At 32.1% G+C, this 1109683-nt stretch overlaps 21 protein-coding genes, 3 long non-coding RNA genes and 1 pseudogene across 52 annotated transcripts; 11 read left to right on the top strand and 14 right to left on the bottom strand.

The window, feature by feature from the left end:
- The first annotated feature begins 2853 nt into the window (after positions 1-2853).
- LOC117237037 (tyrosine kinase receptor Cad96Ca-like) lies at positions 2854-66130 on the top strand. Its single transcript, XM_033500623.1, has 8 exons — positions 2854-3375; positions 49152-49402; positions 51396-51511; positions 54867-55266; positions 57071-57244; positions 57764-58114; positions 61242-61547; positions 64512-66130. The coding sequence occupies exons 1-8, from the start codon at positions 3138-3140 to the stop codon at positions 64746-64748; spliced, it is 2073 nt and encodes a 690-aa protein (XP_033356514.1). The 5' UTR covers positions 2854-3137; the 3' UTR covers positions 64749-66130.
- Positions 66131-70086: 3956 nt separating this feature from the next.
- LOC117237044 (geranylgeranyl pyrophosphate synthase) lies at positions 70087-71811 on the top strand. Its single transcript, XM_033500628.1, has 7 exons — positions 70087-70250; positions 70388-70542; positions 70699-70843; positions 70932-71052; positions 71126-71265; positions 71326-71428; positions 71502-71811. Exons 1-7 carry the CDS (start codon positions 70194-70196, stop codon positions 71705-71707), a joined length of 927 nt encoding a protein of 308 aa, XP_033356519.1. The 5' UTR covers positions 70087-70193; the 3' UTR covers positions 71708-71811.
- Positions 71812-74384: 2573 nt separating this feature from the next.
- Positions 74385-366547, bottom strand: LOC117237068. 2 transcript variants are annotated; one of them, XM_033500682.1, is made up of 6 exons: positions 366234-366547; positions 111631-111691; positions 90521-90592; positions 86432-86571; positions 85334-85485; positions 74385-75165 (listed from the first exon to the last, which is right to left on the bottom strand). In XM_033500682.1, the coding sequence occupies exons 1-6, from the start codon at positions 366355-366357 to the stop codon at positions 75094-75096; spliced, it is 621 nt and encodes a 206-aa protein (XP_033356573.1). In that variant the 5' UTR covers positions 366358-366547; the 3' UTR covers positions 74385-75093. The 2 variants fall into 2 exon arrangements, with proteins under 2 accessions (XP_033356573.1, XP_033356574.1); XM_033500683.1 differs by having other exon boundaries at positions 111604-111691; positions 366234-366319.
- LOC117237076 lies at positions 156299-156878 on the top strand. The gene is made up of 3 exons (XR_004493942.1): positions 156299-156329; positions 156374-156408; positions 156511-156878. It is a non-coding gene; the product is annotated as an uncharacterized LOC117237076 (long non-coding RNA).
- Positions 167149-170963, bottom strand: LOC117237057 (chromosome transmission fidelity protein 18 homolog). Of its 3 annotated transcripts, XM_033500661.1 has the most exons (11): positions 170780-170963; positions 170318-170581; positions 170118-170253; positions 169847-170036; positions 169325-169749; positions 169012-169254; positions 168591-168931; positions 168277-168518; positions 167917-168179; positions 167567-167852; positions 167149-167487 (listed from the first exon to the last, which is right to left on the bottom strand). In XM_033500661.1, exons 1-11 carry the CDS (start codon positions 170859-170861, stop codon positions 167311-167313), a joined length of 2649 nt encoding a protein of 882 aa, XP_033356552.1. In that variant the 5' UTR covers positions 170862-170963; the 3' UTR covers positions 167149-167310. The 3 variants fall into 3 exon arrangements, with proteins under 3 accessions (XP_033356552.1, XP_033356553.1, XP_033356554.1); XM_033500662.1 differs by lacking the exon at positions 170780-170963 and having other exon boundaries at positions 167150-167487; positions 170118-170242; positions 170318-170459; XM_033500663.1 differs by lacking the exon at positions 167149-167487 and having other exon boundaries at positions 167696-167835.
- Positions 366548-366927: 380 nt separating the features above from the next.
- Positions 366928-371409, bottom strand: LOC117237062. 3 transcript variants are annotated; one of them, XM_033500673.1, is made up of 7 exons: positions 369785-369899; positions 369524-369676; positions 368924-369386; positions 368446-368774; positions 368135-368370; positions 367889-368045; positions 366928-367819 (listed from the first exon to the last, which is right to left on the bottom strand). In XM_033500673.1, the coding sequence occupies exons 2-7, from the start codon at positions 369550-369552 to the stop codon at positions 367570-367572; spliced, it is 1464 nt and encodes a 487-aa protein (XP_033356564.1). In that variant the 5' UTR covers positions 369553-369676; positions 369785-369899; the 3' UTR covers positions 366928-367569. The 3 variants fall into 3 exon arrangements, with proteins under 3 accessions (XP_033356564.1, XP_033356562.1, XP_033356563.1); XM_033500671.1 differs by lacking the exons at positions 369524-369676; positions 369785-369899 and adding an exon at positions 371264-371409; XM_033500672.1 differs by having other exon boundaries at positions 369524-369905.
- A 9595-nt stretch (positions 371410-381004) lies between these two features.
- On the bottom strand, positions 381005-386442 carry LOC117237053 (breast cancer type 2 susceptibility protein homolog). 3 transcript variants are annotated; one of them, XM_033500650.1, is made up of 13 exons: positions 384636-386421; positions 384340-384479; positions 384103-384249; positions 383942-384030; positions 383633-383866; positions 383407-383557; positions 383120-383326; positions 382835-383045; positions 382565-382758; positions 382229-382488; positions 381967-382150; positions 381622-381897; positions 381005-381524 (listed from the first exon to the last, which is right to left on the bottom strand). In XM_033500650.1, exons 1-13 carry the CDS (start codon positions 386212-386214, stop codon positions 381147-381149), a joined length of 4050 nt encoding a protein of 1349 aa, XP_033356541.1. In that variant the 5' UTR covers positions 386215-386421; the 3' UTR covers positions 381005-381146. The 3 variants fall into 3 exon arrangements, with proteins under 3 accessions (XP_033356541.1, XP_033356540.1, XP_033356539.1); XM_033500648.1 differs by having other exon boundaries at positions 381147-381524; positions 384340-386240; positions 386351-386442; XM_033500649.1 differs by having other exon boundaries at positions 384340-386421.
- Positions 386443-387064: 622 nt separating this feature from the next.
- LOC117237058 (uncharacterized protein MAL13P1.304) lies at positions 387065-390197 on the top strand. Its single transcript, XM_033500664.1, is given in 5 exon segments — positions 387065-387411; positions 387573-387715; positions 387785-387980; positions 388063-389500; positions 389502-390197. Coding segments are annotated over 5 exon segments (2010 nt in total). The 5' UTR covers positions 387065-387220; the 3' UTR covers positions 389544-390197.
- A 507-nt stretch (positions 390198-390704) lies between these two features.
- On the bottom strand, positions 390705-485780 carry LOC117237055 (protein cycle). 3 transcript variants are annotated; one of them, XM_033500656.1, is made up of 15 exons: positions 485114-485780; positions 475748-476225; positions 456435-456869; positions 448743-448814; positions 438187-438424; positions 421473-421565; positions 419954-420071; positions 408411-408593; positions 401279-401519; positions 399001-399139; positions 397351-397469; positions 397175-397257; positions 395724-395884; positions 394064-394211; positions 390705-393539 (listed from the first exon to the last, which is right to left on the bottom strand). In XM_033500656.1, exons 1-15 carry the CDS (start codon positions 485127-485129, stop codon positions 393355-393357), a joined length of 2709 nt encoding a protein of 902 aa, XP_033356547.1. In that variant the 5' UTR covers positions 485130-485780; the 3' UTR covers positions 390705-393354. The 3 variants fall into 3 exon arrangements, with proteins under 3 accessions (XP_033356547.1, XP_033356546.1, XP_033356548.1); XM_033500655.1 differs by lacking the exon at positions 485114-485780 and adding an exon at positions 484608-484850; XM_033500657.1 differs by lacking the exons at positions 390705-393539; positions 394064-394211; positions 395724-395884; positions 485114-485780 and adding exons at positions 396928-397067; positions 484608-484853.
- A 9541-nt stretch (positions 485781-495321) lies between these two features.
- On the bottom strand, positions 495322-517125 carry LOC117237074. Its single transcript, XR_004493940.1, has 3 exons — positions 516775-517125; positions 496462-496521; positions 495322-495569 (listed from the first exon to the last, which is right to left on the bottom strand). It is a non-coding gene; the product is annotated as an uncharacterized LOC117237074 (long non-coding RNA).
- Positions 517126-517743: 618 nt separating this feature from the next.
- On the bottom strand, positions 517744-519106 carry LOC117237066 (nitric oxide synthase-interacting protein homolog). The gene is made up of 5 exons (XM_033500680.1): positions 518809-519106; positions 518612-518723; positions 518144-518544; positions 517949-518057; positions 517744-517885 (listed from the first exon to the last, which is right to left on the bottom strand). The coding sequence occupies exons 1-5, from the start codon at positions 518982-518984 to the stop codon at positions 517814-517816; spliced, it is 870 nt and encodes a 289-aa protein (XP_033356571.1). The 5' UTR covers positions 518985-519106; the 3' UTR covers positions 517744-517813.
- A 772-nt stretch (positions 519107-519878) lies between these two features.
- On the bottom strand, positions 519879-520882 carry LOC117237070 (protein SREK1IP1-like). The gene is made up of 2 exons (XM_033500686.1): positions 520630-520882; positions 519879-520380 (listed from the first exon to the last, which is right to left on the bottom strand). Exon 2 carries the CDS (start codon positions 520376-520378, stop codon positions 519932-519934), a length of 447 nt encoding a protein of 148 aa, XP_033356577.1. The 5' UTR covers positions 520379-520380; positions 520630-520882; the 3' UTR covers positions 519879-519931.
- A 15607-nt stretch (positions 520883-536489) lies between these two features.
- Positions 536490-898666, bottom strand: LOC117237065 (histamine H2 receptor-like). Its single transcript, XM_033500679.1, is given in 9 exon segments — positions 536490-538423; positions 538426-538498; positions 538500-538953; positions 550614-550830; positions 561789-562048; positions 694535-694569; positions 812971-813050; positions 895494-895658; positions 898551-898666. Coding segments are annotated over 5 exon segments (1122 nt in total). The 5' UTR covers positions 562042-562048; positions 694535-694569; positions 812971-813050; positions 895494-895658; positions 898551-898666; the 3' UTR covers positions 536490-538298.
- On the top strand, positions 645603-660607 carry LOC117237073. The gene is made up of 3 exons (XR_004493939.1): positions 645603-645982; positions 651909-651912; positions 660597-660607. It is a non-coding gene; the product is annotated as an uncharacterized LOC117237073 (long non-coding RNA).
- Positions 672137-673195, top strand: LOC117237042 (annotated as a pseudogene).
- On the top strand, positions 870777-871520 carry LOC117237041 (caldesmon-like). Its single transcript, XM_033500627.1, is given in 1 exon segment — positions 870777-871520. A coding segment is annotated over 1 exon segment (744 nt).
- Positions 884787-911451, top strand: LOC117237049. 6 transcript variants are annotated; one of them, XR_004493938.1, is made up of 9 exons: positions 900922-900982; positions 902191-902365; positions 903547-903664; positions 903749-903893; positions 904007-904094; positions 904502-904865; positions 905133-908955; positions 909841-909924; positions 910057-911451. XR_004493938.1 is itself a non-coding variant. In XM_033500633.1 (7 exons), exons 1-7 carry the CDS (start codon positions 885856-885858, stop codon positions 908991-908993), a joined length of 4797 nt encoding a protein of 1598 aa, XP_033356524.1. In that variant the 5' UTR covers positions 884787-885855; the 3' UTR covers positions 908994-909462. The 6 variants fall into 6 exon arrangements, 5 of the variants coding, with proteins under 5 accessions (XP_033356524.1, XP_033356527.1, XP_033356525.1 ...); XM_033500633.1 differs by lacking the exons at positions 900922-900982; positions 909841-909924; positions 910057-911451 and adding an exon at positions 884787-885901 and having other exon boundaries at positions 905133-909462; XM_033500634.1 differs by lacking the exons at positions 900922-900982; positions 909841-909924; positions 910057-911451 and adding an exon at positions 898496-898620 and having other exon boundaries at positions 905133-909462.
- Positions 911452-920264: 8813 nt separating this feature from the next.
- On the bottom strand, positions 920265-922146 carry LOC117237071. Its single transcript, XM_033500687.1, has 2 exons — positions 922111-922146; positions 920265-921492 (listed from the first exon to the last, which is right to left on the bottom strand). Exons 1-2 carry the CDS (start codon positions 922139-922141, stop codon positions 921137-921139), a joined length of 387 nt encoding a protein of 128 aa, XP_033356578.1. The 5' UTR covers positions 922142-922146; the 3' UTR covers positions 920265-921136.
- Positions 922147-922463: 317 nt separating this feature from the next.
- On the bottom strand, positions 922464-930499 carry LOC117237051. 6 transcript variants are annotated; one of them, XM_033500642.1, is made up of 8 exons: positions 930354-930499; positions 928211-928353; positions 927836-928070; positions 927592-927709; positions 927345-927489; positions 927119-927206; positions 926658-927021; positions 922464-926588 (listed from the first exon to the last, which is right to left on the bottom strand). In XM_033500642.1, the coding sequence occupies exons 2-8, from the start codon at positions 928215-928217 to the stop codon at positions 922809-922811; spliced, it is 4737 nt and encodes a 1578-aa protein (XP_033356533.1). In that variant the 5' UTR covers positions 928218-928353; positions 930354-930499; the 3' UTR covers positions 922464-922808. The 6 variants fall into 6 exon arrangements, with proteins under 6 accessions (XP_033356533.1, XP_033356530.1, XP_033356529.1 ...); XM_033500639.1 differs by lacking the exon at positions 930354-930499 and adding an exon at positions 929437-929557; XM_033500638.1 differs by lacking the exon at positions 930354-930499 and adding an exon at positions 929017-929415.
- On the top strand, positions 930091-937751 carry LOC117237060 (WW domain-containing adapter protein with coiled-coil homolog). 4 transcript variants are annotated; one of them, XM_033500667.1, is made up of 12 exons: positions 930091-930372; positions 930509-930542; positions 932176-932416; positions 933278-933363; positions 933742-933822; positions 934253-934451; positions 934652-934990; positions 935072-935295; positions 936448-936586; positions 936677-936900; positions 937004-937131; positions 937211-937751. In XM_033500667.1, the coding sequence occupies exons 1-12, from the start codon at positions 930197-930199 to the stop codon at positions 937287-937289; spliced, it is 1950 nt and encodes a 649-aa protein (XP_033356558.1). In that variant the 5' UTR covers positions 930091-930196; the 3' UTR covers positions 937290-937751. The 4 variants fall into 4 exon arrangements, with proteins under 4 accessions (XP_033356558.1, XP_033356557.1, XP_033356561.1 ...); XM_033500666.1 differs by having other exon boundaries at positions 930092-930372; positions 936445-936586; XM_033500670.1 differs by having other exon boundaries at positions 930103-930301.
- A 2656-nt stretch (positions 937752-940407) lies between these two features.
- LOC117237052 (nuclear pore complex protein Nup153) lies at positions 940408-949560 on the bottom strand. Of its 4 annotated transcripts, none has more exons than XM_033500646.1 (9): positions 949285-949560; positions 947340-947630; positions 947149-947255; positions 946952-947073; positions 946590-946807; positions 946136-946509; positions 942848-946022; positions 942640-942761; positions 940408-942560 (listed from the first exon to the last, which is right to left on the bottom strand). In XM_033500646.1, exons 1-9 carry the CDS (start codon positions 949357-949359, stop codon positions 942500-942502), a joined length of 4545 nt encoding a protein of 1514 aa, XP_033356537.1. In that variant the 5' UTR covers positions 949360-949560; the 3' UTR covers positions 940408-942499. The 4 variants fall into 4 exon arrangements, with proteins under 4 accessions (XP_033356537.1, XP_033356538.1, XP_033356535.1 ...); XM_033500647.1 differs by having other exon boundaries at positions 946590-946771; XM_033500644.1 differs by having other exon boundaries at positions 946952-947255.
- Positions 949561-974617: 25057 nt separating this feature from the next.
- On the top strand, positions 974618-1066239 carry LOC117237056. 2 transcript variants are annotated; one of them, XM_033500658.1, is made up of 11 exons: positions 974618-975077; positions 1002481-1002717; positions 1029652-1029864; positions 1048691-1048923; positions 1050103-1050314; positions 1050979-1051193; positions 1052480-1052683; positions 1052775-1052891; positions 1053781-1054065; positions 1055088-1055583; positions 1063786-1066239. In XM_033500658.1, exons 1-11 carry the CDS (start codon positions 975026-975028, stop codon positions 1064180-1064182), a joined length of 2661 nt encoding a protein of 886 aa, XP_033356549.1. In that variant the 5' UTR covers positions 974618-975025; the 3' UTR covers positions 1064183-1066239. The 2 variants fall into 2 exon arrangements, with proteins under 2 accessions (XP_033356549.1, XP_033356550.1); XM_033500659.1 differs by lacking the exons at positions 974618-975077; positions 1002481-1002717 and adding an exon at positions 1019617-1019749.
- LOC117237063 (putative serine protease K12H4.7) lies at positions 1066199-1068926 on the bottom strand. The gene is made up of 9 exons (XM_033500674.1): positions 1068723-1068926; positions 1068126-1068366; positions 1067873-1068054; positions 1067564-1067799; positions 1067348-1067483; positions 1066964-1067277; positions 1066757-1066889; positions 1066503-1066672; positions 1066199-1066430 (listed from the first exon to the last, which is right to left on the bottom strand). The coding sequence occupies exons 2-9, from the start codon at positions 1068324-1068326 to the stop codon at positions 1066321-1066323; spliced, it is 1482 nt and encodes a 493-aa protein (XP_033356565.1). The 5' UTR covers positions 1068327-1068366; positions 1068723-1068926; the 3' UTR covers positions 1066199-1066320.
- A 1094-nt stretch (positions 1068927-1070020) lies between these two features.
- On the top strand, positions 1070021-1076099 carry LOC117237059 (xenotropic and polytropic retrovirus receptor 1 homolog). Its single transcript, XM_033500665.1, has 10 exons — positions 1070021-1070310; positions 1070793-1070884; positions 1071461-1071614; positions 1071731-1071975; positions 1072216-1072477; positions 1072551-1072918; positions 1072996-1073338; positions 1073411-1073580; positions 1073652-1073785; positions 1073875-1076099. The coding sequence occupies exons 2-10, from the start codon at positions 1070816-1070818 to the stop codon at positions 1074134-1074136; spliced, it is 2007 nt and encodes a 668-aa protein (XP_033356556.1). The 5' UTR covers positions 1070021-1070310; positions 1070793-1070815; the 3' UTR covers positions 1074137-1076099.
- Positions 1076100-1076797: 698 nt separating this feature from the next.
- Positions 1076798-1109168, bottom strand: LOC117237064. Of its 3 annotated transcripts, none has more exons than XM_033500675.1 (6): positions 1108842-1109168; positions 1100356-1101097; positions 1094346-1094632; positions 1083572-1083934; positions 1080553-1080696; positions 1076798-1078309 (listed from the first exon to the last, which is right to left on the bottom strand). In XM_033500675.1, the coding sequence occupies exons 2-6, from the start codon at positions 1100627-1100629 to the stop codon at positions 1078052-1078054; spliced, it is 1326 nt and encodes a 441-aa protein (XP_033356566.1). In that variant the 5' UTR covers positions 1100630-1101097; positions 1108842-1109168; the 3' UTR covers positions 1076798-1078051. The 3 variants fall into 3 exon arrangements, with proteins under 3 accessions (XP_033356566.1, XP_033356567.1, XP_033356568.1); XM_033500676.1 differs by having other exon boundaries at positions 1083641-1083934; positions 1108842-1109161; XM_033500677.1 differs by having other exon boundaries at positions 1078088-1078309; positions 1083562-1083934; positions 1108842-1109167.
- Between the last annotated feature and the right edge of the window lie 515 nt (positions 1109169-1109683).

Genomic DNA, 1109683 nt, shown 5'->3' with positions numbered 1-1109683 from the left:
TACATATAAAAGTCGTTCTATCTTCTTTGATTAATTTAATTGCTGCCTGTTGAATATAGATTGCAGGACTATGGTCATATAAACAAATCTGGACTCTCGCTAGGGGAAACTAGTCTGTCTATTTAGCGAAAGAAATCATGATGGAGAGCAAGAAAAGATCTCGTTATGCGACATTGACCATAGGTAAGAACTGATGAATGATCGTATGTGCGATCGGATAAACAGGTCTCAACACCCACTAGGGAAAATCGTCCGAAAATTAAGTCCTAAAAAACCAACATTGAAGACAATAAAGTTCTCGTTCTTGCGAGGCAGACAAAGAGTGTCTCTATCTGACACTTATAGCATATCACGCATGCGCAGAACGAGAACTTTCTTGCTTTCCATGTTGATCTTTCGCAACTAGTCACGATTGAATTTTCGGTCGGTTTTCTCTAGGTTTTAGTACACGAGTGTCGAGACCTGCTTACATGATCGTTTTTGAGACATTTATAGTATCTATGTAATATGTACGTATCATGCATGCGTAGGACGACACCTTTCTTTCCTTTCCATCTGATCTTCTTCGATTCAAAAAACAGACGGTTTCGTCAATGCTTTCAGTATAGAAGTGCCCTGAACCAGAAGTTTATATTACCATGTGCAGGACGGAATCTTAATTAAAGCAGTGTTTATCCGTGACAGAAAATATAGCATGTGAACAACTTATGCAACATTTTAAACGTTAACGCCATTTAATATAATATTTAACATTCGTATATATTACCCTATTTTTCTATATGATAGAAATATGTTATTTTAAATTATATGAGACTAAACAAAAAATTGTGAAGCTCTTAAAATATATTGTAAAATATTAAGAAAAAATAAGTAATGAAAGTAAACACATACAACAATAACAGTACCCATACAACAGTACCCATTTAATTGTGATTGGTTGGTGCGTTATATCTGTAACTACCTGGGTAGGTGACTTCCAGGAATTACTGACTGTCTTTCTTTCTGTGAATCGCTCGTCTTTCAATGAATTTCGAGTTGAAGTGAAAAGCAGTGAGTGCTAATAAGATATGTTAAAAACAGAACTACGGTATGGTCACAGCTAAACAATTTTTATAGTAGAATTGAATAAATTTTATTTTTCTTCTTTGAATCTATTATACATTTATATATCTACAAATTTTTAGACTATATATAAAGCAATAGATATTGTTTAAATTTTCATTACTGTTTAGGAAAAAGAGACAAATTTATTAATAATTTTAGTATTAATTAAATTTAATTTACTTCGTTGTAATTTTTCTCATGAAATCGATAGAATTTTCCACTTTATAAATACCGCATAAATAAAGTATATAAAAATTAAATCTTTTTTTTAGTTAGAAATAATACTTTAATGCGTCGTTTAAATTGGTTAGGAACTCTCATTATAAATATAGGAACATATTTATTAAAATGAAATATATAAAGAATCGTAAAATTATAAATATAAAAATATATAAATAATAAAATCTTTATCTATCAACTTATATATATATACATACATATATATATTATATACATTGTACGTATATTACAGTATACGTGTATATATAGAATAATTGATTTAATTATTAAACTTATTAATAATTTTAAATCACATTTTTTACATTACAAATAAAAAATATGTTTTCTTCAATAAATTAATTATTCAATTCAATTGTCTGTTTGAAATAGGTCATAAATTTTTTAAGTATTTATTAAATACTTCAGAAATATTAATACTGTTTCAAATAAACCATTTTATCTGTCATTTCAATCTACTAAAAATTTATTTTCACAACTTAGAAAGGTAACTTATTAAACTTTTAATTTCATTTGAAATAAATTTTAAATTTTACAAAATATTTCTAAAGCAGTAATTTTTAATTAAAGATTATCCAAACTTAAAAATAACCTAGGATAATAGGGATAAAATGAATAATAAATCTTAACCTTTCGAATACAAAGAATGGATCAATTTTGATTTATATAGATATTTTACGTTTGTTATTTTGTAAGTTAAATTTGCATACTACATTATTTTATTAAGTTATATGAACGGTCTTACTTTTTAAGTTACTTTAATTATTATATATAAATAGGAAATTAAAATTAAATATTCCCTAAAATATTTATGATAACAATAGTTCCCTAAGGTAGAATTAATCGAACTGTTTGACTAAACAACTATCGAGGGAAAAGTGCACTACACGATTCTCAAGATACTACGCCAATGGCATGCGTTCTTACAGTTTGATCGGCATGGCTGCCGCGGCACTCGTGAACAGATCGCGTCGCGCCGCAGGTAGAGTCAGTTTGATCCGCGAGCGGCATCATTGCGGAGTCGAAAGGCTCTAAACGCGAACAATTTCATTTCAAAGATGCGCAAGATCGGTTCCCCAAATTTGGGTCAATGATCCAACCAGTAAACTGTCAATTCTTTTCTTAAATTTAAAATCAGTATAAAGTGATCGAGAAACCGATTGACAGGAGTATAATGTTGTCCGCGTTAAGGTGAACGAGAATCGTGATGAGCTTGGAGACGACGTTGATGCCTATTACGGCACCGATCGAGGTCGATAGATTCCAAGCGTTTTTCGAAATTCACGTCAGTGACGATTTGCCAATTGCATTCAGTGCATTCGTAATTGGTGTTTTGCTGTAGTCGTTCTAAAAACCTGTGCCGGTTAATTATCCGACTCGAGAGAAAGTCGATGGCTACTTTGCGTGCTCCGACCGGTCGACAGATACCTAACGCGGCGATTCTAACTTGGGTGAAACTTTTGAGCTGGTGTTTTCAACTTATGTGACTAATAAAATAAAAAATTTTAATACTTTACATTAATTAAACTAAAAAGATTCGAATTTGTAACATAAATTTCATCACAGAAACGTGTGTGTATTGCGGTTACAAGTGTAAAGTTCATAAAACATAAAAGAAATCATGTGTAAAAATTGTTTCGAGATTTTCAAAGAAGGAAACGTTTGTTATAAATAATCGAGGAATGCATATTGCGCGGATTTGCAAATGTTCCACATCGTACCTAGTGATCGGCATCAGGTATGAAGAAATCGACAAGTCATCGCAAAAAAGAATAACAACAAATGCGTTTGTATAAATGACAAATGCGTGTTTGTATAGACGCAATTGGTCGTGCAACCATTTGATAAATGTCATCGAGGGAACTAACTATCAAAGTGTTTCGGTTTACCGTGGCTCGGTTCGAGCATATCGAACCATGTATCGGCGAGTTGAATGCGGTCCCGTTGACATTTCACGTATCGTAGACCAATGTAGCGCGATGTTTGTCAGATTGACCATCGTTATTGCGGCGCTATGCCTGTGGAATGGAGTTGGTAAGTAATAACGTCTACTCATTTTACGTAATTCATCGCGATGATATATTTTAAATAGTATAGGAGTTGCGTTGTGATTAGTAGACTGTGAATGGATATACTTTAGATATTTTATGTATTTTCATATACATATTTCTAGAGATTTGTTTCATCTATTAAACATTATAACGAATTATCTTATATTGGATATTTTACATATTTTTGCACCTTTAATTCTGTTACTCTCTTTAAGTTATTTTCAACCCAATCGTATTTTTCTATCGTTAACAAATTCCTTAAATTTAAGGAAAACATGAAATGATCGTTATTGATGCATGTAAGTTTTCATTTCAAGTTTTCGCCAGAGCTTTTATTAAAATATTAAACTTCTTTTTGTTTATGAAGACAATAACGCGATTCAAATACAATTTGAGAATTGCAATAGATAAATATTTAAGGTTAATGAAGCTTAACTTAAGTTCGATTATTTGGTCGATAATCAAAAAATAAATCTTATGGAAACTATTTCAAAAAATCATCATAATACTCTAATAAAAACATTTGCTTCAGTAGTTGGTAGGTTTTTAACAGTATAGATCATTTTGCATAATTATAATGATTGTATTCATTTGTTATTAAATATGCAAAGCAAATCGAGAATGCTTAGGTATTTTAGTGACATTAAAGCGAAGCATCATTGATCATTCGAAGTTTCGCAAACTATTTTATGTGCCAGTAATCTACGGTATTTAATCGTATTTGTGGTTTTTTAGCTACGCTCTTGTAGTCTGTACTTTCTAATATATCCCGGAGAAAGCGTCGAAAGACTTCATCCAATGCACGCTTCAAACCAGCGCGAAATCAGAATGTGGAGGAATAAATTCAACGAACAAATGATATATATGTAGATGAATTAATTTGGCACTATTTCATTGTTAAAATGCAATAATAACATAATATTTAAATAACAAATGAAGATGAATATACGTCACAAGTAAATATAAAAAAGTAATATTTATATTATACATAAACTGTTGTAAGAGTATAAAAAGATTAGTATATAAATAATTATTTAAAAACAGAATTAATTTAATTCACTTGACAAGAGAATTAAATTCTTTATTGGACTAGTTAGCTACAGAAAATTCCACACACATATTACACAGACAATATTGTTTTTATTTATTAAATACATTTACAAATGTTACTATGTTATATACTATGCTATTTTTAAGGCAAGTATAGTAAACAGGATAATATGTATGCTTAAAGCATATTCTACAGGATGCTGCCATGTGTCCATTGGCAATAAATTCGTTACAGCTTTCAACTTATAATAGAAATTCTCAACTGTTGTTCCGAGGAATATTGTGGCCTGAAACAGCATATTATAATGTGTGTCATAGAATATTGGTACGTTGTGAAATAATAAATATGAGTTGTCATCTTATGATGATAACTGTGACAAACTTATCGTTGATGTTTATGATGATGTCTCGTAAAAAGATGAAGCAAGTATTATTGGCTTCGTTGAATTTAGTCAAAATGATTTTACGCTATATATATTTAACTATAGATAAAGTTGGAACTTCTGTGATTAATTTTGAACCAAATGTTTAGTTCTTTTCTTATTTTTTATATGAATAGTTCAATTTTATTAATTAACAAATATTTTGTTTCAAGCGTTATCCTTTAAAATATTTATCTGTTTTATCATTGATATATTAGATTGATAATGTAAATGCTATCTTTCAGTCCTATCGAAAGTTATATTCGCGATATATGATTATATTTGTTTGCTATTCTTCTTAATTTTTTTTTATTCTGTTTAGTTTCTTTGCTTTCTTGCTTCAACGCTGAACGAAAGTTGTGAAATACATAAGTTTTCTTTCGTGTCTTGATTTTCGAGAAAATTTTCGAAAGTTTGTGGGCGTGTACGCGTGAAATTGCTTAGTGATTCTCCGGATCTTTTTGTATTTTATCTTATAAAAATGTAACTCTTCGTAATGAAAATAATAATAATAATAGTAAAAAGGGATGAAGTTTCAACACTAGAAACAAATCTATATTACTGTATAATAATGATTCCTGGAAGATAAGCTTCTTTTTTAATTATCGAAGTATTTAAAAATTTTGGATACTTTTACTTTCTTAAACTCGAAATTCTTGAACATAAATTTTATGTCATCCTGCCGTTTGCGTACGAGGACTAAAATTCTAAGATTAAAGTAAATTTTAAGACTTTAAAATATTTTTTAAAACTGTTCTATTCCAAAGAGAAAAACGACTACGTTTTCTCTTACACTAGAAACCACATTTCATATTTTCCTTTCTAGTCATATGTCGAAGTAGATTCTACATCCTATTTTATTTGATTCTCCTTAGTTTTAGCACAAAATATATTTCTTATACCATAAATGAATATATTAGAAATATTCCATTACAGATATGTTATTTGTTACGAAAATATACAAATTCATATAAATCATGAACAGGTTTCGAAAGTAGTTTATCGAGAATGTGAACCAATTGGAATGAAATGTAGAATCCTTCTCAAATACTAAAGAGTTAATACATATCTAAATATTGAACCAAATTTACTTTTTCGGGTAGTTTTGTAAAGAAGACATAATGCTAGCAATAATATAAATTGATAATAATATAGAATACACATAGAAAACATAGAGTAAGATTCTACCGAAAATAAATATATTTATCATTTAGTTAATTCGTAATTAAATAAACAGAGTTTGATAGAATCTATATTTAATATAAACAATTTTATACAGATACTGAATTTTATTAAATTTGTTTTATATGATAAATTTTACAGTAAGATTATAACGTAAGTTTATAAAGTAAATTTAGAAAATTTTATATTGACATTGAGTTTTTCTACATTTGCCTTGTATAATAAATTTTACAGAAAGGTATAAACTTTATTAAGATTTTAGTATCTAGGCATGAAAGACTTATCATATTGAAAGATAAAATTTCTCATATCGATAGAACTTGCAATATGCCAATTGCTTTCTGCATTATATTTGGTCTGTAGATTGTTTATCCAGATACGCATTGCTTTATATAATAAATTTTGTAGCAAAGCATTAAATCTATTAAAAATTATTTATTCATGAAAGATCCAATATCGAAAGATAAGATTCTTCGTGTCGATAGAATTTGTAATACTCTAACTGCATGCAACATTGTATCTAGTCTCCAAGGTATTTAGTCAGGTATACACGTTGCACCTACGCGACATTCCTTTCGTATAGCATTAAGTTGCCGTCTTCGACACAAGATTCTGCCTGTTATTCAGCCTCCGAACGATTCCTTTCTCTTTGACATCGATATTACAAATAAAAACGTGATCGCAAAAATCGCCATCAAGCGTGTCGATCGCGTTGCGGTACGGTTAAATAAGACAGAAAGGAGATTGGCAACGCGTGAAGCAGATTAATTTGAATGCGCAAACCCGTCACGTCATGGAATCCAAGCCTATGATTTACAGATTTAAATACGGATTTTCCAGCCACGACACGACGGCGAGTGTTGGTTAGCAATGTTGGATTCTCTTATGAACGAGTCTGCACGAGTGATTTAGACTGGTGAAGGGTACAGGTGAAAGTTGCTTAAAACATTTATCCAATTTATCCTACTCACAGTTTGTTTTATCGCTTTGTTTCTTTCATTCGCTCTCGATCTTCCTCTACCTTTCTTTGAACATTAATTTTGGGCGTGAATTTTTTTATTGACTGTTATAGACATGGATTTTTAAAAAGGAAGTCTTTTTAACGCAAGGAAGTCTTTTTTCTTAGGGCGTTAACTTTAAGCGCGAAGATTGGAAAATGAATTGTTCGTGATTATTAGAGACATGCATATTTAAAGAAAAATTTGTTTTATCGGCTTTTTCTTTTGTTTTCCCATTTTTCTTTCTTCCCCTATAATCATGATAGTTATGTCTCATTATAGTATTAATGTAATTCTAAACAGTTTCATATAACGCACATAATACACATTATTACATCCATAAAAATGTTATCGTATCTATAAGCGTTCGAGGACTTTCGAGCTACTATGAGTTAAATTTAGTTTAATGTACAGTTATGTATAGTATTTTAGTTATGTGTAAGTTCACTCTAGTTGAATGTTTCAAATTCGTTGAATAATCTTTAGTGTATATTTAATGGTGGTTGTATTGCTGTATTACGATTTATAAAAAGCTACTTATTTGATTGCTATACTTTTAAACACGAACAAATAATCGTAATTAACACGAATTTAATTCGTAGAATTCAATAGATGGATTATCGTTTAATGGCATGTTAAGTTATGTTTTGATGGTTTATGTGCTTATATGAAATAAAGTAAACAACAGTTAAACAACTAATGAATTTTAAAAATTAGTACAGGTGTAATCATAGGAAATAGATAAATAAAATTTGAAATATAAACAATATCAAATTGGAAAATAGGAAAAGATGGATAGACGAATATTTATTTGTGACATGGTATAAAAACACATTAAAAGAATGCTTATAATAATGTTCATTACTGTAAAAAGTAACGGTGGTTGGTTCGACTATACAATAGAGCAACGGCATCCATACAATGAAAGGAGAAACGTGTCAAAGTTGTATAAATTAAGAATTTGTGCTCTGATCCGTAATTATAAAAGTGAAGTATCAAGGGAGTGGAATTCTCACGAAATTATTTTTGGTATAATGAACGGTAATTTCAAGTTCATCCTATATCTGTGAATATCTTTTTAGTTTCCTGTAATACGAATAATTGATATTTCTAAGAAATATATACCGATGAACATTCTGTTTATTTACAAATTTTTATTGTATGTTGTTTAAGAACTATAAAATACTAACGAAAAAGATACAGCTTTTTGTTTAATTTTATCATGATTTATAAAAATTTTATCAACTTATAATGTGTTAAAATGTTTCTTAACAAGTGAAAAAATTGCAGTCTTTTTTGCAAGTATATTTATGTCTTGCAACAAGTGTCTATTAATAGTAAAAAAAGACCACAAATATCGCTTAACTTAGTTTCGTATTGCTAATATGATATTATTATTTGTAATATTCAGTTTGACATATTTCTATTATAAAATAGATATTTCATTACTAATTAAGAGACTCAGTAAATGAAAGATACGTATAAAATAATTTTGCATTTGAAGAAGCTATAAATAAAATTAGATTTTAGATTGAATTTTAGAAGTAGATCATATTATTAGTCGAAAGGGTTTGGTAATTCATACCAATATCGTTTAGACATATGTACAATTATGTATAAGTATATTACGTACATTACATACATAAGTAATCGTCTACTTATTTTATTTGTAGGAAAATAATTGTTCCATCAAGCTTTCCTATTGAATTTTACTTCACTTTATTAGAATTTTATTGGAATATATTGCAGTATTTACGTTCATACTGTCACAATTATCTGCATACTGTACAAAACCGTTTAAAAAGATATTTGTTTAACTTTGATAAGATGTAATTTTGCCACACGATTATAGATGAAAAAGAATAACAATATACCATAAAAACAATGAAACCGTAAGAACATTGTTTTTTATGAACATTGTAGTTATAATTAAACATTATGATGATCAAATTGTCTTTTAAAAACTAATATGCAATAATAAAATCGATGTACATGCTTATCAAAGATTATGGAACTACCTCGCTATTAGAATTTTATTGATTGTTTAATTTCCAAACTATGAATTAGATAAAAAATGTTTTTCTAAACTGATACATATTTAAAATCAGTGAGTAGATCAAAGTTATCGTGGAGAAAGAAATATATTGATTATTATTATTAAATATTTTCTCCTAATAGATAATATAGGTTTATAGTCTGTTAACTAGGTAATAAAATAGTAAATATTGCTTTTACATATTTACTTATTAATTTATACATTTTGATACAATTTATATACTAATGCTACAAATACGCCGAAAATTTTTAAGGAATAATTTCTTTTCTCGTTTATTAGTTAAAGAAAAAGAAGCTTGAAGCTCAATGTTAGCATTGAAATTCTCCAAATATCAATCTCGTTATCTAAAACGAAACCCAACGTTTCCGAACAGAGTTAAATAGAAAGTCGTTGTCGCAACTTGTGAAAGAGACTTGCACCTAGAATTCTTTTAACCCACTCTTTCGTGAGACTGAGGTTGAAGGTACAGACTATGTATGTACTTATGCCCGTGAAAGAAAGAACAGCTACTTAGTCGATAACCGATAACAGTTGCGACATGATTGCCAAGATGCACGACTCGAGGTAGTCGAAGAATGTGTCACGTAAAATTGATACTTGGGTTGTAAGAGAAAAGAAAGCTGAGTCGTAACCCAACTATTAATTTTCTCTCATCGAACTTTATTATAATTTTAGCACTTGCAATAACTTTTTTTTTTTATTTATTTGTTGAAATTACAATCAATTCTCGCGTTGAGAATTTTCAGTAATTTTTCTGACGTGGCGCAGTGACATGGCTGTTTATTTACAATAAGTTAATACTTATTATAGATAGGTATAATTTATAAGTATTATAAGTAAGTGCATATGCTTAGTTTGGATAACTAAATGAATCTAGCGTTTAGGTCTAGCGGGTAGTGCCTCTTCAGCCTGCGAATCTGGTCCGTCGTGTCAAGTAGTCCAGTGATTAGGGGGTTTCGGTGTTTGTTGACTCTTTTGCTATATCTGTCGCTGTATTTTGCTATTTCCTCTTTGACTGTGGGTATCTTGAGGTCGCGATGGATGGTTTCGTTGGTAACATACCAAGGTGCGTCTATTAAGGATCTTAGCGTTTTCGATTGGAAGCGTTGTAGTATTTCGATGTTGGAGTTACTTGCTGTTCCCCATAGTTGGATTCCGTAGGTCCAGACAGGTTTTATTACGGTCTTGTAGAGGGTAATTTTATTCTGTATGTTTAGTTTGGAGCGTCGGCCCGTGAGCCAATAGAGTTTTTTTAGTTTGTCCTTTAGTTGCTTCGTTTTACCTGAGATGTGTTTCTTCCACGTTAGTCTCCTGTCCAGGGTCATGCCCAGGTATCGGACTGACTTGCAATAACTGAACCGTAAAAAGGGGGTTGTACAAGAACAGCGACTAGAACAAGAACTGCCCGAGCTGGGTGAAGTCTCGGTTTATATACGTTTTGGTTTGAGGATGTTAAGGGGCTCGGTGTAGGTTATGATGTGGATTAAGGATAAGGTGGTGATGTGTCCAAAGGAGTCCGAAGCTCGGGGTTGATGTCTTATCTTTGATGTAGGTTGAGATGCGATTGATGTCACAAATGCAGAGATCGTTGGATAAACGTGCAGCTATCCAATTTACACGTTCTGAGTTTGCGTTAATAGATAGACGAATAAAGGGTGTCCCAACATGTAACAGCCAAGTTTTGTCCTATAACCAAGCAAAAATGTTATACAAATGTAGATCATTTAAAGTTTTATTTTATTACAAGTTATAGTAAAGATACGAAATACAAAGAGAACGGATTTTTAAATTGAATATAGAAATTCTTCTTCTACTTCCGATTTATGTAACAAGCTTTTGTAATTTATCTCGACATGGAATATTTGTAGAAAAATGAGAACTTCTTTTATTTATGCTTTGAAATAATATTTACGTAATTTTTATACGTTAAGTTACTCCTTGATTCTTAATGGAGCAATGAACCAATTGATTTCTTATATAAGTTTATCACACGTGTTAAGATACTTTGATATGGAAGTGGAAGTATTTAAACACCTGCAGAAATTTTTTATGAATATGTTATATGTTATACAATATTTTTTGAGATTATATTAATAAAGTGTGAAACAAATCTGAAAATGTATATATTAAAAGAAACAGGATACTTAGTGTAAGTAACTCAATATTCTATAAGACCGTCTTTGACATTTATTAACATTTATTTATTATGTTTAAGATGTCAATTCATGCTTCATACCTACTAATCGTTTACTAATTGTATGTTTGCAATAAACATACTGTTGTTCTACATTTTCATATTAGTTTCAAATTTTATTAATATAATCGTGCCAGTTGTGCCTCATTATAATGTTAACAAAATTTCAAAATATTTTAATACATACCCATAATATATTATACAGGGTGTATAAGTCGAAAATATAGAATAAAAGATCCTTTTTTTAATTTTTTTGTTTTAATTTTTCCATCGAGACAACGATCTACAGTGAGATCCGTTGTAACGAGACGTGATAAAGTGTACGCGTACCGAGCGAAAATTCAAAGTCGATTTTCTCGAAAACAAAGCCTCGAACGAAAAATTGTTATTCTATATTTTCGACTTCTTTTTTCGCGTAGAATCACCCTCTTTCCGCTTGTACCACCAGTTACCAACCACCCTGTATAAAGCTTTCCTATACTCGTATAGTCTCGTGAGTCACTGTATGTCTTTGCAGTGTAGGATATTCTTGACGCGATTTTATGTCGTATGGCAACGGTGCTCTTCGTTAAAAGAACGCATTAGGGAAGTTTATTTCGCTTGCTACGTACAGGCGTGCGTTCTTTCTCATCGTTTACTTCGCACGCTTGCCTACCTTTTTTCATTGTTGCTTTGAACTGCACGTGTTTCCTGTTTAGACGTGTTTCTTACAGCTTCGGGCATTTTTCTGTCTCCCGATTTCTTTCCTGTTTTCGTTTCTTCTACTTGTTCATGTTGCTTAAGATTCTCTTTGTTCGACAAAAAGATAATTGGAATTCATTTTTTTGTGAATTGTTCTGTGAAAAATGTCGTGTTAGAGTATAGGAAAGTAAGAATGAACGTTAATTTTTCCAGAACTGAATTTGTTTTTTTATCAGTTATTCATAGTAGAAACGCATTGCAGAATTGCTTTCTGTAAAGGACATATAACGCACTAAATAGAGATCGGTTTTATCGAAAATAAATACATTTATCGTTTAGTTAATAACTTATTTAAGATACGATCTGAATAGAATCGCAGTTTCGAATAAATTTGTAACATATCTATATGACTAAGTATGTATAGATATTCTTATTCTGTTTGAATAAAATATTATTTTGTATAAATAATTTTGTAGTTTAATTATCACTTTCAATTTTAATTCTTATGATCGTATCGATGTATCACAGAAAGAGTAACAACATATTAATAAGTTTTATTTACGTATTAAATGCATGTAAGAAATAGCATTGCTTTAAACGTGCATTACGTGATACTATAAGTACCTATTGTATATTCTTAAAAGTTTATAATGTACTCTAAAGATGTTAAATATTATCACAGCTATATTTTTTAAAATACATAGTAGAAAATAATCCTTTATTCTGCACACATTCATTTAGAAAAAGTTTTCTTCATTATTTTATTATAAGAAGAGGAATATTCCTAGAAATTTGTATAAATAATTATATATATTTCTATATATAATTATAGAAATATAAAATTTTCATTTCCACTTCCATAGAAATATAAAATTCCACTGTTGCACATCACACATTCTTACATTCAAAAGTTTATAAGTCATTAAAATTTTTAAGCTTTGAAAAATTGAAAAGATAAGGAGAAAGGTAAAGAAAAAGACAATTTCTATCAGACTCCAGAGATTTTTCTTTTACGTCAATATATGTTTAGCACACTAAACTATACCTTAAAAGTCTTTTGTCTTCTATTGTACCAAGAAAATCTCAAGTATTTGAAAAACTTCTTAGAGATTTCTTAATAAAAGAATCATCGGTTGTGTATCGTGGATAAACGAGTACCCGTTTGCTAAACCAAAAGAACGCATGACTGGTAACCCGCAAACTCGTACTTTAATCGGTAATCCAGGAATGTGTTCCGGGAACGATTTTTCCACACTTTTTCTGCTACTTGTTGCAACGGTTTTCCTTCGCGAATGAAGACGAGCAAGCACGGCCGTGATGGCTTTTTTCAACGTAAGGAATTCAAGCGAAAAAATGTTCAACGAAGCCGTATGACAAAATAAAGCGGCGGACGACTCGGCTACTCGCCAGATGAATTAACGTTTAAAACAGCCGGCCACATAATCGGGTCGCCAGACACCAAACAAGAACTCGCATCCAACCTTCACCGATAATCGCTTGCCTGCAGAAGGCCTGGTCGAAATACACGTTATGCTTGAAGAACCTCATTACGTTTTCGAACAGATTTTCATCACTTAATGTTTATGAAAATTGTTGAGTATTACTATACATTGAGGAACGAAGAACATACTGACATAAACCAAATTTTCTTCTAAAATACGATATAAATTTGTAAAACATACGATTCTTTGTAGGATATAGTTTTCAAATTTAAAGTTTAAGTATATCGTACCATAATTTATTATCGTTGAGTAGATATAGAATAAAAGTAAATAATATGTGCGAACTATCTCAAAGAAAATATAACATTTCAATTATTGCAAAACCGATACGAACATTGATTTTAAGATCGTTTTAGGAACGATAAAATTAGGATACAACATTTATAACGTTAGAAACTATATTTTTCAGGAAAATTAAATAAGTTGCGTAGGATACAAAAGCTTTCCTTAAAGCTATTCTGTGCCAATATTTTATTTGTACTGTTATATACAGTTTCTGTCTTCTGGATAAATGTAACGGTAATTATTTGGAACAGGAGCGACCTCACCGATTTCAGTGACCTTGAAATATGTTGTCAAGGTCATCATTCTGAACAACTTTTTCTTATACGTGTAACTACCACTCGGTCTTAGTTCTCGAGATGACGGGGAAAAACCGTCGGTACCATTACAGTAAATTCTGCCCATATGTGTAAATCTGTGACACAGTACAAGCGTAGCTGACACGTTGATCGTTTCGTTAACCACTTAGCGATCTATTTACATCTATCGAACTATCGAACTCTTCTTCTTTGTATTATGTTTTACGAATTTAGATAAACAGCTTCACCGAAAACCTCCTTAACAATTGCTTATACGAGGCTGCAAGAAACGTCTTCGAAAATTTTATTTTAACATCCCACACGTTACTTGTTTTCTCCACTCGCTTATAAAAATCTATGTAGTAGCATTATCAGTAGATTATCAATTTCACATACGAGCAAAGGTGGTCCGATTTTTGACCAAAACAGTATTTTCTTCAAAATTCCTTGCTTACATGCTCCGCTCACTGGTGAGGTTGGTATCAGGTTGGACTGGATTTTTACGAGCGAGTGGAGTGAACAAGCAACGCGTGCGATGATGAAGTAAAATTTTCGAAGGCATTTCTTACAGTTTCGCATATACTGTTATGAACGAAGTTTTCGTTGAAACTGTTTATTTAGATTTACCGACGACATAATTTTCACAATCGAATAACTGCGTTTTTCAATATATTGGCATAAATATTTCCAGTTATACAGGGTTGTTGGTAACAGGTGGTACCAGCGGAAACGGGGTGATTCTACGCGAAAAAAGAAGTCGAAAATATAGAATAAAAATTTTTCGTTTGAGGCTCTGTTTTCGAAAAAATCGACTTTAAATTTTCGCTCGGTACGCGTACGGTACGTTATAACGGATCTCACTGTAGATCGTTGTCTCGATGGAAAAATTAAAAAAAAAAATTTTTTTAAATTTTTATTCTATGTTTTCGACTTCTTTTTTCACATAGAATCAGCCCCTTTCCGCTTGTACCACCAGTAGCATAGCATCGATAATGGTAAATGTTGACAAATATAACTTAAAATTAATTTGAATTTAATTTAAATCTAACCCAAATGCTACATATCGTTGAATATACAGCGTCAAAAATATTTTTGCCTACATTTCGGAAACTAAAACCGAGTGGCAGTAACATGTATAGGAAAAAGTTGTTCATTATGATGACCTTGACAACGTATTTCAAGATCATTGAAATCGGGGAGATCGCGCTCAAAATATAATGTAACGAACATCAATATGATCAATAAGAAAATAATACACTATTCTATTAAATCGTATAATACATTTCTTTGACTTTCTTTAAAAAATATCAACGATCGTTCTTTTTATGTGAAACATATACTTAATTAATATTACAAGCTTTGTTACATTATCTATTTGCAAATGGATTAAATAATCTTTTACTCCGTCACTCTAAAGTCCTTATCCTTTTATGAAAGAATTGCAATATATAAAAATACATGTATGTATATACATCTAATTATACATAGAATATGTAGACAAGCTGAACTACTTGAAAGGAAGGGGAGAAAGAGCAAGCCAAAATTTATTAGCCAGAGCGAAATGCGGAAACCGAGAGGAAGATAGCAATTTATGAAGAGAAGAGAAAGATAGGCTACGCGGCGTATGTGAATTGAACATAGGCATACTAAAACATCTGCTGGAACATTGCATTTACATAGAAATAACTGAGCTGGCACTGAATGAAATACGAAACGCGAAGGCCATGATAGATTGCTTAAGAAGAGTAGCTCAATTAAGAGAGGAAGAAGTGAGAGAGAGAAAATAACAACGATGTCAAAAGGAAATTGTAGTGATAATGCCGTGCCAATAATAGATTCTTTCGTGATCGTTAGTTACAGATGTAGATTTAAATGGCAATAAGTTTAGATGTAAATGGATGCGTGAGGATCAGAGACTGAGAGATGAGTAAGTGTGAGTTCATTGGATACATCAAGTAGGTATACTGTATTATACATGTAATTCAGGTTTATTTCTTGGCCGCGAGATCCAAATGAAACAAATAGTTAGTATATTTAAATTATACTTATAATGATTGTTGATTATAATTATAACGATTGAATATATTGTTGATAATAATATTGTCTAAATATCGCAATAATCAACGTCACAATAATAATAGTACAGTAAATGCTCCAATAATTTTAAATATCGTAAACACGAACGAAATTGGAAAAATTTCTGTTCTGTTATAAAAGGAGAAGTCCAAAATGTGTATAAATATGAACAAACAGTTCTTTTGTGAAGCACTCAAATGTTCATTTTTCCTTCAGTGTTGTCGTTAAATGATATATCTAATCATCATAAATAATATTTCGCTATATTATTTGTAAATTTTTCCACTTCAATCAACATAAATAATGCTTCTATAATAGATATTTCTTAAAATGTAACACCTAAAGATGACGAAAATATATTTGTTTAATTATAAAAGCCTATTTTTCAATACATTTTTTGACTAAAAATAATGGTTTTATGAACTTTTTGTACTTTTTAGAAGATCTCCTTTTTTTTACCGAAATAATTTACAAAGTTATTATTAATTATGTATGACGATCAACTTTTATGTTATTCTTGAGATAAGACGATTCGTGAAGAATAAAAGAACAGTTAGTAGCATATATTTACTTACTTACCTTACTTACTTACATATATAAAAAGTAGCGGTATTTCTGCGAATCTAATTGATGTTTGAGAGGAATTTTAATGAATACACTTCTACGCATATATTTTTTAATTGTTCGTTGTATTAGAATGTTAAAATCATTGTTATTAGTTCTGAAACATGAAGACATATTTCTGAAGAAAATAGCGAAAAGTTTCAGTTTTCTGTTACATTAAAGTTCACATATTAGATTTATCATAGAAAACACTTCATTTTCGTTTATGTAAAAATTCAACATCAATTATTAAATGAAACAAAAAATGTTCCATTATCCTTTGCTTTTTCAGGTGATACTTTTTATGTTAGCAAATCATCGATACTTCACTAATTATATTTATATAATTAGAAATTGTATCCCATGAGAAATGGAAGATATATTTATCATACAATTTTCCATATCATTTTAATCTGTAATTAATGTGCCTTTTTTGAAACTAAAGAATTTGTATTATTCATATAATTGTAGATAAAAGGTAGAATAAAACTAGTAGTAGATAATGTAACGCATTATTGTGAAATAAAAATTAAACACTAAACAATTTAACATTTTATGCGTTATGTTATTACTAAAAAAAAATTATACTAAGATATGAACGTTACAAAATTATAATTTAATTAGGTAGCGGTTTTCTCTTGATTATAGTGAGTATAGCATTTTTAAATTATTAAAAATTATTAACAAATTAATAGTATCAGAATAGTATTTAGGTAATATTAAAAACAAATTTTTGTTTATGTATGTGAAAATTATAATCATATAATAACTATCTTCGTCTGAAATGAAAACCTGTTACACGTTACAATTCACTAAAAAGGTTCATTCTTGTGTCAGCATTCATGTCTCTGAGAAAGATGCATACTTCGTTGTGCGTGCAATAATTCAGGCTTGTTTTATACAGTTTCCATGAAGCTTCGTGTAGCACATAATTGATTTCTATATAACGCATTTACATATTAAATAAAACATTATTAACACATATGATACAATGTAGATGAATCATAACGTAAATAATTAATTCCTAGACTGTGGAAGTTTATGCATAGATGTTATGCAAAAATGCATCTTAAATGCAGAATGTAGGTATATAATATTCAAAAAATGTATAAAATAAAATAAAAGTGTATAAAGTATAATAATCATTATAATATTTAGTAAGTGAAACAAATTTTCGCACGAGTCCAATGTTTTTAATTGTCTTCATAAAAATATAAATTTACATAAAATCCGCAGTCTGTTGATTATATACAGGGTTGTTGGTAACTGATGGTACAAGCGGGAAGGGGGCGATTCTACGCGAAAAAAGAAGTCGAAAATATAGAATAAAAATTTTTCGTTCGAGGCTTTGTTTTCGAGAAAATCGATTTTGAATTTTCGCTCGGTATGCGTGCACTTTATCACGTCTCGTTATAATGGATCTCACTGTAGATCGTTGTCTCGATGGAAAAATAAAAAAAAATTTTTTATTCTCTACTGTCGACTTCTTTTTTCGCGTAGAATCACCCCCTTTGCGCTTGTACCACCAGTTACCAACCACCCTGTATATAGATGTATACTTTACAAACACAATTAGTTACAAAAGTTTATATACATCATTATTATATAATCACTTATACTTACATATCAATATAAAATGGCTTCGTATTTACCGGATTTTCAAAAAGTTTTAAAATAATACAAACGTTTAACGTATAAAAACTTTCAGATGAAATTAGGTATAAGCTAGAAATTTAAAAATCTTTAATTTATTAATGCCTATTTTAAGGAACTTAACATATTTTGGATAAGAAGATATATGTAATGCTACATTTAAAAAAGTCATCTTCATTTCGAAATTCTCTTTGCTGTTCTTACAAAAGAATTATTAATATCATTTAATCATTTATTAATATCCGGATATGTTTAGTAGACTTTTAAAAAATAACAATGTTCTTCGCAGCAATATCATAAAACTAAAACTATTGTCTGTTATTCCTGAATAGCTACTCTCAAGATTCGGAACTGTTTCGTATGTCAGACGTAGATCTTTAATAGTGATATTACTTTGTATCCACTTGAGAGTAAATTACAAAACGGACACTCTGTAATAGTTGAATCACAGTTATAGACAGTTATTCTCAGATACAAATGTCAATTCGTAATAATTTTTCTATCAAATGAATACGTACTTTTAGAGTTAAATATTCGCGAATCAGTCGCGACGTCTGACCATAAGGCTGACTATTATCAACCGAGTCTATTGATCGACGCCTCATTCCTTGTCAGTACATTCTGAGTCAAGACTTATGCCTTTGTATTGCCTTTGCATATAAGTAAAATCAATTCGTAACGCAACGTATTAATTAAAACTTAAAAATAAATTAATTTATACAAATTATTAATTATGCTACAAAATTAAGTTTACAATGAACCTAATACCTAATCTTACTTTATTATTCAATTAAATGTTAATAATTATAAGGCATATTGTTTTGTAATATAATTTGATTTAAATTAATTTGATTCAAATATAAGCGAGAAAGTATTATAGTAAGCTATTTGTTGCACTATCCGTACATTTCAATGTTTTCGAATATAATACACAGTATAAGTCTAATAATACTCTAACAATCTATAAAATATCCAAACAAAAGAGCCATTATGCTGTTCGAATATTTGAGCCGTTCTCCTTGTTCGATTGCCTTTCCCTCGCCCTTTCCTGTGTTTGTCTTCTTACTTCCTCTTCTTGGCAATTTCCCTCTCGTATATCCTCGTCTATTGCGCACTTTGGCATTTCGTCTCGCCTTCAACATCTCTATCCCCTCCTCTAGTTGCCTCTCCACTCCTAGACCGTTCAGTTATTCCAGCAACTTCTCATTCATTTTTTTCGTGCACGCTATAAGCAAGAAAGTATTCGATTTGTAAAGTTATAGCGATAAATATATTTTAAAAGCTATAGAAAAACAAATATGTTACAAAAATCATGTAAAAACAAATATACTGCATAGTAAATATTTTAGTTCGAGTATGAAATTAATATGAATTTAAGTAATCCAGAAATTATGTGAGAAAGGAATGTTTATTTTCATGGAGATGTTTTAACCGAAAAAGAGAATTAAGAAGCAATACCTTCGGTGATCGGCAGTATAAAACCTTGAAATCTTTTCATCAGATTGCCTTGAACGGGTCTTGAAGTAACTATATGTGCCTTGTAACATTATATTCTGGCATAAATATATGTTTCGCGGTTTTATGAGTGCGAACAAGTTAAAATTTCACAAGCCTTTTCTTATTTCAGTTGCTTTAAATGGGACACAAATCTCATTTATTATTTGACATATTACGTTCACAAAATTATTTAATTATAATAATACAAAATGCATAAATGTTAATTGAATAATTTATTGAAGTAAAAATTACCATAGTATACAGCTTGAAGCCTTTGAAAAAGTAGGAGAGAGAGAAGAACGTACTAGTCTAAATCCAATTTAATTTAAGGAAACGATGATGATTATGCGTTTCATATTGTTTTACAGAATACATAATGAGAATATAATTCTTTTAAACGTACATACCTCTATACCGTTTTGAAATGAAATATGAAAAGCGAAACAATTTAAAAGTTAGGATATTCAATTTCATGATTCTAGGAATGAGCTATTATCAGTATTCTAAAAGTTGCGAAAAATATTATATATTCCTGAATTGCAAAATTCATGTTTTACATGTATTTTATTCATAAAAATTAACACTGTTAATATTCTTGCTGAAATACTAATTTTTTATCTCCCTGACAATTAATTTAGTACAAATATTTGCACATACATTTTAAAACTGTCAGCCACAAATGTCGCTTATTCTAGATTTATTTGACGTAAAATTTATAACAGTTTGATCTGTACTTTCTCTTTCGCGATTGTAAAACAACTTGGAGCAAGTGAAGGAAAAACATAAACTATCGCAATTACTTATAAGGAGGAAAAAAATATGTCAAAAAAAATATTTCTTTCGCCAAACATTTGCACATTAAATAAAAGAATTCGTATAATTCGTCTCTAAATGAATTTTTCGTGCGTGTCGCCGTGCATGAAAGTGAAGCGTCATGCTAAGGAATATTTAAGGACCGACGATGACCTCACCGAAGTGAAAGTTCTCCGATTCAGTTCCCTGTAGTCGTTAAATGAGCAAAAGGTAAAAAGCAGAGAAAAAAGGCTCGCACGGCCTCTTTCGATTCCCCATAAGCCTCCAATGTATCCACTTCCGGAAGGTAACACGTTCCTTATTGACGTTACGACCTTGGTCGATCCCACGAAATCGATCGTTTCGAAACACCAGCCTCTAATTAACAGTTTCTCTGCCTTCTTCTTTCCGTCATAGCACAAATTCAAACGATACGATAAAATTATTATACGTTGTGAGACAGTCATAGATAATGAAACGATATTAAAAATTATGGTTCCTTTCGTTTTGAGCGAAGCATCTTCCTCCCCGGGCATTTATTTTGTGATGTAAACAGAATTCTCTATGCCCTTTTCAAATATGGCTTTACTATGGCTTTTAACAGGATACAAAGATACATAATGTAAAATAATGTATAAAAGCAAGATAAAAATGTTATATTCCAATTCCGCATGATAAATGTTATAGTCTAATACCTAGATTTCGTTAAGGATTTCAAATTATTTTATTGTATTATTGCATAGCGTTTTTTATTTTATAAGAATGGACAGTTTCTTTATTGATTGTTTAATATCACACAAATCATTATAAATAAATTATATTCATTTGTAATTATAAATTGAGCATTATAAATTTTGGAAAAGAATTTAATTTTTGTTATTATAGTATTAAGTAATACTTTGAATTCTAATTTTTATTTGGTGAACCCAATTCTTGAAAAGACAAATTAATTCGTGTGTTTACATATATCTATTAGCTTACCGATGTCCTAAGTTTAATAATTTATTATCCAAGAATCCTTTGTTTTTAGGTTTAATTTATTCAGTTGCATCTCTATTATGTGAATATTAGATGCTAAGCCATATTTAATACTTATATCTGTGAAGGCTACAATTAGTCCACACCATTGAATAATTTTTAGCTTCGAGTTGACTAAGAAATATGCTAGTAGGATATTTAGATTATTATATTAATATTGGATTAAATTAACAATAGTAAGCAATGTCAATATAATATACGATTCATTAAACATAATTTTTTATAACATGTAGATACAATATATTAAAATTTTGTGTAGGTATTCAATTTTTTCTGAATTATCTGTATATAGTATATTAAAATTCTGCAGTATTGTATGGTCTCTTATTGCTAATTATTTATAATATACTTGTTGGAATTTCTCATCAATACAGTAAAAGTGTGTAGGATTTCTATATTCATTTTGCTGAATTCGTGATTCATTTTGCGATCGTGTTCTAAAAATCTTTCGATGGCTTGCGGTGAAATTTTATGCAGAAATGAGAAACCATCGCCGGTATAGTTTTGCAGTGTCCGAGCGAAAGATGGAAACCGAATAGCTCACTTTCAGATCCTGTTGCGTCTCACATTACTTATTTACCGATCTAACCATTCTGTATGACTCACTTTTAAGACCTGCAACCGTAATTGCTGCAACAGATAAGTATGTTTCAACTATATTTTCAATGAAGAAATTCAATAAATAATTAAATATTATGTAGAAATTATTTAGCAATATACTTATGAAGATACCTGTAGATAAAAGACAAAAGACTTGTAGATAATTTAATATTGTGTATCGTCTTTTCATTTGTTTCTAAACAGCATCTATTTATTTTTATCAATTTGAAAATTTTATTTATTCATTTATTTAACGGGCATAAGGTCTTTGGTATCGGATACGTGAGTGTAAGAGCTGATATAAAGAAGAATAAACACTAAATATAAGTAACCATTTTTACAATTTCATCTGATATATTATGGGTGTCTGGAAGGAGGTTGCAGATCCGTGAAACGATCTATTAATATAATCGGGATTATTGAAGTTAGTTCGGTATGGAGCGACATGAAAAAGTTGCCTCCTTCTAATGGGAATCATCTCATGGGAATACCGGGTTCGCTATGGTTCTGCGTTATTCAAGAACATATTCAAAGCGATAAGAATATTTTTATATTATGGAAATTTTTGGGTATCGATTTATTAATCTTGGAGGCGTCATTTGTTAGAAATCTGCGTTGCATATTTTCAAGCGATTTGATGTAATTCGATTGAATTCGGATTCCATATTTGAAATGCGTATGATACAATTAGAGACGAGTAAAGTAGTTTAAAGGTGAGAGGGTTTTTAAAATCTGTGGCGTGCCTAGTAATGAGACCCAGTGATTTTAAGGCGTTGCTTTTTGTATGGTTAAGATGGCTGGTAAATGACAATGAGGAAAAAGTAATCCCTAAATCAGTTGTTGTTTCTCATTTATCTAATGGTGTATCATTTATGGAGTAGGTGATGTCAAGTACTATCTTTTCTCGCATGAAACGTACAACATAACATTTCGAGATGAAATGATATCTGTGTCTTCATAAATAAAAACTTGGACTACTTATTTATTTATGACAATAAGTAATAATTAATTAACGAATAATAACAAAAAGTAATTTAATGAATGTATTGGAAACCAGAATTAGAGACTAAAAATCGAAATAAATTTTTTGTGGATTTGAAATTTACATAACCAGGTAATACATAAGTACATTAATGTTATTAATATATGCTTTCACGTGGCACACCTTTAATATTAATATCGATATAGGTACTTAATATTGGCGATTCTTTTAGATATTCTTTTAGATAACAGTTTTGGAATAAATGCAAAGAGAAATCTGTCTGAAAACTTTTGTATACTATCGTATATATAAAACAGAAAAATATCACCTATGTTAACCTCAGTTTCTATTAAATTCATCAACACAAATGAAAGTGTGCCAGGAAGGAAACAAATGTCCAGTTTCAGGAAACGCCGCTAGAACATTTTCTTGGTCCGCAATTAAATAAGTGGAACGGATCGATTGACAGTTTCGCTAATGATCTCGATTCGTACACGACACCTGACTCGAGAGAATAGACAAGCGAACAAGTAGACCCTGCATTTCTAATACCAGTGAAAAAGCCATGATTCCACGCCGGCCACATCGTTCATGCACACAGACAATGTCAGTCCACCCGTTTGGTCGCACTTTCATCGTCCCACTTTCTCCGTCTTGTTCGGCCTGCTCGTTGACCAGACGCCGCCATGCCGTCCAATCAACCTTTATGCTCGATCAAGTTTTCTTTTTTTTATGCCTTCCTGTTTTTCGCATTTTGTCTCCCTTTTTTGTCTTTTTCTTTCTTTTGTTAATGGAAGATTGTAACTATTACGTGGAGGTGAAGAAAAAAAGATGAAGTTGTTAATTGTTAATGAATTATGTGTATTATATGGATTAATTTTACTATAGAATCTATAAAACGACAATATTAACACCACGAGTGTTGAATATTCTGGACATAAATGTTCTTTATAGACGACGTGCAGTCTGTTATGATTAAATTACGGATTTTTATACATTTATGAGAAATTTAAGTGTGCAGAAACGCGCAGAGTATACATGGTATGCAAAAATATACAGGGTGATTGGTAACTGGTGGTACAAGCGGAAAGGGGGTGATTCTAGGCGAAAAAAGAAGTCGAAAATATAGAACAAAAAATTTTCGTTTGAGGCTTTGTTTTCGAGAAAATCGATTTTGAATTTTCGCTCGGTACGCGTGCGGTACGTTATAACGGATCTCACTGTAGATCGTTGTCTCGATGGAAAAATTAAAAAAAAAACTTTTATTCTATATTTTCGACTTCTTTTTTCGCGTAGAATCACCCCCTTTCCGCTTGTACCACCGGTTACCCACCACCCTGTATAAGATATCTTTTTTTTTTATTTATTTGTTGAAATTACAATCAATTCTCGCGTTGAGAATTTTCAGTAATTTTTCTGGCGTGGCGCAGTGACATGGCTGTTTATTTACAATAAGTTAATACGTATAAGATATCTAAAATGAATTTCTTATTACGATACTTACAGAATGAAACAAATTTATTCTTACAGTCCATCTCTTGTGAATTCGCGCAAAAATCCACAATCTAATTGCGCTCATTACTCCAAAAACAGTATTTTTCATTATTACATTGCTGTACATTTGTACAAGACTTTTATTAAAAAATAAATGAGTATTCTTAAAATTTATCGCAATTTAAAACCTGCAATATAATATATTTTTAGCGTATGATTAATGTAAATAAACTGTTGTTTATATTAACTATCGATCTAAAACTATCGATTATCTGACTTCAATTCAAGTTTCAATGAAACTGGCCTACCTTGATCTTTTAAGTTAATAGAAAAATTCCATAATATATATTATCTTTATTGTGTGATACACATGAAATTGTATATTTGAGAGATACTAATGTATATAATGTGATATATTGATCTGTTTCATCGTTGGAATTTTTGCCACATATATAATTAATATATAATTAAAAAGCTATTGTATAACTATAAAATTACAGATGTTTAAAATATATTTGAACATATCATAGAGTGATATAATTTAAGCAAAAATTAATGTCATCGAAATATAAAGTACGAGTTATGTATCTGCATTAATTTTTTCATGAGTACAACGGACATTGAAAATTTGCGTACAAGCAATTCTCTTAGGTGATAGCTTTTTTTAAAATAAAGACCATAGCAAAGGATAATTGACGATAATTAAAAGGAAATTTTTGAACATTATATATATTACACACACATTTTTATAATAAGATATACTAATAAATACGCAATTATTGAATTCAATTTTTAAAAACACATAGTATTTGTTCGTATAATTATTTTTAAATAATATAGTTATTTTCTATGAAGTATAAGACAAACTTTTAGTCATAGTATAATTAGAAGCAACAATTAAAAGATTGTTAGTACTAGTATGAACGATTTTATTGCATCAGCCATAATACTGTGATAAAAATTAACTTTAAGCTAATGAATAAAATAAATTAACAGAATTCTGTAATTATTTCGACTAGTGTAATATGTGATAAAACAAAATGGTGAAATTATATACAAAATCTATCAGTCGTCGTATAAAGCGAACAGAATCCTCCGTTCTCAAACATCAAAATCAAAATCAAGAACTAACACCTTTTTGTTTCAAAGCAAGAAGTTTAATTTATAGCAAAGAATGATCGGTACGGCTGACTTCTGATTATCCTAACCTATAAATCCTATAATTCAATAGCGCCTATAATGTCTTACAAGTGATTGATTTTCCAGTTATCGGCAAGGAATCACTTTAGTAAATTGCATGGCGGAATCCAACGTGAAAATATGCGAAATTTCCCCTATCTTTTTCTTTTTCTTTCGTGATGGAAAGATAGAGGAGATAAGATAGAAGAGTAAGATAATGATACGTGTATCTAATGATTCAATTAGCAGGCTTCGTAACAACATCGACGTTTACTGAGCATTAATTCATGGTCGACGGTTTAAGAAACGGTATTACCTACTGGCGATCGTTAGTCCTAAAAGGTGGATAATTGTAGCGCATGAGAATATATATTATATATTTACATATCTATTTTTTTATACTAGCTTATTTATATTTTTAGTTTATTTCCAATATTTAAGTATACATTGAAGCGATAGATCGAAGTATATAGATTAATTCTACTAATATTAGGAAGTTTTAGAATTGTCTTTTAATATTTAAATCATGAATAAAAGTTTCCTTTTATAATAAACTTCATATTGATAAAAATTATATCGTTGAACTTTGTCAATAAAATTAATATTTTATTTTATATTTAAATAAAAATTGTTATTAGTTTGTTATATTTTTATTTTATTTATTATTGCTTAGTTCGTGCCTTTCGACTTTGGACGAACTTTCGGGTTTACATCTCTCATGTCTATTTCTCTTCTTATATGTCTATCTCCTCTCTTTTCCACTTTATTCTATTGCACTCATTAGTTTGTTATATAATTGAAATAATATAAATGAATTGAGAGTATAATGAGAGTCGAATATTGTCAAAGTTTTATTCAATATTTTGTACATTAATTTTTTATTAATCAATGTTACATATAATTTCTAGTTTGATAAAATTAAATGACAGACTAAATGTTTTAATTACAGAAATTATATTTATGAGTATAGAATGTCGATAGGAACATTCTATTATTATAATTGTAAACGTATTTATTGCATCACCTGTATATTATTCAATGATTTTCGGATATGTAGTACATATACTGGAAACATTCTATTATATCCTTAATTTGAATAATAATAAATCGAAGAATGCGATAGGACGATGTTTTATAGATGATATTTGGATATGCCGAAGCAGATGAAAATTAATGAACGCATATCAAATTCAGATATACATCATATATAATTTACAAATTGATCTTTGCATGTTCTATAATGAAAAAGTTTCAATAGTTCAATATTTTAAAGATATAAAAAGAGATAGGCTATTTTTTCTATATATGTATAATAATTTCCTTCTCTTGAAAAAGAACAGATTATTTAATAGAATTGCTTAGAAATTATTTTTTATTTGTTAATGTAATTGTTACTTGTTACTTGCTAAGTTTGGAAGTGGAAAGTTCAATCTTAAAGATCAAGAACGTCGTGAAAGGCAAAATATAAATATAAAATAACGCACAGTATATACATATATTGTACTATATGAGAATTAGCAAGAAGATTATAGAGAAAAATTAATTAAGTTACATAGAAAAATTATAGAAGAAGATGCGAATATATTACTGGATAAACAAATAAGCATATTGAAATATGTAGCTTCCTTATTCATCTACAATTCATATGAATTGTTCGAGTCACCCAACATATGTATAACGATTTTTGTTTTTAAAGAATGATTCGGGCGTATGCCTGTCTGTAAGAATTCATTTGTTGTTGGCGCATCGTCGCGTGAATAAAAATTCACACAAATTTGTGTCTACTGTGATCATCCTTAGAATAGCTGCTAACATCATGTGACGCAACGACACGCTGTGCCGATAAATTTTATAGGTCGGACGGCGCCCGGACAAATGAGCAATAAACATAAACTACGCTCTGCAGCTTCTGTTATTGCGGTCGTTGCATTACAATGCCGAGTCGCGACACCAGTGCACGCGGCACTTCTTTATTTCGAGCACCGCGCCGCACCGCACTGCACCGCACCAAGCGGCACCGTGTTATAGCGGTATTGAAGTCACTGCACCGTGAGAATACAGTTACGTGGTATTCTTGTGAATAATTCTGACCATTAGTGCGTACGGGGGAGAACGTAATGCCATTGGAACTTTCAATAAGTCTTTTACCACGGAGCACACACACGGGCAAGAAACATTTATGCTTTTAAATGTGCTACTGTATAAAGATAGCTGATCCATTAGATATTTTTCTTCCTTCTTAACGAATTTTTATCAATTTATAAACACCAAAATTAGATTCCTAAGGAAGCTTTTTAAATTTATTGTACTCTTTGTACCAGCTCCAGTGACGCTGTTAGAGAAATACCGATGTCTTTTTTTTTTATTTATTAATATTTACAATGAATTCTCGCATTGAGAATTTTCAGTAATTTTTTCTGTCGTAGCGCAGACACATGGCTAAATATTTATAATAAGTTAATACTTATTATAGATAAGTATAATTTTTAAGTAAATGTTGTAAATAATTAAATATTACTTAATAAAAATATCTAATTAAATCTAGTGTTTAGGTCTAACGGGTAGTGTCTCTTCAGCCTGCGGATCTGGTCCGAGGTGTCAAGTAGTCCAGTAATTAGGAGGTTTCGATGTTTGTTGACTCTTTTGCTATATCTGTCGCTATATTTTGCTATTTCCTCTTTAACTGTGGGTATCTTGAAGTCGTGATGTATAAATACCGATGGTGTGAGCATTTTTATTTGATTTCGTTTTCACTGATTTAACACTAAGAAACGAAAGAATCGTAATTCAAAAATGTTTTGACTTAGAATCGACATTTTCTTTCAAGTATCTCGGATATCACCTTCTGCGCTTTAGTATGTATAATATAATATAATAATATTGTCATTCAGAATAAGAAATGCAAGAAGAATGTCGTGTTAAACGTGCATTTTATCGGTTGTCACGATTAGAGTGCTAAAGACACGCTAAAAGGCAATAAGATATTTGAATTTGAATTTGAAATAATAAAACACGATACACCGGAGGAAAACATTCGTCCACGATTAATAGTTTATTAGTTTTCAATATCTTAGAAGGTATAAGAGAAAAAGTTGATTAAATACTGAAATATAATATTAAAGATACATTTGAAATTTTGTAGCAAAACAGTAAGGTTCTTCCCTTGATGGTTTAGGAATTATATGCAATTTATAAATATGTTTTACTGTATAGAATAGAAAAATAGTTATTTTGTTGGTTTTGAAGTGCTGTGAAGAAAAAACTGATTAAGAACTTAAACTACTTGTTTTTATCAGAGATGTATTTTAGAGAGAATATTAGCTGTTTATAATGATGTAACTGAATTTATGTGATAGGCTTCTTACTATAAACACGTATATAATGAGAAAAAGTTTATTCTCTTTAAAAAGCGTTGAGCTTTCAAATTATAAATTAAAAATGTTTAACATAATAATATTTAATACTTAATATTTATTGTATGATTAAAATTAAAATATATATGATTATTAACACTATCACGTCCGGTGGCACCAATGTATGGTCAAGTGCAGGCAAAATATTAGTGTCCTGAGACAGCACATTGACATCACCCGCAGTCCACTCTGTATGCAAAGTTTACGCACTTGAAATTTTTTATCAAAAAACGCCGCTTACTGATTAAAGTTATTAGTAAATTTATGCAGACGGCAAAGTCTTAATATTATAATATTTTAATTTAGTCATAAACACTGAGATAAAAAAATTAACAAAAATTTTCTTATCGTGGTTTTCTCTTGTGGTTTTCAGTGGTATAAAGCCTTTACAGAATTTAATGAATGCATTGAAATTAATTTTGATTTAAGTCATTAGTTTCATACGTAATTATCGGTTACCATATGTTTAACGCGTCAGAAATAGCGAATGGTTTGCACCAGCACCTTGACATTTCGACGTGTTTCAGATTTATTACGTTCAGATTTATAACTAAATACATATATACAGGGTGGTTGGTAACTGGTGGTACAAGCAGAAAGGGGGTGATTCTACGCGAAAAAGGAAGTCGAAAATATAGAGTTTCCTAATCTAAATTTGGTTGAAGTTTTTTGCAAAAATCTTTGAAAATAAGACGAAGCAGCGGTAGATAAAAGTTATATAGATAAAAGTTGTTGAGAATATTGATCTTGACGTCATATTTAAAGGTCGTTGAAATCGGTTAGGTGTGCTCTGATAGATACAGTTACTATTTCTCTCTTTTGCTATATGATATTTTAGTCTTATTTTTGCTTGTAAAACATATTGACGAAGTTTGACCGGAAGAACGTTGAACATTCTATAGATGAGAATGTTTTAGTCGTCAAACAGATTTCTTTTCGCAACGTAAACAATATCTGCGTAATTTCATACTTGATGATAACAACATATCGATGATTATTGTTAGTTTAATCATTTAATTAAATTTAACTAATTATTAATGTTAGCCTCTTCTTTTTTAATGTATGATTTCTTTAGAGATTTCTTCGTTTGCTAACAAGCTTGCATTATAGATGAAGTGTGATCGGAGAAATAACATAATTAAAGAAGTTGCGAATTAAGTGAATTTGCTTTGATGTAGGTGAGAACGTGGTAGATAAACCGGTTAAGAAATAGAATATTTAAGAACGTATTTATTAAATTAAAGAGACTTGTTTTCATAGAAAGATACTGCGTTGTAATACATTTAAATGATTCGATAACTAAGCTGATTATTTTAAGATTTATTTCGTAATTATCATTTTTACTTTTAATTAACTTTTATTTTCTCATTTAAGATAATTATGCATATAGTAACAATTTTCTATTGGTATTTTAAATATGCGATATTTAATTTCACTTTATGCTATTATGAAAATTACTATATCTGTAATGAAAATATCCTGCAGGAGATAAAAACAATTTTATACTAATAAGTCTTATATTTATATTAACATTCTAGTACTCTAAATCATCTTTTTTTAATTTGTGTTTTACCAAGTAAAAAATCTCGTTTTATCATAACATATATATATTTTTCCATACGAGTATATAAATATACGACTAACAAAACTTGTTTTTTTTTACTTTAATATTCCAATCTAAACGAAACTCTAATAAAATAGTCAGAGATTCTTCAAACTTCTTTTGTATAAAACCAAAAGGTTTACTTTTTGGTATATTTCTATACTAATAAACGCCTATATACTAATATTTTATAATAAAATAAACTTGAATAAAATGATCCAAAATTCTTTAAAGTTGTCTTTTTGCTAATCAGGAAAACTCGCTGTTTCACCGTATCTTTATATTAACAAATGTATATTATGTATATTATGTAAGATCGATAAAGGCGAACGACGCTTTGAATTGGAATCAAAGATAAAGCGTTTATGTCACTTTCCATATTTCTCAATGAAAAATTTATTTGGTTAATTACGTATATATTACGTATATTATGTACGTCATATGTATATTATGTACATTAATATTCTATTCTAAGTCAAATTCAAATAAAGTACTCTAAAGTTACTCAGTTTTCGTTTATGCAAACCAGGAAAATTTGTTTTATTGCATTTTTTGTATCATTTCTGTAAAAGTGTAACTGATGTATATGTACACGTACATATACACATGTATAAATAGTTAGGTTGATAGGGTACATTGCAGGAATCTAGCAAGAATGAATATATCTCTACTTTAAGGTGTAATTGATTAAAACTACATCGAAGTTGCGAAATTATCCACTGTAAGGAACGGGCTAATAACAAGGACTTTCTCTTATTCATACGAAAGCTCATTGGTATGCTTACGCAGAACAAATGCCGAGCCTTTGGAATGGCGAACAGTGTGCCGTAATATTAACGAATAATTACTGAGATCACGGCTTGTTAATGACCTAACGGAACTGTATTGCTTAATTTTGTTGTTTCCACATTCAATGGAAAGAAGCATTATTTCAGACAAAAATGTTGAAGAATATTCGCGAAAGATAAAAATTAAAGTCCTGTAGTTTAAACTGTGAAGTTTATTAATATTGTTAATTGAGACGAAATTACGTATTATGTTACGTACGTATTGCAGTACATTCTTTAAAGATAAAATATGCTTTGCAAATACAATTCTGTTTATTAATATATCCATAATTCCGTGCTGTGCATGCAAATGTAGGAATAATAATTGTTGATCCAAGAACAATGAATTGATAAATAGGAATTATGAAGAAACAAATATATGATAAATAAATAAATAATAACGCGTGTTCCAGAAACATAATTTTAAGCAAATTGGAAGTAAGTAAACTAATCAAACGGATGTGAAGTGAGAATATAATACCTAGCTTGTTTTAGGACAAAACATAGTTTTTCTTACCAAATTTTCCTTTGAAAACAGCGTTATTAAGTAATATATAATTTGAAATTATTAAAAGCATATAAAATTTTAAAATGCATATATGTACAATAATTATAATTATATTTTAGCACATTTCGTTTCAACTAAAATTGTCTATAATTTTCTCATAGAAAAATGTCCCATTTCCACATTATTAGTCATTATCTACCTTAAATTAATTAAAAAGTCCTCATAAGAAACATAATAATAATATATGATTTTAGTTTTATTGATGTTTTGTCAGTGAGAAATATCTTACCATTTTAAGAACTACATATAAAAGTAGCATTTTGTGTAATTAGTTTATGATATATGTATATTCAGTAATCGAATAAACGGTGACATAGCCTTTTCAATAAGTTCTGAAAGACCAGAATCAATTGCTTTGAGTCGAAATTGGATGCTGAAACATACAACAGATAATTTTGTTTCACCGAGTCTCTCAGTTTTCTGTACATATTGATTTCATATTTCTATACTATACATATTTCTATAATAAATTTGCAATTTGACCAACTTTTAAATAAATGTGTCGATTATCGATGATTTAATTTTAATTCTAAAAGGTTCTAAAATCACATTCTGTGTAATAACGATATTTATTAAACAATATGAATTACAAGAATTACGAGAATATTTCTTATACAGGGTGGTTGGTAACTGGTGGTCGTGAACTGGTGGTGGTAAAAGAAGTCGAAAATATAGAATAAAAATTTTTCGTTCGAGGCTTTGTTTTCGAGAAAATCGATTTTGAATTTTCGCTCGGTATGCGTGCACTTTATCACGTCTCGTTATAACGGATCTCACTGTAGATTTTTAAAAAAATGAAAAAAAATAAAAAAATTCTTTATTCTAAATTTTCTACTTCTTTTTTCACGTAGAATCACCCCCTTTCCCCTTGTACCACTAGTTACCAACCACCCTGTATAAAACTTTGCGATATTATTTAACAATTGCATTTTTATATAATAAAATTTTTCTTTCTGATTTTTTTTCTGAAAATATATTACATAAAATATTGCATCGTTTTTATCATAATAGCAATTGATATATGGAAATAATAAATTACACTAATTTAATTTATAAATTTCGAAATTAATATAATGGCTAAATCGTTAAGAAATACATTTATTTTTTAATTATTGTAATAATTGTATTTAAACGTTAAAAGTTCTCGGTGAAAATTTTTTTTGTAATGTTCATTTGGCAAATTTGTATTAAAAGGTTTCTAAACTTAATAATCGTTTTTAGGATTAAGCGAATATCGCATATTTTGAGTAGATTATTTTTTCCAGGATTTTGGACATGGCTTGGAGAAGAGAAAGGTCGATAGTTCATCGATGTAATTGATGGTTTCCTTGGTTCTGGTATCAACATAGGTTTTACACATTTCCATGCTGTAGACAAATAACTGAGTCTTAACATAGCGCTCTATAAGTTGATTAGGTATTTAATTACTCTGCCTGGTAGTTAGATGTCCGGTAGCATCGTAAGAGCTTGCCAGTTATTAGCTCTATTCCTGATGCTTCCCCAGCACTGAGTGTGTTGATTAAGTCTTTGCTGTTCTTAATGTGACCAATTTTGGATAACGCGTCAACGAGAGTCGTAAATTCCCGTTACGATTAGATAATCGACGCCACAAAATGATCTATCCCCTTATTTCTGTTAGGATAATAGGGGTGGTTCGATTGAGTATACACTGAATTACCAGGTATATAAACAAATTACAGTATATTCAAACAACTTGTTGACTAGAGAGATATAAAGTGATAGAGTATTGTTAGGTTTCGATTGGTAGACAAGATTACAGTGTAGAGTACACGACGTAAGCTTATAAATGTATAACAACTGACTCTCTGTGAAGATGATGTTGCGGAGGAAAACTTGCGATGGCTGAGTCTAAGGACACGAAAAGAGCTGGTTTGTTAAGGACGAGTTTTCGTTTGGTTCATCCTGCAGTTGGTCTTATCGCGTTTATACAATTCGCGGTCCGTAGTTTTGCCGCGAATGTCGACTCATGTCGTGTGTTATAAACCGAAAAATGTTCCGTACTTATTCGCCTGCTACATAAAACATTTTTCATTAATCTACTGAACGTTTGAGTACTCGCTGATTTACGCACTGGTTCTTTAGATGAGGTAAAGAGCGCGGCTTCGTTCTTACATACGTCCTTTGACCTGTTAAGATAATGTAGAAGTGTTTGGGCAGCGCAAATCCTTTCATTTTCATAAGATGGCAACATTAACAATGGTTGATTTCGTATAGGTTTCAAAATTTTTGTTAAAGTTAGAATCTTTATCTCGAACGAAATCGCAATTCTCCTTTTGTCGAAATCTCATTCGAACGCACGTTGCCATGGGCACATTTGATAAAAGAGAAACATCGTCGCTGACTGCCCGTGAGAAGGAACTCGACGAATAACCTGCAAAATGTTTTCGGTCAGGTTGTGAGTGTGCTTATTTTTAATAAACAGTTCAAAACTCTTTTGAACTCGAATCTAATCCTTGTTCTTGTATAGCAATTTTATTTATTTATTTATTTATTTTGTACAGTTCGAAATTCTTTGTTCGTAAGTCTAATCTCCGAACTTCTGACTGTCGGAAAAAGAGCGAATGGGACGATTAAATGATCACCTGCTTGTATTAGGTTGTCCGAAAAGTTTCTTTCGTTTTATAAGGAAATAATAAACGCACAATGTTTTTTGTTTTATATTAGTTTATTGAATTATGCACGAATATAACAATAGAAATAGAACGAAATGGATCATACCTAATTCAATAAAATAATATAAAACAGAAATTGTTGCTCGTCTATTATCACCTTATGAAACGAAAGAAACTTTTCGAACAACCTAACACAAGAAACAGTTAAGAATACCACTCTATTTGTACGATTCGATTCCTATACATCCCGAGCACAATAAAAAGCAAATTGAAAGGAAAAAACGTAAATAAGTTTACGCTTTTTCCTATCTCGATGTTCTTGTTTCTTCATTTTCTTCAGATTCTTCTGCAACCGATATAGCAGATTCTTCAACCAGCTCTGCTTTTCTTCTTCGCCCGAAAGAAAGCAACGTTTCCTTCTATTAAAATAATCTTTATTTTGTCTACAAATTCTATGTGGCTTCATTCATACAAAATGGAAGAATGAGACAAGCAGAGGTGCAGCGCTGAGAAGCGCTATTTCAGACGCATCCTTTTTTTTACTGTAAACCTGTGGCATTAATTCAGTTCGAAGTGGAGCACTACCGAGTGGTCTCGACGATGAGGTACGAAATACAATACTGTTTTTTGAATGGTGGTGTCTCCACGTATTCTACGAGTTGCAGCAGGAATTGTATTTTGATATCCATGTGCTGTGTAAAAAGATCTATCCGTTTCGTATGGTTTTTATAGCGTGCATATAAGAATGTCGTGGAGTGAGGGAAGCCTTGAGTTCATCAATTTTCATTTGGAGAGCGTTGCAGTTCCATGTTATCAGTTTAAATTTGTCTATTACTGGTTACTAGCCTGGTTCTATTAGGAGTTCCACGACACATTGTTTGTTCCACAAATAAGGATATTTTGTTGAACAATTTCTCACCCAATGCATTGAAATTGTTATTCATATCTTCGTTTTGTTCAACCTTTGAATTTTAGTAATGTCCATATATAATTTGTTAAAACTTATAAGTGGATAATTTATTATGTGGGTGCTGTTTGTCGCCTTTCTATTCGGTGTATATGAATTATTTTTGAGGCCACGTTTTGGGCCTTTGCCTGGTTATCTCCGCGATTAGTTCTTCCCTTAGTTTATAGTCTCTACAATTAGTCGGATGAGCTTCTTTGCAGTTACTGCAAGTAAGTTTATCTAATCTGTTTACACAGTTTTTATAAAGCTGTTGTTTTGCACATTTTATGCGTTTATATCCTTTATTTCAATAATTGCTTGTATGACATAGTAGTTCAATTTGTATTATTGTGTGAACCAACCACGGCATATTGAAGATTCCCGTGTTATTTTTAGCTGATTGAAGTTCTATCGAAAACATCGAAGAGGCCTGGGTAGTTCTTTTGCTGATTATATTACTCACGTGTAATACTGTATATCCATAGAACTGCAGTTCACGCTTGATTTGATGAATAGAGATGATGTAGTGCAAAGCTGCCTCGTATCTTCTTCCTTCTTCCGGTGCGGGAAATGTTCATAGATGACATTTAGATTTCTGTCTCTTGATTAGTGGTTTTAACCCCTTAACCTACGATTTAGGTTCGAGAATTTTGGGCCGAAAACGTAAACAAACTATTATATAGGGTGGTTGGTAACTGGTGGTACAAGCGGAAAGGGGGTGATTCTACGCGAAAAAAGAAGTCGAAAATATAGAATAAAAATTTTTTTTTAATTTTTTTTTAATTTTTTTAAAAATCTACAGTGAGATCCGTTATAACGAGACGTGATAAAGTGCACGCGTATCGAGCGCAAATTCAAAGTCGATTTTTTCGAAAACAAAGCCTCAGACGAAAAATTTTTATTGTATATTTTCGACTACTTTTTCGCGTAGAATCCCCCCCCCCCCTCCTTTACGCTTGTATCGCCAGTTACCAACCACCCTGTATGTGTCGGGTTGGTCGGGTTGGCGTTAGTCTTAGAGACGTTGCGTATCTTCATTAGGACAAGCCATCGTAGTTGTTCAATGGAGATTATATTTACAATTATATGTACAAGTGTTGATTTAACAGAGTTTGACAATTAAACGTGGTAATTAGACACTCTTGCTGTAAAAGACAATGTTCTTAGGTTCAATAACGAATCCACGGTCAACGGGAAAACTCTTTGTTCAATAGAATATATTTTAAAACACAAAGTGACGTTAGCTGTGACGCTCGGTATTTTTCTGACTGACTGACAAGACGATGTGTGCAAACTCTCCAAGGTGATCACAAGAATAAAAGACTGATGCGATCACATTTGTCAATTACATATTGACCAGGGTTATCGACAAAATTCCAGGCGCCGTTACTAGGTAGACCAGCGTAGAACCGTCATTGCTCCTGCTCTGGGGCTTGTTTGTTAATACAGCGTGTGCCCCTCAATATTGGTACTTCTTCTGTTGGGTAAAAACGTTCATCCCGTGACCGTGGCTACGTTCGGCGACCAGTTGTGTCACCTCGAGCCCAAGCCCACTGTCACAAATCTCGGGCAAATATAATCAGACCGTATCACAACTACTACTTCTAAGTTCTATTATTTAAGTACAGCTGTAATGAATAGTTTAGACCAAAGTATCGGGGATCTTCCCAAAATTCCAAAAGAGTGGCCCGTTGTCCCTACATCTCCGACATATATATTTTCGATGTATTTGTTTAGAACTTCGATTAATGGGTAAATGACATCGACAAGGATGAATACCGAAGAAGGAAATGTGGTTGGTTCGTTAGTTGAGGGTGAACTGGTTTCGCCAGTGTTTAGACATGCGTCTTGCAAAGCATCGTATCCATTGATGACCAGCATATTGGAATCTATTAGCTATTTTTTGGATACTGGTGTTTGTGTAGATTTCGTAGGTAGGAAGTTTAGAACTCGTTCTTTATTAGTCATTTTCCTTTTCTTAGTCCTTTTCTCGGATGCTCCAGATATTATGGATATTTCTCTGTTCGTTACATTTCGATGTCGTTTATAGTGTGATTAATTTCTTGTAAGATATATTTATTTTTGCTATTTTCAAGAGATAGTTTTGTGGATTTTCCGTTTGGACATCTCTGTCCTACTCACGGTTATTCTTCAAGAAAGTATTCACTGGTTGAGATGTTCCACTATTACGTATCGTTACTTTCTATTTACTAACTACACAGGTGATGTTTATGTATATGTACTTACGTGTGTATGTATTTATGTGTGTGTGCGCCTATATTTGTGCTCTCTCCGGAGGTAAATTAGGAACACACATAAAATCACTTATTTTCGTTAAATATTTAATATACAAACAGTTGAAGCGTTACAAAGCACTATATTCATATCATACAGATTTGTATAACCATTCACGTAAATCTAATGTTAGATTTTTTGTAGGTGAATTCTTTTGAAAATTGTAATTAAATCTCTGAATTATTAGGATATATAATATATCACAAACAAGAAGCACAAACCAAACATCGAAGAAATACACAGATATATGGCAATATAAAAGAATACGAAACAAAAAGTAATGAATTTTTAAATAAAATTACTTTAAAAATTCTATGTAAACACAAATCAAAGAAAAATGATGAAACAAATGTAACGTGAAACATGTCAAATGAAATACGATCCAAAAGTCTACAGAAATAGAAGTTCGAGAAAAATCAACGAAACGAAAATAAAATCAGCTTACAAAAAGCTGGCTATTTTTGTGATAATAAACTGTCTCGCGATGCATGAACATGAGAGATACACTTTCTATTTTTATCATGTTTGTATATTTAATATCACGGTATCTGATCTGATTGTGTACTCGTACGATTGTAAATAAATTGTCACAACTTTCTATTGTGACGACATACGAAATATTCTGTTCTGGTAGCAACCTAACACTTTCGTGACTGATAACGTAGCGACACGTCTTTTGACTTTTAATAAGTCGGAAGTGACTAACGTAGCACGTAAGAACGTACTTATCTCAATTGGTAATTATTTTCATTTGAATATTTTCTGTTGGTGTAAAGTGGTGGGTTCGATAATTCAATTCACGATACAAAAGCATTAATTTTCGATTCTTATATTTAATTTTATCTAGCTAAAAGTTATAAATATTATGGAGGTAAACTACTGTTATCGGTATCACATTGCATTAAAATAATTTCGATTGGAAAATTTTATAATTATTTGCTGAAAGGACAAATATCTCTAAAAATAAGAAAGAGAGTAAGAGAAACAAATAGTTTTTGAGAAAGTAAAGTTAGACGAATATTCTTCACAAAAAATGTTTATTCGTATTCTAATTGGATATTGACAGAATTATCGTTGAAATTTCAAATACTCGAAGTTACAATCGTTCGCAATACGTTTTCACTCTTATTAATTACAAGATTTTAATTTGATAGATTTTCAATAATTTACAAATTGACAAATACAAAGACGTCGATTAACAAGACTGACAAGAACTGGGAACTAATGAAACAAAGAACTAAAAGCTAAAGAACTAAAGGACTAAAGAACTTAAGAACTGAGAGCAAAAACTAAGAGCTAAAGGAACTAAGAGCTGAAAAGCTAAGGAACTAAAGAATTGAAAGGCAAAGGAACTGAGAAATTAAGAGCTAAAGGAATTGAGAATTAATCGCTATGAACAAAGAAATTACTTGCCAAGAATTGGGGAACTGATCGCCAAGAACCAAGGAATTAATCACCAAGAACTGAGGAACTAATCACACAAAACTGAGGAATTAATTACTCTGAACTAAGGAATTATTTCTCTCTCTTCTATGTCGCTATGCTTATTTATATTTATGTCTACCGTGGAGGGGTCGTCATGTGACGGGTTATTCCGCGGGGGTTTGAAGCTCGAATTTGGTTTCTATACAAATTGTTAAAATTTATTTAAATTTCAAATTGGAACGCTCACTCGCGCTATTCGTAATTTTAATCTACGTTACGGCGCGTGCGCAGCGCGGGTCGTGACACAACCACCCTGTATATGTATTTGCATATACATTTATGGACCTTTAAGTTTCCCACAAATTTACAGAAATCCGTAATTTAGTTCTGGCAGTCAAACATCGTGCTGCTCTTAATCGAATGAAAGTTGTGATTCTTTTAATTCCTAATAAACTGCTGCTAATTTTACAACGTCGAACACATAAATTACGTTATTTGTTAAACCTTTGGTGTAAGAGGTCGAGCGTCCTTCGTTCGATACCATGATGCTACGATATAACGAATGATCATTCATCGTGCTAGGATTCTCGGTAGCATAAGATCCCGTTGCACGGAGTATCGGTATATTGCTACTCTTATTTGCGATTCGAGATTTCAATTGACAGCTCTGAACCAAGAGAGATTCCTGACCCGGGATAATAGATCGTATGTTGTTCAAAGAGTGAGGGATTGATTTAAATTTATACACACATTCGGTGAAGTAATGCCGAATTATGCGACTGTTCTGTATGTTGTGCTTTGATCATCTTGTTAGACAGAATGAATCACTGCATTTTCTTGTTACATTTAACAATTTTCGTATTTTTTGAAATTACAGAGAAATTGAAATATGTTATTTCAAATAAGTGAGATTAGTTATGTTTTTTGCTACTAAATATCCAAAAATATATTTTATATAAATTTACTTACTTTTTTAACACTTGGGGAAGTAATAGCGCGTATATACATAACAGGCATACTGTATGGTAGATATTTTTTAATTGATTATTATTTACAGCTCAGCAACTGATCTTATTAAAATCAAGTTGAGCTTTTACACTCTTGGAAAAGTGTCGTAATTCAAAAAAAGTAGCAATTGTAAAATTTCCTTAATTACTTTTTACATTAATAGACTTCTTTTTTCTTTCTTAATTATTTTAAATTTTTATCATTGTTATATTTTTTATAGAATTATTATTATCAATTATTATTAACAATAAAATAAGATAAGAATCATACAAATATAGCTAATTTAAATATAAGCGAATACTAATATAAATGAAAGGAGATATATATAAAATTCATTAAAAAATATATGCCTTGTAAAAAATCAAACAAATTAAGTTGGTATCAACGGAGCAATTTATTTTGAATTAAGTGCTACAAGTCGATTAGGTCTTCTTAAAATTACGTTATTTCTATACCGACTCCAGAACTTTTTTCATTTTTCTCTTTTTTTTATGTATGTATGACTAATCGGAATGATTCTTCTCGCATCTTGTTGGACGCGTTCTCCCGTTGGTTGTACTAGAAAAAATTTTTCGATTTGATCATTGTAAATTATGTTTTTTTTTTTCAAAAACTAATATTTTTGTGAATCGATTTCCTGTGTGTTCATCGATTTCTTTGGAATGGTTTGACCAATAAAAATGATTCCTTTTGTATTTCACAGTGTATGTTCTTCCACTGTCTAGTTACAACATTCTTTTACATTTATAAGCTATTTTTCTATATTTATACCGTCGTAGAAATGCAATCTTTATGTTCATTAATTACTCAGGATTCGTTTGAGTTCTCAGAATGAAACCATTTACATCTTCTAGGTAGTCGTGTTAGGGAAGTGATACATTTACACTGTACATGAGAGTGTGTGTGTAAGGGTCAGAGGGCGTCCAGGTCTTAGTTGAGACAAAAGACTGTCGTTAGAAAATTCTGGATAGTCGGTTGGCGACAAGCGTGCGTGCAAGACGTTCTTCAGAGTGTAATATAGATGTATAGCTGTTGTGTGTGAAATATAGTCAATTATTTGTATTTCCAAATCCTCGAATTTCCTTTACAAGTCGATCAATCGATCCCATTTGCAAAATTTCTCCAATTTGCTCATCGTTAACTAGCGTTATTGCAAGGAATTTGTTCTTTACCAATTTCATTTATGTGTGCTCAGTGAGCGTTCTGCAGTTGCTGAGCTGATATCGAGATGATTCTCAATATAGACTTCAATTCGTGTTTTCGTCGCAGAAAACATTGTTCTCCGGATTCGTTTTTGGGCGTAACTCTACTTTCGTTGCGATATGATATATGATAAGTTACTAATAAGTTATAGAAATATTCTTCTCTATCACTGTTCAAGGTATAATATTAATGGCAGAGTATAGGTTTACTGCCTATTCGTATATGGGGCTGGGCAATCCATGCAATTATTTATTCATTAATGAGAACTAAAAATTGGAATAAATAATAAATAGATAGAAATAAATTATCGTCTTACTAATGACGATGAAAACGATATTACGTTGGTCCTGTAATATTGATCGCTTTATTAGAAAATGTGAAATAAAAGATTTTTTGCCAAAAAAATATTACTGACTTTGAAAAGCGCTAAAGCGTATGAAATAATGTCTACTTTTATTTGTATTTTATCTACGCACATATGCAACAACGGTTAGATTGCTCATTTAGTTACTAAACAGCATACTAACTATATTGCAACCTTCTCGAGAGGCGGCGAAAAATTAAAAATATTACTAATATATGGTCCAATTCCATTTCTAATTGTATAACATTAGTAATTGTAATGATTGCATCTCAAATTAATAGTAACAAGCTTATTGTATGTGTAATAGCATTATTCTGTACACTATTAATACATTGAGCGTAATTTGTATCCGTACGGATACAAACCACGTTTTTCAATTTGGCCACTATTAAAACACGTTCTTGGTGATTTTGTATTATAATAATATTATTTATTTATTATAATAATAATAATTTAACTCCTTAACCTACAACTACGGGCATAGCCCGTAGTACGATGATCGGGTCAAACATAAATATTACGGGCATTCTCAAACGTAAATCGTAGGTTAAGGGGTTAAGCAATTAAAGTACATTTGTTGAAATTTGAATAATATACATGTCGGGTATGTCGGGTTAGCGTTAGTCTTTGGGGCGCGTTGCGTATCTTCATTAGGACAAGCCATCGTAGTTGTTCAATGGAGATTATATTTACAATTGTATGTACAAGTGTTGGTTTAACAGGGTTTAATAATTAATCGTGGTAATTAGACACTCTTAATGTAAAGACAATGTACTTAGATTCAACAACGAATCCACGGTCAACGGGGAAAACTCTTTCTTCAATAGAATATATTTTGAAACACAAAGTGACGTTAGCTGTGACGCTCGGTATCTTTCTGACTGACTGATAAGACGATGTGTGTAAACTCTCCAAGGTGATCACAAGAATAAAAGACTGATACGATCGCATTTGTCAATTGCATATTGACCAGGGTTATCGACAAAATTCCAGGCGCCGTTACTAGGCAGACCCGCGTAGAGTCGACATTGCCCCTGCCCGGGGCTTGTTTGTTAATACAGCGTGTGTCCTTCAATATTGGTACTTCTACTGTTAAATAAAAACGTTCATCCCGTGACCGTGGCTACGTTCGGCGACCAGTTGTGTCACCTTGACCCCAAGCCCACTGTCGCAAATCTCGGGCAAATATAATCAGACCGTATCACAACTACTACTTCTAAGTTCTATTATTTAAGTACAGCTGTAATGAATAGTTTAGACCAAAGTATCGGGGATCTTCCCAAAATTCCAAAAGAAAGGCCCGATGTCCCTACATCTCCGACATATATATATAAATGTGTAGTTTCAATTTATTTAGTATGCTGTTTTGTAACTAAATGCGTAGTTTAACCGTTGTTGCATATGTGCGTAGATAAAATACAAATGAAATAAAAATTATTTCATACTTTTTAGCGCTTTTCGAAGTCTGTAATATTTTTTTGGCAACAAATCTTTTATAATATCCTATTTACGAAAAAATGTCTCGTAATTAAGAAACATATTACGAGTATTATGTAATTTCTTTCTAAATAAGAACCACTATATTTATGTATATTTGTCACATAATTGTTTAATTGATGCAAGCAATAATCTTGCAACTTATGGTATTACAATTTCAAAATATATGTAACTGAATCTATGTACTTAATTTATAAATAAGCGACAGTTTTTATTTTTTTCTGTTTAATTATATCATAGTTTATTAATTTTACCTCTCAGCTGCAAAATGAGATTCGTTTACATATCTGATTGCACTCTCATTCATTTGCAACAGAGAGTAGAGCAACTGTTTTTATGTAATTTATTATTAGAAATTTTTCTATATACAGGTTATTTCATTTAACTTGACCATCTTAAATGTCTCACTTATTTTTTACGATGGGAAGAGATATCAGAGGAAGAGAATATTCGATTCGAAGGAACAAAAGTGATAGGCAAAAAAATTTTTCTCAAGGTTACTTTTTTGAGATTTCAAGATCATCGAAGTACCTTTAAATGAGACTACATATTTTCGTTACAACAGTCTTATAACTCATAAAAAAACAAATTGGACGATGTGCAATATGTTGACCTTCGCGTGACTTTCAACGAGAAAATCATGAAATGTTTGAAAATCCTGAAATCATGAAAGATTTGTTGAAATCTCAATTTCATTGGAACAATGCGTCGTATAATTGCCTGATGTTTACAAACAGAATGTTCGCCGATCGTTGAATATGACGTGATGTAAGAAGTTGTTGGCCAGCGCGATTGTCGGACCTACGCTACTTGATACTTAAAAAAATAAAATCTATAATGATACACTCACAACATCAGAAAACATACACAGATGTACATCAATTACTACAGAAGTATTTAAAAATATAGAGAAATCATACATTTGCCACCTCCAAAATTGAGGTTAACGATGCACATTCTGAACACATTCTGAAATAAATATTTTTATTTTGCAGTGAAACATACAAATCTTAGCTTTTCCTTCTATTCATACGAACATAATTTTCCATACTATGTTTTTCTGATATAAATTATCATGTCAAATTTGGGGAATTTGTTTTTGATTTTTTAACAAAGATGTTCTTTATTTCCTAGAAAAATTTGATACTGAAGTTGAGATGAAGAAATGCTATAACAATAAAATACATATAGATAATAAGAAATAGATTGTATTTACAAAAAGAAATAAAAGAGATAAAGAATGTTATCACAATAGTGAATTGAATGGTTTATTATGAAAACTATAATTATGAATGTTCTTACTTATATATTTAAATACATGTAAACATGAATGTAAATTATTCTCATTTTGAATAATTTTAGAAATGGAAATAAATAATAGTATTAAGTTGCCCGGAAAGTTTCTTTCGTTTTTGTCGAATTACGTACGATCCATTTTGTTCTGTTGAGATAAACACCGCGGCAATTCACAGACTTGGTTTCACGTTTGTATGAAGGTGCATTGTTGTAAAAAAACGTTTGCGAAAGAAAGACACTTTCCGGACAACCTAATATGTAAAGTAATGATATATAAATAATATATGTAATAATAGAAATAATAACATAATAATAATATATAATAGTATATAAATAAATGAAAATAAATAAATAATAAATATTTAAAAATATTTGTTTAATATTTATATGTGTAAATATTTTAAATCAGTACATGCAGTTGCACTGAATTTTCTGTAAACGCGTGAAACAAAGTGAAAGGTACCAATCACGAAAAAAGAAGAAAAGGAAGAAAGAGAGAACGAAGGTAAAACGTGAGTAGCTTTTGAAAACAACATTCGCGAATTAGCTTTTACTAGCAATTTATTTTAAAAAAGTACCTACTGCGATATAACAGCATAAAACCTTTAAAAAGGCCAGTTGTCATAAAATACGAGTATTATAGCTGATAATTCGAGAGAATATTTCAATCACTAGAATCGTTATATCTGTTGAAAAAGCACGAAAAATCTCGAGACTTCAGGCTCTTGCAGTAAAATGAAAGGTTACACTCTACTTGACAATATGGACTCGAAATCCAGGAAGGAATGCATATCAAGGTCGATCTCTCAAGCCACCCGCGGCTCTCTCTCATTATCGTTCAGTAAATCTGAAGTTAATTAGAGCTCAAGTGGAAAGCCATTTCGTTCTGTACGAACTAATCGAGTTCGAAGGAAAGATGTACATACATAAAAAATTCGTCTGGATGGGAAATGGATTGTGCATCCAAACCGCTATAAGAGTTACGAAAATAAAAGATACATATCATATATCTGATATGTATAAATGCACATTGAACGCTTTTGTCGATATTAGAAAAATGGTTAAAATTTTATATCATTTAATACATTCGAAAGTATTTGGAACTGTGTACATGTGTATACACTGTGCATAAACTAGTGTAGCAAACACTGTGTAAAGTATAATGGCTGTTTAATATATAAAGTATCTCGACTATGAAAATATGCCACTCTGTTGTGTACGGAAAATTAGGAAAAATCGGTTTACGAGTTTTTGACTCTGATGCACTTCTCTAAGAAATCTGAAGAGAATAATTTAATAATCTAAGCTATTAAAACTATAAAGACATTAACATAGTCACAACAAAAACTAAGGCAATAATATAGACAAATACAATTTTCCGAACCTCTAGAAAATCGATTTTTCAACTACAAATTTTGGAAACATTTATAGACATGTACGCCACTATGTACAACACATCTGACTTTTTTAATAATTTTTCATTAAGTAGAGCAAAAGAAATGGAGTTTAAACTGTAAATTGTGTTTTGCCCTATAACTACCGTTACTGTAAGGATAGCAGCTTGACACTTTCCGGAAAGCGTTTTCTTCGAGAGGTCTATTGAATGATATGCACCCAGATCAAATTGCTTTGGAGACAATTTTATCATGCTTATTCGGCTATATCCTTCGCGGTTACTTTTTTCCGTAGATCTTCACCCATCTGGAGAATAACGTTACGATGCTGGTGACAAGTCATTTTTGTCGCCGTGTACATACATTTGTTTTCTACTTTCAACTCTTTTAACTTCGAAGTTAACCTATTTTCAGGTAATCATATTATAAACATGTGTACAATATAAATTAATCAAATTCATATACATCAAATATAATTATCTTTAATAATCAACAACTTAACCATTAAATTTTCCAACCAATCTAACACGTAATCAATATTTCATTCAACGAATTCTACCTTAATGCAGTTTTATTTTGATTTTAATAACTACATTCAATCAATAATCAATGATCAAACATAAAAATAAATGAACAACCTAACTAATATCACTTTATGTATTACTAGTAAGTGAAATACTGCATCTTGATATTTTAAGATATTATGTTCTACTATAGTTTTTGTTTCTACTTATAATACGTTGGTACAAATTTAAAGAATGATTTTCTTTAATTTACAGCTGTGATTTTAAAAAAGAACAACGAATTTAAATTCATACGATATATACAGGGTGGTTGCTAACTGGTGGTACAAGCGGAAAGGGGGTGATTCTACGCGAAAAAGGAAGTCGAAAATATAAAAAAAAATTTTTCGTTTGAGGCTTTGTTTTCGAGAAAATCGACTTTGAATTCTCGTTCGGTACGCGTGCACTTTATCACGTCTCGTTACAACGGATCTCACTGTAGATCGTTGTTTCGATGGAAAAATTAAAAAAAAAAAAAATCTTTTTAAATTAAAAAAAAATTTGTATTCTACATTTTCGACTTCTTTTTTCGCGTAGAATCACCTCCTTTCCGCTTGTACCACCAGTTACCAACCACCCTGTATAACAAACAAATGCAATCGTACAGCGAGGAAGATTTCCATCAGTTTACTATTCGTGCGATCGCCTTGGAGAGTGACACATCGGGCAGTTTATACCGAGCGTCTCAGCAATCGTATTTTGTGCCGTAAATTATTATACGCGTAGTAAAGAGTTATCCCGTTGGCCGTGGATTCGTTGGAACCCAAGAACATTATTAATAGCGTTCATTAAACTTATTATTCGTAAAAACATATTATTCGTTAATCTTATTAGTCGTTAAACTTATTATTCGTCAAACTATTTATTCGTTAAACTTATTATTCGTAAAACATATTATTCCTTAATCTTATTATTCGTTAAACTTATTATTTGTAAAACATATTATTCGTTAAACTTATTATTCGTAAAACATATTATTCGTCAAACTTATTATTCGTTAAACTTATTATTCGTCAAACTCAATATTCATTATACTTTGTAAAAGTTTTGTATATTCGTGTAAATATAATCTCTGCTTCGCAAAACGATGGCTAATTTAAACGAAGAATCGTTACGCGCCCTAAATTCTAATGTTAACCCGACGTATATACTAAAAATAGAGAATATGTAAAATACAGCGGCTACAAAAAGTATTTGTACATCATTGTGTTCACTATAGCGCTCTCGTATCATATCGTATCATTTAGTAGTGCTTTCATATGATTATTATAAAACCATAAAAAAAGAGCTTCATTGAAAAATAAGAATTTGTGCCCTTACAAGCAATTAATTCCTTTTTCACAAATGTACCAACAAAGCTTCTCAATCAACCAAATACGTAATCAATACTTTAATTAATTTAACGGATTCCATCTTAACATCTTAAATTCTTTACAATGACCGAAAACTTTTTTTGCATGTATAGTAAAAAATTGGCGAAACTAATCAATGTAGGAATAAAAAAAATCACATTTTAGACAATTTTTATTTAAAAATACATCATGACATACACGGTATGTCAGTGGGCGTTCGTAATAATTTTGATATCGGATGACTATGTGACATACTATATATAGGTAGTATGAGTAACATAACGTTTTAGTGAAAATTTCTGAAAGATAAACACCCAAAAGGTTATTATTTTATTAATTTAATTATTTCAAAAATGAGAAAATTATATAAAATGTATATAATAGGTATAAACATTATTTACACTTGTAAGTCAGAACAAACAAACACACACGATATACAAATTTTACTATAATATAAAGATATATTTATACATATAGCAAAATAAAAAAAATTGTTTGAAGTAATATAGATCATAAATAATCTTTATAATAGTTCTTGAAAGTCTCTTCGAAACATAAACCTATCTTATCTTTTCAACCATTGTTCTTCTGACCGGTGTTTGACAATTGACTAGAAATATTCATCATGAGGTACATGTGTTATCGCATGTCATCGGCGAGATATCGTATGACATACATACAAATATGCTATATTATCTGTTTCAAACGTGTTAATGCAATTCCATCCTAATATTGTTCGATAGGTAGAAACGAACAACACTCACCTTGCAATTATGGTAATTTGCATTGTAGAAAGTCAGTTCAGCGACAACACACCTCCTGTAATGTGGATAGATCGAAATTTGGTGCTTCTGGATACAGAACCTGTAGGAAGTGTGGTGACTAGAGCCCGTGCGGAAGACAACGAACAAGATCAGCTAACTTATGGCTTGGAACCTCTTGGACACAACTACAACGGAAATGACAGTCCGCAACCGCCGCTTCCTTTCTTCATCGACAATAGCACCGGCATTATCTACGTTAATGAAACGCTCAAAGGCAAAGTGAGTGTCACTTTTAATCCATCTTAATAATTTTCGTGTTTGTAAATACACTACCTTTTTTAGGCCCTTTTACTCTGCTTTCTTATATATGAACAGCCCATTTTATCCTAAGTAAATATTGTTTAATTATTGGATAAAATTTTACATCATTATTCGTAAATAGTGTTTTCTTGTTGTCATTGAAAATTTGGCGATTTAATTCGGTAAAGAATAACATTGCCAGTAAATAACAAATACAGTAATTTTGTAGATAAAATGTAATTTTATTTGTAAAACGCTTTTTGCTTTCGACTTTAACTGACTTAACCGGCTTTGAATGTCGGTGAAATATAACGAATGAAACAATATTAATATTTCTTAATATTTTTTCAAATAATATTTAATTAATCTATTTGATTGATAAAAATAATCTAATTAATGCTTAAATATAAAAGTAGAAAATGTTGGCGCGTACCGTTTCTGTAACAAATTTTATACCTGTTTGGATAATAAAAAATTAATATATTCCGTGTTTGGTGATTTTTTGCAAATTTTTGGAAATTTGGAATTAAATGAAAGAAAGTCTCAAATGATGAAAAATTAATGTTTCGTGAGTCCTTAGTAATATATGTATTATAGCCAGTATACACGGATAAAATTTATTTTACGTCAATAAGAATATTTAACCAGGAAAAATCCAAAAGTATATTGTATTGTATTTAAATCATATATATTTTAAACAGCATAATTCCTAAAAATCAATAGACTTTTAACCACAAAAAAAATCGTAGTGATGCCCTAATCTTATTCCCCAGATTTCAGCTGTCGCGACATCTTTTTATTTCTTGAAATTGAAAATCGTCTAAAAGCTATAAAGGACTTAACTTCAGCGTAACTTCAAAAAATGAATAAGAAATATCCGCCGGTATTATTTTTGAAATATTTACAGCTAGCTATGAAACAAACTACACAGATGCCAGACTAAAATTAAAAAGATATATAATAATAAATACAATATTTAATTTCCAATAAAAAGTTTGAAATCACTAACCTTTTTTAAGATCTATGTGGTGTTAAGCAGAGGAAGAGAGATAAAACAGAGACTAATTATTATACAAATCAATAATTTATTTGACTATCATGTTTATATTTTTGTATTTTTATTATATTACTATTTTTGTCTATTTTATAAATTTATATTCTTTATTAATCAATTTTCCTAATGCAACTAGAGTTTATCTAATAGGTGCTCATTGATTTTCCTCTTTACTAGTGATTTTTCGTTCATACAGAGTGTCCTAAAAATTATGACAAAATCTGCAAGGGGTTCTACGCACAAAAATAAGTCGAATACAATTTTTTCCAACAAATCCAAATTTGGAAATTTATTCAATATTTATCACCACGGCTAATTATCGATTGAGTCGCGTAAGTAAACAGCAGCAAGTTATTTTACGCGTGAAAATAGAAAACAATTTTTTCGTTTAAGGCTTTATTATAAAGAAATTAGAAGTTGCACATGTTTAGTTAAGATTACATGTATCTGATACATGCGTGCTTGATAAATTTTCAAATAGAATTTTTTAAAAAACAAAGTGTTCTATGAAAAAATGTCTACATTTCCGACTTATTTCTTTATGTGGAATCGAATAAAATAGAATAATAAATAATACGATAATAATAGGAGTTGGCGTTCAGATAAATGAATTCAATTGACAGAAGTTCAGATGACTAGATACTAAAATTTTGTTTCTGTAAATGAAGTTTAGATGAATAAAGTTTTATCGTGTTCTTTATTTTCGTACTTTTTATAGTCATCGCCTAATCAGAAGTCATGGTATGGTACCACGCAATGTCATGGTGGTGCATTTAAGTGGTCAAGATCTCGTCGTTAGACGAGGGCAAAGTACGCACGGTCAGCTTTTTTCCCTGTCCGAGACGATGAGAACGTAACACAAGCTGCGTATGGTCGACATTGAGGGATTGAACGACGTTTCTTGTTTCTTCTTTCCAGGGAGGGCAGAACCTGTTCCTTTACGTGACCGTCTCCGACGGTCAGCTCACGACAAAGACCGAAGTCTACGTCACTATCAAGAACACTTCGGGTCCCAAGGAACCCGACTGGACCAGGTAGGTTCTTCGTCGAGGACAAAATTGTTTGCGCATCGATTGATGAACCGATTCCGATCTTCGATGTCACTCACGATCACTCACTCAGAACGTCGCTTCTATCCGCAGAAGTGATATAACAAACGAATCCTTCTATCGTTTGAAAACTTTGCTGTTTGATTTTTTATTCTTGGAATTTTTCTTTTTTTTTCTTCTTTAAAAATAATCTTCAAAGTTGCATGAATTACACAAAATTTATTATTATTGACGATACTTTGGGACGAGTATGTTGTAGGGAGTTAGATTTTGTTTTAGAATTTTGAGTCTCTCAGAAAGGAGAATATTTTTAATATTTGTTTATGATCGTTGAGATTTTTGTTCTCGTTAATTTTGAATGTAGATTGAATCTCGATATATTTGCAGCAGTTCAAACGGTTGTTCTACTTTAAGATTTCTATTTTTAGGCCATTTTCAGCGTCTTTTTTTACAAAGAATTCATATAACGATCATCTCTGTCGATATTTTGGGCAATATCCAGAAATATTTTTAAAGAAAAGCGATACCTGGCAGTAATATAAACCTTCAAATGCATTCACTTTAAAAAGGAAATATTTTTATGATTTTCATAGTTTCGATCGTTCTGTATATCATTTTTTCATATATTTTCAGCCACTGATCCAGACATCCTTCAAACCTAAAACAGATTAACTGGGAATTTTACACGAGTTACGAAAATAAAATGTTCCTATTTATAATGTTGCCGCTGTAGATCCATCACGATTATTTGTCAAGTACACACATTACAAATTGAAAGATCAATTTTAGAGTGTAAACCTATTTTGAATTTATGTTACGCTATTTGTACTGGATTGAATATTAGCAGTAATTATATTTCTGTTGAGAAATCCTTCATTAATTTGTATCGTATGCAGTATTACAGAATCTTTACATTCATTATTCGAGAAAACATCACGTTATTTTTGTAATGTATTCAAAGCCAGTTAATGGAATTTGTCGTAGAATTCGGTGTTAATGAAACAGTAATCGCTTCTTTTTCTTGGCCTGTCTACTTCTTCTCAGAAATAGCTAGATATGGTGTCCAAACAAAGTTGCAATTATCTTTAATTGCTACATAATTTTATCCTTTATGAACAGAATTGCATTTTTATTAATACTGAGGATAATATATTTCTTATGAAACGTTCTTATGAACGTTAAGAAACGTTCATGACGATTTTCTAAAGTTTTCTCACAGTTCTTTGGAGGAGTTTTAAGATATTTATATTGGCAGTTACGGGAGCCTATTCTCGTACTAGATGTTTGTCGTCTTATTCTGACTAACACTATTCGATGATGCCAGTAATGCGTTTGCTTTTTATGTTGTACTGTAATATTGAACATACCGGCTTGAGAATATAGAATTCTAATGAAAATTTATAGCTGTGTGACTAAGTCTACTTTGAATAATTTGACGAGAAAGCTATGACCAGTTATTAGAAAATATCGATTTCTAAGTGTACAAAATTTCAATAATTTATTGAAATGAATAATTATATAACATAGCAAGTCGGAAATACATAAAATTTTATAGATGTCTACTGTTAGATAGCAAGTTACAAAGATAGAAAAACATTTATTGATGTTGCTAAACGTATTTGTGTATGATGAAAAATGAGAATGGTTAAGATTATAAAATACAATTGTCTTTATTTCGTAAATTATACTCGTAATTTAAAGTATGAAATTTTCACACAGGCTATAGGTTTTAGTAATCAACATCAGTACCTAACTCTTACATATACAGGGTGGTTGGTAACTGGCGGTACAAGCGGAAAGGGGATGATTCTACGCGAAAAAAGAAATCGAAAATATAGAATAAAATTTTTTTTTTTAATTTTTCCATCGAGACAACGATCTACAAGTGAAATCCGTTATAACGAGACGTGATAAAGTGCACGCGTACCGAGCGAAAATTCAAAGTCGATTTTCTCGAAATCAAACCCTCGAACGAAAAATTGTTATTCTATATTTTTGACTTCTTTTTTCGCATAGAACCACCCCCTTTCCGCTTGTACCACCATTTACCAACCACCCTGTATATATCGTATGAATTTAAATTAGTTGTTCTTTTTTAAAATCACAGCTGTAAATTAAAGAAAATCATTCTTTAAATTTGTAAAAACGTATTATAAGTGGAAACAAAAACTATAGTAGAACATAATATCTTAAAATATTTCAAATTGTGCAGAGTTCCTGCGTTATAATTTCCTCGGTTAAAGGAATTGTTGCAATGAGGATCAGCTCCATTTTCCAGTAATTCAATCCATTTTCCAAAATTTAATATAGTCAATTAATATTCCTAGAAATATAATTCTGCATTTTTGAATATAAAACCTACACAATTCTTTTCCTTCTAATAAATACAATTTAGATGCAGATCAGATGCAGATCAGATGCACATTTTTTTGATCTTCTGACTATTACGTTATTAAATGATTAAAAACAATTATTTTAAAGTGAAATAATCGAAGAAAAAAATAATCTGATGGATTCGAAGAGTCTTTGATTTGAACAGTCTTTTAAATAACTTTTAAATAACTGCCCACAACGTGTTTTAAGAAACGAATAATATTAATCTAAGTTGTTAAGTTGCTTTAGTTTAATTAATATTAATCTGTATACATAGTTTAGAAGTTACTGATACTTTTAAATGTTCGAGAACGCAGCACAGAATTTCAAAATCAAATAGAAAGATAAACTTGAATTTAAAAATTGTTCTTCATTTGCGGCTTTCATCATCGATTGTAGTCTTATTTCACTAGATTGCAATCGAACATTTATCAATTGGAAGATTAAGGTGATAATAATACACTTCATAATTACAAGCTAAACTGTTATCAATGTTATAAAGAATTATCTATATTTCAACTTATCATCGAATGAAAATTCTTCGGTTCTATGAAAATCTTTCTCATAAGACCCACAACTTCATGATTTAATTAAATACAGTTCTTCTGCAACATCACACAACCTAATTATTGCAAGTCTTCAAATATCAGAGCTACTTTCTCATTGCTGCAAATCCTCGAATTACCAATCTGTATCGTGCTTCCAAACCAACACCACAATTTTCCTTAAACTGTCCCGTGGTCGATCGAGCGGAGAAGCCACAGACTTGGACGAATCTACAAGTATCAACCAACTTGCTAGAAAGTTTCGTCGATAAATCACGAGGAACGGCGTGTGACCTTTCAGAGAACTACCAGTAGCCCGTTCCATTATTCATGCTCCAGTTCGTTAACAATATGTTTGAATCGACTGGAAAACGTTTCGGTGACCGACATGGCTCGACTCTATTCCAATTTTTCCTCGGCAGGAGCCCTGTAGGTTCTGCTGGCAGAAGACGGCCGCCATTGTTACCAGGAGTAGTTCCTGGACAGGGATTATTCCGTAAATTGGGGATACCGCCGTCACCAGTGGCTGTGCCACCCAGTATTCCGAAAACGACGAAGTTACAGCCTGAAGACGCGAAGCAGTCCGAGGTTGATCCCGGTCCTGGCACCACCGGTGTTCCGCAACAGCCCATGGAGGAGAACGAGGTCGAGGGGCCACCTCTCAGCTCGAAAATTGCACCTGCCGAGGCACCGCCTTCCCAAGATATAGCGATGACGTTGGTACCAGTCACGGCGGTCTGCGTGCTCGTCGTGGGCCTCGGTATGGGTGCGTGGTCCCTGAGAAACAAATTTTGCAGGAATCGGAAATCCAAAGAAGACACGGTATGGAAACACGTTCTGTAGATGAAATCGTTGGAAACACACCGTGAGCCTAAATTCCTAGTACCAGCCAAGTTAGAAAGATTGTGTGGCTCAAAATAAAACAAAAATGAAAATTAGGTTGAACTGTTCGCTTTTGAGAAAGTATACAGGGTGGTTGGTAACTGGTGGTACCATTTATTAATTTACCAACTCCAATTAATATTAATTATTTATGAAATTTTGGATCAATACTAGGAATATTTCTAATAATTCAAATTATTTCAGGATTATTTTTATCAATACATTATTGCCCAAATATTAATATTGCATTTTATAGAATCTCAAATATTATAAAAGACATAAATTCAGGATGATTAATTCGTTTAATTCATATAAACGGTGCATCATTTTATTTTTTTATTATATACTTACATATTGCACGAAATATATTTTATTATTCATTTAAATTAATTCAAGTCTGATCAATTGGAGTATCAATTCTATTTTTATCAATAGCAACAGCATTTCTCGGTTATGTTTTACCATGAGGTCAAATATCTTTTTGGTAAATATAATCAAAATATAGAATAAACATTTTTTTTTTTAATTTTTCCATCGAGACAACGATCTACAAGTGAAATCCGTTGTAACGAGACGTGATAAAGTGTACGCGTACCGAGCGTAAATTCAAAGTCGATTTTCTCGAAAACAAAGCCTCGAACGAAAAATGTTTATTCTATATTTTTGACTTCTTTTTTCGCGTAGAATCATCCCCTTTTCCGCTTGTACTACCAATTACCATCCACCTGTATATACAAACATACGTGTATTCGAGATAATTCTTGACAAAACATGTTCGAGCTTCATTCTCTTCAAAACGGAGCGTTAACGTAGTTCTGTTATTCTCGATTCTAGTTTATATCAAGCCATAGAATCTCCTTAAATTTCACTTGTATCACGAATTCAGGCTCACGATGTATAATAAAATATACAATTTTATCTTATTGCAATTCTCGAATTTTTACGTAGCTCCTGAATGTTACTCTCATTTTAACAATTTTTTAATACAATTTTTTAATGTTTTAAGAAAATGTTTCACACTAAGTTGAAACAAGGAATCCTATATTAGATCTTTAAAAACCTTAAAATTTGTCAATCGTATGAGTTTCGTGGTCTGCTTCTGAACATTAATAAAAATTTCAAAAATCGAGTTAATCTATAATGAAGTTGATAAGTGCATTGCTTCGTTCAAACGCAATAGTGTGAAAAAGATTTAACGATTTTTAGCTGAAATTGTTATATTTATTTTAAATATCCTTTTGTTATATTTTTACTACAGTATTTTTTATGCTTTTTTCAAATAACTTTTATTATACGTTTTGACAAACAATTGTAGTATATATAATAAATAAATTTTATAAAAATTCTTAGTTTTGTATTATTATTGTAATAATATTTTACACTATCGACATTGTAAAATATTATTATTCATTGCAGCATAAAGTTACACAGTGTTCTATCTTAATACTATGAAAAGGGTCATGCATGAAATAATGACATAATTAAACATTGAAAACACTTTTCATAATATAAATCTTTAATATAACATTTTATAGATCTCTCAAATATTTTTTTAATTTAATATAGTTATCTTTAATATACATCTTTTAACAATTCCTTTTTCAATAATTAAAAAATAATTTATTCATTAACACTTACAAATTTTAGTATGCATGATCAATTTATTGTAAAAGAAGTGAAGCAATTGAATACAATTTTTTTAGAACTTTCCGAAACAATAATTTTCTTATATTTGTTTATGTAGAAAGAACAAGCTTCAGTCAGTGTCTCAAATATATCAGACGATCCATCGCTTGTCTTAAAAAGATGGCGAGGGCCAAAAGCGCATAACAATCGGTATGAACCCTGGGAAAAAGAGAATCAAAGTGCACAGAACAAACAAGAAGACAAATGGGAATTTCCACGGCATCGTTTAAAGGTTGGTAATTATAACAATTTAGAAACAATTCGCTTCGAAACAAATATGGTAATTATTTGATTGCAAATTTACATTTTCCCACAAATTACAATTTAAGATATACAATAAAATCATTCAAATTTAATTTTTTCATAAGATGCCCCAAATACATATATTGTATTTTATATTTTCGATGTTCCTGATATATAAAGTTATTTTCATACATTTTGATCTTAATACATTTTCTAATAATTACGTGCATGTATAAAATATAAACTACGCGATTAACAGACTGCAACAAATCCACTTTTTGTTATGAAACAGCTAAAGAAATGGGATCTATAATAATAATTAACGTCTAATCACTGTGACAATTTTGAAACTAATAAATTTTGTATAGGTTTTATTAACGACTTGAAATGCAATAAATGCATAAATATCTACAGTCTGAGAGTTAATCTCCGAAACAACATTTTTACATATTACAATTTTCGTCTAAGGAATAACTAAATTCCTTATTTTTCAAATCTTGTTCAACAGGTCTTTAATATCCTTGGCGAGGGTTGCTTTGGTCAAGTGTGGAAATGCGAGGCCTTAGATATTGATGGGAAATCAGGAGCAACTATCGTGGCGGTGAAGACGTTGAAAGAAAATGCCACTGAAAGAGAGCGGCTAGATCTTGCACAAGAGTTACGAGTCATGAAAAATTTGGATCCCCATCCCAACGTAGTCAGATTGTTAGGTTGCTGTACAGAGCGCGAACCGATGTTCGTGATTTTAGAATACGTAAGCGGTGGAAAGCTACAGAGCTTTCTAAGAGCATCTAGAGAAGAAAGAAATCATGGTGGACCCGGATTGACGTCCAGGGACTTAACTGGATTTGTTTACCAGGTATAATATTTTATCAAGTCACATTTTATCCGTGTTGCGTCATTCATGACTTGCAATTGTTTCAATTGTTGTTCCTCTGGCTGTTAGGAAATTCTATAATTCACGCTTTAGGAGATAAAATAATTTGTATTTTGTTTTGTACTTTGTATTTACTCATACTGTTTTGTATTTTGAGCATTAATTGGATTATTGTCGCGTTTGGCATATATTTGATTCGATCATATCAATTGTTTGTATCATCTGGGAACTAAGTGATATTCGAAATATCGGAAGGTTTAACTGAAACTGTTTTAATTTTAACGAATGTAAGCGATACTCAAATATAGATTCAAAATGAATACGATGATGCTTTCAATGACGTAGATATACAAAGTAAACATTCTGACGATGATACTGATACAAAAAATGAAGGTGATGGTGAAGAAACTTTTAATAGAAAAGACGGAAGAGGGTATTTTATGGCCACAAGCGCTTTGAATGGTCTAGATCTTCCTTCTGTAAGAACTAGACTTGAAAATATGTATTATAAATGCGTTTATTATAAATTTGGATTACGGGAGGACTGTTACTAGGAACAAGTCGAGTACGTTTCTCGAATCATTTTTTAACGGATAAAATTCCTTATATAATTATTAATTACATAAATAAGTTCTACACACGGAGAAACTGCCAAACTGTTTATAAACGATATGGGTGAAATAGAAATGAAAGTTTCCGAACAGAGAAACAATATTGCAATAAACAAAGAGTGCAGCATATTAATAAATATAACATTACGAAATGTTCGATTTAATTCTTTCGCTTCTAAATTTGTCTGATCTTAATATCACATGGTTGAATTTATCTTGACAGTTTCTTTCATAAAATATAAAAAACATGTAGATAGTATCCCATTTAAAACACTGAAGGCCACTTTCGTTTCTCAAAAAATATTGGAAGAATAAAAAGTTCACCTATGCTATCATATTTGCTATAGAAAACATTAGAACTTCTCCACATTTCACCTTTAGTAAATATTTACTATTTGAAAAAAAGGCACTAGTCCTGAATATCGTGAACATCGTGAATATCGTGTATAATAATTTTTTCTTCAAACGACAATTTTTTAATAACATGCATCTTTAAATACCAATTTTATGAATTATTCTGTATAAAAAATTTGATAAAGACACAATAAAACTTGATTTTTCTACATAAGAGGAACGTAATCATTTTAAATGCTAACTATAAAAATGAAAATATCGTTAACGGCGTTATATGCTTATTAATTTCTTTCCGTTCTTGAATTTTGGTCAACTAATATGTTGATTTGGTTACATAGCTACAGTATTTAGAAACTGAAAATAAAATGATTTGGAAGTTAAAAGAGTGACAATAAATATACATAATATATTATTGGTAATTTAATAATTTATATTATTGAATACTATTCATATATACGTAAAAAGGTTTTTCCATAAACATCCTGATAGTACATATCACTTTTTAGCTTTTTAAATCGTCTAAATGTTATGAGATATGGAATAGAAAATCAGAAACTAGAAAAGGAGCCAAATGTAGAGTTGGTTACGTAGTAAAAAATGAGCCAGTAATTGATCATACATTTAAAAAATAAAAAATATTATTTAAATGAATAATAATTATAACATCTATGCTTATTAAAATACATAAATTAAATTTTATATATCTTTATCATACAAAGCTTACTACGTAATACATGCCAATTGGTTAAAATCTACATATACGTAACTCATTATTAAGTCCTAAAAATACGATCATTCGTATAATACGACAGTTAACTTTTAAAAAATAAGGTGTTCAAAAAATTAACAAAAATATACTACTTTCTTCTTGTAACTAAAAGAAATATGCTTATTAAAACTATCAATGATTAATTAAAAGTATCACATGTCAATATTACATAGGCAACAGTTTCTTCTTCATCACTGTTAAACATTATCAAACGAGAGCCTTCTTTTCCTGGTAAAATGTCTTCATTTTCTGAGCTTTGTTAATTTATATATGGTTTCTACTTATATCGGTTTCAAAAAATTTTATCGATTTTTTATTAGAGAAGCCTTTAGTTGCTGTTACTCTACAGCGAAGAAACCCTGAGGTGCAAAACGTTAATATTCCGCGAACTAATAACAAATTTGAAATTTCAATATTCAAAAATTCCGTATGCAAATTTAAGATGCGCTTGCACTTAAGAATTTTCATTGCGTGCCGTTCTGTACAGGGATTTCCTCAATTCTCAAACCGTGTTATGCAAATGTCATTTTATGCGCAAATTTTCCCAAATCTCGAATCTTAAAGCGAATCCGTAGTGTAACTAACATTTCCGGTAAAGAATATGCACCCTGAGTATTATATTTAATTATTATAATTATTACATTTGAAATTATTATATTTAAATAATTATTATATTAAAAAATGTATATGTTATTTTCTATTTGTATTATTCCACGCTGTAACTCAGTTTGTTCACTTTAGTTACAGTACGATTAATACAAGTAAAACACTAATATATATTTTTTCAATTACTAATACATCTAATAGCAAGAGAAAAACATTATTTCTATCATAACTTCTATGAAAGAGAATATTATTATGTTTAATAGCGCAAGAATAAAACAAAACGTAATTGGTTAGCTGAATCCATTATTAAAAGTAGATATTTGTCAACGGTTTTATACAGGGTGGTTGGTAACTGGTGGTACAAGCGGAAAGGGGGTGATTCTACGCAAAAAAAGAAGTCGAAAATATAAAATAAAAATTTTTAGTTTGAGGCTTTGTTTTCGAGAAAATCGACTTTGAATTTTCGCTCGGTACGCGTGCACTTTATCACGTCTCGTTAAAACGGATCTCACTGTAGATCGTTGTCTCGATGGAAAAATTAAAAAAAAAATTTTATTCTATATTTTCGACTTCTTTTTTCGCGTAGAATCACCCCCTTTCCGCTTGTACCGCCAGTTTTACCAACCACCCTGTATATACTTAATAGCTTAATAAAAAATAGAATCAACTAAATATATGATCTCTCAGGTCATTTGTATAATTACAATAACTACATTTCAGAGGCAAACATTAATGAATGTTATATTCAAGTACTATTTACATATTATAGATAGCCAAAGGTATGGAATATTTGGCTTCGAAAGGAATTATACATAGAGATCTAGCCGCGAGAAATATATTGATAGACGAGAATCATGCGTGCAAAGTCGCAGACTTCGGATTTGCCAGGGATGTGGCTGCTAATCAAATATACGAAAGGAAGTCCGAAGGTCGGCTGCCCATCAGATGGATGGCTCCGGAGAGTCTCTACGATAACATCTTTTCCGTGAAATCGGATATATGGAGTTTCGGGGTATTAATATGGGAAATTGTAACGCTGGGTTCTACGCCTTATCCCGGCTTAGCCGCCGCAGAGGTACGCTATTTCAGAATTTATTAAAATTCGAAAGATTTTCTTTCAACTAAAGATTTCTAAACAATAAGATCAAATATTTTTCAATTAATCCGCTCGGTGTGATTACATCGAAGGAGTGGATTTACTTTTGGTGAAAATACTCGCATAAATATTTGATACTGTTAAGGTATAATAAATTAATAACTTTATTAGCACACAACATCGATACATATATATTACACTCTGAAGACCTCGATAACCTTCTTACACGCACGCTTGTTGTCAAACAAACTATTCTAGAAGCTTCTAACATCTAACAACAGTCTTTTGTCTCAAGTAAGACCTGGACGTCCTCTGACGCTTACATGCACACTCCCATGTACAGTGTAAATGTATCATCTACCTAACAGATACTTCATTTCAATGAGGATTAAGACACATGTAAATTGTTACAATAAAATATACTATCAATAGGTCAAATGGAACTAATATAAATTATATATTTTTTTTGTGAGAAAAAAGTCTAAATTCTGTCTTGCGAGAATGATGCCAAAATGGGTCTATATTTTGTAGTAAAAGTTTAGAAAAAATATCGTTTGTTTCAATCGTGTGAAAAAAAATGTACGATACATGTATTTTTATGCATATTTAATTCTAGAATATTATGTAGAGGATGAGTTAAATGCATGCCCATATTTTAAGGAATGAATGTACGCACTAGGATAAGCAGAAAACGTCATATGAACGCATGCCTTACCCACCATATTTTTCGAGTTAGGTATAAATAATTAAAGAAAATGTTTGCGAGCTTGTTTCGCTTTTACCGTAAGAATATTCAGCTTCCTCGCGAAGTGATGGATAGGCTGAGGTGGATGGCCGTCATGACCTAAATCCATTAAGCTTTTGTTTCTGAAGCCATTTCGAACGTATTGTGTATTCAACGCAGGTGAACAATGATCCGCGAAGACGGATACAAAATAGATTTAAGACTATTTGAAGAATTCTTGGTATTTTCGAGCGAGTATGGAATAGGGAATTCTTAATGTTAAAATGTATAGTGGCATATGTTGTGGCACGAGACGTACTCTTCGAACATTTGCTGTAATAGCTGCCTACAACTCGAGAACTAAGGTATATGCGATTGTCACGTAGGAGACACAGAAATCACGAAATTAACAGATCACCGGTGATCCTCTCGCGTGGTAGTTTGAACGTTTCACTAAGTTAAAAAATTTGAACTTTAGATATGGTAGTAAAATTTATTGTACGAATCCAACAGAGCGACGGTTCAGGATGTTATAACAAAAAGGGTATTGAGTGCTGATTTAGAAGGGTTCTTATACTAAGGTTTGATCCCCCTGCAAGGGTTATCGTCGGGTGTATATCAGACGTGGTTATTCTGTTACTATCTGATTATTGTTTCGATGGCTATGTCATGCAGGATGTTTTATCTACCCTATTATTGCTTCTGAGCATGTGACACGACATATGTTCATTACTTCATCTGTGTGTAGGTTCACCTCCTGAAGTATGGGCATGCGTTTATGACTCATCCTGTACACTGTAAATACATATAATATTGTATTATACTGGAGAGAAAAAGATCAACAATTATTTGTCTTAAGTCCATCAAGACAATTTTGATTAAACCAATTTCAATGAAAAAAATGTCCAAAATATTGATTTTAGAATTATACAGGGGGGTTGGTAACTGGTGGTACGAGCGGAAAGGGGGTGATTCTACGCGAAAAAAGAAGTCGAAAATATAGAATAACAATTTTTCGTTTGAGGCTTTGTTTTCGAGAAAATCGACTTTGAATTTTCGCTCGGTACGCGTGCACTTTATCACGTCTCGTTATAACGAATCTCACTGTAAATCGTTGTCTCGATGGAAAAATTAAAAAAAAAAATTTTTATTCTATATTTTCGACTTCCACCACCAGTTACCAACCACCCTGTATAATTCCTTTATATTATTCCTTTATAAGGAAATACTTCACCTGTAAAGTAAATATAAAGTTAATTGTAATATTAGCATTAAAAATATTTTACGTACTAAACATCCCACACAGTATTCACTTTAGGAAACGTTTTATCTTTATTCTATCTTAGTTTTATTAGATAATCATCAAAGTGTATTTAATTAGCATATTACAATATTTCAATATAATCATAACACGTTATTGGAGTAATTGAATTTTTCATATAATAGAATAACTTTGTTTTCACATGAAAATATAATACTAATTTTCAACTGACTTGTTAATATTAATAATAAGAAGAAACAAAGACATAAATATAAAACAAAATTACGATAAAAATATAACAATTTCTGAAAGAAAAATATAAAATTTATATAAGAATTTACTAATTTTAGTTTCCATTCTTATTTTTCAATTTTTGAAAGGACTACCCCCAAAATTTTTCTTTAATCGGTATCCTGATAGTCGATATTTTGATAATAGAGCTTCTATCGTGCTTAAATGAAGAGTGCTTGTAGAAAACATTGTACTGTAGTAATACTAAAATTGAAATACTTTTATTGGAAAATGTACTAATTGTAACAATACTAATAAAAACACTGTAGTATGGAATTTAACTACAATCTCCTGTTCTAAATAGTTACTAGCAATGCTGAAAGATGGCGTCACAATGTCGTCTCTATAGAGAAAAATATAACTGTCAATAAATTAATTGTTTCTTGGCTTTTGTCTATAGCGTCTATCTAAATGAATAGAATATTAAGATTTCTTTACAGCTAATAGGTGGCACATACAGGATTTTCTACAGATATATTTTTCTGTTTTATGAATTTGGATTACATTAATGCTTAAGGATTTTTTTCCTCCTGAAAAACTTGTTTCTTGGCAATTGCAGTGTTTTCTATAAGAACTTTTCAAATATTTGTATACAATACTTCTACTAGCTATTTGATTAGGATAGGTATTTAATTAAGATATACTGATATATAATCTTTTCTTGTAGGTAATGAGGAGAATCAAAGAGGGCTACAGGCTAGACAGGCCAGAACACTGCAAGAGAGAGCTTTATAACATTATGTATTATTGCTGGGACAAAGATCCAGCATGTAGGCCATCCTTTGGGGAACTCGTCAGTTTAGCAGAAGGCCTTTTACTCGACGAAACTGATTACATCGAATTAGATAGGTTCCCGGATCATTCGTATTATAATGTGCTCAATCTCAGCGGTGAGAAATTGTAAATGATGTACTCATAATAGTATATTAAGTACAGTGTGTACCATTGACATTGGTCAATTATTCTCAAATAATAAAAATTGTGTGCAGCTTTAAAGTACAGCTAATAAATATTATTCAGTTCGAAAGATTTTATTGAATCAAGTACAGAATACTAAAATTTGGTTCTTAAAAAATTGATACCTGCGTTATTTCGTCAAACATGACTGATTTGTATGAATGTTCAATATTATAATTAGGTTTGTAATTATAAATGACCCGATTATGTAGTTTTTCAAGTCTTTCAGTCTGTAAATACGCAAAACAATTTATAAATCTATTTTGTTATCATGACTGGTTAATGAAATCCAATAATTGTACATAAATTCATTACCAATATAGGTATTTCAAAACCAGTTAACACTGAAATTAAGTTAATCAAGAAATTACCTGAATTATGTCAAGTTGTATATAATATAACAAACGAAACTTCTGAACGTTTCACACGTTGAACGAATTACAAGTATGGATTCCGAAGAGAAACGAACGTCGTGAACTAGTCAGAGTTCAAATAAATTTTTAATTTATATTTGCATTAAACTTTACGCACAAATAAGCATACTATATTCTAGAAATTATATGAAAAGAAACGATATGAAATTCAATAATTGAATGCAGAGAAAACGTTATGTACTAGTTAAGAAACAATTACTCAAATAATGAGAACTTTTTATATATCGTCGTTCAAGTTTAACAGTGATGCAATTGCAAAACAGTGATTTTTCAGGAGACGGGAAACACTAATTTCATTTATTAAAGCTTATAATTAAACAACGAAGGAAATAATTTATTATGTTGATAAACAATATTGTTGGCATCCTATAATTACTTTTAAATAAATATATTATTTTGGTCAGAATAAATGTCTGCACTTACGTCACTATTACACTTACGTCAATATTACCACAAAGTGCGACAGAAATAACGAATATTTCTATAACACTCAACGTCACTTAAGGAAAGGAGCGTTCGTTTATTTGGACGTGCGCGCATTTAATATCGCGACTATTTCGTTATTAAGGAGAAATTGAACTTTTGATTGATGCGAGCGAGATCGATAAAACTGTTGCGGGATAAATTGTTGCTACTGCACTCATAGCCTTACCTAGCATCAGTGGACCAGAACATTCGGAAAATTATGAAACTTTCATACTGAAGAGAGATTAGATCCTGATATATCTGAGACTAGTAATGTACTTACCTTAAAATTTATAAATTTGCAATTACGTCATTATTACGTTGCAACAGCGATATATATTGGTGCAAATTGTACATATGTATTAAGTAAGATCTTTTGTAAGTTATTGTATAGTTATTTTTTATAAAAATAAATCACTCAGTACTGCAATTTGTTTTTTGATGTAGCCAATGAATTGTGGCAAATGAAAGTGCCGTGGCTTACAGATATGCATTCCAATCAGGTCATTGTTTGCACACGCGGTTACTGTACACGCGTTCGTTCAGAACAAAAAATAATGTTACCGTGATCAGAGACAATGCCACGCGTATCTCTGTCAACATCATAAGTACACTCAGGGTAAAAGACAGTTGAGAATTGAACGGCGAAAGGTCAGTTATGGTGATTAGGTCATTCTTAACGCGCAAACAATGCAAACCGTGACTACCATGATTAAGGAGTTATTTGGAATATCTGTCACAATTGTGTTCTGAAATATCCAAAGTTGAAACTCTATTCCGTTTATAAAATCGCGATATTTATGAAAAGCCCACAAAATCGATACTGCACAAACTTCAGATTTAATATTCCAATAAAAAATGACATAGTTTTAAAAAAATGATTTTGGGTACCCTTCTCTGAATGCTTTTCCTTACATTATAACACTGAAAATAATTAGATATTTGCAGCATCTCCTTGAACGCACATTTAAGTACATTTAAAGCAATAAAAACAGATAAGTGTTTTTAAACACATTTATTGAATAGAAAATATGAGAGAAAAATTACATTTGTACCTTAATTTGATGTTAAATTATATCAATAATGAAAGAAATATTTATGTACTCATTTTCTCTGTATTAAAAATTTACTTTTCAATCATTTTTTGTGATCTTACAACACTTTTTTATGCAGGAACGACAATAAGCTTTTGATGGCTTGAATCGTGACACTTTTTAACATAATTACAAGAGCAGGTTTGTTCAAGACTCTGGACTTGAAAGAATTTTTTTTTTTATTTATTTGTTGAAATTACAATCAATTCTCGAAAGAATGTAACAGCAAAGATTACTTGCCATTAGAATAATAAGTTGACAGAGTACTTACCAGTAAAATAAATAGGCTGACAAGTAAAATAAAGGTTGATGGTCAATTTAATAAGTTTAATAAAGCTTCTTTTGCAGGTAACTATTCTTACCTTGCCGGCTCTCAGAGGTAGGGAACGATCTGTGAGTGTCTGTAGGGGAATTTCGCGAGTTTTTCCCAGCGGTCATCACACGCAATAAATCTTTAAGAAGTGTCCCAACCCGCTGCTTCTTCCCCCTCCAGTTTGCTTCTTCCCCTCCACTTTGCTTCTTCCCCTCCACTTTGCCTCTTCCCCTCCACTTTGCTTCTTCCCCCTCCACTTTGCTTCTTCACCGCTCTTTTCTCAACCTCACAAGTACAAAAAATAAGCTACCAATTATGTACAATGTTATCAGCACATTTTCAGGACAAAAGAAGAAAAAAAGTGCTGCTTATGAGTAGTTTAAATGCAATCAATTATTGTAATGCAAAAGATATACAAATCCTACAGTAAATATTGTGACTACGTCATGCCGTCGCGTTAACACTTTTGTCACTTCTCAATTGAAATTCCTTGTTTATTGAGAATGTAACATATGTAATTTGAACGTAACATATGTAGTGAAAGGCGAAGAATATCTGTGCTTAACAAGCTTCAAATGAGAATTCTGTAGATAATATCTTTCTTGTTTTTATTTTATACGAAAAATATTCATTGAATTTCTTGTATTTGTTGGAAATACAAAAAATAGACTTAAAGAAATACATATTTGTTTGGAAATATTAAGAAGTTAAAATTTGTGTAAAAATGTTTTTTTGTAATTTGAAATATGTTTACGTAAATAATTTGTAAAACAAAAATATAAATCTCGGGTTTCCGGTAATAATATATATGTCGGGTTATGGTTACAATTTTGGATGCGTAACAACTCTTCACTTGAATCAGCCACTGTTTCACAAAGCCAAGATTATGTTTACACGTATATACAAGACTACTACAAAGTTTAACGAATATTAGAATTTAACGAATAATAAGTTTAACAAATAATAAGTCTAATGATTGATAAGTTTACCGAATAGTAAGTTTAATGAATAGTATGTTTTACGAATAATAAGTTTAATGAACGCTATTAATAATGTTCTTGGGTTCAAACGAATCCACATTCAACGGGATAACTCTTTGCTAAGCATAGACTAATTTTAGGCGCAAAATACGATTGTCGAAATGCTCGATGTGACACTCTCCAAGGCAATCGCACAAATGCCAGCCTTGTGGAAATTTTCCTCGTTGTACGATGGCATTTGTTTTCTATAATCGTTTGAAAGCATCGAGAAAGTTTCAAACGCCGTTGCTAGGCAGTTTCTACTTGGAGTTTGTGTCCCATTATATTGGTACCTCCGTGGCAAAATCACACGTGGCTAGGCTTGCTCCCAAGGCCGTATTCCACCACAACCACATTTATCGGGAAAACCATGCAACCATTCCTGACCTTCTTTAGGCAAAACGTCCATCCTGTGACGTCACCTCAAGCCCAATCTCGCTTTCACAAATCTTGAACAATTACAATCAGATTGAATTTTTTTTTTATTTATTTGTTGAAATTACAATAAATTCTCGCGTTGAGAATATCAGATTGAATGACAACAATTGCTTAATTACAGCTATGATAAAATCTAGGCTAGAGTATTAGAGGATGTTCCCAAAATTTCCAAGGAAAGGTTTCGGTTTTCCTTGTATAAATATTATTACATTATTTTATATATATAAAATATAATAGTTATTTTATATATATAAAATATAATATAATAGTGTATATAAAATAAACAATATAGTTTTGTGCAGTAAAATTTAATCATTGTTAATTTTAATACAAAAGGCTGTGGTATATATGTAAATTTCCTAGCAAGGGATAGTTCCTATTGGGCATAAGAATATTTCCAACACGTAAAAGGCCGTTCAAATATGATAATAACTTATACTTCGTCGTAAATTCTGCAACTAGCAAGTATAATATTTTTTACAAGGTAAGACAGATAGATGAATAAAATGAAATAGTGATATTCGATGTAGAAAACTCTACTTATTTGAATGTAATTTTATTTAATATCCGATTAAATGAGCTTTTATCGATTGAATCTACTTATCTGTATGTGAATTCATATTGTATAAATGAAAAATCATATGAAGTGGAAATAATTGATAGATGTTTATTATATATGAACACTTATCTTTTGACAAATTTACATAAGGAAGACAGTTTAATGAAATGATAAGAATAACCGGTCGAAATGTAAGGTAAAATGTGTCTCCGATCACGATGCAAAGAAATATCAAATTGAGTAATTGTATCTTCCACTATTTACGAGAGTCTAAATCAAATCGTAATTGCAACTCGAGCATATACGTTAAAAAGACCATATGTATACAGTTTACTTCATTAATTTCGTCACATTCTTAGTGTTTACTATACGCACAGAAGAGAAATCAGGCAAAGTATATATTTTTTCTTCACAAAAATGATCTTCCTGATATTCAATAACACATGTTGCAAATTTTTGTAAAGCAAGAATGCAAGATATACGTTTCAATTATTGAATATTATTTTCTATTTAAAGTTGGAATAATTGACGAAATTAAAATCGTCTACAATGTATGCAGAATTTTAGATTTAGAATTTTAAATTAGAAATTTCGATTACTTTCACGAATAATCTGTCGGAATTAAATGAACGTCCTTGAGAAAAAAATATAGTAACGATTTGCTTAGTTTACATTTATTAGTAGATGCAATGGTGTGCGAATACTTTTTGCAGATATATCATAAGTAGTACATAATAATTATACGAACTACATATACTACTATTTTAAAATGCTAAAACAAGTTTTTAATTCATAACTAAATTATAATATTAATAAATGTATTTTTAGGTCTGAAATGCGTATGAAATACACAAGTACTTACGTAACGTCACTCCTGGGTCCTGTACACAAACACCACACGTGATCGCGTAGCAGACGACGAAGCGTACAGTCAGTATTGGGGTATCGGCTTTTATGCACGCGAAAGCTCGACAGTTCGTCAGTACAATTGATTTTCTCGTGTGCGTTAGTCTTAACTGATTGCATTTAGTAAAATAGTTACGATCTAACTCGAAGTGCTGGAATATATTATGGAGGAAAATAAAAAGACACCTTATTCGCATTCCGGTGACAAGGAGGAAGATGAGGTTAGATTATGTTTCGTTATGAATCATGGACAAATGAGGTTAAGAAATGTGTCAAAATGACAAGAATGAATCTCGTATACTATCATATTGCGTATGATCGTGTTTTAATACTTCAAAGCAAGTGTAATCTTTTGTAGATATTATTGCTACCAGTTACTTATATTCTCCAAATTCCTGGGAAACAAATCAGGGCCAAATTAATACAAGCTTTCAATTACTGGTTAAAAATACCGCAAGATAAATTCCACGCTGTCGAAGATATTATACAGCTACTTCATACCTCCAGTCTCCTGTAAGTTTACGAATCACATATATTTTGAAAATATAAAATATCAACCAACATCTTCCCATTTTTTTCGATATTTTTTTCTTATTCGTGATTACATTAAAAATGGAAGGAAAGGATTATTGTAGTATTTACAAAATATTTATTTATTAATATTTCCAGAATTGATGACATTCAAGATAATTCAGTTTTAAGAAGGGGCATTCCTGTAGCTCATAATATTTATGGTGTAGCAAGTACAATAAATGCTTCAAATTATGGTTTATTTATCGCTTTAGAAAAAGTAATTGCTTTAAATCATCCTGAGGTAAACATGCTGTATAAAAATTCTCCTATCTTTGTTGTAGATTTTAATATCAATAAAATTATTTTAATAATATTAAAATTGATATTAGGGTATGCAAGTATATTTGCAGCAGTTATTAGAACTTCATAGAGGTCAGGGTATGGAACTGTATTGGAGAGATAATTATATATGTCCCTCTGAAACAGCGTATAAACAAATGATAATCAGAAGTAAGTTTTACGTAATTTATGTTAATTAATTCATGTGATTTCAATAACATATTTTTTCATTTTTTTCCTATAGAAACTGGTGGGCTTTTTAATATGGCTATAAGATTAATGCAATTATTTTCTGACTCTAAAGAAGATTACGTATCTTTAGTTAGTATGTTAGGACTTTACTTCCAAATTCGAGATGATTACTGTAACCTGTGTGTAAAAGAGGTAAGTTTCTAGATCTAATGAATAAATTGATATTGTGATATATATTAATAAATTTTATAGTATGCCCTTAATAAAAGTTATTGCGAAGATCTCTCAGAAGGAAAATTTAGTTTTCCCATTATACATGCTTTACGGACTCATCCAGAGGACAGACAAATATTAAGTATCCTTGACTCATAGATGTTATTTTTAAAATATATTTGAATATTATTATTCCTTAATCATTCTTAATAAAGATATTCTTAGACAACGCACTAAGGATAACGAGGTAAAACGATATTGTGTTAGCTTGCTAGAAAAGTTTGGATCTTTCGCCTACACAAGAACCGTATTGGAAGATATGGACAAAGAAGTAAGGAAAAAGATTCAATGTCTAGGTGGAAATCCTTTATTAGTACGACTGTTAGATGAATTGATGAGCTGGAAACATCATGATTCTTAGCAACATGATAAAAATGATAAAAAAGAAGCACTTTGATTATATTTTACCATTTTCAATTATGTATATACGTATCTAAGTTATGTATATTTCATGTTTCCTATGATTAATAGATATCTGATAATTAAGACTAATAATCTTATATAATATTTGTAAGAGAAAAAAGTTATAGAGGTGCTTCTGATTCTTTTTCTTTGATATGTAAATAATACATATCATTAATGATTAAAATTATTTTAAAATTTATATATAAAGGATAATAGGTCATTTTTTTCCTTAGATCGTTTATTGAATCATTGTAATTGAAATTCAAATGCTAGTTGCTATATAGAGTATACTACATGAAAATATTAACATAACATATTAAATTTTGTAATACAAAATGCAATGAATGAAATACTTTCCAGTAATACAAATGACTTAGTGTTTTAGTATAAGTCTGTCTGCATTTTTTTAATATTTATAAGTAAATATTTATAAGTATGCAAACATATATTTACTTTTTAAATTAAGTTCATTATTATGATTTCATATGTTTTTTACAAACAGTACAAATGTAGATTACTAGTTTTGCTAAATATGAAACTTAATAAATTGAGATTATTTTCAATTGCCTTTTAATATATATTTCATAACAGACAACTGTATATTGATTCTGATGGAATATTTTTAACAAAAGATTATCTTGATCATGGTAAATATCTAAAAAAGCTTAAGAATATTTTAAGAATATTGTATTTATAGAAGAAGAAAAATGAAATTAATTTATTATTTTATGTAACTACTAATATGTTTATTGAACAAAGTGACTATCATTACTGTATCATATTCTTTATGTATTCGGAATGAAATAATGATAATAAATAAATCTGAATTTTCTTGTTATGAATGAAATGAAAGTTATTATAATAGAGAAGTAGTGTGAAATGATTTTAGCAATTACGTTTTCGCGACTTTTTATCATCATGTACAATAATTTAGTAAGTGCATTAAATAATATTGAATTTATAATTAGTATCAACTGCTTGTATGGAAATTTTATCATTGATTTGTATCTTATGGAATCATACATTGTACGAATTAGTAATGTGATATACTCAACATGTATTATTGCATACAAAACCATTTGTAATGAATAAATACATATATCTTCATTAAATTCAAGCAACACATATACGGGGTGTCCTATTTTAATCTCTCCAAGAAAATATATCGGGAGATATGAGAAATGTAAAAAGAATGTTTCAACCGAAAGTTATAGCATATTGAGGAGGACAGATTCCGTTGTCATTGTAATTAACCTGGCAATGATACTGAAAAATCTTCTTGAGGTTAACTTCGAATTTTTTAATTAGAACCTATATTTTTCAAACTTCTTTCACTAAATAACTTTCCTTCCTTTCGACTTTAAGGCATAAAATTTTTTTTTTATTTATTTATTTACATTTCACAATTTGTCCAGTAGGACATTTGGTAAAATATTATAGCGGTATACTAATATAACATGTGGGTGGCTACCCCCAGCGGGGTACCATCATCGTGTTTGTTAGGTTATGTCCTTTGTGAGATTTGTTGGGTGTTTCCTTTTTAATCTTCTTTTTAAGGTATAAAATGACACATAAGAATTATTTGTAGTCGAAACTATAGCCGTATGAAACAAAATCAATCTCGAAATCTTGTTTGAGATTTCCGATTCTAAAGTATTTTCGGGATCTGTTCTATCCGACCCGATCTTTTTCCGATCTGTCCCGAACATTGGATTCCCAACATTTTCGGTATCTTGCACACCCTTACAAAAAGATTATGTTTTGAATCGAAAATCGGGTTCTGAAATAATAGTACCCAAATATGTTTATGCGTTGACAAACTTTCGGAATTCTGACCGGCAGCCGAAAGAAATTTTCGACACGATTCGACCCGACCTTGTAATTTTGGGTACTCGCACATCCCTAATTGTGGTATCAATAAATACGTGGTATAAATGTTATATAATACTGAGTATTAGAAATTTTTATTTTTACGTAATAGTCATTTGAATAATCGTATGTTGTACTAAGTATGATGATATAGGTGGGTTTATTTCTGTCTCCATTCGAGCAAGTAAAAATATAAATGAACACTCACTCATACAATTGTTAACAAATGTAACAACGTGTTGCATAAATAGTAAGTTGTAACAAACAATTACAGTGTTTTTTCGAAGCTATTTAAATACAAACGTCTACTTTAGGCTCTATAAGCTATTATTATTTCTACAATTACATGTTTATAAATTAGTATGACACGCATAAAACTAAATGTGCCGTTTACTAACGAAATGTATCACATACTCTATTAATCACTTATATTATTATTCATCATGAATTTGAGATTGCATTTTTCGTTACTATATTTTAAACGGTAATAAATTAAAAATTTTCGCATAATAAAGTACCAACATTTAATGAAATTTGAAATATAAAATTTCACGAATAAAAATTATTTTAACAAAATTTAATTACATTCATATGTAAGTGAAAGATGTATAGTTTTGTTAAAGAAATGTTTTAATTCTATAATCTTCTCTATCATATATAAGTTCTTTTAATCTTTATAAAACCATATATATTTATTTTATTAAGTAAAAGCTCTCAAATTTATGATTGTATTTCTTATCCATAACTTTTTTTTTTAGAGCGCATCTACATACACCGAACCTCTTTTTACATCGCTTTTCACACAAACTACAACCGATTACAATTAATCATTTAAAAACATCTATTAGTGACATATAAACAAAAATGTCATATTATACCTCAGAGTACGACAGACTGTTAACAGTTTTCTTTTAATTAACATCCGAACGAACGCTTAACGCAGTGCTCACACTTATCGAAAGGAACTCTGATCGATTAAAGGCCGATTTTGCAGGAATGTTCCTTTTCTCTATTCTACTTCAACAGTATATATCGACTCGTAGGAAGTCAGAGCTACGCAAAAAGAAAACAATAAACTTCGAGCAACCTTCAATTTCACGTATTTCTGTTTTACTGCGTGGATCTTTGGTCGAATTTTTCAACGTTACTTGTAACTTGTTTATCCGCCCTCGAACATCACTTTTCGCCCGTAAACTTCGTTCAAAAAGTTCCACTCTTCCTATTTTTACAAACTTTCCAAACACGCAGACCTCTCGCTTTTCTTCCTGTATATTGTGTTTTCGTAAAAACACCAGCAGCCTTTGTACGACGCGGAAAAAGCCAAAATTTTGGTGTTGCTTGCGAAACGCCAAAATCAGCAGCATTCCCTCTGTTCGCCATCAACGACTAAGATACCGTTGCAATCTGACATGTCCTTTGTTCCGGTTCACTGTTCTCGTCCGATTCGCTCGCCCACGAGGGTTGACGTTCGTGTCATATTTCCCCGTCGCTATCTCCCACTCGGCCAGTTGGTCCCGACAAGCCGTCGTCCAACACTTCCGTCACCTTGCACCATACACTTGCTTTTAGAAAACGATCTTTTCTTTGTAGTTGGGGAAACGAATTGATATTATGTAGGATAAATAAAGCATTAGGAGATGAACTGAATGATAAATACCTTACATTTACGAAAAGACAGTGAGCGAGACGGCAAGTGAGGACTAGAGGAATACTCTTTTTCACTCACCGTTACGCATTGCTGTATGATCTTATTTGTACAGCTACAATAATCGTGAAAGGATTTACAATAGTAATCATTTACAAAAATATTTGTTTTGAAATTCATTTTTTTCCAAAATAATAAAGCATAATCTATGAAGACTCTGTTGAGTTATGTATGAAAAACCATGTTACATAAGTGTTTGTCACTTTCAGTTTCACAAACTTGGGCTGGAATCGCGTTCAAGCAACTGAAATGCCGTCCGCAAGGTGGATGGGCGCGTAGCCCTATAGAAAAAGCCGACCTGTTTGCTAAATACTTGTCTAAAGTATTCAAAGCTGCCGCGGACGTTACTGAATACCTGCACACCCCCTTCCAAATGTCCCCCCCCCCCTATTGTACCCTTCACTTCTGCAGAGACTATAGAATCAATCAGTCGCCTAAATCCCAAGAAAGCAGCAGGGCACGACCTAATAGGCAATAAAACAATCAAGGAACTTAAAAGGGATTGCACTCATCACATCGATTTTTAATGCTGTCCTTCGCCTTGAACACTATCCTAAGGCCTGAAAATCTCACTGACTACCCTCATCCCTAAACCCGATAAACCGATATATAAAACTAGCTCCTATCGCCCAATCAGTCTTTTACCTACCCTGTCTAAACTATTCGAGAAGATGCTTACGAATCGACTCCTTCCATTCCTAGAGAACTTGAAAACACTCCCAGATCACCAATTCGGCTTCCGAAAACAACATTCAACAGTAGAGCAAATCCACCGCATAACTCATACGATCAGCCAAACACTCGAAAAGAAAAAATATTGCTCAGCGGTTTTCCTAGACATCCAACAGGCATTCGACAAAGTATGGCATGAAGGGCTACTATACAAGCTTAAAAAGATCCTACCTTACCCCTACTACTCCATCCTAAAATCCTACCTAACCAATAGACAATTCATGGTTAAATGCCTAGACGCCACTTCCGCAACATTCCCAATAGAATCCGGCATACCCCAAGGTAGTGTCCTCGGACCCCTACTGTACTCCATCTACACTGCCGACTTACCTATACCAAACGATATAACAATAGCGACATTTGCAGACGACACAGCGCTATTAGCTACCCACGCAGACCCGGTAATAGCCTCATCCACTCTCCAGCGAAGTCTCGACTTCATGGAAAAGTGGTTTCATAAATGGGACTTCAAAATCAACGAAAAGAAATCCTCACATGTAACCTTCACGCTCCGAAAACAAACCTGCCCCCAGGTCACCATCAACAATGCAACAGTTCCTAGCAGGGACTCAGTCCGATACCTGGGCATGACCCTGGACAGGAGACTAACGTGGAAGAAACACATCTCAGATAAAACGAAGCAACTAAAGGACAAACTAAAAAATCTCTATTGGCTCACGGGCCGACGCTCCAAACTAAACATACAGAATAAAATTACCCTCTACAAGACCGTAATAAAACCTGTCTGGACCTACGGAATCCAACTATGGGGAACAGCAAGTAACTCCAACATTGAAATACTCCAACGCTTCCAATCGAAAACGCTAAGATCCTTAATAGACGCACCTTGGTATGTTACCAACGAAACCATCCATCGCGAACTCAAGATACCCACAGTCAAAGAGGAAATAGCAAAATATAGCGACAGATATAGCAAAAGAGTCAACAAACACCGAAACCCCCTAATCACTGGACTACTCGACACGACGAACCAGATTCGCAGGCTGAAGAGGCACTACCCGCTAGACCTAAACGCTAGATTCATTTAGTTATCCAAATTAAGCATATGCACTTACTTATAATACTTATAAATTATACTTATCTATAATAAGCATTAACTTATTATAAATAGACAGCCATGTCACTGCGCCACGCCAGTAAAATTACTGAAAATTCTCAACTCGAGAATTGATTGTAATTTCAACAAATAAATAAAAAAAAAATAACATGTGGATGGCTACCCCCAGCGGGATACCATCTTCGAGTTTGACTATTTCTTTAGTGAGGTCAGTGGGGTGTTTTCTTTTTAGTTTTCTTTCTATGAGAGTTTTGCTCGCTTCAGCAGCCAGCTGGTTTGGATGTGTTGTCGTTCTTTTCTTGTATGATATGTATTTACGTTTTTTTTTCTAGTTCTAAGTAGTTATACCAAGTGCATACGTTCAGAATGTGAATTTAACGTCCCTGTTAATCTGCTGGCAATGAACAATTTAGAAAACTACCATCGTGAAACTCTTGAATATAGGGTCCACGATACTGCTGAAAATAATCAAGTACTCGCAGACAGATTAAGCTTCTTAGGACAGAAACCGATTCAATTACATGCATCCACTACCAGAAATGTTATATTTCCTAGCAAAAAACAAACTATTATAATCGATTCTGTTGAAGACGTCAATAAAAAATTACGCTTGTATCTTAGATAAAATAATTGACCAAGATGCTATATGATTTTGGAAGTCGAAAACAACTCTAGAATAAATCTTAGTAGCAATTTCGAGGCTAACAGAAACGATTCAGAGAACATAGACGAATTACAAAAAATAAAAGCTATTGTCAACAATTTAGTTAAAAATTTTAATCGCATCCCGATCGGTGAACATCCTTACGTAGATAAAGAAATAATACCATTTAAAGGAAAATGCTGCTTAAAACAATGCGTGCCCAGAGGACCAAAGAAATGGGGCTATAAGGCATTTTTATTGTGCGATTCGACTCGATTTCGACTTCGATTTATATCAAGAACGAAAAAGGAATCAGTAGGAAAAGAGGGCGTCCTAGTTCAACTTTGATAGATAAACAAATAGAACAAAAAAAATAAAGAGGACTAAGTGCAACAATTCCATCGAAAAACGTGCGAATGGATGATATAGCGCATTGGCCAATCTTTTCAGATAAGAGGGGAAGCTGCAGAAAGCCGGGATGCGAAGGGATACCAGCGTAACCGTTGTACGTCGTTGTGACTCCAAAGTTAAAAGCATAATCGTTATAATAAAATCGCTGAAACTATTAAATTCATCGTTAATTTGTATTCAGAGATATATATTTATTGATTGAAAAAGACTGAACATTTTGTTACTTAAACTACTCCATCTTTTGTTCTATTCTTCAAGTTCAGATATTTAAATATCTTTTTTTTAGAAAAGTAAAAATATTTTACTTCATGTAACGCAAATAACTAAATGAAATAGTAACTTAGTGGTATAGTATATAGCAATAGAGCAACTTGTGTAGTTACACGTTACAGAGTCAATAGGTGCCTCGGTAAAATATGGTGTACACGAGCAAACATTACCTTTACAAAATATGTTTACGTATGAAGAACTGAAGTTAAAAAAAATTGTCTATATTCGTAAGATGTTTTAAGTACGTAAAAACTTGCGTTATTTTACATATACTTTATGTTGCAAAATGATAATTAATTGCATAGCAAAGTAAAATGTTGAGAGACTTTTTGTTAGACTATGTTAGAATTTTATATCAATTGGAATAATGAAAAGGATTTATTGAATATGCACAAATATACTGACGTCAACATGCTTGTATAATTTAGGCAAATGAGAAGACTAAAAGAAATAGAGAATGTTAATGTGGCGGCACTCAACAGCAAATACCACCACTAAATTGGACGACGGCAGCGCAGTGGTTAGCGCCTTAGGTTACGAACATCCGGAACCCGGGTTTAAATCTCGGCGACCGGGTTTTTTTTTTCTTCTATGCATCAAAAACGGAAGAAAATCAGCAGTACCCTAGCAGCGACATCTGCAGCCAGCAGCTACAATTATCACGGACAACACTTTTGTACCTCATTAATATAAATATTAATTTTATTTCATTTGAAACCATACTTGAAATTATAATTAACAGTATCGTCTTTATTCATCATACACAGCACTGAACAAAATTACAAGATATCTTATATTTAAAGGAGGAAAATGTACATTTTATACATATATTGAATATTATTTATTATGCTTGTATGCAACAAAAAAGTTAGCGAAAGAAATATTGTAAATCTGAACTGACGTTTGCTGAATAAAATTACAAGTCACTCAGCGCTTTTTTGTTTGTCGCTTTTCATGTGACATTGTAAGAAATTTATTTCTGTTTCTTCAAAATTGCCGTCGCCTATTTGATGGAAATTAAGTAATATTCACTTATTTATAATACTTACTTATAAATTATACTTATCTATAATAAGTATTAACTTATTATAAATAATCAGCCATGTCACTGCGTCACGCCAGAAAAATTACTGAAAATTCTCAACTCGAGAATTGATTGTAATTTTAATAAATAAATGAAAAAAAAATTTTATGGAAACTTCAGCCTTGAACATAGAGAGCGGTAAATGATAAGCCATAAGCAGAAAACAAATAATGACACAGCCACTAATGTCAAATGCTCCAAATTTCAATTTTATCGCTTACCGCCTATCGCTTATCGCTTTCTATACGTTCAGAGTCTACGTTTCTTTTTCTCTCAACACGCTGAACGTTGATAATGCAAACGTAGCATTATTTGCCTCTAAAAGCAATCACACCACCGTGGAGTTATCCGTATTCAACGTGTTGAGATCATGGAAATAGTAAACTCCATCCAACAAGGCCGTCCAACTTGAATATTTTTTCATCGTAAAAAATGGCACTTTTCCATTTTTTCATCCAGTGGAATATTCAAATTTTTGCGTTTAATATATTCGCTTTCTTATAGAATACGACGATTTATTTCGCATTCCTTTTAAAATTCGAAGTAACACGCAGAACTGCTCGTTTATAGCGTTCGGGTGTAACAGGAGGTCTCTCATTCCTTTTAGTTTTCCTATAAGCTCCTGGCGTTTTTAATACAATATACATGTCGCAGATGAAAGGACATCGGGACCTTTCTTTAGAATTTTTTTTTTTTTATTATTTAATTTGTACTTTACAATTTGTCCAGCTGGACATTTGGTAATTTTTCTAACTTAATCCCGTGGTCCGTGGATTCGTTGTCGAACCTGAATTCGTTGTCATCGGCATCTCGACCATCCTATCGCCGCTATTACTTGTAGCCTCTATATCCGCGATGGTAAATTTGAGTAAAGGTTCATCGAACGCCCAAAATACCAACCTTAATCCGGGCACAATATATTTAATAATTTCACAATTTTATTATACCCTTTTCTCTCTCGTAATCTAATTTTCTCAAGTTTTTAATACTATGTACATATACTGCACACCACACATATTTAACAATTTCGAAACTCTGCTATACTTTTCTGTCTGTAACAAAACGATTTAGTTAACTTCACTTTTTAGAAAATTTTCTTCGACCCATTAAATTTTTTTCTTTTAAATAATTGCATTAAATATCATGAATAAATTATAGATTTCCGTTTCTGTATCTACTCGCAATCGAATAATTACTGATAGAAATGAGGGGTACATGTTTGTAGTGGTTAGTTGTGATGATAGTGCGCCACTGCTGGAGTAGTAGCAGGGATAGGTTCTGCGGCGAGTGTAGAAGATGTCGTCGCTGCTGAGGGTACTGTGCTGTTTTTCTTCTCATTTTTGCCGGGATTTTTGAACCCGAGTCCCGAACGTTCGTAACCTAAGGCGCTAATCACTGCGCTGTCGTCGTCCGACACTACTTGGTGTCGAGTGCCGTTACAGAAATAAGGATGGAAAATTAGTCAAGTACCTTATAATTTTGTCCAACCAAAGTCAGTTCCAATTTGCATACATCTCTTTCCCTAACTTTTGTATATCATATGAGGAAATTTTGTATGTCCATTGTGCAGATAATACGTAACATAAAAACACCCTTATTGAGCCTTATTGAGTGAGATTCCGAACAGTCATTATATGGACAACAAACGTGCTAGATAATCTGTGAGTTATACTTAAGGCTAGTAACGTTATTGCTTTGTTTGTCTTATGTGTAAATAGGTCCAGTATACAAATATTTATGTAAAGTGTCATAATTTTGTCCAGTACTGTACCTCTAGATTTTGTTCTAATATTACAATTATTTAAATTGTTATAAAAATTTGTTAGTAATTTAATTTTTACTTTTTTTCTTTATTCTGTTACTGAAAGTGCTTGATTTTTTAAAATAATAATTATTAGAAGTGTCTCACTACGCAATGACATTCGAGAGAAATGATACAATTATTAAAATGTAATAAAATATCTTCAAAATAAGATTCAGTTAGAGAAATTTCTATCGAATTTATTTATAAATATTTTTTATACCTGTGGCTTGATGCAAGGAGCGTCTATGTCATATTTTTGCAGAAATGAGCTAATTGCGGTATTGAGTTTATAAACAATTGTATATTATATATAAAAAACGACAATTTCAAATCTTATCTAGAAATGACTGTAATAGCATTTGTATACGCTAATGTCAAAATCTTTCATAAAATAAATCTTCCACAAAAAATGCCAAAATGAACATAAAAACATAAATAGCAGAAGTCTTAATTCTCTTCTGTTGTATTAGAAAAAAAAGTGAAATAACAGTGATTATCCGTACATTAATTTTTTAACATATTTAAGTGCTAATCTCAACTTTATAAATTGGTACTTCTTGCACCAAACTACAAATATAAACTTCCATTTTTGATATTTAGTGTTGTACTTCTAACATCTTTTACTAGATATATAAATTAATCCAACACTTTCAGATTTACCTATACCTAATTAATGTTTAGATTAGTGTCAGTAACTAGTGTTTTATGATAATAGTAAAAAATCCTATTTATGTAATTTATATTAAATTTTAACATATGCAAGAAATACAATTTACGAATTTAAGTGATACTTGGATTGCAATTTTAATATTACTAACGTACAATTGGAAGAACAACTGTTGAATTTTATATTATAACCTTCAAGAGTTAATTATATTAGAGACAACTCATTAGTAAAACGTATACATATTAAACACTTGTTTGTAACTTCCTTTTTTTATATTCTATATGGAATTCATTGCGCAGTCTATGAGAATAAAGATAAAATGAAGTAAAGTAGAATAAAATAAAAGTAATAACAAATTTTTGTAAAAATGTAAAATAAAAAATAGATATTATTACGTAAAGCTACTAAAATTATAGTAAGGAAATTAATGCTAATATAGTGACTAGAAAATTAAGTTTATTTAAAATTTAAGTTTCTCTAGCATTCTTCAGTGAATAAATTGTTTAATAAACTGATAATGAAAAAGATCAATTCATGCTGTTTTCTAACCATTATTCTTTTCTCAATAAATTGATTAACAAAATAATGACAATCTGGACATATTTTCGTTTAACATCTCTGTGCGTCTCTACGTATTTATATTAGTGGCATATTGCGAAAAGTGACTTGCAATTTCTAAATATTTGATACGTTTTATCGCACTATTTGATCAATTTGATTCAGATTCATAAATTTTTCACTATTAACCTAAAGCATCGAATGTACATATGGCCATCAAAATCCAAAATTTTTCGCGAAAAGGAATATCAAAATTACCTCTAAGCTTACCTTTCTAAGAGCAACTATCCAAGAACTCAGCATCAATCACATCTTAAATTTTAGGAGACAATTACATATCTAATTCCAAATTATATATCCAAGAAATATAAAAAATCCTAGAATTTTTTTTAATTAAGTACGATAATACACAGCACCGTATATTTATATCTACGGAAAAAGTTGGCCATTTTCTATGCAAGAAGAAGACGATGTAGTAAAACAATGTATTATTAATCCTTAAACTGTAAAGATAGGTATTTCATCGCTAAGTTTCTCACAAGATAGCAGGTAGAAAACGTCTTTCCATCTTTTTTTGCCTAAAAAGGTTATTAGGTATGAAAACCTATGTTTACAAGAATAGATATATGCATCAGTTTATCGTCAAACATGTGAAGTGAAACCTGCAGAAGACGCAGAATACCAACGTTTACACTTTACCTATACATTTCATGTAGGTAAATAGTTTCGTTGACAAATTTATGTTGTGATTAAATTTATCTATAGATTATTACAATTATTATTTATATTTTTTGCATCAACGTTTATGTTGAAAATGACAACGCGTAAGAAATAGTAGTAGATAATCCTAGTTACAATCGATAGATTTAATCGATAGGCTTAAGATGCTTTTTTGTTTTTATCCCTAGTATTTGTAAGCGCGTGCAATAAAGGTTTCTCTGGCTCACAACGGTGTGATGGATTTATCCATTCAATAAAATAATAACTATTGTGATCCTACCTTTGAGTATAGAAATAACAACAGATTATAATCAAACATTTCTATTTGAACATTAAACATTTTTTATTTAGGGTACCTTTAAAATTTACGGTTCTGTAAGCCGCAAATCCAAGCATTTAATTTGAATGAATAAATGCGACATACTTCTTTCTTATGAAAGCATGATCCTTAAACATATTAATTTACCGGTAGATTTTTAGTTTATAATAATTCATTTAAAAATTATAATTTTTTATCCATACCAATGCACTTCACATGTTTTACTTTGTATCCTTTACAATAAGATGTATTTGAATAAAGTATTTTGCAAAAGTTTTAGGATAACCTTAATTTAGGATATCTGAAGATGTTGTATAAATTTTGGGGGATTTTTTAACAAGAATTACTTACTGAAAAATGCGTCGAACACGAGAAAATCTACGTTTACAGTTTCAGAATATGTAAAAATGTTTACAGTCTAAGAATGAAAAAAAGATCTCAAAATTAATCAGCTAGCGATAATCTTACTGCTTCAAGCGGCAATGTCACAGCTTTCAACTCTGTCATTAACAATAACAGCAATAATGATATTATCGATAATAGGAGCGTCAGATCTACCATGGCAGTAAGTTTTTAGAATCTACGAGTGGAAAATCGGAGCATCTTGGGACAAAAGAATTTTATTCATATCTTCTAAAATCTCTGTTGACAATTCCAATAATGGAAAATCGGTATCCTCTGATTAAGAATAATACTATTATAAAAAGCAGAGAACATTATTATGTTAAAAGTAACAAGAAACCCAAACGTAATCAATTATTAAATAGTTTTAGAAAAAATGGATGATATGTTTAAGCCTAACAGATAAAATTGAGTAATAAAATTGATAACGGTTTCATATTAAATTACGACCAATTTCAAAGTTTCTTAGAAAACACGTTCGGTGCAGAAAATCCGACCATTATTGCTAAAGAATACACCTTTAATATAAGCCACGATATATTGTAAATATTAAAAAATTAAAAGATATCTATCTGAAACGCCATCTTGTTAACCTAAACAATGCCTGAATGAAGGCTCATTGAATTGGTTATTCGAACGAGACAATGATACATTTAAGTTAAAGTTAAGTTAAAGTCCTTTTATGTCTTTTTCTAATCTCTTGGAATGTGGCCATTTGTTTTCTCTTTTCCTATCTTCATGTTATTAAAATTTTATCAACAGAATAGGAATGGTGTATAAAACTTTGTATCTAATGAAATATCTGTGTAGTAACAGCGATATTGAAATTGTTTTCTAATAGTAAAAACAGAAGTAAACACCTTAACAGTAAATAACAACAAAAGATCAATCACATTAAATTCCACATTAAAGTAACATTACATTACATTTTCTTCGCGTTGAATGCTAAGAAGTTTCAAAAATCTGTTCCATTTTTGAAATAATATATTTATAATATAGTTAATATACTTATAATTTCTTAATTTTTCTTAACTTTTTATTTTTATACAGTCTTTACCATGGTTTAGTATATTGTTATTTTCATTGATATTACTTAAGAATTTCGTATTTTTGAATACTTCGTGTCTTCAGTTTAGAATAAATGTTTGATTCAAATGATGTGTAGGATGGCATTACTAGAACAATGAAAGAATTAGCCACGTTTGTAGTAATATTTGTAATGATATTAAATTACATTTCCACGATAGTGACACCAGGATTTTCAATTTCAATCTCCTAATGCAAAGGGCAGGAACTTACGTGTTTACCTCATTCACTTACCAGAACTTCTTCGAAGCGATCATAATTTTCGGGCCTAGTACTTAGAAGACTTTCGCCAACCGAATCCATGGCATTACTCATCTGACAGGAACCACGGCCCACCAAAGCACTGGACGCAATATGCAGCAAGGATAGCACTGCCAAAAGTCCGGCTGCGGATATAACAACAAAAGGAAAATAACGAGAAATATTTTTTTCATCTGCTTTCGACGTTGTTACTTTGCATTAAATTCTTGCCAGGTTCTTTTCAACATCTCGTTGAATACCTTTACTCTTACCAGGACACAGAACGTTGCTATGTTGCTGATAAGAGTAATTTAAAAGTTATTTTTTCTTATTTTTTAATCGATTGTTTACAGTCTCATTAACCACTATGATACACTGTGTTTCATAATTACAAAATCACTCGCAATTTTCAATTTCTGTGTGTTTTATTCTACGGGGTGGTTGGTAACTGGTGGTACAAGCAGAAAGGGGGTGATTCTACGCGAAAAAAGAAGACGAAAATATAGAATAAAAATTTTTTTTTCTTTTTTTTTAAATTTGCCATCGAGACAACGATCTACAGTGAGATCCGTTAGAACGAGACGTGATAAAGTGCACGCGTACCGAGCGAAAATTCAAAGTCGATTTTCTCGAAAACAAAGCCTCAAACGAAAAATTTTTATTTTATATTTTCGACTTCTTTTTTCGCGTAGAATCACCCCCTTTCCGCTTGTACCACTAGTTATCAACCACCCTGTAGAATAAAATACAAAAATTGAAAATTATTTGCCAATAGCTCAAACTTCATTTTAATTATAGTTAACTGTTCTTGTAGAAAACAAAAAAACAAACATTTCGACAACACAGTATGATTTCCGGGTAATCTAATTTCCTTTAATAAAGCAATGTTCAAATCTCATTAATATGTTACCCGAAACTGATTAAAAATTAATATGACCCATGACATTAATGACCAGAAAGTGGAAAACATAACAGGGAAACGAGCGAAATATCAATCATTACAATAATGTGAATCGTTTTAGACAATTCAAAGATTTCAACTGCAACGAAATGTATACGGAAAATATTTAAACATTTAGTTTGTCCAGTTACCCGCGACATAGGACAACCGAAGACTGTGCGGTTTCCATGCCAAAATACAGGATAGTGGTAGGTAAAACAATGCTCTTCGCCAACCCCTCGTTATCGCCACCACTGCCGACCAGTAGCACGAGCAAAGAGACTCGTCATTTCTGAAACAAAATATGTAGACGGCGTTATAGAGCTACGTGTCATTTTTGACAAGAATTATGTCTTTGCAAATTAGATTTATGGAAGCAATAAACTGTGCTGATATAAATGTTGTTTGCGATTAAATTTAATATAGAATAAGTGTATTTATTTGAGTAAAAATGTTAAATATAAAAATATTATAGGGAATAAATTAATTTATATGAAAATTTATATGATGTATATCATATGGAAATTTAAATTTATTTTTTAGTTGTACTGTTTTAGAGGAATATAAGCTTTCATGTAATATATGGTTTATATGAAATTCTTGAGAAAGTTCTTCCAGTATCATTTTATAAGTTTCGTTTGGGTATTGTTTTATAGATTCTAATTTATGGTGCAATTGAAAATGATATTTTCCTTTGTGATATTAACACATTGCTGTTCGGATATGATGCAAAGTTAAATTCTAATATTTAATGTAGGTAATGAAAAATTACATAATTTTGTATTAATAATATGCAAGATAACCGCTTTTCGATTGTTAATTTGCTCTAACTCGGACGGTCTTTTTCTATATTGACAATGTTTCAAGTAAATATTTGCACTATAATTCTTTATCTATAAGTATATATTTAAAATATTGTAAAAAATATTGTACATGTGGATTTTTTAAAAAGTTGTATACATGAAACGTATAGATTTATTGAACTCGAATTTTAATTATGCTTAATTAACAAATATTAATTCATTTAAAGATTCCTGTCGTATATACTTTTTGAAAACACAAATTTCCTCCTTTATATTTTCTTTTAGTATGCTACCAACATATTTTTAAAAATAAAAATTAAGAATTAGATCTAATTAATAAATAATTACTAAATAATCTAACATAAGGATGAGTTAAATAGCAGTAGAAATAGTAAAAACTTCGTATATTTGATAAAGTACAAAGTTCTAATTGCCATACTTAAAAATTTAAAATAGTTCATATCGTATTTAAATATATTTCAATATACATATTCAGTATACATCACAAAAACTTGAATTTAGATACATTATTGTATGTAACAAGTAATGAAAGTACTGGAAATCGAAACCGAAGACGTAAATACGCGTTATCGCGATTCCTTATTTTCTTGCAGATGACGTCTGGATAAATGGATAGAAGAAAAATGGACTTCCGCCACTAGGGGCTCTTTCCTATTTTATGTGCCGCATTGAATGTGTTAATTGAAACGTCCCTCGTAAATTAAAAGGAAATCCTAAAAAATGATAATAATAGAACGTTAAAATTTTTTGTATGCTAAACTAAATATATGTACTAACATATTTATTGTTTAATCTTACTATACAGGGTGATTGGTAACTGGTGGTACAAACGGAAAGGGGGTGATTCTACGCGAAAAAAGAAGTCGAAAATATAGAATAAAAATTCTTCTTTAATTTCTTTTTTCATTTTTCCATCGAGACAACGATCTACAGTGAGATCCGTTATAACGAGACGTGATAAAGTGCACGCGTACCGAGCGAAAATTCAAAGTCGATTTTCTCGAAAACAAAGCCTCAAACGAAAAATTTTTATTTTATATTTTCGACTTCTTTTTTCGCGTAGAATCAACCCGTTTCCGCTTGTACCACCAGTTACCAACCACCCCGTATATATGTTTCAAAGATATGTATCTATACAATATGTACACCCTATTCAGTTTTTATTTTAGACTGATTTTTTCTTAGGAAGATATACAAATGTAATTTTAATATAATTGTTATTATTTAAAATCATTTTAAATGGTCTATATTAAATAATATAATTCGAATTATTTAATTACAATATCATGTAAAAATATTTATACAATTAATTGTTAATCGTTATCACGGTCCTGTTATGTTTATGCTATTACCTATATATTGGGCAACTGTTTTTAACTCCATTTTAAATGTTAATTCTAATTGATAAAGAAGTATATGTATAAATCATTTTTGATCCCAATATACAATAACCATAATTAAACAGCAATAGTTTTTTACCTTTTGTATTACGAAAAACTTGATATTATTTTATTAATCTTACTATTCACTGTATTTACAGCTTTTTTCAACTTTGTTTAAAGTACATATTAATTTTAAATGATAAAGAAACGTATGGTATTTTTATCGCAATATATTTACAACACGATATTACGTTTAAAATCCGAAATCTTTTCAAAATTTTCTACTTTCTAGATAACAAATTCTCTATAAGTTTCTCTAATTTATTTTATTAAAACTTGACAAATTATTATGCAAAGCCGTGTAGAATTCCATCCTACAAATAAGTTTAGGTATTTCTCCAAAATGCGAATCTCGTAGTATTATGTAATTCCATATTTTTACAAATATAATTAACAAAACTGCGAATTTACAGTTTTATGTATGTAATTCAGAACAAACTAGTGAAAACATTCTTTCGTCCATTAAATATTCTAAGGGATACTCTGCTTTGAATAACTTATATATTTTTACGTACTATATGGATTTTGTGTGACTTCTTGCACCTTTAAATTTCCTATGAATACATAAGAATCGACACTCATAATAAAATAATATCTCAGAATAATTACACACAATTATTCAACCCGGGAGAAACGAACCACCCTTTGAATCGTCATTCAAGGGATGCCATCGGCGGACAAATAAAGAAGAGAAAGAAAAATTGTCCGCGTACGCGGCATAAAGCATCTCATTTCCATTGGTCGTAGTAAGAAGACCTTGAAGACCGACATTCGAACCACCGTTCCCTTTTAATCGACAAAGATATAAACTCCCGAAAGGAGTAGTGTCGAGACGAGATAGATTGCCGGAAGTTGGTTCGCCAATAAAATCACTTCTTCCTTTAGAAACTGCTTTTTCGCTGTAGTCCCTCGGCTTTGATGAGACTAGACTTCTAGTGACTTCACAATCCTCAACCACTCTAACGCGTTCTTGCATATCTTCCTCGTTCGCCCTTCGAATTCTTCGGCCAGTCTTTACACATCAAGCGAATTCGCGATCGAACGTCGAGAAAATTGGGACAAAGTTCCGACCTGGTAATTAACAGTCTGCTTCTCGTCTCTCTCTCTTGCTCTCTGCCTAGTAGAAAGTACTTTTTCTTCGTATCTTCGTATTCTCGTTTGCAGATAGTTGCTCGATTTCGTCGATGTTTTTGCGTTTATTGGAATATCTCGAATGGTATTAGAAAATCAATGAGATTCGACTGAAGTATTCTCAATAGACAATGAGAGAACACAAGAGTGAAAAGAAATAGGTGGGTCGGGATAACACGTGATTCATTTGAAAGAAACTATAGAATTCTCATAAAGAAGTGTGAAAAAATTGGTCATGTTCGAATTGTTGTAGGTATGTTGGAAATTGGAAAATATTTGAAATTGAAAAAATTGGATAAAATAAAATAAAATATAATGAATAAATTGCGGATATTCATTTAATTTTATTTTAAGGAATTTAAAGCTGCGAATATATGCAAAAATATATAAAATATGCAAAGCATAGTACACGTTATAATATTTAGTGTATGAAACAAACCTCTGCTTAGATTTCATTTATTTTATCGAATTCAAATGAATATAAATTTGCATAAATATCCGCAGTCAACAATAACATTAACATTATAAAATAGAAATAATATGACAAAAATTTGATAAAAATATGTAATTAGGTATGTGAGGAGTTTAAAATTTTTTAAATCCCATTTTTCACGCACACATAATTAAATAATATTAATTTCTATTTGAAATTTGAAAGTTGAAATTTTTCAATGTATTTTAAAATACATGCCCTATACAACAGTACATTTTTCATATATATGTATTTTTAAATATACCCAAATATAAGTATAATATTATCCAATATATTAATCATTATATATTATTTTTTATTTTAATGGTAATAGAATATAGAGGCATGCTTTATAAAGTTAAATATGTATACCTGACGCAGATCTGTACGAAGAGCGTGATGGCCCAGGTAATTTCCAGGAAGAATATCAAACCAGATGCTACTCTGAAATAGAACCACAAAAATTTCCATTTAACGAGCAGAAGGAAAAATATTTTTGCGAGTTTCAGTTTTAATTTTAAATTCATTTTTCATTGTGAATATAATTTTATTCTTTGTAGAAAACTGTAATCTTTAAAGTAACTACTACTTTAATATGGAAAAATTACCGGATTTGACTCCTAATTTTGAAAAATACCCTATTTCATCCTCATAATTATTTAACCTTGGTTTCTTAAAAATTAATCCTAAGGTACGTATGCTTTTAATCGTAGATTTTTGGCGTTTCAACAATATTTGTGATATATTAATAATAAATTAATAATAAATTAATAAATATTAATAATAAATTGTACATTGCAAAGTTCGTTCGAAAAATCGTCTTAAAGTCAATCTTTATTATTGTGTCATACAAATAATATGCTAATTCACAAGACTGGCCCTTTAGTTGCTCAAAATCGTCACTGGTTATAATTTTTTAATAAATATTTGTATATTTATTTACTAATTTAATTCCATTTGTATGGAAATAATAATCAAGTAAATTGAAGAGAACGTGTTGATGTGATTGCAAAAATGCGAAAAGAAAAATTTGCATGTATTTTTTGTACTATACGTGACTATTTTGTATATCGCTTGTGTTAATTTATAATATTTTAATTTCATTGAAATGAAACATTTTCCTTTTTCTACAAATGTCCCTACGTTTTTTTAAGTTTCTAATCGAAATTGGATACAAACGTTTTATGCTACATTTGTGTTATTTAGTTTGCAAATCGTTGATCTTCTACATTTTTCCAACGAGCTATACCCAGCACGAAAGTATTCGAATATATAAACAAGTTTTATGCATGTATATAGTATCTATATTATACGAAACATTTTGAAATTTCATTAGCACCGCGACAAGGTAGGATTATCGTGATTATGTTGATAAAATTTAAAATTAATTCGGAGGTATGTATAAAAGTTACAAGATACATATTGTAAATGTAAACTTGATAGAAAGTTAATATAACAACGTTGGAATATTAACCTACATGACCTTAAATATTCAATTAGTGTTAAAGATGTTCTTAGTAAAATTATTGAGGCTTACTAATACAAAGAATTACATACAATTCAAATTTTTTGATAATCAGCAAAATGTATGCTTGCAATAAATAATTTGTAACGTCCACATGCATTCGTTTAAAATGTTTTGTAGAATACACGTATAGTATTTATAACATTCATACCAAATACAAGTGTTCAGTACTTTCGTGAACTATTGTACATACTTGTCCAAACTTTGCCCAACCATCTAGCCTTTCTAATTAACACGATACATACAAATTTATCTTCAACGTGATTAACCCCTTAATTATCGGACCAAACGTAAATATTACGGGCATAGCCCGTAGTAGATGGTCGACCGGAACGTAAATAGTACGGGCATAGTCCGTAGTACATGATCGGACCAAATATAATATATATGTCGGAGATATAGGGACATCAGGCCTTTCTTTTGGAATTTTGGAAAGATCCCCGATACTTTGGTCTAAACTATTTATTATAGCTGTATTTAAATAATAGAACTTCGAAGTAGTTGTTGCGATACGATCTGATTATGTTTGCCCGAGATTTGCGACAGTGGGCTTGGGGTCGAGGTGACACAACTAATCGCCGAACGTAGCCACGGTCACGGGATGAACGTTTTTACTTAACAGTAAAAGTACCAATATTAAGGGACATGCGCTGTATTAACAAACAAGCCCCGGGCAGGGGCAATGTCGACTCTACGCGGGTTTGCCTAGTAACGACGCCTGGAATTTTGTTGATATCCCTGGTCAATATGTAATTGACAAATGTGATTACATCAGTCTTTTATTCTTGTGATCACCTTGGAGAGTTTACACACATCGTTTTATCAGTCAGTCAGAAAGATACCGAGCGTCACAGTTAACGTCACTTTGTGTTTCAAAATATATTCTATTGAACAAAGAGTTTTTCCCGTTGACCGTGGATTCGTTGTTGAATCTAAGTACATTGTATTTACATTGAGAATGTCTAATTACCATGACTAATTGTTAAACCCTGTTAAATCAACACTTGTACATACAATTGTAAATATAATCTCCATTGAACAACTACGATGGCTTGTCCTAATGAAGATACGCAACGCGCCCCAAAGACTAACGCCAACCCGACAAACCCAACATATAATATATCATGTCTGTAAGTATGGGACTGGAATTTGCCTATAGATGGCCCGAGCTGATAGTTATCACTAAACTGCGTCATCGATGCCAAAAGTCTTTGTTGACATTTCACAAACATTTTCGACTCAGAACAATACAAGTTTCATACAACAGCATAGTTTGTAATATTTTCGTTTGAGGCTTTATTTTCGAGAAAATCGACTTTGAACTTTCGCTCGGCACGCGTGCACTTTATCACGTCTCGTTATAACGGATCTCACTATACATCGTTGTCTCGATGGAAAAATTTAAAGAAAAAAATTAAAAAAAAATTTTATTCTATATTTTCGACTTCTTTTTTCGCATAGAATCACCCCCTTTCCGCTTGTACCACCAGTAACCAACCACCCTGTATAATAGTTTGTTTACATTTTCGGCCCAAAATTCTCGAACATAAACAGCACGTTTGATCGCAAGAAGTACAAAATAATTCGAAGCAAAGCAAACTTCCAATAATCCAAGCCTATAATTCGAAGCTGAAACGATCCGGAATCAATTTGCTATTCTTCTTTCACAATGACTGATAGAAATACGCCTGTCAGGACGTGACCGCCGAAGAACGTTACAACAAGATCGTTTAAATCTTCTCTAGCGTGAAAAACCGCTGTTCGACAGCTATTTCCCTGTAAATTCTGCTTTATCGTCGTTTGTATCCCTCTTCGCGGAACGGCGCTTATTTTATACCGCAAATAAGTCTAGTCCACGAATTATTCGCAGTCTCGTGACTCTTTGTCGTCGTTGTACGACCATACTCGCGAACATAAAACTACGTCGCGATGTTTTACGTCTTTCATTGTTGTTCATTTTCAAACAGATACACAACAGATGCCCGTACAAGTTCTGCACCAGGAATTTTGCAAAAAAGAGCATCGTGTTGTATCACGCGATTTCTCTATTCACACCTTTGGGAGTGAAGCCGAGTGAAATTCTGTTGATTGATGGAAAATTTCGCTGTGAAAGGGATAAACCATACTGCGAGATATTGGAACGTTAAAAATTCTGTTTCCCAACTAGATGTTACAGGGATGTTATAAATGTTAATGAATTTCGATGTGAGAAAATTGATTATAAATTTTTGAAGAGCGGAAAATTTTCAGGTCAAGATTCGTAAATATTTGGACATGATTTTGAAAAGTGTTATATAAATCTTTTCAAATTTTTATAGACCGAGACCACTTTCGAAAGTCGTGATTTTTAACAACTCGCTCGAAAATTACGCGAAGCGTGATTGTCGTCGAGAATTGATTTGATATAGATATGTGAGCTAGGAGAAAATATAGAGAAATAGTAATTTTCATGTGATTTCTAACTCGACTTTCAGTTATTTATCCGACGGTTTCCGACCGGAAAAACTCATCTAATGGACATATAAACTAATCCTATATTTTAATATTTAATTCTACCTAAAATTAGCTCGCAACTCACGCTTTGGAAAATCTATGATTCGATATTCAAGGATTTCTGTTCTGTTCTATCTATAAAGAAATCTATTAAGATCGAAGAATTATGTTGCAGCGCAACAACACAACTATAAAGCCATCGAATCTTTAGTGATAGTTTAAATAATCGATGATCGTTTCTAACTAAGGAAAACTCAACGACGCGGAATTTTTGTAAATATAGCATACTATTTCATTTCTTTAAACTCGGCGCGCTTTATTATCTTATCGCCTGCAAACTGTTAGTCGAATACGCTGATGTTGCGCCCAGTCACCTCAAGGCTTATCGCTGCCTGATATGTGACCAGTCTCTCTCTCTCTCTCTCTCTCTCCCTCCCTCCCGCCCTCCCGCCCTCCCTCCCTCCCTCCCTCCCTCTCACCTTCTCACTCTCTCTCTCTCCGTCTCTCCGTCTCTCTCTCCTCGTCCTCTCTCTCCGTCTCTCTCTCTCTGTCACTCCGTCTCTCTCTCTCTCTGTCTCTCCGCCTCTCTCTCCGCCTCTCTCTCTCCCTCTCTCTCCCTCTCTCTTTCTCTCTCCCTCTCTCTTTCTCTCTCCCTCTCCCTCTCCCCCTCTCTCTTTCCCTCTCTCTTTCCCTCTCTCTTTCCCTCTCTCTCTCCCTCTCTCTCTCTCTCCCTCTCTCAAATACTAAATCAAGAAATTCGAGTGTCCACCCTCAGCAATTTGCCTAACTTCAACCATTAGTTCTACCATCAATCTGTAATGGAATTTCAACAAACAAATACGCAATTCTTCCACAAGCTGTACGCTTATCCTGTCTTTTTTTCCAAATCATCCTTACGCTTCAAAGAGAATCGATTTCATTAAGTTGTACTTTGAGGTAGTCTCAAATTGAAAGAAATGATAGAATTAAAAATTTGTAAATGTCGAAATATAAATCTGAGAAATTTAGAAAATTAGGAATTCATATTGTTGTTATTGTATTTTTATATCTATCATACTATATCTTTATTTTAAGAATTTGCCGCATATAAAGTACCGTGTATGAAATGTATTCTTCAGATTAATATCATCTTAAACACTAGTTTGCGGGGATGCATTAATATCTGTACGTAATACCTTTGTTATAACTGAATTTCTTTTTATTATCAGATACTTAAACGTTTTCTTGAATATATTATAGAAATTACTTATCTTTATTCAAAGTACATATTGTGACTAGGAAAGTAATAAAATAAAACTCTGAATGTAAGTTTTAAAATAATATACTCGAATAGATAGTATTTCGGTTTATGGAATTCTACAGTAACTTTTGATAACAATAACATATTGGGATTTATACATAACTGGAATTTATATGAAACTATATTATTATGTAAATGTAAGTAATAAAACAATTCATTATTGCTACTTTGTATCAATTATTTTTATACAATTATAAATATACAATTTTTTAATCGCCCTTTAAAAATGTAATAACTTTATAAACGGTAAGAAAATATTTTATAATATCATTTTATAATATAAAATTTATAAATGATGAATGCTAAACGGTCAATAAAATATTTTACAATATAAATATTAAATGCAAAATTTATAAGTAATTAAATGATAAACAATAAACAATATGCTCGAATAGGAATAAAAAAACGAGTTCTAATAATCGCTTTAACAATTTAATCGAGATAAAATCTGACATTAATTTATTCATCTTTTTGTCTCGATTTCATGCATTTTCCACGATTTCACACGGTACATGCTTAATTTACACTACATGGTAGAAATTCGCAGTGAAACTCAGACATTTCGCGCGTATTATAGTAATTTTGCGGAAGACAAGATGCACTAATGTTACTTGTAGTGCATGGCCATGCGTGGATAAAGCTAATACGAGAAATATGCACTGGACCGTTGCGTCGAATACACATGTACAATAATATACATGCATATTTCGTACTACCAAGTGGCTGATCATACCGCAACCGAATGCACTGCAAGTGCTGTCCACCAGTTGTATCGTGTAACGTATTATTGCTATCCAAATGAGAACCCACCAACAAATGAATCAATATGTCCATTCATTACTTGTACTATTGGGTTTCATGCCTGCCTTATATTGGAATATTTGCTTCCTGTCATAGTGTGCACAGTAACTTTCCACGTTAATGTTCAACTTAACGCGTTTTATTATTATTTTTACTTTATGTGTATTCTTATTTACATGTTTTAATAAACATATGACAGATTATTTTCTTTCTTTTTTTTAGTTGGTTATTTATACTCGCATTAATCATTATAACAGGTTATCAGTGGACGGTGAATGTTTTTGCAAATTCATATCTCTATAAATATAAATAAAGAAATAGAATCTAAATAGAAATTTGTTTCGTTCACCATATATTATAAAGTATACTTATATTATACTTTGGACATTTCATATACTTTTGTATATTTGATACGTTCTGCGTGGTTTTGTATCTTTAAATTTTCTATAAATGCATAAACATTACTACACATTACTAGATCAACATTATCATTTTTGAAACCGTGTGATCTGTTTAAAAAGTTACTATACAAGATGATGTATTAATATCAATAAGTGGCAAATAATTTGCAATTTGTAAAATTTCACTGATAATATTAATTTAATTGTGCAGGACAGTTCACATTACTTATTCTGTTATTATTGTGGCTTAACCCCTTAAGCTACGATTTACGTTCGAGAATGGCCGTAATATTTACGTTTGGCCCGATCATCGTACTACGGGCTATGCCCGTAATTGTAGGTTAAGGGATTAAGAAGATTTCTCTTCTTATACCTATAATGGGAATGTTTATTAATATACAGGGTGGTGGTACAAGCGGAAAGGAGGTGCTTCTACGCGAAAAAAGAAATCGAAAATATACAATAAAAATTTTTTTTAATTTTTTTTTTTAATTTTTCCATCGAGACAACGATCTACGTTATAACGAGACGGTAATAAAGTGTACACGTACCGAGTGAAAATTCAAAGTCGATTTTATCGAAAACGAAGCCTCAAAAGAAAAATTTTTATTCTATATTTTCGACTTCTTTTTTCGCGTAGAATCACCCATTTCCGCTTGTATCACCAGTATTTGTTATCCACCCTGTATTTGTTATCTTTCTTGTTTACAGAGTTTCTGCATTAAAATTGCTAATGCAACTTACTTTATAACTTTTTTTACTTTTCTTGTACAATGTTTTCATTATTCGATATTGCAATGTAAATTAGGTGACGTAAATGTTATTTATATGATTCTGAATTTAGTCTAAAAATATGCAATACAGTTTCCTAAATTACTTTCTTTCATCTGTTTTTCTTTCTTTTGCTAATTTTTAATTATTTTAAGTGATTTAATAGGAAATAGTAATAAAGCACATTTAATAAATGAAACAGAATTAATATGAACAGTGGCAAGGAAATGTACGTTATATAAATTAAATAAATGTGCGTAGGGAAGTTGCTTTAAATTTTTGTAATTTACCAAATGTCCAGCTGGACAAATTGTAAAGTACAAATTAAATAATAAAAAAAAAAATTCTTGGAATACCTTGAAATCAAATATTTCTTCTGCTATTTTATTTTCTTGATACAAAATCACGATTTCGATCAAAATTACAAATTCAAAGCTTTCATCAATTCCTGGAATTTATTTTGTTGCAATCATATTCCAATTTAAAATCGATTATTTCTTCTACTATTCTATTGCCCTTGTATAAAGTCGCGATTTTCATCCAAATCATTGAACAGAATTTCAAAACCTGAAATTTACTTTTCTAATATAAACTTGGGATTTCCAATAAAATTGAGAACTTTGGACAATTTCCAGAAATTGAATATCTTTTTCGCTGGTATGTTTTTTTAGTACTTACAAAGCTTCGATTTTCAATAAAAGTTTGAAGCAACTTTTCTTCGTGTCAATGCTGTAACACGTGCTGTATGTACAAAATAGTATCTGAAGTATCGAAAATATATATCGGAGATGAAAGAAAAACCGGAGCCTTCCCTTTGCTATTTTGGGAAAGCCTTCTAATGCTTTAGCCTAGATTTTATCATAACTGTAATTAAGCAATTGTCATTTGTAATTGTTTGATATTTGTGAAGCGAAAGTAGCTTCGAGGTGACAACTAGTCGCCGAACGTAGCCACGGTCACGGGATAAACGTTTTGCCTGACGAAGGTGTGGATCGGTTGTATTTTTCTCCCTAGAAATCACATAGAATTGTACTTTGGAGATGTCGATATAATGGGACACGTTGTATTAGGAATCAAACTCCAGACAGAAACTGCCTAGCAACGGCGTTTTTTATCTTTCTCGATGCTTCCAAAGAGTATACAACAAACTTTTGACAGAAACTGCCTAGCAACGACGATTGGAACCTTCTCGATGCCTCCAGCGAGCATATAACAAACAAATGCAGTCGTATAGCGAAAAAGATTTTCATCAGATATTCATTCGTGTGATCGCCTTGGAAAGTGATACATCGAGCAATTTACCGAGTGTCTCAGCAATCGTATTTTTGTGTTTAAAGTTATTCTACGCATAGAAAAGAGTTATCCCGTTGACCGTGGATTCCTTTGAACCCAGGATCATTGTTAATAGCGTTAATTAAATTCATTATTCGTTAATTTTATTATTCGTAAAGCATATTATTCGTTACTCTTATTATTCGTTAAACTTATTATTCTTTAATCTAATCATTAGTTAAACTTATCGTTTGTTAATCTTATCGTTCATTAAACTCAATATTCATAATATTTTATAAAATCTTGTATATTCGTGTAAATATAATGTCTGTTTCGTAAAACGATGGCTAATTCAAACGAAGAATCGTTACGCATCTTAAATTCTAATGTTAACCCGACATATATATTGACTATAAAAACTAATCATGTGTGCATAAATAATCCTAACAGTTCATAATTCAGAATGAGCAGTAACTTCCGATGCAATATGTCTGAAAAAAGAAGAGAAGTCACTCGATTTTATAAAAAAAAATATCATAATAAACTCGAGTTTATAAAAAATACATAATTCAAGATATTTTGACTTTTTGAACATAATAATAAGTTTGTTCGTAAGAGTATAAAATTTGCCTTTCTATATTTAATAAACACCTTTATTACTAAAGTATTCGCTAAAAATTTCGTTTTAATAAAAATGTCCTTTTTCTAAATAGATTTGTCTTGATGAAAAACGAATTTGCCTTGTTCTTTTATTTGTATTTTCACTTCTTCCCCAAAATGTATATGTATAACTTTGTTTAGAGGAATTAATTTCAACATTAAAATTTTCGTGCATTTCAGCCTTGCAAAAAATCCTGCAATTAACTTTTATAATATTAAAGGAAGGGAAATATTATTATTAATCATTTGTTTTTAAATCATAACGAAAATTAATAAATAATTTCATGTTAGATCTAAAATTACTATGAACTTGGTTTTTTCACAATTACTTACTTGCTATATTCTTTGCAATAAATTAGTATCAAGAAGAAGATTTAGATTCAGTAGCAGATTAAAAGCAACACTATCTTCCGTTCTACCTACGCATTTATTTCCTTAGTAAGAAAACATAATCCCTGCCATAAATCATACAGGTACAAATTGGATATTCTTAACTGAATAATTTTTCTTTTTTATTTAATTACCCACTCATACCTTCATTATACAATAAACGAGAGTGAGATTACTTCATAATTCAATAACTTCAAATTTTAATTAAATTTGCATTGTAATATTTTAACCTTTTACTATTAGAACATTTTTATAAATTATACCTTTTCCACCATTATAATTTCCTTAACGAAAGTGCAAATGATCGAACATATAGCGTAAGTGAAAATCGGTTGGAAATAAATTAGGGGAATACGATAAGATAAAACTTAACTGGTGGAATTATTTATCAATACTTAATTGATAGAATTTTTGTAAAATAAAAGAAAATCAGCTACTCAGCCGTCAAAAGATAAATGATACGAGAAAATTTCAATATTATTTTTTATATAGATTACGTTGCGTCTATGTAAATAAAAGATTGAATTATATTTTATTATATTTCTAAAATTGTAGTTTTGCATTGTTACTTTTCCATTTGCCCTAAAATTCTTTAAATCATTTTATTACTCTCTACGTTTTCTTTAGATACAATACGAGCTTTACATTAGAAGTCTATTTTATGGTTACATTGTACTTAATTTAATCTTTAAATCTTTCAAATATGTTACATGAATTTCAATATATTTTTCTTTCAAACTTGAGGTTAACACATCGAATAACGTATGAACACAATCGCATTGCCATAAGGTCGAAGATCGTCACCGTTCGAACAATCACAGCAGTATCATACATTAAATGTAACGTCCCCAAACGCGATTTATTGCTTGCAACTGCGTTAATCAGACTAGTCGATCTTTCCTCGTAAATTTCAAACTCGTTTCATAGAGTTATACAACCAAAGATAAAAGAAAAATAACAACGTGACGATATTCATGATAAATTAGACGTTTTCGCAAGACTTGTGGATATTTCTTGAAAAATGTATAAAACCATTAGGTAGCAAATAAAATATAGGATTCTTTAAAAATTGTTGAGATTGACTGACAGAAGAACGAGTGGATGAATTTGTAATAGAAAAATATATTAAAATAAATAAAGGTGTAAATATATCACTCTTATAGTGTTACAATACAATAGCAGAAGCTATGATAGAGAGCACGTTTATATATGTCGGGTTATCATTAGAATTTAAGGCGCGTAACGATTCTTCGTTTGAATTAGCCATTGTTTTACGAAACAGAGATTATATTTACGCGAATATACAAGATTTTACAAAATATTATGAATAATGAATTTAATGAACGATAAGATTAACAAACGATAAGTTTAACTAATGATTAGATTAAAGAATAATAAGTTTAACGAATAATAAGAGGAAAGAATAATATGTCTTACAAATAATAAATTTAACGAATAATGAGATTAACGATTAATAGGTTTTACGAATAATGAATTTAATTAACGCTATTAACAATGTTCTGGGGTTCAAACGAATCCACGATCAACGGGATAACTCTTTACTACGCGTAGAATAATTTTAAACACAAAAAAATACGATTGCTGAGACACTCGGAAAATTGCTCGATGTATCGCTTTCCAAGGCGATCATACGAATGAATATCTGATGAAAATCTTTTTCGCTATACGACTGCATTTGTTTGTTATATGCTCGCTGGAGGCATCGAGAAGGTTTCAATCGTCGTTGCTAGGCAGTTTCTGTCAAAAGTTTGTTGTATACTCTTTGGAAGCATCGAGAAAGATAAAAAACGCCGTTGCTAGGCAGTTTCTGTCTGGAGTTTGATTCCTAATACAACGTGTGTCCCATTATATCGACATCTCCAAAGTACAATTCTATGTGATTTCTAGGGAGAACAATACAACCGATCCACACCTTCGTCAGGCAAAACGTTTATCCCGTGACCGTGGCTACGTTCGGCGACCAGTTGTCACCTCGAAGCCACTTTCGCTTTCACAAATATCAAACAATTACAAATGACAATTGCTTAATTACAGCTATGATAAAATCTAGGCTAAAGCATTAGAAGACTTTCTCAAAATTGCAAAGGGAAGGCTCCGGTTTTCCTTTCATCTCCGACATATATTTATGTGGGATGGTGTGACGTTAGCGAAAGACGTGGCTGATTGTTTGTAAACGTTGTTAAGATATGTTATGTTGTCAAGGAGTGTTATGACCGTTGCCAGGGTTTGTTACAGTAATGGTAATGGTCAGAGTTGAATTAATCGTGGTCGAGAGAAGTTCATCGTGTTGTTGAGACGTAGAAATAATGTTAAGCGAATTCGTGAAGTGCGATATTATATTCAATTTTGTGAGAGTGTTACAATATTGTGTTTATCATACTGTTCTTTTCTGTTAATTTATAATAAACATTCCTACACAAATGTTACTCAAAATTTTAATACGGGCAAATGTCGCATAAAATTAAAAATGTATAATTAAGGGTATAATTAATTGATCGACTTATATTTATTAGAAACATGTTAAAAATATGTTGGAAACACAAATTTAATTTCTTCGGTATGAACGTCGGCTATGGATAGAAGAAAATCAAAGTTCAATTCGTATGGTAAAATTTTACAAAAATTTAAAACGAAAAAAGTACATTGATAGCAAAGAATATTTTATAAAATATATAACAAGAAAAAAATTGAGCTTGTAGTATGGGCTCTTCAGTAAGGCTCACCTAACAGATCTATACTTTAGACACAACGAGAGAAAAAGAAAGTGAGTGTTTCGTCCAAGATCTGCTAGTATGAAAATTGAGCTTGTATTATGACGAAAGCGTTTTCTAGAATTAAGAGAAAATATTTGTTTGTTTTAATTTGAAGTAGCTTACGTTTATTTTATTTTTCCTTCTGTATATAAGAATATAGTAAAAGTAGACATTTAAATAATTTAGTTTGTCAAAAGGTGCTTTCTGAAAATATTTAATTAGAGGAAGGGAATGAAACAAACGTTATTTAAAACTTGAGTTTAATTCGAGGACGGTTGTTCGAGTTAAAAAAAAATAGCCTAATAAAAAGCATTGGTATGGAAAGCGGAAGTTTATTTTAATTTGTTCAAATACTTTTACGTTATAATTGATATTTCCAGTTTTCCTTACACCAGCACGCAGTCTTTATTCAGAAAAACCAACGAACATACTGTAAGAAAATAAAGAAGGCTAAATTTTCATATTATGGTAAAATTTCAATATCTAGGTTAACTCTTAAATGCATTATTTCTGCAAATATAAAAATCATTCTGGAAATGTCCAAGAATATAATGTAGGGATGTAAATAAAAAGGCTAAATACACTTATTGAAATAAATTCTGAACATTCCAAATATTCTAAAAACTCCAAGTGTTCCGGTATATAAATTAATGCTTAAAAGCATGATTTATGCAAATATTTTGTACGTATTTTGAAATGCCATTTGATTCAAAAACTAGAAATTAAAAATTATTATAAATAGATCAATTACTTTCAAATTTGATAATAAGAAAGGAAAATAATACAGTTACGTGGATCTAATGAAATTCATTAAGAAGATAAAGTAAAATATTAATGCGCATACACTTTTTCCATATCTACAATTTTTATGTATAAGCTATAGTATTTGACGTGTTCAGTTTTAAAGGGTTCGTTAGAAACTCGTTAGTGGATCCAGTATAATCTTATATTGATTATATCAAAACGATATGTTCACACATTATTCTAAAAATATACAATTTAAATATACAATTTAATCAAACAACTTTGAAAGGGCAAACAAAAGGGGAAAAGGAAAAGAGAAAGAGAAATCTAACGAGAATTCAGGGAATCATAATACGACCACGACGGTCGTAAAATCAAATTTTCTTTCAATTCTTACTCAACGTGCGTGCAGCTCTTAATTTGCAACATACCCATTCGATCATATTTCAGTGCTCAATATGCATGGAAAACACGCATTTCCATAGAGACTAACGGAATGCAATCTGCAACGACGAGGCATATCTGCGAATTTGTAATTTGTCAAACGCACTACGGTAAGTACACTTAGAATTGTGATTCTGTATTGACTTTTCCCCACGCTAAATCCCGCTGTAGGCATATTTAGTAATAAGTTCATGAGATTCGTTCAATAAAGAATAACGAACTTTGTTCGTTTGATTCGATTTGACTCGTTGGATTCGATTACCTCGATGTATTTTCCGACATTGATTGTTTACCGCATACTCATTGATAGCGCTTCCTTGAGTTTTTGATTTGTTCGTTAAGTAACATGACAGCAAATAGTTAAGTTAAATGTGAGTGTATTCATACTTCGTAAGTATCTGAACACTTCAGTGTGTTTGTAGTAACAATGTATGAATTGTACAACAACATGATAACGTGAATTATGGTATTAACAATTAGAAGTAGCCCTGTTGGTCTAGCTTTATCGCTTGATGTATAGAAAACGTTAAGTATCACTAACAAAACTAAGAATTGACCATACGAATTTCACATATTCTCTCTTGCCCCAATAAATATCCAACATTTGTAACATGCAAATTTCGACTAATTACATCATATTCGTGAAAGAAGCTTATCATATTAATGGCGATTTCAAAGAAATACCAAAAATATAAAATCATGTTCGAATATCTTTAAAGGCTATCACCGAATAAACATGATAAAGGCGCCCCTAAATCAAATTAAACATGTGATACATCAATGGAAAGAGTTTCCTAGAAAAACCATTTTGTCAAAGTTTTAGCCCCCTATTATCAGGGTAGTTGTCGGCCTAAACATAATTTACAGTTAATGCTCGATTTCTGTTGTTATATCCTATAAAGAATTATGCAAAACATCTGAAATACTATAGCCAGTATTACACATCTGAGAATTTTCCCAGATTTTTTCAGTGGAAAATCTATTTTTAAAAAGTTAAGAAAGTTTTAAAATGCCAATCTTTTATCGAAGTTATCAAGTGATAACACTTATATTTTTACAGTAGTAGCTTCCTGTCATGTTTATTAGATTTTTTGAAACGATGGTGCTGTATGTGGACACTTTGATTGATTTGTAGTAACAGTATGTGAATTGTACCAAAGCATACAGAATTAGTAATAAAAATCAGTAAATCAGTAATAAAAAGAAAGTGACAGAATTAAACAATACATGCGTAAAGAGTTGAGAATTGTTTTTCACGTAACGACATATTGTTTTGCTTATTGAATTTAAAAATAATAATAAAATAATGCTCATAAAACAAATTTTATTTTAACAGAATCTATTTTCAAAATTTCTATTTTCCGTTTATAACCTTACAGAACCCTAAAGAATTTTTCTTGCAGCGAATTCTAAAAACTCTTAAAGAATTTTCAAATAACCTCGTTTGAGCTACGTCACTTTTGCAGCGATACGTTTTTATCTCCTTCGCGAAACTTTCATTCCGAATAAGATTAAACTTACGTATTTTCGCAATATAGAAACTGTAATTTCCGAAGATTTATTTTATGAAATAAATAAAAATATCTGACGTTAACAGATTATCTGTTGAAAATGACAACGTGAGTTTGTGCTCGCCATCTATATGCAGATGCGTTAGTTATAAGAAATAGTAACTAGAAGATAATCCTAGTTACAATCGATAGATTTAATCGATAGGCTTAAGATGCTTTTTTGTTTTTATCCCTAGTATTTGTAAGCGCGTGCAATAAAGGTTTCTTTGGCTCACAACGGTGTGATAGATTTATCCATTCAATAAAATAATAACTATTGTGATCCTACCTCCGAGTATAGAAATAACAACATTATCTTTATCAAGAAGAACTGATTCGCGCGAATCTTGTTTACTCTCTCTAGCTTTTCGATAAGCATCATCTTGCTAAGATAAGACAGATCATGTGTTTATTCAAAACAAGATGAATTGCACATTTCATTTGCTTGATATATTTAGAATTGAGTTGATGGAATATTTTAGTTTCTTGTTGTTTATATACTGACACAATTACAAAATATTTTTCCAGAAATTGTAAGTTGAAGAAATTATTAGAAAAATACCCAGTCTCTATATGATAACAGACTATTTATTGTTAATGTGAAGCTGCTCAAATTATAATTTAATTTAAATATTCCATCATAGATGTAAACTAAAGCTTTCTCTTAAAGACAACTTAAAGGGATACAAGATTTGTTAAAATTCATAAAGGAAACAAAAATATTTGTAATATAAAGCATTTCTTACAAATTGATTGATATGACATTAACTGTTAATAATAATTGAAAAAATTACGTATTAATCTTTCGTTAATAAACTTTAATATACAAAATTTATAATGTGAAAATATATGATAAATACAGATTTTCTAGTTTCTTTATTTTAATGTCATTTTACGATTAAGAATGAATATTTAAATACAAAATAGTTAAAAATGAGAAAAACCTACTCGGTGTATGCCAAAGATATAATTGTGAAAATAAATAATATTTTCTTCAATATAGTATAATTTTCAATATTTTAATATTACGACGAATAAGATTCTTAAAATTATAAATAGGTTGGGATAATACATGTTTTCCTCCGAAATCTAATAAAATTACAATTTTGGTAACATAAAATTAATTGAAAACGTACTGGACTCTAAAACTGCCGCCCTGAGAAAAAATAAAAATGTGAATGTGAATGTGAATGTGCTATGTAGTTTGCATCTAATTTTGCGAATAAAATATTCTGTAACTAAAACCAAACTGTAATTCAAAAGGAAGATCCACGAACGATCCTATTTAATATTACATGGCAAAATATGATCGTCGAACGAAAGCTGTGATCGTCAGAAAGGAAGCATCAAGTTCCAAATTCCTATAGAGGTATTCAACTACGTTACACGAGGAGCACCGATTTCCTGGTCCGAAAGTAATGCAATAACGTTGAAAATGTAAAACATTTTTCTCAATTTCTTCCCTCGCATGATATTCTCTGTGCGCGTGTACGATACGTTTCACCGTAAAAATAATGCCGGTAGAACGGTAAACTACAGACACAGGCCATTTCTCTCTGGAAAATAAGCTTCGCGGCGCGCTTCAGTGATCTGCGTGCGTGTTTTTCCGCATGCTGACCCACGACTATGGAAGATGCTCTTTACGATCGATGTCACGGTGACGCGAGCGGAAAAACGCCAGTCTGTACGGGATATCGGGAAATTTCGGTAATCGTCGCCGATAACCTCATTCGAGCGGTTTCCGTTGGCGAAAGCTTCCGCTTGTCGCTAATTTAATCCCAGCATCGAAATTAGATTTTTTGTGGATTCGATTCACGACTGGCCGGCTGCGTTCCAAAAAAAATTAAAAATATTCTAGCTAGATTGCCTTTTTGGTCTTAATTTTTTCTAGTGTCAAGGTTTAGCGTTTAACGAAAGAATCTCGAACTTTATAAAGTTGGAGTTCTATCGCGTTCCTCTTTCTCTTACTTTTTACTTTCTTTGATCGTAAGCATCGTAAATTTGCCGAAAATGAAATTATAGGATTGTAGAATTATTAGCATTCTCTTGCCCAATCGAATTAATATTCTCGGCATTTTATAAGTTACAGGTTACAAGATTTCAGTGCTAGTATTATTATATGTTGTTATTATTATTACATAGTATTATTATATATTGTTAATTAATTACATATGTACACGCAATCAGTTAGAAAAGTCAGCATACGTAGAAACATTAACTTTACGAATTTTTTTGATTTTGATTATGAAATAAAATAAAAATATAAAGTGCAATATTACAAATATTACATATACCTATTTTATGTAAATGATATTATAGAAATAATAGGCATAACATTATATTGATATCTTGTAAGCCCTACGTAGGCATCAATAATGTTCTGGTATCTTATCGGAGCTGAAAAAATTAGAGGTTTGCAATTTCTGATGTAATTCTATGCCAAAATTTTTGTGAGTTAAGTGCTTTAAGTTTTGTAATTCTTTTTAGAAATACATTAATAATAATTGTATTGATATGTAAATATAAGTAATTTTGTGACAAAGTAATTTTGTAGGTTTTTAGGTTCTCTGGTAAGTCAGCTACACGAAATTCGCGATATTATCCTCTACAATGGATAATTGAAAACATTTTAATCAAACACTGCAAAAATTTTTGAAATAAACCGATCATTTCTAACGATTATAAAATTCAACCTACGGTTTCAACTGAGTTGATAATAAGCTATTATAGATGGATTTTGTAATTGTAAAAAGCTCTACTTGGAATATTCAAAAATATTTTATCATTTATATAAAGCAAAAATATTTTCTAAATTAGTTAGTCTCCGACTTACATGTTTTAATATTGTTTTTATAAAAAATAAAAGGATGGATCAATGGGCGTATACAAAATGTATAGGTCTATATAAAAGCGAGGTGGATTATTATACGTGTTTGTTTCTTAAAGCGACGAGTGATAAGATTGTAATAGTCAACGTATATTAAAATCACTTTTAATACAAGTACAGAGATAATGTTTGCCGGTCGTTATCGTTACTCGCTCAATGCTACTGTTCAACTCTCGCTCGCTATTCGACTGCATGACTCGCTATACTGACTCGCTATACTGACTCGCTATACTGGCTCGCTATACTGGCTCGCTATACTGATTCGCTATGCTGATTTTCCTAGAGAGCACGTTCGTCTGTTTGTATCGACAGATAGGTACTATAAAATGTTCAAATATAACTCCGGTTAACGATTACAAATAATAGCGATAATATTTTGTCCCGAGTTCGTTTACTTTTGAACCTAGGAAACTGAAACAACGTTAACGCAACAATGTAAGTCACTCCCGATTCGAATCTTCCGTTGACTCATGCGCTGCTACAAAAGTTTTTTTTTTATTTATTTATTTAAATTTTACAATTTGTCCAGTAGGACATTTGGTACAATATTAACGTACAATATAACGTAGACTAAAACTAACAATAGCGCGAGTGAGCGTTCCAATTTGAAATTTAAATAAATTTTAACAATTTGTATAGAAACCAAATTCGAGCCTCACAACCCCCGCGGAATAACCCGTCACAACGGGTATTTTTCGAAATATGGTGTTACACATAGGCCAACATCGCAAGTCTGGCACTGGCATCGCGATTCGCTCCACAGTTCCCATCAATCGATTATAATCGACAACACACTTCGGTTTTTTTAATAATTTTTTCTGTGCGATGATGACGTTTCGTGTCAACCAATTCTTCGTTGTGGAAAGAGAACAATATATACACTGCCCTCTTGTTACACCATTTTATTGTTAATAAAAGACTTGAGGATGTACAATACTCGTCGTATGTACAATAGGCAGCATCTTACGCAGAGCGACTATAGTCGCCCGTAATACGTCAGTGGCATCTTATGCAGAGCGACTGTAGTCGCTCGTAGTATGTCAGTGACATTTTACGGAAAGCGACTGTAGTCGCCCGTAGTAGCGAAAGGGTTAAAACTTCCCGAATAGTCTGTCTTGGTACGTGCAATTAGCTCCGGCTAGAACCAACTCGTCTCGATACATCTCGTTCGAGTTCGACCGCGTACAGACTACTTTTGAATTAATTCTACGACTTTGTAGGGTCGATACGGGCAATGGTCTAAGAAGATAGTGGAAAACTGACACTCGAAGTCGTTACTCGAGTGTTGTTCTATTTGTGTACCAATTTCTCTACCAATCTATCGTATTACGGAGGAAAGAATCAGGCAAAATGAAAACGCATTCTGTTGGATATGAAATAATTATATTACTTTCGAAAATAAGTTGTTGATCAAACGCATTGATATGAAGTTAAATAAAGATATTAAAGTTTCTCAAATGTAAAATACTATAAATATAAAATACATAGAAAATTTAAATCGAATGAATCGTTGCATACCAACGTTGTTTTGGGTTACAACTTTTAGATTGTTATTGCTGTTTCTTGTAATGTTCAGCTAGAGTTACACAAGAAGGTTAACTTTTTGTGGTAATGCGATGATCAAAATCGGCATACATTATCTCTATACATATACATACTTGTTTCAATATATCTTGTTATTACAAATTCATCCAGTAGTTTTTTTATCAAACAACCCTACACGTTATTCACCTCAAATAAATTAAAAATTTGTATGTATCAAATCATTATTGTGAGTTTTAATTTAAATTCTCAACATAAGTTGTAATATATGTATAACTGGATATGGAATAATTCATAAATAGTAAATAAGGATTTCTTTTAAAAATAATGAAAGTAAAAATTATGATGTCAAAAGACTAAAGAAGACTGGTTTTCTCTTACTTTCTTTTCTTAGACCTTTATTATTTTTTATCCTTTTACAGATTTTTTTCGAGAGACACTTCTTCCAGATTTTACCAAATGTTCTACTGGACAAATTGTAAAATGTAAATAAATAAATAAAGCTTCTTCCAGAAAATTAATATCCAAGTTTTTCTCAAATTTCAGTTCATATAAAAATTATTCATCTATATAATTTGTACGGAATATGCATAATGACTCTTCTGACTCTAAATTTGAAAACAAGTAATAAGAGCAATTTCTTTGATAACAAAGCCATTATTATTTCCTGTTAAAATTCTATCTAAATTATTACTAATCTTTAGTCGTTACTCAAAATTCAAACGATCAAATACAAAATTGCAACGTTAAAATGCAAACATTAAAATGCAACTGCTGTAATCTGTATTTAAATATTTCTATTAAAATTTATTTGTATTCAAAATAAAACTTATAATACTAAATGCAATATCACTAAAACATATTTAATTGTATTACAAGTAGAAAATGTAGTTTTATTCAAAACAGTATCACAAAACATAATTTTAGAATCATTTTCTAATAAAAATCATCATCATCATTTCATCAATCATTTTTATCTTTGCTACTGCCTTATTCTATCGTATCATAAATATACTAAACAAATGAGAAATTAATTGTGTAAATTATTTTACTGAAATAAATATTAGCTTTTCACTTTTATACAAATTTATTCAAACATTGTTGAAACACTTAACCCCTTAACCTACAGTATCGTGTGAGAGACATGGTACGTTGATGTTATTGATTTATTATTCACTTCAAGATAATAAATCTTTTTGTTCAATGATCAATTGCTAGTAACTATCTATCAAACATCTTGCAAAATAAAATTAGTTGTACCTTACACATGCATTTATACAGAGTGGTTGGTAACTGACGGTACAAGCGGAAAAGGGGTGATTCTACGCGAAAAAAGAAGTCGAAAATATAGAATAAAAATTTTTCGTTTGAGGCTTCGTTTTCGAGAAAATCGACTTTGAATTTTCGCTCGGTACGCGTGCACTTTATCACGTCTCGTTATAACGGATCTCACTGTAGATCGTTGTCTCGATGGAAAAATTTAAAGGAAAAATAAATTTAAAAAAAAATTGTTATTCTATATTTTCGACTTCTTTTTTCGCGTAGAATCACCCTCTTTCCGCTTGTACCAGCAATTACCAACCACCCTGTATATCAAAAGATATGTGCGATTTGCACAACTTCGAGCGCTTAGCCAAACCGTGAAATGACTCGACGTGTGAGCGACTATGTTGTTGCTTATGGCTTGCACTATTGGAACTTCGTAAGGCAAAGGTTAATTGATCTTTTCTATTAAATTTCATATTTTTCGATTATGAAAAGAATTTATATTAATCGTAAATTTTTCACCATAATAAAGAATGTTGTAAATAATGAAACAAATTGAATAAGAAATCTTTCTGCCTCTTTCTCTCTCTTTCTCGATACTTGGTCCTCGAAATCTGATAATTGAGTTGAATTACGGTATACGCATGTTGAATTATCCTCACGTAACGTAAAACCCCATGACGTGCTGACGGTACGCCACATCCACCCCGACGCCGCACACAACTGAAACAGAAAAATATTACGGATCAACAGGAATGGTTGAGAATTCCACTATCTCAGTAATGAATTTTGTCTTAATTGGATATTCGATGATACATTTATCGAACGAGAGTTTTTTCACATTTCCACAGGCTATAGCAGGCAAAATGGGATACGTTTTATGGAAATGCAAAACACCACGGGGACAAGATAATAAAACAACCCCATGTGAGCGGAACGTGTTACGGCAAAAACGATTTATCGCGTATTATCCATATAAGATTAATTACAGATTAAAAAAGCGAGTCCATTCACGAATTGGTCAAAACTTTATGGAACAGTTTATATTTACGATAATATTTTAATCGCTTTATCCTCTTTCTTTAGAAGATGGAAACTGGTTATTATAAATTTTTGTTTATCGAAGTCCACATTGTTGAATAGTATAAATGTATTTTTTCCAAAAATACATACGTATCTAGAAAATTTTATTGTAAATTCTCACAATCACTTACATAGTCGTTATGGTTTCGCATTTTACAGTATTGTATAATATTGAGAAGCATAGGTTTTTTAGACAGCTATAATTATAACATTTAGTTAATTTTTACATTAGAAGGCAATTTTATACACAGTTCCTTTAGATTAAAGATTTTGTCACTTGTACTACTTTCCCCCTGAGCTCCTTAATTACTTTCCTTGGCTTATAAATTACATTATGATCGAAACATTTATATAAATTTCATAACATGCAATGTACCTATATACAGGGTGGTTGGTAACTGGTGATACACGCGGAAAGGGGGTGATTCTACGCGAAAAAAGAAGTCGAAAATATAGAATAAAAATTTCTTTTTAATTTTTTTTTCATTTTTCCATCGAGACAACGATCTACAGTGAGATCCGTTATAACGAGACGTGATGAAGTGCACGCGTACCGAGCGAAAATTCAAAGTCGATTTTCTCGAAAACGAAGCTTCAAACGAAAAATTTTTGTTCTATATTGTCGACTTCTTTTTTCGCGTAGAATCACCCCCTTTCCGCTTGTACCACCAGTTACCAACCACCTTGTATATATACACGATATATGTAGGAATGATAGAGCGGATGATTGTTACGGAAGGTTGTACTATTATTTTATTGAAGCATGGCTCATTTTCTAAACAAAAATCTAAGGTAGAACAAATTTTAAGGAGGATGCGGTAAAGCGTTTTCATTATTTTTTAAATAGCGTATCATTTGTTTGTCCTTCGGTTTTCAATTGTTATATAGTAACATTTATTTTCAATATCCTCTATATTACGCAATGTGCTTAGTTAAAATATTATGACAATAAGGATTTCTCTGGGTAAAAGCTGAAAGGTTAAAGGGGAACAACTTAAATAATCTAATACAAATCGTGCCGCTAACGTTCGCGATAGAAAGATTAAAAAATTGTTAAATATTTGTTATTACGGAATCCAACTATGGGGAACAGCAAGTAACTCCAACATTGAAACACTCCAACGCTTCCAATCGAAAACGCTAAGATCCCTAATTGATGCACCTTGGTATGTAACCAATGAAACAATACACCGCGACCTCAAGATACCCACAGTCAAAGAGGAAATAGCAAAATATAGCGACAGATATAGCAAAAAAGTCAACAAACACCGAAACCCCCTAATCACTAGACTACTTCATACGACGGACCAGATTCGCAGGCTGAAGAGGCACTACCCGCTAGACCTAAACGCTAGATTCATTTAGTTATCCAAATTAAGCATATGTACTTACTTATAATACTTATAAATTATACCTATCTATAATAAGTATTAACTTATTGTAAATAAACAGCCATGTCACTACGCCACGCCAGAAAAATTACTGAAAATTCTCAACGTGAGAATTGATTGTAATTTCAACAAATAAATAAAAAAAAAAAAAAAAGAACCTCCGAGGCAACATCACACGTGGCTAGGCCCGCTTCCGAGGCCGCATGCCGCCACAACCACATTTCTCGGAAAACCCTCGGAGGTGCCGATACAATGGGACATACATTGTATTAATAATCAAACCCCAGGCAGAAACTGCCTAACAACGGCGTTTGAAACTTTTTCGATGCTTCTGTCACGACCGGCATACTTCAAATCCGACGGACTGACGATAGAGATAAAGATGTGGCGGCACTCGGCGACAATGTATATCGCTAAAGTGCCTAATAAACCATCAACATCCCAACGGTCCTTCCACCGAAGGTTCTAGAAGAAAGAGCACGTGGCAACGATCGCGGACGCCTAGCAAATGCATGGACGGTGGGGATGTTGAGGGATGACAAAAGAAAGTAATCGGATCCGATCGAAAGTAAAATCATAAGAGTCAGTCTTAGAAAGTCACGCCTAGAGTTTGGAAGTAGATTGTAAAGTGTATTGATGTTAGAAAAAAAATAAAGTTTTCTTTTTTTTATTTTTTACCTCAAATTCCTTTTTTATTTTGTTATTTTACGTGACACTTCCAACGAGTGCGTATCAAACTTCAGGCAGAGGCTGCCTACCAACAGGCGTTTAGAACCTTCTCGATGCTTCCAAACGAGTATAGAAAACAAAATGCAATCGTACAGCGAGAAAAATCTCCACGAGGCTGGGATTCGTGCGATTGCCTTGGAGAGTGACACATCGAGCATTTTCAACAATCGTATTTTGCGCCTAAGATTAGTTTACGCTTAGTAAAGAGTTATCCCGTTGACCGTGGATTCGTCTGAACCCAAAAACATTGTTAATAGTGTTCATTAAATTTATTGTTCATAAATCATATTATTCATTAAACTTACTATTCGTTAAACTTATTATTCATTAGTCTTATTATCTGTTAAACTTAATTATTCGTACAATTTATTATTCACTAACTTCATTGTTCATCAAACTTATTGTTCATTAGGCGTATTATTTGTTAAGTTTTATGATAATCTTGTATATACGTGTAAATATAATCTCGGCTTTGTGAAACGATGGCTAATCCATGCGAAGAGTTGTTACGCGCCCAAAATTCCAATCTTAATCCGACATATATATATAGAAATGAAAGCTCTTCTAATTTTAAATTATTTTATATCCATAAATCTTAATATTAATTTAATATTAATTATAAATTATTTCTACTTAAGTATTTTTATTTCACCATTAAAACAATTAATACATTTAATATTTTATATTATCTTTATAACAATAAATATTTTAATATTAAAACAAATAATTTCATTAAATTTATTTATTCTATTAATTATTTTTATTTTCTTACTTTATTTGGTTAATCAATAAAATATCAAAAAAAATAATTACTTTAACTTATTATTATTAAATATTCTTATATTAATAACTATAATTATTTCAATAAATCAAACTAAAATAATTCTTAAAAATTTAAATTTTAATTATTCTAAAAATAATAAAATAAGTATTATTAAAAAATTATATTTAAAACCCAATTATTGTATCTTATTAATATTTATTATTTTTTAATTATAATATTATTAATTATACTAATATTAACTAGCCCGATAGAATTAACTAGCTCAAAGCTGGCCCAAGTAATTAGATCAGGCTCTCATTTTCTTTTTTTTTTTATTTAATTCTTTACTACTTTAATACTTTACTCATGAACAAAACTACAACCGTACCGTTCTACCTCCTACGTGGCAAAAGGATAATATATCCCATCTTTCAAACCATACAAACAACATCAAAAAACGTAAACTTGATTCAGTGAAAAAAAAATGTAAACACTAGTCAGAACAAACCGTCAACAAACCACGTTACCACTTACAACAGATTTGCAATATTAGAATCTACAGACGATCCTATGGACGTAGTTGAAACATTAACAAATCAACACACACAAAAAGATCCTCCTCCCCCACCGATCTTCATTGAGGATGTTATCGACATTCAAACAATGATAAAGTCCACTTAATTAAATTAAGTAATTATACATATTAAAAATAATCAGGTTATAATCCTGCTAGCCGATCCAGACTCCTATAGAAAACTAACAAAGTTACTAAAAACCCTGAACGCAAACTTTAGATGAACTAAAACTTGAACTCTTAAATCATAGCCATGAAGTAATCAACATTAGCAATATAAGGCATAGAGTCACAAAAACCCCGTTATCCTTATTCTTTATTGACTTAAAACAAAAGCCAAATAACAAAGAAGCCTAAAATATCAATCGTTTAATAAATTCTGTACAAAAAATTGGACCTCCTTTTATAAAAAGAGAGATAGTTCAATGTAAAAGGCGCCAAAGGTAAACGTGCAGGTATTCATTCTACAGATCAGTGCACTAAATCTTCAGAAACTCCTGCGAAGTGCATCCTCCGTCAAGGAAAGCATCCTGCGAACTCTAAAGGTTGCACAGCCTACAAGACTTTGTATAAAAACAAGTGCCCCAAACCCATAGATAAGGACCTAATCAACCAAGCACTTAATCCACAAAAATTCACTACTCCTTCAATCTCTTATGCACAGGTAGTTCAAGGAAATCAAAGCAGACCGAAAATTTATAGTGATCAATCACAAATTAGTGCTCCCAGTTCACAAAACACGGATAACTTCAATAGGCTTGAAAAATTAATCGTGAAACAAACAGAGCAAATTAATGACCTGCTATCATTGCCTACAATCATCGTGGACAAATTAACACGCTCCGACGTAAAATAAAACCAATACGCGTAGCTCTTTGGAATGCTAATGGTCTAGCTCAGCATAAATACGAACTAGAACTCTTCCTAAAACAACAAGAAATTGATGTAATGTTTATATCTGAAACTCACTTCACCGATAAAAATTACCTGAAAATAAATGATTATAACTTTGACCATACCCAATGTGGCGGATCGGTATCAATAGGACACTGACAGGTCGAGGCATCAACGCGGCGCAACACCTCCCGGGCGATCCGCGGGTACCAACCGCCAACACCAGAGGGCTACGACGACAACGAGTCTGTCTAACTCGCTAGCGGTCGAATATACGAGCGATTGATACAAATATCGCACCTAGCGAGACTCCCTTTACGTCTAAGGCAGGGACTACCGGGCATAGCCTTACTGACGAGTTCACCGGTAGTGCAAACTTCTCTTTTCACCTAACTCCACTACACCTTCCGCTACACCAACATACCAGTGGAAAGGCCCACGGCAGCACCGGAATTATCATCAAGACCAATATAAGACACTATGAGCTTCCATCATTCCAGAAGGACTACCTCCAAGCTACAAACGTAGCAATAGAAGATTGGCATGATCCAATTGGAAGATCCAATCACCACATCAGTAGTATGTTATCCTCCTAGACATTCTATTTCCAAAGAAGACTTCGATAAATTCCTCGAAGACCCTGGGCAATAAATTCATAGCTGGAAGAGACTATAACGCTAAACATACGCAATGGGCATCAGACTTATCACAGTAAGAGGGCAAAAGTCTTTTGAAATGCATAAATCCCAATAGACTTTTAATTACCTCAGTACAAATGAACACACTTACTGGCTCATTGACACTAACAAACTACCCGACTTATTAGACTTTTTTTATAACTAAAAACATCTTGCCAAGATATATCCAAATCAACTCATCTGTGGAACTCTCTTCAGATCATTCACCCGTCATAGCAACAATTAACTCAACAATTATCGAAAATCAACTTAATGGCTTTATTCATAACCAACTCACAAACTGGCAGCTCTTTAGGGAAGTATTCGATCATTCAACATCAGCCTCAATATCCCTAAAGACAAACGAAGATATAGAAGCAGCCACGGAATATTTAAACCCCAGCATAATAAACGCGATCCGTTCTTCCACCCCCACTAAGTGTTTTATCAATAAACAGGAATACCCACATTACATAATAATAAAAATCGCAGAAAAACGCAGACTTAGAAGAGTATGGCAAAGTCATAGAACACCTGAAGACAAGCGTAAGCTAAATAACGCAACAAGAAAACCAACCAAAATCTTTAAAAATTACAAAAATGACTGTTTTTAAAAATATTTTGCTAATCTGTCTCCCACAGCTGACACCGACTACTCACTATGGAAGGCATTCAGAAAACTCACTCGTCCTCCGCAAATAATCCCTCCAATTCGCTGTCCGCAAGGTGGATGGGCGCGTAGCCCTATACAAAAGGCCAACTTGTTTGCAAGTCACCTAACTAATGTCTTCAAACCGTATTCCTCCACTATTGCCGGCGAAATAATGGAATACTTGTACTCTCCCTTCCAGATGTCTCCTCCTATTGAACCTTTCTCATTTCTGGAAGTTATAGAGTTAATCCGTCGTCCAAATCCTAGGAAGGCATCGAGACATGATCGGGTAAGTAACAAAGCTATCAAGGAGCTTCCCATAAAAGGGATTGCCTTTCATTACCTCTATTTTTAATGCAATTCTTCGCCTTGAATACTATCCTAAATCCTGGAAAATATTATTAATTACTCTAATTCCTAAACCTGGAAAACCAATACACGAAACCAGCTCTTATCGCCCAATTAGTCTTCTACGTACTTTATCCAAACTATTTGAAAAGATGCTAACGACTAATATGCTAAAGATGCTAATGACTCCTTCCACTCTTAGAGGATTTGAAAGCAATGCCAGATCATCAATTCGGTTTTCGGAAGCAACATTCTACGATAGAGCAAATTCATCGTCTAACTCATAAAATCAGCCAAGGTTTAAAAAAGAAAAAATATTGCTCTGCGGTATTCCTGGACATTCAACAGGCCTTCGAGTGTGGCATGAAGAACCTTTGTTCAAACTAAAGAAAATCCTACCACACACCTACTACTCCATCTTAAAATCATATCTAACCAATAGGCTGTTCATGATTAGATACTTAGACGCTATAACCGCAACATTCCCGATAGAAGCTGGCATACCCCAACACAGTGTCCTCGGACCTCTGCTGTTCACCATCTACACTGCCGATTTATCAACCTTAACAGAGATAACCACAGCGACATTTGCTGATGATAACGCTTTATTAGCATCCCACTCAGACCCCATAATTGCCTCCTCAACTCTCCAGCGAGGTCTCGACTCTATGGAAAAGTGATTCCACAAATGGCACTTCAAAATAAATGAAAATAAATCCAGTCATGTAACTTTCACGCTGCGAAAATAATTCTGCCCACAGGTGACAATAAATAATATTCCAATTCCAAACAAAGATACAGTCAGATATCTGGCCATGATTCTGAACAGAAGAATGACACATCGTAGATAAAACTAAACAACCGAAATCAAAACTAAAAAAATTCTACTGATTCATTGGCAGACGCTCCAACTTAAACATGCAGAGTAAAATAACGATATATAAAGTCATATTAAAACCTGTTTGAACCTACGGAATCCAACTATGGAGAACAGCAAATAATTCCAACATAGAAATTCTCCAACGATTCCAATCAAAATTTCTAAGATCCTTAATAGATGGACCTTGGTATGTTACCAATGAATTAATACATCGCGACCTTAAGATACCCACGGTTAAAGAAGAAATATCCAAGTTCAGAAACAGATATAATATAAGAAATAACCACCAAAACCCATTATTTACTCAATTACTTGATACGACGGATCAGATCCGCAGACTAAAAAGATAATACTCTTTACGCTTTAATATGAAGCATTAGATTCAACTAGAATCAAACATACTGTAAACTCTTATAATCCAAGTTACAGTACCACGCCAAAATAATTTACTTATAATTCTCAATGAGAATTGATTGTAAATAGTCTACCAAATAATAAAGAAAAAAAAATTACGTAACTTTTGTTCAAGAATGTTTCAGGTACTTTCGGTAGTTCTAAAGATATCATGAAAGCAATAACATTTTCTGGCATAATTTAAACCTTTAAACTTACGTTTCGCCCGCTAAATGAGTTACAATTTCCCAGAATTATGTTTTCTACACTAAATGCATTCTAAATCTTGTAAAATTTTTACTAAACGATTTATACAGCGAGTTTTAATATTTATCCTTAAATAAAACTTTGCCGATTGTTATAAAAAACAAAAGATTAAGTATATGTTGAAAATGTTTAACATAATAAGTTTCTTTTAATACTTCATTTTATACAATTTATTATTTATATGTCCTTTGGAACATTGTTAAATATAAAGGTTAAACCATGAAACGTAATCAGCTTAGATTTTGTTCTTGGTGGGCCGACCGAAAAATTTGTTGTCTGCTATAACATGATTCAAAAATGTATTAAAAGTTTTTGTGCTTCAGATAAAAAAGATACTTGTGTGGCGGATCGGTACCAACAGGACGCCAACAGGTCGAGGCATCAACGCGGCGCAACACCTCCCGAGCGATCCGCGGGTGGTTGGTACCGCCAACACCAAAGGGCTATTACGACGACGAGTCTGTCTATCTCGCTAGCGGTCGAATATACGGGCGCACGATACAAATGTCGCACCTAGCGAGACCCCTTTACGTCTAAGGCAGGGACTACCGGGCATAGCCTTACCGACGAGTCCTCCGGTAGTCCCGGGACGAAACGCAAACTCTCTTTCTGCCTAGCTCCAAACACACCTCTGCCAAACTTGTTATGCTAATTACAGAATTCGTCTCAATATCCATCAAGAGATAGGTGTACAAAATTATTATATAATAAAATCAAAATAGCAAATAAAATTATCATATCATCTTGAAGCACTCTTTGAACCATGTTATATCAGATAAAAAATTATCGATCGGGCCACTAAAAACAGAATTATTTAAGCTAATCACGTATCATGGTGGATCTCCCAGCATAGAAATTAATAGTAACACACAAGAAAAATAAAATATACTTAAATTATGTTATATAAATACATAAATATTACATAAGTACCATGTTATCTTTACAGACTTAGTTATATTTTATTTCTATTTTGTTACATAAACGATCTTAGAATATTTTATCCATTTGCATATGTAATTTTTATTTATTGTTAATTCGCATTATTATTCATGTTGGAATACAATGATATTAATCGCATACAGATGAGGTGATTGATCGAACGGATTCTTTCGTTCGTTGCTCAGCGATATCCCCACTAGCATGCGTTCGTGAGATGTTCGTGGCGGTTAGCACGTGCATGCTCTTTCGAGAATTCGCCGGAAGAAGCGTAAGGATATGGAAGGAACATTGGGCACATCGAGAAGCTACTAGAAGGTTCTGTGGCACGTGTGATGCCACACAGGCATCCACACAGGTCACACTCATTACTGCATAGAGAGTGGGGTTCAAAACTTTTTCAAAGACCATGGGTCACTAAGCAAGCCAGTCAGTCTGAGAATAACTCGAAGCGTCCTGTTTTGCGACCAAGTTTTCAGGACAGAAAAAAATAAAAAAAATACATAAAAAAGCTCCGCTCCGTCAGCGGCTTAAACCCAAAAATTGTATTATACAACGAAAAATGTAAAGCGCCGACGCATAATACAGCATGGCTACGTTGTACCACCGCATATCGGTACCTTTGCCCAACATACCATTACAAAAATTCACCGTTTATTGTGAATATGTACCAAAAACTGTATTCTTGGACTCAATAAACTTTAAACCTCTCTGAGAATAACTAGCCAACTGTCTACATTCCATAACACTCACTTATATTCTCTGTAATAATTGTTTAATAAATATCACACTATATTGTTTCAACACAAACATTGTGTCTTCCACAGATTATTAATCTTAATTCCAACATTAAATTCTAACAATTCATACGTAAATCTTTACATTGTGCACATAATTTCAAAATGCTTCTAGAGCAAATCAGCATTCATCTTCTGATATCAAAATATAAATAAAAATATTTTACAATATTTCTTAGGATAATAAATAACTTGCCGAAAATCATGATCAAATCGTATTTATTATTTCTAATTATAATATTGTTCTACAACATTTCATTTTATGAAAATAATAAAAATATTTCAATTATCTTTTATTATGTACTATCTACTTATTAATTTATTTCAATGTTTATAAATATTTTCCAATATATTTTGTACGACAAGTTACGATTGTGTTTCTTCATTTTTCAATTCCTTCTACGATATATCATCATAAACAATAATTTTCTTAATTAAAGAACGAAACAAAAAAAAAAAAAAGGAAGAAGGGACAATTTGTTTCAGTAAGGATTCTTTGAGGTAAAAAACCAACCACGGTAAGCAATCCTGATGTTATATTAGCATGTCTAATGCTTACATTACTTTGCGTAACGACCTCTTAAATATTCATTAAAAAAACAAAATTGCATAAGAATACGAATTGTTCGTAACGATTTATTAAACATTTACAACAGGAAGCTGATGTGATATCAATCACATCTCAACCTACATCATAGATCCATCGACATCGACCCCGACCTTCGGGCACTTTTCCACATCATAACCTACACCGAGCCCCACAACACCCTCAAACCAAAATGTATACAAACCGAGACTTCTCCCAGCTCGGGTAGTTCTTGTTCTAGTCGCTGTTCTTGTACAACCCCTTTCTCCGGTTCAGTATTATTCTATTATTGTAAGTGCTAAAATTTATAATAAAGTTCGATAAAAGAAAATTAATAGTTGGGTTACGACTCAGCTTTCTTTTCTCTTACATTCCAAGTATCAATTTTACGTAACACTGACCCTCGTCCAAGATCTTTATCTACATATATTTGAACATTCGCCAATCCAGTGCAATGACGTAACTATGAATTTGCAAATTTTGAAATAAAAGTTTCTAAAACTCAGACATATCTAATTTTTATACTTTCATAAACTTCATAATAATTCCGAACATCCTTGGCCACTAGATGACAGTAACATCTGAGGTGTAGTTGTGTTGTCCGTGATACTTGTAGCTGCTGACTGAAGATGTCGCTGCTGGGGTACTGCTATTTTTCTTCCAATTTAGAAAAATTTTAAATTTAAATTTAAATAAAAAAAATTTTTTTTTAATTTTTCCATCGAGACAACGATCTACAGTGAGATCCGTTAAAACGAGACGTGATAAAGTGCACGCGTACCGAGTGAAAATTCAAAGTCGATTTTCTCGAAACCAAAGCCTCGAACGAAAAATTTTTATTCTATATTTTCGACTTTTTTTTTCGCGTAGAATCGCCCCTTTTCCGCTTGTACCACCAGTTACCAATCACCCTGTATATTCGATAAAAATAACTACAGAATATAGAGTTGCTTATCTCGACATTGTAAAACATTTTCTTCATTATCTTGTGGTGGCACTCGATAGCAAATACCACCGGACGACACCAACTAGTACCGGACAACGGCAGCGCAGTGGTTAGCGTCTTAGGTTACGAACGTTCGGAACCCGGGTTTCAAATCCCGGCGCCCGTAGACCGATTTTTCTTCCACGACATCTAAATAAGAAAAAATACATCTACAGCTAGTAGCTACAATTATCACGGACAACACTTTACACCTAAATCTAATATATAAATTTTACCGACTGAAATTGGTTTTTTTCGTCATGCAAAAAATCACTTGTTCGCAGTTGCGAACATATTGTTACGCTGGGATGACGATATGTATGTATGTACATTTACATATAAGCTATAGTTTAAAAATGGTTGGACACTTTTCTGCTTATTTTTAGGGGGATGTATATAATTCAAGCAGAAAATTACGAATAAAAGAATCTGCAATAATCTTATTTTTTTATGATCATTGTAGTTGCATATAGTAAATAAATATATATAACAATCATTACAATAAAACGGATTTTTAAAAGCTAATATTTACAAATTTTACCAGTGCATTCTATAAGTAACAAAAAAATTAAAATGTCAGTAGTAAAAAGTCCATAAATGCTTTAGTAAAGAGGTTTCTCTTTTTTTTTTATTTAGTTGTTTACATTCACAATTTGTCCGATTTGGACATTTGGTAGAATTTGTAAAGAGGTGTAACGAAAATATAAAACGTAAAACTATGTATTACTTATGGATGCGTTTCGAAGTTAAATGATATCGATGTGAATTTATTGTAGATTGAATTTCATGGCGATTTTGTCTCATTTCTTCATATGCAATTTTGATTTTTGTGATTTTGGTAGATGATATTGGACAAGATAGACCCGAACTATAAAATCTTACTTTCAGGAAATTATGTGTTCGGAAGATATAGATCCCTATACGCACTACTCCACAAAATTAAAAGTTAATCAGTAAAGTTTGATCGAAAGGTTGTCGATTTTTGAATTGTTGTAACTTCGTAAAAAATATCGTACAACAGTCTATCTAGGCTTATTTTCAAACTAAATTAAATTTTTTCACAGATTCTTTTATATCATAAAATGGGATAGAAAACTGAAAATGCGTTTTTCTTTTTCAACAAATTCGAACGATTCTATGAAGTATACAAAATTTGCCTGCAAATTCGTTTTAACATCATACATCAACTTTTTAGAGTTTGTTGTAAAAAACGAATCTCGAAATAAATTTTTTAAACTTCATAGAATCGTTCGAATTTGTAAATTTCTGTTGAGATACGTATAATTTTCTGTGCTGGACTAGGTTAAATGCGTAATAGAGATACTTGTATGTGAATATCAGTGTGTGGAAGCATGTGTGTCCGAAGCGTCTCGAAAACAGATGAATGTAAACTCTTCAGTCGGTTAAGATCCGTCGAAGGGTCGGTTAAGGGTCGTCGAAGAGTCGGTTTACAGTCGGGTATAGAAGAAAATGCTGAGACGCGTGCAAGTGTGTATCGATGAATATATAAGGAATCGTCCATGAAATAAATATATCATTGTTTTAATATTAATCCTCAGTATAAATTTAGTGTTCCTATAACATTATTTCGGCCTCAAAGATCCACAATTCTCAACATGGTAGCAAAAATCGTGGTTGCTGAGATTCAATGTTAAGGAACCACGTGTAACCGGGAGTGAATGTATAAAAGTCGATCTAGAAAAGATAAAAAATTGGAAATAACTTCTAAGAGATAGAAGGGTTGTTGGCAGAACAAATAAAAGCAATCTGAATAATAAAGAGGATTATTTTTGAAAAAGGAAAAAGAGGGTGAAAATAAAAAAACGAATCAAGATGCTAAGGGACGACGAAATTAAGGTTCAAATATTCGATGGACGTGACTACAAAATGTGGAAGAAGAGAATATTAATGTATTTAAAGTGTAAAAAATGTTATGAACCGGCTACACGAGAGAAAATGGACAAGGAAGAGCAAGATAAGTGGGATGAAAAGAATCAATGGGCGATGAACTACATCTATAGCAGTATAACTAATGAGCAATTAGAATTTGTTGGTGATCAGGACACTGCTTTAAAAATAATGCAGAAATTTGATGAGATGTATATGAAGAAATCAACAGCATTGCAAACTTGTATAATAAGCAGACTAGACATGATGAGACGGAACGACTTTGAAGAATCAAATTCATTTTTCACGGAATTTGAAAAAACAATAAATGAATTAAAGAGTGCTGGTGCAAACGTAAGCGAACGTGAAAAACTTGACTACATGCTGAAAGCACTACCAGAATCATTGAGCTATATTGGGGACTTAATCGACTCAGTGAAAAAAAGTGATCAAACATGTGAATTCCTAAAAAATAAAATCACAATGTGGGAAACGCGTAGCAAGAAGGAAAGTAATAGGACAAGATCAAATGCATTCACAGTTGAAAAAAAGGACATAAAGTGCTATGGCTGTGGAAAGTACAGCCACATGGCAAGAAATTGCACAAACACGTGCAGAGGTGGAAACAATGGCGGAAACAACGGAGGAGCGCAACGGCAAGGAGGTGCGTATCAGCCGCAGCAGTATAGGGGTCGCGGCGGATGAGGTTTCGGCCAAAGAGAACGAGGATCTGGCCAATGTCACGTAAAGTTGGTACTTGGGTGGTAGTAAGAAGGCTGAGTCGTAACCCAACTACTTATTTTCCTTTATAAAACTTTATTATAAATGTTAACACTTACAAAATAACACCGAACCGGAAAATAGGGGTTGTATGAGTACAGCAACTAGAAGAGGAACAAGAACTGCCCGAGCTGGGTGAAGTCTCGGTTTATATACGTTTTGGTTTTAGGATGTTGAGGGGCTAGGTGTAGGTTATGATGTGGAAAAGTGTCCGAAGGTCGAGGGTCCATATCCTATCTCTGATGTTGACTAAGGTGCGTCACAGTCTTGGTGTATGCTATGATGATAAGGTGGTGATGTGTCCAAAAGTGTCCGAAGGTCGGCGGTCGATGTCTTATCACTGATGTAGGTTGAGATGTGATTGATGTCACATACCCCCCTCTTTAGATTGATTTTGGTCCTCCAAAATCTTAGTGTTTCCTCAGTATGAAGCGATGGAATTGGACTCTGACTGGCTCGACTTGTACTTGTTCTTCTTCGTCGTGGTATATGCTTTTGCTATTTCAACCTGTGAAGGTTGTTGGCTGATTAAATTTCGACTACGATTAATAGGGATAATTTGCGAAGTTTGACGAAATGCTGCAGTATCACATGTTGAATCTTTTGTAGATTTTCTAACAGCCTGTGATATAGAATGAGTTAGTGGTCTTTGAGCAATGGTTTTATACTATCTTGTTGTTTTTTTATAGTTTGATTGTTATCCAGTTGTTCCTTTGATACTTGCATTACTTTGTTTTGTTTAGCAACTTCTAAAGCCTTTTCAGCATCTACAACTGGCTCTTTTTCCATGCATGTAATTTCTTCTTCAATCAGTACAACTGTGCTTTCCTCTATAGTTCGTGTTTTTGTGTCATTTAGTAAACTTCTCAATTCAATTTGCACAGTATCTGGAGCTTTGGATACCGACTGACTATCATCTTCTGCATTTTCAACACCCTAATCATCAAAGATATCCTGAATTGCACTTCTTTTGTTAGTTATGCGCACTTTATCTGCTTCACTTATAGATTTATTCCTTCCTTCTGTATTAGCAACATGTATAAGTACGACAATTTTATTATGAATAATTTTCTTTTCTACATTAATTTTATGTGAACTATCAAAAGATCAATCTTGCCATTTCCATTTGTTGTTTCTTGTTATTCTTTTCTTTAATATCAATGTCATCTGCAGTTTCTAGATCAATAATTACTCCTGAGGTAATAGGAGTTATAGAATCGTTTCTTGTCTTTGTATGATTTAATACGTCATAATTGTATTTCTGGCTACAATTTTCAGAAACTTCTTGAGCCACAATTTCTGTTGAAATTACTTCTATAATTGGTCCATCACATTCTCGTGCATAATCTATCAAATTAAATTCTTCATTTGCAATTTCAGTGTTCTTCGTTCCTTTTTGTTCTGCAGAAACATTTTTTTTTCTTCATTGGAATTTACAACAGCATCCTTTTCATGTACAGTTAAAATAATATTTTCTTCTGTACTTTCATTCATATCATTAATATAATAGTTTCTACAGTCAGTACCATTACTTCTGAACTACTATCAACTAGTTTAGACAAATCTGTGTCTGTATCCGTGACATGCAATGTTTGGGCTTTATCATCAAAAGTTTCACCAAGTGTTTTAATTAATGCTTGACACTGAGCATTAGTAACACTAACTGTATCTATATTTAACACTGTACAAACGTTGTGTTTCTCAATGTTTGGTTCACCCTCATTTGTATTAAATATTTCAACATCGTTCGTACTTTCTTTATCTAAAGATGTGTCACCTGCATATCTTGAATGATCTCCAATCTCAGTTGTATTCTCTGCTTGCTCTTCTTGAAATTTCTCATCTTTTTTTTTTTTTACATTGATCATCAATTTGTGGGTCCTTATTTATTATTTCTTGTTCTACTTCATTAATCACAGCGTTCTTTATGCTCTCTGTCTCACTACTTTCCTTACTTTAAAAATTTTTTTTTGTTTTTATTTAAATCTGTTACATCACATTTATTTACTACTAAACCATCTTGAATTGTATTATCTGTACATTCCTGTGACTTATTTTTTTTTTTTGATTTTGTGGAATATCATGCACATTCTTTATAATATCAGTCGTTGATTCTGATATTAATGAAGAAGATACATCTACTTTTATCGATGATTCTACTTTATTAATGTCACTGTGCACTTCATCTAGTTGTTCCATAGTAAAACATCAAGATTGTTACAATTACTTAAGAAGTCATGGATTGTTATTTAAATATTTACTGCACTTTTCCATCAATGTAACCCTTTATGGCAGTTTGACATTCTACAGAACACCAATGCTGTATCAGTTTATATTTTTCTTCATCATGAAGTTTTATTATATCACCTAATTCTTCCTGATGTTTTTTTTCCTTTTTTTTCAATTTTCAAATAAGAGTGTGTTTTCTATGTAAATCTTCTAATTCTCGGTTCGCCTCGAGTAAACGATTATTAACATCTTTGAAAAGTTTTTGAACGTTTTCGAATTCTTTTCTAGGAAAATTATTTTGTTCGTTCATATCTTTTACTTTACCTTCAATTTCTACCCTACGCAATATTTCAAATTCATTTTCATTGACAAGGACCGTTTTTCTTTTTCAAAATCCAGTTTCAATTTATTAGTTTCTTCTTCATATTTATATCCAAAATCGCCCACTTTTTCCGAAACATTTTCAACAACTTTTTCATATTCACCCTTTAGTTCGTCTAGTTCACATTGAAGGGCAGATTATTTGTCCTTGTGGTTCAAGAACTAGATTTTGTCTCTTTTGCATCTTTAGCTCCAGCTTATCACGTTTCTCCATTGAATTACTAACACATGAATTAAGTTGGGCCCTTTTTTTTCTTGTTCCAGCAGGTCAACTTCATATTTGTGACTTATGTCATTTCTTCTAATTTTATTGTTAGTTCTTCAATTTGTATTCCAAAAGATTGAACTCTTTTGACGTGTGTGTGTGTGTTTGTTTGTTTGTTTGTTTGTTTTCATCTATCTATCTGAATATTATAACAAAGACTTTACATTGAATATTTTATTAAAATTGTAATATTTTCATAAACGCTTCAAAATCCACAGTCTATTGATCAACTCCTCTATCCTTTCTCTTTCTCCTCACTAAAATAGATAAATTCCTAATGTAGTTTGTGGATAATTTTTTTTTTTTTTTTTTTCATAAAGCAAATCACATTTATCATGTGATATATTTTTTGAAATAATTCCTGTCTGTACATTTTCTTCTTTTCCCCTACTTCTTTTTCTCCTTCTAATGAATTCTTTTTATTCTGTAAAATAGTTTTTGTATTTTTATTAGGTAATTCTTGTGAATCTTCTACTACATCTTCCATATCATTTTGAGTGTGGCTTCTATCTTCAGTAAATTTAATATTTTGGACAGTATCATAAGTACATAAAGTAAACTTGAGAACACAGAAAATAATTTGAAAAGGTCAGAACGGGAAAGAAAGAAACCTCAAAGATATGACCAAGTGAGCTCATATTTCATTTATGTGAATGTAGTTAGCGCAGACAGTCCTCAAACCTGTGAAGAAGCTTTAAGTGGAGATGACAGCCTTTCATGGAAATATGCAAAGGGATGTAGAAACAGCATTCCTAAACGGAACTATCAAGAGCTTGGTATGAATGTTTCGACGAGTATATGAAAAAATTAGGATTTCAAAGAAGTAAGAGTGATTATTGTCTGTATATGAAGTATGAGAGCGATGATGTTATATATTTAATTCTATTCGTAGACGACTTATTAATATGTGGAAAAAACAAAAGAAAAATCGATGGGATTAAAACAAATTGTCAAACCAATTTGCAATGAAGGACTTACGTGAAGTAAAGACTTACTTAGGAATAAACATTGAGTACGATAATAAGAAGTGTGAGATGAAATTAGATCAGAGTAGTTATATAGAGTCATTAGCAAGGCAATATAATATAGAAAATAGTAAACTATATTTTACACCAATGGAACAAAACTTAAGTTTAGAACCCGCACAATCAGCTTCAGACGATATAAGATAGAAATCTCATAGGAGCTTTATTATATATTAGTTCTGGAACAAGATTAGATGTTAGCTATAGTGTAAATTATTTAAGTCGATTTCAAAACAGTTACAACGAGGCACACTATAAATATGCATTGAGAATTTTGAAATACTTATATTTAACTAGGAAATTAAAATTAACTTATAAAAGAAATTTGAATGCTGAAGTTATTGATTGTTTTGTTGATGCTGATTGGGCTGGAGATAAAGTAGATAGAAAATCCACTATGGGATTTATCATAAGATTTTTCAGAAACGCAATTTACTGGAAATCGAGAAAGCAAAGTAGCGTGACAAAATCATCAACAGCCGCCGAGTATGTAGCTTTATCGGAAGCTGTAAGAGAAATTAAATTTGTAAGAAAATTGTTGAAAGATTTTAAAATAACGATCGAGACACCAATAAAAATTTACGAAGATAATTTTGGAGCGATTGCGATATCAAAATTTGGAAACTTAACAAAAAATTCTAAGTACATTGAAGTTCACTTCCATTTTGTGAACGAAAGTTACGAAAATAAAGAGATTGAAATTATAAAAATAGATTCAGAAAATAATGATATTTTAACGAAGGCTCTAGGGAGGAACAAATTTGAAAATTTTAGATTATTTTTAAGAATAGTTTGATTGACTTATAAAAGGAAATGAATATGCAGCACAAAAAATTAAAGAGGTGTGTTGAGATATGTATAATTTTTTGTGCTGGACTAGGTTAAATGCGTAGTAGAGATACTTGTATGTGAATATCAGTGTGTGGAAGTATGTGTGTCCGAAGCGTCTCGAAAACAGATGAATGTAAATTCTTCAGTCGGTTAAGGTCCGTCGAAGGGTCGGTTTACAGTCGGGTATAGAAGAAAGTGCTGAGACGCGTGCAAGTGTGTATCGATGAATATATAAGGAATCGTCCATGAAATAAGTATATCATTGTTTTAATATTAATCCTCAGTATAAATTTAGTGTTCCTATAACATTATTTCGGCCTCAAAGATACACAATTCTCACCAATTTCAAAAAATAAAAAAAATAAAACGAGAAGAAAAAGAAATACATCATCAGTTTCCCATTCGGTTCTACGACATAAAAGGATCTTTGAAAAAATTCAATTCAGAAATGTAAACGTAGGGGCTGTAAATAATCCCATGGTAGACTATTGTAAGATTTTTTTCACCAAATTACAGCAGTTTAAAAATCACCAATTTTTTGGTAAAAATTTAGTAATCCTTTAATTGTGTACAGTAGTGTATGATGACGTAGATTTTTGCTAAGCGCTATCAAGTACTCCTTTTGGCATTTTGGACGAAATTATTCACGGAAATTAACGGAATCTGAGATTACCTACCTCTCTCTTCCCCTTTCTGGCAATGAGTAATAGCACTAGCTTAATACCCCCGACCCTGGATAGACTATTTAGATTAACCAAATGATTTCTGCCAATGAGTTAAGCGCTTCCCTTTTAATTTTTCCCGATCATGAAAACATAAACTGATTGAACTGACCACATCACTCGTCATATAGTATTCCTTTGCTGACTTTTGTTTCATATACATTGCTAAACAAAAATATTGGCACAGCCTGGGAGTTCGGATAGAATTCTTTGAAAATCTATAAAGAATGTGATTCTCTACTTAAAGGTTTTGTAAAATCTAATCGTCGACTTTAAAGTTTAAGTATACCAGGAATCATGAATTTTAAAAATAGTTATAATGAAGAAAAATATATATATGTCGGAGATGAAAGGAAAACCGGAGCCTTCCCTTTGCAATTTTGAGGAAGCCTTCTAATGCTTTAGCCTAGATTTTATCATAACTGTAATTAAGCAATTGTCATTTGTAATTGTTTGATACTTGTGAAAGCGAAAGTGGGTTCGAGGTGACAACTGGTCGCCGAACGTAGCCACGGTCACGAGATAAACGTTTTGCCTGACGAAGGTGTGGATCGGTTGTATTGTTCTCCCTAGAAATCACATAGAATTGTACTTTGGAGATGTCGATATAATGGGACACACGTTGTATTAGGAATCAATCTCCAGACAGAAACTACCTAGTAACGGCGTTTGGATCTTTCTGCATGTTTCTAAAGAGTATACAACAAACTTTTGACAGAAACTGACTAGCAACGACGATTGGAACCTTCTCGATGTCTCCAGCGAGCATATAACGAACAAATGCAGTCGTATAGCAAAAAAAAGATTTTCATCAGATATTCATTCGTGTGATCGTCTTGGAAAGTGATACATCGAGCAATTTACCGAGTGTCTCAGCAATCGTATTTTTGTGTTTAAAATTATTCTACGCTTAGTAAAGAGTTATCCCGTTGACCGTGGATTCGTTTGAACCCCGGAACATTATTAATAGCGTTAATTAAATTCATTATTCGTAAAACCTATCAATCGTTAATCTCATTATTCGTTAAATTTATTATTCGTAAGACATATTATTCGTTCCTCTTATTGTTTGTTAAACTTATTATTCTTTAATCTAATTATTAATTAAACTTATCGTTTGTTAATCTTATCATTTATTAAACTCATTAATCATAATATTTTGTAAAATCTTGTTTATTCGCGTAAATATATTCTCTGTTTTGTAAAACAATGGTTAATTCAAACGAAGAATCATTACGCGCCTTAAATCCTAATGATAACCCGACATCAGAAGTGGGATCAAGCCTATGTGTCACCTTGGAACAACTCATGAAAATCATGGACCGGATAACTCAGCCAAGGGAGCAAAGACCGAGTACGGAACCTAAGGATGTAACGTTACCACGTTTTGACCCTGAAGGCACGGGCGCTGATCCATCCGCGTGGTGCTCATATACAGATGTGATTTTGAAAGACTACCCGATACAAGATAGTGCGTTACTTTCTGCTCTAAATCGCGCCCTAAAAGGGTCTGCTGCGCATTGGCTTTCACAAATAGTGTGCCGTGGAAAGCTTTCCTGACCAACGTTTAAGGAACAATTCCTTTCGCGTTTTGGTGGCAGAGAGACAGCCGCCTCGGCGTTAATAAGGATATCCAGAGAACGACCGTCGGAGACCGAAACCCCAGGAGCTTACGGTAGTCGCCTCCGTTCCATGTTGCAGATGAAGTTGCAAGATCTAACGATGCCCGAAGTAATCAATGCCTTAGCCCTTTATATGCTAAGCTCACAAGATCAACGCTTTCGACGACTAACGCTCGCAAATAATATCAAGACGGAGGACCAATTTTATGATGAAATGAGAGTTCTTCCTTACAATGATCAGCCGACATCTTCGTTAGGAAATTCATCGGAGGAACCTGAAGCCAAACGACGCAAGTTATCGGATCACCGGGTGAAGTGCCATTATTGTGGTACTCACGGACACAAAATAACGGAGGCGCCGCAAGAGGATGCGTAGCGAACAGCGGAAGGATACACGACACCAGGAAAGAAACCGCCCAGCCACATCGTCCAAGGTGGTTTGCTTCAAGTATCGCACCTGATTGTCCGCTACTGCAGAACAGAAAACCCGGCCTCAAGAACGAACGTCGAGTCGACTCCTGCGTGATGGAGTCTCTACCTGGTAGTTTAAGTCATCTGGGTGAGTCGTTCCCATTTTATTCCGATTCCGGAGCCGAATGCTCATTAATTAAAGAATCTGTGGCCTCGAAATTTTCTGGCAAACGAACGACTGATGTAGTAGTAATGCGAGGCATAGGGAATACCTGTGTTAACAGTACATCTCAGATTTGTCCACTGTATGTATTAACGGTTTTACATTGGAGATAACTTTTCATGCCCTTGCTGATGATAACTACTTAAAATACGATATCATGATTGGTCGTGAAATTTTGAGCCAAGGTTTCGACGTGAATGTTACACGAAACAGTGTCGATATTTGTAAGACAAAAATGGTTAACGCTTGTAGCAGAGTCGCGGAAGATGCGGTCAACATTAACGAGGTCGACACTGATGTAGTTGGTAACGATAAAAATCGATTGATTTCTGTTCTCGAAAAATTCAAAGAGTCATTTATTATGGGTTTCCCGCGGACTCGTGTAAATACGGGCCAATTAGAAATTCGTTTAATTGATTCCGACGTCACCGTGCAACGAAGTCCTTATAGACTCAGCGAGGAGGAGCAAAGAATAGTCCGAAAGAGGATAGGCGAACTGATCCGAGCAAAAATCATAAAGCCGAGTAGTTCACCATTCGCAAGCCCTATGTTACTTGTAAAAAAGAAGGACGGCTCGAATAGATTATGTGTAGACTTCCGAGCGTTAAATAAAAACACCGTCGCGGATCGGTACCCCCTTCCCCTCATAGCTGACCAGATCGCGAGACTGAAAAGGGCAAAATACTTTATAAGCCTGGACATGGCCAGCGGGTTCCACCAAATCCTTATCCACCCGAATTCGACTGAATATACCGCGTTCGTTACTCCCGATGGTCAATACGAATACATGACGATGCCGTTTGGATTGAAGAATGCACCATCTGTTTTTCAGAGGGCCATTCTCAATGCCTTAGGTGACCTTGCTTATTCATACGTTGTTGTTTATTTAGATGACGTCTTAATTATCGCCGATACGATAGATCAGGCGTTAGAAAGATTAAACACCGTGCTAGATACCCTCGTAAACGCCGGATTCTCTTTTAACTTTTCTAAATGCTCCTTCTTGAAGACGTCAGTACTTTATCTGGGTTATGTGATTCATAACGGAGAAGTCCGTCCAAACCCAGGTAAAGTACAAGCCTTGAGCTCCTTACCCGCACCGACGACCGTCACACAGCTCCGGCAATTCATTGGTCTAGCTTCTTACTTTTTATGCACTCACTTCCGGTAGCAAGAACATAAATTGGACGGATAAACACGAAAAAATCAGGCAAAAAGTAATTTCTATTCTGACCAATGAGCCGGTGCTAATGATATTTGACCCCAATTATCCAATAGAACTACATACGGATGCTAGTTCAGAAGGATTTGGGGCTATCTTAATGCATAAGGTCGAAGATAAAAATAGAGTAGTCGAGTATTACAGCAAGCGGACTAGCCCTGTGGAATCCAGATACCATTCCTATGAGTTAGAAACGCTGGCAGTTGTAAACGCCATCAAGCATTTCCGTCACTATTTGCACGGTCGGGAATTTCTTGTTGTCACTGATTGTAATTCTCTGAAGGCATCCAGTAACAAGGTACATTTAAATGACAGGGTTTACAGATGGTGAGCTTACCTACAAACTTTTACCTTTGACATTATGTATCGGGAAGGCAAACGAATGGCCCATGTAGATTTCTTTTCGAGAAACCCCGTAGATCTGGATCATCGTACGATCAACAAAATTGTAGAGAAAGAAATCAATCTATCCGAAATCTCCGACGATTGGTTGCTAGCAGAACAACGTCGCGACCCACAAATCTCTGAGATCGTCCGTAAATTGCAAAACGAAGAGCTCGCGGAAGACATTGCGAATACGTACGAATTACGGTCCGGTACACTCCACCATAAAATACAGAGAAAAGGCAGAACTCTTTGCTTGCCCATTGTCCCAAGGGGTTTCAGGTGGTCCGTCATTAACCATGTGCATCAATCCATTATGCACTTAAGTTGAGATAAAACGATTGGGAAACTATACGAGTATTACTGGTTCGAAGGAATGGCGAAATATGTTCGCAAATTCATTGAAAACTGTCATGCTTGTCGAGTTTCGAAGGCTAGTTCAGGTAAAGTACAAACTGAACTACATCCCATACCTAAGACCAGCATACCCTGGCATACGGTACACATGGATATAACGGGCAAGTTAAGCGGTAAGAGTGACTGGAAGGAGTATATCATTGTTTTGGTCGACGCTTTTACAAAATTTGTATACCTGTATCATACCCGTAAATTAGATTCCTTTAACACCATTACAGCACTTAAGTCCGCTATATTTTTATTCGGCAATCCCTGCCGGGTAATAGCGGACCAAGGAACTTGTTTTACGGGTAAAGATTTTCAAAATTTCTGCCAGAATAGACACATCAGACTCCACTTAATAGCAACCGGTGCGAGTAGGGCCAATGGACAGGTAGAGTGTATTATGAGTACGCTAAAAAATATGCTTACGACGGTGGAAACGATCGGGCGATCTTGGCAAGACGCGATTGGCGAGATACAACTAGCTTTGAATTGCACCACCAATCGTGTAACCAAATCAAGTCCTCTGGAATTATTAATTGGGAAGGCAGCAAGGCCCTGCGGCTTATCGTTGCCTGATAATATCGAGGAAAAGGAAGTAGACATCTCCAATGTAAGGCAACAGGCGATACGGAACATAGAGACTTGCGCCAGTTATGATAAAGACAGGTTTGACAAAACGAAAGCGAAGATAGTTAGGTTTAATCTCGGTGACTTTGTGTTACGTAAGAACGAGGAGAGAAACCAAACGAAGCTAGATCCGAAATTCAAGGGTCCATTCGTGATAACGGAAGTTTTAGAGAGGGATAGGTATACCTTAAAAACTCTAGATGGCAAACGGTCATATAAGGATAGACACGACAAGTTGAGAAAGATGCCAGATGGTTGCATTCCTGCTGAGTTGGACGTCTGCGGTGATGACAGCGACAGTGATAATAACTATGCGAGCACATTGACCTCGGGGATCATTAGCTCCGCATTGTGGTCATAGTAATACACCCAGTGTAGTGCCTGCGCCTTCTGTAATACTCCCCGTGTAGTGCTTGCGCCTTCTGTAATACACCCAGTGTAGTGTCTTGCGCCTTCTGTAATACGCTCACTGGTGCCCTGCGCCTTCTGCAATACGCTCACTGGTGTGCTGCGCCTTCTGTAATACGCCCAGTGTGGTGTCTTGCGCCTTTCGTAATGCACCCAACGTGGTAATATGATCCAACAAACTGAGATCTTTGTGCGGAATCGAAAATGATCTGTCGTGTCATTGCGGTCTGACTGATGACTTACGGAGTGCAACTGGCACTTTGAATACAAACTATAACACTAATTTGAGTTCTCTTTCATTTCCTTGCTTGCCAAATCCTCGAACAGAGCTTTGTTGTTGAACTGGACCCTTGACTTATTTGGAACATCTAATCGAATGGTAAATAATATCAGTTACACCGAGTCTAATGTTAAAAAAACTTTGTATTTTAGCTGCACACGAGGACGTGTGATAGTCAGAATGGTCGTGACGGAGATGAAAGGAAAACCGGAGCCTTCCCTTTGCAATTTTGAGGAAGCCTTCTAATGCTTTAGCCTAGATTTTATCATAACTGTAATTAAACAATTGTCATTTGTAATTGTTTGATATTTGTGAAAGCGAAAGTGGGTTCGAGGTGACAACTGGTCGCCGAACGTAGCCACGGTCACGGGATAAACGTTTTGCCTGACGAAGGTGTGGATCGGTTGTATTGTTCTCCCTAGAAATCACATAGAATTGTACTTTGGAGATGTCGATATAATGGGACACACGTTGTATTAGGAATCAATCTCCAGACAGAAACTACCTAGTAACGGCGTTTGGATCTTTCTGAATGTTTCCAAAGAGTATACAACAAACTTTTGACAGAAACTGACTAGCAACGACGATTGGAACCTTCTCGATGTCTCCAGCGAGCATATAACAAACAAATGCAGTCGTATAGCAAAAAAAAAGATTTTCATCAGATATTCATTCGTGTGATCGCCTTGGAAAGTGATACATCGAGCAATTTACCGAATGTCTCAGCAATCGTATTTTTGTGTTTAAAATTATTCTACGCTTAGTAAAGAGTTATCCCGTTGACCGTGGATTCGTTTGAACCCCGGAACATTGTTAATAGCGTTAATTAAATTCATTATTCGTAAAACCTATTAATCGTTAATCTCATTATTCGTTAAATTTATTATTCGTAAGACATATTATTCGTTCCTCTTATTATTCGTTAAACTTATTATTCTTTAATCTAATCATTAGTTAAACTTATCGTTTGTTAATCTTATCATTCATTAAATTCATTATTCATAATATTTTGTAAAATCTTGTTTATTCGCGTAAATATATTCTCTGCTTTGTAAAACAATGGCTAATTCAAACGAAGAATCATTACGCCTTAAATCCTAATGATAACCCGACATATATATATATATATATATATATATATGTCGGGTTATCATTGGAGTTAGGGGCATATAATGAATCTTCATTCATTGGCCATCTTCAATTCATCTTCAATTGGCCATCGTTGTGATGTACTATAGATGATATGTACTGATACAAATGTGATTATTACGGAGTGTGACAAGTAATAACGGCGATTGGATGGTCGAAATGTCGATGACAATGAATTTAGGTTCGATAACGAATCCACGGTCAACGGTATGACGAATGCGATGCCATACACGATTCTGGTGTTACTCAACGTACAAGTAGAACATATCTAAATGAACTGAACCTTAGTCCAAGTGGAACTGCCCTTATACAGGGTGGTTGGTAACTGGTGGTACAAGCGGAAAGGGGGTGATTCATAGATTTTATATGAAAATCCGGAATGTGTCAATACTTTTGTTTGACACTGTACATGTAAATATATCTATGGCCGATTCTATCTTAAAGTAAACTAGCCTTAAAGATCGAAAACGTTAGAGAATGAAAAAAATCAGAGGTATTAAAAAATATCATGACATGAAATTCGCGTTCATCTAATAACAGTCAGCCAAAAAATTCTACTAAATGTCCAAATCGGACAAATTGTGAATGTAAACAACTAAATAAAAAAAAAATCTAATAACAGAGTTTACAGCTGTGACTTAACTAATCCAAACCAACACCGAAAGTAGCCAGTTGTATTTTTTTTATGCATTGAGCCTAACACATGTATTTATCCCTCAGTCATATAGTTCATTCATACTCATATTGTTATACTTATCGCTGAATAATAAGTCTTTCAATAGTAAAGAACTATTATACATATAATATAGGGATTTGCATCTTTCAAACGTGATTTTCCAAAATGATTTTCTAAAGCTAAGATTTTATGTTTTAGATCTACTATCTCATTCCATGATATCCATCAAATTTTGTCTGCATCAGCTACCGGGAGTTAAATATCGAAACCCCCTAATTACTAAATTATTATACTTAATACGTCGGACTAGATCCGCAGACTAAGAAAACACTATCCGTTAGACCTAAGCACTAGATTCAGCTAGATATTTCTAACAAGTAATATTTACGTATTTATAATATTATTATTTATAAATGATACTTACTTATAATGAGTTAATAAGTGTATTAACTTATTATAAATAATTAGCCATGTCACTGCGCCATGCCAGAGAAACTTACTCAAAATTCTCAATGCGAGAATTGATCGTAAAGTACTTGTAAATATAAAAAAATCAGCTACCGGTGCCTTTTGAAAATATAGCAAAATTATCTTATTTGTTTAAAATGTTGTATATCTTCAGGTTATCCAATTATAAAACTGAGAGTCAAATAAAGAATATTGCTCTAAATTGACATAAGGACTATTAATATCATTTAAACTAGTGATTTAAAAATAGATAGGTAGGTAATCAACATGATCATAGAAAAATAAGTACATATGATGCGAAAGCAGGTATCATAAAATTACTTACGAAAATTCTCACGTTTTACTTCCTTCTATTGTTAAGTTTTTTAATAAATAATTTAAATTCTGTATTTCTCACTGCGTAAGAAGGTATATAGTAAATACTACTTCTACCTAATAATTTGCCATTAATTTATACGTTTTAATAAATTCGTAATTCGATTTAATAAAATTCATAAAATTTATGATCGAAACGTTTCCTTAGATGGAAAAGTGACACGATCCTTTCAACAACTGATTGCATAAAGGGAGACCGTTTGTGACTATAAATTTCACCTCGAATAATCATAAAGGGATATGCACAATGCGAGCGTGTATGGAACAAATCTAAGTAATCGGTTTAACGCGATGGATCTTATGACTGTGGATAGTGGCTGCTTTTGAGATGTCTCGAAATTTCAGCAAACTACTATGCATTTCAAGACGCTCTTTATCGAAAAGGCTAGGATAAAGGGTTGTGTAAGGACATACTCGTATAAGTACGTCGTTTGCTTACGTGATTAATAACGCCCTGAGGTTATGAAAATTAATTTTGTTGCTTTAATGCATTTTTTAGTCGAGTATGAATCACATGTGACGTTTTGCAAGATAAGTTGTTGCTAACTTATTAAAATTGTGGACAACGTGATGTTTCTGTTGGTATAAATATTCTTAAAGTAAATAAAGGTATAAGAACTGTCCAGCGTATCTGTTGTTGTTGACCATTATTCATTGTTATATATGTTATATTTTTGTTATGAACGTGATATGATTCAAGAAAGCCCGTGGAATATCGTTCATCTTAACGTGTTCGCTAAGACCCCTAATTGATGCACCTTGGTATGTTACCAACGAAACCGCGACCTCAAGATACCCACAGTCAAAGAGGAAATAGCAAAATATAGCAACAGATATAGCAAAAGAGTCAACAAACACCGAAACCCCCTAATCACTGGACTACTTGATACGACGGACTAGATTCGCAGGCTGAAGAGACACTACCCGCTAGACCTAAACGCTAGATTCATTTAGTTATCCAAATTAAGCATATGCACTTACTTATAATACTTATAAATTATACCTATCTATAATAAGTATTAACTTATTGTAAATAAACAGCCATGTCACTGCGCCACGCCAGAAAAATTACTGAAAATTCTCAACGCGAGAATTGATTGTAATTTTAATAAATAAATAAAAAAAAAGAAAAAAATCTTAACGTGTTAGAGGAAGTCATTTCGTATTTCGGTAATGTTCGTAAGTGATGTCATCTGTATGTGTAAGTACAGTATCTTCTCACGAGGAATCCCTCGCAAAGCAATGTGTCAATCTTAAAAAATTAAATATTTTCTTTAATTTATTTATTTATTTTATTTATTAAAATTATAATCAATTCTCGCGTTGAGAATTTTCAGCAATTTTTCTGGCGTGGCGCAGTGACATGGCTGATTATTTATAATAAGTTAATACTTATTATAGATAAGTACAATTTTTTTCTTTAATTGTTGAAATTACGAAAATTAGCCCAAAACTTGGATTGCTTTATCCAAAGGCAATCGAATTTCGTCAAAAAAGGAATCAATTGTTATCGCAAGCTGCCTACATTTTCCCTGGTCGATGTTACAGCTAAAACAGTCAACTCCGTACTCTGGCGTATAGTACAATTTCAACGGTTTGCGATAAATCGCGCAACCTTAGCTGGTCTAGAGTCGCTATAATCGAAGATACTGAGAACAGTAGTCAACGGTATGTCAGAAACGAGGATATACACAAAGACTTAAAAATACCAACGGTCAAAGAAGAAATCGGCAGGTACGCAGAAAATACAAGGAAAGAACGGCAACACAGCCAAACCAGCTGACTGCTGAAGCGAGTAAAACTCTCGTAGAAAACACCCCACTAACCTCGCTAAGGAAATAAAATAGTCAAACTCGAAGATGGTATCCCGTTGGGGGTAACCATCCACATGTTATTTAGCAATTGAGTTAGAAAAATTTACGAAATGTCCAGCTGAACAAATTGTAAAGTACAAATTAAATAATAAAAAAAAACCTTAGCTGGTCCACAAAAGTCCATGTTCGCGTGACCAGGTAACTAGCCCTTCCTTTGAAATTGGTAAATCACTTAAATTCTACTTAAGATAATGAAAAAGTAAATATTAAGAAACACAACACAACAGAGGAAGAACGACTAAAAAAGGGAGCGGTAAGAAAGAAAATGAACCGAAAGAACGCAACTATGTATATACGTATATGAAAAACACAAATGGACACTTCGAACACACTGAAAGAACTGAAAAAACTGTTATCTGCAAGCTGTAAGACAATCGAGTTATTAGGTACGTTAGGACAGAAATCCAAACATGTGCAAAATACATATTGCTAAAAACATTTGACATATCGCGACAAATTGTGTAACGTATTTTGTGTGACGAATTGGACTTATTGGATCATATTTACATACGCATAACTTCTGAACCGCTGGGTTTCTGAAATTAAGACTTGCATTTTTGGATTCTCCGCGTCGAAAATTATTATGATAGAAAAAAGTCAATGATTTTATGTCCCCTAAAGTAAAGTATAGCCAAAATTCATTTTATTAAGTGTTTAAGACGGCGACTGTTTACTTCTAAACATTTATTTATTCTTAATACATGATGTTATTTCATACATTTACCAACATTGTTGTAGGTATCGATTCGTAAGTGTCTTGTGTAGCGGCACTCGACGAGGAAACTTCGCGATACAAAGCACATCACCGAAGCGTAAGGTCAACATGCCTAATGTGCCATCGATATCTCTACGGTCCTTCCACCGAATATTTGGAAGAAAGCGTACGTAGCAACGGTCGCTGATGCCTAACGAACGCGTGCGTAGTGGAGACATCATGGGGCAACAAAAGAAACTAATAAAACAGATATTCGAGTTTGAACAGCGAAGTGAGGAGTGTCGAGTTTTAACAGCGAAGCATAGTCGAGAAGCGAGAAAGTCAGTAGTAATCGAGGATTGTACGAAAGCAGTTGAAGGCGAGGATTGTTGATTGTTAACCCCCTAACCTACAACAAACGTAAATATTACGGGTTTAGCCCATAGTACGTACGACACAAGTCGTGCGAATGGCTCGAAGGCTGCGCGAGCTTGTTTACGTTTTCGGCCCAAAATTCTCGAACGTAAATCGTAGGTTAAGGGGTTAAATAAATATATTGTTGAACACCGCCGAGTATTTCTTTGGCACCTTACACCAAAACACCACCTCACTTGTATTCTTCTCTTTATACCTTTTTTTCTGGCAACTGTTATATTCGTAACTTGTAAGTGTTTGATATTGATACATTATTACATTATATGACCTTGATTCAACATTGATACATTATCTTTTTACTCTATTACAAAAAAAAAAGGAGTTAAACGTCGTTTCGGGCATCACTTCGTTTAAAAAATATTTTTGCATCTTCTCACATTATTATCTTCTCATTATTCGACGAATAAAGACGAAATGCAACAGTTTTGATTATGGGAATCCATTGATTCAAAATTTATGATCAATATATGAATCGATTTGACAAATGTCATTCTGGACGAGACCTTTCGGCGCGGCCAGAAAAATAGATATGTAGCCAAACCAGTACATACTTATAGCGATAACGTTCAACAAAGTGTCAACAAAGATTAACGCTTTAACAGTCTATCTCAAATGCATAAGATAGAATAAGCCATACACAACAGGCTAAAAGTATCAAAATTTAACAAAGCATAACTTTTAAATGATTTTAGCAACCAAAACCATTGTATTTCGGTTTTGTTAGATTATGTAAGTTTAGACAAAGTAGTGTCCCATAACGAAATCTAACCTAAAAAAATAAAATACATAGCTTCTTTTCGACTATTTCGACATGTAGGCATATTTCAAAATAAACGTTTTTAAACCATGCCGTTACTTTTTCGAAACAAAAATTGCGATATATGTAACATTTCTAATATAAGTATTTTATTCAAACATTCTTTCTGATTTACAGGATATCGATATTAATATTACCGTTATCATGTTTTATACTGTTATTATTTTCATGCGTAATATGAAACGTATTACCTTTTCTATTTATTCAATTTGCATACAATATATCTGTATCTTATGCTTTGTTGAGCAGGATAGGTGAAAAGTTGAAGATCACCGGACGGCACACGTAATTAAATTAAAAAAGGTTCTATTATCTTGTACAAATATGCATACAATTGGCTTGTTGATCTTTTGGTAAATGCAAACGAACGAAAACTAAAATTAACGGACGTGTAAAGAAGAAATGTAACGTTAGAAGGATCTAATCCCAATAGATGACTCTTCTTGTATAAAAAGAATTTCTTTTCTTTGTTTTATTTACGTAGTTTATGTATATTCAATAATTTATAGAGTAGAAACAGTTATATGTATCATATTATATATATGTAAAACATGATCTTTAAAAAGGCTTATCTAAAATTGTATTTATTAAAAGGGAGTAACCGAACGAAAACTCGTTTGAATCAGAGTTAAGCATTTGTAAAGTATCTTATTTTACCTTTTCCAGTGGAAATTTTGGATTTTAATTTCACGGAAACTATTATTCTACGCCAGTTTTATTACAAGAATTTAAGATATTATTATTCCATTTTGTTGACTAATTATATGCATAATGACATTAACTTATCTATACGTTTAATGAATTAATTCGCTACAGTTGATTTACAATTGGTTTTTGTAATTATTAACTATTTTGCATCCATAGAGGTTTAATAAATAAACATATGTTTTTCGACAGTAATTTTATAATAGTAATCACAACAAATGTATAAAAAATTAAATTTGGTATATTTTATAAAGCAAAAATTTGGAATTACTGTGATAAAGAAAGCTTAATTTTATATTGATGAAAAATGCCAAAAGACTATTTTTAATCTGGATATTTTAATTTCTTAATATAATTATTGTTCGCATCGATCCATGAATTTTATTCAAATTTTTCAAAAATATTCTTCCTCAAGCTTTATAACGGTTGCAAACATAAAAATACTATTTATATTGCATTTATTAAACATTAAAAAATATTTCTTTACAGAAAAAACAATACTTACAATTGAAAAGGAAACGCAAGAGATTGTCAATAAAAAAACTAACAGTGCAAGCTTTGTGAGTTATATTTGCTTTAAACTAATACAAATGGTAAAATATCATATACGATACGTGTAATACAATATGCGCATATTTGATATCAATTTGAAACGTTTCATTGTGTATTTTTGATATTCTTAGTTTTCAAATGTTAGGTATACCAAGGGAAATAATAAACAAGTAGGATTTCAGTTACATCTGGTGAAAATTAAATTTCAAAAGCTGGTGAAAAGCTAATTTAGAAGTTCAATACAAGGACTTCGAAACGGTTTCGAAAGTTTTATTAAGTTTCGGCGAGGAATTTAACTTATACACCCTAGGGATGAACGGCATATGTAAATAAACCGTAATCGTCAAGTACGTGTACGACTTACACAGCTATCGATTGACACTCTCGGAATAACTTTTTCGTCCTCAATACATTAACACAATTAATACTACATAACACACTAAATATCAGAAGAACGTGTGCCTTCTGATCTTGACTCGAAGAGTAATTGAAATTACGGTTAAATAACGAAGAAAAGTGTCGAATGCAATTTTAATTAATTCTTCGATTATTTATTTTAATTATTTGTTGAAAAGATTCATCTTAAAACTTAGTGAATTATTTATATTATTAGTGGACACTCGCGATTGACAGTTTCACGGACTAAAGCGCAGAGTTACAAGATTCTGTAATTAAGACAAACATAAACATAAATAATAAACATGCTTCAAAAGCATTCTATGACCTACATATAAAATATTACAAAATTACTACTCATTTAAGTTTTAATAATTAATACGTTATTAGTATAATAATTGATATCATTAATGATTAATGTTACGACCGTTCGCGGAGAGGTGCGGTCGCTAGGAAAACGCGTCAGCGAGAGGCGTAAATTCTCGCTACGATTATGTTAATCGACGCCGCGAAATAGTCGTTCCCCTGTTTCAGTTAAGATAACAGAGGTGGTTTAATGAATGTAACACTGTATTAACAGGTTAACATAGAATAATATATTTTACAATAATATGATGAATATGTTACAGAAATTTGACTCGACTTTGCGATATCTCTAGATAAATTCGTTTGCTCGTCAGATTTGTCGAAGTGTCACGTTAGACTCTTCAGAAGGAACTGATCGCCCTTCGATTATTCCTTTGTCTCATTTTGAACACGACCCCCACTATGCTCGGGTCACGCCACCGCTCACGCCTATGATCACGTATGCCTCTTCTTGTGTGAAAAACGTAACGGTCAAAAATTGACGTTTCTACAGCTCGCTGCTTGGCGACAACTATGCTCTCGTCGATACATTGTATATGATCCGGCGGGCAGATAAGACGGTCTGCCTGCGACGTTGTAGGACCGCGAGCGACGGTTAGAAAATACAGCCTGTGGTAAGCTTCGTGGCGTAACAATTAAAGATCATTAATATTATTATAACATCATAATAATCATTAATATTAATATAATGAAATTATTGCTCTACGTAACAATAACAAATAATATATGAAAGCAAACACGCTATATATATGACTTATATTTATAGTGATAATATATTTAATAAATTTGTTTTTATGTTTTACATCTTTTATTGAAACGTTATTCGTTGTTACAGCAGAACTCCACTTATTTTTTTTTTTTTATTTACAAGTACTTTATAATCAATTCTCGCATTGAGAATTTTGACTAAGACTGCACTTATTGGAACGGAATTTGGTTACTATTCGACTCATTGAATTCCTGTCGATTGAATTCGATTATCTGAAAATGAACTGTACTATATGAAAGGAAAATCATAGCAGAGAGAATTGGTGAACTCCTATTCTATATAAATCGATAAGCTCGGAATTTTACCATACTAAAAATATAAAAAAATGTTGTTTCTTTACAATCACTGACAATTAATATATTTAGCCTCATTACAGGTATAAAGGAATATAATCATACGTCTGCAACTATTAACACGTTGAAAAACACGCAAGTTTTACAGGAATTGCCCGTGGCGCCACAATGAATTTTTTATTTTGCGATACATATAATGTTGAAATATTGTTTCTTCGCGTTGCTAAACAATTGTTCTATGTTGTTACGTCCCGGGACCTACCAGAAACCATAATCCGTCCCTCGGTCATACTTCCCTTAGACCCATTGTTAGTGACTGAGAACGAAGTTTGTTATTAATGCATCATGCTATTTCTAATACTGCTGATCTTTGCAATGTTATTCTCACTGACAAAGAGAACTGCTTTATAGGGAATATCTGCGACTCTATAAGAAAATACTAAGAAGTGAACTTAAGGCAGTCGCGATTACAGCACGTTCTGTAAATTCGAAAATGCCAAACTCACGGCGTTTTATTTCGACGTTTGTCTATGTCAATGACTGTAGAAAAAATACTCGCAAAACATCGAAGCCTGCTGGCTCACACGCCATTTATGACAATCCTCAAGCGTTGACGCCTTCTCGTTTTACAGCCGAAAATGACGAAGGACAGGTAGCTGCCCTAGGCGTTCGAGATTCATATTTTCACATAACATTTATGGACTTAATAGAAACATTAAAGCAATCAAAGAAAGAGAGATGGAGGAGTATTAATAGCGGTTCGAACATCTTTAATAGCTAACGCATTGACAGTGAGGAAAATGGCATTGAACAATTATACGTTAAAGTAAGTCGTCTGATGTTATTTGCATTATTAGATTTGTATACTTACCCCTCTATTTAATGTTCTCTTCGATGATAAATATTATGTGAAAAGGAGAAAAATGTTGACATTACATCCTAATGCGTATGTTTGTATTTTGGGCGATTATAATCCTCCATTTAAGTGGCTCTGTTATCGCGTTTTTCTTTTTGACAGCTTCGTTTGCACAAATTAAATTCGATGTCCTATGCGTTTATTTTTATCCGCTTAGTTGATCTCAGGAAATATGTTTCAGATCGCTTGATCTGTTTTCCACTAACTACAATTCAATATCCACACAAAGAGCTTTGGACTCGTTCCTTTTCTTGTAATTAAAACACGATTCGAAAAATCACCCTATATATAAACTGATAACTCGCCTGAACGCTGATAGAAACACTATCTTTAATCACAGACCAATCTGTGTGCTTAAAGTCAAACTTTCGAAATTCGCGTGTTAACGTTCGCCACTACAAAATGCCACTTGAAGGCTTGTCGAAAATACAGGTTCGTACTCGTTTCCGTTCGCGACACCGCGTTATCTGTTGCTCAAGTACACGCATAGGTCGGGTTCAATTCCTTGTTTTCAACTACATGGGGGACGGCACCTTGTTGCGCAACTTTGGAAGGTTTCGTAGTAGCAACATAGGCCCAGGTGCTGCATCCTTTCTCTGGAACGCGTTCGGCGGCGTTTCCAACGTCTTTTTGGAGGGCGTCGGCTATCGATGCTAAGTGTCTACTTTCCGCTTACAATTGGTTTAGCCCATCTCGTATCCCGTCGCAGTCTTAGTACCGTCGTCTGATTGCCGTTGAAATTCGGCTTGCCTCTGCTGTTATCTCGTGTATCCGGTCTGCGATCTTGATCACGAAGTTTGGGTCCGTTTCGTTCCCGACGGCCAGGATTTGCTCATGTATATCGGAAGACGGATTTTCCACGCCGCCAGGAGGAAGTCGTCCGGAGTCGAGAGGAAGGCCAGGCTCTTCAATGCCTCATAAAACTGCGACGGCGTCCGATCTCCCATTTGTTCTTTCTCGAATAACTTCCACTTTTTCGCAGCGTCAAGAATCGTGTTGGGGTCACCAACCTGAGGCGTAAGACGCGAAGGGTGCGAAGGTAGTACTTGGTCAACACTGTCTTTATTAATATCACTAGCGCGTATTGGCGGAGCCGGTTTTCTGCGTTGCGTTTCCTTGTTCAAATGAGCCAGTCTTTTAATAAGTTCGTTCTTCAACAGTTCGTCTCGTCGCCGGCGGCTTGAGCACTATGTTCTTGACTAGTTCCATGTATCGTTCCTGTAGGTTCCCGATGACGATGTTATATTTCATTTCGTCACTCGCGATGCGCGCACTCCTGAACTGCACTTCTAACACGATAAACCACCCCGTGACGTTTTTCGGCCAAAATGGCGGTATCCAGAGTTTGCTCACTGCTTTCACAATGTCGATGGCGTTCGTCGCACTTTCGAGCTCTTCCCCGCCGGCATTTGCCATCTCGAATACTCGTGATTCGTGGAAACGACGTCTATATGACACTAATACGTCCACCTCCTTCGCTTGAGATCACGCCAGAGTCACCAATTTGAGGCGTAAGACGTAAAAGGAGCCAAAGGAATACTCGGTATATTAATTTTACAGTGTGTTCATTAATGTTACTAACGCTCGAGCTGTTGCCCGCACTCACCGTCACGAGCTTTCTTAGTTTCTCCCTTTTATAGGGTGGCCTCTGGGGTAGGGGAACAGTATTTTCTCTCGCCAAAGACCCTTGCGCTTGTCACACGCTCAAGAAAGCTACCCGCTCAAAAACAGTAATCAAGTAGACGAAACATCCTGCATGCCACAGTTATCGAAATAATAACAAAACAGTAACCGAATAACCGCCTCTGATATACATCCGACGATAACCTTTCCAAAGGGATTAAAACATCAATATAGGAAACCTCCTAAATTAGCGCTCAACACATTTTCTTGTAACACTTTGAACCGTCACTCTGTCGAATTTATATAATAAAATTTCCATCATCTTATACGAAATTCAATTTTTTCACCTTATTCGTGAAACGTTCGAACTGCGACGCGAACAGATCACCGGCGATCTATCAGTTTCGTGATTTCTTGTGTCTCCGACACGAAACGCTCTTCCGTAAGTTCCAAAGTTTTTTTTTTTACGACGTTCTGGCCTCGGACTTCAAGACTGGAACTTTTTTTACGGCCTTGTGCCGCCATTATATTTATATATTCGATACCAAAGGGCCTATGCCTGTTAAATAAATAAATAGATAAATAAATAAATACTTTAATAATATCTTAACGAGGAGAGTACACAAATTTTAATAAAACATCCTAATTACTTTAAACTACAAATATTGTTACATGAATTTTATTCCATTATTATTAGAAATGAGCTAAAAATATGCATAACATTTGAAAAGCTTTTTATATGTCGGGTTATCATTAGGATTTAAGGCGCGTAATGATTCTTCGTTTGAATTAGCCATTGTTTTACAAAGCAGAGAATATATTTACGCGAATAAACAAGATTTTACAAAATATTATGAATAATGAATTTAATGAATGATAAGATTAACAAACGATAAGTTTAACTAATGATTAGATTAAAGAATAATAAGTTTAACGAATAATAAGAGGAACGAATAATATGTCTTACGAATAATAAATTTAACGAATAATGAGATTAACGATTAATAGGTTTTACGAATAATGAATTTAATTAACGCTATTAACAATGTTCCGGGGTTCAAACGAATCCACGGTCAACGGGATAACTCTTTACTAAGCGTAGAATAATTTTAAACACAAAAATACGATTGCTGAGACACTCGGTAAATTGCTCGATGTATCACTTTCCAAGGCGATCACACGAATGAATATCTGATGAAAATCTTTTTTTTTTGCTATACGACTGCATTTGTTTGTTATATGCTCGCTGGAGACATCGAGAAGGTTCCAATCGTTGTTGCTAGGCAATTTCTGTCAAAAGTTTGTTGTATACTCTTTGGAAACATCGAGAAAGATCCAAACGCCGTTACTAGGCAGTTTCTGTCTGGAGATTGATTCCTAATACAACGTGTGTCCCATTATATCAACATCTCTAAAGTACAATTCTATGTGATTTCTAGGGAGAACAATGCAACCGACCCACACCTTCGTCAGGCAAAACGTTTATCCCGTGACCGTGGCTACGTTCGGCGACCAGTTGTCACCTCGAAACCACTTTCACTTTCACAAATGTCAAACAATTACAAATGACAATTTGACAATTGCTTAATTACAGTTATGATAAAATCTAGGCTAAAGCATTAGAAGGCTTCCTCAAAATTGCAAAGGGAAGGCTCCGGTTTTCCTTTCATCTCCGACATATATAACTCCACTGAAGTCTTATTTATGACATATTCAAAATAAAAGAATGTAAATTTAAACATTACGTTCGTTGAAACTCTGCGAATCCGTTTTCTTCTTTTAGTGCATTTTTGTATTTACTAATTTCATTTAAATAGTTGATTTAGATAAAATAGTTGATGCAACATTTAATATGTCATATATTAATTTAAGATAAATTTTATTAGTCCTCCAAAGGAAAATCTAAGTAAACTATAACGAAGTTGGCTTATTCGAATACTATACTGTGTTCAGTAATTAGTATAGCCTCAATAGGTTCACCATCATATCTAATTTTTTTTTTTATTATTTAATTTATACTTTACAATTTGTCCAGCTGGACATTTGATAAATTTTTCTAACTTAAGCATATCTAATGGTTAGGTAAGATTGCCAATTCATTTAGAATTAATTTTTCATTTGTTCTATAAAGAAAATTTTGAAAGTGTGCTACTTTAAATTGATATTTACTATTAGAACATAGTATACTAAAACACATAACATTGGTGTGCACAGAATGTCATTTTTATTACGTAATAATAGTGTAGTAATTTTGTCATATAATAAATAAAATAATTACTGCTATTTTTGCTTAATATCATCAATATTTTAGAAAGTTTCCGTTGGCAGTAAATGTATTGCATCTTCCATATACATTTTTGAATTTGTTAAAAATTTTGCTAATACAATAATAATCGATGAACATGTCTCTCATTCCAGTGCTAACGAAAGTTCAAAAAATTTCAATAATTAATATAATATATTTATAAAAGTTCTCTATATTATACGTTCAAATGTTCTTGCGAGTCACTGCATGTAAACAAAATTAATCCACTTTTAACAATAGCCCATAGTTTTTGTCAAAAAAATGTTTTTCTCGGAGAAACAGTTTAGTTGAAAGAGTAGAGCTACAAACTTTCTTTACTTTAATTAATGTCATTTCAAATTAACCGAATATTGAAATTAAATACTAAAACATTGAAATTAGATATTACATACACAGCAGCCCAGGGCCGTAAAAAAAGTTCCAGCGTTGAACCGAAAAAAATTCAAAACTGAAAGAGATCCATATTATTATGCCGTTCAATACTAACCTTGTTTTCGGTTACAAGGTCCAAAAACAAAAAAAATTTGAATAGATTGTTATTGTCGTTTCTTGTAATCTTCAGCTAGAGTTACACAAGAAGGTTAACTTTTTGTGGTAACGTCTGTCTATATAAACGTATGAACGTGCTCCGTATATTGTTTTTGGTATTGTAGCCACTGATAGAGCGACGATTCAAATCAGCATACACTACCTCTGTACTTATACTTATTTCAATATATTTTGCTATTACGAATTCATGCACTCGTTTCTTTATCAAACAAGCATACACATTATTCACCTCATATACATATGTATATATATATTTATATACATATATTTTAAATTGAAAAATAAAATACACCTATCGTCGAACGTAATCTACGTAACCATCCGGAAAGTAGGATGCAAAGTAGTTTCTGGTATGAATTCTTTATACGGTGCACGTGATCGTGACACTGAAATGAGATTTCCGCTTTAAAAGCCACGTTGACCGGCGGAAAAATTGTGCATTCTGTCCGTACCTTTAGCATACAAGTATATCATCAATTGTGAATTTCAAAATTTTCAAAATTTTCAATCAATTTTCAATTTTCAATTTTCAAATCAAAAGATTAAAAATTCAACAATTTCATCCGGTAAAATTAAACATCTTTCTTGTAGAGGTGTAAAAAAGCTTTTAACAAAAAGAAACGATGCAGAATTCCAAATCGGGTTGAGTCAAATTGATTAGAAGTTCGAGATGGATAATGATGATTTTATATTAGATACACTCGATTAAAAGTATTCAATTACTTGAATATTTAATAGTGTGTTTCTATCATATAATTTTTCAATGCAAATTCTAGTTTATTCTTAAACATTATTTTTTCTATTATCATCGATTCTATTATCAGAATAAAATATATAAGAATACATAAATAAATTGTACCAGTAAATAATGTAGTATAAATTAATAAATAAAATAAAGAAATAGATAAATATTGTAGAATAATAAGTATTTGTTAAAAATAAATTTGAAATTATTTTCTATGTTAATGATTTACATATAATTTTATACACAATATAGTGTAGATCTAACATATTGTGTATACTTCTGTGATCAAGTGAAATTATACAGTGATTAACGAAAGGGAAAAAGGAATTCTATACTTATTTGAAGAAGATATTATGTGTTTGAAGATGAGGCAACATGGTAAAATATAAAATGTATATTGTAAAATGTGTATTGTAAATGTATATGTATATTATACCCATAAAATTGTGAATGAAATATAAAATAGAGGAATATAATGGTAAACGTATAAAATAAATAGAAATATGAGTATAAATAATGAATACATGATATTGTATATCATATAATATGGATTAAGAGTGGCAATATTTAATGACGAAATGAAGGAGGAACGGCAGAAAGAGATAAAAATAAGAATTTAAAAATTACAGTCTTATAGGAAAACGGGAAATGCGAGTTGTCATGTTTTTCACCTATGGCCTTTGATTGATAAAATAATGTAGCAATATAACAATATCCGTTACTGTTGCTAACAATCGGCTACAGTTAATTAACTATTAATTTGACTTGACTGAATATAGAAACCACTTCCTTTTCAAACCTCTTCTACATTGCCTTCCTTGACAAGTTGTATCTCAAATTTGTCTTACGTTACTTCCGTTTCTTGGCCGCTTTGTCTCGTCAATTAAATTCGCGTTTTTCAGCTGCAGCTTTGCAGAAAAACGGGTCAACCAGAAAGTAGCTCACGCTAAAAGCAGAAAGGAGACTACCCAGTGTACAAACACATCTAGGTGTGCGTACAAGAATCGCGGGCCATTCGAGCAAAATAATGGCGCTAGTGGAAGTGCATCGGCTAATTTACGAGTCGACATGGATGAAAACACGAGCTCTCCATTCTACGTATATAAGTACTTACACTATTCATCGTGGAGAAATGGCGTCAGCGGAATACCTCTACGAGGTAGTTCTTTGAAATCTGAATCGAATTCATTCGTCACACGAGTATACCTAGACTTTAGACTAGAGGAATGTGTTCAAATCTCATAATTTTTGTGGCATACGCTACCGTCTATAAGTATCTCGGATATTTCATACAATTCTATAAGAAAACCGATGTATTTGCTATATTTTCAAAGTTATAATTTACGAACGTTACTGTTAACTTTGTATCTTTGAAATAACTAGAATCCGATATCCTGCTCTATCTAAACTAAAACAAGGAATATATCACTCCTTTTATACCACTCACCAATTTTATGCTTATTTATAGCGAATATCTGAATCGTCATATAAAATTTCGAAACTTTCAGAATGTGGCTAAAAAACACATATTTCTATCTACTTTCAATTATTAATATATATTAATATTAATATATATATTATTATATAATATTATTATTAATTATTAATTATATAATATTATTATTATATATATTAATTAATATTTACTATTATTTTTATCAATATGTACCAACTATACATAAGAAGATTATAGGAAAAGAACACATGATAGGTAAAATTTCTTATTTTCTAAAGGACAGCAGTTTTAAGACTCAGTACTTTGTCTATCAGTTCCATATTACCAAAATTATTCCTATATTTGATTCCGAAGTTAAACGTATGTTTTTTCATTGTCAAAAAATTTTCAAAATATTAAAGTATTGCTTGTCTTAATAATGTTACCTTTCATTTTTACAAAACTTAAAACTTGATTTATCAGTTTTTAAGAAATTAACGTATATCTGTAGTATCGTGGACGAAAGGCCTAAGAGATATCGGACGAACTATAAACAATGTCGCGAGAAAGCCGAACTGTCGACAGGCCCAACAATGTATCGTCGGTCCTTCAATCGAATAGCTTCGCGGAAAAGGCTTGCGTGACCCTGGCCACGAGCGGTTGAGAAACACGTGCGTGGTGGGGCTAAGAATAAAGACAAAGGAATGCTAAGGGTTCTCCCTTTCGTCTTTCTAGACGAATTAATAGTCAGAGTGTTAGTTGAGAGGTCAAAGAGTGTGAATCGAGAAGTCAGAGAGTGCGAATTGCATTGTCGAGATAATATTGCTAGTGTTGTCGAGAGAGTAGTGACGAGAGTTGCAAATTAATTGTAACTGTCTAAATTATAATACGTTATTGTGATCAGTTTACGTTAAACAACCATCGTCTCCTGTTTAATCAACATCTATTTAATCCACTTATTATTAATAAACTAATTGTAGTAAAAATCCTACAAATCCAACAGATTATTTTCACGAATAATAAAGTGATTTTGAATTAAAAACTGTTCAATTTATTAGTATTTCGTTTGGTTCTATTGCTTTCTATTTTTTATGAAATAAATAAATTCATTTTTATAAGTGCTTCCTTTGTAAATAGGCTATGAATGTTGAAGTAAATTCATATGTGCAATGGAGCTTAAGTATCGTGGAGAAATAAACGACGACTTTATTCTAAATAGAATAAATAGAAAAGTTATGTTAAGATTGTGGAAAACCTCTACGAGTCTCTTTCAAATGTGAATTGAATTCGCTCGTCATGGGTGCATCTACGCGACTGCACTCCGTCGCGGAAAATAATTTACCGCTCTCGTGGTTACGTTCAAACGATATTAAATCGTTCGTCGATCGATGGTCGACCGACTGATTCGACGCTGAACGATTTGAACTTTAACCCTTCCGCTACGGGCAGCTTCTTCGCCGCGGCACTCTCGCTGAACGATCCGCGGCGGCAAAACAGTGCACGGTAGGCGAGAAAGATCTCAGCGGCCGCGTTTACGCCTCACTGCAAACCGCTCCTCTGATGGTGTTTTTAGAAGAAAAAAAACTTTCCGCAAAACAGAGTATTTATAGCTTTTTAACACACTCACTTTTAACCCTTTCGCTTCGGCAGTCCAGTCCGCCTAAGTGCTCTCCCTGTCCGGAGGCGCGCGCCGCAAATGCGCACAGTGGCGTGATTGCTGTATAAATGTTTTCCTAAGTCTTAAATAACAACTGTGCTGAATAAAACAATAATAAAACAATCTTTGTTTCACTGTCAGTGGATTAATAGATTTTTTAGCATGAAACGTTTCGATACGATCGTTTGGATATATAAAATATATTGCGTGATATGTTTTGATGTTGTTTCAACAATGAGTAACTTTTAAGAAGCGATTAATCCAATATGTCAATAAAATCAACAGAAAATGCTCTGCCGGTAACGAAAAAGTATATTATTGACTATAGATGGCACTGGTGTATGCCTGATATCTGGGGTGCCGATCGTCGCGTGGTTGCTGCCTATAAGCGGCACCCGTTACCCACAGGTCATCTAGCTGGCAGCGCCTATAAGCGGCACCCGAAGCGAAAGGGTTAATCACAATTTGGAAACAAATAACATTACAGAATATGATAATATGATGTAATATAATATAATTGTATGATACTAGTAGCTTTTAATAATAGTATTGCGTGTGGTATTTTTCAAAATATGGTGTTACACATAGGCGAACATCGCAAATCTGGCACTGGCATCGCGATTCGCTCCACAGTTTCCATCAATCGATTATAATCGACAACACACTTCGGTTTTTTAATAATTTTTTGTGTACGATGATGACGTTTCGTGTCAACCAATTTTTCATTGTGGAAAGAGAACAACATATACACTGCCCTCTTGTTACACCATTTTATTGTTAATAAAAGACTTGAGGATGTACAATACTCGTCGTATGTACAATAGGCGGCATCTTACGCAGCGCGACTATAGTCGCCCGTAATACGTCAGTGGCATCTTATGCAGAGCGACTGTAGTCGCCCGTAGTATGTCAGTGACATTTTACGGAAAGCGACTGTAGTCGCCCGTAGTAGCGAAAGGGTTAAAACTTCCCGAATAGTCTGTCTTGGTACGTGCAATTAGCTCCGGCTAGAACCAACTCGTCTCGATACATCTCGTTCGAGTTCGACCGCGTACAGATTACTTTTGAATTAATTCTACGACTTTGTAGGGTCGATACGGGCAATGGTCTAAGAAGATAGTGGAAAACTGACACTCGAAGTCGTTACTCGAGTGTTGTTCTATCTGTGTACCAATTTCTCTACCAATCTATCGTATTACGGAGGAAAGAATCAGGCAAAATGAAAACGCATTCTGTTGGATATGACATAATTATATTACTTTCGAAAATAAGTTGTCGATCAAACGTATTGATATGAAGTTAAATAAAGATATTAAAGTTTCTCAAATGTAAAATACTATAAATATAAAATACATAGAAAATTTAAATCGATCTGATATGAAGAAAATTTTTAAAGATTTAAACTTTCCTGTATTATCAAGGAGAAAATAGTGAAAAAGTGAATAAATAAAATGTTGTTGGGAGGAAAGTATTTGTTGTTTCTCAAAGTTCATTTTTACTTTGCAACATTTAAGAAAATTTTTCCCATTGTCCACCTCATCTATAAAACTGCTAAAAAATCGAATCTGAACTATTGGTTAACCATTTTATTATCTTGATTTTGTCATTGTATAAAGAATATTGAAATATTTTGCTGCGGTGATAAAACTTAGTACGATATTGAAAGACAAGTAGGAGAGTTTCCGGGCATTTGTGTCTCTATTTGAATACGAATAACTTTTTCTGTACCTTCCTATGTATTTTTATGTATCTGATATACAATATAATGTTTGTACATATGTCTTTTCATACAGCCAATTGGATACGAAAGATGGGAAAGAAAATAGGATCAATATAAAATCTAGAAAGAAATAATAAACTACCAGGTATAAAATACTCATTTTCAGAAATACTATGACACTTGTTGCACGAGCTGTAGTGTGTAGTGTTTTGCAAACGTCTCAATATCAGCTGCAAGCATATGTTATAAAAAAGCTGGTTCATATTTAAAGATGTTAATATGACCTTCACAGGACCATTTCAATGTCGTTGCAAGGTCAAATAGACAAGGGTATAGTATGCCACTCTCGATATCATACCTAAACTTTATGTCTGAAACATTTCATTCATTTCGGAGTATTTCAGTGCTTCGAGTTAAATCAGTCATATTGCATAAGTTTGAATTAATTATTAACATAATATTTATGTCTTTCATTATAAATATTCCTAATACATCAGAAAAGAAGATATTAATATGTATACAAAATGTCCATATTCCTTTATTCTTACTTAAAACCTGAATAGAAATTTTTTCTTATTAAAAGCTTTTATTATTATAGCAAAGATACTAACTATGAAAAGTAAAATGTTAATTTTTATAAAATTACAATATTCATAAACCATTACTATGCAAATTCTTATTGGTTTCATCTTTTGAATAGTCACATCACTCTATTCATTACTTTTCATATTCTTTTTTTTATCATATTCACGCGATCATTGTCACTCATACAAACCAAATAAATAAATGATATTAAACGAACTTATTGCTGGAATTTAAACACATACACATTTAATTTTTAAATCTAACTCATTCTCAACGCGAGAATTGATTATAATTTTAATAAATAAATAAATTAAAAAAAAAAATCTGACCCATGAACATGTGATTACCAAAGCATCATGAAACACATTTACTTACATTATCCTAAGAATAAATAGATAGAGTTTCGAACTAAATTCCGAATTCCTTCTCCACTGAAACATAATTTTTTACAATATTTAATCTCCATACTATTTTTATCGATTATATACGTAGTGGACGTGACATTAACGCTTTGATGCTCGCATAAATTTATTAGTAACCTTAACCAGTAACCGACGTTTTCTGATAAAAAATTTCAAGTTCGTAAACTTTAGATATCTTGCGCGTGACACCAACATCGTTTCATCGGACATAGTTTCACAATAGTTGTTCTGCACTTGATATCATATTGGTGCTACAGGACGTGGGAGTGCTAAAATTTATTTAACGAAGCTATTGATATATTCTATCTACGTGATCTAACAATTTACTAAATAAATTAATTATATCTACGCTTACATTATTATCTCTGTTGGAATACAACGATATCAATCGCATGTAGATGAGGTGATTGATCGTACGAATCCTTCCCTTCGGTGCCCAGCGCCATCCCCACTAGCGTGCGTTCGTCAGATATACCACGGCGGCTAGCACGTGCATGCTCTTTCGATAATTCGCCGGAAGAAGCGTAAGGATATGGAAAGAACATCGGGCACATCGAGAAGCTACTAGAAGGTTCTGTGGCACGTGTGACGCCGCACAGGCATCCACACAGGTTACACTCATTACTGCATAGAGAGTGGGGTTCAAAACCTTTTCAAAGACCATGGGTCACTAAGCCAGTTAGTCTGTGAATAACTAGCCAACTGTCTACATTCCAGAACGCACATTTATAATTCTTGTAATAATTGTTTAGTAAATATCACATTATATTATTTCAACACAAACATTGTGTCTTCCACAGATTATTAATCTTAATCCCAAGATTAAATTCTAACAATCTCAAATTCAAAAAGATATTAATTATAGAATAAAAAGAAAATAGCATAAGTATTTCTTACTCAATGCAGAAAACAGTATCTGTACATTTTTTGTAGTAATATTTAGATAAAATTTCTAATAATAATTCTAAATAGGAACATTTAAATAAAGATTTAATTATAATTCTTAATAGTAACATCTAAATAAAAATTCTAAATGATAATTTTACATGACGATTCAAAACATAAAGTTTTCACCATAATTTAAAGAATTTTCGTCGAATGAAAGAGAATACTATCCTTTACAAGATCCTTTCGCTTCAGGAAACAAGATACTAAGTTAAATTCATTTAAAATGCAAACACGTAAAGTTTTCTCTGTATCTTCTTCCGTGTCTCGTAACAAAGGAAATTTTGCACAAGAACAAATTGTTTCAAGGGTCCGCTGATGTTAAGTAATTAATTAATTTCCAATTGCGCTCGATATGTCCGCGTTATTCTCGACCGAATTACTCGATTCCGATAGAGAATCGAAGAAAAAGAGAGAAAGAGAGAAAAAAAGGGAAAAGGAAAAGAAAAAAAGGACGAGCTTAATCTCTCTTTCGTTGGTAGCGTTTTTCATTCTGAAATTGAGTTCATCGACTCGACGCCATTATTCTTCTCATTACGTACTAACTAAACCCTCTTCGTCAGTTCTGACAATGACAATAAACGCTTAAACAGTCTGAAGAATTACACGAAACGCATGGGAAGATATTAATTCGATCTCGATTCGCGATACCTTTCAATTTTTATTTCCTTGAGTTTTAAAGCATTTGTCAGCAATTGGCAGCTGCATGACTTCTTTTCAATTGTTAAATAAATATTATTACCTATTTTTAAATGAATATTGCTACTAGATTGAGTGAAGATGTGTAAGTTATTACTGTTCAAGATAATTGAAAAGGTAAGGTTCTATGACACTGCTGAGTGAACCCTAGGAGAAGTCTAGAACTCTTGAAGGGCCAACGAACCACTCGGTAAAAGAAGCAAACTTCTATCCTTCACCTTCATCGTAAGCGATCAACAACCGGGCAGATGCGTGAAATCAATTCTCAAGAGCTGTTGTCTTCCATCTGACGTAAACTAAAAGTCGTGGTCTGGCCGCCGGACACGACAGTCAGTTACATATAGTTAGTCGTAGATTATGATCCATTTGCATCTTACAAAGATCAACGATCGTGGTCCAACCGCCAGGCACGATAGAGTCACTTATACAAAGTCAATAGTAGAGTACATTTCATCTCCGTCTTACGAAGTTCAAGGGTCGCTGTTTGACCGCCGGACACGATATAAAGCCGATATTGTGTATGATATTCAGAAAGGACAGTTCTTTAATAGTCACGCATTCAATAGTTCACTATGTAATCAACCGTCTGGCTTGCAACTCCTTTCCTCCGTCATTCCATTCACAACCGTGAGCTTTCGGACGCGTACAATTACTATGATTTGTTTTCTTAATGTTTTCACAGTAATAAAACGATTTATAATGAAGAATTTGGAAAATAAGTATCTCTTTATTCTCAACATTTCGTATATTTCTATACAGGGTGGTTGGTAACTGGTGGTACAAGCGGAAAGGGGGTGATTCTACGCGAAAAAGGAAGTCGAAGATAAAGAATAAAAATTTTTCGTTTAAGGCTGTGTTTTCGAGAAAATCGACTTTGAATTTTCGCTCGTTACGCGTGCACTTTATCACGTCTCGTTATAACGGATCTCACTGTAGATCGTTGTCTCGATGGAAAAATTAAAAAAAATTTTTTTTATTTAAATTTAAATTTAAAATTTTTCTAAATTAGAAGAAAAATAGCAGTACCCCAGCAGCGACATCTTCAGTCAGCAGCTACAAGTATCACGGACAACACAACTACACCTCAGATGTTACTGTCATCTAGTGGCCAAGGATGTTCGGAATTATTATGAAGCTTATAAAAGTATAAAAATTAGATATGTCTGAGTTTTAGAAACTTTTATTTCAAAATTTGCAAATTCATAGTTACGTCATTGCAAGTATAATAATATATATAAAATATTTGACGGCCGTCTCTCTCTCTCTCTCTCGGGAAGAGATTATTCCAAATTAGATATGCAAATTAAATTTTACCTTAACTCCTATTTTCTTTGCGCGATAGTAGAGAATGTGCAAATTTCTGATAAAATTGGTTGACAAATTTATCGGAAATTAGCAACATCTACAAACAAGGAAGCATCTTCAGAATGCTGAAGCGATGTATATATCATCTGATTTAAAGAGAACCAGGATAACAAAATGTACCGATAGCATGCAACAGAACGCCTTAAGTCCTGTAAATAACTCGCAAAACATCAGAAATAAAATGTTGCATAACGCTGTATTGATTCCCAATGATTTAACATCTCAATTATTCCTAAGTATCTTATCGGTTCGTCTATTCGAGGTAACAGAAAAATAGATTACTGGGAAGAATACATCGGTTATAAGAAAAATGATAACAAGTAGATGGTATTCGATGTGATGACAAAGGAAAATCAATGCAGACCCAGAACCGACCACCATTGAGTAACTTTTTCATCGTTAAGACTGTCAGACTCCCGACACCGGATACAAAGCCGATCATCCGGATTGAACGCGATTGCCTTCTGGAAAATAGATGATTCTCCGACTCGGGACAAGGATATTGCATTGTAATGATATTGTATTCGATCTATGGGAATTAGTAGTAACTACGGTTAGGTAACGGTTGCCAACGCGTTTCAATACCAATGGTCAAAGGAGAGATCGGCAGGTATGCAAATATGGTAAATACAAGAAAAGAACTCTCATAAAAAAAAAGACTAAACAGAAAACACCCCATTGACCTCACTAAAAAAATAAAATAGAAAAACTCGAGGATGGTATCCCACTGAGAGTAGCCATCCACATATTAATTAGCAATAAAGCTTAAAAAATTTATCGAATGTCCAGCTGGACAAATTGTAAAGTACAAATTAAAAAAAAAAAAAAAAATAGTGGAGTGAAGAAAAGAAGACTTTCCCGAGCTTCCTTGGCAAAAGATAGGGTTAGACCTATGCCATAAAGACCACTGGTTTTTGATCATAACAGACTATTACTTCAGATTCCTTGAAATTTGCTGATAATAGAAAATTGTAAAAAAGCATTCGTTAGATTCGGCATTCACGAAATTGTAAGAAGTGAATACCACACACAGTTTTCGTTCAGATTCCATCGGTTTGCGAATGACTTCAACCTTGTATGTAACAAATTCGCCAAGGCTCTTACAGAGCAATGGTGCCAATATGAAAATTGCTAAAGGTACTACAACAAAATGCGATGATATTATCACTTAGCCAACCGCACGCGCCACTGCGAGCTATACGTTTCCACGGCGCTCGGACAAGTCAACCTATACGCTTTCGACCGTGCATTTTTCCAAGTATCGAGGACTAATATTCACTGCTTAAAAAATAAGGAAGTTTAAAAATTATTTATATGGTCAATTATATTTTGCGGTAATGATTTTATTTAACGATTTCACATGTTATTTATACAAAACATCAAATTAAAAGTATATATTAAAAGTATACAAAATATAGGTAAAATTACAAACATTAAAGATGACTAAAGGTAAATAACATGACTTGAACATGAAATTAAAAATATTTTTTTACAATGTGGTATCGTTCGATTATAACTTTATTGAGTCATAACTGATAGTGTAACTTTTTAATTAATTTTAACACCACTAGATTGGTGTATTTTATTATATACTGTACTTTATAAAAGCAGAAAAAGTGACGCAATTAATTAGAAACAATTCCAGGTAAACAATAACTGATAATAACAAAAACAGAAAAAAAACGCATTGCAAAAGTCAAAAAGGGAGATCTTCCCGCTCAGTCGCGCAGCAATGTAATGTACTTTACAGAGGAAAGATCTCACTATTCAGTTGGCTAAGTGTTAATATAGGTCTCTTAAGCTACAGAACAGTATTATTATTCGTTAAAAAATGGTTATTCGCCCGCAGAATTAATATATTCAAGAAAGATTCGGTCTCATATTCTTATTTAAAAAAAAAAAACCTAGGTCCCCTTATAGAATACGACAGAGTTGCTTTTAAATAAAATGCGAGAAAAAATAAACAGGAGAAAATGTACAATAACCTACACGTGAAGAAACTTTCTGTATTAAAAAGAAGCGATAAGATTTGGATGATAGACATGTGAATGTACACCAAAATTATAGATCAGGATGATAGTAATTCATACTTCATTGGAACAGAAAGTGGTGGCAAGGTTCGACGAAATCGATGACATCTCGTCTCAGTTCCGTACAAACACAGTTTGAAGATAAATGGCGTTAGTGTACCAATAATAACTCCTGAGCCTGCGCGAGCCAGTACACCGATATCGTCAAGTGTAAACAACAACCTGAACATGAACAGCGAAAATCCTCGCGCACAAGGCAAAGTGGTCCGAAATGACAATCTCGACGATAGCGTAGGTTATCTCGGAATAGAAAACCTCCCGAAATACTGATCTGTTTTGTGTAATGTATAACATCTACTACTTATAAGGTTATAAATAAGGACAACAACGCCCTGTGGAGAAAAAGAGTTAGACACGAGAGATCACGCTATGCTTGAACAATTCCGAAACCATAAAACCGAACAAAAATAAAGGAAGGGACGATCAGCGACGACGAATACGAAACCAAAGAAGATGAGCAGCATTCATTAACAAGAAGAGTCCTTACAGATTGCTCGACACTGAAGAAACCATGATATCTAGACGATCATGTTATGTTAGCGATATAATTTGTCTAGATAGAATCCAGAAACGTTTAAAGCTGCTATGAACAGCAAAGAAAGCGCTAAATAGAGGGAAACCGTGAATGTCGAAATGTTCTCCCTACAAAAAAATCAGATGTGAAAGTTAATGGATCTATCAAGAAATGTGATGCGGTACCGTGCAAATGAACTATTCGCGTGAAAAGAAAGCCCGATGACACGATCAACAAATACAAGGCAAGGTTAATCATTAAAGGATTCAATTAGTGTCAAAACATAGACTACAGCCAAACGTTTAGCCCAATTGTAAAGATGAGCACAATATGTTCTGAGCATAGTAAACAGATATATTTGATATTCAATGTGTCAATGGTATTCCTATATTCAAAATTCGACAAGACCTACTCAGTAAAAGTTTGTATAGGTCTCAAAAACAAGCGCTTTGCAGAATTGCTCGTGAAACTGAGATTTCAAACAAGCGATGTTGAGTCTTGCTTGTACATCCGAGATAAGAATGGTAAGGAACTCATACTGATACTATATGTAGATGACGGATTGCTAGGAATGACCGATCCAGAAGAATTAATTTTTGTGTAAAACGTAAAAGATTGTACGGTAACATAGTAGGTTCATAAAAGAAATTAAATTCGTAAGATGATTATGCAAAATCCAAAAATACGTAAGTGCCCGAATATTTATTAACGGAGTATATAGCGTACATCAAATATATTTAATGGTTTCACAGAGAAAACATTTTTAAAATTTTTTAATTTTCGTTAGCAAATGCATAGACGATATACGAATATTGCATATTTTTCTATTATGGATATGAGATTAATTAATAATAAATAAAATTTAGATTATTGTGGAAACTAATGGTTTTTTTCATTAAGATAGAAATGAGGTGTATAAGTCGTGTCCGTGATGATTGTGGCTGGTGGCTGTAGATGTCGCTGCTGGGGGTACTGCTATATTTTCTTCCTATTTAGAATCGTGGAATAAAAATCGGACTTCGGTCGCTGGAATTCGATCCCGCGTTCCGAACGTTCGTAACCTAATGCGCTAACCACTGCGCTACCGTCGTCCGTTGGTTGTTTATGTCGAGTCGCCACAGTACCCCCTTAACGTTAATAACGTTTTTTCCTTGTGTGGTAAAGCATCAGTAGTGTTTATTGCCAAATCCGAGTAGATGTGGCGCGAAGACTTCGATGTGGCGATGGATACTCGCGCTACGGTGGCGCGTCGTCGTCGTTTCGTGTTCATCGTAGCGATAGAGGTCCAGTTTTCCCGACTTTCATTGACACGGAGATCTACACTTTCGCGCCTGCTCGCGGTACAAGTCGTGATAATAACATAGACCGTTTCGGGAGGTAGAACGCCGACGACGCCTCCCGGGGGAATGCGAACGCGAACGCATTCGTCGACGGACGCTAATACTGAGCGCGTTGATCCTCGCATTAATCTGCCGCAATTCCTCGCGCAATTCCTCGCTCATTTCCTCACGCCTTTCCTTACGCATTTCCTTCCTGAAACTGGGCGCTGCGTCGTCCTGTGCCTCGCGTTTGCTCACGGATGCTACTCTCGCCTCCCGCTGATCGCTTCCTGAACAGGCCTCCTCTACTCTATCCGTGACCTGGATTATTTTATCCGTGCTGATGTCGTCCATAACCTCCAACACCCGTCGTATGCGGTCTGGTAGACGATTCTTCCATAACGTGAGGATGAACTGATCCGACGCTAAGGGACTGGCCAGCTTCTTCAGGTCGTGGTAGAATTGGGACGGCTTACGGTCGCCCATCACCTTTTTTTCTACCAGTCTTTTAACCCGCTCGCTGTCGGATTCAGCTAGACTCCGTATCAGTTCTTCCTTTAGCCGGTCGTACTGACTGTCGACCGTGGAGTCCAAATCAACATCCTCGAGTCGCTCCAGATACTCTGATTCGAGACACCCAAACAGGGTGGCGACTTTGTCGGAATCTCGCTCGATTCCCACCGCCTCAAGCTGTTTCTCAAATACCGTGAACCAAAACGATACCTTCTGCGGCTTCATCGGAGGCACGCGGATTGGTTACGGGTGCATATGCGATAAATTGTTCTTAGACATTTGATCACGTCGGGGTCACCAATGTAGAGGATGAGGTAGTTCAAATATCCCTATTATAGTCTAAGTTGTGAGCACTTTATTAAAGTAATGCCTTGATACAAAGCACAAGTTCTGGTATATAATTAATCGGAATAAATACGCGCGTGTGTCGAGAAACTTCGTATATACTTTGATGCGTCGATATTACTGAACTCTCCCGCTCGTCAATTCGCTCGTTTATTTATATTGGTCGGGGGACAGTCGGAAAGTTTGAACTCGACTGCGTTTGTCGGTTGAAAGTAACGACGACATTATTTTGTTCTGAGTTTGGTTATTAATACAATATGTGTGTGTCCTACGATATTGATGCTCCGAGGGAAAACAACAATAAGATTTGAATTTATTAGCGTGCCGCTACAGGAACAAAAAGAAAACACAAATAATCTACTGAAAGTTGAAATAAGTAATATCTGGTTTCTTCTTTCCATCAAACACAAGAAATAAACTTTAATGAAACTACTTGGGTTTGAAGAAAACTTGTACAGAATATGAAATAAAGTCGGATGAAAAATCGATTTGATACTACAATTTCGGTTGGGTTAAACGAGAAGCACGTAGCATAGATATCACAAAAGCAACATCAATCGTGACAAGACGTTTTATTCATAAATTGTTCACCGATCAAAAAGTGTTGCAACAACGATGTACCGGATATATCAATGAAATATCATAAATTTCACATAAAGAATACATCATATAAAGAATACTTCATCGATACACTGTTCAAAAATGTCTATCTCAAATTGGGGCGTTTGTTTGAGAGATTCTTCGTCAACGCTGCAGTGATGGATTTTCGCGTGTACGGACGTAAAAGCGCACCCAGCGTTCCGTTTTTCGAGGACCATACTAATCTAAGTATTGAATCTAAGTATTGAAGAATGAGTTAACTAAATCATTCGTATCTGTTTGTTTAGATGAAATCAATAATTTCTAAGTCAAAGTTATATAGGATTAGAATTTTATACAAGGTGTTCATTATAATAATCAACAACCAAAGTTAGTTAGAAGTTAATTGACAATGGACTAAAATATACAAATTAGAATATTTTCGAATTAAAAATCGGGGTCACGTATGTACACTTTTTAAAATATATGTGAAGAGTCAAGAAAAGTAAATGATAAATACATTCTTGCTTATTTTTTTATTTTTATATCGCTGTATCTCTAAGAGGAAATATTTTAATATAAAGGAGCTAAAAGTGGAATCTGTTAGGTCCAAAAATATAGTTGAAATTTTTTAGTAGTCTAAGGTATATTTGTTATAACAAGCAATGCTTTCACATATATGAGGAGGTTGGAAAAATACATATTAAGCTCTGAAATCAAATAAAAGCACACATTTTATAACATAGAATAATGATGATAATAATAAAAATAACAAAAAATTAAATTTAATAATTTAAAGAAGATTCCTCATTTTAACTTTTCGGCGAACTGCATTGCTAAAACCTTCTTTGTATTTATACCATACACCATTCCTTGTTAAACGATTTAACGAATTCATTGATTCTTTATCCAATTTGTTGTGTTTATCTTGATCGATTGTAATAATTCTTCCAAAGAAATCCTTATATTTCTGTAATTATCATTATTTTTGTAATATTTATGTTGAAGAGGAATTAAATAACATTAAAAGAAACGTAGAAAGTTATTACTGTTTCTGTTGTTTTTGTTTGAAGATTTTTAGATTGTTCTATAACATTAGTTTTGCTAGCTGCATTATTGCATATCTTGGCGACAGGATTTGATGTTGAATTGGTTATAACATTATGATTTGTAATTCCTTCATTTTTACTTTGAATAGATCTTGTATTTTTTATTGCATTTTCAGCTCGTCGTAATCGTTCAGCTTCTAACTCTTGAACAATTATTTGTTTCACTGTATATGTGAGTGTTCGATGATACTTACAATCCGGAAAAATGCCTATTTCAAATATATTACTGGAAAAATATAATTAATTTGTACATTTTACATACGAATCTAGACTATACTTTTCTAACTTACGGATCTAGTTTGTAGTCATAACTTTCATCAAGATTCTTTTCTTGAATGAATGTGAGGCCAATGTCAATTAAAATATTCACTAATCGATTAAGATCATCCTTCTCTTTGTCTGAGTGTAGATGTCCAGAAACTGTTCGTAATTGCGGAGATAATAAATCCGGAAGAAAAGGAGCAATGTCGATTGTTAAAATTACACTGTTACGACCACTACTTCGTTGAACAGCAGTTAGAATACCAATGTTCCTTGCATGTTTCTGACTCATCTAGGAAAATTGAATTTTTAAATTAAATTTATGAGTCTAGATCATATCATATGTGTATATGTATGATAATTATATATACAATATATGTAATTCTTACTTCATATGCAATGGAAGGATAGGATAATTTAACATTTCCTGCGGTTGCAAAGTATAAATGCCAGGCAACGAATGTATAATTTATATAAGGCATAACAGACCAAGTTTGAAGATTTGCAATAAGTGATAAAATTTCATCAAAAAGTTGAAACCATTGTAAACATAATGCTATATAACTAAAATTATCATTACAAGTTTCTGGATAATTATGGAATACGCCTTGAGCTAATTTTTCTGTTTCTCCTAAAGCAAAAAATAAATGTTATTAATATCTTAAAAATTTGTATTAATAATATTACTATAAAAATAATTTACCATTTTGCACAGTTTTTAGTACAAGTTGAACTCTTTCTGAAAGAGGCAGTATACCACTTCTATTCATGGGTATTTTTAATATTTGTTTCCACGAGTCGAACAATCCTTTTCTACTATCTTTTAATGCAAAAGATAAATTGTCGCCTAAACTAATACCACCCATATATTGTAATGCTCCTAGACATGATCTAATATCGCAACCAGATACTTTTACTAATCCTAAAAGTGCATCAGGATTTACTTTTAAATTTTCTTTTTGTGATATTTCCATTAACCTGTCTGCTACTTTTGTAGCACTTACTTCTGGTACTGGTATAATGAGGGCAACTGCTCTAAGAGCTCTATAATAAATATAAAATAAAATTAATATTCGTGCATAGGAGTATATGAATCATATAAATAAGTTGTATTAGAAATTTACCTTAAGGAAGGGGTATATGGTTCATTACAGATACATATTACAGGACGGTGACAAGAATTTGATTGTTTAGCAGTTTTAGTCTTATCTTTCTTTCCTTTTGAAACTAATTTACCTTGTACGAACTTAAGAAGAAGATCGATTGATGCAGCTGGTGCACCATCAATTTCATCTAAAACTAAACAATTTGGCTTTGGATCGTTTCCCATTACTGCTTTCATTTGTGTTGATGCAAGAAGGACTTGCCTATATTTAACAATACATATCTATACAAATTTGCGATTTCAGTTGGATATTAATTTTAATTGTAAATTACCTAAATGCATCTGGACTTCTTTCATCGCTTGCATTAATTTCTACTACATTATAGCCAGCATGTTTGGCTGCTAAATGGGCTAACGTAGTTTTTCCTAATCCAGGTGGTCCGCTAAGTAGCACAATTCTCTGAATTGGGAAACCTTTACTATCTACTTCCTGAAAAGCTTTTTCATCCATAAATTTTCTATTTTTAAATGTAGAATTTACTTTTTTCTTCTTGTTATTAACATAATTTCGATTAAATACTATTTTATCCCAGAGTTTTATCCAATGTAATAAGTGTCTGTTTACACTTTCATCTGAAAGTAATTCCATGTAAGATCTAGGTCTATATTTATCAACCCATAGTTCATCATCTTTAGCAGATTTTGTAGCAGCAAGGTAGGGAATTTCACAACTGGCACGCTTAACATTCTGTAATATCTACAAAAAGACTTGAAATTCTTACAATATGCATGTCATTAAAGTTATTGCAATATATGTTGAAAGAAGAGATAATATATATCTTCAAGTCACTTACAATTTCTTCAGCTGCAGTTTTAAGTTGACTATATGGTACTGACAATAAGTTAGAAATCGAATCTGCACTTTTTTTAATTTTATTTTGCTCATTATTTTTTACTCTTATATAAATACGTTGTGCATCATGTGGTCTAGTCAGAGCAATAAAATTCCAACGGGGAACTCTCAATGATATTGACTCTCTCGTGCTAAATAAAATTATGAAGCAAATAATATGAATCTTTTACTACTTTCAAGTATAAAAGTTAGCGTATTTTCTTTTAACATACTTTTCAACATCTTTTCTGTTAAAAGAAACTCCACTGTCACATTCATTAAACTTAACCTTAGCATCTGCTACCACTTTAATAATTTCTTGAGGTTCACTCCATCGTGGTTTCTTTTCTTTTGGTTCCTGAATATTAGCTATAATTCAAATACAATGATTTATCATATATATGAATGTTTTAAGCTATATGAAGATACATACCGAAATCATTTACATCTAATATATCTGAGATATCGCCAAAAAGTTCATTATAATTTCTCTTTTTTGTAATATCTGTACCAAAATTGTCATTGCTTTCAATAACTTTACTACTACCAGGAATACATAATTCATTGTATTTACTAGATGTAGGAGTATTTAATTCCTTATATAGATTTGATATAACAGTATTCAATTCATCTTCTCTCCGCTTCTCCTGCAAATTCTGAACTTCTTGAGGCTGTTCTCCTTTTTTTTTTTCAAGCTCTAAAAGTAATTTAAATTTGTAATTACATTTATTTTGTGACTTTAATTAACTTTTTTTACATTAATAAACAAAAAATTTATTAAATAATAGGATAGAATATCCTATTAAACAAAGTTTCCTATTTCTCATACACAAATTCTTAGATCATTTACATAAATTTATAAGAAGTTATGACAGCAAGGTTATAATTTGTATACCTTCAATTTCTTTTAAAACTTCATATTCATCTTCGTGAACTAAATCAAATTCTTCATCAGGATCGGGAAATTCAGAATCCATAATTGCAATTTGTTTTACAAATATTTTAATTGTTATATATTGCTGTTCTTCAAATTTAATCCTAGTTGTACATTTTTGTATACGTATACGTTATCTATTATATTTTGCCGCGTATTTTTTCGCGGGAATTTTAAATCGTAACACATGAGTAAATAAACAAATATGATTTCATAATCAATGAAGATAAGTGATATCAATATATATTTAATTGTATTAATATCTATTTTACTTCTGTTAATATCTATTTTAATAATACATTTTCATATACAAATTTTTTCGACATTTGTTTCGAGGAACTATGGGTCGTATATTAAACATTCTCTTGGAAAATGATATTAAAATTTCATTAATTCTATACGTATATACATATATATATAAAACTGACTTTGTTTATAATATATTTATATCCTACAGTCACATAAACTTTACGTAGCGTGCCATTACTGAAACTGCTGCGGTTCAGCGAACACTTTTACGAGCTTTTGTACGGTACCAAATAAAAATATTGACACAATCCGGATCTTTGTATAAATTTCTTCATAAATCTGTAAAGAATGTGATTCTGTATTTAATCTTTTTGTAAAATATAACTGGCGATTCTAAAGTTTACCATGGTATACCATATAATTACAAATTCAAAAAATAATTATAATACAGAAGAAAGGTAGAACACACACAAAGGTCGAAACAGAAGCGAAACAGAAGTATCGGAACACTTGCGATTTTGTTATATAAATTTATTATAACATTTGATTTAATATTTAATATGTAATCCTACTTCTTTATGTCAATTTTCAGATGATTTGACATTGAATGTACTCATTTTTTTTATGACTTTTTGATCTATTTTATACCATTCACATCAAGCATAGAAAAAAAACTAAAAAGGAAACACCCAACAGATCTCACAAAGGATATAACCTAACAAACACGATGGTGGTACCCCGCTGGGGGACGCCACCCACATGTTATATTACTATACCATTAAGCTATAATATTTTACCAAATGTCCTACTAGACAAATTGTAAAATTTAAATAAATAAATAAATAAAAAAAATATTACATTACTATACCACTAAGCTATAATATTTTACCAAATGTTCTACTGGACAAATTGTAAAATGTAAATAAATAAATAAATAATAAAAAAAAAATTCCTCAAGGAATACTTTCTTCAGATCTTACTTATTAATATGATGTGTCTTAATCCTTCTTCCTAATTCAAACCAAAAATGCTGAATAGAATTTAAGTCATTAACATATACGGTGTACTAAAAATGATTTTTAGAAATTGTTTAATAATATAGGTTATGTGTGTGGAATCATTATCCTGTTGAAAATAATAATCTTAACATAAATTTTATTTTTCCGCCTTTTTCCAAACTTCTGCTTCCAGATATTTAACTAATTATATTTGTCCGTGGTATTTTCGATAAAAATAAGCTCTCCTACACGAGAAGAGCACATACACCTGCATACCATCACCCCACCTCATCCGCATTTGACGGTTTGGATATAGTTTTTTTATCTAATTCAGTATTCGATTTTCACCAAATTAAAACCTATCCATCACATTAAAAAATATTCGATTTGCTTTCGTCTGAAAGCAGTATCTTGTCCCAGAATGCTTTTCTTGTACATAATTAATAACAAACTTCAATGACTTTTTTTATTAATTTTTTACTGCATGATTTTCGTTTTGCAACTCTTGATTTATATCCAGCAGATTTTGAGCGTTCTTCGAACTATTGGAACTGGGGTCTATTTCTGTGTTAGATTTATTTTTGCACTGTTCCAGATATTTCCGAGGACTTTTTTCTCTTCTATAAGCTCTCGGAAGACATCCGTTTCGTGTGGCATTTGTTAAATCTTTTTCGCAAAAAAATTGTTTAATCATTTTTTTCTACGGTAAAAGAGCTTCTGTTAATAATAATTGTTTAATTACACTTTTTACGGCAAAATGACTTCTGTTAATAATTTTTTGCGGACAAGATTTTTCTTTATGTCCTACATAATATTTCTTTTACCATTTATTGCTTCTTTTGTTTCATTTCTCATTATTTTCCTTCTTTTCTGCAAAATATTCTTACTAACTTCGAAAAATGACGATCGGTTTGAATGAAGGTATTACCTGTGGCATAATAAATGCAAGACAATGAAGACCGCCTGTCTTTCGACCTATTGTCACATGCCATAAATTAAGGATTAAAGGTGCCATAAATTAAGGCTTCACCCGACTAGTTCGGACGTCGTGCAATTACGACTCCTGAAAATGCAAGATTTTGAACGTTCTTACACGGACGAAAGTCAGACTGAGCAGCTGAGTGCACAGGAATCCTACAATTGAACGATACATAGGCAACGGCTTACCTAGTACAAGTCGTAGAGAAGAAGATTATATTCGAAGGCGTAAATCATCCTGCGCGATGTTTTGAAGAAAAATCGTAGATTAAACATTATACCTATCTATTCATTAAAATTCATAACAACACATCGAAAACTTCATGAAATTTTCGAATAGAAAGGATTAATGTTTCTTCTGATCCTTTGCCTTCATAAATAAATAATATATGATAGTACATATAAACAATGTTTATACAAATTTCACGCATTCATAGCTGTACACTGGTGTTCAAAATCACATACGCATTAAGTATTCTTGAGGATTTTTTTTTATTTTTAATTTGTGCTTTACAATTTGTCCAGCTGGACATTTCGTAAATTTTTTCTAACTTACTCTTATGGTCGAACGCTATCTTGCATGAACCACACACTTTCTATACAAATTTATGGTATTCTTCGCCAACTTTTCCTTTCATTTTCTTTGTATAATTTCTTGCAAATTACCCAGGCACGTCAGTCACGTTATTACCTGAGGACAGTTACCTGTAGGCAATTACCTCAGGGTAATTACCTACAATGTTTTGAAGAGCGGATTGAGTATGCCTATTGAGAAAAGCGATGGAATACCCTCCTAATATGTTTAATAATGCTTAGAACTGTCTTGCAAGGATACTATCATTTTAACAACGAGAGCGGAAAGTTAAAAGTGCTATTCAATGTTATAAATATAATTTTTCATTTGGCTGTAAATTTGTATTATTACACATTACTCCACAAAACGATATCTTAATTAATCCTTCGTATATGAACTTCGACAATCTTTCTTGTTATTTCTTTCGGTTTTTTTATTTTTTATTTCACGTGTATATATGTGAATATTGATCACTATACAGGGTGATTGGTAACTGGTGGTACAAGCGGAAAGGGGGTGATTCTACGCGAAAAAAGAAGTCGAAAATATAGAATGAACATTTTTCTTTTAATTTTTTTTTTTACATTTTTCCATCGAGACAACGATCTACAGTAAGATCCGTTATAACGAGACGTGATAAAGTGCACGCGTACCGAGCGAAAATTCAAAGTCGATTTTCTCGAAAACAAAGCCTCGAACGAAAAATTTTTATTCTATATTTTCGACTTCTTTTTTCGCGTAGAATCACCCCGTTTCCGCTTGTACCACCAGTTACCAACCACTCTGTATATGAAATTGTATCATGTAATTAATTCCACAAAGAGGTATTAGAAGAAAATTGTCTGAAACATTGTAACTCGATAACACCAACATATACGAAGAAGTGTTATGCACGATTCAAGAGGTTCTTCAATTAATCTTAATGGAATTCTGATATGCCATTAACAATCTCAAATTTCAATGGATAGAAAATAATATTCAGTCACGATTCTATTTTACCCCCCTTGAGTGACCTTGAGCAGCAAAGAAAATAGCATTATATATACCTATACATATATATTCTACATATTCTCAAAATTTCATAATTTTCTGAATTTCCGGGTTGAAGATTTTTCCTCGTAAATTTTTACATTATACAAAGATTTGTAGGTATATGGCAATTTTACTGTACTAAAGATCAGCAAACTCTTTAAATAAATATTTCTGCAATTAATTTAACAATATGTTTAGACATCTCATTTCTGAATTTGTTAAATTTTACAGATAAATCAAGCCACGAGTTCTAGACCTGACATCGTTCCTTGGATATTGATATCCAACTTTGATAGAAGTAAATTTTGAAACTGTCAATAGTCACGCGAGTTTCGAGACAAGGATCAATCTTGTTGATTCATAATATCATATCTAATCTGCGGATGTTTATGTATTTTTATATTTTTATGAGCATAACTAAACAAATAGAATTTAAATAGAAATTTTTTTTCATCTACTAAACATTATAATGGCATTTTACTTTCGATTTATATTTTTTGGATTTTGTATGTTATTTAATGCCATATGCATTTTGTGGAGTTTTTCGCCCTTTAATATTTTGGAAATGTATAGAGATTCGCAATGTAATTATAATAATTTTAAGAATACCGGAAATTAATCGTAGGTATTAATAATTTGATGAAATTAACGCTTTTACGTTCTTCACTTTACGTTCTTCTTTTACGTTGAAATGAAAGCTATATTGAAACATAAAATATTCCTGGATGGCAATAGAATTAAAAATGGTAATTGATCAATGCCCAACATCGTTTATTAGTTTGCTCATAGAACGTTCTTTACTGAACACTTTGTATAGTCACGAAACTTCCTTCGTTATTATATAAAAAAATAAATATCCAAAAAAGACAGCACACGTTTGCTGGTTCGATCATCGAGGATCACACTTACGACAGCAGTATCGTCTTGAAAGTTCACATAACGAGGTACGAACCGATATAATCGTTGATTAGCTAAGCCAAGAATATCCTAAAGGGGATGATTAATGGGGATTTGAAGGGACACGACATTAAAAGTACATATACAGGTATCCAGTAACCGTACGCTACAATGCGATACATTATTCAAAAGGCGGAACACGATGTTTTAATAAAAGCAAAACGTAACCAACGTGCTGGTAGTTTTTAATGCCATCGTGAAAGCGCAGTCGGTGATATTTTTGTCATCGCGGGGGAAATATTTGCTGAAAATTTCATCTCTCTTACTCCTGCTTTATATTATTTCCGCCAAAAGTTTTTTACCATTTCTGTCAGATCTTTTTCTTTCACTATTTTGATCAAAGACCCGGAAAAATGCGTGTTTAATTCCTTTGAAGGACGAAATTCTAATTTTCTTTATCTTTAACGTGGTGAGTGTTGCAGGGTTGAAAACATGTCACCTGGAAAAGGTGAGTTTCATTTTAGTTGGAGTAAATTAAATAAATTAGAAAGTAATAGTTGATGGAATTATTGAATTTAAAAATGCAACATAATTGCTTATAAAATTTATTATGGAACATTTATGCTTTAACTGAATTGATGTTCTGCATTATAGTGATATTATGTTGGAGAATATTATCCACGTATATTATAATTTTTATTTGTGACTATAATATCTGTTATATTCCGTATATTATTTTTTCCTACGATGGTTTAATCAAGATATCAAATCAAGATCATACACATTTCATACAATTTAATCTAATCTAATTTCATTTTTTACAATGTTTTCAAATGGAATTTGAATTATCCATTACTTTATTGCGATAAATATCATTAGCGATATTTTATTTTATGATCTTTACATTTTTAGGGAAAGTTATATTTTTATATAATAAAAGTAATTATTAAAAATAATATTTTTTATTAACCGTAATTATTTTATCGCAAAGTAGAGATCAGGAAAGATTTACTATATGATATTATAATTTAAAATGTTATCCATCTGACGGTTTTTATTTTGTAAATAATCTAAATAAAAGTATAGTAAGAAATGTAGAAGTTGCCACGAGAAAAATGATTTCATCATTATATTAGATAATTTATCAGTGTCTAAAACATATTATAAATAATTTCATTTTATTACAATATAAACAGGAGTGGTACGACTATTATTCTTGCGACTAAGTCTATTGCATCCTTCAGGTTCCAGGCTCCTAAAGTTTATTGTTCTTTAAGGTATATTACGGGACAAGCGGGTTTTCCCTTGTACGGCACTCCAAGGCTATTTTCGGCCAAAGTGCGACCTTCGGTCGGAGGCGGTCAGTACCCTTCCTTCACCCCCCACCGCATTTCTTCAACCAATTGGCAGGGATAGAGGTTACCCTCACTTTCTTAACGAAAATTGCCATCAACCAATCCGCTCGTCTCGGACTGTAGACACACCCATCGATAGTTTTCCCTCTCAACGTCATCATCGTCGAACTCCACTAGTCATCAACTCTTCGGTCAGAACACACTTTTACTCGAGTCTCCGAGGAAACATACACGCACTCAACGCATCGCCACAGAGACTCCTAGTCTTTAAACAGTGTTGTGAATAAACAGTTGTGTTTAAAGTGTCAAGTCAGTGAAGTTCGGTCAGCATGAAGAGACTCTTTTAAAGTGAAATCGCACATCTATCGACGACACCTGAACCCTGTTTAAGGTTATCCAGGACCAGCTAGAAGAGTTCGACGACGATGAACGCGCCCGCCGATTTGGTGCACTACGCGAATATCACGCCCTGGTCGCACGATTACCGAATCTCATCGAAAGTGAGCGACCATCACCCACCTCCCATAAATGCCAGATTATTCGCAATCTCAGGCCGATGGCAATAAAAGTGGCGGAACCACATCTACCCACATTCGACGGAGCCATGGAAAATTGGAATATTTTCTACGACGTCTCTGTAACAATGGATCGCAATGACTAATTAACACCTCTACAAAAGCTACAATATCTCCGGTCCACTGTAATGGGAAGAGTCGCGTACTGCATTCAATCGTTGAACACTACTGACGCTAATTACACCGACACAATCGCCATTCTGAAGGAGAAGTTCGATTGTTCACAACCTAACCTCAATCTACGCCACTGGAATGCGATCCAAAACTATCTGAAACTGACCAAGGAATCATCGAAAGTCCTGGAGTGTTTGGTCGACACGATCAAGCAGTATCTACGCGCGTTAAGGAACTTAGGAGCGCCAACCGTTCAGACACCTTTCTTGTGAACATCATACATTCCAAGCTAAGCACAGACATCATTCAACATTGAAAACTCTTGGCGTCTTCTGGAACGCCATCGACAATTCCATCCTCTACTCAATCAAGGCTACACCCGCCATCTCCCTACTCACGAAACGAGTGATCAGCTCCGAAGTCGCCAAAATTACGACTCGCAGGGGTTGTTCTCGCCGCTGATCGAGCAAAGAAGCTGCCACAACGGGTTTCGTAATGGAAGATCGATTGGGACGAATATCTCCCATTAGACATACATTCAGAGTGAAACAGATATTATCCCCAGTTACCACTACGGAACAAGACCACGTTCCAACGCAGGATAATAATCGAGTCCGCAAAAGAGATCTAATTACACGGCTTCGACGATGTCAACGAGAGTATGTATGAGGCCTGTGTTTGCATCCGCAATATCAACCGTCACGTCCAACGTCTAGAAGCAAATTCTCACAGCTAAGTCAGAGGTGGCACAGCTCAGATACAGACCATACTACGGCTGAAGCTAAACGGAAGATTGCTTCTCGCGCCCCTGACGGATACTATACATCAAGCTTTACCAGACGAGATTTCTCGGACCTTTTATTGAACTGATTCAGCTATCGTCCTCGATTGGATTAACACATCACTCCATACGTTGAAAACCTCTGCCGCTAACCGCGTGGCCGAAATCCAAATGAAGGCTCATAGTACCGATTGGCGTCACGTTTCCACAAGCGATAATCCTACAGATCTTATCTCCCGGAGTCAATCGCCGGAAGAATATCTATGCCTGACCATTTGACAATATGGACCAGAATGGTTACACCAACCTGAAGGATGCTCCCCAACGTGAAACCCAGCACGATTGGTAGAAATACCGGAGCAGAAAAAGGCGATTTGTCTAACCACGAGACCCACCCATCACAGTTTGCTAGAGAGATAATTCTCCTAGTCCAAACTGATGAGAATCATCGCTCGCTGCCTTCGATGGAGAAAAAAGCAGAACCGAGCGGGGCACGTCTAACCACGAATGATATAATTACTGTGCACAAGAAGCTTATAAAACTACTCCAAATCAGTCATTTCCCCGAAGAAACCCGTATTGCGAAGTGATCAAAGTAGGGCGGCAATGGGGAGGCTTCTGCGACTCAATCAATTTCTCGATAAGGAAGGGATATTGCAAGTTGATGGCCGACTGAGCCATTCGCCAATGATCTTCTCCCAAAAACATCCTATCATCCTGCCGGTATCATCCGTCACAGCTGCTAGTACGAATCTGGGGCATAACGAACAAAGTTATCTCCAAGCTAATCCTGGGTCCCTCTACGGCTGAGTAGACGATGACGACAACCGACGACTCCAATCAAGACCGAATCACCGAATCAGCGCTATCTCGGACGCATCATCTGCAACGAGCTACCCACCATCCAAGACCTGAACACACTCAAGCAACACTTGACTAACAGTTGACAACAGTTGACTAACAAATGCAGCAAGGCAGTCTTAACATTCAAGAACGGCATCCGAACTGCAGCTGTTTAAATTTCAACGAGCGTTTTGCATCGAAGCTCAAACGGGTGATGCCACTGAAGACCCAACTAATTCCAGCACCTGTTGGCGTTGCACACACACTCAACTAACTTCAGGTAAACAAAATATCAAATCAAAAGTATCAAATATATATTAAATGTATATATTAAAAGTTATATCAAAATTATATATTATAATATATATAATTATAGTATATAATTAAACGGGGGTTGGTAACGACTAATCGACTTTGAATTTTCGTTCGGTACGCGTGCACTTTATCACGTCTCGTTATAACGGATCTCACTGTAGATCGTTGTCTCGATGGAAAAATCAAAAGAAAAAAAAATTTTTTTTAAATTTTTAAAAAAATTTGTATTCTATGTTTTTGATTTCTTTTTTCGTGTAGGATCACCCCCTTTCCGCTTGTACCATCAGTTAACAGACCACCCTGTATATTATTAATTAATTATATATTATAATTATAATTTTAATTATAATATATATATAATATATGTCGGAGATGAAAGGAAAGCCGAAGCCTTTCCTTGGAAATCTTGGGAACATCCTCTAGTACCTTAGCCTAGATTTTATTATAGTTGTAATTGCTTAAGATTTGTAATAAGCGAGATTGGGTTCGAGGTGACAATAGGTCGCTGAACGTAGCCACGGTCACGGGATGGATGTTTTATCTAACGGAGGTCTGGAGTGGTTGTATGTGTTTTCCGAGAAATGTGGTTGTGGCGGCATGCGGCCTCGAGAGCGGGCCGAGCCACGTGTGATGTTGCCACGGAGGTGCCGATGCAATGGGACATACATTGTATTAGTAATCAAAACTCCAGGCAGAAACTGCCTAGCAACGGCGTTTGGAACTTTCTCGATGCTTCCAACGAGTGTGCCTAGCAACGGCGTTTGGAACCTTCTCGATGCTTCCAAACGGGTATAGAAAACAAAATGCAATCGTACAGGGAGAAAGATCTCCACGAGGCTGGCATTCTTGCGATTGCCTTGAAGAGTGATACATCGAGCATTTTCGACGATCGCATTTGCATCTAAGTTAGTTTCGCTTAGTAAGGAGTTATCCCGGTGACTGTGGATTCGTTTGAACTCAAACATTGCTAATAGTATTATTTAATTTAATTATTCGTAGATCGTATTATTTATTAGGCTTAGTGTTTGTTAGACTTATTATTAGTTGTACTTATTATTTGTTAAGCTTAGTGATAGACCTGTATATACGTGTAAATAAAATCTCGGCTTTGTGAAACGATGGCTAGTCCACATGAAGAGTCGTCGCGCGCCCAAAATTCGAATCGTGATCCGACATATATATATAATTAATATATATAATATATATAAAATATATATATAATTAAAATTATAATTATAACATAATAATAATAATATATATATATATATAAGTATATATTAATAATATATTAAAAGTATACAAAATATAGGTAAAATTACAAACATTAAAGATGACTAAAGGTAAATAACACGACTTGAACATGAAATTAAAAATATTTTTTTACAATTTGGTATCGTTCGATTTAACTTTGTTTAGTCATAACTGATAGTGTAACTTTTTAATTAATTTTAACACCACTAGATTGATTTATTTTATTATATACTGAACTTCATAATCGCAGTGGCTCAATTCCAAGTAACAATAATTGATAATAATAGAAAAAAAATAAAACGCGTTGCAAAATTTAATAAGGCAGATCTCCCCGTTCGGTCACTCAGCGATGTTCTTTACAGAGGGGAGATCTTCCTTTTGGGAGATAACCTTAAGTGTTGAAACGTTGATCTGAGCAGTCACTAGAGTAGGTCGTTGTGGAATGGGTCGGATGAAAATATTTTCGGTGATTCGGAATTTATTCAAGTCATCGGTTGTCCTCGTCATTGTCTTCTCGGCCGTAGAAATTTCCAGGATGATCTTGGAGATAACTTTGTTCGTTATGCCCCAGATTCGTACTAGCAGCTGTGACGGATGATTCCGGCAGGATGATAGGATGTTTTTGGGAGAAGATCATTGGCGAATGGCTCAGTCGGCCATCAACTTGCAATATCCCTTCCTTATCGAGAAATTGATTGAGTCGCAGAAGCCTCCCCATTGCCGCCCTACTTTGATCACTTCGCAATACAGGTTTCTTCGGGGAAATGACTGTTTTGGAGTAGTTTTATAAGCTTCTTGTGCACAGTAATTATATCATTCGTGGTTAGACGTGCCCCGCTCGGTTCTGCTTTTTTCTCCATCGAAGGCAGCGAGTGATTCTCATCAGTTTGGACTAGGAGAATTATCTCTCTAGCAAACTGTGATGGGTGGGTCTCGTGGTTAGACAAATCGCCTTTTTCTGCTCCGGTATTTCTACCAATCGTGCTGGGTTTCACGTTGGGGAGCATCCTTCAGGTTGGTGTAACCATTCTGGTCCATATTGTCAAATGGTCAGGCATAGATATTCTTCCGGCGATTGACTCCGGGAGATAAGATCTGTAGGATTATCGCTTGTGGAAACGTGACGCCAATCGGTACTATGAGCCTTCATTTGGATTTCGGCCACGCGGTTAGCGGCAGAGGTTTTCAACGTATGGAGTGATGTGTTAATCCAATCGAGGACGATAGCTGAATCAGTTCAATAAAAGGTCCGAGAAATCTCGTCTGGTAAAGCTTGATGTATAGTATCCGTCAGGGGCGCGAGAAGCAGTCTTCTGTTTAGCTTCAGCTGTGGTGTGGTCTAAATTTGAGCTGTGTTACTTCCGACTTAACTGTTAGGATTTGCTTCCAGACGTTGGCCGTGAGGTTTGATGTTGCGGAGGCAAATGCTGGTCTCATACGTCCTATAGTTGACATCGCCGAAGCGGTGTAATTAAATCTCTTTTGTGGACTCGATTATTGTCCTGCGTTGGAACGTGGTCTTATTCCGTAGTGGTAACTGGGGATAATATCTGTTTCACTCTGAATGTATGTCTAATGGGAGATATTCGTCCCAATCGATCTTCCATTACGAAACCCGTTGTGGCAGCTTCTTTGCTCGATCAGCGGCGCGAACAATCCCTGCGAGTCGTAATTTTGGCGACTTTGGAGCTGATCTCTCGTTTCGTGAGTAGGGAGATGGCGGGTGTAGCCTTGATTGAGTAGAAGATGGAATTGTCGATGGCGTTCCAGAAGACGCCAAGAGTTTTCAATGTTGAATGATGTCTGTGCTTAGCTTGGAATGTATGATGTTCACAAGAACGGTGTCTGAACGGTTGGCGCTCCTAAGTTCCTTAACGCGCGTAGATACTGCTTGATCGTGTCGACCAAACACTTCAGGGCTTTCGATGATTCCTTGGTCAGTTTCAGATAGTTTTGAATCGCATTCCAGTGGCGTAGATTGAGGTTAGGTTGTGAACAATCGAACTTCTCCTTCAGAATGGCGATTGTGTCGGTGTAATTAGCGTCAGTAGTGTTCAACGATTGAATGCAGTACGCGACTCTTCCCGTTACAGTGGACCGGAGATACTGTAGCTTTTGTAGAGGTGTTAATTAGTCATTGCGATCCATTGTTACAGAGACGTCGTAGAAAATATTCCAATTTTCGATGGCTCCGTCGAATGTGGGTAGATGTGGTTCTGCCACTTTTATTGCCATCGGCCCGAGATTGCGAATGATCTGGCATTTATGGTTGTCGAGGGGGGTAATGGTCGCTCACTTTCGATGAGATTCGGTAATCGTGCGACCAGGGCGTGATATTCGCGTAGTGCACCGAATCGGCGGGCGTGTTCATCGTCGTCAAACTCTTCTAGCTGGTCCTGGGTAACACCAGGCTTTACGTGTCGTCGGTAGATGTGTGATTTCACTCCTTGACACTCCTTGACAACATTAATATATCTTGACAACGTTTATAAACAATCAGCCACGTCCTTCTCTGACGCCACAACTTCGGCCATACTGACAAACACATCTGCCCTCAGATGTGCCCAATAATACTAATTACATTTGCGCTTCTGATTTCTTGCTATTCTGCATCGACTATCAACCTCAATGGATGACGAGTATCCTTCGTTGTCTTTATGTTCGTCATCTTCTTCTTAAGCTTTTTGAACTCGATCAATCAAATCGCTTCAGCCCTCCTGTACTAATAACACTTCCACTGTATTCCGATTAAGCGCGTCCACATGACGCATCGTCGTACCTGGTCTATGCTTGATTTTATAATCAAATTGTTCAATTAAAAGTGCCCAATGCGCCACTCGCAAACATACATCTTTCTTTTAATATTTTCTATCGTTTCTACAGCTTTTTTCAACTGCTCTTTCAAAGTATTTGTACTGTGTTCAAATTGCTTTTCCATATCTTCTATCAACGTATTCTTTTTCTCCAAATCTTTCGTCGCACGTTCTATTTCTGTCCGCAAACTTTTCTCTGATTCTTTATGAATCGCGCTATCTTGTTGATTTTCTTTCAATTTTGATTGCAATTCAGTTTTTTGATTTATATATGGCTCCATAATTATTCTTTTCTCTTGCACCTCATTCTCAAGATTATTTCTACTTTCCTCCCAATTTTTATTGCGACTCTGTAAGTCTTCGATTTGCTGCGTTTCTTGAGCAGTAGCATTTGAGATTTCATTGCGAAGACGTGTCATTTCTTCTTCTGTTTCGAATGATTTTATGCTAACACGTTCTAGCTGACCGACACGTTCTCTTTCTTCCAGCAACAGCTTTTCGATATCTTTGATCTTATTTTCATTTACAGTATTTATCACACATTGCTCACTTCTTTCTTTCTGAATATCATCCTTGTTAACAGATTCTTCCTCGAAACGAAACATGAGATCTTCACACTTCCTCTTCTCTTCCTCCAATTGTAAAGTAAGTGCATTTTTCTCTTCGAGTAATTTTGAAAATGCAACCTCCGCGTCAGTAAAGGTTTCTTGCATTTTCTCGCGATACTGCTCATATTCCTTTACTACTGAAATAAACGACTGTTCTGCCTGATCTGCTTGATTTGCGGATTTCGTAATTCGTTCACGTCCTAAATCTCGTTCTTTCCGGAGAATCTCGATTTCCTGTTGTTTCTCCTTTAACGTTTCCTGTTTTCTTCGTTCTGCTGACAATCTCCGTGGGTTTTGGTATACTGGTGCATCATCCTTAATTATGATTTTCATACGTACACCTGTGTCCTTTGTCTTCGTCACTGTATATTCACTAATTAAATTTTTAATATCGTCTCCGGTTTTTTTATCTTCAATATGGTCCAACTCGGCCAGATCTCGATCGTTTTGTTTACATACGTCTATATTTAACATTTCATTCCATTCACTATTTTCGGCAGCACACTGGTTCTCTCTTTTTTAATTTGTTTAAACTTTACTTGTTTATGTTTCACTCTTACTTCCATTTGATCAGTTAATTCAAAACCTAATAGTACATCGTGTCCCAAGAAGTTATCGGGAACTACGTCAAGGTCTAGCGTTGCCTTTAAACCGTCAATCATTATTGCCGTTTTGAATCGTCTCATGGTATGTACGTTCACGGCTCCTATACTATCGAATTTAATAATTCTTTTCCCAAGTTGAGGTGCTCCTAAATGCAAATACATACTCATTCTTACTAAATTAAGATCACTTCCTGTGTCTATCTTTGCTACTACATTCATGTCCATAATCTTTATTTGCTTGACCCCTCTTTTATTTTCATTCCGCCACCTGTCACACGTGTCGTAACCTTTAGTATATTCGTACAGTTTGTTGAAATGTGTCCGAATTCTCTACATTTAAAACATTTAGGACCTCTCGATTTGTTTGGACAATCGGCACTCACATGTTCTTTTTCAATTATGACACCTTCTACACTTCACTACATTTCCAGATTGCCTGTATTTCTTGTTGTCCTCAGGTCTGACCTGTCTCACAGATGACCCTGCTATGCGAGATTTTTGTTCCTCATAGATGATTAGATTTTCCTTAAGTTCTTTTATTGATTTTGCCTCACATAGTATTGCTTTATTGACTTCTTTGTCTCTTATTCCTTCTACGATGTACCGCATTTTTGCTGCTTTATCCATATTCATGTGACTAGCTATCCCAAGCATTCGATACATGTAAGCCGTACATCCTTCGATCTTTTATCACAAGCTAACGCTTTTAGCTAACGATCTTTTCCCACTGTTTGTGGGGTATGTTTTCCCAAGTTTGTATGCTGTAGGCGTTTTGAGAATTTCCATATTCTTAGCTGTATATATGCAACTGAAATGGACTATAAATGGGGATATACTGTATATATTAAAGTACATTTTTCTTTAAGTATTTTATGTATTAATAGATATACAAATATACATACACAGTATTTGTGGATATTGCTTTAAAATATAACACATTAAAATATTTAATGTATTCTATTTCGTTCTCCACATAATTAGTAGATATTTATTGAACGTGCCATATTTAATATGGCTATACTTGAGCTGTGAGGAAAATGTCTAACTTATTACCATTGCTACGATCGTCTCAATCTATTCGGCTGTGATCATTTAAAAATAATGAAATAAAGCAGTTTGTATGCTGTAGGTGTTTAGAGAATTTTCATATTTATAGCTGTATATATACAACTGAAATGGACTATAAATGGGGATATACTGTATATATTAAAGTACATTTTTCTTTAAGTATTTTATGTATTAATAGATATACAAATATACATACGCAATATTTGTGGTAATTGCTATAAAATATAACACGTTAGCATATTTAATGTATTCTATTTTGTTTAGATACTTTATGTATCTATAGATATTACGTATGTATAATACAATCTATGTTGTAAAATATTGTAAAGCATTGTAAAATATTGTAAGGTACTCATTACATATTATATTTTTGTATATTACGTATTGTTTATACGTTTTTACAACTTTTAATTTATATATGTAATTTATAATCTGCACTGTTTTCCGTGAATTACATTGAGATATTCAGGATAGGAATAAATGAGGTTATATCGTAACCTCAAAATGAAGTCAACGCCTGTTAATCACTTTCATTAGAAATGAACCATTTCCATAAATTATGTGTCTTAGCTTATAATTTCGTGTAGGTAAGATGCATGTACTATATATGTTTCGAGAAGCGTATTATAAAACTTAATATTAATATTAATTAAGAAGCATTATATTTAAAATTATGTTGTCAATAAATTATCTATAAAACTTCCTTAGTTAAATTTTTTAAGTATAAATAATTAAAAAATCTATAATTATAAGAACTAATTATTTTGTATTTATAGCATATTATAGTGATGTATTTTCAAAAAATAAACGTATTTTTCATGTAATAAATTAGCCATTTTGTTATTTATACCCGATTTTCGATTAAATAAAAGAAATCAATACGAAACCTGTAAAACACCGAATTTGCTGACTTCGTCTTTTTGAGTTTTCTGTTCCTTCTGAGAAAATACGTCTGATTTAAGTGCTATAGGTCACCGACGGCGCCCTTCTATTATCAGACCAGTCGAATGCTTTCACCAAAGAGGTTACTGAGATCCGGTCATCGATCCTTTGCCATGCTCGTCCAATAGACATTTCTAAGGGTTCTGCCCATGACACATGAATAACCATCAGCGCTGATACTTCCCCGCAAGCTGCTTTTCGTGTAATCATGTCCTTAAAGATGTTTAAGTAAACGGCCATTATCATTTGATCGAAAGTCTTTCCACACGTAGAAACTCCTTAAAAATTCTTTCATCTTTCTTATCCATGCATAGATTCAAGATTTAAAATATTTGATTTAATTTTCATTAAATATGTGTCGGGTTAAGATCGGAATTTTGGGCGCGTGACAACTCTTCGCGTGGACTAGCCATCGTTTCACAAAGCCGAGATTATATGTACACGTATATACAAGACTATCACTAAGCTTAACAAATAATTAAGTCTATTGAATGATAAATTTGATGAACAATGAAGTCAATGAATAATATGATTTACGAATAATGAATTTATGTACACTATTAACAATGTTTTTGTTGGGTTCAAACGAATCCACGGCCAACGAGATAACTCTTTACTAAGCGTAAAAAAAATGATCTTAGGCGCAAAATACGATTGACGAGAAACGTTCGATGTGTCACTCTCCAAGGCAATGGCAAGAATGCCAGCCTCGTCTGCAATTCGATACGCACTCGTTAGAAGCATGGAGAAGTTCCGAACGCCGTTGCTAGATAGTTTCTGCCTGGAGTTTGGTTATTGATACAATGTATGTCCCATTGTCTCGGCACCTCCGAGGTAACCTCACACGTGGCTAGGCCCGCTCAAGAGGCCGCATGCCGCCACAATCACACTTCTCGAAAAACCCATACAACCACTCCAGACCTCCGTTAGGCAAAACGCTTATGTGGCCGTGACCGTGGCTACGTTCGGCGACCAATTGTCACCTCGAACCCAATCTCGCTATCACAAATTTTAAACAATCACAGCTATAATAAAATCTAGACTAAAGTACTAGAGGATGTTCCCAAAATTTCCAAGGATAGGCTTCGGCTTTCCTTTCATCTCCGACATATGCAATATGTTAATTTGATGTTCGTGTAAAATTCTGTATTTGGCCACATGCTGAACAATTTTACATTTATTTTCTTAAATTGTTGTTATTATTACGTAATTTAATAAATTATTATTAAAATCTCTGCTTTAAAAATTTTAGAAGTATGTAATGGATATTGATAATGTATAAATATAGATTTCTATATATTCTTTATAAATCCTACGTGTAATTTTTTTTAAGTTACATATTCGTATGATGGCTTTCGATACGTCAAAAATATTTTAATATTTCGTTTCTTGTTGAACTTCAATTTGCTTACGTAAGTATTTATTATAATAATCTACAGGTGTTTTCGTATTAACTTGCAAAATATCATAAAATCTTGTAAGTAGAAACAATCATCTGTCAAAAGAACATTTTGAAACCTCTAAACTACATTTGGAAAATGTAATAATATATTTTATACGAGACATAGAATTAGAAAATATTTTGTACTTTATAAAATAAATTGCAATAAATCACAATTAGCTTTAGTATCTGAGATATTCAATGCGAAAGTGGTGTAAGTCAAAGATGTTGATTACTGGGTGATAAGGAATAAAGTAAAACTGTAAGAATCGGGTGGACAATTCTCACTTATACTCCTACCCGCTGAAAAATTAATAAAGCTATATACTTACACCACTTCTGCACAAAACAGAATGACGATTACGATTTTGAGATGTGGTGCTAAAAGAAATAGGCAAAAAATAAAAATACCACTTTTGCATTAAAGAAATAATTCATATTTATTTCAAATTTATCACTTAAAAAATAATTTTATAAAATTGTGAAATTATTTAGTTTTGTGTATGTATTTAACAATTAATTTTACATGTACAGTGACAGTTATATTTTCTTCCCTTCAGCGTTTATAAAAAATTCATCCAATAGAATTAAAGTCACGCTTTTATCCATTCTTTGTTATGTCACTTCATTTAAGAACTACTAAAACTAAACTATTAAACTATTAGAATAAAACACTAAGGTATCTATATATATATATATATATAAAAATATTACACATATATTAGGTATATGATATAGTAATGTCATTTATGTAGTATTATATTATGTAGTTACATAACGTATATGGTAAACATGTCATATTACATATAAAGGGCGTACATGAAGAATATGGCAAGTGCATTTTTGTTAATTTTTCGATCTTGAACAATTTGTTAGGTTCATTAATATATGTTTCTTAAAAACAGATCATACATTTTTGAAATTTTGTAAACAATCAAATGAATAATGAATTTCAACAGGATGCAAAAATATATATTTAATACGGCCAAGTAAAAGTGAGTTTAAAGTTGCTTATCATAGTTTTGCCTATGGTCTTTATATATTTTACTATAAATACAACATATCCATAAACTTTTAATTCTCCAAAACTTGTTTTAATATTGCTCAATGAAGTCAATATACTATAGTATAGTAACTGTAGGGTAAAGTATGATTATTTCACTTACAAAGATATTTGAGTAGAGCAAAGTAATTCGCCTAATTTGGTTATAAGCACTCTTTAAATAATGTACATTTGAAAAACATTATTTGACTCGTCATTACTAGGATGGTAATCATATACATTGGCAGCCCGACAGTCATACATTTCGAGGATATAAGACAATGTAAATTATATTGTGTTATTAAAATATATGTATGTCTATTGGTACTCATCAAAAGAAAATAAGTTTGTTCGATCTTAACTTGATTCAATTGTAATTATCATAATTCAGTAGCGTTATATTATTTTATTTCTAAAAGTTATTTTGTTGTCTATTTTATTAGTCTTTATGTAATACCTCTTCATTGATTCAAATAACCCTCCCATAGAATTATTTAAATCATTCCTCTCGGTCATAAAGCTTTCTTCTGTTGCACGTAAAACTCACGATATTTTCTCATTGGTTTGTTATTATATTAAAGACTAATGGTGTTACTAATATACAACAAGTTTGATTATTCAGCGAAGATTTGACATTAAGATTGAATTTTAAGACATTGAAACAAGTGACTTAAATAAGTAACTGAAATAAATAATCTATCACATACAAGAGTCAATAAAAGTCATTAATTAAAAAAACTTGTTATCTATGGTTGTATCAAAAAAAGTTTTGCATAAATTATATCGCATTTGAAGGAACTCATCTGATGGATACAACTTGGTTCTTCCACATCTAATATCTTCTAAGATATTAACATGACCATGACTTGTCTCAAAGTGAATATATTTTGTTTTAATGTTACGTCATGGACGAATTCAACGATTTGTAATAAGTTGATCTTCAGTTAATCTTGAATCTCAAAATACGCTGTAACATATCTTCTGCAGTACTGCAGCTGGTACAATATATTGTTCGATTTTGAGGTCGAAGGTCCTCACTTCAAGAATCAGAAAATATAAGATATAAAAGAAATCAGTCTGCATCCATTCGATGAGTCTTTTCGAATGCAACATAATTCATGTTGTCGCGTAAGACATCTGCACATCCCTCGTTGCTTGACAGCCAACGGTCCACGTACCGTCATTCCGACCCTCAATAAACCTAAGGATCCACCATAAAACTTTAACTTTTTAACTTCATTGTTTCAATACATGTTTTGCAGTTAATCTGTTTGTCCTGAAGGATTTTCTAATCCTAGAAATGTTTTCGGTTTATGTCTGGTTTTTAGAAAAGTCTTTAGGTTTATTATGCGCTCTTAAAAATTACGAAGAAAGTGGGGTAGTGACCTAACGAAAAAAGCTGATATTTATCTAACGGAAACTCCGATTTTTCTCTTAAACAATGACACCAACTAGCAACATTGATAGAAGATTTCCTTCCCCTCTCATCGCTCATTAACATTGACTAGAAACAATGAACATCGCAGGTCGTTACCCTCACCTTACTAACGAAAGGTGTGAGCAGCGAATCCGCTTTCTTCGTTCAAAAAACCACACACACACCGAGCTTTCCTCCGTAATTGATGAGAGTGGAATATCAGTCTATTCAACTATTGCTTCTGTTACATCAAGAAAGTCACCTTTTTCTTATATTCAACAGTAAGGACCTTGCTCTACTACGAAAGAACATTCAGTGTTCATCTCTCGGAGTTTCATACATTAAAGTATCGTCTACGACACTTATATCATACTGCTTAACTGTTGTAACTGTTTCGTGTAATAAGTTATTGGAAATATAAATTTTATAATCCTGTTAATCGCAGTGTTATATCACCTCAATCACTCCTATTATCCCACAAGAAACAAGAGGATCGATCTGTTCGTGGTGTCAATTCTTATAATCGTAACGGGAATTTACGACTCCCCTTGTCGTGCTTCCTCGCGATCGCGTCTCTCCGCGATAGATCGAAAGTACATGGTCCCCCGAGCCGGATCACGTGCCATTGAAAAGTGCACTTACCAGTGTCCATACAGATTTTTTTTTCTTTTTATTTAAAATTTCACATTCACAATTTGTCCAATTTGGACATGTCCATACAGTGTCACGTGAAATCAACATTCCATCGACTTAATCACCTAACCAAACGAGCAGTCTCCGGAAATGAACTCCTCCCTCGCTAAGCATATACGCGACCGCACGCCGTACAGTAACGAGTAGCAACCGATTCCCGGACCAACGTCCAGTTCTTCAAGGTAAGATCGTTCGAGTTATTAAACTAAAACATGGCCGCTGAAAGACGCTGAACAGATCAGCATATTGCGGCGGAGACGAAGCGCCTTAATCGGCCGATTGACACTCGCGAAGCGTCAACTCGACGAATATGAAGGGTCCGGACAGGTAAGTGAGAACTAGCTAATATCTTGCCGCAAATCGTTCGACGAGAATTGAAAATAATCGCGGTGCGAAACGAATTGGAAGCGTTAGATCAGGAAGAAGCTGATCGTCTTTTACTTATTGACTTACCCTGACTTACCCTGATTCTTATTGACTTATCGTGTATCTCCATTTACTTCGTTTATATTTGTATAAGTTTCATCGACCAATATCCAATCGTTTCATCTTTGATTCCGAAAAAGATTTTAACTGCAAAAATTATTGCAGGCGAATATGCCTCGAAACTATTGCAATCTCTTAGAGATTTTCATCTAGAGCTACTTTTATCTCCAACTGGAACTTTACTTTGCTTAAAAAGACTTGTTGGAAAGAAGTTCTCTCGAAGAAGTTCGTGAATGCTTGAAAAACAAATTGATGGTAGGTTATGGAAGAAAAATCGTGCAGCGCCATAAATTTGCAAGGCGAGAAAGTGTGAAAAGACAGAGTACGACAAGGTGGGAAACAGAGAAATTTCTGCTGTTCGTTGCAAGTTTATGTTCGACGTGGAAAACAATTTAATATTAACGCGCTATCGGTTATTCATTTGATGCTATCGCCATTCTAATCCGGAATCTGTGTTCGCGTGTACGCTACCTTGCTCAGCTGTCGATCCGCGGATTATCAGGGACCAACGCGTCTACGGAGCGTATGTTAGCTCCAAGAACTTCTAGATTTGCGGTGCATCCACGAATTCGTTTCGAGAAACATGCGGACGTTAAGCAGGAACGACGGATATTCGTGGTTTCGAAAGGAGAGGAAAGGATTTAACTTCGATGGATACAGCAATTCTCTTGAATTTCGCGATCGCGTATGTCTTTAAGCTATAATGCGCTCAAAATATTACAAATTATTATTGAATGGAGGATATTTATGTAAATTCATATTTTTATATATAGTGTTAAACAAATGAAATCTGAATGGAATTTCTTTCGTTCTTATAATATTATAATTAGACTGCAGATTTTTATGACTATGAATATAGCTCGTTGCGAGTCGTATCAGAGTCTCCTCTCTTAATAACTTTTTTTTCAAATAATCGTAAACCACCTGCATAAATAAGCTGTTTTTATTGAATTTACTTTTAGTTACGTATACCTCTGCATAGTATAAAATATGTTGCCAAGGTTTTTGAAAATTAAAAAAAACATAATATAATATTTTATTTATAATAAATATAAAACTAGATTACTAATGTTCCTTGTCATGTTTAGAAGTAGGTCTTTTATTTAGTTCACCCATTGCCCTTGTTTCTTTTTATCTTTTTATGCTTTTAGGATGATAAATGAAAAAAATAAACAATATATATTAAATCAAAACACAAAAGTATAAACAGATAAAGACATTAAAATTATAGTGATGATTTTACAGGATCATGACATTCATTATTTTTAAAACAGACATGTTTATGAAGACATAATGGATGAAGCCCTTTTTTGCACTGCACACAAATTAAATACGATCATCACCTACCATATTGTAATATCGTAAAGTAATTTGAATTCCTTCGAAAAAGGAGAGATCATAGTCTCGGAAGATGGTAAGTTGTTAACGTCTTCCACGTACGAACCGAGCCTACGAAAATGTCACGATGCTGCCACGACGATCAAAGCCCCTGACAACAGTGAAACGGATAAACAAACAACGCAGAGGAAGATGGAGGAAGAGCGAAAGAGGAGCAGTAGCATCGAGGACGAACAGGCTGCGGTGTTCCAAGAGGAACGAGATCAGTTGCGTGCAGACGCAAAGAGACGGATCGAGGAGATCCAAGCCCGAGACAAGTGGACGTATAACAAGAGACGCAAGAAGGCGACAGCATACAGGACGGGAGATCTAGTGGCGATCCAGAGGACGCAGGGCGGTCCCGGGCTAAAGCTGCATCCGAAGTTCCTTAACTAAAAGTAAAAGTTCTGCGAAATGACCGATACATAGTGATGTAAGTGCGAGCAGCGATGATGAGCACATCTGAGGGCAGATGTGATTGCCAGGAAAGGTCGAGTGTAATATCGTAAAGTAATTTCAATTAGAAATCGGTTGAAATTAGAAAAAGCCGTGTACGTCGTCCTTCTGTGGTTTGTTTAAATTTAAGAGCGCTTATGTGACTAAAGTCACTTAGTTCTTACAGAGATATGAGAAAAACAACAAACAACGTTAGAGCAGAAGAACGGTTTCGTGCTTCAAGGAGGGAGGAGGAGAGGTCAGAGTATGCGAGTCGAAAAGTGAGTGTGTTGCGAGAGTCAGAGTTGATCGAGACACTGAAGAGTAGAGTAGAGAGAGTAGAGAGAGTAGAGAGTAGAGAGTAGAGAGTAGAGAGTAGAGAGTAGAGAGTAGAGAGTAGAGAGTAGAGAGTAGAGAGTAGAGAGTAGAGAGTAGAGAGTAGAGAGTAGAGAGAGAGAAACATCGTTCTCTGTCCAATTTATATTTGTATATTTAATTCAATATTAATAAATTGTAAGTAATCGGAGAAAAATTTATGTCTTTATTTTCCACGATATTACAATATGTTGTTTTTTGATTTGTATCCATTCATGCTCTATTTCAGATATAATACTTGATGTAAATTCCAATCGAGTCATTGGCTTCTTTTTGGTAACTTTCGTATAAAATAGGTATGAATTTAATACTATGCGGCCAATGATGTGAAACGTAACTTTTTTCCAATATTTTACCGTGCGGCGTTCATTAAGATAGAAGTATAACATGTTGTCCGATTCGTCAACTCCCCCCATATAACGATTATAACAGTTAACGATGCATGATTTTACTCTACTTCTTTCGTTTCTATTTCGTTTTTTAGTTACAATGGTATTGCCATTCGAAGCATGCGTCGAAATTAATTTGAATACTCTATTCGCGCGTTCAACTATTGTCATACATTTTACGCATGGGTCGTACTTTTTATGGCTTGGTGGGAAACATTCTTTATTATCGACTAAGTGAAAACATTGATAGATAAGCTGGAATCTGTTTCGCGAAAACATTTTTCAAAACCAGGATATGCTCCTTGAATTTTTGGCTCAATAAGAAAATGTTGGTCGCCTCGTTATCTCCATTTCCAATAAAGCTGATATAAACATCTTTATTTCGGGCAAAGTAACTAATTTCCATAGTTTCATTCGAGATCCTTAGGTGATTTCATGTGATTTTATTAGTTGTTCGACGTACTTATTCGTTTCGCGGACCATTAACCCCTTAACCTACGATTTACGTTCGAGAATTTTGGGCTGAAAACGTAAACAAGCTATTTTATATTATATTATACAATTATATAATATATTACATTATATCATATAAGCGGAAAGGGGGTGATTCTACGCGAAAGAAGAAGTCGAAAATGTAGAATAAAAATTTTTCGTTTGAGGCTTTGTTTTCGAGAAAATCGACTTTGAATTTTCGCTCGGCACGCGTGCACTTTATCACGTCTCGTTATAACGGATCTGTAGATCGTTGTCTCGATGGAAAAATTAAAAAAAAAAATTTTTTATTCTATATTTTCGATTTCTTTTTTCGCGTAGAATCACCCCCGTTCCGCTTGTACCACCAGTTACCAACCATCCTGTATATTATATTTAGCCCGATTACCGTACTACGGGCTATGCCCGTAACATTTACGTTTGATCCGATCATCTACTACGAGCTATGCCCGTAATATTTACGTTTGGCCCGATCATCGTACTACGGGCTGTGCGCGTAGTCGTAGGTCAAGGGGTTAATGTTAGCAGGAATGAATCGATGATCAAATTAAAATAATCAATAGGTTTAGATTCGTTAGATAGAGATAACTGTGGCCCATTGCTTTCAGTAAAGGAAAATAAATTCTCTTGTTCACCTATATCATTAACAGAAGTACTTGCAGATGTAGCAGAATAGATAAAATTGGATGGAATACTATCTTCGTTACTAGATGTATCAAAAATGTCTATTCTCCTTCTTTTTGAAGTTTGAAATCAGATTCAGAAGTTGAATTAGGACTCTAACTTGACTTTGTTCTTTTCTTTTTCGTATCCATTGCTCTGTAAGGGATACACGAAAATAAATAATCGAATTAATTTAAAAAAACTAATGTATAAATTACTAAATCCTGTATTATAGAATGTTATCTCGCAATCAGAACGTAAAGCACGAATATTTCGCAAGCTTTTGAGTGTTTAGTATAACGTTTCTGATATGACTGATGAAATGAAGCACGATCGCGTCGATCGGCATTTCTCGCAAATAAATGAATTCTCGTGCAGCATGGCACAATCCGACACGGATTCTTAAAAACCCCTGGCACTAAAACGGTTAAATTCAATTTATACACTATCTCGTAAATTACGAGTCATAATTCATATTATCTTTATTGTATTATTGAATAAACTTTAGATGGCAACCAAAGGAGCCAATTTATCTACGCGTGTGAAACGAACGATTAAGTAAAACTGCTGTTGTAAGGATGGGACAGAGTTCTCGAGTGATTCTCCTGGAAGATGCTTATTCCTTGCAGAAACAGCCGGACTGTTTACAAAGAAGAACGGAATCACAAAACCCTGGCAGAGAGAATTAAGTTTTCACAAGTAAAAGCATCGAAATGGCTTGGAAAAGTGTGGGGGAAAGTTGGTGGGCGCGAACAAAACGGAAGCAGAGATAGGAGAAGGAACCGGAAACGACACGAAAAGACAGGCTCCCCTCTTTCTACTGCGAACGCCTCTCGGTCGAATGGTGCTCGATATTCCCTTTTTTACCTTTAATTCCTTTTTCTGTCGCAAGAATGAAGACAGATTGCCACAGCGTGGTGCTCCGGTTTCCTTTGCTTGTGTCTTCCAACTTCGTTCCATCCAATTGCTTTTCTCTCTTCATTCGTATCCATGGAACGAGTTCTATCCGTTCATTCCTATATTCTTTCTCCCTTTATTCGTTTCTCAATGGGAGAAATCCTATCTTTTTCGTCATATCGATCACGACCACAATGTATGTTTAGTCGGCACTAAGTACCTTATTCGACAAAGACCACATAGTTCCAAGGTGCAGTTTCAATTAAAGCAACACTGTCACACCCCCTTTAGTGCTCTTTGGCAATGCAATTAGCCGGGCACGGCACTTCTACCAAAGGTATCCCTTAAAAGGGCTGAAAGCGCGTGATAATTAAGATGCTACGCCACTTGCAAGAATAATTAAGTACTGACTCTGGATAGCGGTCGATGCTTCTTTTCTTGGAAAGTATATGCGTACACCATCACTCGTGAGTATTCGGATAGTTTTTTTGATGCAATTTAATGAAACCTTTCAAACTCAATGATTCCTGCTCGCAGCATTGTATCTTCAGAAGTTTCTTCGAATATTTGTTTTTAATAAAATTAGTCTTTAATTTTAGTACGTAACACATGATTTACAAAATCATTAAAAAAATATATTTTCACTACGAATAATTAAAAAAAAATTTCTTTCTCACGAACTAAAAAGAATATCGTCTAGGAAGAGTTAGATTAATGCATGTGGAATAATTTTATTCTTTATTATTATTGCAGTAGGATAATAAGACCATACGAGTTACTTTCTTAAGTTAATATAGAATAACAGAATTGACATCGCATTTCGTGGAACCGTTTCATTGTGTGGAAAGCCGTTTGACTTTACTGGTTTTGAATACACTTCATTTTTTTCCAAAACGAGATAAACGAGATTATTACAGATTTCCATTTTCGGGTATACCCATAGTAATATGTATATCATAAAGGTGAAAATTATGTATCCTCCCAAGTTGAAGATTTTATTGTTAATATCACATTCCTCTCGATGCTCTCAATTCACACTGTCAATCTTAACACCTGTGGACAGGCCAACCATTTGAATCATGTAATATGTTACTGTTTTGATACACAGTTCAGAAATTTAATTATATTATTTGTGTTAACTTTGGTTCGATGAATTTTATTCTTCTCAAAATGCTTTATAACTGTATAAATATAGACATAATTCGATGGTATAATTAGAGGAAAATTTTTAGTCAAAATTCAGTTTATGAAATATTTATTATTTATTTATAAATTAAGGATAATTTGTTTTAGTGATTTTTCTAGAGATTATTTCCACAAATTTATTCAAATGCTTCAAATATATTTCGATTCTACCATTGTATATTTATGTATGATATCAGATACAGGAAATAAAAGCTTCATATCTCATACATTTTAATAATTTATGACAAATTAACTTTCCAGCAGTTATTACTAAAATATTTTACATCTAACAAGGTTCAAACATTTACCCGATAAGCACATATTTTACCCAAGCGTACTATGAAACCGTTTAACCGAAACCCAAATAAATTTTATAGCATCCTTTCTAACATCCATTATACAACCTGGCCGTAAATCTAATTCTGTATTTATTGTACGATGGAATCAAGTACTACAATAGTTGCCTAGAGTGGAAACGTTCCTTTGAAACAAATGCATTTACAAATTAATACATTCGTAACCGCTAACGTAAAATTACGTGTGCTTGTATGATCATATAAAATCACATCATTTTATAATATTACAAAAAGATGTAGGAAATTTCGGCTATTTATAAATTGTGCTAATGATCAATTCTCTTTTCCTTTTTTTCAATAACAATTTATAAGCAGTTGGTTTATGTACATTGATATTGTTGAGGTTATTCGATGTGTAAACAGAGAAAACAAGTGGATAAATTGTAAGGCAGAAAATATATTTAAATAGAAGTGTAATTATAAGTAAGAATACAATTTTAGCTGGTCCAGATCCGCACGCTAGCTGTGTTACCCAATAACTGAACACCCCGAAGCCAACGTCATCTGTCTACTGTTTATGGTCTGACTTCGTCGCAGTCTTTTGTCTACGCGCTGTCGATGGCTTCAGTGTTTGAGAAAACTAAAAAGACCAGATGTAGAGTTTTCTTATAAGTGATGACCACTTCAACAGATATGTACGAAGCATAGGACATTTATGTATGTAGCCAGGTGGTCTTGCACAACGATCCGTGGGTGGGGTGCGATGCGCGACCACTGCAGCTCGCCGTGCAAGTTGTGCACTCGAATGCCTTTAAGATTGCGTTAGATCAAGATCAAGATCAAGTCGGCGGACTTCAAGCGTGGAGGGGGCTCGGGGAGAGGGGCCCGCCTCCCCGAGGGACGAGGGCTGTTCATGAGGATTTCCCCAGGTAAAAAAAAGAAAAGGAAAGGAACATTCATGTATGCAAAGTGTACTGTATGTAAAGTATAGTACTAATACATCGAATATTATCTACGATATGATATTTAATATTATTAGGTTGTCCGAAAAGTTTCTTTCGTTTTATGAGGAAATAATGGACGCACAACGTTTTTTGTTTTACATTATTTTGTCGAATTACGTACGATCCATTTTGTTCTGTTGAGATGAACACCGCGACATTTCACAGACTTGATTTCATGTTTGTACGAAGATGCATTGTTGTAAAAAACACATTTGCGAAAGAAAGACACTTTCCGGACAACATAATAGTTTCCAATATTTTTATAACTCATTAATTAGTAATTTGCAGTATGAACTTTACAAAAACCGCATACAACACTTTGTGAAGAAACCTATATATACTATAATACCTTGATAATGTATTTAATACCTAACCCTACCTTTATCTTATCTTTAGTGAGTATCACAATGATGATCTAAAATTGAAATGACTGTAAATGTAGATGTCAAGGAAATAGCAACATTAGTAGAAGATGTTCAACATACCTAAAAAAAAATCTTAAATAAAATGGAATTTTGAATGGAAGTTATCTATTCAGACAAAACTACAAGAAATAAGAAATAATATATATACACTCAATTAATCCAGCTTTCTCCATATCAAGAAGAGAATTAGTCACGCTGAATTAACCCACCAGCAGTTAATATTTAAGTCTAGTTAGCCTTGCTATAGAAGCTGTAATTAGTGTTATCCGCTAAATACATCTTACAAGAATGTCCTGTTAATAATGATATGAAATCAAAGGAAAGACTGTTTGAAAGTATTTAAGGAATGTTTGAACAACAACAAGTATATATTACAACTTATTTCAAAAAAATAAAAATATTTGGGGACGTATAATATATAATTTGGTTTAAAAGATAAATACAACCTACAATTGCCTACAATTATTAGTCTGCCTGTACGATCAAAAAATTGTTAAATTGATACCTACGAAGCGTAGTGAAAAATACCTCGATTGATTGTCTTCTGCCCTCTCAGTGACATGTTCAATTGTAGGAAAAGTCAAAAGTCATAGATAGCCATACAGATAAATAGGATGGTAATGTTCAATTAGAGGAAAACTATGTTTTGCTAAAACTCCGTTCGGAATAAGCAGTATGCGAAATCTGGCGACATTGAAGCGATCAAAGGGAATATGATAAAGCGTCTAAAGAGCATTTCGAAAGGTTCGTTAAAAAATTATCACTCATGGGAGAACAGTTCCCATAAATGTATACATTAAAAAGGGGAATATTTTGAAGAGGATTAATTTCTTGCACCAATATCTAATAAAGTCTGCTTTCGATACAACCAGATCGCATATTTTTTGATCACGCGTCGCGTATGTATGTCGGAGATGAAAGGAAACCGGAGCCTTTCCTTTGAAATTTTGAGAAAATCCTCTAATACTTTAGCCTAGATTCTATCATAGTCGTAATTAAGCAATTGTTGTCATTCAATCTGATTGTAATTGTTCGAGATTTGTGATAGCGAGATTGGGCTCGAGGTGACACAACTGGTCGTCGAACGTAGCAACGGTCACGGGATGGACGTTTTACCTGACGGAGGTATGGAGTAGTTGTGTGGTTCTCCCTGGAAATGTGGTTGTGGTGGCATACGGTCTCAAGAACGGGCCTAGCCACGTGTGATTTTACCTCGGAGGTGCCAATATAATGGGGCACACGTTGTATTAATAACCAAACTCTAGGCAGAAACTGCTTAGCAACAGCGATTGGAACTTTCTCGATGCTTCTAACGAGTATTTAACAAACGAACGCAATTGTAAAGGGAGGAAAATTTTCATCAGTCTGTTATTCGTGCGATCGCCTTGGAAAGTTACACATCGAGCAGTTTATACCGAGCGTCCCAGCAAATCGTATTTTGTGCTTAAAAGTATTCTATGCTTAGTAAAGAGTAATCCCGTTGACCGTGGATTCGTTATCAAACCTAAGAACATTGTCAATTGCATCTTGCGTGTTTAAACATCACGGTTGTTCGTTAAACTGTGTAAAAGTTATTTTTGTACCTGTAAATATAATCTCTGTTAAACAAACGATGGCTAATTCAAATGAAGAATTGTTACGCGCCCTAAATTCTAACGATAACCCGACATATATAATCGTGGGCATATTATTAAATAGTTTTGAAGCTAAGATCAAAGCACAATGTGTATTCTATTTCTTCTCAACTCTGTACAATTACTTATGCTGTTGTCCATATTGAGTTCAATTAGTAACAATAGTTAATATAAGTTGCGTAATGTATCTTTAGAATTCATATTGTAACAATATGTGTTTGCTAGTGGCTAATAAGCTGATGCGACTAGATAAATAAACTAAACTTTTATAATCATTCAGGTATACACATGTATATAATACATACCATAGTGGCAATAAATTATAAGCATTTTTTCCAAATTTATAATTATTGATCCATGAATTAGACTGCGAATTCTTATGCATTTATAGGAAATTTAAATGTGCAAAATTGCACAGAATGTATATAATATGAAAAAAATACATACAGGGCAGTTGGTAACTGGTGATACAAGCGGAAAGGGGGTGAAAATATCGAATAAAAATTTTTTTTTAATTTTTTTTTTTTTAATTTTTCCATCGAGACAACGATCTACAGTGAGATCCGTTATAACGAGACGTGATAAAGTGCACGCATACCGAGCGAAAATTCAAAGTCGATTTTTTCGAAAATAAAGCCTCAAACGAAAAATTTTTATTCTATATTTTCTATATTTTCTTCTTTTTTCGCGTAGAATCACCCCCTTTCCGCTTGTACCACCAGTTACCAACCACCCTGTATATAATATTCAAAGTGTAGTACCTTCTATAATAATTAATAGGTGAAACAATTTTTTATCGAGGCTCTACTTTTTCCATTATATACTCAAAAGTATGAATTTGCATAAAAATCGTAGTCTATTGACGATGTTTATATGCAAAATATAATGTTTGCTACCTTTTCGAATATTCTACATTCCTTATATTTACTTTTTGTCTTATTTATCTATCTCAGATCTATGTCATCACATATTAATGTATATATAATATTAAACCCAAAATATAAAAATCATTACCTATTCCGTACCGTTTCATCATTTCAAATATAAATAAATAAATTAATTCCTCCCGCATTTGCGAGAAATTGAGAAGCGCAAAAGTACATAGAATGTTTGAAACGTAAAATGTCAAATCTGAAATATTTCAATTATAAAATAATTTCCAGTTATTAAAATTCAAATGTTAAAATATTTCAGATCTAACATCCGAGCTTCAAACATTTTGCGTATCTTCGCATCTTGAAATTTTCCACCGATGCGCAACAATTTTCAATCCGACAATAGCCAATAAATTATCGATTGCAGAAGTGTCAACATCTCAGCCAACCAATAGCATCCTGCCACGTAAGGTCAAACAGTAATCTTTCCAAGAACATGATTTTATAACCACCCTGTTTATCGTATCAGTTCAAAGACCTTTCCCCTTCTTTTTTTCTTTTGTTGGGAGGAACACGATCGAATGTTATTGGCCGGAGCCAAAAATTGCCGGTATCGCTTGTCTTGAATCTCGAGCGAAAGATGTATCACGATAAACGAGCCGATAAAAGGGGTTGGATGGAGGTCGTGGCGTGGGTCGGTCGCCACGATAGGGCGATGCAAAAACCACTTCGTCTTGACGGTTTAAGAGGCAGTCGCTCGTGAAGCTGTACGCGTCAAACGCAGCGTCGCGTTTTCGATGATAGAAATTGAATTTTCCCAGTTTTCCAACGTGCCGATTCGATTTGTTCTGTGATGTCAGTGTCCGGTGAAACTCTGGCAAGTTAACGACTGAACGTAGTCGATTCTACTCCAGAGGAAAGAAGATAAGAACGGCAGAAAGAGTCGAAGGTGAATTGGAACAATCAAATAGTAAACACGACGGATGTGTTTCTCGGTAAAAGAATAAAACGAGAGGTTAAAGAAACTGGACAGAAGGGAAAGTTTATTAAGGAAAAGTTGTGTTTTTTATTCACGTGAGCTATACAAGGTAGGGTAGATATATACAGAAATAAAGAGAATGTTTTGTACACTAGTAACTTTTGTAAATTAGAACGTAGAGCACATTGGAAAATTGTTTGTGAGAGCATCTTGATTAAAAATAACGTGTTGTATAAATTTACAGCCAGCCACAAGAGTTTATATACAGGGTGTGGCCGAATAACATGTACAAGCGAGTACGAGGTGATTGCTTATGAAAAAATAAGAACAAGATATGGAATAAAATTGTTTTATCTTCTCAATCTTTTCAATAAGTCGAAAATACAGAATAAAATCTTTTCTCAACTTTGTTTCCAAAACAATAAATTTGAAAATTTATCATACGCATGTAAGTACTAGATCGATTCTTAAACTAAACATGTTCGAAATCTGTTTTCTTGAAAATAAAGCTTTAAGCGGAAAAATTTTATTTTATATTTTTTATTTACTTTCGCTTGTACAATAACATCCTATTGATCGTTTACTCATGTTCAGTCGGTAAGTAGCCATGTTCAAATATTCTTGATAAATTTTCAAAGTCGATTTTCTCGAAAACAAAGCCTTAAACGAAAAATTTGTATTCTATATTTTCGATTTCTTTTTTCGCGTAGAGTCACCCCCTTTTCGCTTGTACCATCAGTTACCAACCACCCTGTATATGTATGTATGATTATGTATGTTACATAAAACTTGCTGCAATTTCATTAACGCTGTCATGAGAGGCAATTATCATGATTATGTCAGTAAAATTTGGAATGAATTTAAAAATGTACATTAAAGTTATTGCAAACGTTTTCCATCTGTCCAAAAAAGTCCGCGATAAAATTTCGTCTTATTACATAAATTGTTGTATTTTAAACTGATTTAAATTAATTTATTTAATTAATTAATGTAGTGATATTAAGAAGTTGAAGATGATAAGTGAATCATTAATTCTTAAACAAAGAAGTTAATAATCAATAAATTCGATTTGTTCAATTGAATCCAAATTGTATACTTGAATGCGCTTAAAATTGCGTGCGATCAAGATCAAGATAACTACACATCATAGACAAATCGAAGCAACTCAAGGCTAAACTTAAAAAATTTTACTGGCTCATTGGCCGTCGCTCCAACTTAAGCACTCAGAGCAAAATAATGTTATATAAAGCCATACTAAAACCTGTTTGGACCTATGGGATCCAACTATGGGGAACAGCGAGTAACTCCAACATAGAAATCCTTTAACGATTTCAATCAAAAAAAAAAAAAATCCCAAAAGTAAAGTGTAAATTAAAACGAAAGAACTTTCTCTTTGTTTTGAAAATGGTTAAATTTTAGTACTCATTGAAAGCGAAAGATTCTTTTAAACAATGGCATTGTAAGAGACAAATGAAATAGTCATTTATCTGCAAAAAGATGTGGAAGTTATAAAAAATGTGGTTTAGTACAAAATCATGATCGTGATTGTAACTCATTCGACTATAATTTATCGGTCTCATCTTTTATTCATTAAAAAGTAAAAATCATATTGTAAAACAATTTTCGTTCCCAATAACAAAAATTCGCCTAACTTTAATTGTCTTGTTGCCTTATAATGTCTTATAACTTACATTTTGCCTTTTTTTTTAGAATTGGACTTTATAATCTGGTATAGTTCATAAAAAAGATGAAGAATTCATTTATATTAAATATGCGTAAACAATCCGAAAAGAAATTGTATGTTTTTGGATAAATGAATTATGTTCTAAACTATACAGTTAAGTTAATACGACATTCGTCCATTTCTAACATTGTCGTTTGTTTATTTTATTTTTTAAGTTAATACAACATTCGTCCATTTCTAACATTGTCGTTTGTTTATTTTTACCTGCTACTAACTACTTATTTATTTACTTACTATTAATTACATTCGTTACGATTATTCTAAACTATTTTTTTTATTATCTCTACAATTTGTTGTTTTTCGATGTTTTTAACCTCACAGTTATTTCTGCAACAATTATTGTACATAACGTGAGAATCGTTTAACACATATCGGATGATATTTCTCAAATGAAATTACCAGAAAGATTTCAAGTGGAGACACCTTCATTATAACAGCATTACTCGTGACATTATCCCCTTTGGTACTTGAATATCGTGCTCTTTCATGTTCCCGCTTTTCTGTCGACATTTTCTTGGCAATGCACTTAGACGCCATTACTGACAACAGCGTGGCGTCAAATAACGTGTCGACAATAAAATTAAAACTACCCCGTCGAATGGAGTTGAATGTGCATTCAAGCGCCTTCAACGTAAAACATCGCGACAATATTTCGTCGAATCCAGATATGTTTTATTCCAGACATTATTCGATCCGCTTTATGAGATATTGATGACATCATTCGCTCCTACTAAAAATCTTGCCTTCTTAGCCCCGCTACGGTCCTCGAATTTTTATGTCCGAATCACGCTTTGGTTTTAAGAAACAAAAAGACGTTTAATGCTTGAAGAAGGTTTCTAACAAAAAATTGGAACGAAAGATCAATAATGAATTATTCCATTTTGTCTGAAATTTGTCAGGGATGGAAAAATACGATTGGATCGAGAATAATTCAAAAAAGAAAACAGCGGACTTGAGCATTTATTCGTTCTATACTTCGATAATTCATAATTAAACTACTAAGTATTTCATTTATAATATTTTTCTCGGTTATAGAATACTACCAACTTATATTTTCGAACTTTGCTTCTTGATATTGCAATTATGTAAGGGGATTCCGAGAATATTTTTTTTTTTATTTATTTATTAATATTTACAATCGATTCTCGCATTGAGAATTTTCAGTAATTTCTTCTGGCGTGGCGCAGTGACATGGCTAAATATTTATAATAAGTTAATACTTATTATAGATAAGTATAATTTTTGAGTAAGTTGTAAATAAGTAAATATTACTTAATATAAATAACTAATTAAATCATAGTTTAGGTCAAACGGGTAGTGTCTCTTCAGCCTGCGGATCTGGTCCGACGTATCAAGTAGTCCAGTAATTAGGGGGTTTCGATGTTTGTTGACTCTTTTGCTATATCTGTCGCTATATTTTGCTATTTCCTCTTTGACTGTGGGTATCTTGAGGTCGCGATGATTAGTTCGTTGGTGACATACCAGGGTGCATTTATAATGGATCTTAGCGTTTTCGATTGGAAGCGTTGAAGTATTTCAATGTTGGAATTACTTGCTGTTCCAGACCAGACAGGTTTTATTACGGTCTTATAGAGGGTAATTTTATTCTGCGTGCTTAGGTTGGAGCGTCGGCCAGTGAACCAATAGAATGTTTTGAGTTTGTCCTTGAGTTGCTTCGTTTTGTCTGTGATGTGATTTTTCCAAGTTAATTCCGAGAATATGTTTAATATTTTCTCGTCACTATTTCTTGTTCTATTTAGAAATTACGATTTTATAAAGATGAAGAAGTATTTACGGTATTATGATAAAGAAACCATTTCTTTTAAGCCATACAAATTTTGCTTATGTCTTTGATTCGTGCAGTGAGTTTCTTTGAGTTTTGCACAATTTCTAATCGTTGATGCGCGCAAAATAATTTTTAAGAAAGCGTTAACGTATAATTCAGTTCTGTATTAAATGCGGAATGTATTACAAATTAATAACATAAATGTAATTTAAAAATAAGTGATTTTAATAACTGACATTCAAAAGTAATTGCTTTCATTTTAATTGTCTCATAAAAAATAATTGTTGTAGCATTCGTTTACTCAAAAAGTGATCCAATTATTATTAACTTAATGCATCGCTCGTAAAACTTTGTTTATTTCGTATGGATTAAAATTGATTAAATAAATTGTTTTAAATCGTACTTCCAAACTCGACCCCAGTGCTTTGTATTCATTTTAAACACATTAACACATTAATACGTTATCGAACAACATACTTAGAAAGTACAATTAAAACATAATTTTACGTTGAATGCAATAATGAAAGGTTAATTAAGTTTGATTTCCTTTCTAAAGATTTTCTACAAATAACAATAACAACAAAAATAATAATAATAAATTCCTTAAGTAAATATCGTCTTTGATTTCATCCACTGATACTGGCGATTTTAGTTGCACCATCGTGCAATGTGTTGGCAGTTATTTCTAACTTAACATAAATCTCTTTTTAACTATCAACCTTCGAAAAGCAACGGCAACAACGATGCATCGACTTGTTTAATCTGTTCTATGTTACCCATGAAATTTATGTGATACAGGTCGAAAACTTTAATATGAAGTGTTTTATGTAGTTTTAAGAGAAATGAGACATCGAAAGTTCTATAACGTCAAACTGTACACGCAACAAAACCTATAAGTAAGCCACCAACCGGGCTAGTAAGTGTTCCATAAATTTTGCTCTGCTACGTTCGGTAGAATGCTCTTTCAAATAATAATCTTTCGAATACAATCTTTCCAATTCCCAATAAGAAAGAAAGAGAGTCAATCAATTTTTCACTCTCTTCGCTACCATCTTTTTCTCTTGACTCAGAATGTCGAGATATGGCAAGTTTATTTGAACCAAATTTTCCATTTCTTTTGGAAACAGTATTTTGTCATTTCAAATAAAACTATACGCTTATCTATAATCATATTTACGTATACTTTACTTATCGCAATTGTTTGAATACTTGAAAACTTCAAACGAAGCAACTGTATTTTGATTTGCATACAATACTTATATTTATATTGATCAGTCTATATAATTAGACAAAATGAGATTTATCAATACTCTCTGGAAATACTTCTAGTTTAACGTAACTAAATTGATAAATATAGATATAACAAGCAACAATGAATATTACTACTAATAATGAATATTAATCCCTACTCTGATTACAATATGTTCTAAAAAAATAAAATTTTTATTCATTTATCCAAGCATCCATTGAACCTAATGCAATATGTAGTACACTAATTTGTCTACAACAGTTCCTTTACAGATACCGCTATTTTACATATTTTCGATATTTGTAAGGAACTAGAAGGAAAGATCATAAATGTAATATCGTGATATAATGTGTTTACAAAGAGTGGACAATAGAGATGTTAATCAGACAGAAAAAGACGATTGTTGTTCAACCTGAACTATTCACGCCAAACGTACAGAAAACAGCGCAATCCACACTCTCTCGGCAACGCCACTCGCAACCTCCGTCTCCGCTCAACTCGCACTCGGCTCCTCGACTCGCACTCTGCTTTTCGACTAACGCTCTGGCCGTTGCCGCATTCTGTTGTCTTTTTTCTAGGCCCACCGCACACGTGTTCTGCAGGTGCTCGTGGCCAGGGTCACGTAGGTCTTTTCCACGAAACTATGCACTTGAAAAGACCGATGACACATTGATGGGCCCGACGACGCCTCGGCTCTCGCGACATTGTTCATAGTTCGCCCGGTATTTCTTAGGCCTTTTACTGGTATACAGGGTGGTTGGTAACTGGTGGTACAAGCGGAAAGGGGGTGATTCTACGCGAAAAAAGAAATCGAAAATATAGAATAAAAATTTTTTTTTTTAATTTTTCCATCGAGACAACGATCTACAGTGAGATCCGTTATAACGAGACGTGATAAAGTGCACGCGTGCCGAGCGAAAATTCAAAGTCGATTTTCTCGAAAACAAAGCCTCAAACGAAAAATTTTTATTCTACATTTTCGACTTCTTTTTTCGTGTAGAATCACCCCCTTTCCGCTTATATGATATAATATAATATATTATATAATTGTATAATATAATATAAAATAGCTTGTTTAATGGTGCGCGAAACGAATAAGTACGCCGAACAACTAATAAAATCACATGAAATCACCTAAGGATCTCGAATGAAACTATGGAAATCAGTTACTTTGCCCGAAATAAAGATGTTTATATCAACTTTATTGGAAATGGAGATAACGAGGCGACCAACATTTTCTTATTGAGCCTAAAATTCAAGGAGCATACCCTGGTTTTGAAAAATGTTTTCGCGAAACAGATTCCAGCTTATCTATCAATGTTTTCACTTAGTCGATAATAAAGAATGTTTCCCACCAAGCTATAAAAAGTAGGACCCATGCGTAAAATGTATGACAATAATTGAACACGCGAATAGAGTATTCAAATTAATTTCGACGCATGCTTCGAATGACAATACCATTGTAACTAAAAAACGAAATGGAAACGAAAGAAGTAGAGTAAAATCACGCATCGTTAACTGTTATAATCGTTATATGGGGGGAGTTGAAGAATCGGACAACATGTTATACTTCTATCTTAATGAACACCGCACGGGAAAATATTGGAAAAAAGTTACGTTTCACATCATTGGCCGCATAGTATTAAATTCATATCTATTTTATAAGGAAGTTACCAAAAAGAAGCTAATGACTAGAATCACCCCCTTTCCGCTTATACCACTAGTTACCAACCACCCTGTATATTATAACCTGTTACTTCAGTGTTATAATCAGTCAACCGCCTCTATTATTCTAAACGAAATAGGCGATCGACCAATTCGTGGTGTCGATTATCGAATCGTAATGAGAATTCTCGACTCTTGTTGACGCGATCTACCGCGAACGCGTCTATCCGCGAACAGTCGAACAGTAGATATAAAGGATATTTAAAAAGAATTGGAAGGACCAATGGAGAATTCAAAGAGGAATTATTCAATTCATCAGGATAATTATTTATATAATACTATCTTTCTTAAAATATTGATTAGTGAACATTTTATGACGCATAATGCAATTACTTTAAATTCCAATCCTCCTACCAACAATTTTTCTTCTTCTCGAATGAATTTCTACACAAGTTACACGGTCCGAGGATTAATTGTGCAAGAAAAAGGAGCATATCAAAAGCAAGTAGTTCGTACGGAGTTTGGACGATCGATGAAAAGGGAAACGAGAAAGACGAGACGTGACCGAACAAAATTTCGAACCGACTTTCCTTAGAAGTCGGCAGAAGAAAAAGGAGCAAAATGTCTGACGAGAATGCCGAATACAATCGGGTCAAATGATTCTGATCCAGAGTCGATTGCTCCCAAAGTTCATGAAGAACTTTAAAGCAATCCTAACTCCATATGACTGTTCTCAAATCGTGACCGCAATTTGTCTTCATTCGCCTCGTTCGCAACAATGGTTCCCAAAGTTTCGGTAGAAACGATGTTTCGTTGCTATTGACGTACACATACACAGTCGACTGTCCTTCAGCGTCGGCACAAAGAATTTAATTTTGTATAAAATAATTTCAACGACGAAATCAAATCGTTTCCACGTAACGCTTTGTTCTTTCAACTTCTTTTAATTTCATTTCATAGAAAAATGGGGACGAGAATTCGATTGAAAAAATACGTTGATAACAGTTCAATGGATTAAACGTCTTTGATTGCATTGTGTGCGTACACAATTTAGTTTGTTCGCGATATTTAATTGCACACTTGATAAAACGCAGTGTAAATTGTTCCGATGTATGATAAATTATCCATAGCCTTCGATTGCTGAAAATTTTGCTAGATCCTGCAGATTCTCGAATTTATTTTAATTCCGTTCTTATTTTAACAAACAAAGAGATTTGTCATATTTCAGGAAATTGTTAACTATCAAATTAAAACGAAAAATTATGCAGAGAAATAGTAATTTTTTCATATTTTACTCAATCCTGAGGTATATTTTAACGCGAGAAAAATACAATTGGGTTCGAAATGACCAGAAGAATCAGAGTTGAGTGCAGTTTAAAGAAAGAATGTTTTAAGCAGTTACTATATTAAATAATAGTTATTTTACAATTCAAATAACATAGTATCCATCGGCAAATAAACTATTTTTTTTCGGTAAGCTATTGAATGGGCATTTGGATTATTTCTTAGCAATGAAAATAAATCAAGGAAATAATATTTATACGCAAAAAATAACGGATACTTTGTACCCATGAATAATTATCGCTTAAATATTGCAATACTATAACTGTTTTTTTCCAGAAAGCAAAAGAAATTAAATAGTACGAGATTAAAAAATTATCTGTATTAAAAAATATATTCGATACATATTAATATCTTCAGAATATTTGTTCATTATGAATAAAGATAATATATAGTATAATAGATATAATAGATATATTATTGTTGCCAATTCTCAACTAAGTGGCGATCAGTCAGGTTGCAACTGATCGGTTGATATCGCGAACGAGATTAATGCTCAAGGTGGAGGTAATGGGTTTTATGGGATGGGAATCTATTACTTCAAATCTTGTATTTGTGTACTCTCGTGGGCGCATATCCTCTGGTATTGCTGATTGATACCAAATGTTTACTTTAGACTTAGTATTAGCCTCTTAATGAGGTCCGCATTGTAAGGTTTATAACGTGGGAAATTCGGACTTTCTCAAAAGAGGCAGAGGCGCGGCCCGAGTCATAAGCGGACGGCCACTCCAAATTCCGAAAAAATATTTCAAAATTAAATTCTAATAATTTTAGAATCCTTCAAATAAAATAATAGATGTGTTTAAATATTATTTTAGAAACGTTCTCCAAAAAATAAAATATTTTATTTTCAAAATTAAATGTATGATAAAAAGTAGAATAGACTATTTAATATCTGCTATTTGAAATAATATTTTATCCAGCCCTGAAAAGAATGCAGCAGAGTTAAACAAAGCTTCAAGCCTAACGTGCTAGAAACATTTTTTAAATCGTTGATTTTTTAATATATATTAATATTCTTCCTTCTGTTTATAATTTATAAATGTTTTTCGATAATTACATTTTTCAAATATATATTTTTATTGCACTTGTAAGATAGAACTTTCTTAAGAAATTTGTATAATTGATATAATTTGAATAATTTTTGTGTCAAGTACATAAGATAGAATTCAGTTGTATAATGTGAATCATTTAGATGTATTAAAAGGTGTTTCCTTTGAAAGTACTGTTAATAAGTAACGGGACACCTTTTACTGCTTTATAACTTACTGGCATACCTTTCATGGTAAATAGAGAAGTGCGAAAGTTCTTCCTGCTCTTTAGAGGTTTTCTTTCATTTCTTTGACACAGAGTAATATTTTATTATATATTAAAAAGAAAAAATATTGAAGCGATATTACTTATTCAATGCAAATTCATCAAAAGGACAAAGAATTTAAGACGTAATTAAAATTATCAGAACGATAATAACGTGGTTTTTCTACTTTTAAACGATTCACTATTAAAATGTATAACATTATTCAATTAACATTATTTAAGTTAACTTTATCCATATGAATATTATCTACACAATGTATTAATATCTACATAAATATATGTATAAGAACAATATACAGAAATAAATAATTATTTACAATTTAAATATTAATCCACGCTTTTCATTCCCAAAATGATACAGAACTAACAACTAAATATTTAAAAACAAATTACTTGCGAGAAATAGATAAAAAATATCTAATACCGTGTTTATCTTTATAACACCACAATAAATCTATTTTTATCCAAATTATATTCCTCGAAATTATTTCGAAACTAGATATAAATATATCGAATTCGTGGAAATTTAATATAAAATAAATATCGATCTTTGTCAGAATATTGTAGTATTGTTGACAAATTGTCTAAGAAATATCCGGTGAACAATAAACAATGTTGCGAGAAATTCTAAATGTCGACAGACCGAAAGAGTCGGGAAACTTCAATGGGCCAAGCGGCTCATCAATGTGTCGTCCGTCTTTCAATCGAATAGTTACGCGAAAGAAGACGTACGTGGCTCTAACATCAATCCACATCAGAGACCAGGCCATACATCGCGGGCAAGATGACAGCCAGACGTACGTCTGCACATCCTTGGCGCGTATTCTCAATAGTCTTATAGTCAATGGGTCTTGGTATTTTCATAGTTAAGGTCCTTCAGATCAAACAAGTATCTTTTGTTTCAGGTTTCCTTTACATTTATTGTTTGACAGGGGAAAGTTAGTTTTCCTCACGTTTGGTATCTTTCGTTAGCAACTTTCTCTCGAGGGCGGCTAGAACCTTTCCTGGTCCACCAACCTTCTTATTATCAAATCGGAAGCGGTGTCTACTGCTCTCACTTTCCTAATCAAAATTGTCATCAACAAAGTCGATGGTCCCGTGTCCTTAGACACACTCACCCCTAGCTTTCCTCAGACACAGTATCGTCATTAAAACTCATTCAATCTCTATCTTTAGAATAGTCAACATAAAGATATGTTTCTACAGAAGACCGGTTTCTATTCTTAAACCAGTACTTACCAGTACTTAAATCAGTTCGCGTACTTAACGTATCAGTGTAATTAGGTTTTACATAATGTTGTTGGAGTGAATTGTGATTTATGTGTGTTAATTCAGTGTGTATTCCATTGTGATTGCTGAATTTATAATAAAGTTTAATAAAAGCAAAATTGATAGTTGTGTTACGACTCAGCTATTTTATTTTATCATCCAGCCCTCAAGTTTACGTGACATGGCCATGGTCGCAGAGGGTGACGGAATACGTACGTGGTAGGGGTGTGAGAAAAGACAAAGGGATGAAGGGAGAAAAACGATTAATCATCAGTCGTTAACTGAGAGTCGAATTGTGAGGAATCGTTAACTAAGAGTCGAGTTATGTGGAGTTGCAAGTTGAGATTCAAGTTGTGAGGAGTCGAGAGTTGAGTCGAGAGAGAGTTGCAGAGTTGTTATAAGTTGTAAACTATTAGTTGTAAGTTGTGAATTATGCATTTAGTTGTCTTAGTTATAGCACATTACTGTATTTAGTTCACGTTAAATAACCATCGTCTCCTGTTTAAACCCTTAACCTACAACGATGATCGTAGTACGAATATACAGGGTGGTTAGTAACTGGTGGTACAAGCGGAAAGGTGGTGATTCTACACGAAAAAAGAAGTCGAAAATATAGAATAAAAATTTGTCGTTCGAGGCTTTGTTTTCGAGAAAATCGACTTTAATTTTCGCTCGGTACACGTGCACTTTATCACGTCTCGTTATAATGGATCTCACTGTAAATCGTTGTCTCGATGGAAAAATTAAAAAAAAAAATTTTTATTGTATATTTTCGACTTCTTTTTTCGCCGATAGAGTCACCCCCTTTTCGCTTGTACCACCAGTTACCAACCACCCTGTATAATAGCTTGTTTACGTTTTAAGTTATAATTCTCGAACTTCCACTGTAAATAGATCCATCTATCAATAAACTTATCATCTAGGATAGAAATTATTGGAAATCCTAATTTCTAATATTTCTGAATAAATAATCCTGTACTGTTTTACTTTTATCTTATCAAATTCGAATTCCTTTATTTATTATTTGAATATATTATATTTATATAAATATATAATCTGCGTAAATAAACAGTGCTTATAGTTCATTTTATATACGATAAAACTAAATATAGGTATATATAGTAAGTTGTATATTATTTTAAAATTAGATAAAAGTTGATGAAAATTTATACAGTACAGATTATTTCTTTCTGACATGTCACTGCTATGCTTCGATAATTTACAACTCAAAAATGTAAACTTTAGAGGAGAGACGTTTTAAAATTTACAAAGACATCTTCGTAAGTTATTTCAATGACGTTATAAGGCTGACCTAACATAAGATACGCTACTATTCAGGAAAGTAGTATAACCTTTTTTTAGCGCCACGTAGCGCGATCGTGCTGTTCGCGTACTGTGGTGAATTGTGTCACGATGTTTAGTAACGATCGTCAATTTGTAACGCGCTCGGTTTCCGAATGTAGCTCGTTGCGGGTCGTATCAGAGTCTCCTCTCGTAATTACTTTTTTTTCAAATAATCGTAAACCACCTGCATATACGAAAAAAAGAACAGCGCGATCGCATCGATCGACATTTCTCACAAAAAAATGAACAAAGTGCTATCGCGCTGTATGACACAATCAGACACGGATTCTTAAAAACCCCGGGCACTAAAACGGATAACTTACTTGTAGCGTCACAAAATAACTGAAGATGAACCAGTGGTGTTGTAAAATTAAGGTCAGATTGATAACGCCACAAGTAATAATTTTTCTTCTCTAACGACATACTGATGCAATTACAAATACACCGCTTTACGTGATAAAAATAGAAATATTATATAGATCTCGTAACTTGATAAAAGCAACTTTGAAATTGTTTGAGTTGTACCAGTATCAAATCAAAGCAACAATATATTGTAAAGGGTACATTTGGTACATTCCTAACTAACACACACTGTGAATTTTACGGCCTCTTTTAATTTTTGTGATATGCGATTTTAAAACAGGTATTATAAATATAATATTCTTAGAAAAAAGAATTTAGTCTCTATGACCTGCTGTAAGCTAAATGCCTCGACTGGATAAGAGTGAAGCATTCAATTGTAAGATTAGATTACAAAGATATGTATAATTTTTGTAAATTATATATTTTTATTTTACAAGTCGTTATTATAAAAAGTTCTTTATGATAAAAAAATATATTTAAAAAAATTTATTACTAGTTTTGCTATTTGTTTTTATTATTTATCACGAAAAGATCACCGCATTTTTTAAAATAATAGAAAATATAATTTAAAGTTACAATTTTGTTGAGACTAAAAGTTAACTAGAAACTGAATGGATAATGCCTTTAGTAATTCAAAAACATGATTAATTAAAATCTTAAAATTTGGACTTACATTATTGTAATTCTCATCTCGTTAATTACAAATGCACTACAGATATTTACGTATTTATGAAAGGTTTAAATCTACGAAAATGAGGAGAATATGCGTAATATGTGAAAATATGCAAAATATCTAAAATAAATGTGATCGTTACAATATTTTGAGAGTTAAACAAATATCTGTGCAAGTTTCATTTCTTTATATCCTTTCGTAAAAACATAAATCTGGATAAGCTTTGCAGTATAATAAATGATTGTATATGTTAAGCATCTTATTAGCATCTAATGTTTTTTAATCTCTGCACGTTCGTACAGGGAGAAATTCAACGTGCTCAGGGAATACCACTTTAATAAATCGATCGTTAGTTCGAGGAAAAATCAAACGAATAAATCGTCTTCATTACCGTGTCCCCAATCTCGATTAATGATGTTAGATTGCACTTCATAATCGTGGTAATGGTACACCTAAATTCGTGTTCGTCTCGTGCATACTGAACGTTACTGGTATGATAAATCTGCGTAAGTAAGCAGCACCTGGAGCCTTTTTTTACGAAAAACACAAATTACTGCAAACTAATTATTGGAAAAAGAAAAAAATACGGAAAAGTTCAATAAATAAATGCGGTATGTTCGACTCGTTGGTTTATTTGCTAATGTGAAACTGAGAAATACATACTTTTTAAGAGTATAAAACACAGAGTTATGGTGGAACTGATACGACAATCTCTATATATAAAAAATAAAATTTTCATTGTTGTTTTTATTATTTCTGCGAATGATTTAAAACGATGGAAACAATATCGATAACAATTTTCATTGTATTTTTCCATTGAACAAAGTAATACGTTTCATCAGTAAAAATAAGAGATTTGATTAATGTCAATAATTATTGTTTTTAATTTGTTTATAAAACTTTCGATAAATCATTTCCTATCAATACAACAATTCATTTGCTTTCGCATCGTCAATCGGAGAATTATTTTCGGTAAAAGAATTAACAATTTGTCCAATGTTTATTGAACTTCATTAAGTTTAAAATTGCGTTGGGTGCAATTGGTACTTAAAGAGGTGACAATTCAAGAACATCAAGTGTTGGTGGAGCTAGTTGGTCGAAGTACCTACATCTAAACTGTAGCAGTTTCTTGACCACAATGGTTGGCCTTAGCTAACAGCAGGAGTAAAAATGAAGAAATAAAGATTTCTTAAATTGCTTGGCAAGGTAGATACAACTAAAGCTTTCTAAGGAACTGTATACATTCATTTGGACCAGCCATCGTTGTTGTACAACAGAGATTACATTTACTGGTACAAATATTGATTTTTACAAAGTTTGACAAATAACCGTGGTTATTAAACACTCGAGATGTTAGTGACAATGTTCTTAGGTTCAATAACGAATCCATGGTCAACGGGGTAACTCTTTGTTAAACGTAGAATATATTTTGAAGCACAAAGTAACGTTTGCTGTGATGCTCGGTGTAATACTGCACGTAAAGACGATGTGCAGACTCTCCAAGGTGATCGCAAGAATAAAAGACTGATGGAAATTTTCCTCTCCTTACGATCGCGTTTCTTCGTTGCATATTGGCCGGGGATACCAACAAAATTTCAGCCGTCGTTGCCCGGGGTTTGATTGTTAATACAACGTGTGTCCCACAGTATTGGCACGTCTCTGTTAGGTAAAAACGTTTATTCCGTGACCGTGGCTACGTTCAGCGACCAGTTGTGTCACCTCGAGTCCAAGCCCACCGTCGCAAATCTCGGGCAAACATAATAGGGTTGAATCATAACAACTGTTTCTAAGTTTTATCATTTAAGCACAGCTATAATAAATAGTCTAGACTAAAGTATTGGGGATCTTCCCAAAAATTCTAAAAGAAAGGCACCGATGTCCCCTCATCTTCGACATGTATATGTCGGGTTTACATTAGAATTAGGGTTAGGGGCGTGAAACGAATCTTCGTTTGGGTTACACGTTGTCGTTACGCAATAGAGAAGACATTGACTAGTGCAAATACGATTATTATAGAACCGGACAAGTAACCGCGGTAGTTAGGTACTCGAGAAACTAATGACAATGATCCTAGGTTCAATAACGGATCCGCGGTCGACGGGATGATAGATGAACGTACTCACAAAATTCACTGGTCGTAAGGGGTTACTCTTTTCGTCGATGAGATCGTGAGAGAGAATGCCTTTCCCGTCCCGATGATGCCACAGAGGAAAACTATAATGGGGTGTGTCTAAGGATACGAGATCATCGGATTCGTCGAAAAAAGCCTTCGTTCAGAAAGTAAGGGAAATTGGCGTTGCTGCTAATTGGTCAATCTCCATATCGGTGGTTAGAAAAAGATGCTAGCCGCCCTCGAGGGAAAGTTGCTAGTGGGAGACGCCGCTCGTTGAAAAATATGTCTCCCCTATCTTCCCCTAGTTGGGACAAAGACTGTTTGTCTGTTTGAAGGACTTTAGTTAACTAAACCTTAAGATTTATAACAGGCCCTCGGGCTAGCCGAACATGTACTGCGGAGACGCATCGACATCTGGCAATCATCTTACTCGAAGAATAGGGTCTGCGTGTGGAGAGCCACGGGACAGAAACCGTTGGAATGTTTACTGTCGCGTGTCGCCACGAATATTTCTTTTAAGGAGAGCTATAGAATTGCTCCATACCTTTGTTAGACAAAGCGTTCATCCCGTGACCGCGGCTACGTTCGGCGACTGACTGTCGCCTCGAGCCCAAGCTCATTATCACAACTCTCGAACAATTACAATCGGATTGAATAACTACAATTGTTCCATTACAGCTATGATGAACCGGGTTTGATGGTTGTCGGGAATTCCGGGGAGCCTGGGTTTGGCAAATTATGGGCATGTGTTGATGGTGAGAGAAGGCATTGTTGGGTAGGGGTGGGAATGTTATGGAATTTATGCGTGATGAAGTTTGATTCGATCTCGAATTGCAAATGATTTCGATTCGATGGTCGGCGTATCCATTCGATGTTTTCAAAATGATGACGATCGATTCATGATAAATCATTCAACAGTTGTTTCATTTGGGCTATTCGAATAATGATGCATTTGAAATGATTGCTGGAACTTCTTTTATTCCATTCCATTCCATTCCATCTTTATTTAATTCCTTCTTTATTTCATATCCATTCATCTCTTTCCATTCCTTCCATTCTTTCGTCCATTCTCCTCTCTGTCATCCACCTTCTCTCTCTCACCCCCTCTCCACTCCCCTCCCTCCTCCCCCTCCCTCCCCTCCCTCCCTCCCTCCCTCCCTCCTCCCTCCCTCCTCCCTCTCTCTCCCTCCCCCTCTCCCCCCTCTCTCCACCCCTCTCTCTCTAATTCACTAATATAAATATACGCGTATACGTAACAACTTTCTCTAAAATGAAATGAAATTGTACTTCTACTTGTTTCATTTATTCGACTTTATGCTTTCATTTCATATGTGGATATCTCCTATAACGCAACGATAGCCTTAGATCGTTCGATTGCTTCGTGTAATGATCCTTTTAAGAAAATGGTCTTCGGCTCAAGTATCCATAAACCGATCCGTTTATATCGTATATGGGTATACAGTGGTGCTAGTCAGTTTACGATCAGACATCTCCGATGTAATATTTCAAGCGAACTTCTGAACTTCTTGAGATATCCCACGTTTCCCTTCTAATAAAGCGTTTCACAGTGACATAAAAATTATAACGCATAAAAGCAAAAACTATACAGGACGTTCATTGCACGATAAACCAGTAACAATAGCTAAAAATTGTACTGAATAAGGTTATATAAAATACAATGGTTTATGATCGACGATTTAAATGTTATTGTTGTATCTAAGTGTATTTTAGAATTCGACATATAATTTCTAATTTTAATAACGTTGTTATTTCTATTATTATAATTCCCATGAATAATTGATGAAACTGCAATAGTTAGTTTCATATTCAACATAACACAGACACGATATCCTTAAAATTTATATTTTATAAATACATAAATAAATGCGCTGAAATTTATAATATGAAAGTCATATATAGAATTTTACATCATTTGAAATTTATCATGCTTGGTTTGTAAAGTAAAATGCATATCACATCTTTGAATTTGTGAAAACATTAGTTGAAAATAAACTTCATTAGTTGAATGAAATTTTACTTGTATCAAAAGAATAATTATTACATCATTAAAATATTAGGTATCCAATGAAGAAATTGTTATAAATAAATTGTTAAAAATTCATGATTAGAATTTTGATAGAACTCCAGTCTACGTGATAAAATTAATAGATTTTAATCAAGTTTTTAATATTCCATATAAAGAATGGAAAATAAGATAGGAAGAACAGTTTAAAATAGAAAGGCGGTTTAGCCGTCGCGTCGTACCGTACGGACGTCCCATGCGTTTAGTCTGGAAAGAATATGCACCTGATTGATTATTTTTGACAGACAACACAATTGTACAGTTAAGCATGCGTATTGCTCGAAAGTGTCGCATGTAGAAAACAACGTAGCATCGCACGACGATGAGTGATAAAGAGCAGTACCTCCCTTGGCAGTCATCCCGCGGAACATCTTTTCATTTCGCTGTTATACCCACTCATATAAAGTTAGCGTAGGCGTAAGTTTTAGCGACAACAGCGCCGATTTCGCACATCCAGACACTGTATCTAGCACAGCAATGAACATATCGGATTAATCAACACGTACCAACCGAGACTTCTGAACACAAGGATTTCACGTCTTCAAATCTAACGGAAAGTGAGCAAAACAATTCCAACTCTGTAACATCTTACTCATACGCTATAAAACTTGCTTCTTCAGCAGTCAAGGAGCAAGCCATAATTATTGTAGTATCGTGGACAAAAAGGCCTAAGAGATATCGGGTAAACCATAAACAATGTCGCGAGTGCGGAGGCGTCGTCGTGTCCATCAATCCTCGTGTCATCGGTCCTTCGATTGAATAGTTTCATAGAAAAGGCCTCCGTGACCCTGACCACAAGTGTTTGCGGAACACGTGCGTGGTGGGCCTAAGAAAAGACAAAGGGATGCTAGAACAGTCAGTGTCAGTGGAAAAATCAAAGAGTGTGAATCGAGAAGTCAGAGAGTGCGAGTTGCGTTGTCGAGATAGAGTGTTGCTAGCGTTGTCGAGAGAGTGTGGTCCGCGTAAGAGAGAGCGTTGGGTCCATTGTGACGAGAGTTGCAAATTAAATATTGAGTTGTCTAGATTAACCCTTAGAGTGCTATGGACGCATATATGCGTTTGGCGAAAGCTATCGGTATGGACTAAGGACACACATATGCGTTTTCTGTAAGTGTCCGGCATGGACTAAGGACGCATATATGCGTTTGTCAATTTTTCCGAACACCTACGCAGAAGTAATACTATTACGTTTGTGTGAGACAAATATAAATGCATTCCTTATATATAATGCATATATTTTATATCAAAAATCTACTGCTTCGAAACAAAAATTTAGTGAATTTCATTTAGCGTTGATAAGAGACATTTTACGAAAATATTTCCAACGTAGAAGCATGTTAGGAGGAGGAAAAAGAAAGTCTGAGGATTTACCATTTCGTTTAATTGATAGGCATTTTCCATCGAAATACCCTAATCGTGCCGGCACGACACAATTATCAAGAAGAAAATGTGTTGTTTGTGTGAAAAACAAGAGAAGGAGCGACACGCGATACGAATGCAGAAAATGCGATGTCAGATTATATATCGATAATTGTTTTGAAATTTTTCACACGCAACTGAATTATTAACTCGTGTTATATTTACTAAATTTAGTTTTCTAGTTTATTGTTTTCTAGTTCATTACCCAAATTCTAGTTTATTGTAAATTTCAATGTTTATAATAAATAATTAATACTAAAAAATAACGCTCTTGAATCATTTAATCTCGTGCAAAAGAATTACTATAACTTATTACGATTTGCGCTTTGAATAGTCAATCAACAGAGTTCAGTCTAGCGAAAAAGTACTCCGTCCACAGCGATGGTCAGCGTTGGCCGCGCGTCGTCCGTACGGACCGCATAGGCCGCGAGTATTCAGCACTCTAAGGATTAAAGCACGTTATTGTGATTTATTCACGTTAAACAACCATCGTTCTTCTGTTTAATCAACATCTGTACAATCCATTTATTGTAAATAAATCATCATCAACAAATAATATTTTATTCCCGATATTACATTATCTACGCAGTCGACGAAGTAAGCATCCAAGATTATGTATATGTAATAGGAAAAATAAATAGCCTTAAAGCTATGAAATACGTTTCAAAATATATATCAAAGAACCGAGTGTGCGCATACCTAAAGAAAAAAGAAACAGACGCACAACCAACTATATTACACAAATCAAACATCATAAATAATAAATGTATAAATGTAACCTATGCTAACGCCGATCTAAAAAATAATGCTCTCAAATGTCTCTTCACTCGTAGTAAACATGGGAATTGAAAACACCTTTAACACGTTGACTGCCACTCGTGTTTTCAAAGAAATCTCCGTTAGGCCACGCGTACAGCAGTACCAAGCGTTCTCCCATCGATATTTTAGTAATGCGAATCGCTCAAGTAGTGGTCTCAAGAATGATCTTTCGTTTCGTTTGTTCGCAGCGTTAAAACCACTAGCTGTCGTTGAATATAACGAAGGAAAGTGTGGTATAGATTATTCCGACCAAATGGTTTCTTATGCCACCACAATTAGAAAAGGAATTAAATGGTACAGAAAACTTGGCATTCGATTCTTTCTGGCAATTTTTGTTGTAAACGCTTTGACGGTTTACAAAATTGCAGCAAGAAAAAATATAAATATTAGAATATTTAGACAATTATTAGTTGAAAAATTATTCGGGTTGTCTGAAAATACAAAAAATCCTTGTCTTCGACGGAGTCGGCATAATATCGCCGTTCGGAAAAACGATTCCGAAAGAAGCATTAGACGCGCGTGCAAACTATGTTATGCAAATAAAAGACGTCGAATGGACCGAACAAAGGCACAAAAGAATTTGAAGAAAACGACAACTTATTGTCCACATTGTCCCGACCAACCTCAGCTATGTATAGAATGCTTTAAAGTTTTACATCTAAATAATTTTTTAATAAACCATTTTCGTATTTTTATTTTATAACAATTCAACTATTATTACAATTAATAACTAACAATTAAATATAATAATTTACATTAAATTATGTATAGAATGCTTTAAATCTTTACATTCTAAATAATTTTTTTAATAAACCATTTTCGTATTTTTATTTTATAACAATTCAACTATTATTACAATTAATTGTTAATTAATAATTTATTATTATGGAATATCTTTTCAAATACCTACGACGATCCTTCGCAAGTAGTCAAATAAGCGACACCCTAATATGGGTTACGTGGCCTGACCAGAAAGTTTGCTGAGACCCGAATACGAGTGTCGTCGCGGTCAACGTGTTAAAAAAAATAATGTCAGGTTATGTTTAGAAATATCTTCTTTGAAAGCAGGAACAACCGGTCCAGAGTGAGCCCATGCTTCAGAAGGCAAGTATTCATAGATTCTGATAATGACAAAAGAATACCTGACTTCTTTCTACTAACCTTTGATGACACCATATATCGGAAAACCCATCAAAAACAAAAGACGCTAACAATAAGTCAACTTTCGCGCCAGCAAATCCACACCGTCAAACCGCCGGTAATGAACACCAGAAAAACAAATTGGTCAATTTATCCAGCAAACATTACTCATCAACTCGCAGAGAAAGGAATAAACTTCGAAATTGATCCAACCCGGGTTAACAGAGCAATAAATAAATTCCAATCAGTTATAAAATCAACAACATATAAAACCTTCGAGACTACCACGCATAAAATGGATAGGAAAGGAATCGTTCCTCGATGGAACGAAGAATGTAAAATCGCTGTGTGCAAAATGTAACAGAATGCACGATCGTCAACGTTATGGCATAAAAATTCGAACAAAACTCTAATGGTAGTAACTGCAGCCTATCATTTTCGGGGAATGAGGCTATTTACAAAACCTAGAAGAAAGACACTGTGAAATTCTCAGATAAAAACAAAATCAACCTCACACTACATTTGCAATAATATACGAAATAATAATATATATACTATCAAAGAATCAAATTAACTCCACTTTCTTATTAAGAAAAAATTCCGCTCCTGACTCATATTCATAATCTATTAGGTCGTCCGAAAAGTTTCTTTCGTTTTATAAGGAAATAATGGATACACAACATTTTCTGTTTTATATTATTTTATCGAATTACGTATGATCCATTTTGTTCTATCAAAATAAAGATCACAACCTTCGACAGATTAGGTTTCATGTTTGTATGAAAATGCATCGTTGTAAAAAGCGGGTCTGGAAAAGAAAGACACTTTTCGGACAACCTAATATTATCAAGAATGCTTCAAGAATCTGGAATAAAATGCCTTCTGAAGATCTACAACTGTATTTGGATCCACCGTGCCTTCCCCGATAACTAGCGAAAAGCTATAGTAATTTCAATCTTTAAGTCGAACATAAAATAAATAAAATAAATAAAAAAAATAAATAAATAAAATAAATAAAAACTAACATAATTCAAGTAACTATTACTCGATTGTGCTAACCGACACTATGTGAAAACTACTAGAGAAAATCTTAAATAGCAGTTTTCGTTAGTACCTTGAATCCAATAACGTACTAAATCCAACCCAATATAGTTTCCGACAACATCGTCCCGTTATAGACGTATTAATAAACATGGAAACTTGCACGCGTGACGCTTTCCAAAAAGATAAATATCTAACTGCGATATTTATCTAGACCTCGAAGAAACATTTGACATGATTTTGAAAGCCAAAAATAGTAAGCATATCCCTCAAGCTGAAGATTGACAGTAATATGCTGGCTTTTATAATCAGTTTTTTAACAAACAGGTTCATTTAAATTAGATAAAAATTGTAGAATACAAAATGCCAATCATAAGCGTCACTTTATTTCTAATCGGAATTAATCATATACAGGGTGGTTCGTAACTGGTGGTACAAGCGGAAAGGGGGTGATTCTACGCGAAAAAAGAAGTCGAAAATATAGCATAGAAATTAAAAAAAATTTTTTTTCATTTTTTTTTAAATCTACAGTGAGATCCGTTATAACGAGACGAGATAAAGTGCACGCGTACCGAGCGAAAATTCAAAGTCGATTTTCTCGAAAACAAAGCCTCAAACGAAAAATTTTTATTCTATATTTTCGACTTCTTTTTTCGCGTAGAATCACCCCCTTTCTGCTTGTACCACCAGTTACCAACCACCCTGTATAATCTACAGCCACCAGTTACAGCTCAAATATTCTCTGACGACTTCATTATGACACGCGGCAGAACAAATTGAAGTTCCATGAATAAACTTCTGTCAACAGCCACCAGAAATCTTCTCGCTTAAAAAAAGCCCAAAGTATCTTATTCATTGAAAAAAAAACAACAAATGATTAGCCTCTGTTTGAACTACTCCTGAGAGACACTGAAATTAAATTTGTAGATACCATCATATTACTTGACCTCATCTTTGATCAAAAATTGATTTGAGTACCTTATCTAAAATACATAAAAGATTTCTGCATTAAAAAGTTAAATGCCATCAAAATGTTTGCCAATAATAAATGAGATGCTAACCAGAGATTTCCTTTAGAAACGTACATATATAGAGTATTAATTCGTTTCGAACTCAGCTATGATTCAACCGTCATGTATCACTAAAATTAGCCAGGTTACAAGTGTATACCGTACCTGCTAAATCTTAAATACTAAAAATCTCCACCACCCCAAACAATCCTGTTTATATTTATATCTTTTCCAACAGACACAGATAACTCTACAATAACAAACCCATCAAACTACCTTCTCTCTTCTATGTCAGACTCTACAAAATCTTACAATTACTGTAGTATCGGGGAAATTTAGGTATAAAATTTCCCCGACTATTTACAATTGATTTACAATAAATTGACTGTACAGATATTAATTAGACAGAAAACGATGGTTGTTTAACTGGAACTAAATACAAAAATCGTACTTTATCGCAAACAACTCTCTCAACTCAACAACGCTAACAACTCTATCTTTCAACAACGCTAACAACTCTACTCCTCGACTTCTCGACTAACTCTAACTCTCGATTCACACTCATTTCTCGATTCGCACACTCTGACCTCTCGGTCAACGCTCTTTGAACCCAAAATCGTCCTTCTTCTCTAGCGTTCTTTTCTTTTTTCTTAAATCTCACCACGCCCATGCTCCGCAAGAACTAGGTGACCTTAGTCACATAGGTTTCCTTCCATGTAAACTAACAATTGAAGGGCAGACGACACTGTTTTCATGACTCGATCGATCTCCAATTAGGCCCTTTTTTTCACGATACTATATTACTAAATATCGTAATGTTTCCTATCATCGAACGAAGACAAACAAAAAAATTCCCTTGGATTGTAAAATTTCCCAATCACCAACCTTGCCGAACATCCTAAAAATACAAAAGATATAGCAGAATACAGAAACTGATTCCCACAGCTCAATAGCAACTATCTCTTCTTCACCCAAAACTAGACTAATCAGTTGATCATCATTGATGGGGTACTCTGCAAACATGTCACCATCAACAACATTACAAACTTTTTCATTTATATAGACTTCAAGAGTACAAACAAAGTTCTAATGAACACGTATGTAAGTAAATGAACATCAACATATAGCAGTTCCATTCCGATTTTTCAAATAGCAATGTAAGCATCATTTGGATCCCTGCTTACCAAAGAATACCAGATAATGAAAAGGCCGACGTTACAGCGAGAGATGCCGCAATCCTTAAATCTACCGATTAAGAAAAGGATCATAGTGTCTCGCCTAAGGACTGGACCCATCAAAATAATCCACGAAGAACTAGTTACAAAGACAGAGCCGCCTTATTATAATTTATGTCGTAACTAACAATTAATGATCGCTCAGATATTCTCTAAATATAAATATACAAAAATGGAAGTAGAGACGCGGAACAAAACCTGACATAGCTTTCAGCTTTCATATCACAAGACTACATATACATTGACAAAACTATACCGAAATCGATACCGTATCGAAATACGTTAAGTACCAAAACCAATATATTACCGAGAACAGAAATAAATCTTTTTTTCTTTTTTTTTTTTTGTTATATGGTGGGTAAAAATTTTCCGATAATACTTTTATAGATCTTATAGAGTTAAACCTATTATATAAAGATACTGGTTATACAGGGTAGTTGGTATACAGGATTCTACGCGAAAAAAGAAGTCGAAAATATAGAATACAAATTTTTCGTTTGAGGCTTTGTTTTCGAGAAAATCGACTTTGAATTTTCGCTCGGTGCGCGTGCGATACGTTATAACGGATCTCACTGTAGATCGTTGTCTCGATGGAAAAATTAAAAAAAAGAAAAAATTTTTATTCTATACTTTCGACTTCTTCTTTCGCGTAGAATCACCCCCCTTTCCGCTTGTACCACCAGTTACCAACCACCCCGTATATTTATACAAAAATAACTGCATATTAGTATACAGTTTAGTATATACTTTTATCGATAATTACTTTGGTTTCGTATTTCATCGTTTCTAATTTATAAAGTATTTTTAATTACATTCTTACGGTATTTTAAGATACCCTTAATTTTTTGTTTATATTTAAGCTTTCAGATTTTGTGTGGATTTATTCGCTATACATTGCAAATGTATACACAGGAAATGTTCGATAATTATAATTTAATATATGATAATTTAAATATCGGGATCCAAATATTGCAAACATGCAACACTTCTATTGCTGCAATAATATATCTATGTAATAATTCTATTACTCGAAATTGCGATCTTAGATATGCTCGATGTAGAAAAGGACTGAGAGTCAAAGCGTTCAGCAAACATTAGAGGGTCGCGACAAGCTAAGACCTTTAATTCAAAAATCAAAATTTTTTATTTTTCATTTGTGATGAATAAAACTTTTACCAATACGTTTCTTACATTTTCCTGATTAAAATAACACCAAACACGATATAATTTGAAGCATATTTGCTTACTTAATAAACGATAATTAAATAAATATCAATAAGTAAATATAATCCAAATTATATCATGTTTAGTCTCATTTTAATTAGGTAGATCTCGCAAATACGATAATAAAAGATTCATTTGAAAAGAGGCAAAATAAAAGACTTTTAGTTTTGGATTAGTACCTAGATTCATTGCCTCAGCGATATCTGTCATTGGATCGTGTTACGCTGTTCGATCGCAGCGGGTCGTCGAACATTTTGGTGCGTCAGTGGAATCTCCCCTCTGCAGCGGGGTTGACGACTCTTCAATTATGCAGAGGATCTTTTTGTGCAATTATGGAATGTTTGATGTACATATGTAGACTTACGTTTTGATAATACAGTCTTTGAGAAACGACAAGACACATAGGTACATTTGATTTGGCAAGTAGAACAGTCATATTCAACTTATAACTTCAGTTCCAGAAGTTGTAAAACCAATTTCATTCTTCGGATGCCAAGCAAGGGATATTGCCATATAATATGGTCAATATCTTGATAGCTATATGTGCATGAACATTTCGGATCGTTAACTATGCGAACTCGAGCGAGAGACGCAGCAAAATTGTAATGATTAGCTGTGCACTGATTGATCATAACAATCAATTCGCGAGATAACTTTTTATTAAAAAATCAAACTTTTGTCTGATCACTGTAAAAATGTTGGAAAAAGTTTTTCTCTTTCTTTAAATTCTCTTTTTTTAAGATCGATTACTGTATTCTTAGGGCTACATGTTAGTCACAGTTTTCTTAAATATATCCTGAATTGTATTAAGTAAAACAACTTAGATACCAATTTAAAAGAAAGCGTAGAGTACACGAGAAACACAGTTGGTGATGAATTTTTGTCTTTACATTTTTAATTGAAATAAATTATTAAGTAATTAAGATATTTTAATAATTTTAATCTATAAATTTACCTCTTTGATATCAGCTCGAAGTACCAAAATATCGTCGAAACATCACTGGTTAACCCCTTAACCTACAACTACGGGCATAGCCCGTAATACGATGATCGGGCCAAACGTAAATAATACGGGCATAGCCCGTAGATGGTCGGACCAAACGTAAATCGGTCCAAAATTCTCGAAAATAAATCGTAGGTTAAGGGGTTAAATTATTCTGTAAATAAGTATATCTCAAAGAAGAGAATAATCTCTTGATACTAACTCACATTGAAGTACTGGAAAAGCTATCTTAGCTAATTCGTACAATTCTGGCATATTATTTTTGTTTTTGTGTCAAAATTTTAAAATATTTTCTTTCGAATCCAAACGAAGACATTCTAAAAATTTTCCCATCATGCTCATAATGTGTAAGCTGTGTAGAGGAATATTATCACCGTGTTTTTTCTTATTTAATTCCCTTAACATTTCTTCGACATCGACTACCTCATATTTATTTTCACATACAGTTAAAATATTCGGTGCATGGTTACTACGCGACATTTGATGTTCTTTTAATATTTTTCTTTGTATTACCAAGTATGTATTAAATGGTTATTACATTATATTATTTGTGCTTGCGTTAATACTACGTGAAATGAAAAGTCTCTCCTAAGAAGACATCATTATTAAAGAGATTCTTTTCTCGACTTATCATCGCTTCAACAAGGCCACATGCCAACGATATTTGGTCCTGGCAAATTCCAATTTACATTATGATCACGTTCGATAAAAGTCTCTAATCACAAGTTATTTTAACTTTAGTAGTATATTTTTTGTTGGAATACGTGCTGGGATTAGAGAACACGCTAAATCGTCAGCTTATAACCATGTCAGTGGATGTAAATGTTGGTCTTTATTTGATTCATGGCAGCATTTTTTTAATTCTAAAAGATGTTCCAACATATCCAATGTTCAGTGCCAGCGTGTAGGACAATCTATTATTGGCTTTCTCTTTTGCATTTAATACGCTTTTTACTCTTGTTGCTTCTAACTGTTTGCACACTCCTCTGCCCTCATTTATTATAGCTGCAGCTTTTTCCTCTTTCAAAACATCTGAGACAGTTAACTGGACTGTATGAACTGCACAACGAATAAATCTAATTTGACATTTCAATTTTTTAGTATTTTCGTTTTTATCTTCAAAATATAAAGTGACTTGTTTGTCACCTGATAGTGAAAATTATATTATTACGTTAATATGTAATAAATTACTATCATCGTATCATCTATCGTGTTTGCTATTAAAATATTCTAAGTAAATCTGTAAGTTTTACGAGCTTAATCATGTTCGAGCCGTTATCAGTTATAATACATCTGATGCGTAAATATTCTATAAATAAGGACATTTTTGAAAATTTATTTTATATTTAAAGCAATATATCTGTTGTAAATTTCTTTTTCCTGCTAGAGTTTTTAAAACAAGTTTTAGTCCTTCCATGTATTGTACATTTCTACTTAAAAATGAACGATTGATACAGATCGCAGCGTCATGCCAATAATTTGCTATTGAGTTTCTCCCTAAGTCGATTATGATACAAGTTTGCTGTCGTAATAACAGCATTACATACTTCTTTTGAAGAAATATTTAAATTTGAATTTGAACATGACGAAACTATATTGGATAATATTATGAAAAGCGGTATCATTAATTGAACTGAAAGGCCGCCGATGAATTGTCATTAGATTTACGCATTCGTTCTACACGCCTTGCTGAATGCGTTTATTCCTATTATTAGAACCTAGTGGTTGCTCTATTTTTCGCTTTTGATTGCCAAACATGACTGATATAAATTCAATAGGATAGTTCAAAGATAAATGTGACAATAAATTAATGTCGTGCTTTTCCTAAAAGTATGCAAATATAACTCATAGAATAATAATAAATTATTATTAATAATTGTTAATAATATATTATATTATAATTATTATTATAATATTATTATAATTATTATTAATAATTATTAATAATTAAAAGTAATAATCATATCTTGAATCATAATTAAAGTATTCGTGCACTATATTTGTTTCCCTCCGGCTCATTTCTTCTATATAAACATAGCGTTAGAACACTGACACTATCACTGATACTAACTAATGATTCAAAAATAAAGTAATATATTAATAGCATATTAATACACTAATAATAAACAAATAAGAAATAATAATAATAAATATTAATAGAGTAAAGTAAGAAATTCTGAAATAAATTAAGAAATGTCAAAACTCTTTCTCCGCCGTTAGTGCCTATTCGCCCAATGCTCGATCATCAGATTGATGAGTCTCTCCATGCTCTCGTCACCGATTTCGAGAACAAATTTTCATTTGCTTATATCCATTTCGCATTCATTTTATCGTTAAACCATAAGAGACAGTATAACGTTTCAATTATTTCGTTAAATGGCGAAAATATAGCGGTATCGATTGATGTCACAATACTTAAGGCATAAGCTCGTAATGAAATTAACCGCTTCCCGTGCCATTTAGTTCGACGAAACTCGGGCCCAAGCGGTAAACATCGACGCGCGCTAAACAGACCAGACTGATGCTCGTAAACAGTCGCAATACTTCACAAAACTTGTTATCAAATGTAATAAAGAATAGGTCTAGTATTCTTGGATCGTCGCTTACATTATTTAAGACAGACGCTTTTGTTCCATGATGTTCAGAATACTTCCAAGCTATTGGTGTGTTTTTTACTTTTTGCCAAATCCATGATTGTCGTGTCGTACTTTCCTCTTCGCTACTCTCATGTATAATCATACGCCTTATACGCTTTGCGACTGGCATAATCACGTCACTATCAGAGGATTCGTTATCACTGTCTTCATTTAACACTTTTGTATCTTCCATTTTGAAGGGGCTTTTTAAATTTTAATAATTGAACTGCTTCGTAACAGCAGCGATAAGAATCGTGACTAACTGTCATGAGGCACTGACAGGAACTAACATTCAGTGACGATCGTAACGGGCAAAAAAACAGTCCGCGAGCTCGCCTTGTTATGTTTACGTTTGGCCCAAGTATCTGGTCGCGAGTCAGATTGGCGACATTTATGTTTGAGCCAAAATCTTCATCGCGAGTCTGACTCGATAAAGTACGGGAAGAGGTTAAGGTATGAAATACTGCATAAATTGACAAAGCTTAGTAGATGAGGATACTTTGCTGAAAAGAAAATAACCTCGTTTAATGATATTTAGCAGAGACGAATGTTCGACCGTTGGCGGAGAGACGCGGTCGCGGTAGAGCGCACCAGCGAGAGTCGTAAATTCTCGTTACGGTACGATGATCGATGCCACGAATCAGCCGATCCCCTATTTCGATTAAGATAATAGGGGTGGTTGAAATGATTATAATACTGAATTAACAGGTTAAATATACACTTTATTGCAACAACTTTTCCTCGAAGAATATAAGGTGAAGAGATGACTAACAAGTTGAAATGTATGCTGTTTGAACATAGGGAAAACTTTTTTTATTTTTTGCTGGATTGAATAATAACACTAAGGGACTTCTCGACTTGAACGATGTTTTATAGCCATTAAGGGCCTTGACGGTAAAGTAAAAATGCTTAATTTTATGACAGTTCCTTAGGATTATTGCGGTCCAACTAATTATATTTGTACAACTGGTGCGTGTCTCGACCAAGGGATGGATTCTGGTTTATGTAGAGGGTAATAGGACGTAACAACGAAAAAGAAAACACTTTGTAATACTATTGACTAAGAACAGGATAGACGTGACATTAAATGGAATTCCGTGTCTCATGTTCTGAAATACCGAAAAATATTACAGTGCATTTCACGCCCTCTATAATTTACAAGGTTGTGTCGCGACGATTCTAATTATGTCAAACAGTAGGGATATCCTTAGCCTTTGATTATCCGATCCGTTTGAAGGCGCTCCCTTTATTCAAACAGAACTTTAGTTAATGCTCGATTAAATAAACTTCATTGAATTCATTTATCTGAGCGTGAAATACTATTATATGAACGACAGATTGTAAGTACATAGTAAAGACAGTAAGCATTTGTGGCAGGATTTTCAAATTAACGAGATTCTACATGCATATTAAATAGAAATGCATATTAAATAAAATTTAGAACTTGTTATAAAATATTATGATGGATCATAAAAATCACAAATATATGTCGGGTTTGTCGAGTTGGCGTTAGTCTTTGGGGCGCGTTGCGTATCTTCATTAGGACAAGCCATCGTAGTTGTTCAATGGAGATTATATTTACAATTATATGTACAAGTGTTGATTTAACAGGGCTTAACAATTAATCGTGGTAATTAGACACTCCTAATGTAAAGACAATGTTGTTAGGTTCAACAACGAATCCACGGTCAACGGAGAAAACTCTTTGTTCAATAGAATATATTTTGAAACACAAAGTGACGTTAACTGTGACGCTCGGTATCTTTCTGACTGACTGATAAAACGATGTGTGTAAACTCTTCAAGGTGATCACAAGAATAAAAGACTGATGTAATCACATTTGTCAATTACATATTGACCAGGGATATCGACAAAATTCCAGGCGCCGTTACTAGGCAGACCCGCGTAGAGTCGACATTGCCCCTGCCCGGGGCTTGTTTGTTAATACAGCGTGTGTCCTTCAATATTGGTAGTTCTACTGTTAAGTAAAAACGTTCATCCCGTGACCGTGGCTACGTTCAGCGATTAGTTGTGTCACCTCGAGCCCAAGGCCACTGTCACAAATCTCGGGCAAACATAATCAGATCGTATCACAACAACTACTTCCAAGTTCTATTATTTAGATACAGCTATAATAAATAGTTTAGACCAAAGTATCGGGGATCTTCCCAAAATTCTAAAAGAAAGATCCGATGTCCCTACATCTCCGACATATAGTAAGAAAATTTCGAAAAATTTGTAATTATTATAAATTGAAATATTATACATGTAAATTCTTCTCCCCTTGGGATGGGTGAACATTCTTCATCACTGGTCAACTTTATAGTATTTATTATTTTAATAGCATATTATAGCACAATTATTTCTGTCATAAAGTAAAATATTTTTGTTATAGTACTTAATAGATTGACACAATCCGAAGTAAAAAACTAGCACCATGAAAATGTAAATTTAGTTTTAGCTTGTAAAAGATATGAAAATTATAAAAATCATTATTGCAACAAATTGGTAATGGTACCAGTTTACAATACAAATTAAAAATACACAATTTGATTGTGTTATGATAGAAATATCACTTTTCATGAGATCGAGAAACATCGCGCATTGTCAGTCGCACTTGACGAACAACCTTCCGGGACGTTGTCAACGGTATGTCTAATCTAACTACGTATAATGCTCATCTGCTCGCACGCGGGCCCATTTTTGCTTCACTTCCGCACCGTGAAGATCGAAAAAAAACGTTTACTTACATATTAATAATTTATTACATATAATTTATTTATATACATAATTTATTATTTAATTTATTTATATACATAATTACTTACATATTAATAATCATTAATTTATGACATTTAAACCATTAGTTTGCACATTTACGTTATTAATTTATACCACAGAAGTCGTTAATTTATAACATTGAATTCATTAATTTATAATACTTATGCCATTAATTCAGAACAATTCTACTCTTAATTTATAAAAATTACACCATTAATGTATAACAATTTGTTATGCATTTGCATTAATTATATTATTAATGCGTAACAACGTTATAGTTAATTGATAAGAATCCTACTATTAACTTAAAAAAATACCATCAATTCGTGACAATTAAATTACACTTCACGCATGTGTACACATACAGTGGAATAGCTACATCTTAGTATTAATTAATTAGTTTCAATGATCTTTGTAATAATCTGTGTGATAATTCTGTGGGAGATGGATGTATGTAATGCTTAATTTTAAATTTGTAAAAGTCCATATAATCGTTCTGTGGGAGACATATGTTACCTGATGTTATTTAATATTTTATTGTAGCTTTAACTCTCAGCATAGACAGTCAACGTGGGATGCATGCCTCTTAGCTTTAATCAATCATAAGATAGATATACCTTACTAAATTATTAGGATCCGTCGTGGGATGTCGTGGAATATTGCAAGGACAGTGACGAATGTGTATGTTTTGGTTTTAATTAATTTTAAGTTAAATATATCTAGGCTAAGTTCATTGTACGCGCTTTTTCTACAAACGTACATTTTTTATTTAAAGCAATTTAATTTAAAGCAAAAAGTTAAAAGCTCCATTATCTAATCCTTTTAAATAATAAATTATTCCTAATTTTAAATAATACATTATTAAATAGGACAATTGATTTAACAAAGAGTTTACAGTTTTAATTTTTTAAATTTCGCTCCAAGATAAAGTCTTTGATATAAAATGCTGCCAGTAGGGCTACGATCTAATGTACTTTAATTCAAGTAGGTTAGAGAGGTAAGATTTAGATACAGTTAATTTTATGGCTCATCATTAGACGGCGAGGGACAATGAGGGACTTATTCTACGTTTCACGTTTTATTGTTATTTTTAAACCTTAGTTTTAAGCCTTAATTTTAAATCTAAGTTTCAAGCCTTGGTTTTAAGTCCAAGTTCTAATGCCTAATTTTAAATCTTAGTTTTAAGCTTCACTTTGAAGTTTCAGTTTCAAATTAGGTCGTTAGTTTTAAATGTTATTATTAAGTTTTAGTTTTAAATCGCGTTGTTTGTTTTGAGCCTTAGTTTTGGTATATTTGTGGAGATCGAATATTTGATCCATGTATTTATTTATTTACAAAAGTTAGATGTTGATGATCTTTTGCTGTTTTCGTTAGTCTCTGTTTGGAGGTCCTGATTGGGAGTTTGTAAGTCAGACTACGTATATCTGATCATACGTAATTAATAATTGATTTGAGGATATAAAGACGAAGATAAGAAACATTAAAAAGTTCACAATTTTATGTTTCAGACATATGAAATTACAATTTTATTTGAAATTAATTAAACGAATCATTCAATTATTACAATAGAGTAATTTATTATTTTCGTAGCATGTAGTATTTTCTAGAATATTATAAAGAAATAAAATTCTGTATTATGATTTTTGATTATAGAATATTTTGTTCTATATTTTATTTATAATTTTACCCAAGACATTAGTTTTAATTCAAATCAATACTACCAGCACTATACTCAATCGATAACATCACATGCGACACGAAAACAATATGGGGGAGAGGGTTAAACGATTCCCACAAGGTGGGATTTGAAAATCATTCAATGCCATGCCCGCATCTGTATAGTTAAACAAAAGTATTACATGTTAGTTTCACATTACCTCATGTGTGGTAACACTAATATGTAACGCTTTTATTTAATTATTGATTGTTTTAATAAACATATTTCTCTTAGTTATGAGAAGAAAATAATATACTTTTGTTAATTCGTGAATCTTAACCTTATTTCTTTTATCAATTCTTTGTTACGTGTACTTAACACGGGTTCGTATAATAGATATTTCTTGGGAACCTAATACCCTAACTACAGCGTTATACAAAAAATATCTTGCTACTATTGAAGTATCAACTTTTAATATATTATTTGAATACTAAATAATTAAATATATGTATATGAAATATACCTACAAAAAGTGTACATATACATTTATATATGTTATATTGAATATTCTATATTAAATTAAAATATATATTTGAAAAATCTCTCAAAAAGAAATTAAAAATCGAATTATCATATGTATATGGTACTACAGCCAATAATGCATAACGAGAAAGTCTGATTCAGATCTATAGACAGAAATAATTTTAGTCGTGTAAAATTGTTCATTTATATTGGAGATGTACTTCATTTATATCGCATAAACAAATGTTAATGAATGACGATTCATTATTTCAAATTACTATTCCCAACGTTAATTTCGAACATCTCATGCAACGACGTATATATCATGCTGTAAAATTTTTCAAATGGTTTCAGATGTATGTATCGCGCAGTTAATGAGCAAATCTCGCTGATTTATAAAATTAATATGCAAAATATTTATTGGCTTGGCAACTAAGTGATTGCCGATTTTGCCATTAGGTGGTAATGGCAATACATTACACGAATGAAGTAATGTAATTTTATTACAAATGAATTGTAGAGGTTTATGTGTAGAGGATGGTTGGTCGGTGAGATTGAATGGACGAGATTGCTCGTTGTTGAAACCGTCGAATATACAGGGTGGTTGGTAACTGGTGGTGCAAGCGGAAAGGGGGTGATTCTACGCGAAAAAAGAAATCGGAAATATAGAATAAAATTTTTTTTTTAGAAATTTTTCCATCGAGACAACGATGTACAGTGAGATCCGTTATAACGAGACGTGATAAAGTGCACGCGCACCGAGCGAAAATTCAAAGTCGATTTTCTCGAAAACAAAGCCTCAAACGAAAAGTTTTTATTCTATATTTTCGACTTCTTTTTTCGCGTAGAATCACCCCCTTTCCGCTTGTACCACCAGTTACCAACCACCCTGTATTTAAAATGATAAATTAGTATACAGATAGTGTTCGCAAAGACGCTCGTACTAACCGATTCGCTAAGACAGTGTATAAGTCGTAAAATAGGATCGCTAATGACTCGTTAATTAGGTCGCTGATAATTCGTTGATAACTGGTTGATAACTGATCGACGACTGACTGTAACTCATATGTACTGTGTCGCTCGCGAACGCGTCCGTTTATTTATACTGGTCGGGGGAGTGTCGGAAAATTCAAATTCGTCTTCATTCGATGGTTGCATGTAGCGGCGACATTGTTTTGCCCGGAATTTATTTGTTCTTACATTACTTGTAACTTAACGGTCTTGATATTCCGAGGCAAAATTTGTATTGTCCTCTGACTCATGTGCCGCTACAGAATCCTGGTTTTTGTTAGTATTGTAAGCTCTGAAAATCGTATCTGCGATCATAGAAATATACAACATAGTCAATCAGTAAAACCCAAAAGTTTCGTGACAAGTATACATCGATTTCAGTATAATATTTATATCCAATATATATTTATTTTAATAGAGCATTTAATATGATTTGGTAGTCGTTTTATACGTGTTGATATTAAATGTATTTAAATTATATTGTATCAATATCAATGATAATAAATCCAATTTATTTATTCGAATTTACTCAATCTTAATTTCAACGCAATGAATTCTGTTTTTTATTTTTATTTAGGTCTATATCAAGTATTAAACAAATTATTAGTAATACAAATTTATTTTCACATTACAAAAGTACGAGCATCAGGAATTAGTAATTATAAAAATTTATTAATTTTCTTATTACGTCTTTATAATATTGTCGTTCTAACTTCTATTAGAAATTCTATTGCTTACAAGATATTTAATATTTATAAATATAAGGTTCACTGTCTAAAATCATAAATTTGATTTAATTTAAAGCATAACTATTACGATACTTACATATCTATGTTTAATACTTATAATTGTAATTTTAAGTAATATTTTAACGTTGAATCGTATATTTTTTAACAATCATTAAAGCTTTAAAAATGTATATGTATAATTGTGAGAATTGGAAATAATATATATCAAATAATAAATATACAGACTGCTGTCTGCACAAGTGTAACGTTTCTATTCTATAGTTACATAATCTATGGAACAGGTTTATGTAGAATTTATGCAAAATTTAAGAACTTGCTCAAAAACTTTACCATATATGTCCAACTATACTCATAAATCTGTAACGCAGTTTTTGCAATGAACGAATATCAAAAATGTTCTTTTTCTCTTAAAATTATTATTCCAATTTTTTCTAAAATTTTATTTCTTAAGCTTTTATCAAATTTTATTCATTGATCTGTTTCTTCTTTATTTTCTCGAGATAATTGTTTTCAACTTGCATACTTTTGAATGACATCACGTCACCAAATACCGCTTTAACTTCATATATATACATACATATGTTGTTGACTAACAAAATATTTGAATAAATATTTTTATTGAATTTTATTAGATACTTTATTCCTTCTGCATCTTCGTCAAATAGAAATTCTTTTCATTTATATGCCTTCAAATGACACCGGGTTTCCAAGTCTTTAACTCTATATGTATACGTTAGAAGAATCAACAATGATTTAAAAGGAAGGAAAGTAAAAGTAGCAAAAATGAATTGTAACGGGGATGGTGAAAGCAACTTGCGATCACAATTTAATCATCGTGACATTTCACAGCAATTTAGCTACGTACAAATAACTCTTCGCACAAAAAGGAAAAAGTCAAAAAAAGGCGGAGCAGGAAAAAGATAAAATACATGCACGACGTAGCACGAGATACGAGCTGATGACGACTTTGGTGAGACAAGGGCTTGTAATTGACATAGCAATTAATTTAATTGGACCGCTCTAGGGTTTTGCTTTCTCTTCTTTTTGGGGGATTTTATCTGCACTCTTTCAATTCCCTTTTGTGTTTTCGTTGACTCGAATCACTGATCATGGCGAATTTGTTTCTTCATTGCTTACAATGCTGTTCAACTATGAAAAGAGACCGCATCTGTTAAAGAACCAATTTCTGGTAAATCGACGTAGATTTTTACAGGTTCAACCATTAACATTTGAAAATCACAGAAGAAAAACAGAATAAATCATATTTTTGATGTTTTACGGAGAGATAATTTTAAAATTCCAGGGTAAATCGTCGGGAAAATGATATTTCATTTGCTTTACGTTTAATTTAATTTATAATACAGGGATTTCTAGGCAGAAGAGTGCGAATCGTAAGATCTTAAATTGAAGGCGATAAAAAGATTAGTATCGACGGGGTTTCTTGGCGATACTGCAGAATTTAAAATAAGTAGTTATCTTCTGTCTTTTAGTAATGTAGCGGCACTCAACAACGAAACTTTCCAACGTTTCGTCGGTACAAGTATCATCGAAGCATAAGTGCCGACAGGCTTAATGAGTCATCGATATCTTCACGGGCCTTCCCCCGTATATTTGCAAGAAAGCATACGCGGCAATAACGCCTAACGAACGCGTGCGTAGTGGGGATATTGAGGGGCGACAAAAAGAAACGAATCGGATCAAGAAAACAGTTGAGTTGTAACCGAGAAGGGAGAATGGTCAGTAGGAATTGAGAATTGTACGAAAGAGTCGAAAAGTAACGATTGTTAATAAATATACTGTTGAACACCACCTAGTATTACTCTGGCACCCTACACATCCTACACCAAAATCACCAAAGTAACATTTCGCTGGATTTTAGTAAGGCAAGATGAAACTTATATGAAACGCACTTATTACAAGTTTTAGGACAATGTTATCCATAGGGTATAGGATTCTTAGAAGCGACTCTTTGACTGTACCGTAATAATTTTTATATAATAATAAGAATAATTATATAATGTAAATAATAATGTTGATAGAACTATGAAATATTTTCGGCGAAGAAACGTAAACATGATTCTTGTAGTTTTTTATAAGGATGTAATTAAATAAGTAATATAGTATTAATATAGATGACGTAGCAGATATCTCGGTATCTTAAATTCCTTAATCGATCGATTTCATTTAATTGAAGCGAGTATCAGATAAATCAGGAAATCAAGTTTTTCAATCTAGTAATTGAATCTGTTGATTTCCTGCCCAATATCCTAAATCTTAATCAACGATGGTTGATAGAGTGAAATATGAGTGAGCTTTATATCTTTCAACAGAATATCACGTATTCCCATATAATAGAAGAAATGTGTATCCGTTTATACACAGTTTATCTCATTCTTGTATTATTAATTTAACAGTTCATTTAATCACTTTAATTATCAAATACATTTTTATAAATCTTATTATTAACAGCTACAGAATTAAATTAATAAAAGTAACTATTGTAAAGCTAAACCCCTGAAAATTCATAAAATGATAGAAAAGCCATCATATCTTTTTTTTATTTATTTATTTATTAATTAGTATTTACAATCAATTCTCGCATTGAGAATTTCCAGTAATTTTTTCTGGCGTGGCGCAGTGACATGGCTAAATATTTATAATAAGTTAATACTTATTATAGATAAGTATAATTTATAAGTAAGTGTTGTAAATAAGTAAATATTACTTTATATAAATATCTAATTAAATCTAGTGTTTAGGTCTAACAAAGCCACCATATGAAAAGGAAATGATAGATTATAGATCTATATAGTACATATTTAATTTTGATATCTTTTTCTACAACTAAGAGATACTGCAAGAAAACATGTAATAAAATGAAATACTGTAAAGTAAGAATACATAAATAAATAAATATTATTGATTATGTCAGAGAAAAAACTGCTGATGCAGGTGTTTCGTAGAACATAATCAGAATTTCACTTAGATGAAAATAAGCAGGGTTCATGTAAATGAGAGGTTCTGCTTTAACTTCGAAAGATTGACCGAGGATGCTCCAAAAGCTCTATCTCTTGAAAAACAATTTTTACAAATAAAAAGAAGTCAAGCTACTGCAAAATCACCTAGAAACATTCATAAAAATGCAAAGCAAGAACATGGCATGGATTACTGCTCTGTGATATGGTAAGCATCGAATAATATAATTAAACAAATGAATTGCTCTTCGAATTGTATTACGAACAAACTTTATTATGTAATTATCTAATTAGCAAATTGTATTATGAAAATTAATTATTTACATAATTGGTAATTGCCTAATTATACCTTTATCAATTATAAACACTTTGATACAATTATCCTTTATACCACTAACCTTTTACATAATTATCAATGTTTAAATGTTTTCATTTTGACAAATATATTCGTCTAACGTATGATATATTATAACTAATATCTTCATATACAGGGTGGTTGGTAACTGGTGGTACAAGCGGAAAGGGGGTGATTCTACGCGAAAAAAGAAGTCGAAAATATAGAATAAAAATTTTTCGTTCGAGGCTTTGTTTTCGAGAAAATCGACTTTGAATTTTCGCTCGGTACGCGTGCACTTTATCGCGTCCCGTTATAACGGATCTCACTGTAGATTGTTGTCTCGATGGAAAAATTAAAAAAAAAAAATTCTATTCTATATTTTCGACTTTTTTTCGGGTAGAATCTCCCCCTTTCCGCTTGTACCACCAGTTATCAACCATCCTGTATACGTATGTCGGAGATGAAAGCCTTCCCTTTGGAATTTTGGGAAAATCCCTTAACACTTTAATCTAGATTCTACCACAGCCGTCATTAAGCAATTGTCGTCATTCAATCCGTTTGTATCTGTTCGAGATTTGTGATAAAATCGAGGAGCACTTCATTAAATCTATCGACTCCACTCGACTTTTAGGTATAAATTTTGTTTATACAATGGCTTTTATACCTCATTTGTATCATGTATAAAAAAAGTGTATAAAGGCCTTGAATACTGTGAAGTTTACGTTCACGTATTGATTGCAGAAAAATATTTTTAACGAAAAGGAACATTTTATTAACAGAATCAAAACTGCCTCTTACCAGGGATCGTGCTACATTTTTGTGCAATAGTTCCCTAGTCAAGGTCCTCTTTAATTATAAGAATTATAAGAATTAACAGAACTATGACAAAAGACCGCAAATAATACAATAGTAATTTAGAATGTTACTGGATTCCATCACATATAGGTCGATTAAGCGATAACGAAGAAGACGGTACTCTGGTTAAAATAGCAACTACAGAGCAAACGGATAACTGTAGTTGTATTCCATTTACTGATTTTCGTGAATCGTTCAAGTACGAATGTAATTTGAATACGAAGGAATAAATAAAAACACAAATAAAAGGTAAGGAAGGGCAGAAAAAGGAGTAAAGAATACGTTCAATATTATTTTAAAGACGATAATAAATCATAGTTCGGAAGTAAAGATCTCTTACAAGAATTTGTCGTTATTATCAATCGGTGTATCAGAAGTCAGATCATTACAACCTTTCTGCGTCTCCTTCACGTGCTGCAATTATAAGTAGTGCAAAATGCAGTTGTAATTTCGGAAAGCAGGATCTAAATCCTATATTTTGACAATATCCCTTGTTCAGTTTCCACAGAGTTGATCTAATAAAGAATTTAAATAAAAATAAACTGTACCCACCACTGAGTAGGAAATTTTTACTTTATGAACTAGATATTGGAGTATGTTGTCATGTACCACCATTTTTTTTTTAATTTAATTTCCAAACTATTCTTGTTGAATAATTATTGTAAATAGTAAATAAATTAAAAAAATATACTCTAATGATTAATATACATTATTAAATGTACTAATTGATAAATAAATTGGATAAATATATTCTATGGAGGAAATGCAATTAATAAATTTTCAGACATCCATGGTAACAACAAGGATTGAAAAATATACAAAATGAGAAAATTTTTCAGTAAAATATAAAAAACAACGTATATATAATTTATCTATAAGAATTTATTAGCAGTAACATAAATACTACTATAATTTTTCCAAAGCAAAGGTATTAATGAAGAATTATTGCTATTAATACAAAATAAATGATCAAATGTGATGATAATTAACGCAACTTTTATATTTGATTGTATTATTATTAGGATATTTTGGCGTGATTTATGTGGAAGTTGTGCAAAGACCTCGCAAGATGTTTCAACAGATTCGTTTTAAAACAAACACACGATGATATAAGAAAAACAAACTTTAATCCACTTGCGAAACAATGACAATGAAACTGGAAAGTTCTTCTGTAAAGTTTTTCAAGCAGAAGCTACGCTCAACGCGAAACTGCTGTTCTTTTCAGTCTCTATTTTCCTTTCTTCACTACTGTTGTACTTTGAAATTATGAAATTAAAATAATCTGCTTTAACTCGAACTGAAACTTACTTTCAAACGAATTTAAATTAACTCAAATGGGTTTGGTTATGCGTTTCAATAAGAAACCGCTTGAAACATGCTTGATGAATACTAATGTTCTTTTATATCAGTTTTGCAAAATACTTCTAGATCGCTTATGTAATAACAATAGAAATATTATGTATATAAATTGTTGTTGACGATGTAACTTTTATTTCCTTCAATAAATAATAATTAGTACGGCGCTAATAAAGTAGATATCAAAAATAACTAATTGTAAGAGAAATTTGACCCACCCGTGGCAGCTTCTGATCTACTTACTGTTTCTATTACAATAGGTCATGTGCGGCTGATTCATTGACCGTGCGCATCACTGCCTTCAAGGAATTTTCCCGAATTTTTACCACACCCTTGCGGAGGGCCTTTCTTAGCAACGAGACGAGCCTTCGCGTGTCCTCGTTAACGAAGGTCACTGATCTCAAACAGTTAAACATTGTACCGACGCGGAAGACGCGCTTTCACAAAGAAATCATTCTATACTCGTTTTCATATATTTCTCTAGCATAATTTTTAACTTTTTTTAAATTCAATTAAATTTTAAGCAGAATTTAATCTGGATATACCGACTTTTTAATTAAAAATTTGTAAAATAAATAATTTACTTAAATCGAACTGTAATTACTTATTTTTTATAATTATCATAACTATGCAGCTATGATAGAATATTATGACAACTAACGTGTTTTCAGAAGCTAGCATGCAGCAGTAAAATTAGTATTCATAATTGTCAAATTTAATAGAACTATTTTGTTACGCGACACGTCGATTCTTTCTTTGAATTAGAAGTTAGATTTGGAAAGGTTACTTCTAAGCTGATTAAAAGACTAGGTACTAATGTAAACAGTGATATTTAAATAGTAATTATATGTATTAATTTATATAATAAATAGTAAAAACTATTATTGCTTTTTCAATAAGTACTTCAGATTTATATGTAGACTAGTGACTATAAGAATCATAGTAAACGATACCTCTAATTATTAAACTGTACTAATAGAGAACATGACAATAATTGATCCAGATTATCAAGGAAACGATCCGTCGGCCAAAATAATATGTTTATGAAAATTAAGGATTTAGAATGTATAGAAAAATTTGTAAAGATGAATTTGTAAACTCTTTGAATTAATTAAACCTTGAATTAAACCTCATTAAGGAGTTTTTTTTATAAATATGGAATATATATAGATTCCGTTTCATAAATTATGACAAGAAGTATATAGATTTTCCATAAATATTTTCATATTTATGGAAACCTATGTGACTTGTATGAAACATTTTGAAATTTTATTAGCACTGCAATGAAATTCAGCTATCAGATAAAATTTGATATAAATCTGAAAATATACATAGGAACTATGGGATATTTAATGCAAGTATATATGTATATCAGTATCAAAAATGTATTTAAGCAGCCAATAATCCATTATATCAATAAACCTGAATATTTAATAGAATCATCTTTAACTTTTATTATATATTTCAGACTTAAATCTTAATTTCTTCTTCTTAAATTATAAGATGCTGTATACTAATTACTTTTCTAAATATTTATGTTTGCAATGAATATCCTATACTTTCTACATATATTTTCTGATTGATTTCGAATACGAATATAATCCAGATAGTTAGATGACTTATAAGACTAATGAAATTTCAAAATGCTTTATACAATACATAGAACATATTCGTTAAATGTTTCTATAAGTATTCCTTTGTGAGCCGTTTTACATATGCGTTTATTATATAAAAGTGAAATAAAATTAAAGAAGCAATGTAATTTCTCAAACTGTGATTAAAAGGTATGGAAATATGGCAGGAGTGCACCTGTGTACGAATTCTCCCAAGCAAGTGCAGCCTTTGATACTGGTAGTGCACTGTATTCGCAAGAGCCCATACGGACTTTTTACACGAATTACGAAAGCTCTTCTAACTGGCTCTTCAAACCTGGAAAACTTACTTCTGTCCATATGCATAACACTCATTTTTGTTTATGGATAAAAGCAAACGCATTGCTCTCCGTTGCTATAGTCTTGCGTAATATGTCCGACTTATGCTTGTTTACTCCTTAGGAGATTGCCAAGACACGGAATGTATAGTCGTTTATTTGAAGCGATAGCAGGACAGGGAATTTTTAACGAATAATAAAATGATGTTCCGGGAAATGTATAGTGCTTTGTCTTTATAGCTTTCTCGCATCTTGAAAGATGAGAATAGAATGTTATTTGCAAAAAGTTGCTTGTTCATTTTCCTTCACAGTGTACTTAATCTCCAGTTCTCATCATCGGATTATTTAATTCTAGAGCATTTCATTTTAATTTACGATAACGTGACATTTATCGAGCAAAATATACAATAGGAATTAAAATTAAATACCGTAGAATTAAGAACCGAACTCGAGGATTGTCCATTTAAAATTTAAATTGTGTTTTAAACAGTATATAATAACAATGCAAGTAAATATTCATATGATTTTCTAAATTAAATTTATAGGGTGCCAGAATCATATATGTTTATTATAAATGTATTTATTATAAATAACAAATGCAGAGAGGGAAATAGTATTATTTCATAGTATCATTACTTTAATTTCAATATTTTATATATTTACCTTTATGTCTTATAGAATCTAAATCTTTCCACGTTTAAATTTTCCATAAACACTTAAATATTCGCAGTTTAATTACTACTGTCCCCTTTCTGACATTTCATTTATGCAACAAAGTATTAAATTAATATATTAATTCATTATTCACGATCATGATTCCAGAATAGCTTTTCAAATTCAGAATTCACACGCTATTTCTAAATTAAATTGTATCTACAAAATTCTTACGGGATTATCTAAAATATATTTTTCTTTAATTCATACGTTTATTCTGTTTATATTCTACAATTATTATGTTATCATAGTATTATTATTACACCCAGACTTGAGAATCATTTAAATAAAATAAAGGTATCTCCCGTGTAACACGGCGCTCTTACAACACGAATATGCACTCAGATAATACACAGTTCAAGAATTGGGCAAATTCCTGTGTTTGCACCAAACGGTGCGCAATGAGATTTTTTAAATACGAACACAGGTATTTGATATTTTTCATTCGAGAAAACGTGTGTGTAGAAATATTAAAATTTGTAATTTATGTAGGAATGTTATATTATAAGTTAATAGAAAACAGTATGATAAATACAATATCGTAGCACTCACACGAAATCGAATATAATACCGCGTTTCGCGTATTCGTTTCTCACTAATTCTACGTCACAACAACACAACGAACTTTACACGACCACGATAAATTCAACTCTGACAGCATTTTCCATGCTCATTTTTTCCCTTAACATACCTTGGTAACACTCACAACACTCCTTGACAACATTAACATATCTTGACAACGTTAATGAACAATCACTCCTCACGCCACGTCCTTCCTTGACGTCACACTATCCCACATTTATTTCTAGTTCATTTTAATGGAGTCAAGCATAGAAAGAAGACTGAAAAGGAAACACCCAGCAGATCTCATAAAGGATATATCCTAACAAACACAAAGATGGTACCCCATTGGGAGTAGCCACCCACATGATAATCAAACAGCTAAAAAATTCTACCAAATGTCCAAATTGGACAAATTGTGAATGTGAAATATTAAATAAAAAAAAAAAAATTTTAGTGGAGTATTAACCATTTGCACTCTGAAGATTTGTTCACTGTATCGAAATAACAACTGAGAGCGTTTCAGATAAAAAGTCAATGGCCTCTTTTACAACTAACATTCATCACGTTAATACGCAATACTTTAAATTAATTACTAATTTTTTTAGTAAAATATTCCTTATAGTTATGAAAATATAATATACTTTTGTTAACTGATGGAACCTAACCCCCATTTTTGCATTAATTCTTTGTTTCGCATAACAGGGATTCGCATAACATGGCATTCTTTCGGAACCTAACTGCCCTTTTATGGGTGTCACCTATATTTGAAAAATAATAATTTAAATGATATATCACCTACCTTATTTGGCTAGATGTTGTTTTGAAATAATATTTAATGTTCGTTATTTTATTTATAAGAGATTTAAAATAGAAGATTCTGTTGAAAATTATTATTTAATTATTTATTTAATTTTGACACCAAATAAAGTTCCTTTCGCTATGTCATAGCTAAATTAAAAGTAAAGTTGAAATAATCCATTATTTTAAATAAAATTTGCCCAAGTATACATTTAAAATTCCATTTATAATTATAAAAGCATAAATTTAAAATTTAAAATATATCATGGAATTATATAACTTTATATGAATGAAAAGCATCGAGTTATTTTGTAAAATATCTTCTCAAATTATTTTATGTAAATTCAACTTTGAATCGTTCAAATAATATTAGTAGGCAATAATATCGATTTTAGATTTTGCAAGTTTCTTGAATTTTGAGGTGTTTCAATATCATCTCAAGAAAGGTTTAATAAACTTTTTAATCAATTATTTCTAAAAGCATTTTCTAAAAAACTCGAAAAGACTTTTCCTTTATTTAATATTATACAGTTAGTTCCCTTTGGGTAGGATATGTTCGTAATTAATTAAGTAAAATTAGCAATTGCCTCGTTCGCTTCAAATCCTAACTTATGGTATCTAATGGGGTTATATCAATCGTCTCATATTCCAGTTGACTAGTTCGTCGATCTTCAAATACCCTGCAATTACTTAGTCACGCATCAACTCTTATACCGACCAATCGCGTATTAAACGCTTCCACTTAATGGCTGCACTTCAAATCAATCAAAACACCTTGATCTTCAAGTTCGAACATCTAACAGCATCTTGCTACGATTACAGCAAGAGATTCACCAAATATTAAATTAAATTAATAATCTAATTAAAAAATATATTATTAATTCACAATTAGTTAACAAATAACGAACATGTAACAAGATTCCCTACAAAATGTCAGAGCAACACAAAACACTAGATTATGCATTTCGTTTTCTGGTATTTCATATGCTAAATTTGACAAAATTAAAGTTAAAACATCATTTAAACTAATATTTATTTCCTGATTCCGAAGCAGGTAGTGAAGTACTTCCTATGGGATTTATCTCTTGAGATTACACGTTAAATGGATTTTTTAATTGATTGATGAAAATCAATTTTAATCAGCTTGCATAATAAGGACGCAAGTCGCAGGTTATTTGGCTATTATGAAAGAGGTTTATGATTCAGAAAAGGGAAAATATTAGAGAAGAGAATAAAAAGTCGCATCGATTAGTACAGCGGTTTTCAACCTGGGAGACGCGGACTATTGCCGGAGGAGGCGTCAACATTTTTAAATAAAATACTAATTTTCATACCATAATATCTACAAATAAATAATGCTTCATATCGTAACGCACGTATATGGTATAGCGAAACCTTGTTATTATTCTGTTAATTGTAGTTTTCATTTTTTTTTTTTTTGTAATAAGTTTTTATTATTTAAAACGTGACCATGTTATTATATCTATTAAAAAAATAAAAGGAAGGGAGACGCGGAAAAATTTTTTTTCGGGGAATTGAACATAGAGGACAACTGAAAAAAATAAAAGTGGCTTTGAAGCTTTTTAAGCTTCTTCAGTTCTACAACAGGCATATGCATTATTTAATTTTACGTCACGAAAACTTTTTCTAGTTTCTATTGGTTTGAAGCTTTAACAGGCTTTAGCTACTTGTGTGGGACCTTGAATAAAATATCAATTTAACATCATATCAAGGTAATCATGGAAACAGACATGACGCGAATAATGTAATTCACCGTGAAAGATTAAGATGGTATACAAACGTTATTATTATACAGGGTGGTTGGTAACTGGTGGTACAAGCGGAAAGGGGATGATTCTACGCGAAAAAAGAAGTCGAAAATATAGAATAAAAATTTTCCGTTTGAGGCTTCGTTTTCGAGAAAATCGACTTTGAATTTTCATCGCGTCTCGTTTTTATCACGTCTCTTTATAATGGATCTCACTGTAGATCGTTGTCTCGATGGAAAAATTAAAAAAAAAGAAAAAAATTAAAAAAATATTTTTATTTTCGACTTCTTTTTTCGCGTAGAATCAGCCCCGTTCCGCTTGTACTACCAGTTACCAACCACCCTGTATATATTTCGCAAAATTAGATTCATTATTACTTAATTCTGTTGAACTTTTGTACATGTACATTGAATGTTTGTACATAGAAACAGACAAAAGGTGAGGAGACTTCTCGTGGGAATCGAAATTGTGACCTTCCTGGCTACAAAACTGGGATTTTATGTCTATTGTCAAGCGAGGTTTTTAATTCTTTATTGTTTTTACTCCCTTTTTCTTTTGTTTTATTATAGTATATATTTATTTATCAAACACAGTGTATTACATACAGCTATTAGAATGATATACAGGGTGGTTGGTAACTGGTGGTATAAGCGGAAAGGGGATGATTCTACGCGAAAAAAGAAGTCGAAAATATAGAATAAACATTTTTCGTTCGAGGCTTTGTTTTCGAGAAAATCGACTTTGAATTTTCGCTCGGTACGCGTGCACTTTATCACGTCTCGTTATAACGGATCTCACTGTAGATCATTGTCTCGATGGAAAAATTAAAAAAAAAAAATGTTTATTCTATATTTTCGACTTCTTTTTTCGTGTAGAATCACCCCCTTTCCGCTTGTACCACCAGTTACCAACCACCCCGTACATTTTATACTTTACTTCACTTTTATTACAGCAACTAAATAAGCATTCCTTGCTGTTGTTAACAGGTATGATCCTTTATTGACATAACGAATACTCTTTTGGTTGTATTACTGGTCAAAAGTTGTACATAGCTTTAGTCCCTTAACCTACAGCTACGGACATAGCCCGTAGTACGATGATCGGGCCAAACGTAAATATAATATTAAGGGTATAGCCCGTAGTAGATGATCAGACCAAACGGGCATTCTCGAACGTAAATCGTAGGTTAAGGGATTAAATTATTCAAACAATATTGATTGTTAAAGTTGTATAAATATAATTATGGCTATTAGGTTACTTATTAAATATTCAAGGCCATTTGTTTTCGCTACCTATTCACTTATTTTTGTTTCTCGACTGTATTTCAATGTATTTCAGCATTAAAAAATACGATAGAAAAGAATAGTTACTCCACTTTCAAAAAATGGTAGTGACCTTGGAAGGTTTAAGAAAACATGAGCGTGCAAAATCTCTTTCTCCAACAATACTCTACCTTTCCAATTATTCATACGTGTTATATGCTTTAAAGATGCTGCGGTATCATTAAAAGTAAAAAAAGTGTTTAAGTGTTCATGCACATTGTATACATATATTATTAATTCGTTAAACAATAAATGTGTTTTCGATAAAATTGGTTTCTCGAATTTTAGTGCATTATTTCCGTTTTACAAAAACTCTTCGGGAAATATGTTTCTATTGTTAATATATAATTAAAGTCAACCTCTTTCTCACGAGCTAAAAAAATATTCGGTACTAAACGCGTTAAACATGCCTTTAATGTTACATTCATCTCATTTTCTTATAAAAATCGTCACATAACTAACTCTATAATTGTACTTCATACTCTGATAAAACATTACAATATTACACACGCCAGGAACAAACAAATCCACTCTGAAGTGGAAATATTTTCCGAGGAACGTGATATACATGAAAATTACTTGTCCAACTTAATTCGCATTTTTCAAATTGAAATATTTTTCTTTCTCTTCTCTCGAACTTGTTTAGCCACAAATTACTCCTTTTATACACTGGCGTAATCAGCGTGGTAATTTGATAAAAATCCAGAGGAAGCGTTTTTGAAAGTTGTTTAAATTATCGTTAATTATTTATGGACAGAAAGTTGCAATATTTTATAATTTAAAACGATATTATTGATAGAAGGTTATCTTATTTTGATCATTCTAACTAAACGTCTTTGTTAATTAAGTCGATAGATGGGACAAAAAAGTGAGTGGAAACAACTAATTATAAGGAAATGGCGTTTGAAAAATAGAAGATAGAATGAAAGTATGGTTTTTAAAATTTGTATGAATGAAAACACATATATTAACTTTTGATTTCACTTGTTAAATATAATTGCATGCAACAATTTTTTAAAGGTACTGAACATTTCTAAAGGTAGAACGGTTTAACGTTTCTTATTCTTAACAGCAAGTATAAATTTTAAGAGCAGCATAATTTATGAAACAACTGAGACCAATGACACATACAGCGTGGTTGGTAACTGGAGCGGTAACAAGCGGAACGGGGGTAATTCTACGCGAAAAAAGAAGTCGAAAATATAGAATACAAATTTTTCGTTCGAGGCTTTGTTTTCGAGAAAATCGACTTTGAATTTTCGCTCGGTACGCGTGCACTTTATCACGTCTCGTTATAATGGATCTTACTCTAGATCGTTGTCTCGATGGAAAAATTAAAAAATAAATTTTTATTCTATATTTTCGACTCCTTTTTTCGCGTAGAATCACCCCCTTTCCGCTTGTACCACCAGTTACCAACCACCCTGTATATGTAAGATATAGATATACTGTCAATAATTTTGGAATTTGATGTTTCAGGCGAGTAACAAATTCCTGACATATTCATCGAATTTACCTGTACAAACATTATTTAACACAATTCACACATCACGCAATCTTACTTTTTTCTATGTTACATTTATTTCCTTTATACGTAATCCTTTCATACGTGAAAATTATTATTGACAATTAGTATGTATGGTAAACTTTATTTAAAGTCTATTGAGTTCAAGTTATTTAGTTAAAGTTTATTCTACTCTATATTTGCCAATAATATTCTAAACACTAACAGCACTCTTTAAAACGATTTATGTCCTAAACATCGTTTACAAAGTAAAATGCTTACACGTAATACCGTTTAGTCCAATAAACACAATGCCAATATCGAAGAGAATGAAATAATTGGTGTAATGAATATTGTAGAGAACTTGTTGAAATAGATAATTTAGTAGAAGTGTATTACGAAGCTGGAAATTTTGCACAAATTTTTATTGTAAGAACCTAAATTTCTAGAAGTAGGTCAAAATTAAATCATGCATATACCCAATGCTTAAGATTAGTGCGAGAAAGAAGAGCGCATGGCTATCTGAGGTTCTAGGTGGACGTAACAAAATATGCCCTGAAAATATTTACCTAGTTTGCCTCAATTAAATGAAAGAACCCGTAAAATAGAGAAAGAGAGAATACACGGGTGTTAGCACGTATTATATGGGAGATGAGTGCACGAGTTAAACCTCCTCGCCTTTTGTACATGGAAACGAGTTTTTAAAAGTTTTCCCTCGTGAAATTAATTCAAGTTACTAGCTTTTCAGTGGCACATCCCAAGCATTAAGAAAGTGGGTCACAAATTCAAATAAGGTATCATAGAACACATCATAAACAATAGCAGAAGAAACGATTTAAAAAAGATGTATCAGTCTTGTAAATAAAATTAAATCACTTTACTATGGTGTATCCATACGTCTAGTGTTGAAACCATTCAAATTTTCTATAAGTTATTTAAAATAGTTATGTGATGTATTGTATCAGTAATTGTATGTATTTATATTTACTTATCAAACTGATTAAAAGTCCTTGTACATCTTACAACAAGGTTATTTTTATTTAAATAAATTGTATAATAATGAAGTACAATAAGATAATTATTTCTTAACATACAAATAAAAAATAATTGCTTATGCAAATATAAACATTATTTCATATAAATAAAAGAACAAAGCTTTCGTTATTTTGACATGGTATATATATATATTAATCTTACAATGAAATTTTACAGCACTTAATTTTGATAAAAATTGACTTTTCATAAAAAGTACGAAAATTTTCATAGGAAACCGCATACTTCTCATATATGTACATGTATTATTATACGACATTAATATTTTATAAGTAACAATAAGAAAAAGATGTTATAAATATAAATTCGTAAGTACTTTATTAAACAATTATGACAAACATTCGAAACAATAATAATTAATCTATAATTATTAATTTATGATAATTAATAAATAACAATATAATCGGGAGAATAAAAAGAAATTGATGATATTTATATTAATTGTCAATCTCATTTGAAAGCGTTGAAAGGCAAAATTGTAATCCATTACATTTTTTTTTATTTACTTATAAAAATTACAATCAATTCTCGCGTTGAAAATTTTCAGTAATAAATCCATTTCATTACGAACTTGTTTTTTTATACTCTTTAACTTCTCAGATCATTTTGTGGAAAAAATCGATAGGAGGGATATACTCCTATAAATAGTCTTTTATTTTTTTTAAGACGTCATGTTAAGAATTACTTCGAAACGTCAAGCATAATATAATATCAACCTCAAGTACAAAAATATAAGTATAGTAAATGTTTTTCATACCAATAATTGTATTTACGTCTTTCTTAAATTCATATAACATCATTGATCGAGTATAGACATATTCTTGTGTTTTGCAACTGCTTAATTTGGTACTATCTGTTCAATACATACTGATTTCTAAATTAAGACAAGAGAACTAGGAGTCCTATGAATATCGTCACCCTAATAAAATGAATTGGTCATAAACAGCGATGTGTATGCAATTTGATACCGTTTCTCTCAGAATCAAACGTGCACATAACTTTCTTATATCTAAAATTAAACTTCTCTAATATTTACAGCTGAAGAGCTATCTCAGAGAAAGATTCATAAAACAAAATGATGAATTGATCCATCGGAAATTTCTGTTGTACATTTTTAATACTAGCTACATTTTAATTGATAATTATAATGGAATTATAGAATGGAACCCTGTTTTTCTAAATCTACAAAGAACATGAAAATTTCATAACAATTCAATTATTTGATTAAAAACTGCATTTGATACTCATATATGTATTTAATATAATGATGGAATTAATTAATCAACCATAAAGGTGTAAAAAAAAGGTATAAATATATTTAGTAAATAGAAATAACATTGTACACGAGGCAAGATAACTGCACGTTCTTCGTTGTACGTTGATCACACACTCTCCTCTAGTTCGCTTGCCGCTGTTCGGTTTAGGCATGGCATATACTACGTTAGTCAGTTCGGGTTCCAACATATACGTATATACAATCCTTTGAGAAAGCTTTTCAATTAATAGTTTATAGGTTATAATACATTCTGATGTAGTGACTGTTTTAATGTTTACTTGAATACATTAATTCACAATACTGCGAACAAGATCTTTAATTTTGTTTATCTTTAATTGATTTCAGCAGTTTTATATAGAAATGCGTATTTTATGTTTGTTTGGTCAGATTTGCTGTTGTGATTACGTAGAGAAGTTAGATATAAGATATATATTTATATTTTGTACATCATAGAATTTACATCATTGTACGTATAAGATTTACATATACGTAAATTATATATAAGATATACATAATCTGTAATGTCCCTCTTCACGAAGCTTCTTCATTGATATTGAAAGTTTCGTGTCCTTAAATTATTTTGTTACATCTTCTGTATCGTTAAACTGCAGTATTGTATTGAACTTTATATTCTAAGAACAACTTTGATGTATTTACTTATAGCTCTATTTGTGTGAGAAATCGTTTTACAACCTAACCTCTTTTCACCTTTCCAGAACTGGTCTAAATAAAAATTCCAACAGTACAGAAAGTATGAAAATACACTTCTATCTTCGTTCCGCTGATCAGAAGTTCACGGCTCTTGTGCTCGCATGAGCATATATTATAAAATAACAAGAGCTTTCAATGTTATTAGATCATTATTTCACCGACACTCTCGTACGCTTTTAATTCAATTAAAACTGACATCATTTTCCGATTTCATTGTTTCCACGAAATATATGAGAACATTCACTCATCATATTGTGGAAATACGGAAGTGTGCAAATAATGAAACGTTAATTCCCGCTAACATTTTTACACTTAATTGTTGCTACGCGTATTCACAGAGTCTCATACGAATGGTTTTCTACAAAATTTAACACGACTATTCGGTGCAATGAGAAGATCGATTCGAAACAATATTGAAACTCTGGTTTATAGAACGGAGGAATGCTGAACAATAGAAAACGGTTAGTAAACCAAATTGCTGAAAGGTTTTGGAGTTAAACAAGCACTTTCTGTTTGTTGAAAGATTGGAATTTTTAAACAATGCGGTTAATGCTTTTAAATAGTTGTACAGAGAATGCTTTAGAATAATAGACTTGGTTAGCCTATATAATGAGATCTTATTTCTGAAGAGTAGATACATATATATGTATAGTTTTCATGAATTATTTCTGGAATATAATACTATGCAAATACATAACGTAATTAATAATAATTTTTATATGATTACTGTGGCGAAATCATTTACGAAAATAATGTTTCTTAATAAGATAAACAGAATTTCAAAATCCATTTAGACACAATACATCTGAAACATCTTAATAAAAAATTGTATAAGAAATTAACTCAAATATATAAACTAATAAAATATTAACTTTATTACTTTATAGTAAATTATAATGTAAAACAATATGTATATACGTTTATAAATATTTATATATTTTTATGTATTTATATATATGTATATAGATTAAATTACTTAAGCTATCTTTTTGATAATAATTCTGTAGATTTATTTTTTCCATCATCCATAATATTCACAAATAATATTGTATGTAAAAGTCTTGCATATATATTAAAATGTATAGTATTAGTAATATTCTATAATTAACATAAAATATTACAAAAGAAACAGGTATCAGACAGCTTTTTTCTAGATTTTTTATAGATTTAAAATAGAATAAAACTTCATTCTATTCATGAAAGATCATATAGTTTAATTGAAAATCTTTATTTATATGTCATAAATACATATATATTCATATAAAAATTGCAAACTTCTCTTAGGAATATATGAAACTTATCAAGTTAATTACAAAAAAGCGATAATTGATTTATTTTATGTAAACTTGTTCGTAATTTGTTCGTATCATTTCACAAAGGAATTAGTAACGGCGTTAATCTGAAAAATGTCTAGATAATAAGAGAAGAATAAAAAGGAATTCTTCAGACGGAAAATTAATTACTATGATGTAGAACAAACATAGAAGGATAACCTCGAACCGTGTAGCTTGCTGGTTGCCACTTGTCACGGCGCCTAGCGTCGACGACTGGACCATAGTGTAACCGGACGAATAGAACGAGGGCATCTATCTGTGGCAAAATGTTGACGACTACTATTTCAAGCTTACGAACGAGGAAGTTTTCCACAAAGTAACTACTGAGCACTTGGATGACACGTTCACGCTGTCGTTAATCAAATTTATTGCATCACTTATTTTAATAACTATTTCATACAGTATAGGATTTCAGTATGAAATTTCAAGCTTTTCCCACTTTGTAGTAATATCTATCACAATAAAATTTAAATGTTCTGATTTCGTCACTTAATTGCACTACTTACTTTTTTATAGTATTTGAAATTATTTTTTGTGTAAATACAAAATGATAAAAAGGTGAAAATGTGTATAATAAAAATTTTCTTTTCTCTTTTAACTCCAATTTCTATCTTTATTATAACATTAAGTTACTTTTGTAAGATGTTAAGAAGATGTTGGAGTTTTAGAATTATACTTTCTTTTTCTAAGTAAATGGTGAATGATTATATACCTATTACCCAAAATTTTCAAATTTATTTCCTTAATATTATTACATAGACGATAAATACAGGCACTAAGTACATATACTTATTAGTAGAATATTTAAAGACATAAAAATGCACAGAATACACACAATCTAATATATGGAATATTATATATCCAAACTATTCGTTATAGTATTTATTAGATAAAACAGATTTCTATACAAATTTCACTCCTGTAACAATATTCATAAAAATATCAATCCGCCTAAATACTTGCAGTGTAATGGTATGTATAATAATAAAAAGTAAAAAATATCTTACAATATATACTATACGAAACTCAATATCGAATAAAGTAGTAGATAAACTTACAGTTTGTTTGTATAAACATTGGATAAATTTTCCTATCGTTTCGATCGATAGTGTAGTAGGAGTAAATAGAGTCCCATTGAACAGTATCTGTTTCGTCTGTTTGTTTGAGTTTGCTGTAGTAATGTTAAATAATTGTTGGCCAGTTCAATGAGTTCAGGTTGGTAGTCAGGCTGTTTCAATGATTTTCTAGTCGATAGTCTTTCCTTATATTTGTCTGCAAAGCGTTCTATTTCTTCTTTGACTGCTTTAATACTTAGATTTTTTCTGAGATCATCATTACGAACATATCACGGAGTTTCATAATTGCGCGAAATATTATCGACTACGTCGATTGTGTTTTCATAACTATCACCTGCTATTCCGCATAGTTAGTTGCCAGTTAGGCCCAGATGGGTTTTGTGATAACTTTGTATATTAATAACTTGTTTCCAATTCAGAATTTAGCTGCGAGTGTCGTTCTGTCTAATACATGTGTATTCTTCTTGTTTTTATTTACTCTATCTTTTTCTTGTATACGGCGTTTCTATGTCAGCCTCTTGTCTAGGTATATTCCGAGATATTTTACTACTTTCGATTTTGGTATCTTTTATCTTCTATTTTCTAAAATACTATTAAAATATTCTCTCTTTTCTAACACTTTCTTTTTAAAATACTCTCATATGTCCTATCCAGGTGTTTCTTGAAATATTTTTGATGCTCTTATTGCGTTTTCGTGGATTGCTAAAATGGCTGAGGTATAGTTGTTGTCCGTGATACTTGTAGCTGCTGGCTGAAGATGTAGACGTCGCTATAGCTACTGCTGCTTTCTTCTCATTTATGTGCCATGGAGGAAAAATCCGGGATTCGAACCCGGGTTCCGAACATTCGTAATCTAAGACGCTAACACCACTGTTATTAGTCAAGTGTTATCATGCTCTAACGAGAGACGACTAAATTTTACTAACGTATTTACAATAGTCTCCCGTTTCATTTCCGTGCTAATGAAATTTCAAAATATTTTATATAATACAACGTAATATATTGTTGTATGTTTGTATGATGTCTTTAAGATATGTGACATCTGTGTGCGCAAGATGTATCTGAGGTGTAGTTGTTTGTTCGCGATACTTGTAACTTCCTGGCTGAACACGTAGACGTCGTCGCTATAAGCTCTGCTGCTTTCTTCTCATTTATGTGCCATGGAAGAAAAATCGGACTACAAGCGTCGGGATTCGATCCTGGGTCACGAACGTTCGTAACCAAAGGCGCTAACCACTGCGCTACCGTCGTTCGGTACAAGTTAGTGTGGCGGTATTTTGTTGTCGAGTGCCGCCACATGACCGTATCATAAGCAAATGTTAAATGTTTTGAAAATAGTAGGCATATCTGCAATATAGATGGTATGTAGCGGCACATGAGTCAGAGGACAATTCAAGTTATGTTGTTGTTTTGCCTCGGAGTATCAAGAGTGTTAGGTTACAAGTAATGTAAGAACAAATAAACTCCGGGCAAAATAATGTCGCCGCTACATGCAACCGTCGAATGAAGACGAATTTGACCACTATAAATAAACGGACGCGATCGCGAGCGATACAGTACATATGAGTTACAGTCAGTCGTCGATCAGTTATCAACCAGTTATCAACGAATTATCAGCGATCTAATTAACGAGTCATTAGCGATCCTATTTTACGACTTATACACTGTCTTAGTGAGTCGGTTAGTACGAACGTCTTTGCGAACATTATCTGTAATACTAATTTATCATTTTAAATATATTCGACGGTTTCAACAACGAGCAATCTCGTCCATTAAACCTCGCCGTCCAATCACCCTCTACACATAAACCTCTACAGGTATATAGAGTTGGTTTTAGCAAAACTGCGTCGAGGAACCCCTGCTTTTGCCTTGAAGATATCAGAGATTTCCCCTTGAATTTTTATCACGAAGCTTCTGTTGGATAAGTACGATTTGAATAGGTAGTAGCAGGAAGTTAGCTTCTGTTTTTGTATAATGTTTTGCGTAATAAATCATGATGCTAGACTTTATAGAAAGTTTTTTTCGATGTCAAGAAATACTGCTATACAATACATTTTATTCTCGCGGCCTGCCAAAACTGTGCACTTATTCAGTTTTAGCGTGTTTGTTTCGGAAGCCAAATTGGTGGCTAGGTTTCTTTTTTGGATTTTTTCTAGAATTTTGCATATGGTTGATAGAAGTTAAATTAATCTACATGATGTGGCTTGATGTGAGTCTTTTTCAGGTTTTTGTAGCAATAGAATTTGAGCTGTTTTCCATCGTCTTAGGAAGTATTTCAGTATATAATAATTTAAAAGATAAACATAAAAACATCTGTGCATACATGTAGCACTTTTATAAAAATATAATCTTGCTTCTTTATGCGAAGTATATCAATAAATATCATACTAGCTATATAAAAAGGAATTAGAAAAGAAAATGAAATTATTTTATATTTGATTGCAAAAAATGGCGAGATATGTTTTTTTCTATAAACAATTTTGTAATGACAAGTATCTCTGTAAAAAGAGAGCTTGATAAATTTTGTTCCTGGCCGTACAATTTACTATATAAAACGATTTTAACATATAAAATATTTACATATGTATAATAGAATTCTAAAATATAAAATTTGTATGGAATACACAAATACGAATGCACTAAAATTTTGCGAGTGATATATATTAGCATCATTATATTCTATATAACACAAACTAATTTTAAGTGAATGTATCGAATTTTGAGAAACTCCAAATACATTCATCGACATATACCGCTTTAACATTTTTCTTTTGTCTAAATCGATTGATTTCCGTCATGTCCTATGATAGAATTTAATCAAACATTAGCCTGATACGTTTTATTGGATCCCATCCTATCGTCTATCTAACGTTATGGGAAAAGCTATAGAGCTACGGGGAGCTTACTGAAGATGAAAACATCGTCGACATCACGCATGGGACTGGAAACAACGATGGCAGGATATTACTTGAACAAGAAGGAAGAAAAGGACAAACCGGTCCAGACACTGCCAAGCATGGAAAAATTCAACGTCGAACAACTTTTCTATTTATCCTTTGTCCTCGTATGTGAACTCTTAATGATGCTGAATTATTCATGAAAGACAAACTTTTCGCTTTCCTTCCACATAACTTTTTTCCTTCCTCCTGCTAATGCTTTCTCATTCAATATCTTCTCTTCTTTTTGTGTACTTCTGTTTGTTATAAATTAATGATATATATGGATATAATCAAGTATTACAATTCTACAAATATTTTTCCTTTGTGTTATTAACCTGTTAATTGGGGAAGACAACTTGGATGAAAATATATATAAAAAGATAGAGAGCTTGCAAATAAAGAAATTATTATGTTTGAAAGATTGATCATTCAAATGATAGCTTAAGTTGTCTTCCCCAATTAACAAAAAATTTTCAAAATAAGTTTTAAAATAGGGTATATTATTTTACACCCCCGTTCATAAATATTAGAACACTTAGTTAAAAAGGAATAAGTAGACCTAAAAAGTCATTAGGAAAGTACAAGAAGTTTTAATAAGAATTATTACCTCATATATTCAAGATCAACTTCATGATCGATCGGTGACAATAACTTCACAAAACAACAGTGAGCACACTGAGCAGCGGCGATAGCGATAGGCAGCATGTGGCTCGAATATCCTTAACTTTAACCAAGAAGTTCTTCTGTACGCGGCATATTCTCCAGATTTAGCATCGACAAATTGTCACTTATTCAAGTCGTAGAACTGCGGCACTCATTAGCTAGACAGCACTTTCAAAATGTTGTAGAAGTATAATAATGTTCAGTATCAGTTTTTCGTGACCGAAACCGAAATTGGACAGGTTAGTGGCAGGAAGTCGTGCAAAATAGGGGAAAATATTTCGAACATTAATTTGCAATGCATATATCATGCATAAGTAAAGGAAGATTGAAAAAAAGACTGAAACTCTTCCATACATCTAATATAAGACATCTTGAAATGTCAGTACTCTAATGGGACATGACTATCATAATAATATTTTTTTTTGTTAATATTTATTAAAATTATAATCAATTCTCGCGTTGAGAATTTTCAGTAGTTTTTCTGGCGTGGCCCAGTAACATGGCTAATTATTTATAATAAGTTATTACTTATTATAGATAAGTACAATTTGTACGTAAGTATTATAAATAAGTAAATATTACTTAATTCATAATAATATTGATAAAATTTTTAACCAATCTGGAGATGTATAGGATGAGTGTATGATTACATTATATTATAAATATTTATTGCAAACATATATATAAAAGACTAATATAAAGCATGAATAGCCATTATTCTGTTGAATATTGAGGATAATTAATATAATGAATAATTCAGTGTTTGTGATTACTTAATATGATGAATACTTACTTAACACCTTTAACCTACGATTTACGTTCGAGAATTTTGGGCTGAAAACGTAAACAAGCTATTATACGGGGTGGTTGGTAACTGGTGGTACAAGCAGAAAGGGGGCGATTCTACGCGAAAAAAGAAATCGAAAATATAGAATAAAAATTTTTCGTTTGAGGCTTTGTTTTCGAGAAAATCGACTTTGAATTTTCGCTCGGTACGCGTGCACTTTATCGCGTCTCGTTATAACGGATCTCACTGTAGGTCGTTGTCTCGATGGAAAAATTAAAAAAAATTTTTTATTCTATATTTTCGACTTCTTTTTTCGCGTAGAATCACCCCCTTTCCGCTTGTACCACCAGTTACCTAACCCCAACCACCCTATATATTATATAATATATTATATTTGGCCCGATCATCGTGCTACGGGCTATGCCCGTGATTGTAGGTTAAGGGGTTAAGATTAAATCTTGAAAGATTAAATATCTCATTTTCAGATCTGTTATAAACTTTATCAATATATATGCACAATCATGGTAATCGAGTCTCGTAACAGTGCTAATGGAATTTGAAAATGTTTCATGTAACATATGATGTATTCATAAAAGATGTCTATATGTGATCGAATACTTCCATGAGCCTGTATATATTTTCAAGAACTAAAAACAGTCAAACGAAAGTTGAGTGTACATGCACCTTTTAATTCCATGATTATAGTTTTTTTTGTTAAGAAATGACCCAGCAGTTAACAGATTAATGGTTGTTTTTAATAGCACTTTTTTCTCTTAATACATATTCATTCTTATGTAACAATGATATAGAAAAGAAAGAAATACTGACATAGATTCCCACGGTAGAATTCAATCGAAAGTAATCGGTTTCGGTCCGAACTTGAAAAATTTCGACAAGAATTTTAACTGTACCGTAGGGATAGAGCTGAATGAATTCAAAGAACAATAGTTGGAATTAGTTGTCACGAATGCATTTTATTGGATGACTCACAATAGTACTGACGCGTTCTTGGCTATCAGAATTATTTAGCATTCGATCAATACCACCGAATTATCAGTTTTTCAAAAGTATCTGTAATTACTGAAGTCGTCACTTTTCTAGTTTATTAATATTTTCATAATATACTTCACAATATTATTAGTATATTCTTCGTTATATTATGTTGTATTATTCATATATATGTATTTTAAGAATTTATTTTGTGAAGTATTCTACGACATTATATTTTCTGTATTTATAAACAAAACATACTTCTGTCCTCAAAAAGTAAAATATTTTTAATCACTAAAACATGTATTCGTTATTAATGTCGATAACTTTCAGTTTTTGGTCGTTTCAATTATCATAACTCTTGTTGTATTTAGATTTCAAACTTTTTATAGCCAACATGTGAAAATCAACTAATTATTAGTTCAATAAAATAATTGTTGAGGAAATATTATGCAATAGAGAATGATACCATGAATTTTGATAAACATTTGTGTCAATGAAATTTGGAAATATTTTTATTCTCTCTATAGTGGGTGTAGAATCGTAATTAGTTTCTTTTCAAATTTTATAATTGAATGCAATTTATTACCAAAGATATATAACGAATAATTTATTTATTAGGTTGTTAAAAAAGATTATATTCCTTTCACAATTACTTTAAAGAATTTATAATTACTTCGCTTTCAAACTAAATAACTGGATAATGTTTATTGTTAATTTATTTATACAAAATTTATGACAAAATATTCACTAACACCAGAATTATGTATTAAATCATAGCTAGAAATATGGCAAGAGGCATAGTTGATTCTAATCTTCTGTTTCTTCAACAACTAGTTAGCAATTTGCAATTAATTTATTCTCACATTTAATGAATGATTAAAATTTATCAAAAATGTATGTAGCATTGGAATTGACTTACAAACTATTTATTAAGAAAAAATTTTTGATTACAATGACGTTCTGATTAGTCGTCCCAAGACTCCTTTTAACAAAATCGCCAAATCCTTTAGACCGGTAAATTTTGTTTCTCAACAATGGAACTAAAAATGTTATTTCTTTCCTTGGTGTATCCTGTCAGTTCCTTTTATAAAAGGACATATCGATTTTAGAGTTTCCTCACATAGTTACCCTCGAGAATACTCTCAAATTATGTGTCCACTTGGGAGCAAGTTCGAAAATTTTAACTTTCAAGGCGCATGTCCACTAACAAGTAGATAATTCGCGACATTTTTTGCCAGAGCGATTCTCGTGACGTGTGTAAAGTTGTGAACACATCTGAGACAGTGGCCGATATTCATTAGAAATCACAGATAAAACTTAAAAAAAACTCAACAGATACAATTAAAACGATATATCGATTAAACATTTATCATTACAATTAAGTACAAAAACACTTGTCTTAAATTCTACTTCGAATAAGCGACTTTTACTTTTAACCTGATGATGAAACATTCAGAAATTCTGACTTTTATACTTGACACGTGTCTTTACTTATATTCGTTAAATTTTTAAGGGGGGGCTGAGGTTAATTCGTACAAAATAAGGCATATTTTTGTGAATTATTTGTGACGACACAGTTCAAATATCTTTATTAAAACTAATAGTACATTAAAGTATGACATTCGAAGAATATTGTATAAAATTTTCACGGAGAAATATTAAAAAATACGGCAATGGCAGCGGAAAGGGGGTGATTCTACGCGAAAAAAGAAGTCGAAAATATATGTCGGAGAAGAGTCAGGAATAGGATTGTGGGCGTTTGATAAATCTTCATTGGAATTGGCCATCGTTGTGGTATAACAGGTACGGTCTGCTAACACGAGAATGAACACTACCGACGCGACAATCAACAACTCAAACGTGTAATACTCAAAGATCGTAGGGCGCTACTCCCTTCGTCGATGAGATCGCAAGAAAGAATGACTTTTCGTCCCAATGATGCCACAGAGGAAAACTATGATGGGATGTGTCTAAGGACACGAGATTATCGGATTCGTCGAGTATAGCCCTCGTTCCGAAAGTAAGGGATATTGACGTCGCTGTCAATTGGTCAATTTGGGACAAAGACTGCCTGTCCGTTTGAAAAATCTTAATTACCAAAAAACCCAGGTTTTATAGCGGGTCCTCAGGCTAACTAAACATGTGCTGTGTAAGTGCCTCAACATCTAGTATTCATTGTCCGAAAATTTATTATCACAAATCGCAAACAAGTACAATTGGGTAGAATGACGGCAAATTGTTTAATTACAACTGTAAACTTTAATTACAATTTTACGGATTTTCCCGAGATTCCAGGGGGAAGGCTTCGGTGTCCCTTCAGCTCCGACACGGCCATCCTGGCTATCACACGTCCCCGTGTGTAACTAAAATATTGAGTTTATCCAACATTAGATTCGGTACATATAACATTATTTACAACTTAACTAAATCAAGGGTCCGGTTTAACAGCAAATTTTGTTCAGGGATTTGGTAACAAAAGGAATAAGAGAAGCAAATTAATGACGTCATGATTGGTATTCAAAATGCTAGTTGTATCCTGCAGGTTGTTAATCTGGTCGCAATGACATGATGGACCATTCTCGATTTCGCACCCAAGTGAATCTCGTTTTTCTGGATCGCACGACCACCCAGAGTTTTATTACATTGTCGCCCCAGGAGCATGTGAATCCAACACACGATCCGACGGGCTTCCTAGCATTATCATCCAATGATACATTTGAACCCATTGCACGGCCTCTACTCAATGGTACATTTGACCCATTGCACGGCCTTCCTGACCTTTCTTACATTATCGCTCCGAACACTTGTGAAATCCATCACACGGTCACATTGAGCTTTCCTACATTATCGCTCCGAAATCCATCACACGGTCACATTGAGCTTCCTTACATTATCGCTCCGAACACATGTGAAATCCATCACACGGTCATATTGAGCTTCCTTACATTATCACTCCAAACACATGTGAAATCCATCACACGGTCACATTGAGCTTTCTTACATTACTCTGCTAGATGTTATCGTCATCGTGCTTGTGATCCTCCGAGATCGGGGTACTCATATCGTCATGGTTACTGTTCTCGCCATCGCTACAGACGTCCAATTCAGCAGGAATACGACTATTCGGCATTTTTCGCAACCTATCATGACTATATTTCTAAGATCGTTTACCACCCACTGTTTTCAATACGTACCTATCCCCTTCTAAAATTTCTTTTATTACAAAAGGGCCCTTAAATTTTGGGTCTAACTTAGTCTGATTCCTTTCTTCAGATCCACCCCTCTACCCCTCTTTCGTCGGTATTATCAAGTAGGGACAACCCGTAGGGTCTTGCTACTTTACCGATTAGCAGTTCCAATGGGTTCGACTTAGTTACGCGATTGGTAGTACAATTCAAAGCTAATTGGATTTCCCCAATCGTGTCTTGCCAAGACCGCTCGGTCGTTTCTATCGTGGTGAACATGTTTTTGAGCGTACCCATGATACGCTCCACCTGTCCGTTGGTCTTACTAGCACCGGTTGCTATTAAGTGAAGTTTAATGTTTCTATCCTGGCAAAAACTTTGAAATTCTTTGCCCGTGAAGCATCTTCCCTGGTCCGCTATTACCCGACAGGGACTCCTGAATAAAAATATAGGACTTAAGTGCTTTGATGGTGTTACAAGAATCTAGTTTACGGGTATGGTGCAGGTATACGAATTTGGAAAAAGCGTCGACTAAAACAATGATGTACTCTTTCGAGTCACTCTTCCCGCTCAACTTGCCCGTGATATCCATGTGCACTGTATGCCAAGGTATGCTAGTCTTGGGTATGGGATGCAGTTCCGCTTGTATCTTGCCTGAACTGGCCTTCGAAACTCGACAGGCATGACAGTTCTCTACGAATTTGCGAACATATTTCGCCATTCCTTCGAACCAGTAATACTCGTATAGTTTCTCAAGCGTTTTATCCCATCCCAAGTGCATAATTGACTGGTGTACATGGTTAATCACTGACCACCAAAAACCCTTTGGGACAATGGGCAGGCAGAGAGTTTGTATCTTACGGTACAGAGTGCCGGATCGTAACTCATAGGTGTTCGCGATATCGTCCGCAAGCTCATCGTTCTGCATTTTATTGACGATTTCTACGATTTGGGGATCACGACGTTGTTCCGCTAATAGCCAGTCCTCGGAGATTTCGGCCAGATTGATTTCTTTTTCTACAATTTTATCGATCTTACGGTGATCCAAGTCTACGGGGTTCCGCGAAAAGAAATCAACGTGGGCCATTCGCTTGCCTTCCCGATACATAATGTCGAAAAGTTTGCAGGTAAGCCCACTACCTGTAAACCCTGTCATTGAAGTGTACCTTTTTACTGGATGCCTTCAAGGAATTGCAATCGGTGACCACGAGAAATTCTCTTCCGTATAGATAATGACGGAAATGTTTGACGACGTTTACAACCGCTAACGTTTCTAGTTCATAGGAATAATATCTGGATTCCGTGGGGCTAATCCTTTTACTGTAATATTCCACTACTCTATTTCTATCTTCAACCTTATGCATTAGAATAGCTCCATACCCTTCCGAACTAGCGTCAGTATGTAGTTCTATCGGGTAATTGGGGTCCAATATCATTAACACCGGCGCGTCGGTCAAGACGGAAATTACCTTTTGCCTTATTTTTTCATGCCTATCCGTCCAAGTTATACTCGTGCTACTTGAAGTAAGTGCATACAGGGGTTTCATTACTTGTGAAAATTTAGGAATGAATTTTCGGAAGTAAGAGGCCAACCCTATGAACTGCCTAAGCTGTATGACGGTGCGGGTAAAGAATTCAGGGCTTGTATTTTACCCAAATTTGGACGGACTTCTCCGTTATGAATTACATACCCCAAATAAAGTACCGACGTCTTCAGGAAAGAACATTTAGCGAAATTGAAAGAAAATCCGGCGTTTACGAAGGTATTTAATACAATGTGCAACCTTTCCAACGCTTGGTCTACGGAATCGGCAATAATTAGTACATCGTCCAAATAAACAACGACATACGAATAAGCGAGGTCGCCTAAGGCCTTGAGAATGGCTCTCTGGAAAACAGATGGTGCATTCTTCAATCCAAACGGCATCGTTGTGTATTCGTATTGACCATCGGGGATAACGAACGCTGTATACTCAGTCGAATTAGGGTGAATGGGAATCTGGTGAAACCCGCCGGCCATGTCTAGGCTAATGAAGTATCTCGAGTTTTGCAATCTTGCGATTTGATCAGCAATAAGGAGTAGGGGATACCGATCCGCGACCGTATTCTTATTTAACGCTCGGAAATCTACACACAATCTATCTGAGCCGTCCTTCTTCTTCGCGAGTAGCATAGGGCTCGCGAACGGTGAATTGCTAGGCCTTATAATTTTTGCTCTAATTAATTCGTCTATTCTATCTCTTTCTATTAATTCGTACTATTCTGCGCTCTTCTTCGCTGAGTCTGTAAGAACTTCTTTGCACGGTGACATTAGGATCAATCAGCCGTATTTCTAACTGGCCCGTACTTACGTGAGTACGCGGAAAACCCGTAATGAACGAATCTTTAAATTTTTCAAGAACTGAAATTAATCGATCTTTATCGGTACCAATTACATCAGTGTTAACCTCGTTAATGTTGACCTCATCTCCCGCGATTTTACTACAGACACTAACCACTTTTGTCTTACAAATATCGAGGCTATTCCGTGTAATATCTACGTCAAAACCTTAGTTTAAAATTTCACGACCTATCATGATATCGTATTTTAAGTAGCTATTAGCAAGAACGTGAAAAGTTATTTCCAATGTGAAACCGTTAATACATACAGTGGACAAAATCTGAGATGTACTTTTAACACAAGTATTTCCTATTCCTCACATTACTACTACACCCATCGTTCTTTTGCCCGCGAATTTCGCGACGGCGGATTTTTTAATTAGCAAACATTCGGCTCCAGAATCGAAACAGAACGGGAACGACTCACCCAGGTGGCTCAATTCGCCGGTTGGAGCTTCCACCAGGCAGGCATCAACACCCGTCGTTTCTTCTTGAGAGCATGGCCTTCCTGCCGCGACAATGGGCAATTAGGGGCGATATGCCCCTCTTCCTTGCACTTGTAACTCGATGCTGTGAACCCTCGGGTTTCTCCTGGTTTTCGTGTGTTCCTCTCTGGCTCCAATCTGGCCCTCTTGCGGCACCCAATTGCTTTGTGTCCCATGTTGCCACAACAGTAACACTTGGCCCAGTAGTCCGATGACCTGCTTCTTTTACCTTCGGGGCCAGTCGATAAATTTCCTGGCGAAGGTGTTGACTGTCCGTCGTCAGGAAGAAGTTTCATTACGTCATGGAATTGGTCCTCCGTCTTGACATTATTCGCGAGTGTTAGTCGTCGAAAACGTTGATCTTGGGAGCTCAACATATAAAGGGCGAAGGCATTGATTAATTCGGGCGTCGTTAGATCTTCCAACGTCGTCTGCAGCATGGAACGGACGCGACTAGCATAAGCTCCTGGGGATTCGGTCTCTGACCGTTGTTGTCTGGATATCCTTATTAACGCCGAGGCTGTTGTCTCTTTTCCACCAAAACGTGAAAGGAATAGTTCCTTAAACGTTGGCCAGGTAAGCTTTCCACTACCCGTTATTTGTGAAAGCCAGTGTGCTGCAGAACCCTCTAGAGCAAGATTTAGAGCAGAAAATAACGCAGTGTCTTGTAATGGGTGGTCCCGTATCATCAGATCGGTAACTGCGCACCACGTGGTTGGATCGGCGCCCGCGAATTCAGGATTAAAACGTGGTAACATTACATTTGTAGATTCCGTACTCCGCCTTTGCGCTAGCGTCAGAATTAGCTCGCACATGGCATTGATCTGCCCTTGCATCTCTTGAAGCTGTCTTAATCCCACTCCTGATGTCAGAGAAGAGTCAGGAATAGGATTGTGGGCGTTTGATAAATCTTCATTGGAATTGGCCATCGTTGTGGTATAACAAAGGTATGGTCTGCTAACACGAGAATGAACACTACCGACGCGACAATCAACAACTCAAACGTGTAATGCTCACAGATCGTAAGGCGCTACTCCCTTCGTCGATGAGATCGCAAGAAAGAATGACTTTTCGTCCCAATGATGCCACAGAGAAAAACTATGATGGGGTGTGTCTAAGGACACGAGATCATCGGATTCGTCGAGTATAGCCCTCGTTCCGAAAGTAAGGGAAATTGACGTCGCTGTCAATTGGTCAATTTGGGACAAAGACTGCCTGTCCGTTTGAAAAATCTTAATTACCGGAAAAACCCAGGTTTTATAGCGGGTCCTCGGGCTAACTGGACTTGTGCTGTGTAAGTGCCTCAACATCTGGTATTCATTGTCCGAAAGAACCGTTGAAGTGTTTTACTGTCAAATACCTCTATAGGTATTTCTTTTAACGAGGGTCATACTATCACTCCACACCTTTGTTAGACGAAGCACCCGTCCCGTTGATCCATTCGGCAACGGATGTTCGTCTTGAGCCCAAGTTTATTATCACAAATCGCAAACAAGTACAATTGGGTAGAATGACGGCAAATTGTTTAATTACAACTGTAAACTTTAATTGCAATTTTACGGATTTTCCCGAGATTCCAGGGGAAAGGCTCCGGTGTCTCTTCATCTCCGACATATAGAGTAACAATTTTTTTTTATTTTTTTTTAATTTTTCCATCGAGACGCGTACCGAGCGAAAATTCAAAGTCGATTTTCTCGAAAACAAAGCCTCAAACGAAAAATTTTTATTCTATATTTTCGACTTATTTTTTTCGCGTAGAATCACCCCCTTTCCGCTTGTACCAACAGTTACCAACCACCCTGTATATGTTTCACTTAATTTTGAATTATTTTATACATACCTGTTGCCAAAAGTTTCAGTGTTACATACAATCGTTCTCCTACCGAAAGAGCACGATACATTTTTGCATTACTTTTCGTTATCAGATATTCTACAAGTTGCAAAAGATACTGAAAATAATCTGTACTCATACGTAAGAAATTATTGAGTACTATAGGATTTACAATTCTCAATTCGGATAATAGGGTTTCATAAACATCGAACTCACAATTTTTCAATATCTAACTTCTCACCCCACTTTCTTTCTTTTTTTTTTCTTTTTTGCAGTAATTACTGTATACGTAGCAAGGCATCGACAACCTGTCAAGCGAACATTTTGATCGACAGAAATAACAGAACTAAACTTTGTTGCAACAGTTTGTACTCTGAATATAGTCACCTCCGACATTTATTGAGAAGAAAGCTCAGAGATCACTATCACGAATTATTGCAGAGAGTGAGTTGCAACAATATCTGCAAACAGGTTTACGCATTCATGCAAGTTGCTGTCGCAAAAATATCGCAGTCTACTTACTAATGGACATGCATTCTCCCGTCTGGAGGAACAGAAACGTGGTAATTTTCGTGGTTTATTTATGACGCTCACTTTCCCACTGAAGAATCTATTTTAGAGAACGGGACTTTAGCAGCTAAAACGATTCCTTTCAATATTCTTAGCAGTATTTTTAAGTTTTCTGTGTCCATCGGAGTTTCAATAGCTGAGTGCGTCATAAACGCGGTTATTTCTGAAGGGTACTTAGATTGTAACGCTTCGATCGGTCGAGGGCCACCCAGAAGAAGTACTGCGACCCTCATCTAATAACATCGACGCCTCACGCTCCTTTAGGTATCGCTCACACGCTTTCCGCTAAAGGTGCTCCGCGCTTCAAACGCACGGAAGGGTAGTGAGTGACACCTTGTAAGCCAATATGCTAATTGGCCATCTTCCTGCGTTCCTTGAAAACCAATCAGCGCGTGTATTTCGAGTTTCCGTTTCGGGCTTTGCTGGAGACTTGGTCGAACTGTGAACATCAGTCACAGAATTAGCCTCGTCTAATGATCATTCGAAACGATTAGTTCAGTCCCGACGTGTAATGAGAATAATTTAGAGAGAGACTTCAGAGAGAACAATTTCACATACTCTCTCATCTACGGTAACACCTTCTCCACCAGACGAGGAGGAAAGAAACACTTCAATCTCTCAGCATTCGGAGAGAGCAGTCTCATCTGTATCTCTCGACTCACCGACATCTCCAAACGTTCGTGGAGACAGAATGGTTCCATCAGTCGTAACGATCAGTTGACCGTCTTTTCAATCACATTCCTCGATTCGTCAATGTCTCCAATCGTTCGTCGAGATAAAATCGTCCCATCAGTCGAAATGATCAGTTGACGATCCTGCGCGAGATCTTCAACTGTGAACAGTATCTCCAGGCATTCGTAAAGTCAAATATCGGCTTGGCCAGTGAACGATCAGTGAACAGTCGCGCCGGTTTTTCAATTGCAACCTACGTTTGACACGCGTTCGTGGACGAGTGTGTCGTTAACCATTCGTGTTGGCTCATTGGCCGACGCTCCAACCTAAGCACACTGAATAAAATTACCCTCTATAAGACAGTAATAAAACCTGTCTGGATCTACGGAATCCAACTATGGGGAACAGCAAGTAACATCAACATTGAAATACTACAACGCTTGCAATCGAAAACGCTAAGATTCTTAATAGATGCACTTTGGTATGTTACCAACGAAACAATACATCGCGACCTCAAGATACCCACAGTCAAAGAGGAAATAGCAAAATATAGCGACAGATATAGCAAAAGAGTCAACAAACACCGAAACCCCCTAATCACTGGACTACTTGATACGTCGGACCAGATTAGTTATTTATATTAAATAATATTTACTTATTTACAACATTTACTTAAAAATTATACTTAACTATAATAAGTATTAACTTATTATAAATAATTAGCCATGTCACTGCGCGACGCCAGAAAAATTAATGAAAATTCTCAATGCGAGAATTGATTGTAAATTTTAATAAATAAAAAAAAGAAAAAGATTCATTTCAACAGTTTATGCATTTTTTCATATCAATTTTTAAATTTTTCCTCTCTGTTTTTCTTCTTTATCGTATGTCAATCTATTTTCATCTTTACTTCTCTATCGCTTCACGAATATTTTTCACGTTACCACAGCATTTCGCGAACATTTACTTTTTTGATAGATCTTCGTCCATATCGAAGCAGTAGACGTGAATCTTGATGGATTCGTTCACCATTTACACCGAACTAATATCGTGATGCAACATCGAATAACAATGGATCGCGTTTCTGCTATCCGTATCCCTTAATGCGTTTCAATATGCTAGTGCAAATCTGGCTTTAATATTGTTGTACTAACAGCGCGGGGAAAATGATCAGATAAGCGAATTGTAATATAAATGAGTTACTTACGAAAAATAGTAAAAATAAATTGTTAGTAAAATAATTAATATCTTAATAATAAAAAGAATTTATAGATTGGTAAATTGTAATTGCAGGAAATTGAAAACATGATTCGCGTTTAATTTTATGATACAAACTCATTCAATATAAAGTATTTATGAGATGTGTAAGCCACATTCAAATTATAATAATTATCAGCAAATATAAATCATTAACATACTAAATATAACATCATTATAAAACATTCGCAAATAATTATATGTTAAAATCAACATTCAAAAAAATTCACTACTACAATACTGGCATTTAAACTACTTAATTATAATTATAACATATAATTTATAAAAATAAAGCTAAAGAGGCGAATATGCATAACTATAAAGTTGATTTCTTAATTATGTTTGTTTGTGAATGTGTTGAAACATAATTCATGTGTGTAATTATTCGTAAGACAAAACATTAAATAAATACTTTTTAAAGAATATTATACAGAAGAGCATATAAAAACATTTTTGCATAAAAATACTATATTTTTATTTCGGAGAATGAGAAGTACTTTTAAAACAAGTTCAGTGACGTGATGCGCATAATGAAGCGCTGTCGAGAATGTAATTTCTTCCACCATTTCTCGCGACAAACATTTAACGTTTCTATTTATAATATGTCGGGAAAAAATCCTCTCGAATAGCTATTTTAGAAAAGAAAAATGAAATAGACAATTAACATCACAATTTTATACCAGAGGTTTCTTGTTATTTTAAACTCTAATTGGAATAACAGCGCAAAGGTTTTAAGTTTATCTTTTTGTTAATATGTCATATATTTTTCCTGTCTCTAAATAATTTAAAAAAATACTTATAATATTAGATCAAATCTGTGGAAATATCAATTTAATATCAATGCTTTTATTAAAGTTATTCATACCTTATGTTTCCTGCATAATGTATGTATTATTAGTTCTTATAAATAAAACGAATTGGAGATCGTTAGATTTTATTTCTAATAAATTTACATCTACATTTTATCTAAACCTTCTTTCTTTACTTTTGCATACGTTTGTATTCAAATAATAAATTTTATGTACAATAAATTTACATGTATATTTTACCTAAACCTTCTTTGTTTACTTTTGCATACGTTTGTATTCAAATAATAGATTTTATTTACAATAAATTTACCTCTACACTTTATCTAAACCTCCTTTGTTTACTTTTGCATACGTTTGTATCCAAATAATAAATTTTATGCACAATAAATTTACATGTACATCTTACCTAAACCTTCTTTGTTTACTTTTGCATACGTTTGTATCCAAATAATAAATTTTATGTACAATAAATTTACATGTACATCTTACCTAAACCTTCTTTGTTTACTTTTGCATACGTTTGTATTCAAATAATAAATTTTATGTACAATAAATTTACATGTACATCTTACCTAAACCTTCTTTGTTTACTTTTGCATACGTCTGTATTCAAATAATAGATTTTATTTACAATAAATTTACCTCTACACTTTATCTAAACCTTCTTTGTTTACTTTTGCATACATTTATATTCAAATAATAATTTTTTCTTTATAAAATAGATTATCCTTTTCTACTATAATATACACAGTGGTTGGTAACTGGTGGTACAAGCGGAAAGGGGGGTGATTCTACGCGAAAAAAGAAGTCGAAAATATAGAATAAAAAATTTTTTTTCTTTTTTTTAAATTTTTCCATCGAGACAACGATCTACAGTGAGGTCCGTTATAACGTACCGCAGGTGTACCGAGCGGAAATTTAAAGTCGATTTTCTCGAAAACAAAGCCTCAAACGAAAAATTTTTATTCTATATTTTTGATTTCTTTTTTCGCGTAGAATCACCTCCTTTCCGCTTGTACCATCAGTTGCCAACCACCCTGTATATATCGGGTCCATTGGAGTTAGGGACATATAATGAATCTTCACGTGAATTGACCATCGTTGTGATGTACTATAGATGATATTTACTGATGCAAATGTGATTATTACAGAGAGTGACAAATAATAACGGCGATTGGATGATCGAGATGTCGATGACAATGAATTTAGCTTCGATAACGAATTCACAGTCAACGGTATGACGAATGCGATGTCATACACGATTCTGGTGTGACTCAACGTACAAGTAAAACTTATCTAAATGAACTGAACCTCGGTCCAAGTGGAACTGCCCTTCACGATGATGGTACCCCGCTGGTGGTAGCCACGCACATGTTATATTAGCACGCCGCTATAATATTTTACCATATGTCCTACTGGACAAATTGTAAAATTGTAAAAAAAAAAAAAAAAAAAAGAAGTGGAACTGCACTTATATACACCTCTCCGTACCTCTCTGTATCCCTAGGATCAACAACTATTTCTCAGTTTTATTACTTAAGTACAGCTGTAATAAAAAGTTCCAATGGGAACTTCGGGAAAATCCGTAAAATTGTACTCTAAAGTCTACCATAGCCATAATTAAACAATTATCGTCATTCTATCCAATTGTATTTGTTCGAGATTTCTGATAATGAGCTTATGCTCGAGGCGACAATCAGTCGTCGAACGTAGCCACGGTCACGGGATGAACGTTTTGTCTAACAAAGGTATGAAGTAATAGTACAGCTCTCATTAAAAAAAATATTTGTAGCGGCATTCGACAGTAAACATTCCAACGGTTCCTGTTTCGTGGCTCGTCACACGCAGACCCTATTCTTCGGGCAAGACGATTACCAGTTGTCGATGCATCTTTACAGTACAAGTTCAGCTATCCTGAGGACCGGCTATAAGCCTTAGGATTTTGTTAACTGAGGCCGTTCAAACGGACAAGCAGTCTTTGTCCCAACTATGAGAAGATAGGAAAAATCTATTTTTCTCACGAACGACGCTTCCCGCTAGCAACTTTCCCTCAACGGCGGCTAGCATCCTTCTCTAACCACCAACATGGAAATTTACCAATTAACAGCAACGTCAATTTCCCTCACTTCCCGAATTCGATGATTTCGTGCCCTCAGACACACCCCATCATAGTTTTCCTCGACAGTGTCACGTAAAATTGATACTTGGATTGTAAGAGAAAAGAAAGCTGAGTCGTAACCCAACTATTAATTTTCTTTTATCGAACTTTATTACAATTTTGGCACTTACAATAATAGAATAACGCTGAACCGTAAAAAGGGTGTTGTACAAGAACAGCAACTAGAACAAAAACTGCCCGAGCTGGGTGAAGTCTCGGCTTATATACGCCCTGGCTTGAAGATGTTGAGGGCTTCGGTGTGGGTTCCAAAGGAGTCCGAAGGTCGGGGTCGAGATCCTATCTCTGACGGGGACTAAGGTGCATCGCAGCCCCTTGGCATCCGAAAGTCGGGGGTCGATATCCTATCTCTGCTGGGGACTAAGGTGCGTCGCAGCCTTGGCGTCCGAAAGTCGGGGGTCGATATCCTATCTCTGTTGGGGACTAAGGTGCGTCGCAGCCTTGGCGTCCGAAAGTCAGGGGTCGATATCCTATCTCTGTTGGGGACTAAGGTGCGTCGCAGCCTTGGCGTCCGAAAGTCGGGGGTCGATATCCTATCTCTGCTGGGGACTAAGGTGCGTCGCAGCCTTGGCGTCCGAAAGTCGGGGGTCGATGTCTTATCTCTGATGTAAGTTGAGAAGTGATTGATGTCACAACAGCGTCACCGTGACGGAGAGACACTCTCTCTCGTGTACGAGTTCGTTGACGAGTTAACTAATGCCTTACTATCTGTGATTACTCCACGTTTGATATAAATTCCAACTTAGACTTTGACGAAAAATTAAACCAACTATCCCGTTGTCCGCGAGTTCGTTATCGAGTCTTAGACCAGTGTCATTAGTGCCTAATCAGCGCGATTCCTTGTCAACTCTGTAATATCCTTATTTGTGTCAATAAACGTCACTTCAACCGTGTAAGAAGATGGATAGTTCCAGTGAAGGTTCATTACATACCCCAAACCCTTACTCCGATAGCGGACCCGGACCCGTATTATGACGACGATACGACATATATATATACCTACATACATTGTTTAAAATTTTTTACATACCAAGCGTTCTTCTATTAGCTCCTAATGTTAGAAAAGATTTCATCAAGTTTCACAAGAACTGACAACAACTGTTACTTCAATATAGTAAAACATGTCTGTTTTTCTCAGAAATAAAATACGATTTATTAAATTATTTATAATAAATGACTAAATTTGGAAAACTGTTGCTATTAGTCTGCAAGTTGTTACACATTATACAAACATTATACGAAAAACATTATACATTATAAGTGCAAGGGTAAATGTAAATAAAATCAGTCAAAAGGTGCAAAGAATTTTTAATTTTTAAGAAATTTACTAATAAGAGATATAGTGTCGATAAGACAACTCAATTTTTTTACTCAGTTGCAAGTAATACTATTGTTACAAGTATAATCTTAAAGAATTTTAAAACACTTTTTAAAAATAAAAAGATAATTTGGGTAGTATTATTTTCGATGCGAGCATTCCATGTTACTGCCGTTCATAATTATATGAATACGTACAATTAATCACAGTCTCTCTAATAATTTGGAAGAACCTTTTCTACTTTCTTTATACTTAACTACACAACCAAACAAGTTGAAGATATTAAACTACTAAAACAACAAAATCCTTCCACGCTTAATATTCACAGAATAAATAAATTAACAAGTTTAAAAATAGATTTTGTTGTGTCATAATATTTTAGGATAGTTTTAATCTCTTGAGTCTGTCTATTTGTGATTTTGTAACTACATTATATTCTATCCAAGATAAACAAGTATCCACATATCTTTGGGCGATGGTGTATGTTATTACACTTAAAAGATACGGTATAAGTTTATTTATATTTTATTTCCTTAGCAGTCTGTTTGTGGAAATTTGCATTTGCATAAATATCCATAGTCTAGTTATTATTTCTAAGTTAAAAGTTATACTTACAAGTTCTGTATACAATTGTTCTTGTTTGCAAACAAAGTGCCCAGTTAATTAGCGAAATTAAATTGTTACTATGAACGAGCTTGTTGCCCAAGTTTTTTGTCGCTTTCGGAGCAGAGAAAAAATGAACATGAAATGCAGGAGGAGGAGAACAATGGCAAAGCGCGAACCCTTGTAAATGCAACATAAAGTCGTACGAAGAAAAACTGACTAGCGTAACCCATTGTTGACATAAAATCGATATAAATAGTTGAATATATTTTCAAATGCAAAATCTTTATCGTTTCAATTTTCTCTTAAAATGTTTTCACAAATGTATTATTATACTTAAATTAAATGAATATTAATAGTAGAAAATGTAAAAATAAAGTTTGGATTAACTCAATTAATTCAAATATTTTATTAATTTAATCTTTTTCAATGATTAAATTCAATGATATTATCCTAGGATAGTTTTTAGGAAATTGTTACGTCGCGTAACACTCTACCTAGCCCAGGCCACACACCGCGGGCAACATGGCAACCAGGTGTCTTCGGATACTCACTGCGTACCCTCAATAGTCTCAAGTACCTTCCATAAATCTCAGGAATTTCCTAGTCGAGGTCCTTCAAACAATTTCCGAAACATTTCTAAAGACCTTTGTCTACTACGGCTTGACAAGGGAAAGTTAGTTTTTCTCACGTATGATGCAACTTTCCTCCCACTAACCACTTTCTCTCGAGGGCGGTTAAGACCCTTCGTTTAACCAAACTTCGTTTCCCTCACTCTCTTAGCCAAAATCGTCACCAACAAATCCGATAGTCCCGTGCGCTAGACACACCCATCCTTAGCTTTCTTCTGCCACGGCATCGTCTCCGAACATCACTGATTTTACATCCTTCGAACAGTCAACATCCTTCGACCGGGTTTACACCCGAAGATCAGTCTCAATCAAGCATCTCGTCAAGCGGTCAACAATTCCAATACAGTGAGTCGACAAATCCATCAGTATACGCGATAATCCGACTAGAGACTCAGGTCGCACTCATTCGTAGTCATCTCATAGCAAATATTCATTTTGTGTTACACCGAAGTTGTTGGTTTGTGAAAATATATAATAACCTGTTAGCAGCAGCGTTATCTTTCATTTAACTACCCTTATTATCCCAAAAGAAATAAGGGATCGAACGATTCGCGGCGTCGATTAGCAAATCGTAACGGGAATTTACGACTCCCGTTGGCGCGCTTCTTCGAGATCGTGTCTCCCCGCGAACGTGCGACAACAGAAATACCAGGACTTTTTCATGCTTTTTCATCTTTCAGCTATACAACAATGAACAAAGATATTGACACAAATCAAATTTTTCCTGCAAGATCATAAATCTATAAATCATGCAATTCTTTATTGAATTTTTTAATGCAAGATAACTTTCGAACATGAAGGTTAAGTATCTGATAATTTATTGCATAATTAAGCAGCAGCGCAATACAATTTTTTTTACAAATTTATACAATATTATTATTTTTTATTATTATTCTGTATAATTATACAATAATAAACAAAATATAATCAAAACAAAATATAAAATAAATAAAAATTATATATAATACTTTTGATTTCATAAATGGAGCTTCAATAATTAATGAAGAAAAATCCACACATGTAATCTTCACGCTCCGAAAACAAACCTGGCGCCAGGTCATCATCAACAATACAACAATTCCTAGCAAGGACACAGTCAAATACCTGGGCATGACCCTGGACAGGAGATTAACTTGGAAAAATCACATCACAGACAAAACAAAGCAACTCAAGGACAAACTCAAAAAATTCTATTGGCTCACTGGTCGACGCTCCAAACTAAGCACACAGAATAAAATTACCCTCTATAAGACAGTAATAAAACCTGTCTGGATCTACGGAATCCAACTATGGGGAACAGCAAGTAACTCCAACATTGAAATACTACAACGCTTGCAATCGAAAACGCTAAGATCCTTAATAGATGCACCTTGGTATGTTACCAACGAAACCATCCATCGCGAACTCAAGATACCCACCGTCAAAGAGGAAATAGCAAAATATAGCGACAGATATAGCAAAAGAGTCAACAAACATCGAAACCCCCTAATTACTGGACTACTTGATACGACGGACCAGATTCGCAGGCTGAAGAGGCACTACCCGCTAGACCTAAACACTAGATTAAATTAGATATTTAAATTAAGTAATATTTACTTATTTACAACATTTACTTAAAAATTATACTTATCTATAATAAGTATTAACTTATTATAAATATTTAGCCATGTCACTGCACCACGCCAGAAAAAATTACTGAAAATTCTCAATGCGAAAGTTGATTGTAAATTTTAATAAATAAAATGAAAAAAAATATATAATACTTTTGTTCATCACTGTATCATGACGCAATTCCATAACATTTACAATTTTTAATGTTAGAATCGCATGCGCGATTTATTTTATTTTATCTAATTATTTTATTTATCCAATTAATTTGTTGTCAGTGTTAAAAGAATATAAGAATTTCATTGAGTGTTTATAGGAAAAAGTAAAGAAGATTAAATTTATTCAGCTTTCAGCATACCTCCAAATACAAAAGATACAACTTGCTCTGAACATATTAAAATTTATCATGTCAATATAAATATTTAGTGCAATAAAACCATCATTTCAAGCAGAAACTATTTTCAAGGAAACGATCTATCTTATAAGGGTTAAAAACCTTTGTGATATTACATAATTTTCGTAACACAAAGCTAGTAGTAGCTTCCCATTCGTTAATTACACGTTTCAAACAGCACGCTTCACCACGATTACCATAATTTAACATAACACAATTTCATCATAATTGGGATGGACCTAATTGGCAGTTTCAATATTTGCAAGATTCATCGACGTTTTGTTATCGAATGCATTCGAACGGATAAACTCGACCCGATTCCGGCCGAACACTTTGAAGCTTATGCATAATTATTCCGGTCACTTGAAACGATCATGCCGTGGTGATACCGATGCGAAACCACTGAAGAAAACGCGATCAACCTTAGACGATACCGAGATCATTAATATAAATACTAAGAGCTCCAAGGGAAATTCTTGATGTTAAGAGGAAAGAGAGAAGAAAACGTGCAGGCTTTTTACTTTTACGCCGCCTGAAGCAAGATCACAGGAAGAGAGATTTGTATACCCTGCTAGACGTGTATCTAGGTCAGGTTAAGTCTGGACCGGTAAAATTTAAAAGAACGATTACTCTCGCGTTTCGCCAAAACCTAGCCACCGTGTCTTTTGAAATGTTTTAACGAGACTCCTCCGTAGACTTGTCTTCATCACAGGTAAAGCCTATTCAAACGACAATATCCTAAGGCCCTCGTAAGATCTTTTGTGGTAACTCAAGCTACAGGATAATTACTTTTATGCCAAAAGTTAATGCAAAGAAGAAACATCTACTAGACATTTCTATTGTCGAGAATTGTGGATCTTTGAAGCCGAAATTTACACTAAAGGAACACTAAATTTACACTTGGAATTAATATTAGAATAGTTATATATTTATTTTATGGACGATTTCTTATATATTCATCGATACACACTTGCACGCGTCTCAGCACTTTCTTCTATACCCGACTGTTGACACGTTGACATAAGCGTTCTCTGTTAGGTGCTCCTGTCACGTAAAGTTAGTACTTGGATTGTAGTAAGAAGGCTGAGTCGTAACCCAACTACTAATTTTCCTTTACAAAACTTTATTGTAAATGTTAACACTTACAAAATAGTTCGAAGATGGTATCCCACTGGGGGTAGCTATCCACATGCTATATTGCTATATAACTAAGCTATAATATTTTACCAAATGTCCTACTGGACAAATTGTAAAATGTAAGTAAACAAATAAAAAAAAAACTAAACTATAATATTTTACCAAATGTCCTACTGTACAAATTGTAAGATGTAAATAAATAAATAATAAAAAGAAAAATAAACTTACAAAATAATACCGAACCGGAGAAAAGGGGTTGTATGAGTACAGCAACTAGAAGAAGAACAAAAACTGCCCGATCTAGGTGAAGTCTCGGTTTATATACGTTTTGGTTTTAGGATGTTGAGGGGCTAGGTGTAGGTTATGGTGTGGAGAAGTGTCCGAAGGTAGGGGGTCGATGTCTTATCTATGATGTGGACTAAGGTGTGTCATAGCTTCTGTGTAGCCGATGATGCGTCGGAGGTCAGGGATCGGAGCCTTTATCTGTGATGTGGACTAAGGTGTGTCATAGCTTCTGTGTAGGTTATGATGATAAGGTGGTGATGTGTCCAAAGGAGTCCAAAGCTCGGAGTCACTATCTCATGGTTGAGATGAGATTGATGTCACACTCCCACCGATATTTTAGTAATGGGAATCGCTCAAGCGGTGGTCTCGAGAATGATCTTTCGTTTCGTTCGTCCGCAACATTAAAACCATTAGCTGTTGTTGAATATAACGAAGGAAAGTGTGGTATAGATTATTCCGACCAAATGGTTTCTTATGCCACCACAATTAGAAAAGGAATGGTACAGAAAACTTGGCATTCGATTCTTTCTGGGAATTTCTGTTGTAAACGCTTCGACGGTTTACAAAATTGCAACAAGAAAAAATATAAATATTAGAATATTTAGACAATTATTAGTTGCAAAATTATTGTCTGAAAATTGTTGTTCTGTTGTCAGAAAATACAAAAAATCCTTGTCTTCGACGGAGTCAGCATAATATCGCCGTTCGGAAAAACGATTCCGAAAGAAGCATTAGACGCTCATGCAAACTACGTTATGCAAATAAAAGACGTGGAATGGAGAATGGAGCGAACAAAGATACGAAAGAATTTGAAGAAAACAACTTATTGTCCAAATTGTCCCAACCAACCTCAGTTATGTATAGAATGCTTTAAATTTTTACATTCTAAATAATTTTTTTAATAAACCATTTTCGTATTTTTATTTTATAACAATTCAACTATTATTACAATTAATAATTAACAATTAATAATTAAATATAATAATTTACATTAAATTATGTATAGAATGCTTTAAATTTTTACATTCTAAATAATTTTTTAATAAACCATTTTCGTATTACTTTTATAACAATTCAACTATTATTACAATTAATTGTTAATTAACAATTTATTATTATGGAATATCTTTTCAAATACCTACGACGATCCTTCGCAAGTAGTCAAATAAGCGACACCCGAATATGGGTTGCGTAGCCTGACCAGAAACTTTGCTGACACCCGAATACGGGTCAACGTGTTAAACCAACGTGGCGGTCAACGTGTTAAACCAACTGAATAGTTTACATTCATCTGTTTTCGCAAACACATACCTCCACACACTGATACCCACATATAAGTATCTCTACTACATATTTAACCCAGTCCAGCACAAAAAATTATATATATCTCAACATCTATCTCCGACAAACATTGGTAAATAATAATTATACAACCTTTGGGATGCTTCTAATGCATGAAGCTTAACACACTTGGGTGGCTTTTCGTACAATCAATCTCGTTGCATTTTATGCCATCTACTGATCAGGCTGGCAGCGGAAACGGTCGGCACATCAAACATAAAAAGAAGATTAAAAAGGAAACACCCAACAGATTTCACAAAGGACATAACCTAACAAACACATACTATCTGAGATAATTAAAGAAATAAATCAATCAAATTCGAAGATGGTATCCCACTGGGGGTAGCCATCCACATGTTATAATACTATACCACTAAGCTATAACATTTTACAAAATGTCCTACTGGACAAATTGTAAAAAGTAAATAAATAAATTAAAAAAAAAACCTACTGATCGGTGAGGAAACGATACTTAAGGTGAAAATTACAAAGGGGAGCCTAGTGTAAGTATTTCTGTCTTAAGGCTGATGATGAAATTTTCGGAAAGTTGGGAATTTTTTTCATATTGTTATATACACACCCAACAGATCTCACGGTACCCCGCTGGGGATAGCCATCCACATGATAATCAAATAACCAAAAAATTCTACCAAATGTCCAAATCGGACAAATTGTGAATGTAAACAATTAAATGAAAAAAAAATATTGTTATATATGTTATCAAAGTTGAATTTGATTACATATTTCTATTATTACTGTAAAAAGTTATAGATTGCTTTCACAAAATTATATTGTTTATAATATCAAAGTTGAATTTTATGTTACTAATGTAGCTAATTGAAGATACCTTTCAATTTTATTATTTGTGTTATCAGAATTAAATTTTATCATTCGTGTTATCAACGTAGAAAAGGTAAATGAAAAATAGGTAATTAATTAGCATTAATATAAATTCTTGTTTCTAGACCTTTCATTAGTAATGATAATTTAATATATTATTGAGTAGGTATTTTATACGAAAATCAACGCGTCACCAGATATTTTCATAGTGAAATAAGATACTTAAATTTAAATGAATTTCATTAACCTTGTTTGGACATAATTCAGTTACAGAAATTTAATTAGAGAAATTTGGCACATATCATAATTACACTGTCCTAAGATTCGAATCGTAATTACGTCGATATACAAATATCGATTTGGTTTAATTAATTCAATCCTTTTCGTTTCACGGTATCATATGTTATAAACGAGTCATTATAAAAAAAATATATATATATAAAATGTTATAAAAAATACTAATATAATTTGACATTTGTCGCCAATTTTGCACAATGATATTTGTCAAATTATTGTTCAAACATAATCATAATACACGATATGTATTTCGAAATGTATAATAAAATGGCTATAATAAAAATATGTACTTTCATTTACAAAAAAATAAATTTATATCGATATATATTTGTATAGGATGACAGCCAAAGGGAAGCGTTTACAAAATTAAAGTTAGTTTTACGAAAGACGAGGCAGAGGATAGGTTTCATCCAATCCAAATATAGTAAAAAGATGACTGACATCGAGAAGAAATATCATTCTTATGAATTAGAAAATTTGGTAATAATTAACGCAGTTAAGAGACAACGTGCAGGGCCAGCGCGTTAGGCATTAATACTTGAAGAATATGAATATAGCATAGGACATCGGAACGGATCACGACTTAACACGAACATGCACTTTGTAGATATCTAGCATTAGCTATAGCGAAACAGTTATAAACAATGATAAAAAGGGAACAATTAGAGGATAAGAGGTCATTAAAGGATAACATGCCATTAGAACTATACTTCAGAAGGAGCCGTACAAATTTTATTTCGTGGAAAACGACATTGTAATGAAGCAATAATCGAAACTTGATAATCGTACCGAATTGCTTGCAGATGGAAATAATACGTGGTGCATGTGAAATGGGCATTTCGGAATTGAAAAATGAAAGAAGGTATCGTAAAGCAGAGTACTATATTCCACGGTTAGAATAGTAACTGAAGAATTTTATTGCCTGTCGTATTGCGTGTATTGTTCCTAATAAGAAGGTGAGAAGCGTATCGCCATATTTTTGTAGTAGTAGTTACTTTTTGTAAGTTTGTGTGATTATATCACCTGGACGATCAATGCGAAGGAAGCGGTTAATAAGCTGATCGGACAGCAAATGGTTTCCGGAAAGCTCGAGCACATTATTTCTGGCAAAGGATGTGCGTTCACTGTTATTGATTTCCAAAACTATTCTAACAACGGAGGAATTGAGCATATACTCATCACGGCGAGATTGCCAAGAGGAAATGGTCAAGTGCAGCGAACTATAACAACGTTAATACCAGCGCTTACAACGTTACCTGTAAATAGTCCTGGACAATGCTATAGGCATGTTGATTTGGTACAACAATGGCTCAATAGTACTTACCAACATGGTATAGGTATGATGCTGTCCGAAGTTGTTTTCGAATCATCAAGCTCATTGAGAATCAAGAATTTCAGGAGAGTCGTAACAAACTGAGAGTAATGGCGAAGTAAAACCTATTAACACGTTCACTGCCACGCGTGTTTTCAAAGAAATCTCCGTCAGGCCACGCGTATGTAACGTCAATTCACATCAGAGACCAGGGGCCACACACCGCGGGCAGGATGGCGCCCAGATGTCTGCACATCCTTGGCGCGTACCCTCAATAGTCTTAAGTACCCACCAGAGGTCTTGGAATTTTCATAGTTAAGGTCCTTCAGACCAAGCGAGTATCTCTTGTCTTAGATTTCCTTTTACGTTTATTGTTTACTACGTGTTAACACGGAAAGTTGGTTTTCTTCACGTTCCGTATCTTCCGTTAGCAACCTTCTCTCGAGGGGGGCTAAAACCTTTCCTGGTCCACGAACCTTCTTTTTATACAATCGGAAACGGTTGCCCCCACTTCCCTAACCAAAATTGTCATCAACAAATCCGATAGTCCCGTGTCCTTAAACACACCCACCCCTAGCTTTCCTCAGACACAGTATCGTCAGTAAGACTTCACTTATTCTGTATCCTTAGAATAGTGAACATATCTTTACCGGTCTCTACCCTTATAACAGTCGCGTACTTAACGTATCAGTGTAACTAGGTTTTACATAACATGGTTGGAGTGAATTGTGATTTATGTTAATTCAGTGTGCATTCCATTGTGATTGCTGAATTCGTAATAAAGTTTAATTAAAACAAAATTAATAGTTGTGTTACGACTCAGCTATTTTATTTTATCATCCAACCCTCGAGTTTACGTGACATTTTGGCGACCATGCCAGGATCCATCAGCTTCAAATAAACGAAATTACGCATTTCGGGCTACGGTCAACTTTGAAGATTGAGGATCAGCGGACCACTGCAACAGAGCAGACACTTTTGACATTTCGACAAAGGAACACCGCAACGGAACCTTTTCTACGGGCAAGTACAAATAGCACAGACAATTAATATAATAATGGCAACGCCACAAGAAAATAAAATCGGGACTGTTAACGCCGCTTCAACTAATAGCGGAATAGACCCAACAGTTAAGGCTATACTTGATGCAATGCAGAAATAAAATGAATTATTCAGTCAACAAATTGAAACGCTTACACTACGTATGAATGAAGTTCTAGCAAAAACACAAACAAGAGATGTATCAGAGGCCAGTTCCCTAATACCTATAGATGAAATGACCTACACCGCTGAACATCAATCAGTTCTTCGAGAATCTCGTCCATTACCTCAGGCACCACCTCAACCATCCGGGGAAAGAACTTTCCCTGAACATTTTACACAACCAGAGCTTGAAACTGAAGACGCTAGTACCAGCACTATTCAGAAAAAGCGACCACCTGTTCTTAAAAGGACCGAAATAGAACCTAACGAAACGGACAATGTGGACAGTGAAGAAGAAGCAGTAAATTATAACAATCCTATGTACAATGCAAAAGCCTGCCTAGACTTCATTCCTATATCTAATGGAGCTCGTGATAAACTGCAACGTACGCGACAAAACTTTAACGAATCGCTACACAATTATGCGAAGAGGTTCCGACACAGCCTCAACGAACTGATATACGCACTCCAACACGAAATTCGCGATCCAATACGTCGAGAAGTTGCTATAGATCTTGAAACTGAACGAGCCACCAGAACCTTTATCCTAAATTTGAAACCCGAAATAGAAATACGCACATCGGCTATAAGACCAAAGAATCTCCAAGAAGCACAAGGTACAGCTTTCAAAGCAGAGTTACTTATAGGGGAAATCAAACGCAACAAAAACACAGTAAGAGGAAGAGGAATGAATCAACCAATTGCGAGAGCCAACGCCCAATTTCAAGGAACACTCAATGCAAGAAGAAATATCACGCTCGGCAACACCGCACGACCAAAACCAATAAATCCACCTACGGAAAGAAGAGCGATAATGGAACGATCACTGCCCAAATGTTTCAAATATAATGAAACGGGACATTTAGCCTACGCTTGTACCCAACAGCGAAATTTTCCACTAGCCAGCCAAAGATACTCACCGCCTCCGAGAAATTACCCTATAACGACGGACGAAGAGAGTATGAATCCCGAGGAACAGTTATTTGAACAAGGAATACCAAGGGTCAACGGGACCACAGGATCGCTTACCGTACAGTTCGAAAGCAATGACGGACCAATAACGCACTTAGTCGGTACAGGATCCGACATCAATCTAATCCAAGAAAATGGGGTGACATCGATTGTTTATAGTACGAACGAACCGTAAACATTTCATATGGGACGGAGTAAATACAAAACCAACAAATACGTTCTACTTAGAATATTTGGTAAAAGCCATAAATTTTTCATAGTGCCTAAGAATTTTCCATTAACTGAAGACGCTTTATTAGGTCTGCCATGTCTAAAAAAATACGAATACGTAGTATCAAATGAAACATTGAAATTAGACAATAACAGTCTGCACTTTCAGAAACCCATAGTAATTCAACCAGGAGAAAAGAGAGTTTAAACGATCTACTTTGTAGGACAACCAACGAGAGTATGTTTCTTCAACACTGTTGAGGAAAATCACGAAATTTCCGATTATATTGAAAACAATAAGGATTTAGACCAAATTCCAAATTCAAAGCCATTTTGAGGACAAATTATATCGAACGCGAATTTACAGAACCTATAGAAAAAATACTAATTCACTATATAGATGTGTTCAAGTTAGAGGCAGACCTTTTACCTTGCACGAACTCGACGAAACACGTGATTACAATGAAACAGGATAAAATTATTAACACCGAATCTTATAGACCCCCAGAATGTCACAAAGCCGAGATCGAGAAGCAAATGAAAGAAATGTTAGACAAAAATATTATCGAAGAATCGGATTCACCTTACAATTCACCAGTTTGGGTAGTCCCAAAAAAAATAGACGCTTCAGGGAAACAAAAATGGAGAATAGTTATAGATTTCAGGAAACTTAACGAGCTGACAGACCAAGACGCCTACCCTTTACCTGACATAGAAGGCATATTGAGTCAATTAAGGAATGCGAAATTCTTTTCCGCGTTAGACTTATCCTCAGGATTCCATCAAATACCCATTGATTTAAATTAAAAAAAAAATACACTGCGTTTTCAACACCTCAGGGACACTTTCGTTACAATAGAATGCCATTTGGATTAAAGAACTTTTGCTTACAGCAAGCGTACAGTTTTAGATAAAATACCAAATGTATTTTACGTCTGCGCTTAGTAAAAACAACCTCAAGATGTAAATCATTCTCAATATTTTGCACGATGGAAGGTTGTCGATTTTTGCTAATAGATTTTTCGATCTAAAGCAATGAATCTGTTTTCGTTGCTACTAAGTATTTGAATGCAAATGCACAAATTTTACGTTGGTAGAAAAGAGAAAACAAAACGTACGACCTCTTTGTTTTATTTATTACAGGTTTCTATTAATTTCTACGTGTATGTTTCAACTCTTATAAATTTGTTTATAATTTTGTAACGATCACAGTTTCTCTAGTACTTTTGTAGATTGAATTTATTATTCTATCTAAAGTATATCGATTCAGTAATGAATTGAAAGGACACCTTCCAACGAGTATAGAACCAGGCATTATGTACACTTAAGCCCTAAAAAGAACGTAACTTGTGAAAGAATTTGAAGAAAACAACAACTTATTGACCAAATTGACCCGACTAACCTCAGCTATGTATAGAATGCTTTAAAGTTTAACATTTTAAATAATTTTGTAATAAACCATTTTCGTATTACTTTTATAACAATTCAACAGTTTTATTATTATGGAATAACTTTTCAAATACCTACGACGATCCTCCCCAAGTAGTCAAATAAGCGACACCCGAATATGGGTTACGCGGCCCGACCAGAAACTTTGCTGACACCCGAATACGGGTGTCGTGCCAGTCAACGTGTTAAGAATACAGAAAGAGAATAAGAAAATGTACAATGGATTTAGTGTTTATTAAACGAACACAGTTTGGGCTGAAGTTCAAGTTGAAGCAGAAATATTGAGAACCATATAAGGTAAGTAGAGTTAAGCGTAATGATCGGTATAAAGTAGTTCGTGTGAATAATTGCGGAGAACCTTAAGGTGAAGCGATACGCAGTCTTCGAGAACGAAGATGCTTCAGGAAAGTCAAGTTTTTTTTTTATTTTTATTTTTATTTACTTATTTACATTTTACAATTTGTCCAGTAGGACATTTGGTAAAATATTATAGCTTAGTTGTATAATAATATAACATGTGGATAGCTACCCCCAGTGAGATACCATCTTCGAATTTGATTGATTTATTTTTTTAGTGAGATGAGTGTTTGTTTGTTAGTTTATGTTCTTTGTGAGATCTGTTGGGTGTTTCCTTTTTAATCTTCTTTTTATGTTTGATGTGCCAATCGTTTCCGCTGCCAGCCGGTTTGGATGCGTTGATATTCTTTCTCTATACCTTCTTGCACATCTGTTAATCTCCTCCTTGACCGTTGGTATTCCCAGGTCTTTCCGAATGTCCTCGTTTCTAACGTACCATGGCGCGTTTACTATTGTTTTGAGTATTTTAGATTGCATTGCCCCTATTTTGATTATATGGCTCATTGCTGCTGTTCCCCATAGTGGTATTCCGTATGTCCAGATTGGTTTTATGATCATTTTATATATTTTTAGTTTGTTTCCTATACTTAGTTTGGATTTTCGACTTGTTAGCCAGTACATTTGTCTCCTTGCTATCTGTATTTTGTCTATTATTGATTTAATATGCTGTTTCCATGTGAATCGTGTATCTATGTGGAGTCCTAGGTATTTGACTTGCCTTGTTTGTATTATGTGTGTGCCGTTTAGTATAATGTTTGGTGGTTTCTGTTTTCGTAGTGTGAATGTAATGTGTTTGCATTTATCGGGGTTTGCTTTAATTTGTTTTGCTTGTAGCCACTTTTCTATTTTTGTGATATGTTCTTGTAGTAATGTAACTGCTGTTGCAGGGTTAGTGTGCCTGACTAGTACAGCTGTGTCATCCGCGAATGTCAGTATTTTGCTATTGTTAGTTGTTGGTATGTTGGCCGTGTATAGTGTGTATAGAATTGGTCCTAGGACGCTTCCTTGCGGAACCCCTGCCTTGATGTCTTTAGCGACAGATATAGCAAAAGAGTCAATAAGCATCGAAACACCCTAATTACTGGACTACTTGATACCAGACCCGCAGGCTGAAGAGACACTACCCGCTAGACCTAAACGCTAGATTCAATTAGTTATCTAAATTAAGTAATATTTACTTATTTATAATACTTACTTATAAATTATACTTATCTATAATAAGTATTAACTTATTATAAATAATTAGCCATGTCACTACGCCACGCCAGAAAAAATTACTGAAAATTCTCAATGCGAAAATTGATTGTAAATTTTAATAAACAAAAAAAAAGAAATGTACGTGTTGAGTCGGAATGTGACCGCGCGCTAACAAAAAAACGTAAAGTATAGGAAGAACAAGCGCAAAACGACGTTAATTTCTACATTTATGTCAAGACATGTTCGAACTGAAGTTCGAATGAAAGTTGATCGTTTTTGAAGAAAATAACTGCTGCTATGAGATCCACAATGTTTTAAACTAATGAGATACGGTTCTTTAGCAATATAACTTATAGATATATTCATGGCAATTGTTCTATGATGAATGTTTTGTTTTTAGAAAAGTTGTAAAGCTGTAAAAATTGTAAAATTGTATAACTGTAAAATCGTAAAAATTATAAACAATTGTAAATGCACTGGATAAATAATTTTTGGAAAAAATTAAAAGTGTATTGAACATATTAACGATTCTTTTGTTTTCCTGGAAAAGGACAAACATAGATCAGCGTCGTATTTATTATGACTTCTTCAATTATAAATCATTATTAGATAAGTTTTCTTCAAGATAAATTGGCAAAAATTCGTCTCAGTAAATATCAATATGATGGACGAGTAAGTAAATAAATAAAAATTGATCCATTAGAATAAAATTGAGAATTTGTGCCGATTTTATCGTGATTTAAAATCTTGTTGAGATTTCTTAAGCCTCGTAGAATTAGGATATTTGAGAGTTGCAAAGTTCAAAAGTTATAGCCATGATTTGTAGAGCACAACTTCGCCAATACTTTTACTTCCGGAAACTATGTACATATACATAATCTAACGTTTCTTCGAAACATTCTCGTAGACTTTAAAAGACAGATAAAGACGCGGGGAAGTTGGTGAAGATTTTTCTAAAAAGTTTCGTGAATTTTGCATATGCTTTGCATGAAGCTTTCATACAAAGACGTATACACGCATCAATAGAAGTAAATGTGGGTATAATTCAGGGATTCAGTTTGCAATCGCAAGTTTCATCAAAGTAGGATAACAGAAGTTCTTATAGGGATATGATGCACCGGTACTATTCAGAAATAGGAAGACATTCGTTGTTCTCTAATTAAAATTAGAAGTTTTCAATATCTACAAACAATTATGTCGATAAATATTTTAATATAACTTTTTATAGTTTTTCAAGTTAAGTATAATGTTAATTAAAATTGGGGGTTTCTAAGATACATAAATGGTGGATGAACATTATAAATAAGAATTTTTAATAGACACTCTTCCAAGTATAATTTCAATTAAAATCTGGAATTTCTAAGATCCAACAATAATTATGTTGATTATATAACTTTTAACAGGTATTCTAGCATAAAACATGGAAATTAGAATAATTTTTAATTACCATCATTTAGAAAATTGGAAGCATAAAAAAGGGAGTATAAAAAAGAGAAAGCAAGTTGTGATTTTTATGAATACAACGCATTTCACTAACAGTAAGAGGAAAATTGGATGAAACATAAAACAATTAATTACATACATGTATCCTCAGAGTTTGAACTCTGAACTTGAACTTTCAAGATTAGTTCTAGCAGTAATATATTGTATTTTCCAAATTACATTCATTAATGTTCGTTCCAATATTACTAAGAACACTCAACTTTAACTTTTTCAAGGAAAAATAAATGTTCCTGTTTAACTAGAACACGTTCCTAGTTCTACGAACATACAAATTTCCTATTTATGCAAAAATGTATGCAATACAGGTTTCAGTGAATACACTTCATTTTATAACTGTTTTCTTGAAACAGGAAAGGTAATAGTAAAAAAAGTTATTGTTATTTCATATCGAATTGGAAATTTTAATGTCACTCGATCCTTGGAATAATGCTATTAGGTAGATGTCAGGGTTAGAGATACTAAAAAATCATTAGTGTGAAAGTGTTGTCATCGGTCTAGTGACCAGTAAATGTTACGATATTTTATGATTTGTACCCGAAAAATCACGATTAAAGATTACTGTAAATTTCTGATCCGACTTATATAAATTACACATTTTTTGTGACAAATATTGTCTTATAATCATTTGTATTATAATAATATGTAATAGTTTATAAAGATCTCATAAATTTGAATGAACTTTAATAAACTTCGATATTTTTTAAAAATTTCTAAAGATCATCTTGAATATCCCCTAGAAATGGAATATTCTATCTGCACAGAAGATATATACTGACGTTTTACGTATCCAGTCATGCATACGAATGTCAATTTTATTTATTCATTTGAAACCGTTATTTATCAAACAAACACATAAGCTCATAAGCAGAATAAATAGAGGCAAAACACGAAATAGCCACGATTAAACATTCCGATCACTTTTCGTCAAATAAATAGCTAAAGAAATAATTAGTTTCTATCATCACATAAACTGTATCATTACTACGCATTCACAGCAATCCATTTTTCAATATTAAAGTTAAAAAATGATGTATGATTCCTACCTTGGCTTCTCTTGTACTTTTTATTTCGCAGAAAAATTACTGTAGTTTCAAACTCGTAATTTATCTTTATAACACCACATAACCTTATTTCCAGAATTGTTTATCGTCTTGTATTGGTTATTCTACATATACGAGTACAAAGTAAAGTTTTCACTACTCCTCCTAAATTAGTTTCACCCAAGCACATCCAGAATCTTGATATATTTCACTCGATAGAACAAACTGCTTATTAGGAGGAAACCAGAAGTTTTCAGAATTGCCAACTATTAAAGGAAAAACTGAAAGTTCCCCGAATAAAAGCTGACGAAAACGAATTGATAGAGATTTTTCTTTTCATGATTTTCTTTTACGACTATAATTAGTAAACAGTGGATATTTATGCATTTATAAAAAATTTAATTGTACTAAATGATAAAAAATGTATATAATATGTACGAATCTACAAAATCCCCTAAACAAAGTATTCATTCCAATACTTAGGGAATGACATGAAAATTCTTATTATTATCTTTTAAATTTACATATCTTCATTCACATTCTTGTGGTTTTAAAGATGATATGACGGGGTCTATTTTACTAAGAAGGAAGATTAAACAACCCGGAAACATCATTCCATTATGTCTACTAAACTCCGTAGGAAAAATTTCTGAAATATCCATGATTTTCGAGTTATTCCTATCATCATTTCTTCAAAGCATCTTTTTTAATATACATATTGAAGTATCCCTAAATATTTCCTTTTCATATTTGTCAATGACTTACGTATTAAACATTTTTTTCAATTAAATACATCAATTACTATCGAATTTGATGTCCGTTTTAGCAGTTTCTTTCACCACAAACTGGTTTCAGGACGCAATACTTGAATAATTTACATTTATTTTAAGTACATTTACATGATACTTATTAATATTAAATTTAATTGTATTAATGCAACAGTTTTAATTAATAAAATAAATATATAAGCGTTGGCATTCTTGTTTTGTATACTTTTACATATTGAAGAATTATGTAACTAGCAAACAAAAACAACGATAAAGCAATAGTACCTATGCTTATATATTCTTTATTATTCATATATATACAGGATGGTTGGTAACTGGTGGTACAAGCGGAAAGGGGGTGATTCTACGCGAAAAAAGAAGTCGAAAATGTAGAATAAAAATTTTCTTTTTTTTAATTTTTCCATCGAGACAACGATCTACAGTGAGATCCGTTATAACGAGACGTGATAAAGTGCACGCGTACCGAGCGAAAATTCAAAGTCGATTTTCTCGAAAACAAAGCCTCGAACGAAAAATTTTTATTCTATATTTTTGACTTCTTTTTTCGCGTAGAATTATCCCCTTTCCGCTTGTACCACCAGTTACCAACCACCCTGTAATATGCTGTTGGGGATAACTCGAAAATCATGGACGTCCAGAAATTTTGTTTACGGAGTTAAGTAGACACAATGAAACGGTGCAGCTTTTGTTGAAACTTTTTTTTAGATATCTTTCACAGTTCTTGACATATTTCGCGGAAAAGAAAATTTTGTCATTGCCTAACTTTGCTTGTAAGTCATATGTTCTTCTGTTATTACCGTAGTGCTTCCTTGGCTATTGTTACTGTTTATATTATTGTTTATTATTATTACTTATTACTTATTATTATTTATTGTTATTTACTTATACAGGCAATTCTTCTATGATACGGTTAATTTCTCACGTGTTCTATGAAAAGCGTGTTATAAGAATATCGCTACATTTAATAATATATTGTTATAAGAATATAGTTACACAAGTGCTGTCGCAATTTTTTCACCGTATTATATCGAAACTGTGTTATAAGAGAGTTAAGTGTATTTACATTATTACTATTTATTATAGTTTAAGTTCCATTTTTTGGTCATATTTACAGAAATAATGAATTTACGTAAACATCGCCGTCTGGTAATTAACATTACGTATGTCAAAATTTTTTACTATTGTGAGAAACAAAAATGTAAAAATTACTGTGAAATTTTTTGCTGTTGGATCACATTTTAATATTAATTCTTCTTTTCTAAAAACTAATTTAACAACTTTTAAGTAAACAGTGTAATTGTTAGAATTTTTAAAATAAACAGATCTTTTTCAAAAATTCTAAAACTTCATTTATCATTTCAGTGAGTGACTTAGTCGCAGAGTGATTTATTATAATGGATAATACGACAATAAACAATTAATTATGTAGAAATAAAAAAATATCAGAATTTCAGGTGTGTATAAGTATCTGTTGAATATTAGTAAAGATAATTAATAAAGTTCTTTTTGTCATTTAGTTATATCCCTCTCTAGTAACAAAAAGAAATATAGTAGAAGATATTATTTTCCTCCGAAAAAACGTTCTTCTTCATAATAATATAAAATAAAATATAAAATAAAATTCAAGAAATAAAATGATACTGCGCATTGTAAAATATTATAAATAAATTTTTACAGATAAAAAGTAATTATTAGAATATTATTAAACATATGTAAAATATTTTTTAAAATAGTTGTTTATTTTAGAAATAATAAAAGAACGAAATATATAACATTATCGAAAAATGGAAAACCAATTAATTTTTCATTAAAAAATTTATTTATGATGTTCTTTTCAGTCAAGGTCCAACCAAATCTCAATCAAACAATTATAGAATATTTTGTTATGGTACTGCATAGTAGATTTATTAAATAATTACAATTAATATATATTACGGAACTGCATCATTTACTGCTTAGTTGCATTCTTGCAGCAGAAAATAATCAGTTCTTTCAACAAACTTATTTACAAACATTTATTGAACATTTCACTGTTAATTTCATCTAATAATGTTTTATTTATTTTAATCAGCATTAATACCTTGAAATTTTTATTTCCTCCATAATATTGACATTTCACTTCTAATGTTTTTTAGGTTGATGATATGTATCAGAGCTAATAAATATTAAACCATAAATTTCAAAGAGAGACGACTGTGTTGCATTTATCATATTTGTAAACAAATTTCATATATCGTATAAATGTACTTTCTAAATAATTGTTCGTTTAAATTACGAATCATATCAGATACGTGTTGCCGGAACAATTCTGTGGTTCCAACTAGCTTTAACTAAACAATTATCGTGACAAGCACCGTTGCAGGTACAGTCGTGAAATAAATGCATTTCCCTGTAGATCATTTCAACGAATAAGAAAACATAGTTAACGCTTATTGAATATTTCACCAAAGGAAGCACCAGTATCTCTGTGCAAACGTTTACTTTCAACTTCACAGTGACATCCTGAACAAAATTATCAACAAATTGTTAACACCCGTAATAACAGTTCTCACAACGACAACTTATCCTAATAGCACTTTAATTCAGAAGAAACTGAAACAAATTTTTATTATATAATAATATACAATAAACTTTTTATTTTATTTTCCAATAAAGATATATTCACTACAAATCTCAATTATAAACATCAGATAATATTAAACAGATTTAGAATTTGTCACATTAGATCTATACATACACATTTAATTTTTAAATCTTATCTACCAACGTGTGTTTTCAGATTAATAATTCCTTTCTTTAAAAACATTGAATCTTATTTTAAATTCTAGATTAAGGTTAGATTAACTGAAATCGCAGCGATAAATTTCAGAAACTTTCTTCTTTTAGAAAAATATAATATTCTATAACAAGATTTAATTTTCACAATACTTTCACCTTTTATCAATATCGATAATAGCTACATATCTACATACAGCTGAAATTATTAAAAGAAAAAATTCTTCGTCTAATGTTTCACAATACAAAAAGTTCCAAATAACACGTTCAATGTTCTTAATAACAAAACATAACATGTTTTGACATAAAAGTTCAGACAAAAGCCTATGTTCTTAATTCTATTACAATTCTTGAATTTCTATGTTTCCATTTTGTTAGAGAACACGTTTGAATTCGCCGCATATAACGAATTGGCACAGAGAGACATTAATTTTCTTTTGTTCCTTCTTTTTAATTCCTTTCTTCTTTTTAAGTTCGCTACCTTCACTTCTCTTCCTTTTCTTTCCGTATCAGTTATGGTGATGCGTGCGCGCGTTTTATAAGAAATTTTTATCCAAACAATGCGTTAAGAATTCTGTATTATTTTTGTATTAAAATTAAGGTAACTTGTGAAATATAGCTACGCCCAACACATTTTGCTTTAGTGAAGAAAAAAGATTCTTAATACTTTAAGAAAATATTTAACACACAAAGATTGAAACGGAAGATCGTACGCACAGATAGCAATTATTTAATATTTTGCAAAATACAACCGTGTTGTAAATGACACGAAACAACCAAAAGGACAAAAGAGGTTAAACTACACAGAGTAGAATATTTTTACTTCGATTTAAGTACTTTTAAAGATAGGTTCAGAGAAATAAAGAGAGAAGGAGAAGATAAAAAACGCATGAAAATTTCGACAGCGTAAAACATTGGAAAATTCAGCGTTAAGACAATACAACTGGACCGGTACTATTTGCATACATTACGTCCATACTGTCTAAACACAATATACGAATGAGACTGATCATATTCCCAAAATGCAATGTCTCGACATTATGTGCACATTAATGCATATATTTGCATAATTTTAATTTCAATGCAACGCTCTGCTTCCATGGATATAGATAAAATCGCGCATGTTCAGTAATAGAGTGCAATATCTTTAATAATAGTAACCTACATGCATACATATATTTGTATATAAGACATAGAAACTGGATGCACATATCGAAAATTATGGAAGAGTTAAAATAAATTCAATAAAATAATCCATTTTAATTAATTACGCGATATGATGCGACTGCTTCGACGCGATATACGATTGAACGTTGTAAATGGTTAACGATACACTCGTCCGCGAACGCGTGTCGATGCAGCTTGGAATTAAAAGATGAACGAAACTGTTCACTGATCGTTCACCGACTAAGCCGATACTTCACGATACTCCACGAATGCTTGGAGATACAGTTTACAGTCGAAAATCTCACACAGAATTGTCAACTGATCGTTACGACTGATGGAACGATTCTGCTTTTACGAGCGCTAGGATATGCTGATGAGTCACGAAATGAATATGGGATTGCTCTTTCCACGTCTGGTGAAGAAGGTGTTGATGATTTGAAGTTACGGACGAGATTGGACTAATCGTTTCTAACGATGCGGCTGACTCTCTGAATGAAGTTCACGACTAAACAATTTGAGCGAGACTACCGATGCCATGTTGGACTAGACCGTGCGTTTAGCAAGACACGAAACTTAGGTCCTGAAATATGCACATTGATTGGTTTTTACCGAACGCACGAAAATGACCAATCAGCGTATTCGCTCGCAAGGTGTCACTCACTGCTCTTCCGTACGTTCCAAACGTGGAGGATCCTTAGCAGGAAACGCGTGAAAGATAGCTGGAGGAGCGTGAGGCTTTGATGTAACTAGGTAAGAGTTGCGGTACTTCAACCGGTCAGAGCGTGATCGATCGGGCTGTTACAATCCGCCAAATTACTCTTTGAAAAAACTTGCGTTTAAGATGTATTCGGTTATCGAAACTATGACGGGCATAGACAATAAAAATACAAAGGCTTCAGAGGCTAATCACGACCGAGGTAGACTTTATTCTCAGCACTATAGAACTACTAAACTCGCCAAAATAACGGATTTCAAATTTTATTGTGCTTTTATAATTACCGAAAATATGAAAGTGATTTTGATAAAATAATTGTTGTCTTTTATTCAGACAAAAATATAATTGTACATTCAATCCTCTTATGATACGGTTCTCTGAAAACACGATTTCGATATAACACGGTGGAAAAATTGCGACACGGTTGTGACATAACACGGTGCAAAAATTGCGACACGCTTTTGACATAACACGGTGCAAAAATTTCGACACGGTTTTGACATAATACAGTGGAAATTTTTCGACACGGTTCCATATAACACGGATTAATAAACTCGAACAACGTTTTAGTTTCGCTTAACACGATTTCGATACAACGCGGAATGTATTAACCGTCTCTTAGAAGAGTTAACTGTATATGCTTATTTTCACCATTTATTTAGAGATAGAATATTTAGGTATGCGTTATAGATCGATAATTCTAGCGTTAAAAATAGTTTATTGGTGATATTATATAAATAAATTGCCAGTTTAATAATTACGATGAAAAGGAGGACTCGAATCCAATTTTGCTGAATTTCTGATATCGAGATTCTCTCTAAATATAATATGAATGTTTTCCTAAATATACGAATCTTTATTGATATAATTTAGTTTAATATATTTTTATTGTCATTATAATTGTGAGTTTATATTATATGTATAAATATATCACACAAGTGTAATAGTGAATACATTATGAACCAATTTAACAATTTGCAGCAAAACGCATCTACGTATACATTCGATCTCATGGAGAACGTTTCAAATATTAACCCTAAATTCAGTTAATACTTAGTTACCTACGTATGTTTACAAAAATTTTCTTGTGTACGTAAAAACTGCATCCAAATTTTTAATTTATTTCAACCTATTTGATACATGCTGTATATAAAATCTGCATATCTTAATTAGTATAGTTACCTGATGGATACCGTGCAATTTTTCGTAGAACAATGATAATATCGTTGCTCTCAGAACATTCGCCATAACATTCCCGTTTAATTTTCGATTTAAATATTAAAACGTACCGTGCAATAAAACGACCAAGGCAATATTAAACATATTCATTGGACGAGTTGCTTTCATCTGTTCTCCTGCCGGAATAAACTGAACGTTTATTATGATCTAATACAACTGCAAATATACGGACTATGACACAGATGGTACCCTAAATATTGATTGATAATCTAAATTTTAATGGTGTATACATAATTATTCAAAATAATAAAAAGAATTGGAGATATTTTTATTGGAAAATATAGTATTATGATTCCAATTTTTTGGAAAAAGTTATTTAAATAATAATATAAAAATAAACACTGAAACATTTGATATTTTGTAGCTGTTATTCGTTAAATTTTCTTTAACATTATCTCCTTCATTTAACCCATTTTTAACATATTTCAGTCTCACTCGACCTATTAGGAAACCAAATAATAATTTATCGCAATGTTATAAATAGTTATAGCAACAATGTTAAAAAACTGAATTTGATACTGCATATTAATGTAAAAAATTGCAGATGGAATATATGCATTGACATAATATCGGTCCTCAATGGGTTAGTTTCAAATTATTCAAATTAAATTTATTTATTTTTTTTTAAATTAAATTTATTTATTTTTCTCAAATTGTATTTCATTTCGTTTAATTTTGATATTTGCTTGGTTTAATCTGTGTGAAAAGCCATTTACTATTCCACAAAAATGAAAACACTGTTTTTATTTCTTGACTCTCTAACTGAAACGGAATTTGTGTTTATTAAAAAAATTTCACTTTTTGCTCAGTATTTAATGACAAGTTACTTTGTAGCATCGTTAAATTTGCAGAGGTATTCCAGTTATTGGGCTTAAATATCTTTTTTATTATGCGATGAAATTAAGAAACGGCTATTAAAAACAAAAATACCGTTTACATTCAAATTACTCTACGTACATCTGGTGTGTACATGTATTCATATATTTCATTTCCAATATAAATATTTATATTTCCGTTTAGATATTTACGTTTCCAGTCTAGTTTTTCTCTGTTAAATTTCATGGAGGACATCCGAAACCCGTGAGAAAACAAAACGAATTACAAAAATTGAAAATATAGAAACAACTGTAAGTGTAGTAAACGTTATTGAAACGTTAAATACACACTCCATTTAGTTTTTATTCACAGTGTTGCGGAAATTCGCTTGCTATCTAATCTAAATCTGAAAAATCATAGATTTCCTCTATGATTTGTAATTCTGTAGATTTTAGGAACAGTTTTAAGATTCTTATCTGCATTGGTTTCCATACATATATAATCATTATTCAAAAATTATTTGACGACAAATTTTTTTTTTTAATTTCAAAAAGATGTAATTTTTATAATCTTTCGAAAAATTTATAGAAAGTTTGATACGTTCTTCCGAGATATTCAAATATATGTTCAACAATTTAATATAATTGTAATTATTACATTTTACATGCATTATATAATGAATATCATGAAAGCGAGAAATTATGAATGTGAAAATTGAGATATAATTAAAACAACGTAACATAATTAATAGCAAATAGCTGTCGAAGAATTTCATAAATTTGCTGAAGGTATGCCAAAAATTTGCGATGGAATAAATTTGGAAAAATGTTACCTTGATAAAGATTGAATATACTAGATTTGCTTCGAAAATTTTTCATTTTTTTTTCGTTACTAAGCAAATTAAAGTATTCTTTAAGATTTATTGCTCAGATATGTATAATGTATTCCAGATATATATAAAGTTAATTAAAACAATTTTTATTATTGTAACATGACGTAAATAAGAACATTTGTAGAATGCAGTATCTTGAAATTATTAAAAATAAATATTCATAAAAAAAATCATTTTTAAGACAAGAAATTAAAAGCTAAAAGACCTCCCGTCTTTTTAACAAATTATTTATATATATTGCATATGTTTCCGATACTCAGGTAATATTCTTCCATGAAATATCAGGGTGGTTGGTAACTGGTGGTACAAGCGGAAAGGGGTTGATTCTACGCGAAAAAAGAAGTCGAAAATATAAAATAAAATTTTTTTTTTTAATTTTTCCATCGAGACAACGATCTACAGTGAAATCCGTTATAACGAGACGTGATAAAGTGCACGCGTACCGAGCAAAAATTCAAAGTCGATTTTCTCGAAAACAAAGCCTCAAACGAAAAATTTTTATTCTATATTTTCGACTTCTTTTTTTGCGTAAAATCACCCCCTTTCCGCTTGTACCACCAATTACCAACCACCCTGTATATGATATAAAATAAAATTATAATATCCAATACAGTAGTATGAATGAAAAATAGAAGAAAAAGAAAGATAATTAGAAGAACATCCGCCAATTTTCTGATATCTAATGGATAACTACATTGTTCTCTGGCAACGTTATAAATTAATTAATTTCAGAGAGCTCAAAGTTTCCTTTCTTTACGTCATTTATTTCCCTATACATTGGAACGATTTTATGCTTTCCAGATTCAATTATAGAATGCGTAAGTTTGAAGATGAACTGTATATAAGTATATTAATTTCTTTTTAATGAATATTTCGGCTAGGAAGTTTAACCCTTAATCCGTAAATCTTTAATTTTGAATTCTAAAATTCTTAATCGTTAACCCTTGGTCTTTAAACTCTTACCCCTACGAATGTCAAGATCTATGTGTTAAACAGAAGTCTTTCTCTTAGCTTATAAACACATACGATACAGAGTGAATTAGCTAACTGTGAAATAATCTGCATATAAACGTATACAGAATGAAATAGCTAAAATACTTGTATCTTCATTGCTTGTAGAAATTTGTTTCGAAAAGACAGATATTTGAATTCAGTTTACGAATATAATTCGCCGCTTTAAATACTCTGTTGATGTTCACATATGACATAAAAAGTAATTAATACCGTAAGTGTAAAATATGTTGTTGGAATAGTTTTAATCCTTTGCGATCCCACAAATTTCTATAGAATGGACCAACACATTTTTACAGGATTTTTTAAAAGCATGAGTTAGATATTGAAAAGGAAAAGATATAAATATTCTGTAGAAAGGTTAAAAATTTAGAATGTCTTCTTGCACTTTTAAAATAATAAAACTTGTATTTTTTCACATTATTAACATCACTGTACCGTCGCGCCGCCATGGTAATACAAAAGATTAATATTGCTTACTCAACAATAGTCTCCGATTTTATCATGTATTATTCAATTTTTTACATACAAATAGCTGCACGTACTAATTTAAATAATTAATTTAATTAATTAATTAATTAATTAATTTAAGTAAAATAAATTTTTTACATTTCTAAGATTATTATTAATCTTCTATGATTATACTGTATTCTAAATTAAGCCTTTATTTCTAATTAATTGGCTACGAATTTTTGTACATTTATGCGAGACTTAAATATACAAAAATGCACAGAATTCACATAATACACAAAAACATGTAAAATATCTGAAGTAAACTACTTGTTATAATATTTTGTCGCTGAAACAGATTTCTGCTTAAATTCTTTAATTTTTTTAAATCGTATCAAGAAATATATGGATTTGCATAAATATCTACTATTTAAGTGAAATAATCTAATAATTAATTTATTACAAAGCTGGGAAAATCGACGATTATTAATACTCGTCACGTAACGTAATGTATAATAGATTATACAAAAGAACCACGGCGAGTATCAAAACATCAAGACAGTTTAACAGTTCTAACAGCTGTAAAAGAGGGAAACTAGATACCGAACTTCCAACCGACAACATTTCTCAAACTACGGTTTATGTGTGTAGTTAAACCCTAGTTCCTACGTACTGAAGGCAGTCGTAACTTCATTGCTTGTGTTGAAATTGTCAACTTACTCACTCTCGATACTATCAACCACAATGCAAACAATTTCCGTATTATTCTTCCATAATTTTAAAATAAAGTGTCCTCTTGATCTACAGAAATGAACATTTCTGCGATTTGTAACTTTACCATTTCTCCACTCGACTTACAGCGATTCTTATTGATACCCAAACATTATGATGTTGGTGAAATTATTCTTGTATATACAGTCAATGTAGAAAGTATTCGTACAGTAATTAAGTTCAACAAAAATATTGTACAACATCATTTGTTAACAAAATTTTAACAAGTAAAAAATATGTACATCTAGTCTGCGGAATAATTTTCATACAAGAAAGATAGGGTATCTACATTTTTTGTGAAAAAATTAACAAATGTTTAACACGTTGACTGCCACGCGTGTTTTCAAAGAAATGTCCGTCAGGCCACGCGTGTAGCAGTACCAAGCGTTCTCTGCTAGGTGCTCCTATCGATATTTTAGTAATGCGAATCGCTCAAGCGATGGTCTCAAGAATGATCTTTCGTTTCGTTTGTTCGCAACGTTAAAACCACTAGCTGTTGTTGAATATAACGAAGGAAAGTGTGCTATAGATTATTCCGACCAAATGGTTTCTTATGCCACCACAATTAGAAAAGGAATGAAATGGTACAGAAAACTTGGCATTCGATTCTTTCTGGCAATTTCTGTTGTAAACGCTTCGACGGTTTACAAAATTGCAACAAGAAAAAATATAAATATTAGAATATTTAGACACTTATTAGTTGCAAAATTATTAGGGTTGTCTGAAAATACAAGAAATCCTTGTCTTCGACGGAGTCGGCATAATATCGTCGTTCGGAAAAACGATTCCGGAAGAAGCATTAGACGCGTATGCAAACTATGTTATGCAAATAAAAGACGTGAAATGGACCGAACAAAGGCACAAAGGAATTTGAAGAAAACAACAACTTATTGTCCAAATTGTCCCGACCAACCTCAGTTATGTATAGAATGCTTTAAAGTTTTACATCTAAATAATTTTTTAATAAACCATTTTCGTATTACTTTTAAAACAATTCAATGGTTTTATTATTATGGAATATCTTTTCAAATACCTACGACGATCCTTCGCAAGTAGTTAAATAAGCGACACCCGAATATGGGTTACGTGGCTCGACCAGAAACTTTGCTAACACCCGAATACGGCAGTCAACGTGTTAAAAAAATGGCAAAAATATATGCCTAATCAGTATCCATACAGTTACGGTTTAATGGAAAATACAAATAACATTTATCTAATATCTAAGAGACTTAATTATTAGATTTTATGACTTGAAGCCGTCGTGAGATTGAATTTATCAAATTGATGAGGGCTCTACCTGAAATATTTTTCTTGTGTTTCAAGTGTTTGCGGACATTATACAAGATCGACGTACGCGTATTAGTAACGTTATGCTTTGAATTGTTACTTTGCATCAGGTTACAATTGTCCCAAATTCATCTTTTCCTTATTTTTTAAAATATTTATGCGCATTTTATTCTATGAAGTGATAACTGTACGAAATACTTATTACGCATATAATTTTACCATCTGCTAGATATTTATTAATGTTTTCACAATGGGAATGAGTATCGCATTCTTTTCTTTTGCACATTATTTTGGAGACCTGTAAGAATATGTATACATTTTATATTTATTAGAATTTTATCGCTAAACGATGTTCTACAATAATATTATTATGGTCATGTACTGTACGAATACTTCTTACACTGACTGTATGTGCCATAGTCCTAAATTTGTAGTACAAGTGAAATCAAGGAAATTCTATAGCTCAAAATAACAAAATTAGACAAACTCATGTATACTTGGTAAATTTCTAAACTCGATCTTCTCGAGAACGAAGGCTCTAACATTTTGCTAACACATTTTGGTAAAGCTTGAAACAAATTTGAAAATGTATAAAAATTACGAGATATTTAATACGAGTATACGCAAAGATGATACAAATATTTATACAATCGATTATTCATTATATTAATAAACTTTATTCAGTGGAATCATACTCCACATTTTTTATACGTTTAAAGCAATTATTCATATTATATATTAAATTTTCATTTTATAATAAAGTTAAAAAAAGGCAAATTTTGCGTATTTTTGTGTAGCATTTCAATGCTCTTTGTATTACTTAATATTCCAGTTTCGTCCTATCTGTTTCCAGCCTTATCAGATAGTTTGGATATCAGTCAGATACGGTCCTGGTGATTTGTACGATTTCAGTTTCTGCAGGATTTTCTTCGCCTACCTCCACTTGATTTCTGCATCCAAAATCGAGTATCTACTATAAAATCTGTCGCGCCTATTATTCTAGGTGGGTACATTGATTTATAGAATCCTCCGACTTGCTCCTTATTTATCACTGATTTCGTTCTTCTTGGTCATAGGAATTTTTTTACTTCTTTCAGAATTCGTGACTGCTTTTTGCATTAGCTAGTATCTTTGAGGATTCTTCCATTGCCTTTTACTATTTTTTTGTTGCTTTCTCCTTATTTTTAGATCCAATTTCTACTTACCTTCCTAACTGAATTCTTCAGCGTTTTGCATTCTTCTGTGAACTACAGTTTTCCTCTATAATGACATTTTCTGTCTGCTTGTATCTCATCGATCAAACCTAACTCTTTTCCTGTATCTTCTATTGCTTTGATTAAGATGTGTAGCATTTCATTTACACCTTCGTTTCAAGTCGTGTTTATACATATTTTATAATATTTCTGTGTAATTTCCTTTACCTTCCTTGTTCTTGAAATTTCTTAATCTTAAATCGTTTATTCTGATTATTTTCCATCTTCCTGTTTCATTTCTTTCTTCTTTATCGATTATCATTACCTTTATATTTATGAACAGTTGATCCGATGTGCCTATATTCATTACTTCCAGATAAATAATTATCCACATTTTGTAAATCTATTAGATTCGTGTCTGTTGACTCTATGCGGGTACAATATCCATCCGTGTTCGATTTATTTCTTCCATTTAGGCAAATAAATCCGCATCCGTCTAAACTTCACATTCTTACTTACTGTTTCGTCGATTGTGACTTTTTCCCAGAAAGTTTATGCCTTTCGTCATCATTGCTTTATGTAAATTTTCCTGTTGCCTAATACGCTTTCATTTTCCATGCTTTTTAATTTAGTGTGTTAACTTCCCAGTTCTATTCTAGATATTTATATCTTTACCTCGAATAGTTTTTATTCTGCGCGTAGTTACAATTGTACAGGATGCGAGGAAATTATATGTCGCGACCATCATAGTGTTGTTCTACACCATTGGTTTGAAGAAGATTTATTAAAAAAGCGCCCCAAAATTAACCAATAAATCTACGTAGTATTATAGTATTACTTCATCGTTTATTATTGTGCTTATTTGCTGTATTTATGTAGGAATGTTATATTATAAGTTAATAGAAAACAGTATGATAAATACAGTATCGTAGCACTCACACGAAATCGAATATAATACCGCGTTTCGCGTATTCGTTGCTCACTAATTCTACGTCACAACAACGCAACGAACTTCACACGACCACGATAAATTCAACTCTGACAGCATTTTCCATGCTCATTTTTTCCCTCAACATACCTTGGTAACGTTCACAACACTCCTTGACAACATTAACATATCTTGACAACGTTTATAAACAATTACCCCACGTCCTTCCCTGACGTCACACCATCCCACATTTATTTATTATTTATTTATACTTAGTCCATACCTTTCAGCTTTGGACGACTTTCGATTTACATCTCTTACATAATTTCATTACGTCACTTATATATCTCTTGCACTAGCTCTTCTATAACTATATACAACTGCTTATACTTATCTAGCTTATTTGCTGTATTAGACTGTTATATTGTCTTTTATACTTTTTTTCTTTTATAACTTTTATAATTGTGTGTCCTATTCAATATAATCCTCCACTATCCAAATTGTTCGCGTTGTACTTCAGACATCATTTTCAATAGAAAAACACTGTAGTATTTTGTATGTGGCCACTATGGAATGTTTGGTTATTCGTGATACAATGGGGAAAAAAAGAGAAGCAATTTCTCTCGAAAAAAACAGGTCGAAAAGGTAGAACAAATTTTTTTCTCGACGAATCTCTATTTTCGAAAAAATTAAAAATACGAGAATATTTTTCAAGATAGAAAGGCTATTCACAGACTTTAATGAACTTTACCGGATATACTTATCATGGTAGCAGCTAACCAATAAAGACAGTATTTAAACATCGTTATTTTCTAAAAATGTTAAAAAAATTATGGTAATTAAAAAATTTCGGGCTCGAAGTTTTTGTAAGAAATTGATGATATTTTGACGATTGGATTAACAACGACGAATAAATCTTTTCTCATGAGCTTCTACTTTTGAAAAATCGAATTCATGAAACATTGTTGATAAAAAATACATCAAATTTAACAAACTTTGTTAGCGCTATTGTTCGTAGCTGGTGATGTATAAAAATGATAAAAAGTGTTGTGGGATTTGTAGAAATTAAAAAATTATGAATTGATAAGTTCAATAAATATTTTATGAGCATTTTATATCAGTTTTCGTTAATTCTACGCTTTCGTTAACGCTACGCTTTTTATATCAGTTTTCGTTAATTTTAGCGCTTTATGATATTATCAAATTAAATTAATAAAGAAATATACGTAAATATTAATAGAAAGACAGACAGTTTTAGGTAGAGGAACTTTTGCTGATTATTTTATATTTTAAAGGAAATAATGTAACTGGTGCTAGCCAAAAATACTGGTGTATATTTTTAATTGATTCGTTCCATAGCTTTATTGCTGCCAAATCACACAAACTTTTAGAAATATTAAATTGCATAGAACTACAGTTGAGTTCCATTTATCTACGGGCACATACATCTCCCCAGAGACGAACAATTTATATAACTGAAATTCGTACAATAGAAGTTCACTGCCGATGATTTTTCGTTCGAATACAAGTAATAGGAATTCACATTCAGATGAATAAATTCACTAGTCGAAGTTTATTTAATCGAGCACTAACTAAAATTTTATTGCGATATATGGAATTCTATTGTAGTGTATTTGTACTTTGAAACATTAAAACGTCCCTTTGGTAATATGAATGCTTTTAAGTGAAAGCTCCTCCACTAACTTCTAGAGTGTGTCGTTTATTTCATTTCGTCAGTTCGTAACATTATTATACGCATTAATGCATACGATACCAATTTTATACTAAATTTAAAATTTGAATTACTTTAATTTATGTTATCGTTATTTATATTATTATTAATAAAAACTTGTGCATCCAAAATTTTTTAAATAAATTATTCTCAAAAATTATGAAACTCAATTTGTAATTCCAACTGAATGACCAATAACCAATTGCAGTAGTTAATGCGACTCAAGTAATTAATTACAATTTTTACGCATTTTTTATTATTCCGTCTAATTGTTTAGTTAGAGTACGATAGATGATTTGTGCTGTTTGAAAAGGCTGGAATAGCGCTTAAGATATAAAAATAAGAGTAATGTTCCAAAAAAAATCTAAGAAATTTAGCTCTGATTGATATAATAACTGTTCTAAGAAATTCCTTTTTTTCTGTAAAATACCCTTCGATACAAATATTTACAAAATTGTTTCAAATATCCCAGTATTCGTATAGAATTATTATTATTTATTATTTAGAAGAAAAGTGTGAAGAGCTTTAAATTTGTGTGTTGTTGCTAATAAAAAAATCATATTTAGATGCAAACAATCCTTTCTGTGAACTCCATTTAATCGAACAAAATTTTAATTATTGTTCGATTAAACGGGCTCTTGTCGGTTAAATCCACTTATCCAAATATTACCTTCTATTGTACAAATAAAAGATTGCAACTAATAGGAAGAATCGGTAGGAGGTGTTCCTATCGTATGACTTAATTATACAGGGTGGTTGGTAACTGGTGGTACAAGCGGAAAGGGGGTGGTTCTACGCGAAAAAAGAAGTCGAAAATATAGAATAAAAATTTTTCGTTCGAGGCTTTGTTTTCGAGAAAATCGACTTTGAATTTTCGCTCGGTACGCGTGCACTTTATCGCGTCTCGTTATGACGGATCTCACTGTAGATCGTTGTCTCGATGGAAAAATTAAAAAAAAAAAATTTTTATTCTATATTTTTGACTTCTTTTTTCGCATAGAATCACCCCCTTTCCGCTTGTACCACTAGTTACCAACCACCCTGTATAAACTAGTTATCCTACAACAAATTTATATAAACGGAATTTGGTTGTAATAATATTCAGAATGTCCGCATAAGTTTATGCATCGAATTTATAATGCCAAATAATTTAGAACATTCGTATACTAGATCGCCTGAATATTAGAAGATTTGATTAATAATTGTACGAATAATTGAGACTCTACTGAAATTTAATTTACTCAATACACAAATCGTCTACCTTAAATTGGATTTTCAACATTCATGGATGACAAACACGAGGACGAAAAAATTTCAATTCTGTCTGTGTCAAACAAAGACTTTATACCAAATTGAAAAACGAATACACCGAAACGTAGTTGTACACTACTCTATTGAAAGTCCATTTAGTAATAACATTTGTCTGGACCGCGGTCATGGATCTATAACGGTGGCATAAATCAAGGCTTAATAGAATTCCGATTACCCCAGCTAAAGTAGATCGAGTGTACGTTGTACAATGAAAAATGGGGATAATGCAGCGGAATAATGTACGACGTATAAACCATGAAATACGTACGTTGCACTGTCATAGTGGGAAACTGCTCATTCCTGCAGCAATATGCGACACCACGGTACATTACGACATCCGAATGCGTGATGAACATAATCCTCGATGACTCTTTGCTTCACTAACGTTAGCAGCTACGAGCACGCGTAAAAATACAAATTTTCTCTTATTTCGAACAACGCAAGTTCCAGGAAGGATTTATTTCACTTCAGCAACGACTGTAAAGCTCCAGTCATTTAAACTCTAGCAAGCTGTAACACGTTGTATATACATACGTAGGTTGCAAGCTACCTTGTGTTCAGTGAACCGAATATCAAGGAAAGATGTCGCGGTTTCGTACTATGATTTAATAATGAAGTGTTCATAGTAATTACATCGTTGAGAAAAATATGACAATTTGAGAGAAATTTTTAATATTCAAGTAGGGACTCAGTTACGTATTTTTGAAAAATGCTTGATTATTTGAAGGATATTACTATTATTAATATTACTATTTTTCGGGGAAGATATCTGACCTTAATGTCGTAAACGTTTTAACTTGTTGAACATTATGATATTCTGATATAATATTGTTATAGAAGTTATTGTACAACACTGCTATATACAGGGTGGTTGGTAACTAGTGGTACAAGCGGAAAGGGGGTGATTCTATGCGAAAAAAGAAGTCGAAAATATAGAATAAAAATTTTTTTTTAATTTTTCCATCGAGACAACGATCTACAGTGAGATCCGTTATAACGAGACGTGATAAAGTGCACGCGTACCGAGCGAAAATTCAAAGTCGATTTTCTCGAAAACAAAGCCTCAAACAAAAAATTTTTATTCTATATTTTCGACTTCTTTTTTTGCGTAGAATCACCCCTTTCCGCTTGTACCACCAGTTACCAACCACCCTGTATAATATAATATATAATAGCTTGTTTACGTTTTCAGCCCAAAATTCTCGAACGTAAATCGTAGGTTAAGGGACTAACGATACCTGATTAGAAAAATTATCTTCTTCTTTTTATTATATTTTTAAATAAAAACAATCTTTAAAAAATGTATTTATTGCAGTTGCACACTTTCGTTCCTCTTTTTATTTTTCTATCTGTTGCTGTATTGATATTGCCGTGTTATATTACCTACGTTTAGTTGTATATTGTGCATGTAATTCATGTTTGTTGGCGTTATGAGAGACACTCGATTTGAATATCACCAGCTATGATATAGAGCTGTGGATGTAGTAGTTGTGGTAAGAGTAGTAATAGTATTGGAAGAGATTGCCATCACCGATGTAATTCTTTCACTATTGTGCTACATTCCGGCAGGTAAGATAGATATGCTCTCTCCTTTCTTATTCTTCTTTTCGTTTTCTAAGTTGTGTGTAACTATGCGTATACACGGACGATTTATGCTGCACTCTTACGGTCTCACAAAGGATATAAACTAACAAACACGATGCCAAATTAATCTTGAGCATGATTTTCAAGGTCAACATTTTTTTTACTGCAGTGTATTCTACTCATCGCGAAGAGCAAAAGTCTCGAAGAAGACTAAGAAAAGACAAAGGGATGCTAGAACATCCAGAATGTGAGTTGAGAAGCGACAGTGTCGGTGGAGAAGTCAGTTGAGAAGCGGCAGTGTGTCAGTTGAAAAGACACAGAGTGTGAGTTGAGAAGTCGCAGTGTGTCAGTTGAGAAGTCGCAGTGTGTCAGTTGAGAAGCGGCAGAGTGTCAGTGGAGAAGCCGGAGAGTATGAATCGAGAAGTTGAGAGCCGAGTATGATAATAAGACGTACGACGATATTGTAATCAGTTTTTTTGTATTGAGTATTGCTTGTTAAACTAAACTTAACTCTAAATAAAACATCATTACTTGTCCTTACTCTAAGACCCATTAAATGTATTATTTAATCATTAAATTAATCATATACCTAATAGGGTATCACTCAATTTTTGAACTCACGTCGCTAAAAGTAAGAACCTAGTGGATTCATTGTACTAAGTTTGAGATACAATAGGTTCTATTGCATCTTTAATTGCATATCTAAAACCTCTTCTGTTCTCTTGGGAGAATATTTTTGAACAAATGTTTAATAAAGGCGAAGGAAACAATTTTCTAACTATTATATTTAACTCTAATCGTGAATCTGAGATTTATCGAATCAAATAGGGAATGTTTGAAAGTTAAAATTCCGAAAACTTTGAAACTAAACTAGTATGAACCAGCCAGTAATATGATTTCACCAATTGAGTAATATATGCATTATATTATTATTACTGTATATTATTATTAGATTCAATTAAAAGCAAATTAATGATACACTATTAGGAAAATTATTTTCTTCTTTTTGATACGTTCTTAAACAAAAACTATTCTCTTTTAATCTTATTATTTATTTTATTAATTTAATATTCCATTTTTTACTTTTTAGTCTTTAGCTATCATCTAATAATATATGTTGAATATCTCATTGTGGAATAAAAAGATTTTTTCAGATTTCATTTCAACTAGCTAGACAATTATTTCCAATAAAAAGAAATTGTCAATTTTTTGAAATTATATTGGATTATCATGGGAAATGAGATTGTGTTCCAAATTTCAACTTCCTAGTCGGTTGGGAAGTTGAAATTTCGTTCACAAAATTCCATCCAGACAAGCAGAGAAATGGAAAAGTAAACCAAATAAAATCCATTGAAATACATCGTACTATCCTTACAAGCGACATAAAACAAAAATTAGAAAACAAAAGACAAACTTACAAATGTAGCCGTATCAAATATATGCAGCTGGGAAACAGAAGGACCTTTACCACTATTTTTTATGGACCAGAAACCAAATGAAAACAATAATTATATCAAGTTGAGCATGTAATAAGAACAAAAGTAGTAAAAGGAGCAAAAACATACTGTACAGAAGATATTATTACATCAGGAGTGCAAAACAGCATTCCATTAAGGAATAAGCAAAAAGTAAGGATTTGCTTGTCAAGTGCATTCTCTGTGATGGTCCTTTTATCCAGTGAATAGCAAACATTGCAGTATATATGGAGAATTGCAAAACGTAAGTGAGGTATACGTTGTTGTCCGTGATACTTGTAGCTACTGGCTGAAGATGTAGACGTCGCTATAGCTACTGCTGCTTTCTTCTCATTTATGTGCCATGGAAGAAAAACCGGACTACGGGTGCCGGGATTCGAACACAGGTTCCGAACGTTCGTAACCTAAGGCGCTAACCACTGCTACTAGTCAAGTGTTATCATGCTCTAACGAGAGACGACTAAATTTTACTAACGTATTTATAGTTACTAACGTATTAATAGTCTTCCGTTTCATTTCCGTGCTAATGAAATTTCAAAATATTTTATATAATACACGTAATATATTGTTGTATGATGTCTTTAAGATATGTGACACCAGTGTGCGCAAGATGTATCTGAGGTGTAGTTGTTTGTTCGCGATACTTGTAACTTCCTGGCTGAACACGTAGACGTCGCTATAAGCTCTGCTGCTTTCTTCTCATTTATGTGTCATGGAAGAAAAATCGGACTACAGGCGCCGGGATTCGAACCCGGGTCCCAAACGTTCGTAATTTAAGGCGCTAACCACTGCGCTACCGTCGTTCGACACTAGTTAGCGTTGAGTGGTGGTATCTGCTGTTGAGTGCCGCCACAGAAGCAAATCAGTTAACAAAGAATGCGCATTTCGCCCCCTCTCCCCCGCCCCTCCCTCTCCCTCTCATCCCACCCCTCCCCAAAAGTACACAGCATCCAAAAAGCAGACTACCGAAGCGTCCTGTTTTGCGACCAAGTTTTCAGGACAGAAAAATCAACGAAAAACAAAATCATATAAAAGCTCCGCTCCCCAGCGGCTTAAACCCAAAAATTGTATTAAACACAAAAAATGTAAAGCGCCGACACATAATATAGTATGACTACGTCGTACCGTCGCGTATCGGTACCTTTGCCTAACACATCATTACCAAAATTCACAGTTTATTGTGAATACCAAAATGTATTTAAAATTGTATCTTGGGTTAAATAAACATCATTAAAAAAAGCACATTTCGCGCCCAAAAAATAAGAGAACGTAAGCAATGCTCAAGCTACAAAACTTACATCGAAGCAAGATGAAAACGTAAATCAAAAGTAACACAAACCAATATACACTTAATCAATTTCCGGATAAGTTCGAAGCTAACCTTTGCCCATAGTATCTATCCTTTGTTTCTACAATAGAATATACAGGCTATTTCATCAATTTCGTCCACCTGAAATATCTTCGTTATTTCAAACAATACTATTTCGAATAAAGTTATAGAATTTAAAAGAATACATAATATGGTAATAATAGTTTCTTGTTTGTGGATACATAGAAGAGATTGAAAGGCTATTTTCGTTTTTTAAATGGAATCATATGTTTCTCAATACGTTAGTCGAATCATTTTGGCATTCTCCAACAAAAAGGTATTAATATGTTTATGTCGAAAAATTATTAATTTACTAGATGTTTCGCCTTTACTTTATTACATTTAACGTATTAAAGACGAGGAAGAGGACAACTTAAAGTTAAAATATCTGCTTAATTAATAGTTTATTAATAGTTTACTATAAATAGGTTAATACTTTTTTGTAAATAATGCCGAGATGGATCGACTAATGTATTAAAAAATACATAAATCCATTTAAAGAAACAAAAGTGACTTTCGTATCTTTTCTACGCAGAAATCGCTATTACCATATTATATATTCTTTTAAATCCTCCAACTCTCATCCGAAACATTTTCGCGTATCGTTTGAAGTAACGAAAATATCAAAGTTGGTGAGACATCTAGTATACAGGAGGGTTGGCCCAGTTTAAAGCCCCGTGTACAACTGCTTGCATATGCAACACTGTAAGAAATGTCTGTTATAATTCAATTAAAAATGAATATCATCAATATATTGGATTTCCAATCTATCCAATCCGGCCAGCGCGAGATGGCCGGTGACGCTTGCGTAAAATAATAACAAATTAGTTATTATCATTAATATTAAATTAATAATTGTTAATATTAAAATAGTAATTAATAACAATAAATTGATATTATTATACGAAATAGAAGAATTATCAACCTAATAAAATATTGATTGAATATATAATTTTATCGTTCACTCGTTCTCGTCCACACAAACTACTTTACCAGATGTTGCCAACATTTAAAGACTGATTAATTGTAATTATTGTTAATGTTAATTAGCCTACAAAACAAATTAGTTTAAATTATAGATTAAGACATCAATGTATAAAACAGAGTATATAAACAATGCTCGTGCAGTGCATAAAGAAATACTATAGAAATCGTGTAATTTTTTTTTATTATTTAATTTGTACAATTTGTCCACCTGGACATTTGGTAAATTTTTCTAACTTAATTGCTAAATCCCCCTAATTACTAAATTACTTAATACGTCGGACCAGATCCGCAGGCTAAGAAAACACTATCCGTTAGACCTAAGCACTAAATTCAGCTAGATATTTCTAACAAGTAATATTTACGTATTTATAATATTTATAAATACGTAATATTTTATAATTACGTATTTATAATATTATTTATAAATTATACTTACTTATAATGAGTTAATAAGTGTACTAATTTATTATAAATAATTAGCCATGTCACTACGCCAGAGAAACTTACTAAAAATTCTCAATGCGAGAATTGATTGTAAAGTACTTGTAAATAAAAAAAAAAAAATTGCTAAATAACATGTGGATAGCTACCCCCGGCGGGATACCATCTTCGAGTTTGACTATTTTATTTCTTTAGTGAGGTCAGTGGAGTGTTTTCTTTTTAGTCTTCTTTCTGTGAGAGTTTTGCTCGCTTCAGCAGTCAGCTAGTTTGGATGTGTTGCCGTTCTTTCCTTGTGTTCTTCTGCGTACCTGCCGATTTCTTCTTCGACCATTGGTATTTTTAAGTCTTTGCGTATATCCTCGTTTCTGACATACCACGGGGCGTTGACTATTGTTCGCAGTATCTTCGATTATAGTGACTCTAGTTTATTTATGTAGCTCATTACTTCTGTCCCCCATAGCGGTATTTCGTACGTCCAAATTGGTTTTATTATCGTTTTGTATATTTTTAATTTATTTTCTATGCCGAGTTTAGAGTTTCGACTAGTTAGCCAGTACATCTGTCTTCTTGTTATCCGTATTTTGTCTATAATCGATTTAGTATGTTGTTTCCATGTAAGTTGTGTGTCTAAGTAGAATCCTATTTAACTTGCCTTGTTTGTATTATATGCGTGCCATTCAATTAGATATTTGGTGGTTTCCGTTTTCTTAGTGTAAATGTAATATGGTTGCATTTACTGGGGCTTGCTTTTATTTGTTTATCTTGTAGCTATTTTTCTATTTTTGTGATGTGCTCTTGTAGTAATGTGACTGCTGTTTCTGGATCAGTGTGCCTGACTAGTACAAATCGTGCAATTAACGTACCTAAATATAAAAAACGAATAGGACCCGTGTCCGAAGAATCTAATCGAAAACAGGCTTTTCTTCAATTATGATAGCTTTCTTGCAAAAACCACGAACATTCTTAAACATATTTGGCGGGTAGTTTAAACTCTATAGAATTTACACCTTTCCTCCTTGTGTTGACAATTCCACCGTTAATTGTCATCTCCATGAGGAACTAGTTTACTCGAATGGAAAGGATTCCCGCCAAACTTACGATTACCGTCGTCCACTTCATATATTGAATTTGAGATCATTCTCAGAATTTTGAAAGAATTTTCAAAAATTTTATCCAACTTATTTCTATTCAATTTCTTCTCACTACGAACAAAGACCACATCACCAACTTTGAATTCACATCTTCTTTTCGTTTTATCATATTTCTGTTTGTTAATTTTGAAATTTTTCATCGAATTCTGAAATGCTTTTTCTCTGTCTTTTTCTAAGTTAATCCTATTTTCAATTATTCCTTTAGAGAATCTCAATAACTTGCCCATGTATCAAATGATTAGGTGAGAATCCAGTGACACTGTCTGGTGTTATTATACTCATCCACACAGTCATCTGCGACTTTTTCCCAGTTTCTTTTTTTATTTGAGTTAATTTTACATCGAATCCGGTTAACCAAGGTTTCATTTACTCGTTCATTCAACCCATTTGAAGATGGATAGTCTATTGAGGTGAAAATTAATTGAATGTCTTTTTCTCTTACGTAATCTTGGACTTCTTTGGTTGTCGTTACCGGATATAGGTCTGCGAGAATAACTTTTATGGAATCAGTTTCTTCCCTTGAATTTATAAGTTTGGTGATATCGTCTGGGCATTGCGTTTTTAATGTGGACTTGAAAACAGCTCTTGAAAAATGATCAGTGAGAATATGCATGTATTTCTTGGATGAACTGTTATTAGAGAAACCTTCGACCGCGTCGAATGACATTATTTCGAAAGATTTCGCAGCCGGTCTCAGTTTAGACATAAATCTAATCGGTCTTCTTGTTCTGCTTTTATTCTTAATGCAAATTTCGCACTGTTTGCAAAACTTGTCAACTATCCGATCTATATTTTTGAAATAGTAGAAAGGTCGAATTGTGTTCAAAATATGATTATTTCCAATGTGGCTGAAGAAATCATGAATTGTTTTAACGATGTGTTTATCAAAATCCCATGAAATGAATATACGTTGTCGTCCTGTAATATTTTTGAAGAAAATTTCCGATATTTTTGTGATGTTTCTGGTATTTTCAATACCATTCCTCTTTTCTTCCTGATCCTGAATTACTTCCTGCATTGTAATGAGATTTGCCACTTTGGGAACATCCTCTCCATTTTCGTAACATTCTAAAACAGGCTTCCTAAAAAGTGAATCTGCTTCAATATTATCTCTTCCAGGAGAATAAATGATCTTGAAATCGTATTGTAACAGATAGTGCATTAGGTCTCCCAAAGTTTCATCGATCCTCGTTTTAACTCTCATTGATTCTAAAGGTTTATGATCTGACAGAACGGTGAAGTTTCTGCCGATTAACCAATGTTACCAATACGCTTTTTTAATAGCAAGACATTCAAGATGGATCGCTTTCTTCTACGATTCTGTTGGTTTCAATTTTCTTGAGAAGTAAGCAACAGGGTCTAACATTTTGTTGTCTCGGGGTTGCTTCAAAACAGCTCCTAAATCGTTCCCACTTGCATCTGTATAAATGAATATTTCCTTATTTTGATCATATATTGATAGAATCGGACTTGAACAGAGATATTTCTTAATCTTTTGAAATGCCATCTCACATTCCTCAGTCCAGATGAACTCCACATCTTTCCTCAATAAGTTATGAAGTGGTTCCAAGAGTTTGAAAGCATTTTCTATGTACCTATAATAGAAATTAATTTTTCCTAATAATTGTCTTGCATTTCTTTTGTTCTTTGGACGTTCAAATTCGCGTATTGTTCTGAGGTTATCTTTTCCCTCTTTTTCGATGATGTGACCAAGATATTTCATTGAACTTTTTGCAAAATTGCATTTGGACAGTTTCAAGCGAAAACCCTCTTTCTTAACCCCTTAACCTACAATTTACGTTCGAGAATTTTGGGCCAAAAACGTAAACGAGCTATTATATATTATATTATACAGGGTGGTTGGTAACTGGTGGTACAAGCGCAAAGGGAGTGATTCTACGCGAAAAAAGAAGTCGAAAATATACAACAAAAATTTTTCGTTTGAGGCTTTGTTTTCGAGAAAATCGACTTTGAATTTTCGCTCGGTACGCGTGCACTTTATCACGTGTCGTTACAACGGATCTCGCTGTAAATTTTTAAACAAATTTAAAAAAAAATTTTTATTCTATATTTATTTTATTTATTTATTATTATTTTTATTCTATATTAATTCGCGATGTTATTTGTTTTAACAATTTATATTATATTTAATAAATGTTAACATTGGTCCTTGAAAATCGCAAAATGGTTAGAAAGTGCTTAACCCCTTAACCTACGATTTACGTTCGAGAATTTTGGGCCGAGAACGTAAACAAGCTATTATATACAGGGTGGTTGGTAACTGGTGGTACAAGCGGAAAAGGGGTGATTCTACGCGAAAAAAGAAGTCGAAAATATAGAATAAAAAATATAGAATAAAAATTTATAGAATAAAAAAGAACGTCAATCGAGACAACGATCTACAGTGAGATCCGTTATAACAAGACGTGATAAAGTGCACGCGTACCGAGCGAAAATTCAAAGTCGATTTTCTCAAAAACAAAGCCTCAAACGAAAAATTTTTATTCTATATTTTCAACTTCTTTTTTCGCGTAGAATCACCCCCTTTCCGCTTGTACCACCAGTTACCAACCACCCTGTATATTATATTTAGCCCGATCATCGTACTACGGGCTATGCCCGTAGTTGTAGGTTAAGGGGTTAATAGCCCTCATGCACAGCTCTATATACCTGATATGTTGGTCGAATGTTTCAGAAAAATACTAAGATGTCACCGATGTAGTTTATGCAAAATTCTTTCAGTCCGTTCCTTCTAAGAATATTTGCAAGCATTCGTTGAAAAATAACGGGAGAAATTTTTAATCCGAAAGGTAAGCATGTCCATTGCCAATGACCATTTTGTGTTATGAAAGCTGTCTTCTCCCGATCCTCTCTTTTTATTAGAATTGACCAGAACGCTGAATTAGTATCAAACGTTGAAAAGAAATGGCAATTTCCTGCTTTAACTATAATATCTTCTATTCTTGGAAACGGTTGTGATTCAGGAACCACAATTTTGTTTACCTCACGGAAATCGATACAGAGTCTATTCCGTCGATTCGATTTTCTTTTGAAAGCTAATGCTACAGGCGCTGCAAACGGTGAACTCGATTCCTCTATGAGATTGTGTTCCTATAATTTTGTAATTTGGAATTCTATTTCTTCCTGATCTGGAATCGAACACCTGTATGGTTTTTTTTATACATTTTTATTTTCGATTAATTTGACAGAAGCCTCTTGGAATTTCACAGTTCCCGCATCAAATTTGTGTTTGGCGAATACCTCTCTGTATTTCTCTATAAGATGAAGAACTTCGTTTTTCTCTGGATTGTTTAAATGTTCAAGGTTGCCAACAAATTGGTCATTCTCCATGTACTCAGTGACGTTTATCTCTCTTCTCGTCTGATCATTCTTTCTTTTTTCTTCCTTCCCGAATATTATTTCTTCTTCTTCTTTTATTTCTTCTTCTACTATTTCTTCTTCTTTGTGATCTACTTTTTTATAACAATTTCTTTAAACTATTTGAGCAATTCTCAAATGCTCATCTTGTATTAATTTGAACTTTTTTATGGCATCCAACCCTAGGATAAGGTCGTATGTGAAATTATCGTTGCGTACCACGAAACATCCATTATTTCTTCTATTTTATTTATCTTCATTCGAAGTTTCTCCTCGTGCAGTCGTTGCCACTGATAGTTTTGAAAACACTCTTACGTTCGATCTGCTTTTATTTAGTCAATAATCTTTTGATTAATAAAACTTGCGTTGGCTCCAGTGTCATAAACACCTTCAACATCTTTCTGATCATTGATTCTAACTCGGAGTTTTATCGGTAGTTCATACTTCTCCGGGCCTTTTAGCTTTTATCATTCTCATTCAGTCTTATTAACTTCTCGTTTTCGGATGCGAGTATTTCAAGTGAATTTACCTGTTTGAAATTCTTCTGAGCATTCTTGTTTATGTGTCTGCATAGTACTGTCAGATGGAATCGGTCAGGAAAATTCAGTGATTCGCAAATACCACAAGGTTGTTTCCTGAATGATGGATTTGAATGTCTGTCAGGACGTACCCTCATCTCCTGCAGTTCTTTTCCTTTCATGTGAACTGCGTTACTGAATTTTTTTTTTTTTTGTGATAAGTACCTTCATACTGTCCCAAAATTCTGGTCTAATCATCTGTTGAGTGTATCATTTCTTTATCGATTCCATCTTGAATGTGAATAGGTAATCCGATAACAATCAAATTAATTCTTGTGTTTTCAATAGTCTTCCTCCCTACTTCCAATAGTAAGCGTTCTTTTTTCATAGCATAATCAACGAACGAGCCCCTGAAATATATTTGAAATTATAGGCGTATCGTGATGAAGATCAACCTTTATGGCTGAAAACTTTGAGAAATGAAGTCCATCAAATTGCTTTAAAGTGAAGTTCGTCCCTTCTCTTTCATGACTATCTCGTTTTTGAAGAATTTCCAAAAGTCTTTCCATGTGGAAACTAGACTTACTTTCAGTCTTTGCCTTCATTTTGGAGACGATTTCTGATTCTTCTAAGTAAGTATTTTGAAATACAAAGTTCAAGTCCGTATCGATCTACTACGCAGCAGTCTCATCATCCATAGTGAGTGTGATATCTTTGTATTGACCTACCTTGGTTAGACTATTCGAGGCGTTCTTAACAATCGATGAACTGAATAATCGAGGATGATAACTTCTTGGTTGATATTCCAGCGGAAAAACATAACTCACTTGATCTTCTGGTTTTCTTATAGATTCTACTCATTCTATTCTTTCGCGTTTTGAGTTTTCGCTGATGATGATACGGAGGATAATCTTCAACGGCATGACGCAGAGAAAATCGATTTGTAATAACGTAAATGCTTAGGGTAAATCAGACGATCGATTCTGAAAAATTGAGTTTATTTTCGGAATAATTAAATTAAATATAATAACAGTTAATAACAAATCTAGTACAAATTTTACCAGGAAAGTCGAGAATCGATTTTCTAAGTCCTAAATTACCATTCCTCTCTCGTCATCTATTCTATTCAACAAATGACTGGCGATAAAATAAAACAAAAGTAAAAATGTCGGTTGACGGATAGTTTGGATTCTATAGAATTTACATATATATATTACATATATAACTTACATGTATATTTTACATATATATGTCGGGTTGACATTAGAATTTAGGGCGCGTAACAATTCTTCGTTTGGATTAGCCATCGTTTTATGAAGCAGAGATTATATGTACACGTATATACAAGACTTTTACAAAGTATAACGAATAATAAGTTTAACGAATAATAAGATTAACGAATAATAACTTTTACGAATAATAAGTTTAACGAATAATGAGTTTAATGAACGCTATTAACAATGTTCTTGGGTTCAAACGAATCTTCGATCAACGGGATAACTCTTTACTATGCGTAGAATAATTTTAGGCACAAAATACGATTGCTGAGACGCTCGGTATAAACTGCTCGATGTGTCACTCTCCAAGGCGATCGCACGAATAATAAATTGATGGAAATTTTCCTCGCTGTACGATTGCATTTGTTTGTTATATACTCGTTGGAAGCATCGAGAAAGTTCCAATCGCCGTTGCTAAGCAGTTTCTGCCTGGAGTTTGATTATTAATACAACGTGTGTCCCATTATATCGACACCTCCGAGGTACAATCCCATGTGGCTAGGCCCGTTCTTGAGGCCGTATGCCGCCACAACCACATTCCTAGGAAGAACCATACAACCACTCCACACCTCCGTCAGGCAGAACGTCCATCCCGTGACCGTGGCTACGTTCCGCGACCAGTTGTCACCTCGAGCCCAATCTCGCTATCACAAATCTCGAACAATTACAATCAGATTGAATGACAACAATTGCTTAATTACAGCTATGATAAAATCTAGATTACAATGTTACAGCTATGATAAAATCTAGATTACAACGTTGCGGGATTATCCAAAATTCCAAAGCGTTAGGTTTAGGGGCGTGTAACGAATCTTCATTCGGACTAGCCATCGGTGTTGTAGAGATTATATTTACTGGTATAAATATTGATTTTTACAAAGTTTGACAAATAACCGTGGTGATTAAACACTCGAGATGTTAGTGACAATGTCCTTAGGTTCAATAACTAATCCATGGTCAACGGGGTAACTCTTTGTTAAACGTAGAATATATTTTGAAGCACAAAGTAACGTTTGCTGTGACGCTCGGTATCATACTGCACGTAAAGACGACGTGCAAACTCTCCAAGGTGATCGCAAGAATAAAAGACCGATGGAAATTTTCCTCTCCTTGCGATCGCGTTTGTTCGTTGCATATTGGCCGGGGATACCAACAAAATTCCAGGCGCCGTCGCTAGGCAGACCCGCGTAGAGTTGACATTGCTCCTGCCCGGGATTTGATTGTTAATACAACGTGTGTCCCACAATATTGGCACTTCTCTGTCAGGTAAAAAACGTTCATCCCGTGACCGTGGCTACGTTCGGCGATCAGTTGTGTCACCTCGAGCCCAAACGTACCGTCGCAAATCTCGGGCAAACATAATCGGATTGAATCATAACAACTATTTCTAAGTTTTATTATTTAAGTACAGCTATAATAAAATAGTCTAGACTAAAGTATTGGGGATCTTCCCAAAATTCCAAAAGAAAGGCCCCGATGTCCTTTCATCTCCGACATATATACAATTTTATAAAAATGATTTTCAATTTACCTATTATTATATATATAATATATTTTTTTATCATTTTTTATCGTTTTTTATTGATAAATGTAAATGAGCTTGTAACTATTGCACATTTTTAACTGCTTTTAATAACGTTAATACCCAACATTCAATAAATCTATGTAAACTTCAACGACTAACCGCTTAAAATGAAATATTAAATTTACCTTGTGCCGGCATATATCTCTGTAACAAGTAAAACAAAAAAGCGGGCGCTGAAAATAAATTCGGAGAAGAGAAATATCGCAATTTCACGGTAACACGATCACGATTCGTTAATGATAATAAAGAAACAGGTGGAAAACAGATGGACTGAGAACATGGTCTAATCATCATTATGGTGATCATTTTTTCAACCTCCTGTCAATAGTATTTCTATGCTTGGGATCATGTTTCCGCGATTAAAAACGGAAAAGCAAAAATGCAAATTACAGGTTGATGTAAAAACTCGATTCCACATGTAACCCCCTTTCGAGGCGCACGCTAGTCGCGACTGATGTGAATGCGTGCTGATTCTATTGTCGGAATAAAATTGAACGTTTTCTCCGCTACCTTTTTTTCACCTCCCTATTTCGTTTTCCTTTTTTTAAAATTCCACGAATCGTGCAATTCATTTCCGATAGAAAACATCACGATAGGAAAACGGTCATAGTTTCGAGGGAAACTGAAAGGAGTTATTCACCACATATACCACATTCTGTAGGATACAATTTTAAATTTAAATTGCATGACACAGCTATATCCGTCTGACTGAAATGCTTTAAATTTAAGTCATAGAATCAAAAATGTTTTATCGCTTTCATAATTCAGAAATGAGGAAAATGTATGGTGTACCGATCATTGCCAGTTTCGTGACGTTAATCGTAACAGAATTCAAAAAATTGAAATTTATAAATAAGCATTTTAACTTATTAATTGCTATGGTATCCACTTAAGGGTTATAGAAACAAATGTTATAAATTTTGCAGTATCGATTGTGACCTCTAAATACGAATTTTCTTTTCAGACCAATGATGTTTAGGAAATATATGTATTTTAATTAAATTTGTATACATTTTATAGAAAGTAATTTTTAAAAATGAGAGAAAATAATATATTAGTAAAATAATATAATTATTCCGGAAAGTATGAATAAGAAATCTATGTTCTTAAAAATCAACTGTTTGCAATTTACTAGATCTTTGATTTTCTAACATCCTGTTATTTATTTTTAATGCCATTATAAGATTAAATAATTTTAGAATTATCTAACTTTTATTAATTCCTTCATTACTCCTCTTTTCTCTGGTGTGAAGCTAGCAAGGATAAAAATATTTTACATGATTTTACATGATAAGTAGTATCCTTTCCTAATTAACATCGAAGCTTCAGGCAGTCCCAGGTATCGTTCACGCACTTCCCGCCAAGAGTTTTCCCATGCGCGCTTCGAGCGCATGGGAGTGCAGCGAACGACTGATTGGGTATTTTTTTGCATTTGATGAAAATTACTCAGCGTGTGTATTTTGTCAATCGTGTGTGTTTATCAATCATAGATTCAGTCTCGATCAATCATTCGAAACGATTAGTTGAATCTCGTTCCTAGTTTTGAATCGTTAACATCTTCAACATCAGACATGGAGAAAGAGTAGTTTATTCTCTCAGAGAGAATAATTTCACACAACCTTCCTTTTACGGTACAATACTCTCCACCAGACATGCAGTGAAGAACCGCTTTAATCTCTAAGCATTTGGAAAGAGCAGTCCCATTTGGATTTCTTGACTCGTCATCTCCAAGTATTCGTAGAACGAAGTATCGCTTTAGTTAGTGAACGATCAGTGAAGAGTCTCGTGTAAGTCATTCAATTGCAAGCAACGTCGACACGCGTTTGCAGAGGCGTGTATCGCTAACCATTCATAACGTTCAGTCGTACATCACGTCGTAGTCATACCGTATCGCACAATCATCCGTCGTATCCATTCGTAAATCTCGTCTCAGCAGTCGCAGACAATTCAAACACTTCTTATCATTCGGAAAAGTACAACCCTTGATGTTGTTGATCGTTCGTCGCGTTTTTAATCACTGCTGTCCTTTGTGAATCAGTTGTCCGAGGTTAATGTTGAGAAAAGTTAAGTTGGCATGATCGCTAGTTACTACAAGCTAAGTTGGTACGACTTCTAACCACGCTCTTTTGTCTTAGAAGTCGACCACGTGATAATTGACTATGGTCAGTGTATCCTGTGTGTTAAGACGTGTTGTACGAGGCGGAGAAATATAGAGAGAAAAATCGAATCTGTGTAAATGGATTAATTATCAACTCCAAACCTACATCAATTAACAATTAATTCGACGGATAAGAAGTTACAGCGCAGAGTCATCGATGACGGACGCACACACATGTAATACGCACAGAAAAGATTTGTAATTGAGAAATTAGGTAAGCTTAAAAGGTTTATCAAGTAGCGAAATAGCTAAACAAAATTGCCAGAATCACAACGGGCAATTAGGAATATAAGTTGATTTTTATAATTTGTAGATAATTTTATTATTGCATATTTGATTGTAAAAATCAATTTAATCGTGTCGATCAGGCTGCGAACTTTTATGTATTTATACAAAATTTGTATGACATTTATATAGCATTTGCATAAATACACATGTATAATTGAGTATAATGATGATGAACACAAAAATTGTTGCAATTATATGCTTAACCCTTTCGTATAAAATAATATGATATAGTATGATATTATTTATACATATTCGTTTATATTCGTTTTCTTTGTCTTTCATGCGATAGCCTTTATGAATAAATAAAAGTTAATATAATATAATATAATATAATATAATATAATATAATAAATAAATAAATAAAAGTTCAAATGTCTTTCACGCTTAATAATAAAGTAATAATACTGTGTATTCATTCTTTACCAAATATATGTTTATAACAAACCCCTTGGAATTTTTATATGTATTTTCAGATTAGTTTCAAATTTTATCGGTATAATCATCGAGTCGTGCCTCATTATACTTGGAATTATATTTGCTAATTTAGCTCATTCTACTTGCTAATGGTATTTTTAAATGTTTTATGTAATATAATATAATACAATATAATACGATGCGAACATAAAAATGATCTATGTTACATATCCTTAATTAACTTTAAAAGTTAATTTTAAAGGTCAAATACTTTCATGAGTCAATGTACATTTTATCAACGACAATGGAATGTCCAAGTATTTTTGAACAATAGTGCGCCTTATTTCGCGTTTAATAAATAGCGTAGCGAAAAAACTGCTACTTATAAATTAGAGAAAACAGCAGAAACCTCTAAAAGCCTTTTCCTTTTCTTATACACTGGAATCGTTCGTTTTCACGTTGTATACTCGTAGAGACTACTAAATCGTCTTCGTCAAGCTTGCTGGCAAAAGGTTTTGCAGGATTTGCTACAGCAAATAGCTCTCCATAGAATTGGTTGACTTTTCTTGCGCTGTTTTTGCAACTACTTCCCACTGCTCGTTCCATGTTTAGAACTGTTCTTAAGACCTTCTTCGTCCAGAAAAAACTCCTTGTCCAACAACGTGCCGCTTGCAACTGTCGCGTATCGGATCAACTCTTCTAAAACTTTCTCCGAAAAAAGATAAAAAATAAAAAGAGAACATGCGTGGAACATGTTCCACACAATTTATTCGATATTCTCTATGCATCGATTCCACTTTCGCAAAGGCAGAACTCGAGGTTATGGCAGCTTTCCAGGTTGTTTGACGTTGCTTCTGAATATTTTATTCTGCTACGTTTTTTGTTTCTTTTTTACATTTTGCGAAGTTTTGTCAAAGATTTCTTTTTGTTTATTAAGTATTTTTGGTAGCTAGTAAAATTATTAGGAGAATTAGTATTTTTACTTGTAATTAATGATTTTTTAATATTATCTTTTAAATTGTTGATACTTTTTTAATTAGTGTCATTAGTGTAAACTAATGAATTTTAACTTTGATCTTAAGAAACTTACCATATCAAAGACAAGGAAAAACATACTACGTTTATGTTTCCTTTTATACACTCGAATGATAGAATCAAAATTCAAATATCTTTTAAACTGGGCATTTTCAGATCCAAGTACCCTAGTACTTTTATCGACAGAATAAAAAAGTGCATAAATTTATGTATAAATGAGATCACTTTAAAATCTTTAAAATGCCATCACTCCCAAAACGGATATACATATGTATACACCAAACTGTGTATTATTTGAAACTATTTAATTTTGTCTAATAAAATCTTTTTATCTTTCATCGTTTCGAAGCTGTAGCTTGTCCTAGTTACGTGGGACATTCTGTATAAACTCTGTATACTCTAGATCTAGATAAACGATATATTCCTTATAGTCTGAGTAAATGTAACGCATTCAAACCAACATTTCATATATTACAATATAATGTTACAGAGAACTTCTGGCAATCTTGGAAAAATCTGGCAACCTTGGAAAAATCTGGCAACCTTGGAAAAATCTGGCAACCTTGGAATTTGGAACACATATTTTTCTATTCAGAGGAAACATTATAGTTCCAAAATGGATATAACGAAATTATTCTGCAACTCGACAAAACGAACTATCCACCGTAAATCGAGGTTAAAGCCTTTAAGCGTCGGATCGAAGAGACAGAGAAACCACAATAAATCTACATGTCCCTACGCTTGTTCCTGTCTATCGAGCTACAATTCTAAAGCAAAATTCGTAGCGATATTACAGATTCAGTGATAGTACCGCAAAGTGTTACTGTTTCCATGTCAAGTGCACAATCGAGGGTTTCAAGCTATCACTTTATACTATACGACGTTAGATAAACGGAACTTCATACTCCAGTCTTTGCGAGAAGCTTGTCGCACGATAGGACATCATGATCCTGTTGTCGCGGGCCCACCAAAAACCGTACTCTAATCTTTTGGTCTAGTTGTTATTCCCTAGCATAGCCGAAACTAATTGATATTCAACGATATCTATAAAATATACCACGAGAAAGAACGCAATATTTATATTTAATTAGCATTATAATATTGTAAATGTTAATTTATTAAATATTATATTATATATACAATGTAAAAAATACGGAACATGTTTAACAGAAAAGTGTAGCAAATAGTGTAAAACATAACAATCGAAAGAAACAGATTTCAAATGTTTTATTCTAATATAACCCAATATTCGAGAACTTGTCCGAATTAATTAACTATTATTTATACAAATTTATTTAATGATATAAAATATATCAACGAGGTAATATTTATACCTGTAATTATAATTTATTTATGCTTGAAAATATGGAAAGCACAAAAGAAAGATGATAAATAATATAAAATGCTGTTAGAAAGTAAAAATGTGTAAATATATAGGAATATAAATTACTAATAAATAGAAATACAAGACTATACAATTCTGAAGGACAGACATTTTTAACTGTTGTATCTTGCTATAACTAATATGTCAAAAAGATCAATCTTACATTTAATTATATTCAATTAGAATGAATAATATAAGGAATATAAAACAAATTTAATAAAAATATGCAAGAAATAACAATAAAAATATCAAATTTTATATCTTATAAATTTGTACTCGAGATAGTGTAACGTAAAATAAACGATCGTTATTGCAGAGCTATATTATTTATCTTTAATAGATATGTAAAATTTTCAATATTTAAATAATTTATATTCCAACTTTTGAGATGCAATCTTTATTATTTTATATGAATTGTTTCATATTTCATCCATTATATTACGCTTCATGAATTATTTAATGTCTATAAATATTCCATATGATTTCCGTACTAATCAAGAGAATTAATTTTTAATAGATTGCACAACATACTTTTTATCAAATTCAAATATTCTTCAATAAAGTATAATTTATACGAACGTTTTCTTCATCAATACATCAATTACAGCTTTTAATAAGAGAAACAGAAAGGAGACACAGAGAAAAAGAGAGTCCATTAAAATTTTAAACGTTAGCTTCCTTTTCAAAACTTTTTAGTAAATACATACATTGTTGAGGAACGTTAAGTTGGTATGATTGTTAGTTCCTACAAGCTAAGTTGGTACGACTCCTAACGACGCTCTTTTGTTTTAGGAGTCGACCACGTGTTAATTATCTGAGTGCATTCGGTATGTTCAGACGTTTTGTACGAGGTGGTGAAATATAAAAAGTAAAATTCAATCTGTGTGAATCTATTAAATATCAACCCCAAACCTATATTTAATAACATACATGTCGTCCTTTTCCATCTTATAATCAATATAAGCAAGAAGAATAACTAAAAACTTGACTATTATAAAACTGTTGAAACATTTTCCTACATAAATAAAAATTAGTTACGAGTAGTTGCAACTATAAGTGTTATTTCAAATCCATTTCGTTTCATTAAAACTCTCATTTATTTTAACTTTCGCGTTAAACATGACTAAAATATGTAAGAATTTCAAAACCGGAAGAGAGAAAAATTGTATAAAACCGAAAAAGTCCTCGTCTATTAATAATAACTAATAACAAGTCTTCTTGCTTTACAGCTTTACATCAAGATGGACTAATTATCTATCCTCCTTTAATATTAACTGCATCAAAAGGAAAGTTACATTCTTTCAATCACTTTACTTTAAAAAATACCTTTTCAAAGGCAGCGTCCAGCTTCGATTAATGGAACGTACGAAAATCTTACTTTTCACGAAGTGGTCTCTTAAATTAAACAAAGGGAATTTCTCTTGTATAAATATGTCATGACAGCCAGTCTGTCATGATCTCGTGATTAACTAACAAAAAGAGAACAAAGAGGAGAAAATGTTGGCAATAACCCTGAACATTTATAACCATCGCAGTTAAACCAATGGATAAAAGCTCGTCTCTGCTCCACATTGTTATCGTGTGTGGAAACAAACTGCTTTCTCTTATCGATGCATTATCAATTGTCAAACACATTGAACAGTCGTGTTAGGTCCTAGAGCACAGTTGCAAGATATAATTTGTATCAGCCTCTGATTCCCGGTAACGTAATCACATTGAACGTACCCAAATTAGCCGCTGTTTACGCTTTGATACGAATACCAAATGCGGTCTGGTACAGCCGATAAATTATCGTAGCCCGTGTAATTACTATCTCATTTCGTCCTCGTGTAATTTCTACGAGCTACTTAAAACCGTGACACATCCAAACCTGAACAAGCTATGCTGTGGTGCACTATAACGGGCATCGCTGTGGTGTCCTCACTGACCGAATACATTTTTAAGGATATTTCATTGATGGAAAAAGACAAGGAAATTGATTATCGATATATTGATGTTTGTTTCTTGTTTTCGATCTCCCATTTGTATCGGAAATTAAAATGTACGTGTTGCTTTAATTATTTCAGTCATCGGTTTATTATCGGGTTATTTGCATCATAAATAGTATGATTTGTAACACAAAGGAGGATTGTTTATACTAAATAAGAAAGTCTATGGATTTATTCACTTGACGATCGAAAGAAAAACAACATGTGTGTTTATCTCCTTTTTTTTCAAGAGATGCAATTTTAAAATTCCATACATTACCAATTAATCTGTGTACTATCAAAATTACTCTTTCATTTGATTTTACAATGAAATATAGATTTCCGTCAAATATCGTTTGTACATTTTAAAAATATTTATCATATCATTAGTTACACCTTTGGTTTTTTCTAAAACTGTATAAAATGTATCGCGTATTTTATATATACAGGGTGGTTGGTAACTGGTGGTACAAGCGGAAAGGGGGTGATTCTACGTGAAAAAAGAAGTCGAAAATATAGAATAAAAATTTTTCGTTTGAGGCTTTGTTTTCGAGAAAATCGACTTTGAATTGTCGCTCGGTACGCGTGCACTTTATCACGTCTCGTTATAACTGATCTCACTGTAGATCGTTGTCTCGATGGAAAAATTAAAAAAGAAAATTTTTTTTAATTTTTATTCTATATTTTCGACTTCTTTTTTCGCTTTCCGCTTGTACCACCAGTTACCAACCACGCTGTATATATATATTTTTTTATATACACATTTTTATTAAACTTCTCTTTACTCATCAAATGTAGTAAATTTACCATGTCTTTTTTTCATGATTATAGTCTTTTAGTGATATTTAAAAATATGTCTTTATTTAAATATTTTCAAAAACCGCTCATTATGACATAAAGGATATTGGATATTTATTAAATAATTTTCACGTGATTTATTATGTCTTTAGCGTAGTTACCCTTTCTACAACACAGTTAATTCATTCCGCTTTGTATGGAAACTGTGTTTTCAGAGGACCATGTTATTAAAAGGTTCATATTATATTTCACGTACAGTTACGTCTACATTATAAATATTTCACTACTTTTATATTATATTTACATACCGTATACAATAAACAAATTTTGCTTCTAGTATTGTATCGGGATTGCAAAATATTCAACTAGAATGACACTTTTTAGGGATTTTTGAAACCCCCGTTCAATTTTGAAATTGAAAGATGAAGATCGTTTTTTACGAAAATGAGGTGTACAAATTTTTGGTCAATCTGCTGATGTGTGACATTCTCATGGATTTTGATGATATGCTTTTTAAAATCTGGTACTTTTAAAACCTGCTGTATGCTTTATTCTGTATGCATTGGATTCGGTTAGAGTTATTTTTTATTTTCCGACCGCCACGCCGTGACGTAACACAGGACGGTAAGCAGTATGTGATAAAACTGGCATTTGGAACATTGGTAGTGACCGTGCCATCACTTGTTTTGCCGGTTACTGCTTATCACTCTGTATGATCACGGTTTTATGCGGATTTCTACAGTTGAGACCTTTGTCGGCCAAATGCTCATAAGACTGAATTATTTTTAAAACCGCTCATTTCCGTGAAAAATAACACCTATTTTCGGCTTCAGCGATTTACAATACTCCGGAAAGACACATTCAGATTAAAAATTTTGCAGTCCGGATACTATAGTTTATCTAAAATTTTTAACCCATCGTTTATCAATAACAATTATTCTAATCATATTGTGAAGGAACTAACTTCATCGAATACTATTATTTGATACTTTAACAGAAAAAGTGGGCATGAAGATTAGAATTCCTTGTACATAAAGCGAGGATTAAAGAAAAATGACCAAAAAATAAACGATGTCAAAAGCAACAAGGAAGAGAAACCGATATCGTTGTCGTTATATCATTTTCCGAAACATTTTCCAATAAGTGTATTTCCTCAAGAAAGTCAATTCAGAACGATATATGTATAGGAAAAAGAATGAATAGATCATAAAGTATCGATTTTTGAAATATTGAGCCAGAGCCACGACAGTGAAAGTAAATTTCAGAATATAATTTACTACTCGTAAAATACATTTTAAAATGTGCGATATTTATTATATACTAAATAACGTTAAAAAGATCGTGAAAGTTTATACAAACATTTGAATGTAGATCCATTCTTTCATTTGTAATTGTGCATTTGAATGTTTAATTCAATTCAAGACATTGACTAGTGCAAATACGATTATCATAGAACTGGACAAGTGACCGTGGTAATTAGATACTCGAGAAACTAATGACAATGATCCTAGGTTCAATAACAAACCCGCGGTCGACGGGATGATAGATGAACGTGCTCACAAAATCTAAGTCGGACGCGTAATATTCACTGGTCGTAAGGTGTTACTCTTTTCGTCGATGAAATCGCGAGAGAGAATGCCTTTCCCGTTCCGATGATGCCGCAAAGGAAAACTATCACGGGGTGTGTCTAAGGACGCGAGATCATCGGATTCGTCGAGAAAAGCCTTCGTTCGAAAAGTAAGGGAAATTGGCGTTGCTGCTAATTGGTCATTGTAATTGTTCGTGATTTGTGATAATGAGCTTGGGCTCGAGGCGACAGCCAGTCGCCGAACGTAGCCGCGGTCACGGGATGAACGCTTTGTCTAATAAAGGTATGGAGTAATTCTATAGCTCTTCTTAAAAGAAATATTTGTGGCGGCACGCGACAGTAAACATTCCAACGGTCTCTGTCCCGTAGCTCGCCACACGCAGACCCTATTCTTCGAGTAAGATAATTGCCGGATGTCGATGCGTCTCCGCGGTACATGTTCAGCTAGCCTGAGGGCCCGTTATAAATCTTAAGATTTAGCTAACTAAAGTCCTTCAAACAAACAGTCTTTGTCCCAACTACGAGAAGATGGAGAAGACCTATTTTCAACGTACGATGTCTCCCACTAGCAACTTTCCCCCAGGGCGGCTAGCATCTTTTTCCAACCACCGATGTGGAGATTGACCAATTAGCAGGAACGCCAATTTTCCTTACTTTCTGAACGAAGGCTATCCTCGACGAATCCGATGATCTCGTGTCCTTAGACACACCCCATTATAGTTTTCCTGTGTGGCGTCATCGGGTCGGAAATTGACTCCTTCTTGTGATCTCATCGACGAAAAGAGTAACACCTTACGAATATTACGCGTCCGACTTAGATTTTGTGAGCACGTTCATCTATCATCCCGTCGACCGCGGATTCGTTATTGAACCTAGGATCATTGTCATTAGTTTCTCGAGTATCTAATTACCACTTGTCCAGTTCTATGATAATCGTATTTGCATTAGTCGAAGTCTTCTCTATTGCATAGCGACACGTGAAATCCAAACGAAGATTCGTTTCACGCCCCTAACCCTGATTCTAATGTAAACCCGACATATATTTATATTGCTATTTGTTCTTTTTGAATATGCTATAAATGTAAAGCTTGCACTATTTGTTCTACTGTTTTATTAATTTTTATTGCAACTTTACAAAGGCAATAATTAAGGCTATAAAAGTCTCTTTACAGCTGTAAAAATTATTCAATTTCTATAAATATTCATATCCGGAAATATGAATCTTTCTTCACATGTACGTACATACGCTTTTTATTGTTGAATAAATATTTTATATTTAATTGTCATAATTATAATTAATATGTATCAAATAATTTGTCCACAAAACGTTTATAATAATGATGGCACAAATATCATCGTAACAATGTCTATGCAAATGAAGATACGTTTATAGTGTTAAAATACTACATATTTTTTCGAGGAGAATTATACAGGCAAATTTTTTCTTTGTGATAAAACTGTGGCTCAGTAAACATAAATCCTGCAAACCAAAGCCACTAAAAATTTTAATCCTTTTTCATGCTACCACACTACACATACTAATGACACAAATTAAGAATAAAAGGCAACTGAATAATGTCGAGAAACTACGTATATAAATGTAAGCGAAGTTAAAAAAATAATTAGGTTGCTACAATGTACAATGTAAATACATAGAAATTCTATAATGATACAAACCTATAATGAAATGAAAAAAATGATCTTATATATAATTACAAAAATATATTAATTATTGAATATATAAATATATTATCTTAAATGTAAAATATATAATTACTATTGCATAATTAAATTTTGATAAAAATGGAGAATTTTAAAGAAGAAACATCTTAATTCCAATCTGTCATAAGATCCCAAATCTATTAAGAAAAATTGTTACATCCTTCTCTTCATTAATTTCTGATATTTTATCAAGTAATGCAATACATCAAATTTTCTTGCAATACAGAAACCATATTTTCAGAACTTTAATAACTATTCGAACTGCTTTACAATAAGCTTCACATGGTTTCTCTCACGATGATTTCGAAAAGATTAACTTTAACGGGAAATTACCCTTTTTCCCCTATTTACACAAAGCTTCGGTGACCCATCTCTGTATATTGATTTCTCCAATCGATGCCCTTTGCTATCCATCTCGAATTAATTTAATCCACAATCTCATGCATTTTAACAATACCTTACATCACCCATAGATTTTCTATGAAATTCTATTGGAATACACAAAAATATCAATGTATTTTCATGAAAATATTGTTTCTATTTTTCAGGCCTGTAGGAATACACTTAGCTACACTTTTCGTTATATGTATTATCGACATATTTACATATTGGGTTGTGTAATAAGTTTGTTTACCTCTCATAATCGGTATTATATTTTGCAGAATATGTAAACAAATATACGGTGAAAAATGGATGAATATGGGATGAATAAATATTGTTTAGAATTGCCTATATCATCTAATAATTTTCGTAAATGATTTACTTCGTTACTTTACATTCTACTAAACTAACTTTAGTAACTTTCTTTTTTCTAATAACAATATTCTAAAGCTTTTTTTACGTTCGTGACTTAATTTTCCTTAAATAAATATCGGAATTTTCCTTAAATGCCTATGAAACAATGCACGTTGCACGTTGATGCACATTAGTCGTAAAATATACGTTTAAAGTTATTACAATTTCCATATTTGAAATTATTGGAAAATCGTTTGTTTATTGGGAATTATTGGAATACCTATCTGGGAAATTTTGTTCATAAGTGATCATTATAGGTATAATTTAAAGAATATAAAAATACATATATGCACGTAGGTATATTGGAACTTTTGCATAAAAGCATTACAATTTATTCATAACGTAAATTCCGGATTAAATAGATCTTGTATTCAATTAACAATCTTTGATACTCTTTTGAAAAAATGCAAACAGTTACGTAAATTAATGGTATCTAGATATTCCCATAATCAATAAAACGATAAATTTATATTTATTCAAATTGATCCATTTTACAAGTTGCATCGTTGTTTTACAAGCGATATAAATTTCGCATGATTTTAATATATTTAATACAATAGCGATTTAATAAGTTTCACATGCATTAAAGTTATATTATTGCTCGACATATCGCTTTGTTATTTAAAATGCTTTGATGAATATCGTTGCGATACCGTGTACAAACCCAACAAAATTAAGCACAAGTCAGTAACGGGTCAGTAAATCGTTTAATCACGGAATACGAAAAAGCATATATCGAAAGGCAACAGATTTAAAACAAATCATTAAAATAAATCATCGAAGAAAATATTACAATCTCCGTACGAAATTGGCCTAGCCATAATCCGTTTAACGCGAACCGTGTTGTACAACTAATTAAACCGCAACATAAAACGCGAGTTCACGAAACTTGTTTCATTCTGGCTCGAACAAGTTGGGAACAGGAAGCAACTGACTTTCTGTTTACACCGGACAAATTGTCGCTGGGTGTCTCACGGTCGAGTCCTCTTTATCTCATTGAACTACGGCTTAATTCTCCAAACAAAACACACAATGGAGACTATCGTCGTAATTTCTACGATATTCTACCTGAATTCTTGTTATCTTCACAGAGAAAAGCGGTGAAAGACAACAATAAATAAAACAGCGTATACATATATTTCTGTGAGAAGAATTTGAACCATTATAAAACTTAAACTGATCGATTCCATTCTTTGACGCTTTCAGAACCCCTCAACCTACAACTACGGGCATAGCCCCTAGTACGATGATCGGCCCAAATATAATATACAGGGTGGTTGGTAACTGGTAGTACAAGCGGAAGGGGGGTGAAAATATAGAATAAAAAATTTTTTTTTAATTTTTTTGTGAGATCCGTTATAACGTACCGCACGCGTACCGAGCGAAAATTCAAAGTCGATTTTCTCGAAAACAAAGCCTCAAACGAAAAATTTGTATTCTATATTTTCTACTTCTTTTTTCGCGTAGAATCACCCCCTTTATGCTTGTACCACCAGTTACCAACCATCCTGTATATAATAGCTTGTTTACGTTTTCGGCCCAAAATTCTCGAACGTAAATCGTAGGTTAAGGGTTTAATTATTTAGTAAACTATAGATGTTTAAGTGAATTTACATACCTATTTATAAATACGTCTAGAAAAATAGAACTTACATAGAGATTTGTCTTAAATATTAATTTTACGAACATCACTTCTAAATTAGTCTAATTTCAATTACTGTACGGAAATTATTTGTGTAAATAATATTTCTTGATAAGATAAAAAGTGTTTCAAAGCCGAGGGTGAGAAACGTAGTAGAAGTGAGTGTTGTGTATGTGAGCGCCTGATGACGATGGCACTGCACTACTGTACTCGCTAGTCGCTAAATTAACCTTGGATAACATCTTCACGAGAGAGAGAGAGAGAGTAGAGAGGAGAGAGAGTAGAGAGTAGAGAGTAGAGAGTAGAGAGTAGTGGATGAATTGACGAACTCATCGGCGTTAAGAGGTGACCTCCGAACGGTGAGAAAATTCTCAGTCGTCTGCGACTGCTGAGACAATGTTTACTAATTAATAATCCTCTCCGACTAATGAGAGAATGATTGTTATCTCCAAATGCTGAGACAATACGAACTGATCGTTATGGTTGGTTAAGGTTAAACCATATTATACTCTCCGACTGCTGCGAATTGAATTCGATTGGAAATGAAATGCTGAACTGAGACTGACAGCCGATCGCTTCGATATCGCTGATCGACCGATCGACTTAAACGATATTGACTCCACAAGAGTTTGGACATGTTGACGATTGAAAGACTGACGGATGAGACTGTTCTTTCCGAAAACTGTTTGGTTTGTTAAGGTTTGAAATGCTCGCACAAGATTGATGATGATTGAAATATAATTGTTACCACAAGTCGATAAGGTTTCATTTTTACTAAAACTGATATAAATTGTGCATGAAATTAATATTAATAATCACAAAACAGCTACTTTATCTAATCTACCTATCAAGTCTTACAAATCTACTAAGACCTTGAATTTTGTTCTAATACTTCTACATAATTTAACATTAATTCTGATTGCAATACTTTTAAACCAATTAACATTATCGTATTGGATGCCCATACAGAACAAGCATACCTAACCTCAAAATCATCATTTTGAAATAGTATAACTTCTTTTTGCCAAGCTAAAAGCTTGGCGTTTATTTTCTGATTTTTCTCCGTACAATGTAACCCCATCCCGTCTACTCGTTGTTTTCAACAAAAAAAGGTTGAGAAATTTTTAATAACTACAGATACGAAGCGCACGGCTTTCCAGAACGCAATATTGCACGCGCGCGGAAACACGATTTCTGCGAGAATGAAACTCTTCGGCAGTAGTAAAACCTATGATTTGACCTCCTTTCAGTAATTACCATGCATATGGCTCAGACAAGTACGTCGGTTTATCCGCGCAGAAATGAAGACGCGAAGCGTTTCCACTGAACCAAACATCACCGGATACATAAAAAATTTCATTACAACACATTTGAGCTTTTTTTACGTATGTGATTTGTTTTCGGATTATAAAGTTCAACAAATCTGTGACCTGGTGAATAATACAATCTTTTATTCCGTATATTGTACTTTCATCTTTCTTTCTATTTTTGTTACATTTGTTTATAAATCTCTATAATTCCATGTTTATATATAAATATAACGTGATGATATTAATTTAAAGGTTGCTATTGTTATATACGCTGTATTTTATATATAGGGTGGTTGGTAACTGGTGGTACAAGTGGAAAGGGGGTGATTCTACGCGAAAAAAGAAGTCGAAAATATAGAACAAAAATTTTTTTTAATTTTTTTTTAATTTTCCATCGAGACAACGATCTACAGTGAGATCCGTTATAACGAGACGTGATAAAGTGCACGCGTACCGAACAAAAATTCAAAGTCGATTTTCTCGAAAACAAAGCTTCAAACGAAAAATTTTTATTTTATATTTTCGACTTCTTTTTTCGCGTAGAATCACCCCCTTTCCGCTTGTACCACCAGTTACCAACCATCCTGTATATTTACGTGTATCGTGTCTAAATATTGACATAGTAGATAAGATAATAAATTTACATTTATCTAAATTGATACATTTGATATATTATCTTGTTCTTTTTAAAGATGTATAAATTTCATATAATTTAATATTAGGCTTCTTATTAATTAAAAATGACACAAGTTCCAAAAATAATGTACACTTCTGCTGAAAAATATTAGGACAGTTGTTATGCTTATTTCAACAAGAGGAAAAAAGTCGTTAAAAGATTTTAAGCAATACTAATTAATTTAATACGTCGTATCTACGATAAAGAGAGCGGATAGTATAGGAAGTGCTTGTATATTAGCAATTTTAATAAAGCAATGCACATAATTTAAAATTAGTAATCTGCATGAAGTTTTGTCGGGAATAAAAGGTATCCTAATAATTTTGATTTTTTAGTATTTATAAGAAATCCAATATAAAAATAAAATAAATTTTAATGCATGTATAAAAAATAATATGCGAGATTCCTATTTATGTACAGGATTTGGTATACAGATGTTATACTTTCAAATCCTTGTGAATATATACAGTAATGTGTTTATAAGTAAGTACATAATCTTTATTATTAAACATAACTTTCCTTACAATGTTACCTACAGTATTTTCGTCTAAAATTTTCAATAAAAAAAGGTATTGCACGTACATGTGGTCTCTTTCGTAAAAAAATATTGTTATCTATGTAATCCTTCTGCTTTCTATTGTTATTTACTGCATTTTAGGAATGCAATATTATATTGTAATGAATCGGTACCTGCATGTGTTAAAAGGAAATATTCAAAGTCTCTCGTGTGACATTTTTTTCTTCTCAATACATGTGATTGTGAAACGATAATTGATCTCTAAAAAAATTTAATATTAAAAATAACCAATATCATTTAAAAAATATATGTAAAAGAAAAGGTTATAGTTAATTTTTAAAAAATTTTATCTTAAATTTAAAAAATTTTAATATTTAATAGCATTATTTTCCCGCAACTTGAACCAATTTCATAAAAATAATATTTTGTTCGTCAAAATATAAATTTTTCAATATGTTTCCTAAACATATGTAATTGACATAGAACATATGTAATTGACATGGAAGAAAAGAGAATTTACCTAAAAAGCAAATATCGATTCAAAGGAAATTTATCGAGTTCTCTTTATTCCAGAAAATTTTAGAGAATATAATTGAAATCCGGTTCACTTGGTTAATGGGAACAATTTCGAAGCATAACAAAACCAAAGAAGTCACTTATGTCTGGAGAAATTACCATTAAATCGGACGGAAACGTAACGAGGCTCATACGGAACGATGGTTTTAAACTGAAAACGAGGAGGACAACCGGAGCGAAAGCAGAAATGAGAGAAAATGGATAGTGTCAGCGTCGACCAATCTACTTGCACCCGAGGGGATAAACTTTCAATTGCTGTAACTTGGTAACAAGGATAAATTGGATATTTTGTTACGGACTTGCAGTTTTGACGTCACGTTGCCCTGCATGGCGCTGTATCGCACCATGATATTCCATTCAACTGACCAGAAACTGAAATTTTTGTTTAATAGACGCCAGATGACGTGTAAGGTTCGTGTAAATGTCGTATCGATTTAGCAAAGTAAAGAGGATAACACGTTTTGTGGAACAGAATTTTCATATTAACGCACAAAATGAATAGTTTTCAAAATGAATTAACTAAACGTATGCGAACTAAAATTTAACTTGTTGATAGCGTGGGGAGTCATGATATTGTACATCAATACTTTTAAAATTGAAGTTATGTATTTTGTATTGTAAGATTTAGAAATGAATTCAGTGCCCCCTTTCTATAAATTTACCATTTATTTATCGGTTTCGTTTTTGGACTAATTCCAGTTTATGCGCATGATAGAAAGTTGTTTTCTCCGATACCATTTCTTACAACTTTTATATATCGTTGCACTTTCGTCCAAAGCAGAACAAATCATTACATTGTTATTAATTCGCGATGTTATTTGTTTTAGCAATTTATACTATATTTAATAAATGTCAACATTGGTCCTTGAAAATCCCAAAATGGTTAGAAAGTGCTTAACCCCTTAACCTACGACTTACGTTCGAGAATTTTGGGCCGAAAACGTAAACAAGCTATTATATACAGGGTGGTTGGTAACTGGTGGTCCAAGCGGAAAAGGGGTGATTCTACGCGAAAAAGAAAGTCGAACATATAGAATAAAAAATATAGAATAAAAATTTATAGAATAAAAAAGAACGTCAATCGAGACAACGATCTACAGTGAGATCCGTTATAACGAGACGCGATAAAGTGCACGCGTACCGAGCGAAAATTCAAAGTCGATTTTCTCGAAAACAAAGCCTCAAACGAAAAATTTCTATTTTATATTTTCGACTTCTTTTTTCGCGTAGAATCACCCCCTTTCTGCTTGTACCACCAGTTACCAACCACCCTGTATATATTTGGACCGATTGTATTACGGGCTATGCCCGTATTTGTAGGTTAAGGGGTTAAATTTAGAATGGATTACTTATAATTAATTCAATGTCAGTATTAGTATATTTGAAAATGAAGAAAAACTCCTATCAAGCTATTTTCTGCATAGATGAATTCGATATTATGTTATTCTATATGTGTCACCTTTTATTTTATTTTTTTATTTTTGATTTCAAAGGTAAAATCAAATAAAACGTACGACTAATAATTACAAAGATTAACAGTAGTATTAAAATGAAAATGATCAATACTAATGAATCGAAAAGGAATTTTGTTGTATCGCAACGATCAGTCGAATGATACGTCGAAAACATAATATAAAAATATAATATATGTAAATACAAGAACACATTTGATATCATAGCAGAAACTGACGTGAGCCGGATTACAATTTTTCAAAGAGTTAAAAAATTTTAATGTTAAAAATAAAAATTTAAAAGTCGATTGTGGGCACATCATTATACAAAATATTTTTCACCACGCAATCTTCTGGTTAAAGGTTATTTTCTGTGTGATGTAGAAAACAATATAGGAGGAATCTCGTTGACGCTATGTGAAGTCAACGCTGTTTATGAAAAGGCCAGATACTTCCTTATCCAAGGCAATAAAGTTAATGAGAAACGAAATTATTTTCTTATTACAAGCATACATGTTGATGACAATATTTGTACTGCAATTTGGTAAACTTTAAGCTACCTCAATTTAAAAATTTGTTGTATCTTATCTATATTTTTATCTTAATCCAAATAACTTAATATCGTCGTAATACTGTACACATCGCAGAGTTGGGAAATAAAATTCAATTTCATTTCATCGAAATCGACTTGTATGCACTACAAAAACGATTAATTATCGTACAGCAAGTAAGTTTTCTTTTGAAAAACGATTGAAAACAAAATGCAGAATTGCGTAAATTGCATGGGAAATTTCAGTATTGGTTTCTTAATATTAGCTACATTTAAATTAATAGTCATTGGACTACGAATATTTATGTATTGATGCGAAATTTTAAAGTGGAGAAATACATAGAATACTCATAAAAATACAAAAAGAACATATGTATATGAAAAATAAAATATATAAAATACCCAAAGTATGGTACTCGTTACGATATTTAATAGATAAAACAAATCTCTCTTAAAATTTCATTGGTTTTACTGCGTTTAGAAAATACCAATTTTAATAATTACAATGGCTCTTAAAGAACTTCGTTAATAAAATTTCCCTAACATTCAACTATTTGACTGAATAGAGTCGTCACTTATTTATAGTATACTTATCATACACCCATAAGCCTTTTTTTTAAAAAGCTTCTTAATTATAATTTCGAAGCCATAAACAATTGCGATAAATTTTCAACTAGAAGTACGTAAATCTTTCATGTATCTTTCATTGCATTAATGATCTAACAAAACTGGCAACCAATTTACAACCAAATAACATCGCACATTATAATTCTAAGGTAAAATTCAACTTCCTTCCATCGAAAACAATACATACAACACATAATATTAAGCATCACAATCACCACAAAATGATTGTTCGATGCAGATTTGTTTAAAAATGTTGCCACAAAATTGACCTTGGTTTAGGTTAAATTTTTTTATTTGCATCGTATTCTACTCACCACGAGGACCTTTGTCAAAGGAACAGGTTACAATTCCCCAAAGGTGACGTTAAAGTTCCATTAGCTACTTTTACATTATTTACACTATATCTATATTTCGCAGTCAGATAGAAAGTAAATAACGAAATATTAATGATATTAATGAGGAAATAGGTAATTATTGAAGCAACTAACTTCGTGATTTCATATTATTACAAAATTATAATACTTACTGTACGAGAAAAACTCCTCTATCAAGAATAGAATAACATCGAAAGAATGGTTCCTTTAACAAATTCGTACCTCGTGATGAGTAAGAATATCATGTAAAAAAACCAATTTGAACTTGAATATCAAGGTCAACGTCAATATTGTCGCAACGTTTTTTTAACAAATCTCCAACGATTCAGAAATGTAAAATGACGCTGTGCTATTCATGGCACTTACTTTCCTCGCATCCCGTAGACAACAAAAGAAACGATTAGCAATTGCGTAATAATTGCAAATTTGAATCCATAGATTACACAATAGTTACGCCAATGCTGATGAATCGGTAACGAAAAACACACGAACCTTCTATAAATCTATGTTGAACACAGACAAAATACAATTGAAATTTCAGTGGGAGAATGAATGCATAATATATAGAACGCTAAGCAAGACAGGTACATGCCAGGATTCTAATCAAGCTTAAACGGGTGGCTTTCACTCTCTTATAAACAATGTGTTCCGAAAATTACGCAGTCAACACTAATTCACTAGTTAATTAAATCTTACTACGAAGCCAGCTGCGAAGGGAGAGGAAAGAAAAAGGCGAGGCTAATCTAACGCGAATTTCATGAGAACTGGTGCATTTGTTTATGGATGTTTAAACAGCGTTTGCTTAAACCTGTGAAGTGTAAAGAAGTATAACGAATGTTTCGAAGGTTCTTTCTTGAATACTTTTTCTATGAAAATACGGTAGTAATGGCCAAGGGTAGTAATTTAGAGCTCAGTTTTCATTATTCACTTTCGGGTTGCGAATACTTGCAGTTATCAAAGATAAATGGTTTGCTATTAGATTGGTAGATATCAGAAATATCCCTATTTTTAAACAAAATTTTAATTGTGTTACGATTTTTTAATTTTTATCACACTATTGCTCTTGCTTCAATAAAGGGAAAGAATTTAGCACAAAATTTAGTCGAGAAACGATATTTTTATATTTCTCTGAACCTTGAAAAAATTTTTTTAGTGGTAGAAAAACACGATTATTTTGAAAATAACACAAAATACATATAACATAGTTAAACAAAATATTCATTTTCCCTTCGAAACAGCATATTTTTAGTGAAGATAATTTTCACATAATTCTATATAGCGTTTCTAACAATTATCTATTTTCATTATTTTGTGTGGAAAAGCTTGTCGATTCTAGAGATTTAAAAGCCATCGAAGTCTTGTATTTTAAGCTCCTGTAGATTATAAGCGTGAGTCTTCCCTAAAAGTACTCCCATATCAGCAGATTGTCTAAGTTTTTATAAATATTTTCATACACGTTTATAGCACACTACGTCGCAAAATTAAAGGATCGTGAAATTTTGACCGAGAAATTGTCAATATGCGAGCTGATAAAAAAGAAAATCGTACAACAATCTCACTTTAAAGTGTGGAGCCTTCGCTTTCACAGCCTAATTTTTCTTCAAAATAATTAAACTTTTTTAAAGATCCTTTTTCGTTGCAAAATAGAGTGGGAAACTGAAATTGCCGTTTTTTACCAAACTTTTACAGATTCAAGCTACTCTACAGAGTCGAAAATAACTTTTTTGGGACTCGTTTTAAAATGAAGGGAAGTCACCTCTTTACGACGACGTCTAAAAAGTTGATGTACGATCCTTTTTCGCTGTTTTATCGCTCTTTAAATAAAAAGTGTGCCGCTGGCATTGGCATAACCCACGCTACAGCACGAGGTTTCATGGTCGCACTTGTACCTCGTGTGTGATATGTGTGTTTAGTATGTATCTAGTATGTGTGTTCAGTGAGTTTGCAGTATATGTCTGTCTAGCATGTGTTTTATAATAGCGATTGGGGTAAAGGTCTTCACCCTTTAAAATGAGAACAGATAGATTGTTGGTATGTCTTTGTACACAAGGTTATAACAGTTCAAATATCGACAATTTTTCGGTCAAGATATATGAGAAATGTATGAGATGAGAGAAGCATAGCGATCCTTCGATTTTTTGGTATACTACGTAAGAGCAGAGAACTCCCTAAATTGATATGACCCTCACAGTTAATCTAATGGGATTAATTATGGGATCAATTGAATTGGAAAATAAAGAAGTATTACTCAAATGAAAGGAATTCATAGAAGCTTTTGTAGAGTAATTGGAAAGCAATAAATAAACAAGAAAGTTATAAGAATTAATACAAAGGAAACGAAAATTGTATAAAATAGACATAAAAAAAAAATATTCGTTACTTTAATCAACGGAATATTTACAAATATATAAAATTTTGTTAGCAGCTATTCCAACGATTTTAATGTATTTTATTAGTTTTCGTGTATATACGTAGAGAAAAGACAAATAAAGCAATACCAGGTAGAGTAAAAAATTTAAGAAATTCGCACATGTACACCGAATATTGGACGATACATTTAACAGCATAGAAATTTTTATATATTCTTTTTCTTTTATAATTTTTTATATTTTTTCTATTATACGCTTTTTTATATGGGCATCTAAAAAAAAACAGAAATTGCTAAAAAAATCTCATAGATATCTGTAGATGAGTACATATCAGGGAATCGCTGTATCATATACATCTGTATATACACTATACACGTAGCTACATTGGTATGTGAAAACCGATAGCTGCGGTTGTCCACATGAGGACGGCTGCTCGTGGCTACCCCAGTACCCCATCCTTCGTTTAACAAAGTAATGAAACGCCGATATTCATACCTTCGTAAAAATCCAGATATTTATATTTAATGGCCTTCCGAGGGACATTTTCATGGACAATTACCAATGTTACTTGCTAAACGACTAGCTGCTATCGCAGTTAAATATATGTATATACGTTCGAGTATGGCATATCAAATAATAACAAATTTGTTTTATCATATTCCACAGATTCTGGAAAGCAAAATAAAATTTCGTACAATCTGGCCCAAAATCTGCTAGTAATAGACAAGATTTCGTGTAATTTTAAATAAGACTAATATTAAAGTAAAATATTGAAAATATACTTCATATTTCTAGTTGATTAGAGCTATAAAAAGCGTTTTGGTATGAATATTGTAAAAGATAAAGGAATTATTTGTTTGTATTTTATGAAATATATTTCTATTGTATCTTTTATTACATTTTGTTTATCATATTTTTTACGCCTTTTTTTATCATTTTTTCTAAGAAAATATAACGTCGATCAATGAAACAAGAGCAATAAGTAATTAGTGTAAAATAGATTATTCCCTAACTATTCCACAAACACAGAAAAATATAACATAGCATTCTATGGTTAAAAACAACGATTATGAGTAACATTCCGCACTACTATTGCAAAAATTTCACAGTTTACAATAAAACTCTTCGTTCATAACGTAACATAAGTCCATGTGCTTAATCATTTCCAGTTATCCACTAAAAATTATTATAATAAATAAATGTACACTTTATGATGTTAATATATTACATTGAAAAAAAAAATATATATATGTCGGATTATCGTTAGAATTTAGGGCGCGTAACAATTCTTCATTTGAATTAGCCATCGTTTTGCTCAACAGAGATTATATTTACAGGTGCAAAAATGACTTTTACAAAGTTTAACGAACAACCGTGCTGTTTAAACACGCAAGATGCAATCGACAATGTTCTTGAGTTCGATAACGAATCCACGGTCAACGGGATAACTCTTTACTAATCGTAGAATACTTTTAAGCACAAAATACGATTTGCTGGGACGCTCGATGTGTAACTTTCCAAGGCGACAATTAGGCGCAATATGTCCCTCCCTCCTCATGGCATTTGAAGCAAGTTACCTTCGACGATGCGGCTGGTCAGTTTTCCTTTGGGTTTGTGTTTTCAGGTGACACTCCGTGAGCACCACAGCGGTAGCACTTAATCCGAGAAACTGATGGCCTGCTTCGTTTAGCTTCAGGTTCCGCCGGTGAATTATTTGACGAAGGTACCAGTCTCTTTCTCGCGTAAGAGAGAGCTCTCATTTCCTTATGGAATTGATCCTGGGTTTGGATATCGTTCATAACTGCTATCCGTTCGACACGCTGGTCATGCGAAATCAGTCGTAGGAGGACGATGGCGTTGATTACTTCGGCGTAGGTTGGATCTCCCCATTTCGCCGACAGAAGAGAACGAAGACGATTACCAAAAGCCCCCGTGGTTTCGTCCTTCAGTGGTTGTTCGTTGAACATCCTCGTTAGCAATGAGGTTGCCGTTTCCATGCCACCATAACGCGCAAGAAAATGTTCCGTAAACTTTATCCAAGTAAGACCACTGACCGGAACTTGCGTAAGCCACTGTGCCGCTGTACCCTCTAGAGCACGACTTATAGTCAGATATAACTCGTCGTCTTGCAGAGGCCTTTTTTCCATAATCACACTAACAGTCGCGCACCACACAGCTGGGTCGGCGCCCGCGATTTCGGGGTTAAAACGTGGTAACACTAGCTGTACAGGTTCCGTACTCGGTCTTTGCTCCCTCGGCTGAGTTAATCGGTCCACGATTCTCATGAGTTGTTCCGTGGTTATACACGGACCTGATCCCACTTTTGCTGTCGGGTTATGATTAGCATTTTGGGCGAGGAACAACTCTTCACCTGGATTACCCATTGTTTTGCAAAGCCGAGATTATAGTTACACGTATTTACAAGACTACTACAAAGCTTAACAAATAATAACTCTAATGAATAATAAGTTTGACGAATAATAAAGTTAGTGAATAATAAATTGTACGAATAATAAGTTTAATGAACGCTATTAACAATGTTTTTGGGTTCAAACGATTCCACGGTCAACGGGATAACTCTTCACTAAGCGTAAACTAATCTTAGGCACAGAAATACGACTGTTGAAAGTACTCGATGTGTCACTCTCCAAGGCACTCGCACGAATGCCAGCCTCGTGGAGATTTTTCTTGCTGTACGATTGCCTTTTGTTTTCTATACTCGTTTGGAAGCATCGAGAAAGTTCCAAACGCCGTTGCTAGGCAGTTTCTGCCTGGAGTTTGATTATTAATACAATGCATGTCCCATTGTATCGGCACCTCCGAGGCAACATCACACGCGGCTAGGCCCGCTCCCGAGGCCGCATGCCGCCACAATCACATTTCTCGGAAAACCCATGCAACCACTCCAGACCTCCGTTAGACAAAACGCCCATCCCGTGACCAATTGTCATCTCGAACCCAATCTCGCTATCACAAATCTCGAACAATTACAGCTATGATAAAATCTAGGCTAGAGTACTAGAGGATGTTCGATGGAAAAATTAAAAAAAAAAAATTTTATTCTATATTTTCGACTTCTTTTTTCTCGTAGAATCACCCCCTTTCCGCTTGTACCAGCAGTTATCAACCACCCTGTATAATAGATACATATGAAAGAATTTTATTACAATCATGAAATGTTAAATTTACTTCCATTCATACATGTATTTATATCCTTTGCATATTGGTATTAAATATAAAATTTTGATTACCAATTATTAATGAAGAAATTTGTTTAAAACTTAATAACTATCTATTCAGATAATATACGAACAGTAAGACAATATTTTTACAAACTGTCCCTAGAGAAGTAATAATTTTATGTACGAACTAGGTGTGGCCCATAACTTCTTCTGCGTGGAATTGGACAGAACTGATAAGAATTTAATTTCGCGATTCTCAATCCACTGTCATTTATGACAGAATTCAATATAGTAAATAATATTCGTGAAATATTTATGGGAAGTGACTATCGACTGTCGATCCAACAAAGCGTAACTGTGTAGTGGAAAGCTGTTAATCCGACTTGGCCATTTATGCTCATTGTTCTGTTCCCTGAGGAGTAAGCGTAATAAAATATAGCCTATGTTCATCCGGAGGAAATACACTTTCCAGTGGTAAAAATATTATCCAAATCGGCTAAATAGCTTCTGGGATTATCTCGGACACACACGCACATAACTACAGACCTTCTCTCTTTATAATATTAGTATAGATTATGAATGTTGTAATTCAAGCCAATACGATAAAATTCCTATAATTAATCATTCTATAAATCTGTTAGAAGAACTTGCAATTTATTTTAAAATAGCCCGTCCAGAAATTGTTCAGAAATGTTGAAATATTCAAATATTTCACAGAGCAAAAGACCAAATATAACAATCTATAAATCTAATCAGAATCTTATTTTACTCGGTACGAAAAATGAAATCATCGACTGTAATTCTACTACGAATGAATCAATCAATACCAATAAAAAGGTATATTAATAAAACGTAGTATTATAGCGAATAATACGTAAATATGATTTAAAAAATGTTGATATAGATATATATAACTTCTTATTATTAACTACATAATTTATACTTACATGTCTAAATAATTTACGATTATTCTTTATAGAAAAAATCACTAATGGTTTTATTTTCTTTTGGAAATGTAATAAAAAAATGGCTACTTTCTTATTGTTCCATATTACTATTTCAAGCTTAAAATACAATATTTTCTTACACTGAATATTTTGGAAATGATAATCGTAAAATTATTTTATTATTAATTTCATTTAAATTATTTATCATATCGAAGCGGCTGTTCCTTATATTTATGCAGTTGAAATATTTGTACAAACTATTTTTCATTTAAACAGCATCTTTTCTACTTTTCCTCGTCGCTTCCATTCCATTTATCGTCACATGCCGCCTCAGATTACGTCCAACAAATTTAATTTCAGCCCATAATTCACAAAGATTAAAGCAGAACAGTGGTTTAATTAGGAGCGACGAAAAAAGCACGGTTGGAAACTACTTTTCAAATGATATTGTACCGAATCCAGCACTGCCAAGTTTTTAATGAGAACCGTCGACGCTTTCTATCGTCAAAATGAAATTCTATCAGCCATTCTTCTTACACATTCAAAAGATTTTGTATAAAAATTTCTTTTCATGCTCCATTCTGTGACTCGTACCCTCGACACAGTAGATCATTTTTTTCCGGAAATATTTTTCACAACGCGTACTTATTAAATTACATATTCGGTTTCAATTTCAATTAAATTTCCTGTCAAGGTGATCTATATCATAATTAATTGCGCAAAAATTTATCACACTTATTTATCACGTTAGTACTACGTCATTTTTTACTATTATGTAGTCGGGTGGCTAAAAGAGCGATATCTTTAGAAAAATCGCAAATTTTGAAATATCTAGAAAAATTCATTCCAAAGTTGTGGTATGTACTAAAATAAAAGTATCATCGTTAAACGATAAAATTAGACTACTTAACATTCGTCTAAAATCAATGAGTAAACTTACAGAGAAACCTGGTCGGAATGTACAATAAAAGTATAGGGACTACCTATACTATACTATACTATACAATATACTATACTATACTATATACAAAGCTATAAAGATACAAAGTAAAGATACAAAGTAAAAAAATGGATGGGATATACGATAATGGTGGATCTGGAGTAATTGCGCGCGACAATAAATGCTATTTTCCCCGCATCTGACTGCAGAATGTAAGCACGTTACAAATAAAGTAAGTCTAAAAGCTAATGGACTTTAAACATTTTTTTTCCAAAAGAATGGTCGAATTGCGACCCATGGTCTTTTTGAAATTTTTGATTTTCACGACGAATAGAATACGATGCCATAATAAATGCATGACCTTGAATTTTAAGGTTTGTCAATTTACCTTTTTTCGCAGATCTCCACCGATTCTGAGGTGTAGAATACATCTGTGATAATTAGGACAAACATTCTCCTACATCGTATTATTTACATACCTAAATTGTCCAATTTTGTGTCAACAATGTATATAAAAAGTAGTATATTTCAGAAAAGCGGAGTTACCAATAGAATGAGATTGAATTATCCATATGTTCACTTAAGTTTTAACATGTTTGTGTTTAACTGCAACGAGTATTTATTCGGTCTGTCGTTGTTTGTTTCTTTTTAAGAGCGTTTATTAACAAAGACTTTTACATTGTCCAATTATATACAGGAAAATTATGTTTATGGACAATTATATACATGTAACATCTTACGAAACATGCCCATTTAATTATTCAACACAACAAAAGTTTACGATCCTTATTTAATTAACAATTACTCTGTCGGTGTCTATTCACCGGTACAAAACCATAAATTTAGTATGAATTTTTAATTATGCGACGTATTATTAATCTTCCTCTCATATCGTTTATGAGAGATATTTTCCGATGCAGCTTTTTGCGATATCAGATGCAACTGTCTAAGAAAACAAAAAAGCAATCGGCTTTTAAAATTAAATAGGTTTTATTATGATTTTAAAAACATTTATTCGTTTAGAATTCCGATTTATATGTCATTTTCATTTTACATATGTATATAAAATAATAAGCTAAACATGAAACAAAATTCTACGATAAAAGCTCAATTGGTAATTATGTACGACCGCGAAATGTATTGACAAAGTCAACGTTCTGAACAACTTTTTCCTGTACATACAACCGCTGCGTCGCACCACTCAACTATAGTTCCCAAGTTATACAGGGTGGTTGATAACTGGTGGTACAAGTGGAAAGGGGGTGATTCTACGCGAAAAAAGAAGTGGAAAACATAGAATAAAAATTTTTCGTTTGAGGCTTTGTTTTCGAGAAAATCGACTTTGAATTTTCGCTCGGTACGCATGCACTTTATCGCGTCTCGTTATAACGGATCTCACTGTAGATCGTTGTCTCGATGGAAAAATTAAAAAAAAAAAATTTCTATTCTATATCTTCGACTTCTTTTTTCGCATAGAACCACCCCCTTTCCGCTTGTACCACCAGTTACCAACCATCCTGTATAGTAATTTTGCACTAATATATTCAAAACTACTATATGTATTACTTAATATAATACTGTATTTTATAAATTTTTATTCTGCACTGGATTTTTATTCTTACAACTTTTTATTATCGGTAGGTATACTTGTAGCATTTGTCAACAATTGAAGATTAGATAAACTGCAACATTTCATATATCAGACGATTCATCGAAAATTATTTCACGTCAGCGTCACCGGTTGCCTGATGGCGGGCGCATGCTACTCCGCCTCAACTTGTAACCAGCGATTTTTCTTCTTTATTTGTACAATTTTAAAAACAGTTATTTTTTTTATAAATGGGTTAAGTTTAGATTAGGATATATAAAAGTGTAATTATAACCTAAATTTAATTCAGAATTTTTTTGAATATTTTGGAAACTAAGGCCGAGCAGCAGTTACATGTATAGGAAAAAGTTGTTTAGAATATTTAAAATCGGTAAGATCTCCGCTATTCCCAAAATTGCCTAAATATGATAGCTAATATAAACTAAATATTACGAAATATAAAATAATAATTTTTAAATTTTACGACATTTCTAGCACAATCTCTGATAATATCGTTCGAAGAAAATCGAATTTCTTATTGTATAGAATCTTAATATAATGTTTTATATAATTTTTAAAAATTCATATAAAAATGAAGTAAGTATAGTGGAAATAGTAGTACAAAATTTAGAAGTAATATTTGTAATCTGTACGTGATTAATAATAAGTGGCCGGTTCACTGATAATTATATAGATTTATGTAATATTGATTAAATAAAAATATTATCGATGAAGCCATGTATTTTATAACTCATTATGCATTCCTTTCTTATTTGATTATAAGATAAGTTTCTCGGTTGTTAATCAAAATGTAATCAAATGTTGTTAATCTTAATCTATTTCTAATTAGTTCATAGTGCTTATAAATGATTACGTTGCTAATTGTAAACGCTTGAAATTTATCTCTTGCTTTCTTAATCATAATTAAAGAAATTTTAGAGCGTTACTGTATACAGATCGTAATATTGTATTTGATATAATTATATTAATTCTTTGTAGTACAGAAAACAAGAAATGTTCGTGGACCAGTGTCGTTCCGAAGCTTAACAAACAAAAATAATAAATAAATAATTAAAAGAAAGGTTTGGTTATGTGTGTATAGTACATAAAAATATTTTGCCAACTATTGGCAAATTCTTGATATTTTGCACATATGACTTGTGTCTTGATGTGACTTGAACCATTTCTACTTTAAAGGTCGATGGGCTTTTCGTCTTCTAGCTATAAATGATAAGTGACTAAAATGCCACAGGGGACATCAAGGGGTTGTTTGTGTTTCAGTGGTTTAGGAACGTACGTGGAATTTTCAGAGCTAGTAAATGCATGATATGAGTCTAGTATGTGTATGACGCTGGTTTAAAGATACGATGAAACTCCTGGAGTAAAAAAAGGTCAAACAAAGGAAGAGCATAGATCAGGATTGAAATTGTGAAATTAAAATTAAAAGTCAAGACGTTAGCACAGAAGCGCGAAAGATCTTTTAATTAAAGTTCAATGTTATAAAGTTAACCAAATATTAAAAAATATATCTTTAGACCTTTCAATCATGTTACTAATTTTTGTTCTTTGGCTCTATGGCAAAAAGCAATCTTCGATATTTAAATGAATCTCACACTGGTATTGTAGAGGAAAAATAAATTTTTATATACAGTAGGAAACGAGAATGGATGGACAAGTATCAATGAAGTTTTGTTAAATGGTACTTGTTTATGCAAAAATATAAATATCAATTTCAATTATGTACTAAATAATCTATATACTGTAAGAATATATAACATATAAAATTTAAGTATACGCACAACACTAGTACTAGTCCAATTAAATTTCATTGATGCAGTACTTCTTTTACATCGTTCTTTTAGAAGTTATTGGCTAATTGAGCGAGAAATGTATTTATTTCTCTACAAAAAGCCTCAGAAGATAAATATTACCTACTATTATTAATAATTGATCAAACAAAATTTGTCTTACATCTCAAAAGGAAAATTCGAAAATTTCTTAAAAGAAATAAGAAAAATATACCTCGTATCTTATATTCTCGTTTATAACTTTAAAATATTTAAAACTTTTGTTTCAAAATTACTATATTCGCATTGACAGCAATTGAAATTTTCTCATATCTACAAAACGTGTATTTTTATGATAAATATAAAATTACCTTGGTACTTAATAACTGAATTACGGATACTGGACTGTAAAAATAAGAAAGTTAGACTTAAATAAAAATTTCTTTCACCATCTACATTTTATAACGAGTACTCTACTTTGAATATTTTGGATATATTCACATATTGCATTCGATTTATTTTCGTACATTTAATTTTTCCAAACAGCAATCTATCAATAATTTCGATAAAAATAAAAAATATATATTTACTAAAATATATACATATAATGTAATTACAAGAATTTATCAGTTATCTCTTATTACTGATCTACTCGCACAAGAAACTTTCATTATGCTCCCTCGAGAAATTCCCCAGTGAATTATAAATTAGAGATCTAGTTCAGATGTCTACATTAATTATAAAGGAGCGTTGTTTTCGAAGAAATATTTTTTCTCGTGATAATTCCTGTGTTTATGAATATTCAAGAAGAAATTGCACTTAAACATAAGTCATTCGCTGCAGTTTATTTTGTGCTTTCTTGGCAGCTTCCTAATATTATTTATTTCAAACTAAGTAAGTAGTTCTGTTTGTTATAGGAAAAAAGATTATAATTTCAATGAAAAATTATGAATTGGTCATTTCGGCTGCTGGGATAATCCTATTGTATTTATTTATTATCTTGTTTCTATCTTGTTCTGAATAGCATGGAAAATATCTGAAACCAAATCTACTCATCATCATCAGGATAAAAATTCAAATTGTTTATATCGAGTATATGTATAACACTTTAGGCATTAATAAACTTTTGTATCAGAATGTGCCCATGTTATCCATTTTATTTAAAATGAGTGAAAAATATTGACGGATTGTCTAACTTCTTAGTTAAGAACTATACAACAATAGACCTGAAAAGAATTTGATAAAACCCAGATTCCTCGCCTGTTAATCCCTTTTTAGTAGCAAGACTTTCAGAATACATACTTATATAAGCCATAGTCCTAGTATCAGAATAGCGTGTACAGCCTTAGATCCCACAATACCAAGCAGTGCTGTTTGCAACCATTATATTGTTCCCACCAAATGTTCTCAACTAAACCCAGTGCTCTTAAACTCTAACTCTCTCTTTGTTAACACTGTGTTTACAAAGATGTAGAAACAATAAGCAGGAAAACAATAAGTGTAATAAAGCATCTTCGCCTGATCTTGAGAAATAAGGATCAATTTTATCTAACTGAATGTCCAACGTAACAAACATTAATGCGAGTATATTCATAGTAGATATACATACAGGGTAGGGTGGTTGGTAACTGGTGGTACAAGCGGAAAGGGGATGATTCTACGCAAAAAAAGAAGTCGAAAATATAGAATAAAAATTTTTGGTTCGAGGCTTTGTTTTCGAGAAAATCGACTTTGAATTTTCGCTCGGTACGCGTGCACTTTATCACGTCTCGTTATAACGGATCTCACTCTAGGTCGTTGTCTCGATGGAAAAATTAAAAAAAAAATTTTTTATTCTATATTTTCGACTTTTTTCGCGTAGAATCACCCCCTTTCCGCTTGTACCACCAGTTACCAACCACCCTGTATATGTATGTACTTAGATAGAATACTTGGATCATCCATATGCAGAAACGATACGCGAGCGTGCTAACGGAGCCGCAATTGGTTCTCACACGATTGGTCGACTTAATTGCTCGTGCCGGCGATTCCATTTACCCGGCATTAGCTATTATCAATTAAGACTGACTAAATCGCGATTGTCATGGGTAATTAATACCGGTGGCTTGATGGAAACGGTGATTCAGCGTTCCTTAACATTGTCGATGCCGGGTGTCGTGCAACGACGCGCGTCACGACGACACATCCTGGAAAAAGCTCACCCAGTCTCCATTCATCCACTGATAATAGGTCGTGAGCATTACGGTACAACGGGTCGCTACAAAACTTCTGTCTTCAACTATTTACCGTTTCACGTCTATGAATTAAAGAGGAACTACACAAGGCCAGCCATAGTTTCCTCTGGAGATTTCGCGTCGTCTACCATGCTCCTCTTTCGACAATGGCTATACGAAACGATATAGCAGCTCGTTTCGGGTACACCGTGAATTACGGGCACATTTGCAACGAGCTGCTCTCTCTGTGTTCGTTCTTGGAAGTGATCCCTTAAGACGTACGTTGAAAGATAAATTATTATAGGAGATAGAATATTAGATAGCAGTTATTGGTTATACAACAATGTACAGTACAATAATTTTAAGCTGTTTATGTTATTGGATCGAATGAAGATATTTTTAAGAAACGTTTTCGTATATGCGACTAAAACTTTAGATATTTCCCCTATAGTGCTGGTTTTTTTCTGATTCATAAATGTATTGAACATGGTGAAATAAATACTATCTTGTTATCTTAATATTATCTTAGTATTGTATAACAGATGTGGGAAATATGTAAAAAAATAAAAAATAGGGTTTTAGAATAAATGAAAATAAATAAATGAATAAATAAATGAATTTAATAGAAAATTATTCAGCAGCATCTCTCACAAAACTGCTTTTTTTATCAGAGAATAAATACCAAATTATTCTATTGTAACCAATATCTTTTGATTCATTGTAATTACTAATGCGTAGATTAAATATTATACTTTAGAAATAATAATAAAATTAAAATAATGATAAATATCTTCTTATATACATATTTTCTTTTCTCAAAGTACTTATGTTCGAAAACAAGAACAAATAAATCTAAAAATTGACCTATCACTTAAACATTACCTAATTAAATAAGAGTAAAAGAATCAAATTATAATTATAATTGTAATTGTAATTATATTTCCCCATCTTGTGTTTCAAAGCAGGTAAATATGCGAATTACTCGACATTCCGTAGATAAACAGTACTTATTATTATATGCACATTTTTACGTGTTTCACTTTTTTAATTCTCATTAAAAATCTTTATATTTCAATGGTTTTAATCTGATATATGCATAAAATTCAAAGAATGACGTAAAGACTTAAGAATATACAGGGTGGTTGGTAACTGGTGATACAAGCGGGAAGGGGGTGATTCTACGCGAAAAAAGAAGTCGAAAATATAGAATAAAAATTTTTCGTTCGAGGCTTTGTTTTCGAGAAAATGGACTTTGAATTTTCGCTCGGTACGCGTGCACTTTATCACGTCTCGTTATAACGGATCTCACTGTAGATCGTTGTCTCGATGGAAAAATTAAAAAAAAAAAATTTTATTCTATACTTTCGACTTCTTCTTTCGCGTAGAATCACCCCCTTTTCGCTTGTACCACCAGTTATCAACCACCCTGTATATAACATCCAAGGATAATATATAGGACGTAAAAATTATATGAGAAATAACTTTTCTTTTTAGCAGAATTATATATTTTGTTTATATATTAATAGATGCATCCCAAAATTTGTTATAAGTAATCAATAAGCTATTTACGACAAAAAAAGTAATTAATTTAGAGGATATTTGAGCTTCAATATTGTAAAATGTTAAACTAGTATACTTATCAACACTTACATTTTTTCTATCACACGTAATATTTTATTTTACAAAAATGATACAAAGCATCAAAACAACTTTAAAAACATTTACTATGTATTTTCTATTCTATAGATCTTATTTTGAAAATATATGTATAATATTTGTTGGTTTTTTAAATGGATATGTATGAGTCGCTATGCGATTTATATCAGAGTTGAACAAGTAAGTCAACCAATGGTTTTGGTTGACATGTGTTACAAAGGTCGAAAAAATTTCATACAAGAAACATACAATAAACTCGAGCTTAAGTAATTTAGTCAATTTCAGAATTGGCTTTCTCTCTCTCTCTGATAAAAGGTGAATTTTTAAAAAGACTCTGTTTGATAGTATCAATCAATATGCACCTGTTAAAATGGAAATTGATGATTATAAATAATTCAATCTAAATACTTCACAACAGAGATTTTTACATGATATAAAATTACTGATTCTACTAAACGTTTTCTTATTCAATCTATATATTTTTGTTATAGAGTTTGTTAATCTTAAATTCATTTTATTAAATTATATAATAAAAACATAAATTTCTTCACTTCTTTTTCTTTAATTTGGATTTGAATTTAACTTAAGTCTATGTTCTCAAGAGGAAGAATCAAACCATTTTTTAACATAGTTAAAATAGTAACATAACAAGTCATACTGCAAATCGTTTATAATAAAATGTTAACTTTACTCTCCTTATTTAAAATATCCTCTCTAAACCCTCCATTTTAAAACGTCTCTGAGGATTGAAATTGTACTACTTTTTTTATACGATATATGTTTTTCTTCATTCACAATTTGAGATATTTGTTCGCAACAGTTTGTATAACATAACTTTATTTACAGAACACGAAGAACTTCAAATACTCCGACATATCTAGAAAAATGAAAACAATGCTATAACGAAATAACATCTTTCTATTTCAAATTTTTACGTAAATCCATCATTTTATTAACAGACAATATAATACTGATATGGTAAAAGTACTTTACTTTTTTATGGTAAAAGTATCATAAAAACCTTTTATGTCCATATTGTATGTATCTCCTATATAAAACATTTTGAAATTTCATTAGCATTGCAATGAAACGTAACTATCATGATTATATTGATGAGATTTTAGATTAATTTGAAAATGTACATATATAAAAATTACAAAAAAATTTATTGTATAATACATATGTACATATTTAATAAAAAAATTAGCATACCGCCATGGACAGCTATCTTAAGCATATAATAAGTGCTAGTAAGTATTAAGTCCATTAATTAATATAACGGATAATTAACATTAACTTTGTGATCTCGTCAAAATAAAGAATCGTGATACAACCGGCTGAATGATGATTCTACATGCAAAAATAAATCGAGAAGAAAGAATAATATTTACTATATAAGGCTTCGTTTCCAAAAAAAAAAAAAAAAAAAATGAATCATCAGCTACGGTCTGCTTCCTGTTATTGCTGTTATTTCCACCATATGGATCTGTACTATTACTTTCCTTTATTTTGCATTTAATTTCAATGGTATCATAGATAAGGATAAGATTAGTGCTTTTTGAGAATTTGAGAATCATTTTATTAGTGTAACAAGTGTTTAAAATGTTGACCGTATTGCCGCATACAGCTCTGCCCGTTAAACTAAATTGTTGCACGCTTTTTGTTTTCTTCACTTCACTTTTAAATCTTTTAATGCTAAAATAACGTTTACTTTTAAGTCTGTTGGTATGCTTGGAGTACACTTTAGACTTGATAAGACCCCATAACAAAACGTCGGCGAATGGGGAGGGGAATGTTAGATCCGGCAAAACGAAAAAGATTAATAGTACAACACACGACATCGCTGACATAAGGTAACAACAACAACCGGAAGTAGGTCGTGACATCGTCCACATTTTAATAATATAAACGCGAGCAGAAACACGAGTTTCATACCTCAAAATTTGCATTTAATCCACGAGTACCTGAGGGGCTTTCAAACTCTTTTCTTCGAAAAAGAAGCCTTAAATGAACAAATTGCATTTTTTCTTTTTCGACATTTTTATTTTTGCATGTAGAATCACCATCCGATCGATTGTGCCACGATCTTGCAGACACCCTACATATGATAAATATTCGTACTAAATATGTATTTTGTAATTTCTATATACATTTTTAGATTTATTCCAGATTTTATCTATATAATATAATAGTACAATTTCAATACTATTAACAGTTGTAATAAAATTTCAAAATGTTTCGTATAACACACCTAATATATTCATAAAAGATATCTGCAAATGTTCGAGTATTTTCGCAAAATTGTGTAGTTCAATCCAATTAATAACAGAAACATATGGTACTTTATTTACAAGTTCCACGTAAACGACGTGAAAATGATACTAGAGAAAGAAAAAGTGGAAAGGAAAGGTAAATATACATGATCGTCGAGAGAGTTTGTCGCAAACACAGAGAAAAATGAAATTTCAAGCACGAAAGTCTCAATAGGCAAACAGTAATTGAACAAGATTTGCAAGAAACACGTGGAAAACGTTACTACCATTTCATTCTTGCGATATTTCTATCTTGGTGGTATCACTGGTAATTCATCTGCCTACGATATTTCAAAAAAGTACGAATATGCCATCGAGAATCGTCATGGCTATGGTATCAAATAACAGGGATCGGTGGTAGCAAAAAGAAATATTTTGCAACGAGATCATTTTCCATTTGGCCGTTTCAGCGACACAACGTTAGAGAAAATATTTTTCCGCAGCGAGAACGTGAAAACCGTAAGCGAAAAATACGCGACGTTAATCCACGCGATTTTTCTTCTTCCCGATCGACGCGCTCCAATGAAATGATACATGCAGACCCGGTGAAAATGCTTGGAAAAACTCGATTGCCTTAAAGTTCTGCAAACACTGGGGAACATCACGGAAGAACGAACATTCCAGCAACATTTCGAAACATTTCGGTGAACGAAACGCGGACGTCCTCGATGCCCTTCTTCTCCGCTTCTCGTTTTTATAACGTCGGGAGATTCGAGCTCGTCTATCGCGCGAGCCCCTTTAGGCGCACTAAATATTAATAGACGGGAATTGCTTCGAGCTCGTTCGCGCTAAGTCAGCGAACTGGACGGTTTCGATTAAATGCTCCTATACCTGCATTGCTGGTAACTTCCCCCATTTTTTTTGTACTTTGATACACAATTAAGATTGCTGTTATACTCAGAAAAATTTCTTACTGTTAGAGTGATTTTGCAGCTTTCATAGGTTTGCTTCTGTAGCTTTATTCTATATACACAATAGAAAGAAAACAGTTCAAAGATTAAAACTTCAAGGATCACGTGAGAAAAATTTAAACGCGCAAGAAAGCATAGATATTTTCTTTACAAAATTATACAGGGTGGTTGGTAACTGGTGGTACAAGTTGAAAGGGTGTGATTCTACGCGAAAAAAGAAGTCGAAAATATAGAATAAAAAATTTTTTTTTTTAATTTTTCCGTCGAGACAACGATCTAAAGTGAGATTCGTTATAACGTATCGCACGCGTACCGAGCGAAAATTCAAAGTCGATTTTCTCGAAAACAAAGCCTCAAACGAAAAATTTGTATTCTATATTTTCGACTTCGTTTTTCGCGTAGAATCACCCCCTTTCCGCTTGTACCACCAGTTACCAACCACCCTATATGTATTCGAAGAACATATTCCTATCATATATTAAGCCTTTTGCAGTATAGTCAAAGGAAAAATAGGACAAAACTTTTAAATATAGTATACTATAAATTTCACATCTTAAATATCATTATATATAAGACAATTATTAATATCCATTGCTTATAAAAATTTGAAGGTAGATATGTATTTTTTGTATGTGATACCAGGAACGTAGAAAATCTTAAAAGCACTTAATTTATTTCCTTTTTTATTTCCTTTTTTCCGTCGTCCTTACTTATTTGTCATTTGTTACAAATAATAAGAAATAAATATTTTAACGTTAAGTTATGACACATACAACGATGATTATAAATAATTTAACCCTTAACAACTTTTTCGTTTTCTCTTAATATAAATTTTTGTTACCTTGATCTTATGTAGCAACTTATTATAATTAATTCCTACAATAATTTTTATCTTAAGCAGTATTATTTAAATAAAAAGTATTTTCGATATAAATTCATGATCAGTTTTAAAAATTTATTTTCCAGCTCTGAAATCCAAACATTTTAAGTTTTACGATCCGACGATATATTTTATGAAATCGCTTGGCTTCATGTTAGTTGTGACGTTTTCTTACTGTTCGTAATATTATAAATAAGGAAGGGCGTATAAAAATGTACAATCTCCTTACAGTATGAATTTATCTTGTTTTGTTTTTCATTTAAAATGATCACCGTTTATAGTTGTTTTAACAATTACACATTCTACAATCTTAAAATAAGGATTATAAAACAACAAAAAAATGTGTGCATCCTGAATTATTATCTTTCAGCTTATTCTTTATTCATTTTAAAATGTAATTAACATAAAAATGTGGTGTACCATATCGTATTTATACCTATATATACTATCACACATATTGCAATGATGTTAGTTCATGTCTTCCTAAAGTTTCGGTTTAAAAATTTCATAAAATTATCTTTACGCAAAACTGAAAATGTTTTAATCTTTTAAGAATACACGAAAACTCTTTATAACGTGACATACCATAATATACCTAGGTATCAGATCGTGTTCCATTGACACTTTGAAGATTTTGGTTAGAATTTTTATAAAAAACTTTAAGATTTATATTTCGAGCATGTCACACTATATTTCATATTTATATTTCAAGAATATCAAAATGTAGAGTAGAAAGTAATTTTAATATGAATTTTAATTTTAATTTTGAATTTTGAATTTTAAATTTTAATTTTTAAACTTTATATTTAATTTTAAAAGCTTAATGCAAGTTAAATATAAGATGCGCTATATGCTAAGATTTAGATCGACTACAAATTTTATAATAAAGTAAAATATATAGGAAAATAAAAAATATATAATCACTATTTATTTTGTTTCTGTGACAAATTCGACAGATGCAGAATGAGCACGAGATAGTAATAAGTTGAATATCTCAAAAGGCTGATGAATTTTTTAATTTCATTACATAAGTATAGAATTAATGTTCAATTTTCAACAAATTAAATTACTTGGTTTCATGAGTTCATTTATAACAAGAAAATGACATAAATAATAGTAGACTTGCAAAATAAATTTAAAGAATAATGTTTACAACATCATCACCTTTTCCCGGTCTTTAATCTATGAAGTTGTCAATGTGACTTCTAAACTCATAAATTTTTATTTCGTTTATTCCAGGTCTCGATTATTCGACGAGACTCGCTTTAGTCGAACTATCTCGGTTCCAATGAATCTGGTTAATTCTATATAGTTTTTACTATAGTATATGCAATGTAAATATCTTAATATGTGTATATATGTATATATAAATACTACCAAGATGAATTACATTTTTTAATAGATGATGGTGTACATAGTAAATACATAAATTTGAGCTATATTTTGCTTCTTTTATAAATGAGATACATACATTCAGATTATTCCCCAAAATACAAATTTAAATGTACATAAAACTAATTTTAAGGAAAAGGATCTAAACATGGTTAAATCGTTAGTGTTTAATACGCATATTTCTGCGCATATCAGAATCTCCATGAAACAATAAAAGTTTAGAGTTACTAACGATGGAAATTTGAAATTTATTTTTATTTTCTAAATTATCAATGCAAAGTAAGGAATCAAGCTTTATGTTCGTCTATATAAAATCAGCAATTTACACTAACAGAAATTAAATACTTAAAAATTGTAAACAGAAGCTAGATTATAACCTCTTAGCACTATAATTAATAATCGAGTGTCTAATCTGTGTAGCATATTTAAGGTAGCTATTAGAAAAGACATAAGTTTAATGTCTTTTACGAAATATAACAAGTTCGATTCAATATCGAGTGCCTAGGCAATAAGCTATACTTTTTAGGAACGAAGCACTTCAAAAACTTTATTTCACAAACTGAACATTTAATTTCCGAGGAATAGAGTTTTGACGCGTTTCCATAAATACATTCAATATACATAAATATACGCTAAAATATAATGGAAGAAAATAATTTTTAAATGTATTGTATAATAAACATTGCATTAGAATTCAATATATCACATTTGAATAAAATCCTTTTCATGTCATGCCTTCTGAACGATTTACTTTCTTTTTTAGCAACCCTTTTATATGAACAGTTAATATTCACTGGAGAAATAGCAAAAATCTTTTTACATTAACAAAAGAAATTATTTTTTATGTATGTTCAATAAACTGAAAAACATTTAAATTTTATTAAAATGTAATTATGTTATAATGCAAAATACTCGTACGTCAAAATTATTGAAATTCTACTTTGAATATGATTGAATATGATATAATAAAATATAGTTTATTAAGTGTATTTTATTAGTTATACTATTATATAGTAATAAATAAAATAAATGAAAAATGTAAACTATTAATTGTATAAAAGAGTAGTATAGAATAATGTTCTATGCCATATATTATGGCATTTTTAGTTACAAAATATTTAAAAAAGAAAAGATACATACAACCAGCGTTGACATAGGTAAAATTTTAAAATCGTTTTAAATTAAATTTTGAAGAATAGTAATTGACTTACCAATCGCAGTACACACGCCCAAGATCCTTGTCAACGTTGACAGATGAGTGCCAGTACTTCTAACGTATGTAGACATGCCGCCAGGTTCCGAAGAGACGTTAAAATCCTTCATGTGCGACACCATATGATAAACAATAAATTTATCAATTTGTTATAGTATAAAATGTAAAAAACACTCGTGAATAAATAGAAAGGAATTTAAAAACATTTAATATATAATAAACAACGCGCTATATGATTATCAATTTCAATACGCTATGCATTACATCCATGCTCTTTCGGAGACCACGCACAACTGAAAGCATAAGTCCTTTCAGAGAAAGCTTTTGCTGTCCCCGCGTTGTACTTCACACATGCGCAGTTTGCATTTTATCCGAATTTTTCTCCAGCGCACATACTTCTCAAATTAAATATGATATAAAACTAATGTTGGATATAATATATAAATTTCATATAACGGAAGTATACGGTTTATCAAAATTTATGTTAATTCTTTATATGAATATCAAATTAATCAAAATATAAACTTTATAACCAAATGAAATAACATGGACAATGAACTAAAATAAAGTTTAAAAACAATATTATTATTTTTGAAGATAAAGTTATTTTTAAATGATGAAATTAAAAATATGAAGTATTATTGAGCTTAAAATTTGTGTTACATATGACATGTGTATGAAATGTAAATACATTTAAACATATTAATTATTATATATTTACAATAAGCACGTCCAATACAGATATGTGCATTACAAAAATATATTCACCTGCGCACTTAAGCGTGTGCATCAATCAAATAACACATAGAACTGAGTGAGGTAGAGATAGTTACAACAATATGTTCGCTTCTGAAACAACAGGAGTATTTAAAATATACATTTTTAAAATTGGAACACTAACTCGTATCATTTTTAATACAGTGTTTAAATATTCTTTTTGTTTATGGTGCAAACACTTCTTACAATTAGAGCACATTTTAATACTGTAATACAATAAGATTTCTTATTATTATATAACAATAACGATATATTTATATATCATATAAAATGTTACTTTTTACATCACTTAGATTATAAATGTTATCTGAACTTTTAAATCATCAATTTTAGCTCAATTGTCAATAAAAAATAAATAGAATTTTTATCGTACATGATTTTTATATCACAAACGCAATCACGAATGTCTGCTTTAAATGTATAAATGGTAAGTAACATTCCTTCAGTTACGTCAGCTGCATTTTACTGGATTATTATTTGTGTAAAACAATGAAACACAATTTTAATTAATAGAGATAAAAATAATTTTATGAGATCAATTTTTGTAACTAACATAATTAGTTGTAATTCATTGCAGTTTTGTTTTTGATTGGCTTCTTTTTTCTGTTTTTGCTACTCCCAGCATTCTCCGAACTTGTAGTAGGCGCACTTAACTTAGGAGATTGTCCAGGAATTATATGTTTTCCTTGAATTTCTAAACCTTCGTAATTATTATTATGAATAGTTTGTACTGGTGGAGTAGATCGAAAAATAGGACTTAAAGGTTTCCTGTTACGTGATACTGGTACCGATGATGATGTTAAAGATCTAAAATTATAAAAATAATATGAAAGATATTCTTCATAGATAAAAAGAAGTTTAATGCTTTCATCATACCTATTTTTGCTACTCGAAAATCGTGTCGTGTCGAGTGGAGCAAGCTTTATATTTTTTGGCCACACAGCAGGAGAAACAGGAGCATGCCAAGCAGAAATTTTAGCTGAACTTGAATTTTTTCCCGAATTTTTAAAATAATTAATATTTTTACTTGAGCCTAATACAAAATAATATTCACACATAATGCTAAAAATATTTTTAACATTCCATATGTAATACATAATATTAAAAAAAAGTATGACATGCCTTGAAAGGAAGAAACTTCTAGAGACTGTGCCATAAACTTGATTGGAGTAGTTTTTACGGTAGAAAAGCTTTCTCTGGTTGATAAAACATAAGGCACAGGACTAACTACAACCTTTTCATTAAAAACAGTTCCAAGTTTATTTCTACTAGTGTGTGGCCTTAAAAGCTTATCTTCCGTAGTAGATTCATCCTTCTGATTTCTTATTTTGTTATTATTCATAGGATTATCATGTTTTCTATAAGTTGATAAATAATTAACATTCTGCATTTCTGTTTTTGTTTCATTATTCTACAATACAGTCTATACGTACTTCTGAATTTCTTGTGTATATGTTTGACCACTTTCTTTTCTCATAGGTAAGGTATAATCTTCTCTTCCTTTACTATTACTGTTTGAAAATCTACTTTCGAGAGATATTGTTTCCTCAAAACAATTTACCTTTATACTTTTTGCAGAACTTTTATTACTGTGAATAGTAGCTGTATGTATTTGTAAAACATCATTGAAATCATCATATAATGAATCAATTTCATTTCCTTTATTTGGAAACAGCTTGGATATTACATATTCATAAAGCATATCAAATATCTCATCTTGCGATGTTTTCTGTAATCTTTGCTTAGATGAATTTTTCCTTTTCTACAAATAATATATGTATATAGTCTTTTCAAAGATTGAATTTTTTTACTAAATAATTTTCTTTCTAAGGACAAAGGAATTTTTAATGACAAGTATTGTTATTTTTAAGTCTATTAGGTTATTTTAATAACATGTAAAATATTCGGTACCTTTAATGAAGTACTATGTTCTGGAAATACCTCCTCATTATTAGAATCAAAATTATTCTTTATCTGACTATAATTTACGTTGAAATCTTGATAGTTACTTTTAGATGAAAGAAACGGATTCTTCCCAACTATTCTTAAATGAGGTATTTGCATTCTCCATTGTATACATTCTTCCAAAACAGATGTTTGAGTTACTTGATTACCGTCTTCATACAATGTACTTTCGATAGCTTCCCACTGTTCCATAGCTTTCTTCGTTGCAATATTTTCAATTTCTGAAGAACAGGATATATCTGTTGCAGTACTATTTTTATCCCAAGTTGATACATTGTCATCAACATCTTTCCAAGTTTTCTTCTTTTGTAAACTTGGTAATTGAAAATAATCACTTGATTTATTTTGATTATCTCGAGAATTATTCACTCTTGGTAAAATTTCAGAAGTTCTTATATTTTGTAGTAATCTATAGAAAATAATGTTTGAAATTCTTTCACAATAAATTATATATAACATAGAAATTTAAAAATAAAAGTAATTTACAAATTATGTTTATATGTAAACATTTAGGTAAAATGAATAGAATGTTATTACAAAACATACGTGTTGCGTTTAAGTTTCCTTTTATGCATTTCATGCTTCTTAAAACGGGTCTTTAATCAACTGAAGTTACTTTTAATCATTTATCTGGAAATCTTTTCGTCGTACTTATTACACGAAACCTACACTGACCACGGTAATTTTATTGATTATTTCCTTAAAAGAAAATCTTTGGTTTAAACCTTTAATTTGAAGCATTCTACCGCCATCATATTATGAATGATTTATTATTTTCTTTGAATAATTAAAAAAACACAACTTTACCATGAGGTAACATCTGATGGATTAAAATTTATGATTCGTCGCACAGTTTAGGTATATCTTATTTACTTTCGTATAACATATATTCTAGTTCTAAATAGCATATTCACTATTGGTCAATAAATGAAATGATACATTTTTCTATAAATTTAGTATGAAAGACATTGTATCGTATTGATATCGTGTTTAGGATTACATAAGTAATTACTGTAAAATGTATAATAATATTCTAATGTATAAAATCGAAAATAAAACTAATTTGTAATATTACGCTATTGCATGAACTCGCTTTTGACATAACTGCGTGAAGTTTGCTTCGACGAATGTATTTAGTTAGAAATATCCCGTATGGACCGAGGGTGAAACTTAAATTAACTTATATAATCATGTATAAGATATATCGCTTATATGTGTATGTTTATTGTTTTCCTTCAGATTATAGACTTTCTACAGCTTATGATATATATATCTTGCTTATAAACTATTGTAACACGGTGCATCTATGAACTTTTGTAAACTGTTATATATAAATGATAAATCTAAATATAAATAATAATATATTAGTATATAAACAATAATGTATGTTATATATAAGTAGTACAGTATAACGTAAAATCGTAAATGATGCAAGTTATAATGTGTGTAGCCGTTCCATTGCGTGGATTATTACAAGACCCATGTGCTTCCCACCTGAACGTACAGGTAGCCAAGGTCATAAAAGCCTCGTGTTCTGCCATGCTCATCGCTGATTGCGAAGCTGTCTCCAAAATGTTATAAATACAGGTTCTAATTAAACAAAAGGGAATTCGACTTTACAATGGAGAAAGCTAGAAAGACTCTTACTATTCTCGGTTCACTGAACTTTTCTAATCTCTGCAAAGAAGATCTCAAGTTCTTAGAATAAACCACCGCGTTTAAAAGTATTGACTATTTTCAATTCTCGCGCATTTCGGCGAGCAAAGCGACCAGCGCTTCACGACTAGCACCAACCCACTCGTCTTATCCCTAAAACTGCAAGGTAAAACATAACAGTAATAATTACTTCTTTTACGGTATATAACCTCTACAAGACCGTTTAAATATACTGTAGAATAGTTGGTGAAACTGTGTAGTGAATGCAGGATAGCGAAAACAACAATTTGAAGAGTTGTATATAATTTATGACAAAAATTGAAAATATAAATGGAGAAAGATACGTATTTTAATTTTTTAAAATACATGTCAAAAAATACTTACGGTATATTTATGTTTTATATAATCTGAACATTATTTTGTTGTGTTCTTTTTGAGGATTTTTTCAGGAAAAAGGTACGTGGGTTGGTGCCCATGAAACGCTGAACCACCCTGCTCGCAGAATTGCGCGAAAATTCAAAAAGACTTCGGCGTTTCTAAACGATCGTTTATTCCAACTTGTACGTTTCGATTACGGCAGAATGAAATAAACGCTTAGAAGTAAAAAATTGAATTGAATTGAGAACTCACTTTTCTGTTTTCGATCTTCGGTTCCTGCCCTTTCTTCTTTGTTTAGGATCCCCTTCCTTTGTGCTCTTAATCCAATGATTCAATGGGTCACGTATTTCTAAGTAGACGGAGTTTCTTCTTCCTACGATCATATAAACATGTTCCGAGATTCGCTAGCCATGAGAAATCAACATGGAAGACAACAAAGTTTGTATTCTTGCGAGAGAGATAGAGATGGGTAGAATATATCTCTCTGTCTGACACATTCATGTCAAACATGTGCAGAACGAGAATTTTCTTATCTTCCGTATTGATTTTTTACGATTTAATTTTTGGACGGTTTTCACTAGATTTTGGTATATGGAAGCCGAGACCTGTTTACATATATGATCGTGGTCCTTCCGAGAAAAAGGTGCATACTTGCGCGGCGATTGAGAAAAATATAACGCAAGAGAGAAACAGCACAATTTGTAAGAAAGTTTACATGGGCTGCCGAAAATAGAATATTGAGAAATTATGTTGACAAATTTCGGCTGTCAATTTGTGCGACCTGTAATAGTTAATGTAAAGCTGAAGTCTTAGGAAAGTTTATGCAAAAGTAATTCTTTGATTATCTTATCTTACCCTCGTAAGATGTCAACAAATATTACTAAGAAATTTGAACTATTAATTTGATGCGATAATAAATAATTTAAAGGTATTTATCTGTCTCCTGCGCCACTTTCTCCCCTTATCCGGTTACCTTCTGTCAATAACTGGTCAATGTATTGGGTTGGCAACTAAGTGATTGCGGATTTTGTAATTAGGTAGTAATGACAAACAATACAATTACAATAATGACAAACGATACAATTTTCCATCCGCATGTATTAGATTGTCCCGAAAGATTTTTTCATTTTATAGTGAAATAATAGATGCACAACATTCTTTGTTTTATAGTATTTTATTGAATGATGTATGATTCATTCTGTTCTATTGGAATCTAGCACAATCAGTCAGTTTAAATTTCGTTCTTCATTTATATCGGTTGTTTTTACTCATTTAAATGAGAACCCGCGCTCGTAAGAACTTGGAAAATGGTAACATGGCCACGTGTTGAAAATGGTAACAAATCCTCCAGAAATAGACGACCAGTCCGATCTTGTGTTTTATTCGTTTTTTCCTTTTTGCGTTCGCGCTCTACAAGTCTTAATTTGAGAATAATCATTCTATTTTTTAAAAACTAGACTTATAAATTATGTAATACAAAAGTAATTAATCTAGTGGTTAACTAAACTAATTTAACCTAATTACAAATATGATGTGAAATGGGCGTCATGTCGCATAAGGACATGTAGATGTTTGTCTTTACATCACTCTCTTCCGAGTGAGTTGTTCGAACTTCAACTCGCATATCTTACTTCGATGTCAGATTCTTTATTTTCCTTTATTTAACCTATCGACGAATATGTTTGTTAGTGTTCCGTAGTATTTAATTTTAAAAACATAGTTATTTATCCGTTCTATAATTTCGAACCGCCCTTCATAAGGTGCCTCAGAAGGCTTTTTCGTAGCGTCGACTCGAAGAAATACATGTGAGCAAGTATGTAGATCCTTGATGAGGAATATTTTTTTATTGCTATGATGTCTAATTGAACTTGGTTTTATCTTCGTTTCTCGATTCGATTCTTCGATTTGTTTCTATTTCTTCGCTGATAAGAAATTCTCCAGATAGTTTCAGTTTTGTACCATAGACCATCTCTGTAACGAATGCCTTTAGATCCTCCTTTACGTTGGCTCGAAGTCTCAGCAGCATTGTTGGGAATGTTTCTGCATAATTCTTGGTTTCGTAGCATATGATAACTGACTTCAACAACCTATGCCATCTTGCTATTGTCTTGTCTGCCTATCAGTTTTGACAACGCTTTTTATGATTAAATTGTGTTCCTTGATCGGTAGTGATTGTTGCTGAGACTTCGAATCCTAATACCCATTCCGCATAGAGCTATGCTGTCTACAGAGATGTTCATGAATGCCATTGCTTCCGACCACCTGGAGAATCTGTTTATTGCAGTTAAACAGTATTTGTAGCCCTTGCTAATGAAACTATAGAAACATTAAATTTCGATAATGTTCGGATGTATTGTAAAATTCAACATTTCAAACAATTTCTTTCCTATATATAAGGGATCGACTCGCTTAGTTTTTAAGATATTCGAAAAATTGTCGGTACAACTATATTGTATTTCTGCTTACAAATGTGCGTGTATAATAACGTATACGTCAGTATTGATTACCGACAGCCGACCACTTATCGTCTGTATATAAACAGGAGTTGGCCAAACCTAAAGTCCTCGTGAGCAACGTACATATATGTATATGCGAAGCTGCAGCAGTGTTATAACTTTATAACTTGTAACTCAATTAGAAATGAATATCATTAACGTATTATACATGGTGGTTGGTAACTGGTGGTACAGGCGGAAAGGGGGTGATTCTACGCGAAAAAAGAAGTCGAAAATATAGAATAAACATTTTTTTTTTAATTTTTCCATCGAGACAACGATCTACAGTGAGATCCGTTATAACGTATCGCACGCGTACCGAGCGAAAATTCAAAGTCGATTTTCTCGAAAACAAAGCCTCAAACGAAAAATTTTTATTCTATATTTTCAACTTCTTTTTTCACGTAGAATCATCCCCTTTCCGCTTGTACCACCAGTTACCAACCACCCTATACATTTAGGTTTCTGTTAGATTTACTGTGATGTCCACATGTATATGCTCGAGTCGACCCTATGGAATATGTATATTTTCTAGAGATGGCTTATTGTAGCGATGAATCTTGTTTTTTTGGCTTAATTAATGCTTTTTCTTGTCAGCTTCCTAGTTGTCCTCCACCAGGATGCGATAGGGTGTGTGCGTGATAAAAAATTCTTTTTCTTAGTTTCTTTGGCACATAAGGTCTGATATAATTTTTTATGTCTTTGTACAGCAATTCTTAACTGTTTAAAAATAGTTTTTGAAAGTTTAACGTGCTGGATTTTTCTATAGTAATTTTCGCCAGTTTTTGTCTTGTGCTTGAGCTTTCATTAACTCATCTGTAGAGATAATGAGAAACATTTTGATCCTGAACAATACATCAGCCACACTATTTAGTGTATTCACATATTCACTGTCTACGTACACTACTTAGTAAATTTTAGTAAATTGACTGATGCAACTGTCTCGTTTGTGATGGGCCGGCTTTGTCAGCTTTTTTCTGAAATGCGTACATAAACGGCTTATGGCTCGTTTGTAGAAACAGTTCTTTGCCTCCCACAAAATGCCTGAAGCTCTCTATCGTATACGCTATATCTCGTCTGTGTCTTTTCTAACTTTCTTGCAAAAAGCCTAATGGTTCTCACATATCTTTATTATATTGCTCTAAAATTGCGCCGATGGCGACGTCCGATACATCCATGTACGACGCCAACGCTGTGTTTTCTTTTGAATTGCATAAGAGAGATGCCGCGGCGATCTTTTGCTCCTATAAACGTCTTTTTAGATTCATCGTCCCGGCACACCAGCCAGTTATCTTTTTTTTCGGGGAAAAAAAGGAAAAAGAAACGGTTTTAGAAGAAAAACAGGCACAATGGACAATCTGGTCATGCTAGCCACAGACATCAAAATACGATTCAATAAAAAGAAAGAAATCTATTATAATGTTAATTGCCAGACCAATTATAAAGATGCTAGAAAGGAAGGGATACCTAATGAAAATACAGAAATATTTTAACCACCGAGTATAAAACGAAGCTATAGATTGCAAAAGGGAGTTTGACCCACCGTAACACCAATGGGAAGAATATAGAGAAAAGGACTAGCCCAAAGAACTATTTTCAGTTCTATATCGAATAACATTTACCGACGGATATTACCAAAGAAATAGAAAGTAACCAAGTAACCAAGAACATCATATATACTACAAGCAGCGCACCACAATGAGAAAAGGAAGCCTTACAGATTTGCGTTCAACTTGAGAAAAATAGATTTACAGACAGCGGCAGAGAAAACCAAAATATTAAAATTCACAACAAAAAAAGAGAAACAAAAGGTCGATCTACAAAACTACAATAGAAATCAATGGGCAAGAAAATACAAAACAATAGTCAGATCAGTTTTAGAATATGGGATCTAATTCTCGTACCACGTCCGCCGAGAGAATTGAAGTACAAGCAAACAAAGTACATCATGCAGGTCTAAGAGCAGTCATAGGTTATAGAATCACAACCCCGACAAATATAATGAACATAGAAACTGACACGATGGACATGGAAAGTAGGACGGAATTTATTTATTACAAAAAAAAATCAATCCAAACAATGAAATAATAAAACTAACAGAGGAATTGATAAAATATGAGGAAGAAGGAAAGGAATACCAGAACATGGATGCAATAACAAAGACATGGAGAAGCACACAAGAAATGTGATTATATAGAATATAATTATATAGAATATAATTATTAGAGTATATTATAATAAATATCGAACAGAAAAAAATAGCAACCATGAGAGAAAACACAGAAACAATCAAAAGAATTCTTTATAAGCATAAACGTTTTAGGAGCAGCATACAAAAAGGGGATAAATATGTCGGAGATGTAGGGACATCGGGCCTTCCTTTTGGAATTTTGGGAAGATCCCCGATACTTTGGTCTAAACTGTTTATTATAGCTGTACTTAAATAATAGAACTTAGAAGTAGTTGTTGAGATACGATCTGATTATGTTTGCCCGAGATTTGTGATAGTGGGCTTGGGCTGGAGGTGACACAACTGGTCGCCAAACCTGGCCACGGTCACGGGACGAACGTTTTTACTTAACAGTAGAAGTACCAATATTGAGGGACATACGCTGTATTAACAAACAAGCCCCGGGCAGGAGCAAAGACGGCTCTACGCGGTTCTGCCTAGTAACGGCGTCTGGAATTTTGTCGATATCCCCGGTCAATATGCAATTGACAAACGCGATCGTGTCAGTCTTTTATTCTTGTGATCACCTTGGAGAGTTTACACGCATCGTCTTGTCTGTCAGTCAGAATGATACCGAGCGCCACAGCTAACGTCACTTTGTGTTTCAAAATATATTCTTTTGAACAAAGAGATTCCCCGGTTGACCGTGGATTCGTTGTTGAACCTAAGAACATTCTCTTTACATTAAGAGTGTCTAATTACCACGATTAATTGTTAAACCCTATTAAATCAATGCTTGTACATAGAATTGTAAATATAATCTCCATTGAACAACTACGATGGCTTGTCCTAATGAAGATACGCAACGCGCCCCAAAGACTAACGCCAACCCGGCAAACCCGACAAATATAAAAAATGACAGTTTGATTAAGGGCTTAATTGTAAAGATAAAGATGGATCCAATGTGGACAATAAAGTATTACACTAGTGGGTCGAAGAAGCGAAATGCATATACTAACGGGATTGGAATTATCAGAAACGAAGGAAGAGAATAGAAAGAAAGGGGAATCGGCATTCACAATAGGACAACCATCTTCACTACAGTGACGATAACAGTTCACGAAGAATTAAAAAGGGGCAAAAGCCGGAACAAAGATAAACAAGTCGCAATCCTAACCAATTCAAGAAACACATTAAATACCATAGCACACAGGTTGATAGGAACAAAGAACAAGAACAACAAAGAAGGAGGAAAACATCTGCATCGATAAGATCGCCGAGCAACTGATAGAAACAGAGAAGGAAAAAATGAAACGACCCAGAAAAGGGCAAACAAGGAAAAAGAACAGACAGATATAACAGAAAAAAAATTTGCTTGATATGGATATCAGCACATATAGGGATAGAAGGTAATGAAAGGACAGGCCAAAAGACGAAAGGGCAAACAAGAGGAGTAGCGGACAACAGCTACAAAATTTCGACAATGAGTATCGACACCACCTCGAAAAAGAATCATGGAAATGAAAAGAACTAGTATGCTTAAACGAATATTCGTACGCGAATAAGGAAACATGCTTCCCTATTCTCGCTAATCAGACTAAATTATTTATTTTAATTGTATAATTTATAAAATGTATATGTATATAGTTATATCCATACGCGACATACCAGGTAAACAAAGAAGAAGGGGATAATGATATATAGCTCCTCGAGGTAGCTGATCGTTACTTGACGGAGCTAATTTCCAAAAATACTACAAAGAACGCCGAAAATTGTACAAACTATCAGTCCATTAATCTAATACTGTCTAATTTAACTAAAACTACTCGCACAAGATTAATTCGTCGTTTGAAGTATCACCTACGACTTGCTCAACAACGAACAGCTCACTGTACGCAACAACATCAAAGAATAGAAATTGATTCAGATATAGTTATAGTCGGTATCATTTTATTCGTAAAAATCTCAATAATCCAACTGAAACTATCTTACAACAATGAAATAAAAAGTATAAAAACTGTACTCTTCTTGCTTCGACGATTTATGTATTAATAATTGTGTCATCGTCGGTACGAATCATAGGTAACACCGGAAATTGTTTCAAATAACCGGTTTCATGTGTAAGTGCAAGTTTCAAGTGCAAGTGAGGATGGTTCGTGAACAAATTCTAGGCGTGTATGGGTACACATTTACGACGGCAGGCGAAGGGAAAGGGAAAGAGAGAGAATCGCTCCGAAATTATCGGACAACATCAGCATTCAGGTGGGATTGAACCGATATCTATGACATACGGGTAAAAGTAGCCTGACTCGTCGGTTCTTTTTGACTTGAGCGAGATTGCCTGACTTTTTTTTGTGATGACACCCAAAGATAGATTGTCATCTTAATTATTTCCACCGTCGCGATAGCGTGCGTTACCTAAACATTTGAAGAGCGTAAGAATCGCTTTTAACTTTTGACCTGACAGTAATAAAGACATCCTTGGTGAAATACTCAACTAGATTAGATGGTCACTTGAGTAGAGAAAAATCCACAAATAAAAACAGCTAGAAACAATAAAAGGGGACAATCCGTGATGTATTGATGTAGTTCCTCAACGTGTATAAACCTTAAGCGAGGAATGCGAAGAAAAAAGAATCTTTTGACAAAGCCCTTTTCGACAGTGACAATTTAGAGTCGTGTCACACACAGTGCACACATATGCATTTCTACACTACTTTCCCTTGGATCATGCCACGAACTAGGGAACCTGGAGAAGGGATTGGTCCTCATGAACTCTCACCGAATTTCCTATTTTGCTAAATCAGAAACTATAACGAAGGAATGGAGAGAATCCTCAGAATCACTTTGGCTTCGATACCAACAAAATACACAGCAATCTCCAAATCCATTTCATTCTTATTTTTTTCGATAAAAGTTCTAACCTTTATCTCGCGCACTCAGCAGTTTAATGCTTCAGCATTTTAAAGTGGTTGTCTCCTCTCGCGAACTTTCATCTCTAAATTAGGACAGCTCGTGCCATCTAAGCGACAAGTGGAATATTATTAAGCGACGTGAACATAAAATTGCAAGCCTGCTCGAAATCGTAATAGTTGCTAATAGTAAACATACATGTTACACTTCTGCCATTTTCATATGTCTCGTGAGCGCGGGTTCCAAGTGGTTAACCCTATACTTTTATTCGCATGAAAATATAATAAATTCACATATCTCATAAAATTATCAGACCAGTAACAGTACAGTTATTAATATTCAATAGTATTAACATTAATGATATACACTCCTCGTCAAAGAGATAGCCCAGGTGTGCTATCTTTAATTTCTTAATGACGCGTGTAAAGTTTTTCGTCCGTAATGTATAATATCAAAACATTATGAGCTCAGAATATGCGGTTCGTAGAAAATAATTATAAATATTATGAGGTTTAGTGTGTAACAAAAAAGAATCGTTTTATTTTAAGAACGAAGTGATAGCACATGTACAATAAGAAAATAATAATCAACATAAATTGTAACTAACAATAATTACTTATCAAACATATATACTTGTTTAATAATGGGTACATCCCCCTTTATTTTCTATTACTTCTATTGTAGGATTTGGTATCGATTTATATAGTTTCTGGATATAATTTTGACTTAACGTATCCCATTCGCGTACAATTGCATTTTTTTAATTCTTGCACGTGTTGATACTGCTTTCCATTCGCGTATAACGCCGTGAACAAGTTCTGCCCAGCAATTTTCAATAATATTAAGGTCCGTGGAGCGTGCAGGCCACGGCAAAATAGATATATTATTTTCATTAAAATATGATTGTACCAATCTTGATGTGTGTACAGATGCATTATCTCGTTGAAAGATGTAATCAGGTCCAGAAATGCGTTCTGCATGATTATTTAGTTGTTCTTTGATTAAATTTATGTATCGGACACTATTCATTCTCCCATCGATAAACTTGATACTTGTCTTGCCGAAGTAACCGATGCCGGTCCAAACCATCACGCTGCCTCCTCCTATTTGTCGTCGAATTGCTGACATTGTCTCTTTTCTTATGTCATGAAAATAATATTACAGTCCATCAGGACCATCCAAGTTTAATCTTTTTTCGTCTGAAAACAGTACCTTTCTCCATTTCTTTTTCCAATGCACTCTTTCTTTTGCAAAGCGTAAACGTTCTACTTTGTGTTTCGTTGTTAACGAAGGTTTCTTTTTCAATTTTAGCCTCTCAATATTTTTGTAGGATAGTAGAACTCGACGAACACTTGAAACACTGGCACTAACATTAGATTTCTCCATTATTTGCTTCGTTGTTAACTGCGAGTTGGAAGCTACACGCAAAATTGCTCGCTTATCACGATCGGATAGCGATGACGGCCGACCAGTACTTTTCTTTTTGCCATAATCTTCAACGTTTTTTAAGAAATTGTGTATTACTCTACGACTTCTTCTTATTACTTCCGATATTTTCGCTACTGATAACTGTTGCTGTTTTAGTTCAAGAATTTGCTTTTTTTCAGACTCGCTTAATCTTTTTCCGCGTCCCATAGTTACAAATTTATGTAATATTGTACTGTAATCTTTACTCGCTGATAGATTACGAACTACTGAGCAATTTCTAAACACATTTACAGAGTGTGCTATCATTTCGACCTTAGTATTGTAGTATCGTTGACGAGGGGCCTGGAGAGTGTCGCTCGAATTATAAACAAGCGGTTGCTGAGCATGTGCGTGATGGGACAAAAGATATAAGGCTAAGACAAAAGATAAGGGGTTGCTAAGGGACATAAATGAATTAACAGCAGTATGAGTTGAGAAGCCAGAGAGTGCGAATGGCGTTGTCGAGATAGCGTTGCTAGCGTTTTTGAGAGAGAGTCGAATCCGTGGTGACGAAAGTTACTAATTAATTATTTGGTTGTCTTAATTATAATATGTTGTCGTGATTAGTTCATGTTAAATAACCGTAGTTTACTGTTTAATCAATATCTGTTTAATCCATTTATTGTAAATAAAATAATTATAATAGTTTACGATACTACAGTATGGAACAATTTTTCTTTGTTGTATACAAACATCTACGACATTGTGACTTATTTCCAGCAAGTCGCGTATCCTGAGCTCATAATATTTTGATATTGTATGTTACAGACCAAAAACTACACGTATCATTGGGAAATTAAAGACAGCACACCTGGGTTATGTTTTTGACAAGGAGTGTAATTAGTAATATAGATTTGTTTACATTTTTGATCACAAAATTTGTACTTTGTTCTGTTAATTTTAATATTTTTATTTTATTATAAAGAATATCAAATAAATTTTAGTAAATAAGATCAGAATCGTTACTATATATTTAATAAATATTAAAGTATTTAACCTGTATAATAAAGGATCTTAACAATATATTATACAAGTATACTATAAACAGCTAATACATACTTAGATAAAAGAACTTGTAAAATATGCACTGTCATGTAGGGTTTTGTGTAAGTCTTGCATGTAATGCTGTGTGAACTTTTGTACATTTTCCACTTCTTGATTGTATGGGAGATTGGAACTCCAATGATACTCGCTTGGAGCTGTTATTAAGTGTAATGGGGGATAGACTAGATGGCTCACCATAAGATTGTAATTTTTCAAGCCGTTTTTGTATGGCAACAGATTTTGCTAGTTGATTATTTATTAAACTCCTTCCTTGGAATTCCTGATATACATGATCATTAAATTGCTTGTTAGCATTAATATTTTCATTTGATACATCTCTGTTGAAATTATTTCTAATCATTGATTTCTTTTGTACTTTCTCCGAAATTTCTACCACACAGGTATCTATATACGTACTAATATCCTTTGAAAATATGATTTAAAAATATGATTTAGTAACAAGATTATAAAGTTATTAAATTTATCACACCAATATCTTCCAATATATTCAAAACATTTACCGTTATCAAACGTTTTAAATTTTCTAAAGGTTCCTGAAGGTGACTGTCTCGAGGATTATGCGTAAAAATACTTCGTTCTGTGCAATATGCCACTGGTATATTCCATGATGTAGCTCGACGCCATTCTAAATTGCCACAGGCAACAAGAGATCCTACAGTCAAAATTTCTGCATACCCAAAAGAAGATATCCCATGCCAAAAGAGTATTGATAAATATGAAGACACAGAATCTGCATGTGGATATGCTAAATACACAGCTTGAAAATTTTTCATACCCTAACAAATAAATAGAAAAAATTATCATTGTAAATCTTCAATTTTACATATATATTTACAATAACTTACATAGGGTTCGTTTCCAATAGAAGCAATAATTCCTACTGTATCAAATTCTCCATAAGCTGGAGTGAAGGTTGGCTTACTTATTTCACATAATGCTGTATATGTTCTCAGACGAAAACTATTATCAGAAATGTTTACTTGGATAAATGATGTATTTCGATTTGCAGTTAATAGCAACTCATTACCTCTATTACAATAAATATTATTATGCTACACTTGATTAGTAATAAAAAATAGTAGAGAAATATAATATAGAAATTAATACCTTTTTGCCCAGGGCATAACATTACAAAGTGATATACAATTTCCTTCTTTTAAAATATCTATAACTTCTTCGCTGGGAGACCAAACTGAAAGAATAGCATTTGTTTCTTCCTCAATTACGCGAATTTTTAAAAGAGGTGTAACCTGTCGCGGTAGAGGTAAGTTTTCTTGTAATCGAGACTCTAATTTTTGTCTAAATTTCTCCTGTTTCATGAGACAATCATTCTTTAATTGCTTTAGCTCTTGTTCCGAACGAAATTCCTATGACAAAAATATAAATTTGCAAACAGTTATAACACAGAAAACAATTATTGTATATTGTTGTATTAGTTAATACCTCTTTAAATAATCTGTCGCAATCTTCATTCCATTCAACTGCTGCTAAATCGATACTGTCTGTATTTAAATTACTTTTGCATTTTCCAGTATGAAAATATTTCTCTGCTTTAGCATAAAATGCTTCTATCATTGACCGACATTCCTTTTCATAGATAATGCTAGCTTTTTCTTCGCATCTAGCATTTCGAAAAACTAGAATCAGGAAATGAAATGGTTTAAAATGATTAGAAAGAGCTGAAAATATTAAAAGCACGCATGCATATCTTACTAGATTCTCCTGTTGAAGTTTTCTCATGATATAACATTGGATATACCCTCGCAACTATAACTTTAATTTTCCCAATTAAGCCACCATTTGGATAAATGGTCTTTAATTTAGTGCACATTGGTCCCGATGGTACTGTATACCCTAACTTCATATCCCATCTTGCTCTTCTTGTTGAATTTGTATGTAATTTTAAACATACATTCTCTGCAATCTAAGAGATAACAATTTTTAATGTATTAAATATTCTTCACTAAAATTTAAAGAAACTTTTGAAACTATATTTACTTCCAAAGGTGAGCATCCTTGATCACAATTTAATAATTCAGATCCATATGTTAATAATTTTGTTCCCTCTTTTATTTTGCCAGATATTATATGTTTCATCATTGCCTGATCAATTGAAGCTTGAATACTATACCATCCATCTGTTAATATCAATTTTTGGGATGATAATTTTAATTGATTTTTGTTTTCGATATCAGAATCATCACACTATATACAAAAAGAAAGAAAAACCTGAATATTGATTCTCAATAAAAAAAAAAGATTCATCTGCATTAAAAAAAAATTACTTTATTAATAGAAGATACACATAAAACCATTCTCTTGGTTGCAACATCATCTTTCTCTAATATTTTTCTTAAAGCCGATCTTTGAGATCTATCAATTTCCCTGTCATAACGATATTTCAATTCCATCATTACCCTGGCAGGAGTTAGAGCTCTAAAAAGTAACTCCTTTTATAGTAATTTATATTTTTTAACATGTTCAAATTATAAAAATAATTCAAAGTTCTACCTTGGTAGAATGATATAACCTAGTTTTATTCTATCCATTGATGCTAATTTCCATACAATCCATTTGTAATGATTTTCTACCCAACCAATGGGAAGTAAGTTAGGATCTACACCTGGACTTGCTAAAAAAGATCTTTTAATTTCTGTTATTCCTACATAACCATTTTCATCCAAAATTAAACAAGCTCCATCTTCCAATTTTATACCATCAATATTATTTTGCACAATATTTTGCCTAAACAGTGTAGACCAAATTTGTAATCCAGTATCTAATGTACAAAAAGTCATTTTTGACCAAAATATGTCTCACCCATAAAAATCTGCACAATGAAATTTATACATTGTCGCATTATCAGCTCTTAGATCCAAAATTTCAGGTGGTAATTTTCTGTTAACAAGCTAATAAATAAAGATCAATAATTAAAATTTAATTGTTTAATAAAAAATTATATCTTTTTTCTTAAACCTTACCTCTTCATCTGTACATAGAATAGGTTTTTCTCCCTTACTAATTTCTTTCCATGATATACGATTATTGGTATTACTCTTTCTGTGAAAATATAATTTACTGATTGTTGGTTTAGGCTTACTTTTTTGCTTCATACTAATTTGTTTTTCCTACAAGTATAAATTAAGATATCGTTTTTTAAAATTTCTTTTAATAATAACATTAATAGTAACAATAAGACATATTATATTGAAGCTTACTTGTTCTAAAGCAGCTTCTAAACGTTTCTCTAATACAGTTACAGATTGATTTATAAAGTCTATCATTAATTGAGAGTCACCAAAATCATTAACGACTGCAGAGTCATACTGATCCTGTTTATCTGTTAAATCTTGCTTCTCTGTTAAACAATTATCTTTTTTATTTATATATTGGTTCAGACTTGCATAATCATCATTTAACTTTTCTACATTATCTATAAATTTATCTGCTTTATTACATAAACATGCCAACTTATCTACTTTATTTTTCGAGGTATTTGTAGTTTCTCTTCTACCTGTACTCCTTCGCTTTTTACGAATAAATTGTCCTCCTATTACTGGGCTAGATGGAACACTTACAGTTTCATCATTTTCTTTAATTTCCTTAGGAGATATTTGTTGCTCCGTGAAATCTAAATCCTTTTCATCAGCTAAAAGTGCAACTGCACTAGCTATTTCATGTGAAATTACATAGTTATCTATTATTTCATCACTTTTCTTGCTTGTTTCAGTAATATTAATCATAATATTATCTTTTAATTTAAGTTCAACATCACAATTTAAAGTTACTTGCATAGATACTGAAGATGTGTTTTGATTTCCTTTTTCTTCATTATTCAATGAGTTTCTATGAGTAGATTTTAAGACTTGAAACTCATTACTAAATCGTAACTTTTTAAACTGACTAGATTTTGCTTTGTTGATCAAAGATACACTGTCATCTACATCTTTAATTTTTCGCTTCTGCAATGGTTTAGGTAATGCAAGAATAGTTTCAAAATCTTTGGAGATTTCTTCTTGAAACATTGCTTTTGCTTTTGATAGTGCTTCACTGGTCACATTAATGCGTTGACCACTTGCAGTTTGAAATCCAACATCTGGTATTTGCGCATTAAATGTATTAATTTCATTTTCAGCTTTGAATTTTTGTTCAGAGTTGTCACTTTCTTTAAGCTCATTATTAAAAAGTTCTCTTGCTTTTGATAGTGCTTCATTGGTCACATTAATGCATTTACCACTTGCAGTTTGAAATCCAACATCTGGTATTTGCGCATTAAATGTATTAATTTCATTTTCAGCTTTGAATTTTTGTTCAGAGTTGTCACTTTCTTTAAGCTCATTATTAAAAAGTTCTCTTGCTTTTGATAGTGCTTCATTGGTCACATTAATGCATTTACCACTTGCAGTTTGAAATCCAACATCTGGTATTTGCGCATTAAATGTATTAATTTCATTTTCAGCTTTGAATTTTTGTCCAGAATTGTCATTTTCTTTAAACTCATTATTAAAAAGTTCTTTTGCTTTTGATAGTGCTTCACTGGTCACATTAATGCGTTGACCACTTGCAGTTTGAAATCCAACATCTGGTATTTGCGCATTAAATGTATTAATTCCATTTTCAGCTTTGAATTTTTGTTCAGAGTTGTCACTTTCTTTAAGCTCATTATTAAAAAGCTCTCTTGCTTTTGATAGTGCTTCATTGGTCACATTAATGCACTTACCACTTGCAGTTTGAAATCCAACATCTGGTATTCGTGCATTAAATGTATTAATTTCATTTTCAGCTTTGAATTTTTGATCAGAGTTGTCACTTTCTTTAAGCTCATTATTAAAAAGTTCTCTTGCTTTTGATAGTGCTTCACTGGTCACATTAATGCGTTGACCACTTGCAGTTTGAAATCCAACATCTGGTATTTGCGCATTAAATGTATTAATTTCATTTTCAGCTTTGAATTTTTGTCCAGAATTGTCATTTTCTTTAAACTCATTATTAAAAAGTTCTCTTGCTTTTGATAAAGCTCTCTCAGACACATGGATTGAATTACCACTGGCAGTAGCAAAACCAAATGAGAAACCATCACTTTTGTTATGCATATTTATATATATTAAACTTTTAAAATCTGCACGAAAATATATTTATTAAATAGATTGATATTAAAACAATGTCAACACTGAAAATCATTCGTTCTTACATTTTGATTGATGATATTTAAGCATTTTTCATAATTACCATTTTCCAGGTATTAAGACGAATTTTGCGATAAGCACAAGTTGTCAAAGGATGCCATCTATAGAAGTATCTGACAAATTAAATTTTTTTGTGGGAAAAAGCCATCTATATATTATATTATAAAGTCAGATTAATACTATCTGATATTATTTTAACTCTCATAAACTATTAATCGTACCAAATTTTATAGGCTAAAATAAGTAATTCATTTGAGGAAGATAAGTTGTTATTTTGCCAAATAAATTAAAAATATAATTTCAAAAAATATTTATTGCTTGTTAGCAATATTTAAGCGAAAATTAGATATATATAAATATATAGAATTATTTGGCTAATCTATTTTAAGAAAATTTATATTTTAGAAATTTCTAATTTTCTATGGATATAGTCAAATTAAATTGCATTACATATCAGTATATTATAAGTATAGCATGTATAAGCTGATATAAGTATCATACATCAATATATTGTAAAGAAAATAATTCTCGTAGTTTCTTAATATAGATAATCAATATTCTAATTTCAAGTTTTCTTCAGCATTTTATGAGACAATAATTTTGAAATTAATATGAATTATAGATATCATAATGTAATACTAAATTTTTATTTTCTTTTGTAAAAAAGATGTTTTTACTTTCCTAAGAAAATAATTATACTACAATTTTATGCTCTGAATAATCAAATATTAAATTTTATTCCATATTTAAATAAAAATTTTAGGCAAGATCGTGTCTTGGGAAATGTGAATATTGTCAATAATCTATAGAACCGGCAAAACACTGGTTTAACCTCATTACGTTTTTTGTATTAATGCATGTGATTTTGAGCGGGAGACTAAGATTAATATATTTATTATATTAATCAGTTAATATGAAATTTAAAGCGTATACCGGAATTACATGGTCCGTTTTGGAACTTACGGGCCTTATAGAAGATGAAGATTCTTGCGTTTATTTTGAGAAATTTAAGAAACATATTGGTTTACATCCATTTCACTTAACGAACTTAAATACCGCGTTAAATGAAATTTTAAGTTCGAATTTGAATTCCTACGATCCTGAGTATGTATATAATTTTCATTAATTGTAATAAGATACATTCTTTATACAAATCTTTATTCAACAGTATCTATTTAAATTAAATATAAAAAGCAAATATATTTTTTGGTTATGTTTATATTCTGATGCTAGAAATATTTTTTTCAAAATTATATTTATTACAGCTTGAAAGGATTTTTATTGGCTTATAAAAACCCTAAATTATTAACACCTTTGGGAGAAATATTTTATGATACATGTTTTATTCATGTTGATACTGAAGCAGACTTCTATATATTTAGACCAGAAGTTGGATGTACATTGAAAGGTAAAACTATTTTATCATAGCATAGTTCTTAAATTGTCTAGTTGTTATTAATGAACATAGGGTTTGTAGGAATAGTGAATAAAAAGGGGCTAGATCACATTGGGATTCTCGTACATAAAGCATTTAATGTATCAATTCCAAAACCAGATGACGAAGAAAATTGGCCAGGTGATAATCTTGAAATTGGGCAAGAAGCAAGATTTGTAATAACACTTCTTGATTTTAGTAGTAAATTACCTTTTATTCGTGGTGTCTTAAATGCAGAGTAAGTATATCTAAATTTTATTTTGTTTAGGCTTTAAATTCTTTTCATTTGTTTTTATACATTCAAAACTTTCTTATTTCAGTGATTATTTACGTGGTTGTAGATTAATGCTAAAAAGCATTAGTAACAAAAGATTATCTTCTGAGAATACTATTCAAAATAATAATCAGGTTTTGGAAAAAAATGTTAAGCATACTAAAAATCATACATTTTTTGCAACTGATTCTGAAAATACCACTGATGAAGATGTAGCAGAAGTAAAGAAAGAAACTGTCCAATGGAAAAAATCAGAAAAGAAATTAAAACATGAAGAATCAATCACATACAGTGAAAAGAAGAAGAAAGATAAGAAACATGATAAAGAGTTTAAAGAATTAAATGAATCTAAACCTAAATCGATCAAGGTAGAAACTGTACATGATCACTATACAAATAATCTTTCCTTAAATAGTAAATTAATGGAAAATGAAGAATTAGAATCTATTAATTTAAAAAGTAAAGTTAAGAAAAGATCCAGAGTTCAACATTCTCAAAGTTGGATAAATGAAGATAATGATGAAGAGCCTGCACAACATTTACCTAGCAAAATATCAAATAAATCTATTTTAGAATCTAAGGATGATATCATGAAAATTAAGGTCGAACATAATGTAGTGATTGGAAGTGATATTGAAATTATACCTGAAAATAAGCCCAAGCTAGAGAGAAAATCTATGAAAAGAAAGAGTTTAGATGATAGTGATACTTCCTTAGCTGATTTGAATGCAGATAAATGCATAGTAAGTTCAAGGAGTATAAATAAAAGAAATTCAAAGAAAATAAAAATGGAAGAATCGAATGATAAATACACACATGAAGTAAGCGATGATGCACAAGATTCCCCAAAGAAGCAATTTAAGAAACATAGAAATTCTTTAAAGTTGGAAACCTCTGAAAGTGACCAAGTCTCAATAAAAAGATCTAATATTTTAGATTCTGAAGTTGTGTTTCAAAATATAAAAATTAAGAAAGAGAAAATTATTAGTGAATCTGAAAACACCCAAGACGAAGATTATGTAGAAATAAATAAAATGTCAGAAAAGGATCCTGACTTAAACACATTTAGTTCTACTTATGATGTAGAAGAAGATAAAAATAATGCTATTAAAAAGAAACGGAAAAAACATTCGAAGAATGTTATTATAGATACAAGCACAATTAAAGTAGAACCCGAATCTGAAGACGTAATTAAAATAGAATATGGATTTGAAGAAACTGCAATTAAAGTGGAAAATTTGAATAATAATGATGATATACATGAAGACGTCTATTCAGAACAAGATGTAAAAGCAACGACTAGTTCACCTAGGAAAAAACATAGTGTCAACTTGAGTGATGATAATAATAGAAGTAACATAAAACGTTCGAAAAAGAAAGAAGTAGATAAAGAGATACACAGCGGAAAAGTAAAAACGGAGAAATTTGTAGTAATTGATGGATCGGATATTGACAACAATGATGCTAATCTTCAAAATACCGAAAAAAAGAAAAAACATAGTAAGCGATCATTACATAAACAACTAAATAAATCTAGGGAATTTGAATCAGGTAATGAGTCTGAGTTTGACTTTAGGAATGTTAAAATTAAAACCGAGAGGTTTTCAGATAGTTAGGAAGATAAGAGAATACATATATAATTACTAAAAATTAAACTGTAACACATAATTTCATTTTATCTTTCTTTTTTTAAGAAAGACATACTTAAAGTCACATATACGTACATAAAAAAGGTTATAACAAACATACAATATGACATATTTACAAGAATATATATGTATATATATGAATTTTATTTTGCTATGCTAGCAGTGACCATATTGAACATATTTTGTACATGTTACTGATAGATTATTTTTTTATTCCATGAATTTTAACCTGTATATTTCATTCTTTTCTTATATGAGTAAATTTCATTTATTTATAATGTATCATGTTGCAATAAGACTTTATGGCTCAATAAATATATTATTATTTTGCCATATATCATATTTTGGAAAATTGGAGTACAAATGTAATTTGTAAGTGATATGATGATAAAATTGTAAACCATAAGAATGTAAAATTTACAAAACTACTTTAAATAAATACGTGAATAGATTTTTGTAGTATATACCTTATAGGTTTAAGAGAATGTGCAAGAGTGAATATTGTAACAGAGAATATTAAGAAATATAAAAATATGTTTATTAGTACATACAGATTTATTATTTTACATCACAATTGTTGCAAATTTTAATTCTTGTTGCGTACTAAATTTTGAAAGATATCAGGGAATTGAATTTTAATCTCAAAGTAATCACCAGCTTATAAAAAAATATAACCACAACTTTGTTTTTAGAAAATATTAATGTAATTTATACACGTATGATGCTCTTTTCCTTCATAAAATATATAAAAAATTAGGATAATAAATTTATTATGAAACAGAAAGTTTTCGCGAAATAAATAACTAATAAAATTATTAGTATCTTCATACGTATGGAGTTCAATGCAAGTTGTGTTTTAGCATTTTCCTTGTACGTTATGTCATATGATGATAGAAATACATATAAATTAGACACTTTTATGCAATGCCCATACCTTATTTTTTAAATGAGTCATTTAAACATATAAAAGAAGGTACTGGTAATTTGATTGTTTGAAACTTTTTTTTATTCCTCACTTATATCAAGGAATTTTTGTAAAAGCAGTAATCTGTTTATTTCGGAAAATTTACAATGAAAAATTTTATATAAAAACAATTACAACTTTCAAGCATTTTCCTACGCTTAATGGTGTGATCAAATATTTTGTCCTTACATATTAACATTTATTTTTAAAGTACCATTTATACTATATTGTTTGATGATATATATTTATTTACATATACACGCTTTATGTACATTATTCTTATATAACATACGTAAATTATTGTTTTTATTCGATCGGTTCACCTAGCTGCATCGTGAAATAATTTCATCAGTTTCATCTTTCGGCATAAGAATATTCTTATCTTCCTGGTTTTTGCACAAAAATATAAGAAACGGTATGGCCAATATTTACGTGAAAAATTTACGTCGAAATGTTTATAAAAAATGCAAATCAAGTTCACAATCAAGTTCTGAAAGAAAAATATAATTGAAAAAGAAGCTCATAGGAATGAGATCTGTTCAAAGGAAGATTTTAACATCTACTTTTATAATAAAATTGTAATATGGAATAATGAACGGTCGAAATACATTCAAGAGCATTACAGAATGTGATATTCAAAAATGTTTCTTAACTGTATTTTTATAGTTTTCAGAAATTCATTTTTCATCACTGTGTAAGGATAAAAAATAATTAGTTATCTTTAAAAATAAAACTTCGCTTATTATAATAAATCAAATATTGAATTTTGTTTTAATCTTGTAATGCTTGCAAATAGTTGGAGAAAATTTTCAGAAATTCCAGCCAGAAAATTTTAGTATTGTCATAAGATATCGAGTATTTTATATTCAAAATAATTTCATATTGTGTATATTCAAAATAATTCATCACAGTATACGCTGACGAGGTTCTAATCCCTATATACCTGATTCGTATCATTGTTGTATGCCCTCTTAAAACAACATATGACATGTGAAGAGATTGTGTGTTCACGTTGCAACGTGCACTGCTTGTAGCTGCTGGAACGTTCGTTATCATTCTGCGGTTTCTTATAATTTAATTAGGTACGCTTTGCGTCATATATCACGCGTTCTGTGAGAATACATATATACACGCAACGTTAATTTGTCGCTAAAACAACGAACAGGAACTTGGACCTTAACGCCTGCCAGCGTTCGTTCCCTGGTGTTCGCCGGAACTATCTAAATTTCATCCGATGCGTTCAATAATTGAAAGATGCTCCGTTGATCTGTATGCAGTGGCACGATAAAACATTTATACTGATTACTGTGAAAAAGATTTCAGATACATGTATTTATGTACAGTATTAACTTAACTGCTCGCCTTACGAAACGGACAGTGTACAATGAATATATTATATACATATAAATATCTATGTAATTGATTCTTGAAGCAATAATCGATGTACGATATCACTGTCTATTGTCTTCTAAATGTCTTCGAAACTATGTAAAACAATTCATTAAATACAAGATGCGTCGTTTGAAGGAAAGACTATCCTATGTGCGATGATTTTATTGTAGATTCAGTCACTCTTATTCTTCTTTTTAATAAAGTTATGTATTTTTTGTATATACTTCTGATACTTATGCAACAAGAAAAGATTTTTACGTTTGTATAGAAATTAATTTAATTATTTCGTAATAATAAATTGAAAATATTATTATAGGAAGTATAATTTTAAAAGAATTAAACTACCGTGATGTTAAAGTCATAGATTGGTCCTTTATAAACTGCTTAAATAATATTCTTAATAAATGATTAATAAATGTTCCCCTCTATCTATCATAGTTTCGATGAAGTTTAGAGGATAAGAGCCACCGAATGATCCTGGGTATTACTTTTGATGGAGATGAAGAATAGACGGAAATAAATCAGTGGATTAGGATGAAATACAAATTGAGGTAGGAGACCTAATATAATCGCGCGAAGCTCCTGAGCGAAAAATTCGAAATTGACATCTCTAAACAACTAGTTAATTAACAATAAATTGAACTAAAATATTGAGATAAAAATAACATTCTTACAATATTTAAATCGTATTTAATCTTGTACAAAAACAGCAAACGTTTAATTATAAAATTACGAAAAAAGCCATTTAATGATCTATTTAAGTGATAAAAAAATATTGATTTGATTCTCAGATGGCTATAACTCTATGTACGAATTATTCTGAATTATCCTTGTTTACAATGCTTCATAATCGTTTGACGACCATAGCTAAAGAAATTCTGGATCAGTCTCTGTTTACTCGTTTTCAAAATGAACGTAGACATTCATTTCAACTTAGTAGTAGATTATAATCGTTCTGTACGTTCGATATTCCATTTTTTTGATCACAGAAATGATATGTCTATAAAACTAAAACGTACAACGATTTGACGCGTTTTCTAAACAGCACCATCTCAGCACCAAGAATATCTATTTTAATTGTTTCAAAACATCGATCAAAAAAGATTTGTAGTGATGTTCGTGCACTAGTTTCCGGATGGTTGAAACATGGACACAGCTGGTGAAGTTTGATCAAGTACTCAAGCACGATGAAAATAAAACAACGAAACGAAAGAACGTCATCTTGATCCTCACTTGATATCATATGTACACACACTTCTAGTTTCTGTAAAACAGTTGGCGTAAGGTATCTTCATTGGACACTTGGAAATACGACTCAATTAAAACGTATGTACTATGGAAGCGGCCAGGGTAAACCAGAAAAGTCCACGGGACCACCTAAACCTGCGTCCGCCTCTAGGAGGCTCATTATCACGGCCATTGCTGCTTCGTCGTTGCCATCAGATGGCACTGGGTTCGGTGATTCGTTAATCGTCGTACCACCGATCATGTCCATCATATCTTCGTCTGGTGACGCTCCTAAAACGAGGTGGATATTATGTTATACGCCACGATCATTCAAAATAGTTCGCGCGGTGTTGCTGTGCACGCTACTATTGAAATTATAACGCTATGCTAAAAATATGAGTACTATACTGAAGGTTCGATTGCTGTATGTTCGAACCTTTGGAAGATCACTAATGCTAACATCGTTTTACCATTCTTGTTTTCTTTTATCGAAATTGTTTTAAAATACAAAATAGCCCTTAGTGGTGAGATGTATAACGAAGTAAAGTATTCGCAATAAAACTAATTCATTTTGAAAGAAATTAAGGATTAAAAATTTCTATTAAATACTACGTTCAATATGAAAATTCTTGAGGTATCAGAACGAACGCCCCTCACCCAATTTCGCTCAGAGAAAACCATTGTTTCGCGTTTGAGGACGATCGATCAAATTTTTGATCTTTTCTCTGAGCGACCTGATCTTTTTTTTTTGGTAAATCCGGCAATTACACTACACACCAAGAAAACGACTCCTTAGAGACAGTAATAGCTATGACCTTGGTCGTTCGCGATGCTGTTCAGCTGCAAGTTGTTTGCTATGTGGTTGTATGTTGGCGTAGGATTACTGCTGCTGTTGTTGCTGCCTCTGGTTGACTGCGTCATGTCTTGCACTCTCTCTGGCGATGCGGTGGTAGTGATCTGTGTCTTGTAACGAAAAGAAAATATTGTAGAAAAACATCATCATCAAATATTGTTTATTAAAATATTACAAAATGGACAATTAATGTTGAAACGTATTAAATTAAATTTATTTTAATTTAGCTGTTCTTACACAGATGATATTATCGCTTAGCTGTTATATGTATATGTATTCAAAATAGAATTACTCGATTTATAAAAATTCTTCCCCGTGTAAAAATTTAAGTTCTATAGATTAAAATAAAAATATTATTAAATATCCTTGAGATCTAGATAGAAATATAGCACAATGCACAGTATATTTGAACATTATTTCTATTGCAACTCCGAATACAGTCGATATTTCGCTTATGTCTAAGGTATACAAGGAAATGTTCTATAAATGAAAGTGTATTATTTTAGAATATTCTTATTTAATTACTTTATTAAATCGATTTGATTTACGCTTCTATTATTGTACATATTATATAAAATATTAGTATTATATTAGGAGTGTGAATTAGTTTTGGGCACTAACAAGAATGTGCTTTAGTTGTAGGTTTCAAATTACAATGTGGCAAAGTGTTGATATTTATGTTTGATGTCTAGTATGTTAGAAGTAACAGACGCGCAAACAATCGAATTTTAAAAGCAGCAAAAGGGAATTTATAAATTTCTCAGTCGAAAAGTAATACTCTTTATTTGGTGAGACCAAGAAGGTGTGGACTACGAGCTATGAAACTGAGCGAAGCTGTTACTGAGGATCGTTATCGACAATAACTGTATAACTTGAGCGTACTTTAAGCCAAGAATGTCCACAAATATCAAATAAACGACGCAAAGTCATTCTGTTGCGTGACAATGCACGGCCACATGTTGCAATAACAGTGAAACAAACGTTGTTGCAGCTCGAATGGGAAGTCCTTCCACAACTCGCATATCCTCTAGACCTGGATCCATCGGACTACCATCTTTTCCAGTCATTGCAGCACGTACTAGAAAGTACACACTTCTCAAATCTCGAAGAAGTGTAAAATTTGTAAATGAATAGATCAATCCGAAAACTAAACCGTTCTATCATCGCAGTATTCATTAGTTGCAAGATGGGCAAAAGTTGTAGAAAACGGAGGAAAATATTTTGATTAATGTAACTCCATTGATTTTCTTTAAATAAATAATAAACCTTTTAGTCAAAAAAATCCCTCGAGACCAATTCATACTCCTAATATTACTATTTCATATCAAATAGGTTCTAATTAAATTCATTTTCGTTCTTTTAAGATTGTAGTAAACAAAATTCAATACGGCTATATACTCTGGCAGATATCGATGATAACTTTGTCATTTAAGGTATGATTGCGGATAACAAAATGACTGCAAAGATAGAATAAGCAAAGATAGAGAGATAGAATATTAAATAATGTATGTTACATACATTATATACATATGTATTGCTTTTACTATACGCTGGTTTTCTGTTAATAATCATTTTCTAAATGACAAAGAAATCGAGGGTGCAATTTCTGTGGCTATAACTACCTCGGTGCTTAACAAAGCAGGTTCCGGTCCTGGTCCGGGACTGCTACCGGAAGAAGAATCCTCACCGCGTCTTTGAAGATCCAAAACTTCTTCAGCTATTTGCCTTCCGATTTTACTTACCTCTACGTGACTCGAGATCAATCTCTCTAATCCGCCGTTACCTAAAATTATTTTTTGAAATATTAAGACTATAAAATAGCAGAAACAATAACAGAACAATAACGTACTAACAGTTAGTGAAATTACAAAAATTACAACAATTTTTTACTTTGTACTAGTAAATGCAGTTGGATCCATTCGTTATGAATAGACTGCGGATGTTCACGCATTTATGGGATATTTAAAAGCGCAAACATACACTTCATTACTTTACATTATATGGAATAATATATGAAATATTCAAAATCTAGTACTTGTTATTCAATTAATAGATAAAATAATTCTTTGTATAGGTTCCATTTCTTCAGTTCTGTTCATAAAAAGATGCATAAATATCCCCAATTTAGATATAACGGTTTTCGAAAGTATTTGAACATTCATAGGGACATTGTCTAAGAGTTTGTATAGCATACAACCTGATACGACTATTATGTCCACATTAGTGGAGTACAAATCAAATATGAAAATATACGTGGAAGTTACAAGATATTTCTTGCAAACATACACTTCCCAAAGGTTACAAAATTATTCAAACGGTTTTAATATCTAATAGAACCACTTTTGCCATTAATTATGTGTTTAAAGTAACTATTAATGCTATGTTCTTTTTACCAAGTGCATATTAACAATAGGTATCTTGTAACTTTCATATACATATTCTCAAACTGGTTCCAAATTTTGTTAATGTAATTATGATAACTGTGCCTTGTTATTTTATATATATATTTTTTATATTTATATAGTTTATATAACGCAAATAATTTATTCATAAAAATTTTTTACAGTAAATGTTCAAATATTTTTGTATCAAAGGATAAACAGTTAGAAACTCTGTAATTGCTATGAACTATGAATTGAATTTAGAATTAAAAGTGAAGTATTTCGTCGATTTACACTATAAATTATTTTCATATGTAAATCGAAATTAGTATTTACATGGAAGGATAGGTTTCAAGGTTTTTGTATTTTATTGTTCAGCGTAAAGTGAACGATTTATTTATATATTACATATAATTCTTATACATGAAACTGTTTTTAAAGCTTGTTTCTTTCTTTGATGATCTTCGTCATCTTTTATTAGAGAAAGATGACACAATGTACATATACGTATTTATCAATGAGAATATATTCTAAAATACTGCATTGAATCGATTAATCTTTTCATATTTTTTCAGCAATATCCGACTGAAATCATGCAATTGATATATCGTGTAAATCGAGAATTAAATGTTTATTAAACATATACGTAAAATTATATCAAATATACATGTATCTATGTATATTTTACTTACTTTGTGTAAAGTAGTCGTAATTGCCTTGAACACTGGAATCCTCAGATCTGTTTCCACTGTTTGTGATCGATCGCGAGTCACAGCTAGATACGTTTATTTTCATTAATTTCAATGTTTTATCCGAATGTTATAGAATTATTACATTATGATAAAAGACCAATACTATCAAAACTTACGAAGTAACGGAGTTTTTTGCTATTAGGTACTCAATATCTTTGGTCCATGGATTTCTGAAAGATTTCCATTCGGATTGAAGCTTCACGAAACTGGCACCTTTGGTCCTAAATCTGTATATCTAAACAGAAATATCGTTCTTGTTGCAAAACTCTCATTCTCCTTAGACATTCTCCTTAGATGCGATAATTAATCCTTAAAAGCTACCTTGGATGGAAGTTTACTGTAGAAAATCTTTTTTAAATTGAACGATTAATAAAGTTATACAAGAAGAATTAAATCTTTTATTATTATTCAATACTGTATGGATAAAGAGAAGAAACATTATTGTTTACAGCAGTTACAAATAATATTAATATTTGTTATATTTAATATTGTTATAAGACGATAATATTAAAATAAAATTCACATGAGCTGTAACTTCATCCATGATAGCGTTTGAGGATTATTTTTGATATTGTTGATAATGATTCTTTATTTAATTTTATCAAATATTGTATTTATTCTAAATTTGAAATAATGATTAGGAAAGAGAAAATGTATTTTGAAACTCGCACAATAAACGCTATTCAAACGATGATGGAATCTTAAATTAATTGTCATTAAGTGTATTCGTTGGAATCATGTAAAAAAGAAATCACCAATTAAATAGTGTTCTTTGTCAGTGGTAACTGTTATTACGAAAACTGAATTGTTGGCAACAGAGAATTTTTTGTTTTCGAGATAGATTCAAACCTTAAAGTTAATCATTTTTGAAAAAGAAATATACAGGGTGGTTGGTAACTGGTGGTACAAGCGGAAAGGGGGTGATTCTATGTGAAAAAAGAAGTCGAAAATATAGAATAAAAATTTTTCGTTTGGGGCTTTGTTTTCGAGAAAATCGACTTTGAATTTTCGCTCGGTACGCGTGCGGTACGTTATAACGGATCTCACTGTAGACCGTTGTTTTTATGGAAAAATTAAAAAAAAAAAATTTTTGTTCTATATTTTTGACTTCTTTTTTCGTGTAGAATCACCTCCTTTCAGCTTGTACCACCAGTTACCAACCTCCCTGTATAATAGTTTACTAATATATGGAGATATTGTTTCAAAATATAATTTGTTGTAGTATATCGTCTAAAACATTTTGTGATCATTTTTCTATATGATTAACAAGAATTAATAGAATCTTGACTATGCAAGAAACATTTTACATTTAATATTTATTTTTACTAAATGTTTGTTTCATTTCAATTTTTGCGATTATATGCCTTATTCTGGCCCAATATATATATTAGATGCATAATTAGTGAACTGTAAAGTTTTATAAGAATCTATATTTTTATGAAACCCAAATAAAAAAATGGAAGCCTAAGTAGAGATTTGATTCATTCAACACATATTTTTGGATGTCTAAATTTCACGGAAATGCATAGAAATTCTCAGTCTAATTATTAGCTTTATCAAACGTCGCCTACAATTGGCTTTAAGTGTTTTATTTAAAATTTATTAGCAGATGGAAGAGTAAATATCCAGTTGTAGCAATTGGGAATGCATGTAACGGGGAATAACGACTGCATCGATAACGTAACGGAAATTAAAATTTCAAATAGCGATCATTATCATTGCAAAAGACTCAGATAGGAAAGAGTTACATGAATGTGGTGACTTACTTGCGTGGTGGCGCACTCGGATGCTTGAAGAGCAGCTTTATGAGATTCCGCTAGATGAGGGATATCATCGTGATGATAATATTCGTACATACTCGTACCAAGTAGCTCTTGTGGTAGGAAACCTAACACTAAAGTAGCCCTGCGAACGTTTCTTATTTATCATTAGGATCGTTTAAACTTTAAATCATTATTATTATTGCAATATAGTATAACTCTATTTATCTGAACCCATGGGAGAGCAAACACCCTTATTCTCCAAGAAACGTTTTTCTATTTTCTATAGGTTCTACTAAGCAATAAATTTTTGTAGTCATAGATACTACTACGTGATGAGAAATTTAATGCATTTGGACTAAATTAATCGGTATGTAGATGTTATAATAAATACAATGATGTGCCAATGCTTACAACCATTGTAATTATGTACAGAAACGTATTAGATACATAATTTACTGATTTTCCCATTCAAATAAGCTAATTCAATCTGCAGGAATTAATTTAACTTGGTAATTAAAATCTTGTACCAGTAAATGGATTTCTAGTAAATGGGGTTCTGATAAATGGAATCTTATTATATTGTTAGTATTAGACTGTGGATACCTATGCAAATTCATATTTTGATGAATATAATTTTTTAAGTTGAGTCTAGGTATATAAGTATCTTACTAATTAGATCTTATAATAAGTGTTACACTAGATATTTCATATACAGAGTGGTTGGTAACTGGTGGTACAAGCGGAAGGGGGTGATTCTACGCGAAAAAAGAAGTCGAAAATATAGAATAAAAATTTTTCGTTTGGGGCTTTGTTTTCGAGAAAATCGACTTTGAATTTTCGCTCGGTACGCGTGCACTTTATCACGTCTTGTTATAACGGATGTCACTGTAGATCGTTGTCTCGATAGAAAAATTAAAAAAAAAAATTGTTATTCTATATTTTCGACTTCTTTTTCCGCGTAGAATCACCCTCTTTCCGCTTGTACCACCAGTTACCAACCACCTTGTATAATATTTTTATATATTATGTAGATTGTATGCATTTTTGTACCTTACAATTTTCAACTATCGTATACAAATCCGCAGTCTAGATGTTATTGTTAATAAACCTGGTATATGTACGTATGTATAACAGAGTGTATAAAAAGTAAGTTTAAAAATCATCATTCGCTTAATTCTACACCTCTGGATCGGTGGAGATTTGTAAAAAAGAGTCTGATGCCAAATTAATCTTGAGCATGATTTTCAAGGTCAACATTTTTTAAATGCAGTGTATTCTATTCATCGCGAAGAGCAAAAGTCTCGAAGAAATCACGAGTCGCAGATGACTTCTTTTCTCGGAAAAAGATGTTAAAGTTTTAATAATCCTTACAAATTTCTTTTTACAAATCTCCAACCATCCTGGTGTACAGAATCACGCCACGATAGCTTTTACACTTTTCATACACCCTGTACATATAAGTTTATAAAATCTTATCGTAAAGTTTTAATTAAGAAAGTACATTGACGAAAGAAACTTGAAATTAGTGTGAAGCAATCAATTTAGATAAATATGAAACAATATTTGTTACATATTTTAGAATTCTTTCTATTTGTAAGTGTGATTTTAGAATACGTACAAATTTAAAAGGAATATAAATCTTCTTTTTGTTGAATTATTGATATCTTTGAGTAATATGCGAAGAAAATTGCGTTTTTAATACTATCAATGAACAGAAAAGTTAATTATGTAATAGTTATATTTATCAAATCATGTTTATAGCGTAAATCCCAAACAATATTCATATTATAGGCAAATAATATTTTATAAGTCGTATTTAGAAGCGATATATAGGTTGGAATGCTCATACATATGACGTATAAATGTGAAATAAGTTGGTTGATAAATTCAATATTGAAAATAAAAATGCAATATACCAATTACATGTTGGAGTGTAAAATGTACAACGCTGCAAGAAGAGCAGTTAACGAGTGAATTTGTCAAGCAATATGAACAGTATATTTAAATGCAGACGAAAATTTAATAAGTCTCGGTCAATTTCTATCCGAAACAAAACAGTACTAAAAATTATAATTTTAAATAGTGTTGCTAACGATTTTCGATGTTGAAACAGCATTAAAACCAGAGAAAAGAAACAAAATTTAAATACAATATATATAAAAATTGGATAAAAATTGGATAAAAAGTACATCAATTATTTTCCAAGAAATTAAGTGTTATACTTTAAGTGTTCTGAAGTACACATATAAGAATTATCGTTGAAATATTTATTATCATTTACCTCTGGTCGACGAAGAGGAATTTGCCATCCATCGCGTGTCGCGAGACAAACTTTATCGGTCTCAAACGTGGCTTTTTAGGCAAAGATGTAGGTAACGTTGACTGTAACCGACCAACTGCTACTAAACACGACAGATTACAAGCTTCTCCATCTCCGTCACCTTCGTGTTCTTCGAGGTCGATTTTTGCAGGCGCCCAGGACTTCAGATATCCAGTACATTGTATTACACAATATTTCCAATCTGTAAAAATATGCGACAGGATTCATTTATTGGAATTATTATATACGGTATACAATATTATTAGTTTGTACGATTTTCAGCTGTATCTTCCTTTGATATTTAGTGTTACGTACACGCAGCATTGCATCCTCATAATTTATTAACTAACTAAATGGTAGATATTTTTGTTTCTGGTAAAATTAATTCTCAATTTTAGCAGATAGTTCTTTGCACAAAAACATTCAAAGAGATGTGTTTCATGTGTTTCTAATTTTAATGATTAGCGAAAAACGATTTTCAAAGGACTAATAGAACAAACTGACATAAAGTTATGTAAAATTGACAATTCATTTTCCTTAAGAGATTGAATTCTCTTAATATTTATAAAGATTCATGAGATTGATAGAAAATTTATTCTTATTAATATATAATTCTTTTCTTGAGATTGAAAACTTAGTTGCATATTATTCCTATGAAGAATGAAGGATGAACGGCATATACAAGATGTTTTTTACTTTATTTGATTAAACATATGATCTGTGGTTATGAAGGAGGAAAATATATTATATAAACATAGGTCGTTTGAAGCTTTATTAAAAGGTTACAAAAAGAATACCGAATACGAGAGGAATAATTACTATTACCATGCAATATAATTAATGTAATCAGCAGTTATTAACACCCCCTTTCAAAATGTTTAACGTTCACATTCATAAAGTTGACAACGGTAAAAAGTCGAACTTATTACTCTATAAAGCTTGTATTAATTGTAATTTGTTTTGTTTTAGTAAATCAATAATCAATTGTTTCGTACTAATTCAGCATGTATATTAATAATAAATTCGCAATAGATGCCTCGTACTATGAAATATTGTCCTTTTTATTTTTGTTATAATTTCTGAATATTTGTCTTATTTATATAAGTTATATTCCTTTCTTACTTATACCCACAGAAAATATGAAAAACACAAGCTGGGAAAAGCTGAACGTTATGTATAAATTTGTGGCGGTACTCGACAACAAATACCGCCACTTGACACTAATTAGCACCGGGCGACGGCAGCGCAGTGGTTAGCGCCTTAGGTTACCAACGTTCGGGATCCAGGTTCGAATCCCGACGCGCATGTCCGATTTTTCTTCCACGCATCTAAATTAGAAGAAAAATAGAGCAGTGCGCCAGCAGCGACATTCTCTACAGCCAGCAGTTACAATCAACACGGACACACTTACACCTCAAACTGGTGGTGACCCCGACGTGATGGAAAACAACAACCAGCATGGATGGTGATCTACGAAAGACGATGTTAAGGCTACGGCGGGTAAGTAGTGGTCGCGGTTACAATGGTTCCGCTGCAACCCTCCAACATGTTTGGTTTGCATTGTTGGAAACGCAACTAGCCTCGACCGGTCAGCTCCTCCAGCAGGTTAGAGGAGCGTTATGACGGACCCGCCAGCCAATACGGACGGTATACGAAATTAAAAAATGAACTGATTTCGCATTCTTACGGACTCGGATGATAGCGATGGCGTAAAAAAAGTTGGTGGAAGTGAGGAAATGGGCGATAGAAAACCGTCCCAATTTTACCATCAATTGAGGAACCAGCCCCTCCACACCAGATGAGTCCAATCGTTGTGGAGAAATCGGTCCTCGTCCGCATCAGGCGCATACTCGCCACTGTCGACGATTTCGACATACACAAACTGAAGCGATCAAATGCCCTCATCGCGGAGGAGTTCAAAGGAGGTACTTCGCAGGTAGCAACGATAGCGGACCACCCGGCGCACGTGGAACCCGCTGAAGCTCCCTGGTTCGCGCTTTTTTTTTAATACGTTTAACGACCAGATAAACTAATTAAGGGCCAAGGTGAGTGCGATGAACATTAACCACCGTCCGCGTCGACACCGGCGATCAAGAAGTCGGAGCTGTTCCAGGTTGCGAGAAAGGACGCATGATTCCGGCCTGTGTTATTATCACGAAGTATTCCGCGAACGTGCGAGAAGGTGTCGATCCCCGTGTAAGTGGAAACAGGAAAATGCGACCAGCCGTCCGTAAACGCGCCGAACGCCGACGGCTTAAAGACACGCCGCATTCTCGTTAAAGACATACGAACGAAAATCTCGTATTTAGTGGACACCAGTGCTGACACTTGTGTTTATCCGCGCAGTAAGATCTGCGGACATACGAACAAAACCGACTACGAACTGTTCGCGGTCAACGGAACGCGGATCGCGACATACGGTACCGTTACAGTTTCCCTCAATTTATCGCTACGCCAAGCTCTCAAATGGCGTTTTGTAGTGGCCGATGTGCAAACGCCTATCATCGGTGTTGATTTTCTGAGCCATTACGGGTTGCTCGTAGACCCACGCAAGCAGGTGACAGGATACGAGACGATGACCAAGCCAGGAGTTATGTAGCCATTGCACACGTCATACTAGAAAAGAGGAACAGAGGCCTACGACCGTACGCGGAACGCTCCGCACCGTACGACAGGTATCCACCGCCACATCGAAGACAACGCGCAACATCTACACGGGCTTGACAATAATCGGCTGACGCTTTATCACGCAAAGAAGAAACGTTATCACTGGTAAGGGGGTACTGTGGTGGCACTTGACAACAAATACCGTCACTCGACACTAACTAGCACCGGACGACGGTAGCACAGTGGTTAGCGCAAACAAAACAGTCTGCACATTCTCAAACAAAAACACCGCAGACAACCCCAAGCAACCAGAACCAGAAATAAACTACTTCACAAATTACAATCAACTAAACAAAATCTTCTCCAAACTAAACAACAAAAAATCCTCCGGCTTCGACGGCATCCCAATCATTTTACTCAAGCGCCTACCGAACAAAATATAATGGTACTACACAGTACTCTTCAACAATGCACTAAACAACTCATATTTCCCCAGAAAATGGGAAAAAGCCAAATTGATAGCTATTACAAAAAAAGATAAAGACGGCTCATCACCCGCAAACCTACGACCCATAAGTCTCCTCCCCAACATAAGCAAAGTATTTGAAATAATCATAAACAACCCCCTAACCTTCTTCTGCACAAAAAATGACGTAATCCCAGAAAATCAATTTGGCTTCCGACACAAACACTCCACAGTTCACGCAATAAACAAACTTACGTCGGACATCTGCTGGGCGTTAAACGCAAAACAACGAGTAACCGCCTGCTTAATAGATCTCGAAAAAGCTTTCGATACAGTCTGGATCCCAGGTCTCATATACAAATTGATCAAGAAAAACTTTCCTAAATACCTAATTAAAATAGTCTGGGACATGATCACAAGCAGAACATTCGTAATGATCGAAGGTCCACACACATCAAGCAAAAAATTCTCCATAAAAACGGCCTACAACAGGGTACAGTAAATTCTCCGTTACTTTTCAGTATTTACAATAGTGACTTACTAACTTTTTTAATCTCAATACATCCAGCCATAAACGCTCTATAGCCTTCGCAGATGACCTAATCATCTACGTAACAGGCCGCAAAACCAAAACAATAAAAACGGAACTCCAAAAACTTTTTGAGAAAATTAACGATTACTACCACACATGGAAACTAAAAATCAACACAAGCAAATGCGAAACCATACTGTTTAGACCCAAGTCAAGTGAAATCGGCCTAATAGAAAGAGAATACTGCAAAAAATTCCAACTAAGAGAAAAAACAAACAAAGGGGCACTCATACCACACAAAAACTGCGTAAAATACCTAGGAGTAAATATAGACTACAAATTAAACTACAAGCAGCACACCGAAATTCAACTTTCTAAGGCCAATAAAGCATTCTGGAAAACAAAAAAACTATTCTACTCCAAACATCTCAACAGCAAAATAAAAATACCATGCTACCAAGCACTAATCAGACCAATCATAACCTACGGCTGCCCAATCTGGTACAACATGTCAGCCTCCCAAATGGAAAAAATTCGCATATTCGAAAGAAAATGCATCAGAGCTTGCTTGAGTACTTACAGATGCGAACACAGCGGATTCAAAAAATAGGTAAAAAAACAAAAGAATCTACGACCTAGCCAACGTTCACCGCATAGACTGTCACATCTTAAAACTAATAAGAAACCACTTCGCGTAAGCTGCAAAGATAAAAGAAAACAGCTTAATCTTCAGTTGCTTATTTCCAAACGACGCATATTACAAAAACATACTGACAACAGGCTTCATCCCCCCCAGAAGATTTCCTATACCTAGACGAAAAAAACTACTTCCAAGATCAAAATAATATCCCAATAACCTATCACATAAAAAGAAAAATAGGGATCAAAACTATACTCTACGAAGAAAACTTAAATGGACAGACAGTAGACACTAGGTGGAGATACAACATGGCTCTTCCTCTGAAAGACACTAAAGACAAGCACAGAAAAAACACAAAAAAATATTGGTGGATACCGAATCCATAATAAAATAAGAGAGAAAACCATTAAACCGACAGAACTCAATTCTGCCACCGTATAACACAGGTGTAAACATTGTAAATATTGTAAATTATGTAAATAAACCTATTTAACATCCCCTCCCCCTCCCCTTCCCCCTCCTTCTCATTCCACCCCTCCACAAAGTTACACAGCACCCAAAAAGTAGACTACCGAAGCGTCCTGTTTTGCGACCAAGTTTTCAGGACAGAAAAAATCAACTAAAAACAAAATCGCATAAAAGCTCCGCTCCCCAGCGGCTTAAATCCAAAGATTATATTAAAATACAAAAAATGTAAAACGCCGACACATAACATAGCATGGCTACGCGTATCGGTACCTTTGCCTAACACATCTTACCAAAATTCATAGTTTATTGTGAATACCCAAATGTATTAAAATGTATCTTGGTGTAATAAACATTATTTAAAAAAAACACAGTGGTTAGCGCCTTAGGTTACGAATGTTCGGGACTCAGGTTCGAATCCTGGCGCCCGTGTCCTATTTTTCTTCCACGCATATAAATTAGAAGAAAAATTGCAGTACTCCAGCAGCGATATCTACAGCCAGCAGTTACAATCAACACGGACAACACTTACACCTCAAATTCAAAGAAACAGAAGTCGCGGAGAGTGGATAGTGATAGCGCGATAGTTTATTTGAATCATTAAAACGACGACATTCTTTAGTCAATCTTCCTACGATTGTATTTATTCAAATAGCTTCCTCATTCATTATAACATCTTTGAGAAAATGGCCTGAAAGTTTCTACGAACATGAAGCAACTATTTATTTATTGTAATTTTACGATCTCTTTTTTCAATTTATAGTCTAAAACATACCTTTGTTATCATTTTTACAAAGAATTAGCTATAGTTATAAATAATTACTTTGACAGACTTGAATTTTAGTTGTTTGTATGCAAATGGTTAATGGCATCTAATTGTTTACAGCAAAACTAGTTTATGATATTTAATGAAGTCAGCCTTTTTAATTTTAATTGTAGATGTATTTCAAAAGTAAAGTCACTCGGCAATTAAAAAACCTGTTTTAAAAATGAAAATAGATGTGCACAGTCAACTAATCATGAGTAGTAAATTAAGGTATTATGTAAAACGAAAACTTGACAAGAGATATCGCAACAACTGTTAAATTCTAAGACAAAACTTCTATTTTTAGTATTAATCATAATAATATGGATGCTTGTATCATTTTTAATTAGTGTTAAACCAGAATACGAAAAACAGAAGATCCGCCTTGCAAACAGTAATAATATGATAGAAATTCTTAAATATCTAAAATTATCATCAATTCACTTAGTTACAAGTATATAATCTTACTTCTACTGTGCTATAACTGACAGAAAGAAACAATTTTTATTACAGAATATATAGAGTTTATGATCTCGTATATGGGATTATGGGATATATGGAAAATTTGTATTCACTATAGATTGTATAATGAAATACATTTCTTGAAAAATTGTATAAAGAACACGAATGATATGTATTTATAAATATTGTAGTTAAAGGAATAGAAGAACTTAAATAACTATTTAACTAAAGAAATTAAGAATTATGTAAAATAAATTAGAAGTATAATAAGTGTAATAGCCAGGAAAACAGAAAGAATCCTTAAAGAGAACATAAGGTATTTTCATATAAACGCTGTTTCTTTAACTAAAGAAACTAAAGAAACAGCATTCTTTCTGTTTTCCTGGCTATTACACTTATTATACTTCTAATTTATTTTACATAATTCATAATTTCTTAATCTTGAAAAGTAGAATACATATTTGTATATGGCTAAAAATATAAAGCAGTGAAAAAGAATGAAAGGAGAAGGTATGTAAAGCGACTCTTTTACCCGTCTTTGAAATAGTGTCTACTTCTCGCCTTTGATAAATCACGCGGCAAATATTCAAGTCGTAAGATCTTGAGGACTGATGACAAAGGACTAGCGATACTGTACATATTTCACTGATATGTTTTTAACATTCTTTCACAGCAATACATATCTTTAACAGTTGTGATTTTATTTATATTTCATTCTTTTTTATGTAAAAGAATAAAATATCCTCTTGTTAAAATTACTAGAAGTATATGTACACAATTCTGTACGAATAGATTTTTCAAAATTGTTGTGGTCGTATCTTTTACTTCCAGAGTTATCAATTTTCAGTGTATAAATATATGTACATGTAAATAGAAACATATCTTACCATGTTTATAAATGAAAATAAAATAAAGTAAATATACAATGTAGTATAAAATTGGATTGAAGTGTAAGAAATAAGTTGGCACGTATAATTATCATTTTACTTTGATGAAGGACAAAGTAAATTTTGCACAAGTCCCCCGATATATTTCTGATTAATTGCAAAAAAGAATATACATTTAGTAATTGTAATCTAATTATTTTACAACGCCTTATAATGCATAAATACTTACCGACATTTTGTTGCTTTTTTCGTCGATGACATCCGCCAGCAGTATCAGTCTCCTCTTTCACTTGTAATTCACTGCAACGAACCCCTTCGACTTTTCGTTTCATTCTACAGAAAAAAGATCTTCGTGCACCAGGACATAATCTTGATACACCCTGAGGCACATCAGTTTTCACCGGTAACATCGCTAAAACAATGTTAAACAAACTTGAATATATTATTCTTTAATGCTAATTCATTTGTCTAATATTGTACTTTGTTCAAAAGGCAAGTTTAGAAAATAGTTTGAGAAAGATAAAAAAAGGCAATCGTGAAACATAGTATTATACAATTTCACATTTCAAATGCCATTACGCATGACGCGAATACTAATATTTATTTTCTATAAGAAACTGAAGATGCGTGCTTATCGTATCTGATCTTAGAAATGCTAGAAATTTTGACTGGCAAAGAAATAATTATTTTCTATATCGTTCATTCTGAATTCCTCGTTATTTTATCATCCTGCCAAAGAGTTAAAATTAGCGATTTAGGTATTTACTTCGTGTCTCGCTCAATTAAAATTTTTTCAGGTAATGATTTTATCTTTCCAAATAATTTTATTGCATTCGTGTTTTCAAGTTACTCAAAAACAGATTTCCACATTTTCTTCAGTTTAGTCAATTTCACGAAGGAAAACATATACCTGTTTTTATGAGCAAAATGCATAAAAGAAATTAAAGAAGACTGTATAAAGGAAAAATTAATTCTATTCAAACGAAGATGCGATAACGAACACGTATCTGTTAGTATTTTATTTAAATTCTGTGAAACATTATATTTTTGAATATAGTCATATCAAAATTTCGATGACTGTGTTACAGAGAATGATAAAATCCGTTTTCAAAAATGTAAAGCTGCTTTCGTTTCCTTTTTCTATTCGCGACAGTATTGACGCGTGCAAATATCAAGTTCTTCGCATAATTTCCCGAGGGGAAATGTTACGTGTGCATGATGCGTGTCGCATACTTGTAGCTAAATCGGCCTTGACAAAAGGAAGAAATGTAAAGTTCGAAGACGTGATTCATATAAGCAAATATTAAGTCGATAGGTAAATGCATATTAATCGACACCCAAAAGGACAAAAGATGTGGCTTAGGTGGGTTGGGTTAGGGCTGGTGTTAGGGGGATTGTCTATAGTGTTTCCAAATTTTAAGCTTACAACGCTCATCATGTAAAATTTTGCGAATATAACTTTAGTTTTGTATTAATATGTTTTGTTTTAATGTGCGTGTTAATTATTATTTATTATTATTTAAACTTTAATTCTTTTCATTACTATGTTCTATTGCTATGTTCTACATAATTTTCCTATAAATTATAAAAATGACATGTGATGAATGACATGATGCGAAGACATTATACTGGCACACCATTGCTATGTTTCAAATAATAATTTTTTTCAAAAAATACATATACATTGCTTTTTAAATGACGTATCTAGTTTTATATAGAAATATTTCTTTTTATTATTAGAACACTTGTAAAATTTCTAAACTTTTTAAATTTATACTATATTGTAACTTCATTCTTGAGTTTGATTCGAATCTGATTAAAAATTCTGATATTGAAATTTATTATTAAATAAATGTCCATCTATCACATACAGGTATACATATGTGGCGGTACACGAGCTGGAGGACAATTCAAATCATGTTGTTGTTTTGCCTCGCAGTATCAATATCATTAGGATACATATAATGTAATAATAAACTTCGGGCAAAACAACGTCGCCGCTACGTGCAACCGTCGAACGAAGGCGAATTCGAATTTTCCGGCTTTGCCCCGACCAGCATAAATAAACGGACGCAACCGAAAAGAGTTTAGTTATCAACGAATTATCAGCGATCTAATTAACGAGTCATTGGTGATCTTATTTCGCGACTTATACACTGTCTTAGCGAATCCGTTAGTACGAGCGTCTCAGCGAATATTGTCTGTATATTAATTTATTTAATTATTTGAAATATACTCGACGGTTTCAACAACGAACTATCTCGTCATTAAACCTCACCGACCAACCATCCTCTACACATAAACCTCTATATATATTTAAATGAAAACTTTTATAAAGTTGATAATATCCATACAGAAGCAGAAAAGCTTTTGCCGATACAATACGCAATAACATATAATATAGTCTAGAATTCACAGTCATAAAAGCATCATGACTGTCTAAATGTCTATATTGTTGACGCTCGTGCTTGAGTATTATGTAGTTAACGCGTTGTATACAATCTTTTCCTTAGTCAAGTCGTATTCGTCGCTTTCCATAATATTATACATCGCATGCATCATAGTTATGAAATTAATCTCTTGTTAAACCGTAACGGTGTTATACTCCAACCAGCTAATTGCCTTTCTTAAGAATGTTGTTCTACAATTTGAAAACAATTTATTTATTTTCTTTCGTTCACGAGACAATTTAAAAATTTTTAATACGCAACTGGTTACTTTAAAATTTTTTTACTTTGAATTTTATAAAACTATACAAAGTAGGTACTTCTAGTTAATAAGTTTGATTGCGACATGAAAATATTGTAAAAATAGTTAAAAAAAAATAGTTTGCCTCGTCTTGTCTAATCTGATTCACGATTCTAGTTCATTATAAATGTAAATTATAACAGAGAGGATAACAGAAGAGCTTTTTGAAAAAAGGATCCATAAGAGAAAACAGCGAATTAAGTAAACTGTGTTGAAAGTTCTAGTTCTGATTTTTTAACATTAGCTACATTTGAATTTACAATTATAATCAAAGACTTTTAAAGAACATTGTTCTTCCTATATTTACAAAATAAGTACAATAATTCGACTAGTTGATGAGCAAATACTTTCGACATTTATTTTACAATTTACAATTATAATCAAAGACTTTTAAAGAACATTGTTCTTCCTATATTTACAAAATAAGTACAATAATTCGACTAGTTGATGAGCAAATACTTTCGACATTTATTTTACAATTTACAATTATAATCAAAGACTTTTAAAGAACATTGTTCTTCCTATATTTACAAAATAAATACAATAATTCGACTAGTTGATGAGCAAATACTTTCGACATTTATTTTACAATTTACAATTATAATCAAAGGCTTTTAAAGAACATTGTTCTTCCTATATTTATAAAATAAATACAATAATTCGACTAGTTGACGAGCAAATACTTTCGACATTTATGTTTCCTCTACTTTACTATTTATGTTTACTTTTCCTCTAAATATGTGTAATGTACATGGTAATAATTATGTACATTATATTTGATTAGTTTCAATAATTACCCTTACACATTCGTTGAAATAATCTATTTGAATAATTTACATAATCACCAGACTAAATGATCTTTAATCTAAACAACAGGCAAAAGCTTACATAGAATATAGAGACTACGAAAAGTTCTAAAATTTCAAATTAATTATTTAACTCTCTATTATTACCTATACCTAAGCTCCATTATATAAAATTATTGTCACAAACACATACAAATGTTACGACGCACACAATAAATGTTATGACGAACAGACACTTCTTTTACATGCCTTCTAGAATTTTATATCGTTATTTTATGTACAATATTTATGCATTCGCTGTTAAACCAGAAGTTTCATATGATTGTACGTTATTAGAAATTTATATACTTCACTTTTGTTAAAAACCGACGAGACTCGGTATTTTCTAACATTTCATTATTAGGTTGAATAACAAATTTTTGTGAACTGAATATGAATTTTCGTGTATGAAAATATTCGTGGGTGAATATATTGAAATGAAGATTATCAGAATCGAAAATATATTAATCGAGAAAAATTTGCTGGACAGTATCAAAATAATTAATTGGAACAGACGAAGGAAGTCTCATCTTTAAATGTCTAAACAACATTGTACTGAATAAGGTTAACTATCTTTATCCATTTTTAATGAGATTGCGAGAGTCATATTCTATTTTAAACTCTTATTCGGCAAACGAACAGATAGTATTAATAAGCATTGCCTAATTATCAATGCATTATGTAATTATAACAAAAAAGAGGAATAGACAACATAATTGTCTTATAAAGAAATCTATTGTTAATTAACTTTTTTCTCACACGATGAAAGTTACTACAATTTAGCCTGTTTTTTGTGATATTTAGAATCATTGAGATATTTACTTATACTATTATTTACTAAATACTCTATCTTCATCCAATTTTTAATCTTTTCCAAGCTTGGAAAATAATTTACGTACAAAATACACATTTGAATTTTTTTAATGAAAATTCATATAGGAATGTAGTGTTGTATCGTGGACAGATTGCCTGGGAGATATCGGATGTGTGTTGTCAGTGTGACATCAATCCACATCAGAGACCAGGCCACACACCTTACTGGGTACTCTCAATAGTCTCAGGGACTCACCATAAATCTGGGCATACAACTATGGGCATAGCCCGTAGTACAATGATCGAGGCAAACGTAAATATTACGGGCATAGCCCGTAGTAGATGATCGGACCAAATATAATATATAATATAATATATAATAGCTTGTTTACGTTTTCGGCCCAACATTCTCAAACGTAAATCGTAGGTTAAGGGGTTAAGGTCCTTCAGACCAAACAAGGATCTTTTATTTCAAGTGTCCTTCACATTTGCTGTTTACCACGGGAAGATACGGGAAATTTGGTTTTTCTCACGTTCGGTATCTTCTGTTAGCAACTTTCTCTCGAGGGCGACTAAGACCCTTCCTAGTACACCAAACTTCTTATTACTCAATCAACTCACTTTCCTAGCCAAAATTGTCCTTAACGAATCAGCTCATTTCGTGTCCTTAGACACACCCATCACTAGTTTCCCTCCGCCACAACATCGTCACTAAACTTTACTTATTCTCTATCTTTAAAATAGTCAAAATCTTTTTACCGAATTTCTACCCTTAGACCAGTCGCGTACTTAATTTACACATACGCATCAGTGTAACTAGGTTCTATATAAAGTTGTTGGAGTGAACTGTGATTTATACGTGTCAATTCAGTGTATGTTCAATTGTAATTACTGAATTCATAACAAAGTTTGATAAAAAGAAAGTTAATAGTTGTGTTACGGTTCAACCTTCTTGTTTTTATCATCTAAGCGTTAAGTTTACGTGACATCAGCGTTGTCATGGAGTGTTATCAGCGTATTTAAAAAAGAACCGTTGTAAGGAAGTTAGTTAGTGACGAATAGTGATTGCGTAAACATAGATTAACGGAGCATCAAACGTTATTATAACAATCATACCGTTACCAAATCTACTAGTACTATGCCATTTTCCTACATTTATGAAGTTTAATTGATAAATTGGAACTGAATGTCATGCTCATCTTCATGACTAATTCAAAACAACTAGCGATCATTTTGCAATTACTTTGCAGCATATCGAAGTATTGCCTACAGAAAATTACAAAACACGTAATTGTAGTAAACGTACGTAAACTGTAGTAAATTATCAAGTTTTTTGCGTTTTCGAATGTACTGATCTTATTTTCTATGGTTCCCGAAAGTGTAGATATTATATCAATCAATAGGTAAGTTAAACTCTTCGTGAAAAAGATAGCCCAGGTGTGCTATCTTTAATTTCTCAATGACGCGTGTAAAGTTTTTCGTTTGTAACATATAATATCAAAACATTATGAGCTCAGAATATGCGGTTCGTAGAAAATAATTATAAATATTATGAGGTTTAGTGTGTAACAAAAAAGAATCGTTTTATTTTAAGAACGAAGTGATAGCACATGTACAATAAGAAAATAATAATCAACATAAATTGTAACTAACAATAATTACTTATCAAACATATATACTTGTTTAATAATGGGTACATCCCCCTTTATTTTCTATTACTTCTATTGTAGGATTTGGTATCGATTTATATAGTTTCTGGATATAATTTTGACTTAACGTATCCCATTCGCGTACAATTGCATTTTTTTAATTCTTGCACGTGTTGATACTGCTTTCCATTCGCGTATAACGCCGTGAACAAGTTCTGCCCAGCAATTTTCAATAATATTAAGGTCCGTGGAGCGTGCAGGCCACGGCAAAATAGATATATTATTTTCATTAAAATATGATTGTACCAATCTTGATGTGTGTACAGATGCATTATCTCGTTGAAAGATGTAATCAGGTCCAGAAATGCGTTCTGCATGATTATTTAGTTGTTCTTTGATTAAATTTATGTATCGGACACTATTCATTCTCCCATCGATAAACTTGATACTTGTCTTGCCGAAGTAACCGATGCCGGTCCAAACCATCACGCTGCCTCCTCCTATTTGTCGTCGAATTGCTGACATTGTCTCTTTTCTTATGTCATGAAAATAATATTACAGTCCATCAGGACCATTCAAGTTTAATCTTTTTTCGTCTGAAAACAGTACCTTTCTCCATTTCTTTTTCCAATGCACTCTTTCTTTTGCAAAGCGTAAACGTTCTACTTTGTGTTTCGTTGTTAACGAAGGTTTCTTTTTCAATTTTAGCCTCTCAATATTTTTGCAGGATAGTAGAATTCGACGAACACTTGAAACACTGGCACTAACATTAGATTTCTCCATTATTTGCTTCGTTGTTAACTGCGAGTTGGAAGCTACACGCAAAATTGCTCGCTTATCACGATCGGATAGCGATGACGGCCGACCAGTACTTTTCTTTTTGCCATAATCTTTAACATTTTTTAAGAAATTGTGTATTACTTTACGACTTCTTCTTATCACTTTCGATATTTTTGCTACTGATAACTGTTGCTGTTTTAGCTCACGAATTTGCTTTTTTTCAGACTCGCTTAATCTTGTTCCGCGTCCCATAGTTACAAATTTATGTAATATTGTACTGTAATCTTCACTCGCTGACAGATTACGAACTACTGAGCAATTTCTAAACACATTTACAGAGTGTGCTATCATTTCGACCTTAGTATTGTAGTATCGTTGACGAGGGGCCTGGAGAGTGTCGCTCGAATTATAAACAAGCGGTTGCTGAGCATGTGCGTGATGGGACAAAAGATATGAGGCTAAGACAAAAGATAAGGGGTTGAGAAGGGACATAAACGAATTAACAGCAGTACGAGTTGAGAAGCCAGAGAGTGCGAATGACGTTGTCGAGATAGTGTTGCTAGCGTTTTTGAGAGAGAGTTGAATCCCTGGTGACGAGAGTTACTAATTAATTATCTGGTTGTCTTAATTATAATATGTTGTCGTGATTAGTTCATGTTAAATAACCATCGTTTACTGTTTAATCAATATCCGTTTAATCCATTTATTGTAAATAAAGTAATTATAATAGTTTACGATACTACAGTATGGAACAGTTTTTCTTTGTTGTATACAAACATCTACGACATTGTGACTTATTTCCAGTAAGCCGCGTATCCTGAGCTCATAATATTTTGATATTGTATGTTACAGACGAAAAACTTTACACGCGTCATTGAGAAATTAAAGATAGCACACCTGGGCTATCTTTTTGGCGGAGAGTGTATATTAACGCACTCTATTTATATTATATTGAAAAAGTTGATACCGCTCATTTCCGTCTTGGTATTTAGTTGTAAGCATGTAAGTATGTAAGTTGTAAGGAGATTATGTTCACGTACTCTGCGACACAATTATACAGGGCAAAAGGGGCATGTAAAAGATTTTCTTTAGAACTCCATTGTTCATAAATTACTGTATAATTCTCTAGCAATAACAGTAAAAGACAAAAGTTGATGAATAGAAAAATTAAAGCAAAAGAATCTAAGCGAAATAACAATGAAAATCACTTTTGCTTACCTACACATACTGTTACGAGAAACATGAGGGGAAATATATAGTATTTATACATATAACAAGAAATATATAAATGACAATTGCATATGAGGTAGTATATAAGATGCGATGAGTGGACTAACGATTGACTATGAATACGAGGAATTTGATGAGGGTGTAGGGAATTTTTGAGAATTTACGCAGTTCATGGACCGAAATCGAAAGAAGAAGAAATTTGATCTTATCGTTAATTTGATTTACTATGTTTGATCTCATGAATTCCATTTTTGTTATCTTATGTTTATTATGAAGGAATTTAATAAATACGATTACAGAATTTTCTCATAAATTAAAATGTTACAAACTTAGAATTTTCAGTATTCGGCTTTGTATAAATTTCTTACGTTATTTTATTCTTCAATAATAAAGCCAAGTTACTATAAGCAAGAATATTGCAAAACCAAGTCACACGTACACATATGTATATACATCATTTCGACCAATTACTTTATTCGAATTTTTATTCGAAACGCAATGGATGGCAGATACTCGCGTGTCATTTGCATACAGATCTTGCAATTACCGGCATTCTTACGGTGTTACCGTTATAATGACGCTTCGACACTTGATCAATTAGCCATCAAAAGTGTCAGCGAATGCGCGATGCCGACCATTTTCTAGCTCGGTCCCCGGTTTATTAATTCCTTTGCAACAAGCATCGATGATTAACGACCGTGAGACCTCGTCTCGAAGTCCTCCGCGCGTAAATCGTACCAGCACGTAACATCCTCGAGATCCTGGCCGCGTATAAGCAGTACCGCTTTTCTCTCCTTTAAACGAGTTTCTTTCGCAAGCCGCTTATCTCGCGGCGCTAATTCGAAGATGTTTATCGACAGGCAGATGCTGCCGAACGACTGACATTTATCAGAATGTAACTCGCATTGACGAGCAACAAGTACTTAACGGTCCTGGAACCGACCGACGGAATGTCGAAAGGTGTCATAATTAATGGATTCGTGAAGGGAAAGTCGACGCATGTAGCTGACTGATAAAAGTCATTTCGTCAGGATTGTGATATTTTTGAAGGAGCATTACCTTCTCGCCTTTAACGTGCTTCTTGTTTCTCTGAAATGTTTCTGAGTAATATATCGAGTTGATCGGAAGCTTCTTATTTCTCTAAAATGTTTCTGAGTAATATATTGAGTTGATCGGAAGTTTTGTAGCGATTTAAGGAAAACCTGTAAGCAATGTGAGTCTCATACAGACCAAATTGACCAATTAGACTTTTTGTACATTTGTCAATTTTACTATAGAAGAACTTCATTTATCTGAATTAATCGGGGCATAAGCAGTGTAGATAATAGTAGTTCATTGATTCTCACCATTACGTATGATCTTTCGTTTATGATAGGAGTTTACGTTCAAATAATTTGATCTAATCATCAGGAGTTCATTTATGGATACTAAGTAAGATTTCGTTCTAATAAAAAGAAATCTACTATATTAATCATATGAGTATGTCGGAAATGAAAGGAAAGCCGAGGCCTTTCCTTGGATATTTTGGGAACATCCTCTAGTACTCTAGCCTAGATTTTATCATAGCTGTAATTGTTCGAGATTTGTGATAGCGAGATTGGGCCCAAGGTGACAATTGGTTACGGGATAGACGTTTTGCCTAACGGAGGTCTGGAGTGGTTGTACGGGTTTTCCGAAAAATGTGGTTGTGGCGGCATGCGGCCTCGGGAGCGGGCCTAGCCACGTGTGATGTTGCCTCGGAGGTGCCGATACAATGGGACATATATTGTATTAATAATCAAACTCCAGGCAGAATCTGCCTAGCAACGGCGTTTGGAACTTTCTCGATGCTTCCAACGAGTGCGTATCAAATTCCAGGCAGAGGCTGCCTAGCAACGGGCGTTTGGAACCTCCTCGATGCTTCCAAACGAGTATAGAAAACAAATGCAATCGTACAGGGAGAAAAATCTCCACGAGGCTGGCATTCGTGCGAGTGCCTTGGAGAGTGACACATCGAGCATTTTCAACAGTCGTATTTCTGTGCCTAAGATTAGTTTACGCTTAGTGAAGAGTTATCCTGTTGACCGTGGATTCGTTTGAACCCAAAACATTGTTAATAGCGTTCATTAAACTTATTATTCGTAAATCATACTATTCATTAAACGTACTATTCGTTAAACTTATTATTCATTAGACTTATTATTTGTTAAACTTATTATTCGTACAATTTATTATTCGCTAACGTTATTATTCGTCAAACTTATTATTCAGTGGACTTATTATTTGTTAAACTTATTATTCATTAGATTTATTATTTGCTAAGCTTTGTAGTCTTGTATATACGTGTAAATATAATCTCGGCTTTGTGAAACAATGGCTAATTCATGTGAAGAGTTGTTACGCACCCAAAATTCTAATCATAACCCGACAAGTATATGAATAATAAAAATATACTATTTGTTATGTATAACATGAATGTATGAATTAATAGACCGAAAATATTTATGTAAATTTGCATTTTTACAAACGCTAACAAAGCAGTGAAGTTTGAATAAATTTGTCCTATCTTCTACGTATTTTATATATTTTTGTATTTGATGTATTATCCGAAAACATTGAAATGTACGGATGGTGCAATAAATGCCAATGCCAATATAATACTATATTTTTATATGTGCGTTTATCTTCTCCAGTTTTGCATATTTACAGAAACATTGGCAACTAAGATTCTATTTCAAAAGATAATGTTTGTTACGTCGTTAGTTTCCTGTATTCTATAATTTATCGAACGGATCAGCAGACTTTTAAGCAGCTCATATCAATGATATTTTCCTAAAATTAACATTTTATCGAATAATGTATTTTTGCCATTTATTGCTGAGCTCCACGATATTCTTTTAAAATATTTTGGTTTTTCAACAATGAATTGTTTGAAATAGATTGTATACACTTTCAGCTTCTTTTTCATGAATTTAATGACCACGATAAAAATGTGTAAATTGAGTTCGTCGAATTGGTAATTGTTCTATAGCAGAATAAGTGGTGTTGATCATCGATTGCAGATTGTAAACGTTATAAATGGAAGATTTAAAAACGCATTTCAGGCAGTTGCTACTTCGATCAAAACTCGGCAAAAGCTTAATAAAATTTAAGAGAGATATTACTGATAATAATAAGATCATTTCAACTTTTGTACTTTTGTTTATGGAGAATTGCAACAATGGATCGTTATAAATAATAGCAAGCGTGTTAGAAGTCGTGATCTACCAATTTATTGGAAACATTAAACCAGAAGGAGCGTTTAAAAGAAGTGTATGATTAAGCTGTTAAACCTATCATAAAATTATAAACGCATCAAGCAAGGTATTATTAAATTGCTCTTACAATAAAGATACTAACAGCATCTCTTGGATTATTCTACCCAATAATTTTTACCTTTTAACATTACTAAACGGCACACTATTATCTTAAGAAACTTTGTATTTTTAAATACTGGCAGGTTAAGAAAATATGTGTTATTAATTTATATCACTATTGTAAATTTCTCTCGATTAAATTATCCAAATTCTACGTGAGAAAATACTTTTCAAATATATGATACAAGTTATAATAAGTAATTTTTACTACATATAAATACGGAGGATCTTAAAATAAAGTCAAGAGATTATTTAACAGTCAACGCGTGTTAACACGTGGACACAGACAAATCGTGTTACATTGGTACGTACTTTTGGCATCTATTAATCGTTCGCGTGGACTAAGATCCGAAGAGGACAACTGCTCCTTTACCTTGGCAACATCTTTTGGATGCAGGATATCGAACCAACTTTGACCCAACAGGTCACCCTGTGCAGACATAAAAAATTCATTTCTATAATATACAATCTTTCTATATTTAAAATTTTCATGCTATCAAACTATAAATTTTACTAATTGTTTCATCCCCAATTGATTTTGTTTAGGAAACTGTGGACATATAATCATTCACAAAACTGTTTGTACATCCTATAAAAGGACTATCTATATAAAAAAGGTATTACATCTTGTACATGTACAAACGCAAACAATTTTTCTACATAATATTTTTCAATCAAATTTTACAAGCATTTGTATAATAAAATAATGTAATAAGGAAAAATCATTTATTTTGATACGTTTTTAAAAAGTTCAGTGAGATCTTAAATTTAGCAGGCCTCTAGACTTTTTTCTATTTACTTTCAATGTTACCCGACATGTACATGGTACATTTCGTACACTGTAGTTGCGCAATATAGTATAACTTATTATATACTTATTATATACAGGGTGGTTGGTAACTAGCGGTACAAGCGGAAAGGGGGTGATTCTACGTGAAAAAAGAAGTCGAAAATATAGAATAAAAATTTTTCGTTTGGGGCTTTGTTTTCGAGAAAATCGACTTTGAATTTCCGCTCGGTACGCGTGCACTTTATCATGTCTCGTTATAAGGGATCTCACTGTAGATCGTTGTCTCGATGGAAAAATTAAAAAAAAAATTTTTATTCTATATTTTCGACTTCTTTTTTCGCGTAGAATCATCCCCTTTTCGCTTGTACCACCAGTTACCAACCACCCTGTATATATTTATAATATAAATATGAAGTAATAATAGTCATTTTATAGCATTATGTGTATAAATGTAAATATTTTACGAAAATAAATAAATGAGAAGAAAGAGATTATATTTCTGCAATCATGTTATTTCAATCTGTAGATTAAGTTAACATTTTCTGAGTTCCTTGGTTTACTTTTAAAGTAATTCCTATGTTGCTTTGAAAGTAATTTTCCAACATTCTTAGTATCATCAATCCTATCTGTGTTCTGAATTTTAATTAACTTTTCAAATACGTCAACTTCACTGTGAAATTTGTTGGAAACGTATTTTAAATAAAGATAGCCTTGTTATAGAATATAGATAGTTTGGAAAAATTCCTGGTGGGCCAGTAGGGATTTGGAGCCGCTCAGGAATTTAATTTTTATAAGAAAAATAATGTGGATAAAATTACAATTGTAAGTTCTTTCTAATTGTCGCGAATAATGAAAGAACATATATGCTAGACATCATATACGTTACGGACAGTATTACATTGAACAATTTACAGATCACAGAGAATAGATTTATTTTATTACTAGGTATACTATTTCTGTTTTAAATATAACGCTCGAAGAAATTTATTTTATTACTCGTGTTTTATTACCAGTGCATCGAAAGAAACAGAGACTGGATACCTGAGAATAATTGAGTGTCTGCAAAACAGACTCGGATACATAAAGAATTCTTCCACGATCACAGCCCACCACGAAGACAAAACCCTCCGCAGCCTGAAACAAGAGAAGGCGCCTTTGATTACGTCACCTAGATCAAATATTAATTGCGATTATGCAATGAATATCATGGGAAATCGATGGATATTGTTATTGATAATTGTTTGAAGTTATTTCAATTTTCTGGGCTTGAAAAAAGCAACCAACGAATTAGTAATTTGATAATTGTTCTAACTTTAATGAACTCTACAAATGGAGAAGCGTTTTGTAAATTATGTAGCAAATTTTCTTTTGTAGGATAAAAATAAAGTAATGTAAGATTGGAGAGATTGTTTAGATGATACACTTTGAGAATACAAATATTTTTTTTTTACTCATATCGGTTTTAATTGTTACGAGTTCAGAGAATTATTTAGCTTTCACGTAAAATTTTTATTTTTTGCTGTTTCTTTTTCAAACTTTAGAAAATTTTTTATATTTTCTAACGTTTTACCTTTATATTTCTATTTTACGTAAAAAGTGTATATCATTTTTTTGCATATTAATAAAGCTATAGAAAAATCTACACACCTGATAATAATAATCAACAGAATTTTATAAAGAAATATTTTCTTACGAATTCTTTATATTATACGCGAAGCACAGATGTTTCTATAAATTCATATTTTTATTAACGCCATTCAATCTAAATAGAGATTTATTTCTCTTTTTAAATATTCTAACACATATTTACTTTACTTGTACTTTGTTCTATTATGATAAATATAAAAACTATTTTTTCTTTTTACGCAGTTTATCGACTATACAACGTAACTTCGATTAAGAGTGTTGAAAATGCACTGAGTAGTTAGTAGTAAAATTGAAAATTATAAGATAAGGAAACCTTGAAGTAAGTAAAACAATTTAATCGGCTAGTATAGGAATAGAAAAAAGAAAAATAGATAGAATAAAATAAATAAATAAATAAATAGATATATAAATCATGTTACTTTTATCTACACAATAATAATGTTTCATTCAATATATAATTTAGAGCTTATTAACATGTACTTGGGTATTTGTTTTATTAAAAATCCATCAATCTTTTAATAAATTCCAATTCCTTAAAATCACTTTTGAGAAGGAATCTCGCCAGTGTCATTTAAATAAACCTATTTACTGTTTATTTATGGCTTTTTGATCAATACCTTGACACATAGTGAAAAAGAATTTACACGTATGTAAATACTGTCTAACTTGTCTACTAAATTACAGAATTAGTAGCCAATAATTACACTATCAACGACTAAAACATAAAATTTGTACCAAAGAAATTAAGATGTAAATTGCGCGAATATATACACATTGAAAAGGAGAAGTATGTAATTTATACTAAAAGGAAGCATTTTTGAACTAAAAACCGTATGGTGAGTTTGCTGTGGTGGTAAATTTGACACTGTACTTGTCATTACTCGTCCGTAAAATAAATTCAGGAACCGACAACATTTTCTATGGAAAAACTCAAAAATAAAATTAATCAAATTACATGATTATCGAATTTTCCTTGGGAATATCCTTTATTCTTCTGTGAACAAATAGATATCATCTGATGCGAAGGGATTAAATAAATGAGTATATCCAATGATATCTTTCGTTAGTAGCTAACTCTGAAAAAGGTTTAAAATGATACATTCCTGAGTTAGGAGGTTTTAACATTTTTCTAACATGAGACCATGTTGGTTAATCGTGTTGTTGCAACGTTAGTAATCAATCAATGAAATTTGTTAAAGGTTACAGGAACAAGATTCGAAAGTAAAACTATTTTACATAGCTGTAAGATTTTCCCTGCAAATGTTTCATCCTTCTACTATCCCACGTACATTATTTGATGGCTAATAATTTGTTAAATAAACAAATACACGATAACATCTTTCATTCTTGACTCGATGGTAAAAGTCAATCTGAAAATCGAATAGGTTCCAGCGACGAGTGTTTCCAAACGGATTACCAGGATACCCGAGGCGACTCATCCTGATCGCAAACGTGAAATTCGATCGCATGTAAATTGTGTAAATCTCGTAACGGCGAATGGACTGGTTTAAGTACATAGGGGCGTACGGACGTTAATGAATGTTGTATAGAACCGAAGATATATCGTCACAGGCTTCGCAAATGTCGATTACGCAACGACAACGCACTTAGTCTGGCTGGCTTACCTGCCAAGGAGATTGACGATACGCATACGAACATTGACGCGCTGCTGCTCTCGCACTATCGCGATCATTCGATAAGGATCCATGCGCGTCGGGCTTTCAGGATAACAAGCAAAAGTTGTACACGTCGTACCGGATGTCTGATCAATTTCAACCGATTGTTTCTTGCTAAACCTAGTCTCCCTTGTTTTATTTTTGCTCGTTAATGGTTGTAGAAGGTAATTGTTCAAGATATTAGTTTGTCTAGTGGAGTGAAGAATGTCGAAACGAATGTTGAAATTAAACGTTATTTGCTTTTGATGCGATTAAACACAGGAAGACCTAAGTTGGTATTAAAATTACATTTTAACGTGATTGTATTAGGTTGTGTAACAAATTCATTCTACCGTGTCATGAGAGATGAAAGTCTTGCTGTAATCTAATGTATCTGCTAATAAACAATTTTGTACTAACCACACATACCGTTCATTTTTTCTCAAATGGTATTATTAAATGACGTAATGTGTCTATTCATACTATTTGTACATATTCAACGTGTCACGTTATTCTGAACATTTAATAAAATAATTCTGAATGCAGAACATATTTATTTTTACAGAGAATATTCGCCATCATAATTGCTTAATTATATAGAATAATGAAATATTTCAAATAAATGTTACTAAATGTGACAATAGCCGGATAAATAATAACGCAAAAAATGTCACTTTACTTAAAGAAATTTGAACGCAGAGTTTACTCATCTGGCAGCTTATCTGATCAAAATTGATTACCCAGCTTTTATTCCATTTTATTAAAAAATCGTGGATTGATATCTGGCATCGTTTCGAGACATGCAGGGTGTTTGGTAACTGGTGGTACAAGCGGAAAGGAGGTGATTCTACGCGAAAAAAGAAGTCGAAAATATAGAATAAAAATTTTTCGTTCGAGGCTTTGTTTTCCAGAAAATCGACTTTGAATTTTAGCTCGGTACGCGTGCACTTTGTCGCGTCTCGTTATAACGGATCTCACTGTAGATCGTTGTCTCGATAGAAAAATTAAAAAAAAAAATAAAAAAAATTTGTATTCTATATTTTCGACTTTTTTCGAGTAGAATTACCCCCTTCCGCTTGTACGACCAGTTACCAATCACCCTGTATATTAACGCATTACATAACTCGCCTATTATAGTACAAATATGAAGTATACAATTTAGCAGATTAACGATAAAATGTGCTATCGAGGTTAGATGTGTTTTTCCATAATTTAATTAAAAAAATTATTGAAAAAATGGATCAATAATTATTGTGATTCGATTCTCATTATCATTGTAATTATCATTGACATATCGTTTGCTGTTTGCACGATTTCTGTCTTTAAGTATTAATCATATAAATGATTTTTACTGAAAGTAACATAAAAAATCCTGTACAAATTTCCCTACCAACTTTCTTAAAACTTTAATTTCGAAAACAATAACAGGAACTGAGTTTTAGTACCATATTTACAATAAAAATAAAAATTTGCAATAAAAAATAAAAATAACATACAAAGTAAGATAAAGATATCAGAGTTGACGAAAAGAATCATTCGTACAATGCATAATGATTTTTTTTCTGTAATAATTTTTTGTAGCAATTTTTTTTTTACGCAATTAATATCTTTGAATAAAATGAAAATAAATTTGTTTCGTTTAAACACCGAACTATAAGAAAATCTCTGTAGAACTTAAATGGCATCGCAGATATGGTTATGATGCAGTATCAATCAATTTAATCGGCAGATGTCCCGTGAGATAAGTTGCATTCCCTATTACTCCTCGGAAAGATGTTGTAACGTTTATGGGCTGAAGATGCGTATCTCTATAATTGCATGTTATGATGCTCTTTGATATAAAACGTTAATAAACAAAAATGCCTGGATGAAAGAAACTTAATTCCCGTTTAATACTTTGATGTCCAATAAATCCATATTTGATCACGATTCTGATTAAATATCAGACGTTATTTTTCTGCCATTAACTGAAAATTCTGTCTATTGATTATCCCCTACAAACCTATCGGCAGGGAATACACATTCCCTTTCATTATTATTATTAGAATACCTGCTAGTTCTATATAAAATATGAAAATTAATCTATGTTACCATGAAAATAATTATTAATTAGTTAGTAGTTGTGATCTAATATACTATGTAGGTATGTAGCAAAAATTAAAGCTATTTGGAAGAGTTACCGTAGCACAATAAATCATAATAATTATACAATGTGGATTCCTACGATTGTTTAAATTGAATCCTATTAAATAGGTAAATTATATAAAAATTGGTCAAAGTAATGACACGAAGATGAGGCAGAGATAATGAAAAGAGAAAGATAAATTTTGTTATTATTGCAAATTATGAAATTATTATTATTATAACATTGTATTATGCTATTATTTCAAATGAGATAATAATCCTTGAAGGTTTTCATAATCTCCTAATGATTCTTTTAGTTTATTTAAGTTTCTGTAAGTACCCTAATATTTATGAACGAGAGTGTACATCTAGAAATTGTATTTTCATATTAATATGTTTAAACAAAATTAAATTCGCTGTATCTGCGACAATTTTTATAAATTTTTCTAGTGCTGTACCTATAAAACCGCAACTCATATGTTGTAGTTTAGATGTTATATGTATGGTAATCCAGTTACAATTCTAACTTTTCATTCTTCTAACGATAAAATTTATAATTTGCTCGAATTCATTAAAGAAGCCAAAATAACAGACAAAAGAATATAATAATATAGCAATAGCTGTATCCTAATAAAATAAATATCCGTTACTAATAACCATACAGTTGATGAAGAAAAAAGTACTTATTGCAATATGTAAAGGACGAAACAACTCTCTATCTACCTTCTATTCTTTTTCAGTTACGTTCACAAAGATATCAAATTGTACAGGCGTGCGCAATCAAATTGTCATGCTCGAATGCAAACACGCATTATACATTAAGAAGAAATCTTCCAACGATTTCATTGTCTTTAAGATCATTGGAAATGAAAAATCATTTGTCGTTCAACAGCAAGTACCTGGACCCTAGCCGTCAAGAATGCAGAGCTTACAGTTAACGTCTAAATATTATAAAGAATACTTTTTTTTATTTAAAGGATCGAATAATTTCCTATTTAGGTTTTATTCTTTTTCCTTTTTGGGGTGTTATATTAATAAAAAAATGATATTGCACAAACATCTGTGGTCCGATCATCACGCAATACATGATGATAAAAGGTTTTTGAACGATTTTATTGTCTTGAAACTTAACGTCAAGATCTTAACCGTCAAGAATGCAGAGCTTACAATTAACGTCTAAATATTATAAAGAATACTTTTTTTTATTTAAAGGATCGAATAATTTCCTATTTAGGTTTTATACTTTTTCCTTTTTGGGGTGTTATATTAATAAAAAAATGATATTGCACAAACATCTGTGGTCCGATCATCACGCAATACACGATGATAAAAGGTTTTTGAACGATTTTATTGTCTTGAAACTTAACGTCTAGATCTTAACCGTCAAGGATGCAGAGTTTATAGTTAACATCTAAATATTATAAAGAATACTTTTTTTATTTAAAGGATCGAATAATTTCCTATTTAGGTTTTATTCTTTTTCCTTTTTGGGGTGTTATATTAATAAAAAAATGATATTGCACAAACATCTGTGGTCCGATCATCACGCAATACACGATGATAAAAAGTTTTTGAACGATTTTATTGTCTTGAAACTTAACGTCAAGATCTCAACCGCCAAGGATGTAGAGTTTATAGTTAACGTCCGTCGCACAGTAGAAATGTTAATTTATCCGTGAACCGGATACTAGTGGTATCGACGGCGGTAATAAACGTGGAGCAATTCACAATGAAAGTTCCTGCGGATAATAATGGAGCCGGTGTCGATCTGAGCTGGTATGCCGGGTGTGGTCACTCGTTCGAATATTTAGTCGAGCCGGTCGGGATAGAGCAAAGGAAAGTCCCGATAAAAGATAAACCTATCTACGTACTAGTACGCGACAATGAAAAATGCTCACCAGCCACCGACACGAACTTTGTGCTCAGTCGCGTGACGGAATCTAGAGTGAAAAGCAACTATGCCCGTTCCGTTTCACGAGACTCATTCTTAAAGTTTCGAGACTCGCAAGCGATGTATTCGATCGACGTACGCGTTGTGCAGTTTCTGTACAACTGTACAGCTGCATCTCTGCACCCGAAACGACGATACCGTTATATGCATGTTACTTGTTACGTGACGTTTATTTTGTTAGTTGATTTAGCTTGGAGATTGGATAAGAGTTTAACATTCGTTCAGTGGAAACTGGATTATTATTCCACTGAGAGTTGATTATTTTACTTTGTAGCGATAAAGCGAAGAACAGAACTAAGAAGTTTGTTACCCTTATGTGACAATTAAATTTAATATAGTCTGATGAAGTAACAATATGTAAATGTAACGTAGGAAATAATAAACGTAAACTATCCTACATGAATCAAAATTGACTCGGTCTTTGTCGTTTGAGGATCAAGGGAGATATTCACAAGCTTGCCTGGCGTCGAAAATGTTTTAACGAAATCAGTGATATATTTTGGCGTAGCTATCTACTGGATGTACAGAAAAGTCTTGATAAATTGTACATACTAAACTTCAGAGATACGAAAGAAAGGTACTAAAGGATTTTTTAGAATAAAGATATGAACCTGTTGCGGCCCTTGAACGTTTTATTGTTCAATCTTCCTCTCGCTTTAACCAAGAAAAGGACACTTCATGTTTTAAGAATATTTTTTTCATAGCATTTAAACGAGAAATTAATAGTTATTAATTGTATTATTTATTAATTATTGAATTTATATAATTAGTAACGATTCTTTCTTATTTCCTTCAAAACTCACGAAATTTTCTAATGATAGGAAAATACGATTTGTTCGAAAATTTAAAGAATGCAGGAGGATTGAGGATAACGAAGAAATAGTCGAAGACTGTTTAAGTCTTAAGAATAATTAATAGTAAACTGCGGATTTAACCAAACTCAGATTTTTATAAATTCGGATCAGAAAATGGAATTTACATAAAAATTTCTTTCATCCGCTAATATTGTAACGAAATCACTTATTTGAAATCACTTTTGATGATTCTCTTGTAAGTGCATTTAAATTTTCTATAAATGCACAAACATCCCCAGTTTAATAATTTCGAAATTATTCATAACTTTGAGTTTAGTATGGTGTTCAGTTAAGGATTCATGGAATTTCAAAGAAGCGTTTAAAAAATGTTCTAGGCGTTAAGAATAATTGGAGGGTAATCGGTAAATGCATAGGTATTGAGAACAATCAGAAAATATTTCGAGTCTGTCACAATTTCCCCGATATTGGCAGTTTTTAGATATCGCGAACGATTACAAAATAATTGCTAGCTTCCTAGATATTGAGGGTAATTATAAAATAATTGATGATATCCTAGGTGACGAGCGCAATTAGAAAATATTATATAATTTCGCTTTTGACGCAGGTTTTGAGCAATATTAGAAGTTTATAGAATTTCAAAATGACTTGCGAAGATTATAATTCGATGTAAAATTTTTCTGCTAAACATAAACCTTGAACTATGCTACTGAAAGTATTCATTGATCATTCTAGAAAATGAATTATTGATATCTTACAAGATTTATTGTTTCAAATAAAAATGCAGCATGAATTAAAATCTAGTTTAATCTAAACCTTGTCGGTTGTTTTTAAATCGTACTCAATTTAACTTTACGTCATACTTAACTATAACAATATGTGGTATATATTATATATTATTAATATAATTATATATATATCTGTCGGAGATGAAGGGACATCGGGCCTTTCTTTTGGAATTTTGGGAAGACCCCCGATACTATTTATTATACTATTTATTATAGCTATACTTAAATAATAGAACTTACAAGGAGTTGTTCAGATACGATCTGATTATGTTTGCCCGAGATTTGCGACAGTGGGCTTGGGCTCGAGGTGACACAATTGGTCGCCGAACGTAGCCACGGTTACGGGATGAACGTTTTTACCTAACAGAGACGTGCCAATATTGTGAGACACACGTTGTATTAACAAACAAGCCCCGGGCAGGAGCTATGACGGCTCTACGCAGGTCTACCTAGTAACGGCGCCTGGGATTTTGTCGATATCCCCGGCCAATATGCAATTGACAAATGTGATCGTATGAGTCTTTTATTCTTGTGATCACCTTGGAGAGTTTGCACGCATCGTCTTGTCAGTCAGTCAGAAAGATACCGTGCGTCACAGCTAACGTCACTTTGTGTTTCAAAATATATTCTATTGAACAAAGAGTTTTCCCCGTTGACCGTGGATATTGAACCTAAGAACATTGTGTTTGACATCAAGAGTGTCTAATCACCACGGTTAATTGTCAAACTCTGTTAAATCAACATTTGTACTTATAATTGTAATTGCTTGTCCTAATGAAGATATGTTACACGCCCTAAGTCTAACGATAACCCGACATATATATGTATATAATGTTATCTCATATGGTCCTAATTTTTATTATAGATTTTTCACGTAACAAAAGTACAAAAATTAATTCGTTAAATTCTATTATTAAGAATAGTATAATAGACTAACCAGCTAACCAATACGAGTCACCCGTGATAAAGGAAGTGGATAAGTAATAAAAATAGTAAGATAACTATACTTCACGAAGATAAGAGGAAGAGTTACCTTTCGTTTATCAGTTTAATTAATTTACAATTAACACGTAAAATACTATTAATAATGATAATTGCTATGTATACAGTATTAAATGATTTTATGTAAAAGAACATTTTCGTTTATCTCACTCGGTATTCTAAACACTAATATGTTAAAAAATTGAATAAAAAACAGGAACTCGATGACAAAATCGAATCTTTGTTGCATATAAAACGCTTCAGAGTTTAGTATTTAAAACTACGATTAATATCTTTTTTTTTCTTAGAAATTGAAGTATTATCTTTGATTAGGCTTTGTTGCAAAGTTTGTTATCAATATACAGTGCTTTTGTATATTTAGAACCCGATATCGTTAAAAATTTCTTTACATATAAATATACATAAACTTCTTTTAATAAACTAGATTACAAGTACGTATAACATACATAAATAGGAGGACAAAAATCATATACTTTTTGATTTATAAAACAAATTTATTAAGTGGTTTTATAACCACCATAAGCATAAAATAATGGAAATAGAATTGAAAAGTTCAAACATGACACTTAAATTAATAGTAAGAAAGACTTTTTCCTTTTCAGATTTTGGTCTACGAGACAGGTAAAGTCGTATGTATGTATACTTGTACACGTATGATATTGCTTCTAATCTAAATTAATACCTATCACATTGAGAATCACTAAATAATTTGGATTCTTCACTGCTGCAGATATTTTCTTATCTTCTATTTTGTTCTTTTATAAAAGAAGCTTTTCGTTATATATTTTATATAATAAAATTTTTTCTATTCCATATTTGCCTATCGCATTTGCGATAAAAATGTGCTTCAATTAACATTTAACTGACGGGTAATGTAACACGTTATGAAAGTTTATGTGTTGCCCGATATCTATTCTTATGTCGTGTAAAAACCAAATAATAACTCAAAAATTCCCAAGACTAGTTATTAGTTAACTAATTACGCGAACGATTTTCAAGTAATTACTTTTTAAAGTAAGATAATATTCCTTTTTTCTATCGTAATGATCTGTATAGTATTAGGTTGTGCGAAAAGTTTCTTTCGTTTTATAAGGAAATAATAGACGCACAATATCTTTTGTTTTATATTAGTTTATTGAATTACGCACGAACATAATAATAGAAATAGAACGAAATGGACCATACCTAATTCTATAAAATAATACAAGACAGAAATTGTCGTTCATCTATTATCACCAAAGGACATGATAATCAAACAGCTAAAAAATTTAACCAAATGTTCAAACTGGACAAATTGTGAATGTAAAGAATTAAATAAAAAAAAAAAAAAGAAAACTTATTATCACCTTATGAAACGAAAGAAACTTTTCGGACAACCTAATACTATACGAAAGTCTCAGACCATCTACCAAACGAAAATGTTTTATTTTTATAAACGAATATAAAGGTATTTGTATATTATTTTTAATCAGCTGTTGCTTTTTAAAAAGTGTTGTTTAGAAAAATGCTTAATTCGAAATAATTGATACGTCGAACACATCTGCTTTGGTTTCGTCGAAAACTTTGTCAAATAATTTTTCAATCAACTTATTCTATGCTATTTATTTTTAGTATTTTAAAATATCATTCAAAATATTATTAAATATTAGAATCTTCGATCTACAATTCCATTTATTAAACCTGTTCCTATAAAATTTGCGAACCAGGAAAAATTACAAAACAAGTGACACCATAAAGTGAACATCTAACGATTCGCTTTTATATAACATTATGCGGAAAAACATTTCTTAAAAATATGATCAGTTATCAATGTTAGTATTATTTTGTAGTATTAGTAGTAGTATTTTGCATAGTAATGTATAACAATTTAATAGATATATAAAAATATGCAAGGAAACATAGAATGTATATCGTAAAAATATGTAAAACGTATAAAGTATTGTAGTCGTTATGATAATTACTGAATAAAACAAATTTCTGCGCAAACTCTATTTTTCGTTTACTTCTGTTCATAAAAATACAAAGTTGCGTATGGATCCGTAATTTAATAACAATATGATTTCCTAGTTTAATTGCAGAATATTTGCCACAAAGATCGCTGGTTCCGCGGGAATTATTAACAAATAGCAACCTGTTTGATGATGCGAAATCCGTCGATAATCGATCATCAGAAGCGCGATCGATGTAAACGGCAACAGCAAACGTATTATCAACGGCGTAATTGCACATCTACATGATTCGAACCCTTCTCTTTCACCCGTCACGAGACCGATCTCTGTGAAAAATGTGTAGCACGCTGGAGAAAGGTTAGCCACACGGTTATTAGACACACAGAGTCAGTCTCATACGAACCGATTGCAAAACGCACGGACGGCCTTTTACAAGTGACGCAAAAACTTTTCCCCCGCATTACTTCCAATTAGCGGATTAATGACTTTGGCTTTAACGCGATCACACATGCGACCTCGCATGGGAAACCGAACTCACCAACGAGGAGGAAAGTGAAACGATTCGAGTAAAGGATCGCGACCGAATCACCCTTTGATAGAAAATTGCAATTTTACCGCCAAGTAAATCGGCCGCGTCACCTTTTTTATCGAGAAAACAGGCGATTTATAGCGAAAAATCATTCCACCGGATGAAAAAGTTCAAGGAAATTGTCAGCGTATCTTGTACGCCGGCGCGGTGCGGCGTACAAATCGAGCTATTCGAATTACGCAAGTGATTCTGAAATACCAGGAAGTCTTACCTGAATGGTATGCACAATCGTATCTGCTATCTGGTTTTCCGAATACGGAATCAGTAATGGCGTATAATCTCATCGTCGGAATCGGTCGCTTTCAGACTTTTAGCTGAACGATAGTCGTCTCGCGCGCCTTTTGCAATCGTCGTAATAACGCTATCAACCGCGACTCGATGCGTATTATGTCATCATTATTAGTACCTTTTTATTTAGTTCCTTTTTCCTTTTTAATGGCGATATTTTGAAATTGTTAACGATCAAGGAAGAAATTTTCTAATATTTTATTTGCCGAATTTTCATGGTCATCTATTGTATTTTCTCATCTTGTAGTATTTAATCTCCGGCTATTAATAATACTGATTTCTTATTAATAAATATTGATAGTTTGAAATTTTATGAACAGCTCGTTATATTGATAATATCGTCGAGATATCGGTAAATTGAATTTAATTGACCGCGTAAAGTGTACACTGCCGTTCAGAAGTCTACAACACACTTTGCTTTTTTGGGGAAACAAACTTTATCCTACATTTTTCCGAGAAATAAGAATATTATAATTATAACTGTCGTTTTTAGGCATACTTGATCATAGTTTCGATACCGTAAAGGAATAATACTATGAACATAATAATTACTTACTTAATCCCAAGTCGCTTAAGGGAGAAGCAAAAAATGTCTATAGAATCCAAGATCATATAGCATCTTAAGGTTAAGAAAGTTATTATTTCTCGAAGTTGTAGCCTCCAAACTTTTGACTTACATTCTGCTTCAATTATTTTGTGCCGGTCATGCTATACACCTTAGCGATATCTTAAAAATACAGGGTGGTTGGTAACTGGTGGTACAAGCGGAAAGGTGGTACAATTCTGCGCGAAAAAAGAAGTCGAAAATATAGAATAAAAACTTTTCGTTTGAGGCTTTGTTTTCGAGAAAATCGACTTTGAATTTTCGCTCGGTACGCGTGCGGTACGTTATAACGGATCTCACTGTAGATCGTTGTCTCGATGGCAAAATTAAAAAAAAAATTTTTATTCTATATTTTCCATTTCTTTTTTCGAGTACAATCACCCCCTTTCCGCTTGTACCACCAGTTACCAACCACCCTGTATAACCAACATATAGAAAGTATTGTAATATCGTGGACGAGGTGCCTGGGGGGGAGGGGGTGGATATCGTGCGAATTATAAACAAGCGGTTGCTGAGCATGTGCATGATGGGGCTTAAACAAAAGATACGAGGCTAAGACAAAAGACAAAGGGTTGCTAAGGGACATAAACGAATTAACGGCAGTATGAGTTGAGAAGCCAGGGAGTGTGGATTGTGTTGTCGAGATTGTGTTATTACCGTTGTTGAGAGAGAGTTCAATCTGTGTTAACGAGAGTTGTTAATTAATTATAATACCTTGTTACGATTAGTTCATGTTAAATAACCATTGTTTTCTGTTTAATCCATTTATTATTAGTAAACTAATTATTATATTTACGATACTACAGTATTATTAAAATAGACTGCAGATGTTTACACAACCCTATATTCTTATGAACAGAACTATAGAAATGAGAGTCGAACAGTTCTATCTACTAAGCATTTGCTAAACATCATAATACTTTATTTTGAATGCTTCTATACTATATTTTATTTATATACTATATTTTTGCATGCCATATGCATTCTGTAGATGTTTGGAACCTTAAATTTCCTGAAAATGCACAAATACTATAGTCTATTAATGAATTCTATTTACTAAGTATTTGCTAAAGATCATAATACATTATTTTGAGCGTTCCATATATTTTTGCATATCATATGCATTCTGTAGATTTTTGGAATCTTAAATTTCCTGAAAATGCACAAATACTATAGTCTATTAATGAGTTCTATTTACTAAGTATTTCCTAAAGATCATAATACTTTATTTTCAACGTTTCATATATTTTTGCATGTCGTATGCATTCTGTAGATTTTTGGAACCTTAAATTTCCTGAAAATGCACAAATACTGTAGGCTATTAATGAATTCTATTTACTAAGTATTTGCTAAAGATCATAATACATTATTTTGAACGTTCCATATATTTTTGCATGTCGTATGCATTCTGTAGATTTTTGGAATCTTAAATTTCCTGAAAATGCACAAATACTATAGTCTATTAATGAGTTCTATTTACTAAGTATTTCCTAAAGATCATAATACTTTATTTTCAATGTTTCATATATTTTTGCATGTCATTCTGTAGATTTTTGGAACCTTAAATTTCCTGAAAATGCACAAATACTGTAGTCTATTAATGAATTCTATTTACTAAGTATTTCCTAAAGATCATAATACCTTATTTTGAATATATTTTTGCATGTCTATGCATTCTGTAGATTTTTGGAATCTTAAATTTCCTGAAAATGCACAAATACTATAGTCTATTAATGAGTTCTATTTACTAAGTATTTCCTAAAGATCATAATACTTTATTTTCAATGTTTCATATATTTTTGCATGTCGTATGCATTCTGTAGATTTTTGGAACCTTAAATTTCCTGAAAATGCACAAATACTGTAGTCTATTAATGAATTCTATTTACTAAGTATTTCCTAAAGATCATAATACTTTATTTTCAACGTTTCATATATTTTTGCATGTCGTATGCATTCTGTAGATTTTTGGAACCTTAAATTTCCTGAAAATGCACAAATACTGTAGTCTATTAATGAGTTCTATTTACTAAGTATTTCCTAAAGATCATAATACTTTATTTTCAACGTTTCATATATTTTTGCATGTCGTATGCATTCTGTAGATTTTTGGAACTTAAATTTCCTGAAAATGCACAAATACTGTAGTCTATTAATGAGTTCTATTTACTAAGTATTTCCTAAAGATCATAATACTTTATTTTCAACGTTTCATATATTTTTGCATGTCGTATGCATTCTGTAGATTTTTGGGACCTTAAATTTCCTGAAAATGCACAAATACTATAGTCTATTGATAAGTTCTATCTACTAAGTATTTGCTAAAGATCATAATACATTATTTTGAACGTTTCATATATTTTTGCATATTATGTGCATTCTGTAGATTTTTGGAACCTTAAATTTCTTGAAAATGCAGAAATACTATAGTCTATTGATAAGTTATCAATAATATGTATATCGGTAATGATCGATTATAATCATCGATACTATAGCATTTCCAGCGTCGACAAGCGATGAAAGACATCGTTGCGATTTCGCATTAGTGACGTTGTTCGCATTCGACAGGTTTATGTTTCTATTTTTAATGATGTAACACGCAAGCATGTAATAGCGAGTTTGTATACTTGTCTGCATTGCATCACTAGAAATATTCATCTGCTGAATCGCACGAGGTCATCGATGTGAAATTACAACGTCACATTGCTTATTTATATGAGGTCGTAATCCTTTGATATACTCTTGCGGCTATATTTCTACGATCATTCAAAAATTTATTTCGTTATTTCTAGTTTCACGCTTGCTAAAACTAGTTTCTGTATGTAAACTGATTGTGCTTCAAATTTAGGTATGCGTAACTTTAGATATCTATTTCCCATTTCAAAGAATAATTTTAAATTGAGTAACTTTCTTTGTATGGTAACAATACCTGAAATTACATTACTTGATTTCAAATGATTTCCAGTAACTTCACTTATATGGATACAAATTGAGAGTAAAGGTAAATTAATCTCGATACTCAACAATCTGAGTAATTCGTTGTCTAAAATAGACAGTAAACAGGAAATATTCAGCACCACAATTGATTTCATCACATTATCTGGGTTTTATTTAGGAAAGAACGAATTCCGTCACTTTTCTATGATTAATACAGCTTATTGGAAATAAATCAATACTATAATCTTACATTTAGAAGCAGTGTGATTTAGTCTGCTATTGCTTTCAATGTCTCAATTTTTAATCATTTTACTTGCATTCGATTCAGTTCATTAAGTTTTAGATTCAGTGAAATAAATGATGCGATGTTGCTAAGATTTCTATTTCTAAGGATATAATACACACGTGCGTGTAATTCATTATTATATAGTGTTATTTATTGTCACTTTTTTAAAAATATTAATTTGTAGAATTATACGATGTTATCAGTTTAAAATCATAACAAGAGAAGAACATCGGGTAGCCTGATCAGCGCTACAAAAATCGCAAAATATAATAGACAGATGTCGGATTTTGAAGCATTTATGGGACATTTGAAGATACAACGATACACACAATGTGTATAATACGTAAAAATATATAAAATATTTTCAATGTAAAATATTCGTTATAATATGTGATATGTGAAAGAAATCTCTGCTTTCTTTAGTTCTGTTCGCATGAATTTGAATTTGCATTTTTCTATCATCTTTTCCAAAGAATAACAGTTAAGCAGCGAATTTTTATATAAATTCATATTTATACGAACTACAGTAGAGCTGTAAAATATAGAATCTAAAGAAATGTTTGTTTCACTCCTGAAATATTATAGCAAGTGTTTTACTTTGAACATTTTCTATATTTTTTATATATTATACAGGATGGTTGGTAACTGGTGATGCAAGCGGAAAGGGGGTGATTCTACGCGAAAAAAGAAGTCGAAAATATAGAATAAAATTTTTTTTTTTTATTTTTTCCATCGAGACAACGATTTACAGTGAGATCCGTTATAACGAGACGCGATAAAGTGCACGCGTACCGAGCGAAAATTCAAAGTCGCTTTTCTCGAAAACAAAGCCTCGAACGAAAAATTTTTATTCTATATTTTCGACTTCTTTTTTCGCGTAGAATCACCCCCTTTCCGCTTGCATCACCAGTTACCAACCATCCTGTATATGTCCTGGTTATTTTTGTATATCTAAATTTTCCATGAAGTTGTAAACACCTATAGCTCGATGATAGGCCTGTTTGAATTAAATTGAACCAAACATCATCTACATTCTACATCAGACATTCTAAATAACAAACTTTCTAGAATGAAAATCTATGATCAGCTGGTGAAGGGATAGTAAATTTTTGATCGAACTCACTTGAAGTATGAGCGTCTTAAGCTCTTGATCGCTGAGAAACGCTGGCTTATAATGACCTTCCGTGTATGAGGTAACAGCGCCTAATATGGTTTTCAAGTGCTGCACAGCCATCCTCAGCACGGTCAGTTTATCGAGTTTACGAGACATCGCGTGACACATCGGTACCATCGCTGAAAGCTCGGTGATATAAGTGTTCATCTTGTCCCTTCGTCTTTTCTCGATTTCGCTGTGATTTTGCCTAGAAGATAATACGAAAGAGAAAATATTAGCATATATTCTATGATTCAGTGATTTTGAGAAAGATAGTAGTATGAATTAGGTTCAATATAGCTCTCATTACTAAATGAACTTTTGCATTTTTTTATACTGATGCTTAATCCTTTTCAGTCTAATGAGATGATATAGCTGAAAGTAATTTTTAAAAACACTGCTAAATTGTTAGAGGTGTCCTAACATCACTGAAACCCATTTATATGAAGTCATGCGATTCCATGATATGAACTATGAACTATCTTAAAAACTATCTCCGATATGTGTACGTCGTTTTTAATTAAAATGAAATATAGTTAGTTTCAAAAGAAATATCCGTCTCAAACGGATTAGTTTGCAAATCCAAAGAATATCTGTGGGGAAAATTATTTCTAAATCCAGATTTAAATTGAAAAATTGTATGTTTTTATAATTACTACCACAGTTCTTCTGAATAAAAACTAGAGTGTACTTATGAGTCATAAATCACAACTCGCAAGAATGATTTCCGATTCTAATTAATTATGTTGAGTGGTCAAATAAATCATTCGTGTCCATATTGTGGAATTTATTAATTCCAAAATTCTTATTACAGGCTTTTATTATTATTGCCTATAAAATAGTAATATAAAAAATTATTAAAAATCGCTTTATAAAAATTTTCTTAAAAACCTTAATAATTAATTGAATATTCACTTCTTATGCGTTATATTCACCCTTGTGGTAAAGTATTATAATATAAGTTTAAACATATACATGCAGCAAGCTAAATATAATTCGAATTAATAAATTTCAAAATTTCAAAGACGTTAAAATATTTTTCGTGCCATTTTTAAAATATCATTTCTATTCTATATTTTTTATTCCCAACATGCTCTATTTCAGAAAACAACTTTGAAATCTTCGTTTACGAGTGTCGAAACCCTTGTGAATGATGTAATATGATCATTAGAAAATTATCAAAGCGAATTATTGTCGTATTAAAAATCTTATCGCGTATATATCGTAATCCTCGAGTTCTATTTCATTATTCAATCTTCACATTCGTATTATTCATTTTCCTATTGTACGTGTATTTTGCCGTAAGTTTTAGGCAGGCGTCACAAAGTTTTCTGTGTAATTCATCTGAAATTTTTTCAATGGAATTTTTATGTTTGTATAACTTTATAATTTTTATATATAGGATTCAGATTTATAAACCAGTTATAGAGAGTAACTAGTTACAAGAGCAAAATACAATGACGAGGTATAAAATATAAGATATAAAATACAGGGTGGTTGTTAACTGGTGATGCAAGCGGAAAGGGGGTGATCCTACGTGAAAAAAGAAGTTGAAAATATATGTCGGAGATGAAAGGAAAACCGGAGCCTTCCCTTTGCAATTTTGAGGGAGCCTTCTAATGCTTTAGCCTAGATTTTATCATAACTGTAATTAAGCAATTGTCATTTGTAATTGTTTGATATTTGTGAAAGCGAAAGTGGCTTCGAGGTGACAACTGGTCGCCGAACGTAGCCACGGTCACAGGATAAACGTTTTGCCTGACGAAGGTGTGGATCGATTGTATCGTTCTCCCTAGAAATCACATAGAATTGTACTTTAGAGATGTCGATATAATGGGACACACGTTGTATTAGGAATCAATCTCCAAACAGAAACTGCCTAGCAACGGCGTTTGGATCTTTCTCGATGTTTCCAAAGAGTATACAACAAACTTTTGACAGAAATTGCCTAGCAACAACGATTGGAACCTTCTCGATGCCTTCAGCGAGCATATAACAAACAAATGCAGTCGTATAGCGAAAAAGATTTTCATCAGATATTCATTCGTGTGATCGCCTTGGAAAGTGATACATCGAGCAGTTTACCGAGTGTCTCAGCAATCGTATTTTTTTTTGTGTTTAAAATTATTCTACGCATAGTAAAGAGTTATCCCGTTGATCGTGGATTCGTTTGAACCTAGGAACATTGTTAATAGTGTTAATTAAATTCATTATTCGTAAAACCTATTAATCGTTAATCTCATTTTTTTTCGTTAAATTTATTATTCGTAAGACATATTATTTGTTACTCTTATTATTCGTTAAACTTATTATTCTTCAATCTAATTATTAGTTAAACTTATCGTCTGTTAATCTTATCATTCATTAAACTCAATATTCATAATATTTTGTAAAATCTTGTATATTCGTGTAAATATAATCTCTGTCTCGTAAAACGATGGCTAACTCAAACGAAGAATCGTTACGCGCCTTAAATCCTAATGATAACCCGACATATAGAACAAAAAATTCTTTTTATTTCTTTTTTAATTTTTTTAAAAATTTACAGTGAGATCCGTTATAACGAGACGCGATAAAGTGCACGCGTACCGAGCGAAAATCCAAAGTCGATTTTCTCGAAAACAAAGCCTCAAACGAAAAATTTTTATTCTATATTTTCGATTTCTTTTTTCGCGTAGAATCACCCTCTTTCCGCTTGTACCACCAGTTACCAACCACCCTGTATAATAATAGTAACGTACACATTCGTCACTCTCCTGTCTTCGTCGTTCGAGTACACCTGCGTCTTAAAAACAAAAGAAACAAATGTTCGAACGACGTCTTCTACATTCACAGACGCGTATAATCTATATTCTTCTATAATTCTTATTACTTAAACCTGTCAATAGTTTCTAAAAGTTCTTGCTACATAAGTATAGAATTTTATATTTCGGTTATTATGTTTCTTACGAAGCCAAACAAATGTCCTAATATTTATGAACGCGAATGTACGTATATTTTCAACATCCAAGAATCTAGTAACCAGAAATACCAAAATGTAAGAAACTCCTCGCGATAGTTGATCCGTCGATGAGGAAAAAATCGCACGAGGTCATTGGTACATTAAATTTCTCATTCTTCTTTCTCGTAAGCCTCTGTCATCTTCTTCAGTGTCGTGACCCGTCTCACGGCGAATAAATTATAAAGGCGATTCAGCTAATAAATGGCGCTTTTGTGAGCGAACATCGGTGATTTGTCTAACAGGAATTCGCATTCATGTCCTGTAGCGATCAATTGCCGAGCGGAAGTCGCGGCTACAAGAAACCAGTTTTGGTTTACGGGTCGCGCGCCGCTTTATTAATTTAAAAAACATGCGATCATTGTAATGTCCTGGACTATAAGCTCGGTCAACAGTCGCGTATAACACATTTTAATATGATTTTAATTCTTGTCTAGGTATCGATTAAGCTTCGTTTCTCACTCTTACGTTCTTACGCAACCATGTTTACTTACATGCTGTAATCATCATTGCGAGAGAGAAAGTTAATCAATAATTGATTCTCTTGTTAGTGGTTAAAGATTCAGGGAAGTTAAAGGCATCTTCTAATGGTCCCTGTTCCTCCTTGGGTATTTTACTTCTTATTCGTAAATTTTGATAACATTTAAGAGTCTATAATGTATTATCGTGCTTATGATTAGCTTATCGTACATTGGAATTTTGTTTCTTCATGATATATGTATATATAAAAGGTATCCAACTAGCCTAAGAGTATTAAATAGGATGATGTACAAATTAGCATCATTACAGATTTAAATAGTACCACTAAAGTTAGATATCTTTTGTTTCAACAACTTTTTGTACTTTGCGTAATTGTAATAAGTATAGAACACACAAGAACCACATCTAGGGAGGTTTTAAACAAGTAATTTATGCATACGTTCTGTCAATTATCTCAGTGGATCAATGAATTTAAAGAAATTTTTTTTCTGTGCATAATAAATTATGCAAAAACAATTTGTTAAGCTCTTAATTGGGTATCATCTATTCGGTATATATGTTGGATTGTCGGATAAGTTTTGCATCTTTCTAGTGTGAATTATAAACTTTATTCCAACACTTTGTAACAAAGAGAATTAAACTAAATATGTACTATTCTGTTCGATAATCTTCTACTATGTATTAAGTAGCGCCATTATTCTATCCATGTAAAATTTTTGTAGTTTCTGCGTAAAAACGTGAAAGGCTTCAGACTCATCCGACAAAGCAATATCTTATAATGTTATGTACTAGATGCGTTAATATCTCATAATATAGTTATATTACATACCCATACATATATCCATATAAATATACGTATTATATATGTATTATACTAAAATAATAGTATCATATATATAATAATATAATATATAATAATAATAACATCAATGATAGCATTATATATGATTCACTATCCATCGTTATAGTTAAAGTTTTATTATTTTATATTTGTTTGTGTATAAATCGAGGATCAGTTTAAGATCATATAAGAGAAAGCATCTAGCAAAAATTGATACACGTAAAAAGAAAAGTCAATTTACATATATCCTCAATGATATCTAATGATATGATCTATGAACAAAATGACCTTTACATGATATAAACCAATTTACATTACAAATATAAATAGTTTGTGTAACAACCAGTTATACTCATGCCGTCATAATGTTATGATATCAACTTGAATAATCTATGATTAATAATTTATATATTTTTTATCTCGTTGTTTGATACTTTAAATTAATTTTTTAATCATAATTTCGTTACATGCGTATGTGTTTGTTTAACATGTTTAACGCGGAGTTGATTTCAGTTGATCTTTTATTCATGCGGATCACATTTTAAGTTAAAAATTCTTTGATTAAATACTATATATTTAAATTACACTAAAATATGTAATGAAATATATAATTAATGTTGTAATTGCCACAATATAGAAATACATGAAATACCACAATATTGCATATTGAGGGTAGTTTCGTTTATCTGTCATACGATGTAACTGACGTGAATAGAAAATCTTTCAACGCCACTTTGAAAATGTTCGAAAATGTGTATTAAAATGACGAAGAATTCAAAATGAACCTTATAGATATAAAGAATAATTATCTCTTCGCCTACGAGTACTTTTACTGTTTTATGGGATATAAGTATTAGAAATTTGAATAACGTATAATGACATTTAGAATGTGAAATTTATAGTACCTATTATATTTGACATTATTCACTGTTAAAAGACTAAAATTCATCTTGTCACTATATATTTATCTTTCATGCATATTTCTTAGCGTTGTAGAAATTTCATTATAAACTTGACTGTGTCATTTAGCGACGATATCGACATTCACAAATCCTGTGAAAGCAAGTAGATGCAATATGTCCTACGATTTCTCCAACGAAGATCGGACACACAGGGAAATATTTTATATTATGTATTCGAAAATAGCTTAAACGCAACAGAAATCATATTGTACATTTGTCGTAGTATAAACAGTTTGCGCACAAAACAAAGAATACTAATTTGCCGAATCTCTCCTAATTTTCTCATTCAACATCACTTGAAGGCTATGATGTTGTAGATTGTTGAATTTATCTTGATATACGCTACATATGATCGGAGATGTAGGGACAACGGGCCTTTCTTTTCTTTCTTTTGGAATTTTGGGAAGACCCCCGATACTTTGGTCTAAACTATTTATTATAGCTGTACTTAAATAACAGAAATTAGAAGTAGTAGTTGTGATACGATCTGATTATGTTTGCCCGAGATTTGAGACAGTGGGCTTGGGCTCGAGGTGACACAACTGGTCGCCGAACGTAGCCACGGTCACGGGATGAACGTTTTACTTAACAAAAGAAGTACCAATATCGAGGGACACACGCTGTATTAACAAACAAGCTCCGGGCAGGAGCAATGTCAGCTCTACGCGGGTCTGCCTAGTAACGGCGCCTGAAATTTTGTCGATATCCCCGGTCAATATGCAATTGACAAATGTGATCGTATGAGTCTTTTATTCTTGCGATCACCTTGGAGAGTTTACACGCATCGTCTTGTCTGTCAGTCAGAATGATACCGAGCGTCACAGCTAACGTCACTTTGCGTTTCAAAATATATTCAATTGTACAAAGAGTTTTCCCGTTGACCGTGGATTCGTTATTGAACCTAAGAACATTGTCTTTGACATCAAGAGTGTCTAATCACCACGTTTAATTGTCAAACTCTGTTAGATCAACATTTGTACTTATAATTGTAAATATAATCTCCATTGAACAACAACGATGGCTTGTCTTAATGAAGATACGTTACACGCTCCTAAGTCTAATGCCAACCCGACAGATATTCCTCTTTTTGTCCATGGACCCTTTAAATGAAATATGTTGATGATCTTAAAAATTCGGAAAAAATAGCTTTGAAAGAAAGAAATCACGAATTACAATATTAGTCGTTCTGGATCAAACAACTTTACTATGGGACAATATTATGATAAACACAAATTTGGTGCAGATGAACGTGCCTCGGAGATCCCTAAGTGATGATCGTTTTTTCAAATGAAACTAAGTATATTCATTAATCTATAATATGTTGATCTTTGAAACTTACCTTCGTTAAACATTTTCCAAATTTTGCATTCGAAAGAACTTCCACCTTCTCGAAAATTACATATCTAATCTGTTGACAGGCGTCCCTAATGCGTGCCTTTATATTCCCTCTGAATAAGGAGAAGTGAAATTTCATTTCCACAAAGGTTTCCAGATCTAACATCTTAGATTTTTCCTTCTGAGGCTTTATACAAGAAAAAGTATATCGAGAGGAACCTACTGCTCCCGACAATATGAATGATCGCATACATCGTTCTTGAGATGTGCAACTTTTGAGAGGATATCGTTTAAGGATAGAATAAATCACTGTGTTAATGCCCAAGACTGTCCTTTCGAATGCTGGAGAACAATTTTAAAAATGTTTAACGAAGGTAAGTTTTGAATGGCAATGAATGGTCTTGCATGACTTACAAAGACCAACGTGTTATAGATCAATGAATTTGTCGCAGAATCAGCTATATAATTGGTTAAATGAAAGCATATAGTTCCATTTGAAAAAACAGAGGTCACCCAGAGATTTCGGAAGCACCTCCATCTACACTTGTCTTTATCGTAAGATGTTCCCCCTGAAACAGAACAAATTCTACGTGAAACATTTTTTTGAATAACGACTAGTTTGAGATAATTACGTGAATGAATAAAAATGAGACACGCTGTATGCAGAGTATATATGAAAGTCGAGGATGAGCTCTAGGAGCATCTGGTACTCATCAAAGCAAACAAAAAAATCTTAATCTTAAATAATTTTAATAAACATTTAAAATCTTAATAAACACGCCATAGAAATCATTAGTTTCAGAACATGAACATAGGAATATAGAGACCAGCAATAATTAAGGGGTCGAAGTCCTTTCCGGGGATGGGGGCATGGTAGTTTTTTATTGCGCAGGTGCAATCTTATTTTCATCGAGTAAGAGCGACTAGTAGTCGACTGGTAACTGGTTTATTTCCTCCTTTTGTCATATATCATTTTAAGTCAGTTTATGAGCGCGTCACTGAGTGTGCGACACATATGTAATAAACTAATTTTATTTAAAGGTCAATAAATATAATAAATAATAAAATCGATAAAAAGTTTTGTTTAGAAAATTATTAATTATTACATATTATTAATACATCGTACTCACTTTATGCAATAGATATTAGCAGTTTTACGGTTTATTAAAAAATGTATTATCAGTATAGTTATGAATTTAGGTAATTAAATTAACATCTTATAATACAATTTTTAATATTCATTATAAATCTGTGACCAACGTTTACTTTCACGGTGATAAGTTATATATTGTTATAAAATTCGTTAGATCAAATCCTTATCAAAATGTTTACTTATGTTAGTTTAGTTATATTAGTATATTAAAATAATGTTGCAAAACTTACTTAATCCATTGAGCAGTCGCAAAACTAAGTACCAAGCGAAAATTATAAAAACTTTTCATATGTACAGATTTCAGGTTTTAACCATTCGTAATTGTAAACAAATTAATTTGAAACTTGAAGCCTGAATATTTTGAAATTTCGCGAATTAATCTCGGATCTCATGACCGTGTCATTCCCACTCGCTGGAAATGATTTCACATCTCTCCTTTAAAGTACAGGTTTATGGTCGGTCCCTATATTTCTATATCTATAATTTCCATGTTTCAGAATTACGAGTTGCCTAGTGTATACAAGTATAGTATATAGCAAACTGGTTACTTCGTTAAATGAGTTAACATAATTCGAATCGAACTGCTGCCAAGAGATAAGAGGAATGCCGAAGATCTTTCAACGCGTTCATGCTGCTATGAGGGAACGAGTTAAAGTGTTGAAACGAACGAAGGACATATTGAATGTATGCTGTGAAGGTAATGTCTTAGTGACAAAAACATCTTGAAACAGCGAGTCTAATCGTTTTTAAATCCACGTATATTAAGATTCTTTTTCTTGTGTATGATGAGTACATGCTCGTAAATTTTGTCCCCAACTTTTATACACACCCAGTATTTGTGTATTTGGTATTTATTTTATGACATACAAATATAATATATATAAATATACGCAATTGTCTAAAAACCACACGTATATTTATCTATCAGTTAATAATAATAATATAAGAGCAAGAATAAATGAAATATACGGGTTTAAACTTTTAGCCTTAATCGACTAATGATTTGGTTAACTGACTGTACTATTTACTATTAATAAACTTACTACAGAGCAAAATGGCTGTTTAAATATTCCCAAGATAGAAGATAAACTGCGCTGTCACTTTTTGTCGTCTTTCTAATCTACGTTGGCGTACATTGGATTAATGATGTCGTCAATGAAGCCAGAGTAAAGAATCAAGGCAGGTCAAGGTGGCACTCGCCTTGGCAATACCTGACATAATACTACATAACCGCTGACCAAGATTAAACTTTGCACCATAATGAGGTTTCTTGCTACGTTGAAACCAACTCGTGCATGCTTTACGTATTCCCCTTAGCCCCTAACTTATCATACTTTTCGAGTATATGCATATAATAGAATCTTGATTATTAACCCCTTCCCGTACTTTATCGAGTCAGACTCGCGATGAAGATTTTGGTCCAAACATAAATATCGCGAGTCTGACTCGCGACCAGATACTTGGGTCAAACGTAAACATAACAAGCCGAGCTCGCGGACTGTTTTTTTGCCCGTTACGATCGTAACTGAATGTTAGTTCCTGTCAGTGCCTCATGACAGTTAGTCACGATTCTTATCGTTGCTGCCACGAAGCAGTTCAATTATTAAAATTTAAGAAGCCCCTTCAAAATAGAAGATACAAAAGTGTTAAATGAAGACAGTGATAACGAATCCTATGATAGTGACGTGATTATGCCAGTCGCAAAGCGTGTAAGGCGTATGATTATACATGAGAGTAGCGAAGAGGAAAGTACGACACGACAATCATGGATTTGGCAAAAAGTAAAAAACACACCGATAGTTTGGAAGTATTCTGAACATCATGGAACAAAAGCGTCTGTCTTAAATAATGTAAGCGACGATCCAGGAATACTAGACCTATTCTTTATTACATTTGATAACAAGTTTTGTGAAATATTGCAACCGTTTACGAGCATTAGTCTGGTCTGTTTAGCGCGCGTCGATGTCTACCGCTTGGATTCGAGTTTCGTCGAACTAAATGGCACGGGAAGGGGTTAAAATACATTTTACCGGAATGATGAATTATCGGAATATCGAAATGGAAAATTTAGAAGTTGTCTCTTATAAAACGATAATAGGCAATGAAAGGAATTATTACAGTTTTGTTCAATAGCTCTTGTTCCTAATAAATATCAATATTTATAAAATAATTGATAATAAATATTTGTCTCTTCCATAGAAATTCGTTATTCGATTATCTGAATAGCGATTAGCAGAAAATTTAGGGATGGTCCCTTATAAGGATATAATTTTAATATAATCTTAAATCCCCTATAATCTTAAAAGGATAATATAAAATTGCGAAACAAGGAAGAAGTTATTACATTTTTATTCAACAGTTGTCGTGCCTTTTGAATATTAATATTTTTAAAATAAATTAAAATAAATATCTTTAATTGCCTCTTGCATGGAAACAAAATGTGTCGAACAGCGCATGCCATAAGTAACTCGGGTAATGTAGGTTCTATTAAACTTTCACTGGATAGAATGCGCGGATCGTAATAAGGATAGTAACTTTACATAATATTTGCTTCTTTTCTCATCATTTACAACCGCATTAACCGCTTGCATAAGTTATTAGCGATGAAAAGGAATGAGAAGTTAGTATTACAAATTATTATATCATTTAGTAATCTATATCGATTAAAGCAAAGCTGGACAAATTTGACTATCTAAATATCTTTCTATTTATGAAATTCGTATAGCTTGTTAGATATTCTTGTTATACTTTACTTACTTTTTGCTATCGTCGTTTGTGCGAACAGATTTGGCATCGTCTCCCGTGTCGTCCAATAAATCACTACTGTCGCTGAAACAGAAAGTGCAACGTTGATTGTAAAAATATCGTTTGAAACTTTTATCAGAAAAGTATGTCGGTGTGTAAATTAATTTCATGGCCTTTTCAAGCCAAATTTAAATTTTTAACTATTTAATTTTAACTATTTAAAAATTTAAAACTATTTAAAACTATTTAAAAACTATTTTAAACTATTTAAAAATTTAAAAATTTAATTTTAACTATTTAATTATAAAATTCGTTTAACTAAATTACATTAAATTTAATTAGCAAAGTAAATTTTATTGCTTATCTGTTATAAGGCATGTAGCGGTAAAATGATAGATAGTGCTGCTTTAAAATCATTGTAAGATGGAAAATCTTTGAATCTAAATCATCGTCCAAGACAGATAAATGATGACATTGAAATTAATTTATTATCTATTATTATAATTACACGGAGCAAATGGAAAATAAAATATAATAAAATATAAATAAAATATAGTATCCTGATGTATGTTTAATATTAGAATATCAAACATATTAGTATAAGATTTATCGTTACTCTTATACTAGATACATCGTTATTTTAATTAATTAGTGATCATAGGAAAAATTGACTGATTCGGTTTTTAGTTTTGTTTTCACTCTATGAGTGTGAAATAATATAGTGAAATAATAATTGATGAAGACCTACTCGAGTCCTGAGACGTCGAAACACCAGGAAACCAAGTATATACTGAATCAATTTCTTCGGCGTGTACACCTCAAAAGGGGCGTTACCCCTTTTGATGTAAAATTTCACCAAGTTTAGTTTGTGTACAGCTTCGTCGTAGAAACTTCAAGAGGCACGCATAATTTTCATACCTTTATTACGAAGAGTCTTTAATTCGTTTCTAAATACATTATTCTATCTCAAATTATATATTGCTTACAAAATGGAATACATCTTTTGCTTGTAATATATAATTTAATTACACTTGGTCTACATCAAATGAAGTTAAACATGAATTTGGACAATTTCAAAATTGTATAGGTATCTGAACTTAAATTAAAATTTTCCTATACATAAATCGATCTAATTCAATAAGATTCAAGCAAAAGAATAATGTGCAAAGACATTAATGTAGTTTTGTCAAGATATAGAAGATATATATAAAAGCCCACTATCCAAAAACAAATTTTCATGGTTTATACAAAGTAGCTTATTATAAACATTAGAGTGCAGATAGATATTTCTGCATTTTTTAGTCATTTATAGACGCAGAAATATAAGAAACACGCATAATATACGAAATTATATAAAATACCGAAAATATGGTATTCGTTGTAATACATATTTAGCGACTGAAACAAATCTTTGCTTGGATCCCATTGCTGTAGGTTGTATTTGCAAAAATATGAATCTGTCTAAATATCCACAGTCTGGTTATTATACTGCTATAAATATTTGAATTCCTTCAAAGTCCACAATATCGTATCACCTAAATGAATGAAGAGAAAATAATGAAAAAGATATTAAACGAATTCATAATAAATCAAACGAATTGCGTTGAAAATAAATTGCAAATGTCGAACGGTGTTGCGTGTGTAATAATGGTGTGTAATTTAATCAAATCTAATCTAATACAAAATAATTGCCTCAAATCCAAAACAAAATATATAACTTCTATGTAGAAGAAATGTTTAATACTATGGGAAGTATTGGAAAATCTAAAACACTGCTGATCAAAAGGAAGCTTTGTTCTGATTTTGTCCAAGGTTTCGACTTCATGGTTCATGAACTCTCTTAAACACGCGAAATTGGATAGATTCCGGTCAGAGGTAGCACAACCGTGCTGGTGACTAAAGGCAATTTCGACTAGCCATATCCCGAGAGACGCAAATCTTCGGTTCTGTTAATGATTAAGTTAACCCTTTGAGCGGGTAACCGACACCTTGATTGGTAATTACTTGGAGTTGCGTTCGTTTAACGGGAATGTCAAAGCGGAAGCAGGAGGGTGAAACAGGCCAGAAAGATGTTTGTAGATGGAAATATCACTCTTGAATACATTTAGGTGGCTTCGTTTCAACGTATTCTCCATGGGTGGCAGGTTAATATGTGTAATAGTTCAATACGCTGTACGACTTCCACTTACGTCTATAGTGAAACTGGCTTCGTACGGAACAAAGTGGTTCTCTTATATTTGATTCTTTTGGGTGTCTTGCTTTGATCATATCAATTCGGTATAATGCTACCAAGGCTTACTATTATAGCGGAAAAATATTATTTTCGTTCCATATTTTCTGAATTCCTCTACAATTTAAAAATTGTATATTCCTTTTCGCGTCATAAAACAATATCTTTTATTTTAAAATCTGAAATTTTAATATCTATGTACATGATTATGAAGTGTATCTAGTGTAAGACATATTTTGTATGAGTTAGATACATTGTTCTATGTTATTTCACTCGATTCCATTAAAGTTTCAATTTCATAACAGTGCGTATGAGACTGATTTGATACAGACGATACAAACGTGGAAAACTAAATTTCGTGTATTTAATATATTATTTTGAGTCATAGTAGATAGATAAAATCCTTATTATCAACTGTTAAGTAATCAGAACATCTGCAATATTTTATTTGTCGGGTTTTTTTCGGGTTGGCGCTAGTTTTAGGGGCGCGTTGCGTATCTTCATTAAGACAAGCCATCGTAGTTGTTCAATGGAGATTATATTTACAATTATATGTACAAATGTTGATCTAACAGAGTTTGACAATTAAACGTGGTAATTAGACACTCTTGATGTCAAAGACAATGTTCTTAGGTTCAATAACGAATCCACGGTCAACGGGAAAACTCTTTGTACAATTGAATATATTTTGAAACGCAAAGTGACGTTAGCTGTGACGCACGGTATCTTTCTGACTCACTGACAAGACGATGCGTGCAAACTCTCCAAGGTGATCACAAGAATAAAAGACTGATACGATCACATTTGTCAATTGCATATTGACCGGGGATATCGACAAAATCCCAGGCGCCGTTACTAGGCAGACCCGCATAGAGCCGTCATAGCTCCTGCCCGGGGTTTGATTGTTAATACAGCGTGTGTCCCTCAATATTGGTACTTCTTCTGTTAGGTAAAAACGTTCGTCCCGTGACCGTGGCTACGTTCGGCGACCAGTTGTGTCACCTCGAGCCCAAGCCCACTGTCTCAAATCTCGGGTAAGCATAATCAGATCGTATCACAACTACTACTTCTAATTTCTGTTATTTAAGTACAGCTATAATAAATAGTTTAGACCAAAGTATCGGGAATGTTCCGAAAATTCCTAAAGAAAGGCCCTTTCTCTCTACATCTTCGACATATCAATACGGTCGATTATAGGATACGACAAATACATGTACTCGGTGGGACAGATGTTCTTAGGAAGTTCCTTATCCTGTAAAATTTTAAAGAGAAATTTCAAGCTTTCTTATCTAATGCATCCAAAGAAATCGCTTCAAAGGAATTTACGTAAAATATTTAATATGAAAAATATATATTGCTATGAATATTTGTAGCCTACTAGTAATCGAAAACATTCAGGGCAATAGCTTGATAAAGATGAACATGCAAAATATACAGGGTGGTTGGTAACTGGTGGTACAAGCGGAAAGGGGGTGATTCTACGCGAAAAAAGAAGTCGAAAATATAGAATAAAAATTTTTCGTTTGAGGCTTTGTTTTCGAGAAAATCAACTTTGAATTTTCGCTCGGTACGCGTGCGGTACGTTAAGACGGATCTCACTGTAGATCGCTGTCTCGATGGAAAATTAAAGAAAAAAAAATTTTTTTATTCTATATTTTCGACTTCTTTTTTCACGTAGAATCACCCCCTTTCCGCTTGTACTACCAGTTACCAACCACCCTGTATATCAGAATCATTGCTTCATTCCGAGAAGATAATAATAAGTAGTGATTCGTAGAACTTACATATTACTACTCCATACGATGCTGGCGTATAATTACGGTAGAAATCAAAATTAGTGAACAAATGAAAATTAATGCTGTTATACAATAATGCAAAAGCTTGTGTAATGAAAATGAGGTAATTATTGAGGATAAGGGCAGCCTTACCGACCTGAACGTTCTTGAAATATGCTGACGAAGTCTTCAAGGCTTCACCTATTCCACCAACAACACTTGTTCTTGAAAAATATTCCAGGAATAACAATTGCTCACGAAAGTATTGAAAATAGAATAGAGAAAGAAAGAAATAACGAATACAACAGAACTCTCGAAGCTACTGCAATCACAAGAAGCACTCTCGGTATGTGAACGAAGAAAAAAGCCAACTTTGAAGTAAGAAATGAATTATACATATCGAAAAATGATAAAATTAATAGATTGCCAGATAAATTCTACGAGAAATCAAGAAGAAAATCGTCACGTATAATTCTTTAAACGTCCTTTAAATCGATTATTAGAATTTCAAGTTCGTGTTGTAAGTTTAGTACAAAGCATTATAAAAAAAGGCACAAATGAACGCCAACGTGATATATCGCCATTGTTAATTATCAGTACAAGGACTGAATCTGTCGAAAATCAGGATTCCGATTAATCAACTATAGGTATGCTTCGACTACCTGATTAATTATTGTATACACTTTAAAACTTTACTTTGCACAGTTACTTTAAAACTCAGAGCTCTAATACGGTATCCTAATTATTAGATATTAAGTTAGAATAATACTTTCTGGGGGTTTCTGAGGTTGCCGAAAATAAGCGTCGTTTTTCACGGAAATAAAGCGTAGAACATTTCGATGAACTTATTGACATGTGACGTCCTCGTGGATTTTGACGACACCTTTTTTAAAAGTCGGTGCTCTGAACCTGCTGTATGGCTTACTCTGTACGCATTTGAATTATGAGTGTCGGATTAAGTATGGATCGTTTTTTATTTTCTAACCGCCGTACTATGAGGCGGCGGGGTTAGGCTGCGATCATACAGAGCACGGTAAACGGTAAGCTGTAAGCGGCAAAATTGGCGTTTGGAGTATTGACACTGGCTGTGCCATTACTTGTTTTGCCGCTTACGGATTTTGGCAATTAAAACGAAATTTTAATTTGTCGGCGAAATGTTCATAAGGCGAAATTTTTAAAACCTCAAAAAATGTTCATCTCCGTGAAAAATGACTCGCATTTTCGGCTTTAGCTACCTATGTGAAAAGACACGTTTAGACACTACACTTTAGAGACACTATACTTTATCCAAAATTAGCATTAATTACAAAAGTTATCTACCTTAAGCATACTATTAATTTTTTTTTCGGGACTAATACTTATTCTTATAGTTACGCTCTCTTTTGTTAAATTTTTGTTTATTCTTTTTAACAAATCGTCGAAAATAGATATCGATAAGAACGTGATCGAGACCCAATCGATACCTATTTTTCACAATAGGATGTACTAAATATCTTCTGTTAATCCTTTTTTATGACGATGACAATACCAAAGTATAATAAAAGACATATTCGCGTCCATTTTGTCAAACTGCAAATAGTAATAGACAAATGAACAAAGGAAGTAAGAATACGCGAGAGAGTTGGATTTTCGGTGAAGATACGGAATTATACGAACGTTGCTTTTGGCCGTTTTACCGATTCGGCAAAAGTAGCGATCAGTCAAGAGACTGCACCGTCTGAGCTCGAATATCTTTCATATTGTAACATACTTTGTGCCATATAACATTGCTATATAGTCATATTGCATAACTTTGTCTTCCTTTATTATTAACCTAACTAAAACTCCTCTTATTCCCATAGTTCAGATTATGAAGCAATATGAAAATTTTTATTTTTATCGATAAAAAATAATACGTTTGAAAAGTTCGTTTTGAAATATCATTTTCCTATTTTTATTAAAAATTACATATTTTTCTCTCGTATAACATATAAAATCTTATTATACTTATTGTTAGATCAACCAATTATGTGTATAATAACGTAAATTTAAAACATATTTTATATATACATGTCTTTACTTTGAACAATCGAGTAACATTAAGTGCATTTTCTGTAATAAAGTAATAAAAACAATCGAAGAATAAACGAAACCATGAATAAATAATTCTGTCTTATTTCGAAATTCGATACTAAACAAAGCGTTTTGTCGCCGTGTTGAACATTTAAGGAATATTAAGGATATTCATAACGCTAATCAAGTTAAGCTAACAAAACAACTAAATTAATACATACTACTCGTTTTTTGCAAAACGTTGTGGATGTACCACTTATTTTCAAAAGTCTAACATTTTCAAATCTGTCAGCTTATTTCTTTCTTTAATTATTTCGTGCCAAACACTTTTTTCACAATTGAATTATCATACGTATTGTTAGCAAAATTCTATAAGACAAAAATTACAAATTACTAATATTAACAAACTTCGTTACATAACATTAACAATGGTAATTTTACAAGTAAGTTTCATAAATTGCAAATTATCTGATTTTTTATTTGTCGAAAAGTTATACAATTCTAAAAAAGAAATTTGTAACCTGTAACTTATAATTTGTTAATTTACTAATTATTAGTTGGTGAATTATTATTGTGAATGTCCAAATCAGGAAATCAATCAAAATGAACTCATCATATTTTCACCACGTATTTCCCCTCATATTCAAATCATAATAAATAAAAAGTGATAAAAGTGGAGTAAATAAAAAGTGATACCCGTATATGTCTATGAAAATTGGAGGATTAACCTGTTAATCAGGAAAGACGGGTTAACTCGTCACTTAGATTTTTAATCTTTACGATACAATAACTTCATTATTTATAGATCTTCTATTTTTTAATAATTTTGGTTATTTTTCTATTATCTAAAATTTTTGTCTCTAACTCAAATAGCCAACTGTTAAACAATGTTAGCCTACTCAGTATCAGTTCCCTTTAAAAGTCAATATGTAATTACATCGTGCTTATATTTCAAAGAACTCGTTAAAATTAACCCGCCTTTATTCGCTTTCAATCCTAAAATTATAGAAGTTTCTGATTAGGAAATTACTCGACTAACAGGTTAATCCATCATAATAGACACACTATACTACAGATATTTAAAAGCTCCGCTCCCCAGAGGAAAAGCTCCGCTCCCCAGAGGCTTAAACCCAAAAGCCGCATCATACAACAAAAAATGTAAAGCGCCGACACATAATACAGCATGGCTACGTCGTACCGCCGCGTATCGGTACCTTTGCCTAACATACATTACAAAAATTCATGTTTATTGTGAATAATGTACTTAAAATCTGTATTTTCTGGACTCAATAAACTCCCTTGTAAAAAAAAAAATACTACAGATATTTATGTGTATCGATGTTTTTGTGGACATAACTAAAGAAATGGAACCCAAGCAAAGTTTTGTCTCACCTACTAAATACTACAACGAGTATTTTATTTTCGATATTTTATGTATTTCTGCAGATTATATGGATTCGGATTAAATGGACTAAAACTTATTATGGATTATATGGATTCGGATTAAAAAGATTATACGGACGAATATACTATGGATTATAGGGATTATACGGATGTAATTTTGCATCTTTAAATTTCCCATTTCACAAATGCATAAAAATTCGCTAAATCCAGTCTAATAAAAATGAACGAAATCGATTAACTTACTGGCAGGAGAGCTTCCGTTTTCTGGAAACGGCGACGAATTCATCGGAAGTATCGGTGGTATTTGGTCCATGGCTAGGAGTGGTGGATGCGCTGCGTTGATGATGATGCTGATGATGGTGGTGGTGACGGTGGTAGTGATGGCCGGGGGCGGGTGCCTGGTCGGGGACCATCGTCGAGGGTGTCTCCATGTGCTGGGGCGGTTCAGCCCCCGTTACGATCTGCGGGGTGGTGTCGTTGGAGGTGGTGGTGGTAGTGGTGATGGTAATGGTGGTAACGCCAGTGGTGCTGGGGGTGGCGGTAGTTGTGTTGTTGCTGTTGCTGGCGGGGGTTGGAGTCAGGCTGAGACCTTCGCCACCCCCCGCCGAGGCGGTGGTTACTTCTCCCACCCCCGATCCCGTACCTATGTCGCCGAAGTAAACCGTGGAACACGAACTTCTGGAAAAACGATAAATCTCAGATTCATTTTATATTCTTTGCTAAGATATCGTTAGTTTTATTTGCTTGGAACATATTCATCCAACGCTCAATGAAATGAGCGTGGAAAAAACTGACACCGATAAAAGCTTGGATTTTTGTTTTAATTACAAGTTTAACGTTACATGCGCCTTCCAAGCGTATTTGGTGACTACGGTGAGAATAATCAACAGAACACACTATAATCAGTAGTAAAATCCAATATCATTTAGAAAAGTTAGAACCTTTTCTTTGCAGTATGTTTACTAAATTTGGTAAGTCATATTTCGTGTTCTTTACGCTTAATACCTTATAAAGTTCATTTTGATATCGTTTCATCTCAATAAATTAAGTGGCTCCTTGTTTACATTCACCATACGTAGTATTTGTTTGACATACATCTTTTCTCAAGGTTACGCACACACGAAGATCTAATAATGTATTGTAAAAGCCGAGCGACTTTGTAAATACAAGCCTGAGTATTCTCTCTTCGTATTTTCGGTTTTTCTTTTAATTAGATCGTGAATGTTTATTTAAATTTATAGTTTTATAGTAGTAAGTAAAGAAATAAAACGTAAAGTAAAATAAAAAATAAAAGTAAAACAAATAATAAAAGAATAGAAAATTCATTCATCTATTAGATATAGTAATGTATATTGTAATGTATATTATAATGCATAATATTTTGAATATTTTATATAGTTGCGTATATTATATACATTCTATGTATCTTTATATTGAAATTGTTGATAACTGAATATATGTTTACGCATACGCATAGTGAAAAGCAAATAAACAGACAACAGTTTATTTTCGTCTAAAACACATAGCTAAAAGCCTTCGTTCTGTATGAGACTAGTTAGTATACAGGTATTGGATAATACGAAACATCGCATCGTTTCAAAAGTATTTTTATGCTAACCACGATTTCCTGTTTATTTCGAATTTAAAATAGTTTTAAAATAGCGAAAAATGTTACGAGTCACTGCAATATGCTTGCACCTAAATAATTCTTTTATGGATTCATATTTACATTTTAAATTATAAATGTGATAGGATGTTTCCCCGTTTACACCGATGATAATGGAAAGTACATTGCATATGAATATTGCAGATAATGATTGTATGTTCACTTCTAGAAATTCCACTGCAGTCGATGACCTGTGACCCTTCATTATGTTTCTTTCAATTCTTCGAGCCTAAAACTTGAACTACAGTAGACGCAAGACGCAAGATAAGATATAGACTACGTTTCAGCGAGTATGATAAAGTGTGCTCCATGTGGGTACTTATCTAGCTATTTTTATATTTGTATATTTTCCAATTAATAAAGCATAGAAGCTTTATTAATTAAGGTTGAGATGATTTGTATTAAGTTTTGGAAAAGAGCTCAACGTTTACAGCTATTTGTTTCTCCGCAAAGATAAATAATAACAAATGAATTTGTTGAAAATGACAACGTGAGTTCGTGCTCGCTATCCATTTGCAGATGCGTTAGTTATAAGAAATAGTAACTAGAAGATAATCCTAGTTACGATCGATAGATTTAATCGATAGGCTTAAGATGCTTTTTCGTTTTTATCCCTAGTTTTTGTAGGCGCGTGCAATAAAGGTTTTTTTCGCTCACAACGGTGTGATAGATTTATCCATTCAATAAAATAATAACTATTGTGACCCTACCTCTGAGATTAGAAATAACTACAGAATTTATAGAGAATGCTATTAAGTATACTTATAGGTAAGTATGCTAATATATACTTTGTACAGAATGATTTAAAATGAAAGGCATTTTACAACTGAAAAATACAGAAACTTAAAATTTTCTGGACAGCTCCGAGATTTAATTTAGGCTGCAGTTATTATTTCATGCAGTCACCTTTAGTTTCAGGCATAGTATATAGGGTGGTTGGTAACTGGCGGTACAAGCGGAAAGGGGGCGATTCTACGCGAAAAAAGAAGTCGAAAATATAGAATAAAAATTTTTCGTTTGAGGCTTTGTTTTCGAGAAAATCGACTTTGAATTTTCGCTCGGTACGCGTGCGATACGTTATAACGGATCTCACTGTAGATCGTTGTCTCAATGGAAAAATTTAAAAAAATAAAAAAAAATGTTTATTCTATATTTTCGACTTCTTTTTTCGTGTAGAAAACCCCCTTTCCGTTTATACCACCAGTTACCAACCATCCTGTATATCCTAATTGGCATACTCTTTACCAATGTTTGTCCAAATATTTCTTCAGCTTGGCTGCGCTCTTCCCAACATTGATTCAAATTTGAAGCACGGTTGTTAAAATCAGTTGTGGACTTTTTCAAGAAATCTTACAGATGTCTAAGGAGTTTAAATTGAGAGATTGAAAAGGACATTTATCAGGTTCAAATCATAATATTGTCTTATTCGAATTTGACAGTGGGTTTAACATATCTCCATTGCAATTACGCCCGTTCTCTATGGTTTTGCTCGTCCTTTTAAGTCCGCATTTCTCAATACGTGTAGAATTGTTTTTGCACTCACGTCGATCATTTTGTATCTGTACGACATTATCAGCTTCGAATAGCTCACAAAGTATCGTGCTCTTGCAGTGTTGAATAATTTCTTCCTTAGACTTTTAGATTTCTTTAGTTTTGATATTTTATCAACAACACGATAGAATTTTATTATAATCATATAATAGGATGGTCTTTCCTTAAGAGATTCAATGATCGTTTTTTCGAATTTTATGAGACTGGTTTCATTCTATACTATGAAAGTTTATTTAGTAAATTCATAATAGGATACAAGAACAAATACGTTAAATTTCTTTATCCACGGAACATAAATTTGTGAATGTGTTATTAAAAAATTATAACGACAGTACAAAATAATAATCAATCAGTTTTCGTTTACATATAGTGATTAAACGAACGTTGCTCTCATTAGTGAATAAATCGGGAAAATCATTTCCTGGCTATCGAGATCGCCAACCAAGTATTACGCCGTCGAATTTTTAATCGTGGGAAAATTTAACAGAGAGAAATGACGCAATAAGAATTAACAGAAGAATTTCGTAATGCATTCACTGAAATTAGTAGAAGTGAAGTTCAATACTTTAAAATGAAATTAATATAAATGTCGCCAATCTGTGTCTATCGTAGTTTATTACTAACTAGCTTTTATCTCGTAGTTTTTTCTTATTTTAATATGTGAAACAAACTATAACATTCTAATTAATATGAATTACAAGGTAAAACATTTTTGTAAAACAATCTTGGAAGAATAGAAGAAAGAGAGTAACATTTCTATAATAATTTCTGTTCTATCATACGATAAAATAATTGTGTATATTTCTGACTAAAAAGATTTTTTCTTGAATAGTTATCATAGTATAATAGAAAAAGGTAACTAACAGTGTTTTGAATATTTTCATAATCAATCAGATACGAATGACCAGCCCAGTATAGTGGAGAAGGAATCCAGGCATCAAGTATTTGAATCGTTTGATTAATGCAGCTTTTGCATCGATAAGCGATAATGCAAACTGGTTTTTCGTTTCTTACATACGATTTTTTTATGTTAAGCCTCGATCGGTTGACAACGGTATACAAGTTCTGTCGTTCAAAATAAATGATCGTTTACCTAAGGAAAATTACGATAACGCTACTGTAGGAACTATGATGAAACATGTCCCTTCATACAGATAATTTATATTGATTTATGTCTTTTTATATTATTCACTGATGTTTACATTTTATTTGTTTATTAGGTTTATCTTTCAAGCGTGTTTTCTCTAGTTGTCTTAAATTATGTAAACATGTTTAAATCGTGTTGATAATTATCAATAACTATGTCAATAATGACTTGTATAACTATTTTGTATACTAATAATTGAACAGAGTAGGTGAAAAATTGAATTATCAATATATTTCAAGTATTTCTAACGCTCATAAGTAATGCTGTTATTCCTATAGCAATATGTGCTAGTATTCTAATAGCAATTATAATGCTAAATAATTATATAATAATATAAATATTAATATAAATTAATATAATTATTATATTGATAATTAATATAATTATATATTATAAAATATATAATTATATAATAATATAATGCAAAAATAATATTAATAATAATGCCATAATTTACTGAAATTTTATCGAAATACAAAAAAGCATCGTAACGATAGAATTGTTAATAACGTTTCGTGATTGCATAATTTCTGACCTTAATGTTGGACAATCGTGACAGTATCAGAGAAACAAAAAATAACTGTGACAGTAATTATTCATAGTAACCTTTCAATAAATTATGACAACGAACATATAAATGACTTTTGCCCCTTTTGCTTATCATGTACGAATTTCAATCCAAGGTGTACAAGTCAAACGTATACAAATTAAAAATTCGACGTGTTGTGATTAAATAATCAATTTTTTCTATATTTAAAATATCTACGCCATACAAGTATAGAAGCACAAGTATAACGTATTAAATATTTCAAAAATATTTCAAAAGTTTGCGAATTATTAAACTGAATTAGATCGATATGTTTAATATGTTGATCAAAATCTCACAATAATAACATAAAATATAAAAAATTAATATATTACAAGTACATTATAGTAATTAACGTTCTGAATATGAAAAATAAAGCCCAGCTCGCAAATTATTAAATTTCTTATTTAGATCAATGCATCGGATAATATGAACTGAAATTTGATGGAGAAATCAATCATTATTACCAGTAAATCGTGGCAACCGAGTCTTAGAGTCTTTCAGGACAGAATTCAGTGAAAGAATTTAACGTACCAATCTTATTAGCAATTACCGATCTGGTTGCAGATCACTTATACCTATTCCTAGGTTCGCATATTTTTTTATCAACAATATCGACGTATTTCCTTATACTGTTTCATTCATGCTTCACTGGACACCAATCTTTTCTGTACACGCATAATCTCAAAGTTTCTCAATACACGTTTAAGTGGCGAATCACGTACATGTAACACGAAAATATGCGGGAACAGTTTTTTCGAATATTACTGTTAACGTGAAATTTATGTTTTGCGGCGAGTCGAATAATTACAATGCAATTGAATTACTTAAGATGTCATGACGTTGTGAAATTGCAACGTTGGTATGTCTTTCTGACATGCAACGTGATAAGCGTATATTATATAATTTACTCGATACTTTAAAATTAGTGCGACTAATTATTGGCGAAATTTATGATATTATCTTTGAGGTATATTTAACGATAACGACGGTTGCAATAATAGGCAGAGTATTAAAATGTTGTCTATTTTGTCAGTAGTAGCAGGGATATCAAAATTTAACATTTTAGACATTATGAAAAATAAACGCCGAAAAAGAAAGTTTCCGTATGCTGTATATTGATTATTGCTTCATTTCTTTATATATTTTTACATACATTTATTGCTTATTTCTCTGTAGTCACAAGAAAAGAGGGACGAATCTAATAATCATTATTTCTTGATCTTTCATTTTTCATACCTATTCAGTTTTTTTAATTCTAAACGTAAATGGGGGGGGAGGGGGGAATGAAAAATAATTTTGTTAATTAAGATAATAATCACTATAAGCGTTGGAGTAATATATTTTAGTGTTTAGAGTTGCCGTGAATTGTAATTTATAAACTTTTGAAATAATTAAAGCTACAAGCGTAGAATATTGTTTGTTCGTATCGAATACCTTCGCTTATGACACTTTTTTCTTTTTTTCGAAACCTGCTATATTCTTTGGGCCATTTTTGACCAAATTGCGTTCTTTAGTGTTAAAAAATTTATTATATTTAAGGACGATATGAAGGAGTATATATGCGTGTGTGATTTCTTGGTGCAATTTTATGCACAGGTCTTTCTTGAAGTGCCAAAAGTGTTCTCGTTTATCGAAACACGAACAGGATTGAAATATAAAAATTCGGAGACCGTAACAGGTTTCTTAATTTTCTGACTATAAGTAATTTCCTTCCTTTATCGCGATATGAAACAATAAAATTGGAATGAAAATATGATGCAGAAATATGATCATCTTAAATGTTAATAAAGTTAAAATCCAAACTATTTTTTTCTAAATATTTCTACATTATTAGAATATTATCACGATATTATTAGCTCTTTAATTAAATTTTTAATTTACAAGTTTCAAGAACAAGCTGGTGACAATTCTTTCCACGTAGTCATAAAAAAAGACGTGACGAAGGTCGGCCACGTATCTACGTCGGCAGTGTAAGAGTAGTTCCGTATATTATGATGTAACCTACACGATTAGCGTAATTCTATTTATTCATAGATACGTCAGTGCACGCGACGTTCCTGGTATCACACTATCCGCTTTTGCACGACGGCAAAAGTTGCACGCGATATTTCCTCAAGTTCTATGTCCGCGCACCAGACATTTTCTCACTTAAGAGACAAGGCATTAAATTTCCTTGAAATAAAGGTTGCTAATATCTGGATACAAAATTTTCAAATTAATAATTATCGTATTATTGATAACGAACTTATATTTTAATGTCTTTTTATTATTTTAGGTGATAAAAGAATGATAAATTGCGCAATTTAAATATGCCAAGACATTTATGCAATTGGAGATTAATACAATGTATTATAGTTATTATTGGACTGTGGATGAATATAAATTTATGATAAATTTAAATATGCAAAAATATACAAAATACGTGTAACATGTAAGAACATACGATCATCCAAAGTATATAAAACAATATTTGTGGGTAAATTTTCGCTGTCCAGTTATTATTTGCTTCAGTATATCTACTTTTTCAGAAGTTTTTTATTTGTATTTCCTGGAATTCAAAAACTTAGTAGTGCGACTCAACTTGTATTTTATGAATTTATGGAACTAATTTAAAGAAACGCAGTGATATATTTCACTGCGCTGATTAGGAATGCCCACAGACATAATATTAATATTAATTGGTATTCTTCTGAATATTAAAATTATAACTCCCAGAAAATCTTAAGAAACAACCGAGTATCAGGTACTTGTAATTCATAATACAAAATTTCATTTGCTTTATGTTTACGAATTTTTCTATGCATTTACGTATATGTACGTATATTTTAATGTAATTTATTTCTAAATTTCTTTCTTTTAAAATAAGCCTTTGTTTTAAAAATATGTATACACGTTTTATTATAAAAATAAAACTTCTCAATTCTTTAATTATCTAACCTTTCACTAAAGCAAATCATGAAATATAAAAATAACTAATCACACCATCACTATCTTTGTTCTACAAATAAATTGTCTACAAATAAATTATTTACTTCTTATGTCCTGTATACAAACATTTTTTGATAAAACTTTAGATCTTGTGGAATGAAATTTAAGAAAATTTATTTGCGCGACAACGATGCTGATAATATGATTAGTTATTTTTACATTCTACGATTTACTTTAGTGAAAGATTAGATAATTAGAAATTTGCAAAAGCTTCATTTTCCTAATAAAACATTTGAATAGAAGTATGATTTTGTATTTTAATATCCCAATGTAGATCATTACAAAGTTGCGTTATTTCTGTGACAAATAATGAACCTTTTAATAGACTCGATGGAATAACGATATATTCAATGGCAAATAATAAAATTATGCGAAATTCATTAAATTTTATAAATGTCATAAAAATACTGATAAACATAAACTCAGAATAAAGGAAACCCTAAGTCATGCCCCAAAGAGTTAGCTCCGCAGTTACGATATCGATTTATTGTAATCTCGAATTCCTATCGACAGAATATTCAATTGAGTATATCTCTTGCACGTCATCACGGATTAGAAAATATGCACGTACGATCTGTTACATAACTTCACGAAGATTGCGGGAAGACTGTAACACGAAGGTATATATTTCATTCGTGTTTTTCCTGCTGGTAAACTCCATCAAGAATATATACTTTAAGATATTCGATAAATTTATTGTCTTACTAACGATTATTTTTTAACTTATATTCCTTTTCTATAACTTCGTTTCTTTATTTTTGTTTCACGGATTATCGAACGGCATGCAAAATGATTTATGAAAACATTTGAAAGTATTTGAATCTATCGTTAAAAATTTGTATGAACGTGTTATCTGATGGATAATAAAGTTCGATGGATGTATCATCTATCGAATGATATTTATACAACACTTATGTGTTATGACGTTTATGCACATTCATATTTTTCTGAATGATTACTGATGATAAGAGTTACTAATTACTGATTGATTAAAACAATAGGAACCCGCGTATAAACCATTGTTTGACTTACAAAATATTATAACGAGTACTATACTCGATACTCTATTTTGTATAGCAATGAGAGATAATTATCGTGATTATATTGGTAAAATGTGCAACCGATTAAAATATGCATATAGAAGTTACAAGTTATTTATTGCAAATATTCACTGATAATTAGTGAAAAATTAATACACGGTATTCAGGTAATAGTAATCACTAGCATACAATAAGTATCAAAAATCTGATGATCCCATTAAATGTGGAGACTTATTGATATAATGGACAATTGAGTGTTTAAAACTTTGGTAATTTCCATGAAATATATACAGGGTGGTTGTTAACTGGTGGTACAAGCGGAAAGGGGGTGATTCTACGCGAAAAAAGAAGACGAAAATATAGAATAAAAATTTTTCGTTTGAAGCTTTGTTTTCGAAAAAATCGACTTTGAATTTTCGCTCGGTACGCGTGCACTTTATCGCGTCTCGTTATAACGGATCTCACTGTAGATCGTTGTCTCGATGGAAAAATAAAAAAAAATTAAAAGAAAATGTTTATTCTGTATAACAAGAGGGCACATCTTCTACAACAGACAATCTTCTAAGGTGGGCTCCATGCTCGTGCTGTAAAGCATATGCAGCTTCTCTTAATGTAGTTAAAGTGTTAAAACAAGAGAGATGTATATATTTATATAAATATATATAGTTTGAAACTCAAAATATTTTGTATGAGACTTATAATATTATACATATATTTGTCATAAAAATTCATTTAAATAAACTGAATATTTTTTCATATACGTTTTCCTGCATTTTTGCATTAATAACATGTTTATTTTAGAAATGGTTTAATTTCAATATTTGTGGAAATTTAAATATAAATTGTGTTGGTTATATTAAATTAAGTTAAGAAATTTTTCATTTTTCATTTACTAATAAGAGTGTAATGTCGAGATAGATATTAATAATAAATCTCATATTTCGTTTATTAAATCTAAAGCAGTATATTTACGTCATATAGCTTGATTAAGTCTTGACAGACTTACAGAGTTAATTACTGTCTACCAACTAATGTATTACATAATGAGAAACTTGAATTTATTAATTTTAAAACAGTTATAAAAAACCGGATAATTCCACATAATTATGTTGCATTAAATCTTGAAGTTTGGAGTGCAGCAGTAAATAGGATGAAACATGTTATCATTTTGAGTAACATTTTCGTTTACAAAATAAACACAGTGGTAGTTGTGTCCTTTTTATTTGCATATTATTACCTATTACGGTACTATATTAATATTATCACACAGACAGAGAAACGTCATGATGCAGACAGTTTTTACAATTATGTAATGTTGAGTGTATATATATACACATTCACTTCACAATAATATAAGTATCAATGATAGAAAATATTTTTTGTACTTGTTTTTGTTTTTGCTGGGAAAAGTTAAGTTGGCATGATCGCTAGTTATTACAAGCTAAGTTCGTACGACTTCTAACGACGCTCTTTTGTCTTAGAAGTCGACCACGTGTTAATAGACTAAGTGTGTCCTATGCGTTAAGACGTGTTGTACGAGGCGGAGAAATATAGAAAGAGAAATCGAATCTGTGTGAATCGATTAATTATCAACCCCAAACCTACATCAATTAACAGTTTTGACAATCTTCAGATAAGTATAATTATAATCTGTAAACGAATATAATTACAAATTTTATAAAAAAGTTAGTTATACATCTTTCAAATTGTGGTTTTTAACAAAATTTCTTTCTTACTCTGTTGTAGAATTAGTTAAATATTAAATTTAATGCTTACTGAATAAGTATTTTTTTCAATTATTAAACAAATTATAATCTTAATTTATTTCACGTTACATAATATGGTATATAATAACGAATACACCATGATATGGCAAAGATGATCATATGTAAAGTTTGGTGAAAATTATTCGTGACATTTATTGTGAAAACTATTCCAAATTGCTTCAAATTAACAAAATTGTCTTCTTCATTTTAATAAAATTGTATAGGCCAAACTTTTGTGCAATCTTTGTACAATCTTTTAAATCTGATTTTCACACATTTTGCAACTTCTCCTTTAAGAATTATCACTGTTTAACAAGCTGTATTCTTCTGTGAATTAATCTTTGACGAAAATACATTCATATAATTGCAAAATACAAAATTCCCATTTTCCTTTATTTTTTCTTTATGTTCATCTAGATCGCAAGTGTAGCATAGTCTTATTGCTAAGAAATCCTCTTTTATAATTTGAGAAATATACATTTTTTGCGTTTAAATCAATAGATTCCTTTCGAAACTTGTTTCCTTAACGTTTCTGCATTTTCACAATCAACACACACGTGCATCAAGTAAAAAAGGAAACATAGAGAAAAATGAAGATGCAATCGCGTCTTCATTTGCTATCTCTGCCATTTACCTTTCAACAACATTTGAACTATCTTACCAAGTCTGTCCGATCTTCGCTTTAATACCACATGATTATCATCCATTCCGATGACTAATTATACGAAGTGAAATGCGTCTTGAAGGACGTGGAGAATCAAACGGTAAAAATGAACTTCTTCATCCCTGACGAAAAACGAAACGATCGAATCCGGATTAATCGTACAACAATCGATAATAAAAGGTCACATTGCTTATATCGTCCAAGTCCGTTAGTTCTATCTAATACTTTTTCATGTTCAGGATATGTAGAAATAGGCGAAGTTCTTCATGCTTCTTATTTCTTCGGTAAAATTATATCGAACAGACTGTTAGAACGTAATGATTAAATGAAATTGATTGGAGAAAAGCAAAGCTACCATAAAGACAGCGATGAAACTTCAGTTTTCTTCAATATCGAAATAGTAGCTAGAATATCCGAGCTATTTCTAAGAAAAGCAGATCTATGGACGAAGGAACAAGAAACAAGTTATGAAGTCTTTATATTTTTGAATAGTAACGAACATTTTGTATCTTGATTTATTGCAAAATTAAAGTTTTTTTTTATTTAATATTTCACATTCACAATTTGTCCAATTTGGATATTTGGTAGAATTTGTTAGCTGTTTGATTATCATGTGTACCGTCTTCTTGTTTGTTAGGTTATATCCTTTATGGCAAAATTAAAGTAAAACAAAGTAAAGCAAAGGCAAAGTAGGTACAATATTCCTTTAGAAAGTCAGGTTTAGTCGATCACAAAGATTCGGACACTGTATAATTGTAATTTTAAAGCTCTATATTTTCAGCAAATGAAAAAGGACCAACAAAAATATATTACATCATGTTATACTACACTGTACGTAGGTAACAGTAGAAAAGAGCTTTTGAATTATTATTTATTGTCGCTTAAATATTAAAAGAAACACTGGAGAAGAGATATTTCGTATTTCACGAAAAGTTTCGATTTCTAATATTAATTATACGCATAAAACTGAAACTAACAACGGTTATTCACGAAAGTTTAATATTTAGTTGGGTAGCTCATATGTTTGATGACATAGCGTAAATGTTTTAGCGTAATGGAAATAAATTTTTTTATATAATTGACATTGATATGTTTTTATATTACATTCCTCTTACAAATGTATTTTTAATTATTCTTCAATATACCCGCTGTTTTACGGTTTGACTTTTTCTCTCCGTTGTGAAATATCAGTAATTGTCGCATTTCAAAACTTGTATATCGGCTTTCGCTACTCATTCCGAACAAATCTTTAATGAAGCTAATGTATAGTTGCAATCTGAGCTCAGGCTTGAACCAAGTACTTTTTACAAACGTTGTATACAAACAGTGGCAATGCTTAGTGGAGAGTTAAACTAAGAAGTTGCTCCAGGTACATCTTGTATTACATTTCGAAACTTTTTCTGGCATAAGAATTCGCCCTTTGTCGATATTTCTTTCAATATTTAGACAATAACAAATAATAACACAGAAGTTTTCTTTCACTGTTAGCTATGTAGTGAAGTGTAACATAGTGTAATATATGTTTGCACATTTACTGTAGATATAGAGCTTAGAAATTGAAATCGTACACTGATCAAATATTCTTGACACCGACTGCACGTACTTACGCCCTTTAAACAAAACGTGATAGAGATAAACAAAAAAGAAGAAGATTGTAATGTAAAACATTAGGTTGATGCATTTCAAATGTCGTTTGTCCGAAGGCTAAGTTTAACAAGACAATACAAGACTATCATCAATGGTTATGGATCACATGGAAGAAGAAGTAGAAGTGTGTTATAAATTATCTTCATACGTTAAATATTGCGAAGATTTATAATAAAAATATCAGAAACTTACTACCAATTATTATGAATTATCATAATATTCGTGTAATCTAATATGAGTTTAAATTTGGTAAAAATGAATGGAAATAAAATTTAATGAAATATCAATTTAACGGTTGCGAGAAAACATTGTTAAAAGCATCCTCTATTTCATCTGCATAATTTTTTAACGCAAAAATTATTTTAGGAGGAACTGTAAATAAAAAAGATAGAACAATTCCATTTGCAAAATTCTTGTAATTCTGGAACCTAGCGTGCAAAGTTGACTCAAGTTACAAATTTGAGACAAAACTACTTAATCGTATAGAAATGATCATAATTTAATATGGTCTCGTAAACTTTTATTTGAAAAGTCGACATTTTATGTTCATTAACTTAATATCATCGTTTAAGTTGTTCATGGCGGGGCAGTCAGCTACGCTCGTTAAAGCCCAGAACTGAAATTCACCGTTTATTGTGAACGATTCACCGTTTATTGTGAACACCAAAAGGTATTTAAAAATTTGTATCTTGGTTTAATAAACATCTTTAAAAAAAAAAAAGCCCAGAACTGAAGACGACGCGTCCCGAGTTCGAATCCTCGGAATAGGAACTATTATATTTACAAAATATAGAAAAACCAAAATCTCTCTTAAAAGTAATATACAACAGGCAAGCGACCAGCCCCTCCCTTGCGTGTGTTGTGGGGTGTACTTTTTGGGAGTGCTTGGTAAAGATACCTGGTGTTAACCACCCAGGGGACCGACGATCACTCGCACTGGTCTACCGTCTCGCCCGTGGAGGTTTTAGCCGGTAAGAATCCGGCACTACCTTCTACCGTCCCCACAGGGTGGTAAGGTGGCTATGAAGATTTCCTCCACGTAAAAAAAAAAAAACTGGCCTATGCTCCAACCTAAGCACACAGAATAAATTACCCTCTATAAGACCCTCTATAAGAATCCAACTATGGGGAACAGCAAGTAATTCCAACATTGAAATACTTCAACGCTTCCAATCGAAAACGCTAAGATCCATTATAAATGCACCCTGGTATGTCACCATCGAATTAATACATCGCGATCTCAAGATACCCACAGTCAAAGAGGAAATAGCAAAATATAGCGACAGATATAGCAAAAGAGTCAACAAACATCGAAACCCCCTAATTACTGGACTACTTGATACGTCGGACCAGATCCGCAGGCTGAAGAGACACTACCCGTTAGACCTAAACACTAGATTTAATTAGTTATTTATATTAAGTAATATTTGCTTATTTACAACTTACTCAAAAATTATACTTATCTATAATAAGTATTAATTTATTATAAATATTTAGCCATGTCACTGCGCCACGCCAGAAAAAATTACTGAAAATTCTCAATGCGAGAATTGATTGTAAATAATAATAAATAAAAAAAAATTGTTCATGACTAAAGCTATAAAGGATTATATCAATTTATCACGAATTGATTCTTCAACAGATTTCTTTCACAGTTGGATAGATCTGTAGGATAATCGTAAAATCCGAGGATTATGTAATAAAGTTTTATAAATTGGTTTGCGCGGGTCAGGAACTTATAAGAACCAGAGAAAGAGTGGAAAGTAAGCCCTGGAGGGCAGCGCGCGTTCGATTGCGCCACTCCACTCTTAAACTTCTCTCTTGTGCACAACTGCGCTAAACTTGGAAACGGGTATATACAAGTGGCAATTATTAGAAGAACATTCGATATCTCGTTGCTGCGGAAAGGCTCGTTTAATCTACTTTTACGGGCCTCTAGTAAAACATGCCGGTCGGTTCACCGATCTCGAAAGGCTGCGGCACGACGACGTCCGACGTCGATATCTCTCGCTTGATCGATCGGATTTATGTTTCCTTTTACCGATTTGTGTCAAACTTTAATTAATAATAAATTATTTTTTTCCTTATTTTATTATCAATGAAACGTTTTTTTTCAAATACATATTATGGTTGTTAGATATAGGGAAACGGTACATAGAATGAATCACGAAACTATTCGAACACTCTTAGACACCTTTTATGAATATATTATCTATGTTACATAAAACATCTTTAAGTTTCATTAGCACTGTGATGAGATCTCAGTGTCGCGATGACATTGGTAAAGTTTGAAACAAATCTGAAAATAACACATATATACAAATTATGAGATATAATAAATATTAGAAGTATGTGTATATTTCATTTAGGTCATAAAAGTTATTTAAGGTAACTGCTCATGCTGCATATTAATTTTGTATTAAAAAAATATTGTATTCGCAGTAAATGTCTTGTAACTTTTATACACATTTTCAGATTAATTTCAAATATCAATATAATTATGGCAATCATGTGATACTGTAATGCTAATGAAATTTCAAAATGTTTCATATAATGTACACAATATATGCATAAAAGCTTTCTATGACGAGTGTTCAAGTAGCCACAATATAGCCACTATATATATAGCTTTAATGAAAGTTTTAACGTTTATAGTTTTGAAATATTAGATTGTTCGTTATTGCATTATGAATCTTATTGAATAATAGGAGTAAATGTACATATAAATGTGTAAGATATTAATCAACATCAATATTATTCAATAACATGAACAATATGGATAATGTTGAAGTTTGAGACTGATGTGCATATAACAAATGCTATCCAGCACATTATACATAGATTTTACACGTACGTAAAGTCAAAGCATTCAAGATTTTTGTTTAGAAGCACTAGAGATAATTAACATAGAAATAAACGATGTGAAAGATCTAAATGCTGATTTCACGCGATACTAGTACAATTAATTTGATAGAAATCTCTGACGTCCTGTGAAATAAAGATATAAAGTGTTAATATAAAAACTACCCTCTATTACAGTGCAAATGAAATCTGTACTGAGCCAATAAGAAATAAACTAAATAGGTTTAAAGAATCTTAATAATTTATTAATTAAATATGTTCTGTATACAGACTGCTTCAAATATCGAGATATTAGAATCAAAATTAAGATTAGATTAATCAACAGTTTTAAAAAGTTTCAAATCAGATGTCTTATGTTATTCTATATAAAACTTTCAAATGTTTATATATTATTTCTTTTTACTACGATCCCAAAATTACTACATTATGATGGAACAGTTGAAATTCCAGGTCTCTAATTTAACTCTTAGTTGTTAGCTTAAGTTTTATCATTTTCTTTGAGCTGTCCCTGTTTTATTTCTTTCTTTTTCTTATTAATTTAGAATATCAAACATTATTCCATAACTGTCTATATAATATAATATAATTTTACTTAAAAAGTAAAAACACAGGGAACTTCAAATATTTCAATCTTCAAAAATAAAAAGATACTAAATAAGACATTTTAACTAAAACAGACAATATACATACTCGATATATGTATGTACATAAGTAGCATTAACTAACCAATTAAATATGACAACAACATAACATTTAATTAACTATTTATAAAAATAAGTGAAATATATATTAAAGGTAAAAAATGATGTAAATAACGAAAACTGGTAGATATTGGAATCATATGGATATGAACGCGACTGACAAAGTTTTCATGTTCTGTGAGGTAAGAAATCGAACGTTTAGGAATAGTGGAGTTCAACAAGTAACAATGGACGTCATTAATGTCTGTCTGTGAATGATAACGGCGATATCACAGTCTTATGTTTAGTATTATGCATGAACGGTATTCTATGAAGAGTGGCGCCGTCCGCTACGCGTTTGATCTCGGCTGCTAACTACGAAAGAACACTCTTTCAAGATCCCATTGTTCGCCGCATATTTCACACAGTCAATGCTGTTAAACCATTAAACGCTCTCACTTATTCTTTTATCCTTGTATTCGTCGGTCTAAAAATATATGTAAACTGCTAATATTAAAACTTCCAAATGATTTCACAGGACCCATATTTCACCAAACATTCGTAACAATTTCTAAGAATTCTGTTTCATAGCTGATTTTTGAATTGCAAATATTCTAACTGTATCTAACTGTACTGCAATCCTCGAACTTTCATATTTCAATTTTGCTTGCATTTTAGGAAACAAAATGTGTTTGTTATGTTTTAAGAAGACGTTTAAAATAAAATTGAAAGGGAAAAATCATGCGTACCATTTTTTTGATACTTTGTTGAAATTTGAGATTTTTCTTAACGTTAGAAAAACAGAATTAGGTCGAGAACAGCCGAAAGAACGCATCAGGATTAATAACGTCCCACTGATACGTTATGAACGAGACAATTAGGACGAAAACCACTTATTTAATGAGTTGATAGGAAAAAATGGCCCTCTACATATCAGGTAAGATTTTCAAACAATTCGGCTTTGTTTATGTTTCGTGTTTAATATTTAATAACGTTCCACATATAATTATGGCTATATATAATTTGGTTAATGAATTGGCAAAGGAAAAAAATAGCATACTAAGTATCTGTTAGGTAGAATGCATCAGTCGGAAGATTTATTAGTATTCAATAAGGAACATGCAAAATCAACTTCTTCCGAGCGAATAGTTATTGATAATTACATACAGAGGCGGATTTGAAGCGCATATTCTAGATGTTTAATGGAAATCAAGGAATCAGGAATCACAACGATTAATGAGGTCACGTGCTAATTCAAGGCTAACCGATAACACGAGTAATCGTCTTATTATATCGTAGATACATCGAGTTATGTCATAATCTGAAAACCGATTTCCATAGAATTTTTATTACCAACTCGTCAGCCGATTAGAGATTTCGATGCTGACACACCAATCATGTCACAATTACGAATAATGATAAACAAAACAAATTCAATCGAGCACCATACTTTTGACCACGTACATATGACAATAACAGTACACAGCAAATACGACAATAAAAAATTATTCGTAAGCGTCTATGAAAATTTACCAAAGATGCATTAACAATATGAAGAGCTAAAGGAAGAACCAACTGTCAATGATTGATAGTATACCAGCGCCATGTGTAACTTATCTATTTATGTATTTCTTTAATTACTTGCTACCGCTATTTTTTTATTTTTCAAATATTCGAAGTCATCGAATTTTGTTACAAATATAACAAAATCATATTTTATGAGTTGTTGTTCGGAACTAGCTGGTTGTTGTACATAGTGTTAATTCTTTGCACTCAGAATGCCAATTACGCTGCCACGATCTTTTTGCTGTTATGAATATCAGTTTTATAATTTTATAGTCAATTCACGTAAATCTTCTAGACATTGCATTTATAATACAAAGCTGATGATAAGACCTCCGGAAATCAGGGGCACTTTATTCTTCTCAAAATGAAACATTTTATTTTAGAAAAAATTTCTTAAATAAAAGTGTATAATAATTCCGGGAACGAATTTCTTCTCATTATTACTCGTCTGAGTAATTATTAATAATAATTTAAATTAAATAATTGAAAATTGGTAATAATTAAAAACATTGTGAGATATAAATGTATATTGATACAATGACATACATGAGTATATGTATACAGGGTGTTTGGTAACTGGTGGAACAAGCGGAAAGGGGGTTATTCTACGCGAAAAAGGAAGTCGAAAATATAGAATAAAAATTTTTCGTTTGAGGCTTTGTTTTCGAGAAAATCGACTTTGAATTTTAGCTCGGTACGCGTGCGGTACGTTATAACGGATCTCGCTGTAGATCGTTGTTTCGATAGAAACATTAAAAAAAAATTTTTATTGTATATTTTCGACTTCTTTTTTCGCGTAGAATCACCCCCTTTCTGCTTGTACTACCAATTACCAACCACCCTGTAGATGATAAAAACTAACGTTTCTTAATCATAGCAAACTGATAAAGGAAATAAAGTAATCATAAAGTTTCTGTCAGAAATTCGCGTTTCAATTAACGAGTTGACGAAAAGGGACGTTGAAATGGTTTCCAAGTGCAAAGCGTCAATATTTGTTCTACTAATCTGAAAGGAGTTCTACTATATTACTTCAGACGAAAGCTGAATCACCGAAAAATGATTTCCATCGCGCAGATGAAGCGTACAACTATAAGAATGTACAGTGGAACTCCATTTATTTGAACATTTCATAGGCAAACGATTCATTCAAGTTCGCTAATTTTCTTCTCTATCTATTATTTTTCATTCGCAGAAATTCATATTCAGATTAATGGGGTCAGTTAATCGACTATTAACGAAAATGTCATGCGAGTAAATAATGGAGTTCTACTGTCGTAATTGCCTGAACTAAAACGCTTATTTCCAGAACGTACGTAGCCATGATGAACGGAGAGGGGCACAAACGATAACTATTTAAACATGACAACAACGCATAGCTTTTATCACTTACTCTTGAACAGCGGAGAGATTATAGTAATTCCCTTGTTGTTGTTGTTGTTGTTGATGATGATGCTGGTAGAGTTGGGTATCGGACGATAAGATCGTTGAGACTATCCGACCGCGGTTATCGTGAACACGATGTTCCTGGTGAATACGCGGATGAAGCTCCTCCAGCGAAATGAATTCCTGTGGCTCCTGACTCGGGTGGAGGAGCTGCGTATAACTCTGTGCCATTTCTTGGGCCACCATCTCCTGATCCGGTGGTCCACGAAAGTATAGAAAATCTTCCAGCTCCTCCTGCTGACGTTGTTGCTGATACTGTTGTTGTTGCTGTTGCTGAAGTTGCGCTTGTTCTTGGCGATAACGATGACCTGGAGAATGTTGCTGTTGATGATGATGGAGACCGCAGGTATTCACGCAGGTGCCATCGCCGACCATAACATCGTTCTCCACGACACCACCGCTATCTGGCAGTAATCCACCCTCGTCTGAAGATTCATAAAGCCGTGTTCTTTTACCCGGATCCTGATTTCGCTACGGCCGCGTCCTAAAGTGGTTGCAACATGCGAATAGATCGGGACAAGACGAGTTCACGTGTTCGTGGAACGTGAACGATGCGCGTTTGAATCTCTTTGACCGAGCCATCGGAATGTCCCTATAAGGGAATCGTTTTATCACGCTAAAGAATACTTTTGAATCTTGAAATCGACGACTTTGCGCTGGAGGATATTTTTGAATCTCGATATCAACGACTCTGCTCGGAGCAAATGGTCGAAGACTCGTTTCCTCGTCGATCTATTTTAACGAAAACAACGATGTAACGACAGGAGTGACAATGAAACGACGATTTAATGAAGGAAAGAATGAAAATTTGCATGCAGGCGAATTTGATAGTAATCGGTTTTCTAGTTCGAAAACTGGAATGGAATCGATCCGTATAACATAAATGAATAGATCATGCAAAAATTAAAAGAATTCAAATCTTGGATGACTGAGAAATTATGGTAATGAATGCGCCACTCAAAAAATTAAAGGATTAAGACTATTATTAGAGATTATAGTAACTTCTTTATCGTTACTGTCAATGTAATGAGCTTTATATTGCAAGGAAAACTACCAATGGTTTTAATCAACAAGAACTTGGCACAATTGTACATCGAACTTTTTTTCGAATCCGCATGCAGTCAACGAAGTGATAAAATTCCTCGTACTAGGAACTACATTTTTTGAGAGCGGTGAAATTTTTACTGGCGTAATTATACAGGGTGGTTGGTAACTGGTGGTACAAGCGGAAAGGGGGGTGATGCTACGCGAAAAAAGAAGTCGAAAATATAGAATAAAAATTTTTTTTTTTACTTTTTCCATCGAGACAACGATCTATAGTGAGATCCGAGATAACGAGACGTGATAAAGTGCACGCGTACCGAGCGAAAATTCAAAGTCGATTTTCTCGAAAACAAAGCCTCGAACGAAAAATTTTTATTTTATATTTTCGACTTCTTTTTTTGCGTAGAATCACCCCCTTTCCGCTTATACCACCAGTTACCAACCACCTTGTATAAATCGGCTCATAAATGTTAGTAACAATCTTTGATTCTAATTTGCATATTTTACATATTTACAGGTATTTTAAATAATTCGTTTAAATTATTTGATTCACGGAATCGCAATAATTGTTCTTTGAGTTCTTATCGCCAACACGATTAAAGAGAAATAAATATGCTAATGATATATTATGCATTTACCACTAAATCATGTAATGAATTATGTAATAAATGACCTCTACACCATTAATTAGTTTTACGTATAATTGTTACTATTTAAAATTGATGAAACTATGCAGCATATTATGGACGCTGTTTTTAAACACGAAGAAGTCATTCTTAGTCATTTTTCTTGTTTCCAACTATCTTCCCTTTTTGTTTACTATTGTTGGCCGTATCTCCAGCTCAATTATGTTTTGAATCTAATATTTGAAAATAATATTAAAACTTTTAAAATTAATAATAATATAATTAGAAACTATCATATTTTATTATAATACACAAAATTGGGACTGCAATTCTCGATAAAGGTAATGGTATGTGTATATTGTAATGAAACTATATAGTTTTATTATAAAAATAGAATAATCTCAAGTGGAAATTCAAATTACATTAACAAAACAAAAAGGTTAGTGCCACATTATTATCAAAGATTAAATCATCATATAAAGTGAATCGAAGATAGCGCGAGACAATTGCAACTCGAGAAGAAGAACAAATTGTCGAAAATACAATAAATGAAAGAGATTAAATATTAATAATATACAAGAGATAAATTAATACATGACGAGCATTGTATGATAGATCTGCTGAAAAAGATTTCAAGCCGAAATTCACGTAAATTATTATGCGTTCGATTAGCAAAGAAACATATATTGGTTCTTGTACTTTCACAATCTGATAATTATAGAACAGGATGAAAATATCGTCTGGCCTGTAGCAGAATAATCATGCAAAACTGTATTTGTATGTTAAAGCAAAAACAATTCTGGATTTCGATATTATTGTTTCTCGAAGAAATAAACTTTATTCTATTAGCCTCTTTAGCAAATAATTAACCTGGTTTCTCACGCGTTAGGAAGTGTCAATTTTCCGCATCTGCGGATGGCGGAAATAGAGAACCAGACCTTTGACATTAGGTTGTCGTACGATGATTAACAAGAAAGAACTAAGCGAATATTCCGAGTCATTATCGTCACGATTGTAATAATTTTCGATATGAAACAGCCTACAGTATGTCGCTTAAGGATTGGCATTAACATTACAGTACACCGTTAATTTTTCTAGCATACGGGATTTGTACGCCATCCAATTTTTCGAATTTAAAGTGCTTCTAATTTTAATACACATGTGGTTGTATGAAATGAATGCGAGAATCGACAAAATAAAATGATAAAAATTACGAAATGGTGGATAGAATATTTTCACTAACGAGTACAACGCTTTGCATGTATGAAGAATGTTATGATCAATTATAATACTCATTAAGCTTCAGTAAAAATATAAAGTGCTCCTCCTCCGTTGTTATGCGATTTACATTTTCTCCTCAGCTAAAGCTAATCATATTTCAATTTTTAACTCACATGCTCACATGATAGGCAGGTATCATCTTGAAGAGATGACTATTATATGTGGTTAATCTACGTCCTGTATCGTGAAGAATAGCCAGCAGATACTCGTTTAATGGACTTCGAAAAATCGTTGAGATAATTAAATTTTCACGGCAACAATGTTCTGCGATTGTGCGAAGACAACGAGGTTCGGAATCATTAGCGCGTTGGTAGACGGATAACAAATTGGCGAAGAATCAGGGGGCTAACATGGTCTATGGCGAATCGTACGCCTTCAACCGCACATTAATTGCACCTCTCTGGCTGACAGACAATTTCGTATTTTTATGGCATTTCGCCTGTGTGCACGTGCTAATATGTCAGTGTAAAGCGACGGCTGTTGCAAGAGCCCATTGACCCTCCACGTAGAATGCCTTAGTGATACGAAATGATGTAATTCTCTTCTAATTAACACTACCTCCATTGCTTTTAATTTGATAAAAGAATCATTCATTTGATGAGAGCACTAGATGTTGTGAAACGGGTATCATAAAATTGTTGTGAATGAAATTCAAGGAAGAAACATAGATGAATGTTGTGTTTAGTACAATAGGGAAATTAATGTAATTTAAATTTTTGGCTTTAGAATAATAACATAGTTTCCTCTATTTTATTAAATAGTAAAGAGAGAAACGTTTTTAAAACTACAATTCTTGATTTTTAATTAAAAGTATAGTTTCTTTCATGAGCAGCAAGGTACGAAGAGAAAGCCCTAGAATCAAGGAAGGAATTAATAAAGGAGTGTATAAAGGAAAGAGGGAGAGATTGGGGGAATGGTCATGAAGGGAAAAGAGCAGGAAAGAGAAAGAAGGGACTAGAAGAGGTGAGAAAAGGAGGGACGCAGATAGAAACAGGAGAGGAGCAAGAAAGGATGACAGCAGACCAAATTATAGAAGGAAGAAGAACGAGAGAAGCAGAAGAGAGGGGGAAAAGGATAAGGGAATCTAAGTATAATATACACTACAGAAACATAGCCAAAGAAAAATTACCAAAGTACTTAGAAGGGAGGATGAAGTGCAAGGACAGAAGAATACTGGCAAGATTCAGATGCGGAAACGAGACCAAAGCAAGGGAATACTGGAAAGAAGAGGGGGAGAAAAGAAGCAGACTATGCAGAAGGAAAGAAGAAGACCTAAGACATGTAATAGAAGAATGTGAAATAACGGGAGGACCAAAGGACGTAGGAAAAACGCTAAATGAGACTGGAGAAGGTTTAACAAAACTGAAAGCAATAATAGAGAAGAGAAGGGCAAACGACAGGAAGGAGGCACAGCAAGGAGGCTAAAGACCAAAGTTGCAGTAGTTTTCAGTCATTAGTTGCTAATTTATATTTCCTAATTTTTAGTTTTTAGAGGTAGAATAAGTAAGGTAGTGCAATAGAATAGAGTGGAAAAGAGGGGAGGTAGACATATAAGAAGAGAAATAGACATAAGAGATGTAAAACCGAAAGTTCGTCCAAAGCCGAAAGGCACGGACTAAGCAATAATAATAATAATAATAATAATAATAATAATAATATAGTTTCTTTCATTCATTTCTAACTAGATAGAGAAAGGTTAAGAAAAAAAGCTGCAGTCTAGAAATTTGAAACATTATGAAAAATATGTATATACTCTCTGTCTATGCAAATCTTTTAGATACAAGCTTGTACATCATGTGTGTGGAATATATGAAAAAAAATGTTAAGTTATTTCTGACATAAATAGGAATAAACCTTAAAAATAGCTAGAAATGAGTTTAATGAATGAGTTGCTCATCATACTTTGTATTATGAAATATTCATTATGCAACTTGCTCTTCATGAAGTTCTATGAAGAAACGAAGACAATTGTATTCCAAATCAAGGACGAGATCAAGCAATTTTAACATCAAAGTTTAAAAATAGTCTTTCCATTTTTATTTATGAACGTAAAAAGACAAATAATTACATCAAATATAAAATAAAGCGTAAGGAAAATATAATTGCTCATTATTCGAACAGTGAAAAATGAACTTTATATAATTTGTGTGTAACATAATTCTATCATAATATATAGTTTTGTATATGTCATATAAATTTTACTACAATCCTAAAAAGAGATTAAAGTGGATTATAAAATTTTCAAGCAATGTCAGAAAATGTTTTTAAGTGATATATAAGTGTTACGTAAATGAAAATATGTTACAAAAATATACTCCAAAATTTCGCACGCAAAGAAAGCAGTATTTTAAGAAATAATGTAGGATCAATGTCATTTAGGAACAATAAAATGATTGTGAAAGTTGATCGTAAAAGAAGAATCAAGATTCTAGGTTGTAATCGCTCCAAGCAGCTTCTAGCAGAACTCTTAATCGACTACATTTGGTTAGAAAAACATGTTTAACCCATGACGCATGTGTATATTGAGTCGTTTACGACCAGTAGTTTTAAGTAATTCTTCATTTTTTTCCATATTTTCGTTTAAATTTTGCTTTACTTAAAAAGATTAATATAATATGTAGTATAATGTAATATTAATATAATGATTAATATAATATGTACATGTAATCAAAATTATTGCACTGTATTCTAGAAACTTGGAAGATGATTCACGAATTTTGGGGAATTTTTTAAAACACAGAAACTTGAAAAATCTACATGAATTTAAACGACCCAATATAAAGACAAGGTCAGTGAAAATAAGATTGCAGACATTCGAGTCAAATATCGTTAAAATCAATTAAAGGCATCGTTAGCATAAAATTCTTTAAAAAAAAAAATGAGTAAATTTATTTTTTGAAAATTAAATTAATTAAATTATATAATTAAATTAATTCCTTGCGCTTTTTATAAGAAAGATATCATAAGGTTCTAATTTCCATAAATAAAATCAAATTAAAATTAGTAAATAACTCACAATAAATAGTTAACTCTTTACGCAAAATTTGTCATATATAACTTCCAGGATCCCTTCAGTTATTTCAAATTTAAACTTTCATTAAAAATATATCAACTGTTTTGTCTTATCTATTCTAATGGTGTGTCGCATAATGTGGTCAACAGGTTAGAAGGGGGAAGGGGTTCTCGATGCATAAATAAGTCAAAAGTATAATACATTTTTTGGCATATAAATCAGGCCTCGTTCTCGAGAAAATCGAGTTTGAACATTTTTCAAGCATACCTGAAGTTGGATGATCAACAAATGGGTATGAACACAAACAATCAGCAGGAGATTTGAGTAAACTCGAGTAAATTTGAGTAAAATCAGCTGGAGATATACGAGCAAACAATCCACATGACAAAATAAGCCAAAAATGCATAATGGAAGTTTTCCATTTAAGTCTCCATTTGTAAGAAAGTAGAGTTTTAATATATTTAAATGAGGACTGACCTAATGCATATATGTTAACAAGCAAATAAATTCAAGTTTAGTTTTCTCGGAAACGAAGCATTTTGTGAAAAAATGTCATTCTACATTTTCGACTTATTTTTACACGTACAATCAGCCGCTAGTCGGTTGACCACGTTATCTGGGTCATCCTACATATTATTCTATGTGTCTACTATTTCTATCCGTATTTCTATAGTATATTATCAAAAAAATGATTTTACTGAAATTGTTAATAATGGAATTCTCGTCAAGTAATAAGCAAAACTAAATGAAATATTTTACTTCGTTTAAAATTCAAGTGCAAGATCATTAAATATTGTTTGCACAACACATCTGGCGTAAAATTCATTCAGTAATTCGATACAACAACGAAAGAAAGAAACTTGCAGACTAATGATTATCATTCCGCGTGATGTTGTAATGACACCGACAGTAATTTTGTAATACGACCAGCGTCGTTTAGAAACGTTTCAATGACTTTTCTCTTGCGTAAAAGACGTCAGGAACTAGTGATCTTTTCATCCTATTACATGACACGCAGAAATTTACGCAATTACAAATAAAATCAATAATGATAGCAATGCCGATCTTTACGCGAAAAGAAAAGATGATTGGCTTGAAACAATTTATAGTCTTAAGCCGAATTTACACAGTGTCAAACACGGATGAAACAAGGGTAAAAACAGCGTTCATTCGCCATATACCAGCAAAATGAAATAGTGTAAATTCGGCATTAAATTCAATAATACAGGGTGGTTGGTAACTGGTGGTACAAGCGGAAAGGGGGTGATTCTACGCGAAAAAAGAAGTCGAAAATGTAGAATAAAAATTTTTTATTTGAGGCTTTGTTTTCGAGAAAATCGACTTTGAATTTTCGCTCGGTACGCGTGCACTTTATCACGTCTCGTTATAATGAATCTCACTGTAGATCGTTGTCTCGATGGAAAAATTAAAAAAAAATTTTTATTGTATATTTTCGACTTCTTTTTTCGCGTAGGATCACCCCCTTTCCGCTTGTACCACCAATTACCAACCACCCTGTATACTTGTTAAATGCTTTTGTCTTTGATGTAGAATCAATATACACGTTTTGAAATTCTACTATTTAGCAAGAAGTTAACATGTTATAAATTGCAAAATATATAATTCTATATTTTAATATTTTTACACATTTAAATATTATTCCTTACTCTGTTAGGAGTTGAAAATTATTTTGATAATCTAACGGAATTTCTACTTTGCCCTGCTATAACAATTTTTTTTACTATCTTGTATAACAAGGGCATTAGTAAATGGATTTACATTTAACGCTCGATAATAGCGTTTAATATCTTCTAAACAGTACAAGTTTAAAGAATTGCATTCACCTGTCACGAAGATAATGTTAAAATGTAACGTTAGCTTTCGTTTAACCTCGAATAAAGTACGCGTTCGATGCGTCGTGACTTCAAATTTTTATCAAATTGCAGCAATAAAAGACACATATTTTAAGTATATAATTATATTAGGTTATCAAAGAGAGATATTTATAAATCCACAAAATTATAAAAATTATAAAAAGTACAACATTTCAATCCTCCGGTCAATTTTCACTTTATTCGTCATCATTGCACAATCAGCCTATCGAATATGTAAAATTAAACAATTGAATAATGTTAGAAACGTAATTGCATTTTACAAGTATCTTCTCGAAAAGTGTAATTGAAAGAAAAGAGGACGAAAGGAGAAGTTTTATTAAAGTATTCAAGTCAAAGACGCTTAAAGAAAATATAACAAACTTTTAGATATTGTACGTGTATGCAAACCCGTGCAAAATCTCTTGTTTAATTTTAGAAATTAATTTTTTGTAGCAAACGTGCAACTATGATATGATCGTTCGCGTTCAATTCACCTTGAGAAATGCAGAAAAAGGGTGCTGCTCATGATATAGAATGTAATAGTCAGAGATAAGAAGATAATGTCAGCCCGTATCAAATCAGAAGAGAACAATTATTAGACGAAGAACATTATTATGATTATTGAAGAGAATTATCAACCTTGCATTCAACAACGAGAATAGGATAAGATGAACGCTTTGCGCCAAGGAAGAGGCATTCGCTTAAGATATAAATAAAGCAGACATTTTCACATTGATCTCTGATTACGATAAGAGAAGATATAAAAGAAGAAGGAAAGAAAAAATTTGATACGGAGAACAGAGAAAGAAATTTAGAAATTACCAGGAATTGAAGAGTCTCGAAGATAAGCTGATTTCTATATGGTCTGACAAACATTCGAGTAACAATACGTAAATCATATTTACAATATGATTAGATCGTTGCAACGGACAGTCATAGGCGATGTTAATGAAGAAAGTAGGGAGATACCTTGGATGCGCAACGTGAGATTCCGGAGGCACGTAGTTCGTCGACAAGCGTTAATTTTATGTCGAGATCGAAGCATCCTAGAAAGACGGTGCACATTTTCACTGACACGTGTCATTCCACCAAATATTCACCGAGTATAAAACGCTTTCTAACAATACAGAACACCACTATTGCACTCGAGGAATATAAGACAAACCAGGAAATGACGCGATCGTGCAACTCGAATCACGTTGCTCGAGATGAACTGAAGAAACAATCTGTCAATCCTTCATGAACGGATAATACGATGAATTTAATTTAACGCGTTTTCTAATAAATAAATACATTTAATTCCTCGTTGTTTCGGCTGAATTTCACCAGCGACAATTTCAACGTACAGTCCTTGCGTTTCAAACAAACGGAGCAAAATTTTTCACGAACACTGAGACACTTGTTTACACGTTGCAACCACGTTTCGACTCTTGATTCTACGTTTTCCTAATATTTTATCGTCGTTTAGAGCTTACCGAGAAGCGCGTACATCCACGTCGTCGCCGACGACGAGGAAGCGGCGTCATCCTCGAGGAGCGCAGAAGGCCTCACGCCTTCCCTCCTCTCAACCGATGCCCTCGTGCTTCGAGGGTGCCTCTTCGACGACGACGAGGTCGTGCCGCTCGCGGACCACTGAGTCGAATATCGCGAGTTCTTCGATGCTACCACGTGCTACCGAAAGAAGAGGCGGCCACCGCGAGAACCATACGATACACGAGGAACGCCACAACCGTTGGCAACCTTCGCGATCGTTTACCGTGCCACTACTGTTCCATTAGAGAGGTGGTGGTTGTAGTGGTGGTAGCAAACGACTTTACGAACTCACGCGCACTCTTCACCCGAGGCGGCAAACGAATACTGAGCGCGGGTGGTGGTAGTGATGGTGGTGGTGGACTAGCCGGAGGTGGAAGTGGAACAACACCGATGATAGATCCTGACGCAATACGGATTACCGCTGTTCTGGACCACGTGCTCTTCTGGCCCACCGCAGCAGGTGGGAGTGACTAAAACTATTGCTTGCTTCTACGTTTATGCCAACTTTTCTCTCTGTCTATTCCCTTCTCCAAAAGCTCCGACAGTTGGTCGCACAATTAAGTGCTTTATTGTTCTTGTTTAATCGTATGTTACTCTTTGAAATAATGTTCTTTGAAAAATGACCTTTATCGACCTACTTCTGTTGCCACTATAATAGCACGAATGGTACTACTAGTACGTTTAAGTCGATTTTCTTCCAGTCTTTTTGCGCTAAGTAGAGTTGCTTTTTCTTATGTCATCGATTACGGTATTGATATCGCTCAGTATCTTTCGACGAGAGTAGTAGAGTTTTCAGATAACCCAGCTAACTCGCACGATAATTTCCTGTCTTTTGCGGTGAAAATGCTTTATCGATGTGTTTTTTCTACAGCCACAAGAAGTTTTTAATCTTCGTTACAATGACATCAACAAGTCTTTTGTGTTTCAAGGAGACCTTTACATATCAGGGGGTGCGTATCAATTTAATAGAACTTGACGTTATTGAATACACGAACATTTTACGTTATTATATCTTCTCAAATCTTTACAATTTCAGCAAAACAAAATTCACACAATTAAAATTATCACAATCTTCATTTATACGTTTACACTTCCATTTTTCAAGCTTCAAAATTTTTATATTTTTAAATCTCTGGAACTAATTTCTGTGTTAAGGCTGCCAAATTCAAGGTTTCAAGGAGACCTTTACATATCAGGGGGTGCGTATCAATTTGATAGAACTTGACGTTATTGAATACACAAACATTTTACGTTATTATATCTTCTCAAATCTTTACAATTTCAGCAAAACAAAATTCACACAGTTAAAATTATCACAATCTTCATTTATGCGTTTACACTTCCATTTTTTAAGCTTCAAAATTTTTATATTTCTAAATCTCTGGAACTAATTTCTGTGTTAAGAGCTGCCAAATTTTTCAAATTTCCCAAAGAACGAACACTTTGAAAATTCGCGGCAAATCCAGACACGAGGAAATAGACCACGCGGTCGCGTGTTGCCGGCGCAAGTGGGAGTGACTAAAACCGCCCTACACCTCGGCGCTTATACAGCGTCGATGTCGATGGTACCGTGATCATCATACGCAGGTCTAATCCCTCGGGAAGGTTCAACAGGAAACCAATAAGGTTTTCGCGCAACCACTTCATCGGAATCGCTCAAAATTTGTTTCGAAAGCTATGATTTTCGTTTTGGATTGTTTAGAATTAATTAGAAGAAATACAATTAATTAGAAGAATACAATTAGAAGAAATATCGCCACGTTTTATCCCCAATCTTCTGGCATAAGAGTCTCCCAAAGGCCAAACCGATCAATTTCACTTGTTTATTACTTAATTTCATTGCATAAATACGCGATTAATGTTTAATTCTCAAAAAATGAATAACTTGTGCCCATAAGTTTATTTGTTAGAAGGAAATTATATGAATAATAGCAAAATTTAAAATAAATTAACAAAACAGTATTTATAACATTGTCACTTTTCTCCTATACTTTTCAATTTTTGGAATTGACCATTGCGATTTTTGTACGGTTAGTAAGGTAGGTAAACAGAATTGGATTTCACTACGTATATGCAAATTACAGGGAGAAGTTACAATGGCTGGCATTTTTCGGGCTTCGCAGAGGGAGAATTTTAAAATTCAAGTATTAATTAGTACTATATTAATTAATGCCATATTTGTATTTGATTTTCGAACTAAATATATATCTTTGTCGTCCCTTTTAAAAATTACAAATGATCGATATGCATAAAGTTAATTGAAAGCTATCTTTTATCAATTTTCATCTGAATACTTTTAAAATTAAAACAATTATTTTGAAAACCTATCTTTTGCACCTATAATAACAGACAATAACTTCGATGCGTAATATATTTTGAATTCACATTCAAAATTAATGATGCACAATTTTTGTCTACGTAAATTATAATCTGTGTGAATTAGTGCCATAAAGTTACAAAAAATGATCGAAGATTAATTCTAATATACATAAAAAATGAGTTTATAGATCTTGACGCATCAAATTAAGCTACAAATTTAATACTTTTCTCATATTTGTTTTCCATTCAATGGATATTTTAAAATATCTGATTCTATCGCTTTATGTTTATCTAAATCTGCGTTTAATAAAATATTGCGCACGTATAACTAGTTTCAATGTAGTAATATAACGAGGAAACTCGATACTCGGAAGAAGGGCGTTCAAAATCATATTCTTCAAGGCTTTATCACTTTTTATTAGAAGTAAAGATTCATCTTTTTTATTATTTTAGTATATGTTAAAAACGAAGTTTATGTATTATTGAATTTATAGGCGTCTCGTAAATAAAAAAAAGTTTCGACTTCGAATATTTCGAAGCAGACAGATTATATATTTTAACAGACACGTCCCTTATTGCAAATAAGTCCTTAATCTTGAATTATGTTGTTGGTTTTGTGTACTTTTAATATTTCGTGAATATAAATATCACCTCTTTTTGTAAAACTTACATCGACTCCCGAAAGTATTTGAGCACTTACTATAGAAAATGTTTAGTTTCGTATTGTACGTGTTATATAAAATATTTAAAAGTATCATTAGCATTGTAATAAGACACGACTGTTACGATCATATTAGTAAAATTTGAAATCTATCTAAGAATGTATATATGTAAAAATTGCAAGATATATGTTGCAAACAAATATACAGGGTGGTTGGTAACTGGTGGTACAAGCGGAAAGGGGGTGATTCTACGCGAAAAAAGAAGTCGAAAATATAGAATAAAATTTTTCTTTTAATTTTTCCATCGAGACAACGATCTACAGTGAGATCCGTTATAACGAGACGCGATAAAGTGCACGCGTACCGAGCGAAAATTCAAAGTCGATTTTCTCGAAAACAAAGCCTCGAACGAAAAATTTTTATTCTATATTTTCGACTTCTTTTTTCGCGTAGAATCACCCCCTTCCGTTTGTACCACCAGTTATCAACCACCCTGTATATTTAGTAAAATATTAGTATACAGCATGAATAGCTATGTTAAGCATATACCGAGTGTTAAATATGCTCCCACTGAATATTGACGTTTATTAATATAACGGATAACCAGTCTTCATGAAACATATAGTTGTACTAAATACCTTGTAATTTCTCTATATCTTTTCAAATTTGTTTTAAACTACCAATATAATATATTCGTAAAATGTATCTATGAGTATTCGAATACTTTCGTGGCTTGTGCATATCTTTAAGTCTAACAAATCGTTCCTTTCCCAATGATATTATTTTAAAGTAAGTCTTCTTCAACAAATAGCAGAAAAATTCGAAAATCGATAAAAATGACTTATGGTTTCCTCCATAATTTTAGTACAAATTGTCTGGATTTAAGATGCGTGTCATTAAAAATGTTAATGATGTTTTTGCACACTAAGAGGTATATGTACATTAGGAAACATTTCCGTAATGGAATATTACGTCGATTATTTTCATCTGCCTGTTTTTCTATTGGGAAATACAGGTTTCGTTAATTACAGTGCGAAACCGCGATAATAGTTTGCATCTTAACGATACTGTCATTCGAATGGCTTGAGAACTTGTATTCTGCGAAACACTGAGGAATGGCATCGATATCTTGTAATTTCACGTCTTATCGTTGATACGACACTAATTGACTCGAATGGAAGATTAACAGAACATACTTTCTTTCTTGCCTCAAATATACATCGGTAAAATCTTGCCAAAGTCAGTGAACTTACTTGAACTTAAACTGTTTGAAAAAAAAATGTTAAATTGAATAAAAAAAATAAGAGACAAGTAATCATAAAAATATTTAAATACTTAATTTAAATACTTAAATAAAATAGAAACTTTTTATGAATCCCATATTATGTACGTTATGTCTACAAATCATATTGAAATTTTATTGGCACTGCAACGAAACACGATTGTCGTGATAGTACTATTAATCTTCGATATGAATTTAAAAATGTAGACGTGTGCTACAAAATATTTATTGCAAACATATGTACATCACACGGATCACCGAATTATTTGCACTTGCATTATTATATATTTATTTGTTATATTTAATGGCATTATTGTTAAACTATGTTTGAAATTACTTTTATGTAGATACATTCTTGGAATTGTTCGAAACTTTTCCATTATAATCGTGGTAATCGTGTCTCATTACAGTGCTAACGAAAGCTCAAACATTTCGTATATCACACACAGTATATTTATAAAAATTTTCGTAGAAATTTATTTGAAAATATTTGTAAATTGTTAGTAGTAATTATAAACAGAGTAAAGATATGATAAAGTTCAATTAATCAATTAATATCAATAAATGCGAAAATAGAAATATTATTGCATCAAATCAAGGAATAGATGAAATGGATCAATATCTTTCGAAATTTGTAAGCATATCTCAAGTCACGTAAATTAATAGATTCATAGGAACAAAGTGTTCAAAATGACTAGAAATCCAGTGATTTGACTAATAAAGATAAGTGTAGAAACTTGTAAAGATATTGAAACAAGAAAATGACAATTTCCTGTTAGCAACGATGTTTTAACTTATTCAAATTTGAATTGCCCGAATTCCAATAACTTGACTAATTTAAACGAAATTTAATCGATCTCAAAATTTTTGTGCCTTAAACTCGCTTTCATTTCAACGTAGGTAATTTTTTATATTATAAGAAAATTTGTAGCACAAAATTGAAGTGAGAAATCATTCACATCAATAATGATTCTTGCATAAATTCCTCAAATTTGAGAAATTTTTTAAGAACAAAAAAGTATGCTTAGGTCGAAAATCTCACCAAGAAGACGAAAAATTAGTATCTCGTTTACTAAGTTTATGCAACCACCTTCATTTTTATCTATTCGAGAATCTGACGTAAATTAGCAACAATGTGTTTCGATCAATTTTACAGAATATTTTTAGTCAGGATGTAATACGAGTGAAGGAAAAAGAAAGTAGTTAGAGAAAATGATATACCCACGATTCTGTTGTCCCGAAATTCGAATAAAATCGAATGTGCGAAGAATCAGGGTGCCAACCCTGCGAATTTCTTCCCCTTAAAGGTATAAGGGGTCATTGGAAAATTTCCAATAAGGTAACGCGAGGGTTACTTCTATTCGAGAGAAGCGCCGGGTAATCCAGTATTGAAATCAAATGAGTGTAAAAATGCTATAATTAATTGAATCAAAGAGAGGAAATTTACAATAGTTAGAAAATTTTGTAAAATATATTTAATAAGCAAATGAACAAAATATAAGAAGGAAAAGGATAAATATTACGGCGAGTGAAGATTAATTTAAAGAGATATTTAAGAAAATGTTTTGTTGATTTCCTAGTTTCCAAAACTAAATGTTGAGATTACACTTAAAATGAAATATACCTAAAAACGTGTTATGTAAAAATAACAATGTGAGCCTCTATTATATTAAAGAAGAAATTCAAAAACATTGTAATATGGGACACTGAGAAGAATATGGTTGAAAATCATAGTCATCTAAGATTTTGAGAATTTAATTATATACATTAGTTTTTAAAAGTATCATCCTTTTAGTTTCATGGCTAATCGAGTCATAATTTTACTTCCTACCGACATACATTTTCACGTTTTGAAACAATATATTGCTATATAAAATATAAAATGGTGAAGATACAATATTGTACCTACATTACAGCCAGCTAATTGAAAGTAAAACTCAAATTGAATCAGGAAATAAACAGAATATTCGTATTAAATCTATTATATAAATTTATATATCATATTAATCTTTGAATGTTAACATTATGAATTAACCAAATAATATAGTTCATAATTTTATGAAGATCGCAAAGATGTTTCGATGAAAACATTAGAAAAAAATATATCGCATGTATTTGAATAATTTTTTAAAATTTTCTCGTCGAGATAACTAACTGATTCGATATTTGTAACATGTGTACTACTTACATCGTTTGTTATGACTTTTGTATGACAGTTTGTCTGGTATTATCACCTTTAAAATGTGCATTTTAAGGAATTTCTTCCCAATATCTATCACAGGAAGCCAACAAAATGTGAATTGTTCAGGCCAGACGCTAATACCAGTATACCCACACTGCGTGTGTGTACAGGATTCAATATGAGAGTAAAAGAAACCATTATTCATCGAGCATATCAATCGAGTCAATAAATACGCATGAATTTCACGGAAAAGTAACGCAACAGCGAAGTCATAATAAATATCGACACGTATCCAAAAAGATATCTAATATTTTTCATTCCTGTGTTTTCGGTTATGTTCACATTATCAATGAAAAATTTCATTCTTCCTCTGTGTATACATATGTATGCGTGCACAAAATACTATTTGCTCGATTTAAAAATGCAGCTACATGCAACTCATCGTAGCAGTCCTTACACAATGAAGAAGATGCCGAATGACGTTTGCGGACTTCTTGTACAGGCTCTTCGTAAACAGGAACAACTCGAAAGATACTACGGGAGGGAGCGTGGATGTTTTATGAAAAAAGTTTCTCTTATTATTTTGTAAGAATCGTAGTATTGTCGATATTCAATCGGGTCACAGCAAATATGTATACTATAAAATCACTCTTTGTTATATTCCTGAGTTTGTAGTCATAATTGATTAAAATAAATTATATTAACACAACGTTAGGAATTAATCTTCAGAGGAATTAGATTTTTCTTCGTTGACTTGAAAATTTCCACAATATGTATATGACCAAAAATTGCCATTCGCCTGGTTACGCTTGATATTATTTATTTGTAACATAACAACACTTGAGTAAATCAATAATTAATTAAACGATAAATATATTCATAAATATATTCAATTTTACTGCATGATGTCATTTTTATAGAAACATCAGAAGGAATATGTTCCTATGATGAATAATTAATAAAAGAATAATTTTTCTCACAGAGTAGAAGAATTCTGTTCTGAGAGAGTCAGTTATATCATAGTTATTCGCATTGATAGGAAAATCGTTGACAAAACAGTACATAGTACGATGATAAAACAAAATAGAATAGTAAGAAGATACAAAATAATGTTAAAAACATATAGATCGGTAGTTATACAACTTTTAAATCATATGGCATCATACAGAAATAAAAATAGTTTTCTTCAATATTTCAGCTTAAAATTGATTATTTCGCATACTAATAGTTAACGATACTACACGACCAAATAACATTATGAAAGAACGTTTTAACGCATATCGAATAAATATAAAATACGCAATTTATATTAGAATTTCAGTATTTAAATACAACGACTCACGAGTGTATTCAGACACTTGTAGATATCTTTTATGAATATATTATTGTGTTATACGAAACATCTTGAAACATTAGCACTGAAATGAGACTATATTGGTAAAGTTTGAAACAAATCTGGAAACGTACGTAGATAGTACAAGTACATATTTCGTAGAGATCACAAAAGTATTTAAACAGTCAATTATTTATTATATAGTATTAATAAACCTCAACATTCAGTGAGATCATATTTAACATTTAGTACGTGCTTACAATGGTTATTCATGCTTCGACATATGTTTATCCTAAATACAATTTTTACATACATTTTTAGATTCATTTCAGGTTTCGTGAATATAATTATGATAATCGTAACCTCAACTTTTAGAAGAAATTTTAGAAAGTTTCGTGTATAATGTACATGTGGTATTTATAAAAATTTGCTATGTTATGTGTCCAAACATTTTCGTGCGCCAGTCGTACGCAGTATAAATATGAGTATGATACATCATGAACTCCTGAAAAAAGGTTATAACAAATAATAAATATAAGTTAACGAATAGAGAGTCAAACGGTAGTATCACGTATGAATATCTTTTATTGTAACGTTTAGTACATATATGAACTTTTAGCTTGGTTTCAAATTTTGTTAATATAATTACAATAAAATCGTATCTCATTGCAGTACTAATGACATTTCCCAAAGTTTCGTAGAAGGCATAGAAAATATTTATAAAAATCCTCTATAGTAAGTATTCGAAAACTTTCATGACCCATTGTATTTTAATCAGCGAAGACTGATGTGTAGCATCTACAAAATGATCTCTTGATCCCTTGATCCCTGATCAATGCTAAGATCTTGTGAGAGTTGAGTATATTGTATTAATTAGTGCTAATTACACGAATTAAGCTCGAACGTCGGTCCGTATGTACCGATCTGTTTGTAACGCAACGGTAATTGTCATCGTCCCCATCGTATCAGCCCCCAATTTATGATCGACATCGACGTTTGAAGTGACCACAGAGACCTTCCTCGACCCCTTCTCTAAATCGGCCCTACATACTCATTAGCGTGATTTTTCAGTAACCGGAGATCATCCTCGATTAATTTACGCTGATTTCGCACGCTGTTGCCTTTTCTGTTTCTCTCTTCCTCTCGCTCTCTCTATCTCCCTCTCTCTCTCTCTCTCTCCCTCGTGCATCATGCTTATCCAATTATTCGCCGAGAAGCAATGTATTTCAAACAACGATCTTTAACCTTTGTTAACGGGCCTCATCGGCTTACCGGCGGCCGTAAATTTTCGAACTGAAATATTTCGCTCGGCAATAATCCTCAAATGTGACAAACGCGGATCGGGCGCCGCGCTGGTTAGTTTATAGTTTACAGGGAAAAATTGCAGCAAGTGCGATCTCTCGTTGAAGAATTTGTCGCGTTTTCAAATTTTTAAGATGGTTTATACCACAGAGATTTTATTTCATAACGATAGAAAGATTCTCTTTCTGGACCGTCTTGCATCATAGTTTGCCTATCGTGAATATCTCTTTCTTACAATTTTATCACGTTTCGTCGAATAAAATAAGGGGATAATTTATGATTTATAAAACTGGCGCGCAAAATTTCATTTTATATTATAAAACCTGTCAACGTGTCACGCAAAAATTTTTACTAACGACAGTAATTTGTAATTTGTGACATTTGATAAGAATCTTAATTCGATTATGCCCTAGAGTTTTAAAATGCTGTGTGATATATTCGTATGCAATATGTAAATAACTGATGATTGATATTGAAGATTATGACTTTCGCATATGTATACATGCACAGTAAATCATTCTGAAAAGTATTGGTACCACCAAATCATTGATCCTGAACGATTCATATCTTTTTATAATACAAAATACAAAATTCTTAGCAATGAGAATGCTCGTTAACTGACTTTCATTGATTAGAAATTACAAATTTGTATCGTAAAAACATATCAGTTGTTCAAATTAGAGATGTGAGTAGGTACTGTGACTCGCTGTATACATACATGTATTTATTATATATTTTATATATCATATATTTATTACATATTTTTCATTCTGAAACCTTAAATGGTACTGTTGTAAGCCATAGGCATAGCTACTCATTGCAAGCTCGATTATTTAATTTTCAGGCATGTGACTATATTTTGTTCTATATTGTATCGTATTGTATCTGATCGTGTTCTCATAGTAATTAATTTGCTATTCTTTTTTATCCTACAGATATAATAATGTTATAATAAATACGCAGACATTTAAAATTATTTTTTCAAAGCTTTACGATACCTAAATTAATCTGAATTTTCTATATATTGATTTACGATTATTTCCATTTTCTATAATTAACTTACTGTTAAAGAGTATGGGAATCAAGTTTCACCTATCAAGTTATTTTACATAGTGAAATTAATGATGTCTACTCGGATAGAATCTATTAGATACATTCACTCAGTATTCTTTAGTTACTAGCAGCACATCAAGGTATCAATTATTTTCTCCGATTCCTGAGTGACCAGAGATTCCGAAAATCAGTTCTTTCCGTTGATTGGTAAGATAACACTGGTCAATCTTGTGTAACTCAATATTTTTCCGGAAAAAGCTGTATCCTGTGAAAACATATTCTTTCGTCCCTTGATTATGCTCATATAACGAACAAGTACTGAGCTGTAACTACCTACTATAATTCGAAACTCTTGACACATCTATCCTTTTACTATTCTCTTAATTTTAATTCTAATAATTTGTTTTTCATTATTTACAAATTCTTTCCTCTAATTAATAATATATGATTGTGCATTTATATTATGTAACAGAAAGTCACGTGATTTACTATTACATTAATATGTGTATATAATGCACACAATTATGTCGACGTATTTTTGTTTAAAATCAATTCTATACAAATATACAAACAATCGGATGTGAGTAATATAATATGACAAAATTTAAGCCTAAATGTGAATTATTTCATATTTATTTTAAAAAGCGTGTAATAAGTTATGATTAATATTATAAATTAATCTATTCGGAAGTATTTCAAAAATCAAATAAGTAATAAAACGGAATGTAATAAATTAACATTTACGACGTTATGATAAGTCAATCTATTAAGAATATTTTGAAAACTATATAAGTAATAAAAGATGGAAAATCGGGCAATTAAGAGATCAATCGGAGAATTAATAATAATAGTAAATATCGTAAATAGTAAAATGTTGATATATGTACCAGACTTATTTCTGATAATGTGATAGTTCTCTCTCTCTCTCTCCCTCTCTCTCTCTCTCTGCCTCTCTCTCTCTCTTTCTCTCTCTTTCTCTCTCTCTTTCTCTCTCTCTCTCTCTCTCTCACACACTTTCTTTATATATATATGTATATATATATGATATATAGTTCCATATTTCTTTTAATTGACGAAATTAGTAATTTGTTAAAATAAATATTAAAACTCAATATATCTATATATTATCTTAAAATTATGGAGAAAAGTAAGCATACCCTCAAATCTACTTCGAGCAGTTCCACTTGGCCCTTCATTTGGCTGCATGGCCCAATTATCTGCAAATAAAATGTTTGATTATGCCACGATTTACAAAATATTTTAAGAACGTACATAAATAAATTTTTTAATAATAACTTTTTCAAAGAACATTATCAAGACATAATCGTATTTCATTGTTATTTTCCTTGTTAAATAATTGTTAATCGATTTATTACATGCGAAAAAAAGGACGCGTATACGTTTGATTATAACAGAAACTTGTAAGAATTATTTCAAACCCTCTATCGAATTTGTCGATGTGTAGAAAATTTGAGACTCGTCCCAGAAACGTGAACGTTAAATAAATTTCGCAAAAGAAGCCTAATATTACGTCCAGTATAGACGATGTGGCGTTGGAACACGAAATATGTGTTAGACAGCAATTAAATTGCAAGGAACGACATATCGTTCCATGAGAATGGCTCATATTACGTATGTTTTTCAGCTTATAAATAATCTGATTTGAGTAGACTCGTGGTACTTTGAAAGACTACGCTATCGTTAAAGAAAATATACGATACAAACAAAATGCAAATCTTAAATGAAATTATTTAATAGATATATCTGTCGCAAATAAAATTGTTGTCTAATTGGCGTCGCAATAATTATTCATGTGCTATATAAAAAAATAATAAGACTTTTATTTTCATTTTTTACTGATTTATGAAGAATCAATATCGTATTAATGCAAAATTTTAATTGCAATTTTTTGCCAATAAATTTACATTTTGTTTTCTAACATTATCTTTATGAAAAAGAAAATTCCAAGAACTTGTTAAATGTTTTTTTCACCATTATTCCTTCCTTCGCATATATACTATAATTTTCTAAATTCTGGAAAACTGTTTAACACTATGATGAACTTCATTTTTTAGATTGTTGAAGTCCTTTTTCAGTGTCTCTGATTTATTACTTCGTTTAATATCTTTCGATAAATTACAAAGCGTTGCTTTACTATTTAATCGTTAGTAGATTAATAGAAAATATTTTATATGCATAGTTTGAATTGACAATTATTAACAAAGAAAATGAAATTAATATTTACGAAACGCCGACATCCATAACGTTGGCAAAAGGATCGTAAGTCAAATTAGAGGATCACCTTCCTTCGGGCAATTGTACGTTTTTTTAATTGGCTCGATAACTTGTTAATTAAGCTCCGAATTGTTTGCTCAGACGTAAACGAAACACGACGAACGATTCTCATCTTTAAACGCGCAGGACGTCAAATTAAGGAACACCCGTGAGGTGACCAATCAATAAGGAAATAAATTACTAACTTCTTCAACTGCCATAAATATTGTAAAAGGAATACGATCAAATCGTGCACGAACAATGTAGCTTACAAAAGTATTCTGGGACTTGTAAATATTTTTTATAAATGTATTTTATAAATGAAATGAAATTTCATTAACATTGTAATGAGACAAACTACTATGATTACTCGAATCCGTTGGCAACCATCACACGTCTCGCCAATAAATACAAGGTGTTAAGAAAAGAATCCTAGACTTTAAAGGCTTATTGTATTGATTAAGAGGGGCAAAAGATGTTCAATTAACCTACCTTAAATCATCTACGACCATTCAATGTCGTAAAGCTTGTTCCTTGTACGGGTTTCTTCGTTGAACGTAAACAAAAAGATATGTTTAAGAGAACTCAAAGTTGTCAACACAAACGACCTATGATACGTAGATATGAGTTTTGCGTTGCAATAGAAGGAAAATACGTCGAACATTTACTATAAGAAAGAACGTTTTTACTTAGTTTACATTTATGAAGTAATCTCTATCCATATTAGTAACAATTTTGTGCTAATAACCTTAAGCTAACGTACTTCTGAGTCCATCTCTTTGTTTACATTCGACGAAGAAACTCATTCATAACAAAATCGAAAGTTCGTGAATGGTAATCGATTTTACGTCCAAAGGATTGAATGTTGATTCGACTTTTGTTTGTTCTTCTTGGTGAATAGTACGAATTTTTAAATTCTTAGATTCTTCTTTGTTGAAAATGACAACGTGAGTTCGTGCTCGCCATCTATATGCAGATGCGTTAGTTATAAGAAATAGTAACTAGAGGATGATCCTAGTTACAATCGATAGATTTAATCGATAGGCTTAAGATGCTTTTTTGTTTTTATCCCTAGTTTCTGTAAACGCTTGCAATAAAGGTTTTTTTGGCTCAGAACGGATAGATTTATCCATTCAATAAAATAATAACTATTGTGATCCTACCTCTGTGTATAGAAATAACACAATTTTTTTTAACATCTTATATAAACAACGAATAGAAAGCCACCCAAATAATCTAGCACTCGGTTTATATAGTACATCTATCTTGAAAAGACTACGTAAAAACAATTCGAATGATTCAACTATCATTAATCGTTAAATAGTTTCACTTATCCAACAGTTACTTATATCTGCTCGTAAACGAGATATTTGAAGGTACGAACCAATGGAAAATTACCTATATGCATATGCTGTTATTTACAATACGTCAAACCAATTTGCGAAATGTTTTTTGCAAACGAAACGTAAATTTTAATTAGAATGATAAGAAAAAGAAAAAGCTATTATGATTACGTTGATAAAGTTTGGAAGAAATACGGAAATATACGTAGAAATTAAAAGATATTTAGTGTACGTATACGTATATTACGCAGTGGAACCATTTATATCTTTAAGATGGCTATTCTAATTCTGCTGCATTCTGATTTCATTAAATATATATTAGTGTTTGCAATAAATATCTTGTAACTTCTAAATACATTATCAGATTGCTTTCAAATTTTGTTAGTATAACCATAATAGTTCTATTTCATTACAGTGTTAGCCGAATTTTCAAATCTTTTATATAATACACATAATATATATGTACATAGAAGATTTTGACAGCAAGTGTTCAAATACTTTCGCAACTTATTATAAATAACATACAACAGATTATTTAACATTACTAGCGTGTCTGTATATTACATTGAAATTATTATTTGAGGCTGTAAAGAATTTCAAATCTGTTCGTTCATACGTAAAAGAAACTATCGATTACCGTACTTTTGACGATATTATATATGTTTTCTGTAACATAACCTAATCAAACTTGATCTTAAATGAAGATAACACGTAGCGTAAAAAATCCACATTTCTTATTACAGTACAGTGAACGAGTTGTGAAATAGTAAATAGGAATGTCTTTTACGCTCACGTAGTTGTATGTATTTATTGTTACTCTTTGACTAAGGGATTACATAAAAATTTGCAACAATATTACATTTAAAGCTACATGTTCTAAAAACAATACAAATCTACTTGTTAAGTAGGTTCTCTAAGTCAAGGTAAAATAACTCATCTAGCAGTTGAGCGATAATAGATAATAGATAATAGCGATAATAATAGTGCGATCTACTTGAAAACAGACTATTTAACTTGTTATTAATCGTATAGATTGACAACTCGATGGTCGCAGTTTTCTATGAAAATATAACTTTCATTCATTAAAAGAAAAGAAGCTTATTTAACTAATGTTAATATCCCCAGTTTTAATTATCATAATTTAGTAGCGTGTGTATCATCTTATTTCTGCCAGTTATTTTGTTCCTTATTTTATTAGTTGTTATTGTAATGTTCCCTGACTACCATAGAGTTATTCGAATCATCTTTCTGTTATTGATATTTTCTCTTGCTAGACCTAAAGTACACGATATTTCCTTACTCTTGTTATTATATTAATGATTAATGGTGTTTAATAATCTACAACAAATCATGTTATTTTGTACAAAGCTCAAGGTGGAATTTCAAAAAGTTGAAAGTTCGGTGATTCAAGTAACTTTACCTTCTATCTATTTTCAGATTGTTTAGCTTACTATATTAAAATAACGTAAAAATTTCACTTCTCCTTTAGGTAGTTTTTAATCATGCACTCGTTTCAATTTAAAGGAAGATCCAATATCAGTGTTCGATCCGTAATACAAGTTAACAATAGTGTGCCAATATGCACTGGAAATTGCAAAATGTCACGAGATAAAGTATTTATCATCGGTGGATCTAGATCATTATCCATAATTCGAAACTTTAATACTGAATACATTGAGAAACCTGCCAAGAATAGCACCGAAAGTAAAATTTGGGATAGTGATTAAATTTAATAAACTCTTTTCGTTAGGTATAATGCAAAATAAATTACCTAATGATTTCCAAAACAATATAGAATCTTTTTTACGATTTTGCAAACCTTTTTACATAGAAGGTGATTATGTAACTTAAAAATATAAACATAGTGAAAATATATGCATAAACAATGTTGATAAAAAAACTTAAGAAGGTTGATAATGAATTGAAGAAAGTAAATGTAAAAGAAAGTGACTTTCTGGAAATGTTGGATCGGTGGATTCGCTCTCTTTTGGAATTCAAGGTTTCGATTTCTGGATATAAAAGGTTTAATGCAATATATTTATATACACACGTGTATAGCGCAGAAACAAACACGCGCAAATAACAAAATAATACTGCATGTTCATAGCACACATTTTCGTGCTTTTCCGGAGAATGCTGCTGAATTCCAGTTACATAAGAGTACTGACAACAGTACGTTTAACCACGTGATTATATAAACGTCATCAAGCCTGCGCTTGACAGATTATGTCTTGTCGACGACATCCCCTATCGTCGCATTGGCGAGTCATAAAAACGGCCCTTTCGTTCACTAAACAATGGTGATATAGAACATCGAGACCGGGAAGGAGGATGGGAAAGCAAAACAGGCTTCCGGCGGAAATATTTTGCGCAAGTTATTTCTTGCGCGCGCCTCTTTATCAAACATTTTCTGCCTCATACGTGCGTCCCAAATTAAGCGATACAACATGTATATCGTAGAATTTCTGTCGGATGGACCAACATAATTTCATAGAAAAAAGTTTGCTTTGTACGAGTTTATTAAGTTCACTGTTAGCTCAAAATAACTCTTTTTACAAAAAAAGTTTTATTAAAAAATGTGATTGCACATTAAATATATTAACGTATATATTTGCTATATTATTAATCTTTGACAAATTTTTTTCGATAGAAATTCTTATTATCCATTATGAAACATTTTGTCAGGGATCTTAAGTTACTGTCATTTGTTAGAAAAAGAAGTGTGTTTTATTTGAAAAAGTTGTATTAAAAAAAGCAATTACAAAGATTGTCGGTCATTAAATGTAGCTATACGACATAAATATTTACTCTTTTTATATCACCTTTTTCTTTTTCTTCCTTCCTCGGATTCTTCTTTGTCGCAATATACTGATAAATAATTTTTTATTGATTTTTTTTTGTTAATTTATGATTAGAAAACAGATTACGGACTATGAGAAAACGAAAAAAGCTTGTTAGGTAAAAAAGTGTGAAACTTTTACGAATAGCTGATAAATTCACGAAATCTTGCGATATTAATATTAACACCACTGTAGTTTAATATTTTCAATATTTCTTCAAAATTTCTTCATTTCAATATTTATCTTCAAAATCAAATAAAAAGACAATTTTGATACTGACAATCAGAAGAGGATCATAAGTCAAATTTCCTATTTTTACAGGGAAACAACTTTAAAATTTAGTATATTTCCTTGTAAAAATAGGAAAATTGACTCATGATCTTTTCTCTCTTCCAACCTTCATATATTAACTTAAAATTAATATTCTTGAAAACATATTATTATAGTATATGATCATTCGTTCTTATTGAAAAAATAAACATTAATATGATTTGTTAATGCAAATAAGTAAATATAAGGAAGATAATTTGAGTCGTCTAATTAATACACGTATTAAAAATAAACTGTCAGAAAGTCGTTGCATTACTATGCTATCGTCATTGTAGAAGATTGAATTGACTCAACCTAAATACTCAATTTATTATATTTATGGTAGAATTATATTTATACAAACATACAAGAGTGTCAGGTGCCAATGAAGGGTCGTTAGAATCTTTTCATACAATGCACCACTTCGTCCGCTTTTGAACATCTGTATCCTCGAGTTTCCGAACCTATTGTAGTATTCACAAGCCAGCAGTTATAGTGTGCGGATCTTTACATTGTTAGGTCACTGTCGAAAGAGTATTAGGCATTATCGATATAATTATTACTCATAAACGAAGATAGCACAAAAGTTGTTGTAGTTCTAAGAATTTTCTTAATAAACACTCTGCAGTTAATTTATAGAAATATTCAATTCTGGCATAACTTAACAATATAAATAGTATAATTTATAACAAGAACTCTAAGTAATAATTATAAATGATAGATAGGAAAATTACTAACGATGTTTAATTTTCCTAGCATACGTGTGTGGTTTTAAAGATGCAGGTTTAAGTAATAATTATAAATAATAGATAATAAAATTATCAAAATATTTGACATATAATATAAATATTTTAGATAATAAAGTTTTCAAAATATTAAATATCTTACAAAATAATAATACTTTGTAAATGAATAATCCTAAAGTTTTTTTTTGTTTAGCATATTAATAATTATTATGATTTACACATATTTTGATCTGGTCATATTTCAAACATAAATTGCACGATATCGGAAACAAGTTTCTCGTGATGCTGCAACAAGAATTTCGACATTTTCAATGAAGGAACAAATTCCTCAACGTAATATCTAGGTAGAACCTAATAAGGTCTTGCATACACGTGCAAACACATAGGCATATGCATACAATGTAATGCAACGTAATCAACAGAACCGATCAAGCTGTTACGTGTACAAGTCATGCGTATTTCTATGATATAATACGGTCAATCTATTTGGCTATTATAAAATCATCGTAACTTCTGTACATGATCACTGCGCCGGCTTGTGGTTCACGTTAACGCGATTACATAATAAATTCTTTGATTAACTTAAATATATCGCGGTTTCCAATGAGTTTCTCTGGTTTTTAAGTACAGATTCTCCGATTTTCTCATTCACGGAAAGAGGCTTGTCTCTAATAATTATCATAATCATTATAGATTCGATTAATAATTACGTAAACTACGCATTTCAATTAGTGAAACAATTAGTCTAGGAATATCAGTGATAACCGGTTGACGAGAATTTACATTTTGTCAGAAAATGGACTCGCGACGGTCATGCAGGAATGTTCGAAGGATTCACAGCGCTGTTGTTACTCGTGTTAGACTCTACAGGTCGCGCTCACTCTTATTGAAACAACGATGCAAGAATCTTCAGTAAGAACAACTGTATCGTATTTACGATCCGGCAATGTCAAGGCGACTAACTTATTTCCTTATCAATGCGCCATTACGTAATGAACTCGAAGCACGGTGCACCGATAGTGCGACTCGCTTTCAGTGTCCCCTATGTGCTTGACCTATGACGTAAAACTTGCAGGAATTGGCACATGCAAGGCCGTTTTAAATATTTGCGAAGCTTCCTTCACGGCAATTGGACTTCGTTTATCTTTCGAACCGTTTTACACACGCGACACAAGAATCGACTTCCGCGAGAACGCACGATCGATCACCATTCCAACGGAATGCATTGTTTTTACGATCGTTTCTTCCTTCTTGTCATTGTATGACTCGCTTTTTCGACGCTGTTGCACAAGTTTACGATATCTTGCGACAAGAAATTGCAAATCAATCTATACATTTTGTAATATACAGGTTGGTAGGTAACTGGTGGTACAAGCGGAAAAGGGGTGATTCTACGCGAAAAAAGAAGTCCAAAATATAGAATAAAAATTTTTTTTCTTTATTTTTTTTATTTTTTTTAAATTTGCAGTGAGATCCGTTATAACGAGACGTGATAAAGTGCACGCGTACCGAACGAAAATTCAAAGTCGATTTTCTCGAAAACAAAGCCTCAAACGAAAAATTTTTGTTCTATATTTTCGACTTCTTTTTTCCCGTAGAATCACCCCCTTTCCGCTTGTACCGCCAGTTACCACCCTGTATATGTACGTATAGTACGTACAAGTAAGCGAGAATATTTCTTTCGGTAGGAAATCACAGGGAAGAAACGTAAAACGTCTTTCATAAAGAACAGCAATTTGAAAATTCCAACCAAGTACACGACAAAATGATGTTTCTATTTGATTTTGGGATTAAATACGTACGTATCTTTGTCACACTCTGAACATTCAAAAAATAGTAATAAGATTAGTTACGCACATTAATATTAATCGTGCTATATTAATCTAATAATTAAATTAATTTGTTATTATTTATTGCAAGACATTGTAAGAAACTTTTATTTATTACTTGACATTGAATTTATCACCTATTTCCAAGAGCCATACGTATTCTAATCTATCAGCTTATAGTCTTTTTCAACTATTTTATAGTAAAATACTTGTTCTTAGCTACCGAGAGATATAAAAATCAGAAAATTGACGAAAATTGATCTTTACATGAAGGTCACAAAGAAAGCACAATAAATACATTTTTGTTCATTTTATTTTAATATCGCTTCATGACTAAAAGGAGATATTTGATATAAAACAGCTAAGAACGAAAAGATCTTGTTGCGTCCACAGATGTAATTAAGTAAGTTTTGTAGAAACCAAATATACACTGTGTTATAACTACAAAACTATCCTAAAATTTTCAATTCTCATACAGATGCAATTTACACGATACAACAGGACAAAATTTGATTAGAAGCATGTAAAGTGGAATAATTAAACTTATCGAAATTATTGTTACAATTTTATTTTATGGTGTTAATGATCAATGAATTCACACTGTTACGAAAGTTCTATAGTTATGCAACGAAAATAAACTAGTTTTCTACCGTTCTTTTATTTCAGTGACTAACGTAAAAACTGGAAGTTGTTAGGTTGTTTTATGATCATAAGACACAGTATACAGCTATTAGGACAAACAACTTTTTAGCATCCCGGCAAGTAATATTTTTATAATTAAAAACTATGCTTATGTCATATTGAAAAAAATACTTAAAAATATTTAATCGATAAAACGATAACATGGAATTAATTGAACGTAGTGAATTTTGCAACTGTCCTTCTGTAAAAAATGGAAAGTGTAATTTAGTATTTCCTTATTGCTTTGAAAATTATCTTACAATACGTAAATGCAAAATATTATGCTGTTCGTTAAAATATTCACGAGTTATGTTGGATTAACATTTGGCAATTATTGACTCGCAGTGTGATATGGAAACGACTCTATCTACTTGAAAATCAATTGGTACTTCAAAATCTATAGTCAAGATACAATCTTATGTATTGGGTTTAAACATAATCACAACTTTTAAAAGTATCATATTCCAAAATGTGTAATTTACATTGCAGTGCTTATTGTTTTCCCACATAAAGTTAATTCATTGGCATAGCAATTTTTTCACATTCCTATATAAGATTATATTCCTAGACTATAATCACTAAACCACAATCCTATATTAAACATACCTATATGTACTACTTTTCCATTTCCGAGAAAATTCTGGGACAAGCTGGAGGCGATGGACGATAAAACATCAAACAAAAAGAGAAACTGAGTCACCCAGCTACGGTTAAACTACGGCAATTTGGATACTGAAATACGAACTCATTACAAGAAATAGAAAATGGCAATGTAATAAATGTAACATTTAGGAATGTATACAAAAATCAGACCAAATCACATTCAGAAATAAGAAATGAACAGAAATAATAATGATAAAAACCGTGAAACAAATGCGAACTGGCGAACTTCATAAAGAAAACCATAAAACCGAGAGCTTCCTGCTTGGATATACAGAGTGGTTGGTAACTGGTGGTACAAGCGGAAAGGGGGTGATTCTATGGGAAAAAAGAAGTCGAAAATATAGAATAAAAATTTTTCACAGTAAATACAAAAATTCACAAAATACAGTAACATCCGTTATAACGAGGCGCGATGAAGTGCACGCGTACCGAACGAAAATTCAAAGTTGATTTTCTCGAAAACAAAGCCTCAAAAGAAAAATTTTTATTGCATATTTTCGACTTCTTTTTTCGCGTAGAATCACCCCCTTTCTGCTTGTACCACCAGTTACCAACCACCCTGTATAAAGGAACCAAAGAACGCGTATAGAAGATATGCATACAGAAATCTACATACTTTATATCATATTATATATATTAATGAATTAAGATTTAATTTAAAGCTATAAACTAAGATAGAAACAAAACGTATCAAGCGTACACATACGTGAACAAATTGTAATATTTATAAGACTCGATGCATAAATAAACAAAAATATAAAAAAGATAATTATCTTTCTTCAACACAGATTAAAATATTAATATTTTCCTCTGTGAAAAATATTTATATTCTTCGACATCCTTTTTCTAAATTCGTAGTTTTTATTTAGGGTTCCGTTATGAGAGAAGTGCAAAAATGTAAGAATATCAGACCCACACTAGACTCTGTTGTAGTAATGTCACGCATTTTTCAGGCGAATGCGTATCGAATACATTTTTATTTAAATTCATAAATATTATCCAATCATTACATACATCAAGATCGATCACACGAAGATGAAAATTATCTGATAAATTTATATTCAAATATAAATTTCAGTAATTGATTAAATCATTCAAAATATCGTCATAAGATATAAATTAAATTAATGTAAATTAATGAAGCAAATGAAACAAACTGATAAATATCAAACAATTTTTCTCTGTTCTTCCTTAAAATAGAAGATTGTTCTTGTTTAAAAATCAGACTAATTGGTGCGTTTGATGTTCAACTAAAAGTAGCACGTAGTATTTTCCAAAGTTACATAATAATTCTCTTCAATGTCAAATGAATATATAAAATGTAGAATGTGATAAAATAAATGAACCATCGAACACGTTATAAATTTTTCGTACAACTAAATATAATATTATCCAATTATCTTCGTGTATTTGAAGATCGTTCAAATAAGAATTCGTTTGATACATAATGGAAGGAATATCGGTCAGCAGTACAAAATCGTAAGAATTCAAAGCGAACGTAGATACCTACGTATCGACTACGGTGAGCCATATCGTAGAGAAAGTGAAGCCGGTAGTGAATGCAACATGCGTTGAGACGTGACTCGGCCAATGGTTTTGGAATTTAACTTGATATTCTAAGCCGCGGGATGCAAATAATTATCAAACATAAAATGATGTTACGCTAGCCAACTGGACTCGCGTCTCTGCAATCACCGACCGGTATTATATTTCCTTGCAGGAGAAATGCTATTTGCATTTCAAATGCTTTGACCTTTTCGAATCTATGTACTGTAGCAATTTCTGCTTAGCTGGATTCGCCGTTGGCGATCTTGACTGGGTCATACTGCTGTCGAAACATGCACACCGGGTCAAAACATTCGAGAATTCTTGTGGCGGATCGACGCTAGTGTATGGACAGCACGTGTGCAGCTGGTTCTTAAGGTGTTGCTTTTAGAATTTACCATTTAGCGCTTTTATGCTTCATATTTGACCCTCCTACATTGCTTTCCCTATTTTTAACCAAATCCCATTTTTGTATCATTAGAAAGTTTCTTTAGTTTCAGGAAAATAAAGAGAAATATTTATCGATATGTGATTTTCACGCTAAAGATTTTCTTAAAACATAATATAACGAAAACGATATTGAAATGAAAAGATTCGAAAATTGCATTAAAGTTAAACTACTTAGTTTGAGAATTAAATAAGCAAATCCTTTTAGATCACCTAATCTATGTTTGCTTCATTCTTGGAAAGTAAGTGCTATATCAAAATTTAAATTATTTATTTTTTGTATGATTCGTGCTTCTTCTATTCAAATAATAGACAATTTCTTCTTTTGGATATTTATTGATATTTAGTCATAAGAACAGCCTTGCTCTTAATTGAATTATTCTTGCCCCTTTCTTTCAGATTAATCCTCTGCGAAGAATTAATTCATAAAAGTGTTGACTGTTATACTGTTTTATTTTTCTTCGAGTTTACTTTCGATATGTATTAAAATATATGTACATTCTTTGAATTATGCAAAAGATAAGTTTGACAGTATAATTGTATACTATTGATTCTCATGATTGAAAGTAATGTAGATGAGAAATATTAGAGAATATATTATTTCTTTGCATTCGAACTGAAGGAGGAATTGCAAAATCTAAGTTCTTGGAATGAGATAAGATTAAGTAACACAGATTGTATAGTAATGATACAAGCTTAAGCAACACATAATTAAGGTGCTAGTGTGAAAGATGTGTCTTCCTATTTAAATTTCATCAACATACATGCATCTAATGTGGCAATAAAGCCGCTAAAAATGTAAAAAATACATGTATAACAACATTATAAATTATATCGTAAATGATGTTCAGAATTATGTCTTTCCAGTGCAGTTAATATACGCAATTTTACCTGATAATATGCAAATATATCGTAATATAGTAAATTACTGCAACTTATCTCTGTTACGGATTTTACGCTTCTATGCTTTATTTTCCCAAAAATGAAATATGTGTGCAAAAAATATATAACTTCCACTCAGAAACCTATAATCTTGTTATTATAGTATTATAGTATTATAGTTACAGTAGTATAGTATATAGTAATATAGTTATTATAAAAACTACAACTATTGACTAAGAAATTGAAAATTATTTCTGAAAAAAATGTCTTTATATTACGTGTCGCATATAACAAATATATATTATTCCTTTAAGCATAAATTAATAGTGAAATAAATTATACGTTACCAATTCTTAGAAATCTTTTATTAGAATATGTTGGGATATGCATGTTCCTTCAAAATGTGCACGTAACAGTGATTTATAAAATTTCCGAACGACTCATCTGAATGTTCGGGAAATATAAATCAACGCATATGAGGAATTAGGTCACATTTCCCGAATGTACATGAGAAAATATAAGTGCGTTAAGTATCACTTAATATAACACATCAGGGTAAAAAAGGTCGAGAGGTCTCATTCATATCGTCGAACAACAAGATGTAAATGCAGAAACTAATAAAAACCATGGAGATATAGTTGTTAATTTTAGCCGACAAATATTACAAATAATTTGTGTGTAACCGTTGATTTTGTTCGAGATTGAGCTTTCATGCAATTTCAATCTTATTCCTCCTATCCTTATTCACAATATTTATAATAAATTATATTTTATACTTGTATTCCTCAATAACTTAAAAAAACTATCTCTTAGTATAGCATAAATTATATGTACTTAAATTTACAATAATTCCTTTTTTCTCCTCTTTCATATTTTTATAATACAAATCTAAGTAATATTTAATAAAAAAATTGTCCATTTGAATAGACTTATAAAAATATTAAATTATGTGTAAAAGCGTAAATATTTAAATATAGTATAATTAATTCTAATTGTTAGTGTAAAAAAGATTAATTTTCTAATGACAAACTAACGCGTTTCATCTATCAGTTGATTCATTTTCTTGAATTGTTCAGAAACACGATATCTTAATTGCTCTACATTACAGCATTAATATGAAGTTGCAATTTAATCATTGATCAATAAAGCTGAGAATCAACGAGCAACTATAAGGTGATATTATGAGGTAAAAGATCAAATTTCCAATCCGACATATAATTGCAAAAAACAAGCGTTCGTTTGTATACTTGATATTCACTCAATAATGGAAAACAAATTTTTCTACGAACACGAAAATCAAGGAATAAATAATTAAGGAATAATAATTTTTAACACATTGTTAGATTTTTTAAAGAAATATTTAAGAAATTATTCACAACTTTATTTTTTAACTATATTTATCATTAAATTAACACAAAACTTTTGTCGAGGTAAACACAGCTAGAAATTTGATAAGAAATTTAGAAAAATGAAAATATTTGAAAATCATTAGCTAATTTGCGAGTTTTACACACGATTTGGAAAAATGAAAATCTTCGTACCGTTGAAGAAAGCTCAGGTATTAAATTATTTTCTGTGCAGAATATCACCTCAGGGGCAGATTACTTATTCAAGGTTTAACGAGGAAGCCATCGCCCATGTTGCAGCCTAGCAAGTGTAATCGATGATTCACTCCCCCCTCCCTCCGATTTGTGCATGGCCTATATTGCGTTACGTAAATACTGCAAGCAAGTTGGGATCTATAGATCGTTTCGTGAGTCGTGGCGAATATTGGAAAGAACCCTATGTTTGCCCGCAACATTGTCTTACCAAGGATATATTGTCTCCTGGATTTCAATTTAATGCGGTATATAATACGAACATAGCAAATCTTTCTTTTCTGAACGGTTAATCGAGAACGGTTATAGTAGGAAATACTAACAATTTTATAGCCAAAGGATGGTAACGATATTAACATTTATATTTTTTAGAAAAATAATTAAACCCTTCAATATTAAGAATTTTTATGACCCCCTATGATTCATTATATAATGAAACGGAAATGTAATAATACGTCCATAACGAATTCATAACAAATTCATTCATCTCGATATGGAACTGCAAAACAAATAATAACGCTATACTTTACAAGAGATATATTATAACGATTAATAATATCTTACGAGAGAAAAGGACTCCTGAGTAAATGGTATTTAGTGATTTCTTAAATACTAAATAATTACATTGCTTACGTGTTTTTAAGGGAATCTATGAGCAGCGTTATCGACATTATTTACGAACGCGAAAGGAATTTTTAATTGTTTAATATGAATCTGAATAATATAAATATAAATACTTAGAGGAACAGAAAATTCTTTCATCTGTTTAATATTGCCTCCTTACAGGAAATAATAAGGAATTTAAAAAGCAAAGTATTTCTAAAGATAACTGGAGGGTGATCGAGTCTCGTTTTGTAAATGTTACAAATTAATTACAATTGCAAATGGAATTAATTGCACGTTGAGTAGTATGGACAGTGTTCTGCGTATCGTATCTACGTGTCGTAAAAAGTAAGAAAGAAGGAAATAGTGTTTTTTCTGTAAAGTGTCTTTTCTATAACGGAAACAAGTTCACGCACATTTGAACCAAGAGGGAAGGGTATCTACGGTGGGAAAATGACCGTGCTGTACTCGAGAATTGCTTTGATATGAGGTAATGCGCACCGCAAAACACGCAAGATGTGTTACGTAATGTTTAAAGTGTGTACGAAGTACTGGTGACCGGGTATATCGATATATATTTATTAACAAGCGATCGCGGCTAACAGTTTCCGCTAAGAAGAAACTATTCCTCGCAATTCGCATAATTTGCACCGAACAAGGTGATTTTTTTTTGTTTTTAATGCTTTAAATTGGAAATTATCGCGTCGCATTAAAAAGACAAATGGATCTACTAGCTCGAATCTTTCCACGATCCATTAGTATAACGTAATTTGAAAATGACGAAGCAAGAAGAAAACGTTTGAAAATGATGGTTCATACACATAAATATCAATTGCTTCGTAGTACTATGAAATCACTTCTAAGTTTTTCTTTGGAAAGATTGGTATTTTCCTTACATAAGCGGATGTGTTAAAGGTAAGTTCACTACGATTCACTTATTTTTCATTCATTCATTCAAAAACTTGCAGATTCAGAAATGCTATATCTGTTTTAAAGAACAATTAAATTAGAAAAAGATAGATAATTTTCAAACTTATTAAAATTCTTCAACTTTTACAATAATTTTAAGAAAGTAAATTTCTTTTACAAAGTTTAATTAAATAAGCATCGAATCCAAAGAATTATGATAGTAATCACTTTATGAAATCATTTATAATACGTAAGAGTAAAAATTATTTCGATTACACAAATGGATTTTTACACAATGAGACTTTATTTGCCTATCAAATAAAAACGTACGGATAAAGTCTAACGTAGAATACAAGTGGCTAACGTATATGACAAGCATGACAAACATATTTATGATTATGTTTAGGTGCACGGGTGTGTCTACTAGTTTCTTGAAAAGGAAGGTCAGTTGTTCAGTACGCCTGTACAACAAAAGCAAACCACATACGGTAGTAAACTACTGCTAGTTCCTACTTTCTCTCCTGCAGGCTTCGTCATTAATGAAAGAGCCCTCCCTATTGCTGTGTTAAAAGTGATCGACAGATTAATCTTACCGTCGAAAAATCATGCTAACGAGAAAAGTCGCTCGGGAATAAATGTTCGTTCCTTAGATTTAAATTATGTAACTAGTCAATGTGTGTTATAATCGCGGAAGAATAGAAATAACGCTAATTATCCACGTAATGGGTTATTGGTATATATTAGTAAACAATGAAAAAATCGAATTAGAATTTTTCTAAAAAAAAAATCTCGCTGTTAAATTAAATGCAAACAGAGCTTCCTCATTTAAGTGGTCTTGAGGAAAGGAGTTAAATCACAGATTGTGTATTTTAAAACATTTATACATATGCTAATACTATTGAACACACATAATTTATGAATAGAGTTTTATTATTTACATGATTGTCATATTTTTATGTTATTAAGTTGTAAGTAAAGTTTTTGGAAGAAGACATAATAATAGAGAATATGAAAATGACATTTAAATCAGAAATATTGTGTGATTCTTCTCAAGCAAATTTTGATTTCAAGAATTTGAAATAAATTTCACTGTGAGGCTTTTTAAGAAACGAAAGATAATTTCGAAAAAGTATCAAAGTAAATGCAAGTTTATAAAGATATTATAAGGAAGATATAAATAGTTTGCTCTAGTTTGCTTTGATTTATAACGACTGATATAATAGAATAAAACAATTTAATACAAGTCGAAGATTTTCTACGTAACCTTATACTAGGAAAATTTTAACATTCTATGCTTCATCTTATTCTTAATATGTAAGAATTAACATATAAAACGAATCTTTGTTCATGTATTTGCATGATCCACGAAATCTTATATTCTACAGATCTAAATATGTATAACGTACAATAACATTTATTATTAAACTAATTGCGTTTTGATGTATAAAATAACATGCTATATATCATAAATAAAATTGTTAGCACCTAAACTAAATGTCTGATTACTCTATTAAGAATCAACTCTATGTTAATACAACATTTCCTTTGCTATTTCTTTTTAGTCCTTTTGCATGGAATTCATTTTTTAACATTTTTACATTATGTAAATGAAATCAACGGATTTTCTTATTATTTTTTTCGGTTCTATCTCTCCCTTTACCTATATTCTACAATTTAAAGAAATTGAGATATTTATAGCGTTATGATGACCTACTTTCCTTAAATTATGAAAATTTTCTTGTGTTTCTGATTTATGTAATATCTATTGTGAAGTATACGTTATTCTAATAAATTTGGTATACCTTGAACAATATGCGGAGTATTAACAAACTAGTGCAAGTAAAAAATATACAACAAAATTTTTTCATATAACGCTTCGTGTTCGAAAAAATCGAATTTGGAAATTTGTCAAGTATTCTTGAACTTGGCTTATTCCGGACTAAACAAGAGTAAGTAATTGATAGAAGGTGATCCTGCGCCTGAAAATAAGACAAAAATGTAGAATAAAGTTTTTTCATAAGATACTTTCTTCCCAAAAAAATAAATTTGAAAATTTAGTATGTGTATGTACCAGACGAGTTCTTACCAAACATTTTCAAACTCTTCTGCTGGTAATTCATAGCTGGTAATTAACTAAGTTTAAGTATACTTAACAATTTTTCAAACCCAACTTTCTCGAAAACGAAGCGTCATATGAAAAAATTGTATTCTATATTCTTGATTTGCTTTTTCATGCAAGTTCTCCTCCTTTCGCTTTGTACCATTTACATCACAATACACCATTATTAAAACTTTAGTTTAAGACTAATCAGCATCCAACTATTCATTTCAAGTTCATCTACCCATTGATATACGATGATCGGTTCACCACCATCAGCCCTCGTTGGGATCAGAGAATTGATCAGAGATTATGACTTAAAGGATAATTGATACGTGCATAAGAATATTAATATATATAATATGCCTCGGAAGATTGATAAGTTACAATATATCCAAGTAAAAGGTTATTCTACATGCAAAAATAACTTGAAAGCAAGAATAAATATCTTGCATTTAACTATCGTTCACAAAAGAATCAAATAACAAAATTTGGCAAGTATACATAGTACATATCTCTACGTACACTACCGTTCATGAGTCACAGTACATTTAAAATAGTTTTGTAATAAAATTTTCAAATTATATAATACATATTGTACATGCAATTAATAAGTATTAATTTCATTTTGCAATTACAATATTCATTTATACTCATCCTAGATTATAAACAATAAGATTTCCATGACTTGTGATTAGTAGAGTGAATAATTAACTTCCGATAAAGTATTTATTTCAAATTTACAAACATTTATTCCAAACTCAATTTTTTTAAAAACGAACTGAAACGAAAAACTTAATTCTATTTCTTTTTATTTATTCCTGCATGTAAAATAAGGTTCAAGTGCACTCATCATAGGATATGTGTATAGTGCAACAAAATCGAATGGGTGAAAGAACTGCAGCAATCGTGCTGCAATATGCGCTATGCGCCTCGTAGACGATGATATAACGTCGTGTCGCCTCTTATCATCTACGCGTGCACGAAAACACATGCATGATATGTTTTTACTCTCGTGTATGTGTTTCATGCGATCGGCGTGAACTATTTGTTACGCATGCACTCTGCATCATGGTCGGTCAACCTAGCTTATCCTTCTATTACGTATGACACGTATACACATGAACGTACGTGTATGTAAGACCGGAACATGGATATGGCAAATACATACGCGACCGCTACATATTTTGTAGAGTGTATACAGCGTACAGATATGCTTAATGATATAACAAGGTTTAACGTACACTTATGTACGTATGTACACACGTACATTTAATATTTTTATGAATATATGAATATATAAATATATATTATTGTTTACATTAGAAGGTTATCTTACCATTAGTACTATTATCGATGCTATTATTGTATGCCAACGTATTACCGATAAATGTACATTTTTTTATCTAATGTGTCAGATGATTAATACAATTTGTTTGTGTTTCTACGTGTATGTCGAATGGTTTATATAGATTTTATGTTAATTACGCCTGATGTTATATAGTCTTAGGTTTAACCTATAAATGATAATGAATGTAAATTAAATAGATAGGAAACGGAAAGAGCTATAATAAATTTTGTCTCTCAATTATATTGGAAACAAATTTCAGTCACAAATTTAAACAATAACGCACTCAGACTTGTGTCCTCTTCAAGTAACTTTCACCACTTAATTGTATATCTGTCGATTAATTATTTAAAATGTTTTATCTGCATATGATACGTCATTCAAGCCGCTATACACAATGCTTCGCGATTGCCATCACAATTTTAATCGTTTAGATTGGATCAACTGTATCAACTAGTATTCGAGTTACAATGACACATGTGAAAATCGATATAAATCGACAACTTAAAATCGATCTAGATGATACAATAAACGACTATATAATAGATTTATTTCCATTTATCTTCATTTTTATTATAATTTTAATATTTCAAAAATAATACTTTTTTACTGACTTGTAAATCGTTAATAATGAGCTTTACGTATTTTATTTAGAAAATAATCTAGAACGATTTTCATATGTTTAAGTTATATACGTCGACGCTAATACTATCTGCAGAAAATGCACGTTCGTGAAAAATGAGATGTCGCGATGTCCGGTAGCGGGGATAGTCGCATCGCGTTAAACCCGCGTACGCACAAACCAAAATGACGCAAAGTATCAGCTACGGACGATGATTGATGTTTAAAAACATATCGGTGTAGTTAATGTACGATGTTTGTCTTATGTAACACCGCGGTTTTATTTGCTTTTGAATGTTTCGCGTCTGACGAGATACAAGTCGAACAAGCCCGAAATGCGTCGAAATCTCGTTTACGTTTCACCAGTCACATTATCTCGCTGCTGATAATCAATTAATCGATGCATTTACATGTCCTATTTACAGATCTATTGTAGACACTTGTTCGCAGAGTTGCTAGAAACTTACGTGCGAAACTAATCAAATCGAGCTATTACAATATGTATAAAAAAAACAACTGTATTAAAATTTGAAAATAAGTACATTCTTTTTTATACGTCGGTTACCCACGAATACTTATTGATATTTGCAACGATCTTGCTCAGTGATTGTTTCGCTCGTAAAAGGTATCAAAAATGCTGACTTACCAAATGCTTAAAGTGTTACCGTCGTGGCATTGCACATGTGACAATACTCGATCCGATAAATGACACACTTAAACAGAGGGACACTCACCTTTAATCTATTGGTGAACTATCATCGCGACTTCTGCACTTGATAACTGATGCTGACACTTAATTTTCCGGTAAAAAAGACAGTTGCGGGAAATCGGAGTTTAGAACGCGCGCAAGCACTACGCGACAGCAAACACTAACGTAGTCTCACAGATTGCCGCCTGGCCGGTAGAGCGCCAGAATTTCGGAATGCTTTAAAAAACTATATTCCTTGAGATGGCGACACCTTCTGACAGAAGCTATAGCCTGGATTGGATCGCGAATCGATATTCTACGCGAATGGAATTATGGGATTGTTATTTTCCCGTTGACTGAAAACGCGCTAAACAAATTTTGCATTTGGCCCACTCATACTGCATCATTTTCTTCCAATCAATTAACGACTAGTTCAAACTCGAATTGTAAGAAGCTAACATATGTGACGTGCTTTCTATTATAACTCCAGCTTAAACAATTCTCTTTTTATAAATATAGGAAAAATATACAAAATTATTGCAAAATTTCGGTCGAATGGAATAAAAATCGTACAAGAAGAGCTATATTATAAAAATTGAACGTGGCTATACGCAGATTTATTAATATATATGGATACATACCAGTTGAATGTAATATATTAAATTTTTATTCGTCATGATAAATTTCTTTTTCTGATTTCTTTTATTAAACCGAACAGTGATGAGTGTAGTAAAGCTGTTAAGGAATCAAAATCAACGAAGAGGTAATTATAAAAAACGTTTCCTACGATAAACCAACTTCAGTGCATCTATATTAAAGACGTATGTATGTCTCTATTATTAAATTTTCCTATGAAAAATCAAGATATTTATTTATTTTTTAACAAATTTAAAAATATCACCTTATCTTATACCTAATATTTATGGATATAAAATATATACAAACACAAAAGAAAATTTTACTTGCTTTTAATTTTTTTAAACGTGAAACAATTTTCATAAAATTAAAATAATATCATTTTAGTTTTATTAATTCTTTATTTTATTAGTTTAATATATTAAAAATTTTGTACCTAGAAATATACTTTATGCTTGTAACACTGGTCTTTCGTGTTTTCCTTCTAAGCCATCATTAACAGCCGAATATCCAGTACCACCCTGGAAAAAAGTTAATGTTATTCTTCTACTTTGCCTATTTTTTCTGTTATTCTTAACAATTACCCTTTGAAGAGGTATAATATCTGCTTCAGTCAATTCTGTACTATCTAAAGGATTAATCCAATCCTTTCTAATAATTTTTTCTACACACTCCATTGTAATCACATCACCACTGAAAAGATCATAAAATATTTGTTTATGTCCAATATGTAACAAATAATGCAATACAAAAAACATTAAAAAGTTAAAAGATCATACGTTGTTCTTATAACTGCACATGGTACACTGTTACTTAAAATATCATGTGTAATTGGACACATATATCTTGCTTGCTTAACAATAAGAGACTTTTTGTCATCTGGATCTTTTACTTCAGTAAATTTTACAGGAATAAGATCTTTTATTTTCAATGGTTTACCACTAAGAGGACAGTATATCGTCTTATCTGGCTTTTGCAATATAGTTTCTTTTGCCTCTGGTGTCTTAGATGGAATCCAAAAACTTGGCAACATTTTATCTTTACCATTACTCATATTAGAAACCGAAGAACCAGATTCTTTGGCTGCAATCTGACTTCGAGAAACGATATTTTTCTCTCCCTTTAAAAATTTTTGCAATTTCTGTAGTTCTTCATTAGCACTTTTCTCATTAGATTGCTCCTTGAAAAATTACAAACATTGATTACAAAATATTCAATAACACTTTCATTTATATATTTTTATTTACCTCTTCTTGTTGTTTTTGTTTTTCATACTCTTTCAATTTCCTTGCATATTCTTTCTTTTTGGTTAAGACATATTCCAGTATTGCTTCTTTGTCAAACAAATAACCATCCTTTCTGTAAACATAAGATTTGTAACCTAATAAGGTAATAATATGCTAAAATAAGATATAGTATGAAGATTATAATGCAATATACAAACGTTATGACAGGATTTCTGCAAGGTTGTAATGTGAGACAACAGCAGTCAAAATCTTTAACCGAATCTTTTCCCACTCTTTGTGTATTTGTACCATAACCTGAAGCTGCTGCATCTTTCCTTTTTTCGTGATAAGTATAAACAGCACCAGCAGTACAATTTCTCGCGTGCCGCGTCATGTTTCGTTTACTGATTTATTCCATTTAACCTAAATTTATTTTGTTGCTGTGTATCTAGTTACCGACAGAGAGGAAACAAGAATGCTCACGTTTATGCCTTATGGCCCTCTGCGGCCAAGTGCTGAAGATGTTCCACGTTAGCATATACAAGAACCTATTTAGTTAAATACATTTACCCTCCCCCCACCCTTAGAAATAAATTTTCCATGATTTCACGCTACAGGAGCCTATTTCATTGTACGGTTCTAGTACAAAAGAGAGAGAAATTAATTGTATATTATATTTTTTTTTAGAGAAGAAAAGAAAATCCTTCTTTCCACACGATAATGGATCAGTGGTATGATGTAATAACTTCAATATATTCTCTGTACACGATAACCTTTTAGATTTAACATTAAATTTGCTTTCCTCGCGATAATATTTTTGTTATAACAAACCTAAATTTCATTTTCATAATAATTTCAGTAGTTGGTAGGCTGCGAATAATATTTCTGGCATGATGTATATGGTTTGCAGCGTGTTTGTCTACAAAAACAAAAAACACGTAAAAATAAATTAACTGCAGATAAGATTTGACGTAATGACTAATTTGCGATCCTCGATTGTGATACATCTTACCTTTTTATTGAGGAGAATTTATTAATTCTCCTAATTTTAATCTATAATTAAAATTACAAGGATTATATACAGGGTGGTTGGTAAATGGTAGTACAAGCGGAAAGGGGGTGATTCTACGCGAAAAAAGAAGTCGAAAATATAGAAGAAACAAAATATATTTGTTTACCCTATGTGTATAGAAATGACACATTTACAATTCATATAAATACAATTTTATGGTCGTTCATTTAGAAATGGTATAATTTTACTTATGTACATAATATTGATAGTTTGTGCAAAATATTTACAATCTTAGAATTATTGAGCAGTTCTGGAGCAACTTCCTATCTTTACTTATCATCACTGTCGCTGTTAGATGAATTGTCCTTTTTATGTTTTTTATGTTTCTTATGTTTTGATTTCTTCTTTTTCCTTTTATGTTTATTTTTTTTGCCTTCATCACTGGAAATTTCTGTTTCTGATTCACTGTCACTTGTCTCTGACCTCTTGCGTTTTTTAGATTTTTTCTTATACTTCTTCTCTTTGTGTTTCTTTTTGGTTTCTTGGAGTTTCCTTTTTAATTCCTTTTCACGTAATTCAGTCAAAGGGGTGACGTAATTTTCATCGCTGTCAGAGCTAGTACTGCTAACATCCAGGACGATTTCTTTATTTGGATCAACTTTAATAAAATTACGACACTGATATGTAAGATGTCCAGCATAACCACATTTCTTGCATGCAGGACGCACATGCTCTTTATTTTGTGGAATTAATCTAGAAAGAAATTCTGGATCCATGCCTATAAAAACAAATATAAAAATATATGAATGTCAGTTTTCTAAAATTTTAATAGAAAAAATATTTATACATACATTTAATATCGAATTAAGAAAACTTAAATATAATATATTATAATATATATAATATATAACATACTACAATATATTATAAATATTATTGAGAAATAGATAATAGTTAACAATAAATATGGAATATTAACTTACTTAGTATTCACTGTTTAATATTTGTAAATAAACTCAATACTAACCTATACTTCAATATTAACCTTCAATATATAAAATATTTTTATACAATTAAAAGGTTTCAATCTGTTTCGTTGTCTTTTCACGATTTGACGTACCTAAAATTTTGGTACAAAACATTTGATATATAACAATATAAATGATAAAATCATACGTCAATCATCTTGTGATTTTTGTGTATGTACGTATTTAGGTATTCACGCCACCTATGCATCGCTTCATTGAATTAGATATTGGCGGAATGTTCAAATTTAGAATAAAATAGAAAAATTTCCTGAGGCCGTAGGAGAAGTCGACTTGACTCTTCTGATGTCGTAGGAGAAGTAAGGTACAGTGACGATGCTGTGTCGTAGGAAAGCTAGTGATGGATGTGTCTAGTGCACGGGACCATCGGATTTGTTCATGACATTTTCGGTCAGAAAAGTGAGGGCAGTATACATTGCTTCTGAATGGATAAACGTAGGTTGGTGAACTAGGAAGGGTCTTAGCCGTCCTCGATAGAAAGTTGCTATTAGGAAGCATCGTACGCAGAAAACCCAACTTTCCTTTGTCCAGCTGTGGTAGACAATAGTTCTTAAAAAGTGATTTAGAAAAAGATATTTGTTCGGTCTGAAGGACCTTAGCAAACAAATTACTGGGATTTATGACGGGTATTGAGGGTACGCCGTAAGGATGAGCGGACGTCTAGTGTCCGTCCGGCCCGCGGTGTATGGTCTGGTTCAGGTAGAGTGTTGCCCGGCGTAACAGTAATAGTTTCATAACACGTATTACTATCATAAAAGTAGATTCAATAAGATGTAAGTAGGAGATACTAAATACCTTCTAGAATGAATTTATAAATTGTAGTTTATCAGATTCAAGCATATTTACATAATTAATGTACAGCTCTACTTCTATACTTCTATTTCTAACACCAATATCTACATAATGTTATAGAATGTAAAAATGAACTATAAATACTTTTATTATCTATTATCGCGTACCACAGGGGTAAGTCGAACTATGTAAGAAGAAATCCTTTTATTACAACATTATAAAATCTACATTTACATAGTCTACGATAAAATACATTCACGAAATGAAGCGATGACTTTTTTTTCTTTTTACTTTTTAATGTCCGAGATCGCGTCGAGATTGACGCCTGCGAAAAATACATCAATGCGAAATACATTCAGTACAAAATAAACATATTTATATATTATATACGTCAATATACTACATTAACTAAGAAGTCTCGCATTGCTTTAAATTATAATTATATAAGTTTATACGAGGCGCATGACACTCATCTACTTGACTAAACTAACACGATACATTGATCCTTTCTACGCTACACTTTTTTTTAATTAATTTAATCTAAATCTCTTAAAATTAGTCGATGGTTAAATAATTTGGTATGTTTCGTCATGCAGACGATATAATGGACATTTATTCAGACACAACATCGATTTTATTTGTTTTTCTTTTTTTCCTTTTTTATTTTGATTAATTTAGATTACTCATTAATCACTTTACGTTACACTAATGTTAACTTTTCATACGAGTATCGTAAACGAAGTATAGCCCATATAGAAGATTCTATAGGGACAAAAGTTTCAATTTAACACTTCGATCAAGATATATACGAAGAAAACGAGAAACTTTATTGTGAGTTTATGGTCCTCAGAGTTCCAAGTATGATGACTTTCGGCAATCTTGTTCGAAAAGTCATAAACTTACCCAGACAGTCATTGCAAGTCATCATGAAGATTAATCGCAGCTTGTTAAGATTTTGTCGTAACTTTAAAATCGAATTAATGAACGTTTTTTTATTTGCCAATTATTGATAATAGAAATGTTCTAATATAATTACGATGAGTTTCAATTATATCAAATTGCAGTCTTCGTTTTTTCGCACTGACTACCTGAGTATCACGAAATAACTAGTTTTATAAATCTTTCTTTGAGGTGTGTCAAATGCTTATATTATATTTATATATAGTTAGAAACGTTATAAATTCATATATGTATGTATAAACGCACTATATTATGTGTGCAAACAATTGGAAACTTTTGCGACAAAAATGTTTTTGCAAAAGCTCGCGGTAATAAAAGGTAGTTAATCAATAAGATAATAATTATTGAAGTACATGATGTGCAATGCTGATATGCCATAGTACCTTAATTAAGATTTTATTTTCAATGCTTCTTTTACTTGCATATTGATATCTTAAATATTCTTTATCAATCGGAACAGAGATACAAATTTTTCGAAACGAGACAAAACTTGGAACTTGCGGTAAAGAGTTAGTTATTTGTATTACAATATTTGTAATGCGTGAGATGAGATGTTTACATATTTTGATATTAAATTTTTGTAAATGCAAAATATAGCAAATAATACATTAACTTTTCACATAAGATATAATGTTACCGATACAAAATTAATAATTCCAATTAATTAACTCATGCACTACTCAAATATCTAAAACTTTAAAGGAATCATACTTTTTGAAAATAGAAGCAGTAATGTTAATACAAAATATTTTTTTATGAAAGATAAAAATTTGTTAACTTATCGAGTTAATTAGTTAAAGAAACATAGTATGATAGTTATATAATACAGCATCGGTATACTGCTTCTTATTTCGTAAACTGCACTATATCTACTTTCACCTACGATTAAGCTACACAAAAAACAATAATTGATTCCAAACATAGTTAATAGTTTTTAAATTTGGCGGTATATACCACGTAGCACCAGATAATCATACAATGTAGTGGCGTTTGCTATACTACATACCACTCATTTTTGAAGACGACTCAAGGAATGGGATAACCTCTATTTGATACAAAATTGTGTTTATTTATCTGATCTTTACGCTGATTTCCAAAACAAGTAATGCTACAATTCGCAGTAGCTTTTCTAATTGCTGGCTAATAACGTGTTAGTAAAATAATTTTTATTAATATGGCTCTTTCAATAATGAGTAGTGGAACTATTTCATAACAGAGATAAACTGACACAACGTTATAAAACGGTAAACTGTAGAATAAAATTTAATAAATTCCAACATTTCATTTTCTCCCTTCGCAATGAAGCCATCGTTTATCCTGAAAATACGCATGTATTGTATAACCTTTGTACAAGTTAATATTCTTGCGTCAATATATCCTCGATGATATACATACATATGTTATTAAAAAATAAGAAGTTGCTTCTCCGAAAGAATAACTTTGGACGGACACTGCATAAATTGTAGGTGCGTTTCAGAAAAAAAAGCAAGTATAATAATTATATACGTGAACATAGAATATCGGAGGTATGCTTCCAACTTTTTTTACGACAAGCGATATGAATACGCATGCAGTGCCTGTCGATTTTTCTTACATGTGCGCTTTAACATGTTAATATTCGATATTAACGACTGTTGTTAGCTGTCTGTTTATTCGCATTTTTCGAATGCTCGCATACTCGCATATAATTCATACGCATAAAAAGACCACCTATATACGTGGTTAATATAGTTTCTCGATTTTCTTATTCTATAATGAACAACGTTAAATGCAAGGATATTAATATCAGCACAACGTAGTTAAATAATTCACGATGTAATGTTAATAGTAATGTCTATCAACAAACATAAGTAGGAATGATGAGTTGTTAACCTCCACACGGATGACTCCTATTAATAATATTAATATAACCCTATTCGTATGGATGAAATTTTACCCCTTGCGAACTTTGTTTTTTTTTAAATATTATCGATTCGTAATAATAATAATACGATCGTAATGTTATTTACAATCACTTCGAACAATAACCTTTTAACTTTCTAGTTGATATTGGATATAATGATAATCAAAATTTCATTTCTCTAACTTTATGGTTTATATGTTTAACTTGATTTTTTAAATAAAGAAATATACTATGGTAAAATATCATCCGTGATAACCTTATGGATTGATAGCATTGGCTCTTGATGGTAACCTTTAAGGGATACCGAGTTCATTAATATTCATAACATAACAAATGTAAGCAATAAATAGAAATATGTTTTCACGACTAAGATACGAAATTATTTAATATTAGAGACTAGAACGGAGGATAATTAAATAAATAATTGAACTAGTTAAAGTTTGAATTTAATTTTCGAAGATACGTAAAGGATGGTTCATACGATATCGTGCCTTGCATTATTTAAGTGCAATATATAATTTTTTATTTTAGGCGAAGTATATCCTATATATACGCACATTTATGAGTTCGTTAAAGAGTTATACCGCTAGAATTTTTCTTTCAATAGAACAGAAAATTTTATGATCGCTACGCATCTTGTAATTGAAATAAATAGTTACCTTTACTTATTCCACTTCACCATCATGTCATCTATTTCATTGTTAAGACCAACCCTTCAACAGTATAACCCGACAGAAACTCGGGTCAAAAGCATCAAATATGATAAATGTCATTATACGTAATATGATTAGTGATATTCATGTCTTATAAAAGGTTGAAAGTAAGTATTTCTTAGTCATCTCATATCAGAAATACAAGAAATCTTGAGAATAAAGAGTTTAATTCATAAATTAAAACGACGATTGCAAGTAAGTATTATCTTTCCTCAATTCGCTTTGAAATTTGTAATTGTTTATATCTTCGTGTGACAAATCCAGTTGCGAAAATAAGTCATTTGTTTTTGAGATATTGAATATTAATTATACACTTAGGTAATATGTTTGAAAGCTTCGTAAAACGCGGAGTCGATCAGTTTAGCCTGCGAAAGCTTCGAATGATAACCGGAAATATACAGGGTGGTTGGTAATTGGTGGTACAAGTGGAAAGGGGGTGATTCTACGCGAAAAAAGAAGTCGAAAATATGGAATAAAAATTTTTTTTCTTTTAATTTTTCCATCGAGACAACGATCTACAGTGAGATCCGTTATAACGAGACGTGGTAAAGTGCACGCGTACCGAACGAAAATTCAAAGTCGATTTTCTCGAAAACAAAGCCTCGAACGAACAATTTTTATTCTATATTTTCGACTTCTTTTTTCGCGTAGAATCATCCCCTTTCCGCTTGTACCACCAGTTACCAACCACCCTGTATTACCACAAGCAAACTGTATTACGAATCGATTAAATTTTAAACTGAACTATTGTTTATTCTTAATTATTTGTCATTCTTTTTATACTGTCAAAGGGTTAAAGATCTATTTTATACAATGAAGTCAATAATTCTATCCATTGCTATCGACTGTATTCAATTTATTACTAATAATTCGTCACTTTACTCATTTTTTTCACTTTGTTCAAATTAATCAAGTCATCTGAATCCAAAATATTTGAACTCAAACAACGCGAAATCACTTTGGCAATTGTTATTTGACTTAAAGTATCTTTTCATGTTTCTGTTCTTCTCCTTCTCTCTATCTTTGAATTCAAGTAACTTCATTACTCTGAACGAGACGTAACGAATAAGATTTTCATGATTTCAATTTTCAATATCATCCCCTACTTATCGGTTTTGTACGAGGTAACTAGTAAAATCGGACAACATACGGACTAGCGTCGAAGCTTGCGACGAATTGTTGCAACAGTCGCAGAATAAAAAAGTGTATAATAAAAAGCAGCCGGGAAAAGTAGTTACAACAAACTTTTTCCTGGTCCCATTTCTCAAACATTATCATCATCGGCATTTCTTATATTCCACTCTTCTGGATTCTCGACATCCGATTTAGATGGCGACCGCTTCCGATGAAGTTGCCATAGCCAAGCTTTGTACTCGTAGTCGAACGATCCGATTTTGCAAAACTTTTAGCAAAGTTTCTGCCCCGCTGGTCGTTTCAACGCCAATTTTCAATTTTGCACGAAATTCCACGGTAACGTATTAGGATTTCATTTTGATCTTCGATTCATTATGTTGAAAAAGTATTGTTTGGCAAAGATTCTCGCTTGATTTTTGTATAGCTCGGAAAGAATGGCAAATTTATTAACTTTTTAGAATAATAATCTTGTTTTTAGCTTCGAGCTTTATTTTTTTATGAAGTCATTAAATTTTTGTTGGAATTAAAGGTGGTCGTCGTTCCATAAGACTAATCTGTAATGTTTTTCCTCTACTAAAAGAAAATATGTTAAACATACAATGGTGTTTACAATTGTTTAAATGAAAGTGAATTGTATCTACTAAGACTTTGTTTCCTGACTTTTCTCATTGGTAGGAATAATAATAAGTTTTCTTTAGAAAAGCTTCGTGTAATACGGCTTCGGATCGAAATACAATCTTTTCAAAGTTTATCAAAAAATTACTAGCGAATACTTAATTCTGTTACCTTGACAAATTTGGAATTGGAATATTGGAAAATTTTATCTTACAATAAAAATTTATTTTAATCATTATTAATTGTTGAAATATATGGTATTAGAATCATAAATAATACGAACATAAAATGTATACGACATTCTATCACTATACATAATAAATATATACGTATATATTTTGTCAAGAATTGATATTTTGTAAAATCTAAAAGTCCTATTTACATAATAAAATATCGAAGCTGTGTATAAAGCGCCAATTTGGTCCTCAAGTTAATGTGTGTTAATTTGTGATAGGTATAAAATACATTGTATCTGATTTTAAATTCCCAATTTAAACATTTTCATGTAAATACACTTATAAATAACCTGCAGTATACAGTTTTTGTGTTTGATTATGTAGAATAATTCCGAACACCATTACACGTACTGCCGAAAATATAGTTAATGCTTGATAATAGCGGTAACTTATATATATTATTTGAATTTAATAATAACTTTTAATAATAATAAATATCAATCAAGTAATTGGTATCTAACAAATGTTGGTAAAGAAAAATGCATCGAATAGATGTTTTGTATAGAAATGTAGCGGCATAGGAGTCAAAGGACGACGCGAGTCGACAGCGACCCCTGCTGTTGTTTTGCCTCAGGACATTGACTTGGCCTTGGCGCATGAAACATAACGACAAATAAACTCCGGGCAAAAACAATGTCATCGCTACATGCAACCGTCGAATCAAGACGAATTTCAATTTTCCGACTCCCCCCCGACCAGTATAAATAAACGAACACGATCGCGAACGACAGTACATATCGTGTATCTAGCAGCATCGAGAGTATTTTCTGAGTATCTTACAAGCGTCTATCAAGTTACGCGACAAGCCTTTACGAGTATTTATTCCGCGATTCTATTCTGCGATTTATACTTCGTACCAACGACTCACGTTTACGGCCGTGTATTAATTTATCGATTTAAATACAGGGTGGTTAGTAACTGGTGGCACAAGCGGAAAGGGGGTGATTCCACGCGAAAAAAGAAGTCGAAAATATAGAATAAAAATTTTTTTTTTAATTTTTCCATCGAGACAACGATCTACAGTGAGATCCGTTATAAAGACGCGATAATGTGCACGCGTACCGAGCGAAAATTCAAAGTCGATTTTGTCAAAAACAAAGCCTCAAACGAAAAATTTTTATTCTATATTTTCGACTTCTTTTTTCGCGTAGAATCACCCCTTTTCCGCTTGTACCACCAGTTACCAACCACTCTGTATATTCGATGGTTACAACAAGTAATCTCGTCATTAATTCTCACGCACCTACATCCTCTTCACATAAACCTCTAGAGAAAAATGGTATAAATTTATAATTGTTGGAATTATGCAAAATTGAAAATTGTAATATGCATTTACGCCTCGTTACTGAACAATCATACCTAAAATTGTGATCACAGATTGACAGAAGGCATGTAACATACAATATATTATAGATGCAGTCAGAAGACACGTCACTGCGATAATTATCAGTTAATAAATAGAATTTGAAGACGAACTATACATGAGCTATATGTATATACAACGAATGCATTTTATTTTCATTTATAAATTTTGCAGTACGCTTCGAGCGAACAAACTAAAAATACATTTAATATCCTTAGAGTATTTGATATACCGATATGAGGGAAATATTAATAATATCCTTTTGATTTTTCTTCTCTTATTACGACAAATTTCTCATTTTATTAAATATAAATTGCGTCTAAATTATGATCAAGTAACGAACATGAATGATTGTAACTTACTGTTATGTTATATTGAAAACTGAATCTATTAATAATATAGCAGTTGAAATATTTGTAAAGTTATATTCATATTACATTTCCGTATTTGTATAATTAAAATACATTCTCTTGCTTTTATGGAATAATACTTTGAATAGATTCTTGTTAAATTCACGTTTTATTCCATCAGCAAAGTTGTACTCAAAGTAGTTAAAATAAATTTGAAAATTGATGTTTCTTGATAATATGCTGGAGATGAAAATATTCAATTTTCAAAATTAATAAACATTCTAGTTCAATATTATTAACGAAATGCATTATATTGAAGAAAACTTGAATATTAATTAACGAGCATATTATGAGCAATATGCTTCAATATGTACTGAATTTCTTTGTTATAAAAATATTAACATTTTATTTTGTTTCTATTCATTCACCTGTGTTTCCTAAACACAAAACTAATGAAGTTTACAGGATTTAGAGTAATTCTCAGGATAACTGGAAACAAAAAGTATGAATGAAAAAATTTGATAAAGCTAAATGTTTGTAAATTTCGAAAATTTGTCTGTTTCTGATAAATAATACATTTGATTGTTCAACTCGATCAATTGATGCTCTATAATAGAGTTGGGATATTGATCTTCCTTTTAACTCCGATTTACTTTTTTATTCTTTGATTAACAGTCAAATGAGAAATTTGTCATAAAAAATAAGATATCTGCAGTGCAATACGAATAATTTCTTCTTACAACCAGGATTGAAATATATTCAAGCTACCTATTGGTACGAATGAATAACATGTAAACTGCTCTTTAGTGATAATATTGAAATCCTATAATATAGTATAAGTAATTCGTGATTTTTAACTTTATCTTGTTTCCCATTCCATATGTGATATTAATCTATTAAATATGATATTATGATTCAGTCGCATTTTCTTCGTCGAATAAAATGTTTTCACCTTTACTTCCCGATTTTTCCTTCCCGAGTTGTTTTACTCTGTAACAACGTATCTCTTTTATTAGAATTCACATGGCATTCCTAATCGATTTTCTCCTTCTGACATTTACGAATTTCTATGTAAATTTCATTTTTCCAAAAATGTCACACGGTCTTTGTCGTGAAACTTTTTTCTTCGCAATTGCATGCGAATGAAGTTCGATAACATTTTACGTTATTTGTTGAATTGTTTGTATAATTGTTTCACACACGGTGTAACTGACAAGACAATGAAAATTGTCATATGAACGTTCGTCTAAGGAATATAATTTCATGGCCGATATCAGTCGTTACATTTTTCAATTTATATGATCCAAACAGGTGTTAAAAGTTCTATGTTTGGTCGATACGAGACAATTCTACGATTTTGTAGAAACAATGTCGACTTTTCTCTTAAAAGGCTCTCAATATTATAGCTTTGACTCGCTTCCAGTAGCAACACGGTGGAATACTTTTAACACTATCGCAGCACACACGGCTGTCTTACTTTCTGTTTGTGCAATAAATGCAAGTTCAACACGTGCTATTCTTTAATCTGTTTTTAGATAGTAAAATATAGAAGTTTCATTATATATGTATACATAAATGAAGTTAAAATATTGAAAAATAAACGAGATCCATGAAGAAAGTGTTTACGTAGTTTTCATCTAAAATATCAAGATTAATATTAATAATAACAATAAAATGTTAATAAAATATACATAGTATCACTCGTTAGTAGAATAAAATGTTATATATAATAGGAATAAAAATTTCAAAGTACTAATTGTATGTATGCAATAAATATCAATTAAATGAACGTAGCTGGAAGTATAGGAGCTACTTACTTGATAAAAGAACTTTTGAACTAAATTATCTCGCAAACTCAGAAGTTTCAAACTGGGGGGTCTTCATAGCGTGAGAAAAACTTTTCTTCGATTACTTTCAAGCGTTAAATACAGGTAGATTGCGTAACTCGAACAATTAGTTGCAAGAATTTCGTAATTAAATTCTTCTCTATCGTTAGATTAAATGGTGCGAGTTTATGTTTAAACGTTATTTGCAAAATTTAAGAAAAAGTTCTGCGGTAAAGTTTCCCCCCTTTTGTACTGAAATTTCTCTTGGATTGATTGAAAAAAGAAAGTTCTGCGTCGTATTGTAATCATATTTTTTAAATCGTTCTTACTTCAATCATTAAAAATATGATTAGTGCAGAAGCTTTGGTTATCGTGATAATCTCCATGACTTGTTTCCATGATGTATCTGACTTTCAGAATATATATGTATACTTATTTGGAGTATTATATGAATAAGTGCTATGAAAGAAAATATAATGATACCACAATTGCAAAAAAGTAATTTTTTAAGAGATAAACGAAATATTTTCATTTAATCGTACGCATAATGAAATAATGGAGAAAAAATGGTTGGGATATGGTTATTTCTAAGCTGTATCAATTATAAAAAGATTTTGCTAACATTTATCTGAAATATTCAAATTTTACAATGTGTCAAATTATATTCGTTACAGCCTTTGTTTAACACGTTGACCACCACGACACCCGTATTCGAGTGACAGCAAAGTTTCACTTATTTGACTACTTGCGAAAGATCGTCGTAGGCATTTGAAAAGATATTCCATAATAATAAATTGTTAATTAATAATTAATTGTAACAATAGTTGAATTGTTATAAAATAAAAATATGAAAATGGTTTATTAAAAAAATTATTTAGAATGTAAAACTTTAAAGTATTCTATACATAGCTGAAGTTGGTCGCGACAATTTGGACAATAAGTTGTTGTTTTCTTCAAATTCTTTTGTGCCTTCGTTCGGTCCATTCGACGTCTTTTATTTGTATAACATAGTTTGCACGCGCGTCTAATGCTTCTTCCGGAATCGTTTTTCCGAACGGCGGTATTATGTTGACTCCGTCGAAGACAAGGATTTTTTGTATTTTCAGACAACCCGAATAATTTTGCAACTAATAATTGTCTAAATATTCTAATATTTATATCTTTCCTTGTTGCAATTTTATAAACCGTCAAAGCGTTTACAACAGAAATTGCCAGAAAGAATCGAATGCCAAGTTTTCTGTACCATTTGATTTTTTTTCTAATTGTGGTGGCATAAGAAACCATTTGGTCGGAATAATCTATACCACACTTTCCTTCATTATATTCAACAACAGCTAGTGGTTTTAATGTTGCGAACAAACGAAACGAAAGATCATTCTTGAGACCACTGCTTGAGCGATTCGCATTACTAAAATATCGATGGAAGCACCTAGCAGAGAACGCTTGGTACTGCTGTACGCGTGGCCTGACGGACATTTCTTTGAAAACACGCGTGGCAGTCAACGTGTTAAAGTAACGACTAGATAATTTCGTTTTATTCATCGTACTTCAAAGGTTAAACGTGAAAATGGAAAGACATTCCTATATATATAGGAAACAAAAATTGCATCAAATGGGCGTTCAAGATTTATCTCATCCCCCATATTCTCATTTCTTTTTTTGAATTAATATCTTCCTCGCAAAAGCGATAAAAGTGATTTTAGAAGTTAGAGGATATGACGTAATAATAATATAGACAATATAATAATATAGAAAACATCTTTTAACGGTTTGATCAACAGTTCGATCTACAGTTTCTGTCTCTTAATGGTCTGAATTTCTTTTTTGTACGAGGAATAATTTCTTGTAATATGTTGACAAAGATGTATTTATAAAAGTAAATAAATTAATTATGGATGTAATTTTAGCTAAAAATGTCCAATTCCAATAGACTTATCTTCATTTTAAATGAATTATCTAAAACTGTGGAAACTTTCAGGATGATCTGATAATAAAATTAATTTTCTTTATATATACATACACACAATATGTATATAATTTAGGAGAAAGAAATATCCAATTTGTTAACGATTTTGTATCTTTCTAATCTATCCAATTTGGAAAAGTTTCTCACATAAAAAAGAATTAGTTTTGCATAGATCGTACTTTTCATAATTTTTCTAATGCCAGAATGCTTCAACTGCAAATTTGTTATATGTTCATAAGGATAATACGATTACAGCATATTATTGCATTAACTCAATGTTAATTAATACTAATAAAAGCTAATAACCAACATTGTACATTTTTCAATTGGAATTTTTAGTAATTAACTATATTGTCATTTATAATCGTTTAACTCCATAAACTCCAATTAGATAAATTTTACATTCGATTCATACGCAGAATCAGAAATAAAAAGTCGGAATAATATTGCTCTGCACGTTCCGCTGTGGCAATTGATTTTACCTGGAACAGTTTAGCTCCATTACGCGAGGGAAATGGCATAAGAATACGAGAACATACGAAGCTTTTACTATATCCTTATCTAAAGCGCACCATCAATCTCTACTTCTCCAACAGCTTAGCGCGATGTATTAATCATAATTTCGGATTTAACGTTTTGAGAACATCTTCTTACTTGAATTGCACTTAAACTGTCCGAGGAGTAGGCTTTAAATTATATCAACGTAAATTGTTGCTGTACCGTGAGTTTACTACGCGACTAACCACTTCCATTGTGACTCCACTGGAGCATTAGGATATTATCAAGAAACCGTGTAGTTTAGATCTTTAACGCTTGATATCGATCTTTATATTCTGTATTAGATTATACAACGCGTTTCGAGATAATCATTTTCTATAGGAGCTTAGAAACCTCTGCTTAACCGATATTTTTAATGTTCCAAAGGTAGAGACGTTATTTCTTTAAAAGAGTGTTATTGAAATCTTCCCTGATTAGCATTAGGATCTACCGATCTATAATATTTAAATATACAGGGTGGTTGGTAACTGGTGGTACAAGCGGAAAGGGGGTGATTCTACGCGAAAAAAGAAGTCGAAAATATAGAATAAAAGATTTTTTTAATTTTTTTTTTTAATTTTTCCATCGAGACAACGATCTACAGTGAGATCCGTTATAACGAGACGCGATAAAGTGCACGCGTACCGAGCGAAAATTCAAAGTCGATTTTCTCGAAAACAAAGCCTCGAACGAAAAATATTTATTCTATATTTTCGACTTCTTTTTTCGCGTAGAATCATCCCCTTTCCGTTTGTACCACCAGTTACCAAACACCCTGTATATTAGCTCATTCCATGAGTAATATCGTGTTTTCATAGAATGTCAAAACATAAGAAATGCTACTATGTATATAAAGATAACATAGATGATTTTAATAACAGTCACATAATGAAAATAAATGGATGTATGAAATCATGTTTTCATTTTAATAAAAGTCAAGATTAATTTAGTCAAGAACAATTCTATAGTTTTAGTAATTGTAAGAATAAAAATATTGGAATGCGCCATTCTGGCGGATTCGGTAGTTCTAATGTTAAAAAATATAAGGTAATAGAGAAGTATTTATTTTCTTGCAACTTTTATTGTTGGCTATATTCCTATTTTAGTTCAATATATTGTTCTCAAAAACAGGATATTATAGTTTAGCATTAACACAGTCTCGTTGGAAGTAACGAATCCTTTGTATCATGGAATAGCATTTTATATAGCGCTAAATCTGTCGAATCTCAATCCTTACGCACGAATATTCGCCCTTTTGCACAATCATCTTGGATTAGTATCATTAGTGAAATTTTACACGGTACAAGTTTTAAATTATCAATAGTTTTACGTGATCGATCAAAATTTGATAAAAGAAAAAATTAGGTAAAATAAATTGTAATAAAATTGTACAAATTACAACTCATCCGATTATTTTATTTCGTTATTTTTATTTTTATATGCGAGAATCAGTGAAATTGTAAAATTATAAAAAAGAAATCTAGCCCATAAATTTTACAAGTCAATTTTACGAATGGTAAATCATTCGATTATTCTATGTATGAAAGTATACATTTGATTCATATTTCATAATTAACAAAATTGTAAAATTAAGAGAAACATGTCCGTAACGTAAATCTTGTCGCTTATCAATTCACTAATATCGTTAATCAGTAAATCATTGTGCAAAGGGGTCCAAGAATGGAAGGAAGTTACGCTAACAGAATATAAAATGCATCACGTAAAAAAAATAGATATTCTATGTTGTAAGTTCATGTAAAAAATTAAAAACCTTCTGTGTTTATATTAATATAGAGATTTTCTTTCACGAATGAATTGATATAAGTGTATACGAAGGAGGTTGTGACAGGTCACGATAATTATCGTTTAAGAAACAATCACGATGAACGTTTCGTCCAAACAGACAGTCCTTGGAAGAACACAACTGGAAGAATATAGACGAAAGATGGAAACATTCCCTTAGTATCAGAGTGACAACGGGAAAAAATTTCCAATGGACGGCCCGATTGCCTGTTTCAGTGTCAGTAGTAATTTTTTATTTATATTCTTTCAATGCCGTTATCAGACATGGCGCTCTTCTACTGCCCTTTTGCCCGATTTCTGTCAACGATTGGACAATATTTACACAAAGTGTTGCAGATTTTTTCAAACAAAATTTGTCAATATATTCCATGAATACAAATAAGAGAAAAATGTTATAGATATAATTAGGTCGTTTGAAGCTCTATCGTTAAGTCATAACTGAATGTTTATGAAATTTATGAAAATCGTAAAGGTGTAACAATACACAAATTACAGATAACATATAAAAATAAATATATACTACATGTATAAATAAGTGAATGTATACTGCTGTTTATATTATTATATCGTGTTATCCAAGCGCTTTGGTAGATTTATGATAGCTATATAATAGTATATGAATTTTGCGAAATTTTCAAATTAATTGTAATTATATATCAGCACCTTATGGACGCAAATTTAAATTCTGTTCAAAAAGTTACTAATAACATATACTTTTTGTAACAATTAATTTACGATTGAATTGTGTTTACACACTGTCAGGAAGAATATCGATAACTTTTCTGTAGTAGAAGAAACAGTATCGAAATGCATTTCGAAGAATAGCAAAATTAAATTTATCTCTACCAGTTTTAACTTTATTTACATACAGGGTGGTTGGTAACTGGTGGTACAAGCGGAAAGGGAGTGGTTCTACGCGAAAAAGGAAGTCGACAATATAGAATACAATTTTTTTTTTTAATTCTTCCATCGAGACAACGTTCTACAGTGAGTGCACACGTACCGAACGAAAATTCAAAGTCGATTTTCTCGAAAACAAAGCCTCGAACGAAAAATTTTTATTCTACATTTTTGACTTATTTTTTCGCGTAGGATCACCCCCTTTCCGCTTGTACCTCCAGTTACTAACCACCCTGTATATATAAAATACGCGATACATTTTATGCAGTTTTAGAAAAAACCAAAGGTGTAACTAATGATATGATAAATATTTTTAAAATGTACAAACGATATTTGACGAAAATCTATATTTCATTGTGAAATCAAATGAAAGAATAATTTTGATAGTACACAGATTAATTGGTAATGTATCGAATTTTAAAATTGCACCTCTTGAAAAAAAAGAAGATAAACACACATGTTGTTTTTCTTTCGATCGTCAAGTGAATAAATCCATAGACTTTCTTATTTACTATAAACAATCCTTCTTTGTATTACAAATCAGCTATACTATTTATGATACAAATAACCCGATAACAAACCGATGATTGAAATAATTAAAGCAACACGTACATTTTAATTTCCGATACAAATGGGAGATGGAAAAATTTAAAAAAAAGAAAAAAGAAAACTTCTATTCTATATTTTCGACTTCTTTTTTCGCGTAGAATCCCCTCTTTCCGCTTGTACCAGCAGTTACCAACCACCCTGTGTATCCACAGAATATACTGACAAAGTTTAGCCGAAGGATGATATGTAGAAAGCAGAAACTTAAAATATACAAAGATCTCTGTTAGTGCCTAGATAGTGATAGTAGCCATATTACTTTGGTGTTAACATTTGTTGCCAAAGATGGAGAAACGGATTTGTTTCTGTGAAACTGTAGACTTCGTCATCCGATTATATAAAATGTAGCGGCAATGATGGAATAATCGATTATGAGATAATTCTTTCTGCAAAAAGTAAATCGAAAACATGTAGAATGAAATTTTGTCCTATAGTATTTCCTTTCCGAGAACATTGATTTTAAAAAATCGTTAAATAAGAATATACTCGTTTGAGAATTGATAAATTGTTTCTGTGTTTATAGATATTAGGAACGTTAATAGAAATTACAAAACAGAAATAGTACATTGTACTTCGTCTATAATTCGTAACAGATTTATATCGGCATGATGTATAGGTCTATATATATACGTAGTATATAGAGAAAGATAGTAATTCACATAAGATACAGTTTTAGATATTTTATTCATTTATTAATTTATTCGAGAGCAGAATTCCCAATATTATTCTTTTTTCTAAATGCAGTTTTTGCTTCTATTTCATCGACCATGTTGGACGAATCAGTATCTTAGGAAAACCAAGCTAAAGATAAAGAACTTCACACTACGTTTTCGATTTATTTTTGTAAGAGAAATCATCTCAATATCTTTATAATAACGTCATTGCAGTTACACTCTATATGTACCTATCGTATAGCTATAAATAAATATGAAACAGACGTAATAGGAATAATTACACGTTAAAACAATAACGTAAAATGAGGTAATAGCAATTGTTGAACAATTACGGCAGGTATTCGAGAATCATTTAACGAAGATTGTAAAACATCGATATTCGAACATTATAAGAGGATGGATAATAGCACTGTTACAAGTATTCATACAGTAGAACCTCTGATATCCAAATTTTGATATTAATTGTAGCATATGCATACATAATGCTGGTGAAAACGTGTTTTAATCAACGAATTTTATCGATTAAAGCTTGAAATATTAAAAGTACACTTGAAGATAGTGATTAATATTAACGAAATTAATTATTGATATTATATATAAGACTAACCAGTTGATGTAATCTGAATATGAATATCTTATCATAATGGAACACGCGAGAATGTTAAAAACTTTATATAAATTAGTTGCCAAAGATATTAAGTGGACGTTTTCCTATCCTTTAATCTGCAATAAGGTTGATATAATCCCATAAAATGTATAACATAAAATATATTCATGAGAAATGTATAGATTAATCGTCAAAAGTACCAGATTATACCAAATTCATCAATTTTCCAGTCAAAAATGCCATATATTGAACATATATTTACACGTTCAATCTTTATTGTTATTATTCTTTTATAGTATAACACGTACATGTGAACATTTTCTTCTCCGAACAGAGAAGAATTCATCTTCTTGTCTTTTAAATTTAAATAACAAAGGTTCTACTGTACCAATTCAAAGTTCGTAAAACAGTCCTCCTCACTTAACAATTTGTATCAAAGCGCATTAAAACAATCAACGCGAATAAATTACATAAAAAAGTACACGCGTTCGACGTACTAATTCTCAACAGTACAACCAAAGAGCAACTTAAACCATCGCAGTAATTGGAAGCATCTCGATCAGGAGCAGAAATCGAAAAATGTTTTCTATTGGACGGCGATCAATTGTATCGACGAGGACACAGGTTGTTCCAAATATTCCGATCATGATGCGCGATGTTGAAATTTAGAGCTCATAAACGTCACGTCCGTTAGGTCTACCCGCAGGTGGGCGACAGGTACCCGGACTAGCATAGGAATGGATAATGTGAACCCTGAGGCGTACATCGCTGGCACTTCGGCCACCATCCCTCGTGTTCTCCTTGAGAAACTCACCGTAGTCTTGCAACAGCAGTAATGGAAAAGCTTGACGTAAGCGCTGCGAAAAATGCCGGTCTGCCACACAGTAGAGTAAATTGTTGAAACAGGATTTCGAGAGAGCAAACCAGGCCAAATTGTAAAGAACACGAGCGCTTATCGGTCGGAAGGAGTTAACGCAGACAACGATACCGAACGGTAGCCAGAATATCACGAACATCACGCAGCTGTACATGTTTGCCTTGGTCAGTTCATAGTCCCAGGAGAAAGCGACCGGTGGCTTATAGGAACCCCTGGTAGCGTGTCGGACTCGAATCACCAGCTTTACGTACAGGAAGGTGGTCATTAAGTTGGCAAAACCTACTAAAACCGTAGCCCCGATTATTCCATGGCTATCCCACTGAATCGGCGACGGCAGAGTCCGTCCTACGTCCAACGATGATTGCAGAACTACCGTCATTACAGATATCAGCCAGACGCTGATGATGGTCGCTGTTACACGGCTTGATGTCAATACGGCATACCTGCAAGTATTATGCGTGTGAAATAAAAGTCTTGATAATAATTTTCTTTGAAAAAATAGTTTAATGGTTGGAATAAATATCCTGATAGCGATAGAGGTTCCCATTTCACATGTATCTAAATGCAGCCTATCTACACATGTGTGGATGTATCCGTAGTTCAATTTGTTTCATTTTTAATATACGTACACTTCTGTATTAACGTATCCATGTTTTAATTCACAAAATCTGTTACTGATATCAACAACATCAAAATAAACGTGTATATTAAATTGCTACATAAATTCTGTAGTCCTCCTTGTTTATATAAGGAAACTGTTTTACGATGAATATGATACTGTTATCGATATATGTAAGTGTATGGTTCGCGTTTCTAGAGCTTACAAAAGATAAGAATAATGTATTTTCATTAGCCTCCTTCTAACCAGGAACGTTTTTATAGTAACAGATTTTCATCTTCCTCGAACATTACGAAACAATTTAGATGGAAAAGATTGAATATAATAGTTTAAAATGAAAAATAGAGTCGGCACATTTTTTTTAATGATAAATATGAAGATGTTTATAAAAGAAATATAATGCATTATTCACATACAGTGGCTTACGAAAGTATCTTAACACTTACCACAGAAATTTTTTATGGATATACTATGTATGTTATACAAATATTCTGAAATTTCATTACGCAGCTGTCATACTTATATTGATAAAATCTGAAACAAATCTGAAAGTATATATAGAAGTTACAGGATATTTATTATAAATAGACAACTAATAAAAAATTGATATATATATCACGAATAATGATTTTAAATATATGGTAATTATTTATATGAAGGCATACGTGGCTGATTCTAACAACCTCGAAATATGTTGTCAAGGTCAACCTTCCGGTGGACGAATATTAGTCTAACCTAACCTATAACTTATTGATTTATATTGAAAATGACGTGAGTTCGTGCTCGCCACCTATATGCAGATGCGTTAGTTATAAGAAATAGTAACTAGAAGATAATTCTAGTTACAATCGATAGATTTAATCGATAGGCGTAAGATGCTTTTTTGTTTTCATCCCTAGTTTTTGTAAGCGCATGCAATGAAGGTTTTTTTGGCTCACAACGGTGTGATAGATTTATCCATTCAATAAAATAATAACTATTGTGATCCTACCTCTGAGTATAGAAACAACAACAATTTATCTGACCTTATTTATACTAAATATGATTGACATCATCAATGAATTGGGTTTAGGTTTGGCCATGTAAGAATGCGGTCAGCTATCTGCCAGAACGAAGTGTATACTAAATTTAATTGAAGTTTTTTTTAATAGAAGAGTTATTCCAAATCATGATCATGACGATATATTTCAAGATCATAAAAATCGATGAGGTATGCTCTCGTGCAAATAATTACCAAACATATACTTAGTACTAAAGATGGCCTCACTAATGTATCTTACTAATATAGTTAATAATTAACTGTTCAAATACTATGTTGACTTTTGTGAAATGTTGATGCTTGCAATAAATATTTTGTAACTTTTACGTACATTTCCGTTCAGAAGTATCTAATTCCATTCACAATAAATCGATTTATTGTTAGGTGATAAAGGAAAGGAAAATTTTTAAGTTCTACCAGATAACTATCTAAAAGAAAAACAAAGGTTTGAAGTAAAAACTTGCAAACGTTATAACTTGCAAAAATAATGAGTTAAAGCATCGGTCTTATAATATCCTAATTTAAATTTCATTATAATACTTCTGTGATAAGTTGATAAAAAATTCCGATTAATATTTGAAGTCTGCCTATAGTCCAAATTCAATTTACAGAATTATTTACAGCATTAAAAAGTTAATAATATAAATATCCAAAATTAATTGGAACAGTTATCGAAAGACGTGATGAATATGGATGAGAATGCTTAATTTAATTATATCGTATGTGTACATATAACTGATGAGGTTATTGTAATATTGGATACATATACATCTTTTATAGTGTAAGATTTCAAATAAAATAATAATGTTTAGAGCTTTTAGTATTTTCCTAAGAATTTTTCAGATTTACCTAATTTCTTATAAGTGTCTTAACACTTATGGTCGATGATGTGTATTATCAGATTTATTTCTTTTATTAACATAGTCATAATAATCGTGTTTCGTTATAGAGCTAATGAAATCAAAATGTTTCATATAACATGCTCGATACAAAAGTAAATAAAACAAATAATAATAATGTACTCTGGTGAAACTCATGCAGCAACCTGCTGCCAACATAATCTTAATTTTGCATCGCAAACTGTTCCAGTAAATGTACTTATACATATACTTCAGTATTCATGTACTAAAATTTATACAAATTAAAATATGGATATATTAATATATGTACATGGATATGTTAACATGTCATTTTAATCATGTTTAAAGTCATAATCTCTGTCTAATACTGTTTTGTATTTATGAAACGTTCAACTATTTCTTGATCGAAGAAATAATTATTAAAAAAAAAAAGTATCGATGAAAATTAATGGATCTTAGGTACACGCAAATTTGAGACAAGAATGCACAGAGCATTATCGTGGAATTTGAGACGCACCGAAATATGTGTGGAATCTCAAGTATTCCACAGATCGACTAAGGATAAAGTCGTTATCTAATGCAAGAGCTTTGAGTCTTCTCACACATTGCAGTAGATAGGGGCTCCGGAACTCTGTCAGCTACGAATTTCACGCTGTTAAACTACGGGAACGTGCCATAGAATGTGAAATTAGGAACTCAATCGTGACATTGGTAGGGAACTGCAAAGCAGATCCACATCAAAGTCAAAGTGTCAAAAGAGATCCGAGGCATCGCACTGGTGGAAATAGCTTTCTATCCGGGCGTAACTTGACTGTGACCGAATCCATTTGTCGCTTCGATTGCTGTATGGACGATGATGAAATATCATGCCATTTTGCCACTAATTTCCATGTGCAAATTGTTCGTCTATACAGAGTGTCTTTTGTGTAACGGAACAAGTGACTCTTTTTGGAAATAGGTATTACAAATACAGATGGATTTTCATTCTGTGTAGAATGTGCAGAATCTTAATAATTATGGTGATTTATGCTAACAATAAACGTTGAAATTTTTATATTTTTAAAATAGCTATTTGAATGCTGAATTGATTCTTATAACTTTTTAAATACTTCCTTATCTACAATGACTCACGAAGGTCGTAGGAAATTTTTCTGAACAGGTATATTTATATAACTTTTAAATATTAGCGGTATAGTGAATAACGAATACAACTAAAAAAGATGGGAGACGGAAGAGGTTTGTCTCGCTCATTAATTATTATAATAAAAAGTTAAAATGTTAGTAGTGCCATTTTCAATTGTCAAATAGAATTATAATAATAATTATAATACCTAATGATAATATACCTTCCTGCTCTATGTTAATTTCATTAACTTCCAGACAGTCATTTGATTATATGTCTTGTTTACGATAAACAAAGTTTTCTGAGTTATCACTCTTCTTGAAATGGAACAAGGAGATTCAATTAAGTTTCGTCGTAAATGTGGTAAAACTTCCACGGAAATATTTCAAAAAAGCGGAAAAAAGCGTAAGACAATGCTTGCTGATGCTAGTAAAGTATTTGAGTAGTACAAGTATTTTAAAAATGGTCGTAAATGTTTGCACACTGACGTGAAGGATGGGACAATGTCAATAATCTCTCATTTTAAGGACATTTTTGGCAAAAAGATTGGCCTTGGTAATGCATCGTTCTCCGTACTTTCCGGAACTCTTTTCCGTCGACTACTTTCTGCTTTCAAAATTAAAATTAAGAAAAAACCAAATTTTGAAGGGGAAACGATTTGACTTATAAGCACGTAAGAGTAGTCCTCAACAGCATTCCGAAAGAGGAGTATTTTGTATACAGGGTGGTTGGTAACTGGTGATTCTACGCGAAAAAAAAGTCGAAAATATAGAACAAAAAATTTTTTTTTCTCTTTTAAAACATTTTTCCATTGAGACAACGATCTCAATCTGTTATAACGTACCGCACGCGTACCGAGCGAAAATTCAAAGTCGATTTTCTCGAAAACAAAGCCTCAAACGAAAAATTTTTATTCTACATTTTCGATTTCTTTTTTCGCGTAGAATCACCCCCTTTCCTCTTGTACCACCAGTTACCAACCACCCTGTATATAAAAAATATATTTGTCAAAGCCACAAAACGTGTATCGAGAAAGAAAGAGGATACATAAGACATTAAACAATAAAATTTGACTTACATACGATGATTACAACTATATTCATAAAATTTTGGACCACTCTGAAAATATACATAGAAGTTAGAAATTCTTTGCTGCGAACATAGATTAATAATAACTAAAAATTAGAATATAGTATATATAGTTGCTTTAAACATATAATAATTTGTACTAAAGTTGCTCGCACTAAATATTGACGTCTATTAGTCTAATGGATAATTGACCGTTTAAATAATTTTGTGATTTTTGTGAAGTGTATGTTTGCAATAGATATCTTGTAACTTCTAGATACATTGTCGAATTTGTTTCAAAATTTACCAATGATGATAATCTTCTCGTGCTGTATGTCGTATATAGAATTTTTTGTACGATATAAATGATACAGACAACGTTTTCGTAAGTTGTCGCATACTTTTGTGAAACACGACTATACATTGCAATTATTTTCATATTTTCTTTTACCCTAAAGCATAGTATGTTAAAAAGACTATTTGATAGATTAATGTTTATTCATAAAACAAGGATATTATACGGGTATATATAGTCTTGTCCTTCTTTTTATGTAATTTTTCTAATTTTTATAAGCAATTTGTACTACAGTATTTTATTATTGACATATTGCAGATATGAGGTAATTTAATCGTCATATTTTTTTATCATGAATTATATTCGCAGAATGTATTTGGAAGATGATCGCGTGATCTAATTTCCTAAAAAAAGGCAAATTTTTGCTCGTTACTATTCTGCATTACCAGCCCAGAGAACAATGGCGTATTTACGATCCCAATTCAAAGGTGTCTGCACTAAAAGCTCGCTGAATTCTGTATTGACGTGTTAACGAACCGACTAAAATAGTGATTACGGTCCCTATGCTTTGTGGTTTAATCCTAGCCTTTAAAGAAGCTATTCAGAGCGTTAATTCGTAAGTATTTATTAACTGAATGAACGTAAGTCAATTAAAAATATAAAATAGTTTGTAATTTGTAAAATTATTTCATATGCAATTATTAGTAGAATTGGAGAATAATATGCAAGCAATGAACTAATGCTTCAAAAAACATCATTGATACAAAATGAGGGTAAAGTAATTTACAATATATTATTGGGCTGTTTGAAAAGTTTGTAGCATTTTTTTTTTTAATTTCTATCAAATACTAAAATGTCTGAACTTGCTCTTAGTTGAATATTGAACAGGAACATTGAAAATTCATTGATTTATTAATAATACAATGTTGAATTGTTAGTGTTGAATTAAAACTGGAGTGTTCATCTATATCATTCACTGAATCTAGTACAGTCTTATTGGATGTTACAAAACTCATTCCACAGCCATAGTCAAGAAATTAAGTACTGTAAAAAGCTGTAGAAGCTATGCGATGAAATTTCTTACCGAACATGAAAAATTTTTCAAGGAAAGACTCGTGATATTATATATAGTAAAAAGTCCAATTTTAGTTAAATCTTTCTTAACTTTCCCTATTAATCGTTTTGAACAATCTAATATTTTATCAAGATATAAAACGTATATTGAAATAACAGATATTTTATAGAATTTCACTACACAAATTAAAAATACAAGAAAAATTTTCATGATTTATGAAGAATAGCCTTTTTAGTATTATAGTGACATAAATACCGATAAATAGTGATATAAATATTCAAGAATAAGAATGAAAATACTTAATGAGACACCTATAGGCAATTCTATGCTCAATCAAACGAATAGAAACATAATAATTTAAAAACTTTTCAAGCAAAACAGTTATATTGTACTATAAATTGAAGGGATGCCATACAAAATTTCACAAGATTGTTCACTTTATGTTTTTAAAAAACGCGATTACTATCATTGTGGTTCTGCAGCCACATATACCTAAATAAAAACTATGTAGCACATTACTAGGTTGCTTATTCTCATAAGGTGTAGCATACTCAACTACTCAATTACCCAAAGATAGTAGTATATAATCAGATTAAATAATAAAGAATATAATAAAGCACATACATGTTATTTATTTTTTCACACAAATTCAGAGAATCACAAAAATTCACTGGAATATATGTTTGAACAGGGTCGAAGGGTTTAATTTCTCCAAAACTTTATAAAATTATAAGATCTATACCTTCCAGTTGTATGTACCAAAACACCTTAGACGATTTGTTGTAATAATGTATGTAAATTTGACTTATATTCAAACTAATGATAAATTAGTAATTAGAAACTAGTATTGATTACATTTTTATGAAATCTATATGCTATAAATCTCAATTATTTGTTAGAAAACATAGCAATAATATATTTCATTATTTACAATATATAGGTAATATTAAGCACATGCATACATTTCCTACCTAAATATTATTTGTTGTATTAATTTGAAATTGTTCTATCAGTTCGAAAGGGCCTTTTTAATCACTCTTATATCAATTGATGAATTTGTAGAAAAAGAATTGGTCAAGTGGTAGAAGAGTTCTATAAAGTCTGATGACTATAACAATTACATAAAAATAAAATATAGAATTCGATACTATAAATTCATTGAAAAATTTACATATAAAATGTTCCATTAACGTAATGTTGGTCTTTAATGGATGAAAGTACCTATATCAATCATCAAATGATACATAAAAATAAATGTACAGAAATGGCTGAATGGAAGGATACGGAAAATTTATCGTTGTCTTTTTGCTCACGTTTTGAATACGCGATCTATTACGATATTAATTTTAAATATGAGTGATGACAAGACAAAGAATGAATTGCTGAACATGCTGCACGAGTAACTTCTCAAACATTGTTCTTCCGCACGATAGTATAATTTATCTGCCTCGAAAGAGATATCGTAAATCTCTCAAAATCAGATCTTCATAAAACCTGATCAAGCAGAATTTACGTGCTGCATGTAGCTACTGGTAGTTCGAAAATACTGTTATCGATTCTTGTAAACGTATACCGGAAAAGATTCCTGCTCCCTAAAATAGAGACCTATATAACAATAACTAACTATACGCAGTTGAGCTTTATTCAAAAAATTCGTATTCACTGAAAATGGCAGCTATACCTATTTTTTTCTTTTTTTCACGAAGATACGATATGTAAGCTATGAACAAGTCGAGTATTATCGTACTTCTCTAGGACGAGTAGCCTGTGTAACGAAGCAACGGAGAATTCAAAGGAATCCTCGCAATTCCGTTTTGAGCATAAATTTGAAAAAATTCCAAACTTTCTCGGAAACTCGAAAGTAGAAACGATAAATTTCTATGACTTTTTTATATGAAAGTCTGAAAGGATCGTGCATCTATTCTCGATCGTTAAGCGAGTGCATGCAACTGGATCGTTCGTAGATCTAACTATCCACGGCATGGCTATACGTGCAGGTATAAGCTTTACTTGGAAAGCATTTTAATCCCTTGTGGCCGCATTGTTGTTGGCAACAATAGTACTCAAAATTACGGTCGATTCTCTCCCTGCTAGTGTTTAGCGAAGCAAAAGATAAAGCGAATGCAAAGAAACAATTGCTATTGCTGCATTCCTCTTTACTGTAAGAACAGTAGCTCTTTTTTAAACAATCTTTCGTCCCTTTCAATTGCAAACGTTTCATATACCTCGTGTGCTTTGTGTTACTGCTTTCGAACTTTAAAAGAGTAAAGATTGGACTTTAAAGAGTATATAGGACGTACATCGTAATGGTATCCACGATTTTTGGGTTATGCAAAGTACTATTGAACGTACGTCGTACTTGAAGTCTCCTACAAACTTACGATGTTTTAGAAATCGGAAATTTTGAAAGTCTTTTCTATGCTTAATGTTTATTTTGCATAAATACAGAAATACATTCCATAATTATTTAAGTAATTGTAATTTTCTAAATTTATCGGAAATAGAATCTATGTTCATATTTTCTATTCCTAGTGATTCCAGAGTACTGTAATAAATTACAATGTGAAATATTTTTTGTAATGAAAAAGATAACAATAGTTTGATTGAAAAAATTGCTTAAAAGCTAGAACTATAATTAATAGTTAATAGAACTATTAAGAATTTGTATTACATTCTAGAGAAGTTGTGACATGCTTATAAAGTATATATTTTTTCTTTTAATATAACTGAGGAAATGGAAAAAACGTACTTTGATGCATAATTATTCATATTTGTTAAATAGTAGTAGAGTATTTTAACGCTTAAAAACATTTATCTAGAAACGAAAAATGAAATGTATTTATTAAATGATATATTGTTAATTGCTAATCTATTATTTACATTTATCATTTAATTTATTTGAAATACTATTAACTAGTTTACACCTTTGAAACGAATTTCCTAATTGATTCTAATTTATTTTATTACGGCAAATTTGTTTTTCCTTTTTTATCGAAAAGGAAATATTTTCGAAATCTGTCTAATTTGCAAATTCATATAATGTGCAATTCATGTAAAATTTTGTTTATAGAAGTTCTTTTATCTTTATGAAAAGATTCCACCCACTTAACTAGGTTATCAATAAAGACATATCTATTATTCCATAATTTCTGCTTGATATTTGTCATAAATAATGAAGAAATCGTGGATATCATTATGATCTAAATTCTTTCGTTCTAAATAATTATTTGTGCTCACTAGTGACGTGTCATAAATTACGTGCTGCTCACATAGCCGCGTTTGTATCTTGGGCAGCTAATTATTAGCAGCAGCAGCTATTAGGGCAGCAATATAATACAAGAAAAGTTCGAAAAAAGTGAAAAAATTGTTCTAATAAGTAATAAGTGCAACAGAAGGAAGAAACGCTGTCATGCAACTTTTATTATATCTTTTTTCATCTAAATGTATTTATATTTGCACGAATTACCATAATCAAAGTTTGAGTATAGGGAATTTATTATTCGTTAAATTGGTATCGTAGAATTTACAAAATATTACTAGAGAATATACGATATTTTTAAAGTGAGAATAGAACTAAAATTTAAAGATTATTGAAAATCATTGTAAATAAAAGATGTTATTACTTTAAATGCTTCTGTAATTGTAACTATGTAAAATTAGGTTAAATTATATAAATGTAAAATTCTAAAATGAGGTTATCATAAAAATAAAAATCCCCCTTCCCCCAGGAAATAAGTTCTAAACTAATCGAAACAGAAATAATTTAAAATATTAACATGATTATACTTGAATTAAAAAGGAAAGATAATTTTAAAGAAACTAACGTACAATATTAAAATAAATATCTCTGTAAAGTTATATCGACGAATCAATAATATATTTCATGATTTTTACGACAGCAGTGCAACATCCACGTTCTTAGAACATCTTCTATTGATAATGATTTTCAAATCATCATGTCAAAGAATTTAATAATAGGATTTTATAAATTATCTATTGATTAAACCCGAAATTCTAGATTATAGTGAAACTTATTTCTACGTATTAAAATTATTTCGATATCATTGATCAGTATTGCAAGTCCCTGATTTGCGTCAAGTGACGTTTGTTACGTCCCAAACTGATTGTGCTTGGATCGCGAACTAATCGGGTTAACGAGTAATCGGATTACAATGCGATTACATTAAGAAGGGTTGGCTTTTAGTTTTTCTACATTAATTAGAACCGTTCATAGAAATCAAGGATTTATTCGATTCTCAACATTACAATGACTACCCTTTAGATACTCTTTTCTTGTGAACTAAAATATCTAGGATTTACGTAACAGGATGTATTAAGTAAACGTTAAAACGAAAGAAAGCAAAGAGAGAAGCAAAAATTGAAAATCGTTCTTGATTTATATTAAAGAAAGAATTACTTTTTCATCCATACCGTTACCTTCCATTCCTTTATTTCTTATTATGTGCATGTAATCAAAGAATTATTCAACTAAATATTATTTTAATGGTTTTAACTTTTATCTGTACGCATATAGAACTTCTGGAGTTTTTTGACTGGAAAATATATACAAACAATTTGTTTAAAAATATTCAGATATTTCATTCGGAAATTAAGTGTTAATATTTAAATGTTTGTCAAATCGGTGATATTTTGATGTAATAGATCCAATAAGTATCGCTAGCGCATGGTTCCTTTCCCTTTCTTGTCTGTTACATTTTTATTTTGTTGAACTTCGCATAAACGTTTCACTCTTGAAATGTGCACATTCGCAATTTCTATTTCGGCTGCAGCATCATTATAATTATCATTAACCCATTGGCATATAGAGTGTCTCGTGAAAACCTTTGGACACGTGCCACAGAAAGATTTGATGTATATTTATGTTGTATGTATTATACAGGGTGGTTGGTAACTGATGGTACAAGCGGAAAGGGGGTGATTCTACGCGAAAAAAGAAGTCGAAAATATAGAATAAAAATTTTTCGTTCGAGGCTTTGTTTTCGAGAAAATCGACTTTGAATTTTCGTTCGGTACGCGTGCACTTTATCGCGTCTCGTTATAACGAATCTCATAAAAAAATTTTTTTTTTAATTTTTCCATCGAGACAACGATCTACCGTGAGATCCGTTATAACGAGACGCGATAAAGTGCACGCGTACCGAGCTGAAATTCAAAGTGGATTTTCTCGAAAACAAAGCCTCAAACGAAAAATTTTTATTCTACATTTTCTACTTCTTTTTTCGCGTAAAATCATCCCCTTTCCGTTTGTACCACCAGTTACCAACTACCCTGTATAAATTCCATTAGCACTGATGAAACGCTACTGATACGATTATATTGGTAAAAGTCAAACCAATGGAAAAATGTATATAGAAATTATAAGATATTCGCTGCAAATATGTATTTAGTAAAAAGTTAATGTACAGCATAAATAGTCATCTCAAAAATATGATTAAAAAATGGTCACATTGAATACCGAAGCTTATCAATATAATGCATAATTGTCTGTTTAAATATACCCTGCGAAATATATATTTGTATCAAATATCTTGTAGCTTCTATATACAATTCAAATTGATTTTAAAGTTTAGCAATATAATCATAATACACGAATTTCATATTAATGCTAAAGAAGCAAAATGTTTTCTATAACACATACATTTATAAAAGGTTTCTACAAGTGTTGGAATACATACTTTAGCTACTGTACATTTATTGCATACATTGTACACATATTTATTGTACACATTGCCAGACAGTTCGAGACATTGTGGTTGTTTCTTACTAATTCGGATTTTAGCAGTTCAAATGCTTTTTGAGCAGTTGGAAATATTTTTCATGGATTATTAATAGCAATAAATGGTAATTTTGATCGCGAAAAAAAATGGTTTACGCAGGAACATTTAGCAGAGAAAACGTTAACGTGAGAAAATCATATGTCAATGGGTTACAATTAAAATTGATCAAAAACAATGGTTTGTACGTTGAATTGTAGTGAAGTGTAGTATGAGTTATAGTCCTTACCTTTCGGGTGGTAAACACAAACGAGTATAATTTTCTGCAGCTATAGTGGCCAACGTCAACACCGTCACGAGAAAGCAAAGTGCCTCGAGAGTACATTCAAATCGGCATGTGCTTAATGACTCTTCATGTCCTGCCAGGATCACAATCACTGATACCGGTATTACAAGGCCTGTTACTAATAGATCTGCCAATGCAACGTTCACTAGAAACGCATTTCCTGGAACGAGAGAATATAGTTTGGAGTTAATTAAAATGAATAACCGTATTAGTTAATTGTTAGATGAATTCTGAGAGTATCATATGATTGATATGCATTCAAGGAGCAATGAAGTAATCCAAAGTAATTATTATTGTGCGCAATACATTACATCGAATGTTGTTGAATATTCATGTTCACAGTACATAGCATGTATTTTTATATGTATAAGTATTATCACACTTTTACATTTCACATAGGACATAGTAATCATAGGATGAAAGAATTAAAAGTTTGACTAAATCAGATATAAGCGAGTTGTTGATAATTTCTTTTGATCTATTTTCATCTAAATTTTATTATTCTCATTTTCAACAATTTATTTGAGGCGAGCACTTTTGAAAGGTCTTGCTATTTTGAAATTTTAAATAATTTGTGGCTCTGCATGAATATGTTATTCATATGAAACGTGTTCGATTGCTTTACTTTCATTTAGAGATATTTTATAACATAAAATTCTATTCGTTCATATTTTATTCGATTAACACATTTTTTGTGTCATAAGCAATGCGAGATTTTTAAATGTATTGACTTTAGAAATTGGAAGTTTAATTCATGTTTTTATAATGGATGGATAAAATAAGAAGTACGCTGAATTCTATAAACAATTTGACATTTATTTACTATCTATATTTATTATTTATTAATTTATTATTTTACCAAAATTAAAATTGTACAATGTAAGTTACATACATTACAGTAAATATAAATATGTACACAGGTATTAAATCGAACTAGGTATTTACCTTTTGAATCTTTAATTATGTATCTATGTTATTAACACGTTCAATGCGGGAAGGTTCCTACGATTCCTACTCTCTGTGACGAATATTGAAAAAAAATTGTTTAATTGATTTTACTTCAAAGATGTCGAAAACAAATATTAGATTGTTAAAAAATATTTTTAGAGAATAATGTCGACAGACGTATAGATGTTGTTACTGAAGTCGTTGTTACTCCTCCATACACGTGTGCATGATACATATAATGTCTCAACATTGAATATGTTAAGCATAACTTCGCTTCATTTTTATAAACAATTATTCAATACCACACTGAACGAAAATTATTAAAAATAAAAATTAGTTATTTGCAAAAATTTCGAAAATACATTTAAATTTAATATTAATAACACTTATTAACTTAAACATAATAATTAATCTTGCTATTAGTATATTTAAATCTAATGTGCACACAACGATCTAATATACTGTTGTTATTTCTATACTCATAGGTAGGATCAGAATGGAAGTAACAACAGGTTATGGGCCCAGGTGCAATAATTAGTTATTATCTTTATTGAAAATATTATTAATAGTAATAATATTTAGGAGCGCAGAAGATAACCTAAAAACAAAAAAAAGGGGTGCGTGATCGATGATTCAGTGTTGAATATCATAAGGACGCTTTATCGAGTATACAATAATTGTTTACATAATACAATTATCAAAAAAAAAAAAGAAAAAATGTCGAGCGGGGCGAGTTTAAGTATTGAAAAACTAAACAAAGAAAATTACGACACGTGGAAATTGCAAATGGAAGCAATACTCATTAAAGATGACTTGTGGGAATATGCAAATGGTTCAATAATTAAACCTAAAGCAGCGGATGAAGCCTCTTTATGGAATAAAAGGAACGGTAAAGCCAGAGCCGATATTATTCTTACCATAAGTTCGAATGAGCTATGTCATGTGAAGCATTGCAAAACTTCACATGAAGTATGAAATAAATTAAAGGAGGTTTACGAACCCAAAGGACCCGCGAGAAAAGCTACGCTCCTAAAGCAATTCACGAAAATGTCCTGTAGTGAAAATATATCCGATCACTTAATCCTTAGAGTGCTGAATACTCGCGGCTTATGCGTTCCGTACGGACGGCGCGCGGCCAACGCTGACCATCGCTGTGGACGGAGTACTTTTTCGCTAGACTGAACTCTGTTGATTGACTATTCAAAGCGCAAATCGTAATAAGTTATAGTAATTCTTTTGCACGAGATTAAATGATTTAAGAGCGTTATTTTTTAGTATTAATTATTTATTATAAACATTGAAATTTACAATAAACTAGAATTTGGGTAATAAACTAGAAAACAATAAACTAGAAAACTAAATTTAGTAAATATAACGAGTTAATAATTCAGTTGCGTGTGAAAAATTTCAAAACAATTATCGATACATAATCCGACATCGCATTTTTTGCATTCGTATCGCGTGTCGCTCCTTCTCTTATTTTTCCCACAAACAACACGTTTTCTTCTTGATAATTGTGTCGTGCCGGCACGATTAGGGCATTTTGACGGAAAATGCCTATCAATTGAACGAAATGGTAAATCCTCGGACTTTCTCTTTCTTCCTCCTAACATGTTTCTACGTTGGAAATATTTTCGTAAAACGTCTCTTATCAACGCTAAATGAAATTCACTAAATTTTTGTTTCGAAGCAGTAGATTTTTGATATAAAATATATGCATTATATGTAAGGAATGCATTTATATTTATCTCACACAAACGTAATAGTATTACTTCTGCGTAGGTGTTCGGAAAAATTGACAAACGCATATATGCGTCCTTAATCCATGCCGGACACTTACAGAAAATGCATTTATGTGTCCTTAGTCCGATAGCTTTCGCCAGACGCGTATATGCGTCCATAGCACTCTAAGGGTTAAATAATTTTTTCAGCCACGTGGATAAATTAAAAGAAATGAATATTCCAATCGCTGATGATTTATTGTTAATCCTATTATTATATAGCGTCCCGAATACATACGAAAATTTTAGATGTGCAATCGAATCGCGGGACCAATTATCTATTCCAGATGCGCTTAAGATAAAATTATTAGAAGAAGCTAATTCTCGTCATAATTCAAATGCCGTGAATGGTCACCAAGAAGCTGTACAAGTGGAAGATTCAAATAAACACAAAAGGTATGATAAAAATAGAGATAACAACATATACAATAAAAAATTGTATAATAACATTATTATCGTAAATCATAATAGGCATGTAATATAATGAAATATTTTTATGCAAAAAGTTTACAAAATAAAGTGCAGAAAATAAAATTATCATGCACGATCTCGATCCATGTACACAGATTAATACATTATAGCATAAAACATGAGTGTGTTGATAAATGTGTTGTAAATTATGCAGATCCATTCCGCAAATTAGAAGTTATGTACTCTTATAGACAATCTGATTGATATTCCTAAACTAATTTCTCATTAACTTCACTAATCCAATATCTATTACTAGTAGTACATGCGTTAATGACTTATTTGTTATTGCGAACAAAGTTGTTATTCGCAAACTGTGTAAGTACTTACGTTAAGTATGCTATTCTAGCACATGAAGATTTAATTTATAAACGCATGATTAGTTCAAACGTTGTATAATAAAACTAGTAGTACATGCGTTAATGACTTATTTGTTGCTGCGAACAAAGTTGTTATTCGCAAACTGTGTAAGTACTTACGTTAAGTATGCTATTCTAGCACATGAAGATTTAATTTATAAACGCATGATTAGTTCAAATGTTGTATAATGAAACATTTCGAAACTGTACACTTATATGGTTTAAAGACACAAAATATATTAAAGAGATAAATATTTTTACTGTACGATTAGTAAAACATATGAACCAATTATATATGGTGAAAATAATCGTTTAAGTAATACAATAATATCATTAAGTATTAATTATACGTATTGAAATATTAAATAATACGATAATAATATAATAAATAAAAAATACAATAATCGTTACTTTCATTAGACATATAGCACAATTTTTAAAACATTTTAACGTAACAACAAATAATCCCAAATACATAGCTATGAGTAACAGTAAAATTTCTACAGAAAATAGGACAATCAAATAAAAAATAATATAGTTCATGTAACGATCTATCAAATCTTTCAACCTATTTTAAATAGCGATCTTCTTCAAAATAGCTAAGTAATTTTCGACTTTCCTCCAAAATACAGCGCAATTTATGTTTACTTAATGTAGTAAACAGATAATATTAAATAAATAAATATTAAAAATCTTCAACTAAAGATAACAGTAACGACTCCAGAGAAAATACTTTACCATTTCATTGATGTTTATATCTTATAGGTAAATATTCTCGATCATTAATTCTTAGTTTAAGTTCACTCCACGGGGTTGATAAGGGTTGGACTATGTTAAATGGAAATGTGGAGGTGACGAGGAATGGGAAACAGTGATAGATTGCGCGATGGTGAATATGAAGGGTTGGCATAGAATCACCTTCTTTACAATAACAGCATAAAATCAGATTATCTACCGACAGAAGCAACTATGAGTGTAGGAGATACAGAAGTAAATAAGGAACATCAGAGAGAAGTACAGGAGAAAATATAAATACAGGATTGGATAAAAGAAGGAATAAAAAGATACAAGGAAGAGATACAAAACTTGAAGTTGTCAGAAAGCGAATTAAGAGACGATTAAAAAGGACTGAAAATGGTATTGAGGGAAGCAACACGAATAAACGGAATAAGAAAGCACGAAATGGAACAAGGAGGGATAAAGTGATGGGATACGGAATGCTGGAAAGTGCAAAAGCACTGGAAATGTGTCTGAGGAAAGTCAGGAAAAAACAAGTATAACAGAGTATCATAAGGAGAGAAGGAAGTATAAAACATTATGTAAAGAAACAGAAGAATGAAAAACAGAAGAAGAAATAGAAGAGGTAAGGAGTTGTAGAACAGAGGTAGAAATATGGGCATATGTTAATAGGGGAAAGAACAAGAGATAAGGGGTAGGTGCCCGAATAAAAATGGAAGAGTGGAAATAACATTTCAAGAATTAGTTATAAGGAAACGAAGAAAAACTAGAAGTCGAATAGGGAACGATCAAGACAAACGAGGGATATACAGGAGAATTGGACGACAGAGAAATAGAACATCAGATAGATCAAAGAGGGGGGAAGCAGCAGGCAGAGGCGGGTTAAAAAATAAAGTACGGATAATTACAAAGGAGAAGTTTGAAGAGAACTAAAAGAAATAATAAAAAAAAGTATAGAATGGACAAGGCTTCCCGAAAGACTGGAGAGAAGGAGAAATAACACATAAAGTAGGCAACTGTAAAAGGATAATATACAGAATATAGTATATAAGACCTACGCAATGGTGCTGAAGGAAAAGCTAGGGAAAGAAGAAAATAGAGAGAAAGAAAACACAAACGGGATTCAGAGGAAGACGAATCACGATGGATAACATACATGTACATGTATATTAAGACACACGATAGGAAACAAATACAGAGAAAGGAGAAAAGTTCTAAGGCTTCTTCTTCGATCTAAAGGCAGCCTTCGACACAGTAAATGGGAAAAAGTTGTGTGAAATGAAGAGGAAGAAAAAGATAAACAACCAGCGGATAGAAAGAATAAAGGAAATCGGACTTATTGCGCATCTCTGTCTCAAACCTGTTAGTATTCAGAAATTTTCTGTGCCTCCTTGTTTAATTCTGACCCTGCCGCATGTCTCTTTATACAAGTCCAGTCTTGTTCACGACTTACATCGCAAATTTAGAGGAGGATTTGAGAAAGGAAGAGGATGAAAAAAGAGAAACCACGTGCCAAATGCGAAGATGTCCAAAATGATAGCTCTTGGAGAAACTAGAGGAAGGAGAAAAGTAGAAAAATGGTCGTGGGAAGGAAGAGAGCTGGAGCCAGTAAAAGAATTGAAGTATCTAGAATCTAAGATATATCTTGAAATAAAATCCAAATGATGATCGACAGATACGAGAAGCGGTGAAGAGAAGTCAGTATAGCCATGAAATGGGTCTAGGAAATTGGGCAAAGGAAATACAAGAGCGACTTAAAAAGAAGGATTACGTTATTTGACTCATTGGTAAAAAGTATGCTGTATGGAGTAGAGACATGGGGCTAGAAAAAGCAAAGTAGGTTGGAGCTGATATGTATTAGTCAGGATAAGCATTTGAAATAGATATTAGGGTTTGATTGGAACACCTCAAGATATACAAGGTGGTTGATAACTGGTGGTACAAGCGGAAAGAGGGTGATTCTACGCGAAAAAATCGTAGATCGTTGTCTCGATGGAAAAATTTAAAAAAAAATTTTTATTCTATATTTTCGACTTCTTTTCTCGCATAGAATCACCCCCTTTTCGCTTGTACCACCAGTTACCAACCACCCTTGGGGCCCGGTGTATCGCTCACACCGGCTCCCGGGCCCCCTTTCGATCGCAGCCGGGACGGTCATCGTGGAGGTTTTAGTCGATTGGAGTCCGGCACTACCACGCCGCTTTTCCCCAGAAGCGGCCTGGTGTCCGTGCGGATTTCCTCCACGTTAATAAAAAAAAAAAAGTTACCAACCACCCTGTATAGTAAAGAATGAAATAAACGGAAACAAAATTAGAGTAGAAGCAGACAGAAGAGCAATAGTATTTGAAGAAAAGATAAGGCGAGAGACAGATAGTGAAATATTAAAGGAATATTTAAAGGAGATAGAAAAAGTAGTTCGACGACGAAGTAACAGGAACAAAAGGGAGAATTTTACCAAAGAAATCTATCTATATGTACAAGTCTATCAACAACAGAAATAATAAGAAGAAGAGGTCTTGGAGACAAAATATGTAAGAAAGATCTTTTTTCGTTAAATTTATATATACTCATTATATAGAGTTACTTCTATATGAAACACTATATATTCTATATATTAGTGTGACGTTTAAAATTACGTAACTTTAATAAATAAGCTAAGTAAATTAAGTAACTTAAGTAGATAACAAATATAAGTTTTGTTGTAGTTTAGAAATATGCAAACAATAGAATATATTACTACTATTAAATAATTAGTTCTTTTTCAACGTTTCATTTACCATAAACTTATGTTAAATTAATATTATTTATTACATTTATATATAGTGTCCCGTAAGTGGTAGTACAATCCGATAAAACGTGATTTTACGTGAAAAAGTAAGTCGAAAATATAGAATACAATTTTTTCATTCGTTTCTGAGAAAATCAAGTTTGGAAATTTATCGAGTATACTTAGATTTGGCTAAACACTGACTAGGTATGAATAAACATCTGCATGATGTTATTTTACATGCGAAAATAAGCCAAAAATGTGAAATAAAATTTTTCCATTTAATATATGCTTTTATATCATTAAGTATGAGTATTCATAATTCAAAAGAAAGCAAAGATGAAATAAGCGAAAATTAAAAATTTCGTTTGGATATCACTTACATAATCTTCGCCACAGAATAACTGACTAATTTAATAATAAATTATTTACATCGTTCAAGAAATTCTTTAGTACTTTAATAAATACGTATTCGAAAAAATTGTACCTCGAGTAATCTTTGATCGGTGATACTGTTATTTTTAACATTAAAATATTATTCTACTATATCACGTTTAACAGCTTGTCGATGCTGTTTTTATGAAGACCATTATTTTCAATTAGGGCAAATGAGTCTGTTCAGCAAATTACGTTTACGAAAGATATAGATCAATTCAAATATCGTCGCGTGAACGCATACGAGATTGGATACGAAAAGAAGTCGACATAAAGTAGAATTTTCAGGGGAAAAGTCCGACTTTTTCTCGTTACTACGCATCACGATATAGAGGGTGTTTCACGCAGCAAGATACAGCTACATCTTTTAAGCAATTAGATACAAAAATAATTAACAAAATGAAAATTAGTGTTGGTAAAAAAATTGTATTATATGTCCTTCACTACTTTGATGAATTTGTGCACATTAACACGCACATTCATTTTTTTTGTTAGGGTTTATATATCACATTTTTCGTTATGCGCATGATACTGATTCGAATGTAAAGCACGAATAAAAAAGCACGAAATTGTAAAAAAATATTTCATAACAGTTCGTATAAAATACATATGTAGAGCTTTATAATATAAAAGTAGGTGCATGAAAATTATTTGTGAATATATAGCACTGTAGGTAATGAAAATCGAATCCGTAGTGAAAGCATTAATACGATTACAAGATGCAATTGCACTTTTCTTTAGAGCGAAATTATATTTTATTACGAACGAAAATTAAGCTTTATTAATACTTCGTACGGTATTAGTTGTATATATTTGTATGTATTAATAAAATTACAAAGAACAACTTCATAGTCTTTTTTTGAATATAACTGTACAATATTTTGTGCACGATTTTTTGAGTACTTAAATTTTCTTTTAATAATAAATATCTCATAAATTATTTAGTGTTAAATCACTTAATTTAATACTGTTACATCGTATAGGATGATCGAGAAAATAAATTTATACAAGAAAGGTTGTAAGTACAGTTTCATTAATAAAAAGAAGTACAATTACATTTTGCAACCAAATCAATAATAAAAAATACTTAAAAGTAAAGCAGAAACGTAGTAATACATAACATTAATTTTTTGTTCTAATCTTTTGTTAAATAAAAAATACTTAAAAGTAAAGCAGAAACGTAGTAATACACGACATTAATTTTTTGTTCTAAACTTTTGTTCCATCTTTAACCAGTTTGAAGATATTATGTATAATGCTTACTCACACTTAGTTGCGTGAAGCACCTTGTAATTGCTATTATCGCAGCGGAGTCACCAAATTGTTATAGACGATCGAAAGATTTTTTTTAGTTAGGAACAGGCCGATAATTACGGTTCCCAATGGGTACTGGACATTAATGAAACGGGCTGGAGAGAAGTTTATTGCCACGATAAAAGTGCAGCAGAAACGGAACAAAATTTTCCTGCTGAATCGCTCTGGCTACACGAAACTTCGAATCATTTACGTTTGTATCAGTATACACGGATATCGAAGTGCCGGTGAAAATCTTTCGAGAAAGTGTTTCTCGTTAAGAGTTTGCGAAAGGATGAGGAAAAAGGTAAGAACAGAAGTTAAACATAGGCTAGTAGTCATAAAGGAAAGAAATTATTGAAACTCTCGTGAAAAGTTGTAATTTGGATAAGGAAACTTTCCGAATTGTGTCATGGTCTTCTCTATGGTCTTCTTTCATCTTCTTTGTGCGATACGATGCTTGTTTCTAATAATCAACTAACATCAGAGGGAAATATTAAGTTGCTGTAACTTCTGTTTATCAGAGGTAGATCTTCCACAAATTCTAAAATTCCAAATTTGCAACGTTTATCATTCAATTGAGAATTCAGAGAATTCATTCAAGAGCTTTTGCTATTTTATAAAAATATTCCGATTATATACGTATTTTTGCACTCTTTACATTATTTAATGATTTCTCATAAAATAAATTCTTCAAGTATTGGAACAATTAATATATTCTAATATTAGTAATTTAATAAGCACTGTAATACTTGCGAATTATTATTTTTTATATTCTGACAATCTCAAATACATATCACACATTGTTATTATTAAACAATGCTGTTGAGATATGTATAATTTTCTGTGCTGGACTGGGTTAAATGCGTAGTAGAGATACTTGTATGTGAATATCAGTGTGTGGAAGTGTGTGTGTGCGCAGCGTCTCGAAAACAAAGGAATGTAAACTGTTCAGTCAGTTAACAGTCGGGTATGGAAGAAAGTGCTGAGACGCGTGCCAGTGTGTATCGATGAATATATAAGGAATCGTCCATGAAATAAATATATTATTATCTTAATATTAATCCTCAGTATAAATTTAGTGTTCCTATAACATTATTTCGGCTCCAAAGATCCACAATTTTCAACAAATGCAATTATTAACTATATTTGCTCTTATTACTTGTGATACGTTATTCATTGGAGCTAACATAAGCAATATGTTTATGGTGTTCCTCAAATTATAATATCAAGCGGCGAAGAAAGTTATTCAACCAATATACCGCGAACAATATAATTTTTATACCACAGAGATTGAAATAGTCCTAGTTTCGTAGTATTAAAATGTAAGAATCGTTATATACAGTTGTTAATTATTATTTTATTCTCACATTTAATTACTGATTATTAGAAGTTAATTAAATAGTTATAATATTGTAGTACCGTGGACGAGGGGCCTAGGGGGGTGTCGTGCGAATTGTAAACAAGCGGTTGTTGAGCGTGTGCATGATGGGGCTTAAACAAAAGATATAAGACAAAAGACAAAGGGTTGCTAAGAAACGTAAACAAATTAACTGCAGTATGAGCTGAGAAGCCAGAGAGTGCGGATTGCGTTGTCGAGATAGTGTTGTTAGCGTTGCAGAGAGGGAGTCGAATCTGCGTTGACGAGAGTTGTTAATTAATTATAATACGTTGTTCATGTTAAATAACCATTGTTTTCTGTTTAATCCATTTATTATTAACTAACTAATTATTATATTTACGATACTACGATATACAGGGTAGTTGGTAACTGGTGGTACCAGCGGAAAGGGGGTGATTCTACGCGAAAAAAGAAGTCGAAAATATAGAATAAAAATTTTTCGTTTGAAGCTTTGTTTTCTAGAAAATCGACTTTGAATTTTAACTCGGTACGCGAGATCGTTGTCTCGATGGAAAAGTTAAAAAAAAAAATTTAAAAAAAAATTTTTATTCTATATTGTCGACTTCTTTTTTCGCGTAGAATCACCCCCTTTCCACCATACTTGTACCACCAGTTACCATCCACCCTGTATACATGAGTAAATCGCACAAGATCTAGTCCACATATTGCTATAATCGTAAGATAACGCTGTATGTATTGTTCTATGTGTTCCCATGTATATGTTTTATTATAATTTATAACATTTCGATTGCATTGGAATGAGAAGCTTCTTTTTCTTTTCAAATTTATATATTTAACACATTAGCATTTTATTCATTATATTGGCTCTAAAAATCAATTAATTTAGCCATAATAAAAGAAAGATGGTAGTCCTTAGATGAATTGATCTTAAAATTACGAAGCATTAGAAACAGATGGCGACAGTACCTCGTTTCTTAAGTTGATCTTCTACCACCACCGCAGAGATCATGAAAACGTTACCGACACTGCCGCCGACAGCCATTGATGCTAACAAAAGAAGTCTCGCCACTCTGGACCATGCGGAGGATAGAGTGACCGGAGAAATGTCAAGGTCACTGTCTAAGGAGTTTTCCGCTTTATCCATTCTTATTTCTGACTCGATGCCAATAATTCCAGCCAGAGTGCTCGTTGCACCTGTATAGATCGTCGTCGCGTTCATTCTAAAACTGAAAAAATACGATCATTAACAAAATATTAAAGACCAGCATATTGTACTGTCCAGGCACACAAAGTTTTGTTTTTAAACACGTAAAGTATCTTTGTACGTGGCCACGGAACAGCACGAGAAAACAACATGAATGAATGTGCGAGCAGTAAAATTGAAATCGTTTGAAACATTGGCCTATACTTTTTAATTAAGGAGAAAGGTGATAAACACAAAAGGATGCTGGGCAATAAAATCACAGCTATATATAGACAAATATCCTACAGCGCCATACTGCGATGCACAGATGTTCCAAATAGATCACAAGGTAAGTATTTTATTTTCTTTTACGGGCTAACGGAATTACGGCCATAGGGAAATTTGATTTTCTCCCTTGTCACGTATATGTGAACAGAGTATGTAGTGATTTTTTTTTTGGTAAATAGTTTATCGGAAAACGACCATTAAATGTTTATTGCATAAGTATATCGTGTAATATGTACATTTTACTGGCCTATTTATTGAAATAGAAATAAATCAATTTATGAATTAATGTAGTATTTTTATTTTAAGAATATCTTATGAAAAATAACTTTATTTTATATCAAATAAGTTATCCGCAAATAAATTATTATTTCAATTACAATAGCAATGTCAATGATAGGTGATGATGATCAATGGTTACAAACAAGGTGCAAACATTTATTTATATTAAATATTAGAGATTAATTTATTTTCATTTGTAGAGATTAATAATGTGTTATAATATGAATGATAACATTGAAGCTCTAATACAATAATTCTACTATTCCTTTAATTTCTATATAATGTAAATAGATAATATTTATATTGTTATACCAAAAATTACATCTTAGTATACAGAATATATAGAATGGCAAAAATAGTATATAAAGTTACTATAATTAATAATTAAAGATTATTAAACATTATATAAAATGTTAATGTAATTAAAATATATGTGTATACAATTCTCCCATTTTATACTTGGGAGATTAATTTAAAATTGCAATAGTTGTTTGGTTATTTTATATTACTAAAACTCTTTTTTTATTTGATTTTGTTTTTACAAATTCCAATGTTTGCATTGAGCATTTCAAAAAAATTAATCGCGTTACTATGGTTATGCCGGAAATTTTGCTTTTGACAAAACTTTGTGAATTTATTAACAATTTTTAAGACATTTTTTCATATAATATAGTATCAATTGTTCTTTGCAACTATATTATATATTATATATATTGTATGTAAGTATATACAAGGTGTTCGGCTGCAAGTGTAAAAAATTTAAGTGGTGATTCTTAAAACTAAAATAAGATAAAAATTTAGAATAAAAAAATTGCGTTTCGGGTTCGTTTTTTACTTATTGACAATAAAAAAATTAGCCGAAATATCCCTGTACGCGAGCAAACCTTTTTACACGACCGAAAGTAAGTCAGCCTAAGCAGCGGCGTACACAGGATTCTGAAATCGAACGATACATTGGCAACAGCTTACCTTGTACAAGTCGTAAAGAAGAAGACTATGATATTTGCAGACGTAAACTATCCTGCGCGACGTTTCGTAAGAAAACTCGTAAATTAAACTAATATTGAATAAACCTGCTTACTTATTAAGATGCATAACAACATATAAAAAACTGCCTCATAAAATTTTCGAGTAAAGAGGATTAATGTTTCCTCTGATCCTTTGCCTCCATAAATAATTAATAAATAATATAGTATATATAAGCAATGTTTATACAAATTTCATACATGCACCGCGATTGTCCCATCCACGGGCGCCCCGAAGGTGCACAGAGGTATTTCGGCTAATATTTAATCGTCAATAACTAAAAAACAAAGTCGAGAACGCAATTTCTTATCCTTGATTTTTGTTTTATTTTAGCATCAAGAATCACCCCTTACATTTTTTTAAACTTGTAGCCAAATACCCTGTATAGTATAGTATAGTCCATATATAATATTTCTGCATAATTATGTATATAATATATTATACAGGGTGGTTGGTCGACTTCTTTTTTCGCGTAGAATCACCCCCCTTCCGCTTGTACCACCAGTTACCAACCACCCTGTATAATATATTGCACATTCAAATATTTCCTGAACTAACCCGAAATTAGCAAAAGAACGAAAATAAATTATGTTAATGTTATATTTTGTAGTAATGTTATATTTTTGCTATATGATCTCTATTTATTATAATTATAAGCTAATAACCTGATAAAAGTAGTAAATGCACGAAAGAACAGAATTAAATAATAAATACAGAGAAATTAGCGATACAAAGGACAAAAGTGTGCTCTTTCATCTCCTGTCTTTTTCGTTTTATATGTACACAGTAGAGCGTGTGACAGAAAGGCCATTGTCCTTCGCTTCCTCTATTCTTTATTTCTCTTTATCTGTTATATCCTCTTCGGAGGAACGTCCATAAAACTCACGGAATAAAATGGGAAGAAAGCTCACTAGGAATTTGAACGTACGCAAATGTCGATCGCAGCAAAGGACCATTTACAAGTGATGCATTCATCTTCGTCAAAACTGGCCAAATCCCAGTGCAAACAGATTTAATTCCGTACGGCTTAAATGGCCACGTTTGAGGAAGGCAATCAAGGGAAGCAATTAGCGTGCTCGTTGCGATGTAAATCTATCTGATGAAATTCTGTGAAGGGAGGTCAACAATCTGCTCTTCCGTAGCCTTTTGATCAATCATTATTATTCTCCTTTCTTAAATTTAACCTCGATTTCACGCGATCAGAATTCTTCCGCTTTAATGAATTGATTTCACGTTTGAGCAATAAAGAGGAAAGAAAAGAAAGAAGAAAATTGAACCAAAAAAAAAAGGGGGACCACACGATTCCTCGCTGTTGCACGAAACTTGAAACACGGACTCCGTGTTTGAAAGCAGGAAGGAAATCAGGTTGTAGCGACCCGATATCGGATTATTAGCTGCACGGAGGTTGTGGAGATTAAGGCAGACACGCTGACAACCCTAATTGTAAGGTATTGATCAGTGTCTATTACAAAAGTCGATGCCATGTTTTAATAATCATGTGCTACGATCACTTTACGATGCTCCCTCTCGTATCGTAAATTTTTGGCGTCGTTTCACCGCAATAAAGTCGTTCAATTTTAACGATGAAGCGCATTTTATTATCACGATATGCTCTCTACGCTCTACTAGACCAAAAGGGATATCTTGCTGGGCAAAGGATTTTACGATTTTTCTCCATTTTATTTTGTTACATTTTATTGATTGAGGAATTATTTTGAATTGCCAGGAAAATTGAAATTGTCAGAAATGTTTAAAAATGTTTAATGTATTCTGTTATTGTCGGCGTTGTGTGTGTATTTTATCAGTCTTTTGTAAGTGAGCATCTCTTATTTATGAGTGCACGTTACATTATACATTTAAGTATAATTAACAACGTTCGATAATAAGTTTGCTAGATAAATTTAATTTCAACACCTATAATATAATGGTAACAACATTTTGTTACACGGGATTAGCATTCTTTGCTATAATTGAACAGAAATGCATGGGAGAATATGTACGAATATAAAAAAGCAAAAATATTGCATATATTGCGTATGTAAAATTAATGTCGAGCTACGTATTACATTTTTAGTTTAAACATACATTCATTTATAAAACATATATTTATTTAGTAATTTAATTACTTTAGATATAGAATATTTATTTAATAATGTGATTACTTTAATTAGTTATAAACGTTAAGGGACAATAGACATAGTTTATACACAATACATATAGCAGACATTTTCATCAGAAATATTATAGTATTGTGTAAATCAATAATAAAATATATTTACCTATATAATATGGAATATTAATAATGTTGCGTAATTTGCTTTAGCTCGACATACTATTAATTTCCAAACTTGTATATTTAGCTACAAATAAAGGTACAGAAAATTTTCGAGAAACATATTCTCACATTCTTATAACTGCTACCTTTAATAGCTGCTCTTAAATAGCAGAAGTTTTCGTCCAACTTTGATAAAGCTAAAATAAAATGGAACAACTTGTTAAAATTTGAATCGATGAAACAAGTGCTTTGTATTTTATTTGCTTTGTATTTATTTACAGGCCAAATTTCATGAATTTATTGACTTTTATCTTTAATGGTCTATGTACTTGCTTCAACATCCCATATTATAATATGCAAATACTGTAGAAAACGAAGCAGAAGTATATATGTTTAATTAAAGCATTGTTTATAATTATTATGAATCACTGTTTCTTCCAGAATGTAATAATATACAATTACCCATTGTTATTCTAAAGTTATTTCTCTAGAAATGTGATGTAAATTTTATAATACTGCAGTAAGAATAGCAAATATAGTCTCACTGCGTTTCTACCTTTATATCGAACATTTGAATATTATTGAATGATTTATAATACTTACATATGCATATAACTACATTTATTTTTATTGTTGAATACGTATAATTAATATTCACAATACATTCACAGCGATATTTATCAATCATTAATTGTACCTACGTATAAAAAAGTGCAGAATTTTATACAAATTTGCAGAAATTTCCATATACTTAATTATATATAAAGTGTGGAAAAATAAATAAGCTGAAGATGATCTTAAATTGAATCGAACCTGTCGTCTATTAACTGCATATAAAATAATTTTCAGCAAATTTTAAATTGAATTTTAAATAAAAAGTAACTTTGATTTCATTTCTTCTTTTACAATCTACAAAAATCTGTGGAGAATGCCAAGGATACTAGTCAATGAGACTTTTTAAAATTCATCATATACAATATGATACATATTATCATTTTAGATATAAGCTTGAATTTTATAAAAATAATATTATTACGTATCTGTTAAACAATACTTCTACAAAATTTTTCAAGTTGCAAAATATTTTCAACTTGTAGTCTACGTATTCGGTGTACAATTACATTACACAATCTTACGAAATATCGCAATCATCCAATAAATAACAGAGTCCGTTGAAAGCGTATCGTTTTTATTTCTTTTTGAAGGACTTTTGAATCACGTTTTCTTGAATAGATTCGCTCTAAATAGAAACTTTTTAACTAACTACTTTCCAACTTTCTGTGTCGACATGAATCAATTTATGCAAATTTTAAAGGCTCACCGAAACACACTTTATTTCTAGCAACAATAGTGTGGCAGATTCGAATTCAACACGGTCAGGCTTGTAAAGATGTACCCTCGTCAAAGTGTCTGTAAAAAATTCAGTTTCTTTATTCAATGTAACACCATGGTGTTCGGATTGGTTTACATTTCAGACGAAAGGTGGGAAACCTGTGGTATCGTATGTTAAACCTCTGGTATAGTTTTTTATCACGCGATATTGGATTTCATGGGACCGATGATGAGCTCAGCACATATCCGTGGAATACTTCACAGAGTATGTGATTGATCGTATTCTTTATATTTGCATATCATTTTCAGCCCATTGACATACCCGCTATTTTGCAGTATATATGTATACTGGCCTCGAATACCGATAGACGTGTTCGTGCAAATTGTATGTAAATTTATTCGAGAACGGATGTTAATTGACTATCATCAAAGAAAAACAATTCTACTTTGATACGAATAAAAACGAAATGTTTTAAGAGTTCAAAATTATGGAGATCATAATAATGGATGTATATTTGCTTACTTTTTTTTAAGTTTACATTTTCAAAATTAGGTGTGTCAAGAAAAAGTTGATTTATATACGTTCGATTCTTCTATATAAATTTGCTGAAAGTAATTAGCATTTATTTTCTAACTCATGGTTCTTTCCTTTTCAAATATTTTCAAGCCGTTTTATCTTTATTAAGAACATGTTTTAAAGGACATTTACAAAATAAAAGAACGATCTCTCAAGTCAGTAAATTCATATAATTTGCTATTATTTAAACGTTTAGAAACTATTAATGAAGAGTTTATTCGTTAGTAAGACCATTTTTTAAAATATTATTAATAGACTACATAGTTTTCATAGCAAATTCATAGTTTTATGGATATACTTAGACGGAGAATTATTTTATCTAGTAAATGCTATGACAAGTGCTATACTTTGAACATATTATACATTTGCCTATTATATACATATTTGCACGTTCAAGTCTTCCAAAAAAATATAAAAATCCGCAGTTTAATTTGCAATGTTCCTAATATTAATCAATATTCTTATTATATTTTTAATCATAATACAATCGAGTTTAATCTCACAAGGGAAAACGACTCAACTTTCGTGCGTATTTATGCCGTTACAAAGTGCATTCTGTAAAATCATAAAAAGCATAAATCAACACTTAATGTTATGTAAACTATACTTAAATACAAGTTATGTTGCTTGGTACAATCTACACAGGTAAAGAATCTGAAGCAAGTAGAAATTTCATATATGCTAAAACCTAATATTTTATATTGTTCTGGTTAACGTTTTTAAAAATATTTAACAAATATTAATCGAAAAATGGAATTACATTATATGTATTATAAAAATTCGATTATTATGCGAAGGTTTATCATTTCAATAAGACGATACCATTATAGAATTGATTGTGTAAAAATTTGGAAAATGTCGATAGGGATAGGAAGTTAGCAGAGCGAAACGTTAGGATATCGATGCGCATTCAACACATGTCTGTGTCATGCTCTTCCGGTGATATCAGTTACCATGAAACTTGGAGTCCCTTGGAATAGGTATTATTCCAATTTTATAGGTCTCTTCCAACTTTTCACGTTTCAAACTGAGAAACTTTCGAAATAAGAGAAATTTTATGCATATTTATCGTACCAATCATTATGTTACGTTTAGTGTTTTACAGTGGATAATAAGTTAACCGTGAAAGTATGGATAATTTAAAACGTTTTCTTTTGATTGTCTTATTTCGATGCTTTTAACTTTTAATTTCGTTCTATAATTTATATTTTCCTAGATGCAATTTTCCATTTGAAATTGTCTCCCAGTCAATCTACAGGGTGGTTGGTAACTGGTGGTGCAAGCGGAAAGGGGGTGATTCTAGGCGAAAAAAGAAATCGAAAATATAGAATAACAATTTTTCGTTTGAGGCTTTGTTTTCGAGAAAATCGACTTTGAATTTTCGCTTGGTACGTGTGCACTTTATCGCGTCTCGTTATAACGGATCTCACTGTAGATTTTAAAAAAAATTAAAAAGAAAATTTTTGTTCTATATTGTCGGCTTCTTTTTTCGCGTAGAATCACCCTCTTTCCGCTTGTACCACCAGTTACCAACCACCCTGTATATGTGAAATATGCATTTAGGTTGCAATTAGTTTTGAAGTGGACACAAGCGAGCAAGAACTTTGAACCTTTTGTGAAAATATACATTTCGATATAAGATAATCGAATTTTTTGTAAAATTATACATTCTATAGGTTATATGTATATATGAAGCAAGAAATTGCTCAAACAGAGAATATTTGCAATAATTGCTATTTTTTCAACTAGTCAACGAGTAGTATTTCGAGTAAAATATTCGATATTTGGTATTTCAGTTCGATATTCTATAATTACATACTTTTGTATATTTCAAATATTTAATTTAAAGAAACAGTTTATTTTCATTTTTGGATTTTATTACTCCTGATTTAATTATCGATACCGATAATTTATCCCTGATAACATATGTACGAATACATCTGTCATCGTGTCTGCGTATTAATAGATACCGATACCAAATATCGATACAATTCAAACCCATCGCCATCGATAGTTCAAATGTTTGATCTACTAGATACTAGAATTTATTAGTTACCAACCACCCTGTATATTACATATATAAATTTTTTTTAAGCAATAAAATAGTTTCGCGAGCTTTGTCAAATATATATAAAAATTTTATTCTATATTTTCGACTTCTTTTTTCGCGTAGAATCACCCCCTTTCCGCTTGTACCACTAGTTACCAACCACCCTGTATATTAATAAATTTTGGTTTTGTACATTGTAGTTGTGAAAGGACACTTGAAGGATTTACTCGGTATTCTTCGAGTTATTCTTTATTTTTCCAGCAAATCTTTATAATTCTACGAAATTCGGCAAAAACTGAAATATGCTAAGCCATTTTTTAAAAATTATTAAAAGTATTCTCGTGTTTTTGATTTACTTAGTTTCATGAAGTGCCTATTCATTACTTTATCGAATTGCTTATACAAGTTTATCCATGTTCACGAAAATTTTGTTTTCGTGCATTATCTCACTGCTTAGCCTATAACAGCTTGATTATCAATATTAATATTTCCTTTCGTACAAAATATACACGTAATCTGATAATTGCAGGTGTCGCAAGTCATACGTAACTAATTAAACGTAAAGGGGTCACTATCTGCTTTATAATTAAATAATTACCATCACGAAGTGCATAAATAATACATTTTATTTTATTCCAGTTTCGTAGAGGCGTAAAAGTAAAAAATGCTTCTGGAAGTTAACATGGCAATCAGTGTCTTTCACTTCACGCCATGTTTATAAAGCACATTCATTTATATCGGACAAGAGATCGCCAAAGGGAGATGTCTGCACAGCAATTCATGAAGATGTCAGGTAAGGTAGATGGTGTAGACTGTAGAGCGTAGACTGACGTATTCTAACAAGTCCCTCAAGTTACGGTTCGTTCCGTTGATTTTTTCTCTGCTTTAATTAAAATAATCTCCACTCATATATATTTTATTAAAAGAAATAAGAAGAAGAATAAGAAAATCATATTTGATGAATTGTTTAATGTAAAAATATTATAATATTAAATTGTTTAATTTGATTCTTTATAAAAACATAGTATTGACGAATGTAATATTAATAATTGTATATCTAACTTAATATACTTATTAACACCTGTTTATAATTTATTAGAATGATTGATTTTATAAGATTGATAATATTAAGTCGTCCGGAAATTCGTTTTATAAGGAAATAATGGATGCACAACATTTTTCGTTTTATATTATTTTACCGAATTACGTACGATCCATTTTGTTTTATCAAGATAAAAATCACAACGTTTGACAGATTGGGTTTCATGTTTGTACAAAGACGCATCGTTGTAAAACACGTGTCTGTAAAAGGAAGACACTTTCCGGACAACCTAATACAATACTTACACATATAATGCCAACCAAAAGCATTGGCACGCTTACAATTATTTTACCGAATTTCGTACGATCCATTTTGTTTTATCAAAATAAAAATCACAACGTTCTACAGATTGGGTTTCATGTTTGTACAAAGACGCATCGTTGTAAAACACGTGTCTGTAAAAGAAAGACACTTTCCGGACAAGCTAATACAATGCTTATACATACAATGCCAACCAAAAGTATTGACACGCTTGCGATTTTGCAGTATAAATTTATTATAACGTCTGATTTAATATTTGTTTATAATTTAATAATAGTTTTTTTTATAACAGCTTTCAGACAATTAGATATTGGATATACTAATTTTTTCTGGTCTTTGGACATATTTTCTACCATTCTTCAAGGAATACTTTCTTCAAATCTTGCTCAGAAGCAATACGATGTGCTTTAAACTGTCTTCCTAATTCAAATCAAAAACGCTCAGTAAGATTTGGGTCAGAGGATTGTGGGGGAGTTGTTAATTAGCATATGCGGTGTATTAAAAACGATCCACTGTCTAACAATATGGACTGGGTGTTTAGGATCACTACCCTGTTGAAAATAATGATCTTGTCCTAAATTTCATTTTTCCCCACGTTTGCTTTAAAATATTTAAATAATTATATTTGGCCATGATATTTGCGATGAGAACAAACTCTCCTGCACCAGAAGAGCTCATACGCTGGCATATCATTATCCTACCATCTCCGTCCTTGACGGTTTCTTCATCTAATTCAGTATTCGATTTTCGCCAAACTAAACCTCGTCCATCACATTGAAAAATATTAAATTTCCTTTTTCATATCCAGCAGTTTTCAGCGTTCTCCGAAATGTTATGTTGTTTACTATTCCAGCTATTTGCAAGGATGTAGTTTTAGATTCTCTTTTAAATATGTTGACTATCTTCATTTTTTCTCGGTCTTTAAGCTTCTAAGGACGTCCACAACGTGTGACATTTGTTAGATCTATTTTACACAGAAATCGTTTAATCACACGTTTTACGGTAAAACGACTTCTGCTAATAATTTTCTCTATCTCTGAATACATTTTTCCTTGCTCATATAAGTTTAATACAATCTTTCTTTCAACGATTGTTCTTTTTTTTATTTTATTTCCCATTATTCACGTTTTTGTTCTTTTTCTGCGAAATATTCTCAGTAACTTTAAAAAATGACGATTAGTTTGAATGGAAGAACATCCTACAACATATCAGGTTTGACAACGTTGACAAATATTAAGTATAATACACGTAATAACAAATTTTCCAAGTGTGTCGATACTTTTGTTCCACTGAAAACGGCCCTTCATGTGTATTTTATTTTTTTTCTTTATTACAACCATTTTGAAAATTTATGATTTATGATATACTTAAACTTTAGAATCGACAGTTATATTTTACAAAAGAATTCAACTGAGAACACTTTCTTTACTGAATTATGAAGAGTTTTGTATGATGATTGGAGCTAGATTGCCAACACTTTTGTTTGGAAATGTAGGTATGTATGTGTAGGAATATTTCCAATGAAAAGAAAACGTTTCATTTAAATTAATATAGAATATTGTAAATTATTCTGTAATACAAATTTATATAAATTTAGCTGTCACTATTCTTTGAATTTTCAACTCAATCTGTTTTTCTCGTATTACAACTGCATGAATACGCCAACTTATAATCACTCGATTATTATGATAATACAAACTGAATTTAATTACTTTTAGAAATCAACAATCAAATATACAAATAAATTAATCATGACCAACGTTGTTATGCAAGCAGCCTTACACAATTATTTCCTATTTATTATATTATCTCTTAATTTCTTCATATTAATTAATTACTAATTTATTAATTAAATCTTCAGGATATCACATAAAATGTCATTTACCATATTTTACACCAACTTTAACGATTTGAAAGTATACTATTAAATTAAAAATAGCACTTCTTGTATGTTAAACGAATACTCACTTGTAATTAAGTTTGTAAAATTTTGCAAAGGTTGAAACGTTTCCGTTGATATTCGTATTTTCCGATATTATTTATTTATATTAATTACATTATTAATTATTATAATTATAATAGAATTTCCTATGTAAAGGAGATGATAAAAATCTATGCGAAGGGAATACTACAAGAGTCTTGAAAATAGACGGTCATGTTCTATATTTTCTAGTAGATGAAAGTCACAAGAGTAAAACCTTTTGTAGACAGAGGGTCGGGAAATATTCCAGAAGATGGAATATTTTCTTTCTCTTTTGTTTCTTTTTCCAAACAGAATGAACAGAAATAATTTAGTCGTCATACGAATACAAGACGGATTTTCGAGACAGACTTTTTAAACAAAGGATGTAATAATATAACGATGCCGACTATAATGTCTACATATCCAAGTTTGAAAAGATGTTTTAAAGATAGCTGATAAATTGGCCAAATTTTGTGGAGCCAAAAAAGCTACCTATGTTTTCATTCAAACCAGAAACACTTTAATATCTTCAATACTGTAATATTTCGAAAGATATTTTTAAAATTTTGCGAGGGGTGAAAAATACATGTTTAGCCCCAAAATCAACTATAAAGACAAATTTAGTAATATGAAATTGATAGAAAATGTAGCGAATCTCAAAATCAGTTTCCTGTAAAAGAATAGAAAATATGATTTATCTTTCGCTTGATCTTTCGATGTACTCTTCATTTATGATAGGATCCTTATGTTCCAATAGGTTTCAGTTATGCTAGAAAAATGATAAAAATCAGTCTTTTGCCAAAAAGGTTTCGTTGGGATACAATACGCTACTAGTTTCAACCAGGTTGGAAGAAATTGATTTAATTGATATGCAGCTTTATAATAGGGGTAGACAATACATGGTCAGGATAAACATTTTGCTTCGAGATTACTATGTGCAATCTAGTATCCCTGCTGGATAATGTACACATGCGAAGTACAATATATTATAGCTGATGTTGGTAAATCGCATTAGGTTATCGATTAAGGGATTCTCCTAACATAAACTTTCAAGGGATCGTCTAAAGCGAAATTGAACTAGCATTAAGCTAGTAACTTGCATATTTTACTTTAGTTTCGATCGTTACGTTTTTTAAAAGAAAGTTACATCGTAACTGAATTTGCATCATAATCACAATTAGAATTTAAAAAATTTAGGGAAAACAATATTGGACAGAACTATGAACATTTGCATTTTGATTTCAGTAGACTTGACTTTATTGAATATTCTGCAAATAAAGAAATAGAAGATAAATAAACTTAAATAATTGGGGCATACGTTATTTAATAAATTTAATACTTCACAATTATATTCGTTGTTTAAAAGATCGATAATCAAATTAATCACAATTAGAGTTTAAAAAATTTAGGGAAAACAATATTGGGCGGAACTATGAACATTTGCATTTTGATTTCAGTAGACTTGACTTTATTGAATATTCTGCAAATAAAGAAATAGAAGATAAATAAGCTTAAATAATTGGGGCATACATTATTTAATAAATTTAATACTTCACAATTATATTCGTTATTTAAAAGATCGATAATCAAATTAATCACAATTAGAGTTTAAAAAATTTAGAGAAAACAATATTGAACGGAATTATGAACATTTGCATTTTGATTTCAGTAGACTTGACTTTATTGAATATTCTGCAAATAAAGAAATAGAAGATAAATAAGCTTAAATAATTTGGGCATACATTATTCAATAAATTTAATACTTCATAATTATATTCGTTATTTAAAAGATCGATAATCAAATTAATCACAATTAGAGTTTAAAAAATTTAGAGAAAACAATATTGAACGGAATTATGAACATTTGCATTTTGATTTCAGTAGACTTGACTTTATTGAATATTCTGCAAATAAAGAAATAGAAGATAAATAAGCTTAAATAATTTGGGCATACATTATTCAATAAATTTAATACTTCATAATTATATTCGTTATTTAAAAGATCGATAATCAAATTAATTTTGACTATTTCATCGGTGTATAGAATTAATAAAATTTACTTAATAAGTTAATTACATCGTAATTAAATTTGTCGTTTCAAGTATGGTATTCGTTGAAACAGATAAAATGATGTTTTATTAACATGTTCGTAATTTAGTGCTGAATGAAAATATAAACATTTTATTAATATAAAATGTCTGTAAAATATTTCAGGATAAATTAAAATTTGTTCAAAATGTTTGTATTTCTTTTCATAAAAATATAATATTTTCATTAAAATTAAATAAACAAATATAGAATATATTTAATGTTCAAGTAATTACTTCAAGAAAAACTCTGCACCTTTTCTTTTGTATATCCATGACCTGGAGACCACTGATACGAAGAGGATAGAATTCAGGGAAACAAAAAGAAAATTCGAAATAAGGATAGGTCTATATTATTGTGCCCTTGAATATAAATTTTGTTTTAGATTACAAGGTCTAGAAACAAAAGAGCTATAAGTAGATTTCTTTTGTTGTTTCTTGTAGCCTTCAGCTAGAGACACAAGGTTAACTTTTTGATAATGTTCTTTGCCATAAACATATAAACGTGCTCCCTATCATGCTTCTTCTTCCTATTGTATTGTAACACTGTAAGAATAAGGATCTGGATCAGCATACACTATACCTATATTTATACCTGTACTTACACCTTTGCTTATTTCGATATATTTTTCTATTGCAAATTCATCCACTCGTTCCTCTATCAGTCAACCTCAACAACTAATAAAGAAATTAGAATAGAATTTGATTTAAAATGGAAACGCACTTTCCCTAACACTAATTCTTAAAATTACGTTGATGTTTTGTACTTATTTTAATAAATATAATATGTGCGCCTAGATGGTTAATCTTTTTTCAAATGATCTTAAAATATATGTATAGACTGTAAATGTGATTTTTTTAAAGAAGATTTGGAAATACATTAGATGATAAAGAAATCCCTTTATTTAAATATTGTAACGCAATGAGATTCTGTAAAAACTTTAAAATTAGGAAGATTAATGAGAAACGCGTAGCTGAAATTCCACAAGCCAAATAATTGGAATGTGAGTTAATTACACGCACAAGGAAGATTCTTCAGATATCTGAAAACGATTTAATCCTGCTTAACCTATGTTTTTAGGTATTTATATTAAAATTCGAGGGAAATTCTTTTTCGTTTCTAGCCAATAACTACTTAAATTATGAGGATAATCAGTTCGTGTTGTTCAGGAAGTACAATTATGAATAATTGAAAAATAATTAATTTTACGCAGCAGATTGTACACTTATCGTATATTATGTGAGAAATCTAGCTCTTTGTGAGAAGGGAGATATAAAAACTTGACACATAATGAATTTAATGCCACGCCTGTGAAAATTAAAGTAAATTATTAAGCAAAAGAAATAAAGATGAGGAGTATGATATGCTTAAAAAAATAATTTGTATTTCTACCAAAAATTAAATTTTATGGACATAGATAATTGTTTAATGTTTCTTATTATTATTATACGATAGTATTGTTTATATTAATATATAAATTTTTTTCATTCTATTATACAGTCGAAAATATAGAATAAAAGTTTAAAAATTTTAAAAATTAAAAAAATAACGTCAATCGAGACAACGATTTACAGTGAGATCCGTTAAAACGAGACGTGATAAAGTGCACGCGTACCGAGCGAAAATTCAAAGTCGATTTTCTCGAAAACAAAGCCTCAAACGAAAAATTTGTATTCTATATTTTCGACTTCTTTTTTCGCGTAGAATCACCCCCTTCCGTTTGTACCACCAGTTATCAACCATCCTGTATATGTTTTAATTTCTAAAATTCACATACAACTTTCAAATTTGATCTATATTTATCCGTAGCTTAGTACAATCAATTTCTAGAAGAAAATATATTAAAACCCTAATAGAAAAATATCACGATGTATAAGATATTTATTGTCGTTTTATTATTTAGCATCGAAGGAAAACTATCGTTAGGCTTCTGAGTATCGTTATGCTTTCATCAAGGAAAAAGCAATTAAATGAAATCTCTCGATGAACATTACATTCGTTAATCAAATTTCGCTCTACAAACAAGTTTTTTTTTATTATAGTTCCATTTTCCCGTTTTTTAGTCTGTTTTGTTGGTTTTAACAACGTTAACCAACGTAAAATTGGTCGCCTATTTTTATTGTGTTTTTATATAGCCTCGTGGCGCGAGTTACCGCCGAATATCCTTTTCGAAAAATTTGCATCGTTAATTTCCGTCACTGGGCTGGAACGCGCGAAAAATATACCAGGTGCATTTGACGGCTCTCTAGCTCGATCCTTCATGCTCACAACTGTGACGCGCATTTTACGCATCCCAATCTGTATCCATATCAAAACTAATTGAAATAAAAAGAAGAGGCTTCTTTGCTGGGACGATTGCATGTTATTTTCATGGTCATTTTTTCTGCGCAAAAGTAATTTATATTTCGAACGAAAGACGATTGTTAATAAGAAGCAACGTCAATGAGTGAAATACTCATAACTTTATACTCTTTAATCTCGAGTACTGTATGCTATATTTTTTTTTTAATTTGACGAATTAAACCGTTGATATAGTTGCAAGATATAGAATTTTCCGACCAATTAATAACTTTGCAAATAGAATATTTCTTCTCTCTTTTGAAAGAAAGTTTCGCGAATGCTCTGTGAAAATTCATATAAATATGATTTATAGTTTTTGATGAATTAAACGGTTGCCTCATATTGTTAAAAAGTGTGAAGATTTAAAATTGTCAAAGATTAAGTTTATAAAGGAAATATTACTTCCTCCTTTTGGAAGAGGAGGATTGTTCTTTAATTTGTTATGGAAATTTGCTTACATTTTTTTAAAACAATTTTTAAAAGAATTTTTTGTATTTTACAATTTCAATAATAATATGGATTATATGATTAATTTTCCAAGGACGATACTGAGATATACACTCATTACCAATTTCTAAGGGTTAGATAAGTCGTTCTAATTTCATTTTATTTCTTTTGAAGAAATCTACCTTAATAATTATTTTCAGATATAATGCAATTTTATGTGCCATTGGTCTTCAAAGGAATTATTATTCTGTGTTAAATTTTGTTAAAAGAAACTTTACTTATATTCTATACATTCTAGTTTAAAATCTATATTTGATTAATCTAGGATTACGTACAATATCCTATTTTGTCCTTTTATGGATACACTATAACTATATTATTAACAATATTAGTTATATTTGTGTGTCCAATTATTGTGATTTCGATTATTTTAATTACAGGGTCTATATACAGAAATTCACACTTAGAATTAATTATCTATTTCTTCGTAAAAAATAGATATTTGTTTCCAACAATATCTTTCAAATTAATACTTACGAATCTGCGCAATACACCGCAAAGTAATTGAGTTTTCTGTTAAAATTAATGTAGCTATGTATCCGCCCATTTTCACTCGAAGATGGAAGATCCAAACTTTCCTAATGGAATTCAGTTTCAAAATTCGTATCACATCCGTGACAGAGCCTTGCGTATTGATTATAATCTCAGATATGTCTGCACGTATGTACATACATACATATACTGCGAACAAATGTACGGTATGCAACAGGAAGATGCAAGGATTGCGTTCAAAGCTAATTTAGAGTTACGAACGCGAGGGCAATATTATTTATTAAAGTGTATACTATATGTCAACTGTATAAACTGTAGTGGCCACAGTGCAGAAAACACATTGTGGTGGCGTCTAGCCAATAAGTTAAGTTATAACTGTCAATGCTACTGTATTATTACATATACATAGGTATAATAGCAGTATGTTATATTAGTCAAACTTTAATACCCAGAATCAGTTTTACATAATTGCATTGCAAATTGTAATCTATTGTATTGTTTTCATCAAAGGAGATTCTGAAATTACGACGTTAACACTTATTGTGAAATTTATACAATAGTAGTTTAGCATATTTTAATTAGATAAAACAAGTTAACGTTTCAATACAGAAGAGTATCTTTATGTCATTAAATGATTATTTAATGAAATGTAGATCTTTTTAATTAGAATACACTTGTACCTTTTTTATAATCGAGATTTTGTTTATTCCTGAAAAAAATTATAACTGGTTACTTTTTTAAAATCTTAACTAATTAATAATGCCTTTGAATATGAAAGTATTTGAACACTCGTTAAAACAGAATATTTTTTTTTTAATTGACCTTAAATCAAGGTTCTTTGCGAAGTTAGAAGAATTAGTTTACTAGATGACGTGTAAAAAATTTTGAAAAAATTGTAATTGATTGGAATCACGAAAAATATAGTAAAGATCGCCTTCTACAATCTTTTTATCCAAGTCTGTAATGAAAATTTAAAGAATATGCTTAGTAGATTTATGTCAGTTACCTATAGCTATACATTGTGAAAATTTCATCGAAATCGGTTGATGCAGAGATATAAGCGATAGGCATCGAAAGATGTAAGAATGTTTAGATTTTAGGCCGTAAGTCGGGAAAAACCGTGGCTTTCATCATTTTTAACTGTTTGTAGCTCATAGCAACATTAACCGATTTCGATAAAATTTTCAGCATGTGCATAATTAATATAAATGTACAAAATGCATTTAAGAATTCTCATATACAGGGTGGTTGGTAACTGGCGGTACAAGCGGAAAGGGGGTGATTCTACCTGAAAAAAGAAGTCGAAAATATAGAATAAAAATTTTTCGTTCGAGGCTTTGTTTTCGGGAAAACCGACTTTGAATTTTCGCTCGGTACGCGTGCACTTTATCGCATCTCGTTATAACGGATCTCACTGTAGATCGTTGTCTCGATGGAAAAATTAAAAAAAAAATTTTTATTCTACACTTTCGACTTCTTTTTTCGCGTAGAATCACCCCCTTTCCGCTTGTACCACAAGTTACCAACCACCCTCTATATACATATACGAAAGGGTAAACTGAGAATTACTAGAATCGTGTTTAGTATACAGAGCGTTCACGCTATTAGCTCCTAGCGTTTTTCTCGTAAACGACAAGTATGAGGAAAAGATGAAAAGAAGAAGAAGATGAATGGTTCAAAATGAAGTACATATTCATGGTAATTTCTTCCTCGCGAATTCAAAAATGCAGTTGCGTTCTCTTTTTAAATGAAAACCTTTCTTTTTCTATGCACATCAATCTCTTCCGGCTTTGTATGAACAAAAATAATAGGCTAGCATAGTTGAACACTGATTAGTTTAAAAATATTTTTACTTTAATGTTGTAGAATATCATATATGTAGAATATGTAAGACAAAGAAAACATAAATATAGAAGTAAATACAAAACTGCGTTACGTTTTTCCTTGTTTCTCATATGATATTCTACAAAATTAGGATTAAGTTATCTTCTAAACTAATCAATTTTCCACCATGTTACGCTAATACTTTTTTTTTATGTAGAATGACGAGAGGGTTCGATTTATGCAAAATCATTTATCTTCTTCCTCTTTCATCTTTTCCTCATATTTCTCGTTTACAAGAAAAATGGTGAGAACTAATAGCATGATCATCCTTTGCACATTCTTTTGGTGACGATTGCACAAATGCCATCACATTGCATAATTAAAAAGTAAAGAAATATTTATAAAATAGTTTTATAAAAAACACTTAAACAGTTTATTTAAATGCATTTAAATGTACTAAAATTGTTAAAGGAAATAAATTTTTGCTCCTATACGATAACGAAATACATTTAGAAAATAAAGTTATTTGTTATATCACATTATTAGGTCATTCCGGAAGTAACGTTGTCTCTTATTTTGAAGTTTGAATCTCTAAAATAAAATTAGCTACGGTCAACAATCAATTAACGATAATCAATTAAATCTCAACGATGAGAAAGGTAGAAATGATTGATGCTACTGCATCACAAAGGAATTTTGTTTTATCGTGAAAAATGATCGGTCATATATGTCGAAAGCATTGGAAAAAATATTTAAAATAGTATAATTGAAAACAATAGTGTTATTCACTCTATTCTTAAACTTATTTCGATCATAATAGTATGTTATACAGATTAAAAACCTAAGATAATATCGAATTTTAAAATGGTATCTAGGTATCGTGCCACCAAACCGTGTAAGAATGATAAAACATAGTCGACAATAGATTCGTTAACAAATACGATAAGATTCTTACATCTTCAAATTTTACGTATGTAAATTACTTGTGTAAAACATAACTGTTGAGAAATCTATAATTTTTTGTACTGGACTGGGTTAAATGCGTAATAGAGATACTTGTATGTGGGTGTCAGTGTGTGAAGGTATGTTTTTTTTTTATTTAATTGTTTACATTCACAATCTGTCCAGTTTGGACATTTGGTCGAATTTTTTAGCTGTTAGATTATCATGTGGGTGTCTACCCCCAGCGGGATACCATCTTCGTGTTTGTTAGGTTGTGTCCTTTGTAAGGTCTGCTGGGTGTTTCCTTTCTAGTCTTCTATCCATGTTTGAGGTGTTGATCGTTTCCACAGCTAGCCTCGTTTGGGTATTTCTTGTTCTTTCTTTGTATTTTTCTGTGTATCTGCTAATTTCCTCTTTGACCGTTGGTATTCCCAAGTCCTTCCGAATATCCTCGTTTCTAACGTACAATGGGGCATTTACTATTGTCCTAAGAATTTTAACTTGTATTGTCTCTATTTTGTTTATATGGCTCATTGCTGCTGTCCCCCATAGTGGTATTCCGTACGTCCAAATTGGTTTTATGATCGTTTTGTATATTTTTAATTTATTTTTTATGCTTAATTTGGATTTTCAACTTGTTAGCCAATGCATTTGTCTTTTTGTTGTCTGTATTTTGTCTATTATTGATTTAGTATGCTGTTTCCATGTGAGTTTCTAAGTGGAGTCCTAGGTATTTGACTTGCCTTGTTTGCGGTATGTGCGTGCCGTTCAGTAGGATGTTTGGTGGCGTGTGTTTTCGCAGTGTAAATGTAATATGGTTGCATTTATCGGGGGTTGCTTTTATTTGTTTATCTTGCAGCCACTTTTCTATTTTTGTGACATGTTCTTGTAGTAATTTGACTGCTGTTTCTGGGTTAGTGTGCCTGACTAGTACAGCTGTGTCGTCCGCGAGTGTCAGTATTTTGCTATTGGTAGTTGTTGGTATGTTGGCCGTGTATAGTGTGTATAGTATTGGTCCTAAGACGCTTCCTTGCGGAATCCCTGCCTTGATGTCTTTGACTTCGGAGTATGTGTCCTTGATTTTTATTACGAAGGTTCTGCTGCTTAAGTAAGATTTTATTAATTGGTATATTTGCTTCGGGAATTGTTGCTCGAAAACAGACGAATGTAAACTGTTCAGTCGGTTAACAATCGGGTATAGAAGAAAGTGCTGAGACGCGTGCAAGTGTGTATCGGTGAATATATAAGAAATCCTCCATAAAATAAATATATAACTATTCTAATATTAATTCCAAGTGTGTAAATTTAGTGTTCCTGTAACATTATTTCGGCTTCAAAGATCCACAATTCTCAACGATAACATTATTTATGAAGTAACCCAATAATTTGGTAAAATGATAACACGTAAATGTTTAGTTTAGAGACTAGTTCGGAAAATCTATTATTATTTAATTTGTTTTATAGGTATAATAGACGTGAAATATCTGTATGTATTAGAATCGACCCAGCCTCGGCTGTAGGATTAATTATGGCTTCAAATCAAACAGAAACCGTGAATACAAACAATGCGATCGAAATTTAAAGCAAATAATAATTTACGGCTTATGCATAACTGGCATTAATCGTATTAGATAAAACATGATCGCTGTATGTGAAGCACGACGCTTTTAACTGTATCAGGGTTTTTTTTATTAAATTAACCAGAGATCCTGTGAAATTGCGATAAGAGAAATATAATAAAGCTGCTCGATATCACTTGGTTCTCCCCCAAGGATTAAAGGTTTACAGACGAGCGCGTGTCTGCTAGACGATGCAATTTATCTGCTGTGTGTCGAGACGCTTGGCGAAGCGTAATATTGCCGATGCCGATGAGTTATTAAAGGGCCAAACTTCAGAGATTCGCGTATGTGCTACATATGGTAGTACCGAATAGTACAGAGGGTGGTCAGCTACGAATTGGCTATAACTCAAAGTAGCTCGTTAAATTGCGAGGATTAACCGGGCGGAGAGGTATTTACTCATCCCCTCGTTAGATGACCAATTGAAGGCATATGTTCTAGAGTTCAGGAACTATTACAGTTACAACGACTTAGAATTAATAGTATTAATATTTTACGAATGATTTTCTCTGTTTAAAATTGATGATAAAGAAAATTTGCAATCGTAATTAGTATTAGTTCACTGTTATTTTTATGCAGTATAGACATTCATCGAGGAAAATATTTGGAAGAAATTGTATTAGCCTTTAGTTTGATAACAGTTTTGTGTGACATAGTAATTTAATGATCTCTCACTAAGCAGAATCTTCGTAGGTTCTGTCACTGATCTTTCGTTTCATGAAGTTTGAATGTAAAAGTTGCGAGATCATTTGTTAATGTTAGATATATCAACTCATTGCAAATGATGTTTTATATTATACGCGGGTATATTGTCGAGCAAAGGTGTTGAGGTATACCCATGCAAAATGTAAAATTTAATATAAATTTTTTACAAGTGTTATAATACGACAGTTGGTCACTGCGTGTCAGTTAATCAATGTGCCATCCATTAATTAGTTTCTATTGTGTCATATTCACTTTTGAATGAAGTAACTTTAACTTTAAGTGTTTTATAATTTATGAGTTAGTATTACACATTATACAGGGTGGTTGGTAACTGGTGATACAAGCGGAAAGGGGGTGATTCTACGCGAAAAAAGAAGTCGAAAATATGGAATAAAATTTTTTTTTTTTTAATTTTTCCATCGAGACAACGATCTACAGTGAGATCCGTTATAACGAGACGCGATAAAGTGCACGCGTACCGAGCGAAAATTCAAAGTCGATTTTCTCGAAAACAAAGCCTCAAACGAAAAATTTTTATTCTATATTTCCGACTTCTTTTTTCGCGTAGAATCACCCCCTTTCCGCTTGCACCACCAGTTACCAACCACCCTGTATATCTTATTGTCTACTAGCTTATTTTGGCCATTACAAAACTCAATTATTCGTTAAATCCAACATTTTAATCTACTAATTGGGTTATTTGCTAATGACGAACTTGTCAAAAGTTAATCATTGTGAATTGATTTGAATTTTAGAATTGTCGATTTGCAAAATGTAAAGGAATATATTATAAATTAATGTAATATGTTATAATTAAAGTGGCATAGTGAAGCTAAAGAGACATAATCACGCTTCTACCTCGATAAAAATTAACAATAATTTGGTCAAAAGTAGATACGTCAACATTTTTAGTAATTGCAAAAATAGGACATTTAAAATTTGTAACGTTTACAGATTAGTGGTTTTAGTTTAATTAGATCGATTCTAACACTTGAAAATATATAAATACAACATAATACACTTTGAATATAAATAATCTGATTTACACAATATTATAGCAATAACAGATCACTGATAAACTGTATTACGACTAAAATATGGAAAATGTAGGTGATAAGTAACTTCATGTTTCTTAATTAACAGAGTAAATTGGATCCAGAACGAATCACGATGTTATATCATGCTGTACGAACTAGGTGTGGTTATAAGAGTGAAATAAATTTAATTTGCAATTTTGCATAGTAAGTTGAGAAATAGCAAATTTATGTTTTCTCAAAAGAGTATGTCAAGCGTTATTACTTTTATATAACATCAATCCAAAGGAGTAATTTATTTATCGTACTCCTTTATAAATAAATATTTTTTACTAAAACACTGAGATATATATATTTTTGTATTCTTTGAACAATTTTTATAATTTATTGAAATGCATACACCACTTAAGAGTACACGAATTTATTACTTAATCCAATAGTTTAATTGGGTAGATCACAACTGGTAAACGATCTTATTACCAAAAGTATAACGTAAATAAATATACGTATAATAAATTCTATGTGGAATATGCTAAACAAAGTTATAAATGTTAAGATAATTTATTTGCGACTTTCGCAAGATAGAATTATTGAAAGAAATACACATTGTAAAGAATGGAAGTATAGTATGGAAATAAGCACATTTAAAATTGTATTACAAACTTGTTTATAAATAAAGTGGAAATTTATAATTATAATGAATAAATAAATATTTGTTAAGAGTTATAGGGGTCAAATAATACGTGCTGTAAATTGTCAAATTTAAAGAAATATGTTTTTCGTTACTATTGAAAATCTTCATTTCTGACAATTTACAGAAAAAGAAAGAAAACAGGAAACAAATGAATAATACTTAATAATTTAACGAAGCAACATGATAAAGCAAGTTCCCTTTCGTTGAAATTTATTATCAATTTCAGTACGCTAACATTCATTGCAGTATACATATTACGTAGTGTGCGTCGCGTTGCTTTACTTTCATTTGCAAGGTTACATCACATCGAGAAAAAGTTGGATTTACGAGGTCAGATGAAAATCCCAGATCACGAATTCCGAACATTCATTACAACTCTTATCTTGTTAAACAATACTGATGTTGGTAATACTCGTAGTTGGTTAATCTGTTTGTCTTTCGTGAGAAGATTAGTTCAGAATAACAGTGACTTTTATTTCAGAAGTTCAGGATGAATATGCAATAAAATTGAAAGTTGGCTGAATATTCGAATTTTGATTAGTTGCAAAACAAACTTAGCTCTGGAAAATGGAGAACCGGAAAGTACTAAAGGACGAGGTGTTGGGAAAAATACAGAACATGTAGTAAATAAACAAACATTCTTTAATATCTATTGTTGAAAAATCTTAAGAATCTCTATTAGCAAAAAATTTCGAAAATTTCTTTTTTTACACGTATATAACAGTGGCAGTAGTAGAAGAAGTAGTAGTTCATTCGGTAGTAAATAAACAAACATTCTTTAATATCTATTGTTGAAAAATCTTAAGAATCTCTATTAGCAAAAAATTTCGAAAATTTCTTTTTTTACTGCAGCACGCATATAACAGTGGCAGTAGTAGAAGGAGTAGTAGTTCATTCAGTAGTAAATAAACAAACATTCTTTAATATCTATTGTTGAAAAATCTCAAGAATCTCTATTAGCAAAAAATTTCGAAAATTTCTTTTTTTACTGCAGCACGTATATAATAGTGGCAGTAGTAGAAGAAGTAGTAGTTCATTGTTTCCGCTACGGAGTAGTTGCAAGAATTCCTTCTTACATCTAATCCATACGCATCTAATTCAACACAACTCCAAGCAAAAGATTTACACATATTACGTATGTTTATTCATTTATAAGAAATTTAATGGTACAAAATTACACAAAATATAATACTCGGTATGATATTTAGTGGATGAAACAATTTGTATTTCTGCTCCCATTTTCTCTATTATTTCTTTATTTGTACAAATATCCATATATCCATAGGAACTTTCAATAGAACCTTCGTATTAACAATTATCGAAGGATTTTTGAACCAAGCTCTAAACATACATATATCTTCGTACACAGGTCGAATTTTTTCATTAAATAAAATTGTACGCTATTGTTTTTTATTCAATGCAACCAAAGACATTGCGATCAATTCAATCAGACAAAAATTCACTTATACTTATTGAAGATTAAAATGCATACCTTTGAAAGGGGCAGATTCCACGTCGTGTGCTTAATAAATAATTTTTTTGTAAGCTTCCAAATAGTTTTTCACAATTATATGATTTATAGTTCACGTTTCATATTCGAATCAGTACATGTAATCTAAAATCGTCCATTTCAGTTTATTCATTTTATTTGACATATATGTGTATATTTTAGTATTTTATAACATTAATATTGTATATGTATAATATATGTTTTAATACTTTATAACAATAATATTTTATGTAATATTATCAATTTCAAGGTCAGTCCATACCTTGAGACTTCTAATTATGAGTAGTAAGTTCATTAACGAATAACAAAGGAACACATATTTCTTTTTCTTCTTTCATTCATACATTCGTTTATTTTTTGCCTTTCTGTCATCGCAGCGTCAAAGTATATGTATGTAATTAGATTGGCATTTATAATTTAACTAGCATTGAATCACGTGCGCTGACGAATATCCGTACATCAAAGGAAATTGTGCTTTTCACTGCGTTCAGTTTCAACAGCAACTACACAATTTTTCTACCTTGTGCAGTGTGGAATAGTTATGAATGTGAATGAAATGTTTGTCTATTTTTACACGGATATACGTGTTTTTATGTGGTTTGCATCGCCTGGCGAGATGCATTTCATCTGGGTCCGGTTTTACATTTATTTTATATATGTCTGGATGTTCTTTAAAGTACCATATATAACACTTTATTTGGTGGATTCAAACTTTAATCAAGAAAGAAAAATAGAAATAGAAAAAAATGAGAATACAGAGAAAATTTTTAATCATAGTTCATGTCCGGTTTTAAAATATTTCATAATGCATTAAAAGAATAGTTTTAATAAAGATTCCTTAAGATTTCTAACGTAGTTTAATTATCTTATTTACGTATTTTATATATATGTCGGAGATGTAGGGGCAACGAGCCTTTCTTTTGGAATTTTGGGAAGATCCCCGATACTTTGGTCTAAACTAATTATTATAGCTGTACTAAAATAATAGAACTTAGAAGTAATTGTTGAGATACGATCTGATTATGTTTGCCCGAGATTTGCGACAGTGGGCTTGGGCTCGAGGTGACACAACTGGTCGCCGAACGTAGCCACGGTCACGGGACGAACGTTTTTACCTAACAGAAGAAGTATCAATATTGAGGGACACGCGTTGTATTAACAATCAAACCCCGGGCAGGAGCTATGACGGCTCTATGCGGGTCTGCCTAGTAACGGCGCCTGGGATTTTGTCGATATCCCCGGTCAATATGCAATTGACAAATGTGATCGTATCAGTCTTTTATTCTTGTGATCACCTTGGAGAGTTTGCACGCATCGTCTTGTCAGTGAGTCAGAAAGATACCGTGCGTCACAGCTAACGTCACTTTGCGTTTCAAAATATATTGAATTGTACAAAGAGTTTTCCCGTTGACCGTGGATTCGTTATTGAACCTAAGAACATTGTCTTTGACATCAAGAGTGTCTAATCAGCACGTTCAATTGTCAAACTCTGTTAGATCAACATTTGTACATATAATTGTAAATATAATCTCCATTGAACAACTACGATGGCTTGTCCTAATGAAGATACGCAACGCGCCCCTAAGTCTAACGCTAACCCGACAAATCCGACATATATATTTTTGTTTGCATCGTTTATGTGATTTTTGCCAATAACGTGAAGCACAGTTCCCAACTGCCAACTACTTGTTGTCGTATTGTTCTGATTTCTATAGAACCTAAAGCCTTGAAGAGCGCTCATAGATGAATGTTGGAGTAAAAAGATTGATCTTCTTCAAGTCTCTGTCAATGTTATGTAACACATTTTCAAAGATGCTGACATTTTCTCTTATTGGAGCTTTATCTTTCAGAATTAATTGTCTACAGTATTGGTATTTTGAATTCGGAACATAAAAATTTGTTTTATTTCTTTCAGATAAATTTATAATTTGCTATATTACTAGCAGTAAATCTTTAAATGAGTAGTCCAAATTTATACAGCGTGTCGCAAAATATGTGGAAGATATTTGCAGGGTCGATTTTACATATCAAGACGATGAAAGGAGTTCAAATATAAAAATGCTGTTTGAAGCTTATTTTTCAAGTTATAAACAATTCAATTTTGCTTCAGAAATACATATACTGATAAATATCATCGAATCAGCTGACGAACCATTCTCTTTATCTCATTTGCTTCAGGTTTCTCGTTCCAAAATCCTCAAAACCAACACAAAATGACAGAATTTGATAGAATTTCGATTATTATATTCAAGTGAGAAGAGCGTTGGAGTCTGAGAAAAGGAACTGTCAGCTCATTCATTGATACCAATACATTTCTAGCATAAAATACTGTGGGATGGTGTGACGTTAGGGAAAGACGTGGCTGATTGTTTATAAACGTTGTCAGGATATGTTAATGTTGTCAAGGAGTGTTGTGAGCGTTACCAAAGTTTGTTAAGGGAAAAAATGAGCGTGGTAATGCTGTCAGAGTTGAATTAATCATGGTCGAGAGAAGTTCATCGTGTTGCTGTGACGTAGAAATAGTGATAAGCGAATTCGTGAAGCGCGATATTATATTCGGTTTTGTGAGAGTGTTACAATATTGTGTTTATCATACTGTCTTTTCTGTTAATTTATAATAAACATTCCTACAATACTATCGTCTATCTGTGCAGCTTGAAACATAAACCTTAAACAACTTCGAATATACATAAATTTTTCTCATTATCTTGGTACCTAGGATCCTATAAGTGTCTCGCATATATTTTCGGACAACCTGTATATAAAAAGAAATAACTGAAATAAAAATAAAATTTTTATTATTGTATTGATAACATTATATACTTTTCGAAGAGAACCAAATTAATTGATAAAAGTATTGATCGCGAATATGTATATTTAGATTTCATCGCCCATCTATTTGCTAAACTGTTTAGATTTTTGATTCAATAAAATTTGTTTGCTTTTTATACAAGAAACAGAATACCGCGTATTTTTGTATCATAGTTAATTTTGTTGTTGAATTGCTACCAGTGTTCCCGAAAGTGTATAAGAATCAATAAAGATTGATTAACATAAATGATCTACAAAAATGTGGAGTTATGAAAGAAATATACCAGACATGCACAACATTGCGAGCTAACTGATTTACAGAATGTAAAAATTAAAAATTAGCTGAAAACTGAGTATTAGAGATTCGAGGATTTACAAAAGTAATAGCAATTAATAGAGGGATGAAAATTATACTCACGGATATGAAGACAGTCGTAAAAAATTAAATATTTATAAATTACGATATTATGATCATTGTGAAGCTTGTATAAGTTCATAAGGAGGCCTAAATTATATGATAACAAAAAATTAAACGATAGTAATAGAATAAAATTACATACGTAACGACAAAAGAAAATTCAACATGTGATCTTTATTAATGTATGTACACACTGTTGTAAATATTAATATTTGAGACAAAGTTAAATGAAATATATCACAAAAATTAAAAATCAGGCGTTTGAAATATAATAACATAAATAAGTTTTAAACAATAAAAATTAATGGTTATATAAATCGCCTAATGAAACAAGATAAATACTTTCCGTAAATATATTTCCACGTAACTGTATCGCTTGTTAAAATTTTTAAATGCTATATAATTACGAAAACAGCAGCTTCAATAGAACAAATTGTTTCATTACTCTCACACAAATCGTTCTATTAGTATGGAACAGTTAATTTCAAAATGGGAAATTTCAACGAGTAGAATTAAATTTCCGTCAAACCATGCATTCGCTACCTCCGTTTAGAGAAAATGGTTCGTCGTTGTAGAAATGTTTCTAAAGTTTTGCAAAGCGGTCGAACATTCGATTTGCCTGGAAGATATCGTCAGAACTCAAGTTTTTCGCAAAAAAAAAAGAGAGGAAAGACCTCGTTAGCTAGATTCGATTCGTACTTTTCTTCTCGTTTATCAAGCCAGCTACCAGTCGGCTTCTCTCTCATTCGAAAGAACCGAAGCAAACAGGCAACTTTTCTTAAACATATCTGAAGTGTAAGTATCCGCGCGATGATATAAAACTGTTCTGGCTTTCGAGTTTCGTTGGAACTACCCAAAGGATTTCTTAAGTTTCGACCTAGGGAAGCGAAACAAGAAGTTCTTCAAGTAGATTTACTTCGACTGTCGATCTCGCATCATAAACAGCCAGGGACTATCATAGCTACTGTTGCATTATGAAGTTATTCTCGCGTGAAGCAGCTGTGTAGCAAATATTTGGAATCACGGGAAAATGCTTCTCGGCGGAAATGCGAAATGGAATCAACTGTTCTACTTATCGTTCGAACAAGGTATTACGTCGCAGCTTCTTAACATAATATAATAAGTTTGTATTCGTTTCCATTTTTTAAACGAATACCTCCTATATTTCAGTATACAATATTATTGTATTTATTATACAGGCAGGTTGGTAACTGGTGGTACAAGCGGAAAGGGGGTGATTCTACGCGAAAAAAGAAGTCGAAAATATAGAATACAAATTTTTCGTTTGAGGCTTTGTTTTCGAGAAAATCGATTTTGAATTGTCGCTCGGTACGCGTGCACTTTATCGCGTCTCGTTATAACGGATCTCATTGTAGATCGTTGTCTCGATGGAAAAATAAAAAAAAAATGTTTATTCTACATTTTCGACTTCTTTTTTCGCGTAGAATCACCCCCTTTCCGCTTGTACCACTAGTTACCAACCACCCTGTATAGTATAAAATAGTAACGAACGAAATTTATGAAATATTACAGACTAGTAAGACGTTAAATTTTCAACATTTTAATGGAATATCTCAGCAAGATATTAATGAGACAGAGAGCAATGAGTGAAATTTTTGAACTGAAAGATCTCGTTTGTAGTGGGGAAATCCGTTTTAAGATGAATGAAACATTCCTTTCAAACGATTATTCCTTTGACGAAGTAGAATTTCATATAATGACATATTATAGCGGGAATAAAGATCACTGGTTAGCTTTTGATTCCGGTAAGAAGCGTTCTGTTCGTTTGACAAAAGGAACAGGGAGAGGCAGAGAGAGAAAGTTCGAAGGTCTTCAGCTTCACGACGTTTTACTTTTTATCATATTGACAGACGAACGAGGGAGTTCTTCTTTTTTGAGCAACAGAAGAAGAAATGCGCTCGTTGACTTCTAACTAAACGGTAACAGCGTTTCAGAAAGGGTAGCTAGTGTAAAATGGACGAATACGCAGTGGTCCAAGTTTCTTTTGTACTTTTTCAATACCTCAATTTAGCCTGAGATTGGATACCTTAAATTGGATAAGACGCGTAAATATCCAGCTCGTTGTACTCTCGTTCTCCCTATGAAAGGTGACCATTGTGTTTGGCAAAAGGAGAAATACAAATGCGATGAAATCAGAATAATCAGCTTAAATCTGGGACAATAACAGAATATATTCATTGTTTGCTTGGGTAATTAAATGAAGCTGCTCGGTCGGAACTCATTCAATAAGCTAAAAGATCCAGGGTCATTGTTAGGATTGTTGATTTACAATAAATTCGACGTTCGTGTTGAAGCTTTGTGCAATATTTTGATATTCACGTTTACTTTTCAAAGTAAATTGTTATATGAATTTGTATATTTTCGCAATTGCGGTCACATGGCCATAAGAGAGTCATGATTATTTCATTTCAATATAGTTAATATTATTATTAGCGCTTTGTGCTATTTATTTTACGTAAAATGTACTGTTCGCGCGCTATGCAATTTTTTTATGTAGGTTTTAACATCAACTGCAACTGTGTGATTATTAGCGACGGCAATGTAAACAGAAAAAGATTTATTAATTAGATATTGTTAAATAATGACACACATGTCTTTCAGAAAGAAGATTTTCTTGAAACTTGATTTTTATCGCAGAGGTTTTCATTTCAAGTTTTTTTGTTCTGGTATTTGTTTGTGAAAGTAATTGTATCGAAGGCAATTTAATGTTCGACGATAATTTGACAATTGCAGATATCACAGATTGGTGAGTTAGATTTTCAGATTAAATAGGCGTGTGTGAGTTTGGTGTGATCAATTTTAAGTTTGTTTATTGAAGTTTCTGGTAATTAGATCCTTGTTAAAAAATTCTTCTGATTTTGAATCAAAATAACCTGAATTCGTTGTTTTCGAATGAAAACAGCTGAATTAGAGATTGTTACACATTTTAAATCCCAAAGCATCCATTATCATTTTCTTTGTCTATTATTACATTGTTAATAATAATATATATGTCGGAGATGAAAGGAAAACCGGAGCCTTCCCTTTGCAATTTTGAGGAAGCCTTCTAATGCTTTAGCCTAGATTTTATCATAACTGTAATTAAGCAATTGTCATTTGTAATTGTTTGATATTTGTGAAAAGCGAAAGTGGGTTCGAGGTGACAACTGGTCGCCGAACGTAGCCACGGTCACGGGATAAACGTTTTGCCTGACGAAGGTGTGGATCGGTTGTATCGTTCTCCCTAGAAATCACATAGAATTGTACTTTAGAGATGTCGATATAATGGGACATACGTTGTATTAGGAATCAATCTCCAAACAGAAACTGCCTAGTAACGGCGTTTGGATCTTTCTCGATGTTTCCAAAGAGTATACAACAAACTTTTGACAGAAATTGCCTAGCAACAACGATTGGAACCTTCTCGATGTCTCCAGCGAGCATATAACAAACAAATGCAGTCGTATAGCGAAAAAGATTTTCATCAGATATTCATTCGTGTGATCGCCTTGGAAAGTGATACATCGAGCATTTTACCGAGTGTCTCAGCAATCGTATTTTTGTGTTTAAAATTATTCTACGCATAGTAAAGAGTTATCCCGTTGACCGTGGACTCGTTTGAACCCCGGAACATTGTTAATAGCGTAAATTAAATTCATTATTCGTAAAACCTATCAATCGTTAATCTCATTATTCGTTAAATTCATTATTCGTAAGACATATTATTCGTTCCTCTTATTGTTCGTTAAAATTATTATTCTTTAATCTAATTATTAGTTAAACTTATCGTTTGTTAATCTTATCGTTTATTAAACTCATTATTCATAATATTTTGTAAAATCTTGTTTATTCGCGTAAATATATTCTCTGTTTTGTAAAACAATGGCTAATTCAAACGAAGAATCATTACGCGCCTTAAATCCTAATGTTAACCCGACATATATTTTTTTGTTTTTCTCTTTATCTCTTTAGGTCTCGTAGGAGAAGAGAATGAAAATCATCAATCAAAAGAATACGTTTCATGTCACTCTGCTTTATTGATCTTTTAAACAAACTGGCAAACTAAAAATTAGCAAGTTTAAATGAAGAAATTAAGAATACTCGTAAATGCGCCATTACTTTCGTAAACGAGACATCTCTCTCCTTCAGAAAATGATACTTTTAGTTTCAATCTTGTAAAAACGATTGTACTCCGTCTCTATTTATCGAGTACTTTATTATCGTCAGAAAATTCAAAAAAAGTTAACAAAAGAATGAAAAGAGAATTAAAACAGAGAAATTTATCAGAATTGTATCATACAGATGCGAGAATTTCTTTGTTTTACTCATAGTTAATACGTATTATTAACTTAATGTTAACCCCTTAACCTGCAACTACGGGCATAGCCCGTAGCACGATGATCGGACCAAACATAAATATTACGGGCACAATCTGTAGCACGATGATCGGGCCAAATATTATATAATATACAGGGTGGTTGGTAACTGGTGGTACAAGAGGAAAGGGGGTGATTCTACGCGAAAAAGGAAGTCGAAAATATAGAATAAAAATGTTTCGTTCGAGGCTTTGTTTTCGAGAAAATCGACTTTGAATTTTCGCTCGGTACGCGTGCGGTACGTTATAACGGATCTCACCGTAGATCGTTGTCTTGATGGAAAAATTAAAAAAAAAATGTTTATTCTACATTTTCGACTTCTTTTTTCGCGTAGAATCACCCCCTTTCTGCTTGTACCACCAGTTACCAACCACCCTGTATATATTTCTTTTTTTATTTTATAATATCGTGTTAAATGAAAGTTTAGTAGACGATAATTATTATTAATTGGCGGCACATGATTTAGAGAGCAATTCAAATCATGTTTTTTTGCCTCGCAGTATGAAGACCGTTAGGTTACAAGTAATGTAAGAACAAATAAACTCCGGACAAAACAATGTCGCCGCTAAATACAATCGTTAAACGTAGACGAATTCGAATTTTCCGGTTCTCCCCCGACCTGTATAAATAAACGATGCGATCGCGAGCGAGAGTTTCGAACAGTATCGAAAAGCATCAACGAGTATAAACGAGTATTTATCGAATATTTATTCCGCAATTTGTATTTGTACCAACGACTCACGAATTCGTCTGTAAATTATTTATTTGTTTATTTATTTATTCAAAATATATTTTACGGACTGCGACAGCAATATTTCGCTCTCGTTATTTCGCTCAACCTAACAACGACCAATCCTCCACAAATAATTTCGAACAGATACGAATGTTTCATGACAAATCGAATTACATAAGTTACAATGTTAGTAAATTCTTCGTATAGAAGCTTCATACAGATGTTACTAGTATATAATAATGTTTAATTATATCAGATTCAAAAATAAGTATTTCCTTCCCTACATTTTTTTGTTGAAATTTAGAATCATTCTAATTTAAAATGAGATGAAATATAATTTGGCAAAATATAATATATCATAATGTATTTATTATCTGTAACAGAAAAATTAGAAATTTCAGTGCTTGTAGCTTCTGTAACAAATCAAAAATATGAGAAATATGAACGTTCAACAAGACATTGAATAATACTGTGTAATTAACATCGATATTTTAAATTTAAGCTAAATTAATTTGCCGAATGCTAAATGAACAAAGTGTGATAATAAACTATTCACTTGCTTTGTATGATTCCGCCATATACATATAAAAATATTAAGGGAGGAGTCACCTCGAATTTTGATCATTTTTTAATATTCCGTCGAGGTTATCATCCTGAGTAGTCTTGTGAACTGTTGTTTTAATTGAGGGTTGCAGTTTATCAAAAAGCTGTTATTAAAAAAAGTTTATACAAAAATACGTGATTTTCCGAACACTATTTACACTTAGTAGAGTGTGAATAACCGAGACTTTTCTTTAAGATGACCCGGATAATCCACACCTAACCTTTAACTTAAAATTAGATTTGGGGTAAGTGAGGTTAGGTTTTTCTCGGAGTAAAGATATAGAGTTCCCTCGCCCGCGCTTTCACTTGTTGAGTTACTGTATCAAAATACAAAATAATTTTACCATAAAAAAGTAAATAAATAAATGGATGAAACAAATAAAATAAATAAAATGAAGTAAGATTACTAAACTCACGACACTACTCAGAGTGATGACCTTGACTACATATTGCAAAATTATCGAAATCGGTTTTTGTGAACATTTACCAAAATTACACCAAAATAACGTTATTTTAATATTAATTAATTTGGCACTTTGGAAATAAATAACGCTTTATACAAAACGCTTTATACCCTTACAGGAGCACAGAATGATGGGTAGCGTAATGGATAAAGCAATTAGAATATTCTTCTGTAAACATTGATTCGTGATAAAAGAGTTAAGCGTTTAGTATCTATTTCACAGATGAAATTTCAGGACGTTCTGCAAAACATCGCTTCAAAATTTGATACATGTGTACATGCATATATTTATATACTTACTACTGTTGAAGGATCAAAAATATCCGATACTTATTCATTTTTAACAAAATCTACATATATTTAATTACAAAATTACGGATAACTCGAGCTGCAATGAGTTTATCCTTTACAATCACTCAATTATGTATAATATAATACAGTAGAGACTTGCTTATCCGAACTAATATGGAGATAAGACTGTTCGGATAATGGAATTTTCGGATAATGGAACAATCACGTTTCTGATACGAAGTTTCTATTCTATTCAAATATAAATTAAGATTAATTGATAGCTTCTTTAAATATTTATGGATCCTATATCTTCTTGGCTGCTGGCAATAAGTCGCGTAATTCTTCAACATAAATAACTACACAGAGATTCCTTTTGTACTTCGAACCACTGAAGCTCCTTTTCGAATGCCACGGTATGAGAAGACACCTCTTCATTACCGCTTTCGTTCGCTATTTCCATTTGTGTAAAATTGCCATTATTATCGTCTTTATCGCGATGAAACCATTTCATTATATCAGTATATTTTGGGTTTTTATACTTTTGCCAGCATCAAAGGAATCTACGTGCTTTAGATCATTTTCATTATCACGTTTTTGTTTTATAATGCCTGCGATTGTGCCTGTCCACAAGATCATGTATTCTTGTTAATTCTGTCGTACTTATACCACTTTTGAGTTTTTAATTATCTATGTCGTATTTTGTTTCGATAGTTCGAGCTCTATTAATTCCATGTTAAAGTCTTATAGTCCGAATTCACTGAATCCAATAAAAGAAGAAATATATTGTGTATAAAACGGCAAAAGGCGTCCGTTACTGGGAAATATTATGTTCGGATAAGGAGGGCTCTACTATATGGTATTATCACGCGATTTTATTATTTATTTATTGAAATTTACAATCAATTCTCGCACTGAGAATTTTCAGTAACTTTTTCTGGCGTGGCGCAGTGACATGGCTAATTATTTATAATAAGTTAATACTTATTATAGATAAGTATAATTTATAAGTAAGTATTATTAAATGAGTAAGTAAATTGATTTCTATCAACATAAATGCAATGATAGAATTGGCGCTCGTAACAAACTCTTTATCTCTATTTTTGAATTTTTGAACCATGTTAAGTTAAGAAGATTCTTCTGAATTGATAACAAGTTTTCTAACGTTGATGGCAGCATAATGATATTAAATGTAGTAAATGTAGTAAAATATATTATTCTTATGTCTTATAATTATAATAGATAATTTAAATTTATAGTCTGCTAATTCCATAGAAAGATAATAAGTGTTGCTTTTAATTATTAATTTATCATTAATTTGAACTTTGGTCACATTCAAAGTGCTACTGTAAGTCAATCAATGTGTCCGGATATCAATCATCGACTAGAATGACTATTTTTGTGTGCCACTCGTTTTATGGTCGTAGAAAGATAATTTTTTCTTCGCAATATTACCGTCCGTTTCGCTGCCATTGCGAAACTATGGATTTAGTAAGACATATAAAAGTAAATCTCTCTTTTTCAAGCAGAAAGAAAGTAGCATTTACGCGATTTGGGGAACAACATTGCTTTAAATCCACTGTCGGGATATCAACGAGAACAGCTTGTTCCATAAATCTTCATTTCTGCACAATTACTTTGCAATTAAACTTCAGCGACGACAACTGAACTGCAGAGCCGAACCTCTCGGACCGCGTGTCGCCATTTACGACCTTTAAAAGCACATTTTTCAACGGTTACTAGAACGGTTTTTAAATTCACCTTAAACTACATTCTCAACGCGAGAATTGATTGTAATTTTAATAAATAAAAAAAAGAAAAAAAGCTTAAACTACACACGCCCACAGGCAAAATATTCGAACATTTGTAGACACCTTTTATATTATAGGAAATATTTCAGAATTTCATTAGCACTGTAACGGCACTCAACGATCATAATTATATTTATTTTTTAAGCAGATTTAAAAATATATGTAACAATTTCACAAGATTTTTAGTACAAGTATACAGGGTGGTTGGTAACTGGTGGTACAAGCGGAAAGGGGGTGATTCTACGCGAAAAAAGAAGTCGAAAATATAGAATAAAAATTTTTCGTTCGAGGCTTTGTTTTCGAGAAAATCGACTTTGAATTTTCGCTTGGTACACGTGCACTTTATCACGTCTCGTTATAACGGATCTCACGGTAGATCGTTGTCTCGATGGAAAAATTAAAAAAAAATTTTTTTATGAGATTCGTTATAACGAGACGCGATAAAGTGCACGCGTACCGAACGAAAATTCAAAGTCGATTTTCTCGAAAACAAAGCTTCGAACGAAAAATTTTTATTCTATATTTTCGACTTCTTTTTTCGCGTAGAATCACCCCCTTTCCGCTTGTACCACCAGTTACCAACCACCCTGTATATACATTGCAAAAGATTATAGAAGTATTTAAAATAATTTCCCATTATATCAATAAGCCTTAACATGTATATTGTCAGATTGGTTTCACATTTTCCCAATATAATCATGCCAGTAGTAATCTCATTACAAGTTATTGAAATTTCAAATGTTTTATATAACACATTACAGTATATATCTACTTGTACATAAAAATGTTCAAATATATTCTCGAGGCAGTGTATATTCACTTTTAACCAATTGTAAGTATTGATACAAAGCACAAGTTAACAAAATATTTTAGTACAATCTAGATCTGTATTAACTTTGTATATTATCGGCGATGATGTGAAATTTTTAATGAAAAAAGAACAGGTGTTTAAAGCTTTATCCAATGTAATATATATCTTACATTAATACATCCAATTATAGTAAAAAGATCTGTTTAACTGTTTAACGTATTAAAGATTGTCAAGACTTATTTATTTTTCTTATTTGGGAGCTTTAATATTCCTTTCTTCAAAAAGTTTTTAGACTAAGATTACTGTCCTGTTGTAAGATATTAGGTTGTCCCAAAAGTTTCTTCCATTTCCAATAGAACAAAATGGATCAATGGATCATATTCCTTTATAAAATGAAAGATACTTTTGGGACAACCTAATATATAGTTTTACTCCAGTCCATTTCAAATTTTGTAACAGACTATTATAAATTTTCTTCTATTAGAATTCGATCATATTAGTATGAAACATGTTTCATAGTCGATATGATATTATTTGGCTTGAAAATATCGTTTTTTCCTTACATGTAGTTTCGTTTCTGAAGCAAAAGCAATTTAAATTTTATTTCATGGAAGAAATGTTTGCGAAAGAGCATACACAATGTAATCTCTTTCTATTCATTCGTGTAAAACAGCTTCTTGGATATGACGTCGGATCACTCACCGTAAAAAAATAAAATATCTTCTTAGTTCCTATACTATTAATCGATCTTTCTCTTCTTTCGAAATATTATCCATTTTCCATAAATGATCTGTATTAATTTCTGTAACATACAGCTTCAGCATACTACATTTGAGAATGTAATTTATATTTAACATTTATATTTAAAAATACTATCACATGTAATAATTATAAATGTTTAACTATATGTAAAATGATCGTTGATAATAATTAATATTTTAGTGCAAAAACGTTTACGTGTATCTTAGGAGAAACAAAATTTAAAATAGTACGTCAACTTATTTCCTTCTTGGAATAAAATATCTTTAGAACAATTATATATTATAATTATAGAGCGGCTGTTCCTGCTAGAAAGTACATTTTTATCGAGTAGTACATTGTCACAAGTAGAAAATATAAGCTGCAAATATTTGAAGAAGGATAGTATTTTGTTCCCCTCCAGTTAAACTTGTAACAGATAAAACCGTAGTATATAAATATACGTAACTTTGCACGCTGAATCTTAGTACGTATGTACCTTATGTACAGAGGAATTGTCAACAAGCCGAAAATAATCGAGTGTCTCTTCCGAATGGTGTCCTTGTGAACTTCTTCTTCCGAGTTTCATTCCCGATCGTGCATTCTTGAGAGCTTTCACAAAGACGCGTGGTAATAAAAATTCAATTACCATGCGCCGTGTAGTTCGATGCTTCTATGAAATTTTTACGAGGTCACGAAATTGCGCATGCATCACTTGTCCCAGCAATCAAGTTCAGTTACTGTTTACTTATCAAGAACGGCGAACTTCCGGAGCGGAAATGAGCGCTTACACACAGACGACCAAACAAATGGTTTCACTAACTCGATTCGAACAGTTTCGTTATAGCTTGCGACTATACCGGTTACCTTTCCAACCCTTGAAATATAACACACAATACTATAACATCAAACCCAAAATAAATCTACGACCTTTCCCAAAAACTCGTGCGATGACAATTTTTCCTCTAACCTTCTGAAAAGAAACGGAGAATACATCGACATCTGACAGATTGCAGAAATATCGAAGTTACAAATGGCATGTGAGAAATACTGAAATCCTAATACGCGAAATAATTAAACTTTTGATGTTTGTAACGATCAAGTCCAGGATTGGACGAAATACTAATATACAGGGTGGTTGGTAACTGGTGGTGCAAGCGAAAAGGGGGTGATTCTACGTGAAAAAAGAAGTCGGAAATATAGAATAAAAATTTTTCGTTTGAGGCTTTGTTTTCGAGAAAATCGACTTTGAATTTTCGCTCGGTACGCGTGCACTTTATCGCGTCTCGTTATAACGGATCTCACTGTAGATCGTTGTCTCGATGGAAAAATTTAAAAAAAAAGAAAAAGATTAAAGAAAAAAATTTGTATTCCCCTTTCCGCTTGTACCACCAGTTACCAACCATCCTGTATATACAGAATGTTTTGGAAAATCGTGAGCGCGATTTCGAAGCACTTCGATAACGTAACAAAAAGGTGTTTCAGACAAACATTGATCCATTTTGAGTCAGCTACAAACTACAATACTTAAAATTACAAAAAATGCCTCTTTCTATAAACAGTCAATATCGCTGTAACACTTTTAAATGACACTATATATTTTTAGCTTCATAGCATCGTAGCTGGTGTCAAGACGAGTTCAACGATCTAAACGCTATGACGTTCGGATGATCATGAGTTCAGGAAACTTGAATTCATTGGTCATTAACGTGTAAAATTTGGTTTCAATAAAAATAAAAGGAAACAGATACAAGTGAACACTCCAGTTATGATTCAAAATTTCTTGGATATGCGAGGTGTATTATCTCACTGATCAGAAGAAAACTATTTCATTAACGAATTTTCAACCTTTTTCTTGATTCTCTTTAACATCCGATTAAAAAGATTGTTTGTCACACTATTTCATTATTTCATAAAAATTCATAATAAAAACACTATGAATTTTTCCAATAACTCAATATACAGGGTTATTGGTAACTGGTGGTACAAACGGAAAGGGGGTGATTCTACGCGAATCGTTATAACGTACCGCACGCGTACCGAGCGAAAATTCAAAGTCGATTTTCTCGAAAACAAAGCCTCGAACGAAAAATTTGTATTCTATATTTTCGACTTCTTTTTTCGCGTAGAATCACCCCCTTTCCGCTTGTACCACCAGTTACCAACCACCCTGTATTATTGAACAATACATTAAAATATCTGCTGAAATTATACAAGTATTAAATTATGATACTATAAATCATAGTCACTTTCCTTTAGATATTCTATCAATAAACGTACTTGGCGATTGATGTAGGTGTTTGAACGTAAGAAATTGTGATTTGATACTGAGATACATTTGAATCTTTCAACAGCAAGTAATAACATGAGGAAGGAAGCTATGCAGGATAACGTTAAGCAAGGAAATTAGGCAAGAAATTTCTTAAGACGCGATAGCTTATTACGTGAAAGTGCTTTCTAAATATTATTTCTGGAAATTCGAATGCTCTTCTTACGAAATAATCTTCTCTTCCTTTATCCAGCAAGGGAAACAAAATCTTATTAAGTAATTCAATAAGAACTTTGCAATTTATTTACATGGAAATGTATTTGCACATTTCGTATATTCATATATATTATTTAATATTTTCATATGTTTCCGTATGTTTTGTAATTTTGTTCGAAATATGAATTCAAGATGGCTATGCAAATGATTGTATTATTTAGTATCTAACTTAACAAATAAATTAACTTAATAAATTTGAAAAGTGAAATTAATTGCTCGATAAAACATTATTGTATTAAATATATCTTAATTTATTTAAACTATTTTAAATCAATTTTTAAATAAATTTAAACTACTCTAATATATAATCATTTAAATTATAGTTATAACTGTAGAGCATTTCTAAATTGTAAATATTATAACATATATTATAATTTGTTCCTTACCGATAATTATACCAACATTCCAATTTAATTATTATCAAAATTTAATACAATCAATATTTCTGATGTATGTACTTGAAGAGTATAAAATATCGGACGAATGACTCGTATAAATAAATAAATATTCCTACATAGAATATATTATAATTACTACATTTTCTGTATTAATATGATTATAATTCTGATGCACAAGTTAAATTGGAAGGAACTAAATAACAGTAATACATAGAATAATATAAAGTGGCGTGATAATGGCAATATCAATTCTCCTGAATTGATTCCAAGAAAAACAAGGAATCTACTATCCGAAAAATTATTCTACACACGAAAGCTAAGTCAATTGAAGATATTCTAAAATAATGTAGGGAATCGAACAGTCCGAAATATAAATGTAGACGTAGAAAGATGCACTAAAAGCAAGGGTAGACGACTGACAGTAGTCGAAGGTATCGATCGCAACAAGAACAACAAGTGTCTAGACAGCAAAATATCGCGAGCAATAGACCACATCGAAGTATGTGTCATTTATATACATGCTCTCGTTCAATATGAAGCTACATTTTATTTACTTTCTGTCATGGTATATCTACATTCTGATTTCCGCCTCTACTTTTCCCATAATCTGCCTTAGACTACTACACCATGTTTATTTTATTTATTTATTTATGAATGTCGCATCAACTTCTAAGGTTACCAGCGACATACAACACAGTAATACAATATACATGAGAGTTGTCAATGTTTACTGTAACATATTATTTCGTTGTTCCCTATGCAAATGTGAAAGTGATAAAAAGGCGAAATAATGGGTAATTTAAGGTACTTATATACTCCTCCTTGTGCATATATCTATAGCAAACATGTTCTACTTTTCTTTGACCTTTCTTCGAATCAGTGGCTAATGTAAAAGCAGAACTTCATCTTGGAAAAATGATATATTTTTCAAAAGCGTTTTAAATAATAGTTTGCTATGACAATTACTTTATTTCTTTATAATAGTTGAGACGTACTTGAACAAAAGACTGACAAGTAATATTTTTTTATTTTTTGATTTTCATATCAATCGTTGACTGAAATATTGTGGTTGGAAATAAAACAAGTTCCTGGGTTCAATATTTCCTAAGTATCCTAATAATAGATAATTATCGATATTTTTGAAATATTCAACGGAGTGCAAAATACATATTTAATCACATAATCGATTAAAAAAGATAATTTTGTTATTGCTATATATCGACTATACATCGACTATATCGACGGCACATTAGATCTTAAAATTGCTTAACATGTTCTTTTCCTACGATCCTTAATTTATAACAATGCCACATTGCATGGCTCGTTTTTAAAATAAAAAGGAAGTCAATGACACAATTTAAAAAGCTTCTATTTTGTATTATTTTACTTATTTTTCTCTAATACACACTTTTCGAAAAATTAAATGATGTTTGTTTATGCTTTAAAAATACGTACAATTCTCCCTCCCCAATCGCAACAATTCCAAAATTTACTTTTACAATGTAAAATTGTTAAATACGTACAATAGCTACGAAAAGTGTTTGCTATTAGTTTCATGTTACTTAAACTATGTGCACACACATATGTATTACGAATGTAATTTTTTCTAACTTATATTATACTTATGGTTTGTCTGAATAATCGTATCCGAAGTATCGGGCTGACGGAAAGTATCAGACTACTAGAAAAAGTCGGGCTACTCTAATTAGTAATTGTAGTAGAGTAATTGCAGTTGAGTATGTCACACTAATACGTATACATAGAAGTTACGAGACATTTATTGCAAGCATACAGGGTGTCCCAGTTAAACGAGATCACCTAAATATCCGCTTCATTTATGATCGTATGAAACAACTTTTCAGAACAAAGGTAAACTATTTCAAAAGGCACGTGTAATGGTAGAAGAAATGTTTCTCAAACTCGCTTTTTTTAGGAGATTTCAAGATCAGCAGTGTCTTTACGAATGGAACTCTACATATTTTTTTACATCAATGCACCAACTGTAATGTTGAAAGACAAGAAAAACATAATTTCAAGGGTATCACTTCCTTTCCTTGTTTTTCACACGCCAAGTTTTACAGAACTAAAATCAAACTATGTTTTAAACTAAGCACTTCCGGACACAAGTATCTGAATATTTTTATATAGAGAAAAGGAAGCACTATTTGATGGATGAAAAAATACAGGGTTCGATAAAAATATACCGGTAACTTTGAAATCTTGTGAACAATAACGTTGAGACAAAAATTTGTTCACCTTTGCATGTGTCTCTTGAAATAATTAAATTTTATCTTGAGTTTAACTCTTGAGAAATTTGTTCATATTATACAATCGTAAATAAAGCAGATATTTAGGTGATCTCATTTAGTCGAGCCATCTTGTATACATACCCTGCAATGAACGTCAAAGTATTTAAACAATCAATTATGCATTAGATCAATAAGTCATAGTGTGTAGTGAGGCCATCTTTGACGATAATTATACGTTATTAATTTTCTATTAATTGTAAGTGTATGATTGTAATAAGCATCTTCTAAATCTCTATATAAATTGTCGGATTATTATTATTAATTATTATTTAATTAGTTCTTAGTTCGTATTTTCGGATTGGTTACAAATTTTAGCAATATAATTACGATAGTCGTATCTTATTAGAGTGTTAACGAAAATTCAGAATATTTCCCATAACACACGACATATTCATAGATAGTAAGCGTTCAAATTCTTTTGTGAGTCACTGTATTTTCAAATTAATCCTATTATCAAGATTTCAGATTACGTATTAGTAGTATCAGTACTTTCATTGTTCACAGTAATCAAAATTTCAGGTGTATGTAGGTTCAGATTGCGTCAAATGCAGTTCGCACGCACAATCTTTGGACAAACCATTAGCAAATATAACGACGCATTCACTAGTGCGAGTTTGTTAATCTGAAAAACAAATACACCGTTACGTTCGCAGATTTACATAATTACATATTTTGAGCATGTGTTTGGTACAGGTTCGTGCAATTTCGGAATTTCCGCATTGTGGACATGTGGAGCGTGTTGCCATCTGTTGCCAAGTCATCGTTATTACGAAAACGTATGAAGTATTTATAAAAGTTAATTAGTACGCTGGACTTTACCGGCAGGCCAGCCGTAAATTCAACTTGTCCCAGACAACGGGGTGTGTATCGTACATTTTGCCAATTAAGCAACATAACGGCGCATTTTATTTACGCATCATCGTTATACCGATTCTTATACCGGCGAATTCGCTTCCGCTATTAGAGAGAAAGTTTCTACGAAATAGCTCAGTTAGCTTTTGATACTAAAGGCTTGCGTGAATTATTATTTCAAAACAATGCTTTTCATTATTGTATTTGCCCAGTGGTTTTCGTTTTCATATTTCAATCTAATGCGGCTCCTTTCCTTACTTTCTGCATCGATTTTTTTAGGAATTTTTTCTGGAAATTCCGAATTATACAGTTGTAATAAGATTTGAAAGTAATTATGCACAAAGGAGAGCCTCAACTCCGATGACCTTGACCTTGAGTTATGTTTTAGAGGCGATGGTCCTGAATAACATGCACTTTATTTAAGGCAAGAAACTACCATGATTCAAAAGTTAAGTTAGGTTAAATATTTAGAAGGATCTGAGATCCCACCAACCACTCATGGAATCTAGCCTAGCCGAACCTAACCTATCGTAACCGAACCTAACCTAACTTAACATAGCATAATCTAACGTAACCTAACCTTAGCTTATCACTATTATGATCGCAATTCTATACAAATACAATTTCATTCTTAACCGCTTATGTTGAAGTACATGTAATTTTATAATTATCTTTTTATCATAACTTTTGGACCACGATCATCCCACGCCTCGAACGAAGTGGACGTTACTCAGGATCCTCTCCTCTACGATATATCCGAAATTCAACAAAATTGAAATTAAGACCTCCATTTGCACATAATTGGCAATTTAAAACTCAGTTAGATTAGGTTAGATATCTTAAAATTATTAGAGATTTAGATTCATAAGTTGATTATTAAAAGGCACTTAAAGAATTATAAAAGAATATTAGATGGTTATCAAAAGGACACTAATTTTGGTAAGCCTGATAATTCTGATCATGTTAGTAACAGAATAATGTAACAAAGGTAATGATAAATAATAAGGTCTCAGATATTATGGACCTTCGCATCAGGAAAAATAAAAGTATGCATATCATCTTAATGGATGTAAGTCCCAAAATTAACATTTGTGAACAAATTAACAAATTTTACGTTGTAAAACCTACCTTTGTACTTACAAGAATTCGATGTCATGAGTGAATCTCTTTGCAACAGAGTAGATGCAAATAAAAGAAGCATTTGGATATTATTTTGAGGAGATGCCTAAAAATTTTAAGTCCAGTCATCAACAACGGAAAATTCATATTGTACATTATGAAAAACGGAAAAAATACTTGAAAATACACGTTTATCAATGATTTACTATATAAGTTCTGCATTAAAGTGAAAGGTGAAAGGTGAAAGGTGAAATTGGATCATACAAATGTGAAAACGAATGTTTGTATTTTATATAGAAATAGTACATATTTATATTATTTATTACATAAAAATTGTGTTATGTACTATAACGCATATTTCATTCTATTGATTGAGCTTTTCTTTATTCCTCTGAATAAAGGACAAGTTCCTTTTTATTTACTATCCTGTATTTAGTGCTTCATTTCTTAAAAAAGCTATTTATGCTATTCACCTCTTAAAAATACAAAATTAGTCTATTTGAATGTTTTGAAAAGGATGGAATAATATCATGAATATTTATGTCATTGATATCATGTGTACTTCTAGCAATATGACAGTCTCAATTTTAGTGTTCCTTCGATGCAAGATAGTATTAATTGCATATACGAAACATGCAAATATACTACTAATAGCACTATGCAGTTCTACCTACATGTCTAAATTATTCAACCATCATTTAACGCAAATTTTATGTTACAGTTCCACTTGAACTAGCAACATAAAATGAGATTATCTCCTATTAGCTGCTTATATTAATATTTTAGATTTATTAATGAGATACTCAAGGAAAAGAAAAATACTCGATAACAAGCAAAAGAAAGATACTCAATGAAATTTTATGAAATTTAGCTCCTTTGAAATACAACTACGTCCTCCAATGAAAGCCGGTTTAATAATATTTCCTGTTCATGTGGTTTACGGTAATGGCCTGAAATATGAAGGAGGGTAAATAATTATGTAATAAGCGTAAATGTATGTTACTGAAGAAAAAACTTATATACACAGGTATACATTTGCGTGTAAATATCTACATATAGATATGATTAGCTATGAATTAATGTAAAAAATTAAACTTGAAAGGAAATGTAGTACATAAGATGTAGCAGTATACGTGATACGATAAATAGAAGATTTTTCATGCAAAAATTGTCGATATTCAAAATAAAATATTTTTATGTAATTTTCCATGTTTGTTGAAAAATTTTCATGTTCATAAAAATTTAGTTTAGACATGTTAGTTCAGTACACATGCCATGAATTTTCAAATTCATTTTTTTCAAAATCGGAATTTCAAATGAAAGAAATTTTATTTTAAATTTTCGATATACTTTTGCATATAGAATACTCTCGTTTCTGGTGCCATCACGCATTCCGTTTGTGTAGTATAAAACGTCAACCTACAGACACTCTCGCAGCCAAGCTCTATTCAATACTATATTAACATAAGATGATATATATATATCGGAGATGTGGGGACAACGGGTCTTTCTTTTGTAATTTTGGAAAGATCCCCGATACTTTGGTCTAAACTATTTATTATAGCTGTACTTAAATAATAGAACTTAGAAGTAGTTGTTGTGATACGATCTGATTATGTCTGCCCGAGATTTGCGACAGTGGGCTTGGGCTCGAGGTGACACAACTGGTCGCCGAACGTAGCCACGGTCACGGGATGAACGTTTTTACTTAACAGAAGAAGTACCAATATTGAGGGACACACGCTGTATTAACAAACCAGCCTCGGGCAGGAGCAATGTCGGCTCTACGCGGGTCTGCCTAGTAACGGCGCCTGGAATTTTGTTGATATCCCCGGCCAATACGCAATTGACAAATGTGATCGTATCAGTCTTTTATTCTTGTGATCACCTTGGAGAGTTTACACACATCGTCTTGTCAGTCAGTCAGAAACATACCGAGCGTCACAGCTAACGTCACTTTGTGTTTCAAAATACATTCTATTGTACAAAGAGTTTTCCCCGTTGACCGTGGATTCGTTATGGAACCTAAGAACATTGTCAATAACATCAAGAGTGTCTAACTACCACGTTAAATTGTTAAACCCTGTTAAATCAACACTTGTACATATAATTGTAAATATAATCTCCATTGAACACCTACGATGGCTTGTCCTAATGAAGATACGTTACACGCCCCTAAGTCGAACGCCAACCCGACATATAAATATAGGAAGTAATAATGCACATTTATGTAACTTTTTTATACGTGATTCTATTGTCTTTTAATTTTACCAGCCTACAATTCTAACATTTATTTCTTATATTGTTTTTAATACATATTACAATACCTTTACAACTGTACTGTATTCTGCGCATTTCATTTATTACAATCCTGAATAGAAATGTTTGAATAACTATGTAAATCATCGTATGTAAGGAAATAAAAAGGTCGAATGATATCCTGACAAGATATAAATATTTTGACAAGAAATTTTTGCTATAATATACAAGAGAGTAACGTTAATTGCTTAGTCACACTACTGACACACGATTGATATGTTATGGTTGACAGATTACAAATAATAATTATATTCAAATTAAATCTTCATTTTAATCTCAAATTTCGTTTCGATTCATAAGATTAATAATCTTCGGACTTAAGTTCGAATATCCTGATAATTTTTATATTAATCATACAGTTTTAAATGCAAATAGTTACGTTTAATATGTGTAGCCATGAAATACATTATAAGACAAGAGATTAAAAATTAAATCGTACAAATTACAAACTTCTCTTTAATGCTTAAAAGAATTTAACAATAAAAATATTTCGACACTAGAAACTAGAATAATTTTCGAGACAAGCAAAATTTCAACATTTCTTTCTAATGTCATGAAAGTTAAGTTCCATATAAATTTAAATCTAAACAAATAATAAAAACTGTAAATATGCTTAAATACATAGCAATTAAAAAATGGTTTTTGAAATGCGATTATATGTTTTGTTAATTCATTACTAATAAGATAATAATTTGAATAAATGATTAATGTCTAATGTACAATATAAAAAAAGAAAAAATATTTGGAAAACATTAATATACGTTTTCGTAAACTAGAAATGATATATAATGAAGAACTTGAAATTTTCTAATATCGCAAGCATGGCGTAACGGATACGGTTAATTAAGGTAATGGTAGCTGGACGCGTAACAAGCACATCACACTATTCTTTTAGTAATTACTATGTAGGTTGTACCAAAGGTAATAAATGTTTTTTATGATCAGAAACAGGTCTGTGGGCAGTAACGAAAGAACTAACGATCTGTCAGGGGCATCAATTTAATATTCGATGAAGATGCTATCGTATATATTTCCAAAGAAACCTTAAGGTCTGCATTTTAATTTTTCTTTTCTTTCACATATAAATGTCATGAACATTCCTAGATATAAGTTCCAGTAACAAAAATGATTTTTGAAAGTGCAACATTTTAAATTTAATATGTGAGCACTTTTAAAGAGATCTTTCTTAATATTATTCATAAACTACAGATATATATGCAAATTAAAAAAATTCTCGTAAAATTATGACATCAAAACTATATGTTTAAAAAATAATTCATATTTATCATAATCCATATTTCATTAATAGATTCATATTTTTACATATGTATAACTAAAGCAGTGGAATCTAAATAGAGATTTGTTTCATGTATTAAATATTATAATGAATGTTTTATTTCGGGTATTTTATATATTTATTGTATATATTAGATTTATCATTCTATATATACTATATATCATGTTTTCACTGACAATGATCAAATGGCAAACAGGATTCTCCAAAAGAAAAGAAAAAAGATCAAATTTCTTTCCAGTATGAATTCATAATTATTTAATCAGTAAGAAATATTTTTGGTCATAACGTCAATTTAATTTAATATGAAAAATACCTGTGTAGAAAATTTAATGAATTAAATTCATAGTCTTTAATCCAATCCGAATGGTATCAAAATGAGAAATAACATAATATTATCGGACTTCAACGGTCATATAAACAGCCGATGCTATATTTTAAATCATCCATCAATATCACAGTTAGCAATGAATAATTAGGAAAACCAAAAAAATTGTTTTTTCAAACATTGACATTTCATTCGTCGTCACTTTCGTATTAATTGAATTAATACGTTTTCTTATTACTGGAAGGAATTCACTTTCGTCGCTTGAAATGCCCTTCGTCTGATCATCTTATTTTTTTATTAGTTGCGATGACATATGTTTTGTTTTTTCATCTAATAATTCTGCAAATGTAAAAACCGTGTAGAACGTTTCAAATTGGTATCATCTACAGCGAAATTATAAAATATGTTTAAAAAATCGTACAACTCTAACCAAAAGATGTTAAATAAACCGTATAAGAGCTAATAACAAAGTTAACAACAAGCTTAAAAGTCGTGTAAAAAGAGTCCTTGGCGTATTCATAAAAATGTTTTGTGATCAATATTTAGACATTTATTTTATACAAAATAAAATCACTGCAGTTTAATTTATCCGTAATTTTTTAATTAAAACGCATTTTGTCTAATATAAGCAAGATTTGGATACTTTTGAACCATAGTGTACACACAAGTAGCAAGCTATGTGTTAGCAAGTCATGATATAACGTCTCACGACGGATATTTTCCATATTTCCATAAAAATAAAATTTTCCAAGGTCTGATAGACTGAACCACACTAGACACGGGTTAACGCTCGCAGAAGCACCGTGCCAGGTAATAACTGCACAAGGACGAGATATTTAGATCAAGAACATAGTAGAAAATGTAATACGTTGGTCGAAAGTAATTCGACGCGCATGATCTTTGAACTATGGGAAACGATCTTTGAATTAAGGGTTTGGATATTAAATACTAAAAAAACATTAGGAGCCAAAAAATGCGAATTCTATCATTGTCTATGGTTTGATATCCTTTTTCCTCGAACAAACACGACATTCACTGGCTGTCAATACCAAATTATGCCAGTCGAATTATCTTCTTCAAATTCCACAAGGTTAGACTCATTGTTATCAATCCATATTTGCTGCTTGGTGGTATTGACTCGTACGAACAGGCTGTTATCGTGACTGACTACGACGTGTCCACAATTATCGCTATTGAATCATCGGAATCAGTAGTCAATAATGCCTGCGTTTCGCTTATGCTTTTCGTGCTTCAGCGGCACTTGATGCTGTTTTCAGAACCATTGAGATCGAAGCCAGTGGTGGAATTGGATAGTTCCGAATCGTTGGTAAGTACATGTTCTAGTAATTTGAGGCGGGGGATAATATCGCTGTTAAGGGGTTGAAAATTACATACAGTTACCCATAAAAATCTTGTTATACTCCATACAAAGATTAGTTTTATTAAAATAAAATACTTAGTACGTTAGTGCGTTCTATGCTACTATAAAACGATTAAGAGGTGTTTCATTATTGCTTTATTAAGCTTTATTAATATTAGAAATATGTTATTTGTTTAAATAATGATCCATTTGGACGCTGTACATGAAGGTTTAACTCTCATCCAATTACGAAACTCGGACGATGTACGAAATAAAAATTTATTTTTAGCGACCCATTTGGTCTGTAAAGAGAAAAAGTGTTTTAATGATACGATTTAATTTTGTAATTTATTTGTTATTTAATATTATTTAATATACAATGTTAATAATTTAGTATGTATAGCGTAATCTTCCTTATTTTTTAATAGTTTAATGGTTTCGTAGTTTTGTCATTTTCGTAATTTAGTAGCTTCAATAATTTTGCGTCAAATATGCACAAATGATAATAAATATATAATTTATGAAAATATGCATCTTCTAACATTTTATAATATAAAGAAATATAAGCATTTATAAATTATGATCAACAAATAATTTTGTAAACAAAATTCGTAACTATAATTTTTTATATATTTTTTATATTTTTAAAAGTTATGTTAAATGGAATAATGCTATAAGTTATTAATATTAAATTTAATGGGATACAAGTCATTGATACCAGACTGACTATTTAAAATTGTTTGTTGTTATTATTGATATCAAACTTAATAATTTAGAAGTCAATATTATATTACACATATTTAGCGATTTAATCTCTTCTCTGTTTCAAATAATTTGGTTTCTATAACTCATGTCATATACGTTTTAGGATAAAATATTTTCCTGTTGTCAAATTTAAACTTCTTCTAATAACACCTATAACTCCCATTAATAGTTTGTGTTAGGCATATTTGACCTTATACTAGGCATACATAGTAATATTTGAAAGCTGTATGCGACACATGTGATCTATTTATGGCATAGGAAAAAGAATAAATATCATTATATATTATAATATAAATAGGATTATATAAATGTACTAGCAAGTAGAGATTAGTTAAAAAATTAAAATTATCGACATTTGCCCTAATTAAAAGACATTTAGTGTTTCCAATACCAGCTTTAATAAGTTGCAAATAGTTTAGAAATCATCAATATCTGTTTCACTTATCCTAAAATTCTTACAATTGTATTAATTATAAGATCTTTGTAATAATTGATATTAATCATAAGAACTGGAAAATGGACGATATCAAATTTGTCAATATCTATTCCTATAATTTTGACATGATCATTCCTGTCTTTCACGATTGCAATTATCAATACTGACTGTAATATCTACGGAATGAATATTTTCAAATTGAATAATAGCAAATTGTCGATATCTCATTATCGGAGGTAGGCTTACAACAGGTCGGATATATTGGCAATCACAGATATTAGTTTCCATGATTTAGAGATCGCAAACGTCAACCTTGACGCCCAGGTGACATAAGTGCCAGTTCTGATGGCTCTAGGGTAGGTTATGTCCAGTTGAACACATTGCCAATCACGGATATTAGTTTCATTGATTTTCGAGAGGTCAATAGATGTTAATTTCATAGATTATTTGTCTTATGTAGTTTGGAAAATAATTGCTTAACTACCTATTAATTTCGTAGTAGATAATATTAGCTCGAATATGTATTTTGGTGATTTAGTAATAAACAGTGACCGTCAATTAAAACCTTTACAATACTTTTGAAGGTGATGACATATTAAAATTTTAACAGGATATTAAAAATTATCGAAATTAGAGGTAGCTCCCTCTTTGTAAATATTTACCTATGTGGATACTCGTATTTGCAAAATAAATATGATATATAATAAATATAACTTTAAATGTTTGCATTCTAAATAATGAATAAATGTGAATCATTTAAGAAATTCCTTTCAGAATGCAACATTTCAAATTAATTATAACTGTAGTTATAGTAACACATCTAACAGTTTGCTTTATTTAGAAATTTCGAAGATGATTGACAGCCAATTACAAGTTCTCGGACTGTACAAAAGGAATTGAGTAAATTTGTGAGGTTAAGTTTCTTAATGTTATGCAAGTAAGTACATAGTATGAATTCTGGGTCATAGTATGAAAGATAATTTAATATGTTCTAAGGAGATTAACGCTATGTATTGTGTTTCATAACATGGAGGTGGTGCAAGAAGAAATACAACATTATGTGAAGGGACTTCAAAATTATTTTAACATCATACAACATTAGGTATGATACATCCAGTTTAACAAAGTAAGATCATATATATACGTGTGTACATATATATACATAGTTGCATGTATCTAGTTACATTTAAAAAAAACTATCGTTGATGATGATATTAGCAGAACAATTCTTTTAGCGTTTCTTCTCTTTAAAAATAGTCAACCTATGTCATTATTTTGAATCACGTTAATCCATGTATATTTATCATCCTTTCAAAAGGATAATTGCAGATAATTTTATTATATTTTCCGATTTTTATAGCAATTTTTTACATTATCAATATTCTTTGGAACGAATGGCTATTTTTTTTAGAAAATTTAATTAAATTTAGTTAATACGTTCAATTTAGAAAAAACAAAGGGAATGCCCTAACATCAGTTTTAGTGGAATCTTTAGTATGTATGAAGGACCAAGTATACATAAATAATAGGCTCCTTCTTTATTTAAGCCATATTAGGTCCAGTGGAAACGAACCTGAGTTCTCGCTGCGCCATTAGTTTTTCTTTGTTTTCCCAGTTAAAAACAACAAAGACAGATATATGACGTAGGAACGCAACATTGAAAAGCTGTTCGTCTGAGCTGGGCCTCAGACTAAAGACATATTCAATTATTTTAAGTTGTCATTGTACCATAAGAATGGCTGCTGTTTCTATTATGACAGCTGAAGGTGTCTTGGGACATATAGTCTCATTAGTTTTGAAAGGATTAAGGTACGTAAAAGTCTTGAAAAGAACATAATACAAAACTAGTGATTTGTAAAAAAAAGAGGAAACCTATTATAATATTTAACACCTTTTCTTTGTTAAATATATTAGAAAGAACGTAGAAATAATTATTTTTATAAAACTTCGCCAGACAGATACGTTTTAACGCATCCACGATCAGATATGCTAATTGCTATGCTAATTAGAACTTATATTTGCTATTGGAAATGGCAGTTGGCGTCGTATATTTTTGTATGAAATAATTACATTGCGATATGAAAACATACGCGTCAGTAATAATATGTAATATAAATAGAAATAGATTGAGGATGCAGGAATAATAATCAAAGCCTCCTTTGGTACCTTTAAATTTCATATTAATGTCTCAAATCTACCGAATCTACTCAAATTTAGTATCAAAATCTGAATAATTAAAGTCTCTTTCATCAAATAAAACATTTTCCGTTTTCTGAAAGTACCTTCAATGAAAGCGTTCTATCGATAAAGTGATGATATAATACATATATTTAAGCAGATACGTATATCTTACATGTATACAGTGATGGATGAAAGAAAATTTCAAATTGGTGCCCGGACGTTTTATATCAGATATTTTCTATCATATTGAAGACAGTAAAGCCATTCTGCGGTATACTGGTCCCTCACAACTGGAACGAGCTATAATCCTGAAATGGTAGCAATTAGAAAAGAGTTTCATTAGGCAAAATTAAACGGTTTCGAATGATGTATGATCTAATATAGACGCCCACTCCGAAAATTTTCCATTTTGAATATTTAGAAATCACTATAAATAACATTTAGATATTCTCTATAAAAAGATATTAGGATACTTAGATTGAACACTTAGAAGCTGTGTTAACTTATACAACTTATCGTGCGAAAGATAAAGAAAGACAAGACAATAGTCTTAGATTTGTTTCCATCGTCTTTCATGCCCTTAGTTTGATGAAATGAAAATTGAGAATAAAATAGAGAATAAAAAATGCATCGATTGATGTACAACCAAATTTATAAATTTATTTAAAAGAGTGGAAGCGATCTGAACATTTTTTAAATGTCATCGTTTCCAGGATGGTTATAAATATTAGATCGTGTATTATTCGAAACTATTTAATTTTGCCTAATGAAATTTTTCTCTATCTTCTACAGTTCCAGAGCTATGGCTTGTCCTACTTACACTATAGGCCACTCTGTATATTACATTCATTCATTCCTATTGTAAAATATAATACCATTTTGTAAAATTATGGTGTTTTTTTTTCATACTGCTTCTCTCTTAAACTTTCTTTTGTCTTCTACTGTACATTTTACATATATAGACTTAACAAGAGCCAGCCAGAAAGGAAACAGATTTAATTATAGAAATGACTGGAAGCTGTCGAGCAGTTGCACGTAGATAATATCTTCAGTTCTTCAGAAAGGCATATTTTACGGCAATTAATTTTAATTATTTGCCTGCATCTTTTCTTTTGCTTTCTACTTCTCTTTTTTATAATGCAAACGAGACAAATGTAATGGAACAAGAAAAGTAGGGTTCACGTTAATTATACATGGGAATACGGCAAGTATCTCCACAGAATTGCAAAGTGGAAGTAGAGAAACAAATTTGTCGCAGCGGAATGCACTCGTTTGAAAGATTCCAAGGGAAATAAACTGTCTATTGGAAGAGTCTTTATGTACCGCTCGAGCGATCCTCGCAATCGAATCGGTTCTCTTCGCCCGGGATTCCCCTTTGCTAAATGTATTCAATGTCGTTGCACTGCGGCGAATTAGGTTAACGCTTCATTTCGCGAGAAGTTTCGTGTTCTTCGCTACGAAAAGTCCTGTTTCCGAGTTGTAAGCGGCAGCTATTCAGTATTCAAGCAATTATACACTGATTGATTGGCAGTAACAGGAAGAAATTGAAGTCTGACTTTGGTGAAAATCATCGAGGATCGTCTTCGATGAATTATTCATCAGGCGAAAATTGAGCTTTTCCAACTCAGTTAATTGTAATGACGAATATCCCTAAGAGATTCATTTATCAACAAAATGAAACGAAATGCTAGATGCTTGCGAAAAACGGTTCACTATACCGTTTCATTAATTGTAAGCATTCCGGTAGACATAAAAATGTTTTCCACTCGTTTCATCCATTTATTCAACGCTGTGCGTTGTTTCCTTTGACCGATGTTCGCCAACGTAAATTCAAAAAGCAGCGCATACGTATTGTATGTGTACATAATGTCGCATACTGTTTCGCACAAACTTCGCCAGAATGTTCTATGCGTGTAAAAATAAAACTAAAATGTTATACAATGTTAGTATTACTTATACTTGCGTTCATAATTATTAAAACATCTCCTGGTTTCATAGAATATGCGACAATTGGTTTAAATTATTATCAAAGGAATGATTTCCTGTTCATGTAATATACATGCGAGGACTTAAGGGAAGTATTTCTACGAATTACAAGAGAAACATAATGTACGTGTTGGTATTTACAGCTCCCTAATACATTCAATACAGAAAACGTGATCGTACGCTTCATTGGAGTTTCTCATTTTCTTTCGGATAACACGTAAACAAATGGATACATGTTACAGAAACGTAATTTGTGCACACCACTGAATGTGCTAATCTAAATCTCGTCGAAAAAGTGTTGTATAAAATAGATTCAAAATTTAAAGAAATTTATCTGAAATTGAAATCGAAATTAGTTAGGAACAAATGCACTAAACAAATTAATAACACGATTGCCAGAGATTAAATATTATATGTAATATACTAGGTTGTCCCAAAACTTTCTTTTGTTTTATAAGAAAATAATAGATGCACATTATTTTTTGTTTTATATTATTTTATCGAATTACGTATGATTCATTTTATTCCAATAGATCATTTCCTTATAAAACGAAAAAAGCTTTTGGGACAACCTAATATATAAACATTCTACAGTCTCCGTTCCTTTTTACATAAATTTCAAATCAAATAACAGTTCTTGAGTTATTTTTTAATAATTTCTGAAGGTAACCTCACTTCCTCTAAGTGTTCTAATACTTATGAACAGAGATCTGTTTCCATTTCTAGGTGTCGCCCACTCTTACCGATTTAAACCTGATGTCAACGTACTATTGAATTTAACGTACATTGAATTTCTTTGTAATTTTATTTAATTTCTTTACATGTAACACTAATTCTCACGATTAATTAATTTCTTGTAAATAGTTCTGTATTATAGACTGTTCCTTTTAGACTGTCCCATAAATAAATATTTAAAGGATATAGATATATAGAGTCAATTGTACTAGGAAGCCAAAAGCTGCTCCCTCTCGACTAATTCGTTAGATATAGCATTCACGAAGCATTATCGTATTCTCTTTATGTTCCATATTTTTGTCATAATTTCTTAATGAAAAACTTATGGACTTTTTGTTGCGCGATACGTTGAATTTATTTTTATTCACAGAACGTACTAAATTCGAATAAACAGTGGCGAACATCCTGTATACGAATCGCGATACATCGATAAAGAGACTAGTGGTGTATTTCAGACGTAAAGCATTTGAATGAGAAGGGCGCGAAAAATTGCTCTTTTTGGAAGAATTACAGAGAGAAAGAGTGAAAGAGAAGCTGCTGATTCACCAGATGCTATAATGAAGCACGAAATTCTATGAGTAGTCACGATAAGAACCTTCTTCGTTACACAGAGAAACATGAAACAGGTTTTTGCGATGGATTTAAAACAGAACGTTGCTAGGTGAATTCATTTCATGCGCGCAGGGGAATCTGCGAACTCTGCGTCTATTTAGGTATTCTGCTGGAATAGCCCTTTGCAGAATCGATTTCATCCTTTACGTCGTTCAACTGTGAGAATGTTGTGTGGATCTCATTATACCCCGAGAAAGAACGATTCGTACTATCTCTCAAATTGATATTGATGCAAACGTGTTCTGCATGTTTCGATGAGTTCAATCTCTCGTTGCGTCTGCATAAGTATAGACTGCAGCTATGTGTAATTCATTCTTGTTTTAACTTACATATAGTAGCTTCTATAGTAGAAAACTTTTTGGCCGCCGTGCATTGATTTTAGTTCCTATCAGAGTCTTGTATTTAAATATTAATGGGGATGGATGAAGCGAACGAAATAAATAGCAAACGCATTAATTCCTTTTCTATAGAAGTTTACTTCAAATGTTCTAATCGAACATTACAATTACTAAACGATAGACTTCTAAGATAAACCGATCCGAAAATGGTAAAACTTAACCTATAATTTCAACTGAGTCGCTACTGCGTCTTATAGTGGTTAATGAAAAATTAAAGAAATTATATAGCTTTGTTTTATTTAGAGACTTATCGGTAAATAGATAAATACACCAAAATGTATATAAATGAACAACTATATCATTTCTATTTAAATTTCAAGTTATCATTTATGTATTTAAATAATAATTAGATAATAATAACGTAAAACACTATACAGTCGTATTTGTTACGACCGTTCGCGGAGAGACGCGGTCGCGAGAAAAACGCGTCAGCGAGAGGCGTAAATTGTCGCCACGATTCTGCTAATCGACGCCACGAAATAGTCGTTCCCCTGTTTCGATTAAAATAACAGAGGCGGTTCAAACGAGCTTAACACTGCATTAACAGGGTTAACATAAACTTGTATATTTGACAATATTTAAAAATAATATAATGAACACGCCACAAATTGTTTAACAAATACAATTAGTCTGATACAGAATTCGACCCGACTTTATTATACCTCTCGATGTATCCGTTAGACTAAGTGATCTGGATTTTCTTCGTTTGAACCTCTCGATGTATAACGTTTGAATCTTCAAATGGGACTAATTGCCCTTCGATCCTTTTCTTTGCCTTCTCTGGGAGGCGACCCCCACTACGCTCGGATCACGCCACCATTCGCGCCTATGATCACGTATGCCACCTTCTTTGTGTGTATGAAATAACGGACCGAAGGCGAATCGACGTTTCTAGAACTATGCGCTTGTAACGTCAATCCAAATCAGAGACCAGGCCGCTGTCACGACTGGCTCACTTTAAAATCGGAGATAAAGATGTGGCGGTACTCGGTAACAATGTATATCGCCGAAGTGCCTAATGAGCCATCAATATCCCAACGATCCTTCCGCCGAATATTCGAGGAGAAGACGTGCGTGGCGGCGATCGCGGACGCCTAACGAACTCAAGGATAGTGGGGATATCGAGGGGTGACAAAAGACAAATAACCGAATCCGATCGGAAGTCAAGTTGTAAGAATCAGTGTTAAAAAGTTACGCCTAGAGCTCGGAAGAAAAATTGTGAATTGTGTTAGAAGAAAAATAAAGTTTCTTTTTTTCTATTTTTTTGTTGTTGTTCTCTTGTGTTATTTTACGTGACATATGCCACCTTCTTTGTGTGTATGAAATAACGGACCGAAGGCGAATCGACGTTTCTAGAACTATGCGCTTGTCGCTACATTGTATATTTTGTTGGTCAGATAAGACGATCCGTCTGCGACACGGTAGTACCACGAGCGACGGTTAGGAATACAACCTATGGTAAGCCTCGTGACGTAACAGTATTTATATTAAATATATTACATAGAACAATTGAGACTTATAAGTTATAGAAATCAGATATGTTACAGCCAAAATCAACAATTAAGTATATGAAAAATCCTTTTTTAGATTCTGATAATGAAATCCTATTAAACTATTAAGATTGAAAATTTGTATTTATAATATTATCTTTCATAATAACTAAATTCTTAAATAGATCTTACAGATCATGGAAAAATTATTTTAGTAACTTCTTCACAAATGTTTTAACCTAATATATTTTTATTTACTTATTCTGGATTCTTACTATCTACACAGAAAGAAATGAAACCACGTCTTCCCTTATTCATTTCTTTCTTAAATGCAATGTAAGATACTTTTCATTTAATAGAAATCTATTGTTAATATCTAAAAATAGTATTATTTATAAGCACTAGTGCTTCATACAAACTTCAGAACTATAATACAAAAAATTTGTAGGTATAGAACAATTTTTCAATACTAGTGTCATATTAATTAGAAGCGAGTAAAACATAAATGAAAGCCATGATTCTATATCAATTAATTTACCAAGGTGTTAATTACTAGAACTATGCCAAAAGAATTCTTGTGCTGATGTATAGTAAAAGGTGCATGCATAACACATTTTGTATTTAATCTCGAGTATCCTTGAGGTTCAATGGAATCTGCTTTATTGCATTTTGGCAAGCCTTCAAGTATGTATACTAGACTATGCTTCATCAGTATTCGCTTTTAACTTGTTAACTGAGAAAAACGAGTTAACTTATCGCTCGAATTTCTGATTCCTTAAGCATAATCATTTTTTTATTCATGAGTTTTCCCACTTTTAAATAATATAAAATTTAATATACTTGTACCCAATTCATTAGTATTTAAATGCTGTAATAAAAATAACGGCGTTATTACGCCGTTATTAATAAAATTTCGCCGAATAAAAATTCAGCTAGTTAGATGAATTTGTGTTTAACTTTCAATTTTATGATTATAAATGTTTCTACTTAAAAAATGACCCAATTAATTGATCGAACACAATTTTAATTCGTTATTAAATTGTTATGATTTAAGTTAAATGAGATCATATTCCTTTCTTGTAACTTAATACCCTGATAGTGTTATAGACAAGAAATTTATTACGAACGTTTGCTTCCAAGGTTGAAATATAATCAAAAAAGGAAGAAGCTAAAGCATTTTCCTAGATTTATGTGCAGTTACTAAAACTCGATAGTTTCAAATAAATATGATATAGAGGCTATTTGTTATCTTTTATTTGATATCATGTATTAGGTAAACGCATATAATGGTCTTCTTAAAGCTATATTTATTACTTTTCAATACAATAAATAGTTCGACTTTGTAAGTTATAATTCACGCAAAATTTTCACTAAACGTACTGTTTCCGTTAATTAGATTAGTTAATAAAAAAGTTAATAAAAAATTAAAAATTACACGCATAAACAATTCCTACTAAATATTATGGGATTCTTTTGCATAAAAATTTACTAAATAATATTATTAGCGAGTCCATAAATTCTAAGTTGCGAATTACAGACTTCTTTTCTACAATTTTATAACTTCAATAATAAAATAATCTATTACATTGCAAAATAGGATAATCAGATTACTAATTATGTAAAATAATAATTTATAAAAGTTACCTGTAATATTTCATTTATTTCATTACTAAATTTATTATTATTGAGCAAGAAAATATTTAATGGCATTTGTAACTCGAAACCTGTGATTTATTAAATATCGTTAGTAATACTAGCTTAATTGTACAAACTTTGGGCTCTAATAATACTAATTACTATGACTTATGCATATAATAATTAGGTATTTATGCATTTATGCAAATAGAATGCGCATTGTGTAAAAATTTTTGAAACACTCAAAGTCATGGTCTTTTTATAACATTTTGTAGGAAGTTTTGTCAATTTTTGGTAGGTGACACGTAATAAAATGTAAAATAAAATAAAACTTTTATTCAGGTACTATTTCTTTAGTTATATTAATGATGTGAACATCCGCAGTTTACTAATGATGAGTAATTAATTGTGTGGCGGATCGGTACCAACAGGACGCCGACAGGTCGAGGCATCAACGCTATCGTAACACCTCCCGGGCGATCCGCGGGTACAAACCGCCAACAGCAGAGGACTACTACGACGACAACGAGTCTGTCTGTCTCGCTAGCGGTCGAATATACGGTGTCACGATACAAATACCGCACCTAGCGAGACTCCCTCTACGTCTAAGGCAGAGACTATCGGGCATACAATATTCCAATAATTTATCACGTAAAAAGAAAAATAGGGATCAAAACCATACTCTACGAAGAAAACATAAATGGACAGACCACAGACACCAGGTGGAAATACAACATGGCCCTCCCCCTGAAAGACATTAAAGACAAACACAGAAAAAAACCAAAAAAATATTGGTGGATACCGAATCCATAATAAAATAAGAGAGAAAACCATTGAACCGACAGAACTCAATTCTGCCACCGTACCATATAACACAGGTGTAAACTGTAAATACTGTAAATTTTGTAAATGAACCTATTTGACATTCCCCCCCCCCCCCCCCCCCCCCCCCCCCCCCCCCCCCCCCCCCCCCCCCCCAAAGTTACACAGCACCCAAAAAGCAGACTACCGAAGCGTCCTGTTTTGCGACCAAGTTTTCAGGACAGAAAAAATAAAAAAAAGCAAAATCATATAAAAGCTCCGCTTCCCAGCGGCTTAAATCCAAAAATTGTATTAAACACGAAAAATGTAAAGCGCTGACACATAATACAGCATGGCTACGTCGTACCGTCGCGTATCGGTACCTTTGCCTAACATGTCATTACAAAAATTCACCGTTTATTGCGAATACCGAAATGTATTTAAAATTGCATCTTGGGTTAAATAAAAAAAAAAAAAAAAAGGACCACCGGGCATAGCCTTACTGACAAGTCCACCGGTAGTCCCGGGACGAAACGCGAATTCTCTTTTCACCTAGCTGGGACACGATTACCGCCAAAATTGAGTAGTCATATCAGTTGTAAACGTATAATTTTACAAGTTTATGTTCATACGTAAAACAATTTTATAATCTCAATGGAGTTCGTAAGATGTAATTTATTTCATTACTAAACTTATTACATTATTTATTGCACCTATTACCAACTTATTACATATTAATACAAAGCGGAATTTATTATTACAAGTAATTCGTAATTCCAAAAAGTTTACTAATAATCCGTGATTGCGTAAAAATGTTCAGATGTGAATTGCCTGGTACTAAATATTCCATCGTCAGATTTTCACAGAGACGCAGTGCGGCACCGATCTAAAATAATGCCTTTGGCCAACGCAGCAATACCAAGATATGAACTATAATTGAAAATCGATGTTCATTCCTTTTTACTTTTTGTACACGAAATCGAACTTTCCCCGTCTGGGTTGCGTCCCGTGTGACAGTCCTTCCGACTGCATTCAAACAGATGAAAAACGCAATTACGAGCAATTAAGAGGGGAATGTTTCGCCTGCCTGATTGGTCGAGGGAATCTCCTTGCGCGAGAACGTTGAAACAATTAATCGTCAATTAAATCACGGGCCTAAAATATCAACAATATTGTAATTTGCGAGATTTAACTATGTACGGTAATCAGGAAACGAGAAAGCTAGAAATACGATAAAAATTAAGTTTTCTATATAAAAATGGAGAACAAATGGAAACGAAGAAAATAGTTTTTAAAGAGTTTGCGCGACTAGCTTTTGAAAAAGCAATTTTCTCGTTGACAGTGTAATCAAGACGTTCACGATGAAACTATCGATAGGAGTATCGACAATTGAGAAGTAAAAGTACTCTACTTTTTGCGATGAGATGCGTGCCTGCTAATTTCATGGGACACTGAAGATTCGTAACAGTGTGAAATAATTGAAAAATGCGCTGACAAATGGAAATCGATAGCCGGAAGATTGGATTTGAAGTATAAAGCGACCTTCGTGGTCTCATTTGTATAAATCGATAAAACTTTCGTGAATGAATTGTTCAATAGTGATGACGTTTCATTTCAGAAATTCTCATTCTGTGGTTATCTACGAAAAGATAGTTGCTCATAGAGATTATTATTTGCAAACGTGAATTATAATTATGAGATTCACAATTATATAAGATTTATAATTAGTTATAAAATAATTAGATTTCAAATGTAATGTAAATTAAATGAATAGTATATTTTGCATGTAATTGTATGCTCCCAGAGCTAAGTATAAATACAAAGATAAAATTCCAAAGGTGCAAAATTCATAATTAATTTTTAGCCAATGATAGCGAGTTAACTAGTCATTCAGAAATCCTTTCTTTCTTTGAGAAAGTTCTTTAGTTATTGAATTTCGTTTCTAATTTCCATGTTGTACCTAGAATATTATTAAGCCATATTTGTATTTGTAGCAGGTGAAATAAGTTAAATCGTGTTTTCACATGTTCAAGAAAATTTCTAATTTCGAATAGTTTTGCATTCAAAATTTTGTAAAGCGTAAAAGTTTTTGTTAGTCTTTATTAACATGAAGTTATAATATAGCATAATACTACATGTTCCAACTTTATGGTATTGCATTATCCTAAATGTTTCCGCAGTTTTGAACAGTTCAATTTGAAAGAACGTAACTTTTTTAAAACTGTACATTTTTATTTCAAATGAAATATAATATTATAGAATTCAATATTCATAATATATTTACAATTCAATAATTATAATGTATTTGCAGTTCAATATTTGTAATATTTTGTACGTGTATTATTTGTATTTATGTAGGTATGTGTTGATAAAATCAAGTACAGCAAGAGCCGAGGAAATTGTCATAAAGACTTAATATATTTGACATATAGCCTCTGAAAGGTGGAACATTATTTTAAGAATGAAAGAATGATTAGATAAAAAAAACTTTAAAGAAAGTTGTAAAGTTGAAGTAAAAAATTTGTTAACGTTTTAATTAAAATCCTACATTTAATGCTACATTTAATGTTAAGATTGAAATTAAATTTTATTCATTTTTATCATTAATTCCTTTTTTATGTTAATATGCCATCATATCTTTTTTCTTTACACATAGCATGGAATTTATTTGATCTGAAACATTAATTTTTGATCCTCAACATAATTTTGCTCGAAATGACATCGGTTTATAAGTTCACTCTTCTAATCGATTTTCAATCTCCTTTACTATTCCTAACGCTAATCATTTTCTATGCAAGACATTCTCATAGATTTTTATCTCTTCGTATCGTCTCAGCTTAAATAGTTAAATTTTTTATTATTCCATAAAATTCTATACCATAAATGTCTTTGGATTCCAAAACTTGAAATATAGATGTTAACTATTCAGCAGAATTATTGTATTCCTTTATATGTATAAGTATCGTTCGACTCGAAAAATTAGAATGTTAAAATTCAAATTCAATGCTTTTATATACTGATACAAAATTTTGAAATACATAATTTAAATGTACATCTATCAATTTCATATTTCAAGAAAATAATAAATATTGCAATTAGTCGCCATTAATATATGTCGGAGATGAGGAAACATCAGGGCTTTTCTTTTGGAATTTTTGGGAAGATCCCCGATACTTTGATCTAGACTATTTATTATAGCTGTACTTAAATGATAAAACTTAGAAATGTTTGTTATGATTCAATCCTATTATGTTTGCCCGAGATTTTTGGCGGTGGGCTTGGGCTCGAGATGACACAACAGGTCGCCGAACGTAGCCACGGTCACGGGATGAACGTTCTTATCTAACAGAGAAGTGCCAATATTGTGGGACATACGTTGTATTAACAATCAAACCCCGGGCAGGAGCAATGTCTGCTCTACGCGGGTTTGCCTAGCGACGGCGGCTGGAATTTTGTTGGTACCCCTGGCCAATATGCAACGAACAAACGCGATCGTAAGGAGAGGAAAATTTCCATCAGTCTTTTATTCTTGCGATCACCTTGGAGAGTTTGTACATCGTCTTTACGTGCATTATTATACCGAGCGTCACAGCAAACGTTACTTTGTGCTTCAAAATATATTCTACGTTTAACAAAGAGTTACCCCGTTGACCGTGGATTCGTTATTGAACCTAAGAACATTATCACTGACATCTCGAACGTTTAATCACCACGGTTATTTGTCAAACTTTGTAAAAATCAATATTTATACCAGTAAATATAATCTCTATCGTACAATAACGATGGCTAGTCCGAATGAAGATTCGTTACACGCCCATAAACCTAACGCTAACCCGACATATATTATATATTACATTTGCTTGTATTAAAAATCGATCAGAATTCTTATAAACGATATTGTTATGCTGCGTATACAGTACTGTTTATAATTATACAAACGATGCTTAATTCTTTTATACGTATCGTAGCTTCTATTATAGAAGCTAAGTAAGTGTTGTATGTGTATATACACGTGAAAAGATATGTTATAAATTTGATTGGCTCGCTAAGCGTTTAAATAAACATTTTAGTAAAAGATGAATAGATGCTAAGATCAGCCGACTAAAGTAAATGATTTTCTCAAATAATCCTATGCAATTTCATCCACTTTGCATCTATTTCAAAGATACTGGAACTCATCATTTTAGAACACATTTTCCGACTGATAGTTTTGGTAAACAAATGAACTACTATAATCTGTGCATTTTATCAAAGTATTCAGGTTATATATATGTTAATTAGTTAAGTTAGTACGGAGTATTAAATAGAATATTAAATTGAACCTCTAACTAGAGTTTCTATCAGACTAATAATACTATTTTGAGTGAATATATTGCGTTGCTTCTACGCAAAGCACCCTCTTATGTCACGTCCACACTGTTCACGAACCATATTCACTGGCAGTGTGGACACTTGCGAAATGCGAGCTGGTTACAACGAACTCATCTACGAATAGCGAACACATTTCGCTTAGGAGACAGTACAAAGGGACTATTCGCAAGCCTAGAACATGTCTAGGTATATTGTACCTAACACGTGAAAGCTTTTCGCCGTCACAGAACTTTGTTGCCTCCTAATAAAGCTTCACATACACGTACAACGGATGATCCGTTTCTAAAGAACATAATGTAACGCATAATCTTTCCTCAGCTGAAATTATTTTTATATTTGCTGCGCAATTATGTCGAGTAATTTTTCACAGTCATCATATGACGTTAAAATTTTTGTACAGTTTTTAAATCTTACTTCGTTTTATAACAAATGGTTTATTAAACCTGTTCCATTTGACATGATTCTTGTTTTTGAAAATCTTTTTCTGCCACTATTAACGCTTCCTTTTCCTTCCGACACTCGTTTTATTATCAAATATGCAACTATTCCAAGCAATAGATTTTCAGATACTGCGTTAATCTTCAAAATTTTCATGTGCACATAACGTGCAGAGTCTACAACGAATTGCTCTCACATCCATCTTCTGATCTTCTGAAAAATCCCAGAACTGTTTGCGAGTCTCAGCGTGGATACGAACTTCTGCTGTTGCGAACAACTTTCGCCGCGACATTGTCACAATTATTGGAAATTAATATACCAACTTAAAACCAGCATTTTGCTTTCGAAAGCGTGTATCATAAAATTACCTACGAAAATCCTCACGTTTCTATTTGTTTGGACAGAATATCTTTAAAACTAACCACATATTGAACATCGATTTCAAAATCAAGTAATGGGACTTTATAATTTCCAAAGATGACAGTACCCATTTTAATCAGCAGTACAATTCCGCTTATTCTCCTGACTCAAGTTAAGTAAGTAGTGAAATGTTCTCTTATTTCAAACATGACTTCATCGGCTATACAGGGTGGTTGGTAACTGATGGTACAAGTGGAAAAAAGACGCGAAAAAAGAAGTCGAAATTATAGAATAAAAATTTTTCGTTTGAGGCTTCGTTTTCGAGAAAATCGACTTTGAATTTTCGCTCGGTACGCGTGCACTTTATCGCGTCTCGTTATAACGGATCTCACTGTAGATCGTTGTCTCGATGGAAAAATTAAAAAAAAAATTTTTATTCTATATTTTCGATTTCTTTCTTCGCGTAGAATCACCCCCTTTCTGCTTGTACCACCAGTTACCAACCAGTATATCTATAGACAAGTAAATGATTTGAAGGTTATCTCTAGCGGAAAATTCGAAATGTATCGAGGTGTCAAGCTTTTGTAGACTGCTTTATTTTATTGGACGAGGAAATGGAACTCCTTATCGGCGTTTCACCTCATTTTCATGCAACTCCAAACGAGAATCGATACTTCTATACATATATATATATATATATCTATTTCAGACTTGACGCCGGTATGTGGTAAATATATACCGTTCCTTCTGATAGACGCGCTTTCGAAACGCTCTACATCATCCTTCCGCATGCGAATTCAGAGTATGGATGAGTAGAGTAAGCGAATCTGATATGAGATCACGCGCCTTTGACTCAAACCCATCTTGTTTCTCGAGTCTATTTCGTCTGTCACGCGCAAACTATTATGGCCCAAGGGGAGGACTCGCTTCTGATGTCACATTATACCCTTCCACGATATCAGCTGATATTGTCTGGATGTTTCTTTTCTAACAGCTCGCTACCTACGAATGGATGTGTTATTTTACTTTTATGTACACATAACGACTTTTTTTTGTTATTTGTTTGCTTATAATCGCATTTTTACTTAGTTGACATCTATTCTGACTTTACTTAGTCCTATCTAATCTGTACGTTCGTTCTCGACACAATTTCGGATATTGTATTAAATTTTATAAACCAAGATAATGTTTTGTTTTTCGTAAGTTTTTTCGACATTTCTAGAAAACTTTCATGAATATATTATGCCTGTTATGTAAGATATTTTAAAATTTCTTTGGGGATGTAATGAGACACGGCTATAGTAAGAGGTAAAAGTATACGTCGAAATAAGAAAAGCAATATTTTCTATATTATTAAGCCCAAATATTTGCAATTGTATATTATACGCGGATACTTATAGCAATAAATATATACAAATAAACGTTAATCGTGTTCTTTGTCAATTTAGTAAAACAAGATTCACACGATGATAATATTTCGTCTAGACAAAACTTGGTAAAAACTTAGTATCGTTTATGTCCACTTGATTGCAGCTAATTGCTTGTTAAAAAAAGAAGCCTCCAAAATATTATTCATAACATGGAATAGGAGAGCGGATACTTACATTAATTAATTGCCCCATACGAATACTTTTGTCTTCTATGCAGGGTAGCCCATAAGTCACTTTTTCATTAAAAGATTTTATAATCCTTTTTCTATTGTATATTTCAAAATATATTTTCCAGATTTTTAAAGTTTGCCCTTTGGAAAATTATAATAGATACATTCACAGCGGAGCGACGAGTAAACGTGTGGTTGATGCCTCGACCTGTCGGCGTCCTATTGATACCGATCCGTCACAAATGTAATTAAATTTTTGAATAATTAAATTTCGCGATCTTCCAATTTCAAGTGGCCTTCCCGATTGTTCGATTTAACCTCTTAACCTACGATTTACGTTCGAGAATTTTGGGCCGAAAACGTAAACAAGCTATTATATATTATATTATACAGGGTGGTTGGTAACTGGCGGTACAAGCGGAAAGGGGGTGATTCTACGCGTAAAAAGAAGTCGAAAATATAGAATAAAAATTTTTCGTTTGAGGCTTTATTTTCGAGAAAATCGACTTTGAATTTTCGCTCGGTACGCGTGCACTTTATCACGTCTCGTTATAACGGATCTCACTGTAGATCGTTGTCTCGATGAAAAAATTAAAAAAAAAAATTAAAAAAATTTTTATTCTATATTTTCGACTTCTTCTTTCGCGTAGAATCACCTCCTTTCCGCTTGTACCACCAGTTACCAACCACCTTGTATATTATATTTGGCCCGATCATCGTACTACGGGCTATGCCCGTAGTTGTAGGTTAAGAAGTTAACGGCACCCGAACTGTATGTTAATAAACTCCGAACAATTCAACAGATAAAGAAATACAAGCCCTGTGACTCGAAACATTAACAGCTGTGATGCAAACCGAAAGAGTGGAAAAAGCCGACACGTCTCTTGTTATTATTTATTATTATTTTTATATTATTTTAAAACCGTTGTCCATATTTTTTCTGCATTGCGGTTATATCGTAAAAATTTGAAAGAAAAACAAGAAGTACTTGTTTTATTGCGAACATACCCTTTGCAAATATTACAAAAGTATTTAAACAAACAATTATCCATTATATACTTCGTAGCAAAATTAAAGAAAAAAAGGCAATTTCTAGATTATACATATTTTCTTCAAAGGTATTGTAATGATAATAAGACGAATTATCTATCACTAACACAAATTTTTTTTTCCTTTATGCCTATATATTATTCCACTATTCTCTGAATAATTTCAAATGGAATGTACGTATAGCAATTAGACGAACCGTTTGTGGTTCGGCATGTACCGTCGCTACCATTGTTTTGTAACTTACAGTTACTCTAATGACACGTTACATGTGCATTTATGTCACTTTCGTCCTTAGATTAATCGACTAGGAAATTTTCTTGGTTCCTTGAACACACTTTCACCACAAATAGTACAGAAAGCACAATATCATTGTAAACAACATAACTGATTAATTACACAATAAAATACTATTTTATAACAAACATCAAATAAAAGCAAAGTTTGTTAGAAAAAAATGTGAGATACTATTTCACAAGAAACAGTCTCTTTGCAAATACTTTCGTGGAAGTTATTAAAAATGAGTGTTAGTAATATTTTAATTTATTTCAAGTGTAGTTGTAATAATAGAATTTTTATACGCTTTTATGCAACTCAATTACAATTGATGAATCAACAAAACTGAATAAAATATCACATTTCTAGGACATCTAAGCAGTACTCTGTAGTTTTCAATATTAAGAATTCTTGTTGCATTGAATTAGTTAGTAGCTCGAATTTAGTGTATATTCCTCAAAGTGATTCGAAATTATTACATCTGATTGAACACAAAAAATGAAAAAATATTGACATGATTATTTAACAAATTTTTACTAAACGTCTACTTAATACAACGTAAGAGGCCTACAATGTATTAGATATTTTATCAATTCATCAATGTATGATACATTTTAAGACTTTTTCAAGCAACGTGTTATTTAAATAAGTATGGCATTCATAAAAGTGGCAAAAGCTATAGTGTCACATTATACTAAGAAGTGTATAATATATAATTAATGAAACTCCACAATAAGCCAATTCAAAATATTCCAATTCTCATTTACAAAACAATAGTCAATCTTTCAGATATTATGAATATGCAAATTTTTTAAAATTTGCGTCACAAAATATATAATAAATATACAAAACCGATTTCACGCGCTATGGATAACATTGGAACTGTATAAAGGGAATGCAATTCCGTTTCTTTGATAACAGGAATCAGGCTCGATTCTTGGCTTATTATTATATATAGGCAAACTAGAAAATCACCGAGGATGCTAAAATATAGGAATTTTCCATTGATGTCATGAATTTATTTAAAGCCATTAGAATGTATCATTATAAAAAAGGAAAGTAAATTTATTCAGATACTGCATTTTTAATTTGCTTTGTTATAATAAATATTACAATATACAAATATATAATTGAATAATTTTTGTTTAATATAGCAAAATTTAGTTTTATTGAATTTTTATCAATTAACTGTTTTTAATATTTGGGGGTATAATAATTTCAAATATTGATCATAAACTATAACTTGACGATCAGATCAAGGCTATATTAACTGAAAAAATATAGAAAACAAAAAAAGTAGTCATACCTGTCAAACTTACAAACAATTACCAAACTATCAATGTCAGATATCACAAAGTTTGCACTTTCAAAGTTTCTTATCTGACAGAAGTCGTAGGAAAAATTAATCAAAAGAAAAATATTGTTTCCACGCAAACTTCCGTAACCGTGTTATTCGTCTTTTTGGAGATAGTACGTGTTTTCACTTTGCTAACTCTGCGGCTTCCAGTCCAACAGGCGACAATTTTATCTTCATGGTAGATATGTCATCGATAACATGGCGGAGTCTAACGAATAGTATTCCGTCCCGATGTAATTCCCTTGAACGTTGGGTTCAAGGATAACAAAGTAACGGCGATGTGTCGGTTCGAAAAATTATAGCTAGTGTTATGGAACGGTATATGTAACTAGCAAGGAATAAACGAAGATATTGCTTATTCTTAAACGTAAAATACGGTTTCGCAAATAGACTAGGATGAACGTGCTCTCGATGCTTCGTCACCGAGTAAAGAAACCTTTGGTTGGACATATTCACGTTGACATATTGCGACGTCAATCACGTAATTGTGGCCGATCATAACCTTTATTTCGTTCACGATGAAAAATTGCGAGGAAAGGATAGATATACAAGAAAGTTTAACTAGCAATGGCAACATATCTGATAAAGAAGCGAAGGTATTGTACATATTTACGTAGATATGACAATCACATACATAAATATCATACTCAATTTGCTTCTTATTTACAAAGAAATGAAAATAAATTGTAATAATTATAACAAACGTATTGATGATGATTTATTTATAATAAATGGATTGCACAGAAGAACGATGGTTGTTTAACGTGAACTAATCACAATAACGTGTTATAATCTAGACAGCTCAATAGTTAATTTGCAACTCTCGACACAACGGATCCAACGCTCTCTTTCTCTCACGCGAACCACACTCTCACGACAACGCTAGCAACATTATCTCGACAACGCAACTCGCACTCTCTGACTTCTCGATTCACACTCTCTGGCTTCTCCACTGACACTGACTGTTCTAGCATCCCTTTGTCTTTTCTTAGGCCCACCACGCACGTGTTCCACACACTCGTGGCCAGAGTCACGTAGGCCTTTTCTACGAAACTATTCAATTGAAGGACCGACGACTCTTTGATGGGCCCGACGGCGCCTCAGCTCTCGCGACATTGTTTATGGTTTACCCGATATTTCTTAGGCCTTTTTGTCTACCATATTACAGTATTAAAAAACGTGTTTTGTAATAATTTATATCTCGATTATATTGATGTATGGAAGATATCTTATATGAATAATTGTTGAGAAAATTTAAGTTGGCATGATCGCTAGTTACTACAAGCTAAGTTGGTACGACTTCTAACGACGCTCTTTTGTCTTAAAAATCGACCACGTATTAATAGACTAAGTGTATCCTGTGTGTTAAGACGTGTCGTACGAGGCGGAGAAATATAGAAAGAAAAATCGAATCTGTGTGAATCGATTAATTATCAACCCCAAACCTACATCAATTAACAATAATTGTATGGCATCATTAGATTTTCAAGCTTTTTCTTTTCTTCTGTTACGAGTCGGATCTCGAGAGACCGGCGAGAATATTTTGTGGTAATACGGTCACAGTGTATTAGCAAGTATACAGACGAACCCGAAGCGAAGTCAGGGAACTGATAAGACTATTGCCAAGACAAACCTGATGCGTAATCAACGAACCTCTAGGATGGAATCAATTGGGGACGAATTTGATGCCAAATCAGGTAGCCGCAGGTGAAATTACGTGAATTACGAGCTACTCCTAGAGGCTACTACGAGATTGAAAGATAGCACAGACGAACCCGACGCAAGGCCAGGGAGCTGTCAAGAAGTTGGAGAAAGTACAGGTAAACCTGATGCGAAGTCAGGGAGCTGCAGGATGCGAACTAACCTGATGCGAAAACAAGGAGACACAGTAAATGTAAGTAACATCTCATAATTTGATCAATAAAAACCGACGCGATTCGAATGGTAAAATTGTATCGTGTGTATACGTTCAACTATATTGTACAGGATTGCAGGCTTGATTGTTAGACTTTAAATAATTAGCCTCGAATTTATGCGAGAACACAGGTATAGGTATCGAAATCAGAAAATTGTTACAAGTATATGTGTCGCGAATAAATGAGTGTGACTGTATATTATCGTAGTGTTTTGTTGCACGATTTTGACGCATTGGCAATGCGCTCAATTAAGAGTTGCTTGACAAGTTGCCGAACAGAATTTACAGCATCTCTTGGATTCCAAGGGGTTAACGTTGATCGAATGGAAACGTTAGTCCGATCTCACTATACTGGCTCTTAATGTGCGCAATGTAATGCAGCATGGTGACATTTTTCGTAATGTTCTGTCCTGATAACGGGTGCCTTGTACACTGTGAAAATCTCGAAATTGTAAAGGGTAGAAATGGATCAAGAAGTTTATCGTACGCATATAGAAAATGTAACCCCAAATGACATTCCAGCATAATCGCAGCTGTGTCATTGCTTATATAAATATTTTAGAATAACAGGGTTTCTGCTTGCGTTACAAAGAGGCCGGCAGCTGGAGACCGATGTTCCCCATCCGTAATGCTCCTTTCTATGCTTTGCAAATTCATTAGTTAACATGTAACTTTTAAATCTATTTGTCGCTATTGAAAATATTCAGCATGTATTAGGTTGTCCCCAAAGTTTCTTTCGTTTTATAAGGAAATAATAGATGCACAACGTTTTTTGTTTTATATTATTTTATTGAATTATGTATGCTTCATTTTGTTCTATTGGAACATGTATTATTTCCTTGTAAAACGGAAGAAACATTTGGCACCACATGATATATTTTGTAATAATTCTATTCATATAAGAAAATATCTTATGGTAATACGTACATTGTAACAGCACATTTTTACTTTCCATTTTTCCTACTTTTCATTTCTTGGAAATTAATTACTTAAAATATAATTCTTAAATATTTTTCTGTTGAAGATATTGCGTGTATGTTTTGTGATAATTTATATCTCCATTTCACTAAAGTAAGATAATATCTTATTTTAATTAAATTGTATCGCCAGATGTTTACGTTCCTCTTATTTTGCCTTTCATTTCTTACAAATTAACTGTACTTAAAATATGTCTCTTAAATGTGTGTCTTTCTGATAGAAAATATTTTATATGAAAATATTTTATATATGTTTTGAAAAAATATTGAAATGAAAATATTTTATATATGTTTTGTAAAAATTTATATTTTTACTTTATTCAAAAAAATAATTTTATTTCAATATTTTCATTGCAACACTAGCTTTTCTATTACACAACATTTTCTTCACTCTTTTTCAATTTTTGGGACATTAATTTAGAAATATCCCATAAACATTCTTCTGTCATTTCATCTTTAATTTTTTTGTCCTATTCATATTGACAATACAGCTACACTTCCGTATCCGCTAGAAATAATTCAAAACTACATCTTTGCGGATGGTTGAAGCCGCGAATATACATATACAAGTATACTGTATATGATATATATATCTGATATAGTTTAACACTGTGGTGGCAAACTGGGTCGGTAACGATCCTAACATTTTACGCTTCAATTCCTTTCTTCCGAATTTTCATTTCTATCAAAGAAAGTTTGGCTTGACGCCAAAAAATATAAAATATACTGCAATACATATAAATATAACGATAAGTAGACTGTGAATTTTATGCATTCATGGGAAATTTAAATGTGTAAAAATGTACAAAGTATCTACATATAATATAAAAATATATAAATAATGAAAGTAAAATACTTATCACAATAATGAACAATGAAACAAATCTCTATGTAGGTTCCATTCCTTTAGTTGTAAACATAAAAGATATATATTTATATAAACATCCGTTTAATGATAAATATCTCAGCTCGCTTACAGAGTGTAAAGAAATATGTTTGCCTATAAAAAATTAATATAAAAATATTATCAGTAGAAATGTAAATTAATGATAAATACGCCGATCAAAAACAGAGAGTTATTTTCACGTGACTTTTAAATCCATTGTTTGCAACTGTACATTTTGATCGTCTTAAAATATTTTGTGATTGTTTTTAAGTCAATCCTTATCATAGCATTGTATAGATCGAATATCAATCCATCATACTTATAGGAATCCCTCGTTTCTATTCATTCAGTTGCTGTAATAGAGTCATAAATAATAAAATCCCGTAAATATTTTAAGCAGTGTATTAATAATAGCAGCGACGATGTGTGATTGTGCCAGGTCGACTGATCAACTGAAGTAACGTCGTGTGTAGGTCCATTTTTGCCGAACCGAGATTGCGATGTACTAGCGTGTTTTAGCGAATGCACTGATGCTTGGTGCGGCAAGATTATCCGGTTCGAAGGAGCACAAAATACTGTTTGCAGTGCGAGAGGTCGTTCACGCAAACTGTTACTCAACTGCTTCAAAGTGCAACTTAATGCAATAGAGTTTCCTTAAAGTTTCATGTGTAGACTATAAATTATGGATCTTGAAGATATCTATGCTGTAATAATAATGTAAGAAATTTATTTTGATATGTAATGATAAAAACAGGAGTAATGATAATTTATATCAGTATATAATGTTGTGGCATACGTACAGCAGTATTTGCATAATAAACATATTTGTACGTGATGTGATGTTACCTATCCACACTTTGACTCGGAGGTATTAAGGTTATCACGTATCAAATTGTCTCTAAACAGTTCGTATATCAAAATTTGTATGAAAATATTGTTGTTATTTCTATACTCAGAGGTAGGATCACAATAATTATTATTTTATTGAATGGATAAATCTATCACACTGTTGTGAGCCAAAAAAACCTTTATTGCACGTCCTTACAAAAATTAGGGATAAAAACAAAACAGCATCTTAAGCCTATCGATTAAATCTATCGATTGTAACTAGGATTATCTTCTAGTTACTATTTCTTATAACTAACGCAACTGCATATAGATGGCGAGCACGAACTCACGTTGTCATTTTCAACAAATATATATAAAGTGCAAATATTCTGTGAGATATTCAAGTTCTCACGAAGTTAAATATTTTCTTTACACGAATAGATCGACAGATATTAAATGTAATAAATTCTTAAAAAATAGATATTATCAAAGTGAATTGTATGAATGAAATAGTAATAAAAAAACATATCGGAGAAATATGTGGAATATTCAAAATATATTATTTGGCTCTTTTCATCGTGAACAAAATGAAGTTGATATTACATAGATATTAAATTTACATAAAAATTCTCTCGTAAGTACTTAATAGAAATTATATGTTGTCTCGTTCCCTTATGAATTATCCATTTGTATAGGACTGGATTAAAGAAAATATGTATATTTTTAAACAATTTTGTTGATATCTACTGACAAACATAAAAAATTTAACTTAAGTGTGGATATAACAAAAGAGAACAAAAATTATACGTTGATTAGAATTTTTGAATGAATTACAAGCGAAAAATGTTTAATCCCTTGGAATAAAGGATGAAGACGATAATTATACACGTTGCACATTAATTTGTCGTTCGTCTGTAGCATTTAAATCAAACAATGAAGCGAAAAACTGCAGAAGAATAGGCCATCTACATATGTACAATACATATTTCACATTAATATACTTTCATAGCAGAAGAATATATAACGTATACGTTATGTCTATGTTCTCTATTGAAAATATTTTGAAAAAATATTCTATCTACATATCTATTCATAGAATAGGTACTATATATAAATTTTGATAATGAAATATACAAGGAATATGCAAAAATAAGCTTATGCAGTATACAATAAAATAGAGTTATAATATGTAAAAAAGGATAATTGTGTTTTTGAATAACAAAAATCAGATAATACATTTGCATAAACATCTACAGTCTATTTATTATACATTATTAAGTTCAGATTCTGTACTTCTTTAAATACAATTTTTACATAAAAATTTGTAAACCTTTTATGTGTATAAGTACTTTCAATAAAAATTAAAATCCAATTTGTTTTTAGAATAGAAATATTAGATGATTTCATTAAGAATATTCTAAATTACAAAGAGCATGACTATTAGAAAATTATGATATTCAAAAGAGAATATAGGAAACCATAAATTACAGTATTGAAAACATATGTTTTGCGAAATGAAACTATGTAAGTAATTTAACATTGAAATATTGAAAGCATGAAATACAATAGTTAGTACTGTGCAGTTGAGTGCAGTACTTCCGTGCACTTCCGGTGATCAAAACATTTTCATACTTGGTATCAAATAGTCATATAAATAACTTGTATAACACCGCTTTATTAATAGATGATAGTGAATCAATACAAATTAATAGATGATAATGAATCAAAAAAAAAATTCGAAGAAATTTTTGTATACCTTACAGTACTTCATATATCATCACAAAAGATAATAAATTAACGATATAGTATACTTAACAGTAAAACATATAGTAAAAGAGGGAGATTCAGTCATTATACAAGGTGGTTGTTAACTGGTAGTACAAGCGGAAAGGGGCTGATTCTACGCGAAAGAAGAAGTCGAAAATATAGAATAAAAATTTTTTTTTAATTCTTTTTTTTTAAATTTTTCCATCGAGACAACGATCTACAGTGAGATCCGTTATAACGAGACGCGATAAAGTGCGCGCGTACCGAGCGAAAATTCAAAGTCGATTTTCTCGAAAACAAAGCCTCGAACGAAAAATTTTTATTCTATATTTTCGACTTCTTTTTTCGCGTAGAATCATCCCCTTTCCGCTTGTCCCACCAGTTACCAACCACCCTGTATAAAAAAATGCTTATTGTTGCAATTCATTTAATGTATTCTTGCATCGTAATCTATACTTTTTAGCATTTAATTTATTTAAATTTTAAATTAAATTTATTTAAGTTAATTTATTGTAATATAAGGCGATTATTGAATTAAGTTTTTCCATTAACTCTGATGAGATCTTTAGTTAAAATTTTGCGGAAGGTCATACAACTTGTGTCTGATATTAAAAATTCATAAATAAAATTGAAATTTTTAGAACAAAATTTACTATAAAATTAGATAATGCGTACGCAGTCCTGTTCACACAAATTACTGTTACAAACATAATTGTTTCATATAAATTTTCTATTAAGTAGAATATAGAACACAATATCGCCACTTTAAACCTTAAAGTAACGATAAAATTATTACTTTTCTGAAGTCTTATTTTCATATCAAGCTAAGTTTAACTTTACAAAAATAATTTCACAATACACATATATATTAACATGTACCTGAGTATATATGTGATAGGTTGAGAATTAAATGGGATTGTTTGATTGTTAGAAATTAGGAAATGCATAACGTATAAAATAAATCGCATACAAAGATTTGACGAGTAAGTAAAATCTCTTATTTCATAAAAATTGCATTTATCAACATTTATTTGTATCATCTAAATAATGATAATGTAAATAATTTAAATAATCTAAATTATGATAATACATTATGAAGGGAATATAATTAATTTCAGTAATTTTTCATAGATGCCTTCAGCAATTTTTAAATACTTTGTCGTAATACAGTAAACTATCTCAAGAAACGAAGTACATGACAATTATAACAGACTTATTGTGCACCAAATAGAACTCGTTTTCTTTGAAACGCCGGGAACTCTGTTTTCGAGAAAAACGCAAGCAGCGGGGAGTATATTTTCTTGACGAAAGCATAAAATTGATGACAGAAAATCTCGTGTGATATTCGCTGCAACTATTTACTCCATTTCCGAACGAAGCTCCAGATCCATTATTTATGAGAGAGTTCTATGAGATTCGCGATCAAAAGAAGATGTTAAATGTTATGCAATAATTTTCGCGAAAGACTTTCCGATAAACATTTTCCAAGATTGTTTCAATCGATACTTTATTCATTTCTAGGTTACTACATCTTTTTACCTTCGTATTCGTTTCCGTGAATATTCTTTGAATCAAAATAAAGATATGTTTCACTTTACAAAATTAGGGTATGTGCTAGCTTAAAAATAACCAAATATCATTTATTTCATAATAGCAGTGTCATTACCAAAAATTTTTTCCGTCAGTCTAGTTTATTTAACTACTTTAAAAATATCTCATGTGGTTCATAGCGATACCCCAAACACCCCAAAAGCATATATCGTCATTATTAATGCACGAGTTCTCGTTTTATTATGAACAACTTTTCTGATTTGAATTTCTAAGTAATAATTATTTGCTCGATTAAATCAGTAAAGTTATATGACATAAAAAATATTAAAAAATAACTAGTTGATATTATTTGAAAATTGATACCTATATAGGAGAGTCAATGGTTATCTTCTTATATAATTCTGTACGGCATTGAGTGTCCATGATCACGACTATACTCATATCATGGTAAAATATAGATTTTATTCACTTTGTACCAGACGATTGGCCGACGAAACTATTTTTCTATTCAATATCTTAAATGGATTTATCGACTAACCATAGCATTATCAACTTCGATCCCACTTTTCTAGCTCTTCCTTGTTATTCCATTCTCCGTCCTTCTCCAGATTTGGCCATATAAACGTTATAATCTATATATGTAAGTTAAGCAATACTTTATGTAATACCATTAACATTTTACCTCTTCCACCTCAACCAGCAATCTTGGAAAGATGGTTTATGTAGCCTTATACATATGTCGGATATGAGAGGACATCGGGGCCTTTCTTTTGGAATTTTTGGGAAGATCCCCAATACTTTAGTCTATACTATTTATTATAGCTGTACTTAAATGATGAAACTTAGAAATAATTGTTATGATTCAATCCCATTATGTTTGCTCGAGATTTGTGACTGTGGGCTTGGGCTCGAGGTGACACAACTGGTCGCCGAACGTAGCCACGGTCACGGGATGAACGTTTTTACCTAACAAAGAAGTGCCAATATTGTGGGGCACACGTTGTATTAACAATCGAACCCCGGGCAGGAGCAATGTCAGCTCTACGCAGGTCTGTCTAGCAACGGAATTTTGTTGGTACCCCTGGCCAATATGCAATGAACAAACGCGATCGTAAGGAGAGGAAAATTTCCATCAGTCTTTTATTCTTGCGATCACCTTGGAGAGTTTGCACAGCGTCTTTACGTGCATTATTATACCGAGCGTCACAGTAAACGTTACTTTGTGCTTCAAAATATATTCTACGTTTAACAAAGAGTTACCCCGTTGACCGTGGATTCGTTATTGAACCTAAGAACATTATCACTGACATCTCGAGTGTTTAATCACCACGGTTATTTGTCAAACTTTGTAAAACTCAATATCTCTGATGTACAACAACGATGGCTAGTCCGAATGAAGATTCGTTACACGCCCATAAACCTAACGCTAACCCGACATATATATATATATTAGTTATATAGCCTTAACTAAGCTGAGCGGTGCATTAACGTAGTTTCAGCTCAGCGTATTTATACATTTGTCTTACTGTCTCATAGCGACTATATCACTACGACACTTATTATCCTTTTACTTTATATCACCCTTGCAAAAGGGAATCTTTCCTTGTTCAATTAATAAATTATAGTGAACGAACGATAGTATTGTTAAATTTCAGTTTTTATAGAGGTTTATAAAGTTTTTTTTTGTAAGAAATGTTATATCTTCACTAAATATTTTTGTCATTTTTTAAAATTTAGTTTAAGTTTTGTCGAGATATCTATAATTTTCTGTGCTGGACTGGGTTAAATGCGTAATAGAGATACTTGTATGTGCCGTGCTGAGTGCACTCGTTCCCGTTAGATCACGGAAGTTAAGCAGTGCCGGGCACGGATGATAGTACTTGGATGGGTGAACGCCTGGGACTCTGTGTGGCGTTGGCGAAGCGCGCTGGGCCCGCCGCGCCCCCCCCGTGTGGGGTTCGGGTTTGGGCGCTTGGCGGCTCAGCGCCTCGGAGCCGCCAAGCAGGTCCGATAGGGGAACCGGGAGCTGCCCGGCACGGCGGCACCGGCGACGAGGCGGTGTGACAATGGTTACACCACCGCTCCATAAGCGGTGTATTAGGCGCGCGGGGGAGGCCCCGTTGCGACGCTCGCAGCGGTTCCCCGGGCCTCTCTCGATCGCAGCCGGGACGGTTATCGTGGAGGGTTTTAGTCGGTTGGAGTCCGACCGAGGGTTTAGATCGGTGGATTTCTCCACGTATATATATAAAAAAAGAAATACTTGTATGTGGGTATCAGTGTGTGGAGGTATGTGTGTGTGCGCGGCGTCTCGAAAACAGATGAATGTAAACTAATTCAGTCGATTAACAGTCGGGTATAGAAGAAAGTACTGAGACGCGTGCAAGTGTGTATCGATGAATATATAAGAAATCGTCCATAAAATAAATATATTACTATTCTAATATTAATCCCCAGTGTAAATTTAGTGTTCCTATAACATTATTTCGGCTTCAAAGATCCACAATTCTCAACAGGTTTTCATTGTACTTTCCTAAGAGTTTAGTATAATTCTAGACTATTAACAGTTGTATAGATAATTTAATCACATCACGTGGCAAATTAATTCATTTCAATTATGTTAGGTGTACTGTAACTGTATTATATATTATATATTATTTTGTATATATAACAATGTACCTATATCTATTACATTAATATGAATGTAACGTTCATCGACTTAGTTTTTCAAAAGCATTATCCTTATTCGTTATGAAACAAATTAGTTTTTACATCTGTAACATAAACTTACTAAGATACAAAGTGTAAGATTTTATTGAAAAGGCAATATACCGATGGAACGCAAAAGAAATTATATTTAATTATTATATATATCTAGCTTTATTTATGACTATGCATATAGGAATATGATGATACTCGATAAATAACTCTGATTCATCCAGTACGAAATCCACTTAAAAAATAATATATTTAACAAATGCCGAAATGAAAGCCAACAAGTCCAGAAAGAATTTAATAAGAACAACCTTAATAACTTGCTCCACTTGGAAAAAATTCTTCGTCCCTGCGGTAAAGTCAAGATGAGTTTCCATCCCTATTAAACTTGATCCATATGCATATATAGATCGTGTTCTCCTTTGAGAAAGTCGGTCAATTTTCATAAAAATCACGCCATGTTGAGCAGCCGTCGAAAAATTTGCATAAGTTTCGATCGAAAAAGCAAATCGCATTTTCTAACCAGGTACTTGTCGCCCATGTGGAACACACGTCGCGTCGCAAGCCCAGAATTTCGTCTAACAAACGCTTCACGTATCACATCGACGCGAGCCCAGAAACTAGTTTATTCGGTGGCATTGCGTAAGCAACGAGTTCTTCTCACAAAGTTCTGTTCATGGATGGAGCTCATTATGATATACATATAGTATTGTTCTCTTTAGACAGAGAGTGCTGAAAAAGATCTATAGATCCAACATGACTGGTTAAAATGGAAAAGAATATGTGAGAATGACAAACTGTTTCAACCCTGTATATACGCCTATATAACTCGATGGTTATGTATTCATATACATGGACCTATATTTTAAAAATTTAATTTATTTATGTACCATTATATTGCGGATATTTATACAATTTATGATTTATACTTTAGCGATGATAATTAAAAAATATAACCTGGAAATTGGTTAGCTATTAGATGTTATAACGAATGTTATATTCATAATTTTTATTTTTTATTTTGTATTTTGTAATTATCCATTTTTGCTCTTCAAATCTTTCATAAGTGGATAAATCTCTATATTCTACTTCTTCTCTTCTATGTCATATTATATATATGTACGTAATTTATGTATTATTACTTAACTGACTGGATTTTTATGCATTTATAACAAATTGCAATTGCAAAGTGCAAAATTGCACAGAATACGCATAATATAAAAAAATATATAAAATATCCAGAGCATAATGCTTTCTGTACCACTTGGTAGGTGAAACAATTCTCTACCGTGATTCTACTTTTTTAATTATATTCTCAAAAATATGAATTTCCATGAAAATCCGCAGTCTAATTATCACTGTACTGTACTAATGTATTTGTATAGTGTTATTAATTACAATATTAATTATTATTATTGTATGTGTTAAAATTGTATTAATATCAAGCAGCCTATTTGTGGAAATTATTTATTATATTATTTCTATAAAATGTGGAAAATATACAGTAAAGAGGGAAAAAAGAGGAAAGAAGATATAGAGATTTCAATAATCTAACGGATATAGAAATCAGAAGATTTAATTAATTAAATAATTAAATATTTAATTAAATAATCCAAATTAACATTTGCTTTATGGCTTTACGGAAACATCTACATATCTCTATCATTAATGGTAGCGTGCAAAGTCTCCAGAGACAAACTTACACTGCATGGAAGGGCACATATAATGACGGATGAAGTTTTTTCTGAAAGTCATTTTTTATGATTTTCCCTTTGGGACACGAATATGGACGCGACATCCGTTATAGAAATATTAGGTCATCCCATAAGTTCGTGCCGTTTTTCGACCGGTTATATGTGTTATTTTTCTTAAACACCTATGAATCGTTGTCTTAGATATTTTCAGAACATTTGACATCTCTTGAACTGTCAAACTTTGTGATTTTTCAACAAGATCCCGAATTTTATCTTCGTCTGTCTGAGGAGGACGCCCGGAGCGTTCCTCGTCTTCTAAACAGAAATTCCCAGCTCTAAAACGTTGGAACCGCTTCCTACAGGTGCGAGATGAAAGCGCATTTTCTCCGTAAACAGCACATATGTTTTTCGTGGCAATTGTTACAGAACTTCCTTTCCGAAATTCATATAACATGAGATGTCGAAAATGGATACGCATTTCACTCATGATTTTTTACTGTTAGAAGTCACTGTGTTCACTATATTACGATCTTACATCCACGAAAATCTGCTCTAGCCAGTTCTCGATCAGCTAAGCTCAAGTGCATTGGTCCCTTATCGCCGTATGTTTATAAATCGACACATGAAATGAATACACAAAAATCGGCACGAACTTATGGGATGACCTAATATATTGTCGTTTATTAGAACTTATATGTTAGGAACGTACATCACTGGCAACGTACGGTACAACGACCATTATTTTTTCATCGACATATTTATATTAGAACGGATGTTGAACATGTATCGCGCTGAATTGTACACCCGTGAATACAAGTCACACGAATGTACTGTCAAATGTCCACTGTTTGATAACCATGGGAAATAGTCGTCGCTTTAGCTTGTTATTAGAAACAACAGAAATATCGAATAACACTGACACTGAGTCATTAATTAGCGAGGTAGAAAAAAAAAGGTGTAACGTAGATCTTCATGCAGTTGTTTATAAAGCGTGAGGTAGTGTCCATATTGATATCGTTGCATATTTATGGGACGCATTCGCAATTTGCTCGTTTCCCCCTTTCGTCTGCCTTTCAAATATAAATATGTATGTACGTCGTGTGTGAAAACGTTACAATCTCACAAACCTCCATATTTCCTGCACTTCATTTGCCAATTGACGCAAAAAAAAAAAAAAAGAAAAAAAGACAGAAACGAGTGTGTACTATCTACAAATACATGAAATAACGTTCGTCGCAACAGTTATCGTTCTGAACAATTGTGTGTCCCCAGCCTTAATCTTTATCATTTATACACATCCGAAAATTGGTATTCAAAAATTCAGGAGAGAGATGGATTTAATTGGTTCTCCGTCTGAGAGATTTAAATTAATTTTCAATTCAGCCTTTCAACGCCATCCTGTTTTTCTATCATTAAAAAATTTCTCAATTTCGAAACAGCTTAAAGCATGGAAGAGTCGCTATTAATATTCATGATCTCTTCTTTCAATTTGACGAAGAAATTTTTCTTAATCTTTTAATATTTTTCTCGCAACATCGATCTATCCTTTAAAGTAGGACCAAAATTAGAATATAAAAATTCAAAGACCGTATCAAACGGTTAACACGAGTACAAAATTGTCTCAATGGTAATTTGTTTCTGAATATTTAGGATAAATCAGCCCTTATTCGCGAATAAGAGTTGAACAAGACTGCTTTAAGCATGTTCGTCCTAGGCGAAGGAAAAGAAAGCCGCAGGATAATTATTATTTCAACTGCTTCATCAACAGAGCTAACACTCATTATTGTTAATGAGAATCGTTTTCTTGGAGTGAACTTCTCGCGATGCAAATAGGAGGACGATGAGGTTGAGAAAAGCGCTCAAGAAACTCCAAATGAATTGAATCCTTCCACAAGTTATCGAGTAGCTTGAAGACATCGATTAGACAAAACTCTAATCTCGCTAATCGACCAGTCTGATAGGGAATTAAAGCTGATACGTGAAACTTTCAGACAGAGTGAAATATCATGTAATCTTGATTCTTACAGTCTACGTACTGTTCAGTCATTTTTTTGTCAGCTTTTTGTACTTTGGTTTGAAATAAATGGAAAGCTTTCGCGAATTATGGCTTGGAAACATCAGTTAGGTAAAAATCGCCAGTCGACCAGTTCGATATTTCGATAAAAAATTAGAGGTGAAAGCTTGGACGAAGAATAACGTATAATCTCGCCCCTTTCGATTAGATTTTGCGATTGCGCTATATTTAGGGTTGATTGGGGAAAGATTAAAGAAGATTTGGAGATTTAGTTCAGAGTAGATTGGTTTGTGAAATAAAAATAGGATGTACACGGCGAAATTTTGTACACCACAGAGTGTAGTTTCAATTTTAGGATTTCTAGTGTGAAGTACTTTGATATTTTATAGATTTTATTCCATCTATTTGATAATTCACATAGTAAACAGAATTAATACCTTAAAATGTAATGTAATGATGAAATGTAACATGAATGCGGTATAAGTGATTTGTAAATGAAAATAGAATATTTCTGGGGTATAGTATTGCCAAAAATGAAATGACTACAGGAAGTATTTTCAGGCTATTGTATAGTATGTATTTTGTGTATTTGCTTTTACGTATACAGGGTGGTTGGTAACTGGTGATACAAGCGGAAAGGGGGCGATTCTACGCGAAAAAAGAAGTCGAAAATATAAAATAAAAATTTTTCATTTGAGGCTTTGTTTTCGAGAAAATCGACTTTGAATTTTCGCTCGGTACGCGTGCACTTTATCGTGTCTCGTTATAACGGATCTCACTGTAGATCGTTGTCTCGATGGAAAAATTGAAACAAAAATTGTTATTCTATATTTTCGACTTCTTTTTTCGCGTAGAATCACCCCCTTTCCGCTTGTACCACCAGTTACCAACCACCCTGTATATTAATTAAACACATCTAAGTATATTAAATTTGCATCATTTAGTAGTATCTTCGTATATATGGCTGCAAAAATTTGATACTATGAAAATGAAGTATAGAACCAGGTAAAACGTGTTTCATTTAAAAATAAACATAAGTGCAAATACTTTTTGTAGTCGCTATATAAATATTTCGTACAAACCTATATTGTACACACTACAATGAACCCATTTTGTAGTAAAATTATTATTATCCTCTAAAGAGAAGAGAGTACAGCTAGATTCAAAGACCAAAGAACGACAGGCAAAAAGGCAGGGACTATGTTTAATAAATAAATTATTATCCTCTAAAGACAAAGTAGAAATAAACAGAGCATTATAGGAACTTGAATATTCATTTTATTTTATTATATTTTTCATAAAATCTGAGGTTTGCTTATATAACTATAATCAAAAAATATAAAAGAGACATGAAATCTTAAATTCTTATGAGTATTAAGTAGCGTTCAAAGACATAGCGCGCACATGCATAACATGTACCTAATTACGTTAGATAATGAATTTTGCTCGATAACAAAGGCATGTTCGTTACTTTGTTCTCCTCCATCGATATTGATTGTTCCAAGTAGCACTTCGTCATTGCAAGAGATAACGTATTTATTAATAATATAATTAATTGCAATGCTATAATTAATTATAATGATAATAGATTTTCACTGGGAAAACGAAATTAATCTTTTAAATCGCGTTCAAGACCTGTTAAAATCTACGTCTGTTCATTCGTAAATTCATAAACTATAATTCGTAGACATTGAGTGTTATTTATATTAGAATTTTTTGATAGGGCTATCATTTTATTTCAGTGTAATAATTATATCATAGTCTATCTTCGCTTATCTTCGTTTTTATTTTCAATCTATGATTATAATATTTTGACCCATGTGAAAAGTAAATATGTAAATTTACGTCTTCGTGAAATCATGAAACGACCTTTCTGCGATCTCGAAATTAAATTAATCGGAAGCTTTGATCTTACGAGGCATCTAAAAGTAGGAGCTAGTATCTTTGAAACGAAAAATTGTATGAAAGGAATTTTTCTTCGATTATCTTTAAATTTAGAAACAAACAGAGACTATTAATCAGTGTGACAATAAATAAAAAATAAATAAATAATAACGTAATGAACTGAAATAAATTTTAACATTTGCACTATTTTATTAGTTTATTATCATTTTATTAGTTTTTATAAAAGTTATTCATTTTACGTTATCCTGTTCGTCACTAAGGAATTATTTAAAGAAAACGGTTGAACCAAATATTAAAATTAATAATATAAGAAGATCATAAAAAGTTACTTTTTGCGCAATGAAATACCACGACCAAAGTTCAATCGTTTAAACTAAATACAATTTCAATTCTAATAAACAATAAATGCATAAACGTAATAAATGAATATACAACGATCCAATCATTATTTTAGGCATATTATTGTGTGTTTTGACATCGTACATCTGGTTTGAACACTTAAATTTTATTCTATAATGGAACTAAGTAAGGCAGTATAATAAGTCACGCAGTATATAGGTTCCACAAATCATGGTTGTATCTTTCACACGCAATGGCACATACATATCTCTATACACACATATACATATAAGAGGATATGGCTTCGCAGCACGAAAAGGATTTCCGTTTTCCTGTCTTCTCATCCCATGCCATAGTAGCTTAGACGTTTGGACATTATTGAAAATATGAATTCTAATTTCGTCGTAGAGAATTCTAAGTAATTGTTGAGCATTTGAAACAAAAAATATGTTATTTTAATAGTATTATTATAATAATAAATTATTATAATAATATTATTAAATAATATATATATATAATATATATAATAATATAATAATAAATTGTAATAATAATGACTGTAGAAAATACAAGTATGAATATTAGGTTATACAATTAAATTTAACCAGCTGAGATTAATTACCTAAACTGAGACCATTATTCGTATATTATATACGGTAGAAGAAATAACATTTTTTAAAAATCATCATTAGATGACTGCATTTTTGTTAAACTGCTTGAACCTATTTATCATTTAAAGAAGTGATAGTTAGGTTATTTTGTACTGCAGTTTAAATTTCATTTAGTTCAAACATTATCGTTGCACATAAAAATGCGTTTGTTAGTTTCATACAAAAAGATGTAACAAGATATCTTAAATTTAATTTTGAGATTTATTTTATTCGCCTCTTTAATCTTCTAAATGTAACTATTGTTTGCTATTCCAAACAGAAGTAAATAACATTGCATTCTTGAGATAGTAATATATAGACTATAATACTAATTCTTTCATTTATTACAACTTTATGAAGCATAAAATCATTATGCTACAAATTTCATTAATATTTTCTACTCTTCCCAGATTTCCCAGAAGGAAAATAAGAGAAAATATAATACGTATTTCAGAGTCAAATAGAAGCATAACGAAATGTTTGTAAACTATTGTATCTCGATAATAGCATTGAATAAAAGTATTTTGGATAAAATTATGATAAATAAATTTAACAAAACATAAATTGTAAGAAATATATAAAATCGATATTCATGGATAACAAATAAACTGATTAATTGTCCCATTATTCAAATAAAACAGATGAATAGATTTCTCCAATGACTCCTACTTACATTTAATTTATAGTAACTTTTATAACATAAAGGATATAACCTAACAAACACGAAGATGGTACCCCGGTGGCGGTAGCCACCCACATGATAATTAAACAGCTAAAAAATTCTATAATACCAAATGTTCAAATTGGACAAAATTGTGAATGTGAAATATTAAATAAAAAAAAAACTGTTATAATCACCGCCAGATTTTTTACCGCCTGTAGGACGATAGAATAAAATCGGTTTTGCCAGAAAGAAACCTGTTTTACGTAAAACGACCAGTTACAATTGCACATGATGTTTTTCCAAATGAATCGAAAATAATTATATCGAATAAAAAGTTCCAAATAAATAAATTTCCTTTTCCAATAAAGGACAAGGAGTTAAAATCAAATAATGCATAAAGGAGTAAGACGTTGCAATTAACTACCACAGAAATAAATAATAGATTAATAAGTAAATGGATAATTGATCGAAACCAAAACGCAGACAAACAAATTAAGCATTGAAATGGAATCACGTAACATCTAAAATCTTACACGCACGCACAACCTCATAAATACGATATTAATGAAACGTAAGTACTAAAGTTGCTATTAATATCGTTGCAATTCACATTGCCAATGTTATTCACAATAAATGTGTAATTACGCAGCGTCTTTTTTTTTGGCCATCAACGCGACACGATTTTCGCTCCTTTTTGCCGTTCTAATTGCTTTCGTCCCCGCATCTCGAGTGTACGTGCAACGTGTAAGTGCATTACTTTACGTTTAATTACGTTCGTCACAAGGCACAAACCGGCTTCTCCTTTAGTTGGAAATCCAAGCCCTCGTACAAAGATTTGTAAGGGTCTTTTCATTCGGTATTATAATCCCACCGGTTTTCTGAGTTCCTTAAACACTCGTACCCCCCACTTCTCTCATTCTATAGAAGAGTTTGTTCTTTCTATCGCTCCACTTCTTTTTTCTCTTTACTGTATTCCTTCCTTTTCTTTCTTCTTTCTTTTCTCAGTTTATGCGGGACAGCTAAGTGCAGAAACGTTACACCGTTGTACGCAAATTCTTCTTACACGATGAAATTGAAATATTATAGGCACTGTGATCAACCACGCTGGGGCAACTTATTCGTGCAACGGCTAATTTTTAATATTTTCGTGGTAAATTTATACAGGAATATTGGAACGTTGAGAGTGTAAAATTTAATGGCTTAAAGTCTCGTTCAAGAGTTTTGTTCTTCTCGTATTTGCATCAGATATGCTTTAAATATAATATAAAACAAAGATTATTATTATTATTGTTCTTTTGGTAAACAGTTACTGAATTTACAATTCGGTATTACGCAAGTATCTTGTTAGTAGTATTTGATTTAATATTCTGTTAAATAAAGATTCCTGTACGGTTGTCAAAAGGTTTTCTTAGATGTCAAACTATAATACGTAATAATAAAAATAATGATATGTGATGCGTGTGATATGATAAATAATGGCAATCTGAAATGAATGAAATGAAATGAAAGGAAACGACTTTGAGAAAAATTTCATACATCATGTTAAAATGTATTCACATTAAATTACCATTTTTTTCCATTATCAATAATAAATGAGATATCTAAGGTATTCAAGTTAGGTGAAACACTGTGTATACCATATACTACAAAATCTCTATTTTTCAAGCATAATCTCTTCATTGAAATTGCCTGAATAAAAGAGATATATTATATATTCTTTCATAACGCTTGAATAATATTTGAAAATTTATACAAAAAATTGAATTAAAATTAGAAGTTAGATAATGTAATTAATTAATAATATAAATTACATTTTTTGAGAAATCCTATCATTTGTATTGAACATTTATAAGCTAAAAGTAATTAATAAAGTAATTAATAAAAAAGTAATTAAAGTAATTAATAAAGTAGGTACAACTATGAGTAAAAAAGAACAGGTTAGTTACCGATTTTGATCGTGGTTTCAATTATTGGAGTTGCATGAAATAGTTCGTCAAGTGAGAATCAGCCACATGTCAAACAAATAATTCGAGAAGAAGGTTACAACTTTACAAAATTCAAACACTCCAACAACGAAGCTTTTCCTATTGAATGTTACATAAGTTGTAACACGACCCATACTTTTTGCGTTATTTGCGGGTGAAAGCAATTTCTCAAATTGTAACATTCTCAGTCGACAAAATGCCACGTTTTGGTCTCGCAGAAATTCATATGCAATGATTGAAGAACTTGATCAAGGACGATTCATTATGAACGTATTATTGGAATTATTGGAAATCATATTATTGGCCTTATCTTTTTGCTACATTTGTAACATAGTTGCAATTTTTAGGCTCGCGTCTTCTAAGCGAATTACGTGAAAATGTTACGACAGAGTCGTCAGTCGCTTCATCTATTTTATGCATGATGATGCTCCTCCTCACCGTAGCTAACCGGCTCGCCAATTTTCGGACGAAATGTTGGGATCGCCGAGGACAGGATGCGGATCTATTTCTGACATGTCACTTGCTCCTGATATGTCCTGGCTTCCGACATGTCGCCCCCCTGTTCATGAAATTTGAATTTATTTCTTTGAGAGAAGAAATTATTTATGGTCCAAGTGAAATTACTTACGGGAAAACCTAGTGGAAACGTAGACGTGAGTTGGGAGCTGTTTAAATAAACAGAAAAAGAAGAAGAAAAAAAGGAAGAGAGGAAGGAAGACATGGAACACGTAATGGTGGATCTGGGACATCTACATGCAACAGAAGGTGCTATTTTCTCTGTATTTGACTGTAGAATGCGAACATATTGCTAATAAAGCCAGTTTAAGAATTATTAAAACTTTAACATTTTTCCGGCAGATGAGGTCATTCGCGACATATGATTTCTTCGAGACTTTTATTCATCGTGATGAGTAGGATACGTAGCAATAAAAAAATGTTGATTTTGAAAGATATGTTCAAGGTAAATTTTGCACAAACATTCTTCTATGAACCTTCACTAATTATAAGGTATAAAATCACGTTACGGTGGTTTCGACGCTTACTTTTTATATACTCCGTACATTGGATTCAGAATATTTGAGTTTTCTTTCGTTTCTTCAGAATGTACGCTAATTAGTTCGTACTGAAAGTATTAACCTTCCAGCCAACAGTATTTGAGTATCTCAACCATTATACGTTCTTGACACGATTTTCCTTGATGAGGGATTTTAGACTTTTGGAGTTTTCCAGAAAGGTCACAGGGCATTTTAAGGTCGAAACTTCGACAACGAGTACCTACCAGCACATCGTGTTTTAATTATCTTTCGGAAATATCAAGATGACACGTCGTCGATCGTTACGCATGAAGAAAAATGAAAATTCTAAAGAAATTAGTGGTTACTGACCTAAGACCCTGCATCTAAATCTAAGCTTTCAGTTTGAAACTCGTGCTCCCGGAAGTATATCATATATGTTATACGAAATTGAAATTTCGCCAAAATTGACACATTCAGACTTCTCTGTAATAATAGCAAACTATCACGATTATATCAGCAAATTTTAGAGCAAATTTAGAAATATACAGGGTGTTTAGTAACTGGTGGTACAAGCGGAAAGGGGGCGATTGTACGCGAAAAAAGAAGTCAAAAATATAGAATAACAATTTTTTGTTTGAGGCTTTGTTTTCAAGAAAATCGACTTTGAATTTTCGTTCGGTACGCGTGCACTTTATCACGTCTCGTTATAACGGATCCCACTGTAGAACGTTGTCTCGATGGAAAAATTAAAAAAAAAAGAATTAAAAAAACAATTTTATTCTATATTTTCGACTTCTTTTTTCGCGTAGAATCACCCCCTCTCCGCTTGTACCACCAGTTACCAACCACCCTGTATAATAATAATCTGAATATATGTAATAATTAAATACTGCAATTAAATATATGCAAATATATATGTATATATCGGAGAAGGGTCAGGAATAAGGTTGTGGGCGTTCGATGAATCTTCATTGGAATCGGCCTTCGTCGTGTTATAACGAAGGTACGGTCTGTTAATACGAGTATGGATGCTACCGACTCGACAATCAACCGCGGCGGTTGGACACTCGCGATACTAGTGATGTTGGTCTTAGGTTTAATAACGAATCCGCGGTCAACGGGATGATAGATGTACGTGCTTACAAAAATCTAAGTCGGACTCTTTGCGAAAACGTGGAATATCCACCGAGCGTACAGACTCTAAGTAACTCGCTAATACGACCTCACGAGGGAATGACTCTCCGTCGCGATGATGCTGCAGAGGAAAACTATGATGGGGTGTGTCTGAGGACACTGAGGGAATTTGGCGTTGCTGCTAATTGGTCAATCTCCATATCGGTGGTTAGAAAAAGTTGCTAGCCGCCCTCGAGGGAAAGTTGCTAGTGGGAGACGCCGTTCGTTGAAAAATAGGTCTCTCCTATCTTCCCGTAGCTAGGACAAAGACTGTTTGAAGGACTTTAGTCAACTAAATTCTAAGATTTATGACGGGCCCTCGGGCTAGCTGAACATGTACTCCGGAGACGCATCGACATCTGGCAATCATCTTGCTCGAAGAATAGGGTCTGCGTGTGGCGAGCCACGGGACAGAAACCGTTGGAATGTTTACTGTCGCGTGCCGCCACAAATATTTCTTTTAAGGAGAGCTATAGAATTGCCCCATACCTTTGTTAGACAAAGCGTTCATCCCGTGACCGCGGCTACGTTCGGCGATTGGTTGTCGCCTCGAGTCCAAGCTCATTATCACAACTCGCAATTACAATCGGATTGAATAACTACAATTGTTTCATTACAGCTATAGTGGACTCTAGATTACAATGTTGCGGGATTATCCAAAATTCCAAAGGCTCCGGTGTTCTTTCATCTCCGACATATATAATAATCTGAAAATATATATGTCGGAGTGGCATTGGGGATAGGGTTGTCGGTGTTTGAGGAGTCTTCATTGAAGGTAGCCATCGTTGCGGTGTAACGAAGATACGATTTATTGACACAGGTATGAATAACACAGGTTTGACAATCTACCACGGCGGTGAGACGTCCGCGACACTAGTGACAGTGATCTCCGGTTCAATAACGAATCCGCGGCCAACGGGATGACAGATGGGCGTTCTCGCTGAATCTAAGTCTGACTCGTAAAAATAATTGCTGAGCGTAAAGACGTTACTCTTTAGTCGACGGGAGCGCGTAAAAGAATGCCCGTCCCGTCCCGATGATGCCACAGAGGAAAACTATAATGGGGTGTGTCTAAGGACACGAGATCATCGGATTCGTCGAGGAAAGCCTTCGTTTAGGAAGTAAGGGAAATTGACGTTGCTGCTAATTGGTCAATCACCATATCGGTGGTTAGAAAAAGATGCTAGCCGCCCTCGAGGGAAAGTTGCTAGTGGAAGACGCCGTTCGTTGAAAAATAGGTCTCTCCTATCTTCCCGTAGCTAGGACAAAGACTGTTTGAAGGACTTTAGTCAACTAAATTCTAAGATTTATGACGGGCCCTTGGGCTAGCCGAACATGTACTCCGGAGATGCATCGACATCTGGCAATCATCTTGCACGAAGAATAGGGTCTGCGTGTGGCGAGCCACGAGACAGAAACCGTTGGAATGTTCACTGTCGCGTGCCGCCACAAATATTTCTTTTAAGGAGAGCTATAGAATTGCCCCATACATTTGTTAGACAAAGCGTTCATCCCTTGACCGCGGCTACGTTGGGCGACAGACTGTCACCTCGAGCCAAAGCTCACCGTCACTAATCTCGAACAATTACAATCGGATTGAATAACTACAATAGTTTAGTTACAGTTATAGTAGACTTTGCAATCTAAAGTTGCGGGGCTATCCGAAGGTTCCGGTGTCCTTTCATCTCCGACATATACATACAGAAACTAGAAAATCTTTTCACAGAGATCACGAAAGCATTTAAACAATCGATTATCCATTATATTAACCCCTTAACCTACAACTACCGGCATAGCCCGTAGTACGATGATCAAGCCAAACGTAAATATTACGGCCATAACCTGTAGTACGATGATCGGGCCAAACGTAAATATTACTGCCATAACCTGTAGTACGATGATCGGGCCAAACGTAAATATTACGGGCATAGTCTGTAGTAGATGATAGGACCGAACGTAAATTCTCGAACGTAAATCGTAGGTTAAGCAGTTAATGAACTTCAATATTCAGTGGTATGTTCCACACTTATTATACGCTAAGATGGCTATTCATGCTACACACATTCGATATACTTCTATATAGATTTCCAAATTCTTTCAATATAATCATGGCAGTCATATCTGGTTATAATTAATGAAATTTCAAAAGATTTATACACATAACACATACACAATACATGAATGAAATTTTTCTATGATAAATATCCACATACTTTTTTGAACCATTTTATAATAGTATTCCATTATATTATTTTGGATATAGTATACGATGTAGTAATACATCGAAGAATTAAAAATTAATGTTAATTAGAATCGATATTTTAATTTAAATTTTTACTTTAATTCAGTTTTTTCTAAATTATGTATTTTGAAATTAGCATTACAGAATTTCAATTTTAAAAATATGTTAACAAAATTCGTCATAACGATAAGTATTATCATACGAAAGAAATATTATTAAGAATTATTAAGAATTTTTGCCTTTGTACTTCCAATGGTCTAAAAATTTCTTAATCTTTTCTTCAAACAAATATATTGTTTGTTACAGTTCAAACTAAATGTGAAATTGTTTGAAAATTTTTATTTCCCCCAAATTGCGTGCGAAGGATTGTATTAAATATATTAATAACGTTTTTAGAAGAAGAAATGTGTACCATGTACATGTGTAAGTTGCTCGACTTCAAAGGGAACACGTCAAACTAAATGACAACAATATAACCTTTCGCGTACTTTTTTTAATTAATTAATTAAAGGGAAAATGAAAGTTTGATTTTCTTGTATTGAACTCTATTTCCTGTAAGACTTACTTTTGCATATAACAATTCTTGAAATATAATAAATTTAAGACGTAGGTATAAAATAATATATGATGTATTAAATTTCACCTTAAGATATTCATATTCTATATCACACGGTAGTTCTTATCAATGTGCATTCTGCATACATTAATCAATTTCTGCGACGAGTACTGTCATATCTTTAACTGTCTGCATTCAACATTTTTGTTTCTATCAAATAACGACTCAGAATTTATTATGGAGGATAAAATTTATTTAAAATGTTTGTGCAAAGTTATAAATATGGCAACGACACAAATAAGAAGTTCGTAATAGATTTATCTAATCGTGCTATTAAAAATTACAATTAAGAATATTTGCACCACACTAAATGCTTTAAATAAAAAAGACAAAGTTCAATGTTAATTGAAAAAAGCATTAGCAAGCTTTACCTCCACCCACGTTTCTGTCCCGTTAAAAGAACAGCTTTTTAGTTTCCACCGAACCTTTGAAGTTCAATAGTTTCTGATTATCGTCGACAATTAAGGATTTTTCTCGTGCACTTTTATGTGTTCGATCGAGGTTCGCGAGGACTTGGAACATCGTTTGTACAAGAATCCACGTTAATTATCATTTGTGAATGCAGGCTATCAATAACGATTACAAATCCGAGAGTGTTTATCGAGCTAATTAGTACGCACGCTTGGCTTCGAACCAGTTTTTAAAGGGTGGTAAAACGAAACGAACACAATACTTAACAATTAGTTCCGGTAATCAAGTATTTACAACATCGCCGGTTCGTTGATGCTTTGTGCGTGGAATATTTAATCCAAACCGGTATGAAAGCACGACAGAATATTATGAAAAGGAGGACACGAGAAAGACGAAATTATGCAAATTATTTATAAATACAGGTGATGTTCGGATAATGTAAGAGTTAGGTTCTACAAGGCGTACTGTAAAAATCGCGATACATATACAGGGTGGTTGGTAACTGGTGGTACAAGCGGAAAGGGGGTGATTCTACGCGAAAAAAGAAGTCGAAAATATAGAATAAAAATTTCTTTTTTTTTTTTCATTTTTCCATCGAGACAACGATCTACAGTGAGATCCGTTATAACGAGACGCGATAAAGTGCACGCGTACCGAGCGAAAATTCAAAGTCGATTTTCTCGAAAACAACGCCTCGAACGAAAAATTTTTATTCTATATCTTCGACTTCTTTTTTCGCGTAGAATCATCCCCTTTCCGCTTGTACCACCAGTTACCAACCACCCTGTATTACGTGTATTATATAAAATATTTTGAAATTTCATTAGCACGGAAATGAAACTGGAGACTATTGTAAATACGTTAGTAAAATTTAGTCGTCTCTCGTTAGAGCATGATGACACTTGACTAATAGCAGTGGTTAGCGCCTTAGGTTACGAACGTTCGGGACCCGGGTTCGAATCTCAGCGCCCATAGTCCGATTTTTCTTCCATGGCACATAAACGAGAAGAAAGCAGCAGTAGTTAATAAGCGACATCTACATCAGCAGCAGCAGCAGCACTATCGCGATGACTACTATTACACCTAACCTATATATGTACTAACCCTTAGTTTTTTGACTTGTCATGCTAACATTTTCGATTTATTTCTTCATGAAGAAGCATCTCTTGCTCGGTTGTATCACCAGTTATCAGATATTCCATTTTACGAAAAATCGTAATTTTTCTATGCATATTAATTTATAAAGTTGATAACATTTTTTCAGGGGCTCAAGTACAGATTATGCTAAACTAGTCATTTTTTCAGAAACTTTGCAATATTTTATTATTTCAACCATTATAAATCATTATTTTCGCACAATTCGTACAGCTAACAGCCAATCGATTGTGCTTAATTAAAGTTTGTTACCTCCAAATAAAAACTCGGTCGAGAAGCAATCTTTTGTGTCCATTACACCGGAATCACACGGTTTTAGTGGTACTAGATCAGGTTCGAAGGACCACGAAGTTCTTGCCAAAAGTAGAAGGTAAACGACGACAGAATGGAATTGCGTGTATCGGTCCGTTGCCAGTTGTAAGGCGGTACTGGCGTCAACGGTCGCTAACGTCGGTGACGACGACCTCCACGAAATCAATCTATCGTATAAAAAGATTGGCACGCAATACAAATACTGGTGACAAGCCAGTCTTCTGAATGGATCGTATTTTGTTCCCAATGGACAGCAGTTCCTGAATGAAACGAAAATGGATGGAACTGCGAGCTGCCTTTTTTCTTGTTTTTTCGTTAAACTTGTACTTTCGTAGAAGTTATGGTATGAGTTTGCGTAAGTTGTATCGATACTGATGGAGTTTGCGTGCATTTGACTGATATTTAACGTAACGGCTGTTGCTATGGAACTTTGTAAACTTTTGTTTTGGAACTCGTCTCGCTGTCACACATTTGGGATAACATTAAATCTTAAATGCACGTAAGTTTTCCAGCTATGTATAATAAAACTATTGTAAACAATACGAATTGCCAATTTTTATACTATAGGAAATATTACAATTCATATGTAAATTACAATTATATATGTACATAACATAATAAATGTTACATGTATATGTTGTAACATTCTATATAACTTGACCCTTACTTTTTATAAACTCAAATAACTAGACTATGGATGTTTATGCATTTGTAGAAAATTGAAATGTACACAAAATTTCATATTGCACATAATATGCGAAGATATACACAAAATATAGAAAGTAAAGTACTTGTTATAATATCGAGTAGACGAAACAAGTTCGTATTTACATTTGACCTTTTTAATTACACCAATAAAAATATGAATTTGCATAAACATTCACAGTCTACAAATAACAAGAACTTTAAAGAGTACGAATAAATTCAGTAAAATGATTACATTTCTATTGTTAATACATCAGTAATTTTCAATCATAATTCAATTAAACTCGAGTTACTAAACTCGAGTTTACAAGTAAACTAAACTTCATATATACGAGATAACTTCAGTATCACTCTGCATATAATAATATCAATAATATTCAGAAAGGACAAAATGATGTTTTATTATTAGATGGTGATTTTGCTTGATACGCTTTTCTGATTCATTATAGTCTTCAATCTTTTCTAAATATTTTCTTGCCATTCACCTTTATTATTCCTCTAGTTTGTTTGTTGATATATGCCTATATCATTATTAAAAAAATAGAAGCTAATTTATCGTGACAAATATATCGTGAAAACGGTTCAAGCAGATTAGTTTTTCCCAACTTCATTTTAGATTTTTGGTTTTATATTAATGTAATATATATTATAATATATATATATATATATTATATACATAGTATTATATATTATAAATTTCTGCTTATTGTTTCTAATGAAAATTAACGATACAGACATTCTTTTTCTGAGTGAGCATTTTTTATTACTATAAAAGACATTGTTACCTATCACACTGATGACATTTAAATTAACTCCTAAAATTTTATGTATCCATAGAGGAATACCTTGTTCAAGCGAACTTCAGGAATAACTATTTGCAAAGTTGTAAGAAGTCAAAATTTTGATATGACACGTTGACTGTCACGCGTGTTTTCAAAGAAATCTCCGTCAGGCCACGCGTGCAGCAGTACCAAGCGTTCTCTGCTAGATGCTCCCATCGATATTTTAGTAATGCGAATCGCTCAAGCGGTAGTCTCAAGAATGATCTTTCGTTTCGTTTGTTCGCAACATTAAAACCACTAGCTGTTGTTGAATATAACGAAGGAAAGTGTGGTATAGATTATTCCGACCAAATGGTTTCTCATGCCACCACAATTAGAAAAGGAATCAAATGGTACAGAAAACTTGGCATTCGATTCTTTCTGGGAATTTCTGTTGTAAACGCTTTGACGGTTTACAAAATTGTAACAAGAAAAAATATAAATATTAGAATATTTAGACGATTATTAGTTGCAAAATTATTAAGGTTGTCTGAAAATACAAAAAATCCTTGTCTTCGACTGAGTCGGCATAATATCGCCGTTCGGAAAAACGATTCCGGAAGAAGCATTAGACGCGCATGCAAACTACGTTATGCAAATAAAAGACGTCGAATGGATCGAACAAAGGCACAAAAGTATTTGAAGAAAACGACAACTTATTGTCCAAATTGTCCCGATCAACCTCAACTATGTATAGAATGCTTTAAAGTTTTACATTCTAATAATTTTCTTAACAAACCATTTTCGTATTTTTATTTTATAACAATTCAATTGTTATTACAATTAATTGTTAATTAACAATTTATTATTATGGAATATCTTTTCAAATACCTACGACGATCCTTCGCAAGTAGTCAAATAAGCGACACCCGAATATGAGTGTCGTGGCGGTCAACGTGATATGCGTTTTGAGTGTTTTTGTTTTGGTTGAGTATTTTGAGTTTAGATCTACGCAAACTACACGAACAAATTTTCATGGTAATTGATAAATATTTACAAGAAAGATTAACAAAGAAATTATAATTTTTCATATAGTATTCAAACAAATGGATTTTGTTAGAATGTAGTTACATAACCAGATTCGTCGTTCAACAACAGAACATTTTTCCCTTAACATAATTCCTTTGCCTCAAGTAGTTTCATATTTGTACGCGCGGTGTGTGTATCTAATGTCGATGACAAGTAAACGATACTTTACTCCACGAATGCTTGCAGATGCTGACGAGTCGAAAACTCAGACGAGACTGTCGTTTTCGAATGCTGAGAGACTAAATGATTCTTATTCCAGGACTAATAACGAAATTGTTTATGATTCGAATGCTCGTACAAGACTGATCGTGTTAAACTCAATTATGTCAAGGCAAGAACGGTAGATCCGAAAATATGTGTGCTAATTGATTTTTACTGAACGCAAGAAAATGGCCAATCAGCATACTCGCTCGCTGTCCGTCAACCACTGCACTTCCGTGCGTCTGAAACGTGGGAGACCATCGTCTGGAAGAGGGTGAGCGATATCTGGCCGAGCGTGAGGTTCCAAATTTAATTAGAGAAAGATCGAATTCCTTTCGAGTGGCCCATGGTCGGAGCTAAATTATGCTTCGCAAGTAACCGCGTTTATGATACATTCGGGTGTTAAGAATACAATGTACTTGAAAAATGAAAAGTACTGTTACAGTTGTTAAAAGAAATCGTTCTAACTGTGAGTGCCAACCAGAATACAATAAACATGGAAAATTAAAAGCACTATTAAGAAATCATTCTAAGTGTTAATTTTACGTGGTGTTTAAATGACTTGACGTTTACTTTCTATAGGCCACCGAAGTGAGGCGACGCTTCCTTGAAGAATCTCTAAATCTTAATTGTCTTTCTGGCAAAGGGCCAGCAACTCAATATTGGTACCAACGAAATTCGTCCCGTTATACGAGTAAATGTTACCCACACATCTCACGACGAATCGTTCTAGCTTGGCGATGAATGCGTCAGTGGGCAGATCGCTCACTGCCCCGAGATGAACAACCTTCGTGGCCAGACAGATGAAAAGGGTAACGTAGACCTTTATGCGTATTCGAATGAGATGTCGGCCTTCCTTAAGAAAGAAAGAACCGCGCTAGTCGACTCCGCGGTTTACGAAGGACCGACCTTCCATCATGCTGATAGCAAGCAGCTGTCCCATGACGTACTCGGTGGATGCATTGGTGAATGGTTCTGCGCGTAGTGCTCTTGTCAATAAACTAATACGAATGTTGTAAAGAGATAGTGTGCGCGAATGTACACATCTTGAATGAGAAGGTCGAATGACACGAAGACCTTTTGCCATAAGAATGGGATGGCTTTGGACATACGGAAGGTTCAAGTGTCATAACCTTCGTCCAACACGCAATATTCCACTGTCATCAAGGAATATATGAAACGGGAGAAGTTTGCTTTCCACGTGCAGTTCCTCTCCAGTCGCGAACGCGCGCATTTCTTTTCCAAATACCCAAGAACGAACGACTTGCAGCCTCAGAACGTTTTTCTCCTGGATCTCTCGTACAGTTAGAGGACCCCGGGTACGATGTTTCGGATGGAAGCGCAGACAATACACAATGATTCGCCGAAGTTTATCGATAAACAAGTAGCGTGCGAGTAACCCGTCGCACGAAACAGCGATTCTAAGGCATGTAAGCTGTTTGAGTTACGGTGATATCACGAATTTCGATTTCGACTACTTTTTTTCAGCTTTCTATGGTCATCCTAGTCCATGGCGCCAGTGCGACAAACAAGAAATTGACTGTATATTAATCTTTTTGACAACAAATCCGCCGAATTATCTTGGGATCTGGTGTGTTGCCATCTTGAAACACCGATCTTCGCCTGGACGTCTGCTACACGGTTGACTACGAACGTCTTCGCCGCGCGAGGTTCCTTGTTGATCCAGTCCAGGACGATTGTCGAGTCCGTTGAGAGGTGAATATCGTAGAAGCGTTGGATGATAATTTTTCCAACGGTGGTGAACAGCGATGCGTGAAGCGCTGCGTCGCAAAATTCTGAAGAAAAGCTGATGCTCTTGAGTGATCTCTGTGTGTGAAATCTGTTTGTAATGGAAATTATGCCAGACCGTGCAATTTGATTCGGTTACTCAATCCCTGTCTATTCGCATCGCGTCGCGATATGATTTAGATGAGCCTTTCGAATTGTCTTCAGTCGCTGTTCGATGAGCCTTCGAGGAATCTTCGATATGGAAAGGCTCCGTGATGTCTTTCTTTACAAATCTTCCAGGACGATTTGTCCTGCGTCTGGGTTGTCGTGACGATCATGGAGCAAGCGCACTTCATGGTCCGCGATGGTGATGGCAATATCCGCGTGCATTTCTTGCTTCTTGGAGCGGACGAAGGAGTCCGCGATGTTCGTCTTCTTGCGCTGTTCCCAGCTGACCCGCAGTTTTTCGACATATTCGCAGAAATATGTGAATACGCGCGATAGCAGATCGATTAATCGGTTCACGGCTGTTGAATCAAAGTGCTCCAAAGGTAGTTGAATACCTCATCGAGCTGAGGCATCTTTGTGTCCATGAACAAGTAATTACAACTGACCAATAGATTGTTCCGGGTCACCCCGATTCATCCCAATGCACGCAGAGATAAAATCGGCGCCTGCATGTAGTTTACGAAGTCGTGCATCGACGCCGATGAGTCGTCAATCATTTCCAGCATGTCGATTAATAACGTGGCGTGGCGAAGAACAATCACGCGTTCATTGTCGTATGCGTCAAACAGCTGTTCCCTGGCTGCTGTATAGTTATCCTTGCTAATTGTGAAGGAGTCTATTGGCGATTCCGCTCTTCCAGATAGAAACAGATGGAGGTAGTTAAACTTTTGGGTATTACTCAAATCCGGATATGAATGGATCATGTTCAAGGACGAATACTTGAATATAATCAATTTTCAAGCTTGCCATCGAACTTTGGCAGATGTACACGTATGGTCGCAGAAGTACTCGCGGCGGATGCGACTGTGGTGGCTGAAACGTTATTGGAGCGATTAATTGAGACGAAGGAAGCTCGTTCCAGCTTTAGCAACATGGTGATGGCGATCGTGATGGCGTCGCCAAAAATGTTCCAAGTTATTCCACTGTCCCATCTCATCGATGTCTTCGGCGAGTCTGAGCTTGTCTCGAATATTTTTGAATATTCAAACTATTTTCGTAGATTCTCGATGCGTATACGAATCTTGGCGAATCCATTATTACTATCGACAAATGTTTCGATGTATTTATTGAACGACGTTAATTGCGCTTTGAATGTGAGTTGCTTATTTTTAGGTTCACGTATACTTTCGTCGACACTGTTATTTACGGGCAAAGACATTTTCGAACGGAAAAATATTTACGTATATTAAGAACGAAATGGACGACGAAATTCCTCATCACTAAGCAGTGATTAATTTAGGATATGATCGGTAATCGAAACGAGCTTACCTTAACCTGAGCTCGCTTGCCTTCCTTATTGGTTAGAGATAGTCACCTTCTTCGTCCTTAGTGTCGCTGACTGTTCTTCGATTTTCCGACCAGATTTTCTGCATCTCCTTGGGCTTCTCCTTTTCGAAGAACCACAAAGTATACACGCGTATATATGTGTCGGATGTCGATGACACTGCTCTGCACTTGTCAACAGAGGAATTAACCTGAAGTAACTGATTCACGAGGAATGGTTGAATGAGTGATGAACTATGAATGACACTAAGGGTTGCCCTTCTCCGAACGATGAGATGATTTCGAACTCCCTCCAACTGCTGAGATGAGATTTACGAGTGATCGTTACGAACAATTAAACGATACTTCACTTTCCGACTCCTGAGGATTAACTCCGATTCGAAATGTAAAATTCGCCCAGGACTGAAAACTGATCGTGTCAAGTGATTAAACGACACTTTGCTCTACGAATGCTTGAAGATCGTGTCTGCAACTGGCGGGCTCGCATGATACTTTACTTCGCGACTGCTTGAAGGGAATCCTGAATTCGGACGAGACTGTTCTTTCCGAATGCTAAGAAATTAAAACGATTCTTATCCCACGATTGGTGGAGACGCTGTTAACGATTCCAATGCTCGTGCAAGACTGACCGTGCTAGAATCAACGGGGCGTTCGGCAAGATTCAAAAATGGAAATCCTGAAAATATACGTGCTGATTAATTTTCATCAGGTGGCTAATCAGTATGGTCGCTCGCTGGCCATCACTCACTGCTCACATGCTCCGTATGTGCAAAACGCGGGAGACTCTTGACGGGAAGAGGATGAGCGATACTTGGACGAACGTGAGATTTCGAATTTAATTAGGTACGAGCATTTATGATACGTTCGGCTATTAAGAACACAATATACTTGAAAAATTAAAAGTACTGTTGTAATTGGCAAAAGGAATCGCTCTAATTATATGTGCTAACATCCCGACTCTAAAATAGGCTCTTGACTACGAAAGTGAGTGCCATAAATTACGAAAATTCTTACGTTTTCGTTCCTTCAGACGGATCCATATTCTGGAAAACATATTTTCGATCCTACGTTAAAGTGCTGTTTTCGCCTTCTAAACGTAAACAGTTGCCGATAACGATAAATAAATGTCGAATATTTTTAGCTGCACTATGAATCTGCAAAGTTTCATCGAAATCGGCGTGTGTTGTGCTTGGCTGGTGTCCCTTGCAATTGTGAGACATTTAGATTATACATCGAAGATTATGATATAAATATAATTTGCCTATAGATATACTCCTCGGCGCGATTTATTTACTTATATCCTTAAGAGCTTATAAGGATATTATGATAGTCGGCTAATATCCATCACCCTGAGTCATACTGTCTTTTTATTGTCGCATTTAGTAATGTTTTCAAGTATCTTCCAAAAATTACGCGAGTCTTTGATCTTCTCCAATATAATGTCCAGTCTGGTCTTTGCATAACTCTCCTTTTAAAATGTCGTCTTTTTAATTTTATTTCTTGCTGAAAATTGCATTAATTTAAATTAGGGCAGTCCCTTATCGAAAAAGTATATCTAGTTGTTCAAAGGTATGAAACTTCATACCTATAATAAACTTCCGAAAAGGGTCGAATGTAAAGATTCAGAATTTTTGAATAATTTCATATGTAAAACATCACACAGTATGAATACATTCGAATACACAACAGAGCATAGCAACGTTTATGTGTTTAACTTTTAATAGTGTAAAAATATAACGAGAAATTCAGAACGAACAACAATTTAGCTCCTATTGAGTTTTCAATAATTTTACTTTCTTAAATTTTATCAATTCATAACGTAGTTTCAACATTAAAGATTCTCTTGAAAATTGAGTTTTATTTTAATATAATTTTTACTCCGATTTCTTCCAAATTTCTAACTATTACATATTTAGAAAATAATTATTTCTTTTAGATTTTCTTTTAATCTTCCACAATGATACTGGATGGTCATCGAGCGAGCAAACCTGAAAAAGTGAACCGCAGTATTTTCGAAACGACAGCGTAAAATGCAGCCGACGATTGGAACATGATCGAAATCCGAAAAACCAAAAGTATGTTAATTATTTCTCATATTTCTGTAATCAAATGTTTTATCGAGTAAAAAAGATATGTTTGAGATGTGAAATTTATATGCAGTACTATGTATACTAATTTGCCCGAGTTACTTCCGTGCTACACTGTGAGGAGGTGAATGGTTAATGGCACAATATAACAGCAACATACATAAGTGGATCTTACCTGTTAACTTGTTGACTAGAAACGACAACTTGATTTGTCATTCAAATTATCCATGTTTTAATACGTGATAATTTACTTATTCATAAAGGCTTTGTTATTTTACTGTGTTGTTGTGTTTGTATTAAATAGTGGAACAATTACACATATCTGAAAGTGTGCAGTCTGTGCACTGACCGATAGCCAATTTTCTTCTAGTTACATATCCGTGAGATCCAATGTGTATACAATGGCGGGTTGGAATGAATCAAAATATACAAGTAAAGCATGTGAAATTTGAAAATATAATATATGCACATATTGAGAAATATCTCCTGTACAAATATATACAGGGTGGTTGATAACTGGTGGTACAAGCAAAAAAGGAGTGATTCTACGCGAAAAAAAAAGTCGAAAATATAGAATAAAAATTTTTCGTTTGAGGCTTCGTTTTCGAGAAAATCGACTTTGAATTGTCGCTCGGTACGCGTGCACTTTATTACGTCTCGTTATAACGGATCTTACTGTAGATCGTTGTCTCGATGAAAAAATTAAAAAAAAAATTTTTATTCTATATTTTCGACTTCTTCTTTCGCGTAGAATCACCCCCTTTCCGCTTGTACCACCAGTTACCAACCACCCTGTATATAACGCATGAATTACATGTAAGTATATGTGTTATGTGCAATATGGAAGTGTATATATACCTAGATAATGGAATCTCTAATTATTTACACATTATGATTACAATTTAAAGTGTCACAAATTACATTTGCTTTTTTTGTATTAACCGCTATTATGATTTATATGAGTTGAAATTAATTTACGATTATATCTATATTTATTGTATCTAAATTATAGTAATATTTATAAATTTAATTTATTTGTATATTTATATATATACATAGTATTTATAGATTTAATTTATAAATAATTATATCTATATTTATAGTTCGAGAAATACTTTGAGAACCACTTTAATTGTGAGGTCATCGAGGAAGTTTCAGACCTGAAGGTAAGAGTATTATATTTCACCCTGTCTCGTTATATCTATATGTATACTTACTATGGCTCTTTACGTACACTACCTGTCATAAGTGTCTCGACACTGATTTTACATAACATGAATTTCGCCAAAATATGTAAGTATGTTCCAGATCTAAATTTTTTCCAAGCATAGTAGTTCGACATATAAACAATACATACTACACCTGTATTAACTAGCTATAATTATTAGGTTGGGGTTAGGTTGGTTGTCCGAAAAGTGTCTTTCTTTTACAGATGCATCTTTATACAAACATGAAACCTAATCTGTCGAACGTTGTGATCTTTATTTTGATAGAACAAAATGGATCATATGTAATTCGATAAAATAATATAACACGGAAAATGTTGTGTGTCCATTATTTCCTTATAAAACGAAAGAAACTTTTCGTATTAAATTACGATAAAGTTCTTAACTTGTTGATGTATGTAACTATCAATTTTAGATTTTGCTTGATATTACTTACCGATGTAATGTCGCTTAATATTACAGCTACAGCTAACCTTCTTATTAATTTTAAAAGATTATTGTTATCTGATATGTCGCATAAGAGTTAGAAATTAGGAACTAAACAATTTAATAATTTTTCGGAATCCTAGCTTCATCACTGATTTCAATTATTTTTTAATTTGCTGTCGAGGGCACGATTCCGAGCAACTTTTCTCTAAACATATCACCGCTGCTTGGCCTTAGTTTTCGAAACATTCGCAAGAAACTGCCGATACCACTACAATGAATTCTGCCGGTGTGTTTGTCGTGATGTGGCATGGTGCGCGTTAGTTTAGTTTCCGGCCACTTCTCGGCGCGGCGGCTGGATAAAATAACGTCTAACCTAAATGGAATTCTTATCTTTTGTTTATAGTTTATGTAGGAGTAGGTTAGGTGTCATTTTATCCGGCCAGCGCCGTGAACCGTAAGGCGGTCAACAACTAATGTATAGACTGTCACGGACGCACAATTATAGGCAGAATTCACTGTAGTGGTATCGGCAGTTTCTTGAGACTGTCTCGAAAATAAGGCCAAGCGGCGGTGATATGTATAGAGAAAAGTTGTTCGGAATCTTACCCCCGACAACAAATTCAAAAATATTTGAAATCGGTGACGAGGCTGTGACTCCGAACAATTACCAACAATTTTGTTAAGGAACTTTGAGAACTTTATTAAAACCTTGAATAAAGAATTTCTTACGCACCAAAACTGTTTCGTAACTTTCGACATTTGCAGGTTATAATTTTATTATTGCGTATTAATTTGTCAAATTCAAATTTATCGTATCATAACTTCTATTATTATCTGTATAAGTATACAATGTGTATAAAATGATAAAGATTAAATCCAATACAATTTTATGTATTCATAATTTGTAAATATGTTACATTTTATCAAAAATAAGCAAGTATCTAAAATATTTTATATGATAGCCCACAAGTTGTTGTGTTACACATAACACAAAAAATAGTATACTGTTACGATATAATTGGTTGTATGTTATGATACTAAGATAGAATACTATTTCGAATAAATCATTAAGGTTTGACAATATATCTATTAAGTGATACTCAAAGCTTATCCATTTGCTAAACAATATAAAACAATATAAATATAACACTGGTAATAGTTCGATTAAACTTCTTTCTAGTTATTCTTCTATATAATTATCAATATTATTGTGTGCACTGTATATATGTAAACTCTCTAAGAGTTAAAATGCGGATAAACAAGGGGACTTTCTCTGTTTTACGGACAGCACGACTTCTTTTGTTTCACGGGTAGAGCGGCTTTCTTTTGTTTTACGGAGAGCCATTTTAAGAAATACGCATTTCTCAAACGGACGGACAGAGATCAACATCGGAGATAAACAAGATCACAGAAGAAAGAGTAATTATTTAAAACATTGAAGACTGACGGAGAAAGATCGGTAGCTCAGGACGTTGAAGAATTAGCCGTTGCACAGAACTTGCTATTTATTGTTTACTGTTATTACATTACATACATTTATATCAGTATAAATATTTCATAATATCATACGTATGGCTAAACAGTTTTATAATAATTTAATTATAACAGATAAATAATTTCATTTATTGATGATTTTGTGACATCAATCACATCTCAACCTACATCAGTGATAATACATCGACCGCCGACCTTCGGACACTTTTGGACACATCACCACCTTATCATCATAGCATACACCAAGGCTGTGACGCACCTTAGTCCACATCAGAGATAGGATATGGACCCCCGACCTTTGGACACTTTTCTACATCATAACCTACACCTAGCCCCTCAACATCCTAAAACCAAAACGTATATAAATCGAGACTTTACCCAGCTTGGGCAGTTCTTGTTCCTCTTCTAGTTGCTGTACTCATACAACCCCTATTCTTCGGTTCGGTGTTATTTTGTAAGTGTTAACATTTATAATAAAGTTTTATAAAGGAAGATTAGTAGTTGGGCTACGACTCAGCCTTCTTACTACAATCCAAGTACCAACTTTACGTGACATTTTGGCGATTCTGCCAGGATAGTGAAAATTGTTTGTTCGGAAACCAAAAGACATTCATCATCTGCGGAAGATAGAATTATTTGTGACTATGGTCATCCGCGACAACGAAGTAACTATCAACGAAACCGGAAGAAATATTCATAAAGCATAAAGCATCTACGGACGCTAGATCCCAGGATTGTGAAACATCGCTTCGCCTGGAAAATAAGGACATCCATACTTACGGGAAGGACTAACTTGGACTACGGTCATCCTCGGCGACGAATTCTTAATCCACGAAACCAGAAGGCCTTTGGAACTGGAAGCATCTACGGAAGCTAACAAATCAAGGTAAACGCTGGATTCATTTTACATATAGAGGCAGACTATCTAGCTTTGAACAAGACTCAGACAAAGAGTTAGCGACATTTAAAACGATGTGGAAAGGTAAAGCATGCACTAGTAGGGACGAACAAAGTATTAAAATGACAAACCAACTACGGGAGCAAATCGTGCGACTGCGAAGAAGCATGGACCTTTTCCAACAAGCAAAAGAAGAGGGTTAACGCCTCGATAAAAAATCGAATTGCTACGAAAAACAATTGACGAAATCAAGTTAAGAAAACTGTTAAAGGAGACTATTAAAGAAGCGACTAGTCGGAGTTATCAGGGTAGTTTAGTTTCTAATAATTTGAACAAAAGCTGGGAGAAAACAGACGTTACTGTAGGAAATGAAGAAATGGTTTTGAAAGAATTTTCAAAAGAATTGCAGTCTAATGTAGAAAATTCTTATGAAAAGAAAGTATCAATTGACACCACTTCACAGGATTATATTTTCATTAAAACAGACTTAATGTTTGATGTCAATAGCTCGACAGAATACCAGAAAGAGTCTGTGAAACGAAGGAAAGAAGATATTGCAGTATTGTATAATGATTTGTCACCATCTTCGTCACAAGATACTCAAAATTTACAAGAATGATTTGACAAAAAAAGTAAAAGTTTAGGAGAAGCAGAAAAAGATCATAACAAAAAGGATAATATTTCAATGAGAAATATTTTGGACGGCGATACAAATAAAGAAAACCAAATTGAAACAAAGGAATTAGAAGCAGTTAGTAAATCAACTGCTGAAAATGATACAAAATCAATAGACAACGTTGAACAAAATATATCATTAGAATCCATACAAAAAGCAAGAGATAATGCTTACAATAATGAACATTTGCTTATAGAAGAAGACCAAATGATGACAGCGAAAAATGCGTGTGACACTACAGAATCAAAAACTTCAGCAGATCTTATGTCGAGAAATTTAGATGCTAATACACAAGAGAAGTCTTTAGAGAATAAAGATGACAAGAATCCATCTCCATCTATGTTAGATAGTAGTAAACGGAGCAGTCGTTATAATGTTGCTGCAAAGCCTGCTACTTCGCCAAAATTTGAAGAAATTGTTTATAATCAAACAAGACAGTCAGACACAAATAAAATTTTGCGAAGCGCTTTAAAGATCACAAGAATTACCTAATAAAAGTAAGTTATCAAAAATAGGAATTGCACTTAACAAAATTGAAGATACAAAAACTATTTTACAGAATAAAAAGAATTCATTAGAAGGAGAAAAAGAAGTAGGGGAAAAGAAGAAAATGTACAGACAGAAATTATTTCAAAAAATATATCAGATGATAAATGTGATTTGCTTTAGAAAAAAAAAAAAAATTATCCACAAACTACATTAGGAATTTATCTATTTTAGTGAGGAGAAAGAGAAAGGATAGAGGAGTTGATCAATAGACTGTGGATTTTGAAGCGTTTATGAAAATATTACAATTTTAATAAAATATTCAATGTAAAGTCTTTGTTATAATATTCAGATAGATAGATGAAAAAAAAAAACACGCACACGTGAAAAGAGTTCAATCTTTTGGAATACAAATTGAAGAACTAACAATAAAATTAGAAGGAATAACATAAGTCACAAATATGAAGTTGACCTGCTGGAACAACAAAAAGAAGGCCAAACTTAATTCATGTGTTAGTAATTCAATGGAGGAATGTGATAAGCTGGAGCTAAAGATGCAAAAGAGATAAAATGTAGTTCTTGAACCACAAGGACAAATAATCTGCCCTTCAATGTGAACTAGACGAACTAAAGGGTGAATATGAAAAAGTGGGTAATTTTGGATATAAATATGAAGAAGAAACTAATAAATTGAAACTGGATTTTGAAAAATAAGAAAAATGATCCTTGTCAATGAAAATAAATTTGAAATATTGCGTAGGGAAGAAATTGAAGTAAAAGATATGAACGAACAAAATAATTTTCTTAGAAAAGAACTGGAAAACGTCCAAAAACTTTCCAAAGATGTTAATAATCGCTTACTCGAGGCGAACCAAGAATTAAAAGATTCACATAGAAAACACACTCTTATTTGAAAATTGAAAAAAAAGAAAAAAAACATCAGGAAGAATTAGGTGATATAATAAAACTTCATGATGAAGAAAAATATAAACTGATACAGCATTGGTGTTCTGTAGAATGTCAAACTGCCATAAAGGGTTACATTGATGGAAAAGTGCAGTAAATATTTAAATAACAATCCATGACTTCTTAAGTAATTGTAACAATCTTGATGTTTTACTATGGAACAACTAGATGAAGTGCACAGTGACATTAATAAAGTAGAATCATCTATAAAAGTAGATGTATCTTCTTCATTAATATCAGAATCAACGACTGATATTATAAAGAATGTGCATGATATTCCAGAAAATCAAAAAAAAAATAAGTCACAGGAATGTACAGATAATACAATTCAAGATGGTTTAGTAGTAAATAAATGTGATGTAACAGATTTAAATAAAAACAAAAAAAATTTTTAAAGTAAGGAATGTAGTGAGACAGAGAGCATAAAGAACGCTGCGATTAATGAAGTAGAACAAGAAATAATAAATAAGGACCCACAAATTGATGATCAATGTAAAAAAAAAAAAGATGAGATTTCAAGAAGAGCAAGCAGAGAATACAACTGAGATTGGAGATCATTCAAGATATGCAGGTGACACATCTTTAGATAAAGAAAGTACGAACGATGTTGAAATATTTAATACAAATGAGGGTGAACAAAACATTGAGAAACACAACGTTTGTACAGTGTTAAATATAGATACAGTTAGTGTTACTAATGCTCAGTGTCAAGCATTAATTAAAACACTTGGTGAAACTTTTGATGATAAAGCCCAAACATTGCATGTCACGGATACAGACACAGATTTGTCTAAACTAGTTGATAGTAGTTCAGAAGTAATGGTACTGACTGTAGAAACTATTATATTAATGATATGAATGAAAGTACAGAAGAAAATATTGTTTTGACTGTACATGAAAAGGATGCTGTTGTAAATTCCAATGAAGAAAAAAATGTTTCTGCAGAACAAAAAGGAACGAAGAACACTGAAATTGCAAATGAAGAATTTAATTTCATAGATTATGCACGAGAATGTGATGGAACAATTATAGAAGTAATGTCAACAGAAATTGTGGCTCAAGAAGTTTCTGAAAATTGTAGCCAGAAGGACAATTATGACGTATTAAATCATACAAAGACAAGAAACGATTCTATAACTCCTATTACCTCAGGAGTAATTAGTGATCTAGAAACTACAGATGACATTAATATTAAAGAAAAGAATAACAAGAAACAACAAATGGAAATGACAAGATTGATCTTTTGATAGTTCACATAAAATTAATGTAGAAAAGAAAATTATTCATAATAAAATTGTCGTACTTATACATGTTGCTAATACAAAAGGAAGGAATAAATCTATAAGCGAAGCAGATAAAGTGCGCATAACTAACAAAAGAAGTGCAATTCAGGATATCTTTGATGATTGGGGTGTTGAAAATGCAGAAGATGATAGTCAGTCTGTATCCAAAGCTCCAGATACTGTGCAAATTTTTCTCCGGTTCGGTATTATTTTGTAAGTGTTAACATTTATAATAAAGTTTTATAAAGGAAGATTAGTAGTTGGGCTACGACTCAACCTTCTTACTACAACCCAAGTACCAACTTTACGTGACAATTTCAATATGTTACTTATATGAAAAATAGTAATACATAATGCCGTAACAAAAGAATATCTAATTGATGAAAGGACAAGTTAAAATGAAATTAAAATCAAAAACATTGTTTAAATAGAAATTATCAAATGAAATGTATTGTGTTAAGAGTAGGGTTACCAACAATTGGTAACAATAGTAATAGTTGGTAGTATACCAGAATTCTCGGAAGAATGCGTTTTATTTGTTTGAAATTTGAAAAAGTAGGGGTTCTACAATGTTTCTAAGTTACTCGATGTTATTAAATATAGGTTTGGGGTTGATATTTAATGGAATCACTCAGATTGAATTTTACTTTCTATATTTCACCACCTCGTACAAAACGTCTGAACACACCGGATACACTTAGATAGTTAACACGTGGTCAACTCCTAAGACAAAAGAGCGTCGTTAGGGGTCGTGCCAACTTAGCTTGTAGGCACTAGCGATCTTAACGTTCACTTACCAACTTAACGTTTCTCAACACTCGAGACAAGACATGGTACATAAAACTGTGAAGTTTCGGAAACAGCTGAAAAAAAATATTAAGTGAACTACGTGCATGTTTGATAAGAAAAGTCGTTTCCTTTCCGTATATTACGTATAGAAAATTAAATCTTTAGAAAATCGGCTTGTGACGGCTGCTAAATTATAAAATAGGGATCCATATTCTGTAAGTAGTTTACTATCACTATTCTACCCTCTTTTATACCGATATTAAACAATAATTAGATTTTTGTTTTTTACGTGGAGTTTTCATGTCTGAATTATTCAAAACTGTGTTTTATAATATATATTGTAACATCATAATATTAATAAAAACATTATATATATATATAGTATATATGTAATAATAATATAAATGTATACAATGTTTTTGTTAATATTATAATATATTATGCACAATAGCGATGAAAAGTTTGAAAACTGTAACACTTATTGAGAATTTTTACATTTCTCTTATTATTTCTATCCATAATACAGTAAAAGGTCGTTTGTTAAAACCTCTATTGACAGAATGAGAATTCGATCATCAGAACATCAGTTTATTTTATAATAATTAATTTTGACTAGTAAACAACTTAGGGATGGTTACTTTTAACGAAGTGTAGGAAACAAGAATAGAATCTGGAAAGAATTATTATGATTTTATCCCAAAGTTTCTGTGTTTGCCTCTACTTAATGTTAATATTTGTAAAATAATTCAAAATAGATGATTTTTTCTTATGCAAAAACAAAGTATTCGATTTTCCATAGAGCATATATTATAATTAATTCAGGTAAACAAGACTCTACTATTTGAATTATCTGATGATTAGTCAGCAGAGGTTATGCGAATGTATATTTTTTTAGCTAGCAGGTAAAGCAATAGGGTCTGGACAGGTTTCGTGATTAGAGAAGTCTAAAAATATATTTTTTGTTTCACTCTTTTCGCATAATGAGTATGCTTTGCAACACATGCTAGAATATATTACTTGCCATCAAATACCATCATGTTATTTACCGTGCATATGCATATGTCGTGTTTATGTGAAGTATCTATATTCTAAATTAATTTCATCTCTACGAGTAAACTCTTATAACTATGTAGTATCGTTATTAGTAATGTGTAACTAACCAAAGCTAAATGTAGATCATATCAAATCATGTTTTTGTTATCTTGAATTGCTAATCGAGCATTGGATGTGACAGTTTGTGTTTGGAATTCAAATAGTTCAGGTTGATTATTGCAATGTGATGTGCGTGAAATAGTACATCGGTATATTTAAGCGTTTCTCAAGTTTGTAAAAACGTCAAAGTTCGAAGAAATTAGATACATTAAGGTTAAGTTGAGTCGAAAATGATTCCATATTTGTCATTAACGAAAGTGATGACCAAAGCACTTGTAGTCTTTATAATAAAAATTTGAAATGTGAAAAGAAATGGCTATTAGTACAACATATAAATACTGCCACACGCAAGAAAGCAGTTGAAGAAGCAACTAAGCCACGCGGAACGGAAAATTCAGAGCACGAAACGATGGGCTCAAGAAAAAATGAATTTTATGCGGACTTAACACGAACAATGTTTGCTGTTAATATTCCTTAGGGAGCTTTGAATAATGATATATAGAGGAATTGTCTGACGAAATCAATACTATGGAAAAATTATTTAGATGATTACTATATTGTGATTCAAATAAGCAAGCAGTAAGGAGAGACATAAAAAAGCATTATGTATGAATTTTCGTGAATGAGGCTATTAATATGAAGAAGTAAAAAAATCTTACTTATAGTGTTCTATGAAGAAATTAGAGGAACAATTCATGCTACTAACTGAATGCTATTATACAGGGTGGTTGGTAACTGGTGGTACAAGTGGAAAGGGGCTGATTCTACGCGAAAAAAGAAGTCGAAAATATAGAATAAAAATTTTTCATTTGAGGCTTTGTTTTCGAGAAAATTGACTTTGAATTTTCGCTCGGTACGCGTGCACTTTATCGCGTCTCGTTATAACTCACTGTATCTCACTGTAGATCGTTGTTTCGATGGAAAAATTTTTTTAAAAATAATTTAAAAAAATGTTTATTCTATATTTTCGACTTCTTTTTTCGCGTAGAATCACCCCCTTTCCGCTTGGAACACCACCTACCAACCACACTGTAGAAAAGGGATGTGGGATTTTCGGAATTATTAAAAGTTTCAAGTATTTTAGATAACGAGGACGTAAAAATAGCGATAAATGTACCAGAATGTTGTTACAGTAAGTTTGAATAAACAGCGATTACATCGTGAGACGTAGAGCGGACATTTAATGATGAAGATTATAAATAGTTTACGAGTTTTAATAATTCTGTCGTATTAGTATAATCAATTTCTCAGACGCTTACAGTACTTCTGCATTTTTCATTCTTTTATTTTGATCTTTTTTCGTGTGTATCTTTTGCTTATATCTTTCGTACGAAGACGCATTTTACATTAATCATTGCAAATGGATTCACGATAAATTAAGGAATTTAAAAAATTGCCTCTACATCTTTTGTATCTTTGCTGTACTTATTTAAGGTATTAGCGAAATGAGTTAATAATCGTTTATTAGATTTTTACAAGCACATTAATAATATACGAATAACACATAATCGTCAGTTTGATAATTCCACTATACATATGTAAGTAGTAGTAGTAACATAATTTAATTTAGTCTATGATTTTCTCGATTTTCATTATTCATATTATATTCTTCCGTTTCTTATAGTACTTGTACAATAAGAACATTCATTTAGCTAAAATATTATAAATTATTATTAACTATCCAACAATTCATAAAAAGTCAGTTATATTCAAACAACAATCTCTTACATTTCATATTGTCCACTTCTCTAAAAATCTTCGAATATATTTCATGTTAAAAGCAGTAGTCACTCATATCTGCACTTTTGACGTGAATAATATGATTTCTAATTCAGTTCTCTCAAAATATTTGCGCAACATTTACGCAGCATTAAAGATAACTAACGTTAATCTCGCGTGGAGGGCTGATTTAGTACAAGGCTTAAAAGGAAGATGAACGAAAACGAGGAACGATCAATATTTATGGTTAAAGTTTCCTTGGTACATCGACGTAAGTTGTTGCAAATTCCATAGCACGTTCTCTTCATTCGCATTTTTCTGGCTGAGAATTAAGGATGCGCATAATTTTGGCTTTAAGGGAGTTAAGATCACCAAGTGCGAATGTATCTCGCGACTGGAATATATAGTTGCCAATTGAATATGAATACTCGAACACAAACAGACGTAGCGATTGTTAAATTCATGGAATTTGCACATGAAAGGATAAGACCACTGATCTTGAGCATAATAATTCTCTTTCTTCATCTGACCGAATGAATATTCTTTCTGAATGTTAGCTAAGAGTTGTTTACAAATGTTTGAAATAACAATTAATGTCGTCCATTTTACACTTTGAATTTATAAGGCAATATCTATCGAAATATTATATCGATGTCAATGTATCGAAATAGAAATTCTGTTTTTTATTATGAAAATAGCTGATTATAGACAGTTAGGAAAAAGTATACTTCTTTAAGTCGTTCTTTCAATTCTTTAGACTTATTGCTTAATACTGATAGTTTTTTATTTATCTCGTTAAATTACAAAATGCTATAAGAAGTAAAAAGTTTTACAGAATAGAGGCTTTTAAGATAGATATATAATATAAAAAAATATATGTATAATTAAGATAGATATATAATTTTTCAAAAACGAAGTTTAAAAATGATCAAAATAGTAAAACACAACAATACATTATTAATTTTACGTAAATTAGATATAATCAATGTTAAAGTTTAAGAAATTTCAAAAACGTATTAAATATATAATCTTGTAAAAGACATGTATTATAATTACAATAATAATATGTGTGTGCTTGTGATAATTCAATTATGAAAAATAGTAAAATCTTACACAGGACATGCATCTTCAATGTATGTATTTTTGCAATTATTACATGCAGGATTATATTTATTATGGTTTCTATTGCATGCGTTTGCCTTATTCGTTTGAAATACGTTTTGTCTATGGTGTCATTTTTATTCTTCTTCTCCTGGCTGCTTTTATTGCATTTATTACGTGTATTTGAGGTGTAAAAAAATATCTTGAAATTTTTGTAAATTTTTGTAAAATTGTTTTCTTCCATCTCTAGTAAGAATATAAATACTTCCAGTGTTATGGTTGTCAAATGCTAGGTCTGCGATGAATAATGTATAAGTATATATAAGTATTAATAAACAATAATAAATATTGCAAACTTCATTTTTTAACGCTTTAAATTTATGTACATATGGAATTACATTAAGAGAGATTATTTTGACTATAGTCGAATACCATGGCTCGAAATTGTTAATAAAAACGAACCAGCTTTGCAATATTTAAATATCGAGTGGTTATTGGATTCTCTATTCAAACGTTATCTGTATGCAACAGGACAAAAATATCCGCTTGACCTTTCACGTAATCGCATGGGAAGCAAATCCATCAGTTGATGAATTTTCGTTATTCAAAGGTGCTGGGAAAATCTGAAACTGTACTGAACTGTAAACGAGTTATCAGTAGTTGAACTTCATAGCACAACTCGTGGAAAATCAGCTATTTACCTTCAATGTTATTACTTTATTGTTGGGATAAGCAACTTTTTCTGTATAAAAAATTCATTTTTTTGCCATGATAATACACAACAGTAATATTAGTAAAGACATTAATGTAATCCACCCATTTAATTTTTTTTATTTATATTAAAAATAATTAGCATCAATAAGTTGAGTTTATGTTGGGCTATATAAAAATGCGATCACCTATACACCAGAAAGAAGTGCAATGGAAACTAAATTTAATCGAAGTTCTTTGTGTATATAAATTTGTCAATATTAATTTTGACAACACATTCCAACAACATTGAATAAGTGACATACGCCTTTTTTGTACAATTACCAATTTTGTAATACATCACAATACATTAATATATTGATACATACACATAATACATTGATAATAATCAGATAATAATTTTGTATTATTAAAAATATTACTTCAAGTAAGAGGAAATTAAACCATTTTTGTATGATAATGACAATGAAAATTACTAAACTTTTTAAAGTACAATTTTTGTGAATCTTTCTTCAACTTCTAGTACTTAATATTTTGATATTATTGTTATATATCATTTTAATTTTTTGATATTTTAGCACCTTTGTACCGCGATTTTTGACTTTTTGATGGATAATGGTGATCGCCATCATTACGAATTAGCACAGAATAATTTTCATAATCCAGCTGTGTTGTTAATTGATAATGGGAAAAGTCTTGGAAATCCTGATATATCATTTTAATTTTAATATTATCGCGAATTGAAATGTTATAAAAAGAATAGAGTAGAATTCGTAGTTGTTTTTGTTACTTTATTTCTAACATGACGAATTCGCAAAATTATTACAAATCTTTAAAACATGAATCTCTTTTCACCTACTTTTCGCAATACAGTACCAAATTTTGTATGTATGTATTACCTTTTGGTATTCATCGAATAATAACATTTCACTCTCGTATAATACACTCCGAATCTGAGGCACGGGTGTTTGTATTATAAGAGGGTCATTTGTATAATAAAAAATTTCTAAAGATCTGTTGAATGTTATTATCATTTCATTAACCTCATTTATCGCTGGAAGTGGTACGGGTTAAATGTTTCTATCACTTCAAAATCACCCATAATATACACGTGTATTATTAAACCAATTATACTCCCAATAAATGTTCATATCGTAGAAAAATTCTTCTCATGCACGATTTCTGCGCAGAGGGATTTACTACGTTTTCTTAATTTGGTTTTCTAGACTAGGTTATATAATCAGTTGCACTGTAATTGGTTGTCTTTTACTGAATAGGCGGTTGGAACGCGCAGTGAATTTCGAGTGGCGAAAATTGAATCGTGCGTGCTATTGAATAGCAATTATCGAGGCGGTTAAACCCCGTTTCCGAGCCTCGTTCGTCATAATAACCACTCACCACCGTTAGTTGATCACTGTGCTTCGAACAGTCCCTCAATTTCTCGATTCGATGTTTTCGAATCTTCTTTTTTCTTGAACAATGAGCGCTTCTTTTATGAAGTTATGAATTGTCCAATGAGATATTGAGGAACAAATTAATAATTCGGTTTATAAATGTGAGTAATATAATAATAACTGTGAGCACAAAATATTCAGTGTAACAACTAATTTTGTTATCTGAATGAATAATCTGAATGAATAATCTAATACTATGGAGTCACATTGATAAATAAAGGTAGCTTTGCTTATTTTCGTTCTAAATACCCCAAATATCATTTAGTATCTTATTAGACAATTAGAAGGTAATAACAAAAAGAACAAAGTATATGATTAAACTTCTTATGAAAGATACAATGAGCCAGAAAATCAGTCGCACAGCGGAGAATGCAACAAAACTTTATCAAATAATAAGACAACATAAAGAAGATATTTGATACTTGTTATTTTAAAATATACAACATATAGTTTAAGAAGAAATTATGAAAGAAGTTCGAAACGAGCTATAATCGTTTTTTATCCTGTTTTCACATTACAAAATTATGATAACAGTAATGTCATCGGTATCAACATTACACCGCAAAAAGAGTGTTCTATAAAATATTAATTCCATCGGAATAATAACTTTTTAAAAATATATCAATAATTTTGTGATTCACTGTACACTGTATAGTGTCTTTTTTAGGAAGATATTTGTTATATATTCATTGCAGTTATTTAATCAATAGTAATTGTCAGAATTGAGAACTTAAAAATATGTATTATTTTTATAGTAACTGAATCATAGTTTGCAGCCGAACTATTGATTTTATATTGCATTAGATATTGAAATTTGTATGCGAGTATATATCTGTTTTATGTAATTAATTACATCCAGTGGCTCCTATAACACTATTCTACCATTTCGTAAATTTCTTGACCTAAAAAAGAAATTTTTGCACGATATTATTGCAAAATATCGACGATATTGTCGAGGTAAATTAAAACGAGATACGAGCTGTTATTTGATTTGTCACCGTCATTCTGCAAAGTATTTAAATTTCTGATTTGAACTTCAGGTAAAAAGCAGATTAATGCAATTTTTATAGAAGAAATGCGAGTTTGCAGTTGCGCAATTGAACAAATGCTATTTCTTAGCTTTAACAAACTTAACCATATTTTTCGTGCTTTTGCTCTGCATGTAAAGAATTTCAAGTAATTTTGTAAAGATTGAAGATCATGATAATCTGGGTTTATCGAAAAAAAATAAAATTTGAAATCTTTTATTTGAATACAATAAATATCGACATCTATCAAATGTGTACAAAGTAACATAGAATTTACACGCGAATATATATATTTTATTCTATAAAATAAAAAATTCAAAATATCAATGAAAAATTCAAAGGGCACGAAAGCTTATAGTATATGTAATTCTAACAGCTTGTATGTGCGCACGGCGTAGGACAGGCATAAAAGATGAAAAAGAGAGATCAGTAATATTTTACATCAAAATAACAGTTACTGCAGACGTTATCCAACAGAATTCTGCAAGAAAGATATTGAAAATAATTTTATTTCAAATTCAAGGAACTAGTAGAAAGAATTATGGAAATAATTTTATGCTCACTAATTCTGGTATCCTGTTGAATGGAGTACTACATTGCAAAAAGATGATAAATAACTATCTTGTTCAACATAAGATTCAATTTTGAAAAATACAACAAACGTTATAAATATTGTCTGCATAATAGACTTTCCTTCATATTGAGTGTTCATTAGAAACTTAATGACTTTTCTTACTAACAAGCAATCATATGGACGAATAAACTTACTTATTCAAAAAAAAGGATTATTTAATTTGGCAGAATAACGCCAGTAAAAGAAATTAATCGTTTCAGAAGCGAACGTTCTTTAAACAGTTGGAACTGTTTAAAGGCTTTTTCTATAGGGTATCGCGCCCATCCACCTTGCGGACGGCGGATAGGTGGGGGGCGTGTGAGTTTCCTGGAGGCCTTCCATAGTGAGTAGTTGGCGTCGGTTGTGGGGGATAAGCTGGCGAGGTATTTATGGAAACAGTCGTTTTTATAGTTTCTTAAGGTTCTGGATAGCTTTCTAGTTGCGTTGTTAAGTTTGCGTTTGTCCTCCGGTGTTCTATGGGTCTGCCATACTCTTCTTAGTCTACGTTTTTCTGCTATTTTTTTTAGTATGTATTGGGGATATTCTTGTTTGCTGTTAGATGGCTTTGTCGGTGTGGAGAGGCGGATTGCGTTTATTATGCTCGTGTTTAAGTATTCCATGGCTGCTTCGATATCTTCCTTTGTTTTTAGTGGGGTGAAGGCTGAGGTTGAGTGTGTAAAGACTTCTCTGAAGAGCTGCCAGTTGGTGTGTTGGTTGTGAATGGAGCCATTAGGTGTATTCTCGATAATTGTTGAACTGACTGTTGCTATCACGGGAGAATGATCAGAGGAGAGATCAGCCGAGGAGTTGATCTGGACGTGTCTTGATGGGATATTTTTAGTTATGAAGAAGTCGAGAAGGTCGGGTATTTTGTTGGTGTCAGTGGGCCAGTATGTGGGTTCGTATGTGGTGAGGTAGTTGAGGTTGTTGTTTGTTATGCTGTTTAAGAGGTTTTTGCCTCTTGCTGTAATCAGTCTGCTGCCCCATTGGATGTGCTTGGCGTTATAGTCTCCTCCAACTATGAATCTATTGCCCAGGGTGTCCAGGAAGTTATCAAAGTCTTCTTTGGCGATGGAGTGTCTGGGAGGGCAGTATACTGCTGAGGTGGTGATTGAGCCATGACAGTCTTCTATTGCTACGTTTGTTGCTTGGAGGTTTGTTGTTTAAGAGGTTTCTGGAATGATGGGAGTTCGTAGTGCTTAATACTTGCTTTGATTATTATTCCGGTGCCACCGTGGGCCTTTACGCTGGGGTGTTGAGTATGGTAGAATTTGTAACCATTTATTTTCAGGTAGCTCTTGTCGGTGAAGTAGGTTTCCGATACGAGCATTACGTCGATTTGCTGGTGTTTTAAGAAGAGTTCTAGTTCAAGTTTGTGTTGCGCTAGACCGTTGGCGTTCCAGAGTGCTATGCGCCTTGGTTTTATTTTGAGTCGGGGCGTGCTAATTTTTCCACGATGAGTGTTAGTAGCGATAGCAAGTGATTTATTTGCTCCGATTGTTTCTCTATTAGCTTTTCAAGCCTTGAGGAGTTGTCTGTGTTAGGTGGGTTGGGGACACTGTTTTGGGGAAGGTTCCTTTGGCTGTTCGGGTTATTTTGGATGCCTTGTACTGCTTGGGCATAGGAGGTTGAGGTGGAGATGAATTTGGTAGGACTGGGTGTTTGGTTGGTTGAGGGGGTTGGGGTAGTCGTGAATTTCGGCGGGCTGGGTGTTTGGTTGGATACCTCTTTTGCTCTGAGCTTAGGGTACCTGTTCGTGTATAGTGTTTTATATGCTGGGCAGCCTTTGTAGTTGGCAGGGTGGTCCCCTTGGCAGTGGATGCATTTCGCTGGGGTTTCCGGTGATTTGGCGCACTGGTCAGTGGAGTGAGTGCCTGCGCATTTAACGCAGCGGAAAGTATGGTTGCAGTATTTCTGCGTATGACCGTACCTTTGGCACCTTTTGCACTGCACTATTTCTTTTTTCACGAGCGGTGGTTCGATCTTTACTATCGCGTTCATTAGGCGACTGATGTTGTAGATTTCCTTATTGTTCGGCTTTTGTTTAATGTCTAGGAAGAATAAGGATAACGGGTCTTTCGAGACTCTATGCCTTATATTACTTACGTTGATGACTTCCTGGCCGAGTTTTGAGAGTTCGTATTTTAGTTCGTCTATGTCTGCTGAGTGGTGTATGTTTCGTAGGACCACCCGGAAAGGCCTTTCCTGTTTGAGTTGGTAGGTGTGGAAGTTGGCGTTCAGGGTCCTGAGTGTCTTGGTGAGTTTTCTGTAAGCTTCTGGGTTCGTCGGTAGTATTTTTACTTTGTTGTTGCTTATCTTAAGGTTATATTCCTCCTTGCTGATATCTCTCTCTAGGGACTTGATCATTGTCTGTATGTCAATGACGTCGTCCACGAATATTGGTGGGGGAGGGGGGATTCTCTGTGAGTGTTGGTTTGGTGGCGGTTCTACGATTTCCATGGCATCGTTTGAGGATTCCAATACGGCGAACCTGTTGTGTGTGTTTATTTGCGTTGCTGTTTCTATTTTCCTTTTCTCTGTAGTGTTAACGTCGTTAGTGCGGAGAGTTCTGCTATACTTCTGCCACGGGGTAGCACGGGGTAGCTGCGAGTCTGCTCCGGAGAGCCTGGTCGCGGTTGCTGGGCCATCATCGAGCTAGTTAATTCGGAATGAACAACTAGTCGTGAGGCTGTGAGGCTAGTATTCGGGTTGGGGTTAGGTGCGTGGGATTTTCTTCTCCCTAAAGGGGAAGGGACACTTAGCTGTGTTTTCTTTCGACGGTTGGGCGACACGTGTTGTTTTCGAACTACGCTGGGCACTAGAGACACGTCTGCACGCTTCGGCACTCCACAGCGAACTGACGAAAAAATTGATTTTCGTTTTAATTTTAGTTTAGTTTAGTTTATCAAATAGATGTCATTTGAAATGTATTAATGTTGTTTAAAATAATTGAAAATTATTTTTTCATATTCTCTTACATAGTATTCGCAAAGTTATTGAACAAGTTGTCGATGACATGAATAATTAATTCTGCTTATTTAAATCAGAATACGCTTATGTCATGAAAATTATATTATATTATATCTTGTATTATATTAAGAAAAGACATTTTGATTGGAGAATTCTTTTCTGTCATATTGAACATGAAACACGAGTCATTTTTAGATCAATCTATAGTATTAAACTATAATATGGAACACTGATGAAATCCACAAGTCATTCGCACTGCCAGTATGTAATACGTAGTCTGTTTGCGAAGAATCTAGCATTCAATTGTTCAGTGAATCATGCAAAGGGAATGAACTTTGAGCTACCGGAATTCAAACGAGCGATTGCAGCTATAGTCTATTGTGAACAAGTAGACCGATTTAAGTCCACATTGAAAACAAAACGGCCGACTTTACTCAATGAATGAAAGAATTCTGTCCAATTGGAACATGATACGGGTACATATAACAAAACGTCGCAGAAATTGATGAGAATTTGGTTAGGAAGGAGAATTTGGCTCATCTGTGTACATTATGTTTGGTAGAGTAGACTGTGTTTATAATTTGTGCTTGTAATTTTTAATTGTGGTCCGGCTGTTTGCAACGATATTTAACCCCTTAACCTACGATTCACGTAAGAAAATGCCCGTAATATTTACGTTTGGCCCGATAATCGTACTACGGGCTATGCCTGTAGTTGTAGGTTAAGAGGTTAAATGTATAAAACTCTTTATGCTTACAATGTCAAATGTAACCAAAAACTATATTGTTCAATCATAAAATAAAAATAAAAGTGAAATAACAAATAAAAATGTAAAAGATGGATAAGATTGGCACGTTATGAAGCTTCATATTTCCTATAGTACAAGTAAGAGTCAAGGAATTACGCCCTCTTTTAACCATTTACTAACATATGTTACGTATATACATATGTCCAATGTATACATATAACTGTGCATATTAACAAGCTATATATCAATTAAATAGTAAATGTATTTATTTTCGATACATTTGATCTTAATTTTCAGAACATTATATTTTATGTAGAAAACAGAAGTTAAAAATTTTGTTCTTAAAGGGCATAAAGCCATCAAATTCGAAAAAATGTTGGATTCCAAGATTTTTGTTTCTGGAATTAAGAAAATAATTATAGAAATGAAATTTGCTTCCGCGAAGTTAATGTTAAATAATCTATATATATACACTATTTATTGTAATATTTATTATACAATAAATTTATATACAGGGTGGTTGGTAACTGGTGGTACAAGCGGAAAGGGGGTGATTCTACGTGAAAAAAGAAGTCGAAAATATAGAATAAAAATTTTTTTTTAATTTTTCCATCGAGACTACGATCTACAGTGAGATCCGTTATAACGAGACGCGATAAAGTGCACGCGCACCGAGCGACAATTCAAAGTCGATTTTCTCAAAAACAAAGCCTCAAACGAAAAATTTTTATTCTATATTTTCGACTTCTTTTTTCGCGTAGAATCACCCCCTTTCCACTTGTACCACCAGTTACCAACCACCCTATATATATGTCGAAGATGAAAGGAAACCGGAGTCTTCCCTTTGAAATTTTGAGAAAATCCTCTAATACTTTAGCCTAGATTCTATCATAGTCGTAATTAAGCAATTGTCATTCAATCTGTGATTGTTCGAGGTTTGTGATAGCGAGATTGGGCTCGAGGCGACACAACTGATCGCCGAACGTAGCCACGGTCACGGGATGGACGTTTTACCCGACGGAGATGTGGAGTGGTTGTATAGTTCTCCCTGGAAATGTGGTTGTGGTGGCATACGGCCTCAAGAACGGGCCTAGCCACGTGTGATTTTACCTCGGAGGTGCCAATTTAACGGGACACACGTTGTATTAATAATCAAACTGCAGGCAGAAACTGCCTAACAACGGCGATTGGAACTTTCTCGATGCTTCTAACGAGTATTTAACAAACGAACGCAATTGTAAAGGGAGGAAATTATCATCAGTTTGTTATTCGTGCGATCGCCTTGGAAAGTTATACATCGAGCAGTTTATACCGAGCGTCCCAGCAATAGTATTTTGTGCTTAAAAGTATTCTGTGCTTAGTAAAGAGTTATGTCGTTGACCGTGGATTCGTTATCGAACCCAAGAACATTGTCAATTGCATCTTGCGTGTCTAAACACCACAATTGTTCGTTAAACTTTGTAAAAGTCATTTTTGTACCTGTAAATATAATCTCTGTTATACAAAACGACGAATTCAAACGAAGAACTGTTACGCGTCCTAAATTCTAACGATAACTCGACATATATGTCGGGTTTACATTAGAATTAGGGTTAGGGGCGTAAAGCGAATCTTCGTTTGGATTACACGTCGTCGTTATGCAATAGAGAAGACATTGGCTAGTGCAAATACGATTACCATAGAACCGGACAAGTAACCGTGGTAATTAGGTACTCGAGAGACTAATGACAATGATCCTAGGTTCAATAATCCGCGGACAACGGGACGGTAGTTGTACGCACTCGCAAAAATCTAAGTCGGATTCTGTGTTAATATTCGCTGACCGTAAGGAGTTAATCCTTTTTTGTCGATGAGACCGCAAGAAAGAGAGACTTTCCGTCCCGGTGATACCCCAGAGGAAAACTATGACGGGGTGTGTCTAAGGACACGAGATCATCGGATTCGTCGGGGACATCCTACGTTCGGAAAGTAAGGGAAATTGACGTTGCTGCTAATTGGCCAATCTCCATATCGGTAGTTAGAAAAGGATGCTAGCTGCCCTTGAGGGAGGGTTGCTAGTGGGAGACGTCGTTCGTGGAAAAATAGGTCTCTCCTGTCTTCCCGTAACTGGGACAAAGACTGTGTATCTGTTGAAGGATTTTAGGTAACTAGATATTAGTGTTTATGACGGTCCTCGATCGGCTAGCCGATCACGTACTGTGGAGACAGGTAAACATCCTGCCCGGAAAATAGGATCTGCGTGTGGCAAGCTACGGGACAGAAACTGTTGGAATGTTTACTGCCACGTGCCGCTACAAATCTTTCTTTTAAGGAGAGCTATAGGATTACTCAATGCCTTTGTTAGATGGAGAGTTCGTCCCGTTGACCGCGGCCACGTTCGGCGACTAATTGTCGCCTCGAGCCCAAGCTCATTGTCACAAGTCTCAAACAAATACAATTGGTTAGAATGACGGCAAATCGTTTAGTTACAACTGTAGATTTTAATTACAACGTTTTTATGGATTTTCCCGAGGTTTCAGAGGGAAGGCACCGGTGTCCTCTTATCTCCGACATATATATAAAGATTAGCATAAAATAATATGCCAATACCTTTGACAAAATTAATTTTGAGTCTTATTGAAACAAAAGCATGGTTGTAGATTAGGTAGTAGTTATAGATAATAATTCCTTAAAATTACAGCATCTAAATGTGCAATATATACATTAGTATACTTTATTAGTATACTTTAGCAATTTTATAACATTTCCGCATAACTTGCGACCGACTTCACACTTCATGATTCTCACACGACAACTTGCCAGAGGACCAGCTGATTCAGAAACGATTCTCAGATTGCTCTTGCATGCCAGCGCCCTGGCCGCGCTGAATGCACTCATTCCCGTCAGATCACGAAAGGTAAGCAGGGCCGAGCACGGATAGTACTTGGATGGGTGAACGCCTGGGACTCCGTGTGGCGTTGGCGAAGCGCGGCTCCCCGTGGGTTTCGGGCTTGGGCGCTTGGCGGCTCAGCGCCTCGGGGTCGCCAAGCAGTCCGGTAGGGGAACCGGGCTGCCTGGCACGGCGGCTCCGGCGACGAGGCGGTGTGATGACAATGGACACACCACTCCATCAGCGGTGGTATTAGGCGCGTGGGGGAGGCCCCGTTGCGACGCTCACAGCGGTTCCCGGACCTCTCTCGATCGCAGCCGGGACGGTTATCATGGAGCTTTTTTTAGTCGGTTGGAGTCCGACACTACCACGCCGCTTTCCCCAGAAGCGGCCTGGCGTCCGTGCGGATTTCCTCCACGTAAAATATATATAAAAAAGAAAAAAAAGATTGCTCTTGCATGACGCTTTCGATTCCTTATACGTACAATACACATAATTGTTACGTGTAATTAGAATTCCACGTAACACCATGCACTCTCAATCTTCACGTATATTTCCGGAATCGTTTTCAATTCTAACGTAACCATTTGATCTCATTCCCCTGGTCCTCAATTGTCATTCACGCTGCATTCAGCTTTTCACCTGTATACCTATTCTAGACCATAGCTGTATATGTATAGTTACAGCGTATTTAACCATAAATTGGAAGAATATGTGCATTAATGTTGGAAAGAACATAAAGAAGTAACGAAAATTGTTATTCATACTAATGCGAAATATCAACCAACAGCTACAAAATTGCCTCATTAGATACACGTTCTTGAGTATACTGAAAGAAGTGAGAAACATGCAACATGAAACAGAAAGAAAAGTTCGACAGCTGTTTTAAATGATATATCGTACATTCAAACATAATTATGTTTGGTATCTTTTTTAGTAGAAAAACCTCAGGAAGATTACACTAATAGGATTATAAATGAAGAAAATATAACACTCATATACTAATATAAATGCTTTTCTATTGAAATTTCTCAACACAGTTATGTAGTACCTGCAAACATTTACGTGTTGCAGCATAACGTGCAAATATAACGTTTGCAATTTACTATCAAGGTATGATGATAGAAGTAGCGCTACGTAATTAACCTCTTGCCTTACGATTTAATTTGTGACCACATATGGAACTGTGAGCTGTGAACGAAGTAGCGACTAAATAGTAGTTGGCCTTATTCTGTTATATAGTGGATTTTGTATAAAACACGCACACTTCACTTATTTCACATTTCACACACATATGTATAGAGTGTAAGTAAAAAGTAAATGCAAAAGCCACCGTAGCGTGATTCTACGCCTCTGGATCGACGGAGATTTGTAACAGAAATATCGTCCAAAATTGATTTTAAGCATGATTTTCAAGATCAACATTCTTTTACTGCAGCTTATTCTCCTCGTCATAGAAAAAAATAAATCTCAAAAGAACCACGGGTCGCAAATGCCCCGCTAGAAAAAAATATTAAACTTTTTATAACATTCAAACTAGGAAATGAAATAATGTTTTTATAAATAATAATATTATAATAAAATAACACTCTATAGAAACAAGTTATGTCCAAATCGATCTCCTCATATTATCTAGTGTGCGACGCCAAATTGTTCGGTTTCAGTCCATTGCAAAATCTTGTTTTGTTGTTTCACATTAATAGACACACGTACGTACGTTACATGAATAAATTATTTCATAATTTATGATTTCTATGATTTTACTATATAAATTTGTATCCGTCACAAAACTATAGTAACTATCGCTTCAATGTTGCTCTGTCCAACAACTAATAGATTACGCATCTTTCTATAAAATAAGTTACAATATAACTGTACAATATACAGGGTGGTTGGTAACTGGTGGTACAAGCGGAAAGGAGGTGATTCTTCGCGAAAAAAGAAGTCGAAAATATAGAATAAAATTTTTTTTTTTAATTTTTTCATCGAGACAACGATCTACAGTGAGATCCGTTATAACGAGATGTGATAAAGTGCACGCGTACCAAGCGAAAATTCAAAGTCGATTTTCTCGAAAACAAAGCCTCGAACGAAAAATTTTTATTCTATATTTTCGACTTCTTTTTTCGCGTAGAATCACGCCCTTTCCGCTTGTACCACCAGTTACCAACCACCCTGTATATTATATTTATCCATCCTTATGGTGTAATACTAATCAATCTTTTCGACATTGATGTACCTTATTTCGTATAATAACATAACTCTGAGATCAATGTTGTCAATGCCGAATATAATTTTTTATTTTTTGGTAGATATGTTTATCTACTTTAGTGTACTTACTTGCGGATACATAACGAAGTAATCATCATTTAACCCTATTTGTCTATAAGATATCAGCTTTAACAATTTTTACAGCTTTAACAACAAGATATCAGATTTAACCCTTTTTGTATATAAGATTTATAAATTTCTTCACAACGTGTTATTAATGTATTAAATTTGCTTAACCATACATATTGTGTTAGTCAGGCAATAAATAAATTCTTCTCGTATAGCGGACGAGTTAATAGAATTTACCACTCGAAATAATTATAATCTATCGAATTTATAAAAAAATTTTTAGAACGAGGTTTGTTATATTTGGTTGATCAAATGAATAACATTTTTCAATTTTTTTTTTAATTATGTTTTCTGAAATATCAATGTGACCTTGACGTCTTTACGTGGCAGCGCATATTTTGTTTATTTCTATGTTGTACCAACTATAAAGGAACAAAGATTTGAGAAAATCGACACAAGTTTTGAGATTCTAAACGAAACGATAATTTGTGGGTAAAGCTTTATTTTGAGTAGTAATTTTTATTGACTCACTCTGTGTGCAATCATCGCACTCCAAAACACTTTCCAGTAGTAGAGATATCTGCTATAAAACGGTAATAACAAACGAAAAATAATTGATTCAATATATCATATCAATTAAGAGATGTGATGTAGACAGATATTGATATACATATGTATATACAAGTATTTTAATCGATTTATGGTTACATTACATAAATTTTATAGAAGAACATACATATAAATTTGTACTTAATAAAAGCAGCATTTATTACTTTTTTATGGAATTTTTTATGAAATAAATTTAAATTATCTATTAATACATTTTAAAAGTTTACAACTCTACAGAATAGCCGATCACGGTGAAATATATAATTTGCCAATTTTATCCGCCGGTTTCAACTATCATTGCACGAACATTTTTTTTTAACTTTTAAAACTGCATTTTATCGTGTCAAGATATTTTATACACAGGTACAATGATCATAAGAAACAAGTCATTTTACTTGAAATTTTGTAATTTAATCACATCGTATTAAAAGTAAATACGTTTTCGTAAAATAATCGATTCTTATTTGGTAGAAAAATCATTTTTAATTTATTGTTAATAAGACGATTGAGAAATATGATATTTCATATAATTTACTAGCGTTTAGATATATACGTTGGTATTCGAAATTTTTTTTTTTTTTTTTGAAATGAAAAGCCGCTATTAATTTAACTATTCTCTGTATTTTTATATTTATTACTGATTATTACTTTACTGATGCATAAATTAAAGTATGATAGGGTTTTGCTTTGTTAACATAAAATACAGAATGTTAAATTCTGTAAAATGTTAATATGTATATTATAGCACATAAACACATAAACATAACCATATAAAAAATTTATACACATATAAAAATGGTAAAAAATTCCAAAAATTGAGAGCTCAACATAAAAAGTTGATATTTCTAAAGAAAATTGATTGTAAAAGGAATACATATATGTTCTTTTATGTATCTATACAAATTTTCTGTTACACTTAAAATGTTAATTTTTTAAAGTATTTTTATGCTATTAATGTAGCTTATTTAATCTACCTTAAACACGTGGCTTGCTTTTGTTAGTGGTTCAAAATTATAAAATACTTTATCAATGAAAAAGAAATAAAATGAAAGATGCAGAGTATAAATTCATTCTGTTAAAATGTAGAGAAGTGGAACTTACGTTTACAAGCTGCATGTATTTTAGTACTCCAATATCTGTAACAAAATTAAGGAAAGTATAAATTGTAAATCTATGAATCACACGTCTACATAAATCGTAAGTATGCAAAATTTTACATGATAAATTAATAATAAATACTACCTGTTAAATGTAATTAATGATTATTCTAAACTGTATCAAAATTGTCAGGGCATTAAGGTGTGAATTAAGAGATGAATATTTCAAACTTTCTAATTTTACTCCTATCTTTGTTTCTCATGAAAATTCATCGAATATCAATTAATTGTTAATTGACTCTTTTTATAATTGAATTGTCTTCTTAATTTTAGTTAACATTCATGATCTTCACATTTGAAAAATATTACCAAATATTACTATTTAATTTGTACTCTTTATTTAGTATTTCCAATTTTTAACTTTAACAGACATTTCCAATTATTTTGCGAAATTTGAAAGTGTAAAAGTACAGAATGTATGTAATATACAAAAATATATAAAATATTTAAGGTAAAGTACTCATAACAATATTTGGATGATGAATGAAATAATTTTAATTCTGTTCATAAAAATGTGTCAAATAGCTATTAACCTTTAACAGAAAATATACAGGGTGGTTGGTAAGTGGTGGTACAAGCGGAAAGAGGGTGATTCTACGCGAAAGAAGAAGTCGAAAATATAGAATAAAAATTTTTTTTTTAATTTTTCCATCGAGACTACGATCTACAGTGAGATCCGTTATAACGAGACGTGATAAAGTGCACGCGTACCGAGCGACAATTCAAAGTCGATTTTCTCAAAAACAAAGCCTCAAACGAAAAATTTTTATTCTATATTTTCGACTTCTTTTTTCGCGTAGAATCGCTCCCTTTCCGCTTGTACCACCAGTTACCAATCACCCTGTATATATGTAAGGGTATATTATACATGCAAGCGTATATTGCACACAGTAATACTTTCACGAAGTAATAAATGCAGAGAAACGCAGATTAATTCACAAATATCATATAACATCAAAAGAATATGTTTAAAATTCTTGAAAAAACTGGGAAAGTACAGAATCAGATTTCATTATAAATTTGGTATCATGTTACCTCACTCGTAGAACATGCTGTTTTGATTTGTAGAAAAATCTTGGCAACCGATGTCTTTAAATTATTTACTTTGTCTACATCAATTTGCACTGTTCATCACGTAATCAGATTCTACAAAATGAAAATTAACTTTAATAGTTTCGCCAGTTGTAATTATTCCAGGTTTCTTCGTAGTTTTTTATTAATCATAGATAATATATCATTCAACGTAATAGAAAGTAGATAAACCATTACAAAAAATTCAGATTACAATTTAAAATTGTACCTCGTGCAAAATTTTTTTTTCACATTATCGTCCTGAAATAATATCATGGTATTATAATATTACGTGTAATTACCGTAAAGTATTATTTGATATTGAATAATAATAAATTATTCAATCTTACTTATATGACCTTTAACATTTTTAATTTATATAGCTGTTTAATTTATATGCTGTTACCTATGATAACCCAGTGGTTATTACTTTACTGATATTATATTAATTAAGTGTTAAGATTAGTTATTATTTAAATATTATTTATATTATAAAGCAAGATTTAAGAGTAAGAATTTCGTCTGCTTCATCTAATATTCAACAAATAACATATCTTGAAAGCTAATAATATACATATGTATATTTTTATGTACCAAATCTTAAAATTGCGATAAACAAATTTTAAGTAAACATTCATTTCAATGCTTTAACGCCAAGGAATTAAATTCATTATCTATGCAAACTGCATATTACGGTTTCACTATCAGAAAATAATGCGTGCAGTCTAGAAGGCTGATACCAGATAACGGTTTCAGTACGTTGAACATGTATGCAAATTACGTTCCAGTGAGACTTTTTATTTCATCATACGTTGCATAGAAATAACAGTAGAGTATTACGGACATGTATGTACTTATAAACAGGAGAAGAAGTTGTTGCTAATTAGGTTCTACTTGGCTAATATAAATTTTTTAACTAAAAAAATTTTCTTAAGTACGTAAATAAATAAACCGGTAGATTTATTCAATTATTAATTTTATATTTCTTAATGCTGGATACTACGTATCTTTTGCAAGAAAAAAGGACAATTTATCTATGTATTTTGCTAAAATTCATTTAATAACTTTTAAAAATACAAAAAATCATTCAAATTCTTCAAAAGGTAATGAACCTATAAAATTATTATCAAAGATGGTGCAACTGGTCATTTTGACTGCTTTGGTGATTTCAATGATAAATACGAAATTTTTTACTGCTAGTGCATATTATTAAGAACATAAAAGTAGATGCGGAGCTATAACAGGAAGAGAAGTAAACAATAAAATAACGAAAGGGGTAGTTCGCGATATAAATCGAAAAATTTATTTTGAATATATTAGAAATTCCTTGTGCAATTATAGATAATAATAATATAATAATTATAAAACAATATCCAAAGAAATCATAAAAAAAACTTTAAATACAACGCAAATATTGAAAATTGTCATATAAACGTTGATCTTAAAATATTATTTTTATTGCGAGGTTCCAATTTACGGATTGTAAATATACAAGAAAATATTCTTAAAACAATCATTTAAATAATATATTATTGTATTTGACTAAATTTTTGAATACACGTTATTTTACTTCAATAGATAAATAATCTTTTATTTGATCAATTTAATTATTTAGCTATCGAATGAAATAGCTTTTTTTTAACGATTTATTCGATTTTAACACAAAATAACTTTCCATACCTCATCTCTAAAATAAAAGGTACAGAGCAGTTGAAATTATTGATTCGTTCTTTATTATATTATTATTATTATTTATCTTTATTTCAAATAAACTGTGCTTACGCATATTCCGTATTGCCATTCGCACTTCTACTGATTACGTCACACATACTCTGTTCATATGTTATTGACGTATACTGACCTTTTAACATGTTTCGTAATACCAACATAAATATTCTACAAGTAATGCACAACACATAGAATCGACCTAAAAATTTCATCGTTTATATTCGTCGCTGTTGCTTATACTATCAACGCTCTCGTATTCTCCAACAACCATAAAATCGATCATTTTGGTCATTGAAACAGGTTTGCAGTTGGCCTGTTTTCACCGTTTCGGCAACGCCTAGATACGCAAGTCGCTAGGAAATCGATTTTTCAGTACACGAAACACACTCTGTTCCGCATAAATAACAGAAACGTTTCGGTTATATGAAATTTGCCTCGCTTGTACTTTTGAAATCAGATTTCATGCAGGTGTAAGATTTAGACGGCTGTGAATCGAAGCGTACACGTTTCTCTGTCATTTTCGCTGTTGGCCGGGATATGTTTTCTCCTCGACAGACTAGTAGATAGCAAACGCCTAGAACAGACGTAATAAATTCGCTTGTGTTTTCTTCCTTTTCGCCCGTGGCTCCGTCCACAAATCGTGAATTTAATCGAGAGGTCGTTCAGTTGTCACGATCCTTTGTGTCCCTTGCACAACGCATCGTGCAACAGTATTGCATCCATGGAAAAATCTATTCTTTATCGTTTCTATTATACCAACTGTGAGATTAGATTCGAACATCGCGTACGTATTTGACAATATTTGAATGACTAACGATAAATGGTGATGGATAGTTCGATAGTCTGAGAATTTCTTATAAACTTGCAAATGCAACATTTTTGACGATTAACGATATTCATTATTGTCTATTTCCAATAAATGATTAATCTTTAAACATTATTTTTGAACGCTGCAGTACTCCAAACGTTATAAATAGTGTCATAGTACCCTCCTCGACTAATACATAACACGAAATGCTTCACCAATATTTAATCGAATTGATCTTTATAAGTATGACGTAGGTAAGTTGAAATTAGAATTTTTGCTTCAAACACATCGAAATTCTACTAGAGATTTATACCGTTTCCATTTCGTCGCAGCATTTCGAACAATTTTCCTACCGAAATTAGCTAAGAGATTGTGTAAAAATAGTACATATTCGTAGCAGAAGAAAGTATTATTAGATATTTGTTGATACTTTTTTAAGCGTTGATAATTCCTGAACAGAAAAAAATTAGATGAGAAAAATGAGAATATTCGTGTGTCATATCGGAACATTAGACAGTAAGCCACGTTTCAATTATGTCGTAGATTAATTCCGTGTAACTAAAATTATTTCTTTTTCTTTACGGTTCAATATGTATTTTTCTACCCTCTTCATAATTTTAAAAATATTGCTTGCCGTAATACTAAAATATTATCTGCCTTCTACAAAGCTCCATTTTCATTTTTAGCTTAATTTTGTATTAAAATATTTCCTGTTGATAATTCCTGAACAGAAAAAAGTTAGACGAGAAAAATGAGAATATTCGTGTGTCATATCGGAACATTAGACAGTAAGCCACGTTTCAATTATGTCGTAGATTAATTCCGTGTAACTAAAATTATTTCTTTTTCTTTACGGTTCAATATGTATTTTTCTACCCTCTTCATAATTTTAAAAATATTGCTTGCCGTAATACTAAAATATTATCTGCCTTCTACAAAGCTCCATTTTCATTTTTAGCTTAATTTTGTATTAAAATATTTCCTGTTGATAATTCCTGAACAGAAAAAAGTTAGACGAGAAAAATGAGAATATTCGTGTGTCATATCGGAACATTAGACAGTAAGCCACGTTTCAATTATGTCGTAGATTAATTCCGTGTAACTAAAATTATTTCTTTTTCTTTACGGTTCAATATGTATTTTTCTACCTTCTTCATAATTTTAAAAATATTGCTTGCCGTAATACTAAAATATTATCTGCCTTCTACAAAGCTCCATTTTCATTTTTAGCATAATTTTGTATTAAAATATTTCTCCAGTCATAAAGCAACATTAAAGTCAAGAGACCAACAAGAATGTTCTGATCTCGATTTTTATTACTATAAAAACAGAAGGTGTTTCTCTTACTACATTTTGTTATTTTAATGAATACTCAAAGGTCAATTCATCTATATCAAACGAATCTTCGTCTTAATTTACATTTTTTGGCCAATCTGTCGAATAACTATCTCTTCACCGATTTCCACGCCTCTGATCTTATCAAGGTTGTTATCACAGCCATCATTCTGAATAACATTTTCATATATATAACGCGCTATTATCGGGACTTCCTGTTAAAATTTACAAGAAGTTTCTCTTTCCATTTGGAATTCAGTGACTGGAATTGTTATCATTTTTTCCTTTACCTATACATCGCTATGCCATATATAGGAGGACATTAAAAACAATCCTGTTAACATTTATAAGATTGTTTTTAATATCCTCCTATATATGGCATAGCGATGTATAGGTAAAGGAAAAAATGATAACAATTCCAGTCACTGAATTCCAAATGGAAAGAGGTAGATACGCTTAACCTGTAAGAGATGGCAGCTTGTGTAAGCTAGCCGCGTTATACGTATGTATGCACGTATGTATGTGTTTGTCACAAAGTAAATATATGATACATATATGATAATTTGGCAACTTAGACCGAGCACTCGTTATCTGTTAGAAAAAATTCTTTGGAACGATGACCTTGACAATATATTTAAAGGGCGTCGAAATCGGTGGGGAGGTAGCTATTTGATAAATTCACCCAATTTTTAATAACAAAAAATTTGCTTGCTATAGATATCAGTTACACAAGTTATCAACTTTGTTATGAATAAAAAGACATGTACTTTTGTAATCAATTAGATATACGCAGACACATTTACAAGCAACTAAACATCATAATAGCTAAATATTTTGAAAGAATCAGAGTAATAAGATTCGTCAATTACATCTAAACAAACAACATTCGTAGTCTTTACTAAAGTCGACGCTTAAGACCAAAGAAACTCTGAACTAAGTTGCATCGTAAGCTAGCCTTAAACTAATCCTAAACAAACTTGCAACTAACTATAATCCTAACAGCATGGCACGCTTCAAACGTGTCTTTCTATCTTAGGGGCTAAAACCAGTCAACAATTAAATTTACGTCGCTCTTAATCACAGCCCAACGAGGACGTATCAATCATTATAGCTTGCATCAGAGAGTTTCAGTGTTAAATTAGCTTAATGCAAATAAAATTGGTTTTATTTATTGTATGCCTCTTGTTTTCGTCGAATCACAAAGGACGGTTGAGAAACGTAATCGGATTCTCTCGCAAATGCGTTAAAACAATACGAACCTTTTTTGCAAAGTCTCTGTACAAGTTTCGCTGATATAATCTCACGTATACATTTAAAATTAATCGTTTCGCTGAATCGGATTTAAATAACTTTCTTTTTGCCTTTTAAGCAGTGCTTAATACTTAAATACGTAAGCTCATTGCTAGGAGGTCTCCGTACATAAGAGCATTAATAATAATAGATACTATAACATTGTTAAAACGTCGTATGTATGATATTGTAAATGATATTAAGACAAAATTGAATGAATTGTGCGTGTGTACAAACTAGCTCTTTATGTCTTTAACCCCTCAACCTACGATTTACGTTCGAGAATTTTGGGCTGAGAACGTAAACAAGATATTACACAGGGTGGTCGATAACTGGTGGTACAAGCGGAAAGGGGGTGATTTCATGCGAAAAAAGAAGTCGAAAATATAGAATAAAAATTTTTCGTTCGAGGCTTTGTTTTCGAGAAAATCGACTTTGAATTGTCGCTCGGTACGCGTGCACTTTATCACGTCTCGTTATAACGGATCTCACTGTAGATCGTTGTCACGATTGACGTTTCTTTTTTAATTTTAAAAATTTTTAAATTTTTAAATTTTTATTCTATATTTTCGACTTCTTTTTTCGCGTAGAATCACCCCCTTTCCGCTTGCACCACCAGTTATCAACCACCCTGTATACTATCTATATACATAGATATATAGACCGCCAACTTTAATATATACATAGATAGTATATATTAGTATAGTTAGTATAAATATGTACATAGTGTATGCATATTCAATATCTTTCAATATTAAAATTTAACGAATTTCGAAATATTTTTCGTAATAATAAATTATATACTATTAAAAGTCGAAACTATTTGAAGGAATTCATTCGTGAAAAAGACGAAAACTTGTTCAAAAAAAATGCTTGTGAAGCTACCCAAAAAGTGACAAGATATAAGTAAAGAAAACAGTATAACTTGGATTAGTCAATTCGGAAGATTCATTTAAATTCTTATTTTTTCATTTTTCTTACACTTGGCTACGGATATTTCAATTTATCTAATAATTTGTTAAGCAATACTATTTCTGCTTTGTTAGAGGAATATACAATTTACTTAAATAAGTACGACAATAATTATATTCCAAGTTTGTATTAAATCAAATATAGAATCTTTTGATGGAAGATTAAGATACATAAATGTAACAACAGTATAAACCACTATGGCGAAAGAGATACAGCGTTTCGTTAGAGCAATCTGGGTCATTCTGTTTCCAGATGATACTTACGACTAATCCATAAATCAACCCTGCTTGAGTAGTATGCAAGTTTCTGTTCCAGTTACATAAATAATTTTGTCGCCTTCGTTTCTTACATGAAAGCAAATGCAATTAAAGGTCTTGTACTACAATAAGAAGTGATCTCTGTATTCTTCATTAGAAAGACATGTCAAGTTCGCTGCCAGGCAGTTTGTACAGGCTTCGGGGCTTTCGTGATAGTGTTTGCTAATGCGTGCTATTTCTTATTTAACATGTAATGTTCCAGTGTTTATCGATTTGTATGTTCAGTATACAAGTCTATAAGATTCTTTGTAGTATTTTGTTCTACCATCTTCTAATAATCTTGAACCCCTTAACCTACGATTTACGTTCGAGAATGCCCGTAATATTTACGTTTGGCCCGATCATCGTACTACGGGCTATGCCCGTAGTTGTGGTTAAGGGGTTGATAAATAGACTGTGATTGTTTTATGCAGTTTTATAGTTTTATGAAAGCAGTTAGAGAAATGGAACCTATATATAGAGATTTGTTCCACTTATAAATAACGTAATGAATACATTGCTTTAGACATTTTATATATTTTTGTACATTATATACATTCCTATTAGATAAAAGTATTTTTTATGCCTGATTTATTAATTAATATTACAAAAATAAACAAGTTTTTAATTGTGTACTTGCTATTATCGATTCTTCTCCTCTTTCTCTTTGTATGTTTGTAAACGTATAGTAAAATTTATAATATTTATTTATATTTATGTTATTGCCAATGAATTACATAGTAGGTAATTTCCTCTTATCATCGGTATTTTAATTTTCTTTTTTTTATGACGGTATATGACACCATGCTTTAATGAACTTTCTCCTGTAAATCACGTTTTTATCTTTGATCTTAATTAACTGAATTCTGGATTCCAATAAAAAAAAATGAATTGTGAAATTATATTATGAAAATAAATGATGTCAATTCGTTTATACATATATTTACGTATAGCAAGTATAAAAATCAAAGTAAAAATATTCAAACTTTTAATTTATTATCCAATAATTTGAGAGTATAATATTCTTTTCATTTTTTTGTATCGTTTATTAATTAATTAAATTAAATTTCTCTCTCTCTCTCTCTCTCTTTCCTCCTTCTCCTCATCCTCCTCCCTGTTGTCAACCGTTTTAATAATAGAAATATATTTGTTTTCTATGTTCCTTCTAAGGGAGGTATAATGTACTAAAATAAAAACCAATTTTGCTGAAAATAAATTCATTTATCATTTAATTAGTTAATTACGTTGTAAAGTACAACATTGTTTACATACATACATTTTATAACATCAAATCTAATTATATTTTGTTTAAAAACAATATTTACTACCTGAATATAATAAAATACAAGCAACGATGGTAATACTCCTTCGTTCATAAATATGTTTCTTTATATCAACCACGATTCAAGTCGAAATTCCTTTTCAACGTTTTATTAATTTCGAATTAATTTCAATTTACATGCTTTATAACACGATAAATCTATTTTCATTAATTAAACTCGTTTAGCTCGAAATGGACTGAACTTGTACTTCTTTACCCACAATTACCTCTTTCTTGAACACGTTTGATGCTTCAGACGTGAAAATAAGTAAAATTAATTCAAATTATTGCACACGCTATAACGTCAAATTGCCTGGAAATTGTACGTGGCTTTAGTAACGGTAATATTTTACTCCAAATGAAGAACAACGTAGGTGTGCTCGCATAAATTTTATACCGAGTTTCAGTGAAATTACCCAGGAAAGTTAACAATTACAAAATACTAATAAACTTTTGAGCGCAAAATGGCACTACTATATGTATACCATGTACATTTCAGTATACTGCTAAGCATCTAAAGCTAAATATGGAAATTGTTAAATGTACGTGAAAATTAAAAATAGATAGTACAATAGTTTCTATTCAAATAATAAAAAAGTTTCATGGTTACGACTAAAAAGTTGCTTCGTTAATTCCATTATATAGATTTAGATTTAGTAATAATTTTATAACTTTTTTATCTAATTAATCTTTCATTAAGAAACATTTTTCAGTTATGGAACTGTGTTAATATGAAATGATGAGATAAATTATTCAGATGAAATAAAATTGTACAAACTACAAATTTTAATCTTCATAATTCAGATTAAATAGTATTCATATATTTAGAAAATGTTTAAAAGTGTAAAACATTTCCACAGACAGATACAATCGTTCTAAACAAAAACAACAAATTAATCCAAAACGTAAACTTTTAATGTTCAAAAATATTTTTTAATCTAATGTTTTTATTAGAAGATAAAAACAAAGAAAAACGAAAGGAATCTGTTCATGAAATTAATGTAAATTGATAAAAATCTAAAGATAACTTTTTTTGTGTAAATAATTATTACTGTAAAATTTATCTCGATATATATAAAAATAAAAACAAGATGACAATAGAATGTAAACCTACATTTCTACGTTAGGATAAAACAATAATAATAAAGGAAGTATAATAACGAACGTTTATTTATTCAGATCTGGAGATCCTATCATTAGCAAAATTAATGATTTACCAAATCCATCAATTCTAAATTATAAAAGTTATAAATACAAAGAAATTTATAAAAAAGACACGAGCAAATTACAATTGAATTATACAACGAATTTGACTGTTATTAATTTATAAATCTGAAAAATTTCATTCTATTCAAATTATTAATATTAATAAAAATTTCATTGCGTGTATTAACAAAATAGGAGATTCTGCAATCCTTAAACGATAGATTATTAACTAATTGTAATGTGTAATTTCGACGGCATATAGATAGATTTTTAATAAATTCCTTAGAATTCCTTCTTTTTCGCAATTACATATTCCAACTTGATTCCTCGATGAAATTTATAATTTTGAAAACTTCCACTTTCACGACACGCGTTTAAGTTAAATCATTAACACAGTCGAACATTTTATTTTGCCCGCAATTACATCCTTGCCGGAGGCTAGACGAGCGGTTCGCGACTGGAACGTTATAACGGGTACATTCGAGAAATCACAGATGCTCTTGCCCGCACCAATTATCGCACTCGCGATGCACGGAGTGGCTTTCTCGTCGGTTCTACAATCGTGACAGTCCAACCGAGCAATTTCTCCGAAATAATTATCTCAAACTATCTGGAACGTTTCTCGGTGACCTAACACGATGACTCGAGGGAGAGCAGCAGCTCTTTCGCTTTCGAACAAAGCTCGGTTCTCGATTGGTGAGAGAAAACACGCAACAAAAAGATGCTCTGCAACTACACTGCTGCCGAGTAACTATACTAATAAAGCATTTACCCGGCGTTGTCCGGTAAAAGAAGGCGGGTGCTACTTAAACGAGAGTGCTAGCTCCGTTAATTAGCCGTTAGAAAGTGGCTCAAAGGCGTCATTTCGTTTGAGTAGCGTCACCCTAGTGTGTCGGCGAGCAACTCGAGCGAAAACTCGAGCTTCTTCGGGTACAGGCCCGCTCGATACCTCGGCGCAGAGGATTCAAAGCTGTACAGAGACGCTCGTTAAACCTTCTCCTTCTCAACGACTAGTATCTTTGCTAAGTAGAAAACGTAAACGGCGTAGATCGGTTGAAAACGCTTTCTGGTTATTTAAACCGGCTGCTTAGAGATCGCACTCATTTCCGCTTCGTAAATAATTAGGATTCCTCTTTTGATAATACCAGACAGGGCTTCTGTGGTGCAGAAGGAAATTTCAAGGAAGATAATAAGCTGGAAATGCTCCAGCTTTCGTCTATAGGTCTTGCTGGAATTAATTTCTTTGTCTGCGGTCTGTCGAAACTTTAATGTTTTAGATTGCGCTTTGTATTTCGAATTTGCCCGATGACTTGAAATTATTGCACCAGCATCCTCTTGCACAAGATCATTCCCTTGTTCGACTATTTATTGTAATCAGAAATTACTATTCTTAAGTTATATCTCCTTCCTCAATTATTTTATATCAAAATACTTCTTTTTGACCGCCAAGTGACATAAAAGTCGGAAAAGTAACAAAAATGAATTTATCACGTTTTTCCTGTACGGGGAAAGTATATTTTTATTTGTGCGTTTATATAGTTTGAGTCAATAGGAATTGCTAACTGACATAACTCGTTGTCTATTGACTTTCTAAAAAATGTTTAAAATGAAATTTATTGTATTCGAGCAAACTTATCGGATGAATGCATCTTGATGTTTCGATGCCCTACATTGTCTGAAATATCAAGCTGATCTTGAGTTTCTTGTATAACAATATTTTATATAACCACAAAAGGAAACGAAAATTTATGGTAATAAATAAGTGAGTAACGTTGTTGCTATATATATGGAAGGTATATTACGTACACATTTAATACATTAGACTTTCATTTAGATATTTAACTTCATTAAATTGGCAGTATTAATAAAATTAGACAGTATAATACCTATAGAATCTGGTAAATATTATTAATATTTAGAATATTATAATACATAATATGTAAAATTTAATAAATATCACCATTATGATAACTTCTGACTTGGAAAATTTTGTTAATATCGTTAGTTCTGTTTTGCAAGAGAATTACAGACTTTCTACGTTGGTAAATACACGGCTTCATGTACAAATTGTGTTATACAGGGTGGTTGGTAACTGGTGGTACAAGCGGAAAGGGGGTGATTCTACGCGAAAAAAGAAGTCGAAAATATAGAATAAAAATTTTTTTTTTTTTTAATTTTTCCATCGAGACAACGATCTACAGTGAGACCCGTTATATCGAGACGCGATAAAGTGCACGCGTATCGAGCGAAAATTCAAAGTCGATTTTCTCGAAAACAAAGCCTCAAACGAAAAATTTGTTTTCTATATTTTTGACTTCTTTTTTCGCGTAGAATCACCCCCATTCCGTTTGTACCACCAGTTACCAACCACCCTGTAGATTTTGTTTTTACCATGTTATAGTCTCACGTGAAATAGATTAGAGGATCTGTATAATTTATACAATTCACTCGTAAAATTTCCCTTAATTTAATACCTGATTCGTTACTGCTATGTAATGTATGTAAGATAATTTATTAATACCGACAATATGTCTTGTAAAATTTCATTAATAGTGAAGAAAATTGAATTAGCAGGGAAAAATGAACGGAACAGTTCGCTTTGATGAAACGATGGTTTCGACAAACAAGGAATCATATTTGGAATCTCGATTCACTAATCGGATCACGTCTTCTTGTTCTTTTAACAAGTTTCTTCAGAAATAAGATCGATTTCGGATTTTTATGTTTTGTTTTCACGCTACTTGAAAGCTTCTTATTTGTCGAAGATGAAAGGAAAACCGGAGCCTTCCCTTTGCAATTTTGGGAGAGTTCTCTAATGCTTTAGCCTAGATTCTATCATAGTCGTAATTAAGCAATTGTTGTCATTCGATCTGATCGTAATTGTTCGAGATTTGTGATAGCGAAATTGGGCTCGAGGTGACAACTGGTCGCCGAACGTAGCCACGGTCACGGGATGAATGTCTTTCCTGACGAAGGTGTGGAGCGGTTGTATGGTTCTCCCTAGAAATGTGGTTGTGATGGCATACGGCCTCAAGAACGGGCCTGGCCACATGAGATTGTACTTTGGAGGTGTCGATATAATGGGACACACGTTGTATTGATAATTAACCTCCAGACAGAAACTGCCTAGCAACGGCGATTGGAACCTTCTCGATGCTTCCAACGAGCATATAACAAACAAAATGCAATCGTACAGCGAGAAAGATTTCCATCAGATTATTATTCGTGTGATCGCCTTGGAAAGTGACACATCGAACAGTTTACCGAGCGTCTTAGCAATCGTATTTTTATGCCTAAAATTATTCTACGAATAGTAAAGAGTTATCCCGTTGACCGTGGATTCGTTTGAACCCAAGTACATTGTTAATTATTCGTTAAACTTATTATTCGTTAAACCTATTTATTCGTTAATCTTATTATTCGTTAAACTCAATATTCATTATACTTTGTAAAAGCCTTGTATATACGCGTAAATATAATCTCTGTTTTGTAAAACGATGGCTGATTCAAACGAAGAATCGTTAGGCGCCCTAAATTCTAATGTTAACCCGACATATTGATGTTTCAATCGTCCTTAATCACGTAAGTTTAAAACGATAAATTGGACGATGAAGAATTTAAAGAATTTAATATGTGAATGTTAGGTACTTATTTGAAGAAAAGTATTCGTCAAACACTTAATCAGTTATTTTTGACGAGTATACTCGTCGTGAAGGAATGGCAATATTTTCTAATAAAATTAAAATCAAAATTTTAAAAGTTCGATAGATAATATTTAACTGATACCAAAAATTTAGATAACAATTTTAAACGATTATTGCAAAAGCACAAAATTTAAGCATAGTGTCAATAGCTGTTATGTACAGTTGCATAATAAGTTAATTAAATCATACAAATTGTGTAGAGCTACATGAAAATGCAATAATCAGAAAACCATAAAAATTTAATCTTCTGTTACATAATATTCGCTCGTAGCCACTTATTTCGTTATATTTACGAAAGGAAGAACAGCGAATTACTACGTTCAGCGAACAAATATTTCTAAGTACGTAAATAACTTTAAGGAATCGTGCGATTTGATAAGAGAAATCCGTCGATAAGTGGTAAAAACGCCGATGATAGAAGAGAATGGTTTTACTGAAGAACATGGTCGTATTTATCTGAGTAAGGCTTCTGCTATCCAGTATAGTATGTAATGTACATAGGTACTTTTCACGTAACATACACCCGTTTAATTAGATTACGTGCTTAGGAAGATCGTATTTTCCGATTAACCGAGCTACGCTTTTTCTCTAAATCGATTTCCTGATGAAATTCAGCAATTTGCGCTAAGTATCTCTTGGAATCTCAAGATTAATGTCTTATTCCATTGAACTTTTGAGAAAAAAGAACGTACAAAAAGATTTGGAATAAAACTTTTTCATTTTTAAAATATCGCAAATTTTAGATTATAAAACATACCTAGCCCTTTTTTATTTTCAATTATTTTATCATGTTAAACATATAATTTATTATTTAAATTGTAATTTTAGTTCTAATACGATCTTCTATCAATTTATCTCTACCCTATTAATTACCTCTCCCCCAATTGTAGAAATATTTATATTGTAGGAAATAAAATCGTATTATAAAATATGTACATCTACAGTTACGAGCGAAGTCCGCAAAGCGCGTGCCAACAGAGTAGGCTTTGTTGAGGCAACGTCAACATTATACACAGCTATCTAACAAAAGTCCAAGGAAACACATAGTTGAGTAGGAAATATAAGATGTACGAGTAAAATTGACGTTGTTCATCACTGAGTGAACAGCGTCGTTTTTTTGTCAGGTTTGCGGCGAGTATTGTGGATAATAATAAATCCATGTGGGCAGCGCTACGCTAAGTTGTTCCTATTTTATTCATCTCAGTCATATCGTTCCTTTCGAAACAAAGAAAATATCAATTAATGGAAGTATATGTAAGATGTCATACAATCAATTCCAATTTCGTATTTTTAGTTAAAAGTACTTAACGCAACAGTATGTTACGTAACAGGTACTTAAGTTGCGTTATACATTAAGTTGCATTTCATTTATCCATAAGACTTTCATAATTTTTATGCACCTGTAAGGAATTCAAATACGCAAAGATACATAAAAAATCGGAAGTAAAATACCAATTGCAATGTTTACTAAGTGAAACAGGTTTCTGCTTGGGTTTGTGCTAGGCTTCATCTCTTTAGTGATACTCGTAGAAATATAAATGTGCATAAATATCAACAACAGTAAAAGTCAACTTTCAATCCCTAGAAAATAATACGTAATTCTAAAAATCAGCTATTTACAACAATCAACAACTCGCAACCAATTAAAGAAGAACGAAGAGTATGCAATAGCTCGAAACGCGCAAACATTCTACTTCATTTCCCTCTCCTAATCGCCTCGTTAAAAACACTTCAATTCTTCAAGCAGTCAATCGAAGCAAAAAGGATCATCAACGTTTTCCAAACAGTGAACTCTCGCCCCGACGCCTGTCCTTTTCGTCCCTCGTTGTAACTACGGAGAAAAAGTGGCTAGCAAGTTCGCATGCGCGCAAAAAGCCATTCACGCCAGTCATCATACGCGAGCGTAATTAAAAAAGTACCTTAGCAACGGCGGCAAGTTTTTTCTCGGAACTTTCCTCGCTTCGTAAACGGAGCCTGAGCGTTTCCGACCGAACTCTCGAGAGTCGAAAGCGTCGGAACTCCAACTTCTGTGAATCACGGCGACGCAATTAGGTCGAACGCCGCCATCTCGTGGAACGAGCCACGACATGATGGCCAACATTCGAAGAAATGGGGAAAAACAACGTGCATCTTGCCAGAGCGGTACGCTCGGCTGCGTTTTCACAGATTCACGCGAATCTTCGTAAAACGGGAAGGCTCGAAAGCCTTCGACGTACGAATGTGTGTTGTTCGCTGTGTGTGCGTCGTACTTTGTTCAGCGGATGAAAGACGAATATGAGACGAGAATGCACTGGAGAAAGGAAGAAAAGAAAAGGAGACGCGTGCCGAGTGTGGACAGTAGTCGCAGGAGAAGAAGAGGCTGACAGAGTGGATTGTTGGAAGTGTGGTTTAATCCTAGAACTTCTGAAGCGTGAGCCGCCATGAGGAGGAGTATAGTGGTTGCTTGCACGTTGAATATGAGCTTCCTTTTGCGTATTCTTTCTGTAAAAGAGAATTGTTTATTGAAGAAAAGTTTTTGAAAAATTTGAATCTGTATATTTTCTAGAAAAAGTTACAAAGATATTTACGTTGAACTGAAAAGAGAACTGTTTTTTTAAATATATTTTATACACTGGCTATGAAAAGTATTTATTATGGCAGCTATGTGTTTATCATGTGCTAGCTGTGTGTTTTCAAGCTCGACTTTCTCGAAGATAGAGCCACCTATTGGTAATTTTGTTATTCTTGACCGTCCACGGTGCATAGAACCTCATTAAAAATCGCTTTATTAGCAAATGATACGATAATTGGAATATAAATTTTGAAACCATCACTTCATCTAGCATTGCATTTTTAAACAATTTATTATATTCGAATTACGATTATTACACAATATTTACTTTTTCTCTTTATTTATATTTATTGTGTATCTGTATACTTCTTTTAGAAACAACAATGTTAATTAAATTTCTAGAACTTTATATTATAATAATATAATAAATATGTATTTTATACCAAAAGCAATCCTTGTGTCAGTTTAGCAAATCTCAATCGTTGTTGTTCATTGAATCTTCAATTATCCACTTTGAATTGAATCTTCAATTATTCACTTTAAAATGTCTTCTCCACAAGCAGCAATTTTAGAGATTACAAAATTTAGTTTAATAATAGTTTAGTAACACTCAGATGAAAAGCTAAATAACGTCAGGCGCAATTATATGTACTCATAAGATTAATATCAATTATAGCGTAATTTACATATTGTAGATAATTTTTTAACGAAGACACTCAATCAGATAAAGTCTGCCAAATTATTCTTGTCATTTGTTCTTAATAATTAAATCGAGTTACGTACTTATTATTTGATAATTTATGGAAGCAATAAATAAATTATGCTCCATTGTCAACTCCGATTTTAATTGCATATTACCTACTCAATATAATTCTTGAACTTAAACCCTGTCACTTTGGTAATGGCTATTAAAATCAGATATTACGGAACATAATTGTGGAAGCCAGTATAGAATAACATTATTCAACGCAATAAGAAAAATATAAGTAGATACAGGTATTCCTAACAAATTAACTGAAACTATTTTTTGTTGATACATTTTAGATAGGTATATTATTCCTAAAATATTACGTTACATTACCTACTTTTTAGATACTCATTTATTACTTCGCAAAGTATTCGAACACTCTAAATACTTCACAAAGGATATAATCTAACAAACACGAAGATGGTACCCCACTGGGGGTAGCCACCCACATGTTATATTATTATACCACTAAGCTACAATATTTTACCAAATGTCCTACTGGACAAATTGTATGATTTAAATAAATAAATAAAAAAAACTTTAAATACTTCAATTACTTTAAAAATTAATAGTACAAATTTTATACAAATTATGAAAATGAAGAATATGAATTTTACATATATACTCGTCATTGTATTTGAACATTAAACTGTATTAGCGTGTATCGATAATAGATAAGTTTTTACTTCATAAAGTTTACGTAACATGATAATTATAATCAACATGAGCGTAGTACTGAAAAGTATTTTTTACGACGATTACAGTCGATATTAATAGTTACAAACCATGCCATGAATGAGAACTAATAACCATCAGGGACAAGAGAATGAAATATTATTGATTAATTAATTTATGTACACTTTCTATCTGTCTCGTGCATATTACGTTATTTTCAAGCTTTCCGTTACTGTTGGTTGTTCGACAGATCCGCGACAACTACGCATGACAATACGTTTCACTAACAAGAGTTGCGAACGTGATCGGTTTCCATATTCAAACCTCGTAACCACACGTAAATTTCGTTTCATGGCTAACGATGCACGTTCCATTTTTCCACCGTGGCTTGAAAAATAATAAAAAGCCTTCGAAAGCAGCAAAAATCACGTTTACGTTGGTTGCCATACCATACGATGTATTTACCATTAAGACCGCGTTGTTAGCAGATATCAAGGTCCCTTCCTAACGTAATTATGTTTTGCTTATTTTTCAAAAGATTGGATTATACGGGTACGTGTAAGGTGTCTAAAGCTGAATTTTTCAAATTTTATGGACTGGTATCTAGATATCAGCTCAAGTGGCATCGTAAAGCTTCAGACACGAAACGTGCAACTAAAAAATGGAAAATGAAGAAAATGGGTGCGTTATAAAAGTTAAGAGATATCTAAACATCTAAAAATTAAATGCTTTCCATGGAAATTATCAAAAGAGAATAAGAATTATCTTACGAAAATTATTCTTTGGGATCAAATGATATTGAGATAAAATGAAATGATTGTCTCAGTTAAACTAGTTAAACAATAATTTTAGGATAGTACGAAATATATGTGTAAAAAGTATTCTGAAATAGAATTATATATTTATGCAGAAAAAAATATATGTATATATATATATATGAAAGTCGAAACTCATTACTTTTTATAAATATTTAAAGTTAGAATTTTTCTTAGGTAGTTCAACCATTATTGGACTGATTAAACAATAAATTTTATATAAACGTCTTTTTAATAAGGTTAATATGTAATTACGTTTATAGAAACGGAAAGTAATAGTTATGTGAATCACACAGAAACCACATTGATTCATTTCATAAATTGAAATATAACAGAAGATTATAATGTAGCTACTAGAAACATTTTTTTTTAATTTTCCTCGGAACTTATTTTTACAATACATCACCTCATTACGATGAACGTATTTACAAAAGTAATTCATTTATTTTTTTGACAATTGAACATTAATTATACATTAGAATAGTAAAGTTAAAAAATGTACACAAAAATGAACTTAATCGTTTTAGCTTTGGGGAATATACATGTATGGGACGATATTTCTCAAAAAATACAAAATAATACAGTACTTGACAATGTTAGCACAATGCGATTATTGTGTTTATTAATTCTTTCCTTTGAGTTTCAATAACTAATTAAAGTACATCGATAGATATATCCACCATCATAAATAATACGTTCATTTTACACTCGGTTTTATTTTAATTGGAAAAGATGCAATGACATCGAATGTGTTAAATGAAGACAGTGATAACGAATCCTCTGATAGTGACGTGATTATGCCAGTCGCAAAGCATGTAAGGCGTATGATTATACATGAGAGTAGCGAAGAGGAAAGTACGACACGACAATCATGGATTTGGCAAAAAGTAAAAAACACACCGATAGCTTGGAAGTATTCTGAACATCATGGAACAAAAGCGTCTGTCTTAAATAATGTAAGCGACGATCCAGGAATACTAGACCTATTCTTTATTACATTTGATAGCAAGTTTTGTGAAGTATTGTGACTGTTTACGAGCATCAGTCTGGTCTGTTTAGCGCGCGTCGATGTCTACCGCTTGGGCCCGAGTTTCGTCGAACTAAATGGCACGGGAAGGGGTTAATCTCGCTAATATAATATGCTCTATTATTTCTGAAGTATGTATCACTCTCACCAGATGTGTCTTTTCTATTGGAAATATCCAACTTTTCTATTTCACTGTCATTTTGTGTTTAATTTCATTAATTTATCAACTATATTTATTTTTGTTTCTTAATTAATTCTTCATATCAACTGCTACATTAGGTTATTGGCGATTCAGTTGAAATGAGTTTTATTCATTGTTCAACATTGTTTAGTGCGTAATAAACTTAAAAATTTCCTGATGTTAGCTTCTATGTTTGTACAAACTATTTTAATACGAATATTTCGAATCAATGTTCATCTCAAAAATATATTTTTGTTTCATTTGTGAGAGAAAAAATAACAAAATTTTGTTTGCATAAATTTAAATATAAAGATAATCAATTAGATACATCGTATGATGCATGGTGCAATTATTAGATTGTTGCAAAATTTTACTCACTCGCTGTTATGTGACTTAAAGTATACTTAAAGTATAAAAACACAGTTACTACTATACTCATTCATTACCCCTTCAATTTTCCATGATCTCTACGTATTACGTAGCCAAGAGAAATATATATGAAAAAATATATCTCTATAAAATATAAATATATCTAAAATAAATAATATGTTTTTACTACGAATAACGACATTAATGTAGAAAATGGTATAGAAAAATTATAGAAAATCCAGTAACCCCTTACATCGACCTAATACTCCTTCTAGCTACAATAATTCATACAAAAAATGGAACCAATATAAAAATACTACGGGAAATAAAACAAATTCCAAGAAAATTAACTTCCACAACAATTTACTAATTCTCTTAATTACAATACTCATAGTAAACGGAATTACTCTGCTTGCTATATATAACAACAAACACCTATACATTTTAAACTGTGTTCTATCATCCATTATTCCAACACTTTATCCTCTTGACAGCCTAACAGCCGATCTGCGTCATGTTAAATTCATCGAGGCTTCGTTGTGCAATTCCAAAAGCTCGTAAAAACGAGTTCTCTCCATTCCTCAGCCTCGAAACTCGGTTTTCTAAACACGAAACATCTCGTGAGCCGCACGCAAGTTGCGTCAATCGACATAAAAATCGGTCGTGAACAAAAGGTGACCTGGGTAAATGTAGCGGGTACACGGAAATCAAAGGGTTTAAATTTAATTGGAGAGTAACGAGATCAACAGTGCACGTTGGAGGGGAGTATGTTCGACACGGATAAAATTACCGTAGCCGCATTTTCTGCGCTGACAGTTTTAACAAAGGTAGACCGATACCAGAGTAAACACTAATGAGGTCTCTCGAAGAACAAAAAGGAAGAACTTTATCCCAGGTAGCAACAGGCTTCGCTTGATATGTGTGACGAATCTACAAGGTTCTCTCTCTTACGCGAGAACATGGCGTGCAATCAAAGTTTCACGCTGAAAATTACGGGTTTAGTCGATTCTAAGAAGAGAGATGTGTACACAATCTCGTTGCTCTTAATCGTCCGTGCGGCTGCATTTACTATATTTCGTTATACGTAGCATCACGTAAATTTTTATGTAAATGATAGTATTGGATGAAATGTGTGGAATGTTGAATGTTAAATGTTCCCTTTCGGAAAAAGGTACTTTTGTAACATGAAGAAAGAAAAAATTGTGTGGTAATTTAAAGCAAATACACATTTCGAAGAGAATCGTTTTTCAAAAAATATCGACAGATCAAATTTGCAAACTGGGACTCTTTACCAATTTTTATGGGACCTTTTTTTTTAATCACTTCGTTTATATGTATAAACATCGAGCTAAACAAAAAGAGGCGGTTTTGAAAGAAATAAAAAGAAAAAACAAGAAATAGAAAAATTTATTTATAGATATGTTTATAATTGATGTAAAATGATAATTTATTACGCGTATAGATATATTATATTATATTATATGGTAATGTAGTATGTCCTGAAATATAATTCTTATTTTCATAAAACATCATGCAAGTAATTTAGCATGTTCACTGTCAAAATTAAAATAGGAAACCGCTTCTTTCTTGAGAATCTCATCTTATTTGTATCTGAACGCCTTACAAAGTTCTTCTCAGTTAAAAATAAATATGATCGTTATAATCATCTCTCAAGTTACGAACAGAATATCTAAGTTTAAGAACTTCCTATTAAATAGAATCTATATTTCCATTTGAAACATTGACACTGAACTTGAAACCATGTAATCCTCGCAAATATAATTATATTTCACATTCAACTAATGATACACATGTCATACAATATTTCTCCAACGATAAAATCCTGATCTTATGATGATCATAATAAACTACAATGTTTGTGTACTAATTAAAGCATTTAATAGATTTTCGGATAAAATATGAAAAAAAGTGTTTGTTATAATTTTATGAAATAAAATAAAATATACTTAAAATAACGGAAGAAACGTAGTTTTGAAATAATTTTATAAAGTAAACAATTTGTAAAATTATTATTTTACTAACAGTCGTATTGTACTAATTTGCAAAAGTAAAACAAAGTTGTCAAAATTACACATATCTAATATTTTGTTAATCAAATATGGATTTGTATAATTTTAAAGTAATATCTATGGAAAAAACAACTAGAAAATAACGTGGTGTATTATTTATACGCAAAATGAAATAAATAAGGAAGATAGAAAAAAATGTTATTCCAAAGATTTTGTATGTATAATATTATTATTTGGTAAAATATAATTTAACCTTTGAAACTAAAATGTGATAATATTCATATTTATAAAAAGAAACGTAAATTTGTATGAGTAAATAAATGGAAACTAAATATTTATTCTCATCTTCATTTGTATTTTACTTGTATTGTTTATTAAAAAGGAAAATAACTAAAAGGAGTGTGTGTGTATTTCAGTTAAGAATTTTTTTAAGTAAATAAAAAAATTTGTAATCCAGCCACATTCAAAACCATATTTTTTTGTTTTTTATTAGTAGACTGCAGATTTTTATACGTGAATAAAGAATTAGTTATTAATAATAGACTGATGAATTGTTCTGCTGTTCCCGTAAAGGAGATATAGTACATTAAAATTTAAAATGTTTGTGGTGTTATATATATGTTCTGGCCCATAAATGATACTATATTATATTTTCGAATCATTTTAAACATTTTACAAAAACTTTATGTAAGATTTATTTGGTACGAACATTCAAGTACCAAATAATGCAAGATTCAAGTCCGTGTTTTATTTGGGTCGGAATCCGCACGACTAAATTACATTTTCTTATCCTGGCAGAAACGTTTTTCATTTTTCTTCTTTTTTAACTGAAATAATCATAACCTCTGGCTAAAGTAGAAATGAGTTCCGCCCTTCTGCGCTGACTTCGAATGTACAGACCTCGCTTCTCGATCGGAGTGACGTGGAATTTTCTGGTGTCCGTAAGCAATTTCGTTTTTTCGGAATTTCAATCTTTTTTAAATCATGGAATCCCATTGGATAATCACCAACAATTACGTCGGTTGCCTGAAACCAGTTCTGCAATTACGCAGCAACTTACCACTTGATTTTGTGTTCGTATTTACGCGTTTCTGAAACTGGCACCATCATTTACCTTTTCCTTTTCTTATTTTTATTAAACGATGCTACAGGGAATAAGGATGAATGATGCTCGTTGCATTGACATACTTTGTAACGCATAACGATTTGGAACAATAATAAATTTCGAATTTCTAATTAGTAAGTCAAATGCAAGTTAAATTAAACGCAATTAATATACGCATATACACTGTCGCTCAAAAGTATCCAAGCATTTTCTTGTTTCTGAGGGAATATAATTTAATTACAAAATCATAAAAGAAGACGATGCCTTGATCTATAATTATACATAAATAATAATCTATACATTTTATTATTGTATCATTATAACGTGATAAACTTGATTTTTAATAACCGTTACCTGAGGCGGAGCACGTGTAAGGATGTTATTAAAGTACTCGATGTTTAACTTCAACAGTGTTTATTTCGATGACTAGTGCGCGTCATTTTCAAGTTGTAACACTTTGAACCGTCACTCTGTTGGATTTATACAGGTGGTTGGTAAGCAAAAAAAGAAGTCGAAAATATAGAATAAAAATTTTTTTTTTTAATTTTTCGCGCACCGAGCGAAAATTCAAAGTCGATTTTCTCGAAAACAAAGCCTCAAACGAACAATTTTTGTTCTATATTTTCGACTTCTTTTTTCGCGTAGAACCACCCCGTTTCCGCTTGTGCCACCAGTTACCAACCACCCTATAATAATAATAATATGTATAATAAAATTTCCATCATCTTATACGAAGTTCAATTTCTTCACTTTATTCGTGAAACGTTCGAACTGCGACGCGAGATCACCGGCGATCTATCGGTTTCGCGATTTCTTGTGTCTCCGACGCGACAGCGAGAGCGCGTTTCGCAGGCCATGCGGCCAACACATGCGCTTCAACCCTGAAACTTTCTCTACGGCCATGGGCTAACACACCTATAAATATGTAAAACGAAGCATTAACATTTGCATAAATAAAACAATTTACAGCATCTATAACCAAATTTCCAATATTTGGAATTTAAAAATGATTATTGCTTTGCATCTTTAATTAAAGTTTGCAATCAAAATTCAAGAACATGTTCAGGGACGATTGCAAGTCATTGACCGGAGTCGATCCGATACCAGCTAAAGCAACCTATCGATATGTACGATCGATGGTAAGATTACGAAGAGATTAAAATTTTTTATTTTAAAATCCCTCGAACGATAAGATCGATACATGTACTCGTATCAAGCCGCTTAACTCTTCGCTTGACTTCTCTGCTTCAATCGCCTTTGGCCAAAACTATTTTCTATGATTTTTGTTTTATCCTCATAATCCTCGCCGCCACTTCTGTAGAACTTCGTTTCCGAGAAATTATCGAAAGTCTAACATTTAATTCGTTATAATCGAAACACTTATAACTACTGACTGTTCTAAGATGCTTTGTCGATCACGAAATGAACAATTATTCGACGACGACCTTAATATATTATATGTACGTCCTCATCCATAAGTAGCGGGACACTTACAAAAGAGGAAATAAATCTGAGAAATTATTTGCCAGCCATTAAAACTTTTATTACTATTATTTCGTTTGTATTATGAATTATTTATATATTTTATATTATAATAAGAATCTCATAAATAATAGAATTAAATTCTTTTTTCGTTTATATCTGTTTCTCAATCACTGTTCGAACTAGTATTGGCATTTATATTAGGTCATCGCATAAGTTCGTGCCGTTTTTCGAGCGGTTATATATGTTATTTTTTTTAAACACCTATGAATCGTTGTCTTAGGTATTTTCAGAACATTTGACATCTCTTGAACCGTCAAACTTCGTGATTTTTCAACAAGATCCCGAATTTTATCTTCGTCTGTCTGAGGAGGAGGCCCGGAGCGTTCCTCGTCTTCTAAACAGAAATTCCCAGCTCTAAAACGTTGGAACCACTTCCTACAGGTGCGAGATGAAAGCGCATTTTCTCCATAAACCGCACATATGTTTTTCGTGGCAATTGTTACAGAACTTCCTTTCCGAAATTCATATAACATGAGATGTCGAAAGTGGATACGCATTTCACTCATGATTTTTTACTGTTAGAAGTCACTGTGTTCACTATATTACGATCTTATACCCACGAAAATCTGCTTTAGCCTGTTCTCGATCAGCTAAGCTCAAGTGCATTGGTCCCTTATCGCCGTATGTTTATAAATCGACACATGAAATGTATACACAAAAGTCGGCACGAACTTATGGGATGACCTAATATTATTAGATTTTTTATTTCATTGTATCTGCAGTTCCATACATTCTGTAAATGATTCCACGAATTAGATTCAAATTTCTGCAGGTTCCATGAATTCCCTAACCAATTGTGACGCGTGAATTAGAAAATTGGAAGTTTTTTTATTATGCATTCCAAATCGTAATATTTCTCATTTTGCATAAACATAAACACACAACTCTGATTGATCGATCATTCTTTTGTTGATCTACATTATGATGTCTTAATATTTATAAATAATAGTAGTATATGTGTCGACACTGTTCTTTTATCAATATTTCTTAATAAATCATTATTTCAAACATTAAACAATAAATTTTAGACACTTTTGAGGTAAAAGTAGACGAAAACTGAAATTTAAAAAATCTTTGTTACAAAGCATACGAATCGTAATAACTTGACATTGGTGAAAGGATGAAGTGTATGAATACGTAATTAGGCATTGCCCAGGTTAGTTAGTCAGAGGCTTTCCAACCTGGTATGATTTATGGCATGCACTTAGACTGTACCTGTCCAGTGAAAGTTCGAAGCAAGTTATGTAGATATCCAACGATGTATAGTAACTTGAAGTCAGTTATTGGGTATCGAGAAATGGATTGAATAGAATGAGAGATATTAGACATAGCGAGTAATTTAAGGTTGCCTTGTCATAAAAATAGAGTTATTTCTCTAGAGAAACTCGTTACGGAAGGGAAAAGAGTTCCTTCTGGCAATTGTGAGAAATAATTCTTCATTTACTTCAAAACTTAGGAATCCCATGCAATCTATGTTATAGATGATTGACAATGAGCGAGTAATTTGATTTAATCATACAGTATTTTTATCTATCAATATTTCTGATAAGTTTGATAGATATTTTAATTTTTCTTGAATTACAATCGTATTGACCCCGAAGAGGATCAGAACCGACTCAAGTTAAACAGTTTTTTTTTCTTTTTATTTAATTCTTTACATTCACAATTTGTCCAGTTTGGACATTTGATAGAATTTTTTAGCTGTTTGATTATCATGTGGCTGGCTACCCCCAGTGGGATACCATGTTCGCGTTTGTTAGGTTGTGTCGTTTGTGGGGTTTGCTGGGTGTTTCCTTTTCAGTCTTCTATCCATGTTTGAGGTGTTGATCGTTTCCGCAGCTAGCCTCGTTTGGGTATTTCCTGTTCTTTCTTTGTATTTTTCTGTGTATCTGCTAATTTCCTCTTTGACCGTTGGTATTCCCAAGTCCTTCCGAATATCCTCGTTTCTAACGTACAATGGGGCATTTACTATTGTCCTAAGAATTTTAACTTGTATTGTCTCTATTTTGTTTATATGGCTCATTGCTGCTGTCCCCCATAGTGGTATTCCGTACGTCCAAATTGGTTTTATGATCGTTTTGTATATTTTTAATTTATTTTTTATGCTTAATTTGGATTTTCAACTTGTTAGCCAATGCATTTGACTTTTTGTTGTCTGTATTTTGTCTATTATTGATTTAGTATGCTGTTTCCATGTGAGTTTCTAAGTGGAGTCCTAGGTATTTGACTTGCCTTGTTTGCGGTATGTGCGTGCCGTTCAGTAGGATGTTTGGTGGTGTCTGTTTTCGCAGTGTGAATGTAATATGGTTGCATTTATCGGGGTATGCTTTTATTTGTTTGTCTTGCAGCCACTTTTCTATTTTTGTGACACGTTCTTGTAGTAATTTGATTGCTGTTTCTGGGTTAGTGTGCCTGACTAGTACAGCTGTGTCGTCCGCGAGTGTCAGTATTTTGCTATTGGTAGTTGTTGGTATGTTGGCCGTGTATAGTGTGTATAGTATTGGTCCTAAGACGCTTCCTTGCGGAACCCCTGCCTTGATGTCTTTGACTTCGGAGTATCCTTGATTTTTATTACGAAGGTTCTGCTGCTTAAGTAAGATTTTATTAGTTGGTATATTGAGTTAAACAGTAGCGGATTTTGAATCTTGTAATAATTTTGATATTCGTTATCACGAAGCTAAACTTCTAATTTCAATCATGCGAAATTAAGCGCAGATATTGCTTATTATAACATTACGTAATATGAATTTTTTCTTATATTTATCTAGAATTCTATAATATTTACCTGTCTTAATCTAGGATTTCAAACGAGATAATAATTCTTAAAGATTTTAATAATCTCCTAATAATATTTGAGGCTTACCTCATTTCCTGGTTAGGTAATACTTATGAATGAGGATGCAAGCTTGTAACTCTAATTGGTTTTGCGAAACAGCATTCTAAGTACAATTTTTATTCTCGATCTGTCTATTCTGTACCATCGGAAGTGGAAATCTGAATCTGCTTACACAATTGAATTAGCTAGTATTATCATATTTAGCTAGTATTATCGTTACTATCATATTTTTTCGTTAAACGTTTGAAACGTTTACTAATGTAATTTTTAAATATTTGTATATGATTAAAGATATTTATGTAAGCTGTAATAGATCATTATTAGCATTTAGAATTTCTTATATGACAGTAACAAATTCTAAGATCAATTAGAACATTCAAATTGTAGATGAAATGAAATTTTGCAAAACACACAATCGAATTTCGTAAATTACAAATTTGGCCATTTTAGTCGACTAATAGCAATTCACTAACATTATTAATTGGTAAATTATAGTGAGAAATGATTAATAAAGGACGTGTTAACGAATAACCGAACGAAGTTCTGGTGAACTTTCCTATTGATATTAAAAAATTCCAACTGATATGAGGATTTTGTCATACCACAAGACGCGGGTATTTCTCAACGTCAGCTATTATCCGCTAGTCCGAATGTCACAATGGTGCTGAATGTTCTAGCGACATACAAAAGACCGACAGCGGCCAATTTACACCAGCTCGTCTGCATTTTCTGCTACAATTCAGCAGACCGCTGAAACTTGCGAGAAATTCCCGTGTAACAAAATCTGGTCGTTTGCGTCGAGCATATATCACAATGGCAATTTCAATTGAAATTACAAGTTAATAAAAGTTTAACGGCTCATAATTTCTCTTATGAAAAGAACTGTCGCATTAAAATTTTATACATTTAGAAACTTCTTGCACAAAATGTATGTAAAGATAAAATTACCTAAAGCTACGACCATGTTGATAAAAGTTAGTACATTTATAAAAAAAATAAAATACACTTGAAAAGTGATAGAGAAACCTATTGACATTTTTCAGAGTCATTACCTTTATTATTTAGGAGTTTGTGAATGTACAAATTTGTAGCGGCACAGGAGTCAAAGGACGACGCGAGTCGAGAGCGACTCATGCTGTTGCTTTGTCTCAGGACATTGACTCAGCCTTGGCGCAAAAATGTAATGATAAACAAATTGCGAGCAAAACAATGTCGCCGCTACATGCAACCATCGAATGAAGACGAATTTCAATTTTCCGACTCTCCCCCGACCAGTATAAATAAACGGACGCGATCTCGAGCGACAGAGTATCGAACAGTATCGTAGAGTATCGTACAGTATCTGCAGAGTATCTCCGAGTATCTCACGAGTATTTATCGAGTTACGCGACGAGCATTAACGAGTATTTATTCCGCGCTTTTATTCTGCGATTTATATTTTGTACTAACGACTCACGTATACGGCTGTACATTAATTTATTATTTTAAATATATTCGATTGTTTCAACAACGAGCAATTTCGTCCTTTAAAAATGAATGGCACATTAATGGCAAATTAATAAATAGAAGTGTTATTTATTATGATTTTGTAATGTTATGTTAAAAAATTTAGATTATCTTTTTTAATGATCACCTTGATTTTAAGTATCACTGCTTGAGATAGTGTTAGTAGTCTTTATGTCAGCTTAGAAGAACTTTCTTTATCTAATTACTATATATACAGGGTGATTGGTAACTGGTGGTACAAGCGGAAAGGGAGCGATTCTACGCGAAAAAAGAAGTCGAAAATATAGAATAAAAATTTTTCGTTCGAGGCTTTGTTTTCGAGAAAATCGACTTTGAATTTTCGCTTGGTACGCGTGCACTTTATCACATCTCGTTATAACGGATCTCACTGTAGATCGTTGTCTCGATGAAAAAATTAAAAAAAAAAATTTTATTCTATATTTTCGACTTCTTTTTTCGCGTAGAATCACCCCCTTTCCGCTTGTACTACCAGTTACCAACCACCCTGTATATGTGAAATATGCATTTAGGTTGCAATTAGTTTTGAAGTGGAGACAAGCGAGCAAGAACTTTGAACCTTTTGCGAAAATATACATTTCGATATAAGATAATTGAATTTTTTGTAAAATTGTACATTCTATAGGTTAGAAATTGCTCAAACAGAGAATATTTGCAATAATTGCTATTTTTTCAACTAGTCAACGAGTAGTATTTCGAGTAAAATATTCGATATTTGTATTTCAGTTCGATATTCTATAATTATATACTTTTGTATATTTGAAATATTTAATTTAAAGAAACAGTTTATTTTCATTTTTGGATTTTATTACTCCCGATTTAATTATCGATACCGATAATTTATCGCTGATAACATATGTACGAATACATCTGTCATCGTGTCTGCGTATTAACACATACCGATACCAAATATCGATACAATTCAAACGCATCGCCATCGGTAGTTCAAATGTTTGATCTAGTAGGTACTAGAATTTATTAGTTACCAACCACCCTGTATATTACATATATAAATTTTTTTTAAGCAATAAAATAGTTTCACGAGCTTTGTCAAATATATATGCCGATTTTTAGTACGTATTAGCTTTCAAAAATAAATTTTATCATTAGCATGTTTCAGTGTATAAAAGGATACGTGATAGCCTTATTCTTTTATTCATAATTTTGTGATTGGATTATCTCCTGTCAAGAATAAGCAAACATGTGGATCCTTTTGAATGCTCATGTACACATATATTCAATATTATAGTAAAAATCTCAGCAATGGTACACTAGCTTGTTAAATAAATTCATACCGTTTTTGACAATCGATATGTTCAATTGGATAAATGGTGAGATTAGAAGATTATTTATTACGAACTTTTGTCAATTAACAAAAAATGGTTTTCAGATCGTTTTTCATTTTTACTATTAATTTATCGCTTTGCTTTGATAAAAATCGTGTAACCTAGCGATTAGAAGTGCTGTAAATATCAATTTTGCAAATTCTTTGTTCGAAGATTTATATGTTTTACCTGAAAATTCTTCCAATATATTTCGTTACCCAAATAATTTATATATAATTTTCGGTTTAAACGTAAACTTATTAACAGATACAAGCCGAATAATGTACAATTATCGCATATAAATACATAAATGAAATAAGCGAAGATATAGTAGTTAACATCAGAAATTCTGCATAGTGAATTCAAACCCAAAATTTCACACATAAAGAGCCTATTTTCACTTCATAAATTGGTCTATAGTTAGCATTTGTTTATAGAAATAAATAATCAGATAACTATTGCGACGTTACTATCTGCAACAAGATTGAAATTGTACTTTGCCAATATCGCTAATTAAATATTAACGTTAAAGGTTAACCGACGACTGAAGTATAAAACAAAAGAATTGAAATTAATGAAATATAAAAAAATATAATGTAAGAAAAAGTGGAAGTATTTACATACGTATTTTACAACAAATCATTCGAATTCTCAAAAATGTTATTACTTCACAATATTCCTAATATTTTAATAATTCTAATATTATATGTTCAATTATTTTCATGTATCATATCAAGTTGAAATATGCAGAATCCACCAATGACTCCTTTCCTCTCAAATGGTTCTTTAAAAAACAACATATCCCAATCTTCAGCACTTCCAGCTATGTACGTATATTATACATTGCCCTAACGTCCGATTAAATTTGCAAACTTTCTCAACATCTCCCTCACCAACCATACTTCTACTTCATTAAATCAAATCCAGACGAAGACACGTTAAGTTTCCCGGTTGCTGCCTTAACAACGCGCGCTACCTCAACGCAATTCCATCTCAATAGAATTTTCATGGTAAGAAAAACTTGCCCTCTAAGAGAATAAAAGTTCGCTTATCGCAAAAAAAAAAAAAAAAAAAGAAAAAAGAAGGGTTTGGAAAGTACTCCGAAACCAATTTTCTCGCTCGTCACCACGTTTTATTTCACAGAAATCTCATGTCTCGGTCTAATCTCGCCTGTTTCCCGCTTCGATCGCGACATTTTCCCATCGTCCCTCGACTCAGCACCGGAGATCGATGAACATGAAATGCGTGGCACATGCAAGTTGGACGCTTGTATTAACGTAAAAAGCTTTTACCCTTGTGCCCAAGTCTGCGCCCTTCTCTGTTTTTCCGTCGCAAAATCGTTTTCAGCAATCGTTTTCCCCTTTCGCCTCTTGACTTCCACGATAAATTCTGCATGACCGAATGAAAATTCACGTTCCTTTACTGCTATCGCGTTTTATATTCTTACGCTTAGCTTTCTTTTTAATTTTATTTCGCGAGAAAATGGATTGAGGAAGAAATTGTCCGTTTAGAGGGTGAATTGATGTACTACGCATGACATGGGATTTGACGTTTTAGAGATTGATTCGATATTACGTTTGGAGATTACTTTCCGTGCTTTTTATGTCTGATGCAGTGTAGAGCGATTGAGTTGGTAAAGGAGAATATGAGGAACGAAGTGAGAAGTGTAAGTATAGGCTGAAAAACAATTTGTCAATTGCGAAATACATATAATAACGAAAGAGAAGTCTTAATTTTCCAGTTTAATTATTTATTGTTATTTATTATTAATACCATTTATTTTGTTATTTTATATGTCTTTGTGTTATTCTTATTTTATATACTATATCAAATTATAAAATAATCATATACTTGGACTCATATGAATCTCATATGAATGGATATAGATGATATGGAGAGATATTCTCATATTTTACATACTTTACATACAGTGACTGTAATGAAAATTATTAAAAGAGACCAAAAAATGTTATCAAAAAAACATATGGTTTTATTATATAACTATACATTTTAATACGATTTTTAATTTTTACGTTATCGTCATTATAGAATCGCTGAAACACTCAAATAGCATATTTTATCGCATAAATTCTCCCAAGTGTCAGTAAATTTTAAATAACGTGAGTGACCAGAGTAATTCCTTAAATATCAACCAAATCGGATACAGTCACTCAAATAAAAACTGTCATAATCAAATCTGCCATATGGCGACGGCTGAAATATCTTCGTTCATTTTTTCATCTGTTACTGGCCACAGACACAAACTCGCCAGTAAAGATGATAACTAACGTCAACTCGATAAATATATTAGCAGATTCTTTCATTAAGGCTGTTATAATTGAATTTTTCAGTTATCTTGCATTGTAACCGACATTGAAATATTCAATCTTCGTTTGGTCATTCGATATTCTATTTTTTTCGTTAAAAAGATACTTCCTATTAATAGATAGATTTTTTTCTAAACTAACTCTTTGTAGAATATTCACTGATCGTGGAGACGCTATGTAATCCGCTGATGAGACCTCAAGAGAGAGAATCACTTTCCGTCACGATGATGCTTCTTTTTTTTTTATTTACAAGTACTTTACAATCAGTTCTCGTATTGAGAATTTTGAGTAAGTTTCCCTGGCGTGGCGCAATGACATGGCTAATTATTTATAATAAGTTTATTTCTAGCTGAATCTAGTGCTTAGGTCTAACGGATAGCGTTTTCTTAGCCTGCGGATCTGGTCCGACTTATTGAGTAATTTAGTAATTAGGGGCTTTCGATGTTTGCTAACTCTTATGATATATCTACTACTACATTTTGTTATTTCTTCTTTGACTGTGGGTATCTTGAGGACGCGATGTATTGCTTCGTTGGTAACGTACCAGGGTGCATCTGTTAGGGATCTTCGAGTTTTCGATTGGAAGCGTTGAAGTATTTCAATGGTGGAATTACTTGCTGTTCTCCATAGTTGGATTCCGTAGGTCCAGACAGGTTTTATTACGGTCTTATAGAGGGTAATTTTGCTCTGTGTGCTTAGGCTGGAGGGTCGGCCAATGAGTCAGTAGAATTTTTTAAGTTTAGCCTTGAGTTGCTTCGATTTGTCTATGACGTGTTGTTTCCATGTTAATCTCCTGTCCAGAGTCATGCTCAGATATCTGACTGAATCCTCGTTAAGAATTGTTATATTGTTAATGGTCACCTGAGGGCAGCTTTGTTTTCGCAGCGTGAAGGTTACATGTGTGGATTTATTTTCGTTCATTTTGAAGCCCTATATGCGAAACCACTTTTCCATAGAGTGGAGGATGCAATAATAGATAGATATTGTCAAAAAAGGATTTATATAAACTACTGACGACATTTATTCCATTACTTGAATATTAATTATGTTATCATTTATATGTAAAAACCTATAAATAATACGTGAATTATATGTAAATATAATTATACACTATATAACAACATAAATAGTATGTCTTATATATTATGTTATTTGTATTGTATATAGCATGTATTATGCTATTTATATGTTTTATAAATACATAAACATATTTATATGTTATTTATACATATCTCTATTAATATATATTACACATATTACACAAACATACAACATACATATGTACATAATCTAAATGATATAACCAAAGAACAAAAATTAATATTATACGTGTTTAGAAATCTCTGATTGAAGCCTGAGGAAGATGTAGAAAAACTGAATATTATTATCGATTGTAAGAATATTTCATTGTACTTTTCGCTCTCCAGTAGATATTATGAAAATTAATGTATTAATGATGTGATATAACATTTTTCCCACTCTTGATATTGAGACAATTTGAATTTCCATGGGGGAATTATTGTTTACTGCAAGACAAAATATTTATTTTATTTTCTTAAATTTGTTAGATTACATTTTCTTAAAAACCGAATAAACGAAATTATAATTCACTTTGCTACAAGTTTTAAAAGAAATATTACATCACATTATTTTGAATAATATTCTGTAAATTAATGAAGGACGTATTGAAATTTAATCAAAACAGATTTCTTTATATTGCAATATATGTCAGCTTGCTATCCTGTTTAAAATAAATTGAATACAAATTTCTAATAATAATACTGTTATGAAATTTACACAAATGAATATCAATAAACGAGTGAATGAACGAGAGGGGCGGAAGGGCGGAGGAAGAGACACTGAAACAACATACCTCAATGATAAACGTTGAATGCTATTAACCTTTGAAGGTTACAGTTGATCGGATAGGTAAAGTCCAAGATCGTGTTATAGTTACTTTTGCAGAGACGTGCTATAAATTTTGCCGATAAAGGGTAGTTGATTTATGGTCTTATGATACAATAAACGTTGAAATGTTCATCGTTCAGAACCAGGCATATCGATGATACCAGCAGACTATAGTAGTAAATCTATGGTAATAAATAAACAAACAGATTTATTATTGATAAATGTCAATTAATTGATCAGTTGAGAATTTCGAGTAGCTTATGTTAAATATAATTGTTGACATTTTATTTTAGTTTAATGAGTGTAGGAATATTTGTATTTTGTTTAATTATCATAAATTGTATTTATTTCAATAATATTAAAATTATGTTAAACGTTAGTGTAATATTTTTTATAAAAATTGTAGTCGTAACATTGACCAATAATATTTTACTATTTATTACTATTATTGACGCGAAATAAGCGCCCACCTTTGCAAATTATTATAATTCACATGAACATGTTTTACATTCTTCAATAAAAACGATATACGTTATAATCCACGAATTATAATATTTCTCTTCTAAAAAATGAATATAAGTGAATAACTTTTAATACCATTATGAATTAATATCTGTGAATCAATAAGTTCTCAAAACACTTCAATTAATATTTTATACAGAGAAATAGCCTAAATTTATCCAGTGCAGAAACAGTGTAAGAAACTTGTAAACGAATCCGAAGGACGTATGCAATGTGGTAAAACTTTGTACTTTAATTTAACTTCGGTGGTTTCCAATATATGTACATATGTGACCAAAAGGTATCGCCGTATCGAGAAACTTTATATTAGCGTAGCAATTTATTGGAAAATACATTAGAACGGTTAGTATTGGTGCAAATATAAAAAGCTTTTAGTAGAAAATACACATTCGTATATTTTTCACTGAGACGTTTATTGATTAAGTTCTCTTATTTCATTTCGCTTCCGTGACATCAAATTTTTATGGTGGCATTAAAATACCTTCAGATCGTAAAAAACTTAATATCCTTCAATCTAAACCACGAAGTTACCCAAACCAAATGTAATAAATAATATGCAAAGATCTACAGGGTGGTTGGTAACTGGTGGTACAAGCGGAAAGGGGGTGATTCTACGCGAAAAAAAAAGTCAAAAATATAGAATAAAAATTTTTTTTTTAATTTTTCCATCGAGACAACGATCCACAGTGAGATCCGTTATAACGAGACGCGATAAAGTGCACGCGTACCGAGCGAAAATTCAAAGTCGATTTTCTCGAAAACAAAGCCTCGAACGAAAAATTTTTATTCTATATTTTCGACTTCTTTTTTCGCGTAGAATCACCCTCTTTCCGCTTGTACCACCAGTTACCAACCACCCTGTATATATCTGTCATAGATTATACAACAAACTTTGACATGTTTCATAACTTGAAAACAATGAAAAGTTAATAACACCATTTTGATGCAATAATTCCATGTCTTAATTAATCACTTATTTAATCGTCGTAGAATCGATCAAATTCTTAATAATACTTGAAATATTTATAGTTTTCTCGAAAATACTATTAATCAAAATCTTAATTATTTAGAATTACAATGATTGAAATCTTAAGTTGATCATTGTTGATAGTTTTTGGTTTGTCCTTTATATTTGTCGCTCCCAATCTAAATTTTTCATGTCTATAACAGATCGTCTCTTTTCTTGAAGATGCTTTTCAGAATCTTGTATTAATGTCACAAATGTATAAAAGCTTTACTATATTAAATCAAAGATTAAGATCTTATCAAATATACACTCGAATTCATACAAGTCGAAGCCATATAATTATCAAAAGACCGATTGTACTGCTTTGTACTGCTTGAAACTTTAAATTGACATTTGGTAAATTCTACTTAGCAATACTTTTAATCTCCAAATGACTTCTGAGTGATATTGTAATTGTGAAATTGGCCATTTCATATATGACAAATTAACATTTTCTGTTCATTTAGTAACCAACAATTTCTATTAAAAGCCATCTATACAATGAATTCCAAGGCAGAACATCATATATTAAAAACTTAGTATAGTTGTACACATGCTTCGGTCATGGAAGTAAATATCGTGATATGCGCTATTCGGAGCAAAAGGAGTATTATACTTTGTTATATTACCAGCTAATCCTTAAACCCAGCAATCGATTCTTTTCCTCTAATATTTCTTTCTAATAGTCAGTAATTTCCATTAGAGTTCTAAAAAAATAAATCTAATGTTAAAAGAAAATGTACATATATATGTTTTTATAAATGTGTACATATCCTATTCGTGAAAAATGTAAAACCGCATTCTGACAAAATCCTGATAAACTATTCTGAAGTAAGAGTAAGAAAATATTGGAATACAAATGTATACTGTAAGACATCTTTTAAACCCTTGCCTAGCAGGTATGCCTCCCAGGTAAAAGTAATATTTGACATTCTACTCGAAGTATCCGTCCGAGACGTACAGAATTGCAGATTACTGCTGCTTATTGGTTTCCAAATAGTTTGAAGGAAGTAAGAAGTTTTCAAATGCGAGTCAAATGTAAAATAAATATCTTACTTTGCTTTTAACCAGGCGTCAGACATCGTATATTAATGAAGATTTTTATTTATGGATTTTCAAGTGTTGTCATATATCAAAATAAATTTTGTTACATTCTGTTTATTTTACCGTATATTTTCTACTAATTATATGAAATATTTATACTTTTTTAACAAATATAATTATATTTTATACAAATAATTCAACACGGCAGGATGTTCGAAACAATGCTCTAATTATTATTGATATAATTAATGATATACCTATAAATATATATTAATGATATAATTAATATAATGATATAATATATTTTAAAAAATCAGACCATAAGAAAAAAGTGCAAAAATTGAGAGGATATGTTTAAATATTTAATCTCTGTATAATAATGAATATATCAACATATTAATACACGTGGAAATAGATAAATTTCGTCTCGTTTCATTTATTTTATTATTCAACGTACTCTATATGAATCGCTACATAAAATATTTACTAATATAATATTCATTCCAAATTGGTTTTATAATGTTCATAATATTCAGTTTCCTATTTAATTCGTTATCATTTGATTTCACGATGTTACGACCGTTCGCGGAGAGGCGCGGTCGCTAGGAAAACGCATCAGCGAGAGGCGTAAATTCTCGCTACGATTATGTTAATCGACGCCGCGAAATAGTCATTCCCCTGTTTCGGTTAAGATAACAGAGGTTGTTTAATGAATGTAACACTGTATTAACAGGTTAACATAGAATAATATATTTTACAATAATATGATGAATATGTTACAGAAATTTGACTCGACTTTGCGAAATTCGTTTGCTCGTCAGATTTATCGAAGTGTCACGTTTGACTCGTCAGAAGGAACTGAACGCCCTTCGATTATTCCTTTGTCTCATTTGGAAGACGACCCCCACTATGCTCGGGTCACGCCACCGCTCGCGCCTATGATCACGATGCCTCTTCTAGTGTGAAAAACGTAACGGTCAAAAATCGACGTTTCTAGAGCTCGCTGCTTGGCGACAACTATGCTCTCGTCGATACATTGTATATGATCCGGCGGGCAGATAAGACGGTTTGCCTGCGACGTTGTAGGACCGCGAGCGACGATTAGAAAATACAGCCTGTGGTAAGCCTCGTGGCGTAACACACGATTTAGATTCAGTCTTTCAAAGTTTCTTCTCAAGGTTTCCTACCTAATCTATCGAAAATTTTCTGTAATGAAGATTACATCAAAAAATTGTAAACATCAATACATAACCAATATATTTCAATCCAGCGAATATACAGGGTGGTTGGTAACTGGTGGTACAAGCGGAAAGGAGGTGATTCTATGCGAAAATATAAAATAAAAATTTTTCGTTTGGGGCTTTGTTTTCGAGAAAATCGACTTTGAATTTTCGCTCGGTACGCGTGCACTTCATTACGTCTCGTTATAACGGATCTCATTATAAATCGTTGTCTCGATGGAAAAATTAAAAAAAAATTTTTATTCTATATTTTCGACTTCTTTTTTCGCGTAGAATCACCCCCTTTCCGCTTGTACCACCAGTTACCAACCACCCTGTATAACTATAAAGGAAAAATATTCATTTAAGTTTTATATGTTTAAAGCAAATAATTTTTATCATGAAAATAATTTACGTTTAATAATTACTAATATAATTTCGTATTGATAACGCATTATCCATCCTAAAAGTATTATATTTAACAACGTACTTACAAGACGGAAGAAAAATATAAGAAATGGAAATTGCTAGTCCACAGTCGTATCGAAAAGTAATAGCCAAAGTACTAAGAAAGATGCATACGAATTTGAAGCTGTAGCTATTCCTGTGAAGTCGTTTCAACACTGAACGTCATCCTGTAGTCAAACGGGTAGAATTCCTACCTCACGTAACTTTCAAACCACAAGCTTAAAGTTTCAGATGTTTCGAACTTGTAACAGTGACTTTAAATTAATCCATATCTTGTCGTTATAAAATAACCAGACATGAATCGCAAATCGAACTTGATAGATCGTAATTGTCGTGCTTGTGAACTATGAACTTAATACGTGACGAGATGAAACCTAAATAACAATCGCTTGATTCAATCCAATAAAATACGTTCGTATGTATTGGTAATAATATCTGTGCATCGATGTACAGCGTACATTAATAGACATTATAACTGTAGAATTATTAATAGGGATTATTAATTTGGGATTATTATTGTATATGGCGAAAATATTCAGCCTTCTCATAGATGAGTATCATTAAAATTAAAATTAAAAAATTTCACTGCCATTAAGGAAAATATGGAAACAAATGTGAAATAATTAACCGATTGGACGAAATGATTTAATTTGACATGGAAGATAAACTTTTGGATGTAAAATGTTTGTATACCGTATATTACATAAAATACCCACACGCTATCAGTAACACGCGTTCAACTAGTCCAGATAATTTTTTAATGAATAAATTACTTCCGAATGGAGAAACTATAAAAGTAGTATTCAATGAACTTTCAAATTCCGAGCCAATAACTTTCATAAAGGCCAGCTTTACATATTCGATTAACAGGTAGAATAGTAATCAGAATTGAGGCAATCACACACGTTAACATTGAAAATAAGCTTTTATATAACAACAATTTTTATTTTCTTTTATAATTACGTATAACTGCAATTAAATCCTATCATCCTTTAATTATACTTTTAGTATTAGACAAATTTATATAATGGCAACATCTTACGAATCATTATAACGACTACTGTACTTTAGATATTTTTTGCATTACTGCATCTTTAGATCTCTCATAAGTGCATAAAAATCCGCAATGTAAGTTATTAATATTAATCCTAGCAAACACAGGAACTTCCTTTCTCCTGTCACGATCTCATTCGCTTGACTTTAGCCGCGAATAAACGTGTTATTATACAGGATATTTCAAAACGCTAGTAGACTCAGCACACTAAAATAAGAAGAAAAGTTCACACATACATTTGTCCTATTTGAATTTATTTTCGAGATACAACCGTTTTTCTATTGTACCGTTTGTTTGCTTGCATTTGCGGGAATTGTTCGAAGTAATCGTGTTCACCTCCAATACAACAAACAAAATTATCAAATGTTGTCCAATTTCGTTGACGACTGCGAATGTTTTACAAATCTCTCATTCGAAAACTGTCTAACTATGAAAACTTGGCTATACTTCAGAAACAAGGTCAAATAGGACAAACATTTTGAACGTGGTTTTTAGTGTATTGAATCCATCAGTGAAGTTATGGCCACATGTTGCGGAACGCCCTGTACAAACCTGGAATAAAAATTTCAAGAATGCGTCAAGTTATATGGAGAATATCAAAATGCGTGGTACATCTGGGCAATTTGTTAGGGACAATACGTATGGAAATAAATTGGAAGAGAAGAATAAAATTTTCTTTTTGACATTTTGTTTTCAAAACGTTCAAATGAAAATTTACTGCATTCGCGTGCATCTGATTATATCCGGACTTTATCTGTAGCTATTAACAGGAAGTGCCAATTAATTTATTAGTCTTCACTTAGCGGAGGCTTCGATATTACTGCTACGAGTACGGATTATATACAGGATGGTTGGTAACTGGTGGTACAAGCGGAAAGGGGGTGATTCTACGCGAAAAAAGAAGTCGAAAATATAGAATAAATATTTTTCGTTCGAGGCTTTGTTTTCGAGAAAATGGACTTTGAATTTTCGCTCGGTACGCGTGCGGTACGTTATAATGGATCGCTGTAGATCGTTGCCTCGATGGAAAAATTAAAAAAAAAATATATATAGAATACAAATTTTATCCTATATTTTTGACTACCTTTTTCGCGTAGAATCACCCCCTTTCCGCTTGTACCAACCACCCTGTATAGTTAAATGAAAAGGATTAAAAAAAATATGATTTTAACAATTAATAAACATAAAATATTTGCATAACGTCAGAACAGATCCGCAGCCTTTGCTATCCGAGGGTTTACGATCACTTTATATGCACATACATTTATGCGTATCTGTTTTTATTTTTGCAATTGGATGTTTGCTATTCAAAGCGTATACTACAGTTTCACAAACTCAATTTTCTCAAAAATCAAATGTCAAACGAGAAAATGTTATTTATGCTCCTTGCTCGTTATCAGTGGTATTACGAGTCCTAACTGACGCAGAGTTAATCACTTTCTGTAACTGCTTCGACAGAGCGATCGATTCCATCATTTATAACGCGCGATCGATGCTGACTCGACTGTTCACACATATCACAGAAATCCGGATAATGAAAAAAATGTCATAATTCTTATTGCAGGATTATCGAATTTTTTTCATCAAATTTCTAAAGTTCTTTCAATGAAAATGGTGCTAAACGCGACTTCATTTAAATAAATTCCAATTTGCAAATCTAAACTATACAGTGTGACGCACCTAAAACAGGATTGAATATCTCAAGAAAGTTGTTGTTACTGACAAAAAAAATATGTCAGATCAAATTTATATCGTGTCAAGGGGTACATAATTTGATTTAAATAACATTAATACGAAATGATATGTTTTTCTATGTACTATCTAATGGAGCATTTTGAGACACGTACAATGACCTATGGTTCAAGGTCATTCAAGATCACAGAAAATCAACTACAAGGGAAAATAATTTACTTTAAGCGAGCGATCGAATACTTTATTTTATGTAGTGATGATTTATTAATCTTCCATTGCCCTGCTTCGTCAAATATTCGAAGTGGTAACCTTGAGCATCAATGTTCATGTTTTAAAGCGTTGCAAGAGATATATCATGGCACGTGGAATTTCGATCGGATTAATCGCTGATTTTTATTTATAGGAAGAATTAAAGCAGCAAGTATACAATCAAACTTCGACAATCAGAAAAGAGACAAGAGAACGCGTAGCATGAGCTTGTTTCGTGATTAATCGGAACGAAATTCGATATGCCATGATATGAATCAATCGCAACGGTTTAAGGCACGCATCGATGCTCAAGGTCACCACTTTTAACTTTCAAAATAACAGTGTATTGATACATTAATAAATTGCCATTACATAAAATAAAGTGTTCGATCGCTCTCATAAAGTAAATTATTTTTCCTTGCAACTGACCTTCAGTTACCTTCAACCACAGTTCATTGTGTGTATTTTAAGATGTTCTACTAGATGGTACGTAAACAAACATCGTATCATTTAAAAAAAAATTGACCTTTATATAACCTGTACGTGTCCACCTTTCAAACAACTATTTACACCAAATTATATGTCCTTCGAAGCCATGCAATAACAGCTTTTTATTTTTTTTTTTTTTTTAATAATGTTTATTACACCAAGATACATTTTAATACATTTGGGTATTCACAATAAACTTTGAATTTTGGTAATGATGTGTTAGGCAAAGGTACCGATACGCGACGGTACGACATAGCCATACTATATTATATGTCGGCGCTTTACATTTTTTGTGTTTAATACAATCTTTGGGTTTAAGCCGCTGGGGAGCGGAGCTTTTATATGATTTTGTTTTTCGTTGATTTTTCTGTTCTGAAAACTTGGTCGCAAAACAGGACGCTTGGGTAGTCTACTTTTTGGGTACTGTGTAACTTTGGGGGATAAGAAGGAGGGGCGAGAGGGAGAGGTATGAGAGGGAGGGGTGATGAGAGGGAGTGGCGATGAGAGGGACGGGGATGAGAGGGGGATGAGAGGGAGGGGGATGAGAGGGAGGGGGATGAGAGGGGGATGTCAAATAGGTTCATGCAATAACAGCCGTGATATTCAAGTGGCCTGATTTACGTGTCTCACCCTGTATATCCTATAACAATTATTTGAACTTTCTTCGCTATGCTAGCACTTATGTGTACTGAATTTTTCTCATTGTTATCTCTTATCAAAGTGTTAATTCAAGTGTTGCATACAAGATAACAGATTGCAATTGAAGTACACGCATCAATATCTTAACAGTCCAGATACCGACGAATATACGTAGTGAGCAAAACAATTTTTCAATACCGTAAAGTTACTTTTCCTTATCATTTTAAAATTATAATATGACAATTTTCGGAGAGAGTAGGTATAAGCTTTTCACTCTCCGTTTTTAGTTCTTGATTTAGACTAATTTTCTAACAATAATACAAAGTGGGTTTTGTTTAAAAATTAGTTCGAAAAATAGTAAGAAACTCGTCATCAATGTCTACAGACCGAAAGTATTGATTAATCAAATAGTAAGTTTTTCCTGTGATTCCGCCACAAAAATATACAAAAAAGTATTATGATTCCATCGAGTCACTAAATATACAGATTGCTAAATTAGTCTTAATCTCAACTATCATAATATTAAAAATACGTAGTCTCATTAAAAATATATGACTTCGAAAAATATGACGTTTGCTCTCTTTCTAAATCTGTAAAAATATTGAAACTTTCAAGTAATATATGACATAGATGTCAAAATGCACGGAAATAAGGTTCTTGTTTCTATTAGAAACATTTGCTTGCATCGTTTATTAACTCCTCAAATACTCTCAACAACCAAATCTAAATAAAACTTCTTTATATAGGATTTTAAGACATAAATCCTCCAAATTCTGAAAATTTAAAATTAACGCGCTATTTCATAGTTATTATCACGTCTAAAAATAGTATATACAGAATATCATCAACGACCAGATTAATGGATAATTGACAGAATAACTGGTTCAAGTCAATCTATCGAATAAATGATATAAGTAGTTTGACGAAAGACGTTATACACGATAAAAATACGAATCATTCATGTTATAATAATCAATCTGAAGGCTATTAAATTATACAGTTCTTAAATATAATATTCAAGTACTGAGTACATAAATACAAAATTGAAATAAGATATTTAACCCCTTAACCTACAACCACGGGCATAGTACGATGATCGGGCCAAACGTAAATATTACGGTTATAGCTTGTAGTAGATGATCGGACCAAACGTAAATATTATGGACATAGTCCGTAGTACGATGACCGTTCCAAATATAATATACAGGGTGGTTGGTAACTGGTGGTACAAGCGGAAAGGGGGTAATTCTACGCGAAAAAAGAAGTCGAAAATATAGAATAAAAATTTTTTTTTAATTTTTTTTTTAATTTTTCCATTGAGACAACGATCTACAGTGAGATCCGTTATAACGAGATGCGATAAAGTGCACGCGTACCGAGCGAAAATTCAAAGTCGATTTTCTCGAAAACAAAGCCTCAAACGAAAAATTTTTATTCTATATTTTCGACTTCTTTTTTCGCGTATTTCCTTTTTCGCGTACCAATATTGTGAGACACACGTTGTATTAAGGGGGGGAGGGGGGTAAGGCTTAAAAATTTTTTTTGCATTTTTTTATTTTTTTTAATTGAATGCATAATATCTTAAGAATATCGTGTCAAAATTTCAAGTCGTTTGGAGTAAAATTAACGAAGTTACGAGTATCTTTATACGTGTCGGATTTTATTACCTACCCGACCCGAGCGTGCTATTGTTACCTGGCACACGTTTGTCTCTCTATATAATACCTAATTTTACCCCCCGGATCTATTTATAGAAATTTCGACTTAAGTACAAACCTCCTTATACTTGTACTGCATATCTTGTCAGGGTAGAGTATAAAATTTAGCGTGGGAGTATTCTATCGAGCATGACGTACAGATGCGTACCTATTTTCGCATCATTTTGGCTCCGTTTTCATTAAGTTTTGGTTTAGATTATTACTAAAATGCCTAAAAAAATTACAAGATCTGATAGACAATCAACTGGTTCGAGATTATATCGACCTAGAAAAAATGTACCTCCGCATAAACGTAAAAACGAAGGCATTTCAACAAGTAGCGCGTCAGCTAAAAAAATAAAAGTGACCTTTGAAAATCAAGTCACGAAGGATTTTGAAGAACATTGTAGGATAATTGATTTTTTATTAGTCTTTTCAACAATTGCTACGCTAGTGAAGTGTGTGAAATGTGATGGAAAAGTAAATTTTCATTCGACTAAGAAAGAAGGTCTTGCATTTGACATCAAAGTGTCGTGCGAATGCTGTAAACAGATTACAAATGTTCCGTCTAGTGCAAGAACAAACTCTGGTACTTTCGATGTTAATTATCGGTTTGTTTTCGTGATGAGGATATTAGGCCTTGGATTAGTTGGCTGTGAAAAGTTCTGCGGCTTGATGGATTTGTCTAGTAGGTTTTTATCAAAACCGACGTACAATGATTGCGTGAAAGAAATGTGCTCGACTGTAAAAGAAGTAGCGAATCGATTTTTTTAATCTGCTATAAAAGAAGAAAAAGCAGCAACAGCCGAAGACTTGAAATTTTGAACACTATTTCTGTACATAATTTACGAGGTAACACCACAGAGTTTTTTCAAATTTGTTAATTATTTTTATTTTACAATAACAAATTAACCGCAAATTTTCGCACAAAATCGCGTTTTTCCCTTCAAAGTGTTCCAAAAAAGTGAAAAATTGAAATTTTGAAAAACCCTCGCAGCGTTATCTGGGAAAGACTATTACCTAACGAATGAACTTTAACTTTTTGATTTCGGGTGATGCAACACCAAGTTATGAGGGGCACCGCAATTATACTTTTTTTCGAGACACGTCCGAATAATTGCTGCCATTGCCGTATTTTCTAATATTTCTCCGTGAAAATCTTATACAATATTCTTCGAATGTTATACTTTAATGTACTATTGGTTTTAAAAAAGATATTTTAACTGTGTCATTATAAAAAATTCACAAAAACATGCCTTTTTTTGTACGAATTAACCTAACCCCAACAAACAAGCCCCGGGCAGGAGCAATGACGGCTCTACGCGGGTCTACCTAGTAACGGCACGTGGAATTTTGTCGATATCCCCGGTCAATATGCAATTGACAAATGTGATCGTGTCAGTCTTTTATTCTTGTGATTACCTTGGAGAATTTACACACATCGTCTGGTCAGTCAGTTAGAAAGATACCAAGTGTCGCAGCTAACGTCACTTTGTGTTTCAAAATACATTCTATTGTACAAAGAGTTTTTCCCGTTGACCGTGGATTCGTTATTGACGCTAAGAACATTGTCCTTACATTAAGAGTGTCTAATTACCACGTCTAATTGTTAAATCAACACTTGTACATATAATTGGAAATATAATCTCCATTGAACAATTACGGTGGCTTGTCCTAATGAAGATACGCAACACGTCCCTAAGATTAACGCTAATCCGACAAACCCGACATATACAATAGCTTGTTTACTTTTTCGGCCCAAAATTCTCGAACGTAAATCGTAGGTTAAGGGATTAAGTACGGCTTTGTGGTTTATTACTATGAAGTTAAACACATCTCATTAAATTCTTAAATAATGTATCAATCTTCCACATGTCGTCCTTTATAGAATCGAGTATTTAATTGTTATTTTTCAATAAGACATGCGCTTAAATATTAAAACTACGCAAAATAAAACAAAATAATAAGCAAAATATATGTAAATATTATGCATCATTTTCTACGACGTACTAAGCTTTTGAAAAAATCGAATATCTTGCTACTTGAATTAATAAATCTATTATCATTCCAAGCTGCACGCTATCATATATCTCAAAGCTAAATGCAATTTAAATCAGATTTCAATTCAGACCAAAAGAGATATGCATTATTGAAACATTCACCAATCGTTATACGCTAATGATGAAGACTACTGCAGTGATGTTTTAATGTCATTTATGCAGCACGCTGATGCACACGCAAATCAAATGTTTAATAAAGTAATTCTTAAGACAAATAAGATGCATTATGGACGTGATCATTGTCTCAGCTAGTCGACAAACGTCTGCCTGTGTTTCATTGGAATTCATCAGTGTTTATGAACCGCAACAGCATCGTTTGTTTTTAAGACTGTTTTACGTTGCGTATTTTGTTTTTCCTCGCTCCGTGACATTCCTCTAACGTAGCAACCCATAAATATAAACATACTTCTGCATGCTAATAAAATAGCACTGAGTTTCCATTCCCTTGCACTGATCCTTATAATTTATTCGCATTGCATATTACGGTGCCTAGCATTCTTTCCAGGTTTATATTTACTTGAACGATGTGAATATATATTCTGCGATAAATTCAGAGCAGAGATATTTTATTAGACGTATTAATCTCACATTTGTTGATTTCATCTAGGTATGTAATTGCCAGACAGATTATGTTGAGATAAATTACACATCATTGCAGGATTTATGAATAATTCTTGTTAGATAACGGTGTTTCATAATTAAGGACTTATGAAATGGAGCGAGCTAAATGATAAGCTAAATATTATAAAATTATTATATGATAATTATGAAATAAATATAAAATTAAACATATAAAATAATTCATCGAACGTTAAGTATTGTGACATTGCCATAATATAAAAGAGAAAATTATCTATTTTCTACAAGTAATAACGAACCTCACAAAACATAAAAATTACAAACTTGCTGTAGGAAAAGTTACTTTTGTAGATTAAAATACTTAAAAATTTAATTTACATTATTTTCTGTGCTATGTATAAAAGACGATTAGAGAAAGTATAAGAATGAAATGTTTTATAAATATTTAAAAATCTTAATATCAAATAATTTAGTATATTGGTAATCAATTGCCTTATAAATTAAAATAAGTAAAAATTGATTTTTCATTACTTCGTTGACATCATGTAAAAGGTAGTCAAAAGGAAATATAATTATATTCATAATTGTTCATAAATATCTTATAAAAAATCATTTATATTAAAGCTATCACGAAAAGTAGGATAAAGTCTCTGTAATAAATCTTATTTACAAATTTCTTACAAATGTTTCTCTCCTTAAATTAATTAGACGAATTAAACAATAATCTTCACCAATCTGTCAATTTTAATCTCATTAAATTATATGCCTCGGACAAAACTGTTTTTAGCTTTAAATTATGACACGAGAATAATAAATAACATAAGTATTTATAATTATCTCAAATTGTAAATGACGATGCATTATAAAATTCATGTTATGGATAAAATGAACACAGGTTACATAAATATTCAAACCATAGGACTTTTATTCCTCTTGAGAGAATAATGTCGAAATTTTGTGAGTTGTAGCTTCTTCATATATTCATGCATTTATAAGAAGAAAAACGTGGATAATATTTTTCTATATGTCATGTCACTGTACATTATATTGTAAAATTAGATTACAACGATAAAATATTCCTTTGATTTACGAGGCCCGAAGAGAATTTCAGAGCACGAATTTCAAACATTAAGGGTAGTATTTAATTTATTATACGTAAATTTCGGATTTTCATGCATATATGGGATATTTGAAGATACAAAAATGTATAGAATACACGTAATAGACAATAATATATATACAGGGTGGTTGGTAACCGGAGGTACAAGCGGAAAGGGGGTGATTCTATGCGAAAAAAGGAGTCGAAAATATAGAATAAAAATTTTTTTTTTAATTTTTCCATCGAGACAACGATCCACAGTGAGATTCGTTATAACGAGACGCGATAAAGTGCACGCGTACCGAGCGAAAATTCAAAGTCGATTTTCTCGAAAACAAAGCCTCGAACGAAACATTTTTATTCTATATTTTCGACTTCTTTTTTCGCGTAGACTCATCCCCTTTTCGCTTGTGCCACCAGTTACCAACCACCCTGTATAACATTTGTAGTTTACTTATAGGCTATTTTCTTATAGTGATGCTTGCTTAATATTAACAATTAATTTTTAATTAATATGTCAATGTCAATGGGCTTGTGATAAAATGGAACATAAAACATAGAATAAGACGTGTTTTTTTAGATTAAATTTTATACATTTCTATGTATTTTACTCTTCAAACTTTTCAAGCGAAGCAATTTGTATTGTATTTTGTCAAATTTAGTTATGAATAATTCTTAAGCGTTTATTTACGAATAAACTATTTATTTTATTGTCAGTTACATGTCTGCGTCGATGTGAGCGATTTTTTTGATGAATATCCGACAACATTTACAGCTCGATGAGCATAGTTTTAAAATCAGTCTGAAAACTTCATAAATGTACCATGTGCAGTTAAGCTATAAACTGTGTACCATTACAATACCAAAGTTACGACACGGTGAAATAAAACAGCACGAACGTCAGCTGGCAAAACCCTCTGCATCCAAAATTCAACTTGAAAAAACGTTGCATTGGTTTCGTTAGCCAATCCGCGCCGACGCGACTGTCAATTTAACGATACAGTTACCAAAACGTTTCTAACGAAGCACCCAACGTGTCCACACTGTCGCTATCAAATGTCACTCCGAGTTTCTACAAAACATACCTCTTGCTCCAACAATTTCTGTACAATTGGCAATAATAATCTTATATGAAGAAGCAAGTCGAAAATGCACAAAAAAATTTGTTTACACGATGCTCTGTCTCCGTGGAAAGTTTGAAAATGATCTTTTTTTCCTAAAAATGAAACCTTAGATGGAAAAATTATAATTCATGTTTCTGACGTATTTTCACGTGTAATATAGTCTCCTGCTGATTGTTTAGTACATGACAAATTTTTCATTCGATTTTCTCAAAAACAAAATGTCATATGACAATTTTTATTCTATATTTTCGAACTTGCTTTTTCACGTAGAAGCAGCTGCTTATTGATTAAACCATGATGCGTGGAACACCCTGTAGAGATGGACAGCCTTTGACAGTTAAGCCGTCTATCGGTGCTGTTTAAACGGCACACAGAGCAACTTTAATCAAAAATATTCGAGGACATCGTGTCGATTACTCGTTAGGATCGCAACGATGCTCTTTGAGTCCTATTTAAAATTAATTGCAATCAGGAAAGCCAAACGTGTAAATAAAATCTTATCGACTCTCTAAAAACATGGACTCCGTAAAAGGCTCGCATAAATTTGCACCTTGATAATGAATGCGCAAAACTCGTTTTTCCTTTATAAATCCTCATTCTGTTCGTGCATTATTTTCGCTTTCTCTTTAAACGATATGAATTGTTCGTTGCAAGATTCCATGATCGATAATGTGGAAAGAAATTCGAGCAATTAAAAGAGAACCGAAGAATATTCCGCCGATGCTCGTTATTTAGAGACGTCGCCGTAATTTAAACTTGAAACAGTCAGTTCGTTAACTTCTCTAAGTGGTTATTTCGTTCCGCTGATACGAAAATTTACGGTATTGCTCGAGCAATATTTGAAAGAGAAATCGTTCACGTGTAATTGGAATAAGGCACGAAGATCGCGTTATAGCTCTCGGAGAGAGGAATATAGGTCACAGAGACTTTTACGCGAGAATTGCGTTAATTGGTTACGTATTATTCAACTTGTTTAGCAATACGTTAATTGAATGAATTTTTGATTAAAGAAGGTTTTTAATGAAACAGTTAGGTAGTGTAAATGTGAACTTAACCTACGGACGAAAACTTATATCAGTTTTAATTATTACATTATATTATATAATTATTTACGTCATAAATAATTATATTACTTAGAATATATTTATTATATTGTAGGTAACAGCAGGACAAATTTTAAAATATTTCAAATATTCTATAGCTTGAAGTTGGAAAACACGAATAAACATGTATGAGTTCTAATGTATGAAAATAATTACGGACTATTATATGCTAATTAGATAGGGAATGATCGTCATATTCGTAGGATTCGTAATTGAATAATATAAAAGTAATTATTGTTATTTCTATACTCGGAGGTAGGATCATGATAGTTATTATTTTATTGTCATTTTCAACAAACCTCATATAACTTGTATATAAATTTTACGAAATTTATATGCAAATAGAAAAGTTATATACCGCTGTAGATTAATATATAATCAAAAGCATTTTAAAAAATTTAGTCAATCATATATTGATTCAAAAATTGTATTTTTACATAACCTCATATAGCTCGTACATAAATTTTATGAAATTTATATGCAAATAGAAAAGTTATATACCGCTGTAGATTATGATATAATTAAAAGCATTTTAAAAAATTTAGTCAATCTTATATTGATTCAAAAATTATATTTTTACATAACCCTATATAGCTCGTACATAAATTTTATGAAATTTATATGCAAATAGAAAAGTTATATACCGCTGTAGATTAATATATAATCAAAAGCATTTTAAAAAATTTAGTCAATCATATATTGATTCAAAAATTGTATTTTTACATAACCTCATATAGCTCGTACATAAATTTTATGAAATTTATATGCAAATAGAAAAGTTATATACCGCTGTAGATTATGATATAATTAAAAGCATTTTAAAAAATTTAGTCAATCTTATATTGATTCAAAAATTATATTTTTACATAACCCTATATAGCTCGTACATAAATTTTATGAAATTTATATGCAAATAGAAAAGTTATATACCGCTGTAGATTAATATATAATCAAAAGCATTTTAAAAAATTTAGTCAATCATATATTGATTCAAAAATTGTATTTTTACATAACCTCATATAGCTCGTACATAAATTTTATGAAATTTATATGCAAATAGAAAAGTTATATACCGCTGTAGATTATGATATAATTAAAAGCATTTTAAAAAATTTAGTCAATCTTATATTGATTCGAAAATTGTATTTTTACATAATCTTGTTGTTATTTCTATACTCAGAGAATAGTCAGTATATACTCAGAATAGTTATTGTTTTATTGAATGGATAAATCTATCGCAGCGTTCTGAGCCAAAAAAACCTTTATTGCACGCGCTTACAAAAACTAGGAATAAAAGCAAAAAAGCATCTTGAGTCTATCGATTAAATCTATTGATTGTAACTAGGATTATTTTCTATTATAGTTACTATTTCTTATAACTAACGCATCTGCATATGGGTGGCAAGCACGGAATCACGTTATCATTTTCAACAGTAATGAAATTTAAGTTTTTTATACATAGAAATATATATATATACATTTTACTTTAATTTTGAATGAATATTGTTGATACGAATATTATAGGAAATAAACACGATAAATTCATTTTATACTTATTTTATATGTCGGGTTCTCATTAAAGTTAGGGGCGTATAATGAATCTTCACGTGAATTGGCCATTGTTGTGATGTACTATAGACGATATTTACTGATACAAATGTGATTATTACAGAGTTTAACAAGTAATAGCGGCGATAAGATAATCGAGATATCGATGACAACGAATTTAGGTTCGATAACGAATCCACGGTTAACGGGATAACGAATGCGATTTTCTGGTGTGACTCAACGTATTTGTCCACTGTACAAGTAGAACTTGTCGGATTAAATCTCAGTTCAAATGGAACTGCCCTTATACATTCCTCTCCTCGGGTCAATCTTTGTTTTTAATGAGAGCTATTTAATTATTCCATACCTCTGTCAGGTACACGTCCCTTCCGTGACCTTAGCTACGTTCAGCGACTCGTTATGTCACTTCGAGCTCAAGCCCCCTGTCATAAACCTCGGGCAGCCACACTCGGATTAAATCATAAATAACTTTGGTATTGGCGACTTTCCGAAACATTCCAAAAGAAAGGCCCCGATTGTCCTTTCATCTCCGACCTATACAGGGTGGTTGGTAACTGGCGGTAAAAGCGGAAAGGAGGTGATTATAAGCGAAAAGAGAAGTCGAAAATATACAATGAAAATTTTTCGTTTGAGGCTTTGTTTTCGAGAAAATCGACTTTGAATTTTCGCTCGGCACGCGTGCGGTACGTTATAACGAATCTCACTGTAGATCGTTGTCTCGATGGAAAAATTAAAAAAAAAATTTTTATTCTATATTTTCGACTTCTCCTTTCGCGTAGAATCACCCCCCTTCCGCTTGTACCACCAGTTACCAACCACCCTGTATATCATATAAATATATGTTTTTCTGATTTCTTTGCCATTTGATAGCTGAAAGGAGCAGTAGTGTTGAATTCGAGAGAATAATGAATTTAAAAATAGATTTTTAGAAGAAAGTAGAGATTTTGTAAAAAGTCAGGTATCTAGTATCAAAGTCAACTTCTAGTATCACGACAATCGGTACTTTTGAAATATTTGAGAGACAAGAAAAAATACATTAATATCATCACATAACTACGTTAATATTTTCTATATTCTATACATAACAGCGCACATGAAAACTATATACAACTATTTTGACATTAAAACGTTACTATCTGTCTACGTTACATACAAATATTTCTGCAAATGATAAATTTACGAAACAAAAAGGAATGCAATTTGTATTAAAGGGCTAACGTCCTGAATTTCCATTTCCACTTTACGTTATTCGGAAAAGTGCGTTGAGCTATTCAAAGCTGAAGTTTCAATCCTAATTATGTAACCATGGGAAGGTAACAATTCCCGCAGATAACCACGAAGTAGCTTCGATCGTGCATAGTGATTTGTAACTTCTCATTAACTCGAGCCGGACGCCGCTGTTCGATATACATGGTATGTTACGAACACGTGACACAATGGTGTACATATTTAATGCGTTGAAAACGAGTAAATGCTCAGCTTGTTACGTAACTTGTTTTCAAAAGTGTCGGAAAATTTCTAACGAGAGCGTTCGAGTGAACGGCGGCTTGTACGTCGAAATGGCTTGTTTCTCTGGCTTCGTCTCCTGGGATTAATTAAAAGCGAAAACCGCTCTGAAGTTGAAGAAAAGGACCAAATGTATTTTTAAAATTCGACATGCTTTTAGAACTAAATGTATTTTTATACTTTATATGTTTTATAACTAATTACGAACAATTATCTTTTAATAAAAAAAAAATGTAAACTTTGTATACGGAAACACTCAATAACCTTTTTTTTATTAAATTAGTCACATAAACCTTCATCTGTGATAATGTTAGCTTAAACTGAATCTCGACTACTTTTTCCGAATATATTTGAATTTGAAATGTATATTTTCCGAAAACGTTTCCTTCAGGTATCTTTTTACAGAGAAAAGGTAAAGTTTCACAGAATTTTGGGAAAAAAAGGGCGGTGTGCTAATACGTTTAGCAAGTAATGGAGATTCTTTCTCTATGCAAATTCGTTGAGTGCACCGCTATCATTGACGTCACACTGCTTTAATTCCAAAAAGCGTAGGACGCTCGGTAAGTTTGCAGTGACCAGCTGTGCCTCACCATAGTTACCACTTAGTGTAATTCTCCTCGATATTGCAATATCTTGTACATTATACGGGGAAAATTAATGAAATTCCTATCGTAGATCAGCCCGAATTGAAAATCATAGGCCGATATTTCCCCTAATGCTATGTCACGAGTTACGTTAATTTTCTTATTGGATATTATCATGGAAATTGCTTCGTAGTTTGAAGAAAGTAAACTTATATAATTATAAACTTCAAAAATACAAATTTTACAGAAACATGTTAATAATATTTGCATAAAAGTAAGCAGGATATTATGCATGTATATATATACAGGGTGGTTGGTAACTGGTGGTACAAGCGAAGTCGAAAATATAGAATAAAAATTTTTTTTATTTTTATTTTTTTTTTTTCATTTTTCCATCGAGACAACGATCTACAGTGAGATCCGTTGTAACGAAACGCGTACCGAGCGAAAATTCAAAGTCGATTTTCTCGAAAACAAAGCCCCAAACGAAAAATTTTTATTCTATATTTTCGACTTTTTTTCGCGTAGAATCACCCCCTTTCCGCTTGTACCGCCAGTTACCAACCACCCTGTATACCCAATAACGCGGTCAATCGATCAGGGCGTAGTTCTGCCTGCAAAGATAAGTCGAAAATGTAGAATCAAATGTTTTTGTATGTGAGGCTTCGCTGCGATTGTTAAAATGCTAATTTTACGATCGTACTGCGAATATTGATGCATTTCTGGGAAATTTAAAAGTGTAAAAATGCACGAAATATGTAGAACTATATATGTTCAAATTATAGCATTCATTGTAATATTTAGCAAGTATTTCTTACCATTGTTTAATTATGTGTATTTATAAGAACATGAATTTGCATTAGTATACATATTTCTAGTTTGGATTCGATCAATAATTTAGCAATTTAATAATTCAGTAATTCGATAATACAAGCATATAATAATGCAATAGTTCAACTTTTATGCTTCAAATGTACAAATGTTATTTTACATATTAGCATTTTCTACAAAAGTAAAAGTAAAATTCGACGCACACAAGCAGATCACTACTTAATTCCATTCCTCGAACCGTATTTACAGTCATTAGTTTTTTTTTTTTATTTATTTATTCAAATTTTACAATTTGTCCAGTAGGACATTTGGTAAAATATTATAGCGGTATACCAATATAACATGTGGGTGGCTGGTACTGCCAGCGGGGTACCATCATCGTGTTTGTTAGGTTATGTCCTTTGTGGGTCTATTGGGTGTTTCCTTTTTAATCTTCTTTTTATGCTTGATGTTTACCGGTTTGGGTGCGTTGCTATCTTTTTTCTGTACTTTCTTGCACTTCTGTTAGTCTCCTCCTTGACCGTTGGTATTCCCAGGTTTTTCCGAATGTCCTCGTTTCTGACGTAGCACGGCGCGTTTACTATTGTTCTGAGTATTTTAGATTGCATTGCTTCTATTTTGGTTATATGGCTCCTTGCTGCTGTTCCCCATAGTGCTATTCCGTATGTCCAGATTGGTGTTATGACCATTTTATATATTTTTAGTTTGTTTTCTATGCTTAGTTTGGATTTTCGACTTGTTAGCCAGTACATTTGTCTCCTTGCCATCTGTATTTTGTCTATTGTTGAGGTCATTAGTGAGATGTAATGGTCCGATCGGTTGAGGTCATTAGTGAGATGTAATGGTCGGATCGGTTGAGGACCACTCGGAGAATTTAATCATTTCGAGAACTTGGTATTTCTTTCAGACAATCCCACCGCCAAGAGTGCGCTTGGTGCATGGAAGAACATGAACGATATCTAACGAGCATGCTAATAGCATTTTTTTGCGTTCAGTGGAACCATTAAATATTCATATTTTTAGGACTATCCAGGCTTGAACTCTCCCGGACTCTCCCGAGTCTAATAAGGTTAACGTTTCGACCGTATGTCGTTTTGCTAACTTAGCGGCATTTTAGACGAATCTTTAAATTATATGTTTTACTTGAACTTTCACGAAAGAACATTTGTTTTTCTTAGACCTTTGCAGAAGACTGACAGTTTTATTCCTGAATGGGTACTGCTACTTTGTTTTCTAAAATTAGTTAGGTTAGTTAAGGTATTGTGATTTATGGCCGCTAGGAACCCACAGATTGAGAACAATAAAGTTCGTCCTACGCAAGTGTTTCGTTCCGTAGGAAACTAAGAGACTTTCCGAAGGTAATCCTTGGTTATGATATTTACCAGCCTCGTAAAATTGGGCCTAAGCCTTAATATTGTCTGCACTGGGCCCAGACAATTAGCACCGATAGGACTTTACTCGACAAGCGTTTTCGTCTAAAGACGGAACAATCGAAACATCTCGTGTGCATTCCCGAATTGTTTGGATCGCTAAATAACTGAATCGCTTGAATCTTCAAGTAAGTAAAATAGTTTCAACGCACGAAATATTTGAATCGTCAAACAGTTTCGGCGGAAACTAAGGATCAGTTATCACGGTTATGTGCAAAGCACAAAGTTGTTCGGAATGTTGATCTTGACATCATATTTTGATATTGACATTATTAAAATGGGGAATGTGTGCTCTGATAGATAATATTATTGTTTATTTCACATTGATTTTAGCATTTTATTATCTGCAATCCAGTGATTGGTATCGACATAGCCTCCTGCAGCTACTGTAATAGCTACACTTTGCACTCTATTCTATAGAATCCTGTAAAGTTTATAGAATCTTGCTCAATGGATAGGATCTCGTGGTCAGTTGCAATGTTCGTTTCATAGCCGTTCATCCGAAATATCGTTGCTTGATATCTCTTCTTATGGAAGAGCAAAAAATACTGTATTGAAAAACATCACAAGATATAAAACAATTAATAATTTGAAACAATTGTTGATAATATGATACAACTAATTCGGAAATTATAAGAAGTATATCTATATAAATTTTACCGATTCAATAATTAGGATGTTACGTCGATGTAAACTTATATAAATTCGGATGCACTTCTAATGACACAAGACCAATTGTTTCATTAGGTATCAAATAATCAATGTATCATATGTCATTAAAATCAAATGAACACAGTGTATATATACTAGGAACACTGGCAAGTACTCGTTTAATGAATAACTATAAATAAATACTCGTATAATAGTATAAAATAATAATATTATTCGTAATAATAATGTGGATCAAAAAATTGCTATCGACCCTCATATCACGCGATTGCAAAATTACTTTAAGTGATTTTATATACAGGGTGGTTGGTAACTGGCAGTACAAACGAAAAGGGGGTGATTCTACGCGAAAAAAGAAGTCGAAAATATAGAATAAAAATTTTTCGTTTGAAGCTTTGTTTTCGAGAAAATGGACTTTGAATCGTCGCTCGGTACGCGTGCACTTTATCACTTCTCGTTATAACGGATCTCACTGCAGATCGTTGTCTCGATGGAAAAATAAAAAAAAAAAAAATTGTTATTCTATATTTTCGACTTCTTTTTTCGCGTAGAATCAGCCCCTTTTCGCTCGTGCCACCAGTTACCAACCATCCTGTATATGAGCCTCTCAGAAGCTAAACCGATCACTTGTACTGTCTGTTAATTTCATATTTATACTACGTATGTACACAAGTAATGCTCGATTCTGAAAAACAAATTATTAAAATAATATCTTTATTACTTTGGATCACTGGCCGACCCTCCAGCCTAAGCACACAGAGCAAAATTACCCTCTATAAGACCGTAATAAAACCTGTTTGAACCTACGGAATCCAACTATGGGGAACAGCAAGTAATTCCACCATTGAAATACTTCATCGCTTCCAATCGCAAACTCTAAGATCCCTAACAGATGCACCTTAGTATGTTACCAACGAAACAATACATCGCGACCTCAAGATACCCACAGTCAAAGAGGAAATAGCAAAATATAGCGGCAGATAAAACAAAAGAGTCAACAAACATCGAAACCCCCTAATTACTGGATTACTTGATACGTCGGACCAGATCCGCAGGCTGAAGAGACACTACCCGTTAGACCTAAACACTAGATTAAATGAGATATTTATATTATGTAATATTTACTTATTTATAACACTTACTTATAAATTATACTTATCTATAATAAGTATTAACTTATTATAAATAATTAGCCATGTCACTGCGCCACGCCAGAAAATATTACTGAAAATTCTCAATGCGAGAATTGATTGTAAATATTAATAAACAAAAAAAATATTTTTAGTAGAAATTTATTGGAAAAAGATGACATAAATAATAGTAAATACCAAAATAAATTTAGAAAATTATGTTTTCAACTTTTCTACTTTATACAGTTTAGAAAGTTAATCAGTGTGGCTTCTAAACATATTTCCCATATGTGATAGTAAATTTTAGAGGTGTAAAAGCATATTATTACCCTAATCCTGTTATTGTCAATCTGCACAGTATGCTATACGTAAGAAACGCCAGCTATTCTGATAAATACATCGTAAGTAGGTCTCGGATTCGAAAGTCTGAACGAAAACAGACGGGACCGGTAGATCGGGCAACGACAGTTTTCACGCATGTACATATATTTGCATCAAACATTAGTATATCGGGGGACTGGCAAAAGGATTGAACATACAATGTAAGCAAATAAGAGCAGTAATTTTAATTGATTTGCTGCGCTTGTCTCTCGCGCTTTGTCCTAAGTTCGACTTATTCGTGATATGCAAATATATTTATGCATTTTTCAATTGATTCGCAAATCTAGTTACGCGCTAATTTTCATACGATAATAAGACTGCACGCACAATGTTGCAGCTGTTTTTGTACAAAATTAATAATGTTATCTCAAAAATGAAATTTTATTTAGTTTTAGTAGGTCCCATATTACAGGAAATTCGTACACCTCAAAACGCATGCAATTTATCTTCGCTCTTATAAGTGATTCTACTGTATTATTTTACTGCGATGAGTTAATTGCATTTTTCTTTTTTTACTAAAAAGATTATTAAAAACAAAAATTTTGTTCAATAGAAACACTTGGTTCATATTTTCGTTACATATATTTAATATAAAATTTAATTTAAGATAAAACTTTGCTAATATTCGAGCGATATAGAAACGCGGATTTTTTCGCTATCTTTGTGACGTCATCAGTCTGCTGCACTGTCATGTACATGCATGACATACATCAGACATCATATATACATACGTGATATTTACACGCGGTATGTCGTAGTTATATTGGCGAGAAGAAAGTGCGTAGCGCCGTTGCATATTTGTGACATCACGCGTTCTTCGCATATGTTCGGTACACGGTTGGAAACGTTCGGTTTATTAATTTTCAATTCCTTATATCTTCTTCATTTGTAATAATTTTTGAGAAAAGAAACACGCGTCTAAAATATTTGACTGCTGAATTCATTTGCATAATTAATAAAAAATATACAACAATGGAATTGTCCAAATTTTAATAATTTTTCGAAAACGAAATCGAAAAATGATGAAAAAGTTGAAACTAGAAAACAGCGTGTATGGTAAAATAAGTAAATACGACAAACATTTTACGATTACAAATTTTTGAACGTTACATATCGTCAGTTTGCTAAAAGAATGAATCATTTAAAAAATCATCAACTTTTAGATATCTGCATATTAAATATTTACATTCAAAAGATTATATATGGCTATAATTTGTGTATTTTTTATCATTACAATTTTTCCTTTTGATAAATGTAAAAATTTGGTAAAAAATGCCTTTTGGTAATTACTATCATCAGTCAGTTGAAAAATCATCCATCTTGCCTAAAATTCTTTTTTTTTTCATTTTTTACTAATATCATAATCATATTATTTCGACTTTGGGAATCACATTTACCCACATTGAAATATTTTTAATTCTATCTTCCCTTGATCTTTCCCATAAATTGTCCACAAATATTTTTTTAATGTCATTAATTTCTTAACACCAGACTGACGCTGTTTATGTATTTACGGAAAATGTAAAATTATAAAAACGTGCACAATGTAGCAAACATGAAAAAGTATAGAATATGTAATCTAAAATATAATATCCGTTATAATATCTGGTGAGTGAAATAAGTCTGCTTAGCTTCCACTTGCATAAACAACCACAATCTGATTATTACTATCCATATTTCAAATGCTCAAAAAATTAAATGAAATAAATTGTAAAAAAATCTTCCATCTATTGCCACTTTTACTGAATTATAATAATCGCTCTCGTTTGATAACACAAAGTCTTACATATCTCACCAACAGTCCTAAGCGATAGCATATGAAAAACGATATATCTCGTCATGCATTTACAATGTATTAATATAATTCAAACGAAACTGCGAAATATCATATTTTTGCAAGGAAAGGATCCCAGAAGGATATTATTACATATCAAGATTACGTCTAACCGTAGATTCCTTTTAATGTATTGCGAGATGTATGATTTTATATAAATATATGTCGCAGATGTAGGGACATCGGGCCTTTCTTTTGGAATTTTGGGAAAATCCCCGATACTTTCGTCTAAACTATTTATTATAGCTGTACTTAAATAATAGAACTTAGAAGTAGTAGTGGTGATACGATCTGATTATGTTTGCCCGAGATTTGCGACAGTGGGCTTGGGCTCGAGATGACACAACTGGTCGCCGAACGTAGTCACGATTACGGGATGAACGTTTTTACCTAACAGAAGAAGTATCAATATTGTGAGACACACGTTGTATTAAGGGGGGGAGGGGGGTAAGGTTTTAAAATTTTTTTGCATTTTTTTATTTTTTTTAATTGAATGCATAATATCTTAAGAATATCGTGTCAAAATTTCAAGTCGTTTGGAGTAAAATTAACGAAGTTACGAGTATCTTTATACGTGTCGGATTTTATTACCTACCCGACCCGAGCGTGCTATTGTTACCTGGCACACGTTTGTCTCTCTATATAATACCTAATCTTACCCCCCGGATCTATTTGTAGATCGACTTAAGTACAAACCTCCTTATACCTGTACTGCATATTTTGTCAGGGTAGAGTATAAAATTTAGCGTGAGAGTATTCTATCGAGCATGACGTACAGGTGCGTACCTATTTTCGCATCATTTTGGCTCCGTTTTCATTAAGTTTTGGGTTAAATTATTACTAAAATGCCTAAAAAAATTACAAGATCTGATAGACAATCAACTGGTTCGAGATTATATCGACCTAGAAAAAATGTACCTCCGCATAAACGTAAAAACGAAGGCATTTCAACAAGTAGCGCGTCAGCTAAAAAAATAAAAGTGACCTTTGAAAATCAAGTCACGAAGGATTTTGAAGAACATTGTAGGATAATTGATTTTTTATTAGTCTTTTCAACAATTGCTACGCTAGTGAAGTGTGTGAAATGTGATGGAAAAGTAAATTTTCATTCGACTAAGAAAGAAGGTCTTGCATTTGACATCAAAGTGTCGTGCGAATGCTGTAAACAGATTACAAATGTTCCGTCTAGTGCAAGAACAAACTCTGGTACTTTCGATGTTAATTATCGGTTTGTTTTCGTGATGAGGATATTAGGCCTTGGATTAGTTGGCTGTGAAAAGTTCTGCGGCTTGATGGATTTGTCTAGTAGGTTTTTATCAAAACCGACGTACAATGATTGCGTGAAAGAAATGTGCTCGACTGTAAAAGAAGTAGCGAATCGATTTTTTTAATCTGCTATAAAAGAAGAAAAAGCAGCAACAGCCGAAGACTTGAAATTTTGAACACTATTTCTGTACATAATTTACGAGGTAACACCACAGAGTTTTTTCAAATTTGTTAATTATTTTTATTTTACAATAACAAATTAACCGCAAATTTTCGCACAAAATCGCGTTTTTCCCTTCAAAGTGTTCCAAAAAAGTGAAAAATTGAAATTTTGAAAAACCCTCGCAGCGTTACCTGAGGAAAACTATTACCTAACGAATGAACTTTAACTTTTTGATTTCGGGTGATGCAGCACCAAGTTATGAGGGGCACCGCAATTATACTTTTTTTCGAGACACGTCCGAATAATTGCTGCCATTGCCGTATTTTTTAATATTTCTCCGTGAAAATTTTATACAATACTCTTCGAATGTCATACTTTAATGTACTATTGGTTTTAAAAAAGATATTTTAACTGTGCCGTTATAAAAAATTCACAAAAACATGCCTTTTTTTGTACGAATTAACCTTCTCCCTAACAAACATGGCTCGGGCAGGAGCAATGACGGCTCTACGCGGGTCTGCCTAGTAACGGCGCCTGGAATTTTGTCGATATCCCCGGTCAATATGCAATTGACAAATGTGATCGTATCAGTCTTTTATTCTTGTGATTACCTTGGAGAGTTTTCACACATCGTCTTGTCAGTCAGTCAGAAAGATACCGAGCGTCACAGCTAACGTCACTTTGCGTTTCAAAATATATTCTATTGTTCAAAGTGTCTTCCCGTTGATCGTGGATTCGTTATTGAACCTAAGAACATTGTCTTTAACATCAAGAGTGTCTAATTACCACGTTTAATTGTTAAACCCTGTTAAATCAACACCTGTACATATAATTGTAAATATAATCTCCATTGAACAACTACGATGGTTTGTCCTAATGACGATACGCTACGCGCCCGTAAGACTAACGTCAACCCGACAAACCCGACATATATAATTGTATTTCTATGATTTTACAAAATACGTATATGATATAAATTGAATATTACTTCCGTATCATTTAACAATTTCCATAATAAACTAAGAAGAAGGAGCAAAAGATTCGATATTTACTGTTTTTCGCGAGATTCATCAGTGCCTGAGGATATAATAATATTAGCTGATTGTCAGAGTTACATCGGATCGGGTTTCATTTCGTTACTCGACACAGATAGGTAGGAGTTTTACTGCCGATATAAACTCGATTTATGCCTGACTTCCTACTCTGCGATATGGATTGCGTGGCTACTCGATAAAGCAGCTCCGCCAAACGCAGTTTCGAGGAGATGTCAATAGTAAAATTATAGTTCTTCTATATGCATGTATATCTATGTATACAAGCACTTACATCGCCCTTAATAAATATTAGAAGACTTACAGAAAGTAATTTTCTGCTTAGGAATATTTAGAACATTATTTAAGAATTATTATAAATTTATACTGGCACTTACGAAAATATATTTGGGCATTGACCGAAGAAAATATTTTTGTCCATGTGTATATATTATATAAAACATTTTGCAATCGCATTAGCGCTCGAATGAGACGCTATAAGTCCCGATTGTCATAATTATATTGGCAAAATTTGAAACCAGTCTAAAGATATGTACAGAGATTGCAAAATATTTGTTACAAACAAATATCTAATAAAAATTAGTATATGTATAATATGAATAGTCGTTTTACTCATATAATTAGTATTAATGGTGGTATACAGAATATTAAAGCTCATTGAGAGGATGGTTAATTAACCATTCCAATGCTTTTGTGATCTCTGCGAAATATATTACCCTTACTGAATATCCTGTAATTCTTGTGACCGCATTAATATTCGGACACTATCATATACGAAATATTATTGCTGCTATGTTTTCTTACAGTAACGTTAACGGAATAAATGTGGTATTATATATTAAACAGTGGTAGTTGAGAAAATATAGTTTTTATTTATTTGATACACCTATATTTTTAACCTCTTAACCTACGATTTACGTTCGAGAATTATCAGCCGAAAACGTAAACAAGCGATTATATATTATATTATACAGGGTGGTTGGTAATTGGTGGTACAAGCGGAAAGGCTTTGCCTTCGACAAAATCGACTTTGAATTTTCGCTCGGTACGCGTGCGGTACGTTATAACGGATCTCACTGTAGATCGTTGACTCGATGGAAAAATTAAAGAAAAAAAAATTTCTTTTATTCTATATCTTCGACTTCTTTTTTCGCGTAGAATCACCCCCTTTTCGCTTGTACCACCAGTTACCAACCACCCTGTATATTTCCGATACTACAGTAGAAGTTATTCATACCGGGGTACCTACGTAGCTGCTTAACCTTCGCGGGCTTCGGAATATTCACGACCGCTTCCACTCGCTCGTCGTTATCGTGGTTTTTTCGACGTCTTCGGGCGAACAAGAGGACGCAGGAAGGGGGTGCAACAGAAATTAATTCATAAGAGGTGCCTGGAGCACTCCTATCATACGCGTAGGATGGTCATCGTAGAGTTTTAGTCGGTAGGAGTCCGACACTACTCTGCTCTTACGCGGACAAAAAGAAAAAAAAAGAAAAAAAGGTTAAACGCGATGTTGCGATCCGCGTTCCGTTGGTCGCAAACACTTCGTACTCGCTTCTGGTCGCGAGTCCGTGTATTTTGTTGCGCAGATGTGCCCATATATCGGCACCGGTGTCCACTAGGAAGGAGATTTTTCAGTACCTGTCCATTACGAATATGCGGCGGGATACTAAGCCGTCGTCGCATGTGTCACGTAAAATTCGTGATAAAAAAAAAGTAGATCTGAGAAATGACTTAACTCGACTCTGTCCTTTTATATCTCCAGCAGGCAGAATTCGCTTTTGCGAGTCTATGGGGGCTGGCAAACCCACGGTCCCGCAGCCAGGGAGGACCGTCGGGACAAGCGTCCCGCTTACGTGAGTCCTCTATGTACACCGCAAGGAAGGTTGCTGTGGTGTAAGACAAAGTCTTCCCCACGGAGCCTTGGGTAGTAGCACACCCACGATCCTGAAGCCAAGGGTGAGACCGTCGGGAGAGCCGCCAAGGTACATTTCCTCAACTCCCGCTTACGTGAGTCTCATCTGGGTCTGACTGCACGGTGTGCAGGTAAACCGTGCAGCAGAGACGTGGCGGTACATCCACACGCGCGGTCCCACCGTTGACAATGAACGGTACCACGGGCGGTCGAGTGTTAGCCCAGAGGGCGTAGCGAACCCTCGGCTCGACCAATTATGGGTATGGACTCGTGGTGGCAGTGGTTGTGGCCAAGTGCTGGCAAGAGGGCCGAGTTAAGGGGGACAAAGTCCTCCGAATGGCCTTCGGCGGGTGAGCAGCGTCCCACCTGCTCCGGATACCGTCCCGGAAGACGGAAGGGCTTGGAGAGCGCCCCGTTCGACCTGAGACGAGAGTGCCTCCTGCGGGCGATTATTTGAGGTAACCGGTACTGTGTACCGAGTGCGCTGGTTGGGCGTATCCCAACTCCGATGGCTTCTAGGGTTGCCCGGGTGCTGTATATGATATTAAATCTCAGGAAAGTACCCGACACCAAGGACCAGACTGCATGTCCTTTTATATTTTTATATGCTTTTATTCACAAAAGTGATTAAGGATAATATTACAAGTCACAATTATAAATATTACATTTATTACAAGAAGCAGCAAAGTTACAAAATATTAAAATTGGAGTAAAAATTGCTGCCTTGCTGTATCGAGGACTAATCTCGTAGTCGTCATGTTTACCGGCGTTGAGGGGCAAGGAGAGGACCCTGGGTGCTCTACGTAATAAGAAAAAATTAGTTCAAAAAATGGTTCATTGTCAGATAGTGTGGAATGAGGTGGGTTTGAGCATGGACACTGTCACACTTACCACGTTCACGGGCGGCTGATTCCTTTTTCCGTATTCCGGGTGTATGCGAAACGGGCGTTCTTAGCGTGTTTTCTAGTTGATGCGTGGTAGTAACAAAGTCGGGGGTGCTTTAGTCGGTTTTCCAAAATCGATCTACGCTGATCCCGTTTTCGTTTTCGTGTAGGGCTCGTGTTTTCGAGGCTCAACGCACTCATTCTGGCTTGCAGTTGTGCCATCTTTTCGCTCCACACATCGCCCGTCATTGGGTCATCCTCTGCTGTGATGTATCTTTCATATGGATCGGTTATCGCAGTTAGTCTTCGGTCCGGGTAGATCTCGTATATACTATCGGCGAACTGGATTTGCGATTGGGCATTCCTACCCGGCACGGCGGCTATGAGATGCTGCACATGCGTCAATACTTGGTTCCCAAAGAGTGTGCCGATGTAGTCATCCGGAGTCGGGGGAGATGGAAGATTTTGTGGATCGCAGTATGTTTGAGGTGGCCTTCTGTCCCCCATTTCACTGGATTCCAGCAGCATTTGCGTTCTCGTGCTGTCGCACGCGGTTGTCGTGCGTTCTGCATCGTCGATACTAATCGCCTTAAACATCCTTAGAATCGTGTTCATTGAATTCTCGGTAGTACTGTCATAGGTATCTTTCTCACTATACATAGTCGGAGTCATCACTTTGGGGTGGTCGAATCGTGAAAGGTGCTGAACTAAACTGGAGTATAGTTAACGATATAATCATTAACAAATAATGTTCTCGATGTACACCTTGCGTAGAGCCTGTGTTTCCAATTAACGTCTCGCACTTCGTGGATACAAGTTCGACTTGCGATAGAGTGTCTGTTCGGATGATGATTGCTAAGATGCGTCGAGGAACTCTAGTGAATTATCCACTACCAAACTGCTTACTACCGACTACCGACTACCGACTACCGACTACCGACTACCGACTACCGACTATCGACTATCGACTCTCGACTGATTTTGCAGATGATGCTGCAGAGGAAAACTATGATGGGGTGTGTCTAAGAATACGAAATCATCGGATTGGTCGAAGAAAACCTTCGTTAGAAAAGTGAGGGAAAGGGATGTTGCTGTTTATTGGTTAATATATTGGTAGGTGGTTAAATGGTAGGACTATTTGTTCGTTTGAAGAACCGTAGTTAGAGTAATCCTCAGATTTATGGCGGGTCCTTAGGCTTATTACAGGTATGCCCTGAAGATGTTTGGATATCTGGTAATTATCTTGTGCGAGGGCAGGGTCTTTGTGTAGCGAGCCACGGAACAGGCACCATATTATATTTTCTGCTATATTGTCTTACAGTAACGTTAACGGAATAAATGTGGTATTATGTATTAAACAGTGATAGTTGAGAAAATATAGTTTTTATTTATTTGATACACCTGTATTTTTAACCCCTTAACCTACGATTTACGTTCGAGAATATTGAACCGAAAACGTAAACAAGCGATTATATATTATATTATACAGGGTGGTTGGTAACTGGTAGTACAAGCGGAAAGGGGGTGATTCTACGTGATAAAAGAAGTCGAAAATATAGAATAAAACTTTTTTTTATTTTTTTTTTTAATTTTTCGTTTGAGGCTTCGTTTTCGAGAAAATCGACTTTGAATTTTCGCTCGATACGCGTGCACTTTATCGCGTCTCGATAGAAAAATTAAAAAAAGAAATTAAAAACATGTATATGTATATGTATTGTATAATAGCGGAATTAAAACAATTTAATAGAAAAACGGAATTGCATACGTAGGGATATAAAACAAAATTATTTTTAAAATGCCAAAACGATTACACGAAGTCATTTAAACAAAATGATTTTCCAGCAAAGTATTAATATTCATTATAATATCTTTTTAATAAGCATATTTGTTACGAAATTAGTGTAATTTGTTACGTGAATATTTTTGCGACATAAAATTTACACGTTATTTCATCTATGCATTATTATTTACAAATCTATGTGTATTAAATAGATAAAACTTATATTTTTTCCATCTATGATGTTTAATGCATGATATCAATTATCTTCTTAATATTATTGTAAGAAAATATAGCAGCGATAACATTTCGTAAATCATAGTGTCCGAATGTTGTACGATTCACCGTATGTACATTTTTCAGATTTGTTTCAAACTTTACCAATATAATCTGATACTCAAGTCTCATAAGAGTAACAATGAAATTTTAAAATGTATCACATAATACGCATAATATTTGTAACAGCACTCGACAGTCAACTTTACAATGGTGCATGTTCCGTGGCTCCCTACACAAAGACCCTGCCCTCGCACAAGATAATTACCAGATATCCAAACATCTTCAGGACATACCTGTAATAAGCCTAAGGACCCGCCATAAATCTGAGGATTACACTAACTAAGGTTCTTCAAACGAACAAATAGTCCTACCATTTAACCACCTACCAATATATTAACCAATAAACAGCAACGTCCCTTTCCCTCACTTTTCTAACGAAGGTTTTCTTCGACCAATCCGATGATCTCGTATTCTTAGACACACCCCATCATAGTTTTCCTCTGCAGCATCATCTGCAAAATCAGTCGATAGCCGGTAGTCGGTAGTAAGCAGTTTGGTAGTCGATAATTCACTAGAGTTCCTCGACGCATCTTAGCAATCATCATCCGAACAGACACTCTATCGCAAGTCGAACTTGTATCCACGAAGTGCGAGACGTTAATTGGAAACACAGGCTCTACGCAAGGTGTACATCGAGAACATTATTTGTTAATGATTATATCGTTAACTATACTCCAGTTTAGTTCAGCACCTTTCACGATTCGACCACCCCAAAGTGATGACTCCGACTATGTATAGTGAGAAAGATACCTATGACAGTGCTACCGAGAATTCAATCACCACGATTCTAAGGATGTTTAGGACGATTAGTATCGACGGTGCAGAACGCACGACGACCGCGTGCGACAACACGAGAACGCAAATGCTGCTGGAATCCAGTGAAATGGGGGACAGAACGCCATCTCAAATGGGCTGCGATCCACAAAATCTTCCGACTCCCTCGACTCCGGATGACTACATCGGCACACTCTTTAGGAACCAAGTATTGGACCATGTGCAGCATCTCCTAGCCGCCGTGCCGGGCAGGAATGAACAAACGCAAATCCAGTTCGCCGATAGTATATACGAGATCTACCCAGACCGAAGACTAACTGCGATAACCGATCCAACTGAAAGAAACGTCACAGCAAACGATGACCCAATGATAGGCGATGTGTGGAGCGAAAGGATGGCACAATTGCAAGACAAAATGAGTGCGTTGGGCCTCGGCAACAGGCGCCGTACACGAAGACGAAACCGGGGTCAGCGTAAATCGATTTTGAAAAACCGACTAAAGGAGCGTGGAGTTTGTTACTACCACGCAACATTCAAAAAACACGCGAAGAACTGCCGTTTCCCATGTACCTGGAATACAGAAAAAGGAATCAGCAACCCGTGAACGTCGTAAGTGTGACAGTGTCCATGCCCAAACCCACCTCATTCCACACTATCTGACAATGAACCATATTTTGAACTAATTTTTTCTTATTACGTAGAGCACTCAGGGTCCTTGCCCCTCAACACCGGTAAACACAACATACGAAAACTGTGAGCATTCGACCACGAGACTAGTCTTCGATACAGCAAGGCAGCAATTTTTACTCCGATTTTAATATTTTGTAACTTTGCTGCTTCTTGTAATAAATGTAATATTTATAATTGTAACTTGTAATATTATCCTTAATCACTTTTGTGAATAAAAGCATATAAAAATATAAAAGGACAGAGTCGAGTTAAGTCATTTCTCAGATCTACTTTTTTTTTTATCACCAATTTTACGTGACACATGCGACGACGGCTTAGTATCCCGCCGCATATTCGTAATGGACAGGTACTCAAAAATCTCCTTCCTAGTGGACACCGGTGCCGATATATGGGCACATCTGCGCAACAAAATACACGGACTCGCGACCAGAAGCGAGTACGAAGTGTTCGCGACCAACGGAACCATCGCAACATCGCGATTAACCTTTCTTTTCTTTTTTTTTTTTTTTTTTGTCCGCGTAAGAGCAGAGTAGTGTCGGACTCCTACCGACTAAAACTCTACGATGACCATCCTACGCGTATGATAGGAGTGCTCCAGGCACCTCTTATGAATTAATTTCTGTTGCACCCCCTTCCTGCGTCCTCTTGTTCGCCCGAAGACGTCGAAAAAACCACGATAACGACGAGCGAGTGGAAGCGGTCGTGAATATTCCGAAGCCCGCGAAGGTTAGGCAGCTACGTAGGTACCCCGGTATGAATAACTTCTACTGTAGTATCGGAAATATACAGGGTGGTTGGTAACTGGTGGTACAAGCGGAAAGGGGGTGATTCTACGCGAAAAAAGAAGTCGAAAATATACAATAAAAATTTTTCGTTTGAGGTTTTGTTTTCGAGAAAATCGATTTTGAATTTTCGCCTGGTACGCGTGCACCTTATTACGTCTCCTTATAACGGATCTCACTGTAGATCTGTTGGCGGTTGGTACCAGTGGATCGCCCGGGAGGTGTTGCGCCGCGTTGATGCCTCGTCCTGTCAGCGTCCTGTTGATACCGATCCGCCACAGATCGTTGTCTCGATGGAAAAATTAAAAAAAAAATTTTTATTCTATATTTTCGACTCCTTTTTTCGCGTAGAATCACTCCCTTCCCGCTTGTACCTGCAGTTACCAACCACCCTGTATATATTTATTATTGATGATTTATTTACAATAAATGGATTGTACAGATGTTGATTAAACAGAAGAACGATGGTTGTTTAACGTGAACTAGTCACAATAACGTACTGTAATCTAGACAACTCAACAGACAATTTGCAACTCTCGTTACAACGGATCCATCTCTCTCTGTCTCTCTCTCCTCTCTCTCTCTCTCTCTCCTTCTCTCTCTCCTTCTCTCTCTCTCTCTCCTTCTCTCTCCTTCTCTCTTTCTCTCTCTCTCTCTCCTTCTCTCTCTCTCTCTCTCTCTCATGTTTGGGCCAAAATCTGCATCGCGAGTCTGACTCGCTAAAGTACTGGAAGGGGTTAACAACAACGTCCATTTCCCTCACTTTCCTAACGAACGTTTTTCACGACGTATCCTTAGACACACCCCATCATGGTTTTCCTTTGCAGCATTATCGTGACGAAAAGTCAGTCGATAGTCGATAGTCGGTAATTGGTAGTTAGCAGATGGTAGTCGATAGTTGACTAAAGTTCCTCGACGTATCTTAGCAATCATCATCCGAAGTCGTTCCGGGCACTCTGCTGAATCGCTAGCAGTGCGAACCGCTAATTGTAATCGCAAGCTCTACGCAAATTGTACGTCCAGAGTATTTGTTAATAAGTATATCGTTAACTATACTCTAGTTTTCTTCAGTATCTATCACGACCTATCCACTTCATATTCATAAAAGATGTCTATTGGTATTGGAATATGAGATCCTGTGTATATGTATAAAAATAAATTATGGACTATAGAAGTTAAGATAAATAAGAATTGATATATTCAATGCTGCGATAGCAATTTCAGCCTCATATACGGCAGGACCTGTTTCAATACAAATAATTTTTTATCTTTATTGATATAGGAAGAAAAAGCCTTGTTTTCGAGTAACAGCTTATTTTGCGTTGTGATAGTTGTTTACCTTGAAGAAAATTACTTGAAATGGCCAGATCCAACTTCAATAGAAGCGCGAATACACCGCGTCATAGACTGTCGAGTTTGTTCGAATAACTTACACGGATTTATCGGCATCTTTGTTCATCACGTTGACGAAGAGTTTCAACACTGCCAACTGCCGTTTTATGAACAAGAGATTTTAAATTACCCCATAACCAATAATCGATTGGCTTATGGAAATAAGGCCAACACGACCTTATCCATTTGTTAAAAAATCGTTGATCTAAAGTCATGTTTAGCATCGTAAAATAAGTTGTAACTCGAAAAGAAGGTCATATCGGGGATATGTTTATATGAACTCTTCTTTTTATTTTAAGTGTGCTGAAGTAGGCCCTGCCGTAATTTTCACATGTTCTGACCCAGCCTTTTATTCATTTATTAACTGTGTCCTTCGACCGTTATTTTAACCAATTCTGGCATTCGTTCTATACATATGCAAGACTATACGTTTCTCTGAAAAGTCCGCAATTAACTTTTACCGATCGCCTTTCTTCGGAATAAAAGGTACGATAGGATAAGAGACTCTTAGTCGATGTCGGAAATAAAATTAATAAGGTGGACCTTGTTAAGGAACGTTCTTACCTACTGTACCTTAAACTGCTTCGAAAATATTGAACCACTTTATCGGTGCCCTTTACTCTACCTGTCGATACGAACCAATAGCTATTTAATTCCCGACAAAACACTTTAAACGGGTTTTTATCAGCTACTTTAAAAGAGATATCGTATGTCACGCCTTCCTTTCTGTTCGCAAAGTTCGAACTACGATGTAAATTTACCGAAGACTTTAAACGTTAAAGTTATTGGTTGACCAGAAAGTTCGTGCCGATTTACGGTAGATGACATTGAAACAGATCTGAATATATTAGGATGATTGAAAACAAATGACACGTGTACAAGTCGAAAATATAGAATAAAAATTTTTCGTTTCAGGCTTTGTTTTCGAGAAAATCGACTTTGAATTTTCGCTCGGTACGCGTGCACTTTTTCGCGTCTCGTTATAACGGATCTCACTGTAGATCGTTGTCTCGATGGAAAAATTAAAAAAAAAATTTTTATTCTATATTTTCGACTCCTTTTTTCGCGTAGAATCACTCCCTTTCCGCTTGTATCTGCAGTTACCAACCACCCTGTATATATTTATTATTGATGATTTATTTACAATAAATGAATTGTACAGATGTTGATTAAACAAAAGAACGATGGTTGTTTAACGTGAACTAATCACAATAACGTACTGTAATCTAGACAACTCAACAGACAATTTGCAACTCTCGTTACAACGGATCCAGCTCTCTCTCTCTCTCTCTCACGCGGACCACTCTTTCACAACAACGCTAGTAACACTATCTCGACAACGCAATTCGCACTCACTGACTTCTCGATTCGTTTAAAAGAGCGAATAGAAAAAATCAGGCCACACCCGATCGGGCGCGAAGAAATCTTTCGTGTTCCGCGAACTAGAAACATCACCTTACGTATTTTTACGCCATGACGAGATTGCCGACCCTTTACAACCACCCTACGACGGGCCATATAAGGTGATACAGCGAGGCGAGATAAATTATACAATAGAAGTAAGCAGTAAGCATATAAGTAATAAGCATATCCATAAGCATATCCATCAAAACACCGATCGAGGATAATCCACGCTATAGGACACGCGAATTAGCAGAAATGTTAAAAATATCAAAATCCCCCATCCACGAGCATTGTGTGAAGCTTGGCTATATAAATCGTTTTGACATCTGGCTTCGCACGATTTAATGGAAAAAAATCTGATAGATCGCAATTCCATTTGCGATTCACTCTATAAACGCAACGAAAAGACATCATTTTCGAAGCAAGTAGTGACGGCGGATGAGAAATGGATTATTTATAATAATGTTGAGCGGAAAAGATCTTGCGAAAGTGGAATGAATTACCTTCAGCCACTCCAAAAGCTGATCTTCATCCGAAGAAAGCCATGCTCTGTGTCTGTTGGGACTGGAAAAGAATACTGTATTATGAGCTTCTACCAAACAACCAGACGATAAATTCGGACAAGTATCGCTCGCAATTAGTCGAATTAAAGACAGCAATTGAACAAAAACGTCCAGAACTAGGGAATCGGAAGTGCGTCATGTTTCACGAGGACAATGCGCGGCGTCATGTGTCTTTGATTACTCGGCAAAAAGTGTTGGAGCTTGGTTGGGATGTGCTACCCCACCCACCGTATTCGCCAGACGCTGCACCCTCAGATCTTCACCTATTTAGGTCATTACAAAATTCCCTTAATGGCGAAAACTTTAACTCTTTGGTCGACATAGAAAATCATATTGAAAAGTTTTTCGCCGAAAATCCTGCAAGGATGGAATATTCTAATTGCGTGAAAGATGGAGAAAGGTGTGAAGCAAAATGGAATTTATACGTCGGGTTCACATTATGATTAGGGTTAGGAGCGTGTAACGAATCTTCAATTGGATTAGACATTGTTGTTATGCAATAGAGAAGATATTTACTAATACAAATATGATTATTAGTATAAGCGTGGATATTACAAAATTGACAAGTAACCGCGGTGATTAGACACTAATGACGATGGTCTTAGGTTCGACAACGAATCCGCGGTCAACGGGATAATAAATGTACCTTCTCCCAAAGTCTAAGTCGGACTCGACTTACTTGTATTACTAAACTAATTCTTTGTAGAGTATTCACTGATCGTGGAGACGCTATGTAATCCGCTAATGAGACCTCAAGAGAGAGACTAACTTTCCGTCACGATAATGCTTCTTTTTTTTTTCATTTACAAGTACTTTCCAATCAATTCTCGCATTGAGAATTTTGAGTAAGTTTCTCTGGCGTGGCGCAGTGACATGGCTAATTATTTATAATAAGTTTATTTCTAGCTGAATCTAGTGCTTAGGTCTAACGGATAGTGTTTTCTTAGCCTGCGGATCTAGTCCGACGTATTGAGTAATTTAGTAATTAGGGGCTTTCGATGTTTGTTAACTCTTATGATATATCTACTACAACATTTTGTTATTTCTTCTTTGACTGTGGGTATCTTGAGGTCGCGATGTATTGCTTCGTTGGTAACGTACCAGGGTGCATCTGTTAGGGATCTTAGAGTTTTCGATTGGAAGCGTTGAAGTATTTCAATGGTGGAATTACTTGCTGTTCTCCATAGTTGGATTCCGTAGGTCCAGACAGGTTTTATTACGGTCTTATAGAGGGTAATTTTGCTCTGTGTGCTTAGGCTGGAGGGTCGGCCAATGAGTCAGTAGAATTTTTTAAGTTTAGCCTTGAGTTGCTTCGATTTGTCTATGACGTGCTGTTTCCATGTTATGAAAATAAAATGTAGAGATTACATATATAATTATATATGTCGGGTTATCATTAGGATTTAAGGCGCGTAATGATTCTTCGTTTGAATTAGCCATTGTTTTACGAAACAGAGAATATATTTACGCGAATAAACAAGATTTTACAAAATATTATGAATAATGAGTTTAATAAATGATAAGATTAACAAACGATAAGTTTAACTAATAATTAGATTAAAGAATAATAAGTTTAACGAGTAATAAGAGTAACGAATAATATGTCTTACGAATAATAAATTTAACGAATAATGAGATTAACGATTGATAGGTTTTACGAATAATGAATTTAATTAACGCTATTAACAATGTTCCGGGGTTCAAACGAATCCACGGTCAACGGGATAACTCTTTACTATGCGTAGAATAATTTTAAACACAAAAATACGATTGCTGAGACACTCGGTAAATTGCTCGATGTATCACTTTCCAAGGCGATCACACGAATGAATATCTGATGAAGATCTTTTTCGCTATACGACTGCATTTGTTTGTTATATGCTCGCTGGAGGCATCGAGAAGGTTCCAATCGTTGTTGCGAGGCAATTTCTGTCAAAAGTTTGTTGCATACTCTTTGGAAACATCGAGAAAGATCCAAACACCGTTGCTAGGCAGTTTCTGTTTGGAGATTGATTCCTAATACAACGTGTGTCCCATTATATCGACATCTCTAAAGTACAATTCTATGTGATTTCTAGGGAGAACAATACAACCGATCCACACCTTCGTCAGGCAAAACGTTAATCCCGTGACCGTAGCTACGTTCGGCGACCGGTTGTCACCTCGAACCCACTTTCGCTATCACAAATATCGAACAATTACAAATGACAATTGCTTAATTACAGTTATGATAAAATCTAGGCTAAAGCATTAGAAGGCTTCCTCAAAATTGCAAAGGGAAGGCTCCGGTTTTCCTTTCATCTCCGACATATAATATACATAATACATATATACTAGATTCAAATATTATGTGTGTCCTGATGTAAATAAAGTCAAAAAATTAAATTAAAAATTAGAAGGCCGTGTAAGAAACTGGAATTTTAATTATTTTTGTCTGATCATCTAATAATCGTCAAAATATTGAATAAGTTTAATTTGTATTAATAGTTTTTATCCTTCAGTTGATAAGTTGCGAAACCTTTTATTCCGTTAAATATATTTTGAAAATGAAGTCTGGTACGTAATAGTGTTAAACACAAAAGTTACCCTGTTTTCCCCGTAGAATAAGAATCTGTAGAAAATAGGTTTGTAATAATTTTTGCATTTAACACTTTTCTCGAAAATACGTTGTTTTCAAGGTATTTAAGAGAGAAACTTTCAAATAAACACACTGTATATTATATTCAGAAAAACGACAAATGTCGAAATATTAAAAATGTTTAAATATTTTCATGGATCATTGAATATATTATTTTCTTCTACGTTCCAATGTATATTTCCTCGGTAATTCAACGTACTGTTCACGAAAAATAAAAAATGCAAATCCATCTTCACAATACGAAGCACAATACGATCGTATTATCAAATTCTCACAATATCTGCTTAACGGATTATCGTCTCCGAAATCGTCACCGACAGTTACCTATGTGGTAAACGCGATTTCACGGAGTTTACGCATGTGCCTTACCAAATTGATTCCATTAAATCCAGTCCGACTGCTGACAGTGCAATTTAGGAACGAGCAAAGTGATAGTTGCCATATTATAACTCACTACATTATGGTCTTATAATTTATTTAGAGCGCTGGGAGAGCTCTCCCCACAAAAATGCAAGAATGCAGTCTTTTCACTTGAATTGCGCATTTTTACAGTATCTGATAATTGTTATTCAGCTCTATTTTGTGCGTACTTTGTTTATGTGTAAATTTATTGTTGTTATTTCTATACTCAGAGGTAGGATCACAATAAACATGTATGAGTTCTAATGTATGAAAATAATTACGGACTATTATATGCTAATTAGATAGGAAATGATCGTCATATTCGTAGGATTCGTCATTGAATAACATAAAAGTAATTGTTGTCATTTCTATACTCGGAGGTAGGATCGTGATAATTATTATTTTATTATCATTTTCAACAAACCTCATATAACTTGTATATAAATTCTATGGAATTTATATGCAAATAGAAAAGTTATATACCACTGTAGATTATTGTATAATTAAAAGCATTTAAAAAAATTTAGTCAATCTTATACTGATTCAAAAATTGTATTTTTACATAACCTCATATAGCTTGTATATAAATTTTATGAAATTTATATGCAAATAGAAAAGTTATACACTACTATAGACTATTATATAATTAATTTAGTCAATCTTATATTGATTCAAAAATAGTATTTTTACAGAACCTTGTTGTTATTTCTATACTCAGAGGTAAGATCAGAATAGTTATTGTTTTATTGAATGGATAAATCTATCACACCGTTGTGAGCCAAAAAAACCTTTATTGCACGCACTTACAAAAACTAAGGATAAAAAACAAAAAAGCATCTTAAGCCTATCGATTAAATCTATCGATTGTAACTAGGATTATCTTCCAGTTAGTATTTCTTATAACTAACGCATCTGCATATGGATGGCGAGCACGAATTCACGTTGTCATTTTCAACATTTATGTTTTGTGTAAAGTCTATGACTGGAAGTCATCATGTATACGAACCTAAAAGTTTTCTATAATAACTCCGCAAATATTTTAATGGATCAGTGTATTTAGTAATAATTTAGACGACACAAAAGGAGGATGTTAAAAAATGGACATTTTTTGGACCTCCTTGCAAAAGAAAAATTCTTGCAAAATATTGAGGAGCATTTTTTCGGGAAGAGAAAATGTTACTTGCATTGATTTTTTATGCATCCAGTAATGATCTCAAAAATTTATAAGTTTTTGATAATAAATCGTAATTAATTTGCTTGTTCGTCGGAACAGAATGAAGATTAAGTGTACCGTATGGGTGTAAGTTCGACTGCTATCACATTTCGCATTGGGCTCATATTTTTCAATTTTTCTATCACTTATCGCATAAACATTAAGAACAAATTTTTTTTCCTAAAGAAATACTCTTCAGAGTCCTGCGAGAAATTTTCGTTTGCAAAAATAGTCCAAAAGTTATTATTTTTTAATGTCCTCTTTTGTTATTTATATTGTAAAGAGTATCAAAGAGATTTGTCTTACTACAACAAAGACATCGAGCGGATAGCAGTGTCATTTGTTACATCCACTAGATTTATATCTAGAGAAGCAGATTTACGTCACATTTCAGATAATAAGAAACACAATTGACATAATCAGAGAAGCAAAAGTTTTGTGTCTTCCCAAAAAAGAAATATTGCTTACAAATTAAGTGACTTAAAGTGTCCTGTATTGACGTGTATTGATAAAAAGCGCGTAGAATCGAATTTATAAGTGAAATTATTTGATCGTTGATATTTTCAAATATAAGTTAAAGTTTCCGAAACTATGTGTATCGTTATATTGGTCCCACACAAAGGTCCTCCATTCACACATTAACATTATTTCATTTTGTATTTGTGTTATAATCATACAGATATGCCTAGGTTAAATATTTTTCCGAAATCCAGGCCTCAAAGAAAATTATGATTTTATACGCTAAGAGAAAGAAATACGTGAAAGGTCGTATGGCAACGACGATATCAGCTTGTCTATAACAGGCACATGGTGAGTGCACCTTGTGCAAAATATCTGCATATGTGGCCTTAATTCCGATGGCCAGGGACTGCATCTGGCTGGCTAAAATGGATTTAATTATCGAGTCTTTTAGCGTATAATCAAAACAATTTCTTGATGAGAAAAAGTGGACTTAATTAAAGTCAGCACGCTTAGCTTGTTGCTTTTTGTTTGCGATTCTTTCGTATCGTTTACCATGGACTATAAAATAGAAGGCGATGAAGCGTAATAAATTTTATTTGATGCGAGATACGCACAAATGTGTAGAATTTAATGAATATTTTTTGTAATTCAATCTTCTATAAAACCATTTATGATCCAAGTGAAGTTTTATTCTCAAATTGCTGATATTGATATTCATTATACTTGATTTAATATATTTGGTTACAATATTATAATATATTTTATTAATATATTTTTTATACCGATTATAAAAGATTTGATTTAATGAAAGATTGTATAATACGCTAGTGACATTAATATATGTCGCAGATGTAGGGGCATCGGGCCTTTCTTTTGGAATTTTGAGAAAATCCCCGATACTTTCGTCTAAACTATTTAGTATAGCCATACTTAAATGATAAAACTTAGAAAGGGTTGTTATGATTCATTCCTATTATGTTTGCCCGAGATTTGCGACGGTGGGCTTGGGCTCGAGATGACACAACTGGTCGCCGAACGTAGCCACGGTCACTGGATCAACGTTTGTACCTAACAGAAGAAGTAGCAATATTGAGGGACACACGCTGTATTAACGAACAAGCTCCGGGCAGGAGCAAAGACGGCTCTACGCGGGTCTGCCTAGTAACGGCGCCTGGAATTTTGTCGATATCCCCGGTCAATACGCAATTGACAAATGCGATCGTATCAGTCTTTTATTCTTGCGATCACCTTGGAGAGTTTGCACACATCGTCTTGTCAGTCAGTCAGAAAGATACCGAGCGTCACAGCTAACGTCACTTTGCGTTTCAAAATATATTCTATTGTACAAAGAGTTTTTCCCGTTGACCGTGGATTCGTTATTGAACCTAAGAACATTGTCTTTAACATCTAGAGTGTCTAATCACCACGTTTAATTGTCAAACTCTGTTAAATCAACATTTGTACATATAATTGTAAATATAATCTCCATTGAACAACAACGATGGCTTGTCCTAATGAAGATACGCTACGCGCCCCTGTCTAACGTCAACCCGACCAACCCGACATATATATACAGGGTAGTTGGTAATTGGTGGTACAAGCGGAAAGGGGGTGATTCTACGCGAAAAAGAAGTCGAAAATATAGAATAAACGTCTTTTTTTAATTTTTTTTTTTAATTTTTCCATCGAGACAACGATCTACAGTGAGATTCGTTATAACGTACCGCACGCGTACCGAACGAAAATTCAAAGTCAATTTTCTCGAAAACGAAGCCTCAAACGAAAATTTTTTATTCTATAGTTTCGACTTCTTTTTTCGCGTAGAATCACCCCCCTTCCGCTTGTACCATCAGTTACCAATCACTCTGTATATATATTGTAGAATTTTCCTAAGCTTTTTGAAGATATAGGACAGTAAAAAATTAGGTTGAAATATAAGTAGCTCAGTTTGTCTATTAAGCATGACAAAATATATTTGCACACCTGTAAAGGATTAATTTAAAGCGAAGAGAAGAGAAATGTAGTAACATCAAGAAGCACGTATACATATGTAAATATATATATACATAGTAAGCAAACTAATTTCTTTAAACTTCACCACCTCATGTATTTACGCGTGTGAAAATTATTTTCGTGAATAGAACATCCCATTAAAACACCGTTTAAATAGGCTGTTTGAAAAGATCTTAGAAAGTATTAAAGTATTAGAAGTATTAAATGATAATAGGAATTTTGAAATGTTTAATTTATTAAAGATTTTTATTGATCATATGAATAATTCTGACATATTACTGCTCGGTTACCATTACATATGAAGTGATCATTTGGAAAATTTATATCCTTCATCTAGTTACCTAGATTTTCTGCAATATGATTTATGTTAAGATAAATGTTGGTGTACACGTTCTTTTATTTAGTTTAAAATATTTAATAAAAAAAATGTTACTAAAATCGATGAACTTAAACTTAGCGTTATTATGATGAGCTTAAACAATAACATTAATAATTTTTTAAAATTGATGAACTAGAGTTTCGTGTTATTATTTGTTCAAATAATTTTAAGGAAGCTTATATTGAGAAATAAAATTAGTTTGGAAACGACATAAATCGTCTTTCCATTTCATTCGAAGAACTTTTCGTATTAATTTACGTATTTCGTTAAAACGACTTTTACACAGTTCAAAATGTCTAGTTCACAAATGTTGAAATAAAAATACACCTACATAGCAGAAGAATAAAATATTTATTGCGTCAAAAATACGTATCGTAAACGAATAAAATATTCATCCCAGCAAAATTTGTAATTTAAAGAAATTAAATATTTGTTTCACTAAAAATACGTGATATAAAGAGATTTAAAAAAAAATCGTTTTTCTCACAAAAAAGATCACAGCAAATATCAGAAAATATATCACTATAGATTCGAGTAACTTTTTCACAAAATTGCAGGCCACACGTTTTGTCTTTATCCATCATTTTTGTACAAATATCCAGTATGGATATTAACTTCTCGATTGCGTAACGACTTATCTATTAAAACACTTTATATTAATGATCCAATTGTCTCTAACTTACAATACAAGATATCGAAGCTCCTCTCCATCCAAACGCCGAAAATCTCAGTTCTACGGTCCTTAATTAAAATTTCATTGAATCCATTGTGCTCTGAAACCTGGATTAGTACAGCAAAACCAGTTAGCCAATTAAACTTGCCTGCCAGCGGTGTAACAAGCAATTATGAAACGAGAAAAGGCCTTTATCCCGTTTACGCGGATGGTGCCGACTCGATCAACCACTAGGGTTGCAGTTTCTTGGCGAGTTCGCGGTGAGACTGGTAGTGAGCAAGTTTGCAGCCAGGTCTAACCCAATCGTAGCATCGCCCCCCGAGAATTCGCTTATAAGGCAAGATCTCTGCCGACGTACCGATGGAAATCGTTCGACCAGGGGTTAAAGCGTTTAAAAATCATTTCCCGCGGCGTAATTAAACGCGGAATTATCGAATCGAATAACGGAAGCAGCTGTCGCCCGTTGCCCTCTATGGCAAAAAGGAAAACAGATGACAAATATAATAGTCATATTATATATATGTCGGGTTATCATTAGAATTTAAGGCGCGTAACGATTCTTCGTTTGAGTTAGCCATCGTTTTACGAGACAGAGATTATATTTACGCGAATATACAAGATTTTACAAAATATTATGAATATTGAGTTTAATGAAAGATAAGATTAACAGACGATAGGTTTAACTAATAATTAGATTAAAGAATAATAAGTTTAACGAGTAATAAGAGTAACGAATAATATGTTTTACGAATAATAAATTTAACGAAAAAAAACGAGATTAACGATTAATAGGTTTTACGAATAATGAATTTAATTAACGCTATTAACAATGTTCCGGGGTTCAAACGAATCCACCGTCAACGGGATAACTCTTTACTATGCGTAGAATAATTTTAAACACAAAAAATACGATTGCTGAGACACTCGGTAAAATGCTCGATGTATCACTTTCCAAGGCGATCACACGAATGAATATCTGATCAAAATCTTTTTCGCTATACGACTGCATTTGTTTGCTATATGCTCGCTGGAGACATCGAGAGGTTCCAATCGTTGTTGCTAGGCAATTTCTGTCAAAAGTTTGTTGTATACTCTTTGGAAACATCGAGAAAGATCCAAACGCCGTTGCTAGGCAGTTCCTGTCTGGAGATTGATTCCTAATACAACGTGTGTCCCATTATATCGACATCTCTAAAGTACAATTCTATGTGATTTCTAGGGAGAACAATACAACCGATCCACACCTTCGTCAGGCAAAACGTTTATCCCGTGATCGTGGCTACGTTCGGCGACCAGTTGTCACCTCGAACCCACTTTCGCTTTCACAAATATCAAACAATTACAAATGACAATTGCTTAATTACAGTTATGATAAAATCTAGGCTAAAGCATTAGAAGACTTCCCCAAAATTGCAAAGGGAAGGCTTCGGTTTTCCTTTCATCTCCGACATATAGAAATCGCAATTCGCAGGCACACTGGCTGCCAAAAGTACTTAAATACTTATCATAGAAAAATATTCTCCATATATATTTGTGTGTATGTGCTATATACAATTTGTTACGCCATGCGGCTTGCCATGGGTCATATTCTTAACCGTCGATCGCGGCACTACAATGTCACAGACGGATCGTCGCGTCTGCCCGGCAAACAAACATTGTAATGGCAAGCGCATGATTCATCAAGCAGGGCGACTTCCAGAAACGTCGACTCGTGGCCGTTATTTTACCTCGCGTAAAAGAATGTGGCGTGATCCGAACGTAGTGGGGGTCGTTTCCCAGAAAAAACGAAAAAGATCGAAGGGCGATCAGAACTTTTCGAGAAGTCGAACTGTCAACACATATCATACGTCGCATTACTTATCAACTAAAACGCAGTTATATTTTTGTTTCTGTTCCATTCTCTCCGTTCCGTTCTCTCTAGTTAATAAGTTGTTGAAATAAACATTAATTTATTTGTGTTAATTCTGTGGAATTTCATTGAACTACCCTTATTATCATAATCGAAATAAGGGGATCGATCAGTTCGTGGCGTCGATTATTTAATCGTAACAGGAACTTACAATTCTCGTTGACGTGCTATCTCGCGATCGCGTCTCTCCGCGAACGGTCGAAACACAATTCTTTGAAGTTTAATTAGCAATACAATGAGACACGACTTCCGTGATCATATTGATACAATTTAGAACCAATCTGAGAATCTATATACGAGTTGCAAAACATTTACCACAGACATGTTTAATTAATAATATACAGGATTACGTATAGTATTATTACGTATATAAATAGTATTAAAACAGTTCCACTGAATGTAGAATGTTGTTAATAGAGTGGATAGCTGATTGTTTGTTTAAATACTTTTGTGATATCTGCGAGATATATATGTACTTGTATTAAATATCTTTTAATTTCTCTATTATGCACATATATTTTTTCAGATATGTTTCAAGCTTTATCAATGTGATCGTAATAGTCAAATCTTAAGGGGGGGCGGGGGGGAGTAAGATTAATTCGTACAAAAAAAGGCATGTTTTTGCGAATTTTTTCTGACGATACAATCAAAATTTCTTTTCTAAAACCAATAATACATTAAAGTATGACAATCGAAGAATATTGTATAAAATTTTCACGGAGAAATATTAAAAAATACGGCAATGGCAGCAATTATTCGGACGTGTTTCGGAAAAAAGTATAATTGCGGTGCCCCTCAGAACTTGGTGCTGGATCATCAGAAATCAAAAAGTTAATGTTCAGTCGTTAGGTAACGATTTTTCCAGGTAACGCTGCGAAGGTTTTTGCGAAATTTCAATTTTTCACTTTTTTAGAACACTTTGAAGGGAAAAACGCGATTTTGTGCGAAAATTTGCGGCTAATTTGTTATTTAAAATAAAAATAATTAACAAATTTGAAAAAACTCTACAGCGTTACATCGTAAATTATGTACAGAAATAGTCTTCAAAATTTCAAAAGGATCGGTGCAGTAATTTTGAAGTAATTGGGGGCACCGACTTTGAAAACATGAGTGGTGGGGAAAACGCTTTAAAGTTTTGAATACTAAAAAATCTGGTATAAAACGTTCATAAGCGAATTTTATCGGCTTACCTCTTCACTAGCATAGCAATTGTTGAAAAGACTAATAAAAAATCAATTATCCTATAATATTTTTCACGATCCTTCGTAACTTGATCTGCAACGGTCATTTTTATTTTTTTAGTTGACGCGCTACTTGCTGAAGTGCCTTCGTATTTACGTTTATGCGGAGGTACAATTTTTCTAGGTCGATATAATCTCGAAACAGTTGATTGTCTATCAGATCTAGTAACTTTTTTAGGCATTTTAGTAATAATTTAACCCAAAATTTAATGAAAACGGAGCCAAAATGATGCGAAAATAGGTACGCACCTGTACGCCATGCTCGATAGAATACTCCCATGCTAAATTTTATACTCTACCCTGACAAAATATGCAGTACAGGTATAAGGAGGTTTGTACTTAAGTCGAAATTTCTGTAAATAGATCCGGGGGGTAAAATTTGGGGTTATATAGAGAGACAAACGTCTGCCAGGTAACAATAGCACGCTCGGGTCGGGTAGGTAATAAAATCCGACATGTATAAAGCTACTCGTAACTTTGTTAATTTTACTCCAAACGACTTGAAATTTTGACACGATATTCTTAAGATGTTATGCATTCAATTAAAAAAATAAAAAAAATGCAAAAAATTTTTAACCTTACCCCCCCTCCCCCTTAATGTAACACTAATGAAATTTCAAAATGTTCGTATAAAATTTGACTCGACTTTGCGATATCTCTAGATAAATTCGTTTGCTCGTCAGATTTGTCGAAGTGTCACGTTTGACTCGTCAGAAGGAACTGAACGCCCTTCGATTATTCCTTTGTCTCATTTGGAAGACGACCCCCACTATGCTCGGGTCACGCCACCGCTCGCGCCTATGATCACGTATACCTGTTCTTGTGTGAAAAACGTAACGGTCAAAAATCGACGTTTCTAGAGCTCGCTGCTTGGCGACAACTATGCTCCCGTCGATACATTGTATATGATCCGGCGGGCAGATAAGACGGTCTGCCTGCGACGTTGCAGGACCGCGAGCGACGGTTAGAAAATACAGCCTGTGGTAAGCCTCGTGACGTAACAATAATAAAACCTGTTGTATATTGTATGCATGATGGAATCTTTATTATTTAAACATTGTGATTATAATTTAATTTTTGTTTACTTCTTATAAAATTTAATTTATTTATTAATTGGACGATATTTAATTAAATTTATTTAAACATATTCCTGTGGTACCGTTTAACGTCTATTGAGTTTTTAATAATTTCAATAATTTCATAATTATCAATTTCAATAATTTCGCTTTTCAATATTTCATAATGTTATCTTAAAATCAAAATATCTTCTTTAAATTGTATTTCATTTCGACGTAATAATTGTCTCTCTGATATTTTCATTTATATTTAGATATTTCCGATGACATTTAATTAACGTCTTAAATTGGGAAATAGTAATTACTTAGTTACGTGCGCAATATTTACGTTCTCATTCCTACTATATTTATTCGAAAATGAAACAAATAATATCAGATTTAACAAAAATAATATGATAAAAAAGAAGACGACGAAAAGAAGAACCAACAAGGATATTAATAAAGGAAATATAAATAAGATATTAATAAAACCCTAAAATTCAAAAATAAATTCTTCCAATTTTAGTTTATTATTTTGAGATGCCGATATTTCTGACCTCCTTTTTCTGGTTTTGATTGTTTATTACTTTTTATAGTATTTCACTGCAATTCTCTGTTTGGTCTTACTATTTCTCTCCTACTCTCTGTTATAATACTATTATTTATGTTATTATTTCATCTATTCTTTCTATTTCTGCTACTTCTTTTATTGAGACAATTTGGATTTCTATCATCGCGAGGAGGCTACTTTGTACTTTGCACGCTATCACTGTTCTATCTTTTGTACTATTTCATTCCATGTAGCAATTTGTTACATCGCATCATATTTCTATTTTTCTAAAATTTTAATCCATCATACCACGCCATTCATATACAAAGCGTACAAACAGCACGCGAGATATCATTTACTTTATCGGTTCATTGCGCCGAGAATTTTTCATTATTCGGAATTCTCGCAGGTGAAATTATCTTCAAATGCTTTCGCAGGTGTAATAATTTTCAATACCATTAATTCGTTATCGGAGACGTAACTGCAGCACGCGAAAATACATACGAGCATTAAACATAATTCTAGTAATATACGTTCCGATAGAAAACATACATGACCGAGGAAAATTGTTTTCCCCCGGGCGAACAAATGCATTTGATTATGTTTCGGGGGTTGTGAAATTCACGCGAAATTTCACCACCATATGACTACTCTGCATAAGAATTACACAGGAGCTCTCTTGCACAATACTTGCATCAATTGATTAATAATATTGGTAAATTAAAAAATTACAAGTTGTAGGTTTCTTTTAAAGTTTTATAGTTTTTCTTCAAACAGGAAAACCAGGTAATTTATAATTTGTAAAATTTCATTTGTTTCATTATCGACCTCGATAATATCGAATAAGTTAATATTATTTATTGATACTAGTAACTTTTAATTTGTACAATTTCGCAAATAATGTTAATTTAACTGTGGAATACCGTCTTTATGCGATCTGATCTTGACATTTTCAATATAATTTCAACGTTATAGGGGCATGTTACTGTATAGCTAACTCTTGATCTTTTGTCATACCTGGGATTAAATGTTCTACTAAATTTAAACTGAAACAAGGAATATACTTGCGTCACTCAAATTCCATGCGTAGCTTCATCAAATTTACATAAACTTTCAAAATGTTTCTACAAACATATATTTCAATCGCTCCATGATTTTAACATTGAATAAGTACACTTAAAGTCATTTAACTCTGGTGTCTCCGCAGGACCAATTTTCATCCGCCTCCAAGTATTGTCCTTTTATTTATATCTACTAATTTACTATTGTCAATTAGGAATTATCAGTTTTAGGAATTGAAAAATTCTTTCATTGGCAGACTTTTTAATATAATTTTATTTACATCTTTTATTTATATCTACTAATTTACTATTGTCAATTAGGAAATGTTAGTTTTGGGAATTGAGAAATTCTTTCATTGGCAGGCTTCTTAAGATAATTTTATTTACATCTTTTATTTATATCTACTAATTTACTATTGTCAATTAGGAATTATCAGTTTTGGGAATTGAAAAATTCTTTCATTGGCAGGCTTCTTAAAATAATTTATTCATTAAAAAATTGACTAGATGGAATAGAGGAAATAATCTTCATGTCTTTCTTTCCAAATGTTAAACTCATATGACAAAATCATCATATGACAGAATATTGTGACTATAGTACGATGATCGTACTATAGTACGCAGTACGATGATCGGGCCAAACGTAAATATTACGGGCATTCTCTCAAAATTCATCATACAAGTGCGCGATTAATGTTTAGTTGTCAACCAACAAATGACTTACTTCCACAAGTTCCAAGGTATTTTTAGAAAATAGCGTTTGCAATATCGTCACTTGTTTGTTCTTTTCGGTTGATAAAGTTGATAAATATGGTTTCTGATGGCTCATTTATCCAGTAAACTCAAACTTCAGAGAAAGGAAATTTCATATGCAATATTAATATTAATATAATATTAATATTTGCAATCATTTGGAAGTATTCAAATGCTTATTCACGGTACAGTAATTTGCCTGTTAATGTTGAATCATATTGAATAAGGAGAACGATCTCGCAACAGTTTCAAAGGGGTGGAATTGGCGGAAAGTTAAAGAGAAAGGCGCTACAGCTGGAACTTCGAAGTTTCGCGAATGCGTTGAAAAGTTTCGGAAAGCTACAGGGGAAAAAATAAAAGGCTTGATCCGCAGTCGATGGAAGGGTGCTCGATTATTTAAATTTCGCTGAGATCATCCTTATTGTTCCACGAAAGTTGCACTATGGAAGGATTCTCCTGTTACGAATAGCTCCCTTTCTTATGGCTATTTTCCACTTATCGTATAATTCGTAAAAAAATTCAACACGAAATATAGGAATACTATATATACAGGGTGGTTGGTAAGTGGTGGTACAAGCGGAAAGGGGGTGATTCTACGCGAAAAAAGAGGTCGAAAATATAGAATAAAAATTTTTCGTTCGAGGCTTTGTTTTCGAGAAAATCGACTTTGAATTTTCGCTCGGTACGCGTGCATTTTATCGCGTCTCGTTATAAGGGATCTCACTGTAGATCGTTGTCTCGATTGACGTTATTTTTTTAATTCTTTTAATTTTTAAATTTTTATTCTATATTTTCGACTTCTTTTTTCGCGTAGGATCACCCCCTTTCAGCTTGTACCACCAGTTACTAACCACCCTTTATATATCGGCTTTAAAAACATGCTTAGCTATAATAAGCGATTAAAGAATCTTTGAAACGTTTAATACGCGTTCGACTCTTTTTGATATGTCGAGACTTTTGATATTTTAATTTTATTTAAGTAGGTGGATATAGTAAGTGGAGTAAAATACTAAACAGAGTCACCAATCGGTTTAATCAAAACCAGATTAGACATATTTTATTTGAAATAAAAATAAAATATAATAATCGAAAGTAATGAATTATTTCAGCTACTTTATTATTTTTATTATTTCACAATAACAGCGAAAGCAACTTTATTTCATCTTAAGATGGCACAAATTATTTTCAGATAAGTCTCTATTGCATCAAACAAAGTAGGAAATGATTTGTATTTTGAATATTATCTTTTGAATATATTTTGATTTTAATATTACACTTGTTCTGAAAATTATTTTAACTTCATTTACTATTACATTAATACGACTAAATCTCGGCTTGTGTGTGTAGAATATTACGAAGAAATCGGTATTTCTAATACAGTTGACAATTTTAACATACCAGAATCAGAAATTGGTTGAAACATTATTCTGAGAGTTTATATTCGTCTATATACAACACTAATTTAATATATAACTAATTTAAATACACTAATTTCTAAATAACATTTAAAAATATTTTATTCAAATAATATCTAGGTCTCTGACCACAGCTGAACTCTATGTGAACACGAATACATACTGTATCATTGTTTTTAAACCAATTCCTATCGTCTGCATCATAAGCAATTCAGCAATGTCTCATAAAATCAAAACTTTCAAAATATAAATTAGAATGAGTTATGACTAGACCGCGGATTTGTGTACATTTATGAAAAATTTGAAAATGCAAAGACGCATACGATGCACGTGATATGCAAAAATACGTAAAATATCCGAAGTATAGTATTTGTTATAATATTTAGTAAATCGAATAATTCTCTATTGAAATTTCATATAATTTCATTATAAATTATATTCATAAAATTATGGTTTTGGATAAATATTTGGATAAATTTGGCAGTCTTCTTTACAAAAAAACTAAATGTTCTAAATATAGTGTAAATTGATTTTAACAGAATTTACAATTTTAACAATTTTTTAGATTTTATATTCTTCGAAGAATAGCAAACTTTAACTATTGACTGATTTTATGATCTCGTTATATCGCATTCATCTTCTATGGGTTAGTACCTTTTTATATTTTTTTATATAAGCGACTCGATGTAAAGAAATGTAGGAAGATTAATGAACGATTGTTTCACGCTGCATAAGCAGGGTTTTGAGCAGCATAATTAATTGGAAGTAAAATATGGAAAGGTTTTTAATGGATATTTAAGAAGATGAATAATATACGGTAGGAAGTTTAATTGCGTTTTAATGTTTTCTTTAGAAAATGTAATAATTATGCTTTTAGTCAAGATTAAAGTATAACTTAATAAGGAATAATTTTTATAAAGTTCTGAGAATACTGCGTAGAGAGTTTCATATACATATATAACAAATTTAGAGTAAAAAGAATACGAAGTGTATTTACAATAAAAGTTTTATTTCGAGATTTTATATTTTTGATAAAACGATAACCAAAAGTTTAGATGAAAAAAGACGAAGCATGTTAGTTATCGAAATATTCAGTACAACGAATTGAATACAACAAACATCGAATCTTCACATATCTAAACACTTGTTCAAAAGTCTTAAGTCATCTTTTACACTTAATAAAACGTTAGTATACATAGTATGTATATATATACATATCGGATTAACGTTAGGTTCATGGGCGTGTAACGAATCTTCATTCGGATTAGCCATCGTTGTTGTACGATAGAGACTATATTTATTGATATAAATATTGATATTTACAAAGTTTGACAAATAACCGTGGTGATTAAACACTCGAGATGTTAGTGACAATGTTCTTAGGTTCAATAACGAATCCACGGTCAACGGGGTAACTCTGTTAAACGTAGAATATATTTTGAAGCACAAAGTAACGTTTGCTGTGACGCTCGGTATAATAATGCACGTAAAGACGATGTACAAACTCTCCAAGGTGATCGCAAGAATAAAAGACTGATGGAAATTTTCCTCTCCTTACGATCGCGTTTGTTCGTTGCATATTGGCCGGGGATACCAACAAAATTCCAGCCGCCGTTGCTAGGCAGACCCGCGTAGAGCTGACATTGCTCCTTCCCGGGGTTTGATTGTTAATACAACGTATGTCCCACAATATTGGCACTTCTCTGTTAGATAAGAACGTTCATCCCGTGACCGTGGCTACGTTCGGCGACCTGTTGTGTCACCTCGAGCCCAAGCCCACCGCCACAAATCTCGGGCAAACATAATAGGATTGAATCATAACAACTGTTTCTAAGTTTTATCATTTAAGCACAGCTATAATAAATAGCCTAGACCACAGTATTGGGAATTTTCCAGAAAATTCCAAAAGAAAAGCCCCGATGTCCCGTCATCTCCGACATATATATGTCGGGTTATCATTAGGATTTAAGGCGCGTAATGATTCTTCGTTTGAATTAGCCATTGTTTTACGAAACAGAGAATATATTTACGCGAATAAACAAGATTTTACAAAATATTATGAATAATGAGTTTAATAAATGATAAGATTAACAAACGATAAGTTTAACTAATAACTAGATTAAAGAATAATAAGTTTAACGAACAATAAGAGGAACGAATAATATGTCTTACGAATAATAAATTTAACGAATAATGAGATTAACGATTGATAGGTTTTACGAATAATGAATTTAATTAACGCTATTAACAATGTTCCGGGTTCAAACGAATCCACGGTCAACGGGATAACTCTTTACTATGCGTAGAATAATTTTAAACACAAAAATACGATTGCTGAGACACTCGGTAAATTGCTGAAAATCTTTTTCGCTATACGACTGCATTTGTTTGTTACATGCTCGCTGGAGACATCGAGAGGTTTCAATCGTTGTTGCTAGGCAATTTCTGTCAAAAGTTTGTTGTATACTCTTTGGAAACATCGAGAAAGATCCAAACGCCGTTACTAGGCAGTTTCTGTCTGGAGATTGATTCCTAATACAACGTATGTCCCATTATATCGACATCTCTAAAGTACAATTCTATGTGATTTCTAGAGAGAACAATACAACCGATCCACACCTTCGTCAGGCAAAACGTTTATCCCGTGACCGTGGCTCACGATAGTGTTTAATTATTATTATAATTTGATATATATATATATCAAATTATAATAATAATTAAACACTTTTGAGTAGGAATGTATCTACATAAATAAACGTAGAAAAATGTTTATTCTCCTCAGTTGGAATTGCTTTAATTGTTTTATTAGAAAGTATACAGAGTTCTGTTTATAAAATTTGATTTATAGTAATTAGATAAAACTTAGCGAATTGGTAGATTTTTAATAAGTAAATTAAAAAACGTAAAATATACAACTATATTGTATATAACTATAGTTAGAATTGCGGTAGAATTAGGATTGAAGAATGAATAAAATCATAATAGAAAATTCTAATCCGTGAATTTCATTTCAGACCTACATGCATCCACAGTCTATAAAACTTTGAATTAAAACTAAAATGGATCCCATAAAAATTGCACTATTTTCTCATGAAAAATCTGATTTTATTTCGAAATAATTTCATGTAAAAGTAAATCGATACATACAAAGCATCTGTTCAAGTATTTAATTAATTTTAAATGGAATGTACAATTTGTATTAAATAAAACGTATCATTCGTTCCAATTTTTGTAATTTTACAAACAAAAATTCTCTTCTCATTAGTGCATTTTAAAGTCTATTGTATAATTCCAGAATATTTTTAGATGTTTGAAAAATTTCATTCAAAAAGCTAGATGTTGATATGAAAAGATATTGGAACGTAGAAAGTTTAAAGAAATATTTTCACCAAACTATTCGTTGAGAACTGTGTAACTCGCGTCAAGGACCGGTTAAAGCAACCCTATTTTGAGTTGTGATATTGTTTCTATTAAGTAGTATATTTTATTGGGTAATCGTAACATTTTCATCGTAGTAACTGGTGTACTTTTAGAGTTCTCTTTATAGATATCTAAAAATTAGCAAACTTTTAGACACGTCACTCACGATTAGCTATTTTCATTTCTAGTTGTCTTCTGATATTCATACTGTCTGGTAGATAAAAAGAAGCACTTTAATATCATATGTAACTGAAAAGTACAACTTGAGGTCCAAATATATCTATAAATCTTTTAAAAATGTATGATAAATCGACGGAATTTTGTAAAAAAAAAGCTGAAGAAATATTGAGAAAATCTACTATGCTTAATAAACAGAGTCAAATAAAAATACAGTCTTCATAATATGGAATTGATTGAAGGCGTCTGAAAGTTTGAAATTGTTCCTTCATAAAACACAGAAAATGTGGCTCACCAAACCTTCCTTTATTGTTTTCATATATTTGCAAAATGGAAAATTATAGATTTAAGGACCAACGTGACTGTATATTCTCATCTCATTAATATTAAGAATTGAAGGTAATAAGTGTATATGAAATTTGAAAGAGATATTTTATTTTACTAGAGATGGTAATATAAATATTTATTTTTAATTTATTTAATTTAAATAGTAATCAAATATTTTTTTTAGTTTGGTTACTTGTTTAACGGTCGAAAGGTACGGTCAAATTCTTGAGAAAACAGAACTTTCAGTTTTTTTTTATCATAGCTAAAATACGATACAAATATTTAATATCACAAAAATCTTACATTACAACTTGTGATAATTATTCCAAATATTTTACTTCGCGCTATATGTTTTCTGTAATCATATGACACGAAATAAATAAAAGTACGATACAGAAAATGATCAATTATTAAATGTGATAAAAATAAAATATATACTTTTCATATACTTTCGATAAAACATGATACAGCAGAACTTGAAGTGAATTTCGTTTTCAAAGGAAAATGTGTTGCCTTACAAGACTTCTTAAGTATTTATACCTACGAGAAGAGAATTTTTAAAGAATAACCTGTCTTTCATGTTCCAAACGAAATTTTAAATTCACATAAATGTATGCCAACATTACTTAAAAGCTGGTGGTTTTGTGTAGGACTCTGTTTAAATGCAAATCAACTCTAATGAATGGATACTTCGTTTACAAAATATCTGTGTGAAGACAACTTTAACACAGCATGTCTTACATTTATTTTCTTTTCATTCTCATTCTTTAAATTTTTCTAATCACTATAATTTTAGAAGTTCATATTATGATATTTTACCAAACTTGTGGAAAGAAGTATAAGGTGAAACGTTCGTGTTACAACTCACTGAATTCAAATCTACGACTGTTCTTTGCACAGTCGTGTCACATGCTCTTTAATATTTACCATGTTTGAACGTGAGAGTTATACCCATGACACCTATTGCTCGAATTCAATTTCACATAGTGTTAATATATTATACAAATTCATTCCGTATAAAAAGTAATACATACTAAAAATTCCATTTATAACTTTAACATAATGCATTGCTCCTAACTTTATAATGTAGCAAAAATTTAGAAGAATATTTCAAATATAAATAACGAATGTCAATATTTAAATAAATATTCACATACACGGGAAAAAAGGTAAAATAAAATAAAACTATACTTCAGTACAGAATGATACTTATACGGGCTAGGTTTTTACGTCTCGGTCATTTTCTCATTAATCAATCTCGCCAACAACATATGGGAAAAAGAACTTTTAAAGTTAGAACTGAACTATATCAGAACAGTTGTTGTTCAGCTTAATAGAATTAACCGTACCATTCATAAACTACTTGAACCCAAACACAAGAACTCACAAGATAACTAAAATATTGATCAACCATCCAAGCATACATATATATACAGGGTGGTTGGTAACTGGTGGTACAAGCGGAAAGGGGGCGATTCTACGCGAAAAAAGAAGTCGAAAATATAGAATAAAAATTTTTTTTTTCATTTTTCCATCGAGACAACGATCTACAGTGAGATCCGTTATAACGAGACGCGATAAAGTGCACGCGTACCGAGCGAAAATTCAAAGTCGATTTTCTCGAAAACAAAGCCTCGAACGAAAAATTTGTATTCTATATTTTCGACCTCTTTTTTCGCGTAAAATCACCCCCTTTCCGCTTGTACCACCAGTTACCAACCACCCTGTATATATATTCTTCTTTTATATAACGAGGCCAAAAGGTGAATACCAAAATGTATTTAAAATTGTATCTTGGGTTAAATAAACTTAAATAAAAACGGTAGAAGCAGTGGTTAGCGCCTTAGCTTACGAACGTTCGGGGATCCCGGCGACCAGACTCCGATTTTTCTTCTACGCATCTAAATTAGAAGAAAAATAGCAGTACCCCATCAGCAACATCTACAGCCAGCGCTACAAGTATTACGGACAACACTTTACACCTCAGTTATTTAAATGTCGGAGATAAAAGGACAGCATCGGGGCCTGCCTTTTGGAATATTGGGAAAAACCCCAATACCCTAATCCAGACTTTTACTATAGCTACACTTAAGTAATAAAACTAAGAAGTAGTTGTGCTCAAGATTTATGACGATGGGCTTGGGCTCGAAGTGACATAACGGGTCACTGAACGTGACGACGGTCACTGAACGTGACCACGGTCACGGGGGGGGGATGTGTACTTAACAGAGGTATAGAATAATTATATAACTCTCCTTAAAGATAAATATTAACCCGAGAGGTGACTATTCAGAGCAGTTCATTCAGATAAGTTTTACTTATACGTGTATCACATCGCATTCGTCATCCCGTTGACCGTGGATTCGTTATCGAACCTAGATTCATTGTCATCAACATCTCGACCATTCGATCGCCGCTATTACTTGTAGCCTCGTATAATAATCACAGTTGTATCAATAAGCATCAGCTATAACCGCGCTGGCAAATTCGAGTGAAGACTCGTCAAACACCCAAAATTCCAGCATTAACCCGACATATATATACTGCCAAACACACTTTTGTGTATAACTCAAAAACTAAAACTGCACGTGCTCATCACTACCTTACCTTGTAATTATATTATATTAATTGTAATTTGTAATTATACTATATTATCTTGTAAGCGTGCCGGTTACAGGCAAAGATCCATGTATCAGTGTCAGTGTATCGTACTCATGACGCCACCTCACAGTGACAATAATTCCTCGGTTCGCAAGATCCTTTAGAAGAATCGAAAGAATGTTAGACAGAACCCCCACTACATTAGGATGCGTACGATCGGTATCGAGTGGAGGTCGATCTTTCCGTTAGATAAAATTTCGCTTGACATTAGAATGTTAAACCTGCGCTGCGGTTATAAGAGCAGATTCTGATAATATTAAATAGTAGCGTCTGGGTCCCACAGAATACTTCCGTCATCTGGGATATTGACGCCTGCAATTATTTTGTAAGACGAACACGGATAATTCCGTTCGTTCAAACCTCTGGTCGTGCATCGGCGGTTGCGAATTGTCCGTGCTGTCTCGTATTCTGAATATTTGCGGGAAATAATATCTTACATGGTCGTCGTATCTGAAGTTTCGTCCCGCGCACGTGGCACGTTATTATCGATTGGTCGATATGATTCCGTGAGACGAACACGAATAGTTCACCTACTTGCATCTTTTGACCACGTATCAGTGGGTACGAATTGGTCATTACTGTACTATGCTCAGAACTTGCGTTTGATTTGCGGGTAAACTGCACGAGTTCGTCGCTGAGTGCGTGCGACGAAGCTGAGCATTGATGCAGTCTAACAACCAACATCGGAGCAAGTCTGGGCTTTATGTACCTCGTTATGAACTCCTAGGTGTTACCGTTGGCGAATGAGTTGTGTGTGTCTCCATATGGGAGTCTGTCTCAATTTCGCCAGGGATATTTGGTTGCTGAGACAGGCGCCGAATCGCAAGCTTTTAGAGAGTTTCCCTAAGGCTATTCCTGACTCGTGCCGTCTATTGTGTCAGCCGCCTTAAACGCAGATCAGAGGAAGTGTGAAGAGCGAGAAATTTGTACATCCATGGAAATAAATTATGTAGAGGTTTATGTGTAGAGGGCGATTGATCTTTGAGGTTTAATAGACGAGATTGCTTGTTGTTGAAACCGTCGAATATACAGGGTGGTTGGTAAGTGGTGGTACAAGCGGAAAGGGGGTGATTTTACGCGAAAAAAGAGGTCGAAAATATAGAATACAAATTTTTCGTTCGAGGCTTTGTTTTCGAGAAAATCGACTTTAAATTGTCCCTCGGTACGCGTGCATTTTATCGCGTCTCGTTATAACGGATCTCACTGTAGATCGTTGTCTCGATTGACGTTATTTTTTTAATTTTTTAAATTTTTATTCTATATTTCCGACTTCTTTTTTCGCGTAGAATCGCCCCCTTTCCGCTTGTACCACCAGTTACCAACCACCTTGTATTTAAAATGATAAATTAGTATACAGATAATGCTCGCTGAGACAGTGTATAAGTCGTAAAATAGGATCGCTAATGACTCGTTAATTAGATCGCTGATAATTCGTTGATAACTGGTTGATAACTGATCGACAACTGACTGTAACTCCTTTCCTTGTGATCGCGTCCGTTTATTTATACTGGTCGGGGGAGAACCGGAAAATTCGAATTCGTCTACGTTTGACGGTTGCACGTAGCGGGGACATTGTTTCGTCCAGATTTTATTTGTTCTTACATTACTTGTAACCTAACGGTCTTGATACTCCGATACAACATGATTTGAATTGTTCTCTAAATCATGTGCCACTACAATTGTTATCTTTTATTTTGGAGCCTGTACATCTGGCGTGAATATTGTAACCTTACGAAATGAGAATATATCGACAAGTTGTATTCACATCAATAGTGTGTTGTAACTTTCTTCGCCTGCCTCCTGCTACTCAGTGCCTGCATAAGCGAATTCTTTTTCCGGTAACCGGTCGCTTGACTAGCCGTGGAAATTTGTAAAGCATAGGGTCTCGGTCAGTCTTCACAGTCAAGCAGTTTCCATTTGTTTGCCTCAAATCTTCTATTTCCTTTGAAACCTAAGAAGAACTCCAACTCCAACCGTAGCTTCAATAATACGAAGTAGAAAGAGAATAGCGAGGTGAAAATCCTTAGACTCCAGCAGAGCATTAACAAGGTATAAATAAATAAAATATAAATAACTGTATATATAGAATATAGAAATATATAGTAAAAATAAATAGGAATTAAAGGTACATATAAAATAAAAATAAGGAAAGTACGGTTACAATTTATTAATTATAATATGTAGCAATAAATCTAATAATTATAAATTGTAATGTTCTTATTTCTTACTAATTAGTTTTATAGTATTAAAACACATAGTGATAAAAATATTGTTTCATTTGTCTCGGAAGCTAAGGCCGAGCGGCGGTAATATACATACGTACACCTATACATACATTGTTCAGATGACCTCGACAACATACTTCAAGATCATCAAAATCGATGCACCTGATTCCGAAGAAATTACCATTTTTTTCATATGTCCACTATGTCCATAACCGACGAGTCTCTCCGTCTCTCGAGTCTCTCTTATTGTCGGAAAAAACAACAAAGACCTTTCAATAGCTGGACATTACACTTAGCCAGGCATTTTCCAAGCATTGGATTAAAGGTCACCTAGGTCTAGTGCAATAAATCCGTTATGAATCCGACGCGCCACTTAAAAACGTACGAAACCTCGAGAACTCGACTCTGGAGTATTTTTAAGCGTCAAAGTGTCACCCCCGGTTTATATTTCCCACATCACTGGTAATTGTTTAGACTTGGCCAAGCACGTGATACTTGTATGAAAAATTTCATGAAGACATTCGATACTCTTTTCAGTTTTTCTCTTTTGCACACTGTTACCGCCACGAGGACAGGAGAGGAGAAACTTCCTTTTTAAGGATGCGCTTGCGGTGTGACCTAGTTAGTCCTTATCCAAATTCTATCTCAACTCCATAAATTGTAGCGTAAATCTGATTGCGAGCCTAACTCTAAGTCTAAATCCAAGCCCAGTTCTAAATCTACTTTTAAACCTAACTCTAACTCTGTACTCGAATTCTAAGCTAAGTAAATAGATAATAAGTGATATTAAGTAATAAACTCTAGTACCTACTAGATCAAACAATTGAACTACCGATGGCGATGCGTTTGAATTGTATCGATATTTGGTATCGGTATGTGTTAATACGCAGACACGATGACAGATGTATTCGTACATATGTTATCAGGGATAAATTATCGGTATCGATAATTAAATCAGGAGTAATAAAATCTAAAAATGAAAATAAACTGTTTCTTTAAATTAAATATTTCAAATATACAAAAGTATATAATTATGGAATATCGAACTGAAATACCAAATATAAAATATTTTACTCGAAATACTAGTCGTTGACTAGCTGAAAAAATAGCAATTATTGCAAATATTCTCTGTTTGAGCAATTTCTTGCTTCATATATACATATAACCTACAGAATGTATAATTTTACAAAAAATTCAATTATCTTATATCGAAATGTATATTTTCGCAAAAGGTTCAAAGTTCTTGCTCGCTTGTCTCCACTTCAAAACTAAGTGCAACCTAAATGCATATTTCACATATACAGGGTGGTTGGTAACTGGTTCTACGCGAAAAAAGAGGTCGAAAATATAGAATAAAAATCTTTTTTATTTTTCTTTTTTTTTCATTTTTCCATCGAGACAACGATCTACAGTGAGATCCGTTATAACGAGATGCGATAAAGTGCACGCGTACCGAGCGACGATTCAAAGTCGATTTTCTCGAAAACAAAGCCTCGAACGAAAAATTTTTATTCTATATTTTCGACTTCTTTTTTCGCGTAGAATCACCCCCTTTCCGCTTGTACCACCAGTTACCAACCACCCTGTATATGTACGTGTCACAAATTGGAAAAAATAAAATATATATCTTTACCGAAGATTCAAGATTTTTTATCATTCTCTTTTCCCCAATTTGAAATAAACTCCGATCTAAATTGTTATCTTAGATTGAAAACAACGAGATACATAAATTTCGGAAAATTTAGGATCTCTGAAGTGTTCACTGTTATTTATTTCAAGACCAATTGAAATTTCAATGTATATTTCCCATTACTTATTACAAATCAAAAACGATGAAATATGTAATTTTATAAAAACTTCGAACATTTTAATTGTTCATTTTCCATCATTTAGCTAATAAAACTAATTCTGATCTAAACCTATCTAAATAAGATCTAAGTACTATACGTTTGTCTTATCTCAGTAACAATAAAATATGTAATTCCGTTAAAAACCCAAAATCTGTCAGTTACACGCTTTTTTCATAAAAACCTAAATCCGTACATTTTATGCGCTTATCGCAAATCAAAAGCGATAAAATATATAATTTTCCGAAAGATCCGAAATTTTGTTATTCGCCCCGTCTCTTCCACTTGGGAATTAATTTTATGGGAGATTCACGTGTCTCATTGATTTCAATCGTATCGACAGTAACAAAAGCGATTCATAGGATATGAGATTGCGCAAGGCTATAAAAGGCAAAGCCTAAAGCACTTCCGGAGAGTGGTCCTCTAGCGAAATTACATGACCCCATCGTCCACATTTGACAACGAGGTAGTTTCTCGTAGTTGAAACGACGCGACGTAGCGTTATTATTGTTCGTCAGCTTGACGTCTCGTTTGATTTTTCTTTCTATCGAACGACGCGATTAAACGCTGATCGATAAACCATCATTGGAGATGGCTTTTATTAAATGTTCCTGCGTACATGACATACGTTTCACGACAGGGAAACAAAGCGTTACGCGTCACAAAGAAATTCATTTTCCCTGGTGAATGGAAGCGTCGCTTCGAGCGAATCGCGCGCAGGAAACAAATTTGCCTAGACCCTGTCTTTCTCTTCCATTTCTTCTATATTCTTTGCATAGAATATTTTAGAAGGTTCCTTGCAAATTTGAAATTTTCTAGGAAATAAGCCATTTGTATATGTAGCTTTCTACGAAATATTTTATGCGACCTACTATTTCTAGCAATCGTAATACGTTGTTATATATCTGAAAATAACCTTCTTTATATGTCTATTATTTATACGCATATTAACTTCTTGTACGAATTACTATTAGCGATACAAATGGAAATTTATATGCAAATAGAAAAGTTATATACCACTGTAGATTATTATGTAATTAAAAGCATTTTAAAAGATTTAGTCCATCTTATATTGATTCAAAAATTGTATTTTTGCATAACCTCATATAGCTTGTATATATATACATAAATATTATGCAATTTTTATATACAGGCTATCCCACCTAACTTGAATACTCTCAGTACCTTACTTATCATTGATGATAAGAAAATGTCAGAAAAGAACATTATTGGATTCGCAAAGATAGATATAATAGTAAATGCGAAATGTATCTAAAGTAGTATTTTTCAAGATTTCAAGATCACCGATGTTTTTTTTTTAATGGAATTATATTTTTATCATCGTGGCATTATAGCTGAGTAAGACCGAGTCAATCACTTACATTATCATGACCTTCATGCGTGATCTTAAGTACGAAAAATTTAGAAACGTTTGGTAATAATTGCGAATAATAAAATAATCATGATAAAGAGATTGATAAAGGAAAATTGACCTTAACAGGTATTCGAAATGATGTCCATCCACCTCAGTACATATATTTGCACAACTGAAATACATATTTCCGTGAATGATTGCTTGTATTATTTAAATTTCGATATGATCATCACAGAACGTTTAAATATCATCGCAAAGTCAAACAGACAAAAATATTGTGTACCACTCTCGATGTCGTATAATTTTTGTATAAAACATTTTTTCGTGTCACTTAAAATTTTTGTGTTTCTAGCATTTTTGAGCGTTATTTGAGTATTTCGAGTTATACTGGACAATTATATTGTATTATATTATATATATACTATGTGTCCAGTTGTCCAGTTTAATTCAAAATACTCAAATAACGTCGAAAAACGCTAAAAATATGAGTGACGCGAAAGAATGTTACAAAGAATATAATTATTGTCTATAAAACAAATATTTATTCTATCGTAGGATAATCTGTCCTATTGTTAATTTAACTTTGCGCAATTTACAAATTTTCTTTTCTCTTTTAAGAAATAATGAGCGACTTTTGTATGTTGTTACGTTTTGTTTGGCTCGTTTTGGTTGTGTTGCCGTTAATTTTTTTGAATTTAGATTAAATTGTAGTTGTCTGTTGTTTAATGCGATTGGCAATTAAACTCCACGTTTCGGCTAACCTGCTACGCGCAGGAGTACTGGCACGGGAGAGGATTAAAGTTGGTGAAAATAAATGTTCGCCTAATCCTATTATATCGTTAGACAAATATTCTTCACAAAAAAATGTTTATTCGTATTGACAGAATCGTCGTTGAAATTTCTAATACTCGAAGTTACAATCGTTCGCAATACGTTTTCACTCTTATTAATTACAAGATTTTAATTTGATAGATTTTCAATAATTTACAAATTAACAAATACAAACACGTCGATCAACAAGACTGACAAGAACTGGGAACTAATGAAACAAAGAACTAAAAGCTAAAGAACTAAAGGACTAAAGAACTTAAAAACTGAGAGCAAAAAACTAAGAGCTAAAGGAACTGAGAGTTGAAAAAAACTAAGGAACTAAAGAATTAAAAGGCAAAGGAAGTGAGAAATTAAGAGCTAAAGGAACTGAGAATTAATCGCTATGAACAAAGAAATTACTTGCCAAGAAATGGGGAACTGATCGCCAAGAACCAAGGAATTAATCACCAAGAACTGAGGAACTAATCACACAAAACCGAGGAATTAACTACTCTGAACTAAGGAATTATTTATCTATCTTCTATGTCGCTACGCTTATTTATATTTAGGTCTATCGTGGAAGGGCCGTCATGTGACGGGTTATTCCGTGGGGGTTGTGAGGCTCGAATTTGGTTTCTATACAAATTGTTAAAATTTATTTAAATTTCAAATTGGAACGCTCACTCGTGCTATTGGTAGTTTCAGTCTACGTTACGGCGCGTGCGCAGCGCGGGACGTGACAATGTTCTGTAATGGTTCTTAAAATTACAATTAGAATTACAAAAATGACAAAAAATTGAATAAGCTATATTAGTGACTTAAATTGTAACTTGCGAAATTGTAAAAATTGTTTGTCGTTATAATTTGTAACTTGTATATTCATTAACATTAATTGTTGATAACTCATTATACAAGTTAGAGTTTGTGATATATGTATGTTAAACAAAACAAAATATTGTTTATGTCATTTGCCTAGTATATTTAATTTTCACTGATGCTAACAAAATTGTTAGTTTTTTTTCCTCTTTGTTAAAATGTTATCCCTTTACCACGTAAAACGTGAGAAAATGTGCGGCAATATTTTATTTCTTTTGTCCGTCTATTTCACGCGACGTGACTGCTTTTATATTCAGGTTGAAAAGAATTGCGCAAACCTGCTTGTAAATTTTCAGTTTCTGTGCCGTAATAGCGAGATTTTCGTTTGCTTTAGCGTTCTCAGGATTTCGTAACTTGCTATAAACCTTCAAAAATCTACTAAAGGGGCAACGATAGTTATTGTTCGACCTCATTCGATCGTTTATTACAAACTTCTGTCTTACATATTAACATAAAAGAATATTATAAATTTCTTTTGTTATTAAAAAAAATTTTGTAAATTTTAATACAAAATATATATAATTTTTTTCCAACAAAGGCATCTTTAATTTATTTGTTCTCCGTGTTACGCCATGCGGCTTACCATAGGTCATATTCTTAACCGTCGATCGCGGCACTACAATGTCACAGACGGATCGTCGCGTCTGCCCGGCAAACAAACATTGTAGTGGCAAGCGCATGATTCATTAAGCAGGGCGACTTCCAGAAACGTCGACTCGTGGCCGTTATTTTACCTCGCGTAAAAGAATGTGGCGTGATTCGAACGTAGTGGGGGTCGTTTTCCAGAAAAAACGAAAAAGATCGAAGGGCGATCAGAACTTTTCGAGAAGTCGAGCCGTCAACACATATCATACGTCGCATTACTTATCAACTAAAAAGCAGTTATATTTTTGTTTCTGTTCCATTTATGTCTCTCTAGTTAATAAGTTGTTGAAATAAACATTAATTTATTTGTGTTAATTCTGTGGAATTTCATTGAACTACCCTTATTATCATAATCGAAATAAGGGAATGGATCAGTTCGTGGTGTCGATTATTTAATCGTAACGGGAACTTACAACTCTCGTTGACGTGCTATCTCGCGATCGCGTCTCTCCGCGAACGGTCGAAACACTTCATAATAACCTTTGCAAAAGTTTTTTTATTTATTTTTATTTAAGCTGCCCGTCATAACCCTGATAAACATTGCATAAATATTAAAAAGAATTTAATTTTATTGTGTTGTATAGAGGGTGTCCCACATATCTGGAAATGCGTAAATATCTCGAAATCTATAAAGGGAAGAATATTATTAATTCTCTATTATTATTGATTCTTAATTTTTTACTATTAATTTTAATTATTGTTTATTATCAATGTTAAAATATAATCAATTCATCATGACGAATGGATTGCCTAATCCAAACCTAACCCAAGCTATTATACGTAGAACACTCGTTATAATATCCAGTAGGAAACGAATTTCTTTCCTAGTCAATTTCTTCAATTGTATTCATAAAAATACAAAGCAGCGTATAGTAATAAAGTTTTTGCAAAAATTCCAAATTATCTTAAATTCAAGACTACTCGCTCTTAAATTTCTTGAACAAGAATCTACGTAATAAAATAAACTCTATTTTCTTTACTTTATTTCGCTCTCGTGAACTCTATTTTCAATAAAAGGAAAACTACATTTTTTAGTAAAATAGGAAAAGACGAAGTCGTAACAGAGTTAAAAAATCTAGATATTTACATACAAGTAGCAGAAGACAAAAAAATGAGAGAAAACCAGTCACGAACGAAACGATTGGTATGGTCGAATCGCATAAACGTGCCCCGTCCGTCGATACCTATGTGCTTACATTTTTATCGTAGAAGCTTTCCTGTCAGTGTAGGAGTACTGCAGAGGAAGCAACGTCGCATTTATATGCCAAGCTCGTTTAAAGACAACGACAACCTATGAAAAGAGGTTGTCAGTTCCAATGGAATAGGTACAGTTTTCCTAGTTCTGCAAGACAGTTGTCGTAAAATTTTGCATTTCCCAGAGAATGTTACGATATTCGGAAGGATATGTCGAGCTATGTATTCGATCAAATTTCTTGAACACCGAGAGAGTACTCTATTTTTCAAAAAATTTATCGGGTGAAAATAAGAAACAATGTATAGAAAAATGAATACGATGATAGGATTATGTCTATACAATATGATAAGATCACAGAATTTATATTTTAAGTAATTCATATTCAAAAGTGCACCTGTCCCTCAATTTACGCGAAGTATCCATTCCACGTGGATTCATTTTACGCGAATGAAAATCGCGTAAATAAAGTCTGTCAATACGAACGAAAAAAGTACGTACACATATGACGACTATACACAACGTAATATACTTTTATCCTTATCTCATACAGCACTTAATATCATGCATAAAAATCACAGCGTAGATTGCGTTATAATTTATCGCGTAAAAGAAGTGCCACGTAAACGAAGGGACCGCTGTACACAGAATATGAGATCTTTTGTAAAGTATTACAGAATAAACAAATCAATATAGGACCTTGTATGCAGAGTTATAGGATATTTTTGCTAAATAATTGTACAAAAAACAGATAGAATACGAGATTTTATGAGGAGTATTCTGGAATGTTTTCTTGAATTGGTGGTGAGGTGGATAGGTCGTGATAGGTACTGAAGGTACACTCGAATATGTTTAACAACCAAGATATTCATTCGCACTTGTGAGGTGATCGTCCGTGAAGGTGCCCACAAGAAAATACCCTTGATTCTCAACAATAACGTTTATTAGACTCTTATCAATTAACAACAAATAACGTTTAACCACGATTAACGATTAACCACGACTAACGATTAACAACGATTAATAACAAGTAACGATCAACGCTGAACTCTCAAGAGTCAATAACCCGTTTCTCTAATTGTGTTGGCTTCGCTTAACCTTTCGCACTTCGCGGCTCGGGGCAGAATGACTCTTTTGGTTCAAAACCAAACAGATTCTTTCCTTTGTTGCCCCTCGATATCCCCGCTACGCGCGCGTTTATTAGAAGTCCGCGACGGTTGCCGCGTATACATTCTACCGAATATTCGGCGAAACAACCGTAGGGATATCAATGGGTTATTAGGCTTTGAAGGTATAGCGCTTTGTGCCGCGAAGCCGTTGGAAATTTCCATGATCAGTGGTATAGAAAACTAAACAGATAGGATTTTATGTAAAGTATCGTAGAATGTTTTTGTGTTAAGCGCGAATAGATACGGAATGTTTTGTAAAGTTGGGATCATTGTCTGTAAAAATGAATAGTGTTGAGGCGTAAGAATAAAATCAAATTTATAAAGTGAGATTTCTTGGCAGTCGTCTAACATCTGCGATGACAGAATAAAATAACATACAAAAAAAAAAGAAAAAGATAAAAAAAAGAAACTTTATTTTATTTCTAACACAGTTCACAATTTTTACTTCCGAGCTCTACGCGTGACTTTTCAAGACTGACTCTTGCAACTCGACTTCCGATCGGATTCGGTTATTTGTCTTTTGTCACCCCTCGATATCCCCACTGTCCTTGAGTTTGTTAGGCGTCCACGATCACCGCCACGCACGCCTTCTCCTCGAATATTCGGCGGAAGGACCGTTGGGATATTGATGGCTCATTGGGCACTTCGGCGATATACATTGTGCCGCCACATTTTTATCTTCGATTTTAAAGTGAGCCGCTCGTGACAGCAGCCTGGTCTCTGATGTCAATAAAGTCGCGAATTGCCGTTGCGTCGCCGCTTTCCTTTGAATCTTTCAGCCAAAATCAACGCCACACGTATTCATAGGCGCTAATTGTCCATTATCGTTATTAAAAATGCATCTACCAAGGATCGTATAAAGATCCATCGACTCCTTTCATTCGGTAGTAGAAGACGATAACACGGGCGTCATTAGCGAGAATTCAGTAGTAGATACTCGATACACATCTAGTGTTAGCGAAATCATACCACGAATGGAAGATTGCAAAACTTCTGGAACCCAAAGAGAACAGGATGTGGAGATACTACCTTCGATCCACACTTTCAACGCGTCCCTCGTGGAAAACCCAGAACAAGCTAAGAACAACTAAAACAAGATAGGGAACTTCACAGGATAAAAATCGGCAAGCACTGCACATTACCGAGCAACTCATCAAGAAGAACCATCATTCAGACATGTACTTCGAAGCCTGTGAGTATAGGGCCAGAGCACTCCTGTAACACATTCACATGAAATCCATTCCGACTCTTGGTAGTTGTTTCGATATACAGACAAACACATCTCCCCAAAACAATCTCAGCACCGACACAATCTCTAACACAAACTCAGATCAGAATCACTCAACCGTTTCTCTCCCCATCTATGTTCACTCACATGTAAAGAAAGATATACGGCACTAATTAAAAGTTTTCGAAACACATATGGTTTTGGGTTACAAATCATATTTCTGGGAAATCAGATCACAATTCTCGACACTCACCATCATAAAAAATTCAAAGAACTTTGCATTTCAAATGGTATTCGATTTCACATCTATTCATTAGAAATCAAAAAATCAGTAACCCTAGTGGTGAAAGGCTTGCTCAAAATTAAGCAAAAGGGTATGCTACCTGCATTAAGATTTCAGAACCTCGATCCTTAACGTCTGGAAAAGAAACTGCACGTAAAACTACAGTCTTATCTGAAACAGTAACCCAAGAAGTTAGAAACAGATATTCTGGAATTTTAGTTCGTTCACGAGCCTGTTGGGAAAGCTATGACTCTAAAAACTTTTACATACTGTGCTTTCATTGTTAAACGCATGAACACACTTCCACCAATTGCAACAAGCACTCGAATTGCGTGAAATTGCGCTGGAAGATACGTCACCCACGAATGCACTAGAAAACTTGATATTCCTATCAACTTGCTACGATTACAAAGAAAATCATGGAAACTGTGGCCAGTGTTCTGGTCTGTTGCCACATCCAGAAGAACGCTACTCGTCTAGAACCAAAACTCTTTGAGTCCCGACTCTCTCTAGAAACTTGCAAGATAGAACTAGCAATAATCTTGCTTAAACCTATAAACAACGTACATGTACATTTCAAATATTACAACACAATATGGAAAGACAGATACACGAGGTATAGCGGAGATATAGACACTTTTGTACGCAAATATTTCAAAACCGTAGACATTGTACAACCTGACAGTAGAAATAGAAACAGTATTCACTAGAATGAACATTAAAACAGTCCTAACTATCGCAGCATGTTTATCTCCTATACTGAAATTAACACCTGAAACTCTCGACTTCATATTCACTTATAACTTCCTCATAGCAGGAAACCTCAACACAAAATATAAGATATGAAACAACTTCATCTTTAATACAAACGAGAACAAACTTCGTAACCGCACCAACACTAACAACTACCATAGACTTAAGTAAACATGTTCCTCGCAAACCTATTAATGCAAACAGAGTGTAAAATCACTCACGACCGACCCTCCAACCACTTACTAATCATCCTCATCTCCACAAACAACAAACACATTTTATCGATAAAATCATAACACGCACAAACTGAGAAACTCTGCTTCAATCAGTCCATGAAATCGGATCTTTCCTCCACGTAGCACACAGACAAAGGAATTAACAGATTATAAAAGATCATTCACCGGACATATAATCAAGCCGTATCTAAATTCAAAGTTTATTCCCAAACGTTGACAACGCGCCCCTGCAACTTGTATAAAATAGAAACAGACACAAAACAAATAGAAAAGACTGGACTCGCAGAACACAAACTAAGAAATACCTTTACTACTCAAGTAAGAAATCAGATTCTCCACTCAAAACAAGTATATATTATACAACGGCAAGAAAAACCCAAATATTAATATCACTTACAAGTCCGTCTGGAAGATATAGAAGGCCTTATAGTCTAAATTCGCGTCTATTTTCTCTTCCGAAACCTGGGCAGAAACTATCTTCTCAAACAAGAATAAGGTTTCCTCGTAGAAACCTTCTATAATATACAACTCTATAAACCATATTGTTTCACTCTTGGAAAACTTCGTTACCTAATACGAACGTAGTTTAGCTAAGCATGTATATATAACAGCAAAACGTACTCACCTATAATAATTCACATTATTAAAATATTAAAAGAACAACAAAATCCTAAATCTCAATACTATAGATCAAAAACCTGCCAGAAAAACTATACTATACTTCAACTATATTATGATACATCTATAAACAAGTCTATTTATTATCCTACTTCCGTAAATCCTAGAAAATAGCAGAAGCGATTTCCATATCCAAACGAAAGAAAAGCAAAAATAATCCACTAGATTACAGATCTATCGGCTTACTAAACACTCCGCAAAATCTTTAAAAATTTAATGCTCTTGCAAGTCAATAACCATATTGGGCAACAAAATGTAGATATTTAAAAAATCTTTGACAATATATGACACAATAGACTTATAATTGAGGTAATACGAATTAACACCTGATCTAATCAAAATAATACCAAACTACTTGCAAGACTATGCGAACTACTTGATATATCATGTATATCTCAGTTGCACATGAGACTCCCAAAAACCTATTCAAGCGGAAGTCCCCTGGGGGTCCATTGTAGATCGTACTCCATTCAACATTTATATTTAACGACATCCCATTAAGTGAGAAAGTACACTCATATACATATTCCCACGACACTGCATTATGCACATTCTCCCGGCATTCTCCCCAAAAGAACCAACTGACAATTTACACCATCTTTTCCAAGTTGTAACTTACCTCAAAATTGAAGACAAACTTATTCGATAGCAAAAGCAAGCATTCACATACTAAATTAATATTTCAACAAGAAGCAATAGAATGAAAAAAAACAAGTAAAATATCTAATCGTTATTCTCAAAACTAGACTTGTACGAAAATCCATTGGAACAATCAGAGTTTCTTTTCTATTAATAGGTAAAGGAAGCTCACTGTCAATAAGACAAAATCCGTTTAATGTCGAGAAACGTTAAGTTGGTATGATCGTTAGTTCCTACAAGCTAAGTTGGTACGACTCCTAACGGCGTTCTTTTGTCTTAGGAGTCGACCACGTGTTAATTATCTGAGTGCATCCGATCTGTTCAGACGTTTTGTACGAAGTGGTGAAATATAGAAAGTAAAATTCAATCTGTGTGAATTTATTAAATATCAACTCCAAATCTATATTTAATAACATTTAAATGTATAACACATGTGAAAGTGGACGGCGTGAGTACATTTACAAAATACTTAGAAGATATGAAAAAGATTTCTAAGAATAATTCTAAACATTTCAAGAGATTGCAACTACGTAACAGATCTCACTTAGCTACATCAAAGACCTCGCACAAAGAATAATAAGCAGTCCATTAATAAACCCGCTAACAAAGAGTACAGCCAACTACAACATCAACAAAGTCCAAATGAAAAACAAATAGAACATACTCTCAAGAACCTTAAAGTCGATCGAGTTCGATTCGATTGTTATTAGCAACGTAGAGTATTTTGAAGTTAGTTAAATTTTTTATATAAAAAATACATTGAAAATAAGTGGAAAATCTAAAATATAATAATATCATAATCTGTATAAAAAACATTACTAAGTTTAATATCTTAAACAGATTCTAAGAACGCTATATGTATACAATTGAAAAGTATATTATTCGATGATTCTCTGGAAACCTAACATGCATTTTAGTTTAGATTATAAAACATTCTTCTATACTCATCTAATATGTAGACAAAAATAATGCAATTGTATAATGAAAGCTTTGGATAACAAAATAATCATTTTCCTGATATTAAATTTCATTTATTTGAAGTAAAACTTAAGAATATTGCCAATTTGTCTCAATATCGAAGGATTCCATATTTTTCCGACTTCCAACAATGAAATTTCTTAATGCATATAGATACATAAGTAACTCTTCTTATGCATCAAACCACCGAAATATTTTCCAAATGCTTCCAATGCTTCAATGTACGAAGGCAGGGCCCATCGTTTTTCATTTGCAGTTTCAGTTGATATAAAATTTACAATAAATTCACACACAGGGTGTTCCTATGATTATAGTACAATTGGCAAGAGAGTAATTCTATGTGAAAAATTGAGCCGAGACTGTCAAAAATATAGATCTTGTTTTTCACGTAGAATTGCTCCCTTGCCAATTATATCATGTTGGGGTATCCAGTTCAGTAATACAAAGCCATAAACATTCTAAAAATATAAATTAAAGACACAAACCATAATTCAATAGAAGAAGAGAATATTCCACGTAAATTGTTTTAAGATGTCTTCTGAAATAAAATACGCCAGAATAAAATTCCTTGTTTTTTCCGGTCCGACGGTATTAAGTATATATCAACCATTGGCAAATCAACTGCTTAATTTTACTCTTCTATTGTAAGAGGGATACGACACAACTCGATGGTTCATTCGTCGCATTGTGTGTCGGAGCGGAACCATGCGAATTAAGTCTGATTAAAATGGATCGCCTGCGTGCGTTTCGCCATCAAAAAGCTATTTTCCATACTCGACTAAAAATACGTGACGGCAATAACAAGCCATTTTCGTAACGAACGGCATCGTTCGATCGTGAATGAAGCAGTTTTCCGAGGCAAAATTCCCCAAAATAATGAGAACTTATTCCGCATCGGATAATTTAATTAAAACCATGCTGCGTGGTATTCGCTTGTACTTGTATATAACAGAACGTTAGATAACGCAAAGTCGGCATATACAGAGTTCGGGAATTTGCACTATACAATTTATACTAATACGAAACTGGTGCGAACTTCGATTAAAATTATCGGCTTAGGAATTGATTGCGTTATGAATTTTAATTAACGCATAGATATTACGCGGATGATTAGAAAACAAATCGTAATAGACAAAATGTTTAAATCTTCACTTTCCATACTCGGACTTTCTTAATTTAGAAAATTTAACTTAACTGTAAACGATTGATAGAAACAAAATAAATATCAACATGCTACAATCACAGTATCAGCGTTGTATCAGTATAGATAGAATATTTAACTCTCCAATTCCTATAACTCAGAAGCTGATACAATAACAAGATTCTCTCTTCTTATTTTTATTACGATATTTCTAGCATAGCTCGTTGCTTTAAAAATATTTAATCCAACAAGAAAATATTGAACGAGGTAAGTATCAACAAGCTAGAATGACAATATCAGTGTATATAGAATAATTAATCCTCAAGTTCCCATAAAACAGATTGTCATGTAGTAGGAAGTTTTCTTCTCGTATTTTTCTGACAAATTATAAATAGTTTTGCTGTATTTCGTTACTTGAAAAGAATTGAGAACACTGTATTCGCCAATGTAAAAAAGCTATATTCAAATTCAATGAAAAACCTACTACAATCGCTCACATTAATATTCCGATACCTTTTGAAATCGAATAACTTTCTCAAAATTGGACCAAATAACTAAACATAAGATGTGTAAGAAGATCAGTTTTTATAACTTTTTTTATTTAAGCTTGTAATGGAAATTTAAACAATTTATTTTAGCTATATATCTTCTTACTGAACATTTCATCGAAGACGGTTAACATTGCTACGAGTTACAAACAATTGAAGATGAAACTCTTTGAGTGCCTGTTTGCTTTTTTGTGCATCAACCGATTTCGACAAAATTTTCAGCGTGTATATAACTGACATAAATCTATAACATCTATTTTTTACATTTTTATTACAGATCCCGATAAAAGGGTTGTAAGAAGCAACCGTTACTATATTTCCGACGATTCCAATCAGATGCAATTTTTCAAATTTCTTTTACACGTCATCTAGTAAACTAATCTTTTTAGCCTCTTGAAAAGACTCGAGTCAACTGGTCCAATTTTAAAAAAAGTTATTCTATTTTGAAGAGCGTTCGAATACTAATGCGAACAATTGTATATTATAAAGGATAATTTAAAAAATCAATACAAAAATTGCACGTGGATGTTCCTGCACGCGCCTACTCCACGCGAGAAACCATCAAACGAACTCCACGTACGGAATACACGAGCGTCCATTTAAGCCAAAAAGTGATATCACCGCCGCTGGAGACAAAATCACGCGTAAGTATTTTTGCAAACACCCTAAATACAGCCGCTGGGCAAAATTCAGTCGGAAATCAAGCGGACGACAAACGAAGAATAATGTTGGCGATCTGACACGCTATTATTCTAATATATACTATCTATATATATAGATACATAGACCGCCAACTTTAATATACAGGGTGGTTGGTAACTGGTGGTACAAGCGGAAAGGGGGTGATTCTACGCGAAAAAAGAAGTCGAAAGCAAAGAATAAAAATTTTTCGTTCGAGGCTTTGTTTTCGAGGAAATCGACTTTGAATTTTCGCTCGGTACGCGTGCACTTTATCACGTCTCGTTATAAGGGATCTCACTGTAGATCGTTGTCTCGATTGATGTTATTTTTTTAATTTTTAAATTTTTATTCTATATTTTCGACTTCTTTTTCGCGTAGAATCACCCCCTTTCCGCTTGTACCACCAGTTATCAACCACCCTGTATAATATCTATATACATAGATACATAGACCGCCAACTTTAATATATACATTGATAGTATATATTAGTATAGTTAGTATAAATATGTACATAGTATATGCATATTCAATATCTTTCAATATTAAAATTTAACGAATTTCGAAATATTTTTCGTAATAATAAATTGTATACTATTAAAAGTCTCGAAACTATTTGAAGGAATTCATTCGTGAAAAAGACGAAAACTTGTTAAAAAAAAATGCTTGTGAAGCTACCCAAAAAGTGACAAGATATAAGTAAAGAAAACAGTATAATTTGGATTAGTCAATTCGGAAGATTCATTTAAATTCTTATTTTTTCATTTTTCTTACACTTAGCTACGGATATTTCAATCTATCTAATAATTTGTTAAGCAATACTATTTCTGCTTTGTTAGAGAAATATACAATTTACTTAAATAAGTACGACAATAATTATATTCCAAGTTTATGTTAAATCAAATATAGAATCTTTTGATGGAAGATTAAGATACATAAATGTAGTAACAGTATAAACCACTATGGCGAAAGAGATACAACGTTTCGTTAGAGCAATCTGGGTCATTCTGTTTCCAGATGATATTTACGACTATCCATAAATCAACCCTGCTTGAGTAGTATGCAAGTTTCTGTTCCAGTTACATAAATAATTTTGTCGCCTTCGTTTCTTACATGAAAGCAAATGCAATTAAAGGTCTTGTACTACAATAAGAAGTGATCTCTGTATTCTTCATTAGAAAGACATGTCAAGTTCGCTGCCAGGCAGTTTGTACAGGCTTCGAGGCTTTCGTGATAGTGTTTGCTAATGCGTGCTATTTCTTATTTAACATGTAATGTTCCAGTGTTTCTATTGATTTGTATGTTCAGTATACAAGTCTATAAGATTCTTTGTAGTATTTTGTTCTACCATCTTCTAATAATCTTGAACCCCTTAACCTACGATTTACGTTCGAGAGTGCCCGTAATATTTACGTTTGGCCCGATCATCGTACTACGCTATGCCCGTAGTTGTAGGTTGAGGGGTTAAATTTGGGTACTGTGTCATTGCCCATGTAGGGCAGGCATGTGTCAAAATTGATTTCAAAATCGTTTCGTATAGTAATAATTTGTTTGTAATGTCGAGTTATAATTTTTTGCTAATAAGAGCCCGTAAATTTTTGCGTCATTTTTCATACACATAAGTATTAATTATATCTTGCTGCGATATTGCCAAGCTGTTTAAACTGATTGCCAGACTACCGGACAAGTTTTAGTTCGGTTTGTAAAAGTAATATATATCTACCGACTCGCTGGTATTTGCTTCTATTTTTCATGTTCTCAACAAAGCTGCGATTTCATTGAGACGCGATTGCAATTTCTCCGAGATTTCTACGTCTAGATTAGGCTATGCCCGGGGCTAAGATTGGTACGTTGTCGAAATATGTTGCAATTACTATACTGCTTTTTGTCAGTATGTCAGCGGCGAGGAAAATGTAGAGTACTGGGCCCAGTATGCTTCCTTGTGGAACACCGTATTAGATCTAGGTCGAAGGTAGTTTGCCAAAATTTTACTTGAAAAAGTCTATCGGAAAAATAAGATTTCAAAAGGAGGTAATACAGATGGGATAGTTGCTCTCTAATTTTAAATAATAGTCATATATTCCATACTTTATCAAAAGGTTGCAAAATGTCGAGGGAAGCAACTAAACAGTACTTTTTATCGTTTAGATGTTCTAAGATTTTTTTTAATAAAAAATTTGTCTTTAATAAAAAATCTATAAATTTGTTCGATAGTGGCATGCTTATGCCTAAAGCAGAATTGGTGTTTCCGTATTCAGAAGCGGTTTGTACCAAGCAATTGATAGCGAGCTTATTGGTCGGTAAGATTAAACGTTTTCCATAGGTTCACCTAATTTTGGAACTAATATAATCTGGGCTATTTTCCAAGTAATAGACTAATTATGTAGTAATTATGGGTAAAGTATGTAACTAACTCCCAGTATCGGATTGTAGATGAGGGTTAGAAGAGTAATGGCTTTCTTTAGAAGTTCCTTTAGAGTTTCCACGATTATTAAGCCAAAATCAGGGGCTTTCTTGAAGTTTAGCAATTTGCGGATTACCGGATTTGGATTCTGCAATAGTATGCCACTTGATAGGAGATAAAAGTTGAAATGGCGTTTCCAATTTCTGTTGCAATTGTTCGTTTGTGGATGTTCGTCTCCGCCGTTAATCGGGTGGAAAGTCTTTTCAAAATATTTGACAAATGTTACTGCTTTTTCTTTATCCACCCTTGTCCATTCTCCATACCGTTCTAATCGATGGAATTGATTTTGTTGGTTGTTTTATTTTTCCAGCGACTCATCGAAGTGAGTAATTTGTGTCTTGAAACAAGTTCAAGTATCAAGTTCTCCAATTATTTTTTTACGAAGTGCTCCTTTCTTTCCTGTAATAAATATTTTAGTTTCCTAGTAGCTCTATTTAATAGCATTTCATCGTACAGATGTTAAGTATGCTGCCAATGTTTTCTAAGTAATCCGTTACGATTTAGTATCCCTATAATTTCTGGACAATAGTACAGATAATAGCTATTGCTCCTTTTGTTTATTTTTTATGTGACTCTCCATACAGCTGCACAGTATTAAACTGTTCTACTGCATCATCTATATCTTTCTCTGCTTTTAATAGGATATTTAATCGAATAAAGTCATCAATGATTTCACCAAACTTATTTTAATCCGTTTTGACGTTGTGACGTCCAGGTGTCCTTTCTCTTAGCGCAGAGGGATTTGACAGTAATCTTGTTTCTCAGTATATCTTTTATTATATAGTGTAAAAATCCTACAGGTTTGATGAATATTTTGCATCACTAAGCCGGTTCATCAGTGCTGTGAACCAATAAATATAATTTGTTTATTGCTTTGTTTAATCGAATGCATTGTGGAATTGTAACTTTTAGAAACTCTGAAACTGTGGCCGAGTTGATGACAAAATCACTTGCACATTTCTGTAATCAACTTGTACCTAGAAGGTTTGTAAACTGCGGGAGCGGTTGGTGGACCACACCAGTCTTCTGTAACGATGCTTGTGCCCTGTAGGTGTTCCTCATTCACCGATGCTGATATATGGTGTTTAATGGTATTTTTTATAATTATCGCTGTGTCTGCGCGAGCATTGCCATTCGGAGGAATATATTGAATATTATGTTGAGGTTATTTGATGTGTAAACAGAGAAACTCGTGGATAAATTGCAAGGCAGAAAATACATTTAAATAGAAGTGTAATTATAAGTAAGAATACAATTTGAACTGGTCCAGATCCGCACGCTAGCTGTGTTACCCAATAACTGAAAACCCCACCAACGTCGCCTGTCTACTGTTTATGGTCTGTCTTCGTCACAGTCTTTTGTCTATACGCTGTCGATGGCTTCAGTACTTGAGAAAACTAAAAAGATCAGATGTAGAATTTTCTTAGATGTGGTGACCACTTCAACATATTATAATATTCATTATGTAATATTAATTAAGTAAAATGAGTTTCTAATATTAAAAATATGTCAACATTTGCAGTGTTTATATATGCCTGAATTTCGGTGTTGTCTTGGCAAAGGCATTTATTTTAGCATTCCACAGCGTTATATTATATGAAATGTAATTGATAATACATTTATTTATTTTGTTTATTCGCTTACAATATTTTATAATTCCATTAATATTTCCATCATATTAGTCATTTTACTATTACTTTGTTCAGGATTACTGTCTTGATTGAAAGTGTTTATTCTTGTTTTACAGCGTTGTCCAGCAGTATCTGCATACAACAGTCCTTCTCTCCTATTGAAATGTTCTAATGACATCATTCTATATTCCATATTGAAATTTGGTTGGTGTTTCCATAGTCAGACTTTTTTTTATATATTATGCATCCTTTGTAATTGGATGGACGATCGCCCTGCGAATTAGTACGTTTGATATTCTCGTCTTTGTTTTGTTCTCTTGCTATCTGAAGTCAGGTGATTCTTTATACATTTCACACATCTGAAGATTCTGCGACAGTAACTGTGAGTATACCCAAGGCCTTGGCAAGTCTTTAATTCCTTTTTTCTAGGTAGCTGTATCGTCGCTTTTTTGTCTTATAAATTTTGTAAGATGAGTTTATTGTAAAGATTTTTTTATTGTCTAAGAATGGATCTAAATCGACAAGGAAGAGTAGTAAGTAAATAATGCCGTGCCTTATATTATAAGCAAATGCAAATGTTTTATGTTCACGTTCTTCTAGTTCGTCAGTTATCACTTTCTGATCTGCTGCTGGATGTAAATTTTTTATCACTATGTGAGAAATCCTTTCTTCCTTCGGCTGAAAAGTGTTGTATTCGACACCGAGTTGATATAAAAATAGTTGATAGAAGAAACACACTTGATAAATATAACGGAACATATATTACTCGCAGAAATTCTGTTATTCAAATAAGGTCGATTTATGGATCTACGATAATGGCATAGCTCTACGTTCACTCTCTATGCTATTTACGTTCCGAAATTCCGAATTTCTCTCTTTATACATTCTGTACTTTCTAGGACAAATATTCGTGCAGAAATGGCTGCTGGCTGAGTGTTACCCTCTTTTAAGAACTTACCTTAAACGTAGGGGTGTGCCTTCGCCAGTGGGGTGTGCCTAATGCTTCATAGCTTCCACAAAGGCTCATTCATCAGGATTCTGTGCAAATGTTATTAAAACATTAATTGAGATATTACATCACATCGATGATATCAAAAGTGAAGTCATTTCTATACTAGTTATTACAAAATTGTTCATTCCATTGAAACAAATTTTATGTTACAAGGAATGCATATAATATATTTTAATAAAGCAACAAAATGTATACATTTACGTGCAAATAATAAATGGCGCTGTTGCTATTCATGTTATGACATGACACATAACATGATAATGTTTATGATGTTTATTAGATCAGCGATTGAATGTTGGAAATTAATCCCGACTAATGAACGATACATAACTTTAGCTTGACTTTAATTTTAAACCTCAAAATTATCAGAATATAAAGAAAAATAAAGGTAAGCGAGAATGTAAAACGCTGAAGTAAAGTCACGTAATTCTTTAGTTTCGTTCTTAACTTCCTTTAGAGGCTAATTTAAAAAAAGTGTTTCTATCATTTTGTCAATAGAAGTCGCGCAATGTACTAATACAATATAATATATAGGGTGTTTCGAAAATCATAATACAAATGGCCGAGTGGTGATTCTACGTGCAAAAATAGATCGAAAAAAATTCAAAGTCGATTTTCTCGAAAACAAAGCCTCGAACGAAAAATTTTTATTCTATATTTTCGACTTCTTCTTTCGCATAGAATTACCCCCCTTCCGCTTGTACCGCCAGTTACCAACCACCCTGTATATTAACTCTTTTAAAACTGAATACTTTTTAATTTAGAAGAAAAATTTATTTTTATTAATTTTTAACGATAGAAACATATTTCCTCCGATAATTCCGTAAAGAAAACATGCACTGATATTTGCAATTAATTTTATCAAGTATAAATACATTTATTTTTTAGTTATTTAATAATTTATTAGAGTGCGAAAGAGTTAAGATGAAATACAAAATGCAAAACTTTAAACACTTTATTTGCTGTAAAATCCTAGGATTACTTAATTCTCCATTGAATATTCCATTTAATTTTTCAATTAATCTAACACTTTCGGAATGACTTCACCCTTAAAAAAAACATGGTTCTATCAGCGCATTATATCATCGGAGTACCGATTACTTGGAATCCTTGAAAATCGCAAGATAATTGTCCTATATGCGGTTTACGTGCATTCGAAATGGCATCACGTGCTCGGGTCAAGCATGTTCTTTGATAAATTAAAACTTTAGATATACATACAACGTGGTAAATTGAAAGCATCTGGGAAATTTTGCATGTAAAATTACTATCCTCATTCTTTCGTGGGAGGAATGATCGCTCTTAACTTTTTATACTTCCAACAATCGTGCTGTTGTGGTTTTTTTCAGTATTGTATGAGTCTTATAATCTTATTTAAAAACCCAGCTTACAAAATTATTAAGCTTGAACTTCAAAAACATATTCAATTTCAAAAATGTATTGAGTTACTCGGAATGTTCGCAAAGAAATTCGAGAAAAATTATAAAATTTATTTTTGTGGAATTAACATTTTATATTGTCTACTGGGAAATTTAATAAATTTGATAATTTTAAGAAATATTTACTAGTATGTTTAGTAAATGTTTACTATGTATCATCTATATTTAATTTATCATCTGCGCAGATTTACGATCACATTTTAGAGAAACTTCGTTATATTCAATAATGAATTTTTTAAAGTTGTATTGGAAAGCTTCGAACGTAATCAATTTTGGAGTGTTGAAAAAGTTTTGTGTAAAATTAATGGCGGTTGAGTGATGCTTTATACGGCAAATACAACGAAATACAAGTTCCAGCAAACATTTCATTCTGGAAGAAAATTTATCAATTTTTTAATTAAGTCTATAGTATGATTCAAAAAGAATGAATTTCTTTTCATAATTATTCCTTCTAGTAAACATACAAATAATTGTTCTAGAAAATATTGTAATTTGAAGCATTATGAATATATTATTACAAACATAAATCAATACATTGATGTATATAGATGATAGAAACTAATATTTAGACTGTAGATGTTTATATGAATTCGTATTTTTATAAATACGGAAAAGAATTTCAACTTGAATGAAAATATAATTTCTAAATTTAATAGTACGTACCTAAGCATTTTATTTTTGATTTTTATACAATTTTGCATTTGTGCATATGTTTGTATATACATTTTTGCATACTGATTCGACAATCAACAGCGGTGATTGGGCACTTGCGATGTTAGCGACGTTGGTCTTAGGTCCGGTAGCGAATCCGCGGTCAACGGGGGGAGAGATAGACTGACACAGACTCGAATGTGTACTACTCACGGATCAAGCGGTATTGGTCCCTTCGTCGATGAGATCTCCCGAAGGAATGAATGTTCGTCTCAACGTCACCACCGAGACAACCTCTGGTAGTGTATCTAGGTACGCCAGCTCCTCCGATCAGCGTCGCTGTCGATTGGTCGATTTGGGACAAAAGCTGTCTGTCCGTTTGCAAAAATCTTAATTGTCGAAAACCCAGGTTTTATAGCGAGTCTCCGGGCTGGCTGGGCTTGTGCCGTGTACGTGCCTCCACATCTGGTATTCATTGTCCGAAGGAATATTTTACTGTCAGGTACCTCTATGGGTATTTCTTTTAAAGAGGGTCATACTATCCATACCTCCATACCTTTGTTAGACGAAGCACCCGTCCCGTTGACCGCGGCTACGTTCGGCGGCTGGTGGTCGCCTTAAGCCCATGTTTATTACCACAAATCGCAAACAAGTACAATTGGGCACAATGACGGCAAATTGTTTAATTACGACTGTAAACTTCAATTACGAATTTTCCCCAAGTTTCAGAGGGACGGCTCCGGCGTCCTTTCATCTCCGACATATACGTTAGACATAATGCAATATATTGGAACTTGCAAAGACATGCAATTTTCGGACGAAAACACGTGGCTCGCTTTTTCAACGATTATCTTCTCCTGATTGTGACGGCAAATTTAGAGTCCTTCGACGACGACCAAACCACTCTGCGTTCTCGTCTAATTATACTTTTAGCAACAGCTCATAGATGGAGAGTGACATTTAACTGTAGTAGTAAACATATATATTACACTGTTGCCATTCTTACGTTCTTGCGAGCTCGAGTTCCGAGTTAAATGGATAATCCAGTAGTAAGACAGTGATCAAACCCAAACTTAACCTTTGTGTTTTATTTATATTTTGTATAAATACATACTGTTTGGAGATGAAAAGAAGTCTGGCGGGACAGCACAGGGCCAAGAGCGGTACTCTCTATCACTCACCATCATGCGATGCATATTGTTTTATTTGTACATGTGACATTTTCGATCAATACGCGTGCTTAACTTTACGATTGTGCTGAGTCTGTCAAAAACAAACAACGAACCAATCAGGTCCGCATTTCTTCCAGAAAACTTCTTTGGGTAAGCGTGTACATTGAATTTAACGTTTCTACTGCGCATGTATACTTATACGTATGTAATAACTTTTCATTCTTTTGTATGGCTAATAACTCAATCCAAGCGATTGATATAACTATAAATAGCGAAAGAAAAGAAGTTTTCAAAACACAATGGTTTAGAAAAGAAAGAAAAAGATAAAATTAATTTTTATAAACTTATAGAAATCGAAATTTTGAAACATATTCTTCTATACATATCATAATCACCGGTTTCGCTTAGTTTTCTGACATATTCGCAAAAAACTGCAGATACCACAACAGTGTATTCTTGCCTATAGTAATGCCACTGTGTCAGTGTTGGTTGTCGTTTATTTTTTGTTTATAAATAAAGGTTAAGCGAGCTTACACACATTCACATACAAGGCTGCAAGAAATGTCCTGTTATAACCTATAACTTAGAACTTAATTAAAAATGAATATCATCAATGTATTGAGATCAGATTTGGATTAGATTTTTCATAGTGGGGCCACCGACTACGTTTATGTGAAATAGTAACAATTATTCTATTTCGTAAAATAATGTCAATTATTCATTCGCCTATTATTTTTATAATTAACTTGTTATTATTTTACGTAAGCGTTGCACATAATACATAATTGCATGGCATTAAAAAATCGTCGAAATCGGAGAGGACGGAGCGGTTCTACAAGGTCGACTCTAACTTGTAAATACATTTGAATGTTCTTTGATATAATTATATCAATATAACATAAAACTCAAATCTTGTTTTACGTTACTGGTAACATTATTACAACTTATAAATATGAGCTCACTTCAAAAAAAATATACATAATATTCTTATTTTTACTTTTATTATCTCAGCAATTTTGTATATTCATATTTCTTTCATTTCTATATGAAAATGAAAAGAATTTCGCCACAATGGCAATGTAATAGCGCGTTTAATAAAACTTAAACGATTGAAATTGCTAAGGGAATAACCAGTAATTTACCTATAATTTTGTTAACCACGTAATACAAATCATCGTTAATCCTTAGCTTGCGCTCTATTCCTTTTTCGGAAATTGCTAATCTAATCCTATAATACAAGAAAATTGTCGTGATCGTGCAAATTAACGTTATCGCCTATTCACTGTTTACTGAGATGTTTATTTTTGTCATTCTGTTCCTATAATTTGACCATTCTGACTTGGTTGAGTACGATATTATCCTGTAGCATTGATCAACGTATAATTATGTATAAAGAATATCGCTTTTAGTTCCCCCTTATAATTCAAGCTGTACGTAATCAGGGAGATACATCTTCCTCAAAAATTCCAATAAGAACGTGATTTGTTTTTGATAGCGGAGGATGTACTCGAAACAATTATTCGCATTATTAAATTTAAAGAGAGATATAATAAACTGTCGTGTAAATAAAAAATAAACTTTATAACGGTGTAATATCTAATCGTATTTTAGAAGAAACTAACAGTGATCATTTTTATCTACTTATTTATACAGGGTGCTTGGCAACTGGTGGCGGAAAGGGGGTGATTCTACGCGAAAAAAGAAGTCGAAAATATAGAATACAAATTTAAAAAATTAAAAAAATAACGTCAATCGAGACAACGATCTACAGTGAGATCCGTTATAACGAGACGCGATAAAGTGCACGCGTACCGAGCGCAAATTCAAAGTCGATTTTCTCGAAAACGAAGACACAAACGAAAAATTTTTATTCTTTATTTTCGACTTCTTTTTTCACATAGAATCACCCCCTTTCCGTTTGTACCAGCAGTTACCAACCACCCTGTATTACGATCGAAAAGTTTCGTGTAAAAGAATAATATAGAAAGTAATACACATAAAAATAGGGAAAATAATATAGGATTATAATGTATAAATATTAAAACAATTATTGGTTACATTTAACTGGAACAAACTATACTTTATTTAATATTTTACGTTATATGCGTATACATATAATGTGAATGAAATAAGATATCTATAGGATAGAATAATTAGAAAATAAAAGCAGCGAAAAACATTCAATTTGTACTAAATAAATACGTGCCCTAAAGATTACAGCCGAGAGCGTATACATATAATATAATAAAATGAAATAAAATAAAATAAAGTAAAATAATACCGTATAGGGATGTAAAGCAATATGTGTAAAAATAAAAGTATGATATTCAAAAGTATGATATGATAAAACCGTAGACATGAACATAAATTATACTCTTGTAATTATCGTCATTTAAATTCGCATCAGCCCTAAAATTACCAACTAGCGACTACTTTAAGTTAAACACATCATTATAGTAGCCACGTACATTATACCCTTATCATTCATGCAATAGTTTAATATAGAATAACACAATAATAAAATAGTAAAGATCATAAAAATCATAAATTAAATTAAATCTAAAATCAAATGGGAAGATAATACAATAATATAATAATAAAATATAATATGGATAATAAAATGGATATAAAAATAATAATAAAAATTTGTAAATATTTGCACGCATAAGCAAATTCACTTTTCAAACCTCTTTCGTCTTCAAAATTTCATCGAAGAAGCACGAGAAATATTGGAAACGTCTGGCGGTCTCGCAACTGCGCACAACTGTTCGTGTTCATGCGGAAGCGAGACCTGTTCACGGCAAAGTATGTATACTGTCTCGCAAGTATATTGTTAAAACATGGGGAATACGTTTGATAACGAGCATTGCCCCGGGTGCGGTCTGCATTTTGCTGTCTCGTGGGATAAGGTTAACGAGGATATCACGAACACTATCCACACAGGCCACGGACGACGCTTATTCGAAAGGACAGCTTACCAAAGTGTGAATTTCTCTGTACTTTCATGCGTGATGCAACTAGAGTCGATTCCCTTGAAGTCTACTTCGATGTTTCAATGTATTTTATATATTAACGAATAAAAGGAAATATGCAACCAGTTGAATATGATGCTGGCTTTGTTAACGTTACTGCGGAAAATATATTTTCCTCCTTTTGTCAATATGTATATGTTGATATATTGAATTTTGTGTATTATCTACATTTATTAGATATTGCAGATATTTTGACAGAGAGGCGATCACAAGATAATTTTATCGTATGATTTTTAATAATATACTTAATATTATATTTGTCTACAATATGTAACATTATTCTTTTATTTGTATATTTATAATGACGAGTAAGTAATAAAAGCAGTGATTCAAAAAGTTATAATTAATCTGATCAACTTAGATTTCAAATAGGAGAAGAATCTGAAAGAATTTTTCCTAATATGACGAGTCTAGAATATAAAATTGTGGTGTTATAAATAATTAAATGTAATTATCGCTTGTAATGCGATAACCTATAATTTTCTATATTACAACTCACAAAGAACTCAGAAAGATAATACACTCGGCTATTCTCTATAACCTATATACTTAATTTACTTAACTAATTAATATACTTAATTAATACTTAATTTATTAAGGAAAGTTATATATTTATACGTCGATACTTTTTAAATCTTTTTTTGTTTACCTACCATTGTACGATGTATTCAAATACTATAACATTATATAGACTAAATAGTTTATTCAGAACAATTATTTCAAGAAAAGTTTCAGTTTACCAAATTCAGGCAAGGAACTATACGAATGCATCAATGAATTATCAGATAAGTCATAAGTAATAATGAATATTATATCGAAGACGAACTAATAAAAATTTCACTTAAATCTTGATTTCTAAAATTGATCTGTTTCATTTCAAAGATTGAAAACCTTGGAACTTTCTAATTAATCTAACGTACATATGTTTTCTTTCATAACGAAAGAATTAACTATTTCCAAATAGGTCAAAGTACCTTGGCCTCAAGGAAGCAAAAGATCACGAATACTTTTGCGAGCCACTGTACTTATATTATCCACGATACTCTTCTTGAACTCTTCAAACAGCGGAGGCCTGTGAATCCCCTAGCTACTTTTTCTTAACACCGAAGTATGTACATCGAATATCCGCAAGGTGTCGGCAGAAGAAAAAGATAATAGATAATCATGCTCTGCGCTTCAGTTCTTGCACTGATTGCCAGTTAATCCCGTTTGGCTGGTCGGGATGGCGAAAAAGTGCCCGGTGATTGGGTGTCTCGTGGGGAACCACGTTAAAATTCTGTGAGTGTTATACTCATAAATCGCGTTAACCTTTCACAATGTACCGCCCGCCTTAAGCTCGGGACAGTGCTCCCAGGGGAGGAAAGAAGACAACGAATATCGGCAGAAGCCACAGGTAGAAGCTACGTGAAAAGAAAAACCACTGTTGGCTCTTCAAGATATTTGTTCGCCATAAATATTTTGTGCTATCAATAAGAGTACAGTTACTCCCGCGATTACCATCGTGTTATAGAGCACAGAAGTATAATTGTACACGATGTCCAGTAACCGAAGGTACAAATCGAGAATGCTTGCTCATGAAGAAGTGTTGGAAATATAGAACAACATTTCTACATACGAGATAAACGATTTTGAAAATCTACTCAATACACCGTACGCCTACCTACTGACTCTATATTTGATCTTACTGTTCTTTATAACGTTCTATTAAACGAAAAGCGTATTTTAAAGATAGCAGGTGCATGGAAGAACTAAAAGTGACGATTGTTCTTCTTGCCCAAGGGATAATAGATATAAATAATATGCTATGAAGATTGTATAATAATTTATAATAGTTCGAAGAGCACAACTGTGTGTGAAATACCCTGGTCGACACTCCAATGATAAAATTACTGTACGAAAATAATACATATTTAGCATTAGCCTTCCCTGTGAAACCATCTGGATTAAATAAAAGAAAAGAAACTAATAGTACAAATCGACAGAAAATATGATAACAATAATGATGATAATGATATGAAACATAAAAACGCAAACATGAATAAAAACAGAAGTTGGTCGAGTTGAAATATACAGTTGGTATGTACGAGCAAGAAGTCCTCTGTAAGGAATGCGGATCTGATTGGTTGTTTTTAACAGACTCAACGTTAGATATTCGTATTGATCGAAAGTGTGACATGTAGAAATAAGACAATGTAACATCGCGTGACGGTGAGCGATGAGAGCAGTACCTCTCTTGCCTCTGTGTCGTCTCTCCAAACTTCTTTCCATCTCCATGTTACGCGACTTTCAAAATCGTTTTTTTGGCGGCGGGGACGTAATCTCATATGCAACAAAAATTTGATTCTACATGTTTGACTTTCATAAGCGACCATCCATTGCTGGGTTATATCACCAATTACTGAACATCCTATATATAGGCGATAGCATGAGATTTAGTAATAAATAGCAACCGGGGTAATATTCTGTTGTAAACACGAATTTCATTAACTGGGATACGAGGATTTATTTATTTCCGAGAAACTCGAGGGCGAAATGTAATTGAGGTCCAGCGGTAGATTTAGAGTGCCGATGTTTTTTTTAAATGCGCAGTGGTTATAAAAAACTAGGAAGAGGTTATTTATTTATAATATGTAAGATGAAGTAAAAAAGAAAACAGTGTCAGTAATATCTTTACATGGAACTTAGGTAGCACAATTTCGCATAATATATACAGGGTGGTTGGTAACTGGTGGTATAAGCGGAAAGGGGGCGATTCTACGCGAAAAAAGAACTCGAAAATATAGAATAAACATTATTCGTTCGAGGCTTTGTTTTCGAGAAAATCGACTTTGAATTTTCGCTCGGTATGCGTGCACTTTATCGCGTTTCGTTATAACGGATTTCACTGTAGATCGTTGTCTCGATGGAAAAATTAAAAAAAAATAAAAAAAATTTGTATTCTATATTTTCGACTTCTTTTTTCGCGTAGAATCACTCCCCTTCCTCTTGTACCACCAGTTACCAACCGCCCTGTATATACATTCGCATAATTTTAACACAATGTTACTTCAATTGATTTTGGGAGAAACGTGTGCTATTTTCTTAAGCGCCAATACCCTCAACCTTCAATCAATTGCTTAGCCTCCTGGGATAGTGGATTTAACAGCGCTTGATTTTTATTTATGGAATCACATAAAACAGTGTGTACGTAAAACAAGTAGAGATTAGGGATAAATTTTAATACAGATTGAGAGACCAGATTTAGGTGAACTTACACGTTCGTATTAATTCGTAAAATATCAGGAATATCACTATTTTAGCATGACAGTGCAACAGATAACTGTATTAACAAAAATGACACTTTGATCTTCAAGATTATTCAATCTGAAGCTAACTGACTTCTACGTATCTAAAGAACATTCAAAGAAAGAGTATGTCAAACAAGAATTAACGCGCATATAGTGAACGGACATGAAGAATTGATGATTGATTTACTGAGAAATAAAATAATAAATTCAATTTTTTAGTCTTGTCAATGTTCTATCTATTAACAGGAAAGATGAATATCTTATTTCTAATAATCTATTGTTAATAGCTAATAATTATACTCATTGTCAATGTATTCTTCTTATATCATGGTTTCATTATATTATATCATTATATTGTGGTAACTGCAAATCTATTGTGTTCGTATTTCATATTTTCCTTCTTATATTTTGGTAAGAAATTACGGAAAAGAAATAACGTCATATAAGAGTTACATAAATTATATTATATCACGTCTTTTCCTCCTTACTTACACTTATAATATATATTGACAAAGTTTTATAGGAAAAATAAATGTCACCCCATGACTGAGAAATTCACATAAGATTAATATTCTTATATGTTCTTTTATTGTATATATGTATTATGCATATGTATTATATGTATTCTTGTATAATATATTGTATAAGTACAAATCTTGTATTTATACAATAGATAATATTGATACTTATAAAAAAGAAATCTTGCATAAAATGAATTAATATAAAACGTAAAAGATAAAAATCCTAATTACAAAACTATATCCAATATTTTTATATGTCTAAGTTAACATAATATAATATTACTGTGTGCGTGCGTGTAGTAATGTAATAATATATTATATCATAATAATAATATAAAACTTAGTTACAAATTAGAATCTAAATATTACGAATTATAATTAAACATATTAAAATTACAAATTAATTAGAATATAGTCACGTAAAACAATTTTCTTTAAAAATAAAAATAGGTATACTGCATATTTGCACGCTGATTTTGTCAGTAACAGAATATACATATGTGGAATATAGTGTACATTATTCATTAAACATTATTCACACTTCTACAACACTCGTAATAACATATATCATAAAAAATTAACGAAACTTATCAATTGTTGAGAAAAGTGTTAAGAATCGTGTGACAATTATTTTAATGCCATGGTTACAATCTCATTTGAGAACACGACATTTCACCTGAAGCAACCTAATAGCATGAATTTATTATCAAGAATGCATATGTGTATGTGTATGTATATAGCATATACATTGATATTTCGTGAAAGTTATACAAAGCCTGACCGCTTAGTTATACATTCCTAACTATGTACCTAATTAATGTTCAATCCAAATGATCATTCGATGTACATCGCGGCACAATTATTCACGTTGAATGACACACTACTAATCACCTTATTCCCATTGCCACTGCATTTGACAATCACGTCAATCAATTGGCACGCAGGCTGAGGCTATACGTCGAGCGCATTCTGCCACCCGCGATCATCTGAAGCCCTTCAAAGTGCAAAATCGCTTGAAAAATGGAACGCCTGATAGGATAATCCGTGGTTGGTTATTGGAAAATGTTTGGTGAAAATTGGAATTTTTTATTCGCATCGTTCGAAATGTTTGGCACGGTATTTCTGTGTATGCTAATAAATTATTGAATTATTGATGGGTTTATTTTAACATTCTAAGGAAATAAACATGGAAAATGTTAATGAAATTTGTTGAAAATCCAGTTTATTTTATTATAAATTTGTATGGAAATTTCCAATGAATATGTTTTAATATTTCAAGATATACGTTTTAAATTATAAATGTAATTCGAATTGATTTTCTGATTTATGCAAGTTATCGCTTTTTCTCTTAAGAATAGAATTTTTTAGGGACGAACAGTTTCTGAATCAGGTTTCAGTATCAAACATTACATACGAATATTATTTCATTTTATGTGTAGATATTTTACAGTTAAAACCAATATTATATATAATATGCAAGAAAGCAAAAATGTAAAAACTGGAAAAATCACTCGCTATTATATTATAATGTCAGAATGTATTAAATAGCAACAATAATAAAATTAGTAATAATATGAATTAAATATAAAAATTGGCACAAATATACGAAATTATATTACAGCAGAATCCAGTTCTAATATTGCTAATAACTATATCTCTTCAAATAATAATATATGGTAGTATATTACTATTATATATCGTACTATAAATAGTCTCCTTCTCTCTCTCTCTCTCTCTTTCTCTCTCTCTCTCTTTCCCTCTCCCCATTCCTCCCTACCTTCTTTATAATAACTGCAATAGTTCTAATGTATTTGAAGTGAAAATTTTTAAATAAATACTACAAATCTTGTATCTATCTAAGCTTTATATATAGAAGACTACAAGTAATTATTTATGTAGAGATTTATGCGTAGAGGATGATTGATCGGTGAGGTTTAATGGACGAGATTGCTCATTGTTGAAACCGTCGAATATACAGGGTGGTTGGTAACTGGTGGTACAAGCGGAAGGGGGGGTGATTCTACGCGAAAAAAGAAGTCGAAAATATAGAATAAAAATTTTTCGTTTGAGGCTTTGTTTTCGAGAAAATCGACTTTGAATTTTCGCTCGGTACGCGTGCACTTTATCGCGTCTCGTTATAACGGATCTCACTGTGGATCGTTGTCTCGATGGAAAAATTAAAAAAAAAATTTTTATTCTATATTTTTGACTTTTTTTTTCGCGTAGAATCACCCCCTTTCCGCTTGTACTACCAGTTCCTATACACGTCCTATATACGTCGCACGGTTTTAGTTTCCCAGATATTTGCAATGAACTTCAATTCCATTTACGTTACGATTACTTCATTCCGTCATAGATGGACGCTTCACGGCGTCTATTTTCGATAATCATTTCCAACTTACGTAAGAAAGAAAAATCGATGGATTAGGCTTGAGTTAGATATTCGATCGCGCCGTGGGCCCGTGGGTAACGCAACAGTGAAATAAGTCAAGATATAAAATAATAAATCAAATGTAATTCATACTGAGCTTTATATTATGATGTAGTTGTTCGAAATTAGAAGCACTTCGGCTACGATGTTGAAGAAAGCGACTATCCGATTATTAAAATCATACTGCTATCGGGACAAACTTTTGCGAATATCTCGGAAAGCAAAGTCAAGCGACGGTAACGCGTATAGGGAAAAGTTGTTCAGAATGTTGACCTTGACAACATATTCCAAGATTATTGAAATCGGTAACGTCGTCGGCTTTGTAAATAATTACCAAAATATATAATTATTTAAATATTCAATTTTAAATATTTATTCAATACGAGTTATTTTTAAGTTGTGACTTATACACACATACTGTATACATACATGATATGTATCGCATTAAGATGTTAACTAAATTCAATCAGTGCTTTAAGTTCTATTAATATTTAAGTAACTAATACCTAAGCTATGACTGGTACTGTACGCGTACATAATAGGTATAGTATTAGAACTTTAACTGAATTCAATCAGTGATTTAAAATCCATTAATATTTGAATGAAATTCTCAAATCAAATATTGCGATTGGTTTTAATTAAGAGCAGATTAATAACATGATAAGATCGATAATTGACGTCTAGACACTCCATCAAATCAATAATTAAACGACATTCTTATAGGTGATATACATAGAAATAAATTGCATCAGTGTGAATATAAATTAATATACTTTCATACTTTTACATTTCCCAGAAGAAATATTCTTTTTAATATCGATGTTTAATCGCCAACTAAAATTAAATGAAACTTATAATAGCAAATTTTATAATAGCAAGAAAGAATAGATTAATTTTTCCCTTCTGTCCTATTAATTATAATTAATATTACGATATTTGCTCAACTTTCATAGCATAAAGATGCATATTCAACATATCCTTTGCAGATGTTAAAAATCAAACAATGAGGAAGTATGTATGTAATCTCATTACGAAAACGATGATGCACCATTTTTACTGCAGCGTCATATTTAACGATATCCATTCTCGCAAACATGAACGCGTTATGCAGATATGATATCCTCGAGGATACCGATACCATCCCTTTTATCTACTAAACGATTCCATACATTAAAATGAAAAAGAGGAAATTTGTATATTAGTAGCCATTAGTGTTTAATCTATGTTAAGGTATATATGTTAATTTTCAGCAGGTTAAAAAATCTTATCTTAACTGTAAACAATACTTATCTTAAAATAAATTAGCATTCGTTATATTCTTTCATTGTAATTCTAATCACAATTTTTGAAAAACAATTCGTTAATATAATTTGATAGAAATAATCGAAAATGACATAATCCTTAATAAGTCAATGAGATTAATAGTAAATTAAGCAGGATCTTTACATTGTAGAATTCTAGACGACTATCTAGTTTCCCTAATTATAAATCAAAGACCGACTTTGGCTTCCATATCACATAGGAAAATCGTGCCAGGTATAGTCATAAAAGAGAGAATCTCATTATAACCTGCTCGTAAAAATGGATAATACGGTGGTGTTAACATATTCTACGCAGTGTACAAAACTTACGTTTTATACATGCGAAAAGCTACATCGACTCTTGACAACTTAACGACGTTAGCAATTTTCTATGTATTTGTGCGCAAGCAATTAAGTTCTATATGTAGTCTTAAAATGATCGTTAAATACTAATGGTAATAATAACAATACCGCTTTCAAGTTTATAATTAATATCGCATTAAATACATTATTCTTACCTATTAACTTGTAGAAGGTACCTATTGTATTATGTATGTGATTATTGTATGTGATTACATTTGGCTATTATTATTGGATCTACAATAAGCAGTAGGCCGTATGCTACTATTTGAACTTCCTATTACACTGTCCAAACTGTTCTCTCGTGTAAATATTCTATTATCCGAATAGTAGGATATTTCTTGAAATATCGTGCATATATATTATGTAATTAATAGAATTTGGATATTAATGAAAATGTATATTGTTATAGACATAATTGAAGGAATGAAACCTAACTGAATATCTGTTACATCTGTCATATTTATTAAATATTATAGTGGTTATCTTATTTTCGATATATTATATACCTTTGCATGATACGCGTATAATATTTGAATATATAAAAATCTTCTATAAAGCGACGTCTGTTCATAATAATTCAATGGAAATAATATAGCTAAGCAGAAATGACGAATGTAGAGAACTATGAAAACTCTATCATGATAATACTTGAATTGTATATAATTGGATATTTCTTGAAATACCATACATATATATTATGTAATTAATAGAATTTGGATATTAATGAAAATGTATATTGTTATAGACATAATTGAAGGAATGAAACCTAACTGAATATCTGTTACATCTGTCATATTTATTAAATATTATAGTGGTTATCTTATTTTCGATATATTATATACCTTTGCATGATACGCGTATAATATTTGAATATATAAAAATCTTCTATAAAGCGACGTCTGTTCATAATAATTCAATGGAAATAATATAGCTAAGCAGAAATGACGAATGTAGAGAACTATGAAAACTCTATCATGATAATACTTGAATTGTATATAATTGGATATTTCTTGAAATACCATACATATATATTATGTAATTAATAGAATTTGGATATTAATGAAAATGTATATTGTTATAGACATAATTGAAGGAATGAAACCTAACTGAATATCTGTTACATCTGTCATATTTATTAAATATTATAGTGGTTATCTTATTTTCGATATATTATATACCTTTGCATGATACGCGTATAATATTTGAATATATAAAAATCTTCTATAAAGCGACGTCTGTTCATAATAATTCAATGGAAATAATATAACTAAGCAGAAATGACGAATGTAGAACTATGAAAGCTCTATCATAATAATATTTGAATTCGATAAAAATTATAATTATTCCAGGAAATTATTTTGTAAAGCGTGTTTAATCGATCAAAAGTAAATATAAAAGTAGTACGTTCTGATACGTTTTCGAAGTTATTTCAAGATGAAATTTTAATTAACATTTACAATTTTAAATTTTATTTTATTTTATTTGAGTAACTTAGAACTAGTTCGTTCTTTGCTACGTTCTTTGATTACTTTTTCATAAGATGAGAATATCTTGAAATGAGTAATTTTAATACGTCAAATGAGGCTATCTCATGAACAATATCGTTTCCAGAACCCAGTTTTAATCAAATCTAGTATCAATGAGTTACTGATAATCGATAATCTTTAATTCATTGTATCTGCCAACAAAGTTGAGAATTCTAGTTTCAATCTGGATTGAAAACTTGCGAGACAAAATTTCATTCTATCTTCTTTTTAATTATCATCTGTTATTCTCTAACTTTCAAATGCATCACCTTTGCAAATATAATAAAACATTTTTAAATCAGCGTATAGAACGCAAATCCATAGAGAAAGCAATTTTTAAAAGAATTAGTCAATAAATCGTAAACTGATTATTGTGAAAATACAATAAATTATTTCCTTTACCAGTTACTTGTTTATTTATTTATACCATTAACGTAATAATATCCTATATTCACACATGAAGAAAGATATTTGATTCACAGCATGCAAAAATTATAAAACGAAAAGTAATCTATTTTTAAACGAACTCACCGTTTATTCATTTATATACGCGCGTTGATATTTTATATCCTGTCGATATGAATACATTGACGTACACAATAAGCATTGTACACACTGTACACACACAGTAAGCATTGATACCTACATCAGAAAATATAATTTATGTTATTAAATAGTAATACGTACTACGTATTTAAGGGTTATTTTTAATGTATTTAACTTAACTGTTTCCCATAAGAAACATCAGCTCTGTTAGTACACCAGAAAAGATCAACGAAACTGAAATTTAAGAAAAAATTTGGTTCATCGAACATACGCAAACAATTCGACAAATTTCCCCACCATAAATTCCAAAACCCCCGACGGCATTGGGATCATTTAAGGAGAAAATTAGATGCAGGGAACCGTTATCACCATGCACTGGCGTAATTACCAATATTGAAAGATGCATCGGTGATCGAATCGATCGGATAGCAACCGACGATTTCACTGATACGCCAATATTTCGTCGTTTGTCCGTAAATATGCATTCACCCCTAGCCTTTGTGTAGCAATATCTTTCATTCGATTGTTGCATGAAATGCGATTCGTTCCGCGCGACTGATTCGCCATTCAAAAACCCTACTACAACGCGCTTTACCCTTTGGAGAGTAATTAACACACGCATCTGCATCAGTCTGCTACCGATAGGATCAAGTTCAATGTGCAACTTAAATCAGGATCAAATTCATTACCTGATGTTCAGTTTGTAACAATTTACGGTATAATAATTATTTAACAGTATAGTATAATAATTTATAATTAGTATAATAATTCATTTATAATGATTCATCTGAAAGCGATAATAGTGAAGAGAAGAGCAACGGAAGAGGGGGAGGAACGACAGAGAGGGAGCACAGCAAGGAAGCAAAAGCCAAAGAAGGATAAGCGTTAAATATAAGCAAAGACAATGCAAGAGATGTAATCTGGAAGTCGTCCAAAGCCGAAAGGCACGGACTAAAATAAATAATAATAAATATAATAATTCATCGTCTCTGGTCACCGAATTAACACATAACATAACACCGAAACATATGTCTGTATCTACACGTATACTATGTCAGATAAGTGGCAAACTGACCTTAGTTCTTCTAATTAGTAAGTATGTCTTATTTCCACATCACTGAAAATGTCTGAAACCTAGTAAAATCACGCATGTACGCGGATATAAAATTTCTGTCATTAAAATTTAAATACAAGGTACAGAATGTTTCGCAAAGTAATAAAAACGTAATACCTTGATGCAGGTGGAGTATATTGGAAAGGGTATAAGCTGCAATGAGGGAAAAACACAAATTATTGAAAGGCACGTGTATAAACACTATATAACACCTTAGCAAACAATAGATTTTGTTCTTAGAACTCGGTCAAGTTTCCCAAACAAAGATATGAAAAATATTGATAGTTCCGAGTGATTTTCATTCGATGGTCAAGACTATATTAGTTTAACTGGATAATATCAGTCTGCGTATAACTAATGCTGTTAATATTTTTCAAATACCTAAGAAGTGTTTGAATCTACTCGAATCCATCGCTAGAATTTACATGTGCTCATTGATCCAGTGGAAATATGTCGCTCAGGAAACAACCGTAAAACGCGTCGTGGTGAAATTGCAATTACGGGCTGAAACGTGATTGTACAAAATTGAAATATGTACAGTGGCTGCAAAAAGTATTGCCAGTACATTGGTATGTGCCAGTAATGGTTATTTTCTAGTGAAATATTTTTCTATAAGATTCCATACCTCTGTCGTACATTCTCGTAGTATCAAATGTTTGTAATTATACGTATAAGAGTACTACTAAATGATACAAAATTTGCTACATGTACTCGGATCTGATTGATTAATATTGTGTAAATGGTATAATAAATACAACGACCTTGCATACACAGTCACTGTATACAGTGACCAGCAAAAGTGTAAACATACTCCGCTGATTTTATGTAAAAGGCGATACTGCGACTAATTTTTCAAGTGATCGGTAAAGATTAGGTAACGGTAACTACAAGCTACGTCTGATTAACGAAATGTGATAGTTCATTTTCATTAACATTAATAATGTACAGAATATTTTATAGTAATTGTGTTTTGAAACAATGTTTACAGTTTTGCACGTTTCGTCAGAAACGTTTATGATAGCGTGTAAATGTCAGGGAAACGAAACTGGCAATAAGCACTGATTGTCCACTGTTTCGCAATCAACTGTTCCACACCATTGTTAGATGACTTTTCAGTTTGATATGCTTAATCCAAGATGAAGCCACTTAGTGAAGATAAAAAGAACAGTATTATTTGTTTGCGTGATAAAGGTTTGTCGTTGCTGCAAATTGCAGAAAAATGTGGTGTCAGTCATGCGATAGTTGCAAGAATAAGAGAAAGGTATGTTAGTGCACCAATTTCTTCACAAAACGGTAGACCGCGACTTATTTCGGATAGAGCAGCACGTGAAATTGCACACTGTACTCGGTCGGATAGTTACAAAACACCAAAAATTGCTGCTCAGCAAATCGAAATAAGTGCTAGCGAATGGACCATTCGTCGCTCTTTAAAGAGAATTGGTTTACGAGCGAAGGAAAAAGAAAGTAAACCAGCTCTTTCAAACAAAAATATTAAATTACGAAAACAATTTGTTGACACCTACAAAGAATGGACGACCGAGGATTGGAAAAGAGTTATATGGAGTGACGAAACAAAAATTAACAGATTCGAATCCGACGGAAGGTCCTGGTATTGGACTTCATCCGAGAATAACGATCAACCAGGTGATATAAAACAAACTATAAAGTTTGGAGGTGATTCAATTATGTGTTGGGGTTGCTTTACTCACAAAGGTGTTGGTCCCTTAGTTCGAATCGAAGGTATAATGCGAAAAGAGCATTATTTGACCATTCTACAAAGCAATTTACCTTCTGTAATTAATTCTATTGGATATAATGAACGTGAAGTAGTATCTCAATAAGACGAGGATCCTAAGCATATTGCAAAAATAGTTAAAACATGGCTAGAAAATCAAAAATTTTCTGTGATGAAGTGGCCAGAACAAAATCCGCGTATGAATCCGATCGAAAATTTGTGGTCCATTTTGAAAAGAAGGCTGGCAAAATGTAATAATCCACCTTCAAGTGTTCATGAATTATGGGAAAGAACATAACAGGAATGGTACGATATAGAACCACAAATAATTAAAAATTTAATTGACAGTACGCCTCGTAGATTAAAAGCATTAAAAAAAGTAAAGGAAAGTGGACGAAATACTAGGTTGAAACCTTAATTCTAATTAAAATTAATAAAAAATGTTCTGTACATTATTAATGTTAATGATAATGAACTATTACATTTCGTTAATCAGACGCAGCTTGTAGTTACTGTTACCTAATCTTTACCGATCACTTGGAAAATTAGTCGTATTATCGCCTTTTATATAAAATCAGCAGAGTGTGTTTACACTTTTGCTCGTCACTGTGTATAGGAGCGTGTACTGCTTTTTTATGATATTATGTTATCGTTGTGTTCGAGTGGAAATTCTGGTGGATACTGTCGCATATAGCAGTTGATACAGGGGAAGAACGAGCGCCGCGATGGGACTGGAATATTCGATAGATTGTGATACACGAGAGAATTCGGGACAATCAGATTTACAAAATGTTGGTTTTAAACGTTGAAAATCGAATTTCATGGGGTTTGCTTCGTATGTTTTACGAATCCGCACTGCAATGCCCGGAATTAATTTTATGTGGTTAACGTGTTTCAAAGGTATATTCGTGGTTAACTGCCGCAATGTCGAACATTGAAAGTTATAAAATAATAGTGAGTTCCATTTTTTGTTATTTCGAGGTTGAACAAAAATGCTGCGTGTAATATATGAATTTACACTCTCATATAGCGAACCAATTGATTATTCATTTCACAAGTATACCTATCTTGCACATTCGCAAATGCTGATCGTAAGATAAAATATTAATTTGACCATTGAGGACCAGGCAATGTAATAACGTGTAAAAGTTGCGTAAATGTAACTATTGAGATATGTATAATTTTCTGTGCTAGACTGGGTTAAATGCGTAATAGAGATACTTGTATGTGGGTATCAGTGTGTGGAGGTAATGAGGTGGATGAATGTAAACTATCCAGTCGGTTAACAGTCGGGTATAGAAGAAAGCGCTGAGACGCGTGCAAGTGTGTATCGATGAATATATAAGAAATCGTCCATAAAATAAATATATTACTATTCTAATATTAATCCCAAGTGTAAATTTAGTGTTCCTGTAACATTATTTCGGCTTCAAAGATCCACAATTCTCAACAGTAATATTAATAAGAAATAACTAACTGTTTCATCGAGTTATAAAATGTATTACAATAATGGATACATTACAGAAGCCCATTATACCAATAGGAGGTGCGGAAAGAGTTTTTATAATTTGAAAGAAGTAGTTCATCACAGTACTGTAAGATACTTCAATTTCTTCAAATTTAATCAAATTGTAGGACTTCGAAGAAATAATAACGAAAAATATACTAATCAAATTCTTGAAATTTTAAGTGCATTGTAAAAGACAATGTAATAAACGCGTTGCGATAATACAACATTGATCCTTAACCGATTAGTAGATTGAATTGTTATAGGAAACATTAAGATTAGATCTTATTGCAATAATATTTTATTGAATCTCCTATGGGCTTACAAAACTTTCTCTTTACATCCAATTCACGCTCCATACGAAAGAATTATACCTTAGAGGTAGATACTTTACACAATCTACATTTATACGTTACATAATATCGCCATGCGAGTTATACAGGGTGGTTGGTAACAGGTGGTACAAGCGAGAAGGGGGTGATTCTACGCGAAAAAAGAAGTCGAAAATATAAAATAAAAATTTAAAAATGAAAAAAATAACGTCAATCGAGACAACGATCTACAGTGAGATCCCTTATAACGAGACGTGATAAGTGCACGCGTACCGAGCGAAAATTCAAAGTCGATTTTCTCGAAAACAAAGCCTCGAACGAAAAATTTTTATTCTATATTTTCGACTTCTTTTTTCGCGTAGAATCACCCCCTTTCCGCTTGTACCACCAGTTACCAACCACCCTGTAGATTTTGATTAACTCGATCATTATAAAAAGGGATTTGAAGCATTTAACGGTTTCATTCTGCTGAATTTGCGTGATCTATTTAAATTTGTGTATTCCAACATCGCTCTTGTAATAAACAAAAAGTTTGTGACATTTCAAGAAAAATTATTATCATGAAATTGGTATAAGAAGTGTATATTAACAATGATTTTTTTATCTTTTTCTCATATTTAAAAAAATTGTTAACAATATAAACCACTATTGGGTCAAAAATGACCCAAGAGACATAAGAAACTTAACATTAAGGTTAAAGTAACTCTAATAGTTACTAAAATTAATAACAAATCATGCGTTTGTTTCTCCAAAACTCCATAAATTCCATGAATTCTGATTTTTACAATCTACGAAAGTACATTGTAAAAAACCCTGCGCTTTCTAGAAAAGGTAATTTTGGATATATGGAAATTTTTGTCACAGTTCATTAGTGGGACTGCTCTCTGCTCTCTTTCATTGCCAAGGAGATAATATAATGAGGCGAAGTGAAAAGTGAAAGGGAAAGAGAAAAATGGGCAATATATTCTCAACAAAACTTTCCTAAAACTGCTTACGATATGTTATAAATTTATAAGCCTGTTATTTATTATCTTGAAAGTTGACAACTTCCTTAAACAATGCTACGCTAAAATTCCAAAAAGTAAGATATATCTTCCAAATAGCTTCCACCAAGGTCCGAAGCTTCCACCCCTATAAACATATTTTGCTGCAACAAGATGCGATTACAATGAAACTAACATTATTCTTCGCACTTGGATCAACTATAGCAACATTGGATCAACTGAAGAAATTTAGGTTTGAACCGAAACATTTTGCTTTCTCGATTTTTTAATTTTTATGTAATTATTGATTTGTCGCTTATTAGTTACTATTTATTTGTTATTTAGTAGCATTATTTATTATAATTATTTATTATAATATTATTTATTAATATCGTTACGTGCTAAGATCACTTTAGTATCTTCTTCATGAATATTTCTATTCTTTAGTATATATTAACTTAACCAACAAGTAAACATGAAATTTATAAGAGAAAGCAAAAATTCAAATTACCCATTCCAAATATTATAAAGATACACCATGTCACAAGTGACTGTCAAAAGTGTCCAGATATCATGTAGTTGTATTTCTGACTCCTTTTTCTTTTTGCAAAAATTTTTACAACATTGCATTGTATATAATACACTATTTTATTTAATCTATTTTATAGTACATACTATACTTGTATGTCTTTTATATTTTCAGAAACCTTTTATCTCGATTTCTATCCCTATTAACGATATAATAAAATTCCAGTTTGAGTCTCCATTTGCAAATATCTTCTAAAAATATAATTAGTTGTTACTAAAAGATCACTATCATGGACGACTCACGATTTTGCACAGTACCATATTGTGCAGCTCAAAATTAAATCTAAATTAATCTTAGGTCGTACATTGTACATGTACATTGTATATATGTGATACTAGTAATGAACGTGTTGCGGTATAGAAAATTTACGATGTCAAAACTCTCTCGTACAATAGTTTACTATGGCAAGTAACAAGCAATATAAATCATTGACTTATATAATTTCGCGATTATAAGATACAATGATATTTCTATAATTTTATAATACGAACAATTGGTAAGTTGTAAAAGTTACTTACACAAAATTTGTTCACCTTATTATCAAAATTGTCCCCATTGTGCAAAACGATCTATTGATATCAATAATTCGTTATCTGTAGCCTATAAAAGCTCAAAAATAATATTAGTTGAACCGTGCAAGAAATTTTGCTTCTAAAAAATGTCATGTATTTTCGTATGAAAATTGTACCAATTATGGGAAAGGACCCGCTAATACTAATAGTTTATAGCTTTTATAACTTGTATAATTTCACAATATGGCACTGGCTGTGGAACTGACATTTCCAAAATTTCATAATATTATAACCGAATTGTGCAAAATGGGTGCATAAACATTCTAAACGTCGACGGACCAAACAAAATAAAATGTATACACGTAGCATATCTAACAGGTAGCCCGATAGTAGCACCACTACCACACCCAAACGAAAGGGGCGTAGGGCGTAGGACGTAAAGGGAAGCTGTATCGATTGGAGGCTTTGCTGGGTAACCACTGGCAGCTTCCGTCGGCTCTGCACCCTCCTCCGAAGCCTGCTAGTGGAAAGCCGGCGAATTTTACACCACGTGTTCCATCGACCATATTCAAAGGACCGCTTGCTCGAGCTGCCATGAATAGACCCCGAGCCCCGTTGGACTAACAGATTTCGTGATTCCTGTAATTAAGTTAATCGAATCGCGTTTGCATATACGTTGCTCGAGCCCGTTGCTTAAACGAAGGTTCCTGTCACGAGCATTCCGTCTGTTCGACTTTTCAAAGTGTTACACACGGATACCTATAGAGACCCATACATAATCGATAATATTGTCGTAATAATTACATCACAAAATATTGAGCTTTAATCGTATACGGTCACCGTAATAGACAATATCCTCGCTGCATATGAGAATTGACGCTTGGATCGCAAAATATCTAAATTTTGATCGATATTATTATCAATAACGATTTAATCAATATTATTATTACGTAATGTATACTTGGTATTTAATATTTAGTATTTAGTATATGTTTATAAAGTGATCTTGACCTTGACCTTGACACGCGTTAAGGACTCTTTGCTGAGTAACCTTTAGAAGGTTATAACCGTCCAACGCGTTGTTCCTTAAAGATTATTAAGAAAAAGTATCTTTTACAAATCTACGGAATTTATTCATTTACGTATGGTAAAGAAATACCGCGCACGTTGCCCAATCGCTCCACTGACTCGCCAAAATCTAGTCCAACTCAATACCAATGCCATATGTGAGCGAAGCGAAACAACGGGGAATTTTTAACAAAAATCCTTTTCAGCCAAAAATTCCTAGCTCTTTCATTCTCGCGTGCAGTTGGTATCGAGTTGTGTTAGGTTTTTTGCCAACGAGCGAGCAATACGTGCAGTGTTTGTTTGAAGAAAACTGGAAAATAGACGCGGCTATCGCATCGACTACGTTTGTGTTCGTGGTTACATATGTGTATGTATTTATGTATAAGCAAAATGCAATGTACTTACATAGTAGTAGCAACATATTTCTATTAATAACTTTTTGAGCGATAACGAGCAACGATTGAAACCTTCCAGAGGTTATTCACAAGAATGTCCTTGACAATATACGTCAATGTCAAGGCCATTGAGACTGGCTCCTCTTTCTTTAACATTTACAATTTATAGTATTTAATATACATGATATCCTGTGAGATAGTGAAATATCGAGATTGAATTAATGAAAATTTTGATATTTTGCGATCTGAACGTCGATACTAATAAATGATTGGAATATTAACAGTAATTATTGACAGCACAGAGTTAATTAAAGAAACGGTTGGATTTCAAGTTTCATGTCACAACGAACACTCGTTGCTATTGAGATGTGTTGTAGTTCATGCTAAAGTATAATAATTGAAATAAATAGCTGCATTCTTTAAAGCAATTTTTTTCCAATAAATTCGTGAATATCGTTTCCAATTTTATATAACATTTTAAAGAAAAGGAATTGTTATAGCTAAGCATACACTTTTTCTAACTTCGAAACTATTCAAAGCATACTATTCAGTATAGTATTAGTAGAGTGTACTATTCAATATATTACGTAGCATCTTGAAGACAAGATACAACTTATAACAAGCGGGAAAGATATGATAAGACCATTTTTCTTGAATTTTTGATATTTGTATCATTTCGTGGCTAAAAGAAAGTATTTTAATATGCACCATAAGTACATAGAAGAAGTTTAAGTTTATTTAAGTCTGTTAAAAATATGCGGTAACTGCATAAGTTTCGTAAGAAACAAATGATAATTTACTTGTTACATTAATTTAACTTAATTAATATTAGTTTGCAGAAGTAATGTTACTAATACTCGTTAAAAAGAAAGTGACAAAAACAGATATTTGATCCAAAAGTCAAATGAAAAAATAGTTTTGATATACAATTGGTTGACGTCATATTGAATTTTAAAATTGTTCTTCCATGTAAAACGGGAAATAAAACTGATCGTGTTTTTCAACTGCGGCTTTCCTCTTTTCCTTCAGTGGGAAATATTATCAATACTATCGATCGTGTGCAGGCTCCTTAAAGGTATACATACATACGCCACACACACGAACGCACTCAAAGGCTCAACAACCGGTTAATTCTATCTGGACAACTCGGCAATTATCAATTGTTCCTAAATCGGCTATTCTATCTCCAGCCGTGATAGAAGGTAATGGACGAACTTTCAAGCGTTGAGTTTCATCGTAGAGAATACGATTCACCGAGAAGATTTTACTTGCTGAATAATTATTTCGCTATAATTACTATGCTCTAAAGCAGAGGTATGGGGCTGGAACATGGAAGAAAGACTGGATAGAGTACAAAGAAGATATGCGAAATGGATATTAGGCTTAGATATGATAACACCAAATTATATACTGATAGAAGAATGCGAGATAATAGAAATAAAAGAAAAAGCATTAAAAAGAGCAACGAGGTACGAAGAGACAGCTCTAGAATCAAAAAAGGAATTAGTAAAGGAGTGTATAAAGGAAAGAGAGAGAAACTGGGGAAATGGTCATGAAGGGAAAAGAGCAAGAAAGAGAAAGAAGGGACTAGAAGAGGAGCGAAAGCGAGGGACGCAGATAGAAGCAGGAGAGGAGCAAGAAAGGATGACAGCAGACCAAATCATAGAAGAAAGAAGAAAGAGAGAAGCAGAAGAGAGGGGGAAAAGGATAAGGGAATCCAAGTATAACATACACTACAGAAATATAGCCAAAGAAAAATTATCAAAGTACTTAGAAGGGAGGATGAAGTGCTAGGACAGAAGAATACTGGCAAGATTCAGATGTGGAAACGAGACCAAAGCAAGGGAATACTGGAAAGAAGAGGGGGAAAAAGATGCAGACTATGCAGAAGGAAAGGGGAAGGCCTGAGACGTGTAATAGAAGAATGTGAAATAACGGGAGGATTAAAGGACATAGGACAAACGCTAAACGAGACTGGAGAAGGTTTAACAGAACTGAAAGCAATAATAGAGAAGAGAAGGGCAAACGACAGGAAGGAGGCACAACAAGGAGGCTAAAGACCAAAGTTGCAGTAGTTTTTAGTCATTAGTTGTTAATTTGTAGTTTCTAGTTTTAGTTTTTAGAGATAAAATAATTAAGGGAGTGCAATAGAATAGAGTGGAAAAGAGGGGAGGTAGACATATAAGAAGAGAAATAGTATAATAGTAGAAGCAATAATAAATAAATATATTTTTATTTAATCACCATATTAATATAAAAATTATTTTATGAACTGTATATGCAGTACTTATTATATCTTTATAAACTTGCATATATTGCATCAACATACTATTATCCAAAAATGTGAGATTCATACACACTTACAGAAAATCTTACATAAACTTACTGTGCTTTACTTGTTACGAACCGAGACTACGTACAGCGTGAGTCATTTTGTGGAATGTGGTCGTAAATGTAAAGCAGGTACATAACGAACCTGACACGAAATCCGGCAGCTGCTAAAATAATTTTAAGCGAGAACAAATCTAACGCGTAGTCAAGGAATCTCTAGCATGGAATCAGGTGCGGATGAACCTGACTTGAGGTTAGAGAGCTGCAGCAAGTTAAAACTTTGTGAATAAACTCCATGTGAAATAGGGGAGTCGCTAGGAAGGAAGGCACAGACAAACTCAATACGAAATCGATGAGCCGCTAGAAAGTTGGACAACCCGACATTTAAACTAGAAAAATTTACCGAATGTCCAGCTGGACAAATTGTAAAGTACAAATTAAATAATAAAAAGAAAACCGACATATAGCCCCGAGTGCCGTTAGGAGATTAGGAAAAGTACAGACCTGAAAAAAACGGGGAAATGCAGGAGCGAATGAACGCAATACGAAATCAAAAAGTCACAGGCTTCATAACTTAATTAGTAAAAGTCAACGCGACTCAAAATTGTATCGTGTGAATGCGTTCAACTACGCTCGTAAAGGATTGTAGACTCGAACGTTAGTTTTGAAATAATTAAACTAGAATTTATAACAAAACACAGATACGTTAAAAATATATTGTAATTAAACTTATTACGTTATATATATATATATATCGGGTTAGCGTTAGGTTTATGGGCGTGTAACGAATCTTCATTCGGACTAGCCATCGTTGTTGTACAATACAGATTATATTTACTGATATAAATATTGATTTTTACAAAGTTTGACAAATAACCGTGGTGATTAAACACTCGAGATGTTAGTGACAATGTTCTTAGTTTCATTAACGAATCCACGGTCAACGGGGTAACTCTTTGTTAAACGTAGAATATATTTTGAAGCGCAAAATAACGTTTGCTATGACGCTCGGTTTAATAATGCACGTAAAGACGATGTGAAAACTCTCCAAGGTGATAGCAAGAATAAAAGACTGATGGAAATTTTCCTCTCCTTACAATCGCGTTTGTTCGTTGCATATTGGCCGAGGATACCAACAAAATTCCAGCCGCCATTGCTAGGCAGACCCGCGTAGAGCTGACATTGCTCCTGCCCGGGGTTCGATTGTTAATACAACGTGCGTCCCACAGTATTGGCACTTCTCTGTTAGGTAAAAACGTTCATCCCGTGACCGTGGCTACGTTCGGCGACCAGTTGTGTCACCTCGAGCCTAAGCCTACCGTCGCAAATCTCGGGCAAATATAATAGGATTGAATCATAACAACTCTTTCTAAGTTTTATCATTTAAGCACAGCTATAATAAATAGTCTAGACTAAAGTATTAGGGATCTTCCCAAAAATTCCAAAAGAAAGGCCCCGATGTTCCCTCATCTTCGACATATATATTTGTCGGAGAGAGAAGAACACCGGAACGGCGCTTTGTCTAGCAAAGGTACAGAGCAATAGTATGACCCTCATTACAGGAAGTACCCATAGAGGTACCGGGCAGTAAAACATTCCAACGGGTCCCTCAGACAATGAATACCCAAGGTCGAGGCACTTGCACGGCACGAGTACTGCTAGCCCGAGGACCCGCCATAAAACCTGGGTTATTTCCGGCAATTAAGATTTTTCTAACGGACAGGCAGCTTGGTCCCAAAAGCGACCCATCGGGAGCGGTGTCGACGGACACGAGGGTCTGGTATCCTCAGACACCCCTCCCCCGCACGTCCTTGGCCGGACGGCATCCTCGGGACGAGTATTTATTCTTCCTGGAGATCTGATCGACGAAGCACGGAGCGCCTTACGATCAGCGAGCAGTGCATGTTTGAGTTCTACTAAGCATATCTATCACCCCGTCGGCCGCGTATTCGTTACCGAACCCGAGACCATCGTCACCAGTGCCGCGAGCATCTAATCGCCAGGTTGTGTTAATAAACGGTGTTCTTGTGATATCGCAACGATGGCTGCCCCTCAGGGGAACTCGCCGAACGCCCCCAACCTGATCCTCAACGCCACCCCGACATATTTATTAAGTTGCGAATAAATGAGTCTAATGGTGTATAATGGTGCACTCTGTATCTGAGTGTACCTGATTCATTTTAGCATACTGATAATTCGGGGACTAAAAATAGTTAAGAAGTAATGCCAAACTGTAAAAGAAAGAATTTACAGCAACCCGAGGATTTTAAAAGATTAACTGCAGCTCAAAAAAGGAACCGACTTAGTTCGACCTCGCTAAAGTGATTCTTAATTGAATAGAAAGTTTTCGTTAAGGTCTGACCAAGGAGCATAACTGTTTAGCTTCTTATACACCATAAAAATCTTAAAATTTCGTGACCGGGTGATTTATGAATGTATTATCTAGCATATACATTTGCGTGCGAGGAAAACTAATGCCTTCAAAGTTTCTGAGAAATGGTACTACCTGTGTAGTTCTCACGACAGTTTGCTAGATATCCAACTCTACCGTGGTTGTCTCCCGCATTGTTTAGTTAGAGGATGTTTGAAGTACAAGGCGTTTTTGTTTCTCTTCGAGTATCCTCGAAGAAATTTCAACAGATACAACGGAGAGTATAGTATATTTTTATTTCTTTACCTAAAATGAAGAAGAAATTTTATTTTACTGTTTTTAATTAAAAGATAAACATAGTTGACCGTGACCAATATACCAACTTTGAATTACAAATCTATTTTCTTTTTTAAAAAAAGCTTTCTTGTGCTAAAAGAGAAGAAGACCAAATGCAAATTACAAAGAAATTGTAAACACAGTTCTGGGTACAATGTCATGTTACATATGTATGTACGTTTCCAAGAAGTGCGGTAATAAGCTTATGATTTTTACTAGTATTTCCTAGGGTTTCCAAGAGAAAGAAATACGGTAGATTTCTTCTTTACAGGTCTAATGGCCTTAACTAAACTCTTTTGATTACATAGACACGGGAAAATGATCAGCTGATGCATGTTTATATGCCATAAACACGCAAGTATTATTCACATGTTACTAACTTTCGCACGCAACTTGGTTCGCGTGGGCTATTAAAACACGGAACAATTTTCAAGCAGATGAATTTTTATGAATGAAATAGCTACGCATTTTCTATACTAACAGTGAGGATATTCTCCGTAGTAAAAAATATTATTATTATAAAAGGGTTCAGTTTTAGAACAAACACAACGTAAACAATAATCATCGTTGCTTGACCGCTATCAAACATGGAAATGCATACAACTCGGATGCCAAGCTACTTTTTAGCTTCTACAAAACGGGTTGGGATGAAACATACCTTATTTTCTTTCCCGGGCACTAGGCTATATAACAGGAAATCCCATCAAACTCCGTTCAATTCTTTTTACATGACGCGAGTATAAACGGAGAAGCAGACAGACAAGGATTCTAAAAATTAATATTTTTGGCTCCATAGCTTATCAGTTGTTTCTGGATGACTGTTTTTAGTATTTCTTTCAGTGTACAGATAATTAAAATTTAATTAAAAATTCCCATTCTTATAACAATATTCACGTATATTATACAATGTTATAAACACTAACACATCATAATCCAATTCTTGTATCACTTCTTAAGGTTAAAGAATTAAAATTATTAGCTTCTTAAATATATATGTGTAATTCGTATTATTTACATGTCGGAGACGAAAGGAAAACCGGAGCTTTCCCTTTGCAATTTTGGGAAAGTCTTCTAATGCTTTAGCCTAGATTTTATCATAGCTGTAATTAAGCAATTGTTGTCATTCAATCTGATTGTAATTGTTCGATATTTGTGATAGCGAAAGTGGGTTCGAGGTGATAACCGGTCGCCGAACGTAGCCACGATCACGGGATAAACGTTTTGTCTGACGAAGGTGTGGATCGTTTGTATAGTTCTCCCTAGAAATCACATAGAATTGTACTTTGGAGATGTCGATATAATGGGACACACGTTGTATTAGGAATCAAACTCCAGACAGAAACTGCCTAGCAACGGCGTTTGGATCTTTCTCGATGCTTCCAAAGAGTATACAACAAACTCTTGGCAGAAACTGCCTAGCAACGGCGATTGGAACCTTCTCGATGCCTCCGGCAAGCATATAACAAACAAATGCAGTCGTACAGCGAGAAAGATTTTCATCAGATCATCATTCGTGTGATCGCCTTGGAAAGTGATACATCGAGCAGTTTACCGAGCATCTCAGCAATCGTATTTTTGTGTCTAAAATTGTTCTACGCATAGTAAAGAGTTATCCCGTTGACCGTGGGTTCGTTTGAACCCAAGAACATTGTTAATAGCGTTTATTAAACTCATTATTCGTTAAACTTATTATTCGTAAAACTTATTATTCTTTAATCTCATTATTTGTTAAACTTATTATTCGTAAAACATATTATTCGTTAATCTTATTATTTGTTAAACTTATTATTCTTTAATCTAATCATTAGTTAAACTTATTGTTTGTTAATCTTATTATTCATTAAACTCAATATTCATAATATTTTGTAAAATCTTGTATATACGCGTAAATATAATCTCTGTTTCGTAAAACGATGGCTAATTCAAACGAAGAATCGTTACGTGTCTTAAATTCTAATGTTAACCCGACATGCATATATACATTAAATGTATATACGTGCGTATACTGTATTATAATATGTATATATATACGTACACTATGCTATAATATGTATATGTAAATATAAGCAAGTGAACTTTAGTTTAACATTTAGTTTCAATGAAATCAGTATCTTTTCGTTTTATTTGTTTACATTAAAGAGTGGAAAAATTATTGCGTTACAGTAATTTAGTATTCATAACATTGTGTAATATATGTTAATGTTGTTACGATATAAAAATAGGAATTTTTTATTAAACTCTCTTTTCCTTTAATTTACCTCTAAATATAAATAATAATAAATAAAGAATAAAGGAGAACCCGATGTGATATGTATTTTTGTTGAAACCAAACCCAGAAAAATAAAAAAAATCTATCTTCTGAAAATTAATGTTGCATTAAGTAATAATTTCGTTCGTCTCTCATTAGTTTCGAAGGATATTATAAAAATGATTTGAAGAATGTAAAGATATATTATCGGAATTTTTAAATAAAAAACACATGTATCTTTATAAATAAATTAATACATATAAGTAGAATAAATAAATAACAATAAAATAAAATAAAGTTATAAATAAATCGATAAGTAAGTTACTTCTTCAGCGAATAAATTTTATATGAGATTGATTTTTCTTAAATTTTTGAAGAAGAGAAATCACTTTGATCTTTTATTCCAAAGGTTTGTCGAATACGTTTACATTAAACCACAAGCTGCCTTTTATGCTCTAACCAAGACGACGTGAGTGACACAGCACGATGCGTGCATATGATATTAGACTGATCCTCGATTCTGAATTCTAAGTCCCTTGCATTTGAACTGTGATGTAAAGTATGTAGTGGCAACTAAATCGTAATTGAATTATGTAGCGATTTAGAAGTGGAAAGAAAACACGTAGAGTTTTGATAGGAATACATTTCATTATTAAAGGGTCTCAAAAATATATATTTTCTAGTTCGCGTACTGCATGTAGTTTTTATATTTCTTACATATACAGAATTTATTTAAAAATTAGATCAATCTATTATGATAATTTGCTCGACCTTGTCATTCTACATACATCGAACTATAATAACTAAATTAGATACAGTGGCTCGCGAAAGTATTCGAACGCTTACACTTACAAATTTCAATTAATACGTAAAATATAGTATAATAATAAGTATAGTATATATACAATTAATAAGTAAGTAAATTTCAAATTTTTCTGATGTAAAATTTGAAAACGATTCAATAATATAGGCAGGAGTTATGATACATTTATTAGAAATATTCATGATGTCTTACAAAAGTATTCGAACGCTGTAACACTGTCAATAGTTCTTCATCTTCCTTTGCAGCGAACGTAAACATCATCGCTAAATGAAAATATTGGTACGTTCACTTGATGTTGGGACATCGTTGCAGTAACAGTAACGTAAAAGTATGCACAATAATATTTAAAATGAATACCAGAAAGCCTGAAAAAAAAGTGTAAAAGAGAAATAATATTCCGATTACATGTGGACGACAAATCATATAACGAGTTTGCCGGAATTGTGAACAGAGGTAAGTCCGCAATACGTTATATCATAAAAAAGTCAAAGAATGAGGGAACACTTGCAAACAGAACTCGATCAGGTCGACCAAAAAAATTGACTGCAAGAGGAGAAAGTTATCATTCGCGAATTAAAAAAAAATCCTACTGCATCCGCTCCTTAACTCGCAAGTATGGTAGCTGATATGTTTTATAAAGAAATTCACCCAGAATTATGTCGACGAATCTTACGAAACAATGATTTTCATGGCGGAGTACAGCGAAAGAAATCATATATTTGTCGGAGATGTAGGGACATCGGGCCTTTCTTTTGGAATTTTGGGAAGATCCCCGATACTTTGGTCTAAACTGTTTATTATAGCTGTACTTGAATAATAGAACTTAGAAGCAGTAGTTGTGATACGATCTGATTATGTTTGCCCGAGATTTGCGACAGTGGGCTTGGGCTCGAGGTGACGCAACTGGTCGCCGAACGTAGCCACGGTCACGGGATGAACGTTTTTACCTAACAGAAGAAGTACCAATATCGAGGGACACGCGCTGTATTAACAAACAAGCCCCGGGCAGGAGCAATGACGGCTCTACGCGGATCTGCCTAGTAACAGCGCCTGGAATTTTGTCGATATCCCCGGTCAATACGCAATTGACAAATGTGATCGTATCAGTCTTTTATTCTTGTGATCACCTTGGAGAGTTTACACGCATCGTCTTGTCAGTCAGTCAAAAAGATATCGAGCGTCACAGCTAACGTCACTTAGTGTTTCAAAATATATTCTATTGTACAAAGAGTTTTCTCCGTTGGCCGTGGATTCGTTATTGAACCTAAGAACATTGTCTTTGACATCAAGAGTGTCCAATCACCACGTTTGATTGTCAAACTCTGTTAAATCAACATTTGTACTTATAATTGTAAATGTAATCTCCATTGAACAACAACGATGGCTTGTCTTAATGAAAATACCTTACACGCCTCTAAGTCTAACGCCAAACCGACCAACCCGACATATTAATGCGGTAAGTCATAAAAAGAGATTGACTTCTGCAAAAACCTATATTAATAAAGATAATTCTTTTTGGAACCATGTCATCTTCTCGGACGAGTCAAAGTTTAACATTTTTGGCTCAGATGGTCAAAATTATGTGTGGAGAAAACCAAATACGAAATTGGAGATTCGACATTTACATCAAACAGTGAAACACGGAGGTGGATAGGTCATGGTGTGGGGGTGCATGGCTGCCAGTGGCACCGGAAATTTGATATGGATTATTGGAAGGTTTCCACTTCCAACAAGATAATGATCCCAAGCATACTGCTAGAATTGTGAAAAAATAGATCGTATCTAACACACCACACATGTTAATTACTGCACCGCAAAGTCCAGACGTAAATCCGATTGAAAATTTATGGCCTGAAATCGGAAAAAGATTAAACAAATTTCAGATAATCTCAAAGCAAGTATCGAAAGAAAAAATTATCGAAATATGGAACTCCGTTGAGTGTAGTTTTACAAAATCATTGGTTTACAGTATGGAACGTCGATTGAGACACACTATTGCTGCTAAAGGTGGTTCAACAAGATATTAATATTAAATAAATTAATAATATATGTAGCGTTCAAATATTTTTGTGAGTCACTTACAATGCGTGTTTCTAATTAATGTATCGTAACTCCTACCTACGTTATTGAATCCTTTTCAAATTTTACTGACGTAATCTTAAGACTTTCATCTTCCTATTGACATCTGCTTGACAAAGCAAATTACTTTAATGTACATTATTTCGGTCATTCAAGTTTGCATATGTAGGCGTTCGAATATTTTCGTGAGCCACTGTATATATATTGTACTTTGTATATTCATTACACAGTCTAACAATGAATGATAAAGATGATTAAATAATAATGATAAAACAAAAATTATAGAACGAGAAAATAAAAAATAGAAAAAATGAGTTAGAAATGGCGATGAGTGATTGTATACACAGGGTGGTTGGTAACTGGTGATGCAAGCGGAATGGGGGTGATTCTACGCGAAAAAAGAAGTCGAAAATATAGAATAAAAATTTTTCGTTTGAAGCTTTGTTTTCGACGAAATCGACTTTGAATTTTCGCTCGGTACGCGTGCACTTCATCGCGTATCGTTATAACAGATCTCACTGTAGATCGTTGTCTCGATGGAAAAATTAAAAAAAAAAAAATTTTATTCTATATTTTCGACTTCTTTTTTCGCGTAGAATCACCCCCTTTCCGCTTTTACCACCAGTTACCAACCACCCTGTATATTGAAATAAAGTTTATAGTAGGGAAAAGTAAAATTTGGAAGCAGCCTATGAAACAGCAGAAACGTGAAAAAATATTCAGGAAAAGTTCATATTTAGACGACTAATTTTTCACAAATCGATTCCTCGAAATATTTATAAATACCACATTTGATCGAATACTCAGTTCGTATTACTATAACGGTAAGCTCGCATCTCCATGACAATAGACCGATTATCAATGTATATACATGTATATAACGTTATCTATTGTGTACCGATCTATAAACCAGTTAATGGTCGCGTGATCGGAAACATTAAACTACACTAAACACTTCAAACTAAAAGTCCAGCTATATTCCCAGTAACGTTCAATCGATCGATTGATTAACGGTTTAAACGACTGTTGCATGCGCAAAAACGTCCACATACTCAAAACTTCGAACGTGTGACGATCGATGGCCGCTAAACGCTGACAGCTAACATTGTGACAGACTCGAATCGCTACGAAAAACCAACTCTTCGTTACATGGTGAAAACAGTGTGGACTTACAGAGATTAACGAGCCAAACGCATCATCCGCGATAAGACGAAAGAGATAAATCAGAAATTGTGATTCGAGCTAATGGATCATTGTGAAACGACAGCTATTACTGTTACGCCGGGCGACCCTCTGCCTGGCCCAGGTCGTACACCGCGGGCCAGACGGACACCAGATGTCCGCTCTTCCGTACGGCGTACCCTCAATAGCCTTAAGTATCTTCCATAAATCTCAGGAATTTCCTAGTAGAGGTCCTTCGAACCAAACAAACGTCTGTTTCCGAAGAATTTCTAAAGACTCTTGTCTACCACGGCGTGACAAAGGAAAGTTAGTTTTTCTCATGTATGCTGCAACTTTCCTCCCACTAACCACTTTCTCTCGAGGGCGGTTAAGACCCTTCGTTTAACCAATTAACAACGAAGCCAATTCCCTCACTCTCCTAACTAAAATCGTCACCAACAAATCCGATGGTCCCGTGCGCTAGACACACCCATCCTTAGCTTTCCTCTGACACAGCATCGTCACTTAACTTCACTTCTTCTACATCATTAGAAAAGTCAACTACTAAATCTAACGCTAATGCCTATCGGGGCAGTCTAAGCATAACGCGAGAGTCGGTCTCGGTATTGTCGAGCACACATTTCCTCTCCTAAATATCTTATAGTGCTACGTCCACTAATACATTAAATCCAATTATAAGAGCCCTGCTCTAACGTACATATCTATCTTATCTTCGTGCGATAAGTGATTATCTATCTATCTATGCTCATCAGTGTAATCTAAGTGTTGGAAATATATAATTTATAATTCTGTGAATTACAGTGTTATACAAACTCAATCACCCCTATTATCTCAACGGAAATCAGGGGATCGATCAATTCGTGGTGTCGATTGTTATAATCGTAACGGGAATTTACGACTTCCGTTGACGTCTTTCCTAGCGACTACGTCTCCCCGCGATTGGTCGAATAAACAATTACAGTGGCAATTACATAGACTCGTAGGGATGGGATCGAGCTTTCTATGTGTTTATAAATTTCAATCAAATCCAATATCGATAATATACAGGGTGGTTGGTAACTGATGGTACAAGCGGAAAGAGGGTGATTCTACGCGAAAAAAGAAGTCGAAAATGTAGAATAAAAATTTTTCGTCTGAGGCTTTGTTTTCGAGAAAATCGACTTTGAATTTTCGCTCGGTACGCGTGCACTTTATCACGTCTCGTTATAACGAATCTCACTGTAGATCGTTGTCTCGATGGAAAAATTGAAAAAAAAATTTTTATTCTATATTTTCGACTTCTTTTTATAATGGTTGATTCGTTCGAATTCTCTATGAAACTTTGAGAAACAAAAATGGGATATTCGATTATAACCGAACATTGATCGAACTCTACCACAGAAACTGAAGAGCTCATAATCAAAACGATGTTTGTCCGTGTTTGTGTTTATTTGAGGAAAACGAAAAAATATTTTCACGTCTATAATTTTCTCTTCGATATATCCTAATTTTTTAAACAAAATATTCATCGTATTGTTCAATTGTTGCAAGTGTATCTATATTTGTAAATACTTTTAAGTAGGGATGACCTAATACACGCTTGAAACACACTACAACCCATCGCTATAGATCCGACTCTATTGTTTAAATAATTGCAAATGAAAAAATATGATCAGCTATTGTTTAGCTAGGAAATTCTAGTTTGTTGTAGTACGCGTTGCCATTCGAAACAGTTTCGTACAGGAAGAAATTTCGTTCGATTTACGATAGCAATCAGTACATGTGCACAAACGCTATTCAACGTGGCCGAACGTGATTGGAACGTGAACATTGATCGACGTTAGGTTTGTTTGAAAAGCGTTGAATAATATTCTGATTCGTGATCTAGCCGTGATTGGAGCTGCAACGTAAATCAAGAGTTAATGATATTGCTGTACGTAGAACGTTGCCATCCTCAAATATCAAAGTCTCCGTAATCTAACGTTAGAGCTGTGTACCGAAGTTTATAATTATTAACTTTCCTATTATTAAGTTATATGGTAATTATACGATATCTTGCAAATATTATCATAAAGTGGTTTATCGACTTTGAACTTGATTTAATTCCGATAATCTCTTGTAAACTGAAACGAACACCATGATAAGAGGTTTTGATAAAAGGAGAAATTTTTTGATTACAAATTTCATATTTTATATGAATATAAATGTGGGATGGTGTGACGTTAGCGAAAGACGTGGCAGATTGTTTATAAAAGTTGTTAAGATATGTTAATCAACGGTGGTTGGTACCTGGTGGTACAAGCGGAAAGGTGGTGATTCTACGCGAAAAAAGAAATCGAAAATATAGAATAACAATTTTTCGTTCGAAGCTTTGTTTTCGAGAAAATCGACTTTGAATTTTCGCTCGGTACGCGTGCACTTTATCGCGTCTCGTTATAACGAATCTCCCTGTAGATCGTTGTCTCGATGGAAAAATTAAAAAAAATTTTTATTGTATGTTTTCGACTTCTTTTTTCGCGTAGAATCACCTCCTTTCCGCTTGTACCACCAGTTACCAACCACCCTGTATTATGAACTGATTCTAATATTTAGATATTTAGGTAGATTTTCATAACGAAAAAGTTTAATCTCATTTTCATGAGTAAATCAAAGAGAAATTTACGCATTAAAGGATAAAAAAAGAGGATCACATGTAACAGATTTGATCGATAAAACAATACAAGCAATAATTTTATTTCATATACTTGCGAAACTGAAACCTCGCTGAGCACCGAGTTCAAGAGATGAACTTTTTTATTGACTTCGCCTTATTCGGTGATCCAATCAACCAATCCTTTTTATCTTCACATCAAACGTAACAATATGTTGTCAAGTTTCTGCTGTTAAGACAAATGTAATACCTACAGGAATTTGAAAAATTCTACTTTCCTTAATTATTAATAATTGACCGACATGGTTTGTTTAACCATGGCAAGCAATTAAATAATATAAATTAATGAAAAGAGTTGGATTAATTTATATCATATATACTATTGTGTTGACGTTACGTTAGCCCTTAATTAAACAATAAATCAAAAAATTAGAACAATAAATTAGCAACTTGCACAAGTTGCTAGTAGTATCATCTAACGACCCATTATTGTTCACACATCTTTTTGTAGCAACACGCTATATATTACTGATGGCTTGATATACTATCTATAACTTTCAAGTGAAAGCCTTCAATTTTATTTTGTGCGAAGAGAGTCGTCATTCTTCACTCTTCCAAGTGTTACGAGAAAGAGAAATAGAGAGGGAGAGAGAGAGAGAGAGAGAGAGAGAGAGAGAGACACGAAGACAGAAAAATAAAAAAGCCACAAACCGTTATGCGGAACATATACAACAGGATCTCTCGTTGCACTGGTACATTACATTCACTGGTATATTTTTTTTTTCATTGTAAAAAAGAAATAAACAGATGGCAAACGGATGATTTCCACGATGCTTGTTCCCTAAAGTTGGCTGAAGTTAACGGCATCGGTTCCCATCAGACCGGTTCAGACGCAAAAACAGAGTGGAGAAAATGAAATTGAATCGTTACGTACGCAGTAATGATAGGTATTCCATGCACGTTCATGTGCATTCGTAATTAAATCAGTTGTGATTGGAACCCATGTCGCGGCAAACATCACCAGAAGTGGGTATTCTGTGTGAAATTAATCGCGGATGCTATAATAAATCGTGCGAATCTCCACGTTTTCTAACTTTATCGAAAAAGAATTTCGCCTTCATTCGATTTTCGTTCGATTTTTGGTAAATTGGTTAATTGTATTAAAACCGAAATTTGAAGCAAAATGATTGTGAATGAGACGAACGAGAAGAACAAGAATTGTAGAGTAGACGAAAAGAATTAAAGTAAGAAAATTAGTGCAATGAATTATACAGAATTTGTAAGTAGATCACAAGCATAAACTAAGGGAAGATACAGCTGGATGTTCTAATCAGGAGAGAAAGGATCATGGAAACTAAATAAAAATCATAAAATATGGAATTTGTATGTGTTGAAACGAGAAAAGAAATTAAAATATTTAAAAATAATATGTAATAATAAAAACTTAAACCAAGGTATAAATAAAGTACAAAAAACATAAAATTAAAGTAAGAAAATTAGTGCAATAAATTATACAGAATTTGTAAGTAGATCACAAGCATAAACTAAGGGAAGATACAGCTGGATGTTCTAACCAGGAGAGAAAGGATCATGGAAACTAAATAAAAATGATAAAATATGGAATTTGTATGTGTTGCAACGAGAAAAGAAATTAAAATATTTAAAAAATAATATGTAATAATAAAAACTTGAACTAAAATACAAATAAAGTACAAAAAACAGAGATATAAATTGAAATATGTATACGTAAAATATAAAGAAATGAAATTATAATATAAAATGTGAAATATTATTTTTTCAATTTAGTACATCGTTTAGTTTTGCTAGCTTTATTGTCTCATTTATGAAATAAAGAAAACTTCATTTTCTACTGTTATTTAAAGGATAAATAAAAGCACGAAATAGTATATTTTATTTATACAATTCTATAATATATATTCCTATTACAATATTGCATTATATTGTACTGAATCTTATATATTTACAAAAAGATGTTTCAGCTAAGAGTCACATAATTTTGAACGATATTTATATAAACTAAAATAATACTTCATTGGTTTTACACATACGTATCTTTTCACTATGAATATTATGAATGGAGAAACTCCATGTTGAAGTAAAGAGTATTGCATTGAAAAATAGTTTGATACATATTTCGCGTATTTACGCAGAAAGTGCATAAGTATAACAACCATACTATTATATATACATTTATATTGTAATAAATATTTGGAGTTACTACTCTACAGAGTAGAGCAAGACTAGATTAACTGCCGTTTCTCAGGCATTTCAGATAATTTCCCAAAAAAAAGTACATTGGACAAAAGTCAATCAATTTTTTTACTAATAAATCAAGATTACCTTGGTTTTTTCCAGTGGCACCATACATTTTAGTCTCCTTTTAATCGTCTCAAGGTAGGTCTTGATATCAGCTACAACTCTGTCAAGTCCAAAGTATATGATACCATTAAAAAAATTCAAGATGATCTTGATCTTCTGTTAAAAAGATTCTAGAAAATTTTTAGTATGAAATTCTGTAACGAGCCGAAAACTGACTAATTTTTATTAGAAACATTTTTTTAGCACATAATCGAAAATGTTATCGGTAGTTAAAAGACACACCCCGCGTATATTCAATTTAGTTTTCAATATTTTTGTAAATTTGTAAAATTGTAAATCAATGTAAATTTTACAAATTGGATATCAAATTCTAGAATTAATAGTTTCATTAGTTTTATCCCTTATGGCTTAACATTGATGTAAAGCTTGTTCAATAATAAAGAACAGAAAAATTAATTGTATTTTATATACATATATAATATAATAATCTGTTCACGTACAATTTTCTAATGATACTTAAGAATAACTAACAACCTTCGAAGTACACTCAACGTTTCTATAGTAAGCTTCAATCTTGTTATCTTTACATATACGTTCTTCGTTATAATAAATTAATCCTCAAGAAATCTACGAAACGATGTCTAAAATATCATAAATACGTAGAACGCGGACACATAAAATTTAGTAAACTTCTTAAAAACTACAAAAAGGGAATATTTCGATGAAAATACCATCGCTGTAAAGACTATACAAAAAATGATTGACAAGGAAGAAGGATCGACTGAAGCAGAACTGGTGGCCATTAACAGTCTTGATAATGTAATAACAGTAACGGAGCGAATAATCAATCTTCAGCTCGTACATGCGTGTAAGTGCACGACGGGGAAGGATATCAAATGGAGTAGCAGAAGGAGCACGTTGGCGATCAAGATTTGCATCTCAAACAGGCTTGAAACGATTGTTGGCTTGCTACAGGACATCACGTAACGAAGATTCCCGATCGATTGGAAGCGATAAGCCAAGCTGCAACACTCTATCTTTAACAAGCAGACCACTCGAACTACCACAGGATTCATTTTGCATTTTACACATTATATCAGCGTGGCTCCGTTCAGCTTGGAACGTCATCCTTCATTTCTGATGAATACTAATCGAAGAGGATCGATTAATTAAGAAAGAACTTTTGCACAAGATGCAATAAGAAATAGAATCAAAATTAATATCAGGAATGTAAGCTTGATATCGACGAACAGCAAAGGATTTTATTTCTTTAATCCATTCTATCCTTCCAATTTTGCTGCCACAATCATTTGCTATCATTTTAACAGATTTTCCGAATATTACACGTAATTCTTTTCATCGGATTGATAATCCTACACCTGCTTTTCTTCATCAGTCATTTAATATTTGCTATTTCCACGTTTCTAATTATTTATAGAATATATAGCATTCCTTATTTTTTCTTATTTTTAATAATAATATAGAAGTTATCTTACAGCATTTCTTTACACTATAAATATTAAATATGTGAATTTCCATAATTTAATTAAATGTAATTAATATCACATAACGTATGTAACTTGAAAGTATCCAGAATATTGATAATTGCCTTGATATAATTGACAATAATTGTATGTACTTTCCATACAACTTCCTTGCTCTATTATTGTATTTATTATGATAAATTTGAGCAAAACTTTTTATTAGTTAAATATCATTTAATATAAAATGCTTCCATTATTTTTGGTATATAAATTGAGAAAACAAAGGGCAGTTGAAAATTTATTTTTACAAATTACTTGCGTAGATTGAGACATCTATAGCAATCTGACAAATTATAATTCATTTCTCTTACTTTAAATAAGAAAAGATAACTTCTATTCCAAACTCCACAGATTATGGTCATTATCAATCTACAATAATATTGAATCACTCATGGTGGATATATTTTGCACTCTAAAGCATCAAACAAGTGTTCTTCCGGGAGCTATTCGTGAGAACGACAAAATTCTTTCTTGGTATTTTAGGATACCCTGGAGTCCTTTTTGTAATAAATGGACTACAACTTGACGTGCTTGGGATAAGAAATAGTCTGTCGAGATAGGCGTATAAATTTCTAAATAATTCTTTCCAGAGTCAGCGAAATATATTCATAAACTTTGTCCATATTTCGTTGAAGGAATTTTAAACAAATATAGACAGAAATTCAAAGAACCGTACTGAAAATTATTTAATTCAAATATACATAAAAATGCAAGTAAATACGAACTGTGAATATCTTTCTAATTAAGTAAAGGAATATTACATTTCTTCTTAATTATCCAGGAATATTAAAATATAATATCTAAGATTTTATAAATAAGGAAGAGACAGAGACAGAGAGAGAGAGAAGAAAATATTTTTTTATCTAGTGGGTACTTCAAATGTACCATTCTTATCACATTTTATAACTCATTTTGCATAAACGTGATATGGGAACAAATACTTTATGAATTCAACTGACGTGACTTATACAGAAACTTTAAAACTACAAGTAAGTAATTTGTATGATTTGATAATTCTTCTTCGTTCATTTCTGTCATCGTTTTAACACGTCCTATAAATTATACATTTATCTCAAATTCAACAGTTCACGCAAACAATTTCGCAGTATACATACATAAAAGCATATTTGTAACACAGAAATAATAACTCAATTGAGATTCATATGTAGGTTCTTTTAAATATATCAAGAACTATATGAATGTTTTAGAACATAACAGAGACGTTGATTAGCAAAAAAGCAATTGCAGGATGTTAAAAAATTAAAGATTATTACCTGGAATATTGTGATAGTAGTAAAAAGCATGAAGATGTTAGAGATAAATATGATTGAAGAAAGAACTGCTTGTTCTTTATAAAATGATCGTGGTTATTGAATTACTTTAAACGTGAACCACATTCATGAATATAAAAATAAATGTGTAATGTTTGAAAGACATTTGTCAATTCTAAAATCTCTTCAAAAATAATAGAAATGTGCAACATGTCAACTTTGCCTAATTGATAAATCTTCTACTTATAATCAGTGCATTTTAATTTTAATTATATTAATTTAATTTTAATTTAAATTTTAATTAATTAGCGAATATTGATATCTTTAAAAATATCTAATTGTCACGTTTTTTGTTACCCTGTGCACAGTGTCACTCACAATTATTCAAGCAACGGAGATTTTATATTGTATCCCGAATTTTTATATAACAACGCAAGTAATTGTTACCACAAAGAATTCTATATTAGAATAACTAAATATATAAAACTGCTTTTATTATATATTGAATATAACTGTACGTATTTCAGATTTAGATTATTGAAACAACATTCATCGACTTTTAAAGTCGATAAAGTAGCTCTAAACGATTGTTCATTAGTCAAAATGGTGACTGGTTTTATTGCATCAATCAAAGAAAGAGGAATTGATATGTTATCTACATAATATTGTAATAAATGTTGACTCTAAGCCAATCATTAAAAAACACAAGTAAGAAATACAAGAATCAAAATGACAGTAAACGATATGATTTACAGTAGCTAACTGTGTATATAAGGATTTGTTATTTAGAATTTGGCATCAAAAAATGTCCTCCATATAACGTGATAAAGTATTAACTAGATTACAGAGGGTCCGAAATGTCCGTTTCCGGCTCGGGAAATCGACTTCCAGCACACGACCAAACGCAATTCCGACAAACTCAAGGCACCATTATGACTATAGTGGATACTGAAGTCATACATGTATAATATTGTAAGGTTTGATAGAAAGTTCAGCCCCCCTAGAGAAACATGTTCCTATGCATATATTATAAGGTTACTAAAAGTAGATGTAGTTTGTGAGATACCTGTACTATATATGGTTCACCAGGTAATTGTGTTGTCACAATTTTTCAGGCACTTGCGATAATTTGAGGAGAAAGTGCTTTAAATAAAAGTGAATGTTTTCAATTGGCTACAAATTGCAATATAAGAAATTACCACAAAATTATTTTTCTATCAAAAATCAAGATCCCTTCAATATTATTAAATGATACTACGTATTTTTCACTCCATACTATACTCCATACTTTTGACTTCATCGCTATACTATGGCCTTGAAGTGACTTTGAATCTTAGATTGTCGGCTTAGCAAGAGAAATGTTATCGCTAAAAATTACTTTGTGTCGGCTGATGTTGAGACGAGTTCAACGACCTACTATACTATGGCCTTGAAGTGACTTTGAATCTTAGATTGTCGGCTCATCAAGGGAAATGTTATCGCTAAAAAATACTTCGTGTCGATCAAATTACAGATCCCAATTTGTGAACGAGAAGAAAGAAGCATAAACAGCATACAGAAATAAACTTACCTTGTGCAATGTTGTAGTAACTTCCTGCATCCAATTATAATAAATACTCGAACTGTTATGGACTTGTTTAATATTTCGTTATTACTTTTATACGCATTAGCTAGCTATGCTATAAAGTTTGAATGACGTTATTCATCCGTTATTGCAATGTACTTACTTTATTCATGTTGTAAGGATGGTAGCCATTCTTCTTTGTAGTCTTCTTTTAATCATTCCGAATTGTGCTTAAAAAATTATGGGCTATAATAATTTGAACATTTATTATAATTGAAAATACAAAGGCATTGTAACATTACGCAAGGTATGTTTATTCCTGTTCGCCATATTTCATTATGTTTATGACCCTTTTGTAATGCGTGTATGATTTTTCTTGTTCAAAACTTTGATTGAGATAAAGTAATTTTTAGCGATAACATTTCCCTTGATTATGCCAACATTTCACGATTCATCTTAACATCAGTGTTGAAAATGACAACGTGAGTTCGCGCTCGCCATCCATATGCAGATGCGTTAGTTGTAAGAAATAGTAACTTGAAGATAGTCCTAGTTACAATCGATAGATTTAATCGATAGGCTTAAGATGCCTTTTTGTTTTCATCCCTAGTTTTTGTAAGCGCGTGCAATAAAGGTTTTCTTGGCTCAGAACAGCGTGATAGATTTATCCATTCAATAAAATAATAACTATTGTGATCCTACCTCTGAGTATAGAAATAACAACAATCAGCTACAAGAGTATGCCATCAAAAATACGTAATGTCACCTGAAAAACTCAAGCTAACCTTTTATCGAAAAAGCAAGTTTTTAGAAATTTCTTATATTGTGTTTTGTAACCGATTGAAAACTGATGAACTTTTATTCAAAATATTTTTTTATTAGACTGTCGGAAATGCTTGAAAAAATCATGGCAACAATTACGTGATACACCATGTACATTGTCACAATGGAATCAAAGTGAACCGAATTTGTGAATCAATAGTACTTAAAATAAGAGTTTGCTGACTGTAATTGCGTCGTTGTTGACGCAAATTGAGTGTTGATTTTTCTGTTTCTCTTTCAATTTCTTTCTATGTATAATACTTGACATATTTAAAAGAAATTACATATGAATCTCGATTAAATTATTATTTTTGTCTTACAAATACAGCCCATCCCCTTTGGAACGATTAAAATACATATATCTTTTTAAATTGCTTTATTGGTAATTCATGATTGATAAAAGTGTTTTATATATAATTTATAAATTTGTTTGCTGCCATTAAATGTATATGTATTTTATAATGTGTTAGAAATTTTATATTCTATCAAAAGTATAGATATTTTGAAAAAATACTACTGTATATACTATATGTCATTTATTGTACATTTGTTTGATAATACGATGGACATTATTGCTTGTTCATTTTATTTATTTCTTAATGCATCAGTTTCAGAATAAGGAATTTCTAATCTTCAATCCGAAGCAAGTTATAAACTGTTATTATAAAAAAGGAAAGGCACTTAATTGATTAAAAAAGACAGCTTAGTTTATATGACTAACTATTACTAACAAACTGAATAATCTTCATTTTATAACAGTGATATTAATCATTTTCCATTAGGTCTTACGTCTTACAAAATTTGGAAGTATTGATATTATTCATTCAATATGCATATACAAACAGTAAAATGTGATTCACATTTTATAAATAAATAAATAACATGCTTCTTTAAAGGTATTTCCATACTATGAAGCTACTGCATGAAAAAAACCTCCTATTATGAAAATATAAACTGTCTGTCCAGTGCAAAAATTGCTGATATACATGTAATAAATTTATCTACCATAAAAGAGATAGGATAATCTGAAAGGATAGAGTCATTTCAACCCCCTGTCTACAAGGGCTAACGTAGGTCTGTGTACTAACCCTTCCAAAGTAATATGTGATATTCCCTTCCAATTACTCAAGTGACTTGCTCTCCTCTGCTTGTCAAGTACCCATAAGTAATTAAAGGTCATCGCTGACAATGTATTTATAACAGTATGCTACTATTGCATAATATCAAATAATTATCGAACACAATATTACAAACATAAGTGTATTAAAAATAAGAACATAATGGATAATTTTAAATACACCTACGGATGTTGCATTTACTTTAAACATATAATTTATTGTGCTGATTCGTTGATATTTGCTATTTACGACTCCAAGACAAAAGTTTTAAGCAAGCTTAAAAAATCTAAATTATCATCGAGTACAAAATATAATTTTGTAAGTTTAACTCATCAAAACAATATTTAATTAGAGAAACTGGTAAACGTGAATATAAAAATGATTTGTTTTTTTTGCCTATTATTATATCAGATCATTAATCCTGCGACAGTATAATGATATAATAAAATTTAAAATGAACGATTTAGGAAATTATTTGGTATTTCATTATCGTCAAAATTACTTACGTTTCTGATATCAAATATAAAAAATACATATTTTTAAATTTTATCATGGATTTATCATGGATATCAATAATCACATTACATATGTGACAATTATAATACTATAGTTGACTGAAACATTATGAAAGAGTATAAAAAATGGCCTACAGTACTAAACACTTTAATTTGTCATTTAAAAATTATTTATTCTTACAACCAGTCACCTTCATATGTGTTAGTAACCATTTATATTTACAAACCGCAATAGTTGATAATAATCAAGCTGTAGACATTCTCATAAAAAACCCTTATCTTATACTTTGAATTATAATGAATAAAACCATATTTCTATTTTAATAACATTTTTTACTATAACAATAAAATTAAATAAGTTTAAATTAAATTAAATAAGTTTTCTTCAAATGATTAAACACAATACTCTTATAGAATAGGATTAGCCATCTAGCTCGTGTTTAACATTATGTCTGATAGCAAATAATAGCGAAGGTTTTATCGCGTGTTAAATATAGGAAAAGTACGAAAGAAATTTTTTACTTATTTCCACATATAGAATAATCTACTGTCGATTATTTACTCTTATTCAATCTGGAATAGACCAAATTCAAGAATACTTGGCGAATTTTTAAACTTTTTTTCCTTTCAAACGATTTTCTCGAAGATAAACCGACATATGAAAAAATTGTATTCTATGTATATTTTCGACTTGTTTTTTCCACATATCTAACTGTCTATCTTAACTGTCTTACACTCTCTTAATTATCTTAACTGTGTCACAGTTGCTACAACTCTATATGTATATACAATATACACGTCTACGTATATATGTATGTATATATTCCCACCAGATCCACAATCGTGCCTTAGCTAGTAAACTTGAAACTTTTCTTCTACCACCACCTTTTTCTTATCATTCCCTGCCGTCTTTCTCTTTACATTTTATAGGTACGCTACCACGCACCTGGTGTGTCGTTCAAACTATCATTCATTTTGTTTACAAATAGTTATCCTTTTATCTATCTGGTAAATTTATGTACGTTTAAACATTCATGTTCTCGTCTATCGCGCTACAATATACATATTTACATTACGTTTTGATATTCTCAAAAGACACCTAGAAAGTGTTTCCTTATTCATTACGATTAATTCAGCTTTCAAAAGTACATTCTTTCAAAAGTACATTCTTTCAAAAGTAATATTTTTAAAATAGAGTGTATTTAATATTTCTAAGTTTTATTAAAATACTGAGTTCTAATTTATACGTATAATATTTTGTTTATTTTATTTTGGTAAGTATTTCAGTATAAGTAAATAAGTCAAATATTTCATAACATTTTATTTTAGAAATAAAATATGCTTAAAATAAAGAACTATATTGTACAAACTTCAAATATTACATGTATTGTGTACTATTTAAATAAGTTTAGAAAAAATTTGAAATAGTAAATCAGAATATTTATTTATTGTTATATGATTTATTAGTATTTGAACATTTATCTTTGTGAATATATTATGTGTTTTATGAAAAACTTTTTTAAATTTCATTAGCACTGTACTGGAAGCTGATTCTCGTGATTATATTGGTGAAATTCAAAATTAATTCGAAAACGTATATAGATGTTCCTAAAAAGTAATAGACTTACAAAAATGTTTATATGTCATTTAATAAAAATAATTATCCCTCGAATTATTAAATATCCTTCGAAATAATTCCCTTGAGAAGCTATGCACCGCTGGGGGCGATGCTCCCGCTCCTGGCAACGGTGCTGGAATTCTTCTATTGAAACTGCTTTTAGTTGGTTACAACCTTGTTGGCGCTGGCCACAGTTCCAAAATGATGTCCCTCAATATGGCTTTTGATTTTTAAGAAAAGAAAAAGACCATGTGGCCTTAAGTCTGAGAGGTGTGGAGGCTGCGGAACCACAGCAATACGTTTGTTGGCCAAAACTTCATTTACAGAAAGTGCAGTGTAAAATACTACTCGATATGTCACGGTTCCATTTCCGTAATGCGTCACTAAAATACACTTTTATAAAACTCGCTGCGAAATCACTCGTGTTAGCTGAATCAAGTTGAAATTAATACTGAAGGCAGGGTAGTGATATTATATCTGAAATAGCATCGCTGTATTGATGTGATGTTGCGGATTCCCGAGAACTGAAATCAATCTCATTACTTTCTAGACACATCTCGTATATGAATTCCAAGATATTCCCCGCAAACGTAATAAAACGTTACTGAAACGTATATGAAACGAGACTGAATGTATATATGTATGTAACGTGAATATGTAGTGGTCTTAAACATACATGTAAATCGTATAATAATTGCTTAAGATGATTTCACTAAACGTAGTTGCTAATATAGTGAACAATTTCACCGTTCAAATATTTTGGTAATCTTTTTAAAATGTATAAATACATACCTTATAATTTACATATACATTTTTTAATTCTTTTCAAATATAATCAGTATTAATCACGATAGTCGTATTTCATTATTGTTATTATTTCTATACTCAGAAGTAGAATCGCAATAGTTATTATTTTATTGAATGGATTAATCTATCACATCGTTCTGAACAATATAAACCTTTATTGCACGCGCTTACAAAAAGTAGGGATAAAAACAAAAAAGCATCTTAAGCCTATCGATTAAATCTATCGATTGTAACTAGGATTATCTTCTAGTTACTATTTCTTATAACTAACGCATCTGCATATAGATGGCGAGCACGAACTTACATTGTCATTTTCAACAATTATAGACTTAATGAAATTTCACAAAATTTTGTATAATACATAATATTTCTATAAATATTAATTTTATATTTTATACATAAAATTATATTTTAATTTTATATGTTATATTAAATAATATTTCTATAAATATCCACGTATTTTTGTCAGTCACTATATGCTAATAGCAGTGTGCAAATATACTATAGATAGTATGGATAAATATATTTCATAGTTGTGTCATTCACATATGACCTTTATCCACCTAACAGGAACAAAAATCAGATTCTTTAACCTTTAACTTCTTCGAAAACCAATAACCATTCCTACCGTGAAACAAGAAATCAACAATCGAATGCCCATCTTACGATCGTGCAAATTAACAATTACACGTAGTAAATGGCCAAGAACAAAAGTACTCGCAGCGTTATTTCCAGCAAGAATTTCGAGCATTTTTCATTTCCGGCAATTCACGTAGCACGAAGAAAGAACATGTGACGTTTCAAAAGAGGAAAACATAAATATCCTAGGGATGTTTAAAGAGACATCTGGAAAACAATAGATTTCCTACGGTGAATACATACTTAGCTGCATGAACAGAACCGAAATCAAGTTGAAGATCGTGAAGAACCACTCACCGGAAATAACGCGACTGGGTTTCATTTGGAACTTCCACTCGTGACGATTATATTAATATATACCTCGTATTTTTATTATAATTTTTTATCAAAGCTGTAAATATCCTATATTGATATTTGTCCGACTATATTCATAAAATATATTGACAAAATTGAACTGTTAAGACGAAAAGTATCAGTCTCCAGTCTATGCTTATGTAAATGTGTTGCATATATATAGAAGATTATACATGAAGAGACGTGAGAAAAATATACAAATATACAGGTTATTCCATTGGAAGCTTGACACGTGATTATCTCCCAAACTATTTATTATTCCAAGAAATATTTCAAATAAAAATCCGCATAATGTTGTTACAAGGAAATCATGTTCGCCTCAAAGCAAAGTAAATTTTACTTGAAACTTTTTTTGCAATACTGAATAATTTAAGAGATAATTTTATTACGTGTAAAGCTTTAAATGAAACATCCTGTATATAGGCATTTCTGTCTTAATAAAATTCAACTCTAATTTTGTCAAAAAATCTTAGATATGTATATATTTCTGTAATTGAAATATACCCAAGGAAGAATTACCAATGTACTTAGAAAGGAGGATGAAGTGGTAGGACAGAAGAATACTGGCAAGATTCAGATATGAAAACGAGACCAAAGCGAGGGAATACTGGAAAGAGGAGGGGGAAAAAAGACGCAGACTATGTAGAAGGAAAGAAGAAGACCTGAGCCATGTAATAGAAGAATGTGAAATAACGGGAGGACCAAAGGACATAGAAAAAACGCTAAACGAGACTGGAGAAGGTTTAACAGAACTGAAAGCAACAATAGAGAAGAGAAGGGCAAACGACAGGAAGGATGCACAGCAAGGAGGCTAGAGACCAAAGTTGCAATAGTTTTTAGTCATTAGTTGTTAATTTGTAGTTTCTAGTTTTAGTTTTTAGAGATAAAATAATTAAGGGAGTGCAATAGAATAGAGTGGAAAAGAGTGGAGGTAGACATATAAGAAGAGAAATAGACATAAAAGATGTAAAATCGAAAGTTCGTGCAAAGCCGAAAAGCACGGACTAAGCAATAATAAATAATAAATAAATAATAATATATTTCTGTAATTGCGAAGACAGAAAATGTGAAGCCACTTATTTTAAATGATTTGATAATTCTGTGATAATTGTGTTAGACCTTGGGTCAGCGTGTACACAAAGTTGTAATCATGATAAAAGAGAAAAGAAGCAAGTGTCCGGATACTACTAAACGGGAGTGCATGGTATTTTCACTCAAAGAATTCCTGGTAGCTGCAATCTTCGAGCAAAAAGCAACCGTTGTTGAATACGCAGTACACTGTTCTCTGCGAGCCGTTCTTCTTCACCTGTTAGCCAACGACATGGAAACTTTCTTCGTGACAATTTGACGTATTCACCAGGGCTACTCGGCTTTTGTTGCCTTTTTAACCGTGCAACACGAGACGCGCTAGCTGCAACTTCGCCGCTCTCGACACGAACTCCAGACTCCAGACGTTCTTTGAAGCTGCCCGGTCGAGCTGCTGTCGAGTGGAAATCCATTGTTTCTTTTTACCACACGTTCTCGTTTTTCGATTTACGAGGGCTGCCGCTCCATTTTTTTATTTTTTTTCCTTTTTTATTTATTTTGCCAGGAACGAGCGACTAGTTGGCGACTGTCCGAGTTCCGGTTGTGTCGTCCTGATAGTTACATATATTCTGAATTTTACATCTCTATTTTTCGCTCGTTGTCAACTTTATTGAAATCAGTCGTTTGACTTCTAAACTTTTATAGTATATATGTATATTGTAACTGTGTATATGTATATTAACGAATGTAGTACCAATCTAATTATGTATTGTACCTGCGTTCTTAAGTATTAACGTGTTTCGTTTTATTTATTTATTTATAAATTTATTATTATTATATTATTTAAATATATATTTTATTTATAAATATTAACATATTTACGGATCTAGTGCTAAACGTTATAATACACTCAGACTATTAAACTGTTTATTTGTCATGAAAAAAATTATTTTTAAAAGATGACAATTTAGAATATACAGAAGAAATTTGTGAAATTTAATTGCAAGAATTATAGGAGAATAATAAATTTACTATTATATACCGACGCCCACAATTCTTTCATCTGAATTGAAAATAGAAAATCCAGAGGAGTCTCCTAAAAATCTGAACCTAGCTGAGGAATCAACTCATGAAATGCACAAAACCAATTGAAAAAATGTTATTATTCTAATTTTATTATTCATGATTGATGAGACTTTTATTACAACATAGTACAAAATAATACATTAATAGATTATCTATGTCACGAGCTTCCAAACAAGATGATAATCCTAAATATTTGTATAAGATCCTAAAGATCTTTGTATTTTGTCTTATTACGTGTTCTAATACTTATGAACAAATATATATACAAGTATAATCAATACATATGTCGGAGATGAGGGAACATTGGGCCTTTCTTTTGGAATTTTGGGAAGATCCCCGATACTTTGGTCTAAACTGTTTATTATAGCTGTACTTGAATAATAGAACTTAGAAGTAGTTGTTGTGATACGATCTGATTATGTTCGCCCGAGATTTGCGACAGTGGCCTTGGGCTCGAGATGACACAACTGGTCGCCGAACGTAGCCACGATCACGGGATGAACTTTTTTACCTAACAGAAGAAGTACCAATATCGAGGGACACGCGCTGTATTAACAAACAAGCCCCGGGCAGGAGCAATGACGGCTTTACGCGGGTCTGCCTAGCAACGGCGCCTGGAATTTTGTCGATATCCCCGATCAATACGCAATTGACAAATGTGATCGTATCAGTCTTTTATTCTTGTGATCACCTTGGAGAGTTTACACGCATCGTCTTGTCAGTCAGTCAGAAAGATACCGTGCGTCACAGCTAACGTCACTTAGTGTTTCAAAATATATTCTATTGTACAAAGAGTTTTCTCCGTTGGCCGTGGATTCGTTATTGAACCTAAGAACATTGTCTTTGACATCAAGAGTGTCTAATCACCACGTTTGATTGTCAAACTCTGTTAAATCAACATTTGTACATATAATTGTAAATATAATCGCCATTGAACAGCAACGATGGCTTGTCCTAATGAAGATACGTTACACGCCCTAAGTCGAACGTCAACCCGACATATACAGGGTGGTTGGTAATTGGTGGTACAAGCGGAAAGGGGATGATTCTACGCGAAAAAAGAAGTGGAAAATATAGAATAAAAATTTTTTTTTTTTAATTTTTCCATCGAGACAACGATCTACAGTGAGATCCGTTATAACGAGACGTGATAAAGTGCACGCGTACCGAGCGAAAATTCAAAGTCGATTTTCTCGAAAACAAAGCCTCGAACGAAAAATTTTTATTCTATATTTCCGACTTCTTTTTTCGCGTAGAATCACCCCCTTTCCGCTTGTATCACCAGTTAGCAACCACCCTGTATATAGAAATTCAATATAAGAAACCAGTTTATTTTCCTTCAAAAGAGAGGAAAGTATTGAATTTATAAATGAGCTTTTAAACAGTTTTCTTTTCTTAAGGGTTTCTAAAGATTGTTAAGATTTATCTTCATTCTTCTAAGTATTCTAAGACTTGTGACCTTATGACTTATGTATATAATCAATCAAATTATAAAGCAATAGTTTCCAAAGTATGAACATTATCCAGTCACATAATACATCATGCATAAGAATTCAACTCGAAAGATCAATTTCCTTTCCATAAACAAAACAAAACCAATCAAATACATAATCGACCTAACATTATATATTTAACAGTGCTATAAAACAACAGTTTCAAAGGTAGAAATTATCGAATTAATGGAAACAGCATGGACGACCTATCCGAATCTCATCGAGACGTCATTCGACTGCAAAAATGCCATTACCCGAGGTTGTGCAAGATCGAAGAGCAATGGTAATACGATTCCAGACTCTCGTCATTAAAAGCGAAGAACTCTCGTTTCGCGAACACTTGCTTGCTTGAAAGTTCCGGTAATGGCGACAGCCGTATGGAAATCGTTTGTAGATCGTCCAATAAAGATCTCGGGGAACAAGAAGATATCGGAGAAATTACTCATACATGGGGAAACACATAACTTCAAGTGAAACGCGTGTATTAAAACGGCCTGTAGGAAGCGCTACGGTCTGATTTGCGTAAACGACTCTTTCGAAATTGCTAAAGTCCATGACTGTAGGAGCGAGGGGGTAGGAAGTAAACGTTACTCTCGCATTCTACTGTAAACGATGCACCTAAATGAAATTACCCATTAGAAATTAGATCGCAGCTCGAGAGGCGTTCTTCTGCGTCTATGTCCGACCAAAATTTCCACGCTGAGATTAGTATAGTGCGAGTATGTATATACTGACATTTAATATTAAATACATGTATACGTAATACGTAGCGTTTTAGTGGCATTCAGTAAGAAGCGTAATATGTAACTCTGTAGTTATTTCGAGTATGGTACACACGCGGATGTATACTGTGAAACGACAAAGGACGTGTAAAGTCAAATAGAATTTTTAGTGGAATGAAAGATTTAATCTTCTTTTACTAGAATGTTTTTGCTACACTGTTCGCATTTATGCATTTACGCGTGTAGAGAATGTAAATGAAAAGGTGAAAATGTAAAGAAGGCACGTAATAATGTATACGTAAAAAATATACGAAATATGCAAAGCAAAACATTTGTGGCGGTACTCGACCACGGAAATTTCCAACGGCTTCGCGACACAAAGCGCTATACCTTCAAAGCGTAATGTACCATCGATATCCCTACGATTCTTTCGCCGAATATTCGGTAGAATGCACTTCTAATAAACGCGCGCGTAGTGGGGATATCGAGGGGCAACAAAGGAAAGAATCTGTTTGGTTTTGAACCAAAAGAGTCATTCTGCCCCGAGCTGCGAAGTGCGAAAGGTCAAGCGTAGCCAACACAATTAGAGAAACGGGTTATTGACTCCTGAGAGTTCAGCGTTGATCGTTACTTGTTATTAATCGTTGTTAAACGTTAACCGTTGTTAATCGATAATCGTTGTTTGTTGTTAATTGTTAAGAGTTCGATAAACCTTATTGTTGAAAATCAAGGATATTTCTTGTGGGCACCTCCATCGACGATCACCTCACATTCTTTATGTTTATAGGTAAAACGATTTTTTATTTGGGTTTCCGTTTTCTTTTTTCTTTCGATTATGTCCGTATAAATTTGTATGAGCATCTCATTTTTCACTACTTGACGAGAGTTCATAATAAATAATTCTCCTTTAATCCCACTAAATGCAGGGCAAAATTTATGGATCGCCAGATTTTCCATACAACTTAGTAATTAATCACAGTGCTTGATTTTGTCTGAAATTTAAAAACCAATAATGTGTACTTAAAAAAAAACTGTTTACTGCCGAAATAATGACATATCCATGAGATGCTATAGTACAATAATAAATGAACGAAACATAAGATTTTCACATTACGTAGCGTTAAACTTGAGCTCTTGTTTCTCTGAATCGAATCTGCAATTCCTTTTAAAGAATAAGAGCATCGTAAACGAGTAACTACAAGTAAAGGTCTTTATAATTTTTTCAGGCAAAGTAGAGGATTTTACAAGATCTTTAAATAAGATATAAAGCAGAAAGAACTTTTAACACGAATGAAACTTTAACGCTGTTTTCGTGGTTTTCAAACTATATATTAAATCCATTTTAGAATGTGGAAAATATAAAAAATGAGTGTCATGAAGTTAAAACCTCTTTTTATATAAATACAGAGATTTTTTATACGCTCTCTAAATAATCATTTTGCAGCCAATTTTTAACGCAAAAGAAACCTTTGGGCTATCATGACCCCTGTGATTCTTATTTTAGATTTATTTCAAAAAAGAGAAATAGGATGAAGGGATGTTGAACTAATCTTTTTTGTAGCTGTGGATAGATGGGAGACATTTTAACATATAAGGAATGTTATTTCTTATCTTTTGTTACTGAGCAAGAGATCAGAATCTGTTGAAAGAAGTACAAGTTTTTCATCGCAAGTTCCAGTTAAATAAATATAAAATATTATTTTCTTTATATGTACCTTATATATTAACTTAGCACAAAATTTATATTTTCGTGTTATTAAATATTTTGTGATAATTGCTCTTCATAGAACAAACATATACATGAGATTTATATGTATAGTCTTACACAAACTCTATACATGAAATATTTGCAATTGAAAGATCGATTATTTTATAATATATAAACATACAAGAGATTCTCATTTATGTTAGTCATCAATAACTAAGATTAATAGTGTACTACTCATAGCATAAAAGTCTTCTCAAGATCGATGAAGCAAACATATCAAATTATTTTACGCAGTAAATAGTGTCATAATTTTTGTCTAAATTTACATACGTGTTTACGTCCGTAAAAAGTGTGGAAATAAGCTACATAATTTTTACAGAGAAATTGTTGAAGTGCTTTAAAATAATTGACTGAGCTACTTTATACTGTTACACAGACATTGTAAAGAATGAAGTAATAACCTTTGCATTTATAGAGTTAACTAAGATCAATGTTTTATCTATGTATCCAAACAATTAGTAGATAAAATCCCGTGTAATAGATCATAGGTAACAACAAGTAAAATCTTAGAACACTGCTAGAGAGCGTGACGCTGTTTGGAGCAGAGGTATGGGGCTGGAACATGGAAGAAAGACTGGATAAACTACAAGGAAGATATGTGAAATGGATATTAGGCTTAGATACGACAACACGAAATTATATACTGATAGAAGAATGCGAGATAATAGAAATAAAAGAAAAAGCATTAAAAAGAGCAACGAGGTACGAAGAGACAGCTCTAGAATCAAAAAAGGAATTAGTAAAGGAGTGTATAAAGGAAAGAGAGAAAAACTGGGGAAATGGTCATGAAGGGAAAAGAGCAAGAAAGAGAAAGAAGGGACTAGAAGAGGAGAGAAAGGGAGGGGCGCAGATAGAAGCAGGAGAGGAGCAAGAAAGGATGACAGCAGACCAAATCATAGAAGAAAGAAGAAAGAGAGAAGCAGAAGAGAGGGGGAAAAGGATAAGGGAATCCAAGTATAACATACACTACAGAAATATAGCCAAAGAAAAATTATCAAAGTACTTAGAAGGGAGGATGAAGTGGTAGGACAGAAGAATACTGGCAAGATTCAGATGTGGAAACGAGACCAAAGCGAGGGAATACTGGAAAGAAGAGGGGGAAAAAAGACGCAGACTATGCAGAAGGAAAGAAGGCCTGAGACGTGTAATAGAAGAATGTGATATAACGGGAGGACCAAAGGACATAGAAAAAACGCTAAACGAGACTGGAGAAGGTTTAACAGAACTGAAAGCAATAATAGAGAAGAAAAGGGCAAACGACAGGAAGGAAGCACAGCAAAGGGGCAAAAGCCCAAAGTTGCAATAGTTTTTAGTCATTAGTTGCTAATTTTTAGTTTTTAGAGGTAGAATAAGTAAGGTAGTGCAATAGAATAAAGTGGAAAAGAGTGGAGGTAGACATATAAGAAGAGAAGTAGACATAAGAGATGTAAAACCGAAAGTTCGTGCAAAGCCGAAAGGCACGGACTAAGCAATAATAATAATAAATAAACAAGTAAAATCTATTATTAATATTTAGTAATCAATTTTTGAAATATAAAAGTTCTCTATAGAATAGAAACGTATCTTCGCATAAAATGTTCCTTCTTTGTTTGTTTTATTACAGAAAATATAATTGAATTTTTATTTATTTTTCAAAAAATTTTACTAACTTTTTACATAATTTACATAATCTTGAAATCCGTTTTCCCAATTCTGGCTTCAAGCTGGAGCAGCCGTATAATAAATAGCACGATCGATGTGTTTTCCACATCCGTGAATACGAATACGCGATGTCGTGGATGATATATTTCTCGCGCGGACTCATTGCAAATCACGGCCAATGTGAACGACATATTTTGAAATTCAAATATTCTCGCCATTGACTTCTGCCTCTGTCTGAAACGCAGTATATACCAAATACCAATTACGTAAAAGTGAGCGATTACTCTTGATGACCATATTTCTGACAACAAATATTTCCCAACTTTCAATTAAATCGATAATCTGAAATATCGATCACTTCAAATTAAACAAAAATGAAAGAAGATTGTATCAAATGAACGAAAACCCTAAAGTGACTCGTTGTGAAGTCACACTCAAATATGTTGCAGTTTTTGAAATATATCGGTATTTTTAGTTTAATTTAACGTAACATATACTCTAGCCTGTAACTTTATGTAATTACTGTCATGTAAGTAACATGGGTGCTAATGCAACTAAAAAAGACTAAATAAAGAAAAGAAAGAATAAACATAAAACATTCAGAAATATTTTAAGACTTTGCACATTTGTAATGCATGATATTTAAGAAAAAGGGGCTATTTAAATAATAAATATTTATATAATGTTTTTATTTTTTTATATTAATTCTCTAAGTAACAAGAATGTAGAATTTGTCTTCTTAATCTTATTTATTGAATATTTATTACATTTTGAAAAGTATAATATTTTGAAACATCTTTGAATGTTTTTTTTCAAATTTAACAATAAAATTTTGAATAATGAATTTTATTCATTTTTACAATTAAATATATCTTCATTCATCCTTTTACTGAAAGACAAAGTCTTCTTTGTAAAATTTTTAATAATTCTTCATCTCTATAAGATGCTTACTTTATCAAATAAAAGTGATATGCTTATAAATATAAAAAAAATATTTGCATCATAAAAATAAAAAAAATTGTCATTTCTTAAAATAATCAGTTTATGAGTATACGTATACTTCATAGTTAAACATCTTTTACTTATCTTATGAAAGTCCACTATGTTATGATCAAAATTAATACGATAAATATTTAGAATTATTATTTTAACAAGGCCTAAGGACGATATTTAACAAATTATATTTTATAAAAAGCAAATATTATTTTTAAGAAATTATATTTTAAACATTAATTAAATTTTAAATATATTAATTTCTATCAATATTATATGTGTATATTAATTATATTTTACACTTTTTAAAATTATAGTTTCCAAAAATTTGGTTAAGGAATCCATTAAATCTTCCATCAAAACCAAAACGACAAAATTGTATTAGTACCATTATGTTATATTGGTTAAAAAGAGCGAGAAAAGCAGGTTACAAAACTTTCCCGGTTTAGACCTTTTAACTCTCAACTAGTCCGCCTAATTTGGACAGACGCGTACAGACGATATTCTTTCAAAAATTGACGGTCCACGGTACTTCTGAACAGAGTTTCTCAAATATTTCGTTCTTCTGGAAACGTTTCAGCTTGGCTACAAGAGAAATAAACAAATTTTTGCGTTAGCAGAAAATTGCATTTCTATCTCGTATGTTGTTGATCATAGAATAAAGAAACGAAAGAATAAATGCTTCCCCCCGTGAAATGCTCTTTTTGGATTATTATTGTATGAAAGAAAGTCATTAGAAATTAAAAAGAAAATCTATATGGATGTAAAAGCGCCAAATCGACACTATTTTCGGTTTTGCTCAATTCGATAACCCCATAAATTGCAGGCAAAAATATTGTTATGTTTTCTTTGATCTTATCTTCCTTTGTTTCATTTCTTCCTAATGTAAAATTTTTATATACAGTGACTTGAACGTTAATATTCGGACATTTCATGATTCCTTAATATTATTTAATTTCTCTTTCTCATTTAAGAAAAGTATATGTATTAAATAAATAAAATATATGTCTCTTTACGAAATACAATATTTTAATGTATATGTATTTTAATATATATTGAAAAGTTATTAACATATATTAACAAATATATTGAAGATAATTAGAAATTTGTTCTAATACATTAAAGTCTACTAGTTAACTATTTTAAATAGATATATACAACAATATTTCAAACATTATAGTACCTGAATATTATTGCAAATCACTGTACTGAATTTCTAAATCAGTTGTCTTATTTACTTAAAAATATTTTTGGATTATTTATAATTTCAAGGAAGGTTTATTTAGTAAGGTTTGGGGTGGACGAGTGAGTTTTTAAATATTTGGAACTGGTAGAGTTTGAGGATCTCTGAGTTTGAAGAAAACAGGCCAGGTGTGACTACAGTGCGTTGAAAAAGGGTGTCTGCTCGACAGGGACTAACCACGCTAACTACGGTACAAAAATGAACAAAACAAAAAGTGGGTCGAAGTCCACTTGAGAATTGAAAATAGACTGTTCTAACTTCAACAATCAAACACTGAGTAGTCACATGGTACTCAACACACTGTTCTTTACAAAGCAGAAGTGGAAGCAGAAAAATATTTGAGATACATTATATACATCAAAAATATTGTTTACATCGGAGAAGACATCTTAAGATGTTGAATAACAAACATACAAAAAATTACGTGTTGTATATCAGTTGTGAATGTAACGCGGAGAAAATGAGGTACAATCGTATTCCTCTCTTAGGAATTCAAATCTTAGAGGGATAAATATAGCGGAAATGAGTCCACAGTAATACCATAGAAAAGGACGAAGAAAATAATGGAGTTGCATAGTACGAAATAAAACGAACACGGAAGGTAGTAATAGTAACTTCAATAGAAAAAGGAGGAATGCAGACTCTTCGAAATACGAACAGGGAAGAAAAGCGAAACAGAGTTAGACTCAGAAGAGAAAGAAAACGAAAATCTGATTGTGGTAAATGCTATTAGGATTGCTAACGGTGGATTGATTGAAAATCATCGACCGAAAACAGTTATAATTATCTTCAAATACAGCATATTTTTAATATAAAAGTATTATACACTTGTTATTATATCGATATGATGATTTAATTTATCTTGCAAATTTTATAATAATAGTAATTTTATTTATTTTATTCTTTATATATTTATATATTCTATACTTTCATAATAATACTAATAATAACAATTTCATTAGACAAATAAAATATATTTTGACGTAGTAATATTAATGAAAATTTTCTTTACTTTAGTAATTAAGAAGGTGCTGTATATTTATGAATATACGTGCTATATGAATATGAAATACGATACAAATAAAATACATTTTTAAAGTGAAGTATATTCTCTGTAAAAGACGTGCGTGTGCCTCAAATATCCGTTAAATATCATGGTACATAATTTCCAAACGTTTCCAAACACGATCAGCTGTTAAAATAAATTATAATGGATGCAACGTAGAATAAGGTAACACGTGTATAGCAAACGTTTGCAATATCCCTCGGTAAGATTAGGCTTTTGATATGTATTAATTTGATATTATTTGATATTATTATTGTATTGTATTGTATTATTATTGTATTGCATTATATTGTATTTGATATTAATTGATATATATTAGGCTTTTGATATGGCATTATACATTTATATAGGGTGGTTGGTAACTGGTGGTACAAGCGGAAAGGGGGTGATTATACGCGAAAAAAGAAGTCGAAAATATAGAATAAAAATTTTTTTTTAATTTTTCCATCGAGACAACGATCTACAGTGAGATCCGTTATAACGAGACGCGTACCAAGCGAAAATTCAAAGTCGATTTTCTCGAAAACAAAGCCTCGAACGAAAAATTTTTATTCTATATTTTCGACTTCTTTTTTCGCGTAAAATCACCCTCTTTTCGCTTGTACCACCAGTTACCAACCACCCTGTATATCAGTCTTAGAGAGATTTAGCATAGCTCACAACGTTTTGAAAAAAAATTTGCTAAAAAAGCTTGCACGAAAAAAATTATCAGATTTCTACAAGCTAATTATAAGAATATTCCTCAAGCTACTCTTAAAAAAATTTTTTTTTGTTAACTGATAATAAGTAATTTCTAAATAACATTGCAAACTTTTGTAATAAGATATATATGTACCTTAATCCCTAGCAAATTATTATTTTATCAATGTAAATTTCAACTATTTCATAAAATTCTACTTCAGGTATAATATCAAGAATGAACTAATTTAAAATGTACTTAGTTAAAGAAGATTTATAGAATTATAAAATTAAGTACGTAGATAAATTAAAAGGCAAATTGAAACGCAAATTAAAAATCTATTGAATAAAAAGTGTTAAACAAAATATTTGCAAGATTAAAAAAGAAATAAAGTAAAATATACATTACATGTTATTACACATTATGTACAATATGTATATTTTTTCTCTTTTTTTATTATTTAATTTGTGCTTTACAATTTGTCCAACTGGACATCTGGTAAATACAATATGTATATGTTACTCTGTTCTGGCGAGGAAGTTAGTACTTTTCCTTGAAAATCTCGCGGAAATCCCACCCGCTTAGTTAGTTTTATTTAGCCTAGAACCATTAAGTAGCCGTGGGTCGAAAATTCTGACTTCTACAGCACGTGTTAACTCTACGGGGTGCATAATGATACGTTTCAAGACATTCTGTACTTTCGTTAGAAAAACGGAAACAAGGAAAAGGACAAATATATAAATCAGGCACCCTTATTTTTAATATTTTGTATGTACGTTATTTCAACCATTTGATGAAACTCATTTTATTTCCAAATCGTTAATTAATATTAAGATATATATATTTATTTTTTATTCTTTTTATTGTTAATTCTAGCTCCAAAGACCATACATGGACGTGGTTTATATAACCGTTTTTCTTATCGCTCACTCCTTCTCGTCACGTCATTCCCAAACGTATAAATCTATAAAAAGCATACCTATACTATATATAGGTGCATATAATCTATGCCTATACTATTTCATAGGCATTTCCTACAACTAATATTAATATTTTGTTTATGATATTCAAACAATTAATAAATAATATCCCTCATAAACCCTCATACCTCATAATAGATAATAAGAATAAGATCTATTTTTTTAATAATGATAGATAAAGTTTCCCAGAAAAGACATGTATTTACCAAATGTAAAGTACAAATTAAATAATAAAAAAAAAAGAACAAACATTTTACACGTAATATACGTTACTACGTCACTCAACAAAATAAAAAATACTCAAAATGCTATAGAACACGAATACCTTAATAATCAGCTAATTTATACTAGTCAGAGTTCATTATATTATGCAAGCACAGTAAGTAGTTTGTCAGAATCCACCATTTAGTTTTAATACTTTTTAATTAATTTATGTTATTGAATTCTGTTTTCTAACGTTATGATTATAAAAGGGAATTCCAAAAATTTCGTTAATATTTCCATGACTATTTCTTCTCCCTTTTGCATTTTACAATTTTATGAACTTCCGAAGAAACCGAGGTATCTATAGCATTATAGTAAATTATCTCTTTTCAAATCACAAAAATGTTGCTTATGTTGCTGTTTGTATAGTAAACTTCTGCAAGATTACATTAATATTCCAATATACGTTTCACATCTTGATAAAACAATATATAATTTACTTTACACTTCTCAACAATGTTCTCATTTGTATAACCTTTATGCATTATTTCTCTGTTTGGCCGCTAATGGATTGATCTGGTAACTTGTGACTTGTACAATGTTGCCAATAATATTAGTTTCGCTAGTAATATTATCATTAGTAACATTAATATTGCTAGTGAAATTTTACAAGTTAGCATGCAACGCAAATAAATGCATAATAGCATTAGATTTGGCAATGAGGCAAATAAAGATCAGTAAATTTTACAAATTACAATTCAGCTAATTTGACTTCTCCATTTCATGTAAAATTGTAAGATTATAAAATAGAAGTTTAGAACGTGTTATAACTTCTCAATTCACTATATCATTAATTGATAAATCATTGTGCACGGCGGTATAGTATTTAATATAGTATTTATAATATTAATAATTAAGAATATAAAATAACAATACATAATAATTATAACATAAATATTCCTTCCATTTCATGGTCTTACTCAATTCACAAATTCTATTTCTTTCCATAAGTAAAATCAAATTCTTATTTCTTATTTGTTTCTATACTTCGAGCGGTGCATTGTTCAGCGACCAGAAAGTGTCGCCGGACGTGAGGTAAGAAATTTTCAAAGACAATATGTTTTCTATAAAACAAGTAGCGAGACTTTATAGAATCTGCACAGAATAAGCATCCGGCGCGAAGGAAGACAGTTGCTCTTGCGGCTCGGTTGTTTACAACGGAAGGATGGTACGTGCGTCCCTGGGCTTTGGCCAAATGTCTTTATTACCTCACTGTTCTTACAGGCCGCAAATACGGCAAAAGTAACTTTTCCTTACGTTAGTTCAAACGTAAGATATATGAACATGGAGCTCAAAGGATATGTTAAAAAAGAACCATAAAGACGAAGAAACTACAGTTACATTGTTACTTACGCTTATGTCAGCCGAGAAAAGTTAAAGGAAAAATTTAGTAACCATCAAATTATTACAGTTTTTCTTTCGCAGCACAACATCTACAAAGTAACATAAGGGATTTATTTCCAGAGAACGTCATATATCAGTAGATAATTTACGGAACTTGTATTTTTATTGCTAAGGACGCAGCCTTAAGAATAATTGTGCACGTATTGTACACCAGTAACCTGTATCTAAAGTTCAGTCAGTTTATGAACTATTCGTAGTGCTTAAATTCTGGTACGAAGGCGTGCAGGGATATTGAAAGAAAGAAGTAACATTTTTCATTTTTTCAGGGTAAAACTAAGGTTTCTTTTAGAGGTAAAACTATTTTTGTATTTCTGTATTTAAAAGAGTACTACAGATTATACATATATGTACATATAATATACATATGTATATGCATATAAAAATACACCAAAATTTCTATTATTCATTTTTCCACAGAAATACAATAATTACTGTACACTGAATACAATAATTCTTTTCTTTTAATAGATAATAAAGAAAGTTTATTCAAGAATGATTAATATAGTTACAATTATTATATAAGAAGTTTGGGATGTTGAATGAACAAAGTAGTATTTTATAGTATGTAAAAGTAAAATTATTTTCATAAGTCTATGACCAAATGTAATTGCATAGATAATTAAATATAATACTTTTAATGTGAGAAATAATTAAATTTAATATGGTAACACTGGTGACTTCTATCTGAATAGCTTTAAGAGTGCTTATTAAATACACATTAAATAAAGTAATTAATGTATCTTTACATTATAATTATAAAAATAATTTACGTATACCTTGTTAACTTTATCACAATATTTACCACATAATTTTATCTGAATCTTGGAGAATCTAGCATATTTATAAAAAATGCTAATAATTGCAGAAGAGTTAAGATAACCTGGATATATTAAGTTATTATTGTATGAGTAATTAAAAATTAGTGTTATAAAAGGTTTTAAATTCTATTATATAGAGTAATTACAGCTGGATTATTTATAATTCTTCATGAATAAATAAGAAAAAGGTATAAAATATAAATAAAATCTTTTTGAGGTTTATTTTTCAAGGAAATCCAGTTAAAAATTGCAGATGTATGCAGTTATAGTTAAAATACAATAAAATACGGTTTATCAAGCGGCACATAACATTGTGATGTATAATGGACATACATCGTACATATAAATACATATATGTGTATATAATATACATGCATATATGTATGTATTTAGAGACCTACGCAACGTTCACACTTCTGAATTTACACAAAATACGTTGTCGACAATATGTTATTGCGCCAATTACAGAATTGTTAAAACAAAGTGTATATGCATATTTTTCACTTGCATTATTTATCATGCGTAATATTTTGCGCTAATTGATTCAAATTTTCAGTATCTCTATTGTAAGCTACGGTTTTAAGATGAATTTACAAATAAAAATCAAGTGACATAAAATCTGAAAATTTTCAGCCAAGTGATTATTTCTTCACAGCTAATTCAATATTTTAATATTGTTCGTTAAGAAAGTTACTTTTACATACTTTCTAGTTGAAGCATTCTAGGTGAAGCACCGTCATGTTAAAAACATTCTCAAAGTCGAGTAGCATAAATCTTAAGTGCATACATATGTCGGAGGCAGGTTGGCATTTTGGGGCGTTCGATGAACCTCTACTTACTTTACCGTCGCGAATGTAACCAATCTCTATCAGTACGAATGTGGACACTACCAGAGGCTACGAGTAATGGTAAGAGGATGGTCGAGATGATGGTGACAACGAATTCAGGTTCGATAACGAATCCACGGTCTACGGGAGGACTAGTATCAACGTGCTACTGGATTCGGGTAACTTCCCGATAACTCAATCGGCAATTCGTCCAACGACTCACTAACCAACTGACTAACTCTAACTCTCATTCTAACTCTCTCAATCCAAAAGAGGCTGCCCTTATATACTCCTGTCCCCGCTTCTCGGGTTAATCTTTGTTTTAAGGAGAGCCATATCATTTCATTTCATCCTTCTCATCATCATTTCATCAATCATTTCATACCTCTGTCAGGTACATGTCCCTCCCGTGACAGTGGTTACGTCCGATGACCTGCCATGTCACTTCGAGCCCAAACCCATCGTCATAAAGTCAGATTGGAACATTAAGACTATTTCTTATTTTTATTACATAAGGGCGGCTATAGTAAAAGTCTGGACTAGTGTATTGGAGTTTTTCCCAACATTCCGGACGGAAAATCCCGCTGTCTTTCTCTCTCCGACACATATATAATGAACTTAAAATTTGAATTTTTTAAAAAAGCAAAAATCCAACGGAAAAACGGGACTCTACATCCTTCTCGTATCTTTTCATAAAGGATTACCTCATAGCAGTTTATAAGTATGTGACGTCAAGCAGTTAATTTGAATTGCTTTTAATTAATTTGTTACTTTTAGAATAAGCGCAAAGTATTTGTTGGAAAAATGAATTTCTCAATAAATTTATATTACTTTGCAATCCATAAAATAAGTAGAAAACTTGCCATTAAGAATGTCGTACAAAATTGATTACAATAAATTTAATAATGTAAAATTTTATAAGCATTCTTTGAATTCAAGTCTCACTTTTAATAAAATATGTAAGACGACTGAATTGATTTAATAGACAAGGTCATTCATAAAATAACATTTACAATATTAATAATGACAAAATTTCAAACTAATTATAGAATAACTTCAAAAAATTGTAAATTACTCATTAGAATATTATGTGTTGTTAGTTAATAATTATAATAGGAACAAAATTACATAAATTGTTTGATTTATTAAAAACGACTATCATTAACTTCAGTTGCATAAAATTTAACATTTCTTTTGAACAATATACAGAGTGGTTGGTAACTGGGTGGGGAAAAAAGAAGTCGAAAATATAGAATAAAAATTTTTCGTTTGAGGCTTTGTTTTCGAGAAAATCGACTTTGAATTGTCGCTCGGTACGCGTGCGGTACGTTATAACGGATCTCACTGTAGATCGTTGTCTTGATGGAAAAATTAAAAAAAAAAAATTTTTATTCTACATTTTCCGCTAATTCTACTTTCCGCTTGTACCACCAGTTACCGACCATCCCGTATATTATTCATCAATTTTTAATTGATATTTCTTTCCTTAATGGATGACAAAATACAGTGAAAAATATAGTGAAAAATATAGTAAGCAACGATTGTGTTTAAGTTATTCAAACAGTCTTCATAAATAATTCGTTTAAAACTCTACTGCACCCACCTTTCTTTGATCCTGAAAAGCTGCTGGTTAAAAGATAAAAGATCCAACACACCGTAGCACAACTTTATAAAAGTTTTTGTCATATTTCTTCTTCAAGATATACATATGGTGAACCACGTATCAAGAACTTTACGTGAAATCGTACAGCCTTCGATGCTTTCCAAGAAAATATGTAATTTGAAACGTATTCGATGATTTATCGTGTACGTTGTATTTCATCCTATTCCGTAGTTCTTTGGAACTCTTCGGATAATATTTGTATTATCTTTATAAAAGATGTCTTCGAAGTAAGAAGTACCTTTATTTTGAAATTTTACGTATAACAATTTAAGAATCTACAACGTCTCTACAACTTGAAATTTTATACATTTAGTTCTTAAATATATAGATTTAATTCAAATCATAATAAATATATTAAAATTGAAAAAGTAATATTTTTTTATTATTTCTTAAATCATAATGTTAGAAATTTAATGTAATGTAGATAGTTAATATTTATTTTAACTCCATTCAAAAAGAAATTTGCCAAGTAATATTTACACATGAATAACATACGTAAACGCATATCTATAAATCGAAGAATTATATGTTACTAATATATTTCAGTTTTCCGTAATAAAATTTCTTATTATAATCCTCTTTTTTATAATAAATCTCAAATAAAAAGACTTTTAGAAATACAACTACATCTTAATTTGTAATACATATATTACCTACGGAATAATGCTTATTTATTTAAAATGTAAAAGTATAATATGCCCCAAACCTATTCTATTTTCCATTATACGTATAATTCTCTAGAACGTTCTCAACAATATCTGCATTATCTGCATATAAAATCGCGGAGAAACATATTTCCAGCGAGCCACCACTTGATCTTACTGGCGGAAATATCCGATGAAACCTTCTTCCCTCTCTTTCGCATCTAGATTAGTAAATAATCTTCTCCACTTCGTTTTTATAGCCAATCGTATCACTTGTTCCTTTCTTGTAGTCATGCATACAGTACTATACCCGTAAGTAGAACAAAGATAGGAAAAAGACATCGAAAAAGGTACCAATAAAGAAGTACAATCGAAGTCCAAGTATCAGCTTGTACAGCTGGGCACAATGTTCGTATTACACAACGTAAATATTCGGCTTGAAACAAACGGCAACTATTTAAAGCAGACTACGAAATCGTATTTCAAGGATCGCCAACGCCGCTGGCGTATGATTGTTTTAAACCCAAAATAGAAATTTCACCATGTAAATATGCTGTAGACACGTAAATAGATATTTATATGCGTACATATATATAGATATGTATACATAACTATGTATATATAAATAGCGTTTACTTTTGTCTTCTGCAATACATTTTTATAATGCCTTGGAATTAATACATTTTCTCATGACATAACCTAATTCGATCACACATTTGGAATTATTGCATTTCAGTAATTTTCATATTTTTAGATGAATAAAATTTGTAAACTAATAAAATGGAGAGAAATGTACGTATATTTACGCGTATATATCATAATTACGATTTACCGATGTGTTAATCATAAATGTTCTTCGCAACATAGAATTTCCATACTTCTGCTCATATTTTCATCATTTCTATGCATACGACAGGTATCACAGAAGCAGTCGTTTGTGCAGAAATACGTATTATTACACACGAGTGCACGAGTGTTTGACCACTGATGCATTTCCATTGTTCACATTACATTATTGCTGCAAAGTTCAATCGAGATATTTTCGAAACAGAAATTGACAATAACATTTAACATTTACGTACAATTAAAGAAAACATTAAAAGTTACTCATCTAAAACGATTAATTGTTAATAATGAATATTATTAAAAAATTATAATTATAATAATAGGGTCTTAAATGCTTTATTAGAAAATTATAACAAAAATACAGAAATTATACATTATAAATGACAAAATGACTGGATTGTTTTTCGATCGATTGATGTTTACTGAAGTTCTTGCTCAAAATGTCATCCGTTCTTGTAAATACAACACTGACAACATTTTTGTGCAGAATCAAACAAACAATCAGTCATTTATGATTTTGATATTCTTGTTATAACTTCGTAATAAAACATTTACAACCCTATGTTTATATAACATCTTTTTCTTATTTCTAATCATAGAATATGCTGACACCGTTTGATGGAATCAAGATGAAACAGGCTGTGCATTTAATTCTAGTCATAATAACTAAATCTAAATTGGCGAAATAGTTTCTTTGAACTACTTTTTAAATTATAATATTGCAAATTTAATTCAATTTAGATATGAAGTTTCTTTTAAATAGAACAAAAATTAAATTTTCATTATTATTAGACTTAAAGCGAAAAGGTTGATATTAATTTCATTATTATCTAAAAAAAAGTCTTTCTCCTTAAGTAATATTAATACATCTAAAGTAAACATATATAAACCAACAAATGATATCTTACTAATATATTTTAGTCTTTTTTTTTGTAACAAAAGTTCTTGCTACGATGCTCATTTTCATAATAAATATAAAATTAAAAACTATATTATTTTACTACATTATATATACAAAAAAATTATATTATTTTACTACATACATATTGTACATAGGTATGTACATATATATGTAGATATAGAACGATGTTTAATTACCTAGTTAAAATGTAAAAATTCACAAGGCGATAGTCTAATTGAAACCTTGTTACATAAATTATAAATGTATTTCCATTGCCTTGAAAAAAAGGATTGCATTCTTAAAGCAAAGAAATCCTACTTTACATTGATATAAGTTTAACCTGATTCGAACCATTTACGCTATAGCTCCATCTCTGTTTATCTCTCTAAATAACGTGTATATAAATCTTACGATTTCGTAACGAAATATTCTTTCTATCGCACGCGACAAAGTGAGTCAATAGCAAGCGCAAACAGAAAAATATCAAAAAGAAGACAAATGCACGGAACAAACAGATAAGTTGGTGACAATCAGGGAAGCATTCCATTTTTCTTACTCATCGTAGTATGTTACTAAGCTTTTGGTCGCCACTATCCAATGAGCGTGAGAAACACTGGCACAATACATATGAAGGCGTATCATTATACACGTTGCGTTTGTTTGGAAGCAATTGCGAGTCGTGACTAACAGACAGTGACGAATATTGGACTCCTCGGGAAAGAAACAGTCGATCGATGGCCGTGTGTTCAAAAAGGTCCGATCAAACCGTTATTTGTCGGTGAGTATCTTTCAAGTGGTGAACGGGTTCCATTGTGATAAAAACAGCAAGCGAGCTCTCTTACGTTAAGTCTTGGTATTAGTAGCCCTGAGCGACTTATACCGCGAGTTCTGTGTGAGTTAATTACCAAAGTAGTGTATTCGTGGAATGAGATACGAATGATATTAAGCTTAGTGTACGTGTGAATCTGTTGATCGATATCACGAACTCGATACTTTTGCTCATTTCACATTGCACAAACTTCTATTCTATGCCGTGATTCCACGCATATGTATATACGAGTCGCGGTTTTTGTTCCCGGATCATGCTTATATTACGTATAAAATTGCATTCCCAACAAGACCTAACCTCTTTCTAAGAAATATCGTGGCCACTCGGAGCAACGTTATCGATTCGGAACACGTTGATTCTGATCACGTCGGCGAAACAAAACGAACGAACTCGCGAGAACATCGATTGGTTTCTCCGGTATCGAACTGCAAGTTGTAATTGTCCGACAACTGTTATATCTCCTTTAAGCGGCAAATGACCTTCAAACGAGTAAAGCTCTTTAAGACCTTTTCTGATGTGTGAGGTAGTCTGAACCGACAACATCGATTATCTACAAGCTATCAGTGAACTTCGTGGAAAAACTGTCGCAACCAAAAAATGTCGTCCAAAATAGTTACAAACGAGAAAGTGACTTTACGAAAGAAAAAATGTAAAATGAAAACAAATGGATCGACTGCGATAACGTGACAAGCAGCGATGTAGTATACAGTGGCGTGGTGAATATTTAGAGGAGAAAGTCATTATAAGCCAAAGCAAATATCGACTGTAAATATCGATTGTATGTCACCGTGTGTACGATGTGTCAATGTGTGAAGTGTGTATTTGAGGTTAGATCACCCATTGATGGACCACGTGCGGCTATATGTGCATGGCGCCAATTTTAAAAATGGTGAGTCCACTAATGTTACTTTTAACTAAAATTTTTATTAATTAAATTAACAAAACGCATGGATCTATCTAAATTAATATATTTTACATTATTATTAATTCATTTACCGATTTATGATCTCTGTACTAAAATAATGTTAAAAGCAGATATAAGGATTTAAAACTAAAGCTTCTCAATGCTAGAAAGAATAAATGAGGTAAATAATAAATAATAATAAATACTAAAAGAATATTATAGAATTATAAAATATTGAATATTAAAATATTGATGAATTATAAAATATTGATCTACATTTATATCGTTTATTTTGAATATATATTTTAAATATTGCGTTATCTTACATATTTTGCAACATGTGATTTATATATAAAAAAATTAGTTATTGAAAAGCAATATAGTTCAAATCTTTTCTGCATAAATTCGAAAGAATAGAATTAATATACTGTTCACAAATTTGATATGCAATCAATGAACAGTGAAAGGTAATGAAGCGGAAGAAACATCAAGGCGCTGGAACATTTCATCGTTTTATAGTAAATGTGATGTGAAATTGAAGAATCGGTATATGTATCTATTTACATATGTAGCTCATGTGGCACTCAAATATCTATATGGAGTTCTTTATGTCGTTGGCCATTTAAATAAGGTTGACTTAAAAAGTACAAAGAAGCAAGAGTTACGAGATGTGACACGATCAGAAACTTTATACATACTGGAATATGAACAGACTTGTATGAAATTCTATCGGTTTAAGTTTACATCGAATTCGTCAAATTTATTAGATAAACAGATTGTATAGAATAATATAGTAGACTCACAAACATACCATTTTTTAAAAATATATGATTATTTGTTATAATAAATTATTTTAAAAAAGATAAAAATGATGGTAATTTTTCAAAATTATAAGGATTATTTTGAATTTTATTTTTAGTAAAAGTTAATAAATATTAATATTGCTTTTTTGATAATTGAAAGTAATAATAACACAAAATTTATATCGTAATAAATTGTATAATTAGTTTTTTAATTTAATATGTAATATATTTTTAATTCTTATGCTAATATGTATAACAGCTTCAAAATATGTTTATACATGAAACATATTTTTGTTATCAATATTAAATATATGTACATTAAATCTTTATTTTATGTTTCGATTAGTAATATGAGAATAACAAATCGTATAATAAAAATTATAAATAGGTACAAATTATAATAATACATTATAATATTATAATAAAGATATTAGTATTGTAATAATTGTATTATAGTATGTATTTCTATATTTAAAATGGTACATTTTTAATAAATAACATAATATAAATAATTTTATTTTTCTGAACTCTCTGTTAACCAAGTTGCTGGATCTTAAATCTCTAAGTGTACTTATCACGTGATATCGATATCATAGATTAATTTAATGTTATAAAGTACTGATAAACAATGATTATAATTTGTCATGACTAATACCTATTATAGAGATATTAAACTTCTCGAATTCAAAATTTGTATATTTGTAAAAATTTCTTTATAGATGTAACAAATAATTTTAGAACAGATTTTTTTTTAATAAATAATTAATTTTTTACATACGAAGTGCCCCACTAACAATAGAAATCTGAAAGTTTCCATTGATATTATTTCAACATTAAAAGGAGTAATAAATATTTGGAATAAATATTTTTCTTTAAAAATCTCTATCGAAACAGATTTTAATATTAGTAACAAATTAGCTCTGATATTAGAAAGATTGTTCTTATCATTACCAAATGCTCTTTTAGTTGTTCTTTTCTTACTTTCAATATCAGCAGGAACAATTTAAATTTCATTATACTCCACGTACACATAATATTTACTTACAAACATTTGATGTTAATAACTGAATTATAAACCGATTACGTGCAGAACATTTAGTGGGATGTGGAATTAGGTTACACATTATTAATTATAATTTATCTAATTGTCTACTGTATACCACCAATATAGAGCAATATCCAGCAGATTACGTACTCTGCTAAGATATTATACCAACTTATTACAAAATATTAAAGCGAAGTACATATATAGTTATATCTAATATTATATATTTTTTAAAGAAAAGCATAATTTTTATGACATATTGAAAATTCCATTCATAATTTTGTAGAGCTATATTTTTTAACTATAAATAATGTTATTAATTTATTGTAAACATAAATAAACTAAATAATGGTTTTATTTTAATAGTTCCTATAAAAATATATTCTGCAGTAATCTCTAATATGCTCTATCATCTAAAAAATTAAAAAAGAACGATTATATTGAATACTTCTAAAATGTGAAGAAATTCCTTTATTTCGCGTAACAAAAATAAATAAAATTACATTTAAAAAATGTTTATTTCTAGATAGGTAACTCAAGTCTTATGTTATCCTATGGTTCACGTACACTTTATTAAAATAATAATCGGGTTATACTTAAACCATGTAATAAGCTTCTGATCATGAAAAGTACGAGTATTACATACTCTGCTTGCGTACAATATTCGTTTTAATAGGATTTCATCTGGCAATTTTAATGCCGTCAAGCTTAAGATGAAGCTGTGCTCTCAAGAAATGCGGCTACTACTCGCTTGAATACACATCACCTATCAGTTCCTTTGATCATGGCGTGTTACAACAATGTGATAGTGTGCATTAAAGAGATTGATAGGCGTTAAAGTAAACAAGCCTAGTTTGCTAGACCCTTTTTAATCGATTCTCAAACGTAAAAAAAGAACCCCTTTTCGTAAGGTCCACCGCGTGATAAGTGTGGGCTTAAATCACATTATTCAGAAAAATATTAAATTAAAGACCAAGAGTTGTACAATATTAAATGTCATATTCCAATTTTCTTGAGATTATGCAACTAACAACTGAAACCTGATATAAGGTAATCTGGTACTTCAATTCGCTGACAATTACATAAAACTTAGATAAGAAAAGATTTAGAAAGATCTACGTCCAATAAATCCTTAGTATATATTATAAAGTAATTCTCTATGAACTTTTGATATATAGGACTCTTGTCTATGGAATGATAAAATAAAAAAGTAAAATAATATGAAGATAACTAAATACTGAAATTTGTTGGTATATAATTAAATAAAATTTAGATATGGAGAGATTTAAATAAATTTGTAGAATAGCTTCTACCGTTATAAAATAATTTTGTATTAGATTTGGCTTTATACTACATTTTTCTTATCGAGATAAAGTAATGTGGGAATTGTAAAATAGTAAAATAACATAAAAACAACTAAATAATAATATTTGTTCATAATTGAATAATATTTAGGCAGAAAAATGTTTAAGGTAGATAGAATAATCTACTGTAATGATAAAGTAGCGTTATGAAATAACTTTATATAAATTCTCGCAATTACGTTTCTCTATTTGCAATAACAATATTAATTAATCCATATTTTAAAATTGTATTAAGGGAGTACAAAACCATGCGCCTTTAAAATATCGAAATCTTTTTTTCCTTGCATTTTTTACAATTTGATATTTGTATAATACTTTGGTAACATGATATTTTGAAAACCTAAGAAAGGGCGATTATAAGACTTAATACGAATGCATTTTTTTATTTTAGAGAAAGATTAATTTAAAACCTTAAACGTGTTTTTTTCGAAACTATTTTTTCCTTGCTCCCAGTAGATTTCCAAAACTCTTCAGCTTGAATTTTTTACACGCCATCCTATATTATCTATCTTATAATACAATCTAGGTTGTAGTTTATAATTTTTTTGATGTTTTAGTCCGTTGAATTTTTATACATTTTTATAAATATTACAGTCAATCGTTTTCAACGAGAAATAAAATTTGTTCGTTAATAAGTATTCGTTTTCTTATTTTTCAAAATTATGGAAAAATTATACACCACATTGAAGATAATGAATTTTTGTATATGTTCGCACAAAATTTTTTACTTTTTTCAACCCAATCGCATTTGTTGCTGTGTGCAAGCGAACAAAGTTCCGCTAGATATGGAATCAGATAATGTTGTACCACTTCGTCATTTTGTAATTTTGTGTAATAAAATAAATATGAATGTAGAGTTAAGATGTTGCTTAAAGAAAAATATAAAATAAGATCATAATATGCACTGAAAATATTTTTAGTAAAAATATAGAAACACAAATATATAGGAATTGCATAATTCTTATTGTTATTTTTTTTTAATAGGAAAATATTTCTATTTTGCTTCAGTCGTAAGTTTAATGTGAGTCAGACTTAATGTACTATTGTCATAAATATTACTTATTTACAGAGCGAAATGAAAGTCAGCTAAAGATATTTTCTGCTTCATCAATTTCTTTTTAAAAGTAAACTAAAATTGTAGATACAAATATTCTAAAATTCAATTTAAAGAAATAAAGAATTATGTATTGTTTTAACAGGTGATAGTTAGCTATCTTTTTAAAAATGACAGAAAATGTAGCTTTTTTTTAGAACATATGTACAATAGTTATCAAAATAAACATTCAAATCTGATATTGATTCTCTTCCAGATACGAATGGTTTCCTGTGTTATTTTTGTAGCAGATGTTCTTTTTAATCCACCGATAAACCTTCACTAATCTGTTGAAAAGATTTTCAGTCTTTAAAAATGCTGCTTCTATCCCAGTTTTTTGATAAACTGTAAAATTAATTTATAAACTTCAATCAATTATTCATTCAGAAGATCTATATCAATTGCAAAAGATCATATTTTTAAAACTGTAATTCATTTACATCAGTAAATCTTTATTAAACTACAAACAAATATTGCTTAAAATGAATATGATTATAAAAGGGGAATGTTAGTTATAATTAAAGAATATTTGTCATTAATAAAAAGTAACGAAGTTAATCATAAGAAAATAATATCCTTCAGATATTTTTTATTTACTTAAAAAATATTATATTTCATAAAAATTAATCATTTCTTGAAGTCAATATAATCAGATAATTTAATTTCAAATATAAAGTATTTTTAAAAAATGTATAGTTATGGAAACTGAATCGAAAACTCTACACAGGAATTTGAAGTGTAAATTCAGGGTATTCGTGATATTCTTCCATTTAACTCGGTAGTCTTCATGATAGTATAATTGTAGAGTATACACAGCGTTAAAGGATCGATAAATGTATTCACGGGTTAGGATTATATGAGTTCATTGACTTCACTTTCATTTATAATTTATACCCTACATCATTACTTTCTACTCGATTATTCTGGAAAGCAACTTGAGCTTCATCATTGAAGATTTAATGCTTTCATATCATGCATTATAGCAATGATAATGTAGTAGAAAAGATGTTCAAGAGGATTGAACCAATAAACAGAAGTAAAATATCTAATTATCTCTTTCGTCGTAAAGATAATAAAGTAACATTAGTAGTATGTATTGCATATACGTACATAATTAGCTTTAAGTAATTTTTTGCGTTAATTAAGAGTTCCATTTGATTTTGTTTATGTCAATTAAGATATCTTTTCACCTGAATTTGAGAACTTTAGAAATTAAACGTATAAATTTAATAATTATTCATAAGTATATTCTGTACGTTGAATTCGGTAATTTTTTAACATGTTGTAAAAGTCAACATTTGGGATAACTTCTTCCTTTCATGAAAATGTTGGACTCTCTTAGTTTTCAAGATATTCGCGAAAATCTATCCGCACGAAATTCGCTTTACGATAACCGGATAAAATAACGCCTAACCTAACCTAATTCTTATCTTTTGTTTATAGTTTATATAGCTTTGGGTTAGGTGCCATCTTATCCGGCCACCGCGAGATGGCCAGCAATCCATCCGCATCCACTGTCACGGACGCACGATTATAAGCAAAATTTACCGTGTGATGCCGATACTGCTGACAGTTTTTTGCAAATATCTCGCATATTTTCGCATCTTGCAAGTAAACTAAGAGTTTGACGTTTTCGTGACAGGACAAAGTTGTTCCAAATGTTGAATTTTATAACATATTAAAAAATCATCGAAACTGGTGTTGAGGATAAACTCGGAATAATTACCATAAATTTTAATAACTCTTCCAATGCATCATGAAAGTATTTAAATGATTTGTTATTAAAACGTCAATTGCTATTTTACTATAAATAAATTATCGATGCTCTCGAACCAAATCAAAATGTAGGTAAAACACTGTTTATATAATGTTAAGTTAATAGAAAATTATAACTTCTGTAATTTTTTTTTATCTTTTGTAAAAAGTTAAAAAAGTTATATTCATATTAATGCATTGTAAAGAAAATTATACCAAAATTTCTTATGAATAAATTGCTCACAAAGTTTCTCTTTGAGAAATTAAATAGAACGCATTTTAATTAATGAAATGCTTAATGAAAATTTTACTCGTTATACATCACATTATATCCAATTATATTCAAGTGAATTTTTCATTGCTCATGAGAGAAAAGATTATAATTGTTTGTAATTCCTCATTCTAATGAAAAAAGTATTAATACTATAAATAGATTATTTAGTGACTAAACAAAACGATATATGTATGATAATACAAATAATGGAGACGCAAAGTAATATTCAGAAATATAGACAATTGCATTTATCTAATCTTTAACATTCAACGCGTATCATTGTTTTAATAAGTAAAATGATTATTACCTGATTTGATTAAAGCGTGATACCTATATAGAATGAGTCACTAAGAACTGTCACCTGAAATAACTCGTTATCTACTGACTTAAACAAAAATTATTTGAAGTGAAGTGAGCCTGGTGAAATATATTTTGATTTTTCGGTGCCTCGTATTTTCTGAGATATCAAGGTAACCTTGGATTTTCTAACAGTCGCCCTAACCTTTTTTATACTTCACTATAGCCATTAAAAAGGTTACGATTATGAATTCAACTATCTATAATAAGATGACCTTTAGTTGATCTTGAGCCAAAAAACGAAACGAAAATTTGTGAAAAGTAACTTACTATCAATGTTTGCATTTAAAGTAGATGTTCAAAGTTGTGGCCGTTCATACGTGTGTCGACATTTTCCCAAACGGCGCGACGCAACGTACTGTCGCGTCGGTACGAAACACGAACGGCTTGCAGTGTACCTATGAGACATAATTCACTATACACCTATTTTAAACGGAAACATGGAAAGTAAGTTACTTTTCACAAAATTTCATTTCGTGTTGAGATACAAGGTCAACTAAAGGTCATCTTATTATAGGTCGTTGAATTCATAACCTACAATGGAGTATAAAAAATATAGGGTGACTGTTAAAAAATCTCCAGATCACCTTGGTATCTCAAAAAAATATAAGACATCACAAAATCAAAATAGGATACATACAAATGAGAATACTTGCATAATAAATAATTTCACTTCAAACATTTTTTGATAAAGTCAGTAGATAAAGAATTACTTCAGATGATATGTTGTACAAATATTAAATTAATGATACAATTATACAAAAAATATAAAATAAAGAAATACATTCAAATCATTTAAGGTTTTAATCCTGTTAATACCTGGAATTCTAAATCTTTCACCAAGTGCTGTGGAAATGTTCATTCTTAAAGTTATTAACGCGTTTTTAACAGTTCTAAACTCTACAGATATAAAACGACTGAACCTTGATACCAATTTAAAAACAACTTTGAAATGATCACCGATCGAATGATCATTTTCTTCTCTCGCTAAGTTATTCCTCTTTTAGTCAAACTTTGTTGCAATATCAGAAGTGAAAAAGACGTATATATTTATATCTACATATACAATAAATATATTTCTTAGTATCAAAAGTTACCTAAAAAAATATTTAAGTACCTTTCGTTACTATTTTTAATTAATTTCAAATGTTATATTTCTCATTTATGTGTGTTTTTATAGTTGAACTAAACTTTTGAGATGTATAATATTTTTTTAAATATTTAAGTAAAAGTCACTAACTCGAAATCAATATTTTTGAACCATATAACAGTAACACACAATAGTTCTTACGTCATTCTGATTTATTTTCTGCATTTTAGGAGATAAAATGATTTTTGATATTCATTTTGATTTTTGATTTCATCCACTAAATATTACAACGAATAATATACTTTGGATATTTTATGTACATATTTTTACATATTCTATGTAAAGTATTCTATTTGGTATATTTTGCATCTTCAAATTTCTTCGCACGTTGACTGCCACTCGTGTTATTAAAGAAATGTCCGTCAGGCCACGCGTACAGCAGTACCAAGCGTTCTCTGCTAGGTGCTCCCATCGGTATTTTAGTAATACGAGTCGCTCAAGCGGTGGTCTCAAGAATGATCTTTCGTTTCGTTTGTTCGCAACGTTAAAACCACTAGCTGTTGTTGAATATAACGAAGGAAAGCGTGGTATAGATTATTTCGACCAAATGGTTTCTTATGCCACCACAATTAGAAAAGGAATAAAATGCTACAGAAAACTTGGCATTCGATTCCTTCTGGGAATTTCTGTTGTAAACGCTTTGACGGTTTACAAAATTGCAACAAGGAAAAATATAAATATTAGAATATTTAAACAATTATTAGTTGCAACATTATTAAGGTTGTCTGAAAATACAAAAAATCCTTGTCTTCTACGGAGTCGACATAATATCGCCGTTCGGAAAAACGATTCCGGAAGAAGCATTAGACGCGCGTGCAAACTATGTTATGCAAATAAAAGACGTCGAATGGACCGAACAAAGGCACAAAAGTATTTGAAGAAAACAACAACTTATTGTCCAAATTGTCTCGACCAACCTCACCTATGTATAGAATGCTTTAAAGTTTTACATTCTAATAATTTTTTTAACAAACCATTTTCGTATTTTTATTTTTTAACAATTCAACTATTATTACAATTAATTGTTAATTAGCAATTTATTATTGTGGAATATCTTTTCAAATACCTACGACGATCCTTCGCAAGTAGTCAAATAAGCGACACCTGAATATGGGTTACGTGGCCGGACCAGAAACTTTGCTGACACCCGAATACGGGTATCGTGGCGGTCAACGTAATAAAAGCATACACATCCGCAACCTAATACTACATGTATGAGTCATTTATAATAAAAAAATTAAAAGTTCCAACGACGAAAGTGAAAAATATATATCAAATCATGGTCTATTAACGACGCGGAATAAATTTTGTTTTCGATGAAACTGTAATTATTCAGCGAAATATATTTATACAAATATATCTGCAAACCTTTGGTTTTGACTAAATAAATTACACACTGCAGCACATGTATACGAAACATATTACGGGTTACGAAATTTAATAGATTATGTGGCTTTAAAATATCATTCGCAATTATTGGATGATACAGAGTATACCCTCAAATTTCATTTATATTTACAAACATATAGAACATCGAAACATGCAGTTTTCTATTGGAACAAACATTTCATTTAAGAACGAGTGCAAATGATAAACACTGAGATTAATTCTTTAACCAACGAATACAAATTTACCACTGATTTATTCTTTAATCGACGAGTACAAAATTTATAATTTATAAAACAACGACTAATTCTAAAAGGACAACATATATACCATCAATAAGTAGGACTCACCATATAGATGTCGTCCAGCAATGAATCTTGTATGCACGAATTTATTCTAATAAACTTTCATCGTCTATGCTTTAGTCCCGTAGTAACACGGCAACACGTATGATCCACACAGAAATATGAATTTTCTTCGTGGCAATGTTTCACAAACGATAAGTAACCGGTTCACTGCCGTGAGTATTCGCATCGACATTCAAAGTGAGCAACGAGAAATTGAACGGATTCTTCGCGTTCTCTATCGTGCATTTTCACTCCTACGTACAAACTATCATCTAATTCTTAAATGTGCTTTTATATTTCCGTCTCGAACCGACGTAGCAAAAGGCTCTACACATGAAACTATTCGATAATCTAGAAGATTAAAAAGATGTTCGTTGTTCTTCTTGTGATGAAGAGGAACATAAGTCTGATTACATAAACGCGAATTTCAACTTATTCGAATAAATTGAATAAACGCCGCTTCAGGTAATTAAAAAATCGCATAACTGGATAATGACATTTTGCCGGATGACGAGATCGATATTCTTCAAGTTTCGATATATTAGCGAATTAGGTATAAGCAGCATGATACTTCCGTCTTGTGTAATATATATGTAGCTAATTATTTCGAATGTTGAAGTATATTTTTTTTTAATATGAATCGTGAGATTTATTTTATATTTTTTGGTTGGGATTATTTTATATTTATTTGAAATGACCATATTTTTTTATGTAATCATGAGATTTGCGATATTCGTACGATAATTATTAAAATATACTATGTACGAAGAATCAACAATTGTACTAACTCATCTAATTTGATTGTGATCGCTATTTAGTCAATGCAAAAATCAACAAATAAAAAATGCAAATGAAATTAATTTATCCATTAATTTGGTTTCGTTTAAAAATATTAATAAATCGTGGATTTTATTGTCCCCTGAACTATCTTTAAAAATTAAACATTAATGAAAAACAAAAAAATTACTAAAATGTTATATCTTAATATTCAGAATATCTTATTGACCCACATTTCGCATGTTTACAATTTATATCAGTGTTAAAAGTAAATTTTTATATGTCAGATAATTACATACTGTAACATTACGGTACTGAAAAAATTGTTGCAGTAACTCCATTTATACTTTCAGTAAATTGAATTGTCACGATTTTATTTAAACACCGGATGTATAAAATTCAAGCATATGTTCTAAATCAATAGAAGAATTTTGATTTTGATCTTTAAATAACCTCCAGTTTTCTTGTAACCTTGAATTTCAGAAGAATCATTCTGAGTGTACTTTCTTAATTTTTATATCTCTTCTTCGTACTTTAATATTGGTATAAATATGGCAGGATGAGATCATAAATTGGAAAACAATGAAGGAATATTCTGTATCTCAGGCTCAGTTGCTCCACGCCGTTTACAAACTGTTTTATGTTATATTTATTCGAAAATACACCGTATATAAAGTGCAATGCATCGTACCATAAAGTTACGTACAACTATGTGAAATTTCTTTCCACGAATTTGGCATTTTACGAGTTTCATTTTATACCGGTTAACAGTTATGCAAATATAAAGGTTTTATTTACTCAAAAATGCTCGTGCTTGTCGTGGACGATAATATGGAAACGATCGAACGAGCCGTAATGTGCAACTTATCGATTTTACGATTTCGTGTAAACTTTCACGCCAAAAACAGTACCCATAAATATTTTATATATTCATATTTATGAAAGAAGTCATTGAGAAATTTAATTGTAGAATTGAAACTGTGATACTATAAGAAAATTTGGATAAAATCGTTAAAATTTACAAAAATATCATAATAACATTTGCAATAAAATGTTTCCTTGTAGCGATTTAATTAATTACTATTAAAAGAGTTGTCATAAATGTTTTAAATTCCTGTTCATAAAAGAAATCATTGGAAAATTTATTATAAAATTGAAAGCATAAACCCATAAATAAAGAATGAGATTATTAAAAACTGATAAAAATATTATAACGACAATATATTTAATATTATAAAATATTTCTTTTCGTATTATAACGATCAATTTAATCGATTAGATGATCCTAGGTCAGATAAAGTGAATCAATTAGGATCGTTTAACGTTTAATTAGAGTATACATTTTTGTTCATTCAACAGAGCGCACCCTGAGCGTATCTTGTGGTGGTTGAATCCACTTTGAACGTATAACATCGTGTGCTTACACGTTGGCTATAGTATGTATATTCCGATTTGATAACATCAGGTAAATTACTAAACGTGCATGCCTCGCATAACGACAAGCGTTTTCCACAGAATCAACAGGTCGAACCTGAATCAAATCCTTAATCGCCATTTAAATGATATATGTGCACTTTACATATATATGTGCTCGAAGGCGAAATTTGAACAGGGAAGGAAAAAAGGTAACCGTTCGCTCCAGTGCTATTAGGGAGGGAACTTTTGAGTCGAATATAATAATTCACTGAATGCTTTTCAAACGATATCTTTTGTTGGTATACATGATGTACGTTCTTTGATCTATCAGCGAAGATTGTTAAAAAATTCCGCGAAGATAGACATGATATCAAGTAAACTCAAGCATCGTAAAAGTTGTAATCACTGCTTTATCGTAATTTGGGAGAATCTTCGTGAAACAGTGTCGAAGCGCATCGCTATCTTCATTCATCCGTGTCATGCACCCCTTCTGTTCCATACAACCACTCTGTATACATACATATATATCGTCTCCCAATGGCTTTATCCCTCCCCCCTCCCCCCTTCCCCCGCCTTTTTTCCATAGTTCACCCGCGCACTCAATCACATTTTCTCTCGCTTTTACCTCTTTCTCTCTCTATGCGTATCTTTTGTCTTGTATTCCCCTCTTTCCGCTCACACTCACGATACATTATCCCCTATTTCCATTTCTCGCTTCAACTACATTTATTTTCTGTATACTTCACCCAGAACAACGAACATAAAAGATAAAGGAGGAAGTAAAGAAGAAAATAAAATAAAAAACAGAGAAACAGCACGTTCGAACGAAGGAGTGAAAGAAGCATCGACTACGAATGGTTTTCTTACGGTTATCGAAGGATATCCATAGGTAGCAGATTGAATCGTTTGTTGCAAGAACAGATCGAATATGCATGTAGTAAGTACTTATGTATCCGTTTACGTGTTATATAATTTTCCTTGTTGTTGGTTCATCGCTGATCATGTCCTCGGCCACGGTCATTCCCTTTCCTTTTCGTGGTCATACGTTCCCCAAGCAACGAGAGATCGCCGGTAGAGAGCAGAGAGAAGATACGTTTTGCGACGCATTCACGGGACACGTGAACCACCGATGGAAAGGACAGCAGCGACAGCGAGAGACGATGGTGTCGAAAGCGAATGAATATATACGAGTATCAAGATTGAGAAAGACAGAAATGCTCAGGGCGGTGGAGGTTCAGAGAGAGAAAGAAAGAGACCGATAAAAGGAGAAGAAGAGAGAGGGATAGAGGAAGATATATACTGTACACGTCTCTGTCTCTCTCTGTCTCCCTTTTCGTCGCGCACCAAACCGATCGGCGATGTGCAGCCGCGTGCGCCACCACGATGGCCGATCGAAAAAAGTCAACTAAGAAATCGATGACGAAAATGACGACTACAACGACAACAACGATGACGACGAAGACGAGAAAGAAAACGTGGCCTCTCGAACCTATGTCGGCGACGCTTAACGTCGGGGCTGCTCTGGGCGTCGCGGCGCTCACACATCGGCTCACTGAGCTCGAAGTAGGCGACACCGTCGGAACCGAGGATCGCGGCTGCGGCCGACAAGAACCGAAAGAGCAAGCCGAGCTTTCCAGATGTTGTTGCGCACGCGCCCTTGCACACCACCTCACAGTTCAATCAATTTTTAGCTATTGAAATGTCCGTTGGATTTCAGATCCATTACTTTTTCTTTGCCAACCACCAGTTTCATTACCATTTTTTCTCTAAAAAAATATCAATGTGTAAGAATATTATTGATAGCATAATTAATTGTTCCATTGATTAACATAAAACTCAAGTGAGTAAGAAATTAGTTGAAATGCATTTGTGGGATTCTAGTTCAGAGGTACATGAAAATTCTTGTAATGAATGTATGCTTATTCTTTCCTATGTTTTTATTTCTAAATTTACAATACGAAAATTTCTTGGTTACAGAATACATAATTGGTATCCATATCCTTTATATATATGAAGGTATCCTTAAACTAGGAATTATGTTTTATAAAACATTCTTATGTTATATAAAAGAAATGTTACAAATATGTTAATATATTAAAGAATTGGTTAAAAAATTTATATTTTTTTTGTTTACAAGGGCTTAAATATCAACAACTCTATTTTAAAGAGATATAATTTAATATATAGTATAATACGTATATTTGTGTTGTCTACAATTTAATATGTACAATATATGTTGTACTGTACAAAACTATGTAATATAAATTATTAAAATATTAAAAACGTTCTATTCCTGATAGTTCAATTTTACATACTTTTATATTGCATAAGTAAAACAACAATATATCAAATTCAACAAACAAATATATTTTTTATAATTTAATAATTTTGCTAATCATTGCGTCTCATATATTCAGTTCATCAAATCAATTAATTATCTTTATCTTTCTCTGAAATAAGAAATAATAGTCAAGGAGTGCGATATGAAAAATCTTCCACATTTACCGCCTTTCTCATATATATTCTTTAAGTGTAAATACAATCGATCTTCAATTTGATTAAGTGTTATTTTATCACCACAATTAAATTCTTATAACGGGAAACATTGTTAAAAAACATTCAGACTAAGCATAAAAAAATAATTATGTACGTATATGTATACAAGCAACCGTGTGTTGTAATTACTTAATTGCTCGGTTCTGATTGGGCTGTTTTGCGGGGTAGGGATGGCGATGTTCTCGGTTCATGATTTGCGCGCTACATGTTGCTCGACCTCCATTGGCTGAGTTACCTGAAAGGCCGACGAATCAGCCATTTATTTCTAAACCCTTGCTGCTTTTAACCCTCAAAGAACGCCAAATATCGAAATTTTACCGCCTAGAGTTATCGGTAACTAAGACAATTCGTAATATCATTGAATCATATACATGTAAAAATAGTGATAAAAATTCATTAATAAAAAGCTAAGAAGAGGAGGAATATACAAGATGATTCTGGTATTTAGTGTGTGCTTTTAAGTGTAGGATAATAGATGTGAGCTTGGTAACAGTGGGGTGTAAGAGACGCGCTCTCGTGGTGGATGCACCAAATGCCAGTGTCAATATGGCCGTTACCGAGAGCGCAGTATGTGGAGAGACGCGGACGCGGTAGTTTCTTCGGTCTCTAACATGAAGTACACTCTGGTAGGGAAAAACGTTTCTACGAAATATTAACACATTTATTGAAAAATTTCAACAAAATGAATTGTGTTGTGGAAGAGCGGATAAACAGCATGCAAAACGAAAATGCTCGGGTGCAAGGTATGTGGTTATCGTGTTCGTTAAAAAGTGTTTTTCACCGGTTGTTTACGAATGTTTAGCGGCAGAAACACGCTAGTCTTCGCACGCAACCTCCTCGACGCGCATTCGATCGATTTGTCGCTACATTTATTGGCATTGCCAATTCAATGACTACCAACCGAATCTCTAGAAATGCAAATGAAATCTCCAAATAAACGTATACTTTTTGGTGATAGTTTCGGAAATTTTCTGTGAAGAATCAGTCTTGTGCTAAGTGGATAATGCATCTGTGTGTAACACCAGAATTAACCGTTCGATTAAGTTTTTCATCACATTTATTTTAAATCATTTATTAAATACACTTTTAATTCGATATGTTTTCTAATCTCTGTGTGAATACATATTACTTGGTGATATTGTATAATTTTCACAAACATACATATACAAGTTATTTAAAAATAATTCTTACGTCTAATATAAACTTTAAGCATCAATTTGAAAAAATTTTAATAAAGCCATAATAAATTTACTAAACCATAAATATTGTTAACACTTTATTGGATAATAAAGAGAGTGTTTAAACTGCTACTGCGACTTTCAAATGTTAAATTTCATTGATTTCTGTTACTATCATTATCGTCATTTTATATTATTTAAGAACGTTAAATAATTGGTAAAAATAATTCGTTAAATCTTTTCACACTCCTGCATAATTCTATTAATTAGAATTCCTGATATTATTTAGAAAATCCTGCATAAGTTCTATTTGTAAATGTAGCTGAAAGTATTCATTGAGCTCGTGGCATAATATCGTGTATGTACAATAATATCGATAACAAGAAGATATTTTCTATTACGTATAAATTTTCAAATAAATACAAAAATTGATTACACGTGATATGTTACGTTACCGTAACATTGCCTCAATTATTATGTTATATAAGTATATTATGTACATTTGCTTGTGGTATTCTTTTTTATTCGTACTAAATACGTGCGGCATCTGTGTTTAAGCAATTTACATTATGAAGTGAACAAGATAAAATTTGTTTTTTTCGAATGAGTTCTTTAAAGAAAAGTTCAGTTTGGATAGAAAAACTGAAATTTTGTTTTAAACAATAAAAACAAAAAAAATAAAATTGTTTAATGTGTTTAAAAATCTGTTTGTTGCTGTCATAACCATTTACGAAACTATTTTGTTAAACAATTATTTATTTGTTAATGTACAGATACCAAAAAGGAAATGGTTAAAAACAATGGAAGACTAAAATTGAACAATGATGAATCAAAACCATCAATTATTGAGCTGTTTCCTTGGATCCTAGAGTTTAAAAAAATGTGCAGGTGTATACATACAGAAAAAAGTATGGCATCTTTAACAGAACTTATGCAATTTTATGTGAGGTAATGATTATATCGTCATAAGTTTGTATCATCCCCATTTTCAGTTTACCAGTAATGTTTTTTCTGGGAACTGGTTTAAAAATCAGTAAAAGTAGATAACTTAGTTCTTTAGATATTATACATTATACGTAGATATTATTATAAATATATATATGTAATTATATATATAATAATAATATACAATAAATGTATATATATAATACAAACGTGTTTCCTTTATGAACATCAAATTAAAATTATTAAGAATATCTGTAATAGACAGATCATTAGAATGCAGTAGAATAAAATGATACAAAAAATATAAAGAAGGAAGTGGCTATATGATCCTAAATTTAAAAGATATCATTTTTTTAATATTAAATTATGGTCAGTGGAAATATTAGGGAAATATTAGGAAATATTCATCAAATAATTATTGTAAAACATATTGAGAACAATCGTAAATGAAAGTGATATAATAACAATATCAGTATAAAATGTTTTCAAATTATAAGTTAATATAAATAATCAAAAATGTGTATAAAAATTATTAACCATAAAAATAGAAATAAATATAATTTTTACAAAATTACATTACAAAATTTTGAGGTTGTAAGGGACAAAACAATAAATAAATACTACTACAAAAGGGACAATGTAATAAATAAATACTATTACATAAGGAACAATGCACTAAATAAATACTATTACATGAGGGACAACGCAATAAATAAATACTACTACATAAGGGACAACACAATAAACAGATACTACTACTACTACTACTACTGCTACTACTAATACTATAAAAATATTGTTTGTTTTAATTATTTTATATCACGTCAAGGTTACTTTAAAAACAATGTTTATTATTGAAAACTTCAATAACTTCATACAATTTTGTAATCATACTTATTAAACTTTTTATGCTTTCAAGGCATAATTAAATTTTTGTATCTGTTTGATATCTGTTAATATCACTGATACGTTTACATATATATAATATCCGCACTAATTATTTAAATAAATTATTAATGAATTATATATTTAAGCATAAATTTGTTATATATAAATCAAATAATATAAAAAGTTGTATAAGTTGCAAATTTTGGATAGGATAGCAATGGATTGCATGTTGTAAATTTATCAGTTTTATTATATTAAGAAAATGAAAAATGTTTCAGTAAATAATTTGCTTACAGAAATGTAAGTGTCAGTGTAAATGAATGTTACACAAGGCCTTTAAGAGCAGCAAAATTAAAGGATTCTATTAGTGAGACTTTAATGTTGTTCTTATATATTTATCGTGAACTTTCTGAGGTAAGCTTCTTTCTTAATTTTAATATTTTTGTATGCTGAACTGTTTCTTATGTTACTAAACACTAAACAAATTTCACCTTTTAGGATCATGATAGGTTCAGTTATTTAAATAATATGTCCGACTTATTAGCGCTCTATATAGATATGGAATTAAAAGCATCTAGGAAAAGCAGAGAAAATCATGATAAAATTTGTGCAAGGATTACTTCTTGTCTTTATGTTTATCTAGGTATGATGATGTTCACACAAATATTTTACCGCAATTAATTTAAATAGAAATGATTTAAAATGCTGAAATATTGTATGTTATCTTAAAAGAAAATGTATATATGTCTCTTTCAGAACATTCCATGGAACATTTATTAGATACTTTAATCAAGGTACAACTAATGTGTTGCAGTTATCATCATATTTTAGATCCAATTATAACGTAAGTATAAAACAAAGTAAAAGAATTTATTTCTGACATTTTTATTCCATTTTTAATTTGTGAAAATTCAATCAAGAAATATAAATTAGTTTTATCATTTGCAATAGATTTACTGCCTCGGTTAAAAATTTCATATTTGTTTTACTATATTTTAAATTTATTATTAACTTTTACATTTGAGTGAATCTATATAATAGGTAATTATTGCGTATGCTGCATAAGTTACCTTTATTTTTTTCAGTTACTTAGCAAACTATCAGATCTTTTAATACTTCACCAAATAAGAACTTATATTAAAATTTAATTTCACTTTCATTTATTGGTATTATTCTCTATATATATTAATATACATTAATACTTATTATATACATACATACATACATATACACAACTATTTTCCTTTTTAGGAAAATAATAAAAAATATTCCCATTCACCCAGAATCTAGTATTATGTATATTCGTTACTTTTTTATTTATCGTTTGTGGAGAAAAATAAATGAAAATGTGGCTGTAAAAGATCAAATAACAGCTGCTGCAATTGCATCTCTGGGGCCATTGCCATCTACATTCTCATCAAGTATATTAGAAGATGTATTGCCAAAAGTGCCAAAGAGTCAACCAAATTCTACAAAAGCTCTATTGCAGCATAAATTTGATATAAAAAAACATTGTGAAATGTTTGCACAATATTGCAGAAAAAGCAATGGAAGTGTATACCAGGACGGAATTGCAACTCCCATTGATTCGTCCAGTAGAATTAATTCAAAAATGGTATTTATCTATATACTAATTATTTCTTTTCATGCACATTTGTTACACACATTTGTTGACACATTTATAATTATTAATCATCACTTTCAAATTGCTACCAAAATTATTTATAACGTTTTCCAAACTATACTAATTACTGCATAAAGTTATTTTTATGTAAATAATAAAACTAGTAATTAATCTATGAAAATTCGATTAATGCGCACATAAAGATAATATAACTTAATTACGACAAAATTAATAGTAATTTATGTTCATGCACGTCAGTCGGAAGATATGGTTAAGAAAGATGTAGAATATGTAGATAATAACGTAAATTCAATTATATCAGATAAAAATAAAAAAAATGAATCTATTTCTTTGCTAAATACTTTTAAAACTTTAAATTTGGAAGAACAAACTAGTTTTAAATGTTTAGGTACTTTTTCGAATAATATTTCTACGGAGCATGTTAATTCTAAAACAATTAAATCAAATAAAAATCGTTTGCGGAGGAAATGTAAAAAGTCCAATGAGATTGTAATTATTGATTTAACTAATGATATAGTGCTCGAGAAATGTATAAAGAAAAGAAAGTCTAGAAAACTACCATGGTTAGAAGAAGCAAAAAAGAATATCGATTTAAAGATAGTAAAAGCATCACACAAGAAGAAAAGGCAGGAACATGTTGGGCTTACACATCCATCGAATACCTCACGAAATATTAGTCATCGATCGGAAGATTCCTCTCAATCGGTATGTACCACGAAAAGTCTCGGTGAAAAAAATGAAACTAATGCATGCCGAACGGTTGTCCTTAAAAATGATGAAAATAAGATGGAAATCGACAAAGAGTTAATAACTTGTACAGAAAGTATAAGAAAATCGATTGGTACGGAAGTCAATACTAAAGAAGTAAATGTTAAAGCATCTACAATGATCAGTAAAACAGTTCTAACCGAGATACTCCCGCTAACGAAGCAAGTATCAAAAATTTCAAACAGCGTTGTTAATGGTAATTGTTTAAGTAATGCAGATATTTCGAATATACAGAGCGACGAGAAGGAGAATGATAGTTTTAATAAACAAACTGTGATCAAGCGATTGACAGAAACAGACGTTTTCTCAGAGCCTGAAACACGCGAAAAAGTTGAAAGTTTTAAAAAAGTCTGTGATCTAGAAACAGAATGCCCAGGTGTAAATAATACCACAATTTGTACTCAGTATAATTCCAAAGATAACGCTGATAGTTCTAATCGTTCTAATGTTAATGTAATTAATGACGAGGTAACTGAAAGGGTAACATTGTCGGAAAACTTAGAGCTCGAAAGGAATAATCAAAATGTCTCGAGCGACAAAATGTTAAATAATACTTGTTTCAGTGAACGTGTTTGTAAATCTGACTACTCTAACAGGACTGTTAATTCCGAAATTAGACACGAGGAATTAATTACGCCGCAAAATAATGATAGAAATGAAACAATCTCTACTGGAAGAATCCAGAAAGTTGAAGCTTCTCCTATTAAAAATGTATTAGATTATGAGGAGAAGCAAGGATCATCAGGTATACTTGTCGAAATTTCGACAATGCAAAAGAAGTTTGAATCGCGAATGGAATCGAAATCATCAAAGTGCGTAAGCAGAGCGAAAGATAAATTCTGCACGCGACCAGAATTAGAAATCTGTAGTTATGATGAAATAAACGAGAATATAAGAGAAAATAAATCAAGCATCGATAACATTAGAGAATCTATTTTCGAATCTTATTCTACGGATAAGAAAGATATTTCTAATACAATTAATGCAACGTGCCCGAATGAAAATATTGAAAATAATGAAAATTCTTGTATCGATACAAACTTTAAGGAGCCTGTAGGGGACAAGTGCGATAATAATATTGGCAAATATGTTAATAAGGAAGATGTTCCTTGCAAATCTGACAAAGTGTCATCAGAAATCACGTCGAAGGAGTGTAATAATTTATATAAAGTAACAGAGGAGAAAAATGTGTGTACCGTTGCCAAAAATAAATATATCGTTCAAGATTCTGAATTACAAGACAATATCGATGGTCTGTCGTTGTTGGCGAGTGTTTCACAGCATATACCACATTTAAAGCCTGAATCCGACGTAAAATGCGACCAAATAAAAGTAAAAGATTACGCATCTTTGAGGTATGCGTGTTGCAATCAAATCACTGATGACGAGACTGATACAAATGATTCGTCAAATACCGTTTCCCTATTACTTGAAAATCCATCCGCAGAAATAATCAATAGAATCGTTGGCATTTATCCCGAGGACACCATAGATAAAGTCGAGCTTCGAGTAGAAGTAACATCTAACGAAGCAGAGAGTGGAAACGGTGATAGCGAACTGTGTAAAGTCATTTCTCATCCGGAAACAAGCATAAATTACGACACGGACGCGCTGACGCATAATTTCGCCCCCATTGAGAATAATGCGCAAACCGTGAAAGAGAATACAAACGTAATACTAAACGGAGAAACCATAGTTTTGCTGCAAAAGTCTCCTAACAGTAATCTGTATATTATAAACAAAGCGGTTGAAAATTCGGAGGATCACACTAGTGACGAGGAAATCAACAGGTTAAAAGAGAAAAATTGGATATCTCCAACTGAAGATTGTGGACAATTCGAAGCTATAACTTCTCTGGACTATGCATCGTGTAACTTGGAATTAACTTCGTACAACAAGGAATTATCGTATCAAGAGAACAAGTGTTCCGTAGAAGGGATCAAGATTGAACCGGAAGATAAGAATTTTGCAGACACGAAAGTATATTCAAAAAAAGCACCGCTATCAACTGACATGCTTTCTGTCAATTCGCAAATGTATCAGGAGGTAAACTTGATGAGCAAATCGATGGAAAAGCGGAAATCAAAATCGAATCTCACCTTCCGACAAAATATCAAGCAAGAGTTCAATATCTCTAATCACATCGCGCCGAACTGCGCGATCCCGGGATTCAATGGAATTCACTCACATCCACACGAAGTTAATGCTCAACATCCCTTACATATATCTACCACTCATCCAACTACCTTACCACCGATCTATGGAAATTGTGCAGGCAATGGGGAATTATGCGTACCATATCATAAACATTGCACCTCAGTATCGTGTAGTTTGCAAATTAATGCTAACACTTCCCTTCATTCGCACGCGAAATCGGGTAGTTCATGTGGAAGATCGCATTGCTCCTGTTTAAATTGCACCTACGATATCGTCGCGCATTGCAGACAGTGTATACATCCAGCGACGGATACCCACGTGTCTTGTATCGAAAGTAGTCCGTATTTTTTGCCAACGCATTCGTCAGTACAAAGCCCTGCCGTCCAAGAGCATGACAGAGCAAAGAATGAAGTCGTTATAGAAAAATTATACGACGATCAATTATTGTGTAAAATAGAGAACAACCTCTTGCAAAATAAGTCATTGGAAAAACTGGGAGTACAGTGCGACTCAGAAAAAGGAGTGTTTAAAAAAGATGCAGAGAATAAGTTGCCTTTAAAGAAAAGGCTGAAGGCGCATGCTATGGCATATGCGGGCGCACCTATAAAAACTGAAAAAATAGACAATTATCCAGCTATGCCTATGATGTCTATAGCTGCTTTAGAAGCGTTGGACAATACACGGAAGAGGTCTGATCAAATCGTTAAATCCGAATACGAATTGTCTCTTGCGAAAAAGCAGGAACTGCGTGGTGACTATCACTGCAATTCGCATTTGATAAGAAGAAATTATTACAAAGATGTACAGGATACCGAATCACATCAGAATCTGGCGAACGAAAATGCAAGAAAGATCGAATGCCAATTTCGACCGACAAATGATCAAACTAGTAATACTATATATCAAGAATCTTGCCTTCAGAGGACAGTTAAAACATTCGCGCAACAGGAAGAGATGAATCTATTAGACGTGACGTCGATAAAGCGATTTGAGATAGAAACGATAGAGCAAGAAGGAACGTATAAAAGGGTAAAGAAAACACAGTCGCCTCTACGGCAAACGAGAAGCTCAAAAAGAAACGTTCCTAAAGTAAATTATTCTTACACCGATGTTGATCCAGAGTGGAATCCGTCCGGTGAGTCAAAACGCAAACGTAAAAAGACTAGTCGATGATCGATACCACCTCATTATGGAAATTCGTTACTGTAAGAAATTTTTCTGAGATTTAAATAATTAAGTGTACATTACTCCTACAAGACTGTGGCATCATAAACTTGTAAATGTTGTATAAATGAGAAGATAAATTATCCTGGGAAGATATTTACATACCGGCGAAGTGTATAGTACAATGCTCGAAGATCAATATTAGCGTAATTTTTTTAAATTTTTAAGCAGCATCATGGAAGATATTTACATTTTGTAGATTGTACGTATATTTTGTCGGACACAGACAGTTTCACACTAAAACAATAGAAAATTCTTTAGTGTTCGTAATTTACTGTGTATAAAACTGTGCAGTATTATACTCCATTTTATTAGACTACCAGTTAATTTTGATATAATTCTTCTGATTTTAATTAAATTCAGTATATTTGTAATTATTTAGAGCAAAATTTTGTCATTTATAACGTAATTAAAATCTTTTATATGAATCGGAGAAAAATTACTTTTGTATATAATTTTGTAAATATATTATAATCCAAAGTAATTGTATGCAAATTTTACGATTTTATAACTCGTATATAAAAGGTAAGATAATTTACGTTAACAAATAATTTTAAATATATTCTGCTAAGCTACATAAAACACCATGAGGTACAAACAACTCGATATTTTTACATAAACTAATAAAAGATATTCTTTATCAGCTTTAAAATTAAATTTTCTGTGAGATTGCATGCATGTATGTATTCACAGCATAAAATTTTATGTAGCAAAGTATGAATTACCGCAGTGCATAAAACTACTACTAACTTTAATCTCTTTGACATTCTAAAACATTAGATATTATATTTTTCAGTTTGATGGAACAAAATTATTTAAATTCAGAAAAATGAGAAAAACTGGCTCATGACAACATTATAGTTTAAAAGAATTTGGATAGGTAAGATTAAAAATCAAATAACATAATAAAATATATGTATATTTAGATATTCTCTTTTCTAGCCTATATAAAAAAGTTGCATGTTAAATAAGAAAATATTTTACTATAGAAGTTTAACATTTTCTATTCCAGATTAATTATTTCCTCCAGATTAATACTGAAAAATTTCAAGCAACTGCTTAATTCGCAAAATGTGATGTCAATAAATTTGCCAAATAACATAGAAATAATAGTACCGTCATACAAAAATAGAACAGGAAAAATGAACTTCCTTCAATTTTTTAACCTGTCCTTTTAATACATATACAGCATTATTTGTTATAGATATACCCTTAAAGATCACAATGCAAGTAACATAGCTAGTCATCACTTTTTAATTATGATTTAAAACATATTTAGTTTAAATGTTACTAAAATAAAACACGAAAGTAATATGTATTCAAAAATTTCAGGTTAAAATCGAAAACATCACGAAAAATTAAAAAAATGTACTTAGACTTTGTATACTTACCAAAACGATAGAGCTTTGTTACACGAAATGTCATTCAATACGATACTCGAATTTATAGCGCCTTTACATAATTTATGCTTTAAAAATTTAACATATATTTTAAAAAATTATTCGATTATTTTTCTCAAGCGTTTGGATAAAGTACATATATCTCGCTGTACAAATTCTAGATTTAAAAAGAAGGAAATGTAACTTTTGGAAGTTAAACTTTAAAGAGATTAAAGAATTCTAATAGTTAATTTACTTTTCTTCGATTATTATTTCTCATTTATATAGAACACATATATTCACTCGTTTGAAAATACAAGGTTATTTGCATAGTTCAGTGCCATATTCTTGTGTTTGATATCTGTGATTATTAGCTGACTAATGCTAAATTAGTAATGTGTTTTATTGTACAAAAAATGTATTTGATTGACTACTTAAAAACTATCCGTGAAATTTATAATTAATCTAAATTTGATATTTATAAACATTTCTACATAGAGAAATAATCATAATCAAGACAAACTACTTCGCAATCCAATTTTTTCGTACAAATAATACGAAATTTCGTTTCGATTACAGAGATTATATAGGTAGTAATAATTTTTACGATGTATAAAAAAAAGACATGCGATATTAATGCAGCAGATAAACGTTTATTATTGCTTCTTTATCGTTACCATTTATTTTTTCAAAAAAAAAGTCTGATAGGTTTAAGTTAACGTAACATAATTCGATATTAATTATTAAAAGCGCGATTAAATGATTGCCAAATGTTTCTATTTATGCACATGACCATATGGATAGTTTGCTACTAAGAAAATTATCCTAAGCGCCAAGCATTTATTAGCAAAAGTCTGATATCCTAAAATATAATTTAGAGTAGTAACATTACATCAAATGCCTCATTCATTCGTGTTCATAAAAAAAATTGAGTACTGTGTATGTGTAGAACATTATGTCATAATAATGAATAAACTTGTATTTACATACATTTGTAAATTACATGCATTGCGCAGTGCATAGACTGGGTTTTTTAAGAAAAATGGTATAAACATATTTACCTCATATTTACGTCCCTAGCGTAAATTTTTTACGTTTACGATTAGGGTTAGACGTAGTTTGTAACAGGGTACTCGTTTAGATATTCTTTTAATACCTTTATATTTAATTATTTTTAGTTTAAACATCTACAATCATGTATCTATGAGATTTTTATTTCATCTAAATACTTGACTCTATATTACGATACATTATGTAAAACGCATTTTTAATATACATAGTTATTTTATATGTTCATTACAGTGCTTTTATCCTTTTTATAGTATCCTACAAATAAAAATATTTTTGTTTTCCAATAATATTCCATAATATATAGTAGTTTGTATATAATATATAGTAATTTCGTCATTCTTCAAATAAAAGATGCAAATAGAATAAAATATGCATGAAAAATAAAACTATTTTAAATTTTAAGAGATAAAAAAATATAAATATAGTTGTAGTTTTTATGCATCAAAAATATTTTTAATTGGACTTTCGAAAGGAAAAAAGATTGAAGATATGAAAATTAAAGTTATTTTAGATCTAAAAAGCTTTAGAAATATACATATATAATATATATATATATATAGTTATAATATTTGTGTACAATGTAATTGTAAATATATATATACACCTTTAAGTATCTGTAGATCATTTGTTAACATAATATTAACAACATAATAAAACACTGAAGTAAATTTTATTTATTAAAATATGTTTCGAATATTTTTGTAGAGATATATATTTATGTAATTCTATATAATTTTATTATCCTATTACAGTATACCCAATTTATTCGTATACACGCTATTATTTTCTTAATTAATGAAAATACGAAAAATTTGTTCATATAAAAGTTGCTTAACTTCAGGGGGGATATTTAATAAGATATTTCGATTTCTTTTTACATTCTTATTTAAAGAAATTTTAATACCAATGTAATTTTTGAAGCGAAGCTATACATTTTTATACACTATTTAATGCATTTTTTAATCTTTTATAAAAAGGTATTAAGGTATAACGATTAGTTTAAAAGATATTTTGACTTTAGTCTTCTAAAACTTATTGCATAAAAAACAAGAAAAAAATAAATATAAAAGTGCTGCATTGTCTTTATTCTTTTGTTCAGTCTCTAAATCGTACATTGTGGACAAACTAGTATAATTGTAAATTATATAAATCTGGTACAATCATTCGATTAATACGTTAATCGCATAAAATACATTAATGTGTACAAAGTAATGCAAATACCTAACGTCCACATTAATCTTGTTACAGAGTTATTTAGTAAAACATAATGGCACATATTTCATTCTTCATACGTACAGATCATAGCGTTACATTTATAACTTTATATTTACGTCTATAAATCATTATCAATATAAATTATGTATATCTAATTTATATCTAATTTAATTCTAATACACGTCCTTAAATAATTGATTTTATAATTATACATATGATATAAAAAAGAAAATATTTTTTGATATTTAAATACATGTATAGTACAAGTATTTTATTCAAGAATTGGTCAGATTAAAACATTTCAGTTTCTTTTCCCTTTTCCTACCTTTTAGTAAAAGTTTGAATACACAGTAATATAATAGAAATATTTTTATTATCGCAAAGTCGTATTTCTCATATATTTAATACATAGTATCCTAGTTTAATTAAACACGCGCAATTTCTACTGTTTCTTTTTTTGTACATTCTATTTATTTAACATTAACTATGGTTTCTTTAAATATTGTGTGATGTTTAATGAATAATTATTAATCCTTCGATAGGGTAATAGTAAAAATACAAATCTATATGCATCTATTATAACATGTATAATAGAAATATATGTATAAAATAAATAAATGTGCGGCTTCATTAATTGAATATTATATATTATTTCAGTACCTCTCTGTTATAAATAAAATTAAAAATGAAATTTTTATACTTTTAATATAACTTTTGAATCGTTGGATCCCTGAAGTTGAGACCTGCATTTTTGTATTCTAGGCGATAAATTTATATCTCGTAAACTAAAATTAAGCCCACAGTTAAGTGTGCAAGTAAGAAAACAACTTTACTTACATAAACTTATTTTAAAAAAAGAAAATCTTTTCAAGAAATGTTTTTAAGAATTATACTACGTTCATATTTTATCGCATTTCCGTGAGTATCGATGACTGCCTGCAGACGTCTCGGCATCATCTCGATTAATTTTTGTATTACTAAAATCGGAATCGTTTTCCACACTTCTACCACTTTCTTTATTTTTTATATTACAATTTTCTAATTGATCTTTTAATTCTCTCCATAAATATTCTATTGTATTCAGATCCGGTAATTGTGGTGTTTTCAATAATATTAGGACATTATAATGCTTTTGCTATAAATGATATATTGATGACATTTGTAATTTTCCAACCGATGGTTATAAATTTCGTTTTAAAATGCCCAGATATTTCATCTTCTCCACTGTTTCCTCTATAAATTCGATATTTCCTGTTCCATCTGTTGCCATGCAGTCCTGTATCATGATTAATCTGCGATTGTATTTAAAATAGTCGTATATGAATTTTATGGAACTGCGCATTCGATCGTCTCCATACTATTTCTTTACCGTCCACACCAAATGAATTAATTTTAATTTCGTCAGAAAAAATTAAATTTTTCCAGAAACTTTATAGAAATTTACATGTTTGGCAAATTGCAAACATTTTAGTTTACTTGCTTTGGAAATATAGGGCTTTCTTCGAGGTACTCGACCGTGGTACCCCTCTCTATGCAAAACTTGCCGAATTGTTCCCCTTGACAGGCTTGCTAAGTCTTAAAGAATCATCTATTGGTAATTTTGGCACATTAGTAGTGAGCTTAATTTTAATTTCTCGCGCTACATATCCTTCATCATACTCGGAAAGAATATTTTTTACTGCACCTTCATATCTAAATTTATTTATTATTTTATGTACAATAAAATGGATTCTACCATTAACTACTGATTTCCCACAGAGAACTTCCTTTACAATATAAATATACAATGATTTATCGAAGAAAAATATCAGTTTCTTTTCTTTCCGAAGTCGTTGTTAAACTGGTGCGAAATAACAAACGAAAATCAAAGCAAATTATGCTATGTGCCTTACAATGTGGGGTAACCGTACCTCTACAATAAAATCGAAAAACAAATGCATAACAATACATTAGGTTGGCAACTAAGTGATTGCGGATTTTGTTAATACCATCTAATGACAAAATCTGCAATTACTTAGTTGCCAACCTAATACATATTTGGGGGATTCTTACTCCGCATGCTCAATTTTATATTGGTAAAATCGTTGTATGTCTGGGAACATTAATAAAGAAAACAATATTAATTTATTTGACTATTTCTTTTCGGTGATCGAACTTAAACTGTAGTACAATACTTTTTGCTGTATTTTATAAAACATGGATCTAGTATGCCCAATTTTGCTAGGTGTACATAAGTTTCGAAAAATTATATTAGGAAGAAAACAAATTTACGAAGTTATAAATTTATAATGTAATTATAGAAGAACTGTTCAATTACATTACATTTCATGAATTTACAAATAAATTTTCCTTTGTGTCATATGAGTATGTCTATACTTTTATTTTATTCTATACGCCGTTTATTCTATACGACATATTGTATGGTTTGAAATATAGAAGCAATCTTTTATACATATTTCTAAAATTCAGTTCTTAAATATTTAAACGAGAATACAATTTTCTACAAAATAGCAAAGGCTGTTCACACCTTTGTCAATGTCTACGCAGTATCATTTACGATTTTGGGATACAAAATAATTCGTTATATTACTTTTATATATATTGCAGGTAAATAATTTTTTATTCTTAATCGCATTTCTCTTAGTTGAATTAAAAAAGTATATTAATTACATGACGAATATAATATGTGTAGAAGTAATGATCTCGAATAATTTATAATTTACAAACTGACTGAGAATAACTATCATAGTTCTTTACAATTCTATTTAGGCAATCAAATGGAATGGCGAATGGTTAAAAGCTTGCATTATTAAGGTCACATAGTACCATACAATAATGTGACTTAATTTCCTAAATATAATAATTGCAAACAATACATAAATTTAAGTAAATATTTTTAACAATTCAAGTAAAATAAAAACATCTCTTTTACATAAACACACAAAATACAAACCCGCATCAACAAATTTATTTTGTGTTTAATTTTTTACATAAAATACACACTACTCTATTAGAAAAGTAACAATTAATTACTATTCTAATAATATTTCAAAAATACTAAAAATTAAGTCTTTTTGTATAATTCTTGTACTTTGGGAGGAAAAAAAAACAAAAATGAAACGTATTTTTTTAATATAAAAGTAACTAATGAATACTAGATATGTTAAATTACTTATATACTATTAGATTACTTGCTTATATAATTTTTATATCTTATAAAAACTAATATGTAACTTCAATAGTTGACAATAAATTTCTTCTGAAAATTACTTCTTTTTTATTTCAATTACTCCTACATAATACTAAAATGATAAACTTAAAACTTAGTAAGGTTTGTTTCAGAAGTAATCACTATTGTTATGTCAAATAAAATGTTTTCTATATTTTTTAAGCAATTAACACTAAACCTACCACTATCGGTCAATTTGACCGTCCTCAAACTTTTGTACAACTTTCACATATTTAAACATTATCACATTGCTATCAAAATATACAGCTTTTCTTAAAATATACATACAATGTATTCTTCAGTATTTACTTCTCTCTCTCTCTCTTTCTCCCTCTCTCTCTTTTTTCCAAGAAATATATGTAGCCTGTCCTACCTACCGTCGCCGGTCTATTTAACCGCTCGAGATAGTATGGTATTACTTTCCTAAACTTATACAACCAGTATAAAAGAAAGGCTATCTGAATATGGCATTTCTCTAGAGAAATGACCAAATGGCAAGAAAATATTGTAGCTGGCCCCTCCAGGTGTTTTTCAATATTCTGGATCTAGCTGGAATAAACGCCTGGGTTTTGTGTAAAGAAACAATGGGAGAGGAACAATTTTAAATTTTAAACAATTTTAATTTTTAATAAATTTTAAAACAATTTTAAAGCAGGAATTTTTATTCTAGTTAGTTAGAGAACTTGGCGCTGCGTATTAAGAATCGCAGGAAGAAGAAAATGTACCAAATGTACATGATATGTACCATGATACAATGTATCATGTATCAACAAATACAAGTTCGAATTTACATGTACGAAAATCTTGTCAAGTAAAATATTGTAGAGTTTACAAAACTACAAAAATCTGTTCGGGATGCAAAAAATATGTGTGCGGCAAATGTGCATTCGAGAACAGAATAATTTGTAAAAAATGCAGTGAAGGCGAATAGGATTATATATTATTTATATATTTAAAAAAATGTGTATTTATATGTATATAAGGTGTATAGGAATGAAAGAAACTATATAACTACCGTTCAATTTTAATACTCTTTCCTAGTTTATAATTGAAATTATATAAAAATAACAAAAAGCAACAAAAAGCAATAACTTTTTTTTAAGAACCGATCATTTTGACCGGGCACAATAGAAGTAGGTATACAAGAAGTGTCGGTAGGTTTAGTGTCAATATTTAATATTAAAATTGTCATAAATATTATAAACATATAACATATAAAGATAATGATACTATCAGTACTAAAAATAAGTAGCATATAAGTTGTACTAACAATGTATCTACAAGGACAAGAATTAATTTATAAAATTTATTAATATAATAGGATGTATAAAATTCAACAAATCAAATTGGAACTACTTTAAAATTAAAATATCACATATTACTTTAATATTGTTTCATATTCATTGCTTTCAAGATTACTGTCAACCATAAATAATACAACCAATAGATAATACTTTTCAAGCAAACCTTACAAAATTGAATATGTAATTAATATTTTTTGATATACATAATATTTATTTTAAAAAAGAATAAACTGCCTACAATCATACTTCGAACTTTTAGCAATTTAATATACTTTGCTATATTCTTTGCAAATTAAATTAGTTAAAAAAAGGTATTTGGCATGACATATCTTCTCTAAAAGTTATAATTTTCGTAAAATATTATGTTTAGTATAAAGTAAATAAGAACAAGAGTTTCTTCAAGATTTTAGAAATGGTTAAATGGTAACCTTAAAAACTTTGTTGAAGCCTTAGTATGTATTTTGTACATTGAAAAAACTAACATAATAACAAAAAATCTAGCAAATAAAATCTTTAAAAAGTTTATAATTTAAATATTATTGAAGAGATCATTCAAATGCTTTCTTTTATAAACTTTGTATCTGAAAGCATACTTTGCTGTATTATTTACATTTATGTACATTTACAAATTGTATAGTAAGTTTTCTTATTTCTTCGAATTTAAATAATTTTATAAATTAAGAAATATAAAATCTAATATTTTGCAATGTCGGAAAGATTAAAGTGATGTCAATAGTAATTAATATTATGTAACGGCAATTTTATGCGCTACAATAATTGATATTCTGTTGCATAAAACTTTATGATTTTTATACACATACATGCACAATCTTGTAGAAAATCTGCATCTCAGCTAATTTTAATATCAATAAATATCGTTTTCAATTAATTCTCATCAAAATATCAAATTGTCTTATACCACAATATGGTATACTTTATGCTGCTTGATATAATACATTTAGAATTATTCGTTAATGTAAATTATTTCACATACTATATAAGAGTTATAAAACTTTGCTTACAATTATTTTGCATTACAATATTATATTTACATAATTACACACAAAAGTAATTTTTTCATAAATGAGGACATTTTTCATTAAACGATTATAGATATCCTCAATTGAATTAAAATTATTAGGACTATATCAAAGCTAAGTAGTCATTGAAATTAGATAAAATGGAGGATAATACTGCTCAATTTTACACACAGGAAATTACGAACACTAAAAGAGTTCTTATTCTTTTAATATGAAACTGCCTGTGTCTAACAGAATACAGGTACGATCTATGATATCTAAACATTTTCCATATTGTTGCTTTGGAATTCTTCGAAAAATTATACTAATGTTGATCTTCGATTGTTGTACTATACACTTTTCCAGTATGCAAATATCTCCCCACAATAATTTATCTTCTCATTTATACAGTATTTATAAGTTTAAGGGACCCTCAAATGATCAATATATATATTATCAATATTTCAGGGTTCTGAACACGATATTATTATGCATGTAAGGAGATCCTCAGATATTATATGTATATTGTACCCTTTGCGGTCGAGTGTCGGCAAATAGCCGCCCAAGTCTTTTTATCGTTACGAACGCGTGTCAGTATGTAGCCGCCTGAATCTGTTCACAGTTCCGTACAGTTATTTTGAAGTGGCTGGCGTATGTCTATTTTTCCGAACGATAATCATACGTATTTCCGCATGGGTACAGTAAACTAAACAGTATTATGTTTCTGATGAAAGAAAATTATAGATCTTTAGAAATCTTATCTTCCGTTTAACGTAAACTCGCGATGCAGGTCGAGTCAGAACGAATCGAATTCAATCTTTCCATGGCATTGCCAGATGAATCAGAAAGCTTTTTATATAATTTATATATTTTTTATAATACCTTATACAGGATGCCTAAAAGTTCCAGGAAAAACATGTTCGATAGTGATAGTAGTAATGACGAACATTATTTTGAACCTGACAAGATAGAAGGTGACAACAGTCTTTCAGACAATGGAAACGAACTCCGTTTAATTAACAAGGAATCGGCTTGGTTTCAATATTTCTAGTAATAGTGACAGTGATGATAAACTAAATATTGATGAAAATAATACAAGTCTCGACAATGAATAACGCAAACGTTCAACATGTATATTTTCTCAACTGCGCGCGCCAATACCTCTCGTCCACAGCGATGCTTGCTCGTCAAGCGGCCCCTCAAAGGGTTACTATATGTATATTGATTATCTAAGAATCTCTTTACATGCACAATAATGTTGAAAAGTCTGAAATATTGGCAATATGCACGCACGCACGCACGCACGCACGACGCACGCACACACGCATGCACACACACACACACACACACACACACACACACACACACACACACGATCACGAAAGGACCCTTTTACGATGCCACAGTCTTATGGAGTAATGTACAGTTGATTATTTATATATCAGAAAAATTTCTTACAATAATGAATTTCCATAATATCGATCATCGACTAACCTTTCTCCATTTGCGTTTTGACTCACCGGACGGACTCCATTCTGAATCAGCATCGGCGTAAGAATAATTTACTTTAGGAACGTTCCATTCTTCCTTTCTTCCCGTAGAGGCGATTATTTCTTCTTTACTCTTTTGTACGTTCCTTCTTACTCCATCAGTTCTCTGTTAAGTCAGTTTAAACGATTAATTTTTTTCCGTCGCGTGGATGTTTTAACTGTTCTCTGGAGATTCTTGATAATACGATATTATCAGTTTGATACTTTGTCGATCGAAATTGGCATTCTTACACCCACTGTCTACAAAGTGTAGCTTCATACGTGTGTTGATGTTAACAGCACTCCTCCATGCAACAGTCACTGTAAAGTAACGTACATTTGTCCAAAAAAAGGAAATGAATCGTTTTCGTAATGACGACTGACGTTAACACTGTCAGTAGAGAAGCGTATGTTGCAACTATAAACGGATATAGTGATTTGTGGACAGTGAGCTTTAGTCTTTCTTTCGCGAGATTCTGATGCGAACTGGCAACGTGTACGTCTTTATTATAATTTCTTTCTATCAAATGCAAATTGCAGTAATAATCACCATGCAGTTTTTTCTTTTCACAAGAGATAGTTCGTATTCGGATTTAACAATTTCGTCGGACTTCTTTCGCGTACTGTCTAACGCTTTTACAGCAGCTACAATCTATCTTAGGTACAGCTGAACAACTGTCTATTTTTTCAACTTTTATTGGCATTTTTCCGTAAGCTGTAGCATGTCCTTTTTAAAAGGGCAACCTATTTTTCGTATCTTCTTTCAACATTCTTTTCAAGTCATACTGTACTTCAAGTGTCTCCAATGTTTTATTTTGTAAAGGAATTTTTCCATTTTACACAATAATTGATAAAGTTTTGCTATTGATGAGTGTACTGGGAAAAAATAGGAATTATTTTGGTACAAAACATATGGATATCCGTCGCCAGACGTATACACTGTTTGCAATGTGCGACAATATAGTAGTGCAATTTAGCAGCAATACAACCTTTTACATGGGCTACTCAATTTGGCGTGCGAATGAAGGAAAGTTGTGTACATTAATTTGTAAACTACATAATACTGATGCACAATACATATATGACACATATAATTCTATATTGCCAACACAATTTTTATAGATCAATGGTATAGTGGTTGATGAGTATCTGCCACTTTATGTAAATTATTACATCCTTTCAGATATTATCTGCGATGACACACCAAATACTTCATTAGATACACAGGGCACATCTTTATTAATATGTTTGCGAATATTATTATCGCACTTATCGTCTATTATATCCTGCTTCTTGAAGTTTGCACCAATATAAGAAATTCCATTATTTCCAATATTTTCATTCAATCACATTCCTTTAATTGCATTAGAAATATCTTTTTCATTCATAGAAAAAGATTCGAAAATAGATTCTTTAATGTTAGCGATGTTTGATGTATTTTCTCTTACATCCTCTTTTATTTTGTCGTAATTACAAATTTCCAATTCTGGTAGCGCACAGAATTCAGTTTGTGCAATATTTGTACATTTTAATGATTTCGATACCATTTGCGATTCAAATTTCTTTTGCATTGTTGAAATTTCGAGTAGTGCACCTGATGATTTCTGTTTCTCCTCGTAATTTAATATTCCTTTAACGGGAGAGGTGACAACCTTCTCTATTGTTTCAGTAGAACTTGTTTCTATTTTATCATTATTTTGCGCTGTAATTAACGTATCATAATTGAAATGCCATTAATAAAAGATAATTACGATAATAATATAATCTTTTCAAGTAATTTTACAATCATAATAAAATAAAATAATTTTTATCGCTTAAAATTGCATAATAATGTTACTAAATTTGCTTTGTTAGAATAATAAAGATATGTATCATTCTTAATAAAAGCATATATAATCATATAATAACAATTTTTGTGATATTAGGACTAACTAACGTAATCATTGTAATTATTCTTACAAATTATTATATAGTCATTATCATTTATAATTTTATGATGTGTATCTTATTTTCAATTAAAAATATATAATATTCTGTAGTTATGAAAAATTTATTTTATCTCAAAAAAGTGCATGTATTTATAATTTATTAAATAGTGTATATATTATTTCTTTGTGTAATCAGTTTAGAAAGCTTAATATAAATTTTGTTCTATTACTACAAAATGGACCATACATACTTTAATAAAATAATATAAAACAAAAAATGTTGTGCATCTACCATTCCCTTATAAAATGAAATGAATTTTTGGGACAACCTAATATTTGTTTTTGTTGGGAATAACTTATTTTCGAAATTTGTTTACATTTCATTGACTCACCTACTATATTCTTCAATTTATTTGTATACATCACACCTATAAACAAAAACATAATTTAATGTAATATACTGCATATTTATAAAAAATATTATAACGTTACATTCATAAAAATGAATAACTACTAATATCATATTAAAATTTTACAAATATGCATATGCAAATATACATATAACTCTAAAAATATGAAATAAACTTACCTCTGAATAATATTACTTCTTAAAGATAATACATTTATGTAATATTATATTCTAATAAGGTAGATGAAAAATATGTAAATATGTGTATCACATTACCATTTTTTTCACTTAGGAAAATATTATAGGTACCAGAAAATTTATAGCTATAAATATGAATCTTGAGTTACAAATTACCACAAACTTTATTCTTCTTTATGCTTATAATTGCATTTTTGTTTATGCAAAGAATTTTAATTATGATGAATTTATGAAACACTAAAAGTACTAAAATATCTTCCAATGTTGATCTTCCATGTGGAAAATTATTAATTTTGTCTTTGTTTCGAAATTTAATATGTAAATATTAAAATAAGTATGATGACTTTTATTTGAAAGAACTATCATTATGTGTTTTTAGTACTCCTATTGGATACGTATATAAGATGTAAAATATACATATAAATTTTCTTATATAATACAATCATTTTATGATAGTATTTAGCTATAAGACATTTTATTTATTTATTCAAAATAATATTCTATAACTATATTGAAAATGGACTCATATTTCAAGGAAAAAGGCAAATTGCCAAAGATATCAAACATATAGTTACCTTTCTTAGTAGAAACATAATGCTTTCTTTGCATTTTTTGCTGATTTACAGAACTAACACTTGTATTTGTGTTTACAGTTGATGAAAATGTTGAAGTTAATTTTCTTTTCTTCAAAGGTATATCTTCATCTAAAATTGCTTGTTCTTTAATAGAATTTGATGGCTGTACATTTATATTCTGTGATATCCACTTAGCAGACTTTATATTATTTGAAAATTCAGTTATGTCGTTATCTGTTATAAAATTTGCTTTTGTAATATTAGTATCAATGTTCATATTTCTTTTTGATATTTTGAAATGAGTGTTATCTTCAGTTGCATATGATTTTTCTGGTACATTTAACATTCTTGAATCTTCCGAGATATTATCTTCCATGACGCACTGGAGATTTTGTAATTTAGAATCTTCCTTGTAGATTGAATTAACCATAGAATCTTCATGAAAATTTAATACTATTTGTTGCTTCTGTTGAGACATACGCTTCGATTGTTGAACATTTGCACAATTTAGTTGTTTCTTTCCATTTTTAGGTGATGTTTGACAATATGACATGTGAAATGTTGATAGTGATGATTCACATGTATTTTGCACATCTTCATAATCCAAAGGATTAACAATAGTAATTTGTGAACATCTTAAACTCAATTCATTCTGATTAGATTGAACAATAGATGAAGATAATTGCTTTTCTTTTTTCTTTGTTTTAATTTTCTTTTTACATTTTAATATCTGTTTAGGTGATCTAGATTGTGGATGACCACTAATTTCTGTTCTACATTTCATAATATGATTTTGTTTTTCTTCACAATTGTATTGCATGTTTTCCTGAAAATTTTTTTGTCTTAAAGAACTTTCATCTGTTTGTTCAATGCGCTGCAGTGTTGTATCAGTATTACATGATATTAAATCTGTGGAAGACAATAAATCACAAGAATCTAAAGATTCTTTTATTACTAAAGGACTAGTTTCAAGTTCTACACATGTATACTTCTGTAATGAATGAATATCATTCTCTTGTTGATTTAATATATAATTCATAGATTCATCTGATGGAATGTTGTTGGAAATACAAATTTCAGGTAAATCTTCATTTTTTTTATCACTGAATGATTGGGTTTGATTAATAGTATCTTCCTTTTGAAAAATATAAAATGTTTCTTTAAGACTACCAACATTAAACTTATCAGTAGGACTAGAAAGACTGCATTTAGGAAACGATTCTTTCTCTTCAGAAAGTATGCTATTTGAATTAACTAAAGTAATTGATTGACCAGAGAATGAAGGTGTACTTTTAATTACTGGAAGAAATTCAAACACTTCTTCTCTACTTGTGTCCAATTCAAATCCAATCATATCCACGCTATTATTAACAGAATGATTTTGATTACTACACAATTCCTTATCCTCTTGTGAAAGTGTATTTTCTAAATCATTTTTTTCAGCTGTCTTTTCTTCAAAAGATTTCTCAATCAACCGAGGATTAACTGCTTGTATGTTTGAATACATAAAATTATTCGAAGGAGAGTCCATATTTGTTAAATAAAAATCAAATAAAAAATTTAATATTCCAGTTCTTCCAAAGCTGCCTTCAGATAATAATGTTTGAGAATCTTCTGCATCTGACAATATGTACTTTTCTTCCATTTCATTAGTATGCAAATGTTCAGGCTGTGAAAAAAATTCTGTAATGCAATGTAATACACTATCCGAATTATCATAGATTAATGGTGATTTTAAATCTCCCCAAATTTTTTGTTCGTCTTCAATAGTTTCTTGTTCATCACCATACAGGATACTATCAAAGATAGTGATATTTTCAAATTCCCCTATGGAACGTGATTCTTCTATATCAGCTTCTTGTGACAAATTTTGTAACGTAGATTCCCAATGCATATCTTGATTTGATTCTTTAGTATTTTCCAGATTATGTGTAAAAGATATGTCACAAGTTTGATTATTTGTTAGTACATTAATTTTATGTTGATCTGTGTCTTGTATATTATGTTTTAGAATTTCAAGATTTTTATTTTCTTTCTTAATAGGTTGTTCAAATTCGGATTTTATATGGTTACAGATAAGGTTTGAAGATGGTTTGCTTCCAGAAAAAATATTATTTTTTCCATAAGAATGATATTCTTTTGATTGAGGGATTGATTTATGAAATTCATTCAAAAAATGAAGATTTTGACAGTTACATACATTCAATAAGTCCTTTTTTCCATATAGTTCCAAAATCTTACTAAGTTTTTCTGTATTTGTTAATGAATTAATATTTTGTATCCAATCTGATGATGACGACAACGATGACGATGATGAGGATGATTCTGCACACTGATTTCCCAAAACTGTAGTAGAAACAGTACATATGTCCATTTTGTTTAAACATTCTAGGCGCTGTTTTTCTGCATAAATGGTCATAATATGTTCACCAATACGATTTAAAACGTCCATACATTTGTCAAGATCACTTAGCATACACATTATATTTTTGTCACAAATTGTTGTTTTATCAATGGTATTATTATCTATTGTATTATGTGTTACATCTTCGTTCTTTATTGTATTAAATATACTATTGTTATGATAGGAGAAAGGTTTTACCTCAATCTTCTTACAGCATCCTGTACATTCATGAATTTCCTGAACAATGTTCTTTTTCATGGTCTCTACCACTTGCGAATTATGATCACTCATAGATCGTAAATTATGTAAATGATCATCATTTTGTACATAAGCAGATTCAGTTTGGCAATAAGTATTTTCTTCTATCACATTACAATCTGTATTTATTGGCAATTGTTGTTTCATAGATTGTACATTTGTAATATTATTTTGGCACTCGCTTGACAAGAATATTGTCTTTATGGAACTTTTTGGCTGAGAAAACAATTCTTTACCCTGAGTATCTATTTCATTAGATTCATTAGCTGTGTTTCTAAAAGAAAAACTATGTTCAGAAGACATATTTTCATCCCTACTTTCTCTCAGTAGATTTAATATGGCTTTTGGTTCTTTAATATTTTGTCCCACAGTGCTTAGAAATTTCAGTAAATATAGAATTTTACTGCATTGCACATCAGTTTGTTTTATTGATGAAGTACATGTATCACACCACCTATGTTGAAACATACATTTCAATTCAGTATTTCTCTTATCGAATATACGATTAAGTATATTTTCCAAATTATCAATATTATTTTGAACTGATTTTTGTTCAGTTGAAGTACAACTTGCTGTACTTTCACTAACTTTATTGTCTAAAATTGGTAAATCTCCTAGAAGAATGTTATTAGAACAATTTTTAAAGTTATCTGCACTACAAACATCTGCAATTTCTATTTGATCTCTATATTTTATTTCATCAATTTGTTTCTGCACTTTATATTTTTTCTTTGCCATTTTTAACCACTCTAAATTTCTTTGACACCTTTTCTTCTTTTTCTTTTTGTCAATTCCTAATTCATCTTCCTCAGCTAAATTAATTAAAATTACCTCTCCAGGTTTTAATTTCGATGTCTTTTTATACTTCTCAAATTTGTTTCTTTTTCTTGGTAAAGAAAGTTGTTGATTGCTAATTTTACTGTTTTTCATGTTTTCTTCAAAAGAATAATTATTTTCTAAGTTACCTATATGACTTTTCTTCAATTCATAACTTGCAAAAAATTTGTGTACATCATATGACAAATTCTAAAAGAAAATAAAAAATAAGAATTACGTTATATAAACATTGCAAATATTATTTAATAAAAAATTTACCTGTGATAATTGGAAATTCAGCTCGGAAGTTCTTGTTAAGGGAGTTTCTTTAAATTCAGCAAACATTGTTTCTTCAAATACTAAAAAATTATTGCATGCAGTTTTTAAGTCAAATGCATTTGATTGCAATAGCCAAATAGTCTCATTTTCAAGCCCTGTGGGTGCTTTAGGTATAATGTTTAATAATTCGTCACGCATTTTTGGAATACATGGACCTAATATCGTTAGAGCCTTCTTATTCAATTGCCTTTTCTCTTCAACAGTTTCTTTTATCCTTTTCCATACTTTTAAAAAAAGCAAATACCTGACATAATCTACATCTGTCAAAGAATCTACATTCTTTGTAAAATTAGCAAAACTTTTCCTGGTATAAAAAGAATAGTTTATATTACATAAGAAGACATTTTTATACTACATTTATTTTTAGACTAAGAAGCAAAGAATATAAAATATTTACGTACATAAATATAAGGTCACAAACTTTTGCATATTTTTTAGTAGTAAACTTTAGTTTAAGCAGCACTCTGAAAATATGCTTTTCTGAATTACCTGAAACAAAAGTAAATATTACTTTCTAATGTTATTTGTGTCTTATAAGTATGAAAAATGATATTCCATCTTTATAATAAAAGAATATAATAATTCTACTGGTGTAATATATTTCATATTATACCTTTTTTAACTTACTTAAATATATCCATAATGCTGAAAGAAGTTTTGAAGCAAGTTTAGAAGAATCCATAGTGTGTTTAGAAGTTTTGAGTTCTATATCTATATATATTCCCAATATCACTGACATCTCACTTAAATATAAGTTGCAATCACTAACATGCTATTAAAAACATTCATCAGTAAATTATTAGTATGTTGTCGCTTTTATTAAATTCATATAATTTTTTATTAAATTCATAAAATTCATAATTTCTAACAATACCTCTTTAATATCATTCCAGTAAAGATGAAAAAATATTAGTGTGTTACGTAGATGAGTTTTTAATTTTATCATATCTAGTGTCTTTTCACGATATGTATTTATACTGGTTAAAATATTTCTGAAATGCAAAATATTGATCAATTAGTTTTAAACTATGAATTATGATGCAATTATATATTTTAATGTAAATAATTTTGTTATTATTATCTTTCTTTTAATTTCAGAAAAAAAACAATAATCTTACTGTGTGTAAAGGAAAAGTAAATGTTTTAACAATTGGTAATTTCTATGTCCCACAGATGAACACATTATTTTATTAAATTTACTGAGCCATGGAAATATATTTTCAGATGATTTAACATCAATGAGGCTATTATCCTCATGTTCTTGATTTTCATATTTCTTTGAAACATTGATAGGACTATTGCATATCCATATTAAATCAATCTCATCCTTTTCATCCATTATTATTTCTTTTTCTAAACTATATAAATATTCAATAAAATAAAAATATATAACAACTTTTTGAAAATATATGATGTTTTTATCACTAAATAACATTCAATTAGATTACAGAATGTTATTGTTTGGTATGTTTATTTCTTCTTTCTTTCCCTACCTCTCATGATATATTAGAATGATAATATTTATTAGTCAATGAATTATCATTTAATAAATTGTCAATCAAGGTAAAAGAACTGCTTATATTCGTGTCCTGTGTAGAATGAGCCATAATTTTCATTAAAAATAATCTTATTAAACCTAAAAAAAACAACAAGATTATGTATATATAATGTATTACAATATATATAAAGGTCACAAAAGAAAAACGTGATAAGTACATTTTTGTTAATTTTTTGATTTTGATGTTACTCTATGATTAAATAGGAGTGTTTTAACATCATATAATGAAGAACAGAAACAATCTGTTGGATCGAAAGATGCTAGTATTTGAAAAATAGCTGATAAGTTGACAAAGTTGTGCGAAAACCAAAGTCATAATTATTAAGACAAGCAATATTTATCTTTGATATTATAATATTATAATGAGCAGTATCTTAAAAATTTTTAAAAGTAAGAAAATGTTTTATTCCGAAATCGAATAAAAAGACAATCTTGATAACACAGGATTGATTGACAATGTAGTGAATTTAAGACTCCTTTGCTGCAAAAAAAATAGGAAATTTAACTTATCATATTTTTCCCTGTAGTCTTCATATATCGTAATAACTTATTTAATATTTTGACGAAATATTTCGATGAACAAAATCAATGATTTCTACATGACGTGTTTATTAACTATTTGTTAGTTGAAATTGATTTCTTAATTATGAGTCGAAGAATTATTACATACTTTTTGCGCTATACATAGAACAAACGTGTGCTATACAACGACACCAAAGAAAACAAAATCAAGCTACTCACAGTCAGTAATAATTGTACACGTGTTGTAACATAATATTTAATATAGTCGAGACATCGGTACGATTCATAATACAATTACGTATTGACGTTTAGACATGTCATGCAGAAAATTTAAAAGAATAACAGTCAATAATCAACAATGAGAGGCTGCAAGTTTCTTTTAACGTGATTTTGTTTTTAGAAGCACATCAAAAATGCAGAGACTCAATACCCCCACTTCCATCAGTCACACTGTGTTACATCGTTTACTACACATACACGCAACAAAATGAAACTAAACGGGCATAGCCGTCACTTTCATTTCTTCGCAAATAAGCGAACTCATAGTTTCAGTTTTTCGCATTTGCAACAGCACAGCCGTACACGAAAGTAAATTTATTGCAATTTACGCCGTCTGTTGTTAGTGTTCTCGAAACTTACAATTCTTTGAAAATCGAGTAAAACGCAGTGCCTGGCGTCGATGCTAGATCAACGCCGTCGTTGTCGTAACATTCAGATCGTCGCTACGGAAGTTGCAGATACAGGTACGGTCGCACCCATCAAGGAACCCTCGTATATTGTACAAAATAACCTTTCTTTTACTTATCATTGCTAGTGAGATACCATGTATTTTATCCAAATTTCATAAATTATTTTTTCTCCAAATGTTAAAGTAGATTCGATTTTTCGAAATCATAATCGTGTCTCTGATTATCATTGTAAAATTTAGTGTTACTTAAATTCAACATTTTTCTATGTTTACATATATAACGAGTATATATTTCTTCAAAATGAATTATTATTTATATGTATTATTGAAACAATAAATAAAGTAATATGATTATATAATTTTATATATTCCTATCATAATACCACATGCATGTTTCACAAATTAATCCATCTGCAAACATAGAAACCACGTCTCTTCTATTAAATATAAAATTGTATCACTCTGTCGCAAGTAGTGTCAATCCAATTGACGAAAGAATTTCGTAAAATGACTCACGCTGTCACGTGAGTTTCATTCAAATCGGCCGTAAAAGTTCAGTATATACGGTCCTGAGAAGAGAAGTTGCACATCGAAGCGCAGACGTTACTCGAACTTTTCGGCTATAATAACCGCTAGCGGCCGATCACGTATGTGACATGGCGTCCGGGTAGAAAGAAAGTTGACTGTTAAATAAGCGTTAATGTTGTTTTTATGACATTGACCGACCGAAAAGGGAACATCCGAGGCCGCGAATTTCCCACAGACACCGGCATTGATGGTAATGCATGCGAGGAAACCACAAAGGATCAGCGATGGGTAGGGTACCGACGTCAAATACCCAATCCTGACACAACCAACCTCTACTCACCTCACCTCTCATCTACAAAGTCCGTCCATCCGACCCACTCGATATTACTACTACCGCTATTCGTGGGAGAGATTCCTCGATGGAAATATCATTTTCCATCCTGGAATGCCCACTGTCTAGCGATTTTATTCACTATTTGTTTTCTATGGTTTCAGGTACTTCGAAAAGCACCAGGCCCATCCCTATCAGGTAAATATCATTCGAGCAATTGGTGTCGGGGGTTTGGGAGTGGGGTAATTCGTTCACAGTGCGATTGTACGCACGATTTTACCGCGATTCTGTTCATTCTCGTATCAAATAAAACAATTCACTCATTTCATTCGCGCTTTTTTCTTTAGATAATTACGTGATCAACTGTGTCAGTAGCTCTTTCATATTTCTTACGTTATCTTTCTTTCCTTAATAGTTCGTTGTTAACTAAATTACAATTAGTAAAGATTAGTTGTAAAGATTGTGTTATAATATTCGAATGTACGATATTTTCTTTTCTTCTAGCATTTCTAATATTTCTCGTGCAATTTGCCCGCCTATTTTGTCCCTTTCATGTAGTGCAAGTATCGCTTAGTTTGTGTGTGTTGATGATGTATATGCTATATATATATATATATATATATATATATATATATTTACACATATATATGCATATATATGTGTATATATATATATTCTTGCTTTAGATTCCCGTAATCGAGTGTCAAAGTAATTTCGTTCGTATAGTTTTATAAGAGACTGTAGACACGAATTGTAAATCATATATATTGCGAAAAATATCAGTTCTCTTCTCTATATGAGTTTAGTCAATTTTATACGTTACAAGTTCGATACTTTGAAATTGTGTAAGTGAACTTGGTTATTGTTTATTTTTTTCGAAAAATTTTAAAATCTCATTTTATAAATGTAAAAACAGAATGAATTATTAAATTATACATACTCTTTGAGTATATGTAACCTTTTTGTGCATAAATTTATTTTTGTTTTTTTATATTTTTGATTATATATCAAAAACATTAAGGCAGATGTAACACAAAGTCTGACATTTTCTTCAAGTGCTGTGCAAAAACTTCAATTATATATTGTCCTTGAAGTATTCATTCAATTATTAGTATTATTAAAAATGCACTAATTCTATACACGTTTCAGTATATTTTTGCAATTTATATTCAATATCGCAAAAATAGTGCGCAAATTGATGTAATTTTGTTGCTTTTGATAAAAGATAAAAATTTTACTTAATCTTGTAAACATAACCTCACTTTTAGAAAATCAATAATTCATTCTTCTACATTATGCAGATTACTAATAGTACATTGGAAGTGTTGCATGTATATATTAATTAAAGATTTTTCTACAATATATTATTTGCAACAATCGTTTTTTAGTAAAAGTAATAAATAATTTCACGATATTTCAATTATGCTTAATTCATTCATTTTTTCCTCATATAGGCTGTAAAAATAGTATTGAACTATTCTTTAATAAAAAACACGATGTATTGTTAAATATTTCCTGTGTAGAATTGGAATTTGATATGATAAACAATTTTGTATACAATAGTTTTTTGTAGGGTAGTTGTTATAACATAACAACATATTTTTGATATTTTTCATAATTGCTAACAATAAAGAATATAATAAGAAGTATATGAAAGTTTTTATGATCATTATCAAATGTTAAACTTTATTTTTTATATTTTTAAGAGACAGGAGGTACACATATAATATAAAAGTAAATAAATTAACATTTATGAAATTAATCTGTCAAAAAAAAGTAATTTATTGAAAATTTAATTTAATCATATTTGATATTTAATATTTTCATACAGAACGCAAAATATAACAGTTCTAAGGGTGGATACTCATCATCAACAACATCATCAGATAGTCGTTACGAGGGACGTATGCGAGATTCCCCAAATGGCAATTCTTATAGTCCAGCAGGGGGCTTGGGTATGGGTATGGGAACAGATAGAGACAGTCCTCGCAGCTACACATCCAAGCCCCTATACAAGAAGGAGAGAGAAAACAGAGACTACAAGTTATCCTCCTCTAGGGACAAGTACTCGGGTAAATAACATTTAAATATTTTTTACATATATCAGAATTATTATACTTTAAAATGGTATTCAAAACATATGATACATTAAAGATGTATTCAAAAAGCTTAATAAAGATTTGTCAAATATTTATATTATGAAAAATTTGGTAAATGTAATTTTATTCTATATTAAATAATAATACAGTCATTTTTGCTATAACCTGTTGATGCCATTCGTAAAGCATGAGAATTATGTTATAAGTAAGTTTTAAGATAACACAATTTTTTGTAAGTTCTTGAAATATATGATAAAATAAAAAATATCAATAAAAGAGCATCATATTTAAGAGTAGTAAAATAGGATTTGATATTTATAAAAATATGTATATGTTATGTATCATACTCACTAATTGTAATTAATAATATTTATGTTACAACAAATGTATATGAATCTGGATTTTAAAGATTAATATCAAGATTAAGTGATACGAACATGATATATTTTTAGTTAGAATTTACTTTAATTATCTCTATAGTGTTGTTTAAAATAATGTTTTAGAATAATGTTCTATTATTGTTACGAGATGTAAAACACATAAAGAAAGACTATATATGTATAAAGAAGAATAAATGTGTAAAAAAATGAATAGTAAAAGAGATGTTATATATTTAACTATATTTCATATATTCATTAAGAATAATAAATGAATAGTGCTTTTATTTCAATGCCTTTTAAATTTTATTTTTTAAAATTATGAAATCTGTGTTATAGCAAAATCGGCTGTATAATTTCTTTGAGAATTAAAGTTTTATTCCTTCTTTCTTCAGTATAAAAACAGGGTTGTGTCTTAACATTTTCAGCTGTAACATGCTTACTTGCATATGTGTAGATTGTGCACGATCCCCAAAAGACAAGAGAAGCCGTGAGAGCAGAGATTCAGAACACAGGACCAACCATGATAGGAGTAGTGGAGAGGTAAGAATATTATAATTTATTATCTAATTAATTTTTAGATTTGAGTAATATTAAATATTAATTCTTTAATATAATTTTCGATATTTTCTAAATGTTTGATTATCATATGGTAATTAAAAATATAATTTATTTGGATTTCATAAATATAAAATTATTTACATATAATGAGTACATTGAATTTTCCCTTAATATTGCATTCAAAATTTTTTTGCACATTTACATAGTAGTTGGACTGTGAAACATTTTGTATATGGTTGCAGCTCCAATTTGTCTAAATGGCTTATATTTTATACAAGTTGCATACTTTTGAGATATAATATTATATAGAAATATATTACTGATATATAATATCTGAATATTGTTTGCTTATTTTTGCAGATTTTACATCCTATAAAATTATCATCGAATTCATCAAGAGAGTCATCATCTCAGAGAAAACCATCACATAATTCCTGTCAGGTCAGTATAAAATGTACTTCATATGAGTGTTACTAAAACAATGTACATATAAATCAAAAGATAGTTAGAAATAGTTTGAAAGGGTATAATAGAGGTGAAAAGAACATGTTTATTGAATAATTTGAATTAAATATATTATATATATATTTTATACATATTTGATGTGATAAACAATACAAAAATTTAATGATAAATTATTAACATTTAAATGAATATTATTAAATTGTTATGTATAATGTGTCATCTCAAAAGTTAAAAAATTGTCAAGTATTGGGAGTACACGTTCAATGGGGGTACAAGTTCAATGGGGGTACACAGGATCAACATCATGGACAAATGTAATTTCAACTTTTCGAACAAGTTTTGGAATTCATATGAATATTTTCCATCGATTCAATCGTTTCCGGAAATTTTAGAACAGTCTGTTTAGGACAAACGTGGTGATGAGCGAGGAGGTGCAATGGAACGTTCGGCCAGGTTTGGTGATTGGTCAGAACATATGAGTTCTTCAGGCAAGAAGTATTATTACAACTGCAAAACAGAAGTTTCTCAGTGGGAAAAACCACGGGAATGGATTAGTCGAACAGAAAACCGACAACGTCAGTCCAATGATTATTCTTCTAGGTCAAGTACGTCTAATAATATTATATCGCTAAATAAATTTCTTCAATTCGAACACAATTCTTTGCTCACTGTTAGCATCTTTTTTTATAATAATACAATTTCTCATATTTTAATGATTATGATTTGTTGTTTCATTATAAGCACATTTATTATATTTAACATTAAAGGGACTGTTCAGTATAGAATTTCATTTTTTTGCTCGTAGGTCATGATAAACATTCCAACTCGCGGTCAAATAGTAGCAGTGTGCGAGATGGTAAATCATCGCGTCAGTCCGACAAACGAGAATATTGGAGCTCATGCAGTGGAAGTGGTGGTGGTAGTAGTAGAGAAGATGTTTCTATTAGGGAAAGGGAAAGGGAAAAAGAACGGGAAAGAGAACGAGAACGAGAAAGAGATCGAGAACCAGGTAGAGAAGAAGCGGGCGTGGAGCGTCAAGCACAAGATATGGATATATCTCCAGGTGATTCTACTCCAACTTCCGAACCTCTGACATCTTGTACCCACGATCCACTGCCTCAAGGTCCTGTTTTGTTAGCCACTGGTATGTTCTATTCAAACAGTACAATAATGAAAAGTGAAAGAAATAGGAAGATTATATTAATAGATTGATAATTGATTACAGCGTTACCTCGGTTAACATCACATCCACCATCTACACCACAAACACCTGGAAAACTTAATTCACCGACACAACAAGGAAACAGTAATGCTCCAGGTCCACCGGTTTCATTAGCAAATCTTCCAAGACTTTTGTCTCAAATCACAGGCAATAAGGAACAACCCGACATTACACCACAGAAAGCACTACAAACACTTCAAACAGCTGCTATTCTATTGTCTAGACAAGTAAGTTTATGTTTACATGTTTAAATTCTTATTTTTTTTTAAATTAATGACAATTATTTTTTTCAATTAATATAACATAATTGATATAACGTTTTAATTAACATAACGATATTACGTTCCATTCATGAATATTGTATTAAAAATCTATTTACGTATTTTAATTTGATTCTACTTCTAAACTTTCTTAATTAAAAAATTTTTATGTATTTTAAAATGATAGATGATATTTTTTATATTATGAAAAATTATCATGCATGCGCGCGTGCGCGCACGCGTGTGTGTGAGTGTGTGTATGATAATTAAATAAATGTATATATGTATGCATAGCAATAGAAGAAGGTCTAACTGAAGATACTAGCAAATGCTAGTTATTAATCATAAATTAATATTTCTGTATCTTTTTCTTGAAAATTATACATTTTCTATATAATTAAATATTTAGTTTCCTTTTTTGTAAAGTTATACGAAATTGCTTTTCAAGATTGGTATTTAAACTCTTCTAAACTTTTATTATAATTTAAATTTTAAGATATACAGGGTAAGATATACATTTAACTGGAAATCTCACGAGAGATTGAACTTATCAAAAAAAAATATTTTAACAAAATTTATTTGGTTTGAAAGGAGACATCATATGACTTCATTTTTTTAAATAGAACTATATATTTCTTAATGCATTAATCGATCCATCTTAGCATTTCCTATGAAAAGATATTAACCTATTTATATTGAAAAACTATTAGTGTTTGTAGATATTTTAACTGTAATTTGTCATACGAAAGACAGGGAAAGACGTGAAGTGATATTTTTCTATTTATGTTATCTTTGTCTTTCATACGTCACGATCTGCAAAAATACAATTTCCATCATATGATGCCCCTCTTTGAACCAAACAATTTTAGTTAAAACATTTTTCTGATAACTTTAATCCCTCGTGAGATATTCTATCGTTTCAAGTTGAACAAAACATCCCATATGTAAAAGTACTCTAATTTTTTACTAATTTGTGTCATTAAATTGATAATAATGTATCTTCATATTATGTAATTTTAATTGATTTATTTTAGTTGTTTTAGTCTTTCAAATAAGAAACTTTGCACATAAGAAATGCGATAATTGTTAAAATTATTCGATTATGTTTTTATGTAGCAGTCAGCTAGTGGTGACCGAAATAATAGTGGAAATGATGTAATGGTTCCACTAAAGGTTGATACAAGTGGCAATGTTACAAATGAGGGACCACCTACTCCCACACATTCGGAAACCCAGGATTGTATCGATGCTCGAAAATGTATGTTGATAATCAGTAAATTAATTTGTATATAATAAAATCATAGTAATCGTAATAATTAATAATTGCCTACTTGTTTTCCTTTCATAGTAACAAGTCCTGGGGCGACGAATTCTGGAGTACAAGGTTTAAGCTCATTGCAAAATCTTAGTACATTAGGTTCCCTTGGAAATTTAAGTAATACAGGTTTACAAGCATTGTCTAGAGTACAGCCTCCTTTAACACCTTCCTTAACACCATCACTTGCTAATCACTATCGGGAAGATTTAACGCAACACGTGCGTGCCTTTCCTGCTGATATTCTTGAAAAACAGGTATATGATGTACATATAATTATTTTGAAAATTGTAGATTGTATATTTTAAAAATTATATATTATAATGAATCATTGAACAATATTTGGGTAATTGTTTTTAGGCACAGAAGCTTAGTGAAGAAGCACACACAATGGGAAGTTTGCAGTGTACAAGAGTGTCGGCAGAGTTAAAGACGGCACGATCGATAGTGAGGCTGACAGAAATTCAAGCAACGTTACAGGAACAAAGGTATATTTCATTATATTAAAATCATATAAAAAAAATAATTATATTAAATTAAATCAATTGATCCTTTTTAACATTCTAGGATATTATTTCTTCGTCAACAAATTCAAACACTGGAGGAGCTAAAATCCCAAAATTCCTTCATGTCTGATGATTCTTAGTGTAAGAAACTTTATAAAGTAATTATAATTACAATCTATAATTGATTCATGCAAAAATAAAACATAATTATTAATATTCTCATTAATATTGAATAATTAAGATTGTACCTAAATTATGATATCATGATAGAAGTGATAAAAATAGTAATGAATATGGGCTGCCCAGAGAGGATTGGCTGTTCCATTTATCAGGTAGTGAATCATATTACAACTGATTAGGAAACCCACCTCTCTAGGAAGCACAGGAGGCCTATCCACACGCAGACACAACACACTAAGCAAATAGAAAATGAATCTATTCTATCAGTTCATTGCAAACTATTGAATTGTCCACATCGTCTTGTATTACCTATGTTATACGTGTCAATGTTTCATATCCCAAGATTAAGCGGCATTTTAACTAGTTGAAACATTTTTGTTGTAAATCTCGGAATAAAATTCGTGCCAGAAGTTTTAATTCAATTCTTTATCGCCATTATCTTACCTAATTCCCATATGTATAGGAGGAAGTAGATTTGCTCTGTAATTATAGCAATCTTTTTTCCTATTTAAAATTTGTCCTTAATATATTAATATTAAAGGAAAAATAATTATATACAACTAAAATTTTTAGTGGACGAAATCGAAACTTGTATAAAATTTGTAAATAATTTTAAAGGTTTACAATAACCTAATATATGTTACTTATTTTCAGTCTTTTGAAAGCACCTTAACACTGCATTACAAACACAGATTGCGCAGAGTGTGCCAAAATCAGGTTAAATAAGTCAAACACTCAGTGTATCTCAATCTTAAATAATTTTTATTTTCTGCATAAACTCCTCATACAGCTGTACCACATAAGAAAATGACTTAATGTTGTATAATTGTATAGCTCTTGTAAGCGAAAACTGAATACGTAGATTTTATAGTAGACAATGTGACATGATAATGAATTGGAACCTTTAATTAGTAATAACCGGGCTACTTTGTATAGAATTGTGTAGAATTAATCTAATTTATAATTACTTGATTTTGTAAAATTTTTGAATTATGAAAAAAATATTTATATACTTTGCCCACTCTAATTTTGTTCAAAGAAGATACTTTTGCTTACTTTTTTTGTATTGTGAGTTGAGATATACCACGTAACTAAAATAAGATATTTTTTACTAAAAAAACGTATAGAACAGACATATATATATATATATATATATATATCAGGATGTTAAAACCACGAATATTAGAGTAAGTTATAGTATGGATTTCTTATTTTGTATATTTTCTTTGAGGAACTGTTAAGGAGTGAGCTTGATACTTATAGAAATAAAAAGCAACGTGAAATGTAATCATGAAACAAATACATTTGATCTAAGAATTCAAGATTGCGATTGAATTCTAACATTCGTTTTTCGATTACTTTCTTTATGTGAACCAAAGGGTTTTTACGAAGTACTACGCGCATTTTTTTGTCCTCGCATATATTATTTGCTAAAAAGAAAATTAAAGTTTATAGTGTAATTACATTATACGTTAATTGTACATAGTTAAAAACTCCTTGGTTCGCATCATTATCTAAATGCCCTCCTAAAATCTTTATTTTACTAGCTACAAAATAAAAATGTAAACCAAAATTAAACATTGTTTTCAATTGATATTTTTCATATATCCTAGTACTGTATAGTATAGCTATTATGAATACAGTGGAGGATAGTATTAAGAATAATAATGGTAGTAATGTTAACGCGAATGTATCCTATTCACGGTGTTTCTCAACGCGAGCTCAATAGCCCTCGTCATCGCAAATGTTACGCGTTAAAGCAACGTCACATTTATTCAATAAATTATACAATATGAGGCTATCGAGTTTTTCACTCGTCATAATTACATTTATACATTCGTTTCGTAAATAGATGCTAGTTCCATCCTATGTAATGTACATTACTATTTTAATTATAATCTTGTGCTTATTACGTACTTTTCAATGAATCAAATACATCTTTGCCCCTTCATGTTTCTCTTTAAATAAAATATTTGCCACTTAATAAGTATTTCTGTTTTTATCTGTATTTCCATGCTTTGTTTGTGCGAGTAAAAATTATTGAATTATAAATGGTTTATCGGTTGAGAAACACCAATACTCCTTCACAATATTATCTAACATGTCATGAGAATGTTATAACATCTCCATAGCACCTGAAGCATACAGTGAACATTCTCCCATGTACATTTTATTTAATTACAGGCAGTCATTGGACTTATTTCATAACAAACTCTCCCATTTGTGAACATTAGATCATTAATTAATACATTCTCAATATAATCATTACAGATATTCATGTAAATTCAGTACAATACATAATTTTCATGGACTAAGATTATAATAAGGCCTCAGAACATTTGACTCATTCTTTTACATCTCATAACTCACAGGATTTTTGTACATTTTGTTAAAAAATGTATTATCAATTTATGAATAGTTATTTTTTTATAGATAAATTTCTTATCTTTATCATATGATTATTACATATTTTTTTACTTTACAAATAATTATAATAATAATAATTGAATTGTTACAATCGAAATGTAATTAATTCAAGGATTAATACATAATTTTATAGAAGTAATTTTAAACTTATAATATTTAGAATAAATTCAAAGACAAATTCTATGAGTCACGAGATGTTACATATCTATTGTTGAACGATTTTAATGTAGTGCTCTTCAAGTATTTATGCAAACACATTGCAATGGAGAGTACAAACTGCTACAAAACAATTCCAATATGATTTGCTGTACAATCGTTAATACATATACGTCACGCGCTCGTTATGTTTTTTAAGGCCATATACGAGATTTATTACAAAGGTATTGCCTCTTTCAGGCAGCATTTGATATATTCATTAATTTGGAAATTTGTCTAAGGATAGACAAATGGACGACACAGCCTCGACAGAGAATGTTCACAGTGTAAGACAGCAGCATAGACATATCTCAGCGCAGCCTCACTTTACCATTGGTTAGTATTTCAGCTGGTAATTATACAAAGCTATAATTCCTTAAGTTAAACAATATAACTATGTGCGGAAGAACCCTTCGTAGATCAGATTTTTTTTATACAAAGGATAACATTAAGAGGTACTGTAAGTATTAACTAGTTTATTTCAATTACTGAATTGTTATAGATTTTGTTCTACGATTAAACGGTAGGTTAATTGTAATTTTAATTATACAATTATACAAAGAAATATTGATTAATTATGTTGATACATTTTTTTACATACTTAGCAATACTATTCTAGTATTATAGGTAACAACTACGAAGGGTATTTGCAGAGTATGCAATTTGTAAATTATCAACATGAAATCAAGGTTTCTTTGTTATATATGCAGAAATTAAAAACGCCTTAAAACCTACAATGTAAATATTACACAACATATAAAGTAACAATATGTAACAGAGTTGTTTTGTACCTATATATCTACTATGGCAGAAGGTGGGTCTTGTGCCGAGTTATTCTTGGCTACTGTCAATTTTAAGCCAACATTATAGATATAACTATCCTAATCTTAAATAGGACGTGCATGATTTCATATTAATTCATTAATCATTAACACGTCAACTAACTACTTTCTGTATTTAGGGACTTCCAAATGTAATAGTTACTTTTATGGCTTTTTAATATTTTGAAAACAACTTTCCTATACTTACATTTACTTTAATATCACTCTAGGCTAAACTGCACTCATTGTAAAAATCTGTTATTTCACAAACACTGCAATTAAAATGTAAAAATGCTGTCAAAGAAATAAGTGAATCTTAAAAAAAGGAAATTATTTGACTTAAAAATAAGTATCTACAATTTTTGAAATTTATGTGTAATTTTGTAATATTATCTCTATGAATTTTATTGTAATATATTTAGTTTTACTGTAATACAGAGTGATACGTTTTCATGATATACATAGTAGAAGCAACAATAATATACAAAGTTAATAACAATTTCAGAAACTTACTATAAAAATACATTCAATTTAGTAACAAAAGAAAAAGTAACTCTTTAGAAGCCCCATAATAATTTATTTCCATTCAACATACTTCTTGATTCATTTTCCATTCATTCTATGGTAAAACACGCAACATTACTATAATTTAATTCTATTAAAATGGCATTCAGTATATTCTTATAGAATTAGTTCATTCAATATATAAAAAAAATATACAATTTCGACTACTCAATGCAATCGTTCAGTAATCGTGAGTTTGTACTATCCGAATGCCATTTTCTTTTATGATACATTTTTCTTGGACTAGTACTACAAAGACTGTAGAACTGTCCGCACAATTCTAATGAAAATATAATTAATGTCTATACGCAGTGGGACTTCATTGATATTCAATCAATTCACAATACTCGTAACGTGTCAAAATTTATAGAGAAAATGAATAAAAGAATTCTGTTGATAACCATATATTTCTCATCTCATTAAGCTCCTTCAAGATTGTGTACCTGACTATGTAAAATTGTGTATACTGAATACATTAAAAATAAGTAGTCAGGTACAGATGATTGTTTTTACATACAAATATAAGAATAAAGCCATTACAAGTCATTACAATGTTTCTTTTATTACAAAAAATAATTTTTAATTAATGTATTTCGGCACTATTTAGTCCCTCTTGCTTCTCAGTTACAAAAGTATTGTTACGAGTTGTGAATGATTTATACTTACCTGAGGGATACACTCCCACTTGTTATCCTCAATAAATTGCATGTATTTAGTGCTTTGTTAGGTTTCTTTATCGAGGTATTCTTTCAGCAAATTAATTTGTCACGTCAATACGCACACATAGTGTCTTGTTTGGGCAAGGTATTAGTAATGCGATGGCAGATTATGTATGATCTGTCATAGTTTCAAAAATGGCTTCATGCCAACATCAAAGTATCTTTCGTTATTATTGTATAATTTAAATAATTTATAATTTACAGATCCTGTAGAACACAAGTGGCTGTACGCAAGCATATCCTATTGACAAATTAATATATTACATAAAATGCTTGGTATACCACCACATTGATGTAACCATTGATGGTTGGTATATTTTCATTGCATCATACCGTAACTTAAGCATATATTCAAAAACATATTCATACACGCGGTTGCTTGAGATATATATAAAAAAATGCGTCCGAGTGTATGTGTAACTATGGTCGTGTGTTACTTGCCCTCTACCGCATTCTTCTAATGGCTTTTTTGAACTTCCTTTGTGGAGTTTGAGTAGGTATTGCTCTGAAATAAAATATGATAATATATAACAAACAATTCTTGTAATTAACATGATGAATAATTTTGTATAATTTATACATACTTAAATGCTACAGGTGCATTACCACCAGTGAAGTTAAATGTTGGTGGAGTATTCGGATCAAATGTTGGTGTAGTACCGGGAGCATTAAAATTAAATCCTGCAGATGGTGTAGAAGCAGATGCCTAAACAAATTAATTATTAAAATTTAATTCTAATTAAATTCAACTTGTTCAAGACATCTTGACATCTTGTACTTTAGTATACTTACAGTACCAAAATTAAAACCGCCTGACGTAACAACAGGTGCTGTAGATCCGAAATTAAATCCTGTATTTGAAGGAGTAGACGAGAACGACGACGACGCTTGATTCTGTGTACCAGGTTGTGATGCACCAAAAATTGGATTTGTTGCTGTAGGTTGACCAAATGCTGATGCTTCTGGTTTAGGTGCATTAAATAGAAAGCCAGAAGAATTAGTTGATGCAGGATTATTGAATGTATTCCCAAATAAATTAGCGTTTTTCTGGGCAGATGAATGGCTACCAAACGTAAATAATGGTTTCTGAGTTGATTCTGCAGGATTAGTATTTGTAGAAAAATTAAATCCAGTTGCTGGTTTCGCTATTGGTTGAGCAGGAGTAGTGCCAAACGTGAATATGTTTGAATTTGGTGTACTAGTTTCATTTGACTTTGAGGTAGATCCAAATATGTTAGGTGTTGACTCAGTAGTAAACGACGAAGCAGTATTATTACCAAAAACGGGTGTAGCAGATGATCCAAAAAGTGTTGATGTAGCTGACGATGCGCCAAAAGAGACTGGTGTTGCAGTTTGTGCTTGGAGTGATGGATTGAATAAAGATGTTGGTTTATTATCTGTGTTTCCAAATACACTTAATTTTGGGTCAGTTGAACCAAAAATTTTAGGTTTATTTTCCGTATTACCAAATATTGGTACTTTATTTCCTGGTACTACAAAAGTCGAGGATTTACTTGTATTTGCAGCACCAAATGCAGGTTGTTTGTTATCTTCAGTTGAAGTTTGTCCAAATGCTGGTACAGTTTTTGTATCATTATTGCCAAACAGCGATGGAGCACTAGAAATACTTGAGAATAATGAACTTCCAGGAGAGGCATTTGGCAATGTACTAAAAGTTTTAGTTATTGAGGATTCTTCCTTTGTTTCACTGTTCCCAAATGTAAAGGTATTAGATAAATTAGAAGTAGGAGCTGATGTTGATATCTGTCCAAATGTTGGTACAGCTGGTGCTTGCGTAGTTGATTTTGATTCAAGAAATGTAAAGGAAGATTGAGTAGAAGATGGAAGACTTGATACCACAGTTGTAGAAGCACTACTAGTAATTGTACTTGTGCTACTTGGTACAACAAAAGAAAATGCAGCAGTTGATTTAGGTTCTTGTATACTGCTTTGAGTTACTGAAGGTAATGTATTTGTATTAGTAGTAGTAGATTCGATAACTTCTATGTTTGGCTTTGAAGCTCCTGCCACAGTACTTTCTAGCAAAGGAGTTTGTTTTTCTTCTTTTATGTCTGTTTGTTCAATTCTAGGCTTAGGCATATTAAATGTAAAGGTAGGTGCAATTGATGTAGAAGTTGTTACATTTACAATCTGCTTATCACTTTCTATTGTTCCATTTTCACTCTTAGCTATACCAAATGAAAATAGTGGTGTTGAACTTTTTCCCACGTTTTCTGAATCTTGTTTTACATCAGTCTTTTCAGCATTATTTACTTTATTTGGAACTCCAAAACCACTTCCTGAGGTCAAAGAGACATTATTATCAGATTTCTGTACTTCACTTGTTTTCGTATCTTCCTTTTGAATACCAAATGTAAATTGACCTGTTTGATTACTTTGTTGTTTTTCACCGAATTTAAAACCATTTGTAGATATTGTAGTATCAGTCTTTTCTTGATCAGCTTTGTCAATACCGAATTTAAAACCACTAGTATTTGCAGGCATATCAAAATTAAATTGTAAATTAGAATTAGTATTTGTAGAAGTAGAATTATCTGGTTTTGTTGAGCCTGGTTTTGCATCACCACAAGCTACACATGTAGTAACTTTTGTTTCATTTTGTAGCATGCAAGTATTGCAAATCCATGCACCTTCAGGTTTTTTAAACTTATCTCCAAATCCATTTGAAAATAAAGGAGAGGCATTCTTAGTAGCAATCCCAGTACTAGGTTTAGCTGTATTACAACATGGACAAGAATCAATAGAGATGAGATTTCTAACCATACAGCAAGGGCATTCCCATGTATCTTTGTTTGAGTTTAATTTATCCATATCTTCATTTTCATCAATTGATGCATTGATTATATTCTGACATACAGAAATATTTGTGTTATCTGTAGGATTCGTACTGTCTTGTACACTCATTTTTAATATACTTGATTTAGATGTATTGCAAAAAGTACACATAGTTGGGTTTTCAGAATCATTTAACCTACATTTAGGACAGTTCCCAGACTTCGTCTCTTGCTTTGTATCTGGTTTTAGTGCACTACACGCAGCACACTTAGTATCAGTTTGTTTATTTCTTACAAAACATGATGTACATTCCCACTGATTACTTGAAAGTTTAAACTGCGAGCCAAAATTATCATTTGCTGTAGTTTTTGATTCACTGACATTGCTTGATATTGACAATTCAGAAGTCTTCTTATCTTTAAAACTGGGTCTAGTAATCTTGCAAGCAAAGCATTGTGTTTCAGAATTGTTATTCTTAAACAAACATTCAGAACATTCCCACATAATTGAAGTATCTTGTATATTGGATTGTACATTTCTAACAGATTCAATAATAACTTTGTCAATTGCATTTGTTTTATTATTGGTAGATTCTTTGTTTGACTCTAACTGCGTCTTTGATTCATCTGATTTTTCAGCTTTTGTTGTACTAGATTTAGAGCAAAGAATATCCATAACACTTCCTGATTTTAATTCATTTGAAGTAATAGGAATAGTTTTATCATTATTCTTTATCTTTTCTTTTAGTCTAGGAGCTGTAGATGAACCAGACCAAATAAAATTTTGTGTTACAGGGGGTACATAGTCATTTGATGAAGTGGACTTGACACCAACTCTTTTTAAAGGAGAATCTGAATTACTAGATTTATCAACTGATTCCTTATCAGCACTAATTGGGCTACTAAATGTGAAATTATTAATAGATTTTAAGTTCTTTGTGGTATTTGTTACTTTTATAGGACTTGCAAATGTGAAGGTATCTTCTTCGCCTGTATTAGATTTGTCTCCTATATTTGTATTAGTAGATGACATAAAGTTGAAATTAGGTAAAGAAGATATAGGTAAAGGTATGTTTGGTAAATTAACTGGTTCAACTGTATCTTCTTGCTCAAGATTTGCTGCTTTGGTTTTAATTTTTCCATGATGTTTTGAATCTTCATCAATTTGTGTCCTGTACAAAAGAAATTACATATATTATGACTATATATTTAATGATTACCAATGTTTATTTGGCAAATAATTATACATACCAATATTTTGAATAAATAATAATTATATATTCACCTGAGATGATATTCTTGAGGAGGCGGTGGTTCGCTCCGTGCCGAAACAATTTTTCTAGCTGCAGCTGTCGTATCTTGTAATTTTTGCCGCCGTCTCAATTTTAATATATCGGGTATGGTTGGTACAGTTAATTCGCGAGTTAAATGACGTAATCCAACTTTAGTTGTTGACGTCATTTCCTCCCTCGATCTCTTTTTATTTGTTGGTGATATATTATTCATCATTTTTAATGGAATTTTTTTAGCATCAGTTATTGGCGATGAAAAATGTTCTAATGCTTCCAATATTTTTTTAGCAGTTTGACTCATACCAGATGAATCTGTATTAGATGGTTTTACTTCAACACTTGTTCTTTTAGGAACTTGAAGTTGAATCTGAAATTAGTAGCAATTAATATACCATAAATAATACTGAAAGTAGTTAAAGAACAATAATTAAAATTAATAACACATACCTCATTTGAACTATTAAACAAATTACGTCCTCGTTTATAAAGACCAGCTGCATTTGCTCCACCAAAAGTGGTATTTCCACTGTAAAAAGGAGATGCCAAGGCAGATGCACGATCCTGCGTGTTTGTCATGATTGATGCATTAAAGCTTGGTCTACGACTACTTAAGGAATCTCGGGTATTATCTAAAAATAAAGATCTTGGAGACTGTATATGGCCGGCTAAAAAAAATTTGTATATTAAAATATATCTTGAATAAGAATTTATATTTTTAAAAGAGGAAATGATATATTTTTGACATATTTAAACATGAAAAAATATTTCTTATTAAATATAAAATCACAAAAAAGATAAAGTTTACTTACTGAAATTTAATTTGTCATTAAACCTTTTTCTTTTAGAGAATGGAGAGCTGTAAGAGACATTTGATGGAGCTTCTTGTCTATTGGTTTGTGGAATAAGAGAACTGCAACAGCTAGTGCTCTCACTGGATTCAGAATTATCATCCGTACCATTTGTAGTTCCATTATTTGTAGTAGCAACTAATGAATTTAATTCTGACCTCTGTGGTGCTATGTTTCTAATATCTGATTGTGTTGCAGGTGTAGAAGATACTAAATGGCTCATCCCGCTTGGTCCAGCCATTGCAGGTTTAGAAAAATCTTCATTCTATAAAACCATTAATTGAAGAAAATATGTTCAAATTAACAACATTTTTATATAACAATTTTATATAACATTTTTATATATTACCGTTTCATCATGAATGAAATATTGTTGCTTAGATGGACTGGCTTTGTTAATTGTTGATTTAGTTCTTGGTTGAATTGAAAATGTACCAGGTGGATGAGAAACATCCATACGAATACATGGTCGTTTTATCGGTGGAGGTTTCTGAATATCTTCTTCTGATTCAACCTCTTCAGGATTTCCATTGTCCTCTAATATATCTTCATCATTTTGAGATGTATTAAACCACTTACTAATCCACAACCTTTGTGGTAAAAGATCAGTCACTTTTGTTGCTACTTTTTTTACAAAAGACTGAAATATAAAGGAAATAAATACATAGATATTAAATAGTACATGTATGAATTTAAAAGGAGTTATCAACAGGAACAGTATGAGACCCATTCCAGAGCAGGAGATACCTCAAATTTTGTGGATAGAATGAGGGCGGTGAAAGAACGCATTGACGAAAAGTAGAGAGAGGAATGGAGTTTTTATAGAAGTGACAATTGGACGAGGAAATTAATTTCTAATGGTTGTACTTTTTTAACCTCCTTTAACTTTTAAGTGTGTATCGAAAGACGATTAGTAAGGAGGATCACTCGAGCATGCGTTGTTCCACTGCCCTGGGTGGATTTACGAGAGGATTGAATTTGAAAGCTACGTTAGCATGTCACTTATGGTGGAAAATTTGATAGAGGCAGTAACCAAGAAAGAGAACAATAGGACTAGGTTTCAAGCGTTTTCTAGGAAGATCATGCAAGAAAGACAAGTGCAAGAGATGATTGTGGAGAGGAGGAAAAGACAAGCTAGTAGACTGAATTAAGAAGACTAAACTAGTAAGGGATACACACTAAGGCCAACCCTGAAGTAATGTCGAAAGGCGGTTCTGGGGTTGGTTCCTGTATCATAAGAGGAACGGATAGAGGTGGGGTTTTTAGTGGATATGGCGATTCCATCCGCTGAATTCTATATACTCAGTCACTGGGTATGTGTAATAGCATTTTCCCTTCCTCGAGGAAAAAAGAAAAGAAATATTAAGTAGTACATATGTTATAATATTCATATATATAATATTAATTGTGTAGTATTATGATAAACATAATAAAAAATATTAATAAATGGAATATAAATTACATAAAGGAAAGAAGTTATATGTATATATATACTTATATTAAATAAAATGAAATTATTTATTTACATTATACATGTTTGTATTATATGTAGTCATATTTCATTTAATATACTTGTTAGATAATAATTCTAACAAATATACACAGAATTAGAGATGAAAAATTGGTTATTAAGTAGTTGGTTGGTGTAGTTGCGTAAACATAATAACAATTAAAATACATAAAAAGTCATTCTTAGAAATTGAGGTTAAAATAATTCGACCGAAAGCAGATTAAGTTGCATATTTACTTAAATCGATTGAATTAAACGAATATTATCATTAGAAAAAAAAGAAATGATCTTCAGAAAAGATTACAAGATATTGCATGAATTTGCGCAAAACGTGATTTTCCAACGTCACGCGTGTCTTTTTCGCATACATACTAGATGCAAATGGTAACATTTAAATTTCTTTAAGCTGACAGAGTGATAAATTTACGAGAATTGATTCGCTTAATACATTCCTCAAGATTTTCCTGGTAAGGAATCACGTTTCAAGGTTATATGTTATATGCGTCTTGATAGGTATCTCATGAGCGAAGTATTGTAGTATCTACTTAGTATGGGAAAGATTGAGGTTATCGAGTGGATTCACATAACCGTGACGTCGTCCAGGTTCGTTGAAATAGCACTTTAGGAAAACATAAGTCATGCAAAAGGTAGACTGAAAAGAGGTTGGTACATAAAGCAAATTCGTTGGGAGGTCTAATTTAAGCGGTAAGGCGCGAAGAACCGTTGGATGTGAGGCAAATTCGTTTCTGTCGCGGCAGACTCGTGCCAAGGAGATATTACTCACATTGTTTGTATCGTAGGGCTTCGTATTATGCGACGACGACCGTCTTCCACTCAAATTGTTACTCCGCTTAGCCATGATGGGCACTGATCACTTATTTATGAGTAAAAAACACGCGAGAATGTCTTCAAACGGCGCATCCCAGAAATTGTCAGCGAACCACCACCTTCGTGAGTAAAATCCACGAGAGAAAATATGGCCGCCCCAAAGACCGCCACCAGGGCGCCAGGTTTCTCTGGAATATGCGCTTGTCGCGCCTGCCCACGTGACACATCGTATGCGTTCACTGCCTTAAAGTTGGCGTGTGGTATTGCTATCTCTTTTTAAAAAAGCTTTCCTTATTTCTTATTCTTTATTGAATTATGAGTGTTCGAAACGTACCTCATTTCACTACATGTATCAGTATTGCAATTAGTAAATGTCTATTTTCTTAACATATAACATTTTTTTCATAGTCCGTAATAGACTTTTGTTTGTACCCTAAAATTATATTATACATTACTAATTAGTAATTAATTAATTGCTAATTCTAATCTAAAGACCTATAATATTCTGATAATAATATGATAAACCATGTAAATATTTATAAATATTTTAACAGGGTAGAGAAAAGATATATACATTGTGTGTGTGTGTGTGTATGCCTTGTGTGTGTGTGTATGCCTTGTGTGTGTATGCCTTGTGTGTGTGTGTATGCCTTGTGTGTGTGTATGCCTTGTGTGTGTGTATGCCTTGTGTGTGTGCGTGCGCGCGCGCCTTGTGTGTATGCCTGGTGTGTGTGTATATGCCTGGTGTGTGTGTGTGTAAATATGTATATATATGTATATGTGCACTGTGTACAGACATGTATTTTACGTACATACATTCATACGCATACAATAACATGCACTCACACGCAAATCACGCATAAGCGCGTTATTAATAATAAGTAACATGTAACGTTTTGTAAGTATGAATCTCGTAGATAAAATATTAAGAACGCTTTCATTAAAAAAAAATCTATAATTTTATATTCTGTCTACAGATAGCGCTGTAACAGCTTGGGGTCGGTTGATACATTATCGACATTTTATAACCTGTATCGGCTATATCCATTTCGTTTATTTTGTTGTAAGTAACATATACAGTTGTCGACAAAAATCTATTTGCACACCATTGTATTTATAATAGCATTTACATACTGTATAATTAGTTAGGTCCATAGGTATATTAAATTTCGCACTATTTAATGGTATTTTGAAATGAAATGCACAGAACCTGGTAAGAAAAATGCTTCGTTGGAAAATAAAGATAAATGCAAATACTATTTGTAACCATTGTACATGTTTTTTTTAATTTTCATAAAATAATTAAAAGAAAAGAATATTTCATAATATAGATTATTGTGAAGATTAAGTTTTAAAAATTTCTCTATATAAAGTTTGGAGTACAGATTTTGTCTGTATTATGATTGTCTGTATAATATATGTATGTATAATTCAAAATAGATCAATTTTCTGAATCTATGCTATATGATTTAACTTTATATTCGTACAATATTGAAACGTTATAATATCTATTCTTTTAATAATATCATTATGTAGTAAACAACAATATTTGGTTTATGACTAAACAAAATTTTGTATAAAATGTTAGTTGAGCGATCAGTCAATGTAATCGATTGTTTCCATTGTTTTAAAATAAATCGTTTTTCGTAATGAGCGCTTCTTACTTCCGGTTACATGTTTAAGTTAAGTGCGCTAATTTTTATGTATATCGTATTCTTAGTTTTCAGTTTACAATCATATTAAAGATTACACAGTATATATTGTTTCTTCTATTCTTTTAATTTGTTTGTTTAATTTTAAATTGTAACTATAGATATATGTATATCTATTTTAAATATGATATTGTGAAATGAAAAAGAATGAAAATGATTTTTCGACTTTTGGAGTATTATGTAAACATACGAGCAAGTGCATTAAAATGATTAAATTGAGCAAATCGATTAAGATATTAAAATAAAAATATTTTTTTTAATTACACACATAATTCTTATTACATCTCACATTCTTTCGATTTATCAACAGATAATAAGAAACATACTAGATGTCCAACAGATAATAAAGACAGTTATTTTCTACTTTACTAATTTCGCTTATAAACATATCTCACAAACGTATAAACATACAAACATATGCATACATAGAGACATTGACTAGGATTTGTGATAGAAATATATTCAGATCTTATATTTGAAAAGACAGAAGTAGATAAATTAGATAAATTATGATAGAAAACAATGCAGAGACTTCTTTTATTTGTATTATTCTTTATTTATGTTTGCATATATTTTGCATGGATATAATTGTTTTATCAACTTTCTTATTAATTTAAATAAAAATTTTGTTTTAAATGACTGAATTTAAAATGATAACCATTGATAATTTTCTATTCTAAGACTTTATTTTTAATATTCAAAGATTATATTTTTATATATATGTACTTACGCTATAAGTACATCCATTTTCTAACGATATACTTATTTAAAATTTAAGTAATTATAATTAATTTAATTATTTAAAAATAATATAAAATTGTAATACTCCAAATTTGAAATCTGAAATTTAAATACTCTGAATTTATTAAACGAAATATTTATTTATGTACTATGATAATGCTGTATTTATATACATAATAAAGCAGTAAAAAGTTGTGTCTGGATAAAATAAAGAAGATAGTCATCCAGAAACAGCGTAAGCTTTGGAACCCAAAGAACTAAATTTGGCACGTAAAAACTGAACTGAACAGATTTTGATAACGTTTTCTCTATCGTATAGTTTATTATCCAGGAAAGAGAATAGGATATATTTTATCTCCATCTGTTTTTTAGAAACTGAGAAATAATTTGGCATCCGACAATGAGTTGTATGAGCTCCTATGTTTGATAGAGGTCAAGTAACAATGGCTATTGCTTGCACGCCGTGTTTGTTTTGAAATCCAACTTTTTTATAATCTAATACTTTTTACTACAAAGAATAACTTAACTGCTACTATAAAAAATATGTAGTTATTTCGTTTATAAATATTCATTTGCTTAAAAATTGTTCCATATATCAGTAATCCACGTTACGTACTAGTCCACTAGTAATTCAATATGTTAGGTGATGCAATAAAATTATCATTTATGTGCCAACAATTTTCAGTATTTTTTATTTATTTATTTATATATACTTAGTCCATACCTTTTGGCTTTGGACGACTTTCGGTTTACATCTCTTATATAATTCCATTACATCACTTATACAGGGTGGTTGGTAACTGGTGGTGCAAGCGGAAAGGGGGTGATTCTAGGCGAAAAAAGAAGTCGAAAATATAGAATAAAAATTTTTCGTTTGAGGCTTTGTTTTCGAGAAAATCGACTTTGAATTTTCGCTCGGTACGCGTGCGGTACGTTATAACGGATCTCACTGTAGATCGTTGTCTCGATAGAAAAATTAAAAAAAAAATTTTATTCTATATTTTCGACTTCTTTTTTCGCGTAGAATCACCCCCTTTCTGCTTGTACCACCAGTTACCAACCACCCTGTATAATGTAAATGCAGACCTACTCTTTGAGATGTAATTTTGTAGCGGTATAAATTCTTGAATTAAGTAGAAAAAAGTCATTTATGAAGTTTAAGCCCAAATTTAATACTAAATAATAGCTATAAAACATTTTATTAGAAATATTCTATATTACGAAAATAAAATTCATATAATTGGTAAAATTGAGATTTCAAGAAGTTTCGTACATACATAATATATTTATACAAATTTTCTATAATAAATGTTTAAATATCTTTCTCAGCCATTGTATATCATAGACTATGGTGACACGTTAAGCACGAAACATTACCAAAAATTGTGGGATATAATCCTTAACATTACTTATCGAGGTTACTAATAGATTCGATAGCTCGCTTGAAATCGTGAGGCATTGACACAACGACTACGAGATTGTGACATTAGTCACATCTCAAACTACATCAGAGATAAGACATCGACCCCTGACTCCTTTGGACACATCACCACTTTATCATCATAGCCTACACAGAAGCTATGACACACCTTCGTCCACATCATACATAAGGCATCGATCCCCGACCTCGGACACTTTTCCACATCATAACCTGCACCGAGCCCCTCAACATCTTCAAACCAAAACGTATATAAGCCGAGACGACTTCACCCAGCTCGGGGAGTTCTTGCTCTAGTCGCTGTTCTTGCACAACCCCCTTCCTCCGGTTCAGTGTTATTCTATTATTGTAAGTGCTAAAATTATAATAAAGTTCGATAAAGGAAAATTAATAGTTGGGTTACGACTCAGCTTTCTTTTCTCTTACAATCCAAGTATCAATTTTACGTGACAAGATGGTCGATAGATCGAGTAGTTTCACCGTATTAACTTAACCAATTGCAGGTCAAATTGATCGAAACGAGATAATATCTCGAAGAATGTAGTACAACGTGAAAGTTTCATTCGTGGATCAAGAAGGAAGAATAATATGAGTTGATCTTTAACATTAAAATTCGCCAGTCGTCTAACACTTTTCTTTTCTGCAATTATTTTAATTAAACTACTTGTTCCGAAAAACATCACTTAAAGGTATTTCATCGAATGATCGAATAAATTTTGCCTTCTAAATTCTCACCGTGAAAAGGCAGCTCAACGAGAGAAGAAACGCTTATGTCGTGATTCATTCTCAAAAGTTTTATTCATTTATTTGTTTATCTATCTATTTACTTATTTATTTATTATTATTCATGCACTTTATAATATCAGTAGCGACTATTGGTGTGTGAAGATTTATGGCCATATACAGAATAGTTTACGAAAATATTCGAACACTTATAGAACCATTTTGTAAATGCATATGTATATTACCTGTGTCATACGAAACATTTTGCATTAGCATTATAATGAGACCAGATTATTATGATTATGTTTTAATAAAGCTGAAGGTGTACATATAGGATGTAAGATATATTTAGTGTAAATATATGTATATATACAGGGTGGTTGGTAACTGGTGGTGCAAGCGGAAAGGGGGTGATTCTAGTGAAAATATAGAATAAAAATTTTTTTAAAATTTTTTTTTTAATTTTTCCATCGAGACAACGATCTACAGTGAGATCCTTTACAACGAGACGTAATAAAGTGCACGCGTACCGAGTGAAAATTCAAAGTCGATTTTCTCGAAAACAAAGCCTCGAACGAAAAATTTTTATTCTATATTTTCGACTTCTTTTTTCGCGTAGAATCACCCCCTTTCCGCTTGTACCACCAGTTACTAACCACCCTGTATATTTGGCAAAGATCACAAGGCGCGTAGCTATTAGTATACAATAGTACAATTAGCTATTAATATAATAAATCATAATGACCTAACAAGCCATAATATTTCCTAGAACTATTTCTAGCACTAATTTTATATTTATGATTACTATTCACACTCTATACTAATTTGATAGTAAACATCTTGCATTTCGACTACACGCTAATGTATAAATAGTGGGCTAGTTGATAAATATTTAATCATGCATCTTTTAGTAAGTCTGCAGATTTAATGAATTTTTAATCAATAATAGCAATTCTTGAAACATATCTTTACATTAATTAGATAATATCGATTTTGATATATATTTTTGCAAATTTTCAAGACATTATTAAATGAGATATTAAAAATAAAGTTTCTTAGTTTTCAAACAGTAATTTTAAACAATACTATTTTATTTGATGAATTTGTTTTACTATTCGCTTAAATTTACATAATACGCAACTGTAGTTTTCTATAAATCCTTTATGTAACATTTGTTACAGGACACTGAAATAGACTATACCATAGAAATAACAGGTGGAGGACCGTTAGTGCAACTCGCTTTGAACTTCCGTGGATAATACGTGGAACTGGTCATGTCCTTAATATTTTAACAATGTGTAACATACAAAAAGAAGGTCGATGCTATTTTCGGTAAATACATGTAATATCGTGATATAATATATTTACAAGGAATGGATGATACAGATGTTAATCGGACAGAAAAAGACGATCGTTGTTCAACCTGAACTATTCACACCAAACGTACAGAAAACAGCACAACTAAATAATTAGATAACGACTCGACTTTCACAAAATGCAATCAACACTCTCTCAGCAACGCCACTCGCAAACTCTGTTTGTTGATTCCTTTTTTCCCGTCCCTTGGCAACCGCTCGTGGCCAAGATCACGTAGGCCTCCTCTTTCCAAAACTACGCGATCGAAAACAAACGCCTCGGCTCTCGCGACATTCCACGCGGTTCATCCGCCAACTCCCAGGCCTTACACTCACGATACTACATACATATTCCCCAAAATTGACTAATTACTCTTCTTTATATATGTCGGAGAAGCGTCAGTAATAGAGTAGTGGGCGTTTGCTAGATCTTCATTGGAATTGGCATCGTACGAAGGTACGGCTTGGTTAATACGAGTGCGATACTAGTGACGTTGGTCTTCGGTTCGATAACAAATCCACGGTCAACGGGAGGATAGATATACTTTTGTTTTTTTTTTTTTTTATTTATTTGTTGAAATTACAATAAATTCTCGCGTTGAGAATTTTCAGTAAGATAGATATACTTGCTCACACAATACTCACAGATCGTAAGGCGCTACTCTCTTCGTCGATGAGATCGCAAGAAAGAATGAATTTTCGTCCCGATGATGCCACCGAGGAAAACTATGATGGGGTGTGTCTAAAGACACGAGATCATCGGATTCCTCGAGTATAGCCTTCGTTCCGAAAGTAAGGGAAATTGACGTTGCTGTCAATTGGTCAATTTGGGACAAAGGCTGCCTGTCCGTTTGAACAATCTTAATTACCAAAAACCCCAGGTTCTATAGCAGGCCCTCAGGCTAACTGCACTTGTGCCGTGTAGGTGCCTCAACATCTGATATTCATTGTCCGAAGGAACCGTTGGAATATTTTACTGTCAGGTACCTCTATGGGTATTTCTTTTAATGAGGGTCATACTAGCTATACCTCCATACCTTTGTTAGACGAAGCACCCGTCCCGTTGACCGCGGCTACGGTCGGGTCGGCGGCTGATGGTCGCCTTAAGCCCAAGTTTATTACCACAAATCGGAAACAAGTACAATTGGGCAGAGTGACGGCAAATTGTTTAATTACAACTGTAAGCTTTAATTACAATTTTACGGATTTTCCCGAAGTTCCAGAGGGAAGGCTCTGGTGTCCTTTCATCTCCGACATATATAAATCTTTTCTCATTTCGTTACACTTCTAAGGAATATTTATCAAAAATTGTAATCTTTATTACATACAAATTATTTCAATTGTGTCCCTATAGATAAATAAAGGCTTCTGGCCAGGCATAATTGAAATTGAATAATCATAGCTGTAATACTATCAATTAATCATATCATTGTACAGAAAATTAAATAAACAGAAATAGTTGGCGAATCGTTAAGGAAACGATATACGTATACATAAAAAGTGAAATCTAGGGAGAAGGTGACTAAATCATATTTCTGACCACATTGCACCGGATGTAGCTGTGACACAGTATCAAGTATTTTGCATGAACGATTTCACATGAGTCACACGTTTAGCAAATTTGCGTAGCTTTCTCCGGCAAACAAGCGAAATAAGTAGTGGCTAAGACCTTCGTTGGGTGATCTAGTTCGACCTCATTTTCTCGAGCTTATCGCGCCTTTAGACAAGATGCAATTTTTACGCTCCGATAGAGATCTCGCGTGTTTGATTTGTGATTCGAAGAGAGCGAAAACTATGCATATGTAAATTGAGATCAGGTAAAATTTTGCGGCAAACTTATCTCAGTAGCGGCACAATCTCCCTCATGATGATATCACAAGGAAACGTTCAGAGCTACAGTTGAGTGACGTATGGCAAATAAACGTGTAGCAGATATGCATTCCACAGAACATTAAATATCATTATTACTATTACTATAATATTTTATATATTACATAATTAAATAAATACCTGAGAAGTATCTTAAATAAATAAATAACAAATAAAAATAAATAAAAAATTTACTGAAATAATTATTAGATAAGTAAATAAGAGATTTAAAATACACCCAACTAGATATGAAACCATTGACAATATTATAGAACTGGTTAGAAAGTTCGAAGGATGGACAGATCGAGAGAAAGTAAAAAGTCTCAGAGAAGTAGATTGATTGGGTTCAGTGAATTGTCATCTAAGTATTCGATAGTGCAGAAAGGAACGGAAACATTTAAAGAAACGCATAAAAATAGAAATGTTGCATTATAACAAAGAGAATAATCGAGAGTTAAGGATAAAGAACGTGCTATTGCAATTTCTGAGCAGAGAAAGGAAACGGGCTGAGGTCGACGGAAGAATGTAACGTTAATGAAACTAATAAACGGAAAAAACGGGATGTCAATAAGGAAAATAGAAGAAAATAATAGGGAAGGAAGTACAGGTATGAACGGTACTTTATCGTCGCTACTATTAACTGCGGATACGAAGAAAGTTAAGAAGTAATAGAAACCATATGCATGTAGACGTTATATTACGTAATTTAAAAAGAAGAAAGTGATACATATTATAATTAGAAGGAGACTAGAGAAGGAGAAAGAGTAAAATTTAATGTCATGGCAAAATTGATGGCAGCAATTACTTGGAGAATTTAGAGGAGAAAAGAGATTATAAGATGTTCGCTGAGTAATCTTCAATTTAAAGTAGGAAAAGTTAGAAAATAAGTTTATGTCGAGTCAATTTTATTATTAACTTGAAATAAAAGAGTGTATATATGCTATATGTATATAATATTATAATATATCGTTATGATGTAGTCAACGTGCATTAGTACTTGTTTAAATACAGAAGAAGAATATCGGCAAATTAATTATCACTTTCAGTTTCATTTTAATAATAATAATAATAATATAAAATTAAAACTTACATTTTCAGAAGAGTTCAGAATTATTCTTCCTTAATTATACCATTTATATGTCGGAGTCAGGTTGGCACTTTGGAGCGTTCGATGAACTTTTACTTACTTTACCGTCGCGGATGTAGCTAATGTTTATCGGTACAAATGTGGACACTACAAGAGGCTATAAGTAATAGCGGCGATAGGATGGTCGAGATGATGGTGACAACGAATTCGGGTTCGATAACGAATCCACGGCCCACGGGAGGACAAGCATCAACGCACTACTCGATTCGGGTAACATCTCGATAACTCGTCCAACGACTAACAAACTAACTCTCCCTTAATCCAAAAGAAGCTGCCCTTATATACTCTTGTCCCCACTTCTTGGGTCAATCTTTGTGTTTAAGGAGAGCCATATAATTATTTCGTACCTCTGTCAGGTACATGTCTCTCCTGTGACCGTGGCTACGTCTAGTGAATTGCTATGTCACTTCTAAGGGTGGCTATAGTAAAAGTCTGGATTAGGGTATTGGGATTCTTCCCAACATTCCGGACGGGAAATCTCGCTGTCCTTCCATCTCCGACATAGAAAATTATTTAAATTGTAATACTATTTATGAAAAATATTTTTTATAAATAGCAATAGTTTTGTCATTGTAATAAATAGTGAAATATGTACGTTTAATTTTTACGTCCAAATATGCAAATATGGTTCAAAGTTCCGTTTTAAGGAATGCGTTCAGACATAAAAGTCTACGTTTAAATGAGTGGCGAAGAAGTGTGCATGAAGAAACAACATGGAAAAATTAAAAAGAGCTGCCACTATTTAGAATAACACAATTTTGCATTATACATTATAGTGTAATTAAAAGATTAGACCTTATTAAAAGAATAATGTAAAAAATATAATATTTTACAGAATGCTTTCAAGTTTGTGCAGTTTTATTGCAATGATTGGTCGTTTAGGCATTGCAAAATATTTATAACGCAAGATGTTTATAAAAAAAATGCTGCGTAAGTATGTCGACAAGGCTGTATTTGTAAAAATTACGTGAAGAAAACGAAGTTCGCAAAATACGGAAATATCGGTGACAATGGATTTAGTTTGGCGGTTTGTAACTCGTTAATTTAGCAAAATAGTAAACGAAAGTTTTTAATAGAACGGAGAAACATCAAAATGAAGAACCAGTTCTTGAGAGTTATCGCAAAGTGTTGTTTCAATTATAATAAAAGTCCGCTTCTTCTTTAATGGGGTCGAAATGATAATTTGGCTTTTAATGAGGTTTTTCAGTGATTCTACTAAATACATGTTCTCTACCTTAATTATGAGAGAAAGCATGTTATAATAGAAACTTGACCTTTTCACTGCTTTGCTTTTTTCACGCGTTAAACATATTTATATACTGTATGTACTTCCTTTTTTGATTTTAATTTAAATTTCGCAATTATAAAATTTACGAAAAGGAGGTAAGATAGATAAACTTTCGGTTATTTATCTTCATCTTAAAATACATTACTCTTACAATTAGTCGTATTTACAATTAATATTGGCTTATTGTTTAGATAAACGTATTATTTGCCTTTCTTTTGTTATTTTTTTTTAAACGTCACTTAAAATTTATATATATCACGATTTGAAATTTATACACGAAAAAAAGGAACAAACATATTGGATTTATATATAACATAATAAAATATGTATTACATTAAATATATGTATAATATTAATATATATAATATTAATATAATATATGTGATTCGATTTTAATAGTTATTTTTAAATACGATTGTTATATATGTATTTCGATATATTTTCATTACTTATTTATGTTTACATTTTTCCAAATCATGTGATTGATGTAATAATAATGTTTAATTAGGGAATCATATATCACAGTGGTTTGATCGATTAAAAAATGCCATATTGGACACCACAAGTTATAAATACAACGAAATAATTGATGAATCATACGTTTGAGACTAATTAAGATTCCTTTATAATTCTCAATAAAATGTACAGTATACAGCATTATAAATAAAAAATGTACTTTACTTCTCATTACTATTTATGAAAGGGAATATAGATTATATTTTCTAAAGATGATACGAAATAAAACAATGTATACGGAATTCTTAAATTCTTAAAGTAAAGAATACCGTTGCACTTGAACGTACTTAATTTTTCTTCTTAATCAAGGATTAACAAAATATGGTTTTTCATATGTTTGTAGGAATATTCAATAACTTTGAATATTTGATAAATAAAAGGGCAGAAATAACATATGGTTAAGGAAATTGATAAATAGATGTGAAATATATATATGTATATATTATGTGGTAATTAGTTAATATTTACATGGTTAATATCGCGTCACCAGTTGTCATTTATTGAGCGTAATTGTTCAGAATTTTGAATTATTTGGGATAATAATGTAATTACAGAAAGAATAACATATGTAGCAAGCATATTAACACAAAGAGAAAGATACGTAAAGAAGTAGACGCGACATAATTTTATTCTTTCACGCGCAGCGAAAGCAAAATAACAGTTTCAATTAGTCAACAAGAAGTCTAAGTGATACAAAGTGTTACAAAATTTGTGTGTACGCGTTGTTGTGATGATGTGTAACACGAGTTTCATGTCGCAATTCACTGATGCTCGCCGGACAAGACGAAAATTTCGAAAGGCTGACGATTGCAAAAAGAAATAAAACAGACGGATGATCGTTGGATTTGTGGAAACGAAGGAAGGCGGAAATAATGGTACAATCTCGACCAAACATAAGGGGGACAGTTTGTTCTCGCGTGACAGGTCGAAAGCGAGAATGTGTGGACGTTCTCGAGGCGCTATTAATCTTGCAAACACGTTAATTGTGGTACTACTTTTAAAATAGCTGAAGGTATTCCAACTACTTGCTTGTTGCAGTGTCAAATTAAATCCGAGTCGAGATGTTACTTTTGGTAAAAAATTAAATTCGTGCAGTAAACATTAAACGCATAAATAAACAGATATGTATTATACATTTGTAAATTCCTAAGAAGAAATAGATATATTTGATAAATAGACGTATTTATAGTAGTAAGTATATTTATTGCACGCGTACATTTCAGTATATATACACAATGTACATGTATATATGTTATATATAATACATAATATATAATATAAATATATATGTAACGTCATAATATATAATATATATCAGTATATAGTTATATATGTAATGTCATAATATATTTATTTTTATTATTTATTTATTTACATTTTACAATTTGTCCAGTAGGACATTTGGTAAAATATTATAGCTTGGTGATATAGGAATATAGCATGTTTTTTTTATATTTATTTATTTTCATTTTACAATTTGTCCAGTAGGACATTTGGTAAAATATTATAGCTTGGTGATATAGGAATATAGCATGTGGATGGCTACCTCCAGTGGGATACCATCTTCGAATTTGATTGATTTAATAATATATAATATATAACAGTACATAAATATATCTTATATATATATTGTATATTTATATAATTATATATATAGAATATCTGATAATACTCCAATAAGCCGTGAAATGTGCAAAAGAAATCATAATACTATTCGGATAGTCGAGCTGTCCTCTCAATAGATATATTTATGTAAATATTGTATTCCTCATAAGCAAAATTTATTTATACGTATGGAGTTTATACGTAAATTGCATTGGAATTAGTAAATAATAGAAAATAAAAGTTAGGAGGATTTTTCTATTATTAATATCGAGTGAGATAGAATAATAGTATTGTATGTAAAACAGACATAAGTTTTTTAAAGTAAAAATGTGAACGACAGATATATGAAATCTTTTATTGTTGTCGTTATAGTAATGCATACATGTTAATTGATTGGAAAATATCAAGATCTTCATTAAACTGAATTTATATTGGAAAGTATTACTAAGTTTTATTATTCCTAAGTTATATTATTTATTATAAGCTTATCCATTATTACATCAGACTAATTTGTTTGTTATTTGATCATAAATATGTACGATATTGTACATTGTTGGTCTTATAATTGTTTATCGTTCTTTTATTTTAATTACATTGCATATAACTAATACACTTAAAATCCTTATTTAAATGTTCCATACTTTTAATGATGAAATACAATTTGAAAGATACGAAGCAGTATTTTTATATTTATATCTTCCTTGCTTTTAAAATACCTGTTAAATTAATCACTTCCACAAACACAAACATCTTAATGCTTTTTTATAGATTTTTCTAGTTGAAATATCAAAAGTGTTAAAATTCGAATTCGAGTTATTTCAACAGTTTTCATTTTATCTACTTGAAATTGTTTGTCTTGAAAATTTCATAACTTACAGTATCTAATCGTAAAATTATTTCTTAGTAGTTTTTAATGCAAGATAAGTAGAGCAGAAAGATGTAATTTCTTCCAGAAAACAGATTTCTTTTATTTGCCATGTGTACGAGGCTTTTTAGCCACTTACGAAATTTGGCCGGCTGCAATAATTAAATGCTAATTGATCATGCAATTAATTAATCAAAATTGCACAAGAGCAACAGATAATGGGCCAGGAAAGCTAGAAATTGTGAGAAAATGATACGCATACATGTTGCACATGTGAACGGGAAACAATATGTATAACTATATTCGTATCTAGGATCTTCTTACTCTTTTGACTTTCCATGAACATCGAGTGCCTCGAGGAATCTTTGCAGGTGCTTAAATCGGGGTCACGCTACTGCTGCGGGTAACACAACTATGCGACTATTCTATGGAAATGCGTTGTATATATCCAAACAATATACACACGTCTTGCTGTAATACTATAAAGAAGAAAATAGAAAATCATTCGGCATCTGATAAGCTTTAAACTTTTTATATATATAGTCTTTTTATATATAACTTTTAACTTATATTAACTTTATATTAACTTTTTATATATATAGTATAAATAATATCTATTTTATATATAGTTTTTAAATATTACATTATTTTAATTACTATTTAATATTTAATTTTATTATTATATTTTATTATATGTAATATTTAATATTATTTAATATTACATCGATATATTAATATTATACATATATATTATATATTGAATATTATATCGTACATAGTATATTTTAAAAGCGACACAACTCGAACTAGTTTTTCGGGGAAAGCAAAAAATTGTTTGGAAACTTACGAAAAGATTAGAATATACAAATACACGTATAATTTTGTCAGTAATAAAGGAATAGACTCAAGGTAACAGTGATTATTATATATTATCTAGGAACTCGATTTTTATTTCTGAAATTTTCCATTCTTAGCCCTTGAAATACTCCTTTGACAATTTTGATGTTCTTCTAGCACAGGATTGACAATGAGTTACTTTGGCTTGTGACACTTTTGAGGGACACGTTTATTCTTGTGTCTTTTATACGTTAAATGTGACAGGTTAAAGTTAAGATATTCGTTAAACTAATAGTTTTTTGATATAGATAAGGTAATACCTTTTATTATTATTATTAACGTTTTTTTTTTATAAAAAAAAAAGATTCCATTCAAACAAACAAAAGTGATCTTGGTATCTCCTCTACTCGTGAAGAAACCGCTATTTCCATATTACGTATTTCTTTAAATTCTATAACATTTTTAAGAAATATTTTCGCCTATTGTCTGAAACAACGAACATTTCTTCGATATTTATTCGAATATTTATTCAAGCGAACAGAGTTCGTGGAACACGCTGTATCCTGTAACCTTTAACTGGTATGGTTGAGTCATATGTACCTAACCATAATAGCTTCAATAATATCTTTGGACAAATTGTGAATGTGAAATTTTAAATAAAAAAAAAAATAATATCTTAATTAGGGGCAGATAATATTTTAATTTATCGAGCTTCAAAGTATTTCATTTTTATTTGTATTTTACTACTGATTGCCCTTATCATGTAAAATATAAATCAAAAGAATATTTATTGACATAAGGAAGGTTATTAGTACTTTACAAATTGTGTTATAGAATGTATGTATGTTCTTATTTAAGATAGCAGACTAATCGTAAGTAGAAAATAGTATATTTAAAAAACATAGGACAAAACGACAATTCACACACGTAAACAATTCTCGCATCCCTCTAATATTAATTATATGTAAAATAACCAAGATAAGTAAAATAGAAAAATAGTATAAAACTGGTGAAGACATGTAAAATAAATTCTCAAGTTTTTGTCGCTTTGACTTTCAGAGAAGAAAAATTGAAGAGAGGAAGGATCGCGTAATGGATAGATACTTATTCGACAGTTCAAAAATTTTAGAATGTGGTCATCGAATTCGTATGCACGAAAGAAACCAATGTCATCGATATATAGTCACGGAAGACGACTAACGGAGAAACTTGATTCGGTCAGATTAGACGTCTATTCGGTCGATGACCTTACTTTTACATAGTCAAAGAACCTTCTGCTGCTTATTCATTGATCTTTGGAAGCTATAAATGATGACTAAATTGTGAAACATTCATGCCTTTCTTTTTATGCCTTGAAATGGACAAGTTTGATACGTGCGGTTCGTTTAAATCTTTTATGTATCTCTTCTGAAGTACTCTCTTTAATCAGTAAAAAGTCTCTCTTTAAAAGTATATCAATTTTCATGTAATTAACAATTATAATGATTTGTTTTACAGTAAATTATATAAGATGTATGTTACTCTACTAAGATGGTGAAAGATCATGATTCGTGCAGTGGACTGAAAATCATATACGATGGAAGCCAAGATTTTGAAAGTTCGAATTTAATCATGTATTTCAAAGCACCGTCCAATTGAGTATTATAAAAATTTCATCATTAACTATAAGTAATAATCTTACTCCCTGTGGTGATGCGTTTTCATGATTTGATAGGACGTAATGAAATTTTTATCGTAATAAACGTAGAACACTATTTCACGAAGAATAGTAGCGAATTGATTTACATCATTATGATTCTCATTGTCAGCATTTCATATATTTATGTTTTTTATGTTTTAACAGTTTTTTTAAAGATTATTATAAATATTTAATCGATATAAAGTAGATCGTTGTATATCTATATTTTGTTATTTCGAGACTTATTAAATTATTCAACGGTAAAAATTTGTAGCTTTTATAAACGTAAAAACTATTTCCTTATCAAATTAATTTTGATTTAGCTCAAAGGAGATTAAGTCAAGTGCTCGTCCTAAATTATTATCGTGTCAAACTTCTATATATCAGTTTTATTTTAATACAAATGAAAAACCTTCATAATTTACGAATTACTAAATTGTTTCACAAATATATCGTACTTTTCATAAAAATATTACTGCCAATCATTATATCATAATGGGTCACGATTTGTATACAATTAACTTCCATATCCACGATATATTCTCTGCATGTTCATTATATGGATTTTCTTTCTCACAATCATCGACTTCGAAGGAAAATTCAACGATCTTCAGAAAGAACTTTCTTTTTTTAACCATTTCTTATAATTATTCTTAGACAGATCGCATAAATATAGAGCTCAGGCCAGAGAATTCTACTTCTTCTTCTTCTAACACTTGTGATATGTAACTGATATAGTATTAGACCAGTCATGCTGTCATTTGAAGGAAGCTTGTACACTTTTCATTAGCTTGTACCTTTACACTCTATTCTATTGTACTATATTAATCAGCACCTAGTACTGAAACTTATCAATATTCAAATTCGCGATATAACAGGCATAACAACATATCTGAAATCATGAAAATTATGAAATTGTGGATTGTTTTATCAGTGTTTGATTTTTTAAAATTTTTATTACAACATTCTTAAATTAAAGAAAAACTGTTACTTTGGTTCTGGAAATCATAAAATCTTTATCTTAGAAAATATTTACACTACTGTCAATAAGTAGCCGGGTGCTTTGGTAGACTCGTGGTAACAGTATATTGAGCTATTAAACTGTACATGTAAATTATCTATTAATCTTAATAATATGTCACACATTTCTTTTTTTACTAACGCGTTGGTATATGTCCTGATTTTAAACTTCACTGCTTGAAATAATATTAACAATCTTCATATCAATTTAGAAAAACCATCTTAACATTATTAGTTAAAATTCTCTTAGATATTGTTTTTGGGATATATAGTAGAACTTCGTCTACATGTATCCGTCAGCGTGAGGAGCAAGCAGTTTATACAATTTTTCTTTCGTTATAAGAGATTACTAATTCTTCTTATATTTCTTCATTCATATAAGAGCTCACGTACAGACAAGTAGAACCAATCAACAGAATTTAATCGGGCATTAACTAAAATCTCGTTCAAGTAAATGGAATTCACATAACTAAAGTTCAACTATAAAATAAAAAATCTATCCGTAATGTAAATATCGCGCGTTTAATTACGAAAGAATGTGAGTGGTGGTTAAAGCACGACATCGATAGCCATAGCTTCGCATGTCAGAATGATCAGGAACGTGAACGAGGACCTTATCCTCGAACGACGGTGGCTTCTCGTATACGACGTGCGCCTCTGTATCCGTATATTCCCGTAAATGCATACCTACATATGTATGTGGCATTACGTTTGTATGGCGGTCGTGGTATGTGGGTCAGGAAGGCGATGTTACTAACAAGTGACTCGACACCGCTAGCTTTCGTCGCACCAAATTTCCGCCTCTACCAAATCTGGTCCTACGCAATTCATCGGTTATCGTGATGCTGAAAGTGCCCTACTAAAGCACGCGTTGACAGCGAGTCACCTAGTTCCGCGAATGGATGCTCGGGCACCCTTACGAATTTTAGTCACGTGTTCTATATAAAAGCGTATCGTTACTTCCACTATATATATGGTGACCTTCTAATCCTAAACCGACCACCAGGCAAGCATATAGTCTGGTGTAAACATTTTTGATCAAATAGATTTTTCATTTTATATATTCCAAAATCGATATCTAGAAGAATTTTAGTAGTAGAAGTGTAACGAATGGACACTGTTACGTTCATTGTTGGATAGTATTAGTTAAAATACTTGAAAATATGACTTTTGAATTATAAAGTGAAAAATCTATCTGGTTAATAATTTTTGTATTTTGCAGAATCGATGAAAAGTATGAAATTGTAAATCATTTCATTAATCGGTGGTTTTTAGAGCCTTTAAGAACTAATTGTATCACATTTTTAAATTAAAGAAGTAATTAATGTCTTTTCCGTTATTGGAATTACAAAATCTTATTTTTGAAATCTTCTTAATGTTGTGTAGTTTCAAACTGATTTTTGTAGGATTGTAAAGATAACATTACCTCATATATGTGCAACATATATGTTGATTTATGATATACAGAGCATATTGTGTAATTTAAGGTAAAGGTATCTACAATGAACGAATAAACATTCGATTTATATTAAACAATTAGAAGCTTTTGCCAAATGTTTAAAGTATTCATCATTATTGGGTTGCCAGGAGCGAATGTCCCAAAAACGATAAAATATAAAAATCGTCACATTATAAAAATATAAATATAAATATAAATATATAAAAAATATAAATACATCACATTCTGAGTAGATTAAGTGTTGTGTATGTTTATGTGCGGTATACTATTGCCTGTACATGAGTAGATCAGTCGGATGTTTGCTTTTAAATCTTTTGAGCATATCTGAGCAGCAATTTTTAATAAATACGTTCGTGTGATTATTTATCCTGTTTAGATGTGCTTTAGTACGATTTATAATTTCCTCTTCAACCGAGGGAATTTCCAATGCTTTTCTTGTATCGTCATATCTCACAAAATCATTACGTCTAAAAAAGGTAACGATAGATCAGAGATTTTCAATTTTTTAAATATTCAACTTGGGAATTATGCTCCAAATGTACAGTTCATATGTACAAATGGATTTGATAATGACATTATAGATTTACAGTTTGTTATATCTGTCCAGATTCGAGAGTACCTTTCCAGTCTCTGATTAATGCGAATTTAATTATTCAGGGTATAACATGAAACGAGATATTAAGACATAAATCATAAGTAACCTTCTTGTAAAAGAAGATTTAAAAATGTATTTATATACAAAAATATGTATAATATACATTATGTAAAAACACATTTCACCTGTCTGCCTCACAAGAAAGGTTTCTAGATTCGCCATTGAGGCCATTAGATCACTACTCTTTTACCAAATGCAAGTTATTATTAAATTAAATTGGCCACAAGTTTGCACAAAACATTAACATTTTATGTCCAATAGAAAATTCTCATAAGTTACTAATTACAGTATCTATAAATACATGATATTATTTATATCGCGAAAATTATATAGTTTCTCCTATATCGATTGTTAATGTACATTCTTTACTTTTTATCACTTATGACTTGAAACGAGTAGATGAGTATTATATTTTTATGGTTATGATAATGTTTGAAGCGAATATTTAAGAATCTTCGCGTACTGAATATTTCTTAATGCCTAATATATATGTAATAAAAAATTATTTCGATTTAACAGTTGTTATTCTACAATTTTGACTCTGTTTGGTTGGATGACTTTGTCATTTTTGATACAGTGTTTAGTAGATTTAAAATCCAGTATCTTCGTATGTTTTACATGTGTAATTTATAAAATTCGATATATTTTTTAAAATTATTTTTTGAAGTATATTGTAGTAGCAAGGCTGTAATAACTAGTTCAAGTAGAATAATTCTATATTATTTAATAACTTATAATCGTCAGATTCTTATAATAGAATATAATTACGACTTGTAAAATCGTAAAACAGGAATTTGAGTAATTTGCCGTTTGAATGTTTAAAATTGCAATCGTTCTCGACGACTTCACTTGTATGCTTGTAGCTCGTATGCTTGTGCATTACGTCTCTAATTGAATATCCAAGCGCGACCTCTTCGCGAACAACTGACACGGAATGCACCAGGAAAACGAGACATCGATGGGACGAGGAACGCGGTTAGGAGCTACTTTTTAACAAACGACACAGAAAGTTTTTGACGTTTATATGTTACATCGATACATAAGTTGTGAATTTTATTGAAATTTCGTATGAAACAGCTGCTCTCTATAATTTAGAACTACGCAGTAAAATGTATGTTTATCTTGTATTAATGATAAAATACAGAAGTAAGGTGTATAATACTGTTTATATAATAGTTATATTTCATTCACATATGAACACATTATAACTTGATTTATATTTTACATTTATGAGTCAGATAGTAAATGTATTCATTAAAAACTAAATAACTCGCATTTATCTCGCGCACGAATAGATGTAGCATATAATATGAACGTCTTATGCGTTAAATACAAATATTTTAATCTACTTGAAACAATATTTGATTTTCTTATGTGTAATAAAGAAGGAGATATATAAAAACCATTTTGTTTTAATATATATAGTGATAAATATGCATTATCTTTTTAAAAGTAAGTGAAGTAGATAGGTCGTGATAGATGCTGAAGAAACACTTGAATATATTTAACAATATACAGGGTGGTTGGTAACTGGTGGTACAAGCGGAAAGGGGGCGATTCTACGCGAAAAAAGAAGTCGAAAATATAGAATAACAATTTTTCGTTTGAGGCTTTGTTTTCGAGAAAATGGACTTTGAATTTTCGCTCGGTACGCGTGCGGTACGTTATGACGGATCTCACTGTAGATCGTTGTCTCGATAGAAAAATTAAAAAAAAAATTTTATTCTATATTTTCGATTTCTTTTTTCGCGTAGAATCACCCCCTTTCCGCTTATACCACCAGTTACCAACCACCCTGTGTATTTATTAACATATGCTCTGCGTGTACGCTATGCGTAGTGTATTTTCGACCAATCGCGGGGAAACACGTCAACGGGAGTCGTAAATTCCCGTTACGATTACAATAATTGACGCCGCGAATAGATCGATCCTCTGATTTCCGTTGAGATAATAGGGGTGGTTGAGAGGGTATAACGCTGCGATTAACAGGGTTATAAACTATATATTTACAACAGTTATAAGTTACACCGTTGCGTATGTATAAGTTAAGTAAGTGATTTAACAACGCTTTGAAAAACGCTATCCCTTAGACCTAAGCACTAGATTCAGCTATAATAGAAATAAACTTATTATAAATAATTAGTCATATCACTGCGCCACGCCAGAGAAACTTACTCAAAATTTTCAATGCGAGAATTGATTGTATAGTACTTGTAAATTAAAAGAAAGAAGAAAAAATCTTGTCCGAAGAATAGGATCTTTGTGTAGCGAGCCACGGGACAGAATCCGTTGGAAAGTTTACTGTCGAGTGCCACTACATAAGTAAATGAGTATTTGTTGGGCCAGACGTACATTTCAATATCCTCTTAAAAGTACAAGTAGTCGTAATGAAAGTAAAAGTAACCGCAATGTGTTTTTAAAAGAAGGCACCAATTTTTCTATCAAAGAGAAATATCTAAATAAAAATTAACTTGTAGCTTCGAGAAGCCTTCGAAGTTTAGTGACAATTTTCATATCTGAAGATCAATATTTCATATAGAAATTTACTATTATCGATGCTAAGTATCTGAAATTGTTTGTTGACGTTTATCATTATCAATTTTCATTTTCTAATATTATTATCAATTCTAAAAGAGAGAAACGGCATAAGAAATTGACGGAGATGCTCGCTTATTTCAAAATTACATTTGCATAATGAAAACAAAGAAAACTTTTAATATATTACAATTATGTTTCCTAAGATCAATTCTTACCATGTTTATAGGTGCCATGTTTAGTAATTATTCAGAATGAAAAAGAAATTTTAACCGCGTCTAAGCAGAAAGAACTAGTAGGATGATCAACGAACCGCGTCACCCTAAACCGGATCGTCTAACCCTCGATGGCCAAGCTTCCTTAGTCAAGTTAATTGTTGCTTCTGCTTCGCGCTAACAATGAGGTGCGATCATTCCTTCACCTCGAACATGTTGATTAACGTAGCCGTGAAATTTAATAGTCCGCGAGAAAGTGTTTCGCATGCTCGAGCCACGCCACTGTTAGCGATTCTTTTACAGTTGCATGTTTAGTAGGCGAATACGATAATATCATGAATTAATGTTTATTGTGAACCGAATCGGGTAATTTATCAATCGAGTTATTAGAAATCTTGAAAGATATTAGCGTTCAATAAATGAGTAAATAAACGCAATGCCTATAAATATCGAACGGAACGACTGTAAGATGTTAACAAGATCCCCCGTTTTAATTGCAAAAGTATGAAATAAATGAGGACTTCTTCCAATTATGTTTTTTTTTTTTTTAGAATTAGTATAAGCGACGGAATTTTTCATTTTAGAAAACTACGAGTAAAGGTAAACTTCGATAAAAAAATCAGTATGTTTCCAAAGTAGTATTAAGTATTATTTAGTAGTAGTATTTAACTAGTAGTATTTACCTATTTATAACTTACTTATAAATTATACTTATCTATAATAAGTATTAACTTATTATAAATAATTAGTCGTGTCACTGCGCCACGCCAGAAAAAATTACTGAAAATTCTCAATGCGAGAATTGATTGTAAATATTAATAAATAAAAAAAAAAGTTTCCAAAGTTGGTAAAAAATTGTGGTAAAAATGGTAAAAAATTTACGGTTCAGATGCATGCATATACACGAATTGATTTTCTCGTTTGAAAAAGAAACGTTAAAGTTTCTCTTTACTAAATTAACCGTTATAGGTGCATAATTAATTTCTACATTTATTTTTCTAATCTTCGATTGTATAAGAAAGAACAATTTTTTAATTTCGAATCCTTTTTGTATTTTTTATTAGTAACATACATCGCTAGTGATCCTTGCAGAGGAGGAAACTAAATTTTATTTATTAAATATTGTTACTTAGATTTATTTTACTTCTTGATTATTTGTACTTATTAAGGAAATGTGCAACAGTGTTTGGCTATGATAATATATTCGTGACAACATGATAACATAACACAATCGTACATATGGTTGTATCAATAAACTATACATTGCCAGTTTCGTTTATCCAGGTACTTGTTTCCCTTTATTATATAAATTATGTGAATTATTTGGTAAAAATCGTAAGAATAAAATTATCTCTAATTAGCCTTAATTAACATTGTCATTGTGACCATTCATCATAACATTAATAACAGCATAATTGCTAGTTTTCTTTAAAGTGAATGTCATGATTAGACGCGAATAAATTTGCGAGCTAAACTGTACACATCATCCCGTTATCATCACAGACAGGAAAATTCGAGTAACATTCTATGCAAATTGATACGTTTTTAAAGTTAAAGTAGAACGTGAAACGTATATATGTATAATAATATAAAACATGTATGTATAATTAATTCGTGTCTCTTCGTTTGAGTATTCTCTGTAACGTTAATTTTAATTGTTACGATTACTAATCGTAGAATCATTAATTAGAATATAATTGCCATTTCAAATATTTCAAAGTCTATTATCTTATTGATGTAGGAAAATTATTTCCAATTATTTTATTCCTGACGATAAGATGAGATTTAGACAAAATGATCTTTTACCATATAATATATCAATCATCGTATAACATCATATATCATATCATATATCAATAAGTTAGTATTATATAGATCTTAGACAATGACTTATTAACATTTTCAATCATGTTTTTTCTTAATAATGTTATCTTTCTTTCTTTGGGTAACTGTTTCGGTTCTCCTCCAATGGAATTATGATAAATGAACGATATTTGTGAATAAGTTGTCAACTACTTATGGAAACGGATATCATAGATGTGAGTATTTACACACGAACACATTACCAATTTCTTGGAACACATAGGTTTAATTATTTTGATTAATACGTAGCTTTCTTTGTTTCCTTTTATAGCCGTCCCAAGAAAGGCAAAATTTAAATTACATGTAGATAACATCTTAGATACTTTTCACAGATAGTTTTGTAATTATTTTTAATTATACAATGTTTTAAATAAGAAGTTTATACACGTATAACATATGTTACGTTAAGTGTATAATATTCCTCAAGATACTGACGTTAAAAATTTGAAACTTTCGTTACAGATCAAAAGTATTGCATTTCTGATATCGATATCTTTTACATAAACAAGATTCAAAATAGCGAAACAAGTACTGATACTTAAGCATATGTATTCAGATGAAGATTGTTACTTTACTCTTGAATTTTTATATTGTGAAAATTTCATTTTTCTGTTTCAGCAAGTACCATCTTAAGAGGAACTTAGACAAACAGCAACAAGAAGTCATGCATATTAATATTGATTCTGTAATATTCAATAATATTCTGTAATATTCAATAATAGGAAAAGACGACTGTGTGGTAAAAGACCGAAAGAACGCAGCACGGTTTATACGAGCAATAATAGTTTATTATTGCAAAACGCTGGCTCACCAAAAGAATTCAAATTCTGGCAGACACCTTTTACGTATTATGTGTGTCATGCAAAACATTGTGAAGTTTCATTAACACCGTTATATTGATAAATTTTGAAACAAAATTAAAAACCTGTACAGAAATTACAAAGTATTACGTATAAGTATATATTTCACAAAGATCACGGAAATATTTAAACAATCGATTATCCACTAAATTAATATATTTCAATACTCAGTGAGACCATCACTATGATTACCAATTACTATGATTCATGGGGTATACTAATAAATATTAACAAATACGTGCTTGGATTAAATATCTTATAATGTCTATATACATTTTCAAATTAATTTCAAATTTTACTAATGTAATCACGGTAATCTCATTACGGTGCTAATGAAATTTCAAAAACTTTCGTATAACACGCATAATATATTCATAAAAAATTTCCCAGATAAGCGTTCGGATACTTCTGTGAGTCACTGTGTATCTGAACTATAATACTATTTAAAATTTCAAAATCAAATGATATCAGATATCAAAACGAAGAATCTAATTCTGCATGCAACGTCCAAACATTTCTGAAGCAGCGGAAGCTTCATGTACTATCAATTTGCTAGACTTTCCAATATTCCAGACTTTGCTTAAGCATTGCTTCGCCTGTCCCAGATTCAAGGTATCAACGTGTCCACGCGATGCATTCAGCGAATCAACATGTTCAAATCGAATTTTCGTCACGGCTGTTTGCTAGGAGGGTCCTGTCATCTCGAAGCTCGGCGAAGTCCCATCAAAAGTTGGCCTGAATACCGGAGGAGTACGTAAGTACAGAGGACGAACAGTCAGTCAGTCGCACAAGTCAGCCTCGTTCTCGATGGCAACCAGCACATCGGTCGTTACCTGGTTGGAGAGGTGGTAGAGAAGAGTAACAAGTGGGGAGCAGAACACCTGGACGACTTCCTGCCAGGGAGTAAGCACCTCAGTCTTCAGGAAGGATCGTTTCACGTCGGTCGTTCGAGTCCACGATATCCTAGAAAGTTACCTATCACCAAAGAGAATACGTATCTTCGTCAAAAGAAAGAGAAAAGGAAAAGAAGAAAAAAGAGGAGCAAGGAACTCGCGTCTCGTCCGGAACAGTTGTACTCTTGGAACAGTTCCGGTTCTCAGTCGGTGTTCAACCGGAAACGATCGCGAAATGACGTACTCGCGGTACGTTCGGTGAACTCGCGAATTCGAAAGTGACCTTTTTTGCTGGATTAACAACAAGATCACCAATCGGTGTGATACCAGAACAGATTCTTCGCTGATCGTTGTCGCGAACAAACGATTATCAGCTGATCGTTCGTGGTCAGAGTTGACTAGAAGAAGCGGATTACGAAAAACATGGAAAGGACAGCTGTGTTTCTTCTGATCGTCGTCGGCTTGGCTACGCGAGGTTCGTTTTAAAATACTTACTTTATTAAAGTAGCTACATTATGCAATAATTTTTGTGGGTTTTGTGTTGGGAAACTGTTATTCAATCTGTTAATCAAAAAAAAGTTAACTCGTCATTCGAGTTTTTAATGTATTAGACACGCAGTGGCGACAAAAGTATTTGTACACAATTCGATCTATTATACAGGGTGGTTGGTAACTGGTGGCACAAGCGGAAAGGGGGTGATTCTACGCGAAAAAAGAAGTCGAAAATATAGAATAAAAATTTTTCGTCCGAGGCTTTGTTTTCGAGAAAATCGACTTTGAATTTTCGCTCGGTACGCGTGCGGTATAACGGTCTCACTGTAGATCGTTGTCTCAATGGAAAAATTGAAATCTTGTACCACCAGTTACCAACCACCCTGTAGAATTGATATTCTAATTAATTAGCTCTAAATATATTAAATGTCGAAAATAAATAATATCTTGTTTGGAGCGACGTGCAAAAGTTAGCGGCCAACTGGATTTTTTAATTTACACTCCAAAAATGATATTTTTAAGAATTTTAACCAACGTTGTATAAGTATATAACAGTATCTATTTCAGTGTTTTCTTTTATCTGTCGTGCCCTCATACATAATAATATAAATTGTTGTAGATTTCGCTTTTGCAATATAAAATGAAAAATCTATCTCTCCGGAAACTTTTGTTGTAGCTGCTACGTCTCTGACAGAATCGAAGTTGATTATTTTTGTTAACTTCTAGTTTCATAGATTATAGAAGTTTCTGGATAAAGGATGACCTAGTTAAGAGATTAATTGCAGAAATCAACGATGAAATAAATATTATATCGGAAGTATAATACTGATATAATATTCGATATAATTCTGTTGCTGTCACATTATTACAATTAAGATGAAACCTTGAAAATTAAATTCTATTTATAATCTTTCCTCTTCTTTTAATCAGTATCTCCGATAGGTACGATAAAACCTTTGATCAAGTAATTGATAATAATGTAAATTCTTTTAGGAAAATATTAGAAATTATCGAAATGTAAACGACTCGTAATCAGTAATTATTAGTAATATGTGGTTTTGAATGTTATAAAGTGATTATTTATCTTGTTAATATTAGTAAAATACTATTAAAGAAAGAAAAATAAGGAAAGGTAATAGCATATTGTTCCTTGTTTATACGTAACATTATACAACGCCGTAGCAAAGGACAAGTTTACTTTAGAGTTCACGTTTAAACTCCTTACAAAAGAGCATTTAGAAATCCCTTGTCTGCCTATCTTAAAGAGAGCATCTTTTTGCTCTTTTAATTAAGAGTATGGAAAATTCACGGGAGTTTTAAGAACAAAGCCACTCTTTCTAGGAGATAAAAATCTGCGCAGAATACAATATAAATTTTTATCATGATAAAATACGATGCGTAATATATGATTATCTGATAGAGATTCAGAAATTAGTATTTTCGATGAATACAATTAAAAATCGAAATGCGGATTTTTTTAAACTGTTACCTAATTACACGAAAATTTAACAACGCATGATAAAAAAATTATGATATTCTTACTGCCTTTTGTAATTATTGTTTAAGAACGATAATTCTTTACATTCACAATTTGTCCAGTTTGGACATTTGGTAGAATTTTTTAGCTGTCTTTGAAATAATTAAAAGCAAATAGAAAAATTGCATTACGATCGTTTCGATTTTACCTATTTGATTAATAATTATTATAATTATTTTATAATCTTAGCGCATTTGTCTATATAATATAATTTCAATTAAATTAACACTTTTCTTCTAAGCTTGCTTAAATGTAAAAGTTGAAATCCTAATTTCGAATATCTTGGCAAACAACCATCTGCTTATAAAGGAGATGAAGAAGTCAATTATTTATTACCATCGCATTATACTAACGTTATTATTTCAATGAAATTTATATATGGTATCTCATTCAAAAATATATTCGTAGATCTGTCAAAATATAAAAAAGTTTCCGTTTGTCGTATTTTTTTTAACGAAGAACTCTTCTTGATATGTTAAAACCGGATATAAGCCTTTCAAAGTGTATTTCCATCTATCTCGGAAGTGCGAGTAATTCTTCAGCATCGATCACCGACTACGAGAGTAGCAAATTCATTTTCTCGATTGGATGCATCTACTCTTAACGCGTAAATCCATTTTTGTAGTGTAAAGCGGCAAATGTACTTGCCTTCACGTGCACAGGTGTCAAATTGACTTTTCTATCTATGCTTTTTGCATTTAATGGGAAGTGCTGTGAAAGATTATCGTTTATGACATAGCTACATATTTGTTGGTATTTCATTCCTTTCATTATTTTTTACCAGCTTTCATTATTTACTTTCTAGTTTTATTATTATTTTTCGTTATATTATATTTCGTGCTATAAATTATTAAATATAGGTTTGAATATAGGATGAAATGTAAAACATTTCATTTTGACATTTTCATATTTTAATATTATTTCAAGACCTTATAAACAATGGATTTTTATAAATTTTTCATTGTAATTATTGTAGTGTTTATGGTCAGTTTCTGTAGATTATGCTAGCTGATCACTTGATATGGATTTTCTTTAATGAGAATTTCTGTTCTTTATTTTTTCATTTTCAGTATACTGTTTGTTATATGCTTATTAGTATTTCTCTTTTCCTAATTGTAAAAAATAGATTGATGTTGATTATTCATAACATCGCTTTCTTTAGCTAAATAATAGAAGTGAAGAATTTTTAACACAATCCAATTAAGAAATAAATGTTGTGAGTGAACAGTTTGTTGATCTATTTCATTCATAAATCAGTAGATTAATGTTATGAGATACTATAAAGTTTCTTCCAGCGAAATTTCATGAATTATCTTTATTTACCTATATAGGCAACCAATAATAAATTACACATATATTATAATTCTGCGATATTCGTAATATACTTGTTATGTGATTTTGAGATATTAATATATCGTGAAATGCCAACAAGTTCTCCTAATCAGTTAATACTCGTGTAAAATAAATACATTGTGATCTTCATACATTTTCTATTCTATATCAATATTCTTAAAATATAATTTGTTAGCTAATTACTAAATAATATTTTTTAAATTATATATAAATATAATTAGATATCTACGTCAACGTGTATATAATGTCTTAAGTAACAAAATTACATCGTCTAGTAAATCAATTCTTCTAACTTCTAAAAAAGACTAGTCGTTTAGTTCAACTTTTAAAAAGATCTTCTATTTTAAAGAGTGTTCGAACATTTTCGTAAACCGTACAAAAACATATAGTGCGATAAAACGGGAATTCAGATTTTAAAGAATAGGTGGTGGACGAATAAAAGGGAAATATGTTTTAATAAACACTGTTCAAACGAAAATTATTACTTTTAAAATTAAAAGTAATATTCATTTATTTAAAATCGACAGATAGTACAAGCATATTTATTCTTTTCGTAATTATGACTTTTCTTTGTATCTCCTCCTTCCCCCTCCATTTATACACGTCTGATATCTTCATACCAAGGAACTCTATACTTTTCCATAAATTTCTTGGGAATTTTCTAGTGCAATTTAGATGATGGTGTTATAAAAGTCTTTTGTAACCACGGAAAGTACTCATTGTTTTTATGGAGAACCATACAAATAAATTACTCGCTTTACGAAAAACTGCTTATAGCTTCGAAAATGTTAATTTTATAAGACATGCTTTCTAGATTTGTCTGCCCTTAAAAATCTGTATCTATTTTCCCTACCCTGTGTTTACCCCTTACGGTCTACGTAATCTTGCGTACGGTCTTAAAATTTCAACTCCTTAATATTATGCTCGATAGAAATATGATAGCGTCGCTTCTAAAGGGAAAGTAAGTAGGATGACCCATGCGAATAATCTCAAGACGCAGCTTTCGTTTGATCAATTGCGAATCGTATTTGGAATTTTCTAAAATTCACGATTACTATAACCATTTGTCTTCATTTTGCGAGTAATCCTTCCTAGATGATCTTTCCTATATGTCAGCCTTAATTCTGTATGTATAAATTATTTTCTCACTGGTACAAGTATAATATAATTTAATTAAAATTTATTTTTATATGATTTAATTATATATAATTTAATCTCAATTATTAGGAAAGAATTTACCGAATTCTCAGTGTTAACTATGTATAAAAAGAATGTACTAAAATTTCAGTATATATATATGTCGGGTTAGCGTTGGGTTTATGGGCGTGTAACGATCTTCATTCGAACTAGCCATCGTTGTTGTACGATAGAGATTATATTTACTGGTATAAATATTGATTTTTACAAAGTTTGACAATTAAACGTGGTGATTAGACACTCTAGATGTTAAAGACAATGTTTTTAGGTTTAATAACGAATCCACGGTCAACGGGGAAAACTCTTTGTACAATAAAATATATTTTGAAACGCAAAGTGACGTTAGCTGTGACGCTCGGTACCTTTCTGACTGACTGACAAGACGATGCGTGTAAACTCTCCAAGGTGATCACAAGAATAAAAGACTAATACGATCGCATTTGTCAATTGCATATCGACCAGGGATACCAACAAAATTCCAGCCGCCGTTACTAGGCAGATCCGTGTAGAGCTGGTATTGCTCCTGCCCGGGGTTTTATTGTTAATGCAACGTGTCTCTGTCCTGTCGTACCGGGCAGTCAGGTGCGATATGGCCCTCCGCATGACACTTCAAGCAAACCACCTTGGACGATGTGGCTGGTCGGCTTCCTTCCTGGCGTCGTGTATCCCTCTGCCGTTCGATACGCATCCTCTTGTGGCACTGTATTATTTTGTGTCCGTAAATACCACAGTAATGGCACCTTGTCTGGTGGCCCGATAACTTGCGTCGTTTGGCTTCGGGTTCCGCCGGTGAATTTTCTGGCGAAGATGTCGGCTCCTCCTCGTAGCAGAAGAGTCTCATTTCATTGTAAAATTGGTTCTCCGTCTTGATGTCGCTCGTGAGAGCCAATCGTTTTAAACGTTGGTCGCGCATGCTTGCCAGGAAGAGAATGATGGCGATAAGTATTTCGTCCTTCGTAGAATGTTGCCAGCTCGTCATCAGGAAGGAATAGAGACGACAGTAATAAGCCCCTAGAGATTCGTTCTTCACCCGTGGTTCCCCGGCTACCTTTATTAACGCCGAGGACGTTGTCTCTTTACTGCCGAACCGTGCAAGGAATCGTTCCTTAACGATTGACCAGGTAATCTCTTCGTCTTCCATCGTTTGCGTAAGCCAATGTGCTGCAGAACCCTTTAAAGCTTCACTTAAGGCAAAGTATAATGCGTTGCCTTGTAGAGGGTTTTTATTCACAAGCCGACTAACAGCCGAACACCACGCAGCTGGATCGGCGCCTGCGACGTCAGGGTTAAAATGTGGTAATGTTAATATTGTAGATTCCGTACTCCGCCTTTGTATTAGCGTCAGAATTAGCTCGTACATGACGGCGACCTGCCCTTCCAGCTTCTGAAGCTGTTCTGATCCCACTTCTGATGTCGGGGTGGCGTTGAGGATAGGGTTGTGGGTGTTTGATGAATCTTCATTGAAATTAGCCATCGTTGCGGTATAACAAAGGTACGGTTTATTAACACAAGTATGGATAACACAGATTTGACAATCAACCACGGCGATTAGGCGTTCGCGACACTAGTGACAATGGTCTCAGGTCCGATAACGAATGATAGGTGGACGTTCTCACAAAATCTAAGTCTGACTCTTTGTTGGTAAAACGTGAAATAATTGCTGATCGTAAAGACGTTACTTTTTAGTCGACGGGATCGCGAGAGAAAATGACTTTCCCGTCCCGATGATGCCACAGAGGAAAACTATAATGGGGTGTGTCTAAGGGCACGAGATCATCGGATTCGTCGAGGATAGCCTTCGTTCAGAAAGTAAGGGAAATTGGCGTTGCTGCTGATTGGTCAATCTCCACATGGGTGGTTAGAAAAAGATGCTAGCCGCCCTCGAGGGAAAGTTGCTAGTGGGAGACGTCGTCTGTTGAAAAATAGGTCTTCTCTATTTTCACGTAGTTGGGACAAAGACTGTTTGTCTGTTTGAAGGACTTTGGTTAGCTAAATCTTAAGATTTATAACGGGCCCTCGGGCTAGCTGAATATGTACTGCGGAGACGCATCGACATCTGGCAATCATCTTACTCGAAGAATAGGGTCTACGTGTGGCGAGCTACGGGACAGAGACCGTTGGAATGTTTACTGTCGAGCTTACAACTATTTCCTTTTTAAGGAGAGCTATAGAATTACTCCATGCCTCTGCCAGACAAAGCGTTCATCCCTTGACCGCGGGTACGTTGGCGACTGACTGTCGCCTCGAGCCCAAGCTCATTATCACAAATCTCGAACAAATACAATCGGATTGAATAACTACAATTGTTTAATTACAGCTATAGTAGACTCTAGATTACAATGTTGCGGGATTATCCAAAGGTGTCCTTTCATCTCCGACATATATATATATATCGTAGGAAGACTGCAGATACTTCCAAGTTGACTCGTGTTATGTGATCAAACTGTTTTGCAAGGTGTTCATTGCATACTATTAGAAAAGTCGTCGTAGATTTCACGATTAGTCCACCTAGATTGTGTGTGAAAAGCGATTCATAAAAGTGGCTTTTCTACGTTTAACGATCGCAATCACTTCTCATAGTAAAGTGACGGTTGCCCGTATTTCCCACGTTTCATCGGGAGCCACACACTTTTCTGTTACGCAGTTTTCAACTACTTCCTGAATACTGTGTTCCCAACTAATTACATTCTTCCGCCTGGATCGCTACTCAGTCGTGTCAATCTTCCCCCCGTTTCTTTTCCAGCCCTTTCATTCTTTTATCTTTTATCTTTCATTCTTACGAGCTTTCTTTCGAACGATCGGATCGATCGAACGATTATCCCTCGGTGTTTGATTCACACAGGTATTAAATTCTTATCGCGAATACAATAGCTTTCCTTGTCTCCTTTTTTATTGTCTTATGTCTTCGATTGACGCGAAGTATAATTAAATCTCAGTGAAAGCATACATTATTGTACCGACATCTAGAAAAACTATAGTAAAGTAGCAATTTCAGTTTTCGTAACTGAATAACGCAACTCTGACAACAAATTAATGGGACAGTTGATAATTAAATAATATGGTTTGTTAGAAAGATAGTTATTTCATGTAATAGTGTTTGAACAACTATAAGTATTTAAACAGGTAAAATGCTTATCAATAGATTTAGATCATAATTATTAATTGAAGTAAAAATTTGAAAGTCTTTCTATGTTTGTAATGTTTCAAAATACGAGAATATAATTCAATATATAATAATTAGTTGAATTTATTACTAAATACTTCCCTATTTATACGTTCATTACTGTATATCATGGTATCTCACTGAGGGTAGCCATCCACATATTATTTACCAATTAAGTTAGAAAAATTTACCAAATGTCCAGTTGGACGAATTGTAAAGTATAAATTAAATAACAAAAAAAAAATTACTGTATATCGATGAATATGTACCTTTTCAAGCAGTTGGATACTTTTGGAATCGACTGCATATTTATCAAATAATAATATAATAAATATCTTTGAAATTCTTTATCTGACCTATCTATTGGGAACTTGAGTAGAAATCGCGTCGATATTTCTTATATGGTACATGACTTAATCCAAATGAAGTTTGGTATTTCAAGTTTCTATATCGAAGCAGCCACGGAATACTTAAACACGAGCATAATAAACGCAATCCGCCTCTCCACACCGACAAAGCCATCTAACAGCAAACAAGAATACCCCCATTACATACTAAAAAAAATAGCAGAAAAACGAAGACTAAGAAGAGTATGGCAGACCCATAGAACACCGGAGGACAAACGCAAACTTAACAACGCAACTAGAAAGCTATCCAGAACCCTAAGAAACTATAAAAACGACTGTTTCCATAAATACCTCGCCAGCTTGTCCCCCACAGCCGACGCCAACTACTCACTATGGAAGGCCTCCAGGAAACTCACACGCCCCCCACAAATAATCCCACCTATCCGCCGTCCGCAAGGTGGATGGGCGCGAAGCCCCATAGAAAAAGCCGACCTGTTTGCAAAACACTTGTCAAAAGTATTCAAACCCCATTCCCCCCAAACCGCCGCGGACGTTACTGAATACCTGCACACCCCCTTCCAAATGTCCCCTCCTATCGAACCCTTCTCCTCTGCTGAGACTATAGAAACAATCAGTCGCCTAAACCCCAAGAAAGCAGCAGGACACGACCTAATAGGCAATAGAGCAATCAAGGAACTTCCCACAAAAGGGATAGCACTCATCACATCGATTTTTAATGCTATCCTTCGCCTGGAACACTATCCTAAGGCTTGGAAAATCTCATTGATTACCCTCATCCCCAAACCCGGTAAACCGATATACGAAACCTGCTCCTATCGCCCAATCAGTCTTTTACCTACCCTGTCCAAACTATTCGAGAAGATGCTCACGAACCGACTCCTTCCAATCCTGGAGAACTTGAAAACACTCCCAGATCACCAATTCGGCTTCCGAAAACATCATTCTACAGTAGAGCAAATCCACCGCCTAACGCATACGATCAGCCAAACACTCGAAAAGAAAAAATATTGCTCAGCGGTCTTCCTAGACATCCAACAGGCATTCGATAAAGTATGGCATGAAGGGCTACTATACAAACTTAAAAAGATCCTACCCCACCCCTACTACTCCATCCTAAAATCTTACCTAACCAATAGGCAATTCATGGTTAAATACCTAGACGCCACTTCCGCAACATTCCCAATAGAAGCCGGCATACCCCAAGGTAGTGTCCTCGGACCCCTACTGTACTCCATCTACACTGCCGACCTACCCATATCAAATGATATAACAATAGCGACATTTGCAGACGACACAGCGCTATTAGCTTCCCACGCTGACCCGGTAATAGCCTCATCCACTCTCCAGCGAAGTCTCGACTCCATGGAAAAGTGGTTTCACAAATGGGGCTTCAAAGTCAACGAAAAGAAATCCACACATGTAACCTTCACGCTCCGAAAACAAACCTGCCCCCAGGTCACCATCAACAATGCAACAGTTCCTAGCAGGGACACAGTCCGATACCTGGGCATGACCCTGGACAGGAGACTAACGTGGAAGACACACATCTCAGATAAAAGGAAGCAACTAAAGGACAAACTAAAAAAACTCTATTGGCTCACGGGCCGACGCTCCAAACTAAATATACAGAATAAAATTACCCTCTACAAGACCGTAATAAAACCTGTCTGGACCTACGGAATCCAACTATGGGGAACAGCAAGCAACTCCAACATAGAAATACTCCAACGCTTTCAATCGAAAACGCTAAGATCCCTAATTGACGCACCTTGGTATGTAACCAATGAATCAATACACCGCGACCTCAAGATACCCACCGTCAAAGAGGAAATAGCAAAATATAGCAACAGATACAGCAAAAGAATCAACAAACACCAAAACCCCCTAATCACTGGACTACTCCACACGACGGACCAGACTCGCAGGCTGAAGAGGCACTACCCGCTAGATCTAAACGTCAGATTCACTTAATTATCCAAATTAAGCATATGCACTTACTTATAATACTTATAAATTATATCTAGCTATAATAGTATTAACTTATTGTAAATAAATAGCCATGTCACTGCGCCACGCCAGAAAAATTACTGAAAATTCTCAACGCGAGAATTGATTGTAATTTCAACAAATAAATAAAAAAAAAAGTTTCTATATAAATATTTCTATATTTATAGAAATTTATTTAAAATGATAATGAATAATATCATCGATAAAAGAAATTTAGAATATTCTCGGATCTTGAATATTACGTTCTGTATATTAGGAATTTATTAATAAGTAATTAATATTTTGATGTAACAATAGTCACGTTAAATCTATTGTGTATGTATATATTCTTACTTTCGTATATATAATATACCTATTGTATAACTAATTTAGTTCTACTATTTCAATCGTAAGAATCTAACACTCTGCTAGCTATTTAATTTATTAACTACAAATACTAAATTAATACATTAGAATCTTATATCAAAATAATAACAATCATTCAATATGTTTGTTTAATCCACTGATATTTTAGGAATTAAAATACATATACAGTCGTATTTTAATTATTCTATTTTCACAGCTTGCAAAGTCGAGAAATCTATACTAACGCAAGTTTATTCAAAATCTTCATCGGTTAAAATTAATTTATAATTTATAGTTTGAAACATTATATGATGTGATGAGACTATATGTAAATTTGTTTCATTAGCGCTGTTTAATTTTCAGTTATTATTCTAACTGCTTAAAATTTCTTTTATAATATAGTTTTGAAAGTAACGTAGTTCGTTTCGAAACGATATTTTATTTTACTATGATTCTATTTCCCACATTTTGATTTTACACTTCTAGATTTTTGTTATTTATTTTTCTGACGTTATTTAATAATTGCGTAAGCTCGATTAATGTAATTATTAATATAAATAAACGTTACTTATATTACGATTTTAAATAAATATGATACATGTATACAAAATGTGGAACACACATTGCTGTTCATAAGTATTAACTTATTATAAATAATTAGCCATGTTACTGCGCCACGCCAGAAAAATTACTGAAAATTCTCAACGCGAGAATTGATTGTAATTTTAATAAATAAAAAAAAAACATTGCTCTTCATAAGCATTAGGAATAATTAACCTAAGCTGTAAAGGAAACGATTAATGGATTAGAATTTTCTATTTAATATAAAATTGCGATCAATGTCTAGAGCGAAATATTTGTCGTTAACATAAAAAATTGTTGAAGTTATTCGCAAGAATTACAAAGACATAATGAATTAATAACAGTACGTTGGTCATTGTAGTTTCTTGATCTAAAACCTATTGAAAAATTTCAGGTGAATTAAATGAAAAGTTCAAGAATCTGATTTTGATTATAAGATCGATCACTGCACGTTTATTCATGTAACAATAACGAAATAATCAGAAAATAGAAGATTCGTTTTATTATATCAAATTAATGGAATTATTATTATCAACATTGAATATACAGGGTGGTTGGTAACTGGTGGTACAAGCGGAAAAGGGGTGATTCTACGCGAAAAAAGAAGTCGAAAATATAGAATAACAATTTTTCGTTTGAGGCTTTGTTTTCGAGAAAATCGACTTTGAATTTTCGCTCGGTACGCGTGCGGTATAACGGATCTCACTGTAGATCGTTGTCTCGATGGAAAAATTGAAATCTTGTACCACCAGTTACCAACCACCCTGTAGAATTGATATTCTAATTAATTAGCTCTAAGTACATTAAATGTCGAAAATAAATAATCTCTTATTTGGAGCGACGTGGAAAAGTTAGCGGCCAACTGGATTTTTTAATTTACACTCCAAAAATGATATTTTTAAGAATTTTAACTAACGTTGTATAAGTATATAACAGTATCTATTTCAGTATCTATTTATCTGTCGTGCCCTCATACATAATAATATAAATTGTTGTAGATTTCGCTTTTGCAATATAAAATGAAAAATCTATCTCTCTGGAAACTTTTGTTGTAGCTGCTACGTCTCTGACAGAATTGAAGTTGATCTAATTAAAAAAAAAATTTTATTTTATATTTTCGACTTCTTTTTTCGCGTAGAATCACCCCCTTTCCGCATGTACCACCAGTTACCAACCACCCTATATAAATCCTTTACAGTCGTAGTAGTAGTATTTATTACAACATTCTTTCATTTCAATTATATAGGTCCTCTATATGTAAAATAAATATGTTCAGAATCTTCTAAATAGAACAAATTTTTACTTTATAATCCATTTTCCACATAAAAAAATATGCATTTATATAAATAGTGGCAGCCCAATAATTATATTGCAATATTTATCATCATAAATGTTAATCGATAATGAGGATGTGGTTTACGATCGGCAGGCAAAAATTTTGCAAAGCGAACATTCACATTTTGGTATCGACCTACTGACCAGCGATGTAGAAATCAGGAACAGATCGGAAAACTGGTAGGGCCCGTGAAATGATCGAAAGCGACTGACACGTGCGTGTTACACATAAGTATGTGCATCGCGCGTACACACGATGTAACATGCGTCAGTTTCTGCCTTGAAAACAAAAGGTCGACGTGTTTAATTAGTCTGGCTTGGTTCCTAATTTCCCACGATTCCGTGAAGTAACGGGAAACTCTGAGCAAGAAAGAAGAAGAAGGTGGAGTTCGACCTTCCTCTTCTCACCTACTTTTGCCCTGATTATCCACTTTTCTTTGGACGTGGGCGAATCGTCAAAACCACGTGTTGCGTTACGGATATCCAGTTAGAACGTCCACGATTGGCTGACGTTCCTCCGCGTGTTTCTCTTTCTATGAAAACCGTACCACTAGACCGTAGATATCAATGAAAATTTAAGCAGATATACGTTTCATATACTAAATATTATAACGAATATTCTACTTTGGATATTTTATACAGTTTTGCATTTTAGATATGTGTAGATTCTGTGTATATTTGCATCTTTAAATGTTGCATTTCAAATGCATAAAAATCCGCCGTCTAGACGTCACATAATATTTTTATGAGAATTCTCATTTTCATTCTCGTGTGAAATATGAATAAAAGAAAATCACAGAGAATAAAAGATCGTTTTTGTAGATCTTTTTAATCATAATGCTACTCGATATTTCAAAAGGGAACTAATATGTTAAATCCAAAAAAGTAAAAAAAAAAAAGGAATAAATTGAAGAAAGTTAGAAGACGTAGAAACAGTTGATAAATTCATAAAACTTTGTAAAAAGTCATAGATATCTTATGTGTTACTAAAAATGGCAATCGATGTTTTTGGAATGTTTAGAAATGTGAAATGAGGATTAAAAAGAAACAAATAGAAAATATCTTGTTTATTCTGAAATTGTTTTTTTTTACTGTAAATGATTTATACGTAAATCATGTTCTTTTCCTCGTCTTCATTATGTTATTCCTTATGTTTCTGACATATGGAAATCTTTCTAGAATAATTTGGTGCAAACGTGTTTTCTCTTGGATTTGGTTTAATTATCAGTTTATGAATAGTGTGACTATGTAGTACATTAATATAAAACTAATATTCTTACAACTTCAACAAATAGACATCTTTCAAGAATATCTAATTTTATGTAGAACTTTATTTTAGTTCTATTTAATATAATTTAGTATAGTTTAGTAGGTTTATGAATTCATAGAATTAGGTGAATGTTAGAATGAAGTGATTTAGTTTAACTAGTTTAACCAGTTTGTGAATAGCAATAAGTAAAATGTGTGAGTTCAGAGATGTTTTATTAACACTGGAACGACCGTCAAAGTGGTAGATTTCAGTTTCCTGTTTTTTGTGATAAGTAAGGATATGCTTCTCTTAAAATTAAGGTTAATTTTTATTGATGTCAAAATGCATATAATTAAAGATATTCCTATCTCATTCTCAACATACAATTTTAATTATAAACTATACATTAGGCGATGATTAACCTAATACTAAAATGTTTTTACATAGTACGGATATTAGATCTAAGAAATTATTCAGATTTAGTTTCCTAGATTTTCAGTTACAGATAATTTTAATATGAGTTAGATATTTGTTGAAACTTTACTGATTCTCAATTCTGATAATACCGTTAGATCATAAGTGAGACACAATTAAGTTACTTAATTTTAAAATATTTTACAATAAATTATTTTAAAATAAAATAATTTTTATTTTAATCACGTTTCTATTTATTAAAACAATTTGATCGATATTTATTTTTATCGCATTTTGAAGTGTCTCGTATATTAATTACGATTAGTACTGTATTATTTATGCATATTTCAGAGTTAAATGAAAAATTTGAAAATTCTATTTTTCTTGCGCTTTAATCTTTTTAAGCAGCCATGCAAACTTCTCTCCTATCTCGCTGTTTTAGAATAGACAAATTGAAAACTGATAAGATTTACAGGTTGTGTGAATATTCTTTAATTAATGGCAAAAGGAAGATTAAATATCTGACAATGGAATGCACTTGCCTCGATAGAGAGACTGGATAATCGATAAAATTGCTATGATAATCACTACTAAAAGATAACGGTTGAAATAGCGGTGACCTGATATTCGCACCGGAATAACTTTTACCCTTTCCATGCAATTGTAACTCGCTGTGTCCACTCTACTGACCTACATATATTCCGCGCGTATGCGAAATATAAGTAGACTTTGTGCAAGCAATAATTTTGTGAACAACAAATAAGTTTCATCGTGGCTACGATACAATAAGGCCCGTGAGGAAATTAAAAATTGATCAAAAAGAAATTTTGTACAAAAATTATTACTATAATTACGTATGTTATTTTTGCAACATTTTTGTAATAATGTAATTAGAGAAATTGAATTTGAGAAATTGTTTTAAATAATTTCGAATTGTTTCAAATTTATTATTATGACATGTGAGAGTTAAACATTTTTAGGAGTATAATGTGTAATAATAAATAGGGAAGACAATAATAATATAACTAGATACATAAATATGATTGAATATATATTTGCCTGGAAAATTATGTCCAACTCAAAAGTTTGGAGCATGTTAAAATTTCAAAAGAGATAATAACTTCCTTAAGCAGATGAATATTTTATTTACAATATTATTCTCTCATAGTATTGAAACTGTAATTAATCCTATTTAAAAATTGAGTTGCAATTATAACACATCCTTGTATTTGCGGCAAAGTTTGTTTCATCCAAAAAACAAAGAGCGTTGCAATCTGTTATATGAATAGAGGGGCCGCAATTGTTATGACCCAAATTAAAAAGTCAAATATGTATAAAAAATATATAAAAAGTAACTCAGATATATGTAGTATAAGAATTTATATTGGAGTGTATAAAGGAAAGAGAGAGAGAAACAAAGGAAATGGCCAAGAAGGGAAAAGAGCAAGAAAGAGAAAGAAGGGACTAGAAGAGGTGAGAAATGGAGGGACACAGATAGAAGCAGGAGAGGAGCAAGAAAGGACGACAGCAAACCAAACTATAGAAGAAAGAAGAAAGAGAGAAGCAGAAGAGAGGGGGAAAGGATAAGGAAATCCAAGTATAATATACACTACAGAAACATACCCAAAGAAATATTACCAAAGTACTTGGAAGGGAGGATGAAGTGGAAGGACAGAAGAATGTTGGCAAGATTCAGATGTGGAAACGAGACCAAAGCGAGGAAATATTGGAAAGAAGAGGGGGAAAAAAGATGCAGAAGGAAAGAAGAAGACCTGAGGCATGTAATAGAAGAATGTGAAATAACGGGAGGACCAAAGGACATAGGAAAAACGCTAAACGAGACTGGAGAAGGTTTAGCAGAACTGAAAGCAATAATAGAGAAGAGAATGGCAAACGACAGGAAGGAAGCACAGCAAAGGGGCAAAAGCCCAAAGTTGCAATAGTTTTTAGTCATTAGTTGTTAATTTGTAGTTTTTAGTTTTAGTTTTTAGAGATAAAATAATTAAGGGAGTGCAATAGAATAGAGAGAAAAAGAGGGGAGGCAGACGTATAAGAAGAGAAATAAACATAAGAGATGTAAAACCGAAAGTTCGTCCAAAGCCGAAAGGCACGGACTAAGCAATAATAGAATAACAAAAATAAATAAGAATGTATATTTTGTTTTAAACGATCGTATTCAAGAATAACCACAACAAATGATTAAAATCGTTGGTTGCTGTAATTTTCATCGCGTCCTCTATTTAAGCAAAAATTCCTATACATCATAAATTATTATAAATATATGAATTTTGCGTATATTAGGTTGTCCGGAAAGTGTATTTCTTTCGCAAATGTGTTTTTTACAACAGTGCACCTTCATACAAACGTGAAACCAAGTCTGTGAAATGTCACGGTGTTTATCTCGACAAAACAAAATGGATCGTACGTAATTCGACAAAATAATATAAAGCAAAAAACGTTGTGCGTCTATTATTTCCTCATAAAACGAACGAAACTTTTCGCACAACCTAATACATATACAAAAGAATTGTTATTTTCATCCCTGTCTGTATAAGTCTTAATATATTGACAAAAAAAAAAGAAAAAAACGTACTAAACATAATACAAATTACTTGAGATAAAAATGTTTAATTTTAACATAGTTATATTCTTAAAAAATTGGTAACTTCAAAGTATTAAGAACTTCGAGAATGATCTAATAATAATGTTGCAATCATGTATATATATAAGGAACAAGACTGAGTAAGTTTAAAGTGGCCTGATTTCTAATTGATTATTATCAAAATCTAATTAAATTGTAAGTACAAGAGCAACATCTATCATTAAACAGTGTTGTAACAAGAAACAGAAACGCATTATGAGTTCATCGATGTACGTATTTTATACTGATCTTACCGTGAATCTTTGTAAGCACAGCAAGAAATATCCTTCACGCATAATTGTGCCAACTTTCATCGAGCAGCACGCCGCGCCGCGCCATTGCAACCTGTGCGGATGAGTATAATTGAGATTCTTACCAAGTTACCTTTACCATCTTTGGTCCTTAATTAAAATTGCTTTCACGAAATGATTTCCGTTTTTATACAATTCCTCTTATTAAAAGCCGTATCTCAAATATTGTACTTATTATGCATGAAGTTCAATTGATGTATATATATATATTTGTGACTGATTGTGATATATCAGATGATTCTATATCATTTTAACATTACTCTGTTACATTGCTAAAATGCTATGTACAGGAACAAAGGAGGAAGTGTAACTTTCTAGTATGATTGTACTCCATAAAAATGGCTGATAAACATATTATTAGCAATTGCTTTTTGTTTCTTCATTCCTTTATGCTTTTGTTCTTTTATAATCTGAGTTTCGATGTACTGCTCAGTTCATTTTGAATGGAAAAGAAGATTCAAGTGTGAGATGAAAGAAATCTTGTACATCGTATGCATCAAAGTTCCTTTAGAACACTATGTTTCTTAGCCACGTAATTGATTAAATACTTTAAATAATGATAAAATTATTCATGTGAGTAATTTGTTTATTTTTAGAAGTATTACACATAATGGTAAATATTTCACTTATAAAAATGAATACTAAACTATTATACTGACTCTTATTTTTATAAATATGGAAATGTACCTACCACTTATTAAAAATTCGAGCTGCATTGTTATTATTTGTATCCTCAGAGGTAAGATCAGAATAGTTATTATTTTATTGAATGAATAAATCTATCACACCGTTCTGAGCCAAAAAACTTTTATTGATTGAACTAGAGATAAAAACAAAAAGGCATCTTAAGCTCATCGATTAAATCTATCGATTGTAACTAGGACTATCTTCAAGTTACTATTTCTTATAACTAACGCCTCTGCATATAGATGGCGAGCACGAACTCACGTTGTCATTTTCAACATATATTTTATTGCTTTCTACATACGAGTATATATTTCTATGAATTTATGATATTAAAAGAACATTTGATTCTTTCAGTGCAATCAGATATTTTTAATTTTAATCATTACTTCAATGCATATATATATATATATATATATATATATATATATATATATATGCATAGTAATGTGTACGTATATTGAGTGTGTGGTATTAAATGTAAGAATTATACAACAATGTTGTAGAATAAGCTTTAAAAATTTATTTAAAAGGTAAGAAACCCTGGGAGCTTCAAATGTTTCAATATTTTTTGGAAAATAGAAAGATACTAAATAGGACAATATAATAAATCGCATTAATAATATAAAACTATTATATGTATAGAAATAGAAATATTATTTATTTAGTTTAAGCAATTATTATGAAAATTATATCGTGTTCGATGACATTAATCGTATGCTCAATTAATATTTTACCCACGTCAGGATCGAATGACTTCCGTTTTCGCTTCTGTACATACATAGAAGCTAAATCACGGTATAATTATAAGACAAATATTGGTAGAGTAAAAGACAAGCAAGAAGTATCGTGTGGCGTTATATCTTGAGGTTCAGCGTAAGTTCTGCCCCGGTTTGCGGTTTAACAATTACGATGATACGAGGTAGCAACCTACATTAAGCGGATGCAACGAACCGTCAGCTCAACTACGAAGAAACTTTTTTAGAAAACAAGGTGCTCGATAATCTTCGACAAGCATACGCAAACCTTTGTGGAAGGAGGTCGCTTGTTCACTCTTGAGCGCACTAAAAATAATGCGTCAACATAAATGGGGAAAAAAATTAGAATCAAATTTCTTATATTCCAATACGTTTATTTTATCAAACAGTATAATTTTGCAATGATCTTCGATATTGAAGTAATATTAAAACTAGAGAAAAATACGAAAGATAATTGAAGAGATATTTATATATATAATTTAGAAAATCATTAATTAATTTTATCGGTTCTACATTTTTGATATTAATTATATTAGAAACAATACGTACTGGCAATTTACATTGAGTATTTAGTGAATTATCGAGAATTTAAGGGATATCGATTGTATGTTGATTATATACAAGAAACTTGATTGATGGAACAATTTGAAACAAAATTGAAAATGCACATCGTACGTACAAGCTACAAGATATTTCGTATAACTGTATATTTGACAAAGATAATAACCCTCGATATAATACGATTTAATTGCTGTGTATCAATCTTTTACTCGATATATGTTTGTAATAATTTCTATATACATTTTGAGGTTGGTTTCAAATTTTATCACTGTAATGACGCTAATTGTGTTCCATTACAATCCTACTGAAATTTCCTAAACTTTCATATAACATACATGACACGTGCATAAAAATGCTCTATGCCCAGCGTTCGAATATTTTTGTAAATCACACATATGTACTGTTGAAAATGACAACGTGAGTTCGTGCTCGCCATCCATATGCAGATGCGTTAGTTATAAGAAACTAGTTGCAATCGATAGATTTAATCGATAGGCTTAAGATGCCTTTTTGTTTTTATCCCTAGTTTTCGTAAGCGCGTGCAATAAAGATTTTTTTGGCTCAGAACGGTGTGAAAATAATAACTATAAAATAATAACTATTGTGATCGTACCTCTGAGTATAGAAATAACAACATGTACATATATAGGAATATATTTGTCTACAAGTTGAAAAAGTTATTTTGTATAGGTTGACATCACTGCTTATATGACTATAATATTAGTCATATTAGCAAATAGCGATTGCATCAACGCTCCATCCTTCATTTCCAGTTACGGTTTCACTTTTGTCTTCTTTGTTTGCCCATTCGAGACAAATGTTTGGCCGGCGGGAAATACATACGGTAAAATGATGGTAAGTATCGTACGCTTAAACGTTTTGATACTCCGGTCGTTCAGTATGGGACAGGAAGAACAGACAAAGTAACTGATAAATATGTAAATCGCGTGGCCTGAACCGTTACGTAGTCATCATTTCTGTGTCTACATTCGGAACCGTTTAGTCAGTTATCCTTTGAAGAATGTCGCTTCGACAGCCATGGTAATCAATTAGAATTATCTGCTACTTTTTGGGAGAATAAAGTCTAACAGATATTCCTAACCTCTATTTTGTAAATGTAGGTCTTTCGCGTTCGGGATAATTCGAACATGACACTACATCTAATGTGTGTGTTTCACATGTGCTATTGGGTTGTTCAAGAAGTTCGTAGTAATATTTCAAAAAGATCAGAAGGTAATATATTTTTATAGAAGTTAGAATTTTATTAAATATTTCATGCATTGCCTCTTTTGCGGTACATTTAGCTATTTATTGGATAGCCTCATAAAGTTTGTCGAAAAATGTTCGTATTTTTTTGCGATCCATTGTTTCAAGCAGTTTTCGTGATTCCAAAGCAATTTGTTTTTTGTCATTAAAAAACTATTGTTTTATACTTGAAACTAAATATTGTCTGTTTGAAAAACACTTTTTCTGTTCACTAATCTTGCATCTTTTTCCGCAAACATTTTTCGTTACATTTAATGACGAATTAATAGCATTTTTCAGAATTTTCTATTTAATTATTTCACAGAAGTTTATAACATATAATCGTTCTCCACATTTGGAAACACTACGGACTCCCAATATTTATTTGCCGTAATTTAAATTACATTTACAATTTCAGACGTTTGCAGACATTATATAAATATTTCTAGATTTCTCAACAACTGTTATCCTATTGAAAAGTGTAACGTTGATGAATCGGTTTTCACAGTAAGAGTTAACTTTGATATTTTTAACAAATGTACACGCATCGATACTCGTACATATCCTGAAAAATTTATGTCACAATACTTCCGTTATCTTTTCTCAGAGTTGTATGGCATTGTAGTCGCGCACGTGCCATTTTCTATTGTCTCCTAAATAATCCTACAAGTTAATATATTTACAGTTAACACCTAGTTATTGAGACATGTCAGAAGCCGTTATCTATAGATCTCAGGCCCATCTCATTCTTCTTTTGTACCTTCGATAATCGACATCCTGCAATAAACCTAAATACCAGACTTCTATTGCAAACCACTTTCGAATCTCCTAATCTACTCTCTTCGAGGGAAGGTACGACTTACATATACCAGTTTTATACCTTTCTTTTGTCTTTCAGTTAATATAAGTTTCCAATACAAGAAAATCCAATGAGCTAATATTAGGTCACGTTGAAAGTTGTCGTATTCTTAAGCTGTTTGTTTTGGAAGAATATAACTCTGCCAAATTGGAATATTTTTATTTAAAATAATTTTCATAATTTTCGATACGTTTCATAGAAGTATTCATTACGATATGTCACTACTCTCAAAGAAGTCATTGAAACGTTCAAACTACAAAGTCAAATGCTTGTTCTACTTTTAATCTTCGACTCCGCTTTCTTGACAATATAACGCTTCTGTTCCGACATTCCAAGCATCGTGTAAAATAAATGAAATTAAGTTCGGCTCTTAGTCGAAAAACGTTCGACTATAAATTCTCCGACAATAAATTCTCGATGCTTACAAAAAAGACTGCAACAGGCTGAAGGAGAGAACAGCTAGAAATCATTTGGTTTTCGTGTAAAAGCGAACAATGGATCCGCGCGTGCGGAATGCGAATCGTGTTAGAAAGCAACCTCTCGGTCCAATGGCCAGAATGACAACAGCGGGCGGATGACAAAAAAAGAAAAAAGGAAAAGAATCGACGATGTTGAAGAAGAAAAATTGTCGCGTTACGCAAGCAGACGAGGTGAAATTTTGCGAGGCCTCTCCATTTTCATGCAGTTCCCCCTTTGTCCATTGGATTTACACGCGTGCACGTACGTTGTACGTCGGCATAGCCGATGACTTCCTAGGTGATTGCGCGAAAGCCGCAGGATGTGAGCTGCTTGCATTATCGTTTCCGTTACGGGTTCGTGGTAATCGTGGTGTTTTCTTCTGTTTATCTACGCCCACGAGCAGCCGGTAGTTGCCAAAGATTATTGATTTAACGGCTCTTGATGCTCACAATACAATCTGCTGACTTGGAATCAATTCATTCACGATTGTAGTACTTATACTGTCTTTAATTGGAGAATCAAGTGAATCGATGATATAGGAACGTGAATAAGCTCTAAGAGTCATTTTAATATTATATAATATTATATAATATTATATAATATATAATATAATTAATATTGATACGAATGAGTTTTATTTGGAATAAAAATAACAATTTTAAATTTGAAATAACGGATCGCTTTAACTTAATTTTTATTTTCAAGATAATTTACGAAAAGTAACTTTATCTTACCTCGTGATCAAATAAAGCATCTGTATATAATCTTTTATACTAGTTAATCTCTTTAGATGGAATGACAAAAGATTTAGGGTTTGGGGTATTTAGGGTATTTGAAGTATGATTTAAGTAATTTATAAACTACATCGTTTTTTATAACGTAACTGTATTTGTTTTCATTACGATTATCTCTGAGTTAGAAATGTGTGAACCATGTGTATATGGCTGTGAAAAATATGCGCTTTTAATGCAGTTGATGTAAGAGAATCAGGAATTATTTAGCTAAATATTTCTTCAAATAAAAAATGACCGTATTTAGTAGACAGATTATGAAATGATTCAGAAGAAAATTATATTATTATTTCAATAAAGTGGCACATAATTATTGTCGCATAATAATATCGCACATTAACGTGTAAACGATATGATATATCATTACATAATATTGTATCAAATCTTATTTATTATATTGAATAACCATTTCTCAAATATGTTATGTAAATAATGGCAAGGTGTGATCTTAAGACGAACTGTCGTAATCTAACGGTGCCAGTTGAGGGTTAATAGAAATAATAACAGAAAACAAGTAATAGAACAATACAAAATAGAAATAGATGAAACGTAGAAATCCTTCACACGAATTACATTAAGATCGCTGTAATCCATCTATCCTGTATGCAATACCCGATTACGACGATAATTTCAAAAGGCATGGCAAAGAGAACGAATAACTTCGTAGTTAAGAGAGTAAATCTTCAATTCAATTTCATTCCTCTTCGCGTCAGTTCACGTACGTTCAATTATCTTTTCTCTATCTGTTGAAGAATAATGTAAACGGTATATTCCTGCAGAGGTATGAAATAACGTCTATATTGCTCCGGAAGAACTAAATTACACTATAATTCAATATATCATGCAAGTATTCTGCATCCAATTAACCCGTATTTATTGCTTTTATCTCTTAACATGTTGACCGCCACCCGTATTCGGATGTCAGCAAAGTTTCTGGTCAGGCCACATAACCCACATTCGGGTGTCGCTTATTTGACTACTTGCGAAGGATCGTCGTAGGTATTTGGAAAGATATTCCATAATAATAAATTGTTAATTAACAATTAATTGTAATAATAGTTGAATTGTTATAAAATAAAAATACGAAAATGGTTTATCAAAAAAATTATTTAGATGTAAAACTTTAAAGCATTCTATACATAGCTGAGGTTGGTCGGGACAATTTGGACAATAAGTTGTCGTTTTCTTCAAATTCTTTTGTGCCTTTCTTCGGTCCATTCGACGTCTTTTATTTGCATAACGTAGTTCGCATGCGCGTCTAATGCTTCTTCCGGAATCGTTTTTCCGAACGGCGATATTATGCCGACTCCGTCGAAGACAAGGATTTTTTGTATTTTCAGACAACCCGAATAATTTTGCAACTAATAATCGTCTAAATATTCTAATATTTATATTTTTCCTTGTTGCAATTTTGTAATCCGTCAAAGCGTTTATAACAGAAATTTCCAGAAGGAATCGAATGCCAAGTTTTCTGTACCATTTGATTCCTTTTCTAATTGTGGTGGCATAAGAAACCATTTGGTCGGAATAATCAATATCACACTTTCCTTCGTTATATTCAACGACAGCTAGTGGTTTTAACGTTGCGAACAAACGAAACGAAAGATCATTCTTGAGACCACCGCTTGAGCGAGTCGTATTACTAAAATACCGATGGGAGCACCTAGCAGAGAACGCTTGGTACTGCTGTACGCGTGGCCTGACGGAGATTTCCTTGAAAACACGCGTGCCAGTCAACGTGTTAAAGAAACTTGTTTCGCGACGCAAACTAAAGTAAATATCGAACCATTACGAATCTAATCCTAATTTGTCTGAAATATAACTTGTTTTAACAATAAAACAAATTCAAGTCTGTCCTTAAAATAAGCTAAAAAATCATGGTATAATTTACGATTTCATTGAAATTCATCATATCATATCTGAATTCAAGAAACTGGAACTGAAAGAACTTGAAACCACTTTACCAGTGTGAACCCGTGATTTATCTGCAATGTCCAGTTAGATTTTAGATGAAGTTGAGATTATTTCAATTTGGCAGTACGGTATTATTTCTAGTTTGTTCTTCTATTTTCACGCAGCATCTTCTTTAACGCTATTTCCGTTAAGACGTCCAGTTAAAATTGGGTGATTTAAATTCAAATTACCTTGAGTCAAGTAACTTGTATGTAAATCAAGTTAATTGAATTTAAGGAATTTGAATTCACTTAGCTTGGCTGACCTGAACGACATTCTCTCGAAGGTTTCAGAGAACAAAATATAATCGGTAAAACGATATTATTGCGGATATTGAAAAGATTTCGCATAAAAGTTTGCTTTACTTGGCAGAAAGTGTAATGGTAGAACATTACTCTTTGTCTCGACCGAAAGTATTAATTTATAAATAAGTTAATTTTTCAGGAGATTCTATAAGCGAAGAAGCGTGTATTAAGTAATCATATAATTTATAAACTAGTGTTAATTTTCAATCTTTTATATAACGATTGATTTATATGTAATTAGGTATGAGCTCCTTAGATTTAGAAAATATAATAATCGCAATAATATTAAGTTCCTAAGCGTTATGATTTTATCATTAATATCGTTTCATCATTTGTAGATAGATTCATAAAAATTTCCAAGTGTATTGGATTTCAAAAATCTTTTTTATAAATCATATGCAAATATTCAAATATTAAATTTACGACAGATACAAGGCAAGCAAACAAAATGTTGATCTGACTACCAGCATTTTATATTACACGTTATATTTTACTTTAATCGCAAAAAAAATTATCACTATTTTGATCGTAACTAATAAGTAGATTGAGGATAATTGTATATCGCTGGGAAAGTGAGAAAAAATGTACAAAATGCGTGGATAATATTAAAAAATATTCAGAGTTAAAGTAATTGATATAATATTCAGAACGCAAGTTGCTACTTTGTGCACCGCGCCCTCTAAAACGCATTTCAATTAATATAAAAAAAAATATATACATATACTAATTATAATCATATTATGAAATATTTATATTTCATGTATTTTCTTTACATTATAAAATGTGTTTCTTTAGATCTATATGCGGCGGAGAGAATCACAAGTTGATTTATCATTATAAAATGGAATCGTGACTTAAAGAAAGTTGGAAAACACTGATTTAGAGCGAAACAAACCTCCGTTTAAATTCCACTTTTTTATTTATCTACATAAAAATATAAACAATCATTTACCGTTTACAGATAACTGTACCACGAATTTGACCTTAGATTACAAAAAGAAAAAAGAAAAAAATATATTATAAAAGAAACGAGGATGATGATTGCACTTCAATCTTTCGTGACTAATTACACAAATAACGCAACGTTTTATTGCTCGCTTGGTAATCAGTGTAAATACGTGGTGGGCACCACGGACAAGTGTGGCTGACGGTACTGTTGCCGTTGGCCTCTGATGGGACATGCAACTCACGTCATCACGCACGAGCTGCATTAAAGTCATTGCAAAGCGGGACGTTGCCTCATCGAGCGTTGGAGTTTTCAAGCCGATGATTTCAATGGCCGGCAAGAGCGTCGTCACCTCCGTGAACGCAAATAGACATTCAGCTCAGCGATTCTACCTTTCCGTTTTTTTCCTGCCTTTTGTCTTTCTGCCGTTCACTTTACGCAATTAGAATCGACGATCGATTGAAACGACCGATTGTTTATTTTCGTCAAAACAAAGCTTTCTCCATTCTTCGTCCGATGGTGGAAAATCTTTCATTTAATTGGACGTATTCGGATCTGACAAAAATTAATTTAAAAAATATTCTTTATTCCCCTTGAAGAGTTTGATACCTTTTGTTGACGTTAGAATGTCGCTTTCTTGAATAGTTTCTGGTATTTTTGAAAAGCAAGTGTAGCTTATTGCAACAAGTATTTAATTTACTAATTAATAGTAGTAACGAATTAATAAGTGGTAAGATGATGGAAAATCTTTCATTAATTGGACGTATTCGGATCTGACAAAAATTGATTTAAAAAATATTTTTTATTCTCTTTGAACAGTTTGATACCTTTTGTTGACGTTAGAATGACGTTAGAACTTTCTTGAATAGTTTCTAGTATTTTTGAAAAGCAAGTGTAGCTTATTGCAACAAGTATTTAATTTACTAATTAATAGTAGTAACGAATTAATAAGTGGTAAGATGTGGGTTATAAATTCCCGTTGCACAAATAGTTTTTAAAATTGTGTACAATTTTATTTTTAATTTTATCTTATCTTAAATACAATAATTTTATTTCAAATATTATGTGCTATAGAGTAATCAGCTTACCTATCATTTATAAAATTTACCTGTGTAGAATTGTACTTTTATCACTAAATTTAGTTTCCTTACTATACTTGTTATTGTTATAAAGGAAAATTTATTAGCACTGGTAATTTATAACCTGTAAAATTTTGTCAATAATATTGGTTAAGAGAGTTCAGGAATAATTTTCTTTCAAAAGTTAAAGAGAATGGTTCTTGTATATTGAAATATATGTAAAAGTTGTTCTCTAAAGGTCTTTCCTTAAGATTCTCATGTAACTGTATAAAACGTATGAATTTATTCCACGTTGTTTATTGTTAGGAATTTAAAAGAAAGTAGTGGCCACTACGTGATTTGAATACTGATAGAATCTATGTTATAATAAGTAATTACTATCAAGAATTATATTATAACGATATGTTGTTTTATTTGTAAACCTTATAATGTATGTCGAAGAAACTTCAACTAATTATCAGAGGACGTATTTCTTTTAATTCACACGCAGCAAAATTCTCTATATGATATCCTCTTTAAATCATATTAATTTTCCAATATTCGAAGATTATTCTCATTTCGAATGGAATCCATGCTATTACCACTTTACTATAAAATAATTATATTCAGCGCTCGATTGTTAGAAAACTTTTTAATACATCTTTATTTTCAATGAAATTTACTCGAATTCGAATTGAACTAGGAATTACTTAATTTTAATTTGTATTCTACGTCTTACATATAAATACCATTAATAGTTTTTATTGCGTCAAACACAGAATACGATTGAAAATAAAATATTAAAAAATGAACAAATTAATACATACTGCAGTTCTCCAATCTTTTGTCTCAATCTCGTTTCAGTTTCAGACGAGTAAAAGATGTAATATCTTAAGAGAAAAATCTTGCAGATTGGTAATTAGATTTTCGCACTTGCCTCCAGTTTGAAAAATTTCCTAATGACAAAAAAAAAAAAAAAACGATTTGGTTAAAAATGGAGCAGATTGGTAATTAGATTTTCACACTTGCCTCCAGTTTGAAAAATTTCCTAATGACAAAAAAAAAAAAAATACGATTTGGTTAAAAATGGAGCAAAAGATGCAACAGAATTAACTCGAACTCGAAGTGATCGAATTGATGACAGGCGCGAAACTGTTCGTTATTATTATTAGGTCATCCGCGTTTACACTGGTGTTTAACACATTAAAGTCTGATAACCGCTGTCAGTTACTTGATAATGATCGTGTCTTTGTATTGGATTACAGGCTGCAACGGTGCCGGATGCGGTTACCCTGGGGCTCCTGCACATAGTAGCGTTCGGTTCACAGGAACAGGTGCCGAAGACGTTATAGACGAAGAGGATGCCCTGCTAAAGGACACGATATTGCCCGAGGGCACAGTGGCTACGTATTCTTGCGAACGTGGGTTTGAACTCCTTGGTCCTGCGCGGAGACAGTGTCAGGTTGATGGCTCTTGGACACCAGAAGGGGTTCCGTTTTGCGGTAAGTCCATATATTCTTTAAAAGTTACGAGAAAATGTTATTTTTTCAGTAGCCATTATGAGACATAAAATTGTATGAGGATCGAGTGAAAAATAGGTTCTACCTATTTCCCATTATATCATACAATTTATCAAATGTGGGTTGTATAAAAAGTTATACAACAATACGTGTCCAGCATAGAAATGAAAGTTCTTATGTTTTGTGTTTACATTTTACAATTACAGAAGTAATTATATGTAAAAGGTCTACAAGCGATAGACTCAATTCTTCGGTTATTTTAGACGATAATTTGTCAACTAATAGTATTGGAGAATTAACGAGTAACAGTTTGTAAATGATTGAATTCCCTTTTATAATGTCGCAATTTTATACCAAATCAGATCGAATAATTAGAAATTTGCAAAATTCCATTTGTTTTATTTTTATAAAGTTAATCATATTCAGTAAACTTTCTAATATTCCAGCAAATTTAGGTTTTATATTTCATTTGTTATGAAGGAGAATGCAAAAATAAGAATAATCTAATTATTTATATTTCACTCAACCAAACTATTTATTATTTAACTTTTAAAATATAGCCTATAAATGGCATAGGTAATTTCTGATCATCTATGACTTCTAATTATAAGTTATATCTCAATATGAGCTATTAAAAATTTTCATATAAGATTATTATAAAAATGATTAATATTTACTTAGCAATTCTTTAAAATAAATGTTTATTTTGTTTAATATATTATATTTATTTAGGTATTAGATAGATTAGGAACATTCCCGCGTCCTCTTGTTCCAGCCAGTCCTAATAATTCCTGGCCATTAAAAAAAATTTGGCGTTAGTGGTTTCTTTTTTTTTTTTTTTTACGTGGAGGAAATCTTCATAGACACCTTATTACGACCCTTGTGCAAGAAGGTAGTGCCGGATTCTTACCGGCTAAAACCTCCACGGGCGGGACAGTAGAACTAAGTGCGGAGTTGATCGTCGGGCCCCTGGTGTGCTCAACACCAAGCACACCTTTTTAATCGAGTACACTCCCAGGAAGTACACCCACAACACATGCAAGGGAGGGGCTAGCCGCTTGCCTGTAGTATATTTTAAAAGAAATTTTGGTTTTTACGTTTTTTTTATAAAAACCTTATATCACATGCCGAGGATTCGAACTCGCGACTCGCTGTCTTCAATTCTGGGCCTTGACGAGCGTAGCTGGCTGTCCTGCCGGATATATTAGGAAGTTAGGAAGAAGTAATCTCAGATTTGGTCGGGCTCCCATTTTTTTCCAAAAATCAAAACGCTTCCAATATTAAGGAATATAGATTACAAGGTGGTCGATTCTTCGTGAATGTTTGTAAAATTTCAATATAACGGGTTAGGCAGTAAATTGCAAGTATTATTTGTATTATTTATCCATTAAAGTGCCTTAATTTTTATAAAACTTACGTACATATTCTTTGAACTGGCATTTTTACAAGTAGCTTCTTCGATTCTTTTTTCGTTTAAGAATGTTAGTTCCCCCAGTTTCTTTTCTTGTTAGCGTTGCGTTGAAACGTAGGAATCGTAAAGTGTTCGATGATTTAAATAAAAATGCGAAGAGAATATTGCATGTAAAAAACACGGTGAATAGATTGCGCTGATAGAAAAATTCTCGCACGAGTCGTTGAGATAGGTGTGTAACCGGGAAATACGTTCGCGGATGTGGGCTTAAGAGAAAGTTTGACGTTCCGAGGAAATTAATGTGTACTTCCGGTCACGCCTGTATGAAGTATTTCACCGCGTTACGAATCGTTATTTATGAAACATAAAATTGTATTAAAACTTAATGACCATATTAACATCAAAGACTTTTGTTTTTAAGTGAATCTTGAATATTCACAAATATTATGAATGGAAATTTGTCATCTCTATTTATGATGTCTTTAATAGTGTAGAAATTAAATTCTGTTTGTAATATAATATTTTACGAACTCAAACTCAAAATTCTTTGGATGAAATGATGTAATGACGTTTAATGATGTATCATTGTCATGTAACATTGCATTTTACTAATAATTAGTTTGCGATTTCTAAATTACTATTATTAAAAATTAACTGATTTCTAAATTATTTAAATGACAAATAAATAAATATTTTTATTTTATTCATTTATATTATGAATAAAAGAATTAAAATATTCCAAATCATGATAATTTACCTTAATTATGAAATGCATTTCGCTTTTTTCTTTTGTGAATTGTGTGTTTATAACACTCAATATGCATTAGTGTGAAAATGTCATGAAATAGACTAACACACATCTAATAGAAAAATTGTCATTATTTATTTATGCATACATTATATCATTTATTCTCCACTGAAAGCTGACAAACTTGTTTAAATTTCCACAATATCGATAAATCTAATCAATGATAAAGTATTAGACAAAAGTGAATTAATTGCCAGCGTAAACAAATCAAAGATGACGTGTTTGAGATAAAAATTAAAACATATTGAAAACCAATTAAATTAAAGCATTGAAACAAAGGAACAACGCAATCGACGTTATTTCTGTATTAAAATAGCTTGTATAAAAATATACAATCTAAAATATTCGTATAAAGATGTAAAAAAGAAATTTAAAACTAAAATTTCGGAAGGCGACTAACCTGATTCAGCGTGTCCTTGACCGAGGAGACCGACGACAGTAGAAGAAATGCTAAAGATAGTGGGGGTATTACACCGTTAAGTCTGAACCTGTTACCTTCTAAGAACGCCCGCGGCCTTCTCAACCTGGCGCGCATTGCTCACATAGGTTCACCATTTCGTCCTTCCCGGTCCAGCTCGAATTTACTTCCTCCTCCAACGTTCCACTCCTTCGTGAATACCTTTCAGGTTAAAGAATTGCCGAAGAATTGCCGAAGTATCTTAAACATGTACGACTTTGAGTGCTAAACATTCGAAGTTTCGATATACGAGTATCTAGGAGAATAAAATCGCATTCCTGAACGACATAAATTGAGTGTAAAGAATGTAATAGAAAATATCAAGATGTATAGCTTCTTTGAAGCTGAAACGCTCGTAGAGGATTGGGTATGTAAATAAATGAGCAAATTATTTGAATAGGTGATGATTTTCTTTAGGATGTATGCAAAGGATTTCCACAATTTCTTTTAATTAGAATAATTTCGTGGTAGTTTATGCGATTTATTTATAATGGAAACAACTGCAATGATTAATGGATAAAACGATTTTTTCGTGGAAAATGTGTCTCATCAATAATTATTATTTATAATTGTTGAATAGAATCACATATGGCAAATCATATTTGTAGATGTCTGATTGTAGCAACAATCTATTTTATAATAAAAACGATTAGCATTAATTAAAAGACATTTAATTAAAAGCATTCTATTAAAAATTATGAAATGACGAGTTTGAAAATTATGAAAATTATGAAAAATTATGAAATGACGGGCGTCAGAAACCAAATTTAACTGTAAGTCTTCTGTTTCTTAAATTCTTTAACCTAAATTATTACAAATAACGAGGATCATGTGGCAAAAATGTAGAGATCTAATCGCGTGCTTTTCTGCTACAAATGTTCGGTAGATTTAAAAAAGAAAGAGACTGATGAGCCTGAGCTGATGGGAAAATATATGTTCAATGTTATACGACATTATAATTATAATAATTATACAATTATATTGTGTCACTTAATGTATTGAAATCTTTAGAAAATATCTACATTATAATATTTTGGAATATACACCTACTGCTAAGAAGCAAACTAAAGGATTACACAATTGAGTGACACAATCGTTGTTTGGCTTACGAGTAGTATATTAAATATTTAAAATAGATATTATATACACGAATTAGCACGTTTTTTTTCTTCTGATAGTTCATTTTTATCAATAGCAATTAATTTGATCACTAATTTGAATGACGTAATAAAAGGGCTGAAAGCGTTATGATTACAATATTACATATAATAATTCTTTTACTTCTTCATGTCTAATATATTTAATTTAAACGTATAGCTATATTAAAACATATAATTTATTCAATTTATGAAGAGATAATAACCTATTAAGGTGTATTGGTGGTACAAGCGGAAAGGGGGTGATTCTACGCGAAAAAAGAAGTCGAAGATATAGAATAAAAATTTTTCGTTGGAGTCTGGGTTTTCGAGAAAATCGACTTTGAATTTTAGCTCGGTACGCGTGCGGTAGATCGTTGTCTCGATGGAAAAATTAAAAAAAAAATTTTTCTATTCTAATTATTCTATAAATTATTCTATATCTATTTTTTGAATATTTGTTATATTCTACATCTGTCTATCCTTTTATAACCTTTTTGATATTAAACTCTACATTGATTGAGCACAGACACGTTTATATCGCAATTTATATCGCAAATTAAAAAAGAAAGTAAAAGGGTCCAAAATGTAATATATATATATATATATAAAAAAGAAGAAATTAAAAAAAATTTTTTATTCTATATTTTCGACTTCCTTTTTCGCGTAGAACCACCCCCCTTCCGCTTGTACCACCAGTTACCAACCACCCTGTATTTATACAATAGCAAAGCATCAGTTTCAACTGTTTGAAATTTAAAAAAGCAGAATAGAATAATAGCATAAATAGGATTATAATATACAATAAATACAATATTGTAGAATATAATATATGTATAATAATAAATAAAATATATAACGGCAATATATCTAATTGAGAAGACCAAAGAAGCACTGTGAAAGATTCAGATCTGGGTCGTCATGGCACAAATTAGAAGTACATGATTCCGATACGCTTCAACTATCACAAGGACTGTCCTCCACCTTATTCAGCTTATTTTTGCAGTCGAAAAGGCACACAAGTACATTCCAATTACCAGGCTAATATTTAAAATGTAAATGGTAGTTAATTATCGTTAGATGTAACGAGCCAAACGAAAACAAAAATAAGTAGCATTTCATCGTACCTATTGGATTAATCGGCTATAAATTGTCATTAGACCCGCATAAATAAATTAGAAGTCTATAAAGTGGAAATAATCGATGAAGCATCGATACACATAGCTAAAGTGTGTCTCTTGGAAAGTAGTTCCATTGCGAATCCAGGTCCCCATTAATCCGTTTACCGTTGCTAAATTCTATCACGCAATTTATGCCTTGGAAAAACGTGCCAATCTTTTGAATTGTTCATAATGCAAGCATTGTATTTCTTAGAAGCAGCAGTAGAATGTGTTGGCTAATGGTTTCAAGCATTGATTACGAGCGAGAAGAATCTTTATGTCAGTACCTTTGATAAGGAACAGGTTTTTGTTATTAACTGGAAAATTTATAGTTAAGTGCGTCAAAAGAGTTTACAAATAATAAGACAGTAACTGATTGCTATTTTCAGCCTTAATATCTTTCAAACTATTTAGAAATTTCGCTTAAGACGATCGATGAATTTAGAGGTGGTTGCTCCCAACGATAATTTGAGAAAAAGAATAACAGCTGAAAGAAATTATTAATTTATGTTCTAAATTTTCTTTTTCTGTCTGATATTAATATTTATAAAATAGTTCATCAAAAATGATCTCCTATTATATGAAAATAAAATTACTATCCGCAGAATGTTGTGCCATAATTGGTTCGGATAAGATCCTACTATAGAATTAATTATGGCATTCACATTTAGAGATATATAGCGATAATTTCAGAAAGAAATCAAACTTTTAGAGCAATTTTTTTTAAACTTGTGAAATTTGACTTCATTTGCTTATATGTATTATACAGGGTGGTTGGTAACTGGTGGTACAAGCGGAAAGGGGGTGATTCTACGCGAAAAAAGAAGTCGAAAATATACAATAAAAAATTTTTTTTTAATTTTTCCATCGAGACAACGATCTACAGTGAGATCCGTTATAACGAGACGCGATAAAATGCACGCGTACCGAGCGAAAATTCAAAGTCGATTTTCTCGAAAACAAAGCCCCAAACGAAAAATTTGTATTCTGTATTTTCGACTCCTTTTTTCGCGTAGAATCACTCCCTTTCCGCTTGTACCACCAGTTACCAACCACCCTGTGTATTATATATTATATGTTTATAAGAGACACCACGTATCTCAAGATGTAATTTATTGTTATAAATTCTTAGATAAGTAATATCATTTTTCGAGAAGTTTCACTATACTCCGCTATAGATTAAGATTACACATCAAGTTTGTTATAACATAATGAAGTGAAAAATTTGCAGTTAAATGTGAGTAATGATTGTAAGATTATTATAAACATCTTAATGTACATTTTTAATTGTTGACAATAAGTAATAGATTATTTCATTGGTTTCTGTAAAATATATTCGATTATGCGCAGATCATTTTCAAACGTAATTAATATTATAACAACTGATTGATTAGTATTATAATTAACTTCGCTGTAAGTTTGAGAATGTATACAAATTTCCTGAAGTAAACGTCGTTTGCTGTCAGATTTTTACTTTTATACATATATCGATATTAATGATTATAAGTATCTGTATTAGAATACACATTGATAACAGCGGAATGTTGGAAGTCGTTCGTGAAAGGACGCAGTCTACAACCGGAAATGTCGAAGAATATTGATTGCACAGGCCTCGATTCTGAAAGCTTCAAGGCTTTCACACGATCAGACTGGCCTCCATTTCCAATTACATGTATACGTGTTTCACTATTGCTTGTTTTATACCTACATATACGTATATGAACACTTTTAATTAATGTCAAGTAATTTAAATTTAAAATAAACTACAGATTTAAAGAATGTGAAAGAAAGAGGAGAAGATTCGATGTTAAAATTTAGTTCTGATAGTGTAATGTCGATAGTTTCGAATACATTTGGAATACTATTAACATAATGATACGAAATACGCTTAATTACAATTAGAGAAAACTGAGAACATTTATGTAAATTGATATTTTTGTGAACACAACTAAAAAACAATAATTTGTTGCATATTTTATATATTTTTATATATTACAGCCATCCTATTTATCTTTTTAATCTATAAGTTTCTTAAAAACACATAAAAATCAGCAATGTAATTGTAAGCACTAATTTCCATCATTGTATCAGTGTCATAATTAGATATTTAAGTACCGAGTTTTCTAAGTTCATCAAATGGTATTTCAACTGAGGGAAAACGTACCACTTTGGTAATTTCAATCAGCAGACCTGAACAGCCAATGAACCGATAGTTAAAGCTTAGTCGCTGTCTTAACTGGAGAAAGATACTAATTGGAGCATAAAGATTTTCGATTTTTCAACTTCATTTATTCCGAAAGTTAAGCTTCGGCTTTAAATTGATAATAAAGCATCGGCTATAGAAAATTGTCTAATTATTTATAATCAAGAAGATCAAAAACAAATAATATAAACATGTAATTTATAAAGTACTATGTTAGTAACAATTTAATAACTAGATTTATTCCTATAATATTTTAATATTTTACTATACCTAAATTCTTTTTAAAATGAACAAACGGAATTTTATCTTCGCTAACAGTTTCTTTACATAAAACATTAATATTAATATAATAATAATAATAGTATTAATATATATGTTACATAGACATTAACAGGAGCATACTTTTCTAAATTACTTTATAATCCGATTTGTATCGATATTCATTACCTATAAGCTAAATGATATAACATATGAATTTCACAAACATCCTAATCTAAATTTTTGGATTTTTATTATAGGGAAATGATTTTAAAATTATCTTTCTATTCAGTTTCCTTTTGTCAAACGCGTACCTTTGTTGCAACTTTTCAACATTTTTTAACGATTTATTATCGCGGTAATAATCATACTCTTGAGTTTTTATGAAATTAGAAGCACATATTAATTATTTATACAATTTACATTTATCTTATTCCCCTCCCAAGTATGTTAATATGTACGAGTATGTCACTAAAATACTGGCCATTTTTAGCCACCAAGCAACATCAAAGGTAGAGAATCAATAAAAGTAGATTTATTATGTGGTTTCATATGTGTAACCAACGATGTACAGGGTGGTTGGTAACTGGAGGTACAAGCGGAAAGGGGGTGATTCTATGCGAAAAAAGAAGTCGAAAATATAGAATAAAAATTTTTCGTTTGAGGCTTTGTTTTCGAGAAAATCGACTTTGAATTTTCGCTCGGTACGCGTGCGGTATAACGGATCTCACTGTAGATCGTTGTCTCGATGGAAAAATTTAAATCTTGTACCACCAGTTACCAACCACCCTGTAGAATTGATATTCTAATTAATTAGCTCTAAATATATTAAATGTCGAAAATAAATAATATCTTGTTTGGAGCGACGTGGAAAAGTTAGCGGCCAACTGGATTTTTTAATTTACACTCCAAAAATGATATTTTTAAGAATTTTAACTAACGTTGTATAAGTATATAACAGTATCTATTTCAGTGTTTTCTTTTATCTGTCGTGCCCTCATACATAATAATATAAATTGTTGTAGATTTCGCTTTTGCAATATAAAATGAAAAATCTATCTCTCCGGAAACTTTTGTTGTAGCTGCTACGTCTCTGACAGAATTGAAGTTGATCTAATTAAAAAAAAAATTTTATTTTATATTTTCGACTTCTTTTTTCGCGTAGAATTACCCCCTCTCCGCTTGTACCACCAATTACGAACCACCCTGTATATAAACCTCCTTTACATAGTAAACTAGTTAATTTTATAATGACATAACTTTTGAATGACTCGTAACAGTATCAAACAGCCACTATTATTACCATTCTTATTTCTTACAGACAAATCACGTACGCAATCCCCTTTTTTTGACGAAATGTATAGTACTTGTTGAGAAAATAGCTGGTTATGATTAGTTTGACACGGCCCCGTTTTCATCGCAAATAAACAAGCAAACAAATTCAGAATCTCAGCGGGAAATTGGTCAGTTAGCGTTTGAGCTGCAGTTTCTCGTAATTTTCTGCCAACCGCAAAGGCGGATTGCCACTTACGCGCTTATGCGTGAACTTGACTTTTCGAAGGTAAACTTCTGCACCGTTCACCACCAACTGGATGCGTAATCGCGCTTATACCGTAATTTTAACTGAATGCGAGAAAAGGAAAAGAATACCAGCCATTCCATCGATGCCATTCTAAACAGATTCGAGTCACATTACGTTTCTTACTGGTTGGAAGATAACTTCATAAGATGAGTATTCGTTTATAATTTTTAACATTGCAAAATTGATTTTTCATTGTAAACAAATTTTGTTTAAATACGTTGAACCTTTTATAATAAAACTGAAAGAAGGCAACTAGATCCGATTGTACAGTTTCTGAGATACTGGTACGCTTAGCTTCGAGATATTTGACATATGTAAAACACGTTTGAAACTCCTAGGATAATCATTATATCTGTTGGAAAACTAGAAAAATTTAAGTAATCGACATAAGAAAATTAAAAACATTTTTTGCCGATATAAGTATTATAAAAAGAAAGAATCTGTTAAAATCTACAAGTATCTATATCTACGAAGGATAAACTAATTAGGTTCCGAAACAATTCCACATCTTGTGGAACCATACTATACGAAATGAAGAATTAATGTAAAGATGATGGTCAGTGTCAACAGTTAACAAAAGTTCATATTCTACTCCTTCATAACCGAGAGAAATAATTAATAATTTTAAATAATTAATTTAAAGCGTTCGCAAATCTCGCCGGTTTTTTTATCTAAAAAGCTTGGAGTTGCTACTTCTTTATAGCAGAAAAATTGTCAAATGCAAAGGGTTAGCATTCTACGAACTAAAAATGGATTAAAAATTTCAGTATTCAAAAATTCCAAACGCAAATATAAGACACATCGCATTTGCTCAGCTAAAAACATCGAATGACAGTGTCTGCACTTAAAAGTTCTCATTATGTTCTTTTTTGTACGGATTTCTCCAATTTCTCCAATTCTTGAACCGTGGTAGAGCGAAATTTGTAGAAATACGTTGTTGTGGGTTTTCCCAATTTTGAAATCGTGTTAATGCGAATCCGTGTTGTAAGAACGCTGTGTTATGTGAAGGATATCTGTACTGGTATGTTACCAATGTCAAATTTTTTATCAAAAGTTATCAAAAGTTTGATCAAAAATAGAACGTTTACCCAAAAGTGTATATTTGCATATAAAATTAATATACTTGTATAGTACCAACTACGGTACTAAGTACTAATACTATAGTACTAAGTTTTGGTTAGTAGAATATTAGCGGAGTATTAATAAAATTTAATATTTTACATTAAGCTTTAGTTATCATTGCCCTTCATATTATTTGCTCATTTCATGTAATATTCTATTCCTAATTCGCGCTTAATTTCTATTTCTTAGATTTGTTAATATTTTAAATAAATCTTTTGCGAAATGCATGGTAATCGTTTCTGCAAAATGCATTGCAACGAAACTAATGCGCTGGTGACGCAGTTTCGTTTCTACTAGTTATCAAGTAAAATCACGTTTTTGCATCTCTAGTTGCAGTGTGTAACTTTTACGCCAACTTTCACTCGTTTTCTTTCAATTTTTCCATCCGTAAAGGTACTAATCATTGTCTTTAGATCTTCACGATGACAGTTAAATGCTGGTATCCTTCATTTGTGCTTTTGCAGACCGTTTTCCTCGAGGAAACGCGTAAAATCGCATTAACTGTATTTACGAGTGACACGAAACAGTCAGCGATATTTTCTATGAATGTAAAACGTTGATCTGTTATGTTAATCTTCGTCATTATCTACAAGATACTTTTTAAGAAACATGTAAAAATACCATTAGGAATAATATTGTATTTGCAAGTCTTTACGTATTTCATTAAATGAGATGTTTTCTCATTCATTCAAATAAGTTTATTATGAAGTTAATTATAATTATATTCATTATGCAGCTGGTTTTCATCCATTTCTTATAGAAATCTCGTTGATCAGAAAATGTAAAATTTTGTCAATTTGTTCTTTGGGTAGAAACCAGCAAATATGTAAATACGCACGTGCATATCAATATTTTAATGAGATCGTATAAAAATATGAAACGTAAAGGAAATGGTATATGCACTACATTCGAGATGAAAATACATAAATATAGTTTGTGTTTTATAGTGATTTATTACATTAAATATATTAAGTAAAAAATTAGTTTGTTGAATAAATTTAATATGGTGACGTCATACTGCTTATGTAAATATTATATACATTCCTATATATATATATATATATATATGTCGGGTTGGCGTTAGACTTAGGGGCGTGTAACGTATCTTCATTAGGACAAGCCATCGTTGTTGTTCAATGAAGATTATATTTACAATTATATGTAAAAATGTTGATTTAACAGAGTTTGACAATCAAACGTGGTAATTAGACACTCTAGATGTTGAAGACAACGTTCTTAGGTTCAATAACGAATCCACGGTCAACGGAGAAACTGTTTGCACAATTGAATATATTTTGAAACACAAAGTGACATTAGCTGTGACGCTCGGTATCTTTCTGACTGACTGACAAGACGATGCGTGTAAACTCTCCAAGGTGATCACAAGAATAATGACTGATAGGATCGCATTTGTCAATTGCGTATTGACCGGGGATATCGACAAAATTCCAGGCGCCATTACTAGGCAGACCGCGTAGAGTCGACATTGCTCTTGCCCGGGGCTTGTTTGTTAATACAGCGCGTGCCCCTTAATATTGGTACTTCTCCTGTTGGGTAAAAACGTTCATCCCGTGACCGTGGCTACGTTCGGCGACCAGTTGTGTCACCTCTAGCCCAAACCCATTGTCGCAAATCTCGGGCAAGCATAATCAGATCGTATCTCAACAACTACTTCTAAGTTCTATTATTTAAGTATAGCTATGTAGTATCGGGGAGAAGGGCCTAGGAAACGTCGAGCTAACTACAGACAATGTCGGGAGAGCCGAGGCGCTGTCGGCTCCATCAATGCATTACCGGGTCCTTCAGGTAAATAGCTTTACCGAAAAGACCTACGTGACCCTGGCTACGAGCGTCTGTAGAACACGTGTGCGGTGGGCCCAGGAAAAGACAATAGAGTGCTAAAACGGGCAGAGAGTCAGTCGAGAAGCCGAGTGCGAGTTGAGCGGAAGCAGAGTTTGCGAGTGGCGTTGCCGAGAGAGTGTTGATTGTGTTTTGTAAAAGTCGAGTCGTTATCCAGTTATTTAGTTGCGCTGTTTTCTGTACGTTTGGTGTGAATAGTTCAGGTTGAACAACGATCGTCTTTTTCTGTCCGATTAACATCTGTATTATCCATTCCTTCTAAATACATTATATCACGATATTACAGCTATAATAAATAGTTTAGACCAAAGTAACGGGGATCTTCCCAAAATTCCAAAAGAAAGGCCCGATGTCCCTGCATCTCCGACAAAAGATACCGTGCGTCTCAGCTAACGTCACTTTGTGTTTCAAAATATATTCTATTGTACAAAGAGTTTTCTCGTTGACCGTGGATTCGTTATTGAACCTAAGAACATTGTCTTTAATATCGAGAGTGTCTAATCACCACGTTCAATTGTCAAACTCTGTTAAGTCAACATTTGTACATATAATTGCAAATATAATCTCCATTGAACAACAACGATGGCTTGTCTTTATGAAGATACGTTACACGCCCCTAAGTCTAACGCCAACCCGACCTAATATAGTACCTAACTACATGTATATATACATGCATTTTCAAATTTTTGTTATTAATTAGTAACAGACATTAATTCATAATTATTATATTAACACTTGACACTTTTACTGTATATTATATTAGAAGTGAGACAATTATCATTTTCCTTCTATTTCATATTTTGTTATAACTTTTTCATACATTTTTTAATGTTTGACGTTTGTTTTGTATTTTGTCTCTGAAAATATCATTTTCACATTGTCCCTATTATTTTTAGAAGGTCATAGTAAGGATAGAATACATATTGTACCGAATATATATTTTTCCATCTCCTTTTTCTATATTTCCTCTTATATTGTATACTTTATCTCCTTCCGACTTAAAATTAGTGTAACAAGATATAAAAGGGTAAAAAATACTTTGATAATTAAAAGTTAATTAAATAACAACATATTTGATACTCGTATAAGACGAATATTAGATACGCCTTGTATCGCCAGACATTAAAAATTTGCTTTTTGTGTGAAGAATTACATTAATAAACCTACAAAAATTTGTGAAGAACTTTGTAAATTTTAATTTACTGATATTATGTGTTACGTAATAATACAGCTGAAGGAAAAGATAGGTGGGCAATTAATGGAAGTCGGTATTAATAAAATTTAATCGAATTGTGATATTACTATTACATACTTAATCTTTAATTATTACATCCTTGCAATACATCGATTATTTAGTGAATAATTAAAATTAATATTTATATTTTTGTGCTGTACTAGCTGTATTTAACGAAAATTAATTGGTACTTATTTCTACTACCTGCCTGTACCTAACTGTATATAAAGTGGAATATTTATTCAGATTTTCTTAAAGAAATGAAACACCACACAGTCATGATTATCTTCGCATTAATTATACTTTCATATTAGAAGATTTACGATTAACATTCTCTATGCGTAAACTTACTTCGTGCATAGAAGTAGAAAAGATGTTCGCATCATGCATACGCGTGACCACTAACTGTGACGTGATAATCAAAATTGAACAATTACAATCGATCAATCATGGTTCAACCGCTTGAACGCTTCTTCGCATGTAAATCGTTTATATCTGTATTATAATCGTTAATAGAATACAAATAGACTACTCGTAACATAAATATTTAAATAATGCACGTATAGATACGTGATTTGCGTAGAAAATGATGTAGTGATAATTATTGGTTTGCGGGCGAGCATATAAATTCAGAATTCAAACCTTCATGTAAAATATATACATCCACTTTATTTCAAGGTTTTAAAAATATAATTTTTTAATATAAGGTGTGTATGTATATTTCTTCTTTATTTTTATATTTAATTGGATATATGCATATATGTCTTAATAGTGTTTTATCTCATTTAAGTCTTTGCATTATAATTCATGAATTTTTAATATCGTTAATTGTATATAAAGTATGTTTATCTGTTTAGGCATTTAATTAGTTTTCAATTGTATTAATTTATATTTAATATCTAATAATCTATTACTTCTAAATAGTTAATCATTCGTGAAATGTTTGCCAATGCATATGCTTTTTAATTAAGTCATCATACATGTCATACAGTTTCCGAGTTTCAGAATTCCATTTTCTTAAACTTTATTCATTAGGATGATATTTTAGTAAATAGAATTAACTGCACTTCTGTCGACTAAATCCAGTTATTTGAACGTGAATTCCAATTATGGTCGAGAAATCATAGGTAGAGAGAACCAGTGAACTATTACACACGTACATTAATTCCAGTTATATTAACTATTTGTCTGCAGATCGGTCGTTGTAATTTTGATGTGTTTCCTTTTTCAGAATAATATGATATAAATTCAAAGAATAATTAGTTATAATCAAATCGAATCATGTAGTGCTAAAATACAATACATATTTAAGTTTTGTTGATGACCTTAGTTAAAACGGGAATTAATTAATAAAAGTGAAAATGAGAAATAAAACTTCATGGAAATAAAGAACTTTTTAGAGGGAAGGAAAAAATTAATCTAGTCGATTTAGCTCAAATCAGGATGACTATTGGTCAAATTTAAAAATAATATCGGCTGTAATTCGCATGGCATCGATGGTCGATCATGACGAAATTTGGTAAATATGTATCATGGAATGAGATATAAAATCCGAAATACAGAATCTTAGCTTTAGGAAATCGTGCATTTGAAGATTACTGCTCCTTATACACGCATACCTATACATATAATAATTCTTTACTTATTATAATTTTACATTAGCTACAATATTCGGCAATTAATAGAACAATGTAAGTATAAATAATGTATACAGCTGAGGGATAAATATATGTACGTTCGTGTACAGGGTGGTTGGTAACTGGTGGTACAAGCGGAAAGGGGGTGATCCTACGCGAAAAAAGAAGTCGAAAATATACAATAAAAAATTTTTCGTTTGAGGCTTTGTTTTCGAGAAAATCGACTTTGAATTTTCGCTCGGTACGCGTGCGAAACGCTTTATCACTTTAACTTTATCTATCGCTTTAACTGTAGATCGTTGTCTCGATGGAAGAATTAAAAAAAAAAATTTTTATTCTATATTTTCGACTTCTTTTTTCGCGTAGAATCACCAGTTACCAACCACCCTGTATATTAGAATTAGAAATGATGAATGAGCGAAAAGAAGACATTCAGCTCCTTTTAAACTGATCATAAAGAATGTTAGTATTGGTTTGGGTTAGATCAACGCTGTCGCCAACACGATCCAGAATTCTGGAAACAATGAAAATCTATTGTAGATACGATATAGAGGCTTGTATCTTCGCAATGCATGATTTTCCCAATCTAAGATTTTATATTTGCGGCTCGTTATTCGTCCAATGACATCCACGAAATTTAGTATCGATCGACCACTGGTGTTATTTGAGATTTTATCTAAAATATTTAAATTAAAAAATAACCTGTTATTAACATTTGACAAAAAATTATACAAATTCACATAAATGCATTGTCTAGAAACTTATTTTCTAAATATAAATTTCTATGAAAAATTATTAATATTAACCAGTAACATAAAAATCAAAATCCCGCGGCCAGTAATATAATATGAAGAAACAAAAATATTCAAATCGTATAGTCTTTGCATATCAATAATTTACACCATATATCACGTACAGTACAATACACATACACACGTATTACTTACTATATTACATAAATGAATCACGCGAAAGAAAGAAACAGGAAGTTTCAAAAACTCCACTGTACTCACGTGTTCCACGTCCAAAGAAGTAAATACAACATCAATTTTCAACAATAAACGTACTGTTATATCCCAAAGATTTGAAAAGGCTCGCAGTTCAATAACAGGAATCGTTTTCCTTTGTTCTACGCTCGATCAGGATGTATCAACAAGTGCTGAAGCTGTTGATCGTTTTCTTCGATCTAACGTATTTGAATAACATGGCCGTGGAGACGAAACCTTTCGTAATAATCCGTAGAAGAAATAACTGTAAATTATGACGTATCCACGTGTGTGTCGAGAGAATGTGTGTGGGAACGCGTGCGACGTGTACGCTAACTCAAAGGAATCGGTATGTAGGTTTAGGTCGAGAACGCATCAATTACACGTTCTGTGTGTAGTCTACCTGTTCACAGCTGCGCCCGGATAGAATGTAGATTGACTTCGTAATCAGATACTTTTTTAAATTGGCTGCTTGAATGCTTCAATAGTTTCCTTGAATAGAATTCCTTGGCTTCGTGATCGATTTCCCACCTTCAATATTCACTCTTTATGTGATTATGTGCTCTATCGAAAGCTTCCATCGAATTCCGATAATAAAAATTGAAACAATCCATTTTTTCGGTAAATAGGATATCCGTCAAATGGCTGCTAATTTATCGAGTGTGGTTATAAACAGTTTTTAACCCCTTCCCGTACTTTATCGAGTCAGACTCGCGATGAAGATTTTGGCCCAAACATAAATATCGCCAGTCTGACTCGTAACCAGATACTTGGGCCAAACATAAACATAACAAGCCGAGCTCGCGGACTGTTTTTTTGCCCGTTACGATCGTGGCCGAATGTTAGTTCCCGTCAGTACCTCACGACGGTTAGTCACGATTCTTATCGTTGCTGTTACGAAGCAGTTCAATTATTAAAATTTAAGGAACCCCTTCAAAATGGAAGATACAAAAGTGTTAAATGAAGACAGTGATAACGAATCCTGTGATAGTGACGTGATTATGCCAGTCGCAAAGCGTGTAAGGCGTATAATTATACATGAGAGTAGCGAAGAGAAAAGTACGACACGACAATCATGGATTTGGCAAAAAGTGAAAAACACACCAATAGTTTGGAAGTATTCTGAACATCATGGAACAAAAGCGTCTGTCTTAAATAATGTAAGTGACGATCCAAGAATACTAGATCTATTCTTTATTACATTTGATAGCAAGTTTTGTGAAGTATTGCGACTATTTACGAGCATTAGTCTGGTCTGTTTAGCGCGCGTCGATGTCTACCGCTTGGGCCCGAGTTTTGTCGAACTAAGTGGTACGGGGAGGGGTTAAGCCAATTACATTTGAGAACAGATTATTTAACTCGTTATCAGTGGCGTGATAAAGAGTGAAATATATCGTGTGAATTAACAGCCCGATGACCGTAGCTTTTTACGGGGATATGACATCTTGAAAGGAAAGTTCGTTTGACTAACGTTAATAATTTCGGTTGTAGTTATCCTAATTAAATAGTCATATTTCTGGAAATTAATTTGTTTTAGTTCTTATATGGTACAATACCTCCTTACTGATTAGAGTAATTCTAACGAAAAGTTATTTGAGTCAGTTTCTTATTTTTGATATGTTTTCTTGCCGGGCATAAAGTACGTAATATTTTCTCACTCTTTTGTTATTATACCAGAAGCTAGCGATATTTTGTACCATATAATAGATTCGTGCAAACTTTAAGATTGAATTTTAGAAAGTGTTGAAATTAGACGATTCAAATAACGCCAGCTTACTATACTCTGAGTGTTGTCCGTAGTATCGATTCATTGGAAATAAATGGAATTCTTTAATGATTCCTTTTGCCGGATTTACAGCGATGAACGAAAATATTGGCACAAATTGCTCTATAAAACTGTATACAAATTTATTTATTTACAAAATGTATTCTTTGAACTTCCGAGTTTGGAGTTTAAATACATATATCAGAATTCATCATCGTTAAGTAGTTTTGCAATAAAAAATAGTACGTAATAATTTGTTTTTAAGAAAACAAAATTTTAATCATTGCAAAAACTGATTTTAGAACTATTTTCCAAAAAAGCTGATTCCGGTAGTATAAGATAGAAACGATCATCGAAACAAAAGTTTCAGCTTCTTGTAACAATTAATCAGAATGAAGCTTTTACGTAATTGTTTTGCGAAACGAAATCGATGTCAGGGTTGTTTTCAATCATTGTTTTTTATGTTCTATAAAGAGACTTACATAAGGAATCGTGTCGTTTTACAAATTCTCAGAATGTTATAGAATAAGCTGGTCCGTGTCAATATTTCTGATCATGACTATATCTGCAATGACACTGGGATAAATTTCTCTTGAATGTTATTAAATCGATTTTATACATACTGTTTCATATAATAATAATAATCAAAATGAATATCAATTACTTCCTAGCCTTATGATTTGTTTTATGGCTACACTTGCCAGATCATTTCTACATGGAATGCTGTGACATTAATATGAAACCTAAAACATAACTTGAGTTAGTTAACATACTATAACTTGAATTTAATGACTTTTAATTTTTAAATTGAAATAAAATTCGTTTTATTATTAGTGTGTTTTTCAATTATAATCTATTATGGATGTGACTGGGTAATTATTATGAAATAAGCAGTTGGATTATTATTATACTGGGTTGTTATTATGTTTATTACAAAATGTTTTATTATCAGATCTTGTTTTATGTAGTGATCGAGGCCTTTGATGAATTATTGTATTGTGTACTACACTTATTCTTAATTGTTATGTTTGTTCTAAGATTAGACAAATTTAAATAATCGTAAAATGTCGTCATAAATGATTAATGTAAATTAAGCAAAAATTAAGCTTAAATTAAGCAATTAAAAATATTTTTTCTATTAATATAAAACATTCTCTGTAGAAAGAATATCTATAAGGAATAGAGTATGTCAATATATTAACAATTAATGTATTAACAATTAAGTAAAAATTCCATTACTTATATATACAGTATTTTTATATATACAGTACCTTTTCTTAACTTTATTTTATTTTAACATTCTATTACCACAATCATATTTGTTTTATTATTTAAATATTACTTAACAGGTTCAGAATTTTGCTCCTTCGTATTTAGAATATTTTACAAAACTTACACAAAAGTATTTTCTAACATTTTTTTAATATTAAGTATAAAAAGCTTCCAATCATATTTTTGATATTATGTTCTTGAACTTTCGATATGTATACTGTTACATAACGAACGTGTGTCGTTTTAAGGAAGGAAAATAGACGATTGTATTTATAAATCTTGATTTATTTGAAAGTGATTAGTATGTAAGAACCAGTATGCCACTATGACTGAATTTAGAAAAGCGTTCAAGGAAAACCTTCTTTGTCCCTATATAGTGTTAGCAGATAACATTTCCTTTTTAGATTTCTTTCACGTGCAAAAATAATGATGTTACTTTAAACTACCAATCATACGTTTGGTGTGTTAACAACATAGAAGCAATTCATATAAATTTAAGAATTTACGTGTCAATATATTTCATCGATAATTATAATTTATTTTTATCATTTAGTAAAAATGTTACTGCTACGAAGCGTTTAAAAACTTGAATAGAAATTTACAAATCTTCGATGGTAAATCGATTTACTTAAAATGTAGCTGAAAAATCGGTATAAAGTATATGCAGCTGAAGAAGATGATATCTTAAAACAGTTATGTATTAAGTTATCATGCCGCAGCTCATAACTGTAGCTATAATTAGATTGTAACTCATCGCTTTTTATCTACGATATTTAAAACTTTAACAGTTAGGAACATGGTATGGTTTGTAGTGTGTAGCAAGTAACGTTATAGCAGACTTGTTTTCTGACTAATATCTTCTGCACAATGCATTTGCTGTCTCATTCATACATCTTCAATTGTTCTGCAAGTATATATTTTAAGGTCGTGGTAACAGATTATACTCACGAATCCGTAAAAATGTCTTGAGACAATGCTAAACAATACTCTGTGATTTAACGTTAAGACATTTACTAAATCTTTTCTATGCATGAAAGAATCGTATCAAATATTTAAGCTACATTTTAAGCAAATTAATCTTTTCAACATATTTATACGTCGTATAAATCGAATATTTTTAATTTATCGAATATTTATCTTAGATATTGTTACTCGTAAGATTATGGCGTTATTCATTTTAGATATCATTACTCACGAAGCTACAAAGTTATTTATTTTATACATGTTTACTTATTAAACTATTAAAGTAAGATCTGAAGTTATTAAAGCATTTTATTTCAAATATTGATACTGAGAAAGTTATTTTTTTATAGGATTTGCAACTTATTATTTTTATATAATACAATCAAAATCTCAATCTTATAATATGTTGAATATCATCAATTTTACGTCTCTACTTCTACATTCACTACAGACGCCATTAAAGAGATTCTCTTTGCGACACTGTCTACGACTATAATTTCTTGCTGTCGCTTGAATAAATTAGCGACGCCGATTTATAGGGGTCGTCCAGGATTAACCTTGATCGCGTGAAGCAAAATAGGCCTTAAATCTTCTACAAAATATTTATGATTTTTATTCGTCTTCTACAGTTATGATTCATATCGTACTATTATACTAATATGCCAATTTATTAGCATAGTATATAGTAGATATAGTAACATTCCTTTGAAATAATTTTAGTTTGCATGATTTAAGCCGACTTGCTAACTAATTACAAGAATAAACGCTGATCATAGTAATATTCTACAAAATATACACTACCATCTTTCCGAGTTTAAATTAACTTTTATTCCTTTTTTCGTCGTACTTCATTTTAGAAAATTTCATAAATGGAAAGATAGAAAAAGTAAATAAAAAGTAAAAATTATTTACATTTTACAATAATGAATTCATTATTTCATGACATCAATGCCTCTACTTAACATGAAGTTATTTATTAACTTCCAAAACATACATTTTTTTATTATATTTAACATTTTTAGGTTTCAAGCTCTCACGATGGTGAGATATGACATTAGTTTCGCTGGAATAATCGCGTAACTTGTAGTTGCACTTTGTACCAACGTTTCGTAAACATCGTAGTCTATTTCTTTAGGCTAGATCTAAAATTTCTGAGACCTAGTTTCAGGTACACGTGCAGTAGCTACGCGATTGTTCCTGTGAAATCAATATCGTGATATACTAAACACATCCATTCACTATCAATTTACATAAAAAAGTCTATCAGAAGATTGACAAGTTGCGATATGATCTTTAATTATAATTCTATTTATAATTGGGCACTAACTGTTAATTAATGTAGGTTTGGGGTTGATAATTAATCGATTCACACAGATTTGATTTTTCTTTCTATATTTCTTCGCCTCGTACAACGCGTATTAATACACTTAGTCTATTAACACGTGGTCGACTTCTAAGACAAAAGAGCGTCGTTAGATGTCGTACCAACTTAGCTTGTAGTAACCAGCGATCATGCCAACTTAACTTTTCTCAACACTAATTTATTCATTTCGCAAATTTGTGATTTTTTTATCTAAATTAATGCGAAACTACTGTTGGTAGGAAATCGTTATTTTAAAAATAATCAATATCTTATCTATATTTTAGTAGCTATTAAATAAATTCATGTATATTAATACGTTATTGCGATGCGTAAATAAAAATTCCGAGGTATTATATTGTAAACTGTATTTAATTACAGTCACTCAAAAGTCATCGTACATTCGATTCTTATTGAAATAAAATGCCTAAGAATTTTATTGAAAACACAGTACGATCTATGCCAAGTCGATTAAGGGCTATATTAGTATCATTTTATGAGAAATAAATACGTTAATACGCTTCATAAACATGTTATATAAGCTTTATTTAACACTTAAATGGATACTGTTACCATTTGGTAGCATATTTATATTTTCTAATACAGACATAACGCTTATTACATTATGTATTCGAATAAAATATATACAATTAGAAGATAAAATATCAACATAAACGAATAAATATACAAATTAACAAGTGAACTACTTTTGTTTTAGATATTTTAGATTGTTTTGTGTAGATATTATTTTATTATATTATTTATATAAAGAACAAGATTTATACAATATTTTATATAATCAACAAAATAAATAATTGACCACACTTTCGCAGTGATTAGTCTGCTATATATTCTACATACTGTATACATAATTATTTCTAAGTAAAATAATGTAAAAATAAAAATAAAATAATCTTTTAACTGTTTTCTATGGCCTTATAATATAAATTGGCAATTTCAAAAATGTTATTTTATTTGAAAAAATCAAATTTCAAGAATTAAGTAGGAATGGCCCTTCTATAAGATCTATAAAGACTTTTGTAAAAGATTAAAACATAATGTAAGTTCCTAAAGTAGACTAGAATATAAATATCTGACATACAATCGAATATGTAATGAGTATGTAACATAAGGTAAGTTAATTAAAATACATTAGACTATACAACGGGTATGTAGGATAATGTAAGTTTCTAAAATAAATTAGAATGGAGTGGTTGATAATGAAATGAGCCGTTCAGAAACCACATTGATTAACAGCATAAATTGAAATGTACAAGAAAGTGATGATGTTGCAAATGGTATCGTCGTTTCTCAAATCTAGCTCAAAAAATTCACCATTATTGATATGATTTCCTTGTGATGAATGAATTTATGGAATTAGTACGTTTCTCTAAATTAATCTCGAAACTGTCAATAATAAATGAAGAAACTAATAAAAGGTTGAATTGGAAATATGAAAATGGATGGCTGGTTGGCGATACAAGGATTGACCTTGACGGCAATCAGGCACGCGGCAAAAGGGACGATCTCGTTTCGACGCCGTATGTGCGTGGAGGACTTACCGAGATCGAGGCAATGCCAGTTAGCGCCGATAAAATTCTCACGTTACGGTACAGTAAAACTACCGCAAGCCCGGTAACTTCTTCGCGAATGTGCACCGCTCGGCGAGCACAAAAGTTTCCGAACAGCATCTGCGTGCCGTCTGGCTGTTCACCCGTGCAATTTGCCTCACGCCCGACCTTCTTTTTACTTAATGAGAATGGCAATGAGCCGCTGGGATTTTCTCAGAACCTTGTCGCTCGCTCCCTCGTCCTTCGGCCACGGTGACGAGTTAATCATATCTTAAACTTTGTTCGCATTAATTGAGTTACTTGCATTCAGACGACTTGCATGTACTTCATGTTCCCATAAGCAAGTTAAGTTATTTAACTTGAAATCACTTGAGTTTAATCTGATTTGAAGTAGGTGGCTAATAGAAAATGAGCGAGTATTAATCAGCCTATAATATGTGTCGAAATGTACCATTTTGATATAAATCATTATAATTAAAATGGAACGATGAAAACAAAATCATGTTTCCACTTCAATGAAAGTTAACATTAACTTGTAAAAATAGCTAATTGAAATCTATCATTTTTTATGTTGATTCCATTAATGACGTCAATAATGTGTAAATTGTTATTTAATTCCCTTTTCATCAATAAAGAATTGCAAAATTCATAAATATTCATCTTTCAATTTTTCACTTCTCGACATAAAAGCTTTGATTTCAAAAAGCTTCATTGCAAAACTTTGCTTATTATTATTGTTATTTAGTTTTTTTTACTCAAAAAATGGAAGAGGCTAGAGGAATGTTATGCAAAGGTTATAAATAAAATATTTATAATCTCTCTTTTGTTGAAACAGAATTTTTGATTGGAAAAGACTTTGCTGCAAAAGTGTGTAGAAGTAGTTGACTGATCGTATCAGAAAGGTCTTGGAGTACAAAGAACTAACAGAACCTGTACTAAAAATTGATCATACATCTACACAACTAATAACCACAAATGGGAAATTATAAATAACAATATGTTACATAGTTTCTTTCAAGTGAAGGACTTTAACTCCATTTGAGAAGATGGAAAAATGGTTTACTTGAAGTCAGATAACTTTGTAATTGCTAATTTTGGTTTTCTAAAGCGAGTGAGCTGTACATATACTTCATTTTAGGCATCTACATAATTTTTGTTAAACCTCGTTCAGAACAGTCAAGTCACTTTGACAATCGCGGTGGCAATTATATAATTTCAATGGTTTGAAACGAATTTGATTTGATTTGAATTTTTTAATTCAATTTTTCTAGTCTTCTTCTCAATACCAGGGAGAAATTTATTATTTGGAAATATAGGAAAAGAAAGATATTTTTTTAAAACACAGGAATCTAAGCGTAAATACTGAGTCACTCGAATTCAAGTAACTTAATCTGAACAAGATCGTAGCGTTAATACGATTGAAAATAACGTGTTGTTCAGATTTCCAGCTGTGGACGCAGCAGTGGATCAGCCAGCAATTAGTTCTATTGTAATACTCCTGATTAGTTGTCTTCAATACTAAGGGATAGCGGAGAATGAGACGTTGGACATAAGTATTTGAGAACGCTCGTTAGTATGTAGGACGTTAATTAATAATGTTAAGTAGATCAGAGCATGAGATTGCGAACAAGAAGATTCTCTCTATTTTTAATTCTACTTTCGATGTTTTACTTTGTTTTTGTTCATGGGTAACGTGTATATAGTGTACGTAATTATTCTTTGGGACTATTGGAAATGTTTTCAATCTATCATAAGATTATTACTTATATGAACTTCAGTATCAATTTTAGTTTTCATAATGGTGCCATATCGTTAGAGATTTTCAAATAGTGAATTGATTACAATTCATTTTTAATTAAATATTGATTACTTGTAATAATATAATAATATATGGACGAGTGAAATATATTATTAATGATTTATTCGTATCGATGAATTAAATTTTTCGTGCACTATAGTTAAAATTGTGTTTAACTTCTCTTGTTATTACTTATTTGTAACATTTTGTATTTATAGTTATATTTTCTATAGTAAATGATTATGTTTTAAACATATGACTCCATTTGAAAAATTAAGTTTCACATAGAAACAACTGAAACAAAAAAATGTATTCGGTACACTACATTTGGTAGATACTCATATATTACCATTACCACATAGGTATTATATGCAGCCTGGTTGGTAACTGATGGTACAAGCAGAAAAGGGGTGATTCCACGCGAAAAAAGGAGTCGAAAATATAGAATAAAAATTTTTCGTTCGAGGCTTTGTTTTCGAGAAAATCGACTTTGAATTTTCGCTCGGTACGCGTGCATTTTATCGCGTCTCGTTATAACGGATCTCACTGTAGATCGTTGTCTCGATGGAAAAATTAAAAACAAAAATTTTTATTCTATATTTTCGACTTCTTCTTTCGCGTGGAATCACCCCCTTTCCGCTTGTACCACCACTTACCAACCACCCTGTATATTACCATTTATTATTGTTTAAATTCATTATCTAAATTAAACAATATCGAAATTATGTCAACATTCACAAGTTGAATAATTGGAGAAAAAATTGCATTCTTGATGAAACGCAATGAGAAGTAGAAAGAGCAAGATCATCAGATCTTTCTTTAGGAGATTGGTTAATGTATCACAGATCGGTCTCAATTTTAATTGAACTGCTTATACAGTTGCTACTTTAAGTAATAGATATAATGCAGTGAATAAATGATCTGACAGTCACTCGATAATCGTCAAGATCGATTAAAATCAGGTATAACTAGTTTTAAGTTATACTAGAGCCTGTAGTAATTATGTATGAGTTAATGTAACGTTTCGCACATCAAGAGCACGTGTTGTAAGTACCGCAATTGGGGCGGGGCACTGTGCAGTGCATAGCATTGAATGCAGTTCGTAACTATGAATGCAGAAACCGCATAGGAGATGCGCAAGAAAAGACTAAACCACTCTTCCTGTCGCGTGTCTCGTGGTTTATTATTTCATCCGGTCGACGAAATCCTTCAATGGAATTTTTAATCTTTTCACACTAGCCTTGCGTGTACTTCACAAATTATTAACTAACTTGATAATGCATACACGTGTTTTCAAAATCGCCCCACTATTCTAGTGCATTGTATCACTCTTACAAAAACACCACAGAAGATATGTTTCTATTATTAATAATTCGTAAAGACAAATTTCTCTCAACGTCTACAAAATTTCCACTCTCAAACTTACTGTATTAAAAATGAAAAACGAAATCCTTATATAAGCAGGTATTAGTTAGGTCAATTTATGTACATAGTTAGTGTAGAGGTTATGTGAAGAGGATGTAGGTGCGTGAGAATTAATGACGAGATTACCCGTTGTTGTAACCGTCGAATATATTTAAATCGATAAATTAATACACAACCGTAAACGTGAGTCGTTGGTACGAAGTATAAATCGCAAAATAAAATCGCGGAATAAATACTCGTAAAGACTCGTCGTGTAACTTGATAGACGCTCGTAAGATACTCGGAAATACTCTCGATGCTGTTAGATACACGATATGTACTGTCGTTCGCGATCGTGTTCGTTTGTTTATACTGGTCGGGGAGAGTCGGAAAATTGAAATTCGTCTTGATTCGACGGTTGCATGCAGCGGTGATGTTGTTTTTGCCCGGAGTTTATTTGTCGTTATGTTTCATGCGTCAAGGCTAAGTCAATGTCCGGAGGCAAAACAATAGCACGAGTCGCTCTCGGCTCGCGTCATCCCTTGATTCCTGTGCCGCTACATTAGTATTGAAACAGAACATTTATGAGCACATTAACATTATACGTCTTCGTCAGGGGATTCATTCTCAACCTTAAAATAAATTTTCGAACTTTTTGCTAATATACAAAATGAAATTAAGTGAACAACGGCTAAATAAAAAATTGAATTTAAATTCGTTCCTAACATCTTTTTTTCTTTTTATTTATTTATTAAAATTACAATCAATTCTCGCGTTGAGAATTTTCAGTAATTTTTCTGGCGTGGCGCAGTGACATGGCTGATTATTTATAATAAGTTAATACTTATTATAGATAAGTATAATTTATAAGTAAGTGTTATAAATAAGTGAATTTCCTAACATCTAGCATCCTTTTCTTTTGATTACAGTGCTAAATGTTGCCGGAGGTAAAGCTCCTATGCAATCAAGCAGCTCAGATGGTGGAATTCCGCAGCGTGCTGTTGATGGCAGCAGTGGACAAATTTATACCCCTCAAACTTGCACCCTTACAAGACCAGAGCACAGGCCGTGGTGGTACGTGAACTTGCTTGAACCATATATGGTGCAACTCGTGCGGTTGGATTTTGGCAAACCGTGTTGCGGTAAGTAATATAAAAGTCATCTTTATGTTAACATTTATTTGCGCGTTGTCGACTATTACTTATAACATTAACATTTCTAGTAATCAATGAGCGATTACTTTTTATTATTTCATAGAATAATAAATTCCGTCGATGTTTAATATTTTTAGAAAGATTTGTTTGTTTCTAGTTATTTGTTTAGCTGCGTCATTGATATATGTAATATATCGTTAGTGACATAAAACGTAAATATATTTCTATGTTTTCGAGAATATCAATCAGGTATAAATTTAGTGAGATTTTGAATTTCGTGCGTAATATGTGCCTTCATTAACAATAATTACTAGAATATTTGCAATGTAACAGCAAAGAGATGTTCCACTATTTATTCACGTTCATTGGTTTCGGTTTATATCAAGATCATCTCTTATTGTTAATATAGAAACAAGATGCTAGTTTTTATTTATTTGTTGAAATTACAATCAATTCTCGCGTTGAGAATTTTCAGTAATTTTTCTGGCGTGGCGCAGTGACATGGCTATTTATTTACAATAAGTTAATACTATTATAGCTAGGTATAATTTATAAGTATTATAAGTAAGTGCATATGCTTAATTTGGATAATTAAGTGAATCTGACGTTTAGATCTAGCGGGTAGTGCCTCTTCAGCCTGCGAGTCTGGTCCGTCGTATGGAGTAGTCCAGTGATTAGGGGGTTTTGGTGTTTGTTGATTCTTTTGCTGTATCTGTTGCTATATTTTGCTATTTCCTCTTTGACGGTGGGTATCTTGAGGTCGCGGTGTATTGTTTCATTGGTTACATACCAAGGTGCGTCAATTAGGGATCTTAGCGTTTTCGATTGAAAGCGTTGGAGTATTTCTATGTTGGAGTTGCTTGCTGTTCCCCATAGTTGGATTCCGTAGGTCCAGACAGGTTTTATTACGGTCTTGTAGAGGGTAATTTTATTCTGTATATTTAGTTTGGAGCGTCGGCCCGTGAGCCAATAGAGTTTTTTTAGTTTGTCCTTTAGTTGCTTCCTTTTATCTGAGATGTGTGTCTTCCACGTTAGTCTCCTGTCCAGGGTCATGCCCAGGTATCGGACTGTGTCCCTGCTAGGAACTGTTGCATTGTTGATGGTGACCTGGGGGCAGGTTTGTTTTCGGAGCGTGAAGGTTACATGTGTGGATTTCTTTTCGTTGACTTTGAAGCCCCATTTGTGAAACCACTTTTCCATGGAGTCGAGACTTCGCTGGAGAGTGGATGAGGCTATTACCGGGTCAGCGTGGGAAGCTAATAGCGCTGTGTCGTCTGCAAATGTCGCTATTGTTATATCATTTGATATAGGTAGGTCGGCAGTGTAGATGGAGTACAGTAGGGGTCCGAGGACACTACCTTGGGGTATGCCGGCTTCTATTGGGAATGTTGCGGAAGTGGCGTCTAGGTATTTAACCATGAATTGCCTATTGGTTAGGTAAGATTTTAGGATGGAGTAGTAGGGGTGGGGTAGGATCTTTTTAAGTTTGTATAGTAGCCCTTCATGCCATACTTTATCGAATGCCTGTTGGATGTCTAGGAAGACCGCTGAGCAATATTTTTTCTTTTCGAGTGTTTGGCTGATCGTATGAGTTAGGCGGTGGATTTGCTCTACTGTAGAATGATGTTTTCGGAAGCCGAATTGGTGATCTGGGAGTGTTTTCAAGTTCTCTAGGATTGGAAGGAGTCGGTTCGTGAGCATCTTCTCGAATAGTTTGGACAGGGTAGGTAAAAGACTGATTGGGCGATAGGAGCAGGTTTCGTATATCGGTTTACCGGGTTTAGGGATGAGGGTAATCAATGAGATTTTCCAAGCCTTAGGATAGTGTTCCAGGCGAAGGATAGCATTAAAAATCGATGTGATGAGTGCTATCCCTTTTGTGGGAAGTTCCTTGATTGCTCTATTGCCTATTAGGTCGTGTCCTGCTGCTTTCTTGGGGTTTAGGCGACTGATTGTTTCTATAGTCTCAGCAGAGGAGAAGGGTTCGATAGGAGGGGACATTTGGAAGGGGGTGTGCAGGTATTCAGTAACGTCCGCGGCGGTTTGGGGGAATGGGGTTTGAATACTTTTGACAAGTGATTTGCAAACAGGTCGGCTTTTTCTATGGGGCTTCGCGCCCATCCACCTTGCGGACGGCGGATAGGTGGGATTATTTGTGGGGGGCGTGTGAGTTTCCTGGAGGCCTTCCATAGTGAGTAGTTGGCGTCGGCTGTGGGGGACAAGCTGGCGAGGTATTTATGGAAACAGTCGTTTTTATAGTTTCTTAGGGTTCTGGATAGCTTTCTAGTTGCGTTGTTAAGTTTGCGTTTGTCCTCCGGTGTTCTATGGGTCTGCCATACTCTTCTTAGTCTTCGTTTTTCTGCTATTTTTTTAGTATGTAATGGGGATATTCTTGTTTGCTGTTAGATGGCTTTGTCGGTGTGGAGAGGCGGATTGCGTTTATTATGCTCGTGTTTAAGTATTCCGTGGCTGCTTCGATATCTTCCTTTGTTTTTAGTGGGGTGAAGGCTGAGGTTGAGTGTGTAAAGACTTCTCTGAAGAGCTGCCAGTTGGTGTGTTGGTTGTGAATGGAGCCATTAGGTGTATTCTCGATGATTGTTGAACTGACTGTTGCTATCACGGGAGAATGATCAGAGGAGAGATCAGCCGAGGAGTTGATCTGGACGTGTCTTGATGGGATATTTTTAGTTATGAAGAAGTCGAGAAGGTCGGGTATTTTGTTGGTGTCAGTGGGCCAGTATGTGGGTTCGTATGTGGTGAGGTAGTTGAGGTTGTTGTTTGTTATGCTGTTTAAGAGGTTTTTGCCTCTTGCTGTAACCAGTCTGCTGCCCCATTGGATGTGCTTGGCGTTATAGTCTCCTCCAACTATGAATCTATTGCCCAGGGTGTCCAGGAAGTTATCAAAGTCTTCTTTGGCGATGGAGTGTCTGGGAGGGCAGTATACTGCTGAGGTGGTGATTGAGCCATGACAGTCTTCTATTGCTACGTTTGTTGCTTGGAGGTAGTCTTTCTGGAATGATGGGAGTTCGTAGTGCTTAATACTTGCTTTGATTATTATTCCGGTGCCACCGTGGGCCTTTCCGCTGGGGTGTTGGGTATGGTAGAATTTGTAACCATTTATTTTCAGGTAGCTCTTGTCGGTGAAGTGGGTTTCCGACACGAGCATTACGTCGATTTGCTGGTGTTTTAAGAAGAGTTCTAGTTCAAGTTTGTGTTGCGCTAGACCGTTGGCGTTCCAGAGTGCTATGCGCCTTGGTTTTATTTTGAGTCGGGGCGTGCTAATTTTTCCACGATGAGTGTTAGTAGCGATAGCAAGTGATTTATTTGCTCAGATTGTTTCTCTATTAGCTTTTCAAGCCTTGAGGAGTTGTCTGTGTTTGGTGGGTTGGGGTCACTGTTTTGGGGAAGGTTCCTTTGGCTGTTCGGGTTATTTTGGATGCCTTGTACTGCTTGGGCATAGGAGGTTGAGGTGGAGATGAATTTGGTAGGACTGTGCGTTTGGTTGGTTGAGGGGGTTGGGGTAGTAGTGAATTTCGGCGGGCTGGGTGTTTGGTTGGATACCTCTTTTGCTCTGAGCTTAGGGTACCTGTTCGTGTATAGTGTTTTATATGCTGGGCAGCCTTTGTAGTTGGCAGGGTGGTCCCCTTGGCAGTGGATGCATTTCGCTGGGGTTTCCGGTGATTTGGCGCACTGGTCAGTGGAGTGAGAGCCTGCGCATTTAACGCAGCGGAAAGTATGGTTGCAGTATTTCTGCGTATGACCGTACCTTTGGCACCAGATGCTAGTTGAAGCTAAGTTCTATTCTTGTCCTTGATTGATGCTCATTGTGAGTTATGTTTCTCGTTTTTAAACGGAAGATTTCAATCGTTATGTTTTGTATTTTATCTCATGAATCGAGTTTTATGAAACATAAAAATTCTTGCTGTTACTATAAAAATCCATAAAAATCCCTGTACAACTTCAAGGATCCCAACATTTTTAATTTTATACAAATGAAATTTCAAATTAATATATTTTGATGCGAATAATTGTTTTGTCAGAAAAAAGTTGTTTCATTTATTTATTTCACTATACGAAAATCTAATAAACCTGGTTGAAATTTACTAATCAACAAATTGAAATATTAAAGTATCTTTTTCTATGAATTCCATCGAAGTAGCCCTGCAACTGTAAAGAAATTGTGACTTGTGCTCTACGAAACATATATATGTTTAAACTTGCACGATAAACTTGTACAATATAAAAATAGATTCTTCGTATGTCATATTGTATAAATATTAATGTTTATATATATGTCGGAGATGAGGGGACATCGGGGCCTTTCTTTTGGAATTTTCGGGAGGATCCCCAATACTTTGGTATAAACTATTTATTATAGCTGTGCTTAAATGATAAAACTTAGAAAGAGTTGTTATGATTCAATCCTATTATGTTTGCCCGAGATTTGCGACGATGGGCTTGGGCTCGTGGTGACACAACTGGTCGCCGAACGTAGCCACGGTCACGGGATGAACGTTTTTACCTAACAGAGAAGTGCCAATACTGTGAGACACGCGTTGTATTAACAATCAAATCCCGGGCAGGAGCAATGTCAGCTCTACGCGGGTCTGCCTAGCAACGGCGGCTAGAATTTTGTTGGTGTCCCCGGCCAATATGCAACGAGCAAACGCGATCGTAAGGAGAGGAAAATTTCCATCAGTCTTTTATTCTTGCGATCACCTTGGAGAGTTTGCACATCGTCTTTACGTGCATTATTACACCGAGCGTCACAGCAAACGTTACTTTGTGCTTCAAAATATATTCTACGTTTAACAAAGAGTTAGCCCGTTGACCGTGGATTCGTTATTGAACTTAAGAACATTGTCACTAACATCTCGAGTGTTTAATCACCACGGTTATTCGTCAAACTTTGTAAAAATCAATGTTTATACCAGTAAATATAATCTCTACCGTACAACAACGATGGCTAGTCCGAATGAAGATTCGTTACACGCCCATAAACCCAACGATAACCCGACATATATATGTCGGAGATGAAAGGACATCGAAGCTTCCCCTTTGAAACTTCGGGACAATCCCCTAACACCGTAATCTAGATTCTATAATAGGCGTAATTAAACAATTGTCGTCTTTCGATCCGATTGTATTTGTTCGAGATTTGTGATAATGAGCTTGGGCTCGAGGCGACAGCCAGTCGCCGAACGTAGCCGCGGTCACGGGATGAACGCTTTGTCTAACAAAGGTACGGAGTAATTCTATAGCTCTCCTTAAAAGAAATATTTGTAGCGGCACGCGACAGTAAACATTCCAACGGTTTCTGTCCCGTGGCTCGCCACACGCAGATCCTATTCTCCGGGCAGGATGTTTACCAGATGCCGACGCGTCTCCGCAGTACGTGATCGGCTAGCCCGAGGACCGTTATAAACACTAATATCTAGTTACCTAAAGTCCTTCAAACAGACAAACAGTCTTTGTCCCAACTACGTGAAAATAGAGGAGACCTATTTTTCAACGGACGACGTCTCCCACTAGCAACTTTCCCTCGAGGGCGGCTAGCATCTTTTTCTAACCACCCATGTGGAGATTGACCAATTAGCAGCAACGCCAATTTCCCTTACTTTCTGAACGAAGGCTATCCTCGACGAATCCGATGATCTCGTGCCCTTAGACACACCCCATTATAGTTTTCCTCTGTGGCATCATCGCGACGGAAAGTCATTCTCTCGTGAGATCGTATTAGCGAGTTACTTAGTGTCTGTACGCTCGGTGGATATTCCCCGTAGATATTGTGAGTATGTTCATCTATCATCCCGTTGACCGCGGATTCGTTATTGAACCTAGGATCATTGTCATTAGTTTCTCGAGTATCTAATTACCACGGTTACTTGTCGAATTCTATAATAATCGTATTTGCACTAGTAAATGTCTTCTCTATTGCATAACGACAACGTGTAATCCGAACGAAGATTCGTTTCACGCCCCTAACTCTAATTCTACTGTAAACCCGACATATATATATCAGCAATGAATATATAAAACAATACATAAAAGACACAGACATAGACATAGAAATTTATAAAGTATTCACAAATGACTGACACTTATGACCACATAAAAATGTGAAAGCAAAACAAGAACGAGGAAAGGCAGTAACAAGTAATACGTACCTATTAGTAGTGGACGAAAATTAGATTAGCAATAAACGATTTAATATGCGTGTTTCCTCGTTTCACCGTTAAGTTAAACGTTTTCTAAAGTTTTCTCTAAAAATAAGAGAATTTCTAAGTAAAAATAGAACGCGATTAAGCAGTAAAGGTTTGAAGACTATATCAGAATTAAGAATAAATCACTTTGATGAATCGTTAGTGAAATGGATCAGAAGACGCAGAGAGCTGGTACTTTAGGCGATCTACCGGACAGTAGAGTTTAATCCTTCTAATACGATGGAACGCCACTTTCATTTCAATGACGCGATCTCCCGGTTTTCTATCGATAAACCGGCATCGCCAGCCAATTACGGGGTAATAACGGCGCTTTGTGAGCGAAAATTTTCGCGATCCAATACTCTGAAGGCGAGCGTAATAACGAACAAGGCGAGCATGAAATACACCGTTAGCGTAAACGCCGCGGCAGATCGACACTTTCATTCATGCCGATGTAGATTTTATCTTTTGCTACAATTTCCAGGCCATTGTACCTTGCCACAGGTGTGATTATCGACCCTCCTCGAATTCAGAAGTTATTATACTACGACGATATATCTACGTAGTATTGTAGTAGTATAGTAATATGATTGAAATGTTATTCAATTAAAGAAAAATATATAGTGGTTTCTTTCCATTTTTTGTTTTAATTCTTATGTTGCAAAACTGTAAATTGTACTGTAGTAAAAGCAATAATATATCTTTTGGTTTTAAGAAATTATGGATGTTATAGAATTAGCTACTACATTTTATTTTTATTTGAAGAAATAATTATTTTATTTTTATGTTATTTAGGTTTCATATTTATATATGGTTATAATTGATAATACTTTATGTAGACTACATTGTTTGGAATTTATATTTCTTTCTTATTTCGTTATTTATGTTTCCTTAGATTCTCAAATTTTACTTTTATTCATTTTTTTCCAAATATTTACTTACATACCGCTGCTTTTGAATTTGTTTTGAGAAAGTGGATTTGACATGTAAATATAAAGATTTGATGGAAAATTTGATAAAATTGATAGATATTAGTTCTTATTATCTTCCTCAAAGTTATAAATATTTTCGTGAATATTTTGAAATGTATTTATTTTCTATATCATTATGTTTCTTGAAAGTTATATATATCGAGCTATTTATGCCTTTCAACTACAGATTTACATATTTTTCAGCATTATCATATTTGGTTCTGTTATTCTATCATGATTGTATCATTTTATCAATCTGTTTGTAACGGTATATAACGGTATATATATAATCCTCTTTCATAGGAGAGAAAGAATCCAAATATACACAATACAAGATCAAATTTTCTGAGAAAAAGTCTGTAATATGTATGCGAGTCATCATACATGAGTACATCATAAATGCGAATTCGTTTTAGTAAAACGTAAAAATTTTTATTTCATTTTAATATTTTTATTTCCTTAAAATTATTGTATCCGCAATATAATATTATTGACTACTATTTTCATTATTCATGATTAATATTTACATATCATCGTTCGAGTAAATTAGAAGCCACACGTAAAATCCGGGCAAAATGCCATAATTTTAATATTTTTATTTCCTTACAATTATTCTACCCGCAATATAATATTGTAATATCGTAGAATAGCTTTGATTGGAGATCGGCTGAAATTAGAAAACACCGTGTACGCCGTTTTTTTTGTGGTTTGTTTACATCCAAGAGCGCCTAGTAACAGTGACGCGAGAAAAGATAAGCAGCGTCAAAACAGAAGTACGGTTTCATATTTCAAGGAGTGGCGATCGAGAGGCCAGAGTATGTGAGCCGAAAAGTGTGTGTGTGTGTGTGTGTGTGTGTGTGTGTGTGTGTGTGTGCAGGACCGAGCAGGAATGCATTGGCGAGAGTCAGAGTTGATCGAGACGTCGAAACATAGAGTCGTTAGAATTGAGTTGCGAGTGTTGTCGAGTGTTAGAGTTGCTAGTGAGAGAGAGAGAGAGAGAGAGAGAGAGAGAGAGTTACCAAATAGTTGTCAAGTTATTTGTTGTAAATACGAGCGTTGCATTTAGTTTTCCTGTTAATCAAACATCGTTTCTCTGTCTAACTAATATCTGTATTTCCAATCCATTATTAATAAATTATAATTAATCGGACGAAATTACACCTTTAATATATTCCGATATTACAATATTATTGACTACTATTTTCATTATTCATGATTAATATTTACATATCATCGTTCGAGTAAATTAGAAGCCACGCGTAAAATCAGGGCGAAACGAATGTGCCAATTTCAGCGATAGGTAATAAAACGAAATAAAGTATGCAAGGCAGCGTTTCAAGTCACAATTACTCCCGAACGAATTAACATGTATGCATAAAGAATAATTGGTCAAAGGAGTGATGCATTGTTTTCTAGCAATAAAAAGTGAAAACACTCTCGCTATCACACTGGAAAGTTTCTAGAAGTTTTCACGTACCAATAATACTTACGGTCAATAATAATAGAGTAAACGAAGGAAGAAAAGAAAAATGATGTGCGGATTTTACGGCCTCATTTAAAAGACACGATATGATTTTACGTTTCGATTGTTACCATTGATCGCATCGACACACTTTTTAAGTAGAAAGTGCCAATTAATTACCGTAAAATACCTTTTAGTAGTATTCCGACTTTATTAAATATTGCAAGGAAATTATTTCATATTTTGCAATTCTTGTATATGTATTTAACTTTTTAACAATGTATGTTTCAAACATTTAAATTACTTACTTTATATTCAGAGCTGTATTTTTTTATAATATTGCCATTTCTCTGTTATACGTTTGTTCAATTGTCAATTGCCGATGAATTGAATATTAACTGCTAATTAAACAATTTAAACTCCCTACAATAAATTTTAGTCAAACTATTATTACGAATATTTATCGTAATGTAAAACATTTAATGCAAAATGGTAAAGCGTAACATTATCTCAAATCATTTTAGTCACCTTAAATTAGATTAAAATCTCTGAAGTTCTTTTTTAGTTTTCAGTAAGTTATTTATCTTTCTTTTAAAAATCTTTGATGCACGGTTTTGCTCCGAGGGAAGGGACACCTCGCTTTGCTCAACGAACTTTCGGTTTCTCTAAATTCCGACTTTATTAAACTATCATTAACTTTATTGCAAAATGGAGTCGTTACAATTTTTGTAAAGTATTCCAGCGTCGTTTATTACGTAAACTATATTACACTTGAGTTTATAATGAACAACTATTGACCATTACATGCTGATTTTCGTTAGAATATTGCCAGAAATTTCTTTTACGACGGTTCATTAGACTTTTACGATCCCGTTTATTATTTTCTTGTTGTACAAGTTCCGCAATTCTGTCATGGCAAAGAGTAGATTTGCTTATGGTTAAATGTAATATAACCGAGTCTATATAACCGATCAAACAAGGGAGACTTTCACCGTTAAACAAAATGCTTGATAATAGCGTCAGACGCGCTGTTTATACGGAAATAAAGAGTGAGAGTAGCCACTCTATTATTCTTGGAAGGAATTCGCTGCACTCTTCCTCAAAAAAATAATTTTCATCCTTTCACGAAGTAACAGTCCGTGCTTTGGACGTACTGCATTGTATAATAACGAGTTATAGAAGTTTTATCAACGATTAAACGTAGTTTATGAAATTATTTGAGATTTTCTACCTGTTTTCTGTTTGCTTGAAGTAGGTAATACGTATTTTTATATTTTATATTTTGATTTATAATTTACATTTGATATAAAGTTTGTATCTTATACAGTTTATATTTTATATATAAAAATATTAATTTAATATTAATTATATAATATTAATATTATAAAATATATATTATAAAATAATATCAATTATATATTAAAATAAGAAAAAAATATCATGATACACTATAACCTCCGCTTGTGAATCGCTTGTAAATAATAAAATATAAAATTATAGGAGTTTGGAAGGAAATTGAAAGCTTCTTAAAGAATGATAAGTCATAAATTAATTATACAGTTAAAAGTACATTATTTATATTGGAAGCATAATCATAATGCAAATATTTCATTATATTCAGTATAAGCTCTGTTTTATTATCAATAATCAATATACAGGGTGGTTGGTAACTGGTGGTACAAGTGGAAAGGGGGCGATTCTACGCGAAAAAAGAAGTCGAAAATATAGAATAAACATTTTTCGTTTGAGGCTTCGTTTTCGAGAAAATGGACTTTGAATTTTAGCTCGGTACGCATGCGGTATAACGGATCTCACTGTAGATCGTTGTCTCGATGGAAAAATGTAAAAAAAAGAAAAAAAAATTTTTTATTCTATATTTTCGACTTTATTTTTCGCGTAAAATCACCCCCTTTCCGCTTGTACCATCAGTTACCAACCATCCTGTATATTTATTTAAACACATACATATACAACGTAATGTAATACATATTCTTATACAATTATATCTCGTATTTTATTTCATACCACATTTACAATTTTAACTGATTAGTCTAATAAATAAATATTATAACTGGAGTGAAATGAGGAAACCATTTCGAATTTAATAAGTTCGTTCCACTACTTCCTTCAATAAAGCAATCGAGTATATTATTTCATTAAGTTACAAAAATACCATTCATGCAGGCAAATATGCTACAAAAAATCCAATACCTTGTTTATTTAACATTTAAATATTTTTTTATTGATCATTGATAAAACCTGCAATACATTTTTTTTATTATTATCGTAATTAGAATAATTTTGGTTTCTAAAACCAAAGAATAGTTGATTTGAAGAAAGAAAGTAACATGCGATGACAGAACTGACGACCATAGGTGTTTGCTTTATGAAACAATTTTATTAACTGGGAAGTTTTCTATCTTCTGATTGTGTAATTTTTAAGCTACATATTACGAAATTTTTCTATTTTAAAAGCGTAGATATTATCAGATTAGAAATTTCAGAAAACATATACCAGCCTTAATTTTTATAATTGTCCTGATTAATTTCACCAAGATCAACTATATACTTAATTGTAAGATGCGTCTCATAAGTTTCTTAACGAATAACATAAATTTGTAATTTTTTTACTTGCAGAAAATAATTGCAAGTCTTTAATTGTTAATTTGTATTTATATCTTAATAAGATTCACATACAGCCAATCACAAAAGTCTACATACATCTATCTTTGGCGATTTCATGAATGCCAAAAAGATTGTAGATTTATAACGTATATAAAATATAATATTATATGATGTGTATTAGACATTCTTGTAAAATTATATTTTGGACCCTTTTACTTCCTTTTTTAATTTGCGATATAAATTGCGATATAAACGTGTCTGAGCTCAATCAATGTAGACTTTAATATCAAAAAGGATACAAAAAAGATAAACAGATGTAGAATATAACAAATATTCAAAAAATAGATATAGAATAGATTATACAGGGTGGTTGGTAACTGGTGGTACAAGCGGAAAGGGGGATTCTACGCGAAAAAAGAAGTCGAAAATATAGAATAACCATCGAGATAACGATCTATAGTGAGACCCGTTATAACGTACCGCACGCGTACCGAGCGAAAATTCAAAGTCGATTTTCTCGAAAACAAAGCCTCGAACGAAAAATATGTATTCTATATTTTCGACTTCTTTTTTCGCGTAGAATCACCCCATTTCCGCTTGTACCACCAGTTACCAACCACCCTGTATATTTCAAATTTAAAGGATATGGATATATTTTTTACGTCTGCCAGGGTCTAAAGACTGGCTCAGACACGGCTTTATCCCAGTAGCAAGCAAACCAGAATATAGACCGTTGACTTTGGAGAACTACCGATAAAATGTAGACGAAAGCGACGCTTTTTGATGAATTATCCGCAGTGAAACAGCGCCACTTGATTAAAGCTACTGGCCATGTCTGAGCCAGTCTTGGATCTCTAACGAGCATCCAGCAAAATGCCCTCGATTATACTTTCGTTGCTTTCATTATGCATGCAAAAATCGCGTGTTAGCCTAACAGATAGGAACCCGATGCTAAAGGCGTTCCTCTTAAAAGTGATCTTCACGATTCAGCTAGCACTCGTACGTGACGATAATCTTCGTGTTTCGCCAGTAAACGCGCATGGGGCGTAATTAAATTGATTGATATTTTACACGAAGCGGCAACTTTCTCGCGGTCACGTACCGATAAGAAGCTGTTAGCAGAGCATTTTAATTACGTTGGAGATCGGTTATCGCTTGCCACTGGCTAACTCGCTCGTGTTTCCGCCAGAACAGAGAGGAACACGATGCCATTGCTCTGGCATAACTCATTGGGAATCGTGTGTGTTTTTGCGTTGGCGAGTACGAAACGAACGACTTCCTTGACGATAGACACGAAGAAGATTCGTTTTGGAATATAAAGCACGAGTAATGTACAGTAACTCACGAAAATATTCTAACAATTCTAACGCTTACAAACAACGTATGTGAATTTATTACGTGTATTATATGGAACATTTTGAAATTCTATTTGTATCGTAACGAGACATGATCGTCATAGTATTATAGAGTTAGAATTTGAAACTAATCTGGAAATATACACGGTGGTTGGTAACTGGTGGTTCAAGCAGAAAGGGGGTGATTCTACGCGAAAAAGGAAGTCGAAAATATAGAATAAAAATGTTTCGTTTGAGGCTTTGTTTTCGAGAAAATCGACTTTGAATTTTGGCTCGGTACGCGTGCACTTTATTGCGTCTCGTTATAACGGATCTCACTGTAAATCGTTGTCTCGATGGAAAGATTTAAAAAAAAAAATTAAAAAATAGAATTTTCCGCTTGTACCACCTTTCCACTTGTACCACCAGTTACCAACCACCCTGTATATAAAGGTTACAAAATCTTTATCGCGAATAATTAGTAAAAAATGAGCGTGCAGTATGTAAATAGCCGTTTTAAACGTATAACTAGTGGTAAAGATGGCCCCATTAAATATCAAGACTTACTTAAATGTAATGGATAATTTTGATTGCTTCAATAATTTTCTAAGCTTAGTAAAATTTATGTTTGCAATAAATATCTTGTCTATAGCTATACATACCTATATTTTCAGATTTTCTTTAAACTATATCAATGTGCTCATAATTGTTTAATCGTATAACGTCGTATGTCAAACTCCTGTATTTCAATCGTTTAATCGTCAAGTCATAAATAAAATAGAGAAATTTCTTCTAAATTGGTGGAAGAGCTATCATAATTAATCCCAGTAATGTTATCTGAAGTCGGTCAGCACTTTGACAAATTGTCTATTTTGTTTTAATACGCCATTAATCAGGTTTTAAATAAATAATTTGTATGCTAGATGGTATTTATCTATTGATTGCACAAGCAATGGTAAATGTTGCTTTCGATCCGTAGTTTGCCATTAATTCATACATTTTAGTAACATTCGTGTCATTATTAAAACAAGTCGACCAAAGTGTCCACATACAGTGGTTCACGAAAATATCTGAACACTTACGAAAACATTTTTTGAATATATTTTATATTATGTGAAACATTCTAAAATTTCATTGCTAGCTATTGGTAAATTTTCAAACGAATCTGAAAATGTACAGAGAAATTAGCAAGCATACGCTTCGCAAAGATCACCAAAGTATTCGAAAAGTCGGTTATTCATTATTAATAAGCCACAGCATTAAGTGAGATCATCTAATTTTTTACTAGGTGAATATTTGCAGCAAATAATCTGAGATTTCTATATATATTTCCAAATTAATTCCAAATATTGTCTGCATGGCCATCGATAGTTGTGTCTCGTGTTTCACCACGGTACGAATAAAACTTCAAAGAATTTTGTATAACACACCTGCAATGTGTTCATACAAATTTTTACAGTAAATGTTCCAATATTTTTATGAGCCACCGTAGACCTTGCTTTCCTTAATAGCAAATAAATTAATTAAAAAAAGATTGGATGGTGTATGAAATTTTAACGATGATCGATTTAGAACGATTATAATAAATTTATTGATTATTGGATTTTATTTGATAATGTATATGGTTAGTGCTTTGTCTCGAAATTAAGCGAATTAGTAAAAGAGAAATTTGATTAATTTCATATTCTATCGGTATAATGGTCATAACACATAGCACATTACGAGTATACATAAAATAAATAAAATAATCATAAATGTTCAGATACTTTCGTGAGCTACTGTACGCGAGTTTGAATACTTCGAGACACACGGGTATTTCAAAAAATAAAAAAAGCGAACTCGCAAAAGGTGAGTCGCGAAAGATTGCTCATGTTTTTGCGTTGGAGAATGCGAAACGAACGACTTCCTTGTCGATAGCTGTGAGCAAAAAAGGAATTTCTGAGGTGAAGGCTGTGAAGATTGAAAATTGAAGATTCAAAGTACTTATTTGTGATGTATGGGTATGCACTATGTACACGCTCATTAAGGACATATTCTGTTCTTAATAAAGTTTCAATATAGTTTAATATGGATTATACGAACTTTAAATTACATACCTCAATTACACTTTATTAATTTATTTATCATATAAAGTATCAGGGTAAACATTTCTTTATATGTTTTAACGATTAATTAACTATTTCCGATTTTGAAGCAAATGTAATAACTGTATTAAAATTTTTAAGTGGAAGTGACATGTATATTTAAGCCTTTCACTGAGTAATAAAATAACGAAGAATTTAGGATGAATTTAGGAACAAAATTTTAGGAACGATTTAGAAGAATTTAGATCTACGACGTTGAGTTTTCTTCTATTTATATCAGATGCGAAAAACATGTGCTTTCAACGTTTTATTCGAGATACATAGATATTAATTTGCATTACATATGATGACATGTATAATATGAAATTTTTAATACTATATGTTAAGAAAAGAAAGATGTTAAAAAAATAAAATCATGGAATATAGCTTATAAAAGGTCACATTTTGATATTGACAAATACAAAGGCAATTACTTCATCGATAGCAAGAGCGAATTGTTTGGAAAAAAGTGAATTCGTTTCGAACAAAAGTTTACGTTTGTTAAAGAGAAGTTTGTTGAAAATTTGTTTTCATTTGTTTTATAGTGAAGATTGTGATTAATAGAATTATATACCTATTTATATATACATTATATAGACTAATAGACCTGAAGTTCACTATCAAATCTTGAACCATCTGCTCTAAAATATTTTTACATATACAGAGTGGTTGATAACTGGTAGTACAAGCGGAAAGGGGGTGATTCTACGCGAAAAAAGAAGTCGAAAATATAGAATAAAAATTTTTCGTTCGAGGCTTCGTTTTCGAGAAAATCGACTTTGAATTTTGGCTCGGTACGCGTGCACTTTATCGCGTCTCGTTATAACGGATCTCACTGTAGATCGTCGTCTCGATAGAAGAATTAAAAAAAAGAGAAATTTTTATTCTACATTTTCTACTTCTTTTTTCGCTTGTACCACCAGTTACCAACCACCCTGTATAAAATATGAAATTTTTCTTTTTGATCGAGAACGTATAATCAGAGAATTATAATCGAATTAATACTCGACTTGATAGATACAACGTATGCAACGTGCATGGAGTGCGGTGTTTTTCTTCACTCTTCTAAAAAAGTGGTATATTTTGAACAGAGATCGTTTTATACGTGTGACGTATATGTAATACCGTTTGACTCGTATAGATCATGCGCGGAAAAGTACGAAAGATTTGAGCTATAAATATTTTTAAATTTTGACTGGGACTTTTTTGGATTAGATTTAAGTTTATTTTTTGTTACGATACTGGCGAACGTAAGAACACTTTCTCGTAGAAACAAGGAAATATTGAGTAACATTAATTGAAAGATCTGAGAGAAAGATCTTCTAGGTATATAGGTATATATAAAATCAATTATCTTTTCACCGACTTTCCCTTTTTTAATTTTTTAAGTAGATTCAGATTTGTATGCAATTTACCATTATCACGTATAAGTATCAATCACCTATTAATCTATCTATCACAACTCACTAATCAATTCACTTACGAAACCTCCACACTAATAATAATTTTCTAATTATAAAACCTGTTTATTCCGCGTTTTTATAACGTTATGTCTTCTTTTTAATTATCTTTTAAATCCCATTTTTAGTTTCTTGCGTTTGTTTGAAATCTTTTTTTAATATATGAAGCACTTTGATAACAATCATATTTTTTTAATTTCCTGTTTTGTTTGATTGTTCAATTTATTTGATTTCTTGCAGGCAAAGTTACACTTTTGCATTAGTAATCACTTCCTGTTATATCTGCTACAGGCTGTTTACAACAGAAAGTTACAAAAATAAATTAAAAGGCTAAAATTAAAGTTTTCAATTATAGTTCTGCTTATCCAAAGCTTATTATCTGCGTATATAATGCTTATAGAAATTCTACAAGTTATTAGCTCTGAAAAACGTAATAGGAAATTTTATTAACGATATTTTATTTTATCTATTAATTCCTAATTATCTATTTATCATACACTTTTATCAGTTTCACACATTCAGCACTCGTTTATTTTAATAAAAGTATGAGAGATCGTCCCCGAAAAAATGTTTGATACATATTTTTTGTATCAATAACATGCAGAACATGTTAAAAACCAGAAGGTAGAAGAATAAATTTGCTTTAAATCTCATATCGTAGAATGAGGATCCAAAAATTTTAAAAACAAAATTCTACAAGCGATCATTTATATAAGTGATATATCACAAATTTGAATTATTCTGATAGCTTTCCTAAATGTTAATCCATCCTCGCGTAAATTTGCATATACGTAGATGTGTATTTTTCGAATGTGACATGTTGTAGATTTTTTATCTATTTTTTTATGAAGAATCGTCTACTGCTCGCCTGTAAAATACTTTAGTCGCAACCTGTATGCAAATAAATCAGGAACAAAATAAAAATACAAGCGAAATATTTAGCAAATAATGTAAATATAAATTTATATTTATAAAATCGGAGAAAGATTTCAGAACAAATTTTTTTATCTTTATTACATTACATTCTATCTGATCCACGCTAAATTCAACAATCGCCTTCAAATACACTGTACGAATTAATTTAAATTATTATTAATATTAAGAATATTGTATATAAGTATAAATATATAAAAATAAGTATATTATTTCATAAGTACACAATTATACTGACACATAAATAAATGAGCATATGAACATGTAAATAAATATATATTAAACAAATTCAAACAAGCGGAAACTATCGCTGCAGCGATGCATCGTTAGAAACGCGATTTCTAATATCGCGGAATGACTCGAGAAGTTTCTCCGGCTGGATACTTTTTTATGTAAACAAGAAATTGTCGCCATTTCGAAGACGATTACAAGGGACAAAACGTGGAAAGCATGTAATTGGAGTTGGTGGCTATGAACTCGGCGGCGACTTGACCATCTGGTCACACCTGAAATGTTTTCCAGGTCGGAAGATGTAGTCCTTACTGAGCACCGGATTATTGCAGATGATTTTATCCGTTCAAATGCAATTGCCGCGACAGGATAGCAATTTGAGACGCCAGTGAAAGCCTAGATCGATGCGAACTGCATTCTACTAGATTGTTTCTGAAGTATCCTCTTCAGTAATATAATACAACATATTTTATTATCTTAATACCAGGGTATTCTTCTTCCGTGTTTGATCGATGGAAGCTTGTGAGTAGAATCGAGTTTATCGATAGAAATAAAAGGGTTATTTTCTGTCTATTCGTTCTAGTCGATTCTAGTCTTTTATTTATCGTATTCTGCATTACTGCAATGTAGATATTTCAGTTACGAAATAATTTCAAAACTTGAAATTTCAAGCGATCATTTTCTTCCACATTTAAATAAAGGCAAATTTATCTCGCCAGTGGAAATAATTGTTCTTTGTATTATGGAAGTTTTAATTTGAGGACATTAGATTCTATCTAATGATTTTGTCAATTTATGATTTTGAGTCACTGTAATAAAAGACTGTGTTTTAATGGAATATTAATATAGGAATATTTATAACAAAAGGAAATCGGGCGTTTTATTTAAATCGAATTAAAATACCGATAGGATACTAATATATTAATATATAGCAATCGTCATATTTTTGCTTCTCAAATCACTTTCTCTATCGTTAGCAATTACGATATTTGTATTTAATTACGATCACCACACTCACAGAAACTAAATTTAGGTACTTTTAATAAGCAATAATCGAACGTACAAATAAATTAATAATTTAACATTATTATTCAAGTGACTGAAAAGAATACATGAATTTCCATAATAATGTCAAAAAATTATTTAAATAACAATAAAAGTAGTACGTAAAATAAATCTAAAAGTACGCAAAGCGCATTAATAAAAAGGTTCCCCTAATTTACATTTTCGAAGAAACTGATATTTCAATGAAAAACTCGATCTTTTATATATGTATTTCATTTTATACATGTATGTATGTATTAAATCAAATATCAATAACTCACTGAAGATATTATTATACACAAATAACAGTGCTGTATTCGCTTCCACCTTCGATTGCTTTTAAATTGTCGAGAAATACAATTTCTGAATCACTTTCTATCACTCGTAACATATTAAGTTCAAATTTTTCACACGTTCTCTGATTGCAGGTGATGGTATACCCGGAACAATTGTTGTTCGTGTCGGAAACAATCGGCCGGACTTGGGAACGAATCCAATTTGCAATCGTTTCACCGGTCCCCTCGAAGAAGGGCAACCTCTTTTTTTGCCCTGTAATCCGCCTATGCCTGGAGCTTTCGTTTCCGTACACTTGGAAGCAACTACACCGGCACCAGTTCCAGTGCAACTTTCATTGTGTGAGGCCTTCGTGTACACTGACCAGGTATGATCAATTTGCTGTACCTGTTCCAAACGAATAAAATTATCTAAGTCTAAATATAAATAGCTTTGTTGTAAGTCACATAATCTGTACAATGTATACAATATGCAAAAGATATATAAAAATTACGTATAATAATTATTATAATATTTAGTAGGTGTAATAAATCTCCACGTAAATTCAATTTTTTAAATTGTGTTCATAAAAGTATAAACTTTCGTGAAACTTCCCCTTAGTTGCTTTTAAATAAATAAATTATGAATTCATGAATGTGAATTATGTTTACTACAGAAAGGACTAGTTAATATGACCTTCAATTGTTAAAAATGGATAATCAGGTTTCAAAGAATATCACATTTCAAAAGACACTTTATACAGGGTGGTTGGTAACTGGTGGTACAAGCGGAAAGGGGGTGATTCTACGCGAAAAAAGAAGTCGAAAATATAGAATAAAAATTTTTCGTTTGAGACTTTGTTTCCGAAAAAATCGACTTTGAATTTTCGCTCGGTACGCGTGCACTTTATCGCGTCTCGTTATAACAGATCTCACTGTAGATCGTTGTCTCGGTGGAAAAATTAAAAAAAAAAATTTTTTTTCTATTCTAATTATTCTATAAATTATTCTATATCTATTTTTTGAATATTTGTTATATTCTACATCTGTCTATCCTTTTATAACCTTTTTGATATTAAACTCTACATTGATTGAGCACAGACACGTTTATATCGCAATTTATATCGCAAATTAAAAAAGAAAGTAAAAGGGTCCAAAATGTAATATATATATAAAAAAAAGAAGAAATTAAAAAAAATTTTTATTCTATATTGTCGACTTCTTTTTTCGCGTAGAATCGCCCCTTTTTCGCTTGTACCACCAGTTTCCAACCACCCTGTATAAAGTGTCTTTTGAAATGTGATATTCTTTAAAACCACCCTGTATGTACCTTATTTATCATTTCTTATAAATATTTTGACAATGTAACTCATTTTGCAGATATAATCAGTATTTTAACACTTTCTACTAATTACAACGAATCAGAGTTATTAGAAAAAATTGAGTTTTAAGATTTTTATATTGACTTTTATACCGATTATTCTTTTCTTACGTGTATATTCTTCTTTATCTCTTCTAGGGGTTTTCTTTTTTATAGTTTAATGAAACGTGATTACTTTTTTGTATAGGCTCTTCCCATTGAGAGATGTCCACAATTTAGAGATCAGCCACCAGGTTCGACAGCAACCTACAATGGAAAATGTTACATATTCTACAATCGCCAACCGATGATATTCCGAGAAGCATTGGCATTCTGTCGTGCACGAGGTGGTACTTTAGTGGATGAAAGCAATCCTGCGTTACAAGGGTTTATTTCGTGGGAACTATGGAGGAGGCACAGGTATCGAATTCATTAATTGTCCACCTCTACGCTTCGCTATCTGCTTTCAACTTTTTCCTGTAAGATGTAACTAGTTCAATTTGATCATAATCAGACAAGACAATTTATTATATCTAATACTAATGGCAACTTTCATCAGAATGTTATTTTCATATTTAATAGTTGATAAAAATGCTACAGGAAATGTATAGGTATTATTCTATGCAGTAGTAATAAAATTTCAAAATAAACACTTTAGCTTCAAAACAAGTCAATTTTACTGTGCTATTTGTAGCCTGTAATTTTAAATTACTTCTTCTATTACCGCCATGAAATAAACTAAACCTAACTTCTTACATAAATTGCTTACAGTGGCGAGTATAAAAATAGCATAATTCGTACTCATAAATACAAGTAATATTAGAGTGAAGACTTTCGTTTCTATTCTTCCTTTTTAATATAGAATTCAAAAATACATCTCTTGTACCTTAAGGCATAATAAAAATAGAACGTCTTTCAAATTTCTATTTCGAGTGACAATTACAAAATAAATTAAATTGAGTATAAAGCTTCTCTCCATTTACGTGTTTGTCCGTGTATATTTCAATTAGCATAAAATATACAATTACCATAAAGATAGTTTTCAACAAACATTTCTAAAAAGATATACCTTATCTTTATTCAGGAGTGATACTTCGAGTCAATACTGGATGGGTGCAGTAAGAGATCAAAAGGATCGTACGGTTTGGAGGTGGACAGGAAGCGGCGACGAAGTTTCTGTTTCTTTCTGGAGTCTACCTCAAGGCAGCGAAGAAGACTGTGCTCGATATGATGGTAGTAGAGGATGGCTTTGGTCCGATACCCCTTGCACAGCTCGATTAAATTTCATCTGTCAACACCGTGAGTACCAAGTATTTTCTCATTACTATCGAATTACGCAATGGTTGTATAAATGTCATCTTCATTACTATAGAAATATATATACTTAATTCTTTATAGGTATCCTAATACGTACATGATGATATATTGCACAAAACAATCAGAGGACCTTCTCTCATATCACATTGTCTTTTATATTCACTTCTTGTGTTTCTACATTGTTTTTTAATTACTATTCAAGATCAATTTTTAGAGTACGTCATGGTATCATACGAATAGCATGTTGATATATTAAGTTTATAAAACTTCTCCGCTTTTATTTACTTGATTGGTGCAATAGTATAGTAGATCCATTAATTTTTCGTTAGCAGTGCTTAAAGAATAAAATGATATCAAATAAAAGGTGAAAAATATTATGTGAGCCTCTCAAAAGCTAAACTGAACAACTTGGCTTATTGTTCATTTCGCAATTTCATTACACAAGTACACGATTAACGTTCAACTCTCAAGACACGAATGATCTCCTTCCATCAGTTCATTTATCGCAAAAAGATGATACTGATAATAGTAAATTCTGTGGTAGATTTAAAAAATAATGTTTATATCATCATCAACTTTTTGTATCTTAGAACTTATGGAATTGATCATTATGGTTGTCGAAAGGCTTATGTATAAAAAATGAAGATCTTATTTGTCCATTCTGAAAATGATAGTAGAGAAAAGTAACCAAATGTATGGAATATTATCTTGTTTTTTAAATGTTACTCATATAAAATCAGTCGCAAGAAATAAAAGATTTTTATGGGTATTCAATCATATATTCACACTCAATTTAAGAGCAGTCTCATATTCCTAACGTTACGAGCAATCTTTGAACTAACATTAAAAAACGCATAAATTATATCTAATAAGAAATAGATACTCAACTACTGGAAGCCTAACATCAGGAAAACGAACAAAGAGTATTCTTTTCATTAATTATTCTCCTTATTAATTAAGACACTTTGCTTATAAAATTTTTGAAAACTCTGGACCAATACTTTCGTCATGTGCTATTTTTCTCCACCAGAGTATCGCGAGAAAAGTCATTGGAAAAATAAACGGTGCCAAGGTGAGGCAGTGAGAGAGCCTACTGACGTTTGACAGATAAGTCATCTGTCAGATTTGATTCATATAATTTATTTATCAGATTTTTATAAATGTCTCTATTCTATATTAGGTAAATACTATTCCATACTTGGTCACTTTCTTCGAACAAACACTGCGAGACAACATGTAAAAGCAAGGAATTCTTTGTTTGTTCTTAGAACCACGAGCGTGTGGTCGACCAGAACAGCCTCCGAATTCAACGATGACGGTGACCACAACGACAGATCGGAATTCCGGAAGCGCATATGAAGTTGGCGCGACGGTGGATTACACTTGTAACGCCGGCAGCCTTCTTATAGGACCGTCGACTCGTACATGCCTCGATACTGGCTTCTACAACGAGTTTCCACCGGTGTGCAAAAGTAAGAGAGCAAGAATTAGATACAGAGGCCACTCGGTAAACCATATACGATCGTCCTATCGATGTTAAATTCAACATTCTGCTCGTTTCAGGCATCGAGTGCGGTTATCCAGCGAACATAAAACACGGAGGTTACACACTTATCAACAATACCGTTAGTTATCTCAGTCAGGTGCTTTATTCCTGCGATGAAGGATACGAGATGACTGGTAAGAATTTATCCTGGCGTTAACCATTATTTCTCTTTGATAAATGGCTATCGTTTGTGGCTAATACTTTGATACCTGTGTTGAAACGCCTCGCCAACGAGCATTTTCAAGGAAATTGGTAAGAATATTAGTTGGTGTTGGATCGCGATGACATCATCTTTCTGATTGTGTCTTGATCCTCTTGTTGCGGCTTGATTTTGTTCCTGATTCTAGAACCGTTCAAATTGGTTTATCATGCGTGGCTGAATTTTTAGAGATCTATGGTAGAGATTGAAATTAATCTGATTGAGGATAAGCTTTGAACGTGTGCGTGATTTTAACATGAGAATTTTTATGTTGCACAACTGATCAATTTGTGTGTCAGTTGCACTATGTAGTGTTTATTCATGAAAATGAATAAATAGTGTAATAATGTAATGCAATGAACCTTTTCATGTTTTTTCTCCGTATTACGAATAATCTACACAAGCGTTTCGTGCGACCGTAAGCAATAAAAGTAAAAAGAAGTTCATGGAGTATATTCAATTTAAGCGGATATAAATATAAATATGTGCACATTTCCGAGATACTCATCAATACATTATAATAATATATTATAATCAGATTTTTATATTTTCTCTAAGATTTCTAATTTGAAATTGAAACAAAATATTTTCGATTTTTATGAGACATTAAACGCTACAAGATTTATTAATAAAACTCCGATATATAGTACTAAAGCCAAAATATTTCATAAAAAAATGTTATAAAACGGTTTTATAAAAAATAATATAGAAGAATATGTATAACTTATGTAAATAGACTTTACATTTTTAATTTAACACTACATAGACATTGTTTATAGCTTATTAATAAATTACAATGAATTAATAATTTGTTCCGATTACAGGTCGTGCAAGACTGACATGCGATATCGACGAGCGCTGGAATGGACCGCCACCACGTTGCGAGCCAATTTTGTGTGATCCTCCTGCTCCTGTTCCACATAGTTACATTCAAATCGATGAAATCGACGAAACCGAGACAGTACCATCGAAAACGAACTTCAGTCGAAGTCTTCTCGTAGGCAGTATCGTTACATACACTTGCGAGAAGGGTTACAGACTTTCTGGCTTCCGACAAATATTATGCTTGCCCACTGGCTTATATGATCATGTCGCACCCACTTGTACGGGTATGTGATTTAATTATTTTTATGCAATAAATACAAATTTGATTATTTCTTTAGAAAAGCAAGTCATTTATCGTGGCAGTGTTTGCAATCTTCAAATACGAGGATAATTTAACATACATACATGTACATGCATACATATTTACATAATTAAATATTGAATCTTTATTAACGTAAATGATATAATATGAGGATATTCAAAGGTTGTTTTTCAATCCAATTTATGAGATATTTATTTTATACTTGGAACTTAAATTCATTTGTGCATATACCTCTTATGCGCGTAGCAACTCAAAGAATTAATAAATAATTGATAATTGTTTTAATATATACTTATATACATTTCAAAATGTATTTTGATTTACAACAGTATTGTTTTCAACCAAACTCTACCTAATCATTGTGTGTGTACTTGACTGTTATATATATGTGTGTATATAAAAATTGTATAATACATATATGTATGTAGATGCATATATAAATGCTTATGTATATTATCAAAATATTGTTACAAACTAAATTACATATAATTCGTATGAAATCTGTATTATAATATATCTGCAATAACTGCAGTTGCAACAATTTCAATAATTAATTTCAGTAATTTCAATAGCGATGTGTGTAGATTATCATTTACATTTAATTTTTTGTTGAGATCGCAAACAATAATCTTCTGTCGTATTAACCTCTTAAGGACCGACTTACTCTACAAAATTTAATCAAAAATGTACTCAATTTTTTCATTATCAATTTAAAGCTATGTTTATACGTTCGCTAATATATTATAATTAGAATTACAAAAAGGCTCTTTTAATTCAAACCAATACAGCAGGTCCAAGATAACTTAGGATAAAAGAAATTTTATTCTAAAGAAAAGAAAGAAGCGAGTTAACTGGGAATATAGATATTCCTAAGGGATTATGATAATACATAATAATAATAACCGTTAGATTTTCTTTAACAGAACCTATGTGAAAGATTAGAATTACAAGAGAACCAACGTCTCCAAAATTTCTTTATTACAGAAGAACCACGTACCACCGTGACTGTGTCTTCCCGAACAACCGTGCGACCAACGACCAGCAGAACCCGACACACGTTCTTACCACCTCGAGTTCGAACCACAACAATCTCGACGACCACAACCACAACCACCTCTGTGCCACCACGAAGAGTGGCTAGCACCGCCGAATTACCCGCAACGGTTCGGGAAACCATCGCAAGGAAACCAAATATTGGTCTTCAGAGACCAGCACCGCCTCCGTCGCCACCTCTGAACGACGACACCAACGATCATCCTCAGGACAACGAAATTTCTGGCAGTGGAGTGGACAATGCTCAGGCCGGCATTGGAACTGGTGTTCCTGAACCTTCTGGACCTTTCAGGGTGGACAACGCCGACCAATCGAGTAACACTCATCAAGCAAAATTAAATCTAGGCGCGGTGATCGCCTTGGGTGTCTTCGGTGGTTTCGTATTCCTTGCTGCTGTAATCACCACCGTTGTAATACTCATACGCAGGTAAAAGCAAATCACTCACCTAAATCCGCGAATCGCGTGTAGAATGATGGCATTATCGAGTTGCTGTCGGTTCTTTTGATTTCTGTGATTTGGTTGCACCAAAAGTAACGCCTGTTTTGTGATGTCAGATTATATTTGTCTTTGTTTTTATTTGCTTGTTACGTTTTGCTCGTTTTCTAGCGCGTTGTTTATTCGTTTCTCATTCGTTGCTGAGAGCAATTTGAGGATTATTTTCTAGAGAGATTGTTTTATTATGAGTAAGGATAGAGGAGAAGACATGTAAGTGACGAGTTAATATGCTACTTAATCGTCTAGTAATTTCAATTCTATATTTTGAAACGAAATAATTTGTGTTTGTTTAAATGGAAATTTGAATGTTTGATAGAAATTAACATTCAATTTCTAATCGTTGAATTTTAAAATTAGGAAAGAAATTTAAATATTTTGCATTGCATTAATTGGAAAATTAAATGCAAAAATCTGCATGCATAGAACTTGATTTGAAATTTTTAAATACTGAAAAAGTTTATTTCGTAGCAAAATACATTTCTTTTAGTCTTTGGGATTTGTTTAATTTCGTTTAATTTCTAATATCTACAATTGAACTTCCTAAAATTAGAAATATCCTGATATTTTCACATATTATCAGTTATGGGAATTAAACAAATGTCATAAATGAAATTTAATCCCTGACGTACCACTTCAAATGAATAGAAATGTTAAGATATAAATGGTGGAAGCTAATAAAATTACTCTTACACATATATTACTTCCTTTTATCGTATTACTCTATTACAAGGAGGAAATTTCTTACTAATTCTCTAATGGCTCGATGGCAACCTACTTTTTTAAAAGACTGGTTTTCTCGTCATTACCATTCACTATCAATTACCGTAAATATTCAAATATACGTAGCGTAGATGCATGTTACATTGTTCCCATTTTGACTTTTAGATTCTTGTGTCATGAAACGTGTTATATTGGTAATCATCTCGTTCTCTTGCTATCTGCAATTTAAAAATTGTATTGCCTTCGACTTCTCTAACAGGCATTATTTCTTGGACAGACTATGCATAACTATAGCTTCTATATACATACAATACATTCGCTCTTTGACCCTACGTGTGTATATTGTATCGCTTACTCTACATTTGTTTAAACTTTCTTTATTCTTTCACCTGTCTTCTTGCCTATTCTCTTCTTATCTAAACTCGCGTTTCGTAGCTCCCTCGAAATATTGTAATTTGTAATTCATTCCGGGCATTATAATTAGTGTGACAAAGAGTTGTTACGTAAACAGTCTTTGCAGAAGAAAACGTGTAAAAATCAATAACCTCCAAGCCCTCTTAATTTCCATTATATTTTTGTTTTTAATATCGTCGACTGGTAATATTATAAATGTTGTTTTTAAGCAGCATACTGTAAAACGTTGCATTTTAAGCGAAAAAATACAACATTACTAGACCAAGATATCTTCTGGAAAATTTCCATCCATATCTAAATTACACTTTTATGATGTGCATTGTAAATTATTTTCGATGCAGCTTAAAAGTTTACAACGAACTACACTCCAGGTTTTGGTCGATAAAAGAAATATTGCAGAATCTTTATTATTCGAAAGACTGGAAACTTTAGAATTCTTAGAAATGCAATATATATATATTTTTTTTTAGTTTCATACGTTTTAGAGACATAGGAATCGCAATTTCTTTTTTAATGGAGTTTTAGTCCAAACGTTAGTTTTTGCAGACATTGAAATCATTGAAATTTCGAAATTATAATACAGAACATTATATTATCATTGAATTCATATAAAGTAATCTGATCTTGAAAAAAGGAGGAAGAACAGAAAATATATTATAAAAAAATGATGTACCTTATAGAATGATTTAACACGAATTCTTAACAGAAATTCAAATGAGAGATTCTATTGCATCTTTGACCAAAATATGAATTATTCTGTTTGATTAAAAAATTCACATAAGACATACATATGATTTTTGTGTTAGAAAATGTAGAACAAGATTTTTCTTAATTTTTGTTATAACAGAATACAATTATAAAAAACGGCAAAATGATCGACCCTTTCGCAGGTGATTAACACTTTCTAAATTGAAAGTCCATGTTTGTTTATCAAACCATACATGTCCCTAATTATATTCATTACAATTCTTTAAAATTGATATTACTAACATGATCTATTCTTTTCAAAAGAAGCATTCAAAGATAATTTATTAATGTGATTGCGTACAATATTTTTTTTTCTCAAGAGAACAAATTATTGTAGATTATTTTCCATGACGAAAGGGTTAGAAATTTAAAAGTAGACAAACTTGTCTACATAGAAGATTCAAACTAATCCTTTCATTGCTGTTAATTACCTATTTTATACACGATATACATACAACAAAAATTGTAATTAACTATAACATCGAAAATTACAAAGTTTAAAGTATAAAACATTTACCTCAACATTTACATTGTATAATCTAAAAAGTTAACAAATCTATTTATACACTGCGTCTCATAATTATAAAACCATCCAAAAACTTTCAATTTTTATATGTTGTATTATAATTTTTATATTTCGTCGTAATATCATATTTCAATAAGCTTAATTCTTCGATTTTGAACTTTCGAATATAATTTTAATTTATTTGTATAAGAATTGAAGAGTTTAGAATGGTTTTATAGTTATGGGACGCAGTGTATAATGTCTAAAATACTCACTTTTCTTTAACGATATATTTGCCATGAAAATTCAATTGTTACATACATTAACAGATGAAGATTTACATTTAAAAATTATCTCAGCAACGAAAGGGTTAATCCAACCAATAAAACAATCATTCACGGGAAGAGAAAAATTATCAGCATTAACCCTTTGTGGTCGTATGTTTATTCTCAGCTACCAAAAAAAAAAAGAACCGTTTTAATTGTATAATCATATTAACTTTTCATATTGACAACATATTTCACTTCGAAGATACATCTTAATAGGATTCTGCAAATTAATGCAATTAAGTATTTTCTTATCTTGAATTATTTGATAAAGGATGCTCCAAAATAGCAAAAAGAAAACTGAATGATACAATATATATACAGAGTGGTTGGTAACTGGTGGTACAAGCGGAAAGGGGGCGATTCTACGCGAAAAAAGAAGTCGAAAATATAGAATAAAAATTTTTCGTTTGAAGCTTTGTTTTCGAGAAAATCGACTTTGAATTGTCGGTCGGTGCGCGTGCACTTTATCGCGTCTCGTTATAACGGATCTCACTGTAGATCGTTGTCTCGATGGAAAAATTAAAAAAAAATTTTTATTCTGTATTTTCGACTTCTTTTTCCACGTAGAATCACCCCCTTTCCGCTTGTACCACCAGTTGCCAACCACCCTGTATATACTTTGAAATCGAAAATAGCGATAATTTCATTTTGGTTCGTCGGATATTTCGTGCTGTTATATCATTAGTAAACCGCGGATTTTTATGCAAATTCATATTTTGCATATTTTCTTGACATATATCAATATAATTAAAAAGAAGTAAAATCAAGACAGATATATGTGTTATAATGAGCACAGTATTCGGATTATTTTATATATTTTCGCACATTATTTCGCACATTCTATACATTTTACGCCCCTGAATTTGCATAAAATGAAAACGCGTAAAAATCCGCAATTTAATTACTAGTATCCGTTCGATGAAAATTAATCCCAACTAGCACGGTGCCCATATCTCAGCTGAATACGATCACAAAGTGTTAAAAAAGAAATAGTAACGTTCGCAAAAAAGAAATAATTTTAAGAAGTGGAAAAAATAAAAGAAAAAAAAAAGGAAAAGATTGATCGGAGGAAACTAGGTAACGATCAAGAAATAACAATTAACACTGAGCCCATTTGCGTTGCGGTGGCTAGCGGCAGTGGCAGCGTCAGAGGAAGGCGCCGCAGGGGGCTTGGTGGGGTTGGTGCGTTGAGGGGTGGCGGTAGTGGTGGCCTTGGAAGGGGTGATACCGGGATGCCCTCGCGTTGGTATACGCTACTGGCGCTGCCCTTCCCCGACCAGCACCTGGGGCGCCGCGACTTGACGGCTCGCCGCGGCACCGATCATCCTTATTCCTTCGGTCTCTCGGCGGCCCATCGCGCTGGATACTTTTCCAACCCTTCTCTTTAAGATTATCAAACAATTACTTCCTATATATACATACATATATAGTCCACCATTATCGCCCTCACCCTCCACGCAACCACCGCCCACCACTACATCAACCATCACCACGTACCACTACAACCGCCATGCGCCACCCTCGCGAGTGATTACTAGTCAAGGTAAACGAGCAACGTTTATAATGAGCACCCATATATAGCGATAGCTCGTTCACCACAGCTCACCACGAAGTGTATTTTTAAAGCTTCTCCTCTCCTTCCGGACGCACACACGTCAATGCAGCGTTCACGCACTTTCTTCCCCCCCAAGTAGCTTCATCTGTGTATACTGTTCTCTTAGCACATCGTTTAAATAGGACTGGGCACTATCCTTTTCGTTAATGGAAGAGATTTGATTTACAGGGAAGAATATACGTATAGTGGGAAGTTTAGAGTTTGATGGGATGAAGTGTTCTATGAAAAAATTTGCTCAGTTTCTGAAAAGTAATTGTCTCTGAATTAAGATAACTTGCCCATCGATCAATAATGATTCGTGATTTGAATAAATGAAGAAAAAGTAATTGCTAGATAGCTTAAATAGGACAAAGTAATTACAAACAAGTAATTAGTGGAAGAAATATAATAATATTTTGTTGACTATTAAACATAACTCAATTCGCATGAAAAGTTGTTCTAAACTGATATTCGCACTGATTTTTTATTAACTCTTTCACGTTCAAATCTTGTTGCCGAGGGACGTTGTACATCATCGCTCAAAAGTCGTAAAACAGTTATTACATTAGCTCAAAATTGGAAAAAATTAAATATATAATAAAGACATCAAGAAATAGTACTTATACAGTGACGAAATTATACACTACTAATATACATAATGATTTTATTAAAACACGCCTGTAATTGAAAATTTATAATCTATACCAAATACCAACATTTTATTAAAAATACGAGATGACCTAACACTTTTGAACAAGGCCATTCAAGAGATAGTTTCGATTCGATAATATCAATGTTTAAATCAAATAAACCGGCACGTGATCAGCCTATTGACTTTGCTCGTGAATTATACGAACTTGAGCAAACTGGATGTTTCTTGCTTGCTGGTTTATGTTATAGGTTTGCACAAACTGGATATTTCCACTATATGTCAACTTATGCAATATAGAGATATACAGGGTGGTTGGTAAGTGGTGGTACAAGCGGAAAGGGGGTGATTCTACGCGAAAAAAGAAGTCGAAAATATAGAATAAAAAATTTTTTTTTCTTTTTTAAATTCTTCCATCGAGACAACGATCTATAGCGAGATCCGTCATAACGTACCGCACGCGTACCGAGCGAGGATTCAAAGTCGATTTTCTCGAAAACAAAGCCTCGAACGAAAAATTTTTATTCTATATTTTCGATTTCTTTTTTCGCGTAGAATCACCTCTTTTCCGCTTGTACCACCAGTTACCAACCACCCTGTATATTTTGTTAGTGTATTAATACCTAATTCTGAAGCTTTAACTTTTCAACTTAAAATACCGCTGTGCTTCCATATTTTATTTCTCAATATACTCCTTCTATTCAATACACGTGAATTTTTTTAACAATTTAGTACTAATGCACATATTCAACTGTTTTTTCAACTTTTATTTGATTATTTGTGCTTCGATATTTCATTGCTCGTAAAAATACTTTCTATTGTTATATTTAATATAACTCTACTATTACTTCGGTTTAAAAACGTGGAACATCATTAAATTGTCAGATAACTTTAATTAATTGATATTTATAGACTTAAATAATAAGAAATAATAGCATGATATAATTATGACTGAATACGATAAAACTGAATGTATGAAATTCCAGTGACATTCACAATTACCATACCCATTGAGACTGAATAACCTTTTTAAAATTAGACCAAATGATTTGGATTTTTTTAGAAATTAGGAAGATTATTTTACTAGATCACGTATAAAAAAATTTTTGAAAAAGCTACAACTGGTCGGAATCGCCAAGAAAGAAAGCGAAGATTACATTTTCCGCAACTTCTTTGTCTGGGCTTGTAATGAAAATTTAAACAATACATTTTAGACATTTATATCAGTTATATACATGCTGAAAATTTCATCGAAATCGATTAACGCTGCTATGAGCTACAAACGTTTAAAGATGCCGAGAAACACAGTTTTCATGGCCTGGTCTTTCGATGCCTGTCTCTTCTTTCCGCGTCAACCAATTTCAATAAAATTTTCGACATATATGTATGTCGAAATGTTCGAAATGTGTTCTTTAAAGTTTCATTACAAGTGCAAGAAAAAATTTTGGGAAATGCGATCTTTACTTTCTTTCCTGGCGATTCCAACCAATTGCAATTTTTTTAAAACTTTTTTTATACATCATCTAGTAAACTAATCCTCCTAACTTATCAAAAATATTCAAACCGTTTGGTCCTATTTTTAAGCAGTTATTCAGTTTGAAAGAGTGTTGCAACAGTTTTGGAAGTTACTGTAAATATAGAACTTTAAATTGACAACTAAACATATTTGTATAATCTCAACAAATTAAAATTTAATATCTCTATATTCACAATTATATCTGTGGATATTAAAATTTATTTAATAGCATAGTTTGATAATGTTTCATAAAGTTTCTGGTAGTACAATAAGCTATGCTGAAGGAAAAATGCGATGATTACTAGAAAATGGCTCACTATATATACTAAAATAATTTTAGTAAAATCACAAGGGACTTAAATTATAATAAACTCCTAATATATCTATATCTAACTATTTGCTTCTCCTAATATATCTATATCTAACTATTTGTGCTCCTTTCATCTTTAAATTGGTGGTGGTATTGCTAATGATTTCACTACAAATTGCTTCAATTACACTTCGCTAAATTATATTTCCCAAACAGACATACATAATACAAAATGAAACAATCGATTTGGCTTCAGTTTCTGGACTAAAGTATTATAATAAAAACCAGAAATATTTGAATAAGAATTTTCTATAAGGAACAATCTAAATATCTGAAAGCCAAATCGACGATACAACAAACCGCATATATATCTTGCTTACTATATATATATATATATGTTCCTAAGAAGAAGGAAGGAAGATCATAAATTATTGGTTATAAATACACTGTGGGTCTAAAACGAATGAAATCAGGCAGATTCTGAATTCAAAATAAAAATAACAAAATTACATCGAAGCATTTATTTTCGAAAAAATGTATATGTGTAACTTTTCAAGTACATACATATTTTCTTCATTCCCAGCTATACAGGAATAAATAAAATGTAAAATAAAAATTTTTCGTTTGAAGCTTCCTTTTGAAGGAAATAAAGTTTGATTCTATTTGGTCAAGAAATCGCATATTCGACAAATTTTCAAATTTTATTTTCTTGAAAATTAGGCTTTAAACGAATACATTTTATTGTATATTTTCGGGTCGAAAAAATTTAATTTATTTTCCGATGTAGAATAACATCCTGTCAATTCCTTACTCCTATCCAGTCGAAAATCAATCAAATACATGAATACCCATGTGATAAGTTTCCAAACACGATTTTCTATAAAATGAAATTTTCGACGCAATTTTATTTTTTTATTTTCACCTTATTTTGCATTACAGAATCTCTCCTGACTTCATTTATGCCATAAATGTATACCCAAGGTGTATAAATTAAACACAACAATGATATTGTACCGTATTCAGGTTAGAGAAAGAAAATAATTAAAATAATACTTGGTCCCTCTTGCACAATACAACTAACGTTAGTAGTGAAATGTTACATATTACAAATTATAAGTTACCTTCTATACATTAGTTTTCTAGAAAACTACTTCTGTACATCAATTTTACAAATTACCATTCAATAGTCTTATTCGACAAATGTTCTATATAAAATAGTAAAGTTGTACAACTTAAATCTGTAACCTACAACTTATCATTTTTTCAACCTATAGATATTACCAGTAAATCATTATGCAGAAAGGTGCCGAAGTTGAAATAATAATAAATATCTTAACCTATTCACACAGAAATCGCGGTAGAAGCAGCAAGCATTACCGACACCGTGCATCTCCAGATTGCAATACCGTGGCCAGCTTTGGAAGCAGTTCCTCTGAGAGTCGAGGAGGACTGAATCGATATTACCGTCAAGCTTGGGAAAATCTGCATGAGACGGCCGGTCATAAGACCAATCATCCTCCTCTTCGTCGCAAGGAGACCCTGGATGAACCAGGATACCGAGAAAATTACCGTGGCAACAACACCGAGAGAGATGGTTCAGAATTAGTTGTGAGCGATGTAGCCACGTACCCGTCTAACAAGCACGCCAGCATTTCTGACAAGAAACGCCATCATCATCATCATCATCATCACCACGGTAACTCTACGCCCGAGTGGAGGCAATCTCAGTCTCATCACAGATACTGAACACAAAATCGGTTACCTAGAACCGCTTATTTTTTTGAGATTTTCGGTGAATCGATTATTGTGACGAGTCGCGATTGGATCACGAGCAAGCTGTCTTTTTTTATGCTGTATGCATATTTTATAAATGGTGACGCACTGGAAGATGGTGACTTATGTTAAGAAATACTTGCAAAATGTAAGGTAAACTGCCTTCAATATAGAGTTTTAATTTCAGCTAATGTATCTTTGATTATTTGTTGAATGTGAAGGATATAATTAATTGAATGTTTATTTGGTAATATTTTGATTAAAAAATATTTGTATGTAGACAGTAGTGTTCAAATTTGTTTACATAGGTGAAATTCTTCTTGTGTATGTGTATTTTTATATATAAACATCTTTTTTTATTTTTTAAATACAGTACTATGTGGATTTTATATATTGATCTGATTCTTCAAGAAAAAAATTGATGAATTCATACGTTGCTTCAATTTCAATTTTAATTTCTAAATAATTTTATTTTTTATAGAAAAGCACATCTATCTCAAAAAACTTTTGAGGTAGATTGTTGACATTTTCTATAATATTCTAGATCTAAATTACATATATATAATACATTTTGAAACATGTATAAAATCTTGTGTTTAAAATTCAACTAATTGTTTCTAGTAATTCAACTAATTGTAAGTTAGAATATCAAAAATGCATATTGTTTGCCATTTACAATTCAAAGTTTACTTAAAAGAATGTATATTTATCACAAATTATAAATTTTTATCCCAAATTTTTTCAAGAAATATGTATATGTATATATAATATTCGTAAAACAATTTTTTTGTAGTCATTTGACGAAGAAGTCAGTAAAATAAAATATTACCAAATGCATATATATCATAACAAACATTTGACAAATACTTAAAATCATTTTTTTTTTTTAGAAATAAAGTTTCATGTGGATAAGTTTTCTTATATTTCATCTTCTTCTTAGCATTAAATCACCATCCATCCATATATTCTGCTATATCATTTATGAAATAATTTGTAACTCCATTTAAAATGGAAACTTAAAAGAACGTGGTGAACAATTCAAACGTTGCGTAGGAGAATTTTTAAGCGTGATTCATAGATAGAAAAACTAATTCATCCTACATTTATTGTTCTGTTATACAGTAAATTATTTACGACTACCTTGTTACGTAATGTAAATACCGTATACTGCAGTAGCGTAAGTCAAAGATGAAAGTTGTGAATGTAGGAGGATCACGAGTTGATCGAAGGATATGCCAAAAAAATGAGAGAGTAATATATGTATATGTATAATTACTGATCAAACGAATTCTAATAATTTTTAAACGAATTCTATACAAACTATTATAAGAATGTTTGATTATAATAGGATTGACAATATTTTACGAAAATCATACGCATACTCGGTTGATCAATATCTGTAATGGGCACCTTGGCCTCGCCTTAAAGGAATCGAACAAACTCATAACGAAACGATATTCGAAGATGGTACCGTTAAGGAAAGGCCGACGCTATCCATATCAGAATCAAAATTCATTTAGTTATGGTGCTCATTTTAAGACACTTTACACTTATTAAAATTCATGTCGGATCTGTTTTTGCAGATTTTAAAACACCTTAATGAATTATTTATGTTTAGTATTATTTTAACCAGTTGAACATTTTTTCCCATGCTTGTCAAGAATAAAACATATATAATTAATAGATATGTATTTATTCATTGACTGACGTAAGATATTCATAGTAAGTTTGTACATGTATTTATTTAATACTTCAGTAATCCACAAAAAATTGTAATAGTGCCATTATGGGCAAACTTGTTTAATTGTATCTATACATGCATTCTTGTGATTTAAACATAAACACAGAATGGTGAACACTCGTGTATCTTCAGTAACTTGTTATGTACGTACATAGTTAGTTTTAGTCTTAGTTATGCACGAATTATTTGAACTAAAAATATTTATGTATCATAATTGTTTCACAGAAGTTCATAAAGGAAAATACAAATTGTTCAAAAAGTTAATAAAATAAATTTAATTCTTTTAATACATCATTTTTGTTTCAAAAATAAAAAACTACTTATCATAAAGTAGTTAAATGTAGCACACACAGCGTTAAAAATATCATATTTAATTATGCAGCCATTCATCTATTAAATGTCCAACCTCAACTCTGGCAGCTTTTAACTGAAGTGGATCATTTTTGGAAGGAGGATACATGTTGGCACAATGAGCAGTACCTATGGTCATAATAATAAATAAATTTTTTATATTACATGAAAAATGAAAAATTTCAATCAATATGTACACACCATCAATATAAATGGCAGGTATTTGCGGATTTGGTGATTTTGTAATTCCCAAAACATGCCAAGGATCAATTGATCCATGTACAAATACTACATTTGTAGTCTTTAAATCTAATCCTCCATATAAAATATTTGTTCTATTCACTGCCGAATTCAGCAAATGAATATTGTACCTGTTAGAATACGGAAATGTTATAATTTTATAGCTAATGATTTATCATAATTGAGAAATGTATTTATCGTAATTTTAAATAAACCTTGGTCCAAATATATCAATGCATTGTTGTACAAAGAAATCTACTGGGAAAGTTTCACTAAATAATTTTGGGCGTGCTGTCGAAGTTTGAAAGAATCCAAATTCTGTACACGTTTGGTACGTCCATTGGCGTCCTACAAAAAATATATTTTAAAATACAATAAATAAAAATGAAAACAGCAATAATATAAGTAAAAAAATACATTACCCCCTTCTGCTTCTTCGCTAGCCCATGTTATGTTACGAAGTTTATGAATCATTTTATTATACATATAATCCAAACACTTTTTTTCTGATGCCTGTAATATTTTAGTGCTCAAAATTGCAAGTCTGTCAATAGCAATACCCAATGTTTCGTTCGTTAATATGTCGCAGGCACTATCGATAGTAAGATTAGCCATTGCGGAATTATTACGATTGTCTTTATTGTACTGTACAATACCAGCAAAGATACTTGCTATTGTTTCATACAAATTCGAAATATCATTACGTTTGGTATGTTCATTGATTGGATCACATAAACTATAAGTAAAAATAATTTTCCAATAATGATATATTTGATCTGTAAATGAAGAATGTTACTTTTACTTACATAAATTTTTTAGCTATTCCTTGTTGACCGATAGGATGATGTAACATTATGTGAAATTGTTTGTTTGCTTCTAGTATTGCATTTACACATGCTTCAGAATGTTCTTTGAGGGCATTCTCGACGACAACAAAGTATTCTATAAAGTATAATTATTAATATAAAACACTTCTGTTTTAAATAAAATATTTTTTGTATTTAAGTGTATTTTATATTTACCTTGAAAATCAATTTCTGCTAATAAAGGACCACTAGCAGAAACAGCACCATGTACTAAATGAGGATATTTATAACGCAACCAAGCAGCTAATGATCCAGCATATGATCCTCCAAATGCAATCCATTTAGTACCAGCTGGTAACTTGTAATTAATATTCATGAGTTGTATAAAGTAAGCCAAATCTGCAAGTGCCTGTTGCGATGAAAGATACATTAAATTTTTCACACCCAGATCCCTGCAGATAACGAAAACATAACATTATAACTTAAAATGTATCAATTATATATTTTATAAACAATGTTACATACGAAGTGGGATGACTTTGCCCATAAAAGCGGTGTTCCACTTGAAAACACAGTGCTCCAAATTGCTTAGCATATTCGATCCATTGACCTTCTACCATCCATTTAGCATTTGCTGTAGCTTCACCACTTATCATCAAAAATACTGGACCACCTTTCTTATAGTACTCTCCATTTACAAAATATCTCTGAAAAAATAATAAAAGAATTTATATTATAAAATAAAAATTAAGAAATATTTAATATATTCTTATATTACCTGTTGCCAAACACGTGCATCAGTTGGATTAAAGTGATCTAGAAACTGTGTAAACCATTCAGCACTTGGAAGTTCATGATCTTCAGATAAAATTGGAGCACCTAGATTACCATATTTGCTTCGACCCCTCATAAAAGTCTCCCATGATATACTATTATTTATGAAATTAACGAAGAATAATAATAGTAGTAAACGGTTCATGGTATCTTAGGTTTGGATTAACTATAAAATATTATGCATTCTGGAAAAATAAAAACTAAGTTTATTATTTATATTACACATAAAAAATTAATATATTACAAATATTATTTTATCAATTTTATTCTCTAATAAATTAAAACATGACATTAACATAGTTGATACTAACTATTTAAAATACAAGTTGTCTTAGATTTATTATTTACAGAAATAATATTTTAAAAATTAGTTCTTATAATATAGGCATTAATATTATTCTTGTACAAATTTACACGTGTTTTTTATATGTGAGTACTACTACAACATTAACTTGAAATCATACTTGGAACTAAATTCCAATCTTTCCAACATGATAAAACTAAAAAAATATAAATATAAAAAGCAGAGAAATATACTTACAAATTTTATAGTAATGATAAGTTGTCCTTTCCTGTTTAAAGCTTTTTTTTCTTTATAGTACTTATTGAATAATCTACTTAGTTCGTTTTAATATATACAATATTTAGAGAAAACATTATAATTTGTAAACTTGATGTAATGATTAATTTTGTTGCTTTGCAAAGGCACTATATGTGTATTGTTAACTTGTTGGCTTGTAGCAGCTTGTAGTATGTGCAGTCTAAAAAATATATATATATTATATGTATAGCTGATATAGTATGTACGTTTTTTATAGCGCCACCTATAAAACGGTTTATTAGAATAAATATGCAAATATTTGCATTTATACACACACACACATATATATATATATCATATATATGAGTATAAGTTAGCAAATAAAAGCGCATAAATCATTTTACGAAAATAATTCGTGAAAAAAAGACAGATATAAAAGTTCCAGATAACATTACCAAAAATGACTTTAAATATATGAAAACATTTTAGATTTTAAATAAATGATATATCTAGTCAAAATATTATCAATGCAAACTGTGTAATGTTAATTGTTGATGTAACTTATTTGTCTTGTATTATTTTTTGTTATACTGGATATTAATTAAATTAAATATAAACAGATAAAATCCACTTTTTTTTCATTTGAAAAGAATTACATTAAGAATCTTCTTCTATTATTGATTATACATACGCATAATTACTCTTTAAAAGATAATTATTATACAATCTTCTAAAACTATATTTTTAATGTTTTATACATTTTTTTACGCATTATACTATTTATCTTATGATGTTATAATATTTTATTTTTTATATATTTAATAGTTTTGTTTATATATATTTAAATATATATTTGTGCATGTTGCATACATATGTATACGTATCTTTTACGAAGTAGAAGATTGAATTCACATACATATTTAATAAAATTTTATTATGTTATAACAATTAAAAATCCTTGACAAAATTGAAAAAAATGTTTTATCTACATTAAAAATTAAATTCAAAGTAAATGTTAATTGAGAGAATATTCTGAGCGTAATAATATAATAAAAGATTGTCTCAAAGAACTCAATATCTGATAAAAAATACAAAAATCCACATAGCCAACTTCAAATACAAATGTTTGTAATTATTTGTGTGCTATAGTTCTATTTTTTTTATATATAATCAACTATTTGATGGATATAATTCGGTTAAATAAAATAAATATAAAAAGTTTGTAAACATATAAACAAAATCCTTTTTTGTAAAATAAGAATCGAAATACGAATGCTTAACATTATAAACTACGTACAACTATTATAGATTATATATATATCACATATAAGCATTTTATCTAACTGAAATAAATCTTCGAGCGATGAGATTATCAAAGGTATTTAATCGGAAAATTCTCGTCAATCCTTACTGGCAAATGGACACTAGAAGCTATCTATCTTCGCGAAAAGCGTTCTAAATTAAGTAATAAAAAGACTTATAGCTGTCTAATGAATATCGCCTGTACGTATAAAAACAATGGTGCTATGTGTCGTGTAAAGCTTGACAGCTAAACGTAAGAAGTAAGAATAAAGACATCCATATATATGTAAGTAATAATAATTTATCATGAAGTAAACGAATTCAGAAAATATTGACTTAGTACTGCCGACAAAGGTTTTAAGTGCATTATATGTGTTGTATGTAACCTCTTTCGTGGTTTAATTCCTTAAAGATGAGCGTGAAACGAAACATTTGATTCAATTGTTCATCTTTTCATTTTCTACTTTGTAATTATATTACTATAATATTTCATTTTGCTCACTTTATTATTTTTTTACTTTTTTTGGCATACGCTGTTTGCAATAATAAATTAATACATCGAGTAAATGTTTATGAAGATATATAGACTATAGAAATAAAGAAGTTTCTTCAATAATAATAATATATGATTTTCTCACTTTGTACCTCATTTATATATCTCATTCTTTTATATATGCTTTATTATATACATAATTATTTTATGGAAATTTTTAATATTATATATTTATATCACTTTAGCAATAATTTAAATGAATTTGTTTATTGCAGATTATTGCGTTAATTGAAGCAAGATGAAGTTTGCAGAACATCTGTCTGCTCACATTACGCCTGAGTGGCGTAAGCAATACATAAGCTATGAGGTAAAATAAAATAGTATTGAAAATTAAAATATTTATATTTTAATTATCTTTGTTAAAAATTTATTTCTATGCCAATGGAGACATACGGGTGTCTCAGAATAAGTAGGAAATATTTTAGGAGTAGCTTCTGCATATATAAACAATAAAAAGATTTCATATAAGTATATCTTACTTGACTTTGTTTTCGAGTTATAGTGGATTTTTATTTTTTATTTTATACACTACTTTATATACTACTTTTCATAAAAGGTATTCGAGATGGTATCTTTGTATTCCAATGCAAGCTTGCAGATATCTTACCAATGACTGTTTTACAATTTTTAAATATCCAGATGTAGTTTATATTTGCTGGAAACTTGAGAAACACAATATTTGTCTATGGAAAGAAATATGAATTGCAAAACAAAATCTGTTATAATTTGAAAAGAAAATCAAATAGGATATATCCTCATATGAACTTTTTATAGTTTAGGTTTTCCAAAGGCACTCCTAAAATATTTCCTACTTATTCTGGGGCACTTTGTGCAATGAAAGATCATTACACTACTAATTAAAATGACCTATTTGGGTTAATAGGAAATGAAGGCAATGCTCTATACTGCTGTAGAAGAAGCACCGTCAGCTGAAAGTGTTGAACCAGAAGTGATATCTCGACACTTTGCTTCTTTTGATGAAGTATTTTTTACATTTTGTGACCGTGAATTGAAGAAAATTAATACTTTTTATTCTGGTAAGGATGTTCTATATGATTATGTACATATAAATTCAAATAAATGGAAATTTACAATCATATCTATTAAGAATAAAACATTTAAATAAACATTGATCTTCTTTATATATGTATAGAAAAGTTAGCAGAAGCCACTCGTAAATATGCAGCTCTTCAAAGTGAATTGAAGACAGCATTAGAATTACAACATGGTGGAGGGAAAAATAAGGGGAAAGTGAATGTTAAGCCTCATTTACCAACAAGGAAGCTGAGAGAATTGAAACTTGCATTCTCAGAATTTTATTTGTCTCTTATACTTCTTCAGAACTATCAAAATCTTAATTACACTGGTTTTCGAAAGATTCTTAAAAAACACGACAAGGTACATAGAAAAAGAGATTTTGTTTCTTATTGTTGCATTAATTCATACTTATTTTTGTTGTATTTCTCTAGGTTTACAGGTTCATTTAAACAATAATGAAAAAATAAGGAAAGAACTAATACTTATTTTAAAGTCCCTTATCCTATTAAACACAAGTAAAAACTCAGCACACCTCATACATCATAGCAATTTGTGTCTTATATGTACATCGTGTAATATTATCTTTATTTCTATTTTCAGTTATTGTCTGTAGATAGTGGATCAAAATGGAGGATGGAATGTGTAGAAACCGCACATTTTTATACATCAAAAGATATAGACAATCTCATACAAGATACAGAAACTACAGTAACAAACGATTTAGAAGGTGGAGACAGACAACGCGCAATGAAACGTTTACGTGTACCACCTTTAGGTGAGCATCAAAGTCCATGGACCACTTTTAAAGTTGGATTATTTTCTGGTAGTTTCATTGTTCTCTTTGTGGCAGTTGTACTTTCAGGTAATAACAAGAAGTATGTAATAACTAAAGTAAATATAATTATATACTCTATTTTCTTTTATTTTATTTCTAGCAATATTTCACGATGGTGGTGAAAACTTAAAAATTGCATTTAGATTATATCGTGGACCTCTGCTTATTATACAATTTTTGTTTCTTATTGGCGTGAATGTTTATGGATGGCGATCGTCCGGTGTGAATCACGTGTTGATATTTGAATTGGATCCGCGGAACCATTTATCTGAACAACATCTTATGGAATTAGCGGCTGTTCTTGGAGTTATATGGACTCTCAGTTTATTAAGTTTTTTATACAGTGTCAGCTTAAGCATTCCTCCATATGTGAATCCATTAGTTTTAGTCTGTATTATGTTAGCATTTCTCTTAAATCCGTTAAAAATGTTTCGTCACGAGGCACGATTTTGGTTATTAAAGATCATTGTAAGTACTATTAACATAACATACATTGTAAGAATTGCTTCAATTTATAGGAAATAAAATTTTATTTTTATCTTTAGGGAAGAGTTTTAATATCGCCATTTGCGTACGTGAATTTTGCTGATTTCTGGTTAGCAGATCAATTAAATAGTATGGCCACAGCACTGTTAGACTTCCACTTTTTAACGTGTTTTTATATTACCAATGGAAATTGGCTAGAAGCAGGAGATACTACGCAATGTATGTCTGGATCCTTAATTGTTAGACCTATCGTTAATTGTCTACCTGCATGGTTTCGTTTTGCACAATGTATACGACGATATCGTGATTCTAAAGAGGCATTTCCACATTTGGCTAATGCTGGAAAATATTCAACTACATTCCTTGTTGTCATATCTAATACGCTGTGTGCGTACAATGCTGGTAAGTTACAAACAATTTTCTAATGTGATTGATATTATTTTCAATCAAGGATATAAATAATATTAATTTTAGCGGAATATTCAAATCGTTGGGAAAATCCATGGTTGTGGCTTTGGATCTTTAGTTGTATTGTCAATTCTATTTATTCACTAACGTGGGATTTAAAAATGGATTGGGGTCTTTTAGATAGCAATGCTGGTGAAAATAAATTCTTACGTGAAGAAGTAGTATATTCAGCAGCGGTATGTAAATAAAAGTATGTTCTAATCTTTCTTTTTCAGTCAATTATTTATTGCACTTGATACTTCTTTAGGGATTCTATTATTTTGCTATAATCGAGGATTTTATTCTGAGGTTTGCATGGATCGCGAGTTTCGTTCTTATTGAGTGTGGATATGTATCTAGTGATTTAATGACATCGATAGTAGCACCTCTTGAAGTCTTTAGGTACGTCTTTAGTTATTTTATTATTTATATGTACCTCAATGAATATTTAAATTAGAGTAATTAGTATATAAAAATATATTCATTTTAAGGCGATTCGTTTGGAATTTCTTCCGATTAGAAAATGAACATTTAAACAATTGTGGTAAATTTCGTGCAGTTCGTGATATTTCGATCGCACCGATAGAAAGTTCTGATCAAACGCAAATTTTGCGTATGATGGATGAAGAAAATGGTGTACTCAATAGAGGTAAACGCAAAGTTGGTGGTAAACGACAAGCTACTAGTAAAGAAGATAAACGGGCATTGCTCAAAGAAGAAACAGTTGATATAGATATATCAAATACTAGTTGAAACTAGTTCAATTGTTTTATTATCAGAACCTATGCAAAGCAATATTATTCCAAATTTGATGTAATTTTTATAGGACAGTAGTTTGCTAGAAAGAGTGCAGGTCATACTTTATGAACAATTAATATTTCCTTTGTGTATCAAAATTGAAGATTGTGAGGCTGAACTGAACAAGTGCCTTGTATATATCCTGTTTATTAAACTATGAATTTAATAACTTAGTTCTATGATATTTATACTACAGTGTCTTCCATAAAACTGTTTCGACACTTAACACATGATTTATCGCTAATAAACTGATTTGAATGACTTAAATGCTTTTAATTATTTTAACAATGTATGAAAATCATTTTTGTTTAAACAGGTCTTGAATTAACTGTATACTACTAATTAGTATTCAATTGGTAAATACAAAGAAAGATAGATTACTTCATTAGTGATATATCTGTTAATATATATTTATTAGGTACTATAGTCTTCAATTTTGATTAATAAATGCACAGATTCATACTTGAGAAATGTATAAAGTGTATCATAATAGTTGTACATAGATATTAGTGAGTTGTATGTAGAAACAGGGTTGATATTTTAATATGTGCATTTGTTCACTTTGGCGCAATGAGCAATAGCACAGTCTACCTGTTATTATAGTATTATAATTCTAATTAAAGGGAAAGCGCTCATTACATTATAATGTTCATAATTTTTGCTGACAAATATAAATTCTAAATTAATTGTCAGTGGGAAGTGGTATTTTTAACTTATCTCATCAAACAATTGTATTTATTTGAACTAATTATATATAAAATTTACTAGACTACAGCGTCTCTTACATTATTTAAATAATACATTTAATAACTATTTGTCTTTTTTTGTGGTAAGGTACCCATGTACCTTTATATTCTATGCGATACAATACATTTCTAAAGGATAATTATAAAATATGCATTAAGAAACACAAGAGCTTATATGTAGTGACTGCAGAAAGAGATTAGATTTTATACAGGTAGATGTTTCAACAAAATATATGAAGATAATAAGTAAGCCCCCAATGTTGAATTAGGTACCAAGTACTTAAAATTGCAATAGCATTTTTATAGAAGTATTTTTACATTTATATTTTAAAATGTTCAAGGTATTTCAACATGTTAAAAACTATTTTCATTTTTCGAATACCAACAACAGTAATAATAATAGTAACATTGACAAAAGTTACTATTATTCATAGTAATACTGCATAAAAATCTATGCCTTATACTTCTCGTTGAAAATATAATTGAATACACAAACTGTAATCTATCGTCCTTTTCTATATATGTTTTACATAAAACGAAGATTACTTGAACAAATTTTTTATCTCTTATAAAAGAAATAAAATAAGGAATGCCGACAATATAATTTCATTCGCTTAATAGCGAATCTAAAAGAATTGTTACATTATGTTATGTATTACTCACGATAAGGTATTGTTCATAATGGTGTTGTGTATGATGTATTCTTATGTATTTATGAATTAAGTATTCCAATAATTGTGATGGTTTTACACATGTATTTTTATATATTTTGTTATAGAAATAATAGTGATAACAATAAGTAGTAATATAACGTTTCCGGACCAACAGGATAAAAAAGAATGCACCGAGAATATTCTGAACAGTTGATCAAGGGAAAATACATTATAGTTATTTGAAAGGTATATATGCATATTTGTACCCAACAAGGTGGGAGAATTTGTTGAGACTGTGCTGAAAATTACGGTATATTACCAGACACCACTCTATAGGAGAAAGTGTCTCCGTCCAGATCAGGTACCTCAAATGCCACAGAAGAATAGTGGTGGCAGGGTCGTTATCTTTGTGCTCCAGATGCAGAAAAAGAATAAGCTGGACGAGGAGGAATTATATGCGTAAGATGAAGGAATTTTGTTACCGACAACGGAACTGGAAGTCTACGAGATAATTAAAAACAAATAAAAATAATAACAATAATCTTAGAAAAATCTTTTTTCATCCTGGTAGTTGGTAGTCCGGAGATGTTACAACGGTAATAACAGTGAACAGTGAAATTTATTCCTATTAAAAGAATGTGAGATATTTTTATATTTCGTGTACAACATATTTTCGCGTATATGTTAGTTATATATGCACATCTTTTTTAAAAGATATACGCCATATGTGATTACATATAATTGTAAGCAGTTTGTAGCGAATTAAATATGTAAATAATACTTGCATATAGGCTATTTATAATTCATTAATAAAATGTTCAGTATTTAAAGATGAGTGCGCTGTATTTCGTGTCCTTTATTTGTTGATAATAATTACGTTCGACAAGTTTTATTTTTTAAATTTATTTATTCATGACATGTTACACGTTATATATATACACGATGGATTTTGCGTCGAATTAATTTCGAGCAGTGACGTTACGACTATACAATAGCATGGCGATATTAAATCGGCATCACGTGTAACTTTTTACAGGCTAAATTATAGAAAGCAATAATTACAAATGACTCGAATAATTTTATGCAAATAAAAATAGTAAGGTTTTGTGTTACGTTCTTTATATGTAATTAATAATATATCTATGTATATTTTTTAAAAATCATTTTAAAATCAGATATCTTAGGGGTTTAGTTTACTATATGCAATCGCACATTCCAAAGATTGTGTTAAACATTTTAATGTATTTCATTTTAGCTCTTTGCAATTCTATATTGAAATTGATTTCATATATTATTGTATAATCATTATTTTAAATTAAACATGATAAAACATGTTTTAAAAGGTAAATGTAATATCTGTACAGCTTGTTTCAGTTTTATATTTTTCTTAAGTTAAGTTATTTTGTTTATTAGATTGCAAAGAAATAGATCATGATATATTCACTAATTAAACAAAGAAATGTTATTACTTGTAAGAACCTCTAGTGACTCGCGAGAAAAATAAAAGGTCAAGTGAAATATGATTGTCATTTTTCCGCAGGATGTGTTCCAAACCTAGCACAAGTATAAAAATTGTAAAAATATTCTTACAAATTTATAAAGTAAAAGAATTAAGTATGTATATATGTATATATGTATACAATATATATAATATTTTAATATATACTAAAAAATTATGTAGACAACTTTGGCAGTATAAAACTTTAGTTTTTAAGTACAGATAATTTTCAACCATTAAAAAGAGATAAAACATTTTAACTTTTCTTATTCATTTTCCAATGTAACGTTTTAATAGTCTTGTGCATCTAAAATAAATTTATACTTTTATCTTACATTATATAAAGTGAAATATTATAATTATAGTTTACCTTTGGAATTATTTTATAACAAATACACAAAGTTATATGTTATTCCTTTAAAGCCTAAGTTATTTCTCCAAGTACATATTGCTGCATTTTGCAATGAATAATGTACATATAATAAACAACAGCTGGTATAAAATACCATAAAAAATAAATAAATTTACTAATTTTTTAAATCTTACTTATTAAATATAATCATTTTTATACAATTAGAAACACAACAATATGTATCTATTCTCTGTTCTAAACAGATATCATTAGAATAGTTTAGGCTACCAAAGGTCAATAGTTAATATCTACAACAACAATTAATTAAAATTTCAACGCGTACCTGTATATACTTGTAACAATGTACGCTCATATAACAAAAAAAAAAAAGAAAAAAATAGAGCCTCGAGAGAAGTCTTCAAATGGCTTCTTTAATACAATTACAATCATATAATGAATTTTGCGTCTAACAAATTTTCAAAGCGTTGATAATTGAAATGATAAAAAACTTTCTTCTTTTAATACTAAATTATGCACATTTACATGCGTAAATGTAGAAGAATTTTGTACATTAATTACGAAAGTAACACGATACAACTTGAAAATGTGGATATCATGTTTTCAAGAGGTTTTCGCAGTTCCGATTTCACTACCGTGACTACTGGAAGCTTTCGACTTTCTTTCTGGATCCATAGCGATTGAAATGAATTCTTCTGAAATTTTTTTGTCCAATCCTGTGTATGTTTGAGCTAGATCTACTTGGTCTTCTCCTATAGAAGACATCCTTTTTGGGGACTCCGTTTTTCTTTCAGTCTGTTTCTTCCTTTCCATGGTGTCTTCGTGTTCCACAGTTATGTGACGTTTCTGCTTTGGTCGAATCTAAAATTAAATATCATTATTCATTACTCCTTCGACTATCGTTAAAGAATGTAAGCGATAGTATACTAAATTATATTGTATCTAAATCAATTTTATATTAAAGAAATTTCTTCCTTAGATATATGTGTTTAATAAATATATTTCTTAAACTTGTATACATTTCACATATATTTTTATTTTTATGTTTGATTATTTAAAACACTCAAAAATAGTAAATAGTTAATTTATTAATTTAATTGATTTGTAAATTACTATTCTATGTACTTATTCTTATTCCTTACAATAATGAAAATACAGTAGTTATGCATTTTACTTTCATTAGTCAGCCTTAAAGAAATAATAAAAATTTTGTTTTTTTAGAATAAAATATGACATAGTGCATATGAAATTAGGGGAAGAGTTTATGTCATTACATTATTGGTTTTGAATTTCTTTCGAAGATATGAAGCTTTAAATTGCAAAATACTACTATTTTCGTGAAAACAGATCGTACTTATGGATTTTTGCTTTGGATATTATTTAGAGGTTCGTGTTCATTTTCTTTTATTTTAATTTAGAAATTTTGAGGTATTCTAATAACATTTTTCAAAACTGGAAAATTAATCTTGCGATGGTGGGGATTATTAACAAATCCTTGTTGCAACAAAATTATAATAGTTCGAATAGAGAAGAATGTTGCAAATAAGTAAAATATCTGCAAAATTCTATAATTTTGCTATAATAAACAATAGTAAATTATACAGAATAAAATTTGATGAAAATTTGACGTATAGTTCTAGAGATTTCGCGATAGTTGGATCAGAAAGCATTGTAGTTTCGAAGAAAATACAAGAGAAATTTTAAGATGACATATCTCTTAAATGAATTTCACTTCTATTAAATCTGATGGCTTAATTATATGACATTACAGAGCTATATATAGGTATATGTGTATATTATAGTCATATTATAAATTTATCAAGAGTTTGAATTTTGATGAAATATTTTGGCACAATATTCTATATACAATCTTCTATTATCGATTATTTTCTCAATGAATTCAAATAAATACAATGGTCAGGAAAAGTATTGACACATACTCTTATTTTTAAATGAAACGTTTCTTTTTATCAGCTTCTATACATGATTTTCACAGTGTGAAATTTTTGCAGTCCTATGAAAGAACTACTAACTAAGCGATACGAAATTTAATATTCTGCAATCCAATTAATTGATATGTAAGTGCTATAAGAAATACAATGGTGTAATAATACAGTAAGTAAGGGATTAACCATTTTCCATGAAATTTCAACAATCTTAAGAACACTTACGTATTATACGTAATACAAAGATATATCTAATTTCCATATCAAATCAAGTACAAAAGGAGACCTTAAGAAATAGAATTCGCTACGTTTCGCTTTCACAAATACTGAAATCTGCGAAGAAAGATTTCGAAAGAGCAATTAGGAGCGACAAGAACGGTTCAGGAATTTTTTCCGTGGTTACGCATATAATTATATAGAGTGGTTGGTAACTGGTGGTACAAGCGGAAAGAAGGTGATTCTACGCGAAAAAAGAAGTCGAAAATATACAATAAAAATTTTTCGTTTGAGGCTTTGTTTTCAAGAAAATCGACTTTGAATTTTCGCTCGGTACGCGTGCGGTACGTTATAATGGATTTCACTGTAGATCGTTGTCTCGATGGAAAAATTAAAAAAGAAAAATTAAAAAAAAATTTTTTATTCTATATTTTCGACTTCTTTTTTCGCGTAGAATCACCCCCTTTCCATTTGTACCACCAGTTACCAACCACCCACAATCGATTTATATTATAATGTGTTTTACGATGATAACAATTAAGTTTTAATATACAAACGTAAATCATATACAGGGTTATACAGGGTGGTTGGTAAAAAGAAGTCGAAAATATAGAATAAAAAATTTTTTTTTTAATTTTTCCATCGAGACAACGATCTACAGTGAGATCCGTTATAACGAGACGTGATAAAGTGCACGCGTACCGAGCGAAAATTCAAAGTCGATTTTCTCGAAAACAAAGCCTCGAACGAAAAATTGTTATTCTATATTTTCGACTTCTTTTTTCGCGTAGAATCACCCCCTTTTCGCTTGTACCACCAGTTACCAACCACCCTGTATATGCAAAGGGAAACGGCAGAAATCGATGTCAAAGATACTGATGGCTATTTTGACACGACGATAGTTTCTATCGGGGGGAGTATTATGCTGAGTCGGATACCTACGATTTGCGATGGAGGACGAGCTGCGTATGGCATGTGTGGTAGCATAGGAACGGCACCATAAGCTGGGGCAGCTATGGGCAATGGTCCAGCAGGCACGAATCCTCCAGGAAATTTTGCAGGACCGCCAGCCATTGCATAAGGCGACTGTCACAAAGTAGAATTTGTTAACTTATTATTTTGTTGTCTTTTTCTTTCTTTTTAGTTTTAGCAAGTTTCAATCCACAAGGAACTTCTATCATTAAGATTTCTCGATAGAAGATATCTATTTTCTGCTTTTCTAGCTAATTCATTTTAATGAGTACGTTATATGTAATAACATTAAATGTAATATTTGTGTGATGAGATGTAATACTTGTAATATTCACAGATTGTCTAAATCTTGGGAGTAATACACTGTGAAGATGATGGTTGAGATGTGTATAACACGAGGGATTAGATTTCGTTATAAAACTTGTATCTTTTAAGGAAGGAAAATATTTTTAATATTTGGTTACGATAACTGGTATATACTTTGTACTTTGTATGAGTTTAAGTGGAATCACGATTCATCGAAGACCAAGATTTTCTTCTTTACCCAAAAATGTATATTAAATGTGTAGTATATCAAAGAATTATCTGTACTATTTTTTATAATTATTTATACTACATATTAATTAAAATATATTAAATATGCTATTGAAACATATGTAATGAAATATTTATGCATTACCACATATTTTTGTATATTGCGAAATCTCTAAAAATAGGTTGAAATGAATAGGGAAGAAAGGAAGAACTTTTGTTCATTTTTTTTTTTATAAAAATAATTCATCTTACCTTTCAATCATAAAATTGAATGTTTATCAATATGTTAGGAAAGTATGCACTACGTTGAAACGTACATTAGGATATATGTCATATTAATGGAAAGAGAATTGCTGTAAATTGAAAAACGTAATTATCAATTTTGCAAGTCGAGTGATTCTAGTATCACCACTCGATACACCTAAACTATAAAATGGCTTAAAAAATAACAACGTAAGCAAAGAAGCGATTCAAAGATAATTACTTAAACTGATCCATTTATATCAAACTTAATACTTTATATAACGTAACATTTAGTTTGATACAGATCACATCATATTATTTACTACATGACCTATTCCGCAAAGCACTTTCAAATTAAAAACGAACATTAATCAATGTCGCATATATATCTGCAATAAATTACCCGTCACTAACATTCCATTAAACATCAACCTCTCTCTGCCCAACCCACTTAACTGTTAGACAAAACAACACCTACATCTCATCAAATAGAATTCAACAACTAGATCACCTATAAAATAGATAAAATGAATCCACTGTATCCATTCTAAATCATCCGTCACTAATATAAAATTCCATTAGATATCAACCTCTCTCTGCCTAATCTACTTCAGTATATTAAATAGGACGATATCCGTATCTTATTAAATAAGTTCAACCATCATCAAGATAATAAAATACATTCACTGCATCCATTCTAGATCATTCACCATTAAAATCGCACGACACATCAAGCTCTCTTTGATTAACTCATTTACAATTAAAAGAAGATGGCATGTACAGCGGTTTACGAACATGAGTTTTGGATTTTATTAAATTTACTTTACAATATAGCCAACTGGCCGCACAGTATTTGGATTTAAATTTACTATTTTTTTAAACTCTTTTTAAACAGTTTCTAGGGGTTGAATTTCGAAAAACGCCCAAACACGTGTTCGTTTATTTCTAGTGGAAAGTTTGCATGCCGAATTTCACGTCTCTGACTTTAGTGGACATAGAGATACGGTTATCCTGTAAAAAAATTTGACCCATTTCCCCCCCCTTTAGGATCTGCAGTTTCCATAAATCTTTCTTTATCTCATGCTTACGTCATAAAAGAAGTATACTGTGCAAATTTTACGTTTCTAGGTACACCGGTTTGGCCTGTGCGATTGACGAGTAGGTCAATCACTTCTGTATTATATAAAAAGGCATAGAATTTATTATTCTTTATTTTTACATTAAAATAGGATTATACTATTAAGCTTTATGGAATCTATATTTAAGACAGTAGATTTCCTTATAATAGCCTCACTAAATACTGTGACATTCACCACATAAACATTAATAAATAAATACAGTAGAGTTGTCCCTCATAACGCGGCTATATTCTGCGCTATATGTATGTGTTACATGTGGATTCGCAGTACAAAACGTTAGAATTAAGTAAGTTTTTTGATGTAACAAAAGATAATATGCATTCTAGTTTTGAACAATAAAAATTTCATCATTATATAATATAATATAACATATATATATACACACATATAATACATATATAATGAAGAAATTTATACATATATATATATATATAGAAAACATATTATCGAATTGCTTAAAATTAGGTTCCACTATTATTCAGCTTCAGAACTGGGTATATTCATTATTCGCAGATATTTTCTCCCAATTACTTTCTTAAGCAACATTTTACTTTCATCGTTATTCTCCAAATCGCGTTATACGGGGGCAGTAACAATGTTTTGATCACGTTCTACGGTAGCACCGTGTTACATGGGGTTCTACTGTATGTTCCATATCGTCTACCGCTATCATTCAACCAGACATTAACTTCCTTTCCGATCTCTTATTTAATCACCAAACAAACCATCTCATCTCATGTCTCGGCAAACAAAAGTAAACTTCACCAACGAGAGAATAAACATAGCACGCATTCCTGGTCGAAACCAATCGCAACTATTCACCGCAAGAATCTAGCAGGCATTCAGACCGCAAACACGTATTACGCCTGGAGCATCTTCGAGAACTCAAAGGGGAATCCGAAAAGCGAGGCGAGAGAGAAGCTGACTTGCTTTATCCTGCTGACACAGAAACACCTGCACCTCGAGCTCGTGCATCTCCGAAATGTAGGCACGGAGATCGCCCGGAGCTCGGAGTTTCTCTCGACGCTTGTCGTCTGAACTTTCTAGCTCGCGTGTCACTGACCTATCCCTACCTCCAGTTCGCCGGAGGTCGAGCCGTAGTAGCCAAGTACGAAGGGTCGTGGGAGAGGATCCGGCCTCACCTGGATCATCGGATGCATCGGTAGCATCGGCTGCACCACGTAAATCGGCTGACTTTTCGGCACGTGGTTCTGAGCGGTGACCCACTGATGAACCATGTTACGGGTCTTCAGTCGACCATCGTTTGTTACTTCGTCGACGTTGCTCGCTCGAAGACATCCGCAGAGCTTCGGGGTCAAGGTCAGACAGCTGTAGCCCGAAACCAACAGTTCGGCTACGCTGGTCACTAGCAAACCGATGCTTGCCAATAGACCGGCCCAGCTATTCTCCACATCGGCTGCTTCACTGTTTTCATCCTGTAAAAAGACGATAGTTATTTGTATTCTTTTTATCCTTTTCTTTTACTATCTTAGCTGTGCGATTCGATTCTATCGTGTTAACTCTTCCTGGTACGCTATGGTACAATTGACGGGCTATCTGAGAAAAGTGAGCCACAGTTTCTTCTGGATATGAGTTTAAGCATTAATTTATTTCGATAAGCTGTGTTAATTACAAAAGAAAGAGGAGGAATTAATTTTTTTTTCAAATTAAACCTAGACAACATAAGAAACTAATTAGTAACACTAGATAGTATAACAAGAAATTAGTTGTTGCATTGAATATTGTGTGCTCACATCTATTTTAAATCATACATTACTCAGTTTGTTGAATATTGAGGTTGGTTTAGTTTTGCTCGCAACGTCTCCTATATAGATATCGATTGCATTTTTTTTGGTCAAATAACTGAATTCTCATGAAATTATTATTCGTTTTGTAAACATAAAAGAAACAAAACGTTTTAAGATTCATTATAATTTGTTGAAAATGACAACGTGGGTTCGTGCTCGCCATCCATATGCAGATGCGTTAGTTATAAGAAATAGTAACTAGAAGATAGTCCTAGTTACAATCGATAGATTTAATCTATCGGCTTAAGATGCCTTTTTGGTTTTATCCCTAGTTCTTGTAAGCGGTTCTCAGAACGGTGTGATAGATTTATCCATTCAATATAATAATAACTATTGTGATCCTACCTCTGAGTATAGAAATAACAACATAATTGTTAATTTATCACTCTGTCTTATGAGTTCCTCTTCCAGGTAGATTTTTTTACTGTTTTCAAGTGCTTTTTTCGCTATTATGTTTATTATTAAGTATATCGACTTTTCTTATTAAAATGTAACATTTTAGCTACAGTGTTTCTCAACGGAAAACTTGGTCACTTATTCGTTCTTTCTCTGAGCGCTTTCAACGATACATCAATTTTTATAAATAACAAAAGATGTAAATTTTGTTAGCTTTAGCCTATTACATGTAAACTGTGTAAAATTCTCAGAAGAATTAGAAAGATGATGTTAGTGTTAGAGAACAAAGATATATCACAATTATTTTTAAATAGATTGAAGAAGGAGAAAAAGAAGATTCACTGGACAACAAAAATTATAATAACATGCTAGAAGTATATTATAAATGATGGTCTTTGCAATTTGTAATGGTATATGGTACTTTTATTTTATTAATGATTGATGTTACTTTAATTACAAGGTCATTAGCGATAATTACATTTGATTATTTACATGAAACTGGATTATTAATTGCCTTAGACTTTCTATAAATTTTTGCATTTTATCAGCTTTTTTCGACTTTAAATATGCTAATCATCTTCAACAAGGAATTTTATTATATATTTATTGTAAAATATATATTTAAGATTTATAGATATATAATTTTTATTATCACTAGAATATAGAATATAGAATAATTTATTGTAATAATTAATATGCAATAATTTTCATTACATTGTATAATAAAATTATATATTTATTACTCAATATGTGTACGTCTATTATATATTTTTCAACAAATAAATAATAAATAGTTTTAGTACATATATGTAATTTAACTAATGTATTAGTATCTAAAAACACGTAGAAATGTCTATCTTGAAACTTTTGACACTCGATATTCAGCTGAGCTATTAGTTTCTTCTCCTATTGTTCCCGCAACCTCGTTGCATTGAATGTCACACAAAAATATGATGTAACTTAATGTATTAACTTGAATATTGTTATATCGTAATATAAACAGTAAGTTTCAATTTTTGTCGTCTGATAAAAGTGTAAGGTTTAGTTGATTTTTAAAAATCTTTTGGTAAAAAAAAAAAGGTGGGTCATAAAGTTTGATATCCCGATGAAAGACAAATTAGGTATAAAGACGTATGAAATATTCGGAATAATTAACGAGGTAGTTACTGTAGAAGAATGGTAAGCTGGTACTTCTTCGACTGAAAAGTAAAGATAAATATACAGGTACAGGGTACCTACTTCGGAAGACTTTCTCTTGTCAAGCGGTTGAACGAAACTATAGCAATTTATATTCGTCAAAGTCTATTTACTTTGACCCAACAACGTTACATTTGAGACTAGTTTAACGTTAACAACAACAAATTAATTAAACACAAAAAATACGATACGTATAAATAATATCCCTTTCTGCATCTTCGAGATACTTTACAATTTGTAAGAATATTTGACAAATCTTTTTGCGATATTATACAAATAACATGGAATTCGATTATTGGATATTAAATTTACTTAAATTTATTACTATAGATTCTCCAAAATTTCTCCTTGGTCACTCAAACATGTTTCGATAAATTCCGATCTCGAAACTTATTCTAAATCGAATACAAATGCTGAGTCATTCAAGGCATTAACCCTTGCCAAATAAATATTCAGAACCCATACAAGTATATTGATGGCTCGGTTTCTAAAACAGGATCGGAATGTGCTATCGTCTATGGAGATGACATATTTAAAATTTATATTACCTAACCACATTAGCATCAAATCAGCAGAATTAATAGCAATTCAACTTCTTATAATTGGCCAAGAAAAAACTACAGTATTCTCACCGATAACAGGGATGCTATCACATTTATCAAGTATAGAGATCTGACGACGTCGTACTTGATATATTGGAAACAAATCACTTTGTAATTAATGAAGGTGAAACAGTTATTTTTGCGTAGATGAATATTCCTCCATTACACGTTGGCATCCGTTGCAATGAATTGGCGGACAAGATAGCAAAGCACGTGCCTACCTTGTCTTTAACAAAAACATTTGAAAAATCTCCAATTCAACTGGAACTATTTAATCTGAATCATCAAATGAATGAAATAGACAGACTCTGCAGCCTCGTATGCAGTCGAAATCAACGAAGAATTTTTTAACAAGAACCTAGTTATCAGGAAGCTCGATCAAGTTGTATTAAACAGACTTAGAATTGGTCAGACTAAACTTGTACATGCATGTCTAATCTCAAAATCTAATTCGTCAAAACCTAACACTAACCAATCTACGATATTTGTAATTGCCAAATTACCAACAAACACATGTTCTATAAATTGTCTTAAATACAATTACTCTCGTAACAAATACCAGATCAAAGGAGCTTTAGGTGGAAATCTCTATGGTAAAACTCAAATTTCAAGCGTCTTCTCCTTCCTGAAAGGCATGCCATTATTTAGCGATGTTTAACTATAATATCCTAATAATAATAAATTCCTTTCTGCTAATATCGTCGTCGCTAATAACCAGGTGGTGGAGTTGATGCGATGTTAAAATGTCTAAACTAAAGAAAGTTTTCTATTTATTTTATTATTCTTTTTAGAATTTTTGTTTACATTATTATTTTTAGAATCAACGATTCACTATTCAAAGAATTTTTTAAATTTAAGACAATGTGGATCTTCGAGTATTTTCTATTCCCAAAAGTGTTTATTTTATAAAAGAGTTAAAATATGTTTGTACTATCTTCTTATTTAATATTTACGCTTTAAATAACATTTATTAGTTTTACTGAAAATTCATATTAGTACTGTTATACTAGTATTAGTATGTTAAATACATACCCAACAAACATATACAAATTTATATGTAAGCTACAACATTTTTAACATTATTTTACAAAATTATCATCACGAAACTCTTATCGTTTAATATTAATATCGTTCTTTTATTAGCATATTTCGATCATTTCACTAGAAAGGATAAGTGCATTTATCTTTCAAATTACCATTTCTAAAATCAACACAAACTTTCTTAACTTTCTTAACATAACATACTTTCGATCCACGATTAATTCTGTAATTCACCTTTTCACCTTTCGATGTACACATTTGAATAGATTCGAATTACGAAGATTTATAAATCTTTTAATCCATTGTTACTTTTGTAATCTTGCTTTCGTGAAAAATTTCCTAGATTCAAATCCTCTTATAAGGATTTACGCATCCTTAAGACGGTGTACTTCGAATTCATCATTATTTCCAGTGCTGTTTAAACTCAAGTTAAATCCAAAGATTTATAAATCCTTCGATCGATCATTACTTTTGCAACCCTTTCTTTTCTATAAAAGTTTCTCAGACTCAAGTTATGGTAAAAGAATTTATGAATCTTTGAGATTGTACATCTTCGACGCATCATTAATTCTGTAATCCACTCTTTCGCGAAACTTGTTTAGATTCCTATTACATTATAAGAATTTATGAATTCTTAAAATAGTACATCTTTGATCTCTACGAATACACACATACATATCATTAAAGTTTAACTTTTTACGAACAAATTTTTACAATAGAAATGTTTACTTTTCTACTGAGCTCCACAAATAATAAGTGACATTTATAGAAGAGTAGTAATCGAATAGGGCAATAATTGCTGATATGTATAAATTAACAAATTTAGTAACAGTGGTCGTTTTCGAAATATTAAATTCAAGGTATAAATGTCGAGCAGGAGAATAATATAAAACTATATAGTTCATATAAAACATGAAAAGATTCCCTAATTTTTTTCTTAAGAAATATTTTAGTAAGAAACAGTTGACGAAGGGAATAACTTGACAGATTCAAAGATATAAATCTTTCAAAAATAGATGACAAAAATTTGGCAGTAATTTGTGAGGAACGAGTAATATTAGTACATTTATCGGATTAACTTAATGAATATTAGTCCACATAAAATAATATTATTAATATTTTTTAACTATCCAAGAAGCCAAGACGCACATTTAATTCCAAAATAAAATGAAAGCATAATTTTCATGTAGAATTGCTTGACAGTGTATTTTTAAATTACTCTTCCATAAATGATAGATAATGTGGATTATCGTGGTTTTCATCTCAGGCCTTCATATATCTTTTCAGCCAATTTAATTCCAGGAATTTCCTCGATATTTTTCTCATTACCATTTCTTTCCATCGTTCAACCTTCTAAAAATAAACAATTCTTTCTCACAATAAAATATCACGCTTTTTGCCTGTAGTTTTCACATATAAACTGCATCAAATTCTTGAAAGAAACAGGAAAAGATATACCGATATGCACATTGGAAAATACGAAACTATTTAAAATACGAAACTTTCACGAAGCTTCTTTAGATTCCTATTACACTATAACGATTTGTTAATCTTTGAAACAGTACAGTTCTGATCCATCGATTGCCTCGCGCAATCCTTTAAAATCCAGGTTGCTGCATCTCGAAAAATGTATTTCGCAATAGATCATTGACCGGAAGAGGCGCGTTCCATCGGGTCTAGAGGCGAAGCAATTTTGTGAAATTTCACGATGGCGTGTGCCCTGACCGCGTTTTAGCCTTGGCATTGGAAACTTTCTCCGGCGATCAAACGGTTCCAACGGTTTCAAGCCCTGTTCTGGTTGGTTTGCGACGCCGAAACTCGTCGACCCGACCGATGAATGAGAAAACGATCGGACACGAATTTCGGCCACCGACGTTGGTTACTAATTAGTATACGAATCGATCAACGATTGTCATTGCACTACAAGCTTAAGTATTAAATATAATATAACGTTTGCTATGTTAGTCCCTTTCTGTTTTCACTTTAAGAATTTTTCTATACCATCGATCAACAATTTTTGAGTACAGCTCTGAAGTGACATTTCTTCAGATCCATTTTTCTGGAATTATGCTTTATCTATAATTATCTATACATTGTACAAAGATACTTTAGTGTTGTGATCGATAGATAACTTATCTTGTGAGATAAGTCTTTGAAATTTTATAAATAACAAAGTAACGAAGAAATGATGAAAATGAGAAAGTAATATGGCCATACACGACTTGTATGAATTCCACGTTTCAACATTTTTAAAGGGCAAAATTAATCATTCCAATTAATTGCGTAAGTTATGTTATATTAATTTTATCGTGTTATATAATATATTAATTACGAGGTGCCTATAATATTATTATTTAGGGGGTCGAATTATGACTACGAAACTGTTAATAATTATGATTTTTCTGATTAGAAGTAATGAAATTTTAAATAATGAAAATTATGTTTTCACGTATACACGTTTTACAGTTACGTGTTACGTACGCGTAAAACTGTTACTACATTCATATTCATAAAATTGAGTATCATAAAGCAGAATTTACGGATGTAACATGCACATGAAGATATGTCTCCTTTATTAAAACGAAACGAAGCGTAAAATAAGAAAGTCCACATCTCATTTTCATTCATAATGTTATGCATCTCCGAGACGCAGAATTCATAGTTTACACGGTTCGTATTTCAATACGAAGTATATAAAATTACATAGCCGCAAAATTAATTTACTTATTAAACAACGTAATCATCTAAAAGTTCTATTTTATTTTCTATTTTACTAGAAACGAAAGAATATCTTATTAAAAATAAAACGTTTTAAAAAATTTTATAGAAAATGAACGGGGTACAAGATATGGATACGTGTTTTGTTCATTTAATGAAATTTTTATAATTTCCACATCTTTAGGCCTTCAAAATCCATCAAAAAATGAAATTCTTTATATCTCTATGGTACCTTTAAAAAATTCCTAGTAAGTTTCTTTAAATAGCGACAAAGTAAACTATTAAACTATAGACGATACTGACGGTAAGCTTTAAATGAGAAAAGTATCGTTTTAAGATCGTCAAAATCGATTTTTTTCGCGACTCTTCGTAGAACGAGGCATCGCGTGCCTTAAAAGTAGATCTTCGTATCTTTTTGATGTCGGTTTGTACAATATAACGTTTTCTGGCTTTTCTATTTTCCTGTGAGACAGATTTACAATTAATTTAATCAATCATTAATCTTTATTTTCTTATGTTAGGTTACCAGAGTTATCAGAGTTGGGTATTATTTGAATAAAATATTAAAAAGATGATTAGTTAAATATTAATTTATCTTTGATTTATTCCATTAGATCTTTGGTCATTCTTTCATTTGCTTTTTGAAGTTATTTTGTAATGATGCGTTAGTTTATTTGTACAATTATTTCGTTATTTGATTATTAAACGAAATGCATTTTTTGTTTTATTTTTTATCTGAAAATAATTTCTCATACGATTTTCGATACTATTATACAGGAGTTTCTACACAGTCTTTTGAATTGAAATGAACAAAACACATATCCATATCTTGTACCCCTTCATTTTCTATAAAATTTTTTAAAACGTTTTATTTTTAATAAGATATTCTTTGATTTCCAATAAAATAGAAAATAAAATACAACTTTCAGATGATTACGTTGTTTAATAAATGGTGCTGCGTTTTAAAATGAGTTGGTTCTATTATTTATAACTAAAAAATATCCAGAATATAGTGTGTAAAATTTCATATTGTATTATTTGAAAGATAAATGAATCAAGATAAAATATATTATACTTCAAAATGATTTTATTCAATTTCCACATAAAACAAAGTTATTTCTACTAAATAATTTCTTATAATAATACAAAAATCATAAATTATATAAAAAAATATATAAAATAACAAATTAGATGACTGAAATAACTCATTATTTGAAATTGTTATTCTCTATTTTTATTCTAAATAAAATTTGTCCAAATCTGATACAGACATTATACTATATTGCTATAATAAACTTTATCAACTTATATGTAACTTATACAACCATGTATCTCATATACAGTACCGTTCATAATTATTTCAAACAATACTTTATTTTATACCACATTTTATACTTTCCTTCATTTCTATAGTAAAAGCTAAGTAAAGATTCCTTGCAATTGCTAACATATACTATGAATGTTATTTTAACGTAGAAATTGTATGGGTCTTAAATTCATATCGAAATTCATATTCGAATATCAATCAGAAAAGGTGTCTACAGCTCTATAATTTATGTAATTTCAAGTTACATAGTTGGATTATTGTACATATAAAATTTATTAAGTAAGAGAAAGTTAATAAAATTCAGTATAAGATTCAGTGTATGAAAATCATAGGAGAAAACATGATAAGTACATGTTTGTCGACTGTTTTTAATTTGGATTTCATATTAAAACTAAAGGGAAATGTTTTAAAATAATACAGCTAAACGTGCGACGAATCTGTTATACAGATTCAAAGATATAATTGATGAGAGTTTTTTAGAAGCTAAAGATACAATTATTAAGGTATTTGTAATTTAAATATGATGAGCAATATTTTTTAAAATCATAAAAAGGGTAGAGAAATGGATGTACTTTTAAAATTAAGTAAAACAACAATCTTGGCAACGTGAGATCAATTGACAACGTATTGAGCTCTACAACTTTAGAACTGCCTGTACCAAATGGAAAATGTGACTTACCGTATTTTTTTTTTCTATATTCTTCACATAAAATTCGCATATTTTAAAAACGGATTCTACCAAATTTCATAATACAGTTCTACTTTGCTGCAAGAAAAAAAGAATAAATTTTTATCTCCTTTGTAAATATAACAAGAACAAAGTTCTTTAAGAGCCGTTATAATTATCAATTGAAACATAGCTGATATTACAGACTAGAACCAAAACTCAATTCACCATTTCGTTTTACTGATCCTTTTGCCAGCAGGTTCTTAAAAAATGTCCATCAACTATCCAGGTCGTTCTAATATAATAATTACGACTGGTAGTATACTTCAATAGAAAATAGAAGAAAAGAAAGTATAAAGTAAGATGATGTATCGTATGTTAACCTTTACACAGGCTTCTCTATCGACGTGAGAAATTTTTATCGATCCTTACGAAACCTGCTTCTCGTTCATAGAGCAGTATTCAACGACATCACGGTAATAATTTGCTGATGAAGTCACCGTTAACTTCTTAGTAGCTTCGCGCAATAGGCACGCGCCAACAGAATCTCCCTCGGGCATTGAATTATGCTTATCGCTTCGCTAATGATTAATCGTAATTGATACCTTCGCGTTATAATATATATCTACGGTAATTGCTAATGCAACTGGCGGAGTTGAAATGTTATCACTGAAGATGCGATATGTTACATGAAAGATGGTCGCGTGTAAACCAGTGAAATGGGAACATAATTATCCATTTCCGCTTACTTATTAGCTTGAAAAATTCCAATTTCTTGGCGCAATAAGGTGGAAATTACTAACATGTACTGTTAATCACCAATTTGATAAGCTGTGCTAATTTACGACTAAGAAGAATTTATTAATTAGATAATGTTTTACCTATTTGTAAATGTATGTAATGTAAGCATTACATTAGTATAGGTACTTGAAAATGTACACAGGATTATAAAAGTATCTGATCACTTGTAGATACCTTTCATGAAAAGATGTACATGGTATGTGTGTTATAGGAAACATTTTGAAAATTTGTTAATACTGTTATGAGACTGGACTCTCGTGGTCGTGTTGGTATAGTTTGCAAGAGATCTGGAAATATATACAGAGTCCAGCTCTGTATACTAATACGAATAATATACATATACGAGCGAATACAAAACAATTTTTAAGATTCGAGTTTCTCGAAAACTGAGCCTTGGATGAAAAAATTTTATTCTACATTTTCTTTTAACTTTTGCATAAAACCGGACTCTGCATAGAGATTGCGAGTAATATAATACAAATATACATGTTCTATAACGAATCGGAATCATCTCCACGAATAGAGATGTGATGTCAATTAATTTTTTAATATTAACGATATTTTTTTAAAGTATGTATATATTATGTTTGAAATAAGCCCAAATTATTATAGTATAAATAAAGTAGGAACTGACTGAAAGAGATGGAATAAAATACTGTTTTGTAAGAACCAGAATTTATAGCTCGATAAAATTCTTCTGCTGGAGACAATAATAGCTTATTATTAGTAAGTAATAAATAATAATACATTTTCGATAACAATTTTAGGTAATTTTTTAATATTCGTAATACTTAAAAAAAACATTTAATTCATGTAATAAAGCATCGAATACTTTATCTAAGGTGAAGCTATTTTGATAGACAAAATTTTAGTTTAATGAAAAAGCATTTTAAATATACACAACTTTTATCTGGATGAAATTTAATTTTGCATTGTCCTGGCAATAATGTGAGATTTGGCTTAAATGATATATATTCAATGAATGTTATCTTATAATTCAAATCATAATACAAAATATTATTATAATTATATCATCTATAGTTCAGCACAATTGTTGAAAGTTTTCAATAAAAATATGTATGTCCTCTCCAACATTTATTCGATAATTACTTCAATACTTATTTACTATATAAATAATTTCATGGATTATTAAATAATTAAGAATTTAACTGAAGGAAAAGAGAACAAAAGTAAGGTAGAAAAATACTAATTAACAATAATACGGTAATGTTGAGCAGAGAAAAAGAAATAGGAAAGGAGGGTACCGGTGAAAGTACAGACAATACGTACCGGAACAGTGAGCAAGGTCACTTCCGGTGTCCTCTGTGAGTCTCTGACGATAGCAGTCAAGGCCGTAATTGCAGCCATATTCGAAAGGGCAAGGGCAACGAGGCTCGCTGCAAGGTGAGCCGTGGAAAAGCTGGAATTTGTCTTGCTCGACGATGTTGCAAGCGTCGCGACAACACCCAACGCTCCTGCGACAAGGGCACCCACACCTGCCCACAATCCTGCACCGGAACCGCCCAACGCAGCGCCATGGACCAGCACCAGGATACCGAATACTACGAGGACTACACCTGAGAAACATTAAAGTCGATTTATATTATAATGTGTTTTACGATGATAACAATTAAGTTTTAATATACAAATATTATAATATATAAGTATAATATACAAATGTAAATCATATACAGGGTTATACAGGGTGGTTGGTAAATGATGGTACAAGCAGAAAGGGGGGATTCTACGCGAAAGAAGAAGATATAGAATAAACTTTTTTTTTTTAATTTTTCCATTGAGACAACGATCTACAGTGAGATCCGTTATAACGAGACGTGATAAAGAGCACGCGTACCGAGCGAAAATTCAAAGTCGATTTTCTCGAAAACAAAGCCTTAAACGAAAAATTTGTATTTTATATTTTCGACTTCTTTTTTCGCGTAGAATCACCTCCTTTCCGCTTGTACCACCAGTTACCAACCACCCTGTATAAATGTAAATCATATACAAGGTTATATAAGTATAAGATTACAATTACATAAGTTTAAGGCACCAATTAAAAAACACGTACAAGTATATGAGATACCCTGATTTTAAAGGTAAATTAAAGAAAAAGATTTTTCTTTAATTTTTTAAATGTGTAAAATTTTAAACATAATCTTCAAAATTAGAAAGCAATCTATATTATTACGATATTTGAAAAGTTTAGGAAACCTTTGATTGCAAAGAATTATACATATAAATGGTTCTGTTCGTTTATTTTCATTTTAGAACTTGATCCTTCTAAAACATAGTAATCAGCTTTTTGAAACATTCTTAAAACAATTATGATTCACAATGTGAAAGATAAAATGAGTGTCTTCTTAAAATATATGAAATTGGTTTAAGGACTCTCTTTTTCTACAACGAAATTCACTTTTGTCCTCTATACAAATAACAGAGTACACATGAACATTGAAATAATTGTATTCATTAGAGTGTCGCCAGAGAACATCGAATAACAATGAATTGCAGCGCTGCAATTCTCTACGGTTTGCAAACCCGCGGAAAGAGTTACACAAGTATGACTTTCTAAGTGAAATGTTTTCACTTTTACGCCGATTTCTATGCAGTTTGGAGAAATGTATGCTCGGCCGGTCAATGGAAATTCGTGTATTTTTCATGTATAGAAATCCAAACCAATCAAGATACTACGCGAAAGTGGAAACCGCATCATAACATGTTCGACTTGCTTGTTTATGTACTATATGATAATTTCAAAAAGTAAATGTTTTCTAATGCTATTGCGGACTCAATGATCAGAACATCAAGGATTCAAAAATTTAAAGATGGGCTTTTGCAAGAAAAATTGAAAAACAAGAACAGAATGTTAAAGAAATGATTACATTCGTATTCAAAAGCTTTGGTGCTCTTTAATACTAATATTTATAAAATAGTTCAAACTAAATGACCTTCTGCCTCTTATTTAAAATAAGAAAAAATGATGAAATATATGGGATAAATTGGGATATATTTCTGAAATATTCGATTCGACAGCATACCGTGATCAATTCGGATAAACAAAGTCCTAGACTTGATAAAAATATGAATCATTTGCGATTGTATGTAATAAATTGTTCATATTTAAATAAACTACAGGTCACATTGTTATTATCTTCTTTATTACATTATTATATAAATAAGTACAGAATTACATAAGGAAGAAATAAATATTGTAATATCTGTTTGTAACAATAATTATTAAGAGAATAAATGCTGCTGACGAATAAAAATTAATGCAAAAATTGCTTGTTAAAAATTATCCACACGTATGAAGATTACTTCGTTCTTTTTATAAATTATTTATTCATTTTTCCCACAGGCTGATTGTATTAACATTTGAAACTTCAAAAATTAATTAATCTGATTAAAAGACATTTTGAAATATTCCTCCTAATAAAGAAAAACTACTTAAAATAATTACCGTGTTTGATATTTGCAAAATAAAGTATTAATTGTAAAAAAATAGCATATTTAGTACGTTTCAGCATTTCTGGTGTAATTTCTGTGATACGAACGATTTTGAGAACTAGATTTTCCAGCAAATAATTCCCTAATTGAGTGATATAAATATGTATCATTAAACTAAAAATTAAGTAGAGTACGTGTTAAACTAATTTTATAACTGTATTTTGTACTGTATTTCTATAATTTTGTTTTTGATTCTCTTTCTCTCTTCCCTTCCCTCTCTCTTTCTCTATTTGCATTTCAGTCATTAAAATATCCCGACTTTTCGATCGAGATATCTTTTTTCCTCATTTCGTAGCAATCAATATGGATTATTATATCATCAAGGATGATGAGCAACAAATGAACCTGTACTTATATGTGTATTTACATGAAATTAAATAACTGATTAAGGATCACGTTTAATTAATCTGGAATTCGCTATTTGTTGATATTGAAACGGCTGGCAAACACGTTTGCTGTGAATTTATAATGTTATTACATAATTGGATTTAATTCGATGAAACAGGTTCTTCCAGTCATTTAGATTTTAATCGATTTTCGACTATCAAAGTTATCTTGTTATTATCCAGGTATGTAAATAATACACAAATAATGTGTCTATGTTGAAAATTAGATTTGTTAGAAAAAATTACTGATTGTATTTTATTTTATAATATACTGTATGTAATATTGAATTAATTATTCGTTTCTTAATAAATTTTGATGTTAACATTATTTACAAACGTCTAATTAACTTTCTAAGCAATATTATCTTGTCTAAATGGCTAATAATTGCAGAAATTTATTTGAGAACTTGAGATAGAGCTGTTGATAAGAGAAAAAGCTACCACTTTATTGCTGATAAAATTAAATATTTGGTTTTCTAATGTAAAATTTGCATATAATACAGCGAAGGAAATTTAACATTTTTGTAGAAAGTATGCAGCTTCTCTTTAACGATAATCTAACAGTACTGAATAACATGTTTATTAAATTTATTATCTACTTAATTTTATTATTAATTTAAGAAGTCTTGGAATAATTATCAAAGTAATACATGTATAAAAAATTATATTCAAACGTAGATTCTATTGGATATCAAATACGCCTCTCAAGTATGTTTACTTCTCCTTGCTATACACACGTCATTTAATTATTTGTCTCTAATATCTTATTCGTATGTCACTTACGTTGCACAATCCTTTGGAAAAAATTTTTACCGTACGTATACTGGTATCATTTTAAAAATTGCTTTGCATAAAGTATATAATATATATAATATATCAATTTTTATATTACATATTATGTATAAAATATACAGGGTGGTTGGTAACTGGTGGTACAAGCGAAAAGGGGGTGATTCTACGCGAAAAAAGAAGTCGAAAATAGAGAATAAAAATTTTTCGTTTGAGGCTTTGTTTTCGAGAAAATCGACTTTGAATTTTCGCTCGGTACGCGTGCACTTTATCGCGTCTCGTTATAACGGATCTCACTGTAGATCGTTGTCTCGATGCAAAAATTAAAAAAAAAAAATTTTTATTCTATATTTTCGACTTCTTTTTTCGCGTAGAATCACCCCATTTCCGCTTGTACCATCAGTTACCAACCACCCTGTATAATATATCGTATAGAAATGCTTATATGTAATTGAATTAGTTGTATATACTATAACGAGTTTTATTTCTGTTCCTTGTTACAATATAGGATTTAAAGATACATTTCTTGTACCTTGGAGATTTTATAGATTGTTATAGAACAGCTTTCAGGCTATTGTTTCGAGTAATAATCAGAAAATATCATAATAAATAATATCAATTTGATACGATACTAATTATATATTTTCTTATCAATCAATCTATTTTCTTATCACAGAATTCAATAATTCCAAAAGTTACTTTCTGATATCAATCACAAAAGTGTGCCTTCTGCAAATTTATCATACTCTTCAAATAAACATTGATATACTAATAAATGTCTAAAAGTAAAACTACGTTTATAATACATTAGTACCTTATCCAGAATAATTAAACGCTTTCACGAAAGTATTTGAACACTTATCGCAAACTGTTATGTTCATATTGTATGTTGAAAGTCATTAACATTATAAGATGCCACTAACAGTATTATATCGAATAAATTTGAAACCAATCTAGAAATGTACATAGGAGTTACAAGATATTTATCGTGAACATGCATTTAGTAAAAACTTAGTATACAACATGAAACTATCTTAAGCAAGTATTAAATATGATCCCGCTGAATATTGACGCTTATTAATATAATGGATAATGTTATTGAACATTTAAATACTTTTGTGGTCTCTATGAACTATAACTTGGGTATTCACAAACAGGAAGCGACTTCCGATGTCGATAACGTTTTGATATGTTGTTAAGATGGGGACTGTTAATCATTAAAAGGTTATTATTAAAAAAAGTTTACACAAAAGTACGTAATTTTCTTCATACCATTTATATTTAATAGAGCGTGAATAACCGAGACCTTTTTTCCCAGGTAACCCAGGTAATCTAGATTTGACCCAGATCTAACTTAAACTCATTTCGAATTAACTTAAAATTAGATTTGGGTCGGGTCAGATTAGACATTTTTTGAGTCTATCCTTTTACTTATTGATATGTAGTGGCACAGGAGTCAAAGGACGACGCGAGTCGAGAGCGACTCATGCTGTTGTTTTGCCTCAAGACATTGACTCAGCCTTGATGCAGAAATGTAATGATAAACAAACTGCGGGCAAAACAATGTCACCGCTACGTGCAACCGTCGAATCAAGACGAATTCAAATTTTCCGACTTCTCCCCGACCAGTATAAAACGACACGCAGTATCACACAATATCACACAGTATTGTACAATACCTACACAGTATCTCTGAGTATCTGCGAGTATTACGAGTATCTAACAGTACCTACAATATCTTCGAGTGTCTACCGAGTTACGCGACGAGCATTTACGAGTATTTATTCCGCGATTTTATTCTGCGATTTATACTTTGTACTAACGACTCACGTATACGGCTGTATATTAATTTATTATTCTAAATAATAAAATAATAAAAACCTCACGTACCAACGTCCCCTTCACATAGACATCTACATATACTACAATATCAAAATACAAAATAAGTTTAAAACAAACTCTTTTTGATAATAACTTTTTAATAAGCGGTGACCCGCAACTATATGAAACCTTTACAAAACTACGCAAGGTGATGACCTTGGCAACATATTAAAAAATATCATTTAATTGTCACATATACAGGGTGGTTGGTAACTGGTGGTACAAGCGGAAAGGGGGTGATTCTACGCGAAAAAAGAAGTCGAAAGTATACAATACAAATTTTTTTTTTTAATTTTTCCATCGAGACAACGATCTACAGTGAGATCCGTTATAACGTACCGCACGCGTACCGAGTGCAAATTCAAAGTCGATTATCTCGAAAACAAAGCCTCAAACGAAAAATTGTTATTCTATATTTTCGACTTCTTTTTTCGCGTAGAATCATCCCCTTTCTGCTTGTACCACCATTTACCAACCACCCTGTATATTCCCAGATTTGTTTCAAATTTTACGAATATAATCATGACAAGCAAGTCTGCCATTTATAGCCAATACTAATTAAAAATTCAAAATGTTTCGTATAACACGTATAAGTATAGTATATAACACACACATATTCTTAAACGTGTCTATAGGTGTGCGAATATTTTTTTATATTATTATATTATTTCATATATGAAATATGAAATAATTTTTAAAATAATTATCCATAAATGTGTCAAAAATAGACTTACCAAGTAACAACTGTCCGCAAGAAGTGAACATCAGAAGATTCGAATCATCTTTAGGCTCCGTACTCCTCAGTTTCTGTCGATCATCCGGATGTTGCTGTGTTCGTGGTTGTTGTTGTCGTTGCTGTTTCTCAGAGATAAGGATCTCCTTCGAGTGCTTCGACTCCAAACAACTCTCCGGCTTCAAATCCGATGCGCACGACTCCTTCGAGTCCTTCGAATTACTCGAATCCTGACTTCTGACCGTCGAATCAAGCGCAATCGTCGCGTTCTCCATGCTTCTTCTTCTTTCTCCCGTTAGAGGCGTTTTAATGCATCACTATACACACCTGTTCCTTCCTGTTTCTTTACCATGCAGCGTTCCAGGAACGTTTAGTTATTTGCTCTTGTCTCTCATGAGCTTCCTTTTTTATTTAACTCTCTCTTTTTCTCTTTTTCTTTCTTCTATTATTTTTCTTTGTGCCTTGTATAAAATATTCGTATTTTATTTGATCTTTTATATCTCGTATATTTGTTTAAAACAATCTAGGAACAGCTACTATATTTCTCTTGTTAGTTTTATTTTAATAATCATTTATTATAAATTGTATAAGAGTTAGGATTAAAATAACATTTTTGGGAGGAATCGTCGCTTTTTCTGATTGGTTTTGCTTCGAAGCGACACTTTGTATCGTGCGATCAGGTAAAGGTCAATAGACGCCGAGGTCGCTGATCCGGTTAACACACTCCGTTGAATCCCAATGATCTGTAAATTAAGCAAGCAACAACTGTGTTGATAATCATTCAACAGTATCGAAGTTGCGGTAAGAGGAACGTTCGATTTCTACCGAGGGTTAGTTATATCATGGCGTAGTATTTTATTGAAATATACTTTCAGTATAAAACAGCAAAGAACGAGATAGTGAAATCAACTTAGTTTCCATCAGCAACGACAAATGATCTCGTATACAGAAAATTATAAGAACAAAATATATAGAGTGTACAACGAAATAAAAGAAAACATGGTAAATGCATTTTCATTAAGTTGCTATTTAAAAGGAACTTTAATATAAAATATTAAATTGCTGCGTATGAAATATCTTTTATTTGAAGTTTGGATTTGACGAATTAATATCGCTTATTAAATTTTATCCTATTGTCAATTAACGATATATTACGGAAGAGTAAATTTGTTATATACCACGTATATTCAATGTTAAGAAGATTTATAGAAATAAAATCTTATTATTAGAATAGCCAGAATATTCGGTTAATTTTCCTATACGAAGAAAAGTATCGTGGCAGCTGCTAGAAACGTCCTCTAGTTTATCTAAGCAATTTTTTGATGCACAGTTCGTTAAAACAACTATAATAATTTCATTCCAAGAATTTGTTAATTCTAGAATCGATAATTCTCGTAAATCTGGAACAATGGAATTAGTTATATATACATATACACACGAAGAAAATCTAAACAGGAATACAGCTTTATCATATCGAATTAGATAATCGTTCGATTAATAATATAAATTAAATTACTCATACTAGCCCAATCTTTTTAGTCTAATTTGAAATATCTAATTGTTTTGCCTCTTTTTTAAAATTTAGTTTTGAAATATAAATTTTTCTGTGTCTTTTTTATTAGAACTTTAATAGAACTTAATTAGAACTTCAGAGATCTTTCAGATATTTCTCTTGCACTATTAACTCGCTGTTTATAAAATTAATAATTCATGTTTCAACGGAATAACTGCTGCAAAGTAGATGATTCTAGAATCATATATAGTGGAGAAAAAAATTTTTTTCTCCGATATTCCAATTTTATTTTTGATACATTAGATAGATTTTTTCCATCTTTGTATTCGCTGGTAATAATTAGAGCTATTTTCGTATTTAGTTGTAAAAAAAAAGTTATTCAAATATTTCTATTTCATCTTTAACTTGCATGCAAACATCCTCAACATTTAAGTCAATTAAAATAACTTATCCATGAATGAATTAACAATTGCGAATCATTTTATTTTATTATACAAACACAACATTTTTTTAAACGATCTCCTAATCTCATTTCTAACAAAGGATATATTTGTTTTATTTACTTTGATAATGTATTATTTCCATTATTTTTACTTTCATATTTTGTTATTTGTGCTATCATTATAAAGCCAAGTACGTGTGAAGTTCAATGCCTTTTGCTCAAAAAAGTAGAAATATTTTTAGAATCATAGTTATCCTGCTTAAGGAAAACTTAAAGAATTACAAGAGTAAGATAAGACATTATAAGATATACAAAATAATATAAGAAACATATTACATATATTTAAAAGTACAAGACTAAAGTCTAAGAGTTTTAAAAACTAAGATAAGATATATACATAAGAATATAATATAAATTAGTAATTAATATAAATACAAATTAATATAAATTTATTAAAACTAATATATTGTGTTCACATACAAGTAATGTACTGTTTAAATTTAAAACCGAGTGTACAATTAATGATCGAAGATCGTACCAGGTAGTAAGTTTTATTGCAATAAAAATAACTGATTTTAACAATTAATATGATAATATTATCATTTAATAAATATATGTTGTTCAACCTAAATTAGTCGCTAATAATCTTGCAGTCGATGGAATGTCAATGCAGTCACTGTTATCATTATCATGATCATTGCTATCAATACAAATTATGATGTAATCGAATCATTTTTAAATCAATCGTATTTCGTTAGATATTTACAAGGTTAAAGAAAAAATAAAATAATCGCCACGATTTTTCATTACAAATTTTTGTTACAAATTTGTTTACAACATTAACACTAACATTACCAATATTCAATGTTTAATCTGAAATTGTACGTTCATTGTTATTTTTTTTGTCCATCTAACTTTATGTAAATTCTTACGTTATCTGATTCATCGGTTTCTCAATTTTTCTTAATATAAGAATTTACACAAAGTTAAATGAACAAAAGAAATAACAATGAACGTGCAATTTTAGATTAAACTTTGAGATCGGTTTGACCGGGCTCTGATAATGTTAGTGTTAAACGTCTTCTTGTTTTGTCAAACTGAAAGCGTGAGATGGGGCACAGAAATCAAATATAAAAATTCAAAGGCAATAATAGTGCTAACTATGGCTCGTATTTTAATAAAAGAGAGATAAAGAATAATTGAGACAAGCTGAAAAACTTTCTCGGCAAGCGAAACAACGATATTGCGTGATATTACTTAATAAAACGCAATGGAACGCGTCCTTTCGTTTTTCAACATCGTCTCTGGCGATAGCTCAATAAACTCGGCGTCGCTGTTACCTGAAACGCATCGTAAATCGATCCTCTTACGTTTGTTGGCTAAGAAAAATACCACGCAGTGCTCAATGTCTGTAAATCAAGTACAGTTAAGACGATCAACCCGGAAAAATTCTATACTTCGTCATGTGCAGCGACCTTGAAGTAACATGAATTCGACCTTCTTCCATAGACGAAAGAAGAGATGAAATTAGAATTATAAAACATTTTTTTATTCAATTTATCGGTTTCCATGTAAATGGATTATGTGTACGATTTTGCAACTTATTTATTCGAGTCTTGAAAATACGATTTTACTAATCCCAAACTATTTGAAATATTATTTTTTCACTTTTTCCTCTATTTTATCTGCACAGTAATAAAGAATAACGAGATTTGATAAAATATCCAAGAAATTTCATAACGAATACAATACGCTACTTTGAGGAAACAAATATATACAACATCGTCACTAGTTTGACTAATAAACTCGCAGTCGATGCAACGTAAAACGTAGACGTGGGAGAAGGAGAAAAAGAAGATGAATTTAATTAATGATTATTAACGAAAATTATTCGAAAATTTTAACAATATTGCACTTTACTGTACATGATATGACAGTTTTAATTTTTGTTTGGAAAGAATTTTCATCAGTCGTGACAAGATGTATTACTATAGCAGTTGTTGTTAATATATTAAAGTTTGCATTAAAATAAAAATTTTATATATATATATATATACACAATATATAGTATACTATCTTAATATGTTGTATCTTTGTAGTTTTTCGAGTTCTGAATTTATTTTGTACTTAATAAAATAGTTTGCGTATGATTTTGAGAATCTCGTTGTTAATTGATATTTAGGAACAATAAAATACGACTAGTAATAATATCGAACTTTTGAACATATATACAGGACGAAACGCAAGATGCAATTTCTGTTGTGTTTATATCAATGTTCACTACTTCTTTATCTATTCAATTATCGTGCTCTTATTTATTTCACGCATTTGCTGTTAAATGTCTGATATTCAATAACAAAAGCGAACAATTTACGTGGCCCGTATCCGTCGAACAACTCTCTCTTACAAACTAATTTTACTATCAACCAGGTAACATTTAAATATTCTCTATTCACACAATTCGCCCACAACCATACTTCCGTATTTCACGTGATTAATTAACCAATTAACTGTTTCCAACCTACTTAACGCTTTTGGCATAATACGCGCGTAAATTCATTCGTAAAATTTTAGAAAACGTTGCGTCGTTGAACGACGTTGTTCCACGATGGATATTTCACGGTAGACGAAACCGGCGGCGGCGTGTACGGTAAATTTCTGACCGGAAAAGGATCCTCGGCGCAAGCACGATGAGTTGCGAACAAGCACGCAACAGAGGCCTCGCTGCTAAATGGTGCAATTGTTACAAGCGGTGGGATATGAATCGGTTAACAGAGTAGTGGTTTTTCACCTGTTCGTGGCCATAATATCATCGGACGACGCGAACAAGAACTTTCACACGTAAACGCACAGCTTTACAGTTATGTACATTGTTAGCTATGCGCTTGTTTTGCCTTATGCTGACGGATGGCACAATCCACTATTGGATTGAGTCGTTGCATTAATTTGAATGCGGAATACTCGTATGTAATTGCGGTGTAATTATTTGCACGGAATGCAGTGGAATATTTGATGAGATTGGATCGAGGCTCTGACAAAGAGAAATTGAAATCGAAACAAAAAAGGAAGTTTCCCATTGTATATTAAAATTAGCTTATACAAGTTACAAGTGTCGGGATACTTTGGTCGATCTGTGATAATAATATGCAATGGTACGTCTATATACAATTACAATTACAATATACAATTTACGTCCATATCGCGTGTCTTATATAAGACACTTTGAAATTTTATTAAGACTGCAATAAGATACTGAGATACGACTAGAAGAAAGCAGTCTGAAAACGCGTATAAGCAAGTTACAAGATATTTACGCATATTGAAGCATATATTTAGTATAACAATTAGCCATCTTAAGCGTACAAAAGTAATTAAGCATTATAATAGAATAAATAGTTTTGTGCTCTCTGCGAGATATAATATCGTACTTGTACTAAATATCTTGTCATTTCTATGTACACGTATACGTATATTCCCAGAATTGTTTTAAACTCTACCAATATGGTCATGATAGTCGAGTTTCATAACAGTGCTAATGAAATTTCATAATGTTTCGCACAACATACATACTATGCTCATAACAGGTGCCTACAAGTTTCGAATGTTTTCTGCACAGAGGATTAGAATTGTTTATAATATACAGGATGGCAGGTAACTGGTGGTGCAAGCGGAAAAGGGGTGATTCTATGTGAAAAAAGAAGTCGAAAATATAGAATAACAATTTTTCGTTCGAGGCTTTGTTTTCGAGAAAATCGACTTTGAATTTTCGCTCGGTACGCGTGCGGTACGTTATAACGAATCTCACTGTAGATCGTTGTCTCGATGGAAAAATTAAAAAAAAAATTTTTATTCTATATTTTCGACTTCTTTTTTCGCGTAGAATCACCCCCTTTCCGCTTGTACCGCCAGTTACCAACCACCCTGTATATGGGAGTGTTTGTAATACAACATTAAATTGATATAAATTATTTTATAGCTCTGATTAGTATTTTTGCATTGAGTTACATGAATTTGAAAATTGTTACGTTATTTTATTGCTTTTCCTAAATTAGGTTGTTGCAACTTTTTCATTGATTCTTTACAGTCGCATCAACCACTATAATAACTTATTAGCCACTTAGTTGAGATTATAGATTGAGTTTTATAATTTTTGGGAATGATCGATCCGTTGTAACAATTTTAGCAATTACAATGTTTGATTAAAAGTTTGTAAGATACCTTTAAGCAGTAGAATATTTTTGTATTCATCTTTGAATTTTTGTATTAATTTAAAGGGAGAAAACAAATTTTTTATTCGACAACCTGTATTCCCCACTTTAATGTTTTAAGAAGTAAGTAAATGTTGCGTGATAAAATATGTAGTTTAGTATATTATCGTCTTAAAAAATAAATAAATTTTGCACGATGAAATATATATTCCAACATATTATTATTTAACTTCGAAAAATGTAATGGAGATAGATATCAATTCAAACATAACATTCACAGGAGTTCGAAATTTAGGGGTAACATTGAAATGAAATTTAATGAAAAGGTTGAACGGAAATTTTCATTGAAAGAGTAAGATTTTCATTATAATCGTCCTTCACATATTCATGTAACTCTTTCAGTAAAGTGCGAAAAAGAAACTGGCTTTGCAAATTTATTAGGAGCATTTATCACGCGTAGAAAATGATTTACGTACAAGTGTAAATCTAGCCTAAAATATTTTACACAGATCTTCCATCTAATTAGACGAAAAGTCGTTCAAATTATACTTCAAACCATTTTTACATATAATCTCATTGTTAAGTTGAAGAAAATGATTTATACGCAATTAAGGATTCTTCTAAGAATAGCATACGCATATTTTTTACTAAATTATCGCAGAAAAAAAGAAGATTGTCCAATGGTCTAAGCAATTATGTTTCAAGTCATTTCGCGTAGTTTATTGTCGAACTATAATAAATTATTCATACATAGATACGTATCTTTCGCAGAATAATTTATACAGACCTTTCACCAAATTATAAGGAAAATTGTACCAGAACCAAATCCATTACCTTTTCCATTACCGAGGATCCACCAACAATAAATCTTGTCTTTTAAACTCGATAAAGATCTTTCCTCGATTTAAGAAACTTTCTTCGATCAGCAAACCTGCTATATCTCGAATATCTCACGCGATCTTGTTACTTAGCTTAAACATTTATCAATTATCTACGGTTGTGTTATCTCTTCCCTTGAAGATTTTGAAGGTAAATTATTTTCATAAAAATTCATGACAAACTTTCTCTAAATAATATAATAAATTCCTCTTATCTTCAAAGTTACAAGGTATCTGAAAATTGAAATCTTATAGGATCTCTCGATCAAATAAAATCTTTTGATCATAACGATATCCCAGTTCAATTTTCTAAAGATTCGATTGTACATTTTCTTTTTTGATACAGTTCATTAAAAATTTATATTAATATATTATATCACAAAATCAAATCTTACAGCCGAATAACTTCTTCAGATCATTTCAAACATGGAATACTTTCTATGTCGGCTTACGAACGTTTTCTACTGTGAATCTATCACGCTGTCAAAATTAATATATTGCACAGGGTATTTATTGTTTCTTAATTTCACAAAACTCTATCTAATCTAATTATTAGTGGCTCATTAAAATTTCCTTACAACAATTTTCGTCAGTAAATTATATTTCATACAATAACACACTAAACCTTCTTATAGTAGTTTACTTCAACAAGAATTCGTCAATTATTAATAACTTCATTAACTTCTCAAACCTGTAAATTTCTCGTTTCACAGTTCACTAAAATAATAAATATCATATTTATAATCCATAAACTTACTGCCTGTTGAAATTAACATTTCACACGATCCCATTATCTGGCTTAACAAAACCTTCCCAATGATAAACCTTTTCAATATAATTCACTAGATCACAATAAGACAACATCTTTTTCTTTATTATTCAACAGTCTACGTAGTTGTTGAAATGAAAATTATAAACTCTCTTACCATTAAACCGTCTAAAAGTTAGAACTAAAAGTTGACACGATCTAATTTCTTGGCTTGAAACGTCCCTAAAGATCAGAAATCTCTTCTATTTTACAATTTCCTCTTTTAAAGTGAGCGACAATTCTACTCCATTTTCTCTGTCAGAACAACCCTCCAAATCATCCCCAATCAAATATCTTTCTTCACCAAATTAACTATCGCACCTCTGATTCTGTCACCTTCGAACTCAGCCTCGGATAAAATCGCCCAATCTTCACAAACGAAGCATTTCTTCGTCAGAAAAATCTCTCACTATCCGGTGAACGACCCGTCAAACGATTCGTCAAAACACGACAACATCAGATACATGGAAATTGTCGCTGCATTTGGAAGTTTCGGATTGTCAGCTAATGGAAAAGCATCTTTTTTTTCGAATGTTAAAATTGGAAAATTGAATTCTAGCGACGAAATGTCGCGTTCCAGAACACTGTGCGCTCGTAGGTTGCAGACGAGGTCGCAGAAGACTCGCGAATGAACGTACCAGGTCGACGTAGCTCGTCGCAGTTCCTCCTTGTCATCACATGATCCGCCGCAAGGGATCGTAACACACTTCACTGATCGAACGTCACGCACTTATATGTTACGGTTACACCTGGTCCAGATCGCGGTCAGACACTAGGAACGAAAAGGCAAAAGACACTTGTGCAAAGTGAGTTCGACTTGTGATACTCTTGTACGACCGGCTTCTCGTACATCCGATCGGTGACTGGAGCGTGTTGGCTCGCACGGCACAGTTCGCGACTACTACTCTCCTCGCGCCTTTCTCCGTCTCTCTTTCTTCCTTTGCATCAAGGTGTAACACCGATGATCACCCCTCTACCTTCCCGACCCTCTCTCCGTGGAATAGCCGTCGTTCTTTCTACCATGGAACACCCCGAAAATTGCTCAACGAGCGATCAGCGATCCTTACGCGCTAGGTAAATCGCGGCTAACGCGCGCGCCGGATTACCGTGGGAATCGAAGGCTTCCGGCTGTAAAGCTTGCTTTTCATTCTAATTACGCTTGTAATTACACTAAGGATGTCTGTGAGTTCTTTATGGAATTTAAAAGTGAAATGCTCTACGTATAACATATATAAATATGTAAAATATTTAGAGTACAGTACTTAAGATATTTAGACGAAACAAATTGCTATTTTCATTCCATTTCTTTAACCGGGTACGCAGAGCCATTACCACTATACAGGGTGGTTGGTAACTGGTGGTTGGTAAATAGAAATTTTTTTTTTTTTTTTTAATTTTTCCATCGAGACAACGACCTACAGTGAGATCCGTTATAACGAGACGTTTATTCTATATTTTCGACTTCTTTTTTCGCGTAGAA

Source organism: Bombus vosnesenskii, unplaced genomic scaffold (genome assembly GCF_011952255.1).
Source record: "Bombus vosnesenskii isolate JDL3184/JDL3185 unplaced genomic scaffold, Bvos_JDL3184-5_v1.1 scf7180000013355, whole genome shotgun sequence".
Taxonomy (NCBI): domain Eukaryota; kingdom Metazoa; phylum Arthropoda; class Insecta; order Hymenoptera; family Apidae; genus Bombus; species Bombus vosnesenskii.
Note: the sequence above shows the minus strand (reverse complement) of the source record. Positions and strands in the feature narration are given on the sequence as shown.

Excerpts from the sequence above, each read along its gene's own strand:
- LOC117237044 (XM_033500628.1), top strand. The coding sequence starts at position 70,194 with ATGGAGGAAAATAAAAAGACACCTTATTCGCATTCCGGTGACAAGGAG. Across the intron at positions 70,251-70,387 it reads GTGACAAGGAGGAAGATGAG|ATATTATTGCTACCAGTTAC; the intron begins GTTAGATTATGT and ends AATCTTTTGTAG. Across the intron at positions 70,844-70,931 it reads TTGCTTTAAATCATCCTGAG|GGTATGCAAGTATATTTGCA; the intron begins GTAAACATGCTG and ends AATTGATATTAG.
- LOC117237051 (XM_033500642.1), bottom strand. Across the intron at positions 927,490-927,591 it reads ACTGGAATGATATTAAAGAG|CATGTTAGTGATTGCAACTT; the intron begins GTATTGTTAGAA and ends TGTTTTTAATAG. Across the intron at positions 927,022-927,118 it reads GTTTGTGACCTTATATTTAT|GAAAAGTTTTGCTAATTTTA; the intron begins GTACGTAAATAT and ends TTTTTATACCAG.
- LOC117237049 (XM_033500632.1), top strand. The coding sequence starts at position 900,922 with ATGAATTGTGTTGTGGAAGAGCGGATAAACAGCATGCAAAACGAAAAT. Across the intron at positions 900,983-902,190 it reads CGAAAATGCTCGGGTGCAAG|ATACCAAAAAGGAAATGGTT; the intron begins GTATGTGGTTAT and ends GTTAATGTACAG. Across the intron at positions 904,095-904,501 it reads ATTTTAGATCCAATTATAAC|GAAAATAATAAAAAATATTC; the intron begins GTAAGTATAAAA and ends TTTCCTTTTTAG.
- LOC117237059 (XM_033500665.1), top strand. The coding sequence starts at position 1,070,816 with ATGAAGTTTGCAGAACATCTGTCTGCTCACATTACGCCTGAGTGGCGT. Across the intron at positions 1,071,976-1,072,215 it reads TTCTTAAAAAACACGACAAG|TTATTGTCTGTAGATAGTGG; the intron begins GTACATAGAAAA and ends TTCTATTTTCAG. Across the intron at positions 1,073,786-1,073,874 it reads GCACCTCTTGAAGTCTTTAG|GCGATTCGTTTGGAATTTCT; the intron begins GTACGTCTTTAG and ends ATTCATTTTAAG.
- LOC117237060 (XM_033500666.1), top strand. The coding sequence starts at position 930,197 with ATGACATTGACCGACCGAAAAGGGAACATCCGAGGCCGCGAATTTCCC. Across the intron at positions 932,417-933,277 it reads CTCTAGGGACAAGTACTCGG|ATTGTGCACGATCCCCAAAA; the intron begins GTAAATAACATT and ends GCATATGTGTAG. Across the intron at positions 933,364-933,741 it reads ATGATAGGAGTAGTGGAGAG|ATTTTACATCCTATAAAATT; the intron begins GTAAGAATATTA and ends TTATTTTTGCAG.
- LOC117237037 (XM_033500623.1), top strand. The coding sequence starts at position 3,138 with ATGACAAATGCGTGTTTGTATAGACGCAATTGGTCGTGCAACCATTTG. Across the intron at positions 3,376-49,151 it reads ATGCCTGTGGAATGGAGTTG|AAAGTCAGTTCAGCGACAAC; the intron begins GTAAGTAATAAC and ends TTTGCATTGTAG. Across the intron at positions 57,245-57,763 it reads TTCCACGGCATCGTTTAAAG|GTCTTTAATATCCTTGGCGA; the intron begins GTTGGTAATTAT and ends CTTGTTCAACAG.
- LOC117237070 (XM_033500686.1), bottom strand. The coding sequence starts at position 520,378 with ATGGATCCAGAATTTCTTTCTAGATTAATTCCACAAAATAAAGAGCAT.
- LOC117237062 (XM_033500671.1), bottom strand. The coding sequence starts at position 371,394 with ATGATCGTAGGAAGAAGAAACTCCGTCTACTTAGAAATACGTGACCCA. Across the intron at positions 368,371-368,445 it reads TATACACAAGAAATTCAGAA|AAAACATGATAATCCTATGA; the intron begins GTACGTATAGAC and ends ATCAACTTATAG. Across the intron at positions 367,820-367,888 it reads TTTTCGAGTAGCAAAAATAG|ATCTTTAACATCATCATCGG; the intron begins GTATGATGAAAG and ends TTATAATTTTAG.
- LOC117237064 (XM_033500675.1), bottom strand. The coding sequence starts at position 1,100,629 with ATGGAGAACGCGACGATTGCGCTTGATTCGACGGTCAGAAGTCAGGAT. Across the intron at positions 1,094,633-1,100,355 it reads TTGCGGACAGTTGTTACTTG|GTGTAGTCCTCGTAGTATTC; the intron begins GTAAGTCTATTT and ends AATGTTTCTCAG. Across the intron at positions 1,078,310-1,080,552 it reads CTCGTCCTCCATCGCAAATC|ATTCGACCAAAGCAGAAACG; the intron begins GTAGGTATCCGA and ends ATTTAATTTTAG.
- LOC117237053 (XM_033500648.1), bottom strand. The coding sequence starts at position 386,214 with ATGCATAACAAAAGTGATGGTTTCTCATTTGGTTTTGCTACTGCCAGT. Across the intron at positions 384,031-384,102 it reads TTCTATGTACAGATGAAGAG|CTTGTTAACAGAAAATTACC; the intron begins GTAAGGTTTAAG and ends TTTATTTATTAG. Across the intron at positions 382,151-382,228 it reads GTTATGCCCTGGGCAAAAAG|AGGTAATGAGTTGCTATTAA; the intron begins GTATTAATTTCT and ends TTATTGTAATAG.
- LOC117237068 (XM_033500682.1), bottom strand. The coding sequence starts at position 366,357 with ATGGTGTCGCACATGAAGGATTTTAACGTCTCTTCGGAACCTGGCGGC. Across the intron at positions 86,572-90,520 it reads TTCGTACAGATCTGCGTCAG|AAATGACGAGTCTCTTTGCT; the intron begins GTATACATATTT and ends ATTTTGTTTCAG. Across the intron at positions 85,486-86,431 it reads TCGGTTGTCCTATGTCGCGG|CCGGACTTTTGGCAGTGCTA; the intron begins GTAACTGGACAA and ends TTATATCCGCAG.
- LOC117237063 (XM_033500674.1), bottom strand. The coding sequence starts at position 1,068,326 with ATGAACCGTTTACTACTATTATTATTCTTCGTTAATTTCATAAATAAT. Across the intron at positions 1,068,055-1,068,125 it reads ATGCACGTGTTTGGCAACAG|AGATATTTTGTAAATGGAGA; the intron begins GTAATATAAGAA and ends TTATTTTTTCAG. Across the intron at positions 1,066,890-1,066,963 it reads TAGCGAAGAAGCAGAAGGGG|GACGCCAATGGACGTACCAA; the intron begins GTAATGTATTTT and ends TATTTTTTGTAG.
- LOC117237052 (XM_033500644.1), bottom strand. The coding sequence starts at position 949,359 with ATGGCTAAGCGGAGTAACAATTTGAGTGGAAGACGGTCGTCGTCGCAT. Across the intron at positions 947,256-947,339 it reads ATTTCATTCATGATGAAACG|AATGAAGATTTTTCTAAACC; the intron begins GTAATATATAAA and ends ATGGTTTTATAG. Across the intron at positions 946,808-946,951 it reads TAATGACAAATTAAATTTCA|CCGGCCATATACAGTCTCCA; the intron begins GTAAGTAAACTT and ends AATTTTTTTTAG.
- LOC117237057 (XM_033500661.1), bottom strand. The coding sequence starts at position 170,861 with ATGGATTCTGAATTTCCCGATCCTGATGAAGAATTTGATTTAGTTCAC. Across the intron at positions 168,180-168,276 it reads ATCCTTCCATTGCATATGAA|ATGAGTCAGAAACATGCAAG; the intron begins GTAAGAATTACA and ends CAATTTTCCTAG. Across the intron at positions 167,853-167,916 it reads TATGACTACAAACTAGATCC|TAATATATTTGAAATAGGCA; the intron begins GTAAGTTAGAAA and ends ATATTTTTCCAG.
- LOC117237066 (XM_033500680.1), bottom strand. The coding sequence starts at position 518,984 with ATGACGCGGCACGCGAGAAATTGTACTGCTGGTGCTGTTTATACTTAT. Across the intron at positions 518,545-518,611 it reads AACAAAAACAACAAGAAGAG|GAGCAATCTAATGAGAAAAG; the intron begins GTAAATAAAAAT and ends TAATTTTTCAAG. Across the intron at positions 518,058-518,143 it reads TGTGCAGTTATAAGAACAAC|TGGTGATGTGATTACAATGG; the intron begins GTATGATCTTTT and ends TGATCTTTTCAG.
- LOC117237056 (XM_033500658.1), top strand. The coding sequence starts at position 975,026 with ATGGAAAGGACAGCTGTGTTTCTTCTGATCGTCGTCGGCTTGGCTACG. Across the intron at positions 1,052,684-1,052,774 it reads GTTTCCACCGGTGTGCAAAA|GCATCGAGTGCGGTTATCCA; the intron begins GTAAGAGAGCAA and ends TGCTCGTTTCAG. Across the intron at positions 1,052,892-1,053,780 it reads TGAAGGATACGAGATGACTG|GTCGTGCAAGACTGACATGC; the intron begins GTAAGAATTTAT and ends TTCCGATTACAG.
- LOC117237071 (XM_033500687.1), bottom strand. The coding sequence starts at position 922,141 with ATGTATACAAATAAATTGAAGAATATAGTAG. Across the intron at positions 921,493-922,110 it reads TAAATTGAAGAATATAGTAG|CGCAAAATAATGATAAAATA; the intron begins GTGAGTCAATGA and ends CGTTAATTACAG.
- LOC117237055 (XM_033500655.1), bottom strand. The coding sequence starts at position 484,722 with ATGACACGTGTCAGTGAAAATGTGCACCGTCTTTCTAGGATGCTTCGA. Across the intron at positions 476,226-484,607 it reads TCTCACGTTGCGCATCCAAG|ACGAGGGTGGATTACTGCCA; the intron begins GTATCTCCCTAC and ends ATGAATCTTCAG. Across the intron at positions 456,870-475,747 it reads AATCTCTCCGCTGTTCAAGA|AAGTTCGTGTTCCACGGTTT; the intron begins GTAAGTGATAAA and ends TCGTTTTTCCAG.